General features: G+C 39.2%; 3 protein-coding genes and 3 long non-coding RNA genes across 14 annotated transcripts; 2 read left to right on the forward strand and 4 right to left on the reverse strand.

Annotated features, from left to right (window-relative positions):
• Positions 1-129,628: 129,628 nt before the first annotated feature.
• foxp1b (forkhead box P1b) lies at positions 129,629-657,736 on the reverse strand. Of its 8 annotated transcripts, XM_073072378.1 has the most exons (21): positions 657,475-657,736; positions 599,018-599,135; positions 564,914-565,033; positions 458,022-458,095; positions 444,074-444,121; positions 420,761-420,942; positions 310,720-310,809; positions 247,296-247,433; positions 240,064-240,153; positions 213,776-213,932; positions 211,594-211,789; positions 192,351-192,455; positions 186,238-186,325; positions 180,340-180,423; positions 169,552-169,753; positions 168,433-168,509; positions 167,969-168,070; positions 159,839-159,960; positions 155,953-156,022; positions 140,304-140,470; positions 129,629-133,437 (listed from the first exon to the last, which is right to left on the reverse strand). In XM_073072378.1, exons 6-21 carry the CDS (start codon positions 420,929-420,931, stop codon positions 133,293-133,295), a joined length of 2,004 nt encoding a protein of 667 aa, XP_072928479.1. In that variant the 5' UTR covers positions 420,932-420,942; positions 444,074-444,121; positions 458,022-458,095; positions 564,914-565,033; positions 599,018-599,135; positions 657,475-657,736; the 3' UTR covers positions 129,629-133,292. The 8 variants fall into 8 exon arrangements, with proteins under 8 accessions (XP_072928479.1, XP_072928477.1, XP_072928480.1 ...); XM_073072376.1 differs by lacking the exon at positions 444,074-444,121 and having other exon boundaries at positions 657,475-657,735; XM_073072379.1 differs by lacking the exons at positions 444,074-444,121; positions 458,022-458,095.
• A 127-nt stretch (positions 657,737-657,863) lies between these two features.
• Positions 657,864-659,207, forward strand: LOC140741876 (uncharacterized). The gene is made up of 2 exons (XR_012102151.1): positions 657,864-658,445; positions 658,965-659,207. It is a non-coding gene; the product is annotated as an uncharacterized lncRNA (long non-coding RNA).
• A 120,027-nt stretch (positions 659,208-779,234) lies between these two features.
• eif4e3 (eukaryotic translation initiation factor 4E family member 3) lies at positions 779,235-855,921 on the reverse strand. The gene is made up of 7 exons (XM_073072384.1): positions 855,679-855,921; positions 812,791-812,863; positions 792,863-792,957; positions 792,694-792,754; positions 786,445-786,511; positions 784,526-784,681; positions 779,235-781,981 (listed from the first exon to the last, which is right to left on the reverse strand). Exons 1-7 carry the CDS (start codon positions 855,849-855,851, stop codon positions 781,935-781,937), a joined length of 672 nt encoding a protein of 223 aa, XP_072928485.1. The 5' UTR covers positions 855,852-855,921; the 3' UTR covers positions 779,235-781,934.
• Positions 855,922-903,991: 48,070 nt separating this feature from the next.
• Positions 903,992-905,802, reverse strand: LOC140741880 (uncharacterized). The gene is made up of 2 exons (XR_012102154.1): positions 905,549-905,802; positions 903,992-904,665 (listed from the first exon to the last, which is right to left on the reverse strand). It is a non-coding gene; the product is annotated as an uncharacterized lncRNA (long non-coding RNA).
• gpr27 (G protein-coupled receptor 27) lies at positions 905,318-908,785 on the forward strand. Its single transcript, XM_073072386.1, has 2 exons — positions 905,318-905,586; positions 905,798-908,785. The coding sequence occupies exon 2, from the start codon at positions 906,033-906,035 to the stop codon at positions 907,158-907,160; it is 1,128 nt and encodes a 375-aa protein (XP_072928487.1). The 5' UTR covers positions 905,318-905,586; positions 905,798-906,032; the 3' UTR covers positions 907,161-908,785.
• A 119,968-nt stretch (positions 908,786-1,028,753) lies between these two features.
• Positions 1,028,754-1,091,095, reverse strand: LOC140741879 (uncharacterized). 2 transcript variants are annotated; one of them, XR_012102153.1, is made up of 3 exons: positions 1,090,929-1,091,086; positions 1,032,618-1,032,849; positions 1,028,754-1,028,793 (listed from the first exon to the last, which is right to left on the reverse strand). It is a non-coding gene; the product is annotated as an uncharacterized lncRNA (long non-coding RNA). The 2 variants fall into 2 exon arrangements; XR_012102152.1 differs by lacking the exon at positions 1,028,754-1,028,793 and having other exon boundaries at positions 1,032,635-1,032,849; positions 1,090,929-1,091,095.
• Between the last annotated feature and the right edge of the window lie 62,338 nt (positions 1,091,096-1,153,433).

Below are 1,153,433 nucleotides of genomic sequence, written 5' to 3' on the forward strand. Positions count from 1 at the left end.
CAGATCAGTTACGACAGTTCAAAGTCATCCAAGCAAGGATCACTGGATATTCAGGCTGATCTAAAAGCAGGACTGTCAGAAACAACATTACTGCATTAACATTTAATTGCCTTTTAAAGGAAAAGTGATCAGTATGAAATCATTTTAGAAAAGTAAGTAGAGATTTTTAAGGAGTTCAATATGGAGCTATAAAAAGATCGGAGAAAGGGGATATTGCAACTTTAACATTAAATGTTCCTTCCCTGTACTAACTTGCTCAGACATGCTGGTTTAATTTACAAGCAAAAGTTTCTACAACAGATTTTCTTCCAATCCTTAAACTGAATATTTAAACATTATGAATGAATTCATAAGACTATGACAATGTGTGACCAGATAGGAAATGAGAATGCAATTATTCAAAACAATGTGCTTTTCATGTTGTTAATGCATCTGAATAATTGTGGCTTTTCTCTTTCTGATGAAATTACATTATTTTTGCAGCTAATGGTGCTAAAGCAATAAAAAAATGAAGCATCATATTAGAACGCTAATATTTCAACAGTTTTCAAGTTATATTATCAATATGTGCGAATAATTGTCTTTTTCTTTGAGATTAAATTACATTATTGTGTATTTTTTCATGGCTAATAAATAATGATGGATGGTTCTTATTTTCATCACCACCTGCAACCATTTAGTCATCTTCTGATTGTTAAAGAAATAAGAAGAGTCTTGTCCTATTGTGAAGCCAGTGGAATCCAGTCAAAACCATTATAATATGCTTATTTTAATCCTAAACATTTGAACATTTATCATGCTCTTTCATAGAAACCATGTAGAATGACAATGGCAAGATAGTTCTCATATCTGTCCTGGATGTATTGTTTTCCATCTACCACCAGCAGTGTGCCCCAACATCAGTTTTCTATAGTTATCTTTTAGGATTTATTGCCGAATTAGGCACAAAATTGCACAATTGGAACAAAAAAATTCAAAAGCTCAAACAAACCTGAGAACCAGCTGCCATTGCACATCAAAATGGTGCAGCACCATATGGCGATTAAAAATGACGTAGGTGGAGTCACATTTAAGCATTCAGTATGTGGGCAATGATACCCAAACATGGACTTTCTTTCCTATCGAGAGCTTCTTTCCTATTGTAAATCTTAATTTTGCAATATATCACAGCATGAATATTGCTCTGAAACTGTAATCATGCATTTGAAGGTTATTTGAAACTTGTGAATCCTTCCCAGATTGATCCTTAGATTAAAGAAAGTCATTTTTTTTTACATATATGCCCTGAGGAACCACAGCCTATTCATCAGAAAGCAATAGGTGTTTTAGCCCTAAGGTTGTGTCAAAATAACATACATATTATACCTGACATGTTTTTATCCCAAGAAGAATTTATTGGACATCTGATGTGTGAATGTTTTATTGAAGAGCTTACTGCTGCAAAAATAAAATTATATATGTAAATTAATAACTACACAAATTGCAGAATTTTATGATGGATGTGAATAATGTTCCGTGTACTATATATCCTTGTTGATTTTTTAAGGATTTGCAGAGACTTGTATTTGTAAGCATCATGAAATCTGGAATTCCAACAAATAGCCTGCTAAAGAATGATGAAAATATTGATGCATTTTATACTTAATCATTATTACCAACTGAAGTAAATTGCTCTGTGATCTGTGGTTATGTTTGCAAAAAAGAATACAGCAAAAGATTTGTATTTTTTTAAGCTTCAGAAACATATATGACAACTTTTAAAATGTTTCCTTTAATGGCAAGAACTGCATTTAAAGCTACAGTGTGAAGCTTCACTAAAGTACCAATTAATCTGTTTAATGTTAGCATTTTCAAAAAGAAATGTTGGCTCATTAATATAAAGCAAAGCAACTGGAAACACAGGAGGTGGTGGCGGGGAGAAGGAGCAAAGCCTTTGCTTTCCATAGCAGGTGGTAATTGAAACAAAACAAGAACTCATTAGTGCAGTGTCTGGTTGCCTATGATACAAATACACCACAGAACAAAACCAAAACAGAAGAGCCTGAAATAAAGTGGTCATCATCTAATTAACAGAACATGTTTTAATTACAGAGTAAACCATGCAGTGCAGTGTCAATTTAACTGATGTGCTAAGTGCCAGTTTACAATATCAGAAACAGACAAATAATTGCAACCTAATTACATCCAGGTCTATTGCACACCAGTGCCTCAAGCCCATCTTAATAAACAAGTTTTTACATCAAACCATGAATAGCAAATACAGCAGGGCTGCTAATTGCTACATTGTGATATTGGGAATTTGCCAGCTTTGACTATTAAAGTAAGCTCTTATGTGAATTGGAGTTGCTCTGCTACGCTTTAATGGGAAAGAAATGAGAGGCAGGAATCGGGTGCTGTACAGCAACTCAGAATGTAAATAAGATAACTGGGTAATCTTTACTTTATTTCTCGTCCTCCTTCCAAATGATAGTTCGGTTACAGCAGTGAATAAGCCTTGTATACTTGAAGTACAAATGTACAAATAATATAAGGAGCTCTATGGGCATTTGAAGGACTTTTTTTTTAAATCCCAGCTCAGGGATAGATGAAGAAAATGGCTCTTTCCTCATGATTGTTGAACAGACTGACTGAAATGTGATCTGGCAGTCTCGCTATGGTCCCCTGAGTGCCAAACACAAAACTGCCTTCAATTCAGCTTTTTTCAGCTCTAAAAGGCATGGATCGAACAAGAGAAATATGAAAAATAGCTTGACAATGCAGTAAACCTGGAGAGCTTGCAGCCATGAGTAAGTTGCAGGAGGGTTGAGCACAAACAAGATGCAAATTGTAGAGTTGGTTTATGTCTGTTATCGATTTGTAGAGGAGTGTCACGTTAATCCAAGAGCCCTCACTGTTTATTTTTCAGTCACTCAGCTGTTTTGCCTTTTTTTTATCAGCCTGCCTCAATTAGTAAATCTCTCATCTATAAATCAAAGGATTCTGAGATTAAAGCCCCATGCTAGGATTCAAGTAATATTCTAGTTTAGATGGGTACATTGAATTCACAACAGAGACCATTCAGGCCAGCAGTCCAAGAGCATTCTACAGAGAAATGTGAATTATAAGAGGCACCATCCCTGAAGTAAGTTGTTCAACCTAGATTGACTCTGCTTTCATGTGGGTACAAGTAGAAGTTAAGAGAGTACATCATACCATCTGAGGGAAACAAGGTAGTAGCACTCTCAAATACTCCCAACACTGCAAAAATGGCAAAATAATCAAGAGGTTAATAAGCCTTTCGTTGCTGCCTGCCAGAATTTAGAATATTCGTCTGTTTCATATCATAAAATTCTCTATTTTTTAAAAGCAAAGCTAGCATTTATTCTGGTATTAAAACCAAGTTATCTTAATTACTGTGTCACTTGGTGTCACTATTCCTATGAGTTTGCTTTTTGGACAATGAGGGGTATTAGGTAAGTTGCCCTTGGTAGATACTTCTTAGATAATAATTTTAAAATCAAAGTGATGGGACAGTGATGAATGAACCAATGAAATATAAAACTTAGAAAATCTGCTACAAGAGATAAAGCAGTCATTAGAGGTGAGGGACGTGAGAATGATGGCTTAACTCCATTTACTATGGCTGCCTTATACCTAATGTGATGAAAACCCTTCATTTGACCTACATATTACCACTCTAGCACACGTTTATTGAGTGTTGAGTAAAGGTTAAATTGCACAATTATTTAATAGTCCGATTTTGATAACATTTGAGTTCAAACCAATTCTATCAATATCTGGTGTCTTGATTTAGCTGTAGCGATTCCCTATACTCTGGCCTCCATCAGTTCTTAGATCTCTTATTCAATTTGTTACAGTTCTAATGATATAAGTTTTAGTTTGATGAGTATTTTCTCCTGTGATTTTTTACAAAATTATAACAAAATATTAAAGTTGTTCAAAATATATTACCTTTCTAGCCTTAAGAAAGCAATACGACTTTCTGCTCATTTCCAGTATTTCCCTAAATTCTGCACCAAAGGGAAGGAATGATATTTCCATGAATAGACATTGGCTTTTCATTCCTTCTAAACGCAAGTGCACAGTGAGTGGTTACATGCTCTTCCAGAATCCTGCTGTCCGTCACTCCTATTAGTATGGAGATTTTTCTAGGTTCAATAGAGCCAAAAGGTCAAGCTCTGTTTCATAAAGGAAAGTGAGGTCCATCTTTTATTCAAATTGATCAGAACTTTACATGACATGGACTGATAGGCCCATAGTCAACAGTTCTCTGAATGCCATTTTAACAGTAGGCCATGAAAAAGTGGTCATGCATCAAATTCTTCAACAATATGTTTTTTAAAAAGGGACAGATGCAACTCAAGTAGTTCTTACTGGAGCTTACAAAAATTGTCTTATAATTCTGTCTTTGTACAGTGCATTTTTAGTATTCCAAGGTAAAAACTGGCATAACATTGTTCATCCAAACTAGTAACAAAACACCAAGGAACACATTTCTAATACTCTCTGGTTCCATTTCTCCTTGGTAGCCATATAATATTCTTATCATATCCATTTTAAAGCATTGTTTGTAAAAATTCAACTGGGACATCAATTTGTAAAATTTGTAAAGAGTTGACTGTCTTCTCAGCTTATTGCTCAGGGTTATTGCTGTTGCCTTTTCTCTGCCACATAAAGCAGACTGGTAGCATCATTGATTAATCACTTTTAATATATATATATATATACAGTGTAATTTGTAACATGATATATTTTCTAAATTGTACCATGAGAGAGAGTATATGTAAATTTTATGGTAAATATATATTGTTTTAAATGACTACTTCCACTTTAAGTACTATATGGAAAGTGTCTGGTGAGTATTTTTGAAAGCACCAGAGAAACATTGTTAACCGCTGCCGACATATTCAAATCTATCCCACTGCACACACTCATATTGTCACATAATTTCACCTACTCTTTTCAGAAAACTGAAACCGCTCAGATCCCACACAGTCTCCCTTACTTCCTCATACGGTTAGCTGACCAGATGAGTTTGTAAAATCATGGCGTGTCATTTTGAAAATCAGAGGGAGGGAGTCAAGGTACAGTAGGAGGATGTGTTGCTTTAAAAAAAAGTCAGAGAAAGTATCTGTTTCTTTTTCTCATTTGCTGTCTTTGTAATTCTCCCTGTAAAATTATTTTTGTTATTTTTGCATTCCATTTTATTTCAATTTTGATTGTCTCTGTCGATATTTTCTCATTGCAGGGGTTGGCTATCCATTATAGTGTAATAGAACCTTCATACTTTACATTTAGTAACTATTTTAATACTTTTATAGTCAGTGACAAAAGAACCACATAATTTTCCCAATACTGCCGAGCATTAGAATAAACAGAGGTCAGCTTATCTGGAGTGTCCATCAAACTTTTGCTTTTATTATTTCTTAATGCTGAACATTCTCAGAAGTTTCTTAAGAGTCATTTCAGATATATAGAACAAATAATTTTGAAATAGAATATTCAGTCAATATACAAAATGAATCCATTTCCAAAACACCTAAAAATAACTGTTTAATGCATTTACAGAAAATGCAGAACTCACAAGTGACATTTTTACCTCCTTAACACCTTCAATGTCTGACATAGTTTTTGTACGGTTACTGTAGCTCAAGAACATCACCTATAAATTGCTAGAGTCCTGTGCTTATGTAACTATGTTTAAGTTGGTTCTGTGATTCCAGTTGCTGCTGTCCAACTAAAGCCATTATATACATAAATTGAGTGCATAGCAAGGTACTATTTTGTTTCAAGTTGCCATAAAAACTTCAGTGTTTATTGTTAAGTGGTGTTTATTTGCATGTGCATCATTCGACCTTGTCTCTTTTTTGACATATTAAGCTCTAAGTATAATAATTCAAGATCATTTCCTCAGGTTTGCATTGATTTTTTATTATATACCAAGACATTTTATCCACTGTCCTTACAGCAGATTTCAATGTTGCATTATGTAGAATACACTAAAACTGGGCCTGCAAGACTCACTTCTAACTTCATTTAGTTTCTGCATGCATGATTTCCACAAATGGAATGGGTGATGCATCGCAGTCTTCATTAAACACCAGGCAACATCCACATTTGGAAGCTCCAATACTTCAATAGCATTTAGATACATCTTACATATTAATAACCTGCTCTTGATTTTGCTATTGATTTTTTAAATGGGATAATCATCTTTGTGTACTGATAGAACTGAAAAGAGAAAATTATTGGGAGGTACTGTATAACTGTATATAAACATGACATATTGACAATTTCTCCCACGTTTACCCCATGTATTTGATGTCTTCACTGAAGAAACCAATGATTCAAAATAATAAAATTGTTACTTGAATCATTAATTTCAAACATAGAGACAATCATCCAAACTATACTATGTGTGTATACTATATATATAGGTTACAACAGTTTGGAACACCTAGTAGTCAGTTTATTAGGGGTACTTGAACACCTGCTCATTAATGCAAATATCTATCAGCCAATCACATGGCAACAATTCAATGCATGCAGACATGGTTAAGAGGTTCAGCTGTTGTTCAGACCAAACTCAGAATGGGGAAGAAATGTTATCTAAGTGACTTCAACCATTTTGGTGCCAGAAGGGGTGGTTTGAGTATCTCAAGAACTGCTGATTTTCTTTGACGGTCTTTAGAGTTTACAGAGAATGGTGCAATAAACAAAAGCTGTAAATCTGTGGGCAAAAACACCTTGTTAATGAGAGACATCAGAGGAGAATGGCCGGATTGGTTCAAGCTGACAGGAAGGCGACTATAATGAAAAGAAGCACATGTTACAACTGTGATACGCAGAAGAATATCTCTGAACTCACAACACATTGAACTTTAAAGTGGATGGGCTACAGCAGTGGAAGACACATAGGAGGTACCTAATAAAATGAAAACTGAGTGTATATTGTTATTTTATTATTTTCTTAAATCCTCCAACTTCCCATCCCTTCCCTTAAAACAAAATTTAACTGTCACTTTTGTGTTTTAGCAATGTTATGTCCAACCCTTATGATAATTTCCAATCCTAAAACTCTTATTTATATGCACATTATTATAAATATCATTAAAATTGTTCTGATTACAGAAACGGAGTTTTATGTTCAAAAATTTACTGTCCTGTTTATGGACTTCTATTGGATTGATATTTTAATATGCAGTCATATTAATCTGAGAAAGGAGGGAGACAGAAAGCAGGAAACTAGTTAGCATAACATCTGTCATTGGGAAATGTTCGAAGCTGTTATTAAAACCATTATAGCAGGCTACTTAGAAAAAAATTAAGGTAATCAGGCAGAGTCAACATCGTTTTCTGAAAGAGAAATCTTGATTGTCCAATTGCTTGGATATCTTTGATGAGGTGTAGAAGAAAGAGACCTTAGATTTCCGTTTGAAAAAGTGCTGCATCAAAGTTATTGCAGTGAATAAAGTAAATAAGTAAATAAAGTGTAGGAGCTAATATGTTAGTAAGGACTGAAGATTAGCGACGTAACAGGACACAGAAGAGAAGTATAACTTTTTTCTTCTTCTGGTTGGTGAAATGTAATGAGTGCTGTACTGTTACAATTTCTAACAGTAAATGATATGGAAGAAGGCACCAATAGTATGTTTTCTGAATTTGATTATGAAACAAAAATAGATAGGAAAGTACGTTGTGAAGGAGACATAAGGAGATCTCAGAAGGAGGTAAATAAGTTTAATAAGTAGATAAGAATATGGCAAATAAAATTAAAGTGGTAAGATATAAAAAATATTAAGATCAAGAATATTACCTAAATGATGTAGGTAATGATTTGAGGTAATGATTACCTCAAATGATGAGAGACAGCAGAGAGTGAAGGTGAATTTGATTGAAATATGTCAGATCCTGAAGAATATTAACAACATGGACTTAGAAAGGATTTTGTGGGAGAACCTAGAGCTAGTAGATACTGTTTAAAATTAAGCATCCATCACCCATTAAAGGTAGTAATAAAGCAAAATCTCCCTGGAAATCCTCCTCAAATATGGCAGAAGAAGAGATCTAAGTCAGAGGGCTGTCTATTTATAAATCTTTGTATCAAGTATCATTGCAATATTATTGCATAGATTCCTTGTCTATTTAAGTGTATGTCTAAAGTCCTTTTAAACATTGCGATTGTATTTGACTCCACCATCTTCTCTGATAGTACATGCCAAATATCAACTGTTCTGTGTAAAAATCTTAGCCCACAAATCCCTTTTCAACTCCTACCTACCTCTCACCTTAAATCAATGACCTCTTACTGTTGTATTTTACTGCAGAAATAGACAGATATTCAACAGTCAAAGGGGTAATAGGCTATGACCAGTAGACAGGAACACAGAGTTGAGGTTACAATGAGGTCAGTTATGATTTCATTAAACGACAGAAAACATGAAAGAACATATGGTGCACTATTTCACTAACTTATTTGTTCATATGTAAATTGGTACTATAATTCAGAGTAAAAAGGCAAATGTCAGAATAAGTAGTTTTCTGAGAAGTACAGAAGACAAATGGAAAAACTCAGTCCATTTTGTACAGGGACACGTCCATGACATCACCAGCAAGCAACTCACTCCCTTAAACAAGCACCTTTGCAGCACTGGGTTATCTTTCAGCATGCAAATCAATTTCATATCCAACCAGGCATTTAAATAGTCACTTAAGGCTGTGAGATGAATGATATCCACGTATAAACATGATTTCAAAACTGTGCAATAAATGTGGAAGCTTTACAGAAGTTGCATGTTGATTCCAAATAATGTACCCTTGCATCAGTTTTGCCATGCTCCCAGATTATGATTGGGAAGTATCATTAATCTTCACAATCAGGTCGGGCTGTTTTCCGTAACACAACAGACAGAATCAGAAACCACTTTCAACATGGTGGAAAGGTATAAATATTGCAATTGAACCTATTTTTCACATGGTTCAGAGTTTAGTTGATCAGATCAAAAATATAATATATAAAATAGAAAATAAAATGTATGTCTTTTGTAATTCTTTGTATGAGATCTATAGCTACAAACTTGGAAAATGTTTAGCAGTTATTCAAAGGTGTATCCAATAAAGTCATCAGTCCTCAGAAATAAGGTGCAATAAAATAATCTACTTCATTTCAAAGATGATACAGGTATCATCAAGTACTTGCCAACTTTATACATGGTGAATGGTAGGGCACTGAGGAATGCAGTAGAACAGAGTGATCTAGGAATAATGGTGCATAGTTCCCTGAAGTTGGAATCTCATGTGGATAGGGTGGTGAAGAAAGCTTTTGGTATGCTGGCCTTTATAAATCAGAGCATTGAGAATAGGAGTTGGGATGTAATGATAAAATTGTATAAGGCATTGGTGAGGCCAAATTTGGAGTATTGTGTACAGTTCTGGTCACTGAATTATAGGAAAGATGTCAACAAAATAGAGAGTACAGACGAGATTTACTAGAATGTTACCTGGGTTTCAGCATCTAAGTTACAGAGAAAGGTTGAACAAGTTAGGTCTTCATTCTTTGGAGCATAGAAGGTTGAGTGGGGACTTGATAGAGGTATTTAAAATTATGAGGGGTATAGATAGAGTTGACGTGGATAGGCTTTTTCCATTGAGAGTAGGGGAGATTCAAACAAGAGGACACGAGTTGAGAGTTAAAGGGCAAAAGTTTAGAGGTAACATGAGGGGGAACTTCTTTACTCAGAGAATGGTAGCTGTGTGGAATGAGCTTCCAGTAGAAGTGGTAGAGGCAGGTTCGATTTTGTCATTTAAAAAAAAATTGGATAGGTACATGGACAGGAAAGGAATGGAGGGTTATGGGCTAAGTGCAGGTAGGTGGGACTAGGTGAGAGTAAGCGTTCGGCACGGACTGGAAGGGCCAAGATTGCCTGTTTCCGTGCTGTAATTGTTATATGCTTATAACTTGCTATGGTTTATGTTTCACAGATGATAATCACTAGCCCAAAATTAGGAGAGACCTATATAAGTAGACAACATATGGGGCACTAAAGTAAGGCCACAAGAAGAAGCAGTGAAAGAATAGAAATAGATCTAGAAACATACCTCCAACTGACCATCTTCTTCGACACAAAATAATTATGAATCAGAATCAAGTCTATTAATTTCACTGATATACGGCATGTCCTGAATAGTGAGGGTCCTTAAAGATGGATGCCACCTTTTTGAGACACCACCTCTTGAAGAGGTCCTTGATGGTGAAAGGGTTGTGCCCATGATGGAGCTAGTTGAGTCTACAACCCTCTGCAGCCTTTTGAGTTCCTCTGCATTGGATGTTCCATATTATACCTGTCAGAATGCACTTAACTGTACATCTAACTCCTAGTGCCATTGATTGCATCTATGTGTAGGACCCAGAATAGTTCTTCGGAGATGTTATCTCCCATGAATTTGAAGCTGCTCACCCTTTCCACCACTGACCCCTCAGTGAGGACTGATGGATGTTCCCCTTATCTCCCTTTCCTGAAATCCACAATCAATTCCTTGGTCTTGCTGATGTTGAGTGCGAGGATGTTGTTACAACACCCATCAACCAGCCATTCTTTTTGAATCCTGTGCACCTCTTCGTTGCCATCTAAGCTTTTACTGACAGTGGTGTCATCTACTAAGCTATAAATGGTGTTTAAGCTGAGCTTAACCACACAATATTGAGTACAGGGAGAATAAAGCAGTGAGTTTAACACACACCTGTGAGATGAGCCTGTGTTGACTGTCAGCAAGGAGGAGATGTTATCATTGATCATACTGACTCTGATCTCCAGATGAGGAAATTCAGAATGCTTTTGCAGAGTGCAGTACAGAGGCCCAGGTTAAGAAGCGTGGTAATTACCACTCGGGGGATGATGATGACGAACAAAGAACTATAATCGATAAACAGCAGCCTGACATATGTTTTGCTGTCATCAAAGTGCTCCAAAGTGGAGTGGAGAGCCACTGAGAATGCAGAATGCAAAATCTGAGGGAGGTGCGCCAGGGGCAGAAGGAAGCTCCAATTTCCAATGTGTCAAGCCCATTAAAGCTATATTCATGTAGAAACTAAATACTGTTCAAAGAGTAATTTACTGCACAACCTTTCAGAATGCCAGGGCCTTTAATGACTGTTCTTATTGCTACAGCTGGTTGGAGTACCTTAGAATAAGTTTGTCTTAGGGTGGCAGGTGAGTACTGGATTCCATGCACCTGTGATATCTGATGGGCTGCTGTGCATTTGGAGGTACGTGCGTAGTGCAGGGAACATCTCCGTCATAACATTTCACCGGTAGAGCTTTTCCAAAATGAGGCCCTTGAAACCATTTATATGGAATGAAGTTGTACATTCACAGCAGGATTTAATAGTCCAGACAAGTTCTATGCAATTTGCAAATTGTTTAATCTTAATAAACATGCACTAAGGCAAACTCAGCCATGAATTATAAGCCAACTGATGCCAATTTGAGCCAACCACCCTACACAAACAATCATGTCATATGCTTGGAGAATTGCCCTACAATTCCTGAAGAGTGCCAAACATGCAGAGAGTTGGCAGCTAGGCTTAGCAGTCATATTTTAGATTATGTTCTATGGCATTTCCCATGAAAGCCGTGCAATAGAAGTTCTGGTCCTTTGACATTACTGCTTGTACTCTTTTGATTTGATTTATTTACTCATTAAATTCACACAAGGGCAACATATCAACCATTAGCACCATGGTAACATAGTGGTTAGTGTAATGCTATCACAGCTCAGGGCATTATGGAGTTCAGAGTTCAATTCTGATGCCGTTCCATAAGGAGTCCCTGTACATCTTCCCTGTAAAGTGTGTAGGTTTTCCCCAGGAGCTCCAGTTCCCTCCCACAGTCCACAAAGACGTACCAGGTCATTGCACAATTGTTCCATGATTAGGTTAGGGTTAATCGAGTTTGTCAGGGCTTACTGAGGCAGGGTGGCTCTAAGGGTCGATAGGACCCACCGTGCTGTATTGCTAATTTTTTTTAAATATCAGATTTATTAGCTTGAACATGTGCAACACAGAAATAGGAAGTCTATTTCTAAATCAAACATAAGCAATTAGCAAAGCTTATTGATAAAATGGCATAGGTCCTGAAACAATTAAAGGATTTCAAAGCTAATTTTGGTCTCCCCAACAAATGCTTGTTTTCTCAGCACTTGAAATGTACTTTGCAGTAGGGTTTTATAGGTGAGAAAGTCTGAATAAAGAACGAGCTGGCTTGGTCCAAAGTAGGATCAAGCCACGACAACAATAGCAGATGCTATTGAAGCCAAATGAAAAGGGGTGTTCTGAAATCTCACATTGGAATCAGAGAGGAGGCTTGGAAAATGGTAATAAAAAGGATTGATGAGTGTAAGACTTTAGGGAATAAAAGAATCATAAAGCAAAGGCCTAAGGCAGTGATTCTGGAAAAGTTTTAAATTTATTTCCTGTGTTCCATTCACTTCCAGGAATTACAATGCTATTATTGGCATCCTTACTCATATACTAGTGACCAGTTCTCTGGGCATGCACACTTAAATGCCCTGGTTAAGATTTCTACTGCTATGCTGTAGGGTATATTACATCTAGTTGCTTTCTGTGAAAGCATTGTGTCCTGCTCGTAGAATGTTCCAGTTTCGGCTAAAGATAAGGGGCTATGATGTTCAGCTTAGGAGTGTTGTGTCAGCCAATCAAGATGGTGGAACTGGGAGAAGGTTTTAGAGAGAGATGGGCGGAAAAAGATTTGTGATGGACAGTGGTGCAACTTGTGGTCTGTTGGCAGGAGATGCAGAGAAGAGAAGATTGGCAGAGACAGCCATAGGATTTGATCCAATGGGAAAACACAATTGCAAGGAGTGCTTCGCAGGACAAAAGAGTCCAAGACGGAAAGCTCAGAGCCTTGCGTAATGATTATACCCTGCTTTTGGAAGACACAAGCTCCAACAGTCATGAGCACATTTAGACTGGTTTAAATGTAATGGGCCCTTTTCTATTTATTTTCTTTCTCTTAATAACTGTTCGATAAAGCTGAAAATATACTTCCTTTATAATTTTATGTGGTGTACAATCAGTTACTTCTTGCCAACCAATAAATGTGTATGGGCACTATTTACACAGCCTCTGTTCAATCGAGGTTCCGTTAATCCGAACATTTCAACTTTTCTTTTTGCTTGAACCCCAAATCATACCAACCCTAGATGTATGTTGTTTGTGAAAAGTAGCCTCCTCACTTAGGTTGGATCACTTAGTAGTCAGTTTATTAGGTGCACTTGAACAGAGATTTCGAATGCTGTTTAACTGATGTTCTAGAGTGATTAAGTGGTTTGTGTGTTTAAACTAGTGTCGGGGATTGTGATTAAGGTACTTCATTATGGACACTACAGGGATTACAGTTTTGTGTGATTCAAAGCAATTATCCACAAATAATGCTTGTGTTCTGAGCAGGGTGGAAATCCAAAGCCCTGATGAACAGTAGTTCTGAGCTCTGTAAAAGTACTGGGGAAAGTTACACTGGTTGAATGGTGGCTTGATCAATCCCCAATGCCATTAGGCTTTACAATTCAACCGCCAGGACTTAAGAACTTTTTAAAAGCTATTATTAATGCTTTTTGAGATAGTGATTTAGATGCATATCATATTTTTTACTGAGTTAAGTATTGTATGTAATTAGTTTTGCTACAACAAGTGTATGGGACATTGGAAAAAAAGTTGAATTTCCCCATGGGGATGAATAAAGTATCTATCTATCTATCTATCTATCTAAGGTTGTCGTATTAGCCCAGACTAACCATGACGTAACAGAAGTTGTGGTACCTGGTGCGATCGGGGCACCTGGAGAGGCAGGGCCATGGGCAAAGACCATATCTTTAGAGAAGTGGGACATGTAGCTGAGTGTGAAGACTTTAAAGACAAGTTGATCTCACTTCTGCGAAGTGAGGGGAAGGAGTTGTCTGATGTGAAAGGTCTAAAGGGTCTCACAGAGGGTGATGGAATTTCTGAGATTGTTTCAGCAATTACATCACTGGTTGATAAATGGGAAGGTGTACCACCAGAGTGCCTAAGTTATCTTAGGCTGAGAATGCTCGCTGGAGTCAAGCTTACCACCGATAGGGAGGAAGAATATGAGACTTGGGCAGAGCAGGCATTTCAGTTACTGGATGAGTAGCTTGTGCCATAAAGGAGCAATTCAATTGGCTAAGATAAATCAATTAAGGATGGAGCAAGTTGTGAAGAGTGTGCTGTCACATGACGTGATCGCTTTAAGCATTCGAATGACTCACAAGACGCGTCCCCTACCTCATTTGTTGAGCTGATCAGAGAAGTAAGAGTTGAGAAAAATATGGAGGAGTTGGGGGCCTCCATCAGCAGGGCAAAATCCTCAGTCATAGCCTCTGTTGCTGAAGTGACCCCTGATGCCACACATGTGAGGTTTTTTGCAGGATGTAGTGAAAAACCGGCAAGCTGAAAGCCGGTTGCTTAAACAGAAAAGGAAGTCGGGAAACTTCAGAGAGACCCAGTAAGGGAATGATCTAGCAACTCGGAGCAAACGCATTTCAATCAAGGTGAACAATGAAGTGGCAACTCCCTATTCCTTAAACAGTTTAACACAGCTCCTCAGGTTACTCTACTCGACAGATTCTGTTACAGCCAGTATTTGATGCATTTACCATTGATGCCACTCACTGGCCTAGAAATTTGGGGCATTAGTACTGATGATTATCCAAATGATGGTCATTTGTTGTTGGAGCTGGAGTTTCCGGAAGCAGATGTTGGAGTAGCTGAGACCCTTGATACATTAGTGTTGGTCTATCCAGATCTGGTTGAAAAAGATGAAGCTTCCATTATCGTAGGAACTCATACTCCCATTATGAGAAGGCTTGTGGGAGCGCATGGAGAGAATTGCTCGTAGACCTTGTCCATTCACGCGGTATTCAGAACTGTTTTTGAGAATGGTACAAGCTCATTTGAAGCAGGAGGATGAGCATAAACGAGGAACCGTGTGGCACACCCAGTCCAGGCCCATCATGTTATATCCTGGGGAAGTAGCTAGAGTGACAGGAAATCCCAGATTCCCCAGAATGCCTGATGCCAAGGCCCTCCTGGTGGATGCTCCGGAGGATCACAAAGAGTCACACTTACTTGCTGTGGTGTTGGTGAGACGTGATCTGCAGAAACCTTTGACTGTACACTTAAATAGGATGACAGTGATTGTGAGGAACACCTTGGAGAGAGAGGTCACCCTCAGATGTGGGATGCTGATGGCTTAACTTTTCCTGGTGACCATAATTTCTGGTGAGAAAACTAGGAGAAAGACAGTCCCCAGGAGAGTTAACAGCAAAATCATTCAACTTTGGTGACTCCCCAGTACCCGAGGGATAGAAAAGGAGATTAACAGAGAAGATGCTGAAGTTTGAAGATGTCTTTTCCACTGAGAAGTTTGATGTGTGCTGCTCCAAGAGTGACAGGGGACACTCCTTACAGAGAAAGGTCTTGACAGTTAGCACCAGCAGAGGTGGAAGGTGTTGGCAGCATCTGCTGAAACTGAAGAAAGCTGGAATTATCAGAGTCGAGGAGTCCTTATGCATCACCCATAGTGATGGTGAGAAAGAATGGGAAGGTACGAATATGTGTTGTCTATCAGACACTGACATACAGTCCACGATCTATATACTGTTCCAGAAATCAAGGATGCTCTGGCCTGCCTGAGTGGAGCAAAATGGTTTAGTGTGTTGGACCTAAGGAGTGGGTATTATCAGACACCTATGAGTGAAACTTATAAAGAGAAGTGAACACTTATATGTCCACTTGGATTCTTCCAGTTTGAAAGAATGCCCCAGGGCATATCAGGAGCCCCAGCTACTTTCCAATGTGTCATGGAGAAGACTGTTAGGGACATGAACTTGCTTGAGGTACTGGTGTAGTTGGATGATCTCATAGTGTTTGGGTCCACCCTGGAGGAGCATGAGACGAGGCTACTGTTTGTGCCAGACTGCTTGAAAGCTGAAGGTTAAAACTGTCACTGGTCAAGTGCCAGTTCTGTGAGACCCCAGACAACTACGTTGGGCACGTAGTCTCACAGGATGGAGTAGCTATGGATCTGTCCAAGTTAGAGGTGGTGACCACATGGCCCAGCCCCAGTGATGTGAGTATCCTACACTCATTGCTTGGATTCTGAGGGTACTACCAGAGATTCGTGAAAGACTACTCCAAAGTAAGCCACCTTTTGAATCAGCTTCAGTGTGGTAACCCTCCCTTAGGGAAGAAAGGGAGAAGAGAAGAGAGCAAAGTTTTATTTTAGGCCTTGAAAGCCTTTCAGGGAAAGATGGGATGCAAAATGTGAAGAGAGCTTTCAGCTGCTTAATGAGTTGCTGACTAAAGCCCTTGTGTTGGTCATTGCAAACCCCCAGTTGTTGCATGTAGTGCATACCGATGCTGGCTGGAAGGGTTTAGGTGGTGTCCTTCATCAGGATCAGAGCACAGGGTTGAGGCCTGTTGCTTTTGTCAGCTGGAGTCTGTCACCCTCTGAGTGAAACTACCCTACACACAAATTGGAGTTTCTGTCATTGAAATGGGCCATGGTGGATAAGTTAAATGACTATCTAAAAGGTGCCAAGTTCGAGGTGAGCACTGATAGCAACCCACTGATTTACATCCTGACCACGGTGGAGTTGGATGCCGCAGGTCATTGCAGGTTGATGGCGTTGTCTGCTTATGAATTCAGACTGAAATATTGGCCGGGGAGCCAGAACATTGCTGTGGATGCATTGTCCTAACATTCACATGAGGTGCTGAAAACGGACAGAGAGTAAGATGGTGTTCCTGCCCCTGGTGTTAAAGCAAAGTCTCAGTTTTCCACAGTGGGGAAATCAGAGTAAAGTCTATGGCATAAAAGAGCTGTGGATCATTTGGGAGCTTCTGGTTATGTGATTCCACTTGTATATAGTAACTTGGCTATATTTCAATTTCAATTCTTGTGTGTCAATATCTCAGAGAACCTGTCCTGGACCCATTATATAAATATAATTATGAAGTAAACACAACAGCGCCTCTACTTCCTCAGGAGTCTGCGGAGATTCAGCATGTCATCAAAAACCTTGGCAAACCTCTACAGATGTGTGGTGGGAAATGTCCTTTCTGGCTGCATTACAACAAGAGACCTGTTGTTTTATTTTTCTCTTGCTTTTGTACAGAAAATCCTACAAAAGGTAATGAATTCGGCCCAGTACATCACGGGTAAAGCCTTCCCAACCATTGAGCGCATGTACAGGAAATGTTGCTATAGAAAAGCAGCATCTATCATCAGAGATCCTGACCACCCAGGCCATCCTCTTTCCTTGCTGCTGCCATCAGGTAGAAGCTACAAGAGCCTCAAGACTCACACCACCAGGTTCAAGAACAGTTACTACCCCTCAGCCATCAGGTCTTTGAACAAAAGGGGACAACTGCACTCATTTAAGGACTTTTTTATCTTGTTATTTCATGCTCATTATTTATTGCTATTTATTTATTTGCACAGTTTCTTTACAATTTACAATTCCTGATGTTTACCGTTTATAGATCGTGTTTACAGTTGCTGTCCTATAGATTTGCTAAGTATGCCCGCAGAAAAAGAATCTCAAAGTTGTGTGTGGTGACATATAATACTCTGATAATAAATCTTACTTTGAACTTTGAACATTGATTAGAAATCTGTCTGAAAGATGCATTGAGATTATACTGGCCTTGCTCTTCATCTGAAGTCCAGGAATGAAAACTGATCTAAACTCAGGCTTGTATCATTGACTGAATGGATTTGTCACCGTATTAAATGCCCCTCCCCCCAACAACCCAATCCATGTGACAAGATGAAAATTGCCTCCCAGAATTTTACATCTCATGGCCTTAAAGTTATTGTTTATAATTAAAAGATGTTGAAAATCCCAATCCATTTTATTATTTCTGACCAACAGTTTTGAGTTGTCCATGTAATATTAAATTCTGAATTCCTTCTCAAAATTAAAGAAACCATTCTAACTTTGTGCTTTTGAAAATAACAATCAAAGCCTGAGTGACCTGACACAGTGTCATCAACATTGAGAATACTTAGCTTTTCAGGAATGCAGATGTGTCTTTATAGATATATCACCATATTAAACTGTAACTGACCTGGTAAAGTGATAGCGGAATAAAAACTCCCTTCACGTGGTAGAAGAAAGAAAAACATATTGCAATATATTGCCCCAATCCTGTTTTAACTCTACTGCTTTCTTGAGCCTGTCTGAGTCACACAGGAACATCATGAACACATGTGAATCAGTTTCCTAGAAACTGACTTTAATGGCGTAATGTATAAAGGATCCAGCCTGTTGTCTGATACACCACTGAAGATAAGGTAGCAATATTTTACAACTAATGTCATGGCTCTCGACACCATAAAGGAGATACCAATCTTAAAATGCTGGGTGTTTCTGAAACTGATTTTGATCTGCAAAGTTCACGCATAAACTTTGAATAGCCCAAGATGTGTTTACATAAAGTAATTGGACTCTTTAGCTTCAAGCAGACTAAAAAGTCTTGAAGACACATCCTGAAAAATACACTGTGCTTTAGTGGTATTATTAGCAGACTGACTACAAGCTATTAAATCTAATAATAGAGTGGCAGGGATTTTCCGTGGTCTGTGTGACTGAACACATTTACTATGAAGAAAGCAGAACACAGATTAGAGAACATATTTTCCAGATTACCAGATGAGCCTTTAGGGAATGAGAGATTAGGAAAAGGGCATTCCTGTCAAAAAGTGTGTGAAATGTTGAAGTAATAAATTATTGTTTTAATGATGTTGGTTCATCTGAGGATCAAGATTGCAATGTTCTCTCTCTACAGTCACGAAGATCTGTGGTTTAGAATCGCTGGCCTTTAAAGTAGTATTTTTATGCCAGTTGGTGATCATTATTGTCCACTTCACTTTCTGGGTGTTGAGACATCTTTGGCAGCATCAATTGTTTTGGGCAGCAATGAGCATGGTTCTGGAGTAATACTGGTGTGAATGCCAGGAAGATGAGTTTGCCTGAATACTGGTCTGGATCAAAATGAATTCAATTCACCTACACAGACCTGTCTTCAACATTGAGGACTGAAAGAGCTCAGGAATGTGAAATTTAGGCTGGAAGGATACATATATAAATAAATAATGGGATATCTTCCAGGAAGGAGTTAGGAGAGCATCCTGGCTGATGTTGCATACCAAACATATCAGGAATGGGTTATGAGATATAGAATCAAGGATCGTGATGAAACCGTATGGTGGGGATTGAAAAGGTAATACCTGCAGAAGTGCCTTTGCAATAAGACAGGATGAGATTAACAAAGAAAATAAGTTCTGAGATGGAAGTGACATCTGCAGAATTATTTGACTCTATTCTATAGAATTTTTGGGTGGCAATGGAGCTGAGCTCCACTAAAGAATTATCTATATCTGCACTTCTTGGCTCTGCACTCCCTAGCAGTCTGCCCAGATCAGTAGCTAATCCTCTGGTTAGACACACATTGCGTATATGGACTCAGTTCAGGAAATGCTATGGTTTCCAGGGGTTTTCCGTTTCTAGCCCTGTCGCACATAATCACCTTTTTTTACCTACTACGTACGATTCAGCATTCCATGTTTGGTACAGGAAGGGCATTAGACATTTTGAAGATCTCTTCATTGATAATCGCTTCGCTTCTTTTCAGCAGCTCTCCGCTAAGTTCAACCTGCCTAACGCTCACTTTTTCAGATATCTCCAAATCCGACACTTTACTGCTCCTTTAATTCCTAACTTTCCTGAAATGCCTGCGAAAAATGCTATGGACCTATTTCTCTCCATTAATCCACTAGGTAAAGGTCCAATTTCAATTATCCAAGATAAACTAGCAGCCTTACGACGGGCCCCTGTGGATAAAATTAAAATGGCCTGGGAGCAGGATTTAAATATCTCCTTATCCGAGGAGAGCTGGGACTCAGTTCTCAAATCGGTTAACTCAACCTCCCTTTGTGCTCGCCATTGCCTCTTACAGTTTAAGATTGTTCATAGAGCCCATATGTCTAAATCTAAACTATCTCGATTCTACCCTGGCATTAGTCCACTCTGTGATAAATGCAAGAGGGGCGTGGCCTCTCTCATCCACATGTACTGGTTCTGTCCTAGTTTGAAGAAATTCCGGAAAGATGTCTTCACTACATTATCGGGTATTCTGAATCAGCACCTAGAACCTAACCCCTTAATTGCTCTGTTCGGTTTTTGGGGCGAGACAGATTTATGTCTGGGTCCGTCCAAATGCCGAATACTATCCTTTGCCTCTCTCCTGGCGAGACGCTTGATTCTCCTTAGATGGAGAGATGTTGCCCCGCCCACTCATGCGCAATGGCTTAACGACATTATGGCCTGCTTGGACCTCGAAAAAATTCATTATTCAGTTCTTAATTCGGATCTAAAGTTCCATAAGGTCTGGGGACCTTTTATCGAGTACTTTCATAACCTTCCTCTTGACTAGGGTTTTTTTTTCTTCTTTTTTTCTTCTTTTCGGTCCCTTGCTTCCAGCTCCCTTTTTTCTTTCTGGTAGCAGGCAGTATTATTCTCTGTTGCTAAGTGTATTCACAGTCTGGGAGTTTGACTGTCCGGACTTATACTCTTTATACTGTGTGGTGGTTGGTCTGGAGTTGTTGTTTTTTTTTTCTTGTGTGGTGGGGCTTGGGGAGGACACTAAGCTCACTTGTCTTTAATTTAGGTGCTTTTTTGTTAAATTCTCTTCCTTTGTAGCATATTGTTGTTGTATGCTTAATCTTGCACTGTATTAATGCTCCCCATTGGGATTTGGGGTTTCTAATTTTGTAAAATGTTTTGGAAAAACTAATAAAAAAATTTTTAAAAAAAAGAATTTTGAGGACATACTTTGAAAGTCATAGTGCTAATTGGCCTTGCCTAGATTGAATATGAACTCATCTGAATGCTGGTCAACAAATGAAGCAGATGTGAGGACAGGAAGTGCCCAAAAAGAAATGCAATGTTAAGAAACAGGCCTGCTCAGTAAAGCAACAAACTGGTCAGAGAACTAGATTAGGATGAGGTGAACCAGAGACAAGGACTTCCTGAAAATGGATTCAGTGAAGTCGGTCCATTAAGAGTAGATTAAGTCAAAGGAACAATTTGGACTGTGATTTGGCCAGCAGAATAATGGCACAAAATTGGTAAATTGGGTTATTATTGTCATGTGTACCAAGATATAGTCAAAATTTGTCTTGAATGCTATTAGTACTTATCAATTCATTACATCTGTGCATTAGGGTAGTGCAGAGTAAAACAGTAACAGATTGCAGAATAAAATGCTATAGTTTACAGAGAAATTACAGTGCAAGTAAACAATAAGTTGCAAGGTCATAACGAGATAGATTGTGTGGTCAAGAGTCCATCTTATCGTACTAGGGAACAGTTCAATTGTCTTATAACAGTATGATAAAAGCTGACCTTCAGCCTGGTGGTACGTGCTTTCGGACTTCCGTATCTTCTGCCCAATAGGAGAGAGAAGAAAGACTGCTTTGAATGTGTGGCGTCTTTGATTAAGTTGGCTGTTTTACCAAGACAGTGAGAAGTGTAGAGTCAATGGAGGGGATGTTGTTTTCCATTATGAACTGAGCTGTGTCCACAACTCTCTACAGTCTGTTGTGATCCCTGGCAGAGCAGTTGCCATACCAATCCTGGCAAACCATTATGCACCCAGATAGGATGTTTCCTTTGGTGAAGGTGAGGGTCAAAGGGACGTGCCAGATTTCTTTACCCTTCTAAGGAAGTAGAAGTGCTGGTGAGCTTTCTCGTATGGTATCTCAATGTTTAGACTAGGACAGGCTATTGGTAATGATCACTCCTACGTCTCAACCCTCTCGATCTTAGCACCATTAATGTAAACAAAAGAAAACACACTGTCCCTGCCCCACCTTCCTAAAGAGAATGACCAATGCTTTTGTTTTGCTGACATTGAGGGTAAGGTTGTGGTCATGGCACCGTGTCATTAAATCTCTATCTCCTTCCTGTACTTTGACTCATCGTTATTTGAGATACAGTCCACTGCAATGGAATCACCTGCAAACTAATAAGGAGTATAAGGAAAAGGTGGGAGTGGAGGATGCTATCACGTATTTGCTGCACAAATCCCTCTCTCACCTAGATGGGGTCAGTGGTGCTGTGAGGATTACATTCCTGGACTTTTCTAGTGCCTTTAACACCATCCAGCCCAAGATCTTAAGGCACAAACTAACGGAGATGGGAGTAGACTCTCACATGGTGGATTGGATAGTGGACTACTTGACAGATAGACCTCAGTATGTGCGGTTGGGAGACTGTAGGTCTGACACGGTGGTCAGCAGCACAGGAGCGCCGCAGGGGACTGTGCTCTCTCCGGTCCTGTTCACCCTGTACACATCAGACTTCCAATATAACTCGGAGTCCTGCCATGTGCAGAAGTTCGCTGACGACACGGCCATAGTGGGGTGTGTCAGGAATGGACAGGAGGAGGAGTATAGGAAACTGATACAGGACTTTGTGATATGGTGCAACTCAAACTACCTGCGTCTCAATATCACCAAGACCAAGGAGATGGTGGTGGACTTTAGGAGATCTAGGCCTCATATGGAGCCAGTGATCATTAATGGAGAATGTGTGGAGCAGGTTAAGACCTACAAGTATCTGGGAGTACAGTTAGACGAGAAGCTAGACTGGACTGCCAACACAGATGCCTTGTGCAGGAAGGCACAGAGTCGACTGTACTTCCTTAGAAGGTTGGCGTCATTCAATGTCTGTAGTGAGATGCTGAAGATGTTCTATAGATCAGTTGTGGAGAGCGCCCTCTTCTTTGTGGTGGCGTGTTGGGGAGGCAGCATTAAGAAGAGGGACGCCTCACGTCTTAATAAGCTGGTAAGGAAGGCAGGCTCTGTCGTGGGCAAAGTACTGGAGAGTATAACATCGGTAGCTGAGCGAAGGGCGCTGAGTAGGCTACGGTCAATTATGGAAAACCCTGAACATCCTCTACATAGCACCATCCAGAGACAGAGAAGCAGTTTCAGCGACAGGTTACTATCGATGCAATGCTCCTCAGACAGGATGAAGAGGTCAATACTCCCCAATGCCATTAGGCTTTACAATTCAACCGCCAGGAGTAAGATATGTTAAAGTGCCGGGGTTGATTGTATTTAATGTATTTAAGTAAACTACTTAAGAACTTTTTAAAAGCTATTATTAATGCTTTTTGAGAGAGTGATTTAGATGCATATCATATTTTTACTGAGTTAAGTATTGTATGTAATTAGTTTTGCTACAACAAGTGTATGGGACATTGGAAAAAATGTTGAATTTCCCCATGGGGATGAATAAAGTATCTATCTATCTATCTAATAGATGGAGTTAGAGAAGAACCTAGCCATATAGTCATGAGTGGAAAGGGAATAGAATAGAAGCCTCATGGGTCAATAGCGTTAAGAATAATAATGCTGGAGATGTTACTGCCTATCTTTACTGATTCTAACCTGTTGGTCAGAAAGTCAAGGATCCAACTGCACAGAGAGGCATTGAGCCCCAGGTCCAGGAGTTGGGAGATGTGTTTGTTTGCAATTATAGTATTGAAGGTGGAGCTAACATACTGAAGGTGTTTTTACTGTCCAGAGCCAAGTAGATGGCGTTTGCCTTAGAACTATTTCAGCGATAGGTGAATTACAGTGGCCCAAGGCTCTTTGGAAGTCTGGAGTTAATGTGTGCCATTACCAGCCTCTCGAAGCACTTCATGGTGGTGGATGTCAGTGCCACAGGGCAATAATCATTCATGTACTTTACCTTAGTTACCAGTATGATAGCCACCTTCTTAAAGCAGGTGCAAACTTCAGACTGAAGCAGAGAGAGGTTAAACATTTTTGTAAGTATCCCACCAGCTGAACTGCACAGGAAGTACGGAAACAGGCCAGGGCCTGGGCCAGATGCTTTCTACAGATTCACTCTCTGGAATACTGATCTTATGCCTACAACGGAGATTGAGGCCTCAGAGATATTGGTGGCTGCTGGGATGGGTAGTGACACTCTAATACCCGTCTGCTCAAAATGTGTATAAAATGCATTAAGCTCATCAGGAAAGGATATGCTGTAGTCAGCGATGCTGTCCAACTTTGTTTTGTAGCCTGTTATAGTATGTAAGCCCTGCCATGACTGACAGTGGGTCTGGGACTAAATTTTGGACTTGTATATTCTCTGATAGCTTTACAGAGGTTGTATCTCAATTTCTTATGTCAGTGCCACTCAGTGTCAGCTGAGTTGAATGCTGCTGTCCTAGGTTTTAGCAGGCAGTGGGTTTCTCAGTTTATCCATAGTTTCTGGTTAGGAACACAGACTGTCCTCTTTAGTGCATAGTTCTCAACACACTTGCTGAAAACGTCAATGGCTGTGGTGTTGTGACTGACTAAAAGTGAGCCACATAAAAGCTGTAAATGGGAAATATAAAAGTCTATATTCACAAAGCAATCCTCCACCAGAGAGTTCAGGAAAATGTGAGAGAATTTCATTCCTGTCACTTCTTCAACACTAAGATAACAATAAACAACGATCTAAAATTTCAATGGCTATAATCACCTTCTTAACTCTAACATTTGGAATGTAGTCAGGTAAATTTACATAATTACATATGTAGCACATCCCACATAGCAGAATTGCTTTGAATATTCAATACTGGTTGTGTTCCAAAAGTCTTTGAGTACAAACTCCAGACACCCAAAATATACCCCTTCTTTTAGTGTGCTGAAGGATGACTCAATGAATACACACCTAACCGGGTGTGACAAAACAGACCTATCCAGAACAGTGAATTAAGTAGCTGGGATGCCTCTTTAACAAAGTGCCGATAGTAGGAATGGTTCCTTAAGGTTGTCATTTTTCAGGAGTGATAGTGAGGATTAGGTCTCACAATATATTAAATGCTCCGAATGGTGTGCATCTCAAATAGTCTCCAACAAGCAAGTCCAGCTCCTTGCCTTCACGTGCGATTTAGCTACAAACCCCGCCAGAACTATTTCTACGGACAGGAGAAGAGGCAAAGGCATGTTACTGGTGCCTTAAAACCCGTCACTTCAGGCAGATGTGGCTCATCAGCCATGGCTAGCACCTCATCCAGGAGAAGGAAATCTCTAATCTCAAAACTTCACTGCCTTGCTGCAGCGAGTAAACCCCGAGGAAAATTCAGAACTGGAGTCCCTAAGGCAGTCCTACGTTGAGTTCAATGCCAACTGGCAATTCCTGCGACACTACTGGTGCCAAGCCGTATTGGTCTCTGTCGTTCTTTTGGATTCATCAGCTGCATTCAGAGGGAGAGCCTGCTGCATCGGCAACCTCCATATCACACATCGCACTGCCATGGCTTGCATATTACAACGACAGCTAGGATGCAACATCCATGGTGGACCTCAACTAACAGAGAGCCTCAAATAGTAGTATGGTTGATCTATTATCTTTTCCAATGCAGTTTCAATGGGACGGTATCAGAATGAACTACACCCAGGAACTAGTTTCAGTGGCCACAAAATATCAGTTGGAAGTTAAACTGTGCACAAATTTTATGTTGTGAAGACTGGTTCTCACTTTAGATAATCCATCATTATGCTATCTATAATGTCATAACCCCAGAAAGATCCCTAACAGTGACACATTCTAAGAGTCTAGACCACCTGGCATCTCAAAGTAGTGGCATAGAAGCTCATCTGTTTCCTCGGACCGGCGCTGGACAGTTTTCTGAACTGGATCATCAGATTTCAGCTCCTGTTCATACACAGGGTAAAGGAGCACAGCTTGGTCTGATTTACCAAAGTGTGATGGTTCAGTGGGCATCTTGGACAATGGTTGAGGGTGTTTGGGCCCCTGGTGGAACAGGAGACAAGCTGGCTGTGTTTTTGCTATACACTCTTGAAGTAGACCTCGTTGAAGTCACTGGCTATGATGAAGAGGACCACTGGATATCCCTTATCAAGACTGTTGATCATGAAGTTTGGTTCACTGAGGGAAGACTTCACAGGATGGGATGTCGATTACCATCAGGAGAGCTGAAGAGAGTGTCTGTTCAATTGTTATCCAACAGATCATGAAAAGTAGGTAAATTGTTTGAACACTATGAAAGAGCTATTTCACAAGAATGTCAGAACAACATTTAGATCATTTCAAGAACCCGCCAATAAGGTCTGTAAGGATTAACATGAACATCAAAAGGTGGTAATATTGATTGAATCTTGCACAGACAGTTCTGATTGAAATGATGGGACTGCATGAGTTCTGGGAAAACCTGAGTGTCTATGAGACTCTAGTTGCTGCTGAGATGCTGAATGGACTGAACACAGGCCACACTGAGAGGGCTCCATTGAATGGAGTAGCCATTCTAAAGCTCTGAAGATCCAACCCAGAATATCATGGAGGTATGGATCTCCTATTATCTGTCCAACCCAGTGAAATCAGAGTACAGCAAGACAGAGTGGAAACACAGTGGGGTGAATTCCTTGCACATAATCTACAAAGAGAGAATCAGGTGAGTGGCTTTTATAACGTCTAAATGGTCATCACGAAAGACCAAATGCTTGCTGCCTACTGCAGTTTAGAGTAAGAGTCGGGTGTGAGTCACAAGACAGAGAATTTATAAAGCAATGAAAGTAGTTGTGAGCTGGTTCAAAATAAAATTCATAATGATAACTATTATTATTTTTTAATTATAAGCATCTGAAAAAGGTTTAGATTTCACAGGTGAAACTAGGGAAAAAAGTGATCTAAAGTATATAGTAAAATGTATTCACAGTTATTAAGACAATTATGTTGAAGCAACAAGTGCACGACAAACTGTGAGACCAATTGTGTATTATGTCTGTCTGGAGAAGTGGGCCATTGCAATTACCAGTACCTAGAATGCATACTTCAGTGATGTCAAAGACAACTTGTTAGGTAGCAGCTCAAAGAACAAGAGGATGATGGATTGCTTAGATTAATAATTGGCTGAGTGTACAATGTATAGTTAAATAAGTAGTTAACTGATTGTATAGTGTTATGTATGGACTGTAAATAGTTTGTATGGTTTGCATTGCTGTACTTAAGGTGTAACATAGTGTTGATAGAAAACCACTTCCATAATACTTTTTCTTAGCATGAGGTAGCTGTAGAGTAATCATACAAACAAAAGACATATCTGAATCCTATTGGAAAGATATAGTAAGTCTGGAGATACATCCACTATTGGAACCTTCATCCATCATTGCAGACATTAGGTCAACTACCTGCTTTGTTTCTAAGGCCCTAGAGTCACAATGCTATTTTTCCAGTATCTCTCCTTTGACATCAACATGGCTAACCTTGCCAGCACTGCTGAACTCTGGGTAGCATTGCACTCAGACTAATTGGAACATTATAAGCTTCTACCACATCAAAGTGGTGACCTACAATGTAGTGTCCATAAAGGATACGTGTGCCTTTAAGGGATGAATGTACCATATGACTTTTGATACATCAGACACTGAATTTCACTGCCTTCTATAAAAAACATTCTGTGACAGCTTTACATTGGTTATTTTCCTTCACAAACAGCAACAAGCAGACACTGCAATCCTTGTGACAGCACATCTGAAAGAAAGAAATATGTGAAGTTAGATAGAATCTTTCATGACTATTTCAGAATGTCCCAATGCATTTTACAGGTAATGAAGTGCTTATGCAGGAGAAAATCAATGAGACTCTCTGTAAACCAAGCTAACCGTGTTCATAATCTGCTCCCCAGACAGATGGAAATCAGAAGAGAGCTTCCTTCATAATTGAACTTAATACTTCTGTAGCAGCAATGTGATCATTTATAAGAGATGCTTTAGTTAGCTTCAGAACCACTGCTGAAGATGTTTGTGGACTTTTACACACTTGATGATGATAGAATACAGTATTACAAGTCTCCCTAAACATAACATAGGTGCAGTACTTGATTTCATTGTATCATTTCAACAGATTATTTGACATTGTCTACAGTAGCTCTATAAAGATTACCTACAAAGAAGGTAATTCTTTAAATTATGAAGTGCAAGTTTGGGCCAGAGCCATTGCCACCTACAAGTATACCTACTTGTAGATGCCAGCAGACTCTAGGATTTGGGCCATGGTTGGGTTTGCCAGGAACGCAACCTTCAGATTTCAGCACAGCATCACCCTTCTCTAACCATATGTCAATTGAGATTTTTTTAAATTTCATCATCAATCACTTTATGATGAATAAAAATAACATTGAAAAAATATAAGATTATTTTATGTAGGCTAGAATCCGTTCCCTAGAGTTTCCATGTTCTGTGCCTAGCTGTATATCATTGTATTATGGTAGTGTATTAACTGTGTGTATTCTTTCTGTTGAGTTTATTAACATCTGAAGTAAACTGTATCTCAACATTATGAAACCTTAACATTCGTCTGCTCTCAAAAACTAATTTCCCTTCATCCACTTAAAATGAAGTAGCTGTACACCAAAGAGTAACTCTACTGGCATAAATGATGTCTAAGGTTGAACTAAAGAGAACAAGTTTGACGGAGTAAGCTAATAAACCAAAAAAAAAGGAGAGTGAGAGGTATTTCATTTGAACATAGGAGGGAGAAAATTCAATGCTTATGGTAAGTAGGTGACAATAAGTCAGCCGTATCCTGCACCCTCCCATTGACTCTCAGCCCCTGCAGTGCAGCAGGTGGGGACAATTATCTATGGTTCACACAGTCAGTGACATCTGTCAGGTGCTGGTTCTGACCTGCTCACGGGCAGCAGTCATTTCTGGATTTGCTCAGGAAAAACAGACTTTTAAGAGAGGTAAGTGAAATGGGATGGGGCCAATGTGTAATTTGTTGATATTCTGAAGAGAAAGTAATCAGATGTTTGGTAGTTACATTTTAAGAGTCTTTTATTTTTGAGCAATATTTACTATAGTTATTTCTATTAGTTTAAATCTTTCTTGAACCTGTTTTTTAAGAGAATGACATTATCTGTTTTATTTTTAATTAAGTACCTCATAGACTTCATGAGAACAGGATAACTGTAACTGTAAACTTTATGATGGGTGTACAATGAGCCTTTGATGACTGGAATTATCACAGATTGTCAGAGTTCCTGGGGTAAAATATGTCATGGTATCCCTATCCTGAATCACTTCCTCCTTTTAATGAGGGGAGGTTCTTTCACTTGAGCAGAAGATTATAGTTTAAAACCCATATGGTACAATAATTAGGTTGTGAGATTGAATTCTTGCCAATGTCAATGTTAATACTTATTTTATTTTGTCCAAATTAGCTGGTAGATTGTTATATACTTGGAAACAGGAATTGGCAGATTATTTGTAAACTAGACGCATATTTCGATTTAGTTGCTACTCGCAGAACTTAAAGCTTTCACAGATGAAGAATTCATTGCTCCACATAACTGTTATTAAATGGATAATTTAGGATTTGTGCAATTAATTATTTTCAGTGACTTTATCCACAATAATTCTACAATAATTAAAACCTTCTGAACTCTATTTAAATAATCAGTCACTTAAAAATATATCTGGGTAATTAGTGATTTGAAGAGGTTAATACTTTGGACAAGGTGCCTCATCGTTTCCCTCGAAACAAAAGCTCACTCTTTTTAGATTATGGATTGGTCTTCTGTAATTACAACATTTTGCAATTAACTAGATGCATTATGAAAAAAAATTAAAAGCAAAGTTTAACAATAGTACCAGGGCAGTGTAAAATTATTTGAATATTATTTGGTATGCCCAACTGTTGTCATGCTATGTATAATAAGATAGTTTGGTCTACTAGAATATTCCATGAAGCTAAAATAAACCACCAAAGCACACATCCTCCTTTCAAGAAAATAATTACTTGGCAGATGGCTTTTGATTGAAAGCCCACTATTGTGTTTGCAAATGTGTAATTTTGTCTATTTACATTTTTGTCTCCCAATTTCTCTCACTTTTTTCAACCAATTTTCTCCTTCACTCTTCATTTGTAACTGCACAAGTAGGGAAGCAATACAGAACAATGAATTTAACTGTGCAATAACCAAGCCTGAATGATAGAGGTGAGGGTTACACGTAATATGATTGATTTTAATTATATAATGAACAAACACTGCCATTGTATGTGGAGTCATTGAAGCCTAGGCTTTTTGACTGGATATTCAGATCAACACCTTTTGCCAGAGTATCGGAAAATGCTTTGATCTTTGGTCTGTATGAGGGGAAAGAGCAAAGTCAGAGTTATTTGACATGCTGAGAGAGATGAATTTAAAGTTCAGATCACAGGCAGCCTAACAACCATTAATCATTTGGAAATAGGATGTTCTGCAAGAAAGAATCAACAGGCTGCAAAAGAAAGGGAATTATAAAGATCAGAGTTGTTTCTGGTCTTTAGTGTATGATGATATACAAAAGAAGTTTTTTTTCAATAAAGTACAATGCTCTCAGAAGAACCAGATTTTCCTTGCTTCACTGTGCAAAATTGTTTTACTTAACCTAAGTATTTCCTGTCTCAACTATACACTATGGTTTGGAGAGGATTAAGTAAGTTTATCAGTGAAACCAAACTTTGTCTCAGGAGTAAATAAAGCAAATAATGTATGGGTAATTTAAGTTTCTAGCACAACAGTCCAATTACTACAGCGTTGGGTTATGTTATTGTAGCAGATGTAGTGTTGGATGAGCTCACGCCTGTAGAGTAAGGTGGCCATCGCTCTTTAGGGAGCACTTAAGTGATTCCATTAAACCTGAGAATATATCTTCAGCAGCCCTGAATTCATAACAAGTACATTTGGTTTAATGCATTAATTGCCAGTCATTATCAGTGCCAGCACTCTGCTGCGTTGGCTGCAGTAGTCCTTGCTACAGATGGCGAGATTTGGCACTCAACTACCTGATGGTCTGGAAGAAGTTCAAGCAGTGAGTCCTTAACCCTGGCAGCTTGGTGAGCCACTGTCTACATTTCTGATACGATGCTTCTTTCCCTACTGTACCTTCCTTTATCTTGAACTGCATACGCTTTTTTTAAAAAACAATCTTAACTGCAGCAGCTTTTTTAAAAAATCTTGCTAATTTTTTCTCTCAAGTAGCAAAAGTAAATAAAAAAGACAACAGGTGTGGAAATGGTCTAATAAAAACAATGCTCTGATAAAGAAGTGCGATAATATAAAAAATGTGGTAATTAAAATATTGCCTTGTCCACAGGGCTCTTATAGTTCGCAATTTGCATATGTGCAAAATTCACAAATTGTGGAAAATGATGGCAGGTGATTATTTGACTATCTGAAGCTTCAAGCAGGCTTCAGCACAAATGCTGAGGAATTCTATTACACCCTGAAGCGTTTCAAACATCAGTGGAAAACGCAATATCATTCCAAATGAAAGAAATGAACCAGAAATGGTCTTTATCATATTTCATTCCTCAGAAATATTATTGCCTTTTCATTAAGCCATGAGAAGTAAGAGCAGGAATAGGCTAGTCAACCCCTCAAACCTGTTCCTCCAACTGTGGTGCATTTGCTGACCACAAAGTTCCAAACTCAGACAAAGAACTTAAGCTGTATCAGATATAAATAACCACAAGTACTCTTTCTAAAGGTAGGTTATACTGCAACTACCTAATCTTCAAAACCCGGTCACTTCCCGGCTTATTCTCCATGGAAAGCTTAGCTGCAAATACCCACTATTTGAGTGGTGGGTCCTCTCTCCCTACCAAGGAGAAGATAGTTCCAGCTAACAAACTAGTTTAAAGCACAGTTCATTTATTTTCAATGATGCATGTTTAAATTCAAAGAACACTTAAAACACATTTAAAACTCATAGGATTTCCAAATTGCAAACCACTTCTAAAACACAAAGCATTTCTAAAACAGAAAGGACCAAGAATTTCCAAAACACAGGAACAATTTTTATAAACAAAAAAAGACATATCCATGATGCAGATGTACAAATTATCTGTCACAGAAACTGAAGCTGATGAAATGGATTCCAGTTCACTGGTTCTTTCATAGCTTCCTGATGTCCCTTACTCAATTCCTGCTAAGCATGAACAGCTTTCTACTTTATACTGTTTCTCTACCACTTGGGTGACTTAGGCCATAAGACCATAATACATAGAAGCAGAATTAGGCCATTCGGTCCATCAAGCCTGCTCCGCCATTTCATCATAGCTGATCCATTTTTCCTCTCAACCCCAATCTCCTGCCTTCTCCTTCTATCCCTTCATGCCCTGACCAATCAAGAATCTATCAACATCTGCCTTAAATATACACAAAGACTTGGCCTCCATAGCTGTCTGTTTTACCAAATTCCACAGATTCACCATTTTCTGGCTAAAGGGATTCCTCTTTATCTCCGTTCTAAAAGGATGCCCCTTTATTCTGAGGCAGTGTCCTCTGATTTAGACTGGCCCACCATAGAAAGCATTCTCTCCACATCCGCTTTATCAAGGGCTTTCAACTTTCAATAGCTTTCATTCTTCATTCTTCTGAATTCCAGTGAATAAAGGCCCAGAGTTATTAAACACTCTTTATATGACAAGCCGTTCAAACCTGGAATATTTTTTGTGAACTTCCTTTGAAACTTCTCCAGTTTCAGCACAAACTTTCTAAGATAAGGGTCTTAAAATTGCTCGCAATACTCCAAGTGAGGCCTCACCAGTGCTTTATAAAGTTTCAATATCACATTCTTGCTTTTATATTCTATCATTCAGATGGTTAACATGTAACATAAAAAGAGTTGGTCCCAACCCAGACCCCTGTGGCACAGCACTAGTCACCAGCAGCCAACGGAAAAGGCTCCTTTTATTCCCACTCTTTGCCTCCTGCCAATCAGCCACTACTTTATCCATGCTAGAATCTTTCCAGTAATACCTTGGGCTCGTAGCTTCTTAAGCAGCCTCATGTGTGACACCTTGTCAAAGGCCTTCTAAAAATCCGAATACACAACATCAACCATTTCTCCTTTGTCTATCCTACTTGTTAGTTCTTCAAAGAATTCCAATAGATTTGTCAGGTAAGCTTTTCCCTTAAGGAAACCATGCTGACTACAGCCTATTTTATCATGTACCTCCAAGCACCCCAAAACCACATCCTTAACAATTGACTCAAACATCTTCCCAACCACTGACTAACTGGCCTCACAATCTCTTCAGCTACCTTTTTCAGAACCCTGGAGTACACACCATCTGGTACAGGTGACTTATCTAACTTCGGACCTTTCAGATTTCCTAGAACCTTCTCCCTAGTAATGATAACTTCACTATCTCTGACACCTGGAACTTCCAGCATACTGCTTGTATCTTCCACAGGGAAACCCAATGCAAGATATTCATTCAGTTCATCTGCCATTTCCTTGTCTGCCATTACTACCTCTCCAGCATTGTTTTCCAGCAGACCAATACCCACTCTAGCCTCTCTTTTACACTTCATATATCTGAAAAAAACTTTTGGTATTGTCTTTAATGTTAGTGGCAAGCTTTCTTCCATCTCTGCCTTCTTAATGATTTTTTTTTTACTTGCCTTCTGTTGGTATTTGAAAGCCTTCCAATCCTCTAATTTCCCATTAACTTTTGCTGTATTATATGCTCTCTCTTTTACTTTTATGTTGGCTTTGACTTTTCTTGTTCACCATGGTTGTGTCATCTTGCCTTTAGAATACTTATTCCTCCTGTGCCTTCCAAAATGCTTCCAGAAGTTCCAGCCATTGCTATTTTGCTATTGTCCCTGCCAGTGTTCTTTTCCAATCAACTCTGGTCAGTTCCTATCCCATGCCTCTGTATTTCCCTTGACTCCACTGTAATATTGACTTTAGCTTCTTCTTCTCAAAATTCAGGGTGAATTTGATCATATTATGATCACTTCCCCTCAGGGTTATTTTACCTTAAGATCTCTAATCAATTCCAGTTCATTGCACAACACCCAATCCAGAATAATTGATTTCCTAGTGGGCTCAACCACAGGCTACTCTAGAAATCCCCCTCTTGGAATCCAGCACCAACCTGATTTTCCCAATCTATCTGCATATGGAAATCCCCCATGTCTATTGTAACATTGCCATTTTGCCATACATTTTCTATCTCCCACTGTAATTTGTAGACCACATTCTTACTACTCTTTAAATAACTCTCCCAAAAGGGTGTTTTTAACCTTGTAGTTCCTTAGCTCTATCCATGATAATTAAACATCTTCCTACCCTATGTCACCTCTTTCTAATGATTTGATTTCATTGTTTACCAACAGAGCAACAACACCCCCTATTCCTTCCTGCCTGTCCTTTTGATACAATGTGTATCCTTGGATGTTAAGCTCCCAGCTATAATCTTCTTTCAGCCATGATTCAGTGATGCTTCAACATCATACATACCAATTTGTAACTGTGCTACAAGTTCATCTCCCTTATTTCATCTACTGCACACATTGAAGTGTAACAACTTCAGTCCTATATTCACCTTCTTGATTTTGTTCACCTTTTATGTTGCAATTCATCTGTTGACTGCAATTTTGCCCTATCAGCAGCCTCTCCTTGCTCAGAGTCTCACTACATATTGCCTCTGTTTGTAAACAAACTACCTCATCTTCAGCACTATCACTCCAGTTCCTAACCCCCTGCCAAATTAGTTTAAAGCACCAGATTTCATATGCATATGATATTTTCTCAGACATACTTTTAACACAAAAAGTCTAAAAGCATCTTGGAAGCATAGCATTTACATCAGTTGCTGAGATCTAACTTTCTTGAGTATGTAAAACTCCCAATATTAATAGATCAGTTATTTGAAATGCTAAATGGTATTTTTCCATCTGGTCTACAAGCTTCCTTGAACTATGAATCTAGGAGTCAGCTTGTCTATTAGAAATAAGCCAAATTAAACAACCCATTGTCTTATGCAACACCATTGAGAAGTAATGCAGTAGGTGCAGTGAACTACATCCCACTTCTCACAGACAGAGCGCCTATAAAGCTGTTCTATGGATAGTGCTTTTTTGACTTCAAGTTGATTACTGCTTGCCAGTTACATTTGAAGAAATGAAGACTGACTCCCAATTTATGGCCAGAAACTAGACAACGTATGCGATTTGGAAGCTTACTTGCATATGTTTGATCTTGCAAGTGGTATCTGTTACGTTTAAAAAGTGAGATTAGCAAAAAAATAAGAAGTGAATATCCATCACACAATCAATAAGATAATGGCAGAACTCATTTCCGAAGTTCATTTTCTGCTTACTCGCCATAATCCCTCTGTGACAAGAGACCTAAGCGAGGAAAGTTGGATCGAAGCGCTGGGGTATCTGAGGCTGGAATTGAGACATAATCTGAGTCTGAAATGAGAATAGAATATTAAGCTAGATGCTAGATGCTAGATGATAATCCAAGTAGAAATGACAATTGAGCACTGAACCTCTATTAAGGTGCTCCTTACATATTGAAATCATGGCAGCAAAGCAAGGCTGCCAATTAGTGAGATAATCCTGAATCCTTAAAGGGGCTGCAACAGATATCCATATTCTGGAGAGTTGGAACATCTGAAACCCAGAAACTGGGGCAGATGGGTGCGTATCATAACAGGACCTCCTCTCTTATGGCCAAATTCTGATGGCCCTGTTTGTTTGGAGAGATGGATAAGGGCTGGATCCAATGTGTCCTGCACAGGAACCCAGTACCGTTCCTTGGTTCTGAATCCTTCCCAGTCCATAAGGACCTGTCAAACATCCCCAACAGTTTGTGAATCCAAACTTTTTCTAACGGTGAAGATCTCCCCATCGACAAACCTGCATGGTGGCGGGTCTGATGGTGGTATGTCTAAAGGACTGGAGTTAACGGGTTTTAATTTGAAGATGTGGAAAGTAGGATTGATCTTGAAGGTCTTGGGAAGCTGCAAGTTGTAAGCTGCTGGATTTACTTTCTTGAGAACCGTAAAGGGTCCAATGAACATGGGCGCCAACTTTCTAGACTCCACCTGGAGATGCAGATCCTGAGTGGACAGCCAGACCTGTTGCCCAGAGTGCAAAGTGGGCTCTTACCTTCTTCTTTGGTTTGCCTTGATTTCAGCCTTCCAGGCCGAAGCCAACAAAATCTCCCTTGCTCTAGTCCATTTCTCCTTGCAGTGTTGTGGGCAGTTTTTGCCCACATTAAATGGTCGCACCACCCGTCAGGTCTTTCTGAGGCCAGGCATCTAAGGGTTCATTTCAAACCTTTGTTCACCTGCTCCGTCTGGCCATTAGACTGCAGGTGAAACACATAGAACCTGTTTCCCCAGTCAGCTTATAGAATTCCCTACAGAAATATGATGCGGATTGAGGACCATGATCCACCTTAATGTCCTCCAGAAATCTCTGGATCCTGAAGACCTGATGCAGGACGATCTTGGTTGTCTCCACTGCAGATGTGGGCTTATCCAAGGCAATGAATTTGCAGGCCTTTGAAAAACAATTATCAATTACCATGATGATAATCTTCCCCTTGAAAGGAGGAAGAACTGTGACAAAGTCCATGGAGATGTATGCCCATGGTCTGTTCAGAACAGGCAGGGGTGAAGGAGCCCATGAAGTTGGGTAAATGGATCCTTGTTTCAGGCACACATTTCGCATACTGCACATATTGTCAGACCTGTCTCGCCACTCCAGGCCACTAGTATCCTTTGAGGAACTCAAGGATCCTGGCAATCCCTGGGTGAGTGGTTATTCTCGATGCATACCCCCATTGAAGTATCTGAGACCGGGCAGAACTTGGGATGAAGATCCAGCCTTGAGAACCATTCTTAGGAATCTTGCCTTGTGTTTGGGCTTTGTGAACAAGAGTGTGGTTACAACCAATTGACGCTATCAATTTGGCTTGGGGCAAAATAGTGTTAGGCTGCTCCTCTCTTTTGGGTTCATCAGACTGAAGAGACAAGGTATCGAGTCTCTGTAAACACAAAGTACACTGCAGATGCTGTGGTCAAATCAAGATGTACAAACAAGTTGGATGAACTCAGCAGGTTGGGCAGGTTGAAATGAGGAGTCAATGTATCGGGCCAAGACCCTTTGTCAGTCCAAAGGTATAGACTGAGACATCACAGCACCCATTCCGACGTCTGAGGCATCCACTTCTGTGATGAAGGAAATGTCCAGGTTAGATGAAGCCAAAATGCAGGCTGTTGTGAACCATCATTTAAGCTCTGCAAAAGCAGCCTCCGCTTGGGCCCTGTGGATTCTTAGAGCTGTCAGCAGAGCCACCACTGAGCTGAAGTTCCTGGTGAACTTCCAGTAAGAGTTAGCAAATTGCAGGAATCATTTCTCATTGGATAGTTGTAGCCAATCTCTGACTGCCTGGGTCTTAGTAGGGTCCATCTTGAGAATGCCATTAAAGATGATAAAACCCAAAAATGAAACAGTGGTCACATGAGACTCGGACTTCTCCAGCTTGACATTGCCTAGTAGCCTCTTTAAAACATCCCTGACTGTGCAACATACTCCTCCAAGGACTTCAAGAAGATTAGGATATCATCCGAGTAGATGAAGGCATACTAACGAAGAGCATCCCAGAGCATGTCATTTATAAAGGCCTGAAGAACTGCTGGAGTATTTGCAAGGCCAAAGGGCTTAACCAGGTACTCAGAGTGCCCCGGAGTACTGAATGCACTTTTCCACTTGCCACCCTTTGTTATGTGGATCAGACTGTGCGCACTCCACAATTCCAGCTTCGAGAATATTCTTACCCCTTGGAGAATCCCAAAGGCAGTGTTGACAAGCAGAAGGAGGTTGGGTGAGTATCATAGCACCCTCCTTCTCTCACTGATTAGAAATCTATGTGCCTGAACTTTAAATACATGCAAAATGTCCACTATGCAGCTATCACTGACAAGGAGTTCCAAACACCTACATTTCAGCAATTTACAGCAGGACAAATTCTGTGGAATTGAACCTCCAGACAAAAATCAAAAAAGATTTCAACATATCTGTGAAGTTTCTTAGTCATTGTATATCAGGCAGTAGTACATCAAGGCAACTGGGCTTGTTGTGTTGTCTAGAAGATTTTTCGCAACTCATCCAGGAAGTTTCTTCAGTTCTGATCTATGGTGGGTAGTGTTCTGGTTTATAATCTTTAAGAGTTGTTATTAGCAATCACATGACAGTCATTAAGAGTCATAGTGGTAATGAGAGGGTCATTAGACTTATCTTTGTATGAATGGAGGTGTGAACTGTTGTGGAGACACCAGAGCAGAGATGTTGGGACTGCATTGTTAGTAGCTGATAGGCAGTGTTGTGCCCTACCGCTCTGTTCAGGAATGAGTTGTCCAGTTTGAAAAAGATGACTTCTTTAACTCTTCTTTCAAACCAGCTGTCCTCTCTGTCCAAAATGTGGACATTGTTATCATCAAAGGAGTGTTCCTTATCCTTTCGGTGCAGGTATACAGCAGAGTCTTGACCTCAGATGTTAGCTCTCCTATGTCGGGCCATCTGCTTGTGTCTCGCCAAAATACAGATTTGTGCAGTTTTACTTTTCTTTTTCAATCTTTTTATTAGTGATTTGTGCAGTTTTAATTGTTCTGTTTATGCTTGGGTGTAGGATCCTTGGGGTGGACGAGTTTCCGTCTGAGTGTGTTTGTAGGCTTGGAAGACACGGGGATTTGATGTTTGTTGAATATCCTTCTGAGTTTCTCTGAAACTCCAGCTACATATGCTTTGATTTACTACTGGTTGATATTAAAAGATCTCCAGTAGCTTTAATGCCAGGAACTACAGAATTTTAGTAGTTGTGGGGAGGAGGTGGGTTTGATAGAAACACGGGGGAAGGTGCAGCACAACATTTTCTATAATCTCCTGAAGGAATGCTGTGTGTCTGCTCCAATATTGTACAAATAAACTGTCTGTGTGTGTGTGTGTGTGTCTGTCTGTGGTGAACTACATATACCTGTCTGGACACGCCCCCCCCCCCCCCCCCTGCTGACTGCTCCTGTGGCTCTTCCCACAGACCCCCGCTGACTGCTCCTGTGGCTCCTCCCACAGACCCCTGTATAAAGGCGATTGGAGGCATTGCTCCTCCCTCAGTCTCCAGGATGTTGTGTGGTGGTCGCTTGCTGCTGATGGTGCTCTCTTCCAGATAATAAAAGCCTATCTCTCGCCTCACGTCTCCGAGAGTTATTGATGGTGCATCAATGTCCTTAACTCCTTAAATATAGAGTATAAAGATCCAAATCAGTAGCATGAGTCAACCACTTAGTTTCTCTGAACTTCTCCACAATTGACAGTGTTAAACTCTAGTAGTTTGCATTTCTGTCCACACAACTAGACTGCAAACCCTTATCAAGTGATGCCTTAAAAATACTCCAGAACCCTTGTAAAAACGAGTTTTAAAGAATCACAACACTCTGAATGAAAAAAAATGCATTTTATCTCTGTCCTAAATGTCCTTTGTTTGTAGAGAGTTATTTTTCCATGTGAGTGAATATCTTCTCTATTACTATCTGGCCAAGACTTCTCAAGATCAGATATATTTCAATTAGAAAACAGAAAAACTTTTAAAAAATCTAGAGCACATTATAGGCCACAATGTTGTGCAGACCATGTAACCTACTCTAGAAGCTGTTTAGAATTTCCCTACCGCATAGCCCTCTATTTTTCTAAGTTCCATGTACCTACCCTAGAGTTTCTTAAAAGATCCTATTGTATCTGCCTCTACTACCTTTGCTGGCAGTGCATTCCACACACCCACCACTCTCTGTGTGAAAAACTTACCTCTGACATCCCCCTTGTACCTACTTCCATGCACCTGAAAACTATACCCCCTCATGTTAGTCATTTCAGCCCTGGGAAAAAGCCTCCAGTTATCCACATGACCAATGCCTCTCATCATCTTATGTGCTTCTATCAGGCCAACTCTCATTTTCTGTCACTCCAAGGAGAATAGAACTAGTTCATTCAACCTATTCTCATCAGGCATGCTCTCCAATCCAGACAACATCCTTGTAAATCTCCTCCACACTCTCTCTATAACATGCACATCCTTCCTGTAGTGACGTTACCAGAACTGAACACGTTACTCCAAGTGGGGTCTAACTAAGGTCTTATATAGCTGTAACATTACCTCCCGACACTTGAACTCAATCCCACGGTTGATGAAGGCCAACACACCATAACCTTCTTAACAACACTGTCAACCTGTGCAGCAGCTTTGACCGTCCTATGGACATGGACCCCAAGATCCCTCTGATCCTCCACGCTGCCAAGAGTCTTACCATTAATATTATATTCTGTCTTCAAATTTGACCTACCGAATGAACCATTTCACAGTTATCTGGGTTGAACTACATCTACCACTTCCCAGCACAGTTCTGCATCCTAGCAATGTCTTGCTGTAACCTCTGACAACACTTCAGACTATCCACAATACCCCCAACTTTTGTATTATCAATTAAGTTCCTTCTCACTCTGATGGATGCAAGTCTTGTCTGACTAGTACTTCCTCCCGAGACAACCAGTCCGGGTATTAATCTAATCAAGCTTTTCTGTACTGCTTCCAACAAATTAACATCTTTCCTTCAATAAGAAGAACAATACAAGATATTCCAGGTTTGGTCCCCCAAACGTCTGTATAACTGAAGCATATGTTTCCCTGGCAAAATATGATAACAGTCTGTCAGTCTAATCTGAATCCTCAATAAAATAATAGACAATAGACAATAGACAATAGGTGCAGAAGTAGACCATTCGGCCCTTCGAGCCTGCACCGCCATTTTGAGATCATGGCTGATCAATTACTATCAATACCCGGTTCCTGCCTTGTCCCCATATCCCTTGATTCCCCTATCCAAAAGATACCTATCTAGCTCCTTCTTGAAAGCATCCAGAGAATTGGCCTCCACTACCTTCCAAGGCACTGCATTCCAGACCCCCACAACTCTCTGGGAGAAGAAGTTTTTCCTTAACTCTGTCCTAAATGACCTACCCCTTATTCTCAAACCATACCCTCTGGTACTGGACTCTCCCAGCATCTAGAACATATTTCCTGCCTCTATCTTGTCCAATCCCTTAATAATCTTATATGTTTCAATCAGATCCCCTCTCAATCTCCTTAATTCCAGCATGTACAAGCCCAGTCTCTCTAACCTCTCTGCGTAAGACAGTCCAGACATCCCAGGAATTAACCTCGTGAATCTATGCTGCACTTCCTCTACAGCCAGGATGTCCTTCCTTAACCCTGGAGACCAAAACTGTACACAATACTCCAGGTGTGGTCTCACCAGGGCTCTGTACAAATGCAAGAGGATTTCCTTGCTCTTGTACTCAATTCCCTTTGTAATAAAGGCCAACATTCCATTAGCCTTCTTCACTGCCTGCTGCACTTGCTCATTCACCTTCAGTGACTGATGAACAAGGACTCCGAGATCTCTTTGTATTACTCCCTTACCCAACTCTATACCGTTCAGATAATAATCTGCCTTCCTGTTCTTACTCCCAAAGTGGATAACCTCACACTTATTCACATTAAACGCCATCTGCCAAGTATCTGCTCACTCACCCAGCCTATCCAAGTCACCCTGAATTCTCCTAACATCCTTATCACATGTCACACTGCCACCCAGCTTAGTACCATCAGCAAATTTGCTGATGTTATTTTCTATGCCTTCATCCAAATCGTTAACGTAAGTGGTAAACAGCTGTGGTCCCAATACCGAGCCCTGTGGCACCCCACTAGTCACCACCTGCCATTCCGAGAAACACCCATTCACCGCTACCCTTTGCTTTCTATCTGCCAACCAGTTTTCTATCCATGTCAATGCCTTCCCCCCGATGCCCTGAGCTTTGATTTTACCCACCAATCTTCTATGTGGGACCTTATCAAATGCCTTCTGAAAATTGAGGTACACTACATCCACTGGATCTCCCCCGTCTAACTTCCTGGTTACATCCTCGAAAAACTCCAACAGATTAGTCAAGCATGATTTACCCTTGGTAAATCCATGCTGGCTCGGCCCAATCCTATCACTGCTATCTAAATATGCCACTATTTCATCCTTAATAATGGACTCTAGCATCTTTTCCATCACCGATGTCAGGCTGACAGGTCGATAATTCTCTGTTTTCTCCCTCCCTCCTTTCTTAAAAAGTGGGATAACATTAGCCATTCTCCAATCCTCAGGAACTGATCCTGAATCTAAGGAACATTGGAAAATGATTACCAATGCATCCGCAATTTCCAGGGCCACCTCCTTTAGTACCCTAGGGTGCAGACCATCTGGACCTGGGGATTTGTCAGCCTTCAGTCCCATCAGTCTTCTCATCACCGTTTCCTTCCGAATGTCAATCTGTTTCATTTCCTCTGTTACCCTATGTCCTTGGCCCATCCATACATCTGGGAGATTGCTTGTGTCTTCCTTAGTGAAAACAGATCTAAAGTACTCATTAAATTCTTCTGCCATTTCTCTGTTTCCCTTAACAATTTCACCCAATTCATTCTTCAAGGGCCCAACATTGTTCTTAACTATCTTCTTTCTCTTCACATACCTAAAAAAGCTTTTGCTATCTTCCTTTATATTCCTGGCTAGCTTGCGTTCATACCTCATTTTTTCTCCCCGTATTGTCTTTTTAGTTAAGTTCTGTTGTTCCTTAAAAACATAAAACATGAAATTTGAGGGCGCAGCACCAAACCTTGTGAGCCTCCACTCATTCTGTATTGACAATTAGAAAATGATCCATTGGAAGATGCTCTCTGCTTCTTGTTATCCAACCAACCTGTTATCCATGCCAATCAATATATCACCTCCTACACCTTATTTTCCACAACAGCCTTTGATATCTTCTTTGGTTAGTTCCCTTGTAATCAAGGATGATTTGTTCTATTATGACTTTATGGGCTTACAGGCAGACGATAAGGCCAATGTGGGAACTGCAGAGAAATCCACAATGGACAGAAAGGCAGGTGGGTAGTTCATGGAGAAGTACTCACCTCCTGCTGTTTACACAGGGCTGTCATGGCTTCCTGATACATAGCCTCTGTTTTCAATACTTTTTCTAATCTCTGCCTTTCTGCTTTGCAGTCATGAGCAAAATGTTCCAAAGAGTTGGAGAAAGCATTTCACTTCAAGGAAGGTTTGAGAAAATCCTTGAGTCTTTTTCTCTATCTGATTAGTAATCTCCTTCAACAGAACTCAGAATAATCTCTACTTCAGGACTCTGAGTATTCCTATAACCCCTTCCATTATAGTTTTAAACATCCCCCTTCTAACAGATGTTGAGCTAAATGCACAGTAGGCTTCTTCTTTCTGCCATTACTCTTTGGATAAGGGTGTTATGTTTGCTGTTTACCAACTGAATGGAACCTTCCTCAAATCTGAGAATTTAAAAAATTTTAAATCAGTTCATCAATTCCTTGCCGGACCATTTCTTTTAAGACCCAAAATTTTGTAAGTCTGAAGCTCCAATAGTTTGCCTCGTGTCATTTCCCTGGTGATCGTAATATTCCCGAGTTCATCCTTCCCGAGTTCATACAACTATTTCTTTGGATATTATTTAACAGTGAAAACAGATGCAAAATTCTCATCTAATTCATCTCACAGTTCTTTGTTTTTTAATATGAATTTCCCATACTTTTTTAAATATTTGCTATCAGTTCTTATACTTCTGCCTAACTTTATTTCATTTTCTAAGCTTCCTTATCCATCATTTAGCCACTCATTGCAGTTTTTTAGATTCTGTCCAGTCTTCTGACCTGCACCATATAATTATGCAAATATATTTTTTCTTTAAGTTTGATACAATCTTTTTTTTTAGTAAAATTTGGATGGCAGGCACTCTTATTGGAATTTTCTTTTCTGTTTGGAATGTATCTATTTGGAATATTCTGAAAGATCTCCTTTAATGTCTGCCACTGTATGTCAACTGACATATCGCTTAATGTAATTCTTGCAGTTTGCCCAGGCTACTACTGTTTTCATGCTCTCACTACTGCCTTTATTTAAGTTTAAACTTCTAGTCTTAGCTCTATTCTTTTCTCCCTCAAACTGCATGTAACATTCAACGATACAGTAATCGCTCCAATCTAGGGTGGCATTCATTGTGAGGTCACTAATTGCACAATAGACAATCTAGTCATTATTATAACACTGCTTGCTGAGCTTATTGAATGTGCATTGGTTTCTGACATAACAACACTGGCAAAGCATCTGAAGCACATTGTTGTCTGTCATGTGGTGGGATATCCAGCAGTCAAGAAAGATACTGTGAAGGCAAATTCTTTATTTTAATTTTAAAATCTGTATGTTGTAAATTTTGATCTTTGTATGTTATGTGGACATAACATATCCACAAAATTGTCTTCCTGAAGAATGTTGTGCCACTTAAGAGTTATAGACCTTTTTAGTACTCCACTAATAATTAATTTGAATAGAATTGTAGCAATCAAAAGAAGTCTTTAGTAATTTTAAAATGCGCATTGCCTAACCACTTCGGCTGAAGAGTAAGGGTATAAGATTTTCCCTTTTCCCAAAGGCAATTTCATTTTTCCAAGCTGCTGAATTCTCTAACTATGTAGTGAAGTTGTTTAAATACCGATGGTTTGAAACAGCTTCCAGAACTTGGTTGTCACCTTCCAGTGGGGTGAGCAAATTTGGATGTTTTGCAGATAGTATTTCTATTAGCAGCTTAATGTCCTGTTGATATTTGTATTCTACTTTATGAAACTTTATTTGGAATTTAGATTCTATCACACAGATACTTAAAGCATGCGTTGGCAATTCCTTTCTCCACTCTTGTTGTCCGTAATTGATTTAAATGCAAGGGGTGATTGATAAGTTCATGGCCTAAGGTAGAAGGAGTCAATTTTAGAAAACCTAGCACATTCATTTTTAAACATAGTCCCCTCCTGCATTTACACACTTAGTCCAGCAGTCGTGGAGCATATGGATCTTGGACCTCCAGAAAGTGTCCACAGCAGGTGATTGATAAGTTTGTGGCCTAAGGTAGAAGGAGATGAGTTATACAGCTCTTGTTAAACACACATGCAGGTCAAACTTTGAGTGATTATGCAGAAAGTTTGAAGTTAATAACATCTCCTTCTACCTTAGGCCACAAACTTATCAATCACCCCTGATGAGTTATTAACTGATGAGTTTATTTTCCCTTTAACACTGTTCATATTAAAGTCTGTGAACTATCGACCTGCTTCAGTGTCTCTCACTCCGCTGAGTCCATCTTTCTTGGTCAAGGCTTACTGTTACCGTGTTCAGATATGGCCCAAGTGCAGAGCAGACCTCTCAGTTGTTAGATGAGTGTTCTAATATCGTAAAGCGACAGAGATCAGTTGAGAGTTTGAGTGGGCGGGCTGCTGACGTTGTAAAAACTGTCAAGTTCCAATATCCCCTAGCAACCACGGCCAATTACATGCAAGCACTGAGCACTGGAAAAGGACTTTGGCATGACTGGAAGCCCAATGGGGGGTTTCGGAACATGCGTCAGGAGAAGGGGTAGAAGCTTTCTGCCTACATCTTTCGGCTAGAGACGCAGCTAAATTGCTTGCGGCGCAGAGGGGTCGTTCAGGCGGCTGAGGTAGATCAGTTAAGAATGGACCTGATAGCCAGGGGTGCCCAGTCCCATGACCTGATTGCTTGGAGTGTCTCCAACTGTCTCTAAAGACGTGTCTTCCTCCCTCATTTGTTGAACTGAGCAGAGAAATACGAGAGGAGGAGAATGCGTCGGAGGCCTCCGTCAGCAGGGTACAGTCAGTAGTGGACCCCTGCAGTTAAGTGACCACAGATAGCCTGTCCCATGTAGCGGTAGAGAAGATTGTGGCAGAGTTGAGAACTGTGATGTCTTGGCTGTTGTCAACGGGTGTGATTCTCCCCCCCCCCCCATATGATGGAGCTGATGGGGGGGGCGGGGTTGGATCCTCTAATGGGACAAGCAATGTGGAGGGCTTCCAGCAGCCAGTGTCACACGAGAAAGAGAGTGAGGCTCCGGGTACCTCAGCAGAGAGAGTCGTTGGGAAAACTTTGATGAGACCCAGTGAGGGAATATCCTGGTGTCTCTGGGGGAACCCATTCCCAACAATATACCAAGAAACCCCTGAAAGCAAAAGACCCTATTCCTGAAGGCTTAATGGAGCCATGCTCCAGTGTATCGCTACGGATAGAAGGTATTTATGCTAAAGCCATACTCGGCACCGGGTCACCGTTCGTTTTACAGCAGGTATCTGATGCATTTGCCATTGACCCCATTCAGTGCACTGGAGATCTGGAGGCTTAGTGCTGGTGACTATCCATACGATAGTCATTTGTCAGTGAAGCTGGAGTTTCCAGAGGCCGATGAGGTCCTTGATACAATAGTGCTGGTTTGTCTGGACCCCGCTGAGAAGGGTGGCGTGTCAAACCTGGTGGGGACCAACATTCCTCTGGTAAGGAGGCTCATGGGGGCCTGCAAGGAGAAGGCCGAGGAGAGCTTTCTGGGGACATTGTCTGTGCACCCGGTGTTTCAAGCTGCTTTTGAGGAAGTGTGTGGCTGCATTGGGCCAGATACCAACTTTAGGTGAGGGACTGTGTGGTTCACCCAATTGAAGCCAATAGTGTTATGGCCCAGGGAAGTAGCAAGAGTGATGGGGACCCCCAAATTTCCCGGAATGCCTGAGGAGGAGGCCCGCTTAGTGGAAGCGCCGGTAGACCAGGAGGAGGAGTCAGGATTTCCTACTGGGCTACTGGTGAGACGAGAATTGTAGAAGCCCTTGCTTGTACAGGTGAGCAGGATCGTCAGGAACACTACGAAGAGGGAGGCCACCTTCAAACGGGGGATGCCCCTGGTGCACCTGTTCCTGGTGATGGCAATGTCTGTTGTTCCTGTGAGACATGCTGGGGAGAAACTATTGGAAAAGGGGGGGAAAGTTGACCGCTGAGTCATTCAACTTTGGAGACTCCTCGGTTCCTGCGGGTTGGAAGAGGAGGTTGGTAGAGAAGATGTTGAAGCTGGAAGGTGTCTTTTCCACTGACAAATTTGATGTGGGTTGTTCCAAGAGCACGCATCACACTCTCCGGGTGGCTGAGGGCACCCTGTTCAGAGAGAGGTCGCAGCAACTGGCCCCTGCAGATGTGAAAGACATTTGGCAACATTTGTGTAAGTTGAAGGAAGCTGGGATCATCACTGAGTCCCAAAGCCCCTATGTGTCTCCAACAGTAGTCGCCAGAAAGAAGGACGGGAAGGTATTGATGTGTGTGGACTATAGGACACTGAACAGGCGCACTGTCCCTGACCAGTATACTGTCTCGAGGATCGAAGATGCGCTGGCCTGTCTGGGTGGTGCTAAGTGGTTCAGTGTACTGGATTTGAGGAGTGGATATTAGCAGATCCCCATGACTGAGGCTGACAAAGAGACGATGGCATTTATATGTCCCCAGGATTCTTCTAGTTCAGAAGGATGCCCCAGGGCATATCAAGAGCACCTGCAAACCTTCCAGTGAGTCACAGAGGAGACGGTGGGGCATATGAACTTGCTTGAGGTATTGGTGTATCTGGATGACCTCATAGTGTTTAGGTCCACCTTGTTTCAGTCACTGAGGGAGCTGCTGACCCAGACACCAGTGCTGGCTTTTGCAAACCCCACTTGTCGTATGTACTGCATACGGATGCCAGCCGAGAGGATCAGGATCAGGGTACCGGGTTGAGACCTGTTACGTTTGTCAGCCAGAATCTGTCGCTCTCTGAGAAAACCTATCCCATGCACAAATTGGAGTTTCTGGCATTGAAATGGGCTGTGTGGATAAGCTGAGTGACTACCTCTACGGGGCCAAGTTTGAGGTGAGGACAGACACAATCCCCTAACGTATATCCTGACTTCAGCAAAACTGGATCCAACAGGCCATCGGTGGTTGGTGGTGTTGTCTGCCTATGATTTCAGCCTGAAGTACCGGCCAGGAAGCAGGAATGTTGATGCTGATGCTTTGTCCCGACATGCACATGAGGGGCTGGTCAGGGACAAAGAGCGGAAGAGCATTCCTGCCCTTGGGCAGAAGGCCATGTGTCAGTTTGCCATCACTGTGAAGGCAGAAGGAAAGCAGGGGCAGGATCGAATGGTAGATCAATTGGGGGTTTCTGATGACACCATTCCACAAGTTTACTGTAACCTGACTGCTCCAAAGACAAGTCAGTTGCAGAATTGAGTTCTGGGGAAGTGGCAGCAGCTCAGCGAGATGACCCGGGCATCGGTACCATTTGGTCAGTGGTCGAGAAGGGAGACATGGCTCAGGTGGAGAAGGCAAAACACGCCACAGTACTCCCATTGCTGAGAGAATGGAGTTGCAAAACCAGATCCTATATCGTGTCACATCACCTCTAGACCAACCTCGGCATTCCCAGATGGTTCTGCCGGAGAAGTATCGGAGGATTTGCTGAAGTCACTTCATGATGACTCTGGACATTTGGGGGCTGAAACGACCTATGGATTGCTCAGAGACCAGTTTTAGTGGCCCCAAATGAAGTCAGAGGTCGAAGGATACTGCAAGTCGTGCATTCGCTGCGTACGGCGGAAGATGCTGCCTACGTGGGCAGCTCCCTTGTCCCACCTGCAGAGTGCGGGGCCCTTGGACCTGGTGCGTATGGATTTCCTATCCATAGAACTTGATGCCAGCAAAACAGCTAATGTCTTAGTCATCACAGATCACTACACCAGGCTTTCCCTACCAAGGACCAGAGAGCATCCACAGTGGCTAAAGTGTTATGGGAGAAGTATTTCATTTATTATGGCCTTCCCAGATGGATACATAGTGATCAGGGACGGTATTTCGAGAGCTGACTCATCCATGAGTTACTGGGCATGCTTGGAGTCAAGAAGTCGAGGACCACTCCCTATTATTCGCAGGGTGATCCCCAGCCCGAGAGGTTTAATCGGACCTTGCTAGAGATGCTCGAGACCTTGGAGATCAGCAAGAAGAGCCGGTGATTTCAACATATTGGACACCTGGTCCACAGTTACAACTGTACCCAAAATTAAGCTACCGGGTACTCGCCATATTACCTGATGTTTGGGCACGAGGCGAGGTTGCCCATTGACCTTTGTTTTGGGACTGATGAGGGTGACTTATCACTGAAGACCTCTCTGAAGCATGTGTCTGATATGAGAAGGGAGCTGAAAAGGGCTTATGAATTAGCTGGGGTCGCAGTTACCAAGCAGAATCAAGGGAATAAGAGGAGGTATGATCAAAAGGTGAGATTCTCCCAACTCCTGCCAGGAGACCGAGTCCTCATAAGGAATTTAAGGCTACCTGGGAAGCATAAGGTGGCTGACCGCTGGGCAGCTACGCCCTATGTGGTGGAGAGTCAGATGCCAAACCTGCCAGTTTTCCAGGTGAAACCAAAGGATGGGAATGGGCCTGTCAAGATTCTCCATTGGAACCTCCTTCTGCCTCTGGGACAAGGGGTGCAGGTTAACCCAGAGCCTGACTTGGAACCTACACCCAGTAAGAGGACTCTGCGGAGACACAGGCAACTTCAGGGCCAACAACAGGAGAGGCCCCCATCCCTGAGAGGGATACTGATTCGGAGGATGAGGACCTGGATGTGTGGTATATGCCGCCTTTCGCTAACTCCCCATTGACTGAGAAAGAGACTTCCAGCCCTTCTCCCACTGAGTCAGGTGAAATTGGGGGGCTATCTGTGGACAGCCTGGGTTGCAGTGGGACCCTGCAAGGGATGAAGCAAGGCTTAGGCAAGGGACAGAGGGATCCGAGTTGTAGGTGGGCACGAGTGATAGATCGGGGGAGGCCTTGCCAGGTGGACCAGAAGTATCCCCAGTAGTGTCAGAACCTCAAGCGTTAGGTGAGGTGGAACAGAGGTCTCAGAGAATTAGGAGACTACCAGATAGGCTGGCCCATGTAGCACTGAGGAAACAAGAGTGTGGCCCCTACTGTTTTGGGGAGCTATGTCACTGCTTTTTACACCTGGGTTGGACTTTGTGTTTTGCAGGAAGGGTTGGCAAGTTATCTCAAAGTCATAAGGACATGACGAAATTTGCTGGGGGAGAGTGTAACAACCTGGGAAAGGTTTCCCTACTAATGTAATGGTTTCTCTGCAGCGCAGTGTTTGGGTTATGACGAGATAATGGGGGCTTTGGAATGTGCGCTGGCCGATGAGAGGAGATGTTTTTTTGGGGTGCCCGTACAAAGGTTTCACGGTCTTTTGTTTAGCCGAAGATGGAGAGAGAACATTCCAGAACAGAGAAGCTGTAGACTGTAGGATGGAGTGGACTTGGATTGGGGTCGGGAGTTGACACACAGGGGGCAAATCGATAGAGAACAAACAGACAGGAAAACCATGAGTTCCAATGTTGTGCATTAGACTGTTTCGTGAGAATGGGCCCTTTTCCTTTTATGTTTTCTTTACTAACCCTATAGTCAAATTAAGAATTATAAAGCTCAATTGTTTAATCATATATTGTGTACTGTTTGTTATTTTGTGGTACTGATTTGTAATGGGACACATCGCGCAGCATCCACCCAAACAAGATTTCTTAACTTTGGCCAGGCTGGGGGCTGTCTTCCCCTAGATTAAGCCGCTAGCCGAACCAAGGGTTACAATTGCATTTGCCTTCCTCAGCACCAACTCAACTTGCAAATTAATCTTTGGGGAATTCTCCATGAGGACTCCCAAGTGTCTTTGCACTGCTGCTATTTGAATTTTCTCCCCACTTAGAAAATAATCTATGCTTTTATTCCTTCCACCAAAGTGCATGACCATATATTCCATCTACCACTTCTTTGCCCATTCTCCTAATCTGTCTAAGTCCTTCTGCAGCCTCCCTACTTCATCAACACTACCTCATCCTTACCTGGATTATCCAACCCTGAATACTCCTCATACACTCGATATTTGCACTCTGCATAATCCATGGTAGGTTCATCAGCTCTCTTAGCCACTGACATTATCGTTTCCCAGTTACTGCCTCACTTCCCCCTTAAAGAAACGATATCTAGATAGATAGATAGATAGATAGATAGATACTTTATTCATCCCCATGGGGAAATTCAACTTTTTTCCAATGTCCCATACACTTGTTGTAGCAAAACTAATTACATACAATACTTAACTCAGTAAAAAAAAATATGATATGCATCTAAATCACCATCTCAAAAAGCATTAATAATAGCTTTAAAAAGTTCTTAAGTCCTGGCGGTAGAATTGTAAAGCCTAATGGCATTGGGGAGTATTGACCTCTTCATCCTGTCTGAGGAGCATTGCATCAATAGTAACCTGTCGCTGAAACTGCTTCTCTGTCTCTGGATGGTGCTATGTAGAGGATGTTCAGAGTTATCCATAATTGACCGTAGCCTACTCAGCGCCCTTCGCTCAGCTACCGATGTTAAACTCTCCAGTACTTTGCCCACGACAGAGCCCGCCTTCCTTACCAGCTTATTAAGACGTGAGGCGTCCCTCTTCTTAATGCTTCCTCCCCAACACGCCACCACAAAGAAGAGGGCGCTCTCCACAACTGACCTATAGAACATCTTCAGCATCTCACTACAGACATTGAATGACACCAACCTTCTTAGGAAGTACATTCGACTCTGTGCCTTCCTGCACAAGGCATCTGTGTTGGCAGTCCAGTCTAGCTTCTCGTCTAACTGTACTCCCAGATACTTGTAGGTCTTAACCTGCTCCACACATTCTCCATTAATGATCACTGGCTCCATATGAGGCCTAGATCTCCTAAAGTCCACCACCATCTCCTCATTGCTGGTGTTCCCAGTAGTTGCCCATGTACCGTCCTGCACCCCCTGGCTAGAATGTCCCGCTTTCTCCTCAGGAACTTTGCTTTTAACAACACTTGTATATCTTCAGGTGCCTCTGGTAAATTTCAACCATTTCCTTGAACTTGCACCGAAATTCTGCATTCCCACAGGTGACCTTAAGTGAGGGCAACTCTGACAAAATGCTTTGCTTCACTCTGGGGGTGATGGTTGTAATCAAGTTCAAGGGCTGTCTCAGATCATCAAGGTTCTCGACCAGACATTGCCTAACCTCAATCAGTGCAGTCCCCATGAATATATCGGGGTATAACCTCTTCTTCAAATATCTCCACACTAACACTACACAAAATATAAATGATAGATAAAAATGAAACAGTACAGACTTAAAACCACAGAGTACGTACTCTGCAATTTGGCACTTATGTGCATCTGATCTCATAATACCTGTTGTATTCCTTTGCATTTAAAATTGTTGCACCAAGGTTACAGGCTTATTCTTAAAACACACAAACAGACGTGCAAACACATCTGCCACTATACAGTTCCCCAAATGAGTATAAACGCACTCCACTGGTATCCCGAGTGGTCAGTAACCACCCTTCGCAACTGGTGACCCTGTCTCACCAAATTAACACACAGATGTTTCATCTCTTACATAAACACTCGTGCACACTCACACACCTACTCTGCCCTGTTTGTGATACCTTATGATCCCATGGTCACTGACCCAAACAGATCCAAATGTGAGAGCTATTTTTAAAAATACTCCCCCACTTAGACTGGTGAGGCCACATGATAGGTTATAAAAGTGTCCCGGATGAGCCCTCAAATGTTGTAACGTGAACAAAGTCACCAGAGAAATACAAACCGAGTAGATATACAAGTGTTTTTATTCAACAAAAATGAGTAGCGAGCATCAAATTGAGACACACTTAGAGGAACAGGCCTTCTAACCCAATATTACATGACATTTTATACGATAAATATCAAAGGTAACAGCAGGACAATTTCTTAGTTAAATGTATTACAATGCTTCCTTTGAGTTACGTATAGTTTTCACACACCTCCTTTTTCGCACCCACACTCCAGACACCCAAAGTAAATATTAATCAGCATTGATTGGTTTGCAGTCAACTCCAGGAAAACTATTGTTCAGGGCTGCATTTTAAATTCAATTTAAATTCCACATTCATGTCAGAAGATCGTTTGCTGGTGAAGTTGATATTTGCTATATACCCTAACTCCAGAATATGCCCGAACACAGGTCGTGCCTCATGAGCCTGACTGATTTCTTCGGGGAAGTAACAAAACAAATTGATGAAGGTAGACCTATGGGTGGGGGACATATATGGACTTCAGTAAGGCGTTTGACAAGGTTTCCATGGCAGGCTCTTTCAGAACATCAGGAACATGGAATCCAGTGAAACTTGGCTGCGTAGATTCAGAATTGGCTTACCTACGGAAGGTAGAGGGAGGTAGTATATGGAGCATATTCTGTCTGGAGGTCAGTGACCAGTGGTGTTTGGTAGGGTTCTGATCTTTGGGCCCCTGCTATTGTAATGTTTATAATTAACTTGGATGAGGAAGTGGAAGGGTGGGTTAGTAAGTATGCAGATGACACAAAGTTTGTGGTGTCCTGGATGGTGTGGAAGGTCACCATAGATTAATTTGTGACATTGATACAATGCAGAGCTTGGCTGAGAAGTAACAAAGGTGTGAAGTGCTTCACTTAGGAAGATCAAACTTGAAGATAAGTACATAGTTAATGGCAAGATTATTAGCAGTGTGGAGGAACAGAGGGATCAAAGTTGCCTTACACATTTATTTGGTGACTAAGATGGTGTATGGTGTTCATTAGTCATAGGATTGAGTTTAAGAGCCGCAAATAACCACTGCAGTTCTACATTTCTGAGTATTGTGCTGCCTCATTATAGGAAGATGTGGAGGTGTTAGAGAGGATGCAGAGGAGATTTACCTTTACAAGGATGCTGCCTGGATGAGAGAGCATATCTTACGAGGATATATTGAGTGAGCTGGGGCTTTTTCTTTTTAGGATCAAAGGAGGATGAGACATTTCTTGATAGAAGTGGATAAGATGATAAGAGGCCCTGGGAAAAATGAGGCAGCCTAGTCTTTTTTTCTGAGGGGGGCAATGGCTAATACGAGATGGCATAATTTTAAGATGATTGGAGGGAAGTATAGGGGAGATGTTTAAGTGCTTTGAAAGTATTGCAGGGGTGGTTAGTAATAGAGGCAAATACATTAGGGACATATAAGAAACTCTTAAATAGGCACATAGATAAAAGAAAAATGGAGGGTTAAGTGGAAAGGAAGGGTTGGATTGATATTGGAGTAGATTGTAAGGTCAGCAGAATATCATGGGCCAAGGAACGTGCATTGTGATGTATTGTTCTCTCTTCATATGTTCTAAGTGGCTCTCGTGCCACAGGAACAAGTTGCGGTAGGAACATAGGAACAGAGTTAGGCAATTTGGCCTATCAGGTCTGCTGTACCATTTCATCACGGCTGATCCATTTCCCTCCCAGCCCAAATTTCCTGCTTTCTCCCCGTAACTTTTCATGCCCCGACTAATTAGTAATCTATCAAGCTCAGCCTTAAACATAGCTGATAATTTGGCTTCCACAGTTGCCTGTGGCAATGAATTCCAAAGACTCTTACAGATTTCTACAGACATATCACGAAGAGCACTTTGACTGGTTGGATCGCAGCCTGGTAGGGAGAATTGTAGTCTGAGCCAGCTCCGTCATGGGCAAATCCATCCACACCACTGAGGACACCTTCAAGAGGTGGTGATATTCACAGTAATAGATCATCAGCAGAATAAGAAATTCCTTGCTTCCAACTCAACTTCATGTTATAGAGACATAGATCAGAACAGTAGGCACAGGCCTTTCGGCACTTCTAGTCACTGCCATTTACTCCAGCTACCAGAACTTAGAACATAGAACATAATGTTGTGCCGACCATGTAACCAGAGAAACTGCCTAGAATTTCCCTACCACATAGCCCTCTATTTTCCTAAGCTCCATGTACCTATCTAAGAGACTCTTAAAAGACCTTATTGTATCTGCCTCTACCACTGTCATTGGCAGTGGATTCCATGCACCCACTATTCTCTGTGTGACAAATTGTACCCACTTCCAAGCACCTTAAAACTATGACTTGTGTTGGCCATTTCAGCCCTGGGACGTTCTTTGTTGGCACGTTCAAACAAAGAACTTTTGGTTCAATCAGAAGTGGGATTGAAACACCACTGGGCAATTTTGGACCTCAGGACTATAGCCTTTTTTGCTTCTAGAAGTTCACTCCTCATCAGATGATTGGTGATATCTTCAGATATCATACTTCCTTGACATGAAAGATAAAGGAGGTTTGACCCAAAAGCAGAGCAGCAGAGCCATAAGATTATAAAACCAAAAGATATAGGAATAGAATTAGGCTATTTGGCCCATACAGTCTGCTCCACCATTTAATCATGGCTAATCCATTTTTCCTCTCAGCCCCAGTCTTCGGCCTTCCCCCAATATCACTTCATGCCCAGATCAAGCAAGAATTTATCAACTTCTGCCTTAAATATACATAAAGACTTGACCTCCACAAATGCGTGTGGCAACAAATTCCACAGATTTACCACTCTCTGGCTAAAGAAATTACTCCTAACCTCCATTCTAAAATGATGGCCCTCTATTCTGAGGCATCATCCTCTGGTCTTACACTCTCCTACCATAGAAAACATCCTGTCCACATCCACTCTATCAAGATGTTTCACTGTTCGATATGTTTCAATGAGGTTACCCCTCAATCGTCTGTATTCCAGTGTATAAAGGACCAGAACTATGAAATGATCTTCATATGACAAGCCATTCAATCCTGGATTCATTTCATGATCCTCCTTTGAACACTCTCCAGTTTCAGCAGATCTTTTCTACGATAAGGACCCAAAACTGCTCACAACACTCCAAGTGAGGCCTCGCCAGTGCTCTATAAAGTTCCAACATTACATCCTTGCTTTTCTATTCTAATCCTCTGAAATGAATGCTAATGTTGGATTTGCCTTCCTGGCCACATCCTCAGCCTGCAAATTAACCTTTAGGGAATCCTGCACAAGGACTACCAAGTCCTTTTGTGCCTCAGTGTTTTTTTTTGTATTTTCTCTCCATTTAGAAAATTACCCTTTCATTTCGTCTACCAAAGTGCATAACCATAAACTTCCTGATACTGAATTCCACTTGCCTATTCTTTTGCCCATTCTGCTAATCTGTCTAAGTCCTTCTGTAGTCTCGCTACTTCCACAAAACCACCTGCCCCTCCACCTATCTTCATACCATGTCCAAACTTTGCAACAATGCCATCAATTCCATTATCCAAATCACTGACATATAACATATAAAGTCGGCCCAATACAGACCGCTGCAGAACAGCACTAGTCACCAGCAGCCAACTATAAAAAGGCTCCTTTATTCCCACTCTTTACCTCCTGCCAATCAGCCACTGCTTTATCCATGCTGGAATCTTTACTGTAATACCATGGGCTTGTAGCTGGTTAAGCAGCCTCATGTGTGGCACCTTGTCAAAGGCCTTCTGAAAATCCAAGTACACAACTTCAACCAATTCTCCTTCATCTATTCTGCTTGTTATTTCTTCAAAGAATTCCAACAGATTTGTCAGGCAAGATCTTCCCTTGAGGAAATCATGTTGACTATGACTTATTTTATCACGTGCTTCCAAGAACCATGAAACCATACCCTTAACAATCAACTCCAACACCTTCCCAACCGAGGTCAGACTAACTGACCTCTAATTCCCTTTCTTTTGCCTCTCTCCCTTCTTGAAGAGTGGAATGACATTTGCAATTTTCCAGTCTTCCAGAACTATTCCAGAATCCAGGGATCCTTGAATGGTCATTATTAATGCCTCCACAATCTCTTCAGCCACCTCTTTTAGAACTCTGGAGTGCACACTATCAAGTCCAGGTGACTTATTTACCTTCAGACCTTTCAGTTTCCCAAGACCCTTCCACCATACTGCTAGTGTCTTCCACAGTAAATGCTGATGCAAAACACTTATTTTGCCATTTCCTTGTCCCCCATTACTACTTCTCCAGCATTGTTTCCTAGCAGTCCAATATCCACTCTCGCCTCTTTTTTTCATTGTTTTCCAATGAATTTTAAAAATTGAAGCTACTTTAATTGACTCTTACGTTGCTAGAAAACAGAAAGCAAATATGAGTTTTTTGCTTAAAGTCATCATGTATAAGTACCGGTAGCTTTAGAGTAGGGATACCCTCTGCACAGGGTTTCTGCAAATACTGGCTGCAAAGGGCATAGTATCAGGACATTTAGCCACAATGAAGCTGTATCTTTAACTTCTGCTGTTTGCTTCATTGTTCAACAATGGCACACTATTATGTCAGGCAGGTCACCAGTGTAAATTCTGCTCTTCTGAAGCAATCATCCTGTTGTACAACATCTAATGCTCTGGGTCAGATTCTCCTGACATGCAGCTAATGGCACAATTCTTTCAGTGCTAACAGTTTCACCCCAAATCCAATGTCAAAGGCCCTTTCATCGCGACAATAAAACTGCCAAAAAGACACTAAAAGTCAGTATTTACAGCCAGTGGGTTGGAAATGAGCAGTATCAAAAATGTCTGTGTCACTGTGGACACTCCCATAATTCTAAAATGCTTACAAAAACAGGCAGATGCAAATATTTGTTGACTCTCGGGAAGTGACAGACAGCGCTCAATGTGACTTGGATACAATATAGAATCTCCATGTTAACTGAGGGAGTAATCGGAATGGGCTTGGATCATTCGTCTTCAACTGAAACAACTTTGAAACTTTTTTTTATTTGGTGCATGTTATTTAGAAGTGGGTACTAATTTATTTTATACAGCACACTAAGCCCTTCCGGGCTTTGGAGCCACACCACCCCAGCACCCCACAACCCTGATTAACCCTAACCTAACCTAGACTGTGGGAGAAAGCCAGAGCACAAGGGGAAATTCCCTCATTCTACAGGGAGGGCATATAGAGGCTCCTTACGAAACAGTGCTGAAATTGCATGAAAGGATCACGGGGATCTAGTGATCCAGGCATAGTAATAAACATGAGATTAAGTGCAATCTTGTGATCTTACTTTGTTTACTGTTTTGATAAATAGCAAACTGTTTATATGGATTAATACCTTCATTAGAACAGTGGGGAAAAAATGTCTGCAAATTCATTGAATGTTTACCCTTTGGTGAAAATAAGCTATTAATCGACCTGACTACTCCTGCCTCTCCAAACTAGTCTCCTCTCTTTGGCAAGCCACAAGTCAACTTCCTTTCCCAAACATTAAGAAGGTAATGAGCTTGGGGTAGAAAAGTAAACTGAGGCATAGTTGATAGGTGAAATTTCCATTTCATCCTAACTTCCTTTTTAGCCAAAAGCAAAGATTTTTCATTACCTAGTGATTCAGAGTAGCTGCAGCTAATGTGGCAAAACTTACAAAAGTAAGTTAAGTCGGTTGATGAGGTCAAAATGGGCAGGGAGGGTTGAGTTGGAGCAGGAAACAAGCAGAAGAATTTAGTCGTTATGTATGCAAAGCCTTGGCTTCCACTTCCTGCCATCTATTCCCTTGACAGGGGTGGTGCATAATTGTTATTGGCAGCGTTTGCAGTGCCAGAACACAAACAAAAGGACAGGTGTCTCTGCACAGGATGCAAGAAACTAAGATAATCACTCCCTTTGAAAACATGTTAATTTTTGAGCTAGCAACTTCTTTCAACAAAAATAATGCCATATATTTAGACAGCACCTTTCAAAAGGTAAAATATCCCAAAGGACTTCACAGGAGCACGTATCCTGAAATTAGCACTAATAGATAACACATTTAGTTAAGGATTAGTTTGCACAGAGTGTCTTGGAAGGAGCAAGAGATGGCGCAGGGATTTCAAGAGAAACATGTGGAACTGAAGCTTGGATTCCAGTAATGAACTAATTAAAACTGGGGATGTAGACCCAGTGACCACTTTATTAGGTACACCTGTACACCTTCTTAATGCAAATATCTACTTAGCCAATCATGCGGCAGCAACTCAATGAACAAAAGCATGCCATCGTGGTCAAGAGGTTCAGTTGTTGTTCAGACCAAACACCAGAATGGGGAAGAAATGTGATCCAAGTGGCTTTGACTGTGGAATAATCATTGGTGCCAGATGGGGTGGTTTGAGTAGCTCACAAACTGGTGATCTCCAGAGATTTTCAAGTGTCTCTAATGTTTACAGAGAATGGTGCGAAAAAGCACCCAGTGAGCATCAGTTCTGTTTACAAAATATCCTTGTTAATGAGAGAGGTCAGAGGAGAATGGCCAGACTGGATGAAGCTGACAAGAAAACAACAGTAAATCAAATAACCATGTGTTACCACAGTGGTGTGCATTCAAAGAACACCAAACCTTGAAATGAATAGGACACAGCAGCAGAGCAGCGTGAAAATAACCCAGCGGCCACTTTACTGCATACAGAGGCACCTAATAAAGTGGCCACTGAGTGTACATGAGGACACAGCTGGAGAAACACAGGTACCTTGAAGAGTGTAAGATAACCGAGCAATGAAAAGATGAAGCTAAATCATTCCAGGTTTTAATTTCTCTTTATTTCAGGGAAGTGCATATGATTGACAGAACACGGAGCATGGATGGAAAAAGGAATAAGGTATCGATCCAACTTTTGGGTATTTTCTCCACCATCAAATTCACCAGACATGGAATAAACCAATCAATAAATAAATGGGGAGGGGAAACTATTATAAGGTATCATTGAGAAGGATCTTGGGTAGAAGCAAGATGCAGGTCGCAGACTTGAACTACAAATGTGCCGAATGTTTTCCTCTGGGCATCATCGAGTGTTCATGATGCACTGCCTGAGCGTAGCCTCCATATTAACATTCTGACCTTTGGTTCATTCAAATAATATTTTCTGTTATTTCATTTTAAGAGACTTTCTGTTCAGTTTTGGGTAGCAGGAGCCATAGATTGTTGCGAGAAGCGGGAGATTTTAAAAAAAACAGAGCCTGTTGGGACTTCCTGTTGTTTTAAATTGATCAGGTAATTAGGCAATTGGCATAAAAAGCATTTAAGTTTTAGTAGAAAGGCCATTGTGGGTGCGGCCATAGTGTGAGTGGATAGGGTTAGAGTGGGAAAGTGAGGCTGTGACTTGAGAGGCTTTGGGGAGATGAAGCGGAGTGTCAGGTGAGGTTTCTGCCGATCTTCTCTTTCTTTCTTTAGTATTACACAGGTAGAGTGATGAGACGGGAACCCGGGGCAGCGGTGTGCTCCTTTTGCATGACGTGTGAAGTCAGAGAGACCTGAGGAGCTCCGTTGCATACACCTGCAAAAAGTGCTTTTGGCTGTAGCTCCTTAGAGACTGCGTTAGGGAGATGGAGCTCAATGACCTTTTGATCATTTGGGAGGGTCAAGGGTTGATAGGAGTACAGAGAGGCAGTCACATTTAAGTTGAAGGAGGCAGGTAGCTGGGTGACTGTCAGAAGAGATAAAAAGAATAGGCAGAGAGTGCAGCCATTCCCCTCAATAAAGTGTATACTACTCTGAATATTGTTCAAATTTCAAAGTACATTTATTATCAATGTGCATATATACATTATTGAGATTCGCCTCCTAACAGGCAGTCACAAAACAAAGAAACCCTAAAGAAAACAAATTTTAAAAAGTAGACCGCTGAACAGCCAATGAGAGAAAACACATTATGCCCATTAAAAAAGCCCATAAGAAATAAAATAACTCATTAAAAAAAAGACCGTCAAACACCCAATATGCAGAGAGAAAAAAACATCATGCAAGCTGTAACTGCAAGCAAATAGCGTTCTGAAGTGAGGTCTGCAAAGAGAGTTGCATAGTCTACCGTAGTTCAGCGCAGAGCCGAGTTATGGAGCAGTGAGCTGAACTGGCCCGTCCCTCGCCTCAGGCCCTGATGCCCTGACCTTTTCAGTCTGGCCCGGCACCTAAATCGACGTCCAAACACCGGATTCTATCGCTTCCATCTCCGTCCAGACCTCAAGTTCATTCGCTTCAGTACACTCTGGTGCCCGGACCTCACTGCCTCAAGTCAGCCTTCAACAAGGCCCTTAAAATGATCGAACCTCGATCTTCCTCGCTCTCTGCGATGGCCTACCGCCTCACCTTGCCTTGGTTCTGCCACTTCGAATTGCCTCCAAGTCCAAAGAGAAGTTACAAACTATTGCTTGCGATGATCATTTGCCTGAAGAAGTGTGGTTAACAAGGCATTTAGTTGCTTTGCTTGTCTCATTAGCCACTAGCCAGAAGTCACTGAGGTTCACCTGCACTATCTTGAATCGTAAGTTAGCAGTTTGGGAAGAGGGGGCCTGCCGAGGTAAGCCACAGGGAACAGGTCTCCAACACAGAGTCTGGGGCTCAGGAGGGAAGGTATAGAGGAAGAGTGCAGTGGTGATAGCGGATTCCGTATTTAGGGGAGCAGACTGAGATATTTTGGAGGTGAAAGAGACATCCGGATGGTATGATATCTTTCAGGTGCCAGAGTCAGGAACATCACAGATTGGGCCCACAGCATTCATATGAGGGAGGGAGAGCAACTACAATTTGTGATACATATTGGTATCAACGAAAGGGCTAGAAAAAAGGATAAAGTCCTGAAGAGTGAACATAGGGAGCTAGGATGAAAGCTAAGAAGCAGGACCTCAAGGCTAGTAATCTTTTGAGAGCAAGAATAGGATGATATGGCAACTGAGTTTGTCTCTGAAGAATTGGTGCAGGGATTTGGATTTGCAGATCATTGAGTTCTCTTCTGGGGAAGGTATGATTCCTTCAGAAGAGATGGGTTACAACTGAACTCAAAAGGTACCAATGTCATTTTGGGCAGGTTTGCCGGAGCTGTTGAGGAAGCTTAAAACAGATTGGTAGGGGAATAGAAGTCAAGCTGATAGGTCAGATATTGGTGCAGTTTGTGAATGTAATGTGTACAGAAAACGTGAGAAAGAAGAGAACAAAAAAATCCAGTCAGATGGGTGGGATAAAATGTGCTTAATGCAAAAAGCATTAGGAACATGGATGATGAAATTAGAGCATGGATTAGTACATGGAACTGCAACATTAAGGCTTGCCTGTCACAAAGGCAGGACTAGCTGCTGGATGTTCTGGGGTTTAGCTGTTTTCAAGGGGACAGGGAAGAGGTAAAAGAGGTGTTAGAGCAGCATTGCTAATCAGGGATAGTATCACAATGGTAGAAAAGGAGGAAGTCATGGATAGATCATCTATGAGTGTCAGTGGGGGTGAAATTCAGAAACTACAGGGAATATTCTACAGACCCCCATCCCCCAATAGCAACAGAGACACTGATCAGCAGACAGATTTTGGAAAGTTGCAAAAATAACAGAGCTGTTGTCAGGGTGAAATCAACTTCCCTAACATTGATTGGCACCTTCTTAGTGCACAAGGTTTAGAAGGGACAGAATTTGTTAGATTTATTCAGGAAGGATTCCTGACACAATATGTGGACAAGACGACTACAGGAGAGGCCAGAATAGATCTAGTATTTGGCAATGAAACAAGTCAGGTGACAGAACTCTCGGTGGGAGAGCATTTCAGATCTTTACCTTAGTCTTGTACAGAGATAGGAGCCTACAGCATGAGAGAGTGTCTAATTAGGAGTGGGCTAATTATGATGCTATTTGGCAGGAACTTGGAAATATATATTAGAAACAGATGTTCACTCAGGAAAATGCACAATGGAAATATGGAAGTTGTCTAGGGGCATTTGCATGAGTTTCAGGATAGGCAAGGAAAGGATGGCAGAGTGAAGTAACCATAGTTGACAAGAGAGGTGGGAAATTTAGTAAAGAAGATTTAGTAAGTGAGGATCAGACAGTATTCTTGAGAGTTATAAGATAACCAGCTAGGAACTTAAGAAGGGACTTAATATAGTTAGAAGATGAAATGAGAAGGCTTTAGCAAGTAGGATCAAGGAAAACCCAAGACATTCTACATGTATTTGAAGAATAGGAGGATGACTAAAATGTGGATAGGATTGATCAGAGATAAAAGAAGAAACATACCTGGAGAAAAACTAGTTAGGGGTGTTCTTTAATACATATTTTCCTTCAGTATTCACCAGTGAGAGGGTCATTGATGAATGTGAGGTCAGCAGAGAACAGGATAATATTCTGAAATATGTCAAGGTTTCGAAAGAGGATGTGCTGGAACTTTTGAAAAACATTAGGATGGATAAGTCCCCAGGTTAGGTGTGATATATCCCAACTTATTACAGAAAGTGAGGGAAGAGATTGCTGTGCCTTTGGCAATGATCTTTGTATCCTTGCTGGCCACAGAAGTAGTATCAGGAAAAAGGAGAGTGGCAAAGGTTTAAAAAAAGCAATAGGGATAATCCTGGTAATTATAGATCAGTGAGACTTACAATAGTGGTGGAAAAGCTACTGAAAAGTATTCTTAAAGAAAGAATTTAAGAGCATTTGGAGAAGCATAGTCTGATTAGGGATAGTCAGAAAGGCTTTGTGGGGGCAGGTTTTTTCTCATGAGTCTGACTGAATTCTTCAAGGAAATGACAAAAGAAAGTGATGAAGGTAAAGCCATGGATATGGTGTATATGGACTTTAGCAAGGTGTTCAACAAGGTTCTCCATGGTAAACTCATTCAGAAAGTCTGGAGGCATGGGATCCAGGGAAACTCGGCTGCGTAGATGAAGCAGATTCTGCCTCAAGGTCTGTGACCAGTGTGTTCTGCAGAGATCTGGGTGTTTTGGGACAACTGTTCTTTGTGATTTTTATAGATGACTTAGATAAGCAAGTGGAGAGGTAAGTCTGTAAATGACTCATAGTTTGGTGGTGCTGTGGATAGTGTAAAAGAGTGTCTTTGGCTACAATGGGACATTGATAAAAAAGATAAAGATTGTTTAAAGTTTAGTTTTATTTGTCACATGTACGTCGAAACATATAGTCAAGTGCATTTTTTGTGTCAATGGTCAACACGGTCCGAGGATATGCATGAGAGTTGCCGTGCTTCCAGCACCAATGTCGCATGCCTGCAATTTACTAACACTAACCCATATGTCTTTGGAATTTGGGAGGAAATCAGAAAGCCCAAAGAAAGCCCATGCGGGAAAGGGGAGAATGTACAAACTCCTTACAGACAATGGTGAAAATGAACCTGGGTCACTGGTGCTGTATTACACTAACCGATGATAGGTTTCCCAGCTGGATTGAGAGGTGCCAGGTGTAGTTCGATCGGAAAAAATTTAAAGTCATATGGATCGGAAGGTCAAACTCAAAGGCAGAGTACAAGGTTAATATCAGGATTCTTAGCAGTGTGGAGAAACAGGGATATTGGAATCAACGTCCATAGATCCCTCAAAGTTGCTGTGCATGCTGATAGGGTGGTTAAGAAGGTATATGGAGTATTGGCCTTCAGTAGTCAGGGGAATGAGTTCAAGAGCCAGGAGATAGTGTTGCAGCTCTATAAAAGTCTGGTTGATTACACCTGGAGTATTGTGTTCAGACCTGGTCACCTCATGGTAAGAAGAATGGGAAACTAGAGGGCGCAGTGGGGATTTACCAGGATGCTGCCTGAATTAGGTAGCATGTCTTATGAGTAAGCTAGGGAACAAAGGAGGATGAGAGGTGACATGATAAAGGTGTATAAGATGATAAGAGGCAAAGAGTAGACAGCCTGTATCTTTTTCCGAGGGTAGAATGACTAATATGAGAAGGTGCACTTTTAAAGTGATTGTACGAAACTAGGGGGATGTTAGAGGTAGGATCTTTACATAGAGAGTAGTAGGTGCTGTTAGTAGAGGCAAATACATTAGGCACATTTAAGAGGCAGTTAGAAAGAAAAATGGAGGGCATTGTGGGAGGGGATAGATTGATCGATTAATCTTTGTAGGACCTCCAAATGGATATTTGCTTCCTGCTCCTTCTGCTCCTTTCCATTTTCCACAGGGAATCCACTGGGATTGGTGAAAGAACTAAAGGGCTGGAGAAAGGTGAATCAGATAGGAGAGGACAAAAGACCATGGAAGAAAGAGAAGGGGGAGGATCACCTGAGGTAGCTGATGGGCAGGTAAGGACATAAAGGTGAGAGAGAGTAACAGGAATGGGGAATGGTGAAGGAGTGGAGGGGGGTAATTACTGGAAATTGGAGAAATCGATTTTCCATCTAAGCCAGCTTCATCTTGGCGCTTGCCTCCCCACCATTGAGGACATTTTCATAAGGAGATGCCTCAAGAAGGCAGCATCCATCATTAAGTTCCCCCAACAACACTGGACAGGATATCATCAGAGAGGAGGTACAGGAGCCTGGGGGCACACCCTCAGAATCAGAATCAGGTTTAATATGATTGGCATATGCCATGAAATTTGGTGTTTTGCAGCAGTAGTACATAATAATAAAAACAAACATTACAATAAATATATAAAAAGAATAATTAAGTAGTGAAAAAGAGAGGAAAGAAATAGTGAGGTACTGTTCATGGGCTCATTGTCCATTCAGAAATCTGACAGTGGAGGGGAAGAAGTAATTCCTGAATTGTTGAATGTGTGTCTTCAGACTCCTGTACCTCCTCTTTGATGGTGGCAATGAGAAGAGGATATGCCGTGGGTGATGGGGGTCCTTAATGATGGATGCTGCCTTTTTGAGGCATGGTCTTTTAAAGGTATCCTCAATGCCGGGAAAGCTAGTGCCCATGATGGAACTGGCTGAGTTCACAACTTCCTGCAAATTTTTCCAGTTTTGTGCAGAGACCCCTCCATACCAGACGGTGATGCAACCAGCTAGAACGCTCTCCACGGGACATCTGTAGAGATTTGCAACTCAACACTTCAGGAACAGCTTCTGCTTCTTCCCCTCCACCACCAGATGTCTGAACAGTCCATGAACCCATGACCACCGTCACTATTCTGCTCTCTTCGCCCCACTCTTTTGATATTTCTTATTGCATCTCACGACAATTATTTTTTATATTGCACTGTACTGGTGCAGCAACACAACAACGTTCGTGACGCCTCAGTGATAATAAATGTGTTTCTGACTCCTTAAAACTGTGCTCTCCAGTCATCCTTCACCTGAGCCCATGACAAAAGCAGCAGTGAACTTTGATCATTGTTATCACCTCCTTCAGCAACATCAAAATTCCTTGGTATTAACATATGAAAGAATCTGTCCTGGAGCCAGCATGTATGTGTCATCACAAAGAAGGCATGACTGCACTCCACTTTCTTAAAAGTTAGCGTCGATTCGGCAAGTCAACAAAAACCTTTGACAAACTTCTGTAGATGCGCAGTATCCCAAACTAATTGCATCATGGCCTGATACAGACTCACTTTCAATGATAGTCCAAAGTAAAGTTATTATCAATGCACATATGCATCACCATATACAACCCTGAGATTCATTTTCTTGTGGGCATACACAGTAAACCCAAGAAACACAACAGAATCATTGAAAGGCTGCATCCAACAGAATGGACGAACAATCAATGTGCAAAGGACAACAAACTGCGCAAATACAAAAAAGAAAATAAAAGTAAATAAATCGTCAATAAATACCGAGAACATGACATGTTGAGTTCTTGAAAGAGAGTCCATAGATTGTGGGAGTAGTTCAGTGATGGGATGAATGAAGTTCTTCCCTCTGGTTCAAGAGTCTGGTGGCTGAGGGGTAATAACAGTATGAATCCCGAGGCTCCTGTGCCTTCTTTCTGATGGCAGCAGCGAGAAGAGAGCATGTCCTGGGTGGTGGGGGTCCCTGATGATGGATTCCTGCAACAACACCTCGTGTAGATGTGCTCAATGGTGGAGAGGTTTTAGCCCTGGGCCATAGCCACTGCTTTTTGTAGGATTTTTCATTCAAGGGTATTGGTGTTTCCATACCAGGCTGTGATGCAACCAATTAATATACTCTCCACCACACCTCTATAGAAGTTTGTCAAAGCTTTAGATGTCATGCCAAATCTCTGCAAACTCCTAAATAAGTAGAGGTGTATTGCTTTCTTCGTAATTGCACTTACGTACTGGGCCCAGGGCAGGTCCTCCCTCTGAAATGATAACACTGAGGAATTCAAAGCTGCTGTCCTGCTTCACATCTGATCCTCCAATCAGGATAACAGAAATAGAAACATAGAAATAGGTGCAGGAGTAGGCCATTCGGCCCTTTGAGCCTGCACCGCCATTCAGTATGATCATGGCTGATCATCCAACTCAGAACCCTGTACCTGCTTTCTCTCCATACCCCCTGATCCCTTTAGCCACAAGGGCCATATCTAACTTCCTCTTAAATATAGCCAATGAACTGGCCTCAACTGTTTCCTGTGGCAGAGAATTCCACAGATTCACCACTCTCTGTGTGAAGAAGTTTTTCCTCATCTCGGTCCTAAAAGGCTTCCCCTTTATCCTTAAACTGTGACCCCTCGTTCTGGACTTCCCCAACATCGGAAACAATCTTCCTGCATCTAGCCTGTCCAATCCCTTTAGAATTTTATACGTTTCAATAAGATCCCCCCTCAATCTTCTAAATTCCAGTGAGTATAAGCCTAGTCGATCCATTCTGTCTTCATATGAAAGTCCTGCCATCCCAGGAATCAATCTGGTGAACCTTCTCTGTACTCCCTCTATGGCAAGAATGTCTTTCCTCAGATTAGGGGACCAAAACTACACACAATATTCTAGGTGCGGTCTCACCAAGGCCTTGTACAACTGCAGTAGAACCTCCCTGCTCCTGTACTCCTTTTGCTATGAATCCTTTTGCTATGAATGCCAACATACCATTTGCCTTTTTCACCGCCTGCTGTACCTGCATGCCCATCTTCAATGACTGGTGTACAATAACACCCAGGTCTCGTTGCATCTCCCCTTTTCCTAATCGGCCACCGTTCAGATAATAATCTGTTTTACTGTTCTTGCAGCCAAAGTGGATAACCTCATATTTATCCGCATTAAATTGCATCTGCCATGAATTTGCCCACTCACCTAACCTATCCAAGTCACCCTGCATGCTCTTAGCATCTTCCTCACGGCTAACACCGCTGCCCAGCTTCATGTCATCCGCAAACTTGGAGATGCTGTATTTAATTCCCTCGTCTAAATCATTAATATATATTGTAAACAACTGGGGTCCCAGCACTGAGCCTTGCAGTACCCCACTAGTCACTGCCTGCCATTCTGAAAAGGTCCTGTTTACTCCCACTCTTTGTTTCCTGTCTGCCAACCAATTCTCTATCCACATCAATACCATACCCCCAATACCGTGTGCTTTAAGTTTGCACACTAATCTCCTGTGTGGGACCTTGTCAAAAGCCTTTGGAAAATCTAAGTTGGTTCAAAAATAAATAAAACACGGGGTCAAGTGAAGTTATTTCCATGGTTAGCACAATATTGTAGTATATCAAGTTGTCCCTTTGAAACCAGGGCTGACATTCAGCAGGTGAGTTTTGAGTCACTACCTTTGGTAGGATTTTCTATTTAAGGCTATTGTTGTTTCCATACCAAGATGTAATGTAACCAGTCAATATAATCTCCATCACACATCTACAGAAGTTTGTCAAACTTTTAGAAGTCATGCCAAATCTTCGCAAACTTCTAAGAAAGTAGAGGCAACCCATATTTTCGATATTTTTTTTTATTTGTACAGTATGTCCTCTTTTGCACATTGGTTATTTGTCAGTCGTTGTTTATAGTTTTTCATAAGTTCTATTGTATTTTCCCCTGTAATTGCTTGCAAGAAAATGAATCTCAATGTAGTATTGGTAGCTTTGATAATAAATTCACTTTGAATTTTGAGAATTGTATGGATTACAATTGGAAATGTCTGTTGCATTTCTCAGCATTGTGTATCTCATTTCTAGTACAGGATAAAAATCCTGGAATTTGAAGCACTAAGTCTAGCTCATTCCTCTTTTCTTGGTCTGATTAGCTGTGAAACATCCTCCAAAATAGCAGAGTAATTAAAAATTTAATATTGAATTGACAACCCAAAGGTAAAGTATTAAAATTATAAGGACTTGGCCTTTAATGCTTGCACAATAGTGCTTCAATCACTATAACTATTTGCTGACAGTTAACAGGATTTAAACTAATGACAAGAAGCACATTGTCTCCATGTTGTGCCATTTATCTACTGCCCCCAGAGGTACATTTCTGAAAATGACCATGACAACAGCCATCTTCAACTGATTATCTTGTGTAGTTTGAATCCAGTCTTAATGAGTGTCTCTTGGGCCAGGCCTGCCTTTCTCAAAATTAAGAGCCCATATTATAATAATGGCTGGTATAAATTTAGTGTGCTAATTGTCAGATGTTTTGCCAAAAGTATCCATTTTCTTTTTTATCACTGAATATTTTGAATCTATGAAAGCTCTTTCAGTGTCGGAGATTCATTTTAGATGGCCCTGATTTATAATCACTGCAGTTTAAAAACAAAATCTTTACCCAAAAGCTCAACAATTTGATTATTTTTTATCTGAATGATGTGCGCATTGCTCTTCTAACCATCTGATACTCTCTGATCCTCGCTTAAATAATTACTTTGTTTATCACATCAGGAGGACTAGACCAGGTTGAGAGAGTAGGTCGGGAAGTGGCAAATAGAGTACAGGGTAGTGAAGTGTGTAGAGTTTTGCACTTTTGACATTCAGGGGATGTTTCTATTAATAGGAGTGTCTAGAATCTGAGGATAGGACCTCAGAATAAAGCAGCACCCTTTAAAACCGAGATGAGGAATTTCTTTAGAGACATGGCAGTGCATCTGTGGAATTCATTGCCACAGAGGGCCAAGTCATTGGGTATATTTAAAAGGCAGATACTGGTAGGTTCTTGATTGGTAAGGGGGTTAAGGGCTCCAGAGAAAAGGTGGGACATCAGCCATGATTGAATGGGGAGCAGAATCGATGGGTTGAATGGTGTAATACTACTCCAATGGCTTATGCTCTATTTCAGTGTTCTGGGACCGTCCAAGGAATACTGCTGTATAAAATGATACAATACACCATATTTTATAATGAGCTGAATCTTGATCTTGTTTCAGGGCTGTCCATGTTAATCCTTTACTTCATCTTCTATCCCTCCATCATCTTATCAGTAAGACAAATGAGATGGTGATGGACTTCAAGAAGACTAAGTCTGCACATCTCCCTATCATTATTGATGGTGAGGATATGGATGTGGTGAGGACCTACAAGTACGTGGGGGTGCACCTGGATGACAAACTTCAGTGGAGCACCAACAGTGAAGCTGTGTACAAGAAGTACAAGAGTCACCTCCATTTTCTAAGGATACTGAGGTCCTTTGGAATATGCAGGCCTCTCCTTCACATGTTCTACAAGTCTGTTGTCCCCAGTACAATCTTCTATGCAGTAGTGTGCTGGGGCAATGGCATCAACACGGATAATGCCAACAGGCTCAATAAACTGATTAGAAAGACTAGCTGTTATAGGAGTCAAAATGGGCACACTGGACTGCTGTGGTAAAACAAAGGACCCTACGGAAAATCCTGGCAATTCTGGATAATGTTTGTCACCCCCTGCGTGCCACCTTGACTGAACAGAGGAGCACTTTCAGTTAAGGACTAAGACAATTGCGCTGCTCTAAAGAACATTATATGAGGTCACTCTTACCCTTGGGTATCAGGATCTATAGTTGGGAAAGTAACCTTGTAAACTTTGACGTGTAAACCTTGTACATAGTATTTTTAAGGTAACCTATATTTATTCTTTCTTACTTCTGTTCGAATATTTGTATGTCTCTGCACTTTGAATGCTATCTATCTATCTTATATTTATTATTTATAATTACCTGCCAAATTCTGCCATTCAAATCATAGTGACACCTATCTAGAAATCCTGTTTGTAGTACTAAATATGCTAATATAGAATTAATTCTGGAGGCAGAACACATCATACTTTGTTGCTTGTGATCAGAAGGCAAATTTCTAGGAAATTTCTAGGAAATAGTATTCTATTATCCTTCCATCTTCACCCCCATTCTTCTGTGCCTTCCCTGCTGCCATCAAGGAAACCAGGTGTAATCCCATTTTGCTGATTAATCTCTCAAAAGCATTCATACTTTTGGAAAACTCCGCAATTTATTGTTTTAATCTCTCCAACCAGGTAAAAGAAAAATATTTCCTGATATTCATCCGGGCTCAACCAATGAGCCCTTGAAGTACCAGGAAGCTGGTCAGTGCAGTGGCTGCCCTTTTTGTTACAAGTGCCAGTTTATGTGCTCTTAATTCCACTTATGGTCCAGTTTAGATATTCCTGCATCATCATTCTACAAAGTTATCTTTTAGCAGTCAGTCAAGGTTACGCCACTTCTGCGGTTCTGATGTAGCTGAAGAGTGCCTATGTGGGATCTGCGGACTGCCACAGGAGAAGCAGGATGTGCATAATAGATTTTATTGTTTGTAATGTTGCATACTTCGTCCACTACTTGCACATGGTTACCACATGCTTCTGTCACAGTCTTGGAAATGATTAGATGCCTTCTTGATGCTGTTCCGCCGTTTAAGGAAATCAGCAGCCCCCTCCAACTAAACGGGATTTCTGTTTCCATGTCATTCAGGGCTAATGGAAGGGAATGGGTGCAAAGGTATCCAGCACCTCAGTTCAGTACAAACTAGGACCACTACTGGAGTTCATGGTGAGCCTAGCAATTGCACAGAAGATTGAGTGTGACACCATTTGATCTCCACACATTTACAGGGTCTGTATTGCAGTGCTCAGATTCATTAGATAAAGACAAGCTAAACATCGGAGGATAGCTGAACAGCAGTCGTGCAGATTGCAGTTCAGAACAACCCATTAAGTATATTTTCGTCAGAGTTAGATTTTGGACTAAATTGCAGTCCCAGGTTATGAGGATCAGGTGGGAAATTGGACTTGAGTCAAAACAATGCATAGGAAAGGCCTTGTCATGTTTATCAATCCTGCTTTTAATATTTTCTTTCTCTTGTTATCCTTTTTACAAACATCAGAAACCTTGCTGAGGTCTGAAAAATGCTACTTCCTACTGACTAAAGGAAGCTGGGTTGAATGGAAGTTGAAATGAAGTAGGCCAATTATCTTCTCTTTCCCTAATCTGCAACAATCCAGAATGATTTACTGAAAAAATAGCATAGTTACTGAAATTTATATACTTATTCAGAGGGTAACAGAGGAGTGACAAATTTGTTAGTAATAGTTAGAAATTATAGAAAGGAATGGAATTCAGTTTGTTGGAGAGGAGACATGTCTAGTGGTATCAAGAGATTGTTCATGCCAGGGTCATGATTTGGTAATACCTACTCAGAAAGGATGAATGAATCAAAGGACTTTGTAGAAGGGTCAGTAAAGTATCTGCCTTAAAAGGCTCTTTCGTCGGTTGAAATGGCAGTGCTGACTTCTAAGTTCCTTCGGCAAGTTTCCTTGCATTCACACAGAAGCAGGTATGCTGGTCTATAAACACCAGCTTCAGCTTGAACAATGCAAACACCGCATTATTAAAAATTATAGAAGCAGTATCCAGGAACATGATGCATGCAGCTGGATGCTAATGTGCATGTCTGGAATCGCCACACATTCACATGTCGGCCGGATGAGGAAATGCATAAAAATATTCAGCTTGCACTAAGTTCCCAATATTTCAATTACATTAATTTTTTTTTGTTCAAACTCAATCGGGTTGTAGTTTTGTTCAAATTCAATCAAGTCTGTTGGTATATCATCCATTTACAGTACTGTACAGATTCTTTACAAACTCAAAGCAGTAGAAGTTCTTCCTTATTAGCATTATCTCTGACAGAGAAAGAAAAAAATCCTACCATACCAGAAATAGGAGGTTTAATAAAGTACCAGAAGAGCTTCTGTCCACAAACCAAAAGTAATAATTAGAAATATTATTTGAATCCTGTGTCCCAAAGTGTGAGTTCCACTTTTGGGTTTCCTATTGTATAATTTCAATAAAAGTGGTGGAAAGAAGTATTATGTGTGCAATGAATACCAATTCGAAGATCCATAGGTCTGTTCATGCTAATGAATTTTCTGCTGTACCCTTCCTTTACGGAAGGATATTAACTTCTGGCATTTCCTTATAGCCTCAGTGTTAAAGTGAAGAATACATTGTGGTGAGCCATTGTTCTGAATTGCAAAAATGGTTCTATGCATTAAAATACTGAAAATGCTGTATTTCATGGTCGAAAATCAAGTTTGTTTTTATTGAGTCGGCTGAATTTTTGAGATGCAGGTGCTCTGCAGACATTAAAGGCTTGATTCACCAGCTCAGTAGGGAACCGCACTGGATGGCTTGGATAGTAGGTGTAGCATCATTGTAGCACAATTTTAAACATGTGCACAATTTGAGCATGGTTTACTGCTGAATTGATAAATTTGTTAGTTGAGCTCCTCTCATTATGAGGTTCACTGTACTGTATGCATAGTTGTATTCCCAAGCAAAACTGCAAGTAAATATTTAGTATAAATGCATTATCCATGTCCCAGCATACTAATGCTAATATTCCTCAATGTTAGTCTTTTTTAAAAATAGACTCTCCATTTTTACATCCCTTCTCTGTGTGTTGCTAAAATATACTTCACTAACTTCTACCTGCTATTCACAATTTGTTTCTTCCTACTCCTTGTAATACACAATAATTCTCAACTGACTACCAGTACTAGCTATTTGATGCCACAAATAAAATAATTTACTTAGCTGTCAGGTTATTCAAGACCCTTTCATTGAGTCACTGTTATTTCTCTCCATTTTCTCTTGAAGATAAACTTCCTTTCTACATCCTTTATTTTATTAAAATTCTTCATTTTTCATTTTATTTTCTTGCACTGCCTCCTACTTGTTCCTTTCTGAAAGATGCTTCTTAGATGAAAGGTTTGCTCTCTTAAAGGCCTATACTTCACCATTGCAATTTCATCGAAAATCCTAGCTGCAGCATTAAATTGAAATGCCTAATCATCACTTTCTCCCCTCCCCTAGGTTGTGGGTCGACCTTGGGTAATCTGTAGCACCTGCTTAGCCCCCCCCCACCCCCACCATTCAGAAGAAGTCAATGGCAAACCAATTCTATAGGAAAATTTGAAAGAGTCATGGCCAAGGAAAGAACATGATCACCTACATCATACAACATGGTACATAATGGACAAGCAGAATGTTAAATGCAAAACAATTTGAAATCTTCCCTTCATCAGCCTCCATATTGTGCATTCATTCCTACTGTGAAATTGTGCTTCCAACATTCCCTCTTACTTGTCCAGTTGACTTCAAGGACACTAAAATATCTCACAATGATCACATTTCCTGCAGCCTTTTATTGCTTGAGTGGCCTACCACTACTTCACCTTGAGCAAGTCATTGGCAGGTTCCACTCGCCACACTTCATTGTGCTGTGAAATTTGAACTGCAGAACATTCAGCATTCCGTGTATCTCAAGATGAGTTGCCAATGAACACAATTCGAGATCCCAGTACATGGAAACTGAAGCAAAGCTGACAAATTCGTAATACGTCTTGCATTGAAAAAGGATTGCAATGCTGATATTAGTAGCTGATAGTTAAAATAAAACCAATTAGTCAAAGCAGGAGTTGGTGACCTTTTTCGTTCCAATTTACTGTTTACCAACTGAAATCCTGCATCTTTGCCACCCCTTCCCCCACCCCCGCACTCTAAACCAACCTCAGCCTTACGAGATTAGAGAACTGCTTTTTCCCTTCTCTTGCTAAAGAATTGCTAGCCTGACAGCTATTTTTTGGTACCTAAAACAAGGCCTGTTGAGAGACAGTGGCAATGGTTTATCATAGATTGTCTCACTCAAAACGTACGGAGACCACCACAAGAATAATAGCTTTCAAAAGCCCTTTGTTTACTTTAACCCTTCTAGAACCTACCAAATGCTCATGCTACTACCCAGTCTATTCCCTCCATGTGAAGCAAAGAAAAAAAGAACTAAATTATTGTTATATTGCAGATGATAATTCAGTAATGGCTTTGGCAGAACTCTGGAAAATGTCTGCTCACCAGTCCAATGGAAAAAAAAGATATTCTGTTCTATATAGGTGAGTATGGAGAAATAGACAGGGCTTATATAAGCTTTCTATTAGAATACAGTCAGCCCTCCTTATCAGTGAGGGATTGGTTCTGGGACCCCTCACGGATACCAAAAAACGTGGATGTTCAAGTCCCTTATTCAACCTGTCATAATGTGGTGGTCTTTAGGACCCAGCGGAACCCCAGATCTTATTTAACCTGCCTCAGTGCGGTGGACATTAGGACCCAGCAGTAGAGCTCTGAATCCACAGTGTTTCTGTTTACGAAAATAATCACGATTATGATTGAAAATAAAGTGGAAATAATAAAGCGATCAGAAAGAGGTGAAAAGCGTTAGGCTAAGTCAGTCAACGATCAGAACAATTTTAAAGGATAAAGTGAGAAAGGCCCTGCCCCGATGAAAGCTACAATTATTACTAAGCAACGCAGTGGTTTAATTATTGGGTTTTGAGGTTTTGAGTTTTTGATCCTCCACATCAACCCAGCACGAATGGAGAACGCACTTGATAGCAATCTGTCACTGGATCGAACTCAGGAACTTCTCTTCCCAAGCCTGGCGCTGAAACATACATTCTTAAGTGTTTTATATGCATAGAAAGGTAAAAAAAAAAATGCTATATACTAAGACAAACGTTTGACTAACTGACACTAAATAATACCAGATGTACTTGTTCCAACTTACTTAGTAAGAGAACTTCTGATTTTAACCACGGAAACAGGCCATCTCGGCCCTTCTAGTCCATGCAGAATGCTTACTCTCACCTAGTCTCACCTACCTGCACTTAGCCCATAACCCTCCCTCCATTCCTTTCCTGTCCATATACCTATCCAATTTTTTTTTAAATGACAAAATTAAACCTGCCTCTACCACTTCTACTGGAAGCTCGTTCCACACAGCTACCACTCTCTGAGTAAAGAAGATCCCCCTCGTATTACCCCTAAACTTTTGCCTCTTAACTCTCAACTCATGTTCTCTTTTTTGAATCTCCCCTACTCTCAATGGAAAAAGCCTATCCACATCAACTCTATCGCCTTCATAATTTTAAATACCTCTATCAAGTCCCCCCTCAACCTTCTACGCTCCAAAGAATAAAGACCTTTTTGATCCTGATCCACGATAACCCACACACATCCTCCCATATACTTTAAATCATCTCTAGATTACTTATAATACTTAATACAATGTAAATGCTATGTAAAATAGTTGTTATACTGCATTGTTTAGGGAATAATGACAAGAAAAAAGTCTGTACATTCTCGAACAACAAGTGCTGGAAGAGCACTTCCGGGTTTTCGCGATTCACGGTTGGTTGAATTCGCGCATGTGGAACTCGCAGATAAGGAGGGCCGAATGTATAGTCAAGTACCACTTACGTTGCAAACTTCAGTAACCTGGACCTGTTGTCAAAGAGAGATTTAGGGTTTAATGAACGATATTAACCTCACGTATAGTATTATATTTTAAATATTTAATTGATTGTATTTCAGTGCTGCCCTTGTTTAGGCACATATTAAGATGATCAAGAAATATTGCAAATTAGAAAACTCTGACCTTGAACAGTATGGGCCTTTTAGACAATGGATGGAAATATTTATATATATGTAAAGGAAAGTTGTTGTGATATAGAAAGGCAGAATTTACTGAGTATTATGACATCTTCAAAACATTTCATAGAAGTACAAAAACAGTTGGTTGTGTTTTAAAACTTCAGTCATCAACTTCAATGTGGCAGACACCAAGGAGTGACACACAGAAAATCCAAGATAAATCAGACTGTCTGTCTCTGGTCACTGGTTATCCAATAAGGAATTGCTATTCTTCGAGCTCACCTATCACATCTTTGACATGCATTGAAGTTGAAGAGAGTAAGATGTGGTGGAACACGGAGGGGTTATTGGGGGTCAATTTACAAGCATATTGAAACTTAGAAATGAAGATGATGAGGATATTGATGGTGATGGGTGAATAATGAGGGTTGAATGTGGTGTTAAAGAAAAAGTTGAATTTGAAATATCTTTGTTGTCATTGCATAGCACAATTTGTCATGCACCAACGCAACGAAAATGAGTTTGCAACCCTCATACTCAATGCTATAAAACAACAAATAAAATAAATAAACAATAACTAAAATCAAGTAACCAGCCAGTACAAGCAATGTCCAGCAGTACAAAAGCGCAACTCAGATGCATGACAGCCATAAAACCAGTATTAAAAGCAGCAATATAATAAATTTATGGATGATGTTTGATCGATTGGTTCAGAGCAATTATAGCTCTGGGGAAAAAGCTATTTTTCAGTCTGGAAGTGTGGGTACAGAAAATCTTATACTTCTGCCAGATGGAAGAAGTTCAAACAGATGATTGCATGGGTGTGTATCGTCCTTACAGATGCTTAGGCAGCGTGAGCTGTAGGTGTCCTCCAGGGCTGGGAGCTGTGTCCCGATGATCTTCTGTGTGCTAGAGACGACCTGCTGAAGTGCTTTCCTATCAGCTGCTGTACAATTGAGATACCACACAGAGATGCAGTATGTTAAGATGCTCTCTCTGGTGCAGCGGTAAAAGGTCATCAGCATCTGTTCAGGTAGACCAGCCTTCTTCAGCGTCCTGAGGAAAAACAAGCGTTGCTGTGCTTTCTTTACTATTGTTGTGGTGTTAGTGGACCATGTAAGGTCTTCTGAGATGTGTATTCCCAGAAGCCTGAAACTGGGCACTGTCTCCACTATGTCCATTAATGTAGACTGGAGCGTACTCGTCATCTCGTGACTTTCCCAAGTTGATAATTAGCTCCTTAGTCTTTGCTGTATTAAGAGACAGGTTGTTCTCTGAGCACCAGCTCACTAAGTTCTGTACCTCCGCTCTGTATGCTGATTCGTCTCTGTTGGAGATCAACCCGATCACTGTTGTGTCGTCTGCGAATTTGACAATGGTATTGGTGTCAAATGCAGGTACACAGTTGTACGTGAAGAGGGAGTAGAGTATAGGACTCAATACACAACCTTATGGTGTGCCAGTGTTCAGAATAGTAGTGGAGGACAGTTGAGGGCCCAGTCTCACTGCCTGTGAACGCCCTGACAAGAAATTCAGGACCCAGTTGCAGAGTGATGAGCTGAGGCCTAGCTGGTGGAGTTTGGAGATGAGCTTGCTGGGGATGACAGTATTAAAAGCAAAGCTATAGTCAACAAACAACATCCTCACATACATGCCCTTTCCCTCCAGATGTGTCAGGACAGTGTGAAGAGCTAATGAGATGGCATCCTCCGCGGAACTGTTTGCTTTATAGGGCAAACTGGTGTGAGTCCAGTGTAGCACTATTAGTGACTTCAATGTGGGAGAGGACCAGTCTCTCAAAGCACTTCATTATTGTTGGTATGAGGGCAACTGGATGACAGTCATTCAAATTGTTGATGTTTGTTTTCTTTGGGACAGGAACTATGATGGCTGACTTCAAGCACTTGGGGATTGTTGCCTGAGACAGAGACAGATTGAAAACTCTTGTAAATACATCAGCCAGGTGTTCAGCACAGTCTTTAAGTACCCGTCCTGGAAGTCCATCAGGGCCTGCAGCTTTTCGTGGATTGACCCTCTGCAGCGTGCGCTGTACATCGTGTGTGCTCAGTGTTAAGAACCTGTTCATCCTCTATGGCCGGGATTCTTGCACTCCTCACATTGTTGTTAATTTCAAACCGGCCAAAGAAGGTGTTGAGTTCATTGGCCAGTGTGACATCACTGTGGGGACAGACAGGGTTACGCTTGTGGTCAGTAATAGCCCTGATGCCTTGCCACATGATCCGATCGTTAGCACTGTTAAAGTGGTCCTCTGTCCGTTGCCTGTGGATGCCTTTGGCCTTTTTTATGCCTTTTTTCAGGTATGACCTGGCAACACTATAGGCTGAAGCATCACCAGATTTAAAAGCATTATTGCATGCTTTTAAAAGATTTTGTACCTCTTTATTCATCCACGGTGCAAAAATGAGAAATTGATTTGCAAACATCAAGAGTAGAATTGCCAAGGCCAAATCTTTTATGCAGTCTTCTGAAAGCATAGGAATCCCCAGCAATTAATTGTATTGAAAGAAGTTATTGAGGATAACATTGTTCAAGTTTTCACTGAAAGAAAATACTAAAGTCGTGTTCCAACATGATTCATGGTTTGTTTACTTCCTTACAAAATGCTGCCATTTTCCACAGAGCAGCAATCATGGAAAAGAAGAATATTGTTTAATTTTAGCCAAAGACAAACATGTGAGCTTAATCAAAGGTAGTAGATAGTAGACATGGTCTTTGTCTAAGTCTTCAGACCATTCATGTTTGTAACGTGAGTCCATCTTTTTAATATCTGTTGATTTTATGATGCAGTGTCTGCTTTGACTAACAGCTCAGATCAAGAGTGAGATGAATCCAATTTACCAGCAGTGTTTATCAGTTTAGCCTTCTGACTACAGCCTACTCATCTGCATGTTGCTTAGCACACACCCTAAGGCAGTTGCTCCCCTAAGATTCCTTCATCTGCATAGTTTGCTTCTTTATTAATTGTACTCATCCATCAGATCTTATGATCCCCGTTCCCTGTATTAATTTAAAGATATACGTGTGTGTGTGTGTGTGTGTGTGTGTGTGTGTGTGTGTGTGTGTGTGTGTGTGTGTGTGTGTGTGTGTGTGTGTGTGTGTGTGTGTGTGTGTGTGTGTGTGCATTTGCGACTAATGGGTATATCTACAAAATGAGCTGATCAAGTATACTGATGCTGATGGTTAACACTGAAATTAGGCATCTAGCTCCTCCATTCAATTAATACCTAATCAACCTGACACATGGAATCTGCAGTAGCAACTCTCACAGTAATGTAATGGGCAAACTCCCATTACAAAATATAAATTAAAGGTACAAATCTAAATCATTCATTCTAATGTTCCAATAATAAATTAGAAAATCTAATTACAGTTAGTACACCGAGATGGGAATTTAAAATAAGTACGGTAAACTTTGCTCTGCTTTAATGATGCATCAAAGTATAGCACGGCATCAGTCTTTTCAACAAAGGTGCATAGTGCAAGTTTAAATTATGTGTCCTGTATTTTAATACTACAGCACTGCCCTCAAAATATCCTCTGCACTGAGTCTAGCATATTTTAATCAGCAATCCCGATTTCTTAAATAAATTAGATTTATTGCATTATATTGGAGAATGTAACTCTGCTCATCAAGTGGAATCTTGCTGATCTTTCAAGGAAATATAAATTGAAGATTGAGCTGACTACACCACCCGCCATTATTTGCTTGTGGTCCAGCATCTTTGTGACTGAGCGCCAATCGCTCCAGTCATTTCTGTGTAGTATCCAGAATTTGTTTACCTTTCCATGGGCACATAATTTGAAACAAGAGGGACAACTAAAGAGGAAAACAAAACAGAAATAAAATAAGGAGAAAGAAAAGCAAAATATGCACACTATAGAAAAACTCCCGCAAAGAACTGCTAACTATATATTGAAATGAGTACATTATAATCATTGAACATTGAAGATAAGTGTCAAAGCACATCATTGTGGTCTCCATTGACATCTAAAGTGACAACTGCTGACCTAATGTCAAATGTACTGCTCTGTAAATCTCACAATATATCACAAAAAAATTAGTGAAATTACCACAAGAATGGGAATCTCAGATTGACATTTGGAGGAAAGATGTGTAATTCAATTAATTGGATGGATATCTATTCAAAACATTAAATATTGCAATTTGAAATTTAAATTGCATTTATTTTGTCATCTAACATTATCAGAAAAACCACAAGGAATATTTCAGACATATTTTAATAGGATTTTATGCAATATAATATTTGGCAAATAAAGATATTCAAATACTTATCAATAAAATTAATAAAATGGTAAGACTGAAAGTATTAGAATTTAAGATTTTTTGTTATAAGCATCACAAGCAGGTTTCAGCAGTGAGCAGTTCTATCCACTAAAGAAAGAGATTTTTCTTACAACTTTAAAATCCCCACTCTAACCATATCATCAACATTCATTTTTTGGATGACAGGATGTCAGTGCTCATTATCATTTAACTGTCTGCGCTGGATGTAGAATTCTTAAATCCCAGGTGAAAATATATACTGTTGGAATGCTGTATTTGGAGTACAATGAACAAAGCATTCAAAACCTGGATTTAATCTAATATATTGCATCTGCATTCTCTTTTGGTTGGTACTTAAGTTCATATTTATTTCAACACAATTCACAAAGCAATATTCAATGGTGATTTATAAAATAAGGGAAACCAATAGCTGAGATTATGAGAAAGATTTAAAGATAATAGCTTCCTTCCATGTGTAGGTGTTTACACTATAATGGCTATTAAGGTGGTCTCCATTATTACAGTATATATTGTGCAGGTTTGATTGGGGGGGAAAGAATTTGCAGTGAATCCAAATAAAATTATTCATATTTCAAGTGCTGCTTTATTATTTTTAATTAAACTTATTAAAGTCAGATGAACAAGTTGAATTAAAGGTATTTCAGACCTTAGAAATATGTATTATGATAAATAGATTAATAGCTCGTGCTTTTCCATCCATCCAATTAATTGAATTTCACAGTTTTTAAGTAATGTGTTACTATTTATAAATGCTATAGAGTAAATGGTGAGAAAATTTAGCTGTTAATTTTCCTGATGTTAGCACTATATTAAATTTATATATATGTACATATATAAATATAGATAGATATATATAAAATACATGTGCATGTTGTATATTACACACACACACACACACACACACACACACACACAATATTTTTCTGTCTATAAATACAATGTATGGATATAACTCTACCATAAAGTGCCTTGGGACATGGTACAATGCTAAGTAGGGTACATAATACTTTCACTTTTTAGTTTTAATGGTTGCTGAAGAGATATTTTCCAAATGATATCTGGGACCATGCATATGTGGGCTTAGTTGCCTCGCAGATGTAGTATGTACTCTGTTTCTGTAATTAATTCTCATTAGGTCTTCGCTATAACATGTTAGTCCCATGTGACCAGGAAATGAGTAATATTCTTATAGAACATTGAGCATTGAAGAGTCAGCACAGGAACAGGACATTTAGCTGAACCAGTAAATCAAAAACACCCCAACACTAATCCCTCCTACCTACACCATATATATATCCCTCCATATTCCCTATATCTATGTGCCTACCCAAACGTCTCTTAAAAACCTCTAATGTATTTTCCCATACCACCAATTTATCAATTTAGTCTTTAGTTGTCCCTTGCATATGTATTATCATCAAAAATTAACTTAATATGTTTATGAAAAAGGTTTGGTGCTCTTGAAGATTTTTACAATTTTTTGAAGAAACATAGATACATTACTTTGGAGGTATCTAATTTAAGATCTATTACATATTGGATTTTACAAAGAATGAAACCTTAAATAGGCAGCATACATCATAAGCTTATTAATCATGGAAGTATACAAGTATAATTGTGTTTTATAAGGATATAAAACACAAGAGTAGCCCCTCAAGTATGTTCTGCTATTCAACAAGATAGTGGCTAATCTTTTACCTCAGTATTTTCTTTACCTATCACTTTATATCCCCTGATTTTTCTAATATCCAGAAATCTGATGATTTTTGTTTTGAAGTCATGGCACTCCCAGGTAGAGAATTCCAAAGATTTACCTGTTTCTTCTCCTTTAAACCCTAAACAATCTATCCCTAATTTTGAGACTGAAATCCAGAGTCTAACTGCCTAAACTCTTACATCTAACCCTTGAACCCGTCTATATATTTTATATGTCTCAATGAGGTCACATTGTATTTTCTTAAACTGTACAGAACATAGTCCTAGCCTATTCAATTTCTCCTTGTATGATAGAGCTCTCATTCTAGGAAGCACCCCATCATATATTTTTTCTGAATTCCTTTCTTAGCAAGCACATTTTTCTTCAGGTAAGGAGACACAAATGGTACACAATATTGCAAGGGTAATCTCACCAAGACTGAAAATAATTCCAGTAAGATATAATTGCTCTTGTACTCAATGACTCTTGCAAAAGAGGATCGTATTTCTGTTCCTTTCTAACTGCCTTCATCACTTCCATATTTGCTGCCAATGACTGCAAGGATACCAATATCTTTTTGTCTGACATTTCCAGGCCTCTTACCTTTTTAAAATTCTAACCTCACATTTTTCCCACATTGTATTTCACAGTGTTGTTGTCTGCTCACTCAACTTACATTTCTAGAAGCTTCCATGCATCCTCATCACTATCCATAATTCCAACGTACTTTCACGTTGTTTAAAATTTGAAAAGTTATATTAAAATAGTTGGGGCCTCAGCAACTACCCCTGTAATTCCACATTAGTAACCTATTTTAACAATCTGAGAAGGGTCCATTTAATAAAAACATATAACATCATAGCACTGGACGAACTATTTGGTCTATAACGTTGCACTGATCTTGATGTCAAATTGTACTAATTGTCCTTCTGTGCATCATCCCTATCACTCCATCTACTTCATATTGATGTTTCTATCTAAAAGCTTCTTAAGTTCCACCAGTCTTCCTGATTCCACTACTAAGCCTGGCATGTACCACTCCCTGTGGAAAAATCTTACTCCTTACATAACCTTTATAAAGTTCAAAGTAAATTTAATACTGAAGTACTGTGCACATATGTCACCATATGCAATCCTGAGATTCATTTTCTTACAGACATCCTCAATAAATCCATAATAGAATAACAACCATAATAGAATCAATGAAAGACCGCACCAACTTGAGTGTTCAACCAGCATGAAAACTGCAAATTAAAACAAACAAACAAATAAATAAATAAATAATATGTTTTGTGAACATGAGATAAAGAGCCCTTGAAAGTGAGTCCATAGGTTGTTGGAACATTTCAATGATGGGGTAAGTGAAGCTATCCCATTTGGTTCAAGAATCTGATGCTCGAGGGGTAATAACTGTTCCTGAACAGTGATGTGAGTCCTGAGGCTCCTGTACCTTCTTTCTGACAGCAGGAGTGAGAAGAGAGCACGATCTGAGTGGTGAGGGTCGCTGGTGATGGATGCTGCTTTCCTGTGGCAATGCTTTGTGCAGATGTCATCAATGGAGGGGAGAACTTTACCCAAGATGGACAGTGTTGTACCAATTACTTTCTGTAGGGTTTTCTGATTGGTGCTTCCATACCAGACTGTGATGCAGCCAGTCAATATACACTCCACCACATGTCTAGAGAAGTTTGTCGAAGTTTTAGATGTCATGCTAAAGAAGTAGAGGTGCCTTGCTTTCTTTGTGATTACACTTACGTGCTGGCCCCAGGACAGGTGCTCCATCTGAAGGAATGTCAGGTGATCAGACTTATGAAGATGTGGTCTGGGCATGGTACGGTAGTCATTCCTTATCTCATTATTATGGTGGTCTAGTGTGTTGAGACCTCTGGTGCTACAGGTAATAAGCTGAAGGAAATTGTGCCAGGTTTTCTTCAAACAAGCCTGATTTAAGTCCCTGACTATGATTTGAAATGCATCAGGATGGACTGTTTGGAGATAACATTATGCAGTATCTCAAGAGGTTGATTATAGTCGGCTGCTGGTGGTATGTAAACTGCAGTCAGGATTATGGAGAACTCCCTAGGTAGATGCTCAAGGTCAGGAGACACAAATTTAACAAAACCACCAGATTGGAACACCACCAAGAGTTTATCACAAAATACATATCTCCTGCTTTGGCCTTTTCCAAATTAGCAGTTCAGTTCACCCTGTGAATTCAGAAGCATTCAGCTCTGCATGCCATATCTGGGTCAAACGGAGAAAATACTTTTCCTTCTAACCTTAAAAGCATTTCCTCCAGTGTTTGATAAGCTGTCTGTGGAAAAGACTCTGACTCGCGGCAATATCTAAGCCTCTCATGTCTCCCCTCAGCCTTTGATGCTCTAAGGAGAAAACTCCAAGTTTGTCCAACATTAAAGCTCATACCCTTTAATTGAGGCAGCATCTTGTTAAACCTCTTCTGCATCTTCACCACAGTTTCCACATCCTTCCTATAATGGGGTGAACAGAACACAGTGTATTGAGGTAGTACATGCAGTCTGACTGAAGGTTTCTATACGTGCAGTATGAGTTCCTTCCTCTTTGACTCATCATCCCTACCAATGAGAACAAGCATGCCATTTGCCTTCTTTATCACCTTGTCCACTTGCATAGTCACTTTCAGAAATCCCTCTGAATCTCAATGCTAAATTACAGGGCCCACCATTAACCCTGTACTTTCTCCTTTCATTTGACCTCCCAAAGTGGACACCGCACAGTTGCTTGGATTAAGCTCCATCTGCCACTTCTCTGCCCAGATTTGTAACTGATCTCTATCCTGCTGCTTTCCTTCATTGTCCTTTACACAGTCCACAACCCTATCAATCTGCAAATTTACTAATCCACCCATCTGTACTTTTATCCAAATGTTGATATATATAACAAACTACAGAGGTCCCAGCACCAATCCTTGCAGAGTACCGGTGGTCACAGACCTCCAAACAATACACACAAAATGCTGGGGGAACTCAGCAGGCCAGGCAGCATCTATGGAAAAGAAGTATAGTCAATGTTTCGGGCCTTGATCCTTCGGCAGGACTGCTCCCTGGCCTTCTGAGTTCCTCCAGCACTGTGTGTGTGTTGCTTGGATTTCCAGTATCTGCAGATTTTCTCTTGTTTGTGATTGGACTGCTACTATTTGTTTCCAAGCATATTCTCCCTTCCCACCTGCTCTGACCATGTTCACCAATGTCTTGACAGTCGGTGTGGAACCTCTTTAAAAGCCTTCTGAAAGCCCAAATCCATCACAAGTAGCACAAATAATATTTCTTTTGTTCCCTATTTGTGCTTTATCTTCATGTTTTACATTCTCTACATGTGTGAAATAATAATAGCTACATGCAGAATTAAAGGTTATAATTCACTGAAGAATTATAGTATCACAAACTGCAGTCATTTATAAACATCAGTGGGACATTATACAAAATTACAGTCTTTATTGGAACAATATTTTTTAACTTTACATTGTTATTGACAGGATCGCCAGCAGTGGCAGGATCCCCAATACTGTAATTCTACCTCTTCCAAGCTGCTAAAAAATATATTTAAAAATGAAAACTACTTTCAAATGCAGGTGGCTGATCAACAGCTCATATTCTCACCCTCTTGCAACTGACCCTGTCACACATGGCACCTGATTAAGCTTCTTGTTGTATCAATCACTCCAGCTAATTTGGAGATATCATACAATTAGGTAAAGCTGACTGAACTGAAGAACAGTTTTCCAGTCCTACCATATCTAAATTTTTAAAAAACAACCCACAAATAAAATATGGTTTTATGAAATTTCCCTAGAACAACCAAATAAAAGGATATATTGTTTTAATTAGAATTGGGTTGGTCACTATCATATATAGTGTCGATCTATAGTGAAAAGCTGGGTTGCATACTGTTCAGGGCATTCACTACACAGTGTATTGAGGTAGTACAAGTTGAAACAATAACAGAATTCAGAATAAAGTGTACCAGCTGCTGGAAAAGTGTAGAGCAGGTAAACAATAAGGTTTAAAGTCATAACGAGTTAGATTCTTAGCTCAAAGGTCCATTATATCATAGAAGGGAATGATTCAACACTCTTGTAATAGTGATATTGGAGCTGTCCTTGAGACTGGTTGTAGGCTTTTGTACTTTCTGCTCAATGAGGAGGAAGAAGAGAGAGTGTCCATGGTGGGTGATATCTATGATTATTGCTGGCTGCCATACTGAGGCAGGGAAGAGTGTAGACAGTGTCTGTGGAGGGAAGGACGGTTTCCGTAATGTGCTGAGCAGGTGTCCACAGCTCTCTGCAGTTTCTAAGGGTCATGGGCAGAGGAATGGTCATACCAATCCCTGCTGTATCCAGGAAAGATTCTTCCTACGTGCATTGATCGTGAGTGTCAAAGGGGACATGCAACCTCTTGAACCTCTTGAAGAAGTGGTGGTGCCAGTGATCTTTCTTGGCCACGGCATCGACGTGGTTGGACCAGGACAGGCTCATAGTGACGTTAACACTTAAGAGCTTGTTGCTCTCAACTCTCCTGAGCTCGGCACCATCGATGTCGGCACGAGCATGTGCACCAGCCCCTTCCTGAAGTTATTGACCAGTTGTTTTGTTTTGCTGACATTGTGGGAAAGGATGTTGTAATGATATCATGTTACTAAGCTCTCTATCTCCTTCTTGTATTCTGACTTATCTTTATTTGAGATATGACCCACTACAGTGGGATTATCTGCAAACTTATAAATGGAGTTAGAGCAAATTCTGGCCACACAATCATGTGTGTATAGTGAGTAGAGCAGGAGGCTGAGGATTCACCCTTGTGGAGTACCAGAAAGTAATTGTTCAGAGATGCTGCTGCTAATCCTTACTGACTGAGGTCTGTTGATCCAGTTGCAGAGGGAGGCATTGAATGCCAGTTTTTAGAGTTTGGTGATGAGTTTGCATGGAATTATAGTACTAACTTTGATAGAATGAATTATTCGTTACTATATTCAGCAGAACTTGATTTCAACTTATTATTATTATGTTAAATGGCTGTGGATTAAGCTATATGTTATCAAAGGTAGAAAATATACCTTGAAGAGCCATAAAATTGCGTTTAGGCATCCTGAAAAAAAATTTTGAATCTAATACTCAGCTTGTGATATAAAGAATTTTTCCTATCCTTTTAAATGCACTTTAATCATATTATTACACAATATCATGGAACATAAAGGATTTATTGTCAAAAGGCAACAATGAAGCTAATGTCGGGCTTTGTTATTTATGTGCACAAGTGAATAGCAGCTGAGCATTAAATAAAGAATTCTTGAATCAGGTGACCCAGATGTGCTGCCATCCATGCAGGAAACATCTTGCCATCTACTTCACAATTCAAAGGTATTGCCTGGTCTGAAATTCCCCTACTTGCAACTTCGCTGCAGACTAAACATGCTTCAGGAGGTTAGGCTTTATCCATTCTTTATGGTGTAGTAAGTCCTTGTTACTGTAAAACATTCTCAGGGGTACTAAAGTTTACAAACTTTACCAAGGTTAATATCTCATTCCTTCAGTTTTTGATTGCTATTGGTGAATTGCTTTCAAGTCTTTTTGCTCTATGTCTAGCTCTTTTCTCCTTAATTTATTATGCTTTCTGTATCAGTTTTGAAATTGAATTCAACATTTTAGCTGACTTCCTTGATTCCGACTCTGTATGCAAACAAAAGAATACTTCGTATCCTGGGAAGTTTACTGTTGAAATTAAACTACAATTGGCCACTGGCCTTAGTGGCACCAATTCTGGATGAAAAACCTCTTTCTCCTTTTCTTTAACTGTAACACTATATTTTGCAATCTGTTATTGCTTTCCTTGTAAAGCCTCAGCGTACTTATGTTCTGAAATTACCCGTCTTGACGACTTGCAAAACTAAGGATTTCGCTCTGTCTTTGTACAAGTAACAATACAATGGTAATACCAACTCTCAACATGAAATCACCAGTCTGAAACCCTCAGCATCTCAACGATTTTGCATCTGGCCAATGGAGGGAATATTCTATCAGCATCCTAATTTTGTAAATACCATGACTATGTGGCTGCCATTTATATCACTAAATACGGAAAATTGTAGTGTAATAGTTCTGTGGAAATTGAATAAGGAAATGTCTATGTAACTGAGAGTGCCATTTCTTTGCCAGCTACAGTGAATTAAAATCCAATGTATTCTATAGCATCTTGAAATCTTATTTTCTATTTGTTCATGACATAAATTGTTCCTTAAGTCAATTACAATGCACAGGATCATGTAAGTTATTCGGAATTATTTTCTGCTCCTCTACTTCCCCGGCCGCCCCTTTATTCAAGAATCTTTCACACCAAGCACCCGAAGGAAACTCCATCCACGGTATCACTGCTACTCCATGATTTGCAAAGGGATGACCGTGCCAGCGCAGTACAGGCCGAGAAAGGCAAATAGATGCCCCGAGTCTCCGGACCCTACAGGGAGCTTGTCTATTAGGGTGAACTAAATTCCAATGCCAAAAAGCCATGAGGCTCAAACTGTAATTTTATATTGTGGAATTTTCATTAGGTGCTGGTTTGCTAAGGCCAGTGCCCAGCACAATTTAATTTTAATAGTAAACTTCCCAGAATGCGAGGGAATCTTTTTCAAATGACAAATTAACATTTGTCCATTTAATTAAAAAAATCAAAAGCTGTTAATAATGAGCAGAGATTGCTTCATATTATTAATATTTCACATTGTCAGCTCTGCACATTGGATTTCTCTGTTGAATTGTGGAAAAATTTATATAAAAGGCACAAAAACCTGCCGTTCTCGCAAACAAAGTGTTTTAAAAATGTAAAAGTACAAAATAAATATTATATACATTGAATTAAGCAGCTTGTCAAGCTTCATTAAGAGGGAATGCTTGATGATGCATAAATATGAATGCCACTCGGCTGATAAGACTGTGTCAGTTGCTTAACAATGGTACAGTATAAAGTATAATTAAAAAGCTGCAGTATAAATGTAATGAACTGTGTGTAAACTATGGAGGAGGGGGCATTGTAGCATTACATTGTTATACCATTTCATTTCATACCATAAAACTGTAAGTGAAAATTAAATGCTGGCTCAAGAGCATTCCTTGGAGGTTAGAACATTAGCTGAGACAATCTCTGGAATAAAGAATCTACTGTATCAGATACCATCTTTGTGTAACTTCAGACCATATTTTTGTCAAAGGCAGGGGCTAAATTAATCATACTCAAAGTTCATTTCAATTTACCAACAAATAACTATGGGTTTGAGTCATTTGTTTTTTTGTTGAATATTGAAAAGAATGTGAATTTCTGTATCGTAATTTTTCAGCTGCTAAGACAGAAACAACCTCTTGTGCAAGTAAACTGTGGAAAAAAATTCTTATGGGACATAAGAGCCTTGACATAAATGCCAGAGAAGGCTATTCATACAAGTCCTGAAAGGTTGGGCATTTTAGAGCCTACTATAGTATTTCTATGAACTGTGTACATTACCACTGAGCATTCCAGTGTATGTCTGTTTAACATCTTCCATGAAAGTTCAATCATAGCCCAATCTGTGTGGATAGGCATTTAAATTATACTTAACAGGGATTTACTTAGCTAATCAATAAAAATGGTCCCCTATAATTTGTGCTGCCATTTTTCATTGGGATTGTGGTACTATATAATTTTCCTAATGGTTGTGCTTTGCCCATGAGACAAATATGTATGATTTGTTTGGCAATAGTTTGCCACTGAGCAAAGATCCTATACATATCCGTAATTCAGTAATGCAGCATTTGCAATTACATTGCATTTCTTGGCACTTATTTATGAATCCAGGTTTTGTTTATGGAGTTTCTGTAATGACTTTATGTATTGATGTACCAGTGAAAATTAACTTAAAAAATGATTTCATCCAAATTAATGATAAAATTGTTTCAGTACGAAAGTAAAGGTAAAGGTTGTAAACCCTATTAATACCATGTTATTTATAGCTCATTAAAGTGAAAAAATAAATCCCGCCAATTTTTTTATTCTTAAAACTGTTGGCAGACATGCTGAGGAACATATTTATAAAATCACTTACCACAGAGTCTAGTAAAAGCTTTTAACAGCATTAATTTAACACTACCCTGAGTGTCAGAATCATGTTTTGAATGCTTCTTTATTAAGTTGTATTTTCTTGAGGCTAGATGGAAATCTACAAGAGGGAAGTAAAATTCCAGAAAATGTCCAGTCTACGTTTTTGAGCAGGAATGAAGCTTTTGTACAGTTTCAACAAGAAGAGGTGACCTATAGCAAAGGAAGATAAGGAGCAGTACAACTGATATATATTTGCATTTTCTGTTGATTTGCTTAAAAAACGTAGGCAGCAAATTGCCTTTGCATTTTAAGAAGACCTAATGAACTACCGTAGTTCAATCACAATGACTGTCCCATCCCCAGTACACACTGTAGGAGCAAAGCAACCCAGTCAAACTGTTGCATGAGCCAAGGTGCATATTTTCAAAAAGTGGAAAGGAGTGGATACTTCAAAATTAAATTTTTGACTTCTGTAAATGGTAGTTTTGTCCTTCGAACCTGATTAATTAGAAAATATGATACAGGATGCAAGAATTCTTCTAAAGACACTAGTATTAAACCCAACACTATTTTCTAATCTTGGCTGTGTTTGCTGGATGTTTGGCATAGAGCCAAGATCCATTTTGGAAGTGCTGGCCATCACTGCAAATTAGCTGTCATTAATCTATTCCTTTGTCAAGTTTTTCTTTGGGAGGTTATGGAAGGAAGTCACTGCATGTTCCTCAGAGCAATTGCAGAATCTTCTTGAGTGTGATAAATATGCTTAGTGTGCGCTGATTGACAGTGGTAGTAATGTAACTTTTTCAAAGCTGCTGCAGATTTAGGGTTTTCTCCTTGTCATTAGCTCAGATGAAATGGATTACTAAATAATTGTTGATTAAACCAAGTCCTGAAAGTTTATAAAATAAGCAAGGCTGTTAGCTTATTAAGACAATATTGTCACTGTACCCTCTGATATGTGATCATGATTAGGCTCATCAGAGTGAGCCAGTAACTCTAGAAGGAATTAAATATGTGAGGACAGCTACATTCCTTGTGAACGTGGTCACTGTGGTATTACAACAGCAGACAAAGTGGAACTGGAGAAAGAGAAGCCTTCAGAGTAGGCACTGACACGAACTCTCCCTTGAGTCTGGTTCATTCTCAGAAGAAACATCACTTTTGACACCTGTCATATTCTGAATGCTGGTATGTAATTATCCACACTCATTTCAACTTCATTACTTGCACATGTGTGAAGGTAACTGCAGCTATCATTTTCTATATTGCAGCTTGCTTCCAATCGTGAGAGAGTGCCAATTTGCTCAAGCGGGTCCAGTGGTTTATTCCGCAGGTTGGCTTAAAACTTAGCCAAGGTCTGGGGACAATGTCCTACTTTATGAGAACATTAAAGACAGAAGAATGCAAACCAGCTCATTGCAACATATTTCAATGGAATAGAGTTAAAATTCATTTTAAAATTCATTAGGTTCAATTGGCTGTAATGGTGAATTGGTTAATACATTTATGACAAAAAATTTTCAGTCTAAATATTTGTGTTTTCTTTGTCTCCATTATTTTTGTAGCTAATTATCACTAATAGAATCATAAAGTGGTAATTGACTTGCAGGTCCCAGGCAATATAAAGATCCCCATGTGCCTCGTCAGATTGGCACATACATCTGAGACTGCAAGAATGCTCTGGCTTGATTATGGCAGTAGATTCAAATATATTAAATACTCCTTTTTAGCTCACTAATACCTGCAGATTTATTTTGACACAAAACCTTGAGAGTTAGTATTTGAATAAAGCAACACCATAATGATTTATGATTAAATCATAAATTTAATTTAACATCATAAATGTCCACAAGGTAACAACCAGACCAGCATATGGGTTTTGACCCCCTAAGTTTTAGGAAAAGTAATTGCCTAGAATCTCTTGACTAGCAGCATGAAGCATGATATCTGAGAGCCTTATCACCTTGTGCCCTACCTCTAAACTTCATTTCATTGATGGCATGATGTAGATTCATTGAACTAGCCTTTTGGGATGAGGTCCAAAGTATCTCAGCATATGTCATGTACTGAATTCAGACCTGTAGCTTATTCATTTCTTACATATAGATGAGGAAAATTGCATCTATTGTAGTGAATTATTAAGATACAGAATGATAGTGGAAGTGAATTTTGTCATAACCTTGAAAGAATTTCTATAAATAGGTGTAAAGGAAACATTTACAGGGCTGTGGGGAAAGAGCAGGAGAGGGTGGCTAATGGAACAGGAGTCAGAGAGCTGGCACATGGAAACATGATTTTATAAATACTTCTGGTGGGTTGCAAGTCAGTTAACCCGTATAAAAGATCATGACTGAGAGGTTTGTTTTTCACCTTTGAGTAACTGCCCAATCACATTTGGCTTCAAAGAACCAAAGACGGAGACCTGTGTGCTTCTTTAGTGCTGATGAGCAAGGGTGAATTCCTCTCTCCACATAACTATTACATATGGTAAACAGCAGACACACATAATAATTCCAATATTCCTGCACCAGGATGGGTGCTATGTTGCTGACTAGTATAATGCACACTAGCATAGTCCATGGATGTTTCATTTAAAATAACTCCAAAAACGCAAAGAGAGCCAATTCAAAGGCTTAATTGTGTGCTTGCCTCAGAACTCAAACACTTTTCTTAATGTAAATTAGTTTTGAAGTTAACATTCATATGAGCATTGAAAATAAAAGTCAATAAATATTTAATCTAGTGAAAATAAACAGAATTGTGCTATTGTCATATTAGCAGCAATTGTAAAATAAATAACAGTTCAATTGCTGTATTAGCCATAGAGCCAACTGTGTCTTCAAAAATCCAGCAATTGAAGTTATTCAAGGATTTTAATAAACCATTGGATTGCGTAATTTAAGTGCAGTAATATTTCTCTTAGCCATTCAAACGACCTCTTGTGACTCCAAACAGATTTTCTGATGTCCTGAAAACAGACTGAAGATCTAAACTGTACATTTGAAATGAAGAACAATGGCTCTGAGTTTAGTGAAAACGGAGACTTGCACTTTGATGGCATGAAGGTGCTTGGGTTGGTTGTGTTTATGGCTTACTATAAGAGACTTCACTTGCCAAACCTTCTATGCTTGGAACACGTGCACATAATCAAGCCTATAAATTATCGTAATTAATGGTTGGTGTTTGCACTTAAAGCAACGAGTGTGAAGGTTTATGTACGCCAGCAGAAAGGTTATCTACTCAAGAAAACCGACTTCCCACACTACAGAATTTCTGATCTTATTGAAATCAAATGTATGCAGCGCTTAGAAAAATCAATCCTTTCTTATAGATTCTTCCCTGACATCTCAAACTACTTCAGGACCAATGAGGTACTTTAAAGAATAATTGCTGTTGCAGGGTAGAAAATCGAACAGCTAAGTAAGCAAATTTGACTAACGTAGTATGTTCCCACAAACTATAATGAGATAGCATTAGTTGTTCAATTTTAATCATTAGTCAGGACAATGGCAATACTCTCCTCTTCCATATTTGTCGTTTATTGTCACATCTTCAGCACAGTACTGAGCCACTACAAGCTCAAGTCACTAGAACGGGCTTTGGAAGCAGAACGTTTACAGCAGAGGCACAATTCCACCCATTAGGCCAAGAATGGTTCTGGGCTGGCTGTGATATTTTGAATATCATGAAGCTTTTCATAGGTGAACAGGTTTGGAAGTAAACTCTGCTCTTAGTAACATTTTCAGTTTATTGGTTTCAGCATGAGAAATAGCAGGAGTTAGCAATGCTGCTCTGTAGACCTGCATCATCATGGCTGATTAGATTATTATCCTGCCCTTCATCTCACCTTATCTCCATGACCTTTATGAACATAACAACAAGGTGCGGCAGAAGGCCACATGGCCCTTTAAGCTTTGCACAACTATTCATCAAAATCAGGATTGATCTTCTCTCTTAATGCCATTTTCCTGTATTGTTCACAAATCCCCCGATTGATTTCCGGATATTAGGAGAATCAATCTCTGTTTCAAATGAACTCAGTGACTGAGTCTCCATAATTCTCCCGATGAGACGATCCTAAAGATTCACCACTCTCTTTAAGGAGAGATGTCTCTTCATCACAGTGTACGTGGGCTGCCCCTTATTCTGAAACTGTGATGCCTGGTTCTGGATTCTTCAGTCATGGAAAATGTCTTCCCTGCATTTTATCCATCAGACCCTATATGAATCTTGTAAGTTTCACAAATATTTCCTCTCATTCTTCTAAACTCCGGAGAATGCAGGCCCGGTCAACACAATCTCGTCTTGTACAGCAAACCCTCCATCCCAGGAACTAGTCTTCCCTGAACTCCCTCTGTGACATGTATATTCACTTTTAGGTACTGCACACACTGCTTTAAGTGCAGTCTCAGAAAGGCATTGTAAAACTGGAGTAATACATCTCTCCTCCTTTAGGACACACCTCTTGTAATAAAAACAACATATCATTTGCTTACTAATTATTTGCCACATCCACATGTTAGCTTTCAGTAACTTGTATACAAGGAAATCCAAGGTCCTTTAAACATCAATATTGCCCAGTATCTTTCCATGTAAAACATCTCTGTATTCCCATTTTGTGCCCCAAGCTGGATAACGTCATGTTGTTCCACATTAAATCTCAGCTTTAGTTTTGAATTTAAAATATTTAAGTTTTTAATAAGTCATAGAAAAAGAGAACAGGTCCACATTTTAAAGTCCTGAACTGAATCAGGACTAAATTTGAAAGCAGAGCAGACAAAATGCTGGAGGAACGCAGCAGACCAGACAGCATCTATGGAAAAGAGTAAACAGTCGACAGTTCAGACCAAGAACCTTCGTCAGGACTAGGCGTTAGGCAGGGTCGACTGGATGACTCTATTTAAAGGCAAAAGAACAGTTGGCAAGTGTAAGTCTTTTCAATGAATCATATCCTGTTAGGATGAAGGGTAACTTACCAAGTTCATTGAACCCTGCCTGACAAGAGATATCAAGGCTCTGGTCAAGGCGAAGAAGGAAGTGAACACTGCTTTTAGGCAGCTGGGTAAAATTAATATAAACAGGATTTATGAACATTTGGAGAGGCATAATATGATTAGGAATAGTCAGCATGGCTTTGTCAAAGGCAGGTCGTGCCTTAGGAGCCTCACTGAACTTTCTGAGGATGTGATTAAACATGTTGATGAAGGTAGAGCAGTAGATGTAGTGTATATGGATTTCAGCAAAGCATTTGACAAGGTACCCCATGCAAGACTTATTGAGAAAGTGAGGAGGCATGGGATCCAAGGGGACCTTGCTTTGTGGATCCAGAATTGGCTTGCCCACGGAAGGCAAAGAGTGGTTGTAGACAGGTCATCTTCTGCATGGAGGTCAGTGACCAGTGGTGTGCCTCGGGGATCTGTTCTGGGACCCCTTCTCTTTGTGATTTTTATAAATCAGAATCAGAATCAGAATCAGACTTTAATCGCCAAGTACCTATGCACATACAAGGAATTTACTTCCGGCAGATGTTGTCTCTCTGCTCATAACAATAATAATGATAAATATAAATGAAAATATAGATTATACATACAGGTAGTGCAATCCAAGTAATAGTTAGCCGACAGTTAACCGGCAGTTAACTGTTCAGCAAAGTGACCGCAGTAGGGAAAAAACTTCTCCAATGCCTATTAGTCTTAGTCTGGAGGGATCTGAAGCGCCTACCAGACGGAAGCAGATCAAACAGTCCGTGCGCAGGATGGGAGGAGTCCTTTATGATGTTCCCCGCCCTCTTCTTCAACCTGGAAGAGTACAGGTCCACAATAGAGGACAGGGAGGCTCCAATGATGCGCTCGGCAGTCCTCACTGTGCGCTGTAGTCTGGTTCTATCCTGCTTGGTGGCGGCTCCAAACCACACAATGATGGAGGTGCACAGGACAGACTCAATGACTGCAGTGTAGAACTGCAGCAGCAATTCCTGAGGCAGACCGTATTTCCTCAAGAGCCGCAGGAAATACATCCGCTGCTGGGCCTTCTTCAGGATGGAGCTGATGTTCTGCTCCCACTTCAGATCCTGAGAGATGGTGGTTCCCAGGAACCTGAAGTTCTCCAGGGTGGACACAGGGCTGCTGAGGACTGTGAGGGGAGACATAGCGGGGGGATGTCTCCTGAAATCCACTATCATCTCCTTTGTCTTGAGCGTGTTCAGCTCCAGATTGTTCCGACTGCACCAGAGCGCCAGTTGACCTGGATGAAGAAGTGGTGGGATGGGTTAGTAAATTTGCTGATGACACAAAGGTTGGATGTGTTGTGGATAGTGTGGAGGGCTGTCAGAGGTTACAGAGGACATTGATAGGATGCAAAACTGGACTGAGAAGTGGCAGATGTAGTTCAACCTGGATAAGTGTGAGGTGGTTCAGATTGGTAGGTCAAATATGATGGCAGAATATAATATTAATAGTAAGACTCTTGGCAGTATGGAGGATCAGAGGGATCTTGGGGTTCGAGTCCATAGGACACTCGAAGCTGCTGCACAGGTTGACTCTGTGGTTCAGAAGGCATACGGTGAATTGGCCTTCATCAACCATGGGATTGAGTTTAAGAGCCATGAGGTAATGTTGCAGCTATATAGGACCCTGGACCCTGGATACTTAGAGTACTGTGCTCAATTCTGGTCACCTCACTACAGGAAGGAGGTGAAAACCATAGAAAGGGTACAGAGGAGGTTTAAAAGGATGTTGCCTGGACTGGGGAGCATGCCTGAGTGAACTCGGCCTTTTCTCCTTGGAGCAACAGAGGATGAGAGGTGACCTGATAGAGGTGTATAAGATGATGAGAGGCATTGATTGTGTGGATAGTCAGAGGCTTTTTCCCAGGGCTGAAATGAGAGGGCACAGTTTTAAGGTGCTTGGAAGTAGGTACAGAGGAGATGCCAAGGGTAAGATTTTTACGCAGAGAGTGGTGAGTGTGTGGAATGGGCTGTCAGCGACGGTGGTAGAGGTGGATACGATAGGGTCTTTTAAGAGACTCCTGGACAGGTAGATGGAGCTTAGAAAATAGAGGGCTAGGGGTCATCCTAGGTAATTTCTAAAGTAAGTACATGTTTGGCACAGCAGTGTGGGTCGAAGGGTCTGTATTGTGCTGTAGGTTTTCTATGTTCTATATTCTATAAACAAATATAAAAAGTTTAAGAGCAGACTTAAGAAGGAAATCAAGAGGGTATGGCAGTGTAAAATAGTCCCAAGAGGTTTTTCAGTTTCATTAGCAGTAAAAGGATGACGAGTGAGAAACCAGATCTTCTTAAAGACCTATTTGTGGAGCAGAAGGAGATGACCATAATCTTTAATCTCACTTTCTCTTCAGTGTTTACATTTCCTCAGAAGAATATCGTGGATGTCGAAGGACATCAGCAGTGAGGTTTTGCATCACATGCATATTATGAGGAGGGCGGTATTTGCAAGGGCTAACCCCCACCCCCAGGCCTAATGAAATACACCCCCAGAACTTATGGGAAGCCATCGCAGATCCCTTGAGGAGATATCTTCTTTATCATTAGCTATTGGTGAAGCATTGCTGTTCCATTGTTCAAGGAGTGTAGCATAAAAAGACAAGAGAACTGCAGGCTGGAGTGCCTAACAATTTATACAGAAATTACTGGAGGGAATTCTGAGTGACAAGGTCTACCATCACTTGGATAATCATGGCCTGATCATGAATAGTTGACATGGTTTTGTTCGTGGGAGGTCATGTCTGATTAATCTTTTGGCATTTTTCAAAATGGTAACTAAGGGGATAGATAAAAATAGGGCAGTGGATGTTATCTTTATGTGAGGCCTTTGACAGGGTCCTGCATGCGAGCTGATCTCGTTGCTTACGTGGCATGGGATTCAGGGGGAGCAATGAAGGTGGTTTCAGGATTGGCTCAATGATAGATAGCAGAGAGTGATGGCTGAAGGTCAATTCTCCAGCTGGAGGCTTGTGACCAAAGGGGTGCCCTGGGAAACAGTGTTGAGACCTTTGTGGATCTTATCGATAGTGAAGCCAGTTACAATAAATTATAGAACCATAGAATATTACAGCACAGAAACAGGCCTTTTGGCCCTTCTTGGCTGTGCTGAACCATTTTCTGCCTAGTCCCACTGACCTGCACCTGGGCCATATCCAGCCAAACCCCTCTCATCCATGTACCTGTCCAAGTTTTTCTTAAATGTCAGAAGTGAGCCCGCATTCACCACTTCATCTGGCAGCTCGTTCCACACTCCCACCACTCTCTGCGTGAAGAAGCCCCCCCCCCCCCCAATGTTCCCTTTAAGCTTTTTATCCATGTCCTCTGGTTTTTTTCTCCCCTAGCCTCAGTGGAAAAAGCCTGCTTGCATTCACTCTATCTATACCCATCATAATTTTATACACCTCTATCAAATCACCCCTCATTCTCCTACACTCCAGGGAATAAAGTCCTAACCTATTCAACCTTTCTCTGTAACTCAGTTTCTCAAGTCCCAGCAACATCCTTGTAAACCTTCTCTGCACTCTTTCAACCTTATTAATATCCTTCCTGTAATTCGGAGACTAAAACTACACACAATACTCCAAATTCGGCCTCACCAATGCCTTATACAACCTCACCATTACATTCCAACTCTTATACTCAATACTTTGATTTATAAAGGCCAATGTACCAAAAGCTCTCTTTATGACCCTATCCACCTGTGACGCCACTTTTAGGAATTATGTATCTGTACTCCCAGAGCCCTCTGTTCTACTGCACTCCTCAGTGTCCTACCATTTACCTTGTATGTTCTACCTTGGTTTGACCTTCCGAAGTGCAATACCTCACACTTGTCCGCATTAAACTCCATCTGCCATTTTTCAGCCGATTCCTCCAACTGGTCCAAATCCCTCTGCAAGCTTTGAAAACCTTCCTCACTGTCCACTACACCTCCAGTCTTTGTATCATCAGCAGATTTGCTGATCCAATTTGCCACATTATCATGCAGATCATTGATATAGATGACAAGTAACAATGGACCCAGCACTGATCCCTGTGGCACACCACTAGTCACAGGCCTCCATTCGGAGTAGCAATCCTCCACTACCACTCTCTGGCTTTTTCCATTGAGCCAATGTCTAATCCAATTTACTACCTCTCCATGTATACCTAGCGACTGAATTTTCCTAACTAACCTCCCATGCGGGCCCTTGTCAAAGGCCTTACTGAAGTCCATGTATACAACATCCACTGCCTTCCCTTCATCCACTTTCCTGGTAACTTCCTCAAAAAACTCAAATAGATTGGTTAAGCATGACCTACCATGCACAAAGCCATGCTGACTTTTCCTAATAAGTCCCTGTCTATCCAAATACTTGTAGGTCCTATCTCTTAGTATTCCTTCCAATAATTTACCTACTTCCGATGTCAAACTTACCGGCCTATAATTTCCCGGCTTACTTTTTGAGCCTTTTTTAAACAATGGAACTACATGAGCTATCCACCAATCCTCTGGCACCTGACCCGTGGATATCGACACTTTAAATATTTCTGCCAGGGCCCCTGCAATTTCAACACTAGTCTCCTTCAAGGTCTGAGGGAATACCCTGTCAGGTCCTGGGGATTTATCTACCATAGATTCCGGACTACAGAGCGCACCTGATTAAAAGCCGCTGGCTCTAATTTTAGAAATAAAATCAATTTTTTACTTGTAAAGGCCGCACCGGATTTTCGGCCGCAGGTGTCCCACGTTGTAATATGAGATATTTACACAGAAAGATATTACACGTGAGGATTTTTTAACTTTTAATTAAATCCATATGGTAACAAAAACAAATACATATTGCAAATGCTTTTTTTCGAACCGTGCCCGTAACGCGGCTACTTTTAAATATACGTTGCGTATACTTCTTTACTGAACAACATTCCAATATCTCCTAACGACTGGTAAAAAATATATATACTGCAGCCTACCAGGAAAAGTTATTGATCGCCTTTAACTTAAAAGCAGCGTTTTCACTCCGCCGCTCGCCCCCTCCTTTCCGTTTATCGCAAACTGGTATCCCACAAGACGCGGCGAAACCGGGTGTGACGTCATAGCATCCCGCGATGTAGTACAGAAAACAAATATAGTTAAAACTCTTCTAACTTTAACTAGAAAATGAATTACTAAACGAAAATATTATAAACTAAATAACTGCCATAAAGGCAGCACAATGCTTTTCTTCGAGTGTTTTCCATGTTGATGAGGGTGAGTACAAATGACTGATTTACAATAATTTAATTGTGAAAGTGCGCTTGATTTATCGTACAATTTCATTGGACCTCTGTGAACTACTCATCAATTTTATTGGTCTACTGTTACGAGGCAAAATGTTTACGAGGCGGCATGAAAAAAAATAATGCATTAGCCGCTCCGTATTAAAGGCCGCAAAGTTCAAAGCAGTTCAAAATGTGGGAAAAAAGTAGCGGCTTATAATCCGGAATCTACGGTACTCTGATTTGCCTCAAGACAACAAGCACCTCCTCCTCTTTAATCTGTATAAATTCCATGACCTCCCTACTTGTTTGCCTTGTTTCCATAGACTCCATTCCAATTTCCTTAGTAAATACAGATGCAAAAAACTCATTTAATATCTCTCCCATTTCTTTTGGCTCCATACATAGCCAACCACTCTGATCTTCAAGAGGACCAATTTTATCCCTTCCTATCCTTTTGCTCTTTACCTGTAGAAGCTCTTAGGATTATCCTTCACCCTGACTACCAAAGCAACCTCATGTCTTCTTTTAGCCCTCCTGATTTCTTTCTTAAGTATTTTCTTTTTTTATACTCCTCAAGCATCTTATTTCCTCCCTGTTGCCTATACATGTTATACATCTCCCTCTTCTTCTTTATCAGAGTTCCAATATCCCTCGAGAACCAAGGTTGCTTATTCTTATTCATTTTGCCTTTAACACTGACCGGAACATACAAACTCTGCACTCTCAAAATTTCTCCTTTGAAGGCCTCCCACTTACCAATCACATCCTTGCCAGAAAACAATCTGTCCCAATCTACGCTTTTTAGATCCTTTCTCATTTCTTCAAATTTGGCCTTTTCCCAGTTTAGAACTTCAACTCAAGGCCCAGATCTATCTTTATCCACGATCAAGTTAAAACTAATGACATTATGATCACTGGAACCAAAGTGTTCCCCTACATACACTTCCGTCACCTGCCCTAACTCATTTCCTAATAGGAGATCTAATATTGCATCCTCCCTAGTTGGTACATCTATATATTGATTTAGAAAACTTTCCTGAACACATTTCACAAACGCTAACCCATCTAGACCTTTAACAGTATGGGAGTCCCAATCAATGTGTGGAATTATGAAGAGATATTGATCAGATAGGGAGTGGGCTGAGAAATAGCAAAAGGTTTTCAACTTGGATATGTATGAGGTTGTGCATTTTTGCCATTCAAACCAGGGTAGGGCCTATACAGTGAATAGCAAGGTACTGACGAGTGTTATGGAGCAGAAGGGCCTGGGAGTACAGTCCACCAAAAGCACACATGTAGACAGAACAGTGAAGAAGGTGTTTAGTGTGCTGGCCTTCATAAGTGAGGCATCAAGTTTAAGAGTAGGGACATCATGTTGTAGTTTTATAAGTTGTTGTTAGCAACACACACAAAATGCTGGAGGAAATCAGCAGGCCAGGCAGCATCTACGGAGAAGTGTATAGTCGACATTCCGGCTGAGACCCTTGGCATATTATGCACATTTCGGTTACCTTGTTATTGGAAAGGTATTGTTAAGTTGGAGAGGGTGAAGAAGAGATTTATGATGATGTTGCCTGAACGAAAGAGACTCAATTGGCCATGCGGGATCATTCTTCGTTAGTGCATAGGACAAAGAGGGGTGATCTGATAGAAGTCTATCCCATGAGGGGTATTGATAAGCTGGATGGTCATTGTCATTGCCCCAGGGTTAAGGAGTCCCAAACTAGAGGACACAGATGCAAAATAAGAAGGGAGTGATTTAAAAGAGACTCAAGAGGTATCTTCTCTACACAGAGGATAGCGAGTACCAGGAATAAGCTGCCAGAGGAAGTTATTCAGGTGGGTATATGTATAGGTATACAGAGAGGAAGGGCTTGGAGAATTATGGGCAACTAGGACTAGCTAGGACGATATTGTGGTTAGTATGGACGTTGGGCTGAAGGGCCTATATCCATGCTGTATTAAGACTATACGGCTCTGTCTGCCATGTTATTGTCCACTCATTCAGCTTAGCTTGAAGCTTCTTTGCATCATCCACAATCTCAGCTAGTTTTGCATTAGCTGCGACTTGGAAAGATGTATTTTGTACCTTCAGGTTACTCATCGACATAGAGCTTGAGTAACTGGGGATCAAGCTTGCCCCGTTTTCACAGCCTGTCAAGTTGAAGATCCATTCCCACTCCTTTCTTTCTGTCAGGGAACCAATTCTCAATCCACACTAATATGTTATTCTGAACCCCTGTGCTCTAAGCTTGTTGAACATCATCATGTGTGCAACTTACCTGTATTCTAAAACTCCAAATACGTAACATTCACTCGTTCCTTTACACCATCTGATGCAACGTTGAGTTACATGTTGATCTTTTATGATCTTGTCTACTTGCTCTGTTAGGAATCTATAATCTTGTTTACACACATTGTATCACTCCTGTGGTGCGTTACACTTGTTTATACTCAACAGGGGATGGATCCCAAGTCCATCTTTAGTAGTCATGTATGGAGAAAGGGAAAATGATATTTGATGCATATATAGTACCAATGATGTAGAAGCTTTTTGGCTTTGGGGCTGCAAATACCATTTGATATTGCCGTAAATAATGTTATATTTTGAACACAGTGGCCTGATTAACATGCATGTGTATTTGAGATGAATGAAAATAATATGCATTTTAATATCAGAGATTCTTCACTTCTTTCAGCAATCAATTCGAAATAATTCTGAGATTCTTTGACCATCTTTTTTCAAGGTGATTGCCCAGTTTCACATTGATAAGAGTTTAGTGACTATAATCTTGCTCTTTGCGATTTTCACTCTTAGCTCTTTCTGTGCGTGATACTGAGGACTTATGGAAACTATTTTACTTGTGATCGGATGTCAATTAGCAGCAGGAACCAAATAGGGTAGGCTAACTATTTCGAACTTCCTCCTAATCTACCCAACCTCACACCAAAGTAAGCTGTTTTTATTCCTTTGAATTTAGTTATTAAGGTAAAGCACCCAGAATCTGCAACCTTTTTCCCAACCAATTTATTCTACAAGCTACAGGAAAATATTTGATTTAATTGAGTAATTTATAATCAATATTAGAATTAGTGTCAAAATGGTAATACAGTCTCAGCTCTGACTAAATACATGTGGTTCATACAGTTTTGCTACTGGAAGTGCTTTAACATTTATTCACAGAATGATTCACCCCACCAATAAAAGTTATACAAGGCAAAATCTATATAAGGAAGCATGGCAAATAATTAGCGGCGCTGACAAAGATACGCTAGAGCTACTACTGTTCGGTTTTGTCATCAAGATGGCATTTAAAACTTTACAATTATCTTTTGTTAAAATATAATCTTAAGTCATTCTTTGCCAAAGCCAATATCCATGAATTGCAGCTGACCCAATTTCCCAGATGATACTCGAGTTAGCCTTGAGAAATTCTTTGGCTTACAAAGATTCAACTAATGGATTTTTGCAATGGTGAACTTGTCCTCTCTTAGCAGAGGAATGCAATATACTAAAATCCACATAATGCAAATCATCGTAATGCATTTTGCCCTGCCATTCTGAGTAACAACTTTTCATTTAATAAAATGAACGTGTTTATGGAAAGCACTTTGTAAATTGCGGTTTTGGACCAAGTTTCCATCATCCACTCCAGCCAATATGGAGGAAGCCAGGAATTACTGAGTTGATATTGGAGTGCTTTTTCTTGAAATGCCATCTGGAGATTTAAGAGTGAATTTCACAGATTAAATAACACAGCTCAAGTAAGAACCAAGCCGCTCCTTTAATCGAGAAAAATGTCAGCAGATCACCAGTATAAAGCTGTATGTGATCTTAAGTTTCCAGTTGTGGAACTCCTATCCAGTGTCACAGGTGGCCTTGGATAAACTCAAATGAATTCTCACTATAAAGATCTTTCAGAAGAAATCTAAAAGAAATTCCATATAAATGGTTGTGACGGTTACTGTACTGAAAGGCTCCAATATGGTTGATTAATCACTAAAGGTAGAATGGTCCAATTTTTCCAGTGATGTTTCCCACATACTGTGGGAATGATCCAAAGTCAGCAAATTCCATGGCAGAAGTTTTTCCAGGAAGCATGTCTTTAAGAATGCATAGTTCTGGCCAGTCACAGGATATTCCATTTTCATGCCCCAGTGAGCATCCCCACATCATGCAAGGCAAATATAGTTTAAGGAAGAACTGAACAATCAATCTTTAGCATACATTTTTTTATCCTTTCTCAAACTGCTAATGTATCGCATAGACTGAGGCCACAGCCAGAAGTTATGGCCATGGCAGCTGGCAATGGAAAGCATTCTGTGTTGAAGCTGAGTAATTCAATGGGACTTGGAGCTGATTGTGAATCCTACAGTTTATTTTCTTAGTCACCAGTACAGCTAACTGGAAGCTAGCCTGTCTTGGAGCCAAGGGAGATGACAATCCCTGACTCGGTATGGGAAGAATGAAATCTTGTCCCCTTTTGAGCTTCTTCCTCATGTGCCTTGTGCATTACACGCTTGGGCGATCATGGCTCTCCACATTGAACGATCCCTTGCAGCGTCAATGATACCTCACACGTTTAGATTTGTTAGTTCTTTCACAGTGTCCATGTATTTTCTTCTTTGCCTTCCTCTTCCGCGTTTCCCAGGCATACAGCCTTGTAATGTAAGACATTCTATTTCTCCCTTTCTGATGACATGGCCCAGGAAATTAAGTTTCCTCTCATTTAATGTTCTCATTAAAGATCTTTTTGTATGGGCACGTTGGAGTACTGCCTCATTAGTTACCCTATCTCCATAAGATATTTTCAGCATTCTTCTAAGAAACCACATTTCTGTTGCTTCTAAGTTTCTTTGGAGTTCTGGTGTTATAGTCCATGTTTCAGAAGCATACAGCAAGATTGACCAGATGTAACATTTTAGTAGCCTATGCCTTGTTGTCCTAGAAATGTGTCTGTCGGTAAAAATGGGTTTCATTTCTTGGAAGTTGGTTTTGGCAATGGCAATTCTTTTTATTTCTACTTTACTTCAAGCATCTTGCGATATAAAGCTACCAAGGTAATTGAAGCTGGTCTTTTGTTCATTCTCTTGGTTACCGATGTTCAGTTGGCAGTTGGGAGTATCCTGCTGTTTTGATATTACCATACATTTGGTTTTTTACAGTTGATGGTTAAACCCAAATCTGCACTTGTTTATACTACTTTTCTAGGAGGATTTGTGGGTCTTCTGCAGCACTTGCTATTAGGGTGGTATCGTCTGCATATTGTTGATGTTAACACCTCCAATTTTTATCCCATCTAGGTCTTCGATTTCTCTGAGAATCATTTCACTACAGCTATTAAATAATTCTGGTGAGGCAAGGCAACCCTGTCTAACTCCTCTTTGACTTTTAGTCCAATTGCTTATATTATCATTAATTTTTACTGCTGCTGTTTGATTCCAATATAAATTTTGAAGCAGTTATCATTCACGGAAAGAAACAAAAGAAGGAAACCAGACAACAGCGTGAATGGAGTTGATTCTAATCAACAGAACAACACCTCGCTTGGTGGGGTAGTCATGTGCTGCAGGTGACACCAGACCATCATCCAGAGACTGTAAGCAATAAGGAAAGGCTAAGGGTGGCAACATGGAACATCCGTACACTTTACCAGAGAGGAAAGTTGGACAACACATTAAATGAAATGAAGAGGTAGGAAGTTGATATCTTAGGCCTGTCAGAACTTAGATGGACCGACAGTGGCAAATTCACTCAGAATGGTTCTCTGATAATGTATTCTGGAGATCAACAGTATATGTATGGAGTTGGAATTATTTTAAACAAACAAGTATCAAAATGTCTAATGGGATATTCAGCGATATCTGTCCGGCTGCTTTTAGTTAAATTAAGGGGTAACCCTTTTAACATTAGCATAATCCAAGCCTATGTGCCAACAAATGATGCGGATGAAGAGGATATCAACAAGTTTGATGAAGATCTCGACAGAGCTTATGAGCAATGTAAATCTCAGGTTATAAAACTAGTCATGGGAGATTTTAACTCCAAAGTTGGACAGGAAAGGGTTGATAACATCATGGGACCTTTTGGATTAAGGGAGAAAAATGAAAATGGAGATAGGTTTACTGATTAGTATGTCAGAAACAACCAAGTGATCACCAAAACTTCGTATAAAAACCATCCACGTGGCTTGGATTAGCCATGGAGATAGAGCAAGTAATCAAATCAATTTCATTACCATCAATGAACGTTTTAGAAATAATATCACAAATTCTGAAGCCTACCCAGGAGCAGACTGTGGTTCAGATCGCCATCCTTTTTGAGCACACCTAAGATTTCAGTATATAACACACAATCCAATTCCTCAGGATGGTCTGAGGGCCCTCCACTTCTTTCTGGAACATTGATTTGTACCCAGTAAGAATTGTTCCTGCTCATCTTGAAGAGTTTATCTTTTGATTTCCCTCATTTTCAACTAATGAAGCATGTCAGCACTTGCAATTGCCCTAGAAACACCTGACTTTTTGTTAACTACATGGACTAGGTCTTGTCCCAAACCTGCTCTGGAATCCTTCTCCAACTCTGTCTCTGCTACATGGATAAATTCCTCCTGCCCTTGTGTGAAAATCAGCAATTTTATCATCTTGGCTACTAACTTCCACATTGCCGTCAATTCACTCAGACCATTTCAGAAACTTCTCTCCCTTTTCTGGATTTCTCTGTCTCCATCTCAGGAGACAAATTACGTACTGGCATGTACTATAAACCCACTAACTCTCACAACTATTTCAAATACACCATCTCCACTTGCAATGATGCCATCCCTTTCTCGCAGTTTCTCCCCTTCCACCACTTCTGCTTTCAAGATGATGACTTCAGTTCCAGAGGTTTGAATATGTCCTCCTTTTTCTTTCCCTCTGCTAGGCTTGATGTAACCTTTCCTCAGAATTCCTCGCTTCTTGTTCTTCTACTCTTACAATCCCCCAAGATCGAACAGAGATAGAGATCCCAGTCCTCACCTTTTGCTCTGCCAGGCTCCACATCCAACACATCTATCTAATCATCCTTAGTCATTTCACCCAGCTTATAGGATCTCCCCATCAGTCATGTCTTCTCCTTCCTATGCCTTTTTGCTTTCTGCCGGGACAACTCCCTGGTTTGCTCATCCCTCACCACCACACAAGGACCTAAACAGCCCTCCCAAGTGAGGCAGAGATTCAAGAGCAACTCCTTCAACTTCACCTACTACATCCAGTGATGTTGACGAGGCCTCGTGTACACTGGCAACATTGAACTAGGTGACCATCTTGTGCTCCCTGTTGTATGCCATTTCAACTTCCCATTGCCATGCTCACCTGTCTGTCCTTGCCTTCTCCAATGCCAGGGTGAGACCAAGTACCATCTAGAAGAACAGCAGAGCATGTTCCCCTGTGGATTCCACAACCCAATGCAAGTCACCAGCCCAATCTGTGTACCTCTTTCTTTGATTCACCCAGGTTCTTTCCCTCCCCAGCCCCCACACCCACCCACCAGTACCCTGCTTTTATCCTTTTCCTCACCTAGTTCCATTTGTCTATCACCCACGCACCTAATCTAATGAGTGTCTAATGCCCTCTCCGAACTAGTTCCATTTGCCCACCATCCATCTCCTCTCCTGGTTGCACCTATTATTTACCAGTCACTGCCTTAGTGAAAACAGTGAAAAGAAAAATCCAACATTTACAAAACAGAATAATAGTTCAGTACATATTCTTGTCCAGTTTGAACTCCTGGCAGCCTCTAACGCTCGCTCATACTAAGGGCGATGAGCTCCTTTTTATCCAGCTCTAGCACATACCATCTTTAATTACCAACGAAGTTAACTTAAGATTACGCATGGATTAGAATATGATGCACTCCATGACGTGCTTACAAACATATTACAAAATAAACAGAAGTATCTACCTTATATACAAACAATATATAAGCATTTACATATCTGCATTACTAAGGAAATGGAATATTCTACTGTGTAAGGTGGGAAGGGCACCGTAAAGCCGACATGAGTGCATCAGCTCAGTTTAGGATCTATTACGAGAATATACTAGGGAAGACATTGAAATGTGTGCAGTCAGCACAACAATAATTGAATGACAAAGCAATGTGTGTGTGCATTTGTGTTTGTGCGTGAATGCGCATGTGTAGGGAGTGTGTTTACCAAGTGCTCTCCATCACACCTCTCCTTATGCTGACTTTCTCCCCTTAACACTCTCATGCAGGCATAGGATCTCGAGTTGAAACATCAACCATTCCTCTGCTTCCACAGATGCTGCCTAACCCACTGAGTTCTTCCAGCAGTTTGTTTTTTTATTGGCACACAGTTGCTCTCAGCTGTCAGAATTTAAAAATTAATATTCCTACATCTTGCTTTATCTTCTGAAGCTTTTTTGTTTCTGACAGTGGCTGAAAAGCTTTATTTCTGGACACAAGGTAATAATAGCTCAGTAACACACAAAAGGTCAGGCAGCAGCCACGGAAAGGGAATGAACAGCTGGCATTTTGAGCTGAGGCCCTTCATTGGGTCTCTAGCCAAGATAAATCTGCCCTGATAAATGGTTTTGGCCTGAAATGACAACTGTTTATTCATTCCTTCCATAGATGCTGCCTGACTGGCAGAGTTCTATTTTGTGTCTATACCTCAAATTTTCCAACATCTGCAAAATCTCTTATGTAATAGCAGGTGATCTACTGTGGGTGTTTGCATTACCACTCAAGGAATGATCCTGGTATGATTTACTGTTCTGATATCTGTACCATATCAGACATCACAGGAAGTTCATTTGTCAAACCGCTGCATAGTAGGGGACACTGCGGTTTAACAAATAAGGACATCCTCATTTGAGAAAAATAGTTTGTTTGTAAAACTGAAGGGCTCCAATTGTTCAGCATAAACAAACTGATCAAGAACTTAAATGGAATAGATAATAGTATTACTCAACAAATTCACTTCATTATTGAGATTTCACGGAGCTAATTAGACTACTTTCAAGTTAATTTTTTCCCAGTGCTTTTGGTGGTAATTTTGGTAGTTGTCCATCTGTCCGGTGATGACAGGAAACCTGTCAGGAAAATACTTGAGCCACTCAGGAAAATATTTTAGTAAAATAGGAAGCTTTGTTATAGCCTGGTATGTGGCCTCCAATGCACAGGATTGCAAGAGTCAGCCAGTTCCATCGTGGGTACAACCCTCCTGCCATTGAAGAGATTTTCAAGAGGCCATGTCTCATCCATCATTTAAGAATATCACTATCTAAGGCGTGGCCTCTTTGCATTACTACCAATAGGGCAGAGACAGAGAAGCCTGGAGACCCATACCCAAGGTTTTGAAAGCAGCTTCTTCTCCTCTGCCATCAAATCTCTAAATGGTCTATGAACCTGTGAACACTATCTTTTGCCCTATTTATTTATTTTGTATTTTATGGTATTTATTATTTTGCACTATATCCTGGTTCTGATTCTGATTCTAACCTCCAGACCCCCTGATGTGCCTTCTTTAGCTTGCTTATTTATAATCTAGTGACCAAAGTTTATGTTAGCAGTGCACGTGAAAGCTGGTGACACATTTTTTGGTGCACTCCCAAGATGCCTGAACCAGATAAGCTGACTGCTGGTATCCATCAGAAACTAGGCTAGTCCAGGAAGTGGGCAAAGCAGTTTTTGTTGTGACTCCGAGGACCCACAGAACAGCTGGTGACTGGCGGGTCAGACTGTTCAGCCCAATGGAGAAGTTAATGTGCAGCAAAGCCTGAACAAAGATTGAGGAGTATGGATCAGTTGTGTTTTTCTATACTCAGTCATGGGACAAATAATTGCCGTCGCTACCTGCTGTCTGTCAATCTAATTCCAGGCACACTAGGTAGGTAATTGAAACATTCTTATTGCTTCGAACAACTGACAATGGTTTATGATTGCAAATTTTGGCTGAAAGATCCTATGAAAAGATTAGTGTACCTACTTACAAAACTGGCTGTAGTCATCACTTCTAGAGCCCTGGGATGGGATTTTGCTCTGATTTCTATTTCCAGGAATGAAAACTGACGGTTTCTGAATTTCCAGTAAACATTCTCTGGCAAGAACACTATCTCCTCAACTGTCTAAACCTGGCTCCCTTGAAACAAATGCTCTGGGATGGTTCCATCTGAGGCTTCTCCAGTTTTGCCAAGAACATTACTTGTACATAAGATCAATGTTGCATAGCACTCCTTGGCAGTTGACACGTCCCAAAGAAGACATCTCCAAAGGTAAATCTACTGGCAGTAGGTCTGAGACGTGTTTCCTACATGATGAGGAATTTCCTGTGGCTTTCCCTTACTCTGTGAAAGTTTGCTCTTTTTAAATATATGAGGCACAGCTACTCCCTGAGGCACGCTGTGTGCAATACGGTGAATAGAGTCAATATTTCCCGTTAAGAGTTTGTTTAAGCTGGAATTAAGTTACAGATGACACATCAAACCAGGAGAAAAGAGCAAAACTGAAATCCTCATCTTGCCAAACTCTGTAAATATTTTGCACAGCGTGACAGCACAAAATGCCAATCACTTCGGTATATATTTCATCTGCGTGAATGCAAAATACACTTTTTTTTAAAATTAAATGAACTTCCTCTTCATCCACTGCACTGCACCCCCTCCCCAAAACGTATAGTTTATATGAATGAGCACTCAAAACGTTGGAATCATTTTCACAGAGCTGAACCTTGATTTCATTGCATTAATTGCTGTACATCCTGAGGCAGCAGGTCATGGATCAATTACTACCATTGATATTATCCTTGAAAGCAAGTCACCAGGTCTCTGAATAATTAAGAATAGTCAGTTGCTAGAACTAAGAAATTCAATCTTGTGCAAATGTTATATTAGAATATTTATTCCCCATATACTGTAAATAGTCTGAAGTAGTCAATAAGATATGGAGGAATTGTCTCTCCAATGCACTAACATACTTTGGAAATGTTCATTTACAACCAATGACCTTAATCCTGATGTTTGCAATAAATCATTAAGAGGCAACATGGATACTGCCAGTATTTACCTTTTTTTTCAGATTCCTCAGAATAGCCGTCTGTTCTTTCAAGATAATTCATTTGGAGAATGCAATAGGTTGTTGAATATTTTAAGAACTGTGTTACCAGTACCCAGTGGACATAAAATTTCTGGCCCATTCCCCTCTTTGGGAGCATCTACATTTCTTCCACACCAGTGCTTAACATTGTTGGAATCTCATTACTTGCCACGTTGTGAAAACTGTTGAAGTTGAAGTATGTAAAAGTTAAGGTTAATTAAAATGTCTAAAAACAGTTGAAGTAAAGCAAGATCAATTGATGAATTAACTTTCCTTCTCCTAAGCCTCTTCATTCCTTGTCTTTTGCTCCCCAATTAAATCAACGGCCTCTTAGATAGAAGAAACTTCCCCAGAAATCTCAGCAATACCGGACGACGCCCTTTTACCTCTGTGCCAGAGCAATCTGCCATTTTTCAAACTCCAAACCTATTAGTAAGTCCTGGATTTTTGCATTTGTATTGTGTGAGCTCCATCACAGGGCTCAATGAGCACCATCCATTCCTGTTGGAACCATAAGACACAGGAGCAGAATTAGGCCATTTGGCCCATTGAGTCTTCTCTGCCATTTTATCATGGCTGATTTATTATCCCTTTCAACCCATTCTCTTGCCTTCTCCCTGTAATGTTAGCCACCTTTACTAGTCAAGAACCTATCATCCTCCGCTTTAAATATACTCAGTGACTTGGCCTCCACGCCCATCTGTGGCAATGAATTCCACAGAATCGCCGTCCTCTAGCTGAAGAAATTCCTCCTTATTTCTGTTCTAAAAAGATGCCCTTCTGTTCTGAGGCTGTGTCCTCTAGACCTAGCCTCCCCCAGTGTGGGAAACATCCTCTGTACATCGACCAGCAAGGTCTGGCTCAATTAATGTTTTAGTTATCTGTAAATAAGCCATATGCTTTTTTTTTAGACACTAGTGTTCTTTTGCATCCCATAATAGCAAGTGAATGTACAACTTGAGAACTATTGATCTACACATCAGAAGACCTGCAGCCATGAGAAATAGTTAGAATTAACTATTAGATGACACTCACTATGTAAACTTAGAAATGAAGAACAATGTTTAGTCCTTGATGGTTAAAAGCACATGAAAAATCAAAGCCTAGCAAGCATCAACACATAAGAGTGAGAGAGTGGAAAATGACTGCAGAGCAACCACAACTTGCAGAGTACATGCTCATTCAGGATTTTAAACCATCAGATCTACCATTTGGTGACTAGTAATTTATGTGCCTGTACAGGTCATTTTGCTCCACTGTTTAAACTAAACATCTTGTGTAAGATCTAAAGTTCAAACCCTGCTTTCGCCTGAGGTATTAAAGGTGTAATTTTTGGCTTATTTCAGATTCAGTTGTTTTTCCATGAACCTAGCAAGCAGACCCTCAAGAGTGTTGGATTAAGGCACAAGTGAGCTCTATTCTGCTGTTGCCTGAATCAAAAACCAGACTGTTATAGCCCGGGAGGAGGAATAGAAGCCCAGAGAAAGTTTTAGCCTGGCAGGAGTCAATGCAACCTCATTGTGGTAAAAATAGAATTGCTGTAATAATGCTGACTAGGAACAGTTGTGAAATTACTGAAATTCACACCCACTAAATAAAGAGATAACGCCATTCAAAGAATTGTCCTTACTTACATACATGTGCAAAATGACTAATGCAGGTGGCTGGGAAAAATGAGAGATTACGTGGGAGTGCTGCTATAATAGGTCACATGACGAAACAATGAAACACAAAGTAGCTGGTGTTACAAAAACCATTGCCAAACACTATGATGACTTTTACATGTAATGGCACCTCAACATACAGTATATGGATGGTTCCACGCTCCCGCACACTTTCTGCTAACCCATGCTTTTCTTGGATGGCGACTTACTCAAAAAATTTCACAACCTGTGATGCACAGGACTGTGCATGGAATCACCATGGTAAAAGTTGGAAATGGTAGTTCCAGCCATGGAAATACCCGGAGCAGTGATAGAAGAGCCTGCTTCAATTGGAGGCCATTACCCAGTGAAATGAATCTAGTGGAAGTCAAGGAGTTTTTGAATGCGTCACCATTTGTACTGCTCAAAGTTTAGCGAGTTTTCACAAGTAAGGGAAAGAAGGAGATATTTGGACTTAACAGTTAAAGATTCACTGTAGATGAATATGGATTTTAGTAAGGCATTTGACAAAATTCTCCATGGTAGGTTCATTCAGAAAATCAGGTGGCATGCAGTCCAGGGAATCTTGGCTGCATAATTTCAGAATTGGCTTCACACACAAAATGCTGGAGGAACTCAGCGGGCCGACAGCATCTATGGAAAAGAGTACTGTGGACATTTTGGGCCAAGACCCCTCAGCTGGACTGGGAAAAAAGATGAGGCGTCAGATTAAGAAGTTAGGGAGGGGAGGAAGAACCACAAGGTGATAGGTGAAACCTGAAGGGGAGGAATGAAGTAAAGAGCTGGGAAGTTGACCGAAGGAGATATAGGACTGGAGAAGGGGGCTGGAGAAAGGACAGAAGACCATGGAAGAAAGAAAAGGGGGGAGGAGCACCAGAGGGAGGTAATGGGTAAATAAGAAGATAAGGTGAGAGGGGAATGGGAATGGGGAATGGTGAGGGAGGAGGGGTGCATTACCAGAAGTTCAAGAAATTGATGTTCATGCCTTCAAGTTGGAGGCTACCTAGATGGAATATAAGGTGTTGCTCCTCCAACCTGAGTGTGGCTTCATCATGACAGTAGAGGAGGCCATGGACTGACATGAATGGAATGGGAAGTGGAATTAAAATGGGTGGCTACTGGGAGATCCTACTTTTTCTGGCGATGAAGCATAGGTGTTTGGCGGAGTAGTCTCCCAATCTGCATCAGGTCTCACCCACTGAAGGCTCTAGTAAATGGAATGTGTGCTCTTGGAGGTTGGTGACTACAGATTTTCTGCAGGAATCTGTTCTGGGACCACTGGTCTTTGTGATTTTTATAAATGACTTGAATGGGAAAGTGGAAGGGTGGGTTAGTCTGTTTGCAGAGGACATGAAGGTTGGTGGTGTTGTGGGCAATGTAGAAGATTATCGTACAGTACATTACATAGAGACATAGGATGCATAGAAGTGGAAGCTGGAGTTCAATCTGGAAAAATCTGAAATGAGACAGGATTAAAATTGCAGGATTCTTAACATTATGGAGGAACCGAGGGATCTTGGGCTTCGTGTCTATAGATCCATCAGAATTGCAGAGCAAGTTGATAGGGTGGTTAAGAAGGCGTATGGTGTGTTGGCCTTCACTAGTCAGCTGACTGAGCTGAAGAACCATGAGGTAATGCTGCAGCTCTATAAAACTCTGGTTAGACCACACTTGGAGTGTTGTATTCAGTTCTGGTGGTCTCATTATAGAAAGCAAGTAGAAGCTTTAGAGAGGTTGCAGAGGAAATTTACCAGGATGCTGCCTTGATTAGAAGCCTTATGTGTCTTATGGAGATCAGTTGAGCAAGCTGGGACTTTTCTCTTTGGAGAGAAGGAGGATGAGAGGTGATTTGATAGACATGCATGTCATGATAAAAGGCAAAGGTAGAGCGGATAGACAGAGACTTTTTCCTAGGGCGGAAACAGCGAGTTGGCTAGAGGAACGTATTATGTATTTATTGAGAAACAGTGTGGAATAGGCCCTTCTGGCCCTTTGAACTGCGCAGTCCAGCAACCCTTGATTTAACCCTAGTCTAATTTACAACCACCATTAATCTATCAACCGGTATGTTTGTGGACTGTGGGAGGAAAACCACATGGTCACAGGAAGAACATACAGGCAGTGGCAGGAATTGGATCCAGGTCACTGGTACTGTAAAGTTTTGTGCTACCACTATGCTGGGGGAGGGGAGGGGGGGAACGTCAGAAGTGCTCTTCTTACACAGCGGCTGGTAGGGGGATGGAATGTGCTGCCGGGGTGGTGGTAGAGATGGATACATTAGGGATATTTAAGAAGAACAATGTTGTGCTGAACCAGTTAAATTAATAATCAGTTAACTATTCCCATCTGCCTACATCCATATCCTTCAATTTTCCTCATGTTAATGTGCCTATATAAACATCTTTTAAAAACCACCCCAGGCAGCACATTCCAGACACCCACCACTCTCTGTGTAACAAAAAATGCCCCTTACATCTCTTTTGAACTTACACCCTCTCACTTTAAATCCATGCCCTCTGGAGTTAGACATTTCAACCCTGGAAAAAAAGATACTGTCTGTCTACTTTACCTACGCCTCTCATAATCTTATAAACCTCTTAACACATCTCCCCTCAGCCTCTGCCGCTCTAGAGAAAACAACAGCACACGCCCTCTAATCCAGGCAGCATCCTGGTAAATCTCCAAAGCCTCGACATTCTTCCTGTAATGGAGTGACCAATGTGGTGTGCAATATTCCAGACGTGACCTAAGCAGAATTTTATAAAGCTGCAATGTTACATCATAATTTCTGAACAGTGCCTTGACTTAACAAAGGCAAGCATGCCACATATCCATCAACCTGTGTAGCCACTTTTTGGGAGCTATGAATTTGGACCCCAAGATCCTTCTGCCCATCAACGCTATAAAGGGTCTTGCCCTTATCAGTATACTGTTTCTTCACATTTGTCTTACCAAACTGCAACACTTCACATTTTTGACTGGGTTAAACTCCATCTGCCATTTCTCTGCCCATATTTGAACTGTTCTGTATCCTACTATATTAGTTGTCAGTATCCACAACCCCACCAATCTTCGTAACATTTGCCAACTTACTAAGCCACCCATCTACATTTTCACCCAGGTCATTTATATACAATAGAAACTGCAGAGGTTCCAGTACAGATCCCTGAGGAACACCACTAATGATAGACCTCCAGGTAGACTAAGTCCCTTTAACCAATACCCTCTGTCTTCTGTGGGCAAGTCAGTTCTGAATCCAAATGAAAAATTCACCATGGTTCCATGCATTTTAAGCTTCTGGATGAGCCTCCATTGAGAGATCTTATCAAACAACTTACTAAAATGCATGTAGACACCATCCACAGCTCTACCTTCATCAATCATCCTCATCACCTTGGAAAAAAGCTTAATCTAGTTACTAAGACACTACTTGCCCTGCACAAAACCACGCTAGCTCTACTTAGTCAGGGAAAGGTTTTCCAAATGCTCACAAATCTTGTCCCATAGAATTCTCTCCAGTTACGTCCCTACCACTGACAAGAGACTCACCAGTCTATAATTTGCAGGATTATCCCTGGTTCCCTTCTTGAGTAATCTTGAATAATAATTGAAAAATGGAGTGCTATGTATATAGATTGACCTTGGAGTAGGTTAAAGGGTTGGCACAGCATCATGGGCCAAAGGGCCTGTACTTTGCTATAATCTTCTATGTTCTATGTATGAATTTTTAAGTGGTGCATAAAAAGTAGAGAAACAGGAAGGAAAATTAAACATAAAATTACGAGATTTGCATTTGTATTTTCTTTTGCAAGATATCACTGTAGTAACAACTTAGGTTACTTTGTTACTATAATGGCCCCCACCTCTTTTCCTGTGACATTAGACAAGGGGATCAGTACCTATTGAGTCAATAGTAGGAAAGTAGTTGTGTAGCACATGCATCCAAAGTTATTTTTGCTTTGATTTGTAGTACTAACAGTTTATAATCTTAACACTTTGCTCTCTCTCTGCTTTTCATTCTAAATATACCGAGCAGGGGATTTTTTTTTTGGCCACTCATCACATTGTTGTTCTAAGGATGTGGTTTGCACGAGCAGCAGTAACCCCACCACGTACAGTTGTTGTTTCAAAATCCCACTATGCTACAGTTTGGCTTAGTGGCAGAGGGTGAAATTTTACTCAGGGCGCCCGATTTTTTTTGTGTGTACTGGCATTCAGTCAGTTACAGGTATCCACCAAACCTCAGTCTTGAGAGACAGAACTTCCACTAACAATCTTAACCCCTTACCCTTTCCTTCGCTTAGTCCCACTTATCGGTTAAATACAAGTCCATAGGTTTCTATCAATTTAAAATCAAATGCAAGCTTCTTTTGACAACAATGTTTTTGTAGCATGCTAATATAAGTTTTGTACAATAAAGCTAAATGCAATGGAAATGCAGATTAATAATGTTGAATTTCATATTTCCTTGTTTATGTAATACTCTAAGGGAAATGGGAAGATGAAGAAAGGAAAGTATAGGCGAATTAGCCTGACTTCAGTGTTTGGGAAGATATTAGACTCCATTATTAAGGGTGAAGTTTCAGGGTACTTGGAAGCACATGATAAAATAGGCCAAAATCACTATGGTTTCCTTAATGGGAAGTCTTGCCTGACAAATCTTTTGGAATTCTTTGAGGAAATAATAGGCAGAGTAGACAAAAGAGAATCAGTGGACACTGTTTACACAGTTTCTCAGAAAGCCTTTGCCAAGGTGTTGCACATGAGGCTGCAAGATAGGAGCCCACGGTATGACAGGAAAGATAGTAGTAAGGCGACATGTTGAGTTTCCTCCAGCATGTTGTATGTATTGCTTCGGATTTCCAGCATCTGCAGACTTTCTGGTGTTTAGGAAAGAAGATTGGCTGATTGACAGAAGGGGAATAAAGAGGGCTTTTTCTGGTTGGCTTCTGCTGATTAGTGGTGTTCCACAGGGGTCAGTGTTGGGACAGTTTCTTTTCACATCATACGTCAATGATTTGGATGATGGAATTGATGGAATTGATGGCTTTGTGGCCAGGTTTGCAGATGATATGAAGGCTGGAGGAGAGGTGGGTAGTGTTGAGGAAGCAGGGAGTCTGCAGAAGGAATTAGACAGATTGAGAAAAGAAGTGACAGATGAAATATAGTGTAGGGTCATGCACTTTGGTAGAATGAATAAAGGTGTAGATTATTCTCTAATAGAGAAGGGAACTTCAAATCCTAATGTGCAAAGGAACTTGGGAGTCCTTGTGCAGGATTCCCTAAAGGTTAACTCACAGGTTGAGTCGGTGGTGAGGAAGGCAAATGCAATGTTAGCATTCATTTCAAGAGGACTAGAATATAAGAGCAATAATGTGATGCTGAAGCTTTACAAGGCACTGGTCAGACCACACTAGGAGTACTGGGAGCAGTTTTGGGCCCTTTATCTTAGAAAAGATGTGCTGGCATTGGAGAGGGTCCAATGAGAGTTATGAGAACGATTCCAAAATGAAATGGTTAATGCAGGAGAAAGGTTTGATGCCTCTGTACCTGCTCTTGCTGGAACTTAGAAGAATGTGTGTGGATCTCACTGAAACCTATTGAATATTGAAAGGCATAGATAGAGTGGATGTGGAGGGTAAGTCTAGGTCTAGAGGGCACATCCTCAAAATAGAGGGACATCCATTTAAAACAGAAATGAGGAGGAATTTCTTTAGCCAGAGGGTGGTGAATCTGTGGAATTCATTGATATAGATGGCTGGGGAGGCCAAGTCATTGAGTATATTTAAAGCCAAGTTTGAAAGGTTCTTTATGGGCATGAAAAGATACGGAGAGGAGGCAGGAGAATGGGATTGAGGGGGATAATAAATCAGCCATGATGGAATGGCAGAGCCTAATACTGCTCCTGTCTTATGATCGTATGGAAAATTTTAGTACAACTCACAAAACAAAATAAACAGCAAACTAGCACAGAACATGGAAATATATATTTCAGACATGTAAATAGGGGAAACTGTCTGAGCAATTTATCGAATCTGTACTATTATTCAATAAAGCTGCTGAAATGGTCCCAAGGAACTACACTGCATTGCTATATAATTCCAAAAATTTAATATGATATCTATTCTAATATTGAATGAAACTCTAATTGTGGGTGCAAAAAGTTGTAGTTTCTGAAGTGTGTTCAAAAAGATGTTCATGATAAATATGTTTACTGGCCAAGAAAGAAGAAAGAATTGTTGTATACAATCCCAGGGGAATGAAGTGGAACAAGCACTACATCCACCAAACCCGCGTGCAAGGTTGGATCACTCCAATTGCCAAGCCAATTTGATGAGATCGAGAATAGCTTTGGGCTGTGCGGCCTGGACATGTCGGGGCATTCGGATCCTGGGTCCTAGAGTGTGGCACTACCTGGTGCTTGGATAAATTAAACACTGGCTGGAAAGCCTGAGGATTGGGCTGATTTCGCTGGCTCTCCTGCAATGTTCATTCCTCTCTGCAGTGATGAGACTGTGAACTGATCTAGCAGCTGTCATCTTTGCGAGTTTCACAGCGCTTTTACCCCACTAATATGAAGAAGTGACATCAAGGCTTGGGCCTACTCCGGCTACTCCAAAGAACGGACCTAAGGATTCAGTCTGATTCGGAACTCTTTTGTTTGCATGACGTGTGTGTATATTTCACAGCACAGTGGTTATGTTCTTCCTTTTTTTAGAATTGGGTTAATTAGGTTTCTTGCTTTGAGGCTCAAAAAAGTCTGAAGGAATATAATGTCTACATTCTTTGATAATAAATATATTTTGACTTTTTGAATATGGAGAATGTTGCTGTCAAGGAGCATTTTGAGAATAGTGATAATAATGTTGTAACATTGAGTGGTAATTGAAATAAGCAAGAAGCAACTTAGAATAAAACTTAAACTTAAGAAGAGCTAATCAGTAAATTGAAGAAGGATCTTAACCTATGTAAATCATGTAGAGAACCTAGCAGACAAAAACAGAAAACTAAAGAGCACCCTGTATAAATAAACGGCTTGGGTGAAGTACAGTTGCATGCTCACAAGAGAAAAAAGTAGGGCAACCTGGATGATTGAGTGGGATGAAGGATAGATGTCAGCTTAATAATGCTAATGAGAATCTGTCTAAATATGAAACATACGGAGGATGTTAAAGAGGAAATGATAGAGGCAAAGAGACAGTGAGATAATATATTTGCAACTAACATGAACTGGAATTTATATTTTTAAGGCCCATTAACAGTCATCAGAAGATCAAAGAGAGCTGAGGTGAAGATATATTAGGCAACGACATGAGTGAAGTACCAACTCTGAATTTGCATAATGTTTACTAAGAACTAGAATAAGAGCTGTGGTTTATATTTACTATTACCGTGCATTCAATTACTCATCAATGGTGTGACTTATTTTAGAAAAAAAATCTTTTAGAAGCAAAAAATGCTTCTAGGGCAAAAAAAAAATTGTTAACAGCTAATAGGACAAATTTGGGGCAGAGAAAGAAGCCCTACATTGAAATGTTTAGGGGAAATTATTCTTGTCTGACTTGAAGAAGTTTTTTAGGGTATATACTACAGTGAGTGTTTCTTCACCAACCTTTGTAGATGACAGGCAAACTATTAAAATAGCTACACAAAGCATAGAAAATGCTTGGCTTCACTGAGTACAGATGCCTTGCAGTTATCCAAGACCTACATTGAGCATTACTTTTAAAATCTCATTTGTATTTTGTCCAAATTCTTCACAATTTTGCTCATTATAATGTTTCTAGATGACTTGGTTTAAATTTAGATGGATTGACTGGAGAGTAGGTCGAAGGATTATTATTTTTTGGCAGAGAGGCTCATGAGTTGATCTGATACATACGAATGTAAGACTTTGAACAAAGGACTAAAGGAGAAAGTTTCTAGGGCAGAGTAGATAACCATATGGAACAGAATTGAGATGTTTGGCTAAAGAACTGAAGCTGACATGAGACAGAAGTTAATGGCTTTTGGACTTGGACAGTGTTGCCTGATATGAAAGTTAATTCAGCAGTAGATTTTAAGATAGAATAGGATTAACACTTAGAGGAAAACTTACAAAGAGTGCTCTTCAAAAGACGTGGTTCAGACTTGGAGAAATGGCCACTTGTTATTCTGGATTACTATGACTGTGTCACAATTTTGATTCACTTGGCATATAATAATACAAGCGACACGGAAAGTTCCTCTATGTCAAGTGCCTTTTTTCTATTTGAGATTTGCCACTGCAGTTTTATGTAATTCCAATCCACATTATGTGATGCTTCACTTGAGTGAGTTGTATGAAAATACCTGCTGCATAGTTCCTTTGATCAAAAAGTTCAGTTTCAATCATTTTATGTTGATTACAAAAGACAAATATTTTCAGATGTGTTTCAAGATGTAATACCTTTGCATTCAAATAAGACAGCAGTGCTGTTTAATCTTATGATATTATACTGCACAAATCCTATGTCAATGGCCTCTTTTTTAACCTAATTCCCCTGTTAAAACTCAGTATAACGGCAGTTTCTTATCCTACATTGTCACCCAAGAACTGACTATTTACAACTTTTAAGTGGTTCAGCTAATGAGAGGCCATTCACTCAAAGTCAGAAAAGAAACTCCATATTCTGACCCTGGGCTTGAGTTAAAGACCACTCAACCCATGGAACAATGGGAAACATTCAGCCTAGATGGGGTATCTGGCCAAGTATTAAAGACCTTTGATCAACTGGTTGGAGCATTCACTGATATCTTTAACCTCTCACTTCGGCAGCCTGAGGTACCCACCTACTAATGTCCAGTAGCATGACATCCACTGTGATGAAGCATTTTGAAAGGTTGGTGATGAAACACATGAACTCCTGATTGAGAAATGGCTTGGATCTGCTCCAATTTGCCGACCAGAGCAATAGAACCACAGTACATGCTGTTTCATTTGCACTTCACTCAGCCCTGGGACATCTGGTCTGTAAAGATGAATACATCAGAATGTTTTTCATTGACTACTATCATCCCCTCAAAACTATTCATTAAGCTTCAAGATCTTAGCCTCAATATCTCCTTGTGCAATTGGAAAATGGATTTCCTCACTTGCAGACCCCAGTCAGTTTCGATTGGTTTCAACATCTCCTCCACAATCCCCATCAGCACAGGTGCACCAGAAGGCTGTGTGCTTAGCCCCCTGTTCTACTTGCTTTCCACATATGACTGTGTGGCTAATCGCAGCTCCATTTCTTTAATTAAGTTTGCTGAAGACACCACTGCCATTGGCCGAATCAAAGGTGGTGATGAATCAGCATTGAGAAAGGAGATTGAAAATCTGGTTGAGTGGTGCGGCAACAATAAACTCTTACTCAACGTCAGCAAGACGAAGGAGCTGATTGCGGACTTCAAGCGGAGATCCATGAGCTAGTCCTCATCAAGGGACTGAAGGTGGAGTGGGTCAGTATGTATGTGCAATTACGAAGAAAGCATGGCAACGCCTCTACTTCCTTAGAAGTTTACAAAGATTTGACATGACATCTAAAACGTTAAAAAACTTATATAGATGTGTGGTGGAGAGTATATTGGCTAGTTGCATCATGGCCTGTATGGAAACACCAATGCCATTGAATGGAAGACCCTACAAATAGTAGTGGATATAGTCCAGTCCATCATGGGTAAAGTCCTCTCCACCACTGTGCACATCTACATGGAGTGTTGTTGCAGGAAAGTAGTATCCATTATCAGGAAGCCCCATCACCCAGGTGTTCCTCTAATGTCTACATCAGGAAGAAGGTACAAGAGCCTCAGGACTTACACCGCCAGGTTCAGGAACAGTTATTACTCCTCAACCATCAATCTCTTGAACCTGAGGGGTTAACAAGAAAGGATATAGCGCTTTCCCGGTGCATATGACAAATAAACTCTTCTTGGGCTTCAAGCCAGGTACAATTATTGATTATAACCAATGTAACCAATGATCTGCCATCTTCCTCAGGGATAATGCCTGGGCATGTCTGGTCTGGTGGTATTTTTACTCCTGTATTCCATCTATCCTGATTGGTTAGTCCTCATCCAATCAGGAATCTGCTCTTCTACCTTGCTTACAATCAAACTCCTGGTCTTACTTCAGGAGGAGTGAAACCTTCGTCTTAGTTAAAGTTCTTTTCCTCTAGTTTTATTTCAATGGCCTCCTTTACCAGCTGTCCTAAAAGCCATTGGCACAGCACAGTAGTTGCTGTCCATCCTATGACCATTGCGGATGCAATGTTGTGCTACTACTGATTTCTCCAAGTAATCCAAATGGATACACCTCCTCTGCTCCTTGATGTGCTAACTCCTGAGGGGTTAACTTCATAACTTCACTGCCCCATCACTGAACTGTTCCCACAATCTATGGAATCACTTTCAAGGAATCTTCATCTCATGTTCTCCATATTTATTGCTTATTTATTTATTATCATTATTTCTTTTTTTCTTTTGTATTTGCATAACTTGCTGTCTTTTACAAGTCTGCGCATGGACAACTCATTGATTCTATTATGGTTATAAGATTAATTGAGTATGCCCACAAGAACACTAATGTCAGGGTTGTGTATGGTGACATATACTACATGGACTTTGATAATAAATTTACTTTGAACTTTGAACTGAGTTTCCTGCAGCTGACAATAGAAAAGAATTGCATTCAAACAAGATTGCATACAAGATGGCAATATATTTTTTGCCAGTAGTTGACATAGGTTTAGGTTGAATTGGGGATCTGCTCTAGGCCTCCCAAACCCTTTTTCATGCATTGGCTCTCATTCCTAATTAAGAAGCAGGCTATCCCGAGCAGCTAGTCATGTTATATTCTTATTCTATATTGACATGTTGCTCCTCTGGGCCTGTTCTACAAAATGGGAAGTGAATTTGCTTTGTCTTAAAATCCCCGAGTCTCCCTTCTGAGCAATCAGCTACATGCTTGCCATAATTTCCTCTGATATTTGTTAATCAATTGCTCTTACTGTCTATCTCTTTAGGCCTAATTGTGTTTCGGTTTGGGTGAAAACAAATGTTAGCAACTTACTGAAGCTGAAATGAATCTTCTCAATATTCTATTAAAATATTCCTGTGGAGCCTGCAATGAAGTGGCAATAAGCTCAGTGCTTTGAATAAAATTAAAAGAGTTGGATAATATATCTTTTTGAAAGAATAAACTTTAAAACTCTGTCCAATTATTTTTAATTCAATGAAGGTTCAAGTTGAGGTTTATTTTAATAATTCTGTTTATTGTGTTTACATGAGCACAGCCCCTCCAAAACAAAGTCCTCGGTTGTTGACTTTGTCTCAAATTACTGTTGCGAATTTTGTAACTTAGTTGATAGAGCTTAAACTTAGAACTGACCAGAGAGAATAAAAAAGATTAGTGTGAGAATAAATCATTCTAAACTTTGACGTAAAACGCAGTCGAAAAATAACAAAGAAATTTACATCATGCTGCCAGTTTATAAGGGGAAATGCCAATCATTGTGTGTTGAACAGGCAGTAATCAACTGGTAATTTTACATTGGTAGGTCACAGAGGCACTCGTTTTAGATAGATTTTTACAAAGAAATTAAAAATATTAATTTTTGAGCCTAATCATTCCTAAAAATTGTTTTAAAATTTCTGACTGTCTCATTTTTTAGAATAATTTGAGGTTGGACTTTTGTTGATCTAATAAAAATGTGATTTCTTTGAAACGTATTAATTATATCACAAACAAATTAAATTTTGGAACTACTGATAATAAATCCAATAGTTTAAACATAATTATGAAACAGGATAGGACTTGTCCTTGTATTGAGATTATAACTTGGAAAGGCCAATTACAATAGCATCAGAGGGGATCTGACAAGTGTGGATTACGACAGGTTGTTTTCTAACAAAGGTGCTCTTTGAAAGCAGGCGGCCTTCAAAAGTGAAATTTTGAGCGTAGAGTTTGTATGTTCCTGTCAGAATAAAAGGCATAGATAATAGGTTTGGGGAACCTTAGTTTTTTGGGGATATTGAGGTACTGGTTAAGACGAAGAACGAGATGCATAGCAGGTACAGGCAGCAAGGAAAAACTGAGGTATTTGAGGGGAATAGGAAATGCAAAAGAGCACTAAAGAGGGGAATCAGAGGGCTAAAAGAAGGCATGAGGTTGCTCATGCAGACAAGTTGAATGAGTTTCCCAAAGGTTTCAACAGATATATTACGAGTAAAAGCATAGCAAGGGGCAAAATTAGTCTTCTTGAAGATCAGTATGGTCATCTATGCGTGGAGCTGAAAGAGATGGGGCAGATCTTAAATGGATTTTTTGCATCTGTATTTACTCAGGTGGTGACTACACTGTCTATTGAACTGTGGCAAAACTGTAGTGAAGTCATGGACCATATATGTCTTGCTGTCTTGAGGCAAATTAAAGTGGATAAATCCTCATGGACTGACAAGGTGTCCCCTTGGAACTTGTGGGAGAATAGTGCAGAAATTGCAAGGGTATTCAAGTGTCCTGAGCCACCGGTGAGGTGGCAAAGGATTGGAAGATTGCTAACGTTCCGTTGTTTAAGAAAGCTCCATGAATAAATCCGGAAATTATAGGCTGGTGAGCCTTGCGTCATAGTGGGTAAGTTATTGAAAAATATTCTAAGTAACTGGATATAGATAGATAGAGAGATAGATACTTTATTCATCCCCATGGGGAAATTCAACTTTTTTTTTCCAATGTCCCATACACTTGTTGTAGCAAAACTAATTACATACAATATGATATGCATCAAAATCAATATCTCAAAAAACATTTATAATAGCTTTTAAAAAGTTCTTAAGTCCTGGCAGTTGAATTGTAAAGCCTAATGGCATTGGGGAGTATTGACCTCTTCATCCTGTCTGAGGAGCATTGCATATAAGCATTTGAACAAACAAGAACTGATTAGGGATAGTCGACATGGTCTTGTTCATGGTGGGTCATGTCTAACGAATCTTATAGTGTTTTTCAAGGAGTTACCAGGAAAGTTGATAAAGGAAGAGTATGTTGACAAGGAACCTCATGGGAGATTGATCAATAAAGTTCAGTCGCTTGGCATTCAGCACTTGTAGTAAATTGGATTAGACATTGGATTCCAAGGAGAAGCTACCAGAAAGTGGTAGCAGATGGTTGCCTCTCTGACTGGAGGCATGTGACTAGTGGAATGCCACAGGTATCGGTGCTGGGTTTGTTGGCTGTATATTATCTATATTAATGTTTTAAATGATAATGTGATAAACTGGATCAGCAAATTTGAGTATGACTCTAAGATTGGGGTCATACCGGACAGTGAGGAAGGCTATCAAAACTTGCAGTATTATGTGGACCAGCTGGGCAAATGAGCTGAAAAATGGCAGATGTAATTTAATGCAGATAAGTGTGTGGTGTGGTAGGTCGGGAGAACAAGCCAGGAGCGGACTTACATGGTGAATGACTGAGCACTGAGGTGTGTGGTAGAACAAAGAAATCTGAGAATACGTATCCATGAATTTGTTAAAAGTGGTGTCACACATAGATACCATCATAACAAGAGCTTTTAGCACATTGGCCTTCATAAGTCAAGGTACTAAGTACAGGAGCTGGGATGTTATGTCGAAGTTGCATAAGACATTGGTGAGACTTAATTTGGAGTATTATGTACAGTTCTGGTTGGTCCTCTACCTACAAGCAAGGTATCAATAAGATTGAAAGAGTACAGAAAAAATTTACAAGGATGCTGTTGGATCTTTGGGACCTGAATTATAGGAAGAAATTGAATAGGCTAGGATTTTGTCCCTGGAGTAAAGGAGAATGAGAGGAGATTTGATAGAGGTATACAAAATTGTAAGGGGTATAAATAGGGTAAATACAATCAGGCTTTTTCCACTGAGGTCAAGTGAGACTAGAGCTGGAAGTTATAGGTTATGGGTGGAGGATGAAATATTTAAGGGGAACATGAGTGGAAACTTCTCCACTCAGATGACAGTGATTTTGTGGAATGAGCTGTCAGTGGAAGTGGTGCACATGGGTTCAATTTCAACACTTAAGGAAAGTTTGGATAGGTACATCTATGGAAGGGGTATGGACGGCTATGGTCCAGGTGCAGGTCGACTAGGCACGATAATGGTTCAGCATTGACTAGGCTGGCCAAAGTTCCTGTTTCTGTACTGTAGTTCTCTATGGCTCCATGAAATTGTAAGCCCAGTTAACTTTTGTTAATTAAGTTTAAGAAAAGAGTAGCTTTGCCACATTGAATTTACTGAAAGAACAACTATAAAATGTAATGCAGTCATAATGTTTTCATAACACTTTTCCACTTTGACATTTTAAGAATCTTCTTTTAACACAAAAGCAACCATTTAATAACAGCTGTTGTATGTGATCTTGAGTTCTATTGATGTACATTCCAAAAAGTTGCTATTGGTCATACAGGTTGTCGAACAAACGTACTGCATGCCTGCAATTTTAATAGAGATGCTGGCTGTTTCACATCTGCTAATTCTTTTAAAATACCAACTGAAGGAATTTCAAATGAAGGCATGAATGGTCATTCACAAATACTGCTGAATAATTTATACGTATTTTATATTGTGGTATTATAGTAAATTAAATTTTTCACCATTGGCTAAATAATCAAAAATAAATTCAAAAATTTAATCATGTTAGCGATGGTTTCTTAACTTGATAATTGAACAAAATGAGTAGTGCTATTTAAATATACATCACACAACTTTTAGTAATAGGCAAAAAAGTAAATTTTTAGTGCTGTTTGTTTCCTTCTTTACAAAATTTAATCTTTGTACCCTGTTTAAGATAGTGAATGTTAACTAAATTGTTTTGATTGATATAGTTCAGTGAAGTTACTGTATTACAGGCAGTGTAATTAGCAATCACTGAGTGCATGTAAGCAAAGTTTAGAAGTAAAAATGTCACAGGTACTTTGAAACGATTATTACTGCACAATTATAGTGCAACAGATGTTTGTAAAGACTTTTATTTCAAAACACACAATTTAATAACCTTTCATTACAACAACAAAGCATTATTAATTTCAACATTCATTTAAATCCAATTTAAATGGATTTTCAATAAGACACTGAGCAGCTGTTAAATCTTGAGTTGTTTGTTCTCTTTTGGCTTATGCATTTTGAATTATTCAGCTGTGCATGTGCCAGAGACATTTTGAGCTGGATGGAAATTCTTGAAATATGGATTTTCTACTTGGGCGTAGAATAATAAAAAGCATGTGTGCTTTAAAGAGGGGTCACTTAATGAGGAATGCAAGATGTATAGAGTTACTTCTGTATCCCATTACAACATGTGCTAATATTTGCTAAACAAATTTTTGGAACATTTGTGCATTACATGCAGAAGTATTTTTTCAAGCAACTTGCCAGTCCAGCAAAATGGTGATTCCATAGGGGCTTTTTAAAGATAGCAAGCTAATCATATATTTGATTGCATATCTCATATAGTGACCCTGATCATTCTGTGACCCAAATTAAAATGATACCCCCTGACATTTATAAGACTGAGCAATAAGATAAACTAGAAACAATTCATGTCACTTAAAGCTTTTTAACGAATCGATGCAACTATTTGTAATTGCTTGTTTCACAAGATTAAAAGTGTACAGACCTGACCTGTGTACTCAGTTTTGTGGCTAACATGACCTGTGCATCGGTCGTTAAAAAAAACCACTTTGTGATCAGCAATAATTTCCATCAAGAAATCCATATTACTAATATTTCTAGAATTTTAATGTAGTTTGAATTTATAGCTGATCAAATGCAGTAACCTAAATTGCTGTTACAAGGAGACAGTTTAACTGACATTATTAATTATGGGAGAATTTAATGTTTAAGTACCGGCACTTGTATTGGTCAGCTTTATGACTGGGTCACGAAAGAGTCAGAATAGTGCTTGATAACTAGCCATTTCATCTGTTATGAGGAAATTTTCATGATATGTGATTAAAAATGAGAGTAACACCAGAAAATGATGACTTTGGGTTTTGCAGGGATCAACATAATCCTGAAAATGACAACACTGCAAACAGTGTGAACAACCAGCATTTTTATTGCATTTGAGAATGCTAATGTCAGTAATTAGTACTGACTACACACATGAATTTTTTTATTGTCTGCATCAACAGACATGGAATGATGGATTACACTGATGTAAGGAATGAGTTCCTGTATGCCTCTACAATAATCTCTTAACTGGCAGCAACAACATTCAAAGCACCATGATAACACAATGTCCTCGGTCTGTACCATTTTCCAAACAACCCTTTACAAAACAGATTTTTATTTACTGGCTTTTGACAGTGTAAAGGCTGTGATTCTCATTCCTGACATTGAAGTTACCTGAATCATGGTACTTCGATCATGATAATGTATGCTTTTCTTAGAGAAAAAGCATGTAACAAATTATCTTTACATCTTGGCACCTTGTAAAGTTCTTTTTTTAAAAAAATTATTCAACAGGTTGACACTCCCCAGTTTTAATAATCATTACTTCACTGCAACTGGCCCTGGAATTCATCATGCTAAGTATTCACGACAGCAGGAAGAGAAATGACTTTTTAAACTGTCTTCTCCAAATCCTTCAAACTTTTAAGACAGCTGCAGAGGGCAGTGGCTGGACCTTTGTAAGCGAGAAGTATCAAAACAGCCTAACACAAACAAAACTGTACAAAATGCTTCGTTCAACGGTAACTTAAAATTCTGTCAACTGTACTACAGTTAAAGCAAAAAAAAAGGGATTTTCTCCCAACTGTCAGCAACTGTCTTCCGTTATTCTCAAAGCAAGGGTTAATAAGTAAAATACATGTGCAGAACATTTTGCAGTTTCAATACATACAGTCGTTTTCAAAGCTTTCTTTTAATATAGTCAATACAAAGCAGTTGCACAAAAGCAAATGTGATTTAAACAGATTTTTTTTTGTTTTGGGGCTTAAAAGAACAGTGTTTAAAAAGAAACAGAAAAGACAAAGGCTTGCACTGACACATTGGGATATTTATGTACAATGTAACAAACCCCCACCCTTTAGAAGCAACTGTATATCCAAACGGATATGGTGACAACGTTCAGTCATTGAAATCCTGTACATAAAGAGCCTGAGGTTCAGAGTTGATTCTGCTGAAAGGCTGTGGCACCTGCTAGATATGCAAGCTCTAAGTTTGCTAGTCTTTAGACTAAACATGCAAGACATACAACTAAGTGCAACTGAGTGAAATGTTTTATTTTTCATTCCCTAAAAGTCTGAACTGAGGTATGCGTACTAACGGTTTCTCATGCTGTTAACTTTAGTCATGTCTAGCTACACATGCTGAGAATGTACTAATCTAACCATCTTATTCCCTCAAATACAGAGCTAACCAACAGGCCACTCAGTTTGAAAGCATGGAATCTCTTCTCATGATCCCATTCAGCAACTGCCTGTACATCCTCATGAAGCTGCCTGGAATGCCATTACAAATATATATTTTAAAAGACCACAGACTGCCCATTTAACAGAAAGTTGGATTATGCTGAAAAATAACTGCTGTAATGTCTCTTGTACCAAGCTAATGAGTGCACAGGAGTGTTTCTGTATGATGAACGTGGAAACGAAACGAACAATTCTGAAAAAGTGTGCCAAGGTAAATTAAATGCGAGTTACCTCGGCATCAAGGAGATTGGTCTCCAAACAAAAATGGCACACCATCTTTCAAACACAGCCTCCATAATGAGCATTTTCCTTAAGAAAAACTTATTATATGGTCCAGTTCTATCTCGAAAGCTATTCCTTTGCTCTCTGTATTACAGTTGGAATCTTGCATCTTCAGCTTTTTTTCTGCATTACTCTCATCTGCACAGAAAAGTTCTACATTCACCTTCCCTTGATGGAATGCTCCCTTTCTTTGTGGCCTCAGTGCCATAATTTCCTGGTTTGGTCACCAATTTGTACAATTAAATTTCCCTACAGTGAGCAAATTTGGTCATTATAGGAAAAAGATCTGGGTTTTCAGAGATAATACCTTTGGTTCAAACATCCACCTGGCCTGTTACAGACATTGTTAAAAGGAGACTTTAACATCACAGGTTATTGTCTGTGCATCAGTCCATTTTTAGCCATTTCCCTCTAGATTCTGGTACCTCCTTTGATCAACAATAAGAGGATATTTGGCTTCATCAGATAAAGCATCAAACAGAGAACATAATTTACCTTTAAGATCATCTTTGGTAATCTCAGAAAAAATTTATCTGATTTAAAAAACAGCAAAAATAAATAAAGCTCTGAAAGCTTTTTTTCAACTGACAACCTATATAGTCCTAAATAAATACATGAGAGTGGGGTTTTGGGGAGGTGATAGAAAATGACCAGTCGCAGTCTTGAGACAGGAAAGATGTTGAGTGTTATAGAAAACAATTCAATGACCTATATTAACAGAATTACCTTCTGCACGTAAATTTGCTTCAGGATCACATAGGCTTGCAAGATAAGCTCTAGTGACATAGCTTTCTATTTTGAAATCTACTGCGAACTTTTCTAAGTTTGCTGAAATAACAAATCTCTATTGAGCTACTTAACACAGCACTGGACATAAAATTCTTAACTGAAAAGCTTAAACTGCAGTGTAAATTTTTATTTATACAGACAACATATTTTTATGTTCTACTTGCTTTCAACTCCTGTATCTCCTTACTAGTTGCTGAACCTGAACAACAGGAATCGATCTATGGTGCATATGCAGGAGACAAGGGATAATTACTAAATATCTTTTTTTTCTGTCATTCTGTCCCCTTGTTCACTGGCTCCACCATTCCTAGAAGTGAACCTTTCTCTGGAGTTTGGAATGTTGGCTCTGCCGCTTGATACTAAAAGTTGGGCCTGCTTATTTCTGAGAGAAAGCAGACAAAATGATCAGTATTGTTAAACTGTACATACAATGAGGTTTACTTGTGGTTTTTTAAATAATCTCAATGAAGTTAAGGGAAGTGGATGACAGAAAAACTACTGTTTGTGTAACAAATCGATGTGAGGCATTCTGTCCCATTGGTTAAAAAAAAACAACATTCAACCACTGAACAACGAGGTCCTCCACAGGCCTGTGGCCGGCAATTATAAAACTGCTTGGATGCAGCAGAAGCAAACGTAGACACAATAAAATTTCAGCAAATTATTTTTCACAAATTATTTCCCTTCTCCCCTGCTCCATGAAAACAAGTGTGGATTAAAGGCAGTGATATTAAAACAATCCACTTCCAGTACTGTGCAATTCAGTTTTAGCCTCAGTCTTCCATTTGAATATGCAAGTTCTGGGAAGAGCTCTATCTGCAGTTTGAACTATTAACAGTTTTGATCAGACCCATGAGTCCAACTTGGCAGAACTGCAGTCCAAAGTCAGCTGCAAAGTCTGTGAGGGTGACAGTACAGCTCAGTAACTTTCAACACTGATGTTGACTTCAGGAGAGGAAAATCCCAAGTACCAAACAAGTCCATCCAATGTATGTAGAATACAAATTCCTTTTTTCCAACAAAAAGTAGAAAAAAATCAGAAACATTCCCCAATGGGATTCTTAATGGCACTAAAAGTTATTTAAAACATTTCATTACTTTGTCAAAAAGGGGCTGAAAATTCCTCCAAACTGCCACATTAGGGAGAGATTTCACAGGTAAGTCTGACAAGCTTTCTTTCATTTTAATCTTCATCTCAGGAAATGATGGGAAGCATGCTCATTCCATGTCTTCATTCCCTGGGTCCTCTTCAAATTCTCTGTCATTGTCCAGCTCTGGACTATGGTTTGCTGTTGTCACTAAAGACAGGGGCCCTTCCATGTCCTCTGGGTCCATTGGCTCCTCTTTAACATGGATGGGATACCTAGAACAAAACCAGACCATTTTATTTCAGACAGCAATAAAGGAAAATATTGGTTTGGCTGCAGTATTACTGAAAAGTAAAGTAAATGAGGCAGCACAATTTTTAGATGCATTAACAATGTTTGAATCCAAGTAAGAGCTCCAGAAACTAGAAACAAACTATCAAAACATTTCTATAACAAATGATTTAAAAAACTAATAAAACAAAAGATTTGCCACATTCAGAGAACACAAATTAAATGAAAATAAGTGCAACAAAGCAGCTGTTTGTCAAGCACCTTGTGGAGGCTGATCACTGTGTGAAATGCTGTTCTAGTTAACATGCAGAACCTGTGAGCTTTTTCTCTAGAGGATGACCCTGAGTGAGGTTCTATCATTAATCAACTTCAACCAAACACAGCAACCAGACATCATGATACATGCTTTAAACTCCAAATTAATGCATATTTTTACAAACTGTCAATAATGGAAGAAAAGCACTGCCAGGAAACATAGGCTGAGGGGGAAAAGCCTGCTAAACACAACAGTGTGATAAGAAACTGCATTCCTAACGAGAATAATAATGCTGTCAGTTGTAAACAAGGCAGAACATGATCCCAGCCCTTGGACTGGGCAAGGGATGCACTAAGGAGATGAGATCTGCCAAATTCTCATTACTGAATAGCACATGAATAACCCATGGGGGGAAACGTGGGTTGATTTTATGAAACCACAGTGATAACAATTGAAAAATGTCTTGTGTAAATCACATTTACAACAATCTAGTCAGAAACACAAATAGATTTTGGGGTAGCTCTGTCAGCATGCTCATGTAAACACGCCAATAAGCAAACAGTGCCTTCCTGAGTGACCAGAATTAAAATAAGACACTGTATTCAAAATGAGTTTGTTTCTTTTGCTTAACTATTATGCACTAAAACAGGAAGTAAAGTGAAAAAAAAGAGAACGCCCTTGCTGCTTTCAAAACAATCAACTTTTTAAAGACATTTATTTCTTTATCTTTTTGAAAAACTAGCAATAAATTTGGCTTTGTTTTACAACTCCCTCCACCCAAACCTGCTGTTTGACCTCATCAGTAATAAACCTTGCTGTGCATAAATTGTCTGTAATAACAGCTGCTCCAACTTAAAATTTTCCATGTTTATCTGCTGTATTTGCATGAAAATCTATTTGTTTATTTGATTTATAAGGAGAATGACTTTCAACAAATCTCCATGTTTGGAAGTATAATGTGCTTTGCCAATGTACACAACATGCTAACTTGCTTTGAGCTAACTTTGGAGCACGCCAGGATGGAAGTGCCATCTTGACGCAGTAATTAATCTACTGGCTGTGTACTTCCCAGTATTTCAAAGATTAACAAATATTTCAGAGGTTTGTAGCCACAATGAGAACATGTCTCGATTAAGAATACGTACTTTGTTACTGATCTAGTTTGTTATAAAAAAGTATATAAATCTTTCAGCAGCACGTGAGAATGTTTCATGGTGTGCTGCTACACCAGCAAGTGGACTAACGTAACTACTCAACTTCTTATGCAACACTTCGTCGGGGTATTTTATTTTCAAATCTGGTAAAAAAGCAGTGTTGATTTTATCTAAGCCGCTGTTCATGCACCACCTACCAGATGTGACACAGTAACAAGAAAGGATTCAAAGATCATGTGCTTCTGATAAATACTATTCACAGTATACAGAACAGTGAAATCTAAAAAACTTCTGTAGTATACACCAAAGTGCTTTACTGGATCAAACATATCATTAAATTCTTAATTTTAAATTTGCATGCAGCTTCTATAATAATTTCTGCATAGGATTCATATCTTACGATGCAAAGCAGATGTACAAGATGTAACAAACCACACAAGTTAATCATAAAATCTAATCTCACATATGTAGATGTTTCCCTTTAACCTACCGTGCTAAATATTGCAATAAGATGCATTTTACCAGCATCAGCTGGGGGGGGGGGGGGGGGGAGGCGGCAGTGGGGGGATTTGCTCAATAATTCCTATAAATACTGAACACCCAGAAGGACTGCACACCCACCCATCCTGCCTTACCCTTCCTGTTCCAAAATTCTACCCTGAGCACCATTCATATATAGCATGGACAGCAATCTCCCATTACTTCATACTGTTATATATGCGCTCATTATATTGCCGTCTGGTACTATAATGCTCCTATTAATTTTGCTTTTGATATTTTAAGAGTGATCTATAAATCAAGAATCCTTTCATATGAGCCTCCATTAATGCTTGGCAAGGATGCTGTTTGCAGCATATTATTTTAATCTCATAATGCAAGGAAGTGAATGAGCAGTTTTATTCCACAGAATTTATTACAACTTTCAGGTTTACAGTGGCTGCAGGCGAAATTATTCAACACCTTTGTTTGAGTGGCTGCATTGTTATCAGAGTCAATTGCTCTGCAAAATGATGCAGGGGGTTGTACTTTAAGCAGGTTATATTGAAAAAGAAACAGCTTTGCTGTAGGCCACCTTGGATCTAATCGTGCACTTTTTGAATTTGTATGCTTGTTTCAATAGTTATCTTCCTGACTGATGATAGAATCTCACTGTCTACACACCCAGGTCCTACTGCCACCTCCATTACTCGTTACAGAGTAGACCTTGCGAACATGATAGTTGTCCATCCACAATCAAGTTTCTTGATTGCTTATTCAGCTACAATTAGAAGCAAAATTTCTTCAAAGAATACAAAGGGCAAAGCTGAATATAATCTGAGCCTTTTCAATTCACTTCGAACTCAGTATCACGTACATATAGCAATGTGAGGGAGACTAATAAAAGAAAAAAAAGTTTCCTTAGATATACTAACAGACTGTTCTGCTGTGGCTGTACTGGCACCAGATGACAATGAATGTGTCACAGGAACAATGGCAAAAGCTTATGATCTGACCTGATCTTTAAACCATGATATGTAGTGCTTGCTCTATTCACTGTTTCTAGAATGACTGGAAAAGCTATCTTTTTATCACTTAAACTTTAAAAATCTATTAGGGGTTCCTGTATGGTTCTAGCTCCAACTTAAATCTGGCATGAACATCAAATCAGATATGTGGGATCTAATCTTTTAGATTTTGAAGAATGCTTTCACAATTTTTACCTATTATTGTTTTTACAGTTGTAATAGAAAAACCACGAAGTAAAATAAAAATGGTTTAACATTCATACAGCTGTACCTCCCAGACAGCATTTACAAATAACTAATCTCAGCAATAACAAAGGTGTGTCTTTTTTTCAGAACATTTTGTAATGGGTGGTGCAGTATGTTAGAACACCAAACAGACAGTGACAGGGGTGTGGTAGGATATGGTTTTGTACTTGGAAGCTCCCCTACATTAGCTTCCTGAGCACAGCTGCATTGGCAGGAGAATTAGTGAATGGAGGTCAAGGCCTTGCTAAGAAAGTCCTGGGTACAGTCAACATCAAAGACACACAAATATATTTTCTAATGGTCACATTGACTGAGATCAGTGGAGGGTGGGGATTGCCACTGATTCTCATGACTGAATATAGAAGCAGCGTGCAAGAATTAAAAAGTGTAACAAGATAAGTGGGTACACAAAATACCAAGTTATAAGTCACAGAGAACTACAGCACAAAAACATGCCCTGTGTCCCATTTAGTTCATGCCAAACTTATTTAAGTTCTTGCAGTTTTTTACTGAAGTCATCTAAAAAGCTTCCATAAGTGCTTTTTCATTTTTTTTACTTGTTAGCAAACAAGCAGATTGACAATTTAATGTGCAGGTGTTTCCCTGATAAAGTTCCATGAAACAACTGGCAACTGTGAAGTTCTACCTTCTGCTGGGTTGGTATCTTTGAAATATGATTCATCAGCTCCAGCAGTGGTCAGTTCTGGGTCTTCACAAATCCAAAACCTATCAGAATATGCATTTGACCCAACCTGAAACCATTACATAGAGTCAAGTTGAGTAACAGGCCAAAATGCAAAATCATTGCTGAATGGAGCCCCAAGTAAAGTGTATTCAGTGTAAAGTCAGAACTTTCAGTGATGTTGCATTTATCAACAGGCAAAAAGCTACTGTGAGAAATACACTGAAGTAATAAGAGCAGGGATTCAATACTGTTCAGGAGAACTGGCAAAGCAGTATGTGTGGGTATATTCTCTGTCATCTGACTCTCTCAGCTGGTTACTGCTGTACCATAACTGGAGTATGGAGAGGGTCATCTGTTTCCATGGCGATTCAATGATGAGGAAAGCATTCAAGAGAATAGTCATTCTCTAATGGAATCCCCTATTGTCTTTCAATGAGTTCAATAATGAAGCTCATGGCATTATGCAGTATCATCCCCCCCAGAGCCTTCACTGTCATCATGTGGTCTCTGGTGGAGCTCCATTGCCTTAGGCTCCTGGTTTATAAGACCATAAGACATGGGAGCAGAATTCGGCCATTTGGCCCATCAAGTCTACTTCACCATTCAATCATGGCAGATCCTTTTTTTCCCCTCAGCCCCACTTCCCGGCCTTCTCCCTGTAACTGTTGATACCATGGCCAATCAAGAACCTATCAATCTCCACCTTAATATACTCAACAATCTAGCCTGCACAGCTGCCTGTGATGATTCACAAATTCATCACCCTCTTGCATCTCTGCATCTCTGTTTTGAAAGGGCACCCTTCTAAACTGAGGCTGTCCCCTTTTTTCCTAGACTCCCCACCAAGGGAAAGATCCTTTCTCTAAACAGAAAGGCCTACTCTGTTTAGGCCTTTCAACATTTCAAAGGTTTCAATGAGATCACCCCTCATCCTTCTAAATTCCAGCAAGTACAGGTGAGAGCCATTAAACATTCCTCATATGATAACCAAAAGGAATCCTGGAATTCCTGGATTCCATTCCTGGAATCATCCTTGTGAACCTCCTCCAAATGCTTTCCAATGCCAGCATATCTTTCCTTCCCTATGGAGCCCAAGACTCTTCACAATACTCAAGGTGAGGCCTCACCATTACCTTACAAAGCCCTTACATTGTATTGCAACATATCCCTGCTCTTGTATTCTAGACCTTTTGAAATGAATGCTAACATTGTATTTGGCTTCCTCACCACCGACTCAACCTGCAAGTTAACGTTTAGGGTGCTCTGCACAAGACTCCCATGTCCCTTTGGATTTTCTTCCTGTTTAGAAAATAGTCTACACATTTATTTCTTCTACCAAAGTGCATGACCATGCATTTTCCAACATTGTATTTCATTTACCACTTCCTTGCCCATTGACCTAATCTGTCTAAGTCCTTCTGCAGCCTTCCTGTTTACTCAACACTACCTGCCCCTCCACCAATCTTCCTATCATTTACAAACTTGGCAACAAAGCCATCTATTCCATCATCTAAATCATTGACATACAGCATAAAAAGAAGTGGTCGCAACACCAAATCTTGTGGAACACCACTAGTCACTGGCAGCCAATGAGAAAAGGATCTTTTTATTCCCACTCGCTGCCTCCGGTCAATCAGACATACAAGTAACTTTCCTTTAATACCATGGGCTTTTAATGTGGTCAGCAGTGTTATGTGTGGCACCCTGTCAAAAGGCTTCTGAAAATCCAACTATACAATATCCACTGTACTATTTGTAACCTCCTCAAAGAATTCCAACAGGTTCATTTGGCAAGATTTTCCCTTCAGGAAACCACTTTGTCCTAACTTGTCCTGTGTCACCAAGTACTCCAGAACCACACTCTTAACAATTGACTCCAACATCTTCCCAAGCACTGAGGTCAGGCTAACTGGTCTATCATTTCTTTTCTGCTGCCTCCCTCCTTTCTTGAAGAGTGGAGTGACATTTGCAATTTTCAAGACCTCTGGAACAATGCCAGAGTCCAATGATTTTTGAAAGACCTCCACAATCTCTACCGCTACCTCTTTCAGAACCCTAGGGTACAATTCATCTGGTCCAGGTGACCAATATACCTTTATGTATTTCACCATTTTGAGCACCTTCTCCTTTGTAATAGTAACTGCACTCACTTCTTTACCCTCACACCCTTCAACATCTGGTACACTGCGAGATTCTTCCACAGAGAAGACTGATGCAAAACACTCATTTGATTCATCTGCTATCTCCTTGTCCGTTGTTATTATTTCTCTGGCCGCATTTTCTAGTGGTCCTATGTCCATTCTCATCTCTCTTATTTGTTTAACATACTTGAAAAAGCTTTTTCTATTTGCCTTGATAATGCTTAGAGCAGGGGTTCCCAACCTTATTTATGTCATGGGCCCCTATCATTAACTGAGGTGTCAGTGAACCCAAGGTTGGGAACCCCTGAATAAAACTGAACCAGGCTTTCTAGTCACAATTATTATTATGTGGTGACTGCTGTACATGAATGTCAGATCATAAAATGATTAGCTTAGAAGATTATGATCTTCTCTGGATTTGCACGTGAAAATGGCTACTTGGACAATGGACTTGAAGGCAGTTGCAATATATAGAAATAGCAGTGCTTAAGTCATAATAGAAACTCAGAAATAAATGTCCAATTTTTTGTCAACTGCAGTCCCAGTCAGTTGCTTCCTCATCCGTTATCACCTCATTGCTCATACCATACTTCTCAGCAAGGATAACATCTGAATCATAAAACACAGCGAATTACAAATTTCAAGAACACTGTAAAGCAGAGATGAAAATATGAATATTTATCAGCTTGAAACTTTGCTGTACATAATAAAATATAGGGTAATAAACCAATAAAGAGAGAAAAATAGATTACACATAAACTAAGTATTTGTCCCCTGTACACAGCCACGCATACAATTCAGGCCACTCCCGAGAGAATTTTTGAATACAAGAAGAAAAAGAGATCAGAAGTGTAAATACTCACATTGTTTGCAGTGGGGAACGTCCTGGACTGCTGTCACTCTCATTACTATTTGAATGCTCCACTGCACCATTTAGCTCCTCATGGATAGCACTCACCATTGTGGCTACAGTGGCATTTCCCATGGAAGCAGTAGTGTATAGAGGTATGTTATTTTCAGCCATCGAAACCTACAAAGTGTGCAATGAAATTGATATTAAACATTAATTAATTGAATCTAACAGTTCAATACTTGCTATCCATTTTCAATGCTATCAGAACTCTTTGAGCTTATTTGCTAAATGCATTGTACACACTACCATGACAGAATAGAAGATACTTAAATAACCATCTCCATGGTGGCAGCAAGGAAATATGTCTTACTAATGCTTGCAACTTAGAACAGAACTGTGCAAAAGTCTTAGGCATACACAATGAAACATTGCAAGACAAAGTTTGTGAACCCTTTGCAATTACTTGGTTTTCCGCATTAGTTATTCATAAAATGTGATTTGATCTTCATCTAAGACACAACAATAAACAAACACAATCTGCCTAAACTAATAATACACAAACAAGTGTGCCTTTATTGAACACATTGTTTACTCATTCTCAGGGCAGTCTGGAAGAACTATGTGAACCCTTGTATTTAATATCTGCTAGGGCCTCCTTTAGCAGTAATAACCTCCACCAAAAGATTTTTGTAGCTGCTGATCAACTTGCACAATGGCAAGGAGGAATTTTAGGCTATTACTCCATACAAAGCTGTTTCATTTCATCAATATTTCCAAGATACCTTGCATGGATGTGCCATAGCATCTCAATTGGTTTAAGGTCTGGACTCTGAATTGACCATTCCAAAACACAAATTTTCTTCTTTTTAACTTTTTCTGTTGTTGATTTACTCTTGCATTTTGGATCATTGTCTTGCTGCATCATCCAACTTCTATTAAGCTTCGGGTGACGGACCGCTACCCTGACATCCTCTTGTAAAAATTCTTGATACAATTTTGAATTCATTGTTTCCTCAATGATTGCAAGCTTCCAGGCCCTAAGGCAACAAAGGAGCCCCCAACCATAATGTTCCTTCCACCATGCTTCAGAGTTGAGATGAGGTTTGGTGTTAGTGTGCAGTGTCCTTTTCTTCCAAAAGAAAACTGTGTGCATTTCTGACAAAATTTCCATTTCTGCCTCATTTGTCCACAGAACATTGTCCCAGAAATGCTGTGGAACATCCAGGTGGTTTCTTGCAAACTTGAGATGTTTATTTTGGAGAGCAGTGGTTTCCTCCGTGGTGTCCTTCCATGAATACCATTCTTGTTCAGTGTTTTTCTTATGGTAGACAATGAACAGAGACTTTTTGAGAATTTTGCTGCTACCCTTGGGTTCTTTTTCACCACCTTCACCATTGCACATTGTGCTCTTAGTGTGATCTTTGCAGGGCATCTACTCCCAGGGAGAGTAGCAACAGTACTGAAGTTCCTGCATTTGTAGACAATTTCTCTTACTGTGGAATGATCAAGACTCAAGTCTTTAAAAATGCTTTTGTAGCCTTTTCCAGCTTCATGTATCTCTACAATTCTTCCTGTGAGGTCCTCTGAGAGTTGTTCTGATTGAGGCATGGTACACATAAACAGATCTTTATTGAGAAGAGAAGGCTCTGTCAGTAACCTGACTTGGCGTGTCTTTTTTTTAAATAGGGCAGGGCATCTCTACAACCCACACCTCCAATCTCATCTCACTGATTGTCACACCTGACTCCAAATAGCTTTTGTAGAAGGCATTACCCCAGAAGTTCACATACTTTTTTGAACCTAGACTGTGACTGTTTAAATGGTGTACTCAGTATTGATGAGAGGAAGTACAATTGTTAGTGTGTTATTAGTTTAGGCAGATTGTGTTTGTCTATTGTTGTGACTTAAATGAAGTTTAGATCACACATTTGATGAGAAATTAATGCAGAAAACCAGGCAATTGCAAAGGGCTCACAAACTGTTTCTTGCAACTATCTGTATATAGGGTGGAACACTGCAGCAGGACATGTGGCAGAGAAGGAGTGCCAGGAGCTGGGGGCGTGGATCACCAAGCAAGGTCATTTGATTCCAAACAACTGGTTTATTGAGCATTACAGAATGTCTCTCTGGTGCTTCCAGCTCCCTTTCCTCTCCCCCCTTTCCCAACCATGATTCCCCTCTCCTTGTCCCCTTCCCACTCTCAACAGAGAGCCATATCAGAATCAGGTTGATCGTCACTCACATATGTCATGAGATTTTTTCTGGCAGCAGTACAGTGCGGTACATAATATTACTATAATACTATGCAAAGTTATTGGGCACACTAGCTATATATATGTACCTAAGACTTTTGCACAGTATTGTACATCAGTGCCAGTTTTCTTTATTATTTATGGGTGTTAAAGTTTTCTCCTAATCTTACTTCTGGTAAGCATCTACTGTTTATTTAGTGATTCCAAAAATTATAACACTTTGGTCACACTTAAGACTTAGAAGAGAACGAAATAGACACCAGCTGAGAGTACTGAGTTTCTTTCCAAAATAAAGTTCTTTGCCTATGTTTATGGCTACTCCTATAATTACAAGAAAATTGAAAACAAATCAAATAAATGACTCTGGCACCTTGCATCCTACCTTGCATATCATGTTTATTTCCAAAATATGTTACCAATCACTTTTTTAAACATTTCACAACTCCAAATACCCATATCTTTTGGAAGTGAGAACTCATAAATTAAAAGATTCCTTGCTGACATAACTGAAGATCTGATTAGTCATGTTTTAAATATTAAAGTCTGATTTCGTGCCTTCATAAAATGTAGATGTGGTACTTTTTGTAATATGAGACAGGCAAGTTAACAATTCAAAATTCCCTGCACGGTCAATAAAATGCCAATACAAGTAGATTTGCGGTGCCACCTCTTGTGTTAAGCTAGACTATGGAAAACTGATTATTATTCACACAGGGGTTCTATTTTGTGCCATTTGTTTTTTTGTCTGATTGTCTGAAAGAGGCAGCTTCATACAGGTATCATTATAGAATAGTTAAAAGTTTCCTGAGGACTAGTCATCTGCATTTTGCATTGCTTAGAATGTCTCTACTCCAAAAATTTTGAAGTTGGTTAGGGAGCAGTAAGTAAAAGGCATCCATTTACTTTTAGACTTAAAAAAAAGGCTAATCGTAAGGCACACAAAGAACTGGCGAGAAGGCATCTAAGCAAAAACAATAAACTGCAAATTCAAATGCTTTATCATATCAGTATCAGCTCAAAGAATTGAAAGCATTTTAATGTATTGCCACAGCACTCAGTCAATCGATAACACTGGCGTTTTCTGAGTGTTTGTAATTTATTCATTGGGCAGCAGCCAGTGCTCTGAATACTAGTTTTGTAGGTAAAGTAAAGAAGCGATAAGTGGCAAGTACACACAAAGCAAACTAGTTAGGTCAGTAACTGCCACAGCACCTGATTAACTAGGCGTGCTGGGCCTCAGTTTGACAGGACGCTGCAAGCCAAGTATGTCAACTATCAACCTGAAGGGATCATCTGAAGGTTACTACTTCATTCAAGCTTAATGCATGGGGAATGCTTCTAGACAGGAGCCAGCTACTTTTCTGTACAGGGTCTACTAGGGAAATAAGTCCTTGTATTTTGAACTATTCCAAAGCATGCACCTCAGGAGTGGCCAGCAACAGCAGCAACATATTGTACTTCCCAAATGATAATTTCAGGAGTGTAGGGTATGGCACATGCTGCAATTCACACACTTGCCAAAAACCCTCAAGTTATCCAAATAGAAAACACAAAGTACACTGCAGATGCTGTGGTCAAATCAACACATACAAACAAGCTGGATGAACTCAGCAGGTCAGGCAGCATCCGTTGAAACGAGCAGTCAACATTTCGGGCCGAGACCAATTAACAATTTAACGAAATTAAAAATTAACGAAGGGTCTCATCCAAATAGAAATATCTATTGATCCGGCAATGTAATTTGGAATGGGGCATGTTACTGTGCAATAGCTGGAGGTAAAAACAAGGCACACACATCATTCAAGGCAATCAAATAAACACTACTCTTTCTGAAAAAGGATAGAGAGATGTTCTTTCTTATGTTTTATGCATTTTGATTAATTTATTTTGAATATTTCAAACGATTGACATTTTCAAGGACTGCAGATGTTAACTTATCAAAACTGCAGGTCATTTTTTTTTTAGTGATTTCCACTTCACTTTTGCTATCTATTCTTCTCACAATTTTATGGCTGCACTTCTTGGTGAACTACTTATTCTTAATCAACTTGGATCAACTCCCAAATCAATAAGCCTTGAGCTTTTCAACCCATCCCCATGCCACTTCAGCCTTTTTTGATCCACCACCTATATTTGTGCACAGAACAGCTGTGTGATGAAAACTTGCCAAGACATGCCTGAGTCAATCAGTTAATCATTCAGGTAAATTAGGGTTCACAGCAACAACGTACTTAAGACACAGAAACATTAGATGCTTAAAATAATCAGTGGAACCCTTGCAATAGATCTGCAGGAGGCTTACAAAATTGTAACTGCATACTCTATACAGTATAATATTGCTATGGTTAGATACCTTATTGGACGAGATATTGTGTTAAGCAATTGTACACACAGCAGTCACCTGCAATAGACTTCAAATAATGTATCATGTATCAGGGACTCATTACCAAGCTGTTCCACTGGGCCCTGCTATGGGCCATAATACTTTCATTGACATTTTTTTAAAGTTTACCTTTGAACAACTTCCTTTGATGCATTATTGAGGAATGCAAGTCTACAAGATACATTAAAAGTAAATACATTTTATTCAATACTTTAAAGCAGGTGAAGTATATATACAGCTAATAGAAAGAGACATATAGTCCAAATTCCAGTCTCTTTAGAGAAATTTCCTGAGGTAATAGATTGTAGGGAGACCAAAATTACAAAGAACTGTTACCACTGATTTTCTGTCTAAAGCTAATGTTTTCCTTATTGAAGAAACTAGTGGAAAAGGAGAAAGAGCCTGCAATACAATCCTAAGACTCTGACATCTTTTTAAAGGTAAAGATAATGCTTGGCTCAGGACTGAAATGACAATTCCAGTGCTACTTTCAGGATACTTGCTTGAAATTATATAGGATGTGGAAATTCTTATGGATTTCAATACCCTGTCATTGCTGAATGGGGGAAGGGGGGAAGTGTTATTTTGTTTTAAAGTACAGTAGCTAGTTTAGTGAAGTACTGGCACCTGTGGATGATGGATATGAACATTATTACTTACTTGTAGCCGTAGGAAAAAAGAGTAACAGCAAAAAGGAACACATCCTCTGGAGCTGTACTTGAAACTTCTAAAACTCAATGCAACAAAGCTTTCTACGACCCTTGAGGTCTATAAAGCAGACCACCTACAATCACACTATTTTCTAAGAAAGGATGTATCAAGGTGAACTTCTCCATTAATCAGTTTGCTGCCTCTGAATGAAATCCTTGACTAATAGCATGTGTGCAAAAGCTAACAAATTTGTAACTTTTCCAAGGACAACCAGAGAAAAGTGGGAATAGCCCTGCATGCTGCATATATTGGAAGGTTCCCATGAGTGTGGGGTGTTATTGACTGCATCCAAACAACATCAAGGCCAATGAACCAGCAACCTTCATGATACAAAGAGGTTTTCACTCCATTAATGTTCAGCAGGTGCATGCGAGATTGGCATTAGGGAATCGTATAGATCTATTGTCAGTTTCTTTGCAGTTTATAATTATGCCTTGAAACCATGCCAGACCTATATTCTACCCAGACCCAGCACAGATGTCAAAGGCTGGCTGCTAGGCAACAACTGCTGTCCCCTTCACACCTGGCTAAAGATACCCTTCCAACAACCACACTCTACCATCACTGAGCACAGCACTGCTATGCTCAAACAATATTTCTACCGACAAGATAGACCTGAGAATTTCCTATAACATAGCCTGGACAGAAAAGCGTACTGCCTTTAAGCTTGGCCAATGAGTGTTATCTGGGGGATGTCCACTGAAAATGAAAATCATACTCATTTTATGTTACTACGTTAGAAGGTGCATCTTACTTTACATATTCCCCACCTTAACCTAGACAATATGCTGAGTTTTAATGGCTTCATTCAATGACTACTCGCATATGAATCAAGCATCCTATCATTCTTTAAGACTTTACTGCATTACTAAGAGAATACATATGTGTGTGTGTGTGTGTGTGTGTGTGTGTGTGTGTGTGTGTGTGTGTGTGTGTGTGTATATTATATATATACACACACAAATGTAAATACACATACATAAACTTATACGGTACATTTACTGTATGAATCATACTTCACAGATTACTATTTTTAAATTGGCAATTTTCAACTGTAGATCATTATACTCTTGGAAATCAAGGATTACTGAAGTGAAAAGACTTGTATTCATATCTACGACTTTTGCTAATAACTATATTGAAAATATAATATATGGGTTTATAATTTTGTCGAAGAAAGATTTATGTCCTTTTCATTTATATATCTATGACCCATTACCAACAGGACAAGAAGGATTTCGAAGGCAATTCTATTTAATGTTCATGGAATCAAGAATAGTCAAATACTGCATTTTTAACAATGAATATTCAGCAGTTTGAATTAATGCCCTGGCGTAATTAACAAAAGCAGTGTGGTTTGTAAAATATCTTGTAACAAGTTTGACATATCTGCATTTTCCAGCTCTGTATCAATAGTAATGGCATTTAAGGTACTGAGCACCTCAATTATGTTATAGGTTATTATAAAACAGAGCACACTGGCACTACTCACAGTACTGAAACAACCTCACAGAAAATCTGCATAGCTTAAAGAGAAACATAATGCACAAACATTCAGCACATATATATGGGCAAGAAAGGAGTAGCTTCTGAAATGTCATATGCAAAAGAAATCCTGCATTAACATTGTTTAAACACATGAAGCTGTGCAAATGCAAGTAGCAGGGCATGGTACAACAAATAAATATCCTTAAGGAAATAACTTTCCCGAAGAAAGAAATGTGTCCCAGGTCAGTGGCACCGTGGTGGGTCTGAGGCTCAGCAGGGAAGGGTAAAGTCAGGCAGAGCCATAATAATAGGAAACTTTATTATTAGAGGGATAACAGGAGATTCTTTGGCTGTGGAAGAGATGCCAGGATGATGTGTTGCTTCCCAGATGCCAAGGTCATAGATGTCTCAGAGCGGCTGCAGAGCATTCTCAACAGGGAGGATGGCACCAGTGACATAGGTAGAAAGAAGGAAGAGGTCCTGCAAATTGAGAATTGGGAGTTTGGAAAGAGGCTGAAAAGCAGGACCTTGAAAGTAGATTTCTGTGGATTACTTCTGGTGCCACGTGCTATTCAAGGTAGGAATAGAAAGAACAGATGAAGGTGTGGCTGAGGAACAGGTGCAATGTTTTCAAGCTCTTGAATCTTTGGAATATCTTCTAGGACAGGGGCAGCTTGCTACTTAACTGGAGGGCATGAACTATCCGAGCTGAGAGCTTCATAGTGCTATTCGGAAGAGTTTAAACTAGTTTGGCAGGGGAATAGGGACAAGAGCACCAGGTCAGAAAGTGGAAGATTCAGAGGAAGGTAAATGACATGACCAGTAAGAACAAGCACAAGCAAGGGGCAGATGGGTTAAAGTGTCTATACTTTAATACTGGGCGTATTATGAGTATTATATGTAAGGGTAGTGGTGGAGAAAAAAATTGTAAGAGGCATTCAAGAGGCTCTTAGTTAGGCACATGAATGCAGGAAATGGAAGGTCATTGTATAGACAGAAGGGATTTGTTCAGATGGGCATATGATTACTAATTTAGTTTGGCACAACATTGTGTGCCAAAGGGCCTGTTCCTGTTTGTATAGCTCCATGTTCTATGATTTCATAAGCAATAATACACATGACTGTTAGAGTCAGAGTACAAAAGTAGTGGCTGGTATCAAATGAAATTCTTGAATAATTATAAGAAACAGACTGGATATATTGAGGGTGATTCTGAAGGACATCTGTGTCAACAAATATGTGAAAGTTACCCAGACCACCTTATGAGTGTCCTTTTAATCATGTCTGTTAAGATTTGCATGGTGTATATTTATTTATTTACCCTGCATATACTCTATATATAGTGTATAGATTCTGTTAAACCAAATGTGACATATTGAATGATAATTATATTAGTGTAATATGTTTTTATAGATATATTATCTTTACTTTGCTAATGAGTGAATAAATTGACATTTTTGGCTAACTTTTCATGGACATTTTCCCACTAATTTTGGTAAATGGGACAATTAACCCATAAATTTCCTATTTGCTCTCTTAAACAAGATGAGATAAAGAGATTATTACACATAAATTATTGAAGAAGAGATGGGAAGAGAATTTTAAGAGGAGATTTCACAGTAAAATTTTAAATCTTGAAAGCTTAAAATAAGCAGTAATATGTGGCAGGTTTAAAGTAAGTAATAAAGAAAAAGAACAAATCATATATTCAGTAATGATGACCTAGAATGTATGACCTGCTGTTCTTCATTTTGGTAAAGTCACAAACTACTAAGTCTGTAATTACCATCTTAGATGATTCTTAAGATTGTGAGAATCTTATCAACTGAAGACACTACCTTAATGAAATCAACATGTCCTTTGTTGGTTCCAAATGGCTTCTGGAAACAATTTGAAATAACAATGAAAAGACAACTGGATTAAAAAAAAATGAAAATTGCAAGGCTGGGGGAAGCACAGGAGTTAGTTGTACAACACTGAAACAGGTCCTTCAGCACAACTCATTCGTGCCATCCATGTTGTCAATCTGAGCTAGTCCCATCTTCCTAGGTTCAATTCATTTTCCATCCATGCAGCTGTTCAAATATCTTTTAAACATTGTAATTGTTCCCACCTCTCCAACTCCCTCTGGCAGCTTGTTCCATATATGTCCCTCTTAGTGTGGAACTAGTTGCACCTCAAATACTTTTTAAACATTTTCCCTCTCACCTTAACTCAGTGCCATCTAGTTTTAAGACTTCCCTATTCTGAGGAAAAAGTCTGTGACCATCTATCTTCTCTACATCCCTCATGAGTTTTAGATACCTCTTATAAGGACACTTCCTATACCCAATGAACATCCTATGCTCAGGATAAACGTCCCAGCCAACAAGCCTTGGAAATCTCCTCAAGTCGCCAATTTACGATGCAATCATGTGCTAACACTGCTCCTTTAACCAGAGATGCAAATAGCAGTAGGGCACATCAAACCCAACAAGTAAAATTGCCCAAAGTACAGCAAGGAATGTATTAAATATACACAATCTCATTAGTAATGTTTTGCTGTTAACAGGCGTGGAGAGCATCATTAATTCTTCAAAGGAGACCTAGTGTAAATGTAAATATAATGTAACTATGCCCTGATTGGACTGAATAATCCACTGTAGTGCATTATAATCTGTTTTATGCTATCATGGTTTACACTATTCACCCTGTTGTCCTCATTGAGTTGTTGTAAATAACAGTGCTATCTCATATGATGTTCATCATTGGCAATTTACGCAATTTATTATTGCATATTATAAGATGTGATATTCCCTTCCATCCCTTTGCAAAAGGATAATTACTTTGTTCAAGATGTTCTGGTAAATGTTTTAGTGTTTTTCATTGTTTATATTCATTGAATTTAAAAATGTTTTATGATAGATACCACTTCTAATATTTTAAAAGTTTCTGAACAAAAAAAAACAAAAAGTGTTTTTTTTAATTGTTCCATAACTTTTGACTGGAGGTGAGGCCCTAGCCTCAGCTCTTCTCGTAGCTGTCACAGGGAACTCCAAGAGCAAGCACTTGATGACTTGCCACCTTAGTACAGGGTTGGGAAGGTCAGTGACTTAGGGATTCCCTGCTTGGCTCAGGTTATGTGTGGACAGGCAGGAACCATGGGTAGTGATTCCAGACGGCACAGAATGCTTAGCACGATTGTGCTTAAAGGTGGGAAATTGAAGAATAAATATTTACTGTTATTCATAAAGAAAAAACTGGCTACTAAGAGATTTGCTCATCCGCAGAATCTTTTATTTTATTTAGAAGTACAGCATGAACAGGCCCTTCCAGCCCAACAAGTCACATCGCCCAGCAACCAACCTACTAACACAAGCCTAATCACAGGGCAATTTACAATGTCCAATTCACCTAGCAACCAGTACATCTTTGGGCTGTGGGAGGAAGCTGGAGCACCTGGAGGAAACTCATGTAGTTATGCAAACTCCTTGAGGATGGCACCAGAATTGAACTCAGATGCTCCGAGCAGTAATTACATCGCACTAACTGATAGACTCATGGCACCCTAACAAAAATTCCAGTGCACAACAGTTTTTGAGTAAATCTGCCAGATATTTTTCTAATTTCTGCAGATTCATTGAGCTTTCTACTATATAGCCATAACCACAAGGCAGCATTGTGGAAATAATATGGTACAATAACACTGGTGAAATACAGCTTTCATTTGGCACAATTTCCTATCTTAATTTTACTAATGTGTTCTTGACATAAATACCACAGGATATTTTAATAATAGCCTGTGGGTTAACATTGTAACAAAATTAGGCCCAAGAGAAGGTTAAGTGCTGTAACCACATACCCAAAAATAAAACAAATTCATTTTATTTCCATGCATGTTACATAATATACATTAGGACATTATCTACTCCAGTGAGATCCTCTGAGTAATTCCTTGACACGATCTTTAAACTAGTAATTCAATTTTTCATTTTTCTTACAGTTTTTAGCCTTTCAAAAACCAAGCCTGGTGAAACAAATCACATATTCTAAATTCAACTCTGCCTAAGCATAGGAAATAATTTTGCCCCCAAATTCTTACCGCTTCTACTGAACGGCAACAGATATTCCTAGCAAAAGTTCATCTAACTTTCCATTGCTTATAATATGATATGCATCTAAATCACTAACTCAAAAAGCATTAATAATAGCTTTAAAAAAAAAAAGTTCTTAAGTCCTGGCAGTTGAATTGTAAAGCCTAATGGCATTGGGGAGTATTGACCTCTTCATCCTGTCTGAGGAGCATTGCATCGACAGTAACCTGTCGCTGAAACTGCTTCTCTGTCTCTGGATGGTGCTATGTAGAGGATGTTCAGGGTTTTCCATAATTGACCGTAGCCTACTCAGTGCCCTTCGCTCAGCTACCGATGTTAAACTCTCCAGTACTTTGCCCACGACAGAGCCCGCCTTCCTTATCAGCTTATTAAGACGTGAGGCGTCCTTCTTCTTAATGCTTCCTCCCCAACACGCCACCACAAAGAAGAGGGCGCTCTCAACAACTGACCTATAGAACATCATCAGCATCTCACTGCAGACATTGAATGACGCCAACCTTCTAAGGAAGTACAGTCGACTCTGTGCCTTCCTGCACAAGGCATCTGTGTTGGCAGTCCAGTCTAGCTTCTCGTCCAACTGTACTCCCAGATGCATATCATATTATTACTGAGTTAAGTATTGTATGTAATGAGTTTTTGCTACAACAAGTGTATGGGACATTGGAAAAAATGTTGAATTTCCCCATGGGGATGAATAAAGTATCTATCTATCTATCTATCTATCTATCTTATGACTCCTTGACTCTAGATTGCAACACTAACTGCTAGCACCTGTATGGAACTTCTATTAATTTGTCATTATTTCCTACTGCTATTTATGGCAATTACAGAATGCAGTGCTAACTACTAAAGCCACAATGCTAGTTATACTAGCATATAAATTTAGGGGATTATGTTACTCTTCTGTACATTCTCCATAAGATGATATTAATACAAAATTACGGAGTAATTATGACATTCTACTTTCATATTCGTTATCACCTTCCTTCTGCTTGGGTCCATTCTTCTAACGCAATCTATCCTCAACTAATGGGCTTCTAATTGGAATGGGCTTCTCCAGAATAAAGGATGGAAATTTATTTACTTTTTTTTTGTACAGGGGGTAAACCTGCAAACGAGGAGTTCAAGACATCACATGTAAAGACTTCTCATGAACTGCAAACTTTATCACTCATTGAAATGGGCCCTAAACATCAAAAATTCTCAAAGTCAAAGTTATGCATATGTGCCACGCAATATTGGATAACACTTGGAAGCAAACATTATTAATATTCTTAACTCTCAAATTTCACTGAATCACTCAATAATAATTTCATCTAATGGTCTTACAGATCTTAGAGGTAAATGCCAATTGGTCCTCTAGATAAGATTTTGTGGCCCTAATTGTTAAGATGGGGACTTTGCATTATTGCTCAAAAGCCCTCATGCTTCACTCCTGACTAAAATAATCTCCATGAGCAATTATGAGGGCACAACCTGTCTGTTGCAGAACAGAGGAAGAAGAGAAAAAGGAGAAAGGGGGAAGAGGGCAATAAGTAGAGGCCTTTTCAAATGCTCTGCCAGGCCACAGTATAATACCTTGAATTTTACTATCAGGCTACTTCACTACCTAGGGGAACATACAGTGCAGCAGTTCATGACCAAATGCCACCATGATCTCCCCTCTATTTGATTTTGAAATCTGTCACAAATGATCAGTGCACTATAGCATGTGACCATTGTTTCAGATGGATGTCTGATCATCTTTCCTTGGCAACAATGTTACTATAACCCACTCCTCCAGTAGTAACACCTTATCACAGGTTTACTTCCTGAATAACAATCAAGTGTTTAATCAAAGCAGCTGTAAAGGTGTGAGGGATGCTAAGTGTGGTGCAGCAAGGGACTTCATGAAGCATTCCACCACAGAGAAGGTTCACGTCAAGGCGGTGGAAAAGATTCTCTTAGCTGCACAGACACTTAAAAATACCCTCTCTCTCTCATTCAGCATCAACTACCAACTCCACTGTCATTGCATGAATCACCCTGGTCTTTTTCTGCAGGTCAAAACCACTGCAATATCTATGAACATTGCTCACGGTCCCTTTGAACTAGGTATCATCAACTCCTAAATCTTCCCATCTGAAAGACTGAATTACTCAGAGAGTTTCCATCTGGATACATCTACAAGACACGGTAAGTCATCTGACTCGCCGGAATTATGTCTATTTCCTGACTGCAGCTCCAAATTTCATTGCATTGGAGCTGCCTTCACAACAGTAATGTCAACATTGCCAGAATGCAAATGATGAGATAGATGGTGGAACACCTCATCATCCAGAATAACATGTCAGCTGACCTCTCAGTAATGCACAATTCCCATTGAGATTTTTCCCAATTCGATGTTTGAGATTCGGATGTCACTGACAAGGTGATAAATGCCCCCTAAAATGAGGTGATAAACTGTCGACTTAAACCACTACAGTCGTTCTGGCAAAGGCACTCCCCTTGAGTTGTCAGAGAGGGAGATTAGGTTAAGTGGTGATGACAGAATGACAGGACACTTCCAAATCAGGATGGTATACAAGTTCCTATATGACTCCTGCTCTTGTCCAACTGTTTGTGGCAGAGGTAGAGGTGATCTGGGTTAGGAATTACAGTGGATTTTCTAATGTTTAGGGTGGTGGACAGAATATCAGTCTTCTCTGCCTAGGCAGTGTAGTGCAGCCTAAACTGTTGTTAGAGCTGCACTCATCCAGCCAAGTGGACCATACTCCATGATCTCTTAACTTCTATCACATTGGCGATGGAAAAACTCAGGCGTTGCAGGTGAATCACTTGCCTCAATACACCCAGTTCATTCTGTTGTAGCTTAGGCTGTTGATGGTAATGCCAGTGGATGTCATGGACAGGTAATTACTTGCCATTTGTCAGCCATGTTTAGGTCTTTTTGCATGGATGCATGGTCTGCCTCATTTGCTGAGGACTTGCTAATGGAATTGAACTTTGAACAAAGAACAACATAAATAAAAGACTTAAATCGGAATAGTGAAGTTCATATCCCTCATCTCAAGCTGTAAAAGCCAGACCAAGAGAATCAGCAGACTCAACATCTCCTCACAGCATCAAAACCACACAGTCATTGAAAAGTCACTCTGGAGCTTCCCTTCCCTTGTTTCCCTAACCTGGTGCAAATTTTTCCCTGAGAAAGAAGTAAATTACAGATTACCATGAAAGATAAGTGCAAGAATCTTTGAATCTAGAGGGTCAAATCTTGGACTGGGCTGCTTTGCCAGGAGTTGAGGCAGTCTGCACTACCTGGCAGATAAGCACATGTAAAGGCATTATCAGTGTCTCTGGTGGAAATACATCACGCTGTAAGGAGAAAGCAAATTCTTACTCAACTGAGCCACCGACAGCTTCCTTGTTAAGTGATGGAGGCATAGCATTGCTAAATGGTGGTTAGCTAATTCATGGATATTCACTGTTAATATGTGCTGACATGGACAGAATTATGACTAGCACTTCATAGGCATACTGTATTCATGAACATTGCACCTTAACTGCAATGATTGAAATTGTCATACAGATTTGTACAATGACATTTCAGCACATTTCTACATGTAAGTGAATTTCCAGGTGACTATAGCCAGTGTCACTTTTGCCTTTGTGAATATATTTTACTGATGAAGGCATTTACTCATGGCTTAGCAAACTGGATGTTCAGATGAATGCACAAACACAAGCAGTTTGGTGGCAATGGTGCATTTACACAACTATCAGTGGATACCCCTGTGGTGCTGCATGGCAGATGGTAGCATCAAACACATTTATGCACCTGCACTCCAAGAAACATCCTGCAGGCCAGATCCATTGGGTTATGACTGGCATCCCACACCAACCTACTCATTCCATCGAAACAATTGGATAAAGTTACAAAGCCTTAACATTGCCTTTAACTAAAAAGATGATACAGTTTCATTTCAAAGCCTATGCACTTGCTGAATCTCAAAAAAAAAATGCAATAAATAGAAATTGGTGCTTGCTTGTATTAAGTCAGCCTGAGTAGAACAAGTTTTACCAGTTTTTAAGCATTGTAAACAGCTTATGTAAGGGGAAATGTAGCAAGGCTTGACCTGCCATCTCTCATGGCATGGGGTCTACCTGTATCCAAGACACAAGTAATCACAGCATACTTGGTGGAGAATAAGCCTCTACTTGGTCTGAAAGTGCTTGAATAAAACCAAACAGGTGAAAAGGAACTTATACATCTATATACAAAAAAATCCCCACTGAATGAAACTGATTTCAGAAAACAGGAAATATGATAATGAAAACAGGCTGAGCAGAATGCACACTGTCTTCATGTTTCCTCCACAGCCAGTAACAATAGGGGGTCATGTGACACACCATCCCATCATTCAGTCATTAATAGTTGTGCTGGAGTAATTACACTTACGGTTCTTTTGCCTCAGGCAAACTTTTGAAATAAGATAGTTGAAATTATGATACCACTGATAAATATTAATAAGTGAACTTTTAATTTTTGCCACAGTATTCCAAATGCGAAACAACCAGCTAATGCTCCAGTGACTTACAATGTGTTTGCCTTGGGGCTTTAATGCTTTCTGCACTTAAAAAGTTTTAAAGAAATTAAATTTTAATATCTAATTAGTGAACGAGTCATTGTGCAGTGAGCAAGAGGTCTGGGTATTGTGGACTTTGCAGACTGAAAGCATTTGTTGATCTTACCTGTAAAGCAGCATTAAGTGGTGATCCATATGCAAGGCTGGTCTGTATATTTTTTATAATAGACGGATTGCTGTATAAGAAAAAAAAGATAATATTCACAATTCACCATGAGGAAATAGATGACATAAAGCAGATCTTAGCCTGTTTGGTTCCATGCTACTAACAGCAAAAAAATCACTTTTAAATTGGTCTCAACTGAGGAACACCTGTAACTGACTCTGGCTTCTTTTTAAACTGATTTATTTGAAGACTGTTACATTTAAGCTTTTTGGGGTTCTTTAATTGCATGATTTAAAACCACTTTTAAAGTTTTTTTTATAAAAAGGGAACTACAAAGTGTATTAATTTATATTATTTGGACAATATTCTGCAAATCAAGTTATCTCTATATATCTTTGCTATAGACACAGAACAAAATCCTATTTAATCACCATATAATCTGATTGAAAGTAAGCTGTCAACGTGAAGCAGCATTATATTCAAATGCATACAAGAGAAAGTAAAAGGAGCTGAGGTATGCAATTTTATTAGGAGGTCCTACTGATAATATTCAATACATAGTACAGATCTCGCAACTATCCGAAAAGTTTGGAGATGATGGATTATAAATTATTATGTCTTAAGTTTTAAAATGCTGGATGCCTTTTTTATTACGTTTAAAGGATACAAGATGGAGCCCCCTTATTATCTCAGCCTCTTTGGCAACCAAATTAATAAGATTAAGGAGGGTATTATATTAACCAGACATAAAAGTGAAATGAGAATAGTTATATTGAAAATGAGAAAGGATATGCTAAAAATGAGAAAGAATACTGCAAGAAACAGTTATTAAACAGGTGAGCCATTGCAAGAGAAGATGACTGGCAGGAAATAAATTCAATTTAAATGATATTTTGATGTACGCAAGGAAAGGGATAATAAAGATTAGCATGACAAATTGAGGAGGGCAGTGGCAGTTCAGGCTCAGAATTTATATTTAGACTATTATCATTGCATAAAAGTAAAACTTTGCAACTTTAGCTGGAAGGTACTGTAAGGGTACATATATAAGTATATTTCCTATGATTTTGATCCATTACTGATTTTTTTTTACCACATTTCAAGGATATTACTCCATGTGACATACCATGTGTCAATATAAAATTTACTGCTTGTAAAATGAAAATGTAAATATATAATTGTTCTAGTTGTTTTCAGAATTAATTTTATGAACATGCTGATTTTCCTATAAAAGATAAAAAGTGCCCTTAATTATTTTAATGATAAACTGGATTTGCACCCTTTGAACCCAGATGTTGCTCTTTTTATAGAAACCAATAGAAATTTGACAAGAGCTATATAACTAATCATAAGCTTAAATCAGACATTTAGCTGCACAGGAAAAGGGAGATGGGTAAAGAAAAATGTAAAAAATGCTCAGCAGGTCAGTGCACACCAGTGGGAAAAGGAACAGATAACACTTTGGGTCAATTTGAAAGAGTTCTTTTGCTTAGAAAACAGTGGATGTGGAATTAGCCTTTCTATAGATGCTGTTTGACCTGCTGAGTTCAAGTATTTTCTGTGTGTTCATCTGAAATTAGGCATAATATAAATGGATGAAGAATATTTCTTATCAGCATCTTTGCTGGAGGTGATAAGGTTTTCAAGTAATTGTCATAATGGAATTTGATAGCTTAGAAGTCTCAAGAGTAAAGTGCTCCAAAATTTAGCAGAATGGGTAAGCTGCTTCATATTTCAAAGATCTAGGATGAGTAAATTACATGTGGCCTAGTAGCAAAGATCTTTGTGAACATAATCTGTTTACCTGGACCCTAAAGATTTGCTTTGCATCTGTATTAATACCTAACATCAGCTACAATAAACAAATCAGAGATTCATTTAGGACCTTGCCTGACTGGTACATCATATCATTTAACTATTACCAAAAGACCAGCATATTAGTTTGTTTAATATGATGAATAAGGATAAAAAATTATGGTAATAAGGTGGCTCCATTCAAGTCTGAAATAATTGGTTTAGCAGGCCAAATAGTGGTACTTGGAAATTAAAAATTACCTTTCTTGTTGAAATAGGTAAAGAACCAGAGTATTTTTTCCACTGTTGAAATGGAGTCATTGTGTATCAAAGATCTTAGAGTATTAAAGAAGAGGTTCCGGTTACCATCTTATTCAAATATTATCATCAATTTTTTATCATCAGCCCCATACTTATTTATAACAGTCTTACTTTTCTCTTTTTAGATTTTATATATTTTATTTTGCTCTCTGTTTGCATTACTTGATTTTTATATATTTCTTACGTCATTTATAGTTTTTTAAAAAAGATTATGCATTGCAATGTACTGCTACCACAAAACAACAAATTTTATGACATACATTGATGATATTAAACTTGATTCTGATACTACAACTATATGCTGAATTATTTGAGACCAAGACAGAATTCCTGCATAATCAAACAATGGCATCTAGTTCTGAGATAGCCAATGATTTTTTTCTCTCCCACAAACTTTCAGCTATAATGTATTTGCATTGGCCTCAGAGCCATTTTTTTAAAAAAATGTGATCACAACCAACTGCTAAATTATACTTGAATTATTTGAACTTCTTCAAAATGTGGGCTGAGGACTGAGAGTGGTAAATGGATAAATTGATTAAACTGCTTTTTCTTTGAGCTCAAGTGGAATTAGTGTTGAAAATTAGCACAATATATTAACTTTCACATTTGAAGTGGAATTTTTCATATATTAGAAACACTTTGATTCATTTTTTGTGACTGATGTTTGTAACCAATTGCAGTATTTGTAAAGTATATTGCTCATGATATTGCATTTTTGACTTGCTTCATCTGATAATTTTATGAGTAATCATTTAGAATGACTTTTCTATATGACTAAAATCAATGGCTGGGCAGCTTCTATGTCGATGTTCAGACATAAAGATTGCACAGTTCTAATTTTTTCATGTGTGATCACAATGTAAATAATAATGAGGAATATTTCCTCATCATTATTTACATTGCGATCACAATTTGGTACCAAAATTTCGTGATATCACCTGAACCTTTTCGGTAATTAATTATTTTAGAGATGATTTAAAATAAAGGTCTGTTGTAGCAACACTGTATTTTGAATAAAATGCATTTTTGTCAGTATAAGGATTCACACTTATAATTCAACAAATGTTATACACAGAGTCATTGTAACTTAAAATACTAATTCTCAGGGTAATCTGACAGATGGTAACCATGCAATGCAAAGCAGAAGCAAAAAAATAGCAAGCAAAAGCTCTTACTGTGCAAATTGTTCATCAAAGCTTTCATCAGGGTAGTATTTTCGAGGACGGCCTCGTTGAATATGGCGACCACGTTTAAATTCTTCATCATCAACAGTCCAAAAGGACCCAAACTCATCCTCTACTCTGATAAAGCACTTATGCAGTGACAAATTGGTGCGTATGGCACCCTGGGATTATAGCAGCAGTCAAGCAGATGCGATGGAAAGACAAACAAGGGCAATGGGATTTGGGAGAGAACAAAAATCACACAAAAGGGTTGGGTAAGGAAAAGGAGAAAAAAAATGAAATAAGCAAATGATTTGTGGGGTTAATATGTGTAGCCTGCAAGCAGAAGCATATGATGCAGAACACTAGGCAAGCAGATGGAAAGGACATGGGGTGGGCACCATGGCAAACACAGACTGGAAAACAAGGGGAAAGGACCCTTCGACAAAGCACTTGCTTTCAATGCCCCACATTTTCCTAGACAGCAAGAATAACCAAGCAATACCCTTCCCTCCATTACCTGCAAGCAGCCATTAGCTGTAAGTTACACTACAGGGGAGCTAGCTATGCTAGGAGGTTTAAGCAATTAAATATGGTGGACATACCCACTGATCTTTTGTGGCCTTCGCTTTTGGAATTCTATTTCGTCCACTGTCCATACTGCCCCTTTAACATTTTCTACTCGAACAAAACACTTGTGAAGACTAAGATTATGGCGCACTGCATTCTATAGTAAGTACAAAGAAGAAAACATTTAATATTGTATCTAAAAGAAAGGAAGTATATATTATAAGTGTTGCCACGGCCATAATGAAGTATCATAAAATTCAAGCTTGCTGACAGTGTTTGCATTGACAGGTTCTTCTGAAGCTACTGAATGCCATCCATTAGACAGTGGTCAGTTCGTTAAAGCAATTTGTAGAAAAGAACATAGATGTGGCACTTTTGATCAGGTTTAGTTAGATTGCTGGTGCCACTGTAATGCTGTAGCACACAACAAGCATTCCAATTGGAATTCCCATTAAATTCGTAAGAATGACAGTGCACAAGACAGTAGCATTTTCTGTGTTGTCTTCAATGACTGGCATTAGGAATCAGCATACAAGGGGAATCAGAATAAATGTTCAAACATATTCTAATTATTTACAGGTCACAATATGCATCATTGTTTTTATATGGGACCATAAAAAGGATGAATGTACTGAAAACATCTGTAAGGGGTAATAAAAGGTGCATAGATTTCAGTTAGCAGATTCAGACAGTTTGAAGCATTGTTCCAACAACGCAGCTTAAATCCAATTCTAAACAAGTCCCTTTTATTTATTATATTACCCCTTACCAAATATGATATGTTTGCAAATGTTTCACTACTGATTACCATTTAGAGCTGAATTCAAGATCCCTGCTTGTTCTCGCAGTGGAAAGCAAATCTGCTCAACCTTCATTTAAAGGACACTTTTCTACCATTTAACTAGACTAGGTTTAAGACATGCTCATAAAGATCAAAAAACAATTGGCACCTATTATTTCAAATTTGAGTTGCTGATTGTAAAGATAAAACACTGCCATATATTCACAAATCTAATGTTAATTCAACTGGTGTGTGCATCATAAGAATAAAAGATTGAAAAATATATTTGCCAAAATGGATGTACTTCGCACCTTTCATTTTGGCAATCTGATTGTCATTTAGACTTAAATCCAAATTCAAAGAGCTAAAGACAATTAGTTTTAATTTATTGGTTGAGAACAACGACAGCATTATCCATTTTGAATAGCACCAGAAATGAAGTCTCTCATGGAGTCAGAATCCTTTAGTAAGGCCAAATCCAGCCTTAACAAAATAGTATGAATATAGTAAACAGACATTGCCTCTGACTTGTCAGTACCATTTGAAGCTTCTGCCCTACAGCATCATGTTTAAAGAAAAGTCAAGGATCACAAGTTATTACTAAAGGCATATATATATTTGCTTTTCATATGCTATTTATATGCACACTGGTTATTCATAAATAGATGGAAGATACTTTCATACATACCAATTCTGTGTTTCTACAATGCTGCATGCTGCCATGCAGGACTGAGTCACAGTAGGGAAGATGAATGCTCATCACTAAAATGTGCCCCATGGAAGGACTGTCAGCAGTTGGTGGAGCATTCTGTTAAAGAGTTGAATGAATCTACTGAGCTGGTACTTGTCAAAGTCACAGCTGTAGATCTGACACATTGAAGATGGACTAAATCTGCCATGCCGTTTAAATAACGTGTATGAATTTTTGAGAATCTTTAGCTGAGAAAAGACTCATTTTTACACAAGCAAAAAATACACTTCAAAATGGGACTAAGGAAGAAGAAACAAGTAGCAAATTGATAATGCTGAATACATTAATATAGATAATACTGAGGAATAGCTCCACGCCAATTTTAATTATTAAGGTCAGGGATGCATTTATATTTATCCTTTCTGTAGTGGCAGGTTGTTGTACAATGAATTTGACAATTTGTGAGGATCAAGTGAACATCTAATAGGTTGATTACAAAAGAAGGACTTTAATGACAGTCAGCAATATCTGAAGAACAGACCCGTGGTGAAGGAGAGGGAGTGGGTGCTAGATATTGGCAAGAATAAATATACTACATTTTTTAAAAAAGAGCTTTTGCTCTCAGTGAAATTTGGGTAAATATTTTCCCAATAGGTATAATAGGTATAATTTTTTTTAAATGTCTAGCTTTTTATTCTATCATGTCCCTAAGCACAACTTTGAAATTACATTGAAGAATTCAAGTATCTTAAGCACGTGAGGTGGTGTTTCTGAGTTGATTTGCTTTGTAAAGTAGAACACAGCAAAAACTTTTCATCCCTTGAAAACAAAATAGAAATTCACTCTCCTATATTAAGAAAAATCAATTTGAGCTTTTTATCTATTTTAACAAAACCTATTTGATTCTTCCATTATTTCAAGCAATAAATCTAACTACAACTTTGATTACTGTAAAACATGTACATCTGGCTTTTCATAAAATAGGAAGAAATATTTTGATATTGTATACATGAGTTTTTAAAAATGTTGATGTTAAAATTCATTATCCACTGTACAAGACAATCATCTTCTTGGCATCTGTAAGGAAAATACACATTTCGGGCCTAACATATATAAGAATTTTCAGTAGAATAGGAACTATTTAGAGTGTATTACAGTTTTATATTCTTACATGTCTAATTTTGTATGTTATTTAAATAACTGAACTGATAACATTGTATCAGCAAATGCAAATTGGGCTGCAAATGTGTTACATAGACTATAAGTTCTTAAAAGATCTAGAGTATTATCTGAATATTTATACAGTAGATAGTCAAAAGGAATTGGATATATGTGAGGACTGTGTTTTAAATTATTATTTTGTAGTTGATTTGGTTACCAACGTTCATTGCCTGGAGTCAAACATAAGAATGACAATCTGAAGATGATAAGAATGTATTCTATAGTGCACTAATTGTTAATGGATATGAGATTTGATATTTCCAAGAACTGAATACAAGTATATTGAAATGTAATTAACCCAAGTCTTGTTTGTTCCATCAGCAAATGAGCAACTTCGTCATTATGGTAAAAACAACAATCCAGGCTGTTCACCAACCAGAACATTGGTGAAAAACACCAGATAACAACAGCCTGTAGCTACTAAAGGGGAGTCTTGTTGTTGGTACTGGCTGATATAGTACAAGTACATCTGAAAGCTGTGAAAAGCAGGTTGACATTCATAGATATTGCATTCAGGGCCTTAGAAAGAGGGAGAAAAAATGATTATAGTTTGCAAAGAACTAAAAGGTCTAGCAAAGAGATATATGCTACCAAGAAGTGTAATTGGAGAATTGAGAGTCTGCAGAAAATGGAAGCAGCTTTAAAAAAATAATTCAAAAAAATGTAAACATCAATGGCAACAAAAGCATCTATTTCCCATCACTAGTCGGTCTTGAGAGGATGAAGTTGATCTGCTTGACTATAGTCTCTGCATTGAGAAGTGTCTCGCAGTGCTGTTTGTAGAAAACTCGACATACCTTTTTTTAAAAATGAGAGAGCTATGAAGGAACATCATGTTGTGTTGGAGTTGGAGGGATATTCCATGATCCTGTTGTCCTTGTCCACCAGAAGCTAGATGAATGCAGTGTGGCAGGTTGCACAGTACATCTTTTAGATACTGCATACTACAGTCGTGATGTGCTGGTAGCAGGGGAAGTGAGTGTTTAAAGTGGTGGTAGAGATGCCAGTCAAGAAGATTGTCATGGATGCCATCAAGCTTCTTGAGTTCTGGATGGTGTCAAACTTCTTGAGTTCAGATAATGCACAGAAGAGGTGATGGGGTGGTCACATCAGAGGTTTCAGGGTGTATAAATCTTCAGTCCCGTTAGGAAGAGAACATTTCTTCTCCTACCTCACCACAGCTGTCTGCCAGCCACAAGCCAGTCTACAAAACTGCAATCTAAACTGAAATGTTGTAATTATTACTGCAATACCAAAACTGGACAAGACCACTGTAACCTCCACCAGTTCAGGTGGCACAATTTCTCCCAGAATACCATGGACAGATATGGACTCCTTCTAGGAATGATACTTGTGCCTTCTGTTTCCCTCTCCCAGCAACATGTTCTGCACTCACTCAGTCACGTTGTATCGTAAAGGGAATAGATCCTAATACATTCATGACTAGTAGTAAGTAGTTTGTGAAGAAGACTTGAATTGAGAATTGAAGTCTTTTATTATTGCTCACCATTAACTTTTGAAGTTTGAAGCTTAGAAAGCACCAAACACATAAAACTATATCATGATGATCTCTTTAAAACGCTTGCTAAGAGGGAGAAGGGTGGGAAGTGACACATTGTGTTTTCCAATGCCCAAAGTATTCAGCCACGAAATGTTAAAAGAAAAATGACAGTTGAATCACTTAGCTGCAAAATGACAGCAACCTCTTCGCTGCCTTTATCCACTTTGTTTCTCTACATCTGGTACATGTTCAGAACACGGCTTGCAGTGCAATTCAGCAGCAACTGTGTGCTTGCTGGAGGTGACATTTTGGAGCTTTAAAGGCACCCTGAGTGCTCACAAAATCACACCAATTCCTCAATAAAATTCTTTTATGAGAGCAAGGTGAGAAGCATTTTATCTACAGGTACAGTAAAACCAATGTGTGCTGTCAGGAACTTGAGCACAGACAGACCAGGTGCCAGAAAAGATATTTTCAAGATTTTCCAAGAGTTGTTGGTATAACACTTCCACAGCTACTCACAATTATGCATTCAAAGTTGTAGCATGTGAGACCAGGTGGGATCTGTGGTCTTTGATCCAGGGCAGCAAAGGATGTCTGTGCCAAGCAAGGCAAAATTTATTTGAGAAGCTCAGGCACGAGTATATGGTGCAGAGCACTACATTTAATCTGCAGAGAGCAGTAGTTGGAGCACTGACTTTGCCATACATTGTGTGCTTAATACATGACTGGGACTGACTTAGAGATTAATGGCACACTGTAAACCTTAATTGGTTTCAGGTGTTCAAAACTAATTTTGATTAGGGATAAAAGTGCTTTGTAAACTATCTTCAGCTCTTTCAAGGGATATGAAGAAGAAAAACAAGTCAAGGAACAAAATGTCTCGGAGGCCGAGGTCAGAGCATCTTTCAAGAGGGTGAACCCTCGCAAAGTGCCAGGACACTGACGGTGTGCCTAGTAGGGCACTGAAAACCTGTGCCGACCAACTGGCTGGAGCATTCAAGGATATCTTCAATCTCTTACTGTTGCAGTTGGAGGCTCCCACCAGCTTCAAAAGGGCATTAATCATGCAGGTGCCTAAGAAGAGTAGGGTAAGCCGCCACTACAATCATCACCCAGTAGCATTCACATGTACTGTGATGAAGTGCTTTTAGAGGCTGGTCATGGCTAGAATTAACTCCTGCCTGAACAAGGACCTGGACCTGCTGCAATTTACCTAACGGCGCAATGGGTCTACAGCAGACGCAGTCTTGCTGACTCTCCACTCAGCCTTGCACCACCTGGGGAACAGCAATACCTATGTCAGGCTGCTGTTTATCGATTACAGCTTAGTGTTTAACACCATCATCCTCTCAGTATTGATCAACGAAACTTCTAAACCTTTGTATCCCTTTGCAACAGGATCCTTGACTTCCTCATCAGCACACCACAGTCCATGCAGATACATCTCCTCGCGAAGAATCAACACAGGAATACCACAAGGATGCATATACCTATGCCACTACTCTACTCTCTCTACACACAAGCTCATATGCTGTCTATGAATTTGCCAATGACACGATTGCTGGCAGAAACACAGTTGGTGACGAGCAGGTGTATAGGTGTAGAATTGATCAATTGATTGAATGGTACCGCAATAACAGCCTTTCATTCAATGTCAGTAAGACCAAAGAATTGATAGTGGACTTCAGGAAGAGGAAAGTCGGGAGAACACACAGCAGTTCTCATCAAGGGGTCAGCAGTGGAAGGGTGAACAGTTTCAGGTTCCTGAGTAAACATCTCTGAAGATCTATCCTGAGTCCAGCATATTGATGCATTTATGAAGAAGGCATGCCAGCGGGATATATTCCATTCAGAGTTGCAAGAGGAACTTCAGTATTTTAAAGACTTGCAAATTTCTACTGATGTACTATGGAGAGCATTCTGACTGGTTTTATCACTGTCTGGTATGGAGGCATCAATGCACAGGATAGGAAAAATCTACAGAGGTTTGCAAACTCAGCCAGCTCCATCATGGGCACTAGCCTCCTCACCATTGAGCGCATCTTCAAAAGGTGATGATTCAAGAAAGCAGCATCCATTATGAAGGGCACTCACTGTCCAGGCCATACTCTCTTCACAGTACTACCATCATGGAGGTGGTACAGGAGCCTGAAGATGTATACTTAATGTTTTAAGAAATGCTTCTTCCCCTCCTCCAACAAATTTCTGAAGAGTCTATGAATCCATTAACACTACCTCACTCTTTTTCTCTCTTTTTATTATTTTAAATAAATCATTGTAATTTATATTTTTAATGTATTGTACTGCACTGCTGCAGCAAAACAACTTTTGTGACACTGTATGTCAGTTATATTAAACCTGATTCTAATTCAAGATGGAACAATGGAGTGATTGCAACTTAAGACTAGAATAAACCTCTGTTTAAAGTACATAGAAAAGACCAATAAAGAGGAAATAAAGTAAAAAAATACATGCTGTACAAATATGCCAGAGGCATGCAATGAAGGAGATCATCAAAAAACAGTAAACAGAGAGCAAAAGAATCAAAGATTGATGGGCAGATGGAAGACAAAATTATGAAGTATGGGGCAATATGAGACAGTCTCTTCTAAAAACTCTAGGAACATGTCACTCATGCACACTTCAAAGATACTCTGTCATAATTTCAAAAATTTGCAATATATAGAGAGTCTATGAATTGTGGGCTGATTCAAGATGTGCAAAACCACAAAGTACACATAAACCTACTGGCCTTGATGGTTCAGGCTTAACTGTAAAGGATAGTCAACCTTCCAACAACCAACACTAGTGAGTCAATATCAATCATTTGTCGTCACCAGAGGTGCACCGTAGAGCCAGTGTAATCACCAGCACCACCACGGGAAGACATGGCAGCTGTGCTTATTGTATGATTTTATATTTGGATCTTTCATTAAACAATAGACATACTGGAGGCTTTTATTCCATTTCCATTAAGCTTTGTGTGGCCAAAACAACACTCAACAACATTGATAATAAGTTCTGTAATGTGTAGCTTCAGTATGGATTAGAATTTAAATTAAAGTTGTGCAATTACACTGTGCATTGTAACAAATAGCAAGATTGCTTAATGTAGTATTTCTGATAGATTTCATAGAATAACTTTGCTCTGTCTTGAATTTGCAATGCTGGTGTGGAAATATTTAATCTATAGTGCTGACTTTATCAACCTTAGCCATTAATTAGTGTTGTGCTCAGAGAGAGAAGTAAGTGAAAGCTTCATCCACGTAAACAAAGAGTATGCTCTGTATTGATGTGACAGCTCCCTTTATTCTACATACTCCAGATGAGCAAAGCTCAAAGTAACTTTATTATCAAATTACATATATGTCACCATATACAATCCTGAGATTCATTTCCTTGTGGGCATTCACAATAGAATTGATGAAAGACCACCCCCCAATAGGACGGACAACAGCCAATGTGCAAAAACCAAACAGTGCAAATACAAAATGAGATTTAAATAAATATACAATAAAAATTGAGAAAATCAGTTGTCGGCTCAGCTCCAGCACTTGTAGCATGTAGAAATTATAAAATGAGGGGACATGAAGAACACAAGGACAGAGGCTGCAGCTTCTGTTTGCATTGCAAGGCAAACAGCCATTCTTTCATCTAATTAGTGGATTGTGTCTGAACATTTAGAGCACACTTACTTCAAATGACAGCATGATTATTTAGTGTTATGTCCTAGCAGTGCTGCGTGTTTATATAGTACAATAAAGACACAGAAAACAATTATTTTCTTGATGTTATATAGTGCAAAGGAGTTGAATTATGAGCTTTCATCCAAGTGCTCAATACCTGAGAATTCCTCACAAACGCCCCAAAGTCAGATGCAATGTCTTGTTTACTTTTAACTAGAGAATCACTGCAAATCTACAAGAAACTGATCAAGAAATGTTCCATTTTTAATTATAATTATTTACCTTCCACGTTGCTGCATTGCGTCTGAAGTAGGCAAACATTCTTGTAAACCAGTTATATATTTCATTTAGTGTTAGCTGCTTTTCTGGAGATTCAAGAATTGCCTGAGATAAAACACAATGTGTGTTATGGTAACTGCAGATGATTCTTTTAAGAAGATTTATTAACTTAAATATATACAAGATTCACTAATCTACACTTACCTTATTTCAACATAAAGAACAACATAAAGTGTATTTTAAAGAAAAAAAATGCAAATTATAATATTCAAAGACCAAATTTAAATTTTGTTAAAGCATAATGTAGCTACAGCAAGATGCACAATACTTGGAAGTCCTTTAACATTTTCAGCTTATCCTACTTCATATTGTTTACCAAGTTACAGATTAAGTTTTGAAAAGTTTATGTTCAGAACTAGGAAGCATTTGAATATGAGAGGATGCTTTAAAAAGTGAATTGTACTCACCTGCCTTATTAATGATGCATATGTAAAAGGAGGTCTAACATCTGCATTCTTATAGAATTCTTGATTTTGAGCAATATCTGTAAATAGACATCGTAATATGTTAATGTACAGAAGTATATGGTTTTAAAAGTATACTTTAATGATTATTATACAGGAGAAATTAATATTAAAAGAAATATTTCATCAGGTTCTCCCAGTGTTTTGATCAAGTAATAAAGAGGGTCAATGAGGAAATGCAGTAGATGTAGTACATATGGATTTTCTGGATCAGCTTGATAAGGCATGACATAATGAGCTTTTCACCACAATTCATGGTAATGAATACTATGGAATATTAAATCAATAATTGTATGGATTTTTAAAAGTTGACAAAGAGGTAGTTCTATAACAGTAGAAATGACAGGTTGTTTTTTTGGACTGGAGGGAGGTGAACACTGGAGTTTTTTCAGGTACCAGGACCACTGCTTTTGTTAATATATTAGTAATATAGAGTTCAGTGTACAATGCACAATGTTTAAATGAGCAAATGACACAAAACTTGAAAACTTAATAATAGGGTTTAAGGAAATATAGACTGAATGTACAATTTGTGGACAGGGTGTAGAAGAGAATTACCAAAAATGATTCCAAAGATGTAGGACTTCATATGTGTATAGGCTGGAGAAGATATCCTTGGAAGAGAGGAGGCTTGCAAGGAAGTCTGTCAGAAGTGCTTAAAATCTTGAAGGATATAGACAGGGAAGATAGAGTGAAATTGTTATCAATGAGAAATTAAGAATGAAATGCAAAGAATGAAGAAAACTGGCAAAATAATCAAAAGTGACACAATAAAAATATTTTTAACAGAATGGCTAGAGTCTCGAATGTAATGCCATTGTTAATAGTACAGGTAGGTTCAATGGTAGTATTCAAAGGGAGTTGTCTAAGCATCAGCTGGAAAGAATATGGAAGGCTTTGTGAGACAGGGTAGAACAAGTTGGATTGGTTTTCTATAGGGTTTTTATTAAGTATAAACTCAATAGGCTGCATAGCTTCCCTGTGATACTGCAAAAATGAAAATATATATAATGAATATGCAGTATTTTATATTTTGATAGCTGCAGGAACAAAAGAACTTACCTGAGGAGATTGGCACATTGTACTTGTCTGGGTACCGCCTACGGATGGGTCCCATGCTATGCATGCTGGTCGGGGTAATAACAGAGGGTCCCTGTGAAACAGGGGTAATAGGGGCCGTTGGTGTTGTAGGAGTGTGAGGTAAGCTCTGTGGAGAAGCTTCAGATGCAGTCTTTGACAACGTGACATTCGATACCAGGTTCAGCTACAAAGATAGTTTTTGGAAAAGATTTGGGTAGTGGTGGGAAAAAAAAACAGGAGAAAGGGGAAAGCTTTAACAGACTTGACAAATAACAGTGTGATTCACACCTACCACTGTGCTGCCACTAATAAGCTACAGAGGAAGCAGACAATCTCAGCTAATTAAAAGATGAAATTGTATTGAAAGGATTCTAATTAGGTGATGCTTATGGAGGTGATCTAATGATTAAACACTGCATCAAACTGACCCCATCATCAGCCTATAGTGACACAAGATGTCGGAAGAATTTTTAAAATCAAAACAGAATTTTTTTTGAGAGGGAGGCAGTGATATTAGCAATAATAGCTATGAGGTAAACTAATTAAACGGAGCTCTGAAGCCAGAGTGGCTGAAAGCAGCTGTTCTGTTCTTGCTCGCAGCTGCAACTGTTCCAAATAAGCTACAAATCTCAACAGAGGCACTCCAGTCAACTGAAAAATTTCTCACTGACCTCTGCTCTCCCCATTAATTTGGAGAAAAAAAAATCTAATGACACATATACATATTCCCACAAAATTGTTCTAATTGCTAATTTAACAACGGAGCAGAGTTTCCAAATTAAATATGACTGCAATCAGTAGGAAAGGAGCCCCAATATAGGCATCGTAGGGAAAGGTGTTTCATCTGTAACAATCACTTGCGAATTGTGTTAACAAATTAATGGAATGTCAACTCTCTCAATTGCTTTAGAAGTGTCACTTTTCAATTTTTTTTCATAACGGCATCAAATACTGCTGATGAGATTCAACCTCAGTAAGCATGGGAGGCAGAAGGGTTTAGGTGAAAAGTGTATCACCCATGTTTAACACCTCACCCTTCTGTGCATCCTTGTTCACAAGTTCTGCAATTACCAAAGTCCTGCTAATAGTCATTATCTGCAGGTCTTGCACTTGCTTACTTTAAAACAACACACAATTACAGAATTCCATCACAGATCAGGCCTATTAAACAACCTTTGCAAACATAAGGGAAGAACTTTGCAGGCAAACAGACATGGTTTAGTTTAGCAATTCTCAAACTATTTGGTTTCCTTTTCCATCTCTTGTTCGCTTAACAGTAAACAGAATCTTAATCATAAACCATGCCTGCTATTAAATATGAAGAGTAAGGAGGCATGGTGTAATTATACAAAAAACCTGATCTACAAAAACAAACAAAAATAACCTTTGTAACATGCCATTAAAAAACTGAATGCATATTTAACTAACATAGGAAGCTATGCTTTTACAATAGTTGCATTCCCCAGCAAAGAATAAACAATAAACTGTGAATAAAATATAATACTGTGTTCAATGAATGGATATTAAAATATTTTAAAACGTGTGTCATGTTAAAATGGTGCTGGAACATGTGAATGCACCAAAACACTCCCGCATCCCCAAGCAGAACTTCAGATATTTAATATGCTGTAAACAGAATATGTAAAAACATGATTCAGTCTCTCAACTCTACTTTCTGGTTAAATATCAAGACTGAGAATCATTTGTGTGCTTCTAAAAGTTGTCTATCCTCTTGTGTTTTCAAGACTGACAGAAGAAACACATATTTTCTAATTAATGTTTGGAAATTCACCCATGAATAGATGTTAATGGTACTGAAGGAGATTGTGCTCTGCCTTTGAAATTTAGTTCTAATGTTCAGTGCGACATTTGTCACTACAATGTAGAACGTTTAGTGCTATTAGACAGTGTTAGATTCCTAGCAAATTTATTTGAGCACTTTGACATCCATCTTTTTATATTTTATGATTTTCTTCCTAATCTCTACATATGAGAAATATAGTTTAAAACCCAAAACTAGTTATTATCAAAATTAACAGAATCTAAGTTGCATGACTACTGTTTAAAACAATGCATTTCAGGTATTGTCTTGATATATTTCATCAAGGCTCATACACCACATTATTGAACTTATTTCCATTAATATAGCAAACTTATTTGGCAATGAATTAGCCTTGAAGACAAAATACTGCACGTTACTCCCTCCAGCAAATATATGCCTAAATTTTACATTGATTACCATTTAGGTGATGTTGAGCAGATTTAAAAGTTTAGGATTTATGAACAGGATTACACTGTTCATAAATTCCAAACAAGCACGTTTGTTAGATTATTTTCTTATTAACCATGTGAAATGATAGATTTTTAAAAGCACCACATCTAACGGAAACACCTTACAAAGTGCAATGTTAATTTTGGTCTGTCTGTACACTGCCAGATTGAATAAAGCAGTAATTTGTAAACTGAAATCTCTTAACAATAAAAATTGGTATTCTCAGCTTGCTTTAAAGATAGCACTTAATGATGCATAATTCTACTAATAAACAGTACACTCACATTCTGACATCTGTTACCCAGCACAATGATTAATTATCAGAGCCCTCTTCTCCTCGGTAATAAGACAATATTAATATTTATCAATTGCATGGGTTATTATGTTTGTCATCGGAAAATAATTACTAGGTTACCAAGCAAGCAAGCTCACATTCACCGATTAGGAAATGCAGGTTAACTACTGGCACTCTTTTGTACAATGCCAGTAGAAAGTGGCACATCAATTTCAAATTTTACAAAACAATGAAATGTTCCACTTACATGGGAAAGTATTCTGGACTATTAGTTACAGAGACATTTCAGCCTTTCAATGTAAAATAGTTTTAAAGTCCAGGTGTATTTTCTGTGTGATATCTAGTATCTTTGCTAAAATAAGTGTGAAATTGAAAGAAAATCTCGGGAATTAATACAGGGTTAAAGAACAAATCACTTTCATATACTGCACAGGAGAGGTTTTCTAAATGTCTAACACAATGGTATAAATAAACTCTACTTCTGACAAGAGAAAACCTACTAGGTTGAATGGCTGTTGTTGGTCTACATTAACAATTCCAGCCTTTGACTACAGTCTAAACTATGCAACATTATGCTACAGTTTTATTTCCAGTGGTGTATGACTTGCCCTCCATTATTTTTGCTGAAGCTACTTTTTTTCCAATACTCATGTCAGATGCCATTGAAAAGCTGTCATTCAAAGAGCTGCTCAATTCCTAGGCACAGCTCACAGTTCTGAGTCTTGAAACTGCCTGTAACTCAAATTTGTTTGGCTTGGTTGGATGAGCTCACAACATCTCTCAGCTGAACCAGTGGAAAGAGCACCACAATATCACAAAGGTAGCTTTTCATGAACAAAGGTTGGGAATTAGAGAGAATATGACCCTCTCATATCTTTCACTCTATACCCAATTATTTTAAGCTGCTAAAGGAGAAGCACTAACAATCCATGTGAGGAAAATTACTGTCCAAAGTCAATTTTCAGGCTGGAATTGATAGAAGCTGGTTCAAGTGAAATGTAACACAAAATATATTTTCAAAATCTATAACCAAAATCACTTATGCAAAGTTCATTTTAAGGAAAAAAATTCTATCAGCCTGTTAATTCCAAAATGTGTGCAATTTAAATATAATTACACACTGAGATGCAGTAAATGTAGATGTAAAAAAAAATTAACTCAATAGTGAAATTATCTTCATTTTCTCATTAAAACTTCTGTACATGTTCTGAATTGGCATTTTAAAATATCACATGAGAGTTCCTGATCCTTTACCCTGGTATTTAGATCTCAGAGCCACGCTAAACTAGCTCTTTTTCAACAGGGCATTTTATTAAACTAGAAATGTTTCAGCAAAACACTCAAAGTGCAAAAGTGATTATGATAGGACTACCTATCCCAAGCTGAGCTGTCACAAGCTCAGTTTGCTGAGCAGCTCTTCTGGATTCTGAACATTCTCCATGAATTTTATTGGTGTTCTTCTAGACAATATCATTTATTTATTCTATTTATAACTTTTTATTTAGAGAAAGAACATTATACTATGTTCTCTCAAACATGCCTTCTTAGAAAACTAGTTGACATTGGCCAAACCACTACTCCTGCACAATAAAGGCAAAGCCCTAGTAAATTGCTAACTTAAAATGTTTCTAACTTCTGATTGGGGAAAAGCAAGTCATTGCAAAGAAATGACCGTGGTGTAAGGGCTTACAATGTTTAAAGTTAAGCAAAATCCAACATCACTAATGTTTAAGAATGACATGATTGCATTAAGAAAAAACGCATTATAGTGTAATTCTGAAAATAATACAGAAAAATAATGTTCATATTTTGATACATTTTTGATCCACACTGAACATGATCACTGCTATTTAAAATGTACAACAAAAAGTACCTGGCATATTTTAGTGAAAATTATCTGTATTTGCCTCTTGGGTGTTAATGTTTATACAAATGTGAAGTAGTCTTTTCTGGAGAAAACAACAATTTTCATGTTCTTAAAACAATTTGACATGCAAAATTCTAATCCAGATGATCTACTAATCGTTCCAGACACCAAACTTACTGATCGGCTCCACACTGCCCTTACAACATCCTTCCACCAGCCATGTCCCTGTTGACCATCTCTCGATTATCTGCCGGCCCCCAATCATCACATTTCCGATTCCAGATCATTTCCCCTAATTACCTAACATCTGTCCAACATTCTCCAGGATATTCCTTCTGACAACTCCCATCTCAATCTTTCAGATCCTCCCTCCAACTCTCTTTTTCCCCAAACTGCTGACAGTCTCCATTGCCAAGAGATTGTGGAGCAAAAGCCTATTCTGCCATATGCAACACTTGCACCTTGAGCACAGTTTCATATCTGAGTCCCTTCAGATTTTCAGCCTTTAAATTGTCATCTAAGAATTGCCATAGTTAAATTTTGTTTGCCAGCCAGAGTTTTGCATTCCTGATTTAAGCCATAAACTAAGATCAGGCATCTATAAATTTTAAATTCAATGTGCTATTTCATGAGTTATTCAGAACTATTTCCCAAAAAGAAGCAACTCTAATGATGATAGAGAAAAGCACTTCTTCAGCACCACTTACAATTTTCTTATGCCCATAAGTCATGTGACTTCCTAAATATAATGTAAGGATTGTACTATAACATGAGTAGAAATTGTTGCTTCCTGAAATTTAGGAGAATTACTTTGAAGTTATTCTTTGCTAATCATTCATCAGTGCTGAGTCTCAATTCTAGGATTTCTTTTCAATACACTGTGCAAGTATTCCCCAGAAAAACTGGAGCAATTCAAGGTGGCACACCACCATCTTCTCAAAGGCAATTGTGGATGGGTTATAAATGCCGCCCTTGCCAAGAATGTCCAGATCCCATCAAGAAGAATACATTAAAATAATTTAAAGAAGAATTCTTCAAACTCATGCTCACATCCCAGACTTTGGAATCTTGTAAATCTCCTCAGTTGTAAGGGTATCTGGTTGGAAATTGTTGGGAAAAGTGCTGAGAGTCCAACACCAAAGTCAATGCATTTTCCACATCCTTGAAAATCTCACTTGAACTGAGATGTTTTAATATACTAGTTGCTCCATGTCAACTACATAACTGAATGCAAACTTGCAATTCTCCAGCATTACTTCACAGAATCTACTAAGTGAAGCTACACTAGGCTATACCTCCCACAGGAAAAGCAAGTCTTTACTGAAGAGGTGTTACTGTGGCAAGTTAAGGCAGTAAACATTTTTGAATGAATTATGCTGTCAATTATCCTAAACTGTTTTAGGCTTTCAACTTCTCAGAGACTGGGCTGGGGGCCTTGATACAGGCCGTGGGGAAGAGGATAGATATTCTCTTTGTGTAGGGGTGCACAATACCCTTTCGACTCAAATTCAGAAAGCAGTGTTAAGTCAGTGCTGTGAGACAAGGTTGGATGACTGGATGCAGGTTTATAAGTAGTTCATATTGGGATAAGGAATGCGCCTTTGAATGCCACATCCCATCAGCTGCACTATCAGCCCCAGAAACGGCCCATTACTCATCTACCAACAATGTTGATCTATCAGGTCTCAAACCAAGCTTAATATGCTCTGCTCTCCCACACACCCAACAACTTGCAAATCTCACACATGCAAATCACACAATCTGCAAGTTACTCAACCATGAGGCTGCCCCTTTGACTAAACAAATGTGCAATACCAGTTAACACATTTCGCTATAGTGAGCCAAGATGGTACATATGAAACCATACAATACAAAACCTGAACAGCTTTATAAAGGCATTACTATGCATCTTAACCACCACTACTGGCCATGCCACAACAAGGACACGGTGCTCCTTGTAACTGAGGGGGCCTTCAATTAGTTCTTAGCCAAAGGCAAGTTAGAGACAATCATATCGCATAATCCATTGCTGTTTTCAGATCTATTACCCATTCACACCACAATCTCTTTGGATTTACAAGGAACAGCTGTATAAACATACATCCCTTACTCCCCAACCCAATGCCCCACCCCCTTCCACAGGATGATTTGGGTCCTCGAGCTCACTGAAGAACTGGAGACAAAATTTTCACCATGACTAAAAAGGAGTTGGTCAAGTAACTGGCATGCAATAAATTAATAGGACATGAACTGATAGGTGGGAAAATCGATGGGAGTAAATAAAGCTTTTTTTGGAGTGAAAAAACATGATTTATGTAAATTTATGATACTTTTTTCTGCTTTGTTTGGAAATCATATTCATTAGGTGCTGATTAATCAGAACATATGAAAATAGTTAATGGTTAAATTTGAAAATTTGCTCAAAATTGTATGAAATGAACTTTTACCACATAACTAAATTTAACAAAACTTGATGAAATATTATAGATTTCAAAATCTATTTCATTGTAACAATGCAAAGAATGAATCCATATGAAGCAGCAAATGGGTGAATATGTTAAGGGAAAATTGCTCATTGTAGGAAATAAACAAGTCAAATTTAATGAAAAGCTAAATCAAAGGTTCATAACCACATAAAATAGGTGGAAATCATTTAGAGTGGAAAAAGCTAATGTCCAACTAACAATTAATTATTGTCATGTGATAGAAGGCACTAAACGACTGTCATTTGTCAGAAAAATGTATTTAATAACTTTTTTCATTTAACTAAAAAGTTAACACAACAATATTTAATGCAACATTAAGGGACAAGCCTAAAATGGATTTGGTTCTATAATTACTTATTCTATCCATTCCCTGTCATGTTATAGGTGGACTCTATAATTTCTGCACAAGGCTCATACTACTTTGTATGCATCACAATTGTAACCTAACCATTTGAATATTTTATTTTGAAATAATTTTGTGTCTGCCCTTAATGTTTAAACATATCATTTTAATGATCCACACAGAATACAAAAGAAGGAAAATAAATTTAAACTCTTGTACACCATTCTTGACTTTTTTTCTGATGCTTTGTTCTTACTATAGGTATATTTTTCAACACTTATAAGATTAATAATGAAATAGTCCCTTGCAGGCATCATATTTACACTCTAAATCAAATTTAAGGGATTACATCTTATACTAGAATATTTATACTATTATTAAATCTATGATTGTTGGCATAGATTATACAAAAACATTTTCCTAATTATGACTGTTACCAACACACTGTATGCATTTTTACTCTGTCCTCTATTAGACAACTACAATCAGCAGATGAGCCACTACCTTGTCATTATCCAGCATCAACACATATTGACTGAAGTTGCAAGTGGCAACGAAAGGCCCAGTCATGCTCAATTAATTCTCATATATTGATGTTGAATGATACTGCTGCTGGCTGGATACCTTCAGAGACTGCATAATACGTGTTTCAAGCAAGAAATAAGGTAATCTTTCCACTGTAATTGATTCGTTCATTTACAGAATTACAGGAGTGTAGCAGAATAATGATCATGATGTAATCTGCCACCTGTTAACATTAAGTGGAATGACCTTTCATATGAACGCTATTAGAAGTTTATAGAACTCCATGGTAAATCCCCATTATATCTTACTGGCTTTTGTTTTATTTTCTGCTCTGGGCAAAAAAGTTGGTTCATTTCTTTTCAATGGCCTAGTTCATGTATCTCTTCAGCTGGTAGTTTCAGACAGAAGTGTCCCCTAATAGCATTGTTCCCATCAGTGCACTCCTAACTTCTGCACTGACAAAGCAGAGTAGAGGTACAGATTCTGTTAGAGGGCAGTGTGGAGAAATAGAATCTGTTAGAGGTCAGCATAGAAGAACAGAATCTGTTAGAGGGCAGATCTCATCTGATTCCAGTGGGAGGGATGAAGGGTTGGATACAATTCATGTCTAGCTAGTCAGCTTTACCTTATTTACCCAGTCAATGCAATAAAAGCATAAGAAGCATGTAAATGGAAGCTATCTGGCCCTTCACATTTGTTTCAATTTTTAAAAATATGATGGCTGAACTTTTCCTGAGTGACTGTTTTTCCATACTAACTCTAACATTTGTTTATTTCTTTAATATCTAGGAACACTGTTTCATTTGGCTGTATTCATGTATGGTTGAATGATAATTAAACTGCACTGGAACGATCAGCTTCCACAGCCCTCTGGAGTACTGAGTTCCAGATTCACTACCTCTTTGAAGAAACTTCTGTCTCCTGAATGGCTTCCTTTTACATTGAGACAGTAATCCCCGATTATCGATGCTCCAAACAGATGGAACATCATCTCCACACCTAATCTGTCAAACCCCTCAAGGATGCTGCACATTTCAGTAAGAATAGAATTTTAATGGGGTTGCTGAAGTTGGTGAAAAAGTTAAGTAAAGGTAGATGGTTCAGTTTTCTTTAATTTTTTCATTAAAATGTTAATTAGGTATTTAAGTACATTTATTATTTCTCGTAGTTCTCTATTTTTTAATTCTTTACGTCTACTTCTTTTAGAAGTAACTTAATTAGAAGTTTTTTTAGTGTGTCAGAAAGTTATGGTCTCAGCATCTACTACTTGAAGTTGTCGCTGTATTGAGGACTCCAGTCCAAGTGAGACACGAATTCACAAAAACAATGTGGCCATGGAAAATGTGCACACGAGGCAGAGGGTGTGGTTAAAGATGAGGCATAATCCAGCCCACTGTATTTTTGGGATCATTAGATATGTGTGCATATACACAAAGATATATATGCATGGCATAATATTTTGCTGTAAGGTTACAAATAATTTTATTTACTATATATTTTGGAATGGCTAAGCACAGCTCCTTGATTTTAGGCATCAGAAAAACTTCGCAGAAAGAATTAAAGATTGTATTGACTTTTTTTCTCATTTCTGAAATACCAGTTTTTCCCTTTCTACCAGAGGGATAATTTGAAAATATGTTTTTTCGTTTGACAAGGAGGGTCAAATGTTCTTTTCCATGAATGCTATTTGCATCACTCTATGATCAAATAATAGGAAACCCACTTTCTGTAGGCTAAGTAGTGCCTAGAAATTGGACCCATTTGTGAAATTTTTATGCAAGACTTGCACTTAAGAGCCATTTCCCTCATGTTAAATGGTGTTAGTGATCTTTTCCAGGTTGATTAGCGACAGTTGGGAAACTGGTATAGACAATTCCAAGACATATTCACCTTAATGTATCTAATGCATTTCTAATCATGCTTTCTGATGCAGTGGCCATCTCTAAATTACTATTACAGTTGTGATCCAAGACACCCATTTTTCACTCACAATAAAAGAAAGCACAAATTCTAAAGCATCCCATTGCATCCTCAATATTTTTCCTCCTTTTTAATTTTTGTGACCTTTTTCTGCTAGTATTGCCAAAAAGGTTTGCAGCACCTCTGTTTTATTCACCTCACTCAGTGAAAGATCTTGTGATAACTGTTTTCTTGACTATGTCTCAAAGTGGCTTGAAGCCACATGGAGGGGTGTAGACTTTGACCATTGAGTAGTGAGAAAAATAACCACACACATTGAAGTATTCCATGTTAACTCCTCACCACCAATTCCTCTTTATCTTTTATCCTGCCAAAAATGACTGCTATGAGAATATTCTTTGGAGAGCTGATTTGCTTCCAAATCAGTAACATATCAGCTGATAAGCTCTGCAGGCAGCTGTCATCCAGAAACATGCAGGTGAAGTTTTTGCATGGATTTCTGGATGACAATAATTTCAACAACATTTTATTAACTAGGGTTTTCACTGTATTTTTTTTTATGTGAGTTCCATGATCAGGCAGTAATTTTACAACTGCATGGTTACAAGAGAATAGACATAAACCCTCTGCCAAGCAGAAATAAAAGCAAGAGCTGGAATAACTTACCCAATGAAGGTAAATAAAGTAAATACTGATGAGGGGAATTTAATTGGAATTTGTAGTTATATTACAGCTCAAGGTACAAGATCACTGTTCTAATATTTGTTACTTTTTGTTGATAATAAACTGGCCCACAATTCAAACACCATACATCCATCAGTAGACTAAAAGTTTTCAAGATGTGCAAGCTTGTGGATTTTCCTATAGCTAGGGGCCATATCTTCATAATTAGACACATTAACTGATGACATTAAAAGCATTGTAGTACTTTACATCAGAAAAGGTTAATCTGGAAACCCCTGAAAAGCAAGAAATAACAAAGTTGGATGATGTGTACAGAATCAAAATGACAGGATAATCATTTTACACAATTGTCAGCTTGCCCCGTAACATCTAACTTACAGGCTGTGGAGTTGGCTTTGGTTCAGTTGATTTCACATGCAGGTGGGTCATCATAGCTTGCAAGCGTTCTTTGTCTTTTGCAAGCTGCAGAAATAAAACATTTTACATTCCTAAGTAAAACCACAACAATCAAAACAACTGCATACACACTTATTAATCATCCTTAGTGAAACTTTCAGTCTCTGCATCAAACCAATTTATTTAGTTTTAATCAAGTGTATTTTAATATACCAAAACTTGACTGACTGAACCGTAAGGTTTGAAGGCTTTCCGCATTATACTTTTTTTATACACAGTGTATTTGTGTGCATGGAAAAAGTTGGAAGCATATTGGATAACTGTAGCAATTCCTCTGTTAAGCATTGTTCAAAGTGCTTCTGTAATGTCATATTGAATTCAACTTTGGCAAATGAATTAAACAGGTGGTGGTATTACACACACTACCTGAACTTTTCTGGAAGTCAATAAGGATAGCTGATCTCTTCTGCTCAGTTTGCAGCACACAACTTTAGTTGAATTCGGCATGCCATAATTGTAAATGGGAGATTTGATAATCAATGAGATATACTCAGTCCAAAGCTTATTGATTAAAACTGCATAAATGTTCAGTGCAGTATCAGATTTCAATAACAGCTGCTAGTAAAAATGAATTTTTTGTTACTTTTACCTTTGCATAACTATGAAGTATTGCAGAGGGTACAAAATGTTATCCCTGCCAATAAGAAGAATGGGAGCAATATCGACCAGTATTAAAGCTATCAGATTAAATATATGTATGCAGCAAAACACCTCACGGGAATTACTTTAATCTGTTTTCTAAGAAGCAATTTTGTTTCTGTAACTAATCAGAAGAGTAACATTTTAACATTAATGGATCTGGGGTTGAGAGGGTAAACAGCTTCAAGTTCCTTGGCATCCACATCACCGAGGACCTCACGTGGTCCGTACACACCAGCTGTGTGGTGAAAAAGGCACAACAGGGCCTCTTACACCTCAGATGGTTGAGGAGGTCTGGTATGGGCCTCCAAATCCCAAGAACTTTCTTCAGGGGTACAATTGAGAGCATCCTGATTGGCTGCATCACTGCTTGGTATGGGAACTGTACCTCCCTTAATCGCAGGACTCTGCAGAGAGTGGGGCGGACAGCCCAGTGCATCTGTAGTTGTGAACTTCCCATGATTCACGGCAATTACAAGGACAGGTGTGTAAAAAGGGCCCATAGGATCATTGGGGACCCAAGTCATCCCAACCAAAATCTATTCCAGCTGCTACCATCCAGTAAGCGGTACCACAGCATAAAAGCCAGGACCAACAGGCAGGACAGCTTCTTCCACACAAACCATCAGACTGATAAACTCACGCTGACTTGAGTGTACTCTATATTATATTGACTGTTCTATTTATTATAAATTATTATAGATTACTATGATTGTATATTGCACATTTAGATGGAGATGTAACAGATTTTTACTCATGTATGTGAAGGATGTAAGAAATAAAGTCAATTCAAATTCAATTATTACTATTTGAATTAATGCACACTCTAGCACATATTTGACCTTCATTTCACTGACATAGATAAAAAAGCAACTGTTTCATCACTGCTGATGAAAAAAACTTTCAGAATTTGTTTAGCCTATTTTACCTTGCAACTTCCTGTTCATTTACTCTGAAAGCATAACTATTGGCACTGTTCAAAAACTCATGCACATGTCTTTCCAGTTATGTATGAGGGCAGTAAATTTGCTGCTCTCTAGTATTTCAGCTGTATAGCAATTAGTTTTATGCTATGTGTATTGTGGGATGTTTATAGCTGTAAATACCATGTATGTAGTATAACAGCACAGCATCTATAGTGACGAGAATGCAGTAGGAAGTTTCTGGGTAAATTACAATTATATAAAGAGCAGGGCTGTGGATATTGACAAGCAAAATGTTTAAGTAATTGAGTCTGAAGGGATATGAATAAATGTTTTAGCAGCAATACGGTGAAGGAGGAGCTTCAATCCCACAATGATGTTCTAAGCTCTCCCTCAGAGGATATCAACCACTGCTGCTTCATCTAGGGATTCCAATTATTTGGTGTGTTTTTTTAAGTCATTAATCCACAACAGGAATTTAAAATTAACTAATTAACAAAAAGAAAACACAGAAACACCATGAAGTCAATTACTTTAATGTCCTGGGCTTCTCCGTTTGTTACATGTCATGCCCTCTTATTTAAGCCAGTATTTCAATTAAAAATTACATCAATGAAGACTAAGCTATTAAAGATTTGGCAATAGAAATTTCTTCCTAGAGTAAAATTTCTGACCATATTTATTCACATAATGTAGAATAGTATTCTTCTTCCAGATAATAGTTACTTTTCACTATGTTAAATATTCTCATTTATTTATCAATTCAATGGCCATAACAGCACTGTTACAGTAATGGCTTTCCATTCCATTCTTAAGTCACTTATTTTCTCCTGTACTCCTGTGACAACCTACTAGTGACAGAAATGGTACACTTTCCAAGATGTATTGCCTTTGTTCTTGTCTCAGCTGTTCCTCATCAAAAACATCCGTGGTATTCCAGTTATGTGCTTACTAGCAGTTGATGGGCCTCATCACAAAATTCGCTCTCTCTCACTGATCCACATACTATCCAAAAGCCATTCTCTTCATACTCAAAAATGATCATTTGCAGAGCTCAAGTTTTTTTTTAACTAAAAAAGCAACCAAACCTGTGCAAACAATTGTGAATTTCAAGCACGAATTAAGCTTTGTACAAATAAAGATCCCGTACCCTATTGTGCTAGTTTAATAAACACCATGCTAAAAGTTGGCCCTGACCCCAGATGGAATTAATTAACACTGAGGGTTTCCACTAATTGATCCATTTACAGGCCTTCAAGGAGACTCTTAAAATTAAGCGGTTTCTTATGGGTTCAAGGACACTAATAGCCATTTAAAAGCTTTAGAATATATATTTTTAATTTGCCTGGTGGATGACCATTATACAACAAAATAACATGCAATGAATCTGTAGAGTCCTTTTACAATGGGATATTAAAATATTTAAATTGGATTATTCACATGTGGCGTACTAGACTGATTAAAAATGCCTATTTTTGTAGTATATTTCTGGTTGTTTTAATTGATGTACTATGTTTGAACACATATAGAGCAAGGAATATTATTAAACTAAACTATTAAATTTGATCACTCTATGCATCTGAAGTGAAAACACTCCCCCATAATACTACCCAAGAAGGTTTAATTAATTATTACAAGAGGATTCTGAATTGCTATAAATGTTACCGACAAAATTATATTCTCACAAATCAAAAAAATCACAAGGAATGTGTTTCTCCAATAATGCTCCTATGAAGTTTTTAAAATATTCATCCAGTTCACAGAAAGGATCAAGATTTTTAAACCTATAGTACATTTCTGAGTTTAAAGCTAATCTTGCAAAACAAATTCTTAATGAGCCTGAGAGCATCAAGTGACAATTGAATATCATGGGACTGGTAGTAATTGCGGACCTAGAAGGAGTGACAGGTTGTGACATTCTGCTCTGACATTTCTAGACCATTTGGCTTTCATGATCATTTCTTTCTAATGATTGCTCACAAGTTCCCACATTCATAGAATTAATTTTCAGTAATATGGTTGAATCTAAAGGTACAGTGGATCCCAGTTAATTAGGACACATCGGGACCAGTACATTTTGGCTCAATTAAGCGGCTGCTCCATTTAGCTGGTTTCATGGAAATAGTTAAAAAGGCATTTTAAAAAAAGACAAACTACTATTTAACTGAGTAACAAATTATATATTTAAATGAAATACAGAACAAATTAGAATGCTACTAATACTACTCACAGTTGCCCATCACATCTGACAACGACAGGAAACCCGTGTGGGAGAGTTTTTAAAGTAGAAAAGCCATTGTACGAGGGCAGTTACACTCCCTCGACTTCAGAAGTCTGGATCCAGTGGTATGAGTAGACATCACCTCTGGGGTCTTCCATGATTGCAATGGATGACCATGACTTTTTTGGTGCTTCGTCATGCCTTTCGTTCTCCATGCAGAACCACCTTCCTGGCTGTTGGATCTCTCTGTAGATCTCATCCACCTGATCTGCTGGAGCTGACTTTAGACAGGCATGTCCCTATCTCACTGGGGTATGAGACCCATTGGTTACCCTCTCATGGTTTAGCCCACCTGTTGAAGCGGTATACCAGGGCATGGCCACTGTCGCTTGCAAACAGCTATTTAGATGGACAAGTGAGAGCTGAGTATCCGTTAAGGGCCAAAGGTAACATTAAAGATGATTGTTGATACCTTCAAATTCTTTGTAGTTCCTAACTTGTTGAAATAGTGAAATCATTTTGTTTTTCACTCACGGCCATTTTTGGCATATCCAAATCTGAAAGCTTGAGACTGGAGTGAGGAAAACAGTTCTGAATTGTCTTACTGCTTATTTCTCAGCAACTATCAGTGACAAAAATCACTGATTTTGAATTCAAACAAATGCAACTGACACTATTTTAAAATTGTTTGCTTTAGGCACAGTGTAGTGTCTAACAGCCACATGACATGCATGTGACCGATGCCAGTTAGAAAATGTTTGGCAACAGCCTCCTGCCCCAATTGTAGCACACTGTCCCAAATAAACAAAGAGAATCTCGGCTATTTTCTTGATTTGTTTTTTTAAATGTTGTCCTAAATAAGCAGCTGCCATAATTAACCGACAGCCCAATTAATCAGAATCCACAGTGTTTATATTAAAGGATGACTTGAGTTAATTTTTCAAAATAAAAATGGAAATCATTGAGTAGGTACCAAGAAAAAAAATTTTGGTTGGGGAAAATAGCTCAAAGACAGATTGTCTAAGAATTATGTGTGAAGGCAAGAAGAGGAAAGTAGAAAGTAGAAATTTTGCAAATTGCAATCGCTGCTAGATCTGCTGTTAAATTTAAATCTGAGAATCTTAAATTTATAGAGAAAGCAAAAGCAAGGTAAAACAGCTAAGAACTTACTGGTTGGTGGATCATACTATCTTAAGGGAATAAACAGTCTATCCCTTTAATGTTCCCAAGAAGCACATCATCACCTTCAAAGACATCTATGCAATAATTGTAGTTCTTGCCTGTTATATCCACATTCTTGTGAGAGAATTTTTAAAAACTACACCGTAGTGATGGCAACTGAATTCAGAAACTCCAGGTTGCGGTCTACTGCTTTCCTCAAGCTAAACTCTTTAACCCTTATCTTACTTTCATTTTGTTCTGCTACATTTCTAGCTTGGTGATGCACAATTAGGATGCAGGACCACTTCAATCTACATAGTACAAATGTAAAGCCTATTATAGAATAGGAGAACAGTGTACATAGAACCTATACATTGACACTACAAAAGCTGAAAAAAAAATCTATATTACTGATACTCAAAAAATTCACAAAAGAAGCCAAAAAGGTTAAAACCATCTTCTGTGGGAATCCATTGAGATGGGTAACGACTTAAAGAAAGCAGCAAAATATATTGACACAGAAATTTGTGTTCAGTCAGCTCTGCTAATTCACAGTACTCAATGTATACTGTACATGCTGCAGCTTGCTTCTCTAATTTTGTTCCATAGATGACAATGGAACTACATTTTGGAAGCAGTAATCAATTTAAGTTATTTAGAAATGCAAAAAAAAAGACACAGAAATTATTTGTAAGTGGCTAAAGCCTTGCAATCCTATAAAATGGAAGTATTATGGACATATTATTGGGAAGAGAATAAATTACAGTTATGAACATAAATTAAGACATGCTGAATACCTGTTATCTCCAGACATCTGATCATGATAAACCGAAGGTTCTTTGGGTCAATGCATTTCTTTCAGGAAAAAAATGTTACCTGCAGTTCCAGCTGTTGTACAACCTGCATCTGCACTCGACATTGTGCTGTACTTCTATCATCCAGTGCATGTTCATTGTTGAGATGTCTTTGAAGAAATAAAAAAATTGAATTCTTTAGATTATGTTTTTAGAAATGGAAAACAGCAACTGCTGCTTTTGAACACTTCTTCTCTAAAACCCGTGCCTAGTTGTATTATATTTAACACATATTTCAATTGACATTCTAAATTTCAAAAGTGGTGACAATGTCCATATGATCTACAAAAAAAACAAAAACTGTCAAAATTAGACAAAATTAACATTTTAAAGGGAAGAGGTGGTAAAATTTCTTCTTCCTATGAAAGTACTGTTTTGTAATTCACAAAAATGACAAGAAATGATTTTCTCTCAGAAATGTATGACTGAATATGCATGGCACATAAAGCTTTTGGTGCCATTAAAAAGCAACCAACCTTTTTCTTCACGAAGGTCTCCTTATTTTCTGAGCTTTAACAGTTAATTATGTCATCAAGATAACAGAAATCAAATGAAGCCAGAATGAAGGCAAAGGACAACAAGAATAAGAAAGATGGAATCTGTCACAAGCTTGAATTATGAATATAATTATGCATGATTATTTTATACTGCAAAGATGTTCCCTTTTTCTGCACGTTTATAACTAATCTAAATAAGTACCTTGCAGCAGACAGCATATTTCATGATTTATATAAAATGGTCTAGATAAGGTTCGCATGTGAAGGAAATATGATTGGAGGATTTTATCAGCCTCTGCATGAATTACTGTTTGAAAATGCTTATGCAGTAGCATTTCATTAATCATTTAATCATAATCCTAGCAGGATGTTTGAACTGATTTCACAAATACCCTTTCATTTCACTACTTCATTATGCTCACTAATGGATCCAATATATTATATATATCATAAATTATATCAGATCTTCAATGACCATGTAGGTCACTGTCACTAAGCATGCCTTCATGCTCAGCTCGGCAGTTTAGCAAAATGTCGTTCGTGCTTGTTTTCTGAAATTCATTTCTGTCATTTACTACACATCACAGCAGTGGATAGACCACACCTGGCCACAGTTTTAGTACCATTCAGTTCTGTTCAGGGTTTTTCTCCCATAACCAAGAATGCTCAATAATCCTTTGTGGACTTTGTTACATTAGATGGGTCACTCTCTTCTCATAATGACAGTGTGGGTCACAGTGCATAATTAATAGGAAATGAAATATTCAAATATGCTCTAATGCAAGTCAGTGAAATGTAGTTTAAATAAAAAGGCTATAAAAGTGTGGAATTGACATAAAGTGAGACTATGAATGTTGGCATGTGTCACTTTTTAAACCTTGGATGAAGTGTATGCAAAAGCTTTCTAGTGAAATGGCAGTTGCTAATGCAAACTGCTGCAAAAAATGGACACCTTTCCTGGGACAAAGGGGCTTTCTTACATACAGTCTGTTTATCATTACCTCCAAGAGTTTCCTCATATTTCAACCAAAAAAAAAGAGTTAAACATTAACAAATACTGATAATTACTTTATCTTTCTTTGATCCAGTGGTAGAAGGAACACATTACAAGTCACATTGGTTAGCCTGTATTCCTTAATCAGCTGATAACCGCTAATGAATAATAAAATTTACAGCAATATTATTTACAAAGAAAGCAGCAACCCAAGATTATTCTTAACTCAAAGTTGGGATTAAACTGATATAAAGTGAGGCACATGAAATGTTCATTATAGCACTGACTGACTTTGTCTTTATTTGTGGAGGGCAGAACTTTTAGGATGCAGGTTGGAGGTATTAGACTGGGTGGGGTAAAATTAGTCAAATCAATATTCACGATCTAACTATTTTCATCTGTAAAATTGAAACCAATTTACATTATCTGAAACCATTTTTGTAGTGTTGTAATTTTAGGGATCCCTACCTTTGCCAATTAACATTCCAGCTTCTATCTTAACAGGAAAAGCAATTTTAGAGAATTTAAAATCTGCTGTTCTTCAGAAAACCAGTTAAAAATTTCCAGCTATGCATCTGATATATATGCAAAATTGTGGTTGTGTAGAGCTAGGTGGCAGGTTCATTGTGTAATTTAAAGCACTTTATGTATGACTCAAATGTGGTAAAGAAAGAAGGCATCCTACCAGTTTTTACATACAGTCTGTTTGACTGTCAAATTTCAGAATCTACACTCACCAATAACATGTTTCATGTCAAAATTGCAAAATATACATCACTAGTGCATTCCTGTTTGAAAGAAGGACTCTGTTGTTAAAATCCCATCAGAATCTAGTGTCTATTGTAGCTGCGATCTCCTTCCTTAAAATATTTCTTTGACAGAAATTTCCTTATTCTAGACCCATTGCCATGAGTAATATCATCATTTTATTTTTCTCCATACAATTATACTGTATAACAAGGGACAATTGCAAGGGCAAAATAATGTTTCAGATATCAACAAAATTTCACAAAATATGAACAGCGAAATTAAAAAATAAATCTATTATTGATAATTCAACAAGTGCAATAAATTATTTATTAAACTCAATTCAGCTACATGTTTTTTTTTACTGGTGTGAACATGGGTTCATACCCAAAATTAGTTTTGTAAATCAAATTTAAACCACATACATTCAGAGTTTAATTCAGGTCATTTTTCAACTGGGTCCACTGGAATTTCAACTTCTTAAGACTCTTCTGAATCTCAGGAAATCTGATTCTACGGATCTCATCAGAATGAGTGGATTCATGACTTAATGATATGTCATATTATTTTCTAATTTTCTCTAACACCATGAAAGGGTACATTCCTCCAATGAAAATGATGTTTTTATTTACACCCCTCACTGCTAATGAAATAATGGATGATAAGTAACCTGTTGAGTTTACAGTATTCTAAAGCATTTTTGCCTATGCAAAGGTTTGTAGGCTGGGAAGATCAGCATTTATCCTTCAATAAATACTTAATGATCATTATATCATTGTTGATGGTAGGAACTTGATGTGCACAAATTGATACAATAGTGACTATACTTCAGAGGCACTTTGTTGGCAGTAAAGCATTTTGAGAAATGGTGAAATGGATATGAGAAATATCTAACTTTTAACCTGGTCAAGGGAGAGCTCATATTTTTACTATTTTTATTCCTTTCTGTCTGGATTTCATCATACCTCAGTTGAAAGTATCTATGTGCTCTCTTCAATTTTCTACATTTAACTGGATACTAATCAGTAAAGTGAAATACAAAAGATTGAAATGCCCCAAATTAATGAAAGTTTATAGGAACTTTATCTCATTCTATTCAGAAAAGGAATTTTAAAATAGCATGAACAACAACATATGCAAATAAGCATGAAACTACTTTGCTCAATTTTTTTTCATAATTTTCCATTTCCCCCAAAAGAGGCAACATAAGCTTTTCCTTTTGACTTTTGAGAATTACATTTAGTTTTACAAAAGGGTGTTATCAAACAATAGTAAGATCTTCAATTGTTAAGTAGGTTAATGATTATTCCAGTTAAGGTATCACTAGAGGGCACTGTGGTATTTAGGTCACTTTGACCCTTTCAGACCACCTTATCAAAGATTTTAATACTATCAACAACCAGTTAAATATAACCAGCCGAAACACTCAAAAACAATAAATGCTAAAATTGGACCGACATACCAAACTATCAACAATTGTCAATGGACTTGAAGAAACTTAACTGTTTCTGAACAGAACTTAATATTTGAGGTGAGGGCAAATAGTTCTATGCAGATAAGATTTACATAACTATCCCTTCAAAAACTTGTGAAGAACATAAAATCACAGTGAACAAGTTCATAATTTACAACAGATTTACCTCACCATATGCATAGTTGTTTAATGTACTATTCTTAAAATTACAAATTACCAAAAGTACAGATTTTATACACAAGTTTTGAATCCACATGCAGAACATACTCAAATCCAACGGAACACATTAAATAAAAGTTTCTTTGTAATTCAAGGTTTATTTAAATGCTAAGTTTGAATAGTCTAGACAAACAACTGAACTACACCACAGTGAGCTAATAAAAACAAGTTAAAAATTCACTCATACTATGTCTTTCTTTCATTTTCCACAGTTTAATCATAGTCTATTTTATGTGAAATTTTATTAAAGGAAGTTGATGTAAAAATACAACAGTCAAGTGTTAGTAATTTGTTTTTAAGTGCTACATTCCATTCTCTAGAACTGTTTGTATAATGAAGTATTAAAAACAGATGGAATTGTATCACTGTATGAAAAATTACCTAATCTCATAGTCACTTGAGTATTGAAACTTTCAGTTCCAAACTGTGACAGTGGTCTGATTGCTTAAGTAGATTTTATTTGTGTAATCAGGTAACAAATATTAAATCAGGTATAGAATTTCTTAAGTCAAGGTAGCCTTATTAATTAACAACATTGAAAATACTTTGTTACTAACAAACCCTTTTGTATAAAGTGCTTAAAATCAGGAATGTTATGGACATTCAATACTTAAGTTACATATGACATACTCTCACAGTTATTTCATTAAATAAACTGATATAACATATGAATTAGTATTAACCTAAACACAACAAATTCTGCAGATGCTAAAAATACAAAGCAACACACATGAATTGCAAGAGTAAGTCAGGTGCCTGCCATCTATGGAAATGAATAAACAATCAACATTTCGAGCTGAGACCCTTTGTCAGGACTGGAAAGAAAGGGGGAAGATGACAGAATAAAAAGGTGGAGGGAGGGTAAGGAGGATAGCTAGAAGGTGAATGGTAAAGATAAAGGGGTGGAGAGGAAGGAATCTGTTAGGAAAGGAGAGTGAACCATAGGAGAAAGGGAAAAAGGTGATCCAGGAGGAGGTGACAGGCAGGTAAGAAGAGGTAAGGGGCCAGAGTGGGGATTAGAAGAGGGGAGGGGGATTGAAAATTTTTTAACTGGAAGAAGAAATCAATATTCATGCCATCAGATCGGAGGGTACCCAAATGGTGGTCTGGTAGCTTCTCCACCTTGAGGGTGGCCTTATCATGGCACAAGAGGGGGTTATGGACCAACATCTCTGATTCCCATTCACCTTTGTGACATGTGGGTCCTCACCCTCCTCTTGTGCCACGATGAGGCTACTCTCAGGATAGAGGGGCAACACCTTATGTTCTATCTGTGTAGTTTCCACCCTAATGGCATGAATATTGATTTCTCCTTCTCCCCTCCCTTTTTCTATTCCTCACTCCAGCCCCTTACCTCTTCTCACCTGCTCCAGGTCCCTTCCTCCTTTGCTTTCTCCTATAGTCTACTCTCTTCTCCTAACAGATTCCTTTCTCTCCAGCCCTTTACCTTTCCTACCCTCTTGGCTTCACCAATAATCTTTTGGCTATTCCTTCCCTACCCCCGCCTTTTATTCTGGCGTCTTTCTCTTTCCTTTCCAGTCCTGAAGAAGGGTCTCGGCCCAAAACATCGACTGTTTATTCACTTCTATATACGCTGCCTGACCTGCTGAGTTCTGCCCGCATTTTGTGCGTGTTGCTTAGTATTGAGCTTTTTTTGAATTGACGTATTGAAGCTCATATCTGCATTCCTATGAAGAAATGGTTTTCAAACAATGCTGATTATCATACAGGATACGAGTACCTACTGGCACTATATCGATTAACACTAACTAGAATAAAAGTTGGCCAATTATCTTTGACAGTTAATTAATAACCAGGGGTTTATGAACCAGCATCAAAACTAGCCTTGAAAGTATGCATACAGTGCAGAGAGATTTCTTTTATTCTTCTTTTTATTGCATTTTTGGCAACTGTACACTTTTTGGTACACTCATATGGTAACGAAGATAGGTATGTATCAATACAGATGCATAAAGCAATGGCATAACCTATTTTACTTTCTCTCTCTCTCCTCATCACATTTTATCCTCAACTCTGCCAAAATATTATACCATAAACCTTACTTTGACCACCAATATTACTTAGCCATTCTGCACCTTAAGAAAGCAGTCTACAACAACTGTAAACATTCAAGATGCAGTTTGGTTTGGAGAACTGCATTAATCTACTAGATAAGTATGAAAGAAAAATAAAACTGAGCTTACTTTAGAAATTGTCCAAAGTCCTCACAGACTGCCTCACATCCTGGCCATTTACACACACCGTGACCATATAATGGATGGTTGCACCCGTGCTCTTCATGGGATAGGCTGAAACAAAAATCTACAATTATACATACTATTAAAATGAAGCCTCTGCAGAAAGTTATAAGGGGTATGGCATTAAAAACTGGTCTACACAAGATCCTGACACATATGTATGATGAATTAGTTAGACATTTATATGGATTCTAAGTTGATGTGTAAGCAACATGGCTTACTGAAAAGCTTTATGAAAAGGATCCTTGCATCACAACAACTGCATGATTGAACATGTATTAAGAGACAAAAAAGGAGAGTGTGGTCTCGTCTCTTTTGAACAATTAAAATTACTGTGAAGTTGAAACAATAAATTTATTTTGGAAAGATCTGAAATGGAAATTGATTTTTTTTAATGCAAGGGGAAATTACTTGCATTCCTTGCATAGACGTAATAGAGAGGAAACAAATCTTTAATGCTGGGTAAGTGCTTAATAAAGCAAACATATACATATCAATAAAATTCAAGCTTCACTGAAGCCTCTTACACATGGTTAAAGTGCAATCTTTTTTTAGTTTGTGACAATATTTACTGTAAAGGCAATAAAACCAGGAAGCAAATTTTCACTGTTAAAAATTAAATGTATACAAAGATAACAAGACTGCATAGCATTTGGAATTACTCTAAATTCAGCAAACAATTAAATGGAATTGTCCAGAGATTCATTAATAAATATGGCATGTTGCTTTGTCAGTGTACTTTCAAGGTTCATTGCAATGACTGCAACAGAATTAACTTTGGAAACAGAGTGCAATGAACTCAATGATCAGTGCATTGCCAAGTGCAGAGATATTTCTAGTGAAATACCTGTTATATTTTAAACGTTCATGCTTTAAATGGTTACGTTATTCATTTTTTCCAGCGATAAATGACAATAAACAACAACACTAAACAACTGATGGCTTGGTAGCATGTCACTTTTAGTTCATGTATTAGTATACATTAATAACTTAACCAGTCTACTAAAATTTTAATAAGTCTATCTTTGATGGTTGTAGGTTGAGGGATATGGAAAACATGAGAGGATGTCCAGTAGAAACTCAGTGTCAACAAGACCATGGAGTTGACTTCAGGAGCAGGAAACCAGAGGTCCACGAGCCAGTCATCATCAGGAGGTCAGAAGTGGACAGGATCCGCAACTTTAAATTCCTTCGTATTGTCATTTCAGAGGATCTATCCTGGGTCCAGCATGTTAAGTGCCATTACAAAGAAAGCATGGCATTGCCTGTACTTTCTTAGATGCTGCTAAGATTTGGCATGTCATCTAAAACTTCGACAAATTCTATAGATGTGTGGTGGAGAGTATTTCGACTGGTTGCATCAAGCCTGGTCTGGAAACACTAATGTCCCTATATTGAAAAAGCCTACAAAAAGTAGTGGATACAGTCCAGTCCATCATGGGTAAAGCCTTCTTTAACACTGAGCACATTTACACAGAGCATTGTTGCAGGAAAGCAGCAACCATCTTCAACTATCCAGGCTATGCTCTCTTCTTGCTGCTGCCTTCAAGAAGGTGGTACAAGAGCCTCAGGATCAACACTACCAGGTTCAGGAACAGTCATTACCCCTCAACCATCAGGTTCTTGAACCAGAGGGGATAACTTCACTTGCCTATTACTGAACTGTTCCCATAACCTATGGGACCACGTTCAAGGATTCTTCATCTAATGTTCTCCATATTTATTGCTTGTTTGTTTGTTAATTGTGACTTCTTTTTTTCTCTCTTTTTGTATTTGCACAGTTTCTGGGGGTTTGTTTTGCACATTGTTTGTCCAGCCTGTTGGGTGTGGTCTTTCATTGAATCTATTGTGTTTCTTGTACTTAATGTGAATGCCTGCAAGAAAATGAATCTCAGAGTTGTATATGGTAACATACATGTTCTTGGACAATAAATTTACTTCGAAATTTTGAGAAACGTGTCCATCTTTCAGTGGAATGCAAACTTAAAAGAAAAACAATCATGAAATCATAATACATGAACTTATCTTAAGAAATATGATGGTGTGGAATGAAGTGAAACCATGAAAAAAAGCAGTGGCGAGCTAAAAGTTAGCACTGGTCTAAAAATGAATTTCTCCTTTTGATTTAGAATTAAGTACATATAGCTATTATCCAGTTATAACAAGCCTGAAAGGAGAATCTGACTTCACTTGGCAAGGCACAGTTGATCCAGGTCATGTGGTGAACAGTCAGACGCTATCTTCTGAACAACAGTGTATTTATCCACATCCCCTGGTATTCATTACAATGCCAACAGGAATTTCATTATTAAATATCTCACAAGTATACTTGAAGTATCTTGTAGACAAGCTTTGCTATACCATGAAATATTCTACAAAAATTAAGTAAAATAGATCGCAGGAATTTAACTTTCATATTCAAGCATTAAATTCAACTGATCTCCTTGAAAGGTATATGCAATGACACCACTACAGCCTACAGTTAATCAAGTTGGATTGTTGTTATCATTCACCTTTCTTTTTACGGAGTTTCATCATGCTGAGTATTTCTTCTAGTCAAGTACATGAAATCCTCCCAAGATGCAACCAATGATAAATATTGATCTGATGCTAATTTTGCCAGAGGCAATGAAAATTATCTGTCTATTTTTTTATTTATTTTCTGAACATAAACCTGGCTAATCCTTACACTTCTACAGTCAAGACTGAAATTGAGAACTCAATGCATACACTATTTATTACAATCTGTGACTAACCTGTTGCATTACTGCATATTTAGAGTCTCAATACCATGCTAACTTAATAACATGCTTCAATATTATGAGAACCTCTCTGTATAGCAATTCACCAGCTGTGAATTTCACATCTATGTACACAGGCTTGTATTGTTGGACTGACCTAATAGCTCTCTGAATATGATCAAATAGTATTTAAAAAGAGGCATCCAAATGCACTCCAATTAGCAGCTTTTAAGTCTGAATTACCACTTTATTATTGATTAAATTTTCCAAAGAATGTAAATATTTTAAACCTAAAAAAGATCTGATTTTGTTCTAAATGAAAGAAAGTGAGTCAGAAACACTGGAGGGCCAAAAAGACATACTGATTATTTAAAAGTGTGGGTAGGTACAGATTACAATAAAATTGCTGATAGAATATACACATATAAAATGGGACATAAAAGTGAATAAAACTTGTGCTACACCTGATCATATCACGGCGTCCTCTCCAGCTTACACTGGCTGATTTACGTACAACCCATGTATATGAACAAATATTTGGGACACTGGTGATATGGATTTGCCAAGTGCAATAGGGCTGCAAACATCTTCTACCAAACAGTTTACAGAATGAAGCCCTGTCATTAACTGGGAAGGATCTTATTGAGTTCCGTTCTGGATATAATGGCATAAGTACATGTGTAGTTTAGAATAGTTAAAACAATATTAGACTCCTTGGAGTACACAAGGTATGGTTATACCCCTGAAATATAGGAAGAATTAATTTGATCAGAACTTTCAAGAGATCAAGGAAAACTGATTGGATAGGTAAAAGACAGAATATTTCTGCTATTTAAAGAGAACAGGCCTTTCCATATTCCAAAAAGCTAAGAGACATATTTTAAGTGTGACACTAAGAAAAGCTTCCATAGGTCTTTCAGGAGAGATGGTCATTTAGAACTTGTATAAGCAAACAAAAGCTGATGCTTGATTAAGGTTAAATATGACACTGATCCAATTTTGTTAACCAACATTATTAAGCGATATTGGGGAAAGTTGTGCGAGTTACAGATGACTCACAGTCTTATTGAGCAGTAATACCAGCTTGTTGATGAGAATGGCCTAATCCCTTTCCCATTATCTTGCTGAATGTTTTCGCATTTTATAAGAAAATAACATGATGGCGACTAAAAATGAACAAAAACTGTCAAATATTTTATCTGCCTTTCAATCTTCATGTATTTTCGCATGATGCTCATCTAATTCTAAAGGTGGGAAAGACACTTTAAGAGGGAGGAACCCAGTAAGGCTTATGATACTGCTCAATTTGCATTGATTTCCTCACAGAAAGTTCGCAGCTTTGAGGTTCTGGAACAGCTAACTATCTCCTGTGCACTTTTGTGCTAAGTACTGATGACATTCCCATCACAGAGCACCCACTGGTGCAGGTGACAGCTGCTGTAGAGACATAGAAGGAAACCAAATGAAGTCTTGCTGCTTCTACACAATTTCACACAGATTCCGGATAAAACTGCTTAAAAGACACTTAAGAACTCACTTCTCTTCCTTACACGAGCAGAAACAACCCTTCTCCCTCCCCCACACACATCACTTCCTTGTGAGGAGCAAAAAATTGGCTCCAATCGCAGAATCTGTCTGATAAATCCTGAATAGCTCCAGGTTTGGAAGTTGAACAAACAGTACTGCAGTCTGACTTCCAGAATGCTGCACTAGCCGGTCTCATGAACAATGACTTGGTGTGCACATTCAAAATACTAATTATCCTTAAGTGTACAGGTGTCAATTCTCCTTTCAGTATAGCCTTTCAGGCAGCATGCTCTCCCATACGCCTCCAGCCTGTCACTCCAAACGATCTGCTCACTTGCAATGATTTTGTTATAATCAATTTTCAATACACTAATAGAGTTCAGATGCAAACTCATTTAATGCAAATGACTGTGTAGAGTTAAGTCGTACAGTTTGGGAGATACTAGTTCGTTGCATACCCTGCCATGTCACACTTTGGAAAGATCGGCAATGTCATATGTGATCCATAAGTATACTCAAAGTTGATAGTGAATAGACACTGAGTGTATGTTCCCATGTAAAACTACAGTATAATGTGCTGTGTAGTTGCCAAATTATTCTAGCAATGATTGCCAATGCTCCCCAATCCAAAGTTGATTGCTGTCTCATAATTCTCCTTCATCTGTCTGTCTTTCACTGCTTATCATGTGCCCCTTTAAAGAAGGACCACACAGTGAGGATGAAATATCTGCCCTGCAGTTTTCCTTCCTTCCTGACAAGTCTAAGTTATATAAGGGATTGACAAAGGTTGGATTAGGGATGAAGGGTGATTGATTATGCAGAAAATTGATCACAGCCAATTGCTATGAGCAGAGTGAAATAGCTTATTTAACCACAGGTGCTTCATTAGTTCTTCCCTATTGTCGACCTTGAAATAGTCAAGTGGCATAACTGCTTAAAATGAACCTCAACCGAGTTTCATTGAAGTGATCTATTACTAGTATATTGTGGACTTTATTGTCTTTAAGCTTAGGCATTCAATTCTTTTCCCTACCCAGTGAATACATTTCCAAATCTATTTCTTCTTATGTGCATTTATTGCTGTGGCCACAATACAGATTAGACACCACTGATAAACAGGCACTCTAAGCCTTCAGACTGTTTTCACCTCCAGAGCAGAGGATATCCAAAGTGTAATTAGAGCGGGAACATTAAGTAAGGGTTCTTCATAAGGCAAGACAGAGATTCTGTAACAAACCATTAAATTATAAGCTTTGTGAATTGTTTATTGAGGTGCTACATTTCAGTATAGTTAATCACGTTGGTGTTATGTATTGCAGGAGAGGGTTGCTTGTTGTGCACTGGAGACTCTAATGTTCTAGGCACTAAATGAAAATATGTTTTCGGACGTCTAGTGTGACAAGAGCTTGCTTCTTTTGCTCAGCTGGGAGATGAAGCTGTAGATGCTCAACAAGAACGTCCTGCTGCTAGCTACCTTCTTCCTCCTGCTCTTACTGCGCTGACTGTGTGACTCTTGTCCTTTGGGCTGCAGGGCTCCATGCTCCTTTGCTTCTGACACTGGCTGCTGTTTTCAGTTGGCAAGGTTGCACAGTATGCAGCACAGAGTGAAGCTTAAACATGAGAGATTCTGCAGATGCTGGGAATCTAAAGCAACACACACACACAATGCTGGAGGAATTCAGCAGGTCACGCAGCATCGATGGAAGTGAATAAACAGGCCGTTTCAGGCCAAGGCCCTTCTGTAGGATTGGAAAGGAAGGGGGAAGATGTCAGAATAAAAAGATGGGGGCAGTGGAGGGTGGAGGGGAAGTAGGATAGCAGAAGGTGATAGGTGAAGCCAGGCTGGTAGGAAAGGTAAAGGGGCTTCTGATAGGAATCTGAGGACAGTGGACCATAGGAGAAAAGGGAGAAGGAGGTGACAGGCAAGTGAGAAGAGGCAAAGGGCCAGAGAGAGGAACAGAAGGGAGGGGGAAGGAATTTTTTTTTACCGGAAGAAGAAATCAATATTTATGCCATCAGGTTGGAGGCTACACAGATGGAATACAAGGTGCTGCTCCTCCACCCAGATGATAGCCTCATCATGGCACAAAGAGGCCATGGACCGACATGTTAGAATGGCAATAGGAATGGAAGTCCTCAGACAGGATGAAGAGGTCAATACTCCCCAATGCCATTAGGCTTTACAATTCTACCGCCAGGACTTAAGAACTTTTTAAAGCTATTATTAATGCTTTTTGAGATGGTGATTTAGATGCATATCATTTTTTTTTTTACTGAGTTAAGTATTGTATGTAATTAGTTTTGCTACAACAAGTGTATGGGACATTGGAAAAAAGTTGAATTTCCCCATGGGGATGAATAAAGTATCTATCTATCTATCTATCTTAAAATATTTGGCTGCCAGGTATTTCCACTTTTGGCAAATGGAGCAAAGGTGTTCAACAAGTTTACTTCAGGTCTCACTAATGCAGAGGAGGGTACATTGGGAGCTCCAGTAGGTTTGCCGGTGAAGGGTTGCCTCAACTGGAAGGACTGTTTGGGGCCCTGCATGGAGGTGAGGGAGGAGCTGAATGGGCAGGTGTAGCACTTTGGCTGCTTGCAGGAATAAGTGCCAGAAGGGAGATTAGTGGGACGAATGGACAAGGGAATCACAGAGGAAGCAATCCCTGTGTAATGTGGGGGTGGGGGGGGGAAGGGGGGTAAAGATATGTTAGATAAGTGAACCTTGCACACTTCCTTCCCATTGTGTTGATGCAGGCATGTAATCTAGGGAGAATCATGGCATTTTACACTGTGATCTTGATACACTGGTGGCTTTTATTATATCTGTGCTTTGCTGCTGTAATTGGAAAGCTCACCAGTATGATGTGCTGTGGAAGCATGGGATCCATTTGTCAGGACAGTACCCATCACTGAAAGAGGTGTCAGCATTGAAGACTCACTCAGGATGAAGAAATCAGGTGTTTTTACTAGAAGCATAGCATTCACCATCAGGATGTCAGGACTTCTTGTGATACACAAGAGCCTCTAAAGAAAGGGCAGAGAATCCTCCCAATTATTCACAAGATTTGAGTTGTTCAGAAAAGCCCATGTGGGTATATATTCAGAGTCAATGCCTGCTAAGGGAGTATTTTCTTTGTGAACACATTCACTGGGTCTCCTCTCTGATGCAGTGGCAAAGAACAGACTGGGAAATATGACAGATTCATTGTGGCCAATTGGAATGACCTTGTGGTAAGGAAGAGTCAATATGACATGAAGCCCTATGGACAAGCAGTCCAGGTATGATAGTATGGATGAAGTTTTTCATATTTCTGATTAATGGCAACAGAGAAAAATCTAGGCCTGCAAACACACTGCCCATAGGAGAGGTCCAGATAAAATGTGGTGTCTCATGAAGATTCATCTCCTACCTTAAGGTTCCCAACCACTTAGGGAGCATAACCATGTTCCACTGTAATACCTACGGGAGTGCTGCCAGCAATGCCACAACTGTTGCAACTAACAAATGAAAAACTGAGCATCTAACTGCTTAAAAAATAAATCTGTTAGTTGTAAAGCTGTCCAGTTGTGCATCCCAAAGCCAGGCAAGTGTCCCTTTAAAAAGGAGGAAGAGCAACAATTGGACATGATATGCTTCTGGTTTAAGTGAAACTATTCCATGGTATTTCGTAGTGTTTTGAATTCCAATTTATGCCTTTTCAAGCATGATGTGAATAGTGACCATTATCAGCTGTGCATCTTATGCAGGGAAAGGTTAGACTAACACAATTGTGTGACTGATACCGTTTCAATTTTAGCCAGAAATGATGAACACAAAAATCAAAACTGGATTGCTTAGCAATGGGGGAAAAAAAAGGAAGAGTTACTTGATTAATTTCTAGGCAATATTAGCTTTAAGATGCAGCCTAATTCAAAATTTTAGATGGTTAAAGAAACGTTGAATTGATTGCAATTTAAATATTTATGTGCTTATTAAATAGGATAGCATATGAATATAATATGGTATTAATGTTGTACTCTGTAGCTCAATCAAGACACCAGTCCCAAACTCTGTTAGTCAGTGGTTGGGAAGGCACCTAGGCTAGAATTTGATCATACTTTATTATAATGCTTAGTTTGCTCATTTGCCCACATCCTTTTTGTGAAGTTATTTTATCTTTCGGGTGGCTGAGATAGATTTGAGTATCATCTCAAACTTCAAAACAAAATGATAATGATTGAAATGTTTGCCAGAGATTATTATTTCAAACTGCATTTTAGAAATGCTTTTCGGTATATTGTAAAATAATGTAACCTTGGGCTTACTCAAATAATTACTTATACCTCAAGTTACTCTTCAGAGAGTTGCTCCCAGTACTTACTGATGAACTCAGCACTGCAGTACTAGTGCATGACCGTACAGTAGAAGGACTATGTATTATTTACGTGAGAGAAAATGTATCATAAGTCAAAGATGATGAATGATACCTACGCAACCTGACATGGCATAAATACCAAAATCATAGCTCCTCCAAAAGGTGAGAATTTAACAGTAAAAAGCACAGTCAAAACTTACATGCTTAAATAGCTTTGGTCCAAAACTTAAACATCTGCAGTTTCATTTCTTTTCTTACAAGAACACTTGCTGATTTACCTGAGGTTGGAAGAGCTTCCATCTCCACATACATTTTATGATCATTAGTGTAGTTTCTTTGAGGCAGACCTGCTACTGCAAAATGTTTCATTTCTGATTTTAGATTTGCAGTAATCTAACTATGTTACAGTGATCTAATATAACGTTATATGTTAAGACATCATCAGTCATCTGCTATGGATTGGTCATCATAATTTTAAGCAAACCATCCGGCAGGTGTCCTGATGAAGGGTCTTGGCCCAAAATGTTAAATGTTTATTCTCCTCCATAGATGCTACCTGACCTGCATTTTGTGTGTTGCCCAGAAGTCATTAATATGTAAGCCAAACACTAAAGCTCCCCTATGAGATAGGTGTAACAAAACCCAGTATTTGTTAAGTACTTTACAATTTAGTAGTTTAGCACAGGCAGAAATCTTCCACACAAACATACATCAGTTCAAATGAAAAGGAAACATCTTCCCCTTGAATTTCTGACTTGCACGGAACCATATGTTAAAAGCTCTTAATGAATTCACCACGGTAACAAAGAAGGCATTACAACTTGAGGCATATCCCACTGCTAATGATTACCAATCCAACTTTCATTCAATTTTACATTTTGAAATTACTGCCATAATTTTAATTTAACATCTAACCAGTATTAATTATGATACTAAATTTCCTCAGGGATGCTTATTTTAACATAACTCCCATAAAACGTCAATGGAAATAAGGTAACTGGCCATTGGACTCTTCCTCTTGGAGTGCCTAGAGTTTATCAGCAGTGGTAGGAAAAAGAGATCAAAAGAAATACAGTAGATTCCAGTTAATTGGACTATCGGTTAATTGGGGCATCCACTTATTTCGGACAACTCTTACAGAACAAAAACTAATCAAGAAAATAGCCAGGATCCCTTTCTTTTATTTGGGACACCATGCCACTTAATTGGGAAATTAAGCATTTTAAGGTATTGGGAAATTATCTTGAACATTACAATGAAAATGAAATATTTGGAGGATGCAGTTGTTGAAAGCATTGTATGAAGGCGGTCCATTAGCTGCACTAGGTGTCTTCACTGATTTTGTTCATGTACAGTTAATCAAAAGTACACGCAGCATATACTGGATGAATTCCTCCATCGATAACTATAAGGAAACAATAGTTTTATACTACTGTAGTAGTATTAGTAGTGTTCTAATTTGTTCTGTATTTCATTTAAGAAAATAATTTGTTACACAGTTAAATGGTAATTGTAATTTTTATACCTGTTTAACTATTTCCATCAAACTTCAGCAAATTGGGGCAGCCACTTAATTGGGCTAAAATATATTGGTTCCAATATGTCCTGATTAACTGGATTCCACTGTATATTGTTCATGTTGCACTCATGACTGCTCAGTGCCTCAAATGCTATAAGCTGTAGGGATGCCTTCACTCGGAGAACACTTGCTCACTGTGTTCACAGCTGTATGATAAAAAGAGCAAAAGCTCAATAACACTATAAGTTCTGCCTTACAATCATACTGTTTGATGAACTTTGCCTATTTAACTTGGAGGAAAAGAATTCCATAGTTTGCTCACTTTAAGGTGCTCTAGTCGATACTAACCATGCTATTGTCTGCTTTAGCAAGAGTGCCTAGCAACACTTCCAATCAACTAAAAGTTACCCTGCACCTCTTGAAGGCAAGTGTCTGGTGGAATACAATTTAAAGGTGACTGTGACCTAGTACAAGACATAGCATAACATGGGGATAAACAGGGGTTAGCATTGGAGGCATTAATCAACAGAGAGAAAGCACTGTTCTCTTTCTACATGGAGATGAACATCTTCACAATGTCCTCCTTGCTCAACTCACAAACATCACCAGTCAAGTCTGAAACCTGCATTCATATTTCAAGTATACACTCAAACATGCATCACTATTCCAAATTAACAACAACTTATTACGCAGATTGCATACATTGTCTGCAAATCAATTACGATAGGTACGTCAGCCAGATAGCGGGTGCAAACCTCTAATACACTTGCTTCTCCTTTCCACGACTAGATGGCACTTAAAAAGAATGAGCAGAGAAAGGCTCTTGTGTTACCTTACCACTGAAGAGAGCACTTACCACTGAACATGACTGGTACAGCTTTGTCCCTTTAATATGACAATTTATTAAATCACATTTTTTTGTGTGGCGTCTGCATAGTACAGCTACCTCAGTACGGCAATGCCCCTGGTCTGATTCAGAGCTCTGCTAATATATGTATGGAGTTTGCACATTCTCGTGACTCCATGGGCTTCCTGTGGGTGCTTCAGTTTCCTATCACACCCAAACAATGGCAGTTGGATTAATTATCTACAGCAAATTATGCCTAGTGCTACCAAGGTAACACCAAAGAACTGATGGTGCAAGAGGAAGTTGGAAGAACACACACCAGTCCTCACTGAGCGGTCGGTGGTGGAAACGGTGAGCAGCTTTAAGTTCCTGAGCCCAATACGTTGATGCAATCATGATGGAGGCACACCAGCAGCTCTACTGCATTAGGAGTTTGTATGTCAACAGACTCTTGCAAATTTGTGCAGATATACAGTGGACAGCATCCTGACTGGTTGCATCATAGCCTGGTATGGAGGCACAATGCACCAGACTGCAAGAGACTCAGCTAGCTCCATCACAGCACATCCCTCCCCCGCAACTGAGGACATCTTCAACAGGGGGAGCCTCAGGAAGTCAGCAGTCATTATTAAAGTCTCTCACCATCTAAGACATGCCCTTTTCTTGTTACTACCATCACGTGTCAAATGGTTGTTGTGATGTGTCTAGTTCGGTAGTGTAAGTGGGTAGTGGTCATTATTCTCGCTCTCGGCTTCCAATTCCTTTGGACTTCGCCGGTGAGTCTGAGAGGGGGATCCTGACAACTGGGATTCCCAAGATCTCTGTACCTTCCGCCCAGGCATGTGTCCTGGAGAGGTCACTCCAGTGAATAATTTCCATTGTCCTTCAAGACAGACAGATGAGATCATCATCATCACCATCAGGGAGGAGGCACAGGAGTCTGAAGACCCACAGTCAGTGGTTCAGAAACAGCTTCTTCTCTCCTTCATCAGATTTCTGAGTGGTCAATGAACTCATGAACACTACTTCTTTATTCTTTTCTCTTTGCAGAATTTATTTTGTAATTTATCGTAAGTTTACATCTTTGCACTAATGCCACAAAATAAATTTCATGTAATACAGTGATTCTAAAACCGGATTCTGACTCACCTAGAATCAATTCTGCCTGAGACACTCTAAAACCATCTGTAGAGTTTATCATTGAGAATTAGCAGCTCTGCTCCAGCAACGTTGAAGCCATTTGAGGTGATATGTGTAGGAGACCAGACGCTGGCATCAAACTAGAATTGCATTCTGACTCCTATTGGAATTCATTTACCCCACCTGAGCACATTGTGAACACTAGCCCTCTATCCAACACAACTATCAGCAGGACATATACTGTAAATGCATGTCTGTGCATTTCACACCAAAGTGAAAACAAATTCAGTTTTCATTTCAACACAGGAAATAATTTCAAACTATCAAATCTCTGCTCTTCCTATTTCCCATTAATTTCCCCTCCCCCAGATTCTACCCCTCAGCTATACTTGCAGTGGGAAAACAATCTATCAACCTACACATCTTTGAGGTGTGGAAGTAAACTGGAAAATGGGGGCGGGGGCCACATGGACACAGTAGGGATGTGCAGATTCTACACAGACAGCACCAGAGTTCAGCATGGAGTCCGAGATGTGGAACTGAGAGGAAGTAGCTCTGTTAACTGCACCACTGTGTTGCCCTTATGAGAGCCACTGAATCACAAAACTTCAGAGCTGGCAGCTTGAGCTTTGCACTACCTTCTTGGTATTACAATGAAGTGTTTGCTCAGATTGTGTGGTCAAGTGCATTTTACTCTAAAAACTTTTGGCTCAGAAGACAATGAGTTACATCGAGCCAAGACACACAGATCTTGAAGACAGCTCTTCAGCAAATTTTTCATGCTGTAATATTTTTCCATATGTTTAGTAACACAAAATGACGTATCTATATCTTAATGATTTTGCTTTTTACATTTCCGAGGTGAAAGGAAAACGAGTAAATTTTCTGGAGGTATGCAACCATACAAAGTACCAATGAAGAACATCAAAAATTACTCTGTACCACTGGACAATTAAAGTTCTGCCCCTAAATCATAATTACAGATGAAAATATTTACTCTGACTCAGCTGGTAAGAGGGAGAAGCAACAACAGCAGGCATAGAAACAAAATTTGAACCTCCACAGTAGAAATAATGCTATGACAAGAATGAATCCCAGCTTAGATGTGTGTAGTGGTTTTAAGATTAAATACCTTTAAATGTTTCACTATGAAAATAAAACATGAAATGGTTAATGAGAATGAAGATAAAAGGAATGACAGAAAGATGAAGCCCCTTGAATTTTATCCTTGAACCCCTACAACTTCTTTCTACAGAGGGACATGTGGAGAAGAGGTCCACAGCTGAACCTTCGGAGAAGCATGTTTTACAGTGAAATTGAGAAATAAACATTGCAGATACACAGATGCTAGAAATATGAAATAAAAAGTGTGAAATTGTAGCAAGAGACATATTATCAACCTGTGAAAGGCACCGCACTAAATGGTTAACACTAAGTGCTATAATTCTGTGATCTATAACATCAAGATGAAATGCACCTCAAAAATGTCTAGCAGCTGTTGAATCAGTATTTCTATTTTACTCAGAAAATACAAGCAAAGCAAAGGTGCAAAATAATTTTCTGTTAAACTTTACTTCCTACTGACAATACAATTTAAAATATAATAAATGTTTTTTTTAAAATCATGATAAATACAAATTTGAAGCTATCGGACCAAATACTTATTTTTGCAGATTCAAATTATGGCAGTTTCTAAAAAACCAGTTCTCAACTAATGGAAGTGCAGTATTTGTCAATTTGAAATTATGATTTAGACAAATTTAAAAAAGACTTAGAAGGAGAAAAACATATCAATTTCCCTTCCATGCCTGTGCACTATACTGCTGCAGCATTTAACAAATTTAATTAGAAACCTTACATTGTTTGGAAAACTAACATAATGAATCTTATTTGGAAATATGTAGTTAACATAATAGGAACAAAAGACATTGGAACACTCAAAGGGAAATAAATATTAAAAATGTAAATCAAAATGAACAGACACATTCATCCTGTCTATTCAGAACAGGAGTGCAATGGTTAAACGTTTTTGTCTGCATGTTGTACACTGACCAATCCACCTGCAGGCACAAATCCAATGCCCTTTGCAGAGTGGGACAGACTGCCATATGGACTCAGACAGCTTACAATCTGTACAACTTTGGACTACAAGTGCCTAGGGGTCTGTCCTATATTAGCACCACCTGTGCTATCAAATCTCTTAGATAGACTGAACTGGCCATCATGGTCTCAAGAACATATTTCATAAATTCAACTAGGTCAAACGCACATGAAGAGCAGGCTGACTTCAGCTAAAACAAATTTACTCTGATTTTCCAACTGAAACTGCATTATTCTGACAAAACAAAATATATTCTAGATGCAGATAAAGCTATACCAGAAGTATTTAATTGAAGGTGTTGTAACAGCTTTTCTACAAAATATATAATTACTTTTAGATATATTGCATAACAAGCCATAACTGCAGTGCAATCAAAAACTGCTGAAGCATTCACAAAAGTAGTCAACCATGCTTTTTTCAGGAGAATCATTTATAAATGACAATTACACATTAAGAACACATATTATGATTTAGTAAATAGAACTGCAAGCAGGCAGCTATTAAACTCTTTATACAATATTTTGTCTTTCAAATAAAATTGGTATAAATAGGAATGCCATTAAGAATATTTCAAGTGATCTTCAGTGCTTTGGATAGATACTTGGAAGCAAAATATTTACAGACACATGCAAAGACAGTAAGGAAACAGTAAAGGGATTCCACCTTAAAAGGAAAAACATAATCAAAATGAGGTGAATCATCTACTCCCGTGCTGTCTCATTCCTCGATTATTAAAATGATTTCCAATTCAAAAATATTTCAATATTTACATCACATTACTATAAACGGACAAAACAGGAAAAAATAATGCATGCTTCATACAAATTTGTAGTATGTAAAAGTATGAAATGTAAATTTTTCATAAACCCTGCTAATATCAAGCTAAGTGGGGTGTAACATATATGCATAAATTTTGATCAGCTTGAAAACTCATGATAGACAGGCATTGTAAAAAGGCAATATTTAACCTCTGAGGAAAAAAATGCAAAAGATCCACTTTAATTTTATCTCTTCCTCTATGCTGTAGCTTCCTGGCTCCTCCTAGTAATATTACATGTGTACATTTCTCATTTTTCTATTCACTATTCTTATTTCAACAGCTGTTGTGATCATGCAGCAGCTTTGTTCAGTCAACAGTAATATACTATAAAAATCACCCACCAATGCTATTCTGGTATGCTCAAGAGAATAACTTTACAGTGTTTTACCTTCTCTAAAACTACAATAATAATAAAAACGTGTAGTGATTTTTTGATAAAAACTGTAAAATTTTAATGTAATCTGTTTTAAGCTCTACTGGTGCCTTTTCAATATCAACCAGTCATGTAATTAGCTACATTTAAAGGTAAATGAATTGAACAACAACCATCATTTACTGCACAAATGATGCAGAAACGCTATTCCCTCTCCCCTTGAGTTTTTTTTAAAAATAACATCAGTGGATTAATATCTTCACACCACAATATGGATGTTGGTCTTTACCAACAATCTTCATCAAAACTGCTTTTTCCTCCCATACACTCAAGGGTTTTACCCTGAATGATTTAATTAGAAATTTCCTTGTGTAAGACAAATTAAAGAGGAGAGTAGGAGTGTTGTGCCAAATCAGATTATTTATTTCCTTAACAGATTGCTGCTACTCCAAAGCCCAGAGCTGATGTTGGTGATGCTGGGTGGAATATGGAACAAGAACAGACATATCTGCCCATTCCATACAGAACAAAAGTTCTTTTTGCACGAACATTTCTTCTAATAGTGTGTCAGTAATACCTTTAAGACTCTTAAGAAAGTTGCCCTTACTTAAAGTGGCATAAAACAGTCTGTCCATTGACACGATTTTAGACCATGGAGGTTTCTTTCATTTATAATGGAACTAGGCACTATAACTATCTGTGGAAAGTTTCAAGTGTCATGTGAAATCTGGTCAGGCACCATAACGCCTGACAAGACTGCAACTAAAGCCTTAAATGCATCTGTGGGCACCCTTCCTCAGATATTTTTGTGTACTACTTATGGGCAAGGCTGTAATTTAATCACATTGAGCAAATGGAGAGCATACACCAATTATGTACAAAGAAAAACACATCTAGCATAGCACTTCTTTTCTGCAATGAACATTACAAGATTTAACCCCATCTTGTCAAGAGAATTAGTTCTTTTGAACCTGACATTGTGGGGTCAGAACCCCTTGAATTATATTTTTTAAGTAAAATTAATAAAAAAAAACAGATCTCATTTTTTAAAGGTAGATTACTTCAGTAAACTGGAAGGTAGGGAGTGCAACTATTATTCAATGCGGACTAAACAAAATTGGGAGATTGCAGGATAAGTAGCCTAATACCAATTTTCAGGGGAAAAAAGTTTTAACTAGAGGAGGGCACAAAATTAATTTATTCAGAGAAAAAAAGTACTAGTTTATGTGAAGAAAATTACCTAAGCAAATTTGACTTTTTCTGAATTCAAAAAGATGGGAGAATCTGTTGAATGTTACATATTTAGATTTTCAGAAGGCATTTGATAACACACCTGCAGTTTCACAAAAAATACCAGTGAAGTTGTGGACTGAACATTGGTTTAATGACCGAAAAGTAGCCTGATTTTAGCCTGATATAACAAGATGTCATAATGGATTGTTACTGGGTCCTTGGCCATTATGATCTCCATTAATGGCTTAAATGGATAGAACAAATGTAGTGTGCCCGAATTTCCTGACATTATACATCTAGGTAGGAAAATGAGCTCAATGAGCTCAGAAGGATGTAGAGTCTCAATGGAATACAGACACAGGATAAGAAAGTACATTGGTGTGTGACAGATGGAGGGTGAAGTGTACAAATGTGACATTCAATTGACAAGTAAAACAGTAACACAGGATAATTTAAATGGTGAGAAATGATTACATTTTAGTATGGAGAGAAGACTTAATGCTCAACACAAATTCAGAAGAACAATAAGCAATGTGAAAACGGCAAATCAGCCTTTATTACCAAAGGTGTGAAGTACAAATGCAAAGATATCTTGCTGTATTTGGTAAGCTGTGCTGTTTGGGTCTCCAAAGTCAAGAATAGACACAAATACTTTGGTTGCTTTGATTGATGAATACATTCAATACTGATGGATTTTGACTGGGGCTTTAATGCAAAGCGGAGCATTGAAATGTTCAATGGTATCTCATAATACTTAACTGGAGAGCAGTTCTGCAATTTTTGTACCTCCACATTTCACTGTGCTTTGAGGCCTGCTTCTGTCTGACTTAAAGTGGACCTGCCTGAACAGGGTTCTGTTGTTGGGGTTAACAAAGGAAATCCTTTAAGAATATATTTAAAGGAACCTCAGTTTGGCCCACCACCCCTACTAGCTCACATTGTATCATATCCCTGCCAGCTACCAAACTCCACCATGATTAAGTTCCCTCATGGGAAACTGGCACAAAAAGGTTAGGTCCCGTGTGATCCACAGCAAATTCGACCCAAAGTTAGCTTGGCAACAGGAGAATTAGAGTAATGGTAGTGGGCTGTGACAAGGGATCAATGATGTTTCCAATAAGTATGACAAACAGATGTGGATGTAGGCAACACCATCATCAAATAGGCAGAAGACGTGAAGATTGGTGGAGTTGTTGACAGTGTTGGCAGTGTATAATGCTATAGGGTAATATCGTTGCTCATTGATGAAATGGGCTGAGAAATAGTAGTGCAGTTTAATCCCAATAATGTGTGGTGACACATTTTGGTACTAATAATGAGGTTAGAGCATATACCATGAATGATAAGGTTCTAGGAATTTTTTTTAAGGACAGTGAGACCTTAGCATACAAGTCCAACGTTCCTTGAAGGCGGCAGTGCAGGTAGATAATGTGATTAAGGTGGCTTATGGGATACTTTTCTTCATTAGTTGGGGGCTTGAATACAAGAGCAGGGAGGTTATGCTCCAATTGATCAGACCTCGGCTGAAGGACTATATACAGTTCTGTGACAGAGGAAGGATATGATAGTACTAGAGAGGGTGGACTTCTTTCCCAAGCTCCCCTGCTACCTCAGCAGACACAGGTGCTTTTCTGTGTGCACTCCACGAACACAGAAACTACCATGTATTTGCAGGATCTTATTCTCCGGAGTAAGAAACTGAAACACCATATACCTTGGAAAGCAGATATGAAAAATCTGCTTTGGCCATTTGAAAAAAAAGCAGTGAGCTTTCTTCACTGTCCCAGACAACACTCTCTCAAGCACCATCACCAAAAAGGATTACGTGTGTTCACTTAAACATTTATGATTTCTGGGACTTTGTTGTACTCAACTTGGCTAAATTGTTTGTCTACAAGACAACAGTCAATATAACCAAGATGATCCATCATTTGTACTGCACTTTAGGATATCCTAAGGAAATTATGTAACTGAATTTTCAATACATTAAATTCAGCTATATAATACAAGCTCTTTCAACTGTAAGTATGTAAAACCTGCTGAGCAGGAGTTCAGAAAATTATACTGCAATTCATTTTAAATGAATTGTGAATCTTTATCATGACAATTACCAAGCATCAGACCTCTGCGATACCTTTTGCAAACCATGGTATATTCTGACAGAAAATGAAGTATTAGTAGAAGTTGCAATGGAGATGGGGGTAGGAGTCATGTTCTTACTGCAGAACTCTCTGCACAAAACAGAATAGCAACAAAACTATGCACTCTTTGTCCTGAACATTATGTTGTGCAGAATCCCATTAACATTGCATGGCTACTTACCCACACAATTCTTCAGAGAGCTCAATTTTTCATGGTAAAAAAAGAAATATTAGAAGGATAATCAGGCATCGTAACACACATATTAGGCTATGATAAATGGATGGCAGTACCACCAGTCAAACAAGTGAGGGTAATAAAAGGACTTGGAAGATAAAAACAAATTAGTTGGATCAGTGGTGGACATTAAATAGTGTCTATGAATGCCTACCATTCCCTTTTTGGAGTGTGACCCGTAGACTGTCCATTCATCAGCGTTGCTGGTAGTGAGGTCTTAGGTGGTGCTGCAGTAGAACAAATTGAGCTAGTGGAAAGGTCTAGACTGCCATTTTTGGTTACACTTTCTTCCATTGTGTGAGCTCCAGTCACATCTTTCCAGAGCTGCTGCAGTTCTGTTGGAGTCATGCCTGTGTCAAACAGCAATAGCCCACATTGTATAATTAGGTCCATGAACAGTAGACTTGTCCTTTCCCACATACTAATTAAAAAAAACAAAGTATATGTAAACAAGGTCTGATGTTAATTAGACAAATCTTAAATATATTCCGAGGCACTGCAATACTTCTAACATGACAGAGTGCAACCCACTGTATGTTCGGTTGGTGTTGATAATTAAAAGTAAATTCTTCAGATGTTTGCAATAATTGATCTATTCATTTTACTACAGATTGCAACATAATGACTGCTCTGCATATTCATCCTTCTTTTGAAAGCAGAGCACTTAAACTTACCATTGCTGATATTTTGCAATACATTAATGGCAAATACATTCATCTTTAAATATAAAAGCATAATTGAAAATAATGTGCTGTAAATGTAACCAATTCATTTGCACCATATTCAAAGGCCTTTTATAATTTTACTACAAAATTAGAATATTATGTCAGTAATTATTTTTTAATCACCTGTCTTTATCATTAAAATTTTATTTCATTCAAAAACCAATGTGGAAAGTTGAAAGCGGAAAGCAAAAATCCTGTGGTTCTAACTATATTTTAATTACAAATCACAATTAAATATTCAAGCACTTTAGATCAGTGAGAATACTTGGTCAGAATCTAATTTATTACTTCCATTTTAGGTGCAAGGATTGGATAATAATCTGAAAATGATCAGCCAAAATATCTTTACTTTACTAAACTACTGCTAAAAATTTTAATTATGGTAGCATTGGAGAGTGTAGGTCTAAAAGGCAATAGACTCCAGAGAGTCTAAGTGGTTAAGAAGTGTGAAATGAGACTGATAGGATTTTTACATGTTCTGGGCAGATAGTTTGCATATCAAAGAATAGTAAATTATAGTAGGACAGTAGAACAATCTTCTCAGTATTAGCTGAGCAATAACAACTAGAAAATCAAGCAGGAGGAAGGTCACAACATAGATTTTCCTATTTCTTTACACTGAGCTTTCATTTCCAAACATGATAATACTAGAAATATTAATTTCTCGCAAATGTGCTGAACAGGATTGCTTGTGAGCTAACAATTATAAGCAAAATTGACCTTAACGCCACTATTTGCATGGTTAAAACAAAGGAGAATAAGCATGCCTGCTCATAACATGCTTTTGTGTAAAAGGAAAGTAGATTGTCACACTTTATCTTTAATCAGATTAGCATGAAAAGGATCTTCCATGATGGATTTTACCCAAGATTTATTCATTTAATTTTAAACACATACCCTACTGTTCCTCATTATAAAAAAATGGACACTACTTTGAAAAATGTATGTTGTTGAAAAACGTGATTGATTACTGCTCATAGAACTCAATTTCCCAATCCCAGGTAGTACTGGTTGAAAGACAAACATAGTTGCTCAACCTTTTTCGTCCTTGTACCTCTATACCCAGGTGGCTATGTTCAAGCAAGCATAAAGTTGATTTAAGGTTCATAATGACATCAGTTTTGGACTATTATCACAGTGATAAAAAATTGCTTTGAATTTCTGCCTGCCCAAACCCTCAATTGCATTCCAAAGAACCTGTGTTCCACTGGGACAAATGTCACTACTATTAGTTTACTGCATCACTAGAACTACACCTCTGAAGCCACTCTCTGTAGGTTCTTTGGTCAATGGCTTGCAGATAGACACCCTTAGGCTTTAAACATGCTCCTTAAACACCACAGGAACAGCTAGCTATAACATACAACTATTCAAATCAATCAATGACATGGCTGCTGAATTACCTAAGGGCGTCCCTGATGTGTTGCTGTACAGATTACACTTCACGCATCGTCACATTCATAGCTTTCATATTATACGCTGGTGTGCCCTGTCACTGCTCAATTGCCCTCTCCTGAACAACTTAACTGCTGCAGATTTTGCAGTTCCCATTTGCTGAGCCCAACTCAGAAGGCAGTTTTAAAAGGGTCCATCTCCAGTCCTGACACTTACCTTGTCCTAATGTCTGCAGAGAGAGAGCTGGCTGGCCAGACTGTACTGAAAGCAAGCCATGACGCTGCATTGTCATGATGTGCTGTTGTTGAAGCTGCTGCACCTGTAGAAGTTGCTGCTGTATGGCTAAGTGGTGGGCTGCCAGCGGTTGCTGTTGCTAAAATTAAATAAAATTCAGAGATTCTGGATTAGAAAAAACATTGCATTATACTATTAATAATTGTTTATTTTCCCCTATTGACGCTAACTGTAATTAAATTCAAACTGGAAGCACAGATGACCTTCCTTATAGAGTTGATCTAACTATCACTTTATTCTTAGTGGCTCCAGTCAAAGCCAAGGATCTCAGCAGAAAGTTAAACATGTACTATTGAAAAGGTTGATTAAGTGAAATTGAAAATAACCACCTGAGAATACTCTGCATGATGACTTATTTCTGATTAATATAAATTACAAAAACTTCTTCCACCTATTTTGATACACATAGATGGGGTTCACTAAACTAGCAACTATTTAATCTCTAAGCACGATTGCATGATGCCCCTTTCAATAAATGGAAAAAAAATGGAAAAATAAAAAGTTAATTTAATGATGTTAATCAGCCATGACAAAACATGAAATAACTTACTAAATTATTCATAGAAACAGCCTCTGCATTTTAATTGCAGACATTTATAATTTACCAAACAACTCTGGACTTGAATATTGGTATCCCAATACGTCACTCAGCTTGAAAAGGCCCTTATATTGATTGAGCACATATTCTCTTTACATTTATCATTATTACTTTTTGAATTATTGTTCTCCCTCACCATTGCTTTCACTAATTGATTTAACTATGCAATTGATTAAAACAAAACACTATAAATATGTATACAATATAGTAAATCTATACTTGTTTTCCATGCTATTTAAGAACACAGGCAACAATATTAGCAAGATAGTGTATGCGAAGTGTAATTAATAAAAGACTGTTGATAAATTGTTGAATTATATTTACACATCTACTAACATTGTTCAAAGTTTATAAGCCTATAGTGTGAAATTGGACTGGGATGCTGTGTGCCATGGCAAAATTATCACAAGCAAAATCCGCTCAGAATCAATAGTAAATATACAAAGCCAATTGATTGAAGGCTAAAAGTTATAAATTACACAGCATAAATAATTCTCATCCTTTGCTAAAATCTAAATGAAAAATGCAACAAACATCCTTGTAGTTTCCATATTGTTTAATGTTTACTTTTCTATTTGCTTTTTACACTCATGTCTCTTCCAGGTTCGATCACTGGACAATCAAGTTAGTATCATAATGCTCCAATCATTGATTTACATTTTCAATCCTTCCACTGCCTTTATTTACCTTTGATATTTGTGTTCTTCATCATTTCAGGTCAATTTGCTCACATATATGACAATCAATTCTGAGTGAAATTGAATGTGCCAAAACCTAAAAATTGTTTTTTTTTTAGGTTTATCACACCATTTATCTGGTGTGTTACATCCATTAGATTGGTGGAATTGGGCAAAACAATATGTAAGCACAGAGCAATGATGGTGAGCACAAAGAATCATGTTGAAACACAATCAGTGTAGTCCAGATGGGAGCTCACCCAACTTCACAGAGCTTTGTTATGGATCAATGACTAATGCACACCAGACCTTCAAGGAACACTCCCCAAGATAGCCAAAAGGCAATAATGTACATTACAGTTGCCAGGGAGGCAGCACCATGATATTCACAGGAAGTACTTGATGCACTATCAATATCTCCAGGAGACTGGAAGTGAACAACAGGCTTTTATTAACAGCGAAAAGGGAGCACGACATGTCGAAGACTGAGGGAGGAGCAGTGCCCCAACCGCCTTTATACAGGGGTCTGTGGGAGGAGCCACAGGAGCAGTCAGCAGAGGGCCGTGTCCAGTCAGGTATACATAGCTTACCACAGTACTGAAATTAAGTATTAGGGTTCAAGTTCAGTTTTTTTGTCATTCAACTGTACACCTGTACAGTGCAAACGACCAATGTGCACAATGAATATATAGCTCACGTACATAATGCATAAAGTAATATTACCACAAATAAATTAAGAAATAATAAGGTGTGTATATGAATCAAGGTAAAAAGTAAACTGAATAATGCTACCAATGCTTCATATGTGATGAGACCATACGAGAAGATTCATATCTGGTGGCAGGGAATGCAGTAGTCATACGTCCTGGGGGAAGAAGCTGTTTCCCATCCTAATAGTTCTTGTCCTAATGCTAGCATACCTCCTGCCTGATGGTAGGGGGTCAAAGAAATTGCTGGATGGGTGGGGTGGATCATTGACAATGCTCCCTCCCATCAGATGATAGTAGGGAGGCCCCTCGTGTCTGGGGAAGGGTGAATTGAGAGGGGGTCAGGAGACCCAACAACACAGGAGAGAGTGGCCAAAATAATCTCTTTCTGAAATGAGATCTGCTCCACAGAGTGCATCTGGTAGAAATTCTATGCTCTCACAATGTGCATGCAGAGCATTGAAAAATTCTCACACACACACACACACACACACACACACACACACACACACACACACACACACACACACACACACACACACACACACACACACACACACACACACACACACACACCATCATCACATTAAATAATGACTCCAGTCTTACCTTCCACACACACATCACACCTTCTCCAACTCTATCAACCTCAATCCACACGAACGTGCCCTCTATATGGTCAAGCCTCAATGTCTCCCTGCTGTGGGAAAGAATATAAGGGAGACTATTTCGATACTTCATCCATGAGGGAGGCCACCCTTTGGGCTGAGGACTCCGAAGTTCAAACCATCCACAATGCATACAATACCTGGTCTGCGAGGTGTACTTACTGACAACGTTTAATTATAATTACAACATTGCACTGCTGTCAACATCCTCACAACCAGATGTACTAATGCATAACTGCAAGGCTACTTGGTTGACTTACAACTTCTGTTTTGTCTTTGCATGGTATTGGGATACCATGAAATAAGGGGGAAGCACTGGATAGTGAGGAGGGGGATAATCATGATAATAATACCATTATCTGTTATTTTGCCTGACACTCATTAACTCCACAGTGAGTGACATTATGAAGGATGTACAGATTAGATAAGAAGGATGCATGTGACCGGGAGATACACCAGGCACTTTCAATTTGGAACTAAATATAAAGAATCCGGTGCATCGACTCACAGAGGAAAGTCTGTGCATTTCTGGTGCCCTAGAGGAATCTGATAAGGATCATGATTGGGATGTTTTAATAACAGGCTAATTAAATCACTATGAGGTGGTTAGCAAGCTGTCACACTTGCCTTACCAAATGCAAGTGATTACAAGCAGAATGAAGGAATCCACCTTCAAATTCTCAGTGAGATTATGTGGAGCAAAGGAGCCTCCTCCCCCCCCCCCCCCCCCCACACTTTGGTAAGGATGCACTCCTCTTTGTAAAGCATTAACTTATAACACAAAGACTAACGGCTCAGCCAACGGATACTGTGAAGACATGAAACTTGTCTTCAAAAAAAAACATTTTTTTGACATGGGCTCACTCCAATGAACATATTCGCCTGGTATTTATTAAATGGCAATAACTTGTAGTTCTGGTAGAAAAGGAATAATTTGAAGTCCTTACTGAACATCATTTCTGAAACACTGGATCTGTTCCCAATGGACTTAGGCTTGCTACCTTTAAGAAGTTGGTAGCATTACAGCATTTCTCTCTCTCTTTCTCACACACACACACACACACGTACACACACACAAATGTTCTTCATGGAGAGTTAGCAAAGTGCATTTTTGAATGACAAAGATAATCATGTTCCGACAGATTGCTCTCCTATAGGAGCAGACAAACGGCACAAGAATACTCATCCTGCAACAGCAACAGGGAAGCCATTCATCCTCACATCTCATTCATTAAAAACAAATAAGATTCTGCTCAGAGACCCAAATGGATGCAGAAGAGTGAAGAAAGCTGGGACCAGGCTTGTGAGACTCTGCAAGCCCCCTATCTCTGTGTCTGAAGGCTGAAGCAATGACGGAGTGGTTTGAAATCTAGCAGAAGAAGAGGAGCATCCTTCTTTCTACTGACAGAAGTAAGTTGCCCCGTATTACAACACTGGGACTTCAAAGAGATGAAGTAGTGACAGGAAAGGCCCTACAGTGTGCAATCTTATCAGATAGGCTTATGATTTCTGACTTTTGCTTTTTATCATGCATGAATGATGTTGAGCATGACAGCATCATTGAACACATTCTTTTTTATTTACTTAGTATTACAGTGCCCTTCTGGCCTTTGAGCCATGCTGTCCCAGCAACCCCACAACCCCGATTAACCGTAACCTAATCACAGGGCAATTTACAATCACAAATTAACCTTTGTCTTTGGACGGTGGGAGGAAACCGGAGCACCCACCCATTCCACGGGGAGGATGTACAGAGATTCCTTACAGAATGGCACTGGAAATGAACTCCAAACTCCAGAATGCCCAGAGATGTAATAGTGTTGCACTAACAGCTACTGTGGCATTTTCATTGTACAAAGATAACTGATGGTTGTGGCAATTGTTGGTGTTGTTAGAGACCCTACCACACTTCATCTGGATAAGTTGTGAATGAAATGCTGTGAGTAATGTCATACTGAGGTACCCACTAAATGTGTCAGCAGCTTACTGCTCTAAGAAGTACTTACACCCTGTTTAAACACACACTGTCAACTTCCTAATGTGTCAGCAGCCTTTAGTGATTTTTGAACCAGTCAGGCTCTCCCTCAAGTGGATAAACAACAAAGGAGCTCAATGTATTTAAAATAAATTCCTGTGAAGTTTACAACCAAGACTTCAGGTTGCACACAAACTTCAATATATACTGGCGAGGAGTAAATGCCTGATATACAACTGATGACAGCATGAGGGGCCAATCATAAAACGGAAAACCCATCTTTCTTCCAGCATCTTCTATTTTTATTTCAGGTGTCCAGTATTTGCTGGTAGTTTTTATTTGATTTTCAGGTACACAAAGTCATGGGAATGTCAGCCATGCTTGAGTGAATCGTACACTGAAGAGCCTGGATCATTTGATTATGGGCAGAATTTTACCCAGAAGTAATCACTAGGATAATCTACACTACAATTGCGTTTGTACGTGATACATGTATGTCATTGTTCATTTCATAAACTTGAGTTTATTTGTTTGTGAGTTTGAGAAGGGGAAGAGGGCATGTATACAAACAAGTAACTTGCAGTTTGTGCCTGACGTCAGTAATGTCTTTATAACAAGAGCAAACACTATTGAGTGTGTAAAGCAGTGATTCAGAAATATTGGAATCATGTACATGTGGATGTTGTAACAGACAGATTATAGGAATTCTCTGGGCACATAGCTTTCATCGTCTGGATTTATCATTTATCATTCTGTATACATTTTGAAACATCCAAATTTGGACTGATTAAAACTTTTTGAACATCTAGAAAGATCAAAAACTGCTTAGTTAATAATGTTGAGACACTTACTGATTCGGTTTTAATTTATGGTGGCTCTATTTGTGTTAAAACATATTTTTACAGAAAGCTTCAGTGTTTTATAGAAAGTAATGGTGTTTAAAATTAAAAATGAAAACCAAAAACAGGTAGATTACCTAAATCATTTATTCTCATTCTCTTCTTAATGATTTAATTATCAAGTTGGGCATTGTAAAATGGAAAAAAATTGCACCTGATGTAAAATAATTTAAGGAGACTGGATTAGAGTAAAAATTGGAATGTGCTCTATTTTTATCCAGTCAGTCTGCATAAGAAAATGAAGAAGATCAGTATTTTCATAAAACTTTAATCAGGCGATTATTCTGCAGAACAGAATAGCCATACTTGCCTAAATTCACATAGACCATTCACACCCACAATCTCCTGCCACTCACAGAAAACAGAAAATGTGAACTGGAGACCGAACTTGTGGATGGGAGAGATGATTCAGAAAGGAAGGTTGGCAGCAGAGATGATCAGAGGGGAGTTTGCCAGTGAATAAGTGGTTGGGGGCACTAACTGAAAACTGCAGGGGCTGAGGGTTAGTTATGGGGATGACCAAATAGAAAACGTGGATCGAACAGCTCAAATGGTTCAGGTCTGGAGGCAGCAGGGCCTTTAGTTTGCCTTTAGTAAGCCTACATTTTCTGGTTCAGTCCGGGCTGTTGTGCAAGGCTCACACTGTTTATGGACCTCGTGTGTGGTAGATTAAGTAAGTATGAAAATGAGCATGCCTGTTACTACATTTGTAAGCTGCTTGCTTTATTATATATCTCATAAAATCTGGAGACCTAGACTGAATAAATGCAAGTACCAAACTGCATTTAGCTAATTTAAAATTGTTGCATTACATGATAAAATTACTTTGATTATTTATTTCTATTTAGCTAATGCTCGTAATGCAACGTCAGGAGGATCCAATATCAGCCCATAAGATTTATATAAAATCCTTTTTCCTCATGGCTCACATAAGTTTCATGGCTGTGGAGGATGTGGTGCTAACAGGGGAAAATGAAGTGATTAGTCACACTGCTCCAGTCATCACAAGTGTGGGCAGGCTTGATGGACCAGATGATTTTTTAACTACCTGTTAATTTTTATGTCCAGAACAACCTTTAGTTGCCATTGCAGATCTTAGATGCTGGATCTATTTTTAAATAGATGGTGTCCACTTCCAATCAACCATCTGATCAACAGTCTGTGAACACTACCTCGTTATCTGTCTTTTGTATTGTTTATTTATTTTTGAAACTCATAGTAATTTTTATGTGCTGCAGTGTACTGCGGCCACAAAAGGAACAAATTTAGTGTGATATATCACTGATAATAAACCAGCTACTGACATTATTTGTAGACAGTATTCTAAGGAGGCTTAGAAAACTGGAACTGGAGTTGCACAGAATTTTACAGAACAGACTGAAGAAAGCAATTTAGAACCATTCAGATTCTGCACTGAAGAGAGGAAAATAATTTCACACAGGACAGGTACTTCTTTTATTTGGGGGTAAAGTCAGACTATAGTGACCATCCACACAAAATTGTTAATCTCAATCAAAAGACCAAGACGAAGGCTGAAAGCAATAACTACCCAATACACTTAGGAACAATGAGAATTACTAATTTGTCAAAGCATAGGAATAAAAATGAATTGAGGAATATATATTTTACATACATCTACTAACAGATCTCTCTGCAAACAGATTGACAGCTCTGGGATCTAGAGACCTGGAATATAAGTGTCTCACTCTTATCACTTACTCATGTAAATAATCTAGGAGGCTAGTTTTCTTTTGAGAGGCTGTAAGTATATTTTATTGTGTATATAGATGTCAAATTTTGTGCAATGTAGTAACATTATAGGAGAACTTTGCATCTCTCTGCACTGATATATTCTATAGCTGCCATGTTTGCATACACATCAATGAATTGACTTAATGACTTCTTAAAATTTGGATTGCCAATCAAGGAGCCTTCACCAGAAAGCAATTATCATTTTCTTGAACTTTAATTATAGGAATGAAATTAAACATCCTTGCACCATTTTCACAATGGAAATCCTAATATTTTGTGGAGCACTGACAGTAAGAGGAGGATTCATCAGCTTATATACAAATATCAGAATAACGCTCAATTAACATATACCTTCAAATGTATTTTAACACGATTCAATGGCAAAGGTCATCTGTTTTGCTTTATGACAAGGAAATAATTAAAACACTATATCGTATACTAAACTTGAATCACAGGGGGATGCTCGACAACTGTGGCAAGGATTGAACGCCATCAACTACTACAAGGCAAAACCAAGCAATATAAATGGCAATGAGGTTTTGCTCTCAGATGTGCTCATTGCCTTTTATGCTTGCTTTGACCGACAGAATATGGATGTACCTTCATGAACTCCCACAGCCTCCGAAAACCCCGTGACCAACATGAGAGTGAATCCATGGAAAGCATCTCGTCCAGATAGAGTAGCTGGTTGAGTACTGAAGACCTGCGCTAATCAACTGACTGGAATGCTTAACAACATTTCCCATCTCTCGCTTCCGCAGTTTGAGGTACCCACCTGCTTCAAGCAGGCATCAATCATACCGTTACCCAAGAAGCATCTGGTAACCTGCCTCAATGACTACTGTGTAGTGGCACTTACATCCACTGAGCCTAGCCCCTCCTCTACACACTTTATGATTGTGTGACTCTGTTAAAGATGATGCTGGAGAAACACGGTGACTCTTTACAGGCAGCAAGCAAAACTACTAACTATTCTATAAATTACACTTTTTCTGGACTATGATCACTGCAATCCACAGCCTGTAATTTCCCTTTGGGAGTACTGCTTTTGAACTGTCTGTATGACCTGGTGTTTTTGTGGTATTGCTGGAATGGACTTGGGTCAGACCGAAGTGGCGAAACGAACCGATGTTTGCCCATTGCTACAGCTGACTTGAGGTCAGATCACATCGGCAGGGCTTGGGTCTGAGAGTGAAATACGAAACAATGTTTGGCTGATTTATGTGCCGAAAATGATCAAGGCATCAAGGACAATTTGGTGTTCAGCTCAGTACTCCATAAGGTTTACTTCCCTCAGCACTGAACTGACTCTGCAGCTGTGGCCTGCAACCATTGGGCTCCTAGACTGGCTCCTTGGCTGTGGACTCCCTTTCAGGACTCGGTGGTTCATGCTCTCTGTGCATTTTTTTAAAACTTTTTTATTGTTTGCATGACTTGTTCTTTTTTGTGTTTGGTGGTCATTGTTGTGTGGGTTTTTTTTAAAACAGCTTCTATTGTGTTTCTTTATTTTGTGGTTGCCTGCAAGCCGACGAATCTCAAGGTTGTATATAGTATACATATTTTGATAATAAATGTACTTCGAATTTTGAAGAACAGCTCCAAAGCTGCATTTAATTTTGCTGATGACACAGTTGTCATTGGCTGAACCAAAGTGGTGATGAATTGGCATTTAGAAGGAATTTTACCACAACAACAACAATTTCTCACAACATAAGCAAGGCCAAGAGCTGATTAAGGAGGAAGAAGCTGGAGATCCAAGAAGCAGTTTTCTTTCATCAGGAGAACAGAAGTGGAGAGAATCAGTAGCTTTAAATTCCTTGGCATTAACACCTGGGGTCAGCAAATAAATGTCATCACAAAGAAGGTATAACAGTGCATCTACGTTCCTAGAAGTTTGCATAGATTCTGGATGTCACCAAAAAATTAATAAACTTTTATAGATGCACAGTGGAAGAGTATCCTAACTGGTTGCATCATGGCAAAGTATGGAAACACCAACAGTCAGAAACGGAAAAGGCTACAGAAAATGCTGGATGTTACCCAGTCCATCTCATCATTCAATTCATTTACCTCCAGTGTTGCCACAAGAAAGCAGCATCCATCATCAAAGACCCCACCATCCAGGCCATGTGCTCTTCTCACTATGACCATGGGACAGGTGGTACAGAAGCCTTAGGAGTCACACCACAAGGTACAGGAAACACTTATTACCCCACAACCATCAAGCTCCTGAGCAAGGGTGGATAACTTCATTCACCACTACTCTGAACTGATTCTATGACATATATACTCACATTCAAGGAATCTTTACTATTTGAATTTTCAGTATTTTTTTTTAGATTTGAACAGTTTGTCTTCTCTAGGACATTGGTTGTTGGTCAGTCTTTGTCTTCTTATGTATAGTTTTACAAAAATTCTATTGTAATTCTTTTTTTCCTATAAATGTCTGCATGAAAATGTATCTCAAGGTACTATAATGCAACATATACATACTTCAATTATAAGTTTACTTTGAACTTTGTTCTCTATCTAAAAATAAACAAGATCAGCAGTTGCAGAAGACAACAAATTCTTGCCTCTTAAAAATAAAGTGAACTATGGATGAGAATGCAAAATAGATCATGTCTATTATATGATAACTAACATGAGTCTGCAAAGTCATGAATATAAGCAATACAATGTTGGCATCCACAAAAAGTTGCATGATTAAATAAAATACACACAGTGGCCACTTTATTAGGTATACCTGTACACCTGCTTATTCGTGTAAATACCTAATCAGCCAATTATGTGGCAGCAACTAAATGCACAAAAGCATGCAGACATGGTCAAGAAGTTCAGTTGATGATCAGACCAAACATCAGAAAGGGGTAGAAATGTGATTTGTGACTTAGACTATGGAATGATTGTTGGTGCCAGAAGGGGTGTTTAGCGTATCTCAGAAACTGTTGATCTCCTGGGATTTTCATACACTGTAGGTGGGCAACAATAACTCAAATAACTATGTGTTAAAACAGTGATAGCAACTCCGAATGCACAACACGTCAAACCTGGGTTACAGCAGCAGAGGACTGCGAATGTACATTCAGCGGCCACTTTATTAGGTACAGGTGGTACCTAATAAAATGGCCACTGAGTGTATGCATATTAAGCTGCTGATGTGTTAAAAGTTCCTTGCATAACAGCAGTAACTTATTATGCAGAGTACACTGAGGTGTTCAACAAGCTTATATAAAATGGAAGTATTATCGTTACTAAATTAATTTTATTGAATTCTGTAGTGGCAGTGTGTCTTATGTGTTTTACAGTTTGAGTTTTCCTCTTGTGTGCCGTGAACTTCTCTATACTATTTATGCATGAATACTGCTGCTAAATGTTCCTCTAGCTGAAGGATGCACTAGTGGATATCTTTATATGCAATGAGACCAGATGTTGCAGTAATGAATCAAGGACATATAGAAATGATTGTAGGCAATGAAATCTACCACTGGCAAATGTTAATGGCAACTAAACGTTGATCTCAATTCTGCACACTATAGGTAAAGGCTGCTGTGAATTAATACAAAACTTGATGGAACAAATTTTTCCTTTGCTGTCCTGCTCAAAAAAAACCTTTGCCTAGTGCTGTGTCCAGCTGCCAGTAGCTTTATGAAGTAAAAGAGATTACATTTTTAATGTGTTAAAAAAAATTCCACAATAACCTAAATATTTTTCTAATATGCAACCCAAATTATGCAATATGTGGATTGGCTACTCTTGGTCCTATTGGTAGTCTTGCATTGAAAATCATCCCTAAAAATGGGAGAATTATTGGATTGATCCGATTACAGTGGAAAAGTTCCACACCATAACTATAATCCATGTTCTACCTGGCATATAAAGATGTACAACATGGAAACAAGCCATTTGGCCAACAACATCCATGTCAAGTGGTGGGACTCCCGTCTGTATTTCTCACATCTTCCAGCACTTCTGTAGCTTTCTACAGTTTAGGTGCTTACCTGGACACTTCATAAATCCCGTCAGTGATTCTCCTTCCAGCACTCTTGCCATCTGTGTGTTCCAGGTACTCGCTATTCTCCAGGTGATAAAGGTGTTCAAAATACCTCTAAACCTCCTACCCCTTACCCTAAATCCATATCCTCTTATTTTCCTCTGATAAAGGAAAATACTTACTGCAGTCAACCCTATCTATACCCTTCAATCTTGCATATATCAATCGTGTCCTCTTTTAGCCTCTTCTGCTCCAGGAAAAGGAGACCTAGCTTCTCCAATATCACCTGATACCTGAAAATCTCCATCCTAGGCAACATCTTGGTCAAACACTACTGCACCCTCTCCTGCTCTATTACGTCTATCCTAAGAGTGTGTTGACCAGAACCACACATGGTACTCAAGCTGAGGTTTCACCAATGTTTTATAAAGTTCCGTATCCAAATGCATCAACCAATGGAAGGCAAGCATCCTGTATGACTTCTTAGCCATATGACCTATCTGCATGCCACCTTAAAGGATCTTCAAACTTGCAAGGAAAGGTCCTTCTGTTCCTCAGTGCTTCCTAAGACCTTATCAGTCGTGGGATATGTCTGAGCGTCATTAGTAATTCCAAAATACATTACTTCACGTTTATCAGGATTAAACCCCATCTGCAATTTCTTAGCCCGTTTCGTCAGGATATTGATATCACTTTGTAGCCTAAGACTATCCTTCACACTGACAACTAATCTATGTTTCTTCTGTAAGCTTACTGATCACGCGCCTAGGTGCGACTCGAGTAGCAGCAGAACTCTCAATGGATACGGTTAAATATTCCCATTTCAGCCTGTTACAGCTAAAAAGCACAACTTTTCCAATGTCAGTACAGTCAACAAAGATGTGTTAGTGCTTTTAAACGAACTATTGCTGCTTAAAGCTGACAGAAACAACACTGATTGTGGTTGGAAGTGCCCATGGAGGAAATTTGGGAGTAGATCAGGATTACAAGTGTGTTTGAGGAAACAGGGTTTTAAACTCCCTATACCAACTATCTTGCTGGCGAACCTGCAGTCTCTGGTGAATAAAATCGATGATCTCAGAGCCAGGGTGCTGAATTCGAGGGACATTAGGATCATGTGTGTCTTTTGTTTCACGGAATCCAAGTTAACCCCTTTTGTCGCGGATACAGCGATCCAGATCAACAGGTTTACTATACACAGTCAGATCTATAGAGTCTCTCAAAAGCAGAGGTGGAGGAGTATGCCTCATGATCAACTCTTCTTGGTGCACAAATATATCAGTGCTGTCCCAATTCTGCTCACCAGACCGGGAATATCTAGCAGTAAAGTGCCGTCCTTTTTACCTACCACGGAAACTCTCTAGGGTCATTTTGGTAGTTTATATTCCACCTCAGGCCAATGTCAAGCAGGCTTTAGATGATCTGAGTAATGGGATCAACATGCACAAAACAGCGCACCCTAACGCCTTCACCATCGTTTTGGGAGATTTTAACCAGGGCAGTCTGGGGGAAAAAAATCATAAGCAACTACCATCAATAGATCACTTGCAATACCTGAGGAGACAACACACTGGACCATTGTTACATCACCATCAAGAATGCTTACTGCGCTATTCCACATCTTCACTTCACAAGTCTGATCACCTGGCTATACTTCTACTTCGAGTATAGGCAGAGACTGAAGACTGTGAGGACCAAGAAAGTATGGACAAGGGAAACACAGGAGCACCTACAAGACTGCTTTGAATCAGTGGACTGGACTGTATTCAGGGATTCATCTTCAAACCTCGATGAGTATGCTGCAGTTGTTACTGACTTCACCAAGACCTGTGTGAATGAGAGTGTGCATTCCCAAACCATAAGCTGTGGATGAACCAGGAGGTACATCGTCTGCTGAAGGCGAGATCTGTGGCATTCAAGTCTGGCAACCCAGGCCTATACCAGAAAACCAGGTATGATCTGCAGAGGGCTACTTCAAGGGCGAAGAGACAATTTTGAACAAGGTTGGAGGCGACATCAGATGCACGGCAACTCTGGCAAGGTCTGCAAGACATGACTTCCTACAAAGCGAAACCCAATAACATGAATGGCAGCAATGCTTCACTACCAGATGAACTCAAAGCCTTCTATGCACGATTTGAAAGGGAGAACAACTACAGCTGTGACGATCCCTGCTGCACCTGATCAACCTGTGAGTTCCATCTCAGAGGCCGGTATCAGACTATCTTTAAAAAGAGTCAACCCTCACAAGGCGGAAGGTCCCGATGAACAAAACCTGTGCCAACCAACTAGCAGGAGTATTCAAGGACATTTTCAATCTCTCACTGCTATGGGTGGAAGTTCCCACTTGCTTCAAAAAGGTAACAATTATACCAGTGCTTAAGAATAATAATGTGGGCTGCCTTAATGACTATCACCCAGTAGCACTCACATCGACAGTGATGAAATGCTTTGAGAGGTTGGTTATGACTAGACTGAACTCCTGCCTCAGCAAGGACCTGGACCCATTGCAATTTGCCTATCGCCACAATAGGTCAATGGCAGACGCAATCTCATTGGCTCTCCACATGGCTTTAGACCACCTGGACAACACAAACACCTACGCCAGGATGCTGTTCATCAACTATAGCTCAGCATTTAATACCATCATCCCCACAATCCTGATTTTGCAGAACCTGAGCCTGTGTACCTCATCTGCAATTGGATCCTTGATTTCCTAACCGGAAGACCACAATCTGTGTGGTTTGGTGATAATATATCCTCCTCGCTGACGATCAACACTAGTGCACCTCAAGGGTGTGTGCTTAGCCTACTGCTCTACTCTCTACATACACATGATTGTGTGGCTAGGCATAGCTCAAATACCATCTATAAATTTGTTGATGATACAACCATTGTTGGTAGAATCTCAGGTGGTGATGAGAGGGTGTACAGGAGTGAGATATGCCAACTAGTGGAATGGCGCCACAGCAACAACCTGGCACTCAACGTCAGTAAGACGAAAGAGCTGATTGTGAACTTCAGGAAAAGTAAGTCAAAGCAACACATGCCAATCCTCACAGAGGGATCAGATGTGGAGAGAGTGAGCAGCATCAAGTTCCTTGGTGTCAAGATCTCTGAGCATCTAACCTGGTCCCAACATATCGATGTAGTTATAAAGAAGGCAAGACAGCGACTATACTTTATTAGGAGTTTTAAGAAATTTGGCATGTCAACAAACACACTCAAAACCTTCTATAGTTATACCACGGAGAGCATTCTGACAGGTTGCATCACTGTCTCATATGGAGGGGCTACTGCACAGGACCAAAAGAAGCTGGAGAAGGTTGTAAATCTAGTCAGCTCCATCTTGGGTACTAGCCTACAAAGTACCCAGGGCATCTTCAGGGAGCGGTGTCTCAGAAAGGCAGCATCCATTAAGGACCTCCAGTACCCAGGGCATGCCCTTTTCTCAGTGTTACCATCAGGTAGGAGGTACAGAAACCTGAAGGCACACACTCAGCAATTCAGGAACAGCTTCCTCCCCTCTGCCATCCGATTCCTAAATGGACTTTGAATCTTTGGACACTACCTCACTTTCTTTTCAATATACAGTATTTCTGTTTTTGCACGTTTTTAAAAATCTATTCAATATATGTAATTGATTTACTTGTTCATTTATTATTTTTCATTTTATTTATTATTATTATTCTCTGTTAGATTATGTATTGCATTGAACTGCTGCTGCTAACAAATTTCACGTCACATGCTAGTGATAATAAACCTGATTCTGATTCCAACATCCGTAACATTCATAAACATAACAAACAGCAAAGCCTCAGGGGCCAATCTCTGTAGAGCATCTCTTATCATAAGCATCCAATCACAGAAAATAGCCTTCTACCAACAGCCTCAGTCTCCTATTGTCAAGCAAATAATGGATCCAATTTGCCAACTTCACCTGGATTCTAACCTTTTGAGTCAATTTCCCATTTGAATCCAGATGAAGGGTATCAACTTGAAGTGCTACTTGTCATTACCCTCCACAGATGCTGCCCTACTGAGTTCCTCCAGCACCTGTATAATGCTTCAGATTCCAGCATCTGTAGTCTCAAGGCACAAGTGATTGCAAATGTAGATTCTGGAGCATACAGGTTTCAGTCAGAACACTGACAAATCCTTTTTGTCAGCTTCGCTCAACACACCAAGCTCCTCCAGCAGATTATATGCTTCTGCAGTCTCTTAAATCTTCAATGCGGGAACTTGTATAATGCCTTACTAATGTCAATGTAAACAATGTGGCACTGACCTCATCGATACACATTGTTATCTCTTCAAAAATCTTAGATTGTTCAGCAGAGATCTATCCTTGATAAAGCTCTGCTGGCTACCTCTGATCAGTTCCTCCTACGCTTTCCAAGTGATTATGATTGTGCGACCTTTTCTCAGTGAATCTGGGACTAAATGGATACCCTAAAAATAGCAATAAATATTGTGATACACAATTACCTTGTGTCCACAATTTCAAAACTTCAGCAGATTACTTGATTTTATGATTGCTTAGCACCTGTCAAAGTCACCCTGATGGGCATGGGGCTGTTGTGGGTGTAGCAGCTGGAGAAGCCCTTAAAGAATGGCACAAAATGGAAGTGAGCAGATGTAAATATTTTCTAATATGACACTGGTGATTTTGGTGGTGGTGCAAGATATTATGCTTTGCAAAGGACTACATGGCTATCCAGACATCCACTCAGAGTGCATGGTGATCAATACCAGGAGTCAGACTCAAAGACCACATATCTAGTGCACCAAGAAATTCAATAATCTTGCAAGCACTGGTAATGTTGCTGAATGCAGCTTCAAAATCCTTATTCAACCAATTCACCACTGATTTCAGATTTATACACCTATTGCTCGTCTACTATCAATCAGGATTTATAACCAACACTTTATTTTCCACTGTTCCCCTACACACCTAGTGTTGTTGCATTCCTGATACCTACATTTCCCAGCTGGATCACATCAACCCTAAACAAATACAGGTGTTTCCCCCTTTACAAAGGTAGAGTGTTCCTATGAAACCTTTTTTAAGCTGAAATGGCATAAAGCAAAGAACCATTTACTTATATGGGTAAATTTTTTGTAAAACGAAAATCCTCTTTGTAATGTGAAAACAGGTTACTAATGTAGGCCTTTTGTAAAAGTGAAGTGGTGTAAAGTGAACATTCGTAAAGCGGGGGACACCTGTATATCAACTAAGAATACACCACCCATTCTTCAGATGTTAGATATGCAGTTATCCTCATCAATACATGACCAGTACTATTCACAAACACACAGTTCAATCAGCTGAACCCCCATAACTTACAAGGAACACTACGTTGACAAATTGTGCAGCAAAATAAGATGCTGAGCTCCAGGATTACACATTAAATCATATATGAAAAAGACAAAATTGACAGTGGCCAAATATAAAGGCACCAGGAAATAAACGCAGAAAATACTGGAAACACTCAGCATGTCAGGCATTATGATTCACATTAAAGAAATTGTCGCTAACTGTTACTGAGCTGTTTCTGAGTTCAGAATTACACTGTTTCATTCAGCATAGAATCATTCAGGTCTGACTGCTATGAAGTTGTGCCTTGTGCAAATTTTAAAGGTGACACTTGATATTCAAAGGAGATGGTACTTACTACAGACAATGAAAGTCAAAAAATTCCTTCAGGACAGGTTGTATTTTGATGAGAGAAAATGTTTTAATGTGCATTAATAGTAAAAAGATAGTCAGAGGAAGAGTGGATCCTATTACAGGAGATCTTCTTTAACACTGGGTATCATGTGAGGCCTTTTCACCTGCCTTCAGTAGAGAGAGGTTATAAATACAGCAGTAAAGAAGGATAAAAATAGACAGAGGAAGAACCTCTAGAAAATACGCTTTTTGTAGCTCCAAGTCTGCATGCTACATAATCAGATTCCAATGGAAAATCTAAGATAACTGAAAATAGGAAACACTGCACAAGTTGCACAGTCCACAATTTTCATTTCAAGTCCTCCAAACGTCAGGTACAATAATAAATTAACAACTTTCACAAGACAAGCCGTTGATTCTGATATATGGAGGATTCTGGATACCTGATGTTCAATAGTGTAATATGAATACATGGACCTCTGTATTTCTAATTTGTGAATATCCATCCTGTGCTGTCTATACTTGTATATTCTGTTTCAGTTTGACTTCAAGTCTAGGATAAACTAGTATGAGCTAAGAATCTGTTTTCATTAGGCAGCTTGCTTACTTGACTTTCCCTTAAGCCAGAGAGCCAGTCCCACACCTATAAGTAGCTTCCTTTAAATCTCCCTCTATAAACTCGTGATCTTGATCATAAACCACCCTCTCCGTAGTTTTGTCTACCTGACCAACAACTCCGTCACTGACTATTCCTCAAGTTGGACTACCCCTATAATCAGTAATCTCGCCAACCCACCTGACCATTAATTCCCTCCCATAAAATACCAGTCGCTAGGCTTTACCCTGTAACTTCAATCCATTAGTCAGCCCTAACTCACTTGCAACTTTCTGGCATACCCTTTCAGTCCACTTTGAAGAAATGGTGATATATATACCTTCTTCCGACTCTCTGACACCACCACAATATCCAGAGGATTGAGAGGTCATGGCAAGCCTTCTGCAATCCACCTGGATCCAGTAGCTTTTTTTTTGCTTTAATCATACCTGCTGCTGATCAGTTTAACTCCCTCCGCTACTACATTTCTACGACCTCTCCTTCACACTAAGACTATGGAAGCATTCCCTTCATTGGTAAAGAACAATAAGTACACAGTCAGTGTTCCAGCTACATCTTCTTCCATGCACAGCTCACCTTCAACCTTGACTCACACATTGACGGTGACATTTGAATTTTCCTTTAAGTTAACTTCCATTCTCTTCTTAATATTCTCCATTTGCTCACTCTTTCTATATTCTCTCTCAGCTTATTACATACATTAAGCAACACACACAAAATGCTGGAGAAACTCAGCAGGCCAGGCAGCATCTATGGAAAAGAGTACAGTTGATGTTTCGGGCTGAGACCCTTCAGCAGGACTGGGGAAAAGGATGAGGAGCCAGAGTTAAGAAAGTGGTGGGGAGGGAAGGAAGAACCACAAGGTGATAGGTGAAACTGCGGTGGGGGGGGGGGGGGGGAGGGGTGAAGTAAAGAGCTGGGAAGTTGATTGGTGAAAGAGATACAGGGCTGGAGAAGGAGGAATCTGATAGGAGAGGACAGAAGGCCATGGAAGGAAAAAAGGGGAAGGAGCACCAAAAGTGAGGTGATGGGTAAGCAGATAAGATGAGAGAGGGAAAAAGGAATGGGGAATGGTGAAAGTGGTGGGGGGATGGTGGGGGAATTACCAGAAGTTTTAGAAATCAATGTCCATGCCATCAAGTTGGAGGCTACGCAGATGGAATATAAGGTGTTGCTCCTCTAACCTGAGTGTGGCCTCATTGCGACGATAGAGGCAGCCATGGACTGACACGTCAAAATGGGAATGGGAAGAATGGAAAGTATTAAGCTAGGTTCTCACTGGGCTTGCATCATAGGACTTTCTTTATCTCCTTTGTTTTCCAGAGAGTTCTGGTTTAGATTTTCTCACCTTTCACTTCACTGATATATTCCAGTTTTATCCACGATTATTTGGTTCCTCTGTCCTGGACAGTTTCCTATTTGTCCCATTAAAATGAACCCTCCTTTCAATCAGGAAGCTCTATTTTGTGGTTTTCCTTGCCTCTCTCCATTACTGATCTACAGCTTATGACTAGAACATCATTGTCACTAGGTGCTCTCCCACAAGGATATCGGTGACATGGCCCACTTCAACCCCAGAACTGGTTCCCACAATTTATCATTTTACACGATGTCAGAAATTAATTGATCAAGAAAATGTTCCTGCCTAAATTTCTGAATGTTCTTCCTTTCTGTGCACTTCCTGTTAAAGTGAAACCTGTCCATCTTGAAAATGTCTTGGCTATCTCCTCTCTTTCTTTCAGTTCAAATGGAAGCTCTAGACTATTTACTTCCTTCACTGATGCTGCCTGACCTGCTGTGTTCCTCCAATGCTTTGTGTGTAGTGCTAGATTCCAATCTCTTGTGTCTCCTCTTGAAAATATCTTTCCTGCTCAAAACTGCAATGCCCTAAGGACCTGAAACCACCCTTCATGTTCCATCTCGTTAGCTACACATTCATTTACAATACCCTTCTACTTCTATTCTCTTTATGGCTGAGAGAGTAATACAGAGATTGAGTCCTACTTACCTCATTCTTAACTGCTGAAAATCTGACTGGACTACCTCTTAGTGCCCTCTCCACACTGATTTTACAAAGATATACCACAACTTCTGGTTCCTTCCCTTCTGCCACTCAGAATACATTATCCTGTTGTTTTGAATTAGCTTCACAGGTTACAGGTTTAATGCAGCACACCATGCAGACTCATATTCGCAGTTTGCTTAAAATGTGTGTGCTCCAAAACAAGTGAAACCCCTGTGACCAGTATGTTCCTACACTTGGCTGTTCTCTACTTTACCCCCTTTAGATAGGTAGATAGATAGATACTTTATTCATCCCCATGGGGAAATTCAACTTTTTTCCAATGTCCCATACACTTGTTGTAGCAAAACTAATTACATACAATACTTAACTCAGTAAAAAATATGATATGCATCTAAATCACTATCTCAAAAAGCATTAATAATAGCTTTTAAAAAGTTCTTAAGTCCTGGCGGTTGAATTGTAAAGCCTAATGGCATTGGGGAGTATTGACCTCTTCATCCTGTCTGAGGAGCATTGCATCGATAGTAATCTGTCGCTGAAACTGCTTCTCTGTCTCTGGATGGTGCTATGTAGAGGATGTTCAGAGTTTTCCATAATTGACCGTAGCCTACTCAGCGCCCTTCGCTCAGCTACCGATGTTAAACTCTCCAGTACTTTGCCCACGACAGAGCCCGCCTTCCTTACCAGCTTATTAAGACGTGAGGCATCCCTCTTCTTAATGCTTCCTCCCCAACACGCCACCACAAAGAAGAGGGCGCTCTCCACAACTGCCCTATAGAACATCTTCAGCATCTCACTACAGACATTGAATGACGCCAACCTTCTAAGGAAGTACAGTCGACTCTGTGCCTTCCTGCACAAGGCATCTGTGTTTGCCCTATGTTATCAAATTGATGCCTACACTTCAGGTCATCATCATTTCTTTTTATCTGTAATAATAAAGATTGATTGGAGAATGGCACACATCTTGAAGATTCGTGCTTTTCCTGCCCTTTTGACTATGGCTGAAGGATGGTCACCTCCTGCACCATACAATCCTGGAAATTGTCATTTTCTTTCTCTCTCCCGCTCTCTTAGAAATCTGAACATTCAGCCTTGTCAGCCGGAGGCACTTCCTCCAAACAAGGTCCGCCAAGACATGAATTGTGCTTAAATTGTCACATGATTCCGGAATTGTAGGCAGGATCTGAAAAATCTTCTACTTCTTATCTGTTCTCATTTTTGATACGTTTGTTATCAATTTGTTTCCTCCATTGTATTCCTCCACAGATTGTAAACATCACCTCACTTTGAAGTTTTAAGTTTATTAGAGGTTGAATAATTGTTAAATTATTATTTATTTAACTTTGTGAATTTCTTTTAGTGCCTCTCGTCCTACTTCAATGACTTCCCTTACTCAAATTACCAGTATTTATGGTGTGTCTAAGTTGCACCTAGTGTAAGTTGCAATCAGTGTAAGCATAATGTGGGAAATTTTACTGGGGTTTACAAAATAATAAGAGACATAGATAGAATGAGTAGGAAAGAGCTATTTCTATTAGAAAGGTAATTGGCTAGAGAGAGCCAACTTGAGAAAATACAGGGACTGAAGGGGAATTGCTGAATAAGATTTTCAGCTGAAGAGTGGGGTGCGCAGGGGACCCAGTGAATGAAACAATAGTATAGGCATATACCCAAAATACATTAAAAGTTCTAAGATTAACATTTCACACACTAAAACCTAAAGGCAATGGGATCAGCAATATGGGAATAGACTGAGTAGCTCTTTCTTGTCTGCTGTGCATTCAATACGCCAAATGGCTTTGTTCTATGGTATAAGAAACGGTACAGTGATTAAAATTTTTAGGAAGTGATAAATAGTATGAAGGAACACATTCATGAATAATGGAATTTGTGACAACATAGCAAGATTATTAAACAATTTAACAGGAAACAGATTTGATAAAAACTATTAATTACATCAAGATTACTGAAAATTACACCCACGAAAAATTGTTCATCTCATATGCCAAAAATAGTTTTCTCAACAATTACATTTGTGGTGTATATGATACATGATCAGCTACTAAATATAAACTCATGCAAATTCCATTGTGATCTACTGATCGATTGGTAGAATATTTGCTGAAGCTTTTATCTTTTTGACCACATTCTACAACTAAAATTCTGGGTACTGAGTCAAAGCAAGAATAAAAAACAGACATAACTAAATTCATCAACACTCTCATCTTCCTACTCTCAACGGCAAGAAATTAAAGCTGCTGATTAAGTTATTATCATCACTGAATTGGTGACAGTTTAGGGACATAATAATGTGTAGCAAATTTCCTATAAAATCTCTAATTAAATGGTGAAAAATTGACAGTTCTCAGCTTGTTTAGTTTACAAAGGAATGCAGTTTGTGTTCTATTTGAAATAAAACATTTCTGTACTGGGGCCAACAAAGAATTAAAGATTCAAAGTACATTTATTATCAAAGAATGTATAAATTGTACAACCTTAAGGTTTGTTTGCTTACAGGTAGCCATAAAGCAAAAAAACCCCCAAAAAATAAAAAAAATAAAAGATTAACACCCGATGCGCAAGAAAAGGGGGAAAAACACAAATTATATGAACAATTGAAGCAAGCAGTAATGAGTTCGGATCTACCATTCACCCTAAATGAGTTAACTACAAACTCCTCAAATTTAAGGATTACACTTTGTACTTACACTCCCACTCAACTTTATTTGCTGTGGGAAACACATTTATGGGTTTGTTAATGGGCACAACAACTGATTGTCTTTGCAAGTACAATTTATGCCCCATTCCATGTAATTAAACAGGGAACAGTTTTGGATTTTTTTTTAAGCATCTGCAAGGGCAAATTGGTCAAAAACAAAAGACTGCTGCTGATGCTGGAACTATGTAAAAAGGAAACCCTGAAAAAACTGGGCATACTGACCAGGTCAGGTGACGTTGACTTGAAAGATTGATTATGTTTCTTTTTCTACAGATCCTGCCTGACCTGCTGAGTATTTCCAGCATTTGTGCTTTTATTTCAAAAAGCATTAACTGTTAATGCTGACACTTTGATTGTGGTCTGTTAATAAAAAATAATGTAATACAAATTAACCTTGCATGCAGAAAAACAAATTAAACTGGGGCAGGGATCAGCACCAGTGGAGATGCAATAACATTAGCAAGGAAATTCTGGGTGAGTTGTTGTGGTGGTGAAGGTGGTAGGGAATTCAAGATTTGACTTCACTATGATTGCCAAGGATCAGCTGCATAGTACAGTGTGAGGAAGGGAGAGAGCAGTCAAGTCAGCCATACAATCGGTAGCTGAAATGAGGATATACAAAGTGTTTATTTGTACGTGGCAGTTTGGGTGGAGTGGAGCTAGTTTAATTGGGTACCTTCATTATTAGTTGTAGGGCAAGGTTGGTTGGATTGAGTCATCTTAAGGCAGTCAGTAGTTGAGTTTAGGAACATAATCTAAAGTTGGGGTAAGAGGGATTATGCAAGTAGAAAATAGTTGTGTATGGGTCTCACAGTAAGGGTCCTGACTTTGGGGCTATAGTAAAGGGCAGAATATACCCCAAGCATTTACAAATAAATAATTACTTAAGGGGACCTACCTGCTATGCTGGTCTGGGCAGTCAGGCTCCCTATAAGTTACAATGAGAAAGGCTTTATAGGAGCTGCAAAGGCCTGCTCTGCTGCAAGTAATGTAAGCTAAGTGTATGTAACTGAAGATTATGAAGTGTCAACCAGATATATCTTACACAGCATTGAATGTGACTGTACATGTCAGGGCTTCTCCATGCACGAGCATCGCAATCACATGGAGAACCAAGGTAGTTCAATCTCTAGTTAAATGCTATTCCATAACTTAAATAGATAAGGAAAGATAGCAGGGATATTGACTGATACAAAGACATGGTTTCAGTTTTTTTCCTAATAAATTATGTTTTATATTAAAATAAGATTCCATATTTAATGGAAGACCCTCTACAGCTCCATGATGACAAAATCAAACCTGGGTCAAACGCTAAAAAATACAAGCACCTTTCCTGAAACAAAACCTGGATAACTTCCTGATACTGTTTCTAAACACTGGTTGAGAAAATAAGTGCTTGCTTCAGCTGGATGAATGACCATTGGTTTGGATGTAGTATTTTTGTCTCCATCTCAAAAACTGGACTCAAGCACAACTGAATACAAGAATAGTATTTTACAAAGATATCCATGTCTGAGCAATGAAGCGGTTGTCTTTTTCCCCCAAGTTCAGTACATTCTATGGTGTTGAGACTGTTGAGCTTTGGTTCTTAATGGGATGGTTGGAAACCACCAATGAAAAATTGAATTTGTTTAGAAATACTTAGCCACTTACTCCACCAGACCCAAAATAAAATGGTAAGTCTCAAATGTACCTTCCTGCTTCTAGACTTGTCTGAAGTCAGTGTCTCAATTGACTGATTTCGAGTAACCTTCACCAGCTAAAAAGTTGGACGTGGAGATGAGTATGGAGTTTAATACAAGCATTTTAATAAACCCAACTGCCAATTTCTGTTGCATTTTCCTGCTATCCCCATGAAGCATGTGTAACATAAGCTGAAATTGGATTTTGCCCCAAAACAGCTACTGTCCACTTTTCAGACAATAATACCTAATACCTCATCTAGGTTCCCCCCAGGGCAGAACACAACGGATGGTTAGAAATAACACGATGATACATCAATATCATCTGCCTGCAGAGAAATAAGGAGACAATAGCATAATTTTTTTTCCTGTTATCTACATCTATAATATTACTTTCTGTCAATTAACAACTAAGCAGCAATTTCCCCCGCTGCCTCCAACACCATCAATTGTCAATGGTGGGAAGAAGAGGGGAAAGGGAAGGGGCAGCGGAGCAAGTGCACAAGAATAAAGTTACAATGTTGGCTACTACACAGACAAAACTTTTATACAGATTTCCTGCAATAATTATCTGATTGATGCAAAGATAATACTGTGCTGTAACTACAATAAATGGAAGGAAATTATCTACCATTTTGATATTTACCATAATTCATAACAAACCATGATGATGTTATCTAGACTATGCTAATAATTATGGAATGTAAATTAAACTATTAGCTACAGCAGTTAAACATCTTTCAGCCCATGTATTGTATTTTAGATTATGTGCCATTAGCCAAACTGTTCACTTCAATATGGTATTTATCTGGATTCACTATTGTGTGTTGTTCCATTTTAACACTATATTCTTATGCATAGGGAAATTCAAATCAGTATTTTATAAATGAGAAGTCAGGATGTAAAATGTACAAGAGCCATTGTTAGAGAAAAAAATTTGAAGTACCAAGCATGCTGCCAAACTGTACTCCCCACCCAGTTATCAAACACAGGATACAACGAGGTTTGTTTACTTCTTACAATTGAATGCATACCAAAAAGGTCCCTGCACAGCTCTGTTGTCAGGTCAATAATTAGTGTCGAAATACTGAAATATCCAGATAAACTTGTACCTCACTTCCCTCCCTCAAATACTTGTCAAAGGTCTACTTTCCTTCCCGAGGTTACTCCCCATTAGTGTTATGTAAATTGTCAGTTATGCAGTTTCTTGATTATGGTTGCGGGAGTAACCCTTCACATCTACAATTACACTTTAAGCACACAGAACAGCTTTGGTGAATGGAAAATACAGCCCACGTGAATATTTCACGACAGTGTGCTCCAACAAAACATAACTGTACTCCATGCTGCTAACTCAGCAGATCAAATTATAGGTTAACACAATATGACATAATCAAGAAAAACACAATGCCTAACATTTGATAATGACAGAAGCTTTTATTGCTAGGCTTCAAATAGAGTGGTAAGGATTAAAAAAAACCTTTGATGCCTTTTAAAAGAAAGCTATATAAAGTAACAACAGGGGGTTATGGCTTGTAAACCACAGGAGAAAAGCTAAGTAATTCCTATTCCACTTTTGATGGCTGTTAGAAATTCTATTTAAAAAAATCACCAGAAGGAGAAAAATCTCATGAGGTTACTCATATCCTGCAATCATGCATAATGTGCTTCAAAAGTTGGTTTTCTACCAATTCTGTTGATCAATTTCATCTCTTTCAGACTCTTTTTCTCCCCATAATGTTTACATCTGAGGTGACTCGGTGACAAGAGCTGCATGGGCATGAGCTGTAGATCTGTCATGTTGATTTATGAGTGCATCAAACTACAACTTGTCCAAACTGAAGCCCACAGTTCATTAATTAGAGTATTGTGACTTTAAAGACTATATTCAGAATGTAAGATTTTAGTATTTGCCTTATATGCTCTGAAATATGCATCTAAAAGGAAAAACTGAAATTTGTCTATCTTATGACAATGCAATAATCATTCCTTTGTCCATCACGAAGTCTGCATCCCAAAGTCATTAATGTACACTGAACTGCAGCTGATGAGTGAGCCTCTCTAAATTAGAATACAGAAAGGAAACAAAGCTGAGAAACCAATGGAAAGCCTTCACTACAGGCATATCTCACAATCACATGTCTCTCCTCTCTCTGCCATTTCCATTTTAATTACCTTTTATTACTTATCAATATGTATATATAAATATAGGGACATACATACCTCTTTAGCTGATTTTCCAGCATGTTGTTGCTGTAGAAGTTGAAGATGTAACTGTTCCTGCTGTTTCTTATAAAATTCCTGAAGCTGTTGCTGTTTGTGAAAAACAAAAAAAAATTAGAAAAACATTCAAAACATTTTCCCCGCCATGACAGCAACTTCCAATTTGAAAAGAGATACGCAGGCACATCCTCTTATCAACACTTACCCGACCTTTTGGATTGAAGCGTGCCAATAAATCCCTCAGTGTATGAACTATTCTTAGTATTATCATTTCAAAACTAATCTTTAAAATGAACTGATGAAAACATGCCATTTTCCACACTACGTAATTAAAATATGGCAAGATGTGACCTTTGTCTGTATGAAGGAAGCCAAAAAATGTCCTTGCTGAGAATACATGGTTATTCACAGACCAGTCAATGTAATAATTCAAGGGAGTAATTATTAGCAATTTTCTAAACAGGTCACTCAAAAGTGATCCGTAAGCAAGAGCAGTCAACCTCCTCTAATATATCGAGCACAAGGGCAGAGAGCCAGAATTAGTTGCGTTATTTCAGGAGCTGTCTCAATGAAAAAAAACAAATTCAATTAAAATCTGCAGTTGACAAAAGCTCCATTTTTTGCAGTGATGTTAAGTCACTTTTCAGAATTAGGTTTATTATCACTGACATAAGTCTTGAACATTGTTGTTTACTGGCAGCATTACAAGGCATCAAATTTGTTATAAATTACAAAGTAAATAAATATTGCATAAAAGAAATAATGAAGTTCATGGGCTATTCAGAAATCTGATGGCAGAGGGGAAGACACTGTTCCTATGTTGTCGAGTGTGGGTCTTCCGACTCATACACCTCATCCCCAATGGCAGTAATGAGAACAGGGCATGCCCCTGATTGTGAGGTCCTGAAGCTGTCTTCGAAGGTGAAGAGGGCTGTGCCCGTGACTGAGCGACTGAGTCTACAAAGATCTATAGCATTTTGGGATCCAGTTAATTTGAGTTTCTATACCAGACTGGGATGTAACCAGCCAGAATGCATATAGAAGGGAGACAGAAAATGTAGTTGAGTCGTGCCACAACAACCTCTCTCTTGAGGTCAGCAAAGACAAAGAGCTGTTTATCAACGATAGGAGGAGGAAGCCACTCCTCATGAGGGGAGCAGCAGTGGTGAAGTTCAGTAGCTTTAAGTTCTTTGGCATTAACATATAAGAGGAACTGTCCCAGGACCTCTTCATTATTGTCATCACAAAGAGGAACAACAGCACCTATACTTACTTAGAAGTTAGTGCAGGTTCAGTATGTCTACAAAAACTAAACTTGCATAGATTCATAGAGATTTGTAACTGGTATGGAAAATGTGCTGACTGGCTGCAAATCCTACAAAAGGTACTGGATTTGGCCCATTATATCACGGGTAAAACCCTCCCAACCACTGAGCACATCCACATGAAACTTTGCTGTAGAAAAGTAGCATCCATCATCAAAGATCCTCACCACCCAGGCCATCCTCTTTCTTGCTGCTGCCATCAGGTAAAACGTACAAGTGCTTCAGGTTCTCAGTATTACCTTTTATTTGCACAGTTTGTCTTCTTTTGTGCATTGGTCATTTGCCAGTCTTTGTCTGCTTATGTATAGTTGGTTCATAAATTGAGAATGCTGTACATCTGCAGAAATTTACGTTTGCCTTTGGTGACAAACCAATTCTCCTCAAACTCTTAATGAAGTAGAGCAACTGGCATGCCTTCATAGTGATTGCATCATTGTGTTCCAACCAGGAAAGATACTCTAAGCCTAGGAAATTGAAGCTGTTTACACTTCCTACTGCTAACCCCTTAAAGAGCGTGTTCTCCTGACTTCCCCCTTCTTGCGTAAACAATCAACTCCTTGGGCTTGCTGAAGTTTAGTGGGAGGGGGTTGTTGTGACACCACTCAACCAGCAAGTCTATCACGCTCCTGAATGCCTCCTTGTCACCATCTGAGATCCTCTCAACAACAGTGGTGTCATCAGCAAATTTACAGATGGATTTGAGACAGGCTTAGCCATGAGTGAAGAGCGTAGAGCAGTGGGCTAATCACACATCTTAGTGGTATATCAGTGCTGACTGTCAGTGATGAGAAGTTATTTCTGATCTCCAATGACTGTAGTCTTCTGATAAGGATGTCAAAGATCCAGCTGCAGAACAAGGTATAGGGGTCTAGGATTTGAAACTTACTGATCAATTCTGAGGGGATGATGGTGTTAAATGCTGAGTCATAATTAATTAACAGCAGCCTGATGCATGTTTTACTGTTATCTAGATCTTCCAATATAGAATGGAAAGTCAGTGAAATTGCATCTGTGATGGACTGGTTATGGCGGTAAGCAAACTGCTGTGTGTCCACGAACTTGCTCAGGCAGGAATGAATTCTAGCAATAACTAATCTTTTGATCAGCGAAGCCAACATTCATTCACTCTAACACATTTTCGAGTCATGCTGCAACAAGGAAAACATTTTTTCCAAAAGGGGCTATCAGTCTGGGAGAGGGACTGAAGCTGCCCATAATATCCAAAAGGCTTTGGGACATGTAGTATTGATTATTGCAGAATTGAAGCTTGTAAAAGAAAACATTGCACAATACATGTTGACAATCAGCTTAGTTTTAAAGTCAATTGCATTCATAGGCTGAATACAGAATCTTAATCTAGTGATGCCAAACCCCTTTCTAATAGAACACAGGATCATTTGTAATATTTAGTACAATTTCATGCAATTGCTAATTTGTATACTAATTGGGCCTAACAAGGTTCTCCAGAGTAATGTTCAAAATTATGGGCCTATTTAGAATGTTTGTCTAATTATTACAGTAAATACTTAATGAACAGCTTGAATGTGGAATGATACATAAATGTATTATATAAGTAGCTTTATGGCATGACACGCTGGTAAACCAATGTACTGAATCATGAAAGGAAGAGGATTACATTGAGGCCGATTCATCTCATAGCAGTGGATTTACTAACTCAGATGTTTAAATTGAACAGAACACGTGCAGTGCCACTATGAAGCATTGCTAATAAACAAGACTGAAAGCACTTTACTATCTGTAGTCCAAATTTATGAACTGTCACTGGCACAGTCTTATCTTCACCTTGATCAAAATGCTGGAGAAATAACACAAATAGTGCCAAAAATGCACAAGAAGAGTTAAGCAAAGAATATTCACAATATCTGTATAAGTGATTTTTGGCTGTATTTATTTATCTTATTTATTATTGGTTGGGCATGATAGATACCCAGGAAGATAAAAGCTAGCTTATCCTACAGTAACCTCACAAAAAAAAGTGTTCTGGTTCAAATGTCCATAACTGGAGCTAATATCAAAGATGCTACATGTTCTCAGCAGGGCAGTCAGGATGACTGTCTGAATTTAATGTTGAGGGGATTTGGTGAGTACAATTGGAGAGATCTCTTTGACTCTATTACAACATGCTACATTTTAGAACATGATGGCATGAATTCAGTCCTCAGAAGACTGAGTATCACCATTGTGAAGCTCAGATCTATCCAAGTAAACTGCAGAGCTCAGCCTTTGATTCTGCTTCAGGTCTGATATAACTTCTGCAGTACAGGAATAAAATGAATTATGCAAGTAATATGTAGGCACTTTGTATTGTGGGTATGAGCTCAACAGGATGAAAACTTCCTTGTCTATTGCTTGGAGCATTGTTATAGCCAGTGTTTTGTTAAATACCACGCTGCATTATCAACTTTGTTCCAAATGCAAACAAAAGTTGTACCATAGTCAAATCAACCATCAATGTTTTAGCTGTTTTTAATTAAAGTATTGATAAAAACTGCCCTATTATGAAGATTGGTGTTTCATACAGGAAGATCCTGAAAATCTACTATTGCTTTTATTCTTGGAATACTTGCAAAACTGCAGGAAAAAGTAAAAGAAAAAAATCTACCAAACAGAAAACTACCAAATGCAAGACTCTGTTATAAAGGGATCGCTTGACGGTCTATGACTTAACCATAAAAAATTAGTCAGGTGTAGAAAAGCTCATCAAGTCCAGCAAAATATCTGAATCAGTACAAAGTTTAGGTTTATTCATTGTTGATGTAGGCTGAATTGTATAATGTTATCCAATAATTATGTGTGGAAATTGAATCTTTTTACTCAAATCATCACCAGGTTAGATCAGGCTAGCGTAATTTTTCAGTTAAATTGGCTGGGACTTTTCTGTGCTCAATTCACCAGAGCGTGACCGACATTTCCTCAGCTTCAGTTGCACAGCTATTGACGTCATTATGCCATTTCGTCAGTAGCCATTTCCACAATTACCATAACAAACTGGTGCATTTTATGCGCAATTTGTGATCTTCCTTGAGCAGTCAACCCTGTTGATGATCGGCAAGGAGCTGAGAATAAGTGTCTCCAGGTGATAATCCATATTCAACCCAATTGATTTGCCAAACTCAATTCCTATTGTACAATATTTATACCAAAGCATCAATATGCATTCCTCAATGACTGCAGAATTTCTTTTCTGTATCTTAACATAGGGTGCTCTGATGGCTACCAGCTGATTAGCACATACTTTAGAGAATTGCAAGGCCAACATTGAAACAGGGCTCAATCAAAGCTTTGGACTGCAATGGCGAATATTTCAGTTTTCCCCTTCTTTTGTGCTTTCTCTCATTTTCGTAGTAATATTTCCTGTAGCTGGTCTGTTCTGACCACACTCTGCATCCACTGACAAGAGCAACAAGTATTTATGCTCAATAACAGTGCCTGTGTAGACAATGTGACAGAGGTTTCGGCCCGAAACGTCATCACTACCTCCTCCCATAGATGCTGTCTGGCCTGCTGAGTTCTGCCAGCATTTTCTGTTTTTATTTAATATATTTTTGCCCTTTTTATGTCACTTGTTTAGATAACTCAAGAGGAAGTTCACACAAATGCAGCACATTTAGTGTACCAGAAGGGGAACTCAATTTCAAAACAAATGATTTAAGGTTTTCCCCCTCTTACTCCAGTAATTTTTTGACAGATCTAAGGTGCACAACAATGTGGAAACTAAATTTTATCAATGTAACTATGCCTTTGTACAGTTACTACTGGAGAGTAAAGGTATTTTATAAATATGATGGCTAGCATTTAAAATTCAGAGAATTGGGCCTTGAGGTGTTTTTGGCACTTGGGTTTGAGAGTCATACATAGATTTATGCTGCATGTAGCTCCCAAAATAATTTCCAAATTTTATTTAAATAATATTTCGAGTTTCTCTGCCTCATGCCCCTTTGTCTGTCTTGATTCCACACCAGAGTCATGGGAAAAATACTCCTATATATAAATAACCCAGGGTTTAAAAATTAGGCTAAAATTAGAGGAACAGCTCTCTGCTAGGTGGAAATCCCAACTTTCCAGGCATATACCCACAATCATGAAACTGGGCCAATATTCTGCTGCAATATTTTGCTTCAGAAACCTGCATTTGGATTAAGTTTTTGCCACAAGAAAATTTAATGAGCTTCACAAAATGAATAGAGCCAGCAAAGACAACTTGCCAAAGATGGAGATATGAGGGCAAATCAAATTGACTGACAACAGGGGACTGCCAGCTGTCAGTCATTTGTGGCTCAGTTTGTCTTGTACTCTGAGAATGCTCAGCCAAATGTGGGAGCCCAAATGACCTGAAGGCCAGGAGCTGCCAAATCTGACTCCTGTTTTGCCACAAAAGGTAAGGTAAAATATTTCCAGCTCATGTCTACAGCACACTGAGCGACTGCTACCAGCTCATAGATTCACTACTGAGTCAGTGGGGGAGCACTATGTGAGAGAGAGGAGATGAATGCATTTAACCAACTTATAACGGCAGAGAAGGAGGCCATTTGGCCCATTCCTCCCATCCTTGTAACTGCAACTTATTCACTCTCACACATGCTCATCAACACTCTTTTTGATTCTTTTTAGTATTAACTACCACTACAGGTGATTTTTAGTAGCCAATTAACTTACTAGAAGGTCTTTGAGGTGTGGGAGGAAACCAGCACTCAGAGAAAAACACACATAATCAAGGAGAGAATGTGTAAACTGTTTGCTAAAATTGAACAGGGGTGTCTACTAGAGATGTAAGGCAGCAGCACTAACTCCTGTGTTACTGAGCTAGACACAATGTGTCTGACCATCAGTTTTTACAGGGAAGGCTGGCATATAGGGGATGGTGCCATACTTTTGAACAGGCTGGTAATTATTTGAATTACTTCATTTTCAATGTTTAAATATTATATTGGCATTTCAAGGTTCTTAACTATTTTATTATTTATTATTTCAATCTAGTTGATCAGTTTTAAGATATCTCTAACTATCATACAATTAAAAGAGGTTCAAATACTTGCAATGAAGATTTGGGCAGTCCTAATCTTGGTAAGTGAGAGGAATCTAATGTATAAAACCAGAGGAGGGATATTGCTGGGATTCATATTGAGGTAATATAAAATGTTGGGATGTAGATAGGGACTGGTAGGAAAAAGTAAGGTCATAAACAACCCTAAAGGGATCAAAGACAAATAATAGAGCTGCTGCCTAGAGCTCCAGCGACCAAGAATTAATACTGACCTCCTGTGCTCTCTGTGTGCATTTTGAATATCTTCCTTGTTTCTTCCACGTCCCAGAGATGTAAGGGTTGATAGGTTAATTGGCCACTGTAAATTACCCTATGCCTATGGTAGTGGTAGATTCTAGGAGGAGTTGATGGGAATGTGGGGAAAATAAAATGGGATTAGTGTATTTTCTCCTCTACTGAGACCTATGTCATTGCTAATGCACTGATGTTTATACACATAAAGAAATCACAGACAGACTAGATCCAACAATTCTAGCCCATTGAGGAGGACATCTTCAATCATTAGGGACGCTCCATCAATATCTCAAGAATCAGGTTTAATATCATTGGCATATGTCGTGCAATTTGTTGTCTTGTGGCAGCAGTACATTGCAATACATAAGAATAAAAACTATATATTACAATATATATAATAAAACTAAATTAAAGTGAGGGAAAAATACTGAGGTAGGGTTCACTCCAGAGGTGAAACTTAACTGCACATGTAACCTTACTCATAATTTAATCAGGAAAGAATTTGAGTTGTATATTTCTGTCTAATTTTAAACTCAGCTACAAGTTCTTTTCACTTTTGACTGAGCTGTCTCTGGACATTAGATTTAACAGGTGGTCATGGTGGTTACCTGCTGCAGCATGATAGCCTGTTGCTGCTGAAGCAAGGCTTGGAGTTGCTGAGGAGTCAATACTTGTTGCTGCAAAATCTGTTGCATTTGCTGGGGAGTTATCACTTGAGGTGTCATCATAGCCACTGATACCGGTACCTAAAGACATAACACATGAAAATAAGGGACAGAACATTCCCAAAGTTCCACAATTATTTGTGATGACTGTCACATAGTAGATTTGAGTTAAATGCTGACTTTGCTAAAGTAGTTCAAAAACAATAACATAACAGAATTCAAGCTTAATTGGAATTGGTATGCTGCATTTTAACCTGTTTAGGAACAGAGATCAAATGTTAAAATATTACATATTTTGATTATTACATCAGCGTTCTGTATCCTCTATTCTTAGTTCTTGGCTTAGAAGTAGGTTAAGAATTGAATCGAAGAACATGACATCTCATAATAATCATCTTAGCAATTTAGCCTACCTCAGAGTATTTAAAATTTGAAATCAACTTTAAGAAAGCTGTATGCTAATTTGCTACTATAAATGTAAATAAAAAAGGACAAATACTGCTATCAGTAATACAGATCTGAATTGCTATAGCTTGTCCCAACAGAAGATCTGTCATTTCCTTAAAGCAGCATCCACTGTGATCTCAATTGTGTGTATGTCGATCTAAACTATGAATGCTGCTGATCTTTTTATATTGCTGACATAGTTGTAGCAGATTTTTTAACTGACATTTCAGTGACAAACAGTTACAGTGATGAACCTGATAGCATTTCACATTTGCAACTGTTAACATGGACATCCTTCCAAAACTGAAACCGAGTAACCTGTACATTGTGTCGGAAGGATGATGTTTTGTTCTGATAATGAAGTCGACATTAAAATGACAGTCTGTCTCAAACAAGGTTGCATGGTTATTTTCAAGCTTACACTTAATGACAATCCTATAAATTTTGTATGTTTGTAGAATGAAATTCAGCTATTGAAATCAATCACTACATTCTGTTGAAATGCTGGGGGTATTGGATACAAATTTCAAGCATTGCAATGCAGCACCACTTTAGAAACCAACAAACAGTAGTAACACATTTAATGTTTTATCAGCTGAAAAGTACTTTTGTAAACCCTGATTAAAACACGTGCTACCTGGTGAAATTATTTTAAATGTCATTTTATTATTTTACAGATAAATGGCTTAAACTTTGTACAAGATTTCTGAATACCATCTGGTTTACATTTATTTCACCCATGGATGCAAACTTCCATTGATCACACAAAGGTAGATACATGAAAGTGTAAACTGATCCATAGCTTTATATCATCCTTGGGGATTTTGTTTTCCTACCTAAAAATAGTTAGTGCCAGTGAAAGGATTTAGATAGGTATTGAATAACAATGCCAGAAACAGAGATCCAGGAAACAAACTTATTCAGCTTTATGCTGTGGAGACATATTTCAGTATTTCTACATTTAAGACATGCATTCTATTTTATCACATCTATATAGGCCACCACCCTCACTGATTCCTCCCGTCATTTGCATAGTGCATTCACTTTCCTCATTTCACAGTCATTTTGCACTGATGTCCTGATTTCTCAGCATCACTAATCTTGACAAACTTAAATCACTGATGAAGGTCAGACAGATGAAGGAACATTGCAAACTCTTAAACCGAGCCTCGTGACAGCAACGTATTTCCGTGAAAAAAAACTCAGACTCACCAAGTTTACTGGTTATTTTGGGGTAGGATGATGGAAGTTCACATTGAAAATGTGCATGTACTGTCCTATTGTCTTTTGTGTAGTAACTAATCTCAGAAATCAAAGAGCATGCAGCATTAGGCTATTGGCAGTAGGCTATTATAGCACACACTTTATTACACATTACTACAGAGGTCATTAGCAACAAGAGTGATTGTACAGTTCTTAACCTATTGATCACTCCAGCTAGTGCCATTTAATCCCTTGTTGAATGACTGAAAACTGCTACAAGGCACACTATAGAGAATAGTTTAACACAAATAAATACCTAAGCACTGGATGTTGAAAGCTAGCACACAGAACGCTGAACAGAAATGTCACTTACGCAAAAAGAAAAGCGATTTGTACGTATCTAGTGCCGAGCATTGTATATCAACTGCATTCAAAATGCATTGAAAAGTATTCTACTATGTATAGGAAAACAAAATAATGTGAGTAAATAAATCATATATGACAAAATTCTTTTCTGGAAGACTCTGAATTGAATCACATAAAATATTGAGAAAACATGACTGATTAAAGATATAGCTGAGAAATTAATTACAAATGTGTTTTTGGAAAAAGGCACATAATTCATGCAATGAAATAATAACTTTCTTATGTTTAAAACAAACATACCTTAAGTACATGCTCGATGTTAAATCTGATTTGCAACGTACACCTTTGACAAAACAGCTTAAAAAGCAGAGATAGTCATTAACTGGTTACCTCGAGTTAAAATATGATTTGAAAGTTAAAAGGACAACCACAGTGTGACGTACTTTCCTGTATGAAATTTTATTTGTGACCTTATGGGTTTTTCAAAAGCAATTTACACTACACAGAAAGAAATAAAATTGATGCTGTGCAAAGGAAATTTAAGATATACATCCATTAAAGACATGGCTCTTTAGTTTACTTTTTTTTTTACAAACATATTGTTGCTTCAAATAGAAATATAAAAATATATTGTCTGTAAAAATGATATTTTTGTGATTTAACTGCACTATTCATTCCAAATAAAGGTCCACCCATTTATGAACCAGTCTAGATCCAGCTCCACTAATAAATGAATTGTTCATTCCATGTGGCAGTTATTATCCATCAATCATAATACGTCACAGATTTATAAATAATATAGTGTTTATGAGGGAGAACAGCATGTATCCATGTGTGACCAAAACACGGGTGGTGTATCAGAATTTGGAAACATGCTTCCTAATGAACTGTACTGACCAAAATAATACTGTAACTACTCAAGCATCTTCAATAAAAAGAACAAATTCTGTGATTTCACTAAGTGCTCAATAAATAGCCATACAACCGTTGTGGAATGATGGAACACATAATGAGAAAAAGAACAGTAACAATTACTAATATTCTTTTAGGATATAACTTTAGCACTATTGTTTAAAAAGAAACACACAGAACTTCTGCAAAACATTCCAAGTGCCTCACAACCATTAAATTACTATTGAAAAATGAATATTTTGTGGGTCAAAACAGTGTTAAATATGTGCACTGCAAGATCCCACAAGCAACAAGTGAAAGAAACACCGAAGTAATGTATTTTGGTGATGGCGCTGGGATGGGGAAGCTGTGAGGGCATCAAGACCCACCTCACCAAATTATGGAATGAAAGTTTTTATATTCACTTGACAGGTAGTTGGAACTCCTTTAAACTCAACTGTATTTTAAAAGTTGCTTACAACAATGTAATCCCCCTCCAATACTGCAGGGAAGTGCCAGCCTGGATTATGTGCTCATCTACTTCAGGGCTCCAACTCAAGTCCTTCTGTATCAGAGGAAAGGATATTTCAATGCCTGACACTGTTTAAAGATTAAAGTACTTCACTTGACTTTTAAGTCACACATTAAAGTTTTAAGCATGCTCTATGCATTCTTTAAACATTAATAAACCATAGTTCCACATCCAGGTAATTCTCTTCTGAACCAGCCAACAGATTGGGTCATGTAATGGAGACCCATTTAGTTTTAAACCAGTATATAAATTGGTTTAAAACTATAAGGTTTATGGCCATGAAATTTATTGGCATCCACCGAAGCACATTAATCCACTTTTATGCGTTCTGTCAATAACTGTTCTGATTGTTGTCCAATTGTGTAAAAAAAATCATGGCTCCCAAAGGCCATGGAATTGGGTGCAAGTAATGACCTTCACACATTTAACCCTCAACACAAAGGAAAATGACAAGTTAATGTGGGAATGGGTTGAGATCACTATTAATGAGGTGGTGGGCCAGGGAATGTAAAGAGATCCTTAATCTATTTAAGGTAACAGATCACGGGCTTGGGAAAAGAGAGGTATAATGATTGGGTCATTGAGGCCAAAGGCTGTGTTGTATTATGCATAGGAAGGGAGCTTGTCAAAAGATTAGGGTTGTTGTGGAGGGGAACCTAAGTTTTTAGGTAGAGGGAGGGGGTCAGTATGATAGAGGAGGGAAAAAGTGGAAGTCGGTGTGAAGGGTGGGGGAATAATGAGGAGGAAATATGATATAAATAAATTTGTGGGGACCTAATCAAAAACTGCTCTAGCCTGGGAACTGGGAGTATGTCCTGATATGTCACCAAACCAGAAATATTCTAAAGGAGCATTAAAGATCAAGAAGTCCATATCTTATATGAGAAGCAAATCATCATTGCAAGTGCAATTTGTCCCTGGAAAGGCTTTGTCCTTGTCAGATTTCTGGGGTGGTGCAATTCGACCCAGAAATAATTCTAATCACAATCCATCCACTTCAGGAAAACACTGAATTTCATAAGCATTAACCACAATAAAGCTTCATCCTTTTCATTTACTCACATCCTCAGCCAATTATATAGGTTCACAAAGAAGGACTCATCTAGCAAAGACAACTTAAATGATGCTTTGTGAAGATTTGTACAGATGAATTCAGATCAGTCCCAGATAATCAAAGACTAATGAATGAATAGACATCTTCCAGAATACACAATGTTAAGTGTCCAATGTATATTTACAGGATACAGTCAATATTATCCATTTTTATGACAATGACAATCTATTAAGGATTTAAATTTATTTACTAATCATGTGCACATCAAAGCATATAATGAAATGCAACCTTTGCTTAACACACAATCTTGTAGGCAGCCTACAAGCATCGCCACACATTCTTGTGCTTGCAATGATGGAAAGGTACATCTCGTGCCTCTGGGGGTGTACAACCACTAACTGTGCTTAGTGCTCTGGGAGTGGGAGAGTGCACAGCCCTCCAAGGTTATATAAAAAAAACATGGCTTTAATGATTTGAAAGGTTTAAGCCAGTTAACTTTCTTTAAATTTCTTGACATTTGGTGAGCATTTGGAGATCATCAGCAAACTTGCACTAATTGTCCACTTCTAACTACCCATGAATTAAATCTTGCTCTACTCGCTTTATACTTTATGACTGTAAGGCTAAGCACAGCTCCAATGCCATCTATAAATTTGCTGACAACACCAATGTTGTGGGCTGAATCAAAGGTGATGACAAATCAGCATAAAGGAGGGAGATTGAAAATCTAGCTAAGTGGTGCCTCAACGACAATCTCTCACTCAATGTCAGCAGGGCCAAGGGGGCTGATCATTATCTTCAGGAGGAGGAAACTGGAGGTCAATGAGCCAGTCCTCATCAAGGAACCCGAGGTGGAGAAGGTCAGCAACTTTTAAATTCCTTGACGTAATCATTTCAGAGGATCTGTCCTGGGTCCACAATGTAAGTGCCATTTTGAAGAAAGCATGGTAGTACCTTTATTGTCTTGAAGTTCTCTGATAAACTTCTTTATATTTGTGGTGGACAGTATATTGACTGGTTGCATCAAGGTCTGGTATAGAAACACCAATGCCCTCGAATGCAGAAGCCTACAAAAAGTAGTTGATATGCTCCAGTCCCTCATGGGTAAAGCCCTCCCCACCATTGAGTAAATCAACACAGAGTGCTGTCACAGGAAAGCAGCGTCCAATATCAAAGACACCCCCCCCACCCCCCACTATCCAGGTCATGCTCTCTTCTCTCTGCTACCATCAGGAAGAAAGTACAAGAGCTGCAGGAACCACAACACCAGGTTCAGAAACACATATTACCCCTCAACCATCAGGCTCTTGAACCAGAGAGGATAACTTCACTCAACTTCACTTGCCCCCATCAATCACCTGTTCCCACCACCTAAAGACTCACTTTCAAGGACTCTTCAACTCATAATCTCGGTACTTATATAAGGAGGGACAGAAATCTCACACTTGTGCAACACATTCAGTGAGATCAACCTTCATAAAGTTAGAGCACTCTATGCCCAAGAAACTGAAAATCAGGAATCAAAAGGAAGCCCTATGTCTGAGATAATGGGATCAGATCTGAATAGTTCAACATTTTGCATTTAGACAGTCCTAAATAACTTGCTTTGATTGTTGTTTTTGTTGTCCTAAGTGTATTAATGATAATAATTCCGTATAAAAAGACGAAAAAAGAAAGTTTGACTATAAAATATATATTCTGTCTCAAACTCTCTACGTATCCAGACTTCGCTCCAACACATGAGCAACAGAACCCTGACATCACATTTAGCTTTTGAAATCTTCCACTTATTGTAAGATATGCAACTACCTCTAAATCATGTAGCCTTGTCCATAATAGCATTGAAGCACTGGTGAGCAGGCTAATTGAGCATCTTACAAAAAACTTTTTTTGGTTCTCCAAAATAGAAAAAGAAACAATTAAAAGCTTTTATAATCAGAATCAGGTTTATTATCACTGTTTTATATAATGTGAAAGTTACTGTTTTGCTGTAGTACTATAAATTACAAAATAAATGAGTGGTGCAAAACAAAATTCAGTATTCATAGGTTCATGGACCATTGGTGGTGGGAAGTGTGGGTCTTTAGCCTTCTGTGCCTCTTCCCTGATGGTAGTAATGAGAAGAGGGCATATCCTGGATGTTGAGGGTCCTTAATAATGGATGATGCCTTCTTGAGACACAAAATCTCGAGGATGCCCTCAATGGTGGGGTTGTGCCCAGAATGGAGTTGTCTGAGTCCATAGCTCCCTGTGTTTTCTTTCAGTCCTGTGCATTGAAGCATCTATACCAGGCTGTAATGCTAATAGTCAGAAGGTTTTCTATTGTATGTGAATAGAACTTTGCAAAAGTCCTTAGTGATGTAGCAAATCTCCTCAAACTCCTAATAAAGTACAGTTGCTGGCATGCCTTCTTGATGATTGAATTAATCTGTTGGGCCAAGGAGATATTGACATCCAGGAACTTAAAGCTGCTCACCCTTTTTACTGCTTACGCCTCAATGATGACTGGTGTGTATTCACTCAAATTCCCCTTTCTGAAATCCGCAATTAATTCCTTGGTCTTACTGACACTGAGTGTAAGGTTGTTGTTGCAACTCCACTCAACCAGCCAATCTATGTTACTCTATGCCCATTTGTTGCCATCTGAGATTTTACCAACAGTGGAGTATTTATAAATGGCATTTGAGCAGTGCTTAGCCACACAATCATGAGTGTGGAGAGAGTAAAGCAGCAGGATAAGAACTCATCCTTGAGGTGTGCCTGTGTTGATTGTCAGTATTTATTATTAATAGCATCCAGCACAGAAAAGGAAGTTGTACTACATTAATTATTAGTTTTAATGCCATCCATATTCACTCAGAGTAAATACTAATGCAGCAAAAGTGGCTAGTCTAATTTGCAATGAATTAGGAAATACAGTAGTTTATTACTAGTTATACTTGATGAAGTCTGTGAATACCTAATCAGATGAAATATTAATGGTTAGCATAATCCCTATGGATTCATTTTATACAAAAAATTCATCCAACAATTCAGTGCCAACCCTATCTCTTATGTCCTTGTTGTACTAAGTCAAAACTTAACATATAAAAATATGCAAAAAATGCACAAGAAAGGAAATGTTACACCAGGCCAGTCTCCAATGTTAGTGAAGCAGCAGTTATACCACACTGTGACCAGCTTTATATTTTCTGATTGCATCTTGATCACATCTAAATTATAAATCTTTCAATTGAATTTACATCTTATTTGCATATTTCTATGGTTATTAACAAGCATATTAAAACCACAATGGAACGCTAACTAAAATTAATAGTTGTACTGGAATTCACAACCTAACAGAAAAAAAATAGTGACAGGAACTGAAAGCTGAAATTTAATTTTCTTTTACCACATAAGCCATATGATTGATACACGTGGAGGCTGCATCAACTACCAAGGGCTAACTGCATGCCAGATCTGATGTGATATCTGGAAGTCAACATCATTGCCTTTATTTTTTTCTTATAATGGAACATAAATTGTTTCCCAAATTCTTTACCAAAGAATTACAAAACATAAACCTCTTTACCTTGCTACATGCCACTATCAAACAGCGTATCAGGACACTTAGTACCATGATGATCCTCCAAGGATCATCACCTTGTCAGGGTAGAGAAGCATGTGAGGCTCTGAGACCCCGAGAGTGATGCCATCTGGAACTTAGCTCCTGGTAGGGTCACCCATGGCAGTAAGGTCACGGGGGAGGTTCCCAGACAAAGGTTGATCCAACCAAGACCTCAGTGCAGGAGCTGGTGGAAAATGATGACACATCACAAAGGCAGTGAAGGTGGAGGAAGGCTGTAGCAATGAAGGGTTCCCTGTTGTCTTGGATGTCGTGCCATTGAAACTGGACCCCAATCTGCCATTCTTGAATGTGTGGTGGCTGCCCATGCATCAGCCTCCCCACATTAAGTCCCAGGCCTTCTCCATTAAGGGAATAACCTCTTGGCAGAACATCATACTTGACTCCTGTGTGATTTCATTACTACTAGTTTCTATTGACTTTTAACACCAGTATGGTGAAAGACAATTGATTTTGGAAGTAAAGAATTTGAACATACAAAATGTTACCAATTGGTCAATATCTGTAAATGCTAGACAATTCTGTATAAAAATGTAATTTCTCTGTTCAGACTTCAGAACAGTGTGGGTGACAGAGGCCATGCTGTTCTCCGTGTGCACAAGTCATTAAAGTATGATTGAGGAATGGGTGGGTCATTTTCATAGTCCAGTTAGTCAGCGACAATATTAGCATGAGAGAAATCCTTCTATGGTTCCAGCAGTAAATAAGTGCTGCCAGTTCCACTAACTTCTATTGGCTTAAATGGAATCAATGATATGGAGATGAGTATAACTAACAGAAAATGCATACGCCCAGTATCAAAAACCAAAATTAAATGTTGCCCCTTAAGATTTTACAAAGTACTTTGTAAAAAATTATTCCAACAGTGCTGTCAGACAACCTGTCCTCAATTCTATTTTGATGTTATTCTGTGTGTTAACAAGCAAATGCAGAAAACTGGATTAGGGTGACATAATCTCGTTATCCTTTTCTGAGCCATCTAGCTTGCACTGGGTAGCTGACTTCATTTCACAGCTCAGCTAAATAGTGCAGTTTTCTTGAAACAATAAAATTCATGGCCTCCGTTGATACCATTGATGGACACGGTCCTCATCATGGGAAGAGGAAACACTATTTACCGAAGCAAGCTAACTCTTAAATACTTTATTCAGTCACACATGCCACAAACACTACTTATTTTGGATATTTTAACTATATTCAAAAAATAAAATTAGTCAAACAAATATAACCTTAATACACTTCAATCTACACTTTATTAATACAGTTCATTTTTACTGCACATCTAATTGGTATTCCAAAGTAGCTCGACCAAAGAAAATGAAAACATAGCTTGTATGTATTTTCTCAACAATTCTAACAATGATTTACCAGTTATGGTCTTTCTCAGGCTGTGAGACTTCAATGTCTGTTCAATTACATGGCATGAAATCAAAAAAGAAAAACACGAGCAATTATTTCTAATGTAAAAGAAAATTATGTAGACCATCAAAAGTGTTGTTATTCTGGAATCAATATTGTTAACAAGTATATTAAGCCTGTAAGTTTCATTTTGAATCAGGCATGTTTTTAATCATTAAAATACAAACATAAAAAATGGTAGGGTTCTCCTATTATTAGTTATACTAAACCAGTTAATAATTTCTAATAAAACGGGCACCAGGAGATTATTTTCAGATTTTTACTTAAATAATCTGCATTGATTCATATATAGAAAATATTTACTAACTGGATAAACTAAAGAAACCATGATATTGAAATGAATTTATTATAAAAAGAAAAATGCAGCTTACATTCTTTGACATTTGCAGATCCTGTATAATGAAGCAAATGATATTTAGCTTGAAGGTTTGTTTTTAAAGAGAAAATATAAAATTCATTACCTAGATACATGTTCCAATTCATAGATTGCTGTGACTACACAATACTTATTTGTTTTATCAGTTACTAAAATACACGGGCTCTTCATATAATCCTAATACATTTTGTTACAAGGATGATTAGATATACGCATGTGCTGATCAATCAATTTTTTTGCAGAATACAGTCATCTATAAAAGACAAAGTATAGATCATGAAAAAAATGACACCATTAAAAGGTGAATGTGTACCAAGTGTTTTACTACAGCAATAGAAATTGCCCTCTCAACAGCTTTTCTTAAGTGATGAAGAAAATATTATTTAAATCTCTCAACAAATTACTTGAAAATATTAGAAAGGCCATGAAATCTTTAACCAATTAATGCAACCTTCAATATATTGGAAAGATTTTAATGTATTTTAGTGCTATTACTAAAATAATGGTATAACAACTGGAGGTGTTTACTTTCCAACTCAAAATTGAGCTGTGCGCACTGCACATGCCTAACAAGTTAAAAGCTAGAACCACAACAAACTGGTCTACTACCCTCACTGGGGAAGTACCAGCTGCACTAGGGATCGGGCAGGGGCCTTGAGCAAGTCACTGAAGGCCTGGAAAGCTAGACTAGCAAGCACAAGCGCTGGTTAGGACCTCAAGATTTCTGAGACAGGAATGGAAAGGGGAAATCAAGATGGGAGGGAAAGCAACAGTCAGAAACCTGATGTTTTAATGTGAAACTCTTACTGCTTTTTTTCTGCCCCTGCATTAAGGCGAGTAGAAAAGCTTACTTCTTTGTTTGGTATTCCAGTTTCCCTTCAGGGACTTTGGCTTGGCTGCTGCACATCTAAAGAAATGGTCATGGTACGCAAACAGTAAGTTACAGGCCATTTTCTCAAAGGGATCGCTAACACGTATAGTGTTCATTCCACCTGTAAAGTGGAGGCCTAATAGTAATTTTAAGCATGCATTATAGACCTTCAGAGCAACCTGATCTGATTTTGGCTACCAGTGCATAGATATATAGATGCGAATCAGTGTGTACATAATGCATGCTATATTAAATCCTTACGGTCAAATACTAATTCAGCCACAGTGCTTAAAGAAATATTTTCTAAATGGATTCAAATGCTCTGTAATTGTCATTGCACTAATAACTATCTGGAACTTAATCTCCCCAGGAATGATTTCAGATGGATTATCCAGCAATGTGATCGCTTCATATAGGCCAAAAGGCACTATATCCCAGCTAGGATCAAAGGTAGGTGACCGGACAGAATCAATTAGACTGACTAATTATAATAAATACATTCAAATTAAGTTTCATCACAAATACAGAGTTGTTTCAAATTTGGAAAAATGTATTACTTAAAAAATGTAAACCAACCCTCTGGAAAATACATTGGAAACAAGTATTCATGAAACTACTAATTTTTCTAAGAATAGTTACATACTACAGATTTATTCAGCCATAGCACAAGATACCATATTAAGAACATCATATATATCCTAAAATGTTAGCCTAAGAATTACTTAAGAATATTAACCCAAGTACTGAAGTCTAATTAATCTGTACCTACTTTCATTCTGCAGAATCACGATTATTCTACTGGAGTCAAAGTTCAGGCAGTTCGGAAATATTTTCACAGTGTAATAGTTAACGCTGGATACTGCTACTTGATGAAGGAAAGTTTACCCCAGCTGTTCAATCAGTCTCTTAAATTTTTAATTTTCATTCAATCATCATTAAATGGAGAACAGTTAATGGGCCATGTACACAGCGGCCCATATATGTGCCTTGTGTTAGACTCAACGTGCCTGCTGAAGATTTAATTGAAAATAGCCTCTATTATAATAAAGAAAATGTATTATGTATACTTCTGAAGGCAGGATAAATGATTTAATTAATAGAATATTCTGACACTATTGATTTACAAGTTACGCAACATAATCAATAGTTGGAAACATATCCAAGGTGCAATATTTGTTTTTTGTTTAATTGGTTACTTCAACACATCTTGTACATGCTTCTATATGTAGCTTAACAAATAATTATACTTTAAAGTACTCCACTGCAAAAGAAATAGTCAGCCTGCCGCATATGATGCCACTCAGTCTCAAGAAATGCAAAAAACCAAAAATGTTTTCTGAAAATAGATATACATCCAAAAGGTTCCTAGAGAATATTCTGGGTAATTGTCACAGCACGAGGGACAAGAATACTGACAATCAAGTCACTATTACCAAGACATTCAGTCTAAACTTACGAATCTAGAGATGAACTCATTGATAGATCAAAATGATTACATTCCGCACATAATAAGTTGCTCTTTTCAGGCTCTATCATTACATGATCTAAAATCCACTGGTTTCTACTTCAACAGTGTTAAACTTTTATTTATTTTACATACACAAGATGTGCACAGAGCAGCCTGAACCAGAACAAAACCCTTTGGGCAAAATTAGCTATACATCAGACTAAGCAAAAGGGTGCGAATTAGATTCTAATGAGAAAACATCAGTCGCTCCTCTGATGATTTCACCATTCACTGATTCACTCCTAATGAAGACACACTCTATCCAGAATGCTCTTGAACTGTCAGAGGTCAAAATGAATTCAAAAAGCCAAAAGCAAATCAAGACAAATCGGAAGGACTGAAAGAAACCTTTTTTTCAGAGTGGTGTGGCAATTAAAGTAATTGCACAAAGAGACAACTTCTATCAATGGCAACAGAAATTAAGCTGCCAATGTTGTAACAGGTTAGATGAAAATCAGATTTTAATGTATGCTTCCTCATGTCATCTTGTTTTGTCAGGACATCAAATAAAATTGAAAAGTACAAAATAACAAGCCCCGGAGAAAACCAGAGAGGATGACCTTTCTGATATTGTTGGTTTACCATGTTCAGAAATATTTTAATAATAATGAAGTTGACTTCAGTAGCAAGGGTATGTCATGCAAACAAATCACGCTTCATCCTTTAAATATATCTTTCTCTTAAGTACAGGCATGCGTATAACTGCTTGAGAAATTCCATGAATGCTGATGCACGGCTATTAAAATCATAAACCGGAAACAACTGATTCAAGTATTTTCATCTACAAATTCTTAATTTTAACAGCTCAGGAACTATGATGATAAAAATAACAAACAGCATTTGTTAGTAATAAAAAATTACATTTCATTATTTGAAAAATGCCATGCTGTTTTAATAGTTCCAGATGAAATGACCTAGCATTACATGTTAAGATATTTCTTATTAACCAGTATAGCAATTTTTATGAACTAAATATTAAACATGGCACTGATAATTTCAGGACTTGAGATAAGCAAAATGGGATAATTTCCAGGTAAAATTAGTTTACTAGTATCTTTACTTACATGGTTTACAAACAGAAAGTCATGAGCATGGATATAAAGCTCAGTGGAAAGATTTGGATTTTAATTCCAGCCCAAATAAACAGAATATTGCAAACACGAGGTTTCAGTGTAAAAGCACATATGCATGCATTTAATAATCTCCCAAAACAAACAATAATCTTTCTCCCAAAGGTCATTTTTGTTTTCTTTTTGAACAAACAAGCCACTAAAAGGAACCAGTTAAGCCTTTCACCTAAAAACAACATATTTAGTTAGTGGTGTCAGGACTTTCCCACAGTCAGCTCTAGTTACCCACAGGTGTTTACAACAATTTTGAAAGGGAAAACATAAGCTATATTTGATTTAACATCTTATCTCCGCACTCAGATGTTTGGAGGCCTGAAAATTATAGACAAAATGTATACCAAAACTAACAAAACAAATGGCAATGCTCCATCTTATCCCCTTCTTTCCCACCCTTCTCCATTCATTGCCTTGTACCATTTGTTTTAAATAACAGCTCCCCTCAGAGTTCAAGGCAGACTATTATGTTGTGAATGATGTTACATTGTGTGGCATTCTCTTCAAACTGCACCTAAAAATTAAAAAAGCATGTTCAACAGCACTTCTTCCTTCATGTGGGCAGATGATTTATGGTTTACCCGTTCAGCAAGGTTATGCAACGCTGCATGCCTTCAGAACTATTATTTGAGCCAGTTGAGATTTAATTAAGATCACAACCCTTAAAATCCCTGCCCCATGAAAATTCACATAAGACAATCCACAATACATCCTGGTGCAACACTACAGAACAGATTGTTTTCATTCCAATCTTTGTAACAACACAAGCTAATCCCAGTTTCCATGACAACAGACAAAAGTTGACAAATTTTGTTTTGTTTAACATTCTGTTGCTGTTGCTTACAGTCCCATCAATTAAAATATGCACGCAAAATGACAGCCAAAGAAAATATCAGCCTCAGTCCTACTGTGCAGATGCACTACTCAGTAGTGTAATATATGGTTGCCTATGTCATGGTAAAGAAATGACAGGTGCTAGCAGTCTCTTTGGTTGACAGGCCACTGCACAAATAACTGCCTTTCCTGAAAGGGCTAATGCACTACTAATGAACAATAAATCAACTTTGATTATAAACTGTCAGACAAATCAGTTCTCAGTTCAGCACTCTGAGATTCTATGCCAAGTCAGCTGCACATTGCTGGAATACATCAGCTACATTTAGTTTTGTTCACACAACACCACACTGCAATTGCAAAATGAAAGTTGAAACTGAAAATCAAAACATGTCCCTATATCCCCCTGGCCAGTGGAATTCATCCAAGGCAAAACAGCTGCGAATTGGGGCTCAGATACATCCTTGAACCACAACCCTCCAATCATCAAAACAATATATTTATTGTCTTAGTAGTGCTTTAAGCTCTTCAGACCAGTCCATTCTAGATAAGAATAGTGCATTCAGTAACCTGTACTGGCACAGTATTAGGTTTCAGATTTTTTTCTAATGATGAAATTTGAAAGAGAAAGTTACTTTAAAAGACAAAAAACTTTGGTCTAAGTACACAGTACACATCGACTAAAAACTTCAAAATATCTCCTGTAGATGGTGACAACCATGATAGGATCAACAATTTTCTTACAGTACGTACTGTGGAGACACTAGGGAACAGGTGATTCATTTGTCAACTAATCAATGGCTTTCCAAGTGACTTTTAAACCGGTGTGGTCTCCTCAAAATAAAACAGTCTAAAATATGGCACCTCCCTTTTATTCAAAGAGTAATAAGTTTTTTCAAGTTAAAAATCCAGCAACACCAAAACTGCACAGTTTTCAAAATTACCACCCTCCCATTACTTCACTTCCTGAGGCTTCATTAACTATGACAACATCTCATTTGAATCTAAACATTACAAGTTTGACATTCAAGTTACTTGCCTCTCACACCCTATTGGACTTTGCAGGAATGTGACTGTTCAGTGCCAAAAAAAAACTACTTAATGCTGCATATTCCACATGAGCGAACAGATGACGTATAAATTCAGCATTCAAATTAATTTGTTCATTTTCCCAGTTACTTCATAATGCATGATCACATAAAAATATTGAAATATTTACAAAGGTTTTGGCTAGAATCAAAAATATTCTAGGATGTTCCTATTTTATGACTCTAATATGTTATAAATTGCCATAAATATATTTTTTTTTGTAAAATCTGCTCCTGCTGGTGAAAAATACAGTAAATGACAATGGTTTCGATGATGAAAGGAGCTTTGAAAGCAAGCTGATAAATACAGAAACAACAATGATAAAATATTGCAGAAAGTAAGTTGTGCTGCTTTTCTCCCAGATAAATTAAATTGTCAGTTTTACAGAGGAAAGGTACTAAAATTGTGGAATCAATCATATTGACAAACCTGACAAACTCTATTTAGCTGCCGCAGTAAACAAAGTGGTGGGCCATGAAACACTAATAAGCCTCCTGTACAAGCCCAGGTTTCTGCAGATACAGACAGATTACACCCACAAGGGTGAACACCGACTGATGTGATATAAAGCCAATAAGCCACACCCTGCTCACCAATAGAACTACTCACTATCATCAATCCATGAGATTCAGAAGTCTCTTGCAGTGGCACTCCTCTCCTGTGATGACCGGTGAAATGAAGTCCTTGTGTAAGAGACTTCACAGTCAATTGTTTGCTGGAAGAATTCTAGCTTAGTTTTCACGTGTTAATTCCTGTTTTGCGTTTTTGCCTATTGACATCTATCAGCTCTAGCTCATGTTAAATAATCTACTGTATAAGCAGCTATGTACTGAGATCTTTTTTTATTAAGTATAATCAATGCTGCACTTCTAATGTCATATTGTTCCCACTTCCTGTTTTCTAAATGAGCATTCGCTGAAAACAATTTGTTTTTTTTTCCTATGGCAAATTCATTGTTTTTCATGCCAAACTGCACCTAAAAGGCAATATTCAAAAGTAGTCCAATGCATGTATGCTTAAGTGGAAATTTATAAGTGTACTCTGAATGCTTCAACTTGTTCATATATAGCAACAGTTTTGGAGAAACATTTTTAATGCTACCTCTGTCCTATTTATCTGCTTTGCTTAGGAGCACCTAAATTATCATATTAAGATAATTTAACACCAGTTACATAAAGAATTATAAAGTATTGTTTTTGTTTGGTAACATCATACTTACATAGCTGATTTCTCCTCCCACAGATCTCCCTGGGGAAAAATGTTGTCCTGTGTTTGAACTTACATTTCAATTTCAGTAAGTCCATAACTAATTTTAATATCAGAATCAAACATAATAATTCCATTCCCTCATCCTTTGAAGAAAGTTTGATTCAATAAATGCATTGCAAAATATGTACCTAGAATATATGCTTTTGTTCTTGATTCTTGTCTGAGCCACACTGGAAAGTATTAAAGATCATGTCCTGATGGGCAGATTGTAGTCACCTGCTGGCAATAATGTCACTATCAGAGACCTGGAGATGTCTGTTCATCCTCACCAGTATGAGTTGGTGTACAGTACTGGGAATCCACAGGCATACTGACAGAAATAAAATCATCTGCAAATGGAGAATTTTTCCATTGCTGACTCTTACACAAAATAAGTCTTTTATTTCAGAAAGCCGACAGAAGTATAGACCTATGAATATGATAACGTGCTGACAGTCCAGTAGCATAAGCATAGAAGGATACACTTTTCAGTACCACCCAGAAGTTCATTAGAACAAAATGAAATGGTTTTCCTTTTCTTCCAGATGCTTGAGTCAATGGAATTCCCTTCTTCATAGGTTCTCAGAGGCAGTCTTTAGTTAATAAGCAAGAAGTGAAAGATTGCTATGAGCAGCAGACAAGGTCTTATAAAATGGCTAACCACATTTGAGTGGCCTACTCCTGCTGCTAATTAAGAGTGAGAGAGTGTGGGAGAGAGTGTGTGTTGAGTATGTCTGTGAGAATGTATGTGTGAGAACCAGTGTGTGAGAGTGTAAGAGTGTGTGTGTTTATAAGTTGATGAACTAACTATTGGCCCAAATACTGCATCTGATCTGATCTTATCTTGAGGTGGACATCAAGAAACAATTACTTCAAGGAAATTAGCTCTCACAAATGCTTTCAAAGTCTGAAAAGTTGTGCTCTCAGGTGAAACAGATAGGATGATTCTAAACATTACAATATTAAAATCTATTAAACATTACAGACACTTAAATATTTTACAGTATTTGAAAATATAAACTCTAATGCTAGAAAATAATTTAAAAATAATTCAAACAATGCAAATTATCTGAAAATTACATCTCCCCCTCTGCAAAGAAATGAATGAAGTTGATGAATGTTTGTGGAATTCAGCACATTGGCTTCTCCAGTCTGGGAAACTGCAGAAATTCATGCCGGACTCCATGTGCAGTTTAGTGCCGGAGTAAAGCAAACTTCAGAATGGCAATCAGCTCCATAAAAACTTCAGTCATTAGTGTATTTGTGTACATCTATCCAAAACTCCAAACCATTGCAGAAGGCAGGCCAACATTTTCACATCAGATCAAAGACATTTTATTTGTGGAAAATTTGGGCCAAATTTGTGATTTTGAAAAGAAACTTAAATGTTCAAAAAATGTATCTTTGCATCCTTCACTGTGTTTTCAGATGTAAAAGAAACATACTGTATACACATAGGCAACATAAAGTTCTCTTACATTGTATTTTAAAGAACTGGCTTCTTGAAATATGTTCAATGCTACAATAGAAGACCATAAGAAAATTATGCCATTTGCTCCGATCTGCCATTCAATCATGGCTGATCCTTTTTACCCCTCCTCAGCCCCACTCACCGGCCTTCTCTCCATAACCTTTGATGCCTTAGCTTATCAATCTCCGCCTTAAATACACTCAACGACCTGGCCATCACAACTGCCCGTGGTAACAAATTCCACAAACTCACCACCCTATGGCTAAAGTAGTTTCCCTGCATCTCTGTTTTAAATGGGTGGCCTGCTATTCTAAGGCTGTGCCCTCTTGTCCTAGATTTTCCTCACCATGGGAAGCATTCTTTCCACATCTACTCTGTCTAGCCCTTTCAACATTTGAAAGGTTTCAATCAGATCCCCCCTCATCCTTCTAAATTCCAGCGAGTACAGGGCCCAGAGCCATTCCTCATATGAGAACTTTTTCATTCCTGGTATCATCCTTGTGAACCTCCTCTGAACCGTCTCCAATGCCAGCACGTCCTTTCTTAGATAAGAGCCAAAACCGTTCACAATACTTAAGGTGATGCCACACCAGTGCCTTATAAAGCCTCAGCATCACATCCCTGCTCTTGTGTTCTAGACCTCTTGAAATGAATGCTAACATTGTATTTGCCTTCCTCACCACCAACTCAACCTGCAAGTTAACCTTTAGGGTGTTCTACACAAGGACTCCCCAGTCCTTTTGCACATCAGATTTTTGGCTTTTCTCCTCATTTAGAAAATCATCTGCATATTTATTTCTTCTACCAATGTGCATGAACATGCATTTTCCAACGTTGTATTTCATTTGCCACTTTCTTGCCCATTCTCCTACTCTGCCTTAAGTCCTTCTGTATCCTACCCGTTTCCTTAACACTACGTGCCCCTCCATCAATCTTCATATCATCTGCAAACCTGGCAACAAAGCCACCCACTTTATCATCTAAATCATTTATAGAGACACATATCATAAAAAGAAATGGTCCCAACACCAACCCCTTGCAGAATAGCACTTGTCTCTGGGAGCCAACCAGAAAAGGATTCTTTTATTCCCATTTGCTGCCTCCTACCAATGCTCTAACCATGCTAGTAACTTTTCCATAATACCATGCGCTCTTAGCTTAGTAAGCTGCCTCATGTGTGGCACCTTGTCAGAGGCTTTCTGAAAATCCAAGTATACAACATCCTCTGCATCCCCTTTACCTATCCTACTGTAATCTCCTTAAAAGAATACCAACAGGTTCATCAGGGAAGATTTTCCTCAAAGGAAACCATGCTGACTTTGTCCTATCTTGTCCTGTGTCACCAAGCATTCCATCACCTCATCCTCAACACCTGACTCCAACATCTTCCCAACCAGTGAGGTCAGGCTAACAGGTCTATAATTTCCTTTTTGTTGCCTCTCTACTATTTAATATGTGACCCGGCTTTTAGATTTTTTTGCATAACTTGTTGGTTGGTATTATAATTTGATAATGTTGCAGAGATAAAAAAAAATCAACAGCTGGCTTTGTCCTACCCTGCTATATGCCAAATAGCAACATTTATAACCTGCATAAAGCAAGATTTTGTATCTTCACTCCATAAACCCTTTTACAATCCAAGTCAAACCCTGCCATAAAACCCTGTTGAATAACAGGAAAAAAAGTAACTGAGGAAATAACAGAAGGCATCAAACTAAAAACTCCTGTATTCAATCACCAAGAGTAGTGTGAAACAGGAAGAGTGAGAAAAGACTACCAAGCAAGCAGCAATGAAAGATAGATTATGAAAGTAAAGAAGCAAAAATGTAAAAAACAAATAGTAAAAGTTTCTATAATTCTATAAAATAGAAAAGGGTGGCTAAAGAGAATGTGGGCTCCTTGGAAGATGTGATGAGGTAATTAATATGTGGTAATGTGGAAATGGCCAAGGCATTGTATGACTACTTTATGTCCGTTTTCATGGTTGAGGAGACGTCTAACACGCCAAAGGGAGACGTTTTGGATGTGATGGTTTGTGAGGACCTCATTGTCACTAAAAAGATAGTGATGAGCAAACCAGTGGGCCTAAAGTAGACAAGCTCCCTTGCCCTGATGGGATGCATTCCAGGGTACTGAAAGAAGTGGCAGAAGTTATAGTAGAAGCACTTGTGATAATTTGCCAAAATTTTCTGTACTCTGGTCAGGTCCTGGTGGATTAGAAGGCAGTGAATGTCACAACTCTGTTTTAAAAAATAGATGTTGGCAAAAGGATGGTAACTATAGGCCAGTTAGCTTTATGTCTGTAGTCAGGAAAAAGCTTAAAGCAATCATTAAGAAAAAAATGGCATGGCATCTGGACAGAAGTGGTTTCATCAGGCAGGCACAGCATGAATTCAGGAAGGGCAGATCTGTTTGACAGACTTACTGGAGATCTTTGAGAATATAATAAGTGCACTGGATAGAGGGGAACATGTGGATGCTGTATACCTGGATTTCCACGTGATGCTTGATAAGGTACCACACATATCCATAAAGTAAGGATGCATGGAGTTGTGGTAATATATTGGCATAGAGAGAGAATTATTTAACCAACAGAAGGCAGAGAGTTGAGTGTCTTTCTAGTTGGCAGTCAGTGACGAGTAGAGTACTGCAGGGGTCGGTGCTAAGCCCACAACTCTTCACAATATGCATTAACGATATGAAAGAGGTGACCAAGCATATCTAAGTTGAGTGGAAAAGCAAATTGTGCAGAGGATCTGAAAAGTCTGCATAAGGATATAGATAGGTTAAATTTGTGGGCAGCATTCTGGCAGCTAGAGTACAGCATTGGTAAATGCTAGGTCATTCACTTTGGAAGGAAAAGGAGGGCAGATTATTTAAATGGAGAAAGATGGCAACATGTTGTTGTGCAGAGAGACTTGGGAGACCTTGTAGAATTGTAAAAGATCGGTTTGCAGGTGCAAAAGTTATCAAGAGGGACTAAATTTAAGAGAAGGGAGGTTATGTTGCAACTGTGCAGGGCACTAGTGAGGCCATATCTGGAGTATCGTATATGGTTCTGGTTTCCTTACTTGAGGAAAGATATACTGGCTTTGGAAGTGATGCAGAATAGGCTCACCAGGTTGATTCCAGAGATGAGAAAACTAGCCTATGCGCAGAGATTGAGTTACCAGGGCAGCACTGGAGTTCAGAAAAATGAGAGGGAATCATACAGAAACATATGAAATTATGAAAGGGATAGATAATATAAAAGTAGGAAAGATGGTTCCAAGGGCAAGTCACATGAAAACGCGGGACATAGCTTCAAGATACGGGGAATAGATAAAGGATGGAGCTGAAGAGAAACTGATTTTCCCACAGAGTAGTGATTCTGAGGAATTCTCTGCCCAGGGAAGCAGTAAAAGCTACCTCATTAAATATATTTAAGATACAATTAGATAGATTTTAGCATAGCAAGGGAATTATGGGTTATGGGAAAAATGGCAGGTAGGCTGAGTCTACAACCAGATCAGCCGTGATCTTATTGAATGGCAAAGCAGGCTCGATGGGCCAGATGGCCTACTCCTGCCCCTATTTATTATGCTTGTTACCAAGAAATTATGGCTGGGTTTAGCTGTGGGTTGTGACAATGATACATCAGTCACCATGAAAAATTCCAGAGGGCAGTGTAAACAGTGTAGTGAAATTCTGATGTCCTGTATGTGGTGTATTTAATATCTCAGTGATATAATGAAGATATTGTGTGATTAAGCATGCTTTGTTGTTTACAATTCATTATGGGTTATATGTAAAAGTACATGAATGGCATACAGCATTAAAACTCCATGTCACAAGTGAGGGCTCACTAAGGTAAAAACAAAGAGTAGACACATTTATCCATGGACCCATGATTTTCCTTTCATTAGCTATGGAGTTACAAAACACAACACAGTGGACTCCATTTGGCGAGCAGATTCAGGGTGGTTGGCTGAGATTGCCAATGAGTTGGGGGGTGTTGGGTTTGTGAAATCAGTAGGTTGGAGTGTTAAAATGGTGTTAGGATCTGGGCAGGACTATTGCAGCATAAGAGGGTGGGAAATAATGATAGTTGTAGCCGGATCCTTTGGAGATCTTAGAGCATTGATGGTGAAGTGTGGGGAGGAGGGTATTGGTCTTATATGAATACAAGTAACCTACCTTACCGTTATCCCACACCAGTTTTGTGCTGAACAGTCCAGGTTTCAGAACTTGGTCTAAGTTTCCCTGCAATACTTTAAAATGAAGCTGCACAGGGAATAACATCATCCCTTGCACCCAACATGAAAATGACCAGAGAGGAATAGTGACACAGATCTAAATTCCAAAATGATAATCCTGAAAATAAATAACAAGAAACGCTCTCTAGTACAACACAGTAGGAGGTGGACATTTTGTTTCTCATTCTTCAGGGCCACACTGTTGCCAACGAGGCCAGAAGTTGTTGTCAACTCTATTTACCTTAGAGTAGGTAGTAGTAAGATATTTTAATACACTGCAATTTTTTTGGTCAATGTTATCCCACTGAGCAGTTGGGTTGGGATTTCCAAGGACCAGCAAAGAGATTTACAAGAGCAAATGATCTTACCAACCATCATGCCTTTACAATGTGGAAGGAAACAGAATAAACCAGGTCAAACTGGTGTGGGAACTGAGAGAATGTGTAAAGTCCACATAGGCAGCACCAAAGGTCAGGATTGAACCCGCAATTGCTGGAGCTGAGGCAACAGCACTGACCTTTTTGCTCCTGTGCCATTTATGCAGCCCACACTCACGAGGCTATCACCCATAAAACTGTGCAGAGCACTGATGCGATCTTGATGCAATGAACGCTAATCTGATGCAAACAAAACTATTTAAAATCAACTTGTAATTAATTGTTGTTTCTTAATCCTGTAGAGCAGACTATGCATTCAGCAGCAAACCTCCGACCTACTCCAATCTTACACAATCATCACAACTTACAGATGGAATGCTATTTGATTTCTTCATTGCTTTGTGTACATCAGAATCAGGTGCAATATCACTGGCTTATGTTGCTAAATTAGGTAGTGGTCATGGATTCATTGTCCATTCAGGAATCTGATGGCAGAAGGGATTAAGCTGTTCTTGAAACATTGAGTGTGTATCTTCACGCTCTTGTGCCTCCGCTTTGTCGGTAGCAATAAGAGATGATGGGGGCCCTTAATGATGGATGCTGCCTTTCTGAGGCACCACCTTTTGAAGGTGTACTACATATTGGGGAGGCTAGTGCCATAATGGAGCTGGCAGAGTTTACAACTTTCTTCAGCTTTTTTGGATCCTGTGCAGTGACCCATCCATATCAGATGGTGATACAACCAGTTAGGATGCTCTCCATGGTACATCTGTAGAAATTTGAAAGCATCTCTGGTGACATACCAATTCCCCTCAAACTCCTAATGAAATATAGCCACAGTCATGCCTTATTTGTAATTCATCATCCTCAGAGATGCTGACACCTAGGAACTTGAAACTGCTTACCCATACCACCTGTGATCTCTTGATGAGGACTGGTATGTGACCCCTCAACTTCTCCTTCCTGAATTGCATGTTCAATTCTTTGGTCTTACTCTCTCCACAGAGAGAGTAGAGCAGTGGTCCAAACACGTGGCCTTGAGGTGTGCCAGCGAAGAGGACTTCATCACAGGAGAGACGAGTGCCACTGGGCAATAGTCATCGAGGCCGCTCACCCTGCTTTTCCTGGACACTGATATGATCATGTTTTGGAAGCAGGTGGGAACCTCTGACTGCAGCAGTGAGAGACTGAAGATGTCCTTCGACACTCCCATCAGTTGGCTGGCACAGGTTTTTAGAGCCCACCTTCTTGAAAGATGTTCTGACATCGGCCTCCAAGACAGAGACCACAGGATCATCAGATGCTGCAGAAGTGTAGTTTTATTCTTCTTCCAAAATGTGCATAAAAGGCATTGAGTTCATTTGGGAGTGAAGCATTACAGCTATTCATGTTGTTAGTTTTTTGTTTTGTAGAAAGTAATAGCCTGCAAACCCTGCCAGAACTGAGGTGCATCAATTCCATCCCTAACCTCAATCTGAGCTGTTATTTTTCCACCCTTGAAATAGCCTTCTGTAGGTCTTTCCTGGACTTCTTGGATAGTTGTGGATCACTGGTCTTGAATGCCACAGATCCAGCCTAGCAGACTTTGAATTTTCTGGTTCATGCACGTCTTTTGGTTTGGGTATGTCCGGTATTTTCTTGAATGCACTCACTCATCCACACACCTTGAAGTCGGTGACGACTGTGGTGTATTCATTCAGACTCAAAGATGAATCCCTGAATATTGTCCAGTCCACCGATTCAAAGCAGTCCTATAAGCCTCCCTTGATCATATCTTTTTGGTCCTCACCATTAATGCTGCAGTCTTTAGTTTTTGCCGTTCCACTGAGAATAGAAATACAGCAAGATGATTGCACTTTCTAAAATATGTGCATGGGATGGCACAGTAAGCGTTCCTGATGGTAGTATAACAGTGGTCAAGTGTGCTGGCTTCCCTGGTTCCACAGGTGATATGTTGGTAGTAGTTGGTCAGAGACTTCAAGATGGCCCAGTTGAAATCTCCCACAATGATATAAAGGTATCAGGGTGCACAGTTTTGTGTATACAAGTACTTGGTGCATTCCATAACATTATCAAGTAGCAGGAGTCTACAGGGAATGCTAGGCAAGTGGTAACAGATTTCAGTCTGAGATAATGCAGTGAAGTCAACTCTGTGCATTCTGAAATCACACATTCAGCCTCTGAGCAGGGCAGGTGTGCAATGCCTGAGGTGACTGTGACAATGAAATTCAATGTCAGCAGTTCCTTCCGGTATGTTTGCCATACCATGAAGTACATGACATAAAGAAATCATTGCTGCTGTCAAATCAAAGAAAACCAAGTAAACTTTATTCACTGCCCCAACAAGCATCATTTAAGATAAGATTGGAAACCTCTGTGGTTCACAATGTCATTGTACACATAAATTTTTGGGAGATAGAAAACAGAAGTTGGATTTGTCCCACATTGGTCTAGAAAGGATTTCACTCCATCAATGCCCAACAAGGCTTTACGGTAAGTCGCAAAATACGTGGTAAATCTCCAGTATGCAACATTCCTTCTTCAGCAATCTGCTCTCCACATGGGATTCACAAAGTCTGGTGTACAAAGATACAGTAGCATGACATAATGCAAAAACAATGTTTGCGCTATTTTATAAAGCTCCACAGTATGCCAGCGATACTTGGTCGAATTTTTCCACCGGTTGTAACACATAAAACTGAAATATGGAAGAATGACGGCGTTGACAAAAAGGATTATGCAGAATGGAAAGTCTCTTCAGGTGCTGTTTATGAAGAACTCAAGTGCAGTATGAACCACAATCCCAATTCCCCACTCAGTATCACTTAGGCAAGTGCAGTAACAACAGCATGGCAGAATCTCTTTTCCAGTCCAACTTATAAATGAAGACATGCATGCTACAGACAAGTATCAACTAACGGGCACTCAGCATTCATTTAAATCTCATCTTGAATATGATACTGCTTTTGCTCTGCTGCTCCTATGTGGAATTGCTACAGTTGTGGCAAGTCTGCTGACTTTCAGTGGAGGAGTCTTCAGACAGTATTTGAGAATATTCTCCAGTGCTCTTAAAACTAAAAGGCATTGTTGCAAGTTGCACCATCTCTGTGGAGGACCAAGTCCAGACAGGCTGGTTGACAAATAACAGCAGGATATTGTGGGTGAGAGGACAAATACCACTGTTTTACGACAAAACAGTTGGCTTGTGCTTCACAGCATGTCTACACTCCCTAGGGGCAGTACTTTGGCAACCTGGTAATCCATCAGACAATAGTTGCAAAATTGCAGGGAGACCCTGCAAGCTCTTTTGCACACTGTAATCCATAGTCCTAATGGCAGCAGTCTGAGCTTGTACAGCAACAAACAAACCTTGCCCATAAGCAGCCATCATTTCCACTGCAGCACTCAGATATTGGATGGCTACTGTTTATATTCAATGGAAGCCATTCCATTACTCTTTAATGGGTCTAGTGAAGTCTAAGACTACAAAAATTGAGTTGGTTACTACTTGCATGTCAGAGAAAAAAAAGTGCTCCAAGTTCTGTGTAAAGCTTTGTACACATTTGGTACTTTTTATCCAACATATTTTCAAAGTTGCAATACAAGAGGAGGCCATTTAACCCACTGAGTCAATGCTGGCTCTCAGACATTCCCATCCATTCATTTACGAATCTCTTCCAAATATGAAGAGAAGTGCAATCTTTCCATAATTTCTACTGATAAAGCCAAGATGCATCCAACATTAGAATGATTTTTCACAGTATATTGGTCAATCTCTAAACAAAATAATAATGATATGGGAAGAAAAGCAGATTAGTGTGAATAGTTCAGCATTACCTGACTTGAATCGGTAGGTTCTCTTCATTATTCATGCACAATCTTTAGCTTGGATGTACACTTATTTCAGCCCTGGCTCACTCTTACCTCTGAGTGAGGAAGGCTGTAAAACCACCTCCCCTCTAGAGGTTTCCAAAATTCTAGTTAGACATTCTACAGCAATACTAAGGGTGTGTTGTGTTTTCAGAGTAAGACATTAGGCCCAGTCTCTCTGATGCAAGCACATTTAAACACTTGAAGGATAGCAAAATTATCCTCCATGCTCTGGTCACATTTACCCTTTATCCTACCTTTCTAAAGCAGATTAGCTAATCATAAACACATTGCATTTTTCCAAATGAACAACTGTGCTACTTACACTGCAATCATGGCCATGTTACACAAATAATAGCTATAAGGCATGGCAGATAAAATAATCACCTGTTCCTATTTGACAGGACAGTCCTTAACTAATTCTATTCTTATCATGAGCTGAATGAAACTCGTAAAACTTTGGTCGCAGAATTCCCAGAACAACATAATGAATATGGGTAGGAATGCTGCCATAAATTCAAACGTCACCAGAACGATCCTCCCACAAGGACTTTACAGAAGTCACTTTGAAAAACATTTCATAACAAAGAAGAACAACCTCGACAAATAAAAAAGACAAAAAAAAAACATTTTACAGCTGGATAAACCACACCCAGATGAGTCAGTGTCAAAGCATTAAGACACCTGGCTGTTTCCAAATCATTTAAAATCTATCAAATTATTTTAAAAATTTAAGCCACAAATTTAGCCACAAACACCTCATTAATTTAAGACATTGTTTAAAATCTAAATTATGCATCCTTTTTAAAGAAAAATATAAAAATTACAGTAATATTTCACTCAAGACCTGTCTTGAACATCTTTTTCGAGGAACACTGATTATTTCTTTGCAAGTTCCAAGTCAGAGTATCTATGGTGTAAGCTCATGGAACACCAAATGCACTGTTTCAAATTAGCGGAAACAGGTTTGTGAAATATTTGTAGCAGCAATAGTGCTATGAAGCCGTTTCCAAGGGTGGGGCACCACAAGGTGGCAAGACAGTCAACAAATCTGCTCATCCCAATCATACAATGCCCTCTCTCTCCACACCCTCTCTCACATCGCAGATTTATTAAAATAAAGTCCACTCACTCTCGTAAGGTGATAAGTGGGTCTGCTTGGTGACAATTACACAATGTTCAATCCTGCTCATAAATCTCGGCTAATAAAGCAGTCCTTGTCTTCACATAGCAAGACCTAACAACATTGAGGCAAGGGCTGGCAAATGGGAATTAACACCTAAAGACCACTTTAGTGTTTGACTTACACTGAGACTCTACTTTCAACATCCCAACATCCTGGGGAGGCATCACTAACATGACACTCAACTGGTCCATCAACATAAATACTATAGCTGGTATCCTGCAGCAAGAGACTCACCTCCTAATGCCCCAAAGCCATTATATTGTCTACATGGCACAAATAAGAAGACGGATGGAATATTCTCCAATTGCCTGTATAAATGCAGCTTGAACATCACTCAGGAAATAAGACATTCAGTAGAAGCAGAATTAGGCCATTCATCCCATCAAGTCTACTCGATCATTAGATCATGACTGATTTACTACCCCTTTCAACTCTATTTTTCTGCCTTCGCCCTGTAATCTTTGATACCCCTACTAATCAAGAAACTGTCAACCTCCACTTTAAATACACCCAATAATTTGGCCTCCACAGTCATCTGTGGCAATGAATTCCACAGATTAACCACCTCTGGCTAAAGAAACTCCTTATCATCTCTGTTCTAAATAGATGTCCCTCTATTCTGAGGCTGTCCCCTCTGGTCCTGGACTCCCACACTATTGGAAATACCCACTCCACATCCACTCTCTCCAGGTCTTTCAATATATGATAGGTTTCAATGACATCCCCTCTCATTTTTGTAAACTTCAGTGAGCACAAGCCCAGAGCTACTCACAAAACACCACAACATGGAGGACAATGTAACCCAGTCACTGACACACCAGCAACCACCTTAAAAATCCACAAAGAACCTAACAAACTGACAACATTTAAAAACAAGATTTCCAAGAGGATTAAATACAGTGGACACATAGCACTGTTGACTTACAATTCCAGAGATTATATACAATCCTGACCTTGGGTGCTATCATTTAAAGAATGATGGTGTCTCCATTGAGGTCATGGCTCAGGCTTAGTTGTTAGGGATGGCTTTGGGGACACAGAGGAGAGCTAAGAGTCAAGTTACATTTTAGGGACAAGGATGTGGGGGAGTTAGAGGTCAAGCCAGAGTCTAGGTCTCTACCCTGGATTTGGGGGCCAGCTACATGGACATGGGACAAAGGACATCTGTGGCTGATAGACCAGCGAGAATGAGGGGTGGTGGACTTCTCAGGTTAGCAAGTCGTCAGCAGGTTCCAGAATCAGAGTTATGTGCAGGCAGGAAGCATGAGGCCCAATGATTCCCTAGGTTTTCCAGTTGGTGAGACCACATTTCAAGGTCAGGAGCTCGGGGTCCTCACCCAAGGACCCCATTCATTATCATTGGTGAGTCCGGAGGTCAACACAGAAGATCAAAGCCTGAAGTTTGATTAGAAGTTTGGAAGTCGAGACCAGATGGCCAAAGCTCAGCATCTGCAAATCCACTGGGGAAGTCAGCCTGATGTCTGCAAATCCATGATCCCACTTCCAGTCAAGATGGCACCTGCATATAACATTCCTTTGGTTGACAACTCTTGGATAGATCACGAAACCATATATTTCACTTCTTTTATGTCTTTTACATTTGTTTTTCTTCTTGGGTGTGATTCTGGAACTGTTGGAGCCTGGGATTTGTTGTTTGTAGATCGTTTGGGTGTTCCAGCACTCTCTAGTCTCCGAGAGGACTCTGGGAGACAGTGCGTGAACCTCATGACGAGAAGGCTGTGAGCCGATGTTCGACTTCATCTTGCCAATTAAATCTTCCACTCTTCACTGATTAAAACAATGAGGGAGATTGAAACATCGAGGCAAATCCAGAAGCTTGGCTATCTTTTGGATGTTTCAGCAATCTGCAGTCTCCAACAGGATTTCAGGAGACAGGGACAGTGTCCAGGAACCTTGTGGCAGGAAGGCTGCGGGATGGGGCACAAGCTGTTGTTAGACTCCATTTCACCAATTAAAACTTCCACTCTTCGCTGATTAAAGTGACGAGAGAGATTGAACCACCAAAGCGAGTGTGGGGGGTGAGCACCAGCTGTCTGTCTTTTAATCGCTGTGCTGCTGAGCCCGGGGACTGCTCCCCAGGTACTTCTGCGTTTTGGATGTGGACTTGGACCATAGACGTACTTTTCCAGTCTTATAGTTTTTTAGATTCTGTGTTTTCTGCCCAGTTCTTCTTGTTTTTTTGAGTGGGAAATGGGATTTGGAGGTTGATGTGCCTGTTCCGTTTTTGTTTGTTTTCTTTTTGGGGAGGGTAATTTTAGGGGTTGATGATTGTGCTGCCTTTCTTTCCTTTCTTACCTTCATGGCTACCCAGAGAAGAAGAATTCAAGATACATACTTTCATAATAAATAAACCTTTAAATCACTGGGGGCTGGAGGCCTGGAGTTCGAGGACTGTGTGTGTGTGGGAGAGGGGAGAGGAGGGAGAGAGGGGGAGGGAAGAGATGGAGCTGAGGGGAGAGGGGGAGAGAAGACAGGGAGGTGGGGGGAGGGGGCAGAGAGACATGACTTGTATTGCTGTTGAAACTTTTTTTTGTTGTTCTGTTGGTGATGTTATTGCTTGCGTTGTTCTGTGGACATGGCATGCATGGTACGTTGGTGTGGAATCTGTCAACATCTGATGGCTGTCCCAGCACATCCTAACATTATCAGTCGTTAATGCAAACAATGAATTTCACTGCATGTTTCAACATACATGTGATAAATAAATGAACCTGAAACTGAATTTTCTCTCTGTGACCAAGTGAGCTTTCCCTGGGTACTCTATGTTCCTCTCTCATGCCTATGGTGAGCTCTTTGGTAAGTTAATTAGCAAGTGTAAACTGTCCCTTAGCAAGTGTAAACTGTCCCTGATGTAGAGGAATTGCAGAAGCAGCGAGAGTTGCTGGGTGCATCAGAGAGTATAGATAACAGGGAAATAAATGAAGGAATAGAATTAATGGGATTGCTCCTACAGCAAACATAGATGCAATGGGATGAATGGCCCCCCCTTAGAAATTTACAATATGAAATGTATAAACAAAATCACACACCTACTGGCTTGGAAACTCATCTCTCAACATTTTGGTTTGAAATCATTCAAAACACTAGCTTATTATAGTTGGCAGTGGGTAGATGCGATGTTAGCGTAGCTATTGGCACAATGTTATTACAGCTTGTAGCATCACAATTCAGAGTTCAATTCCAATGTCATCTGTAAGAAAGTTAGTACTTCCTTCCTGTGATCACGTGAGTTTCCTCCAAGTGTTCTGGTTTCCTCCCACATTCTAAAGACGTACCAGATGGTAGATTAATTGGTCATTGCAAATTGTCTTGTGACCAAGCAAGAATTAAAATGGTGGGTTGCTTGGCAATGAGGCTTATTCGGCTGAAAGGGCCTGTTCCACACTGTATCTCTAAACAAATAAAATAAGTAAACAAATAAAGATGCATGAAGGGAAATTCTTCAAACTTCATACAATAGCACTGTAGTATTCGTGGAACTGCATTGATTAGAATAGTTAGCTTGCCTTCACAAATGACCAAGTTCATATGTAATACAATGAATGCATTTGGCTATTAGATTGCTTAATCATCACTGAGCAATAATTAATACATCACCCGATAAACTGCAAAGATGCAAACAAGAATGTGAGTTCCCAGAGGTACAAGTCGGAAAGTAATCAGGTGTAATAAAATTGTCAGCCTGACGTCCTCAGAGGTGCTACCAAAAAGGATGACACAGGGGCAAAAGTTTAAGGGTATGTCCCTTTAAGACCAAAATGGTCTTTCTTGTCAACATTGGATGAGTTCAGGAACAAATCAAGTAAATGGCTGCTGATAAGTGGTTCTGATAAATCTGTTTCCAGAGAACTTTTAATATCTTACAAATCATTGGTCAGTTTTACTTTAAAGCATGTACAATATAGTAATTCAGAGCATGTCACATCAGGAATGTGAGTGTTGATTTTTCTCTATCCTGGATCTGGGTAGCACAACCGTGCAGCAGCCAGGGTTGCTGAAACATCCCTCCCACGATCCGGATTTAATTCTAATGTCCGATGATACCCGTGTGTAATGTACACATTGTTCCTGTAACCACATGAATTCCACTGCCCCCCACCCCCCCAACAATGCTCCAGGTTTCTCCCACATCCTAAAGATTTGCTGGACAGTGGAAACGGAGTCAGGGTGAAATTGATGGATATGGGTGAGTTAATAGGTGATGGGGTAAAAGTGGGGGAATAAGATTGATAGGGTTCTTCTAATAGCCTTGACAGAGCCAGTGGGCTGAACAGCCACCTTCCATGTTGTGGGACAATATAATGTAGGAGATAATCTGATGTTTACTAGAGACAGTATACCTAAGCAGTGTTACCCCTGTTCTGAGAACTTCCAAAATAGCAATACATATAAAAGTCAGAGTGGGCCCTAGGAGCAGCAGTCAGAATGCCCCAAAGAATTTGCTGGAAGTAAACCAGATTGACCTGTCATACCAGTGTAATTCAAATTTGCCATCAATCTCTTTTCAAGTTTACCGGCGTCTATTGCTCATATAAGCAATCTGGCCATGTTATTATTCAGTTTTCACTCACATTGCTTTATGTCTACTTGTTTCACAGGATACAACAGCTGCAGCTGTTTATCCATGTCCTTCAGCCAGGTTTAGCTGCTATCTCCCCAAAGGCAGACAAAGTGGAGAGAAGTGAACAGATATCACCGAGCTGTTCTGCTTCATAGCATGTGGGTACGGAAAGCCGGTTGCAGTAACCTTGCTTGGATATACTTTGCTTTCAATGAGGAGGCCCTCCGTTGGTTGGGGTCAACCGTATATGTTGCATCCTAGTGTAATATGCAAACCAGTATGCAAGCTTTCAATCAATAAAATAATGAATTGTGACATACTACACTGACATGGAATATTTATGTATAATTGTAAGAGTTTTGTACCACTATCTGATAAACCTCAGCTTTGCATTCCGCTGTTCTTCAATCTCTATTATCAAACTTAACAACCCTGACCCAAAAATATTAGATTAGATTCAACTTTATTGTCATTGTGCCGAGTACAGATACAAAGCCAAGTGAAATGCAGTTAGTATCTAACTGGAAATGCAAAGAACAGTGCTACTTACAAAATAACTGCAAATAAAAAGTAAGTGCTACACACACAAGTCTAGTCGTTGTACTCAGATGTATTCTCATTGGTGCAGAAAGTGGCAGAAAACTTAGTGATGCAGATTTTTGTTCTTTTTATGATTGCAAGACATTCCTGGACATAAAGAACTTCAAGTACTGCAGGTCTACCCATCAGTGAGTTGCCCGTTAGCAAAGGAATTGGACTTGGTATGGAGCATGCTACTGCCTGATACAGTAAGGTGTCAGAGTCAGTGAGTGAAGACAGTGTGCAGTCTAACAGCAAGTGATAGTCTTGGATGTTTTTTTCTTGTGATCACAAGACCCTGTTAGACATTGGTAAAGTACCACAAGCCTGGTTCTCTGATTTACTCGTGAGACTGACAGTGGGGTAGCTGCATGGCCTTGGTTGTAGCAAGGACTAGGCCTCGTGCTACAGGTTTGCCTACTGCAGTCATCCAGGAGGGGAGACGCCGGGGGCAGTGAGGTGAGACGTGGCATCTATGCTGGACTGGGAGCTGGCCCTTCCCATTGGTGCTGCTCTCCAGTGTTCGTGCAGTGAAATGCAAGCTGGATTGCACGTGTGTGTGCATGTGTCCGTTTGTTGCAGATTGCTAAGGGCTTGTTCTCACCAACAACAGCCGTGCACCAACTATTTACAGGAGATATCTTTCAGGGACATGGGATATAGTGTGAGTGAGTGTGTGTGTGTATATCAATATTTTGTATAACTATGTTTCCTATCTTGTATGGGATGTGCTATATGCGTCTTGTGCTGTGTATGACAGTGGTTTGCACCTTGGCCCCAGAGAAACACTGTTTCATTTATGACTGAATGATAATTAAACTTAATATTGAACTTGTTAATACCCATACTGAGACAGTACAATATGGGTGCAATACTGCTTAGTGCTGTGATGTGAGGTTCAGCAGGGTCACAGCCTCAGGGAAGAAGCTCTTCCTGTGCCTGCTGGTGCGGGAACGGAAAATCCTGTAGCGTCTACCGGATGGGAGGAGAGTAAAAAAAGTCCATGGTTAGGATGAGATGCATCCTTGATAATGCTTTTCACCCTGCCCAGGCAACGCTTATGGTAGATGATCTCAATGGTGGGCAACTGACTGCCGATAATCTGCTGGGCAGTTTTCACCACACGCTAGAGTGCTTTGCGGTATGATATGGGACAACTGACATACCACACTGAGATGCAGTTGGTGAGTATGCTGTCAATAGTACAGCGGGAAAAGTCAGTCAGTATCCTGGGACAGAAGTGAGCTTTCTTGATGCTCCGCAGGAAATAAAGGCGCTGTTGCGCCTTTTTGATCAGGATGGAGGAATTTGAAGCTTGATACACGCTCCACTACAACTCCGTTGATGTAGATGCGTACGTGAGAATTGCTCCTAGTATGCCTGAAGTCCACAATGATCTCCTTGGTCTTCTGGGTGTTAAGGGCCAGGTTGTTGTCGGTACACCATTCGGCCAGGTGCTGGACCTCGTCCCTGTAGGCCATCTCGTCATCCCCTCTGATCAGGCCATACACCTTGGTGTCGTCTGCAAACTTGATTATGGAGTTAGAACAATGTACAGGAATGCAGTCATAGGTGAAAAGTGAGTACAGAAGGTCAAATGAGTAAAAATGATCAAAATTATATGTCACTAGCTTTCACTGCTATATGTTGGTTCAGAAACCTCATCTCAATGTTACTTTGGGGTTAGATTTTCTTGGCTGATCAGGATCTTCAGCTACTTGAACTTCATTTGCAGCCTTGTGTGCAGTTTGGAACATTGACATCAGGCATAAACAGGCAGGTTCATGAGGCCCCACCTATTAGGGTTTTCCTGCACATTAAACTACTGGATCCAACAGCAGGGCCCAGTCTCAGATCTTGTACCAGTGTGGATGTGTCAGGTACAGATTTAGGACAAAAAGCTAAGCTACCTTTTAAACTGTTCTTACATAAAATACAGTACTGTGTTGAGTCCTGCTGAAGGGTCTTGCCCCAAGATGTCGACTGTACTCTTTTCCATAGATGCTGCCTGGCCTGCTGAGTTCCTCCAGCATTTTGTGTGTGTTGCTTGGATCTCCAGCATCTGCAGATTCTCTCATTAGTGATTTGATTACATAAAATACTCTTTTTTTTAGATAAACAGCACAGACAAGGCTCTTCCACCCCGTGAGTAACCTCTGATTTAACTCTTGCTTAATCACAGCACAATTTACAATGATCATTTAACCTACTAACCAATATGTCTTCGGACTGTGGGAAGAAAACTGAGCATGTGGAGAAAAACCATACACTTCATGGGGAACACATAAAATTCCTCACAGAAGACAAAAGAATTGAACTCTGAACTCCACTGCCCCGGGCAGTAATAGTGTCGTGCTAACTGCTACTCTACCATATGTGTGTTCATGAGTTTAAACATTAATTCTCAACTTTAATTTTAATCATTTTTAAAATAACTCCAAATGTCAAAAATATTTAACATTTTTCCATAACATACAGGTTTTGCATGTGGCAAATCTCCACCCTCAGTTCTGTGAGCTGCTAAGCTGTTCCAAGGGGCAGGACTCTGCACCATGCTGCTCATGGTCTAGTCGTCAGCTAGGCATTGGCATGCAGAGCACTAACACAGTAGGCCATTCACTTCAGACCCAGTTACATGTAGGAGAGTGGAGACTGAAGTTTGTAATTCCAGGAAATATGCCTGTTGCACCTGTTTGTCCCACTTCTCTCAGCACTGCCAACTTGAGAACTTTCCCATGAAAATTAAATTTATTGAAATGTATTTTTTATTTTATTACATTCACTAATATTTGAAAATACCATGAATGCTTGAGGCAGCATAATCTGAAATTCAAAAACATGGCAATATTTGTAAGCTCTGAAGTACCTTTATATACTTTAACCCAAGAAGATCCTTGGCTCAAAGCTCAGTGCATTTCTTGGCAGTAAATAAAGGAGGGGGAATCACACACCAGCTTGATTTCTGTAACAACAATGGGCACGTGCTAATAACAGGATTAAGATCAGGTCTGTATATTTAGGGAAGTCCCTCAGTCCAGGAAATACAGATAGTATATATCCACTGGTCCTTCTCACACAATTTTCGGGAAACTTGGTGATCCCCAAGTAGCATAAAAAACAAATTCAGCTTTTTGAATGCTGTGGAGAGGAAATTTAAGGAGATTTAGAATGTTATATTGCAAGCAAATCTCCCAGTGTGTTACAGGTTGCAAGTTTGATGGTATTGCAGTATAGGAATAGAAATGTACAAACCTATATTTTATATTTATATATAGACTATAGACACACTCAGTGGCATGCAAAAGTTTGGGCACCCCTGGTCAAAATTTCTGTTACTGCAAATAGCTAAGTAAAAGATGACCTGATTTCCAAAAGGCATAAAGTTACAGATGACACATTTCTTTAATATTTTAAGCAAGATTACTTTTTTTATTTCCATTTTTAAAGCTTTCAAAATAACAAAAAAGGAATAGGGCCCCAAACAAAAGTTTGGGCACCCTGCATAGTCAGTACTTAGTAACAACCCCTTTGGCAAGTATCACAGCTTGTAAATGGTTTCTGTAGCCACCTAAGAATCTTTTAATTCTTGTTTGGGGGATTTTCGCCCATTCTTCCTAGCAAAAGGCTTCTATTTCAGTGAGATTCCTGGGCAGTCTTGCATGCACTGCTCTTTTGAGGTCTATTCACAGATTTTCGATGATGTTTAGGTCGGGGGACTCTGAGGGCCATGGCAAAACCTTCAGCTTGCGCCTCTTGATGTAGTCCATTGTGGATTTTGAGGTGTGTTTAGGATCATTATCCTATTGTACAAGTCATGCTCTTTTCATCGTTAGCATTTTTACAATCGGTGTGATGTTTGCTTCCAGAATTTGCTGGTACTTAATTGAATTCATTCTTCACACTACCAGTGAAATGTTCCCCGTGCCACGGGCTGCAACACAAGCCCAAAGCATGATCGATCCACCCCCGTGCTTAACAGTTGGAAAGGTGAACTTTTCATGAAATTCTGCACTCTTTTTTCTCCTGTGATACACACTCCAGAAATTATATTAATTAACCAATATATATTGATATCTATAGATGCCCTGATGTTCTACAAAAGGCAAATGCCCTGAGCTTTATAATCATGGGTACGGTCACCTTAATTCAAGGCTAAGGAAGAATCCCAAGGTTTTATACTGTGATTGAATGAGTGCTGTGGCTTTAGCATCATTGCAGCCTGGGTTTAAAGCACCACAAAAATGGCTTATTTGGGTTTGGGAGTACTTTACTTCTTTGTAACATTTCAGAGGTACTTTATTGCCCCGTGAAATATTCTGGCATATCATGGGCTCATCAAAGCTGCTATATAAATCAAAGTTATTTATTCTATTTCCTGTGTCACCTATGTCACAATTTAGCAGTATGGCAAGAGATGGGATTGATGGCACTATCTCCTGAGTCTTGCCAACATGAAGAGGAACTTGGGTTTTTGATTATGAGGTTGCGGAATTACATTCACTGGAGCCTTTTGAGATCCATCAGCATTGAAGGGAAGAGGATATAAATGCACTGGAATGGCGCCTGAATGTGATAGTGTTGGGGAAGTTGTCAAGGCCTGACATGTTATGTAAGAATTCTTTAGATGGCTCTGGGGAGGGAAAAAATAAGTAGGTGATAATTCACTTCACCTGATATGAGTGATCGATGGGTATAGAAACTCCAACCCGGGGCTTCTCAGAGTTTGATGCTTTCAGCTAAATATAGTAATGGAAATAGCCAAAGACAATTTCATTGTTTTAAGTTTAAATATGTTATGAAGGAATGTATTACTTCTTTCATATCCAATTATGTTAAAAACATATTTTGAGCCCATACCTGATTGTTGAGAGAAAAATAACATTAACAAATACATTAAATGACTTGATTGGACTGCCTCCTTAATTGTAAGAAATATGCAGATGATGAAATTACAATTAGTACATTATAAAGTGGCTTATTAGCCAAGCAGTTGGGATAAATTGGCATTGAACTGAAACTATTTTACACAGTAGAGAAGAAGCTGCAGGAAAATGCAGGGTATAGAAGGTACGCTGATCAGTAACAGGAAGCATAAAGAGAGATCGCAACAAACTTTGCATTTTGGGAAAATCTACAAAGCTCCTGTGATGTTGTACACGGCGATTTTGAGAATGTTATGACTTTTAAAATCATTGTTCTTTTTCAGGAATCGCAAGGCATCTGACCACAAGACCTACAAAGGATTGCGAGGACTGTTGACAGTATTATCGAGGTCTCTCTTCCATCAGAGATATTTAACAGGAGCACTGCATACACAAGGCCGTTAGCATCGCCAATGATTTCCACCTATCTATCCAACAACTTCTTTGACCCCGTACCATCAGGCCGAAGGTGCCAGAGCATTAGAACAAGAACTATTAGGATGGGAAATAGTTTCTCACAAGGCTGTGAGGTTACTTAACTCCCTGCCACCACCCAGTCATATCATGTATGAAGTGTCAGTAGTGAATACTGTTTACTTTTTGACTTGTGTTGTAAATGTCCATTATTCGTTAATTTATTTGTGGTAATATTATCTTATATGTTGTGTGTATTATATGTACTGCGTTCTGCACCTTGGGCCAGAGGAATGTTGTTTCATTTGGCACTATACATATATATGGTTGAATGACAATAACCTTGAACTTGATCTTTTACTTTCATTTTGTTGCTTCCGTCCATTTTTTACTTGCTCACTTCTGAATCTCTGCCTCTAACCATTCCATGCTCTTCTTTGATTTTGACCACCTTTTCTCCTTTGAGTAACCCAATAAATTTTTAAGATTATTTCATCTTTGTTGCTTTATCTGTAACCTGTTACCCAATCCTCATTTTATTTCTTTCTCCTGACCTCTGAAAACCCCATGCTACCAATTCTTCTGAAATGGCTATCAATCTTTCAACTGGGACAGGGAGAAGGAGGTTCTGAGTGACAAAAGCAACTCAGATTTTACAGAAGACTTTTGCAGTGAAGTCTAAAAGAATAAACAAGATTTAGTTGATGACTGATGAGGCCTCACCTTTTGTGCTGTGGACAGTTTTGGGCATATTTTCTAAGTTGTACTGGCGTTGGAGAGGGTTCAGAGGGGGCCCACAAGGATGATTCCAGGAATGAAAGGGTTATTGTATGAGGAATGTTTGAAGGCTTTGGGCCTTGTACTCACTGGAATTTAGAAGGATGGGGGGGGGGGGGGGATCTCATTGAAACCTTTCGAATTTTGAAAAAAAACAGAGTAAATGTGGAAAGGATGTTTCCCATAGTGGGGGGAGTCTGGGACAAGAGGGCACTGCTTCAGGTAGAGGGGCTATTTAAAACAGAGAGCAGAGAAATTTCTTCAGCCAGAGGGTGGTGAATTTGTGGAATTTGTTACCACAGGCAGCTGTGGAGGCCATGTCATTGGGTGTATTTAAGGCAGAGACTGATGCTCTGGATTTGCCACAGCATCAAAGGTTATGGGGAGAAGTCCAGGGACTGGGGCTGAGGAGGGGGAGAAAAAAAGATCAGCCAAGATTGAATGGCAGAGCAGACTTGGTGGACAAAATGGCCTAATTCTGCTCCTATGTCTTATGGACAGCAGTGGGAAAACTGTATGTGCAGTTGGGTGGGTTGAGAATGTAGTCAAGGTAAATTAATTCCTCCTATTTACCTGGAAAAGGAAAGCTTCCTATAGTTATCTCAGAAATATCAATTAAAATAGGTACTTCTGAGTGTTGCAGTATGACGACACACACAAGTCTAGTCGTTGTACTCAGATGTATTCTCATTGGTGCAGAAAGTGGCAGAAAACTTAGTGATGCAGATTTTTGTTCTTTTTATGATTGCAAGACATTCCTGGACATAAAGAACTTCAAGTACTGCAGGTCTACCCATCAGTGAGTTGCCCGTTAGCAAAGGAATTGGACTTGGTATGGAGCATGCTACTGCCTGATACAGTAAGGTGTCAGAGTCAGTGAGTGAAGACAGTGTGCAGTCTAACAGCAAGTGATAGTCTTGGATGTTTTTTTCTTGTGATCACAAGACCCTGTTAGACATTGGTAAAGTACCACAAGCCTGGTTCTCTGATTTACTCGTGAGACTGACAGTGGGGGAGCTGCATGGCCTTGGTTGTAGCAAGGACTAGGCCTCGTGCTACAGGTTTGCCTATTGCAGTCATCCAGGAGGGGAGACGCCGGGGGCAGTGAGGTGAGATGTGGCATCTATGCTGGACTGGGAGCTGGCCCTTCCCATTGGTGCTGCTCTCCAGTGTTCGTGCAGTGAAATGCAAGCTGGATTGCACGTGTGTGTGCATGTGTCCGTTTGTTGCAGATTGCTAAGGGCTTGTTCTCACCAACAACAGCCGTGCACCAACTATTCACAGGAGTTATCTTTCAGGGACATGGGATAGGTGGGTGGGTGAGTGAGTGAGTGAGTGAGTGAGTGAGTGAGTGAGTGAGTGAGTGAGTGAGTGAGTGAGTGAGTGAGTGAGTGAGTGAGTGAGTGAGTGAGTGAGTGAGTGAGTGTGTGTGTGTGTGTGTGTGTGTGTGTGTGTGTGTGTGTGTGTGTGTGTGTGTGTGTGTGTGTGTGTGTGTGTGTGTGTGTGTGTGTGTGTGTGTGTGTGTGTGTAAATATTTTGTATAACTATCTTTCCTATCTTATACGGGATGTGCTATATGTGTCTTACGCTGTGTATGACAGCGATTTGCACCTTGGCCCTGGAGGAACACTGTTTCATTTGGCTGTATTCATGTATGACTGAATGATAATTAAACTTAATATTGAACTTGTTAATACATGGAAATAAAAAGACAATTAAATACCTTCTTTATAGAAGTTGAGGATAAATTGATGTGAGAGAAATATCAGCAACACACACAAAATGCTGGAGGAACTCAACAGGCCAGGCAGCATCTATGGAAAAGAGTACAGTAGATGTTTCGGGCTGAGACCCTTCAGCAGGACTGGGGAAAAGGATGAGGAGCCAGAGTAAGAAAGTGGTGGGCAGGGAAAGAAGAACCACAAGGTGATAGGTGAAACTTGGGGGGGGGGGGGGGGGGAAGGGGGTGAAGTAAAGAGCTGAGAAGTTGTTTGGTGAAAGAAATACAGGGCTGGAGAAGGGGAATCTGATAGGAGAAGAAAGAAAAGGGGGAGGAGCACCAGAGGAAGGTGGCAGGCAGATAAGGAGATAAGGTAAGAGAGGGAAATGAGAACAGAGAATGGTGAAGGGCATTACTGGAAGTTTATGGAATCGATGTTCGTGCCATCAGGTTGGAGGCTACCTAGATGGAATATCAGGTGTTGCTCCTCCAAACTAAATGTGCAATGAAGATTGCAACAGTAGAGGAGGGTATGAACTGACATGACGGAATGGGAATTGGAAGTGGAATTAAAATGGGTGGCCACTGGGAGATCCTGCTTTTTCTGGTGGACAGAGCGTTGCTACTCAGCCAAGCAGTATCCCAATCTGCATCAGGTCTCACCGATATACAGGAGGCCACACCAGGAGTACCAGATACAGTCCATGATCCCAACAGACTCACGGGTAAAGTGTCACCTCACCTGGAAGGACAGTTTGGGGCCTGAATGGTAGTGAGGAAGGAAATGTAGGGGCAGGTGTAATACTTGTTCTGCTTGCAAGGATAAGTGACAGGAAGGAGATCAGTGAGAGGGACAAGTGGACAAGGGAGTCATGTAAGGAGCGATTCTTGCAGAAAGCAGAAAGTGAGGGAGGGGGATAGATGTGCTTGGGAATGCACATTGGGAATGGCAGAAATTACGGAAAAATATCAGTTGCCTCTCCTGAATAAATTGACTATGTCCTTTAACCAATACTTTGATTACACTTCCACAGAATTATATTATCTACTATCTGAGCCAGAAGGTAACTGACTATGGCACTAATCCAGGGAAGATATACACACAGACACACAACTTGCCCAAGTTCTTTTAAAAAGCAATGAATACAGAATAAACAAATTCCTGGGTCTGGCTATCCTTAAAACCCCCCAAATATTTGATGCACTCTGTGTTTCAAAAGGGCGGCCCAAGTACAAACTGAAAATTTTCAAAATAGCATGCACAAAGGTTCAACACTCTGCAAACAATCAAAGTGTAGCATTGCTCCCCCTCTTTCTGTCCATGAAAGGCAAATCCCCGCTTAAAGTGTAATTTACACAACCACCCTTTGTGAAACTACTTGAATTCCACAACCTAGGATCTCATTCTCCATTCAGGGTTAGAAATGGTAGTTGCTTCTTCGAGTAGAAATGAAAATACAAAGACACCCTTAAGTATTTAGTATCATGCCTGAACAATATATAATACATGCTATTCCAAGATCCATGCTCTAAGAATTGTACTGTTTCAGAGGACTAAGAGTTGCAAATGGCTTACAGAACCATAGAACTTGCTATGAAGATACTTTTTCTAACACTACATTTTTAATTTGATAAAGTTGATTAGCAGATTGTGACCCAAACCACACAACTTGACAGAATGATTGTTCTTCAGTTATCAAAAAGAGAGGTTATTTCCAAAGAGCTGATTACAGAAACAAAGCGGTACTGTTCTTTGCACGATCTCATTTGATATTGTAAAGCGTTAGGGCTTGTTTATGTAAATTAACCTCGATAACACAAGAGAAACACCTTAGGAGACCCTGAATTTGTAACTGCTGCATATTTTCCATAAAGAATTATAAATAAGTGGCCTTCATTGTAGAATACTCATTTATCATTAAATTAATAGATTAATGATAATGAGTGAATTGCAACAAATACATATCAGAAATGTCTATGTTAGTCTCTGTCAAGGGCAAAATTTATCATGTCAATATTTGCATACATTATCTATTACACTCATCAGCACTGCTGTGATGGGGATTTGAATGTTAAATACTGCTTGAAAATGTTCTGTTAAAACAATAGCTACTACATAGCTATAGCTATACATTCATAGATAACTATATAACTGAGAAAAATTACATGTACTTGCAACCTTACAATGAAATTCTGCTCTAGAACAATACAAGTTCGATTCAGAGCCACTGTTGTGCATGTCAAAAGCAATTTTGATGTTGGAAGAAAAGAAGCTGAGCAAGGTTCTTGAGAAGTAAATTTTAACATCTGCATTTTTTCACTACTTCCCCCTCTTCCACAACCACCAAATCTCACCACTGTAGCTGACACTTTTGAGATTCCATTGTGCTTTAACCTGATAAATTTTAGAACAATATTAATAACCCACATTTTGCCACAGGAAAATGTCTTCCATTCTGTTATGTATATAGGATAGTACCATTCCTAACCAACATTCCCTCTTTTTTTTTTACAGCTGTGCAACCAACCATTGCTCCGAGTAGGAAATATTTTCATGGCTTGAAAACTGTGTGGCACTTTAACAAAACATTATATAAAAGAAAATTCCAACTGCACAGTAACAAAGGCTATATGTCCAGGAGCATTTCAGTTACTGCATAGCCATGTACCCGTGCAGCTTAGAAGGAACAGTGCTCCTAACATGCTTGAATTCCCCTTACCTTCAACTTCCAACTTGAAAGTTGATACTGATCAGTTGTCTGCTCTGCAATCTGCTTCCTTTGGGTTCAATGTTGGCAAGCAGCTCAGAAGGAAAGCACAAGGGAAGCTTATGCCTTGCTTGAATTGCTTGTGCCTCGGCTAAAGTTGCCATTCCTCTACACATGGAATGCCACAAGACCTTGTGCATTTTATTGAAGAAAGAATAAACCATGTGTAGCAGACTGAAGTTAGACATGATAAACACAATGCAAGGAAAAAGCTGGAGTTGCCTATTTAGCCCATTGAGCCTGTTCTACTGATCAATAAGAAAACAGACACCTCCCCTGTCAAGCTCTCTAAGAATCCTGTATCATACAGGATTCAGTCAGATTCCCTTTTATTCTTCTGGGATGCATGTGTGCTGGTCAATAAGACACTTTCTCATGTCAGGAACTGACCAAGTCTACCAGTGTGTGTCCAATACCAATGAATCTGGTGAATTTTATTCACTCTACCTCTTAGGCAAGTGTATCTTTCCTTGGGTATGCAGACTGAAACTCCAAATGTGGTCAGATCAAAGCCGTGCATAAATGCAGCAATCTTTCCTTGCATTTTTCTGAGAACCACAATGTAATAAAGAGTAATATATCACTGCTATCTCCATTTGCTCACAATGTACCTTAATTTCAACTCTTTGGGTTTCCTTCTGCAGGACACCAAATTCCTCTCATTACCAACATGCTTTGCTATTCATTGCAGAAAAGTGAGAAACCTTACATTTACTTGCATTGTACTTCATGCCCCACCTTCTCCTTCATTCTCTTTTATCCTGCCTATATAACCCCTTGTAAACTTTTCCTCACTAATTACACATTTACCTCAACGTTTGCTTCAGCAGCAAACTTGCAAAAATTATTTTACCATCCTATAAACACTAGTAAAGGTGTAAACAACTGAAAGCCAATTTTTATCCTTGTAGCAATCTATTAATAAGTCAATCAGTCTAACTTATTTATTCCCAGAATACTTTTTTGTCCTTTAGCTAACCCTCCACTTATCATAATGCAATATTATTAGAAGTAGTTATTTTAGTTAAAAAAAACTTATGCACTATCACATCAACTGTCTTTTGAAAATCCATAAAATAAGATATCCAATTATCTATCTGCTCTGTGTGTTATCTTCATTAGCACAGAAGCAATCATGATTAAACGTGTGTTAGCTCTTCTCCAGACGAAACTTGCTGGAGATGAGGTACAGTGAACAAGAATACAAGTATGTGCTGGAGTGAAGACACTGACTTGCTTAGCACCAGTCTGCACTGAGTCTGGATCTGCTGTGGACCACTGGTTAAGATCACAACGCACATGCCATCATATAGTATGCATAAAATGAAAATGATTTTTTTGTAGATAAAGATATGTCGGAAGATGCTCCATAGACCTCCTTGATTAAAAGAGAGCAAGAATTTATTCTATCGAGAAAGTCCATGCATCTCTGCATTTCTCTGCCACCACCAATCTAGAACCAAGGTCACTCTCAGCTTTAATCATTAAACTGTGGTATGCAGACATTGCCAGTAGGTGGCTGAATTCCATATCATGTCAACACTTTCAACTGAAGTATCCTAAAGAATGGACTTACATTTAAAATAAAAAATGCCCTCTACCAGCTTACCCTTGGTATACAAGCCTTCTTACAGCAAAGGCAGATAAGAAAATTTGAATTACTGCAGATCTTGAGAACCACCTCTCAATGAAAGTAAATATTGCTGAAGAAATTTACCATTGCCCTCATTGAACTAGCATTGTCTTTTGCCATCTGATAGTGCCACAGCCAAAGTCAGAACTTCAAAGCTGATAGTGTTCTTGCTCTCTTGAGTGCATCGGAGTCATGGACACCCATTGCAGACATTTCAGCAGAAGTGGAGGATTACTGTCAACACTTTCTCTAGAAAATCCTCCAAATCCGATGATAGGATAAATAAACCAATATCAGTGTTGCTTCAAAACATCATCCCCAGTATGGAGATAAGATATTGGGTTTGAATGAGTGGATGATTTAAATAGTTTATCATAGAGTGTTCCACACATACAGCACATCTCAATGGAGAATGTGCATTGAAATTACATGAGAGAAAGAGCACAGATGTTTGAGAACAGAGAGGATAAGGTTTTTGGATCTACAAACGTACTTCATTAAAAAAAACTACAGGTTGTCAGTGGTGTTGCTTGTGATAAGTCAGAGGTTAACACATTAGGGGATTGCCAACAGAGTGTGACAGGGAAAGTTTCACAGGAAATAAAAGTGGTGTTTACAGGATGTTCACATTATACGCAAGACTCTAATCGATGGATGATGGACTATAAAATAACAGGGCTGAAAATGTAACTAACATTTTGTTATAATAGTATATATTCGGATTGTAGTATTTGAAAATTTATTCTACAGTGATCACTTATTCAGTGGCAAATTCCTCAAAACATTATGCCAACCATGGATGCTCATGTAGGATACCATGGTATTGTGTCAAAATCAAGAACTTATTTTATGGCAGGATCATAGATTTGAACAAAGCATTCCTGTCAGTAATTTTATCTTCTGCGATTCCTTTTAGGAATACTGCTTTCAAATGCATTCCCAATTTAGATGTGTTGACTATATCTAGATCCTTTATTATCAGTAGATAATTTTCAACAAACAATGTGCTTTTAAAACTATTCAATAACCATTCTGATTGTGAGATTTTAATAATATAGCCATTTCACATTGTTTGATTTGTATTTTAGAAAATATTAAAGTTTTACCTTCTGATATAATTATTTCTTTTCAAATGGAACCAATTATGCTCCCATTTTTTGCAAAGATTCTGTGAAAAGGTTAAGGTTTATATTACCTGTGTTTATAAACTTATTTTGTCAGGTTACTTGAAATGTTGCCACTATTGAAATAAATAATGGTCTGGTTAAGGTTTATTTTGTATCTTGATGTGTGGTTTCAGTTACGGATCAGTCACGTAATGGCACACCAAAAAAATCTTCACACTGCTCATTCAAAACATAATAATGACATTAATTTAAGCTACCATGGAAAATAGAGCACAATTAAGAACATCATGATTATGCCTTGAGCTCCATCACAGCCACATGCGATACATATCCAAGTTATACAGACAAATTTGTTATACCTGGGGGGCAGTAACCGGGACAAACTCCCACTACCTATTAAATGCTCCCAATGGCCTGTGCCTCAAATAGCCTCTGACAACCAAGTCCATTTCCTGGCCTTCACATGTGGCTTAGCTATTAAGCCTGGCAGAACCATGTCTACTGACAAGAGAAAGGACAAAGGTGAGTTACTGGCACCTTAAAACCAGTTTGAACCAGGGAAACTCTGATCTCAAACCTCTACTGCCTTGCAGCTATACCCACTCTTGGGGAAGGCTTTGAGAGAAAGCCCCGAGGGAAGAATCCACAGCTGGCAGTCTTACATTGAGTTCAATGCTGACTACCAACTCTTGCAACCAAACAGTCCTGGTCTCTGCTGTTCCTTTGGGTTTATTAGATGCACGGAGAAGGGGAGCTAACTACATGGGTAACAGCTTACTCTCCATATTGTACTGCCCAGGCTTGCATATCTAGACAGCTAGGCCGTGATATCCATGATCAACTCTGACATACTCCTCACAAACAAGGAATATCCCAAGTTTTAAGTTCTCAGCTAAAAGAGTACCTGTAAAAACTAGATGTATTCTTAATTTCTTCCCTCCCCAGTCCTAACAACAGGGAAATGAGCAAAAAAAGTGGCAGATGGAATAGCGTTGGGAAATGTATGATAAAGCAGTTTGGTAAAAGGAACAACAGTGCAGACCATTATCTAAATGGGGAGAAAATTCAATCATCAGAGGTGCAAAGGGACTTCAGAGTCCTCATGCAAGACTCCCAGAAGGCTAATTCACAGGATGTATCTGTGGTAAAGATGGCAAATGCAATATTGGCATTTACTTCAAGGGGAATAAAATATGAAAACAAGGAGATAATGCTGAAGCTTTATAATACACTGGTCAGGCTGCACTCGAAGTGTTGTCAACAGTTTAAAGCCCCATATCTCAGAAAGAATGTATTGTCATTGGAGAGCGTCCAGAGGAGGCTCACGAGAATGATTCTAGGAATGAAGGCATTAACATATGAGGAGTGTATGGCAGCTTTGGGCCTGTACTCACTGGAATTTAGAAGAATGTGTGGGGGGATCTTACTGAACCGTATTGAATGTTGAAAGGACTAGCTAAGGTGGATGTAGAGAGGGTGTTTCGTAGGATGAGAGTATCCAGAACTAGAGGGCACAACCTCAAAATTGAGGGGCAACCTTTTAGAACAGAAGTAGGGAGGATTTTTTTTTAGCCAATGAGTAGTAAATCTGTAGAATGCTCTGCCACAGACTTTGGTGGAGGCCTGGTCTGTGGTATATTCAATGTGGAAGTTTGACTCTTGACTGGTCATATAACCAAGGGATATGGTGAAAGGACAAGTGTATGGGGTTGAATGGGATCAGAGATCAGCCATGATGAAATGGCGGAGCAGACTCAATGAGCCCAATTCTGCTCCTACGTCTTATGGTTCCAGCACCTTAAGGTATCCTGAGAATCCTTGCTAAATATCATCTGTGTAAATGCTAGATGAATTTCAGTTATAATTCCCTCATCAAATGTCTTTGACAATTCTTGTTGAGTTCGCACAAAAATGGAAGTTAATGACTTCAAACTGCCAGTGAAGAACTTTTGAGGAAAATTTAGCTTTTGGGAAACTCTGAGGTCAACTACATACAGCCAGCTCCTACAAACAGAAACATAATGAAAAAATAAACTGGTAATATACCTTGAAAAAAATTGGGATAAATATTGAGCAGGGCCCTGGAAATAACCATCCTATTCTTCAACACAGGTTTAATCACCAGGAAGCATATGGAGCCTTGGTTTAACACTGATCCAGTAAATGACAGCTCGGAAAGTCCAGCACTGCATCCCTGTACTACAATGAAGTACCACCCTGGAGCTATATGCTCAGATTGATCGAGCAAGCCTAGAAACCATGGCTTGCTGAATCATAGACTAGAATGTTACCAGCTGAGCTACAACTTACAATACCCAAACAAGAAGCATGGCCTCTACTGCTGAAAAAAATTACGGAAATACAAAATTTCTTATAAAATTACTTGCACTCCACATACAAATCCATTACTACTTACAGAAACACAAACTGTTGTCATTGGTATTTTGCAAAACTTTAATAGAAAATCTTTTACTTAATAAATCTATTTCTTTGAGTTATTTCATTTTTCACCATGTTTATAATAACCAAAAAAATTATACCTCTGCAGCACAATGAAGGATGCAGATGATTTTATAACAGATAGATTGAAAAGGTAGTGTGTTATCACCTTAATACAGTATAAGTTGCACTACACCGTCAATATAAATGATTGGCAATACATGAAATTTTTTACACTAATCAGACTGTCAGGATGGAAATACGGTATCAACAGCTTCATTTTCAGAATCAAAGAAGAGGTAAAAGGAAGCAAAAAAAATGACAAAGATTTTTCTTTCGTCCAAGTGCCACAGTAGTTAAATGGGTCATCTGAAAAGGTTAAATTCAAAAAGCCAAATAAAAATCCTTTGTTTTGCACAACCTCAGTATGCCTCAAAGCAAAGGAAGTACCTCTGAAGTGTCATTAGTTTTGTAATATTGGAAATATTAATGAAACAATTACTATTGCATAATTTATTATACTGAATGACTAAGTCCTCAGAATATTCTGTAGAATATCACCTTTCAACAATACTCACTAATACACAAAGGCAAAACAAAATAACCAATCTGCCCCAAAAATCTAATGCAAACAGAGAAGGGATGATATTTTGGTTAAGAATCATTTCTCATTTGTCCTGAAATGGACACTGTGTAATACTTCTATACTAGAAGAGGCAAGGGAATTGATTTAACATTTCACTGGAAAGACTGCTTTCGAGGAATGAAATTTGGTCTCCCTCCCATTCTAAGTTGGGAACTGCCTCAAGGGTTCAGCTGTTTAGCCACTGAAACTTCAATGGAAACATTATTGAAATACATTTCTAGAATCCAAGACAAGTTACTATCAAAATGACAGGAATGAACACACACAACATCAAACTGGTTTGAAGAACACAACCCAATAGGTAGTGTTCATGTTGGAGCTAATTCTTCTGATACCATTGATTCAATGGTCATTCTTCATTCACAAGCTTAGATACTGAGAACAAATACTTCGGTGGTAAAGGGGAATCATAATCAAACAAAATTACAATCTCATCTAAAATCTATGTGGAAAAATTTCACTTCAGATGTCCCTGGATAACAATTAGGTGGAAAAAGTCTTGAGGGTATTGGAGCAGGACATCATGTACTCACAGATTAACACTCAACCAATGATCAGAGTAACAACTATGACTTGTGTGTAGCTGATTCTTCAATAATTACCACCAACCACCCCCACCCCTTGGAATGTTGAGCAGGAATAGCTGATGATGCCAATGCCACTTAATATCACAAAGAAATTATTATTTCTCTCGCGGCATTGGCTGGCCACTGAATGGCAAGAACATTACGTCCACTTTGAGTCAGCCTGAATGTCTAGAATTATCTGAGAAACTGAATAGATTTATCTTCAACACAACTGGCATGTCGCCAGCTCTTGCAGTCTTTGTGTTCAATGAACTCAGCTACTTGATGTCACTTGGTGTGAACTTAATTGACTTCTGACTACAAATTACGATGGAACGAATCTTAGGTGGATGTAAAGAAGAAAATTGTTCTTGGCCATTCTGGCTTAATGTGGTTTCGAAAGCTTTATCATTGCTGCTTGCACTCACTGAAATAGTTTGGTTTTCTTGACATCTAATAGCTTTGTGGTCACTTTTATTGATAGTAATATTATATTTCCAGACCTTAAACTAAAATTCTCAAAATGCCATGGAGTAAACTCAATTCCCATTCCCTGGATTATTAGTTTAATAACCAAATACTTACAAGATTAAAATCAAATTGGTATATAATAGTGTAGTAACTTGGTTGTATTACCAAGGATATTGTCTGTGGAAGAGCTTATCTTATTAGTATTTTCAGAGACAATTATAGATGCTTAAATTACTTTGGCAGCTTCCATGTACCAGAGCATTGCAAAAAAAAAATGCAATTTTTGGCCATCTGATATATCTCAAAAAATAGATCCCACTTTTGATAAAGTCTGGCAATTTTGTTTTTGGCAAAGTCGGGCAAAAAGTTTGATAAGGTGGCAATTTTAACAATACACCCTGGAAAAAAACATGTTCGGTTTGACTTCGGATTTACACCCCGCCACATACTGGGTAACATGGTATTCAAAAGAACTGCAAGTCAGATTTCTGAAGCAAAAGGCTTGAGAACTACTTGGGCTCTACTCCTGCTCCACTGCAATTTGAATGAGCCTTTATTCACATTCTTAATAGTTATTTCTTCAGCCTCACCCTTATTCTTTAGTGGAACACAAAGAAAATATTCCATTAAACAAGTGCTTCAGAAAAGCAAGTATTTGCTGTAAATAACAAAAAAAAGTACATAACCTTTTAATTTCTCAAATAATCTTGAAAATGATTTCACCTCAATTGCATTATTTTAATATCAAGAGAAGTGTGATTGATGAATGACCGCAAGGAATCAACCATAAATATGCTATTAAAACTGGGTTTTCAGAGAGAAAGTATTCTTTCTACCAGAAGTTGTATGGGGACTGCCCCATGTCACACTCTGAGAATCTGGGTACAACGCATAGTCCAGATATCTTGACCATTGAGCTTTTTATGTAATATTCTGTCAACGATTGTGTTAACCTCAGTTACTGCTCAATCTACCACATTCACAATACTCAACTACCAATAAATTAGTTGAATCAAAACTAATTTTTACCATCCACATACTTCACCACACTTTCACACACTTAAAACTGATACAGAATTGAAACACAATTCCAGTTTAAATGATGGTGGACACATCCTCCACCACTGAACAGATTTACAAGTACATTGCTTGGATTGGAGAGCATGTCTTATGAGAATAGGTTGAGTGAACCTTTTGTCCTTGGAAAAAGGAGGATGAGAGGTGACCTAATAGAGGTGTATAAGATGATGAGAGGCATTGACCACATGGATAGCCATGGGCTTTTTCTCAGGGCTGAAATGACTAACATGAGGGGGGGGATAGTTTTAAGGTGCTTGGAAGTACGCACAAATGGGATGTCAGAGATAAGTTTTTCCACACTCTCTGTGGGTGTGTGGAATGCACTGCCAGCGAAGTTGGTAGAGGCGGATACAATAGGGTCTTAAAGAGATTCTTAGATAGGTACATGGAGCTTAGAAAAATAGAGGGCTATGAGGTAGGGAAATTCTAGGTAGCTTCCAGAGTAGGTTACGTGGTCAGCATAACATTGTGGCCCAAAGGGCCTGTAATGTGCTGTAGATTTTAACCATATATAACCATATAACAATTACAGTATGGAAATAGGCCATCTCGGCCCTTCCAGTCCGTGCCGAACGCTTACTCTCACCTAATCCCACTGACCCGCACTCAGCCCATAACCCTCCAATTCCTTTCCTGTCCATATACCTATCCAATTTTACTTTAAATGACAATACCGAACCTGCCTCTACCACTTCTACTGGAAGCTCGTTCCACACAGCTACCACTCTCTGAGTAAAAAAATTCCCCCTCGTGTTACCCTTAAACTTTTGCCCCCTAACTCTCAACTCATGTCCTCTTGTTTGAATCTCCCTTACTCTCAATGGAAAAAGCCTATCCACGTCAACTCTATCTATCCCCCTCATAATGTTAAATACCTCTATCAAGTCCCCCCTCAACCTTCTACGCTCCAAAGAATAAAGACCTACCGTAGATGTCGGATTATAAGCCGCTACTTTTTTCCCACATTTTGAACAGCTTTGAACACTGCGGCCTTTACTACGGTGCGGCTAATGCATGATTTTTTTTCATGCCGCCAAAAACATTTTGCCTCGTAACAGTAGACCAATAAAATTGATGAGTAGTTCACAGAGGTCCGATGAAATTGTACGATAAATCAAGCGCACTTTCACAATTAAATTATTGTAAATCAGTCATTTGTACTCACCCTCATCAACATGGAAAACACTTGAAGAAAAGCATTGTGCTGCCTTTATGGCAGTTATTTAGTTTATAATATTTTTGCTTAGTAATTCATTTGTTAGTATTTTCTAGTTAAAGTTAGAAGTGTTTTAAGTACCCGGTATATTTGTTTTCTGTACTACATCCCGGGATGCTATGACGTCACATCCGGTTTCGCCGCGTCTTGTGGGAAATACCGGTTTGCGATAAACGGGAAGGTGGGGGGCGAGCGGCATTAGACCCGAGCGAACGCTGCTTTTAAGTTAAAGGCGATCAATAACTTTTCCTGGTAGGCTGCAGTATATATATTTTTTACCAGTCGTTAGGAGATATTGGAATGTTGTTCAGTAAAAAAGTATACGCAATGTAATTTGTGTGTTACCGATACGTATGTATATTTAAAAGTAGCCGCGTTACAGGCACGGTTCGAAAAAAAGCATTTGCAATATGTATTTGTTTATGTTACCATATGGATTTAATTAAAAGTTAAAAAATCCTCACGTGTAATATCTTTCTGTGTAAATATCTCATATTACAACGTGGGACACCTGCGGCCGAAAATCCGGTGCGGCCTAAAATCCGGTGCGGCTTGTACAAGTACAAAATTGATTTTCTTTCTAAAATTAGAGCCAGCGGCTTTTAATCAGGTGCGCTCTGTAGTGCGAAATCTACGGTAACTTGTTCAATCTTTCCCTGTAACTTAGGTGCTGAAACCCGGGTAACATTCTAGTAAATTTTCTCTGTACTCTCTCTATTTTGTTGACATCTTTCCTATAATTCGGTGACCAGAACAGTACACAATACTCCAAATTCGGCCTTACCAATGCCTTGTACAATTTTAACATTACATCCCAACTCCTATACTCAATGCTCTGATTTATAAAGGCCAACATACCAAAAGCTTTCTTCACCACCCTATCCACATGAGATTCCACCTTCAGGGAACTATGCACCATTATTCCTAGATCACTCTGTTCTACTGCATTCTTCAATGCCCTACCATTTACCATGTATGTCCTATTTGGATTATTCCTACCAAAATATAGGACCCCACACTTATCAGCATTAAACTCCATCTGCCATCGTTCAGCCCACTCTTCTAATTAGCCTAAATCTCTCTGCAAACTTTGAAAACCTACTTCATTACCCACAGTGCCACCTACCTTAGTATCACCTGATTTTCTATGTTCTATGCACACTTGAGGCCACAGTACACTCTTGGGAGCAGGACCGGGTGGTGAACAACTAGAGGCTCTGGAAATTATTAGAAAAAAATCCCCACATCCCACCTCCCATCTAAAAGACTGAATATATTGGTTATAAAAGAGCCGGTCTGCCTTTTCACACCTCAACTATGTCTCAAACATGCCCCAAATTCAGAGGCTACCTGTCATTCCTTCATTCTGCTGTAGTCTGCTGTTCCAGGTACATTGAAGAAGCCATCATAAAACAAGGTTATCAATGAGGGCATATGATCCCAGAAAATGAAATCATACCATATGTTTAGCTATATTACATCCAAGAGTCACAAACACATTTGTACCTTCAATGTAACTTTTACTTTCTTACTGCTCCAGGGCAGTGTTACTCTATGACGAGGGCTGAAGGACGGGATGATGGTGGAAAGATCTGATGTCAGCAGATCCAAATGTGTTGTCAATCCATTTCCATAAAGAGATTGCTGGTGAGCAGGTTCACCTCAAATTTCACCTCATCTTCGTCCCAAATAGGGAGCCTCTTGTTCTAAAACCATGCAACAATGAACCCGAGGTTAGCTTTTGTTGCCACACTTAATAATCCATGGGAATATGGTGAAGCGCAGATTTACTGAATTGCTTCAAACCATCCAAAGCACTACAACACAGAGTGTTCCAAAATTCTAACCATGCTGCATTGAATGAACTGTGTTACATTTCTAAAGTAGTGTGATATCTAACTTGAAATGGAATCTACAGAAATGGTATTTTCATTTCCCACACAGTAGGATTTGGGAACTGCTGTCTGAGGAAGTGGATTGGGTCCATCTTGCAGAAGGTTTTTACTCTTCCTCTGGTAATCTACTGGGAAGGGAAGGAAATCGATGGTTATAGCTTGTGACAATCAAGGAGTTTGCTCTGTCCTGAGAGATGATAAGGTTCACATATGTCATTGCCGTTTCAACCATTCTGACGAACAGGGTGGCAGGGAGAACTCCTTCCTGACTTCTGCCTTGAAGATGATGGCAACACTTTGTAGATTCACAAGGTGAGAGTCAATGAGGACAATAACCAGCCCCTGACCAGTTCACAACCACATTATGTGGCTGACCCAGTTACGCTCCTGATCAACACGGAGTTCAAGGACATTGATGGGAGGCATTTTACTTTTAACACTGAAGTTAAATTTGATGGACAGTCTTGGCCTGAAACATTGACCGTTTATTCCCATTCATAGATGCTGCCTGATCTGCTGAGCTCCTCCAGCACATTGTATGTGTTGCTCTAGATTTTCAGCATCTGCAATACCTTGAGTCTGTTGTTCATTTCAGGCACTTGCAGCATTACTATTTATCCACTTATGCTTGAATACTGTTCAAGTCCTGCAGGAAAATCAACTTTCAATTGAATAATACTGGAAAATAAAATGGCATTATGCAATTGAATTTCCAGACAGTTGTTGTTCTTATCATTAGGCTGGATCTCTAGATCACAAGTCTAGTCCCACAAGTCCTAAACTATTTACAAACTGTGCCATAAAATTGATGCAATGTTCTCAAATGTGCACCTGAGCTGCTGTTTGGTCTGCCAGTGCCAAAAGCTATTTGATTGTTTTGTTAGTGTTGCCATTAATTTCATTCTCACTTAGTTGTGCTAGTATCTCAGTGCAAAAAAGAAACTATAGATGCTGGAAATCTGAATTCAGAACAGAAAAGTGTTGGAAAGACTTTGCAGGTTGTAGAGTATAGCAGGGAGATTTAACACTTCAGATGGTTGAAAATTTGACAATTTGAAATGTTATGAAACAGTAACCATGTCATTCTCTTCATGAAATTTGCTGAGAATCACTAGCATGTTTTGTATTTATTTGTATCATTTTAATTCTTTCCCCAATAATCAACACTGATGAGAGTGCAGGAAGATAGGTTGCATGCAAACTATTAACAGGACAATTATTGAAAACATCACCTAGAAAGTAAACAAAGTCATGCTTTAATAATGGCTGATTGAAAATTTGTACCACTAAGGCTTAAATCATCAAAGTCACTTTCTGGGGCAGTTGACCACAAATTTTAGATATTTAAATTCAACAGCATGCATTTGAAATTGTACCCTTGTATATTAATGTATTTAGTAAAGGACTGTGATCAGTTTAACAATGTTACTGAAATTTACAGCAAGTCTGAGAACTTCAATTGGTGCATTTGCAATTTTGTATCTCATTGTTAATCAGTGAGAGAGAGTGCACCAAGGGACCCAATAGACCTATGCAAAGTGGTGAAAAGCTGTCCACAGGAGGCATGTCCTTTGAGTGACTGGAAGAGATTCTTTAGGTCCACAGCCATACATCTGCGACAGGAGTTTGACAGGAAGGTCTGTACAAGGACAAGTGTAGTGCAGACATCAGCAATGCAGGCAACTGTAAACTCTTCCTGCTGATTTAAGCTGAAAGATGAAGACAATAGCGGGGGGGGGGGGGGGGGGGGGGAATCTCCCTTCATTGAAATGAGAAAAGCTTTTGAACAGATGCTGGAATTCTGAAATAAAACAGAAAATGCTAAGTGGCACTCAGCGGGTCAGGCAGTATCTGTGGGAGAAAGTGTCTAAATTCCAAGCCCTTTAACCATCTCTTTTTTTTATCATGGAGTTTCAGTGACTTTCCTATCCAGACACAACCTGTAAACCTTGAGGTGCAACAGCATCAAATAATCTTAATATGAGAGTAATCTTGATCGCAAATTCCATGAGCAAAACTTTCCAGGTATTGTACATGTGTAAGGCTGCCAGAGATGAAGGATATCAGAAAGGACAAAAACAAAACTATTTAAATTTCCAGTCTGTTCTAAGTCAAGCCTTTTTAATGTATTGATCAGACAAATAATGAGGCCCATTGCCTGGAAATTGAAGGTCATCCTGTATCAGTCTGCAAAGAATTAGTGTCCAATCACTAATGGGAGCTTGGGGAGACAAAAAAACAAGTAACAAAAAAATAATGAGGTGGTTTTTCACTCTGCTTCATGACGTAAAATGCATTCTGGACTGTTCCCAGTAGTAGCTGCTAGCTCACTGCAGAAATGAACTATGGAATTCTAGTTCAAACCTTAAAAGATACTCTCTGTATGATGGCCACAGAATACTTGCTGAAAAGGCTCCATGGAGGTGGGGGGGGGGGGGGGGAGAAGGGGTGGGGAAAGTGAACGTCCTGAAGGGTTAGGTAAAGGAGCAAATACCTGTCAGCCTTATCACCACCTATATCACTCTATGATCATGTGCATTGATCTGATTCTCATGCTGCTCGAGGCTCCACATCAACACAAGATCAGGACTATCAATTTGACAGAGATCGCAGGACTGATTTCTGCAGTGAATTCTAGTGAAAGATAGGAGTAAATAATGGAAAACCCATATTGCTACATCACAAATGCTGAGCAATAAAAACTGAGAGCAATCAATCAATGGAATGGGGGGGGGGGGGGAAACACACATTTAATTAGCCTCTCTTTGCCAACCTGTTGCAGGGTTTCTCTTTGCTTTATTCAGAGTGAAAAGTGTAGGTCACATGTTGTACTCATAAAATCCTGATCAGACATTTCAGAAATAATCATCACACGAAAGGTCTCTGGTGCAAGTCAGCTTTAGACTAGTATGGATCACAAACAGAAGAAAAAGGCCCAACTTCTTGATGAGTACAATTTCATATTCTGCTCCCAGATCAACAGATATCAGAGGTTAGGGGAAAATGGAACAGATTTAATATTGCAAACCAACTTATTTTTGTTGAAATAAAATTATCAGCTACAAATACTCAGCAAATGTCACAGTGTTTATTAATGTATCATTCTTCATAAATCTATTACAGTTGATCCTGACTAGCAGATTTTATCAAAGTCTCCATTTTCCTTGGCGAATGTGGCAACTCTAGTCTCCTCCAATAATGAGGCAGGGGTAGAACAGCATGTGTGGTAGCCCACTCTTGCCATCTCTTACACAAAGCCTCCAGGTGCAGCTAATCTGTGCTTTGGATATGAACCAGAACTACACCGGAATCTTCAAGGAAAATGCAAATATATTCCTGAATATTTTTCCTGACTTCCTCATAATCTCTTCCAATGATAGAGCTTGTAACACAGTGCCTTTTCTAAGAGCCTGGTGTGTGTTCAGTATATGAATGGCACAATCTCCCCAATGTGGCCATATTATAAATAAGGCTTCAATATAGCTTGGCCTCGGAAAACATACCAAAATTAGTCTCCTTTCCCTTCCAGTGATTTTAGAGGATTCCATGGTAATAGTATTGATATTTTTCCAGTTCCTTGAGATATCTACTAAGATAGCCCAGGTCTCAGAAGAACACAGGGGAGCAGTCATCAACATCGTAAATCCTTAAGGGATTTCATATACGATGTAGAAACGTCTTTATTTGGGGAGAAAAACATCAACAGCAGTCAAGATTCCTCCAATTTAAATTATATTTATACACTTACATTGAATGGCATTATCACACAAAAAGATTCAGGAACTCAAATCATACAGATGTGAACTATACCCTTTCCAGAGAGAAAAAAATGAACAAAGGCTATTAACATTAAAATTCTTCAGAAAGAACAATAAATCTATGCCTTCAGTGAGATACAGAATGTTGAGATGCTGTGGTAATTTTATACATTTTCAGTGATTTACTATAACTCAAAAGACAAAATCCACCAACAATAACTACACAATTTGAGTAATAGCACCAATTTGATTGTAGTACATGTTGACCACCGATTTTCTGGAAACTGATGGTTTGGCACCTCTTTTAATTTGGATGAAATTAAGAGGCCAAGTATCGCTCACTTTTCATGAAGCATCTGTAGGATAAGGTGAATGCTGGCAATTTTGTACAGATATTTATTAGAGAATTTAATATGAAGGACATTCTTTAGTTCATTGCTCAAGGCTAGGAGAAGGTAGAACTTTCAACACTAAAGAAGCCCACCTTGATGTTTGCTAATGCACCTGAAGAAAAGCTTGATGATGATTTTACCGGATTTTGGGTACCAAAGAAGAAAGAAGCTGTTCATGATTTGCTCGTGTATACAAAAAAGTGTTACAGCAGCTGCTTTCAAAGATATAGCAAATAGACTTAATGAAAAAAATGTACACGAGCGGATGATTGTTGATGACAAAAATGCCTGTTGTGCACCATCTTACAGACTCAGATATAAATGACAGTGCTCTGAATGCTGTAAAAAATAAACACTGCAAGTGATGAAGATGGCAACGGTGACGATGAAATGGATGAAACTGAAAGATTGACTGTTTACAAGTGAATCAAGTTGTTGGGTGACTTAATCAAAGTGTTAGAGAAATGTACCTTTGTCATGGAACAAGAGCTAATGAATTTGTATGTGATGCAAGAAAAAACACACAGGGAGAGATCGAAACACATGAAACAACTTCATTTGGATGAAATGTTTATAAAGATAAATGAGACTTACAACTTCTTTGTAAGCACAGTAAATAATACATTTACGTTTAATTTTTGTTTATTTAATAATCCTTGATAAGCTTCTACAGTCTACTTTTGCCACTATTACTGCAAAACCTCTTTTAATCTGGCAGAAGTGTTAATCTAGCATGGCTAAGGAACCGAGGGTACTGGGAAATAGGTGGTCAGTCTGTATCTCATATGCAAGTTACCTTTTTAAAAAATATGTAAAACACTCTGGGAAATCCTTAATCTTTGTTGAAATGTCTTAATTGCAGAAATGTTTGCAGCACTTACAAAGAAATTCCTCACCCTTATAGTCAATTTAATACAATGACAATATGCTTCATACTCTTATTTGTGAGGAACAAACAAATACATAACCATATTCCAAATTCAGCCTTACACAAGCAAAAAAATGGAATGGGTTGATGATGACACATTGTTTAAAATAATGTCTCTTTTCAAAACAAAATCAGCTTCAACCATATATTGGCTACAAAATCCATATAGATGGCAGCAATATTATTGCCTTGCTATTTCAGGTAGATTTCCTGACTGGGCATAATGCCAACAAGGGTAGACCACCCCTCGATGTCACTTCTATAATGTGGCTCTTGCACCAACTGCTGCTATTCTAGGCTTCAGGAAATATTCTAACCATTGGATGGGCTCCAGTGCTGTGCATTAATGAGTTGCAGATTTGAGCACTTTGGTGTGCATATGCAGGGACAATGCCATGGTGTGTACAGCACAGTAGTTCAAATGCTGCTTCCACAAATTAAAGGAAAAAAGACCTTGGCTCTCAACACAAAAAGCTTTAGACTCTGAAGAAAGCTAAGTATTCATCTCCCACCATGATCCACACTCAGACAGCTTTCAGAAAGAGAGAAAACACTACACCATTTGATCTTAGTAGAAAACCCCTCTAAACCACACAATAATTCAGTTTAAGTCATTATTAGGATGTGAAGGATACTTTTTTAACATGCGGATTTCTAATCAGAAAAGGAGAATTAAGGAAATACAAATATATAGTGTCTCTGTTTTGAGTTCAGATTATTTCTTAAACCCACTGATATTATACAGGAAATATTGAATATTATTTGCAAAGATCATTTCATAATGTTTTCATTGTTCCTCATATACATTTTTCTGATACAATGAAATCAGACAAATTTCACCCACTAAAAAGATTACATGAATGGAAGGCACTTTGAACAGAGAGCAGTTGGTTGTTCTGACAATTCTCATGTACACTAATCCAAAACATTAAATTTAGCTTCACATCCTGCTTCACAATTTGGTTTGATAGCTTTTTTTTCCACACAAATGAAAAAACCTCAGAGTACATAGTTCTTGCATTACCTCATGCCTACATGTAATATGTTGACTTCACTTGTTTAAACTACACGTTAAGAAATTCATTGTGGAACCATGTGGACATAACATCTTCAACACAGCTGCACATTACATAAACCGCAATAGGTGGCAGCAGTCTTCCCATGATTCCAAACAGAGCAGAATATTAATTCCACAATTTTAATGCCCGTGCTTGTGGCAGTGTTACAAAATAAAACTATATTTTTCCACAGTATTACTGGACTATCAGCAAGGGTCCAGCGCTGTGGTTCCTAATTACCTTCTTCTTCACTCTTGATCCTGTGGCTCTCATAATTAGTTACCTGGGGCTGCAATCCAATTTGAAGTGATGACAAGAAAGTGATCCATGAAAAGTAATAAGTTAAATCCAATTTCAGTCTGCCTCTAATTAAATGCACATGGAACTAATGACTCAACCCTACCATTTCAGTGATAATGTTAATTAGCTAGGTGGGAGTCTCTTTTGCAGTATTCTATGTGTAAACCAAGTAATAGGGGGAAGGGATGCCCATAATTACACGTGACATTTTTTTTTGGAACATTGTCAGCAATTTGCACATTAATGATTAGTCAAATACACTTACTTTATCTTTCGTATCTCCTTAAAAAAATGTTGTGTGCTGCACATCAGTTTGAAGAATTGATTTGCACTCTGGGCTAGGTTTTGCATTCTAATATGAGAAGCTAATAATATTTTGTACAATATCTGCCTTATAAAACCTACAAACATAGAATTTAAAATAATTTCTGTAAGCCCAGTTTAACTGAAAACTAGGATGGCTGGGTCAGAATGATACTTCAGACACTTAAAGCAAAAAACGATCAACAGCCAGGTGGCCCTAACTGGATAAACACTCAAGAGCATTTTACAACAATTGGCTTAATTCATCCTTCAGAATCAATTCCCCTACATCTTGCAGCAATTACCATCTTTGCTAGTTTAAAGACTATTAAGTATTTGTAAGACAACAGAAAAGCGATTTCTACATGTCAGACAAGCTTTACTACACAGAATTAAATTCAGTGGGTCCAGTATGCTAACAATCTATGTGAATGCGTGTTTTACACACACATGCTAATGTAGACATAAACACACACACACACACACAAATGAACACAAGCATGCATACAGTCAAGTTTGAAATACATGAGATTGATAAAAAAAAGGTGTCTAAATAGAATTTTAATTGTCAATCAATTAATCATGGCAAAAGCAACCTAATTGCTCTTATGAAAGTCACTTTCCTATTTTTCTTGACAAGTCAGTGAAGTCAGACAACAGTCAGCAATGGAAGCCTATTATAATAGTCAGCTGAATTACTCATTTGATCAGGAATTGCTACAATATTAACCCTACTTCTACAGTGACAATGGCACTTCGATCTTCAAACTGAAAACAAGAAATCACCAGAAAATCCTTCCCTGATGCACGTTAATCACTATCAGATTGTAAAGATCATTTTAAACCACTGCATCTAAAGTTAGAATTTAAAGAAAGTGTACTGAAGAGTTAATCCAGTGAGAATTTTAAGGATATCCTAAGCATGATTACAGTTCAATACTAGATTATCTGATCTCATCAATTAAACAATTAGTTTGGGGTGGAGCTATGGGAACAATAGGATGACTATCATTGGCCACTGTGCTCTTGGGTTATTAATCAGAAAGTCAGTAAATTCCATGACTCATACATATATACTATGTCTGAAGATGTTACTGGAGGTAACATACAGGGTATTCACCCATCTATCAGTGGAGATATTAAACTCAAACCCTGTCTGCTCTCAAACATAACCTGACACCACTTTGAAGAAGAGCAGGAATTAGACCTGGAGTTCAGGCCAATATTGATATCTCAACCAAGATCACTGAACCAGTCATTAGAAAATTATCACATTGCTATTTCTGATATAGCAATGTTGTTCATGGTGTCAGCTACATTTCCTATAGGACAACAGTAATATAGTAAATATTACAAGTTACACCCAATGAAGTATCCTTTTAATGTGCTTTATTGGTTGTAAAGTGCGTCAAAGTGTCCTGTAAGGGGTACAAAAGGCATGATTCAAACACTGTTTAAGGAAATGCAGAAAGCTTGTTTCTATTATGTACAATTTTACTGTGTCATTAAAAAGGGAACAATGCACATTACTGAATTATATTAAATATATCAATGAGAACAGCATAACTCAGATCAATCATGTAATGGAGAGTGTATACATTTAAATATAAATGTTACAGATCTAAGTTAGCATCACAATGATGGAGAGGTACACTTAATTCAAATGACTTTATAAAATATTCATAATAACATTCAGTTTGATCATTAAGCTTTCATAAGAATCAACAGTTGACTAAATAATATTCCACTTGGAGGCTACTGTAGATCTCTTCAACAAAATGCCTAGCTTGGCTATTAAAAAAAAGTGATTAGTTTGTCCTCATCAACATCCTGAAAGATGTTATTTTTTTTTTCATTTGCTTTGGGAACTTCCAAACACATTAGCAAACAAAGCATGTCTCCAGACCCTGATGTCCGGCCTGGCGTAATAGCTCATTAAGTTATGATTACATTGTCATCCCACTAAATATGGTGCATGACAGTTAGGTAAAGTTCTACGTAATTTCTATCCAAAAAAAAAGAACCAAGTACACACATCATGCATAATCTGTATAAAAAATACATTTACCTGTAGGGATGGTTGCTTGTCATTTCCCTTGGGAGACTTCAACCCACTAGCTTGTTGCTGTAGCAGAAGCTGCCTTGCAACTTGAAGAGCCTACATTAAAAAAGAATAACATTCACCTTTTAACCATAAATACACCCAATGGGACAGTTTACTACTCCATAATATAAAGAATATCAGCAAATGGTGTTGCATACCATTTGTTTTCCCATCAAAATCTACTAGTTAATATCCTTAAAACATTTAAGCAGAGAAGTGAAATTTATTTCCACTGATGGTAGTGCCACATATAATTCTGCAGCATTAAATTCTGCAAGTCTCTTTAAATCTACTGTGGTTTCATTGAACATAAATGTGCATCAACAAAAAATTCTGCATTCCAATGTCTTTTTACACTAAAATTTTAGACCCTTATTGATGGATAGTTGTCATTTGATATGAAATTTTCAAAGGGAGCAATGCATTATGAAGAGCTGGCTAGCATGTGTCAGAACAGCTAAGCCAAAGAATCCCTTGTGGCTTTGAGTGGGAGAAAAATAAAATGGGACACTGCAAAATGTTCTTCAAACCTAAAGATAAAACAAAAAAAATGTGAAAGTTATCCTAGTACTGGGGAACGTAAGATGCAGATAAAATTATTGGTCAAATTATTAAATATGTATTCACAAACACATTGAACTCTGGGGAAATCAGAAGTAAATTTAAAAAAACTCTGACATAACATCAAAGCCAAATCATACCCTAGACTGTTAGCTTTAAGAGAGTTCAGATGCACAAAATCATAGAACGTCTGCTGGAAAGTAAAACGGAGTTGTTTTATGCCCAAGCTACTCCCTTTTCCTTCTGATAAATAATCAAACAGAGTCTGTCCAGATGAAACAGAACGAGTAAGCCGGGAAATTTGATGGCCATCAGGACTATGAAGATACCAACAGAAAGCAACTCATAGTTCCCACAGTGACTTAGTTCCACACCTACATCAGCATAACATCTGAGTAAATAAATTCAGTCACTCTTTCCATTTCCCTCCCCCATGTGATTACTCCTGCTAGACAACAGTTCCGAACAGTTTCAAACATCGGATCACTTTAAAGCACAAAAGACAACTTTAAAGCAGCTGAATTTTATTTTGCATACGTGTTCTTGGTATTCTTTAACAACTGCATATTCTTTGTACTATATATGATATGACTCTATTGAGATTTATCAGTTATACACTCATGCCTTGTGTCCATATACATCACAAATTGATAAAATATAAACTAATCCTTCGTAACATTTTCCTTACTCCATGACCTAATTTACCAAAAATTTAAGGTTAAATCTTAACATTTGCATCTTTCAACAACTCCCTTATTCAGCTCATCAGTATTGTTTCATTTGACAGATTTAATTCTGGATATGACACAAACAATTACAGAGAAAGTGGGGAAGTTTACCGAAAGAGCTTAGTGCCTCTAAATTTCCGTCGGCTTGCAGTTGTTCTTTGGCTGTTGCTGTAGAGCGGGGGTTGAAGAATGGTGTAAAGATGTTGAATAAACAGGAAATGCTGTGCAGCTGAAGCACACTGAAATGAAAATATACTGGAAAGCTGCCCTTTCTGGCCAGCTCAAAAGGCCTGTTTCCACAGTAGCAATACCCACATAACTAAATGAGAGAGAAATAAACAAAAAAGTACAATAGCCATCTTTACTTTGCTCTCAAATTTATCCTTGATTCTATTCATGATAATGCTCCCTTCTATCAGGTGTGTGCCTCAATATAAATATCTTCCAGAACAGAAAACTACGCAAGGGAAGACAGCTTGTAAAAAGATGAGCTGCCACACAAACGTTTACAATAAAAATGGAACAAAATTCCTTTAGAAATCTTATTTCTGTTGTGGCAACTGCCTGCTGGCTCACAGGGACTGATTTGTTATTTTGCACAGTCTCAGCCTGTCTGTCATCCTGGGTGCTAATGCTCCAGTAAAATAACTCATTGGGAGCTGTCATGGGGATGTTTACACAAGACTGTTCCTTTCTTCATACAAGGAAATTTTTTTCTGGAATTCATCTTCTTTTGATCTTACATTCAAAGCAACACCACCATGATAGACATACAAGTCTTAAAGCAAATCCAGACACCAGAGATAAACTACCAGAGGGTGACAGACAGCAGCAACTAAAGCTCACAAATGTGGGTAACAGCGTGTTGTCTGAGTATGTATTATGACAAACCCAAGACATATTAGGTGGAGCTGATTGTTCATATATTAATGTTCAGAAAGGCAGGATCATATGACCAATATGCTGCTTAGAAAAGCAAAAGGGAGCATAAGTCATAGTAACTATACCACAATATTACAAGTTTTTACTGTTTAAAACTGATCACCTACAATGTATTCTGAAAACACTAAATAGAGATTACAGTGCAATGGTGCCAAAATGTAAATATTGCAAAGACAGTTAGGAACATAAGAAACAAAATTAGGAGTGAACCATATGCCCCTCAATCCTGCTCTCCCCATTCAAGGAATTCCTTACAGATCTTTTCACCTCAGCACCACTTTTGTGTACTAATGCAATTTCACTTTATTCCACCTACATCTAAAAATCAATTTCAACCTCTGTCTTGAATATATACTCACAACCTGGATCCCAGGAATACAGAATTCCAAAAATTCTCTGCCTTCCTCCCTCCACTCGCAGCCTTCACCCACTGTTCCCCACACCATGGGTTTAAAGATCTCATCTCAGTCTTGAGTTGCTGAACTCTTCTGCTGAGGCAGTAACTCCCAATTCTAAGATACTAAGCCAGGCAAATAATTATTCTGCATCTATCCTATCCTAAGAAGCTTTGTAAGAATTTCAAAGAGATCTCCTCTCATTTTTTCTAAATTGAAGAAAGAATAAGAGCCAGTCTGTTTAATCTCTCCTTGTAGAGCAAAGACCCCAGCCTAGGAATCAATCAGCAGAAACCTCCTTGCAGTTTCAGTAATGCACCTTTCCACCCATCAGGCAGAGCAGAGAAGACCAGACCTTAACATAATATTCCAGAGCAACACACACAAAATGCGGGGAGAACTCAATAGGTCAAGCAACTTATATGGAAATAAACAAACAGTCGGCGTTTTGGGCCAAGAAATTTCGCCGAACACCAGCGATCGGTCCTCCAGCAGTGACGGGATCTCCCTGTGGCCACACACTTCAATTCCACAGACCACTCCCACTCCGACATGTCTGTCCATGGCCTCCTCTACCGTCAAGATGAGGCCACACGCAGGTCGATGGAGCAATACCTTATCTCCCGCCTAGGTAGCCTCCTTCCTGCCGGAATGAACATCACACGCAGGTCGATGGAGCAATACCTTATCTCCCGCCTAGGTAGCCTCCTTCCTGCCGGAATGAACATCCAACTCACTGACCTCCGTTGATACCCCTGCCCCCCACCCTTATCCCCATCCCTATCTATTATTTTAGTCTGGCTCTCTTTCTCTCTCTTTTTCCCCTCTCACTATAATCTCTCTCCCCAGCCCTACCTTTCTTTCTCTTTTATTTCCCATAATTCTCCACCTTCCCCCTAGCCTATTTCCCTCCAGCCTATCACTTCCCAGCTCTCTACTTTATCCCTCCCCCCACTTCTTATCCCCCCCTCGACCATCCCATGTTACTTCACTCCTGATGAAGGATTTCGGCCCGAAACGTCATTATTACCTCCTCCCATAGATGCTGTCTGGCTGAGTTCTGCCAGCATTTTGTGTTTTTTATTAAATGAACTGTTTATTCATTTTCATAAATGCAGCTGACCTGTTGAGTTTCTTCAGCATTTTGTGTGTGTTGCTCTGGATTACCAACACCTGCAGAATCTTATGTTTATAAAATTTGAGTTGTAACCTAACACTCAAATCATTTGTATCATATTGCCTTTGATTGCTTGCTGAAGCTACATGTTAACTTTCAGTGATCTGTATTCAAGAATACAGTTTAAGAATACAAAGTGTCATGTTGCTTTGTGCTCGTCACTGTATCTATTGTTATATTTATTGTTACCATATGCACTGTTTACCCTTGTCAGCTTCAGGTCAGCAAGGAATTTCATTGCACCCTGGTGTATATGTCAATAGTATACTCTGAAGAGGAATCAAAGTCCTTTTGAACATCAACATCTTTGTCTTTCATCATTTAAATAACCTTACTAGTCATGGTCTTCCAAGTCAAAGGTAACCCCATCTGTTCAGTTTTCCATCTGTTAACCAATCTGCAATCCCGATATTTTCTCCAATCATTATCATTACCACTTCCTGCTATAATTTAGTTTAATTACCTCTTGCATGGCACCATATTCAAGATTGAAGTATGTGTATCACATGCACATCAAAACATACACTGGATTGCATCATTTGCGTTAGCAACCAACACACTTAGCGATGTGCTGTGAGCAACCCGTGTGTGTCGTGTGTCGCTAGGCCTTCCAGTGCAAACATTGCATGTCCACAATGCTTTGCAGAACAACATAGAACAAGCAACAAAACAACAACAGCAAAAAAAGGGCTTCACATTACTCTAACCCCAAGACGTCTTCTTTGCTTCCAACCTCTGGTAGACTCAAGTCAAGTTTATTGTCATTTAACTATATACATGTACATAAAGTATATAACCATACAATGTACATAGAAAAGAGGCAACGTTTCTCCGAACCAGGATGTAAAGCAGAGTAGTACACATAACACATGATAGCTTATAAAGGTAAAGATAGAATCTACAGATGAATCACACAAACTAAAGTGCACTAATATTAAATATTGTAAGGTACAGAACAGATTAACCAGTGACACTTTAAATATGATGTGGCCGGGAGTTCAGAAACCTAATGGCCTGGGGGAAGAAACTATTTCTCATCTTGGCCCATTCTTGTTTTTATGCATCGTAGCCTCCTGCCTGATGGCAGAAAGTCAAAGAGGATGCTAGATTGATGGGTGGTCCCTGTGTACATAGCACTCTTGATAAATGTCCTTGATGGATGGCAGGGAGTCTCCTTGATCCTCTCAACTGTACTCACAGTCCTTTGAAGGTCCAATGCCTGACTGCTGTCATACCAGATGGAGATGCCACTTGTCAGGATGCTCTCAGTGCTGCTTCTGTAAAATGCAGTTAAGATCGGGGGGAGCCTTGCTTGCCGCAATTTTCTTAGGAAGTGGAGATGCTGCTGGACCTTCATGTTCAAGGAGGTGATATTAAGGGACCAGGTGAAGTCATCTGTGATGTGAAATCCCAGGAACTTGGTGCACTTAACTCTAAGGAGAAGCCATGTATTCACAGAGGGGAATGGTTTGTCTGCACCTTCCTGAAGTCCACAATGATTTCCTTTGTCTTCTGCATGTTTAGGGTTAGGTTGTTCTTCTCAACCAATTCACCATCCACTCCACTTCCTCTCTATTCTCCATTTCATCAATATTCTTGATAAGGTCAATTACTGTTGTGTCATCCACGAACTTGTAGAAATGGTTTGAACTGGGTCCAGTGACATATTAGCCACTTGAAGAGCAGCGAGCTGAGCACAGAGCCTTGGGGAACGCCGGTGTTCAGTGTAATAGGAACAGTGTTCAGACTCTGGCTTGCAGATATAGGGCTTCGACTTCCCCAGAAGACTTAAACATTTGTGGCCTTGAGGGCCTGTCCAAAGTGGCTCAACTTCCAGACTCCTGATTCAGCCCTCGGGCCTCCATCCCTGTCACTGGCCCCAGGACCAACCAACCAGCGAACACTAGGCTTGAAATCTGGATTCACTGACAAAAGGACCCCAGACACGAGGCCCCCACATTCCCCAACAGTCCTGCCCCTAAAATCTAATTTATCCCCCAACTCCACTCTCTATCCCCAAGACCATCCCTACAACCTAAAATAAAATCACCTAAATCTATGTTGCAACTTCAACTTATTTTCCAGCTTGGAAACTGGTCTTCTGATATACAAATACATTGAGCCAATAGTACTCCTGATCTACTCTGCCTGAAAATATTCCAACAAAATTTATCAAACAAGACTTCCCCTTCATAAATCCATGATGACTGCAAACAATCCTATTATTATCTTCTAAGGGCCTTGCTAGCAAAGACTTTAAGTTCAAAGTTAATTTATACATATACTGTATACAACCCTGTTATTTATTTTTGTGCGGGCAATCACTGTGAATACAAGAAACACAATAGAATTAATGAAAGACCTCACCCAACAGGACAGACAACAAACAATGCACAAAAAGAACCACAAACTGCAAATACAAAAATAAAAGAAATAATAATAGTAATAAAGAAATAAACAGTAAATATAAAGAGCCTGAGATGAAGACTCCTTGAAGGTGAGTCTATAGGTTGTGGCAACATTTCAGCGATAGTGCAAGATAGTTTAAGATGGCTCCACTGAAGTTTGTGTGGCAGCTTACCGGTAGTTAAAAAGGGCAAGAAATATAACTAAAAACATCATTAATAACACTTTTTAATGAGGTAAATTTTGGTAACTTATCACTGCAAACAATGAAGTAGTGAGTGGAGGTGAAGCTGACTCGAATGATGAGCCATGCTTACACGTTGCAAGGTCTGAGCTTTACATATTTGAGACAGTTTTGGAGACGGCAATGGTGTCATTGTTGGAGATGGAGTTGGAGGTAGCGATTCCAAGAGGAGTCGAGGTGGAGGAATTTTGATGCCCGACCACCTAAACGGATTTGGTGAGGTTGTGTATGGGCTTCGGGGTGGGTGGCAAGGTTCTAAGCCCAGAGTGTATCGCTGCAGTGAGGCCTGGGTCCTAATGTGAAGCCGTATCTGGTGTTCGGACAATTTAAATACTAGTCCAAATAGACTGGAGAGGCAGTGTGTTGGGACCAGATGTGAGAATATTCTTGCATTTTCCAATTCCTTTGCTGAAAGCTGAAATTTTCCCAATTCTCGAGTTTACTGCACTTTCTGCCATTATCAACCTTTCTGTTCGACATACTCTATCTGTAACTTTCAAAAGCAAGAGTGCTTTTTCTGTTGAGCTTACAAGCATTATAATGACTTTTGCTGTTAACTATGTTCTAATTATTTAAATAAAAGCTGTATATAAACAGTTCACCCATGTTGTTACATCTCAGTAGTTGTGCAACCATGTGGGAAAGTATGAGAAGACCATAAGCTTCTTCCCATAATATTTGATGCCAATGTTGACTTCTAATTTGGAAGGACGTGCCATCTAGTGGCTTGAGTGTGAATGCAAAAAGCAATACAGATCCATAATCTATATGTGTACCTAATATTAAACTTTGACCAAAGACGATGCAGATTCAAAATATCCACTTCCTTTAGTACTATTCTTGAAAATATAAAATCCTAACAGCATATACTTCATGGATTCTATCACCTTCATTACTTAATCAGCAGTAAGTCATAATTGTATGGTATCTGCCTCAAGCATCCCATTCTCATTCAATGGCCATATGTGTATTCTTCATCACTGGAATAATTGGATGGCAACCAATAGCAGGAACCTTAGTTGATTTTTCCCCAGACTAACTTGGAATCCTTCAAGTCAACATTTAATGATATTGTCAACAACATTCTATTGCTACTAATGTTAGCTAATTTAGCACATTTAAAGCATCAGGTATAGGAGACATTCTGCATTGAATGGCTTACTACCAAATCAGCAAGTGTACCATGCAGGCCCATCAAGGATAGCTCAGACAGAACATTTTTATTGGCCGAGTTGGTTATTTTATTTCATATTTAAAACTGAGTAATAACATGATGACAATAAATATATTCATGTGATTTTATATAGAAATCAGGAGAAACAGTTTAAATTCTATAGCTTGATGCCATTTTTTGTTGATGCTAGCATTTTAGTCTTTGGTTTTAAATTCTTTTATTATTTTAAATATATAACACACAAACAATGCAAGTCAAACTCCATATTTTGCTGTTGTATAGATATTGACAGAATTCCTTTACTCTTAACTAGGTTACAACCTTGAATACATATTCAATGGCTGCTCTCTATCAACCACTGTGTTACTCTATGATGATGCAAGCATCAGCAAAATTAAAAGCTATTGTAAAACAATCAATATTAAAATTTTTGCACTCTTGCTCAAAATTTAATTGAGAAGAACATTATTATTTTATAACAAAATAGCTTTGAAACAATACAATTTCCTGCATTATACGTCAGTTTTTCACTTTTTTTGGTCCTGGGATTAAATACCTTGCTAAAAATAAGTAAGATAAGGCATGAGTATATCACCAGTCAAATGTAAAATGATGAATTCCAGACTTAGAGATAATCTAAGGCAAGAGAGAGGCAAATCTAAAACAGAGCCTGACTTTCCCTCTCAGTGGACTTTCAGAGATTTAAGGGAAAGCAATCAACATACAGAAAAGTAAAAATAAAAACAAACTAAAAATAGAAGGAAGGATGTTAAGGGCTTAAAGTCAGCATGAAGACTATTATTTATAAAATGCACATAAATGAATTAAATTACTTGCTATAAAACAAAAGCCATTTGGTGTTCCAAGTTGTTCTTAGTGCTAGGTGTTCCTGGAGTTTGATTCAAAGGCAACATTTACAAATCAAAGGAAGAACAAAAGGAACAAAAATAAAGCAATAAACACATTGTTCCTAAAAGTATGCAACAAAATCAAAATGTTAGCAAAGCACATTAAAGAAAAAAATATGAGCAATATAGCAGCAAAATGGATGTCAGGAAAGACACATAATTACAAAACAAAACTGAAGAGGCAAATGAATGCACTCAGTTATCACACTCACAAGTCAAATTATAAAGATTATTAACTTTTTGATCTCAATTTGCAATTTCTGTATTTGATTCCAATCTTGGTTTTATCCTTTTTTTAAAAATATCTGTAAGCTTCCACAGTCTAGAAATCATTTCAAATCTCTCTGTTCTTACCAGTCTGGCGATGTGTATTGATTCCTCTTTAATTCTACTCAAAGTCGAGATTTGTTACAAAGTGTAACTAACTACATGAAGCTCAGGGAGATAAGTATTTTACAAACTCCTTTTGTTTGCTGTTTTTACAGAGACAAGGCCAAGAGCTTCCAGAGGTAATGCAAATAAACAATCTCACTCATGTGACCACATTGGCTCTGCGGTGGTTCTAATGTGCTGGACCACTTTTCATGCTCTTTCTCAGGGCCCACTTCTCAAGGACATCACGCCAGCACAGGCTTTGATCAATTGAGGGAGAAGGAATTGGAAGATCAAGCCTGTGATTTTGCACACTGTTCATGGTCTACCGGATCATTGTGATCCCTACTCAAACCCGTCAAGAACCTGGAATATCTCATGCCAATGGAAGAATACCACCGATATAACTTCACAAAATCTTCCAAATTCACTGGAAGTATAACTGAACCAATGACAGCATCATCTCCTGGGTCGACATTCTTAATATTGAGTCCTTACGTATTTTCATTTAGCTTTGTTGGGTTGGAGACACAACAGACTGCAGGCACTGGCACCTGGAACAACACACAAGAAAGATGCTGGAGGAACTTGGGCAGCACTGATGGATGGAAATAGATGGTGAACATTTCCGATTAAGATCCTTCTTCTGGACTGCTTTGTTGAGTTCACTGTGTTATCCACATGGCTGACTCCAGACTTCCAAAATAGGCATTTTATTCCATGCTCTGTTTGTGAGAGGAGATTACCAAGCAGATAGAAATAGATTTGAGAATGTGCCCATAGATATCTCAGACATTGATTCCTAGAAACCTCTGATGCATTACTATTTAACATGTAGAAGGAACTTGCAGGATAAAATTGAGAAACTTGGGGCCTTGCATTAGGAACGTGAGGAAGCCTATGTATCACCTCACAAACTACTCAGCCACCCACTTCATCATGCACCCCTTCCCCATCTGTGGAAAAAAAACTCTATGACACCTACATTGGTCTCATTAGCCATTATAAAATCTACAAAAGTCAGAGTTATTTTTGATCCTGATGAAATGTCTTAGAAATGAGGCTATTGGTCTCTTTGCATGGTTCCTTTCAGAAAGAAGGTCTATGTGTAATTAAAAACAAACACACAATCAAAAGTCACTATAAAAGTACATAGTCCTTCAATCACACTGTTGGCTGTTTGTATATCTATGATCATTAACCAGTTTGTGTAACATGGAATTTGGAGAATATAGGCAGTTCACTGCACCACAGCTGACCTGCATTGCATCCTAAATCCTCAATATTCTGACCTGTGGGTGAGTCTCTTCTTCTATTTCTCTTATGCAGCAATAGGACATCTGCAGTAAGAAGCTATATCCCACTTCCGATAAGAACATAAGAAACAGGAGCAAGTGAGACCACCTGGCCCACCAAACTGCACTGCCATTCAATAAGATTATGGCTGATCTGGCCACAGACTCAGCTCTACCTACCCGCCTTTACCCCATACCCTTAGTTCCCCTGCAATACAAAAAAAATCTATCTGTCCTAAATAGATGTAATGAGATAGCTTTTACTGCTTCCCTGAACAGAGATTTCCAGATTCACTACTCTCTGGGAAAAGAAGTTTTTCCTCATCTCCATCTTATTTCTACTTCCATGAATCTTGAGGCTATGTCCCCTAGTTTTAGTCACATCTACCAGGTGAAACAGCTTTCCTGTCTCTATCTATCTATCCCTTTCATAATCTTTTATGCCTTCGTAAGATCCACTTTCAGTGGATTTCAGTGAGCATAATCCCAGGAGAAACAGTCTCTCTTAATAGGCTAACACCTTATCTCTGGAATCAAATTGGTGAACCTTCTCTGCACCACCTCCAAAGCCAGTATATCTTTCCTCAAATAAGGAGGCCAGAACTGCATGCAGTACTCCAGGTGTAGCCTCACAAGTACCCTGTACAGTTGCAACATAACACAACTTCTCTTGCTCTTAAACTCAATAGCTCTACCAATGAAGATCAACATTCCATAAAACCATTAGACACAGGAATAGAATTAGGACATGTGGCTCATCAAGTCTGCTCCAACACTTGATCATGGCTGATTTATTTTCCCTCTTAATTGTATTTGCCTTCGTGATAACCTGTTGCACCTGCAAACCAACTTTCAGTGATACATACACAAATCATTCTATCTGCACAGCCACAGGCCACAATCGTTAACCATTTAAATAATAATCTGATGTTATATTTTTCCTTGCAAAGTGGATGACCTCAAATTTACCAGCATTGTACTCCATCTGTCAAACCCTTGTGCACTCACCTAACCCTATCTATACCTCTTTGCAGGTTCTCTGCACAAATTGCTTTTCCACTCAGTTCAGTGTAATTTCTGTGCAGAACTAGTTTTTATTCCTTCATGGTATATTGCAACAAGACTAAAATTTCAAGTTTATGAGAATCAACACAATCTGTGAAAAGGTTTCATTTGTCAGGATCTAGACGTGGTAAGCAAAGGAACGATATATCAGCCCTACCTGATTGACATCAGAAAGTGATAGTGAGCAACTTCTTGAACGATGCCCATCTAAAGATAATCCCACAATGCTCCTACATGAGGAATTTCGGAAGTGAGGTTCAATGCCTCTCTATGTGGCTATTTCCCTTATCTTGCTTAGTGATAGGGAGTATAGGTGTGAGAGAAATTTTTAGAACAGTGTAGGCCTGATGAGGAATCTTGGCCTGAAATATAGACTGTTCGTTTACCTTTATAAATGCTGCCTAACCTGCTGAGTTCCTCCCCAGCTTTTTGTACATGTTGCTCAAGATTTACAGCATCTGCAGAATCTCTCGAGTCTCACAGAATTTATCTGGCTGGTCCAGTTCAGTTTCTGGTCAGTGATGACTTCCAGGTTTCTGATGTTCTGATGGTGCAGATGGTCATTGCTGAACAGTTTTGGGGAAATAAATTTTACCTGCCACTTTCCTATCTATCTTCTAGTGATACATATATCCCTTGTTTTAATCCTCTTCCCCTTCTCACTCATGGAATGTACCAAACTGTGGCCGAAACATCTCCTTTTTAAAAGCCTCCCATATTTCTACCAAATAGAAATGAGCATTCTACAGCCATCAATAGACATTCACACAAACAATATTTTTATGTATGGTTAGTCATTGATTAAGCAGTTGAAGATGAATATTGAGCTTAAAAACTGAAGATGCTGAAAATATAAAAAAAATCAGAGGACACTATAAGTATTAGGGAGGGAGAAACAGAGTTTATATTGATCTCCAAAATGTTAACACTAATTCTCCTTCCATAGATGTTGCCTGACCAGAAAAGAGCTTCCAACACTTTCTGTTTTTATTTCAGATTTCCAGCACAGTGGATTCTAGTTAATTGAGCTGTCAGTATCGGGGCAGCCACTTATTTGGTACAACTCTTAAAGAACAGAAACTAATCCAAAAAAAAAGCTGGGATTCCCTTCGTTTATTTGGGACACTATGCCACTTAATTGAGACAAGAGTCTGTTGCCAAACAGTTTCTAACTACCATCAATCCTTAAAACAAACACTTTTTAAGTAGCATCAGTTGCACGAGTTTGTGTTCAAAAAGCAGTAAATTTTGTCACTGATTATTAGAAAGAAGTAATCAACGAGACAATTCAGAACTGTTTCACTCACTGCAGTTTTTACCATTCAGGCTTGGAGATGCCAGAAATGGCCAGATGTTAAAATTAAACAATTAGGATCAACAAGTTAGAAACTGTTAAGTATTTGAAGGTATTAGAATCGTCTTGAACGTTACAATGAAAATAAGGATGCAATTATACAAAGGCAATCCATAAACTGCACTAGGTGTCTGCATTGATTTTGTTCAGTTACGGTCAAACAACAAAACACAGTAGTGTACACTGGGTAAATTCCTCCATTGATAACAATTAGAACATAACAAATAGAAGCAGGAGTAGGCCATCCGGCCCACCCAGCCTGCACCGCCATTCAATATCATGGCTGATCAGTCCGTAAACTCAGCTCCATCTACCTACCTTTTCCCCATAACCCTTAATTCCCTTACTATGTAAAATCTATCTAGCTGTATCTTAAATATATTTAGCAAAGAAGCCTCAACTGCTTCCCTGGGCAAAGAATTCCAGAGTCACCACTCTCTGGGAAAAACAGTTTATCCTCATCTCCATCCTAAATCTTCCCCCTGAATCTTGAGGCAATGTCCCCTAGTTCTAGTCTCACTGACCAATGGAAACAACTTTCCTACTTCTATCTCATCTCTCCCTTTCAAAATTTTGTAAGTTTCTATTAGATCCCCTCTCATTCTTCTGAATTCCAGAGAGTATAGACCCAGGCGATTCAATCAGTTTTATAGCACTGTTGTAGTATTGGTAGTGTTCCAATAAATCCTGTATTTCACTTAAATATATAACTTGTAACTGAATTAAAAATAGTTTGTGTCTATTATATCTTTTTAACTATTTCCATATAACTTCAGTTAATCGGGGCAGCCTATTAATTGGGCCAATATATACTGGTCCTGAGGTGTCCTAATTAATTGGGATCCACTCTATCTGCAATATTTATTATTGTAATTATCTGGGGGTTAGGACTGTTAAAACTCCAACCAATTCTGGAAGCATTTGCAGCGTTTTTATATAATTATGGTTGTAGAGGTGATGCTGTTGATTGTCATAAACAGCAAGTCTCTCCAAACACAAAAAAAATTATAGATGTAAAGTCCATTATGACTAATTAGGATATTCAAAGTTATTTCAAAACACTATTGACAATAGTTGAAGTAATTCAACCATTTCAATAAAGCTATTATAATAATAATCACATATACAGTAAGACCATGTAACTCACAAAATTCAGTACCAATCTTTGCCCATAACTTGCCTCAATGATAAGTTAAAATAAAGGTCCTCTAATTGGCAATTTCACTGTACTAAACTAATAGTACTATTTGAAAGATATTGCTTCAGCGTAGTCATTGTCTAAAGCCAAGATAATCTTGGACTTAACAACTGCAGTCTTCTGAGCCAACATATGTTGTAAGAGTAACTGACTTAACTCTTTATGTACAATAGTTGATATAATCTTTTGTTCTTGAGTATTATAATTCCCTACATGGATAAAATATCTTGAAACTCAATGCATGGAAACACATAGGTAAGTTCTACTTGACCCCAAGACAGTATTGCTAAATGATAATTTAGTTGCTTCTAAACTTCTAAAAATAGTGCTTTACTCATTGTAGCTACTAAGACCATCCCTTTTCCTTTTTCAAATTCTACTTTCACTGAAAACTTTTGACAACATTTTCATTTTTTATGTGAAAGCAATTGTTTCTCATTCACAATATTTTCAACACCTATAGCATCTTTTCCAAAGAGATACTGGACACTGGTGAGGCATAATTTGGAGAATTGTGTGTAGTTTTGGTCAGCTACCTGCAGGAAAGATGTAAGTAAGGTTGAAAAAGTATACAGAAATTTTACAAGGATGTTGCTGGGTCTGGAGGATCTGAGTTATAATGAAAGATTGAATAGGTTAGGACTGTATTCTTTAGAAGACAGAAGATGGAGAGGAGACGTGATAAAGGTATACAAAATTATGAGGGGTATAGAGAAGCAGGCTTTTTCCAGGAGGTTGTGGGGGATTAGCAGAGGTCATGGGTTAAAGGTGAAAGGAGAGAAGTTTAAGCAGAACATGAGGGGAAACTTCTTTACTCAGAGGGTCGTGGGAGTGTAGAATGAGCTGCCAGCACAAGTTGTGCATGTGAGTTTGATTTCAATGTTTAAGAGAAGTCTGGATAGGTACATGGATAGTAGGGATATGGAGGGCTATGGTCCTGGCGCAGGTTCATGGGTGCAGGCAGTTTAAATGGTTTTGGCATGGACTAGATGGGTCAAAAGACCTGTTTCTGTTCTGTAACTCTCTATGACTCTATACTGTTCAAAACTTGTCACCAAAAGCCCCAACTCTATTCGTACATCTTTGATTTGTTTCTACAGCAATCCTTATTCCACAGGCAAATCATTGTCCAGTCTGCATCATCATTGTCTAAATCCAGTCTGAGGAGTATCAGTTTATAAAGTTACTTCTTAAGATACCTAAGTATCTTAAGATACTTCTTAAGTGATCATGACCTTAACTTAGCACCACTTCTTTGTGATTTTCTGTCAGTAATGGCATTTCCAGAACTGCTTTAACCTAGGCTGGATCTGGATATAATTCTGGGTCCATGGCAATAGCTCTAAAAAAAAACAATGTTTTGCTGCTATTACTTTACCTAACATACTCAATGATCTCTGAACTTTTGAAGAAATGAGTCTAAATGGTAATCATAATCTTAAGTCACTTATTCTAATTCTTATCTGAATCCTACAAGGGTTCCCAACCTGGAGTCCATGGACCCCTTGTTTAATCGTCTTGGTCCATGGCATAAAAAACATTAGGAACCCCTGTCCTAGAGACACAGCATCATCAGGAATTAACTAAAGTAATTTCACCAATTTATATACTTTCATTTGGAAAAGTTCAATAATAAATTTGTGCTTCTGTTGTCGTCCCAAATGGTGAATGGAAAGTAGTTACAAACAACAATGTTCAACTAAATTGATGTACCAAAAGTCATTTCAAATACTGTATGTGGAAGGCTAGATATTCTATTATTACAGTGGCTATAAAGGCTAACAGGTTTATTCAAGGCTATAGGATGTAACCATATTTACCACAGATGAACTGATACAAGCTTTCAGAACTGTGACTGGAATCAGAACATAAAGTCTAACTGAAATATCTAGTAACTTTGTCTGCTTTTGTCTAATGCTAACATTACTGCTTAAATACTCTCCTTTATGTTGTCAAATTCCATCACTGTACAAACGAGTATACTTCTGCATTAAATATTCTTTGGTTCCTGTCTTATAGCCATTGACATATGAACACAGATTCCAGTGGATGGTGCTCGATAGTTTTTGAATTATATATACCATACATGATATATACCCATGCTCAAATATGCCTTTTAGTCCAGCAAAAGTCACATTTCCCACTAACTTTCATTTCACCATACACAGTTTATTGGTCAAACAGGATCAATAATTATATCTGTCCTTCAACAGGGACACAAGATTTACCAATAAGCTATAATCATAGATTTACTGCGAGTGTTTCTGCTTTTGCAAGTTTAAAACCTTTGGAAGCTTCTTCGTACCTTGAAACAGTTACATTTCACTGGTTTCCTTTACATGCTGGAGATTTCAGATGACCACCTGCCTCTGATAGCACACAACTCATCATTCAAAAAAGCACTGACCACAGACAAAAAAAAGTTGTTCCTAGCTCCTCATCAGTTGATTGGCCTGGGTGATTACATTTGTTCCCAGCACAAATGCTTGCAAAATTATTGATCTTTATGTTCCTTTAATGTGCTAAACTAGAAAAAGGGAGTAATTCTCTCCTGTAAAACTCAGGTTCTCTTTCATAATTACAACATTCATGTCCTACATTTTTACCCTTAGTTTGAGCTTTTCTATCACCCCCTAAGGTTCTCTCGAGCTTACAAGCTGCTGACATACTGTTCACTTTCTGTCTTGTTGAATCACTAAGTTACGAAATGATGAATCCCCATGCCATCTGTTTTTCAAAGATCAGATCTTTCTCAAAGCTCTCTTGCTCTCAGTTTTGAATCTACAATTCTAAATCTAAGTATTTAAGTATTTCACCCAGCATTATGACTGTCAGAATTCTCGGTGAGTTTTCAGAAAGGTGATCTTTACTGATCACATGTTTCACTAGCATTTTGTCTTCTCCTATTGTATTTATATCTCTCAAAAGGGAATAGCTCTTCACAATTCTCAACTCTGATATCGACTATCAAAACATGGAAGCATTATGTACTCCCACAGCCCCAATAATCCTGTGATTTCACTCTGAGGCTGACTTGAGAGCATCCTTCAGGAAGGGTGAAATCACAGAAAGCATCTGACCCAGATGGGGTAACTAGACCTGTGCTGATCAAATGCTGGAGTGTTCACTGAAATCTTTAACCTCTCGCTTCAGCAGTCTGAGCTGCCCACCTAGATGAAGCATGCTTCAATTGTACCAGAGCCTAATAAGAATATGGTAACCTGCCTTAATAACTATCATACAGTAGCACTTACACCCATTGTGATTAAGTGTTTTAAGAGGTTGATAAGGAAACATATCAACTCCTGCCTGAGAAGTGACTTGGATCTGCTCTAATTTGTCTATCAGCACAACAGGTCAACAGCAAATGCCAGTTCACCGGTTCTTCACTCAACCCTGGGAGCAAAGATGCATACATCAGGATGATCTTTATCAACTACAGCTCGGCATTCAATACTGTCAACCCCTCAAAACTGATTAGTAAGATCAAGACCTCGGCCTCAGTACCTCCTTGTGCAATTGGATCCTCAATTTCATCACTTGCAGACCCTAGTTAGCTTGGATTGACAACATCTCCTCTACAATATCCATCAGCACAGGTGCACTACAAGTCCGCTGCTTGTCTCTCTTTATGCTTATGACTGTGTGGCTAAGCACAGCTCCAATGCAATATTTAAGTTTGCTGATAACACCACTGTCACAGGCTGAATGAAAGGTGGTGATGAATCAGCATACAGGAGGGAGACTGAAAGTCTGGCTGAGTAGTGCCTCAACAACAACCTCTTAGCCAATGTCAGCAAGACTAAAGAGATGATTATAGACCTCAGGAGGAGGAAACTGAAGGTCCATGAGCCAAGTCTCAGCAGGGTATCAGAGGTGCAGAGAGTCAACAACGTTAAATTTTTGGTGTTATCATTTCAGAGGACCTGTACCTAAATGCAATTCTGAAGAGAGCATGGCAGCACCTCTACTTGCTTAGAAGTTTGTGAAGATTGGACATGAAATATAGAAAACCTACAGCACAATACAGGCCCTTCAGCCCACAATGCTGTGCTGAACATATACTTACTTTAAAAATTACCTCAGGTTACCCATAGCCCTCTATTTTTCTAAACTCCATGTACCTATTCAAGAGTCTCTTAAAAGACCCATTGTATCTGCCTCCACCACCATTGCTGGCAGCCCATTCCACACAATCACCACTTTGTGTAAAATCCTTACCCCTGACATCTCCTCTGTACCTACTACCAAGCACCTTACAACTATCCCTCTTGTGCTAGCTATTACAGCTCTGGGAAAAAGCCTCTGACTATCCACATGATCAATGCCTCTCATTATCTTGTACACCACTATCAGCTCACTGCCATCCTCCGTCGCTCCAAGGAGAAAAGGCTAACTTCACTCAATCCAAGCAACATCCTTTTAAATCTCCTCTGCACCCTTTCTATGGTTTCCACATCCTTCCTGTAGTGAAGCAACCAGAACTGAGCACAGTACTCCAAGTGGGGTCTGACCAGGGTGCTAGATAGCTGCAACATTACCTCTCGGCTCTTAAACCCAATCCAATGGTTGATGAATGCCAATGCACCATATGCCTTCTTAACCACAGAGTCAACCTGCGCAGCAGCATCGAGTGTCCTATGGACTCGGAACCCAAGAACCCTCTGATCCTTCTCACTGCCAAGAGTCTTACGATTCTGCTATCTGCTCCTCAATGTCCCTGTTACTATTGGGTGGTCTATAAAAAACACCCAGTAGAGTTATTGACCCCTTCCCATTTCTAACTTCCACCCACAGACTTAGTAGACAATCGTTCCATGACTTGCTCTGTTTCTGCAGCCCTGACACTATCTTTGATCAGTAGTGCCATGCCCCCAGCTCTTTTGCCTCCCTCACAGTCCTTTCTGAAAAATCTAAAGCCTGGCACTCTGAGTAGCCATTCCTTCCCCTGAGCCATCCAAATCTCTGTACTGGCCACAACATCATAGCTCCAAGTACTGATCCATGCTCTAAGCTCATCCATTTTGTTTATGATAATCCTTGCATTAAAATAGACACATCTCAAACCATCAATCTGAGCGCATCCCTTCTCTATCACCTGCCTGTCCTCCCTCTCACACTGCCTAAAAGCTTTCTCAATTTGTGAGCCAACTACCCCTTCCTGTCTCTTCAGTTTGGTTCCCACCCCTCAGCAGTTCTAGTTTAAACACTCTCCAATAGCCTTGGCAAATCTCCCTGCCAGGATATTGGTTCACCCCAGATTCAAATGCAACAACAACACACACAAAATGCTGGTAGAACACAGCAGGCTTGGCAGCATCTATAAGGAGAAGCACTGTCGACGTTTCAGGCTGAGACCCTTCGTCAGGACTAACCGAAAGGAAAGATAGTAAGAGATTTGAAAGTAGTGGGGGGAGGGGGAAATGCGAAATGATAGGAGAAGACCGGTGGGGGTGGGATGAAGCTAAGAGCTGGAAAGGTGATTGGTGAAAGTGATACAGAGCTGGAGAAGGGAAAGGATCATGGGACGGAAGACCTCAGGAGAAAGAAAGGGGGGGGGGGGAGCACCAGAGGGTGATGGAGAACAGGCAAACAACTAAATATGTCAGGGATGGGGTAAGAAGGGGAGGAGGGGCTTTAACGGAAGTTAGAGAAGTCAATGTTCATGCCATCAGGTTGGAGGCTACACAGCCGGTATATAAGGTGTTGTTCCTCCAACCTGAGTTTGGATTCATTTTGACAATAGAGGAGGCCATGGATAGACATATCAGAATGGGAATGGGACGTGGAATTAAAATGTGTGGCCACTGGGAGATCCTGCTTTTTCTGGCAGACTGAGCGTAGGTGTTCCGCGAAACGGTCTCCCAGTCTGCGTCGGGTCTCACCAATATATAAAAGGCCACACCGGGAGCACCAGATGCAGTATACCACACCAGCCGACTCACAAGTGAAGTGTCACCTCACCTGGAAGGACTGTCTGGGGCCCTGAATGGTGGTGAGGGAGGAAGTGTAAGGGCAGGTGTAGCACTTGTTCCATTTACAAGGATAAGTGCCAGGAGGGAGATCGGTGGGAAGGGATGTGGGGGACGAGTGGACAAGGGAGTCCCGTAGGGAGCGATCCCTGCGAAAAGCAGAAAGGAGGGGGGAGGGAAAAATGTGTTTGGTAGTGGGATCCCGTTGGAGGTGGCGGAAGTTACGGAAAATTATATGTTGGACCTGGAGGCTGGTGGGGTGGTAGGTAAGGACAAGGGGAACACTATCCCGAGTGGGGTGGCGGGTGGATGAGGTGAGGGCAGATGTGCGGTAAATGGGAGAGATGCGTTTGAGAGCAGAGTTGATGGTGGACGAAGGGAAGCCCCTTTGTTTAAAAAAGGAAGACATCTCCTTCGTCCTGGAGAGAAAAGCCTCATCCTGAGAGCAGATGCGGCGGAGACGGAGGAATTGTGAGAAGGGGATAGCCTTTTTGCAAGAGGCAGGGTGGGAAGAGGAATAGTCCAGGTAGCTGTGAGAGTTTGTAGGCTTATAGTAGATATTAGTAGATAGGCCGTCTCCAGAGATGGAGACAGAAAGATCAAGAAAGGGGAGGGAGGTGTTGGAAATGGACCAGGTAAATTTGAGGGCAGGGTGAAAGTTGGAGGCAAAGTTAATGAAGTTGACGAGCTCAGCACGCGTGCAAGAGGCAGCGCCAATGCAGTCGTCGATGTAGCGAAGGAAAAGAGGGGGATGAATACCGGTATAGCCTTGGAACATGGACTGCTCCACAAAGCCAACAAAAAGGCAGGCATAACTGGGACCCATACGGGTGCCCATGGCTACACCATGGAACACGTCCTTTTTGTACAGGTCACGCCTGCCTGAAAAGAGGTCCCAATGATCCAGAAATCTGAATCCCTGGCCCCTGCTCCAATCCTCCAGCCAGGCATTTATCCTCCACCTCATTCCATTTCTATACTCACTGTCACATGGCACAAGCAGCAATCCTGAGATTATTACCTTTGAAGTCCTGCTTCTCAGCTTCTTTTCTAACTCTCTGTCGTCTTTTTTTCAGGACCTTCCCCCTTTTCTGACCTATGTCATTGGTACCAATATGTACCACTATCTCTGGCTGTTCACCTTCCCACTTCAGGATATCATGGGCGCGATCAGAAACATCCCAGACTCTGGCACCTGGGAGGCAAACTACCATTCGTGTTTCCTTACTGCATCCACAGAATCGGCCGTCTGTCCACCTAACTATAGAGTCCCCTATCACTGCTGCCATCCCCTTCCTTTCCCTACCCTTCTGAGCCACAGGGCCAGACTGTGCCAGAGGCGTGACCACTGTTGCTTCTCCCAGGTAGGTCATACCACCCTCCCCAACAGTACTCAAACAGGAGTACTTATTGTTAAGGGGGACAGCCACAGGTGTACTCTCTAGTATCTGACTCTTATCCTTCCCCCTCCTGACTGTTCCCCACTTATCTGTCTCCCCAGGCCCCAGTGTGACTACTTCCCTATAGCTCCTCTTTATCACCTCCTCACTTTCCCTGACCAGACAAAGGTCATCGAGCTGCATCTCCAGTTCCCTAACCCGGTCGCTAAGGAGCTGCAGCTTGACATACCTGGCGCAGATGTGGCCATCCCGGAGGCTGGGAGTCTCCCGGACATCCCACATCTGACACCAAATACAGAACACCGGCCTCACAGGCATGCTTCCTGTTTCTATTCTTCACATGTAACTTACCTCGCCTTGACCCGTTACTGCCAAAGCCCTACCACTCTGACTCCCTCTACTCCTTCATCAGCTCCTCAGACTCCCACTCTATAAAGCTGTCTTGTTTTAAAATTCTTCCCGCTGGTCTACCTCTTTGATGTCCGTGCGCCTGCGCAGTCGTGCCTCGATCTATCTAAAATTTGGACGCATTTCTATAGAAGTCAGGTGGAGAGTATATTGGCTGGCTGTACAGAAACCCCAATAATTAGGAACAAAAATCCTACCTAAAGCTGTGGCTATGGCCCAGTTCAAAGGTAAATCCTCCTCCTTACCATTAAGCACATCTACATGGAATGCTGTTGTAATGAAGCAGCATCCATCATAAGGACTCCCATCACTCAGGTCACGCTCTCTTCTTGCTGCTGCCATCAGGAAGATGGTACAGGAGCCTCAGAACTCACACCACCAGGTTCAGGAAGTTATTACCCCTCAACCATCAGGCTGTTGAGCTAGAGTGAACAACTTCCCTCCACTTTCCCTATCGCTGCACAGTTCTCACAAGATATGGACCCACCTTCAAGGACTCTTTACCTTGTGTTCTCAATATCTCTTGCTCAGTTAGTTATAATAATTATTATTTCTTTTTTTCCTTTCCTTTTTGCATTTGCACAGTTTGCTGTCTTTTGCACACTGTTGGTGTGGACTTTCATTAATTCCATTATGGCTATTGAATTTACTGAGTATGCCCGCAAGAAATTGAATCTCAGGATTGTATATGGTGTCATAGGTGTACTTTCACAATCAATTTACTTTGTACTTTGAACTTAGATTTCCTGTTTATCTTATGTCCAGTTTGTACAAAGGAATAACTTACAATCAATCACAAATAGCTGGACTCACTCTGCTCCAAATTCACCAGTGCAGCAGAACTCTGCCAAGCTAATTCCAATTCCCTGCACTTCACTGCAACATTTCCATCATGTAATTCCAGAGCTCATGGTGGTGATAAAGTACTTCCCAATACTAACGTGTACATAATTAGGATGTTTAGAAACTTTCAAAACACATGGCGAAAGCAAAGTGAGAGTAGTGTTAAAACAACCATGTCTACCAGCTCTGTAGCCATGTATTGGTTCCTCTTTAATTTTAAGCAAAGTCAAGATTGTTTACAAAAGAACATCTAAGATGATGTAACTGCATTAAACTTGGGAAGGCAAGCATATTACAGACAATAAACAAAAGAGATTCTCCAGATGATGGAAATCCCAAGTAACACACACACAAAATGCAAGAGGAACACTTTGTTAAATGTCTTGACATGTTTATTAGTTTAAAGGTGCTGACTGAACTCAATCAAAATGAGATGGATTCAAATTCTCTATTGCAGTTCAAAACATGTTTTATTTTGGGGTCTACTACTGCAACGTTCCAGTGCTCAACCCTGGAAGACTTAATAGAGACAAGGGCCCTCTCTCTGCCACTCTACACAGGAAGACCATATGTAATTGATTGGAGGACAGATGGGGAGGTGACTATAATGAGAGACCCGAATGCAAGGAGAGTGGCCTAGCAACATGGTTCAGAAGGAAGTTTATGTTTTTAGCTACGAGAATATTAATAATAATAATAATAGGCAGTTGTAGTTTCATTAGTGGGATCCACCATCATAATGCAAGAACAAACATTAATCACAAGATAGAGTGTAATATTATTCATGTGTATTGGGACCATGTTACTGCACTCGAGTCCAAGATATTCTGATTATGTCAAACTGTTGTAAAAATTATTGTCATTCTCCAAGTGGAAGATTTCCACACAGTCCTGATTTAAATAAACAGGAAATGACCTCCCCCCGCCAAGGAATTTCTTTATTTCCAATTCAGCAGATACTAGTTTCACTTTGTAATTAACCATATACAAATGTATACTTGGTGTCACGGAACTGTAGAATGGTCATGATATTGAGTCTATGCTGGTTTTCATAGAATGATGAAAGCTTGCAGTGCAGAAACAGGTTCTTATGGCCCACCGCAACCATGCCAAACATGATACCTATCTATGGTAATTCCATTTTCTCACATTTATTCCACTACTTCTTTCCTCTCCAACTAAGGGTCCAAATGTCTTTTAAATATTGTAATTGCACGGCCCCACCACCTACTCAGACAGCTTGTTCCAACTGTTCACTACAAACTATGTAAACAAAAAGTAACCCTCATATTTTTGCCACACAAGAGAATCTAGCTGGTTCATTTTCATAATCTTCACCTCATAGCAATGCAAAATTGCTTCCTTTCTGACACCTGTGAAGTTCAAAGTGAAATTTTGAGAGTACAGAGATAACATGTTCCTGTCAGAATAAAAGGCAAGGATAACAGCTTTAGGGAACCTTAGATTTCAAGGTCCTAGTTAAGAAAGAGGAGGAAAGGCATCACAGGCATAGGCAGGAGGGAGAATACAGGCAGTCCCCGAATTATAAACGTCCAACTTACGAACAACTCGTACTTACGAACCGAGGAAGGTGAATGCCATCCGTCATTTTAAGTCGGATCACTATGCCGTCCGCCATTTTAAGTCGTTGCCGTTGACACTGTGTTGAGTGTGTAACTTTGTATTTGGCTTAAATTTTTCTTAGCAAGATTCACCTTGACCCCCCCCCCTTCCAATCAGCACCGCCCCCACTTGACCCATTTAACTTGTCTCAATGCGGTGGACTTCAGGACCTGGGGAATTCAGTGCGGTGTACTTTAGGACCTGGGGGAACTCACTACTGCTGAATCCGCAGTGTTTCTATTCTGTTGACGGAAAACGATAATGATTGAAAATAAAGTGCAAATAATAAAGCGATCGGAAAGAGGTGAAACGCCATCGGTCACTGGAAAAGCATTAGGCTACAATCGGTCAATTGGAACAATTTTAAAGGATAATGTGAGAATGCCCTGATGAAAGCTACAATTATTACTAAGCAACCCAGTCGTTTAATTATTGAAACACATAGGTTTCTTAAGTGTTTTATATGCATAGGAAGTTAAAATATATACTATATAGTAAGACAAACATTTGACTAACTGATGCTAAATAATACCAGATGTACCTATTCTGACTTATGTACAAATCTGACTTAAAGATGACTCAGGAATGGAACTCGTTCATAACCCGGAGCCTGCCTGTATTAGGTACTTGAGAATATAAGAAATTCAAGAGAGCACTTTGGGAGGCTAAAAAAAGGCATGAAGTTGCTCTAGCAGACAAGATGAAGGAGAATTCCAAGAACTTCTACAGATGTATTAAGAACAAGAGGATAGCAAGAGACAAGATTAGTCCTCTGGAACATCAGAGTAGTCAGCTACAGAATGCGTGGAGCCAAAAGAGATGGGGGAGATCTTAAATGGATTTTCACATCCATAATTACTCAGGAGACAGACAGAGTCTACAGAAGTGAGGCAAAGCAGCAGCGGGGTCATGGAGCACATACAGATTACAGAGGAGGAGGTGGTTGCTGTATTGAGGCAAGTTAGGATGGAGAAAACCGTCAAGGCCTGATAAGGTGTTCTCTGTGGACCTTATGGGAGGCTACTGCAAAAAGTTATAGCTCACCTAGTGGGTGAAGTGCCAGAAGAGAGTCGTTAATGCTGTTCCATTGTTTAAGAAAGGCTCTTTAAAAAACCATAATTTTTTAGGCCAGTGAGCCTGACATTAGTAATGAGTAAATTATTGAAATGTATTCCAAAGGACTGGATATGTAAGTATTTGGATAGATAGGGATTGATTAGGCATAGTCTTCATGGCTTTGGACATGGTAGGTTGTGTTGAAATAATCTTATAGAATCTTTCAAGGAAGTTACCAGGAAAGTTGATGAAGTCAAGGAAATGGATATCGTCTACATAGACTTTACCAAGGCATCTGACAAGGTCCCACATGGGAGGATGGTCAAGAAGGTTCAGTCACTTGCACTTAAGATGAGGTAGTAAACAGGATTAGACATTGGCTTCATGGGAGAGCGGTTGTAGATGCTTGCTTCCCTGACTGGAGGCTTGTGATTAGAGGCGTGCCAAAGGGATTTGTGCTGGGTCTGTTGTTGTTTGTCATCTGTATCGATGATCTGGATGATAATATGATTAAGTAGATCAGCAAACTTGTGGATGACACCAAGACTGGAGGATTAATAGACAGAGAGGAAGATTATCAGAGCTTTCAGCGGGATCTGAACCAGCTGGAAAAATGGGCTGAGAAATGGCAGATGAAATTTAATGCAGACAAGTGTGAGATGTTATACTTTGGGAAGACAAACCAGGCTAGGACTTATACGTTGCACTGAAGAGTATGGTAGAATAGGGATCTGGGAATACAGATCCATAATTTCTTCAAAGTGGTGTCATGTGTAGATAGGGTCATAAAGAAAGCTTTTGGTACATTGGCCTTCATAAGTCAAAGTACTGAGTACAGGAGTTGTGATGTTATGTTGAAGTTGCATAAGACATTGGTGAGGCCCAACTTGGGAGTATTATGTGCAGTTTTGGTCACTGACCTACAGGAAAGATGTCAATAAGATTGAAAGATTGCAGAGAAAATTTTCAAGGATGTTGCCAGGACTTGATGACCTGAGTTATAGGGAATGGTTAAATAGGTTAGGACCTTATTCAATAGAGTGTAGAAGACAGATGAGAGATTTGATTGCGGTATGTAAAATTACGAGGGGTAGATTGGGTAATTGCAAGCAGGCTTTTTCTACCGAGGTTGGGCAAGGCTAGAACTTGAGGTCATGGGTTAAGGGTGTAAAGTGAAATGTTTAAGAGGAACACGAGGGGGAACTTCTTCACTCAAGAAAGTGGTGAGAATGTGGAATGAGCGGCCAGCAGAAGTGGGTTTGACTTCAACTGTTAAAAGAAATATGGGTAGGTACATGGATGGAAGTGGTATGGAGGGCTTTGGTCCAGGTGCAGGTCAATGGGACTAGGTAAAACAATAGTTCAGCATGGAGTAGATAGGTTGAAGGTACTGTAGTGTTCTATGACTTTTACTCTACTAGAATTGAATCTGCTATTCCAAGCAGTCTATTACACATCTAACCATTCTCTTTGTAAAAATATCTTTATATCACTTTTGTGCAATGTTTGTCATCATGCTTGACCCATTCATCAACCAGAACAGTTCTGATCTCTGCTGCATAAATGCTTCAGGAACTTAAAACACCTTTAAGACATTTTCTCCCTGTTCCAGCTTCTCCAGAATATCTAAATAATTAAATCAAAAATACTTTGGTAAATATCTTTTGCATCCACTCTAAAGCCTTCACAACTTTTCTAAAGGTGATGCCCAGAAGTGGACTCAGCTGTGACCAAATCATGATCAAAGTTCATCATGACTTGCTTACTCAAGCACTCTTTGCTGTTTTTTAACACTCTTCTCACTTTGAAAGAACTATGCACACAAAAATCAGGAATGAAAATGCTGCCCATTTCTTTCAGATTTTTTTTGTCATTACATCGTTTAATTTCTAACAAATTAAGGTCTAACACCGGTAACACTGTGGTACTTATATATCTGTCACAGTGAACACAGTGCATTGAATCTCTAAGACATTGCAAGGGAAATATTCCTCTTAGAGTATAAGACACGGGAGGAGAATTAGGCCATTCAGTCAGTCCATTGAGTCTGCTCAGCCATTCCATCATGACTGATTTATTATCCCTCTCATCCCCATTCTTCTCCCTGTAACGTTTGACACCTTTACTAATCAACTTCCGCTTAAAATATATCCAATGACTTGGCCTCCACAGCCATCCTTGGTAATGAATTTCACAGATTCACTAATCTATGGCTAAATAAATTCCTTCTCATCTCTGTTCTAAAGGGACGTGCGGGATGTGCTTGTATTCTGTGGCTGTGCCCCCGGTCCTAGATTACCCCACCATAGGAAACATCCTTTTCGTGCCCAATCTATCTAAGGCTTTGAAATATTTCATAGGTTTCAATGAGATTCCCGTTCTTTTAAACTCCAGCGAGTACAGGCCCAGAGCCATCAAATGCTCCTCATATGTTAACTCTTTCATTCCCAGGATCATTCGCATGAACCTTCTCTGGTCCCTCTTCAATGCCAGTACATCCTTTCTTAGATAAGGGGCCCCAAAACACTCAACATATTCCAACTGTGGTCTGACAAATGCCCTATAAAGCCTCAGCTTTATAAAAGTACAGTAAAAAGGAAAAAGCAGGGTAAAATTTTGACCAACACACACAAAATGCTGGTGGAATGCAGCATCTTTAGGGAGAAGCGCTGTCGACAGTTCGGGACGAGACCCTTCGTCAGGATGAGGTGGTCTTCATACAAGAGAAAAAAAATTCCTCCAAGATCGTAACTTGCTTCCATTGTAGGCTCTTATTTTGATGCATGAAGAGTTCACAGGTGTGTGTTAAACACAACACAATGAAAAACAAGTTGTTTATTATGTCCTCTAAATATTTACCAAAATATAATTTTAGAATTACCTGGATATTAAAATATTCCTGGTACTCAAAAGCTAACATGCTTTCAGAACATATAGTCTTCATGACTTTTAATACATCAGGATATGTATCACTATATTTCTAATAATTGAGTAGCGACATTCATTGTCAAAGTAGGCACTAAAAAGCAGTAACTCACCAAAAACCACTTGTTCAAACTGAAGCTGATATAATAATTCAAACTAAAAATACTTGTGGGCAGATGTTGTTTGCAATGTAGAGATGTTTGTCAATCATGTCAATGTGCTTGTTTTCACTGAAGGCCAATGGATTTGCATATCCTGCAAGTGAGGCACTGATAATACAATGCAGCTGACCAACTAAATTATCTAAACTGCCCCGATAATGATCATGAAAATGCACAGCTCTAGATCTGAACACATTCCACTCCCTGAAAAATTCAACTACATTTACGTGGTCCAAATCATGTTACTCATACTTCCCATCCTTATGGGGATAATGTTTTAACAGACCAATGATCAAAAGGTAGCAAGGGAAAAAAGGTGTTTACAGGAATGCCAAAATAAAACAGTTGTTCATTTTCCAACAAGAAACACAAAGCTGCAAGAACACAATTGATCAGACAGCATCGGTTGAAGGAAAAGGTGCTGGCGAATGTGTTGGTACAAGACCATGATCACATCTTGTACGAAGGAAGGATGGGACATTAATTGGCTGGTGACAGGTGGAACTAGTAGGGAGAAGGGATTGGCAGATGGATCCAGGTCAGCAGGAGTGCATTGGGAGTGTGGATTACTAAAACTGGAAAATTCAGTGTTCATTCTTTAAGACTGTAGAACACAAGAAGTTCTTTCTATTAGCGTTAAGCCTCTCCATAGCTGCAGAGAGTGTCAAAACATGCAGATTGGTGTAGAAGTGGGAAGGAGACTTCAAATGATGCACAACTGGAAGCCTGAGATGGTTATTGCACAGAGAACACTGGTGCTGTGCAAAATGGTTGCTCTGCCGTTTGTCCAATGGAGAGGAGGCCAACTGTCAGCACAGAAGGCAGTAGACCAGGTTGGTAGAGGTGCAGGAGAACCTCTGCCTCACTTGGAAGGGCTGTCTGTATCACTAGGTAGTGCTGAGGGAGGTGGTGAAGGGGCAGCTGCTACACCTGTGGGGTAAAGAGTCAGGTATGGGGAAGGTCAGAGAGGCAGGTTGCATGCACCAAGGTGCAATGAAGGGAGTTCTCCTCGGAGAAAGCAGAAGAGGGGGTAGAGAAGAAGATGCGACTTGTGGTGGGATCATGGTGGAGCTGGTGGAAATAGTCAATGACGATACATTGGGTGGAGTGAATGGAAGTGTGGTGGGGTGAGGATGGTGACAGTGCATGTGCAGGAAATGGATGTAATCTATATGCTCATCTATCAAAATAGGTAATCAAAAAGTGAGTGGAGAAGAGCTGACTAGCTACTTATCAGCATTTGTCAGGTGCCTGGTGCAAGAAGAAACGTAAGGGCACATGAATGGTAGAGGATGGAAAGATGACGAGATCATGTAAAAAAAAACCCTGAATTACATTTTTAATACTTTCAATAATTTTTAAAAAGCACTGAAATATTCCATTTCAAAACAACTTTTTACAAAATCTGCATCAGCTACATTAACACAATCAAACATAACATACTAAAGCACGTCTATATGTAAGTTAACAGTGCGATGCAACCCAAGTACCAACTGAGCTGTTTTTAATCACAATTCACTTTTACAACCTAATCCCTACTTTTGCAAAAACAAATGAGGCAGTTTGCTTGTGCTGTGTGATATTTCCTCTACTTACGGTACTTATTGACACAACTGCAAATATATGGCACATATCAAGTGGACTGTCCTGATTGACAGCCTAAGTAACTTCTAATTATTATAGAAAAATACCACCAATGGATATCATAGACAGCAAGATGTCTCAGAAAAAGAAATACTGGAAAAATCTGGAAGCAATGTGAGAGCACTTATTGGATACCAGATGGTGGGGTATGACATAACAGAAGAGATTCAGCAGATGCTGGAAATCCAGACCAACACACATAACACTGGAGGAACTCAGCATGTCAGGCAGCATAGATTAAAATGAATCAACAATCGATGTTTTGGGCCAAGCCCCTTCATCAGAACTACAAAGTAAGGTGGAAGATGCCAAAATAAGATGATGGTAGGTGGGAAAGGAGGACAAGCAAGATGGTGATAGGTGAAGCTAACTGGGTGGAGAGGGAGGATCAAGAAAGAAGATAGGAGGTGATAATTAAAAAAGGCAAAGGGCTGGAGAAGGAGTCTGATAGGAGAGGAGAGTGGACCATGGGAGAAAGGGGGAGAGAGACACCTGAAGGAGGTGATAGGTTGGTGAGAAGAGGGAAGACCGTAGAAGAAATGGAAAGGGGGGGGGAAAGAAAAAATGATTATGGGAAGGATATATTGATGTTCATGCCATCAGGTTGAAGGCTACTTAGTTGGAATATGAGGTGTTGTTCCTGAGAGTGGCCTCATAGTGGCAGACTAGAAAGCCATGGACCAATAGACATGTTGGAACGGGAATATGGAGGTTAGGAATTCAAATGGTTGATCATTAGGAAATTCTGCTTTATGCAAATGGCACGGAGGTGTTCGACAAAGTGGCTACCCAATTTACATCAGAGGCCACATCGAGAGCACAGGATACAAGAGACAACTCCAAAAGATTCACAGGTGAAGTGCTGCCTCACCTAGACGAACTGTTTGGGGCTCTGAATGGAGGTGAGTGGACAAGTGTAGCATTTCTATTGCTTACAGGGAGAGAGGCAAGAGGTTAGTGGGGAAGGACAAATGGATAAGGGAATCACTGAGTGAGCAATCCCTACGGAAGGCACAGAATGGGGGAGGAAAAGATGTATTTGGTGGTAGGGTCCCTTTGAAGATGTGGCCAACCATTTTAATCCCCATCTCCATTTCTGTTCTAACATATTCATCCATGGCCTATCACAATGATGCCATTCACAGGTTGGAGAATATTCTGTCTAGGTAGACTTCAAACTGACGGCATGAATGTGGATTTCTCCTTCTGGTCATTTTTTTTTAAACTTCTCCCTTCCCTTTTCTTCAGCTGCTCATACTGACCTCCTACCTGTTCTCCTCACCTGCCTTTCACCTCCTCCTGGTACTCCTCCCTCTTTCCCTTTCTCCCATGGTCCACTCTTCTCTTCTATCAGATTCCTTGTTCCCCAGTCTTTTGCCTTTTCCAATTATAACCTCCCAGATTCTTACTTTGTCACCCCCTCTGCCATCCACTTGGCGTCACCTGTCACCTTCCAGCTTGTCCTCTTTCCCCTCCCCCAGCTTCTTTCTTTTGCATCTTCCACCTTTTATTCCAGTTCTGATGAAGGGTCTTAGCCTGAAACGTCGACTGTTGATTTATTCCCATAGATGCTACCTGACTTACCAAATTCCTCCAGTATTTTGTCTGTGTGTTACTATGAAATAACAGAATATGTTAATTAATGTTGCCAATATATATCAGTACAAAGGGCAACAGTGTGGTGGTGGGTAAAGTCAGATGAAGAGCAGATAAGAAAGAAAGTTGCACAATGTTTAATTGGAGAGGGTGTAAGACATGGGTTTGGTTAAACATCTCGATCCAAGGCTAGATTACTAGGTTAGTTCAATGCAGAATGTTAGTTATCTATGAATCCAACTTCATGTTGCTTGTCTCAGCAAATTTTAAATAATTTTAAAGATCATTTCATAAACCATAAATTTAAACATTAATTTAAAATATTCACTGCAGACTATATTTAAAATATTTATGAGACTACATATAGACAAATAAATTAGAAAAAGGAATAGACAACTTGGTCCCTGGACTCTGCTCTGTCATAAATAAGATCAAAACTGATCCAACTGTAACTTCAAATCTGCATTCTTGCCAAAGTGGTAAACTTTGACCACACAGCTTTATCAAGAATCCAAACACCTGTCTTAAAATAGTCAGACTGTGTCTCAACAACCCTTTGAAAAAGAGAGTGCCTAAAAATCACAACCAACAGAGAGAAAAATATTTGTTCATCTGTCTCAAACCTGTATTTTAAACAGTGACCCTTGGTTCTAGGTTCTTAAGCAAGCAGAGGTAAAAACAGAACACTTCCTTTATATTCACCCTATTAAGATGCCTCAATAGTCTTTAATTAAATAATGTTTAATGTTTGGCCCGTTAATTGCTTTTATTTTTCTATAGGATGTTACATAATTGTTTGCTATGTAATTATCTACCATTGAAATAAAACATACTTCAGCTTTAAGACTGGATGAGCAATCTTCTCCTCAACACCTAATGCAGGGGTGTCAAACTCATTTTAGGTCACGGGCCGGATTGAGCAAAATGCAGCTTCATGCGGGCCGGATCAGTCGGACGCGTGCGAACGCAGCTTTCGTTGCCTCCGTTTTTTCAGCCTGCTCTCATGTGTCTCAGTCTCTGCTATAACTACAAAGTGTTTCACTTTACAAATTCCGTTTCTTATGAAGAAGACTGCCAAGCAAGACTGCCGAATAAACACTAAAAACCCTGAAAACCTGGTACCTGAATAAACTCAGCATTAGCCATATCATACGCCATTGGCGCTTCGATTACTGGGGCCAGCTTTAATAGTAATTAGATATTATCTCGCGGGCCAAAGATAATTCCACCGCGGGCCGGATTTGGCCCGCGGGCCTTTTTTTTGACATATATGTTCTAATGTATCCCCCAAACAGTGACAAAGGGCTAAGTGATTTTGCTCAAGTCTCTGACAAGATTCAAGTACATATATATTCAAAGAATGTATAAGTTATACAACCTTGTAATTTGCTTGCTTACAGGTAGCCACTAAGCAAGAAATCCAAAAGAACCCAATTAAAGAAATAACTAATAAAAGATCAACACTCAATGTGCAAAAGAAAGAATATATAAATCATGCAAACAATTGAAACGAGCAGTAGCATTCTGAACCAAAACAGAATCTTCAGATCCAAACCCTGGAGCAACCTGGTGTAGGCCCAAAGCCTTGCTTATCAATTCATTGTATTCACAGGCACAGTACACAGCAGCCAGCGCAGTCTTCATAGCCTCAGTGCTATGGTGGTAACCACTGTGTTCACAGGTGAAATCGGCTCTGTTCCAAGAGCCTGTTACCCTGTCTTTTCAGTCTATCTAGGGTGGCCAAACAATGGAACAGCAAAAGGCTCCAGCACCCTGGGAGAGGAGTGAAGATCACAGAGAATGAGTGAATTCGGCTCTCACCTCCAAACTGGGCCAGTACTTAAATTGTCTAAACAGAGTATTGTACCTCGCACTAGGACCCAGGTTCTGGGTCTAGACCATGCCACCCAGTGACCTGCTCCGGGCCCAGATTTTGTTGCCGAGACCAAAGCCGTTCTCAAGCTCTTCAAATCAGCTTGGCGCTCAGAGTGATCCAACCTTGCACCCGGGCCAGTTGTTCAGGCATCGGAACTTCTCTGTCCAGGCCCTGACTTCTTCTTTCAGTGCCCAGAGTGATCCAACCTCACACCAGGGCCAGTTGTAGAGGCATCGGAACTCCATCTGCAAGGATTCTGCAACAGACCATCTGGGCTCATTGTCTGAACTCCCCTCGCCATCACCACTCGGCCCTTCACTGCTCAGGGTGTTAATTTAATAGAATTTACCTCAGAAAGGGCATTTTTAGTGAAGTTTTTAGTCTGAGTTCTTAGCTGTTTGAACATCAGAAAGCTGTCGCACGTGTTCGGTAGCACCATCTTAAACTGGAACAAATCCAAACTCAGACAGCATGACCGTTAATGGCCTTACAGCTAAAGCTAATATTATCTGGTTTGCCTGCAGAAGATTAAACTATATTAAAGCAAGTCCATATCCAAAATGGCAAGGCCCTGAACACTGACAAGAACTTGCAACTGTAAACGCAGTCAGACCTGTGGGCTATGATGTCTTTTGAGAGCAGGTAAAATCATGATAGGTAGATATGCCAAGTCTCCATCTTTGCCTTCCATCAGGCCCATCTTAAAACTATTCAACACTAATTAAGCATTTGAAAAAATTAGTAATTATGCACAGCTGATCCATGAACCATTCCCCCAATGAGTTGCACAGGAAATTAAGTGATCAACAAACCTGGAACTTCTGCATTCAAGAATTCTGCCTTGCTGACATTTGCAAGGACAAGTGTAATCCTCAGCAAGATCTTAACTAATTCTCTATCTCTTGAAACAGTGTGTCCTGTTGGATGCGGTCTTTCACTGATTTTACTGCGGTTCTTGGATTGACTGTGCATGCCCGCAAGTAAATGAATCTCAAATTTGTATATGGTGACACTAATGCACTTTGATAATAAATTTTCTTAGGCAACTACCTCTCAATAATTCAACTTGATAACACACAATGCTAGATCTGGGTTGTAAGACATAAAGCGTCCTCTGAGGCAATACAGATTGATACTGATCCAAACAGATGTAGCTGCATTTAACTGTTGGCCATTTTGCTAAGAAAGTAATGATTTAACATAACCTGGAAACAAGTGTATTGTGTTAAGGAGCCTAAAAATTCCACTTCATAATTTAGCCTACAGCGCTTTCTTACAAAGCCTCTTGGGAAATCAGACTGAAGTCCTCTGTTAAATCAGGGATGGTCAAAATTAAGTTTATAGTAATTAGAGAAAGGACAGCAAAGTGGCAAGCAGAAAAAAATCTGGTTAGCTATCCAATTGATATTAGTATAACTTTTTATGTACATTTCCCTAGAACAATCATTTAAAAGGTGGATATAATAAAAATTAGTGTTAGGATGCAAAATGTATTTTAATGCAAAATTTATTTAAAAATACTTATTAAAAGAGATTTAAAAAGATGCAGTACTGTACTCCAATACAAATGTTTACTACGGAATCCTTTAATTTAATGCATAAATAATGTGAGAAAAGCTATATTCAGCACTATGTTCAATATCAGAAGTAATCTCAAATTATACCAAAGCAAGGAATTCTGTGAAATAGAGTGGAAAAGATATTTTCTCTTATTTATGGCAATAAAGACAAAAAAAGTTCATTCCCCTTGGAACCTGCTTTCTCATGCTGTCAGATTGATCATAATTTTGCATTCAAATATCACAGTAATGTTGTTTAATTCAACTGAAATAAATATTTTAAAAGAGCATACGAAGCAACTATTTGTGTCTGTAAAATGTCAAAAGTGGTTTAAATATTCAGTTGTATGAATTAAATGCCTTTTTGAATTTTCCACCCATCTTGAATACCACTGTAGACCTCAAATGTGAAAAATGACTTCAAACTAATTGATATAATTGCTTGAAGATGTGCAGGCAGGTGAAACCTGATCCCTTAGGCCATTGTGGAAACCAGGAGCAACAGAAGAATGTTTACACAGTGGTTGGAGTTTAACAGACAGGCAAGCCTAGCTTTTAGACAGCCAGCAAAAACATCACTAATAAGTGACCTCTTAATGTAGGCCTTTGTGAAACTATGGTTTTGCTCCCTGGCAGACAATGTCCAAAATGTCAAGGTTAACTGTGGGAGTTTCTATGTGCTTTTACACTTTTTCAGTAGTTAAGAGTATTTACCTGGTATTTAGATAAAAGAATTCCATCCTATTTTGCTTGAAGATTTTGGCTTAAACCCAGAATATGCAGATAGTAATCCATACAAATCTAGTAAGGATGTTTTTCATATACACCGTCACATAATAAAACTAGTACTGTCTTAATCTCAAAAAAATTGATCAACACTCTCAGCTTTCAATAATCAAATTAAGCAAAGTTTTAAAAATGTCAGGAGAGCAAATGACTAATAGAGGTTGCATGCTACAATAGAAACATACCAAAAAGATGGGCAAAAACTAAGCAGTTCCATTAAGCCAGCCCTGTACTTGTGATGCCAGGAGCTCTGCAAAAAGCAACAAAAAAAGGCAAGACCCCTAAGCCTGTCCTCTCAGGGGAAGATCAGATCTACTAAATGAGTGAATCAGAGTAAGATCTAATGTCACTAGCAATATGTCATGAAATTTGTTTTATGGTAGCAGCACATTTCAACACATAATTTAAAAAACTATTAAGGAAAAGTATGTCGTTGGGAAGAATAACAGGGTGGATAGACACTTTAGGAGATAGTGGCAATATTAGAGTTGGATGTGGAAAATATCTGACTATCTCTGCATATAAGCAGCCATTTACTATATTGACAAATCATTATATTTACTGTGGTGAATTATTCTTCACGTTTTCTTCTGTTGCATTAAGAAATAAAACTAGAAATGCAAGGAAGCAATACAACACAAAAGATAAAAATTTTACTGTCTGAGTGAATTATACCTCTATTTATTACCACCAAAATATCAAAATATTGTGCTTCCTAAATTTCAAAATTATACTGTGGGAAAGTATGTACTTGAGGAATTTTTACACAATAATTATTTCTACATGAACAAAAAAATCCAACTAAGTCACGTAAATATCTTCCCCTTCAATGGTCCTCCTGTAAGCTGTAAATGAAGCTAGTGCCTGGTACCAGATACTGACCTGCACACTTGGTAGGTCAGCAAAGCTATGTCTAGTTGACAGGTTCAGTTTACAGGAGACCCGCACTTTGTTTGGATATCCTAATCTTGCTCACCACTATCTTAAGAACACATGGCAAGAGAATTTCCAATATGTTAGTTAAATTACACTATATACAGTCAAGAGCATGACAGCTAACCCTTTAAAAGAGTGCATAGTATTTATTAGTCCTCGTGATTTATTTTAAACATGCTTTGAATTTAAATGTGGTTTGTAAAAACTGTTAAAATATGAAATGATACTTGTTTATTAAATACACAACATTTTTGTGTAATGTGACAAAGTCTAGTTGAGTCTAGTTAATAAGATTTTAATGAAAATATCATTACTGCTAATTTTCTTGGCTACAATATTCTTATATTGTACATCAAAAAATGCACAGCAAGGCTAAGAGCATCATAGTACACACAATGCTAAATTTGTAAAACATTAATGAATATATTACTTAAAATAAAATAATGCATAAAGAAATCCTGTTGTGTTAATTTATTTGGGACCCTCATTCTGCTTTATTTTTCTTAATTGATTGCATTACCTCTTTTAGTCTCATATATATTTGTTAAACTCCATCTAAGACTATAAGGAAATCATCAACTAAATATTGTTTCATTCATGAGCTGCTCTTCCAAGTCAATTATATCTTTCAACTTCAGGGGCATTGTATGATAAACTGGCTGTAAAAATCATCCGCATTAATACATTACGATGCCTCGGTTCCAAAAGGTAATTAAAGAAGTAAATGACTCATAAGAATAGACATATTAGCTGCAAAATGAAAGGCAACAGAGCTGCCACATGAAAATATGTACCATTAAGATATTGCATTTTCATGTACTCGCAATCATCAGCACTGGCTTTCTGCATCTTTAACACCCCTGCTTTAAGTTAATTGAGAATGGGAAAGCATCTTATTTCAACAATGTCAGAAATTTTACAGATGATAGCAGATTTAAAAAAGCTCTTTAATTTGAAAATAGCTTCACTGGTCATTTGTTCATGAAAATAGTGTGAAAACTGAAAACATAAAATGCCTTTTTGATATTTTTCTTTTTATATTTTTTACATTGTTCATTATCTGAGCGATTAAAGTGCTATTATCTATAGATGCCACAAAAAGAAACAGCATAAAAATATGATACCAAGTTTAATTTGAAAGAGTTAAAATGTGGCAACTCCAACAATTCTACTTTCAGCTTTTAATAGAATATGTTGACTATACTGCATAAAAGTCACTTTGATACTTACCAAAGTGTATTTAAAATATATCATGTATATGTAATGCGGTACTAAACACACTTACTCTGTTAGGAAAGCACAGACACCATCAAGGGCAAAGGACCTACACACTTAGGTAACAATAAATGACAGGCTGCGGTTCAAGCCCATTAGCTGCTATGCCAGAGTAACACCATCCACTAACAGCAACCTGTGAAAAAGTCCAAGATGTGTTTAAATCTTGGAGTGGGAATGCTGAATTAATTCTTTTGAATTGTAATCCCTCAACCACAACAAATTACCTTCATTAATGATGGAAAAAATCTGCCTCTGTAATAAGCAAAGGGAGGGGGGAAATCAGCATCATTTAGCGATTACTATTTATACTGCATATAACTAGTAAGCCGTGTTTTACGACACTGTGTAAATTATTCTTTTATATGCAATCTACACTTTAAAGTGAGTAAGTGAATAGCAGGAAAATTTAGTTGCACAACATATGTTGCAAGTTTAAAAACTCAGTAATCTAAGTGAACAATTTTCTCAAATAAAATAGTACAGATATCAACAGATATTTATCAACATCACAAAATATGGTGAAATAGGATTAACTTGCAATCTATTTGTACTTTCAATATATAATCCAAATTGCATAACATAAACTTATGTAAACTGTTCTTCTACTTTTGCCTTTAAATTTAAAATATTCAGGATAAACATATTATGTATGACATCACTGGCTTTTAGGAGTCTTTTTTAAAAGCAACTTCCTGGTTCTGAATATACTGAATGGAGATTGTGTTTTATGCTAAATTGCCTGTGTAGTAAAATATATCCAGCACATTGGAATCTTTTTATGTAGCAACCTCCATTCAGCCATTGAATGATGTCACTCACAAAGTACAAAGCCCTTAGTGCTGAATCACTATAAAGGATACAACTGTTTTATTCTTAGGTGGCAACTAGAAATATGATTTAAAAATTAACCATTTAATTTCAGATGAATCATATGTTCAAAGTAAAAACAGAAGATTTTTGGGAAATAGATTACTGCATTTACTACTGCAAAGTCAGGAACTTAGGAAAGGAAGAGAGAAGCTGCAAAATTGATTTCTGGATTCTGAAAGTTACCAGAAATTAATTTCATAATGGCTTTCGTTGACAGAAATATAAATAAATTATTATCCTATTTGCTTCTTCAGATCTACATATGAAAAGGAGCCAACTGATATGATAGTGGAAAAGACAATTTACTGTTTGGAAATAACAACTTATACTTTAGTATTTTTAGCACAGAAAATTGTCCCAAGATATTTCAATATCAAGCAAAATCTGGCATTGGGTCATAAAGGTAGATGGCAATAACTTGTTCAGTGGAAGGCTTTAAGGAATGAGGTGGATATTTCCAGAACTACAGTCAGAGAACTTGAAAACACAGCCAGCAATCATAAAATTCAGGAAGGTCAAGAGGACAGAACAGGAACTTGGCAGTTACCTCAAAGGGGTGCAGGGCTGGGGAAATGATAGAGATGGCAGGGAACGAAGGCATGGATTTGAAAATAAAAATGACAATATTAAAGTGTTGCTAAAACAGTCTAAATAAGCAAGCACAATGATGACGTAGAATGGCTACTAAATAAATCAGAATAATGCTGGATGTTCTTTAAGGGTAGAGAGATGAAAACAAGTATGATTGATTAGCTCGGACTATATAGCATAATCATAGCTAGAATTAACATTTATACAGATGAGGGAGGATGGATTTTGTAATGATAAACAATTCAGCCACTGTGGTGAAGAAGCAATAATTGTATAAAATAGTGGATGAAAGATTGAGTGCTAATCAACAGGACAAAATTTGACTTAGATGGTCTTGAGTTCTTGAGCAATGTGGAAGCTACATTCAACTTCGTGTATTCCATACTTCCCTTTAGTTAGTGGAAGGGCTTAAGTGGAGTTTGGAAAGATGGAGGTGGAGGGGGCTCAGACAAGTTAGACTTCTAGCCTACACATTTGAAGCACATTACACATATGACGGATCTTGTTACGTTTCTGAGCAAGGGTTAACCCTAGGACTTTGATGAATAGGTGCCCTGTTGTGTATTTATTATTTCAATAATATTTAAATAATCTTTAAATATACTGTTGATTAAGCATGCTTTAACTAAATAATTCATTATGTGCTGTATATTAAAATAACTGATTTGCATATGTGATGGTGCTACCAGTGATATGTGCGCACCCCGCTTAAAGTAAAAATCAACATACACGAGCTATCTCAAAGCTCCCTCGTTTTCCTTTCAATTAGTTTTTAATTTCTGGAGTTACAAAGCATAACGGTGGCAACGAAGAAGTTTCAAACAAAACCAAGACGACTATCTACCCGCTGAAGTGCAGACATGATTTGCAGAAGGGAAGACGCAGTAGAGTTTTTTTAATATAAAAAAGGCAGAAAACAGAAGTATTCACAGCTCCATAAACAGTGAGCACCAGGAGATAATAATCATTAAAGAAAGGAAGAGAAATGGCTGGCTATATTGGAAAGATTGATGCATTCGATTACATGCAACAGATAACTTGGTTTTATATCCAGAACGCATTGAGCAGTATCTTAAAGCAAATGAAATAGCCAATGAGAAGTGTGTGCCAATTTTGCTGAGTGCATTGGATTTAAAGGCTTACAGATTGCTTTGAACTTTAAGTGCTTCAACCAAACCGGCAGAAATGAATATTACTAATATCATAGAAACATTTTGAGCTGAAAACATTTCTGATTGCAGAACACTTTACATTTCATAAACAGAATCAAAAGGAAGGGGAATCCATTTCAGTGTATGTGGCTGAACTGTAAAAATTGTCTGAGCATTGTCAGTTCAATAATGGACTTAATGACACTGAGAAATCATTTAGTTTCTGGAATCTTACAAGAAAGCATTCAAAAACGGCTCATAACTGAAGCATAACTTACACTTAAAAGAGAACTTGAAATAGCTGTATCAATGGAAACAGCAGAGATGCAATTGTGTTGCAGTCAGGAATGAAAATGAGTGAGAACAAAATTGCAAAGTCTAAACAGAAACTGGCCTGGCCTAACAAATTTTATGCTGTAGCAGGAGCTCACATACACCAGATCAATACAGGTTTAATGGTGAAACTTGCAGTAAGTGCAACAAAGTGAGTCACATACAAAGAACAGGTTGGGCAGACAAAAATAAATGGACTGCACTGTGAAGGGAAAAACATAAGAAGCTGCTGTTTCAAACAGAGCACTAATCTGCATTCTGTGGGCAAAAAAAATCTGATCATGATGAGAGTGACACAGGACTGAGCAGACTTGAGATTTACCTTGTGAAAAATAACATAGGCAAACAGTATGACTTAAACCAGAAGTGAACTGCAAATTAATTAAAATAGAATTGGACATTGGCTCTGCTGTTTCAGTCATTCCACAAAATGAGTTCAAATGGCATTTCAAAGGTACTGAACTGAAGCTTGCAGTTATCCAACTGAGAACTTATACTGGAGAAAAGGTAGCTTCTGTGGAAATGACAAGTGTTAACAGTGAAATGCAACAACAAGCCACTTGGGCTTGTATGTGGTAAAAACAGGAGGGAATTGTGGGGGTGTGATTGACTGAGACAACGGCACCATTATTGGAGATCTATCCACTATTGCAAGCATTCAGCTTTTGTGACTATAAAGAACCAGAATTTGCTTTAGTGAATTAAGGTTATTACATGAACTTCAAATGGGAGATAAAAAGCTGCATGTAAAAGTAGATGCAAAGACCAAAGCCCAGCTAGAAGAATGGAAGACCAAAAGGAAAGGAGTCAATGGAGATACAAAAACAGTGGATTCATCAGATGATGTTGTGGATGAGGAAAACAAAAGGACAGACCAGATTGTAAAGGGAGCAATAGAAAGATTAATAAAATTTTCAACTGAACAAAATGTACATTCCCAAGATCATGATGCACATCCTAGAAAGAAGAGAGAAAAGTAGTTCACAAAAAAGGTGATAGAGAGAAAGAATATCATCAAGAAAGAGAAAGGTATGAAAAGAAAGTGATAAAGAAAAAAGGGATCAAAGTAGATCCAGAGAGAAAAGCTGAGAAAGGGAGAAGAAAGGTATCCATATCCAGAGCTGTCACAGCCACTTCTTGCAGTTTCAGAGTCACCTCCTACAACCACACCAAAGGAGGCCTCAGAACATGAAATTATTTTCACATCCACAAGTCTCAACTGCCAAGCAGAGTGATCCCCTTGTCAAGAAAGACTTTGTCCCACAAGAGCAAAAAATTCTCCACAGCAATGAAATCTTTAAGCCTGAATGGGACAACTTAAAATTTACTATGCTGTAGATGTCTCTATAGTAGTTGTATTATACAGTACACTATGTACATAGTTGAGATGCATTCTCTGTTGAGTTGGTGTTTACACCTAAGCAGGGAGGAGTGTTGTGTATTTACTATTTCTGTTGTATTTGAATAATTTTGTAAACATATTGTTGATTAAACATGCTTTCTTTGTTTAAATATTACATTAGGGTTATATGTAAAAAATGTGAATTGCACACCTCACTTAAAGTAAAAAACAGTTAGACTTGCATCTCTTGGCTCTTCATTTTTCTTCCAATTAGTTTTATGTTTTGAAGATACAAAACACAACAGGCCTCATAATTGTAACATTGCTGAATTGCCAGGCTACGTGCTTAGCTTCTTGCTAGAGGCAGGCATTGTGGAAAAATTTGTGTAGTGTGAATATTACTAGCAACTAAACAACCCAAGTAATATTAAGATAATGGCTTGAGTATTCCCAAATCTGAAAATAGGACAAACCATCTGGATAATGGAGGGATTGAGTGAGATGTTGGATTTTGTTAGTGCACACATCAAAACTGTGAAAGGTAATTGCTGTCTATTTAACATTTCAGTAATATTTGAGTAATATTGTAAATATATTGTTTAATTAGTCATTCTGCTTTATTCAAGTACTTTATTATGGGTTATACATAAAAGCATGTGAATGACAAATGCTAGCATGACAGACATGTGCTCCTCATTTAAAAGTAAAGACCAAATTAGACTTGCATTCCCGATTCTGTTGTTTTCCATTCAATTCTTTTTTGTTTTGGAGTTACTAAACATAACAATAATGACTGATGTGTATGTGTGCAACTGGAAGGATGTTTTTTATGCTTGTTTAAAAATGGGATTCAGTACTCAGTCCCTTGTATTTGTTTTACATATTAATGATTTAGATTTAAAAGTGGAGAACATGAGAAGGACACTTACATATAAAAAATGGTTATGTAGTGGACAGTGAGATGGAAAATTTAATATGGGTTCGTAAATTGGACAGAAACTTGGCAAATGAAATTTAATTTGTAGTTGGGAGGTAGAAGTAGTAAATGGGAGGATACTAAGAGGTTTGGAAGAACAGGGAGACCTTGGAACGCATTCATATGTCCTTAAAGGCAATGGGACAGGTCACAATGAAGTGTTTAAAAAGCATACAGGATGTTTGTTCTCATTGACTGAGGGGTGGAATATAAAAGGGGTGGAATTGTACACAACAACATGAACACTACTATACAATTTTGATCATCACATTACATCAGAGAGCATGTAAAGGTGATATACAGAAACAGTGCCTGAAATCGAAAATTTTAGCGATAAGATTGGATTAACCAATTTTCTTTGCAACAGTAAAGGACCAGGCAGACTCAATTCAGATAGAGCAGTTGGAAAGGATGCAATTCAGAAAGTACAAGAAGCAACAAAGGCACAAACTATAGGTGTCAATTATTGGAATAAAATATAAAGTTTATTATTGAGGTGGTAACAGCCGAACATTTGGAAGGTTGTAAACTGATGAAGCGGGGTGAGCATAACTTCACAAAGGGACTATCATGTCTGACAATCTGAGTATTATGAATTCCTTAAGGAGGTAAGGCTCAAAGGGCCTATTCCTCGCTGTATCACTAAATAAATAAATAGATGAAGTGTCAGCCATAGTATTGAGGGAACCAAAAGATGCAATAAATTTGGATTTGCAGAAGATACTTAACAAAGCATCAGATGAAAGAGTACTTCACAAGATACAAGTTCATGGTAATAGAGGTAATCTATTTGCATGGTAGAAGACTGGCAAGCAAACAAAGCAATGCATACAGAAAAGGGGTCATTATCGGGTTGGTGATCTACAACCAGTGGGGTACCAACAAGGATCACTGTCTGGACTGCGGATGTTGACTAATATAAATTCATGACTTAGAGAAAGGAACAGAATGTACTATGGCAACATTTTCAGATACAAAGGTTGGTGGAAAAGCAAACTGAGAGGAGGATACAAGTTATATAAATGGACACAGAGTTAATAAACACAATACAAAGTAGAAATAAGTGAAGTTGGTGACTTTGGAAAGAAAGATGAAAAAGCAGAGTATTATTTGGAACACAGAAGGGATTTGGGAGCTTTCGTATATGAAATAAAAAGATAGCAAACAGGTGCAGAAAATAATCAGGAAAAGTAATGGAATGTTGAATTTTATTACAAGCGAATTGAAGTACAAGTTTAAGGAAATATTACTGAAACTGTACAAAGCATAAATGAGACCACATCTAGAATGTTGTGAACAGTTTTAACTAACACCTTAATTTAAGGAAAGATATTATTATTGGAGACAGTTCATGAACCTGAGTATGAATGGTCTGTCAAATGAGGGAAAGTTGAGCAGGTTGCATTTGTACTCACAAGAACAAGAGATGACTACACTGAAATGTGTAAGATTGTTAGGTGGCTGTTTTCCCTCATGGAGATTCATGAATCTATCTGGAGACACTGTAACAAAATAAGACTGCACGCGTTTAAGACCGAGTTAAGGAGGAATATTCTTTCTCACAGCAATATGAGTCTTTGGAATTCCTTACCTCTGAAAGTGTGGAGGCTGAACACTTGAATATATTCAAAGCCAAGAAAGATTTTTTTTAAATCAGTAGAGTACTGGGGAGAGTGCATGCAAGTAAATGTTAGGAAAGCTTCACCATCCAGGATCTTATTTAATGATGCATCAGGTTCAAGGGGTTGTTCTAATCCTGTTCGTATTTGTTATGGTCAAATATTTTAAATAAAAAAGGTTTTGCAAAGGATCCATAAATAGATCTCCAAGTCACAGAAGAGCATACAAAACTGATTCCAAGATTTTATAAATTTTGAAATACACTTTGAAAATTTGTCTTTAGACAATCCTTTTGTTTTGTTAAATATTTTCAAATACAAATCGATCAAATAAGATAATGCCCAAGGTTTTAAATACTGTTCCTGGATTTGTTATGATAATAAAGACACATTACACCTGTACTAACACCTGTGACCACATGTGCTTCTCTTAGTAATAATGTAGTTTTACAACTGGTCTACAAAGACTGATTATTTAACCTCATGAAGATATTGAGGTCTACTTTCTGGGTTTGTGAGTCACAATGAAAGTTTATCAACGATGTCAATAAAGAAAACCAAAAGAAGCATCAATAGTATTTATTCGATAGTATTCCTTTAAAGTAGATGTCCCATCCTATTTTACTTCAAAAAACAGTGAATCATAAACTGTTTTACACAGCACAACTTTTCCATATCCAACACAAAAATTCAATTTGAAACTTGAGTTATATTCTTTGTGTGGATCCTGCAATTTCTGAATTTTGTTCTGAGCCCTACTTGCACTTGATACACAAAAGCAGTGAGGAATGCATATTTTGACATCACAAGCAAAATTTCTTGACTTGGCCATTCATAAAAGTAGGCATCAAATAAAACACAGCGGTCTACTTCTGCATTAGTTAAGGGGTGAGGCTTCTTCACCTACTCTGCTGAAGGGGAAACTGGGCTTTGAATAAATGGTCTTAAGGACCTTCTCTAATAACCTTGAAAAAATCTTCTGGGCAGCTGCTCCCTACATATACCGATTCACTGCCATCATTCTTGGTGGCCAAACTCCCCAAACATGCAATGATCAATCCACTACCATGTCTTTATACATCCAACTTTGCAACATCATATCAATCTCCAGCCACTACCTTACCAATCTATATAACCAATGTGACTTCGGTACTTTGACACTTAGAACATGTTTCAGGAAAAAAAAACACATTAAAAAATTTAAGCTATTGCACTGGAGATTTTAAGAGGCAACGAGATATAATACCCTGCATCCTTAGGATGCAGAAGGTTCTTCAGCTATCCATCAGAAATGCATACAGAGTAAATATTGGCAGGAGCCAATACTGTATTGCAACTCAGCAAGATATTCACTGAAGCATTTTTTTCCTCTTGAAGAATATGATAATGCATAATGGGAGGGAGTTGGAAAAAATGGATAGATGGCCTTTCAGTTAACACCAAGTGAGACAGAATCAATTTATCATGCCACTATAGTAGTACACTAATTAATTACTACACAGGTTATCCGGAGACCTGCACCGAGGATAGAATTGCATCTGGGGTTTAAATTCAATTGTTTAAATAAATTCTGCATTTAGGAAAAGGGTAGCTTCAGTTAAGGTAACCATGAAATTATCTTATTGTGGCAAAATCTGATCATGTTCAAACATGTCATTTTGAGAAAAAAATCTACTGCCTTTCCCCAAACTCTTAATTGTCCTCTACAACATTAAACTATTTGGGTCAAGGACAATGAACATACAGGATTACCTTGCTGCATCCTGTGCTGGATTTGAGGAATTTCAAGAGTATATGTTCCATTATCCATTTCAGATTCTTTTGAACTGGAAAGGTCCCAAAGGTTGGTAGTGTTGTGTAGAAAGGTTGTTGTAGATTACACAAGGACACTGAATGGATGCAGAGAAGGGCTGAGAAGTGGCAGATGGATTTCAATACAGAAAAGTGTGAAGGCGAAACTTGAAAGCAGAGTACAGTGTTAGTGACAGGATTATTAGAGTTTGGAGGAACAGAGGGATATTGCGGTTCATGTCCATAGAACCCTCAAAATTGCCACACAAATTAATATAGGTTGATTAAGGAGTATCATGATGGGGCCTTCATTAGTTGAGAGATTGAGTTCAAGAGGCGTGAGATAATTTTGCAGCTTTATAAAACTCTGGTCAGACCACACTTGAAGCATGTGTTCAGTTCTGGCTCCCTCAATACAATAAGGATGTGGAAGCTTCAGAGAAGGGGCAGAGATTTACCAAGATGCTGCATGGATTAGAAAGCTTGTCTTATGAGGATAGCTTGAGCAAGCTAGGACTTTTCTCTTTGGAGCAAAGGAGGACAAGTGACTTGGTTCAGGGGTGTAATTAAATAAGACACAGACAAGTAGACAGCTAGACTTTTCCCCAGGTTGAAAATGTCTGATATGAGGAAACATAATTTTAGGGTGATTTGAGTAAAGTATGGGGGGGGGGGGGAGAGGGGGGAGGAATATCAGAAGTCGCTTTTTTTGAAAAAAAAGAGTGGTGGGTGCTGTCAGGGGTGGTGATAGACATAGATACATTGAGACATATAAGAATTTCTTAGACAGGAACATGGATGAAAGAAAAATTGAGAGCTATGTATGAGGGAATGGTTAGAATGATCTAGAGTAAATTAAAAGGCTGGCACTGAATCACAGGCCAAAGAGCTTGTACTGTGCTGTGTTGTATAGCACACAAAACTATTACACTTCTTTGCTCTACTGTGATTGCCTGAATAAGATGAATCTCACGGTAGTATTTGGTGACATATAGGTATTTTAATAATACTTTGATCATTGCTCTATGTTCTACTCAAGGAAACAGGGCAATGAAGGTGAAGTCACTGTCCAGGAATGCTGAGACTAACAGCAGAACTTTACTACCTGAGAATGGACCAGATCTGGACTTTACCAAATGTATACTGTTGACATTGAGACAAGCTGTCCAGAGGTTACAAAAGCATCCATTTTAACAAATATCCATAAACTGATTTTGTCTATAACTGGTAAAACACAAAAATCACTTGGTATAGTAACCTTACCTCCATACCAGTGCAATGAATGGTAAAATGCAGATTTATTTATTACCAACCCCTGCCTAGTCGTATTGCTACAGAATCAGTGGCTGGAATAGATGGGCTTGAGGTATCAGTTTAACAAATTATCACTGCACCTGTATGAAAAGGAGCAACTGCATGTCAATTTCCAAAGCAACTGTCTTAAGTGACCTCCTGAAGTGAAACTTCTTCTAAGAGACAATGGTGTCTGATTACATTTAGACTCTGGATAATGCTAACTTGTTACAATGCAGTTATTCAATTCTTTATTGAATTTTTAAAAATGAGAACTATATACTCTAAACACTTAAAACTTCTCAAGAGCAGTTGCCATAACAGTAAACATTCAATCAGCCAATGAGAGCACTTTACGTACACTCAGTCACTCACAGTCAATCATGTATTAATTCACGTTCTATCTCCCCTGCTTGTGTAAATGAACTTACTCCCTCACCAATTTATTCTATTTTTTTCATCCATAATGTCTGGAAAATGACCTGCAACTTCCACAGAGTAGTACATCTAAGATGTCTATGCATGAGCAAGGATGTGAAACTGCAAATGATATGGCGTTGGGAAGCTGGTGATTGTCAGGTTGATGTTGGCACCTCTTTGAAATTTGCAAAGTTCATTGATAAAATGAACCTGACTGAGAGCAAAGCAATAAGGCAAAGAAAGGTGTTCGCGACATGATTTCCTGCTACTGAGACTGCTTCATGAGAGGAAACTTAAGGAAAGGCATATTGACTCCTACTTAAAGAAGCCAAAGTTAAAGGGAGACCCACAGCCTCGTCCATCCTCTAAGACGTAACTGCCACCTGCATCCCTCCACCGCCGCCGCCCGCATCCCTCCACCGCCGCCGCCCGCATCCCTCCACCGCCGCCGCCCGCTTCCCTCCACCGCCGCCGCCCGCATCCCTCCACCGCCGCCGCCCGCTTCCCTCCACCGCCGCCGCCCGCTTCCCTCCACTGCTGCCGCCCGCATCCCTCCACCGCCGCCGCCCGCTTCCCTCCACCGCCGCTGCCCGCATCCCTCCACTGCTGCTGCGATGTGTTGCTGCTCCAGGTTAGGCCTATTTGCATGTTTGTTACTCCACGAATTACTGTGTATACACGTCCATTTATATTATAATGATCCCGCATAGCGCTCCACCCCCAAGAAAGGCATCCTCAGTGTTAAGCAGTGTCTGAGTGTACATGTAAACAGGGTTTTGTTCACGACTGATTCTCATTTGAATTTAGTAACATTTATGGAATCTCCCTCATATATAAGGGATATATGTTAGGCATTTTAACCTGGGGAGGGACAGCTGGGAACTGGTATGCATCAGGATATCTTATATTGCAGTTAATATGGATAATCAAATACTTATAAGTTTACTTTAGCTCAATATATCACTATTCCTCTGTACAATTGCAGCATCAGTGTCACCTTAAACTGTTTAAATGGTTGCAAGCTGTTACAAACTACACTTAAAATTATCTTTTCGGTTGAAAAAATATTTCTGAACAACATGGACACAGCAATAAACATCTAAATTACTGTCAAAAAGCTGATTTATAATTAACTGCAAAAAACTTTAAAAGTCTTGCTATTAATTGCTGACTCAAAATGATCAACAAATCTTCATGTAAAATGAAGCATTCTTGTAATAGTTGAATAATGAAGAGTAATACACAAGTGTTTTTTTTAACATTAAAACTACACTGTGGTCCAAGTTCCAGGTGCACAAAGATTAACATAGTTAACAAACAGCTGAGGGAGTAACATGGGGTGTACTTCAGTTCTGGCCCTGTGATGAACCTAAAGTCCTTGGTTTTTAAAATGATTTTTCTGTATTACTGTGTGTTATTTATAAAGCATGAAGAATGACATTGTCATGGCAGCAAAACAAGTAACAACATAGATGTCCTCCAGCAAGAAGTCACTCAATAACTCATTAACACTCCTTTGGCCAAAACCGCACCTAAAAGCCAGAGCTCCTTTATTACGTTTACAGATTACTTGTAGTGATTTACAGAAATAGTTTTTACTCAAGGAGTATTGTGTATACAGCTGGGAGGCATACAGGAGTCTGTGGCAAGGGGAAAAAAACTCCATTTCCAAAGATTTGATGATAGCCATTTAAGTTTACAGCCACCACAGTGCAATCTAAAGTAAATACCATAGTAACAAATGCAGCTTGTAAATTTTATTGAAATAGTATAAAGATTTTGAACAATCCTGAAAGTAACTCTTTAATATATAGACCAATTGAAATATGTTCTGTAATATATCATGAGTTTTATGAGTATTTTTCTTCAAAATTCTTTCTAAAATACTTTAAAAAAAATTTTGACAAATAACGATTCTTCAGATTCTGAAAGTTGAATAATACAAAATACATTTGATCCAAGTAATAACAATTAATAGAAACATAAAATTAAATCTTGGGCAATATCTATAAGGGCTGATGTGAATGTACTGTGCAAGGATGATCAGTTCAGCTGAGAAGCACACACATCACCAAACTGCAAAAACCTCTAGAACACACTCATGTGCATTCAGAATCAAGTTTAATATCACTGACACATCTCGTGAAATTTGTTGTTTTGAGGCAGCAGTACATTGCAACACAATAATAAAAACTATAAATGACAATAAGTATATACTAAAAAGTTACATTAAATAAGCAGTACAAAAAGGGAGGAAAAAATAGTGAGGTAATGTTCATGAATTCATTGTCCATTCAGAAATCTGATGGTGGAGGAGAAGCTAGACCTTAAACATTGAATGCATCTTCAGGCTCCTGTACCTCCTGTGACAGTTACAATAAGGAGGGAATATCCTGCCAATGAGGGTTCGGAATGATGGTTGCAACCTTTTTGAGGCATCACCTTTCCCCGCCTTCTAACTGTGACTTCTCATCTATTTTCTCCAGTCATGATGAAGGGTCTCGGCCCAAAACATCGACTGTTTACTCTTTTGCATAGATATTGTCTGGCCTGCTGAGTTCCTCCAGCATTTTGTGTGTGCTGCTTGGATTTTTAGCATCTGCAGATTTTCTCTTGTTTGCCTTTTGAAGGTGTCCTGGATGCAGAGGAGACTAGTGCCTATGATGGAGCTGGCTGAGTTTACAAGTTTCTGCAACTTTTGACTGACTTGAGATGATCATTGACTTCAGGAGATCAAAGGACATGGAGAGGTAGTGGAAAGTGTGGAAAACCTAAAGTTCCTTGGAGTTATGTTGTCAAAACAGCTGACATGGACCACCAACACCTCACTGCTTATAAAAAAAGGCACAACAAAGACTCTTCTTCCTCAGAAAGCTGAAACAGGCCAAACTCCCAGAAAAGCTGTTGCTTAACTTCTACAGAAGCACAATTGAAACCATCCTGACCAACAGCTCCACAGTATGGTATGCCAGCTGCACAGCCGCTGAGCGATAAGGCCTGCATCATGTGGTGAAGGCCGCCCAGCGAATTGTCAGGATGGAGCTCCCAGGACTGGAGACCATCTATTCCAGCTGACTCAGGAGGAAAGCAATCAGCATAACCAGAGACACCACACACCCCGGCCACTCCCTGTTTGACCCACTGCTGTCCAGCAAAAGGTTCAGGAGACAAAAAGCCAGAACAAATAGACCGAGGAACAGCTTCTACCCCAGAGCTGTGTGGCCTCTCACACCACTCCCACAGAACAATGACTAAAACTGTGAGCACACACATGCACATACAAGAGCTCAAATACTTGCACTAACGGCACTTGGTGCACTACTGTGATATTTTGGTGTTGCTGTAACTTATTTTCTGCTACTTAACTATTTAATACTGTTTTTCTATTACTGTCTTGTTTTTATCTACCGCTTTGTTTGATTGCCTGAGAGGAAGCCAAACAGAGTTTCATCGTACCTATGTATAACGACAATAAAGATCATTCAATTCAATTCAATTTTCCAGTCCTGTGCAATGGTCCCACCATACCAAACAGTACTGCAACTAGTTTGGATGTTCTCCATGGTATATCAATAGAAATTTATGGTCTTTAGTGATATACCAAGCCTCCTCAAACTCTTAATGAAATATAGCTGCTGTTGTGGATTTGTTGCAATTGCATCAATATGCTGGGCCTAGGATAGACCTTCAGAGATATTGACACTCAGGAACTTAAAGCTGCTTACTCTTTCCACTACTGATCCCTCGATATGGACTACTGTGTTCCCTCGACTTCCCCTTCCTGAACTCCATAATCAATTCCTTGGTCTTACTGACATTGAATGCAATGTTGTTGTTGCGACACCACTCAAACAACTAATCTATCTTGCTCTGTACACCTTTTCATCACATCTGAAAATCTGTCAACAATAGTTGTGTCATCGGCAAGTTTACAGATGGTATTTGAACTGTGTCTAGCAACGTAGTCGTAGGTGTTGAGAGTAGAGCAGTGGGCTACCGAAAAAAGGTTTGTCATTAAAATCTAAAGAACATAAGTTTATACTCATCATTCCACCGAAGGTGGGAGTCTGGAGTCCTAGGTATGTGCAAGCACAACATAAATACACATTTCAGTCACTCATTCTTACATGTGTAAGCTTAAACTATTTGGAAAAACAAATATACTGGCATTGAATCACCACAAAACATGGGACCCCACTTACAAAAGTGAGTAAGATGAACCATAACAAGTTAGATGTGTACTGGTTTAATCATTATGAAAACAGGATACATACAACAGAAATTCAAAGTTCAAAGGAAAACTTATTCTCAGAGTACATACACATCACCACATACAATCCTGAGATTCTCTTTCTGTGGGCATACTTAGCAAATCCACAGAACAGTAACTGTAAATTGCAAAATAACCTTGGCATAAAAAGTCACTTAGTCACCAAACTGTTACAATGAACACCATATCTCAAAAACAAGCCGTATATCCAATAACGCTAAGCAAAGAAACGTAGCCACACCATATCTGGAAACTCTCACACATGATCACTTTGAAGCCCAGAAACATGCCTACAAACAGCTACAAATCAAAATTATTTTCACTGAACCAACAATAATGATAAAGTATATATGCATAAAAATAGATGGAATATCAGAATTCTTCCTACTTAATTAGCAAAACAAAAGAAAAATTCCACCATCAAGGAAAACACCATCATTTTAAGATAATAATCTGAAAAATGAATAAAATTCAATGAAAATAGGCACCAACCTACTAACCAATTACAAAGGATAAAAAAGATATTTGCAGTCATATCCAGCCATTAATTTCCAATTAAGATTAGGCTGAACTTATTCAGACATCATAATATTTTCGGAAAAAATTATGATCTAGAGTACAATGATATGCACAGGTTTTCTAAATATCCACATTCCAGATAGTTTAAAAAAAGTTATCTCATTGATAGAGTAGAATTGGCTTTCAAGATTATTGCTGTCATTGCTGACACTGGAACAGTTCAGGCTGTCAATGAATTTTCGTATTAAAAGTATTTGTTAGTTTCGGACAGCTGCACCTTTTGAGTAGTCCTTTAGTTCGCTTGACATCTCTTGACATTGTAAAATGCAGCTTTCAAATCTATTTTTTTTAAATCACCACATATAATGTTTTTAAGGACGGCTAAAGAAGTGCATATAGTCACAGCTGAAAAACCCATTCAGATTTCAATGTGTGAAATGAAAACCTCACTCTAGTGCTGTCACTCACATCTCCCATTCATTTTGAAGTTATGTTCCAATAAAAGCAACACCAACTTTTACAGCATCAAACAGCTGTAATCATTTGTTTCTCTCAGTTGCTGATTCCAAGCAGAAATACTCAGTTACTTCCAAGTGACCACCATCCTAATATTGATACACAGCATATAAGCAAAGAGTGACAAATAAAATGAAATATGACTTCTTTTCTATTGTTACAGCCCATCGACAGAAGCACTGGTTAGAAAGAAAAACTAGTGTCCATTACTGTCCAAGAGCAACAATATGAAAACAGTAAAAAAACAAATAGACAATGGATAAACAAACTCAAAAAGGTGTACAAGGTTTAAAAGCAACAGCCATCTACTTTCATTAACTGGCAGCTTCACCCAGCATCTGCTTGAAATATGAAGCAGACAATTGTATTTCTGGCTCTGCCTCAGGTGTTTGAAACACAGGACAAACAGACTACTGTGTATAAACTTTCCTCCAGCAATCATTATTTTTATTAACTTCCTTGCATTACAAACAGAGCTGCGGAGTGGTTAGTCCCTGTTGAATCATCCAAGATTTCATCTATTTATTAATTCTAGTCACCAAATGCCTCGTGGATGGGCCCAGACTTGCCTGCAATATGTAACCTCACATCTCCATAGGCAAGAGAAAGAAAAAAAACAAACGGGCTCTGTTTATTTCATCATCCATACGTGCAAATTCCAAACTGAATACCAGTGTGCTACACAAATATGTCATTCTTATCCAGCAGGGCCCCTGCCAATGAAAATATGTCACATAATGTAGGGGTGTACTCATATAATTAAAATTGAACTCTTCCACTTTATGTATTTCATTAAAATTTAAAGAATTTTTTTCATAAAAACAATAGCTGCATTATAAAGATCAACGCAGACAGCATGTCAGATGGTCTTGCTGCACTATAGGAGAACACTAAAAGGAAAGGACAGAAACTTGGATTGGTTTACACCTAACAGAGCACAAGGGGGCCCCAATTCCCTACAGTACCCAGTTCATTTTCACACCACGAACAGGTTTTTAGTAACTTTTAACTTCTTTAACTTAATTGAAATATAAAAACACACTCATGATTAAAACATTTCCTGTGTTTTATCTGGAGTGGGACGTGATGTGTACTTTTCTGGTACACTGGAACATAAACAAAAGCCCATTGTTTGTCACACCTCACTGGGAATTTTCCCCGATGATAAGGAAACAATTATCAGCTATTACTAAATAGATAGAATTGAGATCTATCTTTCAGTTTCCTTATTCTGTCTACAATTAAATGCACCTTGAAAAATAACATCTTGTGTACTTCAGATCACTCGTAATGTTGTGCGCAGCCAAGTTATGTGGAGACATTGGAAGTAATTTCCTTATCTTGTCACCCTCAAGATCACAAGTGAAAATACATCTATTTTAACTTCCTAAATCTCTGTATTTTCTTGCTTATTGACCCATAAAGAAAATAATCTATTATAAATCCATTTATTGTCTAGCTTTTGATGTATCTGTATACTGAGAATGATATTCAGGATAGGCTGCTGGGTAGTTAACAAGTTGTGACACAATGATTATATTACCAGACCTCGAGGAATGGACCAACAATCCAGAGATACTAATTTGAAATCCCATCATACCAGATTTGGAATTTAAATCCAGCTAGAAGTAATCTGAAGATCTAAGTATGTAAAAAAAAACTTGTGGATTATCATAAACATTTGGTCCACAAATCCTCTTCAGGTGAGCTACTGTCTTTACCCTTACAGAGTTTGGTTCATACAGGACTCCAGGCCTTGGAAATGACATAGCAAACTACTTCATTGTATTAAAAATGCTGCATACAGACAGACCACCCAGAAGCAACCAAGGCATTAAATTTATCATGACAAATTCTTTCCTAGCCCAGTTGGCCTTGCGAAGACATTATCAGAAACAACTGGGGACTAATGTCTAAACAGAGATCTGCCCCCACCCCAGACTAGTCAAGTACAACTATATTCAACAGAAACAGTGAGTGGATGATCCATCTCAGCTAGCTCCTATATCACTGAAACAAGTTTTCAAGCCAGTTATATCAAGAAATGGCTAACATCACTGGATACATCAAAGGCCATGGAAGAAGACAACATTTTCTACATGGTAATGGGGTGGGGTGGGCAAGTGGGACTAACTGGATTATACATATATACAACTGGTACAGATTTCACAGGCCAAATGGTCTATTCTATAATTTTGTAGTACAGGGAATATGTGCTCTTAGGCTAGCCTTGCTTCTTGCCAGTGGGTTTAGTATAGATACCACGTTGATATCTATCTCACAAAGTAGAAAAGTCGCCCTACATATCAGAATCAGGTTTAATATCATTGGCATATGTTGTGAAATATGTTTTTTGCGGCAGAAGTACATTGCAATACATAAAAAATAGTGTGTGTGTGAGAGAGAGAGAGAAAAAATACATATTTTTTTAAATTGAATAAGTAGTGCGAAAAGAGCCAAAATATAGTGAGGTAGTGTACATAGAGTCTTCACCCATTCACAAAACTGATGGCAATGGGGGAGAAGCTGGTCCTACAATGTTGAGTATGCGTCATTAGGCTCCTATACCTTCTCCTGATGGTAGCAATGAAAAGAGGTTATGTTCTGAGGAATGGGTGAATGGGGAGGCCTGAGCCCATGATAGAGCTGGTTGAGTTTGCAACTCTCTACAGACTTTTCCAATCCTATGCTTGGCCCATCCATACCAGACAGTGATGCAACCAGTCAGAATACTCTCCACAGTACATCTGTAGAAATTTCCAAGAGTCTTTCATGACATACCAAGTCTCCTCAAACCAATAATGAAATATAGCTGCTGTGTAATTGCATCAATATGCTGGGCCCAGGATAGATCTTCAGAGATGCTGACACTCAGGAAATTGAAACTACTCACAATTTCCACTGTTGATCCCTCAATGTGGACTAGTGTGTGTTCATTCAACTTTCTCTTTCTGAAGTCAACAATCATTTCCTTGGTCTTACTAACACTGAGTGCAAGGCTATTGTTTCCACACCACTCAACTAGCTAATCTATCTCACTCCTGTACATCTACTTGTCACCATCTGAAATTCTGCCAATGACAGTTGTGTAATTGGCAAATTTATAGATGGCCTTTGAGCTGTACCTAGCCACACAGTCATGGGTATAGAGTCAGTAAAGCAGTGGCTAAGCACACATCCCTGAGATTCACCAGTTTGACTGTCATTGAGATGTTACTTCCATTCTGTACAGATTGAGGTTTCCAAATGAGGAAGTCAAGGATCCATTTGCAAATGGAGGTAAAAAAGCCTTTAGAAGCAAGTGGGAACCTCCAACTGCAGCAGTGAGAAACTGAAGACATCCTTAAACACTCCCTTTTGTTTGGTGGCACAGGTCTTCAGTGTAATACCAGGCACACTACCAGGGCCTTGAGAGAGATCAATCTCTTGAAAGATGTTCTGACATCGGCCTCTGAGACAGAGGTTACAGGGTCACCAGATGCTGCAGGAATTCGCATAGGTGTAGTTTTATTCTCCATTTTAAAGTGTGCATAAAAGGTGTTGTGCTCTTCTGGGAGTGAGGCATCACAGCCATTCGTGATATTAGGTTTCGCCTTGTGGTAAGCAATGGCCTGCAAACCCTGCTATAACTGGCACACATCCGACTGTCTCTCATTTCAATCAGAATTGGGTTCTTTTCACTATTAAAATAGCATTCTGTAGGCCATGCCTGGACTTCTTGTACTGTTCTGGACCATCGGTCTTGAATGCCACAATGTATGTCCACTAAGAACTGGAATTTTGTCCACTAAAGGCAGAACAATCTAATTATTATCTAATCAATCCACTCTTAAAACATAGAATTAAGCAGTACTTGTATACAAATAACCTACTTAACTACGTCTAGTTAGGATTTCACTGGGACGCTTTAGATAGAGGCCTCAAACAACTGAATTCCAGAGATGGCTGGGAGTTACTGCATTGACACAAAGGTTGAAGTTGACAGAGCGTAATGCTAACGAGCTTTGTGAAAAATGAAGCCAATACCAACAAGGCAACAATTTATGGAGGGAAGTCAGATCTCGGCTACATCAGCAGTTGTTAATAGGACATCGGAGCAGGAGTCCCTCAGGAACCTGCCACCTTCAGCTGCTTCATCAATAAAGCTTAAAATTCACCATCTCTGAACAATGTTTGATGGCATTCACAAATCCTCAGCCAATGAAGCAGCCGTGCCCAGGTGCAATCTGACTTTGACAATCATGTGCCACAATGGCTATATCAAACCAGAAAATGATCAACCACCTCACATTTATTTATTGAGAGATACAGCACAGTAACAGGCCTTTCTGCCCAACAAGCCCACACCACCCAATTACTCCCACTTGACCAACCAACCTACTAACCCGCAGGTCTTTAAAATATGGAAGGAAACAGTAGTATCCAAAGGAAACCCACATGGTCATGGCATTGAGCAGGTGAGATGATCAACACTGACCAGAAACTTAGAAGCTGGGTATCCTGTGCCAGGTGACTCTCTATCAAACATCCCAAACCTTTCCACTATGACAAGGCATAAGCAAGGAATTTAATGGAAAATTCCCCAAAACTCTAGAATCATTCAAGAAGCTTAATACCATCCCAAACAAAGCAAACTGCTTATTTAGCATCCCAATACACACCCTACACATTCCTTCATTCTATCACCATGGCTGCAGTGTATGTCATCTACAAAATGCAATACAGTTACGTGCTGAGGGTACTCTGGCAGCAACTGCGAAATCTGCAACCTCTATCACCTACAATGACAAGGATAGCAAACACAAATCATACTTATTTAGAAATAAATTGCCTATTCACTTTTTTTTAGTATACATATCAACTCTGTACAACACTTCGTGGGAAAATCTTCACTAGAAGGATTACTGTGCTGCAAGAAGCTGGCTAAGCAACAAGGATGCTTAGGAATACGTAATAAATATTGGCTTAAAAATGACGTTTAAAATTAAATAATACTATGGTAAATAAAATTTATTTTGATTTTGTACTTTGTCAAATACTATCCAGTTATGCTATTTTGAACAAAAACGTGAAAGTAATTGAAAAACAACCATTACATAGCATTGCCTATAGTGCTGTTTTCTCCAAGAAAATGCCTGCACTTACTATTTCCTTTTCAGAAGCCTCAGACTCATAATCACTTCTTCCATTTTATCATTTTGATGAACTGCATTTCCATCAAGTTGCAATTTCATGAAGCCCTGTGTTGTCTTTAACCCTGATATTTTGGATTGTGCTGAATGGTACACAGTATTTACAGATATTGTTATCTTTATCTGTGACAAGAATCAATCACATTGCATCGTATTTCTATATTCAAGGCACATCTCTGCTGTTTTAAGCTACTAGATCACAACGTTTCCAATTGAATTTGATCAGAAAATGCAGCTCCCTGCACTGCAGTGATCGCTGATGAAGACATTTATTAAGTGAAACTGAGCAAAGTGATGAAGACAGAACACAAAAAAGCAAGCACAGCTGGACATTTATAGTTGCCTGGATATTTTTTCATATTACCAAAGGTCAGCTTTTCTGTTCCAGAATTCCCTTTATTTGTAGTTCAAGAGCTCCAAGAGTACAAACAGCAGGTGTCAAATAAAGAAAGCAAAATACAGGCTTAGAACTAGACTGAAACCTCAAAAGTAATAGCTGTGACTGTTACTCAGGGAGCTGAAAGAAATGTTTTATATAAATTGTTGTTTAAACTTCAGCCCACTTCACAATCCTGCAGTGCAAGGAATGACAAGAGATATGGATTACTGATGGTATATTGATTTACTCTGCTAATAAAATTCCTGTTAATTTACCATATCATACATTGATAAAATCCTTTTAAAAATACATCTATGTATAATTTAAAATAGTACGACAAAAAAGCACAACTTCCCTTAACATAAATTTTGACTTCCAATTATCATTCGTCCTGCACTCTCTTTCTTCTAGGTGATAATGTAAGATAAAACGGGTGACTGGTTAATATTCTCATTCCAGAACAAAGGATTAGCATCCTAACGGTATGCATTTTCCCTTTATAGCTCCTACATGTTAACCTGTAAACACCGCAGGTTGCCTGAAAATGATATAGTAGAAGGTGCAATGATTCTTTGACACAACCTTCCAGAAATTCAATGATAAAGATATTACCCAGCAAAGTGCAGGCTTGTTGACCTGTATAAGTAATAGTTCTGGCTGCAGTTGTCCAAAAGTAGATAATGGCCCAGATTGTGCAGTGGTGGCAGCAACAAAAGGCTTTCAACATCATTATACCATAAAAGAGATGGCATATTCTGGACTTCAATAATTGTGTTATTTAATATGAAACCCTGATGCTGCTGCTGGTGATTCTGGCCTCTACCACAGACTGCATTGTTTCCAGTCTTCTCCAGCTGAGGCAAACAAACAGAACTACTTGAAATGAAATGAATTTCAATTATTTAATTTTGGTGAAAATGTATCCTCAAAACGTTACACACTGAGTATGGTGCCCATGTGTATGATGTGCCACAACCACTACTTAGTAAACTCTGGCTTTCGAAAAAAAGACATAATTTAGGCTGAGGCATAGCTTCAGTACCACTTGAGAGTGACTAGCCTGAGGAGGACTGAGGCTATCAATGGCAGGGTCAAAGACAGAGAACAGATGAGAAGGATCAATGAAGTCCCTTGGTGAACTTTAATCTGCTAACATTTCCCTTCCGCCTGCCTGCAAACTAGATTGCTCAGCAGTCCTTCAGCACGGTGATGCGAGTTTAAAGGCCCAGTCTACGCCTGGGCAAAAGCCTAAACTTGCCCCTCAAGGTTTTCTGCTGCACCTGGGTTGCTGAGTAAAGACATCAGGACGGAATGGGCACCCTGACTCTGCTTGGAACTCAAGTAGGAGAATGGGGTCTGGAATAGAAGGGTTTCTTAGACAAGTGAGTGCATCTCCTGGTTCTGTGGGATAAGGAATAGAGTGTTCATGTAAGAAGGAGAGGAGGAAAGTGGTTAATATATTTTTTATATATAAAATGGTAATTCAGTCCACAAAGCTAGTGTACAAGTTGTGGAATAAAATTCTCTCCCTCCCAGATGATAACACCTGAAAAACTTGAGTGGCATTTTTCTACTGTTCCCTTATTTGCTCCAAGCTGAAGTAGTTTTATACTTTAAAATATTTTGTGCTTTTTTAAACTGATCCTTAAGTTTCCCATTATAATCAAATATGACTGCTTAAAACTTCATTGAGTTCTGTGTAAAATGTAATTGAAAAACACATTAAAATTGTTCTTTTTTACTTCCTTTCTTACTGTCTGAGAATTCTGACTGGACATCCTAAAGATAACCCAGACTGTAGTTCACTAGAATCGCATTGAATTGATGTTTGACTAAAGCAACAAGTCTACAGCAGATGCTATCTTATTGACTGTTCACGCAACCCTGGAATAGCTGGACAGCAAAGATGCATACATCATGATGCTCTTTATCAATTACAGCTCAGCATTTAACTCCATCATCGCCTCAAAACTAAACAGTTAGCTCCAAGACCTGGGCCCCACTACCCCTTGAGCAAATGGATCCTGGATTCCCTCTCTTCTAGACCCCAGTCAGGTCGGATTGGCAAAAACATCTCCTCCACAATCTCCATCAGCACAGGAGCACCAGAAGGATGTGTACTAAAGCTCCCTGCTCTACTCACTTTACACCTATGACTGTGTGGCTAAGATCCAACACCATATACAAGTTTGCTGATGACACCATTGTTGTGGGATATATCAGCATACAGGAGGGAGACTGAAAATTTGGCTGAGGGTGTAATAACAACAACCACATGCTCAATGCCATTAAGACCAAGGAACTGATTGTAACGTCAGAAGAGGGAAACCAGAGGTGGAGTGACTCCATCTCAGAAGACCTGCCCATGACCTATCATATAAATATAATTGTGAAGAAAGCACAACAGCGCCTCTACTTCCTCAGGAGTCTGTGGAGATTTGGCATGTCATCAAAAACCTTGGCAAACTTGTATAAATGTGTGATGGAAAGTGTGCTGACTGGCTGCATTATGACCTGGTATGGGAACACCAATGCCTTTGTGCAGAAAATCCTACAAAAGGTAATGGACTCAGCCCAGTACATCACAGATACAACCCTCCCAAACTTTGGGCACATTTATATGAAATGTTGCCCTAAAAAAGCAGCATTCATTTTCAAAAATCCTCACCACCCAGGCCAGGCTCTTTTCTTGTGGCCACCATCAGGTAGAAGGTACAAGTGCCTCAGGACTCACACCACCAAAAACACTTACTACCCCTCAGTCATCAGGCTCTTCCACAAAAGGGAATAATCACACTCATTTAAGGACTCTGTTATATTGTTATTTCATGCTTGTTATTTATTGCTACTTATTTATATCTGCATTTGCACAGTTTGCTGTCCATTGGATCCCGTTTACAGATACAGTTCTATAGGTTTGCAAAGTGTGCCCGCAGAAAAAGAACCCCAGGGTTGTATGTGGTGACAGGTATGTACACTGATTATAAATGTTACTTTGAACTTTGATTACTGTACAGACAATGAGAGATCTTTATCAAGAGCTTTCTTCATGACAACAGCAGGTAGATTTGCTTCCATGATGACTGCAAATTCTAGACTATTTTCTCTTTTAATAACTAATAATTCTTCCAAAGTAAAAACTTTGACTCTTTTGCAGATGTTGCTACAAAGTGTATTAAAGACTGTAAAAACTGTTTAGTTCTTTGTACTTTCATCCCAAGATCATTGCTTTAATCTAGCCAGAATGAAGTTAGTGTGATCTTCTCACTCTAAAGAGCTGAAGTTTTGTGACAGTTCATGAAACTGAACCTTTAAACCAATTCACTTCATATGATCTATAACAGAAAACTAATCATAACTTAGTACCAAATAAATAATCTTGACAGATTCCTCAACAAAAGGTGAGTTGGTAAATGGAAATGTCACAACAGGGTAAAAAACCCTTTCTGCTATTGCAGCTAAAGCAGGAAGAAAGAGAATTTTATGCTCCAGCTGGCTTTATTAGACATAACCTATTAGTACTTAGCACTGACTCAGGATGGAATTACTTCAGTGGTTCTCGTGAAGGAGATCTAATAAAGTTACCGGGGAAGGAATTTCACATTTTTGACGCAGTGACAGTAAATGAAACAATATACTTCCAAATCAAGTCATGGATGAATTGGAGAAGAACCTGTAAATGCTGCTGTTTCCATGTGCTTGCCAGCAAAAGAGGTTGTGAGTTTGTGAGTTGCTGCCTAAATAGCTGTGATGATCAACTAAAGTGCATATGTACTGAATAAATAGGGCATAATATATTGGTTGAAGAAACTGATTGGTAATGGACTGGATTGAGAGCCAGGCCAATGGGCTGATACGTTAACAACATTGTAACTATATGGTTATAATTGGTAGATGTCAGATTGGAAGAGAAGTCAGTTGGTGAATCCTGCACCACAGGATACAGAGTCTTCTAATACCTTGTTTTGATGCCTGTAATTGACTGCCAGCATTTGCAAGTGGACATAGTAGAATGCACATCCGTAATCTTAATTCACTGATTGATAAAATTCTGAGCTCTGTATACATCCACAGTAACATCCTTCAGGACTCAGTAGAGGCAATACTGAAGTATTCTTGACATTAGCCATTGATGACCACAGCCATAGTATACTGTTCAATGGGCTTGGTCAGATAGCAAGTCATAAACATCAACTCATTTTTCATCACTGATGGATCAGCATGCACCCTAGGATTGTGAGCAAAATGGTTCTGAATTGTCTTACTGTTTATTTCTTGCCAAAGATCAGTGACAAAACTCACTGCTTTTTGACCACAAACACATACAACTAACACTATTTAAAAATTGTTCACTCTAAGCATGGTGCAGTCTCTAACGGCCACACATGTGCACACAACTGATAATACTGAGAAACTGATCAGCAAAAGTCTTCTGTCCCAGTTAAGCAACATAGTGTTCCAAATAAACAAAGAGAATCCCAGCTATTTTCTCAATTAATTCTTGTTCTTCAAGAGTTGTCCCAAATAAGCGGCTGCCCAGATTAACCAATGGCCCAATTACTGGAATCCACTGTATTATAAGGCAAAACTTATGAGTTACTATCTGCTTAGGTATAAAGATTGACTAATAAGCAGTTTTAACATCTATGAGCCAAATTGCTAGAGGTCTTATTAATTTTATATACAGTTGTTTCATGATGTGAGAACATTGAGAAATATATTACTGATATATCTTCTATTCAAATTCTGCTTTTAGAAATACTTGTGATAGCACTGGTGAAAGCTTAGCAATACATTACTACTGCAGCAATAGATGCTGCTCAAAACTCCAGAACTTATTAGTGAGCAGCTGCAGCATTTAATAAATAAGTAAAGGCTATTCCTTTTTTCAAAATTATTCACTCTCTTCTGGTCTCCTAACTCTGGAGGATTGAAAGACTCCAGACTTCTCTTCAAGTAGGAATGAGGATAGTCAAAATCATACTTGATGCCAAATAACTCAGCTCTTCGAAAATGCCATTTTTTTGTGTATCTTTATGGAAATCCATACAATATTAGTTGCAGATCATTTCATCTAAAGGGAAAATAAAACACCTGTTTATCATAAGGGTCAAAGAGAAAAAAAGCTAAAGTAGCCTGAATTGTGTTGAACTCGATTTATATTCCTTTGTGTCTATGACTTACCTTATTTTTCATCTTTCATTCTCTGGCACTGTCATAGCTTGCTCACCCATTTGCCTTTGGTTAACATTTCCCCTGTGAACTTCATTGTTGCTTGCAGCCCAGTCTCTCTTATAGCAGAGACCTTAGCTTGTACTTGTCCAGATACGTCACATTCACTTCATGATCACATTCAGTCTTGCAGCTATAGTTTTTTGTCACTGTCATTCTGCATCCCTATGGAGTTTCTGTTACAAATTACCATCCGTTTGTTCTGAAATATTGTTTGGCCAAAATTTACTTCACTTTCAACACCTCTTGTGACTTCTGTTTAACATTCCTGTTTAGTTGACACTTCAACATTTATTCCATTTCACTTTTCTTCCTTTTGGTTCCAACCACTGATGCAATGACACACAGATGGCAGAGAAACATAAAAGCTGTATATTTAGCCACAAACATATCAGTGCATGCACAGCGTGGAGCAGACAGAAAGACCAGACAGAACTTCTGAACTGAAACAATAAAGTTTTTTTAAAAAACATAAGAGTAGTATTTTATTCCCAAAGAGCTACACATTTATTTCTTCATCCAGAATAACATTGCTGTTGCAATGTCCTACAGTTATTTTGCATTATCAGATCAAAATTACTGATCTAATTCTTCTGAAACTTTGGTTTTTTTTTGCATGTGGTATGTATAATCTGTGGATTAAAAATTTCATATCCTTAGATGAAAACAATAAATTAATCAAAGTATTCTATCTCCATAACTGTTTTAAGTGAAACATTCAGAATTTTGAAATCTGAATATATTACTAATAGCAGTGGATGTGGTTTCTAAATGAAACTCACCAACTGTTTTGATGGAAGTTAAAATGTTGGGTGTGTTAAATAAAATGAACAGTTTAATCAATCAGAGAACTCAAATGCAAGACAGAAATGTGAAAAATGTATTTCCTCTGTATGAGAGCTGTTGAGATTCTGTATAAGACTATCTTTTAGGACAAAAGCAGAATACTATCCTTACAGAGGGTTGTTTGTATGTGAGAAGCTGTGGGGGAGGAAGAAGTGAAAGAAAATGTGAAAGAGCAAGTGTAAGAATGTACAGAACTTAAGGAAAAATATATCAAAAAACAAGTTTTAGTTCAAGGATTGCAATAACATTGCGGAGAAGGATGGTGGCAGGCATTTGGAAACAAAAAAGTTAACGACTAATTAATCGAGAAAGATAAAAAGAAAATCATAGTGAAATTTACAAATCATACCATTTAACCACCCTTGCTTACTGCAAAGGTCTCTTATTGCTGCTAGCCTTACAATATCTGATCCAGCCTCATCTCAGAAACTAAGCGGTCTCAAAACTGTTTGTACTAAATTAGAAGATGGTCAAGGAACATGAGGTGAACTGGTTTTCCCCTTATGAAAGGATGAGCACAAGCAGGTTGCTGTGCCTGAGAATCAGCTATAATGGGGAGCTGTAACATGTCTGTCCTTTCCATTGCAATGGAGGCCAAGGGCATACTGGAAGAATAACATTTCATTCTTTGTTTGGTTAGCTAACAACCCAATGTACAAGCTCCCAGGTGTCCTCCTCCCACACAAAAACCCCATCCACCTAGCTTTCTTCTCTCTCTCTGTTTATTTCTCCCATCTGCTCCCTCTCACCTAGGTCCCTTTGCCCATTATCCATTCCTCTACTAGTTTCAGCTATCATCTACCGCCTCTATTCCACATGCTCTCTCGGTATCCACCAATTGCTCTATACTGGTAACCTTTCCTCTTCCCTCTCAAGTCCTGATGCAGGGTCAATCAAATATGTCAACTTACATATTCTGTTTCCAAAGATGCTGCTTCGCTCACTGGGAATGAGCTGTATTGATAAGCAAAGTTGGCAGCTGAATTACTCAATGAGGACCAACTTTTGCGTGTATTGTTTGCTCTCTATTATTCGCACAATCTAACATTACGAAAGTGGCTCTAACTGTGGATTCCAGGACAAATCTCTAAACTCCGCAGACCATCAGAATGTCAGATATAAGTAAGCATATAGATTGGGGATGGAAGGGGAAGAGAGGATTAACAACAGATTTTATAAAGATCCTCCAGGGTGGCATGATCATAACATGAGAATTCCAGATACATGATGAGGTGGACACCTTCATTTTACACAGGTATGAAGAAGAAATTATCTAGAATATTCTGCAAAAACAGGCTAAAGGTAAGGTCAGTAGATAAATCAGCACTAAGTATTTCAACGGCTATTTCATAACAGTCAGCTATAATGAATCTTAGCCAGAAAGAGGGATTTAATAGGGAAGATGAATCATATATCAATACAAAGGGGAACTTAAACATAGTTGTTTTCTCATTGATTGTGAAGTGGACTTGTATTTTCTTTGGATACAAATAAAAAGTTTCTACTCACTGTGATTATAAAATGCAATTTACCTCCACCTTTAAATGTGGCCTATTCTTCTCTGGTTACTGAGTTGTCCTGCAATATCACTTGTCTTAACAGTGTCAAATACTGTGTTGTAGAGCAAACATTAAGTAAAATAAAAGTAAAATCAGATGACAAGGTAAGTAAAGTTAGGGTGGTTAATGATATAAAGACAATTAAGCTAATGTCACCCATGAAGCAGTCTGTTAAAAATATGTCCACAAATAAAGGCAGCAAGCCAGGGGCTATACTTCACTAGGAGCTTGAGATTCGGTATTTTACTGAAGGTTCTAGCAAATTTCTAAAAAAAATGTACCATAGAGAGCATTCAGTTACATTACCACCTCGTCTGAAGACGGATAGCATCATAGGAGACTGCAGAGGGTTGCAGACTCAACCAGCTCCAACATGGCCTCAGTCTCCCCACCAACATGACCAGGAGGCCAAGATAACCAAGAAGCACTGTCCATCATCTGGGACATGCCATCTTCTCATTACTACCATCAGCAAGGAGATACAGGAGCATGAAGATCCACACTAGAGGTCTTGAGACAGCTTCCACTCCTCTGCCAACAGATTTGTGAATATACTATTTCACTACCAGAATATAGTATCAATGGTAATACTCTTTGGCAGTGTGGAGGACTAGAGGGACCTTGGGGTCTGAGTCCATAGGACACTCAAAGCAACTACACAGGTGGACTCTGTGGTTAAGAAGGCGTATGGCATATTGGCCTTAATCAATCGTGGAATTGAATTTAGGAGCTGAGAGGTAATGTTGCAGCTATAAGACCCTGATCAGACCCCACTTGGAGTACTGTGCTCAGTTCTGGTCAGCTCACTACAGGAAGGATGCAGAGGAGACTTACAAGGATGTTGCCCGGATTGGGGAGCATGCCTTATGAGAACAGGTTGAGTGAACTCGGCCTTTTCTCCTTGGAGCGACAGAGGATGAGAGGTGACCTGATAGAGGTGTACATGATGATGAGAGGCATTAATCGTCTGAATAGTCAGAGGCTTTTTTCCAAGGTTGAAATGGTTGCCACAAGAGGACACAGGTTTAAGGTGCTGGGGAGTAGGTACAGAGGAGATGTCAGGGGTAGGTTTTTTACTCAGAGAGTGCTGAGTGCGTGGAATGGGCTGCTGGCAATGGTGGTTGAGGCAGATACAATAGGGTATTTCAAGAGACATTTGGATTGGTACATGGAGCTTTGAAAAATAGAGGGCTATAGGTAAGCCTAGTAATTTCTACGACTGAGACATGTTCAGCACAACTTTGTGGGCTGAAAGGCCTGTATTGTGCTGTAGGTTGTCTATGTTTCTAACTAGAAGCCTTTTGCAAGGAAGAATGGGCGAAAATCCCCCAAACAAGAATTGGAAGATTCTTAACTGGCTACAGAAAGCATTTACAAGCTGTGATACTTCCCAAAAGGGGTGTTACTAAGTACTGACCATTCAGGGTGCCCAAACTTTTGTTTGGGGCCCTTCTCCTTTTTTGTTATTTTGAAAACTTTAAAAATGGAAATAAAAAAGTAATCTTGCTTAAAATATTAAAGAAATGTGTCATCTTTAACTTTATGCCTTTTGGAAATCAGGTCATCTTTTACTCGCTTAGCTATTCACAGTAACAGAAATTTTGACCGGGGTGCCCAAACTTTTGCATGCCATTGTATCATTGTGTGTGCGCATCCGTGTGTGTGTGTGTAAAATACTATTTCAGAGCAAGTTACTTTGAAGTATGATGAAATGATTATAATTTGCAAAACTAAGTGAAACAAGCAATTATAATCTTTCATGAGACATAGATATTAATTACTTTAATTGTGTATTAAGTTTCTTACTGTCAAAATAAAGATCCTGCGGGTGTGTTGTTTATTGGCTAATTAAAACGATTTCAGTTCTCAACATTCACATGTTGTTTTCCATAGGTCACGTGGAACAGTAAGGTGGAATTTCAATCTTAAAGAGAAAATTTTGTGTTTAAGGTCGGAATGGGCCTAAACAACAAGGCAAATCATATACATCTCATTTGTACTTTCTTGCTGCCTTTTAGTCATATTAGCTCCTCATCTATCATCTGAAGTTTTGGTATAAAAATAGAAGTATTTTGAATGTAATGAAAAAACAAATTCAGATGTGGGGGTGGGGGGAATCTTTTGCCACAGCCTCTGAAATATACTGTTATAGATTTCATAGGAATAGGATTCAAGATCAAAGATTCTATCAATAAAATAATTCCAATGTGTTCTAATTTTTCATTTACCAAGAAGCATCTACATTAAACACAGTACTTGCTTTATTTACTAATCAATGAATTGGACTATTGGTTAATTGGAGCAGTCACTTATTTGGGACAACTCTTTAAAAAAATAAGCAAAAGCTAATTAAGAAAATAGCCAGGATTCCCTTCATTTTTTGGGACACTGTGCCACTTAATTGGCACAGGAGACTGTTACCAAATAGTTTCTAACTGGTGTCTTTAGTCCTGATGAAGGGTCTCCACTGTTTGTTCATGTCCAGAGATGCTGCCTGATCTGCTGAGTTCCTTCAGCATTTTGTGTGTATTGCTCTAACTGGCATTGTTTATGTGCACTTGTGTGGCTGTTAAGATACTTAAGAGTTTTTTTTAAATAGCATCAGTGTGTGTGCTTGTGTTATGCTATCCAGTTGGGCTGACGGGTACCAATTCAAAAAGTAGTAATATTTGATTATTTAGTTTTTTTATTTTGACATTAAAAGATTATGACACTACTTCATGCAGGAAGGCAAAGAAGGTAGTTCATTAACAGCACTAGGTGTCTACACTGATCTTGTTCAGTTACAGTCAATAAAAGAACACAACAGATTACTCTGGTACAATTTCTCCATCATTAAATATTAGGAACCAATCCACAGTTTTATAGTACTGGCGGTGTTCTAATATGTTCTACATTTCATTTAAATACATAATTTGTTAATCAGATAAAATGTAGTTTGTGTTTTTTTTAATATACTTTTAAACTATTTTCATGAAACTTTGGCTAACTGGAGCATCTGTTTAATTGGGCTAAAATTAACTGGTCCCAATGTGACCCAATTAACCGGAATCCATTTTATATTGTTAACTCTCTAGATGTTATAACGAGGCTATAGATGTTAAATGGAACAAATCTGGAATTCAGAACCTTAGCTAAAATTCAAGTAAAAGCACTTGTTCATCATAACAATTAGAAACATGCCTATCTCTGAAATTGACATCAATGGTACTGTTGCATACTCTGTTCTTTGTCACTGAAATATATATATGTGTGCAAATACAAGGAGGGGCTCTGAGTAATCCCTTTCTTTACACTTTACTGGTATGGGGGGGGGAGGTTTAAGTAATAAAAACACTTTTCACTTATCAGTCGTTTGCTTTAAACTCCTACAAAACAGGAAAGACCAAACAACCACTCTTCGGAAAAGATAATGGGTTTAAAGGATTTACATAATAAGACCCACCTGCTGATCCAACCCACTTGGTCATGTATTGAACAATAAAGATATTTCTCAGCTTGATAAGTATTTGAAGTGTCAAAACTGGAAACAAAAGTAAAGAGGTTTAAAATATTCACATACACATAGTATATTGAAAGTTTTAGCAAGTAAATCTAATGAACAGCTTTTGGGTCCAGCCAAATTCTTAATTGCCAATCATTACATTTTGATCCAAATGCAAAAAGAGAATTTCGATTTTAATACGAAATATCCAGTTGGACAAGATGGACAACCTTGTGCCATGCATACAAACCCTCTGCTAATAAAGGAACACAAAATTCAGTACAAAGAAGTATTATGTTTTATTGAAATATCATGTGATTTCAACTAAATTCACTGACCTTAAACTGAACTACAAGAAAATGTGTGAACCAGATATTACCTAGTAATAGTGGTAGATACAAGCAGCTGCATCTTTGTACTGGAGAAGGCAGACTATTGTGTTCCTCCCCATCACAAGAGATTCTTTTCAGTTGTATTCACACTAACAGTGTTCTTGTGTTTTGCCTAGCTTAAATGAAGCTTCAGCTCCTGCATCATCTAAATAACTGTGTTAACATTTACTCAAGAGCAGCTTTCTCTTTGTCCAGTCCCTGTCTCCCAACATATGTCATCCAAATCTAATCAGGCATAAAATGGTCATAAGTATTTCTTTCTGGTAGATTTCACATCTACATTTCATGCAGGGACATGATATTTTCTGATACCTCCAGGGAGCACCTAATGCAAGAAAAAAGTTATTTACATTCATGACTCGACTCATGTTTTGATGGTAATATGAAGGGTGTGTTCTCAGTTCAAAGAAAATATTTAAAAAGATGCTTATTCAGCTTTCAAGTACTATGCATCACCATGTGCATTTAAAATTACATTGTATTGCTTTGGTAAATAAAAAGCAAAACTAGACAAAGTTTAAGTGCATCACCAGTACAACATTACTTCATTCACTCTTCATGGTTTGTTTTATAAAACATGACTCAAATTGATTTTTAAGGCACTATTTCATTTCATTAACCCTGTTGTATAGGTCTTTTCATGCACTTTGTTAAATTCTTCACATCCACTTTTTCTGATTGATATAGTTTAGCAGTTTATTTATGACATCAGACAATGGAGACTATTTAAGGACTAGAGGACAGGTGTCCAGTCCACCAAGCCTCTTCCTCCTTAACATTAAGAACTATAGCGGAATACAAATGATATCCATAACACAATTAACAATACAAATGTGTATATGAGTATAATCTACCTACTATTCCAGAAATGGTTGCAAAGTGAGCAGTGCTGGGAACTATATTTCAAGTTACTTGATGTTTATTAATAACATAAAAAGCCAAAACAGATGGAATAGTAATAATAATAGGGTATATTACATCGGGACAATGGTTAAAATACTGACTCAACACACCCTGCTGGAGAATTAGAATCAGGTAGGATGGAGCTAAGAAATGGGAGGAGGCAGAAAATGCAGGAGAGAGTTGTTTGTAGGCCAAATAGCAATTGGTGAAACAGGACGTGGTATAAATAATGAAAAGAGGAGTGCATGTAAAAACTATTACAGTCCTTAAGGAAAATTTTACTCAACAGACTGGACAAATCAAATTAGTATTAGCAATGTAAGAATGAAATCCTGCAATATATACAAAATAGATTTCTAAATCAGTATGCTGAGAAATCAATGAGGGAACAGGCAAGTTTAGACCTAGAAATGTGCAATAATTAATGGGTAATTAATATTTTATAAAGGGGCTCTGTAAATAATATAAAAATGATACAGTTCAATCTGAAACCAATGTTTTCAATCTAAATGAAGTATATCGGCACAAAAGATAGACTGGAAAACTACTGTGAAGGGTATGACAATGGACAGACACTTAAAAACATATTTGTTGTAACTTTACATTCCTATACATGGTCAAACAAGAAAGTAAAAACAGTATTACCTTGGTGGAAAAGATTTATAAAGGTGCCAGTAAAAGCAATAATCGTGAGACTGTCAGCATTTTAGAATTCAGTAAGGATGACCGAGAAAGTGATAAATAAAGGGAAAAATGAAAAACAGGTATGCAAAAACAGACTGTAAAAGTTTCTACAGGTATATAATAAGGAAAAGTAATAAGGGCAAAGACAAGATGGAAGAATTTATAATGGAAATCTTGAAATGGTAAAGGGAATTAAATTTAATTCTTTGCCCTCAATTTTTTCCCTTATTATATATACCTATAGAAACTCTTACTGTAATTATTTCTATTGTCTGTCTTTAGAGAGGGGAAACACACAAAGGCTCCAAAGAATACTGAGAACCAGAGTTCAGTGCAAATGAGAAAATAAATGAAGTTAAAAAGATCCTACTAGAGAAACTAATGAGCCCATAAACTGATAAATCCTAAGGACGTGATGATCCACATCTGAGAATTTAGAAGAAGATTGGAGATCATGGATATATCGCTTATCACCTACTATCTGGAACAGTTCCTGTTGATTAGACACCAACAACTGCGACCCCACAGTTTAGTGAAAGAAAGAGAGAACAAAGGGCAATCAATTAGCCTGACACTGACAGTGGGAAAAATGCTGGAACTTACAATAAATATTGTGTGACAACAAAACACTTGGAAAAATAATGATAAATTGTGGAGAGTCTATGTATATTTATGATAGGAAAAAATAGTTGACAAATCCATTCGAGTTCTATGAGGATAGACCCAGTAGCAAATGAAGGGGAACCACAGAATGTGATATATTGTAACTTTCAAAAGTTTTCAAAAATGTGGCCACTCTCATGAGATTGGTAAATAAGGCTAAAGCAGTGAAATTGAAAATATACTATTGTGGATTGAGAGCTGGCCTTCAGAAAGAAAAAAATGCAGGAACGGACAAATTACTTACCCTCTTCCCATTACTACCATCAAAGAGGAGTTAACGGAGCCAGAAGACCCAGACACAATATTTTAGGTACAGCTCCTTCCTTTCCCATGAATACTACCTCACTATTGCTGTTTTTGCACTATTTACTTATTTTATTGTTGCTTATAATAATTTTTATGTTTTCAACTGGACTGCTGATACAAAAAAGAAATTTCACTAACATACTCTATGTCAGTGATAAGAAATCTTATTCTGATTCTAATTCTATCCCTCTCAATCTGTTATTAGTGCAATATTCCCTGAATCCATTTTGACAATTTGGCTGAGAGGGCAAACTGTAACATTCTCAGTTTGCTAATGAAAAGAAACCAAATGGGGATGCAAGTAGTAATGAATGTGCGAAAGAGCCTTCAAGAGGATGTGAATGAAATGAATGAGTAGGTAACAACAAGGCAAGCAGAATACAGTGTGAAAAATATGAGGTTATCTATTTTGTCGATAAAACAGATATTCACAGTATGTTTTTAAAACAGTGAGAATTTCGGAAATGATGATGTTCAAAGGGAAGTACATGTTTTTATATAAAAGTCACTTAAAACAAACAAAGGTAAATCAGTAAACACAAAGTACACTGCAGATGCTGTGGTCACATCAACACGTACAAAAACTGGATGAACTCAGCAGGTCGGGCAGCATCCGTTGACTGTTCATTTCATCCAGCTTTTGTGCGTGTTGATTAAGGTAAAAAAAACTAATTAGGGAACAAAGCATTCCTTGACTTCTCTAGTGCCTTTAACACCATCCAGCCCAAGATCTTAAGGCACAAACTAACGGAGATGGGAGTAGACTCTCACATGGTGGATTGGATAGTGGACTACTTGACAGATAGACCTCAGTATGTGCGGTTGGGAGACTGTAGGTCTGACACGGTGGTCAGCAGCACAGGAGCGCCGCAGGGAACCGTACTCTCTCCGGTCCTGTTCACCCTGTACACATCAGACTTCCAATATAACTCGGAGTCCTGCCATGTGCAGAAGTTCGCTGATGACACGGCCATAGTGGGGTGTGTCAGGAATGGACAGGAGGAGAAGTATAGGAAACTGATACAGGACTTTGTGATATGGTGCAACTCAAACTACCTGCGTCTCAATATCACCAAGACCAAGGAGATGGTGGTGGACTTTAGGAGATCTAGGCCTCATATGGAGCCAGTGATCATTAATGGAGAATGTGTGGAGCAGGTTAAGACCTACAAGTATCTGGGAGTACAGTAAGACGAGAAGCTAGACTGGACTGCCAACACAGATGCCTTGTGCAGGAAGGCACAGAGTCGACTGTACTTCCTTAGAAGGTTGGCGTCATTCAATGTCTGTAGTGAGATGCTGAAGATGTTCTATAGGTCAGTTGTGGAGAGCGCCCTCTTCTTTGAGGTGGCGTGTTGGGGAGGAAGCATTAAGAAGAGGGACGCCTCACGTCTTAATAAGCTGGTAAGGAAGGCGGGCTCTGTCGTGGGCAAAGTACTGGAGAGTTTAACATCGGTAGCTGAGCGAAGGGCGCTGAGTAGGCTACGGTCAATTATGGAAAACTCTGAACATCCTCTACATAGCACCATCCAGAGACAGAGAAGCAGTTTCAGCGACAGGTTACTATCGATGCAATGCTCCTCAGACAGGATGAAGAGGTCAATACTCCCCAATGCCATTAGGCTTTACAATTCAACCGCCAGGACTTAAGAACTTTTTAAAAGCTATTATTAATGCTTTTTGAGATAGTGATTTAGATGCATATCATATTTTTTACTGAGTTAAGTATTGTATGTTATTAGTTTTGCTACAACAAGTGTATGGGACATTGGAAAAAAAGTTGAATTTCCCCATGGGGATGAATAAAGTATCTATCTATCTATCATTATGCTGACCAATGTTCCCTCTCATTTGTAATGACCAGTATACACAAAAATCTTATGCTGTGCAATTTTTTTGCGCAGTGAGAACAGCATGTGTGCACTGAACTTTTAAGTGGAAGTAAACCTGAAGCTATTCTGATAATAAACTACCACGTTCAGTTTGCTGTACATTGTCAAAAAGAAATAAGGTAACTGTCAATAAGAACTTTGATCTCATCTGGGTTTGATCATTTTCAGTCTCATTCATCTGCACTCACACAAAACACGTGTAGCAGACCTGTAGTGGGTAATGAAGGATTTTCTCGCAGAGCTTTTGCACACCGCCCATATGTGATTTGATTGTTAAGTGACACCATAAAAAGTCAAGTTTCCAAATATCACTCAACTTCATCCCACTTGCAAATTTCCCAGTAACTTTTGTACTGTGACAATACAGGCAGGTAACAACAGTTTCTGTATTGTACTTAAATATTTCTCGTAGCTGCACATTAATGACCTCATGCTTAATTTAGTTCATCTGCTATTTCTTTGTCACTTGTTACTGCCTCTCCATCATCATTTTCATTTGAGATCTATTCTTGCTTCCCTTTTGCTATCCTTTTCTTATTGCTTTTCAATTACCTGCTGTTGGTTCTTAAAAGCTTTCCAATCCTCTAGATTCCCACTTTTTTTTGGTATATTGTAGGTCCTGTCTTTTGCTATTAAGCTGCCTTGGACTGACTTCTTTGTCAGCCAATGGTTGCCTCATCCTCCCTTTAGAATGCTTTGTCTTCTTTGGAATGAAAGCTGCTGTATCATCATCCCTGCCCAAGTCTCCATCTGATCAAACTTGGTCAGCTCCTCTCCCATGCCTCTGTAGATCCAACACATCTGATTTACATTCTCCCACCCAAACTGCAGGGTGAAATTTTATTATATTATGATACCTGTCTCCTAATGATCCCTTTATGTTAAGCACCTTAAATGAATCTGCTTCATTACATAATACCCAATCCAGAATTGCCTTTCCCCTATTTGACTCAACCAAAATTTGCTGTTTTAAAAAAACGCATTCTCCAAATTCCTTCTCTTGGGATCCAGCACCAAGCTGATTTTCCCAATCTGCCTACATACTGAAATTCCCCATGACCATCAGAACATAGCCCTTTTTACATGCTTTTTCTATCTCCTGTTGTAATTTGTACCCCACATCCTGGCTACTGTTCTGGAGAGTTCAGTAACCCCTCCTGCATTCTCCTTCCTTTTTACGTTATTCTTAATTTTCCAATCTGTTGAACCCACCTCCTTACTATTTAGTTTAAAGCCCTATCCACAACTTTAGTTATGCAATTCACCAAGGCCCTCTCCCCCACATGGTTCAAGTGGAACCTGTCCCATCAGAACAGCCTCCTCCCTCCACAATATTGATGCCCGTCCCACAACATCAAACCCACTTCTGCCATATTTATCTCTGGACCAAGCATCAAGCTCTTTGATATTATTACCTCTGTGCCAAGTTGCACGTGGCTCTGGTTAACAATCCAGAAATGACCACTTTTTTGGTTCTGTGTTTTAATTTAGACCATAGCTGCTCAAACTCCCCCAGCATAACTTCTATCTTGCTTTTTCCTATGTTGTTGGTACTCACATGGAACATGACAACCGGTTTTAAGCCTTCCCACTCAATATTCCTTTGCAGTTCAGAAGAGATGTCCCAAACCCAGGCACCAGGCAGACAACACATCAATCAGGACTCTCAATCCTTATGACAGTGGATTATGTCTATTCCGCTGACTGTACTATCTTCACTTACAATGACATTTCCCCTCTCTTCCTCAACTTGAATGGCTCCTTCAAACACAGTTCAGTTGCTCACCCTTCTTACTTACTCCACTGTCATCCTCACAGGGAGCAACAGTCTCAGAGACTTCTCCAACACTACTCTTTGATCCAACCCCTACCTGCCTCACTTGCAGTCACATCCTCTTGACCCTGGCCATGGAATGAATTTGAAGTAATCTATGGGCGGGTCTGCAGCCTGAAACACCGTGTCCAGGTAGCTTACCCAACTCCCCGATGCATCACAGTATTTGAAGATCAGATTCCAGGTCATCATCTTTGAACCACAGTTCCTTAAGCAACCAGCACTTGCTACAGATGTGGTCACTAGCTCTCATATCATGCAGCTACAAACATCACCTGATTGAGAGGGGATGGCATTAATAAAAGTAACAGGAAGGGAAGAGGTATAGTCCAGGTAGCTGTGGAGTCAGTGGGTCTAAAATAGACATCCATAGTTAAGCTTTCCCCAGAGATGGAGACAGAGAGATCGAGGAAGGAGAGGGAGGTGGCTGGACCAGGTAAACTTAAGGGTAGGGTGGAAGTTGGAGGCAATGTTGATGAAGTCGACGAGCTCCACATGGGTGCAGAAAGCAGCATAATGCAGTTGTCGATGGCAGCGTAAAACAGTTGGGAGAGTGACACCAGTGTAGGCTTGGAACATAGACTGTTCCACGTAGCCAACAAAAAGGCTGGCTGCACCTTTTATTTGAAGGAAGTAGGAGCAGCCAAAGGAGAAATTATTGAGAGTGAAGACAAGTTCCACCAGAGAGAGGAGAGTGGTGGTGGAGGGCAACTAGTTGGGTCTGGTGCCAGAAAGAAATGGGAGAGCTTTGAGGCCTTCCTGGTAGGGGTTGGAGGTGTATGGGGACTGGACATACATAGTAAAAATAAGATGCTCAGGGCCAGGGAACGTGAAATCACTGAAAAAGATGAAGAGTGTATGAAGTGTCATTGACTTAGGTAGGAAAGGATTGAACCGAGTGAATAAGGCCATAAGACCACAGAATATTTGGCCCATCAAGTCCACTGCTATGCAATCATAGCTGATACTTTTTTCTTTCCCTCCTCAGCCCCACTCCCGGCCTTCTCCCCATAACCTTTGATGTCATGCCCAATCGAGAACCTGCCTTAAATACACCCAACAACCTAGCCTCCACAGCTACCTGTGGCAAGAAATTCCACAAAGTCACCACCATCTGGCTTAAAAAGAAGACCATTTATTGGAGCAGAATCAGGCCATTCAGCCCATCAAAACATTGTCTGAATCAATAAAACTGAGTCGAGCTATGCAGATACAAGTTCAGTGGGGCAGGAACAAGCAGAAACAATGGGTCTACCTGGACAGGCAAGTTTGTGGATCCTGGATAGGAATTAGAAATGGGAGGTGCAGGATGACGGAACTATGAGGTTGGTAGCAATGGATAGGAGATACCAGACTTAATAAGGCCAATGATCGTGTGGGAGACAATGGCCTGGTACTCCTTAGTGGGATCCTGTTCGAGGGGTAAGTAAGATGAGGTGTCCTACAGTTGTCGCTGGGCATCAGCAAGGTAGAGGTCAGTCCACCAGACTACTACAGAACCACTACCCCCCGCCCCCATCTGTGGGTTTGATGGTGAGGTTGGGATTAGTGTGAAGAAAATGGAGAACAAAGCATTTGGAAGAAGTGAGATTGGAACTGAAGAGAGAAAGTGGGATCTCCCCGTGGCCATCCATTTTAATTCCACTTCCCATTCCCTTGTCAGTTTATGGCCTTCTTTACTGTCACAATGAAGCCACATGCAGGTTTGAGGAGCAACCCCTTATATTCCATCTGGGTAGCCTCCAAATGGCATAAACATTGATTTCTCAAAATTCCGGTAATGCTCCTCCACCCTTCACCATTCTCTCTCCCACATTATGTCCTTACCTGCCCATCACCTCCCTCTGGTGCTCATCCCCCTTTTCCTTCTTCCATGGCCTTTTGACTACTCCTATCAGATTCCCGCTTCTCCAGCCCTGTATCTCTTTCACCAATCAACTTCCCAGCTCTTTACTTCAATCCTCCACCCTCCCAGTTTCACCCATCACATTATGTTTCTTCCTCTCCTCCCCCACCTTCTAACAGACTCCTCATCTTTTTTTTCCTCCAGTCCTGATAACGGGTCCCACCCGAAACATTGACTACACTTTCCCCACCCCCCCCCCCCCCCCATAGCTGCTACCTAGCCTGCTGAGTTCCTCCAGAATTTTGAGGGTGTTGTTTGGATTTCCAGCATCTGCAGATTTTCTTTTGCTTGTGATTTGATAACTCAATGGGGTGATTTGAGGAGCAATTTTCTCCTGATTAAGAAATCTTGCATCAGAAGCCATAGTTTCAACATAAAAAGTAGACAGTTTAGAAGCAGAATGACAAGACATGGTGAATCTTTGGAATACTCTGTTCTAGAGGCTGAAGTGACATTTCAACAGAAGATAGGCCATGATCTTGTACAGAAGGTTTGAAGGGCCACGTCGCCTTCCCCAGCTCTATTTCTTAAATTGTTATGCTCTCTTCCCACGGGGAGCTTGATAGCCTGGACAATTTCAGGTACTGATCACAGAATTATGAGATTAAACATCTTCCTATGACTAATGATTTGTTTGACAGAAAATTTAATTTGTATATTACCATTTCTAAAATCACAATACAAAACATTTTGTAAAGCAGTACATAATCTTTGTTTATTCTCAGATGCTCTTTCTATACACACACACACACACACACAATGAAATATCAATCATATTAAGATTATAATCAGTTTCAATTTAATCAATTTTAACAAATGCATTGCCATGTTTCCTGTGTGAATGCATACTGTTAAAGTCCATAAACATTCAAGATTTAAAATTTTAATATGGCCTGATTACATTTAGCTAGCTACTACAATTTTTGCTGATTTTTATAGATAAACTATTTCACGTAATTTGAAAATTAAATGTCTCACCACAAACCAGGTCTTTTATGGAAGATATGAAAGTGTCTCAAAATATACTTGAAGGTTGAGCTTTACAAGACCATCACTTGATTACTGTTAGTCAAATTAATTTCCCAGGCAAAACATTTGCATAATTTTTTTGTCTGATGAAGTGGATGTTATATAGACAACAGTGTGCGACACAACTTTTAATTTTACGAATCCCTGAAGGCTCTTGTGACTCCACAAACTACAAGCAGGGATGAGTCAAATTTGCCAAGATGCTTTAAACAGACTAGCGAATGCTTCTCACGCATTAATTAAAATCTCCCACTGGTCTGTTAAGATAAAGACTTGACAAACAACAAGTGCAGCAGCTGCATTTGTGTGCAAGCCTGCTTTAAGTTTGCTTTTAACGCAAAAAAACACTGGCATAATTGAAAAGCTGAGCCTGTAGTTGGTTTTACAGATGGCATATTTAGCAACTAGACAGAATAAACTTCCCTAGCAGTTATCATCACTACATCAATAAATAAGACAGCAGACACTTAAGTACCAGTTTCTAGTTGTTAAAGCCATGCTCTCAAAGAATGCTTCATATGCAATCCTATGGGAACAGTATCTGAAGACAAGCTAATACAAAAGCAAAAGCATTTCAATAAACAGTCATTTCTTTTTGTTAATACCTTCGTGCTCCAGCTCAAGGCTCTATCATCCATTTCCTTCCAGACCTCTGAAGTTAAAGTAGTATCACCTATAATCCAGGCTGTGCATGTACATTATAAATAAGAAATAAAAGAGCTTTTCAGTACACTACTCCTGGATTAGCAGCCTACCCTCTGGTTCTTTCTCTCTCTGGATTTTGATCATTACCAATACTTACCTATCTATACACATTTGTCAGCAATGGAATGTACCTTGTATGAAATATAGAAACAAAGATTTAAAGTAGGCAAGGTCTCAGCTTCAATTGTTACAATTGGTTTAATCTTCACCCATTTTGTCCTGATAAGAAATGAGACCAGTTAGGTGTATGAACATTTTGGTTTAAGTAGCGATTATTTTGTAGTTTATTCTGGAAGCATTACTTTAGAAAGCAAAGGAGAAAACAAATTTAATTTCTAAAGCAAAGGATTTATGACCATTGGAGTCTATAATACCCATTTCTTGGATGCTACAGCTGTTGATTCAGTTTGGAATTTAAACAGGATGACAACATTCACATTTCATCAAAGCTTGTGACATCTCTCAGACTTGGAATGATGGAGATACGTGTGCCATTTGTGCATGCCAGAAATACGCAGATCATTTCAATCCTAATGTGATACTTACTTAATGCCAGGTGCCAAATTAAACCTTGATGATCTGGCTATGCAGCTGAGAGCTATATTAAGGGTAAAATGGTGCCTGGGGGGAGTGTAGGTTCTCCTAGAGATGAGCATGACTATGTTGAGCCATAGGAGATAGGTGAGATTTTTAATGGATATTTCTCCTCTGTGTTTACTGAGAAGAAAATCATGATTCTTCAAGAGATTAAGAAAACAATTGGGAGATGTTTTTAGGAATATTTGAATGACCAGGAAGGAAGTATTTGCAGCCTTACAACACAAGAAAGTGGATAAATTCTCAAGGCACAACCACAACACGCATCCTCAAACTTTGCAGGAGGCTAGAGGATGAGCCTGCAGAGGCACCTGCACAGGTACCCGTTTCATCATTGGCCACTCAAGTTACTGAAGATTGGAAGGTGGTAAATGTTGTTCTGTCGTTTAAGGGTAGCAAGGACAAGCCAGTCAGCCTGACATCAGTAATGGAGAAGTCACTGGAGGGAAACCTGAGAGACATTTGGGTGGACAGAGTTCGATTAGAAGGAGTCAGCATGGAAAGTCATGCTTGACAAGCCTTTTAGAGCGATCAGAAATGTTGTTGTTGTTACTCGTCCTTCAGAGTTGAAGACGACCACGACTTCTGTCAGGTGGAGGGTTTGTGACTGTGGGTCCGGAGGTGACTGGTGAGGCCAATACGGGCCCTGAAAGCTCGCCCACATGTGGGACACATGAGGGTAGGTGCTGCAGTGGAAGTGGAGGTAGCTTGAGCCTTACGCGCTTGACAAGCCTTTTAGAGTGATCAGAAATGTACAGTAGATGAGGGTAGAGCAGTGGATATTTTCTCTTTGGGCTTTAGCAAGGCCTTCAACAAGGTCCCATGCAATCAAGGGAGAGTAAGTTAGGCAGATTCAGAATGGCTCAGAGGGTGATTATTGAAGGATGTTTCTCAGAATTGAGGCTGGTGACTGGTGATGTGTCATAGAGGTTGGTGTTGGGACCCTCGTATTTGTTATTTATTTAAATGTCTTGGATGCAAATGCACAAGGCTTGAATTAAATAGGTGTTGCAAGAGCAAAGAAGGTTAACATATATTACAAGCAGATCTTCATCAGTTAAGGAAGTGGGCTGAGGAGTGACAAAATAATTTTAATACAGATAAGTGTGAGGTGATGCATTTTGGTGAGTCAAACCAATGTACAGACTTACTCTGTGAATGGTAGGGCACTAGGGTATTAATAGAATAGAGCAAGGGTTCCCAAGCTGAGGTCCACAGACCCTTTGGTTAATGGTCTATGCTTAAAATAGGTGGGGAACCCCTGGAATAGAGGGACTTCGGAGTACAAGCATATTGTTAATTGAAAGTGGTGTCACAGATAAAGTGGCAAAAAAAATACTCTGGTCTTCAGTCAGGGCATTCAGTATACAATCGAGTTTAGAATTGGAGAAGTTATAGGTGAGGCCACACTTGCATTACTGTGTATACGTTCAATCACCCGATGTAGGAAAGGCATGGCTAAACTAGAAACAATGCAGAAAAGATTGACCAGGACTTTGACAGGACCAGAGGGCCTGAGTTAAAGGGAGATATTGGCCAGGCTGGGTCTTTATTCCTTCGAATGTAGGAGAATGAAGGGCGGCCTTATAGAGCTTTATGAAATAATGTAGGTTTTCCAAAGCTCTGGCAGCTACCACACTGCAGCTGAATCACAAAAAAGGACACTGGAAGTGAAGACCACTGTGGCAATGAATTATTGTTTCTAGGTTTTTTTTCAGGCTGGTACGAGGGAAAGTAGTAATCTTTTTTTTTGCTGTCCATAATATTGCATTTGACAAGCAATGGAAGTTGACTTCACAGACGTCTGCTTAGGAAATGAGCTGCAAGTGCTGAGATCACGGAAATCCTTGAGAATCACTATCTTCTCAATATACATGGAGCCAACAACTCCACCTATCTTGCCTTGAGGGCACTGCACGAGAATCTGGAGATACACAATAAATCAAAAGAATTTTACTAGTTGAGCAAATGTATAACTGGCCTAAAATCATTCCCAAAAACTCAAAATGATCCATCAGTAATGTCTTGCAAGCAGTCCACATTCATACATACATCCTGACTTCTGCACTCTATATTAGAATCATCTTGCCAGTTCAAAGGTCTGAGATGTACTGTGGTTCCTCAAACCAATCCAAAATCCACCCATCAGACAGAACTGTTCCCATAATAAAGGACAAGCTGTTATCAGAACATTATAGAGCAAATTATACTTTCATTACCTGTGTTACTCTGGCTGTACCTTGTACAGTATTATACAAAAGGTGTATCTAAGTGTTGGAAGCTCCTCAACTTGACAATGATGTACACAGAAGAGGATAGGAATCAAAGGAGCAAGAGAGAAAAAAAAGAAAGTGATATCAGTTCCTTTCTGCTCAGCAGCCAGTGAGAGACTAACAGTGACATTTTTAACAAATAAATCCTAGTTCTATTAGCATCTCCTCAGGGAATTAAATAAAGTGCACCTGTTCCTGAGTGTCAATACCTTGGAGGATCTAACCTGGTCCCAAATTATCAATGCAGCTATAAAGAAAGCAAGACAGCAGCAATATTTCATTAGGAGTTTGAGGAGATTTTGTATGTCACTGAAAACACTCAAAAATCTCTGCAGGTGCACTGTGGAGGAGCTTTCTGACAGGTTGCATCACCGTCTGATATGGGGGCGGGGGGGGGGGGTCTAGTGCACAGGATCAAAACCAGCTACAAAAAGTTGTAAAATTAGTCAGCTCCATCATGCGTACTAGCCTCCATAGTCATCTTTAAGGAGCGGTGCCTCAGAAAAGCAACGTCCATTATAAAGGGCCCCCAATACCCAGAACATGCCCTCTTCTCATTATTACCATTAGGTAGGAGGTACAGAAACCTGAAGGCACACACTCAGTGACTCAGGAACAGCTTCTTCCCCTCTGCCATACAATTTCAAAATGGACATTGAACCCATGAACCCTCACTTTTTATTTCTGTTTTTGCACTACTATTTTAACTATTTAATATACATATCATATTTACTGTAATTCAATTTTTTACTATATTTATCATGTACTACTGCCACTTAGTTAACAAATTTCACAACATATGCCAGTGATATTAAACCTGACTGATTCTATTGGAAGATATACTTAACATTCAGACTTTGCCTGATAAATAACATAGAAACATCAAGCAATAAGCATTTTAACCAAGACAAAAAACATATACCATTACACCACCTCTCCCAACCCTCATGGATATCAAAAGACACCAACTTAAAAAATCAAGTATCATCGACATCCTTCAACATGCTGAACAGAATCACGACAAGACCAGCCTTGGACTTCCAAGGTTAGTGGCTGTGCATGCTGTGGCAAGGGACTGCTTGCCGACTCACCACAGACATAATGCAAACCATATTAAGAAAGAAACAATTATCCAGCCAAACACAATAAATTATATTTTCCCGGACAGAACAACCAGCACCATGAACATTTCTTCCTTCCACTACCCATGGGCCATGTACAGTGCCTTGAACGAGTATTCAGCCCCCAGTCCTTTGTTCACATAAATGAGTAACACAACAGCATCTCTTGCAGCTATTTCAGCCCCTAATCTCTACCAGCTTTGCTCAAGCTGTGCAGGATTGGTTGGGGATCAGCAGCAAACAGCAATCTTGAGGTCTTGCCAGAAGTGTCCGATCACAAGACCTTTTCCCACAACTTTACAGTATCTTCTAAGTGACGCTTTGCAAAGTCATTATGGACAAGGATATGATTTTTTTAGCAGTACATGTGGCACAAATCTAATACTGCACATCAGCCAAGTAACACCAACCCTACTGTAAAGTATGGTGAAGGTAGCATCATACTATGGGGATGCTTCTCAGCAGCAAGGACTGGAAATTTGGTCAGGATTTAAGGGAAAATGAATGTTGTTAAATACAGAGAGATCCTGGAAAAAAGAACCTGTTAACCTCTGCCAAAAAGCTTAAACTGGAGAGGAAATTCATCTTACAGCAGGCAATGACCCAAAACACACTGCCAGAGCAGCCATGGCGTGACTTCAGATGAAGAGAACTGATGTCCCTGAGTGGCCCAGTCAAGAGTCAAGACCTTAACCTGATCGAACATCCTTGGCAAGACGTCAAGATTGCAGTTCCCCGTTACTCTCCAACTAATGTGGCACAGCTTGAGAAATTTTGCAAGAATGAATAGACAAATCTTGCTTGTGAAATTAGCTTGTCGTAATAGCTGCAAGAAGTGGTTCAACTAAGTATTGAGCAAAGGGGGATAAATGCTTCTGAAATGCCGACACTTCAGTTTTCGAATGTTTAGTTTTGTTTGCTTTACAGTTTTTCCTGTTTTTTGCGGCTCTACTGTGAGAAGAGGCATGTGATTCACAAATAAAAATTCTCAGGTTAAATTGATCAAAATCCCGCGTTGTAATCCACAAACACGAGAAACCACAATGCCGTTCTGAGCCCCAAACAGTCCTTCTAGGTGAGGCGATACTTTACCTGTGAGCTTGTTGGGATCATCTTCTGTGTGGCCTCCCGTATAATCAGTGAGATCTAACGTAGATTGGGAGACTGCTTTGGCAAGCACCATCACTCCACCCACCACAAAAAGCAGGATCGCCCGGTGGCCACCCATTTCAATTCTACTTCCTATTCCCATTCTGACATGTCAGTTCAAAGCCTCCTCTACTGCCATGATGAGGCCATGTTTATGCTGGAGGTGCAACACCTTATATTCCATCTGGATAGCCTCCATCCTGATGTTATGAACACTGATCTCTCAAACTTTCAGTAATTGCCCTCCCACCTCCTCTCCTTCACCATTCCCCATTCTCATTACCCTCTTCCACCTATATCCTTACCAGCTCATCACCTCCCTCTGGTGCTCCTCCCCCTTCCCTTTCCCCCATGGTCTTCTGTCCTCTCTTATCAGATTCCCCCTTCTCCAGCCCTGTATCTCTTTCACCAACTTCCCAGCTCATTATTCACCCCTCCCCCTCTCCTAGCTTCATCTATCACCTACCACCTTGTACTTCTTCCTCCCCTCCTCCCACCTTGTTTCTCTGACTTCTCTTCCTTTCCAGTCCCGATGAAAAGTCTCAGACCAAAACATCGACCATTTACTCTTTTGCATAGATGCTGCCTGGCCTGCTGAGTCCTGCAGAATTTTTGTGTTCCCTGGTTATAATACTCATTGATGTGAACATAGGGTTGGGGTCTAAATAATACTGTACATCAACTATGAAGCACATTGCAGCAACGTACTAAAACTTCTCTGACAGTATCTTCCAAACATAAAAAACCCTACTACTTAGAAAGCTGAGCATATAGCAAGTACATGGGAACACCACATAAAACAAATTCCCCTCCAAGACATAAATCACCCAAATTTAGGAACGTATTCCTATATATCCATTGTTACTGCATCAGAAAATCTTTCTCAGCCAAGTAATATCATCTTCACGATAAAAACTAAAGTAATTCCAGAAAAATTTGGCTTACGTATCCTTCTCACTGTAATTAACTACACATATTAAAATACTGGCCTTGCACACCTATATCTACTAAAACAAACGCACACCTAATGAAACAGAAATATTATTGGAATGTAATTTTTAAGCTTTTGTTTGCAATCAGATCAGTTTAATTAACCACAAACATTGAATGCAAAGGTCACAACCTGGTCATTCTCAACACAACTGTCGTAAACCTGGATGACAGCTTCAGAAAGCTGACTTGGTTCCATCATGCAGACGCAGTGAACACAAGAAAGCACATGTTAACGGGCATGTACATTCAGCAGCCACTTTATCTGTACATCTACTTGCTAATGCAAATATTGAATCAGCCATGGGAGAAACTCAATGCATAAAAGCATGCCAACATGGTCAAGGCATTCAGTTGTTGTTCAGACCAAAAATCGGTATGGGGAAGAAACATGATCAGTGACTTTGACTGTGGAATTATTTTTGGTGCCAGATGAGGCAATGTGAGTCTCTCAGTAACTGCTGATCTCCTGGGGTAATCACGCAATTCAGTTTCTAGAGTTTACAGAGAATGGTGCGAGAAAGAAAAAAAAAACATACAATGAGCAGCAGCTATGTTGGTAAAATGCTTTGCTAATGAGAGAGGCCAGAGGAGAATGGCCAGACTGATTCAAGCTGACAGAAAGGTGACAGTAATTCAAATAACCACGTGTTACAACAGTAGTATGCAGAAGAGCATCTCTGAATGCACAACACATCAAATCTTGGAAGTGGATGGGCAGAAAACAATGATCATACACTCAGTGGCCACTTTATTAATTGCAGACGGTACCTAATAAAGCGGCCACTGAGTATGTTATTACCATACAGCCTGATTACTTTGTGAGCTTCATGTGGGCAAGGAATTTTATTGCATCCTTTATGAGAACAAACTACTCTGAATCTGAACCACGAACAAACTTACATTAGCTATGTTTGTATAGACCATGATGAAATAAAAACACAGAGACATCATCAACCATCTTCATGCATGCTTTCCTTATGGCTCTGCCCAGAGAATAGAGGAAAGTTTCCAGCCTGGAATGGAGAAAGCATCAGACAGCACCATCAGGCCCTGTTCCAGACTACAACTCTCTCAGCACTAGCACTCTGCTAGCCAATGCTAACAGACATCAAGAGCACTGGCAGAGAGGCAGAGGTATCATTACAAAACAAATACAGAAGATGCTGGAAATGCTCTGCAGATCAGGCTACATCTAAACAGTTCACATTTCAGATCAGAGACCCTTCATCAGAAACGTTCTAACAAAAGGTCTCCAAACTGAAATATCAACTGTCTCTTTCCGCAAATGCAGCCTCACCTACTAAGTTTTTCCAGCATTTCTGCATTTGTTTTAGATTTCCAGATTTGCAATTTTTTGCTTACTTCATCTATTAGAAATGTTGTTCCCCTTATATTTGTGGTCCATGGAGCCACAGCTACTGCCAGCATATCAGCAATTCTAGCAATCTGCTAGACCGCTGAACAGAAATGATAACCCTTGGTCCCTCTAAAAACTCTATCCAGGGCCATGATCGATGCAATTTGAGCTTCCATTGCAAAGAAATACCATGGCATCACTCAGATTACTTTTATTTTATTTAGAAATACAGTGCAGAATAGGCCCTTCAAGCTGTGCTGCCAGGCAAACACCGATTTCACCCCAGCCTAATTGTGGGACAATTTACAATGACCAATTAACCTTCTAACTAGTACAAACTTGGACTTTGTGAGGAAACTGAAATACCTGAAGGCCACCTACACATACCAGCAGGACGACACAAACTCCTTACTGAGGACACTGGGATTGAACTCCAAATTCTGACCCCACCCCTTGAGCTGTAATAGTATTGCACTAACTGCTACGCTACCATGGTACCCAAAAATGTTTGAGACTTTGACATGTAATGCAATTGAAACCAAGATATCAGCCATCAGAACACTGCAATTAAATTAAAATAAAACTGCAGATACTGCAAGTCCAAATGAAAGCAGAAAAATGCTGGGAAAGCTCAAAGAGTCAGACAGCATCTGTGGAAAGAGATGGTTTTCCAGCATTTACTGTTTTTGTATCAAATAATGCAAAACAGTTGGGCTTGCAAATGCTGGAATAGAGCTAGCCCTAATATCCATGTAGGAAAGAATAGTCTCCAGGTTCCTTGTAATGACATGAGCAAGATTGAATCTGGTCTTACCCATGCTCACTCATATTTCACTTGTGCTATTTGGTAGGCTAGTCAGTACATCAAAGCATTCTGAGATGCATCAATGTCAGTATTTTCTGTTGGTTACCTCACTGAATCGCTCACTGGATTCCTTTGCAGCAGAAAAGAAACCTCTCCCACTGGCGACCTGAGTTCTGAATGACCTTTATTCTTACCCTAGCAGCTGGCTGCTCATACTCGATAACTCCCCACATGCTAAATGTCAACATCTGAACTGGAGACCACAACTGTCAGATCAAGCTACTCTGTCACTTTGATCAGAGGGAAGGAGAAAGACACATGGGTGAAATTTAGAGTGGGGAGAGGATAGAGTTACGAGGTGAAGGTGCATGCAAACACCTTCGGTAAGTGGATGAGAGTAACATCATTTTCAAAGGTCTATGACTTGCCACTGACCAGACACTTTTGTGGCTATTCAAGGGTGACCATCAAATTCTTCTCCAGAGAGCAAGCTGCTGGAGCTATACTTGACACCTACTGATATAATGCTCCCCATACTGATTATTTGTTATTTTCTCCTGCAGGAGATCAAATGAGTTAATATTTTGCAGTGGGAGAGAATGACATCCTCCTACAATTGATTAGATTCAGCGTAGATAATCTGTGAGATATGGGCTTGAGACCTGCCACTTAAATATCAAGTCTCAATCCCGATGTTAGATATGTTTCAAAGTTGAGCAACAGGTTTATATCATTTGAGGCGGTGGGTGAGTTAATTGTGTAATTGATGCAGATGGGATTTGGTGAGCATTCACTGACCTTGGCCATGCCTACGAGGTATGAGATTTGAATCCATCTCCTTCCCATGCCATCTGCTCAGAGGACTTGCTGGCCCCATGTGGGAAGAATAATTCTCTACTCCTTCCTCTCAAGATAATCAGGATGCCCTCTTTTTTCAAACCAAAAATGCTGCAAGAACTTAGTAAGTCAGGCAGCATCTAAGCAGGGGAATAAACAGTCAATATTTGAGCCAAGCACTTTTTATCAAGAATGCCCTCTCTTTTCTTTTTGCCATCTTACCCACGAATCTCAAGGCTCAAAGCAGTTCCACCATTAACATAGTTTTAAGAGATATAGGGTTGCTTTTGTACAGCAAAAAGCCAGTTTGAAATGATGGTAGCTCCTCATGAAGTTGAGTCTACGGGATATATTGTATGTACTAAGACAACAAGCAGTGGCTGGCTATTGATTCAATGTTAATGAAGTATAATAGTTTTGCATGTGTTCTGCACCAAGTCAAATAGGCATGGGTTAATTGTGCATCATGATCGCAAGGCACATTCAAATTTAGTCCATCATGTTTTTAATCTAAGATCTGAAACATCCATAGTTATTTGCTTCAAGGTATCAAAATAATATAACTAATAAAAAATTAAACCAAAATAATGAGAAATGATAAATCTTTTCTATGAACTATTCACTGTTTAATGATGCATTAGTGTTTCTACATTGGCTGGACGACAAACTCAATGATCACATAGCTTGGAGAGAATGTCTATCTGATGAATCCTATTAATGGCATTAATATGTCATAACAGAGGGGAAAGATCAAGATATGTATTTGCATAAACCATTGTGAAGTCAGCCAACCTACTCTGCGGTCAGTCAGAAAAACATCATTACATTCCCACTCATGTTTCTAAAAACCAAATGAGATAAACAAAATTCTTAATCTTCATGCACTCGTTACTTTTAGGCTGGAACAAGAGAACCTGCTCACGAGTTCCAAGAAATCTGCAATAATGGATCAGTGACATCCATCTCTGCTCTTTTTAAAAGAAAAACACTGATGAAAGTAAGAGCATGCAGTATGTAAAATGTACATGTATTTATTGAAACTTATTCAGGCTAATTCTACTCTTTTTTAAACTTTACATTCAGTACTTTTCAGGAACATGGACAAACAAAATAAAAATTACTAGCCAATGTTCTTGGAGGATGTTCAACAGCTACAGACCAAGAGAAATATCTTTTCAGCTTATTTCTTTCACTACTTCCTTTTCTTCCTCCACTCTATTTCACATACAATTGCTATTATTTGCCAAACACTTCAGTGGAATTGATAGCTTGAAATCTTAAATCACAGTTTTAAAGTCAAGGGGGTATAAACTAAATTGTACTGGAACATGTGTAGTGGGGCCATGATACATGATTAACCCATTTTTGGTCTAGCTAAAAATGCACACAAAATTTTCTTCTTGCTTATTATCAGTGTCCAAGCAGTATGAACCACCTGTTTACTGCCTTTGTGTATACCTGTAGGGTGCTGAGGTGATGGTTCATGCTTACTGAAGATATGCCTGCATATCTTAAAGAGTAGATGCTCATTCCCATCTTTTTGGGGCAGAAGTAAACGCTGAAAGTTAAAAGGCTTTCTCTGCCAATGGAGAAGCATGGCATAAGCATCACAGATAGAAGATAAGCAAGGAAAAGTATGCTGGAGCGAAGTCCGGATGCCTGGCATATGTAGTAATAAAAAATTATCCCTGGTTTCATATGATGAAGTATTAGCAGGACAGCTGAAGTCAGGAATGCACAGAATACCAGAACTGGAGCTCTTGGATTGCTGTCGGTTTTCAACAATTTTGCATTGACAGGTCCATTTGCAGGGCTACATTAAGATGTGAACAAAAGAATGGAAATTTTAACTGAGACCTTTTTCAGACTAAGTAGTGTACGTGGATGATGCCCACACTGCATTTGACAGTGGCTCAGCAATGTGGAGTTGAGTGTTGGATAAACTGAACTTTATAGATGGTGCAAGATAGGAGGCTGGTCATCGGTAAAGCTGGGTCCAGAGAAAATGTACAGCTGGGTGTGTTCCCAATTTTGTCATTAAATTTATGCTTATTAATATTTTGTAATGTCTTCCATACCTCTAGCAGATCCCTTTTAATATAATCACTTGAGTTAATTCTTTTATTGGCATACCATTATACGCAGCACCTCTTTTTCATACTTCCTATGTGGCTCTCCAAGTCTATTTGCATTTTTCCATAACAGAGGTTACCAGCAATATCAGGAACCTGATGGAAAATGTGTTTTTCTTAAAAGTCATTGAGTCATTTTCAAAAGGAATAATGCAATGAATTGCTGAATTAATGAATTTTCCAGCATTTAGCAGCTTGATCACTAATAAGAGTTATTATTGCAGGTGCGTTGTGACTTGACTGCCAGCAAAATATCACCAAGCAATTGCATTATTATTGGATATAACACATTTCTAAGCAGGATTGAGTGGCAACATATTTCTCCTAATTTCCATAACTAAAGTAATGTTGAATTCCACGAGTGTGGTAAAGCATTGTTCAAGAAGTTTCTCAATAATAAAATGTTTTAACTTAAATGCTTATGGATGTACACACCCATGTGTCCACATCCATTTAATTTTATAGGAAATCAAGAGTTGATGATGGGATGAGCCTTATTAAATGCAGTAAAAAGTTATGGATTACACATTAAGTGTTTGATTTTTTCCATCCAGGAGCAAAGTAAACAACTACAATCCAGATATTTTGGGTAAACATGCAATAATGTGAAGATGCATGTTGGATTACAATGAATTCAATGAAACCACATTTCAAAAGCAGAATAATATGCATTCAGTTCTAAAATTATGTTTTCATCATATGAAACTAAGGATAATTTTCTACTACATCTGCCAGAAGGTACTCATCAAAATATGCTATATGAAAATCAAAAAATAACAGGCGTTTAAAACCTTAAATAACATGTGAGAAACACTCAACAATCAGGCAGTATCTCTGGAAAAAGAAACAGAGTTAAACATTTCAGATTGAAGACCCTTTGTCTGATACAGGGTCCTAACATGAAATATAACTAGTTTTTGTGCTTTTCACAGATCCTGCCTGACCTGCTTCTAATTTCTTCAGTTTTTAAATTAAGGTATGCTATGTGCTGCGGCCATAGTGCCAACCATGCGTTTGCTTATTGTGGTATATTTACTGCATTAGTTTGCTGAATACTAAGGCCAAAATCCTGGGCTAATGACCAGAGTCCCGAGTTCAAATCATACTAGTTATTTAATCAACTAATTAGTTAATTAAGTAAATCCAGAATAAAAAGCTTAATATCAGTAATAATATTGAAACAAATGGGTCTTCATTTAAAAAAATCTCTTTAGTTCCTTATTGCCCTTTAGAGAAGTAATTAGCTTGTGACCTACAAGTGACACCAAACTCAGAGCTGCATTACAGACTCTTCCATTGCCCCTTGATACAACTGAATAGCTTGCTAGGCTGCATCAAAAAGAAAGCATTGGTGTTTATAATCCACAAAAGCTATTGTGTTTCATTGGCATCTTCATTAAGACAGAGTGGGATGAGCAAAAACCTGGGATTTGTAAATCCCATGAATGAATAAAATTCATTTACAGGGCAGTTCAGGAACTGTGCTACCAGTGGCAATGACAGGGACTTTGATTTTTTTTCATCCCACCATGTCTTTCCAGGTTAGCACTATAGACTCCATCAAGTCACTATGCTTGGTACACCCAAAACATACAAATTCTTCTCTGCCTTCCTGGAAAGCCAGCTCCAGAATGTGCACACATAGATTCATTAGGATTATGGGCTTCCCAATAACAGTGGGAATATCACAGCTATAGAAGGATTATCACCCACAAATGTTCATTGGAAAACCTAACGTATGCAAAAGACCTCAAGATCAACATGTAATATTAGGGAACAGTCATCTTTAAATCTTTTTGCCACAATCAATCATGCCTTCTTTTTGAGCTGCAATACCAAGCCACAAGGAAGGTTTCAGGTCACCTGGCCTTCCAGGCTACAACAGAAATTCAGTCAATTTGCTCATTTTATCAAGCTAGTAACCAGGCAAGTTCCTGGTATGGAACATTCACATTTTAAAAGGTGCAAACAAGGCTTAAGATAAGGGAATATCTTCTGATGCAAACACGAGGAAATCTGCAGCTGCTGGAAATTCAAGCAACACACACACACAAAATGCTGGTGGAAAGCAGCAGGCCAGGCAGCATCTATAGGAAGAAGCACAGTTGACGTTTCTGGCCAAGACCCTTCGTCCAAACAGCTCTAGCAAACTTGCCCACAAGAATATTGATCCCCCTTGGGTTCAAATGCAACCCTTCCCTTTTGTATGTCATACCTTCCCCAGAATATCCCAATGATCCAGAAATCTGAACCCCTGCCCCCTGCACCAAATGAGGTTCACAAAAACAACTCCAGGATTGAAAGGCTCATCATATGAGAAGCATTCGATGATTCATGGCCCGTGCTCACAGGAATTCAGAAGAATGATGGGGGCGGATCTATTAAATGTTGAAAGGCCTCAATAGAGGGGATGTGAAGTGAATGCTTCCTATGATGGGGGAATGACGGAACAGAGGAAACAGCTTCAGAGTAAAGGGGCATTCATTTAGAACAGATATCAGAAGAAATTTCTCTAGCAACAGAGTGGTGAATCTGTGGAATTCGTTGCCACAGGCAGCTGTGGAGGCCAAGTCATTGGGTATATTTAAGGAAGAGGCCAAATAGATTCTTGATTAGTCAGGGCCTGAAGGGATATGAGGAGAGGGCAGGAGACTGAGGCTGAGAGGGAAATGGTGGAGCGTGCTTGCAAAGCCAATTGCCCTAATAATGCTCCTATATCTTGTAACTACCTTGTGCAAATGTTATCTGATGAAAAGGGACACCCTGGTTACAGGTTAAGCCAAAGAATGTCAACCAGCGGCTAAATTTATTTTGATGAGTTTGTAGCAGTAATTTGCTGTGCTTTCTCTGTACATGTATCAATGGGTCTAATGGGTGCATGTTAATCAAGTATTGCAATGCTAGCATTTTTCCAGAATCATCCAAATTAGCTCACAAAATGATAGAATATTTCTGTAACAATGACAGTAACTCCCGTGTTCTCTTATTTCCAATACACCACAATTAGATCAGTGTGCTAAGAAGCCAAGTATTAAAGCTTTATCTAAGTTATGCCTTTTGAGTCTTATAAATAGCACCACTGACAAAAAGAAACACTCCCTGAAAGAAAGAGTAAGTTTTCAAGCCTCTGTGCAACTATGAGCAGTATAGCTTGTATTTCCTCACATTCCTTTTCAATTACCAAATACGGTATAAGACAGTGAAATCTTTAACAAATAACTGAATGGATACAGGCTGCAAGGAGAGAACAGAAGAGAGAGAAATTTACTGAATGGCTCTTTCAGAGGCACAATGGGCTAAATGATCTTCAAAACTGTAAGATTATGAGACTGTAAGATGTTGGGGGCAAATCCGCAATCTGGCACTCATGGAAGTAAATGTTGGGAAATCAGAGATAGATAATGTGTGATTTACTGTTCATTAATGAGGAGAAAACCATGAACCACTTGAGGAGATGCAGTGCTGCTGAGTGCTACTCCTTTCTGTGTGCTCACAGATCACTGAATCACTTCCACTGCAGCAAAGTACTATTGATCTATTAAAATGTGACATAGAGAAATGCACATTTTTTAAAAATCACTCAGATCAATTTTATAACCAGCATAGACCCTTCTTCAACGAAGAAAATCAAATTCGGGTTTGCATTGTTTAAGCTGTTATGCAATTTGATGTGTTGCAAGATGTTCATTTGTATTTGATGTTTTAAATAATGAATTAATTGGCAATTTTAATTTAAATAGCCAAGCCACTTTCACAGATGGACAGAAATCATTAAGAAGCTGATATTTCTAGAGCACAGGTAATAGCTTCATGGAGTTATTTGAAAGTTATAGGAAAACTTAAGAGCTTGGATGCAGTTAGTCAGGTGAAGGAATCTCACTATAGCCAACTTCAAACAATCTCCAGAAAATTCAAAATTAGTAAATTCAAAAGCCAATTGTAACCTGACAATAGATTTATTTTATACTTTCTAATTAGCAAGTTTGAGATGCCAGGAGGTATCAAACAGTAAAGCTCCTCAAAAGGTACATATTAATACCCAGATACTGTCACTATGACTTCTCTAAATATTCGCTTTGTTCTATCTATTCATTAACATCTCATAGTAACCTAGGAAGGCAAGGGAAGAGATTGCTGTGCCTTTGGCAATGATCTCTGCATCTTCACTGCCCACAGGAGTAGCAGCAGATCATTGGAAAATGTTATTCCTATGTGCAGGAAAGGGAGTAGAGAGATTTGTGGGAATTATAGACCAGTGAGTCTTACTTATTAGTGGACAAATTATTAGAGAAGATTCTTAGAGACAGGATTTATAAGCATTTGGAGATGTGTAGTCTTGATTAGGGATAGTCAGTGTGGCTTTGTGAGAGACAGATCATGCCTTCACAAGCATCACTAAATTCTCCGAGGATGTGACAAAACATTCTGATCAAGGTATGTGATATATATATGGATTTTAGTACGATGTTTGATAAGGTTCCACATGGAAGGCTCATCAGAAAGTCAGGAGGCACAGAATATAGGGAAATTGGTTGTGTGGATTCACATTTGGTTTGCCCACAGAATGTAGATGGTGGTTGTAGATGGAGAGTATTCTGCCTAGAGATTGTGGTGTCCAGTGATGTTCCACAGAGATCTGTTTCAGGACCCGTGCTTTTTATGATTTTTGTAAGGGATTTAGATAAGAAAGTGGAATGGTGGGTTAGTATGTCTGCAGATGACATGAAAGTGGTTGGTGTTGTAATTAGTACAGAAGGTTGCTGTAGGTTACAATGGGACATTAATAGGATGCAGAGCTGGGCCTGAGAGGCGGCAGATGTAGTTCAACCTAGAAAAGGGCAAAGTGATCCACTTTGGAAAGTCTAATTTGAAGGCAGAATATAGGGTTAATGCCATGATTCTTATCTGTGTGGAGGAATAGAAGGATCTTAGGGTCTACTGACATGTATCCAAAGTTCACACAGAAGTTATTACGGTTGTTAAGAAGATGTTGTTCAGAAGAGCGCGAAATGGCTAATATTAAGGGGGATGATTTTAAAATGATTGGAATTTATGGACAGGATGTTAGAGTTAAGTCTGTCTTCCACAGAGAGTGGGTGGGGGGGGGTGCATTAAATATGCTCCTAGGGGTAATGCTGGAGGCAGATACATTAGGGACATTTACCAGACTCTTAGGTAGGCACACTGATGATAGAAAAATGCAGGGGTATCTGGGAAGGAAGTGTTAAATTGGTCTTAGAGTAGCTTAAAAGCTAAGCACAACATTGTGGGCCAAAGGGCCAGTACTGGGCTATAATATTCTATATTTCACTGCAATACTCCAAAGGGGAATGCCATTTAAAGGCTTTTAAGCAACTTCATAAGGACATTAAAAAATTCTACTTTGCTCTCCACCACCCCGCCTTCCAACAGATATAGTACCCTACAAAGTGGTTACTTTATCCAATGGAAAAGCACCTAAATTAATTGCACTCCTCCCTCCAATTATTACCTTGGATTTTTGAATCAATTCTACTCAACAACCTGACTGCAATAACCCAAACGTGGCAACAAAAAACACACCTTGTGATTAGAACAAAGCAGAAAAGTAAATCCATACACAACACTAATTGCTGAAGATGGATCTTTCTTCAAAAATATCATATGAAAAAGACAGAATGAATGGGAGTACATCTTGGGTACCCTGCACTGCTAATGTGAAAAATAGGTAAGGAATTACTAGTATAGAATGGAACGGAAATATTTTAGTCAAAATATTTCTTGCTATGAAAGCAGTTCAATAAGCCACACAATACTGAACAAACATACAAAAGCATTCGATTAACGTGTCATTCACTGGCAGCTGTTCCACCGCACCTGGATAATGTTTATACTTCATAACTTCAAGTCCCACATACTTATGGATAATGACAATAAATAGCAAAGCTTTAAAATGGAAAATGGGCTTGTTCAACTCAGTTTACATTTATTCCTCAACAGCAACTATGGCTACCAGAATTTTCTGTTCATCTGCTTAAAACTCATTTCATAAACAGATGTAGCTTATTCTTTAAACATTAAAAGACTTCTTTTTTTAAAAAAAAGCACCATGAACTTTGTTAGACTACATAGAAGTAATTTTACAAGTCCTTTCTGTAGCATGGAGCCTTGCTCAACAGCAGAGCACACTGAAACTTTAGGAATGTATTGCCCACATTTTTCCAATAATTATAATAATAACTGACTAAACGTGCAAGGATTGTTATACATCTACTCTAACACACAATTCAAAATAGTTATAAAGGTAGCAAAAAAAAATGATGGTGGGTCCCACCTGTCTGCCTGTAACCAATTGTTCACTGCTCCACTGTGAAATCTGGATGAGTTCTCAAATTACCACAAAGTCAGACTGTGAATAGATTTGATTCCATTGCAATCCTTAATACCTCAATGTAAATCCAAGTGCCAGACCATGAACTTTGCTTTCTTTAAAGTAAATTTTTACCAAAATATTCCTTCTTCATGCACCCTTCACCATATATCCAACTTCTAAACGATGCCGTTAAAAAATCTGGTTTTACGCTTTAATTGCTCCACACATCCTCCACCTTTCATAAAATTCATCTCATGAAAAAAGCTGTGGGCCATTTTCTCAACCAGATAAAAACTATAATTTCTAATAACCCAAAGGCCCAATTTAAAATTCTTCCTCCTGTTCCTTCCAGAGCATTACTAAACCTTCTTCCTTTGTTTCAAATTGTAATCCCAAAAGAGCACAAGGTATAGGAGCGGAACTGACCATTTGGCCCATCGAGTCTAATCAACCATTTCATAATAGTTGATCCATTTTCCCTCCATCAGAAGTGAAGAGTGTGAGCAGCTTCAAGTTCCTCGGTGTCAAGATCTCTGAGGATCTAAACGGGTCCCAACATATTGATGTAGTCATAAAAAAGGCAAGACAGCAGCTATACTTTATTGGGAGTTTGAAGAGATTTGGCATGTCAACAAATATACTCAAAACCTTATATAGTTGTACCATGGAGAGCATTCTAACAGGTTGCATCACTGTCTGGTATGGAGGGGTTACTGCACAGGACTGAAAGCAGCTGCAGAAGGTTGTAAATCTAGTCAGCTCCATCTTGGGCACTAGCCTACAAACTACCCAGGACAGCCTTAGAGAGCAGTGTCTCAAAAAGGCAGTGTCCATTATTAAGGACTTCCAGCACCCAGGGCATGCCCTTTTCTCACTGTTACCATCAGGCCAGAGACACAGAATCCTGAAGGCACACACTCAATGATTCAGAAACAGCTTCTTCCCCTCTGCCATCCAATTCCTAAATGGACATTGAATCTTTGGACATTACCTCACATTTAAAAAAATATACAGTATTTCTGTTTTTGCACGTTTTTTAATCTATTCAATATACATAATTGATTTACTTGTTTATTTATTATTTTATTTTTTCTCTCTGCTAGATTATGTATTGCATTGAGTTGCTGCTAAGTTAACAAATTTCACGTCACATGCCAGTGATAATAAACCCAATTCTGATTCTGTAAACCTACTCAGAAACATTCCTTCCCTCAACAAGTTTACTCAGTTATTCCATTTTTATTAATTGAAACCATTCCCCAAATTCACTGGCAACTGTTTATGATATTAATTCTCATCTAGCTGTGTACTGTTTGCAGAAGAAAATTAACTAACACCATCTTCTCTGCAAACAACATCTGAAGCAAGAAATCAAGCTTTGTCTCATTTGTTTCTATGTCATTACAATTTGCATTATTACAGTCAGTATTCATGACTTAAAATACTACAATTCAAAAGTAATTTTACCAGATCTAAACTGTTTCTGTACATCAGAGTTTGTGAAAAGTAGTTCACTAAAGCAACGCTCATCTTTATTTCTTTTCTGGGATTTATTCACTAAATACACCAAGCCTGCCACCAGCTTTCAAAAACCCATCTAAAGACATCAGGTCAATGCTAATATAGATCCCTGAGTCATGCTCCACTGCTAACTTGTCTTCTTACCTTGCAATGTTAAGTTTTGGTACAGTTTTAGCTTTGGTCCTGCAGGCGGGGTGACAAAATACCTTTATATTGAAGACAGCTACAAAAATGTGTCTATTTTTCTAAATAACATTTATTTGCCAGGCACTACTTTGATCATTGACCAGTCCTGGTGAAGGGTTTCAGCCCAAAATATCAACTGTACTTCTCCCCCCCCCCCACCCCCCCCCCCCCGCAGATGCTGCCTAGCCTGCTGAGTTCCTCCAGCATTTTGTGTGTTGCTCGGGTTTCTAGCATCTGTAGATTTTCACTTCTTTGTGACTTTGATCATATCCTTTGCTTCATGTTGTCCTACACATAATTAATTTCTTGAAATCATTTGTATGAGACCAAATGATCAATTGCATCATCTATGTCATTAAAGATGACTCCCAAAATACGGGAAATGACCCACATTTTCCATGGTCTTTGCATAGTCTATCATTATTGGAGGGTCATAACGTAACATCAGGGAAGATTGATAGAGGACCTCTGCATACTCTAATGCCCATTATCCCATACACTTCAGTCATAAATCCATGATGACTGGGGTCTCAGCATTCCAAAGCAAGCACGTACAAGCACAACACAGACAAAATGCTAGAGGAACTCAGCAGGTCAGGCAGCCTCAATAGAAATGAATAAACAGCCAAAGTTTCCAGCCAAGACCCTTCACAATGTAACCTATACTCGGTAACCAATATTGGCTCTTGGTCCAGAAGCAACTCAGTTTTAAAATTAAAGCTTTCATGTTCAAATCTCACCTCTGACATCCTAAATTCCATCCTCTGGTTTAGATGATGCTCGTGAAGCACAGTGCTTGTAGCAAACAAAAAAAAAACTACTGTATTAATCACACTTTTCTTGGATGCAATCACTGCAATCAATAGCCTGCAACTTCCCTTTTAGAGCTGAGCTTTTGACCCACCTGACCCACTTGTGGTATGAACTGAAGTCTTGAAGGTGCAGGACAGTTGCGGGATGGGGGTGTGGGCGCAATCAAAGCAACAGTGCCTGGGCCCGAGAGCAGGAAATGAGGCAATGTTTGGCTAGTACTGAAACGGACTTGATTGAAGGCGATTTGATGTGGCAGAACCAAGACGAGGTAGTGGAGCCCGGACCTGGGCCTGAGTGTGAGGAACGACCCACTGTTTGTTTGACATAAGCACTGGGCCAGATTGGAAAGGTTGGGTACAGGCCAAATCGAGGCAGCGGGGCCTAGATCCAAGAGCGTGTCGAAGCAGCAAGGCCCAGGACTGACGGTGAGGAAAGGCCCGAGGTTCGGTTGATATAAGCACCAGGCCAGATTGAAAAGGTCAAGGTGTTTGGGCCAGAAGAGAGAGACAAACATCTCACTGCTCCACAAGGTTTACTCATCTCTGCGCTGAACTGAGGTTGTGGCCTGCAACTAACAGGCTCCTGAATCAGCTGCAGTGAAAATTGGCTTTGAAGCTCTGGACTCACTTCCATTAACTTCAATTCTGTATATTTTCTGCTTACTTTTATTGCTTGCATGATTTGTATTTTGTTCCCAGCACATTGAGTGTTTGGCAACCTTTTTTTAAAATGGGTTCTACTGGGTTGTTTTGTGGCTGCCTGTAAGAAGTTGAATCAATGTTGTATATAGAATACATACTTTGGTAATAAATGTACTTTGACCTTTGTTATCACTCCTTTTAGATTTCTAGTTTTCCAGCCCTTCAGCTTTCCAAGATCCTTCTATTTCTGCTCATTTTTGTATTGCTAACTTTTGCTTAGTCTACCACAGGCAACTGTACCTTAAGTAACAGTTCAATCTCTTTCCCTTTCTTAAACCCTCGCTCCCCACCATCTTTTAAGATTCTCATTGAAACCTATCACCTCAAACAAGTTTTTAAGACAACTTGTACATCTCCTTTCCTACATTGTACCCAGGACATCTTCAAGGAGCGGTGTCTCAGAAAGGCAGCATCCATTATTAAGGACATGCCATTAAGGACATCCCCTTTTCTCACTGTTACCATCAGGTAGGAGGTACAGAATCCTGAAGGCAAACACTCAGCGAATTCAGGAACAGATTCTTCCCCTCTGCCATCCAATTCCTAAATGGACGTTTGAACCCTCATTTTTTTAGTATACATTATTTCTGTTTTTTGTTCAATTTTTAATCATTTAATGTATGTACCGTATACTGTAATTGATTTACTTTTATTATTTTTCCTTCTTCTATATTACGCATTGCATTGAACTGCTGCTGCTAAGTTAACAAATTTCACGACACATATTGGCAATAAACCCGATTCTGATTCTAGTGTGATATCTATTTGCATTTACTTGTTTAAAAGCTAAGCTCCAGTGAAGTGCTTTTAATACATTTGCAACATTTAAACAACTTGTATGAAAGTTAATATTACTCAAGTGCAACAAGATGAGAAAAGCATACAAAACATTGTGATTGATGTACAAATCAGGAGCAAATGACTGATGGTAAAGTGAAAAAAACTGCCGTTGCCAGAAATTTGATATATATACACACATACACATAAAATCCTGAAAATTCTCAGCAGGTCAGGCAACATCTTTGGAAAAGACTGAGCCAGTCATGTAGATAGTCTGAAAGAATCACCCTAACTAAATCTGGACCGCCTGCTGATCTGCTCATTTATTACTTCACAAACAGTACATGCAGACAAGTTGAAAAATATCATTTGAGACACGAGACTGCAGAAACTGGATATAGACAAAAAAAAAACACCAAACTGCTTGAGAACTCAGTGCATCAAACAGCTTCCGAGGAGACAAAGGTATAATCAACATTTCAATTCAAGGCCCTGTTTCATTGTGTAGAGAAAAAAGAAATAAGCAAGGTATGGTAATATACACGTAACATGCAGCCTCAAGGAAAAGCCATTCAGCTATTACTGTAAATTAAAATGCAATCATATGAACATAATTCTCCTTTGTGTTTTCAAAAAAAAATGTAGAAGTATGTAAATAATAGAAACATAGAAAAACCTACAACACAATACAGGCCCTTCGGCCCACAAAGCTGTGCCAAACATGTACTTGCTTTAGAAATCACCTTGGGTTACCCATAGCACTCTATAATCAGAGAGGCATACAAGAAAATCTGTGAGAAAGATGAACTACTTTGCATGTAGTTGCTAAAGGAAAGTATCTAAGCAAGAACTACTGGAAATAAGTGTAAAAATTGTGAATATCTGTGTCAAATAATGCAGAGACTGTGTATGTGTATATGCATGACTGTGCATATTTGTAGGTATACAAAAGGCAGAGTGCAAGGACAGACTAACAAAAGAAAAATGTTACCATTCAAGAGTCAGTTGTCAGCTCATCAAACAAAGGGCATACTCATATCCGTAATGCCATTAAAGATCATTTTCATATACAGCATGCTTTAAAGTTTATAGTGCAAAAGGTAGTAGATAAGATTTCAAAGCATGATTAAGTTTGCTGTCTATAGGTTTGCTTAACCCTATCTAAAATAATGATTGTGATTCAGTAAAGTCTTTGTGCTGGATTTTGCTTTCATTGACAAAAAAGGTACCGCTCATTAATTAGACACACATACTGGTGGAAGGGTGGGGTGGGAATGTTCTTTTGAATGGTGGTGTAATTAGAAGTTATTTCAGCATGGCACCCACCACAGGAGTTATGAGATCGATCTCTATGTGTACCACAAGTAACTATGCATCTTCTAACCAAATAGGTCCAAAAAAAAATTAAGGGAATATGCATTTACTGAGACAGGAAGAATTCATAACCAGAGTTACACAAGAAGTCCAGGCATGACCTCTGGAAGGGTAATGTGAATGCAAAGAGGCAACTTGAAACTAAACTGGAATCACAGATGGATACTCGACAACTGTGGCACGCCTTGAACACTATAACTTCCTACCTGACGAGATCAAGTAGCATTCTCAGTTGAGCTCACTGCATTATGCACATTTTGATAGGGAGAACTATAATACACCCACACAAGCGCTGCCATCTCCAGATAACCTTGCAATTAATTTCAGTCTCTGAGGCCAACATCCAGGCATCTTTTCAAGAGGGTGAATCCACAAAAGGCATCTGGTCCTGATGACATACCTGGCTGCGCACTGAAGATCTGCTCGGACCAACTGGCTGATGTATTTACGGACATATTCAACCTCCTGCTTCTCCAAACTGAGGTTCCCGCCTGCTTTAAAAAGGCATCTACTGCACCAGTACCGAAGCAGAAAGTGCAGACCTGTCTCAATGACCACCTTCTGGTGCCACTTACATCAACCATGCTGAAGTGTTTTGAGAGGACAGTTATGGCACGAATCCTACTTCAGAAATTGCCTGGATCTGCCACAACAGAACAATAGCAGATTCCATTTCTCTGGCTCTTCACACTGCTCTGGACTATCTGGACAACAAGAACTCGTATGTCAAGGTTCTTTTTATTGACCACAGCTCAGCGTTCAGCACAATCATCCCATCCAAACACATTATCAAGCTTCAAGATCTGGGGGTCTACACCTCCCTCTCCAAAATATTTGACTTCCTTATCTGCAGACCTCAAGTGAGAATTGGTAACAAAATCTCCTCCTTACTGACCATCAACACAGGTGCACCTCAAGACTAAGTGCTTAGCCCCCTACTCTTCTCCCTATACACACATGCCTCTGTAGCTAAGCACAGCTCCAATGCCATCTTCAAATTTGCTGACAAAAATTATTTTGGTGGATGAATCACAGGTGGTAATGAACCAGACAGTCACCTGGTTAAGTAAGGCTGCAAAAACAACCTCTCACTCAATGTCAACAAAACTACAGGAAGGGGGAGAAGGGCAAATGTGCACCAATTTACATGAGGGTAGGGGTCCACAATGGAGAGAGTCAGCGATTTTAAATTCCTGGGTGGGTAATGTATCAGATGAGCGCAGCACATAGATGCAATCACATGGAAAATATGCCAGAGTTTTTACTTTCTTAGGAAGTTAATGAGGTTCAGCTTTTCGTCATCCAACACTCTAACAAACTTCTGCAGAAACTACCCTGACTGGTTGCATCAAGATGTGATAAAGCAAGTTAAACATGCAGGAATGTAAGAAGCAGCAGATAGTAGTGGACTTCCCAACATATCATAGGCATATCCCTCCTCATCATGGGTATTATCTACAGGAGACTGTGCCTCAAGGCGGCAACATCTATCATTAATGATCCTCACCATCCGGACTATGCCAATCTTGCACAGCTATCATCAGGCAGGAAGTTCAAAATCCTAAAGTCCCACACCATCAGGGTCAAGAATAGCTGTTTCAACCATTCAGTTCTTAAACCAACCAGCAAAACCCTAAAGGCAACTTTAGCTACACCTTTGCACTGAAGTAGCCTTTGTTTATTTTGTTCTAATTATGTTTTCACATAAAATTGTATACAACTTGTGTTTTATTTAATTTTTTTTCTTGTGAATGCTGCTCATACGATGCTGTCTGTGATGCTGCTGCAGTAAGGTTTTTTATTGTACCTGTCCGCACATGTACTTGTGTGCATTTGACAATTAACTCAATTTCAACTGATTTCAATTCAATGCAAAATCATCACCAGAAATTTTAATAAAGGGAAAGAAACAATGATTAACACATAGATTAAAGCATTTTTCTGTGTCTTGAACAATATAAAATCATTTGGAACTTCACACTTGTACAAGATAAATTTCAATGCCAGAGAAATCATTTAATAATAATATTGCTTATAATGAAAAGGACAAACCCTGACATTAACTGGTGAATTTAGTTATTATCATATAAATACCATAATTTCTTGCCATTTCAGATGATTCAATGTGGGATTGCATGGGTAGGTGCAGTTTTAACAAATCTTCTGAGCAAGCAGGGGTGCTCTGACAACAATTTGGACATTTGACATGTGATTACTGCAAATTAGTGGTTAATCTACATTTAATAACAGTGAACTTCTGTTAACAAAATCCAGGCCAGTGGTCATACAGAAACGTTCAAGATGTTTGTTCAATTTAGTGAACAGGGATTTATTGCTTTTATGATGGACATTTCTAAATCAAAACCCTAATAATTTCACATTTAGATATACTTGTGATTTTTTTTAAGAGGAGGAATTCATTTTTGGCAACAGCATAAAACTGGTAAGATCACTTGCACACTTTAAAGTCAACTAAATTGAAAGATGGGAGGGGGGACACAGCCTGCTGGTCACATATACATTTTTCCTGCTTATTTCCTTAATATTTAAGCTTACAAGTAGCGACAACAGAGGTATTCACAGGATGATCCGTCTTAATCTAACCTAAAGACAACAAGTGTTGTCAATCAGTAAAGAATAAAGAAAATGTCAAAAGTAAATTGCCACAGAAAATTCAGTGTAGTAGTATAATACAGTTTAAAAATTCCCAAAAAACATGCTACCAAGTCAAAGTTAATATACATTTTCAAGGATTCTGACACAAGAATTTTACAGAATATTCAAATATAGCTTTGTTTTGTTTCTAATCAAAGATGATAGAGATTCTCAGAATACCTTTGTTGCTTTGTTCCAAGTTAAACTGCATTATCAAAACTGCCCTCCATTGTTTTTGCTTATCAAACCTGAGGTTTACCATCTTTCAAAGCAATACAATTGATCCATTGATGTTTAAGACCAGTGACCAAACAAAGTAAAATATAAACCATGCTCTTCATCAAATGCTGGCTAACCAAGCCATTAACAAGTGCAGCTGAACAAACCTAATAAAGACACTAGCATGCTTCTTTTGTCAGAAAGAGACAATTTGAAAGTGTCTGATAACAAGAATTACAACTCCAAAAGCTTACCAACTGAAAGCGTGAGCCTTCAAAAATGAATATTCATGCAACTAGAAAATAGCGATGGCCTTTTGAGATTCTGTTTCTGTTATCAATTTGTCTCTATTAATAATACAAAGATTTAAACAAGATCCTTACAAGGACTGTGTACTAACCCAATCAGATGAAAGCAATCAGATTGCGAAGGAGAATGTGTAAATTATCGGGTTCTCATTTACACTTTGGGGTAAATTTGAATTAATTCAATATTCACAGCTGTTTTAAATCCAAGGAACTGTTTATACTTGAGCTTTAAATTCACATTTGTTTTTAATTTGCAGCCAAATCCAGCAGTGTAGTTAAATAATGGTGCTCAGCTGTTTACTCTGATCATATTTTGAAGTAAAATCTCCCACCTCTTGACCTCAAATCTGACCTGAATTGTGAACAGAAGATTGACACTGGGTTTGTATAAATGGCCAATACAATTCTCCTGCAAGAAAGCAATTCTTAGTGCATACATGGTATTGGTAATTGAATTCCACTGAACAGTGCTTTGATGAAAGTAGCAAGTCCAGTCAAATATTCCTTGTCTGTACTTCTGAATATTTTTATCATTTCTAAGTTCTTGTTCTTCTAAGTGCTGGCTTTTAAAAATTCATTCTAAAAGAATAAGATAATAAGCTAGCAAGTTTACAAAATGTCCATATGAACTCTATGTAATTGGTTTCATAAAAGTGGTTCAGCAAATTTGTATTTTTCCTCAGGTCCCAACCACTGATGTCATGCATGACTGAACTTTCAAAATAAAACTGAAAACTCTGAGCAACCACTGCTCAGCCACCAAATAAACCTATTTACCCATTTGTCCAGGAATGTGGTGTGTTTGATCTGAAATAATGCCAGCTAGCACATTGACTAGAAAGGATTTTTAAACTATTAGGGCAGTGCATTTGCTTCAGATTATTGACTCAAAAGTTGTCCTGACTCACAAAATCCTCTGGTGTTTAGCAGCATAAACTCGAAAGCAGCTCATGTGCTTGTTCTCTTCTGGCTAATAAATAAACACCAGTGAAAACTGGCATGCACAATACCTGCATTATATTGAGAAAAACAGTCACCCTTTAACCTTTTATTAATAAATCACTGTGCCAGCTCAAGTACACTTCAGATCCATCAGGCAGCCTGTAAATGCACTTTACCAACATTTAAATTCTGTCTGCTCAGCTCCATTTATCAATAAATGCTAGCAATTGCAAAATACCTGTGTTTATTTTTCCTAGAACACTGATATGAGTAAGATGCAATATGCAAGCACTGCAGAACCTATTCACAGCCATCTTCATAACCAATCTGAATTAAAAGAACAGGATCTAAACCATACCTTTTATGCAGTCAGGTAATCTAGTAGAGACATGACCACAATTTTGCCTTATGTGACTGGACTGTGCTATTTATAGAAAAGAACTTAGAGACAATATCTACCTTGTCATGGCCTTCTGTTTTTTGGAACAGAATGAAGTTCTTCACTGTGGCCCTCTTGTGGTAAGTTCCTTGTGAAATTACGCAGACTAAAGGGGGGAGGGGGCAGCAGGTGGGGGGGGGGTCTTTGTTCTTCTCAATTTTTTGAAGAATGTGATTGCTTACTTTAATACTTACAATGTAAATCAGGCTAATTCAGTTTAGAAGTATTGATCAACTTTCACTTGCAAGAATTTTAAGAGAACTTTCACAATCCCTAACCAATGACTCCTCCTTGCATTTCATCTATAGCTCAGTAGTCTGAAGTGCAAACCTTTCTCAATTACCTTCATCTCAAAAGGTCAGCTGTAAGGAAAGTTCCAGATGAATTATGGCAATTCTAAGTTTGTATTCAAAAGACATACATGAATTTGTAGGTAACAATATCGCAGCAAACTATTAAGTTCTAAAACTTTACTGGACCTTTGGCCCTTTTACCAAGTTAAAATGGTAGCATTCACCTGTCCTCCAAAAGTTTTATAGACACCATCAGTCAAAATCCTTTTGGATTACATGCTGATCTAATTATTCTGAACAAGCCAACCCTAATTACCATTTACACAATTATTACTGAAATCCAAGACAGCTACCAAAACATTTCCAATTACGAGTCAAATTTGTGCTTTTGGGTAGAGTACATGACATAAATTCATTTCTTTTCTGTGAACAGAGCAAAAGGATACAATTTGATACATAAATCCAAATAACTCAAGAACAAGGTGCCTCCACCCCAAGTTTAAATTTTGCAGTAAAGTGCTAGGGAAGTAATAAACCCCTCCCAAACTGATGCTGGATTTAGCATTTTGCGTGTTTGAACCATAGAACAGCATGCTACTTCTGACATTCAAAGTACTCCTCTCAAAATACACATCCACTGTGATCACAGCATTTACACAATTTAGATACAGAGGACTACCATTTGAACCAGGTTAGCTCAATCATGTGGAAAGGCATTACTGTTTTTCAAAATGACATTTAGTGACTCCACGATGTTTCTCCCCCTGTGCAGTACATGGACGTTCCTTCGATGCGTAGACTGCTCTTTGAGTAAGAAACTTTCCGACAGAATTGACAAATTTGAACTTTGTTTTTACCTATTATTTTCTAGAGTTGGTTTGAAGCAGATCTATTGTTTATGATTCTACCACCTTTTCTCATGTTTTAATGTAAACTCAATGCTTCTCCTAAGGAAAGAAAGGCTTGCCTCCTTGGAATTCAAGCCCTTATCTTTGGAAAAATCTCCAAGTGCCATTACTGCAGTTACATGAAGTGTGATTATTATGACTGATATCAACTAATCAATATAATTAACTAAATGAAAGATGTTTTTAAGAAAATATCTCAATACTTTGACCTTAACAAAAGAGTCAACAGTACAAAATGAACTGATGAAACACAATTTATCAATTCACCCAGTCACATTTTTACGTTCTTCTCATTTTAAAAAGCAGAAATCATTTTAAACTACAAAGCAAATGCTTCAAAACCTTTTTGAACAGTTCTGATTTTGTTTTTATGTTACACATTAATCGAAGATATACTCTGTTGTTTTTGCACAGCACATCAGAATCTGCCCCTGGCAAAGAATGAGGAAAAGTCAACAGGAATTAAGTTTCAGTGCAACTGTTTACTCAACTGTGGCCTGCAGTTATTGAAATTTTATCCATGGTTTTGTGTGACTACAGCAATAATGAATTCAGCATGACTGCAGTTCTCTAAGTAATGGCACATTTACTTCAAGCAGCGACCTGCACATGTAGACCAAGGTAAAAACTGGAATTTGCATCAAATGGAAAACCCATGGCACAATGTATACCTGCTGTTGCTGAAGATGAACCAATTCAGCAGCGGTCACTTCAATCGAGGATATATCGCCGTTTGATCTCCCCTCCCTTGTGCTACTGTCTGGATAGTGGTTACCACTGCTAGCTCCGTTCTGATTGGCTGAAATGTTGCTTGCTGCCTCAGTTCCAGATTCTTGCATCATGACTTAAAAACCTGAAAAATAATTCAAAATAATAGTTAACAAAAGTAATTTCAGATTTTATCCTTACTTTCTGAGTTGTCATAATGGTAAATGGGTAGCATCAAAAGGTCTATTTATTTTGAAGTGCCATACATATGCTTTGCATTTACTTAATTTCCAACACAAATTGCATCATGTTTTAGTATAAATATATAGCACACATTATTATTTTCTATTCACTGGATATAACTACTTTTCTAGTAATTAGTTTCACTGGTGGTGTTTAAAATAAAGTGTCTGTAAAACAAAATGCCTTTGAATATAGTGAAGGATTTAATTGGGCCTTAGTTTGTATCAGCACTATGTGACAATTAAAATTCAACAAAAGGCCAAAAGAATACTTAAACTCATTTGCCTCCAGTAACTGCTAAGAACAAAACTACAGCAGCTAATTTCATACCAGTGTAAAATTTTTCTGGTATGAATTGTGGAGACTGAGAAAACAAAATTATAGTGGTTCATAATCTGCCTTGAAACAGCATGTTGCATCAGTCTAATTAGTTTTCAAGTGTTAGTGGCCATATTCAAAATTTGCTACACAATTGTGTTATCGTTAAGATTTTTTGTCAGGGCGAGTACAGAGTCAGAAGTGAATCTTACAGATTCACCACGTAGGCAAAGCACAGAAGTCAGCTGGTGCCTGTGGAACTGCACTTCAGCAGGAAGACAACACCTTCAAGAGACAAAGGGATAAAGTGAAACTAGGTAGAAAATGAATGAGACCAGTATTGGTCCATATTATCTGTGATCTGTAAACAGAGATCGCGTCGTTATGCTGGACTAACTGCGAAACATGCTGATTAGCTGGATTAATTGCATGTTTCTTGGACAACACCATAATGAAATGTTAATTTCTTTGTGACAATTAATATGAAGCTAAGAAAAGTAAGTAAAAATATCGATGTGACTGGATTAACAAAGTACCGATATTTACAAAAGGAAAGATGCTTACTAAATGCGCTTCCTTGCTGCTCAATATCAAGTTAAATAATAGTACAACTAAGTTTTGTTAGATCAGTGCATCTATATTCAAAATAAACCATTCAGAATACTTTACGAAGGTAGTGTATAAAAACCCGTTCTAGAAAATACAAGTTTACATTTCCAGATTGTTAGGAAATAAAATCTCAAAAGTCTGACACAAGAAGTGCTGCCTCTTTAACTTGAGCAGCTGGCAGGCATTTAATTCAGTTCACACCTTGATACTGATATACTTCTGTGATCTAAGCCCAACTGTAACTCCGTACTTTGATGAATTAACCATTTTAAGGAAAGTTGCTCAGCTAACAAGAAGAGGCTTTATTCTAGGATAGTTAATGATGGTTGACCAAGTGAGGCTGAAATGAATTAACTTAACTGATCAATTATTTATATGAAGCAGAAAAAATGCCCTTAAAACACTCTGCCTAATCATCAAAGGAAGTGAAAACTGAACTAAATACAGATTTATAATATCACATGCTTACTCCTGTGGGAAGCTCAGTCACTGGAACAACAATGGCACTAATAAAAGACAACTCAAAAAGGTTCTAAATTAAAACAATTTCAAATGCTGTGTGACAGAAAATGCAAAATAGTAAAGAATATTAGCAAACCTGTAAACTAGAAACAAAATTATCCAAACAGAATGTGTCTGTAATGCAGTTTAAAAATACAACATACCATTCTGCTGATATTATGCATGCACTGTCACTCCATAATGAATTTTCACAATTATAAAAGGGAAGGAGTAAATTTTCTAATACACAGCAGCTAAAAAGTAATCAAGAGAATGAGCCTAAAGGCTATTTCAATGTATGCAAAATTACTGACCCACAATAAACCAAAGGTAGCCCACAATGAATGCAGTATAATGCTCAAATGCTAAGTACCTATTCTGATGAGGAACAGCTAAAATTAGCACTCAATTAATTTTTGAATCGACAAACAAATGAAACTCATAAATCTATCTTCTCATTAATTTTACTGTAGTGTAATACCATTCTCCAATATCGAGAAGAAATCTTAAGTGTTATCCATCATGAATATCAAAAAAGGGTAGCACTAAAACAGCATAAATTATGTATATTACCTGTTGGTAAAAATGATAAATGTTTTATCATTTCCAATGCATAATGTGAGTTTCAGCATTATTGAAGATAAAAATATGTGATTTTCTTTGAATAGTCATCCAGAGCTAAAGTGCATTAATTAAGAGGGGAAAAGGCCCTACCGCACAAACACACATGATTTGTCAAGGTCACTGTGACTGTATTCTTTTCCCTTGTCTTTGAGCAGTCCCAGCATTCTGTTGTCAATATTAACAGGTTTTGTCAGGTTTAAATTCACAACAAATATTCTAAAACAACAACAACATTCAAAGCAATAACACAGGCAGTCCTTGTGAAGGTTTTGAACTTGTTTACCAAACACCGCGAGGAACAAACTATGCATAGTCACCTGCAACCACCTCCTAAGCCTGCAGCACAACACTGCACCTCTCTAACAGAAGAGGCCTGTTAAGACAGCACTTGTTGGGCAAAGAACTTTCTATCCATCTCTGATGCACACAGAATGCCCGTGTTATTCTGTACAGCTCTGCCTTCTCTTTTGTCAGATAATGATGGAGGCGTAGAGGGAAGGAAGAGAAAGCAAACAACTGTATAGACACCATTCCATTCTAAGGAAACCTGGTGGAGAATGAAACAATTTGCTAATCTGCTACCCACTTCATTGAAGTCTCTGATAAGAAAAGCAAACCCAAGTCTGCTTGACCTGCATTCCATGGACAAGTTCCCTTCTTCTTTATCAAAACACAGCATTAAGTTTTGTCCAACCATACTGAATAAACTGTTGCTCACACCCGTAAACAGGGGTATATTTGTTTAATAACTGATTGCTGCCATAGCTACTGTAAACAAGGTGCCTGCATTTGTGCTCATGAACAAACACATCATCTTGCAAGACCAATTTAACATTAACCAGGTAAAATAATCAACAGATTTTGTAGGTGACACTCAGCCAAGACAATGTAAACAGATTGAGGTGGAGAAAGGGGCCCAGTACTTAGAGAATCAAGGTCGTGGCAATGCATTGTGGCTTGAGTAAACAGTGGAAAAAACTTAAGACAAACAACTAGTTAGTCTTCTTTCATCCACTGACATTTATACAAGTGGTGAATTTTGTATATTAAGGTAAAGCAGCTGCAGCCCCAATCATGATATCAGCCCCAGTGAGAAAGCAGCACAACTTGTTTATACAAAGCTCTGTTTACTCACAAACAGCAATTGTTTGTATCAGCAGGTTAGCCACATCCATCATTTGTTAACCACACAAAACCTGCCCTATTTTGTTCAGTTAGTTGGCTTTTCAGCTAAAATCAAATCCCTTTGTTCCAGTTCAAATGTGCTTTCTGCAGTCCTATTATGAATGGCACAATGACAAAAGATGAAGGATCACAGTAGAAATTATTCTATTTAATATAGAATTTTTTTTAGTTGTCTGACACAGGAAAATGATTTAAGTGTGTATTTAAACCGGTTTCAAACAAACACACTCACAGAGAAGCAATGTGCTCCGGGCAAAACTGAATAATTTCATCAAATGTCAACATGTGGGAAAATGGTCTTTCTGAGCACATGTAGATCAAAGTGTTACAACACTTGAGCAATTTCGAAGTGCCACAGGAGGGTGGGTTTGAGGAAAATGGATGCAATTTACTGGTGTTCCACAAGATAACATTTTCAGGCTCAGCATTACAAATAATAGTTGCAATTGGTTTGTCGATAAACATGGAGAAATTTACATTATTTCCAAGAAGCATTTATTTCATCAAAAAGTTGTTCTAGCCTGTTCCTAATTTAAGTTGCAAAACCTATTTATTTACATAACTTGAGCACAGTCCACAAATGAAACCAATTCTGCAATGAGCATGCTCAGGTCATCATTTGATTTTTGAATGGCCCTCCATCCAAAATATTCTCAATGTTGCAGTGTGGATTTTTAGATTTACATACAAATATGAACTGGAGCAACTTAAGTCTGAATCAAAATCAGGTTTATTATCACTGATGTACATCATGAAATTTGTGGTTTGTTGCAGCAGTACAGTTCAAGACATAAAAAATACTCCAAGTTTTAAAATAATAATGAAGTAGTACAAAGGAGGAATGGTGAAGAAGAGTTCATGAACCATTCAGAAATCTGATGGAGTGGAAGAAACTGTTCCTAAAATGTTGATTGTGGGTCTTCAGACTCCTGTACAATCCCCTGCAGTAATGAGTAGAAAGCATATGCTGGGTGGTGACAGTCCTTAATGATGAATGCTGCCTTCCTGAGGCACTATCTTTTAAAGATGTCTTCAATGGTGGGGTGGGCTGTGCCTGTGATGGAGCTGGCTGAGTCTACAACCCTCTGCAGCCTCTTTTGATCCTGCACATTGGAGCCTTCATACCAGGTAGTGATGCAACCAGGTCAGAATTCTCTCCACCATGCAGCTGTAGGAATTTGCTAGTCTTTGATGGCATACCAAATCTCCTCAAGCTCCTAATGTTGTTGTGCCTTCTTTGTGATTGCATCAATGTGTTGGGCCCAGGATAGAAACTCTTGAGATGTTGGTGCCCAGAAACTTGAAGTTGCTCACCCTTTCCACCGCTGACCCATCAATGAGGACTGGTGAGAGTCCTCCCAACTTCCTCTCCCTTAAATCTACAATCAATACTTATTCTTGCTGATGTTGTTTTTGCATCACCATTCAACCAGATGATCTCACTCTCATGTGCCTTCTCATTGCCATCTGAGATTCTGCCAACAACAGTGGTACGATCAGTGAGTTCATAAATGGCATTTGAGCTGTGCATTGCCACACAGTCATGAATGTAGAGTGGGCTGAACACACATACTCGATGTGTCTCCATGTCGACCGTTAGCGAGGAAGAGATGTTAATGTCAATCCACACTACCTGTGGCCTCACTATGAGGAAGTTAAGGATATAGTTGCATAGGGAGATATAGGGGCCTGGGTTTTGAAGCTTGCTGATTAGTAGTGAAGGGATAATGGCTTTGAATGCAGAGCTGTAATTGATAAGCAGCTACCTGAGGTATGTATGGCTGTTGTCAGAGTGCTCTAGAGCAGAGTTGAGAGCCAATAAGATTCCAACAGCCATGGATTTGTTGTGGTGATAGGCAAATTGCAGCAAGTCCAGGTCCTTGCTCAGGCATTGCTTTACATTTTGGATGTAATAGCTGGCCTGATCATCAGCCTCAAATCTAGTTTGTCTTTCATCCCCTCTGGCTTTAATACTCACGTAACTCAGAAACCAGTCCATCCTATATTTTAATAAATGCAGTATAGCCACCACAGCTCTTTGCTACTAGTAATTCCAAAGATTTATAATCCTTTATGAGAAATTCCTCTCTGTTGCCATTTAAATGAGCAGCCCCTTATTCTGAAGTAAGAAGATTGAACTCACTGTGTAATACAGCCTTTGATATTTCTCTACTTCTTCAGTACATATCTACATTGTGTTTATGTAAGCATCTTTGCATACAGTATGTCCTAACTTTAGGAGTAACTGATGAGGCCAAAGAGAACTTCTACAATAACCTTGACTATATCCTACATGGTCACAGCACACTGATCCACCTGGGAAACTTCAAAGCTGGGATGGAAAAGATGTGCTCAATAATGAGGGATTAGAAGAGGCCAACTCCAATGGGGTTCTCCTCCAGACAAAATGCCTGGGGTAAAAACTTACATTAACCAACACCCAGGTCAAGGTATTGGCATCCATTAGAATATGTCATCCTTCAGGCAGTAGGCTTCAAAGGATACTTACATCACCAATGCATGTTTATCATCTTGGTCCCCAAACACTGGCAGCAATAGAAGCAATGCCACAAGAAAAACCAAAGACAAAACTCACAAAAGGTACCTTTGAGACAGTAATTCACAGACAACCAAATGACAGAAGCTACAGAAAATAGACTCCTCTAGTTTCCCATAATAACACCCTTGAAGAGATTCTAATAAGAAGCAGCAGAACTGATTTGATGAGAATGACCAAGAGATCAAGGAACATAAAGCCTTTAAACAAGAACCTTGAACATTTCATTACTGCATTTTAGATAACTAGCAAGTTATTTCAACAATTAAAATAAATTCAAACTTGTTTTAATCCAACAACATGAAATTGTTGTTGTCTTATACTCAGAGTGTCACCAGCATTAAACAGAACATATTAACTTTGGTAATGACTGATAATTTTAAATCACATAATCGAAATAAACATCAGTTATCATGGCTTCCCTAACAACTTCACAAATGCAGCTCCAGGTCCAAAGACTATCCCATGTGCCTTCATATCAGTCACAAAAATAAGAGTTTTATAATGATGTTCAACATCTTGATCCACTATAAAAGTAATCAAACACTTTTCTTACCAACAAAGAACAGCCGAATGAACCCAACTCAGTGGGCTAGCAAAATCAGTACAATACTTGCCTCAGCATTAGGACCCTCGGGTTCCAATTCTACTCCCAGAGTATAGGCTGATATTTCTGGAGGAAATACCACAGTGTCAGAGTTGAAGTCTTTCAATCAAAAGTTAACTGAGATCTGATCTTTGCTCTCAGTTGGATAGGAAAGATCCTATGGCATTATAACAAATAATGATTCTTTTCATCAATGGCATAACTAAAGATTGCTAAAACAGATGCATTGGTCATTAACAACATTATTGCATGGAAATGAGCTGTTGTTATTTCATGCTTGTCTAATTTATTGTTGGGATATAGATATCATTGTCCATTACAATTTACCCTTGGGGGTCAAATGTCAATAAATGCAAGTGTCCTTGAAGGGTCAAATTGTACATGCTTTATACATGCTACAAAAGCTTTGGTTTTCCAGGACCTGAATAACTTACTGCTAGGTATCCAATTTTAACCTGCTGCTTCAGCAATGTACTTAAATGGCTGATCCAAATAAAAGTTTCTGATCTGCAGAAACCCTCTGGTCCGGATCATGAATGTCCTGGTCATAGTAATGTGGCTGCATATCATGGACAGATGGTTGGACTTTATTGCTGAATGTATTCATTTATTGACACTTGCATTCATAACTATTACTTACCACATCAGCCCCCACCAGAATATTGTCTGGGTCTTGTTGCATGCCATGGGTGCTGGTCTGTTTTCAGAGAAACAGCAAATGTCTTTCAACATTCAGAAATCACCATGGTTTTGAGATGTGTCTATTTTAACACAAGAAGCATCATGAACAAAGTGGATGAACTTAGGGTGTGGATCAGTACTTGGAGCTATGATGTTGTGGCCATTACAGAGACTTGGATGGCTCAGAGGTAGGAATGGTTACTTCACATCCCTGGCTTTAGATGTTTCAAAAAGGACAGGGTGAGAGGCAAAAAAAGATGGGGTGTGGCACTGCTGATCAAGAGATTTTGTCACAGCTGCAGAAAAGGAGCAAGACACAGAGGGATTGTCTACTGAGTCTCTGCGGGTGGAAGTCAGAAAACAAAAAGGGGTCAATAACTCTACTGGGTGTTTTTTTTTTATATAGACCACCCAATAGTAACAGGGACACTGAGGAGCAGATAGGGAGACTGATTCTGGAAAGGTGTAATAATAACAGGGTCGTTGTGGTGGGAGATTTTAATTTCCCAAATATTGATTGGCATCTCCCTAGGGCAAGGGGTTTAGATTGGATGGAGTTTGTTAGGTGTGTTCAGGAAGGTTTCCCAACACAGTATGTAGATAAGCTTACAAAAGGAGAGGCTGTACTTGATCTGGTATTGGGAAATGAACCTGTTCAGGTGTCAGGTCTCTCAGTGGGAGAACATTTTGGAGATAGTGATCACAATTCTGTCTCCTTTACCATAGCATTGAAGAGGAACAGACAAGTTAGGAAAGCATTTTATTGGAGTATCAGGTAGGAACTTGGAAGCAAAACTTGGGAACAGATGTTCTCAGAGAGATGTATGGCAAATGTTCAGGGGATATTTGTGTGGAGTTCTGCGTAGGTACATTCCAATGAGACAGGGAAAGGATGGTAGGGTACAGGAACCGTGGTGTAGAAAGGCTATTGAAAATCTAGTCAAAAGAAAAGGTTATGAAAGGTTCAAAAAACTAGGTAATGATAGAGATCTAGACGATTATAAGCAGAAAGGAGCTTAAGAATGAAATTAGGAGAGCCAGATGGACCATGAGAAGGCCTTGGCAAGCAGGATAAAAGAAAACCCCAAAGCATTCAACAAGTATGTAAAGAGCAAGAAGACGTGAAAGAATAGGACCAATCAAATGTGACAGTGGAAAATTGTGTATGGAACCGGAGGAAATAGCAGAGGTACTTAATGAATACTTTGCTTCAGTATTCACCATGGAAATGGATCTTGGCGATTGAAGGGATAATTTACCGCAGATTGAAAAGCTTGAGCATGTACAATGGCATGCAAAAGGTTGGGCACCCCGGTCAAAATTTCTGTTACTGTGAATAGTTAAGTGAGTAGAAGATGAACTGATCTCCAAAAGTCATAAAGTTAAAGATGAAACATTCTTTTCAACATTTTAAGCAAGATTACTGTATTATTGTTTTGTACAATTTTTGAGTTAAAAAAGGAAAGGAGCACCATGCAAAAATTAGGGCACCCCAAGAGATTTGAGCTCTCAGATAACTTTTACCAAGGTCTCAGACCTTAATTAGCTTGTTAGGACTATGGCTTGTTCACAGTCATCGTTGGGAAAGGCCAGGTGATGCAAATTTCAAAGCTTTATAAACACCCTGACTCCTCAAACCTTGTCCCAACAATCAGCAGCCATGGGCTCCTCTAAGCAGCTGCCTAGCACTCTTGAAAATTAAAATAAATGATGCCCACAAAGCAGGAGAAGGCTATAAGCAAATAGCAAAGTGTTTTCAGGTAGCTATTTCCTCAGTTTGTAATGTAATTAAGAAAGTGTCAATAAGTGACACTTAAATGAGTAACACTTGAAATGACTCCAGCTTACTTGTCCACTCTGTGACCCTATGGAAGACTGGAGCACCAAAATTAAGTTGCAATCCAAGTGAAATACCAAATGGAAGCAAAAGCAAGTCCACAGCCTTCTCCACCATTCAGTGAGATTGTGGCTTCACTTCAACTTCACTTCCTTTCCTCATCCTCTCAATTCAACAATGCTCAAAAACCTTTCAATCTCATCATTAAAATGCAGAGCAACTGAACAGCGAAAGAGAACATCAAAGATTCACATTCATTGAGTGGGAAAATAAACTCTTTCCCCATCTCCAAATGGCTGACCACATCTCAAGCGCTGATCTCTTGCCTGAGCATCAAGGGAAAAGAAATCAGTATATACCCTGCTCTGCTCTTTACTTTCTGCAGTAGACAGGTTATCGCAAAGTTGAACAGGATTCTGTTCCTGTAAACTACTTGTAATCTGAACAGTTTCCAAGTCAGAAATGTGACTGGAAACCAGGTTCCCAAGCAGCAAAATATGCACAGAGCCCCACAAAGAATCAGCAAATCCATCCCTTCAGTCTCCTAAAAGCTTGTTTTTATGCACAGGATGTATACAATTCTGGTATTCTTAAACTGGAGGGGACCTTCAATAATATGGCATCAGACTGTGAGAATACAAAATATCATTTCTTCAATTTCATTGCTCTTCATTGAAATTCTTCCTCTCCCTGCATCCAAGGTTCCTATATTTGTCTTTAATCGCTCTTATTTACTTCTTCCAAGTTACACACTTGAAATGTCTTTATATAGTTCTTGACAATTTACTTCGAGGTTCTAATTTCTTACTCTATGTCAAAGCTTTGCTGAATTTTTATATTATGTTAATCCTTGAGTTTTTTCCTGACAATATTGCATTACTCTTCTTTTAATCTACTAAAACTCTTCTCTCTTCAGCTATGAAAAGACTACTTCTCCAGTATAGTTTTCTTCCTTAGGGTAATGTTTATTCAATAAGTATTATGAATTATTTTTTTAAATGCTTGCCTTATCTAAAAATCACTGTTGTTAATCTAATTTTTCAACATTAGCCAATTTGCCACTCATAACTCCTCAAATGTATTTAAATAAGACACTGGACTAAAGCAGACCCTCAGTTTTGATATGAAATTGTATCATTTCATTATCATTCTTCCCAAAGGCTTCTTTAGCGTAAGATTACTAATTAACACTATCCACTAGAACTAGGATTATCTGTTCCCAAATTGTTTTTATAACAAATAGTTCTACGAAAGAGCATTGAATGTATCCTATGAACATATTCCAAACCACTTCTGCCAGCTTGGTTTGCTCACTCTTCATGAAGATGAAAGACACAGTGTTATTGCATTATCCTTGCTACATGATCCTCTAATTTCCCGACATACATTAGATATTTTATAAACCACTCCCGCAGTATTTGCTGTTAGTTTTTAAACCTACTCACACTGACTGATCCTGATTTTATGGACTAAGATCTTTTCTACCCACTGACATAGCTCAACTTTCATTATCAAGACTACATGAACTTTTGTTCAATTACCTATCCATTATTCAAAAGTCATGCATCCTGCAATATTCACTTTCTAACCTTGGTCAACTTGGAAACACAAATCAGTAATGGTTATTAAATCAAACCCATTTATCTCTATTTGTCCAATTAAACCATCTATCTTCATACAAATTATTTTACATTCAAATGCACTGCCTTTCATTCTGGCAAGTTACTCTTTTCTCTTGGTCTGGTCTTAGTTACTTTTACAGTCTGGGATACAGTAAAACTTGATTTTACCAAATTGCTCTTCATTCTAACGTTTTCATTCTTATATTCAGATGTTCTACCTGAATCTTTTACTAGTCTACCAGATTTTTTACCAGTTTACCTGAATCTTACATATACCACTACTCTTCTGATATTTTTAATAACCACAAAAATATTATTTGATTTGGTAGAGCTGATGGTCCCAGGTGGTTTTAAGTGGAGTCTGTCCCAACAGAATAACTCTCTTTATGTTCACTAATGATGCTCCACTGCATTTACTTATGCCTTACATTCCCTGCTGTCTCAATGCCAGTTTGCATAGAAGTAGTAATCAAAAGTTTGCTAACTTCCAAGATTTCTTTTAGAAATAAAATTTCAACAAAATTTCATCTTTTGTTCTCATGATGTCATTGGTTCCAACTCCATCCTCCCTTTGTTTCTCCAAACTTTTTTTTCAGCCTTGGCATAAGCAAGATAACATAGCAGGACACCCAGTTATTGCTGCTGGAGACAGAATTTATCAATCAAACAATATTACCCAATCTCTCCTCCATTCTTCTTTTTCAATCCTATAATTTGTAGCCTCCTGTACCACAGTGGTGAATGTCAATTGTCATTCATCCTTTGTTAGGCTTTCTTTTCAGCCGCACCAGCAGCGTGTATTTGAAAATTTCTCTGCTGCATCTGAGTGCCTCAGTCATTGTCAAAGGCTTTCATCTGTGACCTTAATGAAATATAAACCAACTAACCAGAGGTATACCATGCCTATAAAAAGTATTCAACCCCCACGGAAGTTTTCATGTTTTATTGTTTTACAACATTGAATCAGTGGATTTAATTTGGCTTTTTTGACACCGATCAACAAAAAAGAGACTTTGGTGTCACTTTGAAAGCTGATCTCTACAAAGTGATTTAAATGAATTACAAATATAAAACACAAAATAATTGATTGCGCAAGTATTCACCCCCCTTTAATATGACACACCAAATCATCACTGGTGCAGCCAACTGGTTTTAGAAGTCATATAATTAGTTAAATGGAGTTCTGCTTTTGAAGACCTATGTGCTGTCAAGGTTTTTCAATTGACTGTAGTAAAACGACACCTGTATCTGGAAGGTCCAACTGTTGGTGAGTCAGTATCCTAGCAAAAACTAAACCATGAAGACAAAAAAAACATTCCAAGCAACTCCACGCAAAGGTTACTGAAAAGCACAAGTCAGGAGAAGGATACAAGAAAATTTCCAAGTCACTGAACATCCCTGGAGTACAATTTAGTCAATTAGCTGTAAATCTGCCTAGAGCAGGCCATCCTCAAAAACTGATGACTGTGCAAGAAGGTGCCTAGTAAGGAAGGCCATCAGGAGACCTCTGACAACGCTGGGGGAGTTTCAAACTTCTGTGGCTGAGATGGGCTGAGATGAGAGAGATTGCGCATACAACAACTGTTGCCTCCGTGCTTCACCAGTAGCAGCTTTATGGAAGAGTGACAAAGAGAAAGCCACTGTTGAAAAAGACTCACAACATGGAATCTCAGCTAGAGTTTGCCAGAAGGCATGTGGGAGACTCTGAAGTTAGCTGGAAGAAGGTTCTATGGTTTGATGAAACCAAGATTAAGCTTTCTGGCCATCAGACTAGACACTATGTTTGGCTTAAGCCAAACACTGCACATCAAAAACACACTATCCCTACAGCAAAGCAGTGGAGATGCTTCACTGCAGGAGGCCTTCGAAGGCTTGTGAAGGTAGAGGGTAAAATGAATGCAGCAAAATACAGGGAAATCCTGGAGGAAAACCTGAGGCAGCCTGCAAGAGAACTGCGACTGGGAAGATTTGTTTTCCAGCAAGACAATGACCCCAAGTACAAATCCAAAGCTATGCAGGAATGGCTTAAAAACAACAAAGTTAATGTCCTGGAGTGGCCAAGTCAAGAGTGCAGACCTCAATCCAAATGAGAATCTGTGGCTGGACTTGAAAAGGGCTGTTCCCTCATCATCCCCATGCCATGAGCCAGAGCTCGAGCAGTTTTGTAAAGAAGAATGGGGGGGGGGGGGGGGGAGAAATTGCAGGGTCCAGATGAGCAAAGCAGATAGAGATCTATCCACAGAGACTTAAGGCTGTCATTGTGGCCAAAGGTGCATCTACTAAAGGCTGACAAAAGGCGTGAATATTTACGCAACCAATTATTTTGTGCTTTATATTTGTAATTAATTTAGATCACTTTGTAGAGATCTGTTTTCACTTTGACATGAAAGTCTTTATCTGTTGATCAGTGTCAAAAAATGCCAAATTAAATCCACTATGATTCAATGTTGTGAAACAATAAAACATAAAGACTTCCAAGGGGGAGATGAATACTTTTTATAGGCACTGTAATTGCTCACGTCAAAATTAATAGATAATCCTGTCCCTCTCTGAAGCATCAGGATATCTGCCCTTCAGGTTCTGTACTCTGACTCTTGGGGCAAGTTTCTTGAATTGCAAAAAACATACAGTAGCTGATTGGGAGCATTGTGCTCCCCACTAAATTCAACATACTGTGGATGTGGCAAACCTCCGGCATTCCCATCCTATTTTGTTTTACATACAATATAATTTGGGTGATTCAGAATTAACTTGGTTCATTGTTAGCTTTTAGTAAGTAATTAAACTAGTTTAAAGTTTTAACCTAATAAAGTAATAATGAAAGCCTTCTGATGTTAGTACCAAGTGCTTCATGCAAACACAGACCATTATGTGTTGAAGCATAAAAAGCAACATCCCTTTCCTTTTCTGCATGTTGTGATCCATGACAATGCTCTATCAATCAAGAAAAATCATATTACCCATGTTAATATCAGAACATCAGATCAATTGATATTAGTTGCCACCAATGGATCAATTTCACAGAGGATGATTCATGAATCCATCACTCTGTGGGGGTCAGGCTCAAAGGAAGGACAGGTAGTATTAATCATACAACATTCCTCTATTGGTTCACCAGTGTTTCCAGCATGGTTGCCACTGAGCATGCAACCATCAAATTTATCCCAAAGATTTCTTCCTCTCTCCAGAGTGCCAGAGTCTTTCACTGTTCCGTCACTGAGTCAAGTTAAACATCGGCCCAGAATGATTGAAAAGACAGTGTCTCGGTCAGGATGACAGCTGATTTCACTCACTCTTCGTGATAGACACCTCCATGGCGCTGAGGCTAAGAAAACTGCCCCGGCTGCTGTGGTCAGCTTTGGGCCTACTCTGGGTTTGGATCTGACAGCTCAATTTTGGTTTGGAATGCTGGTGTTTGCTTCAATTGTTCGTATGATTTGTATTTTTTTCTTTCTGTTGAGGAGCAGGTATTGGTCTTGTATTTTTATTTTTATTCTTTTTTTCTTTAATTGGATTATTCGGGTTTCTTGCTTTGTGGCTACCTGTGTGCAAGCAAGTCTCAAGGTTGTATAATTTACACATTGTTTGATAATAAAAGAATCTTGAATCACTTAATGTGCGATCAAAAACTAATTTTATGTAGATTGGACATTGTACGCTCAGAGTATAAGAGGCTTAAATGTTATATTTACTTCATATTACTTAACCAGCAAATATCTAAAATCATATATTTCCTTTTTTCCATAAAAAAACAAGAAAGACTCACAAAAGCAAATTCTGAAGGGTTATTAAATTTAGTTTGATGTAATAGGACAAAAGATACAGCAGTCACAGGAGGAACTGAGGACTGGAAGATAGAACTATGCACAGAATACCCACACTGGATTTGTCCAGAAAAATAAAAAGGACACGTTGACTCAAACTTGCAGCGGATTGTAGTGTAAATGAGAGCACACAATTAGTGCTTTATTATGAGCTGTTTTCTGATGCAGACTCACTGGGCTGAAACTGTCCAAAGTCAATTCACTTGGAGATTCCCAGCTAATAGATAAAGGAAATTTGCAATCATACAGCCTGCATTGGATATGAACTCGAAGGTGAAAAAAGTGTGCTACCGTACTGTGCCACCCATTTCTTTCAACTTAAAATATAAATTAGATTGTGAGAGAAATCATAGAGATTGCAGTGACCTTGGCTACCCTGCTAATGGGCATATTCTTATCCAGATTTGAATGCCACGCTATCTGTACTTTCTACTTAATTGGAATAACTGGACATCTCACTACCACAGGGGTGTTACACAATCACAACTGGATTCCCATTGCTGTCCTACAATTATTTTTTTCTGACATACAACATGAAACTAGGGATGCTATGTGGTTCCTGCAAGGATATTTGAGACTTTTCAAAGTAGATCAATTTCATGATAACTATCCTTCTACTTAGACCACTTATAGCTAATCTCCCCGCTTGTATTTCTACCAATAATTAAACTAATACAACATCCGTGCACCCATGATATTAAATTACATTATGAAAACCACAAGAACCCCACAACAAATAAAACTCTATAGGAAAATACAGTTTATTTTTGGTCATTCTTTTACTTAACTCTCCCTCACTTAAATGCAGGTTGTGTTTACTGGGTTCCATTCAATGAAGCTCAAATGTACAAAATACAGGTTGGTCCACATCATTTCAACGAGTGGTGAGCTGGCCATTCTCACCGCTCTCATACCTACACCTGCTATCAGAACTTTGAAGCTGGCTGCTCATCAGTGAGGCACTTGATGCATAGAGCCATGCCATGAAAAATGCTTGCCTATGAAATGATTTTGACAAGCTGGCTAATTCTGCATCTCCAAACTAACAGCAGTCATAAGACTGCAAATGTGCCTGATATAATATTCAAAAATGTTAAACATTAATTGTAATGATAAAATAAAAATGGAAGTTAATTTAAAATATTAAAAAGAATTTCAATTAAAACAAACACCAAAACAGTAACCATTACATTTTCAAATACATCAATTCAACAATCAAATTTAACTTAAATCATTAACTTGAATCGTGTAAATTAATTCAAACTCATCTACCTCCCTCAAAATTATTCCAATGATCAAGATCATATCTTCTGTATTCAATTCGGTGGCCCTTAGAAACAATTCAGATTGCCATATCTAGCCCTTACCACAAGATATTTGTGGAGTACTTTTCCTATCAGTCCTGCTTACCCTCCTTATTCATGCATTCAGACTATTTGTTACTTCAACTATAATCTACACCATCAGACAAAGATTTGCAGGTTCCACCCATTGTTCTAACACATTTCTCTTGTTGCCTACACTTTTGTTGATGATCAACCTGTGCTCTCTTGGTATTGACCTTTCAGCAAATGGAACATGCTTTACTGCACTTCCTCAAATGATCTGAACACTTCCATGAATCTCACCTCCCCAGCTGTGATCAACAATTTCTTCACAAAACCACAATCTGTTCTACCTATAATGATTTCAGTACACCTTTGTACTCTCTCCAAAAAAAAAGGTCCTTCCTGATACAGCATACTTAGGTGAGAGCCACTAGTGCATATTTAATTTTTGCATAATTTTCTGGCTTGTAAACTTCATGTCCTAAAAATCTCAAGATACTATGTGCTTCATAACTGCTTTGTTAACCTGCCCAGTCACCTCACCACTGCCCTCAAGATTCTTATGTCTTGCATTGCCTTTAGAATTATGCCAATTAGCCATTTAGTATTATGCATTCTCTCTTCATTCTTACCAAAATATAAGTTCTTCGTCACCCTCTACAATTCCATGTATTGTGTTATCAATAAATTTTGTATATGTGCCCTATAACACAAATCTAACTTATTAACACACAAGAAACAACAATCAAGTGAGGGATACTGGCAAGTTCCACGGAAAACTTAATAGCCAGAAGCCTCTCTTTTCTAACTCTTCTATTTAATTGGCCTCAATTTTGTTAGCAGGCCTGACATATAGTACCTACTAAATACCTTTTAAACATTCATACACATGTTAGCTGCAAAGCCTTCATGTATCATTTCTGTTACTTCATCAAAACAAAATCAGTGTAATTTTTTTCTGTAAATGCATCAAGCCACATATACTTTATATGCACTGAGATAATGGTTTATTTGTAACACAGAGCAAATTTACATAGTCAGCCTTCAAGCACCTACTGCTTGTCAGTATTAATATTATAAAGCTCTCATGTCCAACAGGAATAAAATATGTTCTCGCAAGTTGATATATTTCACGAATTATAAACTATAGATGATATTGCTATTTTTTTAAAGAAAAAGACATTTTTGTCGATAGGCTTTTAAACTCCCAACACTGAGTTACAAATACCAATGCCCATATCTAACAAATGACTGGTCTGATAATCATTTCTTTGAGTTTCCCCAATCTCCTGAATGTTTTGGTATTGAATTACTTCTGGAGTGTTCTTGAACTCAAATAATCTTTACTCCTTCACGTTCTGAAGTCTGGTTGGGTTGCACGTTCTCTGATTTTGCCAATCCATTTGCAAATACTTTATCACCATACCAGGAGCCTGCTCCAAAGAGCAAAAGCACACTGCAACATGGCAGAACTAAAGGTTATAGAGCAGAAATATCTCTTCAAAGTATTTGCATGAAATGAACACCCACGTAACTTCATACGAAGATGCCGATGAGGCTGACAATGTACCAAACAAAAAGCGACAAAACGGGTTGCCTTTCCATACATTTTAAGTATCTCAGAAATCATGGCCTGACTGCTCCAAAAACACAGCGTTTCAGACATGCATAAGCCAACAGCAACATTGAGGAGAGAACTCTGCAGACCAAAAGAACAAACCAAGCTAATAGATAAGACTAACATTGTCTACAAATTCAATGTGGGAACTGCAGCAAATACTATGTCAGCCAAACTGGGAGAAAACTATTCACAGGGATCTACAAACATCATCTGGCTGTGAAGTGGCATGACCAACTCTCCCTCGTCTCTACCCACAAAGATCAAGATGGGCACAAATTTGACTGGGTATCAATGAAAGTCAAGGCACAAGCAAACATGCGGCACTCTAGAGAATTCCTAGAAGCGTGGTTTTTCCTTAAACAATTCTGTAAACAGATATGTAAACCTTGATCCTCCTTATAAGCCAATGCGGGCAAAATTCCAGACCACAACATACAAAGTTTACCATGCAAAGAATAGGCGATGAGACACCTTCCCTATGTCACAACTGAGTTTCCATAATGATGACCAATCAGCTGGTTGATAAGTATACAGGCACCAAGCATTCGGAAGACACACCACAAGTGAACAGCGCACCAATGATGTCTCCTTTTATGGTGACAAAATGTTTGCAAATGGATTGCCAAAATCAGAAAACAACTCAACCCAACCATCAACCACCCAAATTACATAGTTTCCGAGTTATTTCCAACCCTGAAGTCTTTGCCGGATCCAACTCAGATGCAACTTCATGATTGAGCAGTTTAACACCTCGACTTGGTTCTGGTTCATATCTCCAACTGGGATCATTTTAGATTTTATCTCTAGGTTCAACTAAATATCTTCTGATTTCACAGGTCACTAATGTTTCCTACATCTCTTGAAGGCAATTTCAAACCACTGGGAAGATGAAGAAATAAGCTGTTTTTGCTTGAAACTGTGTTTCTCCTATAAATTGGAATTGGCACATTTTTGTCTCAATTCACTGTTCAACTTTAGAAGCAAGGCTCAAGTATGTTTACAAGATTCTCTTCAACAAGAGCTTGTGCTCTTTTACTTTTAATTAAACAACAGGCTGTTCCATCTGTCAAACTTTAGTTAGTGATGGCCATTGCATTGACAGCAACTAACAAAGCAGGCCAATCACAGATACAGCTGCAATGATCATGAATCCTCATGATCAGTGAGAGCATTGGGACCACATATTGAGGGATCTGTAAACTGCACCAATCAGTTCACAGACTGTTGATACGTCGTAAGAACTGCCAATAATGGGGCTTTATAGAAATAAAAATTACAGCACATAAAAACAATATCCCACGGGGACATCTTAAGTCAAGCAGGTTTCACTTCTTCCAGTGTAATATAATTCGAGCTGAACTGTGTGTTAATAATGTAGGCTGTAAATTGCAAGTGTTTGATCAATTCTGCAGTAAAGCACCAATACCCACTAAACACATAATGATGGGATTAAGTGTGCTAAACAACAAAAGAGAAATAACATTATGTGAACAGCAAAAGGTGTCAGAAATTCCCTGGTCCTAGTACCTGATAAGCAGGATCTCAATGAAAAATGTGTGCAAACATTTCAAAGTATTCTCAAAATTGCAAGTTAATATACTATTTACATATGGAAAACCAGCACAAATAGATTTTTTCTTTTCGACCTTCAAGGCTAACATCTTTAAACAAAAGATCTTTCACTTTGCTCGAAAAGATTCATCAGTGTCGTGCATTTATTGCCCAGGAGAAATATTTCTATCACTACAGTCACATACTACTTTTGGGTTCGTGTTCCCTTTCAAACTTTGCAGTATTGTTCACCTTAAAAAACAGTCCTTCAATATACAAGCTGAATGATTCTGGAGTTTAGTCATACATACAAAACCTCCCAATATTGAAAGGGCAGTTTTATTATTCCATTCCATTGATCTATGACCTAGCTAAACTTACCACAAATAGTTCAGTCCTAAATTAAAGTTACTGACCCACAATTGACAATACATACAAAGACCTCAGACAAACAATATTTCATCCAAGTGGAATACCATGAAAAATCAGTTTCAGTGTTACCAACTCAGCCAGAACATGTCAAAGAAGAGTTTCCCCAATTTCCTTCAGCAATCCTAAAGAGAACCAACCCAGGATTCGAAAAACTTATAAAATATCCTCAAAAACAAGACACAGCACATATACACTTCAAAATATTCAGAATTAATGGCCGACAGAAAACTCATACATATGTTGAGTCTTCAAGCTCCGGTAACAACCTGTTTGTTCCTGTCAGTGTCATTGTTACAAAGCATGCACACCAGAGCACACCCGTCCTACAGAATCACAGTATAGAGATACACTACATTAAGTTCATCAAACACCACTTTCCTTTTAATAAACCTTTGTTCTCCTTTCTTTCTGAACTGTTAGTTCATTTTCTTGCTGGTTTGCTTCTAAAATTTCCCTTGCATCAATATTAAATTAATAGCTTCCAGGTTCATCCCTGTCTCTGTCTTTGAACAATGGTGCAACATTTATAGTCCTCCAGTCTTTTAGAACTACTTCCACATTTTAGAAGAATTAAAGATCACTGCTAGTATATCTTCAGTTTCTAACATCATTAACTTTGCCTTTTTCTTTACCAATCAACATCCACAAACATACACCTCTAATATATATATTCCATGAACTAATTTGTGGCCAATTGTATACTAACTCAAATTATTAGCCTGGAAATCAAACCCAATCAGTGTGGATTGAAGATAGCATATTTTCCTTGACTAACTTGCTGAATCCACTTTGCAAATTCAATCATTTAACCATTATTTGTTATAAGTAGAGGCAATTAGTTTTATTTTATTTGCTCCATTGTTTGTTGCTTCTGATACCAACACCTGCAGTCTCTCGTGTCACTAGTTTCATCAGTGACATCTGCAATATCAAAGACTCTTGACATTCCTAAAAATGAGAGTAAATGTTTAGGGGAAGTGCTGTATAAAACTGTATATCAGAAAAAAAATTAGAAAGCTAAGACCAGGACCATTTCTATAAGAATTAATCATTGACTATTTCTCCTTAATGTAAGAATTGTAATTCCATAAACTAATGAATGGCTTTACTGTTTATATCCATACTTGTTGCTAACATTCTCTCCATCTAAAAATGGTGACTTCTCAACAGCATATCTTCGGTCATTTACAGACAGCAAGATTCAATAAAAAAAAAGGCTTAAGAAGGGAAAATTTAAATATTTCCAAACATCAAATCAAATTCAACAATAGGCAGAATGATCATTTGAATGAACTACCCAGATATTGGGAGAGAATTCAAACTTTTGTAGCAAGGAGGAAACTAAAATTAATTAAAATTAGGAACCATCAGTGCAAAAAGAACAAGAAAAACAATCATAAACCAATAAATAATACATATGATTTAGACTTGGGTACAAAGAGTTAATAAAATTCTGTTGCTCAAGAGGAAGCAGTAAAATGCCAGAAAGACTGTGGGTGTCTAGAGCAAACAGAAACAGAGAAGTGTGAATCAACTAATAAAACCATAAAAGCAAATATGGCTATTTATCTCATTGGCATTTTGAGCAATTAACTTTGCAACATAATGCAGAAACAAAAGGATCAACATGTTTTTAGTTATTCAACAATTCAACTTGGGGTCAATGTAGGGAGGGTGCAGACGAAGATGTGGAGGCAAATGCAGGAGAGAGGGAACGGATGCAATAATAAAGATTTCCATATTACTGGAACTGGAGATTAATTGAATACCAACATCATAAACCATAAACTTGGTGGCAAAATTGCTTTCTGACTTTTCTACAACAGTAAAACCAAACCCATGACACTCTTAGCTCTGAACTCTGATATTTGCTACACTGTTAAGAAAATATCTGCCTTAACTAAAGGAATTTCCTTCTCTTAACTTGCAGCTCAAGAAATAGAAAGATGTTGTAAATTTTATCAAAATAGTTTTGGCTACTCAACTAAAGCTCTAGACCAATCATTGCAACCGACCGTCCAAGGTCATGAGCAGGTAAGAGAACAGAACCTCCGTTTAAATAGTGTGTGAACTGAAACATTTCACAAACCGGTTTCTCTGGTTTCAGTAAACATTTTAATGACTGTAGTCTATTGCTCTGCTATTAAACCTATGCATGATTGTTTTGTTTTCAAACAACAGATGAACATAACTCATTGCCAAAATCCAAAAATTGTCCATCCGCCTGAGGGGATTAGATGATGTTCTATGAGCATGAGAAAAATAATTATGCACACGTATACTCTGGTTTACTGCCCTGAAGCAATTCCACACTGGAACAGTGGAACAGTAGAGTATAGCAAGAAAAAAAAGTGAGGTCGAATCGTTTATGGTGATATTTAAACCCAAACCTAGCCTCCTCATTCAATTTTTCTCATCTCAATCTTTCAGCACATCTTTCTATTCCCTTTTCTTTCATAGAGTATATTTCTAGTTTCCATTTGAAAATATCCAAGTTGTTCGTCTCAACCACTTCCTGTGAGAGCATGTTTCATATTCTAATCACTGAGTGAAGAAAATTCACAATATCTCACAATAAACTTATTAGTAACTATTTTGTATTGATGGATTCTCCCACATGTGGAAATATTCTCTCCATTATCTACTGCATCTAACTTACTCATAACATTAAAGATCTCTATTCAGTCCCCTTTAACTTTGTTCTTTTTATTCATGGTTTCACTGTCTACAGCCGTATTTACTTCCTTAAAACTAAACTCTATTTCCCCATAATTGAAATGATAAACCTTATCTATTCTTGTTTTAAACTGTTTTCTCTTATCTTCTTTCTTTGTGGATTAAATGTAAAATTAAAATATATGATGTTTCACCTGGAATATAGGATTGGATTTCTGCTAAAAGGAGGATTTAGTAATACTGAAGAAAATACTGTAAAGGTCTTAAAGGAGAATAGCTGTTGGAATAATAAGCAAGGGGCGAATAGGAAATGATGCTCCCAAGCCTTGAAGATAAAGGGAAAGCTGTTCAAAAATAATAAAACTACTGTAATAGATTATATGACTCCCAGATTATATAAGTTACAGGCTTGTTCAAATAAAGTATAAGACATAACCCAAAAAATGCTTTTTAATAAGAGGCAGTAGATATTCACAAAGATACAGGCTAATTTATAGAGAATGGTTTAGTAAGTAAAATGGGAAAATGTCAATTGTTTAGAAGGAAGGAAGGAAAATTGGAAGTTAATCCGGAAGAGAGATGTAGATACATCAGAAGCAAGAAGCAGCAAATGGATCTCCTGGACTAAATGGAAAAAAATGCATATAAAGAATCTCATGGGTAACTAGCAAATATATAAATATCTTTCGATACCCAGTCAGGTATTAATGAATAGGTACAATCAACTACTGAGTATAACCAATGTCATTATTGCAAAATGTTCCAAGTTGAAAGGAATGGCAAACCAATGGTAGCATTCTCTCTCTGGCCACCATCCTGAGCATGGTGGATCTAATCATACTTAACTGATATCAATGATCACATGCCTGACACCAGACTCTGGAAACATGCACTCCACTCTTAATGTTATCACTACAAGCACTTCCAGAACAGCAAAAATACTTCAAGGACATCTTCAAAAATTTCTTGCAACAAAATACAATGTTCTCTCCATCTTATGGGAATCCCTTGTCCAAGACAACTCAAGCTACTGGGAGAGCATCAAGGAAGACACCCCTACCTTCCACCTTGTCCCATCAAGCTCCAACTCCTCCACCTGTGGTGGTATCTGCAGATGCAAAATGGGGCATGTCAGACACCTGGAATCCAACAGTCCCAAGTGAAAGCATGTCATTTAAGATGCAGAGGGATTGCCAAAGAGAAAGAACATTGGAAAGGCAATTCATACTTTAAAAAAATTTCTTCTACAGGAATACATCTTTGAACTTCAAAATTCAAACTAACTTAGATGAGGGTTTTTTCTTCTGACTCTTTGTTTAAGACATTTTCTATTCATCATTTTCTTAGACGTCCTTGAGATCACGAATGACTCGCTTCCACTCTGGTTTTGTGGGTTCTGAGGTGACAGATGAAAACAATAAGGGAAACAGAGATCCTTCCATAATAAGTCTATAATGAGGGGTTGGGTGAGTAGGTAGTGAAATGACGCATTTCTTCTGCCATTGACACAGAGTTTTTGGCTAAGATTCTCCATATACTCCTGATTGTTCCTCCTCCTCTTTAAGCAATCATGGGTCAGGTATTCTCAAGATGCTGTATTCTTCATGGAGGCTTTGAGCATATCTTCAGTCTTTTCCTCTTCCAATGGCAGGGCTCAGAACATGCATTGGACATATTAAGGATGTGGCTCATTCAGTTAAACAGATAAAGTGCAATTAAGGCCTCATATTAGAGATAGCAGCTTTGAAAAAAAATACTAAAATTTGTTCAACAACCCTTCCAGTGAATATGAAGAATTTTTCAGAGGAAGAATTGGTGGTACACCTCCAGTGCCTTCAGCCGGCAGTTACAGTTAGTTCAGTTTCAGAAGAATATAGCAGGGCAGGGATTACAGCTGCTTAGCAGATCATGAGTTTAGCACCAGGTCTTAGGTCTTGATCTTCAAACACCCTTTCCCTTAGCTGAACAAAGACATTGAAGACATTGTTAAATATCATCGTCAACGTCTGGCTTCATCAAGAGACAGCTTCTGAGGCATGAAATGTGGTCCATGTTTTCCAGGATCTCACTCATGAATTTTTATCATTGGAGGGCAGTGTTGTGTGGCAAGGACAGGTTGAGTGCAATGTTCATCCTTTCACAATGCTTATGTGAACAAGTTAATAATAGCTTGGAGTTCAATCTCCAAACTAACTGTTGATTCTGATAAGGCAAAGGTCACAGTTGTCTAATTCATCTCTCTCTCGCTGATGTGCAGTAATTCAGTTTAAGATATTTCAAGAATATTTCCTGAATATCTTTTTTAATTTTTAAAAATGTCTCATATACGTTCAAGTAGGAGTCAGAAACTAAAGAAAATGATATAACTATTTAGCTAAAGTACTGACAATGTTCAAATACACCAGAGACATTCAAACTACACAACTTGCATCCAGCTAAAGAACTGCACATTTAATCAAAAATATCAAGCTAGGAAAGGCAGAGAGAATTAAGTAAAAAGCTTTGCAAAGAGACAATGCAACCACTATGAATAAAAATGACAAATAAAATTTTAATTCAGAAAGGACTGCGTGATCCGTAAAGATAAAGGGGTCATGTAGTTATATTACAGGGAGCAATGGCAGGTCAACGACCAGATTAACACTGGAAATCCTATCACAGCGCCATCTACAGCAAAGCCAAACAGGTACACTTTAGGGCAAATCTAAATATTTTTACATCTGAATGCTCATGGGAAATTTTTATACGACTGCTTTCAACAGAATGTGTGACCCATGGAGGAATTATTGAATCAATAAAGAATCTGGCTCATGAGCTTAATAGTAAGAACCAGAAATCTAATAGCTCATGGAATAAGAGTCCCAAGCAGACTTTAAGCAAACAGTGAGAACAGATTTGTAATCACTAAGGTGGCATCTTAACCTTAGTGATGTGAGTATACCATGTACTTTATGTTAAGCCACAGATGCAGAATGCGTTTGGTCTCTGCACTTTGGCTAAAGCCATCCCAAGAGTCAAAGAGTCAGGAAGTGCAATCTAGTTCAATTAAACAAATGTAAGGCCCTGATTATTTATATATATTTATTCAACCAAATTCTAAGCAGCCTTACACAAAACAAGAGCTAAGTCACAGTGACTAGAGAATTCAATCACCTTTTGTTGACCAGGATAACACAACAGTGCCTAATGCGTTGACTGGATGAACATGTGATATGAAGTTGAGAGCAACATCAGAGTCAGCTGCAATATACTCCCCAGTCAAACATACTCCACTGAGTGATTACATAAAGATAATGTCTATTCCTATCAGCTGCTGGAGGATACATGGCACCCAAGGTATTTTACCCTAAACAGATGTCTGACCTTTCAGCAGTGGGAAGAGATAAAATTGACAAGACAAAAAGGGAGAAGTCAATTCATTACATCAAATGCTTTATAAAATAATTTTTCAAATTTAGGATATGGAAATATGGAACGAAGGATAAAATCGATGGATCTTTTAGAATGTACAAAATTCTTTGCTGATTCCTTTCTAAGTATCAGTCTAAAAGTAAACAGACTCCCACCCAACAGACTCTAAAGTAATTCAAGCAACCTTTTCTTTATTTCTTTCTGACCTCACTTCTAAGCTGTGACTGTCTGCTTGTTTACCACTGATTGAAATAATATTGAATAACTTTTATATTAAGAATTGGCTTTAAAATATATGAGATTATAATCTGTCATGTATTTTGGCAATTGCTGGATATTTCAAACATAACTAATACAAACTGAAATACTGACAAGAGCATGATATTGGACAAAAGGCAGTGTTGTTGATGATTTTAAAGTCTAATCACCTTGAGGGAGCTAAGTATGACAGTGTTTTGAGATTACAAACTAACCACAGTCTTGGGAGATATAGGAACTATCAGTTAAAATTGGACTAATTGTATGAAATTACCAAAAAGAAAATCCTCTAAGATCCATTTGGTAATTTACTAAATGTAGTCTACAGCAGAGCCATGCAGATAGAAGTCCCAAAGTTTGATTCTAACTGTAAACAAAAATTAAATCTTCTCAGCTCGAGAGACACCACAATTAATCTCATCACTGTTAATGAAAAAAGAAGAAAATAAACCATAAATCCCAAGCATAATGGTAATCGGCTGGAATCTGAAAATATGACAGGACAAGATCACTCTAGCTGTGATGGATTTCCCATAATTGAAAACGATCAATTTCATTCCAAAGAAATAGCAACTTGAATGTGGTACCATAGAACAACACTTCCCATCACATATGCAAACATCCTCAAGGACATAAGCAGAAGAGTGAAAAGGACAATGGGGCAAAGTCAGCTTAAGATTTTACATCTCAATGGCCAGTGATTCCCTGTCAATTATATGAACAAAATAAAAATTCTGCATGGCAAAGCAACTTGGTTTGAGTACAAAAATAATAGAATGAGAATTTATTGATGCTATGCTGAAAAAAGACTAGCACAGTTTATTTCTTTGTAACAGCAGATGATTCAGTATTCTGAACATATTCATATCCCATTTTAACAACAAACTAACAATTGATGCTTCATTTATTATTATAAGATATAGATCCTGTTAACTTTGGTGTTCTCTGAAGGAAGCAATTGTGTTCTGAAATACACAAAATTCCATTAGTTTGGAATTGTTCATTTTCTATGGAATTCCTTAATAAATGGTAAAATATGCTTTCATCATGGAACAGTCTACATATCTATTGGCATGTGCACCATGAGACCTTTATATGGCAAAAATGCTTGTATTTTTTCAGCTAGTTGATTAATATGTCATAAATCTTGGAGCATAGCCTGTCAAATGAAAAACAGGATTACATCCAAAGCTGTCAAGATTAGGAAAACTTATCTTGTTCTGCTGGAACAGGATCATTGTGAGATTCATATCAAAGCTTTCTGAATTATCTCATATTTTGAAAAAAGTTTTAATTTCTTTTTAAATGAACATTGAGAGCATGTTAACACTTTCAAAACATTATCATTTTACTTTACCCATAACACGTGCATATTAATATGATAAAGAAAAATAACATTTGCTGATTTAATGTCATTGGAAAGTACTAGAAATGCTTACAACCTGCTCAGCTCAATTTCACAAATAAATATATACTGTATATACCTGAAATCCATTGTTTCTGGCTTTGAGGTGTCCACTTACTGAATTCTCGTACTAACTGATGTCTTAGAACTCCCATCGCAGACCCTCGCCTGATATCTTATTCTACTGAATACACTATTGGCCATAAGACAGAGGGCCAGAATTAGGCCATTCAGCCCAGTGGGTCCGCTTGATAATTCCATTAAGGTTGATTTATTATCCCTCTTAAACCCATTATCCTGCCTTCTCCTCATAACCTTTGATGCACTGACTAATCAATAACCTATCAACCTCTGCTTTAAATATATAAAATTACTTATATATGTCCACAGACTCACCACAATCCAGCTAAAGAAATTCCTCCTCATCTCTGTTCTAAATGGACGTCCCTCTATTCTGAGGTTGTGCCCTCTAGTCCTTGACTCCTCCACTGTACGAAACATACTCTCCACATCCACTCTATCTTTGCCTTTCAATAATTGATAGGTTTCAATGAAATGCCACCCCCCCAACCCCGACTCTTCTAAACTCCAGTAAGTATAGACCCAGAGCCACAAAATGCTCCTCATTAATTAACCCTTTCATTCCTGCAATCATTCTCATGAATCTCCCTGGACCCTCTCCAATGTCAGCACATATTTTCTTAGATAAAGAGCTCAAAACTGCTCAAAATAATCCAAGTGCAGCCTGACCATGCCTTGTAATGCTGAGGAAACATATCATTGCATATCATTCCAGTCCACTTGAAACAAATGCTAACATTGCATTTGCCTTACTTACCACTGACTTGACCTACAGGTTAATCTTTAGGGCAGGGGTTCCCACCCTGGGGTCCAGAGACCCCTTGGTTAATGTTAGGGGTCCATGGTATAAAAAAGGTTGGGAACTCCTGCTTTAAGGAATCATGCACAAGGACTCCCAAGTCCCTTTGCACCTCTGATTTTTGAATTCTCTTCCCATTTAGAAAATATGCTACATCTTTATTTCTTCTACCAAAGAGCATGATCATACATTTCCCTACACTATATTCTATCTACCACTTCTTTGCCCATTCTGCTAATCTGTCTAAGCCCCTCAAAAATACTACACCACCACTTATCTTCGTATTGTTCAGAAAGTTGGACACAAAGCCATCAATTCTGTCATCCAAACCACTGACATATAAAGTAAAAGGAAGCGGTTGCAACAAACACCAACCTCTGTGGAACACCACTAATCACTGGCAGCTAACCAGAAAAGGCTCCCTTTATTCCCACTTTTTTACGTCCTGCCAGTCTGCCAATCTCTTATCCATGCTAGTATCTTTCCTATAATGCCAAGGGCTCTTATCTTGTTAAGCAGGCCTCATGTATGATACCTTATCAAACACCTTCTGAAAATTCAATTTTACAACATCCACTTTGTCTATCCTGTTTGCTATTTTCTCAAGGATTCCAACATACTTATCAAGCAAGATTTGCCCTCAGGGAAACCATGTTGACTTTGACCTAGTTTATCATGTGCCTTCAAGTACTCCAAAACCTCATCCTTAATAATGGACTCCAACATCTTCCCACCCACTTAAGTCTAGCTAACTGGCCTATAATTTCCTTTCTTCTGCCTCTCTCACTTCTTAAAGAGTGGAGCGACATTTGATATTTAATAGTCCGCCAGTATCATTCAGCTACTTCCTTCAGAACCTTCTGGGGTGTAATCCATCTGGTCCAGGTGACCTATCTACGTTCAGATCTTTCAGATTCACAAACACCTTCTCCTTAGTAATAACAATTGCACTCACTTCCACCCCCTAACACTCTCGAATTTCTTCCACAGTGAAGACTGATGCAAAATACTTATTAAGTTTGTCTGCTGCTGCATTGCCCTCTATTACTACCTCTCCAGTATCATTTTCCAGCTGTCCAGTATCTACTCCTGCCTCACTTTTACTCTTTATATATCTGAAAAAACTGTTGGTATCTTCTTTTATACTATTGGCTAGCTTTCCTTCATATTTCATTTTTTCTCTCTACACTGCTTTTTATTAGTTGCCTTCCATTGGTTTTTGAAAGTTTCCCAATCTTTTAACTTCCCAGTAATTTTTGCTATATAATATGCCGTCTTTGACTTCCCTCATCAGTCAAAGTTGCATCATCCTCCATTTAGAATATATTTTCTTCTTCAGAATGTATCTATCCTACGCCTTCCAAATTGCTCCCAGAGACTCCAGACATTTCTGTTTTACCATCTTCCCTGCTAGTGTCCCCTTGTAATGAGGTTTGGCCAGCTCCTCTCTCATGCCTCTGTAATTCCCTTTACTATATTGTAATATTGATACATTGAGTTTAGCTTCTTCCCTCTCAAACTGCATGGTGAATTCTATCAGATTCCGATCACTGCCTCCTAAGGATTCCTTAGGTTCCCTAACCAAATCTGGTTCCTTACAGAACACGCAATCCAGAATTGCCTTTCCCCTGGTAGGCTCAACCACGATCTCCTCTAAAAAGTCATCTTGTAGGCATTCTACAAATTCCCTCTCTCGTGATCCACCACCAACCTGATTTTCCCAATCTAACTGCACACTGAACTTCTCCATGACTATCGCAACATTGCCCTTTTGAGCAACACACACAAAATGCTGGTGGAACGCAGCAGGCCAGGCAGCATCTGTAGGAAGAAGCACAGTTGACGTTACGGGCCGAGACCCTTCGTCAGGACTAACTGAAAGAAAAGATAGTAACTGAGATTTGAAAGTGGGAGGGGGAGGAGGAGATCCGAAATGATAAGAGAAGACAGGAGGGGGAGGGATGAAGCCAAGAGCTCAAAAGTTGATTGGCAAAAGGGGATACACAGCTGGAGAAGGGAAAGGATCATGGGACGGGAGGCCAAGGGAGAAAGAAAGGGGGAGGGGAGCACCAGAGGGAGATGGAGAGCAAGCAAGGAGTGATTGTGAGAGGGGCAGAGAGTGAAAAAAGAGAGAGAGAAAAAGTGGGGGGGGGGGGGGATAAATAAATAAATAAGGGATGGGGTAAGAAGGGGAGGAGGGACATTAGCGGAAGTTAGAGAAATCAATGTTCATGCCATCAGTTTGAAGGCTACCCAGACGGAATATAAGGCGTTGTTCCTCTAACCTGAGTGTGGCTTCATCTTGACAGTAGAGGAGGCCATGGATAAACATATCAGAATGGGAATGGAACATGGAATTAAAATGTGTGGCCACTGGGAGATCCTGCTTTCTCTGGCGGACAGAGCATAGCTGTTCAGCGAAATGGTCTCCCAGCCCGAAATGTCGACTGTGCTTCTTCCTATAGATGCTGCCTGGCCTGTTGCCTTCCACCAGCATTTTGTGTGTGTTGCTTGAATTTCCAGCATCTGCAGATTTCCTCGTGATTGCCCTTTGATGTGCCTTTTCTATCTCCCATTGGAATTTGTACCCCACATCCTGGTTACTCTCCGGAGGCCGCATATAATCCCCAAGGTCTTTTTACCCTCATGGTTTCTTAACTCTACCCACAAGAATTCTACAACTTCTGATCCTATGTCAAGTCTTCCTAAGGATTTGATTTCATTTTTTACCAACAGTCACTTCACCCCCTCTTCCTACCTGCCTGTCCTTTTGATTTAAGGTGTATCCTTGGATGTTAAGCTCCAACTATGATCTTCTTTCAGCCATGATTCAGTGATGCCCACAATATCATACATGCCAATCTCTTATTGCGCTACAAATCGTCTCCCTTATTCATATACTATGTGCATACAAATATAACACCTTCAGTCCTATAATCATCACCTTTTTCTATTTTGTCCCCATGTTACACTTCAGCTCATCCCACTGACTGCCATTTTGCCCTATCATCTGCCTGTCCTTCCTCACAATCTCATTGCACACTGCATTACTTATGTACCAACTGCCCTATCACTCCAGTTCCCATCACCCTGCTAAATTAGTTTAAAACCCTCCACAGCAGGTCTAGCAAAGCTGTCCACGTAGACATTGGTTCCCCCACCCCCCCCCCCCCCCCCCGAGTTCTGGTGCAACCTGTTCTTTTTGTATGGGGTAGAACTTCCCCAGAAGAAATCTCAATGATCCAGAAATCTGAAACCCTGCTCCCAGCATTCATTCCTCAGCCACGCATTCAACTGCCAAATCATCCTATTCTTGCCCTCACTGGCACGCGGTACAGGCAGCAATCCAGGGATTACTACCCTGGAGGTTCTACTTTTCAGCTTGCTACTTAGATGCCAATCCTCAAATCAACATTATTCTTAATGGGATTTCTCACTACACCTATCTTAACATATATTAAATTGATATATAATAAGCAGATACAATGAAGGCTTAGGACATAAGGCTAAATGCAGAAGGACTCTGACTGGAGCTCCCACCTTTAATGAAATCAGTTTTTAACAACTCTTTTTTTGTTAAATACAGCTGGTGTCAGGAGGATGCGTCCAACTCATAAAGCACACCAATGAGAATGTACAGTGGCAGTAATACAAGGACATAGTTCATCATGACATTTCTAGCTATTCCCAACTGATTAGGGTCATTATGTTGGAGGTCTGATTTATGTTGTCATTTCCTCTCACCGATCCTGCATCAATGAATCTTAATGAATTGGTAAATAAAGGTGAAGATTACACTCTATGACACAGAAACATTCCTCATTCTCAACATCAAGATTTATGTAGCCAATTAGTGACTAACAGAGAAAATTGGTTCACAGAAAAATCATATTTTTGTGGTACACAAATAAAAGTAGCTCTACTAAAAGACATGGATACAAAACAAGTTCATAAAATATGCTGTTTTTCTGGCACACATACTTAAGAAATGGAAAAGAACGTGAAAATGATTTTGTTTTGAGTGCTTAACCCTTTTGTGTTCCAAACTCTATAATGTTTTAAGTACAAGGCATCTCTACCTATTTTTAAAAAAACATTTCAAAATAAACACTTAATATCCAATGAGTTCCTTTATCTGTTATATATGGTATGCAGCTGTAGTTAGCTATGCACACTCTCCACATCAAACAGCCATCGCTACTACTGGAAAGTGGGCTCATCAGAGAGCAACTCAAAAGGCACTGTGTGAAAAGAAGTGGAAAATTAAAGCTGAAGCCGTCTAGGAAGGGTTTAATTTACTGGCGTGTACAGTATGCAAATGAGATTACACAGCTTAACTGCATCATTTATGTCCATAATAACGGCATCATCATTACAGGGCTCAAATTAAATTACACCATAATTAGCATATCAAAGTGATTGGTTAAAGTTTAAAACAAATACCCAATTTTGTTAATGAACAGCTGTAATTGTCATGTACACTCCAATGAAAACACCCTAAACAAATATATGCTTAAGAATCAGTTTTTAAAATTCTGATGCTGAAGAAGCTACGAGAATCAAAATTGAAACAGTAAATTACCAAAAGGCTGATGATACAAAATTTAAAGATGTAGCTTTTCATTTTATTCACTAAAGAACCCATTAAACCATAAGCTCTGGAGAACTATGTAAATTATCTGCCTTTCAAGGTAGAGCTGGGGCAAATCCACTCCATCAACTAATGATGGACCTCATTACATGCAGAGAGTATTCATAATGAGGAAGCAGCCGCCCGCCATTCCACATTCAAACATAAATCCCTATGAAATGTTAATATCTCACTTCTAATTAGAGACTACCAAGTCCAATGTGCCTTCATGGGTAATAAGTAGCAAAATAAATTTCTGTTTTAATAGTACATTGCATAAGAACCTCATATGCAGTTATTTATTTTTAAATATGAAAATATTTGCAGATTTTGGCTCCTTGCTGCTTTTGGTGATTGCAAATGCAATCAACTAATAGAAATGAAATCTTTGCCTTGTAGTAATGAATACAAATCCTGCTAACAATATCTTCAGAATCAGTGTCAGAAGCCAGTTTCCATGCAATAAAATATCAGACGAGAGTCATTAAAACTGCACTTTCACAATCACATGGAATGAACAATGAAAATAAACAGAGAAGATCAAAACAGCATAATTGTACAAGAAAATATCTTTTATGAGGAAAATCATGTGTTGAAATAATTTTACTCATACACAACTACAGCAGTAAAAATCAAACCCACTTAAGCTACAGTATAGTCAGTTAACTTTCATAAATGAAGAAATTGCATCAAGAAGTCACATCTTTCTATTTTACAGTTTGCTAAAACACTAATTATTTTAGCATTAAGGTTCATTCCAAACAGAATATCAATTTCTTGTTGTAGTCACACTGTGTAATTAAAGAAGAAACATGGCACTCTGCACTGCTGATTATCAGGGTTGCAAGCTGTTCGGTGAAAAACACCACCACCACATAACACCCTTTATCACATCCCTGTATGTAAACAATCAGCATGAAGGGCCACTACTTTACAGAACATCTGTTCAAATTTATATTGATGTTTACTATCAAAATCCAAGTCCAGCACAGTTTAGCAGAACAGATCTTGGGATCACAAACTTCTATCTCTTTCTGTTTTACAATAAACCAGAAGTCTTAGAAATGTGAACTATTTTATGTTGCACTAAAAAGTTTTTACTTCGTTTAGTTCATTTAAATTAACAATGCAGAGAAGAATAAGGAATTTCACACACACATTACTCTCCCCTCTTTAAATACACTTGTTTCTACTGACTCAAGTCCTGGCAGTCAATTTCTCCTTCTAGCCACTCTCAGTCTAGGTCAACCAGTCAGGCACCAGGAAGACAATCCTCCAAAAACCAGTTGTCCCTCCCACGGTGTCCCATTGTGGAACAACCTACCTTTGTTCAAGCGCTATAGATAACTTGCAAGTCTCAGTAACATGAGGATTTTGAAACAGATGTGAGGTCTCAGATGAGTTTCAAGCAGATGAGAAAAGATGGGCATGGAAAAAAAACTCAGCAACAGTCACTCCCAACACATCCAAGTACTTACAGCACTATTTAAACTAGATTGACTGTACCTCAGTCCGATCCGTTTAGAAAGGATGGCATTTTCTCCCCCACAACTGGTAATTAAAACAAAACGCACAGCTTCTATAGTTGTTTTTGCGACTGAGGACAATGATATACAAAATCAGTATTTAATCACTGGGATATGTCTTTGGTGGGTAGCATGAGGGGTGACAGAGGTTCAGGCCTAAATCAGCATGCTTACCTTAATGTTCCTAATAAAGGGAGCCTTCAAACACTACTCCTGACAGATCAACTGAGGTATAAGCAGAGCTCCATCTCAAGGAAGCAGGCACTCGCTGAAAGCTCTTTACAGAGCAACAGAGACACAAGTGATTCACATGGCCAGACATATTAACTACAGCAGCTAGAGGGAACTGTAATGCTTGGGCAGCACAGAACAGCAAGTTTACACTTGCAGTGCCCAGTGTCAGAGGAAGAGAATTGCCTTGGATTTATGTGGCACCTTTTTCTGGGAACCCTTTTCTGGAATTACTCACTCTGTTCCTTATTGTTCTCACTGCTGCCTCTGAATGCAAAAGGCAAGAAAAAAACTTTTCCCTATGGGGGGGGGGGGCTGCACTCAGGCCCTGCCGTCTTTACAGGGAGGTAACCATATTAGGATGTGTATGGTAAAATAAACAATAACATAGTTGCAATGAAATGGACTTTTTTCCCCCAGCTGATGGTATTTCTCATTTCTCTTTTAGGTGCTCCCACTGTATGGCTTTTTTTTTTGAAACACTGCTCTGTTTATGTAGGAAAAATTTTGTCAACTTTGGAGAAGCTTCAGACCTTTATACAAAATAAACATGAACGGAATCCAATAATGCTTTGCTGTTGTGACAGACAACACTAAAATAAAGCACAGAATATTTCTATTGTTTAATATAATAGTGTTAAAAACAAAATAATAATCTAATTCATTCACTACTTCCCTGCCCCCAAACAGACACAAACACAAACACAGAAATTCATACTAATCAAGGTTAGGGCTTGAGGATGCCAGATATATGGAAGTCACGTTAAGTTAAAGATGCACACCTCAACTGCTGTGATGGAATAAAGCTTAATGCACCACACAGACATATCAGAATCAATAAATCAAGGTAACAAGTATCAGTTCACAAGTTCAAAGACACAATGGCCAACTCCACATCCTAATGCTCAACCAGTAATACCTTGACTCTATCTTTGTAAGCAGGTTGAGGTTTGAAAGGGACATTTTTTTCATTAGATTCAAGCAGCTGTGTTATGACACATAGAGTGCAAAATGTCTCAGCCTTTTTAGCTGCCTGTGCAACAGCAAGCAGAAAATATTAAGCCAACAAAACCAGAAGTGTGAGGCAACTAGATACTGTGTTCCAAAATTAAGGCTTTAAGTATAAACAGTGAATCATGTCATGCTGTGCTTTGTTGCACCATTTAGATTCTCATAAAAGGCAATTTTTGTAAGCTAATAAACAATACAACACCATTCCAATTTCCAGTCTGTTTAGATAAGCATCTCCAACCAGCTAGATTTCTATATTTCATTAAATGTAGCACAGCTTGCATTGAGATATTATGAAACAATAAATGTATTTTTGTCTAAAATGAACAGACTTTTTCAACCATATTTTGCACTCAACTGGTGTTAATGTAACTGAAGTTCAAAAAGTACAATAGAACCAACTTCCTTTTTCAAAAATATACAATTTTATTTTTAATTTTATTACACAGCATGCTGCACTGTGCTCTTGACAACCCAGGTTTAAAATATAAAAGATATTTTACACGAATGTTTAAAAATAAATTAGAAATGCTTGCCAAGTAAAATCCATGTATCTTTAAAAAATTCAATTCCATTATTGTGAGTTAGCAACACATGCAAAGTCCACTCTTAACAAAACTAAGCCAAACCAGGTTCTCAACTACTCATCTTGGAAAACAACACCTCTTCACATTCACCTTCCCCCTAATTTCCATGGATTTTGAACCCCTATCCAAAAAAAATGTAAAGGAGCAGTAACTGAAGAATTGGGATAAAGTAAATCCTATTCTGTGGTCCTGAATATATCAGAAGAAATGCTGAAGTTATTTCTATTTCCTGCAATCATTCTGAAGCAGTGTAACATTCTGTGTGTTCTCCTACTCCTTAACACATGGGCCTTGGGGCTGTTTAGCTTGTCACTATGTTTAACTACTGCTCTGGAGCTACCGAAGTACATTACCGGTAGTTACAGCTCATGAAAAATACAGCAACAAAACTGCTAGTGGCAGAAACATTAAACTCTCTTGTTAGCCACCACCCCCATGTGGCACTTTAGCACTAGCAAGTTGTTTATTATGTTATATGCCAAGCAAAGGGATTAAAATAGTTTTTAAGAATCAAGATACTATTAATGCATGAAACAAAACAGGTAGCACAATTCATTCTACGGATTTAATAATCTTATAACATTTAAAATTTTCCTGGTGTTTGGTTTTGTTCTTATGTCTCGGACTTTTTAAAATTAATAGATCATCAATTAATTTCTAATGTTCTAATCTGGCAAGGTCGGGTGGGCAGCGGCACTAATGGGTGCCTACATCACAAGCTTCTGCAGTCACTGCTTGATGGTTACATCACCGTTGCTATGGCACTTAACTGACTATTAATTTCTGACAAAAGGTGATTATGAAACAGACAGCTGAATTCCAAGTAGATGTCTCAGCACAGCTAGAGGGTATAACATTTACAATAAAAAAAAGACTCTACAGGTTTTCCAATTATTTTGAAACATTTCTTTGTGAATAATTATGCATGTTTTGCATTTATGTATTAGTACTTTCAAAAATCCTTCCACACTATAGTTTATTAAACTAAATGTGCAGAAATTACTCATTAAACAAGCACTGTAAACTCAACACAAAGAATCTCCTATAAAAAAATAAACACTCTGTTTACCTTCTTTTGAGTAGGATTTGCTTATTTAAAGCAATCTTCCGTTATAGCCCCCTTTTGTAATCAGTCTTCTTACCCTGGAGACAAAAAAAATTATACACTCTGATTGGATGTTTGATGGTAGTTACCCTGTCTTAGCAATTCAACTTATACAAGAAAATGGCAAAGTATTAAAAAAAAACACAAATGCTTCCAGTTGTACTTAATGAAACACTCAAAGAAAGTTAATAGAAACAATGAAGTCAGAAGCTGACTGCTTTTTAGTACCAGCTAGTGCCAGGTATTCACATAATAAGCCCTGTGTGTGTGTATATATATGTATGTGAGTGTGAGTGAGTGAGAGAGAGTGTGCGTGTGAGTGTGCACACGCGCGTTTGTGTAGACCAACAGATGAAACATTTTTTTTCACATGATTCTGCTTTCTAGCTCCAGATTCATCCAGATTTCTTTACAGTGCAAATGACTTCATGTATCACAGAACTTAGTCCTTTCTTCTTGTACTGTAAGTAAAAGCCATGTATACAGATTACATGAGTAAAATCTGGTGACGCAGTAGCAAAATAAAATGGGTGGAACTAGATGCCATCTGTCCTCATTCGTGCTGCATGCTTCCATATTTAGCAAATTAACTTAAAATGCAAAATGAAAGAAGGAAATAAAATCAGGTTTGTTTGGTGTATCTGCACATAAACCCACAGTTTTTTCTCTGCGAATAATCCTCAAACATGAAACATCAATGCTTCAGCAAGCTGCCTTGAAAAGCAGTGCTTGCACTGCACACTGCCTTCCTCTTTGACTTCAAAGTTTAGTAACAGCAACAGTTCCTACTTTAAGATTTCAAGAGACATGAAAAGGCACTCAAGGTGAAAAAGAAAACAAAATCTGGCAGAAATCTTGTCTTTTGAGCATACAATTGTTGGTCTGGCTTCATATCAATCTAGTACAGGATAATGGCTACAAAAATTAGACATCCAAAATGGTCGCACATCTGAATAGCACATATGAAATACCTTGTAGCACTATGTTTTACTTGCCATCCATGGGAAACATTAAGATAGTATCCAACTGCTGTGATATGTTTATTTCCTTCCTCCCATGCTTTGTGTAAGAAACTGGTTACTGAACTCCAGTCAACTCAATAGTATACGTGTTTCTAGTTTACTTTGCATGGAATTGATATAACTTTGTAAACAAGTAGACTATTTAAAAGGTAATTTAGATGATTAGAAGCCACAACTGTTTTGAATAAAAGCATTAAAATTTGCCTTCCAGAGATATGTATACAGCTGACAGTTAAATGTGAGGATATTTCCCTAGGCGGTAAACAGTGCAGCTCTCTTTGGTAGCTTTCTCAATATCTGAGTTAAATTCTGATCTCACATCAGCTGAGACATTATTTCTGCAGTATTTATCATTCACTACTTCTGAAAAAAAGCATACTATACACTGTTATGATCATCTTTCTGACTATGGAATTTGGTGATATTGCTTGAACAAGTCATGTCGCTTTTGTACTCCTTCTAAAAGTTTGATTTATTATTAAAGGAAAATTGCCTGGTCCTTTAAGAGATCACTTTTACCCCCAAGTCTATTTGATGTACTAACACTTGCATATGGAAGCTGAGTAAAAGGTAATCTGTGAAATTATTCAGTCTGACCTCTAATATAAAACATATTCTTCCTGAATCTTACATAATAAATTCAATGCATCTACTACATTCTAGCATGTACATTAATCCGAGAAGTTCTCATATTAGTTACAATTTTGTTGGTGACAATATCAACTGGAATGTAGTGTTCCCCATGCCATTTTCATGAAAGTCACGGGACATGAGCTGTTTTGGTATTCATAAAAGGACTTTCATCTGCACTACCCTGTTCTTCCTAACTTCCAAATACTGTGCAGACTTTACAAAATTATATTCAAATATATGATGATCTGCAGTCAATCCATTGTTCAAACTTGCAGAGTCAAATAAAAAACTAAACAATGCTTGTCCCTCCTTGGAATGAATGTTGTTTGCCACCAAAAGTCTTACTGTAAGCTATAGTACAATAGGGGAGCACACTACAGTATGATAGAAATGAATTTGCTGTTCCTTTGCAAATGCTAACATCCAAGCTGATGTTGAAGACTTATTCCAATGTTAGACTCTAAAGTCTTTTCTTATGTTTAATGCAATGGTTTTGGAGAGGTCATTTCATTCTTGGATTTTAAAATTCTGTCACTGCGGCTATTTAAATTTTGTCAGTGAGATTTTAGTATGAATGTTATCAGCCGGTTAACAGGAAAACTTTTACTGAAATAGTCTGGAAAGCAAAGGCGACTTTCAAATTTAACCTTATAACTTTAGTAAACATTGTTACTCAATCTCAGCATTACAAGGATTTTTGCACTTCATTCCTCATCAGTATGATGGAAAACGAAGTGTGATTGCCTCCCGGAAAACTGGTATGTGGATCCCCCAACTAGCCAAATCACGAAGTGCTTGAAGATTTTGGCCTGTTGTGGACTAGATCTTGGGAGGGTGATATACACCACCCTATTAGAAACTTGCCTGAATCTATTGAAAAGGCAGTTCAACTTAGGGGGGCACAGACTTTAGAACAGGGGTTCCCAACCTTTTTTTTAAATGCCTTGGAAACCTACCATTAACTGAGGGGTCCACGTACCCCAGGTTGGGGACCCCTTCCTTGGAAGAATGAGTCACCGGAAAAACTGAGAACACATGTGAAACAATTATCAGGAGTCAATAACACCAGTCATTCTAAGATTACACAGCCTACCTTGGTACACACTGTGAAGAGTAATAGTACAGTTATCCAACCCCATAATAGAAAACTCTTCTCTACCCCAATCTGTCTTTATTTGGATCATCAAGCTAGGTGCAGCATGATTAATCCAAGTAGAGTTACCTGTTTCTGAGAAGCCAATGTGAATACTGAATGCATGCCCCATTTGAGATGCGTGTCCTCTAGAAGTAAACATTATTTCTTTAAACATCTCAGGTGGGGCACAGACTGAGCTGCAATTACTGTACAAGCTGACTGAAATGTCCCATGTTGCAAAAAGTCACATTGATTAATAAGGTAAGTTTTTACAGAACAGGCACAGTTCAATAGAATCTATAGGAAGATTATCATTAAATAAGACAGTGCAAAAAGATTCACAAGGATATTACTGGGACTGGAGAGCTTGAGATACAATGAGAGAGGGTGGATGAGCTGGAGCTGTTTTCCCTTAAGTATAGAGTGCCTCCTACGTACATAGGAAAGGGTTGAGACAAACAGGGGGGGAAATGGACCAGCTCAGGTTGACAGGTTGGGCAGAAGGACCTGTTTCCATACTGCGTATAATGTCTTTGCACAAGCAGCTTTTGTTGATACCTACTCTGCTGCTAAGTTGTACTCTTCTTCATATTACATCTGCATATAGTCTGCTCCGAGTCCAAGATAAACTATCAATGTATGTATGCCAAAATGCTCAAGGGAGTATTATGAAATAAAAAAGCAAACTGAACTCTTGGACTCTTTCTCTGTCTAGTGGAATACATTAAACCAGTTACTGACAGGTCAAACTCAAATGTCGTTTGTGTAAAACTGTGGACAGCTTATTGTCAAGGAGGTAAGTAAAGTAACAGGTCTGTTAAAATTCTTTCCCCTGAATTTCAAATTTCCCTGCATTTCTTACTCTGTTTTGGACATGTACACATACATACAAAATTTCAGTCAAGTTTGCACTGACACACAAATAGATTAAAAGGCTATAGTTAAGTTAGTTGGATGGAAACTGTATAACTATTCCAATGAATGCAAGGAAGATACACTTTTGCTGCCTGCACTGTTATCGCTCAATTAGAGTAACTGTAACTTACACAAAAAAGGTACAACCCATAGAGAAAGAGTATCAGATTCAATGCATTCTATAGTTGAACAAATCTCACAACTGGATTTTCATTCATTCACAGGACCTGTAAACTAACAGTAGTCTTCCCTTTTTCTGGTCAGTCTGAGGTCATGTCCATACTGCAAAAAGATTTTGGAGAAGGAAAATGTTATGGTGTTTAGCGTTTAGAATTGGAGATATTAGCAACACCAAGTGGCCTAGTGAGTTGATTTATACTTCCTGGGTATTCACTGGAATTCGGAAGAATAAGGGTATCGAATGGTGAAAGGCCTTGATAAAGTGGATGTGCAGAAGAAGTTTCCTATAGTGGTGGAGTCTAACACCAGAAGACACAGTCTCAGAATAGAGGGGCGTCCTTTTAGAACGGAGATGAGGCAGCTGTGAAGGCCAAGTTGATAGCAGCTGATAGATTCATGACTGGTCAGAGCATAAGGTGTACAGGGGAAGGCATGATATTAGGGCTGAGAGGAAAAATGGATCAGCCATGATTGAATGGTAGAGCAGACTTAATGGGCCAAATGGCCTAATTCTGCTCCCATATCCTAGTCTAATGGTATAAACAAACATTTTTAAAATCCAAAGAATATTGAAATGCATGTAAAAATGCAACATGTTTTCAGTAATCATTGAAAAACTTAAACAACACATAAACTAACCAGCTGTTTTATTTTTTTCCTGTACAATCCAACCAAATTGGAACATGTATGAAAACACATTTGTTGAAGTCCATAGCCATATAAAGGGAATATAGATTGTGAGCAGCAGACAGCAGGCAGGCAATTTAACTCCCAGGTAAAAATTTAAATAGCCACATAGTTTTGCCACCAGAGACCTTTAGAAATTACCAGCGATATATATAAAATATATCAGTTACACAGCATTCCAGAACCTTCCAGAATGATCCCCTAATGTTGCACAGCAAATAGTTCGGACACTTTGCTAAGTGTAGTGTCACATGGGACATCAGAATCAATTTCTGAAAATCTGTTAGATCTAAAATTTCAGGTGGCAAATTAAATCTCAATGCAGTAGAAACGAATAGACAAGTTAGGTGCTAAAGTATGAACGCCCATAATGGTGGCAGGGGTGTGGGGGTACAGGTTAATTTACTTAAACTGCAGGAACTTGAGAAGGAAATGTGAGGCAGCACGGGAGTGTAGCAGCTAGTGCAACGCTTTACAGTGCCAGCTGAAAGATTTGGGGTTCAATTTCCACCACTGTCGGTAAGGAGTCTGTATGTTCCCCTCATGACCACATGGAGTTGCTCCGGGTGCTTCAGCTTCCTCCCACATTCCAGACATATGTTTAGCTTTAGTGTGCTGCGGCATGTTACCTTTGCACCAGAAACATTGTGACACTTGTGAGCTGCCCCAACTCTATCCTCACTGATCTCATCGAAACATACAGAGAAGTGCATTGTTTGCTTCAATGTACACGTGACAAATAAAATTAACCTTTAATCTAATCTTTAATTGTTAACCGGTAGCATCATAAGTTCTTGCTGCCTTTCTCTAATTAGAAACTGGAACTTTATGCAGATTGCAAAACCCACATACCTACAAAATTCTCACGCCAATGAACAACTAGCAACTCTTCACAATTGAGCTAATTGTCAGCCTTTTTTAGGTTTTCAGCCAAGGTGCAAGGCACAGTGGAGGGGGAGGGGGCAGTTAGTGGTTGGTAAAGTTACAAGGGGATGGCACAGGAGCAATTACCCCAAAAAAGCTTGTATTCTATATATATCGAGGGGCAGAGAAAGCAAATAATGTAAGTGCAAGCAAGCAAAGAAGCTGATCACCTGATCTTAATAAATGCCCTTTCTTTTAACTAGCACTTTAAGAGTTAATACCCATCTGACACACAAAAAAGAAAAATATATTTGACTCCATTCAAATGTACATTCCACTTGTCAGAACATGAAAATTATATATGACATTTGAAAATCACCAGGAAAAAAAATCTTGTTAAAATTCACACAAAATTCCATAGAAATCAGACTACACACACTAACCTAATGATCAAACTGTTACTTGACTCACCTATCTGCAACAGACTGCATGATGACACATACACTAGTGAGTATTGAACTATGGAACTACTTTAATTATCCAGTCCCAATGATTACAATGTAAAAATAATGCAAAGCTTTCTTTCTTCTTGAATAGTCTAACAGTGAGTGTATCATTGATGAAGATATGTGCCTGGGGATTATTAATTAACCTTGGTATTTGCAGAGCATTCCTCTGTTTTCAAGCTACATTCAATTTACTCAGATGAGCTGATTTACAAAATTGATGAATTTTACAGCTATAAATACACTCAAGAGAAACACTAGCAGAACAATAAGGGTGGTTTCGAACACAAGGTTGAAAAACTGGTTCGTTTCTCAATTCCATTGGAGTGTAGCTGCTGGGTGTGTCTTTTTGTTGACCTTTGCTATTGGGCATTTAAACATTTACATCTGCAAGTAATTTAAAGCTAATTTAAAGCTGTCAAGTTTTTCTGTAGTACATTGTGCAATGCAATGGTTAACAATGAACCCCCTCCCCAACCCCCTTGAGTGTGAAAGATGAAAGCAATGCAAATAATTATTATCACAAAGCCATTAAGTACATCTGTTATCGGTTATATAATCTTTGTCAATTGATGGAATACAGTACCATTAATGAATCAATAGTCGGAAACTAGTTTGGCTCACTTCAGTTTATAGAGCATATTCTGAATCCTGTCTAAAATAAAATCTTCTTATACAGCTGGAAATATAAAGTGAGTAAAAATAGTTTAGTCCCTTTCCAGAAAAGAAGAACTGATGTAGACAAGACAAAATGCTCCATGCAAAAAGCTGATAGCCTACACTGCCATTATGTAAAGACTATTTTTATGGATGATGGTCTCCCAACAACAGGGCATCAGCTCTGTCAGCTCTCTTCTACAATATCATGTTTCCAGACTGTAGTCCTGCTATTCACTGCATCACAGACTAACCTCTCTAGTGTGCTATTAATATCAATGAGGAGCAGATTCCATTTCCACGTAAGAAAACCTTCACGTTACACTACAGTCATTTTGCTGAAGAAGCAAAGTCACAAGACAATATTAAGTAGTGGGTCTAACTGCCTTAGTCTGTTCTGTATTACCATTTTCAAATAGAGGGCACAAAGGGTCTATATGAAGAATGATACCACGTCAAAACTCTTCAGTGCAGATGATAAAAACAATACCATACAATGGAAAAGGCATGAATTGGTTTAGTTTATCCATGAATGTTTTAATAGATATAAATATAACACTTACTATACTGGACATATGCATTGAAGTATTCCTAGAAGCCACCTGCATGCAAGTACACACTGTACTCTCCATTCCTAAAATCATACACTTCAGAGAACGACTCAATTACATTTCAAAAACTGCAATCTGTTAGCAGTTGTAAGCTTATGATTTTTTTCAGTTTCCTCCAAACAAAACATGCACTAAAAATGTGGCTGTAACTCCACTTACCCATTAACTATGAAGCTAAAAATGCTTGGATTATCCTGTAATCTCCAGGGACTAAAAAAAGATAAGAATTTTAAAAAACTACCTCCTTCAATATTCAACATGAACTCCAATAGACTGTAGTATACTGAAGGGCTGAAGTTATGTGATCTAAACACAACAAAAGCCACTGCCTTGCTCTAGATTAAATATTCAGGAAGAGGTCCTTTTGCATAAACACAAACAGTGAGCAAATAAGCAACTGGCTCAAGTCAGCTGCTCACTGAGCCATCTACCTGCCCTGCTTTGAGGTGAAAAGCCAATGACATGTTTGTCAATATACTTAATGTAAATTCTTTCCCAGGGCAGTTAAGTGTTGTTTATATCCTTGTCTGACATTCTACTATCATTCTTTGCTCTTGTCCTAACACTTTTCATTTTTATGCGTCCTTAAATTTTATCTTTTTTTAATTCAGAGCAGCTAAGAGACATGTGAATGCTACATTCCAGCCAGTGTATCCAAGCAGTCTGGAGCAGCCTGTTTGAAAAGCCTAAACTGAAACAACAAAACAGAAGCACAGCCCCTGAAGAAAATCAGCTGCAAAGCTCTGGATACTGACTGACACGTACTGATGTTAAGGAGTCAAAGATGTCATTTTCATGTGAGCCTTACTTGCTAGAATCAGGGAAAGAGAAGGAGCTCTCAAAAATAAACAGTGTACTATTTCAAAGGCAAGGGTATACAGGCTTTCCATTGTTGAAGCCAATTATCAGTGGAAAATAATAACAACAGATGGATTTTGAGTTGCTGATTTGTTTCATATACTTCACTGCTGTGCAACAGATGATGAAATCCTAGAGCCATCTCTAATAGTGAAAAGTCAAAAATAGTGCAAGGATTCAACCACAGATGGAGTCATTTTAGCAGAATTGGTTTGTCCATATAAAAGCTTTAGAGCAAAAAAAAATCAACTTTCAATGGTGGGCAGCTGCAGCAAATGTCACACAGACATCTTACCACCATCCACCACAAAACAGCCCCCTCCCACTCAAAACCTAAATGCTACAAACCACGTGTACATGAGGTAACATTGAAGTTTTGTTGTTGGTTAAGAAGAAATTAAGAATGGAAAAAATGAGAAATTGTCTGATCAATTTGTCACACCAGCTACAGGATAACATCAGCTGTAAGTTATCATAAGTGCATTCAGACCACATCACAGCTAAAGTAAACAATCTTTTAAAAGTTTGGTAAATTTATGGAAATATAGACATTGACATGACATTAAGAAAATCTATGATTTATCACAAAAGCCCAGGATTTTTTGTCAGAGCCAGCATTTGTGGTCCACGCGTAACTGCCTTGAGGAGCTTAGTAGTGAGCCAGATCTAGAAAATCCAACAGAGGACCAATAGCAATTCCAGTTCTGGATGATGTGTGACACAAGAGGGAATCTGCAGGTGGCGGAATTTCCATGCTCCCGGCAATTCCCTTACCCCGTACTTTATATAACAAATGCAAGGAATGTTTTAACTCAAACTCTTGCTCTGACAGCTACATCCAGAAACTGTCACTTCATGCTAAGAAGTACCAGCCAAATTTGGCCTTCAGTCTATAGTAAATTTCCTCATACATTCTCCCCACCTATTTCACATATCTATGCAGACACAACAATAAAGCCTTCCATTACATTTTTGAGAAAGTTGTGGGCACTCATATTCAAAGATAAACAGTGAAAAATGTGACAAGGATCACAAATATGTGAGGCTCATGATGAAAAATGAAGGAGGGGCCAGAAGAGCAGCTCAAAGCTTACACATTTAATTAACTATTTTGTTCCCTTATCACAATAAGAACGACATGAATGTGTGCTACTATAAAGATCAACACAGACTTGCATTTGTATGGTGTATTTCACAACTTCACGATGTGCCAAATATTTTACAGCCAATGAAATATTCTTGAAAAGAAGTCACTGTTATGACTTAAGAAACATGGTAGGGGTTTGGATAAAGTAAGCTCCCACAAAAAGCAATGTGTTGATCAACAGAAAATCCATTCTTCTGATGGCGACTAAGTAATGAATATTAGCCACAGCACAAGAGAATCTGCTTCCATGCTGTATGACTGATTCAATAATCCCTACAGTCTTCTCTAAAATAATGCTGTGGAATCTTTTACATCCACTTGACGGGACTATGTACTTGATTCCAAAATGTATAGTTTTCTCCCACTTTATTTTAACTTGCAAGAGCCCAGTAGAATCAGCAGCTTTTAACTTTCCATACTGAAACCTTCAGCGCTGGACTTGAACCCATATTTTTCTGACTGAGATATAACACAACCTTAAACAGAACCACTGCTAATACTGCCAAAGATACTGCCAATAATACTACATGCACAATGTATATCTCTCCCCTACACACTCACACAGGCACACACCTCACATCAGCAAACTGTCTGAACTCTGCCTCACGTATACAAAAGAAATGCTGGTGTGTTGGTATACAAGTCTGGTTACTATCTGGCAACACTGCTTTAACAAAGGATATTCTACTGGGCTCTTCCCAGTTAAAAGAAAGTTGAGTACATGGGAGAAAATATGGGTTGCAGAATACCAACTATATTAGGTTAACAGAACTTTCATAGAAATAGCTTATCTGCCCTATTCAGACTCTGGGCTAAGCTAATAACAACAGCTACATTTTTATAAAAATTGTAAACAAGATTCTTTTGTCAGTGTAACCAAAATAAATATTTGCAAAAGGGTTCAGTTTGTTAAATGCATACCAAGAAATACAATGCTACTTTTTATATCTACAACATTAGTAAATGCAGTAAACCATTTCTTTGCCTCAATTGTTTTACAACAAATGTTCCTTTTAAATGCAAATAGAGCAAGCAAACAGACATCCTGATCAAAAGCAGCTGATTTTTTTTCCACGCAAGGTGCTGATCCCCTCAATTACACACAATGCATGAGTGCTGAAACATTTCAAACCTGTTCCCGTTGGTTAAATGAATATTTTACAGAAGTCTAATTGCAAAGCACTTCAAACATGCCTGCTACACATCGCCTCTAAAATGTTGGCTTTAAAACTTCAGCTAGTGCTGCTGAAGTGTCAGTGGTAAAGTCAACGGCAAAATCATGTCAAATGCTGAAGCAGCTCATCAATGAAAGATGATGAGATCTTGACAAGTTTCAAATTTTTTAACAGTGAAACAGTACAAAATCTGATAAGCAGCAAGCCTCAAGAATAATGGATATTTCACAGTGCATTACAAGACTATAACCTAATCAAGGGGTTCAGGTGATATTATGAACCATGACAGTGAAGATATAGAGGTCATCTGAACTCTAGGATTAGGTTACTAACTTTAAGTTGGCCTACTATCTTATATCATTACATAAGTTATATAATATAAGTAGTGTATAGAGTGCTACAGTTAAAATGTTTATGATCTTTGCGAGAGCTTCAGGCATTTCTTGCCATTTTCACAAGCATTCTAGTGTCGCACTGCAGTGGTCAATGATGTGTTCTGTCACAGGGAAGTATTGCACTCATTTGTGACATCATTACTGCAAGATGGTTTAGTCGAAGACAACTTCAACAGATTAAAGGAAAATGCCAAAATTATGTGAGCATATTATTATTGCTCTGAGAGACTGTGAAACAAAACAGGCTCCCTCAATTCTACCTTCAGAAAATAAAAGTGTTAATTAAACTAAATAAATAAACAAAGCTTGTAGGTGAGATACTTTAATTGCAGGATAGTCATACTCCAGCAAACGCAATTACAACGCTTAATGTACAGGGAAACAATTTTTATATCTCTGTAACTCCCACCCCCACCCTCTTCCATCAATTAAACTAGTGCTAATAAAGGCTTGTAAGGAGAATCTTGAATATTGTTCAGGTGTATGATGCCTGCAGAGGGCTCGTATGTCAATCAATAAATTTCACACAGTAAGAGCCGGAAGTAAAATGCTGCTGCTCAGATGGTGCCCTATTACCTAATCAGTTGATATGCAAGTAGTTTTGCCAAGAATTGAAGAGGCCTGGCAACAATGAAAAGATCTGAGTGCACAAAGCTTTGTTTCATTCAGTTTATGCAAATAATATAGCTATTAGCAGACAATTAACATTCTGAGAGATCATTATTTAAATGTATTTAAACTATACAAATTACAGATTGATTTTTTCCCCCTTTTTTGTTGCAATCATGTATAACCAGGAAACATTCCATTGAAAACAAGACTACAACCAATTATTGTATTACTACTACCAAAGAAAATTTTCCTGGAACTTAATCACCTTAATAACCTACCTTATTTTAATACTATCAGTTCATACACATCTTTATTCCACCCTTGCTTACATGTGGCAAATGTCAAAAATATCTAATTTACATACAATGCATCTGCAGACTGCCAATGGTTAATGGGTTAAAATAATAGATCTACACATTTGAGCCAGAATTATATTTCCCGTTGACATAGGTAGTCAACCTGCTAAGAAATTTTCAAGATCTTCAATTTTCTACATTGGAGATCAGATATATACAGATAATTCTTGTTATCCAGTCTACCTATTAGGCAATCACTGAGCAATAACTCATAGGACAGAACAATGTGCTGGTGGAAAGAGTACACATGCCAAATTTCAGTGAGAAACCAATCTATTTTTAAGAATGCAATGAGAACATAGAACACTCTTTATAAAGGTAAGGCAGCAACTGTGGGCAGAGAACAGAGTTAACACTGCTTAATCAGAACTTGGGAAAAAAAGCAAACAAATTACAGAGAGGAAAGAGGATGGGGTAGATAGGGCAAATAGGATATCTCTAAAAGGATGAGATCATGGGGACACAAGAGACTGCAGATGCTGGAATTGGAGCAACATGTAATCAGCCGGAGGCACTCAGCAGGTCATGCAACATCGGTGAGAGGAAAGAAAGAGTTATCACCTTGGGTTGAAAGCCAGCATCAGAACTGGGGGCTGCCCAGGTAATCCCAATGTTTACAATGTCATCTTGTTATGGGAGGAGAGGGGGGAACATATTGATGCTATGAAATGCATGACAGAGCTATTGACAACAAAAATAAAAAGAGAATGCTGGAAAGGTCCAGCAGATCAGACACATCAGGGAAAAACGGAATTAATATTACAGACAGATAATTTTTTTGCTTTTAATTCTATAAGGTTTCCAATATGTGCTCGCCTACCTGCTTAAATACCTCTGTCAAAGTAATGGTGGGGCTAACAGGCCTCATTGTTATTTACGGCATAGCAAGTTCAAGTGACAGACTAATGTGAAGGATAACCCAAATATCCAGATGTTGCACTGACACCCTTCCATAAAACTTTGTGGAAATGGCATTCACTGTCTACCTCAATTCTGAATGGTACAGTTCTGCATTGTGCAGTAGTCATGCACTATAAGTGCAGCAACAGTAGCATTATTTTTATTTCAGTTTAAGAACTCTAACAATGTAAGAAATGCACTCCATGTTAATCTTTCTGCTTTGAAAATTAACTACCACAAATATGACATTTCATTTCTCTGGGTTTCTGCTGTTATTAGAAAATTCATTGTTTTTCTTAAATGTTTTCCTTTTGTCTTCCTTCTTTCTTAATCTTTGTTCCTATGTTACATTCCCTTTCTGAAGTGCGCAATGAGTTCACCCAATGATGTTTACGGTTCCTTTTCAGTGATTTCCCCAAACCAATAATCTGTGAGACAGACTTTACCTTTCACTGTTCGGTCAGATCCCAGATGCTCTAGTTTTCCTTATTATGACGCAATAAATTCACACTTTCAACAGTTAGTCAGATAAAAAACGTAAAAACTTATAAGTGCAAATCTCACCAAAGGCAGCATTACTTAGGTACACCTTTTGTTGTTCACTATAAGAAACAACAATTAATTTTACTTAAATTGTTGATGTGAAATTTGTTGAATAACAGCACATACTAATGCAATTTGCAACCTATTCTTTATCACAGATATAGATGTAAAACATTTTAACGTCTACGGTTAATGACCATTGTCATGCAATGCATTAAGTAAGGTATTTCAGTCAATGCTAGCTGAGTAATTTTCCAATTGCTGATCATAGCCATAATCTTTTAATATTGTCCCCAGACAAATGATAATAAATTTGGAAAATTATTTTCATGACTTGTTCATTGAAAGTAAGACATTAGTGATAAATGACCTTTAAATGAAATGGTGCTTATCGCATTCTGGGTGGCAGGGTGGAGATATGTCTCCTCCAAAGGAGGTGTAAGGTGCTCCTTCCCTCCACTAGCCTGCAGGTCACCCTTGGACAGGGTGTAGCACCTGCTTATTCCCTGATCAAGGTCATGTGAATCCATGGGGGCAGGTGGTGAATGGTCATATGTGCAGCTGGTATGTATATACCACAAGACCTGGTTTTGTGACCACTGATGCTCAACAGACAATCTCTGAAAAGTACTGATGATGGCTGGGAAGAGATAATGGCAAACCACATCTGTAAATAAATTTGTCAAGAACAATTGTGGTCATGGAAAGTCCATCATCACCCATGTCATACGACGTGGCATATAATGAACAAATTTATCCTATTATCTATGTGGGTGAGAGAGGTCTCAGGTCCAGTGAGACTCAATGAATGGCAGAGCAGGTTTAGCTATCCAAACTGAGAACTTAGATGCTTAAGTTCTGACAGAGAAGAGGGAGTGGTGGGGTAAATGGGAGAGGGGGAGAGGAAGGTTCAAGAGAAAGGAGCAATCTGAAGACAGGAAAAGGTGAGTGGGAATCAAGATAAAAGGGAACTAAGGAGAAGAGAGAGAGACAAAATAGGAGGGGAAAAGACAGGGGAAAGCAGTGGGGTGAGGGGGAAGGGGTAACTAATTTTCATCTGCACCACCAATGGGACAAAATCAGGCTGGTAAACCACTAGAAAAGATGGCCCACCTGGTAGTTCAGGGGAATATTTATCGCCATTCTTTTAATGCTTGGTAAGCATTTCGGGAAGGATTTATCTGCTTCAACTGAATGATTCAGGATATTTCTTCATTAGATCCATAATGGTGAAATGCTAAGTAATCAAGAAAACTACTTAAAGTTTAACTATCTGCCTCATGTGTATTACACAGTTCAAGTACACTGAAATGATGCCATAAAGCATGACAGTGAAATTAAAATGATTAATTAAAGATTTATACAGAAATATTTGGAGATTTGTAACACAAATCACAAATCCACCTTTTAATGTTATTATCAAAATTATTAATTTCTTGCATACATTTCCCCATCAACTTGCCCTTTTCCTTTTTTCTATTCCCTTTCTTTTTCAGGGAAGCATTAACTAAAAGCAATTAAAAAAGCAACAGAAGGCAACTAAAAAACCAGTAAGGTGAGAAAAGATGAAATATGAAGTTAAGATAGACAATGACATAAAAGAGGATACCAAAAGTTTTTACAGATTTACAATGAGTGAAAGAAAGGCTAGAGTGGACATCCAACCACTGGAATATGACATTGGAGAGGTAGCAATGGGGAACAAAGAAACAGCAGGTAAACTAAGTATTTTGCACCAGTCTTTCCTGTGGAGGACACCAACAACATGCCAGAAATTTGAGAGAATCAGGGGGCAGAAGTGAGTGTAGTTGCTATTACTAAATATAAGTTGCTTGGGAAGCTGAAAGTTCAACTATCATCCACCATATAGGAATATAGCCAAACAGCAAGAAAGGTCTGAAGACAGATAAGTCACCTGCACCACACGGACGACAACTCAGGGTTCTGAAAGAAGTAGCTGAAGAAATTGAGGAGGCATTAGTAGTGATCCTTGAAGAATCACAATATTCTGGAATGGTTCCAGAGGACAGGAAAATCATCACTCCATTCTGAATGAAGCAGGGGAGGCAAAAGACAAGAAATTAAAGGCCAGCTAGCCTGACTTCAGTGGTTGGTAAGAATTTAGTGTCCATTATTTAGAAGGAGGTACTGGAAGCACCCATTAAAAAGGCCAAAACCAGCAAGGTTTCCTTAAGGGAAAATCTTGCCTGACAAACCTGTTGGAATTCTTTGAGGCAGTATAGACAAAGAAGAGTCAGGTATTTATTGTTTACTTGGATTTTCTGAACGCCTTTGACAAGGTTCCACACATGAGGCTGCTAAGCAAGATTGAAGCCCATGGTATATCAAGAAAGATACTGGCTTGGATAGAAGATTGGCTAACTGACAGAAGGTAAAGAGTGGGAATAAAGGGGGCCTTTTCTAGTTGCCAACGGCAAGTTGTGTTAAGAAAGCAGGGAGTCTGCAGAAGGACTTTAATAGGGCCACCACACTAGCATTGCAGTTAGCTCAATGTTATTACCACCCAGGGTGCCGAAGTTCAGAATTCAATTCTGCGTGGGCTGCAAGGAGTTTGTATGTTCTCCCTGTGACAGTGTGGGTTTCCTGCAGAGGGTCCGCTTTCCTCACACAGTCTAAAGATATACTGTACCAGTAAGTAAGTTAAATTGGTCATTGTAAATTGTTCTGTAACTAGCCTAGTGTTAAATAGCTGGGTGGAGTGGCTCATTGGGCCAAAAGGACCTGGTCCGTACTGTATCTCTAAATAAAAGAAACATTGCGAAAATGGGCAAAGGAGTGGCAGATGGAATACAGTGTAGAGAAGTGTATGGTCACCTACTTTGGTAGAAGGAATAAAAACATGGACTTCTGCTAGGTTAACAAATTTCACGACACATGCCGGTGTTAATAAACCTGATTCTGATTCCGATTCAGATTTTTTTTTATGCGGGAGGAGAACCCAGAAATTGGAGGTGCAAAGAGACTTGGGAGTCCTAATGCTAGATTTCTAAAAGGTGAACTTGTAGGTTGAGATGGTAGTAAGGTGGGCAAATGCAATGTCAGCATTCATTTTGTGGGGGCAAAGGCTCTAGAAGGTGTTGGTCAGATCACATTTGGAGTATTGTGAATAGTTTTGGGTCCCGTAGCTAAGACAGGATGTGCCGGCATTGGAGAGGGTTCAGAAGAAATTTACAAAGTTAATTTGGGAGATGAAAATATTAATGCATGAGGTACATTTGAAGGCTCTGGGTCCGTACATGCTGAAGTTTGGGGGGGGGGGGGGTGTGTGTGTGAGAGAGAGAGAGAGAGATCTAAGTGGAAATGGAAAGGAAGTTATCAGTAGGGGAAGAGTCCAAGACAAGAGGGCACAGCCTCAGAACAAAATAACACCCCTTTAGAATAAGCATGAGGAGGAATTTCTTCAGCCAGAGAGTGGTGAATCTGTGGAACGGTTGCTGTGGAGGCCAAGTCACTGGGTATATTTAAACCAGAGGTTGATAGAATTTTGAATAGCAAAAGTGCCAAAGATTAAAGGGAGAAGGCAGGAGAATGGAGTTGAGAGGGCGTAATAAATCAGTCGTGATTGAATCTTAGAGCAGGCTCGATAGACCAAATGGGCTAATTTTGCTCCAAAGTCTTAAATTCGTACACTTACCGATTGTATTATAGTTGAATATTGAGGTGCCAAGACCTCCTTATACTTCACAAAGTGGCCATGATACAAGGATAAATAAAGACATTTAAAATCAGATGAATATCTCAAGTCAAATTATGTAGGACATCCTTTGTAACCAAGGAAAGGAGTTCTTAAGCCTTTCCAGCCAGATCTGCTGAAGCCAATTCTTAGATCCAAACCGTCACCTTAGCTTAGATCAGTCAACTCAGCACAACCTAAGATAAAAGCTGAGTAGGAATAATGTGGTTCAATGATACAATTGTCAATGCATTTACCAATTAAGCTAAAGGGAGCTATTAGAAATCCTTGATAACGCCTATTTCAATGTAATTTTCCATTGGTCATTGCTGACAAGCAAAGTGGAAAGTCTCAATTGCTTAATCTTTCTTTACAGACTGATAAGAAAATTTTTAACAGATTAAAGCATGAATAAACCTTTTAGATGTCCTTAAACAATGTTTAATGTAAATAACAAGTTCTTTGTAATCCAAAATTCACACTATTGATACTAGGCCAAGTTTAATATCGGTATATTTTAGCACTAGCTGACTTTTGGTATTTGGTAATAGAATAGTTATGACAGAATTTATTTTTAAAATGTACTTTTAAGATTTCTGAATTGTTCAGAAAATGGAAGTAAAACTAAAATGAGCATTTCTTGCAGCCTATTCTGTCAAGTTTGTAAATAATTGTACAGACAAAGCTTCTGTATTTTTCCAACTGGGCAGAAAAGGTATTATTTTACTAAATCAAATCCAAAAGCATAATTCAAAATGGCAACAATATGGTGATCCACTGTGTTGAAACACTACTTAGCAGCGCCACCAACTGGTTCGTGCTTCACTTCAATTATCTACGTGTATCAAACTGAGCTCATTTGATCCATGACAGGGCAGTGCTAAGATCCTCCGGATGCTCTCTTTACCAAGTCGTACTCAGTTCACAAGCTCGGCACTCCTGTAAGATCGGTGAATACAACTAGCCTTAAGTTCACGGAATGAAGAAAATGCAAAGTAGTCTTGCAGTTGATGGTTTAAAAATGTATAAATGAATTTTTTAGATTTAGAGCCTGCTTTTTGATGGATCCGAAATATGTTTGGATACATGCAATATCATAGCACATGGACGTCAACTGGTGATGGCATTTGTAAGTGTGCAGTGAATACCACCAAGTGGTCTACAGAAAAGATCTTCTGTATGCTGCACAAGTTTAGCAGATGAACTTGTTTATCAACATGAATCAGAGGACAATATATTTTTAGGCTTGCTGCTGCAATATTCAGAGGCTGTTCCCTACATTGCTGGTCAATTTGGCAAGTAAGAGGATTGATCTTCCAGCCAAACATCATTTATTGATAGCAAACTACATTAACCTAGCAGCAGTGGCTGAAACAGCAACGTATCAGAAGTCCTACTAAAAGGTTCTTAAAAATACATACATTCTCAATATGTATTACAGTGCCTTTCCCAAAAAGTAACAACCATGCATCAAGATCTATTGTCTCAATTAACTATATTAACTATACATTGTTTACAAAACATAACCATATAACAACTACAGCACGGAAACAGGCCATCTTGGCCCTTCTAGTCCGTGCCGAACGCTTACTCTCACCTAGTCCCACTGACCTGCACTCAGTCCATAACCCTCCATTCCTTTCCTGTCCATATACCTATCCAATTTTTTTTAAATGACAATATCGAACCTGCCTCTGCCATTTCTACTGGAAGCTCGTTCCACACAGCTACCACAAGTAGTCAATAACCAAAGAAGTGGAAGATTAACATAAATCTGGGTAATAACATACTTAACAATTCAACTGTATATGCTTTTGATACTGTTAAATCTAATGAATAACCTGACCATCAAATACCTCACATGACAAATATCAGAACTTACACTAAAAATCACCTTAACTATATACAACAATGAATATAATCTATCACATGCACTTAGCATTTGATGTAACCTGAAAGCTTAACATGGACAATACTTTAACTATCATAGAAATTTTTATATATTGTTTCCATTATATTTCCAAGTACAAGCTTAATAATTACAAATTTAATTTAGTTTCATCTTTCACAGCTTCTTGCCTCCATGCATATCTTTTTACAACATACCTCTCACTTGACTCAGCATGGGCTCATGACCAATCTCTCAGCTGACTACTTCAGACCAGAAAGTCATCTCCTCTGACTTACTTCTCTGGTTGTCTTCAACAATTTAAACAGCAAGGTTCTTAGCCTCTCTTGCTGCACACTGGCTACAAGTTAGAACAACATCAGCTCTTTAAGTCAAATGCAGAGTACCATCTTTACAACAGCAGCCCTCTTGAGGTGGTTTCATTCCACGCAATAAGTCCTATCTAGTGGAATTTAAAATATCATGGCTTATTAAATAGTTATTCAACACTGGACTGCTTCCAGAGCAACTACAGCAGAGATTCTTGTCATTATCATCTATGTTACTCAGAGTCTTATAACCTTTGGCAATCACATGATCTTTTTAAATTAGTGTCTTTAACCTGAGGATATGTAGATCCACCATTTCTTCTGTTTCTTGGGAGAATGTAGCTACAAAAAATTCTGAAGGAGCTACATTGAGATGTCCCACAAAAATTCTTATATCTTCTTGGGAGATCTTTATCCACTGTTCATGGCACTAATAAAATAGTGGTATTTTTACCTCTCCACAAATAATAATCTTCAGTGGTATTATTTCATCTTTTCATGTACAGCATTATTGTTCCTCTTCCAGGATCATCTACTCACTCAATCCTTTTCAAAGCAAGTGGCTACAACCTCTGTTACTTCAGCAGCTCACCCTCACACAGCTCCTTGTCAATTCCTTGGCTGCAATATCTAAATGTTGCAAATGTAGCATCTATAGCTCCTGTTCCAGATTGTTGTTTAATAAAGCACATAGAAAGAAAGGGACTCCTAACCAAACATACTTCATTAACAGTGAACAACACTGAGTGACAACAGTGACTGCTACAACATGTATAAAAGTCATCAAATGTGGTTCACACAATTCTTTGAGCACGACAGCTCCCACTGTACAACTACTGTTGTACAGGTAGGTCTATCCAGTTGTTGAAATGCTGACTTTCTCCTGATTTCAAGCAGGCTGCACAACAAGTTATTCTCATTCATGGGTAAAATTATAAACTCTCCCCATGTAACACAGAATAACTATGGGAATAAGCAGGCACATGCCATAATGGTAGAAGACAAAGAGGTGAGGAGGACTCTCAGTGAAGATCATATTCACCAAACTATTGAAGTAGTTATATGAGATGTCAGTAAGAAAAACTCTGAACAGACATTCACTACTAATTGCAGCCAGAATACACCTCAACTTTAAATGGTACATACAGTCAAGATTTATCTTGTGCTTTGTGCTCCTAGCCTCTAAAAGTTTTTAACACTTGCTGGAGTGTGCAGCCACTCAATAGCATAGGTAGCAATAGCTACACATGGTTAATCTTACTAATTAAAAAGCAACATGAAATATGCAGTACCTGCATCAGATCCAACAGATGCTAAATAATCTTGCATTGCAATTCCTTCATCTATTTGATAAATTTAGCTCTTGTGGTAATTAATATAAAAACTGCACAAAGTTTGTGATGAGTTTGTTCTTAGTACTCTATTCAAGAATTTTCTTTGTGGGTCTATGATTCTATCACCAGAATAAAGGAAAGAGAGTAGAACTGTGAAAGCAGAGAGCTGGCTGATGAACATGGGTGTCCTAAATCAGAAGAAAGGGAGCAGCAGCAAGAAGCAACACACACAAAATACTGAATGAACTCAGTAGGCCAGACGGCATCTATGGAAAAGAGTAAATAGTCGACGCTTTGGGCCAAGTTCCTTCTTCAGGACTGGAAAGGAAAGAAGAGGGAAAGGGGTGAAGTAAAGAGCTGGGAAGCAAATGAGTAGAGTTATGTATTCATGTTTGGTTAGGTTAGTTTAGGACAGTTTAGTAATGTTATTATACCACTAGTATTGTTACTTTTCGTTTCAGTAGCTTTATCACTGTAAGATCGTATGTCTTTGCTGGTTTCATAATAAAGGATTGAACCCACTTTTTTTCAATGTAGAAATTTGTTATTTGGAAGCACGTCATACAGTGTCAAGCCTGTCCTCAGTCTCTGAGCAATTTCAGTTTGTTTTCAAGTAACCGCTATACCTATCACTCCCTTGTATGTGCTCAAAAAAGTTCAATGTCCTCACAATCCATTTAGGTGTAGGTGTTACATCTGAATTCCTTAGTGACCATATGTGATGGGAGATCAAGAACAGCATGTGTGCAATGTGCAACATGAGGGTCAGGGTCATTCCAAAGGTAAAAAAATTTGGAAATCGTATTTTGAAACCACATTTTCCCAACATATACCATCTATATAACTCCAGATTAAAAAAGGAAGCAAACAGATAATACCCTCCCCTCCCCTCACATTCCTACTCCGACTTCTCATTGTTCTCTCCATTTATATAGCTCCTGATGAAGGGTCTTGGCGCAAAACGTCGACTGTTTACTCTTTTCCATAGATGCTGCCTCTGCCTGCACAGTTCCTCCATCATTTTTTTTGTGTGTAGTAAGAAATAGAAACAGAGCACAAATCCATCTTCCATCAATGCGCATCAGCAACATACTATTGCTATCACAATTTTATCAACACCTTTTTGTCAATATCCCTCAAAGTAGGAACATTTTACAAATAGTTTAGTATTTTACTTTTTTCAAGGTAGTCAAGATCTTCCATAGCCCCACACAATAACATTTACTGGTTTGAAAACAATAGCTTTTGTTGTTCATGTATTCCTTTATACATTATTAGAATAAAGATTTAACTATCTTATATTGTTGTCACATTTAAAACAGAGCAAATTCCATACGAAGTATATTGTTACAACTAATCACTGAGACATTTTCCTTTGCAAGCATTTGTTCGCTCCCTGCCTCAAAATACAACTTATCCTAAATTTACAAATTTGACAGTTGACTAGTATGTGGTCAACAATAATTGCAGTTCCAGAATTCAATACAGCGAAATTTGATACAGCAAAGCAAACATGGATATTTTAGTTGGGTGTAACTTGCATTTTTTTTTCTTTCAGAGTATGGATTTAAAATAAACATCTGTTCACCATAGCTACAATAGGGCGCATTCATTTTAGATCCAAATTTAAATTAACAAGTTTTGGAAACAATCTTTTACAGTTTGGAAAATGCAGGCTGACCTTTCCAAGGTTTCCAAAACTCCTTCATTCCAGTTAAATTGAGGTTGATTAAGTTACCATTCTAAAGAAGGCAAAATTTCCTGACTGTAAGAATCTTTCATTTGGCAGCCGCAGCAGAAATTCCACAATGAAACAGTGCACAATGTCAAGGCCCCTGGCTGGCAGATTAACAGGCCATTCCTTACTTTATGTTTCAGTATCACACAAATATTTACCTCTTCTCATGAAATCATTTTAATATGTAATAAGCAGAATAATCTGAACATTAAGTTTAACTGCAATTCAACCATACATGAATACAGCCAAACAAAACAGCAGTCCTCTGGGGCCAAGATGCAGAACACAGTACCAACAGTCATACACAGCACAAGACACAAATAGCACGTACAAGATAGCAAGCAAGCACATATAAGATAAATACAGTCACATAATAAATATATATAGCCGAAGTCCCTGAATCCATGTATGTTGCAGCAGTCTACAGTCAAATACAATACAATCAGACTTCTGCCGAGTTAACACGGCGGGGGGGGGGGCAGTACCAACTCCAACATGGACCCCATACCAGACCACCTCTGGAACACCCTACACTGACACTTCCCCGGGTCACTGCAAACTGGTGACATCTCAGCTTCAGGCCTAGTCCTCACTATGTCCGAGGCCACATAGAACCCCACCACTCGCCAACCAAAGAATAGGACTTGCAGCATTCCACACTGTCAATGACCAACAGGGTCTTGTGATCACAAGAAAAGACAATCACTCACCGTTAGACAACAACATCAGATGTCCTATTTAGAAGCTTTCTGTATCTTTTCTGCCAAAACACTGGATGAATTTTACTCCTCTATAGGCAAATGCAAGAGCTAAGCGTGGGGAGGTTTACTTTTAAAATGCATTTATTTTGTGCCTCATTATTTTTCCCATAAACGTCTCAAAACATTTTCCACATTTAGTTGCTTTGTGCTATCAATGTACCTAACATTCCAGAAAGATTACCCTTAGCGATCAATTAACCTGATGTTATTTTAGCGAAGAATGTAATTAGCAAACCTCAGATATCTAATACTCTTCTTTGAATAATGCAACTGAATCTTCAACATCTATTTGAACCACCAGCATTTTGATTGAAAATATTATTTCAAAAACTGTCCGAGTACACACCCAGTATTGCTCTAAAGCATTTATGTCAAACTCAAGGTCCGCGGGCCAAATCCGGCCCGCGGTGGAATTATCTTTGGCCCGCGAGATAATATCTAATTACTATTAAAGCTGGCCCCAGTAATCGAAGCGCCTATGGCGTATGATATGGCTAATGCTGAGTTTACTCAGGTACTTGGTTTTCAGGGTTTTTAGTGTTTATTCGGCAGTCTTCTTCATAAGAAACAGAATTTGTAAAGTGAAACACTTTGTAGTTATAGCAGAGACTGAGACACATGAGAGCAGGTTGAAAAAACGGAGGCAACGAAAGCTGCGTTCGCACGCGTCCGACTGATCCGGCCCGCATGAAGCTGCATTTTGCTCAATCCGGCCCGTGACCTAAAATGAGTTTGACACCCCTGCTCTAAAGTATCAGCTATGTTCAACTCTTGTACAAGCTCAGAATCTTCAAATCTGAAGCAGAATAGTACCAATGAATCCTTGCAAGCATGTTACTGTTCATAACAGTGAATTCAATTGTTTAAAAACTTCATTCCATAGGAATGGCTCAATGGTTTTAAGGAAATACAGTGACAAATTTCACCTGCACCGTTGTTGCCGACATATGCACTCATCATCTGCCTGTGCTAGAGGCAGCCAAATAAGTATTAAGGCCCAATGCCATTGAATCAATTACCACATAAAAATCAGCAAGATTTCAAAGATGAAACTTGCCACTCTGTCCAGGGGGAAATGTGCAAGCCCAAATGACAACAGTCTTTATTGCTGCTACTGGTAGGCTAGTATCCAAATTACAATTACTTTATTGAATACATGGATGTAATGAAAATTACACACAAATATCTGTAATGTGCATATGACTGTTTCATACATATTCATGCAAACTTACTGAGTGTATATGCCACTAGATAATTATTAGTCACCAGATTTCCAGTGGAGATCAAGATCAAAGTTCAAAGTACACTTATTATCAAAGTAAGTAATACCATATACAACCTTAAGATTCTTTTTGCAGATCATACCCAAAGCATAACAAAAGGGATATCCCTTTTCCATCCTCCAATGGAAGGACCTGCTGCTGTGAGTAAGGGTTCAGACCTGGCATTACAAGTTCAGCCCCAATCAATCCACTGGGGAATGCTGGATTTTTTTTGTCCCATGTTAAAGAGTGGAACAATGCTACAAGATTGAAATGAAAATGTTTTGATCCAGTATCAGTACTTGAGTTAATTTGGTGTTGCATTCAGTTTGACTGATTTTCTTAAAGCAACTGGAATACAACACTAACACCAATCTTCAAGTTATAATAGATATAATATATATATACACCACACGTGTCCCAAGGATGAAAAATTAGTCTTGGTTTAAATACACCCAGTTGTCAACTATCCATGCAATATGTTCGTGCTGCACCCCAGAAGAATCTAATTGTATTGGATTTGTAGTTCCTGAAGCAATAATGGCATGACAGGAAACACTTACAGAAAACAGCTGTCACACCAAACAGTTAAAAATTGGAGGTAAGATTTATCTGTCATACAAACCGATCAGGAGGAAGTTGTGTCAATTCTGATGCTGGCCACTAGTTGGCATGTTTCAAGATGTTCAGGGATGCTAAAAACCCTAAACTGGCAATGAATGAGTAGTACAAAAGGTGGTATGGGGTAGTTTGTAATGCAAATCACTATTCAGGCTGAAAATTACTATGGCAACAAACTATTTTCCATTGAATAGCTAACAGTGAACAAACACATTCTTATATACACCTTTAATATAACAATTAAAGAGTACACTACTCCTAGTTAGTTGACAATTAATTCTCATTACAATTTCATACAAAGATTAAATAAATGGACTCCAGTCATTGCATTAATTAAAATACATTTGTGTTTTATAAAATTACAATCCTTTCTCCCACGGCTAGAAGCTGCACATTTACATTAGTGGCTTGAGATGTGTCACGTTGTTTCCCATGAACACAAAATAATTATTTTTACTCTTCTATTTACATCCCCTAATTTTTTGAAAATAATTTTGTGCAGAATATTGTTTCACAAGCATATAATCCAATTTAAAGAGGATGCAGACGTTGCTAATACAACCAGAAGTTGTTTATAATCATGTTAGTAACTAACTGTTTAAACGTAATTAAATCTTTTGCCAAAACTAATACAGCCATAGTGACAAAATTGCCAGAAAGCATAATTTTTCAAAGAATACAGGAAATATTTTCTTTCATCTAATTTTCTCAATATGTATTTGAAAGCATGTATATTTTAAAAAGAAATGCACTACTGCTGCCTTGCTTAGTGCACAGGATAGATTCCCAGGAACAAGAAGGATATGGGATCAGCGCGGAAAGGAGTTATTTTAGCATTACAGATAGTTTTAATGGGATTGCCGCTGTGCTGGGATGTGGCATGCACTCCTGTCCTTCCAATGATGCACTGACAATCCAGCACAATTCCTATCTTCTATATTACTGCATCAGGTATCTGGTGCAAATCAAGCAAGGAGCCACCACTCAGCTCAGTATGAAAAGGTTGCCTGTGAGGACTGTTTTGGCTGACAGGGACAAATGGCGCAGCAACTCCGTATTGAGATGCTCAGGGCTGATCTCCAAGTAACACAGTGAGTGCAGCCATTTCTGGAAACTGACAGCACCTGCTCCACATGGTGTATGACACATATGAAACAAGGGACAAAAGAATGAGACTGTGGAATCTGGGCAGTTTGTGAATCCATGGAACATGATCTAGGACACAGCCCTTTGTGGCATATGCCAATACTGAAAAGCTGTAGCATTTACCATTGCCAGACCTCCCAGGCAGCCTCTCCACGCCAAGCAGTGCAGCACTTCATTGATGTGTTAGTGTCAGAGAAGATTTAGACCAGATTCCCTGTACATTAGCCTGCAGCAACAGGGAGATCAGCGGTTTGCACCACATCTCTGCTAGAGTCATTCACAGCTCAAATCCACATCTTTCTCCTAAAAGTACAAGTGATTGTTTTGGTTAGAGGACCAAGCAGATTATAATCAATGAGTGGGCTGCCAATATAGCAGTTTGTGCACTCACAAAGCAAACCTCTGTACTTTGGTTCCAAATACTAGGCATATACAAAACTAATGGGCAAAATCTAAAGGTCAAAAGTACTGGTAGGTATATTACTGAAATTTATCTTTGATGTAAAAATTAGATAGGTTTAAGAGAAATTGCCCAAGGGAAAATATTAACAGGCAGGAAATTTCAGCTAGGCTGAATGCATTTGCAGCAGCAATGAGTGCAGCAACCTTGTACTAAAGTTAGAGAAACTGTGTTCCCATGTGTGCACTTAACAGAAGAATTCTAACTGGTTGGTATAACAACATGAAGCATTGTCAAATTATAAGCTATGTCTGGGTCAACTAGACTAAATAAAAATTTATTTTTAAAATGTCCCATAAGCCCTCTTGCCCAGCAGCTAAAAGGAAGCACATACACTGTGTTGCTATGCTAAACAGCACGAACTATTAGTACTCCATATTGCATCATGACATCAATGATTAGTCATGCCAATCCATTCAAAACATATACAGGTGCAGGTATATACAAGCTGACAGAATGTCATCATCAAGAAGTCATGTTTAGATCTCACTACCACTGGGCTGCAAAGATTTTCTTTGGCTCATTTAAACTGCTCCTCCAAAAATCCAAAAGTTGTACCTTTATCTGTGTTCTGATACCCAAGCCATAGGAGCCAGTGTGTTATCCATACAGCAAGCTCCTCACTGATAACCACTGAGCACATCTCTGAGCCGTAGGAAAGCAGCATCTATCAAAGATCCTCACCAGCCAGGCCATGCTCTTTTCTCACTGTTGCCATCAGGCAGAAGGTACAAGTGCGTCAGGACTTGTACACCACTAGGCTCAAGAACAGTTGCTACCCCTCAACCATCAGGCTCTTTAACTAAAGAGGATAACTACACTCATCCATTGAGATGTTCTCACAACAAATGATCTCACTTTAAAGATTCTTTATCTTGTTATTTCATGCTGTCATTATTTATTGCCTCTCTATTTATATTTGCATTGGCAGAGTTTCTTTGTCTCTAGGCTCTCCTTGATCTTTCATTGATCCTATTCTATAGATGTGCTGAGTATGCCTGGAGGAAAAAGGCTCTCAGGGTTGTATGTGGTGACATATAAGTACTCTGATAACAAAGTTTACTTTGAACTTTATTGGATATAGTCTACAAAAAAGTTTCAGATGCAAAGGTGTGAACCCTATGTGGATGATAAGATTACAGTTTGGTGGAAAAAACTGTATTAACTGGATTAAGTGCATTAATCCTCAAAGCCAAATTCTAGATCAAAATTTACACCAATGACTTTGTGATCACGATGTAGGTGTAAAAATCAGAAATATAATCTAAATTATTTGATAGACATCTAAAAATTTATAATAATTTTCAGATCTGCCTCATTATCAGCACACTAAATGATAAGAGAATTTGCAAAAGATTTTAATAAAAGATTTGTAAAGATGTCAACCTGAGAGTTGGCTTTTTCTCAATATAACAGATAGAAAAGTGCTATTAAGTCAGTAATTCTTCGAACTTTTCTGCCTAGGGATCATCTGCAAATATTAGCATTTCAAGTCTTCCTGAGTTGAATTTTTACCAGCTAATACAAAAGAAGTGTGGAATTTCTTTCGCTTTTATTTAGAAATAGAAGTAATGTGTAAGTCAATAAATGCACAAACCTGCTTAAAGTAGAATGCAAATCTAATGAGCTCATGTGCCCTGCGAATACCCCAATGACCTACTCAAGTCCAGAGAAACCAATTTGAAAAACTATTGTGCAAGCTAAGAAAGACAGGAACATTTAGGAGACATTAACTCTTGAATGTCTCATAGGATGTGACCTGAAGACTTCTGGAATTGAAAATTATAACTGCAGCTAAGAAAATGCAATTGGTCATGGTACATACAATAGTGCTGTGCACAAAATAAACAATAGATTAATTTTCCAAAAGGAACTGTAAATTAATTTGTCCATATCACTACTTTCATCTTGGGTAAAAGGTTTTAAAATGGTGGGAAAGTGAAATATAGAACTTATGTTTACAAATTATTCTTCATGTGAGTCTCCAAAAGTAGTTTGGAGACTAAAGATAAATACTGACTTATACACTTTTTATCAACTGGTGGGCTAAAATTGTGAAATGGGCCCCCATGAATGACACATGGTAATTAAAAGAACTCAATGAATTAGAATCAGTTATTATAACAAAGCACTGTATCAAATACTTTTTAAGTGTAAAGCTGGAGTTTTGTATTAGGATTTTTATTGGATTAAACACAATCAAAACCTAAATGTGATTCAAACCGGCTTTCCATTTCATTAAGAGTATTCCAGTTTTGAATTTTTTCCAGTAATGATATTGAACAAGCTGAAATGGCAAGTAACTGTCTGCGTGTAAAGCTGTGTTCAGTAGATTTGTTGACAAATAGCCTTAATATCAATACTACTAAATTAAAACAGTAGATAGCAGTAGTAAGTATGTGACAATGAGAGACTGTCATAAATTTCATTGTTGGAAATGTCTCAATCTGGAGGCTCACCAACTTAAGAGGAGCTGTGATGTGTGTTTGAGATATTCCAGCACATCAAAGAGAATTAAACAGTCATGTAAGTGAAAGATGCAAAAAGTAAAGGAAGTATCTGTCGCAAATGGAAACAATGTACGATGCAGAAGGAAGTCTCTCAAATACCTGGTACATAAACCACAGCATACATAAAAACCAGTGCCTTCAAAAGTATTTTACTGTCTCATTTTCTAAATTTAAAATATTTTGAAATAGGATTTTTGAGCTTATTTACAAAACATTGTGCGTCATGTCAAATCAAAAGAAAAATCACAAACATGTCAGCTATTTTACTCAAAATTAAAAACCAAAACTGTGAGGCAGAAAAAGTATTCATCCCCTTTATAATTTCTACACTAACTTTCCCCAGGTGCAATATGGACTATTACCTTACCAACTCACCCAATTTGTTTGAGTAGGATCTGCTGTTTTCAATGAATTTATTAGAATAAACACCACCCCTCCTCTCTGTAAGGTCCAATAGTGTGGTAGATTTTCAAAAACCTAAACCAAAATGAAGATAAAAGAGCATTCAAGACAAGTCAGGGAATGATAATAAAGAAGCACTAATCTGGGGAATGGTACAAGATCATCTCAAAGGCATTGAACAAACCTTGGAGCTCAGTGCTGTCCATCATGTAAGAGTGGAAAAAATATGAAACCACAGGCACACTGCCTAGGTCAGGCAACCCCTCTAAATTTAGTCGCCGGAGAGGAATGGCACTTGTAAGAGACGTCACCATGATGCCAAAAGCCAATCTGAGTCAGCTGCAGAAGTCAGTGTCTGCAAATGGAGATGAAGTTCATGGTTCCACAATCTCTAAGGCCTTGCACAAAATGGGTACTTATGTAAGAGTGGCAAGGAAGAAGCCCTAGCTAAAAAACATATCTTTGCCCATAAAGACTTTGCAAAGCGTCACTTAGAAGATACTGTAAAGATGTGGAAGACAGTCTTGTGATCAGATAAGACTAAAGTGGAACTTTTTGGCCTCAACACTAAGCAGTATGTGTGGCATAAATCTAATACTGTGCATCAGCCAAGTAACACCATTCCCACTGTAAAGTATGGTTGAGGTAGCAACATGCTGTGGGGATGCTTCTCAGCAGCAGGGATTGGAAACCAGGTTAGGAGTAATGGCAAAATGAATGCTGCTAAATACACAAAGATCAAGGATAAAAACCTGCTATCCTCTGCCAGAAAGTTTAAATTGGGGAGGAAGTTCATCTGTTAGCAGGACAATGACCCAAAACACAGTATCAGAGTAACCATGGAATGGCTTCAAATGAAGAAAATTGATGTTCTTGAATGGCCCTCTCAGAGTCCTCACTTTTAACCCGAACGAACATCTCCGGAAAGACCTCAAGACTGCTGACCACCACTGCTCCCCAATTAACCTGGCACAACTTGAGCAATTTTGCGAAGAGGAATGGACAACTCTTGCTCCATCATGTTGTGCAAAGCTAAAAGAGACTTATCTAAATAGACTACAGTAATAGCTGTAAGACATCATTCAAATAAGTACTGAGCAAAGGGGGTGAATACTTTTGAACAGCTAACATTTCAGTATCTGAATTTTTAGTTTAATGCTTTACAATTTTCCCTGTTTTTTGGTGAAAAAAAGGAGCCTGTGAGTCACAAATAAAAATTCTCAGTTACATTGATCAAAATCCCTGGTTGTAATATTCATTTATGTGAACAAAGGGTTGGAGGCTGAACACTTTTACAAGGTATTGTACGTGTGTGTGTGTGTGTGTGTGTGTGTGTGTGTGTGTGTGTGTGTGTGTGTGTGTGTGTGTGTGTGTGTGTGTGTGTGTGTGTGTGTGTGTGTGTGTGTGTGTGTGTGTGTGTGTGTGTGTGTGTGTGTGTGTTTGTTTGTTTATTTGTGGGTCATTCAGACAGCAATGTGAGTAGCCACTGTAAAGGAGTCCATTCAAGCAGGTAGAAGGCTGGTGATGGTAGTGGTGGGGAGATGTTAATGGTGGCGTGGGGAATGTGAACTAAAGAAAACAGAAACAGCAGAAACATTGACCCAGTGAGCCGGCAAGCTTGCCTTCATGCCTAGTGCAAAGGTAAAGAACATATCAGCATGAGGTTTGGAAAGAGACTGAGATCCTGGTCTCATGGCCCAATCTGGGATTTATGGAAGAGAGAAATACTGAGGGAGCATCAGAAATTAGTAATTAAGTAAGGGAAGTTTTGCGTGACATCCTTACAAATATAACCAAAGCAATGTGCTAATTATCTGATCAGGAAGCTTGACTGGATAATTGAAAGAATGGTATAGTTAGCCTGAGTTCAATCTCATGAAATTCCAGGCAAGAAAACATTGTACTGCAAGGGTGAGCTCCTTTGAACTGGGATAGGATCAGTTTCCTAGTATGAAGAATAAACAGAACCATTAAAGTCTTTGAAGTAATAAAACCATAAAAAGGATCTGCTCAAAATAACAATTCTGAAGATAAACAGGTCACTTTCAGGTTGGACTGCTTTAACTACTGGGATTCCACAATAATCAGTTTTGGGACTCGATTTACAACCTTCATTCAATACTTAAATGAAGGGATCTAATGTGCTGTGACCAGTGAGACTGTAGATGAGACAAGCTAGGCAGGTAAACAGGATGAGGTGAGGTAACAAAAAGTTGGGAAGAAGATATACTTTAGATATGCTACACACATGGACAATTGGTTTTTTTTGTGTGAAAATGAGGTAGGTACAAAGTATTATTTAAATGGAGGGGAACAGAGAGAGCTGTGTTACCTCATGCATGAAACAATGCAAGTTAGCATGTAGGCAAAGCAAATAGTTGGGAAGGTAAATGGAATGCCAGCTTTTATTACAAAGGGATGGAGTACAAAAGTATGGATTACTTGCTGTAATATATAAGGTTCTAGTAAAACACATCCGGACGTGTATGCATAGCTTGATATTCTTATTTAAGGAAAAATATACCTGTATTGATGGCAACTCAGCAAAGGTTTACTTCTGATTATGTGGACTGATTGAACAGGCTAGGCCTAAACTCATATTTAGAAAATGAAAGATGTTTTCATTCAAACTTCAAATATTATTGAAGGGGATAGTCACTGAGAGGGTGGTCTTCTCATGGGGAATCTAATACAAAAGAATATAGTTACAGTATATTAGGTCACCCATTTCTAAATTTTAAAAAAGTTTAAGTATTTTCAAGATGAATTTGAAGTTGCTGCAATAATGGTAGCTCCACTTATATTATGCGTTCTTCTATGCTCCTGCGTTGGCTTTTTTTTATAGCAATAAGAACTAATGTATTAAAGCAACAAATGGAGTTTATCAGAGAGCTTATAGTCCATTGATTATATCACAGCATAATGTGTTGCATCTAATTCACTACACAGTACATAGGGCAACAGGCCACTGCTAGAAGCAGAACATATAGAGCCTCAGCAACAGGTGATCCCTAGCCTTGCCTTCAAATCCATTCTTTTAACTGCCACTTCAGTGATTTAAAGTGCCACTTCAGTAACTTCAAGCATCTGACCCATTCAGTGATCTTAGATCAAAATCACAAAGGATTGTTATAGATGAATCACTGCTCTGACATTTCAATGACTTTGGCAGGTAGATGTAAATAAATATTGTGTACCATCTGAAGAACAGTTCTGGCCAAAGAATTTGGATTTTAAGGTGTATGTAAAGGAAAGAGACAGAGGGGGAACAAGGCAAGGAGTTTTTGAAAGGGAAATTCCAGCCAGCTGCAGATGGAGTACTGTAATTAAAATCTGGAATGCACAAGAAGCAAGAAGTGGAGAAAAACAACAATCGTGGAAAGTTGTAGGACTGGAGAAAATTACAGTGACAGGGAGAAGGACAAGACTTGAAGATATAGATCACAATGATAGATAGATAGATAGATAGATAGATAGATAGATAGATAGATAGATAGATAGATAGATAGATAGATAGATAGATAGATAGATAGATAGATAGATAGATAGATAGATAGATAGATAGATACTTTATTCATCCCCATGGGGAAATTCAACATTTTTTCCAATGTCCCATACACTTATTGTAGCAAAACTAATTACATACAATACTTAACTCAGTAAAGATATGATATGCATCTAAAATCACCCTCTCAAAAAGCATTAATAATAGCTTTTAAAAAGTTCTTAAGTAGTTTACTTAAATACATTGAGTCCTAACCCCGGCACTTTAACATATCTTACTCCTGGCGGTTGAATTGTAAAGCCGAATGGCATTGGGGAGTATTGATCTCTTCATCCTGTCTGAGGAGCATTGCATCGATAGCAACCTGTCGCTGAAACTGCTTCTCTGTCTCTGGATGGAAACCTAAATTGTTGCCATGTTGGAAGTCTAGCAGAAAGACTGTGGGCGAATTCGAATTATCATTTGAGTAGTACAATCTTAGATTAGATAATTTTATGGAGGATGAAAGATTGGCCAAAAAAGCTTTGAAATTCTTAAATCTACATATCAAACTTTGAATTTAAAATGGGCAAAGCATTTATTTAAATGGACTCCAACAAAATAACAGAACTTAAAACCATGGAATCATTCGGAAAACAAGATAAATGTTGCAATGATGGTCGTGCTTTCAAGTCATTCTAGACTTCTTTTTCCAAATAAGCCAAGCAGTTGCTGTCATCCATAAATGAGAGATTAATTCCACCTCTGTACCCATCTCTAAAGGTGCACTGTCTATAGTGCAAGTAAGCAATTATCTATATGGATGCACGTGTACAGCTCCAGGGATCACAAAAGATGAGCAGCAATACCCATAGGTGGATAGTGTCTTGGGTTCTAACTTATAAACATTGGGAGAAAGTAGAAGGAATAGCAGGGGAGTCCTCTGCTACAATCCAGCCTTAAACCACTGAGATTTTCCACACTACTGTTATTTTGGGAAGTTGCTAAGTGTTTATTTCCTTCTGACATTGTCAATTTTAGAAGTGTCTAAAAGATGGAAGGAAATTTGTGGAAGCCATTACTATTAGATTTTAACGATGTATTGTGTGTATAGGTTCTTTCATTTTGAATGAGCATACAGCAATTCTTAGATTTTAAATCTTGGGCATTCCAAACCCAAATATTAAAATTTGGTTCATCATTCATCCACCGACCCCCTTCTTACTACTCCCTCTCTCCTCATTATTATTATTTTGGTTATCTTCTATGGTGGTTGAATTAGTGGACAGCAGCTAGACTTTTGGACCACTGATCCAATATGATGAGTTTGAATTCCACCATGGTGGTTAGAAAATTTAGATTGAAGTAATTAAAATTTATCTCTAATTTTTAGAGGGCTCCACTCACTGTGTGAAAAGTTGAATGACATACTCTCATCTTGTGTGAGTGAGTGGAGATACAACAATACTGAATAAAGTCTAGGGGAAGTGGCCATTCACCACCTTAAATATATTTATTACATCAGGTCCACTGAGGTAGTGTGCACTAGTTTCTTTTTATCTATCCTATCAATGCAGTACTATCCCAACAGATATAGAGCGATTGATATTTCGTAGAGGATTGGTTGAACCTACAAATGTCCTTGCAGGATGACCTGAAATGATTTAGTGCCTGAAACACAAACAAATATAAGCAGTGTAATTAAACAAACAATGTTTCAGGCTGATGACCTTTACTCAGAACTGAAAAAAAGTTAGAAATGAAACAAACTGCACAGAAAATGTGTGTGTGTGTGTGTGTGTGAGTGCGTGCGTGTGTCTATTTTTAAAAATTTTATTGAGATACAGCGTGAAGTAGTCTGGCCCTTCGAGCCACACTGCCCAGCAATCCCCCGATTTAAACAGTGCCTAATCAGGGTCAATTTACAATGACCTACTAACCTACCAACTGGTGCACCTTCAGACTGTTGGAGGAAGCTGCAGCACCCGGAGGAAACCCACACAGTCACAGGGAGAACATACAAACTCCTTACAGGCAGCAACAGGAACTGAACTCGGGTCACCTGTACTGTAAAGCACTGTGTTAACTGCTACGCTGCCATGCGCATTGTGTGTATGTGTGTGTGTGTGTTTGTGGGTGTGGGTGACACATGGGCATATGGGGGGATTGGGTGCTGATGTTTTTAGTGACAGTGCTGCACAACAATCAAGAGGAAGATTTGTGACTAGGGGAGATACGTGATGCCACCAGCAGAGCTCATATTACAAATGCTGTCCAAATTACTTTGGAAATGAGAGCATTTATTTTTAAATATTTTGTTAGACTTTCAAAACACTTGTAGTTCAAGCATGCAATAAACACCATGATTTTCACAACGGCAAGACTTAAATGTTTCAAATATTTCTTTACACGTAGCATGAAACTGGAAAGCACTGGATATGTGTGTCAATTATCAGGAGTTCTAGTGGCAACCCACAATTTACAAAAAATTGTTTGAATCTTTGCACTTAAGGGAGAGATTTCTTACCAAAACGCTAAGATTGAGAAAATTATGCCCCAAACTGCAGAGTTCTTTAATAGAATGCATAATACACATATGGAGCTCAGACACAGTTCATGGATTAACACAGAAAGTGATTCTGCAGCCAAACAAGATGCAACTATCCAAGAAGTTAGCACAGCAACAGTTGCCAACATCAATACAGCGCCTAAGTACTGTGGGCAGAACCCATAGCAGAAAAAAAGCAAAAGGTTCTACACATGGTCAGCTGCGAAGGAAGCACAGAAAACTCTTACAGCAAAATAATTGAAGCACTATGTGCATTTCTGGTTGCCACATTACTGCATGTGCAAACACTGGAGTGGTGAACCAAAGAACAACAAAAAAAAGGTTCCTAGTGCAATTTAAAATGATCAACCTGTTTTATGTGATAAAATAGGTCATGGCATGGGAACTTCGAGCAATCCATACAGTTTTAAACACCCAAATAAATAGAGATTACTGGTGTCCCCTGCTTTATGAAAGTTCGCTTTACTCCACTTCGCTTTTATGAAAGACCTAGATTAGTACCTGTTTTCACAAACTGAAAGAAATCCGAAGAGGATTTTCGCTTCTACGAAAAAAAGACGCCCACTTTAAACTTGTGTTTACCCCGAGAAAGACTACTATGACCATGAAGCCTTGCACGGTCAGGTATCTGCGCATGTGGTACATGCTTTTTTTTAGGTTTTATGTGCTATTTGGTATGATTTGGTAGGTTATTTTTTGGGTCTGGGAACGCTCAAAAATTTTCCCCATATAATTTAATGGTAATTGCTTCTTTGACTTACGCCGTTTCAGCTTATGAAAGGTTTCATAGGAACACTCCACTTTCGGATAGCGGGGGGGGGGGGGGGGAGACCTGTATTGCTTTAAAACTAAATAGGAGGATGTATAATGTTCATAGGATAGTGAAGTAAAATAATAATACTAGAGTCTAAATTTCAGAATTTTGAAAACAGGCACAATGATCAGCAAACGCATCTCATCTATACCCTCTGCTATCCTTGAAAGATCAAGGTGGAGCATTAATGGAGGTAGCAAGAGTGGAGGATGAGTGAGCATATGGATCCTTTATTGAAGGGAGATGATGACGATTATTGGAATGATCATTACTGAGGCCAGGGTTCGTCTTAAACCTTATTGGTAATTTCATATATGATCTTTTTTTCTCATACCCAACTTCCACCATAATCACACTGTTCTGATTTGTATGCTCTAGATCAGGGGTTCTCAACCATTTTTGTCATGGACCACTACCATTAACCGAGAGGGCCCTGGAACCCAGGTCGGGAACCCCTGCTCTAGATGGCCTTAGCACATCAGTATTACTTTCTCTCCCACTCCTTCCTCTCCAGTTTCTTTCCTATTTGCCCATTTTTCCTTTGAAATCTTGAAGATATACAAAATTACCAGATGGTGGAGGAAGAGCTAGACACTGTTGATGGAGGCACTCTATCACTTGATTTCACATTTACAATTATTAGCATCCAGTGTCACCAAAGAAACACATGGGTTATGAGGAATTAGATGTAGCGAAATAAAAAATAAGGCCAATGATGATTCAAAAATCAAATGGACAGTGTTTTGGAAATCCTTGAAAAGGTTGTTTTTAGTATTAACTAGCATGGATAAGTCCTGCACCAGGCTAATACAGGGCAGTGTGCAGAGCTTGAAGCCCATCCTTGTCCAGAGTGGGAGTGATGACCAAATCAGTCTGCACACTTCTGGACTCCATCACAAAGCAGCACCTGAGGGTAATGTTCCAAAGAAAGTAACAACCAACCGATGAAAGGCAGATGAAAGGGTAATATACTGCAGCCATGCCATCTCAGCATACTGCCATCATTACTGTAAACTGTACTTAGCAAAGAGATTTGCAGGCTTCATTCAAACATATGAATTAGAAGTGTAGGAGTAAACCACTTGGTCCCTCAAACCTGCTCTCCATTTTATAAGTTGACAGCTAATCTGACTGCAACCTTAACTTTGCATTCCTGTTATCTGTAATAATTCTCCACCTCCTTAGTTGTCAAGTAACGTAACTCTGCCTTAAAAGTAACCAAACGTTTTGCTTCTACCAACCTTCCTGGAAGAGAGTTAAGTCTCACAATCCTCTAAGTGGAATAAGAACACTTTACCTGTCCAAAATAGGCTGCTCCTGATTGTCACCCTGTGGCCCTAACTTTAGGTACCCACCGCCCATGGCACTCCTTACTAAGAATGATGTAGGCAGTGGCAGACGTTCCATCAAACACAAACATGGTGACTACCTCAAAATGACAGCATTCATCCACATTATCCACCCGTGCCATTAATACTGTTGCTGATATTTATCAGCCAGCAATGTTGTTTGCTGCTTCCCCCAGGAAGCAACTTGAAATTCCGTACCCCTGCCAGCTGCATCCTCCTGCAGTGAAAGTTAGCAGTCCTCCGTGAGTTATGTTGCAGCCACACACTGGCACTTTGTGGTATTCAGATACACAGATGCTGTTGGTAGACCTGTACTAAGTATTTCACAAAGGAAATTGGTTGACTATTTTATATAAGACTGCATGACTTTTTCATTATGAAATTGTTTTGAGTATGTGATTTTACAATTGTTTTTTTGACATTGAGGGTGCTACAAAGCCAATGGCAGAGGTAAGGTAAGGTTGCTGAGAAGGAAATTAGGGAATGGTTACTGGTGTCCACTGCACTCTGAAGAGATCCTAATGTACACTCGAACTGTAAAACTTAAACCAAGATAAGACTTAAAAGTTCCAAAAGATTACATTGCTAGTGCATCTCACTTTAATCAATGTTTGATCTAGGTAAGAGTATTAATGATACTAAAGGCAATAACTATCATAAGATAATTGTGTTATTTATCATATAAAGATGCTGTATACCATAATTACAGAGCCAAAAATCAATGATTATTAGCAAGTTTTTTTTATTAAGCTAAATTAGTAGTAAAGAAATACTTCTGTAGGCAGATGCCACCAAGAATAGCAGTTAAGCAACTGAAGTGGCCAATTCAAAGAGCACACAGAAAACTTACAGATGTAAAGAATCATTACAGCAGATTGAAAAGTTATTAGCAGTAATAAACACACGAGCAAATCCATCAATAAACCTATGATAAGCCATTGACTGCATTGGCAGATCATCAGCTCTTAGAAGTTACAGTGCATAAAAATTGTTCTGAAATATATCAGAAAGGCTAAAGGGATAATATATCTGGTTTATTAATTGTCTTTGGTGGGTTGCAATCATCGCTAATTGTCTTTGGTGTGCTGCAAGCAGACTGCCATTGTTGGAGTGGACACTACCAGAGTAGCCAAGCTGTGGTGAGAAAAGATGCAGGACAGACCATAAGCTTGAAAAATTAGAGGTATAACCAGTGTAGACAATATAATAGCTCAGGCAGTGGGATGCCTGCTGTGAGACGTGGGATTTCAGGGTACCCAATAGTCTCCCTAATGACTACATCTGCAGGAAATGCACCCAACTTCAGTTCTTGACTGATACAGTCAAAGAACTGGAGCTGGAGATATTCAGGATCCTCTTGGAGGCTAAAAACCTCATAGATGACTTTTACTGAGGTAGTCAGAGTACGTGCTTCAGATAGTAGAAGGGTGACCACCAGGAGAAATAACTGGAGTATGCAGTCAGTGCAGGGTTCCCACTGTGGCCATTCCTGTCAGCAACAAGTATACCCCTTTTGGTGCTACTGGAGGGATGACCTATCAGGGCATAGCAGCAGCAGCCAGGACCATAGCATTGTGGCCAGCTCTGAGGCTCAGAAGGAAAGGTTAATGTCAGACAGAGTGATAGTGATAGGAAGACTTGATAGTTAGGGGAATGGACAGGAGATTCAATGGCCACCAAAGAGACATCAGGATGATGGGTTGCCTCCCAGGTGCTAGGGTCCAGAATGTCTCGTAGTGGCTGCAGAAAGTTCTCCAGAGAGAGGGTGAGCAGCTACAGGTTGTGGTGCACATGGCACTTTATGACATAGGTAGAAAGGGGGAAAGGTCCTGCGCAGTAAGTATAGAGAGTTAGGGAAGAGCCTGAAAAGCAGGATCTCCAAGTTAGTAATCTCTGGATTACTCCCAGGACCATATGCTAGTTAGTATAGGAATAGGATCATAGTGCAGATGAATGAGTAGCTGAGGGAGTGACGCCGGGGAGGCAGATGGAAAATTAGGCCAAAGTCAGCACCGTTTCCTTAAGGGGAAGTCTTGCCTGATAATTATGTTGGAATTCTTTGAGAAAGTAATAAGCAGGATAAACAAAGGAGAGTCAGTGGATGGTGTATATTTGGATATTTAGAAGGTCTTTGACAGGTGCTGCACATAAGGTTGTTATCACTTTCATCAAATCAAACACTTCCATCCTTATGCTATTTTAGATGGTCTTACTTTTGTAGAAGATTGTACATAACTGAATAATGTGAAAATCCAAACTTACTTTGAATCATCAATTAGAGAATCTATCTCCGTCTCTATAGTTTTTGATGTTACTAATGGACCACAATATTCAGAATGATTCCTAGTTTAATTAGTGTGAAAAAGTCATTTGAAAAGTATTACCGAGGCATAATATAATTCATCAATTTATCAAGCACGGAGCCAAGACTGAATGTACGACTGAGGTATTGCAGTGAGAAGTGTGATGTCAAACTAAAGAAACTAAATAGCAGAAATTAGTCAGTAAATCTCAAAGTCCTCTGATCTATCCAAAGTCAAATGTGGAAATTGATTTGATTGTCTTTGATTATGATAGTTTTAGGCTAGTCAATTTATAAATTAGTGAGTATGTGATCTTTTGGATGATAATATCCTTAAAGATATAAGAAACGTCCACTGATATGATATGGATATCTGATGCACACTTTACAAGGAATGGCCTACAGTATTTCTCTGAAGATATGAATAAATTCATCAGTGGCATTTCTGGTGTATTACTTTACAGATAATATGTCAACATTCCAGAAAAAACTAGAGAAATGAAAAACTGAAATAAGCAAACCTATCATGATTTTAAATAAGGCTGAACCACAGGAATCCACCTTGCACTATTAGAAAAAGCTTTTCACTGACCACAATCTGATCATGAATATTCTCTCATTGTGATCTTGATGTTCATGAGATGCATTGCACCGTCTTTCCACATCCTTGCCCCACCTTTCTTAGCCACTAAAATTTCATGCCTGCCTACACTTTATCTATTCAAACCCATTTATCAGTACAATGGCAGTTATTCTCAAATTCCATGGTCATTTCTCTCTTTGAGGCTTCTATGCTCTCAAGTAACAGTACCAGTCCCCTTCTTCCTGTCTCTTATTTGCAAGTCACTTTGTCCTTCATTAAACCATTAACATTATGAAAATCTCTTCCTTTCCATCATATTTGTCTTGACTCCCAGTCTGATAATCATATCCGACCACTCAGCATACCTATTCTATTGTTTAGTCATTACATTTACCTCTGCCTACCCCATTCACACTTAACAAATCAGTCCACCTTCCGATATCAATCTCTCCTATCCTGCAACTCACCAGAAATTGTTCCTTTTGTTGCTACCTTTATTTACCAAGGCCTTGAGCATTACATGTTTGCATTCCCATTTTATTCAACACTGCCACCTTTGTCTGAACTCCTATTGTGCCTCTTTCTGCTCTCTTTACAGTATGATACACTAATGGTTTAGGACAATGTACCTGCTTTTGTTGTTGATGAGCTTCCTCAAAATGCTTTTTCATAACCCTTCCAGTTTAAAGAAAATCTAATTTCTTTTCTAGAGTGAGGTTATCATCATCTTGTTCCTTCACTCTTCTCTTGAACAACAATCCCTTCACATTCCAGCTCTATCTTCAATCAGTCTTCAGCTTTGTTATACCTTCTCTCCAAGATCAATCAGTAATGTTTCTGAGACCCTAAGTTGCATCAACCTTTAGGCCAGAATTTCTTCCAGCAGCAGAGATGAAGCAAGAGAAGTATTCCTGTTCTATCTCCTCTATCAAATTTATAATTAGTTGGAAGGATCAAACAGGAGGGTGGAAGTCATGCTTCATCATGACTTCAAGGCAACTAAAAATCCAAATCACAACTGCTGATATCTCTGGTTATGTAAATAAGTAGCACTGGGCCACTGGTTTATCTCAAGATTTATCAGAATTCTGCAAATATGCTAGCCTACCCTCAGCAATTTTGGGCAAATTTTTATTCCTTTATGTTGTTCCAAAGCTTTAATTCTGTGGGTACCTGATAAAGTAATGAACAAGACCTCTTGTTTGCACTTACTCCTTTAAGCATTTCAGCAATAATAAATCCTAATCCAGACAAATTTTCTGTTTCTGGTTCTATGACTCCCACTACTACTAAAATTAGATTTTAAAACTGGTGCCATGTTCTGAGCTTATTTTACTGATTTATTGAGGTGCTTTTGTCTTTAGCGTCGATTCCAATCCCAATTATAACTAGGGTTGTCAAACATACAAGAGCATTGAAGCAAGATACATCCATCTGTGTAATAAAATAACACAAAAAGGCTATTTTGCATATGTATCAGTACACTGATCTATGGTTTTTGACATATGTACATTGTGCAATATGTTTATTACTATGCAAGATCGCTTTCTAGCTGGAAGATTATTTCACAAGGAAATTTGACATTTTATGTTATAGGTTTGACACAAATGCATGAGAAATAGAGTTTGTAACATGTCCATATATAAGAAACTAGGGAAAAAAATTAATGTAAGCACTATCTCCTAAGAACTAGGATTCAACAGCATGTCACTACTGCCAAAGAAAACAGCATCATTTTGGAGCACAAAAATTCTGGTAGCGACTTGTGACCCATTATTCACTTGTGCTAAACTTCAATATACTGATGAGCACTTAAGATGCAATATAATGAAAATACATAATTTTAGAATATCATGACATATTAAACCAAGGAATTTCATCTACATTTTACAAATTCTATTAAAAGCAACAGAGAAGCAGGAAAATGCAGTATGAATTTTTCCATAATTTTAATCAAAATATTATGAAACAGTTTTCTAATTTAACATTAAAGCTAATGAAGGCAGCAGTTTGAAAAATATTGTATGTTTCTTCAAAGACACAATTCAAGTGATGTATTTATATCCCAACCAGAAGATTAGAGGTTGATTTTCTAGACCTATCTGTCACCTGCATTCCACAGCACACGGAGAATGATTGAAGCCAATTGACAGATATCATTTAAAGCAGACCATCCATAGGATAAAAAGAAGTAAAATTATGTAGAACTGCCATCAGTACTCCTAATGAATACAAGCAATTCCACCCTCTAACCACTGCAACCTGCCAATTGGTATTGGGAATACATTCATCATGCTCTATCTAAAACCCACCATAAAACTGTCAGCAACAAATAAGCAGGTAACCCATAGATGGTGCAGTCTTCCAAATACAGTGTCATGTAACGCTTTCTGCAAACACAGTATCCACAGCTGGAATGATCAAATCCCTGGTTAGTTTTCCTGGTAAATCTGGCAAGAAAAGTATAATTAATTACAGTGTCCCTAATGAAGAATGAAAGTCATGGATTCCCAGTCAGTACTGCATTGATATTAAAGTGATGTTAATGTCCTGATTCTGCCAATTCAAATATGGTAGAATTTTAGTTACTAGTAAGAGGAAGTACACGGAATACATAGAAGTTCTGTATATCCTTGACACCTTGATCAACAGACCATAATAAGTAAGGAATCGCAAAAAGTTAGCTTGCAGGTACAACAGGTTATTAAGAAGGCAAATGGAATGTTGACCTTCATTGCTAGGGGGATTGAATTCAAGAGCAGGGAGGTCATGCTGTAACTATACAGGGTACTGGTGAGGCCGCACCTGGAGTACTGTGTGCAGTTCTGGTCTCCATACTTGAGGAAGGATATACTGGCATTGGAGACAGTGCAGAGGAGGTTCACCCGGTTGATTCCAGAGATGAAGAGGTTAACCTATGAGGAGAGATTAAGTTGCCTGGGACTATACTCTCCAGAATTCAGAAGAATGAGAACAGATCTTATAGAAACATACAAAATTTTGAAAGGGATAGATAAGACAGAAGTAGGAAAGTTGTTTTCATTGGTCAGTGAGACTAGAACTAGGGGACATTGCCTCAAGATTCAGGGGAGAAGACTTAGGACGGAGATGAGGAGAAACTGTTTTTCCCAGAGAGTGGTGAATCTGTGGAATTCTCTGCCCAGGGAAGCAGTTGAGGCTTCTTCACTAAATATACTTAAGATACAGTTAGATAGATTTTTACATAGTAGGGGAATTAATGGTTATGGGGGAAAGGCAGGCAGATGGAGCTGAGTTTACGGACAGATCAGCCATACTATTGAATGGAGGGGTAGGTTCGATGGGACAGATGGCCTACTCCTGCTCCTATTTCTTATGTTCTTATAAGCAGCAACACCTCAGCCACAGTTATTATAAACACTGGTGCTCCACAAGGTTGTGTCCTCATCCACCTACTCTACTCCCTGTGCGCTCACTGATGACTGCATGGCCAGATTCTGCATTAACTCTATCTACAAGTTTGCAGGTGATACTACCATAGTGGGGCTCATCTCAAATAACAATGTGTCAGAGTACAAGAAGGAGAAATATGACGTGGTGCTATGACAACAACCTTTCCCTCAATATCAGCAAAACAAAAGAGATTGTCATTGATTTTACAAAGGGGGTGGACAGTGCACATGCTCTTGTCTACATCAGTGGTGTTTGAGAGGGTTGAGGGTTTCAAGTTTCTAGGTGTGAATATCACTAATAGGTTGTCCACCATGACCAAGAAAGCAAATCAACCTCAAAAGGCTGAAGAAATTCGGTATGGCCCCATCGACTTTACCAAGTTTTAATGCTCTCTGGATGCATAACAACTTGGTATGCCAATTGCTCTGCATGTGACTGCAAGAAGCTGCAGAAAGCTGTGGACACAGCTCAACACCTCATGGAAACCAGCTTCCTTCTATAGACTCTGCCTATACTTCTTGCTGCCTCAGTAAAACAGCCAGCATAATAAAATGCCCCATCAAATCCACATTCTCTCTTTCCCCTCTTTCAGAGGGCAGAAAATACAAAAGCCTGGAAGCACACACACAGCCAGGCTCAAAGACAGCTGCTAACCTACTGCAATAAGACTATTAAATGGTTCCCTAGTACAATAAGATGGAATCTTGACTTCACAATCCACCTCATTATGATTTTTATTGTTCACCTGCTCTGCATTTTTTCTGTGGCTGTTTACTTTATTCTGCATTGTTATTATTTTACCTTCTTCTACCTCAATGCACAGTGTAATGATTTGTCTGTATGCACTGTATACAAGAAAAACTTTTCACTGTATCTTGGAACATCTGACAAAATTAAACCTATGTTAATATCAAGTTAAATAGGCAATTTAGACTAACAAGTATTTATCCTCAGATGACTCCTCCTTTACATCTAATGCAATTCATTGCAGCCTTCTGAGATATCTTCTGTCATACACAAATCAAGTTTTCTTCTGAAAGGATCCAGGTTATTTAGCTCGAGCATTTCCTATGGTAAGAGTTCCATATTCTGAACAAGATGTTTATTTTCACTTTTCTTTCTTGTCTTTATAGCTCTAAATAGTCAACTGTGCCACTTAATGCTTACTAAAAATGTACTTGTCATCATTGCACGAACATCAACACAAATGCTGCACTGAATGTCAGTCCATAATTTTCCCTGGGCTGACCGCATTTAAAAGTCAGCCATGTTGTTGGAGTCACATACAGGGTAGACTAGTTTAGAATGACAGGTTTCCTCTCTGTAGGACATTAGTGAAATGAATACTTTGTTTCACAATGTCCATTGTTATTTTTATTGAGATAAGTTTTAATTCAAGTTCCATTTAATTACTCGAAGTTACATTCTTCAGCTGTTATGACAGGTCCATACTCCTGGACCACTAATCTAGAACTCTAGTTTCAAGACCAGCAAATTACCTACTGCTTCATTAAACCTACTTCTATCTGGTCCACTTCATTTATAATGTTAAAGGCCTTCAACAAGTCTTCTCGGCGGTCTCTCTTTCTGAGAAACTTCAATCTGTTCATTCTCTCCCGATTAATGCATCTATCAGCCCCTGTACCATTTTTCTAACCTCTCTTGGCTCCTTTTCTGATGCTTCAAATCTGTTCTATGGAACGGAGACTAGAATTTAGAGCAAGGCTCCAAGTTCACCCTGAGAGAAATCCCCAGAAAATACATTTTTAATTTCCAGCCTGCACTGCTGCTTTAAATCATTTATTCACTTGTCTCTATTTGTTCTTTTAGCCCATTCAGTTTCTTATTTCCTCAGGTGTAAGCAATATTTTTTTCCTAAAAAAATCCTTTACCTCAAATTTGTCTCAGGTTCATTTTTTCATTTAGCTGCAACTTTTCTAATGCCTTGTTGTATTGGCCTCACATTTTCAGGGGAATTCTTGCAGCATTAGATACATTCAAAGTTATTCAGTTTCTGATTACTTTGAGAGCTGGCTAAACAAATGAATATGAATTAGTCATCTATCAAAACTTTATTCAGCAGTCTGGTTGGTGAGCTTTTTCTACTTTCCTCATGTGTTTATGTAGTTTCCACATGAGGACCCCTCTGTAGAAGGGGCAGACTTCATCCAGCAAGTTTGTACAGGTATGAAAAGACTAAAAAGAAAGCTGCCTAACGTGAAGCCAGCGGACTCTTCTCTGCCTGCAAAGACCAGGAATATATATGTTGCATTTGCCATGAATGGCACCTATAGTAACTATCACCAGCATGAACTACACTAGTACAGAAATGTTAGCAGGAGTAGCAATGGTGCTTCAACACAGAAACTACATGTAAAAATGATCACTTCTTTTAATTTCATTGAACATGCAACTAATACTCAAGTCCTGTAATGACAGCAAGGTTTGTAAACAAGATGGTTTCAAAATCCAAAACGTAGACAGGACTGGATAATTCTTGTGCGGGTAATGGTGGAAGAAGTGCACCAGCTTCCAAACTAGCCAACTCCCCATCCCATCAAATGCCACCTGCTCCCACTGTGACAGTGTCTGCATGTCCCATGTTGGTTCCATCGAATCATCCCTGATCACACAGAATCAGAGTGGAACCAAGTCTATCTTGATCCCAAAGGAAAAAAAGTGAAGTAAAAAAGACCAGTTGCCAAATTATATAAAATAAAGTTAAAACAACAATTCCTGTTTGCTAGTCACATTAATAAAGAAAATTTTCACAATTGAAATTAAAAGACCAATGTAAGGGACCCTTTAAAGCACATTTCTCAAATTACATTAATAACCTTAAGTATCACACTGTACCAGGTACTAACTAGTTAAATTTTAACCAATGATGAAATAATAGCTTGGTTCTGAGAACAATTAAAAAGATTCCCACATAATACTAAGAATCCCTTCATTTAAATAAGTTAGGTTTGAACAATAAAACTAATATTGTTAATAGTTCCTGCTTTAATATAATATATAAACAAAACTACTCTGAAGCTTGTTTATCACAGCTGTTAAATGATGGCATTTGTAAAAAAAAATCAAAATCCATTTCCTTAAACCAAGGAAACATGGAAAAAGTTCATCCTGCCAGTGGAAATATTCAACAGTTGAAAGCCCACTGCTGTGGTTTCTTGCAGAGGCAGCAAACCTTTGAAAGGCAAATTGCTGCCAATTCAAATACAGTTTGCTTTCACACCCAAGAACAAACTGTGTGCACACTAAAGGTTTCCTGAGGCTCACTGCAGCTGGAGGAATGTGAATAAAGGTAAATGCAATTTTAGTGCTACTGGGAACCATTTCTAAACTCCTAAATTAACTTAATATTGTTCCTGTGAAGTACTTCGGACACTTCGCTGTGGAGAAGCAACTACATAAGTAGAAGCCGTTTCTGTTGCATAAGCAGTGAATCAGTAATAAAATGCCTGATACTGACCTATCAGTACAGGTTTTTAGATTTCAGCTACTAAAAATAATGCAATGACTATGAAACCCGAGGACTTCCCCATTACTACACTGCTCCATCACAGAAATCATAAGAGAATCACTCGTTAAGAATCACTTAAAGTGAATATCATGCATGTTGATGATTGGAATTGGACTCTATAATCTAAAGTATTTAGACCATGAATTCAGCTTGCATTTGTTGCACTGGTATTATTTTAGAACAAAGAACATTAGTAGACAAGTTAGATATGTAAGATTACTTGTAGGACAACAGGGATGTTATAGGAAAACTGACATTTAAAACGATCTTGATTCTGGAAAATATATTGAATCAAAAGCACAAAGTTAGTTCACATAGTATGTATGCTGGAATTTCTAACACCAGTACTACCTTGGCGTCACACGACATTAATTCTAAACAGCTTTCAAATTGCTCACTGCAGATGCCCACCGTACTGGCAGTGTTATTCCAGATTCTTGTATTTTTAACTTAAGAGTTTTGACAATATTTTAATCTTGTTTCAAACTGCCTTCTACTGCAAAGTTGATATCATCACACAATCCTTTACTATTAAGCTTGAGATTTTATGCAACATCAATTTTTACAAAATAAATAAATGTACCATCTGCATAAAAGCATTGAGAATTATTTCTGAAAACAAAATCCTTAAAGGCCTGTACATTTTTTTGTTTGGAGATTTTGAACAGCCACCTTAAAACTATATTATTTTTATATCAATACTGACCAATTTTCAAACTTTTGAACTATAACTATACTATGCAAAGATTAAGGAAAAAAGCTCTCACTTTCTAAATGTACTTCATCAATGTCTGCTCGTGATGATTGATGCGATGTTATTGTTCTTTCGGCACCTTTTACCACATCTTATTACTAAATGAGATGACTCTAGGAAGCTCTGCAAACACTCAGTTTTCCGCTTGTAGCATGCAATTCTCCAGTGCAATCTGATTGTAAATGTCCTTGTAGCCAATGGTACTTAAGGCCACGAAGTTCAAGCTGACTGTGGAGTGGAACAGCACTGAACATCTGGCCATGAATGATCAGAAAGGCTACTAACTAACCGTGCTGGGCTCTTGATGAAAAATTCAACATTTTCCTTGTTGGCACAGTTGTTTTGTAGTATTCTCTTGAGCTTCCTGAATTATATTAAGAAAATTTCACTGCAGCAATTTATATCTGTGAGAACAGCTGGCATTGAAAGGGGATCTGCTGCAAACCAATTACTGGGGGACCTTAGATTGGATCCTAGTCCATTCACTACATTTGTCCTTGAAAATTAGTTTCACAGAATAAAAGTTTAACTAACTTATCATTGTAAGCATGATGATAACCCATGATGTCCAAAAATTCATAAATTCTATCAGTTAAATTTTTTGTAAAGAACACATACAAGTAAAACACAGTGACTTGCATCCAAAAGTTGGAGACTGTAAAAGTCTCCTCAGAACCTCATTAAAGCAAGTCTTCTTTTACATACAACTAATTCAAAACATATTCAGTGGCAGAAAATACTTTGGTAGTATCAGTTATATATGCCAAAATAATACCACAATCAGAAACCTGGCAACGGTGCAGAAAGCCAAAAATTACTTATGGCATGAAGGCACATCAGCAGCAAAGCAGCAGAGAACATGATGTCGTCATTCAGATTGCACAAATAATCAAGCTTTATTAAAAATCTGAACCATGGGAGTACAAAAGTTTTTAGAATAGATTTAATTTGTTGATCTCAGTAAACCACTGTACATCTTGTATATTTTTTGAGCATTTAACATAGAACTTCAAACCTCATCAAGGTACTTTGCAGAAAAGTGAGTTGATTTGTAGAGATTAATGTGAAGCTGTATATAGAGAAAAAGATAAAAGGAGTAACAACAAGCTGTAGTTTTAATGTGGGTCAATGCAATAAAAAAGGCACAAGAGGTTTAAGAAGAGAACCTTGCATCAAAGGGGTCACAAATATCTCAAGCAATTACTTAAAATGTTGAGTTAAAGATAATAGGGTTTGTGTAAAAGCTCAAAGTGTTTAGAAGGTTGCAGGACTGAGGAGTAACAGATATCGACAGATATAAATCAATGATTTAAACATCAAGAACCAATACAAGTCAGTGAAACTACACAAAATGAATGTGCAGAACTTAGTAGGGAATGGAATGAGGTTGGAGAGGCTGAAGTTCGTGGAGGGTGGAATATGGAGCACCAACCATGAGAACTGGAACATGTGAGCCTGGGTGTGGCAAAATCATGGACGACAACTTTAGGAATATATGAATAGTGGTTGTGGAGGTGGGAGGTATTGGGTCTCAGAGATGAAAAGAGGTCAACCCACAGTCAAATAATGGGAAGTTATAATTATTCTGAGTTACTGAAATGATAAGCAGAAAAAGGATGGGAGCCAGCAGCTGTGTACAAGGTTGAAGATGACGGCTTCAGCTTTCCTGCATTGGAATTAAGGGATCTTCAACAGAGGGGTTGAGGAACAGAACTACTTATGATGAGCATGTTGAGAGCAGAGGTAAGGAATTGTACAACGTGGCTAGTTGAAGAGGACAAATCTCATCAAAACAAAAGAGTGAACAAAGCAAGTTGAGATAGAGATAAAAGTCATTAAGGAAGAGAGATACACAGTGCAAAGCAACCAAAATAGCAGAAACTGTCTCAAATAGAAAGTAGGAATGGTACACAGAGATTAAAAAATTAAAAGAAAAACAAGAGATTATGCATATTTGGTGAAAAATGAAGCTTAAACTAAAAAAAAAACAAAGCTTTTCATGTTTGAAAAATAAAGCAATTTTGCAAAAAGTTTTAGTGTGTCCTAAGGGCAGTTACTAGCATCTTTTGCTCATTTGTGGGTGGGATGTGTGTTCCAGCATCAAACTTGGTAGTGCAAAATTCATCATCAGTGAAATTTTCAACCACAACGATCTGCTTATTACAGAAGAACCAGCTTTTACTGACACAGCAAAATACTCACAGCTTAATGCAGTATAATGAGTCTGCAGCCTCACTGCAGCTGGTTTTTATCCTGTAACTAGGCAGAGCCACCTTTGTTAGAGGTGTATGCAGGAGACAGGTTCTGAGACCTCAGTGTCTAAGAAAGAAAGGGAGCACTGATTGTGTATTGGAGAAGAGACATGGAGAAGGAGAGTTAAGGGGAGGAGAGCAGATGAGAAATTGAGTGGGGAAAGAGAGATGAGTAGAGCATCAATCAAAAAGAAAGTATATCTAGAGGAGCGAGGCATAGTAAGAGACATGATAGTGGTAAAGGGGAAGAGATGGGAGATGCAGGTAAAGGCATCTTGTGTAAATGAGAGAATGGATATGTGGTAATAAAGATGTTATCTGACTGTGATCCATATTTGCTGGTGACATTGTGTATAGGCTGGCTGATGAAATTCCAGCTGCATGGCTAAGTATTGGCGGCTTCAGGAAATTCAACTACAGCTTTTATAGTAATTCAGAAACAAATGGCATAGCAGTGAAGAGCCAGTAAACATTGCCAACATAGTGTTGTGTATTACTGACATCCTTTTACACATGTAACTCAGTTTTCATGCGGGGGGGGGGGGGGAGGGAGAAACACACATACAATGACTTTCTAACCCTGAAACTGTAAAGAAGAATATAGGGAAAGCCTTGCCATGTTTGGTTGGTATCCACTGAGCTTGGCTTTGTTGATACTGTGAGATCCCACTCTTAAGTGTGATTCAAGACAACGCGCGGCCAACAGATTGTAGTAATTCATTTTATAGAGTTGTACCTACACGGTGCTATGAGCCACTTGTATCCCTGAAGGACAGTGACAACATACAGAACGGGTGGTGAACAAAAACGAAATCAATGATAAAAAGACATGAACGGTCTGAAAATAATTATATTGTAAAATGCAAAATTGACAATGCTAGAAACATATTAGGTAAGTCAATATCTGTGAAAAGAAACAGCAGGCTGTTTTTGGAGATGAGTCCAAATTATTCCAATTATATGAAAGGTTTATTTAAAAGTCTTTTGCCAAAAGTGAAAATTGGGTCTTGCGAGTGTAAATCAACACTGCATTTTTCAGTCTCTCTTTCCTTTACAGCTTTCCATGTAGTTGACCATTGAGTTTAATGAAGAGGACTTGTGGGCAACAGCAGGGACTTCCAAACCCCTCTGTGTGGTCAGCCAGTAAAACATAGTAAAGTGCACTGTGGCAAAACTCCAAATGGCTGCAGAAATTTGGAATTTATCCTTACAGCACACAGGAAAGAAATGAATATACACTAGTACATATAGAAGGAGTATTCTAAAGTAAAATCTATGCACACTGAGTTCTACTTTACCATGTTACAAACCCAATAAATTAGTCGGCCCTCCTTATCCGCAAATTCTGCATGTGCGAATTCAACCAACTGCGAATCGCGAAAACCCGGAAGTGCTCTTCCAGCACTTCTTGTACGAGCATGTACAGACTTTTTTTTCTTGTCATTATTCCCTAAACAATGCTGTATAATAACTATTTTACATAACATTTGCATTGTATTAGGTATTATAAGTAATCTAGAGATGATTTAAAGTATACGGGAGAATGTGCGTGCGTCATCGTGGATCAGGATTGAAAAAAATCGGAAGTTCTCTTACTAAGTAAGTCGGAACAGGTACATCTGGTATTATTTAGGGTCAGTTAGTCAAACGTTTGTCTCAGTATATAGTATATAATTTACCTTTCTATGCATATAAAACACTTAAGAACGTATGTTTCAGTGCCGGGCTCCAGTTCGATCGAGTGACAGACCGCTCCCGCGCGCTCTCCACCGTGCCTGGTTGATGTAGAGGATCAAAAACCCAAAACCCAATAATTAAACCACTGCGTTGCTTAGTAATAATTGTAGCTTTCATCAGGGCAGGGCCTTTCTCACTTTATCCTTTAAAATTGTTCTGATCGTTGACCGACTTAGCCTAACACTTTTACAATGACTGATGGCGTTTCACCTCTTTCTGATTGCTTTATTATTTCCACTTTATTTTCAAACGCGATTGTGATTATTTTCGTGAACAGAAACACTGTGGATTCAGAGTTCTGACGCCGGGGTCCTAATGTCCAGTGCACTGAGACAGGTTGAATAAGGGACTTGAACATCTGCGAATTTTGGTATCCGCGAAGGGTCCCGGAATCAATCCCTCGCAGATAAGGAGGGCCGACTGTATCGCTATTCTTTAATAAGAAATCAAAGCATGAACATTTGGTAAGAAAAGTGAGTACTAAAATTCACCTTACAGGTAACTTAAAATGAGAGAACTAAAATTGACAGAATTTGTGGAAAAAGTTGAAAGTCAAGTTTATTGTCATATGCACAAGTGCAATGGAAATCCTACTTGCTTCAGCATTACAAGCACATGGCATCATATAAACAATATTCACAAAAACATGAATTAAACATTTTGTTACAGGAAATAATGCAATTAGAACACAGAAGTCCATTTTGAGTGCGATGTTTAAAGTGGTCATAGTGTTGTTGAACTCTAGTGATTAAAGGCTAGGTCTGTACGGTTCAAGAACCAAATGGTTGAAGGGATGTAGCTGTTCTTGAACCTGGTGGTGTGGGACTTCAGGCTTCTGTACCCTTTGCCCAATCATTGTAGTGAGAATTATTAGTATTATTAAAGCTATTTCTATTTTAAAATTACAATAATTTCTAGATAAGCATAAGTACTAGTCTAAGTGTGTTTTTAACATGCAACTTTTCTAAATGTTTAACAATCATGCAGTTCTATTTGATATGTTCTTTATGACAGCAGATGGTTGTGTCTTGTATTATAGATGTTCTAAAACAGTATCTTTACAGGCATGTGAACTTATTATAACAGAGTAGGTTTAGTGTGGGGTCCGTAGGAAGCGTTTACCTCACTACACAAGAAGGATATTGTTTTTATTTTGTATAGAGATCTATAGAGGCCGTGAGTTTTTAAACAGTATATTTTTCAATCACAGTTCACAATACCCCAGGCCTTCCATATACATACATATATATATATATAAATAATCACAGTTCTGAATAATTCATTATTGTTTCTGCCAGAACTCCTCCTTTCAATCAATATCCTAGAATCAGATTAGAAAATCATATCTTGGTGATGATATTCAGATATGATGATTTTCCGATAGAGGATGCAATAAACTATGTTATATAATACTGTATCACGTTATGATGTGGATAACTGGATTTTTCATACTCTTTATTGAATAAAACTTGTACACACAAAATCCAGCTGATCATTCGCACAATACAAATGAGGTCTATGATACATGCAATCTGTCTCCAATCACTGGTTTCCAGACCCTTCTGCTTGAGTGACCCCCAAGAAATATTGTAATACTCCCTTCTCAGTTTTTTTCCTGCAAAATCTTGTATTTCAACCTGATCCCCGATGTTGATTAAGAGCACTTTTGTTCAAAAGTGGGAACATCTCCATCAATGTCTGCTACTACAGTGTGTTGCTGAAGTGCAATATAAATTCAAATATAACACCAAAACTACAGACTCATTTAAAATAAAGTTAGATGCAGACATAAGGAAGTAAGGGAAGAAGGATGCACAGGTGGCTGAAGCAGAGTGAAAGAAGGCATTGATCAGTTGAAATGAATAATTTCTTTCAGTGTAGTAAATTTTTTGTAATGAATACAATGTCACCTGCACAAAGGTGACAGAGAAAAACAAATTTGAAGTTGGCAAATAAAAATCTAACAATGATGGCAAATTTTTGGCTGCCTATAGTAAGAAATTCCAATGATGAAAATGGTATTAGTGAAAAAAGTAATTACAAACTGATTAGTTCAAACAATTCATATTACCTTCTGCAGAGACATCATTTTGATTCTTACAAAATATCACCATGAAAAGCCAAGAAAACAGAAATAAGTAAACTACCTGAAGACAACCAGTTGACCATTGGCACACACAATTAAAAGAAAATCTTAAATTGTTCAGAGAGTATAATTCAGCCTTACATTTCAACTTATACCTTACCACCATAAGTAATCCAGTCTGAACCAGGCCAAAATATTGATTTAGAAGATATAACAAAATCAGTGAAGAGTATTAGTAAAAAAAAATCTGGCAGTGGTTTAAGAAATATGTATGTGTAATTAAATATGGAAAACAGGAACTTACTCTCAGTGACAGCTTTTTCCATTACACGCTTCACATCTGAGAACTAACGTTCATTTCAAATTTTCATAAATTATTCCTGATGTTACAATTTTATACTTTGCTCGTTAAACAACAGGCAGTGATAAAGGTGTTGCTGAAGATCTAATTTTGTACGTTTTAACTCTAATGGTCTCAGAATAGTTCTCTCAGAATTATGTTTCTAATTCAAAATTCTATATATTTTAAAATATTTTTGACACATGTTATTTCAATTACTACCTTAAACCATGGGCATGTCCCTAACTTTATCTCAGTAGAATGTTCCATGTTTGCTGTCTGTCAGCAATGTTTAATTTGATAGGATGTTCTACCAGCTTGCTGGCATCACTGGTTAATGCCATTAATAATCTAGAGAAGATGCTGCCAGCATCTTGTATCAGGAAAGGAAGATCCACGTTACGAAGCTTGCTGATGATATTGGGTGTGTTTCTTCAAGATCAGCATCAAGTGCCATCTGTTCTGTTGCCAATCAGAAAAAAAAACTGGGTTATGATTTGGAAAGAGAATACAACTAGGAAGGGTAAATAATTGGAATCTAAAAACAGTATAAAACAGCTTTGTACGTTGTGCTCAGAATTCAACTTTTTTTTTAAATTGTTAATTAAAAGGAATAATACAGAAGTAAGAAATGGAGGGGCAATGCATAAAATCATACACATATTTAGCAAAGAAACTCTTTAATCTTCTTTTGCCTCACTTCCAAATCAATTGTTTTGAAAGATTATAAATTATCATGGATACTTTCTGGTTTACAGTTGTTTTTATGACCAACTGCAACATGCAGAAGACTCTTGCATAAATGTAAATGAGAGGCTTAACACCTGCTTCAGCCTACACAATCATTGCAGGAGCCAGATCTGATCCACCTGGAGTTTAAAAATACTATCATGGTGTCAGGTGGAATCTAAGAAGAACTGCAGATGCTGGAAATCCAAAAGAAAACAGAAAATGCTGGAAATACTTAGCAGGTCAGATGGCATCTGTGAGAAGAGAAGCAAAGTTAACATTTCAGACTGAGGAACTGGGAAGGAGTGAAAAGAAGTTTGGTAGGTTGCAATATTTCCCTAACACTGCTGCACTCATTATTTTGCCCCTCATTTATTCCATCTGCAATGTTCTATCATCTTCCCAGAACTTAACTTTGGATCAATTTCAGAATTGCAAGCAGCCTTACTCCATTGCTTTCAAGTTGATAATCTGCAACAAGAGGTTCAGTGGTTCACCCTGTGTGTTTTTTCTAAAAAGATGGTCCCACAAATCCTGTTCAGAATTGATGTCCATTTTCTACCAAAAATGGACCTACATCTTTTGAATTATAAAAGTGTCATTATTGCAACCTTTATTGCAACTTTTCTTAATCTGTGGTTCTCAACTGTAATTAAAGCCTATTATTAGAAAACATTGGAAAATGTTCTTAAGACAGTTACTATCGATGCAATGCTCCTCAGACAGGATGAAGAGGTCAATACTCCCCAATGCCATTAGGCTTTACAATTCAACCGCCAGGACTTAAGAACTTTTTAAAAGCTATTATTAATGCTTTTTGAGATAGTGATTTAGATGCATATCATATTTTTTTACTGAGTTAAGTATTGTATGTAATTAGTTTTGCTACAACAAGTGTATGGGACATTGGAAAAAAAGTTGAATTTCCCCATGGGGATGAATAAAGTATCTATCTATCTATCTATCTAAAGCATTTCAAAATTTAATTCTTTTCTTTCATGGTCGAGAATTGATAGCAGCATGAATTTTGAAACATGGAGGAGGAAGATTAAAATATTCGCCACACATACTCCTCACCATTTAGGGCTCAACAGTGATGGAAACATCAAGACAATTCCTTTATCTTGACTAGTGAATAATGGAAAGTCAGGGTTGGAACAACATCTGCAATCTCTTGTGTCCCCAACACAAAATACATAAACTTCAGAAGTTTACTTATGAATTGGTAAGTTATTGTAAAATACTTGACAATAGAGAATAGACAGATTGTCTAAATACTGTCTAAACACCTATGTAAATCAAATTCAATTCCAAAGGTCAAGAATACAATTTAATCAGAGTGTTTTTATAAAGGACTCTCATTACGTACTAAATGAGTACCATAGAGTAAAATCAAAATCTTTCAGCTTCCCCTAATGTACAATTTCTTGCCAATGCAACCACCAACCATTTCTGGTGAAATCATTATGTTTGTAACCCACTCAGCCACTGAAGCTATGTTACTGATGAATCAGTAAAGTATCAAGATAAACAGAAATTTCAAGTTATTTCTGGGGGTGGGGGATAAAACTGCAGGGCATGCTCAATTCAGTTTTGCAACCAATATTTGCCTATTAATATATAGTAGCTAGTTTTTAGTCTTTCGTCCTGACCATTATTTTCTCCCCTTTTCCTGCCCGCCTCTCCTGAAAGTAGTGACTCACATGGGCATAAATTTCTGTGTCGACAATCCATCTCCAAGCAGCCACTTTGTATAGGTGGTATTTAACAATACTATTCAACAGCCAGGAGGCTGGAGTTGCGCTGAATATTGCCTTCTTCCTCTGCAAATAAAGTAGCAGTCTGGAACAAGCTTCCTTAGGCACTCTCTATGATAGTTTCTAATCATAGCTACTCATCAAGAACTCAATCTAGGACTTGTTTGATCCTAATAAAATAACTACCATATATTCATGATCATTTGAGAAATAAAGCTTCAGGATACACAGATCTATAAAAACTACAGCACTACTGATTCAGCCAACTACTTTGACTGCATGTTGGCACAGTTCCTCCTTGTGAATGATAGATTTTAAAATTAACTCTTGTTTTCTATACACAAGTTAAACATTCACTTTTAAAAAGAATAGATTCCATGACTTGATCGTCTTCCTTGAAGTTTCCCAGAATTGGTGCTGGTAACAAGTAGATTATCACAGTAACTGGGTGAACAGTGAAATTTTTGTCTACACCAAAGACCAAGTTGAAAACTTAAAGCAGATCTCACCTTACATTTTAGAATAAAGTTCACCCTCATCAATTTCTTTTTAAAAAACTTGCAATGTCTAGCATTTTTCTATCATTGTGGTCAAAAAGACTTTTATTTCCTTTTGAAGTGGGGCACAACAAAGACCAATATCAGCTTTTGGAATAATGAGATAATATGAGCAGCATGTAAATCTTGAAGCTGCATTGAATAACAAACTGTTACCACACTACAGAATTTGTAACAAATACAGTTACACCGTGCATGATCATATTACTGTATATTATAATCAGATTATCACAGGATTCCAAAACATCAATCTTCCCATTTAATCTTCCCATATAATTCTATACTGATTGTGTCATAATAGAAGCTGTGTAATGGCATACATTTTCTGCAATAAAGCACCCCAGTTAAACTGAGAAAACCTAAATTCAATACATAAACAGATCTAGCCTAGGTGTAAATAGAACCATGAATAACATTACCCTTTGAATAGCCCTGATCTGTGAATTAATCCTTTAATCCCTTTCTACCTATTTTACAACACTTACAGAAACCTATAATTATCATATTAATTCCTTTCAATACATCTTTCATTTTTGTTTATTACCCTTTTCATTATATTTTTAGTTTCGCTTCCACCATTCTTCCCATTCATGTGCATAAATTTTGTGAAAATTAGCCCAGCAAACAGAACAGGATGGTGGTTAACTTGATTAAAGTTTAGTATTAAAATTGTATTAACACTCCATTTAACTTCCATCTTCAAATTTGAACTAAGGCTTTCAATAGCTTTTGTTGATAAAGGGAAAATAACTGAATCATCACATAACCCCAGACAAGAATCTGCCACATTCTGAAAGGCTGCCAACACTGGTTTTATAGGTAACCGTCCCTGATTTAGTGAACACTGCATTGAACAAGGACCTTGAGGAAGTGGGTTGATTGATGGAAATTATGTCCATTGCACATCAACCTTACCAGTACAGTTCCAACTCAATAATAAAACCCGGATTCAGGAATGTATATCAACTTTTGCTGGAACAGGATAAACATGGGGACTCTGAAGCAACTGGCAGAATGGCAGGGCTGATCCCTCATATTTTAGCAACTTTCATTGGAGATGAATGAAAAAGTGAAGATGTGAATAAGTCCCACACAGAAGCCTACATGAACAAGATTTACTGCAGTTGCATAGATCATCTGAGAAACCACCCTGTCATGCGGAGGTTATACCTGTCATACCCTACGGAGTATTTGTGTTCCATACTAAGATGTTGAATGTTATACAAAATAAAGCCATGTGTTACATTACTGGAAAGTGCACAGCTACACAACTGGTTACTGCCACTGATACAGAAGGGAGGCCTCCAATGCCTGTTTCACCAGCTGTATCCCCTTTGAACTTTTCATGCCTATTCTATAGAATGAAAGGCATGCCAAGGCTAATTAAAGAAACCATGATTGAAGGATTTCCATTGTACATCTTGTTTAACACAAGGAACAACAGAGACTTCAATGGAACAAAAATCACATTCTACAATAACACTTCATGACCAATCAAACAGAATCCACTGGACAATTACCTTGAAATCAACAAGAAACATGTGATCATAGTTTAAACCAACGGAAGTTCAAATCATTCTCAAGTTGTGAAGACAGCAAAAAAATTCAAATAAGTGAACACACTAACAAAGATTACCCCCTCCAATCATTTCCAGGATACAAGGGCAAATATTCATATTACCACAGCAGATACATCAGATGGCTCAAAAACATAGTCACCAATGAATACATTGCCTGAATACTGACATTCAACAGACTGCTAAGATTGTACAACAAAAATAACATAAAATTAGATGGTTAACACTTTAATTAAAGCAGAATGCATACCCATTATAGGTGGGTGCATTGTTTGGGAATGAAAGCACAATAAATATCAATTGAAAAAAAATGAAACGACAATTACTTATATCCTGCTAAGTACTTTCATCTAATAACTGCCCGCAAAATTTTTATTGCAATTACATAATATGGATATCAATGTCTTCTAATGACTGAGCAGGTAAATGAACTGTGTGATCCAATATGAAGTCAGGAAGTCAGATTTAATTCGCAAACTGTGCTGAGGTAGCTAATTTAAGCAACTAGGATTCTACAATTGTCCTTAGTATCTCTTGTTAGTGATGGAACATCTGAACAGAAGCATGCACTCCTGATTCATGCACAGTGGCTGCTGTAAAAAAAATGTAAATACCAAAGTTAGGTAAGAACTGGTTTATATTCAATCATGATGCTCTCCCTGATAAGAAATCAATTAATAGTTGCAAAAGAATGTCTGATTCAAGTGAGATGCCAAGCTGCAAAACCCATGGAAACACACCTTGAATGATATTAACACATTTTAAAACTGTTCATATCGAAAAACAATCATACATGAAGGTAATGTCAAAAATAATCAATAGTCAGATATTTTATTCTGTGTTCTAACTGCACTAAAATCTAATGCTCACTAGATTTACAGTTCAACTAAGTTTTGTTTTATTCACACACATGAACACTCAAAGTAGCATTGGATGGTGTCTACATTAGGGAGGCAGAGATTTGATCAAAAGGTCAATCAAATGCACAAGTACACTTATTTTCAAAGTGCCTTTTTTAAAACTCCACTTCCTGTCTGCATTTTCTTCCTTCATCACTCATTCCTCAACAAGGTGACCTAACAGACAAACTACTTGTTTTCACTCTTTGGTCAATGCAGTTCTATTATTTAATTTGGGGAAGACTAGGTTCAATTTAATTCACTTCTGATTTTTGGTCCCAATGGAGATCCACACCCCCCCCCCCCCCAAAGGTCTATCTAGGTGGCTAACACTTTCTGTGTGGAAACATACTATCATTCTGTTAGTGCAATGATGTGCTGCATCACCTGATAATCATGTTATAAATTTGCATTTCTATATCCAGCTGGATAGTATATTTTAATGAAAAGCACTTGATAACCTTTATGTTGCCCAGAAAGACAAAAGAAAATCAAGTGAATTCTTGGAAAATAAAATAAGGGAAATCAACTTCAAATCACCAGTTCTTTTTAAAAAAAAGTTACTGTCACCTCATTTTCCTCTTTGCAGCTCCAGAGCAATACACTTTTTTCAGTTGGTGACACGAGAGGTTCGATTCTTATGCACCTAATCTTTCAGCCCATCGAGACCAGTGCCAATTCCTCTTTGATCTGAGTCAGAGAAGAGAATGGGGCACAGGAGCAGTTTTATGCCAGTCTCATATCTACTGTGGCCCCCACCCATTTTAATGAAGTCACTGACCAGCATGGAAAAAGTGCAAAGATTCTTTCCCTTTATTTATATATTAACTAAATTACATCACACCAATGTTTGTAATTAACTTTTTAGGTTTTTAAATTTCTCTCATCACCAGAGATACAGAATTAATTACAAGACCTTTGATAATACTAATTGTCTAAAGCCACTTGGGAAGGTCTGGCCAGGGTCTCCAGATTTACCACCTCAGACCATGTCGCAGTTTCAGGATGCAATCCGGCAGTGAGGTCTTAAGTTGTTGGGAGTCACAATAGAACAGAGGCTTACTTAAAATGCCAGATGACGAAAGCAGAACCCTGCCTAATAACACTGCTGCTGTGGAGATCTAAAGAGAGGTCACTGACCTGAAATGTGCATTCAGTTTCTTCTATCACAGAAACCAAATAACATTGAATATTATCATCATTTTAAAAAATGTTATTTTGATCCATCAGCCTGAATCTTAGAGTAGTTTTATTTTTTTCCCTGTCAGATCTAAATATATTTTTCTAATTATGACATAGCTATTTGTGACAGCTAGTTAGGTGCAAATTGGCTACAACATTTTCTAAATTACAATAGTGACTATCTTTCAAAGTAGAAGTACCTCATTGGCTGGAAAGCATTTTTGGATGATCCAAAAGGGATATAAAAGAACATCAAAGACCACCATGATAAACAAAATAAAGGAAATTAAATATAAATCATCAGTTTTTTAAAAAAAAATTCACTTCACTTTTTTCCTCACATTCCCAGAATAGTGGATCTTCTTGTTAACCTGAGAGGCAGCAAGATGTCAGATGCTGATACACCTGATCTTTCACCCCACCCCTGGATTCACCACAGAGTCCAGGGACATATATAAGTCTATGTTTTTTTACAGTTTAAATATTAAAAAACTGTATTCAGGAAAAGCATCAAACTACTTTTCAACAATAAAACTACAATGTGTTTGTAAATGTTTCAACTAATGCATGAAACCTTTAGAACCCAGTCATTTTATTCCTCTGCTGCACCATTTTGGGTTTGAAATTATTGCAACTAATATTGTAATGCTAATTTATTATTCCACAAATCAAGTATTTTGTTCTTTTTAATCAAACCTGCCCATCTGCAGCCCATTACTCATATTACCAGGCAACTTTTCAAAGGAGGTTAGCTCTATCTCTGGTCTCCTGACAGGACTGTCTTTGAATCTGGTTTCTGTCTACTGTAAGGCTACTAAAGCTCACAATGCCTTCTCCACTGATAATTGTTCTCACTTTAAGGTGCTAACCTCCTGATGATGATCTATTTTTACACACTCCTTTGTGGTCTGTAGGATACATAAATTAAACACAAACTATTTTCTCACACTACATGTGTAAATATCTTCCACACAACATTTCTATCCAAGCTAGCATGGCTAAGGTAACAAAAAACATTGTAAATTATTTTGGAACAAATGGCGAAATGTCACTGGATAGAAATGTCAGTATAATGCCTCTCTAAATACCTCTTATGGTATGAAAATATATACACTGATGTAAGTGGATCTGTGTTTTATGCTCTTCAGACTATTTTAGTTGTCCAGAGTGTTTTAATGTGTGAACTTAAGTTGAAACTCAGATATCTATTTCCATATTTTCTGATCCAAGGTCTCCAATACTGATTCAGATGGCAACGGAAATGTGGTCTCTAGCTGGCACATGAAAAGCAAAGCACTGTAACAATTTCAGAAATATAAAAATTAGATGGGGATGAAGTTGTATAACACACTAAAGCAGGGTGTGTGGATCAGGATTAAACATACCCTTCTCTCAAAATGAAAGCCGCACGTAAATTTTTACTGCTTATTATAATAATAGTGATATTCAATCAATACTAATAGTGTTTTTCATTTGGTGGATCCACTGGTGGGGAGCCAATATCTTAAGTATAGAAGATCAATTTAATTTATCTTATATCACTTAAACAGGGCATCACAAAGGAAGCACACCTTGTCTGAGGAAGCTCAGTGTAAGCAAATCCAGTCTGGGAAACTGAAGAACTGCACAACACAGAACATAGAGGCCTATTTGGAACAGGTGTAAAGTAGGAGAAAGTCCTGTATCCACAGGAGTTATGTGGAAAGGTCACTGAGCTGACCTGAAGCATTAAATGGTGTCTCTTTCCACAGATTCTATTTGATTAGCTGAGTTCTTCCAGTATTTTCACTTTTAGGAAGATGGACGGCTTTAGACAAAAAAAAGACCTTTGGAAACCAATGACAACGGCCCAGACTTTGCCTCATTCACCACATGCCTACCATTAATCTCTCTCAATTAGGAACTCACACTGAACATTCAGGTGTTCTGAAAAGCAAAAAAACATTTCATCTCATTACTATGAATGTTTAGCATGAACGATACTATGAATGTGAAATAAATCATGCATTTTTAATTTCTTGCATAGACTTTTTGTAAATAAGTTTTGAAATTAAACAACACCACTGATTACCTACAAATGCTGAACTGCCTTATTTCCATTTCCCACAGTTCTGCTCCAAGCCCCTCTCCTCGCACCTTTTTAGTTCTAGTATAGGACACAACTGATGAGTGGTGCCCAAAAAGCAAGTAGTCACAGCACCCAGCATCAGCTTCCAAATGTAGCAAGACCCAATAATCTCTCCAGATGCTGATCTCCGGCAAGCAGGTAAAATGTGATCCGCCATCTGTAAATATGTCCAGCAAAAGTCGGTAAGTGCAAGTTTAAGAGAGGCTGTGAGCTATTCACATGGCCCTAAATCACAAGTTACATGCCAATGGGAGTTGGTACAGATAACCAAGATTTTATTCTCTCTCACTCTCAAAGTTGTAGTTTTTATCAAGACTCTATTGAAGATACTGAGGACCAACTGATAGAGGCAGTGGTAATCATGACTTGTTCACATAGCCATGAAGTACTACAAGCAATTTTTATCATAGAAGTATCAGAGCTGAGCTCAACCCTACTTTTGCACATAATTAATACACATGGTTCACTGGTTTGCAATCAGAAAAAGTAACTCTTTGCTGTGCCTGAATCAAACAGTAATGTCACTCATAGCAGTCCAACAGCAGTACTGAACATGCAGAAGAAGGCTACAGAGACAACCCCCCCCCCCCCCCCCATACCAACCAGAGACTAAATAGATTTTTCTGGCAGAAAGTTGTTAGCCAAGTCTCTGTAGGAACATGAGTGGCTTGTTATATAATGGAATTACAGCTTGGGGAACAGGTCTTCAGCATCAAAATCAAACTGGCCAAAGGTGGTGGGGGATCTCAGGAGGATAGCAAGGTAGAAAATCCATTCAGTTTTTCTGACTGTGATGGTTACAAACTCTACAACATTGCAATGCCCTCTTCTTGCTACTACCATCAGGCAGGAGGTACAGAAGCCTTCAGCCCCGCACCACCAGGTTCAGGAACAGTTATTACCCTACTACCATTGTGCTCCTGAAACAGCGTGGATAACTTCATTCACTACAACTCCGAACTGATTCTGTGACCTACAGACTCACTTTCAAAGACTCTTTACAACTCATGATCTCAGTATTTTTTTTTTTGCAATGTGTGCCCTCTTTACAAACATTAGTGTTTGTCAGTTTATGTATAGTTTTTCATAAAATTCTATTGCATTTCTTTTTCCCCTGTAATTACCTGGAAGAAAATGAATTTGGAGGTAGTATATGGTAACATATGTGTACTTGGATATTAAATTTACTTTGAACTTCAAATCTTTGAACCTGGGACTGTGGTACTCGTGCTGGTCTGCCATCTGATGTTTAATTAATTTGGTTGTTTAATTCATGACTGGGTGCAATAGAGCAGTAGTGTGTTGAACTAATCTTTGCAGACAGCAAAACTCTAGTTTATTACATGCCACCTCAGCTACTTATTACAGATGCAGTTATTTCTAATTACCCAGTTGATGGGTCATTTTTAGTTTGATGCTATTCCTGACATTCTTTTCTACTCAATGAACCAAAATTAGACCTCCATTTCTCATAATGATTGAACAAGAAACCCTTAATATGGTCGACTCCAGTTCTGATGTTGGTCAAATCCCACATATACGTCATGGATGCCCTGTTCCCAGCTGTTTCAAATAAACCCCCTTCAGCATAATGGCAATATCATGCAAAAAAAAATCAAGGGAGCTCTGGGCATTAAAAATGGCATTTTTTTCCAGCTATCAATACAGCTGTGATCTGGTGGAGCTGCACGGCATAGACTGGTGAACACAAAATTGATCAGATTTATTTCTCTTGTGCGCGGGTGTGGAAGCTATGTCCTTCATGACTGGCACAGATTAGTTAATGGCAGTGCTACCAAGATATTGCTAGTGATGGACAATGAAGATTCTCTCTCACAGCACACTCTTTCCCCTTGCTACTTTCAGTAATGCTCTAAACTAAAGCTCAAAATGGAGGAATACTCATTCATTAATTTGGGGGGGAGGAGTGGCAGGTGCTTCCTTGTTAATCTCTAACGTGAGGTCTTGAAATTCATGGGATCTTGATTCAATGCTCTTCTGGCTGTATGCTGATGTGCCACTACATCTGATGGGCTGTCCTGCTAGTAAGATTCTGATGGATGTGTCTGGGGACTACTTGCAATTCCATGCAGAACTGGTGGCTCCATTGCATAAGATTCAGGTTGACACTAAGTTTTATGTTTAAGTCACAAGTTAATGCAATTTAACAAGTGACTTAGATGTCAGCAATGTCACTGTGCAATCAGAGTTAGAATTTTTGCAAACTGAAATGTGAAACAAAACAGTTAATAAGAACAGTAAGCACAGGGGAACAGCGATCAGACCTGCTCCAGTGATCCAGGTTCAATCACAATCTATACTGGGTGGAGTTTGCATGTTTTCTTTGTGACCATATAGCTTTTGTCTGAATGCTCCAGTTATCTCCCACATCCTAAAGATCTGTGAATTGTGAGGTTAACTTGCTACTGTAAATTGTCCCTGGTATGTGAGTGGTGGAATTTGTGGGTAGTTGATGGGAATATGGAGGGAATGGTGCAGGATTGACATAAATATGCACGGTGGTCAGTGTGTACTCGTCAAACTACACAGCCTGTGTCTATGTTATGTGGTTCTATGACTGTACAACTCGCAACACATTCTCCAGAAACAAGAGAAAATCTGCAGAAGCTGGAAATTTGAGCAACACACACAAAATGCTGGAGGAACTCAGCAGGCTAGGCAGCATCTATGGAATAAAGTACAGTTGATGTTTCAGGCTGAAACCCTTCAGCAGGACTGGAGAAACAAAGTTGGGGAGTAGATTTAAAAGCTGGGGGGAGGGAAAAGAGAACCACCAGGTGATAGGTGAAACCTGGAGGGGGAGGGATGAAGTAAAAAGCTGTCAAGTTGATCAGTGAGATGAGGTGAGAGAGGAAAAAGCGGATGAGAAATAGAGAAGGTGTGGGGAGGTTTAGGGGGCATTACTGGAAGCTTGAGAAATCGATATTCATGTCATCAGGTTGAACGCTACCCAAACAGAATATAAGGAGTTGTTTTTCCAACCCAAGCGTGGCCTCATCGCGACAGTGGAGGAGGCCAAGGATAGACATATCGGAATGCGAATGGGAAAAGGAATTAAAATGGGTGGCCACTGGGAGATCCTGCTTGTTCTGGTGGACAGGGTGTAGATGCTCGGTGAAGCAGTCTCCCAATCTACGTCAGGTCTCACTAATGTACAAGAGGCCACACCGGGGGCAGAGAACACAGTAAATGACCCCAACAGACTCACAGATGAAATGTCGCCTCACCTGGAAGGACTGTTTAGGGTCCTGGATGGTAGAGAGGGAGGAGGTGTAGGAGCAGGTGTAGCACTTGTTCCGCTTGTTCTCAGGATGAGGCTTTTCATTCTAGAATGAAGGAAATTTCCTTTTTTTTCAAAGAAAGGGGCCGTCCTTCCTCGACCACCAATGCTAGCCTCAACCACAACTCTTCCATTTCACACATATCTGCTCTTACCCCATCCTCCCACCACCCTACCAGGGACAGGGTTCCTCTTGTCCTCACCTACCACCCCACCAACCTCCGCGTCCAGCACATAATTCTCTGAAACTTCCACCACCTTCAATGGGATCCCACCACCAAGCACATCTTTTTCTCCCCCCAACTTCCTGCTTTCCGCAGGGATCACACCCTATGCGACTCCCTTGTCCATTTGACCCTCCCTGCTATTTTCCCTCCTGGCACTTATCCTTGCAATCAACTTGCTAGCTCTTTACTTCATTCCTCCCCCTCCAGGTTTTTCCTATCACCTGGTGGTTCTCTTCTCTGCCCTCCCCCAATTTTTCAATCTACTCCTCAGCTTTTTTTCTCCAGTCCTGCCAAATGGTATCTGCCCGACACATTGACTGTACTTTTTTCCACAGATGCTGCCTGGCCTGCTGAGTTCCTTCAGCATTTTGTGTGTGTTGCACACATTCTCCAGATTTTATTCTTGTATTTACTTTCTTCTTCCTTATAATATATTTTGTGTGGTTTTCATTTATATTATTTTGGAGCACTGCAATCCCTATGATCTTAATGCCAGCTAGGAATAGGATCGATATATTGTAAGTTTGAAGTTTTTTTAATTGAAGTACATATTTGTCACCATATACTACTATAAGATTCATTTTCTTACAGGCATTCACAGTAGAATAAGAAATACAATAGAATCAATGAAAAACTACAAACAGAAAAAAAGTGATGATGATCACTGGTGAAAAGTGATGGTGACATTCTCCTTTCCCATGAATGTTATATGTTGCTTCATTGAATGGTTTTGCAATTATGCATTGGTTCCTTTCTGTTATAGTAATATAAAACTTTCACAAATAGCACTATACTTGCTTTTTTACATTATCACTTGAATTGCTAATATTGAGACTGTATTGAAATATGAAAATACAGGTTAGAACTTCAAGCAAGGAGATCTATTTTTCTGTGATTTAAGATGGAAGTTACTTTAAAATGTCCCAATAATAAGTCACATTTTCTTAACACTTTAAGTTTTAATTCAGATATAAATTTCTGGGTCAATTCAATAATTTATAACATTAATGTATATTTTTATCTCATAAAATTCCAATTAAGAGAAATAGTACAAATATTTTCATAATTTCATCAGATAAGAAATTTAAAAATTTTGTTAGTAGAACTTTCACTCCATATTTTGGTCTTCTTTTGAGATATCGGAATGAAAGTGATACACAGCTGCAAAAATGATTACTATTCTATTACATTCCCACACTAATCACATGCAGATATTTTTGCAAAATTCATTATTTTAAGCATTTTAGTTTCTCCCAATATGAACAAAAACTGAAACATTTTCCTCTATGTACTGAAACAGGAATGAAAGTGCTTATATTGCAGAATTTAAAGATAAATTTCATACCTAATTAGTACCTCTTACATGCTAGTTAGCATAAAAGGAAGTGGTTTTCATTTCTCAAAATTTTATGAAGTTGAGAGATGGAGTCTTATTTCCAGAGCCATTAATTGGGTTTTACATTTTGGTGATGGTTTGTGAGCATGGATTTAACTTCAAAATATAACTCTCTGACACATCCGCAAAGGTTATGGTTTCTGAAAAAGAGAACACACACATCTGCTATTTCTGCATCTTGACTATTCAAGTGAAACAACTGAAGGGAGAAAGGTGAACCAATTGTAATGTTGTGTAAATAAGACAAATGAGGTCTGCGTGAAGCTCATAATCGACTGCATAAATCTTTCCTTTTTACAGGGTGTCTGCTTTGCCTCATTATAGCACCCCTCATCATGACTGTTTATGTCTAGTCCTCTTTAACAGGCTTGGGCACTCTGTGTATACCAGAGAATAAAATGTGATGTACGTATTTCCTTTCAATTACCCGATACAGTCACTTCTGAATGAAGACTGCTGTATCCCTTGATACAGTCTGTGAATATAATCGTCGTTTTTGTGACAAGTGAGGTACCTCACAATCCAACCCCTTGAGAATGCCTTTTCACAGTTTTCACCAGATCGGCTGTTCCTACTATGTTAAGGAATGGTGCAGCAGCAAGTTCCAGAGACATACACATGCACTCTGGGGAATGGATGGATTTATCTATTATCAGAAACTCTGTAAATAGGACACAATTGTACATTTATTATTTATCCCTTTATACTTCCCAACAGAGAAGACAAGAGTCCCTTGACAATGAATGCTCTCTTCAGAAAGCACTGGGTAGATGAAGGATACTACAAAACTGACAGTAAGTAAGCACCAGCTGCAGTGAATATTTTGTACAAAAGTTGGTATTATGAGTTTTACCTTGTCTTATTTCTCTGTGTAATATGATGTTTTGAAAAAAGAAAGGCTAATGGGGTAGTTAACAGTTCAAAGTGCAGTCTTTTCTACCCAGAAATGTCAAATGTTTAGATTGTATATGTGGATATAGCAGATGTATTCAATACATGGGCTTTCCTTGCCCTTGGGCAGTGACAATATGTCCATTCTACTGTATGCAATTACAGAATCAATAAAACATCCCTTTGAAAGTCATTGGACAAGCGCCGACATGCAGGCTGTAGTCATACTGGTATTTGAATGCTACTGTTATTACCAGCATCAAACATATTTTGTAACAAATATCAAAATATAGTTACACCCTGAGATCAAACCACAAAACCGTGTTTGTTCACTGAAAGAGCATAATAACTATGCAGTAAACAACCTGCTGAAGATATATTAGGGGAAATCATTTTTTCCGTAAGGCAAGTTTTACAACTGAGTTTCAAACTGATTCTTCTCGTACATAAAATTAATATCCTGAACCAGAACTTAAATAATATATCCGTCTTTAAAGACCTTAAAGTTCTCTTCCATCATCTTAAATTTTAAAATTAATGTGGCATATATGTAAATAAACCAGCTATATTCTAATCATATAGGCATACCATTTTAATTTATTGCTAAAGCAGAATTCTGAGTGACAAACTAGCCACAATTACAAACTCTACCTATTTTAAAAGAAATAAAACTTCTTACATAGGTATAACTCATATACTAATAATTATATTTTCAAAGTTCATTTTGACAAAATCTAGAGATTAATTCTGTACACTTAATTATTCACTTCACTTCGAATTTCAGTTTACATTTACCAAAAAATAATCTGATTACTGATTATAACAGGCTCAAGCAGTGTACCCTGCTGCATACATGTCCACTACAATTAACAACGTTTAAATGTGTTTTTACAAGGTATTAAAGGTGCAGTTTTCAAATCTCCAAAAACAATAACGGAAGGTAAAAACAGGTCAATCAAGTTTGCCATCATGTTAATAGGACTTAGAGTTAAGGTATCTTAGTCGTCAACAATGAATTATAATTTGCTTTAAATCGGTACTCCAAATACTTTAGAGTCCAAAAGCTTTTCTCCCCAGTGCAAGAAACTTAGTCAAAATGCCACATGAAATTTTTCACACTTTATAACTTTAGTATCTCTGATGCTCAAACTGCAGTGGAGAGAGCCAAAAACCCTTTTTCACATTACATCTCACCCGACAAACAACTTAAAGGCACAGCTTAAACATTTTTATGACAAATCATTACAATAAAATATGAGATTTTAAAAAACTTTTTATTGCATTGTGAGTTCAAAGGTTACGCATTTAAGTTTCTAAATTGCACTGATGTCTGCACTGTAAATACAAGCCAATGCTTGAAGAATGAGCCAGCGATTTTTTTTACCTGAATATAGTAATCAGGTCACAAACCTGTCATCTTTTTGTCAGTGCCAAAGCCAGTAAATGTTTCTTTGCTGTTTGACTAGTAAGGATTCAAAGCTACCCTGATCTCAATGCACACATGCGCTTTTCACATGGGATCACTGAACAGTCATCAGAGATTCATTTTATTACCAAACTATACAACTCTGAAATTCTTCTTGTCCAGATAGCCACAAAACCACGAAAAGAAAAGAACAGCAGCTCGATAATCAAATCCCCCCCCCTCTCCGTACAAAATAAACCAAACACAAACGGAACAGCACATCAACCCTCCCAAATCCTTCTCCCCTGCACACAATAAAAGAAAAAGATCAGGTGAAAAACACAAAATATAAAACACTATAAGACTGAAAAAAAGGTCCGTAGTCTAAGTCCATATCAAAAACACAGAACACCTGGGTAACATTCTTCAGGCACAGCGGTAGCCTCTGCCTTTAGCAATGATCTAACTAACTACATCATCTTTTGAACCTGTAAGAGCTACATACAACACTGACTACTAAAATCAGCTCCTTTAGCAGAGAGTGAAAGTTATTTATTGAAAGCTACTAGTATGTCTTGCTCGTTAGCAAGCCAGTATTCAGCTACGCATATACAGTACATTAACCATTAGCACACCTTAGTAAACAAAACGTTGTTCAAAATCTCAAATAGCCATTTGAAGAATAATGGAAAAGCAATGACATGGAAAAGATAAAGCCTAAAATTAATCTCTTTTGGTAACATTAAACACTTCCCTTCAAAAATTTATTTATCTCCTAGCTTGCCTTTGATAAATATTCAACACAAAACATCCCACAAAACCCAAAGGATAAGGACAGCACAGTATGGAAGCCTCTGAAATAGCTCAGAGACATGCAATTGTTCAGTTCTAAGCAAACTGAATTAATCCTTTCATCATCACTATAAGAAATACTTTATGCACCAACAACTTATGAAGAGAGTTAGTAGCCTCTACAGTAGTGGTCGCTAACCCATCGATTGCAATTGACTGGTTGATCTTTGAGACTTTCCCAGTAGATCCTGAAAAAAATGAAAAATAAATACACAAATACTGTTGAGATTGTTTCCGGGTTGCGGGACTTTAGTTCTGTTCTTTCTGCCCAGTGCGCATGTTCGTAGCTCCCCTGCCACACACTATACAGTGTACTTCAGCGGTCCCTAACCACCAGTCTGTGAGGAAACGATATGATTTGGAAATATGAAACAATATGAGACAGCTGCACCTTACCTCATTCCCTGTCACGCCCACTGTTGAACCTGAACGCACGCGAGGTCACCAGCCGCCTAAATGCAGGGATCACTGGTTGGTCTCGGGTAACTGCGCGTCCGGCAGGAAGTGCTGTTGCTACTGGCCTGGAGCGCGGACAGATGGGCGCCACCTCTAAACCTGTTGAGCCCACTGAATGTTAGTGGGGAACCCGGTGCTAAAATAATCACAGACGATCTAATTTGGGCTCAGGGTTTCGTAAGCAGCAGAGCAGCTACTGAATCTACTGCGATCTACTGAAAGTCATCCCTCGAGCCAAACTTTTGTCAGCCAACAGATCCTACAACGGGGGCTGGCACGTGCCCTGTCGTAATCATCCTCCCTCGGTCGCTTTCTCCGGACTGTGACTGCCGTGGCCCCGGCACGGGGACCTCCAGCCCTGACCTCGTCCTCCCACCCCACCCACGACCAGCCGCACCTGGCCAAGGCGTCTGGCAGCGGGCAGGCGGGAGGCTGAAGTTCGGACCCGGAGGCTGTCTCATGAGGCAATGAAGCCCTGAAAACTGCTTCGCTTCCTTGAGTACAAGCACCCTGCACTTAAAGACAAACCCATTGTGTGGTTTCAGCGGAAAAAATGTGAGCAAGCGGGACAGAAGCTAAATGCTCAGAGCCACGTAAACTAAATTGTGGAATAGACTGGACATAAGGAACCTGCTTCAAGTATCACTGTATTCCGGTCATGATTAACACCCCCACCCCCCGTTGGCTAGTCCGCAATAATTTAATCAATATTAAAACGGTCCACGGTGCAAAAAAGGGTAGTGACCCCTGGTGTACATACATTATTTCTACTTCTGGGTTGTGGGGTTTTACTTCCGGTCTTTTCTACCGGCGCATGCATGTGTCTAACTGATTTAGTAGGTCGATCTTGCCTTTCACTAAGGCTCAGGTAGGGGATCTTAGGCTTAAAGAGGTTGGTGACCACTACTCTACAGGATTGAAGAGCTATTCATATTATGAGGTGGAATATCTGAGTGACATCTGTACCTGTGTCCCCATTATTGCATGATTTCCACAAGTTGTTTCTTATCACAATTGCAATTTAACTATTGCATGCAACCAACAGAGATAAATGATCGCTTGTCCTTTAAAAAAGTGCCAATCAATCTCCTTTGGTGGATCAGTGTATTTATGTTATAAACTGCTCAGCTCTACAGATCAAGAAGATAGACATTTTATACATAGTCTGCACTGCACAAGTTGATTTTAGCCAACTCAAAAATGGAGATGATATTTCAGTCTCAATAATTCTGGGGCAACGAAAGGAAAGAAAACTAATTTTGCTTTGCATAATCCACACACCTGCAAAAACATACAGTGGTGCTACAAAGTTTGTGAACCCTGTAGAATTTTCTCTATTTTTGCATAAGTATAACCAAAAATGTGGTCAGTTCTTCACGCAAGTCCAAAAACTAGATAAAGAGAACCCAAGTAAATACAAAAACCAAAAATATTATACTTGTTTGTGTTTATATTTATTGAGAAAAATGATCCAATACTACATGTACTTCTTGGAAAAAGTATATGAACCTCTGGGGTTAATGCCTTCTACAAAAGGTATTTTGAGTCAGGTGTTCCAATCAATGAGATGAGATTAGAGGTGAGAGTTGTAAAGGTGCTATGCCCTATAAAAAAGACACACTAAGTCAGGTTACTGACAGAACCTACTCTTCTCAAGAAAGATCCATTTATGTGCACCATGCCTCAATTAAAACAATTTTCAGAGGACCTTAGAAGAATTGTAGAGATGCATAAAGTTGGAAAAGGCTACAAAAGCACCTGAGTGTTCATCAGTCCACAGTAAGAGAAATTGTCTACAAATGGAGGAAACTCTTTACATCCTGCAAAGATTACACCAAGAGCACAACGTACAATGCTGAAGGAGGTAAAAAAGAACTTAAGGGTAACAGCAAAAGACCTGCAGAAATCTCTAGAACTTGCTAAAGTCTCAGTTCATATGTCCACTATAAGAAAAACACTGAACAAGAATGGTATTCATGGAAGGACAGCACGGAGGAAACAACTGCTCTCCAAAGAAAACATTTCTGCACATCTCAAGTTTGCAAAGGACCACTTGGGATGTACTACAACGCTTCTGGGACTATGTTCTGTGGACAGATAACACAAAAGTGGAACTTTTTTGGCAGAAATGCACATTGCTATGTTTGGAGGAGAAAGGACACCACACACCAACACCAAAATCTTATCCCAACTGTGAAGCATAGTTGAAGGAACATCATAGTTTGGGTTATTTTGGTGCCTCAGGGCCTGAAGAACTTGCAATCATTGAGGGAACAATGAATTAAAAATTGTATCTAGACATTTTACAGGAGAATGTCAGGTACATCAACTGAAGTTTAACAAAGTTGGATAATGCAATAAGACAATGATCCAAAAGCCAAGAGAATGGTTTAAAAAGAAGAAAATTCATTAAGTCCTGACCTTAATCCTCTAGAAATGTTGTGGAAGGACCTGAAGCAAGCAATTCCTTGCCCACCAACATCCTAGAGTTGAAGCAGTTTTGTAAGGAGAAATTACCTAAAATTCCTCCAAGCCGATGCTCAAGACTGATCAACAGTTACTGGAAACGTTTGGTAGAAGTTATTGCTGTAAAAGGGGGTCATACCAGTTACTGAAAACAAAGATTTACATTTTTCAACAAATACATGTAATATTGGATCACCTTTCTCAATAAATAAATGAACAAGTATAATGTTTTTGGAGATACTTAATTGGGTTCTCTTTATCTAGTTTTAGGACTTGAGTGAAGAGCTGATCACATTCTAGGTTACACTTGTGCAGAAATAGCGACAATTCTATAGGGTTGATGAACTTTCTAGCACCACTCTATGCCGCGAACACTCAAAATCAGAGTAAAACAAAATGATCACCCAAGAAAGGTACCCACATTAGAGACTTTGTGGAGCATTGTACCACCAAAGGGTCAAACTCTTTGAAAATAGAGGAGAAAGAAGGCTGGGGATTTAAACCATGCCCTTCTGCAAACAAATAGCACTAGAATCTTTAGGTTTATGACATGGGATTTTATTGTATTTCTCATAGGTACCTGATAGAAAAACTTAGGCTCATCAGAAATAGTTGCAAGATTAAAATAGATTAGATATTAATAATATTAGGCTAATGTGACCAGAGAGTAAAAACAAGTCAAACTTAATAATGAATGACTATGTTCTAAATGGAAAACTAGCTCGTTTAAAAATGTGAGGGATATGTTTTTACAAAACTGCTTACCAGGTGCATTTAATCCCACAATGGAAGTCGTCTAATCACAAGGAAAATATGTTTCTGGTTTCTTCTGAAACCAAGAGTAAACCAGTTCTGATACTTTACCAGATGACACACTAGTATACCAAATGTAAAAATACTTTTCATAAAAAGGGACACTTAGTTTTCACATTGATAAAGCTCAAGCGTTACCAAGTAACAATGCAAAATATTGCAATTAAAACAAAATTATTTTTCTTCTAAGCAGTTTTGATCCTATGATTCCTTTTGGATCCACTCCAAGAACAAACCTTACAACAAGTTCAGGCCAAATAAGATGATTAATGTCTATGTTTTCTTAAAATATTAAAATATTTCTATTTCTTTGACATGCAGTCGTAAAGTTTTTTTTAATCAGTTAATGACCATTTCTGAAATTACCCAATATGAATTTTAAACTTTCTACAACTATATTAGTAACAGCCAGCCACAAAATATAAGTTGCTCACTCCCCAGTTTCAATACCCAAACCATATATTTGGCACAATTCACTCCTCAATCTGATGCTTCCTTGATCCTGCCCTTCCAACCCTATAAAGGAACTTCCTATGATGTTACACTACACATGTATTCCAAGCAGACACACATTACACAATACTTTCTCCTGTAAGGCTATGGCCTTAGCAATCAAGTTGCCTTTTTTTTTAAAAAAAGAAAATGATCAAACCGGGGGGTGGGGACAGCATATCCTGCGTGAAACCGCATCCTGCACAGCATCACCACGATTCACTGTAAATAAATAGTCTTGTAGCAGAGCTTCCGTCAACTGTCACTGCATTGACTGCAATCACCTTCAAGTCCAAACAGGAAAGTACAGAAAAGCAAGTGAGATGGGAGATACGGGGTTTAATTTGCTTTTCACTGCAGTTTTCATTGGTGGTGTGTTTCCGATTCTCTTAGCTGCCAGCTGCCTGGAATCACTCCTGGATCTGGGGCTTTCCTGTTAACCTTCATAACTTCACTATCATAACAGTAATATTATGGGTGAGCCCAGGAAAGTGTGCTCCTATCCAAATGTGGACTCGCCCCTTTATTGTTCTCAGTTGCCAAAAAAGCAAAAAAAACCTGCTGAACGCTTTACTGTAAGAAACTCTTCATGAGCAAAACTTTTATAATACTGCAAACGTTAACTCTCCACTGACACTCTAGACCTGTTCAATTCTGCAATTCAATCAAAACACAATCTGAAAATCCTCTTGTCATCCAGCTCTGCATTCATATGCTCAAGCGTTGTCTAAGGATAACTGCATACAATCTTTCCCCCGAGCGGTGCTTATATTGTTTTATTACAGCTCAATGAGTGTAGTTAAAATTGCATGCAGCTGCTGACTACTGTGGTCTATCTATGTTATGCATGGACACAAGTATTGCCCACCGGGCTTAAAAAAATCATTCAGCTACTGGCCTGACAAAAGATTATGTAGAGCTCAGGAAGAACATCTTGTATACTACAGGAGGAGCGGGTGATGTTAATGGATCAGCTCTTTTATAAAAGGATTGTGAAAGTCCTATCAAATGTCACTTGAGAATGCTAAATGTTAAACATGTGGCCATACCACATCAATGCAAAAATAAACCTTAAGACCTATGCAGTCTAAGACAGCTTTAGAGAAGGAAATCATGAGGTATATTAAGATTCAGAATAAGTCCTTGACAGACACGGCTTTCAGTTACAAATAATATGAAGTTTTAAAATGGAAAAGGAGACTCTAAATGTATTTCTCTGACAAATACAGGAGATAGGTTTACTTTTGAAATGATTATACCAAATATACATATTCCATCGAATAAAGTCATCAACACCTTTATAGATATCTAAGATAGATCTTCCTCAGCTCACTCCTCAACTAGCCCCAACTCACCGACACTCTTCCCCAAAGTGTAGTTTTGTTATAATATTTCTTGAAATAATATTAATTTGCAACCAATAAACGCAAATGAAGCAGAATACACCTAAACAAGTACAATAAAATATGTGTGTATCATGACCCTACTCCTTTTTGTGGGTATTAGGTAGGTATGATGTAGTTTATTTTGCTTTATACCAATTCTATAAACACAATGAAACCCAGTTAAATTAATCCAAGTCTTCTTGACAAAATGCAAGTTATCACTGGATTTTTGCTTGAAAAAAAAAGGATTATAAAACTAAGACTTCTAAATGGTAATTGTTTGCTCATCTAAATATTATTTAATTTAAATAGAACATATTATTAATGCTTTCAAAATCTCTGGGTTAAATACACATGCCTTAACTTGGATTTCAGCTCGGAACTGCAAGGAGGTTTTACAGTTTTAACTGCACACAATGTAACAGACACAATAATATTTTCCACGTGTGAAAGCTTTCATTATAGCAAGATTCCAATTATACAGTATATCGGTAATGTTCTCCATGCTGTGTCGCACCAGTATACTATGCTACCTATTCTATCAGCATTCACATTCTGCTGTTTAACTCAACCCAGTTAAGAACATGAGCTGCAAGTGGTCGTCAGCAATTGATCTTTCTGCTCATTCCACAATTCCCACCACAAATTACCTATGTATAATTATTTTGACACCATAATGAAAAGGAAATGAGATTTGGTCACTGAAGGTTTATCTAATAATACTATTCCTTGCTAGACTTCATAAGACTGACAATCAAAAAGCCTTGCCCGTTTCAGCACAAAAACATTTGATAATTTTTTTTAGAAGAAACATTATTTATTTCCACAGAGTTGCCATTATCAGGAGGCAATGATAGCTGAATAATGAAAATGAAATCAAGGAATTTTGGTATTTCAAAGCTTTAATTTTTCCTGCTCTCACTTATGACATTTTCTTCCCCTGGAGAGACAAGATAAAGTGCTGTCATAAATGGGTGAATCTCTTGTCAAATGACAGACTTGATTCACCATGGCAACCACAAATCAAGGTGCTAGTGTGAATTAAAGCTTTGCTTAAAAGGCTTTTTGTATTTAAAAATGAATTTCAATCAAACAGATATTGGGTTAAGGCTTACCTTCTTTGTAGTTGTTGACTAAAAAAAATGCTTTGCTGTTGGTCAGTATTTGTACATTTAGATTGTAGATAACTGTGACAACTGAACCATTAGAAATACAGGTAGACTATTTGTAATTTGGTTATACATTAGCTGTAATGAACATAGATGATCAGCACTTTTAGCATAATAAATTTCTGTTCCTCAAAAAGTATGGATTTTTTCCAGATTTACTGATATTTCATTTTAACAGGTTCATTTGCATAAAAAATTTATGTTCTTAGATTTGATCCATAGTGCATCCTTTACAAAAAAAAGAGCCAATTTAACTAAAAATTTGTTTCATTCTTCAGCCAAAATTAGTTATCACATTAGGATGTTGTAAGGTTTTATACCATATTATACACTATATTTGTCCAACTTAACAATTAATTTGCTTACTATTATTTTAAGGTTTATTCTGCTTAATTTGGAAAGGAATTGAAGTAATGTTAACTATAATACTAAAAGTAAACAGATTTTAATTTAAAACTTTAAGTTTTCACCCCATTTATAATTTCAAAGCATGCATTGAAATGGAAATGTAAAATTGTGTAAAGAAACATGCAGACATAGCAAGTGCAGCACAAAGCCAGCATTAATCTTTTCTATAAAAGTTTTAAAATCATACACATTAATTTCTACTTTATACATTATCAGTGTGGTCTGTGAGTTAACTTTTAATAGAATAACAAGAATGAAGAACTAATACCTGTCTTGGTTTATACACTGTATTCATTTGGTGATAGAACCTGTATCTTCTGACAAGTATGAACCAATTGAAGCCCAGCATTGCAATTTTATGTGCATCCTTTTACCAGGACAGTTCTATGCAGCTTATTCTATTGTTCTTTGTTTACACAGCCTTAATTGGCTTCATATAGAAATTATAACTGGCCTTTCTACCCACCCAGTCTATACTTATTCAATACTTAATGATGAGCAATACTGTTATCATATACCCTCTCTATTCCCAGACCACTTCCTTTTTTCTTTCAAACCAGCTACTCAACTGATCCATAAACAATGACAGACACAATGCTTCAGTCATTAAAGTTGATAAGGTATTCTTCATGACCCAGTGTGTGGGAAAAGTTGTTACTGTTTATGTGTGTGTATGTTATAATATTATATATATCTCAGAATGCATTCTCATGATAAGCAGAAATGCAATGCCTTAAAAATTTTTTGCACTCTAAATGAATTCTTCTCATTCTCAGTTCCATGGATAGAAGAATATATCCATTGTCCGAAGTTCATAATAACTTACAATATACTCTTTGTAGTTGATAGTCCTTGTACCTATAAAATGATTACTCTGATGCTCATGTGTCTTTCTTACCAGCCAAGGTGGTATCATTACCTTTTCCCTAAGTTGTAATATATTGCACCTCTCCCATAGTAATTAGTAAACCTCCATATGTGACAATCCTTTTTGAATCACTTGACAATTTTCCATTTCACCACGGCTAACCTTTCCATTTTCATCTAGTTTCCAGATGAACAGAACTGCTTTTGTTCCAGTCCATTCATAATGATTAAATCATTGGCAGAGATTCACCTGCAACTGCTTCTCTTCCCACAGCCACACAATTACCTCTGAAATCTCACAAATCTATTCATAGCTCACCTCTAATTCTCATCTATGTGTTATCTTCACTAATGTCACTTAGGTTTCAATTTCTACATTTACACTAAAGACTCCATGATCTAAAATTTGTCAGTGTTTATATGGCAAACAACAGATCCTGAGTATAAATTTCCTTGGGGAAGACTTAAACAGTTGCCTTTTGTCCTTGCCACAAATTCAGTTTCCTGACCAGTATTCCCAAATCAGGAAACTGAGCTAGACCTTTTGTAACTATGGTATTGTGTTTGGCACATGGCAAGTTTGTCAACCACATTCTGTTTGAGAACAAAGAATGCCGATTTCCACCTTCACAGCACTACCCATTTCCAGCCCTGCCTTGGCTCATCAAAGCCATTGTTACCTTTCGTTTATTCCAATGCTCTCTGACCAGCTTCCCATATTCTACTCAACTAAAACTTTTCTCATTGAAATTCCTATCATCTGTATGTTAAGCTGCTTGAAGTCTTATTCGCCCAATATTGCACCTGATGATCTACAGTGTGTCTCGCTTTGACATCTCAATTTAAAATTCATATCCTTGCTTCAGATATCCTCGTGGTCTCCATCCAAACCTTCTAGATCTCAGTGCTCCTAATTCCTTCATCTTGTGGATTCCTGTTTAAATCACTTCAAAAAAAAGTGACTACGTTTTCATCTTCTATGACTCCTCTTCCTAAATGTCTTAAGTTTCTGACTATTTCCTCAACTTTCAAGTTATTAATTAAAACTCATCTCTTTCACCAAGCTGTTGATGATCTGTTCCAATATCTCTTTACAAATTGCTCCATTTTTTCTTTCGGTAATACTCCTGTTAAGCCATTGGGATGTCTCACCACAACACTGTACATATCGTGCAAGTTGTTTTTAAGTAGTTGTTGTACAGCTGCAAATGTCCTCTAAGTTTGTCAAGCAAGTAAGCACCTGGGTTAAAAGTTTGGCTTTTGCCACAAGTGCTAAATAGGCAAATTCGAATCAATTATCTAGAGCCATTTAGATATTCAGTTCCACTGAAATCAATGGACCTCAGGGATGTCACTCAAATTTCATGTTCCACATTGATGTTGAAAGCTCCATTGTCTGGAATTTGTCACTGTTTATCTTACAAAGGGTAGAATTGGAGGCTTTATTGCCCAATTAAGTAATTACTGTACAGCTGTAGAAAAACTATTCTACATATCTAACATCAAAACAGATCTTTTTTAAAAAATCCTACCTACAGTTTTATTATCCATTCCCTTTATTTTCATAGATTTTCTAAGTACTGGACTGCAGTTTATAAAGATTAATTGTAATGATGTGAAAAGTGCACCAAGAACCCACTATATAAATTTTTATTAATTGCCCATTGGAGTAATCTGCAGAAGGTGGAGTCAACATCACATCACAGTTTAAGAGAGGAGACTATGTGAAAGCAAGCTATTATGCAGAATGGTGATGCAGGGAGGTGTGAGACTTCCCGGATCTTGTTAAAATGTTCAAAAAGCCACAGAATCTTTTGGCCGTCTTGATGAGCTAGATGGAGTACAAATGTTGGGAAAATGAAGTTATTAGAAACCCAACATGGAAGTGAGAAATCAAGTGTGACAGCTTGTGGCAGAGTCAGACAGGAATCCACCCACTATTCAATTCTGCTATATATGAACTGCCTAAAAGAAAATGTTGTTAGGTTTTCCAAAACATCTTTCCAAAGGACTGCAATACAGCATTATGACATGAGTAGGCTCTTTGACTCAATGGTCTGTGCAGTTCCCCAAGATCTGGAAACATCAGTACTTCAGGAATTTGGCACAATAGGAGTACCACACAGTCACCTGCAATTTCGTCACCCTTTTCCAGCAAAGCCACATTGAACAATGGTGAGTGGTGAGGCCAAGAAAAATTTACAGCAGGCAATCATTGTTTAATTGAATGGTACACTGTCTACTGAACAGGTCTTGTAAAAGCCAAGAAATTTCCCTTGGACACTTCAAAAGCAGAGAGAATACACATGAAATCAGGTATGGGGGTCTGAGTTTAGAAGGGAAGGAGGGCCAAAAGTATGGAGGAGTGCCATGGATTGTCTGGTTTGAGTTAAGGTCAGCTGGTCATGGTTAGTGGTGGGATACTGCAACTGTCTCTTGAGGGTGCAATCGGATGTTCAGCATCAAATGGAAGAGGGTGGTCAAGCTCACGATTGGGAGAGGAGCCGCAGGCTTGATATTCGGGTCAGGTTCTGAAACACAGCACAGTATGTAAATTACTTAAAGGGGACTTACTTTAGTTGGGTTCTCAGTGATAGTTAGCAATCTGCTCAGGGAGGTCTCCAGAAAGACAAGCAAAACAGGCTCCTCAGAAGTGTCAAAAGCCTGCTGTAAAAGCCATGGTTTATATACCATGCTGGTCACTCATAGTCACAGAAAATTCCAGAAGCAGAATGCAGACATGGATGGTTGAGCTTTTAACATATTATGCATCAGATGCAAAATGAGATTCCAGAATGAAATACTAGATTGTGTGATCCAAGCTGCAAGATCCCGATTTTCATTTAACATTTTAGTTCTTATAGAAACTGAATAGTATAATGCAGTAAAATATGGTACATACAATCCAATTTCAAGGTATAATTTACCAGGTTGCTGTCTCAACTTGGCATCCCACAAAATGCTCCCAACCATCTTGTTCTTCATTGTGCTCTCATTGGTGGGTCCCTGTTCTCAGAGGATGAGTGAGCCAGTAGCTTCAAATTTCTAAACATTAAATCTTAAGTTACCTGTCCTGGGCCAGTGCCTCCATTTGTTGAGAAGCTTAAGGAATTTGACATGTCACCAAGTCCTCTAACATCTACAAATACACTGTTGTAAGAGTCCTGACCGGCTGCATCACAGTCTAGTACAGCAACTCCATTGCATGAATGCAAGAGGCTGCAGAGTTGTGGCACAGCCTGATCATCATCGACACAATCCTCCCCACTACTGACAGCATCTACCAGATTCACTGCCTCAGGAAGGTGCCATCAATTATCAGGAATCCCTGCCATCATGCATTTTTCTTGCTGCTAGCATCAGGCAGGAGGTACAGAAACGTGAAGTCAGATACCACCAGGTTCAGGAACAGCTACTTTCCAACAACCAACAGATTCTGAACCCTAACTGCAAAACCCTAAACCAACCTCAGCAATGGAACAGCCACTTTTCTAGTCCATGGAATTGTCTTCAATTGTTTCTTTGTTCTTCTTACGCTAAGGTCTTACATTTGCACACTTTTCATCTTTTTTCACTGTATATTATAATTTTAAGTATAATTAATATTCTGTCCGTTTCTACGTACATGTTTGATTCTACAACAAGCTTTTCATTGTATTGTAGTTCACCATATTCATGCACGTCAATAAGCCCGACCTTACGAACATTTGCCCCAGCCCTCACACAAGCTTCTAAATGTTTCATTACACATCATGTGCATTCATACTGTACCGTATCTCTAAATAATTTTTTTAAAAATCCAATTTCAGCAGGCAACGTGAATTTGAGCATTGCCATAAACTTATCAAGAGTTTCACCATTTGAAACTATGTGACCATACTATTTGCACAAAACTTATTATCCAAGCTGACCTGTTATTCTCCTTTTAGCAGATTCTATAGCCGCAATTACCTGTCTGAAGAACTTAGGTGGGTGTCATATAGAAAGAGGAAGAAAAATTCTTAGGTTCTGTTGTTGGGCACATTGGAACACTTGGGGAACATCAACAAGCTGGAAATTGAGACAATGGTCAACCCAATTTTCTACCACTTAATTAAATGGAGGAAAATCAGAAGCATTTGACTCTTGAGTTAAATTGCTCTGGTTTTGCCATACAGTACTGGATGAAAATGTAGATGTCCTTCTTCTGGGGTAATTCACTCTGTCATTTTGTTTTCTACTACATCTTCAATATTATTACTACATCCTACCAAAACTTTCAACATTTAAACCATAATTTCACTTTAATTCTGTGACCGGCCCTAAAATGAAACATAGACTTTTTTTTATTTGTTGAAATAACATTATAAGCTCTCTTAATAAGCTCAGGAGGCCTAAAATTTGACACCTATGGAAGTCATATGTTGTAACATTTTTCAGTGATTTGGTTCCTTCCTAAAAGTAAACTCCCATAAAGTAGTTGTCAAAACAAATAAAGCATTTGAGAAAAATATTTTAAAAAGCTTCGAATTCCTATTAAAAGCATAAGGATTTCATATGAAATGTAATATTAATGCTAGTTCAGGGATATTTCTCCAAGAACTTGAGAAATTCCCTGCTGTGGTGGAGAAAATTTTTGGCAGTGTATTCAGGCAATAAAGATCCTCCAAGGTGGTCAAAAAGAGAACTTGAGCTGAAACACTGGATTTAATGCTGGAGCAAAACATTATCATGGTAAAAGAGATGAAGCACGCCCAAACGCTCATTAAGGGGCTGGCTGCAACTTAAAATATCTACTAATGCTCACTTAGGAGACAAGGCAACTTGACAACTAACACACGGCTGTAAGCCCTTTCCTAAAAGTAACCAGCTATTTGGGAGAAAACAGATTATCAAATTATTGATGTAGGTTTCTGTTCCTTAGAGAAATGCAAAATCACCTGCTAATGCAAAGTCAAAGATTACCTCTGAAATACACTGGAAGACTTTCTGGTGTATTTCATTTTCAAAATCTTACTATTGATTCTACAAAAAAACTTTATAATTGTCAAAAAGGACATCAAACCAGCATACATCATTTCTAAGTACAGAATAAAAAGAGGACATGAGACCAAACGCTACAATGCCAGAAGGCTCACATAAAGGGGGAGAGAGAAAACAGAAAACTACAGGCCAGTCAGCTGAACATCTGTCATTGGAATAGCAGCAGCTTTTATTAAAGATGTTATAGCAAGGCACTCAGAAAAAATCAAGTTAATCAGGTAAAGTCAACATGGTATTGTGTGAGAGAAATCATGTTTGACCAAATTATTGGAGATCTTTGAAGAAGTAATATGTACTGTAGATAAATGGGAACCAGGGTTTGTGCTGTTCTTTGATTTTCAGAAGGTATTTAACAGTGTGCTGCATTCAAGATTATAGCAGAAAATAAAAGCTCATGATGCAGGAGGCAATATATTGGCCTGTATAGAAGATTAGCTGATTAACCGGAAAAAAGGAATCGGCATAAATAGGTCCTTTACTGGTTGGAAAGATGTTACAATTGAAGTGCACAGGGTTCATTGCTAGCGCCTCAACCCATTATGATTTTAAAAAATGATTTGTATAAAGGCATAGTTGCTCAGTTTGTTGATGATACAAAGATAGGTTGTGAAGTGAGGATAACAAAATAAATATAATATGGGAAAATGTGGAATTGTACATTTTAGCAGTAAATTAATTATATTATCAGGACATTGAAAAATGCAAAATTGGGAGACTTAGATGTTCTACTGCATGATTCATAAAAGGACAGTATGCAGGTAGAGAAATCAATTGCCAAACCTCACACAATATTATCATCATACATTGCAAAGGTTACTGAATGTAGAAAAGCTTTTGCTTCTGTCATATCAGGCAATGGTGAGACCATATCTAGGATATTGTGTATAATATGGGTCTCCGACTGGAAGAAATGCCTTTGAAAGGAGTTCACACAAAGTTTTACTAGACCAATACATGGAAAGGATATGATGCCTTCTGATGAAAGAAATGGCAGTTATCTCAGGAAGCTCATATCCATTGAAGATTTAAAAGAATGACAGGAGTATGCCAGATCCTGAGGAGCCTTGAAAGGTTGGATATGGAGAATTTGTTTTCTCTTGTAGGGGAAACAACGACAAGGCATCAATGTTGAAAAATAAGGGGTTATGAATTGAAGAGAGAGATGAGGTGCCTTTTTCTCTAAGAAGGTGCCAAGTCTACGAAGCTCTTCCTTAAAGGGAAATGTAAATAGCATCGTTGGATATTTTTAAGGCAGGAGTAGATAGATTTTTGATAAGCCAAGAACTAAAAGCTGACTATGAATAAATGGGATTGCACAGATGAAATAATCATAGCAACAATCATCCTATTAAATGGAGAAGCATGCTCGAGGAGTAAAATGGTGTATTCCTGGTCCTAATTCATGTCTTTGTATTTATGCATGTTACATCTTTCCGTCTTTGACCTTCAGTTCCATATCTGACAATTTTTATGCTCACCACTCCAGTTTCCATCTCGCAACATACTACATATTCCAAGGCTGGGAAATTAATAGGTTAAAAAAAATGAAGGTTTTCTCTTCTGGCTGTAATCCCTGTCAGAACTGCCAATGGTGAAGGTTGGAAGCTCTAATGGTGATATGGTAGAAAACAGCAGATAAAGATCATACTCACTTTGTTAGTTTAAATTTGGCCAATGTCAAACTCAAAATAGACATATGAAAGTCATTTATTATACTTTTGAATTGCATGATACACCAACCACAACAAGCATCTAAATAATAATGGACAGCTAAAAGCCTGTATTCTATTCAATCTGTCCCACAAACCCACACAATTGTGATGTTTTGTATACTCTGGTAACACATAGTATTCTCTACAAATAAAACCTTGATTGCTACAAGTGAAAATATCTACTTGGAAAAAATAAAGTGCAGAAAGTTCTACATCTATTCAAAATCGGTGCACAAGATCCTCTGGGTGTGAAGTCCACAAGGCTTCTCCAGTTTGTTAATGTATTCAATTACCTCAACTGGCAACAAACTCTATGAAGCAAGGTTAGCAGAGCTGGGGTTTTTCTTTTTGGAGCGTAGAAGAATGAGAGGGGACATGAGAGGAATAGATAGGGTGGGTAGTCAGTACCTGTTTCCCAAGGCACCAATAGCAAACACCAGAGGGCATATGTACAAAATTAAGGGAGGGAAGTTTAGGGGAGACATCAGGGGTAAGTTTTTTTTACGCAGAGGGTTGTGAGTGCCTGGAATGACTTGCCAGGGATGGTGGTGGAGGCTAAAACATTAGAGGTATTTAAGAGCCTCTTGGACAGGCACATGGATGAAAGAAAAATGGAAGGTTATGGGGTAATAAGGGTTTAGTACTTTTTTTAAGGATTATATGGGTCAGCACAACATGTAGGGCTGAAGGGCCTGTACTGTGCTGTAGTGTTCTATGGTTTTTAAACTCCAGCTCTAAATTGAAAGAATTCAGCAAACTAACATCTACCACAAAAACCCCAGTATGTTCAGAATAATATAGAGGAACACAGTTCTCTGAGAAAGAATCTCTTCCTGGAACCTAACCTAGCTTTGGCCATGCATAGTTTAAAATTATAAGCATGACTGCCAACTATCACTTCCCCACCCTTTCTCACTATCTATAATTTATTAACCTATATAGTTCAAGAAAAAAACTCAAGTGGAACATAATTTATCCCCTTTATCATTTAACTCGATTCCACTCTATGTGTAGAGTCCCAAGTCTTTTATATTATCTTAATAACTGAGTTGGTTTACAGTCCAATGACCCTCTCCTGCAACCTTTCCCAGCTTCAATTATATCCTCAGTGTAAGTAATCAAAACTGACCATGGTATTCATGTGCCCTGACTAAAGCCTTGTGCAAGGTCAAAACAACTTGGCTCCTGATAAGTAACGGTTTGACTAACGATCCCAACAATTTATTAGCTCTAAATATGGTATCATGGCCTTGCTTATATAGTTTTAGAGCTGTATACATTGGTATATCCATATCTTTCTCCGTCTTTCATGCATTACCTTGAAAGTAGTCACGTTATCATGCTAGGTGTCTGCTATTCTTGCTGCTCTAAAAAAAAGAGTAAACATCTATTTTGAGAGAAATTAATGAACTATTAAGAAAATTGCAGTGAAGTGTGATTTTGGAGAATATGATTTCAGTAATAGTAACGAAAATAGCAATTATGATCCACCTACATTAATGGTCCTTTTTATGTTTCTCAAGAGCTGATGAGCCACTTAACCAGCATAACTGCCAGAAAATTTGTTAATCGTGCCATGGAGTGTACAACTCTGTTAGAAATTACATGGAGAAAAAAACTCTTTTTAACCAGACCTTGTAGCTCTACAATAGAAAATTGCAAGTGGATCTCAATTGCGACAAGCCTCAGAAAATGCATAAAAGAGGTATTTGAATAATTGACCAGATGTGATATATATGCTAGCAACCAAAATAATCTTACAAAAAGCAAGATTATTCTTTGACTCAGAGCAACCTAGAAATGAAGCATGAATGCCACTGTATAAGGTGCATACTGTACCTATAATTTAAATTTGCATTTATTATAAAACATTTCTTAAGTCTATTAGGATAGCACAATATAAAAAAAATAAATTTTATTGTATGCAAATACTCTGCAGGGAAGAATTAACTTTTCAACTCTACTACATTGTAGATGTTCAATTTGTAGAACATCCACCCTTTTGTTTGTACATATTCTCCTATCTGTCCATCACCAATAACACTTTACAATGTTATTCTTCTCCCTCACAATCACCATCAATAAATGTTACCTATCCACACAAATGTTATCTTTTCTTCCACTTTGCAGAAAATACCACACACACACACACACAAAGGAGAAGCAGAAAATTGGAGATGATGCCCATCTAATTAATTCAATTAATACTAACAGCATTTAAGGAATCAAACACCAATGTTGTCCCTGTGTGGCTGGTTGTCATAGATGGAGATCTGGAATCCTGAAGCCACCTGATGCTGTATCCACTGCAACCAAATGTCTGAAAGGCTTGCTGCATATAATTTGCACTGGCTCCATGTTGGTACTTAGTGACATGAAGCTCCATTGAGAGCTCCATGGACCCAGGTTTGATTCTAACCTAGAATGCTATGATGTGGAGTTTGCATGTTTCTGTCCATGATCAGGTGCTCTGACTTTCCCCCCATATTTCAATGATATGCAAGCATGTTAACTGATTGTGGTAAATTGCTCCTTAATGTGGTTAGGAGCAAGTAAAGTCAAAGGGGAGAGTGATATGCATGTATGAAAAAAGAGTAAGTTGCATCAATACAAGAAAATGATGAGGAAGAAAGTAGGATTGACCCCTCGGAGCTAACGAAAATGCTTTTCAGTGCCATTATCTAAGAATAAACAACGAGCATGATAACTCAGAATGTGTAAAGCTTTACTGCAAGTCAGTGGAACAAGGCTAATTTTCTAGGATACTCAAAATCACCATCCTTCCATATCCCAAGCAATGTTGCATATTAAAATTTATCTCATTGTTCCTTCACCGATGACAAGAGGTTCACCTCCACCAAAATCGTAAGAACACTAAATTCATGAAGAATCATACCACATATACTTCTCACAGCAAGAATAACCAAAGAGGCTACTAACATGTAATAACACATTAACTGTAACTGTTTGTACTGACCCTTTTCCAATTATCCTCTTTTAAGAGACTCTTAGATAAGTACATGGAGCTTAGAAAAAGAGGGCTATACGGTAGAGAAATTGTAGGCAGCTTCTAGCATAGGTTACATGGTCGACACAACATTGTGGGCTGAAGGGCCTATAATGTGCTGTAGATATCTATGTTTCTATGGACTTCAATGGAAAGTAAAATTAGACAATGTGTATAGTTGTGTGCATTAATTTACACGTCCACTAAATTTCAGTTTTATTACCATGGCCATGCAAACACACACACACACACACACACACACACACACACACACACTTCTTTGTATAAGGGAATATATAGAACATTTCTATTTGGTACAAGAAATAGCAAAGAATAAGATGGGCATATGTACAATCTATCTATCACATCTATCTAATAATAGATTCTTGAGGTACTTCCATGCTTAAGGTCTAAATTTGACAAGTTAAATGAGCTAATTTGCCTCTCATATGCAAAAGTAATTATCAAAGGTATTGCACAAAGTATTCAAAATGGAACATTGAACAAATAAAATGAATTAGTATTTCTACAACTCAGTTACAGCTATCTTACAATCCATTATTTTTCTTTTTTTAAACCACATTTTTGAAAGCATTATTTTTTTTGCTTTATTTGTTGACCTTGGTAAGGAGGTTTACACTGTGAAGTTTGAATGCTCATCTGTTCCAACAGGGAAAAAAAAGTCTTAACATTAAATTCAAATGCCACCAAGTGAATCTCATTTAACTTCAATGGACGGATAGCACAGAGAACAACACAGTAAATACTGCTATATAGTTTAGCTGTCTAAACGCAGCAAATGTGCAAGATGTCATACATTATGGATTAACATATTTCAGTTATCAACAGCTAATATTAATTCAACATGCAAGATATGAATTAGGCTTTTATTGATTCCATTGTTGTATTTTTATGTTTAAAAACCACGTCTATTTGTATTTATTAGTACTTCTATCTTCGGTGTTCTATGTTCCTACAGCAATACATTGCCACAACATAAGCTCAAAGAACTACTTCGCATCTTCCACCTGGGCATGTTGCATGGGTTCCTAAATTAAATTCAATAATTGCAAAGAAATTGTTACTTATACAGTTCTGGTCTGCACCCTATTACACACATTCTGTCCTCTCCATCCCTACAACTTAAAACAGGCTTATTTTCTCCCCTCACTAGTTCTCCCACAGAGTCACATCTGCCAGAAATGCTTGCGGCTGGGCGATCTGGAAGACCGTTTGAGGAATCTGGAGCAGCAGCTGGATGACCTTCGACTCATAAGGGAGAATGAGGCAGTCACAGATGAGAGCTACAGGGAGGTAGTCACACCTAGGCTGCCGGAAGCAGGTCATTGGGTGACAGTTCAAGGGGGGAAAGCGAAGGAGAGTAGACAGGTAGTGCAGAGCACCCCTGTAGCCATTCCCCTGAATAATAAGTTTACTGTCCTGGATGCTGTTGGCAAGGACGACTGACCAGGTGTGAGCCACGGTGGCAGGGCCTCTGGCACTGAGTCTGACCCTGTGGTGCAGAAGGATGGGACAGAGAAGAGGAGAGCTGTCGTCATTGGAGACTCTATAGTCAGGGGAGCAGACAGGAGATTTTGTGGACGTGAGAAGGACACCTGCATGGTTTGTTGCCTCCCGGGCGCCAGGGTCCGGGATGTCTCTGACTGGGTGCATGACATCCTGGTACGAGAGGGAAAGCAACCAGAAGTCGTGACACATGTTGGTACCAACAACATAGGCAGGAAGAGGGATGAGGTCCTGAAGTGTGAGTTTCAGGAACTAGGCAGAAGGCTGAAGAACAGGACCTCAAGGGTGGCATTCTCAGGATTGCTGCCAGTGCTCCGTGATAGTGATGGTAAGAATTGGAGGAGATGACAGTTGAAGGCATGGCTGAGGAGTTGGTGCAGAGGGCAGGGTTTTAGACTTTTGGATCATTGGGATCTCTTCTGGGGAAGGTGGGACCTGTACAGATTGGATGGGTTGCACCTGAACTCGAGAGGGAGCAATATCCTTGCAGGTAGGTTTGCTAGCATGGTTCGGGAGGGTTTAAACTAATTTGCAAGGGGGATGGGACCCGGAGCGATAGAGCAGTGAAAGAAGTGCATGGAGTAAAGCCAGATCTAACATATAAAGAGGCTTTGAGGAAAGAGAAGCAGAATAAAGGGTGCAAAGGTAGTAAGGTAGAAGGGCTAAAGTGTGTGCACTTCAATGCAAGAAGCATCAGGAACAAAGGTGATGAATTGAGAGCTTGGATACATACATGGAATTATGATGTAGTGGCCATTACGGAGACTTGGCTGACACCAGGGCAAGAATGGATTCTCAATATTCCTGGATTTCAGTGCTTTAAAAGGGATAGAGAGGGGGGGGAAAGGGGAGGAGGGGTGGCATAACTGGTCAGGGATACTATTACAGCTGCAGAAATGGTGGGTAATGTAGCAGGATCCTCTTTTGAGTCAGTATGGGTGGAAGTCAGAAACAGGAAGGGAGCAGTTACTCTACTGGGGGTATTCTATAGGCTCCCTGGTAGCAGCAGAGATACTGAGGAGGAGATTGGGAGGCAGATTTTGGAAAGGTGCAAAAATAACAGGGTTGTTATCATGGGTGACTTTAACTTCCCTAATATTGATTGGCACTTGATTAGTTCCAAGGGTTTAGATGGGGCAGAGTTTGTTAAGTGTGTCCAGGATGCATTCCTGTCACAGGATGTTGACAGGCCGACTAGGGGGAATGCCATACTAGATCTAGTATTAGGTAACGAGCCGGGTCAGGTCACAGATCTGTCAGTGGGTGAGCATCTGGGAGACAGTGACCACCGCTCCCTGACCTTCAGCATTATCATGGAAAAGGATAGAATCAGAGAGGACAGGAAAATTTTTAATTGGGGAAGGGCAAATTATAAGGCTATAAGGCTAGAACTTGCAGGTGTGAATTGAGATGTTTTTGCAGGGAAATGTACTATGGACATGTGATTGATGTTTAAGGATTTCTTGCAGGATGTTAGGGATAAATTTGTCCCGGTGAGGAAGATAAAGAATGGTAGGGTGAAGGAACCATGGGTGACAAGTGAAGTGGAAGATCTAGTCAGGTGGAAGAAGGCAGCATACGTGAGGTTTAGGAAGCAAGGAGCAGATGGGTCTATTGAGGAATATAGGGTAGCACGAAAGGAGCTTAAGAAGGGGCTGAGAAGAGCAAGAAGGGGGCATGAGAAGGCCTTGGCGAGTAGGGTAAAGGAAAACACCAAGGCATTCTTCAATTATGTGAAGATCAAAAGGATGACAGGAGTGAAGGTAGGACCGATTAGAGATAAAAGTGGGAAGATGTGCCTGGAGGCTGTGGAAGTGAGCGAGGTCTGCAATGAATACTTCTCTTCGGTATTCACCACTGAGAGGGAACTTGATGATGGTGAGGACAATATGAGTGAGGTTAATGTTCTGGAGCTTGTTGATATTAAGGGAGAGGAGGTGTTGGAGTTGTTAAAATAAATTAGGACGGATAAGTCCCCGGGGCCTGACGGAATATTCCCCAGGCTGCTCCACGAGGCGAGGGAAGAGATTGCTGAACCTCCAGCTAGGATCTTTATGTCCTCGTTGTCCACAGGAATGGTATCGGAGGATTGGAGGGAGGTAAATGTTGTCCCCTTGTTCAAAAAAGGTAGTAGGGATAGTCCGTGTAATTATAGACCAGTGAGCCTTACGTCTGAGGTGGGAAAGCTGTTGGAAAAGATTCTCAGAGATAGGATCTATGGGCATTTAGAGAATCATGGTCTGACAGGGACAGTCAGCATGGCTTTGTGAACGACAGATCGTGCCTAACAAGCCTGATAGAGTTTATTGAGGAGGTGACCAGGCATATAGATGAGGATAGTGCAGTGGATGTGATCTACATGGATTTTAGTAAGGCATTTGACAAAGTTCCACACGGTAGGCTTATTCAGGAAGTCAGAAGGCATAGAATCCAGGGAAGTTTGGCCAGGTGGATTCAGAATTGGCTTGCCTGCAGAAGGCAGAGGGTCGTGGTGGAGGGAGTACATTCAGATTGGAGGGTTGTGACTAGTGGTGTCCCACAAGGATCTGTTCTGGGACCTCTACTTTTTGTGATTTTGATTAACGACCTGGATGTGGGGGTAGAAGGGTGGGTTGGCAAGTTTGCAGACGACACAAAGGTTGGTGGTGTAGATAGTGTAGAGGATTGTCGAAGATTGCAGAGAGACATTGATAGGATGCAGAAGAGGGCTGAGAAGTGGCAGATGGAGTTCAACCCGGAGAAGTGTGAGGTGGTACACCTTGGAAGGACAAACTCCAAGGCAGAATACAAAGTAAATGGCAGGATACTTGGTAGTGTGGAGAAGCAGAGGGATCTGGGGGTACATGTCCACAGATCCCTGAAAGTTGCCTCACAGGTAGATAGGGTAGTTAAGAAAGCTTATGGGGTGTTAGCTTTCATAAGTCGAGGGATAGAGTTTAAGAGACGCAATGTAATGATGCAGCTCTATAAAATTTTAGTTAGGCCTCACTTGGAGTACTGTGTCCAATTCTGGTCACCTCACTACAGGAAGGATGTGGAAGCATTGGAAAGGGTACAGAGGAGATTTACCAGGATGCTGCCTGGTTTAGAGAGTATGGATTATGATCAGAGATTAAGGGAGCTAGGGCTTTACTCTTTGGAGAGGAGGAGGATGAGAGGAGACATGACAGAGGTGTACAAGATATTAAGAGGAATAGACAGAGTAGACAGCCAGTGCCTCTTCCCCAGGGCACCACTGCTCAGTACAAGAGGACATGGCTTTAAGGTAAGGGGAGGGAAGTTCAAGGGGGATATTACAGGAAGGTTTTTCACTCAGAGAGTGGTTGGTGCATGGAATGCACTGCCTGAGTCAGTGGTGGAGGCAGATACACTAGTGAAGTTTAAGAGACTACTAGACAGGTATATGGAGGAATTTAAGGTGGGGGGTTATATGGGAGGCAGAGTTTGAGGGTCAGCACAACATTGTGGGCCGAAGGGCCTGTAATGTGCTGTACTATTCTATGTTCTATGAATTCTCAACCTCAGTAATCTGTATTGTTACTTTCCCACCACAGCTGCTGGACTTGCTGAGTACTTCCCACATTTTCTGCTTTAGTTAAGACATTTGAAGGTGGCAAATCAAATGTCCAGAATGAACCACAGCAACCTAGAAATGGTTAGTATCATGTTTCACTCAATGTTTTTTTTTTAACAATACAGTGATCTAATTTCCAAATTGATGGCATTCATTTACTAATACTTGGAAAGGTAAAACTTTTGAGGACTCTAACAGAATTCAACAGGCCAAAACTGTACTGGTAAAATGTGATGAAATTTAATTTATAGATCAGTGAAATCAAACATTTTGGAAGCAAGAGTAAGGAGAACAAAGAAGAACAGAGTGACCATGGTTTTTTCAAAGCAGACTTAAAGTCGACAGTAGGAGATGTTCAGGCTATGAAAAATCATACAATATACTGGCCTTTACCAAATGGTACAGTACAGGAGACTCATCAAGTCCATTCTCAAACAAGAAAAGTCCAACTGGTCTTCCCCACTCCACCGCCCTCCCCCAGAGCCAATAAATTCCTATTTTGACAACTCTTTGACCACAAATGATTCTGCCCTCATTACTCCTCGGCCAGTGCCTTCCAGATCTCATGAGAAATTCCTTCTCTCAATCCTTACCCTGATGCAGTGACCTCTGGAATTAGATTCCCCAACCATGTGAAACATTTTCATACAATTTATCCTGTCAAGTACTCACAGAATCTTAGAACATAGAACAGTGGAGCAAAGTAACAGGCCCTTTGGCATTCAACATTGTACCAAATCAATTTAATTAGTCATCAATGGCCAACTAACCTCTTCTGCCTATACACTGTCCATATTCCTCATATTCACGTGCCTAGCTGGATGCTTCTTAAAAGTCCCTTATGTACCTACCTCTGCCACCACCCCAAACAGTGCATTCCAAGGTGTAAAAAACTTCTCTTCTCATCTGTCCTTTAACTTACCCCCTTCTCACCTTAAATGCATGCCCTTTGGTAGTAGGTATTTCAACCCTGGAAAAGATGCCACCTGTATACTCAATGCCCCTCATAATCTTATATACCTCTATCAGATCTGCCCTTAGCCTCTGCCGTTCCAGAGAAAACAACCCAAGTCTGTTTAACCTCTCATTATAGCACATGCCCTCTAATCCAGGCAGCATCCTGGTAAACCTCTTCAGCACCCTCTCCAAAGCCTTCACATCCTTCTTGTAATGGGGCAACCAGAAATGCATGCAATACTCCAGTTATGGCATAAAGCATAAAGCTGCAACATAACTTCCTGACTTTTGAACTTAATGCCTCAACTAATAAAGCTAAGCATTCCATATATGCTCTTAACCACCAGACCAGCCTTTATAGCCACTTTCAAGGAGCTGTGAACTTGGACCCCAAGATTCCTCTGCTCATCAACACTGTTAAAGTCTTGCCCTTCATCAATCACCCTCGTCAACTCGTCAAAAATGTCAATGTTGACACGACTTACTACACACAAAACCTTGCTGGATCTTATACATTTCATTGAGATTACATCTCTTACTTGCAAACTTCAAAAAGTAATGGCTCATTCTACTCAACATTAGACAAACTCAGATCACTGTGCCCATATACTGTGCTCAGTATTCTAGCCGATTCTAATGGTATGTTGAATTAAATTAAAATTTTCTGTTCCCATTGTACTTGGAGGATAAATGGCCTCTGGAGTGCACAGAAGGTACTTACTGGAAAGGTGACTGGATGAGGAACAAATTTTGTGGAATTAACTGGAGAAGCTGACATCAGTTTTCTTTGAAAGGGTCTGTTAAATGAAAATTAAATAGAAGTTTTCAAAATGGGAAATTTTATGAACTTATGAAATGGAATGTAGTGTCCAAAAGAATAATGGAAGTAGATTAAATGTTAATTTTTAAAATGGGACCAGATATATCATTGAAAAGTAAACATCTGCAGGTGCGTAGAAAGGAAGAGTGGAAATTTACTAAGCAACACACACAAAATGCTGGAGGAACTCAGCAGGCCAGGCAGCATCTATGGAAAAGAGTACAGTCGAGGTTTCAGGGTGAGACCTCATCATGAGTCCTGCTGAAGGGTCTCAGCCTAAAATGTTGACTACTCTTTGTGCATTGCTTGGATTTCCAGCATCTGCAGATTTTCTTTTTTTTTTGTGAGTGGAAATCACTAAATATGTTTTCTCATGGCCAACATTAAGGGATGCATGCTTTTTATTGGATGCATGATTTTACATGTGTTCTGATAATCTGAATGGACCAAACCATAAACTTTAATGAAATCTAAGTGTTTCAGGATATAGTTATGCAGCTGATGCTTGCATAAAGGAGGGTGCTGTGAACGATGATTGGATAAATATGGTTTCATTTTGCAAAAGGCTTCGTGTTCCAATGAAACTTATGCACAACAGGAATGAAAATAAATGACACAATGGAATTCTATACAAGGATCATGTGTACATTTCACTGAACTTCATATTATCTCCAGATACTGGCAAAGCTCAGAAATGATGCTTCTCCAAAACATATTAACATACAAGTACACATGGACACTTAGGTTGGAATTATGAACACACTTCTGGAATAAAAAAGGAATTCATGTTCTCTGCACATTCTGAGCTATTCCAAAAAATGAGACCTACTGGTTTCCAGCAGTATAAAATAAACACAATCTAAAGTTAATACAAGGAACTCCCATTTTACCATGGGTTATGTTCCTAGAAAACCTTTGTTTTTTCCGTAACACAAAACATTAGCATTTAATGCACCAAGAAATAGAAGCTGAAAATCAAATTAGAATTGACACAAAATCCCTATGAAAGCCAATTTTTCTTTGGCATCTGAGATTCTTTGATAGTGATTTGTGAATTCCATCAGGGCAAACTTCCACTGCAATACAACGGTTGCCAGTATCCAATGACTCATTGCAAGTTTATAGGACAGAACAAGGCCATTCAGCCAATTAAGATAATCCCTGCTCTTTGTAGAGCAAACTATTCAGTACACTTTTTCTCATAGATTTCCCCTTCTAAATTATTTACTCTCAATGCTTTTCCAATTGTCTTCCTGTTTCACTGTTTCAACCAGCCTGACAGACAATTAGTTCCAGATTAACCATCACTCTCAGTGCAAAAGTAAGTTTTTGCCTTTATTTAACCATGAGACTTTTCCCTATCACTTTCTAATCAGTGCTCCCATCTCCATGGAACAGATTTTCTCTGTCTCGGCTAAACTTACCTTGATCTTGTACACCCCCACAATCTTTCCTCTCAAGCTTCTTTACTCTAAAGCAGGCCAACCCACCTTCTTCAGTTCAACCATATAACTGAAATCTCTGTCCTTGGAACCTTTCTCATAAATCTTTTTCCGCATCCTGACTATATCATCTCAGAATCAGGTTTATTACAACCAACATGTGACATGAACTTTGTTAACTTAGCAGCAGCAGTTCAATGCAATACATAATCTAGCAGAGAAAGAAAAAATATACAATAATAATAAATAAAATAAACATAATAATAATAAGCAAGTAAATCAATTGAGTATATTGAATAGATTAAAAACATGCAAAAACAAAAATACTGTATATTAAATCAAAGTGAGGTAGTGTCCAAAGATTCAATGTCCGTTTAGAAATTGGATGGCAGAGGGGAAGAAGCTGTTCCTCAATCACTGAGTGTGTGCCTTTAGGCTTCTGTACCTCCTGCCTGAGAGTAACAGTGAGAAAAGGGCATGCCCTGGGTGCCGGAGGTCCTTAATAATTCTCATTGCCTTTCTGGGACACCATTCCCTGAAGATGTCCTGGGTACTTTGTAGGCTAGTACCCAAGATGGAGCTGACTAGATTTACAACCTTCTGCAGCTTCTTTTGGTCCTGTGCAGTAGCCCCTCCATACCAGACAGTGATGCAGCCTGTCAGAATGCTCTCCACAGTATAACTATAGGACTTTTTGAGTGTATTTGTTGACATGCCAAATCCCTTCAAACTCATAATAAAGTATAACCACTGTCTTGCCTTCTTTATAACTACATCGATATGTTGGGACCAGGTTAGATCCTCAGAGAGCTTGACACCCAGGAACTTGAAGCTGCTCACTCTCTCCACTTCTGATCCCTCTTTGAGGATTGGTATGTGTTCCTTCATCTTACCCTTCCTGAAGTCGACAATCAGCTCTTTTGTCTTTCTGACATTGAGTGCCAGGTTGTTGCTGTGGCACTATTCCACTGGTTAGCATATCTTACTCCTGTACACCCTCTCATCACCACCTGAGATTCTACCAACAATGGTTGTATCGTCGGCAAATTTATAGATGAATTTACAGATGATATATGAGCTATGCCTAGCCACATAATTATAGAGAGTATGGATAGAGAGTAGAGCAGTGGGCTAAGCACACACCCCTGAGGTGCGCCAATGTTAATTGTCAGTGAGGAGTATATTTTATCACCAATCCACACAGATTGTGGTCTTCCAGTTAGGAAGACAAGGATCCAACTGCAGAGGAAGGTACAGAGGCCCAGGTTCTGCAACTTCTCAATCAGGATTGTGGGAATGATGGTATTAAATGCTGAGCTATAGTCGATCAACAGCATCCTGACAAAGCTGTTTGTGTTATCCATGTGATCTAAAGCCATGTGGAGAGTCACTGAAATTGCATCTGCCATTGACCTATTGTGGTGATAGGCAAATTGCAATGGTTCCAGGTTCTTGCTACATCCTTACTAACTTGAAATACAACAAAAAAAAACAGAACCTTCAAGCCTTCCCATCTCAATCTTCAAAACTTGAATGATTATAAGGATAATCATTCCAAGCTCTCTTTATATGTCAATTCTGCCATCTTGGAATCAATCTGGTGAACTGTAAACTGCCCCTAATATATAGATGAGTGGTAAATCCTGGAAATAATGGGAATGTGAGGAGAAGAGGTTACAGGAAAAATTTGTGCTACTATGGAATTCACCTGTGATCCAGCATTAACTAGATAGGTCAAAATGGTCTTCTTCAATATTGTTAGTAATATTAGTGTATCACCTTCATCAACTTTGACTGTGGTTAGTTAAACTTAATTTGAAGACACTAAATCAGTTTTAGTTCTCACTTAATAACTCAAATGTAATAACACCAAATGTCATTATTTTATAACTCTGATTACTACTTTCAGTAGTTTCCAAAGGTATCATACTCATTATATTCCATTTCATTGCTATCATCCTTGTATTTCAAGAGGATTTAAAATTTATGGTAAACCCTTCAAGGTAAACACTTCTCTCAACAACCTTAGACACTTCAAAGATTTCTCAAATTTTTAAATAGCATTAGAATCTAATACAGTGGGCAACTCAGCAATAAACATGATAATCAGAATCATGTGGTAATGGTTCTTAAAGATTTTAGGGCATGAACCATTTGATGACATTTATTTGATTATAATGCTATACCCCACTTTCAAAATAAACACTTGTTGCCTCGACATTTGCTCATTCTGTTCAAAGAAGTATTTTTTAACGCATAACATCTTGGATAATTTAACTAATATAGACAGAAAACAGGACAAAACAGAAAAGAAATACTGAAAGAGTCTCCTCCAGACCTTATAATGAAACAACTGAGCCAGGATTCTGGCTTTACACCCTTGAGACTTAGTCAAATCCTCCTCTGAGGTCCTAATCTAATGTTGGCAACAGCCTTCGGAGACACAAATTTCAAATGTAAACAGATGAATAACAGGATGTAAACGGAGTATAGAAAGCCTGCAAATTTGGCATCACCCAAGAGTTAAAATCCACTCTTGTGATATATGCAGAATTAAAACAGAATTTGTTAAAAATAAAACATTTTGGTAGTCCCTAAAGTGAGTGAATAGAGGAATTCTCTTATGTGGGAAGGTAAATGGATTGTGTCTGTTTTCATTTGAGTTGAGAAATATGATCATTGCAACCTGAGTTCTGAAGAAGGGATAATTTAAATATTGGCTTGTTTAAATCAAATTATTCATCAAGTTACTTGCAATCGGTTCTTTATTTACAAAGAAATTGAGAAAGGAAAATCTGTAGATGTTGTAGTTGTTTCTTTTTTGCACACTGGTTCTGGTCCATCCTGTTTGGTGTGGTTGTTCATTGATTCTTTTATGTTTCTTGTGTTTATTGTGATTGCTCGCAGGAAAATGGATCTCAGGGTTGTATACACAAGCAACATACAGTCGGCCCTCCTTATCCGTGGGGCATTGGTCCCCAGCTACAATTATTACTAAGCAACACAGCAGTTTAATTATTGAAATACATATGTTTAAGTGTTTTATATGCACAGAAAGGTATAATATATACTATATACTAAGACAAACATTTGACTAACTGACGCTAAACCGGATGTACCTGTACTTAAGAGTACTTCCATTTATCCCCCCAATTCCCAATCCGCGGTAACCTATGCATATCCTCCCATATATTTTAAATCATCTCTAGATTACTTATAATACCTAATACAATGTAAATGCTATGTGAATAGCTGTTATACTGTATTGTTTAGGGAATAATGACAAGGAAAAAGACTGTACATGCTTAAGCAACAAGTGCTGGAGACAGAACTTACGGGTTTTCCCGATCCGCTGTTGGCTGAATCCGTGCATGTGGAACCCACAGAAAAGGAGGGCCAACTGTACATATCATTGATAATAAATTTACTATGAACATCCAAATTTGAAATTAAAACATATGGTGCTGGATGGCCTCAGCAGTCCAACATGTAAAACATTATTTTTTGCTTGTTTAGCAGTTCTGATGAAGAGTTATTGACCTGAAAATTTACTGTTTCTAACTCCAAGTATGACACCTGACCTGCTGAGCGCTATCCACTTTTACTTCACTTACAATGCCTAGCCATCCACAGGCTCCTAAGCCACATTCAGTTACATTTAACAATATGCAACAGCTGTGTGGAACGTTACTATCAATAACAGAGAATAGTTTTTACTGATATTGACCATTATTATGAAGATGACTATTGAGAAGATCTATATGAGGCATGTCAGAGCACCCACCACCCAGCTCGTGCTCTTGTTCTCCCTGTTTCCGTCAGGAAGGTGGTAGAGGAGCTTCAGGATTCACACCACCAGACTCAGGAACAGTGGCTACTCCCCAACCATCAGGCTCTTGAATCAACTTCACTCAACTTCACCTGCTTTATTACTGAGAGGTTCCCTCAACCCATGGACTCACTTTTGTTGACTCTTCACCTCATGTTCTTGATACTTATAGCTTATTTATTACTATTTCTTTCTTTCTGAGTTGCACAGTTTGCTGTCTTTTGCACACTGGTTGAACATCCAAGCTGGTGCTGTCTTGCATTGATTCTACTACGGATTTTTTGCAAGAAAATGAATCTCAGGGCTGTATATGGTGACAGATATGTATTTTGATAAGAAATTTACTTTAAACTTTAAAATACCTCAGAGTAATAAACAGCAATTTCAGAACAAACATACTTACAGACTTCCTCTCCATTCTTTGATAGCGTATGGATATGAAATTACTCAAAACATATCTATCTTATTTACATGAGAATTCCATTTAAAACTCTCAACTATTTACGTACACAGCTATTCTGTCTCCACTGAGATCACTGGATAGTGATGAATCACCATTCCTTAAAGGAAAATAAATAAATTGAATTGATCTTCGATCCATAACTGTCACTGGATGAAAACAAACAATTGTCTGCTTACTTGGCTTTTATATTACAACTCGGTAAAGGCCATTCAGTAGGCTGGGAGGCTGGCACGACTGGGATAAAATTAAACCAAATCCTTAGCAAAAAGTGATATAGGATCAAAAAAAATGTAGAATCCATTACAATGGGTGATAGTACAGGTACGTAAGGAAAGCAATGTTACAGTGGTCATGGATGACTTCAATATTCCGGTAGATTGGGAAAGTCAATGGATCCCAAGCGAAGGGATTTGTAGAATGCTTATGTAAATGGCTTTTTAGAGCATATGGTTGAGCCCACAACAGAAAATGTAATTATGGAGTTAGTGTTGTGCGATAAACCATATTTGATTATGGAGCTTAAGGTAAAGGAACCCTTGTGAGCCAGTGATCATAATACAAAAAAAAACTCACCATATATTTGAGAAGGAAATGCTAAAATCCGATGTATCGGTATTACAGTTGAGTAAAGGTGCTACAGAAGCTTGAGAAAAGTTTTTTTTGAGATATATAAAGAGTAAAAAAAAGAGACAAATGTGGATAATGGACTGCACAAAAAATGTTGGAGAAGTAGTATTGGGAACAAAGAAACTGTGACAAACTGAATAAGTATTTTATGTTAGTCTTCAACATGGAAGACACCAGCAATGTGACAAAAACTCAAGAACGTCTCTTATTAAGGAGAAGGTGTTTAGAAAGCTGAACAGTCTGAAGGGGGATGTCACCTGGACGAGAAGGACTACACCACTGGATTTTGAAAGAGGTAGCTTAAGAGACCATGGAGGCATTAGGATTGATCTTTGAAGAATGCCTAGAATCAAGAATGGATCCAAGACACTGGAAAATCAAAATGTCACTCCACTCTTTAAGAAAAGAGGCAAAACACAGGGAATTATAGGCCATTTAACTTGGCTTCAATAGTTGGGAAGATGATGGAGTCCATTATTAAGGATGAGGTACCAGGTTACTTGGAGGCACATAAACAAATAGGCCAAAGGCAGCATGGTTTCCTTATAGGGAAAATTTTACCTGAAAAATCTGTTGGAATTCTTTGAGGAAATAACAGGCAAGATAGACAAAGGAGAGTCAGTGGATTTTGTTTACTTGGATTTTCAGAAGGCCTTTGATGAAGTGTTGCACATGGTAAGAGCCCATAGTATTACAGGGAAGGTACTAACATGGGTAGAAGATTGGCTGACTGGGAGGAGAAAAAAAGTGGGAATAAAGGTGTCCTTTTCTGGTTGGCTGCTGGTTACCAGTGGTGTTCCGCAGTGATACAGACCGGTTTTTTTCACATTATATGCCAATGATTTGGATGACGGAATTAATGGCTTTGTGGCCAGGATTGTAGATGATACAAAGATAGGTGGAGGAGCAGATAGTCTGTAGTAGGACTTAGACAGATTAAGAGATTGGGCAAAAAAGTGACAGGGATGTGTATAATCATGCAGTTTGGTAAAAGAAATAAAGGTATTAACAGATTGGTTTGGAGTATGTGCCCTCAGGGTACGTGCCCTAGAAAGTATTCGGAACAGTCAAATAACTAACTAACTAACTGAGGTAGCTTATAGCTAACTAATGTGCCCTTCCTTACAGAGTTATATTTTATGATATGTGATTCTGCTTTCCAAAATACTCCAACAGGTTAAAATGCAATTTTGTCAGCCAATGATCAGTGGCAAAGAGATGCAAAATAATGAAGCAATACTAATTTTTCTAAAGTAGCTGCAAAAAGTAATCCAAGGAAAAATTGAAAACAGGTTTGTCAAACCCATGATAATTTTACCAGTGAGAAGATTCCTTCCTCTGTGTTTGAATGAAAACCATCATAAATGTAAATAATCACATAGAAAGAACCAAGATATCAGCATGGGTTAGAACTAAACAAGGTACGTAAGTCAGAGCATACTTATTGCGGATGATACAAAGATAGGTGGAACATACATAGGCAGGCCTTCCACATCACTAAGCATATCGAACAGACACCTGCAAAAGTAAGAGGTTAAATCCTACACAGGAAGATTTATGAATAGATGGCAATGGAAACATTCCACATACTATCATAGAGAAATTCCAGAAGCACTTTCAAATAAGTTAATTTAATACAGAACAAAAATAGCCTATCATTAAAAATATATAACACTGCAACCAAAAAAAAGCTCAAATTCTACAAATTAAAATTTTTACAATGGTCTAAAAACAAATTAAAATCTCATAACTGAACCAAAGAATGTAGGAATTACTGTTTCATAATGAAGGATTAAAGAAACATTGCTTACACTGTTTCTGCATTATTAAGAACATTCATAAAAGTGTAATTTTACTTTATCCTTCAGGGCAATATAGTGGAGCATCCAATAGAACACAACCAGAAATAATAATACCCAACACCTTTTACTGTACAAAATAACCAATTAAACATAAAACACATCAGCCAATCCCATGCTTTATTAGTAAATTCTGTGTCAAATAAAGCACAGCAAGTACAGGACATGCTATCAAGATGACTGGGCACTTCAAGCTTTTGTACTAAGTATGGCCATAGGTAAGAAGAGTGAATTCTACAAACCTCAATCTGTTGCCTGTGTCCTTGCCCCCATCAGTAATTGGTTCAGCAGACACAGAACCAAATAACTGACCTCATCAGTGCATGATGTGGCTGGTGAATGGTGAAAAACAACCATCCTCAAGAAATCTCCTAATGCTAGTACAGAATTTAAAGACTCCTTCTCCATGATAAAAAAATATTGTGACAATGATATATCATGTGAGAATCAGGCAATGAATTATCATTGAGGATCTGGATGTTTGTGTATTATTCTGTATTTATATTTGTATATTTATCTCATATGTCATCAAAATAAATACAAAACATTATTCTACTTTAACGATCTCATACCACATATTCATTGATGGAACAGACTTGTATCTGGCTTCTGGGTCATTCAGGACACAGTGATGTGTTCAGGGACTTGGCTAGCATCATTCATTTCTTGGGAAGTCTTAAGCTTTAAGGAAAGATACTAATGCTATTGGTAGATGAGATGGTGCTCAAAATTTTGCATCTGCCAAAATTGGTATCCATGATTCTGTGATTACAACTGTGCAGAAAAACTGATATAACATACAAATGATACTGGCGGCCTCAGAAGGTTATGGAGAAGTAACTATTAAAAATGAAACAAACTGATTACTGTACAGACCCAGGTAGGCTGCTGCAAAAAAATCAACACAGTAGTAAAAGCACAAATTCTAATTTTTAAAAGATTTTTCAAAATAGAAATTGTGTTAAAGAACAAATAAAAGGGGAAATATTTGGTAAAGATTAATGGAATAATATAATGAATCTAAAATTATATGTATGCTCTTTTTTAACTGAAACAGGGTTGAAATGGATCTAACACGAGTTAACAAGAATTGATGAGTAACAAAAGACCAATTTAATTAACTAATTGAGTAACATTGGACTCTAGCTAATATAACTAGATTAAAAGTTAGAGGTAAAAACACGTTGATTCAAGCTCTCTATGTAATACCTTGGATACTTAAGCAGAGACTAAGCACTACAGTCAGCCCTCTTTATCCGCAAGTTCTGCATGCGCGAATTCAACCAACCGCGAATCGAGAAAACCTGTAAGTGCTCTTCCAGTACTTGTTGTTCCGAGCATTACAGACTTTTTTTCTTGTCATTATTCCCTAAACAATGCAGTATAGCAACTATTTTATATAGCATTTACATTGTAATTAGGTATTATAAATAATCTAGAGATGATTTAAAGTATATGGGAGGATGTGCGTAGGTTACTGTGGATCGGGATTGAAAAAAAATCGGAAGTTCTCTTACTATGTAAGTCGGAACAGGTGCATCTGGTATTATTTAGCATCACTTAGTTCAACGTTTGTCTTAATATATAGTATATATTTTACCTTTATATGCATATAAAGCACTTAAGAACGTATGTTTCAGCACCAGGCTCGAGAAGATCCCGAGTTCGATCCAGTGACAGACCACTTCCGAGCGTGCTCTCCATCCGTGTCTGGTTGATGTGGAGGATCAAAAACCCAAAACCCAATAATTAAACCACTACATTGCTTAGTAATAATTGTAGCTTTCATTGGGGCAGGGCCTTTCTCACTTTATCCTTTAAAATTGTTCCGAACGTTGACCTAACACTTTTCCAATGACCGATGGCATTTCACCTCTTTCCGATTGCTTTATTATTTCCACTTTATTTTCAATCGTGATTGTGATTATTTTCGTGAACAGGAACACTGCTGATTCAGAGCTCTGCCGCCAGGTCCTAATGTCCACCACACTTAGACAGGTTAAATAAGGTCTGGGGTTCCGCTGGGTTCTAAGGTCCACCACATTGAGACAGGTTGAATAAGGGACTTGAGCATCTGTATTTTTTGGTATTCGCGAGGGGTCCCGCAACCAATCCCTCGCGGATAAGGAGGGCCAACTGTACTTAAAAAAATAGAATTGTCTAGTCTTCTCTAAAGTAACAATGTGGTGTTATAACTGTTCCAGTTGAAAGTGAACACAGTCACAAAGATAAAGGAATAAATAGTCTACTAATGAGTGGTATTTACACAGTTTATCACAACAGATACTTTGCAGTGAACAACAATAAGGAGTCAATTTAATTCCCCACTCTGGAAGTGACTGCCAGACAGCAGTGCACAAATTCAATAACATCAACTGTAATTTTCAGGCACATGAGGGGAAAAGCTAATTAAAGGGAAATATATAATATTTTGATGCAACAAAATTACTACTGTGACACAACTGCCATTGTCAAGAACTAAACAAACCTGAGAAATATGTGAAAAGCTGTGAGAAGTTCAAGTGTGACTACTTCCAGCGAATTCCAATTTCCATAACGATAACATAACTGTCTTCAAAACATCCCTCAGTTTTTCCTAAATCTATAGCTGAAGGAAGAGGAAAACCAATGTCAATAAGTTTTGTTCTATTTTTATTAAGCCAACCAAGAAACCAAGCTGAATCATTCAAATCCACTTAGTGTTTATTGGAAGTGAGAGAATTATTTCATGTAACTAACCCTATAGTCACTGCTATCACAGAAGAATGAATTGTAAATACCAACAAGAAGATTTCTCTGTACCACACATTATAATACATTCTACATTTATATTTTAAATAAAACAATTTATTCAATTTTCACTTCAACAGTACAGCTACAATTGAGTGGCTATTCAGGTAGGTATCTTTATTCTGTATAAATGGTAATACACATTTTCATAAATCCATTTTATTTATGTGCTAGTTCCACATATTTTAGTATGAAGATTAAATGGTGATTTCTTAAGGCAGATGGATTTCGTATATTACTAAGGACACTCTGAGTGTTTCAGGTAAGAAAATTCAGTGAAGAATCATACACTTCACATAACCTTCCAGCATGCAGTGAAATGATCAGTTTGACAGATTTCCTTAACAAGTCAAGTTCAAACAGAGGTTAAATTAGCTTTTGTAATACCGTAATCGAATTCCAAGTTTGAGATAAGGTTTTGTAGGAAGTGTCTGCAGCTTTTTAAATTTTGGTGAGAGCTTTGGATACAAATATGTTTTCTTCATACAGATCCATCTTCAAAATGCAACTAAAATGCTAACACAGTGGTTGAGTAAACACTAATAGGGTTTCATTCAGTTCTTCAGAACCAAGGTGAAATAATACTTTATGATTCTGTACATAGTGGTCCTTTGCTCCCTATTATGACTCCAAATGACTTTATTATTTTTGAGTTTTTGGGCAATCCAGACACAGTAACAATGCTTATAACCTACTGTTGGAGGTTTTAAATCCCAAAGGGCTTACCTTTCCAGCTGTAGGCAAAAAGCTCTTCTGGCACATTCCTGCCAGTTTCCAGAAAATAATCCACCTATACTCTGTTTAAACAGCCACACACAACTTTCCTTCACTGGAGGATAAAGACATCCAATCATATAACAATATTCAAAATCAGAAGTAACTAATAAATCAGACACCTCACTCTCTACAAGGTCACTTGCAAAGATTCCTTGTCTTCCCCAATATTTCACTGTGTGAGAATATTACACAAAGTGACAATGAAATGCACAGGATAAAATGTCAGTTGTTACCCTTAGTCTAAGCAGCCGAATGCAGAACACCTGTCCCAACATAGTTTACCAGCTTTAATGAGGAAAAGGATGAAAAGGGATAAAACTATAAATACTTTCAGAGTTAAAGCCAATGAGATAGTAGAAAAATTGGGTAGAGTATAAACAATACATAAAGCAAAGGATTAAATAAGTCAAACAAAAACATCTGCAGTGAAAAAGCAGTCAAGTCCTTGGTGGTCTCCAGCCTGGGTTAAAATGATTTGCATTGTTTTATTAGATATCTCCCTAAGTTTTGTAGGCCATTCCTGTCACTGATCAGTATGCTAAGATACTGAGTCTATCCATATTTTAGGCTCCCTGCCTAAATCACAGCAAGTCAGTGAATTTAAATTGTTTGTATAATCTATCTCATTTAATATCTTTCTTTTCTACTTAACAAGTTGCATCTTGTGTGCTAATCCCAGGAGAAAAATCATTGTGAATGTCAGAGCCAAAAGGCAAAATAATAAAGAAGGAGGTGTTGATCATTTTGAATCTGTCCTAAGAAGACAAGAAATGCATGGGTTTTTTAAAAAGAAGTTTTATCAAATATAGAAAGAGTAAAAGAGAGGCAGGAGTGGATTCTGATCTGCTGGAAAATGACATTGGCGAGGTAGTAATGGGAACAAAGAAATGGCAGACAAACTTAATCAGTATTTTGCGTCAGTCCTCACTATGGAAGACATTAGCAATATGCCAGAAATTCAAGAGTGACAGGGGGAAGACCATTGCAATACTAAGATAAAGAATGCTTACCATTCCATGCCCAGACTGCATTTCAGGAAATCTGATCCCTTTGTTGTCCTTCTCCTGCCTGCATACAGGCAGAGGTTAAAAAGCAAGGCTCCAGAGATTAGGCCAATGGTTGCAGGAGGTAGAGGAGCTACTGGATTAATTTAAGGCTACTGGGCCGTGTTTAAGGACTCATCTGTGGATCTGAATGTAACAGTTGTCACAGATGTTATAAGAATAGTTGTAGACGAGTGTGTCCCCACAAACTCATTTAGAGTCTTCCCCAACCAGAAGCCCTGGATGAACCATGAGATCCACAATCTGCTGAGGGCTGGAGCAGAGGCATTCGAGCATGACAAACAAGAAAGTTACAAGAGGTCCAGGCACAATCTCACATCTCACAGGGAAAGTGGCAATGCTGTGGCAGGGCTTGAATGCTTACACCTCTTACAAAGTGAAATCCAGTGACATAGGTGACAACAGGGCTTCGATTCAAGAGCAGCCCAGAGCCTTCTATGCTTGCTTTGACCATCAAAACATGGAGGAAACATCACAAACTCCCACAGCCCCCAGTGATCCTGTGATTTCAGTTTCTTGAGGCTAACATGAGAGCATCCTTCAGGAGGATCAACCCACATTAAGTATCCTACCCACATAGGATACCTGGCCAAGTACTAAGGGCCTGTGCTCATCATATAGCTGGAGCGTTCACTAAGATTTTATCATCTTGCCTCGGCAGTCTGAGGTACCCACCTACTTTAAGCCGGTTTCTATCATAGGTTTCTGCCTAAGAAGAATGCAGTAACCTGCCTCAATGACTGCAGGATTCCTTAAAAGTTAACCTGCAGATTGATTCGGTGGTAAGGAAGGCAAATGGTCCATTAGCATTCATTTCCAGAGGATTAGAATACAAGAGCAAGTACATGATGATGAGACTTTATAAGACGTTTGCCAGGCTGCATCTGGAGTATTATGAGTAGCTTTGGGCCCTTCATCTAAGAAAAGATGTGCTGGCATTGGAGAGGGTCCAGAGGAAGTTGATGAGAATGATTCCAGGAATTTAAGGGTTAACAAACGAGGAGCGTTTTGTTGGAGCTTAAAAGAATGAGGGGAGGGGGTATCTCATACTAACCTACTGAATATGTAAAGGTCTAGATAGAGTGGATGTTGAGAGGATGCTTCCTGTAGTGAGTCTAGGACCAGAGGGCACAGCCTTAGAATAGAGAGGCATCCATTTGGTGAATCTGGGAAATTCACTGCATGGATGACTGTGTAAGTCAAGTCACTAAGTATATTTAAAATGAAGGTTGATAGGTTCTTGATTAGTCAGGCCATCAAAGATTATGATGACAAGGCAGGAGAATGGGATTGAAAGGGTTAATAAATCAGTCATGGTGGAACAGATTCGATGGGTCGAGTGGCTCACTTCTGCTTTTATCTCTTATGGTCTTATGACCATGAATCTCTATGCTGGATAGACTGCAGTCCCTCTAATTCTGAGATAAATGAGCAGATTTTAGTATCAGGTGAAAATACTTTCACTGTTTAATGTGGAAATAATTAATTCAGACTAACAAAGAAAATTATTTGGCATAGTTTTTTTAAAAATTCCCTTTTCACCCTGTCTTTTTTAATCAACCAGTTATTTACAGGTAAGCATATAAAAAAGAAAAATTAAAGTACAATAAAAAAAAGAGGAAGATCTAAAACAATTGATTAAGCCTGAATTGCAATTAAATTGAATGTACTTGTTTAAATTATCATGGTATGAACAATCCAAACCAAGCCCGACAACTAGTGAACCAAACTGCACAACTCTGAAATGCATTGCCAAGTGTGTCTACTCACATCTCACAAGCACTGTTAAAAACATTCAACCAAACATGTTTTATATTTGTATGTGGTGCAGCATCATCTGGTGTATGTTAACTTCTTGCCAATAAAAAGCTTTGCTTTCTTTCATTGCCATAAGTAGCTAAGCTGTTTTACTGCACAAAACTTGTGCAACTACTGTACCAGCACATTTCTTGGCACTTACTGTATAATGCATTTCAGACTTTACTGGAATTTACCCACAATTGGAAACATTTGGTTAGTCTTCCTGTTAATGTGATCTAGTCTTTCACAAGGCTTGAAAGGATATTTAGTGGAGTTCTTCTGTGAAACTCAGGAACTGGAAGGCCCTCTGACATACAGATCATGAAAAGCTGAATCAATTACCGTACTTTCCTTTCTCAGGTGTGTGTGTGTGTGTGTGTGTGTGTGTGTGTGTGTGTGTGTGTGTGTGTGTGTGTGTGTGTGTGTGTGTGTGTGTGTGTGTGTGTGTGTGTGTGTGTGTGTGTGTGTGTGTGTGTGTGTCTCTCTCTCTCTCTCTCTCTGAGGGCAGGTACTCTTTAACCAAACTGTTTATATCTTTATTCCTTCTACCATTATTTGCAAACAGAACCTAATCTAATTCTGAAACTGGTACCACCTGTTGTGCCACTATTAAAATTTGTTAGGCTTATCTGACATCACTTTGAAGCTGATAAAATTAGCTATGCAATAGGATTACTTGCTCTACACCCACTACTACTAAGGTACAAACCCACTGAGAAAAGGAAGTTTTTTTAAGTTCTTTGAAATCCTAAACCTGCAGACCTGGAAATTCCATAACACAACACAAAAATCCAAGTAAATCACATCTTAGATACAGTCCTTGACCTACTTTTAAAGATGCTTATGAATGTCATGGTTATCAGATTTGCAAATCCCAACACTCCATTCATGCAAAGATCATATTCATTCAAATGTAATTTCTGTTTAATGCAACACCTTAAAATTACAATATTTGTTTTGAAGCCTTTCAAGTATAATATGTTTCATAATATTTCAGTCATATGGTTCACCACAGACATGAACTCAAAATTAAGAAGGGTAAACTACAAGTTCTTGGAAAAGCTTAACACCTCAGCACATTTAAAGATTTCAGGAATATTTGCAGATGGGAGTTAGAGTAGTGACACCACAGACAGAAGCAAAAAAATTCAGAAGAAATAATGAATGGTGCAAGACATGTTTTAAAACAGGTTAGAGGATAACAAAGGGGGGGGGGTGATTTAAAGAAGAGAATGAATGAAACAATTATTGAGAAATAGTATAAAAACAGAAAATACAATGGCAGTGTGCTGTGGTAGATTCGCACTGTGCAAGATAGAAACAATTGAGATAATGACAAGGATTGATTTCAAATTGATCTCCTCAGGTTCAGGGACCAGTGAAGCTTTACTGACAGCTAGCTGTTTAGGATGTTGTGTTAGAATAAACTCAAGTTACAGAGCTCTAGGATGGCTGAAATTTTGGAAAAGTGACATGAAAAAAGACAAAATAGGACAATGTTTGAAAAAGTGGTTTTAGCAACAGGTCTCAAAGCTCACATCAGAATGTAAAAATGTAATACAAATCATAAGTACAAATAGAAAATAATCATATATCCCTATTCTCCAAGTCAAACTCATTTCTTGGCCATAAATAATAAATAAAGTGAACTGCACCGTATAGATCAAGCATCCAATAAGTCTCATGTCTTCTAAGTGACTAATACGTATTTTCAAACAAAAAAAAAGATAATAAATATACATATTTTTGTCTGATTTGTGTTTTTGTTATAATGTGAGTCCAGAAAACTTTAGCTCTAGCTTTCAGTTTTAACTTCCATTAAATAAATTTGAGTCATTTTCAGTTTTTACTCAAGTCTAAGTATCAGTCATAAACATAACTAGCTTTTTATATTTAAATATGACTATGTGGTTCTATATTTCCCATATCTCCTGAATACATATTAACCCCTAATTTTGCCCAGGTTTCCAAAAATTCAAGTTACGGAAAGTCTTAGTACCAGCATAAATACTGGGCATTAGTTAAGAATAAAATATTTGGAGGAGGCATATATTTTAATATCTGCTGTCTAGATAGTGGGACTAAAAATAATTTGTAGTGTGATGTTTATTCAACTTCATACAATGAAAATTGATTTCAACAGGGTTATGTACAATATATGTCATAGAGAGCCTAACCAGTCTATGTCGATTTTTACACTGCAATCACTTAATACATCAAAGATAGGTCTTGCTAGTGCCCATGTCCCATTAGTTCTGGCTTCATCAATTTTCCAAGTTTTCTGCTTCAGATAATATGATATGGAACTTTTTACATTCCGATCTAAGCTATTGATTTGGATGAAGGGTCTCAGCCCAAAATGTCAACTATACCCTTTTTCATCGATGTTGCCTACACTACTGAGTTCCTCCCGCATTTTGTGTGTGGTGATTCTGATCTAAACTCTTGTTGCCAAAACTACATTTTGTCCCCTCTCAATGATGTGTCAGCAAAACCTCAGGTTACAGAGTTTCACATTAATTGGAGTTTTTGAAAGATGGTAAGCCTCCTCTCACCATTCCTCAAGCAAATCTACCAACTTCACTCTCTATTTCCATTTTTGTTGCAAGTTCATTTAGTCTCTTCTTAAATATACCATACCATTTATCTCCACCAATTCCTGTGTGGCAAGTTCCACATTCTCACCAATTCTTCTAAATTTCAAATTGGATTTTTTCATAACAATGGACTCTAATCCTCCCTACAAGAAAAATTTTTCTCAATATCTTCTCTGTCAAAACCTTCATTCCAAAGTACAAACTTGAAATCAATAAATTGCCAACCTAATTCCATCGGCTACCCCACCCATCAATGAACCGATTGAATTATTTTCTATGCCCATCTCTGAGGTGTAGGTAGCTTTGCCAATTGATTATAAATCCAAAAGTTACACTTCTATACACTCACTTTAACTACCACAGTTTTTCCTCCACCAACCCATTCAACAAGGACACAAGAAGATAGGAACAGGATTAGGCCACCTGGGCCTCAAGCTAGTGCCACCATTCAATATGATCATGTCTGAACTACTCTGGCCTCAACTCTTCTATTCCAATTCCCCTACCCCTCAAATTCTTCATCTTTCAGAAAGTTAGCTATCACCATATTTAAACACAGTTGGCCCTCCTTATCCACGGTTTCCGCATGCACGGATCCAACCAACTGTGGATCGGGAAAACCCGGAAGTTCTCTCTCCAGCACTCATTGTTTGAGCATGTACAGACTATTTTTTCTTGTCATTATTCCCTAAACAATACAGTATAACAACTATTTACATAGCATTTACACTGTATTAGGTATTATAAGTAATCTAGAGATGATTTAAAAGTACAGGCAGTCACCAGGTTATGAATCAGTTCTGTTCCTGAGTCCATCTTTAAGTCGGATTTGAAGTCGGAACAGGTACATCTGGTATTATTTAGCACCAGTTAGTAAAACGTTTTTCTTAGTATATAGTATATATTTTACCTTTCTATGCATATAAAACACTTAAGAAACATACGTATTTCAATAATTAAACAACTGCGTTGCTTAGTAATAATTGTAGCTTTCATCGGGGCAGGGCCTTTCACATGCTCCATTAAAATTGTTCCGATCGTTGACCGACTGTATCCTATCGCTTTTCCAATGACCAATAGCGTTTCACCTCTTTTTGATCGCTTTATTACTTCCACCTTATTTTCAATTGTGATCGTGATTACTTTCGTGAACAGAAACACTGCGGATTCAGAGCTGCGCCAGGTCCTAATGTCCACCACACTTAGACAGGTTAAATAAGGTCTGAGGTTCCGCTGGGTCCTAAAGACCACCGCACTGAGACAGGTTAAATAAGGGACTTGAGCATCCGTGTTTTTTGATATCCGCAGGGGGGTCCTGGAAGCAATCCCCCGCGGATAAGGAGGGCCGACTGTACTACTAATAATCTCTCCAAATTACAGATTTCCCTCCTTACATCAAGTGTCAATCTCTTTCTCTTGTCCAACAATTTGCCACATGGAGCACAATCTCCCCCCAACCCCACAACTCTTGTGAGAACCTCTTGTCCCATTCTTTGATTGCACCTGCTCAGCCCCACCAACAGTGTCACATTCCCCCAAGTTCATGTGTACTGTAGTAGACAGCAATTAGCTGGCTCAAGAAGTATGCGCAGTAAACAAAACTCCTCTTACAAAATTCCTCTTTACAATGCCATTCCATTGTTGATTTTGACCATCTCCCAAGCTCAGACTCAGTAAAGAAAGACTAAAAGGCACATTGTCAAGTACAAAAATCAACTTTTGAGCTTTGAGGACTGAACCACAAATGAACTTTGACGCAGTGAAAAATGGAAAACCAGTTGGCACTTCACAGTACCAAGACCACACCAGCACACTCCTTAGGGTACACTGGAATTCCAACACATTGCATTTTTTGCATGACTGAATGCAAAGGACAAAACAAACTTAGCTAATAATGGGTACAGAACAGGAAGAGGCCTTTTGGTTCCTGATGGACTTACAACTGTCCGTACTTGCTCTAATCCTGATCTAATTTTGACCTGACAATCAAAATGCAAGTGAGCAATTTAAGATTCTCATTTTGCTCTCGAGTTTTGTTGATTTAAGCTCTAGAGCACAACTAAAACACCCCAGTCGGCTTCTTTAACATTATTAAGTCAGAAATTGAGCAAAGAACTTCTTCATAAGTTGAAGGATAATTGTCACCCTATACTTTACTTGCTTAGGCGAGTAGTAGCACACACAAAAAAGCTGGGTTTACTGCCTATCTGTTCCAGTTGATAACAATATCTTGTCTCTAAAGATCTACCTTTACCTATGGAAAAAAAATTGAAACTATCACTTTAGTTTTCTTTTTAAATATAAGAGGGAAAAAAGAATCTAAGCTACCAGTGAGAATCTTGGATCAGTACTCAGAAATGAACAACCACATCCAAACTTTATTTTGTACACAGTTGCTGAAGCTTTGTGAAAAGAGTGAGGAAATTGCAGATGAGGAAATAATTTAACATCTATTTTATAAATTGTACATGCAAGATGAAGAAAAACATTTTGGAAGTCAAACTCAGAGGCACCCATGTGCAATCAAGGTGGTGCTGAGCTGCATTCTATACTCAGTATCCACTTTATTAGGTACACATTTACACTTGCCTGTTAAAGCAAATTGTTATCAGTCAATCATGTGGCAGCAACTCAATGCATAAAAGCAGACATGATCAAGAGGTTCCATTGTTGTTCAGACAAAAGAAATGTGATCTAAATGACTTTGACCATGGAATGACTGTTTGTGCCAGACAGGGGGGTTTGAGTATTTCAGAAACTACTGATCTCCTGGGATTTTAAACACAACAGACTCTAGAGTTTACAAAGAATGGTGCAAAAAAAATTTTAAAAATCCAGTGAGCAGCAGTTTTGTGAACGAAAATGCCTTGTTAATGAGAGAGGTCACAGGAGAATGGCCAGGCTGGTTCAAGCTGACAGGAAAGTATCAATAACTTAAATAACCACACATTATAGCAGTGGTATGCAGAAGATGCACATCACAAGAACCTTGAGGTGGATGAGATACAGCAGCAGAAGGCCACACCAGCTTCCACTGCTGTACCTAATAAAGTAGCCATTGACTGTATGTCAAAACTGCAGCTCAGATTTTCAGATTTTGATTTTTTTTAAGGTTTGTAGGGAAGATTTTGGGAGAGAGGAGAGTTAGGGGTCAGTTTGGGATTTACGGACAGGAATACAGGACAATTTCAGGGCAGACTGGAGTCTAGACCTCCACTCTGTGCTCCTCATTCAAAAGCCAGTGACATATACATGTGATGAAGGGCAACTGTGATCAGATGTCAGGCCGGCAAACTAGTGGAACAAGGGCTGGTGGTGCCCAAGGTCAGCGAGTCGCTAACAGTTCTGTAATAAAGCTCCATGGTACAGGAAACACAAGGTCTGATGACCCCATAGGTACACAATTTGGTGAGACTGAAAATCAAACCCGACAGTTTGGGATCACATCATCAGTGAGTCCAGAGTTAGAGGCCTGGAGTTTGGGGTCTTTATTCATTATCACTGGTGAATCCTGGGGTCGCTATCTAATATCAAAGCACAGAGGTCGATCAGAAGTCCGGAAGACGAGGCTCAATGGCCTATCCTGTGGTTAGAGATGTGTGTGTGTGTGTGAAGGCGGCAAGGGACTTGTTTTCTGTTGTTACATTTCTGTTGCTGTTGTTGTTCTGTGAACTTGGTGAGCAATCTCTGTTGCTTCCGGAATGTGTGGCAACACTTGTGGACTGTCCACAGCACAGCCTTAAGTTGTGTTGGCCGTTAAAAGGCAAATGACACATTCCACTGTATGTTTCAACGAACGTGTGTTAAATAAAATAATCTGAAACTGAATGGGAAGTTCTGAGCAGGAGCAGAAGCAGAAGTGATCTGCCTGAATTCAAATTCAAAGACAGTACCCAAGTTTACCATCTACCATCGTCGTCCTCCAACCCCTTCCCAGGCATACCAATTCCTCATTTATGTGGCTTTAGTGCAGTCTGACCTCAAATCCAGCTTTTGTCAATGAGCTATCTAATGTTTTTCAATGTGTTTCAACTTGATTGAAATAAAACCCAAAGTCAATTATCTGAGATTCTCAGGAAACAATATTTTGAAGTAAAGGTTATTTCATGTGTATCTCAACAGCCTAAAAATGCATGCTTGTAAATTTATAATATCCAACCATCTATAATAACACACACTAAAATTTAAAATACTATCTATTTTATAATATATGCTGTACTTTGCAAAAGCCTTCGGCTTAATAAATATAGCTAGGGTGCTTAAAACTTTTGTACAGTACTGTATTTGTCAACGCAGGGCAGGGAGCAAGTTTCTATATCTGGCGGGAGCAAATTATATTGGGAATGACAAGGGTGGAGTGCCGCAGGAAGAGTGTGGGACAGGTAGGTGGCAGGGAAGAAGTGCCAGAGATGGGTGGGGGGGGGGAGGGAGGAGCTTAGCTGGCAGGGGTACAGACACACCCAGCTCTGAGACACCAGGCAAGATCGTTTGATTTCAAATGATTGGTTTATTGATCTTTGAAAAATGTCTCTCTAGCGCTTGATTCACTTCTCCCTGCTGCCTTTCCACTCAGTCCATAATAGAGATCCATATCAGAATCAGGTTCATCGTCACATATATGTCACGAAATTTGTGTTTTTTTGTATGGCAGCAGTACTTTTGCACAGTACTGTATGATTTGAACGAGAATGTAGGTGGTTAAAATAGTAAGATTACAGACATAATAATTGGTGGAGTTGTAAATAGCAAAGAAGATCATCAAAGGATACAGTCCAACATTGATCAGCTGAAAAACTGGGTAGAGCAGTGACAGACAGAATTCAACCAATTGTAAGGTAATTCACCTTTGCGGTATCAAAACATTGGTAGGACATATAGTGCAAATTACAGGGACCTTAGAAGTATTAATGTACAAGGAGACCCTTGGGTATAAGTCTAAAGCTCCTGAAAGAGGTGACCCAGATAGATAATGTAATGAAAAAGGTATTGAATATGCTTGCCATAATACAAGATATGATAACAATAAAGAGAGTACAGAAGAGATTCACCAGAATGCTGCCAAAGATGGAGAGCTATAATTGTAAAGAGAGATTGGAAAGATTGTGTTTATTCTCACTGGAACATCGGAGCTTGAGGGATGATTTGATAAGAGATTTATAAAATTATGAGTGGCATAGATAGGACAGGTAGTCAGAATCTTTTTCCCAGGGCAGGGGAGTCTAAAGGACACAGGTTTAAAATGAGAGGGGAACATTTCACAGGAAATGAGAACAGTAAGTCATTCCCCACACAGAGCATGGTGACTATTTGGATCAAGTTTCCTGAGGAGATAGTGGAGGCAGATACATTTTAAATGCATTTGGACAGATAATTAAACAGGAAAGGCTAAGGCGGCTACAGGTGACATATAGGTACTTTGATAATAAACTTATTTGGAACATTTTAGTATACCATGAACTCCAGAAAAACCCATGAAACAATGGTCCACTCACTAAGTACATCTCTTTAAAAAATTGGTGAAATTGGTCACAAGTTGGGTGAGGACACTGTAGTAACTTCCTCTCAGATTTACACTCAAGTCCATGGTACACTGATTGGATGAAGATGGAATGAAGATCTTTAGCTGGCTGCAAGAAACCGCCATCTTAATAAAACATTGTGGCGACCCACTTTCTGCGCAGGCGAACTGGCTCACAAATAGCCAGCGCGCGGGGAGAGACTTTGGTAATGCACCTTTGATGTCATTTCCGCCCGGAGAGGGCGGGCGCTAGGGATTAAACGCCAGCGCCGCAAAGTTTGAATAAACTAGTCTTGAAACAACTTACCGACTGCGTGTCGTTATTTCAGTGCTGTGTGTAGCACATCGCTACATTGGTGACCCCAACAGTCCAAACGGGATTTGGACCAAAGATGACCGACTCTTCATCTGTTCACGCAGTTTCGTTGAAACTGCCGACTTTCTGGACGCTGCGACCACGGGTGTGGTTTAGCCAAGCAGGAGCCCAGTTCCAGATTCGGCAGATACCTTCTGATTCCACGCGTTACTACCACGTGGAGAGCGCCCTTGGCCAGGAGACAACCGCCCAGGTTGCGGATTTCATACAGTCGCCCCCGGAAGAAAGCAAATATGAAGCATTCAAAGCGCTGCTCATTGAGAGCTTTGGCCACTCACAGCGTGAGCGGGGTGCCCGCCTGCTTCACCTGGACGGTTTGAGAGGCAGACTGCCGTCAGCATTGATGAATGAGATGCTGGCCCTGGCCGACAGACACAAGCCCTGCCTCATGTTCGAGCAAGCGTTCCTAGAGCAACTGCCCGAGGACATACATCTGCTGCTGGCCGACGCAGATTTCAGCGACCCCCGGAAGGTGGCAGCCCGGGTAGACGTGCTGTGGAAAGCCAAGAGGGAGAGCGTGGCATCCGTCGGTCAGATTACCAGGCCACGCACCCAACAGCGCACCAGACCAGGCTCAGCAGGGGGGCGCACACAACACAGAGGCAGGAGTGAGGAGGACAGTGAACAGTGGTGTTTCTACCACCAACGATGGGGCACAAAAACCCGCCGTTGTCACCCACCCTGCAACAGCCAGGGCCAGCCACCACTAATGACTATGGCGGCTGGCCACCAGGACAGCCTCTTGTACGTCTTGGACAAACAGTTGGGACGCCGCTTCTTGGTCGACACTGGAGCGGAAATCAGCGTCTTGCCCCCCGACGGGGTACGACACCCGCAACAGGAAGCCAGGACCCACCCTGAGGGCCGCAAACGGCAGCACGATACGAACCTATGGAACCCGCACAGTGCAGCTGCAGTTCGGCGCCAGCCGGTTCACGTGGGACTTCACACTGGCCGCCGTGGCCCAACCACTCCTGGGGGCGGACTTCTTGCGAGCTCACAGCCTGCTGATCAACTTGCAAGGGAAAAGACTGGTACATGCCGAGACTTTCCAGACGTTCTCCCTGGGTGAAGCCAAGTTGCCGGCCCCACATCTGGACTCCGTCACGCTGTCGGACAACGAATTCACCAGAATCCTGGCAGACTTTCCATCGATTCTGGCACCGCAGTTCACGGGAGCCATGCCCAGACACGGGGTACAGCACCACAGCCCGACCCAGGGACCACCCCTCCACGCCCGCGCACGAACGCTCCCCCCGGAAAAGCTCCGCCTGGCGAAGGAGGAGTTCAAGAGGATGGAGGAATTGGGGATCGTACGGAGGTCCGACAGCCCATGGGCCTCCCCCCTGCACATGGTGCCCAAAGCAGCCGGGGGTTGGAGACCATGCGGCGACTACTGCAGACTGAACGAGGCTACAACTCCAGACCACTACCCCGTGCCGCACATACAGGACTTTGCAGCAAAACTGCATGGGGCAAGAATCTTTTCCAAAGTAGACCTCGTCTGGGGATACCATCAAATCCTGGTGCACCCTGAAGACATCCCCAAAACAGCACTCATCACCCCGTTTGGCCTGTTCGAGTTCCTCCGAATGCCATTCGGCCTGAAGAATGCCGCACAGACGTTCCAGTGGCTAATGGAAGCGGTGGGACGCAACCTGGACTTTGCGTTCTATTTGGACGACATCCTTATAGCCAGCAGTAGTCGTCAGGAGCATCTGTCCCACCTTCGCCAGCTCTACTCCTGCCTGAGTGATTTCGGCCTCACGATCAACCCAGCCAAATGCCAGTTTGATCTCAATACCATCGACTTCCTGGGCCACAGGATTACCAAAGACGGGTCAACAGCTCAGCCCGCCAACGTAGACGCGATCCGCCACTTTGCCCGGCCCAGCACGGTCAAAGGCCTGCAGGAGTTCTTTAGTATGGTGAATTTCTACCACCGTTTCCTCCCCTCAGCAGCCCGTATCATGCGCTCTTTGTACACCCTGATGTCGGGTAAAGGCAAGGACATTACTTGGAAAGAGGAGGCCGCAGCCGCTTTCGTTAAAGCCAAGGAAGCCTTGGCAGATGCCGCGATGCTGGTGCATCCCAGAACGGACGTTCCAACTGCCCTCACGGTGGACACATCCGACACAGCAGTCGGTAGGGTGCTGCAGCAGCTCATCGAGGGGCGCTGGCAACCCCTGGCATTCTTCAGCAAGCAGCTACGACCACCCGAACTCAAGTACAGTGCTTTCAATCGGGAGCTGTATCTGGCAATCCGGCATTTCAGGTACTTCTTGGAAGGCAGGCCGTTCACCGCATTCACGGACCACAAACCGTTGACCTTCACGTTCATGAAGGTGTCCGATCTCTGGTCGGCTCGCCAACAGCGACATCTGTCCTACATATCCGAGTACACGACGGACATCCAGCATGTCTCGGGAAAGGACAACGTCGTGGCGGACGCACTCTCCAGACCAGCTGTCCAGGCTCTGTCCCTGGGGGTGGACTATGCAGCACTGGCGGAGGCGCAGCAGGCAGACGACGAGATGCCCAGCTAAAGGACCGCAGTCTCGGGTTTGCAGCTGCAAGACTTTCTCGTAGGCCCAGGTGAGAGGACCCTCTTGAGCGACATGGCTACCAGCCAACCTTGCCCCATCGTCCCGGCAGCCTGGAGGCGGCGAGTTTTCGACTCCATACACAGTTTGGCGCACCCATCTATCAGGACAACCGTCCAGCTGGTCTCCAGCAAGTTCGCATGGCACGGACTTCGCAAGCAGGTCAGTGAACGGGCCAGAATGTGTGCGCAGTGCCAAACAGCCAAGGTGCAGCGGCACACTAAAGCCCTGCCGCAGCAGTTTCAACCCACCCACCGGAGGTTCGACACATTCATGTGGATATCGTGGGCCCCCTACCAGTGTCCCAAGGAGCGCGGTACCTCCTAACTATGGTAGACCGGTTCACGAGGTGGCCAGAGGCGGTCCCGCTCACTGACACATCTGCCGATTCCTGCGCCCGAACACTGATTGCAACCTGGGTAGCACGCTTCAGGGTATCAGCCCACATTACCTCCGACAGAGACGCCCAGTTCACCTCCAGCCTGTGGTTGGCTGTGGCCAGCCTGTTGGGAACGCAGCTACACCACACAACTGCCTACCACCCACAGTCGAACGGACTAGTGGAACGCTTCCACCGTCACTTGAAGTCGGCTCTTATGGCCCGCCTGAGAGGACCTAACTGGGTGGACGAGCTTCCCTGGGTCCTGCTTGGAATTCGCACAGCACCCAAAGAGGATCTGCACGCCTCGTCGGCCGAGTTGGTGTACAGCGCGCCCCGGCCATCCCAAGAGAGTTCATACCAGCCCCAAGGGGGCAAGAGGAAGAACCCGCAGCTGTCCTGGACAGGCTACGTGAAAGGCTCGGCAACCTGGCCCCCGTACCAACTTCACAGCACGGACGGATCCCGACCCATGTACCCAAAGACCTGCAGAACTGTAAGTTTGTGTTTGTACGAAGGGGCAGACACTGGGCACCGCTACAGTGGCCGTACGAGGGGCCGTTCAAGGTGATCAGCAACAACGGGTCCACGTACATTCTGGACATTGGGGGGGAAAGAGGAGGTTTTCACGGTGGACCGACTCAAACCAGCCCATGTGGACTTGGCGCAGCCGGTCGAGGTTTAGGCACCGCAGCGCAGAAGCAGACCTCCCAAACACAGGCTGATCCAGACTGTAAACATTGGGGGGTGTATCGCCGGTTCTGGGGGGGTGGTTATGTGGTAACCCACTTTCTGCGCAGGCGAACCGGCTCACAAATAGCCAGCGTGCGTGGAGAGACTTTGGTAATGCACCTCTGACGTCATTTCCGCCCGGAGAGGGCGGGCGCTAGGGATTAAATGCCAGCGCCGCGAAGTTTGAATAAACTAGTCTTGAAACGACTTACTGACGGTGTGTCGTTATTTCAGCGCTGTGTGTAGCACATCACTGCAACATCAAAATAAGATAGTAGCTGCCTGGTTGCTTGAGTATTTCCGACAGTTCTGTTTTTAACTCCATGAAATAAACTTGGGCTCCTTAGCTTTTCTTCTGATTATTCATGGCATCCAGAATAAACATTACCACTATTTATCAATGATATCAAGCAAAGAAATTATTCACAATGACAGGTGATGTCATTATGAGAAACCTCAACAATTAAGAGGCATTCAGGCAGATACATGCAAGCAGGGAATGGATGGGTACAAGGCATGTGCAGTTAATGACATTAGTTAGATTGGCATCATAGTTGGCACAGATATAATAGGCCAAAGGGCCTACTGTGTAGAACAGACAGCCATTTTCTAAAGTTTCATGCTAATATTAGGTGGTTTTGATTTGAATCCGATCAGAGAAAATAACTGCTCTGAAAATGGTTTGATGTCATGGTAGAGAGCAAAAGGTGAAGTTCCTCCCCGAGACTTGTTTGGTGAATCGGGTGGCAAACTTGTTTTTTTAGCATCTCTCTGTTTTACGAGGCTGAGTTGCTAGCTCAATGCTCAACTCAGCACAGATGAAAGGAATGCAAGGAGCCAGCTGGCCGGATTCGAACCTGGGACATTTGCCCCACTACACCATTGGCCAAACAGGCAATGTCATTACGAGAAACCCCTAAATAGAAGATTCACTTATGATGATACCAACAAGTCACAAGGTGCAACTGAAAATTTATAAAGTACAAATAGACATTTATTTATTATTTACTTATTGTGTATTCCTTGTACTTACATTAATTGTGGTCAATGAGGAAAATAGTTGCTGGCAAGGTTAGCATGATTTGATACCAAAATGTTTATATTAAATTTATTATATTTAAATGGTCGTACTTCTTGGAATTCATTTAAACCCGCATTATGGTACACTTGAGAGAATGCAAATGCCTTTATAGGTTGACCGTAGTAACTGCCATCCTAAATTCAATTAGATTCAACCAGGATTTAAATAGGCTCTCCCTTTTATATGGATTATTAAAAGAACATATATTAATTGTTGCTCTGGAAGATACAAAGCTAAAATTAAAATCAGATGACTTAAATATATACCACCTATTTCATAATTTGCTTTTAATAATTATTGTTAAGATTATACCATCACTCAAAAAATTACACTGCAGGTTTAATCCACAAACTTTTGTAAATAAAGGTACAGGTTTTAAATGATTTATTATTCATTTACAATTTCCATTTTCTAATTTTATCGAAGTAGAAATCATATAGGTACAAATATAATTTATGGTATAATGATAATCCTAATCTCCAAACTTTGATATCTCTGTACTGCAGACTTATTACATATTTGGACTATGATGTTCTGCCTTCACTTAAGAGCCCCTTTTGAGTGGAAAAAAGTCCAGCTTATCATTGAACACTCCTAACAAATTTCTACAGATCTACCCTTGAAAGTATCCTGACCGGTCGCATCATGATCTGGTACAGCAACTTGAATGAACAGAAACAGAGTAAGTGGAGAAGAGTAGCAGACTCTACCCACTACATCAAGAGCACATCCCTCACCACCATTGGTAGTATCTACCGGAGGCATTGATTCAAGAAGGCAGTATCAATCATTAAAGGTTTCCACCACCCAGGCCGTGCTATCACTTTGCAGTTACCACTGGGCAGAAAATACAGAAACCTGCTCTCCTATACCAGTGGGTTCAGAAAAAACAATTTCCCTTCAACCATTCAGTTCTTGAACCAACCAGCAAAATTCCAATCGCTGCATACTTTTGGATACAACAATAAACGACTTTGACTTTGATAAACTCAAATTTCATTTTACTTTAAATAAATGGTCAAATTCAAACTCTAAGGCCACACGGATCAGTGACATTATCTATATTGCTATAGTATCTTTATAACCCTGCCTCTCAGTTTTATTAGATTAATTACTCATTAACAAGATTTCCAGCGAGAATTTCTGGACCCTCAGAAATCAAACCCAAGAGTAAATTTTCAACACTTGAAAATCTGTCTGAGTGGTGCCAAAATAACCTCTCACTCAATGTCAGCAAGCCCAAAGAGCTGATTATTGACTGCAGGAGAAGGAAACCGGAGATCCATGTGCTAATGCTGATCAGGAGATCAGAGGTAAAGGTGGTCAGCAACTTTAAATTCCTGGGTGTTATCATTTCAGAGAACCTGTCCTGGGTTCCGCACATAATATCATAATGAAGAAAGCACGACAGCGCCTCTACTCGTGAGAAGTTTGCGAAGAAGCATGACATCTAAAACTTTGACAAACTTCTACAGATTTGTAGAGGAGTGTATATTGACTGGTGGCATCACAGCCTGGTATGGAAACAACAATGCCCTTGAACGGAAAATCCTACAAAAATTGGCGGATACAGATATGCACTGTCACAGGAAAGCAGCATCAATCATCAAGGACTTCTAACACCTAGCTCATGCTCTCTTCCCAGTGGTGCCATCTGAAAAGAGGGACAGGAACCTCAGGCCCCACACTTCCAGGTTCAGGAATAGTTATTACCCCTCAACCAATAGGTTTTTGAACCAGAGGAGATAACTTCACTCAACTTCACTTGTCCCATCACTTAACTGTTCCCAAAATCTATGGAGTCACTTTCAAGGTCTCTTCATCTGATATTTTTGGTATTTATTGCTTATTTGTTGATTTTGTTTTTCCTTTTGTGTTTGCACAGTTTGTTGACTTTTGCACACCAGTTGTTTGTCCGTCCTGTTGGGTGCGGTCTTCATTGATTCTATTGTGTTTTTTGGACTTGCTGTATATGCACACAAGAAAATAATTCTCAGGATTGTAGATGGTGATGATAAACTTATTTTGAACTTTACACCATTTGCTATTTCTCTGAGGTATTGTTAACTGATAAATCCAGCAAGTGAGATACAACTGACGCTTTCACATTCAAACTTATTTCAATTACTAATCATATCACAGTTCAGCTTGGGCAAGTTAAAAAGTATACCATAGTGATGTGTGGTATGGCAGTATTTCTTTCTAATGCAACTGGTCTCTGAGTTTCTCAGCAGAGTTTCTAATAGCAGGCAAATAACAACCAAGTTCTGGTTGTTTCGCTTTTACCTATTCACCAATGAGTCTGCTATATTTCTGTAAGAGTTTGCCTGCCTAATAATATATTTGCTAAACTAAAGAAAAACAAAAGGGACTAAATGTTTATACAGAAGCAGCCATGCAGATCTTCTTCCAGACAATAACAAGCATTTTACTCAGAGCACTCAAGCATAATTCTGCATTACAGATGCAAAGTTCAAAGTGTAGCATCACAGCAACTGCAACAGATATATTCAAATGATAATGCCTCACAATTGTAGTCCATCGTGCCACAAAAATTAAATCGAGCTGTGGAAGCTGTCAAATGGGTTAACAATTTTTACTAGTGAGGTTACATTTTAAAATAGTGAATTTTTGTTTCACTTAAAGGCTGGACAATACTTTTAAAAAACTGCAAAAATAATAAATGGCTATGATGTGAAGATCACTTCATTGTCATTGTTTCTTTTAAAAAGTGGAGATCATAAAGTTTTTAATATGATTCCTAGAATTTACTAAGATGAGAGAAGACCAAAATGTTGACTTTTAAATTGGTAATATATGGTGCCATCTTCAGGGAATGCCAGGTGTCACTATGTATGTGGCTATTTAACAAGCTGCTGAACAGCTGGCACCAAAAAGAAGTTAATCTATGTAGGCTGTTTACAGGTACTGTAAACAGAGAGCAAGTTTTACTCTTCAGTGATTGCTCAGTGACAGAAGAGCCACCAAGCAGAACACTGAAAGATTCAGAGATAGAAAATAGTCTATGATGTATTGCTGAATCCAAAAAGCTCAAAAAACACATTATAACATCAAAATGAACACAATTCCAACGATTCAAGACCATTTAGTAAGGGGCCTCCAAGAAAGGAAGTGTGGTGCATTCCAGTAGCCAGTGAATGCATTCCAACAGCATTATACCGTACATTTTCATGGCACTTCACACCCTCACATTGAAGATCCTCTGTGCTTCAAACTCCATTTTTTTTATTTTGCATGAGATTTTCATTTTATTATGATACTGATTGAATTGAGTTGAATTGACTTGACTTTATTTCTTACATCCTTCACATGCTTGAACAGTAAAAATCTTTATGTTACGTCTCTGTCTAAATGTGCAATGAACATTTGTTTAAGCATTGTTTCTCCATTCCAGTTGCCTGGTTGTGCTATATCTTTCATTTCAGCATATGTTCTTCTCTCACTCCAGTAACAGAGAAATTTTTTACACAAATGTTAAACAATGAGGAGAACTGACCTGTAACTTTGGGTGACATGGTAGCATAGCGGTTAAACATGTTATGGTGCCAGGATCCAATTCCCACCGCTGTCTGTTAGGAGCTTGTACATTACATGTGTGGCACGTTTCCCCGGGTGCTCTAGCTTTCCTCCCACAGTCCAAAGACGTAGATTAATTGGTCACTGTAAATTATACTATGATTGGGCTATGGTCAAATTGGGGGTTGCTGGCCAGTGCGGCTTGAAGGGCCGTAAGGGATGCTGCGCTGCAGCTCAATAAATAAAAACAAAAATAAAAATGTTCATTTTTCATACGAAAACCACTGTGAATGTCCTTTATGTAGATCAGTGCATTCAAGATTTCTGCACCTGTATATTGTGGAGAAGATAAACTGAACACGCAGGAGGTCGGTTGCTGACTTTGGAACAACTCTAGATTGTCCAGAGCTCAGGGATCAAATATATTTTTTATTTTACCCCTCAGCTTTACACCAGTCACAGCTAGTGATCTCAAGCAGTACCAATTATTTGACAAGGGTCACCGCCTGGCAGTTGTATTAAAAAAAGTTATAACTGCACTTTTTTTTCTTTATTTCACTTTGTATTTACTTTTTAAAAAGTTAATTTACAGGCTTAGAGACATTTAGAAACAGTTGACAAGACTTCTGACAAGACTCTCAGAGCACTTGGAGGCAGGGTGGGACTTTAAGATACCCCACCTGAGGCCTTGTCACTGCTCACAAACTGCTCGGTTTTACAGGTTTCCTGCAGCAGCAAGACCACCAGGAGGTTGGTTCCTGCCGAGCCAGAAGAGGTAAGTGCAGTTACAGGATTTGTATGGCAGGATATACTCAAGCAGTGACAGTCTCAAACAGGATTCACACCATCGACTTGTTTTTAAATCCTCTACTTAACTCTCCATCCATCTTCTACTATTTCCCTCTTGTGATTTCATTACTTCCCTTAAAATCAGATCTAGTGTGGGGTGCAGTACAAAAGGGAGAAAGCCAGGGTTGCCAAGTGCAGCAAAAATATGGTGCTCAGCAATTCTCAAACCAAACTTTTCTCTATCACTTGTGTTTTGTCCTATGTCCTTGCTTTTTCCACATATTCTTCATTTTGCCTTCCTACCAACTCTTGCTCTCATGAGTCTGCTCACTCACTCCAATCATTACTCACTTCTTCAAACGACCTGCTCAACTTCTGAGTCCTCAGAACACCTTCATCATTCTCTCTTCTGCCCCTTAAACAACTGCATTCCTTCAATCCCCAGCTCTTTATCAGGATTTACTTTTTTCCAATATTTACTGCTTTTCAGCTTCTTTTAAAAGATTAGTAAAAGAAGCTACCTGTAGCACCCTCTTTACTTTCATATGTGGATTTCTCTTTTTCACGTCCGTTAGAATTACAGTTGGTTCCAGTTAATTGGGACAGCCGCTTATTTGGGACAACTCTCAAATAACAAAAACTAATAGAGAAAATTGCCTGGATTCCCTTTGTTTATCTGGGACATTATGCTGCTTCAATTGGAGCAGGAGAATGTTGCTGAACAGGTTTTAATGACTGTCAGTTGTGTACACACGTGGCCATTGGACGCTACACTGTGCTTAGAGAGAAAAGTTTTTAAATAGCATCAGTTGTGTGTGCTTGTGTTGAAAAAAAAAAGTGACTTTTGTCACTGATAGTTGGTGAGAAATAAGCAGTAAGACAATTCAGAACTGTTTTGTTCACTGCTGTTTCCAGCATTCAGGCTTAGAGATGCCAGAAGCAGCCGGGGGTGAAAATGAACTGATTTCACCATTTCCACAAGTAGGATCTACAAACAGTTTGAAATACTGACAATTATCTTGAATATTACTAATAAAAATGGAGATTTGGAGGATGCAATCACTGATAGCATTATATGAAGGCAGTTCATTGTCTGACTTTGTTCATGGCGTACACTGGCTGAATTCCTGCATCGATAAAGTATTAGGAACACATATATAGTTTCATAGCACCAAAGTACTATTGGTAGTGTTCTACTTTGTTCTGTATTTCATTTAAGTACATAATTTGTCTTTTTTATACTTTTTTAACTATTTCCATGAAACTCTGGCTAATTGTGGCAGCTGCTTAATGAGCCAAAGTGTACTAGTCCCAATGTGTCCCAATTAATCAGATCCACTATACAACCTTTTTTATTTCTTCACTGACGACAAAAAAAAAGTGAGAAAACAACATTTTCTGTTTGAGAAAACAAACATTTTGGGAGAAACCAAGTCAAATTAAAATGAAAAATGACATGCTTTAATTTCCACTTTTACCATCTAGGCAGTAAATAAGTGAAGTAACCTTATAAAAGTTTTCAACTTTAAGTATCCACTCCACTAGTATCTCCACTGGTGACATACTAAAAGAAAAAAGTGGTAGTCAATTTATGCAGTCATAGAAAGGCACAGTACATCATCACTAATGGAGCATTAAAATACTGATTTGCATTCATTTTCTGTGTTGTAATACACCACCACATAACACTGTCCTTTGTGCAGTGGGGAAGAATGAGAAAGTTCTGCAGCAGTAAAACTGAAACTATTCTTCATTCTTTTCCAAAAGCCTCTCCATTCAACAAAAAAAACACATAGAAACATCACACATGTCAGAATTGTTCCCAACCAAGCCATGTTTAAAAGAATAACTATACAAGATATTGAAATTTATAAGAATATCTAAATGTGGTATCATTACCATGATTGTTCAAATTCAGCAAAATGCTAACTTGATTTCCCCAGTTTGAAGTACACAGTATGCAAAAAGAGGAAGCGGGACTAATTCTAAAGCATGACACTGAAAGAAATTGCAACAGTATAATGTTAAAAGAAAAACACAAAACAAACAGAAATCTGCTTGGAAATTTTAAGCTCCCTTACTGCAACATTATGATGTAATATGCAATTGCTAAAGCAATAACTAATGCAGAAATCTAAAATATGTTCACTGACATGAGGACATTTGAACAGATGCTTTATTGCAACATGATATAGTTTCAATGGTAAAGTCACTGAAATAACCCTTACTTCACTAATTTCTGTTAAAAAGTTATATGCTATGCACAAACTTACTGAGGTCAATGTTTTACTTCAGCTACGCTGCATGCTCAACAGCAGCTAACTATTTAAACATAAACAGATTCAGTTGCACACATTCACTTCTATAGACAAATCAGTTCATAACTTGCCTGTTTATCCACATGCAGATGGTACCAACTATCTTCACACAAAAGCAAATTAATTTAAATGAAAGAAAATTGACATTCACCAGCATCCTATAAAACAGCCTCCCACAGTTACGACTCTCACCATCTTTTCGCAGGTGTTCCATGGATATTAGTATAATATAGGAAACCAGTTACAAATAATGAATTCATTTACAGGAAATTTGATTACTGCACCGTATGAACTATTTGGGAATCCAATGAAAACTAATTTTTACAAAACTCATTATCACCAAACAAAATTACAGTTTACTTAAAGACAAACATTCTCTATATGTAGTACAAGATAATTTGGTGTCATTCAAATAGTGTATCCCTATCCATTTAACAGAGCAGCTGAGCCGTCCTTTTATAATAGTTTTATCTTCCTTAAGTTTCACAACATTGCAAACATTTGGCATGTGTTTTAGCCACATAGCCAGCATCCCTTCCATCCCCAGAGTTGATCTGCAACTGACTGCCACAAACTATAAAAGTTCCAAGTAATTCTCAACCAAGTTCTCTCACACCCTTTTGTAAATGTCTTATTATCTCCCCTGAGTAGGAATGCTAACTATTCCTGTATAGAAATTTAATCCTGTTATCACATCCAAACAATCCATGAGATGGTGCTTTTAAGTTTTGTAAGTCATGCTACCATGCCACCCTGCGGAAATGTAAACATTTGACAGATCAACACTTAATTTCACACACACAGAGTCATAGAGAACTACAGCACAGTTTAAATGCCTTTTATGAAGAATACAATTCAAAGCCTGATATCATAATTTGGCCTCAATGCCCAGAAACCCAGAAATTTGATGTCATAACACAACATTTTTGTGTCATATGTATATGCTGGAATATTGTTTAAACCCTATGCCTTGTGCACTGACAGTGCACACCCTAGCTTTTGATATGGCTCTACCACATCCATATGAAATCTCCACAACACTGAATTCAGCAAAACTGAGGCTGAATCTTCATATAGCCAGTGAGGCAGATCAGAACTGGAAAGCTAAAATAAGCTTTAGTGTTAATTAAGAAGCCCAACCGTCATTAATTAACCACCTACACCAACTCCTCAATATAAACCACCTGCCCAATAAATCACTCCTAATTATTTTCCTTAGCAACTCATCTCCATTATTCTCTTAAAAGATGCTTGCTGATGACCCCATATGACATTCACTAAATCTTCCTCCAAACAACTGAGATGGCCTTCTCCTCCAAACAATTCCACCATTTCCCCCTCACACTGGTCTTCAGCAGCACAATTCTTCTGCAATCTCACTCTCTGCAAGGACAGGAGGTTACCAAGGAGTGACAATCTAAAGTCTCATGTATTATAGAATATCACAGCTCAGGCAGCCTACACAAAATTGGTGCAAGCCTCTCATACTGCACTTTTCTAACTTATGTTTTAATGCACATTACAAGTTCATGGTCAGTAACTTTTGATAGCAAGTAATTCATCTATCTGATGCTCACATTTTTCACTGAAGGACCTTTTTTTTCATTTATTCACAGCCACAAAGGAATAAAATTGGCCTTTTGCACAGCAGCACAAAACAGTTAGTAACTAAGTGCAATTTTATTTTATGTCCTGGTCAAAATTCTTTAATAGAAAAGAAATTCAAACAACTTTTAATGCAGACTACCAATTCATTGTGGCATGATTTGCACCAATGTCAAAACCAAATTCCGATCTCCCTGTAATGTCATCAGATTACTTAAAATCAGAATGACGTGAATCATTGACATCTGTCGTTGTAATAGAAGACTATGGCTAGTTATGCTAAAAAAAAGAAATATTAACCATGCTTTTACAACTGAATCATCTCGAATATATGAAAATAGTTTCAAGAAACTTGGAAGCACAGATGTTATTTAAAACACTGCAGTGCAAATTTCACATTAGTAACACTGAACTTTTAAGCAAAATATATATTTGTAAAATTCCTTTCAAAAGGCAACAAATTATGTGTTCCTTAGCTTTTATTATTTCAATCTTATCAATGTCTGCCCTTCTAATTGTTATCAATGTGGATTTACTACTATATAAATAAATATTGTGACTTCCATTGCAATAATTATCTATTGTTTTATTTCTGCTGGAATATTTCAAAAGCAAGTTTGATGCAGAATTGGAATAACCAGTGCAGTAGAATGCCTGTTGGAAGAGTTCCATCATCTCCCGTTCCCTCCTGCTGATTAGAGGTGGTAGATGATAGAACCCTCCTCAGTGTCATGAAATTAATTACTAAGGTATTCCATTACCACCGCACAAATGTCATGTTAATTTCAATCATCAGCAATTTAGACAATAGTTTCACATTGGCAGCTGGCCAGCTAAATTGAGGAGAAAAACTGAACCAATTATTGACTTGAACTGGGAAGACGACTCAGGAGAAGAGGAAGCTAATGTTAAATGGTAAAATACATCTACAGATAAGTGCTACAACATATGACAAGAGAAATCTTGAGAATTACAGTCAAGTTTAGAAACCTTAAAAGACAGCTTTACTGAAAGTATGTTTGTTGAATAAGTGTAAAAACCCTTTGGAAAGGGTCAAACAGCTTTTAACTTTGATGGATTTAATTTTGTATTAGTGAAATTGCAACTATTTTAATCAGAGTGACTGCTAATCATAAAAAAAGCTCATGTGTTCATAAAGGCTGATAAAAATTAGCCTATGTCATCAATTAAAAAAAAACTTTAGAGAGTGATTGAATTTTTGTTTTGTTTTGTCATTTCCACCACACTGTAAACAATAAGTGAATTGCAGACAGAAACCTTTGCCTAATATAATACTAAGTCTTTTGAGTCAAATTTATCATTCAAGGTGATCTCACACTACCATGTCATTATGATGTCTAAGAGAAACCACCCTGCAATACTTACATGCTACTCAGGTCCTGTTGTGAATCTTAGGACCATTTTGCATCTTTGCCTGGTTAAACTAGTTAGAAAACAGCCATAGCCTTGCAAATTTTGGTCAGAACTGAGTGCAACAATTTAACATTCCTCCTCCCAATGCCATTTCAAGATGTTCTCAATAAGGTCAGATTTAAAATGACAAAAATGGTGTATATTTATGATGAGTAATTGTGAGTTTGAGTTTTTGAAATGTACTAAGTATTGAGTACAAGTACCTCCCGAGTTACGATCGTCCGACTTGCAAATAGCTTGTACTTACGAACTGAGGAAGGAGAACGCAGTCCACCGTTCTAAGTCGGGTCGCGACACCATCCACCATTTTAAGTTGTTGCAGTTGACACTGTGTTGAGTGTGTAACTTTGTATTTGGCTTAAAATTTTCTTAGCAAGATTCACCCTGACCCCGCTCCCCCCCCCCCCCTTTCCGGTCAGCTGGTGGCGCAGTGAGATCAGCAACAGGCTCAAGAACGGAGGTTTCCGAGTTCGATCCAGTGACAGACACTACTGAGCAGTGCCGGGTTGATGTCGAGCTTGCAACTCGACCTCATAAAAAAAATCACTGCCACCTCCAGTTTAAATTCCCACACAGAATATTGTGGAGGATCAAATACCCAAACCCAGCGCAACTCCCACTTGTCCCATTTAACCTGTCTCGCATTAGTGCTATACCCTCATGCTAATGTGAGGACCCGGGGAATTCAGTGCGGTGGTCCTTAGGACCCAGCGGACCTCGGGACCTGCCACCCACAGCATTTCTGTTTCATTGAAGGGAAGCGATCATGATTGAAAATAAAGTGGAATAAGAAAGCATTTGGAAAGAGGTGAAACGTCATCAGTCATTGGAAAAACATTAGGCTACAGTCGGTCAACGATCGGAACATTTTTAAAGGATAAAGGATAAAGTGAGAATAATGGAGCATGTGAAAGGCCCTGCCCTGATGAAAGCTACATTATTACTAAGCAACGCAGTGGTATAATTATTGGAATACATATGTTTCTTAAGTGTTTTAAATGCATAGAAAGGTAAAATATATACTAAGACAAACGTTTGACTGACGCTAAATAATATCGGATGCACTTGTTCCAACTTACATACAAATCTGACTTAACGACAAACTCAGGCACTGAACTCGTTCTTAACCCGGGAACTGCCTGTAGTTAATACTATTTACTATCCTGTGCATATAATAAATAAAACTGTTTGCAAACAAAACAGATCAATCTGTTCATCAGAAGAACAGAAATTTTAAACCTAAATGGCCTTCTCTTAAGAAATCATACACAAAGACATTGTACTTATAGATTTATTTGTTTCATGTCATATTTTCAATATCATAACATTGTTTTAATTAAAAAGGAGCTAAACATTGAACAGTACAGTAGAAGCAGAAGTCCTTCAGCCGATTATATCTGTTCTGATCATCAAAGCAATTTAAACTGCACATCTGCCTGGAGGAAATCTATATTCCTCCATTCCCTGCCTATTCGTGTGTGTTTACATGGCACTTAAAAGTATTTATCACAAGATGTGGTGCAGACCGAAAGTTTATAACTTAAGTTTTGAAATGATTCCCAGTTTAAAAATAGTTGATACTGTTGATGTCAGCATAACTAATAAGCACATCTGCAAAACTGTTTCAGTACAGAGTGAAATTTCTGTAATACTCATTCCTGTTATGAATGCCAAACAATAAAGAGAGTGTTGTGGTGACACAAACTACATGCTTTGGTGCTCTGGTGCAATGTCTAGTGGATTCTCCCCACTGGTATTTCTTTGATAATTATTTACCCATTTCAATTAATCCATGGGGATTGGGGGAAAGTCAAATATTTCCCCATAGATAGGACAACTAAACCATACAATTAGTCATTTCAGACTTATGAGCTGTCAGTTCTCACCACCACTTCGTTTTGGGAACAGAATACGTTGTAGGGCCATGATTATGGGCAGAAATATATTTTAAGCCAGCAAAATGCAGCACTGAAGGCTTCAAAGGAAAATGCCATATGTGGTGTAGTACTGAGTCATGAACAGAATCAGGTTTAATATCACAGGCATGTGTCGTGAAATTTGTCTTTGAGGCAACTGAACAATGCAATACATATTAATAGAAAAGACATGAATTACAGTAAGTACATATATTAAATAGTTAAGTTAAATAAGCAGTGCAAAAATAAAAATACAAATGTAGTGAGGTAGTGTTCATGGGTTCAATGTCCATTCAGAAATCAGATGGCAGAGGGGAAGAGGCTATTCCTGAATTGCTGAGTGTGTGCTTTCAGGCTTCTGTACCTCCTTCCTGATAGTAACAATGGGCATGACCTGGGTGATGGGGGTTCTTAATGATGGGTGCCGCCTTTTTGATAAATAGTGACAAGAGTTTATTTTTTGATCCTCAAGGTGGATTGATCCTTTCCAGACAGCAAATGGATGGAAGCGAGAGTGCACAAGGGAGGTAAAAGAGGTATGGAAAGAGCAGGGAATATGGAGGCATTAGATCCAGTCCATGAAGGTAGTTCCCAAAGCTTGTTGACAATTGTAATGTATTGAAGAACATTGTATGTGGAGAATTCAGGAATGGTAGTGCTGGAACTCTGGAACAAACTGACTTTGAAAAGAGATATTAAATGTCTTCACAGGTTTAAAGCTGGATAAATCCTAAGGGCCTGACAAAATACTTCCTGTGCTGATATCAGAGTCAAAGGGGGAGTTTTTTGGAAGTCTGATAGAATTTTCAAATCTTTTCTGGACACTGGTGAGGAGGAGAATGACTGGAGGACAGCAAATATGGTACTCTTATTCAAGAAGAGCAAGAGGAACATGCCAAGTAATTGAAGGCCAGTGAACCTAACCTGGATAATAGGCAAATTTTTGGAAGAGAATTCCGAGGGATAGGATTAAATAGCATTTTGAAAAGCAGGAATTATTTAAGGCTAATCAGCACAACATTGTAAGGGTAGTGCAGTAGATGTGGTCTACATGAATTTCACTAAAACTTTGGACTAAGTCCTAAATTGAAGACAGGTCCCAAAGATAAAAGCACTGGGGTTCAGGATAATTTGGCTAACTGGGTCCAAAATTGTCTTGGAAATAAGAGGGAGAGAGCGATGGTGGAGCATTATTTTTGCAATTGAAAGCGTGTGACTATTGGTGTACCAGTGATCTATCCTCTACCCTTAGCTGTTTGTTAAATACATTGTCAGTCTGTGAACGTACAAGCCACAATAAGCATGTTTGCAGCTGATTGAGCTACAGAATGGTTTTGATGTGTTGGTGAGATGGACAGAACAACACCAGCTGGAAATGAATCCTGAAGGATGTGAGCTAATGTATTTTAGCAGAACTAATGGCACAAGAATATGCATAATGAATGGCAGTACCCTAGAAAGTACTGAGAAACAACAGAACCTTATTATACTTGTCCAAGGATGCCTGGAACGGGTGGATATGGTAGTAAAGAATTTACTTTCAAAACAATATCTTGCTTTCATTAACTGAGAACACAGAGTATTAAGAAGAGAATGGAGGTTATCGTACAATATATTATATCCATTAAGCCAAAGCTGTATATTGTTTGTAGTTTTGGAAAAGATACGATTGCATTAGAGTGGGTTCAGAACAAATTCACCAGACTGTTGCCTAGGATAGAGCACTTCCACCATGAGCAGAGGATGTAGAGACACAGTTTGTTTTCCTAGAAGCTGAGGGCGACACGACTAAGATCTAAAAAATGATGAGGGGCTTGGTATAATTAGTGAGAATATTTTCCCCTTGGGTAGAGTACCTATGAGCAGAGGGCAGAAACATAGCAACAGATTTAGAAGACTTTTGAGAAAGGATTTTTCAGCCAAAGTATGGTTAAAATCTGAACATACTCCGTGACGGGGTAGCAGAAACAGTTATTCACTCAACATTTATGAACTATTTAGATGAGCAGTGGAAGTGTCTGGCATAGAAGGCTGGAATACAAGATTTATAGAGGTAGCATGATGATGGCCAGTACAAACATAGTGGCTGAAGGGCATGTTTCCACACTATAGGACTCCATATCAGAAGTCATTTACAACTAGGCCTCCAGGATATAAAAAATAAATAACAGAACAAATGACTAACCCTTCAGAAGATCCACCCAATTTGCATCACATTGACCTGATGACATGAGTGTTGCCCAAGCAGCTAAATTAATAACCTCAATTTGTTCTGATGTTAATTTTATTTATTTTATTTAGAGAAACAGTACAGAACAGGCCCTTCCGGACTAACAAGTCACACCGCCCAGCAACCCACCTATTTTAACACTAGCCTAACCACAGGACAATGAACCAATTAACCTCCTAAATGGTATGCCCTTAACCAGCTATGCCCATTTCATATCATACCTGTCACTACACCTATTCTTGGGGATACAAAGACTGATTATCACCAGCCAGATTGCAAACACCATCTTAGTCAAAATGAAAGAAGAACTACTTTTAGAAAAAAAATATCTTCAAGTATGATCACCAGTACTTAAAAAATAATTAATATATTAAAATTATAATATATATCAATTGTTGGTTACCAATACCACTTCAAAGACTAACTCATTACCACCACAAAACAATTAGCTATAAAGACAACATGGAACCTGAGACATTACTGACATAATCATTCACATATTCCCCAGATATTATTTTATTGGAAATGAAAAGAGTCTGACTGTCATAGAATTAACAAATCAAATATACATCCTTCAAGACAGCTCCATGAGAATAAGGAACCTAATAATCTACACAGCTCTGATCCCCAAGTTTAAAAAATACAAATACTTCTGAGTACAATTACAGTAAGATTCAAAAAATAGTAAAGAAAGGGGGAAAAGCACAATAACTATTCAGATTTAAAAATATATAGGTGACATGGGCTTGTAAATGAAATGAGCAAACCAAAATAAAACTTATTTTCCTGATTTAGCCTCATTCTTTCTTCACAAAAATCATGGTCTTTAGGGCACACTCCTACTGTTAGAATCAAAAGGTTATTTATATTATGACCGTTGCCATTTATGTCAATTCATGGAGAAATAACAGTGCAGGGTTAAGCAATATGTACTGCACCCTAAAGCAGCCGAGCTAAGAATATTATCAAGTCACTCATGAGTGACAGACCAGTTCAAGCAACAGGCAACTATGCTATCCATTAAGATGAGCCCTAGGCTGTGTTATTGTATCTCTTCTAGATCATAGCATCTTGCTCAGTTCTAAAGGAACAGTCATAACAGTAACAAATTATCACATTAAACATACAATAATTTTATTGAACTTGAAATCCTAAACAGATCATATCATTACAAAACTAGTTAAATATGCAATTAGTATTTATGTTGTTAGTTACTTTATATAGCTACATAGTTACTGAGATAATAACTAAGATTAAGTGGAATGGTCAATAATAATAAGTGCAAATGTGTGTGTGTTTGTGGCATGAGTGAGTATATTCAGAGTACACCAGAATGCAGAATTTTGACAGTATTGTTTAATTGTTAATCCCAGTTCCACTGTTTATTATTCTGCTTCTAACAGAAGTGTCATTAAACACCTCAGACTGCTGTTTTAGGTTTCAAACAGGGGTGAAATTAACTCAAATTTCTAACAGGAATGCTTCTGAACACTTTCCATTATATTTTGTCCATTTGCGCCCAATGTTTTAGTAGGTTCCTTGCAGATACACTCTCCTGGCCGATAATGGCTTACTTTCAGCACTGGTTTCTTTGCTCCCCAGACACTGCATGGGGTAGCAGATCCTTTAGCAATGCACTGCGCCTGTCCATACTAGCTTACATTCACCTCTCTCTCCTTCCTCTTTGGACAAAGCCCGAGATCTTAGAGGCCTTGTACTGAACCATTGAATGGAAGTGTTCAGGGGCAGCAAGCAGGTAAGGAGGAGAAAACATAAGGCCTTCACTGCAAGAGGATTTAAGTACAATGCCAAGGATATCTTGTTGCCATACAGGGTTTGGTGGAACACCAAATGGAGTTCTGTGTAAAGTTTTGAGCATAAGAGCACAAGAAAACCGAGCAGGGCTGCATAAGCCTGCCCCAACTTGCAACATGATCATGCTCATCTGTCCCAGGCCTCAAGTTCTCTTTTGCACCAGTTCACCACAATCCTTGATCCCACACACAAAAAAATTATCTACCTCCTTTTGAAATACTGTAGATTCAATGATTTTGCCTGCAAATATCTCAGGGAAACTGGAAATTCACTACCCTTCTTTATTTAAATGGAATGTTCTTTCCACAGAGGGAATACAACAAGCATTTACTCAATAGATATCTGGGATGGCAGGACTGTTCTACATTATTTAGCTATTTTTGAAATTTATAGGTTTCGTCTTGCCACCACAAAACAACAAATTTCACGTCATATGTCAGTGATAATAAATCCGATTCTGATTTTGAAGAAATTGTGTGAGTTAGGCCCTAGAGTAAATTGGAATGAGAGGGGATGCCATAAAATTCTAACTAGACTACATATACGTTTGTAAGAACAAAGTTCCTGATGGCAGGAGAGTCTAGAGTCTGGAATTAAAACTACAGGTATGGGATATGCTATTAGAGTTAAAATCACGCATACAATGCTAAATACCCCATTCCTCTTGTATTGCACATCCATGGATGCCTTAACTGTTTCCAACTGCTCATTCATGGCCATCCTTATGACTGAACCAAGGTTAATAGTGAATTCTGGGCTGTTAGTTAACTGTGCAGATTATCAGATAATTTAATCCTGTTGTTATTTGATATCCACACAAATGTCCATTAGAGCGCCGATCAAGAGTGAAGGTATTCATAATCATGTAATCAAGATTGAAGACGAACCTTATTCTCATCCTACAATACTAACTCAGTCAATAGATTTTATTTAAACCTAAAACATCAGTCAGTTTTCTTCCTAAATTCTCATCAAAGAGGAGAAGGTCTTTGAAAAGTCTTTGATCCATCAAGCAAAGCTAAACCTTCAACTGAGCTGAGGTGCAGCTTAACCATGGAGATTGCTGGCTTGTCCTCCTTGAGTGAAGTATAACTATTGGCAACATTTAAGTGTTAACAGTCACACATTGAAAACTGTGGATTAATGAAGTCATTTTAATAGTTTAAGGAACTTACAAAAAAAAGTTTACATCCCCCACATTTTCTCTCCCTGTACGTATTATCCAGCTTACCTTTTCTCCCCTCTACAGATGACAAATTTCCATTCCATAAAAATCAAAATCGGGGGTCCACCACTTTCGATAATGTTACCATTATAAATGATTCAAGCCGTAAATTCTCAGCAGGACACTGAAACAAAACAAAATCACAGGTTATTGATAAGACTCTTAAGTGGGAAATATCTTGAAAAACCACAACTTCCTGATAAATGCAACTAACAAAAAAAACACACAAAAAGGTCTGAGGTGGGGGAAACACCTAAAACAGACCAGAAGAAATGAACATTTACCATTTACTAGGAACAAGTGAAACATTTATTTCTGATAAAACTAAAACTTAAAATGCAAATAAATATGATGTGGATGCCAAAAATTTTTTCTTCTTTCATTTCCAAAATGTCATTCTATTCATCATTTATACATGAATTTAAACTTTACGTTTGGACATCTAATCCAGACAGATGAGTGACAATGCGAGAGAAAAGGCATTTTATTCAGATCTCTCATGTCGACCAAACTATAAATAACTGGAGCAACTGTCTGTAATCTGGAATTGCACATCATACTGCAGTATGATTATACTCCCTGATGATGCAGCTCACTGAAAATTAATCCTTTGTGTATTCTCTTGTCTGAATGCAGTAAACATGGACTATTTATCTGTCTCCTCAAGCTGACAATAAAACTGTATCCCATGCTTAATATACAAACAGGTAAAATCTGCAAGGTTCGCTCATCGAAACTTAAATACTCTGCTAAATTAGTGTGCACATTTCTAATGCTACTTCCATTATTAGCTGTAGCTCCTTGATGGACTTTAAGTGCTTCCACAGATTTTTTTTCCTTTCCACATGGAGCAGAATTTATACTAATTTGTATCCTTACCACCAGTACTTTTTTTAAATTTAGAAATATCTCAAATATATCTTATCTTGTTTATTCTATAAATATGTGTTTTGGGCATTAGCAGAGAGAAGTTTCAATATTGAGGCCACTGGTCCAAGGAAAGGATAAAGTTTCATTGTGATTTTCCACACATTACAGTGAAGTAGAAGTAACAGCTGCAATATGAGGTACATATTTTACCATTGTTTGTTAATAACACATGTTCAGCTGTTCATGGCTTTAACTTTGCTTTGTCTATTCCCCTGCAGTGCATGGGGATCCTGCTGGAATGGCCAGACTGTGAAAACAAGCCTCAGATGACCAAGTGCAACGGCAACTTTCAAAGTAGGAACCAAACCAGACACAACAAACCACAGAACAGCCAACCTAAGTTGTCATAATTTATGTATGACGAATTCAAATGTTAACACCATCTACTGAAAACTAACTTTCCACCAGTGGCATATTCCTACCAGAACATTTGGTTTTGAAAACTTCTGATAAGACACTACTGATAGCTTATCTATTTCTGCATGAATCCAGCCAATTTCTCCACAGGATTTATAATTGGCAACTGCTTCCATACAATGAGTAAAAGTACCTCACAAGATCTTTGAATTAATTTAGATCGCTAAGAGCCTAATTCAAGTTATTAAGATCCCAAAATGATTTTAGTTAACATATATTACCATTACTTTAAGAATTTCTTCACTCTAAAACAGCCATGCAATTGAAGCTAAATTTGACTTCTCAGTGTTTGTATTAATTTTCTGCTCATATCCAGAAAAGAGATGGGCGATTTCACATTACAGTTTGACATACATTCTGGTCAGTGCTGGGAAGATGGAACAATGTGTAATAAAACAAATACAGGGAATATAATTGGAATGATTAAACCAATTTAATTTAAATCTATTTGTTTATGAGCTCATTACAAACTGATGTCTCATCACAGTAGATTTCACACTAATTAAAGACTATGCTACTTACTTTGCAAATTTTACACAAATTAATTATAATTTTAACATTAAATTCTTAACATATGTTTAAACTACCCTACAATGTAACCTTGATATTGACCTAACCTATACAGAAGTTACATTCAAGCCATATACTTTAATTCCCATGGTGATTTTAATTTCAATGCTGTGTGAATCAGACTAGGAATAAAACAGAAAGGATTCAAGTTCATCCCATTCCCACCAGGCAAATTCAGTTAAAATTTAAACTCTTCTAAAAAATGGAATATCGGTTATTTGTTTTGAAAAAAAATGTCCCTTAATGAAAATCTTCTTTCACTGACAAAAAGCTCCAGTAAAAAGGTTATATTCCTGGTCAAACATTTCAAGATTCAAAAACTTTATTGTCATTCTAACCGTACATCAGCTCTGCAGGGCAGAATGAGACAGCGTTTCCCAGGAGCAGTGCAATGATAACATAACAACACTACACTAAATAATAAACATAACAATAAATAGTAACACACAACAGCCACATGTCAGTTAAAAACAAGTTGTAAGTGTCCAGTGCAAGTTAAAAGTGTCCAAAGCAGAGTCAGGTAGAGCAGCTATTTAGCAGTCTGACTGCCTGTGGGAGGAAGCAGCCTTGTGGTTTTTGTTTTGATGCTCCTGTAACGTTTGCTTGATGGCAGAAGAACAAACAGGTTATGGAGAGGGTGTGAGGGGTCTTTAATGATGTACTGTGTCTTCTGGAGGCATCGACTCTGAAAGAAGTCTTGCATAGAAGGTAGGGAGACCCCAATAACCTTCTCTGCTCCCCTAACCACCCTCTGGCAAGGCTTTTTCATTGGCAGCACTGCAGCTGGAGTACCAGGTTGTGATGCAAAAGGTCAGACATCTGCTCCAGACTCCAGCACATCTTACAAGGAAATCTTACTTCAAAGTTCAAAGTATGTATACTATATACAACCTTGATATTCATCTACATACAGGCTGCACAAAACAAAGAAACCCAATATAACCTATTTTTAAAAGACCATCAAACACCCAGCATGTGGGGGGAAAACAAATTGTGTAAACAATAAAAGTAAGCAAATAACATTCAGAACTTCAATACAAATAACAGGCGTGGTTCATGACCTTATATCACAATCTCAGCAAGCACTCAAGTTTTTTAAAATCTATCATAAATTGGTAAATTTTAAACAATGAGGGGCTGGTTATAATGCTAGCCACAAATATCGATGCTAAGGACAGGGTAAGTGGTGTATTACAGAATGAAAACTATTTACCTTGCATCCCCTACATGATAATTGATAACGTACTGTAATTTTATCCTAATTTTTGGTTGAGATTGTTCTTTGACGAAGCTGATTTTGTTAATACATAATTCGTAATTATTCAGTTACACATAAATTATCACTACCAAGGAACAGTATTTCAAGCAACAATTACCTGCACGACCTGGCTGTGAACCAGCTTGTCTACACATACATGCTAATAACAAAACATTCATGAAGCAGAAGCAGTAGTAAGATTGACAAGAAGAAAAGCAAATATGTTTATGACTTGGGTTGTTATTGAGGAAATTAAATGCCAAGCTGCGGAGCACATATTCCGAAGTTCCAAGATGCTTATAAAATCAAGTTGCCAGCTGTAAAAAGTGGCACAATGTACAGATTAGGAAGAAGCAGTAGAGTCTACCCTGGTAGAACTTGGCGCTAATACCTAACATCGTCTGGCAATCTATTCAAATACTTTTGTACTTAACTGCCCTTATGCATCTTGCTTACTGTTTCTCCAAAGTTAGCCTGGATTGATATGGTGAAAATGAAAAGTTCATAGACCATGAAGAAATCACATCTCCACAACAGAGAGAGTAGTTACCCAGTTGAAACTCAGAATGAAGGTATGAAAATCAACAATTGCCAATCAAATGTGTGATGCATTGAATTTATGGGAAGTTTTTCTACAATACTTGTGCACTACACCACTGAATATATTTTATCAGAAACAATGACTGGTTGTGTCAATGTTGGATAAAGCACATCAACACCAACAACATACAGTGCAAATCCGTTTATTTAGTAATTGAGATACAGCATGGAATAGGCCCTTCAAGCCATGTCACCCAGCAATCCCCCGACTTAATCCTAGCCTAATCATGGGACAATTACAATGACTAATTAACCTACCATCTGGTACACCTTTGGACTGTAAGAGGAAACCAGAGCACCCGAAAGAAACCCAAACTGTCACGAGGAGTACACATAAACTCCTCACTGGCAACGGCAGGAATTATCTGCTGCTTGAACAAAATCCTTCCTTGTATCTGACATCTACAAACCCCACAGGCTATTCATTCTTAACTGGAGATTTGAGGCCTAGAGTGATACAAGTTAAAACGGTCATCCTCACTCACTTTGCTGAAATTGGGGGCCAGGCATTTATCATCTAGCATGCTGAATCCTCCAAAAGTATTTTCTCTAATAGCTGTGCACTCCAACCTATTCACTGTTGCTAGTAGAATCCTGACCATCCAGATCATCATACATCTATATCCCAACCACTAGACAACTGCATGTCCTATTTCCCAGTCTCTGGTGCTTCATCTCCTGAAGTTCCATCCCCTGCACCAATGCACCTGAGCTCCCAACTCAACCAAATCTGAACCCCCAACTCCAACCCTTGTTTCCCTCTCTATGATACTCAGCACCACTTCTGTAATCCAGGACTCCCCTGATTTATTTAATAATCTTAAAAAAAAACACTCTGTATTTAATGCTGTATCAAAGAGAATTTTGCTGCAGGGGAGTTGCAAACAAAACTGGCATGGGGTTCCTCATGCCCTGCCATTTCAACATATCTTTTCCAGAGCAGAAGTACAAACGTCACCAATACAAATGAGAGCTGGTTGGAGATAGAGACACACGTGGCTGCAGATGCTGGAATCTGGAGCAGTACACAAAGAGCTGCAGGAACTCAGCTAATCCGGCAGCATCTATGAAGGGAAATGGACAGACAATTTTTTGGGTCCAGAGTTTTCATCTGGACTGAATCTAGCCAATTGAACATGATGGAAATGAAAAATTCCTAGGATCTGTATTTAGAACTCCATGACAAGGAAAAAAAAGCCATAATGATGAAACTCAGAAAAGACTTATCGAAGGCTGCACAGAAGAATAGCAGGCATTAGGGGTTAAGTTTCTTGTACTGGTAGCATTATACCTCTAAACTGTACCTTTAACAAGGAGTCCTTCAGCTGTCACACCAGAATACAATCAGCACTCTGACAGCTCCTGGGTAATGTTGACAAGGAACATCTGCACACTGCATTGATGATGACATCAAGTGTCAGATGAGGGGATCAAGTATGAAATATTCAAGTTTTTTTTTCATGATTCAAAGTGAGACAACAGTGGGGCCTGTGAGCAGGATGCAGAGCGGTTTCATGAATCTAAGGACAGGTTAAGTGACTAGGCAAGGACATGGCAGGTGAAATAAAATGTAGGAAAAAATGAGAAAAAGTGAAAAGTGGAAACATTTTTTTTTAAGTGTAGCTACTGTACACAAGACTTAGATTTCCTTACTAAGATGCAGTTACAAGTAACTAACAGGGCACTGGCCCTAAATACCAACAGTAGTGACATCTTGCCGCAATTGGAGAAGAGCCCTGGTGAGACTACATCTGAAATACAGTGTGCAGGTCTGGTCTCTCTGCAATTGAGGGTGTATAGTCTAGGTTCACCAGATTGATTTCTGGGATGGCAGATCCGTAATATGAGAATAACTTAAGCTGATGTGAAAGAATGGCAGGCCACCTCATTGAAATGTATAAAATTCTAGTGGGGCTAGACTAGCTAGACAAGTTGATATCAAGCTAACAGTTCTCCTGCCTGAAGTACCTAGAGCTAAAGGTAACCATCCCAGATGGGTCAGAACTTCAAGACTGAAACGAGATGATTTCTTCAGAGGGTAGTGAATCTGTGGAATTCTCTACCCAAGAGTGTTGTGAAGGCTCTGTGGCTGAGTACATTCATTAGATTGATTGACTTTAAATGTATAAAATAATCTAGTAAATGGGGTTCCTGCAGTAAAATAGCACCAATGAAAATTTAGCCATGACTTTATTTGAATGGTAAGATGATAAAGTGTTGTTGACTGGCCTGCTCTTTCCCTTTCTTCTGCAACCTACTAAAACCACCTGAAGTCTTTCAAACTGAGATCCCAGCTGAAGTCAGTCCCCTTGGGATTTGTTTCTAAGAAACTAGTGTTGCACTCTACCCATGAATGCTCAAGTTGTCCAAATAATGGTCGGCTGGGCCTTAGAATTATTAAAAGTTGTATGAATCAGATCAACAAATTACCGTAGATGTCGGATTATAAGCCGCTACTTTTTCCCCACATTTTGAACAGCTTTGAACACTGCGGCCTTTACTACGGTGCGGCTAATGCATGATTTTTTTTCATGCCGCCAAAAACATTTTGCCTTGTAACAGTAGACCAATAAAATTGATGAGTAGTTCACAGAGGTCCAATGAAATTGTACGATAAATCAAGCGCACTTTCACAATTAAATTATTGTAAATCAGTCATTTGTACTCACCCTCATCAACATGGAAAACACTCGAAGAAAAGCATTGTGCTGCCTTTATGGCAGTTATTTAGTTTATAATATTTTCGCTTAGTAATTCATTTGTTAGTAATTTCTAGTTAAAGTTAGAAGTGTTTTAACTATATTTGTTTTCTGTACTACATCCCGGGATGCTATGACGTCACACCCGGTTTCGCCGCGTCTTGTGGGAAATACCGGTTTGCGATAAACGGGAAGGTGGGGGCGAGCGGCATTAGATCTGATCGAAAACGCTGCTTTTAAGTTAAAGGCGATCAATAACTTTTCCTGGTAGGCTGCAATATATATATTTTTTACCAGTCGTTAGGAGATATTGGAATGTTGTTCAGTAAAAAAGTATACGCAACATAATTTGTGTGTTACCGATACGTATGTATATTTAAAAGTAGCCGCGTTACAGGCACGGTTCAAAAAAAAGCATTTGCAATATGTATTTGTTTATGTTACCATATGGATTTAATTAAAAGTTAAAAAATCCTCATGTGTAATATCTTTCTGTGTAAATATCTCATATTACAATGTGGGACACCTGCGGCCGAAAATCCGGTGCGGCCTAAAATCCGGTGCGGCTTGTATAAGTACAAAATTGATTTTCTTTCTAAAATTAGAGCCAGCGGCTTTTAATCAGGTGCGCTCTGTAGTGCGAAATCTACGGTAATTTGTTACTAACGCGCAAGAAATAAAAGTAAAAAATTTATTACCAACAGTTTCTCCAACTTAGATTGATTGATATCATTTAAATTGCACAACTGTATACTGGAACACGAAATAGCTACTGAATTTGAAAGGTGGTATTTTAAAGTGACTACATAATTTCAACATCTGTTTTGAATATTCCAATGACATTGCAAGGGGCTGCTTCTATCATATCACTGCATGATCCAATAGAAAGTTTCTGGAAATCTTCATAACTGACTTTTAGCAATGGTGCTGGTGACTTACTGTATAACTGTACAGAATAGAAAGGTCCAAGGTAGTTTCTACTGATTTCCAAGTCATCTGTATCCACCTGGAAATATTTCTGAGTTATACAACCAATCTTACCGCTTCTGATTTAGGAAGAAGTATGATCTGCCGGACACTTCTGAATTTTCAAATTTCCCCTAAAATGTGTTGATTTATCTGGCACGAGGCTCAAACATGATGTCCCTAGAGTCAAATCGCCTACAATTCATTACTTAGGCTCATTCATAAAGAATAGTAAAGACCATGAAGCTGGAACCAGATAACTCAGAGCCATAAAATGAAATGGAAATATTTTATGTATAATATTTTATATATTAAAATCTATAGAAAAATTATTTTACCTATGTTATTTATATACCATTGATTCACTCAATCTGCACAAAATGGTGAGTGGAAACTACTATAGTGCAGTATTAAGCTTGATTTGGCAGTGCAAAGCATGGCAGTGACAAAGTATTTCTAATGTTAAATCAGAGCAATGATATAAAGGCCATGCCATGCAGATATTACTGAAATAAACTACATGGACACTCACAAAATATGCAGACAATACAAAAGCACAATGTGAATTAATCAGATATCAGTACCATGCTCTCCATGCTCAATAGCAGTCCATGTTATATTTGCATTTGTTGTCTATTCTCACTCTCAGATGTGTTTGAAACCTATTCTTCAAATACCAGCTTAGCCGACAAAACATTTTGAACCCCAGGTCTGTTTATGTGCAGAACACCTTCTGGCTTGATTGATACAAACTTAAGTGCGAATTCTAGCTTACTAAAATAGCTTATTTTATTTGTTTTGCATGCTCTCGTGGCAACAAGATTAGAACAAGGGGTAGGATGGACTCGACTTTTTAACACATCAGGTTCAATTCTAGCACTCAACAGATACAGTAATCTGATTTTTCATGGTGATGGCTATTTTTCTTTGAGATTGCTCAACACACCTGTTATTGTAAAGAAACATAATTTATCAGTTCCTGCGTTTTTATTGCCCACATCCTTAAATCAATTTTGACAAAGCATGTTTCACAGTTGATCCTCAGTAGCATCTGAAAAATGTCCTATAACCTTTTCACTTGAGATGATTCAATTTTATAATTCTGGTTTCAATGTACACATTGACAATGCCTCAGTTATGTTCAGGAAGCTTACCACATATATCTGAAGCAACACACTGTTTTATGTAATAACCATGGATTTCAGCAGTACAGCAGACAGAATCAAACAATGTTAGTGGATGGAAGTAGGTAATAATAGTGTTGAAATGGGTATATGGCCAAGGGTTCACCTTGATGTCCGATATGACACCCATCCAAGGTCACTGTTGATGCACAATAGCCTAAATATTCTAATGTATCCCAAAAGCATGCTTGATCATTGTAGGGGTGGATCAACATGAGGATCAGGGACTGGGTAACGTAGATAAGTAATATAAGTAGCCTGGAGTCGAATTTAGCTGGGACGGAATAGTATAGGCAGGAAGGTTTGCAAGCAACCAAGATAAGGAGTAAAGCAATGGCACACGAATATCAGAGTGAGTTGTTGGTTGAGAGAAATGAGGACTTGTAATAGATGTTTTGTTTTAAAGCCTTTCCACCATAGTTTGCTTTGCAAGCTCTCTAGCCCTGCAAAAAACTATCTTACATGCTCAGATGCAATTCCTTCAAAATATTTCAACACTATAAATTTTTAAGAATAGAGAGATTTTCCATTCTTTTATTTGTTGTTCTGTTTCAGCTGCTTCAATAATCTGCTGCATCTGTTTTAATTTGTATTTTGGACATTGTAAAATGTTTAAAATATAAACATGAGAAAGTCTCCAGATGTGAAAATCCAAAGTAACATGCACAAAACGCTAGGGAAACTCAACAGGTCAGGCAACATCTATGGAAATGAATAAACAGTCAATGTTTGGGGCCAAGACCCTTCTTCAGTACTGAAACAAAAGGGGGAAGATGCCAGTATAAAAAGGTGGGGGGGGGTGAAAGGAAGGAGGCTAGGTAGAAGGTGCTAGGTGAAACCAAGTGGAAATTCTTTTTAAAATATGCTGTCAACTTGCATTGCTCTCTATGAAAATTATCAGCCAATTTGATGGTAATATACGCCTGGATGACCGGAATTGTCAAAAAAACTGATGCTGGACACAATGAATGTCTTAAAGAGTCCATGACGTAATGATTGCCAAAATACATTCACTCTGCCACCAGTTATTACCACCTACAGAATGCACTGTTGCAACTCACCAAAACTCCTTTAACACAAGACCTTCCAAACCTATGACCTCTACCAGCAAGACAGTCAAGGTTGGCTAAAGGATGGAAATACCACCACTTGGAAATTGTTCTCCAAGCTGCACATCATCCTGACATGAAAATATAGTGGATTCCGGATAATTTGAACACATCAGGACCAGTACATTTTGGCCCAATTAAGTGGCTTCACTTAGCCAAACTTTTGTGAAATAGTTAAAAATGTATAAAAAAAGATAAACTACAATTTAACTGAGTAACAAATTATCTATTTAAGTGAACTACAGAACAAATCAGAACACTAACAATACTACTGCAGTATTATAAAACTGTAGCTCTTAACAGTTACCTATGGAGGAATTCATCCAGTGTACACTGCCACATTCTTTTAATTGACTGTAACTAACCAAATCAACACAGACACCTACTGCAGATAATGGACTGCCTTCATATAATGCCTCCAAAGATAACATCCTCCGGATCTTCATTTTCATCGCAACATTTCAAGATGATTGTTAACACCTTCGAATTCTTTGTAGTTCCTAACTTGCTGAAGTTGTGAAATTGTTTCATTTTCACTCGCAGTCGTTTCTGGCATCTCCAAGCCTGAACGCTTGAAACCAAGGTGAGCAAAACAGTTACAAATTATCTTGCTGCTTATTTCTTGCCAACTATCAGTGACAGAAGTTATTTTGAACACAAGCACACAACTGATGAAGGGTCGAAACATCGACTGTTCACTCTTTTTCATAGATGCTGCCTGAACTGTTGAGTTCCTCCAGCATTTTGTGTGTATTGCTTTGATTTCCAGCAGCTGCAAATTTTCTCTTACTTGCTACTTAAAAACCATTCACTCAAAGCATGGGGTATTGTCTAACAACCCCAGAAATGCATGCAACTGATGCTAGTTAGAAACTGTTCAGTGACAGTCTCCTGTCCCAATTAAGTGGCATTGTGGCCTAAATAACTGAAGTGAATTCCAACTATTCACTGATGGCCCAATTAACATTGGCCAAAAATGTTGACTATTTAGTCTTTTCCATAGATGCTACCTGACCTGCTGAGTTCCTCCAGCATTTTGTGCGCACAACTTTGATTTCCAGCATCTGCAGATTTTCTCTTACTTGTAACTCACACAATGTTTAACTGAAAAGCAGACCTATTAGTTGCTGTGAAAAATAATTTTAACATTGGCTAAATATTATTAGCATCCACGTCTTGGTTAGATTGGCTCCTGGTTATGACACACAGAAAATTTAAGTTTCTTCCCTCAGAATCCAGGTCCTAAATAAAGACTGAAAAATAATCTCGAATTAAAGCTTTTTGATGCTAATGAAAACAAAAAGCTGATGCAGAAATTGGAAAGCTCAGGCATGTATTTAACTAACCCACAATTACAGACTGCCAACCTTCACACAAGACTACACTTTCATGTGTGTTCAAAATATAAATTTCACACCTCCTGTTGGGTGCTATCAAAAACAATATCTTGTGACAACTCATGTCATTAGTGATCAATTGGCTGTATCTGGCAAAAACAAAATTCTTCTTTAAAACAAGAAAATCGAGAAGGTAGAGTAAAGAGTACAAAATTAAGTTAAAAATTGAGACCTAGAATATGTGGCCGTAACAATCATGTTAACTTTGGCTTTGAAAATTCAAAAATTATTTGAATACTGTGATACTGGAAAGAAGTCTATTTATTTATTGAACCTTTCTTATTGTAACAGTGCTTTGGATCACATCATTCAATTACTATCTTGACTTATTTTCTCCAGTGAAGCCTCGTCTTAGTGTTATTCAACATTCACACAGGCACACTTTCCAGCAAGGTACTCTGAACTTGAAACCCTGATTTCTCCCTCCATTGATCACATTGCCAAGTCCCAAATGTATTCACCAAATTGTTCTGGCTGAATTCAGAACCATTAATACATTCTGAAAATTTGCTATTCAATCTATTCTTTGATGAGTTCATAAGTATAGAAGTTACCTATTATACAAGAAACAGCAGGCAGGCAAACTATTCCCACATGAATGTGCTGATGACCAAGCATAACCAAGTGTTGTCAGTAAGTTTACTTAGTGGCTTATTACCAATATATGGAATGAAGTCATACACTAAATTGTGTTGCCACAACCACATTATTTAATTCCACTGCCATTTTATTCCCATTAACAATGGCAGACCAGTAACTCACATTGAGATGTCATCAAGTTCAAAGTGGATACTCTGCGTTTCTGAAGACAAATAATGGTGGATTTTTTTTGCAAGCTGAATGATATTAAAATAGAAATTTCATACTCCCAACATTACACTGTAGTGACACGCCGGTGACTCAGGGTAATAGTCCCCTATCTTTCCCTTAATTGATGTGAGAAAGTGACTAGCTTCTTTTCAGAGCCATGCAAGAGAAATCGGACCCACATTAGACCATGATATAAGATCATAAGATATAGGAGCAGAAGTAGGCCATTTGGCCCATCGAGTCTGCTCTGCCATTCAATCATGGGCTGATCTAATTCTTCCAGTCATCCCTACTCCCCTGCCTTCTCCCCATACCCTTTGATGCGCTGGCTAATCAAGAACCTATCTATCTCTGCCTTAAATGCATCTAATGACTTGGCCTCCACAGCCGCTCATGGCAACAAATTCCACAGATTTACCACCTTTTGACTAAAGTAATTTCTCCACATCTCTGTTCTAAATGGATGTCCTTCAATCCTGAGGTCGTGCCCTCTTGTCCTAGACTCCCCTACCATGGGAAATAACTTTGCCATATCTAATCTGTTCATGCCTTTTAACATTCAGATTGTTTCTATGAGATCCCGCCCCCCCCCCCCCAACCCATTCTCCTGAACTCCAGGGAATACAGTCCAAGAGCTGTCAGACATTCCTCATACAGCAACCCCTTCATTCCTGGAATCATTTTCATGAATCTTCTCTGAACCCTCTCCATTGTCAGTATACCCTTTCTAAAATCAGGAGCCCAAAACTGCACACAATACTCCAAGTGTGGTCTCAGGAGTGCCTTACAGAGCCTCAACATCACATTCCTTGCTCTTATATTCTATACGTCTAGAACATTGCATTCCCCTTCTTGATCACCCACTCAACCTGGAGCTTAACCTTTAGAGTATCCTGCACAAGGACTCCCAAGTCCCTTTGCATCTCTGCATTTTGAATTTTCTCCCCATCTAAATAATAGTCTGCCCATTTACTTCTTCCACCAAAGTGCATGACCATACACTTTACAACATTGTATTTCATTTGCTACTGCTTCGCCCATTCCCCTAAGCTCTCTAAGTCTCTCTGCAGGCTCTCTGTTTCGTCAACACTACCAGCTCCTCCACCTATCTTTGTATCATTGGCAAACTGAGCCACACATCCATTAATCCCATAGTCCGAATCATTGACAAACATCGTAAAAAGCAGCGGTCCCAACACCGACCCCTGTGGAACTCCACTGGTAACCGGCAGCCAGCCAGAATAGGATCCCTTTATTCCCACTCTCCATTTTAAGCCGATCAGCCAATGCTCCACCCATGCTAGTAATTCCCCTGTAATTCCATGGGCTCTTACCTTGCTAAGCAACCTCATTTACGGCACCTTGTCAAAGACCTTCTGATAATCCAAGTACACCATCTCCTTTGTCTACCCTGCTTGTAATTTCCTCAAAAAATTGCAGGCAGGATTTTCCTTTCAGGAAACCTTGCTGGCTTTGGCCTATCTTGTCATGTGCCTCCAGGTATTCTCTAATCTCATCCCTAACAATAGATTCCAACAACTTCCCAACTACTGCTGTCAGGCTAACAGGTCTATAGTTTCCCTTCTGCTGCCTCCCACCCTTCTTAAATAGCAGAATAGCATCTGCTATTTTCCAGTCATCCAATACAATGCCAGAATCTATTGATTCTTGAAAGATCATTGTTAATGCCTCCAAAATCTCTCCAGCTACTTCCTTCAGAACCCAAGGGTACATTCCATCAGGTCCAAGAGATTTATTCACCCTCAGACCATTAAGCTTCCTGAGCACCTTCTCAGTCGAAATTTTCACTGCACATACTTCACTTCCCTGGCACACTTGAATGTCTGGTATACTGCAGATGTCTTCCACTGTGAAGACTGATGCAAAATATGCATTCATTTCCTCTGCCATCTCTGCGTCTCTCATTACAATATCTCCAGCATCATTTTCTATTGGTCCTATATCTACCCTCAACTCTCTTTTACATTTTATATACTTAATAGAGCTTTTAGTATCTTCTTTGATATTAGTTGCCAGCTTCCTTTCATAATTCATCTTTTCCTTCCTAATGATCTTCTTAGTTTCTTTCTGCAAGTTTTTAAAAGCTTCCCAATCCTATATCTTCCCAGTAGCTTTGGCTTCCTTGTATGCCCTCTCTTTTGCTTTTACTTTGGCTCTGACTTCACTTGTCAGCCACAGTAGTGTCCTTCTTCCATTCAAAAATTTCTTCCTATTTGGAATATATCTTTCTTGCACTTCGCTCATTTTTTGCAGAAACTCCAGCCATTTCTTCTCTGTTGTCCTTCCTGCTAGCATCCCTTTCAAGTCAACCTGGGCCAGTTTCCCTCTCTTGCCATTGTAATTTCCCTTATGCCACTGAAATACCAACACACTGGAATTTAGTTTATCCTTCTCAAATTTCAAAGTGAACTCGATCATATTGTGATCACTGTTCCCTGAGGGTTCCTTAGCCTTAAACTTTCTTATCACCTCCAGATCATTGCACAACACCCAATCCAGTGCAGCCGACCCCCTTGAGCGCTCAACAAGCTGTTCTAAAAAGCCATCCCTTAGACATTCTACAAATTCTCTCTCTTGAGGTCAAGTACTAGCTTGGTTTCCCCAATCCACTTTCACGTTAAAATCCCCAACAATTACCATGACATTGTTTCCTTAGGACATGCCTTTTCTACCTCCTGCTGTAATCTGTAATCCACATCCCGGCTGCAGTTTGGAGGCCTGTCCATTTACCCTTGCCATCTTTAACTCAACCCATAGAGACTCTATACCTTCCGATCCTATGTCATCTCTCTCTAATGATTTAATATTATTTCTTATACACAGGGCCACACCACCCCCTCTGCCTACTAACCTATCTTTCTAATACACCACATATCCTTGGACATTCAACTCCCAATGGCAGCCATCCTTTAGTCAAGTTTCAGAGATGGCAACAAATTCATACTTGCCAATCTGTAGCTGAATTTCAAGATCGTCCATTTTATTTCTTATGCTGTGTGCATTCAAATACAACACTTTCAGTCCAGTATTTGTTGCTTTCTCTTTTAACTGCACCACATCTCTATTGCCCGGTAACTCATCCCACTGGCTGTGATTATGCCTCATCTCCTGCCTGTCCTTTCTATCATCTCTGTTGCACACTATCTTTGATTTATTTCTATTTTCCCCTTCCTCAGCCCTATCACTCTGGTTCCCATCCCCCTGTCAATTTAGTTTAAACCCTCCCTAACAGCTCTATTAAACCTGCCTGCGCTAGGATATTGGACCCCTTTGGGTTCAGGTGCAACCCGTCCTTTTTGTACAGGTCATACCTCCCCCAGAAGATGCCCCAATGATCCAGGAAACCAAAGCCCTGCCCTACACTAGTTTCTCAGTCAGACATTAATAAGTCTGATCATGCTTTTCTTGCACTCGTTAACGTGGCACAGGCAGCAATCCCGAGATTACTACTCTGGAGGTCCTGCTTTTCAGGTTCCTACCTAACTCCCTGAATTCTCTCTTCAGGACCTCCTCCCTTTTTCTACCTATGTCATTGGTACCGATGATATAAGAGCAGAATTAGGCTATTCAGCCCATAAGGGCTGCTCTGCCATTCTTTTATGGCTGATTTTTAAAAACATCAACTCCATTCTCCTGCCTTCTCCTTGTAACCCTTCACCCCTTTACCAGTCAAGAACCTATCCTTCTCTGCCTTACAAACACCCAATGTCTTGACAGCCACAGCTCTCACTGGCAATGAATTCTACACATCTTCCACACACTGGCTGTAGAAATTTCTCCTCATCTCAGTTTTAAAGAAACATCCTTTCATTCTGATAACTATCTATCTAAATAAGCTATACAGTGAAGAATAGTCACAATTTCTAAGGATACAAGTAGATGGTACAATATTAACCCCACATTAGGAAAGCATTTGAGCTGTGTTTTTAAAGTACATACTTTGGTCTTAAAAACGAACTGCACAAAACTAAGCCAGACTATCTGGCTATTTTTCCTATCAGTGTTAAAGCTGTGGACTTACGAAACTAAACTTCCTTTTCTGTATGACAAAGGTCTAGCCTGTTGCTGTGTACACACACTCAAATTCTAAATCTACATTGCGCACAAGTTAAATTTAATTTCAGGTGCCCACAATAGATTGACAAAATAAATAATTTCTATTAAATGGAACTAAATGACTACACAACCACAGTCGGAATGTAACTACAAAACTGAAAAAGAAATGATATTCAGAACAGACAGAAATACAAACTTATTCATGCAAGGGGTTGTAAATATTTGGAATTCTCAACTGCAGAGGGCTGTGAATTAAAATCAAAAGTGAGACTGACAGACTTTTGAACTGCATAAGAACGAGAGCTTAGGCATCAGCCAAGAAAACAGACTTGATACCCAGGAGCTAACCTAATATTAAATGTTGAAGAAGGCTTTAGAGTCATTTGGGCAGTTTCGGTCTTTTTTTTATCAATTTGTTTTATGGAGACTAACAGAAGGTAAAACAGTACAACACAGTACTGGCCCTTTGGTCTACAACATTGTGCCAAACTTTTAGCCTACTTCATGATCAATATTACCCTTCCCTCCTACATAGCTTGTAATCCTCCATTTTTCATTCATCCATATGCACGTCTAAGACTCTCCTAAATATCCGTAATGTATCTGCCTCTACTATCACCACTGGCAGCACATTCTACACACCCACCACTGTTAGTAAAACAAACTTATCTCTGGCATCTCCCCCCCCCCCCCCATACTTTCCTCCAATCACCGTAAAAGTGTATTCCCTTATATTAGCTATTTCCACCATGGGGAAAAATCAAAGCTGTCAAATTACCTCTATCAAATTACCTCTCACCCTCTTTCACTCCAAAAAGAAAAAGCCCTAGCTTGCTCAACCCTCTCAATAGGACATCCTCTCAAGAGTTGTAGAGTCATAGGAAATTACAGCACAGAAACAGGCCCTTCAGCCCATCTAATCTGTGCTGAAACCATCTAAACTGCCTACTCCCATCGACTTGCACCAGGACAATAGGACTCTCCATATCCCTTCCATCCAAGTTCCTATCTAAACTTCTCTTAAACACTGAAATCAAACTCACATGCACCACTTGTGTTGGCAGCTTGTTCCACACTCTCACGAACCTCTGAGTGAAAAAGTTGCCCTTCATGTGCCCCTTAAACTTTTCACCTTTCACCCTTAACCCATGACCTCTAGTTGTAGTCCCACCAAACCTCGGTGGAAATACACTGCCTGCGCTTACGTGTCAATACCCCTCATAATTTTGTATACCTCCATCAAATCTCCTCCCAGTCTTCTATGTTCCAAGGAATAAAGTCCTAACCTTATGCAGTCTTTCCTTATAACTCAGGGCCTCCACACCCAGCAACATCGTCATAAATTTTCTCTGTACTCTTTCAACCTTATTTACATCTTTCCTGTAGGTAGATGACGAAAATAGCACACAATACTCCAAAGTAGGCCCCACCAATGTCTTGTACAAGTTCAACATAACATCCCATCTCCTGTACTCAATACTTTGATTTACGAAGGTCAAATGTGCCAAAAGCTTTCCTTACAACCCTATCCACCTGTGACACCTATAGACGTATATATACTTAATGTAACTCAGATATTGTCTCCATATTTACTTATGTATTGTACTGCTGCCATAAAGTTAACAAATTTCACGACATATGGCTGTGATATTAAATCTAATTCTCATAGATCCCTTAGGATTCTCCTTCACCTTGCCTGCCAGAGCAATCTCATGCCTTCTTTTAGCACTGCTGATTACTTTAAATGTTCTCCTGCATTTCTTATACTCCCCTCATTTGATCCTAACTGCCTATTCACCTCCTTTTTTAACCTTACAAAAGGCCTCAAAATCTCTTGAAATTCACGGTTTCCTACACCTGTTATCTTTACCTTTTTTTTCCTGACAGGCACATGCAAGCTTTGTACTCTCAAAATTTCACTTTTGAAGGCCTCCCACTTACCAAGTGCACTTTTGCCAGAAGACAGCCTGACCCCATCCATACTTGCCAGATCCTTTCTGATACCATACATATTAAAAAATTCTCCAATTTAAAATCTCAACCAGACCTATTTTTTGCATATTTAATTTTAAACTGATGGCATCTAATCCAGTTAAATCTCCTCGGCATCCACACTAAAGCTTCCATTTCCTATATATAACCAGGGCAACCAGAAATGAACACAATATTCTAACTCTGGCTTAAGCAGAGTTTTATAGAGGTGCAGCATTACCTCATGGCTGTTGAATTCAATCCCTAACTAATGAAAGCCAAGAAGGCCAAAGCACCAGGGGCCTTCTTAATCACCCTATCACCTGGTGCAGTAATTCTAAGGGCCCCCAAGACCTCTGTTCTTCCAAACAGCTAAGAATCCTACTATTAACCATGCATTCTGTCTTCAAATTCAACCTTCCAAAATGAATCACTCTACACTTCTCTGGGTTGAACTGCATCTGCCATTTTCTCAACCCAGTTCTGCATCCTGCCAGTGTCCCATTGTAACCAATGACAACTTTTTAAACTATCTACAACACCACCAACCTTTGTGTCATCTCCAAACTTGCTAATCCACCCTTCCACTTCCTCACCCAAGTTATTTATAATTTAAAAAATCACAAAGAGCAGAGGTCCCAGAACAGATCTCTGTGGAATACCACTGATTACATTCCTCCAAGGAGGGCTCTCTGATCTTGTGTGCAAATTGTAGCTACTCACTTTTAATGCTACTTGCATCAAACCGATCAGCAGGTCAACATTATTCAAGTTTTTGAAATTAGTAGAGTTAAAATGCAACAATCTAATTAATGCCATGTTTTACCTCAAACATGACTTAAATATAATCTGATATTCAACAACAGAAGAGCACCCTGCACTGCTTAGAGATCCAATCCTCAGTTATTTGCTGGTTTTGTGGTTATTGACTGGAAGGAGGCTGCTTGCACCCACTTGGCAGAATTTCACTGTTGGATAATACTGGAGTTTCATGAGGGAGTGCTATGGTTCAAGGAAGAGATGCCCAGACCAGTGCCTACAAACATAAGAGGCTTGTTGCCAGAAAAGATGAGTTTTGAGAGCACAGCAGTGTGCCAGATAAAGAAGCCAACCTCTAAACAGGAGGCCCTTATCACTACAGGTTTTCTAGAACTTCCCCTACATTAACTCAACATAAGCACCATGTAGAAGGAGGGCTTGCTTCTCCAAGGAGGTCCTCATAAAGATCTGCAATGCACAGCAACCTCACCTCTAACTGCACAATATGGCCAGAATTGGCTTAGTAGTTGCAATAACAACCATAGTGATAATTTTCTGTGATTTCTGTCATTTCCAGGTTAGGAACCAATTAAATACATGACTACAAGGATTGTGTTACAAAAGCACTTTGCTCAAGGAAGGCTAACTTCATCTAATTTTTTTGGGTATGATTCACCAGCCAATAGGCACAGAAATCATCCATCACAGGCAGGAGTCTTCCCTGAAGTACAGAATCAAATTCAAAAGGGTGTGACAGAGTTGTGCATGAGTGTAACAATATTCCATAAAAATAATACTTACTTTTTACTAGTGGCAATAGTTTGCAAAAGGCTGTTCAGCATATTTGTTTATGGGAGAAACAACATTTTAAGCCACATTAACTACTCTTACATATTTTTAAAACTTTTAAATCAAGACATTAAAGCAGAGGGTTTCATTTTAGTAACTGCTAGGGTGTTTTCAATATACATATATCTATCCCTTAATGCAATGCAGTTCACTGCATGAATCAAAGGACATAATTGGTTTTGTTTGTGGCGTCCCCTGTAAAAAGCAGGTGGAACTAGAGTCTGTGGTTAAAAAGGTAGATAGCAAGCCTTCAGAAGTGTTCAAAAGGGAAGCCACTGACCACTGAGAAGGAAGACTGAAACACTGGGAGTATGATCATGTTGAATAAAATATATCTCAAATTAGGTAGGAGATAAACAATGGCAGAATTGAAAATGGCATAATAAATCAGTTCTACCTCACCAAAGAGTTGTACAGAAACTAAAAGAAATATCACTGTCTCAAAGAGTGTAGCTGATCCTTAAAAATACCTGGAAGGTTAAAGCTGGTAAACAACCAAAACTAGAAAATTAGTCATGTTGACTTTATCATGAAGAAAAAACAAGGCACCTTTATTTTTTTGATCCCCATACGAATCCAAACTCTAACTACTTAGGTGTAAGGGATGTCTACATTAAAACATGACTCAGACCAATCACTTTAAGCCAACACTAAAGAAGAAAACTTAGATTCAAGATTGTTTGATGTCATTTCCTGTACACAAGTGTAAAGTAGAATGAAATAATTGTTATTCCGGACTCATTGCAGAACAAAAACCACAAAAGATAAAACAATACAAATAAAAAGCATAATAAATACAAATACATAAGATAGGTTATATACATCAATTGATTGCATGCCCATAAAGTAACACAAGGCTGTACAGACATAAGGTGACTGACAGGAAATAATAAAGTAGCAGTGGAGTTAGTAGGTGGAGGTGTCGATCAGCCTTATTGGTTGGGGGAAGTAACTGTTTTTGAGTCTGGGGGTCCTGGTGTGGAAACTACATAGCCTCCTCACTGATGGCAGTGGGATAATCAGTCCATGAGCAGGGAGGGTGGCATGATGTTACTGGCACCTTTCTGTACATCTGACTGGTGCCGGTGACACTTTGGGCAGCTTTGACTAATTGTTGTACTCCTTCCTGTCTGCTGCAGTGCAGTTTCCATACCAGTCAGTGATGCAGCTTGTCATGATGCTCTCTATTGTACATCTGCAGAATGATGTGAGTATGCATGTGTAGAGTCCAGCTCTCTTCAACCTCCTCAGAAAATAGAGGAATTGGTGAGCTTTCTTGACTGTGTAGGATGTGTTCTGGGACCATAAGAGGTTGTATGTGATGTGCACTCTGTTTGCCATTTCTGCTGCTGTGTCCCTGATGAAAAGGCGGATGTGAGTGCTGTGAGTTCTCCTGAAGTCTTGTTGACTTTAGAAAGAGGTTACTTGCCTGGCACCAGGCCTCGAGCTCTTTCACCTCCTCATCGCTGTTGGTGATGAGGCCCATCACTGCCATGTCATCAGCAAACCTGACGATGTGATTGCTCGGGTGTTTGTGCATTCATGTGCGAGCAGAGTGTACAACAATGGGTTCAGCATACAGCCCTGTGAGGCACCCGTGTTGAGGATGATGGGGAGGGAGGAGCAATTGTGCATCCCAACTGTCTGGGGTCTGTTTGTTACAAAGTCCAACACCAAGTTGCACAGTGGTGTATTTCAACCAAGGAGTAGGAGTTTATTCACCAAAGTCTACGGGACAATACTGTTGAATGCTGAGCTGAAATCCTGAAACAGGATTCTGACACAACTGTCCTTGTTTTCTAGGTGTCAGGGCCAGGTGCATGACAGATGCTATGACAACTGTCATTGAGTGGTTCTGCCGGTTCATGGTGAGTGTCCAATAGAGAAATATTCTGCCACCACCAATAGATAAAGATTAAAGATTATTTTTATTTGTCACATGTACATTGAAACACACAGTGAATTGTTTTGTGTGCATCAAATCAAATTAAATCAGTGATGAATGTGCTGGGCAACCCATTAGTGTCACCCAACTTCCAGTGCCAACACAGCATGTCCACAACTCACTAATCCTAACTGTACATCTTTGGAATGTGGGAGAAAACCGGAGCACCTGGAGGAAATCTATGCAGTCATGGGGAGGGTGGAAACTGAACACCCGATCTTACTATATAACATTGTGCTAACTGTAACACTACTACAAGATGATGAGCACACAATTGCTTCCTTAAACTTCCACTGGGAAATGTGCAATAGAATGCAGAAAGGTATCCCATCAGACATGATAGCCTGCTGTATTCTCAACAACCTGTCAATTATGTACATTTACCCTTTGCCAACTGTTTATGAGGAAGTGGTGGAGAAGGAGTAAGAAATAAAGGCAGGAGGAAGATGAGGATTTTAAGGGCAGATAGATGGCACTATGATTTAAATGAAGAGAATCCAGAATGGAATTCCTCAATAAAACAGCAGCCCTTCCTTGCTCCTCAAAAAAGCAACAGCCATCCCCACATGTATGAAGACATGAACAGCATTCAGGCCAGCATTTATTACCCACCCTGAAAAATGACTGAATATGGTAAGATATCTGTGGTTTCAGGGTATAGCTTAATTATGACCACCTCCTACTACTACTTGACTGTAGAGCTGGAAGAGTTCCTGATCCTCTTGGGGTCAAAATTTTCCCTTTCTCCTTGTAGATGAAGGCCTATAGATCTGTATCATAAAATCAGATTTCTTTTCTTTTCTATCTATGGTCTTCTATGATCATTATTAACTCCATCAAGTTGCCAAAACATCTGCAAAACACATAAGGACACCCATCACCCAGGATATGCACTTTTTGCATTGCTACCATTAATAAGGAGGTACAGGAGTCTAAAGATACACGCTCAACGTTTCAGGAACAGCTTCTTTCCCTCATCATCAGATTTCTGAATGGACAATGAACCCATGAACACTACCTCAATATTTTCCCATCTTTTTGCACTTCTTTTTTGCTTTTCTTTTTTATATATACTTATTGTAATTTATACTTTTTTTATTATAATGCATTACAATGTACTGCTGCTGCAAAACAACAAATTTCACAACGTACGCCAGTGATATTAAACCTGATTCTGATTCAAAGACTTCTACCACCAAGTTCTGTCTGAAAAGCACTTTCCCTTTGAAAGACAAGTGCTAGCCTCTCATGGAATTCAGCTTGCTCTTAAGGCAAGCAACAGGATGAATGGGGGTGACCAAGTGTGCAAGTCATGATAATTGACATTTGAAAATAACTGTGTGTATACATTGTGCTCAGAATTAAATGGGTAACAGTTAATAGAATATAATATCCCCAATGCATGTAATTAAATTTATTCCGCCCCACTCCCCCTCCCCAAAATTAACCTCCCCAGAGTTAGAATTTCAGCACACGGTACATAAATTTATTCTTCACTCTCTTGAAAGAGAAGATGGCATCCAATCAGTGCCTCACATAGGAAAAGCCCCACCATATCAAGTGTGGGTCTAACAACTCATGACTCTGACCATTATCGGATTGACCCCACAGTCTGCAAGGAGTGGAGGAACTGCTGAAGGTGACAAGAATTAGTGTTTCACACCACCTGGCAGTACCAATGGGTTAAGAGTTTCACCCTCTTTAATGGACAATGTCGGTGTCTGAGCTAGGTCTCATAAAGTGTGTTCCTGTCCTTAACCATAAGTTCATTCTTCATGTGTGAGACTGCATAAAGTCAGCAAGCCATTCATCCCTGAAGCACAAAGTATATTCAAATTCATACATACTATCATTAGGAATTGTCACCTATGTTTATGTACAGGAACCATGACAGATTTATTTCTGTTCCACTAATCTAGATAACATTGTGTTGCTCTCTCATAACCTTACAGCCTTTAACTGATATAAACTGATAGGGAACTGAAAACTGAGTATTGTGGTTTAAAGGAATGCTTGTGTCATTTTAGACACCATGCTGGAATTTCAGTAAGGAGGAAATTATTTCATAAAGTATATTTCAAATTCAGAAGCTACTTCCTTCTGGGCTGAAAGCCTCATGGTTAGATTATTTTTCAAAAAGCACAAGTCATAATGCTGATCAATCATGGTAAAATAAAAACAAACTTATTTTTGATTTGAAATATGCCTCTTTATAAATTTGCTGTGGACCAGAGCAAAGCTATCACATCAAATGTGGAACTTAAACCAAATACAGTCCAATGTTAATAGTGCTACTGTTTATCTCTGCCCCTCCCTGATGTTATGTTTTGTTTTGTAATGCACTATGTCAAATGGGGGAAGGGAGATGCAAAGTACAAAACAGCAACCCGAGACTTGTATGCAACAAAATTACTTTGTCACATTATATATTGCAAAAACTGTCCTGATCTCCAGTTACAAGTAGCATAAAAGTCTGTGTAATTCTACATTCTACTTAGAAATTAAAATTATCTTTACACTAATATTCTGCATCACTAACTTATATTAATGATATTAGCCAGTATGGTCATTCTCTTATAGTTTTGTCCACAAAAATGTTAGCCACATAATTAGAACGTAAATTCAGAGAAAGTTCACAACAACGTTCCCATCATTTGACCGTATCTTTCGTACAGGCAATGGTTCTTGTTGGATTATGACTCTACAGGCACTGCCAGCCATTGATTTACAGTAACTAAAATACAAAGATTGGAGTTGGGAGCTTACAAGTGCAGGTTTAACTGGCTTACCTGCAAATATTTCTAGGGAGGAAAGATGCAGCAAGAGGAGTTCAAAGGAAAAAGGGACATGTGTATGGCAGAGCATACAAGTGAGTATTTCAGGACAGCTTTGTGGCAATAAAGAAGCCTTATGAGATGGTAAATTTGAATGGCTGGGCATTGCTGTGTGAGCAGTATTTACACAGCGGGAGAGATAAAGGGACAGCAGATGGGAAATCTTTTCAGAAGGGTGTGCGCAAACGAGCTGAGATAAGAGATTGAAGCCACTAAAGATTAGAATGTAAGGGTAGAAGCAAGAAAAAAGCTGAATCACAGTATGGGCTTGGAAGAGGATAATGAAATTCTCAAAATAAATAAAACATATAGAGATGACTGAAGAAGCAGTAGATGCAACTGCAACAGAGAAATAGCATCCATATTATGATTAGGTGGGGCACATAATGGAAAGTATGGTAAACCACTATAAAGTAAAATCGCACTTCAGTTAAAACCAGGATAGACTGTGAATAAGATGGGCAATGTTTGAGAATACATCATATTTCACTTTTCTTACATGTTGTTCCTGGAATTTTATTGATGATCAAGGTTTGTGGTTCTGTCCAGTTCTACTGTTAACCACTGCACTCTAATTATTATTCTTTCACACAGTTTTAAAAGTAGGAATACAGAGAAAGGACATATGCGGCTGGAATCAAAGAATACTGGGGACTTAAGTGCTAAATTCACCAGTTCTGTCCTACACCTTGGTAGCATGAAGACTTTGGTAGTCCTGGGAACTGGCAGAAATAGCTACATGCTGGAGAATATTATGAAATGCCATTACTAAGAATGGGAATGTGGGTTCTTGGAACGATTTCAATCTCCGTGTCAACTCCTATGCCCTCTACTCTCCAAGTTCATTTTTCATCAGCTCCTCTTTAACCTCTCTTGCCATGCAACCGGATGGTTAGAATCTCAGAATCTTGGTGTCTATAACTTGTGTGATGAAGGAAAAACAAGAACTTAACAATCAAACAATGGGCTTACCTGGTGGCATTCAAAGTTCATAAAATAAAACACATACTTCTTGTCCACAACTAAGAGTGAAATACTGACATATCCTGGGAAATTGTAAACACAAAATACACTGCAGATGCTGGGGTCAAAGCAACACGCAGAACACACTGGAGGAAATCAGCAGGTCGGGCAGCATCCGTGGAAACGAACAGTCAAAGTTTTGGGCCGAGACCCTTTGTCAGGACTGAAGAGGGAGGGAGCAGGGACCCTATAAAGAAGGTGGGGGGAGGGTGGGAATGTGAAGACTGGTAGGTGCCAGGTGAAATTCCAATAAGAGGAAAGATCAAGGGGTGGGGTGGGGAAGTAGGGAGGGGATAGGCAGGAAAGGTGAAGAAGGACTGTAAGGGGAAAGCACTATGAGTAGTAGAAAGAGGTGCAACCATGAGGGAGGTGATAGGCAGCTGGAGGAGGAGGCAGAGTGAAACTGGGATGGGGGAAGGTAGGGGGAGGGAATTACCAGAAGTTGGTGAATTCAATGTTCATGCCAAGGGGCTGGAGATTACCCACTTCAACTCTGCTTCACATTTCCATTTGGATATGTCTATACATGGCCTCCTCTACTGCCATGATGAGGCCAAATTCAGGTTGGAGGAGCAACACCTCATATACCGTCTGGGTAATCTCCAGCCCCTTGGCATGAACATTGAATTCTCCAACTTCCAGTAATTCCCTCCCCCTACCTTCCCCCATCTCAGTTTCACTCTGCCTCCTCCTCCAGCTGCCTATCACCTCCCTCATGGTTCCGCCTCCTTCTACTACCCATAGTGCTTTCCCCTTACATTCCTTCTTTACCTTTCCTGCCTATCCCCTCCCTAATTTCCCCCCCCCCTCCACCCCTTGATCTTTCCCCTTACTGGTTTTTCACTGGGCACCTACCAGCCTTCTCCTTCCCACCCTTCCCCCCACCTTCTTTATAGGGCCCCTGCCCCTTCCCTCTTCAGTCCTGATGAAGGGTCTCAGCCCGAAATGTTGACTGTTCGTTTCCATGGATGCTGCCCGACCTGCTGAGTTCCTCCAGCGTGTTGTGTGTGCTCCTGGGAAATTGTACTTATTCCCAAATCCCAAATTTGTCTTCAGTAACTCTCCCTATACCAGGATGTAACAGCAATGTGAAATGTGGGGTTGTGTGGAGGTTTGCAAGCTTTGTGAAAAAGAAAAGGTGCATTTTAATGTATTTCTAGAGTGCATTAAAACAAAATACAATGGTAAACAAGAATTATACTTTATTTGCTTATGTTTGCTTAACTGCAGTTGAGAAAGAAATAATGGACAATTTAAAAAAGCATGTAAGTGATTCAGTTGGTTCATTAAACACCCTCCCTATGGATATTTGCAAAGTTACAAAATACTTCAGAAATGTTGACACAGATAATTTCAATGCTAGATGTTGACATAAAAAAGCATTGCGCAAAACCATCATATAGGAAGGAAGATTTGTGGACAGAAAGTGCAGCATTATATGCAAATAATAGATGTCGAAATAGTTAACGGAGCGATTATAACTCAGAAATTACCAGATAATATTGGTGGACAGATGTTTGAAATATTAGAATGACATACATTTCTCCACCATTTAGAGGAAGTGTTCATTTATTTACATTAGATGGGTTAAGGCCTGTATTAAAATAGCAGAGACAGAAATGTCATACAGATGCATCAAATATGTTTACAGTAATATTGCCAAGAGTAGCACTAGCAGACAGAGGAACACCATGAAAATATGTTAAGCCAAACCACCAACTGTAATTTATAGGCTTATATGAATGCACCGACTTGATCCCTTCACAAAATAAAATCCAATGTCTTTCAAGTTAAACCAATCATCTCAAAATACAATTTGAGGCTGTAATTACACAAAACACACCACAGGAAAACGTGTTATTTTTTACTGTCAGTTTTATCCATTTGAAAATTAACACTAGTTGATATTGAAACCTAAGGTTGTTGGTGGAAATATTTTAAAATAAACAAGTGGTTTTTAGCCAATTAATTCTCTAATAAGAATCAATTAATTTTGAAGTATAGTGAAAATATCAGTACTCTAACCATAAGTGCAAAATGACACCAAATGGAAGTAAACTACTATGCATATTAAAACCAAAATAATCACATCACGGATGATTTTTAAAGCATTCCATGAAAACTCAACATGATAACTGCTTTGTGTATCTCAGCTCCTGTAGGACTGTGACAGCACAAGTGATTTAAAATTGCTCTGTCCTTGACTGAATTGCAAAAATAAAGAAGGAACAGAAGGTCTGACTTAATCAAACCAACGGAATTCTGACTGCTTATAAAAGACTCGACATTACATCAATGGTTTACTATATGCTATTAAACAATAAACTTATATGGTTTGACGTTTCCACATTTAACATCCATCTTAAGACAGCTGAAGACTACTGTTACTTTTACCTTTTTGCTTGGGGAATTACTCCTTAGAACATTCCACAGGTACCATTATTTATCCCTTAAATAACCTGCAAGGAACAGCATGGCACCTTACATTAATCTATTTGTCAGGTTGTCCAGTTGTGACAGTCTTTGTCCGAGAACATTCCCGCAAGGTCATTGCAATGAACCACACTAGATCAAATTCAAAGTGGTATTGGTGAGTGGCAACAAGAGAGGGATCAGAAATACAATCCTCAACATGGTACACAGGTTGTTTTAAGATAACCTCACAGGAATTTTCAATAATACACGGGCATCTTTTACCGACGTAAAAGTTCACATCATTAGATTTCAAATTGACTCATATTTTGAAGTTTTATGACCTAAACTTTAACTAACATGGTTTATTAGCTCCTGCAATATGATGTTTTTGAAAATTAAGAATAAGAATTTATTTAAAAGCAGTGTTTTTACTGGTTTTGTAAAACTATGATCAATATATGAGGTAGCCTAAACTCATTCAATACAATCTTTAAATAATGCAATGAAAACTGCAAAGAAACTTTAACATTTGTTACTGTAAGAACTGTGCCTGTAGAGAAATTTACAAGGTGACTCTTTATTTACTAGTAGATGCACTTAGTTCTCCCACTAATAAGAAACATCCTTTCCACATCCATCCTGCCAAAAATCCACAGAATTTTATGATTTAATCAAGTTGTCTCTCACTCATATAAGCTCCAGCAGGTACAAGCTTAATATTTTGTTCTGAAATAAGTCACCCATTCCAAGCATTAGTCTAGAAAACTTTCTCTGAGTTTTTCTATTGCATTAACATCCTTCCTGTAGCAACACTGTGCAGGCTTGCATCTGTATTCATTTCCCTTGCAATAAATAATAATTCTGTTCATTTTCATAATTAGCTACATACTAGCCTTTTGTGAATCACCCACATCACACTGCATCTTACTGCTCTGAAAACACGCATGATTGGTTGGTTCTTATTTTACCTGTGTAAATATAGCTGTCCATTTTAACAATGTACATATAAAGTAAATAGTCATTATTTCTATATTAGTACATTGATTTATTTGTCTTATGGATTTTTGATACTGGACTAAGGCACCATAATACGGGTTAATTTCAGACCTATTTCAGAACTGATCCAACTAACTTCTTTTCCAAAGCCTGATGAACGACTGTAGGTTCCCCTCAATAGCACACTTACAGTGAAAAAAAAATGTTGCTGCATTACGTTGTGTTCATGTGAATACAGAATCCACAAACATGCAGTCTATTAAAATCTTTTTGTCAGCTGTAATGACAAAGTTCAGTAATACAATGCTAATGAATATGTTATTCCGACAAAAAAAAATTGGTGTTCTTTACAGATACCACCCAGCACACCAGTAGAATTACTCAATAAAAACAGATGTTTATGAAGTTTCACAATCAAACTTATGTCAGAAGTAACTACCAAATTATAATTTTGGAGTTCCTTTTTTAAATTTTAATAGAGGATCATCAGAAATGTTCAAATTACAAGCTAAAATGTGTTCAAATGCCTGTATTTATTAAGTTCTAGTACGAGAAATAGACCAATATATTTGTCTTCTTTAAACAAGAAAGACCTTTTTTAAATTTTACTTGTGAATAATTTTCCTGAAAGATCTTTTTCATGAAACATCAATCTTACAAAATGGTTCAAAAGCAATACCTTTATTTATACAAATTCTATGTAATTGACTAATATGTAATTGAACAGTAATACAGGATCTTCCAATTTCAAGCAAAGAACTCCTGAATCCATTTTTATTTTTGTTCCCCAATGTTGGTAACTTTACCAAAACATTTATTGCCCATCCAGAGGACATTAATAGCCGATCAACTAGAGAACTGGATTTTCAATTTTTTTTTTCAAGATCAGCGTGTCTCTGGCATTACCGCCACCTCTAACAGTGCTAGAGAGGCCATCTTTTTGAAGCATGTAAACCATCTTTTTGAACCAATGCACTCCTGGTAAATGAAGAAGAAATTCAAAAATCTGAAACACAATGGGACTTGGGAGCCCATGTGCAGGGCTTCCTAAAGATTAATTTGCAGGTTGAGTCTGTGGTGAGGAAGGCAAATGTGAAGTTAGCATTCATTTCAAGATATGAGAATATAACAGCAAGGATGTAATGTTGAGGCTTTATAAAGCACTAGTCAGGCTTCATTTGGAGTACTGTGAGCAGTTTTGGGCCCCTTAACTTAGAAAGGATGTGCTGAAACTGAACAGGGTTCAAAGGAGGTTCACAAAAATGATTCCAGGAGTGGATGGCTTGTCATATGAAGAGTGTTGGATGGCTCTAGCCCTGTATTCACTAGATTTCAGAAGAATGAGGGGTGACCTAATTGAAACCTGTCAAATGATGAAAAGCCTTGATAGAGTGGATGTGGGGAGGATGTTTCCTATAGTGGGAGAATCTAGGGCCAGAGGACACCGCTTCAGAATAGAGCAGCATCCTTTTAGAATCGAGATGAGATGGAATTTCTTTAGCCAGAGAGTGGTGAATCTGTGGAATTCATTGCCACAGTCTGTTGTGGAAGTCAAGACTTTATATATATTAAGGCAAAGTTTGATAGATTCTTGATTGGTCTAGGCATGATGGGATACGGGGAGAAGGCAGAGATTGGGACAGAGAGGAAAAACAGATCAGCCATGATGAAATGGTGGAATAGGCTCGATGGTCCAAATGGCCTAATTCTGCTCCTATATCTTATGATGTTATGATAAATGTACTCCCACAATTCTGTTTTGGAGGGAGTTCTAGAACCTAGATCCAGTTATGATGATATAATTTACAAAACAACATGGTAAAATTATCAGGGAACATTTGCTTGCATTTTTGACATTATAATAGAAGATAGGTCATTGATAAAGCAGCTGAAGACAGTTGGGTTTATGACATTTCTCCAAGGAACTCCTGCAGCCAAGTCCTGGCACTGGAATTATCAACCTCCAACAACCAAAACTATCATTTTTTGTGTGATATATGACTGAAATCACTTGAGGTTCTCCCCTTAATATCGAATGACTTCAATTTTTTCCAAGACTCCTGATGCCTCATTTAGTCAAACATTTCCTTGATGTCAAGGGTAATCACTCTCACCTCACCTCTAGAACACAATTCTTTGGGCGAAGTTTATGATGAGATCTGGAGCTGAGTGCTTCTGGCAAAACCTAAATAGCATTAGTGAGCAAGGGCTGATTGACTGCACTGCCAACAACATTGCTGATGATTGGGAGTTGCTAAATTGGACTTGCCCCAATGTTCATGAACAGGAGATACCTTGAGCAATTTTCAATGTTGTGAAGCAGCTGACAGTATAGTGATTGTAAGCGAATAGATTGGCTAAAGGCACAGCTATCAGTGTCTCACAAGTTCTTCAGAACAGCGTTTACTATATCCAGTGCATTTAGCCATCTCTTGATATCAGCTAGATGGATTCAAATTAGCTGATGACTGGCTTTTGTGATGGTGACTATCTCAAGAAGAAGACCATATGGATCAATCACTTATCACCTCTAGCTGATCATGATTGCAGTTCACACCCTGCACCATCCCCAAACCCTTATGCACCTGACCAAAATTGAGGATTGGGATGTTCTTCTCCCAATTGTTACTTAATGATCCACCAAACATTCATGTTAACAGTGCTTCAATTTGATTCATTGACTGTGGAATTGCTCAGCTTTGTCTGCTGCATGCTATTTAGAATGCATGCATTACTTACTGAACCAGCGCTAATCCCCTGCCTCAATAGTAATGGAAGAGTTAGGAATATGCCGAATCATTTGAAGAAATAAATTAAAAACAGAAACATTTCTGATGCTACTGCTGATGGCCCAGATTTTCTCATGGATTTCAAGATGTTCAAGATACTATAAATCTATCCCATTTACCATAATAGTGTCACTTAACGTGATACAAAAGTTCAAAGTTTGAAGTAAAATTTATTGCATACATGTCACCACATACAGCCCTGAGATTCATTTTCTGCAGGCATACTTAACAAATCTATGGAACAGTAACTGTAACCAGGATCTGTAAACTGTTAACATCAGGAACTATAAACTGCTCAAATGCAGATATAAATAAATAGCAATAAGTAACGATCATGAAATAATAAAAGGTTTCTTAAATGAGTGTAGTTATCCCCTTTTGTTCAAGACCCTGATGGTTGTTGAATCACCTCATGGTGAAGATGAGACTATGTATCCAAAAGGCTGCAAAGTGGTCACTTGCTATCATGGGCAGATACATCTGCTATAGATAGATTAGTGAGGAAGATGCCAGGTAGGCTTAGCACCATTTTGATTCACTTCCTTCCTGCTAGAGAAGCAATTTGGCAGATGTGTCATGCAGGACTTCAGCCAGCTTGGTCAGTGGTAATGTTATAAACCACTCTCAGCAACTAAATCTGCCACCTAGAGTAATTCCAGTGTTTATTCCCAAGAAAATGGAGGCCCAGTCTGTCTATCATTTTCATATTTATACCCCAATTTCTCTGTTATCATCCTTGCAATTTTTCTATGCATTCCATTGCCTCTACGCCCTTTTCAAAGATAGTGACCAGAAATGTACATGGATCTCTAAATGTCAGCTAATCAAAGTTTGAAATAGGTTCAGAATAACCTCATTCTTCAAGAAATAAATCCCAATGTTTTCTTTATGGTCTTATTAATCTGTGGCATACGTTTGATTGAAATATTTGTACTCTGAGATCCCACTGATGTCTTCAGACGTACATCTTCATACGTAATAAATGATACATTTATCTTTCCTTCTAAAATGTACTGTTTCACATGGATCTGTACTGAAACATAAGACATTTATTTTTCCATTCTATGCATTTATTAATGCCCTCTTGTAATTTGATGCAGCCCTCCTCATTATTAATCACTCACCCTAGTTTGATATCATATGTAAATTAAGAAATTGGGTTCTTGTTTCCAAGATTCAATCTGTTTGTGTAAAAGGACAAGCACCCAGGGAGTATGCACACCAGTTTACTAACGTTTTCACGGATATCTTCAACACTTCACTCACCCAGGCTGCTGTCCCCACATGTTTCAAATCAGCCACTGTCATCTCCATACCAAATAACTCTACATCTTCAGAACTGAATGACTACCGCCAGGTGACAATAATGCCAATCATCATGAAGTGCTTTGAATGGCTAGTAATGGCACTCATTTAAAAACATTTTCTGCAGCATCGGACACTCACTAATGTTTACTGATGGAATGACTCTACAACAGATGCTATAGCATCTGTTATGCACCTGGCCCTGACACACCTAGAAAACAAGGACACTTATGTCAGAATGCTACTTCTGGATTTCAGTTTGGTATCAACACTATTGTCCCACACTGTGGTGAACAAACTCCTAATCCTCAATCTAAATACACCACTGTGCAATTGGGTATTGGACTTCCTAACGAACAGACCTCAGGTAGTCAGGATGCACAACTACTCCGCCCTCAACACGGCTGCCCCCCAGGGCTTTGTGCTGAATCCATTGCTATACACTCCACTCATACGTGACTGCATAACCAAACACTCAAGTCAAGTTCGCCAATGACTTGACATGTTCATTATCAATAACCTTGAGAGGAGGTGGAAGAGCTGGAGGCCTGGTGCCAGGCAAATATCCTCTTCCTCAATGTCAGCAATTTAAAGGAGATGGCTAGCAACTTCAGGAGATCTCGAACCACTCACACCCCTCTTTACATCGGCAGCACAGCTGTGGAAACTGCGAGCAGTTTCAAACTTCTATGAGTGCACATCACACAAAACCTCTCATGGTTCACACAATCAGGAAAGCTCACCAACACCCTTACTTTCTGGGGAGGCTGAAGACAGTTGGAGTATGCACATCTACACTCACGTCATTCTATAGGTGCACAGTAGAGAGCATCCATAAATGCTGCATCACTACATGGCACGGAAAGTGCACTATGGCGGACAGGAAGGCTTTACAACAGGTAGTCAAAACTGCCCATTACATCACCAGTGCCAGACTACCCACCATCAAGGGCAGAAAGGTGCTCAAAAAGGACCAGTAACATCATGAAGGACCTCCACCCACCCTCTTCATGGACTGTTTGTCCCAGTCTCATCATGGAGGAGGCTACGTAGCATTAATGCTATCAAAAATAGTTACTTTCCCTGAGTAGTAAGGTTGATAAACCCCTCCACCCACTAACCCACCTCTCCACACCCTACCCCACCACGATTTTATTATTTCCTGTCAGCCACCATACATACAGACATTCCTGTGCCTAGTGTCACTTTATGGACATACAATCAATGTATGTGAGCTATCTTAAGTATTTGTATTTATTGTGCTTTTTTATTATTGCGTTCTTTATTTTATTGTGTTTTTTGTGCTGCATTGGATCCAGACTACTATTTTGTTCTCCTTTACACTTGAGTACTGTAAAGGACATGAATCTTGAAATTATGAACAGCAGTCGCTATTACCCACCAACAGAAGCTACCCTTTACTTTCATTCTCTGCTTACTATTTGTGATGCAAGTTAGTCATCTATTCTGCTGTTTTTCCCTGTCTCTGCATTCTCTGATCTAATTCATTAGTCTATTATAAGATATTCTATCAAGTATATTGAGAAATTATATAAATTACATCTACTGGACTACCATTGTCTACTTCAATTAACTCTTCAAAAAAAAACAAGGAGGTTTGTCAAGCAAAAGATTCCAATTCTGTATTCTCTCTTGAACATTTTTGTTCCACAAAACAAAGTCTCCTGAAAGTAAAAAAAAGTTCTCCTACAAATACTTTAGTAAAGCAAAAAGAAAAACTTTCATTAATTCTTCTGGGGAAACCCAGATATTTCTTTTGCAGAAAATTCAAGAAGAACAGGAACGGGATTAAGGAGAAACAAGAGATTGCTGCTGGAATCAAAACATTAAGGCAGCTGGCCATCTTCTGTCTTGGTGATAAATTATATCTTTTAATATACAACCAATTCCTGACCGTGAAGGTCCAAGACTTAATTCAATTCAACTGCAGAATTAGCAATCTTTGACATTGCAGCAAAATATTATCATCTCTCAAAGCTGCAGGAAGAAGTGGATGGACCAGAACTATGAACCTTTCAAGTGACTTATGATGATCTACTGGAGAGAGAACAGCTAGTGTGAATCAGTTAAGACTAGAGCCACTGTTTTACACTGATAAAGTCCAAGACAGCTTTGAATGCATTAATTGCTAAGATATTGAGCAGTGTTTTGAGATCACATTCTGAAAGTACATCTGTTTATAATTAGGCATGGTGGTCTACGGTGACCAAATATGTCAAATTCTATTTTTATTGCATGGGATTCCAAAAATGAGAGTTTGGGACTTTTGCCAATGTTCTGGGTTTTGACTTTCATAATCCCATCCATTTTTGCCGTGAAATCTACAAAGCCATGCCTTAGTTAAGATTTTTTTTGTGATTGTTGCTGCAACTGAATAAACTGACAATCACATTTTTCCTTCTTTTTATCCAGTCCCTCAGAATTAAGGATGACTTTATTTCGATGTTGGTAGGAGAGGAGAAAGGTTTGTATGTGATTTCTTTTAACATGGAATCAGTTATGACACTCACTATTGAGACTCTTGTTAAACACAATTGTTTGAATAAAAGCATCAGAACATTCTTGGAACTGCACCAAATGATTTACCTTTAGGAGATGTTTGTGGTAGATATTAAATGGGTGTCATTGCAATGGCTCATCTACAAATATTACCAACCAGAAAGATACCATATTTAATGAACCGTTCACCTCAGTCAGTAACTTGGACTGCCAGGTCTCTATACACCAGAGGTTAAAATTATCCTAGGTTCCCTGTTCTTGATTATTCTCACCCATGCAGTAAAATATCTCAGTTGATCAGTGTAAATATTGAACTTCCTTTGTATAATATTCAGAATTCAACAACAAATTACCGTATGCAACAGGCCACTTTCACTGAGTAGTTGAGACCTACTGGTGTTTCAACTTTAATCTTTTTGGAAAGGAAGAGAGTAGCTGGGTATTCTTTGGCTCTTTGAGATAAAGTGATAGAAGTATTCATAATTATGTTCATATAAACCATTTTAAAACCTTTAATGTAACAGTAACTTGATTACTTTTTATGACACAATAATCTTTCTAATTCCTTCCAATTCCAATTAATTTATTTAAAAGATGTCATTTAACCATAAAGAACATCCCAGCAGTTAAAAATGGCAATTCAGAGAACAACGGTATCATTAATTTTATAAAGGATAAATACAGGGTAAATAATAGTACGCTGCCCACTAAAATATTTCTCAATTGCCTTTGATAATTTGTTACCCAAAAGCAAAAAAAAATTAGCCTTCTATAAGAGTCTTGCATTCATTTCTGAATTGCCTTTTTTACTTGCTTCTCTTTTGTAAAAGAGTAATGAATGACAAGATCCATTTCTCAAATAAGATTTTCAAATCTTATTTTCTCATCACATACATACTGCATTATCAGCAGGATCCAAAAAGTTCTTCTAATGTTTTGGTTTAACATAGGTCTTTATTCCACAAGATGTGTACCCCAATAGAAAGACTTACACATATTTTAACAATATATCTTTAAAGTCAATTTGCATTTTTAAACTGAACAATTTAAGCAGACCATAAGTATGCAGGGAGGAAGACAACAAACGGTTAACATAAACTAATCAGATTATAGTGGTTTCAGGTATGTCCAATTTTATTTTAATGGAATTTGATCAATTGAAGTTTCACAACCAGATGGAAAACTTTTAACTACATCTAGTCTTCATGAACTGATAGCACAAATGTGCTTTATTACACTAAACATGAGCACAGCCTAAAAATTTAACAAAAATGTCATTTTTAAATGCAAAATCTACAACAGTGTGTGCACTAGCTTGCGTATCACGTAGGCAGCTTGGTTGCAACATCCATGGTTGACCTCAACCAACAGAGCATAGAAGCTCACACACTGGACTCACAATTCTTAACATGGTTAGAATGTCAGCTTTTCTAAAACAAAAATCATACCCAGTCTATCCAGTTTGCAAGAAGCATATGCAGAAATATAGAAAGTAGTACAGACCCAAAATGAAACAAACCACAGAAAGTTCGCATAGTGAAGTTTATTCACAGAACAAAAGGAAAAATATTCAAAAAAAATACAGGAAATTGAACAGCATACTTTTACTTCAAGTAAGCAATACTCCTTTTCTGGTGTATCCAAACATTCTTTACATATCACAAACAAGAGAAAATCTGCAGATGCTGGAAATCCGAGCAACACACACACAAAATGCTGGAGGAACTCAGCATGCCAGGCAACATCTAAGGAAAGGAGTATAGTTGACGATTCGGGCCGAGACTCTTCTTTACATATCATTGGTAGATTATACTTAGAAAAGAAATTGTTTAATTTTTGCATTTTTTTGGATGAACAATAAATTAGTGGGGCCCTTTATAACCTGTGTGATATTGCTGAACAAAGCATATCAAGCACCATCAGACACAGTTCTGAAGTGTTACTAAAATTAAACATCTTATCACTCCATTGTTTTCAATCCTACACCTACAGTAAAAGCAAGTCCTTCATAATTTCCCTGACATTCAAATCTTACTTAAAATCACAATGCATTTACAGCATGGGTATAATAGCTTATACACTAAACTGTTAAAAAGAATGAGCATAGCACATAATGAGAAACATTTAATGGATCAGTCTATTATTTATTTAATTTATTTTCTTCATTTTGAATGTGAATTTTATACACATACTTTTTATGGTTTAAAATTTCTACCTTCTTAATTTGCAAACATAAAAATTGTTCCTGTTAATAAAAACAGGCACGTCACTCACAGCCTGAAAACCTCTTAGATGTTGAATCTTCAGAGACTCTAAATGACCTCCAAAGTTTACTGGTGTGCTATTAATATAGTGCTGGACTAGAAATTTTGTTATTTGTACAATGCACTGAAACACTGTAATACAAAACAAAGATTGTTCCAAATCACAGTGTTCACTGACTGCAGGTTATCTAGTTTCATCATCTGACAAATCACAAGTGGAAAAACCAAACATGAACAGACTAAAAATATAGGACGGCTAGTAAAATACAGCGATTTTCTAATCAGGGTGTGGCAACCTTCAGAAATGTGACATCAGAACACTCAGATAAAATATAACATATTGAGAATTCTGCCCAAAATGGAATGCAAGTTTTATGTGCTTTATAAAACATTCAAAGTAAAAACTTGTATTCAATAATAACTGAGCATGATGCAATCGGTTCCTGAACAAATCTGTTAAATGTGGGAAATGACAAAGCATGCTGGACCACTTGATCTTAGACCTCATTCCCCTTCCTTAAAAATCATTTCCACATTGCAGTTTCCATCAGACTGTTGCAGCAGATGTTGGCTGTTAAAACTCCACAGATGACACAGTTCACAACTTCTCTGAGATTACTGCTGGCCACATCTGTAGCTGATGAGATAGGAGTGCAGAAGTGTGGCAGGCACACAGGCAGGCAGCCTGGACAAAATATTGTTTTTCACTCTACCCTACACATGATCACTTTATGCAAACATCTACTGTTAACCTGCCCCATATCTGCCATTTAGAAGCAGCCTGTCAAAGTAACTTCCTCAATACAACTTGAGCTGTGTGCAAGCATGGGACAGAAAATGAGAGCATCCAGGAAGCAATGTGTTTGCACTGAGAAAGCAAACTGTGGCAGTATTTCACAAACCACAACACCTCTACTAGCTCCTCATTAACTGGGCTACATTCCAAATTCATTTGCAGCCCCTAGAGAAAGCAGCTTCTTGTATTTATTAAAATGACAAAACAGAACAGATTTACATATGCAAAACACAAAAGCAACAGGCATTACCCCCAATTGACCTACAGCATGTAGTAGCTGTTGTGGCATCACAGATATTCCCTCACAGATTCTGTAAAAAAGTCAGAGGTGTATGAATACCATCTGGGTACCACTTATTTAAATCTGGCACTTTTCCTGCAGCAGGCTTCAATGGCGATGTGGAGTAATAAACTGTGTCATTCCATCAATTATTGTGCCCATAAAAAACTAATACACAATCAACTTCATATTTCCTGTTGTGTCATCCAGATAACTTTTTGGAGATTATAACATAAACAACAAAACAACATGAGAATGGATTCACCATAAGGTAATAGCAGTGATTTCATTCTAACCAGGTCACTCATTTACGAAAGATACAGATGTCTTACAGACCACCATGACTTCACATCCTCCATGAAACCAATACCTAGTTTGAAGTGGGTTTAACATTTTCACTGGGCTTAACATTCTCGAGAACATCAAGTCAGAGGCCACTGTTGATATCTGTAATATCCTTTGTATTGGGCACACAAACATTCACGCAACCGAACCACAATGTGTCACATCCTTATCAAGATATGAATTCTCAAATTCATAATAAATAACTGAATCTAGAGAGGTTATTTTTAGGTACAGAAAGAACGTTTTTGCTTCCTTTTCCAATTCAAAACAAAATCATATTACAGTGTAAACAAAAGTCAGCCAAATATATTACTTCAGTTAATATATTTTCATATTTATTTGGACTGCACAACTTGAAAGAGGAGCACTGCATTTCTCGTTGTTGTAGGGTCAGTCTCGGTGCCTCATCTGCTGCATACTGACACAGAGCTCTGTGTTCTTACAACATGCAGTAGGTAGTGCCTGAATGATTGCTGTCTTTTGGTGACATGCTGGAGAAAGGGCACCAAAACACCTTCAAAGCTTGTTCTTCTGACTTATATCCTATTTATACTGTCAATCGGACAGAGCTAACCTCATATCCACAATAGTATATTTTTGATACTGAGCATAAATTCTTCAAATTCTTAGTTTCAAAGTCACCTCGTTCAGGAGTAGGTTTCATGCCAATAACAATTCAGAGGCAATACAGTGTGAACTCTAAATGAATTTCAAGCTTACAGTTATATCTGATGAACCTCCATCTTCAATGAATCGTCACACTGCAGGGACAGACTAACAGAGCCATTATCTGTGCCCATATGGTCACAATACTCCTAGATTAATGAAGGTTGAAGAGATTCTAACATTGGAGGGATCTAATACATATAAATGCCATTGACATTGGAAGCATCTTTCTGATACAATAGAACAGTTATAATCAGTGTATATATCATGAGACAAATGAATACAGCAAAGTAAATGTGCCTTTAGAAACAGCCTGCATCGGAATTTTGAGGTAAAATTTATTTTACAATGCTTTGATATGAGAAGTACATCTAATATGAAACTGGACAGCTAAGTATTGTAGTGTTTAAAAAAACTGCTCATGGAAGCTTATATTTGTCTGTTGGAAAGCTGAATAGCACTGCCCAATTTAACAGTTAAACAAAATACTAAGCATATGAAAATAGAGCACCAAAATGCAGCAAGTGATTTAATAAGCCAATAAACCTCCAGCCATATGGAATGACACTGAAACCAAGAGAATGCTAAAGATGGTGTGACTAAAAGCAGAGTTTGTGACCTAGAAATATAATGGTCTAACAATTATTTTTCCTTATGCAACTATAAAGTCAATTTCCTTCATGAGTCATTCCTTTTGAAGTATTGCAGCTTACCTTAAACTAAGTTGTCCCTGGAGTGATTTCCAAAACCAACATCACCTAAACAAGGCCCAAGCTCATACCCAGGAATTTCTAACATTCCCCCACCTATCCAACTTGACCTGATCATCCAACCTCAAAAACCCTCCAATCAGGTCTTTTCACATTTATGGCCTCTCAAAGGCCAGGCCTGATTTTGCATCCCACAGGCAATCTTCATTTCCAATTATAGTCACTTATTTCTTTGACATTCCTGTTCTCCAGCATGATTCTGGACCTCCTGCCCAGTTCTTAGCCAATCATTGGTGTGATCTTGGGTGCCCCCCCCCCCCCCCAAACCCTTGCCCTTGATTTTTTATTTCCCTTTTTCCTACCATCCCACCCTGCCAAATGAGACTAAGGGCCAAGGCTAATCCTATCCCAATAAGTCCTGCCTCAGCCCTGGCCAGTGCACTGGCCTAAGTCGGGTCTACAACTGAAAGTTTATCCTGAACCCATTTGCCTAATTTGGCCTAATTCCTGCGCAGCAATTTTTCTGTTACTGAAAATACAGGTGACACTCATTCAATTCGGGATAAAACCAACCGAAGTATGACACAGAGGTCCATAAATGAAAATGCCATATCTACATCAACCACACATTTTAGGGTGCACTTGAATACCCAAGTCTATTAATCTAATATTAAATGATAATTGGGAACAAATTTTGAGATAGAAAATCTTTAACTGATACCTCACTTAAAATGTAATGTTGCATCAGCAAGAGTCAGGGTGGATCATGAAGTTGCAGCCAGTAGTTGCCCAACAAACCAAGTGGGTTCAGAAATAAATCGTAGTGTAAAGGGCAAAACAAACAGACCTTATCACCAAAATTACAATAAATACTCAATTAAGGCAAGGTCTTTTTTTCCAGAAAAAATAGGTAGATGATGACCTATTACACAGAAATAATGAATATAAAATCATTAGCTGTCTCCTACACCAGTTAAGTCACCAGACTTTACTGACAAGAAGATTACTCAATATTTACCACTCTGGATGGGAATAACCATTTGAGTTGCTTCTATTGTATTCATTCCTTCCGAGCTGTAAATAGTTGAATATAACACAAAAATTTGTAGAAAAAAATCTAATATAATTCCATTTAATTCAGAATAATAAATATATCTGATTGGCAGATTGTACTTAGTCATATAGACAAATTGCAAGGGATTTATTTACAAATAGTTTCAGCGGCCCAGGGCTTTGGAGAGGACAAAAGGGGATAAAAACATTTTGGGACTATATTCCAGATCATTTCTATTCCTGCTGGAATATAACCATAATGATATGAACAGGAAGAATAAAGGTACTCATTGATTTGCATCATGGTGAAAAAATATTAGCTGTATTTGACAACTGTACATCAAAGTGTAACTATAATGTGTCATTGCATTAACAAACAACAGTCTGAGGATTTTTCTGGGAACAGCCCTCAAGTGTGCTACATTTCTGGAGCCAATGTGGTGGATGACATCGAGATTGGGGGCACAGTGGACAGCGAGGAAGACTGTCAAAGCTTGCAGCAGGATCTGGACCAGCTGGAATAATGGGCTGAAAATTGGCAGATGGTATTTAATGCAGTCATGTATGAGGTTTGCACTTCGTGAGGACAAACCAGGATAGGATTTCAGCGATTGGTAGGGCACTGAGGAGTGTGGTAGAACAGGGGGATCTGGGAATACAGATCCATAATTCCTTGAAAACCATATCACAAGTAGATTGTAATGAGATCCTTTGGTACATTGGCCTTTGTAAATCAAAGTATTGAGTACAGCAGTTGGGAAGTTATGTTGAAGTTATAGTAGATGTTGGTGAGGGCAAATATGGAATTTGTGTCCAGTTCTGGTTACCTACCTGCTGGAAAGATATCAATAAGATTGAAAGAGTGCAGGGAAAATTTACAAGGATGTTGCCAAGACTTGAGGACCTGAGTTATATGTATTTACTAGAGCATAGGAGAATGAGAGGAGATGGGAGATGGGTATAGATAGGGTAAATGCAAGCTGGCTTTTTCCACTGAGGTTGGGTGAGACGAGAACTAGAGGTCATGGGTAAAAAGTGAAAGGTGAAATGTTTAAGGGAAACATGAGAGGAAACTTCTTCACTCAGAGGGTGGTAAGAGTGTGGAATGAGCTGCCAGCAGAAGTGGGGGAAGTGGGTCTGATTTCAACATTGAAGAGAATTTGGATAAGTACATGGAGTGGCAGGGGTATAGCCCAGGTGGAGCACAATGGGACCAGGCAGATTAATAGTTCAGCAAGGACGAGATGAGCTGAAGGAGAAATTTATATACTGTAGAACTCTATGACTCTATAGCATACCCACAACCCACTAACCCTAACCGATGGGGGAGGAAGCTAGAGCACTCGAAGGAAACTCATGCAGTCACGGTGAGAACATACAAAATCCTTACAGACAGCAGCGGGAAGTGAACTGTGATTGGTGATCACCACTGCTGCAAAGCTTTGCACTAACCACTACACTACTGTGCCGCCCTCTACAGAGTTACCAGATAGTTAAGAGTCCATGAAATACATGCCAGCAAGATTCACTGCATTCAGCAGAGAAAAGAAAATAGAAAAATAAAGGACTTTTTTTTCAATTATGAATTTCCGTAATTCACTTAGATTCTTGAAACAGTGAATGCATCTGTACTGGTACGACATTACATTTACTCCAAGGCAAAAGACCTATGTCTTCAGACAATTGGATTCTGAATGCTGATGTTTTAACTTCCAGTAGTCTTGAAGATCAAGACAGCTAGTAAGTCACCTGGATTTAACATAAATTTGTGCTTATTATAACTGTTTCAGCAATACTGAGAAGCATGTAGAACTATTTCATTCAAAATCAGATGCACAAAATATTCTAGCATCTCATTTTGAAATGTTCAGTGGAATTGATATTACTGAGCAGTATTGGTATTACTGGAGAAGAGGGAGAAGTATGATGAAACTGTTCTTAAATGAAGGACCTGATGATATAATGTGTCAATCTATGAAATAATGAAACTCATGCTCTCCACTTTGTATGTATGCTTAAACAAAGTTTCTAAATAAGGCATGTTTCAAAGTGAGACATAATTCAACTATGAGACAGGAAATATTTAATTTTAACTTGCCTTTATTACTCAAAACACAGCAGAACCAGACAGTAGATATTATATAACTTTTAGCTCCTCATTCAAAAACAAAATTTCCAGAGATCTGAGAGGATATCACTTATTCCAGTCATTCATATTTCTCAGCAAGATACTGGGAAGTAAACAAAATTGACCAAAAGAATGGATGTACAAAGACAGAGCAAAAAAGATCACTGTTTTTCACCGTTTATTCATATTATATAGAACACTTGCGCACAGAAACAGGCCCTTCAGCTCATCTAATCCATGCCAAACTATCTAAACTGCCTAATCACACCAACCTGCACCAGGACCATCGCCCTCAATACTCTTTATCATCCATGTATCTATCCAAACTTTTCTTAAACATTTAAATCAAACTCACATGCACCACTTGTGCTGGCAGCTTGTTCCACACTCTCGCAAACCTGAGTAAAGGTGCCTCTCATGTTCCCTTTAAGCTTTTCACCTTTCACCCTTAACCCATGACCTCAGGTTGTAGTCCCACCCAACCTCAATGGAAAAAGCCTGTTTGCATTTACCCTATCTATGCCCCTCATAATTTTGTATACCTTTACAAAATCTCCTCTTAATCTTTTACATTCTAAGAAGTCATACCTGTTCAATCTTTCCTTATAACTCACCGCCGGCAGCATTCTTATAAATTTCCTCTGTACTCTTTCAACCTTATTTACATCCTTCCTGTAGGTAGGTGACAAAAACTGCACACAATACTCCAAATTAGGCCTCACCAACATCTTATACATCTTCAACATAACATCTGTACTAAATACATAGATTTCTGAAGGCCAATGTGCCAAAAGCTTTCTTTACGACTGTGATGGCAGTTTCAACGAATTATGACCCTGTATTCCCAGATCCATTTGTTCTAACACACTCCTCATTGCTCTACCGTTCACTGTGCAAGACTTACTGACCTGGTTGGTCCTACAAGCTTGCACTTGTCTGCACTAAATTCCATCTGCCATTTTTCAGCCCATTTTTCCAGCTGATGCAGATCCCTCTGCAAGCTATGACAACCTTCTTCACTGTCCACTATACACCCAGTCTTGGTGTCAACCGCAAATTTGCTGATCCAGTTATCATCCAGATCATTGATATAGATGACAAACAGCAATGGGACCTAGTACTGATCATTGCGGCACACCATCAGTCACAGGCCTACCATTCAGGCTTCTCCTGCAAAGCCAATGTCTAATCCAATTTACTACCTCATCATTTACGTGTAATTTCACGTTAAGAGAGCCTTAAATTGTTGTATTTCATACCCACACCCAGGATATAAACAAATGTGTTATTAAATTCAATAATACAGGTGTCTCCCACAGTTCGACAGTTTGGGTAAAATATCTGCTTACAGAATTCACAATTCACTAGCAAAAAATCTGGGATCTGGAATAAAAACTTGTTCTCACAGAATTTATCAGAGAAAATGTAAATAAAGTACAAAATTTATTTTTAGGTCATATTTCTTAATTCATGCACACATAATGCAGATTTACAGCAGAGAAAATTCCAAAGCGGATCATTTTCAAAGAACACAATAGAGAAAGACAGCTTCCATTTTGTTGTTTAGTAAGTGGAAAAGTACATTTCTGCACCATAATTGGGTTTGTTTCTGATAATGCATTTGAAAGTTCTCTTAAGTACATCACCAGGTCTTCAATAATGTGGGATATATTTCAATAATCCTTTTCAAATACAATCATATCAAGCCAAGATTTGTACTTAATCAAAATCCAAATCTTAGAAAATTACTAATACTAATTATGCTGGAACACTGACTTAGACTACCATTCAAGAAATCTATTCAAGGGTTTCCGCAGGCCATGGTGTAACAAATGATCTCAGTGACAAAGATCTGCATACTCCAGCATCTCCTACTAATAAATGACTAAAAAAACAGTGATAGCTGCTGGGGCTCATACAGACAGAGAAACTGATACTTGTCTATCACCCCAGTAGAGAACTTAAATCTGCTGTTGTTTCTGTTTGGCTCAGGGTACACCAATCAATAAGCATGTCTTCTCAGCAAAGGCTGTGAATGTTCAGTACTAGAACATCTTTGGAATGTGACTGTTTTTGTATTAGTGACATAAGACTATCTGCATGCTCAAGGAATAAACAACCAGCCTTGCCCTGAGAAGCTCAACCATCCACCACTTGAAAGTCTCTATTGAAGATTTTTTAAAAGATTTTTTTTATTCACACTACTTGTTTCATTCTCAAATTTATTCTACTGTTTCTCCCTTTAATATTTTATTCCATTTCACTTCCATGTTGGAGAGACGAGATCACTCATATTAAACAACAAAATAATTAATTTTATTTTTTTCTATATGTTTCTTTACTACATACACAAAAAGCAGATTGGTTTTCTTGAAACATGCCTACATGACTGTGTACAGTGACAATCACATAGTAGACACAGTGGATTTGATTGGATAGTTCTCTTGTTAATCAAGACTGGTGAACATGCAGCTGCAAGTGACTGAGATTGATTTTAAGCATGTAATTTTACATGTAACTAGTGTCTGTTCAGTGGATTTTTCTACAGAAGTGAAACTCCTATTAGGTTCCTTTAGTTTTTATTTATACTTTTCTTTAAATGGTTTCTCTTTTCTAAGTAAAATGACTTTGCTATGCTGTAGGCTACTGTCAGTTATACATCCCACCCCAACTCCAATTAGAATCAGAGTCACACAGCACAGAAAAAGACCCTTTGGCCCAACTGGTCCATGCTCACCAAAATACCAGTCTAAGCCTGTCCCAGTTGTCCAAGGTTGGCATGCATTTCTCTATACTATTTGCATCCTGTCCAAGTATCTTTTAAATGTTATTGGTGTACCTGTCTCAATCACCTGCTCTGGCAGCTCATTCCATATACAGACCACCCTTTGGGTGAAAAAGTTGCCCACAGTTCCTATTAAATCCCTCCCACCTTAGGCATATGCCTCTGGATATTGATTCCCAACCCTGAATAAAAAGGATGCATTCAGCCAATCTCAGTTACACTGCTGATCTGCTAACCACAGTCCTTAATGGACAAGGCACACTGCAATGTAATGTCTAACGTGTTTCAACACACTTCCTAGAAAATTGTGGAAAGCTATTCTTCTCAGAAGACTCTGAATTGGTCCCTGCTAATGATGATGACAAGTCACCTTCCAAAAATCAGCATCTGTGATAAAATAATTGAAATTTAACATGAGGTTTGTGTTGGCAATGTGGAGATTTTACCCTGTAGTACATATAAAATAACTGATTATTTAGTTCGTATCACAAATGACTTACAAACTCAGGTATATAATACCTTTATGAATATGCTACTTTGTACACTTCCTTCAACCTTAGTTATTTTCAATGAAGATGAAAATTCATACAAGACCTTAAATTGTCAGGTACAACCAAACTCCCAAGAATGTGAGGAGAAAGAATATGTCCTTTATGTCTGCAAAGGGAAGCGATGCTGTAAATCTTTCAATTATTGTCTGATATAAAGTACACTGGAATAAGCAAAATTAGATCATTTTATGTTTAATAATAACTGCAAGTGATTGCTGAAAATAATGAACAGGAAAATGTATGGAAGTACTGAGCAAAGGAAAGATGCAAGTACAGTGGATTCCGGTAAAGTAGAACACCAATTAGCCAAAGTTTTATGGAAATAGTTAATAAGGTATTAAAAAAAGGTATAATAAGGTACCATTTAACTGAGTAACAAATTATGTATTATGAGAACTGAATGTCTGGTAGGGACCAAGGGTAACATTCAAGATGATTGTCGATTCCTTCAAATTTTTTGTACTTCCTAACTTGTTGAAGTAGTGAAATCATTTCATTTTCACTCCTGGCCATTCCAGCATTTCCAAGTCTGAATACTTGCAATTTCAGTGAGCAAAACTGCTCTGAATTGTCTTACTGCTTATTTCTTGCCAACTATCAGCAACAAAAGTCACTACTTCTTGAAAAGAAATACACACAACTGATGCTATTTAAAAACTGTTCACTCTAAGCATGATGAGGTATCTAATGACCACAAAAACACATCCAACTGGCACTAGTTAGAAACTGTTCGGCAACAGTCTCCTATCCCAAATTAGCAGCATAGTGTCTTAAACAAACAAAGGGAACCCCAGCTGTTATTGTTCTTCAAGAGTTGTCCCAAATAAACTGATGGCCCAATTAACTGGAATCCACTGTATTTCCAAACTTCCACCAGTAGTAGCCTATGCTGTACACAGTTCAGGGGGAGTAAGTCAGAGCTTCTAAGGTTCCATAAATTAGATGTTGTGAAAATGCAAACCATAACTACAGCTATACATTAATAGATGCATTTAGTGGCTGCTTTATTAGGTACACCTGTCCACATGGTCATTAATGCAAATATCTAATTAGCCAATCATGTGTCAGCAACTCAGCTTATAAAGATGCAGACAGTGAAGTGGTTCAGCTATTGTTCAGACCAAACATCAGAATGGGGGAAGAAATGTGATCTAAGTGACTTTGACCGTGGAATGATTGTTGGTGGTAGACAGGGTCACTTAAGTATCTCAGAAACTGCTGATCTCCTGGTATTTTCACACACAATCTCTAGAGTTTTCAAAGAACGGTGTGATAAAACAAAAAGTATCCAGTCAGCAGTAGTTCTGTGGACAAAAATGACTTGCTAGTGAGAGAAGTCAGAGGAGAATAGCCAGACTGGCTTGAGCTAATAGGAAGGCAACAGCAAGTCAAACCACCACGTATTACAACAGTGGTGTGCAGAAGAGCATCTCTGAATGCACAACACATTGAACCTTTCAGTGGATGGGCTACAGCATCAGAAGACAACGAGCACAGACTCAGTGGCCACGTTATTAGGTACAAGAGGTACCCAATAAAGTGGTGACTGTATGTTTAATCTTAATAGTTCTGTTGATCCTGTGTACACATCAATTCACAATACAATCTTCTGTGAAATGTTATGACATGGAAGGAGGCCATTTGCCAATTGTGTCTATGGCAGTTTGCAGATTGTTTCCAGGTCCCATTTCCCAATTGTTTCTCTGTAACTTCTTCCCTTCTACAAACTCATCAACCACCCCATCCCCCATTTTCCTGCCGCCCAATTTCACAAGTAGCACTTACAATACCTAATTAACTTGCCAACCAACACATCTTTGTGACATGGCAGGAAAGCAGGGGAGCTAGAGAAAACCATGTCATTACAGGGAGAATGTACAAATTCCAGTCACAAGGTCAGGACAGAAACTGGAGCTGTGTGGCGGTAGCACTTACTCTATGCCACTGTGCCACCCATTCTACCGTATTTGCGAAATTTTACGTAACCACAGAGAAGATCCACAGAAATGCAACCAATAATCTTTTGATCAATAGTGGCATATGTTGTAAGTATTTAGGAAGCGTTTTCGGTAAATGGAGCATTTTCCCACGACAGATTTCCTTTCCCAATTTATGCAAAATTCTGTCTGCAAGGTCAATTTATGGACTTCTCTATTCCTTCCATTTAGCATCTTATATACACAAACTGTTACATAATGAACTTTTCAAATAGTTTCCCACAAGTCATGTACATTAAAACCTGTTTAACCTCCAAATCAATGTATGTGTATGGTAAAGATCAGCAATTGTTCCATTAACACTTAACTGCATAATAATTCACAATTAAAGTATGCACAAAGTAATCATCATGACCCCACCACCACTCCCAGCATTACCAGTTGATACATTCAATATCATTTACTCCATTTGATATCTTTCATTTTCAATATCCTTTTATTAGTACTTTGCTCTCTCAACTTCCTACCTTTCAGTAAATCTCAGTTATTCTATTACAAATTGGTATTACGAGACTCAGTCAAGGTTATTTAATAGGATATTCCAAAGCTAAGTGAACTGTAACCAATAAACACAAATTAAATTGCCATTTCTACATTTAACAGGACACCACTTGAATGAAAAAAATGGGCAATTTACTATGTGCACTCTAAAGTTTTGCATGTATAAGATTCATAATGCTACACCTCTGTGAAGTCTACAATTATGTTGCTCACTGCCAGCAATTGACAATTCCTTTCAACAGATACAGCAGTACCATTTTAAAGGCTTTTTTGCCACCTTTTCAAGTACAACTTCAAATAATTGCACTCAATACTTCGTTGACATACTATTACATCTTGTGAATCTGCCTATTTTTAGCAAAACCAGATTGCTGGACTACCAGTACACATTTTGATTTAGAAAAGACGTTCCCTGGAAGGGAAAAAAAAACCTAGCATCTAAAGCAGCACACCCAAATGCTGGAAGAACTCAGCGGGCCACATAGCACCCATGGAGGGAAATGAACAGTCGACACCTCAGGCCAAGACCCTTCATCAAGACCAGAAGTAGGAAATGTGAAGTAGTCAGGCTATACAATACAGTAGTTGAAACTGAGTGATGGCATCTCATTTGATAAACATCTTACTTTGTAGGTGTAATTAGGTTTGTTATTGCAGAACTCAATACACTATGTGACTATCAGGGATGACATAATCTAAATTTGCACCTTGGTTTCATTAGTTATTTATCACAGTCCAAAATGAAGGTTGCCCTTTACTGAAGTTTAAACCAATTGTGCACATTAATTGTGGACAGATATCTATCCGACATTCTGCTTGTTGAATTAATACACTACAACCAGCAGGGAACCATAAGAGACAATGGGGCAAAAGCTAATATATTACTAACATGTAAGCAGCATTTTTATTAAGATGGGCTATCCCACAAATTGACTTTTCCAAAGGAAACATCATAATAAAAGCAACTTGCCACTAATCTGATTTCAAATACAATCTGTGTTTAAGTCATTTATGTGGGCCCTCAGTGAATTAACTCAATAAGTAACCAAGTTCTATAGACCAGTACAGACTCAAACCCTCAGTCTGCACTTTTTAAATTTAGCTCATCTGGAAAATCAATGTAATGAAACAATTGGCCTCAGTGCCTCTAGATTAATGAGGGGAGAAATCTGTTACCAATACCACAGCAGACTAATTCCACTGCACACATTCATGTGGAAGGGGAGGTGAAAAGTAGGTTGGGTGTTGTTCTGTGTATCTCCTCCCCAAAGGAAGGCACTGCCAATATGCAATCAGAGCCTCCACAATGTCAATGACAGCACAAACACAACCAGTCATTAGTAGTACCTTCAAACCCAGACCGTACCAAGCGAAGAAAGAGAAGTAAACTTGCCAATAAACAGATTCAGTTGTTTTTAAGAATAGAAATTATGAAAAAGGATCTAGTGCTTTCCCAGCATGTATGACAAGTAAACTCTTTTCGGGCTTCCAGCCGGGTAGACATATCATTTATAACTGACGTTTCAATGACAAATTCTGCCATCCCTGAAGAAGATGGCAGTGTTTCCAATTGAAATATTGGTTATAATTGATACCTGTACCCAGCTGGAAGCCCAAGATGAGTTTAATGGAAATTATATTTACTAGGAACATCACACTTTATTTTGCTGTATAATTAGTAGGAATGAAGGAAAGCAATACACATGGGGATCAAAATTCTAGGAAATCCCAAGTGCTTCTAAACCCAAGTTAAGCTATATAGGCATGGATCATTAGTACTTGTGAGTTTGCCTCAGAGCAAAACTGGGGGCTTGTTCCAATGTTCTCAAGACTCACAAGTAGCTTAAATTAATAATTTCCAAAAAGACTATCAGAATATCTCCGAAAGAACCCCAAACCACTCCAGTACCAATATTTATTCCTCTCAGAAAATTTAAAAACCCACTTGAAATAGTTTCATATCAAACTATTATGTCTATCAGAATCTCAATCTGAAAATATTAAAACTTCATCACAACAAATGTTTAAGAGTGAAGTAATTTTTGACAACCAGAATTATTAGAATTAATTACAACACAATTGTCACAATGTTCCTTTTCAGGGAAGGGAATTTGCCATGACAACTGTACGAAAAGTTTGCTTCAAAACCTAATCTAAAAAGAATTCAGTGGTGTTAAATTAGCTTTAAAAGTTAACCTCATTGTTAATTAACCACAGCCATTTGTACCATATTACAAAATTTAAATTTTGTTCACACCAGAATAATCTTCCAAATTAAAAAAAATTCAAATTATAAAATTTGAGCAATCCTTTAGAAGAATATATCAATATAACAAGGCTTCTACAGATACATGAAAGAAGTGTAGTATGTGTTATTTGCTTCAAAACAGCAAACTAAAGAGTCAACAATATTGCAATGCCTTAACTACCTATACATTATCTTTCAGTTTCAAAAGTAAAAATACATACTGTTCTTTTTCATAATGCAAGAATTTGATTTTTAATTAATTTTCTCCTAATTTATAATAATTTAGTTAAAAATACTAATTATTATAAATTAGGAGAATTCTTATAAATTCTAATTTATAATAATCTAGAACTCCAATTAAGGAAGCAGTGTGCACTTTTAAATTTAGTTAGATCAGTTACACATATCATGTTTAGACAATAAAAAATAGATTATTTTCTTTTAAGTATCACAAAAATGCAGTTTCCAGCAATTCCCTACAAATGTATTCTTTCAACTGACAAGGCTAGAAATTGGCACAGACTTGTCTGACCAAACCTACCAGTGGTTGAAAAGCAACAATATAACTGTGATCAACTTGCTGGTACAGTAATGACATCAGTAATATAATCATGACTGCTCACTATGAGTTTCACCAACACAACATCAGATTTTTAAGAGACTATTTTTAACTCCAAAGATAACTACCTGTAAAAGGCATGGGTGTTTTCAGTAAAAATCAAACTGTTCTGTTGTGAATTCGGCAGTGCTGTCTATAATTCTGACTGCCAAGATTTTAGTCGATGAAGGGAAAGTAGGCAATGTTGGCAGATAGTCTGATTGAAGGAATTCTCACCGGTATGTTTCAACTTTATTATGAAGGCATTCCTACATTCCAAAATGTAATGCAAACTGTTTAAACTGTAGACTTTCTATTGGTGCTACAGCACTGTAATAGTATTAGCACAGTTTAATTAATAACCAGATAAATTTGTTTTCTCTTCATTTATATCCTCGTATGAATATTAATTTGACTCTTTCATAGAGTACGACTTAGCAGACATCAGTTTCACATTTTTGAAGCATAGCTAAGACAAATAAGCCATCAATTTCAGATAGTTATTTTTCTTCAAATTAAGTACTGTAAGAGAGTAACAAATCAACTTTTATTTTTGCAAATCTTGGTTACAATAAATTCAGAGGAATAAAGAGTTAAAAATTTGGACCTACTTCAATGAACCATCCTCAACATGGTGAGATTTTGTCAAAGTTCCAGAGCTCCTTAAGAGTGGATCTCCATACAGCTGTCAGTGTGCTTTTATCAACAGTCTGTACAAAATTATAGACCCTCTTAGGGATATGAATGCAATTGAAATTCATTCTATTTTAAAATTTCAACCTTTGCTGCAAATATACCTACTGTTTATATTATATACATAAGAACAATTGTCAATTATGGATCATGACAAACCACAATAATGTCATTACTGTTTTCAAATTACATAATTTTAAGTGTTATATTATTATAAACTGATTGTTGTCAGGCCTTAGATGATAAATATTATGTTTACAAACACTCATGTTTAAACTTACTAAGTATTAAACTGGATTTGAATCACAATTTAAACTATTTAATTTTAATAATAATTTAATTGAATATTTTACCCATTAAAAGTAACTTTTAAATCACTGTTGAAACAAGTTCATGCAATATCAGCAATATGATAATCAAAAATGAAATTTAATCATCTTTGGTCTACCTTCACAATAAAAACTTCTGCTTTCAGATCAAAGAACTTTGAGTATATATGAATAAATGTCAATTTACTACAGCTGCAGGAAATCACAGCACAAAATAAAACATTAGAATGAAAAGTACTAAAAAGAATTCATCAGTAGATATTCACTGCAATACCCATTTGATCCATTGGGGAAACACAAATAAAGTAATGAGAGTCACTTACAGGGCTATGATGACCTCAGAAATAAAGGTACACCTTAATATATGACAACTGCTATTGATATCAGAAAGCAACCATTTCACAGAATCAATGTAATCAAATGGCACTTTAACCACAATTGCTCTTATAAAGTTAGTTAAGCCTGTTAGTTTTCAAAGAATGTGCTGTTGTCATTCAGAAGTCACGCATCATTAACTCTTTCTCTCATTTTGGCTTGCCTTCAAAAACTGAGAAATGATTTCTTTTCACAACTGCGTCTAAACACCATCCATATGGCACACGAGAAGGGACTTTTAGTTGGCAAAATATATAGCAAGTAATTTACTTTTTCAATAATAACAAGAAAAACTTTTGAAAACACTACGTAAGACACTTAGGGATCAAAATCAAAATTATACACATACATTCACCATTTGAAAATAGCTTAATACCTATTCATAATGTAATTGCTAGTTGACAAAGGCCAATCATGCTATCCCATTATATAAAGACCCTCTAGAGAATTTGGTTTGCTTTTGGGAAGTTTATTGAACTGCAATGCAAAACCATATATCTACATCGTACTTTATGTGTAATTAAGTCTGTCAGCGCACTGCTAATGTACTTTACTCAAAAATCATTAATTCTCCAATACCTAATGCCAACTTTATTCATTAAGAGCCAATTACTTTTTTCTGGTATGGATTGCTTTTCCAGCAATTTTGTGAATTTATGTACAGGTATGAATCTACTGCAATACTGATTATTTGCCATAAATGGCAAATAAGCTTTAATATGCACCCAGTAATGCAATCTATAGTCAAGATGTTCATGTTAAATATTAATATATTGATATTCTTACAATGATTATTAAACAATGTCAAATGAGGAAGTTCTGATATGTAATAATGAAATGTTGCTCCTAAATTTCAAACTGTTCCTGCTATCATTTATAAAAGTAACCACATCTAAAAATGCAATAACTTGTAATAGTTGTCAATACTTTATAATTAAACTATACAATTATAATGCCATATAATGTGTTTGTTAAAAACAAATGGTTTAGCTTTAAAGCAAGTTGTCAGGAGATACAAGAAGAATGAATAAATCTCAAGCAATGTACAATCAGCAGGATTTAATATTTTTATCTCCTCCCCTTGATTAAAGAACATCTGTCCCAATAGCTTTATTTATTTGAGAAATACTCAAACTATTTGCACAGACCTACAAGGGTCCTAGTTCTTAGTTGAACTACACATATGCTATTTCCAAATGTCAGTTTACGCTCCGACTCAAACCTACAGCCACAACAGTTCAAAGCAAATGACTCAACTATGGCAAGGAGGAAGACTCTGTTACTGATTGACATGTTCAATATGCTCTCTCAAATCCTGCCTAACAACACTGCCTTCCTTATTTTACTATCATTCAACTTAATAAAAAGGAAATAACTTTCGAAAGACAACCGTTGAACATTTTTGGACATTTGTACATACAGCTAGAGTGCATCTAAATGTTGGATTGTTTAAAAGGAACTTTAAAAAAATGTTAGCTTTTAAATTATCATACCAGTTTACCAATTTGAACTGCTTTCATAAGAGAAGAAACCATGCAAAATCTGCTAGATAGTACAATATGGTACGTAGACATTAAGATAACTGGACAAATGCTCCAGAGAGGAAACAAATTTATTATTTTATGATGTTTATACTTTGTGTGGAAACATTTTTCAGTGAACTATATACTTAAATAAATTATGGTTAATATATTTCCATGGATTTAAGTTAAATGCATAAATATAGATTTGTTGAGGTTTGCTGCCTATTCACAGTGAAGGATTGTTTCATATAAATATTTAAGAAATCTACATATGCAAATATCAAAATTGATGTTTAGATTTTTATATTTATTTATTCCACTGAGTGTATTTTAACCAATTTTTAAACTTAGCTGGTGTCCAGTATCTCCAACTATAAAATGAACTGTGGTTGAATGTTCTCATTTTCAAAGTCCTACTCTAGCTAATTTACCAATTCTCAAAATGTCCCAATGTGTTGCAGTTCAAGTTCTTAATGCAACCATACTCTGGCAAAACATAGCAAATTCCACTTCTACATTACTGTTCCACAAGAATCTGGACTCAATGTCTCTTAACATTACTCCGAAAAAAAATCCACAGCGCATGTAACGAATGTCGAGCTGCAGCACCAAAACAGTAGTCTATATATATGTATATACAGCAATATAATAGTCGATTATACATTCAGTAATATGTACGCCTTCTATAAGTTCATACAAATGGAGGCACATGGCAAATAAAAAAAAATTCTAAATAATGTGTATCTTTTGGAACTTGTTAAGAATGTAGTCCAAGGCAGGTGATCCTCGTGATTCAAATGTTATATTCTTCACGATGGGATCTTAATGCAAACACTTAGAAGCGCTTTTGGACAGTGGAGGTTTTGGAGTCCCATGTGATTGTTTTTTTTTAAGGTAAGGGAGTGGGTCAGATTTTCTCCTTTACCATTTAGTTTTACTATTGTGCAATTCCATGTGTACAGAAGCGAAAAGGCAAGCTCACCGCCTGGGCACACGGTTGAAAGGTTTCGGAGAAGCAGACCCTTGACAACGGCCCAGCAGAGGCTTTGTTTGATCTGCAAATGCTTCGTTGCTCTGGGTTGTCAGGGTTCGCTTCTTGCTGGCCTGTTTACTTTACTACGATTTTCTCAGACATTTGATAATCCAAGATGAAGGAGGACTGAATTCCACATTGTTATCTTTTCTCTAAACATTAAACAGACCCTTACTTTGAATGCCTCCCCAGCCCCCTCAAGAGATGCCCCAAGTAAATAACAAACGGATTGTGGGGAGGGTTGAGAATGGCCGCCCCTGGGGATGCAACAGTCTGATTAATATTATTACAGTTATCTGGATAATTATTCTATACTTCATCAAGCGCGCTACCTTGTCCCTACCGTTGTTCTTCCCTTTAAACTCCGCGGGCAAACACAAACAACTCATTGTCCGCCCGGACAGCCGCCAAAACCTCGCAAGTCCGCGAAGTCGAGCGAACAACTTTCCGTCAGGAACTCGCGCGCGCCGCCCTCCCATCGAGAAGGGAACAAGAACGGGATATTTTGTTTTTAAAATCTACTTTAACATACTGCAGAAATACATAATAACGACGCGTGTTTCAATGAGGCATTGTTTTATTCTGTTGTTTGTTGCTCCAATGACAGTGGACGTCCTGGAGCTGGAAAGCCGCATCTGACGTGCAGCCCCGTCTGACAGGCGAATGTGAAGGAGGGAGGGAGACACAAGGAGGTATACAAGATCTGACTAACCACCGGCGTGACCACAGCGGAGAGCCCTTGCACCACTGCTCGGCTACCTGCGTAGTATTCCGTCGACAAAAAAAAAAGTTAACAAGCACTGAGTTAACTACAAAGTAAGAGCTGCCGGGGACAGGCAACGCGATACGATGCCGGGCCCGGAACGAGCACTGAAGGGATACCGCGACCCCCACCAGCAATCACCCACCCACCCCGCACCCTTCATCCAGCCAGCACTTGCTGGTTGGGGGGAGGATGGGGGGAGGATGGGGGGGGGGGTCCGAACTCATCTCAAGCCCTGCCCTGCTCTGGCCGGTGTCCCTGTATCACACACCTCACCTCAAACAGAGTGGGGCGTTCATTAGGGAAAAGCTATCTATCTTCCGATGATGGTGAATGAGCGAGCGGGGGCGGAGAGGGCGCTGGCCGGCACTTTCGTTTTGAAACACTGGTATTGTTTCTGGAAGTGGGGGCTTGCGCTCACCCTCGCTGTCGGGGTGATTCCAGCCTTTCACCCAGTAACATTCCCAGCCAGCTAAAGCGTTAGGCCGTCCGATACACTGCAACGCATTACAACTCTCCAGCAGATAGCACTACTTTCTTAAAACAGCAGTAAGTTTAAACCGCCAGCGCTCTGGCTGCAGGCTTCTTACTTTAAGTACTGGAGCTCCCAGCGGCCAAAACTTGGAGAAAGTGAAGATGAAGTCTATTCGGGTCGCACTGAAGAGCTGAAGACACTAGCCATTACATTAACATGATGCCCCCTTCCCCCAAACACAATAAATAACTGACACACACAAAAAAACTCAATGCAAAGCAGCATGGAATGCTCAAACTATGACTAAATAGAATTGTGCAAATGTTGGGATCATCAATTGCCCATATTTTTAATGACATTCAGTATAATTCGATGCTATCGGTCTCATGTGATGCACATCCAAACTCAGACGGGTCTTTTTGAAAGTATTGGATGAGAAAAATTGACAAATTTCAGGAGTTCCCCCTCCCCTCCCCATGCGGTTCCTACTGTGTGCCTATTCCCCCTACAGGAATGGTGTGATCCTGGAAAAAAAGATTCCTCGGTCCACAGCCTGTCAGGTCTCCGGCGAACTGCCGATTCTGCTCCTGCTCCTTAGCAAACTCGCAAAAAGAAACCTCGCGCAACGCAACTCCTTGAAACTGGCCACACTCGCTTATAACCCCTTGTTAAACAAACCAGAGAGTCCCACATCTCAACTGAGACACAAACCGCCGTCCCCCCGGCCAGCGCATTTTTCTTTTGCATGGCCAATGCAAATTAATTATGCCTGAGTCGAAACTCACTTTCACAAACAACAACATTTTTTTTGCAAACACCCTAAACTGCACGTGGGGCTTGAAGGAAATCAAAGTCAAGCCAAGCAGAAAGAGTTAATCTAAAAGCGAATGGGGAAAGGGAAGAAAAGAGAATTAAACTCAAACTTACCAGTTGGTACAGCTTTAGGTTGTTGGATAACCAGAAGATAATTTGACCCTGCAACACACATGCGATTGTGTACGAGAAAGCATGCAACAAGCACACAATAAATAACAATATATTACTCCGCTCTGGCACTATGTTGTAGAGCTGCCGCTTTCCAAACACAGAAAAATCTCCCTGGTACAACTAAGAAGCCGGATTGAACTCACACTTCATGGAATTCTTTCCTATCCTGCTGCGCGCGTTACCCCACTCTTCATTATTGAGTATTCTAGAGAACTTAATGAGTCTTGTGTGGGGGGGGGGGGGAGAGAGAATACAAATCGCGGAGTTGGATGTTGTTATTTTTTGCTGCGAGCTGCCCCCTGACGTCATATCCACCTGCTGTGTAAACAACATGTATCAGGGCTTTAAGGGGGGAAAGCTGGTCTAGGATTAGACCTTTCAGCGCATTTAGGGTGCACCGGTGCAATTTTGGCTTTAATGCCAAAATTATAAACAACCACAAAACCCGACGGTGTCATTCGGGCTGTGAAGAAGCTCGACCCAGTGAAAGTGATTGTGTAAAAAAGTGAAAGTGTATATGTGTGTGTGTGTGTGTGTGTGTGTGTGTGTGTTTCTTAACAGACAGCTGGGCCAAGGAAGCGACTCCGAGAGGCGGCAGCGCTCCGCTCGCTTCGGCTCCGCTCGGCACGGCTCGCCCGGTGCACTCTGGCCAATGAAGGCGGCTGGGTTCGGGAGGTGAAAGTTCAGCAGGAGGACAACCCTGTCAGGAAGTGGAAAGTGTCAATCTTTTGAGTGCCAAACCTACTCTTACCTACTTCACTGACTCTATATATAAAAAAAAGGACGATCTGAAAGTGTCGAGCCACTAATGTGCCTTATTTTTCTCTCTCTCTCGTTCAGTAGCTGCGGCTCTGTTCAAGGGTTATTTATTATTTTACAGGAAAGAAATAACAAAAGTTCAGTTGGAAGGGGTAAGATGTACAGGGTAAAGTTTATAACTTGTAATACATGTCTGTTTTAATGGCTTGTTGTGCACATCTAGTGTATCATTTCAGTTCTTTGATGAATGGGAAAGATGCTCTTTGATATGATTGTCTGGGTATAATCAGCTCTGAACTCCACCATCGTGGTGTATGACACCAGCCTTCAAACCTTTAATCGCCTTTAAGACCTATCTTCTGATACATTCTTACTCTGCGTATTAAGGGAATTGATATATAACTCTCTGAAACAATCGAGCACACGAAACTGCGACAATTTTTTTCCTTGATAGTCTTATAATAAAAAACATTAATTACGAACCCGATGGGGCGATTTTTCTTTTCTTGAAAAATGCTTGCGAATCGGTTCAGTAGTCCAATTAACACTTCTAGAACGTAACATTAATCTGCAATTTAACTGAAATCTTTCTGAAACCTTGCGTGTCCTTGATCAAGGACTGAAATGCAGAGATATAAATTTATTTATAAATGACGCTTAATTTATTAAAGGGGGCATCGGTGGCCGTGCTGAAGATTGGCGGATTTCTTTCAAGTCTCCATTCTACTGAGAGATGGATTTGCGCAAACGGAGAGCTTGGAACGCCATCCCCTGGTTATAAAAGCATCAGGAAAAGTCGAGGAGAATATAATGTATAAAGGCAGTATTATTCGTGTGAGATCCGTTAAAGTTAGAATGTTATAGATATTATGCTAAAGGCATCCCGGTAATAAATGAACCAAATCAAAAACTGACTTCAATTCATATTACAATAATTGTCATTTTTTGGTTTAATTGCAAATACGTAATGAACTATGTAACTAAAATTAAGTTTACATACTCAGAGATGATAATTCTCAACCGGTTTTACGATAACTTGTGCTCTTATGAAAGTACTAAAATTGAATTCTACGTAACGGTTGAAACTTTGGGTGGCGGAACTTCCTACAGTTCTTTTCAGCCTGTCTAAATAGTGGTCTATTTCGCATTAAATAAATTGAAATGGGTCTTTGTCAAAAGGTGGAAGCCAAAAGTATCTGGGATATTTTTCTGTCTCCGAACGAAAAACTGTAGTGGAAGGTGACAGAGTTCGTTTCGGTTGCAGTTTTCTGAGTCCTACCCGGGCACACTCACAATTGCACTGGTTCGCTTTACGGCTTACCTGAAGGAGCGCGCTGGCAGTTCTATGCGAATTGTGAAGACCCGCGGCTCTTTCGGAGAACAGCATGGACATTAAGCGATATTCAGCTCAGATTATTGGGTTTAGCAGGCTTCTGCTTTGTGAATTCAAAACTGAAGTTAAGAGGTAGCGTGCTCATAAAAAGGGGTATCAGTAATCTCCAATGTAACCCAAATGTTGAACCTGATTGCAAACTTAAGCGAATCATGGTTTCTCAATTCTTCGTATGCTCTTCTTCACATTATTTAAGAGTCAATTTCTTATATAATAATCTCACTTACAATTCATTTCATCGTTATTTTCTCAGTAATGCACAGTTAGCACCGAGCTATGTCCTAAAATATTCAACGTGAAATAAAAATAGAAACAACACAGGTTTTGTTTTTTTTAACTAAGTTTAACACCTTGTGGATAAATTCACGGTTATTATTACCACTCACTCATTCAAAACTAACTACCCGCTTGTCTAAGACTCTTTAACAAAAACGCTGAAAACTTGAAATGAAATCGGATAAATGAGCGTTCGCAGATTCTATTCCAATCGTTTGAGACTCCGTGGCACTTACAGTTGGAAAGTAATTGAATTTTATTTCAGCCGGGGATATCATAAAGATTTTATGAAAAGATTCAACAGAAGTGTGCATCTCGCTGAGCGAACACTTTTAGAATAGTGTTGTACTCTGTATTTTCCTGATTCTTGTATTTGTTTTAAACATGTATCTTTTTTTAAAAAAAAACAATATTGTTAAGAGTACAATAATTATCCGGATTCATCAGAGGGAGCACATTAACCTTTGCGAAGAGGCGTCAGCAGTGTCGCGGAAACCGGCGTAAGGTTTTTTGGGGGAATTCATTAGCTTTGGTGTTTAATTCAGTAGCTTTTCAGATGGAGTCAGTCAGCTGCATCGGTATCACGGTCTCATGGATGTTGGGTGGATGAGTTATGTGTAATGCTTATATGCCTGGATTCAGTAGTATGTTCACTTATCTGTATCGGTTATCATTATTACAGCCATTCACCTGTTTGGGTCTGCATTGTAATTCTGTATTGGGATGCGCTTCCACAAGTGTCGGTAAGCAATACGGACTGTCAGATACCGACCCACCCGACGTACAGATTGTGAGCATTTGCTTGCCACATTCGAGTCTTGCTCCATCCAGCAAAGGCAGTTCAGGGGTGGCAATATTTGAAATATTCACTCTTCAGTGATAACCCGTGATTTTGCTCTTAGCATGCTACCAACATCTGAAGAAAGCATGTTGAAGCTGTGACTGTAGAGGGAATTTAAGGGAAAGGGTATGATGGATGGAGGATGAAGTTTCCTTCTTGCATTTTCTTATGGCTCATTTTCTCACTTATTCTTCTGGATCGTCAAGCAACCTATTCAGTAATCAGTTTTTAAAAAAGTTTCCTATCAATTGAATTATAGTCTTCATTTGCCCCCTTCACACTATAGACTTTGAAAGTTCTGTTACATCATTTATTCTGTCCAGGTCTTGGATTATTCAGCTCGTTTGTACTCGTGTTTTTCATCAATGAATGACAGAATATGCTTTTCCATCAACAAATACCAGTCACCCCTTTGACTCCTTTTTCCCGAAATTTGTGTCTATTTAGAGATAGTGGCATGGTGCAAAATGAAGACACCATCCACACCTCACTGTTCACTTTGTATCGACTGGCTTACGTTTCTATCCAGATAATAGCACACTATGTGACCACTGATGTTCAAAGTAAACTTATCATTAAAGTACATATAGTATATGTCACCAGATGCAACCCTGAGATTTGTTTTATTGCGGGCATACTCAGAAAATGAACAGAATAGAATCATGAAATACTGCACCCAAAAGAATGGACAAACAACCTGTGTGCAAAAGACACCAAAATGTGCAAATACTAAAGAAAAAAGAAATAATAATAATAAATGACTCATTGAAGATTCATTTTGCAGATGAAGATTTTTACAGGTTAGTTGTGGATTATAAGTTTTTTTGTTGATTATTAGAGCTCTGTCCCTTATAATGGCAGGTTTTCATTGCAACACTTGTGATTATGTTACACTTTTTAATGTTACTTTTCAACATTCACCATATACTGTGTCCAAGATCACATTGTATAGAATTTGCTAAAGTCATTCTCGATAAACACATTAAGATGGTATTTCTCAGGGGTTGTGAATTATCACATTGCCCTTGTTTAAATTTCTCTCCTTGCATTTTTAAATCTTCTTCCATTTCACATCTTTTATTCCCCCACCCACAAATTTCAAGAGATATAAACTTATCCAAGTAAACAGCATACCTTTTTTTTATCCAACATAAAACAGCTAACATAAAATAAACATGTAAATGTTAAATAAAGCCATGTACTGACTGCATAAGATATTTATACCAATGAAATCTAGGGCCAATAGTTACAAAGAAGCTAAATATATGTTTTTTCTGTCTGGCAAAACCCCAATGTGTCATGAGTTTCACTTGCAATAAAGTTTGCGAAATGATTGAAAATAAAATTTTCTCCCTTGCAACTGGACACACAATAAATACTGAATTCAGATGTAAACATATAAAATGTTGCAAAATGTAACTTAAACTGAACCTTATTTATCCATTTTCAGTTAATGCATTTGCTATTTTTCCCTTGCTGTTACATTTTTCATTTTCTGGATTCTACTACATGTTTTGCTTTTGTTTAATTATAGAATTTTTGTATTTGTTATTAATTACCTTCCATTTTCCTCTGTTTTGTTTGTGTTATCCTAATTAGCTTCTCAGTTCCCATCTTCAGTTTGATTTCCTATTTGTTCCTTAATCTGTTGCTTTATCATCAATCACCCAGTTTCACAGCTTGAAGCCCTCTCTGCAATTTTGCATCTGTGAATGTGTTCCTATTGATCACACAGCCAACCCCCCCCCCCAAAAAAATACAGTACATGCAAATCTATCTCATCATTCTACCTACAAAGAGAATAATGGCACTTGAGGATACTGCTATTGTATTTTTTCCAATTGCCAGTACAGCTCAGCAGGACAAATCAAGACCTCAGTTGGGGCCTGTAGTTAGTTGTAATAGAAGCAATAAGCCATCCCCATAGTCCTGTTGGCTAACTACACAGGCAGTTTTATATATATATCTTTAGCTAAGCTGAACTGCATCATGTCTCAGCTTACATCTGAGGGATAAAGAAAAAAGATTGATTTCTCAGATAAAAGACTCCAAAGATAGTGTTTTTTTTGCAGATAAGATGCACTCCTTAACAGGATACCGCTTGACATATTTTCTTAGTCTAGGATATTTCTGACAAATAAAACTCATGGATAATTGAATGTCCCAGTGCTCATTAAAATAACTTTTACAGCCATCCTTAGAAGCTTGTTGCAATAAAAGGTTAAAGCAAAATTTATCCCTGAAGGTAACTTAACAATTCTGACTTTTATTCAAAGAGCATGTTAGAGGCTGAAGCAAAATGGAACTATCAAGATTTTCGTGATCTCATCACTATCGTAGAGACAGAAGTAAAATCAAGCCTGCCCTTTACTGATTAGTATTTGACAGACAATTTACTGAATGAATAGCCAGATATTGATTAATGTCCATTAGGATATGAAAATAAGTCTCAAATTTGTACAATGTAGTTTCTTCTATTTGAACAGCAGTTGAGTAACTGAATAGAATTTCTGAATGGAAGGTTAAATTTCTCCTTATCATACATAAGAAAGAGCTGGCATTTCTACAACATTATGTAAACAAACAGTAACTGCCAACAGGTGAATAAAATCTATGTTTTATTCCTTCACTGTAGAGAATGTGATTCTAGTATTTAGTGTTATGTGGGAGCAGTCAGACATGTCTGACTCAAATGTTTTCATTGATTTTAACTCAACATAAGAGAAATAAATAACCTGAAGGGTTTACAGCTGAGTCTTCCTAGATATTTCAAATTCACTTTGTTTAAGCAGAGTTTCTTATGATATTGTCACCAGTGATTGCAGATGATTATACCATTAATTTCCCTGATAAAACCAGTAACTTATCTTCAGGCGGTACAGCAATATGATAATTGTCCTTATGATTGGGTAGTTGGCACTGATTGTACTGTCTCATTAACTTCCCTTATTGACACCCCTAAGGCATTAAGGTTTAATTCTTTGATATTAGAGCAGCAATGGAAGTATTTCTTTGGCATCAAAGTTCAAAATATGTGCAATGTAACAAAGGTTTGGCAGCATTGATGGTGTTAAACATTGGTGTTGAATTTAATCAGAGTAGTTGGAACAATGTTCTGAATCTAGCAAAGCAGCTTCAAACAAAACAAATCAATTCACGTTCTTGTTGATTTCATCTTAAAATAATGTCAAAAATAATGATTTTTTTCAATTTCATTATTAAATGAATAAAACATATTTCCTGTACAACAGATTCAGTTTCTCGGCACATCTTATTTTGTTGATTGTGATGAAGGCATCAGATTTAAAAGGACAGGCCACTGCATTAAGGCTACTAAATATCCCTCAATTAAAATAAACACCATTTTATTTTTAAACTTTTAATTCTAGTGAAGAATATCCAACAAAACTTTGAATACCCTTTCTACAGGCAACATGGAATACATTTCAGGATGACTTTCTATACATTGAATGCTATATTACAGACTGCTGAGCAAGGTCCTCTTTGTTATTGTATTCTCTATTAACTATTACATGAAAATTATTAAAATATTATTATGATAAGATTTCATGCATTTTCAGTACTGGTTATAATACACATTTATATAATTTTTAAAATAAAACATGTGAAGTAAGCCAATGCTAAGTTTTTTCCAGTTTGACTCATATTATCATTAAAATATCCTACATATGCATTGTCTATCACATGAAGCTTAAAAATTCTCTACAAAACAGAAAATATCAGAAACACAAATGAACCACCCTGTGTCCCCTGAGTGTTTTAGGGATTAGTATATTCCAACATGTACTGGCTATGCATTTTATTTGGATATCTTTAATATTAACCTTCACTTTCAAATAGATTGTGTTAATATTGCCAAGTAAATTGGCAAAGCAGATGGAAAATGTCATTTTGCATCATAACAGAATGACAAAATAAAGCTTATTTCTACTTGATCGCAACCTCTGAATATGCAATTCTTCTGTGCTGGCAGCTTCATATTATGAAACCTAAATCCAATCTCAATTGAAATAAGACCTCAAGGAAACAATACAAACAGTTCATAATTAGGTTGCACTCCAGGTTTCAATTGTAACTCAGTTAGTAGCCCTCTCACTTATGAGTCAGAAAGTTTAGATTCATGTGACACATCAGAGACTTGAGCGCAGAAACCTAGGCTGTCGATCTCTCTAGACTGAAGGAGTTCTTCACAGCTCTATGAAAATAGCAGACCAAGTGGATGAAGTGTGAATAAAGCTATGATGTATCTGCTTTCCTAGGCCAAAGCATTGAGTATAAAAGGAAGAGCTTCATGTTGAAGTTATATAAAACATTGGTTGGAATGTTGTTTCTAGTTCTAGTCACCACACAAGAAGGTAGCAATAGAGAAATGTAGAAAAGATTCACCAGGTTGTTGCCTGGAATGGAGTGCTATGGATCTCAGCAGAGACTGGACAAGCTGTGTTTAGTTTCACTGGAATGCGGGAGGCTGACAGGTGACCTTTATTATTGTTTATAAGATTATGAGGGAGATAGATAGGGTAGATAGTCAAAGTTTTTTAACCCACCCCCCAGGGCAGAGGAGCTTTGAACTAGATAGCATGAGTTTAAAATAAGAGGGGATAAATTTAAAGGAGTCTGAAAGATATGTTTTTTCACACAAAGGATGCAGAATATATAGAAAGAGCAGCCAGAGGAGGCCATGGAGTCAAATGCTACTACAACTATTTAAACGTATTTAGAAACTTGGAAAGGAAAGGAGTAGAGGGATACAAGTCTAATACAGGGAAAGGGGATTATTGTAGATTGGCATCCTAGCAGGCATGCACGAAGAGGTCTGTCAGAGGGTTTCTGTGCTGTAAGTTTTTGTGATTCTATAGTTCTGTGTCAGAAATTAAGGGAAAAAGCACAAGAGTTCTTCCCATAGTCCTGGTTTATATTAGCAAACAAACTGACTATTTTTTTCACCACCATGGTACTTTCTAAGGAGCTTGCTGAGCTAAAATTGATTGTCATGTTTCTTAGATGGCAACAACAATTTACATTTAACAGAAAAAAATTGTCCCAAGTTTATTATGAGAGGCTTATTCAAGGTATTATTTAGTCCATTATTTGATATTAAGTACGCTTGTGACCAAATATCCAGTCAGTGAGAAGGGATATTCTAATTGGATGAAGTATGAGGATTGAAACTTTGCCTGAGAACAACTATAACTTTTAGAAAAGCGATTATTATTAGCTGAACTCCTGGTAAGATGTCAACGTGTTTGGATGCGGCAGCCTCAACTTACTTTGTAAATGTCTCTTTAATGATCACAAAACATTCTGGACTCCAAGAACTTTGGGTACCATAAGACATCCCCATGAGTGAGCTGCTTGTCGATCAGAGTACCTGGACTGGATGTTAGTGTAGCGGGCTGGTGTGTCGGAAAAGGAGGTGGCCAGCAGTTTGGAGGAACCAGCCGGTGTGTCATAGGAACTGGATTGGGTTCAGAGGAGCGGACCTAGGTGTAGACCGAGTTGCTGCCTGCTACTCAAAGGCATCGAGGTTGGTGCACAAAGGCAGCATGCAGTGTAACCATGGGTGATGGTCTCAGTCATTTGTCATGCGATCACAAGACTCTATTGGACATTGACAATGTAAGGTGTCGCAGGCCTGTTTCCCTTGCTTGGCAGTGAGACTGGAGACATTGAGGCTGCGTAGCCTCAGCTGTAGCAAGGACTAGGCCTAAAGCAGCAGGCTTGCCTGCTGCCGCAGTCCAGGTGAGGGGATGCCGGAGACGGGGCAGTGTGGTGTTGTGCTTGGTTGTGGGCTGGCCCCTCCCATGTTCAATCACTGCATTGCATGCGTCTGCACACTATCAGGAGACAGTACCAGCAATCGGTGGGTCACGTCACTTAGGATCCTGGACTATATATGTTTTGTTTTTGTGTGAGTATGTTTTTTTTTTGCCCACTACTTTGAATGTGCTGTGTACGTTTTGTACCTTGGCCCTAGAGGAACGCTGTTTTGTTTGGCTGTATCTATGTATGGTTGAATGATAATTAAACTTGATTTGATTTGATTCAATTTGAAAGATAATATATCATTACAACACTTTTATAACCAAGAACTCAATTTCATTGTTTGAGAGATGTGTGCAGTTTACTCTGCAGACCCTATAATGTAAGAATTAATTATCCATTATACACTCAGTGGCCACTTTATTAGCTACATCTGTAATTCTGCTTGTTAATGCAAACATCTAATCAGCCAATCTGAATGCACAAAAGCATGCAGATACAGTCAAATGGTTCAGCTGTTGTTCAGACCAAACTTCAGAATGGGAAAGAAATGTGATCTATGTGACTTTGACTGTGGAATGATTGTTGGTGCCAGACAGGGAGGTTTGAGTATCTCAGAAACTGCTGATCTCCTGGGATTTTCATGTACAGCAGCCTCTAGAGTTTATTGAGAATGGTGTAAGAAACAAAAAACATCCAGTGAGCAGCAATTCTGTGGGCGAACACACCATGTTAATGAGCAAGGTCAGAGGAGAATGGCCAGACTGGCTCAAGCTGACAAAAAGGCGACAGTAACTCAAATAACCACACACTACAACAGTGGTGTGCAGAAGAGCATCTCTGAACGCACAACTCATTGAAAGGTGAAGTGAGTTTGCTACAGCAGCAGAAGACCAGGAACAAACATTCAGAGGCCACTTTATTAGGTACAGGATGTACCTAATAAAGTGGCCACCGAGTGTGTTTAGATGGATTAATGCATTCATAAATATAAGATTGTAAGTAAATTAGTAATAGTTCTTAGGCATCAAAATATATTGATCACAATTGCAATCTATTTATATCTGTCTTGCTTATCAAAAACTATCACCATTTTTAAAGTGCTTGATTTGTTTGGTAAGACACAATATGAGAAAAAGGATTCAGATGAATTCTATGGAGATTACTGACACAATATAAAAACAACGGGTGGATTGCAGTTGGCCTGCTAACCTTTAAACAGTAAATATCCTTCCCTTCCATGAAAAGCCAGGAAAAACAATAAAACACAGCATTGTTTGAGTTGTTGCACCCCTCCCATAATCAGGACACTTTGGAGTGCATTACTTACAAACGATAAAACTTCTGGAAGTGAGATATGTTGATTATTCTAATAAATGACTTTTTCACTGTCCAACAGATCCATGAAGTATAAACCTTTCTGGGTTGCTGAAACTGACCAATTTCATTTCTGAATCGGCCACTAGATTACATTTCTAGCAGATATTATAATATGGAACTTTAAAAATGGTACTTCTAAAATTAAATTTCCATTGCAAGGTCTGTATGTCAAAACTAACTGAATGGAGACCTAGCTAGATAAATATTTAAAAATATGTCAGGTATGTTACTTTTAAAGCAAGACAGTACATTTTTTGGTTTTAATACGCTTGCAATCTCAAATAAACATGCAGTATTTCAACTCATTTTTAAATGTTACACCTACATTTAGTAGTTATTTATTCAATCTTAGAGTTCACTGCCATGCAATTGTTGAAGCAATAAAATAGAATTAAATCTGCTAGCTATTATGATAGTTGCAAGAGGGGCATGAATTGCCGAGGGATCTATACTTTAACATATAGATGCTTATTAAATGGTAGGTGATGTTTCACAACATTGTTTACAAGTACCTCGGTGTCAGCAGTATTTGCAATATTCATTTGACAATCTGATCTATCTTTGTTTTGTCATTGTTCCCACATTTAAGGTGATTTAAGAAGGGTAACTGCAGTCAATGAGAGGCTAATTACTCCCCAATCTCAGTATGAAGCTGCAGAATGCAGACGGTACTTTCATTTGCACCTGCTCAGAAGCCAAGCTCCAATCTCCTGCCAATCACTCATTGATATTGGAGAGGTTGGGCTCGACACTCATCATCTTCAAAACAAGCGTGTCTTACCAATATGACTCGCCAACAATGAAAGTTCATGTCAGGATCTCGGAAAACATGGGGCACTTATCACATCTCAGGCGACATCCTTTCAGTGAAAGTAGACGTTGAAAGTGTTCTTCACCATCGCCTTTAGTAAGCCAACACAACCCTTGGTTGCCAAAGGAAAAGTGTATTTGAAGGTTAAAATCTTAGACCTGTACAACTCACAATAACAGGACAGTAGTGATTCCTATCCTCCTGTATGCTTCTGAGAGCAGAGTAGTGCTGAAAACATTATAAGACACCATCAACACTGTCTCCACAAATCCTTCCAAATTCCCTGGGAGGGCAAGTGATCAGATATCAGCATCCAATTCCAGGTCGGTGCTTGGACGTTGAGACCTTAGTTACACTCAGTCAGCTATTTTGGGCGGGTTCTACATCATTTGCTTGCTTGACATACAACTCATAAACAGATACTCCATTCTGAACTTTGTCCTGAAGGTGAACAGAGAAAGAATTCAAAAATATCTCACAGCCTTCTTGAAAATACGCTGCTGATTCCTTGTGTTTTCTGGCTTTTGACTGCTCAAAGTGAAGAAGCATTCAGAATGGTGTGGAGAGCCTTAAATTTAAGAATCAGGCACGCCAACAGCCAAAAATAGAGTGAAGTACTTCACAAACTACTGATCCATCTATGCCGACAGGCATCTCTTACTCAATTAGTGGAAGAGTTACATTGCCCATATTGGCCTCATCAACTATCTCAGAGTACACAGAAACGAAAGGTTATCCTCAGCCTTGAGGGATTTCTCACTTGGAATAGTGACAAAGTTACATGAAGGTCATTCAATAACTGGCAATGAACATTTTTACTTCTCGTTTTTGTGTAACTTTAAGTAATATATTCAGTCATGATTTTTTGATGCTTTACGTGATTTTGAAATGTATATCTCTTAGCAATTTTACATGCCGATGTTGGAGGAATCTTTGAAAGGTGTGCAATTTTAGGGAATCAAAACAATGAATATTGGGGACAGCAGATCAGCTGTAGGGGGCTCTGTATTTGGCGAATTACACGCTATCTCTCTTACCCTTGTTGGTGGGGGAGAGTTTGTTGCCAACTCTCAAGTTGGGGAACTTGGAAAAAGTGATGTGGCAGACTTTAACACTGTAAATCAGTGAGTTGTTTTGCTTATGCGGCCCCCTCTCACTGAGTGACACCTCTTTGCCCCATTATTGGGGGGGGGAGAGAGAGAGAGAGAGAGAGAGAGAGACTCTGTGGTACGTCAAATTGTTGGGTGACCATTATTTTTTGTTGTACTGCAAATCTTGGTTTTTCTTGAGCCTTTGCTATTGCTTGCTTGGTGGGTGGAGAGTGCTGATGCTTTTTGCTGAATTAAGTGGGGGGGAAGGGTTAATGCTTTGCTGTTGCTTATCTGTCGGAGAGGGAATGGGGGGCTTTGGGGTTCTAATGTATTTTACTGTCACTCATTCTTTGGGGCACTCTTCTGTTTTCATGGATGTCTGGAAAGAACAAGAATTTCAGATTGTATATTGTATACATTCTCTGATATTAAATGGAACAATTGAAACTATTGAACAATGATTGGAGTTTGGTTAGTCTCTAAGGTATTTTTATTCCCAGCCTGAATTTTGATAACAGCACCAATGCGGGAACCAGGGAATGAGCAAATCAGCCTGCACTCTTGTACACAACTGAGAAATATAAATTCATCCACGATTGGATGAGGTAGTCACAACACGTTGTACTGCATTCCTGTCGAACTCTGCTTCTGAATTCAGAACCACTGTGCAACTTAACATAAATCAGAATCAGAGCTCAATGTAAGAACACTGCTAAATAATCAAACTTACTGTAAGTGGCCAATAACAAATTTCTATTCTCTAGTGCTAGAGATTCTTTTTGTTTCTCCAAAGAATGCAGAAGATTCCCATATTCTCTAGTATGGGGGGACATTGGTAGAGAACTTAATACAGGTAATTTGTCAGGTTGGATAATGATAAATGCTCTGGATGACCAAAGGGCAATATACATATAGCCTGAGAAACTTGAATCCTTCATGCAGGTTATTCGAGTGTTTCAAACAAAAATTAGGTTTGAACTGTCAAGTGCACACATGCAAAATTAATACGCACCACTCACCATTCTAGTTACAGTGGTAGGTGTTTAAAGGTCATGAACATGCAAAAATATGCAGATACAATGCTGGCAAACTGAATACAATTCATACCATACGTTCCAATTGCATAGAGAACTTAGCTTTTAGCAGCAAGTAGAACACACCCGCACTGGGAATTGACCAGATCATCAGGTTTGCTGGGGAAATCTAGGAGGGTTGATTGTGAAGAAAAACTGGCTTGCGTGTGCAGAACTTCACACAGATGATGAAGTTATGAAGTTGTACAGCAGAATGAAGACTCATATCCTGTCTTTTCGGAAAACTTCACTGCCCCCAAAAATGGAGGGTTTGGTAACCATTTCACTTGGTCCTTGTCATGTCAGGGAGATTGAGAAGAAGGTCCACACAGCAGGGCCAACCAGCTGGAAGCAACAGGTGAAGGAAGAAGCAAGTGTGTGTTCGTGGGGAGGGGGGACTTCCACAGGAGGTTTATCCATGAAGGAGTTTCTAAGAACAGTTTTCCTCCTTGGAATTCAGTGAGGATCAATGCATTGAGTAATTTTGTTTCTCCAAAGAATGCAGAAGACATTTGCTTTGTACAGTTTATATAGGGGAGTTATACTCCACTTCATGAGAGCAGGATTCATCTGCTCCCTTCATGGACAGCAGCAACACATGGATACAAGGGTTGCTTGTAGGAAGCCACATGTGAATCCTGGACTGCTCTGCGACCTCTAGAGTTCTTAATTCCTGAAAAATGCAGCTCCTCTGTAATTACATTTCATAGATTATTTTAGTCCCTGTCCACATGGGTAGAAGCCATGAGGATTTCATTATGTAACAGTATGTTATACTTTTCATCTTTGAACCACCATCTCAGATTCAAGAATGACAGTTGGGGAATGAGGGGTGTTACTTCACTGCAGATTCTGACTCTAAACACAAGATGAGAACTTTCCCACAAAGAAAACCATTAATTTATTGATAAGTGGTCCAGTTTAGGTAATACTTACCAATTTATAATGCAGTATAAAATAAGGTTTCAGATTTATGGTTATCTGTAGTACCATGGAGTCATACAGCACAGAAACAAGCCCTTCAGCCCATCTAGTCCATGCCAAATTATGATTGTACCTAGTCCCATCAACCTGCTCCTGGACAATAGCCCTCCATAACCCTGTCATCCATGTACTTATCCAAACGTCTTTTAAATGCTGAAATCAAACCTGAAATCCACTACTGTACTTCTATTGGCAGCTCGTTCCATTCTCTCACCATTCTCTGAGTGAAGAAATTCCCCCCATGTCCCCTCTAAATATTTCACCTTTTGCCCTTAATCTATGACCTTTAGTTCTATTCTCATTCAACCCCAATGGAGAAAGTCTGCTTGCATTTAACCTACCTATACCCCTTATAATTTTGTATACCTCTATCAAATCTCTCCTCATTCACCTATGCTTCAAGGAATAAAGTTCTAAACTATTTTAACTTTTCCTATAACTCAGGTCCTCAGGGCACAGGTCCTTGTATCCTCAACAACCTGGCAAAAATGAAGCCCTCATCTGAATTCATTGACACACAGAATTAATCTCTGAGCTTTACCTCCTTTGAAGAGGAAACAATTCAGTCCTGTTCCTTGCCATACCAGAATCAGAATCAGGTTTAGTATCACTGGCAAGTGATGCGAAATATATTGTATCTTACCATGCACAAATACCATCTCAATGAATACCTCTGTAACATACACTGTGCCTGTATCAGAAGTGGTGGTCTCAACTGCAAAATGGAGTGTTAATTTATCTTTCTCTTCAACCTCTTCTTGTTGTTCAACCACTGCTTGACCTGGGTGAATTCATATATTGCTGAACCACGTCCCTTACTCAGATTTTCCTGATTCTTCCTTCCTCCATTGTTGCTTGCATATAACAGTTGGGAAACAAGAGATGTCCCTTCATCTTTCCTACAAAGAAAACTATTGATTTATTGTTAAGTGGTCCAGTTTAGGTAATACTTACCTATTTATAGTGCAGTATAAAATAAGGTATTTGAGCCACTCCTTTTCAGCCAAATAGTCACAAAACCTCTCCCAATCTACATGATGCAGGAATATCAATAGTGTAGGAGAAACATACAGAATTCATTAATATTATGATGTACATAAATCATAAATATTATATGCATATTTAAAATCAGAATCAGGCATATTATCACTGGCATATGTTGGGAAATTTGTTGCTTTTCTGCAGCAGTACAGTGTAGAACATAAACATTACTTTAAGTTTATAATAAGAAATATAAAAATTTAAGGGGTTGTACAAAAAAAGAGCAAATTGTGAGGTAGTGATTAGGGAATCATAGTCCTTTCCAAAATCTGATAACTTAGGGGAAGAAGCTGTTCCTAAAACATTGAGTGTGGGACTTCAGGCTCCTCTACCTGCTCCCTGATGGCAGCAATAATAAAGTGCCATACCCTGGATTGTGAAGTTTCCTTAATGATAGATGCTGCCTTCCTGAGGCATTGCCTGTCGAAGATATCCTCAGTGGTGGATATCTCAATTATATATATTGCATAACTCCAGATTTACCTTGTACATGCAAGCTATTGCCCACTGCACCCTCTTATTGGATTACTGTTGGCTTTGATGTGGAGCTGTACAGTTCGTGTGGGCAGTGGTCGGAGAAAGCATTGGTGACGTAGTGAACTGGAAGGGATGGCAGTAGCAGCAAAGCCAGAGAAACAGAAATAGGAATAGCATTCATTTAGCTGACAGAGAAATGTGAATTTTGGAACAGGTTTCTCCCTCGTGAGCTGGTGGTGTACACGAGCAATCATAGAGTCTTTGCAAGGGAAGTCTTGGTTCAGTGGCAAGGAGATCAAAAGACCTGGCCCTTTTGCAGATTTTGTACACATGTAGATTGACACACACACATACATGCACACAAATACATTTTGGCCATACACATAGACAGAGACTCACAATCTTGCCTGAACACTTGACTTTCACACCCTTCACATTGATCTCCTCCATCTTCAGTCTCTCCTCCCTCAGTCAAAATCTTTTTCCCATTCTCTGTATTTGTATGCATGGTGTGTAAGTGCTTCACATACTTTCCCGACTTCCTTGGTATCCTTCACTATCAACTCCCTCTCACTTCACTCACCTACTAGTCTCTTAGTCCAACAGCCTAAGAGGGGAGGAGGTGAATTCATTAAGATGAATAGTTAATTCAGAAACAAAGGTTCTGAACTTAAAGAAGGATAACTTTGAAGGTATGAGACATGAATTAGCTAAGATAGACTGGCAAATGATACTTAAAGGGTTGACGGTGGATATGTAATGGCAAGCATTTAAAGATCGCATGGATGAACTACAACAATTGTTCATCCCAGTTTGGCAAAAGAATAAACCAGGGAAGGTAGTGCACCCATGGCTGACAAGGGAAATTAGGGATAGTATCAAGTCCAAAGAAGAAACATATAAATTAGCAAAAAAAAAAGCGGCACACCTGAGGACTGGGAGAAATTCAGAGACCAGCAGAGGAGGACAAAGGGCTTAATTAGGAAAGGGAAAAAAGATTATGAGAGAAAGCTGGCAGGGAACATAAAAACTGACTGGAAAAGCTTTTATAGATACGTGAAAAGAAAAAGATTGGTCAAGACAAATGTAGGTCCTTTACAGTCAGAAACAGGTGAATTGATCATAGGGAACAAAGACATGGCAGACCAATTGAATAACTACTTTGGTTCTGTCTTCACTAAAGAGGACATAAATAATCTTGCGGAAATAGTAAGGGACCAAGGGTCTAGTGAGATGGAGGAACTGAGGGAAATACATGTTAGTAGGGAAGTGGTGTTAGGTAAATTGAAGGGATTAAAGGCAGATAAATCCCCAGGGCCAGATGGTCTGCATCCCAGAGTGCTTAAGGATGTAGCCCAAGAAATAGTGGATGCATTAGTGATAATTTTTCAAAACTCCTTAGATTCTGGATTAGTTCCTGAGGATTGGAGGGTGGCTAATGTAACCCCACTTTTTAAAAAAGGAGGGAGAGCGAAACCGGGGAATTATAGACCGGTTAGTCTGACATCGGTGGTGGGGAAAATGCTAGAGTCGGTTATCAAAGATGTGATAACAGCACATTTGGAAAGAGGTGAAATCATCGGACAAAGTCAGCATGGGTTTGTGAAAGGAAAATCATGTCTGATGAATCTTATAGAATTTTTTGAAGATGTAACTAGTAGAGTGGATTAGAGCCAGTGGATGTGGTATATTTAGATTTTCAAAATGCTTTTGACAAGGTCCCACACAGGAGATTAGTGTGCAAACTTAAAGCACACAGTATTGGGGGTATGGTATTGATGTGGATAGAGAATTGGTTGGCAGACAGGAAGCAAAGAGTGGGAGTAAACGGGACCTTTTCAGAATGGCAGGCAGTGACTAGTGGAGTACCGCAAGGCTCAGTGCTGGGACCCCAGTTATTTACAATATATATTAATGATTTAGACGAGGGAATTAAATCCAAGCCCATCCCCATTACTACAGTATCATTTTCCAGCAATTGAACATCCATGCTCACCTCTCTTTTACTGTTTATATATCTGAAAAACTTTTGGAATCCTCTGATATTTTTGGCTTGGTTAAATGCAGCATCTCCAAGTTTGCGGATGACACGAAGCTGGGCGGCGGTGTTAGCTGTGAGGAGGATGCTAAAAGGATGCAGGGTGACTTGGATAGGTTAGGTGAGTGGGCAAATTCATGGCAGATGCAATTTAATGTGGATAAATGTGAGGTTATCCGCTTTGGTTGCAAGAACAGGAAAACAGATTATTATCTGAACGGTGGCCGATTAGGAAAAGGGGAGATGCAACGAGACCTGGGTGTCATTGTACACCAGTCATTGAAGGTGGGCATACAGGTACAGCAGGCGGTGAAAAAGGCAAATGGTATGTTGGCATTCATAGCAAAAGGATTTGAGTACAGGAGCAGAGAGGTTCTACTGCAGTTGTACAAGGCCTTGCTGAGACCGCACCTAGAATATTGTGTGCAGTTTTGGTCCCCTAATCTGAGGAAAGACATTCTTGCCATGGAGGGAGTACAGAGAAGGTTCACCAGATTGATTCCTGGGATGGCAGGACTTTCATATGAAGAAAGATTGGATCGACTAGGCTTATACTCACTGGAATTTAGAAGACTGAGGGGGGATCTTATTGAAACGTATAAAATTCTAAAGGGATTGGACAGGCTAGATGCAGGAAGATTGTTTCCAATGTTGGGGAAGTCCAGCACGAGGGGTCACAGTTTAAGGATAAAGGGGAAGCCTTTTAGGACCGAGATGAGGAAAACTTCTTCACACAGAGAGTGGTGAATCTGTGGAATTCTCTGCCACAGGAAACAGTTGAGGCCAGTTCATTGGCTATATTTAAGAGGAAGTTAGATATGGCCCTTGTGGCTAAAGGGATCAGGGGTATGAAGAGAAAGCAGGTACAGGGTTCTGAGTTGGATGATCAGCCATGATCATACTGAATGGTGGTGCAGGCTCAAAGGGCCAAATGGCCTACTCCTGCACCTATTTTCTATGTTTCTATGAATGCTTTCACCTGATCTCTTCATGGCTGCTCTACAATTATCAATCCACCTGCCACCCCATCCCCCCCACATGTTGTCCCAGTAGCCACATCATCCAAAGCCTAGAGCCTCCCCCAGAACCCCTGGATCTCTCCACAAGATCTCAGCAGCATCTGAAACCATCCCTTACATTGGAATATGACAGTATGAGTGGTTGAATTAGTTTCAATAGGTGCATTCAATGTCAGAGAAATGTATGCAATGTACATCCTGAAATTCCTTTTCATCGCAGACATCCACACGAACAGAGGAGTGCCCCAAATAATGAATGACAGTTAAAATGTTAGATTCTCAAAGCACCCCCTAACTCCCCCTCCCACACATAAACGGCAGCAAGGTAATAACTCCCCCCCCCAAGCAAAAAAGCATCAGCCCTCCACCAAGCACTCAAGGGTGCAGCAAACATCAATAAAACTTGGGGCTTGCAGTACCCCAGAAACTACTCGTTCACCTGACAATTTGATGTACCACAGGCTCTCCCTCTCCCTAATAAGGGAAAAAGAGGTGTCTCTGTTTCATAGCGAGAGGGGAGACATAACAAACAACTCACTGATTTAAGACGTTGAATGTCTGTTGCATTGCTTTTCCCGAGCTCTGCGCCCAGAGAGTCGGCACCGAAATGGCGGGGCCCTCCAGACAACCCCTGGCAAATACCCCGCTGCTTCCAATGTTCCGTGTTCTCTTGCGACGCTTCATTCAGGAGCACTGCCTTAGAATCAGCACATCCCCAGAGCCACAAAATTCCGTCTTCCAGGCCATGTCTTTGGGTTATCAAAAAAGTGCCCAATCGCGAGGCCCCAAGAGCGGGTCCCGTTTCCGCAAAGAAGTCAGAGTGTAACTCCAGGTCAGGGTCTTCAAAGGAACCCCCACACCCTGAAAAGGGGAAAAAAGAGATATCAGAGATAGAAATAAAGCTGTTTCTGAATATGCAAGCAAAAGAGTCACCGTTTAGCACCATCTTAACTTCACCCCACACAACATTTCTTGACCAACAGGTATGTTTTCCTTCTACAGGAGCACCTCATTCAGCAACTACCATCACTCTGTTTGTATGACACCCTTGAAATGAGGCGGCCTCAGTCACCCTCACTCTTCTCAAAATGGAGGGACCTCCATCTGCCACACTCCTCAAATCAGGGTATATCTATATCTTTCAGTGCATGAAACAAGTGCTACATATTGAATCAATAGCCTTTATAAAACATTACAAAACTGGGCAAAAGAGATGTGGAAAGTAGCGCCCTGGGATTTAACACACAAATTCATGTACTGACGTGGGAATTGTGCAGCTCTTTCTCAGATCCATCACAAATCTTACAGCATTTTCACACTGAACACTGAGAAGTTAAGCAGCTTTCAGCATTACAGCTCCAGCGTAGCACCAGGAAAGGCTGCCGTGGAGAAGAGGAGGGATTGTCTGGTTCAGAAGTCCAGCTTCCCCTGTTCTCCCTCCTCAGCTAAAGTGGCCTTTGGCCTCTGTAGGGTAAGTGGCTTCAAGTCACTGAGGGCTGCAGACTAACATGGGGGCAAGGATCCCAGCAGGCAGCTCGCAAGTGACCCCTGAAGAGAACTGAGCTCCATCGTGAAATGAGGCAAGAGATGCAGAGCAGGCCCCCTAAATGGAGCCACATTCCCTGTATGATATTCCCCTGTTCACCTGCGAAGTAGTAGCTAAGGAAAATATTTCTCCAGGATCTTCCATTCCTGCTAGCAGTGAAGGAAAAAGTGAGCTATGAAGTTATTCCCATGCACATACCAGGCAGACCAAGGTGAACCAGGCCTGTGCGTGCTCAGACCAATCTTCCAATGGCTGCTGGATGACTCAGAAATCATGGGTTGTATGACCGAATAAGCACAAGGCGGGTTTTATATACTGAAAATCTTGTGTTTATCGCTCCAGTTTCTAGATACAAGTCTCTAGAACAAATATCCCCTGTCAACAAAATAAGACAATCCCTGAAATAGTCCTAAACCCATTCCTGACTCTAGTAATACACAATAAATGCTGGAGGAACTCAGCAGGCCGGGCAGCATCAATACGTTGTGCTCCTACACGTATGTATTCTTTAATAAGTTCTGAAAGTTCTTAACCAAAACTGGGTAACTGGGCAACATTGAATAGAGGCAAAGTGGGTGAAATCCTGGAGGGAAGATGATTTCCTTCACAGTCACGCAGGTTCATTTGATGTATGTAACAATCTTGGGGAAAAAGTCCTAATCACAAGGTCAGTTAGGTAAATAATCTTCTGAACATTATCAATCAATTTGAATTCAGTATCTATTTGATTCTAGAAAGGTCTTGTAAATAATTTTTACACAATGCAACTGAGTTTCTTGTACTCATGTAGTAGCTCAATTTCCTGTCACTAAAATTAATACTACCCATGACAGAACTGTATAGTGCATACAGGCATTTTTATGCTTCATCAGGCCTGGTCTTTCCTTTCACTTCCACTATCACATTAATAGCGTCTTTCACATCTTCTCTATTGTGTGGTGTTTGGTATCATCTCTCCACTGTACACGACTTTCACATCCTTCTTACTTAAGTTGCCATTAGTTATTTATTTGGGCCAAGAGAAAGGTGACCCCTTTCACACTCTCGCCTACTGTGCTGCATTCTTTTGTGTTGTGTTGCCACAAGCAATCAGGCAAGATAACATTGATATAGGCTAGATGTGTGTAAATCACCCCAGACTGCTGTTCAAGGGCTTGTCAGACAGTGGAAGTACCTAGATTTCCCCATGAATTTGCAACCACTGTCTCAGTCTCTTGCGCTGTCGGTGATTACCAAGGGCAACTGTTAACAATGTGAAGTAATACTAACTATCTAGTTAAATCGATATTGCCCCAGAAGTCAATTCAAGAAAGTTGCTTCTAAATGCATTTGGGCATTTTCCACTTTGCAAAATATTCTTTAATAAATTTGCACTTCAGTAATTCTCTGCATTTGTGAAGTTGAGCCCTTGTTTTGGATTCAGTGAAGATATAAAAATTAGAGGCATATTTGGGGGAAACAGAGAACAATTGAATCAATTGTGATTCAATCGTTAATATCTGAATGTTGTTTAATTTAAACCTGACAAAAATATATCAAAGAGCTTCAGTCTGCTAGAGAAACAGAATAAGATAGGTTAATATCGGAACTAGAATGATTTAACAAATTTAGTTGGGAAATAAATGTTGGTCAGGACAAAACTCCTGCTCTCCTCGATAAGTATGGCAATCAGATCTTTCACATTCATGTGTCAGGTGATGGGGCTTTGATTCAACATCTTATCTGAAGGTAATGCAATATTCCAGGAAACAGTACTCCTGATTGGGACTGAACAAAATCATATTCAACTGAAGCGTACCATCCAATCTTGTTTAGACATTTCATTAGTCAGAGAAATGCCGAAGGTTTCAGTGATATATGTTCAGACAAACACTGACCACAGCAATGCTCACTTATTTAAATTGTTCACATCATTTATAATAAATTTCTCCTATTATTACAAACCTCCTGACTTTGAACATGTAACGCATTTGCTAGAAGTTACAGTTCACCGTTTCTGATGCATTAAAATGTATATAGTGCCAACACCAACTTAAATCTCCTGAAAAGCACGTATAATTGCACAAAATATGGTAAAATTGCGTTATAGCATTGTGCTCATCAATTAATTTGCTAAAACAGGACGTGTACAGTCCAGTTTGAACTTTTTTTCAAGAGTTGTACCATTTTTTTGTTAACTGCTGGGCAGCAGAAATTCGCTCACTGTTAGCTGTAGAATGGTGATGAGAAAGCTGCCTCAGTGGAGAGAGAAAACATGGGAGAAGGAAATGCAAGGCCCACTGGTGCTCCTGGGCACCATCATTCTCCAGCCAATGCACTGGTCCAGTAGCTTCCTCTCCCTTGATTAGCACTGTCTTTATGTTTTAATAACTTTGTATTTTTCCAGGTATTTAGTCTGTATCAATTGTTTCCACAAATGATGTTAAACTGACAGCTCTATATTTAGCATGTTTGTGTTATTTTAAGTAATGGAGTGACATTTCAAAAAGCCAGCTCAAAGACAATAACATAAAGAGGTGATCTGCTGTCCAAAATTGAAAAGGTTTGACATACACCTAAGGTAAGTTATTTGTTTCCTTTGAACATTTTGTACAAAAGACAATTTGTTAATGCATGAGAAACTTTTCTTGGGAGATAGGCCAGTTGTGCACGTGATTAGTTTTATCTGCACTTTATTAATATTTAGTTGATCCTTTTGGTGAAGTATGAATCATAATTTTTCTCAGTGTTCTATAAGTGAAGGACCTGGACCATAATATCTAAGCCTTGCATGCAGTAAACCCTAAGTCTTAGTTTTCAAATGTATAATATCAGATAATTTACTGGAGCTCTGTTCACTTTACCTTTTCTCCTATACTTTGGAAAATTAGGATACATACATCTGCAATAATATCAACCAAATATTAAGACAAATACAGATAGTGCAAATCACTTGCTCTCATGGTTCATTTGACCTGTCTCCCAAAAAAATTCATGCATTGGCAACCCGTTATTTTGTGCTTTCTTTTTAATATTCAAAGGAATGGAAGAGATTTTGGTGGCTGTCACATCTTTCCATTTTTGGACAGGAGATCACCTCCTTACTTCAGTAGTGTCACATTGCTGATGAGAATATGCCTATTAGTTTTGACAAGTCAATCATCTCATTAAGCATAAAAAAGGTAGAAAATTCAATGCTTCCTTCTTTAAGCAGCAAATTAGTTTTCATGTAGAACCAGAAATGCTTCAAACTGAAATCACCAGATGCAAATTCCTTTGGGCACTTTGAACGTTGTTGCCTTTTGTATTTCAAGTAAATAAATATAACAAGGCATTGTACTGATTATAAAAATAAACACTATTCTCATCAACCTAGCTCATAGAATTCCTGAAAATATTAATTCCATTCGGAGCTCAACTTCAGTAATGTCAGAAATGTCTGAGTACAAGATTTGTGTGATTATTCCTCACGACTATGCTTGCATGGTGAGCAGGGCTGGATTTCTTCTGCACCCAAACATCGCCACACTTGCACAGAATGGCTGCATAGATGGTTATCAGAAGCAAAAATCATGGCTGAGTAAACTAATGTTCCTACAAATACTCAACAATAGCTAGAGCAGCTCTCTTCCTTCCCCTCCCAAACAAAACAAATATTTGTCTTCCTATTAAAACATGCTGGCTCCTTGCTGAGGCACAGTCTCAAGGCAACTGCCCACCAATTAACCCAAACATTATTTTTCTCCGATGGCAGATGATAACTACTCACTAATGAGTGACATTACAGTCATGCTAATGCCATGAAATAGTTAAACCCCCGCTATTTTTTTCTTCCCCACCTTGTAGTTGGAAACTAGGTGAAGCACCACTGTTCACAGAGAGCAGCTTGCTTTGCCTTCTGGTTTGTACTGCTCAGGTACACAACAGCAGTGTAATGTTATTCCTCTTTCGACGTTACCAAATGTGCTACTCAGGAAGTGACTAATTTGCCACACATAAAGTCAATATAACACCACTTCAGGCCTCAATATCCTGAAAACTGTTCCTCAGAATACACTTTGTGAAAATGAAAACAGCACTTAATGAAAATAACTACAAAGCTTTTCTAAGAACAAAGTGGAATACCTCCAAAGTCAAAGGAAAGATGTGAGAACACGTGACTAAGTTATTCATTGAAAATTCAGTTCTTATGGGGACTTTAATGGGAGGCAGAAAAGGGGAAAGAAGGAGAAATTAAGGGTAGACTTCCACAGAGTAGGGTCAAACAACCAAATTAAACTGCCCAAAGGTTACATCTGACTTTCTGTGTGCATAGATTCATAATGTTTTAGAAAATCAAAGCCTTGTTGAATTATTGTGCATTGATTTCAATCTGTTAAAAATCGTTTTCAGCTGTTTATACCCAACTGTGTGTAACCTTATAAATCAAATCCTTTTTCTGTAAATTCAAGAAGAATATCTATTCTATGTCTCATAGTCTATATGTTTATTGTTAAAACTAGTTGTTCAAAAGTCTCCCAATACCATAAATTTTATTGGGATATACAGTACTGTGCAAAAGTCTTAGACACTTATGTATAGGTAAGGAGTTTAGGACTTTTGCACAGTACTGTAGTAATTTGATGTATCACACTGTACTTCTGCCACAAAAAAAAACACATTAAGTGACATATCTGATTCTGATATGGGCCTCTATTGTGCACAAAGAAAGGAAAAGGGGCAGGGAGAGGGGAGTCATGTTTGGGAAAAAGAGAAGACAGAGGGGAGGGAGCAGGAAGCACCAGAGAAAGGCAGACTGTAATGATCAATAAACCAATTGTTTGGAATCAAATGACCTTGCCTGGTGTTTGCACCCATGCCACCTCCCGCCCCTGACATTCCTTCTCTGCTACCTGTCCCACACCCCTCCAGCGGCACTCCACCCTCGCCAGATTTAGAAACTTGCTCCACTCCACGTTGACAAACACAATACTATGCAAATATATATATATACTGTACTGTATTTTGTTGCTTGTTTTCATTGAAATGGCTTCAGTGAATAGGGTTATAAAATTCAAAGAAATCTGACAATCATTCAACTTATGATTCCCAATTATTTTCTGACAGGAAGAAGAGCACAGTAAAGTTGTTCTGTTTTAGAAGTGTTCAGTGTCTTTTATCATTGTGGAGTTGAAATTACACTGTGTGAGCTTCATAATGAATATATTAGCACATTCATATGATTTAACAAAGGTGCAGCCTCATTTATTCTAGATTGATTAGTGCCTCAGTTGAAATAGCAGAGAGAAATTCCATATAAGCTTATTAATATGTTCATTTCTAAATGGAATTTCAACCTCATATAGTTTGAAGAATAAGGGAATTATTACTTCTCAGGACCTAAAACGTTTGCCTTTGGTAGATTAAACTGGTCTAACAGCTTCCTTTGTACCTGGCTAAGGACATAGTTTAACCAACTGAGTGCTGTACAATTGCTGACAGCAGGGTAGCTTATTCTAAGGCACTGATAACATTGGTTAATGTTTCTCCCTCTGTGAATGTTCAGTTACTGATGACACCTTCTTCCTAACGACATTTGCTAGTTAATTAGCTTGGTAGCCTCTCAGCTGCCATTTAACTCTTAGCGACTTGAAGCTTTTTGGGTGGACACTAAACACTTCTTGTAATCATTTAAAAAAAACTTTCCAAAAATATTGAGGACCCTGTGTGGTCATTGCACCGTGAAGCCCTTAAAAATTCCCATGTGCTTAAAAAAGTGCATTGCATCAGAGATTGCCACCAACACTAAAGATAAATTTTAAATCTTACTTTCTCTTATGTTTAGTAAAACGGTTGCAAATTTCCCTGCATATATGGTGTTCATAAAATAGTACTGATTACAAAAATATGAGACAGCTGCAGCACACACTGAAGCAAAGACATTTTCAGTACAAGGGTGAGCGGCATTTGACTGATTGTGTCCTTGCTAAAGCAATCAAAAGCTTATTGCTCTGATCCATTCTCTCACCATAGCTTTGTTTCTCTCCCTGCTTCAAATATTTATTCTATTTTCCCTTAAAAGATCCGATGGTCTTTGCCTGTGGCAAAACATTCCATGCTTCAACAACCTGCTGTGAAAAGAATTTTCTTCTAACCTCTCTCACTGTCTAAGTGATATTTTTAACTTTCCTCTGCTTGGGTAATCTTTGACCCCCTCATCACCAATTACCCAACCTGAGGAAATAGTCTTATGCTGTTCACTCTACCAGAACATGTCATCATTTAAAAAACTCCTATTAAATCTTATTGTAGTCTTCTCTACTTCAGTGGAAATAGGTCCAATATATCAAAGTCTCTCGTCACAACTGTAGTGGCTTTAATGTATTTTCTACAATGGGACATTCAGTGCTGCCCCTTGTATTCTAATTTTAACTTTACAATGTTCACTCGTTTCTTCTCTTGCTTTGTATCCCATTACATTTTTTTAAAAAACCTATAACCTTTTGTCATTCATATGTTATAGGAACCCACAGAAATTTATTACTGATCATTGTCTTTTAAGTTGTTGGTAGAGGGATATTCTCAAGAATAGCTGCAATTCATATAGTTTTAGCATCAAATAAGTAAAACTGACCATAATGACTCAGTTTTAAATGTAGCGTTGCTCATTCGAGTGTGCACAGTAATAATGCGCTCTGGAGTAGCACACACAAAATAGTGGAGGAAATCAGCAGGCCAGGCAATATCTATGGAGAGGAATAAAGAGCCAACATTTCAGGCTGAGATCCTTCGTTAGGACTCAGCAAGAGCCTGGATTGCAAAAATTTGGATGAGGGACAGATCTGCCATGAGTTTTTGATGAAGGTAAATGCACTTTCAAAAGAACAAGAATTTGAACCAAGAAAGATCAGGAAAAAATCAGTTCTTGGAGTATGAAACAATAGTTAATGAAAGGTTTAACATTTACACCATTGAAGCCATTAGTTAAAGTGATGATAAAGCTGCTATTTCAGTTGCATGGCTGTTGATAACTCAGAGCAAAATGCTCCCTTGTTGATGGAGTTCGGTATTTACTTGATCTTATTATCCCATAGATCCTTTTTAGCAGCTAAGAGTTGACACATACCCATTATAATAGAATTAAAATCCATTTATTTTTATTAAAGGTTTATTTGCAGTTAGATTTCAGTTCTGAAGCCAGTATAATTTCTGTGCATAGAAAATTGTATCTGAGAATGTAATTATTACAAAGCCAAGGCGTGTGCAAACAATATGTTCAGCATGAAATTATTCCAAAAATGTGGCCAGGCTGGTTGCTAAAGAAACCTGATTAAAGGCACTGGACTGACATCTAGTGTCTCTCTACAGAATTGCAATGTCAGCAAGACACTGGCTGGAATAAATAAGCAGTGGGTGGGGGAATTTTAGCTGACAACAAGTTTCCAGCAGCAGAACTCTAGGTTTCTTTAAATTTCCCACATGTTGTAGAATGAGACAGTGGTGCTGAGCCTCTTTAATTTGAGACAAACTGTCAACTTACACAAAATCAGGTTGCATTTAGCATTCTGCCACTGTGCACGCAAATTTGGGGACAGGCCTCTGGGCAGAAAGTGGAGAGGATACGTCTGAAGCTTGGGAAACCAAAATGCTCTCTGTGTAACCCAAAAAGACACTCTTGACTGGAAGCAACATGATATTTAGGAGCTTCATGCAGTAGCAAGAAACTTGATTGCTACTGCATTTGCCAGCAACACCCTCCCAGGTATTAGGCTGGATATTCTGCACACAGATATCACTGAACAGGCTTTGCATGCTGAAGCAGAGTTTAACCTGAGAGTTGAGGCCTACTTTGGTGTGACAGTGAAATTACTAGGCATTTGTCTTCCTTCAGTTTTTGTTAATCCCACACCGTTCTCTTCCACTGTTAACTTCTTCTGGACCTAATGACCAGCCACTAAATCACCAGGTCCTAATCTTCTTCGCAACCTTCTCACACTGCACTTCCCCTCCACTTTCATTACCTTCCCAATCCCCATACAATATTATCTCCCCTAATTCACGTTCATCTTTTCCCATTCCTGGTGAAATCCCTGACTGCTCAGTCATCGCCATGACTAATTCTGAGTCCCAATTACCTCCATTGTGGAACCCTCTCCCCACCTCCCATCCATCCATGATCCTTGAACCCTTGTGATCCTTCCTTTCCTCCTGTGCTTCCCTCCTATTGCTTTAGAAACTCCTGGCCCAGCTGTCTCCCATCCTTACTTCATCCTGTTTCACTGCTCTGTGCAATCGGGAAGAGAATGCAGATGAAAGACCTTTAAGCCAATTTCCTTGGATAGGGATTATTCTACGGATAATACCTTGTCTACTTCCTGCATGCAGGCATCTTTTATAATGCACCATGATGGAATATAATTGCACAAACTGCTGCTGGACATTGGTTAATGGAGAGAATACATAGTAGGCCATTTTTAGTTTGCAGCTTTATGATTTGTTGGGAGCTGCAGGAAGAATAAATAGAAAAACAGAGTTATTTTAACGGGGGAAAGAGTGCAAGGTGCTGATATTCAGAGAGCTCTGTGTACCCATGTATACAATTTGCAACGTTAACCTCCAAGCACAGCAAACAATTAGGAAGGCAAATGCTACATTGGTCTTTATTGGAAGAAGATTTCAGCACGAGTAAAGAAATCCTGGAGACACAGGAGACCGTAGGTGCTGGGACCTGGAGCATCAAATCATCTGCTGGAGGTACTCAGCAGGTCAAGCGACATCTGTGAGAGGAAAGGAAAGGAATTATGGCGGGACTCTGCATCAGGACATTCTGTAGGCCTGAGGAAACTCAGGAGGGGGCATCAGGAAACTTTGGGGGTCTGTGGTGGGGGAGAGATGTCACAGTGTCATGACTAATAAGAGCTTTAGCTCAGTACTGCATGTGTAGAGTTTGCATATTCTCCCTGTGACGGCATTGTTTTCATCCAGGTGCTCCATTTTCCTCCCACCTCCCAATTTTACGATTTATGTAAATGGACGCTTGGTGGCTGGTGATGACTTGGTGGGCTGAAGGGTTCAACTGAGGCTGTATCTGGGATACTGTGTACAAATCTGGCCCTTCTATCTTGAATGGGGTCTTCTCGATCTGAAAATATTGGCAGGAGTGTACAGGTTGCACAGGATGTGGTTAAAATCGTGGAATTACCCCAATTATGGCTTCAAACCTCTATCTGCATACTCAGTTGAAGTCACCCGTGTTATCAGTTAAGTTCGAAATATCAGTTGAAAATATAGAAAGTTAAAAGACGATGCCTTATAAAAGACTGTTCTAACCTCAACCAAAATATTGCATCTAATTTCAGCCCAACTTTTGTAATACGTAAAGGCCTTGGAGAGGTTTCAGGAAAGGTTTACGAAAATGACCCATGGCCCATAGTAAGGTGAAAGGCTGGAGAAGCTGAACCTTTCTCCTGAGATCAGAAATGCTTGAAAGTAATATAAGAGAGGCATTTGAGATAATGACATATCTGTACAAGAGTAGACTGAATGGAAGATCTTTTGCTGATGGAACACTTGAGAACCAGAATTCACGGATTTAAGGTGACCGACAGAGATTCAGACCCATGGTATGGTTAACATTTGGAATTCACTGCTTGACAAGATGACAAGACTGATTCAGACCTGACTTTTAAAAGGTAACAAGAACAAAAAAAAATCTGTTGAGCAGAATGGAAAGGATGAGAATGGGACTCAGAATCAGAATCAGGTTTATTATCACTGGCATGTGATATGAAATTTGTTAGCAGCAGTTCAATGCAATACATAATATAGAATAAAAAATTATAATAAATAAATTACAGTATACGTATATTGAATAAAAAATCATGCAAAAACGGAAATAATATATACTAATAAAGTAAAGTAGTGTTCAAGGGTTCAATGTCCATTTAGGAATCAGATGGCAGAGGGGAAGAAGCTGTTCCTGAATTGCTGAGTGTGTGCTTTCAGGCTTCTGTACCTCCTACCTGATGGTAACACTGAGAAAAGGGCATGCCCTGGGTGCTGGAGGTCCTTAATAATGGACACTGCCTTTCTGAGTTATCGCTCCTTGAAAATGTCCTGGGTACTTTGTAGGCTAGTACCCAAGATGGAGCTGACTAAATTTACAACCCTCTGCAGCTTCTTTCGGTCCTGTGCAATGGCACTCTTCCCCCCACGCAACCCCATACCAGACAGTGATGCAGCCTGTCAGAATACTCTCCACGGTACAACTATAGAAGTTTTATCTATAGAAGTAGCATTGCCCTTGTAGGGTTCCAAATGGGTTAAAAAGCCCCTTTTCCTGTTGTCACCATTACTTCATTCAGGGAAGACATCATAATCTAGAAGCACAAATTGACAGATATGTCACCCTATTCATTTAACTACCTTCTTGCTCAGTGTCTGCTGCAGATAGGTTTAATATAAATTACAGACTCTATTTTGCTAAGCATTAATTTCTGATTTATTTCTGACCTGCCTATCATCAGTCTGACCCTAATGAAAGCTACGGTCAGTCTCAGAACACCGCATAAAATGGGGAAGAAATTCTTTTTTTTTGGTTGTCAGCACTGAATGCGTATGTGAAAATCAGCTGCCAGTTTTTCTTGCCTTCCACATTTGGTTTCATTATGTTAACGGAGCCACGTGTGCAGATACGAGCATTTCTGGTAGCCTAAGCCCAGTCAGACATTTAGTGCTTGTGACCAAACTCACTCCCCCACCCCACCCTCTGTAATGTTTTCTCAACCCTCTCTGAACTGAAATTGTATAATTTTCCTTCATTGCTCAGCATATCTGCCTGGTTAGTCAGCAGAGCCACATAAATACCCAGGAGAGCTTTAGCTTTAGATTGAGAGAGCTAATCCTTTTTGGAGTGTGGCATATGAATTCTGTGTTAGAAAATGAAAATCTGCCCTCTTCCAAATCATCTGGTGATTTCACGTAAAAGGTATCTTTCTGGATACTAAGGCCAGCTGACAGGTTATCAATGTTAACTGGATATTGGAAACAACTGCTACACGGAGTGGGAAGGCAGTCCTAGTGTTAGAGTTTATTTTAGTCTAGTTAGATGATGTCAACTGCTGGGCATTGATATTGCCCAGGTGACCAACCTTTCATATAGTATTTATAGATCAGGATGCCGGTAATGTAAAGAGGTGAGCAGGGAGTGGGAAATGAGGGAGCAGGTGCACTTTACACGGTTGGGGTGGGCTGCTTTCCCTCACCGCAGTTATCACGGCCTGAACTTTGCAAGCAAACCTCAGGGAAGTGACTGGCGCTCAGTTACGTGGGCTTGTAAGGTGAAACAACCTCTGCGCTCCCAGGTCCGCGCCTGTGAATGTGGAATCAGCAAGGTGAAGTACTGGCAGTTCACAGGAGGGCACAGGCTGTCCTTCTCATGAAGTGGCTGCTAAATGGAAAATTCTGCTACACTCCACCCATCTGCAATCTTTTCCCCTTGCTCCGAATGAAAGGGGAAAGCCGGGAAAATCCTGGGGAAGCGCCCGTCACTTTGATAAGATATTTTGCTAAGTTTTCTACAAAAACACCACTTTTCTTACTAATAATTTTTTAAGAAACTCGCTTCTGGATTGTTAATTCAAACTTTTTAGTATTTAATAGAGCCTTAAAATGTTTGAGTGTTTTTAAGAATGCCAAAGGTGACAATGATATTCTGGATACAGATCATGCTTCATTCAAAACATGCGGAACCAATAACACAATTAACATACAGACGGAATGACAGTTTGTGTAAAGAAAGGCGTGTATGTCTTGCATATATGTTTTATGAATAAAATTTATTTTGAAAATGAAAATAAAGGAAAACCACTGTGCTCAGGCTGCAGAATTCACCCGCTGTGAGAGGCTGCCAGACAGAAGCTGCCCTGGAGTCATTCCACCAGAATATAGCCCGGATCTTTGTAAAGTAGAAATTCCCACCCAAATGGGGGCAAGAACTCATCCTGGCAGCAGTCCCGTTTAGGGACAGTTAGGCTGCATGAAGATCTGCTTGTTTCTAGTTTGTTGCCAACGTGCTTCAAGGCAAACCATTTTATAAACTGTGATATTAGGCATAGATTTTACAGATACAGGCCTCGGACAGGGCAGCACAGTGGCGTGATGGTTAGCACAACGCTCTACCGTGCAAGTGACCTGGGTTCAATTCCCAATGCTGCCTGTAAAGAGTTTGTACGTTCTTCCCGTGACCAGGTGGGTTTCCTCTGGGTGCTCCAGTTTACTCCCACAGTGCAAAGATGTACTGGTTGGTAGGTTAATTGGTCGTTGTAAATTGTCCTGTGGTTAGGCCAGCAATAAAATAGTGGTATTGCTGGGTTACATGACTCTAAGGGCCAAAAAGGCCTATTCTGTGCTGTATCTTGATAAATAAACAAATAAATAACTAGACTTCTACCGCTACCTAATTCAGTGGGCAGTGTGATTATTTCCTGCACACAATGTATGTGCAGTCACCTATTGTCCTACTAGACTCCTGTAAAGCAGACTGTGTTTTCAGACTTCTAGGCCCATGTAAGGGCATAATTGAAATCATTTGCAATAATCCTTCATGAAGTAGCAGGATGACACATCCTGTATCAATGACCAGCTGAGAATTAGTACAGACAGCACATTAATAACAGTGACTGGGGCAAGGTAGTCGAGTACTATTAATGCTTATACAGGAGTTAGTGCTTCCTTGATAAACAGGAAGTGGAGAAACTTGCTGAGAACTGAGAGGAAGCAATACAAATATTTATATAAGCTCCCAAACTACCAAAGGCTTCAAAGACAAATTCATAGGACTATTTCAGAAATGTATACATTATAAAATAGTCAGCAGTTTGAGCAGAGTTAATACTTCAGAAGCCAATGCAGTGTGCTTGAGAGCAAGCAACAGACAATAACTTCTCTTTATAGTTTCAGTCCTCAGAAAATATGCTCCAGGAAATGGGTAACTAAGAGAAGAAAGGATAGTCAGCAAGTCGCTTGTGTATTCCTTTATACAGCAGGACAGCTACCGACAGAAGCCAGGTGCTCATCCTTTCACCGGCCTTGATAGAGGCATTGAATATTTGAAAAGTTCAGAGAAAACCAGTTATTGGAAATTGAAGAGAGATTGACAATATAATTAAAATCCTTGTTGGTTTTGAATCACAGTGCTCCAACTTTTCCTTTGTGAACTTCATTAGTTTATATATGATGTAATAACAAAGACAACAACTTTTGTCGCTGCTATTATTGATTTAATGAATCAGATTCAAAGAACCTGGTCTATGTTGTCTGCTGTGTTGGCAGTGATTACCTAGAATGAGCCAAAAGTGGAAAACTGAACAGACAAGGGGATTTCAGTTATTGTTCTTTCTTCATAATGCAGCCTCATATTATTACGTATTGCCCTTCATTTAGACCACATTGCAGATCTGATCTACCGTATATTGTTTTAACTTGAGGAACGGCATCTCTCAGCTGCATTTACATAGCAATTGAAACCTCAGTTTCAGCTGGGAGCAAAGTAAGGCACACAGCAATACCACTGAGATCAGAATCCAAGATCTACCCGCATATCCTTATGTACCAAGCTCTTGATCTCAGTTGGAACAAAGGGGGAATAATGATCAAAGTTAAGGGGTTTCCTCACAGGAGTAGTAAATAACATCAGAAATAGAATGGCCTCAGGCTCTTTTCATAGATCTTTTAACAGCCAGTTATAGGGCAGCATCAACAGACCATAGGGAGTAGGGAGCCTGTCTGGCCTCTTGGTTAAGCAATTATGTGCTTGAATGCAGGGAGAGAGAGAGAGAGTGTGTAAGAGAGAGAGAGAGAGAGAGAGAGAGAGAGAGAGAGAGAGAGAGAGAGAGAGAGGGAGAGAGAGAGAGAGAGAGAGAGAGAGAGAGAGAGAGAGGGAGAGAGAGAGAGAGAGAGAGAGAGAGAGAGAGAGAGGGGGGGGAGTGTGTGTGTGTGTGTGAGAGAGAGAGGGAGTGTGTGTGTGTGAGAGAGAGAGAGAAAGGAGTGGAATGTTATAATTTTGATAAATATGACGAATTTAAAAAGGATCATCATCATCATTCTTGTTGCTGAGATATGGGCTGGAGTTTAAAATCTGTGAAAAATACCTTATAGCAATTGAAGCTGTCAGATTTATATTTAGTAATCTAAACCATCTCTACTAAAGGGGCCAGATAGTTTAAATGTTTCATTTCTTTGAATGGCTGAAATAACGTCTGGCTGCATCTGAAGCGAAGCTTCATTGTCTGAGATCACATTGCAAAGTATTTCCATGTCACAGTGGTAGGTATCCTCCTGTGTGTGCAAAGTTAAAAGAAAAGCTTTTTATTTAAGTAGGACAAACCAGTAAAAGTCAAGCAATAGCAACTTTACAAAGCACAGGGGATCAAAAGTTTGATGCAAGCTCGCGCTCTTGTACATAAAATAACAATATCAAGGCACGTTTACTCAGTATGAAATCACTTAATTGGAAATATCATAAGGAATGCACATATATTGAAATTATTTCACTGTTTTGGTAACTGGTGAGCCTGGGAGTGTGGCACCATGGTTCAGGATAATCAGCACAGCATTAAACATCTCAGATGTGCATGGTATGCAAACACTGCCATCAGTGATGGAAAAGCAATGATGGTGTTTCAAGTATCCTGAGAATTGAAATTTGACACGAGTGGATCCTTAGTGTAGACAACATGGAAGCCTGAGAGTGTGGCCTAAGCGTCTGTCAAAGGAAGATTTTGAGTGGGAACTAGAAAATCTCTGCATTATATTGGACCTCAATGATGATCTGGGACCTGGCTTTCTTGCAGAAGTTCACACTCGGCTCCTCCATCCAGTGGGAGTACTGGAATTCAGTAATTCACCAAAATGAAATTCAGCAAAACTAAGTTATAAGCAGCATTCTCATGGTTTATGCTTAGAATCATGTCCTAAAACTTGACTTTCATTGATCAGAAAGCCATATAAAAAACTCCAGAATAGCTTCATAAAGAGTTATGAAGGTGAGGGAGGTTACAGAGGTGGGATCACAGTAAGATATATGTGATTAGACACCTATGATTGTCCATCGGAATCAAATCCTATGCCACAAGTGGCCTCATATGGCAGAGAGTTCTGTGTTGAACAATGTAGCAGAGATGGCACAATGCAATGTATAAAAAGGCCACAGTCAATAACAGAACAATCAGTGATAAGGTTTTAAGCTTCCTGAAAATTGAAAATTGAGACAGGTAGTTACTGAGTGCAAGCTATCGACGTCAGAGTAGAAACATTTTAATCGACACCTCACAATATATGCTCTGTGTTCTTTTGTAACTGTTCAATGGAAGTCCTGAACACTCTGAGAATGTTTCAATGAATCTGTGTTTTGATATTTTATATTCTATCTTTTTCAATTGTTTATTGCCATTTGAGCAATTTGTTCTTTATTTTTGCATGTTGTATGTTTGATGTTTTTTTGAATGGGTTCTATGTTGAATTGCTTGTGGCTGTGTGTGGGAAGACGAATCTCAGAGTTGTATACTGCATGAATACTTTGATAATATATATAATTTGAACTTTGAAAGTCATAGTTTGCACCTCAAAACCTCAATTTTTGTTAGTTAACGGAGAACTATTCAGTGTACAACTCATGACATCATTAGAAAAACAGATGATGCTACACTATGTCAGACACACTCAGGTGAGTATTGCACGGACGTTCCTGGGCCAATTTCCCTGTGGATACAATTTTACCCAGAAATGATTGCTAGCACTATGTAATCCAGTTTAAATCACTTTTATGCACAATTTATGCACGTCAAATAGATGTTAATGATTCTAATTTCTAAGCATGCATGTTTAAAAATAAGTCTTCTCTTTCACCTCCCTTCATTCTTTTAATGATGTTTAAATCTTTACTCTCCATTACTGACTCACTGATTAGTGTAATTAGCTTCTTTTTTTTAATCATATTACAGCTCATCATAATCTTGAATGACTCCACATAGCTTGTGGTCTATTAATAAAAGCCTTTCCTCAAAACCTCTGTTTCACTCACTTTGCACCATTTTTCCCCAATGTATTCTCTTTTCATTACATCTTCGCTAAAGAAAGGGACCCAAATGGACATAGTTTTCTCCCCACAGTCTAGTCAAGACACTTCAAATTTTGTCATCACCTCTTTCCTTTGTACTCTGTCTCATTAAAAAAAAATTCCAATCCCTTATGCTTGTACTTCACAATTTTATTATGTGTTTCCATTTTAAACTACTTGCATGGCAGAGTTCCAAAATCTCTCTACTTGTCTACCATTTTACTTTTTCATTCTTCACTCTATTTTCCACCTGGACTTAACTTCATATCAATCCCTCTAATTTGCTAATTTTACATCTCCTTCTGTCTTTACTTAAACCCATTTTCATGGTTAACCCTACTCATTACATTTGTGTTATGTGGTTAGACAGATACCAGTCCTCTGCTAGTTACGGCAGGGTTCCATTCCTAAGAAGTTAGTACTTGAACAGTTCGTAAATTGGAAATGCAAACGTGAAGCAAGTTCCTGCACAGCTGAAGATACCTGTAGATCCACAGCAGCCAGCAATCCATCCTTCCTGTCTCCCCAGTGCTCATTTGTATACATGGATGTGCCTAGGTCAGGCATTCGTAATCTGGGGAAGACCTAGATTGTCTTTCTTATCCATATGCTTTGATTATTCTGTTTATTACAATATTCTGTAATTGCTATTTCCAATCCTTCAATCCCAAACATCTCTTTGCTACTACTCACTGTTTACTGTTGTTTAAGTAATCTCATATAAATGCTGCCTTTAAAATCATGTGCTTTAATTTGATCAATATCTCTTTAGCATTGTTTTAATAAATGCCTTTAAAATACAGTGACATCAAATCCACTGGACTTCTTTCATTAATACACGATTATTTCTTCAAATAACTAGTCTTTTCTATATATACATATATATCTGTTCTAACTGTCCTTAATTAGCCTATGTACTAATTTTATTTTGTTTTTGGTCTTTAAGATGTTTTCACATAGCTTGTCAAGTTAATCTAGTTTTGAACAGAGGGAGAAATGACTACAATATGCAAAGATGTGTGAAATATTGTAGTATTACCATTAATTGTATTTTTTTTCCTGACTGCCCAGACCAATCTGGGTACCAGGCCAAGGTCTAGCATCATTTACAACTGGACGTCCTGCAAATTTGTCCACAGTTACTTTCTTGTATATAGCTATTCTACTTTGTTTCTGGAGTACATTTTCACTCTCACTACCATATTGCTTTAACACCAAGGTGAAGCACCAATTAACCAGCATTTTTCAGCCATTGGGCACAAGAAGGTTCCCTTTTCCGTTTCTGGTGAGCCGTATATCTTGGGTTTTATAAAAGTCATTGCTATCACTCTTTTTATTCTCTGCTCTTTGTTTTCATATCTCCACTTAGATCTTGTGGTATTTATTGCTTTTCTGCTCCATCTGACATTTATACGTGAATTTCACTCCAAGTGTCTTATTTTTCTGATTTTAATATGAATTGTTTTACATATCCAAGAAAAGTAGTGTTCTCTCCTCACTTTGAATTTAGCTTATACCCTAAGCATCTCATTTTAAGGCTTCTCATTATTTTCCAGCATCTAACCTGGCAATTCTCCTTTCTAATTTATCTTATATAGATCTCTTTTAATCTTGTTGAAATTGGTTTTATAGGTCAATATTATTTATGATTTACTCTCATTCTTTTTCAATTTTTTCTTAAACCTAATTGTATTCTGGTCAATGCCTCCTAGACGGTCCTCAATAATTACATTACCTACTTGTTCTATTTAATTTCATAAACTAGATCCAGAATTACTTCTTCCTTTGTTGGATTAAAAGCATACTGAAATGGAACTAGTCCCACAGATTCTTCAGAAGCAGTTTCTTTACCGTTTATATTACTTTTACCTGTCTATCTTTAGTTAATTAAAATATTATTATGGTCCTGTTCTTGCATTTTTGTTTCATTTACTTACAATTTCAATCTTTTATCTTCTATCTCAATATATTCTCATAAATTTGTGTCTTACTGGGTGAAATTTGGACATTGTCTTTCTGCCAAGTCTATATTTCAGCACCTAAGTAATTTTTGAAAATACAACCCCGCCACGTCACTTTTTCCCCACTCTATTTCAAGGGGAACTGTTGTAATAAGGACACTTCAGAACCATAAGATTTGATTTATTTAGGGACGAGTAGAAGAAATTTGCTTGTATTTTAGATCAGTGTTCTTAAATGTATGGAAATACATTATAATTTAAATATGACACAAGAAGAGAAAAGAAAGATTTGTGTTTAGCCCAAATATCTAAATACTCACAAGCAGACAGAACAGTGAAATGTTACTTAGACAAGCACATGAAGATGTAAGGAATAGAGGGATATGGATAATGTACACAGGCAGATTCGTTTAGTACAATTTGATATCAAAGACATTGTAGGCTGAAGGGCCTCTTCCTGTACTGCATTGTTCCACATTCTATCTGATTATGTTTCTTTCTTTTTCAGTATTTTTATTAATTACATGCATAGATGAATGCAAAATACATTATGATATTATGGAAACAGAAACAAGGTTGAAATGCCCCATGTTTATGTACAGTAAGAACCATAATATTGAAAAGGAATATTTTATTCTAATCTAAAGCAAAATCAAAATACCATAACAAAAAAAAAGAAAAAAAACCCAGCTGTTTGGTTGAAAGAAAAGAAAAAAAATCTTGGACATATAGTCATAAATTCAAACATATAGTAGCCATCATCATTGCTGAACAAGTCGAAGATTGTGGAAGTAGTTCCAAAAAGGTCCCCATAATGTGAAAAAAATCTTGTCTCGGTACAGAAAAAGAACACCTAATTTTCTCTAGATTTAAGCATGACATAACATCAATCAACCAATGGGCATGAGAAGGCAGAGCAGCATCTTTCCATTTAAGAACAAAACTCTTCTGCCTATGTTTATAATTCAACTGTAATGAAGACAATGATTCGTTCAATTTAAAAATGGATAACCAGATGGTGAAGAATAGAGCTGGTACTCAAATGGATGGACTGAAATCAGATAATCAATTAATGCATGCGGTCCATTGTTGTTACTTGGAAGGAAGAGAATTAAGATTGGTACAGAGTCAGATTAATTATTTAGATTTATTTATTTACTACATGCACATCGAAACATACAGTGAAATATATCCTTTGTATCAACAACCAACACAAACTAAGGACGGGGTAGAAGGACAGCCCACAAGTGTCACCACACATTCCACTGCCAACATAGCATAGTAACACACATACCAACTACTGGAGGATCTCAGCAGGTCAGGCTGCATTTATGGAGAGGAATAAGCAGTCGATATTTCGGGCTGAAATGCTTCATTAGGACTCGAGATGTTTTGCAGAACCAACTCAACCAACAACAACAACAAAACAATATCCAGGAATGAATAAAGGAGAAACATGACAGGTAGAATGAGCAAGGTTGGGGTAAAGGAATGGGGCATTGCCTCATTTCACTCCTCTCTTATCTTTTTAAATCCACTGTAAGGGCTTCTTTTACCAAGCAATCTATGTCTGATTTGTTAGCAGTTGATACAGATGTATAAGTAATGAACATGATTTTATTGGTACCTAAATACGTCAATGTTTTGTAGATGTAACAGAAAGGAATGCTTCTAATTTGTGCAAATAGCCTTCAGTTGATTATTTTGCTTCAACTAAAGAAGTTTGTCTGCATTCTCTAATTCATTCATTGAACTCTTTGTAACGACATTTTTTAAAAAGATTTTTTGCTTATTGAAGAACCAGAATTGCAGTTTTACAGAAGGAAAATCTGGGAACTAAGCCAGAAAAGAAACTGCTCTTTTCGCTCAGTGCTGGGTGACAAACCACTGCCAGACACAACTAATAAATTGAGAACATAAACGTTGAAAAAAATTATTCTCCCTAGTTGATTAGTTGGAGGGTTTAAGTTAATTTGACTCAGATTAGAGCATTCGCAGATTCAGATTTTAGATGGAATATTGTTTGTGCGGTTAAAATTTTGGAAGTATAAGTGGGAGAAATCTGAATTCTCAACACATCAAAGATTGGCAGCTTTATGGATCTCATCTGCTGCATGCAGAACTTCATTACTGTAAAACCACTTTGCTAGACATAATTCCAGACATATTTGATAATATATGATTCACATGTTCTCAGTGTGAATTGAACATCTCTGGTGAGTTCCCTTTGGGTATGACTGTAGTGACTTAAACTGTTCTGGTATGTTCAAAGAAATATTATTATGTGAGTCCATTTTAGTGAATGGTCAAATATGATACTACAAACTCAGGCACTTGCATGTAAACTGGAATGGTGATTGGTTTTCAAGGGAAAAACTTGAAATATCACCTCAAAGAATAGTTTTATTTTGGTTTACTTTACAAACCAAATATTAAAATTGAGAGCAAGAAAACTGAAGCAAATTGAAGACATACTGCAGAAGATACTCGTATGCATTAGACATTAGGAATGAATTCTTCTGTATAGCCAAATCAAAATAGAGGTAGCAAAATTAGCAAGGTTCTATTATACACCCAAACAAATATTGTGCCTTGAGCATCATATTAAAGTAATTTCCTAGTGTCATCCTTCTGGCCATCCCACAGCACTGGATCTCGTTGGACTAGGTCTTGGTAATTGTGAACGCCACATGCCTAGAACAGCCTAAGGTGGATGGGGAAGGCTAAACTTGTTGGCCCCCTGCGCTTTAAGGTTCTGTGGCAAGGGTGGAAGAGTAAAAATTCCATTGTGGTAACACCCCAACAGTAGGTACAGTTAGGGATGGAGCTCTGCTTTCTGTCAAAACTGCCATAGAAAGTGATGACTTTTAAATATTCTTGACTTCCAACACAAGTTTTAAAACTTGGAATAAATGATTAAAAATAAAACTATTGAAGTTGAATAAAACACATTAGAGTATATGAGTTAAGTGTGTAAATGATTTGAACTCTGTGTTTTGTTGATGTAGCTTTCACTGTAGCATTATTGATTGTGAGAAGTGCATGTGAGGTGTCTAACATTGAGTGTGTCTGAATTCAAGGTGAATTTAAATACAAAACTCAAATCCTGATTGGTACTGGTTGTTGGAATGTACACAATGGGAATATGTCAGTTTGAACACTGTGTGAGGCCAGTACTGGAGCTGGCATGCTATGGTAACTGACATTGTATTTATTGATATTGACCAGTATTGTAAGAGCATTGAACACCTTGCAGCATCACCACTGTGCTTGACTCCAACTCTGAACTCCAGCTCTGCCTCCCTTCTAAGCATGTACCTGAAGGACTCCTGTGTCACATCTTGCACTGGCAATTTTGGAATCCAAGTGCGGAGGAAAAACAGACTGTAATGTAGAGACGGCGACCAGAGTTTATTCATAACAATTCCAACAGAACATCAATGGTTCAGCTGAGTGACACCGCGAGATGCAACATTCTCAAAACTAGGACCTAGCCATTAGCGCAAACTGGGCGTCCACTTAAATAATACTGGTTACACAGAATCAAAATAAACTTAACAATTTTAAGTAGACAACACCAGGAGATAACATTACAAAGAGCAATCTGCTTGAGAAAAACACAAGGAACTCTAAATGATTAATAACTCTCATTAAACAACAATTAACCAATTCAGGTGCTCTGAAAGCCTCAGAGACCCATACAGGCTCAAAGAGCTCCTTACACTCTCTATGGCCGGCATCTGATGCCCCAGGGAGACCTAAAAACTCAAGATCCAGGGACGACTCAAGAGAGATCTGGGAAACTTGAGAGAGATTTGGGAAACCTTGAAAGAGACTTGGGAACCTTGAGACAGGGAGAACATTAAAAAAAAACCTCAGGAACATTGAAAAAAAACTTGGAAACATTGAATGAGGGCCATGGGAAACTCAGAAGGCCTTGATGATCTTGAAATAACTTTTGCAACTTTCAGAATTGGGGATGTTTAGATCTGGAGAAAGCCTTGAGTTCTGGACAAAGTCTTCAACATAGACAAGAGAAGCTTGGAACATGAACTCAAGGAACTCAGAATGTAGAATGGAGACACTCAGAACGTAGACTTGAGAAGCTCATCCTGTCTGGCTGGTGTAGTTCTTGTTGCAGTCTCCACAGGTGACCATGTACACCACATAGCTTTTGTTGGTTTTCTTTACCGGTATCTTGGTTCTTGAGACAAGCTTCCTTAAGGTTGCTGTTGGTTTGTGAGTGCGTGTGAAGCCACGATGTTCGACTAGTTGCTGATCTCAGTACATAAAGACTGAGAGGGACATCACTTTAAATGGGACACCCCAGAGGTTCTGGCACAGGCAAACATGAAACAGGCATGAGAATTTTTAGAAGTGTGGTTCTCTTCTGATAACTCCGTAAACAAACATATTGAAAAAGACACCATCTACAAATCCCTGAGAACCGAAGAAACTCAAGTCAGTAGAGTTCAAAGGTCAACTAGAGACACTCAGAACGTAAACTTGGAATGTGGACCTGAGAAACTCAGAATGTAGATTAGAGACATTCAGAATGTGGAGTTGATAAACTTCGAATGTAGACTGGAGACACTCGGAATGTAAATTTGAGAAACTCAGAATGTGGAGTTGAGAATAGATGGCATTTTCACCTAAAGCCGACTGATGTCAAAACGCTGCAGTCCAACCTCCACTGGGTCCATTACTTGGCGGGGTCCTTCAGTCACGATGTGTGCTGGCAATGTCAAAACCCAAGTGCAGTGTAAAGACAGATTCTAACATAGAGGTGGCAATCAGGGAGTTTATTCGTGAGAATTCCAACAGAACATCAGTGGCTCATCCAAGCAACACTGCGAGATGTAACATTCTCTAAACTAGGACCCCGTGATTAGCGCTAATCAGATTTCCACTTAAATAATACAAGTAACACAGAATTCACAAGCCTATCAAAATAAACTCAACAAGTTTAAACAAAAAGCACCAGGAGACCACATTACAGAGAGCAAGTCACTTGAGAAAAAACACAAAGAAATCTAAACAACCAATGACTCTCATTAAACAACGATTAACAAATTCAGGTGCTCTAAAAGTCTTGGACCCCCCCCCCCCCCCCCCCGCGATGCTCTCTGGCACCCCGCACAGGCCAAAGAGCTCATTACACTCCTGGTTCTCTCTGGAGACAGGACATTGCTCCTAAAGTCTCATTACAGTCCCTGAAAAGCATGGTGTCTTCGCTTTTCTATTTTGCACTTCTCGTCAGCATTTCGCAGGTCAGCTTTAAATGTAGAATCACCATCTGTGGCATCTGCAACCCACTTTCCATTTCAGAGCTGCAAGCTAGCTTGAAAAACAGTGTTGGCTAACTTTCACTGATGTTCAGTAGCCACGCTCTGCATCATCCAGCCAATGGTCTGGTTTCGGCTGGACCTGGAACCACTATAATTAGCAGATAGCACAAAGTTGGCTTTGAGCCTGTATGTCATTGAAACCGAGTAGTTAAACATGTGTCACAATACCTGCACATATTTTGAGGGACAATCAAATTCTGTTCCCTTTACCTTTATATTGGCATTCACCTTTTTTTTTCAGGAACATAACCAAGATTTTTGTTCTGTTTTCATGCTGAAGAATCTGTTCAGAACTATAATGCACCAGTATGAAAGGTTCCAGTCTGCTTGCTGTGATATTACACTAGACTGCTGTGAAATGCTTTACAAACACTGACATCAGTTCCTTGGCAATGTGACCTCATGATGTTGGCTCAAAGCCATTGATTGCAATATGTGCTGGTGCGCTATGAACAAATTGCATCTCCAGGCTAGTAAGGATCCTCTGCACACAAGGAGCTGTAACATTGTTTGGAGGAGATTACATTTATTGAGCAACAACAAGTTTCCATTTCATTTCATTTCAATCTGTTCACCCAATACAATAGGGAAAGGCTAACAACTTCGGAAATTCTCAGATGCAATAAGGTTACATATGTAATCCACATTTGTAGCTAGGATATTTGAGGCATTTTTTTTCTTTCCCTGACAGTCACACATAATCTGCCTTTTGTGTGCTTGAGCAAGCAACATTTAGTCATTCCCATGAACTGTCCCTTGCTGTCAACATGAAGAACAACCAGCTTATGTTGCTGCTGTGTCACCGACAGTTGGAGTGAGCATGCTTTATGAAAAACTTTAAAGGTCACTGTCTTCAAGCAAAAGTATTTTAGGAAATATTTAAGATGGGCGGGGATGGAAATTGAGATAAGCATTACATAATTTTCAAAGTAACCTATCAGTTTGCAAAGAGCATGAAATTTAGCCATGTGCTGATGAACAGATTAAAAATTTTATCAGACACCCTCCTAACGTCAGTGCTATGTACTACTAACTATGAATCACCTCATTCTCCCTTAGTTTTCCTGTTAAAAGTGTCATCAATCGTAAAAGCAAACCATGTTTAAATGTTAAAATATCTATTACGTTCAGCATCTTTTAAAATATCTTTGAACAGTATAGATGAAGTGGTAAGTTATCAGACGTGCATGAGAAGAAATTGGATTCAGTTAGCATCTGACCTTTGGGAGAACGGCTGTCCTTTCAGTTAAAATCAGTGATCAGTGGAGTGAATGGTACCTTTCTGGTGAGGAAGAATACACAGGAAAATCTAGTGGAAGTAGTTTGAACAGGCAGATGTCAATCAGCATGCTACTTCACTCCAGCATCACTGCTGTCATTTTGAAGTCCAGTGCTGAATCTTTTGCCCCTCTTAGTTTTGAATATTTGCGTGTGTGCTCAGATACAGAGAAGGATTCCCCTGCAAACTTTAAAGCAGTGGTTGCCAGCATTTTTGGGTTACCACCCACTTGGTCCCCAGACCACATCTCCAGTGCCCCCTTCTCCCTTTTTGGCTATTACTTAAAAACTATAAAGAATTTTGATTTACGACGCGCAGTGAAAGAAAACAGGAACTGCAAATTCAAAGCAGTGACAAATAGTTGCATTAATTATTCCAGTGTATTCAAAACTACAAATAAAATTATTTATTTAATTAGAGTAAAATCAATTTTCTTCAACAATCTTAGGGCGTATATTAGTAGTCCAACTGTTGACTACTTCATTACTTTCTCACCTTTCATTGAGTTGGATAGGCTTTGTGCAGTGATACCAGCTTCTCAACGTCAGGCTGAATGTCCCTCAGAAGGAGTCTCAGATCCCCACATTCAATAATCTGTAGTCTGTTTCATTGCTTTGCAAGAAGTTAGGTAAATACACTGAAAATGCACTCCACTAGAAAGATTAAGAAAGATGAAGAACGTCTTAATCTTTTACCACAGTCCAGGATAGCATTCAGAGATTTCTTTCTACAACCAAAGTCTTGATATGACTTCTGAACCTTGGGTTCAGCTCAAAGTCATTTTGTAGTGAGATCAGTTCTTCCTCCATCCTTCCTGTTAATCCCTTATTACAAGTGTTCAGGAATGGATTTATTACTCAGTCTAGAATTCAGATTGAGAGAAGATCCTGAAATCTCACTGGCATGTCTTTATGCAGCTCACCCAGGCACAGGATATCTGAAGGTCATCATTTGGTATTCTTTTTCTTCTCCTCTAATTTAGTGAGGCTTGATAATTGGAAAAAGTCACCAATGTTGCACTTAAGTAGGGTTAACTTGGACAGGAAATTTGGAGACGACTGATTTGACTTTAATAAGATTCACATAATTTCCTTGCAATTGAAGATTGATTTAATTAAATTTTGCAAATAATTCTAAGAAAAAAAACACTGTTATGCCTAATATTCTTGAGTCGATTAACTGAATGAAGTATTAGAGTCTTCAAATAATTTTATCACAGTTTCAAAAAGTGCATAAAATGTCTCAAGTAGTTTCTTTTTGAGAGCCATCTGACTTCTGAGTGCAGCAGCAAGCGTTCAAACTGTTCATCATCCTCAATACAAAACTCTCAAAATAGTTGAGGATTGAAAGCATGGAACTTGAATTATTTAAAGCTGTGATAATAGTATTTAATAATTTGTGCAGCCAATCACTTAGGTTTTTTTTGCAACAAATGGTTTTCTGTGAAATACACAGTGTATGATAAATATATTAGGCGCAATATTTTTCAAGGAAGTAATAACACCACGGTGATGTCCTGTCATTGATGGTGCCCCATCTGTTGCGCAAGCAAGAATGTTGGTGAGTGGAATGTCCTTCCCTTTAAGAAATTGCCCCTCCGCCCTTGCATCTGTTTCTAGTCTACTTGCAAATAACAACTCTTGAACCGTGCTTTCAGCTTTAATGAAATGAACATAACCAAGGAGCAAACCTTGGCAAAGTTGACTCATCCAACTGCAGAGAAAATTCTATTGTTCTAAGTATGTTACACATTGTGTCTTCCACATTCTCAGATATTTCATCTAATCTTTGAACTGAGTTATCTCTGAGAGGAATTGCTTTAATTATTTGGTCTTGGTGACTTATACAAAATTGTACCCAAAGTCTCCCTTACTGCTGGCAGAATCAGTTCTTCTCCAATTCCAGATTTAGCAATGAGCAATGAAATGTTATATGAAGCACTCAAAACATCACTGTTTTGTTGTGAACTGCTGGCAAACATGTTTCAAAAGGTTTTCTGTTTCTCAAGTTTTCATGAAGAGACTGAAAAAAAGCCAAGTTCTTGTTTGCTTTATCAGAGTGCATTCTCTTCAAATGTTCAGGGAGCCTTCAAATGTGGTTTCAAAAATGAGCATTCAAGTAGGCATATTTTGAACTTTTCCCCATTGTACACCATATCCTAATTCACAGGAACTGTGTCACTGTGTGATTAGAGAATGGGAATTGTACTAGCTAGCGGTGTACTACAGTAGTGAATGGCAATAATGCACAGGCCAGACCTAGAAATGACACAGTCTTTTCAGTCCAGACTTCTCATGATATGTCAAATACTGAAGTATCCACATTACTTTTCAGTAACTATAATGTGCTTCGAACAAAATCTAAGAGAACAGTGGGTTAGCAAGAGATGAGGTGATTACATGATCATTGTTATCAATTATAAGGCACTGAGGATCAAATGCTTATAATAAGTAATTCATTTCTTAAATTAAGCCTATAATCCCTTATCTGCCCCTCTTGCTACTGAGCGCCCTCCACCGCTGCCCCATTTGTCTTTATTGCCACCCTTAGAAACTCCCAGTGCCCCCGGGGGTGTTATCACCTATTTTGGGAACCACTGGTTTAAAGGGGTCAGCGACTGTTGATTGAGTTCCCCCAGCTGTTTCTACAATTCTAATAGATGTCAATTGTTCCAAATTATTTCACGTTGTTTCAAGTCACAACTCACTGCGGTGAAAATTGTGGCAGGTGTTGACTTTGAATTTTCTGCACAAATGTATCTCTTCTGAACATGGGTATATTTGGAGGCATTTCCCTTGCAAAATTCCCTGATTGGTAAAATGAACAATGGACAGAGGGAGTAGTTGGACGTGGGAGGAGAAGAGGATGAAAGGATCTGAGATAGAGGTCAAGTCCATACTGGTGGGTTTGGGAGCAGCTCTACTAACTGAACACCACTGAGGAACAATGTTTGAGGCATGTGGACTTCATTAAGGATGTCCTCAGGGAAATATGCCACTAGCTGCAGCCACACTCGTAATCTCAGGCTAAGATGACTACACTTTCAGTAGCATGTAATCTGACCACGGTAATAATCTATTAAGCATCTGGCTCCTTCCAAGCTGGTGTTGGAGATATTTGCAACATCTCATTGTTTAAATGTGAGAATAATTTCTTCAGCATCGTGTAATAAAATGATCTGCTGATATGCTTCCATACCCCCCCCCCCCCACCTCCTTTTTCTCCCTTTTCCAGCAGTGTATTCCACTTTTGCTGCCCATGACCATTTTACTTGTCAAAGTGGTGCCGGGGATATCTACAACACCAACCAGGGTGGCAAGAAATGACTGCTGAAACATGGCTGATAGTCATAGAGTACTGGTAATATTAGTGTGATCACTCCAGTCAAGTATGATGTTCTCCTAAGGAGCTGTCTGTGGAGGCCGATCTGGGATCCACGTACTCTGGAGCAGTGAGGGTAAGAATAAGCAGTGGCTGTGGTTCGTGACTGGGTCTTTTGCTTGTTTAGTCTCTCCTTTCATGGCTGCTGTGGTACAGTGGAGGTCTTTCTCAGGTAGCACTTAGTCTGTAGTTATGTTAACTACTGATTAACTAATGACAGACAAACTATGTGCTGTAGTACACAGAGTACAGGTTTCCCCCGCAATCCGAAGGTAGACCGTCCCTATGAAAGCATTTGTAAACCAAAATGTTGTAAAGCGAAGAAGCAATTACCATTAATTTATATGGGAAAAATTTTTGAGTGTTCCCAGACCCAAAAAATAACCTACCAAATCAAACCAAATAACACATAAAACCTAAAATAACATGAACATATAGTAAAAGCAGGAATGATATGATAAATATACACCCTATATAAAGTAGAAACATTGTAGGTATGGTGTAGTTTCACTTATCAAAATTGGAAAGACAGCGAACCAAAATCGATTTGGAGAAAAAATTGGCACGTACACGCATGCGCAAACAACTGCCCGCACAAGACTTCACGGTCATTGTAGTCTTTCTCGGGGTAAACACACGTATAAAACGGGTGTCTTATCTTCATAAAAGTGAAAATCCTCTTTGGTTAGCAAAAACAGGTACGAATGTAGGTCTTTCGTAATGGTGAGTTGTCGTAAAGTGAACGTTCGAAAAACGGGGGACACCTGTACTACGACAGCAACTTTAGCCCATCCAGTCCATTCTGACATGATCTGCTTTGTCCCATCTACTTGCACCTGGACAATACCGCTCCAAACCCCTCTCATCCACACGCCTATCTAAACTTCTATTATATGTCACAACTGAACCTACACCCACTACTTCCACTGGCAGCTCGTTCCACACTGCAAACACCCTCTGAGTTGTTCCTCAGATTCCCTTTGAATAACCCTTGTGCACGGAGAGGACATGAGTGAAGTGAAAGCTATGCTTCCCAAAGACTGATCAAACAGATCAATGTCTTACTGGTGCCAGAGCCACATTGAGGAGCTCTAGAGGGACGACTGGCTACCAAGACAAAATCCTTTGTTGCGTATAGTCCCATCCTGAGGGCAGAATGCTTAACACCAGCCTCACAAAGAGCAGCTGAGAGGGTAAGATAAGTGTCTGACCTGATCCTTGATGCTGCGTTGAGGGCTTTCTGACAGGTTTGGTGATGCACCAAACATTCCATTGTTCATTGCTTATCAGCCTGGCCAGCTAGGCCTGACTTTTGAAATTTTCCTCCGCAGCAGAATTCCTTGCTATCTTGCCCTCCAATGATTTGGTATCTACCTGTGTCCCGACTACAGTTCTTGCCAAGTCCTAAGAGCTAGACCTACTTTAAGTTGTTGGCTGGGACTTTAAAATTGAGCAAATCTATTTTCATCGATATGCCTTTAGCGGCTTCAGCCATTGCCTGGTTAATTTGCAACTTCCGGTTTTCCAGAATGAAAATGGGGCAAGTCTAAATCTCTGGTGCAGGCATGGTAGAAAATAAGAGACGTATGTAGTTGGAGATGTTCAGGAAATGATTCCTGATTTGGCATTTGAACTTGCAGTCAAAATAATGAAGAGATTAAAATTATTGAGTTTAATCCTTTCACCATTTTGGCTGCTCATTCAACTGTTACTTTGAAGGGTTATAGTCAGGATGAGAGTACAAAATAGTGGTGGAAGAATTTGATAAGGAGAGTGAATAATTGCTTATCAAGCAGTTGCTTAACTTGAATCCAATGTATATGAGTGATCACTGGGTGACTGGGCACATAGAGTAGACCAAAGATGGCCAGCTACCAGTAGAATAGATAATATGAGAGCTAAAAATGCATAACAATTTACTTCAGCAACATAGGAAGAATCAGGCATTGTTATGGAGATGGTAATGGACAGTCTTGGTGATGGGTTTTCTGTTTTGCACAGCTCCTGTTTGGATGAAATGTGTCATTAAGCTGTGGACAGTATATGTCTTTAGTTTCTTAGTTCTAAGAAGAAGAGAAGGGAAATTAGCTTTTTATGTCACTTCCAACATGAAATCAAATTAAATCAAAATCAAATCAAGTTTAATTGTCATTCAAACCATGCATAGATACAGCCAAGAGAGGTAGTGTTCCTCTGTGGCCAAGGTGCAAAAACATACACGCATATTCAAAATAGCGAGAAAGGAAAAAAAGGAACATATTCACATAAGAAAACATATTTTTAGTCCAAGACCCTGAGCAACAACTCCAGAAAATTGATGGTTCCCGGCAGTCCAGTCTGTAATTCTACTAATCCAATATTGGAGGCAGCACCGATGGGAGTGGCAAGCCCCACCTGAGCCCAGAAACCATGCTACACCACAAGCCTGTGGCTTGAGGCCTAATCCTTGCTACAACCATGGCCAATCTCGCCACCAAGCAAGGGAAACAGGTCTGTGGCAATCAGTGTCCAACGGGGCCTTGTAAAAGCACATTATATAGGAGGCAGACCAATAAAGCAAAAGATTCATTCAGTACATTGTGTCTGCGTCACCATTTTGCAAGGTTCTTCCTTAAAAAAAAGCATTCACTATTTTGTCAGACTCAGAATCAGGTTTAATATCATTGGCATTTGTGAAATTTGTTAACTTTGTGGCAGCAGTACAATACAATGCCTGACAAATATAGAAAAAAAACTGAATTACAGTAAGTATATATATGTATATTAAATATTTAAATAAAATAAATAGCGTAAAATCCAAAATTTAAGAAGTTGTGAGGCAGTGTTCATGGTTTGATAAGGTTCCACATTCAAGGCTCATTCTGAAAGTAAGGAAGCATAGGATCCAAGGAGACCTTGTTTGTGGATCCAGAAAAAGCTTGCCTATAGAAGGCAGAGGGTGGTTTTAGATGGTTCATATTCTGCATGGAGGTTGATGATCAGTGGTGTTCCGCAGGGATCTGTTCTGGGACCCCTCTTCATGATTTTTATAAATGACTTGGATGAAGAAGTAGAAGGGTGGGTTAGTACATTTGCGGATGACACAAAGGTTGGGGGTGTTCTGGGTAGTCTAGAGGGCTGTCAGAGGTTGCAGCTTGACATCAATAGGATGTGTAACTGGGCTGAGAAGTGGCAGATGGAGCTCAACCCAGATAAGTGTGAAGTGGTTCATTTTGGTAGGTCAAATTTGAAGACAGTGTCGTTAAGAAGGTGTATGATGTGTTGGCATTCATCAACCATGGAACTGAGTTCAAGAGCCATGAGGTAATGTTACAGCTATATAAGACCTTGGTCAGACCCCACTTGGAGTACTGTGTTCAGTTTTGTTCACGTCACTACAGGAAGGATGTGGATACTTTAGAAAGAGTGCAGAGGAGATTTCCAAGGACGTTGCCTGGATTGGGGAGCATGCCTTATGAGAATAGGTTGAATGAACTTGGCCTTTTCTCCTTGGAGGATGAGAGGTGACTTAATAGAGGTGTATAAAATGATGAGAGGCATTGATCATGCAAATAACCAGAAGCTTGCTCCCTGAACTGAAATAGGTAACATGAGTGGGCATAATTTTAAGGTGCTTGGAAGTAGGTTCAGGGGTAAGTTTTTCACACAGGGAGTGGTGGGTGCGTAGAATGCACTGCTGGCAACAGTGGTGGAGGCGGATACGATAGGGTCTTTTAAGAGACTCTTAGATTTGTACATGGAGCTTAGGAAAATAGAGGGCTATGTAGTAGGGTAATTCTAGGCAATTTCTACAGTAGCTTACATGGTTGGCACAACATTGTGGGCCGAAGGGCCTTTAATGTGTTATAGATTTCTATGTTCTATGTTTCAATGCCCATTCAGAAATCAGATGGCAGAGGGGAAGAAGCTGTTCCTGAATCACTGATTGTGTGCCTTCAGGCTTCTAAACCTCCTTCCCAATGGTAACAATGAGAAGAGGGCATGTCCTGGGTGGTGGGCATCACTAATGATTGATGTTGCCCTTTTGAGGCTCTGCTCCTTGAAGCTGTCTTGGATACTATGAGGGCTAGTACCCATGATGGAGCTGACTAAACTCTCTGCAGCTTATGTTTTTTGAAAAGCTGGGCATTTTGTTGCCCATTCCTGACTATTCTTGAAGTGACTTTCGCATAAGTCATAGGCCAGGAAGGATGGACTATCTCCTTTCATGAAGGACATAAGTGAACAGGCTACTTTGTCATGACACTGCAATACTTTTTAATTATTATCATTAACAAAGACTGGCTAGTATTTTTAAAATTCCATATCATTAAACAAATCTAAATTCCATAATTGACCTTGAGTCTCAATTACTAGGCCCGCAATTTAACCACTACACCAGTTTCAAACACAAATTAAGGTATTGAATCAAGCCTAGAGTCTCTGAAACTCCAACAAATCTGCATTCCATATTTTTGAAAAAGGAAGCTGTGAAAATATTGACAGAGGGAAGTAAATGGAAAATCAATTTAAGTAGATTTAGGTTTATAAAGTATCACAAAAAATGAGTTGTGGTTATGTACTAATTCAGTCATTGTGCTCACTAATGAAAATGACAGAATCTATATCTCACAGATGTGCCCAGATTATCTCTAATAGATAATAAATTTGGGGTAATGTATCCATAGTTTCCCAATAAATACATTAGGCAGACAATGTTCTCCACAACTAGCACACATACTGTATGTAAAATATGTGTTACTCTAGTAGGATAAATATGCCATAAATACTGTGAGATGTTTACAGCACAGAAACGGGATAGCACTGAAAATCACTGTGAACTGAACATGCCATTCCCCTTTTCATGATTGATTCCTTTTGTACTGAACTATTCTACGATTCAACGTGAAGTAGAAAATTATCTTGTCAATGTTATTTTGGTATAAGGACTTATAATGCAGTTCATATTATACTTTATAATTCCAAACTAAATACCAGTAACTGCAGTATTTTCAGTGATTTAGAGATTCACAACATTCAGTGTTAATTTTTAGCATAGCTCTGGGCAATGCCATGAAGAAACAAATCTTTATTAGCAATAAACATTATTTCCCTCCTTTTGACTTAGGTCTCAAATAATTTCGGCTAATTTTAACAAGCAATTTTTAATGAACCAATATTTTGTAATTCCTTTCTCACCCTCATACACTCCTTCTTGTTGTTAAGCATTCTTCTATCCTCCAGCATTATGTACTTACACTGATTATATTAATTTCCATCAGCAAGACAGTTGCCTCCCTATGCATCAACAATCTGTCCAATAAACACACTGATTTCGGGTTTGGGTGATGCCATAGTCATTTTAATGACTTCTTACTTGTTTCAAGTGAAGTTGAATGTTTCTCTCAATATCTTTTCACTTAATTATAGGAATTGTCAGGGGTTCTATTTGGTTTTCGTATCTAGACCATTAAGCTAGTCCATTTGTTGGATTATATTGTTGAAATGTCTTATTCTCTTCAAAACTATATTTTATCAAATTAGTAAATTTAATGTAGCACACACAAAGTCCTCTGAGTAAGATGTTTCATGGCTTGCGAACTCGATGAATAAGACACAGAGATACAATTGGTTTTAAGATTACAGACATCATTGCTTACAGAGTTACATGCTATTCTAATTGGAGATCTTTTGAGCATTGCCGTTGTGTTAGAGCATTGGAACTGACTAGCCAACACCACCCATGAGATATACACTATGAAATGATGCTTCACAAGGGCTGCAAATGCTCAAGGATAAGACTTGCAATAACGTTTTCATGACAAAAGTGTTCATTATATACATTTTAGGACATTTGGAAATGACGTTCCATATCAACACTGGTTGAACTTGTTCAGCACCAGTGATGATCAGGAAGTGAACTCAGGAAATCCATGCTCTGTGTTAGCCATTGCCTTATCAGCAGAAGCTGCACACTTGTGTGCAATCAAATAACAATACTTAAGCAGTTCAGAATTCTTGCTTCCACACATTGCCTAAAAACATGGCATGGAGCCTTGGAGGCTACAAATCAATATTCTCATTCAATTTCATGCATCACAGAGTACATAACTAACAGATTATTTATTTTCTGTTGCACATAGTTCTTCTGGGACATTTTGAGTTAAATGTGCTCTACAAATGTAAGTTGTTGTTTGATTTGTACATTATACACCAATGAGACAAGTGTTCAGAGAAAATTTTCCCAATCTCCTGAGGCCACATTGTTAAACTAGCAATCAGAAAGAAATACATGTTGCCTGAAATATGTGAACTAGATTGACAAAAGATAAACACGTGGTTGAAAATTTCTGCTATCGACCTTCAAATAGTCCCTGGGGCTTGAAGGGATATAGCCCAAGTTATTGAGAGAGGCAAGTGATGAGATTGCCTTGACAATGATCTTAGTGTTCTCTCTAGCCACAGGCAAGTTCCCAGAGGACTGGTGAGAAGCTAATGTTGTTTCTTTGTTCCAGAAGGGAAATAAGAATAATCCTGGAAATTATAGACTGGCATGTCTCTCATCAGTGGTATGGAAGCTATTGGAGAGGATTCAAGAGCATTTAGAAACCATGGCCTAATTAGGGACAGTCAGCATGGGTTTGTGCAAGGCCAATAACATCTTTCTAATTTGACTGAGTTTTTTTTTGAGGATATGATGAAGGCGATTGAGGAAGGTACAGCAGTGGATGTTGTCTACATGGATTTTAATAAATTATTGAACAAGGTCCATCATAGTAGTCTCATCATGAAGCATGGGACCACAGTGACTTGTCTGTTGATTCAAAAATGTCTTGCCCATAGAAGAGAGAGGACAGTGGTAAAAGGGTCTTATTCTGGTTCTGGTCCATGGTTAGTGGTTTACTGTACGAACCTGCACTGGGATCTCTGCTATTTGTGATATACAAAAACTTGGATGAAAGCATGGATGGGTTGGTTAGTAGTTTGCAGATGACACAAGGATTGGTGGCATTGTGGATAATGCAGAAGACTATTTGATGGATCTTCTACATTATCCACAACGCCAATGGATGCAGTGGCATATAGCTCAATTGATGATTGGATGGAGAATCCTCCTACTTTACTCCCTAGATGTTCATGACTGCATGACCAGATTCTGCACGAACCCCACTTACAGGTTTGCAGATTGCACCACCCTGCTGGGCTGTATTCCAAATGACGATGTTTCGAATTGTGTAAGTATTGTGTGCAGTTTTGGTCCCCTAATCTGAGGAAAGACATTCTTGCCATATAGGGAGTACAAAGAAGGCTCACCAGATTGATTCCTGGGATGGCAGGACTTTCATATGAAGAAAGACTGGCTCGACTAGGCTTATACTCACTGGAATTTAGAAGATTGAGGGGGTATCTTATTGAAACATATAAAATTCTAAAGGGATTGGACAGGCTAGATGCAGGAAGATTGTTTCTGATGTTGGGGAAGTCCAGAACGAGGGGTCACAGTTTAAGGATAAAGGGGAAGCCTTTTAGGACCGAGATGAGGAAAAACGTCTTCACACAGAGAGTGGTGAATCTGTGGAATTCTTTGCCACAGGAAACAGTTGAGGCCGGTTCATTGGCTATATTTAAGAGGAAGTTAGATATGGCCCTTGTGGCTAAAGGGATCGAGGGTATGGAGAGAAAGCAGGTACAGGGTTCTGAGTTGGATGGTCAGCCATGATCATACTGAGTGGCAGTGTCGGCTCGAAGGGCCAAATGGCCTACTCCTGCACCTATTTTCTATGTTTCTATGAATTACAGGAGGGAGACAGAGAGCCTAGTGACATGATGTCATGACAACAGCCTCTCCTTCGATGTCAGCAAAACAAAAGAGCTGGTCATTGACTTCAGAAAGTGGGGCAGTGCACGTGCTCCTGTTTTCATCAATAGTGCTGAGATCGGCAGAATTGAGAGCTTCAGTTTCTTAAAAGTGAACAACAACAATATCCTGTCCTGGTCCAACTACGTTTAAGTGACAGTCAGGAAAGCTCATCAGTGCCTCTACTTCCTTCAAAGGCTGAAGTAATTTGGCACATCTCCTTTGATCCTCACCAACTTCTATTGATCCACGTTAGAAAGCATCCTATGTGGAATCATCGCCACTTAGTGTGACAACAGCTAGGCAAGTGCAGAGAGTTGTGGACACAGCTCAGCACATCACGGAAACCAGCCTCCCCTTCTAGTGTAGACAGTGTAGACTCTGTCTACACTTCTCACTGCTTTGATAAAGCAGCCAGCATAGTTAAAGACGACAGTCAACACAGACCCTCTTTCCTCTCCTCCCTCTCACTGGGCAGAAGATATGAAGGCCTGAAAGCTCTCATGCTTGCCCTTATTAGTTGAGGCCCTGAGTTCAAGAGTCAGGAAGCTGAATTGCAGCTTTATAAAACTCTGGTTGGGCTACGTCTAGAATGTTGCATTCAGTTCTGTTCACTCTATTATAGGGAGGACATAGAGGTTTTGGAAAGGGTGCTGAAGAGATTTACCGGAGGCTACATAGGTTAGAGGGTATGTGCTATAAGGAGACATTGAACAAACTAGACAGAAGTTGAGGGGAAACCTGAATTTATAAAATTTTGAGAGATATAATTAGGGTAGACAGCTGATATCTGTTTATTCCCAGGGAATGAAACATCCAATACTAGAGGGTATGCATTTAAGACTGGGGGTGGGAGATTTCGAAGATGTGTAGGGCAGACATTATACACAAAGAATGGTGGGTGCCTGGAATGCGTGACGAGCTGTGGTGGAGGAGGTAGATACTGTAGAGGTGTTCAAGTGGTTTTTAGTTAGGCATGTGAACATGCGGAGAACAGGTCGATATACATTATAGTGGTGGTCCTTCGGATTCGAAGAAGACACGCTGTTGTGCAGGTCATCTGTGAACACGGAGGTGGCTCTGCAGTCCCAGTCTGGAAGCGCAGAGTCTAGCACAATGGGGGCACTGGAAGTCTGTTGTTGCAACAATTGTGGCTGCTGTTCTGTGACGCCGCTCACGGTTTTCCATCAGTTTTTGGCAGCGCCTGTCTTCAAAACTGGTGTAGGCTTCATAGCATAGGGCTCGCCAGCAGGTTCTGTCAGCAGCCTCAGCTTCTAGTTCCCTTGGCTGGATGTCACAGTAGCATAGAGTTTCCTTCACAGCGTCTTTGTAGCGCTTGCGTGGACGACCTTGAGGTCTCTTTCCGGTCTCCAGTTCACCATAGAGCAGCTGGCGAGGCACACGGTGGTCGTCCATTCTGATGACGTGTCCCACCCACCGCATCTGGGCTCTGATGATCAGGGACTCAATGCTGGTGGACTCTGCACGATCCAAGACCTCCAGGTTGGAGACGCGGTCTTGCCAACGAATGCCAAGGATTGAGCAGAGGGCCGCATGTGAAATTTCTCCAGTTGTTTGATGTGTCATCGGTACAGAGTCCAGGTCTCACAGCCATACAGGAGAGAAGGGATGAAGCGAAATACAATGCCTTGTATGTCCCTCAACCCTTGGTCTTGCTCATTGTCCTGCTGAAAGACAAACTTCCTCCCCTGTTCAAGCTTTCATGCAGAGGCTAGCAGGTTTTTATCCAGGATCTCTCTGTATTGAGAAGCATTCATCTTCTCATCAATCCTGACCAGATTTCCAGTCCCTGCTGCTGAAAAGCACCCAAATAGCATGATGCTATCTCCACTAAATTCCACTTTATTCTCACCTCACCACAAAACCTTCTTCCACATCTTTCAAGAATCTTCTAAGTAATGGTTTGCAAAGTCTTAATGGTCAAGGATATGCGTTTTTTAAAAACTTGCCAATCTGCCGTAAATACCCTCTTTGTGCAAGGCCTTAGACATTGCACAGCCACGAACTTCCAGTTGCAGCCACTGACTTCTGCAGCTCCTTCAGAGTGACTGTTGGCGTCACAGTTGCCTCTCTCACAAGTGCCATTCTTCTCTGGTGACTAAGTTTGGAGGGGTGGCCTGAACTAGGCAATGTGGCTGTGGTTTCGTACGTTTTTCACAATGGACTGCACTGAGCTCTGAGGTACATTCAGTGCCTTTGAAACGGTCTTGTATCTTTCCCTAGATTTGCTCTTCTCTATTAGCATTTCTCTGACGTGTCTTGAATGTTCTTATGTCTTCATTTTGATTCGGCCTGTTGATAATCTGCCACACTGTTGGACCTTACAGAGGGAGGGGATATTCATTCTTATGAATTCACTGACAACAGGCGATCCTCCAATTTTCTACATCAAGAAATTGGGTGAATTGATAAAGTAATATACAATTTAGCACCTGAGGAAAGTTAGCAAATTACAAAGGGGATAAATCCCTGTTCAGCCTCCAAATTTTGGTTTTCTGTTTTTAGTTATTTTGTTGACATGCTTTGGAATTTTTTTTTTGATTTGTCATAGTGCACAATACTTTGTAGATCAGCTTAAAATCCTACTTCAATGTATTTTAAATTTAGAAAATGAGACAGTAAAATATGAAATAGTTGGGGGCGGAATACAGTTTCAAGGCACAGTAGACCACGTTAAGGTAGAGGGGTATAGTGTGATTAGGCACCGTTATCTTAATTAGCTTGCCACAGCATTGTAAGCCGAAGCGCCTCTTCCTCTACAGTGCTGTTCTATGTTCTATGTGAATAAAGTCCCTTTCTTTGAAAACATGACTGCAGGTAAATAACAAGGTAAGATTTCTGGATTATCAGCTCTTATCATATCAAGGGCATATTATGATACAAGGATGTTAAACACGGACATACTTCTCTGGTGCAAAAATGCCGATGTAAAGTGCAGCATTGGGATTCGCTTGCTAGCCAAAGCTGATGAGTGAAGCTAAAGGCATCAGGGAAGGAGATAATCCTTCATAAGGACAACTGATCCAAAATATTTTGTTCTGGGTATTTTTTGTGTTACATCTCATGGATCTGACTTCTGATTTTTTTTGTTACTTAATTCTGTTACATCGTCTAATGAACATTAGAGTCTCCCAGTAGTGGGGAATGCAAAGATGATGTCCCACATTACATTGCAATGAAGTCGAACTAACAGGCATTTTGCTGATCTAATTTGTTGTGAATTACATTGTGAATGCACTTTTAAAAATGAGATAAAACCACAGTGTTTACACTGGTCCTCCGAATTAACGATGACACTTCGCCTGGCTGGCAGATCAGCCGTCTGGAATTGCATCAGAATTCCGAAGTAGATGGGGAGAGTTAAAAAAAGCGCAGAGTGAACGAAAGCTCAGCATAGGCATGAAAATTGCCATTTTAGGCAGTTAGCTTGAAATGATTTATGCAGTGGCTGCATCTTCAAATGCAAAACATTCTGAGGCAAAATATTTAACTGTCTGAACATCCATAGTTGAATACTTTATACATCCAAATGGACGTACAGTATTTGCCATTTTTATAAATTCTATTTTTAAAACAGTGTTTATATAGTTTGACAGCATGGGGCTTACTTTTAGAGCAAGGCACACTATCAACTCTCAAAACAGGAAAGCACAGCACTGCATGTTTATCTAGACTCTGAACAGGCATTGGAATAGCACTGAAATGCTAGGAGAACAATCCACCCTACAGCTCCTTCTAAACTTTAAGTCTCAAGGCAGTCTTCTGAACTGAATGTTCAAGAGCAATTTCCCATTTACAAATACTAAAAGATTAAAAGCATTTGGTGAAATTGCACTGCAGCTTGCATTGGGGTTAAATAAGACCAAATGATTAATTCAGTGATCCATGCTCCCAGTATGGTGCCCTGATATGATGGAACAGAGGAAGTATACAGGAATACATTATGTTCTTCTCACAATTCCTGACCTGTGTTCCTTCAAGCTCAAAAAGGGGGAAGCTGATTTTTTTTTAATCCTGAAGAACAAGACAAACCTGATAGGTAGATGGATCTCATCCACAATTAAGCACTGACCAGCAGTGGTCTAATTGAGTGGTGCAGCAGACTCAAAGACTGAATGGCCTGAATCCATTCCCATATTCACACAGTGCCACTTTTGCAAGCTGGAAAGATTTCACAGAGATTCTGTGCTTCAGGTGTAAATTCCCCATTGGAAAGGTACACCCTCTGCTGATTCCTTGGCTGCTGAGATTGAGCCATCACCATAATCGATGCAGACTTAAGCTTTGAAAAAGTAACATGCATAACAAATCCTAGACACGGAGCACTAAAATACCATTGGAAAACAAACAACATTGAACTTCTTTCCCACTGGAAATTTTATTTGGAAATTGTCTCTTTTTACCATCAAATTTGTTGAAACAACATGCATAAAAAATAATTCCATTGAGGATAATACCAATTGAAAATGAATTGGAAGGCAGTAAGCCAATTTGAACAATATAAATCTCAAGATTGAAATTCACTAGTTTATGCTTAATGAAGGAAGTACAGGATTGCCTTACTGACCAATTCATTACAGGCACTTAGCATTGTTTATAGTAAAAAACAGAGAGAGATTTCAAAACATCTTTCTCAAGCTAAAGTGAAATTTAATTTTCAAGAAGCTGTCATCAAATAATGGTTCAAAAGCCTGGGGGAGTTTGGAAGCGTGAGAAGACGTAGCTCACTCACGTTCGCCAATTGAGTACGTGAAGCATCGATTCATGGTAGTTTGATGTTTGAACAGCAGCCAATCAACGATGGAGATTGAGTGGCAAGAGCAAATAAAAATAAGGCAGGGGCAGGCGGAGTGGCTATGTTTAGAATGGATGGTGTTAGAGTGGTTATTTGAGACTTTAGCTCTTTGAAGCTTCAGCGAGAAGAGGTTTGACTGAAAGAAGGTAAAAAAGTGTACGTAGATTTTTTTCCTATTTATTTATTGGTTCTTTCTTTGTACAGTTTTAACAGTAGGGGTGCAAGGCAGGTTAGTTGCCTGCTCCTCTTGTGGGATATAGGAAGGCAAGGAGACCTCCAGTGTCCCTGATGAATTCACCTGCAAGAAGTGCATCCAGCTGCAGCTTCTAACACTCCACATTAAGAAGCTGGAGCTGGAACTGGATGAACTCTGGATCACTTGGGAGGCTGAGGGATGATAGGTAGGACATATAGAGAGGTAGTTACACCCAAGGTGCAGGACACGGGAGACTGAGTGACAGTGAGGAAGGGGAAAGGGGTTAAACAGCCAGTGCAAAGTAACCCTGTGGCCGATCCTCTCAACAACAGGTATACCACTTTGGATACTGTTGGGGAGGGGTGGGGGCGGAATAGCCTAGCAAAGGAAAGTCACAGAGATCAGGTCTCTGGCACTGAACAACACACACATAATGCTGGAGGAACTCAGCAGGCCAGGCAGCGTCTATGGAAAAGAGTACTGTACTCTTTTCCATTGATGCTGCCTGGCCTGCTGAATTCCTCCAACATTTTATGTGTGTTGCTTGGATTTCCAGCATTTGCAGACTTTCTCTTGTTTGCTCTGCAACTCAGAAGGGAAGGTTGGGGTGGGGGTGGTGTGGTAGAAGAGGCACACTGTGGTGATAGGGATTCATTAGTTAGGGGTACAGAAAGGATGTTCTGTGGGGAGAAGAGCTTCCTGGATTGTATGCTGCCTCCCAGATTTCAGGGTCATCCTGGGAGATCTTGGATCGAGTCCTCAGCATTCTTAAGTGGGAGGGTGAGCAGCCAGTGGTTGTGGTCCATGCAGGTACGAATGACATAGGTAGGAAGAGTGGTGAGGTTCTGCAAGGTGAGTTCAGGGAGTTAGATGCTAAGTTAAAAGAGCTCTAGGGTTGCTAGTGAGACCAGAGCTGGGAAGATCTTATAGTTGAACACGTGGCTATGGAATTGGTGTGGGAGGGAGGGCCTCGGACAAACTCAGGAAACAGAAGGTCGAGCATGGTGTGAGTAACGTCCTGAGCTGTGTATATTTCAATACAAGAGGTATTGTCAGAAAGGCAGATGAACTCAGAGCATGGATCAACACCTGGATTAATGATATTGTAGCCATTAGTGAGACGTTGTTGCAGGAGGGGCAGCACTGACAGCTCAGTATTGCGGGTTCTGTTTTAGACATGACAGAGTGGGAGGGATTAAGGGGGTGCTAGTTAGGGCAAATGTCACGGCAGTGCTCAGTCAGGACAGACTGGAGAACTCGTCTAGTGCGGATTTATCAGTGGAACTGAAAAATAAGAAAGGTATGACCTCGTTAATGGGGCTGTATTATAGATCACCCAACAGTCCACGGGATTTAAAGGAGCAAATTTGTAGAGAGATCCAAGGTAGATGCAAGGAAGTTCTTATAGTAGGTGATTTTAACTTCCCACGTTTGTGTATGTAGGGGAACACTTTGTATCTAGTGATCTCAATGCCATTAGCTTCAAAGTCAATATGGAAGCAGATAGGTCTGATCATTGGGATGAGATTCGAAGCTGGAGAAAGACCAACATTGATGGCATCAGAAGGGATCAGGCAAGTGTGGATTGGGACAGGTTGTTTTCTGGGAAAGGTGTACTTGGTAAATGGGAGAGCTTCAAAAGTGAAATTTTGAGAATACAAAGCCTGTATGCGCCTCTCAGAAAAAAAAAGGTAAAGATGACAGGTTTAGGGAACTTTAATTTTCAAGTGATATTGAGGGCCTGTTTGAGAAAAAAAAAGCTGCATAGCAGGTATAAACAAGTAGGAACAAATGAGGTGCCTATGGAGTATAAGAAATGCAAGAGAACACTTAATAAATAAATCAGGAGGGCTCAAAGAAGACATGAGATTGCCCTGGCAGGCAAAGTGAAGGGGAATCCTAAGGTATTCCACAGATATGTTAAGATCAAAAGGATTGCAAAGGATGCAAATGGTCCTCTGGAAGATCAGAATGATAATCTATACATGGAGTCAAAGGAGGTGGGGAGACTTGATATGGATTTTTTGCATCTGTATTTACTCAGGAGAAGGACACAGAGTCTATAGAAGTGAGACAAAGCAGTAACAAGCTCATAGACCCTGTACAGATGACAGAGGAGGAGGTGTTTGCTGTCTTGAGGCAAGCAGAGATATTTAAATCATTCTTTGTGACAGCTAAGGTACCAGAGGATTGGAGGATAGCCAATGTCATTCTGCTGTTTAAGACAGGCTGTAAAATTAAACTAGGGAATTATAGGCCAGTGAGCCTGATATCAGCAGTGGGAAAGTTATTGGAAGGTATTTTAATGGACTGCATATATGAGCATTTGGATACTCGTGGACTGATTAGAGATAGTCATCCTGGCTTTGTGCATGGTAGGTCACGTTTAACCAATCTTACAGAGTTTTTTGAGAAAGCTACCAGGAGAGTTGATGAAGGCAAAACAGTGGATGTTGTTTATATGGACTTTAGCAAAGCATCTGACAAGTTTCCACATGGGAGTTTGGTTAAGAAGGTTCAGTTGCTTGGCATTCAAGATGAGGTAGTAAATTAGATTAAACATTTGGTTTGTGGGAGAAGCTAGAGAATGGTAGTAGATGGTTGCCTCTCTGACTAGAGCCCTGTGGCTAGTGGAGTGCTGCAGGGATCGGAGCTGGGTCCGTTGTTGTTTGTCATCTATATCAATGATTTGGATGATAATGTGGTTAATTGGTTCAGCAAATATGCAGATGACACCAAAATTGTCTTTGAATTTGTATTTATTTTATTACATTAATCCTTCATATACACGAGGAGTAAAAATCTTTACGTTATGTCTCCTTCTAAATGTGCAATGTGCAATTTATAATAAATAGTACAGCAGGATAATCAATATTACATAGCAATACAGTTGTATCAGCATGAATCAATCTGTATGATGGCCTGCTGGAAGAAGCTGTCCCAGAGTCTGTAGGTCCTGGCTTTTATTCTGCGGTGCCATGTCCCAGATGGTAGCAGTTGTAACAGTTTGTGGTTGGGGGTGACTCGGGCCCCCAGTGATCCTTCGGGCCCTTTTTACACACCTGTCTTTGTAAAAGTTCTGAATAGTTGGAAGGTTGCACCTACAGATATGCTGGGCTGTCCACTGTTGGGGGTGTAGTGGACAGCGAGGAAGACTAACAGAACCTGAGAGCTGGCTCTGGACCAGCTGGGAAAATGGCCTGATAAATAGCAGATGCAATTTAATGCAGACAAGTGTGAGCTGTTGCACTTCTCTAGAACAAACCAGGGTAGATCTTACATAGTGAACAATGGGGCACTGAGGAGGAGTGCGGTAGAACAAAGTGATTTGGGAATACAGGTGCATAATTCATTGAAAGTGGCAGCACAGGTTGATAGGGTTGTAAAGAAAAACGTTGGCAAACTGGCCTTCATAAATCAAAGTATTGAGTACAGGGGATGGGATGTTATGTTGAAGTCGTTAAAGATGTTAGTGAGGCCTAATTTGGAGTAATGTGTGCAGTTTTGATCACTTACCAATATGAAAGATATAAATAAGGTTGAAAGATGATCCAAGTAACTTTGACTGATGAATGATTGTTGGTGCCAGATGGGGTGGTTTGAGTATCTCACAAACTACTGATCTCCTGGGATTTTCACGCTCAACAGTCTCTAGATTTACAGAGAATGGTGCGAAAATTTTTTAAAAATCTAGTATGCAACGGTTCTGTGGGCAAAAACGCCCTGTTAGTGAGAGAGGTCAGAGGGGAATGGCCAGACTAGTTCAAGCTAACAGGAAGACGACAGCAACTCAAATGACCACGTGTTATAACAGTGGCATGCTGAAGAGCATCTCTGGATGCACAACACATCGAATCTTGAAGTGGATGGGTTACAGCAGCAGGAGACCACGAACAGGAAGTATCTAATAAAACGTCCATTGAGAGTGCTTACGAAGGAAGAAAGAATGAAAAGGAAATGTTTTACAATCCTGGTCATTACATTCAATGGTGAATTTTTTAAAAAAACAGACAAGAACATAGCACCATGCTGCGCTTGCTGCCCCATTCATGGTTCGAGGGTCCTTCCCCATAGAGCCTTGGCATTGGCTGCACAGCACTCCAGGGCATCCCTCAGCACGTACCTCTGCAGCCTGGACTGCGCCAGTGGGAAGCATTCCCTTAGGGAATCTTGCTGTGCCGGAAGACCAGCGAGTTTCGGGCAGACCAAAGGGCATGTTGCACCAAGCTGATGACCTTTAGTCTGTTTCGGTGTGTGATCCTGTGGTCAGCCCATTGATCAGAGTCCTCTGTTATGTGGATGCTGGGACACCGACCCTTCCATCTGTGTCCATACCCTCTTAGCAAATCCACAGTTAGCAAAGAGGTGGGTGACTATTTCTTCCTCATCATAGCCATCCCAAGGGTAGCATACATTGGGGTGATTCTCAAAGTTGTGGACTTTAGGCCTAATACCTTCAATATCTGGCCCGGATTTGCCCTCTACCTCCGGACTTATTGACTTCATTCTCAGACCTAAAAGCTCAGGTAGGTACATGCGGACAACACATTGGCATCATGGTCAGCACTTTTTGTTTCATGTCTCTTTGCCAACTCGTTTAAGGTTTTGTTGTTATTTTCACTGGGATTTATAAATAAACATTGTATGATGTATATTGTTTCTCCAATTTCTGTCAGTCAGGCAGTGATGCGCAGCATGTTGATGACATCATCATGAATGGGATTTTTTTTAAATGGCACCTTAGCTCTTCAGGTCCTGTTGCCCAATGGGCATGGAAATGGATCCTGTAAAATTTGATCATAAGGACATTTGTATACAACTTGTGTGTAATAATCAGGTGCCCCCAGCTTCATTTCTTAGGCTTTCATGATTCGATTACCATGTATGATAAAGAGGCAAATTGTTTTCATCTGTGTTTTACTGCATAATAAAAATATTATTGCATGTTGTAGCTTAATGTAGAATAAAAATTTGCTAAACTAAAAATATTACAGCATAAATGGTGTGCTCAAGGGCTCAAGATGAGTCTCCTGACATTGCTCTTCCTCTTGTGAAATTATATTAATTGAAGATTAAACCTGTTACATAACTCCCCTTACTCATGCATTCATGTATAAAGTACAGTAATTAGCTTCTCACTAATTAGCTAATTGGGCCAATGATGGTAAACTACTCTGTGCCATATTCCCAACAGGGAAGCTGTCCAGTGAAATTTCCATTGAATTCCTTCTGACAAACTTGAGCTTTTAACAACATGATGTGTGCACAAATTATTAAAGTCCTGTTCATTGAGCTGAGAGTTTAACATTTTAGCTCTGTAAATGAAAGTTTAAACCAAAGCTGATCATAATTTGTTTTGGCATGAAAAACATTTTACACCAAGTGCTAATTTCATGGAGAAATGCTGATAATACAACAAAATAGCATCATTAAAGACCTGTAAAAGTTGTTAATTAGCTTGTATACTAATTTGCGTTCTGAGGGATCGGTTGGTTTCACAGGAGGAGCTGCAGCTTAGCAGTATTTCTTCCTGACAGTAGATGGAGTTGTTTGAATACATTATAAACAGGATTGCAGTAAAGGAGAATTTTACACATTCCTATCATAAAGTTAATTCAAAATCAGGCCTTGAACATTGTCTTTCAAGCAGCTTTAAGATACATTTTACAGAAGAATTACATTTGCCACAGCTTTGTGCTCTGACAGGTTCCAGATCTTGTTCCCAGTCTGTGCTCTATTAACTGATTGTAGCTGAAAGAGCACTGAGGCGGGTGCAATTAATTCCAGCATCAAAAAAGCTCCACACTCCTGTACCTGTGCATAAATTTCAGCTGAGCACTTGGTGAGAATATAGCAGCAACGTCCACTCTACAGTTTCCCCAAATGCATTCATCTGCATTATATCCTGTATGCGTCAGACGTAGCCAGGATTTATTAGCAAGGCAGCTTTATCATTGAAATATCACCACCCCTTGTGTGTGATGTGCCAAGCACCCATCTACCACATTCCAATTTTCATTCCTTTCCCATCCTCTGAGCTCTGTCCTCCCTTGATCCTCTAGCCACTCACCACCACTAGGGTAACTTATTGTGCCAATTAACACAGCTCTGGCATGTGAGAAGAAACCAGAGTAGGTGAGGGAAACCCATGAGGTCCCAGGGAGAGTGCGCAGGCTCCGCATTGACAGCGCAGTAGGTCACTGGAACTATGAGGTAGCAATGCCTATTATTGCACTGCTCTAGTGGAAGCAAATTAAGTTGAGGCAATTAAGAGGGAACTAAGTGAACCTTGGAAAGGAAAATATTTTCAGGGCTTCAGGGAGGTGAGAGCAAGAGTCCTGTCCTTGGCTAGTCCGGGGGTCAATACCAAATATTGAAGCCTGGAGCTCGATTGGAAGTCATACTTGACTGTAATGCAAAATAGTCCACTAGCAGTTCAATTGGTATGTAGAATGATCATGTTAATTAACTTCTATTGCCTGGATCCAGCCTGAGCCATTATGTTCAGAGAACCAGTGGATAGATAAGTAGAGGAGGGATAAATGGTAGAACTTGATTATGCTGTGCAAATGTCCTTCTAAGAAATACTATTAAGTTAACATACATGAATAATGACTTTTGCTCGGAGGTTCGATGGACTCGAAGTCCACTGCAGTCAGGTCGCTTTCATTGTGTGCTGCGTCTGTGAGGCTGAGTTGGGCGGCACCATGGAAGTCCATAGCGGGGGTATTCCCTTCTGCCGCCGGCGTGGGATGGCAAGTCTGTCGGGACCCTGGGGACTTGTGGAAACTTTGTGGTGGTTACTTTTGAACTTATAGTCCTTTAACATCTTTGGACTGTTTTTACTGTGCCCATGGTCTGTTTTTTTAAACAATTATGCTATTGTTTGCACTGTTGTAATTATGTGGTTTTGTGCAGGTCTTGTAGCTTTAGTTTTTGGTCTTGTTTTTGTCTGGTGGATTGGGAGCTCCTTTCCGGGGAATGTGCTAAGACGGTAGCACGGTATTAATACGCAGCAGCCTCTGGATTGGGGATTGCCAAACGTTATGTGGATTTTCTGGTGTAGTCTGTTTTGTCATATGCTTTTGTGATATCATTCTGGAGGAACGTTGTCTCATTTTTTAACTGCATTGCATTTGTGGTTTCTAAATGACAATAAACTGAATCTGAATTATTTATCTCTCTATAGCCAGATAGCCAGAGGGTTTTCCCCAGGGTCGAAATGGCTAGCATGAGAGGGCAGAGTTTTAAGGTGCTTGGAAGTAGGTATAGAGGAGATGTCAGGGGTAAGTTTTAACGCAGGGAGTGGTGAGTGCATGGAATGGGCTGCCGGCGACAGTGGTGGAGGCGGACCTGATAGGGTCTTTTAAGAGACTTTTGGATAGGTACATGGAGCTTAGAAAAATAGAGGGCTATGGGTAACCCTAGGGAAGGACATGTTCGGCACAGCTTTGTGGGCTGAAGGGCCTGTATTGTGTTGTAGGTTTTCTATGTTTCTAACTCATTGATTTTTATCCTCACTAACTCACCCTATCACATATATTCCATTTCTCCTATCAATTCCTCACTCCCCTCTCTACAACTTAAAACAGACTTGAGTTCTCCCTTCCCTGTTCTGATGAAGTGCATTCAACCCAAAATATTAACTCCGTTTTTCTATCCACGGATGCTGCCTGTCCTGCTGACCGTTTCTGGTTTTTATTTTTGTTTTACTTCCGGGATTCCAGTACTCACAGAACTAAAATTGCCGCCAGAAAAAGAACAGAGCTAATGCACATCCACATAAGATTCAAATTTTAGATCGGCTTGTGCTTCAGTTCAAAGGTGGAAAGTGGAACTTTGCTGTTCAGGTGCAAACAGAAAAAGTTCTCAAATTCAAAATATTTTCCTGAGTTTTGAAGTTGCAGATCTTTTGAACAGTTCCTGTTTTACTCCTTTTTGTTGTGCTTTGGTTAATTGTCCTTTGTATTTGCACAAAGTACTCCAGAGGCAGCAGGAAGTGGAGTGCTATTATTTGCTGTCAACATAAAGTAGTTTGGTTTCACACTGATTCTAAGCTGACACATCTGGGATCAGGGCTTAACACAGAGCTGGAGTTATTAGAACAGTTAGTGCCTAACAGCCATACTGTAAACCAAATGATCTTATTTCATTTGAACAGAAAGGCCACTCTCTGACTATTTGCATCTCTACATTTCGAGAAACCACGCTATTAATACACATCCATTTGTGCATAACAGAAGTCATTCCCAAACAGGATGCTTACAAACCCAGCCACACAGGAGCCAAGCAATATAAACAGTGCTCTGTCTGCCAGGCAGCTTAACTGTTGCTACTGCATGAAAGTAAACACAGATCAGAGTCTGAAATCGAGAATATGTACTCAATCTATTCATGGCAGGCTATAATGTTGAATAATACTGTCTGAAATACATGTCCTGATTATTTACTCTCAATGCTGATGATGTAGACTGTAAGCTGAGCAAATGAGGTGGTTGCTATGATTAAAACTGGACATGTTGGGAGGCAAGAACCTGCACTCTAAATCGAAGCTGAGTACACTGGCTTCCAGAAGCCGCACTGCAGATGCAGAGTGGGCACTATGACACAGTTTTGACATCAAAATCCATTTACAAATTGGTCAAACCGTAAATGCATTCCGGTATTTAGCTAAATGGACAAAATAATGGTTTTCTGTTTATGTACTGTTCAATTTTACTTTGCACAGATTAGTCTCAAGATATCCTGACTGGATGTATCACTGTGTGGTGCAGGAATTGCACCAACCTTGATTGCTGGGCACGGCAGAGAGCGGTACGGACATCTGTGGATGTGAACTTCCCTCCACTGAGGACGTTTACAGCAGCAGGTGCATAAAGAAGACCTGGAAGCTCATCAGGGTCACCAGTCACCCCAACCATAAACTTTTCAGCTGCTTTCATCTGGCAAACGTTACTGCAGCATTAAAGCCAGGACCGACAGCTTCTTTCTGCAAGACTTACAAATTCACATTTCAAGACTTACAATGTACATTGCGACTGAGTCATAACACAAAGATATTTACTGCTTCACATTCTGGGATGGATGAAAGATTTAAATAAATTCTATTAAATTCAATTTAAATATGTTCAAATGTACTCTCAGTTAGGAAACAAAACATTGTCTGGTGTGCACCGGGTAAGTCACAAGGCTGTGGCAGCTAAAGTATCGAAGCAAGTGGCCTCACCAAGTAAAGTTTGCTAACATGATTCATTTCATGTCAATGTGTTCAAGTATCAAGACAGTGATAGATGCTTTTCATTAAAAAAGATTGTCTCACTAAAATAGAGCATGTAATTATGAAATCATTTGATTGTATAGTTGCCACGTCATTTTCTCAGTTATTGGTGATCAGCTGTGACATTGTTTAATCCTGTCTCAGGAGTTTTTCTCCGCTGCGTGGCCTGCCTCTTCAATACTTATTTCTAAAGTAGTGACTCCAAATGGAGGCTGACAATTACGAGCAAGTTTGAATGGTTAAAAGAAGCACCTGGCACCCACCCTCCCCAACTCCATCCATCTTTCTTTGCATTTTGTACTTTTTCACTGCCAAATCACTCTCCCTGGTGTGGACTGACTAATCCTCTCCACACTCCAATCATTGCCATTTGAACAATAGTCATCTGGGAGAGCATTAATAATGTTTAATATTATCACACATCCTGTTGTGCTCTGTCAGTAGCACTATATATGAATGAATCCACCAGCCTCTTCTTCAACACTTTCCCCTCCCTCTCCCACATCATCACCCCCTCCATCTCAATTCTCTATACTGGTCATCTTCCCTCAGTCCTCTCAATCCTGATGCAAGGCCTCAACCCAAAACATTGGCCATCCATTTGACTCCATAGACATTGCTTGACCCGTTGAGTTTTTCCAGCAGTTTCTTTAGCTCCAGATTTCAGCACCTGCAGTCTCGTGTGTTTCCAATCTGCTCTTTGTGGCCTATTTTTTCAGGGCCTCCTGAATGCACGGAATGGAATACAACAGTAATAGATGAGGGAGTGTTAGTGAAAAAAAGAAAGCATTGCAGTATGCGAATTACATCCAATTGTGAGCTGAGTGAAATGTGGTGTTTCAGCTCTTTCTTATGGTGTACCTTAAAATGGCTGACTTTCCTCACCTGGATTTCCTCTCACTGAAGGTGTGGGTTTCATTGTCTTGAGATGAATGAGCCCCTTTATTAGCTATCTGATCAATAACCTGCGTCACATCCAGTACGATTATTGACAATGGTGACCAGCTGTAGCTGGTGTTGTTCAGTAGATCAAAGTGTTCACTTTCTCAGGCACCGTTTACAGCTGCAGAGTAAAGATCTTCTGGGGAAAGCACTTGCTCTGCTAGGGTTATTGTGTCCATGTGGCAGCAATTCAATGCATAAAAGCACGCATACGTGGACGAGAAGTTCATTAGTTGCTCAGACCAAATGTCAGAATGGGGAAGAGATTTGATCTAGGTGACGTTCACCACGGGATGATTGTTGGTGCCAGATGGGGTGGTTTGAGTGTCTTGGAAACTGCTGATCTTCTGGAATTTTCACACACAACAGAGTTTAGAGTTTGTAGAGAATGGTGCGAAAAACAAACAAAAGAACTGTCCCAAGAGCAGCAGTGCTGAGAGTGAAGATGCCTTGTTAGTGAGAGAGGTCAGAGGAAAAGGGAAAACCTAGAATCAACAGCTTGACTGGTTCAAGCTGACAGGAAGGTGACAGTAACTCAAATAACCACACGTTACCACAGTGGTGTGCGGAAGAACATCTCTGAACACACAGCACGTCGAACCTTGAAGAGGATGGGCTTCAGCAGCAGAAGACCACGAATGTACACTCAATGGCCACTTTATTAGGTACATCCCGTACCTAATACAGTGGCTCTAAGTGTGTGTTCGCTGTGACGTCAGAAGGGTTGTTACACACTTATTCAGCCTGAGGTCTGCAGATTACTGCACCAAAGTAGTTTTTCATTGGCATGTCACAAGTCAGAAATGTGATGGGATATTCTCTACCTATTTGGATCCGTTCCAAACCACACTCTATCCGCCATTCCAAACGTGCTCTCTCCACCACTGGCACATTGCGGTTGCTGTGTGAGTCACCTAATAAAGGCACAGCAGTTACTTGCCTAGGCTAATTCCAACAACATCGAGCAGGCTCACAACCTCTATCACAACTAAGAAGAGCAGGAACGTAGGTCTCTAACAGCTTCAGGTTCCCAAAGTTGCTTTGCATTCTGACATGAAAATGCATCTTTATTCTTCATCATTGATGGATCTAACTCCTGATAATCCAAGCCCAGCAGCATTATTGGATTACCTTCATTAGAAGCACAGCAGCAGCTTAAGAAATGACTCACTCACTACCATCTTCTCAAGGAGAGTTTGGATTAAGCAATGAATGCTGGCCTTCTCCGTGATACCCACTGAATGCATGTCAATAAAAAACGCTGTGTGAACTCAATTTCAATTTTACTTTCAGTGAAAATTTCATTAAAATGCTATGAATTGTGAAGTATACAACATTTTAATTAACAAATTTTTAATTTATTGTTTTTACCATATCCTCAATTTAATACTTAACCGGTGGAACATTTCTTAAGGTTCAATTTAGTTTGATGGATTAGTAAGTCCCAGGGAAAGATGAACATTCTAAAAGAACAAATTGTTCTAAATTCAATATCAACAGCCCTTGAAGTACCCACCAGTGGCATACCTTCACGGAATTACTTCAAATGGAACTGGTGGCTGTCGTTAACAAGGCTGATGCAGTGGAGGGAAGCAATTTCAATGAATGGCCACCAGGTGGGGTATGTGTACATACTTTGCCAATTTATTTCAAATTGGCTGTGTTCTCAGTACTCCACTTTCAAACCGTGCATATCCCAAATAAAACAGTTTCTAGGATACAATAGTTGTCTAAATGAAATCATTCTTCGTTCTGCTATACTTGCATTGAGTTTTGCTATTTCAATACCATTTGCTTCATCTGCATCCCATTCTCCTGTATTATAGGTCATTTCTCTGCTAGACATAAGCTCCTGATCAGTCCTATACTCACTGCTGACAATGAAACAACAAGAGGGCGAGAAGAACTGCTGTCCCCAACAAAACAGCTTTCATGGATCTTAAGCTTTATTCTTTGTAAACTGAGTTGGGGTGACCAAAATGCACCAAGTCAGATCTTCCTTTCCACACATCACTTGGCATAGTTAACCTACACAAATCTCCTGACCAGTGAATTGCAAAGAAATTTGCCAATTTTTTAAAAGGTTATGATGATTCTATTAGAACAAAATGGAACAGCATACTCTTGGAATAAGATTACTTCGCGGGCAGTTGTAGGCACACGGTAATGTTGTTCTATCAAATGTGATCCTTTACCCGTCACTACAAAGTGATGAAGAATCATGTCTTAGTCTATAGCTGTAGCAGAAAATGAATTAAAGTCTTGGCTTTCAGTCAGGCCACTTGACCGAGTCCAGTATCATCTATCAATCGGTCAGAGTGTTGTATAATGGTGAAGAAATACTTGACAAGAGAGAGGAAAGAACCACAATCATGCTGTTACAGTGACAGAGAAACACTGAAACCCATAAAATATGAACTATATGATAAACAGCCTATTTCTTTATAGTCATCTTCTATTAAATAAATAGAAATATACAGGTATATATGTATATATTGTATAGACTCCAGATCATTTCAAAACTGCATAATTCGAGTGTTGTAGCTGCTGCTTAATTCCTGTTCTCCTATAGTGATGCTGGTGGTGTGCCAGGATCCAACCCAACACATACAAGTGTTTCCTTCACCAAGCAGTCATTCTACAAACTTCAACCCTGTCATTAAGTTATTTCCTCATATTGCACACCCTGTGGCTTCTGAATGTAATCTTCTCTTGAGTCGGTTTTAATCTGGTAAATTATAAATTTAACATTTTGTCCCCATGCATGGAGCAAATTCTCCCTAATTTACTTTGCCAACACCCCGAATTATATTAAACTTCTGAATCAGATCATTTTCAGGAAATGAAATCCCAATTTATTTAATAATTAATTTCCTTTACTTCATCCTGGTAATTTCTCCCAAGACTTTACAGTATGGCATTTAGATGTTTGATGACAATTAATGTTCCTTGATTGTTTTAGGTCACTGGCAAGTTAACCCTTGATGCCTAGAACCTGGAGTTCAAAATGGTTCTCTGTGTCCAGATTCTGCACAACATAAACAGTTCAACAATAGCAACTTTTACCTCTATAGCCGCTTCAGTATATAAAAAACTCCATAAAGAGCTTTGCCACTACTGCCCCCACTGTTCAGAAGAGGTTCAAATATTAGAACATAGAACTTAGAAAACCTACAGCACAATACAGGCCCTTCGGCCCACAAAGCTGTGCCGAACATGTACTTACTTTAGAAATTACCTAGGGTTACCCATAGCCCTCTATTTTTCTAAACTCCACGTACCTTTCCAGGAGTCTCTTAAAAGACCCTATCGTTTCTGCCTCCACCACGGCCACTGGCAGCCGATTCTACGCACTCATCACTCTCTGCGTAAACAACTTACCCCTGACATCTCCTCTGTACCTACTTCCAAGCACCTTAAAACTGTGTCCTCTCGTGCTATGCCATTTCAGCCCTGGAAAAAAGCCTCTGACTATCCACACGATCAATGCCTCTCATCATCTTGTACACCTCTATCAGGTCACCTCTCATCATCGCTCCAAGGAGAAAAGGCCAAGTTCACTCAACCTATTCTCATAAGGCATGCTCCCCAATCCAGGCAACATCCTTGTAAATCTCCCCTGCACCCTTTCTATGGCTTCCACGTCCTTCCTGTAGTGAGGCGACCAGAACTGAGCACAGTACTCCAAGTGGGGTCTGACCAGGGTCCTATACAGCTGCAACATTACTTCTCGGCACTTAAACTCAATGCTGCAGTTGATGAAGGCCAATGCACCATCTGCCTTCTTCACTATAGAGTCAACCTGCACAGCAGCTTTGAGTGTCCTATGGACTCAGACCCCAAGAACCCTCTGATCCTCCACACTGCCAAGAGTCTTACCATTAATGCTATATTCTGCCATCATATTTGACCTACCAAAGTGAACAACCTCACACTTATCTGGGTTGAACTCCATCTGCCACTTCTCAGCCCAGTTTTGCATCCTATCAATGTCCCGCTGTAACCTCTGACAGCCCTCCACACAATCCACAATATCCCATATCTTTGTGTTATCAGCAAATTTACTAATCCATCCCTCCACTTCCTCATCCAGGTCATTTATAAAAATCACGAAAAGTAGGCGTCCCAGAACATATCCCTGAGGCACACCACTGGTCTCTGACCTCCATGCAGAATATAACCCATCTACAACCACTCTTTGCCTTCTGTGGGCAAGCCAGTTCTAGATCCACAAAGCAATTTTCCCTTGGATCCCATGCCTCCTTACTTTCTCAATAAGCCATGCATGGGGTACCTTATCAAAAGTCTTATCAAATTGCACCTTGTATTCCTGAATAATAATAGACAACAGTACATGCGCTTGCAACACTGTGTGTCAGACAGAGTGGTCAGCAGCACTGGGGCTCCACAGGGGACTGTCCTGTCTCCCTTTCTCTTCACCATCTACACCTCAGACTTCAACTACTGCACAGTGTCTTGCTATCTTCAGAAGTTTTCTGATGACTCTGCCATAGTTGGATGCATCAGTAAGGGAGACGAGGCTGAATATAGGGCTATGGTGAGAAACTTTGTCACATGGTGCGAGCAGAATCATCTGCAGTTTAATGTGAAAAAGACTAAGGAGCTGGTGGTGGACCTGAGGAGGGCTAAGGCACAGGTGACCCCTGTTTCCATCCAAGGGGTCAGTGTGGACATGGTGGAGGATTACAAATACCTGGGGACAGGAATTGACAATAAACTGGACTGGTCAAAGAACACTGAGGCTATCTACAAGAAGGGTCAGAGCCGTCTCTATTTCCTGAAGAGATTGAGGTCCTTTAACATCTGCCGGACGATGCTGAGGATGTTCTACGAGTCTGTGGTGGCCAGTGCTATCATGTTTGCTGTTGTGTGCTGGGTCAGCAGGCTGAGGGTAGCAGACACCAACAGAATCAACAAACTCATTCGTAAGGCCAGTGATGTTGTGGGGGTGGAACTGGACTCTCTTACGGTTGTGTCTGAAAAGAGGATGCTGTCCAAATTGCATGCCATCTTGGACAATGACTCCCATCCACTCCATAATGTACTGGTTAGGCACAGGAGTACATTCAGCCAGAGACTCATTCCACCGAGATGCAACACTGAGCATCATAGGAAGTCATTCCTGCCTGTGGCCATCAAACTTTACAACTCCTCCCTCAGAGTGTCAGACACCCTGAGCCAATAGTCTGGTCCTGGACTTATTTCCACTTGGCATGATTAACTTATTATTATTTAATTATTTATGGTTTTATATTGCTATATTTCTTCACTATTCTTGGTTGGCGCGGCTGTAACGAAACCAACTTTCCCTCGGGATCAATAAAGTGTGTCTGTCTGTCTGTCTGTAATAGAACATAGAACAGTACAGGCCTTTCAGCCCACAATGTTGTGCCGACTTTTTAACCTACTCCGCGATCAACCTAACCCATCTGTCCCACATAGCCCTCTTCTTTTCTTTCATCCGTGTTCCTATCTGAGAGACTGCTAAACGTCCCTAATGCCTCTGCCTCTGTCACCACCTGCAGCACAGCGTTCCATTCGCTTACCACTCTGTGTAAAAATCCTGCCGCTGTCATCCTCCCTATATTTTCCTTCAATCAGCTATAAAGTATGTCCTCTCATATTCGCCCTGGCCACTCTGGGAGAAAGGTGTTGACTGTCCACCCTGTGATTCTTATTATCATATGCACCTCTATCGAAGCTGTACTTCCTATAAGCACTATTCCCTATAAATATCACAAAACATCTCTGCAATTCTCCAGCAGACACAACAGAACTGAGGAAGGAACAGAGGGACAACCTGTCAATTCATGATATTGAGGCAACCTCAACCAGTATCACAGACTAACCTTGCTGAGATCAATGCCAGAGATCTTGTCTGTTGTAATAAATTGAAATACTATTTTATAGTGTTCAATGATTATTGTAGAATTATCAGTTATATCAGGTGTTTATTAATCCACAAGAGGCTGTGAGAATAGATGCTAAACCTCAGTCTCATCCGCCTTCTCAGGTATTTAAAAACCAGATTACATTCCCTGAATTCCCTGGCTCATATTTATCCCACAGCCAATAACAATGGAACAGGTCTATTGGCCATTTATCTCAGTACAATGTGTGGAACCGTGCTTGGCTCAACTGGCTGCATTTTACGATGATGGGAACTACACATCCAAAGCAATGGAGTGATGTTCTGACTCAGTCTTTCTCAGGGTGGTGGACCACTCCATCACCTTTGCTGGTCAGTAAGAAAACAGAACATAAAAATAAATTATAACTTTTTAAGGAAAGGCAGACATAACACAGACTTCTTAGATTTGAGTGGAATTTCAGTACGTTTACATTCTCATCCACTGTGGTTCTGCGCAGATTCTTCTGTTAATAGAAGGAAACACTGGAGATGCAAGGTAGGAGCATGTGTGGGTGTGGTGCAGGAGTCAGGGGTTAGGAGTGCAGTGGGAATGTGGGAATGTGGGTCGGAGAAATGGCTGAAAAGGTGGGAGGCTGTGTGGCTGGAGCCAGGACTTGGGAAATGGCAGGAAACATGCATCCGGAATTTGGGATGGTTTTAGTCATGATCCAGGCTTCAGGTTTGCTGACAAGTGAGTGGCTGGAGCCCTGGCTGGGAATGTGGATAATGGTGTGGCCAGAGACAGGAGTTGAGGATGTGAGGTAGTGGTGGAGTAAGGATCGGGAGCTGGAGATGGATGTGTAGGCCCAAGCATGTGGAGAAGAGGAGGGAGGCCATGGGCAAGGACCATGCTCTGTATTTACTATTTCAGTGATATTTGAGTAATATCAAAGTATATTGTTTGATGAAGCATTCTCTGTTGTTTACATAATGCATCGTGGGCTGTTTGTAAGAGTATGTAGATGGTACATGGTAATATGCAAGTCTTAGGCGCATGTAAAAATATTCTGTGAAGTAAAGATGCTTTCAAAAATAATGAAATTAAAATTTTCTAAATATTAAAAAAAACCCAAAAGAGCAGTAAACAGTAAAAAATTATATCAAATCAATATTTGTTGTGACCACCTTTTGCCTTGAAAACTACATTAGTTCTCTTAGGTACACTGTCATGCAGTTCTATAAGAATTTCGGCTGGTAGGCTGGTTGCTCCAAACATCTTGGACAACTTGCCACAGTTCTTCTGCAGACTTTGGCTGTCAAGCTTCATCTCTCCAGATAATCCCAGACAGCCTCGATGATGTTGAGATTTGGGTTCTGTGGAGACTGTACCATCTGAAATCATATACAAAATCTAGGGTGCCTAAGACTTTTGCACAGTACTGTACATCATTATGCCAACATGTCATATGTGCATGCCTCACTTAGAGTAAAAACCAAACTAAGATATGTTATTCCTAGCTCCATGTTTTGCTTTTAATTAATTTAATGTTTTGGAGTTACGGAACATAACAATGACAATGAGAAAGCTTTAAACGAACCCCAGATGACTATATACCTGTTAACCACAGCAAGAAGTCTGAGTTTTTAAAACGTGCCACAAGAAATGGTTGTTAAAAAATGCAGCATGTTTTTTTTTTCTTAGCAGTAGGTTTTCTTTGTAAAAGGAAAGATGATCAAGTTAAAAAAGGCAGAAAATGGAAGAATTCATGAGTTCAGAAACAGTGAGTACCAGGTGATAATAACACTAAAAGAAAGAGCAGAAATGGCAGGCTACATCGGACAGATTGATGCATTTCATTACACGACAGATAACTGAATATTGAATATGGAGCAAATCGGGCAGTATTTTAAAGCAAACGGAATAGCTGATGAGAGTCAAGTGCTAATTTTGATGAGTGCATTGGATTTAAAGGCATATGATTTGCTTATAAGTTTGACTGCAACCAAATCAGCTGAAAGGAGCTTTGCTTATATCGTGAAAGTAATGCATGAACATTTACAACCAAAACCATTGTTGATTGCCGAACCCTCTAGGTTTCATAAGCAGATCAAAAGGAATGGGAGTCCATTTCAGTGTAAGTGCCTGAATTAAAGAGATTGAGTGTTATCAGTTTGGTAATGGGCTTAATGATGCACTGAGAGATTATACAGCTTGTCAAATCTTACGAGAAAAAATTCAAAAATGGCTACTAACTGAAGTACCGCATACTGTACATTTAAAAGAGCAGTTGAAAGTGTTGTTTCAATAGATACAGCAGACAAAACCACAACTGAGCTACAGTCTGGAATGGAGATGAGTAGGAACAAAATTGCCATGTCTAAATAGAAACCGGCCTGGCTGAACAAGTTCTGTTACTATTGTGACAGGGGCTCACATAAACCAAACCAATACAGGTTTAAAGGTGAAGCCTGCAGAAAATGCAGCCAAGTAGGACACATACACAGAACATGTTGGGCAGATAAAATAAATTGACTGTACAGAGAAGAAGAAAAGCGAAGAAGTCAAGCTGCAGTTTCCAAAAGAGCACTAATCTGCATGCTGTTCATGAAAAATCTGTTAACGATATGAGTGACACAGGACTGAGTAGCCTTAAGATTTACAATGTGAAAACTAACAAGAGACAAGCAATATGGTTTATACCAGAAGTGAACGGCAAATTAATTAAAATTGAATTAATCACTGGCTCAGCTGCTTCAGTCATTCCACAAAATGAATTTGAACAGCATTTCAAAGATATTGAACTGAAACCTGCAGGTATCCAACAAAGAACATACTGGAGGAAAGATAACTCCAGTGGGAATGACGTTTATACCAGTAAGATACAACAATCAACAAGATAGATTGGGCTTGTATGTGGTAAAAACGGGGGGTGGGGCAGTATTGTGGGGACGTGGTTGGCTGAGACAACTGAAACTTGACTGGAGATCCATCCGCCAGTTGTCTGCCAATCCCCTGCAAGGGCGTCAACTGAAAGCAAAGTAAGAAAGGTACTAGATGATGCCACAGCAGCATTCATGGATGGCACTGAAAACCTCAAACATATTAAGGGTAAAATCATGTTAAATGAAAATGCTATGCCTAAGTTTTGCAAAGCTTGTCTGATTCTTTATCCCATCTATGATAAAGTAGCCAGCGATCGAGATGACATGGTAGCTAAAAGAATTCTTTACAAGGTTGAGTGGAGCCTCTGGGCAATGCTAGTGATCCCAGTAGCCAAGAAGAATGGGTCTGTCAGGATCTGTAACAAGAGAAAATCTGCAGATGCTGGAAATCTTATCAACACACAGGCAGCATCTAGGAAAAGAGTACAGATGACGTTTCGGTCCAAAATGTTGACTGTACTCTTCTAGCGCTGCCTGGCCTGCTGAATTCCTTCAGTATTTTGTGTCTGTCAGGATTTGTGGTGATTTTAAGGTTATCATCGACCCATTACTGAATGTTAATCAATCACTTCTGCTCAGGATAGAGGATACCTTTGCAAACCTTTCTGGAGGAAAATACTTCAGCAAAGTGGATATAGTTGAGCCCTACCTACAGATAGAGATGGAAGAAGAGTCCAAAGTGTTTCTCAACATGAACACTCACAAAGGATTTTATTGCTGTAAAAGGCTTACAGTATTTTAGAGGTAGCATCTACATCTTCACTCTGGCAGAAAGGTGCTGCAAGGCTGTCCAAGTGTTACCTGGATGACATCATCAGACATGTGGAGAGTGTTTAAAGATCAATTGCACAGAGTACAAGGAAGGTATATTCTTATTAGAAGGAAGGACAGGGATGGAAAAATAAGAGAATCTTTGATGTCCAGAGAGGTGATGAATTTAGTCAAGACAAAAAAGGAAAAGTATGTAAAGCTGCAGAAGTTAGAATCAAATGGAGCACATGAGGAGTATAAAGAAGCCAGAAAAGAATTCACGAAGGGAATTAGGAAAGTCAGGAGGGGCTATTGCTGAGTAACATTAAGGAGAATCCTGAAGCATTCTATACATGATTCAAGAGCAAGAGGATAACTCAGGAGTAGGTAGGACCACTCAAGGATAAAGAGGGGAACATTGGCTTGGATGTGGAGAAAGTGTGTCAGGTCCTTAAAGAGTATTTTACTTCAAGATACATCAAGGAAAAGGATGTAGAGGATCAGGAGATCATTGCTCAGTGCATAAATATGTTAGAGTGTTTACGGTAGAGGTCAAGGAGGAGGATGTGGTGGGTCTCCTAATGATTATTAAGGTGGATAAATCCCCAGGGCCTGATGGGATGTACCCCAGGTTATTGAGGGAGCCAAGAGACAAGATTGCTGGGGCTTGACCAATATCTTTGTGTCCTCTCCAGCAGATACATGGTCTTGGAGGACTGGTGAGTGGCTGATGTTGCACCCTTATTTATGAAGGGAACAAGGGAAAATCCTGAAAGCTATAAGCCGGTGAGTCTCACATCAGTTGTAGGGAGATTACTGGAGAAAATTCTTGGGGTTAAGATATATGAGTACTTGGAAACCCATGATCTAATTAGGGAGAACCAGCATGGCTTTGTGCGAGGCAGGTCGTGCTTTACCAACTTGATTGAGTTTTTTGACAAGGTGATAAGAGAGATTGATGAGGGTAGGGCAGTGGATGTTGTCCACATTTATTTTAGTAAGGTGTTTGACAAAGTCCCTCATGGGGGCTGATTCAGAAGAGTAAGATGCATGGAGTCTGCGGTGCCTTGCTAACGCATAGAAGGTAGAGGGCAATGGTCAAAGGGAGTTATTCAAGCTGGAGGTGTGTAATTAGTGGTGTTCTACAGGGATCTGTGCTGGGACCCTTGCTGTTTGCAACATATATAAATGACCTGGATGAAAATGCAGATGGGTGGGTTTGTAAGTTTAAGGACAAGAACTTTGGCAGTTTTGCTGAGCAGAGAGTTCTTGAAATTCAAATTCATAGCTCCTTGAAAGTAGCTACCCAGGTCAATAGCATGCTTAAGAAGGCCTTTGGAATGTTTGCTCTTACTTGTCAAGGCACTGAGTTCAAAAGTCAAGAAGTTTTGTTGCAACTTTATAGAACTCTGGTTAGGCCACATATGGAGTATTGCATATAGTTCTGGTTGCCCCACTATAGGAAGGGTGATGTGGCTTTGAAGAGGATGCAGAAGAGGTTGATCAGGATTTTAATAGAACATAGAACATAGAATAGTACAGCACATTACAGGCCCTTCGGACCACAATGTTGTGCCGACCCTCAAACCTTGCCTCCCATATAAACCCCCACCTTAAATTCCTCCATATACCTGTCTAGTAGTCTCTTAAATTTCACTAGTGTATCTGCCTCCACCACTGACTCAGACAGTGCATTTCACGCACCAACCACTCTCTGAGTGAAAAACCTTCCTCTAATATCCCCCTTGAACTTCCCTCCCCTTACCTTAAAGCCATGTCCTCTTGTACTGAGCAGTGGTGCCCTGGGGAAGAGGCGCTGGCTGTCCACTCTGTCTATTCCTCTTAATATCTTGTACACCTCTATCATGTCTCCTCTCATCCTGCATCTCTCCAAAGAGTAAAGCCCTAGCTCCCTTAATCTCTGATCATAATGCATACTCTGTAAACCAGGCAGAATCCTGGTAAATCTCCTCTGTACCCTTTCCAAAGCTTTCACATCCTTCCTATAGTGAGGCGACCAGAACTGGACACAGTTTTTGTCCTGTTTAGACAGCATATGCTATCATGAGAGGATGGAGAAACTTGGGTTGTTTTCTTTAGAGCACTGGAGGCTGAGAAGAGATCTGAGAGAGGTTTATAAGGGTATAGAGTGGACAGGGAGTAACTTTCTTCCCAGGGCGGAGTTGTCTAAAACCAGAGGGCGTACGTTGTCACAATCATGGACTCAGCCGCACAGCAGATTTGGCAATTGCACTCATGAATATGCTAATTATTATTTAATTATGGTGTTATTTAACTCCCTTCTTTTCATTGTAGCGCTTGGCGAGACTTGAACAAATCACAGCGTTAAAATGCCTGCTTGCATTTGGTCTTGCTGAGAAAGGGGACTGTCGAGTTGACGGACATGAAGACTAGTGGGATCTGTTTTATATTTAGATATTCCTTTCAGCCGCGCTGTTGGCATTCAGTTTTCCATTTGAGAGCTTCAGTTGTTTGGCCTACCATTTATTGTTTTCTTTTCCCTTAAAATCCTGTTTGCATTAAAGTCTGTGAACTATTGACCAGCTTCAGTGTCTCTCTCTCTCTCCCCACACTTGGACCATATCCTAACAAACTGAGAACAAGATTCGACCACACGAAGATGGACTCAGCAGAGAGAGAGAGTAGCTGAGATTCATTGGTCAGGTAGGGGACAAGGTACAGGCAGATGAATCTGTTCCGGGTGAAGTTGTTGAAGCAATGAGGCAGATAATCTCATGCCAACAAGCCCAGTCTCATCTAGAGGAACAGGTACCATCCCTCACTGCAACAGAACAACAGCTCACTGCAGACAATCAGACTCAGGTGTCTGCGATTTCCACTCTCACGCCCACCATCCACGAACTCACTGCGGACGGCCAGCATCAGCTGACAGCCATTAGAATTCTTGCCAGCACAATTCAGCACTCCCTGGCTGAGTCAGTCCCACTTCAAGCATCTCGCAGTTCAGCCTTTCCTGCTGCCCTGACAACCTCTGCCACTACTGCTCCCCCTCCTGCGCATGGTCCAGAGCTGAATATTCCAGCACTGGGCAGATACTCTGGTGATCCCGATGGATGCAGAAATTATATTACCCAACGCAAGCAGACATTGCAAGACCAGCATAGGTGTTCTGATGATGATGTGTGAAAACTGACGGCCTGTACATGGTTAATCTCCTAGATAAATGTCCATTCGGCTTGTTCAACATCTTGCAGGAGCAAGGATATCCCATAGCCCAGTCATTCCGACATTTCCTTGCAGAGTCAACGAAGCTGCCCACTGACCCCTGGACCTGCGCCAAGGTTGAGGGCAGTGAGGGCCTATACAGTCAAATTACGCATGCTCGGAGCAGAGGTGGGATGGAATGGGAGATCTGTCATCACTGCCTTCCAGTGTGGACTGAATGCAGGGGTCTGGCATGAGATCGCTGTCCATGATGAGCAGGATACTCTGGATGAACTGATTAATCTGGCTATTGGAGTTGACAACCAGATAACTGAGTGGCACAAGGAAAGAGTGTTGCAAGCTTCCTACGCACTGTCTGATCACCGTCTTTCCTCGCCCTCTCCTTCTCCCTCACCATCCAGCACCTGGTCCATGGAGGAGCCTATGCAAGTAGGATGCACGCACCTGTCTCGGGAGGAACGAGAGCGGCGCAGGAGAACAGGTTCCTGCCTCTGTTGTGGTGATCCAGAACACTTCCAGGCGGCATGTCCCAAGCGTCTGGTAAAAGAGGATACTCATCACCAGGGAGGGGCGTCCTGATAGGTTGGTTCTCTCTGCAGTCAGCTTCCTGTAATTGTGTTATGCTCATAGTGTTATGTTCATGATACCATGAACTTAAAGAATTTATCGACTCCAGTGCATCCAGGAATCTCATGGACATCTCTCTAGCTTAAAGGTGCGGAGTTCCAACTCGGGAATGAAGAGAAAGATCCATGTCAAGGCCCTGGATGATTGACCACTGGACACTGGCCAGATCCACTTTTCCACTGAACCCCTCAAACCTGTGCTCAAAGGCAACCATAGTGAAGAACTCTCCTTCTACCTGGTTGATTCACCTGAAATGCCACCAATGTTTGGTCTCCCTGGTTTCCTTTTTGTGATCAAGTAAGATGGCAAGCTCCATCCCTGCATCGGTTATCGGCCCCGAACAACATCACTGTAAAGAACCGCTACCCTCTTCCCCTGCTGGTGTCTGCATTCAAACATCACCAGGGAGCAACTATATTTTCCAAAATGGATCTGCGTAAGGCTTACAGTCTGGTTCATATGAGAGCAGGGGATGAGTGGAAGATGATCTTCAATACCTCTAATGGCCACTGTGAGTACCTTGCGATGCCAATGTCCCTCCTGTTTTCTAGGCCTGAGTTAACACCGTGCTTAGGAACATGTTGAACCAGTTTGGTTTTGTGTATTTAGACAACATCCTTATCTATTTTTGCTCTCATCAGGAACACATCTAGCATGTCTGCAGGGTTCTCAAATGGCTCCTCAAAAATAAACTCGACGCCAAGCTTGAAAAATGTGATTTCAATAAAGACCAGGTGAAGGTTTTTGAATCATATACTTACCCCATCCAGTGTTCAAGTGGACCCTAATAAAGTTTAGGCAGTTACTGAGTGATCCAAACCATCTACACTCAGAACAGGTACAGTACTTGATGGGATTTGTGAACTTTTATTCCCACTTCATCCGGAATTTCAGCTCAATTGTGGTTCCCATTAATGCACTACCCTGAAAGACCTCTGCAGGATTCCATTGGACAGATGATGCTGACCATGCATTTTTGGAGTTAAAGCAACGTTTCATCACTGCACCAGTGCTGCAACATCCAGACCCATCACAGCCATTCATAGTCAAGGCGGATACATCCAATGTTGGCATTGGAGCTGTCTTCTCTCAGTGCTCTTCTGCGGATAGCTGCCTTTCCTTACCATCGCTTAACTCCGGCCAAGAGTAATTCTGGCTGTCAAGGATGCCCTGGAGGAACGGCGTCACTGGCTAGAGGGGGTTGAGCATCCTTTCTTGGTTTGAACAGATCACAAGAGCCTCTCCTACATTCAGAAAGAAAAGAGATTCATGCCCCATCAAGCCCGATGGGCTCTCTTCTTCACCCGGTTTAATTTCGTCTTCACCTATTGTCCCGGCAGCAAGAGTACCATGGCTGACACTCTCCTGACAGTTTGATCGATCTGAGGACAATGCTGATCCAGAGCCCGTCGTTCGTCACTTGCACATCGCTGCTCCGGTAACCTGGGGAATAGAGGAGAAGATGAGGACTGCCCAACAGTCGGATCCAGGCCCAGGTGGGGTTCTGTTCAACTGGCTATCCTTTCTACGTTGCACTCCAAAGTGTTGTAATGGGGTCACTCCCCCTGTCTGGCTGGCTGCCTGGCAGTTTATTGAGAGACAATTTTGGTGGCCATCTGTGTCCCAGGATGTCCATGACTTTGCATCTGCCTGTCCCACCTGCGCTCCGTACTCATGCCATGTCCTGCGGGTCTGCTATGTTTGCTGCCTGTGCCCCACCACACTGGCCCTACCCTTTGGTGGATCTCCTCACCGCTTTGCCCCCATCTAATGGAAACACAACCATTTTGGTCATTGTGGATTGATCCTCCAAGGCTGCCCACTTCATTGCCCTCCCTAAGCTCCCATTGGTTCATGAGACTGCCACACTCAGGGTTCAACATGGGCTCAGGCTCCACAGTTTCATTCAAGACATGGTGTCTGATCGTGGACCACAGTTCTTTTCCTACTTTTGGAAGGCATTCTACTCTCTTGTGGGGGCCACAACCAGCTTCTTGTCCGGTTTCCACCGCAATCCATTGGCTAGAATGAGAGAACGCCTCTTTCAAACCCATGTGCTGGAACTCCAAATTGGTTTGGGTAGAAATCACCCATAATAACCTCCAGATGTCCTACAGGGGCAAGTCCTCATTTGAATGCCAGGAAGGATTCCAGCCACTTCTCTTCACTGACCAGGAAATTGATGTAGGAGTTCCTGCTGCTGAACAGCTGATCCAGCACACCGGCTTCTCTGCTGCGTGCACAGAAACAATATGCCCCACAGGCTGATCGGCTCCGCTGACAGGCAAGTTCTTTGAAGCCAGGGGAGGAGGTCTGGATGGCATCAAGGGATCTTTCCCTGAAAGTCGAGAGCTGCAAATTGGGTCCATGTTAGGTGGGTCCACTTGTGGTGGAAAAGGCTGTCAACAAGGTCCCGTATATATTGTGTCTACTAGCATCAATGAAGATCCACCCAGTGTTCCATGTTATCACCATAAGACAATAAGTCATAGGACCAAAATTCAGTCTGCTCCGCCATTCCATCATGACTAATCCCAGATCCCACTCAACCCCACACACCTGCCTTCTTGCTATATCCTTTGATGCCCTGACCAATCAGGAAACTATCAACTTGTCTTAAATATACCCATTCACATGATCTCCACCACAGCCTGTGGCAGAGCATTCCACAGATTCACTATGCTCTGGCTAAAAAAAAATCCTCCTTATCTCTGTTCTAAAAGGTCACCCCTCAAATTTGAGCCAGTGCCCTCTAGTTCTAGATACCCCACCACGCTTCCACCCTATCTAGTCTTTTCAATATTCAGTAGGCTTAAATGAGATATCCCCCCCACCCCCCAATATTTTTTCTGTATTCCAGTGCGTATAGGCCCAAAGCTGTCAGATGCTCCTCACATGTTAATCCCTTCAATCCCTGGAATCATTCTTGTGAACCTCCTCTGGAATCTCCCTAATGCCAACACATCCTTCCTGAGGTATGGGAATCAAAACTTGAACAATACTCCAAGTGAGGTCTGACTACTGTCTTATAAAAACTCAGCATTATCGCCTTGCCTTTATATTCTATTTCCCTTGAAATAAGTGCCAACATTGCTTTTGTCTTCTTTACCACAGACTGAGCCTGTAAATTAACCTTCTGAGAGTCCTGCATGAGGACTCCTAAGTCCCTCTACACCTCTGATGTTTGAACCTTCTCCCCATTTAGATAATACTGCACTATTATTCCTTTTACCAAAATGCACTATCATACATTTCCCAACACTATTGTTATATGGTCAGCAACAATGAATATAGAATTGAGTCAGGTTTTATAAACAAACATAAACATTTATTAAACTCTGCTCAACAAAAGTGAAAAGTAAACCAACGACTAACTTAAACAGAAGTTAATTGCTATACAGCAATTTAACAAACAACCAAACTCTGCAATAGTTCTTAAAGTGGTAAATTTGAACACAGTCTTAAAGTGGTAAATTCGAAAGTCCAGGTGATTTATACAGTCAGTAAGGAGAGACCTCCCTGAAAACTGATTTCTTCGAAGTAGCGATGATCTGCCGATCCTACAGCCGAGCGATGCCTTGCCCAAAGGATTCATGACAAAGGAAATAAAACAACTTAAAGGAACTGACCTTTTTGCTGGAGGGTGAACACTGCGCAGACCTTCCTGATCTTGCACAGGTTATCTCAGATGCAAGCCACTATTCCTGAATGAAGCTTCAATAAGGTCGATCCTTTACAGAACGGCTGAACGACACCAACTTTACTCAATCCTTTGGGTTCCCGTACTTTGGTAAGGTCTTCACTCTCCAATACTAGACTGTAGAGGTAAAACCAACGGTGCAACAAACAAGAACTGGCAGCGATTGGCAAAACTGTTGGCACAATAGTTTGCACCTTATAATAGAAAGTAAAAACTCCACTTTAAAATGAAACTGCGTTATGAGATGAATATGCAGTAAAACTAATGAACTAACCAACGAACTAACCTGTGTCACAACAGGGTTTTCCCCTTATATAACTGTTGGATCATGCCATCACGTGACCTCACACTGGCGGGAAAATTACATCATGTGACCTCACACTGGCCAGAAAATTACATCACCCCACCATCACAAGACAATTACATCATGCTCACAAGATACTCAATTACATCATGGTCATAAGACAGTCACAACCCTCCACCTATTTCCATATCATCCACAAGCTTTGCCACAAAGCCATCAATTTCATTTTGTAAATCACTGACAAACAAAGTGAAAAGTAGCAGTCCCAATATTGACACCTGAGGAACACCACTAGTTACTGCCAGCCAACCAGAAAAGGCCACCTTTATTCCCACTCACTGCTTCCTACTTGTCAGCTATTCCTCTATCCATGCCAGTATATTTTCTGTAACTCCAGAGGAGTTTATCTTGTTAAGCAGCCTCACGTGTGGCACCTTATCAAAAACCTTCTGAAAATTCAAGTAAATGTCATCCACCGCTTCTGCTTTGTCCAGCTTGCTTATTACTCCCTCAAAAAACTCTAACAGACAACTCCAACTCTGTCAGGCAAGATTTCCCTCCACAGAAACCCTGCTGACTTTGTCTCCAAATACCGTGAAACCTCATCCTTAATAATAGACTCCAACACTTTCCCAATCACCCAGGTTACGCCAACTGGCCTACAATTTCCTTTCTTTTGCTTTTCTCCCTTCTTAAAGAGTGGAGTAACATTTGCAATCTTCTAGTCCTCTAGGACCATGCCAGAATCAAGGGATTCTTGAAATATCATGAACAATGCATCCATTACCTCTTTAGCATCTTCTCTCAGGACTCTGGGATGTAATCCATCTGGTCCAGGTGTCTTATCCACCTTAAGACCTTAAGTTTGCCTAGCACATTTTCCTTTGTAATAGCATTGGTACTCACTCCTGCTCCCTGACACTCACGGACCTCTGGCGCACTGCTAGTATCCTCCACAGTGAGGACAAATGCAAACTACCCATTAAGTTCACTTGCCATTTCTTTGTTCCCTGATACTACCTCACCAGCATCATTTTCCAGTGGTCCAATATCAACTCTCGCCTCCTTTTTACTCTTTACATAACTGAAAAAACCTTTAGTATCTTGCTTTATATTATTGGCTAATTTGCCCCCGTATTTGCTCTTTTCCCTTCTTATAGCTTTTTTAGTTGCCTTTTGTTGGAGGCATTCAATAAATTCCCTCTCTTGCAATCTGATACCAACCTGATTTTCCCAATCCCCTTGCTTATTTAAGTCCCCCATTACAATTGTGACAATACCCTTATTACATACCTTTTCCAGCTCACTTTGCAATCTTAACCCTACATCTTGACTGCTATTTGGAAGCCTTGATATGATTCCCTTAATGTTTTTTACCCTTTCATTTTGTTTACAGCACCTACAAAGATAAAACATTCTCTGACCCTTCTTTCTAAAGAATGTCACTTCTTTCTTAAGATGCAATTCCACCTCCAACTAACAGAGCTACACCACCGCCTATGCCTTCCTGCCTTTCCTTTCGATACAAAGAATATCCTTTGATATTAAGGATATGTTTCCCAGCTCAAGCTGGTTACTAGCTCTCCTCCTCCTCATCTCCACTTGGTAGGTGGTTCCCTGGTCTGTACTGTGCGGGGCCTCCTGGCTTCTCGCCGGGTACGTGGCAAGGTCCAGTACCTTGTGGAATGGGAAGGGTATAGCCCTGAGGAAAAATCTTGGATCTTGGTGAAAGACATCTTGGACAAGACGGTCATCCAGGACTTCCAGCGGGCACAGGTCTGTGGCATCTCAGGAGCTGTGCTGAGGGAGGGGGCTACGCAGCAAATTCAGCAGCTGCGCTCATGAATATGTATGTGTCAGCTAATTATTATTTCATGATGGTGGTATTTAACTCCCTTCTTTTCACTGTAGCGCGTGTCGAGAATTGAGCAAATCACAGAAATGTTACGAGAGTTTCCCCTCGTATTGATCATCAACCAGTTGGACCAGATCAGGCTGAGGTGGCAACTGGTGCTGAAGAACCACTGGGAAAGTGTCCTCCAGACATGCAACCTCAGGTAAGCATCTGTTTGTTAAATATTTAGTTTAACACGGGGATTTAGGTGTCTGATCAATCTTTTACTGTTTGTAAATAAATAATTAATATGCTTAATCAGCATCTTCTTTTTCCATCTTTTTATTATCATTATTAATAACAACAAAATAAAATTGGTACATAGATAATGGGATTACAAACATACATATTTCAACTAACTATAAAAGATTACAAGAACAATGATTACAGTATAAATAAGTATTCCCACATCGTAAATGATACAATATACAAACAGACAAGGCAAACCTAGGTGTATCATAATATAAAATAAAAAGAAATAAGAAAAAGGAAAAAAGAAAAAAAATCATTATGCAAAAAAAACTAATCTAAAAAATCTAATAACTAATAGAAGAAAAAAAACAAAAAAGAGAAAAAAAGAGAAAAAAAGAAAAAATAAAAAAGAGAAAAAAAGGGCTGTTTATAATATCTCACAAAAATACAAAATCATCAGTGTCGTCAACTCCGATCCTCTTGACATATATGAAATCAAAACTGAAAAATCAAATAGGCCTGGAACAGGGTCCTATTACATCATATGAAAATATTGAATAAATGGTCTCCATATCTTTTCAAATTTAGTAGAAGTGTCAAATACACCACTTCTAATTTTTTCTAAATTTAAACATAACATAGTTTGAGAAAGCCAATGAAATACAGTGGGAGGATTAATTTCCTTCCAATTCAACAAAATAGATCTTCTAGCCATTAGTGTAAGAAATGCAATCATTCGACAGGCGGAAGAAGATAAATGAAGTGAGTCCATCATCGGTAAACCAAAAATTGCGGTAATAGGATGGGGTTGTAAATCAATGTTCAATACAGCAGAGATAATATCAAAAATATCTTTCCAATATTTTTTCAAAAGCAGACACGGCCAGAACATAGAGTTAAAGATCCTATTTCAGATTGACATCTATCACAAATAGGATTTATATAGGAATAAAAATGAGCCAATTTATCCTTGGACATATGAGCCCTGTGTACAACCTTAAACTGTATTAATGAATGTTTAGCACATATAGATGATGTATTAACTAATTGAAGAATTTTATCCCAATTCTCAATAGGAATAATAAGGTTGAGCTCTCTTTCCCAGTCATTTTTTGTCTTATAAAGGGGCTCTGAACGTATCTTCATAATTATATTATAAAGTTTTGATATAAGCCCTTTCTGAAAGGGGTTTAGTTCAAACAAATTCTCCAAAATGCCTGAAGACACAAAGTTTGGGAAAGTAGGAAGTACAGTATTTAAAAAATTACTAATCTGTAAATGTCTAAAAAAATGAAATCTAGGCAAATTATATTTATTAGATAACTGCTCAAAAGACATAAAACAATTATCCAAAAATAAATCAGAAAATCGTAGTAATCCTTTAGTCTTCCAAGCCAAATAAGCTTGGTCTATAATTGAAGGTTGAAAAAAACAATTGGATACAATAGGAATATTTAAAACAAATCGAGTCAACCCAAAAAATTTCCGAAATTGAAACCATATACGTAAAGTATGTTTAACTATCGGGTTGTCAATTCGTTTCGCCAATTTAGAAAGAGCAAAAGGGAGAGAAGTCCCCAAAATAGAACCCAGTGCAAAACCTGGTACCGATTTAATTTCCAGGCTCACCCAATGAGGGCTAAAAGATCCATCCCAATCTTTCAACCAACATATCAAATATCTGATATTAACTGCCCAATAATAAAATCTAAAATTAGGCAATTTCTAATCCACCTTCCTTCCTTGCCTTCTGTAAGTATATTTTACCTAACCTAGGATTTTTATTCTGCCAAATATATGAGGAAATTTTTGAATCAACATTAGCAAAAAAAGATTTCGGAATAAAAATTGGTACCGCTTGAAAAATATATAAGAACTTAGGTAAAATAACCATCTTAATTGTGTTAATTCGACCTATCAGAGATAAAGATAATGGTGACCACTTAGTAAACAAGCATTTAAATCTGATCAATTAAGGGTACAAAATTAACCTTAAATAAGTCTTTGTGGTTTTTTGTGATTTTAATCCCTAAGTAAATAAAAGAGTCATTAACTAATTTAAAAGGTAAGTTTCCATAAATTGGGACCTGTCTATTTAAAGGAAACAATTCACTCTTATTAAGATTTAACTTATACCCAGAAAAATCACTAAATTGAGCCAACAATGATAAAACTACAGGAATGGATTTCTCAGGATTGGAAATAAATAATAATAAATCATCTGCATACAAAGATAACTTATGAATATCTGTCCCACAATTAATACCAAAAATATCCTGTGATTCTCTGATAGCAATTGCCAAGGGTTCTAAAGCAATATCAAATAATAGTGGACTAAGAGGACAGCCTTGTCTAGTGCCCCGAAATAAACGAAAAAAGGGAGATCTTTGATTATTAGTAAACACCGAGGCTACTGGGGTATGATAAATCAGTTTAATCCAGGAAATGAATGTCGGACTAAAATTAAACTTCTCCAATCAGCGTCTTCAATCTCACTCACCAAACCCATACACCTGCTTCCACGTAATAACTGTTGATGTATTGAGAAGCCTCTTCTTAAGGACTGGTCTCCCAGAACACTTAGTCAATGACATGGACCACAGCTTGTTGCAGAACAGTTTCAGTTATTCCTGAAGATGAATGGAAGATAAATGATACAAAAAAATTGAATTTAATGGAAATCATGGGATATGGGATCAGGAGGAAAGAGAGACATATGTCATGATCATATTGAGAGGTGGAACAGTTTTGAACAGTCTACTCCCACTTTATTCTTAATCCCCTTGTGATTGAGAGTTCCAGCTCCTGGAGTTTACATCTTTTAATTATGTTGTGGAGACTGGGAGCACAAATGTATTTCTCGCTTACCTTTAAATTGCAAAGTTACCATTTTTCCAGAGTACTTACTCACACATCAGCTTTCCACATAAAAACTGTGATAACCAGAAAAATAATATTTAGATATACCTAACTGATGAACGTGAAGGGGTACTGATTGTTTTGCAGATTTATAATATTTTTACATAATTGTGTAATAGCCTTCATCAAAGTATTTGTATTATTTAAGATACCAAGTAAAATAATGTGGAACTCCCTCTGTGAGGTAATTAAAAATATGCTGTCAGGCCACGATAACATTAAAACTCAAATTCCAACTCTTATATTAGATTAAATTTATTTATCAGATGAACATTGAAACATACAGTGAAATATGTTGCTTGTGTTAACTACCTAATTCTGGCACCAGCATAACAACCCACAATGCTCAGCAGAACAACATAAGCAATAACAACATCAACAACAGCAAAAGAAGCCCCATTCCCACCCTACTCATGCACACAGACAGGCCTCCAACCCCACTGTCCGAACCTACGACCTCCAGTCCTTGGCCCAGACTCGCGGATTCACAGACTAGCAGATATCGGCCTTCTGACCTCTGGACAAACTGACCCAGGAGCTTCAACCTCTGGACTCACTAATCTGTGGACTTTGATTTTGGCTTTGACCACTGAACCTCTGGACTAGCAGAGATCTCTGATTCCAGGACTCGTGGACCTGAGGGATCAGTAGCCCTAGCTCCATCTGCCTGCATGGATTTCCAGTCCTGGGAATCAGTAACCTACTTTCATCCCAATGCAAAGACTTGGGCAACTGGGATGTTATAGACAGGTGTGCACTGTTCTGTTGTCTGATGTTTTAATTCTGCTCCCCACCTCCCCTCACCATGTACCTTCTCCAGTCCCTGTCCCTCAGTATTGGTGGTGGTGGGATAGTGAATAGGAGAGGATGCAGTAATTCAAGGGATTGCATTCCATGCTTCAAGATAGATAAGAGACATTCTTAAAAATCTTTGGTTAAGCTCATACATCCAGCTTAAAATTTTCCTAGTACCTTTTTAAAGGCAAGTTTTTTTGGACAAATTTAATGGTTTTATTTAAGTACCTGGGACCCGGGTTCAATTCCTGCCTGCAAGAAGCTTGTTCATTCTCCTCGTGACCGTGTGGGTTTCCTCCAGGTGCTCCGCTTTCTTCCCACAGTCCAAAGACGTACCATTTGGTAGGCTACACACTCAAGATGCTGGTGGAACACAGCAGGCCAGGCAGCATCTATAAGGAGAAACACTGTCGACATTTTGGGCCGAGACCCTTCGTCAGGACAAAGGGTCTCGGCCCGAAACGTTGATAGTGCTTCTTCTTATAGATGCTGCCTGGCCTGCTGCTTTCCACCAGCATTTTGTGTGTGTTGTTTGAATTTCCAGCATCTGCAGATTTCCTTGTGTTTGCCATTTGGTAGGCTAATTGGATATTGTAAAGTATCCTGTGATTAGGTTAAGGTTAGGTTGGGGGGTTGCTGGCAGGCATGGCACAAAGGGGTGAAAGTGCTTGTTCTGCGCTATATCTCAATAAGTACATGAAAGAAATAAGACCATAAGACATAGGAGCAGAATTAAGCCATTCAGCCCATTGAGTCTGCTCCGCCATTTCATCATCACTGATCTCGGATCCCACTCAACACCATACACCTGCCTTATCGCCGTAACTTTCGATGCCTTGAACAAACAGGAAACTATCAACTTCCACCTTAAATGTATCCATGGATTTGGCCTCCACCACAGTCTGTGGCAGAACATTCCACAGATTTAGTCATCACTGACTAAAAAAAATTCCTCCTTACCTCTTCTAAAGGGCCACCCCTCAATTATGAGGTTGTGCCCAATCACTGAGGTTCGGTGGCTTGGCCAATGATTTCCTGTCATTTGCCCTCCTCTCTTCTGAAAGAGTGAAGTGGCATTTGCACGGGACATAAGAAAGATGGCTAGACAGATTGGATATTATTGATTGGACATTAATGACTTCCCTGCAATACACAGTATATATAAATTGTCAGATGATTCATAAGACATTTGTTAGTGAGAACAATAAGCACAGTATGCTAATTTAGATTCCCTTTGTGGGAAAGAAGTTCAATCCAATTAAAAGCACAAACTAGGGAAGATAATACTCGGGGGGTGGGGAGGGATGTAATGGAAAGTTACCAGATACTGAGTGTATCTGCATTGCATTAGAAAAGCAATGATGAAGTAGGCACTTACCTCAACTCTAACAAGATTTAATAGAGTAAAATTAATTTTCTCTGGCTTCCTTTGTTTTGGTCAATTACCATTGCCTCCATTTTTCCCTACTGGTGTTATGGGAGGTTTAGGTGTAATGCAGGAGTGGTTTGAAAGGATAACAGGATCAGAACACCCAGGCCTTTGCAGCACAAGTGAGCAGAAGAGGCTCTGATGACCCTTCCGTGGCAGTGGCCCTCTGTGCGGCTGCTAGTCACAAAGACTTACATCTTTAAAAAAATCATTAATTGCTGCAGGATTAATTGCATTCTTAGTTTGTATCAATGTTAACATTTTCTGCTCTGGGAAGAAGCTGCAAACAGAATGTAAGAAGTCAAGCTGCATCTGCAAAAGGCCTGCTATTTCCAACATCTCCAATATTATCATTTGGAACCTATTGGTTTACACATAAAGGGGAGATACCACAATTTACTTGTAAGAAGCAGATATTTTAAAAATAAGAACAGAAAGTGGGAAGGAGTTGCATTAGAAAGAAGAGCTTGCATTGCTACATGAGCAGCATTTGCGATACATCCTGGCTGCCTGTCCCAGGCCTGATTGGCTCAGATTTTCTATGCCAGGAATGGGTTAGAAACATAGAAAACCTACAGCACAATACAGGCCCTTCAGCCCACAAAGCTGTGCAGAAGATATCCTTACCTGAGAAATTATCTAGGATTACCCATTACCCTCTATTTATCTTAGCTCCATGTACCTATCCAGGAGTCTCTTAAAAGACTTTATCCTATCTGCCTCCACCACCGTTGTCAGTAGCCCATTCCATGCACTCATTACCCCCCGACATCTCCTTCTTGTTATGAAACCAGTAACTGGTTTCACTTACCAGCAAAGATAGATATGTCAGTTGAAGTCCAATGGTACTATTTTCAAAAGTTTTATTAATAAAGGGGCACAAAAATTAAGGTTAATACAAACATTCAGATAACATGCGTCAATACTCAATCTAAAACGCAGGTACATTAATAATCACTCAGAAATAAGCTCTTTCGTTGTCTAGGGTATAATACTGAGTCCAATTGGAAATATAAAGAGTCACTCTGAAGTCTGCAGGCTTTTCCCTTTTGGTTTCACGTGTTGGAGAGAGAGAGAGATAAACGGAAAAACTTGCCCAAAACATCCGTGGAATCAGGGGAGCGATCTTCCCCGTTGTTAGTTAAAAGCGATCTTCCGTTGGTACTAGCCACAAATTCCGCATTCGGAATTTAACGCACGTGGCTTCCTTCAAAATGGCTTCCCGTTCCCACGGGAAGCGGTATCGTGCTTCTTGGTGTCTCCTTGGTGCGTCTGAGGGTCGTCCTCTTTCAGACCCTTCTTTATACTGCCTCACGGGATCTCAGGTGTCAATCAGGTTGCTCTCTCAACCAGCCCACTTTGCCCGAGGGCTTTACAATGTCCCTGCGAGTTGGCACGTCTGCAGTTCCCAGGTGTCTCCTGAGAACAATGCCACAGTCTCCAGCTTTTGTCCCAGTGGAATGCGGTATCCAGCACGTCGCTGTCTTTCCATTTCCTGTGTCCATTCGGCCTGTCTCTCTCTCTCTCTCTTGCTCTCTCTCGGGTCATTGACCCCCCTTTCACTAAGGCTCTTGCAATTCTCACAAAGGAGGGGGCTGGTATCATAACACTCTTAAAAGACTTTATCCTATCTGCCTCCACCACCGTTGTCAGTAGCCCATTCCATGCACTCATTACCCCCCGACATCTCCTCTGTACCTACTTCCAAGCACCTTAAAACTACGCTCTCCTCTGCTAGCTATTTCAGCCCTGGGAAAAGAGTCTCTGACTATCCACACGATCAATATCTCTGATCATCTTGTACATTTCTATTAAGTCACCTCTCATCCTCTGTCACTCCATGGAGAAAAGGCTGAGTTCACTCAACCTAGTCGCATAAGGCATTCTCCCCAATCCAGACAACATCCTTTTAGATCTCCTCTGCACCCTTTCTATGGTTTCCACATTCTTCCTGTAGTGAGGCAACCGGAATTGAGCACAGTACTCCAAGTGGGGTCTGACCAGGGTCCTGTATAGCTGCATCATTACCTCCTGGCTCTTAAACTCAATCCCACGAAAGATGAAGGCCAATGCACTATATGCATTCTCAACCACAGAGTCAACCTGCACAGCAGCTTTGAGTGTCCTATGGACTCAGACCCCAAGATCCCTCTGATCCTCCACATTGCCAAGAGTCTTTCCATTAATACTATATTCTGCCATCATATTCTGACCTACCAAAATGAACCACCTCACACTTATCTGGGTTGAACTCTATCTGTCACTTTTCAGCCCAGTTTTGCATCCTATCAATGTCCCACTGTAACCTCTGACAGCCCTCCACACTATCCACAACACCCCCAACCCTTGTGTCATCAGCAAATTTACTAATCCATCACCCCACTTCCTCATCCAGGTCATTTATAAAAATCACAAAGAGTTGGGGTCCCAGAACAGATCCTGAGGCACACCACTAGTCACCGACCTCCATGCAGAATATGACCCGTCTACAACCACTCTTTGCTTTCTGTGGGCAAGCCAGTTCTGGATCCACAGAGCAATGTCCCCTTGGATCCCATGCCTCCTTACTTTCTCAATAAGCCTTGCATGGGTTACCTTATCAAATGCCTTGCTGAAATCCATATACTATACACTACATCTGCTGCTCTACCTTCATCAATGTGTTTAGTCACATACTCAAAAAATTTATTCAGGCTCGTAAGGCACAACCTGATTTTGACAAAGACATGCTGACTATTCCTAATCATATTATGCATCTCCAAATGTTCATTAATCCTGCCTCTCATCGTAAGACTCACTGGTCTATAATTTACTGGGCTATTTCTACTTCCTTTCTTGAATAAGGGAACAACATACGCAACCCTCCAATCCTCTGGAACCTCTCCTGTCCCCATTGATGATGCAAAGATCATCACCAGAGGCTCAGCAATCTCCTCCCTCACCTTTCATAGTAACTTGGGGTGTATCTCGTCCAGTCCTGGTGACTTATCTAACTTGATGCTTTCCAAAAGCTCCAGCACATCCTCTTTCTTAAAATCTATATGCTCAAACTTTTCAGTCCACTGTAAGTCATCCCTACAATTGCCAAGATCCTTTCCATAATGAACATTGAAGCAAAGTTAAGTCCCTCTGCCATCTCCTCTGGTTCCATACACACTTTTCTGTCACACTTGATTGGTCCTATTCTCTCCTTCTTATCCTCTTGCTGTTCACATACTTGTAGAATGCCTTGGGATTTTCCTTAATCCTGTCTGCCAAGTCCTTCTCATGACCCCTACTGGCTCTCCTAATTTCATTCTTAAGCTCCTTCCTGATAGCCTTAAAACCTTCTAGATCGCTATCATTACCTAATTTTTTAAACCTTTTGTAAACTCTTCTTTTCTTCCTGACTAGATTTTCAACAGCTTTTGTACACCACGGATCCTGTACCTTACCATCCTTTCCCCATATCTTCGGAACGTACCTGTGCAGAACTCCACGCAAATATCCACTGAACATTTGCCACATTTCTTTGGTACATTTCCCTGAGAAAGCTTATGGGGTGTTAGCTTTCATAAGTCGAGGGATAGAGTTTAAGAGACGCGATGTAATGATGCAGTTCTATAAAACTCTAGTTAGGCCACACTTGGAGTACTGTGTCCAGTTCTGGTCACCTCACTATAGGAAGGATGTGGAAGCATTGGAAAGGGTACAGAGGAGATTTACCAGGATGCTGCCTGGTTTAGAGAGTATGGATTATAATTAGAGATTAAGGGAGCTAAGGCTTTACTCTTTGGAGAGAAGGAGGATGAGAGGAGACATGATAGAGGTATACAAGATATTAAGAGGAACAGATAGAGTGGACAGCCAGCGCCTCTTCCCCAGGGCACCACTGCTTAATACAAGAGGACATTGCTTTAAGGTAAGGGGAGGGAAGTTCAAGGGGGATATTAGAGGAAGGTTTTTCACTCAGAGAGTGGTTGGTGGGTGGAATGCACTGCCTGAGTCAGTGGTGGAGGCAGATACACTAATGAAGTTTAAGAGACTACTAGACAGGTATATGGAGGAATTTAAGGTGGGGGTTTATATGGGAGGCAGGGTCGGCACAACATTGTGGGCCGAAGGGCCTGTAATGTGCTGTACTATTCTATGTTCTATGATCTATGTTCTATCTGTTTCCAATTTATGCTTCCAAGTTCCTGCCTGATAGCCTCATATTTGACCTTACTCCAATTAAACCCTTTCCTACCTTGTTTGTTCCTATCCCTCTCCAATCCTATGGTAAATGAGATAGAATTGTGATCACTATCTCCAAAATGCTCTCCCACTAAGAGATCTGATACCAGACCAGATTCATTTCCCAATACCAGATCAAGTACAGCGTCTCCTCTTGTAGGCCTATCTGTGTGTGTAGTTAGTCTCGATAGACCATGGATTTGCGCCTTGGAAAGTTTCCAGGGTGCAAGCCTTGGCAAGGTTGTATGGAAGACCAGCAGTTGCCCATGCTGCAAGTCTCCCCTCTCCATGCCACCGATGTTGTCCAAGGGAAGGGCATTAGTAGGCCTATCTACATACTGTGTCAAAAAACCTTCCTGAGCACACCTAACAAACTCCACCCCTTCTAAACCCCTCACGCTGGTGATCGTTGAAGACCTTGAATCAGATTGGGCTTTTTTTGGCCATGGTTGGACTGGATTTGAAATTTAAACCCAAGTAGATTTTGCTGATTTCCCTCCCACACCCCAAAGGTGTGCATGTTGATAGAGTAGATAGAGCATTCGGCCACACTAAATTGCTGTTAGTGTGTAACTGAGTGGTGAAATTGGTGATGGGGGGTAGGGTTGCGGTGTTGGAGTTGATGAGAATGTGTGGAGAATAGGAAGCAGGATCAATATGTGAACAGTGTGAATGATTAGTTGATGGGCAGCATGAGCTAGGTGGGCCAAAGGGCCTCTTTCCATGTTGTATTTCTCTCTGACTCTATGTCACCAAGTCATTCCATACAAGGTTACCGAGTTCTCCCAAATTGCTGCAATTTCTGCAAGTATTTGCCCATCTTCTAGTTTACCTCGGTGACCCGTCTCTGCTTGCACTGGTAGATGATAATGTCCTATAACATTTTTGGAATTACAGTTTATGAAACGCAGTCAATGCTAGCCCTCCTATCAGAAACACAAAAAAATATTGTAGTCTTAGTGGGCTGCAACCATTGTGAGAAGGTTGGAGAGGCAGCGTGGGGTTTATGAGGAGCTTGAAGCCTTTTGGAACTTTTTGCTAGGCTGCAATCATTGCAGAAAGTCATCCTTTAGCCAGGCAGCAAAAGGTTTAAAAAGAGTTCAGGGCCTTTAGAAGCTTTTCAGTGGGGTGCAATCAACATGAGAAGTCGTTTATTGGAGAGGCAGAATGAGGTGTAAAAAGAGATCGGGTTCATTCAGAACTGTTCACTGGACTGCGATCATAATGATCTCTTAGGGTCTTGGCAGCAGCAAACAGAAAGAAGTGAGGTGTAAGTAGAGTGACCATTGTTGGAGTGGAGTAATGTTAGAGTGGCCAGGCTTTGGCACAACACTATCACAATGAAATAAATAGATGACACATGTATATTCACAAGCACAATTGCTGTATCTACTGCGCTGCTGAATCCGTGGTTGTGACAGATATATCAGTTTTACAGTGGAGTAAGGGGAAGCACAGTGGCATAAGAGAGGAGCTAGTCAAAGTTGATTAGAAGGGGGCAATCATCAGGGATGATAGTGGAATAGCAATGGCTGGAGTTTCTGTGGGCAACTCAGAGGGTGCAGGATAGATACATCCCAAAGGTGAAGTAATCTAAAGGGAGGGTGAGGCAAGGGAAGCCAAAGACAGCTCAAAAGCAAACGAGAATGCATATAATCTAGCAAAACACAGTTGGAAGTTAAAGGATTGGGAAGCTTTTAAAAACAAATACAAAACAACTAAAAAGCAAAAAGGAAAGGAAAGATGAAATATGAAGGCAAGCCAGACAGTAGTATAAAAGAGAATTCCAACATTTTTCTCAGATGTATAAAGAGTAAGAGAGGCAAAAGTGGATATTGGAAGCTGGAAAATGAAGCTGGACAAGTAGTAATGGGAGACAAAGTAATGGCAGATGAACTTAATGCGTACTTTGCATCATCTTCACTGGAGAAAACAATAGCAGTGTGCAAGAAATTTGAGAGTGTCAGGTGGCAGGCAGAAGTGAATGCATTGGCTATTATTAAGGAGAAGGTGCTTGGGAAGGTGACAGGTCTTAAGGTGGGTAAGTCACATGGACAAGATGGACTACACCCCAGGGTTCTGAAAGAGATAGTGAAATAGATTGTGGAGGCATTAGTAATGACCTTTCAAGAATCATTAGATTCTGGAATGGTTCAGGACTGGAAATTTGCAAATGTCACTTTACTCTTTAAGAAAGGAGGAGGCAGAAGAAAAGAAACTATAGGCCAGTTTACCTTAGTTCAGTGGTTGGGAAGATGCTGAAGTCCATTATCAAGGATGAGGTTTTGGGGTACCTGGAGATGCATCATAAAGTAGACAAAGGTCAGCATGGTTTCCTAAAGGGGAAATCTTGCCTGACAAATCTGTTGGAATTTCTTTGAGGACACAACAGGCGGGATAGACAAAGGTGAGTCAGTGGATGTTGTTTACTTGGAGTTTTTGTCAATGATTTGGATGATGGAATTGATGGCTTTGTAGCCAAGTTTGCAGTGATACAAAGATAATTGGAAGGACTGGTAGTGGTGAGGAAGCAGGGAGCCTACAGAAGGACGTAGATTGAAAGGATGGGCAAAGAAGTGGTAAATGGAATATAGTATAGGGAAGTGTAATGGGCATGCATTTTGGAGCAGGAATAAAGGTGTATCTATTTTCTAAACGGGGAGAAAATTCAGAAGTCAGAGGTGCAAAGGGAGTTGGGAATCCTTCTGCAGGATTCAACAAAAGTTAACTTACAGGTTGAGTCAGTGGTAAGGAAGGCAAATGCAATGTTAGCATTCATTTCAAGAAGAGTAGAATAAAAGAGCAAGGATGTGATGCTGAGAAATTATAAGGCATTGGTCAGACTGTACTTGGTGTATTATGAGCAGTTTTGGGCCCCTGATCGAAGAAAAGATCTGCTGGGGTTGGAGAGTGTCCAGAGGAAGTTCATGAGAATATTTCCAGAAATTATGTGTGATAAACTCAAGAGATTTTACAGATGCTGGAAATCCAAAGCAGCATGCACAAAATGCTGAAGGAACTCAACAGGCCAGGCAGCTTCCATGGAAGTGATCGAACAGTCAATGTTTTGCACCTAGGTGGCTCTTCTTCAGGACTGGAAAGGAAAGGGGAAGACACCAGACTAAAGGGTGGAGGGAGGGGGGAAAGATAGCTAGAAGGTGATAGGTGAAGCCAAGTGGGTGGGAAAGATTAAAGGCTGTAGATGAAGAAATCTGATAGGAGGACTATAAGAGAAAGGGAAGGAGGAGGTGCACCGGGGGAGATGACAGGCCGATGAGAAGAGGTAAGAGGCCAGGTTGGGGAACAAAAAAAGAGGGAAGAGGGAGGGGTTATTTTATTGGAAGGAGAAATTCATGATATCACGTTGGAGACTACCCAGGTGTAATATAAGCAGTTGCTACACCCTGGGGATAGCCTCATTGTGGCACAAGAGGAGGCCATAGACATGGAATTCATTGCCACAGGCAGGTGCAGAGGCCAAGTCTTTATGTATAATTAAGGCAGAAGTTGATAGATTCTTGATTGGTCAGGACATGAAGGGATAGAGGGTGCGGTGGGGGGTATGGAGGCAGAAAATTGAGGCTGAGGAAAGATGGATCAGCCATGATGAAATGGCGGAGCAGACACAATGGGCCAAATGACCTAATACTTAGAGTCCTAAGGTGTTATAGACCTGTCAGAACAGGAATGGAAACCTGAACTAAAATGTTGAATCACCGGGAATTTCCACTTTTGGCTGATGGAGTGGAGGACGGAGGTGCCTGGCGGAGCGATCCCCTAGTTTAAGACGGGTCTCACTAGTGTAGAGGAGGCCGGATTGGGAGTACCGGAAACAATAGACGGCCCCAGCAGACTCACAGGTGAAGTGCTGCCTCATCTTGAAATGCTGTTTGGGGTCCTGAATGGAGTTGAGGCAGGAGGTGAATGGGCAGGTCTAGCACTTTAGATGTTTTCAGGGATAAGTATCAGGAGGGAGATAAGCGGGGAGAAACGAATGGACAAGGGAATCACAAAGGATATGATCCCTGCGGAGAGCAGGGTGTGTGTGTGTGGGGGGGGGGCAGTGGAGGTAAAGATGTGCTTAGTGGTAGAAACCCTTTGGATATTTCGGAGGTTGCAGAGAATGAAGAAGATGCTGTTGAGGATAGCATCAATGGTGAAGGAGGGGGAACTCTGTTCTTTGAAGAAGGAATACATCTCTGATGTCCTGTAAAGGAAAGCCTGGTGGGAAGGGGTATGGTCAAGATTGATGTGGGAATTGGTAGGTTTATAAAATATGACCGTCGACTGTTTATCTCCAGAGATGAGAGAGATCGAGAAAAGGGAGGGAGGGGTCAGAAATGGTAAATTAGATGCCAGGGCGGAAGTTAAAAGCAAAGTTTATAAAATTCATGGGTGCATGTAACAGCATCAATTCAGTGGTCAACGTAGCGGAGGGAAGAGGTAGCGAGCATTACCGGGAAGGGCTTTCCCGGGCGAGGGCGGCTGTGGGCTTTGGTCCTGTTCTCGAAGGAGTTTAGAAGGATGTCCATTTAGATGAGGAGAAATTTCTTTCGCTAGAGGGTGATGAACTTGTGGAATTCTTTGCCAAGGACGGCTGTGGAGGCTAAGTCACTGAGTATATTGAAAGCTGAAGTTGATAGGTTCTTGATTAATCAGAACATCAAAGGTTATGGGGAGAGGGCAAGAGCATAGGATTGAGATGCTAATAAATCCGCCATGATACAATGGCGAAGCCGACTCGACAGGCCGAATGGCCTAATTCTTCTCCTACATCTTATGGCCTCGTCAACACATTGCCAGTCGGTATCTTGTGTAGGCATTCATTGTCCGTTTCGTTCTTGCATTCTAGCATTTAATTCTTTCGACCGTCTTCCTGCTCCTGAATTCGGAAACGTTTTTTAGAATAAATGTCAGTGAAATATAAAATATAATTTATTTTGTTTCTGCAGCAAAATATTTCGTTCCCCAAAGGTGGGAATTACATCAGAGTAAAATGATTTGGGCACGAGGTTGGAGCTTTGGCTAGTGAGGAATCATCTATTGTCCCGCAATAGGTAACATTTCTTTCCCCAGACCCCCGGAACCAAACTGAAACGTTACAAAGGAATATTGAGAAATCCCGCAAATGGTTTGCGTTTGTCTGTTCTGTGTAAACTCTCGATACCTATGTGTCATAGAAAAATTCAAAACTCCAGGGAACTTGCTCTGCAAAGTATCTCTAAAGTTTAAAAACTTAGAACGTTGGCTCTTTTACTGCCCGCAGTCTATTGCACAGTTCTGGAAACGGAAAATTATAGAAAACAGACTAATTCAACTGTCAGTAAGTGGTTTGGATAATGATGCTTTCATCTGGTTGTTATTCCTGGTACATTGATTGTCCCCAAACAGTAACGCCACGGCTGATAACAAGCATCGCCAAGGACATTCGCCTAGTTAGCAGCAGCCCCGTTTCCTGCCGCTACCGTTTTATCACAGAGCTTTCATCATTAGACACCGGGTACAGTTTTATTTGATGTGAGTTAATGTTTTGTTTTCCCTCGTTTGCTGAAGATTACACAAATCATTGGCTTCACCTGGAAACAATAAAGTGAATGATTGACTGAGACTGGAGACCATCTCTGAAGGACCAGCGCCCCAACCCGGCCTTGTTCTGCGTGGAGACGTCTGCGGCAGACCCCGACCTCTCAGATGTAGTCTGGACACAATAATATTTACTGAAGACCCGCACATAATGGTTGTCATAAAGATATGTTTCCCATTAAACTACATTAAGTTTACAGAGTCTTGTCCTAAGTGTTTGTTAACAATAGTTTTGTTAGGCTAGATTATTGCAATTTAGGAATCGAGTTTCGACGTACTTAATGGGAGAGCTTCAAAGAAATTATTTTCCAAATGCCATTTTGCCATTTGTTGCTTTAAGTTAAAAAGGACGTTAATTTTGTATAGAAATGTTGATCGAGGTAATACTGCTTAATCGAGATAAGACAATTTATTATGCAGTCTTAAGGCTACTTAATATTAAGCTGGAGGTTTGCAGGTAAAATCGTCATGTTTGAAACGCTTTGTGTCGAGGTCACTAGACCTCATTGTTGACTGATTTTTATAATCTAAGCAGTGTGTTGTGGTAAAGTGATTCAAATTACAGTTTACAGCTAAGTAAGTGTTCTTACTTTCTGCCCGACAAAACTTATCCGAGCAAGACCTCATTAAAAAAAAAATCATTAAAAAGGTTATAAATGTTGCGATGGTTTGTAGTGGAACTGTCAACGTCTTGGCATTTTTTGATTGTGATACGTCAGCAACCCGTTAATTCGGTGTCATTTCAATTGTTGATTTGAAGAGGTAGGAGCAGGTAAAAATGAGACAGTCGCGAAGTTCAGGTCTTGCTTATTGATGCTTAAAAACAGGAATTGTAGAAAAGACTAAACTGCTGAAAGGAAACAGCAATAGAACAAAACGTCTTACACCTCGATTTGAAATGTACAGGTATAATGAAACCATCGAAAAACATAATCTGTAACTCGTCGCCCGCTGAGCGTAGGTGATACCATGTGCTTTCAGACTCCAACCATCTTACACTTGGGCACTCCACCACGATTTTACCAATTAAAAAAAAAACGCCGCTTATGAGAGAACGATCTAAAATAAAATCCGTGCTCGTTAAATTACTCTTGCGGAACCCAAGCAATCGGGAATATCTTTCATAAATTGTATATTTTTATTGTTTTCAGAGACCTTGTCGGCGAGTTAGTAACATTAGTTAGCGTTCTCCCGTGGTCGTGTGCTACAGGTTGTGAAAAAACAATTTTATATGTATCTGTAGGTGGTGATGTGATGATGTATTTATTATACTGTAGTTACGTGTAATTTCGGTGTATATGCCGGTTGTGTGTTCTCGATTTAACTTCATCTGTTTGTGATTACAAATGTCATAAAAGGAAATATAAGGTGTAAAATAGTTAAACGCCTACGAAACTTTCGGCCGATGTTCCGTCAGAATCCCAGAGTGCTAAATTCCATAAAGCAGCGGCGCGCTTTAATAATCAGGTCAACCAGGCATAATACTGTGTGAAATGAAGAATCGATACACGAGACTGAGCACAATAAAATGATTTTGTTTCATTGTAAATAACTTTTTAAAACAGAGATTGACACTACAATGGAAAGCCATTAATTTACCAGTAGAAGATCAATACGCGATTAGACAACACAGAGAACAATCTATACTCCCCAAATAAAAACAATCAACAGGTTGTAGAGCGAAGGAGAAACTGCGAAAACAAACAGCACCTGCTGAACAATTCCAGTCACACTCGGGGAAGCGGAAGTCCGCAAGTGTCCCGATCTTTGGGAATTACATCGAGAACAATTTCCTCCAAGATACAGGTATTTATACAGAGTACTAAAACGAAAGCTACATCGACTCTCTCTAGGACATTGCAGCAGATCTTCTTAAATATTCTATATCAATGTGTGGCTGAGTTTTCTCTGCTTTGTCCGCCTCTTGTAGCAAGTAAACTCAGTATCAGTTTAGACATAACGCGCGGTGATAAAGCCCTTCGGCATAACTCGTCCATGCCGACCAAAATGCCCATCCCAGCTCGTCCCATTTGCCCGTTTTTCTGGCCGATATTCTTCTCAACCTTTCCTATCCATTTATCAGTCCAAATGGTCTTTTAAAGTCGTTATTGTTCCTGCCTCAACCACTTCCTCCGTTGCGCGTTCTACGTTGTCCCTCAGTTTCCTTTTAACTCTTCTCCCTCTCGCCTTAAACTTATGCCCTCTAGTTTTTGATTCCCTTTCACTCCATACGTCGAATACTTAGTTGATGTTGAGTTTACTTTCTACAAGCGGCGGAGAACACCCGCTCTACAAAACGGCATTTATTGTGTTACAATAATTTCTCAACTTTACACCAATTTATGAGCGTCTCGGTAAGACACCAACGTGAGAAACTGCTTAATTGTAGTTAATTACAATTAACTTAATTGAAAGCCAGAAGGAAGCCTGATGCTTTTCTGGGGTCAGTTGTTGGCTGGTTTGAAGAAGTTTGGAGCGGAAGCGGTTTCCCCCAATCCTTGCCACTGTGGCCCCGCGCTAGGGGCAGCGGGCAGCCCCAGACCAGCGTCGCCGGCAGCCCCTGGGTTCCTGTAGCTGTGGTACCACCGCCAGAAGGGGTTGGTGATGTATTGTCTGTAGAGCACCTCGTCAAGTCGGTACGCCCTGCGCTCCTGCTCGGTGTATGGCGAGTACAGCGAGTTCAGGGCGAGAGGTTCCACCGGGAAGGGACAGCTCGGGTAAGTCCCTGCTAATTTAGTTTCCAGCTCCTTACTCCGCCCCCTTCTCCGGCACCTTCGGCGCTGTCGGAAGTCTCCTTTGGAGAAATCCTCTAGGTTGGAGGGGTGGATGCTCCAGTAGTTACCTTTACCATCCTCACACCTTCCCGCTTTAATAAAACATTCATTGAGAGAGAGATTGTGGCGTACACTATTCCTCCAGCCCTGACCACGGCCTTTGTAATAAGGAAACGTCTCTTCAATGTATTTATAAATAGAGCCAAGGTTCAGTCTCTTGCTGGGTGACGTTAGAATGGCCTTGGCGATCAGAGCAATGTAGGACATGGCTGGTTTCTGTTCTTGGCCTGGCTTCTCCTTAAGGACGTCCCCTGTGGCTTGCCCGATAAGCTCACCCTGAAGGGGATTCTCTGAAGGCTCCAGGTAACTTCTCTCCCCTGACTCATCCTTCCAGCACGGGATTCCTTTCCCTTTCGGCGTTTCGGCGCCAGCAACGAATTGCATCGAGGAACAGGCGGGAACAAGCTCTCCTCCCTCAGTGCGCACCTCTTGCTCCATTGTCTCCTCGTCTGCAAATGGTCTGAAGAACGTGGCCTTGGTGTTGACATTCATCGATGACATCGCGCCTTCTCACTTATGCTCCGAGCCTGTGGCTGCCTCCAGCTTTGTCAGATGCAAGGAGAGGAGGGACAGCGCCGCTCTTCCGAGCTGAAGGGTGGAGATGGTGAGGTGACACAGGGGTGAAGAGCATGAAAAAGTGGGACTGGCCAGGGACCGCCCATACACCTCTTCACAGGCAGACCAAGGAGAAGCCCGATCACCTACCATCCTCCCTAATCTCCCTAATTCCATGCCTCCCTAATCTGACCTTTCACTCATCTCTTAACTCAGCCGCTTTCGCCACCAAGTCACGATCGGATCTTTAAACCACGCAAGATTTAAACGATTCTCCGTTAGCCGTGGGGACCAAGGTTCGAGGTTAACGTCTCTACTACCAACTGCAGATTAACCCTGTTCTGCTCTTGTGTTTCTGCCAGACGGAGATACGCCAACCTATTGCATAAACGATTAATTGAGCCAATTAAAATCAGTATCCCCGTGCCCTGGAGCATTATGTTAGTTACCAACGATACCCACGCACCATAGACAAGTTTTCTGTGGCAGAGGGACCAAACTTTCGACGAGCTCTCTCATGTGTTTCAAAGTTCAAAGTAAATTTATTATCAAAGTACACATATGTCACCATATGGAAACCTGAGATTCTTTTTGTATTTGCCACCATACTAAACCATTCCCAAGTTGTTTAAAATGTGGCTCTGACCGTGGGTATCCCAGAGGCTGTTTAAACGCGAGCCAAAACCATCGGCCGTCCAAACCCGGCATAGCCAGCAAGAGCGCCTGATTATTTGGGCGCACTTGCTAACTTCGCTTTACTTTTCCACAGGACATGGGAGTCACTGTCTCGACCAATGTTTGTTGCCCATCCCTAACTGCTCGCCAACTGAATGCTTGCTCCTTCAGAGGGCATTTAAGCTGCAACCACTCTGTTTTAAAATAGCTGAAGGAAACTACTCACTTATTAGATCCATGACGGCTCATTGTGAAGCCATCCAGTCGGCCCGCTTCACTCGCTGTTTCCTCCACAGCGCAGCAAGTAGTTCCCCTTTAGGATTTAAAGGCCAGAATGACCGCATTTCCATTTCTCTGGGAATTATTCTTGTGGTAGTGAGATCATCACCACTATATGCATCAAAACCTCCGTGTCGGGGAGGGCGAATTTCGATGCTATAGGAGGAACTAGGGAGCATGAACTGAAAATGGATGTCGTCAGCGAAAACACACAACGGAGAAGTGGAGCTTATTTAGGGATACTTGTATAAGGTTCTGGATAGGTTTGTTCCATTGATGGTAGGATGAGGGAACTATGATTGACGAGTTATGTGGAAAATCCATTTCAGAGGAAGAAACATACAGGAATTGAAAAACAAAAACCAGACGGCTCTCTCGATCGTTATAAGGTAGCCAGAGAGGGGCTGACAATGGACTTAGGAGAGCTAGAGGGGGACATGAGAAAGCCTTGGCGAGTAGGATTAAGGAAAACTCCAGAGGTTCTACACATACGTGATGAACAGGGAATAATTAGCGCCAGAGGATCAATCATGGACGAGAAAAGGAACCACGCGCGTGGAGTCGGAATATTTAGGAAAGGTCCTTAACAAACACTTTGCCTCAGTATTCACCAGTGAGGGGGACCTTCACGATCGTGAGGTCCGTGTAGAACAAGCTGATCTGCTGGAACATGTCTTTGTTAAGAAAGAGGAGGTGCTGGAACATTTGAAAGATATTAGAATAAATAAATCCCCGGGGTCGGACGGAATATATCCCAGGTTACCAGGGGATGCAAGGGAAGAGATTGTTGCGCCTCTGGCAATGATCTTTGCTTTCTCAATGGCCACAGAAGTAGTTGCAGAGAGTGCAGGAGGCAAATGTTATTCCTTTGTTCGAGATAGTATGGAAAATCCTGGGTATTATAAATCAGTGAGGCTTACGTCACTGTTGGGCAAGCTATTGGAGATTTTTAGAGACAGGATTACAAACATCAGTCTGATGAGGAATTGTTAACATGACGTTGTGAAGGGCAGGTCGTGACTCACGAATCTGACTAATTTTGAGGGAATGAGAAAAAAATCTATGAATGCAGAACAATGGATGTGGTGTATATGGATGTTTAGTAATTTAGTAATTTGACAAAGTCCCGCACAGCAGACTCATCGGAAAATCGGGAGGCATGGGATCCAGGAATATTTAGCTGTGTAGAAGGCATAGGGTGGTAGTAGATGGAGCATATTGTGTCTGGAGGTCAGTGACCTGTGATTTTTCGCAGGGATCTGTCCTGGGACAACTTCTGGTTGTGATTTTTATAAATGACTTGGATGAGGAAGTGAAAGCGTGGTTAATAAGTTTGAAGATGAGAGCAAAGGGGTAATAAAAAGAACAGTTGGATTTCTGATACACCTGAAAGAAATAGTAATGTTATTTCTGCAAAGATCATGAAAGTACTGGAGGTACTTAAATTCGATCCTAGATTATGAAAATGTCGGAGTTCCGACTGAATGATCCAAGGTGTCCTGAAAGAGTTAATGCAGTTTCAAAGTATAAATTTCACACGCGAAGAGTGTGTGTATTGCGAATCCTATTGCCTCAATCTGTTTTCCTGCAGAGCATCTAAAATTCTAAACACTAGGCAAATTGAATTACAACTCTCGAAATCCAGAAAGAGTTACATTCTGATCGAACTTTAATCTCGACTGATAACAAGATAGGGTTGCAATCCGGATATGAGAAAAAGGCTAACTTTTTTGTGTGTTTTACTTGAATTGGGGTAATAGAGCACCGTACCATCGAAACAGGCCATTCGGCACATGTAATCCGTGGCGAACTGGTATAGTCCCATTTGGACCATAAACCTCCTGTACATGTACTTATCAAAACTTCTCTTAAATGCTGAAATTGAACCTGCACCCATCGCTTCTGCTGACAGCTTTTTCTACTTTCTCGCTTCCTCTAAGTTACCCCTCAGGTTCCCCTTAAATATTTTACCTTTAAGCTATGACCAAACTCAATGGAAAAAGCCTGCTTGCATTTACCCTATCTATACCTCACATCATTTTATATACCTCCATCAAATCTCCAATCATACTCCTACGCTCCAATGAATAAATTCCTAACCCATTCAACATTTCCCACAACTCAAGTTCTTAAGTCCATAAAACATAGGAGCAGAATTAAGCCATTCAGCCCATCGTGTCTGCTCTGCCATTCCGTCATTCACTCAACCCTGTCCACCTGCCTTCTCGCCACATCCTTTGATGCCCTGAACAAAGTGAACTAGCAACTTCCGCTTTAAAAATACCCATGGACTTGGTCTCCACTGCAGTCTGTGGCAGACCATTCCACAGACTTACAACTCACTGGCTAAAAAAAATTCTTCCTTACCTCTGTTCTAAAGGGTCGCCCTTCAGATCTAAGGCTGTGCCCTCTAGTTCCGAATACCCCCACCATAGGAAACATCCTCTCCACATCCACTTTATCTAGTCCTTTCAACGATGGGTACATTTCTATGAGATCCCTACATTCTTCTAAGTTCCAGTGAGTATAGGCCCCACAGTGCAAAACCCTCTTCATATGTTAACCTCTTCATTCCCAGAATCATTCTCGTGAATCTCCTCTGGACTCTCTCTAATGACAACACATCCTTAATAAGACAGGGGGTCTAAAACTATTGATAATATTCTGTGTGGCCTGACTAGTGTCTTATTAAACATCAACATTATCAACTTGTTTTTATATTCTATTCCCCTTGAAATAAATGGCAACATTGCATTTGCCTTCTTTATCACAACTCAACCTGTAGATTAACTTTCTGTGAGTCTTGCACAAGGACTCCAAAGACCCTCTGCACCTCTGATATTTGAATTTTCTCTCCATTTATTAATAATCCCACAATTGCTCCTTTTACAGAAATGCATTATCATACATTCCCCAACACTGTATTCCATCTGCCACTTTTTTTGCCCATTCTTCCAATTCGTCTAAATCCTGCTGCAATTGCATTACTTCCTCAGCACTATCTATCCTTCTACCTATCTTTGTATCATCTGCAAACTTTGCTACAAAGTCATCAATTCCGTTATCCAAATCATTAATAATGTGAAAAGTAGTGGTCCCAATACTGACCCCTGATGAACACACTAGTCTCTGGCAGTGAACCAGACAAGGCCTCCTTTAATTCCATTCACTGTCTCCTGCCAGTCAGCCTTTCCTCTATCCATGCCAGTATTTTCCCTGTAACGCCATAGGACTTTATCTTTTTAAGCCACCCCATGTGTGGCACCTTATCAAAAGCCTTCTGAAAATCCAAGTAAATGACACCACTACCTCTCCTTTGTCCACCCTGTTTGTTACTTCCTTGAAGAACTCAAGGAAGATTTGTCAGGCAAGATTTCCCTTTACAGAAATCCTGCTGTCATTGACTTATTTTATCATTAGTCTCCAAGTACCCCAAAACATTATCCTTAATAAGACTCTAACATTTTCCCAACCGCTGAGGTTAGGCTAACTGGTCTATAATTTCCTTTCTTTTGCCTTCCTCACCTCTTAAACAGTGGAGTTACATTTACAATTTTCCATTCCTCCAGGGCCATGCCAGAATCAAATGATTCTTGAAAGATCAAGACCAATGCATCTTCTATCTCTTCAGCAACCTCTCTCAGGACTCTGGGATGTAGTCCATCTGGACCAGGTGACTCATTCACCTCAAGACCTTTGAGCATGCCTAGCACTTTTTCCTTTGTAATAGAAATGACACTCATGGACCTCTGGCACATTGCTAATGTCTTCCACAGTGAAAAGTACTCATTAAGTTCATCTGCCATTTCTTTGTCTCCCATTACTACCTCACCAGCATCATTTTCCAGTGGTCCAATTTATCAACTTTTACCTCCCCTTCATTCTTTATATAACTGAAAAACCTTTAGTATCTTGCTTTATATTATTGGCTAATTTGCTGTAATGTTTAATGTTTTCCCTTATAGTGTTTTTAGTTGCCTTTTGTTGGATTTTAAAAGCTTCCCAATATACCAACTTCCCACTTACTTTTGCTACCTTATATGCCCTTTCCTTGGCTTTTATGCAGTCCTTAAGTCCATCGTCAGCCACGGCAGCCCACCCCTGCTATTTGAGAACAACTTGTTCTGTGGGACATATCTATCCTGCGCCTTGTAAACTATCCCCAGAAACTTCAACCACCTCTGCTCTGCAGTCATCCTCGCCAGTATCCTCTTCCAATCCAGCTGGGAGGCTCCTCTCTGATGTCTCTGTAATTCCCTTTATTCCATTGCGATACTGATACATGTGTCTTATGCTTCTCCCTCTCAATTGCAACTTTCCAGTAACACCCTTGTAAAATTTCTTCCAATATTTTTAGTATTTTGTTGCTAAGTTTCCAAAATGCAGTGGACAATCAAAATTATGGGCGCAATCTTTCTTTCTACCTCAAATAAGCCATAAATTACGGCTTTTGACATATACGTTGGAAAATTACTGTGATCTCTCTGCAAAGATTTTACAGAACCCCCTTGTACGTTCGTATTCTTGTGACAGAATGTCACAGATGAAATTTTGCGCAATGAAGGGACATTAAGATAAATAATTTCGAGGAGGTTCTCACATTAACGGAAGACCTCGTGCAAAAGTATGAAATTCAAAACAAAATATAGTATGTACCTCCCTCTTAAAAGTTTAGGTTAACTTAAAATAGAATTGACCAGCCATTTTCAGGATGATGCCTGTGGCATAATGAAAAGTTCTGCTGCTTGTTTTCATCTTTGGCACATTTTGCCGAAAGAAAACCTGCAGCTTCCATGCAATTTGTACGCTTCGCTTTGCATTTACTTTTTTTATGCAGCAACTAGAACACATGGCAACACAAGATTTTTAAAAAAGTCTGCTACTTTGTAAAATGCTAGAATATTTTTTTCCTAAGTCAGGGCTATTTTATTGACATGACTTTTCCAGTGAGAACATGCATCAATTATTCTAATTGAATAAAACAGCAATAGGTACATTAGTACCCATAAACTCATTGAAAATCTCTCACTGCAGTCATCTGAAAGAGACCTGTTTTGTCTAACACTAAACACATATTAATAAATCAAAGAAATTGTGTGGGTCTTACAGTCCAGAATTTTTATAATTTTCACGTCACTGGTCAAAATTAATCCTTACAGCATATTTTACTTGATGTTATAAATTTATGCAGAGGGTTGCTTCTCAAGTCTTCTACTTGTAAAGTCGTTTGCGTTTGTGACTGGTGATGTTTTAGGATTTGTGTAACGGAAATCGTTACAGATTTACCACAGGTTTTCTGAGACCAGAACTGGCAGAAAGTATATGGAAGAAGCCATAGATGCGGTATTCTTGCATTTTTAGAGATTTTTGATAAAATCTAAATAATAGATAAGTGCACAAAATTGAAGCACATGGGATTGAAGATGATATTTTAACACAGAATGGAAACTGATTGAGAAGTAGGGAAAGAATGGCCTTTTTGAAGTGGTAGGAGGTAACAAATGAGATACTACAAAGATCGATGTGTGGGCCTCAGCTATTCATAATACAGTGCCTATAAAAAGTAATCACCCTTTCAGAAATTCTCATGTTTTATTGTTTTGCAACATTGAATCACAGAGGAGTTAATTTAGCTTTTATTTGACATGATCAACAGAAAAAAACTTTCCTGCCAAAGTAATATGTCTCTATCAGGACACTGCAATTTTCTTCTCTACAAAACTGGTCAAGCTCTGTCAGATTGCACGGGGATTGTGAGGGAACAGGCCTTTTCAATTCCAGCCACAAATTCTCAATTGGATTGAGGTCTGGACTCTAACTTGGATACTCCAAAACATTAACCTTCTTGTTTTTAAACCATTCCTGTGTAGCTTTGACTTTATGCTTGGGGTCACTATCATGCTGGAAAACAAATCTTCTCTCAAGTCACAGTTCTCTTGCAGACTGCATCAGGTTTTCCTCCAGGATTTCCCTGTATTTTGCTGCATCCATTTTACTCTCTACTTTGACAAGCCTTCCAGGGTCTGCTGCAGTGAAACAACCGTCCAACGTGATGCAGCTACCACCATACTTCAGGGAAGGGTTTTGTGTGTTTGTGATGATATGTGTTTTTTGGCTTATGCCAAACAGCATTTAGTATGATGGCCAAAAAGCTCAATTTTGGTTTCAACATGCCATAGAACCTTCTTCCAGATGACTTCAGAATTATGCCTATGTCTTCTGACGAACTCTTGCCAAAATTTCATTGGAGTTTTGTTTCCCAACAGCAGCCTTCTCTGTCACTTTTCTATAAAGCTGTGACAGATGAAACACCCACACAGTTGTATTGCATAGTCTCCCATCTCAGCCATGGAAACTTGTAACTCCTCCAGAGTTCTCTTAGGTGTCTTGGTGGCCTCCCTCACTAGACCCCTTCTTGGAAGGTCACACAGTTTTTAAGGATGGCCAGATGTAGGCAGATTTACAGCTATGCTATATTCTTTCCATTTCTTGATGATTTACTTAATTGCACTCGAAGGGATACTCAGTGACTTTGAAATTTTCTTGTATTCATCTCCTGACTTGTGTTTTTCAATAACCTTTCCAGGGAGTTGCTTGAAGTGTTTGTTTGTTTTCATTGTGTAGTTTTTTTTTGCCAGGATACTGACTCACCAGCAGCTGAACCTTCCAGATACAGATCTAGTGTGTAGTTTTACCACAATCAATTGAAACACCTTGACTACACACAGGTCTCCAAAAACATATCTCCATTCATCTAATTATGTAACTTCTAAAACCAGTTGGCTGCACCAGTGATGATTTGGTGTGTCATTTTAAAGGGGGGGGGGGGGTGGTGGTGAATACTTAAGCAATCAATTATTTTGTGTATTATATTTTTAATTAATTTAGATCACTTTGTAGAGATGTTTTCACTTTTGACACAAAGAAGTCTTTTTCTGTTGATCAGTGTCAAAAAAGCCAAACTAAGTAACTGTTAATAAATGTTGTAAAACAATAAAACATGAAAACTTCTAAAGGGGGGGGGGGTGAATACTTCTTATGCACTGTATAAACCAGTGATTTGGATGAGGAAACTGAGTATTTATAAATTTGCCGAGGGCATTAAATTATGTGGGATTGTAAGAATGCAGTGTCTTCAAGACGATTCAGAGAAATCCAAAGGGCAAATACAAGCAGAAATTGCAGTACCACAGGGAAATGTTATCTATAGAAAAAAAATCACCGGAAGTCAAGGTGTTATTTAAATGATAGATCAAGAAAAGCTAATATTTAAAGGGATCTGGATATCCTTGTACATTATCTCCTGAAAGCAAGCAGACAGCTGCAGCACGCAGTTAACAAGATAAATAGTACACTTACCTTAATTGCGAGAAGATGGAAGTACAAGAGCAGGGGTGGCTTGCTACATTCCTTAAGGACCTTGGTGTACTGAGGGCAGTTTGGTCTCTCTCTCTCTCTCTCTCTCTCTATATATATATATATATACATATATATATATATATACACATATATATATATATATATATATATATATATATATACATATATATATATTTATTTATTTATATATGAAAGCCTGCCATAGAGGGAACGCAATGAAGATTCACCAGATTAATTGCTACGAACGGAAGACTGTCACGTAAGAGAAGGAACAATATTGGATTGATCAGGCCAAAGTTTACTTGAGTTCAGAAGTGTAAAAGGGGATCTCACAGGCAGGTTTGACAAACTTTTCTCCTGGTTGGGACAGATGGTGATATTCAGTATCAATCACAGTCTCAATGTCGAACTTGGAACTGAGAAATCTCTTCATACAAGAGGGAGTTGAAATTGAGATGTATGTCTAGCTATGGAAGCTATCTACAGTATTTAAAGAGATAGATATTTGGACACAGAAAGTACCAAGCAGTATAGAGAGAGGATAGGAATATGGAATTGAGATGGAAGATAGGCTATGATTATGCAATGTTGGTAAAATGAGCCTCAAGTAGCCTTCTGTCTTTCTACATTTCAATGTCCACATGCGTTTAAAAGGGCATTTAACAAGTCTGTGTTAGTAAGATTTTCTTGAAAATATAACAGAAATTTTAGATTACAATATAGAATTTAGTCATATTCAATGGTTGGCATACTTGTCAAACAATGTGTTTCTAACCAAATGGTACACAGGTGAGAAGCAGAGTGCCTTGAAGCACTATTCTGCCACCATAACTATTTTCACATTTTACTGTCATTCTCTAAATTAAAAAATATATTGAAGTAGGATTTTTGAGCTAGTCTATAAAACATTGTGCACCATGTCAAATCAAAAGAAAAATTTCAAAATGTGTCAACAATTTACTAAAAATTAAAAACCAAAATTGTGAGGCTGAAAAAGTATTCATCCACTTGTAATTACTACGCTCACTTTCCTCAGGTGCAATATACAGTATTAATTTACCAACTCATCCAATTTGTTGATGTAGAAAATTGGAGCATCACATGTTTTCAATGAATTCATAAGAATAAATCCCCTCTCTCTGTAAGATCCAACAGTGTGGTAGATTTTCAATAGACAAAGCCAAAATGAAGACAAAAGAACACTCAAGAAAAATCAGGGAAACTACATTTGAGAAGCAGAAATCAGGGGAAGGGTACAAGACCATCTCAAAGGCACTGAACATACCTCAAGAGCTCAGTGCAGTCCATCGTGAAAAAAGTGAAAAAATATGAAAACACAGCCTAGGTCAGGCCACTCCTATAAACTTAGTCGATGGAGAAGAATGGCACTTGTAAGAGAGGCTACTGTGATGCCAACAGTCACTATGAACGAGCTGCAGAAGTTAGTGGCTGCAACTGGAAATGAAGTTCATGGCTCCACAATGTCTAAGGCCTTGCAAAAAAGGGTATTTGTAGAATAGTGGCATATTCTTGCCCATAAAGACTTTGCAAAGCATCACTTAGAAGATACTATAAAGATGTGGGGAAAAAGATCTTGTGGTTGGATGAGAGTAAAGTGGAACTGTTTGGCCTCAATATTGAACACCATCCTTATTGTAAAGTATGCTGGAGGTAGCATTATGCTATGGGAAGGCTGTTCAACAGCAGGGACTCAAAATCTGGTCAGGTTTGATGGGAAGATGAATGCTGCTAAATACAGAGAGATCCTGGATAAAAACCTGCTAGCATCTTCCAGGAAGCTTAAACTGGGGAAGAACTTCATCTTTCAGGCAGTAGAATAACCCAAAGCACGTTGCTTGAGCAACCATGAAGTTGCTTTGAATGGGGAAACTATGTCTCTGAGTGGTCTAGTCAGAGTACTGACCTTAACCCAATCAAACATCTCCAGCAAGTCCTCAGGATTGCTGTCCACCTCTGCTCCACAGCTAACCCGGCACAGCTGGAGCAATTTTGCAAGAAGAAATGGGAAAATCTTGCTCCATCACATTCTCCAAAGCTAATAGAGACATATTGAAAAAGATTTCAATAGAGCGAGAAGTGGTTCAAATAAGTACTGAGCAAAGGGGGATGAATACTTTTTAATTGCTGATATTTCAGTTTTTGATGCTTTAGACTTTTCCCTGTTTTTTGGAGCATGTTATTCACAAGTAAAAATTCTTAGTTAAATTGATCAAAATCCCTGGTTGTAATATTCATTTATGTGAACAAAGGGTTGTGGAATAGTTTTACAAGGCACTGTACCCAATGCAGTCTACATTAATTCCAGGTCCAACCGAAAAACTTCATGAACTATCATCAATAGTGTACTAAATCAACTGGTCCAAGAACTTCCTATTCTTCAAAACAATTAATTTCTCTACATTTGTTCATCACTAAAAACAATAACATTTATTCTCAAGTTATCCAGCAAAGGTGATGATGGTGACCTACTTCTCTGAATCATGAAGCGTTTTGTTAAACTTGTTGTGAATAGAACAATGCCATAATTGCACTGTATTTTTGTTTTTCAATTTCACTCCTTATTCACTATGTCATGCCATTAAGTCTGCAATAAAAGCAAGCAGCTACATCCTGACTCTCATGTCAGTTTCGAATGGAGTTTGGCTGACAGTCCAGTTGATGTACAACACCTCAGCAAGAGCAGTACAACTCGGTATGGCCCAAGACTGTAAGAAGGGAGTTGTGGACACAGCTTAGCACATCACAGAAACCAGCCTCCCCTCCACTACCTCCTCACTGCCTCTGTGGAGCAACCACCATAATTTAGGTCATGGGTTAAAGGTGAAATGTTTAAGGGGAACATGAGGAGAAATGTCTTCACTTGACGGGTTGTGAGAGTGTGGAATGAGCTCCCAGGGCAAGTGGTGCATGAAAACTCGATCTCAATGTTTAAGAGCTTTGGATGGGTACATGGATGGGAGGGGTGTGGAGGGCTATGAACCCAGTACAGGTCGATGGGACTAGGCAGTTTCAATAATCTGGCATGGCCTGGATGGGCTGAAAGGCCTGTTTATCTGTGTACTTTTTAATGATTCTCTGCTACTTCTGTGAAGTGGGGATTGTTCTCGCCCCCTCCCTACCCATTCCAGTATTTACATACCAGCAAGCTCTGAATTGGTGACTCTGCCTCCCTCAGGACATTTCTGCCAATTTCACCTCATATTTTTAGCCACTCCTTGAGATGCTAATGATGCAATATTAACTGCAAGGCATTACTTTTTGATGATACCAATTTTATATCAACTCACATAACAGTGGAACAGTCACCATTAGCCCACAAAAGTATGAAGAGAAAATCATGCCTGATCATATCCACCTTTCCAACTCTGCAGCTCATATTGAAGGCTCATAATTTGCTTACTTATTCTTTTGTCAAGGCCCATTTTTCATTTCCTTCTATATTATTTCCTCAGGGTTTACCTAAGCACTGACTTGAAATTCTTATCTTAATTAAATTAGATTACACATGGAAATTAAAACCTTCCTTCTTGAGAAATGATGAGCTTCAGATAACAAAAAGCTGGAATACTCCCCTAGATATCTGTGAATATTGGAAAATAGAACTTTTAAGAGCAACATCAATATTTTTTGGAAGAAATACAGAGATATTGAGCTATGACTGATAGAGACACTAACTTATTGTGGAGTGGTCAACTTCAGTGTTTTTAAATTGGTAATTACGGTAATAGTTTGCCCTTACCAACAAAGTTAATGATTCAAGGTATTATAAGCTTTGCTATGCAATTACCGTGAACATTTTCATTTCCAGTAAATATAATGTTGCAGAGCTGAAATGTATGTGTTTTCAGTTGATTAAAGATCAAGATAAAATTATTTATATAAAAATCATTTGAAATTATAATAATGCACATTTCATTTTATTCAATAGTTGCCAAATGAACAAGCAAAATTCATGAATGGCATAGGTACAGCAGTACTAATAAGATTACAAAATATAAATATCAGATCTGTAACATCTTTCATAACCTTGAGCATACAAAGTCACACTTTTTACATTAATTTAAATCCAAAAAAAAACTGCAAATCTAATATTAAAGCAGAAAATTCTGGAAACACTCAGTGGGTCAGGCAGCATCTGTGAAAAAGGAACCATGTTTCATTTCAAAGACTGTGTTCAGCAATTTCTGCTTTTAAGCCAGCTTTTTTATCTTTCAGATACTCAAGGCATAGCTCCTGATCCCTATATTACCGTAATTAAAATATCAATTTATTTTTTTTATTCTAAACAGACTAAAGTTATTAACAAACCAATTCTAGAAAAGTATAAAACAATTTTTTCTAGACACCCAGACACCCATGGAGGCTAGATAAAACAATATCTCCAGTAGAAGATTCTGAATTTAGAGACACAAAGAAATTAAGTTGGGACATAAAAATCATGCAGTTCTCAGAGCTTTGAACTTGGGTGTTTCAGACTAACTTATGGCTATGACTAATGAGTGAAAGAAAACAGCCTTTATTTTCAAATCAGAAGAGAATACAATTTGAAACTGACCATTTGCTGGTCAAATTTCTATTGAATGAGTATTTCAATAGCTGGAGATACACAACATTCGTATATATCTGGCCATCACAAAGCCTCCATTACTGTGTGTAAAAAGGGTAAAAAAATATGGTTTGTGATCTGTTCATTCATGAAAAAAACCTGCTTGTTTTCTTGTGTTATTAAGTGTACACTATTCACAGTTGTGAATTACCAGTTTACCCAGAATGCTATAAAAATAGATTGTGCTTTTATTCATTTTACGTATGCAGATCTGGGTAGCAGAGATTAAAAAAAGCACAAACTTGTATTTTAAAGAAAAGAATCAGTGCGCAAGAAACTACAGTACAAAAGCTGCAGTAACTCTGAAGAACCTTATTTTTTTCCACAAATAAAATAACAAATGCAAGAATAATTCATGATTTGATGTTATGTAATATGAATTATGCAGCACTATAGCTTTTCTGTCTACAGTATTAAATTTTAAACTCTGATGTACAGTTCATTTTTATAGCAAATTTGCTGTTTATAACTTCCAGTGATGCATTTTGCAGCGTTTATTGAAACCACTACGAAGGGAAATACATGACAACTTGATATTTGATGATTTAATTGAGATACAATAATTTATAATATGGTTAAAGGCATGGCAAATTTCCATGCAGTGTAATCTTTATGGATAATATAATTTCTGATTATCAGAAATGCAAGTTCAACAATCTAATGCTAATCAGTGGATTCTTACAAGCAGAATAAATGACTTGACATTCTGTCACGGTTTGGGTAATAACGACGCCTGTGTGAAACCCTTATGATCTGTTGAACACTTTTCATACAGATCTATAATGATTATCATTATCGCATTTAGTGTCAAGGCAAAACAACTTTTCTGTATTATTGAATTTATACACTGCAGTTTCTTGCAGTGAAAATTCAAAATTATAATTTATACTTTTGTTCAATTCTACTGTAATCTTGTTTGTTTTAAGGTGGCATTTCCAGATTTGCAGCTTTTACTCTCAACTTTGCTCTTTACCTCCCTACAACCCTCCGTCGCACAACCCCCCCGCCTCAAACTTGGCCCCAACCCATGTTTCTCAAAACAGTAATAAAATTCTTTGGTTCTGTAGCAACAAAATGTACAATCCCACCAAATAACTCCACTGTATCTACGACAATAAATACTGCAACAGAATGAAACATTCTGCAAAACCGAATTCTTTGCCACATGATCTCTGTGGACAGAAAATGTGCTGTAGCAATTAAATTGCAAATATTTCATAACCAACTAAGACTAAGACTTTAGTAAATGAAATATTAAGTATCAGTGCTACCAATTTACTGTAGATTCAAAATTCACTTAGGGCCAGCATTTCCATACATTGCAAATGAAATGTGTCCTAAATTATAGTTAGTGAGTAAAGTTGCACAATGTGAAATAATGAAATAGAAACATAATTATACACTATTTGTAGTACTTTCTGATGGAAACATTTGTCTATCAGTGCAAGACATCCACATAACCAAAGTTAGTGACTTACATAATTATGCAGTGCAATCACTTTTGAAAGAGAAGTGAACTGTGATCTACTAGTAACATGCCAATCAACCAGATTTGACTTCAACTTGTGTGAATAAACATTTTGATTTTGATAATTTTCTTCCAGATTAAGCAGCAGGTCTAATATGCACATTAGAAATCATTTGTAACTACAGTACAATTGGTTAAACTAGGAAAAGAAACCACATTCATAAAATAGGAATGCAGTCAAAAGCAGAATAACTTAACTATTGTTAAAGCAATGAAAATCAAATCAATAGTCGAGAAGCATCTCTGCTTCTTTTTATATATAGAAACCTAATACAGAATTTAATCTAAGTTACACATCAGCCGAAACAAACAGAAATGTCAATATTCCTCTGCCTTTTCAGAATTAGTCACCTGATTTCACTATTTTATCAAAGTTCGACTGTAATTCACCACTATGATGCTGAGAGTCCAAATCTTCTTTACAAATAAAATCTGAACTCTAAATATGAAGTGTTTGCTGTGAAATGCTATGGTTTGGCACGACCTCGTTCAAAAGCATGATGCTCCTCATGAGCTGTAAAAAAGCACATGGGTAACAGCAGTATTTTAGTTAATAAGCTTTAAAAATATACCACCATTTCTTTATTAAAAGGAGTCCAATCCCCAAATATAAATAGCCAGTTAATGTCAATCCACAGGAAATGATCACTGTTAAACTTGTGCACCAAGGATCAGGCTATATTCATCTACTGTGTTACATTGCAATCAAGGTAACACATTTGTCTGGAGATGCTAACAATGGGATCTTAAATAACAGGAAAAAGTAATTGAGGAACAAAAGTAAAGGATGTTCCAATGCAGAGCAGATCAGAACTGTAACAGAATGAGAATTAACTTCATATATGGAGGATGAATTTCTAAATTGCAGCTAGAGGTAGATTATCACTCAATTTGCTATTCCACTTAGTGATATACTGCTTAAAGCCATCTTTCAAAACAGAAAGTTATCTAGACTGATGAGACCATTTTGTGCAATCAGGCTTTGATATTTTTGATAAATGACAAGATAAGCTCCCAGAAAAGAACTGGTATATCCTCAGCACTTGCAGCCTGTTGATCTTCTTCTATTGGACCAAATTATGTGTTTTGTTTTGTAATTGTTTTTCATTTAAAGATATGAAAAGCAGTTCAATATTTGTAGAAAATCCAGGGACAGAGGGAAAGAACTTTAAATATTCACAATGACAATGGAATTGTCAAAGTAATGGAATTAAAGGTTGACAGGTCTTCTACATTTAGTAGTTTGCATTTTATGGTCTTAAAATTAGTCACTATAGAGGTGGTGAATGACTTTCCAAAGATCACTTGATTCTGGAAAGGTCCCAAGAGACTGAAAAACTGCAAATGTAATACTCCTGTTCATGATAAGAGGGTGACAACAGCTGGAAACTACAGGTGAATTAGCCTAAACTATATTTATAGGAAATTGCTGGCAGCTGTTAATTTAGAAATAAAAATATTGATAAATATATGATAGTAGAGATGATGTGGAAATAAATTACATTCATGAAACTTAGTGACTTTTTATACTATGTAATAGAGGTGGTGCTTTGAATTTAAGCAGCTTGCTGGGATATAGACAATAGACAGTAGGTGCAGGAGTAGGCCATTCAGCCCTTCTAGCCAGCACCGCTGGCTATATAGAGAACAAAACTTCATTTTACCCTGGACATGATCTCAGTAAACCTATTTTTCTGGGATTTGTTTTATAAATTTGTACAATATTTACAACTACTCTATTCTCCCTTAAAAGGAGCTGTATAGGACCTTAAATTTGCTTGGTTGAAAAGAATCACTTCCAGTAAATTAATTCATTCCAAGTCCTTGAACTAATCTAAAAATCTATTAACACATATAGTGCACATATGATAGAAAAATGTTAGAAGTATAGCTATGAAAGAAATCCAATATGTACTGTGAATTTAGCTTTAAGTAATCACTAGTTTGCGATCAAGTGACAGGATGCTTAAGATGAGTGCAAGAGAGGGGGAGGGGTGAATCCTTATCATTAAGATTTTAATTTGGTACATCCCAACTAATTTCTTTTCAAAACAGAAACAAAAAAATGAGTTGAGAATCTGCAGACAAGTTCGACAATTTCAAAAGGAACTTTTGTTATTATCACTATATGGTAATTTCTGATAATAAACAATCATCAACTTCTTTATTTTCTAATATGTTAGAGGTTTTTTTTTTGATGATCAAAATTAAAACCACCGCACAGGGCAAAGTGTTGCATACAAATGAGTGGAAGAAAATTACCTCATCACTCACGTCAGCAGTTTGCAATCAACAGGGTTAATATGGAGTTTCAGCAATGTATATTTATGAGTAAATTAACTTATTCGAAGAGGATGTACAATCATTACAAGATCTCAACACAATTTTATCAATATTTTCATTTTATCTATTAGTCAACAGAAATAATATGGTCTGAGTGTTATATAGGACCTTAAAATTGTTATTTAAGAATAGGGTTTTAAATGAAACTTAATCTGCAAAGGTGCCTGAATGCTTCAATATTTCTTATGAATTATCTGAAGAATTCATTTTTCCCCAAAACTTGATTTTAGGCAACAAACAGGAAACTGAAGGAACTCAGTGGGAAACCTCTGCAGAGGGGAATGGATAGTTGATGATTTAGGTTGAGACCGTTCATAAGTCAATACATATTGGAATTACATATAGACCAGACCAGGTGGAAGTGATAGGGAAATCTGTAAACTAGCCAGGTTATTTTTCTAAGAATCCTGGATATCTTTTTAATGGATTACTGATCATCTCAATTGCTAGTGCACTGAGAGCAGCAGTGCCAATTTCACTTAATATTTTGCTTAAGAGCTACTACCAGATGTTAACTGGGTACCATGGTTCTCAAATATAAATAAACAAAATCAGGATTTACAGCCAAATTGAATCGATATGCAGAAGCAATTGGAAAGGGGGAAAATGGTGGTGGATGGGAAACTCAAATTAACATTTATGTCACAATGTAAGCTTCAAATTGTTAAGAATGAAGTAAAAGTTTCATGAAAAATATTTAGGCATTAATACTTACGCTTATAAAACACTGCCTTAAAAGTTACTTTTGGGAGAAGCTGATAAATCTTTTGTATAACAGTTACTTCATTTGCTCCAGCAGCATTTACATTCCAAACTTGAATAATGTCTTCACGATCTCGAACACTGACACTGACACCAACCACCTCATCATCTGTGGAAAGTAACATCTGCAGTAAGTTATAGATCCATCTTTATATTTTAACTTTAAAATATAAGCAAAGCATAATAAGAAATAATTTGCATGGAGATATTCAAAATATGATACAAAACATTTCTCACAGGTGTACCCCCTACCCAAATTTGTAATGTAATCCCCACTAATATTAAGTAACCAATAAATATGTAAGGGTGAAGATCAATTTTTCAAAGTATCCTCACCATCTTAGTTGACAATTTAACAGTTAAATTGTTTGTAAGATCTATTTTTAAAATGAACCTCAGCACCATTATACATTGTAGCAGAGTGAACAGCATTCTGTTAGAAGCTTGATACAAACTTCAAATTAGGCACTTTAAAATCACCTGATATTTAAACATTTAAAAACTATCAGATCTCTATAATGTTCTTCACCAGTCATGAGTGGGGACACAGGAAAGAAGTTAGGATATAATAGGAAGCACAAGAAGAGATGCAGAGACAAGTACGAAGATACAGAATGAGGAATAAAATGTTGCCAAGAATGAAGGCGTATCTAAACAGAAAAGCTGGAGGCTAGTAGTGGGATACCCAAGTATGGAACAGATGGCAATGGGGTCGACAGCATGTCAGGTATCATTATAAAAGCCAAGTTATGACTAACCTGTTTGCTTTTGTATTTCTGCTGGGCATTATACAGACAGCACACTTGATGGTTAAAAGGGAGGTACATTTTCATTGTACTGTGCAAATGAACCTGTTTCTGCTTGAAAACTGTTCCAAATGGGGAGCTTATTTTTTACCTCTAGTATCTGATTTAATGTTTCTGCTGTACAAGAAATGCCATCATACATGGCACATCTATAATGCAAAAGGGAAGGGGGAGAAATGTTTTTTTCCCAGATAAGCACACCAATCAGAAAATAGACAAAATTATCACCAATCATAGCAACATAGAACAACACAGTGCAGGCCCTTTGGCCCATGTTTATTTTGCTGACCCTTTAACCTATACCAAGTTCGATCTAACTTTCACCCACCCCCCCCACCCCACACACAACACTCAATTTTTCTTTCATCATTGTGCTTATCCAAGAATCTCCTATTTAATGTATCTGCCCCTACCACCACCCCGGCAGCATGTTCCATACACCTGCTATTCTCAGTGTAAAAAAAAATCTACCTCTGATATCCCCTTAGATTTTCCTCCAATTACCTTAAAATTATGCCCCCACATATTAACCATGTCTGTTCTTGGAAGAAGTCATTGCCACTCATCTTATCAAACTATTTATATCTATAAAGCTAACAAGAGCTAATCTAATCATTCAGATCCAAAACTGTGTCAAGTGATAGACTTTCAGATGATGATCTTCCTTTTCTTACATATGTCCATATACAATATGTTTTACAGCAGAGTCACCAGAAACTGGAATTGTGCCAGTTTCCACTCTCTAAGTTTTTTCTTGGGTGGATGGGACATTGAGGGAAAGGGTACAACTTTACATGCAGCTACACACTACACAGCATTTCTCCTTCTCATATGTGAAATAATCTAGCAGAATTTGGAGAAGCTATTCCGTCTTCCTTCTTTCCTTTAAAATATATTTCCTTTTAAGGAACTCAAAGCCATCAATTTAAGACAAGGGAAGTGGAAATCTTGTTATCTCACCAGCATACAGCAGTCCAATTTCTCGCTTCTAATCTTGAACTACTTAACCAAAAAATGTCATTAAAAGTACTGAAGGCAATAATGTCACCCATAAGCCTGATCTTACCTTCTGTGCAGCAATCTACAAATTGTTCACCAATTGTAGCCAGTAATAACTCTTTCCAAACAGCAGACTATCACAAGAAACAGATAAAGAACTCCTCTTAGTAACGTCTTTATAAATTCCTAATACTTAAGATATTTGCAAATATGCATCCCAAATATGAATTTAACCATCTAAGCAAGGTCACAATGCAAGTTCAAAAATTTAAGGATGGCAATAATTCTGAAAAGAATTGAACTGATGAAGGATTCTTAATCTTAAACAAATAAAATGATTGCATGACCAACAAAACAGCAGATTTGATAGAATTAAGTTTTATATCTCTAATCTATGTTTCCAAAGCTTGGTTTTAAAACACTTTACAATGAGTGTTGACATTTTAAAACATAGTCATGCTGTAAAGAAACAGAATAACCAATGCCTTATATACAAGCTATACAAGCCTTTACAAATTATAATAATGACTGTGATGTTTCCAGAGTTATTACAGTAGGGATGCATATTACATTAGATGAGCAAAACCCCGTTTTTTTTTGAGAGGGAGCGGGATGAAATTTTAGATTAGGTTAGATGACATTAGCATCATACACACCAGAGTGCAAAGATATTCTTTGCTTGCATGAAGTTCACAAAGCAAACAGTATATATGGTAATAGTAAACACAAATATGAATACAGAAACAGTAAATTACATCTGTCTCAGATCTGTATGGAGTATCATATTTTATACTTGAATCAATCTTTTGACAAATGATGGGACTATAAATTGAGCCATATGACACACACAAAGAATACTGAATTGGAATTGGGTTGTTCTCTGTTTATATATGACATATAATTCAAGTTTAAATCTTATTCAACCATATATGAATACTCATGAATACCGCCAAACAAGACAGCGTTATTCTGGAGCAAAGATACAAAATACAGTACCAACAATCATACACAAAACACACATAGCACATACAAGACAGCAGCAAAATACAGTACCACAAAAAATATATATAAAGCCCAAGTCCCTGAGTCCATAAATGTTGCAGCAGCCTGTAGTCGAACACAATATATCCTGTCTTCTGCTGAGCAAACACTACCGGACAGCACTGACTCTAACACGTATACTGCACCACACTGTCTCTGGCACATACTCCAGTGGAGTGCACAGACTCTGATGTCTCTCTCTTGGGCGGATGCAAGCAGATGGCACCACGGCTTGAGTCCTAGTCCTCGCTACAACCATGGCTATGCAGCTCCCCCACCGTCTGCCAATAAATCAGTGTATTTGACTTGCAGCTTTCCATATTAACAATGTCCAACAGGGTTTTGTGATCACAAGAAAAGCAACTATGACAATCACTCGCTTTTAAGACTGCACACCTCCTTCATGCTCCAGCTCCAACGTCTCTCTGATGGAGGCAGAAGCACAATCTGCACCAAATCTAGCTCCTTCAGTTTCTCGGCCAACAAGCAACTCATTAATGGGGTAGACCTAGAGTACCTTAACTTCTTAATGTCCAGTAGGATTTTGCAAATGAGAAAAATGTTAAAAAAAAAGACAATTAACACCTTTCGCTGGCCTTGTGGAAGCCACTGCATCCGAGTGTACCAGCATCTTACCAAAAGGTTAGCAATACATAGCTCAAATTTCAGGCTATCCCATTCAACATGTAAAAGATAAACATTCCACATAAGAGCCACTATTCCTTCAAGTCACCAGCTGGAACATGGCTTCCTTTTTCTGCACTGTATCACTTGTACTTTTTCAATGGAGACAAAAATGACAGTATGTAGAAGATATCCTAGTCATTCTTTTCACATCCTTAATTACTGAGCTTTTAAACTTAAGAAAAAAGCAGAAACATTTGGTTAGCTGTAAAGCTCTCTCAAAATTAAGACATAAAAGTTCTGATTTGAAACTCTCCTTCTGCCTACCCCACAAAGCAACACCACCCCCCACTACTATCGCCAAAAGGAATGCAAAGTGAAAGAAAACTTTGGATTTAAGTAATTTCAATCCTTCCCATTCTTTCCTGTTCCACTTCTTAAAAAAAAAATCAAGGGGAGGATTCTAGAGAGCAAATAATTAAAAAGACAATGGAGAAGGTAATGGATGTAGGTAAAAGTGGAGGAATAAAAAGACAGAGTGTGTCAGGAGGGGAAAGAATGTACGGAGATAAGCGTAAAGTTGTACAAAAGGAAAAGGTAGGAAATAAGTGTCAAACATATTTGAAAGTCCTTTATTTGAATGCACATAGTATTAGGAATAAAATTGATGAGTTGACGGTACAAATAATTACGTATGGTTATGATATTGTGGCAATTACGGAAACATGGCTGCAGGGTGACCAGGACTGGGAATTAAACATACAAGGGTATTCGACAATTAGGAGAGACAGGCAAGAAGGAAAAGGAGGTGGGGTGGCTATGTTAATAAAGCAAGAAATCACTGCAATAAAGCAAAATGATATTGGCTCAAAGGATCAGGATAATGAAACAATTTGGGTAGAAATAAGAAATAGTAAAGGGAAAAAAGCAGTGGTGGGAGTAGTCTATAGGCCTCCAAACAGCTGTAACTCAGTTGGTCGGAGCAAAAATCAGGAAATAGTTGGGGCTTGTAATAAGGGAACAGCTATAATTATGGGGGATTTTAACTTTCATATTGACTGGACTAATCAAGTCGGACACGGCAGCCTTGAAGAAGTGTTTATTGAGTGTATTCGGGATGGGTTCCTTGAACAATACGTTACTGAGCCGACAAGGGGGCAAGCAGTCTTCGATCTGGTCCTGTGTAATGAGACAGGACTAATAAAAAATGTCCTAGTAAAGGATCCCCTTGGAATGAGTGACCATAACATGGTCGAATTCCATATTCAATTAGAGGATGAGAGGGTTGGATCTCAAACAAGCGTACTGAGCTTAAATAAAGGAGACTATGATGGTATGAGAGCGGAATTGCTTAAGATGGATTGGGAAAATAGATTAAAGGGTAGATCGGTACTTGATCAGTGCTGTATATTTAAGGAGTTATTTTACAACTATCAAGAAAAATATATTCCACTGAAGAAAAAAGGGTGTAAAAGAAAAAAGTTATCCGTGGCTAAGTAAAGAAATAAAGCAAAGTATACGACTAAAAAGAAAGTTATATAAGGTAGCTAAATCTAGTGGGCAGATTGAAGATCGAGAAGCTTTTAAAGATCAGCAGCAAATAACAAAAAGATTGATTAAGAAGGGGAAGATAGATTATGAAAGTAAATTGGCGAAAAACATAAAAGCAGATAGTAAGAGTTTTTATAGTTACATAAAAAGAAAAAGGGTGGCTAAAGTAAATGTTGGTCCCCTAGAAGATGAAACCGGGAAATTAATGGTAGGGGACATGGAGATGGCGGAAATGCTGAACAAATATTTTGTATCAGTTTTTACAGTAGAGGACACTCAAAATATCCCAACACTGGATAAACAGGGGGCTCTAAGGGGAGAGAAGCTAACTACGATTCAAATCACCAAGGAAATGGTACGATAAATTAATGGAACTGAAGGTGGATAAATCATGGCTTGCATCCTAGGGTCTTAAGGGAAGTGGCGGTCGGGATTGTGGATGCATTAGTGATAATTTTTCAAAACTCGCTGGACTCGGCAATGGTCCCGGCAGATTGGAAAAATGCTAATGTAACTCCTTTATTTAAAAAGGGCAATAGACAGAAGGCTGGGAATTATAGGCCAGTTGGCCTAACATCTGTGGTTGGCAAAATGTTGGAATCGATAATTAAGGAAACAGTAACAGGGCATTTGGATAAACATAGCTTAATAGGACAAAGTCAGCATGGCTTTACAAAAGGGAAGTCATGTTTGACAAATTTGTTGGAGTTCTTTGAGGACATAACATATAGGGTAGATAAAGGGGAACCAGTGGATGTGGTGTATTTGGACTTCCAAAAGGCATTTGACAAGGTGCCACACCAAAGATTATTACTTAAAGTAAAAAATCATGGGATTGGGGATAATATTCTGGCATGGGTGGAGGATTGGCTTTCTAACAGAAGACAGAGAGTTGGGATAAATGGTTTATTCTCAGACTGGCAGTTGGTGACTAGTGGTGTTCCGCAGGGGTCGGTGTTGGGACCCCAACTCTTTACAATCTATATTAATGATTTGGAGAAAGGGACTAAGTGCAATGTATCGAAGTTTGCTGATGACACAAAGATGGGAAGGAGTGTAATGAGTGCGGAGGACATTGAAACCCTGCAGGGGGACATAGATAGGCTGAGTGATTGGGCAGACATTTGGCAGATGAAATATAATACTGACAAGTGTGAGGTCTTGCACTTTGGCAGGAAAAATAATAGAGCAAGTTATTATCTAAATGGAGAGAAACTGGAAAGTGCTTCTGTGCAAAGGGATCTGGGGGTCCTGGTGCAGGAAACACAAAAAGTTAGTATGCAAGTGCAACAGGTGGTCAAGAAGGCCAATGGAATGCTGGCTTTTATTGCTAGGGGGATGGAGTATAAGAACAGGGAGGTCTTACTGCAGTTGTACCGGGTATTGGTGAGACCACACCTGGAGTACTGCGTGCAGTTCTGGTGTCCATATTTAAGAAAGGACATACTGGCTCTCGAGGCAGTGCAGAGAAGGTTCACTAGGTTAATTCCGGGGATGGGTGGGTTGATGTATGATGAGAGGTTGAGTAGATTGGGACTCTACTCATTGGAGTTCCGAAGAATGAGAGGCGATCTTATTGAAACATATAAGATTGTGAAGGGGCTTGATTGGGTGGATGCGGGGAGAATGTTCCCAATGATGGGTGAAACTAGGACTAGGGGGCATAATCTTAAAATAAGGGGATGCCGTTCCAGGACTGAGATGCGGAGAAATTTCTTCACTCAGAGGGTAGTGGGGCTGTGGAATTTGCTGCCCCAGAGAGCTGTGGAAGCTACTACACTCAATAAATTCAAAACGGAGATAGACATTTTCCTGGATAAAAATGGCATTAGGGGATACAGTGAGCGAGCAGGTAATTGGACATGAGCCTAGGTTTAGATCAGCCATGTGATCTCCTAGACCAGTTTTCGATAGCCTGGATGGGTCGGAGAGGAATTTTCCAGATTTTTCCCCGGGTTTTTTTCCCCCGGGTGATCACATGGGTTTGGGCGGGATGAATAATAAAATAAAATGGGCGGCATGGTGCCCTGTTGGTTGGCACTGTTGCCTTGTGGGATTCGGTGAAAACTAGAGTTAAGATTGGATCAGCCATGATCTTGTTGAATGGTGGAGCAGGCTTGAGGGGCCGATTGGCCTACTCCTGCTCCTATCTCTTATGTTGTAACCTAAAGGTTAATAATGCCTACTAAATGCAAGTTGGAAGATTCTCTCTTTCTCTCTCTAAATAACTGCAAATAGGCACTTCAAAAATTGTATGTCATGTTGACATCAGAAAAAAAAAGTACTTTAACATTGAGACCAGGTCCACAACCTGGGGTCTACAGATACTTTAATTAATGGTAGGGACCCAAGGCATAAAAAAGGTTGGGAATCCCTGACTTAGAAAAAGGTACAGTATCCAGAAATACTGTATCTACTTAAGTACTGCCAACTTTTAATATGATAAAGGCCTACGAAAAACCAATTTTCTCCCTTAAGATCAGAATGTTCCAAAACCTATTATAGACTATACACTTATTTAACTGCACTTAAGGCTATCGTATAAACAGCAAAATGAAACACCAGATTATGTTGCTTGTGGGGATATTGACTTTAATATGAATGGGAAGGAAGGAAAAGATGGTCGGCTTAGTAAGGAAGTGAAATTAGATCATTTAAATCTCTACCTTTATAATGGTGAGCTTCTATTCAACTCTATGCTGCAATTATACAAGTGGTAGCTGTGCAATGCTCGAGTTTGTATCTCCCATTTCCTCAGTTAGCACTGCAGAAGAATTTCTATACCAACTTTACAATTCTACTTTCCAATACAATTGCATGCCACATTCCAAATTATTCTGTTTTTTTTAAAAAGGTCCTGATATTTGGACTTTGCATTCACTTCAAAGCTTTAGGATCAGTGGTTATATTTTAAACCATTGGGCTGAATACATATCCTGTGCTCAGAGTAAACTTCTATTAGAATCATCCGCCCAAGGTAAACTGTTATTTCAATATTGCTGGGCTAACTATTGAGGCAACCCTCCAGAAAATACATGGTGACACAGAACAGCTTTCTGAAATATCTCAGAAGATGTTATTGCTTTCCTGATACACTTACAGTATGCTCTTTTGAAATTTTCATTTTCCACAATCCTCCTTTGGCATTACTCTCGTCTTCCCTTTGAAAAGCACAAAAAAGTAAATTCAAATGTAAGGCATTGTAATGTTATATATAGTCAGTGTTCCATTTTCCTTTAGATGGTCAATTAGTACAACCAATTTCCTACCACAGTGGCCGCCTTTCTCCTCTCATTAAGTGGTAACTACAGCGCAAGGGCAAACTAGTCACTGTAGGAATATTATTGTAGACACTCCAGAAACTCTGAGGAGAGAAAGGGAAGTACAATTAGTTCAAAATAAAACAAATAAAGTTCAGACAAGAGAAATATAATGTTCATATTATAAACATTCCATACTTCTAAATTACTTATTCAAATGTATGATTAATTTTGATTTACGTTTTATAAAATTGCACATGAATAACACGCCATAAAATATGGTAGATGACAAATAGGCAAAAGAGAACTAATAGATAACAAAACTTTCTATCTCCATTGTAGTGTTCAGAGTTTGAGTTATGCAGACATGACTATTGTCACATTATTATCAATGATCTGGAAGATAATGTGGTAAATTGGAATACAACATTTGCAGATTACACCAAGATTGGGGGTGTAGTAGAGAGTGAGGAAGGCTGCAGTGGGATCCAGACCAGCTGGGAAAATGGGCTGAAAAATAGCAGGTAGAATTTAATGCAGACAAATGTGAAGTGTTGCACTTTGGGAGGATAAACCAGGGTAAGACTTACAGGATGCGCAGTAGGGCACAGAGCAGTGCAGTAGAACAGTGGGATCGGGGATACAGAACCTTGATTCCTTGAAAATGATGTCACAGGTAAATAATGTCATAAAGAGAGCTTTCAGAACATTAGCCTGTATAAATAAATTATTGAGTACAGGAGGTGGGATGTTAGCTTGTATAAGACATTGTTGAGGCCTAATCTGGAATATTGCGTGCCATTTTGGTCACCTACCTACATTGTAGAAAAAGATATCAATGAGATTTAAAGTGTGCAAAGAAAATTTACAACCATGTTGCCAGAACTTGAGAACCTGAATAAAATGGAGAGTTTGACTAGGTTAGGAATTTATTCCCTAGAGAGTAGGAAAATGAGGGAAGGTTTGATAGAGGCATACAAAATTATGAGGGGTATAGATAGAGCAAATGCAAGCAGATTTTTTCCCGAGGTTCGATGAGACTAGAACTAGAGGTCACGGATTAAGGGAGAAAGGTGAAATGACTGCCATCAGTAGTGGTAAATGAGGGCCCTATTTCAATATTTAAGAGAAATTTGGATAGGTACATGGTTGGAAGGATATAGAGGACTATGGTCCAGGTGAAAATTAATGGGACTAGGCATATTAATAATTCAGCACAGACTAGATGGGCTGTAAGGCCTATTTCAGTGTTGTAGTGTTCTATAACTCTATGGATGTGAGTACCAGCTCACTGAATCCATTCAAACAATCAACAATCCATTTACCTTGATCCTGCATAAATCTCCTTTTTTAATCTACCCACATTCTTATCTGCTCATTCTACTATTCAAGTTTATAACGGGCAATTAACTTAACAATCTGCACGCCTTTGGGAGGTGGAAGGAAACCCATGCAAAATCTGCACAGATAGCACCCAAGGTCAGTATTGAACCTAGGTGTTTGGCATTGTGAAGTTGTGGCTTTACTGGGAGCCACAATGATCCAAATATCAAAAAGCTACCTGAAAATAATTTTTAAAGTTAAAAGGATAATCATCGATTCCTAGACAGGAAGTCTACTTAGACTGAAACTATTCTCTGAGTGTTGGTCACAAAACAGTTACTGCAATCAGGAAAAGTGATTATAGTTAGTTAATGGTTTGGTATAACAGTTTGTTGGGCAGAGTGCCACTGACAGTCAGAGGCCAACATTTTACATCACTGATAGCACAAAAATCAAAGCTCAAAGGCAATACATTTTTTGCTGCATTAGTAACCCAAGAATCTATTAATTATCTTGTCTGTTTATCAGTGCAGGGTTTAGAGCAATATACTGCACAGTCCTTGTCATTTAACTTCTCCACAGGTTGTCAGTCCATGTTGCTCATAGCAATAAAGCAAAGGTAGCATGCTATAGACAGTAAGTGTGTTTATAGTTGTTTTTCAGGTTACATATCAAACTTCATTTTTTGTAATTATTCATTGAACCCCAGGATAAACAGATGCTTTTATGCATCTAACACTTTAATCATAGCTACTTCACAATAAAAAGTAACTCTTCACTGACAGAAATTATTCCTGGTCATCAACACACATTTTATTGTTTCCAGGAAAACTGCTCAAGCCTCTAAATCAGAGGAGTTGCTAGTGTCCTACAACTCTCATGAAATAGATCTGAATATTTCCCGGGTGTTCTTAAATAAGATTAGAATTACGGATTACAAGTATTAAATGATACAGATTCAGATTTATTTATCACGTGTACATTGAAACATACAGTGAAATATACAATTTGTGTCAATAACCAACACACCCAAGGATGTGCTGGGAACAGCCAGCAAGCATCTCCACACATTCCTGCACAAACATAGCATGTGCACAATGCTCGGCAGAATACCACAGAACACAACAAAACAGAATAGACCAAGCAATAAAACAACAACAGTGGGAAAATAAAAGCCCTGTTGCTCCTTCCCTCCCTCTCACACATATACAGTCCTCCAACCCCAGGACACACATGGATTTGCAGGCCCAGACTCCTGCCATTGGGCCTTGATTCGGACCTGTGATTGACCATTGGGTCTTGACCCAGAACATGCCAATAATGACAGATGAGGATCTGATTTCTAGTCCTCGATCGCTGGACACGATGATTGGACCAGAAACATCTCACTGATCTGCAGGCCTGATATCTGACTGCATCCTCACCATTGGCCTTCAAATGCAGAGTGGAAGCTTAGAGTCCAGCATGTCCTCTAACTTCCCATCTAAACCCTAATCTGACCCTTAGCTCCCCTCTCTGTCCCTACACAACTAAAACAAGCCTAAGACAATAACTAAGTCGAAGCCATGATGGGTAGGACTGTGAACTGAAACCTCACACGTAGCATTTGTTGGTTTAAAAGAATATCCTCAGCATCCAGAGGAAAAACAAATGAAGCATGTAATTTAAATAAACTATGCTCTTCAGCTTTGATACACTTCATTTAAATACAATTGCCTTCTAAGTCCATCTGTCTCATGCAATACTTGCACATCCTATACAGTAATGGAAAAGGAAGTGCCAACATATGTGGAAAACATCTGATTTAACACCACTTTATTATTCACTGAAGCATGAAAATCTGAAATTCCATGAGAATACAACTTGCACAGAGTGGGTTTTAAATAGCAAGAAGGGACATTAAGAGATGAGAATCTGAACAGATGGTTAAACACAGGATACTGTATGCTAAAAGCAGGGTCTCCAGGCAAATGTTTTCTAGTACAGGAGCCATTGTTTCAAGTCATGGTTTTGGTTGATTTTCCATTTTTAAAGCACTTGTTAAGTAATGGTTCTTGCAGTTTAAAAAGCAAGAAGACTAATTTGTTGGTGTGGAAAGTGAAGCCCTAAACATACTGGCTCAAGAGATTATTCAAGGCAAAGAGGCCTACTGGTATTTTTTCAGCACAGACCATGTTAAAGTTACACAGCCACAGCAAAACACACATCAGATTCAGGTCAGGTATAGCGTATATTTTAATCAAACATTTAGGTTCAGGTTAGGCTGTGCTGTGCAAGACAGCCGTAGTACCACAAATCCAGGTATCAGCCATCTGCTTCTTTTTGCCTGCGCTTGCACTTTTCTCGATCAACAGCAATGTTTGTGTAGCATGGGAAGTCTTCTTCCCGGGTTTCCTTATCATGCCTCTGAGTCACGCATAGAATAAATTTCAAGTATTCTTGCTTAGCTTTATTTTGGCTGTGGCTGTTTTAGATTTGCTCTAGTTTTGACTTTGAGTTTGATCAGACCTATACTTACTGCCTCTCTGCTAGTGGAAATGATTATGGAAATACAAGGAAAAATAATGAAGAGGTTTCAATAAGGTTAATCATTCTTCCCATTCTTTGACAGTCAGTACGGACAGCAAACAGTAAGGCAGTAGAGACTTCTATAGAAACATAGTCTGGTCTAAACTATTCAGCTCCTTAACTGAAGTTTCATTTTAATACAAATTCAACATTCCCTTTCTATGAGAGATCTGGAATGACCACCTCATCCTGTTCCACTTCCTCCTATGTTTGAAACTGTAACTCATACCATGATAGAAATACACTTATATGAAACGTGTATTTTTAGTGTGACTATTGGGAGCAATAATCAAATGTCTTCTGATGCAGATATACATTCAAAAAACATCTATGAACACACCACTTGATGTGGTGGGAAGCTCAGTCAATATTTTCACATTCTTGGTTTGTGGTACAATCAAACTTCTCAATGTAGCATCAGGCAGAATCTGGAAAAACCCACAAGGTTTGTGAATCCATTATATTTTGTGAATCCTTTATTAAATGCTTATGTTTAGGTTGAACTGTTTTATAGAAACCTAGATATGCAGCAGATGGCTTGAAACTACACACGGCATCATATTCTATCCAAGTGGCTGATGCCAATTAGCTTGATCAATTAACAGTGCAGGTTCACGAAGACTCCCAAATATTTTGTTATAATTGCAGTTTCCTCCATTAGGCAGACAATAAGCAGATGTCCATTTTTTGATGCTTGTCAGTTATCAACACTCATCAAATTTTATCAAAAATCAAATAACAGAACACTAGCAGATACCACATTACTCAGATGCCAGGTCAGTCATCACTTTGACATTTTTAAGCAGCCTATTGGTTGTTAGGAAGCACAGCACTTGATTTTGTTTTTTTATCTTCACAAATATAGCATTATTCAACCATTAAAATTAATTAAACGTTAGGAATACAATGAAATTTTTAGGTGATGTGTAGAATTTAAATAGCTTATAATGAACATTTTTGACTGTTTATTCACCTATTGAATATTCAAATACACCCTCACACAATTATGTACTAAGCAAAACAGATCATTCTGGATGAAGAAAATAAGTTAACAAGGCAAAGTAGTCTCATAGTTGTAAGCTCTGAATTTCAGGTTACGTTTCAAGTTATCGGCTCAGGCATATAAAGAAAATTAACATATTTAATGAAATTAGGTACAAATTGGCTGGTTGTGTACAACAGAAAGTAACAGTTTACCCAGCACTATTTGGATGACCAAGGCCTCATTGTGATAAACTGAATATGTGTATACAATTGCAGTTTCTGTTACTTTTGATTGACTTTAAGACTAAAAGACATAGGATAATTAGGTCATTCCGCCCATCGTGTCTATTCCACAATTCAATCATGGCTGATTTATTTTTCTTCTCAATCCCATTCTCCTATTTTATCTCTATAACCTTTGACACCTTTACTAATGAAGAATTTATAAGCCCCTGCTTAAAATATATCCAATAACTTGGCCTCCATAGCCTGTGCCAATGAATTCCACAGACTCACAACCATCTGTCTAAACAGATTCCTCCTAATCTCTGGTCTAAGGAAATACCTTCTTTTCTGAGTCTGTGCCCTTATGGCCCTAGACTCTCCACATTCTCTCTTTCGAGGCCTTTCACTATTCAATACGTTTCAATGAGATGCCCCTTTCTTCTTCTAAGCTTGAGTGAGTACAGGCCCAAAGCCATCAAATGCTCCTCACATGTCAACTCTTTCAATGCTGGAGTCTTTTCTCATAAACCTCCTCTGGACCCTCTCCAATACTAGCACATCCTTTTCTAGATACAGGGCCCAAAACTGCTCACTATATTCAAAATATTGTCTGACCAATGCTTTATAAAGCCTTAGCATTACATCCTTACGGAGCAAGAACTCGGCATCCTTCCAAATATCCAAAATAAGGAACAAGTTTTGAACATGCAAGCAAAGCCTGACACCTGGATGAATGTCACTGTAGCCCTCACTCACCACTTCAAGAAGGATTTACCGGTACATTATCTGAAAAGTCTACAAATTAGCTGCAGATCTCAAATATTTCACAATGACTCTCAATTCCACATTTCTTGGCACCTCCAACCACTCAATCCTCGCTTCCTGACCAGTCACTTCACACAGATGGCAGCAGTTTTGTGACCAATGATCACTTAATTTAATAAAAGCCATATAAGCATTTTTTTAAAGTAAAGAGCTAAACATTTGCAGGCAGTCCAGAAGCTCAAATATTTGCCCCAGGATGTTATTGGTCTATTTTCAGAGAGAAAAAAAATGAAAGCTTGTAGCAAGTGGCTTATTTTCTCAAATTCTCAGGGTTCCAGCAGCGGCTCAGTGGTAGGACTCTTACTGCTGGGTTAAAAGATTAGCATGTTGAACTCATACTCCAGAGACCTGGGCACCAAATCAGTGCAGTGTAGAATGATAGCTCTACTTACGGTGGTGTCATTTTCAGATGATAAAATTAAATGAAAGGTCTGTTAACTCCCTCTGGTGTTAGTCCAAGATCCTATCTATTCTCCTGTTGTTCATTTTGCATGACAGCTTTGATAATTGAAAAATACGGTAGGTCTCAGTGCTTCAGAAGGAGAATACTGGTGATTGTTAAAACCTTCTGTTATGAATCACACTACCCATACTAATAAAGTCTGAATAAAGAACTCTCAAAGTTTAGTACATTTTTTTATAAACAAACTTTCCAATAGAAAATTTGACAACTCCATGTAGGTTTCATGTTCTTTTTCATTCATAAGGCATTTATTGTTCTAAGTTCTTGAATATTTATGGAGTGTGCAGAAGTACTCGAGTCTGTATACATTCTCTCATGATCATACACTACTCAGAGCATTTATCTCTGTCCTTCCCCATTAAGGATTGGACCTCCATATGTATACCTTTCCCATCTCCTCTTTCTGCATTGTTTGGTTTGCTATGGTGAACCCACTGCACATTAACAATTCAGTAAAACATCTATTGGCTAATCAAGCAAATTAAAACCTATCCATATTACCTAACTCCAATGAATTCTTGTTCTCACTGACCCAAGGCTATTAGAATCAACAAAACAACACGGAACCCTCCCATCTCTTTTATTTTCTCTATTAATCCTCAGTCTTCAGTTTTACCTTGCTTTATGGTCTTCGTGAAGAGCCAAGCATGTGTAGCTGGACCAATATTTAATAAGAATAGTGGTTTCTGGTTAATTGAGGCACTTGCTTATTTGGGACAACTCAATAAAGAACAAAAACAAATCAAGAAAATAACTGGGATTTCTTCTGTTTATTTGGGACACTATGCCACTTAATTGGGATAGGACACAGTTAATCATGTGCACCTATGTGGCCATTAAACACTACACTATGCTTAGAGTGAACAGTCGTGTACACTTATGTTATCCACTTGGCCCAATGTAAGCCGATTCAAAAAGCAGTGATTTTTGAAAATATTGTTTTTTTAAATTTTGACTTAAAATTTTTTTGAGACTAGCTGAATCAAATTAAAAGCCATCTGCTTAACACCACTCATCAGCTGCAGAGATAACTGGAGTGCCAAAACCTACAAGTGCACATTTGATACATCAGTAAGATAAACTGCAAGAAGAATGTCAATTATACACTAGACACCAGGGAAGATCCCAAAAACTAAAGCATAAAGATAAGGATCCAGATATTGAACTGGCCCTCAATCAATGATTTTCTATTGTAACTGGATGAGGTGTGCATGCCAGCGAACCAATGTTAAAAAACAAGTCAAAGGAGCTAGCTAAAAAATCTTTAGTCACCAAGATTTTGAAGCAACAGATAGTTGGTTGTCTCGGTGGAAATATAGGCACATTAAATTCAAGAAAGCGCATGGCAAGAAAGGAAGTGCTGAAACATAGAATTCTACAGAACTCCCTGACTTGCTTCAAAGATTTTGTGCAGATGATATCTACAGTGCCGATGAAGCAGTCCTTTTCTTTTAATCATGCCTCACCAGATATTCCCTTTGCTACAAACACACAACACAATCTGGTACAAAGAAAGCAATGGATCGCATAAATGCTGTTTTGTTTAAATATGTCAGGAACTGATAATATAAAATTGTTAGGTATTGGCCAAAGTGTTACACCTTGATGGTTTAAGGGGCAAAGAAAGGATAGTTTATCAATTGAGTACTATACCAGCATACACTTGATGAATTCCTCCATTGGAAACTATTACGAACTAATACAGTTTTAGAATACTGTAGTAATAGTGGCAGTGTTTGTATTTGTTCTGTATTTCATTTAAATACATAATTTGTTACTCAGTTAAACAGTAGTTTGTCTTTTTTATACCTTTATAACTATTTCTATGAAACTTTGGATAATTGGGACAGGCATTTAATTGGGCCAAAGTGTAGCATTCCTGATGTGTCCCGATTAACTGAAATCCACCATATCTGATAATTTGCTACTTTTTAATATGAAATCTGCTTTTAGGTATATTAGATCCTGTAAGTTCTCTTTCATTGGAATGCACTGGGGAGAAATTACATTTTAATAGGGTAGGAATATAAATACCAGATACAGGAGGCAGCATTTAGCCATTTAAGCTGTTCTGCCATTCAATAAGACATCCCCCCCCCCATAAATTATATCCTCAATATATTTAATAATTCAGCTTCTACAGCTCTGTGGCATAGAGAACTCCAAACATCTATGACCTGCTTGGAAAAAGATTTTTCCTCTGATGGAACAAACAAAATGCTGGAAGAACTCAGCAGGTCAGGCAGCATCTATGGTGGGGACTGAGCAGTTGATGTTTCAGGCTGAGACCCTTCATTAAGACAGGAAAGTAAGGGGGAAGAAGCTAGAATAAGGTGTGGGGGAAGGGAAGGTGTACAAGCAGGCAAGTGGGAAGATAGGATGGTGGGGGTAGAGGAGAGAAAGCAAGAAGCTGGCAGGTGAAAGGTACAAAAGGTAGCAGGAATCTGATAGGAGCAGAGGGTGGACCCTGGGAGAACAGGAAGGAGGAAAGGCATCAGAGGGAGGTGAGGAGAAGGGGTAAGAAGGGAGCCACAGTAGAGAAATGGGAAAAAGAGGGAAGGGGAAGGGGGAGAAATTACCAGAAGATAGAGAAATCCGCATTCATGTCATCAAACTGGAGGCTACCCAGGTGGAATGTGAGGTGTTCCTCCTCTAACCTGACAGTGGCTTCATCGTGGCAGTAGAGAAGGCCATGGATCAATATGTCAAAATATCAATGGGAAGTGGAATTAAAACGAGTGCCTGTCTTTCTTTGTCGCTTGACAAAGGGCTCTCACCCATGTAGAGCGCCGAATACAGTACCTCGTCAGTGGCCTCGACAGACTTGTAGGAATTGCCGCATCACCTATCAGGATTGCTTGGGGTCCCAAAAGGTGGTGAGGTGGTATGAGACAGGCATGGGTCAGCAGGAGACGCTCATGGAGTGAGCACTGTTTCAGATTCGCTCCATAACCTTTACTTTTTTTAACCTATGATCACCCTTATTTAACTTACTTTTACCTACACCAAAAGATTCTTGCTACTTTTTTGGACTTATCTTTAAGAGTTTATTGTGAATTTTGAAGAAATGAATACAGAAATGGCTCTGAGATCTAAAGGGCAAGACCCTGGGAAAGATTCTAACGGGAACGGGAAGAAGAAAAAGACCGATCCTAAGCACACTGAATTGACTTATGAAATGTTATTGGAGGTTTTAAATGAAAAATTTGAAGAACAACGACAAATTTTCAAACAAGATATAAAGGCTTTTCAGGATTATATGGATAAGACTGATTCAGTAGTTAACCAGCAGCAAGCTCTAATCGCAACTTTGCAAGAGGACGCTCGGAAGCGAGACTTGATAATCGAAAAACTGGAGCAGAAATTATCTTCGACGATTAAACAGGTGGAAACACTTAAAGCCAAGAGTGTCGACTTTGAAAATCGGTCCAGAAGACAGAACTTACGCATACTTGGTCTCCCGGAAGGTATTGAACAAGGGGACTCCTCGAAGTATTTTGCTCAACTTTTAAAGGATGCGTTCCCTTCTGTATTCCCAGACAGTCCTCCGTTACTTGATCACGCTCACAGAATTATGCGTCGATCACCAAGTGCTTCAGCTAAACCACCGGTTGTAATTGTCCAATTTCATTATGTGCATGTTAGAGCAACTTATTCGTGTGGCTCGGTGTGTAGGGATGGTCATATTCCAAGAATTCAGTTTTCGATTAGTGGAGGACTTTAGTCCAGAAGTAATGAAGGCAAGGCTTCTTTTTAAACCTCTGATGTCCGAATGTTATGAGAAAAATCTAAAACCTGCGCTCTTATACCCTGCGAAGCTCAGAATCTCGCCTCCCAATGTATCACGACGTGTTTTCTTTTCTACATCTGAAGCGAGAAGCTTTCTGAATGAGAACTTCCCTACTGCTGCGGATTCTCATCTCTAATAAATGAGTGATTTTGATCGTTGCAAGATGGTTTTTGTTTCCAAAACCAGATTTTGTTTCTGGCTATTGGTGTAGGTTTACTCTATATTTTATACTCTAGTTAAAGTTTTTTTTGACGTACTAATCTTTTTATTTTACTTACTTCAATCACTGTACTTTATCTTTGGTCATTATTATTAATCCTTCGAAGGCGAATTTTTTTTTACTAAGATGGCGGTTTCTTCTCTAAAATATTTTTGGCTTTTTTTTGATTTCGCCATTTTTTTTCTCTCGTCTTCTTTCTATAATGCATTTCTTATCACAGTTTAAAATTTTTTTTAGTTTGTTTGGGTTTTAACCCGATTTATAAGTTACTAGTGATTATATTCTTTTTGTTTTTTTTACTAGCAATTATATTAAGAAGTTTGGTTTTAGTATAGTGATTATTATTTCTTTAGCGTTTGGGTAGATCTTTTTTATCCTTTATATACGGAGTTGCCTTCTGCTGATATGGGGGTAGATTTAGTTTCATTTCTCTTTCTTCCCAGCCTTTTCCTGGCTGGAGAGGAGTTTTCTCATCTTGGGTGGGGGGGGTGGGGGGTCTTTTTCTAAATCTTATGTTCTTTACATCAGTTTTTTTTAGTTTTTTCATTTAGGCTGATTTTAAACCACTAAAATGTCCGCGATGTCGTCACTTCTGGGTCTGCCCCTTATTTTTGTTCCTCTTCCGGGTGCATGAGTTCATAATTTGGTTAACCCTTTATATACCAAAGGGTTGATTTTAGAAATATGGCTCAGACCATTAATTTTGTCTCTTGGGATACTAATGGCATAAACCATCCGATTAAATGGAAAAAGATTTTCAAAGTATTCCAAAGACTGAATGCACATATTATTTTTGTACAAGAAACTCATGTGAGGAAAGAGGACAATCATCGCTTTTTTAGGTTTTAGCGGGGTCAACAGTACCATTCGAATTCGAATGCTAAAGTAAAGGGAGTTTCAATTTTTATTGACTCCTCTATTGCATTTGTCCAACACGATATTTTTTCGGATCCGAATGGTAGATTTTTGTTAATTACTGGGTTACTTTTTAACAAAAAGATTGCTATGGTTAATGTTTATGCTCCAAATGTGGATTATCCCGATTTTTTTAAGTCCTTATTTACTTCTCTACCTAATCTAAATGAATATAAGTTAATAATGGGTGGTGACTTTAATTGTTGTTTAAATCCTTTGTTGGACAGATCTATATCTACTCAGACTTTACCTAATAAGTCGGCCACTTATATTAACTCTTTTTTGACTGATAATGGAATTTTTGATATTTGGAGATTTCGGCATTCCAAGGACAAAGAGTTTTAATTTTTCTCACATGTTTATTATTCTTACTCGAGAATTGATTATTTTTTTATTGACTCTTGTTTTATTCCATCGGTAATTGGTTGTAATTATGATATTATAGCCATCTCTGACCATGCTCCATTAAAACTTTCTATTAAATTTACGGATTCAGCTTCTAGTGCTAGACAATGGCGATTTGATTCTACCTTACCGCAAGATCCGGATTTTATTAAATTTATGAAGGAACAGATCGATTTCTTCTTTTCAACTAATTCCATGGATGATATTTCTTGCAGAACACTTTGGGACACTTTTAAAGCATATATATGTGGACAGATTATCCCCTACTCCGTTGGTCTGAGAAAACGCATTAAGAAGGAAACTCTTTTATTGGTTGATAAAATTAAAGAGATTGACAAGAAATATTCGATCACTCCTAGTAAGGAGCTTAACAAACAAAGGGTTGAACTTCAAATGGAACATAGTTTATTACTTACATCTTCGATTGAAAATCAATTAATGAAAACCACATCTGATTTTTATATACATAGTGATAAATCGGGTAAACTGTTAGCTAGTCAATTGAAGAATGCTTTAGTTAAACGCCAAATTACTAAGATTCGTCAGCAGAATGGGGATCTGACAGTTAACCATGATGAGATAAACAAATCTTTTCAAGGTTTTTTATACCTCCCTGTATCATTCTGAATTCCCTCATGATTATAATACCATGTGCGATTTTCTTGGGAAATTGAATTTTCCAAAATTATCAGCAGATGATCTTTCAATATTAGGAACTCCTATTACAGATGCAGAAATTAAAGGGGTTATTTCCTCTATGAATTCTGGGAAAGCACCAGGTCCAGATGGGTATACAGTAGAATTTTTAAAATGTTTTTCCGCTACTCTTTCTCCTTGGTTATGCAGGGTTTTTGAAGAAGCAATTAGATTGGGTAATCTGCCACAATCTTTTTATAGAGCTTCCATTTCTTTAATATTGAAGAAAGATAAAGACCCTACTGTCTGTGCATCCTATAGACCAATATCCTTATTGAATGTAGATTCCAAGATCTTTTCCAAGTTACTGGCATCCAGGCTGGAGAAGGTATTACCTCAAATTATCTCACAAGATCAAACTGGTTTTATTAAAAATCGCTATTCTTTTTTCAATGTTAGGAGATTATTGAATATTGTTTATACTCCTTCACATACCACTTCAGAATGTGTCATTTCATTAGATGCGGAGAAAGCATTTGATAGAGTTGAATGGCCATACTTATTTACTGTGCTTGAGAAGTTTAATTTTAGTCCGACATTCATTTCCTGGATTAAACTGATATATCATACTCCAGTAGCCTCGGTGCTTACTAACAATCAAAGATCTCCCTTTTTTCGTTTATTTCGGGGTACTAGACAAGGTTATTATTACAAGACTCTTAGTCCATTATTATTTGATATTGCTTTAGAACCCTTGGCAATTGCTATCAGAGAATCACAGAACATTTTTGGCATTAATTGTGGGACGGATATACATAAGTTATCATTATATGCAGATATTTATTATTTATAATTATTATTATACTTATTTATTATTCTGATCCTGAGAAATCCATTCCCGCAGTTATATCATTGTTGGCTCAATTTAGTAATTTTTCCGGGTATAAATTAAATCTTAATAAGAGTGAATTGTTTCCTTTAAATAGACAGGTTCCAATTTATGGAAATTTACCTTTTAAATTAGTTAATAACTCTTTTATTTACTTAGGGATTAAAATCACAAAAAACTATAAGGACTTATTTAAGGTTAATTTTTTACCCCTAATTGATCAGATTAAATGTTTGTTTACTAAATGGTCACCAGTATCTTTATCTCTGGTAGGTCGGATTAATGCTATTAAGATGGTTATTTTACCCAAGTTTTTATATATATTTCAAGCGGTACCAATTTTTATTCTGAAATCTTTTTTTGCTAATGTTGATTCAAAAATTTCCTCATATATATGGCAGAATAAAAATCCTAGATTAGGTAAAAAATATTTACAGAAGGCAAGGAAGGAAGGTGGATTGGCATTGCTTAATTTTAGATTTTATTATTGGGCAGTCAATATCCGATATTTAATATGTTGGTTAAAGGATTGGGATTTATCTTCTAGCCCTCATTGGGTGAACCTGGAAATTAAATCTGTACAAGGATTTTCATTGGGTTCTATTTTAGGGTCTTCTCTTCCCTTTGCTCTTTCTAAATTGCAGAAACGAATTGACAATCCGATAGTTAAACATACTTTACTTATATGGTTTCAATTTCGGAAATTTTTTGGGTTGACTCAGTTTGTTTTAAATATTCCTATTGTATCCAATTGCTTTTTTTATCCTTCTATTATAGACCAAGCTTATTCGGCTTGGAAGACAAAAGGATTACGATTTTCCGATTTATTTTTGGATAATTGTTTTATGTCTTTTGAACAATTATCTAATAAATATAATTTGCCTAGATTTCATTTTTTTAAAGATATTTACAGATTAGGAATTTCTTAAATACTGTACTTCCTACCTTTCCAAATCTTGTGTCTTCAGGTATTTTGGAGAATTTGTTTGAACTAAATCCTTCTCAGAAAGGGCTAGTATCAAAACTCTACAATATAATTATGAAGATACGTTCAGAGCCCTTCTATAAGATTAAAAATGATTGGGAAAGAGAACTTAACCTTACTATCCCTATTGAGAATTGGGATAAAATTCTTCAATTAGTTAATTCATCATCTATATGCGCTAAACATTCATTAATACAGTTTAAGGTTGTGCATAGGGCTCATATGTCCAAGGATAAATTGGCTCATTTTTATTCTTATATAAATCCTATTTGTGACAGATGTCATTCTGAGATAGCGTCTTTAACTCATATGTTCTGGTCTTTCTTTCTTTTTCCATCTTGTTATTATCATTATTAATAACAACAAAATAAAATTGATACATAGATAATGAGATTACACGCATATATATTTCAACTAACTATAAAAGATTACAAGAGCAATGATTACAGTATAAATGAGTATTCCCACAACATAAATGATACAATATACAAATAGACAAGGCAAACCTAAGTGTATCATAATATAAAATAAAAAAAGAAAAAGAAAAAAAACTATGCAAAAAACTAATCTAAAAATCTAATAACTAATAGAAGAGAAAAAAAACAAAAAAGAGAAAAAGAAAAAAAAAGAAAAAAAGGGGCTGTTTATAATATCTCACAAAAATACAAAATCATCAGTGTCGTCAACTCCGATCCTCTTGACATATATGAAATCAAAACTGAAAAATCAAATAGGCCTGGAACAGGGTCCTATTACATCATATGAAAATATTGAATAAATGGTCTCCATATCTTTTCAAATTTAGTAGAAGTGTCAAATACACCACTTCTAATTTTTTCTAAATTTAAACATAACATAGTTTGAGAAAGCCAATGAAATACAGTGGGAGGATTAATTTCCTTCCAATTCAACAAAATAGATCTTCTAGCCATTAGTGTAAGAAATGCAATCATTCGACAGGCGGAAGAAGATAAATGAAGTGAGTCCATCATTGGTAAACCAAAAATTGCAGTAATAGGATGGGGTTGTAAATCAATGTTCAATACCGCAGAGATAATATCAAAAATATCTTTCCAATATTTTTTTCAAAAGCAGACACGGCCAGAACATAGAGTTAAAGATCCTATTTCAGATTGACATCTATCACAAATAGGATTTATATAGGAATAAAAATGAGCCAATTTATCCTTGGACATATGAGCCCTGTGTACAACCTTAAACTGTATTAATGAATGTTTAGCACATATAGATGATGTATTAACTAATTGAAGAATTTTATCCCAATTCTCAATAGGAATAATAATGTTGAGCTCTCTTTCCAAATCATTTTTTGTCTTATAAAGGGGCTCTGAACGTATCTTCATAATTATATTATAAAGTTTTGATACAAGCCCTTTCTGAAAGGGGTTTAATTCAAACAAATTCTCCAAAATGCCTGAAGACACAAAGTTTGGAAAAGTAGGAAGTACAGTATTTAAAAAATTCCTAATCTGTAAATATCTGAAAAAATGAAATCTAGGCAAATTATATTTATTAGATAACTGCTCAAAAGACATAAAACAATTATCCAAAAATAAGTCAGAAAATCGTAGCAGTCCTTTAGTCTTCCAAGCCAAAAAAGCTTGGTCTATAATTGAAGGGTGGAAAAAACAATTGGATACAATAGGAATATTTAAAACAAACTGAGTCAACCCAAAAAATTTCCGAAATTGAAACCATATACGTAAAGTATGTTTAACTATCGGGTTGTCAATTTGTTTCAGCAATTTAGAAAGAGCAAAAGGGAGAGAAGTCCCCAAAATAGAACCCAGTGCAAAACCTGGTACCGATTTAATTTCCAGGCTCACCCAATGAGGGCTAAAAGATCCATCCCAATCTTTCAACCAACATATCAAATATCTGATATTAACTGCCCAATAATAAAATCTAAAATTAGGCAATGCTAATCCACCTTCCTTCTTTGCCTTCTGTAAGTATATTTTACCTAACCTAGGACGGGTTAGGATGGGCATACAGCAGAATTTTAAAAATGTTTTTCTGCTACTCTCTCTCCTTGGTTATATAAGGTTTTTGAAGAAGCAATTAGATTGGGCAATTTGCCACAATCTTTTTATAGAGCTTCTATTTCTTTAATATTGAAGAAAGATAAAGACCCTACTGATTGTGCATCCTATAGACCAACATCCTTTCTGAATGTAGATTCCAAGATTTTTTCCAAGTTACTTGCATCCAGATTGGAGAAGGTATTACCCCAAATTATTTCGGAGGATCAAACCGGTTTTATTAAAAATCGTTATTCTTTTTTTAATGTTAGGTTATTGAATATTGTGTATACTCCTTCACATAATATCTCAGAATGTGTTATTTCATTAGATGCAGAGAAAGCATTTGATAGAGTTGAATGGCCATACTTATTTGATGTGTTGGAGAAGTTTAATTTTAGTCCGACATTCATTTCCTGGATTAAACTGATTTATCATACCCCAGTAGCCTCGGTGTTTACTAATAATCAAAGATCTCCCTTTTTTCGTTTATTTCGGGGCACTAGACAAGGCTGTCCTCTTAGTCCACTATTATTTGATATTGCTTTAGAACCCTTGGCAATTGCTATCAGAGTATCACAGGATATTCTTGGTATTAATCGTGGGACAGATATTCATAAGTTATCTTTGTATGCAGATGATTTATTATTATTTATTTCCAATCCTGAGAAATCTATTCCTGTAGTTTTATCATTGTTGGCTCAATTTAGTGATTTTTCTGGGTATAAGTTAAATCTTAATAAGAGTGAATTGTTTCCTTTAAATAGACAGGTCCCAATTTATGGAAACTTACCTTTTAAATTAGTTAATGATTCTTTTATTTACTTAGGGATTAAAATCACAAAAAACCACAAAGACTTATTTAAGGTTAATTTTGTACCCTTAATTGATCAGATTAAATGCTTGTTTACTAAGTGGTCACCATTATCTTTATCTCTGATAGGTCGAATTAACACTATTAAGATGGTTATTTTACCTAAGTTCTTATATATTTTTCAAGCGGTACCAATTTTTATTCCGAAATCTTTTTTTTACTAATGTTGATTCAAAAATTTCCTCATATATTTGGCAGAATATGTTCTGGTCTTGTCCGCTTTTGAAAAAATATTGGAAAGACATTTTTGATATTATTTCCACGGTATTGAACATTGATTTACAACCTCATCCTATTACTGCAATTTTTGGTTTACCAATGATGGACTCAGGCCATTTATCCTCTTCTGCTTGTCGAATGATTGCATTTCTTACATTAATGGCTAGAAGATCTACTTTGTTGAATTGGAAAGAAATTAATCCTCCTACCGTATTTCATTGGTTTTCTCAAACTATGTTATGTCTAAATTTAGAAAAAATTAGAAGTGTTGTATTTGATACTTCTATTAAATTTGAAAAGATATGGAGACCATTTATTCAATATTTTCATATGATGTAATGTGACCCTGTTCCAAACCTATTTGTTTTTCCAGTTTTGATTTTACATATGTTGAGAGGATCGGAGTTGACGACACTGATGATTTTGTATTTTTGTTAGATATTACAAACAGCCCTTTTTTTTCATTTTTTCTTTTTCCCTTTTTTCTTTTTTCATTTTTTTCCTTATTAGTTATTAGATTGTTAGATTAGTTTTTCTTGCATAAATTTTTTTTTCTTTTTGTCTTTTCTAAAAAAATATATATTATGATATACCTAGGTTTGCCTTGTTTATATGTTACTTGTATCGTCCATGATTTGGGAAGACTCATTTATATTGTAACTATTGCTTATGTATTCTTTCATGTTCAGTTGAAATGTGTATGTTTGTAATCCCATTATCTATGTATCAATCTTATTATGTTGATAATAATAATAATAATAAAAAGATTGAAAAAGAAAGAAAGAAAGAGACAGGCGCAGCACCTGTCCCACATAGGGGTAAGTGCCTGAAGGGAGATTAAGTGGAGAGGAATGAGTGAAAAAGGGAGTTGCATAGAAAGCCATCCCTGTGGAAAACAGAGTACAGGGGAGGGAAAGATGTGTTTAGTGGTAGGATCCCATTAAAAGATAGCAGAATTTACGGAGAATGATGTGCTGGATGTGGAGGAGTGGTAGGCAAGGATAAGGAGAACTCTATCCCTGTTATAGTGGCAGGGAGATGGGATGAAGGCAGATGTCCACAAAATAGCGGAGATGCGAATAAGCACACCATCGACGGTAGAGGAAAGAAAACCCTGTAACATGCAGAAATAGGAATAAGGTGATTTTTCCACTGAATAAGGTGACCCCTTACTCTGAAACCATGTTCCTCAGTCCTGACTTCCCCCATAAAGGTAAATAGCCTTTTAATATCAACGCTGTCAAATCCTCTCAGAAACTTAGATGGTTTACTTCTGTTGTGCGTTTAAAGTTCAATGGATATTGGCTGAAGCTATTCAATTTTAACTCATTAAGACATCACCTTCATCCCTACAACCTTGTGAATTTTCTCTGATGTGGGTCCAATGCAAAATTATCCCTCCTTACAGATGTGGAGATCAAATCCATTTGCTGTTCTTCAAGTGTGATCTTACTAGTGTCTTTTATAGTGGCAACTTCTTGTCATTAATTCCTATAGCTGCATGAAAACTGTATTTCATGTAGAAGGACATCCAGATTTGTTGCATTTGTCTTCATTTAGAACAATATTACTTTGCTGTTTTCCTACCAAGGTGAACAAGCTCACATTTCTCTACATTATCCTTGAACTGTCATACAGTATTTTATCGAATCGCATCTACAATCCATTGCAGTACCACTGTGTCTTTTTCACAACTTACTCTATACGCTTAGTCCCTTTACCTAACTCACAAAAAACAGACTGTACATGTTTGAGGCCTCAGCAGTATCCCTTTTGGAAATCCATTTGCAGCTAGTCAACTTAAAAATGACCCATTTGCCTTGATTCTCTGTTAGTTAATTATCTACATGCTAACATAGTATTCCCAAAAAGCATGAGCTTAGAAGAAGGTAACAGAAAACCAAAATGAATGAAGCATAGCAGTTAATGTTGTCACAATGATGAAGGTAAACCAAAAGATAGAGAACCTCATTAAAAGACAGCTGAGACAGAGAGCACTGCCAGTTCCTCACTAGGTGGATATGAATAGGTCGAAACTTCAGATAAAAATTAATGTCAATGAACCATCAAAGCAACTTTCCACAGACAAATAGATATATTTGGAAAATGTTTGCAATTGTAATGTTGCAACAATTCTGGAACAGCATAGTGATGCACACATTTTCATAACTAAAGCTGCTATGTTGTCCGAGCTATTATTTCTTTTGTTGGAACCAACGCTCTCAGCCATCTCTTGATATTATGTGGAGTAAATCAAACTGGCTAAAAATTGTGGGATCTAAGAGAGATCGTATTTTCAGCACTTCTCACTGAACAAATATCACTACCTTCTATGCTATTGTGCCACCTTGTTCTATGTATATTCTAAAGGGGGTGCACATTTATTCCAAGGACCACAGTCAGAAATTTTGATGAAATTTGGTTGTTCTCAAAATGGGTTCTTACTGTTTGGCACTGGGCCAAATGGTTCTACTAAACCAAACCAAATGTTTCTTATTTGAAAGTTAACTTTGAATTCATGCAAAATATTAGCAGTTAATAAACCTTTTCTACATTCCCTTATTTTCTACTCACCTGTACAGTTTGTACAGTATAAATTTTCTTCAGGTTGGATTCACATTCCGCTGCAGTAGTTCCAGGTACTGACCTGAAAACAAAAGTAAAATTAATTTCAGAGTAAAAACAGCACACTTGTATCGAAGCCAACAGGAGACTGACAAGACAGAAAGACTTTGAAAATTTTAATTCAAACCTATTCTACAAAATAATCAGCTAAACTGCCAATAATCCACAACCAGGATGTGCTTTATTTTAAATTCACACCCAGTTTAAAGAAACTCTAAACCCCTTCCCTAAAGTTAATGCAATCTTCAGAGACTGATCTTAAGATTCCAAGCAAATGACACTAGCTTTATCATCCTAACACTGAAGCATCATTGATGAAGACAAAAATGAAGAATGCACTGTAGAATTAAGGCACCTTACAGCGTAATAAACGATTTAATCTAATCAGACTTTGAAGAAATTTATCCATAATTTCAGAACTGGCTTCAATGGCCCTAGAATACAACCCCTTCCATCTTCAAGCTGATCAAACTGAACTAACCTCGCATCCTACTCTCACTGACATAAAGCACTGGGCTACTTTACAAAACTTTTCCCCTAGATTCTGGAAATTTGATTGTAGGATCTCACCCTCTATTTTTTTCTTCTGCTTGCAACACAGCTTCCTGCTCTCCCTTTTCACCCCTCTGAATTTTTTGCAAGATCTATTTAGTTTAGCCTCCACACATTGTCTGTAGTTCATGTAGATGGTTAACACCTGACCATTAAATCCCCTACAACATCTACATTTTCCCCAAAATGTAGCTATTGCACCACAGTGCACTTCACTGGGACCTCTCTCCTTCAAGGTGTTGTCATTGCAGCCCTGTCTCTAGTACATCCCCTCCTCTACCCTCATGAACTCTTATTGGTTCCCTACTTCCTTCCTTTTATTCCATGGTCTAATGTCCTCTCTGACCAGATTTCTTCTTCTTCAGCCCTTTGCCTTTTTCACCTATTACGTGCTAGCTTTTCACATGATTCCCTTTCATCCCCCTCTTCTGCCTTTTTATTCTGGCTTCTGTCATCTTCCTATCCAGTCCTGATGGGGAGCCTTGACCCAAAACATCAACTGCTCATTTCCTTTAATTGATGCTGCCTGACCTGCTGAATTCCTCCATCATTTCGGGTATGTTGTTCACGATTTCTAGCATTTGCAAAATCTCTCGTGTCTCAATTTACCAGTTTAAATGATCAGTTTAACAAAGGCAGACCCTTGATGATTTATGCCCTCCTGTTCCTTTTTGGATTGCTACATTAATTACCCTGAATTCTCTCAGGGTGCAGAGCTATATTTTCTTCATATATTTCCTGTAATAACATACACTTCAAGAACTTCATAGTTTCTCTCCTACCACACAAGACTTGAGATGTTCCTTAAGTTTGGATTTCATGAATAAGTGTTTGAATAGAAACTAAAAATGCTGGAAATACTTTGAGGGTCAGAACATTTGCCCACATATGCAGTTTCTGTTTTGTTTTAGAGTTCTTGCATCAGTGATGAATCTGCCACTTCTTCAGTGTTGCTGGACACACATGCACAAAAACCTTTCATTACACTGACAGGCATGAACCTGAGTCACATGAATTCTCAGTGCAAGATATCTGTGCCATGCAGGATTCCATCAGACAAGGAGGGGTCAATGAGAATGAGTTTAGCTCCCCTACAATGCAAAAATCTATCCAACCTTGTCTTAAATATATTTACTGAAGTAGCCTCCACTGCCTCATTGGGCAGAGAATTCCACAGATTATTTACTAAAAATAATAGCTCACTAGAGATGGAAACTGCTCATGCTGAGTGTATGAATGTTAATGTAAAAAACTTCATGGATTCATTTAGTGTGAACCAGTAACAGAACAAATGCAGAAAAGATACCTTTACCACTTCATTGAATAGGGCACCATCAAGGAAATGTTGCATAATCTGCACAAAATCATGTTGCCAATTATACAAGAAATCACTTATTCCATCAAACCAGTGCAGATCTCAGGATGTTACCATTACCTCATTTACTTCCTTAACCTAATCGCTCTCATACCCATCTCCAATTCTTCTACCATTTACTTGCACTAGGGATAACACTGTAGTCAATTATTCAGCAATTCTTTGACAGACAGACAGACATACTTTATTGATCCCGAGGGAAATTGGGTTTCGTTACAGCCGCACCAAGAATTGTGAAGAAATATAGCAATATAAAACCATAAATAATTAAATAATAGCAACTAATCAAGCCAAGTGGAAATAAGTCCAGGAAATAAGACACATGGAAGGAAGCCAGAACACCTAGAAGAATTTATGGTCAAAACCCCACATGATTTCAATTAACTTTTAAACATTTAATGGATGTCTGTAACTGCAGAAATTGGACTTTCGAAAACCTTTTGGAAAGGTACTGCATAGAAAACTATGATTGATGGTAACTGCTGTATTGGATTAAGAATTGTCTGAATATCTGTAGGCCTTAAATTATCAATGGATTTGGTTCTGCTTGGTGATGTGTCTTACAAGGATCAATACTGGGATCTTTTGTGCTGACATCTTCATTAATTATCTTCATGCAAGTGCTAAGAGGAATGATCGGCAAATTTGCACCTGGTGAGATCTTTTTGTGAATGACAGCATTGTAAAGAATGCTAAATCATGCCTTGCAAACATAACTAAATTAGGCACTGAAAACCATTCTTCAAGCATCAGAGATACAATGACAGTTATAAGGTGCATTCTTCCCAGATGCATGCAATAGTTTAGACTGTACAACCTGTAAATACAGTGGATTCCCGTTAATTGGTCATCGATTAATTAAGGCATCTGCTTTATTTGAGACAATTCTTAAAGCACAAAAATTAATCAGAAAAAAAATTGAGATTCCCTTTGTTTATATAGGGCACTATGTCACCTAATTGGGACAACAGACTGTTGCCGAACAGTTTCTAACTAGTGTCAGTAGTGTGCACTTGCATGGCCGTTAGACACTTACAGCAAAGTTTTTTAAATAGCGCCAGTTGCTTGTTTGTGTTCAAAAAGCAGTGACTTCTGTCACAGATAGTTGGTGATTCAGAATTATTTTACTCACTGCAGTTCCAAGCATTGAGGCTTAAGAGATGCCAGAAACAGCCTGGAGTGAAAATGAAATGATTTCACTACTTCAAAAATAAGGAACTACACAGAATTTTAAGGCACCAACAATTATCTTGCATGTTACAATGAAAATGACAATTTGGAAGATGCATTGTATGAAAGCAGCCCATTATCTGTGATAGGTGTTTGTACTGATTTTGTTCTTTTGATTAACTGTAACTGAACATGGCAACATACACTGGATGAATTTCTTTGTCGCTAGCTACTAGGAACTAATACAGTTTTATAGTACTGTAATAGTATTGGTCAGTTTCTAACTTGTTCTGTATTTCAGTTTGTCTTTTTTATCTTTTTAATTATTTCCATGTAACTTCAGCTAATTGGGGCAGTCATTTAACTGGGCCAAAATGTACTTGTCCCAATTAACCACAATCCGTATACTTAGTTTCCAAAATGCTTATCTTTTATATTATATTCAGTGTTTAAAAGTTACACCTGATAGCCCTCTGCATTCATAACTTTACATTAAATAAATTACTAGAACCAAAATTTAATAAAGAGTTCAAAGTAGAAGGATATCTGGAGACACAAGAGACTGCAGATACTGGAAACTGGAGCGAGAAACAAAATACCTGGTGCAATCCAGTGGGCCTGGTGGATTCAATGGAGGGAACTGGACAGTTGAGGTTGCATTGAGATTTACATTTCTTTAAATCAACCCATAAGTAATATGAGAGGTGCATGTCATACATGTACACCTAGTTTGTGTTTTAAAAGTCCTGCAGTAGGTAGTGTAACATCTAAAGCAGCTCTGTACAAGGGTACAGCATGGAACAAAAGATTTCTTGAAATTTAGTTTAAAACATTTTCCACAAGAACATGATGCTCTAGTTTTCTGATTCTGAGTTGTCAAACTTTTTGCCTTTATAACAGTTCAAAGTACAAACCAGGGTAATTCAGCTCCAGAGCTTTTTACAGCCTTAGTTCAAAGGTGGACAAGAGAGCCAAATTCTAGATTAAGGTTTAAAATTCTTGACATCAAGAACCTCCAGTAAAAACCGAAGACAACGGGAATGCAAAGAGAAATTCTCCATGATATTACATCATACCTAGCACATTGAAAGAGTTTTGGATGTTGGAGGTTATTTCTAGTTCAGCCATCTTCAGCTGCTTCATCAACACAACTCTCCTCCCATCCCTGCTCACCTACTGGGTGGTCTTGCTCCCCCATCCTGTCAATGTCCTGGGGTCACAGCTGAACAGGAAACAACTGCAGTTACTTATGCCCAATGAGTAGATCAGAGGCATGGTATGCAGAATAGCACAATTCATCTTTGACTTCCAAAACATTTTCCAGTAAGTACAAAGCCTAATATACTTTTCTTGCCTGGATAGCCAAAGACCATAAGACAATGGACCAGAATTATGCCACTCAACGCAGCAAATATGTTCTGCCATTCCATCATGGCTGATCCCAGATCCCAATCCTCACTCAACCCCATACACCTGCATTCTTGCCATATCCTTTGTTGTTCAGACTGATCAGGAAACTATCAACTTCTGCCTTAAATATACGCACAGACTTATATGGAGGCCACAGTCTGCAGCAGAGCATTCCACAGTTTCACTATTCTCTCGCTAAAAAAGAAATCCTCCTTAGCTCTGTTCTTAAAGGTTGCCCCTCAATTTTGAGGCTGTGTTTTCTGGTTCTGAATACTCCCACCATAGGAAACATCCTCTCCCCATCCACCTTATCTAGTCCTTTCAACACTGGGTAGGTTTCTGTGAGATCACTGCATTCTTCTAAATTCCAGTGAGTATAGGCTCAAAGGTACCAAACCCTCCTCATAAGTTAACTCCTTCATTCGACAAATCATCCTCATGGACCTCCTCTGGACTCTCTCCAATGACAACACATCCTTCCTGAGATATGGGGCCCCAAAATGGTTGACAATACTCAAAGTGCGACCTGACTAGAGCCTTATTAAGTCTCAGCATTATCTCCTTGCTTTTATATTCTATTCCCCTTGAAATAAATGCCAACATTGCATTTGCCTTCTTTACCATAGACTGAACCTGTAAATTAACTTTCTGGGAGTCTTGCACGGGAACTCCTAAGTCCCTCTGCACCACTGATGTCTGAATATTGTCCTCATTTAGATAGTCATCTGCATTATTGTTCCTTTTACCAAAATGCATACATTTCCCAACACTGTATTCCAACTATCACATTTTTTGCCCATTCTTCCAATTTATCTAAGTCCTGCTGCAATTGCATTGAATTCTCAGCATTACCTACCCCTCCACCTATCTTTGCATCATCTGCAAACTTCACCGTAAACCCAATAATTCCATTATCTAAATCACTCACAATGTGAAAAGCAGTGGTCCCAATACCATTAGTCACCAACAACCAACCAGAAAAGGCCCCTTTTATTTCCATTTGCTGCTTCCTGCCTGTCAGCCATTCCACTATCTATGCCAGTATCTTTCCTGCAACACCAGAAGATTTTATTTAGTTAAGCAGCCTCATGTGTGGCACCTTATCAAATGCCTTCTGAAAATCCAAGTAAATGACATCCACAGCCTCTCCTTTATCCACCCTACATGTTACTTCCTCAAAGAACTCTTAACAGATTTGTCAGACAAGATTTCCCTTTACAAAAACCATGCTGACTTTGACTTGTTTTATCATTAGTCTCTAAGTACCTCAAAACCTCATCCTTAATAATAGACCAACACTTTCCCAACCATTGAGGTTAGGCTTAAAATTTCCTTTCTTTTTCCTTCCTCCCTTCTTAAAGAGTGGAGTTAAATTTGCAATTTTCCATTCTTCCGGGACCATGCCAGAATCAAGTGATTCTTGAAGGATCATGACCATTGCATCTGCTATTTCTTCAGCAACCTCTCTCAGGACTCTGGGATGTAGTCCATCTGGTTCAGGTGACTTTCCCACCTTAAGACCTAGCACTTCTTCCTTTGTAATAGCAATTGCACTCACTCTTGCTCCCTGACACTCACAGACACACTGCCAGTGTCTTCCACAGTGAAAACAGAAGCAAAGTAAAGTTTATCTGCCATTTCTTTGACCCCCATTACTAACTCACCAGCATCATTTTTCAGTGTTCCAGTATCAACTCTCACCTCCCTTTTACTCCTCATAAATCTTTTGACATCCTGCTCTGTATTATTGGCAAGTGTATCCTCATATTTTTATAGCTTTTTTGGTTGCCCTTTGTTGGATTTTAAAAGCTTCCCAATCATCTAATTCCCCACTCACTTTTGCTACCTTATATGACCTTTCCTTGGGTTTTATGCAGTCCTTAACTCCCTACGGCTGCCTTCCCCTCCATTTGAGAACTTCCTCTGTGGGACATTTCTATCCTGCGCTTTGTGAACCATTCCCAGAAACTTCAGCCATCTTGGCTCTGCTGTCATCCTCGCCAGTATCCTCCTCCAATCCACTTGGGCAAACTCCTCTCTCATGCCTCTGTAATTCCCTTTATTCCATTGTGATTCTGATACATGTGACTTGTGCTTCTCCCTCTCAAACTACAATATGAATTTAATCATATTATGATCACTGCCTCCTTTACGTTAAGTTCCTTAATAAGAACTGGGTTATTACACAACGCCCAATCCAAGATAACCTTTCCCCGAGTCGGCTCAAGCACAAGCTTCTCTAAAAAGCCATCTTGTAAGCATTCAACAAATTCCCTCTCTTGCAATCCGACACCAACGTGATTTTCCCAATCCCTTTGCATATTTAAATCCCCCACTACAATTGTGTCATTTCTCTCATTACATGCCTTCTCCAGCTCCCTTTGCAATCACAACCCCACATCTTGGCTACTACTTGGAGGCCTATATATGATTCCCATAATGGAATTTTTACCCTTGCAGTTTCTTAACTCAACCCAGATATGTTCAATGTTCTTTGACCCTACATCACCTCTTTCTAAGTATGTATTTAGATCTCCTACTAACAGAACCACACCACCGCCGCCTATGCCTTCCTGCCAGACCTTTCGATACAAAGTAAATCCTTGATGTTAAACTCCCAACTAGGGCATGTACTCTTTCAGCCATGACTCAGTGATACCCACAACATCATACTGACCAGTCTCTAATTGTGCCATGAGTTTGTTCACATTATTCTGAATGCTACACACATTTAAACATAGCACCTTCATTCCTGCATTCTTTGCCTTTTGAATTTTGCCTCTGTGGTACAACTTAACTCTTTGTTCTGTCTGCATTTGTACCCAATCATTGGCTTGTCCTTCCTTACATTCATGTTACACCCATCATCTACTTGTAAATCTGCTGGCTCATCCTCAGCTCCATCATACTGGTTTCCAATAATCCAGACAACATCTAAAATTAAACAACCTGCTTGGCTATCACCCAACACTGCTGTAAACAGCCACTTATCTCGTTCCCAAGATTCAGCAGCTACAATGCAACACACAGAAAAAGCTGGAGGAACTCAGCAGCTACAATGTGCATGCTTACAAAATGTACTCTAACAACTGCCAAAGCAACTATTTTATTTGGCAACTTTTACAATAAGTACAAGGGAAGGTGATTCATGAGCAGGCCATTAACTTTAAACTAATCTACAAATCATCCTATCTTAAATTATTTGACATTCTCTTATTGTCTTTGGGTCTAAATTCAGGAATACACTTTACAACAGTTTGAGACCATCTCCATCTCGATGCAGATTCATTCATTTCAAAATGGAATAAAGGGGCAAATAGTCTAAAATTTATTAATTTATATTTTGTAAAATATTGCAATGACCTATAAGCTCACTCAATTTTAAAAAGCTCAAGTATTGAATATTTGAGCTTTTACTAAAATGCAGAAGAAAATCAACAATTTTAAAGTAGAGAACTGCATTGGCACTAGATGGCACCAAACCTCTACTGCTGGAGCATGAATAAAATCGAGATAACCATATGCAGGTTTCATGCAACAACTTTGATTTAAGATTCAAAGCAGATTGCAGTTTTTAATACCATGCCTGTAGAGAAGAATTGCATTCTGTGCACTTTGTTGTGCACAGTACTATGTGTAGTACTTGACTAAAATCCTTATCACAAAGTGCAACATATTTAAGTTAGAATGATTTGCTCTGGCACACAAGAAAAAACACATTTTAGAAAATGCTGGATTGTTAATTTAGTACAGGCAAAGGAATCAAATTATCTGAATAAAAAAATTACAAAAATTCAATATCATTAATAAAACCAAAATGCCCAACAAACAAATGTTCCAGATATAATTCACCAAACAAAACAAGCACAACGAACTAATATTTAAGATCCTGTCTATCCCAGAAATCCCCCAGAGCACTTACAACTCCATGTATATGCCAGGAACGCCCATCTTGGTACATGGTAAACCTCAATCAATCAAACCTAAAGGCATTGCTGTATACCAGAACACTGATGTGCATCTGCTCCAAAACACTACGTAAATATTTCCCAACAGAAACTTGTCTGTTTTTGTTAGAACTTCAGTCCTTGAACAAATCTGTCCCTATTATTTAATTTTAATGTCCTCCAACTACAAGTATATGGGTAGCCAAAGCTTTGAATCTTTGGATTCTGTTACAATCAAACTTCAAAGAGCTCAATATTGGGTTTGTTAAATAGAAATCAGCTTTACATTATGATATATAAAGTTGAATTTGAAATAGTATCCTTAAAGCTTTGAGACATACTCAATAAAATTTATTTTATTTTAGCTTCTGAAAGCACAACCTAAAACAAGAGATGAAAAAAATATATTCACACCTTTCAAGATAGCTGAAGTTCTTCACAACCAACAAAGCATAGCAAAAGCTGTTGCAAAGAAGGGAATATTGTTGTCAATTTGCAATATTCGGTTTACTATAAATAGACTACCATGTCATTTATTTCACAACTGTAGTCAAGTTGCACACAGTTGTGTTCTCAAATTAAATATAATCTAGCATTTTGTTTCTAACCAAGAAACAAAGAATTCATCTCAAGTATGGCATTTTTGACAAGCCAGTACTGGGGGAGATGGACAGTCAATTTAGATACATATAAAAATTCCAGAATGGGGCTTGAAATACTGATTTAGGACAGGACGTTATCACATAATTTAAGGATGTGGTTTCTTAGATCATTTGCTAAATTCAACAATTTAAAATATTTATTATATATCATTTTGTAATAATTTCAAATTGTTCAAATAGCAAAAGAATAAACTCAAATGCATCAGACATGATATGAAAATATACATAGAGACTAAATGTTTAAGCCTTCATACCATGACAGGCAGCTGTTAAACTGGGAATGATGCAGGGAAATCCAAATTATTTTAAAAGTGTATTAAGATCATAGAACAGAAATGATAAAAGCAAACTTTAAAATAATTGTGAGCAAACTTGTTCAGCAAAGAATTACACTGATCAAGATAATTCACAGTAAAATCAAAGGAAGAATTTATGCAAATTATAAGATTACGAGGGGAAAATTAGAATGAATGAATTCTAATTTATAATTAATCTTACTTCTGACTGCTCAAAGTTTTTTTTGAGTACTTGCAGCCAGAAATATTTAACTACAATCAAAGGTTAGATGTAATTCTAAATGGCGCATATTTAAAAATATCTAAATACTACATGCAAACAAAAAGTGGAAATCGAACTTAGCATGAGACCTAGCCAACAATTCTTTGCCCATTTTTAATTGTCTTTCAGTTGCATTGCTGAACAGCTGTAATCAAGGCAGAACAGGTTTAATAATATATCAAAGACAGGATGGTGTCTTATGTGGAGGAGAACTCAGGTTGGTGGTATTGCAATGCACCTGCTACCTCTTTCTACACAGCAGAGATTGCAGTTTCAACATGTGTTGTCACTGAAAGGCTAGCAAGTTGCATCAGGTAATCTCATAGATCCAGCAGAGTAAGCCACAAAATACTAGTCAGGGAGTAGTATTGAATACTTGCAGTGATTTAATGGGTGCCAATCAAACAGTTTGCTTTATCCTCAGTTGTGCTCTTGAGTTCAGTTGAAGCAGCACACATCCAGATATAAAGGAAGTGTTCTACATACTTATGTGTGCCTTGTATAGAGCAGAAAGGCATAGTAGAGTTACTAAGCCATTAACGATTCAATTCCACCTCACAAGCTGATAGTAATTATTTTATTCTTATGCATTCAATGAAAATGTATTACAATGCAAAATCATTTACAGGAAATGTTCAAGTATATGGGAAAACGTGAAACCACTTCCAGACAGTATTGTACTGAAATGGAGAGGCGTAGAGAGGAATTTTCAGATATTTGGCTCTCTGGAAATGAAGCTCCATGAGGACAATGAAAATATGTATCCCCTTTTGGTTTGTTTTATTATTATTGTTATATGTATCAAAATACAGTGAAAAGCTTTTGTCTTGCATACAAAAACATGGAGGTCAAGCTTAGAAAAGTGCAGGCATCTGAGTACATTGCAGGATATCAGAAAAACAGTTGCAAGAAAAAGTTTGCAAGTTTGCAATTGTCCTTTGCAATTACCTATTTTTCTGCAAAATGTGGTCTGATCTTCATCTAAGTCACAATAACAAACAAACACGATCAGTCTAATCTAATAACACATCAGCAATTGTACTACTACTCAATACTGAGTACACCATTTAAACAATCACAGTCTAGGTTCAAAAGAGTATGTGAACCTCTGGGGTAATGCCTTTGACAAAAGCTATTTGGAATCAGGTATTCCAATCAATGAGATGAGATTGGAGCTGTGGGTTGTAGAGGTGCCCTGCCCTATAAAAAAAAGACACACAGGTTACTGACAGAGCCTACTCTTCTCAAGAAAGATCTGTTTATGTGCACCATGCCTCAATTAAAACAACTTTCAGAGGACTTTAAAAGAAGAATTGTAGAGATACATGAAGCTGGAAAAAGCTACAAAAGCATTTCTAAAGACCTGAGTGATCATCAGTCCACAGTATGGGGAATTGTTTACAGATGAAGGAAATTCAGTACAGTTGCTACTCTTCTTAGGAGTGGGCATTCTGTAAAGATCACACCAAGAGCACAATGTGAAGGTATAAAAGTACCAAAGAATAACAGCAAAACACCTGCAGAAACCTCTGGAACTTACTTAAGTCTCTGTTCATGTGTCCACTATAAGAAAAACAACTGAACAAGAATGGACATCACAGAGGAATCCACTGCTCTCTAAAAAAAAATTGCTGCACATCAAGTTTGCAAAAGACCACCTGGATTTTCTACAATGCTTCTGGGGCAATGTTCTCCAAACAGATGAGACAGAAGTGAAACTTTTTGACAGAAATACACACTGCTATGTTTGGAGGAAAAAGGACACCACATCAACACCACAACCTCATCCCAACTGTGAAACATAGTGGAAAGAGCATCATGGCTTGGGGCTGATTTGCTGCCCCAGGGCCTGGACACCTTGCAATTGCTGAGGAACAATGAATTTAAATTTCTATCAAGACATTCTACAGGAGAATGTCAGTGTACTGCTCTGTCACCTGAAGCTTAATAGAAGTTGGATGATGCAACAAGACCATGATCTGAAACACAAAAGTAAATCAACAACAGAGTGGTTTAAAAAGAATAAAATTTGTATTTTGAAATGGCCAAGTCAGATTCCAAACCTTAATCCAATTGAAATGCTGTGGCATGACCTGAAGAAAGCGGTCCATATCTTGGAAATATTGATGAACTGAAGCAGTTTTGTATGGGAGAATGGTCTAAAATTCTTCCTTGCCTTTGTGCACGTCTAATCAGCAGCTACAGGAAATGTTTGGTGGAAATTATTGCTGTTAACATGAGACTTTATGTTAGACATAAGAAGGAATGTTAGATATAAGAAGCAGGAAGTAGCAGGGGCTTATGAGAAATATAGGGTAGCCAGGAAGGAGCTAAAGAAAGGACAGGAGAGCTCGAAGGGGGCATGAGAAGACCGTGGCATGTAGGATTAAGGAGAACCCCAAGGTGTTCTATGCATATGTGAAGAATAGGAGGATGATGAGAACGAAGGTGGGACTGCTAAATGGTAAAGAGGGCAACATGTGCTTGGAAGCGGAGGAGATTGGGGAGGTCCTAAATGAAGACTTTGCTTCAGTATTCACAAGTAAAAAGGACCTTGATCAGGATGAAGTCGAAGTAGAGCGGGCTTGTGTGCTGGACAATGTGGAGATTAAGGAAGAAGTAGTGCTGGATCTTCTTAAAAACATTAAGATTAATAAATCCCCAGGGCCAGATATGATATACCCCAGGTTGTTGTGGGAATTGAGAGATCACAGGAGCATTAGCTATGATCTTTGAATCCTCTTTTGCTGCAGGGGAAGTTCCGGAGGACTGGAGAATAGCAAATGTAGTTCCCTTGTTTAAAAAAGGTAATAGGGAGAAACCTGGGAACTATAGACCGGTGAGTCTTATGTCGGTGGTATGCAAACTACTGGAAAGGATTCTTTAGGATAGGATCTACGAACATTTGGAGAAGTACAGTCTACTCATTGATAGTCAACATGGCTTTGTGAAGGGAAGATGGTGCCTCACAAGCCTGATTGAGTTGTTTGAAGAGGTAACAAAAGAAATTGATGAGGGTAGGGCAGTGGATGTGGTCTACACAGAATTTAACAAAGCATTTGACAAGGTCCCTCATGAGAGACTCATCCAGAAAGTCATGAGACATGGGATAAGTGGAACCTTGGCTGTTTGGATAAAAAATTGGCTTAAAGGAAGAAAGCAGAGGGTAGTTGTGGAAGGAAAGTATTCTGCCTGGAGGTCAGCGACTAGTGGAGAGTCGCAGGGATCTGTCCTGCGACCCCTGCTATTTGTGATTTTTACAAATGACCTGGATGTAGAGGCAGAAGGATGGGTGAGTAAGTTTGTGGATGACACGAAGATTGGAGGAGTTGTGGATGGAGATGTAGGTGGTCGAAGGTTACAAGAGGATATAGATAGGCTGCAGAGTTGGGCAGGAAAATGGCAGATGGAGTTCAATCCAGACAAGTGTGAGGTGATGCATTTTGGAAGGACAAACCAGAAGACTGAGTACAGGATTAATGGTCAGTTACTTAAGAGGGTCCTTGGTCCTTGAACAAAGGGTCCTTGGGGTTCAAATCCATACATCTCTCAAGGTCGCTGCACAGCTTGATAGGGTAGTTAAGAAGGCCTATGGGATGCTAGGCTTCATTAACAGAGGGACCGAGTTCAAGACTAGAGAGGTCATGTTGCAACGCTACAAATCTCTGGTGAGACCGCACTTAAGAGTATTGTGTTCAATTCTGGTCAGCTCATTATAGGAAGGATGTGGAAGCTAAGGAGAGGGTGCAGAGGAGATTTACCAGGATGTTGCCTGGTTTGGAGAACAAGTCATACTTTTCTCTTTGGAGCACAGAAGAATGAGAGGGGATTTGATGGAGGTCTGCAAGATAATGAGAGGCACAGATAGGGTGGATAATCAGTACCAGTTTCCCAGGGCACCAATGCCAAACACCAGAGAGTGTATGTACAAAATTAAGAGAGGGAAGTTTAGGGGAGATATCAGGGGCAAGTTGTTGTTGTGTTTTTTTTTTTACACAGAGGGTTGTGAGTGCCTGGAATGACTTGCCAGGGATGGTGGTGGAGGCCAAAACATTAGGGGCATTTAAGAGCCTCTTGGACAGGCACATGGATGAAAGTAAAATGGAGGGTTATAGGGTAGTGTGGGTTTAGTACTTTTTTTAAAGGATTATATGGGTCGGCACAACATCGAGGGCTGAAGGGCCTGTACTGTGCTGTAGTGTTCTATGGTTTTATGGTTAAAGAAGGTTCTACCAGTTATTAAGTACAAGAGTTCACATACATTTTCCAGCCTGGACTGTGAATACTTAAACAATGTGTTCAATAAAGACATGAAAAGTACAATTGTTTGTGCGTTGTTAGTTTAGGCAGATTGCGTTTGTCTATCATTGTAACTGAGATGAAGATCAGACCACATTTCATAAGTAATTCATGCAGAAAAACTGGTAATTGCAAAGAGTTCACAAACTTTTTCTTGCAGCTGTACTTGTCTCATGCCTGCAAGATTATCATGATAACTAGGCAGAATATCAGATCAAAGATTTCTATTCTAATCTCTATTAATAATGTGTACTTGCCTAATGATGCAAATGGGGATTTGGTGGGGGCGGGGTGGGGGGCGTTGTTTGGATTAAGAATGAAAAACAATCATTATGATTTTGGATCAGATTCAACTCACGTTCGCAAGATGCCCGAGTACTTTAGTTATGATGCTGTGATCGGGCCATAAGCAGCATTTACTTGATGTCACATTTATTACCCCAGTGAGTACTGCAAATCAGAAGCTGTTAAACTAAATGTCATCATTAAATTTTGCAAGAGTTCACAAATCATGCATTTCCAGTTAGTAACAAAGGGACACACTGACCTTAAAGAAAGTTGCATAAATTTCCATGAAACTTATACAACATCTGGGGCATGGAGCAGCATTTTGTAATATGATTTGCAATCGAAAGAAATCTATCATGTCCAGTGATACTGTCTGAGTTATTAACTACACTGATTATTTCAGACAGACAACTGTGAAGTAAAAGCACTAAATCCACTTAAACTTTTAAGTATTTTACAGAGCACAAGAATTGGGATACATAGAAAATATGAAATCTTAAAGGGAAAAAAACTAATTTTTGAAAACCCTGTCCACTTAAGGTAATGATATGTAAAAACATCAGGTATGAGAACAAAATTAATGTTCTATTTGACATAATTTATCATATGGAATGCCAAATGTATAATTTAAATTCTCAGACTGCTAATAAGCCTGAAAATAGATCTTATCAGGCACTGTGCCAATTAGGATTTGATAATATTAGATACTGGCTAAGGAAATTGCACTTGCCAGAAGGAGAAGGGGTTGCAACATCCCATCTACTTTGGCCAAAGCAGAAGATATACTCCTCAATTATGTAGGACCTCATTTTCTTTTAAAATGAAAGAAACTGCATTTTAAATTGAGCAACAGAAATGCCACTACTCTTTGAGGATTTGGAAAATGGCATAGCAGAATATTATATTACTTCTCCAAAATTTAGGAAAGCACTCCAAAGTTTTCTTGATTATTTGGTTAAGAGCATAAACAAATTGGAAATTATAAGAACACAACAGTAGATTTGTTGGCAACTTCATGCCGGCTACGACAATCAAGGTACAGTTGACTTTTTATAACCTTATGCCATTTTCCAGAATGTCCTTTGATTCTCTTATAAAAAGAACTCAGTTTTGAAGATTCTCAGCGAGAACCTCAAATACAACCTAGGTAAAGAATTCCAAAGATTTGTTACCACTAAGTAAAGACATTTTTTCTTAATGGTCATCCCCTAATTTTGAAACCATGACCATGTTTCTATACACAACCTCCAAAGGAGACATATTTGATACTATTCTATCAAGCTCTGTAAGTATTTTGTGCATTTCGATAAGATTGGCTCTTAATTCATATAGACTCAAGTGTACAGACTTAGTCTACTCATATGACAAACCTGCCAATCCAGGAAACAACTTGGTGAATCTTGATTATCTAATCACAAGTATATTAGTTCCTTTGTCCAAGGAAATAGAGTTGCAGCACAACATTCCAAGTACAGCTTGTATAACAGGAAGACGACATCAGTACTTTTGTATTAAAATCTTCCGGCAAGATCTCAACATCTAATTTGCTTAACTACAGTTGTACGTGAATGCAAACTTTAACTTAAAACACAAGGGACTGCAGATGGTGGAATCTGGAGCAACAGAGAATGCAGGCTTTTAACAAATGTTCCACCCTCCCCCTACAGATGCTGCTCAACTCCAGCAGACTGATTAACTTTCAGTGATTTTGTGCATGGACACCCATATCACTTTGAATACCAATCTGTCACAATACACTACACTTTTGTAGTTCACTAAGTGGATTTCATCACATTTTTCTATCTACCATCTGCATTTTGCTTGCCTATTTTCTTAAACTGTCTCTCCCTGAAGTCTCTCTGCAACCTCACAGTAATCTGTTTGTATCAATAACAAACTTGGATTTATTTCATTTGATCCCCTCATCCAATTCTTTGGATAGTCTGAACAGCTACAGCTGCAAAACCATCCTTAGAGTTCTCCATGAATCACAGCCTCATAAACCAAAATGATCCCATTCTCTGCTTTTCATCTGTTAACCAATTCTCAAAACATACAGTCATACTATGTTATCCCCAATATTTGCCCTGGTCTTTTATTTGCTGAAAATTGAGGCATTGATTGTGTGGATAGTCATAGGCTTTTTCCCAGGGCTGAAATGGCTAACATGAGAGGACACAGTTTTAAGGTGCTTGGTACAGAGCAGATGTCAGGGGTAAGTTTTTTTTTTACGCAGAGTGGTGAGTGTGTGGAATGGACTGCTGGCAAGGGTGGTAGAGGTGGATGGGATATTTTAAGAGGCTCCTGGATAGGTACAAGGAGCTTAGAAAAATAGAGGGCTATGGATAACCCGAGGTAATTTCTAAAGTAAGTACAGGTTTGGCACAGTATTATGGGCCAAAGGGCCTGTAGTGTGCTATAGGTTTTCTATGTTTTCTAATTCTGAAATGTTTCTAATTTTTACCCTTACTGTCTTTTTAGTGACGTTATAATTTTTTTCCTTTGACCTAATACTATTTTTAACATTACTTTGTTAGCCACAGTTAGACCCCTTTTAAGAGATAAAATTAAAAAATAATCTATATATCCTTTAAATGCTAGCCATCATATGCTTACAACCGTATATTTTCCTGTAATTTCCCAGTCTACCATATTGAGATTCAAGACGCCACTTTCTGAAAGGATTAATTCACAATCAATTGTTCCCTTAGGGCCCCTTAGCTACCAGTCATCAATTAACCCTTTCTCATAACACATAAGGAGAGCTAAAACAGCCAGGTCCTCATTGGTTGCTCAACACACTCATATGGAAAACAAGTCCCTTATATATTCCCTAAATTCATCCTTCACATTATTGCTAGTTTTGTTCCAAAAGCCTACATGTCAATCATTCCTATCTCCACTATACAGGTTGAGTACCCCTTATCCGAAATGCTTAGGGCTGGAAGTGTTTTGGATTTTAGATTTTTTTGGGATATAATGAGATAGCTTGGGATTGACATCATTTCTGACTCTGAATTTATGTGCTGCCAATAAGCAGTTTTTGTCTTACACTTGTTCATCACATGTATGTACTTAACAGTAAAAATTGTTACATACCATTAATATAATGTGTGTGCAGGGTAACAAAAGCAGCATGGCACCATTGGAAGAATCAGCTGCTAAATAACAACAAAGAACAGCAGGATTTCAGTCTCCACTTATTATGCCATATTTTGATTAAAAGGTTACAGTACAGGGTATTTGTATTTTACTTTTTCTTAAGTTTTATGTAAGGTATAAAAACAATCAGCGTCATAGACTTGTTCTGTTGCTAGATTTTCATGATCAGCAGATGCTTTAAAAATTAAATCCTGTGTCTTTTCTTAATTTTTTGTAAACCTACCCCCCCAGCTGAATATTCACAAGTACCCTCAATCTTGCATTCACCTTTGCTTGTTCCATGTTCAGCATAACGTTAAGCAGTTAAGTGGCATATGTTCACTTTAACAATGATGACACACTATCAATATCTTCATTTTTCACTTTATGCAGTGTTCTTCTATTTTTCATTAACTTCTACTCTTTATATAGTAGGTAAAGTCACTTCTCAGAACTGTCTGGTGCGCAGAGACCTGTGCATCACCTGTGAACCTTCCCAGCGTCTTGTGGAATTTTCAATTGGTGATGTCATGTCAGCACTCATAAATTTTGGGATTTTGGAAATTTTTGGATCTTGGAATTTTGGATAAGTGTTTCACAGTCCTTTTCCTGTGTTACATACATGCATAATTTCCAAATGTACTATGCTCTACAACTGCCAATGTTTTCTGCCCCTGGTTTTTGTTTGGTTCACCCCAGATTGTCTCTTTTTTTCTCCTCAGCCAAGATCCTACCTATTAATTTTCTTCCATTCTGTAATAGGAAGGCTTACCTGCATCCTTTTCACTTTTTATAACGCCAGAACACAATAAATTAATAGGAGTACATCATCAGGCCCTTCAAACCATCTCTTCCACTGAATCTGTTCATGGCTGATCTATAACTTCTCTTCTGTGCTAGTTCTTCATAACATTCAATTCCTTGACCTTTCAAATATTTATCCATATCTACCTTAAATAATGTATTCTAAATCAGGCCACCACCACTCTTGGGGGCCAGGAATTCCAGGGATTCACTACCCTCAGAAATTTCTATGACCCTCAGTTTTAAATTCCCACCTCCTTGCTTTGTTGTCATGTGCTTTCTTCATGGCTTTACCACTAGTGAAAACATAATTTTCAAGAAACACAGACCCAAACCAACCTCTCTGTTCTAGCTGCTCTTGGCTGTACAACCATCTCACCACTGGAATTAGCCAAATTCTTTCTAAAATAAAGGTAATAGGGCCAAAATTATACACATTTTCCAGGAGTGGCACCACCAGCATCCCAAGCAACTGTAACAAAACCCCCATAATCTTATGCTCCAATCCCTTCTTAATAAAGGTCAATATGCATGTTATTTCCCTTCTTATCTATTTGTTGGATCTGTCTACTAACCTTTTTGTGATTTGCATGCAAGAATACCCATTTCTCTCTGAACTTCACTCATTCTCAGTGATTTCCTTTTGATTTCTCTGACTAGAATGCAAAACCTCAAACTAAACTTTGCCATGTTTTGCCCAACCATATCTATATATAATTGAGGAATTACTATGTTGTCCTCAAAGCACGCTTAATTTTTCCAAAACTTATATTTAAATCTCAATCATGGTCAATTTGCAATCAAGTCCATGTCATGTCACATCCACACAATTGGAATGGATTAATATCCATGTACCTTTTTACCAGTTTTCCACTTCAGTTGGAGGTACCTCTTGAAGTTTATGCATGGCCCTTTTCTGAAGGACCTTGAGTATCATTATCCATCTCCCCCCTCTCCCCCACACCAGCACTTTGTCCTTTCAGTTTTGTATTTCTTACTAATTATTTTGATCTTTACAAGGAGCAATTTGCAAATCTGACAAAACCTGAAAAAGTTATCATTTATTCTGATGCCATATTTTCACCCAAAATGTTGACAATTCCTTTCCTTCTTTAGATTGGGCTTGACCCCATGTGTTTTTCCAGCGAATTGATCGTTTGTCCTTTTGCTTTAACTTTCCAAATTTTCCTTCCCCATAACTCTGCTGTAAGTGTGTGGAATCAAGAAAAAGGAAGTGATTCATTTGTGATCAGTGTATTAGAACAAAATAATTTGGTGCCACCCAGGGAATATTTTATTCATCATTAATCATTAACATTGACTTCTGCTTAAATGATCATATATTTATCTTTTCTAGCGTAAAAGAAGATAACAAACCTCATTGTGTTAAAAAAGTCAAAGATTCCAGCATTATCCTAAAACGTATCATGTCAATATTTTTTGGAACAAACTCAAGAGTTCATGTTTGCTCATTTCACCATGTCAAACTAAAGTCAAAAATTAGCCTCAAATATGCTTTGAAAGATATGGAAACTGTTTCTTACACTCTAGCTAGATATTTTAGTATGAGATCCCAAACTGAACACTGGGTAACACATTTCGGGTCAGTGACTCTTTATTAGAACTGATAAAAAGATACTTGTTTTTAGCAGGATAGAAAGTGGGGAGATATGTATAGAAAAATAGGAAAGCCTGATAGGATATGACAAGATGAGTTAATTGCTAGGGTCACAGACCTGAAATGTTAACTGTTACTCTTTCTACAAGTGCTGCCTGACTGCTTAGTTTTTCTAGCATTTTATGTTCAAATATTTTAAAAAGAGGTTAATTTCAATGTTATAAACTTTCAAAATGTTTTAAGAAAGCTGAAAGCATGTACATTTCAATCTTTATTTTACATAACATAAAAACTGGTTAAAATATCCTAGTTCTCGCCCCTCCATACAATACAATGCATTTTTACTTTAGAACATGTCTGTTCAATATTCCTTTGAAAACTACAAATTAATTCACACTTCTGAACACGTTCTGGATCACAACTAATTATTGCTATTTTTTTCCTTCATACAGCTTCTGATTCTTTATGTTAATCACTGTAAATTAGTTTCCTTTGATCCTTGACCCTTCCACTATTGGGAAGTTTTTATTTATTGTCACATTCAATCAAGATTTTGTATGCAACTATCAAATCTCCTCTCAACTGTATTCCTGGAATCAAACCAGGAAATTCTCCCCATAATCTCCTAGGACCTTTATATCCTTCCTAAAGTGGAATGATCAGAATCTGAAAACAATGTTATAGTTGTGGCCTAACTAGTGTTTAATCACATAATTTCCTTGTTTTCTTTCTTTTATATCTATTTATGAAGGGCTGAAACTCATGCTTTATTAACTTCTTCCTCAATTTGTCTGCCAGCTCAAATATTGAAATACAATGTTACCACTACACTGATGGTGTCTTATAATTGTAATCTTTGTGACATGTTTACTCACTGTCTCAGCAACACAAGTCATTCCATAGAGGTTATATGTGCTCTCAACTGGTATCTCAATCTCAGTGAGATGTTGTGTTTCTCATTCCCATGTTCTCTCCCACACAGAGATAGCTGCACATTGACCAGCAATTCAATCCTCAAATTCAGATATATCTCAATGCTGAGAGGTGTCATTCTTTGAATCTTACAGGGAAATTTCTGTTTCCTGGTTCTTCCCACCCTCTCTTTCAGGCCAATTTTTCTCCATCCCCTTTAGAATTTAACATGTTAGCATGTTTTGTCTTCCCATATTCTTCCCAACAAGGCGCATCATCATATTTCCTCAGTATAGTACACCTTGTAATTCTGCTGCAACCCTCCACATTGTTTATCATTCTTCCATGCTTGGTATTATCTATAAAGAAGTTTTGCCAAGCAAATGTACATCTATGTTATTAAATACATAATCATAAATAGAAATAGTCCCAACACTGACTTTTGAATGAATAAGAGTGTGTCTTCCTTCACTATTCTACTTTTTGCCATTCATAGTTCTTATCCAGTTTCATTATTATTTGTCATTCTATGGGATTTATTAAATGGCTTCTGAAAATACATATGTACCATCTAGAACATTAACTTCCTCAATCCTATCAAATATTCCAATTTGCCAAATGCAATTTGCCTTCATTTCCTTGGTGGCGTCTCTTTAATTTAGGTTCCTCCAGTTAAAACCAACCAATCCCCTATACACTCAATTGTATCTGCTTGGGTTGCACTTGGGTTAAAAGTAGATCATGAAGGGTCTTGGCTCAAAATGTTAAACTCTTTATTCCTTACTACAAAATGCTGCCTGACCTGCTGAGTTCCTCCAGTATTTTGTGTGTTGCTCTGCATTTAGAGCATCTACAGAATCTTGAGTTTATCATGGTTGCTCATTTAACCTTGCATTTCTCTTTGACCACGATTTAACATTTTCTATTCTCCAGTCATTAAGCTAAACATGTTAGCTAAAAATGGTGGCTTCTACTTCATATTTGTTTAGCTTGAGAATCCTTCAATATGGACTATTTGATGCTGAATAGGAAGGACCTCCAAGAAGTAAAAGTCAATAACCAGCATCAGAAAGGGGAGAGACCATAAAAGGTTAGTAGATCTTTGGAGATTCTTGTTTCAAAGTCATACATGTATGCTATCACATTGCTGCAGAGCACAAAGTTCAGGCAGGCTCATGAATTGTTTTGCTTAGACAGTTCCCGAATGTGGACATTATGCATACGATTTACCAGTAGATCCCAAATAGGTATACATTTTCTAATACTTTTTGTTCTCTTTATATAAAAAAAAAACATTGATTTGATTACAGACTTGACTTGATGGTGAAAGGTGTTCTCTGGATTTAAGTGTCTGGCTACCTTCTTGAATCAATGCCATCAGTGTGGTTAGGCAAGGAGCACTAAGATGTTCCATCTGATGAAAGGTTATGAAAGAAATTATTGCCTCTTTGGCAGCTGCACCTGCAAAAACAAGCTGAGGGGTTGAGACAACAGCTTTTAAGAAGTTGTTTCTGATTGGGCAAGTGTGTGGCAACTCAAGACAATGAAAGGAAGACAGTATAAAGTAGAGTAATACACACAAATGCTGGAGGAACTCAGCAGGCCAGGTAGCATCTATGGAAAAGAGTAAACAGGTGATGTTTCAAGAAGAGATCCTCCGTCAGTCCTGCTGAAGGATCTTGGCCCAAGATGACGACTGTTTACTCTTTTCCATAGATGCTGCCTGGCCTGCTGAGTTTTTCCAGTATTGTGTATATTACTTTGATTTCCAGCATCTGCAGATTTTCTCTTGTTTGCGTAGGGCAGAAAACCTATTGAAACAGTGGGCCAGTATAAGAGTAAGGAGCTAAGAGACTTTGCTGAGGAGGCACAGTTGAGTAGAGCTGATTTTCCTGCTGATCTATGATATTTGGGATCTGTTGACAAAATGGCAGTAGGGGCATGGAAATACTGAAAGTCAAAGTCATTTGTTCTTCCCAATGACCACATGTGAGTGAAGTACATCCAGCTGCAGCTCCTGACAAACTAGGTCAAGGAAATGGGGGTGTAGTTGGATGTACTCAGAATAATCCATGAGGTTGAGGAGATCATAAGATGAGTTTTAGTGAGGTGGTCACACTTCAGATGCAGGCTATAGAGGGATGTGGGACGTGAAGTAAGGAGTGTCAGCATATAATGCAAGATTTCCCTCAGTAACAAGTATACCCACTCCTTTGACTACCGTTGGGGGGGTGGTGGGCTGGGTGGTGTAATTACATTTTGGAGGTTGGCACTAGTAACCTGATTAATGGCACTATTTCTGACTCTGAAGAGAAGAAGAGAAGGGCGCAGTCAGGCAGAGCAACAGTGATAGGGGACACAATAGTAAAGGATGCAGATAGGCATTTCTGTGGCTGCAGCTGAAACTCCTGGATGGTGTGCTGCCTCGCAGGTGCCAGATTCATGGACGTCTTGCAGCAGGTACAAGATATTCTGAGAGGGGAAGGTGAGGAGCCAGAGATCATAGTTCATGTTGGCAGCAATGACAAAGACAGGAATAGGGATGAGGTCCTGCAAGAGGATTTTAAGTAAGGTAGTAAGTTACAATCTGTGGTCAGTATCTGTGCATGTGCTAGTGAAATGAGAAATAAATCCAGTGCAGTTCAAGAGATGATTAAGGAGCCGGTGAAGGAGAGAGGGTTTCAGATTTATGGAACATTGAGCTCTCTTCCAGGGCATATGGGACCTGCACAAACAAGACAATCTGCACCTGAACTGGAGGGGAACCAGTATCATTGCTGGGAGGTTTGCCATTGCTCCTCGGTAGAGTTCAAACTAGGGTGGCAGGGGGATGGGAACCATAGCAGCAGGGCAACAAGCAGAGGGTCGTTGGCAAGAAAAATGGTATAAAGACTGAAAGGAAGGACAAGGGGTAGACTAAGCATGGTAGGACTGAATTGTATTTATTTTAATGCCAGGATTATTATAGTTAAGGAGGATAAACATAGAGCTTGGATCAGTACATGGAATTGAGACCTAGTTGTATGAGGGCCAGGACCAGCAGCTCAACCTCAACTTTCCTGAGTGTCACTGTTTTAAATATGATACAGAAGTGTGTGTGTGGGGGGGGGGGGGGTGTGGGAAAGGGGAAGAGGGTAATGCATTAAGGGAGAATATGTGCTCGGATCCTGAAACTTGGTGTGGGATATTCCTCACAGCCTTTCACCCAGGTACAAGTAGAATTTCACATAAGCAAGTATGATTGTACAGATCCATCCGGTGACTGTCTATAGTCTTGAAACAACTGCCCTGGATGGTGAACGAACAGTACTAGAGGAAAGAGTGATCACAGCATGGAAGGCAGTGAAGGGGACTAAGTGGGATAAATATATGCAAAAGACTAGAGAATCCTTCACTGCACAGTTAACCTGATTATACAATACAGGTACTGGCACAGTGCACTAAACCACAGAGGAGGCCAACCATATGCTGCCTCTTTTTACAAGGGGTATTATTAATGATCAGATGTGAAACAATAACAGGGAGCCTGTGGAGTTGTTTGCACGAGTCCACTGCGTGGTATTGAACAGCAGGGTACACTTTAGCACACAGCATATGAGGGAACTGCAACACATCAATCTGTAACATAAGAAATAGGAGCAGGAGTAGGCCATTCAGCCTGCCCTGCCATTCAATAAGATCATGGCTGATCTGTCTGTAAACTCAGCTCCATCTGCCTGCCTTTTCCCCATAACCCTTAATTCCCTTACTATGTAAAAACCAATTGAACTGTTCCTTAAATATATTTAGTGAGGAAGCCTCAACTGCTTCCCTGGGCAGAGAGTTCCACAGATTCACCACTCTCTGGGAAAAACAGTTTCTCATCTCCGTCCTAAATCTTCTCCCCTGAATCTTGAGGCAATGTCCCCTAGTTCTAGTCTCACCTACCAAAGGAAAACACTTTCCTACTTCTATCTTATCTATCCCTTTCAAAATTTTGTATGTTTCTATAAGACTCCCCTCTCATTCTTCTGAACTGCAGAGAGTAAAGTCCCAGGCGATACAATCTCTCTTCATAGGTTAACCCCTTCATACTTGGAATCAACCTGGTCAACCTGCTCTGCACTGCCTCCAAAGCCAGTATATCCTTCAAGTATGGAGACCAGAACTGCACACAGTACTCCAGATGTGGCCTCACCAGTACCCTGTATAGTTGCAGCATGACCTCCCTGCTCTTGAATTCAATCTCTCTAGCAATGAAGGCCAACATTCTGTTTGCTTTCTTAATAACCTGTTGTACCTGCAAGCCAACTTTTTGCGATTCATGCAAAAGCACTCCCAAGTCCTTCTGCACAACAGCATGCTGCAATCTTTCACTATTTAAATAATAATCTGCTCTTCTATTATTCCTTCCAAAGTGGATGACCTCACATTTACCAACATTGTATTCCATCTGCCAGACCTTGGCCCACTCATTTGACCTATCTACATCCCTCTACAGACTCTCCATATCCTCTGTACAATTGGCTTTTCCACTCAGTTTAGTGTCATCAGCAAATTTTGCTACACTACACTCAGACCCCTCTTCCAAATCATCAATATAAATGGTAAACAGCTGCGGGCCCAGCACCGACCCCTGGGGCACCCCACTCACCACTAACTGCCAACTGGAGAAACACCCATTTATACCAACTCTCTGCCTTCTATTGGTTAACCAATCCATTATCCATGCCAATACACTTCCTCCAACTCCATGCATCCATATTTTATTTATAATTCTCTTGTGCAGCACCTTATTGAATGCCTTCTGGAAATCCAAGTATACGACATCCATCTGTTCCCCTCCATCCACTGCACTCATTATGTCCTCAAAGAACTCCAGTAAGTTTGTCAAACAGGACCTGCCCTTTCTGAATCCATGCTGCATCTGTCTAATGGAACCACTCCTTTCTAAATGCTTTGCTATTTCTTCCTTAATGACAGCTTCAAGCATTTTCCTGATTACAGACGTTAAGCTAACTGGCCTATAGTTGCCTGTCTTTTGCCTACATCCTTTTTTAAAAAGTGGCATGACATTTGTTGTCTTTCAATCTGCCGAGACCTGCCCAGAGTCTAGTGAGTTTTGATAAATGATTACCAACATGTCTACTATAACCTCCACCAATTCCTTCAGCACCCTGGGATGCATCACATCAGGACCAGGGAACTTATCACCTGCAGGCCCTCTAGTTTGCTCATCACTATCTCTTTAGTGACAGTGATTTTATCAAGGTCCTCACCTCCCATTTCGTCCATAACATCCTACAAATACAAATACTTTATTGTCACCAAACGATACTAGAGCGTACAATCATCACAGTGATATCTGGTCTGCTACTCCTTCTGAAGTCAACAACCAATTCCTCAAAATCCTTCTTTGGCATATTAGATGTGTCCTCCACCGTGAAGACCAAGACAAAATAGTTGTTAAGTATATGGGGGTTTACAGTATTTGCTGCCAAGTGTGTGTAGCCACTGTAGCCTAGGAGGCATCTGTTCAGTGGTTATACCTCCACAAATGCTAAGGTGAAGATCAAGGCTCTGGTACAGGGGGAGGTGAGGAGAGGAGAGAATGATATAGTTAGTAACCCTGAATGACTCACAAAGAAATGTTTCTGGCCTTGATGAAGGTGAGAGTGGCAAACACACAGGTCAATGATAACTCCACGGGAACCATTACATTCTATGATTGCTGGCCACACCAAAAGTGATGTTGCAACGACTCATCCTTCTTTGGTTTTAAATGTTGAAGTGCCGGGGAGCACTGTTAAAAGTTTTCACATTTGCTACAGATAGTTTATCATACCATGGTCCATTTTTGATCATTTAATTTACACCAGTTCTAGCTGCAAAAGTAATTTACTGGATGCTATAACTAGACCACATACTGGAAATTTCTATTGCAATCTTGCATTTACAAATTAATTGACTACAGAGATCACAATTTCTTATAAACAATTGCAATATTCAGCATGAAATCATACCTGTAGAGTGGAAACTCATTAAAATAATCCACATGATTTACTTCTCCTAGCACTGTTCTAACACATCTGCAGTTATACATTTGAACTATAATCTTCCATTTGCTTTCACAAAGAATCAACTTGCTGGAATTTCATTCTTATCTTAGATTATTAACTGATACATTAAGAATTACCATGCGCTGCACCTTCCAGCACATACCAGTATGATCTATTTGGGGGAGGGACTGCCAAACCCAATTATAACCTTGGCTATCCTGTCCAAGTTTCACCAGATAACATGGATTGTGGCTGCTGTTATCTTCTAAGTAGCCAGTGAACAGCTAATTGAATGTTACTGCTCAATAACTTAGTCACTGCTGCTGGTACAAGTACACAAATACCATTGGAGCATCTACAGAAGACAGAATGGGAATCAAAAGAAAGCTTTACTAACAGAAATCTGATCCCTTTTACTATAGATGGAAAATTTAACTAAGGGTTTTAGATATATTGTCTGGGTTTAAAATGATTCGCAATCTAATGACCAAGAAATTAGAGCTGGTAAAATGCAAAGCTCCTTCGGTATCTACAATGCTTGTAACTGAACTGGGGTCTCTATTTTAATTGGGAAAGCTGGAGATCTTGGGATCTTGACATCAGAGGTGCATTACCAAAGTCTCCCCCCGCGCGCTGGCTATTTGTGAGCTGGTTCGCCTGCGCAGAAAGTGGGTCGCCACATAACCCCCCCCCCCCCCCCCCCAGAACCGGCGATACACCCCCCCAATGTCCACAGCCTCTGTTTGGGAGGTCTGCCTCTGCACCATGGTGCCTGAACCTCGACCGGCTGCGCCAAGTCCACATGGGCTGGTTTGAGTCCAGAATGAAAACCTCCTCTTTCCGTCCAATGTCCAGAACGTATGTGGACCCGTTGTTGTTGATCACCTTGAACGGCCCCTCGTACGGCTGCTGTAGCGGTGCCCGGTGTCCGCCCCTTTGTACAAACACAAACTTACAGTTCTGCAGGTCTTTGGGTACATGGGTCGGGGTCCGTCCGTGCTGTGGAGTCGGTACGGGGGCCAGGTTGCCAAGCCTTTCGTGTAGCCTGTCCAGGACTGCTGCGGGTTCTTCCTCTTGCCCCCTTGGGGCTGGTATGAACTCTCTCGGGACGGCCAGGGGTGCGCTGTACACCAACTCGGCCAACGAGGCGTGCAGATCCTCTATGGGCGCTGTGCTAATTCCAAGCAGGACCCAGGGAAGCTCGTCCACCCAGTTAGGTCCTCTCAGGCGGGCCATGAGAGCCAACTTCAAGTGACGGTGGAAGCGTTCCACTAGTCCATTAGACTGTGGGTGGTAGGCAGTATTGTGGTGTAGCTGCGTTCCCAACAGGCTGGCCACAGCTGACCACAGGCTGGAGGTGAACTGGGCGTCTCTGTCGGAGGTAATGTGGGCCGATACCCTGAAGCGTGCTACCCAGGTTGCAATCAGTGCTCGGGCACAGGAATCGGCAGATGTGTCGGTGAGCGGGACCGCCTCTGGCCACCTCGTGAACCGGTCTACCATAGTTAGGAGGTACCGCGCTCCTCGGGACACCGGTAGGGGGCCCACGATATCCACATGAATGTGGTCGAACCTCTGGTGGGTGGGTTCGAACTGCTGCAGCGTGTTTTAGTGTGCCGCTGCACCTTGGCTGTTTGGCACTGCGCGCATGTTCTGGCCCATTTACTGACCTGCTTGTGAAGTCCGTGCCATGCAAACTTGCTGGAGACCAGCTGGAACGTTGTCCTGATAAATGGGTGCGCCAAACCGTGTATGGAGTCAAAAACTCGCCACCTCCAGGCTGCCAGGACGATGGGGCGAGGTTGGCCGGTAGCCACGTTGCACAGGAGGGTCCTCTCACCTGGGCCTACGAGGAAGTCCTGCAGCTGCAAACCCGAGACTGCGGTCCTGTAGCTGGGCATCTCGTTGTCTGCCTGCTGTGCCTCCGCCAGTGCTGCATAGGGACAGGGCCTGGACAGCTGGTCTGGAGAGTGCGTCCGCCATGACGTTATCCTTTCCTGAGACACGCTGGATGTCCGTCGTGTACTCGGAGATGTAGGACAGATGTCGCTGCTGGCAAGCCAACCAGGGATCGGACACCTTTGTGAACGCGAAGGTCAACGGTTTGTGGTCCGTGAACACGGTGAACGACCTGCCTTCTAAGAAGTACCTGAAATGTCGGATTGCCAGATACAGCTCCCGATTGAAAGCACTGTACTTGAGTTTGGGTGGTCGTAAGTGCTTGTTGAAGAACGCCAGGGGTTGCCAGCGCCCCTCGATGAGTTGCTCCAGCACCCCACCGACTGCTGTGTCGGATGCGTCCACCGTGAGTGCAGTCAGAACGTCCGTTCTGGGGTGCACCAGCATCGCGGCATCTGCCAAGGCTTCCTTGGCTTTAACGAAAGTGGCCGTGGCCTCCTCATCCCAAGTAATGTCCTTGCCTTTACCTGACATCAGGGTGTACAAAGGGCGCATGATACAGGCTGCTGAGGGGAGGAAACGGTGGTAGAAGTTCACCATACCAACGAACTCCTGTAGGCCTTTGACCGTGTTGGGCCGGGCAAAGAGGCGGATCGCGTCTACCTTGGCGGGTAGAGGCGTTGCCCCGTCTTTGGTAATCCTGTGGTCCAGGAAGTCAATGGTATCGAGACCGAACTGGCATTTGGCTGGGTTGATCGTGAGGCCGAAATCACTCAGGCGGGAGTAGAGCTGGGACAGATGCTCCTGGCGACTACTGCTGGCTATAAGGATTTCGTGCAAATAGATGAACGCAAAGTCCAGGTCGCGACCCACTGCATCCATTAGCCGCTGGAATGTCTGTGCAGCATTTTTCAGGCCGAACGGCATTCGGAGGAACTCGAACAGGCCGAACGGGGTGATAAGTGCTGTTTTGGGGATGTCTTCAGGGTGCACTGGGATTTGATGGTATCCTCGGACGAGGTCTACTTTGGAAAATATTCTTGCCCCGTGCAGGTTTGCTGCAAAGTTCTGTATGTGCGGCATGGGGTAGAGGTCTGGAGTGGTAACCTCGTTCAGTCTGTGGTAGTCGCCGCATGGTCTCCAACCCCCAGCTGCTTTGGGCACCATGTGCAGGGGGGAGGCCCATGGGCTGTCGGACCTCCGTACGATCCACAATTCCTCCATCCTCTTGAACTCCTCCTTCACCAGGCGGAGCTTTTCCGGGGGGAGCCTTCGTGCACGGGCGTGGAGGGGTGGTCCCTGGGTCGGGATGTGGTGCTGAACCCCGTGTCTGGGCATGGGTGCCGTGAACTGTGGTGCCAGAATCGATGGAAGGTCCGCCAGGATTCTGGTGAATTTGTTGTCCGACAGCGTGATGGAGTCCAGGTGTGGGGCCGGCAACTTGGCTTCACCCAGGAAGAACGTCTGGAAAGTCTCCGTATGTACCAGTCTTTTCCTTTGCAAGTCGACCAGCAGGCTGTGAGTTCGCAAGAAATCCGCCCCCAGGAGTGGTTGGGCTACGGTGGCCAGTGTGAAGTCACACGTGAACCGGCTGGCGCCGAACTGCAGCTGCACTGTGCGGGTGCCGTAGGTCCGTATCATGCTGCTGTTTGCGGCCCTCAGGGTGGGTCCTGGCTTCCTGTTGCAGGTGTCGTACCCCGTCGGGGGCAAGACGCTGATTTCCGCTCCTGTGTCAACCAAGAAGCGACGTCCCGACTGTTTGTCCCAGACGTACAAGAGGCTGTCCTGGTGGCCAGCCGCCATAGTCATTAGCGGCAGCTGGCCCTGGCCCTGGCCCTGGCCCTTGCAGGGCGGGCGACAACAGTGGGCTTTTGTGCCCCACCGCTGGTGGTAGAAACACCATTGTTCACTGGCCTCCTCACTCCTGCCTCTGTGCTGTGTGCGCCCCCCTGCCGGGCCTGGTCTGGTCCGCTGTTGGGCGCGTGGCCTGGTAATCTGACCGACGGGCGCCACGCTCTCCCTCTTGGCTTTCCACAGCACGTCTGCCCGGGCCGCCACCTTCCGGGGGTCGCTGAAATCTGCATCGGCCAGCAGCAGATGTATGTCTTCGGGCAGTTGCTCTAGGAACGCTTGCTCGAACATGAGGCAGGGCTTGTGTCCGTCAACCAGGGCCAGCATCTCATTCATCAATGCTGACGGCAGTCTGCCTCCCAAACCGCCCAGGTGAAGCAGGGGGGCATCCCGCTCACGCCGTTAGAGGCCAAAGGTCCCAATGAGCAGCGCTTTGAATGCTTCATATTTGCCTTCTTCCAGGGGTGACTGTATGAAATCCGCAACCTGGGCAGCTGTCTCCTGGTCAAGGGCGCTCACCATGTGATAGTAACGCGTGAAATCAGAGGATATCTGCCGAATCTGGAACTGGGCTTCTGCTTGGCTAAACCACACGCGTGGTCACAGCGTCCAGAAAGTCGGCAGTTTTAGCGAAACTGCGTGAACAGATGAAGAGTCGGTCATCTTTGGTCCAAATCCCGTTTGGACTGTCGGGGTCACCAATGTAGCGATGTACTACATACAGAGCTAGAGATGACACGCTCTAAGTCGTTTCGAGACTAGTTTATTCAAACTTCGCGGCGCTGGCATTTAATCCCTAGCGCCCACCCTCTCCAGGTGGAAATGATGTCAGAGGTGCATTACCAAAGTCTCCCCCCATGCGCTGGCTATTTGTGAGCTGGTTCGCCTGTGCAGAAAGTGGGTCACCACACTCCATTATTTCATGCAGCTATCTTCTATTAATTGCCATATGAAGCTCAATTAAATAAAACCAAGGGACAAACATCTAAAGGCTAGCACACAGACCAAATGATCAAAATGTAAAGCTGATACAGAAAAAGGGCTTTTCACAGTTCCTATGTCTCCACTGCATCTGTCACCTTTTCTCAGTTCTGCTATCCCTGCTGCATCTGTTTTCAGAATGAGGCTTTCCATTCCAGAACATTTCAGATGTGCTCTTTCTTCAAAGAATGGTGGTTACCTTCCTCGACCACTGATGCTGCCCTCAACCACATCTCTATTTCCCACACATCTGTTGCAATAACAGGGATAGAGTTGCCTTGTTCTTACCTCCCACTCATGAGCTACAGAAAAGAGACAGAGCCTAGTGACATGGTGTCATGTCAACTACCTTTCCCTCAATGCCAAAACAAAAGATCTGGTCATTGACTTTAGGAAGAGGGGTGAGTAGTGAGGATGGTGCACAGGTTCCTACTTAGGGGCACCATGATAGTGTAGAGGTTAGTGTGATGCCGTTACAACTCGCTGCATCTGAGTTCGAACTTCAATTCTGATGCCATCTGTATGGAGTTTGCACATTCTCTCCATAAACAAACAGGTTTCCTCTAGGTGCTTATGTTGAGAGGGTTGAGAGGTTCAAGTTCCTAGAAGTTAACATCAACAATACCCTTCCCTGGTTCAATCACACAGACATCACATTCACCAAAGTTCACCTACTTCCTCAGCAGGCTAAAGCAGTTTGGCATGTCCCTGTTGACCCTTACAAATTTTTACTGACGTACCCCAGAAAGCATCCTATTTGAATGTACCATGGCTTGGAATGGCAACTGCACATACAACACAGCACATCTCAGAAATCAGCCTCCCTTCGTGGACTCTTTACGTTTCTCGATGGTTGGTATAGCAGCCTGCATTATCAAAGATCACCCATCCCGGACAATTTCTTTTCTCAAGGCAGAAGGTATAAAAGCCTAAACCACCAGGCTCAAGGTCAGTTTCCATCCTGCTGTTATAAGGCTATTGAATGATTCCCCAGTATCATTAAATAGTCTATTGACCTCAATCTACCTCATTATTACCCTGCACCTTCCTTATTTTCTATCTATATTTCCCTACGTAATTGTACATCTTATTCATCATTTGTTAATTTTACCTCATGCTACCTCAATGCACGGTTGCAATTAATTGATCTATCTGAATAGTCAAGATTTTCACTGTACTGTTACGAATGAGGAGCAACTCTGATGGGCAGAAGGGTACAAAGTCCCCCCCCCCCCCTTTTTGAGAATCGCAAAATCGCTACTATTTCGGGTCTGATACCAAGGAAATGAGAGAGAGACAACGCAGAGATACACAAAAGTGGAATGTCTCCTCCTAACAAAAGCGGAACGGAACCACTGATTACTGCTATTGTCTCTTGGAGAAGGATTGTGTATTGAGTACTGTTCTATTCATTGAAACCCCTCAGGGGGCAACCAGAGTGGTCTGGTTGATGGGTTGCATCATTCCAACCTGATTGACACCTGAGACCCCGTGAGTGGGGATAAAAGTAGGGTCTGGGGAAACACCCCTCAGACGCACCAGGAGAAACGCTACGAGACCGGTGGGGGGCTTGTGTGTGTGTCCACCCTTGCCTGGGTGACGAGTCCTCCACGGAAAAATGGTCTAGCTAAAGGACGGAGGGGTCATATGTGAATGGCCACAACAACAACACATCGACAGATCAATTTCGTAAAGGAAAGTCGGCAAGTTAATAGCTGTTACTCTCTCTCTCTCTCCCTCCAACAATGGCAACACAGCGATCAACAACTACCGCAGCCTGCATGAACTGAACTGAACTTTATATTTCCATCGGACAATTCATTATCCCCTAGACAACGATAGAGCTTATTTCTTATTATCATTATTATACCCGCACTTTTAGGTTTAGTATTGATGACGTATATTATCTGTATATTTGCATTGATATTATTTTTGTGCATTTTTACTAATGAATACTGTTAAAAATAGTATCACCAGACTCCAACGGATACTCCTATCTTTGCTGGTAAGATACCCAGTTACGGGGTTCGTAACAACTTGGGGCCTCATCTCGAGATTTGATACCAAATTGGAGGGCCAGTGAATCGGGCTTAAGTCCAGACTTGGATCTGGTTGCGCGGGTAACCAGACGGGAAACCAGCAAAGATGGACGTAGACGAATTTACACAAAACCCAACTTTGAAGGCGCTAGAGGAGGCCACAAAGATGGACTTGGTAAATATTGCGAAAGGACTAAATCTCGCAGAGGTGAGGTCGTCAATGAAAAAGTGGGAGATGCGGAGGGCCATAACTCAGTATTATATTGAGAAGAATGTGTTTTCGGCTGAGGTATTGGAACAGATCCCTGAAAAGGTACCAGCTATTGGGACGGCTCAGTTAGAGTTGGAAAAATTGAGGCTGGACGTGGAACAGAGGAAAAGGGAGTATGAGCTCCAGCTAAAGGAGTTAGAGGTGAAGAGGGAGCATGAAATTAGGTTAAAACAGCTGGAAGCAGCTGAAAAGGAGAAGGAAAGAGCTGAAAACCAGAGGGAGCATGAACGTAGGTTACAACAGCTGGAAGCAGACGAAAAGGAGAAGGAGAAACAGAGGCAGCATGAGCTGGACATGGAGAAGTTAAAGCAAGAGAGAAGGGTCCAAGGGGCAGATGGAGAGGAGAGGTTTAATGTTAGTAGGGAGTTTAGGTTAGTACCTCCGTTCGAGGAGACGGATGTTGATAGTTATTTCTTGCATTTTGAAAAGGTGGCAGTGAATCAGAAGTGGCCCAGATATCAGTGGGTGGCGTTGTTACAAAGTGTGTTAAAAGGGAAGGCACAACGGGCATATGCGGCGTTGTCTGTGGAGGAGTATGAGAATTACGAGGAAGTAAAACAGGCCATTCTTCGGGCCTACGAATTGGTACCTGAGGCATATAGACAAAAGTTCAGAGATTTAAAGTGTGGAATCAGACGTATGCAGAGTTTGCCTATGAGAAGGGTGTGCTCTTGGATAGCTAGTGTGCGGCAGAAAGGGTGGAAGAGGATTTTCGGCGTTTCAGAGAGTTAATTCTGATTGAGGAATTTAAAGGTTGTGTTTCAGATGATATCCGGATGTATTTGAACGAGAAGCCGAATAAGTCCATATCAGAATTTGCCAGGTTCGCAGATGAATATGCCCTAACCCACAAGACAAAGTTTTCCTCAACTAAGAGTTACCAGAAAGACCGTAGGAACGGTAGAGAAAGCCCGCCGGCTGAGGTAGAAATTCAGCCGGGAGCTAGTGGTAAAAGTAAGGAGGAAGAAATGCAAGCTGGCAGGAGGGTTCCTGGCTTGACCTGTTTTAATTGTGGAAAGGTTGGTCATATTGCATCTAAGTGCTTTGCTCCAAGGAAGGAGACAGGAAAAGGGAACGCAGCAGTCCCTACAGGGTGTATTGTGTGGATCAGCAAATTGATGAGAAAGCCCCAGGTAGATAAAATACGAGAGGGGTGTGAGAAATTTATTTCAGAAGGGACCGTGTCTGTGAAAGAGGGAGAAACACCAGTTCCAGTGAGGATCTGGAGAGATACTGGAGCTGAGCAGTCATTGATTCTCAGTAAGGTACTAGATTTTGGTCCTGAGACTGGAGAGGTAGTTTTGAGAGGCATAGGAAAAGGGACAGAAGCTGTGCCTTTGCATAGGATCATTATAAATTGTGATCTGGTATCTGGACCAGTTGAAATAGGGGTACGGTCAGAATTACCGAGAGACGGCGTGGACGTCCTTCTTGGTAATGATTTAGCAGGGGGTGAGGTGTGTTCAGCCATGAAGCTGACGAGCAAGCCTGTGAAGGCTGAGGACCCGCCCCTAGGTTCCAAGATCTATCCCGCATGCGCGATCACTCGCAGCATGTCGAGAAAGGCAGCTGAGAAAGAGACCAGTTTAAATCAGTCCAGTATCGATTTGGCTGAGATGTTTTTAGCGACCCTGTACCAAGAGGGGTTAGAGGGTGGTAAAACGGAGAATAGGGAGGTGAAAGAGAGTAAAGGAGAGGAGGTAGACCTACCCTTAGCCAGGAGGAAATTTATAGAGGCATGGAGTACAAATGAGAAACAGATAAGGCTGTTAGAAGGTCCAGGGTTGGACATGGATGATCTGTGGCTTGACAGAACTGTTTGAAGAAGTTGAAGAATTTAAATGTGTTCCCGATAATGATATAAGGGCAGTCCTAGATGAAAAGGATGCCATTACCTTGAAGGTGTCTGCTGGGTTAGCAGATGAGGTTGTTTTAACCCGCAGGGTTGAGTTTACTCCGGAAGGGAGTTGCCCAGAGAGTAACTGGGAGGATCAGGGGAACTTAGAATTTGAAAAGGGGACGGGTATTGAAAGCCTGGAAGAGGCAGATGTCCCATCTGAGTGTGTTCAAGATGTGGATGCACATGGTACTGAACCTAGTAATGAAACTCAGGAAAAGTCTGGGGTATCTGATTTAGTTGAAAAGGAATGCAGTCCTTTTGGGTCAGATGGACTTGGTTCAGTGAAGAAAGGGTTAACCTTGGTACTAGTGGGAAGTGAGAATTCCCAGTTGTTTGTGTTAGAAGGTGTGTTAAAAGTTAGTGAGGAGATGGAAGCTGGTCATGTGAATATTATTATTGAAGGGGAAGGGAACAGTGTAGTTCCTAAATTGAATAAAAAAAATTAAAGTCTGGATTTGTTTCAGAAGCAGTAACCAGGCTGAAGGAACAATGGCTTGTTAACAAGGTGCCTGTGAATCAATTACAGTTCGATGTGGAATGTAAAGGTACCCCACTCGCTAATGTTATTCAAGGGTGTGCTGTGAAGAGGCAGAATTTGAAATGTTGTTTGGACAAAGAGGGATCACTTGCAGATGTGAAACTGAAAATTAATAGAATGAAGGGTCCTGAAGATAAAATTAATGACTTGCTTAAAAATAAAGAATTGTGTGGAAGTTCGGAAGATGGGCTAAGTTTGGAAAACATTGTTGATAAAAATAACTCCTATGAAAGGAGTATGCGAAAGCCTATTCCACACTGGTGAGCAAGCTAACCATGTGAGAGTTAAGTGGAAAAGAGGCGAAGGTTGACAAAATGCCACTTTAAATAATAGGATCTGGTTTTGAGGGATTTCGACAAAGCATGTAAATAATAAAGACAACACCATGGAAGATTGACTGTTAAGTTTAAAAGTAAAATAAAGATTAGTATTTGCATAAACTTTTGTAATGTACTAGAGAATAATCACACATGTATTGGTTCACATTTTGTATTATATACTTAAGATCACAACCCTTTAGTTTTGTTTTTGCTGAAGAAAAGGAATAAAAAAAATAAGTGGTTATTAAATTGGAGTCTGATGCTACAGGAATTTATTAAGGTACAAGATATTAAGATATTAAAGGAAGTGACAATGTAATCGCTAACTGTTTAGATACTAAATTGAATGTATAACTGTATTACTCTGTAGTGAAAACTCTTTTGTATTGTGTTAGATTCTGAAATTCGGTAAGACTCTGTATTAGTTAATTTTCCCCTTTTGGTGAAAATTCTTAGAAGGATGGGGGTGTTACGAATGAGGAGCAACTCTGATGGGCAGAAGGGTGCAAAGTCGCCCCCCCCCCTTTTTGAGAATCGCAAAATCGCTACTATTTCGGGTCTGATACCCAGGAAATGAGAGAGAGACAACGCAGAGATACACAAAAGTGGAATGTCTCCTCCTAACAAAAGCGGAACGGAACCACTGATTACTGCTATTGTCTCTTGGAGAAGGATTGTGTATTGAGTACTGTTCTATTCATTGAAACCCCTCGGGGGCAACCAGAGTGGTCTGGTTGATGGGTTGCATCATCCCAACCTGATTGACACCTGAGACCCCTTGAGTGGGGATAAAAGTACGGTCTGGGGAAACACCCCTCAGACGCACCAGGAGAGACGCTACGAGACCAGTGGGGGCTTGTGTGTGTGTCCACCCTTGCCTGGGCGACGAGTCCGCCACGGAAGAACGGTCTAGCTAAAGGACGGAGGGGTCATACGTGAATGGCCACAACAACAACGCATCGACGGATCAAGATCGTAAAAGGAAAGTCGGCAAGTCAATAGCTGTTACTCTCTCTCTCTCTCTCTCCAACAATGGCAACACAGCGATCAACAACTACCGCAGCCTGCATGAACTGAACTGAACTTTATATTTCCATCGGCCAATTCATTATCCCCTAGACAACGATAGAGCTTATTTCTTCTTATTATTATTATACCCGCACTTTTAGGTTTAGTATTGATGACGTATATTATCTGTATATTTGCATTGATATTATTTTTGTGTATTTTTACTAATAAATACTGTTAAAAATAGTATCACCAGACTCCAACGGATACTCCTATCTTTGCTGGTAAGATACCCAGTTACGGGGTTCGTAACAGTACTTTGTTACATTTGACAATAATAAAACAATTTACCATGGACAATGTTTCAGTAACATTTTTGGGTAATCTATCATGCACAGCACACAGGTCCTCTCTAGTTTACAAACACCTGAGTAATATTTTCAGTGCAAACAAGTGCTTAGGAGATCAGTAGAATGGATGTGGATAGATTTGCTGGCCATTGCAGGTCTGCAAGCATCTTCTGCTGAGTGAGAACAGAGCATTTCTGTCTGCTTTCATTACTCCTCCACCCCCTCACTCCAGGAACCACATCCCACCGAACTGGGCCACAACAATCAGGGGAGAGTTAAACTGGCTGGCCGGCAACTCTGCCAACACCTGCCTGCTCTCCTGTCACAGGAACTTGTGACCCTTCTTCACATGCTGCTTTTGTTCATTTACAATTTACAAATGGTTTGGGTTATGAAACTTCTTGTGAATGTAATTCTGTTGTAAACTGGCAACTGCTTGTACTACAATACATCACAGGGAATATCATTACTTCTTCAAGAATTTTTCTTTCATGTTCTTGCTAAAAGGTTCCTTCAGGTGTCATGGCCAGGGAAGGTAGTGGAGATAAACTCCCACTATCTATTAAATGCTCCCAATGGCATACACCTCAAATAGACTCTGACAACCAAGTCTAGCTCCTGGCCTTCATGACCGGCTTAGCTACTAAGCTTAGCAGAAACATTTCTACTGACAGGAGCAGGGGCAAAGTTGGGCTACTGTTGCCTTAAAACCAGTTGCCTCAGGCAGATGGAACTCGTCAGTCATGGTTAGCAGATTATCCAAGAGAAGGTAAACTGTCTTCTTAAACCTCCACTGCCTTGTAGCTATAGCAACTCATGGGGAAGGCTTCAGGAGTAAACCCTGAGGAAAAATCTGGAGCTGCAGTCCCTAAGGAAATCCAACATTGAGATTAACACTGACTGGAAACTCCTGCAATGCTGCTGGTGCCAAACTGTATCAGTCTCTGCCGTTTCTTTGGATTCATCTGATGCACGGAGAGGAGGAGCTTCTGCATGGGCAACAACTTGCAATATCCATGGTCGAGCCCTACCAAGGTCTTACTAATAAGTGGTATCTGACCAGATAACAGCACTGATGCATCAGTGGAGGACAACGACAAAGACTTGTTCATGCGGCAGTGAAGTTACGTTCTCACTTCACTTTGACAAAGTTCTTTTGAGCGTACAATAGCACTCAACGTGAATAGAATTGACATAAAAATAGCTGGGAAGACTGCAGTATTTTGGGTATATCATCTGCCCATTTCACCAACCTGTCTACATCCCTTGAAATCTATTACCTTACTTCTACCAGTTTTTCAAGCTGTAAAAAATGGCCTGAAGCCTAAATCATTAATGTAGTGGAACCACCCTAGCAAATGTTCAGGAGCTAATAAACTATGCAATTTCTTCTAACGTGCAAATCTGTTTGCTAAAATCTGTCTTTGTCTTAATGCCAATTTCATATCTGTGCTACTACAACTTTTCTGTTCAATGGGTTTCAATTTTGCTGCGAAACGTATAATGTGGCACATCAAAACTGCCGGCCTCAAGTTTGTCAAAACACAAGAACTCTCCAAGTTATCCACAAATCTGAACAAGGAGACAGCTGGGGCCCTGCTTTAATGCACTTTCAAAAGCGCAGCATATCTGCAATGGTGCTCTGAATTGTTCATCTGGATCATGTGCTCACCTTTAGCAGTTTCAATGCAGGACTTAATTAAGACATCAAAATACAATGATGGACCACCCTAAGAGATGGGAGGGGTAGTTCAACTTTGGGATTCCTAGATCAGTGCAATCAAAACATACACACCAAACAAATAGTATGCCATATAGCATTAAGCCTGCTGTTGTTTCACTTCTGAAACTATCTACTCTCAGCTTAGATGAGACATTGTCTCTCAACATCCTCCTTGATGAGTCTTTGAACAAGATCTTCCTTTAAAAAATGGCAAAGATCTACTCAATCTTTCCTCATTTGACTATTCTTTCATCACAGGAATTACCCTGATGAACCCTCCTATGAAATATCCCTCAGTAAACATGCCCAAAATTGTATTAAACATACAAAAACTCCATCCAAAACTTAAATTATATACACTACGTTAGAATCCCCTAGAATCCCCAAGTAGTGAAAACAAAATTCATTTTATCCCCGGTTCAACTACCAAGTTGTTTGTTGTTTTTACGTGTTAGCTTTGTTTCACATATTACCAAATATCTATTTGAACTGTACTATTATAGAAGTTATAATGTTATTTGAAACACCTACATCAATTTCTACAAAACCAAAAAAAGTCTGAACTTCCTTACAGATGGATGGTAGAAGATTCAGTAGATGTGGTAGTGCCAGGGATTGGCTTCTGGATGAGCTCAAAGCCTTCTTTACTCACCTTCTGTCAAACCATGGAGGAACCTTCACAAACTCCCACAGCCCCTAATGACCCTGTGATTTCAGTCTCTGAGGTTGACGTAAGAGAGGGTGAACCCACAGAAAATACTTAGTCAAGTACTAAAGACTGGCTGATCAACTGGCTGGACTGTCCACTGATATCCTTAAGCTCTCAGTTCAGCAGTCTGAGGTACCAAACTGCTTTAAGCAGCCCTCAATCATACTGGTGCCTAAGAAGGACATGGCAACCTGCCTCAATGACTATCATCCAATAGCACTTATATCCACTGTGATGAAGAGTTTTGAGAGGTTGATGATCAAATACATCAACTTCTGCCTGAGAAACCTCTGCAATTTGCCTACTGGTACACAAGGTTCACTACAGATGTGATTTCATTGGCTCTTCAATTAACCCTGGAACATCTGGACAGCAAAGATGCATACCTCAGGATGCTCTTTATCAGCTGAATCTCACATTCAATACTATCATTTCTTTAAAACTAATTAATCAGTTTCAAGACCTTGGCCTAAGTACCTCCTTGTACAATTGGATCTTCGATTTCTTCACTTGCAGACCCCAGTCAGTCTGGATTGGCAACGTCTCCTCCACAATCTCCATCAGCAAAGGTGTACCATGTGTGTTTAGCCCCTTGCTCTTCTCCCTTTACACTCTGACTGTGTGACACAGCTGTAAGCACAGCTCCAATGCCATAATAAAGTTTGCTGATGACACCACTGCCATTAGCCGAATCAAGAGTGGTGATGAATCTGCATATAGGAAGGAGACTGAAAATCTGGCTGAGTGGTGCCACAGCAACCACCTCTTATTCAATGTCAGCAAGAACAAGATTATTGACGTCAGGAGGAGGAAACTAGAGGTCCATAAACCAGTCCTTATCAGAGGACCAGAGGTGGAGAAGGTCAGCAACTTTAAATACCTCGGTGTTATCATTTCAGAGGACTTGTCCTGGGCCCATTACATAAGTGCAATCATGAAGAAAGCACATGGTGCCTCTACTCTGTAGCAGTTTGTGAAGATTCAGTACAACATCTAATACTTTGATAAACTTCTAATAGATGTGTGGTGGATAGTATATTAACTGATTGCATCACAGCCTGGTATGGAAATACCAATGTCTTTGAATGGAAAATTCTACAAAAAAATTTCTTGAAGTTGTTTTAGCCGGGGGTGGTAGAGGGGACAAGCTCCTGCTACCTATTAAATGCTCCCAATGGCGTGTGCATCAAATAGCCCAACAACCAAGTCCAGCTCCTGGCCTTCACATGTGGCTTAGGCTACTAAGCCCAGTGGAATCATTTCTACTGATAGGAGGGGCAAATGTGGGTTACTGGTGTCTGAAAACCAGTCGCTTCGGGCAGATGCAGCTTGTCAGCTGTGATTGGCAGCACAACTAGAAGGAAAACTCTATACCTACTCGTGAGGAAAGCTTCCGGAGTAAACCCCGAGGGAAAAATTTGGAGTTGGAGTCCCTAAGGCAGTCGTACATTGAGTTCAACGTTGACTGGCAACTCCTGTGGTGCTACTGTAACCAAACTATTGGTCTTTGCCATTCCTTTGGAGAGGGGGAGCTTGCTGCATGAGCAACAGCTTGCTCTCTATATCGTATTGCCCAGGCTTGTGCATCTAAGGACGCAATAGCCATGGTCCACTCTGACCGACGGATGCTTCAGACAGACAAAGAGTAGTGGATATGGCCCAGTCCATTACAGGTAAAGCCCTCCTCTCCACTGAGTTGTCAAAGGAAAACAGCATCCATCATCAGGGATCCCCATCACTCTCTTCTCACCACTGCTATTCGGACAAAGGTACAGGAGCCTCAGGCCTCCCACTACCAGATTCAGAACAGTTACTATCCCTTGAACCAGTGGGGAAAACGTCATTCAACTGTCCGATCACTGAACTGTTCCCACAACCTATGGACTCACTTTCAAGAATGCGATTATTTAATGCTTATTATTATTTTTCTTCCTTTTGTATTTGCAGTTTGTTATCTTTTGCACATTGGACGTCTGTCTGCCCTGTTGGGTGTGGTCTTTCACTGATTCTATGATGATTCTGGAGTTACCTAGTATGCTCGCATTAAAACAAATCTCAAGAATGTATATGGTGACGTGTATATAGTTTGATAATAAATTTACTTTGAAATTGTCAAGAATGCAATATACATTGCCGTTCATTGAAGTATGTTCAGCAGAGCCACTTTCACTTGAGACGATTTGAAGTAATAGAACCAAGTGTGGAAACCACAACACTACTTGTTTCGGCAGATTACTTAATACATGTATCATACTTCATCTGCCCAGCCTAGTCTACAAATTAATTCCCAGCCCAGTCCTATGATTTCTTCGTTCCATTTCGTCCCAGCCTGTAATACCCCCCAGGCCCCAACCTGAGACATGTCATTTGAGGACCCCTCCTACCATCCAGCGCCCTCACCAGATTTGGCAGAGGGCTGATGCTAGTCCCGAACTCTGTTTACAGCCCAGGCCATCCCCCGCGCACCCACCCACCTATCCAGCCAAAAGGTCCAGGGCGAGTTGAGGGGGACGCCTGACTTGTCATGACTGTTGAGCTCCTCGATGTGCCCCTGATCGAGGTGAACGGTCTCTTGCTCTGCGGCCTCCGGGGCGGCCGTATCATCCTTCAGCTGCTGCCGTAAATCCCGACTGGCGGGGATCGCCATTTTCAGCCACAAAGCGACGCTTCCGACACCGGGAGCCGGGAGCTAGCGGGGGGTGGGAGGGCGCATGCGTGCCAGCTCCTGCCTCGGTCATTGACGTCACCCACAATTGCGTCACACACCGGCTGGGCTGTCATTGGTTGCAGCAGCGGCTGGGGAAGACCAGCGCTGCTCGCCGAGGCAGTACCGTAGTGGATGCGGGGGAGGAAGAATAACAGATGACGCTTGCTGCCCTCACACATCCGCTCACGTCTGGGGCAAATGTTGGTTTAAGCCAATGGACCCAATCCGACTGCCAACTGTAGGCAAACAAAGCTGTCCTGTTATAACACCCCTCTCTCTCGGCCGAATTTAGTGAGATAGTCCCCTTCGCCTCATACAATGGAGCTCGTTTAGAAAACCATCGGCACCACTTCAGTTACGGGAGGGGTCTGCATCTATACATTTGAAGGCTGAGCTCCAAGCTATTTGTTCACAAAAATGGATGAGAGAACGGGCCTCACACTAAACGCACAAGAAACATAATTATTTTAAAACACTTGATAGGAAGAACACTTGATGTGTAAAGTTCTATTACTCTATGACAATGATACCTGTCCTGCATATTTTGAAAGCAGGTATTTCTAAGTACTACTAAGTAGGAAGTACTTGGTATTCCTAGTACCAAGGCACTACTTGTACTGAACAAGATCCAATGGGCACACCATATCATCAGTATACGTGACCCTAGATTTCCAACACAGCAGTCTACTCTGAATTTCACATTGGCTATAGATATTCGGAAAGAAAATAAATGCTTCATGTACACTTAGTGGCCACCTTGTTAAGCAAAGGTTAAGCAAAGTAATGTCACTGACGGTAAATGATAAAATACTGGTAGTTGTGAGTGTGGAAATGTGTGTTAGCAGGTGGAGGCACTGGTCAGCCTTGGGGAAAGTAGCCAATTTTGATTCTGGTGGTCCTGGTGTGGATGCTACATAACCTTATCCCTGGATGGGAGTGAGACCAACAGTTCATGAGCTGAGTGGGTGGGATTCTTTTCCAGCACCTTCCTGAAAATATGATCTTGACAGCGCCAGTACATCCTTAGGAATCTGTGGAGATTCGACATGTCCTCAAAAATCTTGACTAACTGCTATAGATGTGTAGTCGAAACTGCATCACAGCCTGGTATGCCGATGCCTTTGAAAGGAAAATCCTACAAAAGGAAGTGGATTCAGCCAAGTACATCATGGGTAAAGCCCTCCCAACCACTGAGCATATCTACATGAAACACAGTCATAGAAAAGCAGCTTCCATCATCAAAGATCCTCACAATCCAGGCCATGCTCTTTTTTTGCTGCTGTCATCAGGTAGAAGGTACAGGAGCCTCAGGACTCCCACCATGTTCAGGAACAGTTACCACCCCTCAACCATCAGGCTCTTGAACAAAAGAGGACAACTACACTCATCTATTGCGATGTTCTCACCACAAATGATCTCACTTTAAGGATTCTTTATCTAGTTATTACTTTGTACATACTTTTGTTATTTATTGCTATTTACTTATATTTACATTTGCAGAGTTTGTTGTCTTCTATGCTCTTGCTCTTTTGTTGAAGCTATTTACAGTTACTGTTATAGATTGGCTAAGTATGCTCACATGATAAAGAATCTGAACTGTATGTGGTGACATAAATGTGTAACGCTCCGTAAGGTTTCACTGCTAATGTAATGGCTTCTTTGTAATGTTCACTGCTGAATTAACAGTTTCTCTGTAGCAGCAATGTTTGGGTTATAGCTGGAGATAACAGGACTGTGGGATGCATGTTAGCCAATCAGGATTTTGTTGCCCTGTCTTGTGAATCTGGAAGCAGTTGATTTCGTGAGAGTGAGAGTGAGAGTGTGTGAGAGAGAGAGAACGAACATGAATGGAGAGATTTGGTACATGACCGGATGAGGTGGACTCGGAGTGAGGGTCCGAAGGGCAGCAATAATTGGAGGAGGTCGATGGGGTCCGATCGGCCTATGAGGGAGTTCTAACTTTGTGCACAGACTGTTAATAAGATTGAGCCCTTTTTTTCTTTTATTTTGTTTCTCTACTAACCATATAGTCAAAGTAAGAGTTATAAAGCTTAATCATTTAATTGCATATTGTGTACTCTATGTCACCCCCCTATATTAAGCCGCTAGGTGAAGCGAGAGTTACAATTGTGGGGGCTTGTCCGGGATTGATTCCGTTGGATGCTCTATGATTACCCTGAGCAATGAACCCGTGGGGAAGATATTTGTACTCCGGATGAATTGTTAATTCCACTGTTGTGCTGTTAAAGTTGCGATTGTGAGTGGAGGTTTGATAAAATGGCGGGCACAGCTCATGTTTTAATGCAGACCAGCGCTGAGGTAGCTGGGGGCGGAGATTTCAAAGACAGAGTTCTATCATTTCTGAGGAGTGAAGGGAAAGAGTGGTCAGATTTGGAATGTCTAATTAGTCCACGTCTCTGGTGAAGAGTGAGAATTCTGAGGTAATATCCGCCCTTACTTCTCTGGCAAAAAAATGGAAAAATCAGATTCAAACTCCCAGCTATGGCAGGCTCCACATATTCTCTGGAATAACGCCCACCCTAAAGGGGAGGAGGATTATGAGACGTGGGTGGAGTGGACCTCTCAGTTGTTAGATGAGTGACAGGGCTCGGATGATTAAAACGACAGAGATTGGTTGAAAGTTTGAATGGGCGAGATGCTGTCGTTGTGAGAGTCATCAGGTTAAATTTTCCCGTAGCAACAGAAGTCAATTATCTGCAAGCAGTGAACAATGCCTTTGGTCTGACTGGAAGCCCAATGGAGCTCCTGGTGGGGTTTCAAAACGTGTCAGGGGAATGGGGAGAATCTTTCTGCTTTTATGTTTCAGCTAGAGAGGCAGCTAAATTGCTTGCGGCGCAGAGGGGTCATTCAGGCGGCTGAGGTGGATCAGTTAAGAATGGACCTGGTGTGTATAGATTTCCTGTCCATAGAACCCAACACCAGCAGCACGGCGAATGTCTTAGTCATCACGGACCACTACACCAGATATGCTCAGGCTTTTCCTACCAAGGACCAGAGGACGGCTATGGTGGCAAAAGTGTTATGGGAAAAGTATGTTGTTTATTATGGCCTTGAAGGTGGATACATAGTGACCAGGAACAGGACTTCGAGAGCAGATTCATCTATGAGTTACTGGGCATGCTTGGAGTTGAGAAGTCGAGGACAATGCCCTACCACCCATAGGGTGATCCCCAGCGTGAGAGGTTTAATGGGACCTAGTTAGACATACTCGGGACCTTGGAGATCAGCAAGAAGAGCAGATGGAGTCAACATATTGGGCATCTGGTTCACTGTTACAACTGTACACGAAATGAAGCAGCTGGGTACTCACCATACTACCTGATGTTTGGGCGCGAGGTGAGGTTACCCATTGACCTTTGTTTTGGGACTGATGAGGGTGACTTACCACTGAAGCCTTATCTGAACTATGTGTCTTATATGAGAAGAGAGCTAAAAAGGGCTTATGAATTGGCTGGGGTCGTGGCCACCAAGCAGAATTGAGGAAATAAGAGGAGGTATGATCAAAAAGTGAGGTTCTCCCAACTCCTGCTGGGATACCAAGTCCTCATAAGGAATTTAGGACTAGCTGGAAAGCACAAATTGGCTGACCACTGGGTGGCCACACCCTATGAGGTGGAGAGTCAGAGGTCAAACATGTCAGTTTTCTGGGTGAAACCAGAGGATGGGAATGGGCCTGTCAAGATTCTCCATCGGAACCACCTGCTGCCCCTGGGACAAGAGGTGCAGGTTAACCCAGAGCCTGACTTGGAACCTACACCTAGTAAGAGGACTCTGTGAAAATGTGGGGCGACTGCAGGGCCCACAGCAGGAGAAGTTAGGCCAGCTCCCACCCCGAAGAGGGATACTGATTCAGAGGATGAGGACCTGGATGTGTGGTATACAATGGCATGCAAAAGTTTGACCACCCCTGGTCAAATTTTCTGTTACTGTGGATAGCTAAGCCGGTAAAAGACGAACTGATTTCCAAAAGGCATAAAGTTAAAGATGACACATTTCTTTCCTATTTTAAGCAAGAAAACTTTTTTATTTCCTTCTTTTACAGTTTCAAAATAATGAAAAAGGAAAAGGGCCCAAAGCAAAAGTTTGGGCACTCTGCAAGGCAGTACTTAGTAACACCCCTTTTGGCAAGTATCACAGCTTGTAAATGCTTTCTGTAGCCAGCTAAGAGTCCTTCAATTCTTGTTTGGGGGAGTTTCGCCCATTCTCCCTTGCAAAAGGCTTCAAGTTCTGTGTGATTCTTGGGCCATCTTGCATCCACTGCTCTTTTGAGGTATATCCACAGATTCTCGATGATGTTTAGGTCGGGGGACTGTGAGGGCCATGGCAAAGCCTCCAGCTTGCACCTCTTGTGGTAATCCATTGTGGATTTTGAGGTGTGTTTAGGATCATTATCCTGTTGTAGAAGCCATCCTCTTTTCATCTTCGGCTTTTTAACAGATGGTGTGATGTTTGCTTCCAGAATTTGCTGGTATTTAATTGAATTCATTCTTCCCTCTACCAGTGAAATGTTTACTGTTCCACTGGCTGCAACACAAGCCCAAAGCATGATCGATCCACCCCCGTGCTTACCAGTTGGAGAGGTGTTCTTTTAATGAAATTCTGCACCCTTTTGTCTCCAAACATACCTTTACTCATTGCTGCCAAAAAAGTTCTATTCAAAAAGTTCAAAGTAACATCTAAAAAAGCCTGATGCATTTTGGAAACAAGTTCTGTGGACTGATGAAGTTAAAACAGAACTTTTGCTTCGGGCCCTTTTCCTTTTTTGTTATTTTGAAACTGTAAGAGATGGAAATAAAAAAGTTTTCTTGCTTAAAATATTTAAGAAATGTGTCAAATTTAACTTTACGCCTTTTGGAAATCAGTTCATCTTTTACTCGCTTAGCTATTTACATAACAGAAATTTTGACCGGGGTGCCCAAACTTTTGCATGCCTGCCACTGTATGCTGCCTTTTGCTAACTTCTCAGTGATTGAGGAAGAGACTCCTGACCCTTCTCCTGCTGAGTCAGGTGAAGTGGTGCTGGTGGGGTGGGGGGCTATCTGTGGGCTGCCTGGGTTACAACGGGACCATGAAGGAGAGGAAGCGGGGCCTGGACGTGGGACAGAGGTCTCTGAGTCGCAGGGGGGGCATGAGTGACAGGTCGGGGGAGGACTCGCCAGGTAGACCTGAAGTATCCCTAGTAGTGTCTGAGCCTGAAGAGTTATGTGAGGAGGTACAGAGGTCTCAGAGAATTAGGAGACCACCAGATAGGTTGGCCTATGTAGCCCCAGGGGAACAGGGCATGATCTCTACTGTTTTGGGGAGCTATGTACCCGGATTGTGCCTTTTGTACCCGGATTGGGCTTTCTGTTTTGCAGGAAGGGTTGGTGAATTATCTCAATGTCATGAGGACTTGCCTAAATTTGGTGGGGGGAGAGTGTAACATGCTGTAAGGTTTCACTGCTAATGTAATGTTCACTGCTGAGGTAACGGTTTCTCTGTAGCAGCAATGTTTGGGTTATGGCTGGAGATAACAGGACTGTGGGATGCATGTTGGCCAATCAGGATTTTGTTGCCCTGTCTTGTGAATCTGGAAGCAGTTGATTTTGCAAGCTTTTGCCAGAGAGAGAGATGAAGAGAGAAGATGCGAATGGAGAGATTTGGTAGACCGCCGGACGGGGTGGCCTCGGAGCGAGGGTCCAAAGGGCAGCGGCAATTGGAGGAGGTCGATGGAGACCGATTGGCCTATGAGTGAGCTGCAACTTTGCACACAGACTGTTAATAAGATTGGGCCCTTTTTTTCTTTTATTTCATTTCTCTACTAACTATATAGTCAAAGTAAGAGTTATAAAGTTCAATTGTTTAATCGCATATTGTGTACTGTTTGTTATTTCAGGGTACTGATTTGTAACAGGAGACACATCGCACAGCATCCTCTCTAATGAGATTTCTTAAGTTTGGCCAGGTCGGGGCTTATCACCCCCTATATTAAACTGCTAGGCGAAGCGAGAGTTACATACGTACTCTGATTTGCTTTGAACTTTGATTGCAGGCAGGTTGCTGTCCGTGATGTCATGAATACCCCTTGCAGAGCCTACCTGTCTGCTGCAGTGCAGTTTCTGTACCGTGTAGTGATGCAGCTTGTCAGGATGCTCTCAACTGTGTATCTGTAGAAAGACATGAGTATACATGTACATACCCCAGCTCTTTTCAGTCTCCTCAGAAAGTAGAGGCATTGGTGAGCTTTTCTAGTTGTGTATAATGCGTTCTGGGACCATGAGAGGTTGCACAAGATATGCACTCCTAAGAGTTTGAAACTACTTGCAATTTCCACTACTGTGCCACTGATGTAAAGAGGGATGTGAGTGATGCGAGTTCTTCTGAAGTTGATAACCATTTCCTTTGTCCTGCTGACATTGAGCAAGAGGTTATTTGCCTGACACCAGGCCTCAAACATTTCCACCTCTTCTCTGTAGGCCATCTCTTTGTTGTCGATGAGCCCCACCACTGTCGTGTCAATGGCAAACTTGATGATGTGTTTGCTCGAGTGTTTGGCTGTGCTGTCATGTGTAAGCAGAGTGCACAGCAATGGGGACGCTCCTGTTGAGGATGATGGGGATGGAGAATCGGATGTGCATCTTGACTGAGAGGTCTGTTGGTTAGGAAGTCGAACACCCAGTTGCATAGTGATGCATTTAGACCGAGGAGTAGGAGTTTGTGCAGCAAGTTCTGAGGGATAATAATGTTGAACTGAATTACAGAAGCAGCATTTTGACGAAAATGAGCAACACACGCAAAATGCTGGAAGAACTTGGCTGGCCTGGCAACCTCTATGGAACCAGAAACAGTCAATGTTTTGGGCCGAAACCCTTCGGCAGCCCTTTTAACAAAAGTGGTCTTTTTTTTTGGTGCACCAGGGCCTGGAGCATGATAGATGCTATGGTATTTTTCGTGGAGTGGTTCTGTCAGTAAGCATATTGGTGAGTATCCAACGTGGCAGGAATGGGGTTTTTGTTCACAGCACATCATGATGGTTGCCATTAGTGTCACCAGGCGGTAGTCATTTAGTTGTGAAGATACAGAGCTATTTGGTACAGGGATGATTGAAGCCCATTTGAAGCACGTGGGTACAGAAGACTGGATGAGTGATGCGTTGAAGACATCTGTGAAGACATCAATGAGTGGGTGCACACACCCTCTAAGTGCTCGGCCTCAGATATTGTCAGGCCCCACCACCTTATTGGGGTTGACTCTCTGCAGAGTCCTTCTCACATCTGCTGCCGTTATAGACAATGGCTGTTCATCAGGGAGAGGGATAGCTTTTGTGGCTGGTGTTGGTGACACTGCTACAGTCGATGTTGTTTCTCCTTGTGTAATCAGAAATATCCTTGATGTCCAGCTACACACGCCGGGGATTGTTGTTGGACATGTGTTCCTGAACTTTTTGATCATGGGGGTGTAAACCCTCTTGATGCCCAAGCTGAGGTTTCACCTGGCTGCACCGAGAGCTGTTCTGTCACTAGACTTCAAGGCTGCATCCTGGGCTTCTGCGTTCAGCTAGGGATTCTGGTTGGGCCACGAGATGACTGTTATTGAGGTACCAACATCATCTATACATGTACTGATGTAGCTGACGACAGAAGAAGCACATTTTTCGAAGTCTGCACCTTCTTCTTTTGTGACAGCCTCCTTGAACATCTGCCGGTTAATCCATTCAAAGCAGTCTTGAAGCATAGAGATTGCTCAGTAGGCCATACAGTGATTGTCTTTGTGACTGGTTTCTCCACTTACAGCAGTGCTTGGTATGCTGAGATTAATGTTATGGAGCTGCGGTCAGAGAGACCAAGATGAGGGTTTCTAAGTACTGCCTCTGTTTGTATATACGTCATCCAGTCTGTTTACTCCCCTAGTGACCAAGCGTTAATGTTATTTGGGTAAAATGTCCAGCAGATTAATATGATTAACAATTAGCAGCTTGAATACACTGCCTTTAGCAGCCAGGTGCCCAAGATATGAAGGGACATCATGGTCCCCAGGCACCGGTTGCGATCATGCCCTTGAAGAATCTCCAAACATCCCTTGAAACAAACTTTCTATTATTAATATTCCCGGGTTTCTTTGTTCTATTGCACACCACAGAACCCTACTATTCACTGTGTAAGTCTTACCTTGGCAGCTCCTTCCAAAGTGCAATAGCTCACACTTGTCCATCTGCCATTTTTTCAGCATTTTTCAGCTGGTCAAGATCATGCTGGAAGTTTTGATAGTCATCCTTATTTAAAAGTTAAGAAGATTAGCTTTGCCATATGTACATTGAAACATTCGGTGAGATGCATTGTCTGCATCAACAACGAGTACTGTCTGAAGGTGTGCTGGCGGTAGTCTACAACTGTTGCCACAATTCCAACACAACATAGCATGCCCACGATTTACTAACCCTAACCCATGGAATGTGGGAGGAAATCAGAGCACCCAGAGGAAACCCACACAGTCAATATAAATACTCCTGTCAGACAGCGACGGGAATTGAACCCCAATCCTCAGATCGCTGGTGCTGTAAAGCATTCCACTAAATGCTATGCTACAACGCTACCCAACAATTATCTCCACTACAAGTGAGTAACAAGTCCATACAAGGCAGGAGCCCTGATATGCAATTTACTAGAAACTACCACATGATTTCCAGTAAATCCTGTTACAGGCCTACGGGCATAACCAAGGCCTAAAACTAAACTTGAGTCAGCCATTTGCAATAGGGAAATCACTAATCCTATCTCATCTTACTGTAGTAGACATGGTATCTTTTTCCCAGGGTTAAAATGACTAATATAAGAGGGCATACATTTAAGGTAAGAGTTGGCAAGTCCAAAGGAGATGCACGGGGCAAGTTTTCATTGTAAAATAGTGGTGGGTACCTGGAAGGCATGCCTGGGGTGCTGGTGGAGGTGATGAGAGGGGCATTCAAGAGGTTCTTCGACAGGCACATGAATGTGCAGGAAATGGAAGGGTATAGATACTGTGTAGACAGAAGGGATTTGATTAGTGGGCAAATGATTATTAATGTACAGTAATTAGCATGACACAACATTGTAGGCTGAAAAGTCTGTTCCTGTGTTGTACTGTTGTTCTGTGCTATCCCAAAGGTATGCATTGGGTGGTTAAGCAGCCACTGTAAGTTGTTCCAATTATGTAGATGAATAGTAAAATTTGGAAAGTTGATGAGAAGAATGGGGGAAAGGTTTCAAATAATGAGATTAATGTAGGATTAGTGCAAATTGGTTCGGCAGTTATAGTCCAATTGTTGAGTCAAAGGGCCTACCTCTATGCTGTATTTATGTCTATAATTCAGTTCTGTTCAGCATGGACATAATAGGCCAATGGTCCTCTCTAGTGATAAGAATCAATGATTTTCAGGAATAGGTGGAATTCAGAGTTTTGGTGATAAGCTCCTCAGGTAAGATGTTGATGTGTCTGCATGCATCAGCCTCTTGCGGGCCAACCAAAGGCGGGTTTTTTTCTTTGTTAAATATGTTTTTTATGATTGTAAGGCAATTCTACTCCAAGAACTTTGGGTACTGCAGGGCTACTCCATCAGTGAGCTACTCGTTGATCTGAGTAGCTGGACCGGAGCCAGCTGAGGTTTTGAAGGGGCTGACTGGGATGTTGTAAAAGGGGCCAGCTGGGGTGTTGGGGAAGGTGCTAGCCAGGATGTCGGGAAAGGAGATGGCTGGGACGTCAGGAATGGAGCCGGTCAGGATATCAGAGGAGCCTGCTGGTATGCCGAAGCAGTCAGTTTGGGTTTGGAGGAGCTGACCTGGCTGCAGACTGTGTAGGCATTAGAGTTGGTGTGCGAAGGTGGCGTGCAATATAACGGAGGGAGATCTTACAACTGCAAGACCCTGTTGGACAGTGATAATGTAGGTTGCCACAGGCTTGTTACTCTTGTCTGGTGGAGCGACAGATGACATGGAAGCTGTATAGCTTCAGTTGTAGTGAGGACTAGGCCCCAAGCTGTGGGCTTGCCTACTGCTGCAGACCAGGCGAGGAAACATTGGAGGTGGTGCATTGTGGTGTCTGCGCTCGACAAGGGGGCTGTCCTCCTGTGTTTGAGCAGTAGAATGCATGATTGCATGCATCTGGGCACTGCCAGGAGACTGTACCATCAATTGCAGGACATGTTGCTGAGGATCTTGGACTAATATTTATGTATAGATATACTGATGCCACAGATAATGTGGCCACTAACTGTCTATGAAGTGGCAATGTCCCATGTTGAGGCAATGGAACGGAAGATCAACAAGTATGTGAAGAAGTGACTTGGAGTACCGAGCAGCCTCACTAATATTGCAATCCACAGTAGCCAGACAAAGCTTAACATCCCAGTGCAATCCCTTTTTGAAGAGGTCAAGGTAGCCAAGGTAGGATAATTCTTGATGCTTCGAGACTCAAAAGACCCTGTCATCAAGAGCATCCAGCTGGATGCGAGATCAGGCAGGAAGTGGTCAGTCCGGGCAGCAGTTAATGAGGCTGAGTCTAGATTGAAGCACAAGAAGATGGTTGGGGCTACCCAGCTAGGCCGCCAGGGACTTGGATGGACAACCCACAAGTGGTGGTCATCTTCTACAGGTAAGGAGCATTGTGAGCTTGTAACGCAAGAGGTAGAAGAGGAGAAGAGGTTAGCTAAAGCAGCTGGCCTGACCAAACAAGGGACTTGGACCTGGAGGGAAAGTGTTGAACAACGACATCTATCTTGGAATATCCTGTGGCAGATGGAACTGCTCTGCATTTCTTTTCTATATAAAACAGTGTATGATCTGCTCCCAACACCTGCTAACCTCAGCACCTGGTATGAAGATAAGACAGACAAGTGTGCTGCTTGTGGCGAGAAGGGAACACTTCAGCATATTTTGAGTGCATGCAGAGTCAACCCTTCCAGCGGCATGTACACTTGGAGACATAACAACATTCTCAAGGTTGTAACAGAAGTGGTTGAGCAGAGAATACTGCAGCACAACTTATCTCATGCCCCATGCTGCACAGAACATCGCATATCATTTGTGAAAGAAGGCTCCAAGTCAAGGGTGTACAGCGCAAGCCCACGATCAAGCATACTTTCTTCAGCCAATGATTGGTGTGTCAAGGCTGATCTGGACGGGAAAGGCAGTTTCCCTGAGTAAATAGTTTTCACCACATTGCCTCCAGATATAATCATCTGGTCTGACACCAGTAGAGAAGTGGTTATTGGTGAACTCACAGTCCCCTGGGAAGACAACATCGATGAAGCCCATGAGCGCAAGTTAATCAAGTATGCAGAATTAAGGTCAGAGTGCAGAGACAGAGGGTGGAAGGTCTCATGCTATCCATTTGAAGTAGATTGCCGTGGCTTTGTTGTGTTCACTTTCCAGAAGTGGCTGCGTGACCTTGGCTTCACTAGAAGAGAGATCAAGTCAACCAGCAGGGCTGTAGCTGAAACAGCAGAGACAGGATCATCATGGGTGTGGACTAAGTACATCCAGAGGGGCAGATAGTCAGAGAGTGTATCCATCTTTTGTAAACTCTTCAGTAGCTGCGTAGATACCTGAAGAGTAGACTATCTGTTGGATGGAAGTGACCAACAACTCTGATAGAGGCAGATGCCAAGTTGTTAAGCTCATCAGTGGGAGGTGGTGCTTTAGCACTGCTGGCCCACCACCTCGAGGGAGTCTTGATCATAAGTGGGCTGAAACTCCTGAAGACAGGTGGCAGATCAACTGATGATCCCACTGATGATAGCACAGGACAGTTAACATCTTAGTCCATGTGTATGTTCAATTCTTCTTTCTATGTATGCGTTTTTTTTTGCATGAATATGCTTCTTTGTTCACTATTTTGAATGTGCTTTGTTTGTTTTGCACTTTGGCCCAAGAGGAAAGCTGTTTCATTCACTGTATCTATTATAGCCGAATGATGATTGAACTTGATTTTTTTGATATACAGATGAAATATCCATGCGAAGAGAATACAATATAATAGGAGCAGAAGTAGATCTCTCTAGACTGCCCCCACCACTCAATATGATCTATTCTGGCCTGAGCTCCTCTTCTATGCTAGTTCCTCATATCCCTGAATGCTCCATTCTTTCAATAACTTATCTTCCTCATCTTTAAACACTTCCAACGAATTATCTTCCAAAACCCTCTGTGGGAGGTAATTCGAGAGATTCACGGCAGTACTGATGTCTTAAAATGACACAGCTAGCTTTGATTTCTGATTTCTTGTGGCTACCTTTGCCAGGTATTCAAGATTTAAAATTCAAGTACATTCATTATCAAAGAATGTATAAATGATACAAACTTGAAATTTGCTTGCTCTCAGGTAGCCACAAAGCAAGAAACTTGAAAGAACCCATTTAAGGAAAAAAATTACCAACACTCAATCTGCAAGAGAAAGAAAAAAAAAACACAAATCTTGCAAACAATATCCAAACCCCAAGGTAGCCTGGAGTGGACCCAAAGTCTCGCTTATCGGTACATCATATTTGCGGGCATGAAGCACATTAGCCAGGGCAGTCTCCATAGCCTCAGTATAATGGAGAGAAGAGTGACAATCATGGAGAAAGAGTGAAATTGGCTCTAGCCCTGGATTACAACACCTTGACTTTTCAGGCTACATCCATACTAGACTGGATAATTTTGAAAACGCTGGTTTCACGTAAAAATGATAGGTGTCCACACTATGCGTTTGGCAAATCTCCTCCTCCTGCACATGCGCAGGACACATTACCCAAAACAAGCAACATGTTTGGTGTTGAATCTCGCCGTAAAAGTGCACGTTTGTGTAGTTACAGACTAGAAAAACTTAAAACAATGGACAACTGTTGGCTTTCGCGCAGGAGAACTTAAAAGTACAAAAACAAATACTGGAGCATATGGAGGCAACCGACAGGGAGTTCACGGACAGATTGACCCGGCTGACGACGAACATTGAAAAACTGACTAACTCTGTTGCATTAATAAAGCACCTTATTAAATGTATAAAACATGTCTGCATCAGTATTATCTTGCATTTCCATACAATGTTACATTAGGCTGTTACACATCTATTGTCAGAGAAGTACTTGCATAAATAGGTAAATCACCTTCATACGAGCAAGGACAGAAAACAGGGCAAAGTGAATATACTTATTTATTCCTGATGAAGGGTCTCGGCCTGAAATGTTGACAGTGCTTCTCCTTATAGATGCTTCCTGGCCTGTTGTGTTCCACCAGCATTTTGTATGTGTTGTTGTTTGAATTTCCAGCATCTGCAGATTTCCTCGTGTTTGATACTTATTTATTCAGTAAGTTATGGGTCAAAGTATTTGGTGAGTACATTCCTAACTCTTCTGTGTCAGTTTCGTTGCAGTCTGTTCTGAAATTGTTAGGTTGCATTCAAGAAAACAATGAAATAGCACACTGCCGTCTGACAGCGTTTTCAGAAGTCTCTGGTTACCCCATCCACACTGATCCAGCCAATCCGGTGTTTTCAAAAATACACACTTTGGAGAGCGTTTCTGAAAAGCTCCGGTTTCGGGGGACGAAAATGCCGTTTTAATGTGGACGAAGGGTAAAAACGAAGAGAAAAAGCTTCGGTTACGGATTTATCTAGTGTAGTATGGAGGTAGCCTTAGTCTATCTGGGCCACCATTTAAATTTGTCAAACAACAGAGCGGCAAAAGGCTCTGGTACCCTGGGGAGAGGAGTGAACATCGTGGAGAGCAAGCAAAATCACCCCTGAACTGGGCGGCGCTTGAATTGTCCAAGCAGCGATTGTACCTCACATTAGGACCCATCTGCAGTGAAAGGCTCTGGTCCAAGACCATGTCACCCTGCGATTAGCTCTAGGCCCAGCCCAAAGCCACTCTCAAACTCCTCAAATCATCTCGGAGCCCAGAGTGATCCAACCTCGTACCCGGGCCAGTTACATGGACATCGGAACTCCATCTGTAACAATTCTGCAACATGCCATCTCGGCTCATTCCCTGAATTCACCTTCCCATCTCTTGGCCCTTCATGGTTTGTGTACATATCTCATCAATATTTATTCTTGGAATCCGAGGAATAGTAGCAAAGGCACCATTTATGTCCTATCTCTTATTACACTACAAAGATTATAGTGTGTCTTTTTTGAATAAAGGAATATAATGCAGTCCTCCAGTCAGAAAGACAACAATTTACTACCACTCTCTGGCTTCTCCCAATAAGCCAAAGTTCAATCAAACTGGCTACTTCATCCTGAATAGCAAGTGACTTAACCTTCTAATTAAATTGTTATCTATTTTTAGAAAGCTGTAAGAAGTTGAAGGTTAAATATTCTGCTATACAAGAGAAAATCCCCACCATTATACCAGTGCATGGTAAACATTATTTCTGATTTGCACATCAGGGCAGAATATCTTAGGACCATCAGTCATGCTTTATTGTCATCTTACTAGCTCTGTTCCCAGAGCACCAACAGCTTTTTTAAAAATTCCAATGGAAAATTGATGCAGAGTGTGTAGATATGCAGAAATAACAGCTTTTCATTTAGTAATTTTAAGAACTCCTGATTCTTAAGATTACTGATTTTGGCTTCTATCAAAAGGACATGGTACATTTCACTTAGACAGTGCACTGAAGTCACCCTGATCATTTATTTTATAAAATATTAGTCTCTTATAAACCATGGGTCCATTCACTGACACTGTAGGCCTCCGTTAGTCTCGATAGACCATGGATTTGTACCTTGGAAAGTTTCCAGGGCACAAGCCTGGAAAAGGTTTTTTTTAATGGAAGACCAGCAGTTGCCCGGGCTGCAAGTCTCCCCTCTCCATGCCACCAATGTTGTCCAAGGGAAGGGCATTAGGACCCATACAGCCACTCTAGAGCCCTGCTGCAACAAAAGACTAGACAGAATAATTATTTGCCATGAACTAGAATGGCCAAAGGGTCTGTTTTTTCACTATAGTGTTCTATGACTAATTTGAGAGATTGGATGGAATGGTGGATTAAAGTATCAGATAGATACTCAGAGTAGGAGCAGGTTTAAAGTTCAAAGTAAATTTATTATCAAAGTACACTTCTGTCATCATATACAGCAGTGAGATTTATTTTCTTGCATGGATACTCAATAAATCCAATAACCATAATAGACTGCTCCAACAGGGTGGACAATCAGTGTACAAAAGACAACAATCTGCAAATCCATAAAGAGAGAAGAAATAATAAATACTGTAAATAAGCAATAAATATCGAGAATATGAGATGAAGATTCTTTGAAAGTGCGTTTGTAAGTTGTGGGAACAGTTCAGTGGTGGGGCAAATGAAGCTGAGTGAAGTTATCCCTTTTGGTTCAAGAGCCTGATTGTTGATGGGTAATAACTGTTCCTGAACCTGGTGGTGTGAATCCTGAAGTCCCTGCACCTTCTTCCTGATGGCAGCAGCGAGAAGAGGGTATGACCTGGGTGATGGTGTTCCCTGGTGTTTCCACAACAACACTCTGTGTAGATGCACTCAGTGGTGGGGAGGGCTTTACCAATGATGGACTGGGCCATATCCACAACATTTTGTAGGATTTTCCATTCAAATATATTGATGTTTTCATACCAGGTTGCGATGCAGCCAGAAAGTATACTTTACATCACACAACTATAGAAGTTTGTCATAGTTTTAGATGTCATGCCAAATCTCTGTAAACTTCAAAGGATGCAGAAGCATTGTTGGGTTTTCTTTGTAATTGGACTTCTGTGCTAGGCCCAGGACAGCTCCTCTGAAATGATAACACCAAGGAATTTAAAGTTGCTGTCCTTCTGCACGCTTCATTCCCCAATGAGGACTAGCTCAGGAGCCTCCAGTTTCCTTCTCCTCTAGTCAATATTTAGCTCCTTAATCTTGCTGACATTGAATGAGAGGTTGTTGTTGTGGCACCACTCAGCCAGATCTGATTCATCACCATCATCTTTGATTTGACCTACAACAATGGTGTCATCAACAAGCTTAAATATGACATTAGCTCTGTAATTAGCCACACAGTCATAAGTGTAAAGCGAGTAGAGCAAGGGGTTAAACACACAGCCTTGTAGTGCACCTGTGTTGATGGAGATTGTAGAGGAGACGTTGCCAACATGAACTCACTGGGGTCTGCAAGTGAGCAAATCAAGGATGCAATTAGAACAAGATGGTATTGATGGTATTTAATGTTGAGCTGCAGTCAATAAGGAGCATCCTGATGTACTCATCTTTGCTGACAAGATGTTCCAGGATTAAGCGAAGAGCCACAGAAATGGCAACTGCAGTAGACCTATTGTGCCTGTAGGCAAATTGGAGCTAATCCAAGTTGCTTCTCAGGCAGATGATATGTTTCATCAACAACTTCTCAAAACACTTCATCACAGTGTATGTAAGTGCTATTGGGTGATAGTCATTGAAGCAGGTTATCACGTTCTTAGGCACCTGTCTGCTTGAAGCAGGTGGGTACCTCAGACTGTGTAAGTGAGAGATTAAAGATGTCGGTGAACACTCCGGTTAGTGATCAGCACAGGTGGGCGAGGTACACCACCTAAGCTGGATGCTTTCCATGGGTTCACCCTCCCAGAGGATGCTTTCACATCGGCCTCAGAGACTCAAATCCTGGGATCATCAGGGGCTGTGGGAGCTCATAAAGGTTCCTGTTGTGTCATATCAATGAAAATAAAAGCACACTTGGGGGTGGGGGAGAGAGGGGCGACAGAGGGAGAAGAGGTGGGGAAGAGAGAGGGAGAAATGCGTAGACAACAGTCCATACATAGTGCAAAGGGGAGTCATTGCTCTAAAAGAATTAGATCCATACATTACACTTTCTCCCCCTTTAGATTAATGCAACATAAAACTGTATCTGTACAAAATTTTCAATTTCCCTTTCATAATCCCATATTCCAAATAACATGCTCTCAGAATAACAGTTCATAACTAACTTCACTGTTCTAAAGATTCAGTCTCTTGGGTGGTGCTCTGTTTCTTTCGGGATAGTGCCCCTGGACCTGTGGGTTTGGTAGGTGTCTAGTCTAAAACAATGTTCTTGGTTGCCAGTGTCATATTGCTGTGTAAGACCTGATCATCACTGAGAGGTAATTCCAGTGGCTGTAATGTGTCTATCTTGTTGGATGTAATCTACTCAGGTGTGTTCTTTGGTTGAGCATCCAGTATCTAGTCCACATTACATCTCCATGTCTATCTCCAACATCCACTGTGTACATTCCCCCGTGTTCCAGTTCTTGTAGCTATCCTACCAGGAGTTCACTTGCCTTCTCAGTAATCATGCACTAGGATTTCCTGTCCAACCTCGAAACTTCTTGCTGCTTCACTTGGCAACTTGTTGAACTGTTTGTTCTGAACTTCCCTCCGTAGATCTGGTTTCAGGAGATTGATGCGAGATCTCAGATTCCTGCTCAAGAACAACATTGCAGGTGTTTGATTTGTCATTGTATGAATAGAGTTCTGAATCACACAAAGGAAATTGTCCGCCTTGTGCTGAAGAGAAATGTCTTCTTTGTCCATTGCTTTAAAGGATTTCTTGAATGTTTGGATAAACCTTTCAGCTAATCCATTCATTGCTGGAGCTGATGTGACACCAAAGACGACACAATTATGCTGGAACAGTCATTTTGAGTGTTGATTGTGAGGAACTTCCTGCTTGACTCCTCCACCTCCATTTTCAGATAGTCTTGAGACAAGCCAATCTTTGCACATGCTAAGGATGCAAAAATGTCTTCTATTCATGGTAGGGTATACTACGTAGAATACTGCACTGGGATGATACTCACTTATGTGAATGGCTCTGACCTTCCCTTTCTTGATCACTGGGAAAATGGGCATGGCCCAGTTTGCTCCATTCAGCCTTGGAGAGAGTTCCAGATGCCTCCAAGCTCTGAAGTTCAGCATCCACTTTAGGACATAATGCACAAGGCACTGAAAGCGCTTTATGAAATCTTGGTATTGTTGCTTCATTCATTTCAATTCTGGCCTTCATGCCTTTGAGTTTACCAACCCACTTCTCAAACACCTTCTTATTAGCATTAAGCAGCTGTGCCAGTTTCTGGTTAGTGCTGCCATTTGGGCTGCAGTTGCCTGTTGATGCCACACTGGGAGCTTGGACTGAGTGTAAGTCTAGTTGTATTTTTCTGAACCATTCACACCTGAAAAGTGCTGTCCCTCACTTTCCATTAGATAAAGCTCTAACTGCTGTGTTTCACTCCATATTATGTTACATTCACTTTCAGTTTGCCTTTGGGAGACACTTTTTTGCCTGTGTAGGTCTTTAGCATCACTGAGGTCTTCTCTAATTGTAGCTTCGAAAATAGTCTGTTGTAGTCAACTTCTGAAATTATAGACAAAGCTAACCCTGTGTTTAGTTCCATTTTCAGTTTTACATCAGACACATCTATTGTCATCCATATAATTTTGTGATCCGCTTCAGTAATACTATGCAGTTCTAGGCATAACAGCTCACCTATGTGAGACTCTGTGTTGTCTGATTCTGCTACACGTTCAGTCACTTTATGCACTTGTGTGAAACTTTTCACTCAGTGTGGTTTTTCTCTTTGGTTGTGCTTTTTATCTGACTTGCACACTCTCTCTATGTGATCTTGTCTGTGACACTTCCTACAATTTTTTTCTTTGAACCAACAGTCATTTGCATCATGGGAGGATTTGCCACATCGATAACTTTCTTGGCATTTTGCACTATTCAGGGGTATTTTGTGCTTTTCACATCCTAACCTTTTTTTTCTGCAGTTCTGCTGCATTCTTTGCAGTGGTCTCTAACAATATTGCAATGGTTAATGCCCATTCTAAGATTAGGTCTCTGTCTGCCAGTAGCCTCTTTAGAGTGCTTTGACTATGCATGCCACATACTAGCCTGTCCATTAATGCATCAGACACTCCATCTCTAAAGTCTCAGTACTGAGAAAGTTTGCACAGTTCTGCAATATATTCAGAAATGCTTTCAAATTTTGACTGGTTCCTTTTGTAAAATCTAAATTTCTCAGCTATTACCAGTAGTTTAGAGCTCAAGTGATTTTGTAAAATTGTAATAATTTCATCAAATATCTTGCTTTCTGGTTTTTCAGGGGTTACTAAGTTGCGTAAAAGACTGTATGTTCTTGCACCCATTAAGCCAAGAAGCGTGGGAGCTTCCTTTGGATCAACACATCGATCGCCTTACAATACAGCTCAACCCCCTTGACATATGACTTTCAGGCTTCATCAGCACTATCAAATTTGTCAACTTTCCTGGCTGAAGCCATCGCCATGTTATTTTCATTTTGACTTTGCTAGTTTCGTGATCTTTCGCTTTGCAGTATACTCATGCTGTGATTGCCTCTTTAACTCTTTCCTCATGCTGTTTCATCCCATAAATATCAGTGGAGTTTGTGATTTTGTCTGACATTCAGGTTCGTACTCATAGCCAATTTGTTGTGCCTGTGCAACTACATATCAATTAAAATAAAAGCACGCACACGGGAGATGGCTTTAACTGGTAATTTCACATTGCAATGAGAGAGAACAATGTGCATGTGCAGACAACAGATCAATGTGCCTGGATAGACAACAGTCCATAGTAGTGCTAAGGGGAATCATTGCTCTTAAAGAAGTAGATCAATACATCACAGTTCCTCCATGTTTTGATGATCAAACTGAGCATAAAAGACATTGAACTCATTTGGGAGTGAAGCCCTATTGTCACCCACTGTATTTTGCTTGATTTCACTTTGTAAGAGGTGATAGCATTCAAGACTTGGCACAGTTCTCGAGCATCCTTCGTTGATTCAAGTTTAGTCCAGAATTGCCACTTTGCCCATGAGACAGCTTTCCTGAGATCATACGTGGACCTCTCGTAAGTTTCTTGGTCGGCAGACTTTAATGCCTCTGATCTGGCCCCTGGCAGAATATGGATCACATGGTTCATCCAGGGTTTCTGGTTGGGGAAGACTCCGAATGAGTTTGTGGGGACACACTTATCTGGGACTGTTTTCATAAAGTCTGTGACAACCATGGTGTATTCATTCAGATCCACAGATGAGTCCTTGAACCAGGCCCTATCCACTGACTTGAAGCAATTCTGTAGCTGCTCCTCTCCCTCCCGCGTCCATCTCTTTGTTGTCCTAATGTTTGGAGCCTTGTCCTTTCGCCTCTGTCTGTATGCAGGTAGAAGGACAGCCAAGTGATCGTGTATTACCTTCTCCTGATGAACTATCTGCCCCAACAGTATCCAAAGCAGTATATCTGCTTTGGAAGGAGATGTCCTCAGGGAACTCCTGCATTACCTTCTATTACTGCTCTGCCTATTCATCACCCATTCCCTTGCTTTCCTTAGGTCCTTAAACTGCCTTGTGACCAACTTGCTAAACATGTAATCCACAATATTCTCAGCACTGTGGATGCTACAGATGACTCTGTGCACAGAGCTAGGGCTGTCATGCGGTCTGCGAGAAGGCGCAGCTGGACACACTTTCTATCTTCTGGGACTCTGATGACATCCCTGAGTTCCCCCAATGTGCAGGAGGAGCATGACATGGGTCTGAGCTCACCTGCCATGACTAAAGATATTTGAGGAAAAGAATAATTTACCTTAAGCTTAGCATTGCTCATTCTCCTCCTTGAAAGCTGATATTCACCCAAATTCACACTGAGACACCCAGCAGCACTTTAACAAGACAGCAGCCCCTCTCAAAATCGCCCAACCTTATTATTATTGACTTCTTTTAATTAGTTTATTTGCCTATCAAGTATTATATAATAATTTGTAAACAGCTTTAGATTCCTGTTTAGTGAAACTCACCAACAAGTCCCCTCACACCTCCTGCCCCAATTCTTGGTTCCAATTAAGTGACTTGATTTGTCAATTTGCTTCTTTGCAATTGACTTCCAGTTCATAGAAATACGCAGGACAGGGACAAACCTCTCACCCCAACATGTCTACTCAGAACCTGATGCCAATCTACCTAATCCTAGTTGCCTGCAATGGCCCACATCCCTCATGCTGTGATGGTATATCAGAAATGGGCAGGAGTCAGAGTACAAGAGGGGTGGTCGACAAGTTTGTGGAACGGAAAGAATCACATATTCCTAAACGTGGCCAAAACCAAGGAGATGGTGATTGATTTAAGGAGGAAGAGGACTGTGATGAGTCCTGTATACATCCTAGGAGAAATTGTTGTGGTGGTGGAGGAATTGTTGTTCACCTCAACAACAGACTTGACTGGAAAATCAACACCAAGGCTGTTTACAAGAAGGGGGTGAGCAGATTCCATTTTCTAAGGAAGATGAGATCCTTCAATGTGTGCGGTAGGACGTTGGAGATCTTTTACCAGTCTGTTGTAGCAAGTGCAGTCTTCTTTGCAGCTTTATGATGGAGGAACAGCATTGGTGCTGATGTTGCAAAGAGACTAAATAAACTCATCAAAAAGGCCGAATCCATTCCTGACTACAACTTGGACTGCTTTTGAGTTTGTGGGAGAGAGGAAGCTTCTAAACAAACTGTTATCCATTATGGACAATCTGGCACATCTTCTCCATGACCTACTGAATAAGCAGCAGAGTGCCCTTTTGAACAGACTCATTCAGCTCCACTGTCACAAGGGTCATTACAGAAAATCCTTCCTACCGAATACAGTAAACATATACAACAGTCCACCTCTGTGTGACAGGAGAACATGCATCTTAGTACAATAATCTCTTCTATAATTTTGTAATTATGCACATTATTGCAAATGATTGCACATTGGTAAGTTATTGTGTATATTATTATTCTGTACTTTATTATTAGCTAACTATGCACACTGCTAAGTACATTTTTGAATGTTGCTGCTGTAACATAAGAATTTCCCACTCAGCATCAATAAAGAATTTATTATTATTATTAGTGGTTGGCAGGCCAACATAAGGTGCACTACCACCACCTAATGAGTTGAAGTGTGGAGCAAGGAGTCAGGAAGTATACCCACTAAATCCCCCCAACAAACAAAACTTAAATAATATCAAAAAGTCTAATGCTTTTCAGAAATTTATATGCACACTTATATATATTACGATGGCAGTGATATCCTAATGAACTTTCCATGTTAAACAGTGTCTGTCCCAGCGATCTCAATTTAGCAATTAGATATTTCCGTTGTACCTCGTAGGAACTGCACTCAAACAATAAATGCTGCCCTCCCTATAGATTCCAGTATAATGGATATTAATTCTGAACAAGGAACTATTCAACTTAGCATGTTCAATACATAAACATGTAAGTATAACTTCTCTCCTTTTATGCCCAGTTGAGTTCCCATCATCCTATGAATTTTATATAAATGCCATCCTTTCTTTTCCTTTTCCCAATTTTGTTGCCACAGTGATTGAATAGACTTTTTAATTATGTCTTTCATCTTAGCCTTTTGCAAAGGCGCCACTCCATTACTTTCCTCGATTTAAGTGATTGCTTGGCAAGAATGTTTGCCACCTCATTTCCTTCAACCACAGCATGGGAAAAAACCTCTATGAAATGCGTACACATGCCTAGACCTACAGCTTCAGCAATGTTGCCCAGTCTCGACATCTGGACTACAATTTGAAGTAGCAATTTTAATGGATGTGGAAACCGAGAATAGAAATACATAATCAGAGTATACTTCTTTGACCCATTCCAAGGCTAAAATGATAGCAACTATCTCAGATGTGAAAACTGATGCTTTGTCTGATAGTCTTTTCTTAATAGACACTTGAAACTTTGGAACATAAACAGAAGCACCTGTATGACCGGTCACTGGATCTGTGTACATTTGTAAGATTCTATGATTTCTGCCTTGCATATGTAGCTGAGCTTCATGCACCCCTGACAAACAATCATTCCTCATCTTGATCTATTCGTGAAGGCACAAATCAACCACATGCAAAGGTTATAATCATGGAAGAGTAAGGGGTACCCTGGGTCTATAATCTACATTAAACAACCCAAGATGTTGTGTCCATTCATTTTCCATCCACCTAAAACTGAAGATCTTATAAATACAGTGCTCCCAGGACTCTACTATTGTTGCCAATATTGGATGTCCAACATTATGCCCTCTTATGTTAACCCATTGCTAACTACAACCTGCTTAAATGTGAAGGTACTTCACTTAATCTATCAGTAATGATGAAATTGGGGATGACTTAATAGCACCACAACATAATCTCAGTGCTTGAGCTGGAACTGTATCAAGGGCAGGGATTCCCAACCTTTTTCAATGCCATGGACTAATACCATTAAGCAAGGGGACTGTGTACCCTAGACTGGGAACCTCTGATGTAGGGGCTTTAAGATCGCTGGCGAGGCTGACTCATAAGCAACACGTCCTTAATCAAAGACCTTCTATCTGCACCCAAATCACACCCACCTATGCACCTGAGCACAGCAAGGGCATTTTTTTGCACTTCTCTAGAATTTTATTCGCATGCACTTTCATATTCACCATATGCCCATCTACATACCTATAAACTTTACCACTGATGTTTCTTTAAGAGATTTAATATATAACTTGAGCTCTATTGTGGGTGTAATGTTCCTTTTAGAAAAACAAGTAACTCTAGACATTGCAATAGAAAATTTAAACCCACACCAACATTCCCATTCCTCTATTTCATTAATAGCTGCCTGCATTTCCCTAACGATGCAATTTACAGTGTATTCTTGTCTCTCTTCTATACTGCACCTTCATTGGCATATAATGATTTGTAATTGTCTGAGCCAACATTTAAGAAAATCATAGTATTAAAAAAGACTGGGTTACTCTCACACACCCGTGGAGTCCCATTCTCTGTCTCATTCTCCTGAGATAACATTGTTCCTACCCTAACTTGTATATTTCCATCACATAAAATTTTTTTTGAAAGCAATTGAACATTCTACCACTTATTCCCATCTTTCTCAGTTTAAGTAGCAACTTTCGTGTCCATAACATACCATAAGCTTTCTCTACATCAAAGAAAATTACCACCATGATTCTTTATTAACTTCGGACTTATGAATATCAAATTCTAAGGTTAACACTGAGTCCATGGTCATTCTTTCTTTACGAAATCCAGATTGGTATACAGCTAATTTCCCACTACATTTCACAAAATAAGAAAGCCTTGCTATAACCATTCATTACATTACCTTACATACATGTGAAGGTAGTGAAATAGGTCTATAACTGGAAGGATCTGATTGATCTGTAGCAGGCTTCAATACAGGGATAACAACCACTAATTTCCAGGAAGCAGGAAGTTACCCTTCAACGCATATTGTGTTAAAGAATTTCAACACCAGTATTAGCTTCAAATCTGATAACCAAGTAAACATATTATAACAACTATAATCTTTCCCAGGTGTTGTCTGTCCAGCACCAAAAATAGCCCTTTTAAATCCAGGCAATGTAAATTCAACATCAAAGCAGGAACTGGAACATTCTTTTTCTCTCAGCAATCTGAGGATTGCTTGCCAAAACTGTTTCACTACAAAACCTCTTCTCTACTTATGTTGTGTATTTAATACTTCTGTAGTATTTGACTAATATTGTAAATATATTATTTGATTAAGCATTCTTGTTCATTTAAATAATTTATTACAGGTTATACATAAAAATAAGTGAATTGTATACATCATGATGCTACCACAGTATGTGTGTGTCTCAGTTAATGTAAACACAAGATTAGACTTGCATTCCTGACTCTCTTGTTTTCCTTTGGATTAGTTTAATGTTTTCGAGTTACAAAATGTAACTGTGATGATGAGGTATTTTTAAAGCAAACCCGAGACGCTACTGACCTGTTCAAGTTTAGTGAGATGTTTGAGTTTATAAAAACACAGTGATCAATAGTCTATTAAAAAAAAACAGCACAGCATGTGCAGAAGCAGTCAAGGCAAAAAAAGGCAGAAAATGGAAGAATTCACGGGTTCATAAACGATGAGTAATGGGTAATAATAATCATTAAAAAAGAACAGAAATCACTGACTATAACAGAAAGAATGACACATTTGATTCTCAGTGGGTAATTGGCTCATGTATACTGAGCTAATTGAACAGTATTTTGAAGCAAGTGAAATGAGTGCCAATTTTGCTGAGTACATTGGGGTTCAAGGCATGCAATTGCTTCAAGGTCTAACTGCTCCAATCAAATGAGCTTTGCTAATAAAATGAAAATAATGCAGGAACATTTATAACCAAATCCATTGTTGATAGCAGAATGCTTTAGATTTTATAACTGGAATCAAAAGGAAGAGGAGTCCATTTCACCGTGCAAGGCTGAATTGAAGAGATTGTTTGAGCATACTAATTTCAATGATGGATTTAATAATGCACTGAGAGATTGTTTACTTTGTGGAATCTAACAAGAAAGCATTCAAAAACTGGCTCCTAACTGAAGCACAACTTACATTTAACAGAGCAGTTGAAATAGCTGTACCAATGGAAACGGTAAGCAGAGATGCAATTGAGCTGCAGTCAGGAATGTAAAGGAGCATGAACAAAATTGCAGTGTCTAGACAGAGGCCTACCTGGCTGAACAAATTGTGTTACCTTTGTGGAAGGGGTTCACATTCACCAGATAAATACAGAATAAAAGGAGCAGCTTGCAGAAAATGCAACAAAGTAGGAAACATTAAAAGAGTTTTTCAGCCAAAGATAAATGGACTGCATAGGGAAGAGAAAAGGCCAAAAAGTCAAGTTGAAGTTTCAAAAAGAGCACTAATCTATATGCTGCTGATGAAACATCTGATAATAATGAGAATGACACAGGACTGAGTAACCTTGAGATGTACAATGTGAAAATTAATAATAGGCACACAATATGGCTTACACCAGAAGTTAACAACAAATTAATAAGACATATTACATCTGCACCATATCACCCAGTGACAAATGGATTGGCAGAAAGGTTTGTCCAGAGTCTAAAGAACACACTACACTGACACTGAATTAGAACCTCCCAAATTTCCTCCTTGCGTATTGCAATGCTGCACACTTCACAATCAACATCTCATCAGCTAAGCTGTTATTGGGTCGTCTCTTGTGCTCACAGTTGGATCTCTGGAAAACCAATTTCAGAAGGAATGCACAAGACAAGTAGCTGAGGCAAATTGAAGGGTCGGCAAACAAGGAGATTCATGTTTCATTCTTGGACAAGCAGTCCTGGCAAGGGACTACAGAGGTGATCAAAAGTGGGTACATAGAAAGTTTAAGGACAGACCAGGACCACTCTCCTACACAGCAGAGATTGCATCTGATATCATTTGGAGATGACACATCGACCAGTTGAGGAGAACAGAGTGAATTGTTAGAGAAAAAAGGTAGCTACCACTGTCAGAATCACTTCCTGTAGCTTTAGTGTCAACTCCTACAATCACCATGGAGATGGCCCCAGAACCTGAGATTGTTTTACAGCCGTAAGTCCCACCAGCCAAACAGAGTGATCCCCCTTGTCAAGAAAAATGTTATCCCACCAGGGTAAGAAAGCCTCCTCAACAGGGGCTCCCAACCTGGGGTTCAGCTAATGGTAGGGATCGCTGGCATAAAAAAAGGGTTGCTCTGCAGTGGACAATTTATAATTTACTATGCTGTGGATGTCTGTGGATAGTAGCCGTGTTATATAGTTGGAATACATTCTATACTGAGTTGGAGTTTATAGCTAAGCAGGGAGGAGAGATGTGTATTTAATAGTTCAGTAGCATTTGAATAATATTGTAAATATATTATTTGAGTAAGCATTCTTGTTCATTTAAATATTTCATTACAGTTTATATGTTAAAATAAGTGAATTGTATACATCATGAGGCTACCATGTGTTATGTGCGTGCCTCGTTTAAACACCAAGTTAGTCTTGCATTCCCAGCTCTCTTGTTTTTCTTTGCATTAATTTAATATTTTGCAGTTACCAAACATAAAACTACTTGGTCAAACTATGTACAGCGAAATATGCTTTTGCTAATAATTCTGCATTTTCCAGAGTCAGTAACTCAACCTTCTCCCCACCAAACAAAACTGGTAATGTATCAAGTTGTCTAACTCCTCCCATTTTCTGTATCAAACCCCAAACTTCCCCTACCTGCATCTCCTTCCCAATGCTATATCAGTACATCCTACAATACATTTTCATTGGCCTTCTTAGTAGTTTTCTAACTATAGCTTGAGCTCTTCTACAGGAAAGATGAATAAGAGTAACAGTGCCTAACTTTCCTAAAACCTTTATTCTGCTTTATTCTGTAAAACCTTTATTTTACATTTATCCATCTACCAGCGAACATCTCTCTTTATATCATCACCTCATTGATTCCTTAGCTATTGAGTCAGGTACAGCACGTGAAGTACTATTACTCAACTCAATATCCTCCAAAACCAAATGATCAGGAAATCTGCTTTCACATATTCATCAAATACATCCCAATTTGTCTTTTTAAAATTCCATCTGGGGATATGAGAACATTTCCTTTGATACACATTTATTCCCATTGTACAGATAATGGGGAAATTATTACTCCCCACATTTGTATTATTATACACTTCAAAGTTACACACCCTTGCTATATCCTCAGATATTAGCATAAGATCCATAGCAGAAACAGCATTGTCAAATAGATTTATCCTTGTACTTCCAAAAAGCCTTTCTCCACCATCCCATTCACATTTGTATCACTACATCCGCACGAGCATTAAAATCCCCACACCAAATTGCCTTATTTTTTCCCCATTTCCACCCACTCTTTCCAATATACCAGGTATTATCCGTTCACAAATGTTATAAAAATATCTGCTCTTTATTATTCCTTCCCCAAATTTCAACCATAATTGACTCAAGCAACCCCAATATCGAAAACTGTGTGCTTTCCCATTTTTGACAGAGGTAACCAGTCCTCCTCCATTGCCCATTTTCTAATTGGGTCTTACATGAACATAACCCTTTATCTTAAAATTTAGGTTAGATTTCAGCCAAGTTTCCTGCAGATATATAACGTCAGGTTTATTTGGTAAATCTTCAATAACTTTCTTAAACCCTAGACCATTAGCTAACAGGCTTCTAGCATTCCATTGTAAGATTAGAAAAACCATTAACAACCCTCCTTTGAGGTCTGAACATTATTTACTCCACCTTGTAAAGCACTATTAATTTTAGATTAACTTAAGTTGTTTTTCTGCAGCTTTTAATATGATATTAATTTTTCTGTCCTACTTTTAGTTTGTGTTGTACAATTTATCATCATTGGAGAGAGCCCAGAGGAGGTTCAAGACGGTGATTCCAGGAATGAAAGGGTTAACATATGAGGAGCGTTTGGCAGCTTTGAGCGTGTATTCCCTGGAATTTAGAACAATGCAGGGGGATCTCATTGAACCCTACTGAATGTTGAAAGGACTAGATAGGGTGAATATGGAGAGGATGTTTCCTATGGTGGGGGTATCCAGAATTAGAGGGCACAGTGTCAGAATGGAGGGGTGACCCTTTAGAATAGAGATGAGGAGGAATTTTTTTTAGCCAGAGTGTATTAAATCTACGGAATGTTCTGCCACAGACTGCAGTGGAGATCGAGTCCATGGGTATATTTAATGCAGAAGTTGATTGTTTCCTGATCAGTCAGGCCATCAAAAGATATGGCAAGAAGGCAGGAGTACGTGTTTGAGTGGGATCCAGGATCAGCCATGATGGAATGGCAGAGCAGACTTGATGGGCTGAATGGCCTAATTCTGCTGCTCCATCTTATGGTTTAAAAGTGACAAACTTTATCAACAGCCAGAGAATCCTTTTTTATACAGTCATTCACCTTACTTTATATCATCTGTATTCTGGATATTAATAGTTATCATTGACCCTGTCTTCTGTACTGGTTGCAGAGCCTCTGCATATGTGCCCATTTCCACCCAAACACTGCACTTCCCACAACTCTCTTGTATACAAGATACCCTGCACAAGCAGAGCTAGGTTCTCCTCCACATTTGCTACAACTTAGCCTAACACCTTCTATACAATTGCCATAATCATGTTCTCCACCACACCACTTTTAAACCCTTTTACACAGCTGCTACATGACAAACTTCTGGTATTGAAAACACCTCAGAGGGGGCAGCACATATTCTCAAAAAACCATACAAATCATAAAACCTAAATTAATCATATCTGGCAACTTTTCTTTTCCCCCATCAAATTTAAATCAACACCAATAAGCTAACTCCACCATGAAACCCTTTGGAACTCTTAGCATCCACAAATTTTCCCAATTAAATTATTCTTAACTTGGCACATGGATACATTTCAAGGCACCCTAGAGATTCATCCCCAAAGCCACTGCCATTCTTTTTTGGTGATATTTTCCTTTCTCCCGCAGCTTTGTTATGGTCCGGTCCAGAGCCCACGTTCCGGGTCTTGATCCAGTCCGCGGACTCCGGATCTTGTAGCCGTCCCTCCTTTCACCCTTAAGCCCAAATAGGATCATCTTGGCTTAAGGAGGTGCACCTGAGACCTATCGGGTGTATATAAGGGGCTCTGGGAGTGAGTCTAGTTGGGGGTTGTCATGTGCCTGGCTATCCTGTTTTGACCCTGGCTTGGAGTACTCAATGTTAATCATCTAGTTTTATAAGTCTATTCTTGTAGTCACCCTGGACTGAGCTCCCTTCTGATCCCTTGCCTCTGTTGGGTAAGCAGGCTGGACTGCTGTTGCCTGGTGGGGTCTCTGACCCTTTCCTACCCTTCTTCTGATGGGTTGTGCCCTGAATCCTGCCCAGGTGCCCTGCAACCTGCCCAGGCCCCTGTGTTCCTGCCTGGGAGGCTGGGCCCTGCCCAGAAGTAAATTGGTCTGCCCAGGGGGCTATCCTCCCAGCATTCCTTGTCCTGTAGACCCATCCTTTAGCCTAGCCAGGGTCCTGCCTTTGCCATGAACTCTCTGAACCCCAGGATCACTGTTGCCTGCCATGGTCTCCCCATTTTGTTCCATCCTTTAGTTGTTCCTGTCCTGCCCCTAGTACTTCAGTGCCTGTGTTCTGTATTTGGGTCCAGTCTCCACATCCCCTTGTGACAAGCTTTCAACCCCAAAACTTTCTCAAATTGCTTACTGTCTTTACAAAATATCAAGCATGCCTCATCACTTAAAGGTTTTGCACCCACAATATCACCTAATGCTTTTTTCAAATCCTTAGTCTAATTAGACCAATAACAGAAACAGGTTCACATTCAAAACTCAACAAAACCTTAAACTCTTCCTCCTTTCTTTTATTTAAATCCTGTTTGCTGCCTTCATCACTGGATAATAAGCTGCTGCTATCCTTAATCAGCCACTTATTCTTCCATTTCCCAGAATCCTGCCATTTACTTTTCTCTGTACAAATCCTATCACCCAATACAACCTCCTTTCTGACTATTCATGCTATCTCTACCACCACCCTTCCCTTCTTCCTGCCTGAGAGAAAACTCCCAACAGCAGTCTTCTTGTGCTGTTTTATGATGGTTAGCAAACCAGCTTTAAGGTGCTTTACTGCCACCTACCAGACTGGAGTGTGGATCCTTTGATAAACAGAAGGAATGAAAAGAATTGCATTCCCTAAATTCTATATAATAAATCAGAGTCTTTCAGATACTTCATGATATAGGCCTGTATTTCTCTTGAACTCTCACTTAAAATGTCTTCTATACCCATAGCAGTCTTTTGTTTATCTTAAGTGCTCCTATCATCACTCTTCCTCTTTCATATTCTTACATTTTATCTATACATGTTTAACTGTTTCTGGTTGATTACAGTATTCACACAACCCAGTTGGATGTTTCCCTATTTTGTATAATGTGTATTTAAGACTTGTGTGACCAATTCTTAAATGACTGATGATCATTTCTATCTTTCTATGCCCACCTGATATTCTTTGGTATCTGACTTGTCTTTGTATTTTGTACAGTTGTCTCCCTGTTTCACTCTCATCCCAGTGCTTCTGCCATGTCTCTTCAATACGTGTTTTTATAATGCTTTTGACTTCTGCTTTGCTTAGAGGGATCTGGACCTCTATTATAGACAATTTGAGTGATTGCTTAGCTATAATATCCACTTTTTCATTACCTTCCACAGCACAATGAGCAGGAACCTGAAGAAAGCTTACTTCTACTCCATTCCAACAGCAGTCTCAATCCTACAGCTACTCTTGAATTAAGCAGCTAATAATCATTGCTTCTGGTCCAATGGCCATTCTGATTAACCTGAGGTTCTTTTTATTGGCTACTGTTGATTAGCATATTAACTAATTAATAATCAAGTATTAACTAACAATTTGCAAAACTCTGTAGGGTCCTGTTTAGTGAAACTCATCAACAAGTCCCCTCACGCCTCTCACTCCAAGTCCTGGTTTGTCAATTTACTTTTTTCACAATTGACTTTCAATTCATAGAAATACACAGGACAGGAACAGGCCTCTCACCCTGACATGTCTGCTCTGACCATGTCAATCTACCTAATCCTATCTGCCCGGAAAGGTCCATAGCCCTCTATTCTTTGCTCCTTCAAGTGTCTGCCTAAGTAGCCTCTTAACTATTGCTATCAAATTTGTTCCTACCACCTCCACAGGCAATACATTCCAGGCTCCTACCACTCTCTTACAAAATCTTGCCTTACACATCTTTCTACTTACCTCCCACCTCACCTTAAACCATATTTAAGGAAACGGGTAACTAGCAAAATGAGAAGCTGGCAGTGAGAGTCGGAAGATGTTCATTCAACTATTTTCAATTAATTAATCAGATTTATAGTAGAAGGTTTCTAGTCAAGAAGCTTCTAATCTCGTTGGCTATTAAGAGGCACAAACTACAAAATTATTTAAATATTCTCAATTTATAAGGAAGCATAATCAGTTTGGAAATTATAAGGTTCTAATTAGGCAGTGAAACTATTAATAAAGATACGTTTGCTGTCTATCCAAAGTGAAATAGTTCCTGGACAGGAGGGGAGACACTGCGGGTGGAGATTGCCTGCAAGGGCGGGAGTCTACTGTACTTGGGCTCGAGGTTGTAATGTTGCCTAGGGCCACCAATATGAAATGAATTTTGTGAGGAGAGTTTAACTTTGGGGGCTGTGACTGGAGTGGGGATGGCAGGAAGTGAGTGGGGAGATGGAGTATGGTGGCAGAAGTGGTAAGGAGGATGATATTTGGCTGGTAGTTAAAGGCCGTAGGAGAAAGCAGGAACATTGTGTAGGGAGAAAACTTAGTGATTGTGAGGAAGGTTGTGACACTGATAATTCAAGATATTGATGAAGTTTGACTGCTTCTAGTAGTTCTCTTAATCCAATTTAGTTAACTTCTGATCTTACAAAAGTGCTGGGGGATATAGTTGGTGCTTGTCTGCTTTGAGATGGGAAGTTGCTGGTACACAAAGGGATAGAGCTTTGACTTTGAAATCTGTAGATGTATGAATGTACCTACCTCACTGTTTATGGAAAGACAGTGGATGATTGTAGTGATATGGGGAGTTCCTTTAGATGTTTCATTGGACCAGATAAAAGAGAATTTGAAAGGGGGAAAAGTGATGGAAGCAAAAAGGTTGAAGATTCAGCATGGAGTGCGTAAAGATAATCTTTTGGTTAAGATTAAACTTGAGTGTAGTTCATTGCCAAATAGTGTCTTTTGGTTTTGAGTTATGGGGTTCAGGTGTTGGTGCCGCCTCCTCTTAGATGTTTTACTTGTCAGAAATGTGGACGTGTAACTGCTGTGTGCCGTGGGAAGAAATGCCGCATTAGGTGTAGTGCTGAACATGACTACAGAGTCTGTAGTAATGGTGTTAAGCTGAAATGTTGTAATAGTTGTGGTGAACAGAATGTTGCATATAGAGGGTCTGCAGCTTGTAAAAAAGTGAAACTGAAATCTGGTATTTCGTATGCTGAATCCCTAAAGAAGTTCAAGGAAGTTGATAAGGGTATGCCTTGTCATACCACTGTCCTACAAGAAATTGTTTGACCAGCTCACTCATTTACGACTAATGAAACTTCGATAGTAGGTAAGATTTGTCGCCTTTATGGCTGATGTGGTCAACTGTACCTTTCAAGCTGACAGTCAAACAGAGAAAACAAAAATTATTTTGAAGGCTGCAGTTAAGTATCTTGGTATTGCGGGAATGTCATTAGAGATGGTAAGGTAGTGTTACGGGGTGGAAACTCTCAGTTGATTAATGGAGCTTACTACTTTACAGTGGAATTCCAGGAATTTGATTGCTAATGGTCAGAAATATAAAGTTTGTGGAGGATATGCCTTCTCTTCCAGATGTTATCAGTATTCAAGAGACTTGGTTAAAACCTCAGTTTCATTTTGCTTTACAGCGATGTGATGTATTATGGAGAGATTGTGATTTGGGCACTAGGGATGGTGTTGCTACTTTTATCAACCAATGCAGAGGGTATAGGGTGGGGCAGGTAGGCAAATCTTATGAGATTGTGTGTGGTAGAAATATGGGATAAATGTGGGAAAATAGTGGTAATTAATTTTTATAATATCCCTGTGATAAATTAACCTTTGTAGTGTTGGAGACTGTTGGGGGTCATAGGACTCAGACTAGACTGGTGTGGAGGTTTTGATGCACACAGAACCCTGTGGGGTAGCAGTAGAACGGATGCTAATAGTTAAGTGGTGGAGGATTTTTTGGATAGTTATTGTTTGGTGTGTCTTAATGGTGGTAGAGGAACTAGATTTGACATTTGGAAAAAATCAGTGTCTGCTACTGATCTCACATTGGTATCTGATTCTATTGCAGATATCTCAGACTGGGATATTTACAAGAAGACCTTGCTAGGGAGTGATCATTTCTTGATCAAGTCCACGGTAGGCATGGAACTGTATAGGACTGTGAGCTCTTCTGTTCCTAGATGGAACTCTAGGCATACAGAATGGGATAAATTTGAGAAATTATGTGAAATTATATAGTCTTTTAAAAATAATAATTCTGAACTTTTTAGTAATGTCTTATATCAAATAGCTGTGTATTCAATTCCTAAAGTAGCTGGTTATGGCAGGGGAAAGGCTGTGCCTTGGTGAACAGATGTCTGTGTTCAGGCAGTGAAAGATAGAAACAAGGCCTTTAATAAACTTAAAAAGTTTTATTCCATGGAATATTTGTTTCTGTATAAACAAGCATAAGCGATGGTTAGGAAAACTGTTAAGTGTGCAAAAAGATAGCTCTAGAGGAAATACTGTAGCAGTATTGGTAGGGAGATTCCAGCAGCCAAAATGTGGGGTATGATTCTTAAGATGGGAGGTGTGAGACAGAGCAGAGTCCTTCCAGTCTTGTGTTCTGGGGAGAAAATGAGCTGTATCGGAAGTGAAAACTAATGTTGTTAGTTAATTTTTTTTCAAATAGTAAACCAACACTCTTTGTAAATACTGGGAGAAGAGTAATGACTAGTACAGACTTCTTGCCATTGATACATTCCCCTTTCTCAGGCAAAACATTTTACTTGTACTATGGAAATCTGTTCCATCCTTCTATTCTATCCAGTACAGAGAACAATTACATCCAGATCCAGTTTCCTCCAGACTCGAAACTACTGCAATCCTCTCCTATGGCCTCCATTCCACTACTGTAATCTTTAGATAACTATTAACAATGCATATCCCATGGCCATATGCATTCACTTATTGACCCTATTGAAGATTTCCATTAAGACCTGTTGTCCCTCACACCCATGACACCTCCATTTGCTCTCCATACTGCATAGTTTCACTCTATCTACTATGCTGTCCCTAACTTCCTCCAGTTCTAAAACTTAGCTAACTTACCATTCTTCTGACTCATACCATCTCCTCTTGCTATCGTTGGTGGTTGACCCTTCAGCCCTGGATTCACCTTTTTGTATTTCCATGCTCCTTGACAGATTTCTTTAAAACCTACCCATTTGAAAGTACAAGTCATTACCTGGTTATGAATTCATGAATTATAGACACTCCTACATAAGAACAAACTCCCATAATAATTCATTTAAAATCTGATATACTGTATGTTAATTCCTACAAACAGTAGAACTAGTTTCTCTCTCTGTGTCCACCTTTAGTAATTGTTTATTCTAATCAGTCTTGTGTGTTTTTGATGCCATTCATTACAATACTGTGGAGGCACAGTTAGCACATTGAGTGATTTTTGTGAATTTTCTGACTTGTGGATGTCTGTAAAAATGGAACATTTTGTTACCCAGGGAAGGCCTGTGTTGAATATTCCTTGCAATACCTCCTTTGACTTTACATTCATTTAATTTTAGTTATACACGTGAATCTTCATTTCAAGGTAAATACAATAATGGTAGTAATAATCCTAACCTTGGGATATGAAAGCATTTGTCATGCATATTGTAAGCTAAGTGTTGAATTTAGATTCCCATTCACTTTCCTTATCAAGTATCCATGTGGGATAAATTTTGAACTGAATGTAAAATGCATTCTATTTCTCTCACTTTTAGTTCATGTAGAAAGAAATTTACTTTTTGACTAAATTTTCTCAAGGATAAATCTTCTCTTCAATGAGAAAAGTTTGGGCCACATGCTCACAATGTACAGCCAATAATAGAAGCATTCTTTCTTCAGGTTATTCATAATCTGACGGTAAGCAATTATCCTTGATTCCAAATACAGCATCAACAAAAATAGCTGCAAAGTTATATTCATTCTGTAGTTACTGGAATGAATTCAGTTCAGACCATACATGGTTACATAGTTCAATTTCTTCCCGTAAACTTTATTTGCTTTATGCAGGAGAGGGTTCTGTATGTGCTTGGATATACATAAATGCAAAGTTGTCTCCCAAAAAATTAGAAATGCCAATGCCTAGAAAGTAAGGATAGGAATATGCTTATACTCCAAATATTTCAATTAAGGTCATTTTATGCTCCTATGTCTCATGAGGTCTTATATACTTCGTAGACAAGTTCTGACCCCAAATTGGATCGAAATTTCATGTATTTTCACTTTAAAGATTGCTGCCTTTGGGAAATCTTAATGAAATGTTACCAGATTCAGACAGAACACAGAATGCAGTTTTAAGTTGAGAGACTAATTTCATTACAAATCTGAATTATTTAGTTTAATGCTAAATTCTTTTACTCATTCATAACAAGTTGTCATTACCAGAGCCCGCAATTATTATCCATCTAGAGTTGTTCCTGAACTAAGTTTCTTGTTGAACTATTTCAGATGGCTGTTAAGATCCATTCATTTTCATCCTGAATACACCCCAAGTGGAAGTTGTATGTATGTAGACTGAGAATGCAATAATATTGCACACATTCTTTTAATCACACAAATGCAAAACTGCAAATACAAGACAAATACTGTGTATGTCAAATTCTGATAAATCATAAACATCCATATAAAGTAGTTTATTTGCTGATTATGTGAGCAGAGATGTGAAGAAATGATTTCTTTCCCTTTTAAATTAATATATACTTTCAATAAAATTGGAATGTTCAATTTTAAAGCATTTCAAAAAAGGTACATCAACATTTTTTACTGCAAAATATTTTTCATGTGACAGAAATAGAAATGGGAATTTGACCCATTGAGGCTGTTTAAAGAGATCATGGCTGATTTGTTGCTTCTCTGGCACTTCCTTATACTTCTCTCATAATATCAAAACCTGATCAATTTCTTATCTGCATGTAATTCAGTGACTGGATATTTACTTATTATCTCAGTATGAAAAAATCTACCCTTTCTTCTAAAACTCTGATTCATGTTTTAAACTGTCTATTTGGAGCAACTTCCTCTCAGCCCTTAACAATTCTTTCCCAGTAGTGCTTTCTAAAATGCTGGAAAATAACCAGTAATTCAAACTAGCTGCAAGGACACTTTGGGTGGTGTGGTGGAGATACGTCCCCACCAAAGGAAGTCTAAAGTGATTCTTCCCCCTGCTGGCCTGCAGGTCACCCTTGGGCAAGGTATCGCGTTGCCTTAACCGCGCTCCCCCCCCCCACCCCCCAGTCAGGGTCATGTAAAGCCATGGGAGTGGGTGGTGGATGGTCACATGAGCAAGTGGTGCCAATCATAAGTCATGGTAATGTGACTACTGATGTCAAGCTGACAATCTCTGAAGAATATTGATGATGGCTGTGGCCACCCATCCTCCAGAGACTCTGCCCAGAAGAAGGCAGTGGAAAACCACTTCTGTAGAAAAACTTACCAAGAACAATCATGGTCATTGACCATTATTGCCGATGTGATATGACATGGCACTTAATGATGGTGATGACAAGGATATTTAATTAAAGTAAAGCTTACAGTGGCAAGGCAGCATTCTTTTTTACTGTTGGTTTCTCTGTTGAAATAGACAAACTCTTTGACAAGTTCCATATTGGACAATGTTGCATCAACATAGGAAGCAGTTGGTTATATGTTAAAATTTCTAGGAATATAACCATTATTACCAATAAGAAATTTTCAAAGGGAAGAAGGACACTATCGTGGCTGACAAGTGAAGTCAGAGCCAAAGTAAAAGCAAAAGAGAGGGCATACTGTTATGAATGTGCAGCAACTCTGAGGGGCCGAAGGGTACAAAATCGCCCCCTCCTTTTTGAGAATCGCAAGATCGCTATTAATTCGGGTCTGGGACCCAGGAAATGAGAGAGAGAGAGACACGCAGAATCCACAAGGTTTGGAATGTGTCCTGGCCTCAGCGAAACAAAACCACTGATAACGGCTATTGTCTCTTGGAGACGGGATTGTGTATTGAGAACTGTACTATTCATTGAAGTCCCTCAGGGGACGACCAGAGTGGGCTGGTTGAGGGATTGCATCATCCCAACCTGATTGACATCTGAGACCCCGTGAGTAAGGATAAAAGAGGGTCTGGGGAACAACCCCTTTAGACACACCAGGAGAAACGCTAGAAATCCCGTGACAGCGTTTAATAGCGACAGCCGGTGGGGGGCCCATGTGCGTCCTCCCTTGCCTGGGTTGGCGGGCTCACCACGGAAGAACGGCTTAGCTAAAGGAGAGGCCACAAGTGAACGGCCACACCAACGGGACTCCTGACGGATCGAAATCATAGAAAGGAAAGCCGGCAAGTTTCTCAAAATCTCTCTCTCTCTCCAACCATTGCAACCCAGCGGTCCCCAAAGGCTGCAGCCTGCATGAACTGAGTGAACTTTATATTTCCATCGGACAATACATCATCCCCTAGACAACGATAGAGCTTATTTCTTATTGATTATTATTATACCCGCACTTTTAGATTTAGTATTGACGACGTATATTATCTGTATATTTGCATTGATATTATTTTTGTGTATTTTTACTAATAAATACTGTTAAAAATAGTATCATCAGACTTCAACGGACCTCTCTATCTTTGCTGGTAAGTGACCCAGTTACGGGGTTCGTAACAATACAAGGAAGCCAGAGCTAGTGGGAAGATAGAGGATTGGGAAGCTTTTAAAAACTTGCAGAAGGAAACTAAGAAGGTCATTAGGAAGGAAAAGATGAATTATGAAAGGAAGCTGGCGACTAATATCAAAGAGGATAATAAAAGCTTTTTTAAGTATATAAAGGATAAAAGAGAGTCAAGGTTAGATCTAGGACCAATAGAAAATGACGCTGGAGGTATTGTAATGCGAGATGCAGAGATGAAGAGAAACTGAATGCGTATTTTGCATCTGTCTTCACAGTGGAAGATGTGCAAGAGTGTCAGGGAAGTCAAGTATGTGCAGTGAAAATTACAAAAGAAAAGGTGCTCAGGAAGCTTAATGGTCTGAGGGTGAACAAATCTCCTGGACCTGATGGAATGCACCCTCAGGTTCTGAAGGAAGTAGCTGGAGAGATTGTGGAGACATTAGCAATGATCTTTCAAGAATTGATAGTACTGGATGACTGGAAAATTGCAAATGTTATGCCACTATTTAAGAAGGGTGGGAGGCAGCAGAAAGGAAACTATAGACTTGTTAGCCCGACATCAGTGGTTGGGAAGTTGTTGGAATCGATTGTTAGGGATGGGATTACAGAGTACCTGGAGGCACAAAGCCAGCATGGTTTCCTGAAAGGAAAACCCTGCCTGACAAACCTACTGCAATTCTTTGAGGAAATTACAAGCAGGGTAGACAAAGGAGATGCAGTAGACATGGTGTACTTGGATTTTCAGAAGGCTTTTGACAAGGTGCTGCACGTGAGGCTGCTTAGCAAGATAGAGCCCATGGAATTATAGGGAAGTTACTAGCATGGGTGGAGCATTGGCTGGTCGGCAGAAAAGAGAGAGTGGGAATAAAGGGATCCTATTTTGGCTGGCTGCCAGTTACCAGTGGAGTTCCACAGGGGTCGGTGTTGGGACTGCTGCTTTTTACGATGTATGTCAATGATTTGGATTACAGTATTAACGGATTTGTGACTAAATTTGCCGGTGATACAAAAATAGGTGGAGGAGTGGGTAATGTTGAGGAAACAGAGAGCCTGCAGAGAGACTTAGATAGTTTAGGGGAATGGGTAAAGAAGTGGCAAATGAAATGCAATATTGGAAAGTGTATGGTCATGCACTTTGGTGGAAGAAATGAACGGGCAGACTATTATTTAGATGGGGAGTTCTTGTGCAGGATACCCTAAAGGTTAACCTCCAGGTTGAGTTGGTTGTGAAGAAGGCGAATGCAATGTTGGCATTTATTTCTAGAGGTATAGAATATAAGAGCAGGGATGTGATGTTGAGGCTCTATAAGGTACTTGTGAGACCACACTTGGAGTATTGTGTGCAGTTTTGGGCTCCTTGTTTTAGAAAGGATATACTGACATTGGAGAGGGTTCAGAGAAGATTCAGAAGAATGATTCCAGGAATGAAAGGGTTATCGTATGAGGAACGTCTGGGAGCTCTTGGGCTGTATTCCCTGGAGTTTAGGAAAATGAGGGGGGATCTCATAGAAACATTCTGAATGTTAAAAGGCCTGAACAAATTATATATGGCCAAGTTATTTCCCATTTAGGGGATGCTAGGACAGGAGGGCATGACTTCAGGATTGAAGGACGTCCATTTAGAACTGAGAGGCGGAGAAATTACTTTTGTCAGAGGGTGGTAAATCTGTGGAATTTGTTGCCATGAGCGGCTGTGGAGGTCAAGTCATTGGGTGTATTTAAGGCAGAGATAGATAGGTTCTTGATTGACCAGCTCATCAAAGGGTATTGGGTGAAGGCAGGGGAGTGGGGATGACTGGAAGAATTGGATCAGCCTGTGATTGAATGGTAGAGCAGACTCGATGCCAGCATTTTGTTTTTATTCATGTTTTTATATTTCAACAATAAACTATTCATAATAAAAATATGTATACAAAGGAAGAAAGAGTGAAAAAACTTTTACTGTTATTATTATAAACACAAGAGATTCTGCAGATGCTGGAAATCCAGAGCAACACACACAAAATGCTGGAGGAACTCAGCAGGCCAGGCTGCATCAATGGAAATGAATGAAAAGTCGACATTCTGGGCCGAGACCCTTCACTGCTAATGGAAAAGAAGGGGGAAGAAGCTAGAATAAGGAGGTGGGTTGAAAGGAATGAGTACACGCATGAAGATGACAGGTGAAGGCAGGTGGTTGGGGGAGGGAGGTGAAGTAAGTAGCTGGATGGTGATAGGTGGAAATGGTTAAGTGCTGGAGAAGGAATCTGATCAGAGAGGAGAATGGAGAGAGGAAGGAGGAGGGGCACTGGGGGGGGGGGGGCTGATTGGCAGCCGAAGATAAGAGATAAGGGGGCCAGAGAGAGAAATTGAAGAATAGGGAAGGGGGAAATCAATGTTCATGCCATTACTTTGGAGGCTACCAAAATGGTAGCAAAAATTTTTTACTTTCATAGTTATAAACGCAAGAGGTGTTGCTCTTCCAGCCTAAGGGTGGTCTCATCAGGGCAGTACAATCATGGTTGTTATATTCAGCAGTGTAAACCTTTTTTTAAAAGAAAAAATAAACTAACAAATATAGATTAATGCCAGACATGTGCCTGCCACCTCTGCCCCCAGATGAATTACCATTTTCATTATTTGAGGGAGTTCACTCCCAACCCATCTCTGCCCCTCCACACGCAGTAGCAAAAGGTGCATGTACTCTGGTCTGTCCCCATAGAGACTTGGCATTGGCTGCACTAAGCTGCAGTGCTTCCCTCAGTACCTATTCCTGCAACATTCCCTTACAGATATTTCACTGTGCTGAAAAACCAAAAGGTTTTGGGCAGATCAAAGGGGGTCTTTAACCAATGATGACCTTTCAGCTAAATTTGATGTCTGCCTTGGTGTGAGTTCCTGGGAACAGCCCATAAATCAGGGAATCCTTTATTTCACAGCTGACATGAGCATGGGCCCTGGCATCCACCTCCACAGCTGCTTTGGAAATACACCCTCTGCAAAGATGTGGATGACCATATCTTCCCCTCAGCAGTTATCTCGAAGACAGCATACACTGGAGGAGATATGCTATCTGTACAGGAAGTATCTGACAGGGAGGGCCTCTCTCACTGCCAGTCAAGTGAGATCTGCTGATGAGGCATTCTGCCAGATGGTTTGGATCATCTGCTCAGGAACCTTCTCACTGTCTCCATGGTGAGTCTGCCCTGCAGTATTTGCAGGAAGTTCCATGTTAACCACTGTCTGAAGGACTTGTGGTCAAAGGTGTTTATTTGGAAGAACTCTACCACAAAGGACATATAGTCCAGCAGACAGGGGTGTTGCACAGACCTATCTACTGTAAACCAGGGACAGGTAAAACATTAGCACATAGTGACACTTAGTGCTCACATACAGTACCGAGGTTCTACACAGCCTGATACAGCCACACATGAAGATCAGGATGAGGCAACATTCAATACACTTCTGCCCCCATTTTCAGGGAACTTGTTCATCATGGCCTATCAGACTCACTTCATTACACAGCATTCTTACACTTCTGTTCTTACCAAATGCATTTAAATTAAATCTTTGCACACTTAATTTCCTGCCTAGTAATATACTTAACACATTTGGATACATCACAAATGGTTTCCTCAGTTTAGTCTTCAATTTTGCCAAAGCCCGCTATGTCACAGTTTATGAAATACCTTTTGAGAATCTCAGTTCATGACATCCCAGGTACAGCACCATACTGAATATTTTCCAAAATTTCAAATGCATATAATGTAGTAGTTCTCATAAGCTATCTTGCTCATGATGATCTCAAAAACCTTAGTCAAGTATCACTTTCCTTTTATAATTTCATTCTTACTCTATGAAATCCAGTTATAATTTTCTTTAGATACCATTAGTACAATAACATGTGTCAACATTTTCCAAAACTGACAACCATCTAATTGTTTTTAGTTTTCTCTTTCTCTCATTTTTTGTTGGATTGTCCACTTCCAGTTCTTAGGATTCATACTAAAATGCAGGGAGTTTTGGAAAATCAAAAGTAATGCATTTGCTATTTCTACAGGCAACCTGCAAGAAGACATAGTCCATTAGGTCCAGGGGATCTGTTAGTGTTCATCCTATTGATTTCTTCAGCACTATGTCTTTGCTAGCACCAGTTTCTTTTAGTTTCTCATTCTCATTAGAATTTTGGTCCATTATTTCCAGAATTTACTTTATTTCCTTTTCTATGAAGCTAAGGTTAGAGTATTTAAAATAAAAACTGGCATTTCCTTAATTTTCTGTTGTAATTTCCCCTATCACTCCCTCTAGCAAAATCATATTTATTCACAGTGGTCTCTTCATTTAACATAGCTGTAGAATCTTGCACAATATCTATTCACAGTTTATTCTTGTATTCTCACTTTATAAAATTTAGTCATCATTTTCTGTAATCTAAAATCCTCTTTGTCTGAATTGTTCTTTATAACAGCATAATAAATATCTTTATTTATTTATTTTTTTATTAGTTTTTTTAATACATTTTCTACATAGCTACAGATAAAAAAAACCCCAGATCGAAATGAAGAACATTGATACAGTGCAAAAATAAACATACAATAATAATATGATACAAAGAAAGATAATTGAGAAAGCACCCAAATTGAGGACATGTAAAATATAAATATCTTTTAATGTCTGATCTTATCTGTTATGTCCCCGGTTAGCAGATTACTTGTTATACCACTTTCTAGGATTTTCATTCCTTGAAAAAGTGTGCATCTATTGAGTTGTGAATAGTTTCTTTATCTATAAGCTCCTCAACAGTCCAATCCTTAACAAAGTATTTTTAAGTAAAGCCTGTGTGTATTATTCTACTCAGATTATAAACATGTATGTGCAGAACAAATCCTATTACATGGCCTCTATGTGCCTTCAACATGAGTAAGAATCCATATTCTTAATAAATGTGCACTGTGGGTCCTTAGCAGCTAATGAAAAGGATGAGTAAATTATACTCTAGAGAATATTTAACATCAGTGCGTAATGAAACACTGCATCTGGATAAAGTTAATTCCTCCCTGTCTTTGCAAAACTCTACATGCTGACAATTAATGCAATACTACTGATAAGGGACAAGAATAAATTGATATTCATTTTTTTGCAATAAAGGGTGACAGTACATTCCCAAAGAAACATTACTATACAGAATTGTCCTTAAATAATAATACAGTACCTCTTTTAATTATCACAGAAATTGAAATTGCCATGATATACAACGCATATTCTATTCCATTTAAATGTACGGAAATCATGGACAGAAAAGTTCAGCTTTTTGCTTTAGATTCCAAAGTGAACCAATAAATGAATCTTCAGTAAATTTCTGGCATTATGTTTATTTTACATAAATGAAAACCAACTGCACTACAAACAAGCCCTTCATTGATATCTTCTGAGTTAAAATAATGGATTATAAGTTGGGCTATTAGTAAGATTAATTTGGTGATATCAAACTCATTTTGAAAATATAGCAGAACCAAATTAAACTCTATAGTTTAAAAGGAATATGCTTTTCTCGGGAGCAAATTCTCCCATTTAATTTCTTTTGCTCTTTTGTGTTGTGATTGAATTTTGCACTCAAATTCCATAATGCAAAAGCTTTATGTCAATATACATGAGATTAGTCCATTGAGATTGGAGATGGAAACAATAAAAAGACACAGAATTTTCTAGCTGTCATAAAAAAAGAAGAAAAATGGGTATATAATTTGAAGCTGGAAATCAAATGACAGAAAACAAAGTTGGAAGTCAAATGCAGAAAACTTTGGGAGATCAAAGACAAAGAAACTCTTGGAATTGCTGTCAGAATTCTTATGCTAACAATATTTTTTTCTTTGTAAAAGTAACTAATGCAGCTACTTTTGCATTGATGCTAAAGGGTTTTTGATATCAAAGGCAATTTAATTCCAACATTAGGCCTTTATTGAAATTTCAGTGCACTGAAGTCAAGTACCCCATTCAGATGAATATCTTGTATCAAGTGTGATGCCCATTTTGAATTTTATCTACATTTTGACCTAGGAAAATGCATATCATGGATGCAAACTCAATACTTTAAAGATTAATTAATATTGACCATGATTTAATTTCTTAGTGCAATCAGCAGACTTAGTTGTTTTGTGAAAACTCGGTGAAGGTTGCATGTTAAATCTTCCAACATAACCTACATTCTAAAAGAAGCTTGAAATCAGAATCAGGTTTATTATCACCAGCATATGATGTGAAATTTGTTAACTTAGCAGCAGTTCAATGCAATACATAATCTAGCAGAGAGAGAGAGAGAGAGAGACAGAGAGACAGAGAGAGAGAGAGAGAAATAAAACATAATAATAATAAATAAACAAGTAAATCAAATCAATTATGTATATTGAATAGATTTTTAAAAATGTGCAAAAACAGAAATACTGTATATTAAAAAAATGAGGTAGTGTCCAAAGCTTCAATGTCCATTTAGGAATTGGATGGCAGAGGGGAAGAAGCTGTTCCTGAATTGCTGAGAGTGTGCCTTCAGGCTTCTGTACCTCCAACCTGATGGTAACAGTGAGAAAAGGGTATGCCCACTGGCGGTCCTTAATAATGGACACTGCCTTTCTGGGACACTGCTCCCTAAAGATGTCCTGGGTACTTTGTAGGCTAGTGCCCAAGATGGAGCTGACTAGATTTACAACCTTCTTCAGCTTCTTTCAGTCCTGTGCAGTAGCCCCTCCATACCAGACAGTGATGCAGCCTGTCAAAATGCTCTCCACGGTATAACTATAGATATTTTTGAGTGTATTTGTTGACATGCCAAATCTCTTCAAACTTTGAATAAAGTATAGCTGCTGTCTTGCCTTCTTTATAACTACATCGATACGTTGGAACCAGGTTGACATCCAGGAACTTGAAGCTGCTCACTCTCTCCACTTCTGATCCCCCATGAGGATTGGTATGTTTTCCTTTGTCTTATCCTTCCTGAAATCCACAATCAGCTCTTTCGTCTTATTGACGTTGAGGGCCAGGTTGTTGCTGCGGCACCATTCCACTAGTTGGCATATCTCACTCCTGTACGCCCTCTTGTCATCACCTGAGATTCTACCAACAATGGTTGTATCATCAGCAAATTTGTAGATGGAATTTGAGCTATGCCTAGCTGCACAGTCATGTGTATGCATAGAGTAGATCAGTGGGCTAAGCACACACCCCTGAGGTGCGCCAGTGTTGATCATCAGTGAGGAGGATATGTTACCACCAATCTGTACAGACTATGGTCTTTTGGTTGGGAAGTCGAGGATTCAATCGCAGAGGGAGGTTCAGAGGCCCAGGTTCTGAAACTTCTCAATCAGGATTGAGGGAACGATGGTATTAAATGCTGAGCTATAGTCTACGAACAACATCCTGATGTCCGTGTTTGCGTTGTTCAGGTGGTCTAAAGCCGAGTGGAGAACCATTGAGATTGCATCTGCCATTGACCTATTGTGGCGATAGGCAAATTGCAATGGGTCCAGGTCCTTATTAACATAAGGATACAGTGCATATGCCCCTGTCTATGTCAATGGTGTTGAGGTGGAGAGGACTAGGAGCTCCATGTGAACATCACTAACAACTTGTTCTGGTCCAACCATGTAGATGTCATGGCCAAGAAAGCTTACCATGCCTCTACTTTCTCAGGATACTAAAAAAAGGCATGCTCCTGTTGAACTTACCAATTTTTATCAATGCACTATAGAAAGCATCCCATCTAGGTGCATAACTGCTTGTTATGGCAGATACTCTGCATGTGACTGCAAGAAACTGCAGAGAGAAGTGGACACAGCTCAGCACATCACAGAAACCTGCCTCTACTTCATGGACTCTGCCTGTACCTCTCACTGCCTCAGTAAAACAGCCAGCAGAATCAAAACCCCACCCACCCCAGACATTCTCTCTTCTCTCCTCTTGTATCAGATAGAAGATACAGAAGCCTGAAAGCACGTATCATCAGGATCAAGGACAGCTTCTACCCCGAGGTTATATGGCTAATAAGTTGTCTCTAGTATGTTAAAATAGACTCTTGAGCTCACAATCTACCTTATTCTGAGCAGCACCTTATTTTTTTGTTTACCTCCACTGCAGTTTCTCCTACATTTTGCTATTGTTTTACTAGCTCTACCTCAATGCACGGTGTAATGATTTGATCTGTGTGAACAGCACGCAAGACAAACTTTGCACTGCATCTTGGTACATGTGACAGTAATAAAACAATTCCAGTTCCAATTCCATGTATCGGCACAATCAAGCAATGCAGAGAAACAGGATTTACAGGAACTGACTGCAATAACACTCTTGGTCTTCCTTTTCAATTGGCTTCAGTTGACTTTAAACTGAGTCTACATTAAATCTATAACAAACAGCCCAATCTGAAGCCATGCAGCTGTGTTCAGTAATTTACTGAATTTGGCCTAATTTTAACTGAATTTAAGTACATGTAACAGCAGCAGAGGGATTGGAGATCAGGATCAAGCTCCAATTTACTGGTGATCATTCCAGGTAAAGATGTGTAACCTTGGAGCCTACAATGTAGTGCAAATCCCAGATGGGGACAATTAGCAGGAAACACACCTTTCTAATGGAAAGGTACAGCAGGGCCAAATTCCTGGGTGGGATACAGCTTCAATTTAATATACTTTGGACTGGCATTCCACATAAACAAATTATGAACACAACTCATCGATCGATCCCCGTGGGACGCGTCCACCAACCTCAAAGAGCTGCCAACAGCACACCACATCGATGGAAATCTGGGAAGATGCACAAATTACCGAGGAAGTGTGGGAGAAGAGCTGAGCTGCTGGTCAGATTGAAGCGGAGGGGCTTTAGGATCCCTCTGCCCACCATTTTCTTTTATACTTCAGGGAGCGCGAAGCGCAGAAACAAATATCACTTGTGATGATTGTATGCTCTAGTATCAATTGTTTGGTGACAATAAAGTATCTGTATTTAAAATGTGCAATACCTGCAGCTTTTTTAGATTGGAATGAATTTATTTTAAAATGTGGAGGCACAACACAGGAAACTCAGTCCTCTGTCTCACTGCTTCATTATTGTGCATTTCCTCTGGTGCTGTGTGGGTTTTGCACATTCTCCCTGTGACTGTGTGGGTTCCTCCTGGATGATCTGGTTTTCTTCCTCATGCCAAAGATCTGATGGAAGGCCAATTAGCTATAGTAAATGGCCCCCAGTGAAGGTAAATGACAAATTAATCAATAACAGTGGAGGGGGGGAGGAGCTTATAATCCGCAGGGATACATGGAAAGAAGAAAAGTTATCAGTGCAGCTGCTTTGTGGCAAGCTGGCGTTGATTTCATAGGCCAAATGTTTCCCACTCCATCCTGTTAAGTAAATGTACATATAAGTTGATTTTAACAGAATTGTATAGTTGTTGAGACAGAAAAGGAGACTGATTAGTCCTGGAGTCTATGGCCTACTTACATAACAAAATTCCCCTGCTCTTTCTTTGTTATTCTAACAATCATTCTGCCTTTAGTCCCCTTTCGGTGGTTAATTAGACATTTACTTACACTAGAGGTCTCTTACAACAGCCGGTTAATCCACCCTCCAATTCTCCTTTGGAAACACTGATTTCCGCCATTTACATTCAGTGAAACTTGGTTCAAAAAAATCGTCACACCTCCCTTGGTAGCTTTTGCTCTGGATTTAAATATATGTGAAGACCTTGACCATCACGTTCACTTTCAAAAATATTTTATTACTATAGTACAGTCTTGCTTGCGTGCATTTGTACCTCAAAACAGTTCTTCCCTTCCCCTCATCCGGTACAAATGCGATTAAGGCGATATAATTAATTCTTAGAACCTTAATTTACTATTGTTTCATACTTTATGATGGAAGCATTCATTTGTATAGTCTTTCAGCCAATGATCTTCCGATGAACGTTCATTGACTTGAAACGTTAATTCTGGTTCTCACTCCACAGATGCCGCCTGATGCTGTTTCAGCACCCACCCCCGCCCCCCATCCTTTCACTTTACACGTAATCGCAATCATTGTACAAGTATGCGTAGTTGTACTAGCGCCTGATGGGTAAATATTTCAAAATCGTCAACTATGGGATTTGCTTCCAAGTTTTGTTTCCCGGTTAGAATCTTTGGGGGTTTCCGTGGTTGGTTCCCTGTGCAGCCCGAGATCAGAGCTATAACGAACGTGTCCACAGGGGGTGCATGTGTATCAACTACATGAAGGGAGATCTCAAGCAGAGGAGAGTCATAGCTGCTTGCAAGTTGGCGTTGAATAGGCAGGTTTTGTCCAATTGTTTGTGTCAGAGCCACCAGGTTAGCTGTACTTATCTTCAATCCTCCTCTCCATTTGTTTCTACTACGGTTTTGGTGTCTGCTGTAAAACCTAAAAAAAAACCACGAGTTTGTCGCAACAACATAAAATGGATCCTTTGTTGCATAATTCTTTTTGTACTCCGAGAGAGGACAGTGCCAAAAGACTGAACACGAAAAGATGGGCATTGATCATTTTTTGTTCCGGCATGCTCAATGCGATCCTGCCCTCCCCCACCCTTCCCGTTGGATACAAGCAGACTAGTAACGGCATTGTAACTGCTATTAAGCTATCTTTGTGAAAGTGCAGTGAACATTTGTTGCTTTGTATATACGTGTTCATTATTATCAGGGTTTGCTTAAGAAAATATGCAGCAGGAAAAGATTTGTAAGGGAACACTCCCTTCATTTGTGCAATTCACGCATGAGCGATTGTGATTTATTGTGAGTACAGATCAAATCCGTTGGGTTTCTAATGATCTCATCAACAACAAAAAAAGGTTCTCTATTGGAACTGATATTAATGATCACTGCTATCATCTCGGAATAGATTTACACGTACAGTACAGGAAATAAAGGGGATAATAGTCGTTTCCTTGTGCTTATAAATACGGGCTAGTGCCACTCACACCGGGGTTCGGTAACAGAAAGACAGCAGCACGGAAGACTGAGCCTGTTTTGCCGGGGGGAGTAGGGGAGGGAGGGGAAGGTGGGGGATGATATTCTTGTACAGTGCAGCAGGGAACTTGCGCAGTTGGAGAGGAAGGACTGGATTTTTCTCCATGCAAGAGAAAGCTCGGAGCCTGTGCTGGCCAGATGGCGGGGCGAGGGATTTAACCAGCTCAAAACAAAAGGATTGAGATTTTATAAGTATATATTTTAAAAGGCTGGGAAAAAAAACTGTCACCTTCTGCGCAGGCTCACTTTAACCCCAAAGACATTCTGTTAGCACTCACCGGAAGTTCAGCTCCCTGCCACGGCTGGAGAAGAAGAGGTATTATTATTTATTAGTATTTTTTTTACCTAGCCTGGGGATTGTATGTGCTTGTGTTGCGGGTGTTATGTCGCTCGTTTAACAACGTCCTTTGAAGCGGCGGCAATTGCTGTACTGGGGGTGGGGGGGGGGGGCGGGAGTACAAGAGACCCGAGGTTGCTTTCCCTATTGAGTCAGACAGTTAAACGAATGTCTCCTGTTCCTATTTCAGAAATGATTGGTCTTCAGGGTGGATAGAAACAAAAAAACCCCCACAAAAACCATTCGTTTAAGGAAGACTGTCTTCCCCCACACCCTTTCCCGTTTCCATCCTCTCCCCTCCCCACCGCAACGGTGGTTACACAATGAGGATTAAAAGGAACTTTGTGGTTCGTGGGGTCTGCCCTTTCCGATGGAAATGGAGACACTGAGCTGTTGACGGCGAGGATCGAGGCTGCCCCATTCTCATGCTCGCCTCGATGGCGAACGCCAGTGAGCTAGAAGAGACGAATAGCTCTCTTCAGAATTACGCCATCACCGCCTCGGCCGTCAAGCTGGCTTCCCTGGGTTTGATCATCTGCATCAGCCTGACCGGCAACCTGCTGCTCTCCTTCCTGCTCTTCAAAGAGCCAAGCTTGCACCGGGCTCCCTACTACTTTCTCCTGGACCTCTGCCTGGCCGACATCGTGCGCTCGCTGCTCTGCTTCCCGTTCGTCATGATCTCCATCAGCAGCGGCTCGGCTTGGACCTACAGCCTGCTCAGCTGCAAGATCATCGCCTTCGCCGCCGTCCTCTTCTGTTTCCACGCCGCCTTCATGATGTTCTGCATCAGCATCACCCGTTACATGGCCATCGCCCACCACCGCTTCTACTCCAAACGAATGACGGTGTGGACTTGTGTGGCGGTCATCTGCATGGTGTGGACCCTGTCGGTCGCCATGGCCTTCCCGCCAGTTTTCGACGTGGGCACCTACAAGTTCATCCGTGAGGAGGAGCAGTGCATCTTCGAGCACCGCTACGTGAAGGCCAACGACACCCTGGGCTTCATGCTGATGCTGGCGGTTATCATCGCCGCCACACACATGGTCTACGTCAAGCTCATCTTTTTCGTATACGACCACCGCAAGATGAAACCCGCTCAGTTGATCCCGGCCATCAGCCAAAATTGGACGTTTCACGGGCCGGGCGCCACAGGCCAGGCGGCCGCCAACTGGATCGCTGGCTTCGGCAGAGGACCCACACCCCCGACCCTGGTGGGCATCCGGCAGACCACGCACAACCAGAACAAGAGACTGCTGGTCTTAGATGAGTTCAAAATGGAAAAGCGAATAGGCAGGATGTTCTACATCATAACCGTACTCTTCCTGCTGCTGTGGTCGCCATATATTGTCGCATGTTATCTGCGGGTCTTTGTCAAAGCCAGTACCATCCCCCAGGTCTACCTGACCGCTGCAGTGTGGATGACATTTGCCCAGGCGGGGGTCAATCCGATTTTGTGCTTTATCTTCAACAAAGAGCTGAGGATTTGCTTCAGAACCCACTTCCCTTGTTTTCAAAGCACACAGACGCCCAGGGAAGCTTACTGCGTTATTTAAAATACATTTCAATAGTAGGAAGACACCGTCTTTTAAAAAAGAAAATCCGCAAGGGAACTCATAATAATGTATGTGCAGGCGTTTGGCGGATTAATCTTTGTCACAGAACAGTCAACTGCACTGGTTTCTGTTTACATTTAAGAAGTGCGAGACACTGAGTCAAGTATTTTGAGGACAAGCCAATTTCCTGGAATACGAATTCATGGAGGCCACTTTATATTAGGATCTCTCACGTTGACTCCACGTTGGACCCAGTTTGATACAAATTTTACTGATTGCTTAAAAACGTGTTGATCAGGGAATTCAAACACAATTAAGCAATCCGAATCTCAGAATGTTTTACAATAAATGAAATATATTTGTTCCTAGTTGTGCTGCGCTTTATACAGGGCAGTGAATTATTAATAACATCCAGAAGAGGAAAAAAAGCAAACTGGAGTGTAAAAATTGTATAAATCATAATTTCAGTGACACTTTTCACCCTTCCCACTGCAATTTAAGAACTTTGTATGATTGTACTTTCCTTTTGATATTTTCTTAGCTTGTTTCTCTGCATTGTAATATACTGAAAAATGTTTTGACCTTTAAACATTACTTTTTGCAATTTCATATCTTAATGTGCATTTGTCTTTGAAAAACAAATGTCAATTTTACATTTCTCTAGCTGAATGTAAATAAGTCTTGTAGTGTTAGCTGTAGTTATTGTCTTACAAAATTATCAGTTAGTAAGTTATACTGTACTCTTCATTTGATTGAATCAAGAAAGTAGCTCTTTTTCTCTTGTACATTTCCACTGTTTTTACTTGAAAATAAATTTATTAAGCAGAAGGGTAGTTTTCTCTTCACAATGAAAAATCAAATTAATGGATCTCATTTAATGTACTTTGGGTGTTTTGGTGAGAGTAGCAATCGATTGCAGGAAAGGATATTTAAGTGGACTAGGTGAATGAGGTGCAAAGTCTCCTTATTGATATGTAAAGATTGACAGTTATGAATAATCATGCAAGTTGTTGAAAGAAGGGCAAATCCAAGAACCTATTGAACAATTCATGAAATTAAAACAAAAATCACTTTTAAAGTTGCATATGTTTTATTAATATTGGTTTAAATAAATGGTGGAATGGGTTCAGGGCTGAATTTGAATTTGAATTTGAATTTCTTTCAAATAGCATAGAAACTGGCCAAGTTGCTGAAATGTAACTAAATCTCTATCAACTGCCAAACTATTATGCAACAAATGATATCCAAAAATTACCTACAGATACCAAGTAAATGCTGCCAAAATATAGCTAATTTGTAAACCTGGTTGCTGGCATTGGATTGAAAATGCTTAACTGGACAAATTATTGAATCAGCATTCTACTAATGTTCCCAACACAAGGGACAACAACCTTTGATATAAATGTGTTTTACTTAATTGAGGTGTACAACCTGCAAACCCACAGTGTAGCAATCCTAAATGATACAACTCTGTCCCCTAAGTTAGTGCAATTAATTCACTTTCATTTTGTTAATGTGAAAATGAAAAGTAATTTTTCAAAATGAAAACAAATTCTTTATTTGGCATGTTGGAACCCTGTCACAATGTTGAAAAAAATAAAGGTTATGAAATAAATTTTTAAGTATATTGGAGACCTTTTATTATCCATCCAATTTACTACTTAAATTAAAAATTTTAAAGTGGGTTATGCCATTGTGATGGTTTAGTGAATCAAATACATCTAAAAACAGCCAATAAAGAATGTAACTGCGTAAACAAATCACAAAAATCAGACTGACTTTGAAACTTAGAAAATCTTTAGTTGTGTTTGATAATTAGGTTAAGTTTCATTGTGACAATCTGAAGTGCTTCAATCTATATGATGCAACTTGGTTTTATTGCTATATAAAATTTGTTGCAATAAAACCAATCCAAAGGAAGAATTAATAGTTTAATGTTTATTTTTATTTATTTCAATATACAAATTCTGTAGTACGATATGGATTAGCCAACCTAACTTTTATTTCACATGCTGAATGCTCTATAGATTCAAACTGAAATAAAATAAAATAATTATTTTATTAATGATGTAGAATTTAAGGAAATCTGTTGAATTCATGAGTGAATTATAGATGCCTTCCTCCCATAAGGGATCAGTTATATTTCACATTTATCAATTGAAGGATGGTATGGTTAAATAGTCATTGAATAAATACTTTCAATGAGGACAATTACAAACATGTGAGGAGATTTATTAATGTTTTCCATGATTATGTCAAATAGTTTTCACATTCCTCAAGATTGTTTGACAATGAAACAGAGAATGCACTAAAACATTTAAAAAGACATGAATTAGTGGTCTGAAGATGGAGTAATCTCAGGTGATTATAAATTTCAGAGTATTTGTGGTTGAAATATTAATAAAAACAAAGATATGTCATTCTAATGATTAAGGGACAGATCCTCCAGAGTTGGTATAAGATTCAGCTTAAAATGAAATATTTTTCTGCAAAGTGCATTGGCTGACATATGAAGAAGATCTCAGTAATCTGCAGAGTAAATGTACAGTAATTTTCAAACTAAATTTTAGTTTTCAGTGTACTTGGGGGACAGTGAAAGAGCATTATTCATTCTCTAAAATGACCAGAATCTGAATCCAGATCCATCCAGCAGTCTTTCTTTTCTGACTGCAGTATTTCTGTCTGAGATGACTGGGTTTTTCATTGTGGGGGTGGGGCATTCATAAATGTAAAACTGACAGCATTGTTCAGTACTGGCTGGTTCTAGCAGGAAGACCACAAGACATTTTGGCACAGAAAATGAAAAAAAATGTGATGGTGGTAAATTTATAATCTGTGCAATGTATCTTTCAAAGAAAGAGGGCCAGGTAAATTTAAAACCCTTTCATCATAACTTCTCATCGAAGAGTCATTTGGGAGCTTGGTCAAAAAAGATTAATTACATTTGACTTGCTTATACCATTTTCACAATAAGCAGATGAAATTGTATTACCAACTAATAATGTGAGTTAACTTTCCTTCAAATTATGAAAGAAATCATACAACATAACCATAAACTAACCTTTTGATCTTTGCATATGATGTTTCAAATTGGTAATATTTTAAATACATTGGGAGGGTGTAATGTATTAAAGTAAAATTAACTGAATTTTGCAAAGACAGGACAGTATTCTAAAATAATGTAGCATCATCTGGATTTTACTTAACTACTGTTAGATATCAAGCAAATAAAATTGTCCTCTACCGAGTTTAAAGGTTAGGTTACAAGCTTTAAATAACTTTTGGGGAAGAAGTTAATAGTTTTAGCAATTATTCTTGAACATTGGCTTAACACAGTTGATTGCTTTACTTTCTTCTTGGATGCTCATATGAGCTGCCTGGGACATTGAAGTAAAGCATCTCCATCTGTGGATGATATATCTGTCCCCTCTGGGTCTTCTGTCTTTCTTAGGAGATCCATCTTACATGGCAGTAGCTACTTTTAGAGTAGAGCTGATGAAATTCCTCTTCTCTTTTTGAATGAATCTGAGTCAATATAACTATTTCTTCAGTGGCACCAAAGCAGTCAGCTCTCTGATCTAGATGAAAGGCAGAGAGAAAGAAAATAGATGAAACAATCTTGCAAAATTTTGTTTCTATCTATTGCGCTCACAAATATAATCTTTAATGCCTTTTGTTTTTGTAAAAGTAAGCTTAGATTACCTTCCATTCCATTCCAGTGAAGCTGAGTGAAACCAATTAGTTTAAAGATGAACGTCCAAGTGCATCACCTTAAAACAGATGCTTGTTTAGTTAAGTATAAAAAAAATGCTTATTTTCTGCATCTTCCCCCTTCCTTTCCAGTCATGATGAAGAGCCTCGGCCTGAAATGTCAACTTTATTTATTTCCGTAGATGCTGCCTGACCTGCTGAGTTCCTCCAGCAACTTGTTTATGTTGTTCCAGATTTCCAGCATCTGCAGAATCTCTTGTGTTTACTTATTTAGAATTTATGTTTCTCCCAATCAAAGTACAGTAATTGTGTTCACTGACTTGTAACATCCTGTTAATTCTCAACCCTTCATAACAAGGAAAGTGAATCCTATTGATATCCTTCAGTCATTCTGACATTAGCTATCTTTAATGCATTGACCTATGTTAGGACCCCAAACTCCCATTATGAAATATGTTTTTCCTACGATACAATTTTGATGTGTTGCTGTTCCTTCTGTTTTCGTAGAGTTGAAATGGGTTGTTAAAAATCTCACTTTATGTATCTTCTTTAGTATATCATGAAATTAGTACAAAATGTTTTAAATGACCATGTTTGGGTTGATTGACTTAATGTTAAATCTGATGAATTAGCAATTTTGTTCAACTTGCAAAAGAATGGCCAAAAAGGAATCATGATGATAGAGAATTGAGAAGGTTATTTCTGATATTGGTCCAAATAAATGCATTATACCATCAATATTCCATTCTAATGTATATGTCCAAACAGAGCTTCTCCAGTTCTTTCCATAAAATTACAGGAGTACAGGAGATTGAAGATCCATGCTCAAAGGTTCAGAAACACAGCTTGTTCCCTTCTGTCATCAGTTTTCAGAATGGTCCATGAACACTGCCTCATTATTCCATTTTCTTTTTGCACTATTTACTTACTTTTGTAATTCATGGATTTTTAAACTCTTTACACTGTACTACTGCAAAACAACAAATTTCAAGTCATGTGTCAGTCTTAGAGAATCTAATTCTACTTTGCAGTCCTAAATTTTGTTGGAAATTCATCTTTACAGATGAATTTCAATTAAGTTATCAATAGAGAAATATCAAAACAAATGGAAATATTGCAATTATCATTTTGCAGTAAGAAATTACGTTGTCCTAAGTGATCAATTTTTGTAAGGAGTAGTTGAATAATTTTATAGCATGGCTGCACCAATATGTTAAAAGCAAACACTTAATTACATAAAGCCAACTTTTGTTAAAACCTTTTGTTATTCATCCTATAAAACAGTCAAAAAGTCTTGGTGTTCTACCCAGAATATTGGTTATGTGTACTTTGAATGAGGTGCAAGTGTTCATTTAGCATTATTTTGAAGAACAAATATAATTGAATGACATAGTGCCTTTCATGACCTCAGAACTTCCCAAAGCAGTGAAATAATTTTAAAATATTATTTCTGGTATAAAATACTGAATAGAGCAGCCAATGTGTACAAAGCAATTTCCTGCAAATGCTATGGAATAATGACACAGCTAATCCTTTTTGATAGAAAAATGGCAGGATTTTCCCCAATGCCTTGGATACTACTAAAATACCAATCAAGCAAATGATATCGAATATATGGAATTGATTGCAGCATTTCTTAAATAGAAGTCACTCTTTTTTGGTTGATGACTGACAACACTTTCTGAAGTTCAAGATTATCAGAGGTGCCTTATAAAGGATACATTTTTATCTGTGTTTCTTTCTGTAATCATAAATGTAGATTATAATGTAGATTATTAACATTGTAGATTCTATGCATAGATCCTATAAAGTAATTTATGAAAGTACATATATGTCACCATATACTATCTCGAGATTCATTTTCTTGTAGGCAATTACAGTTAGAATGGAGAAATACAACATATTCAATGAAAAACTATGTATTAACAAAGACTGACAATCAAATAAATAAGTAAATAAATAATATGGAGAATATGAATTGTAGAGTCCTTGAAAGTGAGTCCATAGGTTGTGAATCAGTTCAGAATTCAAATGTGAAGTTGTTCACACTGGATGAGGAGCCTGATAGTTGAATGGTAAGAAGTGTTCCTGATCCTGGTGGTGTGTGACCTAAGACTCCTGTACCTCCTTCCTGATGGCAGCAGCAAGAAGAGAGCATGCCCTGGATGGTGGGATTGCTTGATGATAGGTGCCACTTTCTTGTGGCAATGCTCCTTGTAGATGTGCTCAATGATGGGGAGGTGTTTACCTGTGGTGGACTGGGCTATGCCCACTGCTTTTTGTGGATTCTTCCAGTCTTGGGCATTGATGCTTCCATACAAGACCATAGTGTAACTATTCAGGATATCCTTCACTGTACATCTGTTAAAAACTTTGCCGAAGTTTTAGATGGCATACCAAGTCTGCGCAACCTTCTAAGAAAGTAGAGGTGCTATTGTGCCTTCTTTGTGATGGTAGTTACATGCTGGTCCCAGGACACATCCTCTGATAGGATAACACCAAGGAACTTAAGGTTCCCTCTGCTCACCATTGTGTTTATTATGTAAATTTATTATTATTCTCTCAGTCTATGTGAGTTTTCCTCCAGTTTTGTACTTATTTTTATTGTATCTTAGATTCCAAAATTATAAGTGAAGTTTATATCTGGCACAACTCCAGGCAAGCTCTTTGGGTTTTATATGGTCTATTCCAGGTTCTCATGATGCAAATCAATTAACTGATAATAACTTAGTATACGGCAGATGAAAGCTAATTTGTATTTTGAACATTCTAGCATAGTTCTTACATCTTGCAAATACATTAAAAAATTAAGAGAGTTAACTAGATTTGTTTAACTGCCATTGGGGAGGGGATTGGATACAATATATGTCCCCTTTTGCTTTAGTTGTATCCAGTTCCAGATTGAGTAAAGTGCAGGTAGATGAATAAGCATTAATTCCTGCACCACATCTTCAAATGCTGGAAGGAGACCAGTCTAATCTTCCTTCATGCAATGCTAAGTGTTTGTCTGTGGACCTGGATCTACTGGGAGTAGATTGTATTTGCTACAACTGATTAATCTTGTGTCATGTAACAGCCTTTGCTGATTTGTGATGATCATTGCTGAGCTTAAATGAAATTAGATCTTCAGAGATCAAGTCTCATCACATTCACTGTAATTTATTACAGACAGATAAATTGTCTAATATAATCATAATTGGGTTGTTTTGCTTAGGATGCTGTTTTTGAAAACAGAATCATTTTAATTGCTCTTTATTGATTGGATCCTCTGAGCTGAATTTAAGAGATGTTATAAGTTTTTAATTTTAATTTTTTTAATTGGTAACATTATGAAGTCAGTAATATATTTGGAAAAAAATGCTGTCTCTGTAAAGTTTTATATTAATCAGTCAGTAAAAGCTAGTATTGCATTGTTTTAAAAATATAAAATATTAATTTACCAGTAGGACTTTTAAGAGAATGATTATAAAATTACACAAAAATCCTTCAATATTTTGTCATTTTTGGACAGCTGAACTTTATAGGAGCTGCACATAAAAACTGTGTTTACAAATATAGATTTTTCTTGTATTTTTATTTTCTCTTTGTAGAGACTTGTGCCACTTCACTCTTAACATGTTTTTCTACTGAATCTAAAACTGTGAGATTCCCTGGTTTCTCAATCTTCTTCTCCTAGAGTAATTCAATGAAATAGGTGTTAACAAAGTGTTACCTTTTAAATGAATTCTAATTTAAAATTTCATAATAGCTGCAGATCTAGTGCTGGTGAATCCTACATCAGCAGGTTCTCATGCAAATGCCGAATGGAGTATCATTGTGCAAAAGAACATTCATTAATAAGATGTGCTTAACCTGCAGCAGCATTTCAATTTTTTTATCACACACTTGCCTGTCTCTTGCAAAATACTACTGAATGGGGAATAATAAGTTCCAAAATGAGTATTAATATAAACAGGAGGGGGGCAGGCTGGAGATTGATAGATGGTAATCAAGAACCATTAAAGGAGGCCGTACCATTGGCAACTGAAGGACGACTGTGACTGCAGCATCCAGCAATAATCAGCATCAGAATCGGGTTGAATATCACTGGCAGATGTTGGAAAATTTGTTAACCTTATGGCAGCAGAACAATGAAATACAAGATAAATAAATATAGATAAAAAACTGAATTACAGTATATATATATGTCTATTAAATAGTAAGTTAAAATAAGCAGTGTAAAAACAGACATAAGAAAGTGTTGCGGTAGTGTTCATGGGTTCGTTGTGCATTTAGAAATTGGATGGCTGAGGAGAAGAAGCTGTTTCTGAGTCACTAAGTGTGTGCATTCAGGCTTCCGGATGGTAACAATGAGAATAAGGCATGTCCTGGGTGCTGGGGGTCCTTGATGATGGACACCACCTTCCTAAGGCACGACTACTTGAAGCTGTCTTGGATACTATGGGGGCTGGTAGCCATAATGGAGCGAACTAGTCTTACAAGTTTCTGCAACTTCAATCCTGTGCAGTAGCCCCCCCCACCACCCCCCCAGACACTATGCCTTTCCACTTACCTACTAGATCCAGCTTATCCACCACACCCCACAGCCCAGATCCCATAATCCAATATCTGATGTGAATGCCTCCCACCGATCAAAAGCAAAGAAAGAGAAGCTGCTGGAGGAACTCTGGGGGTTGAGAAAAGTATTGCCAATATTTTGGGTTGAGACCCCAATTCCAGATGTCCACAGGAGACACTGACAATTCCTTCTCCCCCTCAGATTCTGCCTGACCACTGAGTTCCTCCAACAGTCTTATTTTGTTCTAGATTACAGCATCTTTGTGTCTTCCACTCATCTGAAACTTATAATCTCCCGCTGGTAACTCCTCTCTGACTTCCCAGTCCTCACCATGATGGTTCCAATTACACTTTTGATCTCCTGATGACCTTGTATGTCTTGTTTCCCCAACCAGCACCTTATCTCCCAATGCTTCTAATGTCTCAGTATCCCCAACTGCATTCAGACAGGCACCAAATGATAAATTCTTCTGTGCTCCTCTTAGTTTATTGTTTCTTGTCATATACATCAGGATTCAATGAAACTCTTGCTCACATGAAAACCACAGAGTAAATAGTATGCATGGCTATAATAAATACAATTGACTCTCTGGCTGGTGTACGATGCTATGTTTCCATGGACAGGCATCCTCTTAATATGGCTGGCTATAGTCAGGAAATGGAGAAAAAGAATTGTTATTAAGACTCTCTTTAAATCCAACAGGAGCTGAAATGAACCTGTTCATTTGAATTTCCCTACAGCAAAACAACACATCTCACCTCCTGTTCTGCCTCTTCTCTTTCTGTACATTCAAAGTTAATATCAGCCCATACAGAACCAGAGCTATGCTAAATATCCAAGTCTGAGAAGTTAACATTATGGATACTGTGAGGCTGTTTCTCCTATTGGAGGAATTTAGAACTAAAGAACATAATCCCAGGGTGAAGAATCATCAATAATAAGAAGATATTACGTCTGCCAGAGAGCTGTGTATCTTTGGAATTCTTAACCTAGAGATTTGTGACTGCTGAGCACATTCAAAGTGGAATTTGGATTACATTAATTTAGAGGGTTAAGGTGATCGAGCAGAAAAATGTAGTCAAGGTCAATGATCTGATCAGTGATAATCATTGATTTGTGAAGTGGGATTGAGGGGATATTTGGCCTGCAACTTTTCATGGTAGAATCATGCTGTTTGGTTCTGAGGGGAATGATCGTCATGGACATGAGTGAGGAAAGAGTAAAATCTTATTAAGGTTGGAGGTCAGATGCCCCTGCTGCCCAAGGGCAGATGACTCATGTGCTAAAGAGGGAGTTAAGATGCACCATATTCCTGTCCCTTAACTTTCTACTGGGGAAGTCTGGGAGCAGTGACCCTATTCATATTAATGGGTTCCCTGACCCCATGCAGTAGTGCAAGTGCTGGCTAAGCTCTTGACTCAGTTTATTTCAATGATTTTTATTATTTGTGAATACGTTAATGTGATGTTAAATACATAGAATACTGTGGAGAAGTCTTAGATATATATATCTACTGAAGAAGGGTCTCAGTTCAAAACGTCAATTGTTTATTCATTTTCACAGATGCTGCCTGATTTGCTAGTTCTCCAGCATTTTGTGTGTGTGATACATATCTAGGGTATATAAGACTTTTATGCTACTGTATCTACTAAATGTTTAGCAACATTTACAAAAACTTAGGACTCAGAGATATTGCTGTTTCAAGGGCAAAAAAGAGAGGATGGAGGTGCAAACAACAACACACACAAAATGCTGGTGGAACACAGCAGGCCAGGCAGCATCTATAGGAGAAGCACTGTCGATGTTTCGGGCCGAGACCCTTCATCAGGACTAATTGAAAGGAAAGATAGTAAGAGATTTGAAAGTAGTGGGGGGAGGGGGAAATGCAAAATGATAGGAGAAGACCGGCGGGGATGGGATGAAGCTAAGAGCTGGAAAGGTGATTGGTGAAAGTGATACCGAGCTGGAGAAGGGAAAGGATCATGGGACGGGAGGCCTAGGGAGAAAGAAAGGGGGAGGGGGGAGCATCAGAGGGAGATGGAGAACAGGCAGAGTGATGGGCAGAAAGAGAGAGAAAAAAAGAAGTTAGATAAGTCAATGTTCATGCCATCAGATTGGAGGCTACCCTGCCGGTATATAAGGTGTTGTTCTTCCAACCTGAGTTTGGATTCATTTTGACAGTAGAGGAGGCCATGGATAGACATATCAGAATGGGAATGGGATGTGGGATTAAAATGTGTGGCCACTGGGAGATCCTGCTTTTTCTGGCGGACCGAACGTAGATGTTCAGCGAAACGGTCTCCCAGTCTGCGTCGGGTCTCACCAATATATAAAAGGCCACACTGGGAGCACTGGATGCAGTATACCACACCAGCCGACTCACAGGTGAAGTGTCGCCTCACCTGGAAGGACTGTCTGGGGCCCTGAATGGTGGTGAGGGAGGAAGTGTAAGGGCAGGTGTAGCACTTGTTCCATTTACAAGGATAAGTGCCAGGAGGGAGATTGGTGGGAAGGGATGAGGGGGGGACGAGTGGACAAGGGAGTCGCGTAGGGAGCAATCCCTGTGGAAAGCCGGAAGAGTGGGGGAGGGAAAGCTGTGCTTGGTAGCGGGATCCCGTTGGAGGTGGCGGAAGTTATGGAGAATTATACGTTGGACCTGGAGGCTGGTGGGGTGGTAAGTGTGAGGACAAGGGGAACCCTATCCCGAGTGGGGTGGCGGGCGGATGGGGTGAGGGCAGATGTGCGGGAAATGGGAGAGATGCGATTGAGAGCAGAGTTGATGGTGGAAGAAGGGAACTTTGTTCCTTTGTTTGAAAAAGGAAGACATCTCCTTCGTCCTGGAATGAAAAGCCTCATCCTGAGAGCAGATGCGGTGGAGACGGAGGAATTATGAGAAGGGGATAGCATTTTTGGAAGAGACAGGGTGGGAAGAGGAATAGTCCAGGTAGCTGTGAGAGTCTGTAGGCCTAAAGTAGATACCAGTAGATAAGCCGTCTCCAGAGATGGAGACAGAAAGATCAAGAAAGGGGAGGGAGGTGTCGGAAATGGACCAGGTAAATCTGAGGGCAGTGTGAAAGTTGGAGGCAAAGTTAATGAAGTCAATGAGCTCAGCATGCGTGCAGGAGGCAGCACCAATGCAGTCGTCGATGTAGCGAAGGAAAAGAGGGGGATGGATGATTTTCCACAATGTGCTTCAAATCAAATCAAAATTAATCCAGACAGAAATGTGCTGTGCAAAAGTCTTAGGCACCCCAGCTATATATATGTGTGCCTAAGATTTTGGCACAGTACTGTACATCTATTTCACCAATTTTTGAAATATCTTTTATCATTTAAAAAGTTGCCACTTAACCTAAAAGTTGTTGGGGCCTTAGGACATATCACTGAAGCCTAGTGAGTGCTTGGAACATGCTGTGCCTCATCAGATAGTTGTTGAGTGCAGAGGGGTCAGCTTATCTGGTTCTAAAATCTGCATGTGCACGTGAAAGGGACCTCAGGTAGCAGTCATTTTCATGATGATGTGATCATTTATGGGCTTCTAATATTGAATTGCCACATGATGATCAACAGGTTGTGTGGTAGTATCTATACAATATATTGCTGACCCTTATTCATCTTAATCCAGCATGATTCATAAACTACAGGAAAGAATGGGAAATAGAGTGGAAAAAGGGGAAAAGAAAGAGGAAGCCAAGGCTTTGACACATCCTGAACTTCATGCTGTGGATTAAAAAAAACCACATAATTTTTCAGCATCATTGCAGAATCGCATAGAAAAAAGAAACGACCCGGAAACGTCGTTATTACCTCCTCCCATCGATGCTGTCTGGCCTGCTGAGTTCTGCCAGCATTTTGTGTTTTTTTAATTTATTTCCAGCATCTGCAGATTCACTCGTGTAACCCTTTCTACAAATGGTCTGCTAAAGAATGTGTAGTATTTTGGGAAAGTCTTCCTTTGAAAATTCTACTTGAGGACTGCCACAATGGCTGCAAACGAAAGCTTGACCTGCAGCAGATGTTATATATTTTCAAAATAATTTTTCAATTTGCAATTCTTATAAACTTGTTTATTAGGATGAATGCCTAATTCATTTTTAAGAGAAAAATGCCAATAGGACAATCTTCAATCAGATATTGAACAAATTGAATTCAGAGCATAGATTTCTCCACTCTGCCACATTGGTGCTCAATTTTGCTCATTTTTCCAGTGGCCTTCATGATCGTAAGATGTCTCAAAATTGTTTTGTAGCCAATGAAAATACATTTGAAATGTGTTCGTTAATGTAATGGAAGATAAAGAAAATGCCAGTTGTGCAGAGCAAGGCCCTGCAAGCAGAAACATAGAAATCACCAGATAATCTGCTTGTTCCTGAATGAGAGATAAATATTGGCAAGACACCAAGGGGAAATCCGCTACTCTTCTTGGTGTAAACTAATGCCACTACCTTGTGAAAGGATCCCTTGCTGGCCACTGCTTCCATTATAGTTAAGCTATTATAATGATAATAACCATTTCCAGAGAACATTCCCTCCTTTATATCCAGCATAATAACTTAGTTTCTTTACAGTCCTTTTTTCACTATTTCAACTCCCATCACTTCATATTGTGATAATTTTTGGACAGCTCCTTTGGTTACAGTCATCTTTAACCTATTCTATGCAAATGGATTTTGTGAATGTCAGTGGAATTTTCATCCTGGTTAAATTATAGTTGACCCAGCATAAATATGGTGAACTAAGCATTCTTGATTTTTAAAATGTCACTTCTCTTCCTCCAAGTGGTTGTCTGTCAAAGATGATCTTTATGCTCCTGCCATCAGTGCTGAATCAGAATCAGGTTTATTATTACTGTCATGTGGTGAAATTTATTGCTTTACAGCAGCAGTACAGTGTACAATAAAACAATTCTATAAGTTATGGAAAACAGTACAAACAGGAATAGTGAGGTGGTATCCGTGGACCATTCAGAAATATGATGGCAGAGGGAAGAAGATATACCTGAAACATTGTGTGAGGGTCTTCATGCTCCCGTGCTTTCTCCCTGATGGCAGTAATGAGAAGAGGGAATGTCCCAGCTGATGACCGCTGCTTTCTTGAGGCATTGACTCTTTTAAAGACATCCTCGATGGTGCGGAGAGTCAAGCCTTTGATGGAGCTGGCTGAGCCAACAACTCTCTGCAGCTTCTTGCAGTCCTATGCACTGAAGATTCTCTACCAGATGTGAGACAGCCAGTCAAAATGTTGTCCACTGTACATCTGTAGAAATCTGCAAGAGTCTTTGATGACATACCAAATCTCCTCAACCTCCTAATGAAGTATAGCTGCTGCTGCACCTTCTTCATAATTGCATAAACGTGTTGCACCCCGGATAGATTTTCTGAAATGTTTATGCCCAGGAACTTAAAGCTGATCACCCTTTCAACCACTAGCCCCTCAATGAGGACTAGTGTACGTTCTTCCAACATCCCCTTCCTGAAGTCCACAGTCATTTCTTTGGTCTTGCTAACATTGAGTGCGTGGTCAATCTGTTTCACTCCTGTATGGCTTCTCATTGCCAATCTAAGATTCTACCAAAAACACATGTGTCATTTGCTAATTTATAGATGGTGTTGAAGCTGTGCTTAGCCACACAGTCATGAGTTTAGAGAACGCAGAACAGTGTGCAAAGCATGCATCCATGAAGTTCGCCTGTGTTACCTGTTATCAACTGAGTTTTGCAGTAAATATTATGAAGACTGCAATAATTATCTTTAGTTTGCTTGCATAGTTGCACAGTGATGAATCCCTAAACTTAGTTCTTGAGTGTGAATGTAAAATCTCACTTCCATTGTTATAATGAATGTTGAAGATAAAGGATTAGCTTTGGTTTAATATGTTCCCTCATCAATGATCATGGTATTACTTTACAGCAATGAGTGAACCATGTTCTCATTTGGATACATCTGGGTTCGATTGAACTCTTTAAAATTCATTACATGCTTAGATAGCATTCACTGTCTGTTACTTCAGAATGTGCAGGTGAGCTGTCTTCTTGAATCATTTCGGTTTGATTATGTTGTTAGGCTAGGAAATACTAGTCTCACTGATTGCACAGACAGTCAACGCTGTCTGGAACTTGGAAGGAATCTTGTAAGTTGTTCTGTGATTTTAATCAGTTAATCAGAGGTTGCTGTCTTTGTCCTTCTGGTAGCAGAAGATTGAAATTAGGTCACACTGTTAGTGAAACATTTCTGAAAGTTTATAAACAACAGTGCCTCTACTTTCTTAGACTTTGCGTAGATTGGGCACATCACCAAAAACTTTAACATACTATTCGAGATACACTGTGGAGAGTATGTATGGAAACACCAATACCCTGGAACAGAAAATGGTACGTACAGCCCAGTCCGGCACAGGCAAAGCCATCTCCACCATGAGTACATTTACATGCAGCATCTATCATCAAAGACCCTCACTATCCAGGGTGGTCTCATTGCTACTACCATCGAGCAGGACGTACAGAAACCTTAAGTTCCACAACACCAGCTGAAGGAACAGTTATTACCATACAACCACCAGGCTTCTGAACTGGTGTGGATAACTTCATTCACTACTACTCTGAACCGCTTCCAAAACCTTTCAAGTTGTCTCCTTTACTGCTCATGTTCTCAGTGTTACTTTTATTTGTGCAGTTTGGCTTCCTTTACACATTGCCTGTTTGTTAGTCCTTGTCTATTTATGTATAGTCTTTTTGTACAATTCTATTATATTTCTTACTTCCTGTAAATACTTGTAAGAAAAGTAATCTCAAGGTAGTATATGGTAACATAGAGTCATAGAGAAGTACAACACAGAAACATGCCCTTTGGCCCATCTAGTCCATGCCAAAATCATTTTAACTGCCTACATATGTGTGTGTATATATGTATGTATATAATACATTTATATAATTTGGTAATAAATTTATTTTGAACTTCGAATTGCTGCAGTGCAATATGTAGATGATACACACTGAAACTATATCACTGAATCCATTGAGTATTTGCTATCATGGGAAAGTTCCTAGACTCTTTTATTGGAGAAGATATTTCACTGTTTGACACTTGTATGACATGAGTATTTCTTGCTAATTATCAGCCCGATAGCATCGAAGGCTGTATATAGTTATGGACTTATTTTGTTATCTGAAGACTTACAAATGGAGATTTTGTAGTGAATTCATTGGTAAACAGCCTCACCCCCAACACTTCTAGCTTCAAGGTCACCACAAGCTTACAGTTGTCTGCCATTTTAATTTGCCATCCCACTCCCACTCTGACCCCTGTCTATGTAGTCTCCTATATTGTTATGAGTCTCAATATAAGCCTGAGGAAAAATACTTTATTTTCTGGGTGCATTGCAGCCTATGGTTCTCAGTGTTGAGTTCTAAACTTAAGAAAGTTTGCTCTTTGTTTCCGTTGCTATCAGGATTGCACATTTGTTTCTACTATTCCTTTCCCTTTGTGCTCATTTGTATTTTCTGCCCTGCAGTGCAAGTCCCAGTAAGCTAGACCATGCAACATAATTCAGAATTCACATTAGCAACACCATACTCAGACGAAGGAATTTTACTGACTATTGAATGGCTTCATCAGAATCAGAATCAAAATTAGTTTTATTGTTACTGACATACTGTATACCTAGATTATAATAAGAAATTATTAATAAAAAAATTAAGTAAGTAGAGCAAAAAAGAGCAGAAATATTGAGGTAGTGTTCATGGGTTCGTTGTCCATTCAGAAATCTAATGGTGGAGGGAAAGCAGCTGTCTCTCAAACATTGAGTCTGTGTCTTCAGGCTCCTGTACCTCTTCTCCGATGGTAGCAATGAGAAGAGTGCATGTCCTGGGTGGTGTGAGTCATAAATAATAAATGCTGCCTTTTTGAGGCATTGTCTTTTGAAGATGTCCTTGATGGTGGGGAGGCTAGTACCCATGATGGAGCTGGCTGAGTTTACAATTCCCTGCAGCTTCTTCTAATCCAGACAGTGATGCAACCAGTTAGAATGTTCTCCATGGTACATCTGTAGAAATTTGCTAGTGTCTGTTGAAATACCAAATCTTCTCAAATTCCTAATAGAGAGCTGCTGGAGAGCCCTCTTTATAATTATACTGGGCCCAGGATAGATTTTCAGAGATGTTGACACTCAGGGACATGAAACTGTTTAGCTTTTCCACTGCTGACCTATTGATAAGGACTGTGGTGTGCTCCCTCAACTTCCCCTTCCTGAAGCCCACAATCAATACTGACATTGTGACAACACTCAACCAGCCAATTTATCTTGTATGCTCCATGTTAACATCTAGATTCTGCCAACAACAGTTATGTCATCAACGAATTTATAGATGGCATTTGTGCTGTGCCTAGCACACAGTTATAGGTGTAGAGAGAGTGGAGCAACAGGCTAAGCATGTGTTCTTGAGGTGTGCCACAATTTTCAGGATGGGAAGAAGATATCTGCAGTGGACAACAGTTACCCAAATTGATGCTAAAAATTGAAAAAATGGCAGAAGGTGAAGGCTAATAAAAGTACAGTTTATGGAAGGTTGGATTTTTATATTGCAATCTTTGCATTTTTGCAAATTCTTTGCAAGATTCTGTATTAAATCTACTTTTCTTCACTGCAATAGCTTTTATTCATTTTTATTTTCTTGGATTTGCATTATTTCCAGATTTTTTTCAGATAAAGTATTTACAAACCACAATGTTGTGATACTTAGCATGAACCCAAAATGTGCCACTTTATGAGACTCTCAAAGCCACACATTAGGTAATATAACTCGTCCATATTTTCTCACATTAACACACTGTAATGAGCCGAAACACTTTCAAACATACTGGGAGGGCAAATTTGTAGCAGTGCAAGTGCTAGACAACAGCATAAACTGTTGTGTTTGTGTGTGGGTGTCACAGGATTGAGGTATATTTTTGTAACACTTACGTCTTCTATTATTATATTTGCATATGCACTTTTGATGTATCTGTACCTGTTTTTTTGATATGATAATTTAAAAATATTGTAGTCCAAAAATGAAGTGTAAGTAAATGCAAGTTGAAATCCATGAAAACAATGGGTGAAATGTTATATTTTCAAGAAGCACTGCACTTTTTATTTACACGCCTCTTTTGTTTAAGTGTTATTAAATATCTCTAAAAGCTTCAGAAAACAGGCATGACATCTGGACTAGAAGGAATCATTAAGAATGATACCTGACATCTGCTTGGATTAGATAACTGGATCATGTTGGTTGGAAATCTTCCCACCAAATAGGGCAACTGTATAATGCAGATCACAAAGTAATTCTGAAAGGGTGCATAGGAATGAAATGACACAGGAATTCTGAGGCAGGGTTAAAGTTTTTGCATTCAATATGTTCCAGAGCGGTTATCCAGTGAATATGTAAATGTGAGTTGACACCAAGATGGAACATATTTAGAGTTGTGATGGAAGTAAGCAACCTTGATAAACTATATGTGGTTTTAGTGCTCAACATTAAGAAATATGAACTTTGGAGGCCTTTGGTGATGGGGTGAAAGCATGAGGGAAGAGGCCAGTACAGGAAACCTGAAGGCTGTAACATGTTGGATGCAAAGGCATATGTCACAATGAAGGAAGCCCTGTAGAGTGTTCCCACGTTGTAAGAAGCTATTAACTAGTGATCAAATATTGGGCTCAGCCACCCTCTTGTGGATTTAAACAATCTTTAATGTTTCTTTGCACTTCAGATTTTGTGAGCTGTTGATTTATATTCTTCATCTTTAGTATTATTTGCCAAAGCTAATATTGTGAGTATTATTGTAAACAAAAATTGTGAGGGCTTTCCTAATCTACAGAAATTTTTGGACATTTGATTTTAATTGTCTGCATCCCATAGATTTACTGAACAGGATCATAAAATCGTTATAGCATAAAAAGAGGCCAAGCAGCTCATTGAGTCTATGCTGTTTTCTAGTGGAGCAACACATCATAATCCTCCATTCTTTTCCCACAGTCCTGCTCTTTTCCCTCAAGGCCCATCTAATTCCTTTTATATCTTTAGTACAAAATTGTAATTCTGCCCCTTGTCTTGAATTATTTTCAAATGGATATTTTTATCTTATCACTAACTAACCTATCGAAACCAGTCAAAATTTGAACATCTCAATCAAATCCTCTTTTAACCTTCTTTACTCCAAGAATAAAGGCATCTTTACAAGTCTGACCTTGTAGCCGAAATCCTCATTACAGTTCATTAAAATTCACTTAGAATTTCTTGCACATCTCTACATTGCACTGAGCATACACCCACAGATCAGAACTTGAATCTGTATGATTATGAAAATTAAAAGACAAAGTTAAAGGTTAGGTTTATTTGTCACATGTACTTTGAAACATCAAAACATACAATGAAATGCATCATTTGCATCAATGAACAGCACAGTCCGGGGATAATACTGGATCTTATTTCTAGGGTCACTTTCTACACCCTTCAACACTCCATATTTATTAGGGTTGGTTCCTTACCTTCATTATGCTGGTAGGGATCAGGATGTTTTGGCTCCTTAAGCAACAGAACACAATGGATTACAATTGTTGGTGACCTCCCTTGTGGATGTTGAGTTGCCATTTCTATTCTTTATCTTCCCAAATTAGCACCACACAAGGGCCTGTAATATGCTGTAGACTTCTACGTTCTACATCCCAAGTGTTGTCATAGGCAGTTGGTGTTACTTAAATTCATAGACACTGCTGTTGAGAGAATGCAGATTACTGAGATTGAGGTTAAGGATATTCAGACCTCACGTTAACTCACTCTGTAGCTGCCACAGACCCAGTCTAGCGAATATGTCACCTAGTACTTAGCCAGCTTGGTCAATGGTACCATCAATAAGCCGCACTTTGAAGATGGATTTTGTCCTTCCAGGATACATTTTGTGCTTTTATTCCTTTCATATTCTCTGTTCAGCATGGAGTAGCATTGACTTATCAGCTGAAGGAGGACCACAGTTGGCAATTAGTCTGTGGTTTGCCAGATCATATTTGATTTCATCTGAATATATAGGGCATCAAGTCAATGGTAAAAATTTGCAGGGCCATTCTTTCCTGACTGAGTACCAGGTTTCCTGGTGGTCTATCTGAATTTTAATATATCTATAACTGAACATAGCAGTTTTGATGCAGCTCTGTGGTATACCCCTTTTGGAGAGCAGTTAATGATCAAGCATATTGCACTAGGTTTTGAGCTGTAAATGGTCAGGTCTCTGGTTTTGAAGGATCAAATGATTGTAGACGCAATTTCATGGTCACTGGTCCAGTTTAGTATATTAGCTGAATTTAACCTTTCCAGATAATTTAGTGGACTAATGTCTCCATATCATTGCTCCAGGCTTCTAAATTACTTTGAAAATTATGGGTAATAATGAAATAAAATTGGGTGTCATGAAGTGTATTGGATAAGGTTAGAGCACAGTTTCTGAAGTGCAATCTCTACTTTAATGTAATGCATTAAATATGGTGAGAGATATTGCAATAATATATAATATAGACCCGAAGTTTAATTTGTTTGAGGTACTGTATATGAACAAGATGATAATTAAATCCGTGCAATTGAAAGTTAATCATTGAATAGAAAATGTGTTGTTTGCATTCCCAGAGCTGCAACTCTAAGGAACTTGGACTGATAGACATTCTCCATGGACAGTGGTAACCATGTGGTCACTTGTCCTATTTTCTATTGTTCATTGTGGACCATAGCATTTTCTGCATGATGTTGAAAAAGTGCACATTGTGACAGATGCATTGCAGCTCAGTAGCAAAGTCATGCACTGATATCAGTCTTGACAGATGATGTTGTGCCAATTCTAGCAATCATGTAGACCTGGATTTAAGTAAACAAAACATGCTTTATTGAAAAGTGTTATAAATGCTATAGATGAACAGAAAACTGGATCAAATCCCACAACAACAATCAGGAGAAGCAATTTATTCTACATTAAAATCATTGCTTTGATATGACCTATTACAGAGTCCCACAATGCCTGAATACATTTAGAACTATAGAGAGAAACAGGTATCTTTTCATTTAGAGATAGAAGAATCACATCTTAGTCTTTAGTTTTATGTAGGTCTTAGAATTCAATTAATCTAACAAGTACAGCTTGAAATTAATTTTTTTCATACTAAGCCACTTTGTTCTTTAATATTGTTTAAAAACATCAACCATCTCACTATTGAATAGAGTAATTAAAAGAACTGTATTATTGTCTTCCCTAATGAAATGCATGGTAATCAGATATACGGCAGGCATTATTCAAAACCTCCAATTGAATTTCTCACATCTGCCAGAATTTTGACATGTTGTCAGGAAATGTAGAGGAAGCTTGACCCAAATGCAGAGCAGTGGAGATGATTAAGCGGTGAGCGATAACTTTAATAATAAATTGCGGATTACCAAGCCACAGGGGGCCACAAAGCAAGAGAGAAGATATTCAACATGACAAGGCAACAAGGTAACTGAAAGCAATAGGCTGAGGCTGGGTGATTCAATGGGTGAATAAGGACTGTAGATGAGAGCTGGGTTCAAATAGGCTGCAGGTGAAAAGTTGGAAATGAGTGGCAGGTGACTGCTGGGTGGAGAGTGGGAGGTGCCTGCCTGTGCAGGCCTGACATGGTCATTCCCACCCTCCTACAGATGGCACCCGTCGGTTCAGATCTATCCAGATGAGTTGGGTGGAACTACTCAAAGAGTGACGGATCCAAGATAAATCTGGACAGCACCCTAGACCTCACCTCCAGGCCGTATCCTTCCCAGTTGACCAGGTACTGCACAACCCTTTCACAATGACGTGAATCCATCAAACAGTGAACCTTGTATACTGGACCACCTTCCACCATCCTAGGTACTGGAGGTACAGGCTCAGTTGGGTTGAGACAACATGCCTGAGGTAGGACACATGGAAGGTAGGTATGATCCTGAGGGATGGAAGAAGCTGGAAATGGTAAGTGACTGGATGATGTAATGGGTAATCTTGAAGGGACCAATGAACCGTTGCAAGATCTTGTAGGAGTTACTGTGCAAGGGCAAGTCTTGGGTGGACAGCCAGACACTGGCAGAATAGTCTAGCTGGGGGCTGCCAGTGGTTGGCCCAGTGACAGTAGGCATGGTTGACAGCTAGGATCACTCTCCATGCCTCTTCCAGTTATTCCAGCAGCAGTGAACCAGAGCTCTGGCAGATGGGGCATCCACTGTTGACTCCTCCATGGGGAACAGGGGTTGGTAACCATGAAGCAGTTCAAAGGGTGACATACCCATGGCATAGGAGATGTGGGACAGCTTGACCCAGAGCAGATATATTTCCCATGTGGAAGGGTTATAGGTGGTGAAGCATCTCAGAAGCCTCCCCACTCTTTCTGACTGGCTGTAGTTTGGCAGATGATAGCCAGAGGACAAGCACACTGAGATGTGGAGGAGGGAGTAGGCGGCTTGCCAGAAGTAGAAATTTGTGTCCTGAGGAAAACTGTGGAGGCGAATGACATGTTGGAGAATCAGGTCCACTATCACAGTGGCTGATGCAAGTTTGGGGTGGGTAATAAAGTGGGCCATCTTGGAGAACCGGTCTGCCACCGTCATGATCTCTGTGGCCTCATCGGAAGGAGGCAAGCCCATGATAAATTGCATAGCAATGTGGGACCACGAGCGATGAGAGATCCACAGGGTTGCAGGAGTTAGAGGACAGGGCACATCGAAGGCAAGTCAGCAATGAACTGACATACATCTGCAGTCATGGTGGTACACCAGAACTAGGGCACAGAAAATCTGGAGTCCACTGTGTGCCTGGATGGCTAGAGAGGGGTGAGGAATGGGCCCATTGGAATGCCTCAGAGTGCATTGTGAAGTTGAATTGCTTGAAGAAGAGGGTCCAGTCAGCCTGACATGGGTTGAATTGGCAGGTTTCTTGTATGGATGAGGTTCTAGTGGGCAGTCCAGATCAGAAAGGGTTTGTGTTTCCCATTAGCCAATGTCTCCATTCTGCCAAAGCCCATCTAATGGTGAATAGCTCCCTGTCTCCCACTCCATAATGGTGCTGTGTAGAGTTAAATAGACATGAGAAGATGGCACAAGGTTGTGTCTCTGTCTGGTCCTTGCTGAGAAAGGATAACCCAGATCAGATGTTTCCATCTGTACCACAAAAGTTCCAGAGGGGTTCAGATGGCTGAGAATGGGAGCAGTGGTGAAGAATCCCTTGAGCACCTCGAAACTGTGGTCCGTGGCAGCAGACCAAGTTATCCATGAAGTCGGTGATTTGGTGAGGGAGATGAGAGTGGCGACTTGGCTGTAGTCTCTGATGAAACGGTGATAGAAGTTGGAGAAGACCAAGAGGTGCAGCAGCTTTGAGGGAGCACGGCCAGGGCCATTCAACAACAGTGTGTATTTTCTCTTTGTCCATGATTATGCCTTTTGGTGAAAGGACATAACCCAGGAAGGAAATGACTGGGGTGTGGAACTGACATTTCTCTAACTTACTTCTCTAACTGGTTTGAGAAGACGCTGAAGGACAGAATGGACATTACAGACGGTGTCTTGGGGTCCATGGAAAAGATGAGGATGTTGCCGAGGTAGACGAACACATACCTGTATAAACTGTTTTGGAGGATCTCATTAATGAAGGTTTAGAAAATGGTGGGACTATTGGAAAGTCTCAAAGGCATCACCAAGTATTTCTGGTGGCCAGTGAGTGTTATATACACCGTCTTGCACTCCTCCCGCTGGTTGATGTGGGTCAGGTTGTATGCACTCCACAGATCTACTTTGGTAAAGATCTGGGCCCTGCCCACTGTTTTGAATGTGCTATCCATCAAGGAGAGGGGGTAGCAGTTCTTATTGGTGATTTTGCTGAGTTCATGGTAGTCAATGCAGGGATGAATATCCCCATCTTTCTTTTTGAAAAAGAATCCTGCACTGGCTGGGGACTGGAATGGTCGAATGAAACCATGCTGTAGTGCTTTGGTAATGTAATAGCTTGTGTCTCGGGGAGGAGAGGGTTGGTGCCGGTGAGGTAGAAGGGTGCTGCTTTCCCTTTTGCTGAAGGTGATTACTAAGTCATGATATTCCTGTGGGAGTTTGGTGAGGTTCGGGGTTTCCTCCATCTCCACGGATTTACGGGGTGATGTCAGCTGAGGTTGCAGGCAGGTGGTCCAGTAGGCAGATCCCCAACTCAGCAGTGAACCTGATGACCAGGTGAAGTGAGGGTTATGAGTGGAGAGCCAGCAGTAACCCAAGATGTAAGGAGTGTTGGGTGAGTCAATCAGGAGGAATTGGATGGACTTGCGGTGCTCTCCGATGCTCAAGTTCACAGGCTGTGTGCATGATATGATCAACTCCGACCCCAAAGGGCATGTGTCAATGGGCGTGATACAAAAGGGGCAAGAGGCAAGCTTGTTAGGGAGTCCAAGCTGCAGAGCCCGGTGCATTAATTTGCCTGCTGTGCGAGATTCCACTAGAGCCTCCTGTACAAGTAGAGCGGCCGGGGTGTGATGGACAGAGAGAGTGATTTGAGCTATGGTGCTGGAATGAGGGGTGGGAGGAGCTTGCCAGATAGAAGCTCCCTTGTCTCTACCTGGTGGTGCCATTTTTCTGGACTCAGTGGTATTGATATGTGGGTGATCAGCTGCAATACAGTAAGCACACAAGTTGTTTCTTCACCAACTCTCATGCTCTTGGGTGGTGGGGGTGGGGCAGTTAAGGGAGTTTTCCCTAACTGGCATGGGTTCTGAAAACATTAATGATGAGGGCCCTGCAGCCCCAAATGATTCTGGGAACAGACCTGGGGATAGCCCACAAGACATAAGTGCAGAACAAGGCTAATCCATCTTGGCTGATTTATTATCCCTCTCAACCCTATTCTCCTGTGTTCTCCCAGTAAACTTTGACACCCTAATTAATCAAGAACCTATCAACTTCTGCCTTAAATACACACAATGTCTTGGCCTGCACAACCATCTGCGGCAAAGCATTCCATAGATTCACCACCCTCTGGCTAAAGAAGCTTTTCCTCATCTCAGTTCTAAATGGATGTCCCTCAATTCTGAGGCTGTGCCCTCTGGACCTAGACTCCCCTACTATTGGAAACATCCTCTCCACATCCACTCTATCTAGGCCTTTCAATAATTGAGAAGTTTCAATAAGATGTTCCCTCATTCTTCAAAACACCAGGGATTCTAGGACCAGAACCATCAAACACTCCTCATATGTTAACACTTACATTCCTGGGATCATTCTCGTGGACCTCCTCTGCAACCTCTCCAAAGCAAGCACAATCTTTCTAAGATAAGGGGCACAAAACTGCTCACAATGCTCCGTGAGGTCTGACCAATGCCTCATAAAGCCTCAGCATCACATGCTTGCTTTTGTATTCAAGTCCTCTCAAAATGAATGCTAACATTGCATTTGCCTTCCTTGCCACTGACTCAGTCTGCAAGTTAACCTTTAGGGAATCCTGCACGAGGATTCCCAAGTCCCTTTGCACCTCTGATTTTTGAATTTTCTCTCCATTTAGAAAACAGTCCATGCTTTTATTCCTTCTACCAAAGTGCATGACATTGCACTTCTGCCACTCCTTTGCCTATTCCCCTAGTCTAAATCCTTCTGTGGACACCTTGCTTCCTCAACACTGCCTGCACGTCCACTTACTTAATATCATCCACAAACCTGGCCAGAAAGCCATCAATTCCTTCATCTAAATCATTGACATAATGTTTAAGAAGTAGTCTAACACCCAGCCTGTGGCACACCACTAGTCATTGGCAGTCAACCAGAAAATGCTCCCTTTATTCCCACTTTTTGCCTCCTGCCAGTCAGCTAGTGCTCTATCCATGCTAGTACCTTTCATGTAATACCATGGGCTCTTGTTAAGCAGCCTCATGTGTGGCACTTTGTCAAATGCCTTCTGTAAATCTAAACCAGATTCTCCTTTGTCTACCCTGCCTGTTATTTCTGAAAGAATTCCAAATGATTTGCCAGGCAAGGTTCCTCCTTTAGAAAACTATGCTGACTTTAGCCATTTTTATCATGTGCCTCCAAGTACCATGATACCCCATTTTTAATAATAGTCTCACATCTTTCTAACTACTGAAGTCAGGCTAACTGGCTTGCAATTTTCTTTCTATTGCCTTCCTCCCTTCTTAAAGAGTGGAGCGACATTTGCAATTTTCCAGTCCTTAGGAACCATTCCAGAATCTAGTGATTCTTGAAAGAGCATTACCAATGCCTCTTTCAGAACCCTGGGGTGTAGTCCATCTGGTCCTGGTGACGTATCCACTGGCTGATGATCTGGAGAGTTGTCCCATAAGACACTTGTCAATATGGAGGACCAGAGTGATAAGATTTGAGGTTGACAGGCACCTTCCAGGTAAACAGCTCATCTTCAAGTGATTCCAGAGCCCTTGATGGTAATGAGCTAGCATCCCTTCCATATTCCGTCACAAGGGTCCTGAATTCTACATTGCAGCCCATCACCAAGCGTGAACCTTGACACAGGCTAACTACCTGATCTGCTGACTCCCATCCACTTCCCAGATAGTCAAAAACCCGGTGCATCTGAGTGGTGAAAGCCTCATCTGCTGCCAATCTTATTGTCCCAGCTGGCAGCAGCTCAGCTCAGAGCTTACCCAGTCAAAAAGAGAGCTGAAGAAAGCAGTCTTGGCTTGGTCTGTGGAATAGTGACGCAGCTGGAGCTCAAAATGTAAAACGCACTGGGGCAGGAAGTTGTAACGTCGGATTGGCAATCTGTCAAAGCATTTGAACACTGGAACTCGATACTCAGGGGGAGGAACTTGTTTTGCATAGGGTTCCTGTATCAAACACGAAATCTGGAAAAGAACTACACATAGATCATTCATGCTTTCCTACTGCTTCTGGATCATGTATTCATGTCAACAGATACCTTCCTTCATTTGAGCATTCTCTGCTGGGTCAATCGTTGGTTCACCCATTCTGTCAGGAGGTGTAGACGAAGCTCATTCCAAACGCAGAGCAGCAGTGACAATTTAGCAGTGATTGATAATTTATTAACGCACTGTAAAATAACAAGCCATGAGGGGCTTTAAAACAAGAGAGAACAGATACTTAACACAACGAGGTAACTGAAGGCGAGGAGGAACTGATTGAGGCTGACAGCTTGATGGATGAACAAAGGCTGTGGATGTGAGCTGGGTTTAAATAGGCCACTGGTGATGAGTTGGAAATGAGTGGCAGGTGACTCCTGTTAGCTGGCTGGAGACTAGGAGGTGCCTGCCTTTGCAGGCCTGACACATGCAGAGTGACCTCATCAGCCAGTCCATAAAGGACACATGTACAGTGGAATAAGTACTCATTTAGTTATGGGAGAGTGATATTTACTTGCAGATGGCTGATTTCTGAGGGCAGGTTTATTGAGAGGCTGTTGAACTTGCTGCCTACTGAGAATCCCTGAGACCTATTCCATGCACAATGTACAGAGGATTCTAACAAAGATGGTTATGCCAGGCTGAAGCTACACGATTTGCAGAGCAGCACACACAAAATGATGGAGGAACTGAGCAGGTCAGGCAGCCTCTAGACAGTTTTGGGCTGAGACCCTTCATCAAGACTGGAAAGGAAGTGGAAGATGCCAGAATATGAACGTGGGGGAGGGAGGAATAGAGGACAAGCTAGAAAGTGATAGGTGAAGTCAGGTGGGTGGGGATGAAGTAAGAAGCAGAAAGGTGACAGGTGAAAAAGGTAAAGAGCTGAAGAAGATGGAACTGATAGGAGAGAGAGTAGACAATGATAGAAAGGGAAGGAGGAAAGGCATCAATGGTGGTGATAGGCAGATGAGAAGAAGAGGTAAGAGTCTAGACTAGTGAATTGAAAATGAGGGAAGGGGAGGAGAAAAAAATTACAGAAAGTTTGAGTAAAATTGGGTGGTATTGTAGCATGGCGGTTAGTGCGACATTATTACAGCCTGGGGCGTTCCAGAGTTCGGAGTTCAATTCCGTTGCCATCTGTAAGGAGTCTGTACGTCCCCCCCCCCCCCGTGGAATGCAAGGGGTTTCCCTGGGTACTCTGGATTCCTCCTATAGTCCAAAGGTGTACTGGGGAGGTTAATTGGTCATTGTAAATTGCCCTGTGATTAGGTTGGAGTGAATTGGGTTTGCTGGGGACTGCTGGAGTGGCTTGGCTGGAAAGACTGAAAGGGCCTACTCTACACGCAGTGTTTCAGTAAATAAATAAAATGAAAATGAAATTAATGTCCCTGCAAGAGATTGGAGGCTATCTAGATGGAATATGAGGTGTTGCTCTTCCAGCGTGTGACGGCCACATTGTAGTAGCAGAGGAGGCCATGGACTAACACGTCAGAATGGGAATGGGGATAGGAATTAAAACCACCAGGAAATTCTGCATTTCTTGGATGGAGTGGATGTGCTCGACAAAGTGGTTCCCCAGACTATGTCAGGTCTCACCAATGTAGAGGAAGCCACATTGAGAGCACTGCATACAGTAGATGACCTCAGCAGGTTCATAGGTGAAGTGTTCCCTGAACTGTAAGGACTGTTTGGGGCCCTGAATGGAGGAGAGAGAAGAGGTGAATGGGCAAGTGTAGCATTTCTGCCAATTGCAGGGATAATTATGAGGAGGGAGATTAGTAGGGAGGGACGAATGGAGAAAAGAATCGTGGAGGGAGTAACCCCTGCGGAAAGTTGGGGGGGGGGGGCAAAGATGTGTTTGGTGTTAGGGTCCAATTGAAGATGGCGAAAGTTGCAGAGAATTTTATGTTAGATGTGGAGGCTCATGGGGTACTAGGTGAGGACAAGAGGTACTCCATACCTGTTAAGGCAGCGGGAAGATGGGATGAGCATGGATGTCTGGGAAACTGATGAGATGTGGGTGAGGGCAACATCAATGGTGGAGGAAGGGAAACCCTGATCTTTGAAGAAGGAGGACATCTCGGATGTCATAGAAAGCCTCATCCTGGGAACAGATGAGGTGTAAATGCAGTAACTGGGAAAAGGGAATGGCACTTTTACTGGAAACATCGTGGGAAGAGGTATAATCAAAGCAGCCATGGGAGTCTGTAGGCTTATAAAACATATTGGATAAAAGATTTAAAAGAGATTGAGAAAGGGGCGAGATGTTTCAGAAATGGGCCAATTGAATTTAAGGGCAGGGTGGAATTTGGAGGCAAAATTGATGAAATTGTTGAACTCAGCATGGATGTGTGAAGTAGTGCTAATGCAGTTGTCAGTATAGTGCAGCAAGAGTTGGGGAGCATTGGAACATGGACTGTTCCACATAGCCAACAAAAAGGCAGGCATAGCTGGAGCCCATGCATTTGCTACACCTTGAGTTTAGAAGAAGTAGGAGGAGCCAAAAGAGAAATTGTTGAGGGCGAGAACCAGTTCTACCAGGCAGAGGACGTTGGTGGTGGAGGGATATTGGTCATGTCTGTTGTCAAGAAAGACACAGAGAGCTTTAAGGCCTTCTTGATAAGAATAGAAGTGTAAAAGAACTAGATGTCCATAGTGAAAATGAGACAATCAGGGCAGGGAATTGAAGGTTGTTGAGGAGATAGAGAGCATGTGAAGTGCCACAAATCTAGGTGGGAAGGAACTGAACCAATCGTAATAAAAATGAGCTGAGGTCTGTGGACATGAGTTCAGTGAGCCAGGAGCAGGAAGAGTCAATGGGCCTACTCGGACAGTCAGGATTGTGGAACTTGGGTGGAAGGTAGAAACACGCAGTATGGTGTAAGGGAGCTATGAAGTTGGAGGCAGTGGATAGGAGATCTCCACTGTTTACATTGTGTGCAAGATGTGCAATATATATATGTGCAGCCTGCTAAGAGGTATTGCAGGGTGCCTGGAACTTGGGAAGACTGCAGTATGGTAAGGATTTTTACATGGTCTTTCTTTCCTCAAACTTTCATTGAGAATATTTTTCCACTTAATGTCTCTCTCACACATACATGCACACATGTATAGAAATGTGTGTATATCTATGTATACATAATATGTACATGTGTGTGTATGTATGTATTTCTCTTCTCTCTCCCTCTCCCTCTCTCCCTTTGTCTTTTGCAGTGGTCTTGCTCTTTCTCCCTCACTCCTGAACACACACTGGTTCTGCCCTCACCCTTGGTGAGATCAAATGTTCACATTTCATCCTGAGTCATTGTGACTCCATCGATGTCCTCTCTCTCATACACTGATTCAGTTGGGCACTTGTTCCTCACTCTATTGCTTGCTGCACATTCGCAGTTACACTATCACTCCACGACTTTTGCATCCGGTAATTCAAGATGCAACAACATAATGTACCTCGGGCATCTTTCGCAAATTGTTCTCCAGTGTGACTGAAGACAACCAGGAGTAACAGATGCTGTTTCAGACTTGAGGGGCTCCATCTCTGTGTAGAGGTTGATGTTTTTGCAGGAGAGAGCACTGGGCTTGACAAATAGTGAATCAGGTGAACCCTAACAATCAGGAGAAACAGAACTTGTTCAAAATTGGCAAGGTGCAATTTCATTGGACTTGGCACAGCCTGTTTTTGGTACAAGTGGTTTTACCCGCAGCTACTACATCTACAACCAGGAGGATTATTTCCAATCGCTATCAACATTTAGAACTGGAGTGCAGTGAGTTTAAGTGATAGGATGATCAGGAAACTATGTCATGTACTGGAATAATCCTTCAGCAAGGAGGTTAAACAAGAAAGGCATCTTGACTTTGACTGAGGGAACACACAGACAGGCTGGAGAGGCCTATCCTGGGGTTGTATGTCTATTGGTGGGTGGGAAGGAGGGAGGAACGGAGCTTGTTTTGTTGTTGTCGTTTTATTACTTGTGTTCTGTGATGTTCTGCTGAGCATTGTGGGTGTGAAATTTTGGCACCAGAATGTATGGCCATATTTGTGGGCTAGCCCAAGCACAGCCTTTGGTTCTGTTGGTTGTTGCATTTCGCTGTATGTTTCAATGTACATGTGATAAATGTTTTATGTTTGCACTTTGCACAGGCAAGTTATCCATGAAGAGGAAGGAAATGCCGTAGCAAAAGTGCACATTAAGTCTTGATTGGAAGGAAGGGTCGGTGGTCCATGTGAACAATCTATCTATTGGATGCATTTTTAATGTATTGTCTCTTTAAATAGTATTTTAAGCCAGCATTAGTAACTTTGTTCATCTGTGAGTGAACAACAACTTTCAAACTAATGTCACTGAAAATCTTTCAGTTGATGAATTTTGAGTGCTGTATTACTGTTGACATCATTTTGGTATGCTTGGTGGTAGAGAAAAAGAGCACCGGCAAACACAGAGACTTTGCCCAAAATTGAGCTGATGTTTTGCAGTGATTGGTGCCAAGACACACAGCAACATGTGCAAAATTGCTTCACTCCACATTAGTTCCGTCTCATCCAAGGCACACTGTTAACTTGGCAGAGAACAAATCAATTGCAAGTCCATGGTGATTTCCAAGTCCTTTAATATGTTGGTGTTGCCCAGGCATCAGGTATAATTGATGAAAGCAGAGCGGATGGCGTCCACAGAGAACAGCTTGTGAGGAGTGGTAAATAGCTGTTCCCTTAAGTACTGCAACAGAAGTATCAGTGGTGAATGGAAAATTGGCAGATGTAACAGTAAGATTATGGCCAGGCTAAAGTACCTAAAATACCACAGTCTAGTGGGTAGCAAGAGCTGAGTGAAATCTAGTTTTTAACGAAAAGGAGAAGATATATAAATAATAAGATCATACATATAAGATAACAACATCTTATAACAATATCCATTTGTTCTTGTATTGAATTATGCCTAAGATGACAGAATGAGGTATTCATACCATATAGACATAGAACAATTCGGCATGCAGTAAGGCCCTTTAGCCCAACCCATCCATGCCAACAAAGATGCCCACATAAGCTAGTTCCCTTTCCCCATGTTTGGCTCATATCCCTCTTGAGACTTTACTATCCATGTAATATGCACAAAGGCAAATTTGTTTAGCATTGTCGAGGATAGAGTCCGAAGTATTGTAAGTACTAATTGTGAAGAAGATTGTATCAGAATTAGCAGCCAGCAAGCATGCTTAGCAAATAATATTGCTCTGTAAAGAGGAACCATCTAGAACTTTGGTGTGGGTATCACTATCATGGAGTTTAAATTTTGTTTAAAATATCCAGTGGAACTCTGAAGAACTTTGTAAGTCTGCTCTGTTCTATGTTCTACATATATAAATTGATAATATTTTGCTAGACACTTTAATAGTTAATGCCTTGGAAAATTAATTGCATTGGTTGTCATGGAAACTAAAAGCTTATCTAACTCAGGAAGTAGTTCCTCAATATATCCTGTTTAGCAAGAGTGCACATCTTACCATTGAAAATCATCAAATAATGAGCAAAGCAGATCAATGCGATCATGATATTATTATGTAAAAATATAAAACTTTATTTAATTGTAATCACACCAAGACTAAATGAAGTTCTGTTACAGAAGTAATGATAGCAGAATTAAGGAGTGTAGTTGGAAACTAGAGTGCAGCTCAGTGGCGTACCATACAACATAGAAACAAGGAGTGCCTTTTTCTTAGTGATTCCTGATTTCACCACATCTCACTTTTGTTTATAGTTTTGGGATATTGGAATATGCAGTGGAAGCTCTGGCTTTTATGCTCAAAGGAACAAGAGTAAAAGTGCTGTACAGCACAGAAAAACACTTCCACAGATTTATGGACTTGTACCCCAAATTCTCTCTGTTCATCAACACTCCCTAGGGTCCTATCATTTCCTGTGTATGTTCTACCTTTGCCCTCCCAAAATGCATCCATTGCATGTATTAAGATTAAATTCCATTGGCCATTGCTTTGCCCAACTTTCCATTTGATCTATATCCAGCTGTTGCTGAGACAATCCTCCCCATTATTCACATCACCAACTTTCACGTCATCTACAAACTTACTAAACATACCTCCTACATTCACATCCAAGCTGTTAATGTATATCGCAAACAAGAAGGGGCCAGCATTGATCTCAATCACTAGCCAAAAATTTCCACTCAGAAAACAACTCTCCAACATCATCCACTGCCTCCTATTGCTAAGTGAACTTTGGATCCATTTTTCCAGCTTGCCCTGGATCGAACATGCCATGCATGATCTTGACCAAAACCTTACTAAAGTCCATGTAAACAACATCTACCACACTGCACTGCACTTATTAATATGCTCAATTATCTTGTTAAAAATTATTCAGCAAGACAGAAGTTCCCATGAACATATCTTTGCTGTCTCTGATCAATCCCTGTCTTCCAAATGTAGATGAATCCTCCCTTAGCTCAATTTTCCAACAGTTTCCCTCCCACTGATGTAAGACTCTCTAGCCTGTAGTTACCTTATCTGGCTTATTGGCTTTGCCAGGACAAAGCGACAAAATGTGACATCCTCCAGTCATTTGGCACCTCCTCTTAATTAATCAAGATGCAAAAATCACCATCAGGGCCCCAGCAATCTCCTGTCCTGCTTCTGTTTCAGCCAAGGATACCATTCATTAGGCCTTAGGGATTTGGCCACCTTTATATACTTCGAGATATCCAATACCTCCTCCTTATTGCCAACATGCTCCAGAATAATACCATCTGCCCAAACTCTTCAGATATCATGTCTTTCTTCTTAGTGTATACAGATGAAAGCATTCATACGAGACCTTACCTGCAAATGCACATACAGATTTCTTCACTGTTTATGAGGGAGGGCCTATACTTAGTTTTTGCTCATGATACTGAATCTTTTGATTCAAGATGGCGGTGCGATGCAGCGCTCAGCGGCCACTCCAGGAATGAATATCTGTTATCTGTAAGTAGGGGCCGTGTACAATCCTGATTTGATGGAGACGGATGTGTGAAGCACGGAGGAACATCTGGTGAAACTTTTGAAATGCCTATTTCGTTGCTGCTGCTACTGTGCGATCGGAAAAATCTCCGGAAGGAAGGCCCTGAATCCTCAGCTTTGCCTGTTGCTTGGCGGCCGGTGCCGGGGTCGAAGCGCTCGGCAGAGATGGTGCTCGGTGTCAGACGGCTGGTTGGAGGCTCGAAGTTTTCAGACAGATTCGGAGTTGGCTGTGGTCGGAGCTCCCAAATTGCTGTATTGGCAAGCTGCGGCGCTGGAGGTTCATGGCAGGAAGAGTTTTTCTTCCTTCTACCGTCTGCGTGAGATGATGGGCTGTCGGGACTTTGAGACTTTCTTTTAAACTGTGCCATGGAGTGCTCTTTATCAGATTACGGTATTGCTTTGCACTGTTGAAACTATGTGTTATAATTATGTGGTCTTTGTCAGTTAGTCTTTTATCAATTATGGTATTGTCTGCACTGTTGAAAATATATGTTAACTATAACTATATGTAACTATATGGTTTTGTGCATGTCTTGTAGCTTTAGGTTTGTCTGATGGGTTTGAAGTTCCTTTCCGGGGAATGTGCTAAGACGGTAGCGCGATATCGATACGCAGCAGCCTCTCCGGACTCTGGATTGGGGATTACCAAACGTTATGTGGTTTTTCTTGTGTGGTCTGTTTTGTGCTTTTTCGTGATATCATTCCGGAGAACGTAGTCTCATTTTTTAACTGCATTGTACTTGTGGTTTATAAATGACAATAAACTGAATCTGGATCTGAATCTGAATTGGAATATGATACACGCTTTCAATTACTTCTTTCCAAATATGATAGAGATGTTATTTAATTGTCTGAGGGATATTAAACAATTGAACTGAAAACCACATCATAGACAGGAAATGCTTGGATGCTAATTGAACTTTTTGGAGCACTTGGGTACCATCCATGGGTCTTGCACAACCACAGAATCTGCTTTCATATGTTTTTGACATTTATAACTCTTATTATATAACTCTCCTACTTCATTTCTGCACATTACATCATCCTCTTTGAGTATGTCATGTGACCAGCCCTGATTATATTTTAGTGGTTGCTTCATGTGCTGTCAGTACTATGAAATGTTTTGACTGTTGTATTACCATGGAAGTTGCTATGCGGTTGCATGTTGAGGAAGAGAAAACATCTGCATCTCACTGTTAGTTGCTGAGTCCTCTTAACAAGCTAAAATGTAAACATTGATCCAGGTCCTACTAAGTTCAGCGACAGTGGTGTTAGAAAGTTTGTGAACCTGGTAGAATTTTCTTTATTTCTGCATAAGTGTGACCTAAAATATGATCAGATCTTCATGTAAGTCCTAAAACTAGATAAAGAGAACCCAATTAAATAAATAACACAAAAGCATTACAAAGAAGAAAAAACCTGCAGATGCTGGAAATCCAAGCAACACACATAAAATGCTGGAGGAACTTAAAAGGCCAGACAGCATCTATGATAAAAAGCACAGTCGACGTTTTGGGCCGATACCCTTCAGCAAGACTGCATGTTGTGGAAGAGAAAACATCCACATCTCATTGTACATCTGCAGTTTGCGTACCGTCTCAACCGCTCAACAGACGACGCCATTGCCACCACTCTCCACCTAGCCCTAACCCAACTGGACAAAAATGACGCATACGTTCGGATGCTGTTCATAGACTTTAGTTCAGCATTCAACACAATCATCCCTCAGAAACTGATTGGAAAGCTCAGCCTACTGGGCCTGAACACCTCCCTCTGCAACTGGATCCTAGACTTCCTGACTGGGAGACCTCAGTCAGTCCGGATCGGGAGCAGCATCTCCAACACCATCACATTGAGCACAGGGGCTCCCCAGGGCTGTGTGCTCAGTACACTGCTGTTCACTCTGCTGACCCACGACTGTGCTGCCACACACAGCTTGAACCATATCATCAAGTTCGCCGATGACACGACCATGGTGCAGAGGTGCAGCGGCTAACAGACTGGTGCAGAGCCAACAACCTGTCTCTTAATGTGAACAAAACAAAAGAGATGGTTTTTGACTTCAGGAGGGCACAGAGCGACCACTCCCTGCAGAACATCGACGGCTCCTCGGTAGAGATCGTAAAGAGCACCAAATTTCTTGGTGCTCACCTGATGGAGAATCTCACCTGGTCCCTCAACACCAGCTCCATAGCAAAGAAAGTCCAGCAGCGTCTCTACTTCCTGCGAAGGCTGAGGAAAGTCCATCTCCCACCCCCCATCCTCATCACGTTCTACAGAGGTTATATTGAGAGCATCCTGAGCAGCTGCATCACTGCCTGGTTCGGAAATTGCACCATCTCGGATCGCAAGACCCTGTAGCGGATAGTGAGGTCAGCTGAGAAGATCATCAGGGTCTCTCTTCCCGTCAACATGGACATTTACACTACACGCTACATCCACAAAGGAAACAGCATTATGAAGGACCCCATGCACCCCTCATACAATCTCTTCTCCCTCCTACCATCTGGGAAAAGGCTCCAAAGCATTCGGGCTCTCACGGCTAGACTATGTAACAGTTTCTTCCCCCAAGCTATCAGACTCCTCAATACCCGAAGCCTGGACTGACTCCTTGTCCTATTGTCCTGTTTATTATTTATTGTAATGCCTGCACTGTTTTTGTGCACTTTATGTAGTCCTGTGTAGGTCTGTAGACTAGTGTAGCTTTCTCTGTGGGTTTTTTTACGTAGTTCAGTCTAGTTTTTGTACTGTGTCATTTAACACCATGATCCTGAAAAACGCTGTCTCATTTTTACTGTGTACTGTACCAGCAGTTATGGTCGAAATGACAATAAAAGTGACTTGACTTGACTTGAAAAACATTATGCTTGATCATTTATTTATTGAGGAAAATGATTCAATAATACATGTATTTGTTGGAAAAATTATGTGAATTATGGGTAATGCAAAAGGCCTGTGTGTTCATCATTCCACGATATGAGAAATTGTCTACAAATGAAGGAAAATCAGTACAGTTGCTACTCTCCCTATGAGTGGGCACCCTGTGAAGATCACACCAAGAGCACAACATGTAATGCTGAAGGAGGTGAAAAAACACCCAAGGGTAACAGCAAAAGAGCTGCAGAAATCTCTAGAACTTGCTAAAGTCTCTGTTTATGTGTCCACTGTAAGAAAGACACTGAACAAGAATAGTATTCATGGAAGGACACCATGGAGGAAACCACTGCTCTCCAGAAAAACACATTGCTTCACTTCTCAAGTTTGCAAAAGACCACTTGGATGTTCTACAATGCTCCTGGGACAATATTCTGTGGACAGATGAGACAAAAGTTGAACTTTTTTTGGCAGAAATGCACACTGCTATGTTTGGAGGAAAAAGGGCACTGCACACCAACACCAAAACCTCATCCACCTGTGAAGCATAATGGAAGGAGCGTCATGGTTTGGGGCTGCTTTGCTGTCTCGTGGCCTGAGCAGTTTGCAATCGTTGCAGGAACAATGAATTCACAATTGTATCAAGGTATTTTACAGGCGAATGTCAGGGTAGCAATCTGACACCTGAAGCTTAATAGAAGTTGGATAACACAACAAGATAATGATCTGAAAGACGAGTAAATCAACAACAGAATGGTTTAAAAAGAAGAAAATTCATGATTTGGAATGGCCGAGTCGAAGTCCTGACCTTAATCCAGTAGAAATGTTGTGGAAGGACCTGAGCAAGCAGTTCATGAAAGGAAGCCCACCAACATCCTAGAGTTGAAGCAGTTTTGTAAGGAGGAATGGCCAAAAATTCCTCCAAGTTGATGTACAGGGTGATCAAAGATTCTGGAAATGTTTGGTTGAAGTTATTGCTGAACAAGCGGTCACACCAGTTACAAAGGTACACATACTTCTTACAACAAATTGGTTCACTTTTCTCAAATTGTAAATAAATGAACAAGTATAATGTTTTTTAGTGTTATTTAATTTATTTCTCTTTATCTAGTTTTAGGACGTGAAGATCTGATCACATTTTAGGTCATATTTATGCAGAAATAGAGAAAATTCTACAGGGTTCACAAACTTTATAGCACCACTGTATTCCAAAGCAATTTTGGCCTGTCATAAATAGCTACTTGACCAATAGCATGGAGAATGTTTCGTATTATAATAATGGAAAAAATTGCCTTCAATTTATAATACAGTATTACTGTGATGTAAACACCACAAAAGTGTGTGAATTAGGGATGTGAATGGACCTATCAGATATCGTACCATTGATACTTAAGATGGAATTCGAGCACTGAGTCTCAATTTTATACATGAACCTGACAGAATTTAACAATTAAAGGCTGGTTCGGATTGGTATTTCTCTGAACATTAAATAAATTTGGTCCCATTAAATATTTTCTTAATAAAATAAAGAATGAGGTACATAGAATGACCATTTGAGAGCATGCACATTCCACAGTTTCATTCTAAAGGAAATGAGAAAGCTACATGTGCACAGAATGTCATCTTCAGAATATAATTAAGAAAGGACAAGGGGAAAGAACAATGACTTTTCATAAGCTTTAAATAATTCCACTTTATATTTTTAATTAACTAGAATTAGAGGCAGAGCCAATAGGCAATAGTGCTTGACTGAGTCCCTCTGCTTCAAGACCTTTTATTTGTGCCCCTAGCCTGATCAGCTCTTTACTTAAAAAACATACTTGTGGCACAGCCCTTCTGTTCACTACTGAGAAAAAAATACGATGGATTCATGCTAATTAGTATGAATTTGTTACAAACTTTGTTTCTAAAAGTAGTAAGTTTGATGCACAGTTCTTCAATATCATAATTAATTTAGAATTAGAAGATGAAAGTTTTCAAAAATCTCATTATTGTATAGTGAGTGTACAAATATGATATTGTGCATTTCTTACTGACCCCTGTTCTTTTTCTCATAAACAGATGATGTTTTCACCACTGGATGAGGTAACTGTCCACTTCAGGACTATCAATGCATCACATTGATTAAAAACATGCAGGGATTCAATAATTCCTGCAAAGCAATTGCATGGGTCTTCAACAATTAAGCAAATGTTCATTACCAAAATCATTCCACTTGTACTGGTCTTGAGTTTGACAAAACTAATTGCAATCATGGCCTGAAGGTATGACTGGTGATGATTGCTTTGCTTACATGTAACTGTTCTCTTGGTAAAAAATACTGAAATCAAATTAAATATTCATTTCAATGTGATTCAATGTGCAATTAAAATTACTTGGAATAGTTAAAATGAATTTTAGATTCTGGTTGTATGTTACAGTGCAGACCTCAAAAGGTTTGACAGGCGACTTTGTGGAATTTGTTGTCCTTCATATCATTGTTTGTCAATGTAAATGATGATAGAAATTCCCAAGGACTAAATGAATGCTTATCACCAGTAATCAGCTGAGATAGGTGTCCATGTTTGAGCTAGTAATGTAAGTGGTAGGTACTGTAAATCCAGAATCCTGCTTGACTGAGTGCTCAGTTTGAACTTGACCATGACCACACAACATCAAAAAGGAGAATAAGCTCAGCTCATTTACAGAAAGTTTTCAGAAGTTTAATCAATCACAATTTTGTAAGTATCATGTGCAACAAAAGTTACTGGGCTGGAACTTGGCCTGGAAAACTGACAGTGCTGTGTTGAACTGTTCACATTTTTAAAAACCATAACTGTTACTGAATTGGGGTTTCCACTTAAAGCTGAAAGTTATACAATTATAACTGCAGGTCTTTTTTTAGGTTTGATGACTGTTCTCCAACATTGGTCACATCATGTATTCTAATAACTGATGTGATATTTGGGAAATTCTGCCATTCAGATAGCAGGTTTATTGACTTCAATGGAGAGGAGCAGCTACTAATGAGAAATGTAACTTACAGCTTTTCTTTTACTTGAGTTTAATTGAGTATAATATTTTTAAGTGTTTTGAGTTTAAAACCTGAAAATTAATTCACCTTTGGAGATGTGGATTGGTAGGGAAAAAAAACCCTTTTCTTTAGTTTTTCAATTGCAGAGCTTGTTCTGGCCCCTATAGATAACAAAATTATAACACTGCATTACTTTTGAATGTCTTCAGAAAACAGAGTCAACACTGGGGAAAGTAGGTAACAAGTGAATGTGGGTGGCTTGCTTTTAGCAACAAGATATGACCCATTCTTTCTTACACATTGGCTTTTCCCACTCATTTCAGATTAAATATCCTTATCTGACTTTATCAGACAATCATCATCTGATATTTAAAAGTGCTTTTATGAAGATTAGTAAGGGTTATTGCTTATTTTTCTTCATGCTTAAAAATATATGCTCATATGCAATCAAGTCAAAACATACTTACCAAAAACAACTCAAATTAATCAGATTTGATCCAAATCAATCAGATTTGATCAGTATTTGATGCTGGTTTTGAAATCTCAGGATAATTTGTTTGTCCCTTATACTTTGATTAGTGTTGTACCTTTTATTTTATCATAAAATATACCAAAATATCCATAATTTTTTGCAATAATTTGAGCTTATTGACATTCTTCAAATGAAAAATATTAATTCCTTTCTTTAAAATTTTCAAAGTAAATCTTGCTGTGTAATATGAAATATTCATGATAACATTATTTAAACTTTTACTTTTAAGCAAATGTAAATCAGAATCGCGCTTACATTTTTGCCTGTCCAGTATTTTTGTGATGTAAATATAAAATGATATTCTGATCTTTGAAAACCTCATATTAAAGGTAAATATATCCAAATACTGTATATTACTACAGAGTTATAAAGTTGTTGTTCTCTTTGATAAATTGAAACATTTGCCACAAGGCATTATCATGACTAACCATTTGCCTCCAGTCAGTGTAGTAATTTAGTACTCAGAGCAGGAAGCCTAGCTCCTTCCCAGGATGAGAAAGGGACAGCACAGTTAACAAGAGAGTTGAAATGATTTTTAACTTCAAAGTTCGAAGTAAATTTATTGCCAAAGTGCGTAGTGTATACACTGATTCTATAATGTTCTCATGCCATTCATGAAGCACAAGTCAGGAGGATAATGGAATGATCTCCGGTTTCCTTTCAAAACACCATCCAGGATATAGCATTAATTTGCACCATAATCACCGCTCTAAACATTCATTCTCTTATCCATGGGTGCACTACAGCTGCAGTGTGTGGCATCTACAAGTATTTCAGTTATTAGCTGGACTACTGTAATAGAATAACTATCCTCCACCACTTTGCTTCAAAGCCAACAGTTTCTACCACCGGAAAGGTAAGTGGTAGCAGGCACAAAGAAACACATCTACCTGCAGGTTGCTCTTCATAATTTTGAGTTACATCAATGTTCCTTCATTTTTGATGTGATCTGAACTGTTTCCCATTAAATAGTATTGTGATGGTACATTCAGAAGAAGTGCAATAGTGCAGGAAGATAGCTTTTTTTTTGCGGCGTGGTGGGATTTGGGGGTTGATCATCGTGCTACCTTTCTTTTCTTTCTTGGTTTCATGGCAACCCAGAGAAATTTCAGTTGTATACTTTGATAATAAATGAACCTAGGAAATCTTTACAGAACATAGAGTGATAAGTAATAAATGCTGCTCCTGTCAGCAATATTCATATTCCACAAACTAGTCTCAAGAAAGTTAAGTATTCTTTCTATAAAGTTACAAGCAAATTGTATATAGTAATTTCCTATTCTATCCAAAGTTCAAAGTTCAATGTAAATTTATTATCAAAGTATACATACATCACCATATACCATATACCTATCCTGGCCTAAAACTACCTAGGTGTGCACACACTAAGTATTTTGAAAAATGCAGACAAAAAGTTGACAATGTCTGAAGGTAAAGATATAATAAACTATCAATTAATTACCAGGAAATCTAACTGTCATATAGGGAAAGGTAGCATGAGCAAATAAATGAGAATATGAGTTGTAAAGAGTCTTTGAAAGTGAGTCTGTGGGTTGTCGAATAGTTCAGTTGTGGTGAGGGAAGTTATCCACACTGGTTCAGAACCTGATGGTTATAGGACAGTAACTGTTCTTCAACCTGATGGTGTGGGTCCAAAGACTTCTTTACTTCCTGCTCAGTGGTAGTAGCGAGAAGAGGGAATGGCCTGGATGATGGGGATTCTTGTTGATGGATGCTGCTTTTGTGTGGCAGTGCTGAATGTAAATGCGCTCAGTGGTGGGGAGGGCTTTGCCTGTGGTGGATTGGGTTGTCCCTGTAGATTTTTCCATTTCTGGCCATTGGTGTTTCCATATTAGCTGTGATGCAACCAGTTAGGATACTCTTCATTGTATATCTATAGAAGTATTTATTGGTGAGCATGTTATATTTAAAGCAGTTGAATATTTTGCTTGATGAGGCATTCACCATTCTGCATATGATTTCCCTTTGCTGCAGGGTCAAAGATAAATAGGTCTAGAATTTAAGTAACTGGATGAAGAGAATGTTTTCCACCAGATGGTGGAAGGAGTTTGGAACTTTTTGCCTAAGAGGCAGAAAGTTTTACCATATTTAAAAAGTGCTTACATCTACCTGCAGGGCTAATGCTTGGAGATCTGGTAGCTCTTTTTCAACTGGCATGGACAAACTGTCTGAATGAATGCCTGTACAATAATTTGCTATGATTCTATTGTAAAGAGTAGGCTAATTGCCCGGTAAATAGCTTCATTGGATTTTGTCCTTCCTTTTGTGCACAGAACATGCTCGGGAAATTGTCAGTACTGTTGGGTAAATGCCTGTCTTGCAACTGTATTGTAAGAGCTTGGCAAGAAGATTAGCTGGAACCTAAGAGTAGAGTTTTCAGCACTGTTGCTGAAATGTTGTTCAGTCCAAAGGCTTTAGCTCAGTCTAGTATACTCATGTAGAGTGAATTGAATTAGTGTATGACTGGCTTCTGTAATGGTGGGGCCGACAGGAGGAAGCTGAGATAGGCCATATACTTGGCAGCTCTCCTTGAAAATGATTACAATTGCCATCTCCTTATCTTTAGCACACAGTTGCAGGGCCCTGTTATCATGGAGAATGTGGATTGTCTTGATTCCTCTTCCTCCTGTTCATGGTTTAATTGCCCATGACTCGATGTGATTGGACTGGAGAGCTTTGATTTGATTGGTTGTGGGATTACTTGACCTTGTCTATTGCATTCATGTTTTTGTTATCAAGTATGCACATATTTGTTGCATTGTTTGATCAGCACCTCATTTTGGGATGCTTCTGCCATGTCCTTCTTCATGCCTCACTCAACTAGGGATTTGATAATAGTGGAGAAAAGATAGACAAACTAGGCCTTGAGTTTAAATAGCAGTGGAAACAATCCTGCTTCTGCTGCTGTTTATAGCCCATAATATCTCCCAGATGCCCACTTTTAATGGCCGAATCTGTTCCAACAAGAAATTGTTCAGGTATAGAATGCTTGTTATTTGATGGAAGTAATGCAGAGGGGAACACGTGTATTTAAATAATTTATAATACCAAGGTGCATTCTACAAATAATTTGCAGAAAATAGACAAAATGTTTTTGCAGTTATATCACTTATTAGCACATAGCAAATTATGTTTGAAAGGTGATTCTGAATTGTTCCTCCTGATATTGAGCATGTTTTGAATTTTTTCCTCTCCATAAATCAAAGGGTTAAATTGCTCTCAGAATCCTTCCCAGTAACATTCTGTCCCTTCCTTCCTTTCTTGGGGAAATAGAATTTCAAGGTAGAATTTCGTCTTTGAAAACTGCAACCAAAACATGCTTGAACTTTGACTAGATAGATTATAGTTTCCAATAAAAATCAGTTGCATAGTCTTAATTACATGAAACAGCACAGCTGAACTCTAGAATAGAATGTATATAAGTGTAGCTTTGTCCAGAATTACTCAAACAAATAAACAGGGTTTATCACAAAAATAAGCATTTTTAATAAGCAATTGTCAGTAATCTGATATAAAATTGCTGAAAATATCCTCAAAAGCATCAATGAATCATTTACTGCTTTGAGTTCCGTGTGGGCTTGATCTGCTCAATTGTCCAGATATTACTGGATATACAATAGATACTATAAGCCACAACATTGCATTGTCACCTTCTCAAAAATTATTTCTCATCCCTTTGATTTTGTGGCTGTGGTGAACTACATATACCTGTCTGGACACGCCCCCTGCTGACTGCTCCTGTGGCTCCTCCCACAGACCCCTGTATAAAGGCGATTGGAGGCACTGCTCCTCCCTCAGTCTCCAGGATGTTGTGTGATGGTCTCTTGCTGCTGACAGTGCTTTCTTCCAGCTAATGAAAGCCTATATCTCGCCTCACATCTCCGAGAGTTATTGATGGTGCATCAGTGGCAAACATCAAGTTACGCATTCTTTTTGTTTTATTTTCATTACCTCATTACCACAATCACAATTGCAATTTCAATGGTAGTTGCTAATCATGAAGATTAGATCTTTCCCAGGTTTGGTTCCATAATGTTGCATTATCAACCCTCCACTATGAATCCAAAACAAGTTATGCTTTTGAATTATTTGATAAACAAAGGGAAAATTTCTTATCATTGAAACAGAAATATCGACATTTATAACAGCAAACTGTTTACAGATGTTTAAATTGTACCAAGCAAATGTGTAACATTATAATATACTGTGATCTAAATACAATGAGCTTGAATAAGAAGCAAAAGGAAGCTGATGGGTGACCTAATGACACAGAGATATGTAAGACATTAGTCAAAATCTTTTTTCCACGCTCAGGGTATCAAAGCAAAATGGCCATAGGTTTAATAGGCCATAGGAGAGAAGGAAATTTTACAGGGATCTAATTGGCAAGCTTGTTTTAAATTCATCGAGTGATTGATGTCCGGAATACACTGGTATAGGTGGTAGTGGAATCCAATACAATGACTATGTTATGAGGTACTTAGAAAGAATCTTAAAATGGCGAAGTATAGGATATGGTTCTAATGTGGTCAAAAGGGATTAGTGTATGTAGGCAAAACATTGGCATGAATGTGATCTGCCAAAGAGCCTGTTTGTGTGCCATTTGCCTGAATGACACTAATATCATACTTGTGAATGTAATAGAAATAGACAATTTAGACCAATGTAAGTATAATAGTGTATGCAAATCTGATTAATAAGGATGCTTTCTCATAAAACACTTATCAAATTTGGGCTGGTTATAAACATTTGTATTGCCTTTCTGCAGTTCTCCTACAGACTAGATTTGACAGACAAGGGCAGGTGTTGTGCTTTCGTTTCCCAGAGAATGGTACCTAGGAAACAAAATAAGGAATGAGTAAGTACAGAGAGTTAAATCACAGTCATTATATGCAATTAATAATTATTCAGAGTCATTAATAATCTATTTAGAAAGATAGTCTTATGGAGTCATATATTGAGTCTTTTCAGCTAAATTTAAGCTATGCAATGCTTTCCTTAAACTAAGAATGAGCTGATTAGATAAATCTTAAATTGTTGGGATTTTCATTCTATTTTGAGAAATTTGTGTTTATCAAGGTGTGGATTTTTTTGGATATAGAAAATAAAGCCTCTTGCACGTACAGGATAGTGAATAAAATCATGTGTTAAAACAATACCTTACTTCTTGCTTCCAAATCAGCATCCAAACACTGCAAGATCAGCTAAAGCCTGCTGGGCATATGGTAAGGTAAATCTGACTTCTGTGAAAGCTTTCCTCTAAGATTTCACAGGCACTTGGCAATGAGCAGAAAGAATGAATATTCAACTAAAACAAATCCTGTTTTGTGTGTTTTATGGGCACATTCTTCAAAATTGTCCTGGATTAGATTCAGAGATGCATTGCTGATTCTTGCAAAGTAATTTCAAATTGAAATTTCTTTCGCCCTTTGTTTCAGCACAGTTATTTCTGTTCACTTCTGACACTCATTCACCATATCTGTAGGTTTGCTGATGGAGTAATTAATGTTCCTGATTAGGAACATCAGTTGAAACCTTAGGGTCAGTACTCAGAACATCAATGCTGCTTTATGTTTCAAGAGGAGAGGGAAAGATCTTAGAGAACTGAGGACAAGTGGTAGAATCAAGCTTGAGTCTCATGAGCAAGAGACTGCAACTTGATCAGAAAACATATTTCAAGACTTTCCTGATTGCAGGAGAGTGCAAGACCAATTTGCAATATTTATATATGATAAGAGTGCTGATAGATGACTCTTCACATTCTAGTGGACAAGCTTTTGCACCATTCTAATGAACTTCAACTTCTGACTTGAAAGGCATAATCCATATTAACTTAATTTCACATTTAATCTTCTATATGACTGTATTTATATTCTTATAATCAAGATTTGAGATAACTGGTATAAACTGAAAAAGTTGTTTTAGTATTGCTGATTATCAAATCACTAAATTGTCCACAAATCTACTTATTTCATGCAGTCATAGTTAATCAGGTAAAAATAACATCTTTACCATCAGTAACTATAGAAGTCACTGATGATGCTTAAAGGTGTGAACTGGAGGCTCATATCTTCCTGTGGATGTGATATAGTCAGGAAGTGAGAAAAAATTCTCAAAATTTAGTCTGGAAGTGAGAAAAAAATTACTCAAAGTTCTTACTGAAAGAACTTATGTAACATTTCAGCAATACTAGTGCATGGATGCAAACTCCTGCTCTAAATTGCACTGGATATGATATTGGTGATGGTGTAATACAGGTGCAGATAATGCCAACTATAAGTATGTAGAACAGATAAAGCATGATGACAAACAGCATGTAGTTAACATCATGGAATTCAATGTTCCAGCAAGCGACATCCCACAACTTGCCTTGCAATCAGCAGTGGAATTCTCTACATCCTTCACCCTTCCCCCACAAAGATTTGCACAGAATTGGCTCTCACTGCACGTTCAAAAGATGGATTTCAAATGGTTTGCAAAGTCCTCTGCCAGGCTGTTGTTTGATATCATAATGCTACTTGAAAATGCAAACAGTCATTCTGGCTAGATCCACACTCTGAGCATTTAATTGTATATACTGATCAGACTTGCTCTGTAGGTTTTCTCACCAAGATTCTAACATCTTCTTTAGTAAGACCTATGTAATCTGTTGAGCTAACACTTGTACAATCCTACCCCATAATCGGGCTGCTAGCCATTCAATCCAACATCTCATCATGTGCAGACTCTATTTCTGATCTCTCTACCAAGCTCAGTGTTACTATCTCAGCTTCTGGCTGTGAATTGTAATTTAAGGAATAGTGCATCCTTATGACTGCAGTCTCCTTTCTTTTCCTACATTGCAGGTTAGGCTCTAATTCTTGAGGATCAGAAAGAACAAAACACAAATGGAAGTTTCCGATGAAGGGTGGAGCGTAAAGTAAGATGCGCTTATTTCCATGAACTGCACTTTTTGACCAGAACAGACTATGTTAAGAGTAGGAAGTCAGATCCAAGACGAATGTATATGTCATCTTTGACAGTTTTAAATTTTTTTGCTGTCTGCACACGATTGTGATTCACTCCTAACGATGTTAGAGGCATCTCCTTCATGGGTTAAGCTTATGGAGGCAAGCCTGTTCCCTACATGGATTCCCTGCTGTCTCAAGTTTTGTGCCACCTGTTCATGCAAGTAAGAGGCTGTTTCCGAATGATAGATATACTATTTAAATGCAGATTGTTGCTCCTGATTATAAAAAAAATCCTTCATGAGTACTGTGGCAATGATTATTAAAATAACTAGTTGTGTGTTCAGGCCAAAAGGTGCATTGTGTGAAGGTGTATTGTGAATGTTAGAGAGGAGTCCTGAGTAGTGGTAGATGGGTAGTGAGGGCATGAATAGTTGAGTGGTACCAGAAGCTGATGAAACACTCAGTGAGATATAGCTCATTAGGTCACAGTACATAGACTGACGTAAACCAGTGTAGCTTGTATGGCATGTGTGCCCTTTTTCAAATATTGTCTTATTCTTCGCAGTTTTCCATGTCCATTTCATTTCCTGTATATGGCTTGGATCTATGCCAGCCAAAGAACTGCTTCAACAGATTTAGTCTAACTTTAAGCACCATAGGCCAGCTTTAACCACTGTTCATAAGTATAATATATGAACCTACTCCTGCATTCAGCTAGTTAGTACTGAGTGCATGCTGAAATATTATAATAAATGAATCACATAAAGTTGAGGTGTTGCTGAATTATGGTTAATGCACCCAGGATATTTGGATTGCCATCCCTACAATATATATAGAGAGGGAGTGGTGGGGTACTATCCTATTGGGTCATTTTTGTCAGGTAATAAATTACTAGGAGGTGGTGTTAATTTGATTTGATGAATTAGTATTTATTTTGCTACTTCTGTTGAATGAATTAAATGATTTAAAGCTTGAACCCATAGCTACAAGAAGTTGATGTTTTATCAGTTGAAGAATCTCAATGGAAAATTGATTCTGCCCCAAAGGTAATGTGTTTCATTACTGAGCAAGAGCTTTCGTCTACATTTCCAAAAGAAAAACTCTTTGAAGTTACACAGTGAAGGTACAACCACCAGCTGAAACTATTTCATAACAGCTCATTTTGGTTGAGCTGCTTAATATTCTTCAGCTTGCTTTATTATCTGTATAATTCATACAAATTCATCTTTATGGATACTCCTGGAGATATGCAATTTAGGGCACCCAGTCTGAAAAAAAGGAAGACAGTAAACCAAGTTCTTTATTGCCTTGGAGTCAAAAGTGGTTCATGAAATTAATAAGAACAGTATGATAGAATTTGGCATTCCACATGAGAGAGCCTGAGTTGGGCTCATCGAGATAACTTTCATAAAGTTCTGTTCTGTTTCGAACATCATCCTCAGTGGGTGCAAGGTCAAGATAATCACCATTTGAGCTGTTGTATTTTTGATTGACTGCTGGGAGTTTGGGTGGGAAATTTTATTTTAACAGAAATTTTTACATCAAAGTGCACCATGTTTCATCTTTTCAATCCTCCATAATTCTGTATAATGAATATTACATAATTAATTGAATATTTTTACAAGGGTTGGGAAGATGAAGATTTTACATTTGATTTGGACTAACAGCTGACAAAGCTTAGCTTCCAAAAAAAAATGACAGATATCTGTGAGATAATTTTTTTTAACCAGCATACCCTTGAATAGATAGAAGTCCAGAAACAGACTAACCAAGTCTTCCAGCTTTTGACAAAATATGGTCACCAGCAGCTGACCACTCTAAGTTAATTTAAATTTTAGTCCTACCAAATTTACCCCAATGTTCTTTTGATGTGCCATCTCTGAACCTAGACAAACTGCTAACTCCTACAGAAACGCTTCACTGCCATGAAAAGTAAAGTGTTCTCAAAAGATTGCTGTCATGATCAGCAGCTGCACAGAAATCAGATGAGTAACATTTTAGGAAAAATGATCAAGGGAGCTGTCAATTGGATTATAATTGTCAGCATTCTGTTACTCAATTCTACCTTACATTGTGCTGAAGCATGCCTTTGCAGGAAATCCTTATGAAAGTCAGCTTGCTCATGTCAGCCAATCAAATCTAGTCATGCAAAGCCAGGGAGTGATATGTGCTATTTAACATAGAACACTTTCACCATTCTCCAACTGATTTTATGGGATGGAACTTTCATAGAGACACATTTCCTGTGTAAGATAAACAAATAAAACAGCATTCAAGTAACTAAAACAGAGTAAAGTAAAACCTTAATTAAACTTGTGTGGTAAATAATATGTAAATTGGTAAACCATCCACCAACTTGAATTGTCGATTTAATAGATTTTCACAAACATTTGTTTGGAACGATGAAAATAATCCTACATTTATTCTGGAGCTGTTACAATTATTTGAGGTTGCCTCCCACACAATGACTGCATGATTCACTTAAGATGGTGTGAATTACAAGCAGCTTTGAGCAGTTTTCCACGCATAAATCTCTCCAAACTCTGTACTCAAATTAATGATTACACTTGTTGGCCAGAAAGAACAACAATCAGTGAACAGGAATGGGGGCAGCCATTTTGTGGACTGTCATTGCAATCGCCATTTTGTGAACTGTTTGATGAACTGATTCTAGCACTGGGATAACTCAATCAGAACAATTGAACATGGACACAAGGAGTTTCTGCTAATGATCTGCTAAACCTGAGAACTTTGTGTAAAATGGTAGGTTTGCAGAAGCAACTTCATCATCTGGGCTAAGATTCTGGGAGACGCGGTATGTCTGGTTTGAACCAATCAGAGCTGAACAGAGCCAAAGAAGTCACCTAAGGCATGAAGTTGAAGGTAAAGGTCATAAAACAATACATTCTTGTTGTCCTGGGCTACATCCAATGGGAACCTGACACAGCTCAGTCAGATGACCTTTGAGCAATAAGATTGAAACATCATAGAATGACTTGATAAGGAAAGCCATTAAAATGGAGGACCCTGGAGCTCAGACAGCAACAACTCTCTGGAGACCAACCATTGCCGATGTGGAGGACCCCACGTCGAACATGTGGAGGTAATATCGGGACCATGAGGAATACTTGGCCGGTGTAGACTTTTTTGGGTATTAACTTTTCTAATCTTTGTATGTTCATGAAGAGTCAGAGAAACCTGGGAGGTGTGCACAGTTATTCAGTTGTGTAAGTTCACGTGCTTGTGACCTGAGCCAATAAAGGTATTTGTCAGTAAACACAGATTCTCTCTGAGCCTAACTGATCATTATTACTAAGGGGTGATCCTTGTAATATAGTCCATGATGACTATCAATTTTATATTTTTCTCTTTAATTATTTTCTCCCCTTCTTGCCTTTCTTCTACTCCTTTGAGTGCCCACTCCTGTTTTAATTGGGACTAAATACACAATAATAAATATTTATTTGGCTACTAGCTCTAAAACTATAATATAGTCATAGCTACATGTACCTAGAATGTGACTCACTGAAAACATCAACCCAGATTTGGCAATGAACTGTCAGCGAAATTAACATTGAATCCTGGAATTTTGACCATCTTATGTTTTTCTGTTGATTTTCTACAATTCTATAGGTGATTCAGGTCTACCCCAAAGACTGTTGTTTTCAAGTTCCTTCCCAAAAAAATCAAGGTAGCTTCCTAAAACTAAATCTAAGCTTTTTATATACTAGTCCAGCTGTAAAATTTTCCTGTAAATATTTTTTCCTTATGAAGATCTAAATAAGTTTGTATTAGTATACAAAATAATATTTACTGCCCAGTAAGATAACTGGCCTAAAATAATTTTTACTGCTGTATATTTTAATTCTTGAACATGAGTCACTGAAAGTATTGAAAAAGTTAAAGCCCCTTAAGTTCATTATTTTCAGTTTACATCAAATTCTACATTCTTTATGTGTGTAGGCCTCGGTTAGTCTCGATAGGCCATGGATTTGCCCCTTGGAAAGTTTCCAGGGCGTAAGCCTGGGCAAGGTTTTTTTTTAATGGAAGACCGGCAGTTGCCCAGGCTGCAAGTCTCCCCTCTCCACACCACAGATGTTGTCCAAGGGAAGGGCATTAGGACCCATATAGTTTGGCACCGGTGTCGTCGCAGAGCAATGTGTGGTTAAGTGCCTTACTCAAGGACACACAAGCAGCCTCAGCTAAGGCTCGAACTAGCGACCTTCAGATCACTAGACAAACGCCTTAACCACCTGGCCATGCGCCAACGCCTTAATACACCTTATAGTCTTTATAAATACTATATGGATTGATAAATTCTGTTAATTTACAATGTGGTTTTTGCTTCCTAGTTTTCCGTCAAGGACAGTTCTTATTTTGTTGGCTGCTTAGCCAGCTTCATGACATGATTGTGGACACCAAGGATCCTTTCGAATTGAATTCTGCAGGGTCAGGACATTCTTTCAAAAGACACTGCTAGGTACTCGTGAAGAGGTTTCTATACGATCAGTAATGAACATTCATTTGCCACTGGAAGTGAATTTTGAACTTGTATCAGCTGTTGAGGACAATCATAAGATACTTCTGAATGAAACAACTTAGAGAGTAAACCTGGCTAATTACTGACACTTCAGATCTTTTATTGCCTATGAAGTAAGGGTTTTAGATATACTAAGCCAGGAATTGTCAGATTTAGAAACGTGTGGGGCATTCATGCTTTGGTGCATTTGGAGCTTTTCTTCTATGAACCTTGAGTGCACGATTTCACATTCTGAAATCTGCTGAGCCTTTATTTCCTCACTGGCATACATTAAACAATTGTCAATAGCACTTTTTATTGTGAGGAAGTGTTAACGTAAGGGCTCCAGCGTGTGAAGGGGAGATGATAGCTAATTTACAACACTGCTGAAAGTCATCGAGAGGCACTGCAGGTGTCTTGGTCTGAACAAATGGCTGCAAAACATCTGTGCTGAGAACAGACATGCTTCCAGATTCACTGATTCTATCCTGACAACCCTTGTGAGAGACATTTGCAGGGATGTTGCTTCCAGTGTGCAGTCAGGCCTCCTCGTGCTAAGAAGACAAGGTATTAGTGTTATTGTCTGTACATAAAAAAAACTTCAGTTCCCAGTGTGCAAAACAGGTGGTTCACCTGGAACTGGAAGTGACACTGGTGAACAACACATGCATGCTATTGGTGGGCTGGAGGGTCCCGAGTAAAATGTGGTCAAGCTGAAACCATTCTGTAAATCTGTTATATGTTTGAGAGATACAAGTGAACAGAAACAAGGTGTTAGCTTTTATGAATACACACTGAGTAAGTCCTGTGAGTTTGGAGGTTTGACAGACACCAAATAGTTTATGGAATCCCAGATAATGGGCTTGAAGAACGCTGTGGTGAACTACATATACCTGTGACGCACCATCAAGAACTCTCTGAGACGTGAGGCGAGACACAGACTTTTATTGACTGGAAGAAAGAACAAGCAGCAATTGACCACCATGCTACATCCTGGAGACTGAGGGAGGAGCAGTGCCTCCAATCGCCTTTATACCGGGGTCTGTGGGAGGAGCCAAGGTCAGTGGGAGGAGCCACAGGAGTAGTCAGTAGTCAGCGGGGTGGGGGGGGGGGGGACGACGTGTCCAGACAGGTATATGTAGTTCACCACAACCTGTCTGGACACGCCCCTCTGTTGACTGCTCCTGTGGCTCCTCCCACAGACCCCTGTATAAAGGTGATTGGAGGCACTGCTCCTCCCTCAGTCTCCAGGATGTTGTGTGGTGGTCTCTTGCTGCTGACGGTGCTTTCTTCCAGCCAATACAAGCCTACCTTGACTCACATCTCCGAGAGTTATTGATGGTGCATCAAACGCCTGCTCCGTGAAAAAGATTTAACGTTGGAAAAGGCTGTGGATATGTGTAGAGCAGCAGAGAGCACACACACACACACACAAGCTAAAGAGCTGTACAGGCCAGAAACAACAGTGCATGCTGTCCAGGCAGAGAGGCAAAGCATTTGATTCCCGAAGCAAATGCATAGCAACGAGGTTGGCGCAAACAGTAAATGCAGAAAATGTGGAGGTACGCACATTCCAACAATATGTCCTGCAATAATTGTGGGAAGAGTAATCATTTTGCAAAGTGCTGCAAAGATGGGGCTACCAAGAGAAAGGTTGCTGAGGAAATGGAGATTCTCTACAGACTGCCGGTGTTGGTAAATCAGAATATATTGTTCCAGTCACTGTGACTGAGACAGTAATTCCATTCAAGCTTGACCTGAGAGTCCAGGCGAATCTGTTCTGTGTGGATGACCATAAGACTCCCAAACTAAAAAGCAAGATATACCCAGTAAAGTTAAAAGTGACAGGCTGTACTGGAGAGAACATTCCAGTAAAAGGGGGCTATATAGTGACCTTCAAGCACAGGGGATACCACCTAAAGGCACAGCTACTGACTGTAGATAAAAGAGTACACCCAATATTGGGTCTGAGTGCATGTGAAGAAACATGTTCTTGGCGGGCTAGAGGGTCTCTAGTGAAATGTGTCTGAGCTGAAGCCATTCTGTAAATCCTTAAATAAAATAGTTCCAGTGCTTTTACTCACACAAGTTTGTCTTTGTTAAAGAACAAACGTAACAACAACCAATGAAATGTTAACAAACAGACATTGATAGTAGAGTAACACACCATTGATCTGGACCAAGCTGATTTTATTTTAAATAGTCAAGAATAACACAAATGTTAGTGGATTTCTGGAAATGTAGAAGTAAAAAGCATCCAGAATGTTTGCTTATTGCTAGTATAAGCATATGATGTTAGCTTTCAGAAAGGTTGAAATGTCATTTCATAGGTTTTTAAAATCAGTTTATAAATTGTGTATCAACTACTTTTCAAATAGAGGCAATATGCAAATAATGTAAAGATGAAGATGGCCGAGTTTGTCATCAAAATGTCTGTAATAATTGATACCTGTACCCGGCTGGAAGCCCGAGGAGGGTTTATTCGTGATGTAATGAAAGTTTTCAACGTACTCAAGCATTAGTTCTTTAAATTGTTGAAGTCTTATTTGGTTTCATAAGCATAAATATACTAACTCTGTGACTCAGTGGATGGCACTGATCCCCTTGATTTCCCAATGGCGTGCACGTCCATAGAGTGGAAAGCCACAAACTGACAGCGCAACACGAGTTTCCTGTGCATTGTCGATCTATCTCACAAGTCTGTGAATACATAAAACAGTAGTACAGAGATTAAAGTATTTTCTGTTTTCAAGCATGAACATCTGTGAGATTATACAATGATGAATTAATAGAACCACAAGTAAGTGCTTTAATGTACTGAGATAAAGTGACTGCAGAAACTGGAATCTGGAGTAATAAAGAAAAATCTGCTGGAGGAACTCAGTGATGGAGAAGCATCTATGGTAGGGTCGGGTAAGGGGGTGAGAATTTGTTGATGTTTCAGGTTGAGAAACTGCTTCAGAACAGTTCAATGACTCCTTTCTCTCAACAGAGACTGCTTGACTTGTCCATTCTTCCAGCAGAAACCAGTGTTCCTCCAGTGCTAAAGAGTTCGTGTGCAAACCGGTTTTTCTTGATTACACTAATGATACATCAAATATTTAAATGTTGGAACTCTGAATGCTTTTTTCAGGAGGCTTACACAAACCATCACAGTAGGAACTTTATCCCCTATTTGTAAGCAATTCTTTCATCAAATGGTGGGGTAGCTGCAGGGCCTATGTTGTGGCATGGATCAGGCCCTTGCGCCCTGGGTCGCCTATTACAGCTGCCAGAGGAGGAGATGCCGGAGCTAGCTGTGTGCTGCTGGACTCTGTGCTGGGTTGGTGTTGCCCTCCAATGTTCACTCCATGGGAGACAAGCCAGGATGCATTCATCTATAGCTGCACTAGTACAAGTTGAGGATTGCTGCAGGCATGTTCTTGCTCCAGGACCATCGTGCACCATCATTCTACAGACCATGACACTAAGGGACTTGGGCTATACTTGTTAAAATAAGTTTTTTGAACGGTATTTTTTCTGCTGTCAGAATTCTATGTGCTACATGTTTAGTGTGGGACTGTTGGTACTATGTTTTGCACCTTGGCCCTGGAAGAATGCTGTTTCACTTGGCAGTTTTTGTATGTATGGTTGAATGACAAGTTAACTTGAACTTAAAACACATAACATAGGACAGCAAGGATATTTAACATACTCATGAATGTTAACTCATACTTTCCCATTCCAAACTAAGACATTACAACATTTATGCACCACTCAAAGGAGGTACATGCATCAAACTATACTGACATTAAATCCAAAGGTTTAGATAAAGTCAGGCTCACCCCATTTTTCAAAACTATCACCCATACGATCAGCATCCTACAAACCACTACGAGAATCCACGACACTCACTCCTTTTCCTTAAACAGTAACTGCAATGAGACTTCAGACTATTTAAACATAACATTTGTACTGTTAAGTTACATGAACTGTGTCTCTCTACAGCTTCTATTTTTCCCTCTGCAGTGTCCCATTCATCTCCCTTGCCATCATTTCCATTCAATTTTCTTTCCTTAACACCAAGTAAGAAGATACTGGAAAATTTTCCAGTGCCTTAGCTACTTCTCAGCAATCTCACTTTTGTACCACATGTTAATCATTGATTCATTTTGAATCCTTGAATACTTTTGAAATTTGTGTCTATTGCTCCCACTGTGTTTTTCCATGTTCCTCCATAGCACCAAAGTGACATCAATTAGAATCTTAAATGATTTCTTTCATGACTGTTGTATTACCCCAGTTCATTTTCCTTGACCTCATTATAGTTTTCACTATCCTCATTTTGTTCTCCATCAATATCAACAATAACTGATGATAGGAATGACCTTGCTTAGCTCTGGTTGTACTTAGGCAGGATACTTTGAGCAATGACCACTCATTTCACTTTAATCATCTCACTCCTAACATCTCCTCAGTTCTCCATTCTTTTCCTTTAAGCACTCTCCATTCTTGGCTCCCGTGATTCGCCTTATTATTAACATATACAGTATGCATTCAGCTACCTAATTCTAAGCTCTGTCATTCTAAGCCAATTGTCTACCCCCACTCACAATCCCCAGCCCTTTAAAATAAAACTGACATTTAGACAGTACATTTAAATCCTTTTCAGGACATGCCAAAGTACCTCACAGTTAAAATTGTTACTTTGAGTTGCAGTCCCTGTTATCATGTGGGAAAACACCTTTAAATAAATAACCTTTAATGCATTTGTATCATGTCATTATGGCATTATATATATGTAATTCATTAGGATTTTATGTTACATCAAAGCTATAAATAAATCTACATTGATATATTGGATGTTATCGGATGGTTTTCATTTTAAAAGAGTGTTGCTATAAACTGATTCAACAATACATTAACTTTCGCCAGTCATCAGAATAGCTAGTTGCTGTGGTTAATCAAGCACATCAACTCTTACACTTCAATGTACAAGCAGTTGTTGAGTTGCCGAAATAAATTCCCACTGTAAGTAAAAACATGTCAATTTCTACTTGCTATGATTTTTATCCCATTATAGTTAGTACTGTTTACGCTTGCTACTAGATATTCAGTTTTGGTTAGTTAAGTTGTTGCAACAATATTTAGTTTATTTCCATTTAACTATCAGTATTGGATAACAAATGTGCATTGAAAGAGAATACACAGTGGTCTCCACAGAGTTGTAACTTTGTATATGCCTCATGTGCAATTTAGTCTCATCAGCTGTGATTTTTTTCTCCTGACTTTCCTTTTCTTGTTATTACTCTGCATACAGCTTCAATGACTGTGAAAGGGCTATCAAACTATGCTGCTTAGAAGTCAAGTATTTTTATGTATTGCAATGCATTACCCAGTTTAACTTATAACTAGAAATGTTTTAGACAAGCAGTAAAAAAAAGCAGAGTGTAAGATTTTCAATGCTTCTACAAATGTCTGCTTTGTAAACAAAGTGCCATTGGTCGTCAATCCTTGAAGTAATGAGGTTTAGTTCAAGGTTATGAGCTTCAATTCTGAAGGATCCACCAAACATTGAAACAGATAATATATGTCTAATATGTTTAATGCTGGTTCATAATAAAACTAAAAATCTTGTTGAATCCTAGCAGTATCCTACTTGGGGAAAGGCCATGTTAGATTTGGTGTTGTGTAATAACCTAGATCTGATTAACAAGCTTAAAATAAAGGAACCCTTAGGAGGCAGTGATCATAATCTGATAAAATTCATACTGCAATTGCAGAGGGAGAAGCATAACTCACATGTAACAGTATCGCATTGGAATAAAGGGAATTACAGAGGCTCGAGAGAAGAGCTTGTCTAGCTGGATTGGAGGAGGATACTGGTGAGGATGAATGCAGAAGTTGAAGTTGAATGGCTGAAGTTTCTGGGAATAGTTCACAAGGCACAGGATAGATAGGTCCCACAGAAGAAGTTGTTCTCAAATGACAAGGGTAGGCAACTGTGGTTGATAAAGGTAGTTAAGGACTGCATAAAAGCCAATAAAAACGCATACAAGGTAGCAAAAGTGAGTGGGAAGTTGGATGATTGGGAAGCTTTTAAAATCCAACAAAAGGCAACTAAAAAAGCTATAAGAAGGGAAATGATGCAATAGGAAGGTAAACTAGCCAATAATATAAAGCAGGATACTAAAGGTTTATCAGTTATATAAAAAGGGAGGTGAGAGTTGATATTGAACCACTGGAAAATGATGCTTGAAAGATAGCAACGGGAGACACGGAAATGGCAGATGAACTTAATGGGTACTGTGGAAGACACTAGCAGTGTGCCAGAGGTCCATGAGTGTTAGAGAGCAGGAGTGAGTGCCATTGCTATTACAAAGTAAAAAGTGCTAGGCAAACTCAAAGGTCTTAAGGTGGGTAAGTCACCTGGACCAGATGGACTGCATCCCAGAGTCCTGAGAGGTTGCTGAAGAGATAACGGATGCATTGGTCATCAACTTTCAAGAATATCTTGATTCTGGCATGGTCCCAGAGGAATGGAAGATTGCAAATGTCACTCCACTTTTTAAGAAGGGAGGAGGGCGAAAGAAAGGAAATTGTAGGCCAGTTGGCCCAAAATCAGTGGTTGGGAAAATGTTAGAGTCTATTATGAAGGATGAAATTTCGAGGTACTTGGAGACTAATGATGAAATAAGAAAACGTCATCAGGGTGTTTGTAAAGGGAAATCTTGCCTGACAAATCTGGTAGAGTTCTTTGAGGAAAGTAACAAGCAGGACAGATAGAGGATGTCATTTACTTGGATTTTCAGAAGGCATTTGATAAGGTGCCACACATGAGGCTGCTTAAGAAGATAAAATCCTATGGTGTTACAGGAAATATACTGGCATGGATAGAGGAATGGCTGACAGGCAGGAGAGAGCAAGTGGGAATAAAGGGGGCCTTCTCTGGTTGGCTGCCAATGACTAGTGGTGTACCTCAGGGGTTAGTATTGGGACCACTAGCTTTCATATAGTTTGTCAGTGATTTGGATAATGGAATTGATGGCTTTGTGGTAAAGTTTGCAGATGATATGAAGATGGGTGGAGGGTTAGGTAGTACTGAGGAAGCAATGCAATTTCAGCAGGACTTTGACAAACTGGAAGAATGGGCAAAACAGTGGCAGATGGAATACAGTGTTGGGAAATGTATGATAATGCATTTTGGTTGAAGGAACAGTAGTGCAGACTATTATCTAAATGGGGAGAAGGTTCAAACATCAGAGGTGCAAAGGAACTTAGGAGACCTCGCGCAAGACTCCCAGAAGGTTAATTCACATGTTGAGTCTGTGGTAAAGGAGGCAAATGCAATGTTGGCATTTATTTCAAGTAGGATAGAATATAAAAGCAAAGGGATAATGCTGAGCCTTTATACAACTCTAGTCAGACTGCACTTGGAGTATTGTCAAAAGTTTTGGGCCCCATATCTCAGAAAGGATATGTTGTCATTGGAGAGAGTCCAGAGGAGGTTCACAAGGATGATTCCAGGAATGAAGGTGTTAACAGTTGAGGAGCATTTGTCAGTTTTGGGCCTGTACTCACTAGAATTTAGAAGAATGCATGGGGATATAATTGAAGCGTACTGAATGTAAGGGTGGATGTGGAGAGGATGTTTCCTCTGGTGGGGCTATCCAGACTAGAGGGCACAGCCTCAAAATTGAGTGGTGACCTTTTAGAACAGAGGTAAAAAGGGATTTTTTTAGCCAGAGAGGCCAAGTCCATGGGTATATCTAAGGTGGAAGTTGATCATTTCCTGATTGGTCAGAGCATCAAAGGATATGGTGAGAAAGCAAGAGTATGGGGTTGAGTGGGATCTGGGATCAGCCATGATGGAATAGTGGAGCACACTCGATGGGCTGAATGGCCTAATTATGCTCCTGTGTCAATTGGTCTCATAATAAGTGCTAAGTTAGCAACCAGAATGTCAATTCAAAGTTTTATACATGGCTGTTCTCTATTTCTTCCTTCAAATCCATGCAATTTTTTGAATCAAAGGTTCAAATGCTGTGATGATATTATATACTTTGCTGAACTCTGAAGGCTAATGAAAAATGATCGCCTGGTTGTTCTTCACTAAAAATATTGGCCCATGTTTTGCAGTATGATTTTTCTTTTCTATCTGAACTCCAGAATTTCATCTCATCTTTCAGTAACCTCTTAGCTGCTGAAAGCAATGATAATATTTTCCTGTGCAGTTTAGCTTCTCCATAGTATTAGATCACTCTTCTTTAAATTGAGAAATTTTCTTGTATCACTGCTATTTCATACTGTTCTTGCTGTAGTAATTTTCATCACTTAAATTTGAATTTATTGGAAGCTGATAGGTGCAGCTCAAAATATATTTGAATTTCAGAAAAGATTTTTTAGTTTTCCTTAGAAACCAGATTTTTATAGTTCTCAAATATTTCATTGTTTCTTGACCCGGTCTTGCCATAATCACTGCAAAAATCTTTGAGTTTGTAGTGTATCAACCAAGACTTTAAAACTTTATCTACAGCAATCAGTTAGCAGACATTTCCACTCTTCTATTCCTCAAACAGCAATCCCCTTTCCTGAATTGTCTTCCAGTGCAACCAGAGGATGTAAATATGTGGTTTTTCATCTCTTCACTTTCCATCAGCCAGACAAATATTGGGTAACCTCTTCACAGCATATCTCTGTTAAATTCATTAACATGATTTCAAGTTTCCAGGGGTCTATCTCTTTAAGTCAGAATCAGATTTATTATAACTGTCTTATTATGTGAAATCTGTTGTTTTGCAGCAATACAATGCAAATAGATTTAAAAAAATGAAACTAATAGGAGGGTAGTGTTCATGGGCCATACGGAATTCAGACGATGGATGGGAAGAAGCTGTTTCTGAATTGTTCCAGGCTCCTGTATCACATGAGGATGTCCTCGATTGTAAGGAGGTCTATGCCACTGATAATGCTGGCCAAGTCTACAGCCCACTGCAGCCTCTGGCAATCCTGTGCATTGGAGGCTCCATGTTTGCATTTCATATTCCCATTTGACTTCTTTTGGTTCCAGTGAAACTCAATGCAAGTGTGACATATAGAACCGATCTTCTGATCAGGCACATTACAGCCTGCCAGTCTCAACAATGAGTGGAATAATTTTGGATAATTAGCATTCTTTCATCTTTCTTCTAGATTTCTAGCAGTTGTTCCAAAATACCAATCATCATTCTGTACTTTCACCTCTTCTATACTTTGCCAACTTGCACAATGGCTCTTTTGAGAATGACATTCAATTCCTCTTGTTTTTTATCTTGCCACAGACCTTGCCTTATGTCTTTTACCTCCTGCTTGAATGTCCAATTTTCTTTAACTGATCCGAGACAATAAGTCGTTGACCTGAAACATTGACTCTGTTTCTCTCCCCACAGATGCCTCCTGATTTGCTGGTCATTTTCAGCATTTCATTTTCAAACTTCCAACATGTACAAAAAGTTATATTTGTATACTGGAGTAAACTTCTGATTAATTTCTGAAGAACATCCAGTTTTTCTCCACCCTGTGTTCTCCTTGTGGGAAATTTTCTCACCCTCATCTACAGCTGTTGATTTCTTAATCCCTGATTGCGATATTGTTACTTAAATCACAACTGAGTCATCAATTTATAAGGAATTGTATGATTCTTGAGAGGAAGAACCATAGCTACAAGAAAAGTGTTTTTATTTTCTAATCATCTGCTAGCGCCACATTGATTTAAACTGAAAGTTTTCTAATTGCTCTTATTTGAAAAGATCAGAAAATCATAGTTTACAGGCTACGGATAACATAGATAAGATTAGTTTTTTTACAATCAGTAACTGCGCTTGAGAAACAGCTTTCTGATCTGCTGCATTTCTGGTGAAGATATTCCTAGTCACTGTTGGGTAAAGAATTTTGGGATTTTGACCCAGTGATGATAAAGTTAAAGTCTGTCCTGAGCCTTTTAGGCTCATCAGGCCAGTGCTTATGCCGGTTTCCATGGCGTGAAGCAACTGAGAGTATGTGACTTCCCCCCGGATAGGACGCCAGTCCTATCGCGAGGTTAACCCCCAGCGTTTTGCCAGTACCCATTTTCAGCTAGATGGACTGGAGCAGTGTGTGGTTAAGTGCCTTGCTCAAGGACACAACACGCTGCTTCGGCTGGGGCTCGAACTCACGACCTTCAGATTGCTAGTCCAATGCCTCAGCCACTTGGCCACGTGCCACACAGTGATGATAAAGGAGGAGTGATAAATTTCCAAATTAGCATGACAAATGATTTGGAAAGGAACATTGAGGTAGCAGTGTTCCTACTTGTCTGCTGATTTTACCCTTCTTCATGGTAGAATTTGTGAGGTCCTGTGTAGAAGCCTTAGCATGTATCCTCAACACAATTTATTACTAGGTCATCCCATACCCATGGTGCACTAATGGTGGAGGGATTTAATATTGGGGGTGTGGGGGGGGGGAATAGAATGGCAATAAGCTAAGCTACTTCTGATGATGTGTTGCCTCTTCCGTGTTGTTGGAGCAGCTCTCATCCAGACAGGAGGAAAGTTCACATTCCTGAATTGTGACCTGCAAATGTTGAAAGGCTTTGGTGAGTTGGGAAGTGAATTAATTACCTTAAGCGACCTAGCCTCTGGCGCCCACCCTCATAGCCACAGTATTTATTTGGATATTTCAGTTACAGCTGTCTTCAGTGGTGACCCCCTAGTATGTGGGGAACTCCTGGACTGTATTGCCACTAAGTATCATGTGTAGGTTGATAGGCACTTGCTGGAGAGGTTCACTGCCTAACACTGACATGGCCTGAAAGTTACTTTGCACTTATGACTCCATGTCTTAATTTTGCCTGGCATTTACTGGATGCAGACATTAACTATTTTATCAATGGAGGAGCTGTGAACATGATTGAACTAGGTACGAGCATCAATGAATACCATCACTGGAAGAAAAAGTCATTGATGAGAAAACTGACGTGGCTGGGCTTAGGTTACTGCTCTGTAGTACTCCTCGGCCATGTCTTGAAGCTTGGAGGGAGGGTGGGGGATGCTCAACTTCTGAAGAAGAATATTGCCATTTTCCAGTCAAATTTAGGAATAAGAAAGGGATCATCAGTTTGGTGGGGTTATATAAAAACCTTCCCAATACACAGAATCACAAACACGAAAAAATATGCAGATGTTGGTGCTCCAAAGCAACACACACTGACTGTTGGAGTAACTCAGCATGTCAGGCAGCAGCTATGGCAAGGAGTAAACAATCAACATTTTGGACAAAGGAGGTGGTGGTAGAGTTGGATATATTTCCAACAGTAATAAGGCTTTTGGATAGTTACTTGATAGGAGAGCCACAGAGGGATATGGGCCGATACAGGTACATAGATTAGCAGAGCTACTTAATGAATACTTTGCTTCAGTATTCACTACGGAAAAGATCTTGGCAATTGTAGGGATGACTTGCAGTGGACTGAAAAGTTTGAGCATGTAGAAATTAAGGAAAAGGATGTGCTAGAGCTTTTGGAAAGCACCAAGTTGGATAAGTCACTGGGACCAGATGGGATGTACCCCAGGCTACTGTGGGAAGCGAGGAAGGAGATTGCTGAGCCTCTGGTGATGATCTTTGCATCATCAATGAAGATGGGAGAGGTTTTGTAGAACTGGAGAGTTGTGAATGTTGTTCCCTTATTCAAGAAAGGGAGTAGGGATAGCCCAGGAAATTATAGACTAGTGAGTCTTACTTCAGTGGTTGTTAAGTTGATGGAGAAGATCCTGAGAGGCAGGATTTATGAACATTTGGAGAGGCATAATATGATTAGGAATAGTCAGCGTGGCTTGTGAAAGGCAGGTCGTGCCTTACGAGCCTGATTGATTTTTGAGGATATGACTAAACACATTGATGAAGGTAGAGCCGTAGATGTAGTGTATGTAGATTTTAGCAAGGCATTTGATAAGGTACCCCATGCAAGGCTTATTGAGAAAGTAAGGAGGCATGGGATCCAAGGAGACATTGCTTCGTGGATCCAGAATTGGCTTGCCCACAGAAGGCAAAGAGTGGTTGGAGGAATGGAGGCTGGATACCAGTGCTGTGCCTCAGGGATCTGTTCTGTGAGCCCTATTCTTTGTGAGTTTTATAAATGACCTTGGTGAGGAAGTTGGGGGATGGGTTATTAAATTTTCTGATGACACAAAGGTTGGGGGTGTTGTGGATAGTGTGGAGGGCAGTCAGAAGTTACAATGGGACATTGATAGGATGCAAAACTGGGCTGAAAAATGGAAGATGGAGTTCAATCCAGGTAAGTGTGAGGTGGTTCATTTTGGTAGGTCAAGTATGATGACAGAATATAGTATTAATGGTAAGACTCTTGGCAGTGTGGAGGATCAGAGGGATCTTGGAGTCCGAGTCCATAGGACACTCAAAACTGCTGTGCAGGTTGACTCTGTGGTTAAGAATGCATATAGTGCATTGGCCTTCATCAATCGTGGGATTGAGTTTAAGAACCGGGAGGTAATGATGCAACTATATAGGACCCTGGTCAGACCCTACTTGGAGTACTGTGCTCAGTTCTGGTCGCACAGTACAGGAAGGACATGGAAACCATAGAAAGGGTGCACAGGAGATTTACAAGGATGTTGCCTGGATTGGGGAGCATTCCTTATGAGAATAGGTTGAGTGAACTCGGCCTTTTCTCCTTGGAGCGATGGAGGATGAGAGGTGACCTGACAGAGATGTACAAGATAATGAGAGGCATTGATTGTGTGGATAGTCAGAGGCTTTTTCCCAGGGCTGAAATGGCTAGCACGAGAGGGCATAGTTTTAAGGTGCTTGGAAGTAGGTACAGAGATGTCAGAGGTAAGTTTTGTTATGCAGAGAGTGGTGAGTGTGTGGAATGGGCTGCCAGCGGCGGTGGTGGAGGCGGCAATGATAGGGTCTATTAAGAGACTCCTGGATGGATACATGGAACTTAGAAAAATTGAGAGCTATGGGGAAGCCTAGGTAGTTCTAAGGAAAGGACATGTTTTGGCACAGCTTTGTGGGTCGAATTACCTGTATTGTGCTGTAGGTTTTCTATGTTTCATAGAGAGGCAACATGTTCAGCATGGATGAAGTGGGGCAAAAGGGCCATTCTCAATGCTATAGGATTCTATGAGTTTATGATATTTCTGTGTAGCCCCTTAGTATTTTTCCCATTGATTCTTCCAATCGGTTTTGCCAGGGATCTTTGATTTCACATTGCTGTTCTGATGATAAGGACAACTAAGTTCATAGCATGGAATTAAGCTCATTGGCCATGTTTTTGTCAATATTATGTTTAAGTTTGGAACCAAATGTTGCTTGTGAAACCCAAACTTGAACGTTGGTAACCAAATTATTAGAGAGCAAAAGCCACTTACACTATTGGCATCACCTTCCATCACTTTTGACAGCAGAGTACTGGGTGGAATAAGCTGTATTAGACATCTCTGCTTATTGTGAGTAGGAAACATAAGCAATGTTGTGTTCTAACTAGACTGGATGTTCATTATGAACCGTAAACCTTCAGCACCACAACTGTGGTGTTCTCTGGTCCTGAACCTTCGGAGTATCCAAAGGCTTTAACTACTAGCATGTGGAATAAAGTTGATTGGCTGACTACTGGCTTAGGCAATGTTGGCACCTTCAGAGGGAAGTATGAGATGGATCACTGGCTTCACAATTCTGGTTGAAGATGGTTGTAAATGCTTTTCATTTTAGCACTCACATGTAGGATTCCATCAGTATTAAAGTTGAGCATTTGCTTGGAACTTTACCTTCTCCTTCTGTTAAATGCTTAACTTCTCATCACAATTCATAACAAGATGTGAAAGGAATGCAGATCTTTGTTTTTCTTATCCCTATTTATTGTATCCCAATTCTGTTATTGTTGCATAATGTTGCAGTTTCACTAGCTTTGACTCTTTTGATGCACCTGGAGTTGTCCTTGACATAATAGGTTTGCTTTCTTCACTTGGCAATAATTGGAGAATTAGAGATATGTTGGACCATTAAGTTACAGGCTGTGGTGCAATACAATTCCATTGATGCCGAGTATCCATAGTGTTTCAAACATGGCTCCAAGCCCTTCAGAATCTATTTCATTTAGTATAATGGCAATGTCATTCAAAATGATAGGTGGGTATTCTCAAAGAGAGGAGGGAACATTGTCTTTCCAAAGGCAGTATGGGAATTTGAGACACAGCGCAGTAGAATGCTTCCCTATAGTCGTGATAGATTCATCCAACAGCATGAAGCCTGAGATTATTTTCATCAAATCCTCTGGAAGTCCAGTTTAAGAACATTAATGGTAAATAGGCCTATGGAAATTTTCATCTCCCATTAGCAGTTTCTTAACAGAGCAAAATGAATCTAGGGTTGAATGGGATGTATATTTTCAAGTAATATGATATATATTTTCCCAGTCTAATTCTGATAGATACATGATATAGAATGTGTTTCCATGATTATGTATTCTTCTTTTCATGTGGCTTTCTCAGCAATTGTAACTTCTTAATTCTTTAAACTAACTGTTCATCACATATTGATAACTCAATGTAGATTTTTAACCCAGTATCATAACTTGGAGTTTCAACTGTAACAAACAAACACTTTTGAAGAAAGATTTAAACCTTCCTAAATAATTCCAATAGATTGTAAAATAATATCCTCAGCTCTGATTGTGTGAAAATCAATTAAATTATTAAATTACCATGAAAATATCATAGTACAATATAATAATTTTACTACAAAAATGAAATCATTTATGGAGATTTATTTCCTAACTTCATCACTCTTGAATTATGCAAAATTGAATTTATCTAAAATATGAAAGATATAAAGATAATTTAGAGTATTACAACACAGAAACAGGTCCTTCTGCTCAACTGTTCCATGCTAACTACACTGTCTTCCAGTTGCTTGTGTTTTTGCCCATAACAATCCCTCCTTGCACGTATCCAAATGCTTCTTGAATGTTGCAATTGTACCTGTTTTGAAAACTTTCTCTGGAAGCTCATTCCGTGTAAAGAAGTTACCTCTCAGATCCATTTTACATTTCTCCCCTTTGATCCTTGATCTGTGTCCTCTAGCTTTGGACTCCCTAACCCTAGAGATAGGAATTATTTATACCCTTCATGATTTCATTGAGGTCACCCCTTATTCTCCTATGCTCCAGTGATTAAAGATCTGACATGGATAATCTCTCCTTATAACTCAGGCACTTAGTCCAGACAGCATCCTCACAAATCTCTTTTGCACCCTCGCCAACTTGACAATGTTTTCCTAAAGCAGGCTGACCAAAACTGAGTGCAATACTTCAAGTGTGGCCTCACCAATGACTTGTATAACTGCAACATATGCCCCTACTCCTAAACACTATGCCTTGACTGATGAAGGGCAGTATACTAAATGGCTTCTTCAACACCCTGTCTACCTGCGTGACCACTTTCAACAAGCTGTGCACTTGAACTCTCAGAACGCTCTGTCCAGAACAATTATCAATGCTCTGTCATTCACTGTTAATTCCTACCCTGGGTTGACTGTCCAGTTGTTGAATCAAGGAATAGAGTAATACTTCAGAAATATTTCTCCTTTTGACCGCCAAAGTTGTCATCTGTGCTTTTTCTTACCCCAAGCTTGACTATTTCTGGATACATCTCTTACTTCCATAAACCGAAGAACATTCTAAACACTGCTGACCACATCTCAGCTCATTCACTTTTTTCCATCCTGTGAGGACTAACTCACGCAGCTCACAGTAAAGCAAATAACTAATTTAAAAAATCCTAATCCCTTTCTAAGTTCTTCTATGGAACTATCTATCCTTTTCCTACAATGTAACTTCTGGAATACTTCAAATTTGGTATTTTGAAGATACATGAATAAGTTGTTTCATATTTGGTAGCCAAGCCTCTAACTATCTAGTTCTAGACTTCCCACTGTAAACCTTCCCAAAGCTCCTTCCTGCTTTAAAGTGCTCCTTGAAGACTATGTGGTACTGTGGCTTAGTATTTTATGAAGTAACACTCTGGAAAACTGTCATGGGACATCTTATTAGATAAAAATATGAATTTGAGCTTTGTTTTAGTTATTTTTGAGCTTTGTTTTTGTATCAACTTTAAGAACACTAAATATTTTCCTTTTCCATGTTGTGAGAAATGTATTAGCCATGATGTCTTCATTATAATGAACAGCAATGTGTGTACTTAATGACTAACAGAAGAGCTAAATAATTAAGAATTTACAGATTGCATCTTAGAAGTTATCATTTATAGATTACATGTTTCTGAAGAGGCAGGAAAGAATTATCAGCAAAGCAGAACATGCCAAAATGATTTAAAAATAAATGAAACAGATCAAAAGATTTATTGTCATGGGGTACCGGAGGTGCTAAACCAATTATGCATACTGCTACTGTATTTGCTAACAAAACCACAACGCAGAAGGAATTACTTGTTGACAAGCATTTTGCAAGTTGAGGATATAGAACAATACAGCTCACATCTTTTTCAATCTCACACTGATTTTTCTGAAAACAATGAAGGAATATACTGGACTGAATTTTATGACAATTATAAACCACACTGTTCACATACCTATTAAAAGTCTGTGTTTACCTTTTTTGTAGATCATCTAGCAAGATCTGTGCAGAAGTTGTCCTATTACTTAATTGAGAGTCCTTTCTGTATACAAATCAAGTGTTAGGCCAGATAACACCCAACCAACAAAAAATGCTTAAAAATGACTTGATAACTAGTTATGCCTCCTTCCATGACTTTTTAAGCTGTCAAAGAGCTTTGTAAGTTTCTGGATGTCTCTGAAAATTAGAGACATTTGACTCTGATTTTACACTAAATAAATTGGATGCTAGATTTAAGGACTGGACAGCTAAAGGAATAACAGTTCTTTGCAACATAATGAAAGAAGGAACACTGTTCAGTTTTGAAATGCTTAAAGAGAAGCACTTATTAGAAAAACAAGATTTTTATCGGTATTTACAGATGCGACAATATGTTAGTAAGACACTTAAAAATGTAACCAAGGCAAATACATGCTTGATAGAGCTCTTTAGAAAAGCATATAATTCAGATAATGGTAGTAGAATCATTTCAAGCATGTATAAGGGGTTGTCAAATCTTAAAACAGATTCGACTTCATACATTAAAGCAAAATGGGAGAAGGAAGGAGGGATAATTATATCTGAGGAAGAATGGACAACAATATGGAGATATCAATGGAAGTGTACCAATTCACAGAAATGGAGGGAGTTTGGATGGAAAAACTTGATAAGATATTTTATTACACCCTCTCAGAAATCCCATTATGATGGTAACCTCTCTGTTTGCTGGAGAAATTGTGGAAATCAAAATGCAAATCATTATCATATTTTTTGGGACTGCCCTGTTATCAAAAACTATTGGAGGGGGATACACAATCCCCTAAAAGGCATCTTTAAATGTGAAATACCCTTGGAGAGTAAGACCATATATTTTGGATATATACCTCAAGAATGGTTGAAAATAGATAAATATTTAATGAATATACTGTTGGTGGCTGGTAAAAAGACTCTTACTAGGAAATGGTTATCACAGGAGAGCCCAACTTTAAATACATGGATGGAAATTACAATGGACATTTACAAAATGGAGAAAATAACAGCAGCTGTTAATCATAAGCTGGAACAATTTGATTCATACTGGGAAAAATGGTTTAACTACATAATGCCTCATAGGCCTGATTTTATTCTCACAAATCAATGAATCTGTTGTTAAAAAAAAGATCACTCCCTACTTGTACACAGTTCTTTCCTTTTGCTTGTTTTTTCTTTCCACTCTTTTCTATAAGTGTATACCCCAGATAAATACTTTGTGGAGATTTTGTGATATATATGATTATATGATATATATGTACAATGTCTGAAATACATCTTATGGAAATGTTTGTTTGATGAACTTTAATAAAAAAATAAATTACAAAAAAACAAAAGTTAATCAAAATAACAAAAATAATTAAAACAATATTTGAAATTAAAACTTTGAAACAGCAAGATAAATGTAAGTAAACTCAAATGTTTCAAGAAGTGTACATTACCGGCATCCCAACTTGGTTCCCCATTGCCAATCCATTGAAATCAGATCTGTCATGATGAAAAGTCTAAAGGAGATTTACATGGCAAGTTATTTTTTTATATACTGAGTGACTGGTGCCTTGAATGTTCTGTCAGGGAAAGTTATGGACAGAGATATGGTAGAGCTTATTAAGAGACATACTGGGGTATCTGTCCAGTTCAGTGGACAGATACCCCAGTACAACAGCAGGCAAACCGCTGGACATCCACATGAACTCTCATACACAAAATTGCTAGCATTTCTCCAGAAACTCCAGGGCCACCCACCTACATGGTCAAAATTAGCAGGCTCAAACACAAAGGAATAATTATAAATCTTGATAAATAGGTTAGGTTTGATTGCTTCAACAGGTTTTTACGAGAGGCTTTTTCTGCTTGAAAAATTCACTAGTGTTCAAAGAGAAAATAACAGATTTTGTTGACAATGTAAACTCATGATGTAGTATTTAATTTTCAGCAAGTCTTTTAATATCACATCACAATTAGTGCATGAGGTGTGAAGATATTGAGGTGGAAACAAGCTACTGAAAACTCACAAAAATCAGGTAACATAGAACAGTACAGCTCACATCTTCAGCCCGTGATACCTGTACAGACTGGGATGCCAGTTTGAGCTGCACATGACCTGTATCCCTCTGTTCCCTGTTTGCTCATGTGCCTGTTTAAATGTCTCTTAATAAGCTCTACCACATTTCTTTCCACAACTTTTCCTGGCAGAACATTCAAGGCACCAACCACTCAGTATAAAAAATAACTTGTCATGTAAATCTCCTTTAAACTTTTCTCTCTGACTGTAAAGCTATGCCCACTAGTATTTGACATTTCCATACTGTCTACCCTATGCCTTTCATTATTTGAAATACCTCAGTCAGGTCAGGCCCTTGGCTAAGTACACAATCTAAGTTTGCCCAACTTCTGATAGTTAATACTCTCCAATCGTGCAACATTCTGGTGTACTTATTCTGTACCCTCTTCAAAGCCTTCACATCCTTCTTGTAATGGGGCAAACAGAACAGCACAAAAAACCCCGACCAAGGTTTTACAAAGCTGCAACATAACTTCCTACCTTTTATACACAAAAACAAAGGGAGCAAGTATGCCTCATGTCTTCTTTACCATCTAATCTATTTGCGTCACCACTTTAGAGAGCTTTGGACTTGGACGCCAAGATCCATCTGTACCTCAAGGCTCTTAAGGGACTATACACTTCCCTTTTACAATACAGGTGAATTCCTAAAGTGCATCATCTCACACTTGCTTGGATCAAACTCCATCTACCATTTCTCAGCCCACATTTCCAATTAGTCTGGATGCTGCTCAATTCTTTGATAACATTGCTCAATACACACAACTCTGCCTATTTTTGTGAAATATGCAAACTTGTTCATCAGCACACCTGCACTTGCATCCGAACAATTATATATCACAAACAAGAGAGGTTGCAGCTCCAACCTTGTGGAACATCTCTAGTCACAGACCTTGAATTAGAATAACATCCCTCCACCACAGTCCTCAATGGCCAAGCCAGTTTTGAATCTGATCTACCAAGTCTCCATGGATACCATGTGCCCTAATCTGTTGGATCAGCCCAACAGAAGGAACCTTGTTGAAAGTTTTGCATGGACAATATTCACTGCCCTATCCTCAATCACTTTCATCATCTCCACCACAATAAGCCATGCTGACCATCCCTAACAAGTCATACTTTTCCAGATACCAGCAGATCCTAACCCTAAAAATCTAACAATTTCTCTATGACTGATGCAAAGCTGGTTTGTCCCTTTCCCTTCCTAAACTGAAGAACAACATTGGCTATGCAAACCAAGGACTGTGAAAAGAGCTGCAGTTGACAAGGACAATACCACAGTCAGTTATCGCAAGGATCAGAGATGGAAACCCAGCTATTCAGGATACTTGGAAACTGGAACAGAACAGATCCCGGTATTCAGACAACTGGAAACAGAATGAGATAGGCTAGAAGTGGAAGAATGGCAGGTAACATTTAATGCATACCACTTGAAATTATTGAAACAAGACAAGGGAAATAAAAAAAGTGGGAATACAGAATAAATTATCTTCCAACAGTAGAATGTTTTATAAAGGCAATAATGGTAAGTGTAATGGTAAATTGTTTACAGAAACTAGCAACGAAGACTACGAACATCCAGCGGGCTAGAACATCTTAAGAGGTGGTATTAGGTCTGTATAACTTAAAGCACTTTTAACATAATAAGGTATCTTAATGTGCTTAATAGGAGTTTAATCAAACAACAGAAACAATGACACAAAGTTGACGGAAACAACACGACGATAGATGATCAAAAGCATGGTTAACAATTAGGAGTAATCGTCCGGTTCACAATTCCGGCCATCAAGGTAACGGAGGAGAATAGAAAAATCAAACTAGTATTTTAGATTCTGTAATCCCCCCCCCCACCAAAAAAAGCACAGTTAACATGCTGCTGTCTCTGACAAAATATATATTGTGATTCGCTGAAGGAAACTCGAGGAAAACATCTGAGAGGAATTCTTGGTGGTCAGGTCTCAAGCATGATCAGGAACTTCGTTCAAGTAAGACTTCGACAGCTGGATAAGTCATGTCCCCGATTCAACCCACAGTCACATTCTTATACAACAGCACGCAGGAAATCGAAACGAATAATTTGTTGCGGGCGTTTCAAAAATTACTAAGATTAATAAAGTTTTTAAAGAACGAAACACACCAGCAAACTCACCGCAACATCTGGCATCGATTCTATTCCATTCATTGCCTGGTAAGAGACAGGTGACACCTCCTCCTCCTTTACCCAAGCTAGCACAGCGGGTCCCAGTTGTAATTATCCTCCCTCCCCTCCACAAAGAATACTGCATTTGTAAAAGATAGAGTCATACACTTGCGAATGCATGTAAGAGGCTGCGAAGGACCCTCTCGGCGCCGAACTCGTTGAGGAGCGGGACTGCTCACCAGCCCTCACCGATGGGAACTTAACTTCCGGGTCTCCAGGTTCACAAGCAAATCCTCGGAAATAGAAAAGTTGCCGCCAGTTGCGCTCGGTAATATCTGCCGGTTTTTCTATCAACTCCTTGCATAATCTGGACCACAATATACCGTTAGCTATTCGCACCAAGCCGACAGCGTGCTGTCATTTAACTTACTTAGCGAAGGTCCGGCAGAAATGCAGAGAAATAATAAAACGGCTAACCTGAGTGCATGAGACCGACGCAAGCTCAGGGGCCAGGGTGCAAATGTACAAGAAGGAAGATTGATTAAGTTCAATCATTTTATGCAGAGGGTGTTGATTGTATTGAACAGACTGCCCAGAAAAGCCAGTCTGTGATAGGATGGGGAAATGGGGTGAATCAATAGAAATGTGAAGTCCGGCGAATTGGCTTTTGGTGCCATCATGTGAACTGGCCCTTTTCTGGATATACTGTACTTCCCAACGTTTCAATCAGTGGATACGCAAATCTTGTTGCGCGGCTGACAACTACAACTATTCCAACATCGTTGTTGTCTTTCCAGCATGGTGCACTTTGGATTCTAACTTGCGAGAAATGGTGTTCGCCACTATCCGGCGAGCCGCACACTAAACACAAGAGGTTCTGCAGATGCTGGAAATACGCACAAGCTATGCTGGAGGAACTCAGCAAGACTACGAAGGGAAATGAACAGTCGACTTTTCGAGCCAAAACCTTTCATCAGGACTGGAAAGGAGGCGGGCAGAAGCCAATATCACCAGCCAGCCTGTACCCCTTCCCCAACCAACACCCCCCACACACCCATAATTGCCGGTTTATTCCCCCAGCCGGCAAGCTTTTACATTTGTAAGAGACTGGAGCTCGCGTTTACAGGGACAACACACCGACTGCACCTAAGGTCAGAGTCGAACCAGGCGTTGAAGTGAGGCAGCAGTGCTCACCAATACGGCACTCTATGCACCTCAAAATCACAGAGGCAGCACCTAGTCACATAGATGAATCAGAGGCCGACTCTGTATTGTCCTTTTGGGGAATGGGGGCGGGTACAGACTGTGGCGATATGTGAGACTAGGCGAGGGGTAGGTGGATGGGAGGGGAGAGCGGATGAAGCAAGAAGCTGCGAGGCGATAGGTGGAAGAAGGAAAGGGCTGAAGAATAAGGAATCTGATAGGAGAAGACTGTTGTCCGTGGAGAGGAACCAGAGGAAGGTGTTGGGCAGGTAAGAAGAAAACAGGTGAGAGGGAAATCAGAATGGGGAATGGACAAGGAGCGAAGTGGGAGGGAAGGAAATTATCGGAAGTTAGAGAAATCTACGTTTGGGGCGACCCAGACGGTACATGAGGTCACAAACACGAGAAAGTCTGCAAATGCTGGAAATCCAAGGCAACATAGTCAAAAGGCTGGAGGAACTCAGCAGGTCAGGCAGCGTCAACAGAAAAGAGTGAACAGTCGAAGTTTCGGGCTGAGACCCTTCTTATGAGGAGTTGCTCCTCCAGTCTGAGAGCGGCCTTATCGTTGCAGTGGAGGAGACCGTGGGCCGACATGTCCGAATGGGAATGGGAAGTCGAAATGGGACTGTTTCATCAGGCAGCTTCGCTCCGTCAGGTACAAAAGGAGTGATTTCCCGATGGCCATCCATTTCAGTTCGACTTCCCATTCCCATAATGAGACCGAGCCAAGACCATTGTAAATGACTGCCCGGTTTACCTTGCTAGCGTTGGGGAGTCCGTTCTGTCGGGCTGGAGATTGGAAGGAGACCAGTTCTAGTAGTTGGGAGCAGCTCTCATGGTAATGTTTCAAATTATTCGCGATGTTTAAAGCAACATTCCTGGTCCGAGACCTTGCGCTTTTTCACTTTCTTTCTCTCGCCTGCCAGCGTTTACCGTTTGCAGTACCCAATATTATCTCAACACTAAGATTTTATCCTTCTGAATTTTCTGTTGGGGAGATTGGATCTTATTGCTTCCTTCACAAGTATTCTGGCCGTTGACCCTGACGGTTTCAGATCAATAGAACCCCTTCCCTATCTTTCTCGGCTCCTCCACTAACATGAAAAGTTTCCCGGCTCAGGCCTCCTCTGTATTTTCCTCTTCTAAGTATTATGCATCAAGTGGTATCGTGATGTCAAAGGGTTGTTGGCTGAATAAACCCTTCTTGACCACAGAATCTAGATTAAGCCATCAATGAGATACCGCCTTCCGCAAAGAAGTGAGATCGAGGGTACGTCTGCTCTCCAAGGAACGATTTTGAAGATCTTCACTATCGACCAACAAAGAACAAATTAAAACCATAACTGATGAAGGGCGCAGGATATGAAAAGATAATTGTTTCTCTTTACACAGATACTGGTTGACCTGCGTTTCCAATATTGTCCGTTTTTATTTCAAATTTCCAACATCTGCAGTTTTTCAATAAAATGACTTTTGCCATTATTACATTGCCGTTTGTAGGAACAAATCGGCTTCTGTGAATCCTACAGTACAACAGTGAATACCTTTCATTGTAAAGTACTTCAAGAACTCTGAGGATTACGTAATGCAAGTCTTTCTTTTAGATACAATATTAATGCCACCTGTAATTATTATTTCATGCAAAGCGCTTACCATACCAAATATTTTCATTGTTTATATAAAATATATAAGAAAGTGGACAGGTATTTTAGAAAAAATAGTAAAAGAGAAGACAGATGCTTATTGGGGGAAGGAGCGAACAATCGTGTGATTTAAGATGCAATACAACATCTGTCTAAACAGTGTGAAATAATTGCCCTGGAATGTTCCGTATGTACTCTTGGTGGGAAACGTAACATTTTTAGGGCCGTTTTAGTGGGTAAAGCAGGTGAGTGAGACGGCTGACATTCCACGTGGCTTCAAAACTGAAATAATAACGGCACTTTTATATGCACACAATTTTATATGCATGCTTTATTTTCCAGTTTACTGAGGATGCCTTGCGCATAACCAGTGATTTATTATCGCAGTAGGAACAAGATGGTGCAGAAATCCAACCCAAAGTGCCAAGCTATCAAGGCACCAGCAATCACACTACTCCACTGGTTTGCTGTTAACTCTACTAGAAATTACAGCAGCTATCGAAACTGCAGCAACGATAACTTTATTAGAAATTCCAGTATCCATCTTAACCGCGGCGATATTGCACTTGGCCACCGTTTGTTTCAATGTTGAAACCTCTATTACGGGCGATGTTTGCCCTCATCTTCCAAACTAGAAGAAAACAAAATCTAGTTTTCAAATGGCGAATGTTAGTAGAATCCAACCTGACCGATTATCAGCAACGTGTGTGTTTTTAGGACAACCGTCTGTGTAACAGAATGCAACATAGTCAATAGGCGAGAAACTTTGTAATTGCACTGGTACAGTCGAAGCAGAGCGCAGAATATCACATTTGAGGTTCAATTTGCTTCTCTTAATAGTTCAAACTTTTGATATAATCAGACCAATGATGAAAAAAAGCTATCAACAGAAATAACTTACCCCAGTAATCACGGCAGAAAACCCGTCGCTAATGGCAACGAGGATGATGAGGGCGAAGAAACTCTTCTTCACCATGGCCTTTTTGATTAATTTAGGGGGATCTTCTCACCCCGGTAAGTTCCGCAAGGTTGATTGGTTCTGCTTTGGTGAACCTGTGCAGCTGTAAGATAACGGCGCCTGAACAGAGAGAGGGGCGATTGTCATTCATTTATATGACTCACCAGAGGCTGTGTCCACATTGTCGATGGTCAACACCCAGTGAAATACAGCACCGTAAACTCAGCACAAGGGGCGACCGATCATTTCCTAAGCACACGTATAATCATACCCACCCCTAAACAACTTAAGAATGTCCAGAACTTCACATATGCCGGATACCTTGAAACCCAATCGAAGTCTTCCTTCGAAGATCAACTTGGAAAGACCATTTTCACAAAGGAAGGCCAAGAGAGAATCACAGGCACATAAGGGATTCTGCAGATGCTGGAAATCTTGAGCAACACACGCAAAATGCTGGAGGAACACTGCAGGCCAAGCAATAGCTATGGAGGGAAATAAACAGCCGACGTTTCCGGCCGAGACCCTTCATCACGACTGGAAAGAAAGGGGGCAGAAGCCAGAATGTCAGGAGAGAGAATGCAATATTTTATTGCTTGGACTTGGGTGGTTGTTGTTAGGACAGGACGTGCTGTAACTTTTTTTTTGTGTCCAGCTAAAAATTGCCAAAAGCAGTGACAATTTGATTAACTATTTGAAACAAATAGTTGATTTGGAGTTTGACAAAATGCTAACCTCACATATCTGCATTCAGTTAAGATGGTAAATTAGGCACTTAATGGTCAGTTCAGACCCATTTTTTATTTTTGTGTGTGTGGATCGTTCAACATTACACATAAAGGTTCTCAAGTGCTTTTGGATATTAAGATATATTTTATAATCTTTTATCTTTTATTTGGCAAGAACACCCTGTATATTATCGATTTCAACTAGTGCCATATATAAGTAGTTTAAGCTGCTTTTGAACTGTAGCCTGAAACCAACAAGTACATTTCACTTTCCAATTTCTCTAGCAAAGATGAAGTATTCTTCTGCTTACTAGACGACAACTTAATTTAAATACAAAATGGGACACAGGTTTAGAAAAAAAAGAGAAATTTTAATGTGATCCTGAAGCACTTTTAAAGTTGAATCAAGGTGATAGCCAATTTTCACCCTGTAAACTTTCAGAAACTAATCAATAACCACATCAACCATTTTAAGTTCAGGTCTAGGATAAATATTGTCCATCACATTTGAAAGATCTCCTCATCATCCTCTCCAAGTAGAGGCGATCTACTCCATCTGGGAAGAGTAAGTGGTTATGTCTTAACATGTTATCCAAAAATGCAGAGGCACTGTAAAATGCAAGACTCCTTCAATACTGCCCAGAACCTAAGTTGCTGGGTTTGGATCTCTACAATAGGAGTTAAATTTACCTGATTTGATGGTGAGGGTTCTACTAAAAATCTTTGATACAACTTAATTTCTTACATTGTGTAATGCTTAGTATAAAAGTGAAAATAATGCAGTGTATTATCCCACTTCAGAAACAGGAATAATGGAAGCACTCAGCAGACCAGGCAGCATCAATGGGGAGAGAATCAGAGTCTACATTTCTCTTCAGTGTCTGCAATTTTGATCCAATTAAAATCTGAATCGCTATTGTCAACGCCACAGGATGTATGTTGTTTTGACATAAGTCCAACTCACTTTATGTATTAAAATAACCAAACTTCTATTATACTGAATAAAATAATTTTGAAAAGTGAGAAAAATTCCAATTATTTCTGAAGCAAAAATCAGTTTTATGGAAGGTGCCTTCTAATTTTCTTTAGGAGTTACATTGCAAAACTGTACACAATTCCAAATTGATTTCTAATTGAGCTAGACAATTTATTTGAAACTAACTGGCATTTAATAAGCTATAATATTACTAACTTGAAAGAAGACATTAAATGATACAGAGCTCTCCTGATCTAGTAACTATCATGTTGGGATTTCCTGATGTAATGACAGTACTCAGTTTGTGCTGGTAATGACAACATTCCAAATTTTGTGTTGGTGAGTCATCACTTTTTAAAACCATGCTATAATCTCACAATACAGCCATAGATAAATAAATAAGAAAGACATCCATTTAATGGTGATTTCTTCAGATGCACACAGTTACAAATTGTTCAGTGGTTTAAGCATAATGGCATCATGTAGGTAAACAATCAAATTCACATTTTTTCAGATTATGTCACTGTAAAGACCAGAGATATTGTAAGTATTTGTTGTTTTTACACAATGAAGCAGACAGCAACTTCTGGAATCTGTGTTTTATCTGTAGTTAAACACACAAATCTAGAAATTGTTGACTGTTCGCTGCTCAGTTATTCCCAGTTATTATTTTATGCAGTATTGCTGAACTTAAACTTTTTACAATTTTGTCTCCAAAAACATAGAAAAAAAAAGTTTTGCTGCAGGAAAGTTGTGCAGTTTTTAGCATCATGCAAAGCTCTCTATCTCTGAGGGGGAAAAAAAAGCATCTTATATGTGGAATTTTGTTTCTTTAGAATAATTATACCAAATTTAATGTCTTTTACAATACATTATTAAACATATTATAATTCATCTCCTATCCTCATGTCAAATATCACCCATGGAAAGAGAACAGATTTAACTTTTCAGGTTGAAATATTTTCAGAATTCTTTGCCTTGAAGCATGAACAGGGTGTTTTCTTTCCACAAATATTTCCTGATCTTTTAAGTGTTTCCAACTCTTTATTTGTTTTTCTTCCAAATTTACAGCATTTTCAGTTTTTTTTAGTTCCATCTATCTTATTATCACGTGAATGGATCATTTTAAAATTCTGAATTCCATAAAACACTGTAAGAGTTTATTAAATTTAGAGCTTTATATTTCCTGTCCTGCATTCTTTGATTTGATAGGATGGATGTTCAAGGCTACTTAATCTAAAACTTAATCTAAATTCCTTGTATGATTCTTTAATTCATGGAATGTATTTAACCTTAGACTTATTTCTAATTTTTATCAACTGTAGCTAATTTTAAATGGATGAGTTATCACAACCAAAATGCAAATATTATGTTTTCAAACAATAATGCATGTATATTAAATTAAAGAGAACAGAGAATGATTTAGATTTTGTTATTTATGAAGTACACAAATGTACTCAATTGCAAACAAAATATGGTAATATATTCAATGACAGTGAATAATGAATATGTTGAAAAAAAATTTTAAACTAGTGTAAATAACTGAAAAATATTACTAAAAGCAAACAGCAAAACATTGTTGAGGCATTACAGCACAGATTTTGTAGTCAGCAGTGAATGGATGACTCCTACCAAAAGTCTTGAAGAACGTTGCTTGCGAAGATTTAGTGGGAACATTAATTTCCTTAACCAGGTCTAGCTTGGAATTTGGTGAACATTTGGGAGTACAATAACAATGCAGGCAGTAAGGATAATGATACTGAAAAATATAACAGCTGAGTCTGCTATGTTATACAGCACTACCTTGTAAATGGGTCACATTAACATAAGAGCTGCAATAATGGGACAGTACTATGATGTTGTGGCCATTGCAGAGTCCTGCCTGTCGCAATGACAAGAATGGTTGCTGGGTGTTCTGGGGTTAGATGTTTCAAAAGGGACAAGGGGGAAGGTAAAAGTAGTGGGGAGTGTGGAGTAGCTAAGGGTTAGTATCACAGTTGCATATAGGGAGGACTTCATGGAAGGATCATCTACTAAGTTAGTGTGGGTGGAAGTCAGAAATAAGAAGTGGATGTGGTGAGGACCTACAAATACCTGGAGGTGCACCTGGGTGACAGACTTGAGTGGAGCACAAACACAGAGGCTGTGTACAAGAAGGGCCAGAGTTGCCTTTGCTTCCTGAAGAGAATGAGGTGCTTTGGAGTGTGCTGGCCTCTTACCATGTTCTACCAGTCTGTATTTGCCATTACAATCTTCTATGTGGTGGTGTGCTGAGGCAATGGCATCAACACGGTGATGCCAACAGGCTCAATAAACTGATTAGAACGGCTGGGTCTATTATAGGTGTCAAACTGGACACACTGGAAGCTGTGGTAGAACAAAGGGTCCTACGGAAAATCCTGGCAATTCTGGACAATGTTTCTCACCTTCTGTATACCACCTTGGCTGAACAGAAGAACACTTTTAGTGATAGACTTTTAGTAATAGCTGCTCCAAAGAGCGCTACATGAGGTCATTCTTACCCTTGGCCATTAGGCTCTATAATGAGTCAACCTATAGCTTAGGAAGTGATGACCCCCTCCTGTTAGACTGTTTGAGGTAACTCATTTTTTACACTTTCTTCCTTCCCTTCTAATGCCCTGACATTTGACACTGTAATTTCCTTTGAAATCAATGAAGTATTTATCTATCCATCACTGTATTGGGCGTATTCTATAGATTGCCATTTGCGCAAGTGCAACGAGGAGCAGATTGGGATGCATATATTGGAAAGGTGCAAAAATAACAGGGTTGTTGTCATGGGGGACTTCAACTTCCCTAATGTTGATTGGCACCTCTTTAGTGCAAAAGATTTAGATGGTGCAGAATTTTTTACGTGTGTCCAGGAAGGATGTGTGGACAGGCTGACTAGAGGAGAAGGCATATTGGATATAGACGTGGTAATGAATCTGGTCAGGTATCAGTGCTCTTGGTGGGTGGGCATTTTGGAGACAGTGACCACAACTCCCTGATTTTTAGCAAAGGCTTAGACAGGAATAGGAGCAGACAGTGTGGAAAGCTATTTAATTGGGGGAAGGTAAATTATGATGCTATTAAGCAGGAACTTGGAACTGTAAATTGGGAACATATCTGCTCAGGGAAAAGCACAACAGAAATGTAGAGGTTGCCTAGTGAGCACTTGCTGGGGGTTCTGGATCGGTTTGTTCCATTGAAGCAGGGAAAGGAACCATGGTTGACAAGAGATGTGGAATATCTAGTTACAAGGAAGAAAGAAGCTTACTTAACTTTTGGAAGCAAGGATTAGAAAGGCTCTGGAGAGTTATAAGGTAGCCAGGTAGGAGTTCAAAAGTGGTTCAGGAGACCTAGAAGGGACATCAGAAGGCCTTGGCAAATATGAATAAGGAAAATCCCAGGCATTCGTCATGTAGATGAGGAACAGAGGAATTGATCAGGGATTTAGGTAGAAACATGTGCTTGAAGTCAGAATGGGTTGGTGAGGCCCCTAATGAATATTTTTACCTCAGAATTCACTTGTGAGAAGGGCCTTGCTGAATGTGAGGACAGCGTAAAACCGGCTGATAATCAGGAACAGGCTGACATTGAGAAAGAGATGGTGCCGGAAATTTTGAAAAACATCAGGATAGGTAAATCCCCATGGCCTGATGGGATATACTCCAGGTTCTTCGGGAAGTGAGAGGAGAGATTGCTCTGTCGCTGCATTGTCACTAGTCCCAGGAGTAGTACCAGTAGATTGGAGGTTAGCAAGTGTTTTTCCTTTTTTCAAGAAAGATATTAGGGATAATACTGGGAAACAATAAGTCATACTGTACATCAGTGGTGGGAAAAGTATTGGAGAAGATTTATGAGCATTTGGAAAAGTATAGTCTGATTAAGTATAGGCAGTATGTTTTTAAGAGGGGTAGGTCAAGACTCGTGAGCCTGAGTGAATTCTCCAAGGTAGTGCCAAAACAATTTGATGAAGGTAGAACAGTGGGTGTAGTATATATGGATTTTTGACCATGACCATATGACATAGGAGCAGAATTAGGCCATATGACCCATCGAATGATCCAATGTTCCTGTCAGCCCCAATCTCTTGCTTTCTCCCCATATCCCTTCATGCCCTGACTAATCAAGAATCTATCAATGTCTGCCTTAAATATATATAAAGACTTGGCCACTACAGTTGAATTGACTTTATTTTTTATATCCTTCACATACATGAGGAGTAAAAATCTTTATGCTACGTCTCCGTCAATGTGCAATGTGCAATGTATAATAATTGTAATAAATAGTATGTACAACAGGACAGTCAATATAACAATTATATCAGCAGGAAGTAATCAGTCTGATGGCCTGGTGGAAGAAGCTGTCCCAGAGCCTGTTAGTCCAGCCTTTAATGCTGCAGTCTTGTTCCCCAGATGGTAACAGCTGGAACAGTTTGTGATTGGGTTGACTTGGGTCCCCAGTGATCCACTGGGACCTTTTTATACACCTGTCTCTGTAAATATCCTGAATATCCTACAGATGCGCTGGGCTGTCCACACCACTCTCTGCAGAGTCCTGTGATTGAGGGAATTACAGTTTCCATACCAGGCAGTGATGCAGCCAGTACGGATGGTCTCAACTGTGCCCCTGTAGAAAGTCCTTAGGATTTTGGGACTCATGCCAAACTTCTTCAACCATCTGAGGTGAAAGAGGCACTGTTGTGCTCTTTTCACCACCCAGCTGGTATGTACAGACCAAATGAGATCTTCGGTGATGTGTATTTGAGGAACTTAAAGCTGTTCACCCTCTAACCCCATTGACATCAATAGGGATTAGCCTGTCTCTATTCCTTCTGTAGTCCACAACCAGCTTCTTTGTTTTTGCGACATTCAGGGAGAGGTTGTTCTGTTGACACCACTGTGACAGGGTGATGACTTCCTCTCTGTAGGCTGCCTCATTATCATTTGAGATTAGGTCAATCCGTATCATCAGCAAATTTAATTAGCAGATTCGAGCTGTGGGTGGCGATACAGTCATGGGTATACAGCCAGTAAAGGAGGGGGCTTAGGACACTGCCCTGATGGGCTCCTGTGTGGAGGGTCAGAGGGGCAGAGGTGAGGGAGGCCACTCCTACCAGCTGCCTGTGGCAAAGAATTCCACAGAGTCATCATCCTCTGGCTAAAGAAATTCCTCCTCATTTCCATTCTAAAAGGTTGCCCCTCTATTCTGAGGCTGTGTCCTCTGGCCTTAGACTCTCAACCATTGGAAACATCATGTCCTCAACCACTCTACAAGGCATTTCACCATTTGGTAGGTTTCAATGAGATCACCCCTCATTCTTTTGAATTCTAGTGAATAAAGGCCCAGAGCCATCAAATGCTCTTCATTTGACATTCAAGCTATTTTGGTAAGGTGTTTGACAAGTTTCCCCATAGCAGGCTTAATCAAAAAGTCAGGAGGCCTGGGATCCAGGGAGACCTGGCTGAATGGATTCAGAATTGGCTTGCCCACTGAAAGCAGAGGGTGGCAGAAGGTTGCGTGTATTATGCCTGTGCGTTGGTGACTAGTGGTGTTGCACTGAGCTCTGTTCTGGGACCCTTGCTCTTTATAAATTACTTGGATCAGGAAGTGGAAGGGTGGATAGTAAGTTTGCAGATGACACCAAAATCGTTGGTGGTGTTGATAATGTAGGAGGCTGTTGTAGGTTACAATGAGACAGTGATAGGATGTAGAGCTGGGAAATGACAGATGGAGTTCAATCTGTAAAAGTGTGAACTGATACACTTTGGAAGGATAAACATCAAGACAGAATACAGGGTTAAGGAGAGTGTGGAGAAACTGAGGATTCTTGGAGTCCATGTCCTTCATTCCCTCAAAGTTGCCATATGTTAGTAGTGTTGTAAAGGAGGAATACAGTGTGTTGGTTTCATCAGTTCAGTGATTCAGTTCCAGATCTGTAAGGTAATGCTGCAGCTCTACAAAGCTCTGTTTAGACCACATTTGGATGCTGAAGAGATTTACTAGGATGCTGCCTGGAGCATGTTTTATGAGGACAGGTTGAGCAAGCTAGGGATTTTTACTTTGGAATGAAGGAGATTGAGAGAAAACTTTATAGAGGTTTGTAAGATGAGAAGAAGCATAGATAGAGTGATGAGCCAGTGACTTTTTCCTAGGACAGAAATAGTTAATACAAGGGGGCATAATTTTAAGGCAATTGGAGGAATGTTTAGTGGGATTGGGGATAGCCAAGGTAGGTTTTTTTAATGCGCTGCCAGGGGCAGTGGTAGAGGCAGAGAGTTCTGGGACATTTTGGAGACTCTTAGACAGTCACATGGATGAAAGAATAATAGAGGACTATATGGGAGGAAAGGGTTAGATTGATCTCAGAGCAGTTTAAATGTTCAGCACCTTATCATGGTCCAAAGCTCCTGTACTGTGCTGTATGGTTCTATGTTCTATTCAGAACTGACTCACCACTTGCTGTGCCAAAGACTTTCTTCCATCTATGTGGCAGAAGTCAGAAGTAAACGAAGTCCATTGCAAATGTTGTTTTTAGCTCCAACAACACTTGAAAAGCTGCCAGCATTTGTGATAGTCTGTTTATTTTTTGAGAGCCCAGATGCTGCCCTAAGCATTCATTCCCTTCAGCACACTGTACAATATCTGCAGTTACTCACCAAGGGTTCTTCAATAGGACATCACAAACCAATAATCTTTACAAAACAGAAAAAAACACAAGATCAATAGATGCAGGAGAACATCAGTGCCTACAGATTCTCTTTGCAGTAGCTCAATATTCTAACTTAGAAATATATCAATATTTATATATTACATTTGGATCTTAATAGACCCAAAATACCACAAAATCTAGAATGAATTCCTGCTCTGGGAATACCTTTATATAGATAGCAACGGATTAATGAGAGCAGAGCCTTTGCTGCATGGAGTGAGTGGAGAGCTGCAAATTCAGAGGGGATGAAGTTGGAATAGATGAGAGGAGTGGAGCAGTCAAGGCAGTTGATATTGCCTTCAGCAATTGGAAATAAAAGGCCAAAAGAGGAGGAAAGAACAGAAGACGGTGTCCATAAGGAAGATAAATGTTGGAGATGTGATCATTAATGTAGATCTCGTCTTAAGGGCAGTTAAATACACCCTGTGGCCACTTTATTAAGTACCCCTGTATGTGATAAAGTGGCCACCGAGTGCACGTTCATGGTTTTCTGCTGCTACAGCCCATCCACTTCAGGGTTCAATGTATTGTGCGTTTAGAGATACTCTTCCACAGCCCGTAGCTGTAACGCATAATTTTTTGAGTTGTTGTTGACTTCCTGTTAACTTCTCAGACCATTCTGCACTGCCCTCTCTCATTGACAGCATTTTTGCTCACAGAACTGCCACTCACTACATGTTTTTTCTCCCCATGATTTTCTGTAAACTCTAGAGACTGTCGTGAGTGAAAATCCCAGGAGACAGGAAGCTTCTGAGATATTCAAATGATCATTCATTTCACAGTCAAAGTCAGTTAGACCACATTTCTCCCCTAATCTGTCCACTGATTGGAATTAAATGCCAGCAATGACTGGCATAAGGAAACAAATAATAACAACCAAAATTGTTAATATAAATTTGTTCAGGACTTTAAATTACTTTCCCAAGTTCCTTTTTTATATTCATCATATATATTAGGAACATGAGTTTCCACTTCCTGCAGTACTTTTAGAACTGGTAGAACGAGTCTGGAGTCTCACCCTTTTGCTTTAGTTTGTTTTGCCCTCATCACCCCAACAACAAATTACTTTTTAATGCAATTGCTTTATTCCTCATCATGGTGTCGACTTCCAGCATAAGGAGATATGAGAGTAGGGAATGGAACAGTTTGTGTAGATTGATTTATAAATCTATGAATTTTATGAGTTATTGACACAAAGTTGCATTCTTGTTTTGTTCTTGAACAGCATTAAATCAGACATTAAGTTGTTCTGCTAAACTTTTTTACGACAACTTTTACTTAAATAATAATTTTATTTTGTGCCTAGTACTGGTGGGTAGTATTTTGAAATCCTTCTGATACACTCACCGGCAGGTACAGTGGGTTCCAGTTAATTGGGACACATCAGACCACTACATTTTGACTCAATTAAGCGGCTGCCCCAATTAGCCGATGTTTCATGGAAGTAGTTACAAAGCTATAAAAAAGCCAACTAAGTAGCAAATTATGTATTTAAATGAAATACAGACCAAATTAGACCATTACCACTACAGTACTATAAAACTGTGTATTAGTTCCTAATAGTTATCGACAGAGGAACTCATGCAGTGTATGCAATGAACTTAATCAGTGTCAGCACCTAGAGCAGATAATGTTCTGCCTTAATATAATGCTATTAGCTATTGCACCCTCCAAATATTCAATTTTGTGTAAAGGATTGTCAATACCTTTAACTTCTTCATGCTGACTAACTTGTTGCAGTGAAATTGTTTCATTTTCACTCCTACCATTTCTGGCATCTCTAAGCCTGAATGCTTGAAACTGCTATGAGTAAAATAGTTCAGAATTGTCTTACAGCTTATTTATCACCAACGATCAGTGACAAAGTCATTGGTTTTTGAACGCTATTTAAAAACTATTCACTTAAAGCATGGTGTAGCATCTAACAGCCAAAGTACACACGGCTGATCCTAGGTAAAACCTGTTTGGCAGTAGTCTCCTGCCCCAATTAAGTGACATAGTGTACCAAATAAATGAAGGGAATCACAAACAATTTTCTTGATGAGTTTTTGTTTGTTAAGAGCTGTCCCAAATAAGGAGCTGCCTTGATTAACTGATGGACCAATTAACCAGAATTCACTGGTTAAAACCGTATCGCATGAAACTCATTTCAAAATTATATTGCGTAAAGCAAACGAGTTCAATGAAAGAGAGTAAAAGCTGCAATGTAGCTGAATACTCTAGATATACCACAGCATCCATGACTTCATGAACTGAGAGCATTTGGTCTAAATTGAATTATCACAAAATTAAATGGATTAGAAAGAGGAAAATTACATACTACCTGTCACTGCACAAAATTATAGAATAATTTCATACAATGGAACCTCGATATGATGTGGAAGATGTTTGAAACATGGATTTAGACTGAGAAAAGGAAGGCTTACCCCAAGTGAGCTATGTCTGCCAGGGAGTACTTAGTGAAGGCCAGAAAGTTGTAGATTTTCTAGCTAAGAACAGGTTTATATAAAATATCGAAATGGGAAGGTGAGATGGGTTCATTACTGACTTCCTGGAGCTAACATTTCCATAAAGAAAAATTGTAATAGACAAAATGGAGATAGATTTTGATAAAATCAAATAACAGAATCAAATAACTGAATTCAGAGAATAGTGGTGAAGAGGAACAGTCACATGGTTAGTTTTACATTGAGCCTCCTCTTAACCTGCTGTTCAAAGGGTATAATCTATTAAACATACACCTTCCTAAAATGATGTTATATTCAGGTGCCAATAAATAAGGTACAATTTAAAAAAACACAGAATAAGATGTTAATGTCCCTCATGCTAATGGGTCGTGAGCACATGCTTGAGACAGCTTTGATGTTGCCAGAGGCACAGGGTTGACACACAGGAGTTTTCAAGTGGGCACTCTTCTCCGTCAATGCTTCATCGATTAGCCCACTACATCTCCAGAAGGCTCAATGATAACTTCTGATGTCCCAGAGTCACCCTCTATTGAGTCTTCCCACTCTCCTGATGCTATCTTGGAGTTCAGGAGAGGTCTTTTCGCTTGATCCAAAGCCAGTGACTGCTTCTTTCCGTTGCCTCTGATGGTTTGCAATAGAGTCCGACCATGGATCCCTAGTTCCTTCAGCCATTTGATGATGGATGCGACTATAAATCCCCTATAACCCATTTCCACAGGTTTTCCAGCCCCATCGCTGAGCTTCAGCTGCTAGATCTGCATAGCGTAACCTCTTGCACTCATATGCTTCAGCCATTGAATCCTCCCATGGGTCTGTGAGTTCCACAATGTAGTCCATCTGTAATGAATTGGACCAGAGAACCAGATCTGGCCTAAGGTTGGTGGTAGCAATTTCTGGTGGAAAGGTGAGTTGCTTACTGATGTCCACCAGCATTTTCCAGTCACGGGCCTATGTTCATCTGTCCTGTTTCTGGCTTAGGAGGGAGATTAGTTGGTCTATTCCCTCCCTCCCGGATGAATGCTGCTGGTGTCAGAGAATTCTTTGTTCTAGGGGGCAAGGAGTTGCTTGCTATCCTCTTGGTCTCGATTGCCGCTGCCAGACTCCTCAAGATCTGGATGTGACACTACGTCTATCTGCCTTGTGTGAAGCTGGTTTTGTAGCTTGAGATTTCTGGGAAGGCACAGGGCACAAGATAGATCCAAATGTGTTCAGTTAATGCTGAAATTAACTTGACATCCTTTCATTTGTTGATTTTAGAACCAGAGGTTGGATCAAGGTTTGAGTTAGCACGCTCTTCAACTGTGAAAATCAATATTTCCTTTGCTTCATAAGGACCTATTTGCAGAGTACAGCTCTCATTATGCCAAAAGCAGTTTAAAGCCAATAAAGTCCTTTAGCAGTGTAATTGATGTAAAATAAAGAATGGCTCTGGAATTTTTTTCTTCTAGCATGCTCCCACAGATGGCAATGTGATTATAACCAAATAATTTGTTCATAGTGAAGTTGATTGAAGGATAAGTGTTGTGCAAGAATCTGTGGATAGCTCTTCAAATAATTCCAAGAGATCTTTTCCCAAAAAAACTGGAGATGCAGAAAATCTGAAATTATACAGAAAATGCCCGATTTTATGGTATTCAATGCCACTAGAGTTAAAGTTACAATTCCTATTGTGAGATTGTGGTGCAGGCTTATTCCACGAGCTTGACGTTAATTGCTGTTGCTCCAAAATATAATTATTCAAACAGCTTCTTTCCCCCATTTTCCTATGTCTGCTACTCTGTTGTTCCCAATCTCCCAATGTTCCCAATCAAAAGTGTCATACCTTTGCATGACACTGTATGTACTGCAAAAGTAGGTCTTTATGTCAGAACAGGTGGGATGGCAACAACGCTTCCTTGGTTTCTATCTACCCCAAGGAATGGACAACCAGATGGACATCATGTCAATTTCTTTTGGGTCATAGTTACTAGCTTATTAAATATTACTTTGGGTTAAATAATATCCTCCTTCCTATGTTGTTATGTTTAGGTGCCAATAACTAAGGTACAATTAATTGTTAAGCTAGGTTTTTATATCAGATATGTTTCGTTCCAAGTGCATAGTTGCTGAAATTAACTTAGCATCCATTCATTTGTTGATTTTAGAAGCTTCTTTCTTTACTTAACTCTCCACTAATATTTCATCATTATGCAATAAACCAGTCATTTTATTTTCTTTTTAAACTCTTAAAAAATTAACCAGAATAATACATCAAGCACTAATCTTACAAGACTAGAGTCAGGCTGGCTATCTGGTATCATTTTCATAATTGCTTTTGAATAATTTATTTTTATCTTTTCCTCTATTGTGAGTAGGGTTTTGTCTGCTGAGTCCTACTTTGTAAGTTTAAATCACCTGACAGCTATAGAGGATTATAAAATATGGTTCATAAGAGGGAGCCTTGTAAGTAGTATATCAAGGATTATGGTGATGTTCATGTCATTTAAAATGTGTTACATTGACCAGAATTTGCAGGAGAATGTGGGCAATTTCCTTCACACCTGTGGAATTTCTGGATTTTTGCAAAATATCTGATTTCTAAAATTCTTCACAATTTTTCCAGCAAATCAGGTAGTGAAAAAATGTGGGAATTACTCCCCACTCACTATAAGGAATCTGTTCAAACAACCTGTTTGAGGATGAGCCTGAAAAGGCACAGCTTTGCAATAAATTTGAATGGGAAAAATGGTTGAGAAAGACTGTGGTAGATAATAGAGAGTTTAGTTATTTTAGTTGTTTGAGTTTATTTAAATATGTTTTATAATTGTTTTAAAAATTATATTTAAAAAGTTGGACATTTTTAATGGGCGTAAGCAGCCTTTGAATGGTATATATCAGGAACCTTTAGAAATAACTATGTTTTTGATAGCTTCGATGGCTAGGTTTAGTTGATTTTCAGCTAGATTGTATTGCAATATGAATCCACTATTGGCATGACAAAGACTCAATGTCTTAAGAACACCTTCATCCCCTCCACCATTAGATATCTCAATAGACAATGAACCCATGTACACGACTTCACTTTCTTTCCTCTCTCTTTGCATGACTTATTTAATTATACACATGTATATAATTAAATTTATAATAGTATAATTAAAAATATATATACCCTATTGCAATTTATAGTTTTTAAAGTTAATGTATTGCAATGTACTGCTGCTACAAAACAGCAAATTTCATGACATATGCCAGTGATGTTAAACCTGATTCTGATTCTGTTACTGATACTGATTCTGACAACCTTAACATCCTGTTAACACACGGAGTTTGCTTCCCTCCATGGGTTTCTACTGGGAAACAGCGTGAGCTTACTTGTAGGCTGGCAATGAGTGTGAGCGGCTGACATCTGACTGCAATGTATGCTCTATAGAATTAACGAGCTAATTAACTTGACTTTCGGGGAAAAAACAACACCTCACAAGTGTTTAAATTTACACAATCTGAACATTAATCATATGTAAATATACATCTTGATGACACCTGTATAATTAGTAAACATTTCTCAATTAAAGTCAGCATGGAGTCATTGTCCTCGTTATACAGCCGGGAAACAGATCCTTTGGCCCATCATGCACATACAGAACAACATATGGATTCTTATCCGTTCAACACACACAAAATGCTGGAGGAACTCAGCTGGCCAGGCGGCATCTATGGAAAAAAAGTACAGTTGACGTTTCGGGCTGACACCCTTCGGCAGGACTGAAGGAAAAAAGCTGAGGAGTAGATTTAAAAGGTGGGGGGGAGGGGAGAGAGAAACACAAGGTGATAGATGAAACCTGGAGGGGGAGGGATGAAGTAAAGAGCTGGGAAGTTAATAGGTGTAAGAGACAGAAAGCCATGGAAGAAAAAAAAGGGGGAGAGGAGCACCATAGGGAGGTGGTAGGCAGGAAAGGAGATAACATGAGAGAGGGAAAAGTGGATGGGTAATGGTGAAGGAGGGGGGTGGGGGACATTACTGGAAGTTTGAGAAATCGATATTCATGCCAACAGGTTGGAGGCTACCCAAACGGAATATAAGGTCTTGTTCCTCCAACCTCAGTGTGGCCTCATCATGACAGTGGATGGACATATCGGAATGGGAACAGGAAGTGGAATTAAAATGGGTGGCCACTGGGAGATGCCGCTTATTCTGGCAGATGGAGCGTAGATGCTCCGTGAAGGGGTCTCCCAATCTATGTTGGGTCTCACCGATGTACAGCCTCCTCCAGCATTTTGTGTGTGTTGCTCAGATTTCCAGCATCTGCAGATTTTCTCTTGTTTCTTATCCATTGAAATAGCATTCAATATCCTGATTGGATTAATATAAATTAAGAACATAATAAAACTGGCAATGTTATTCTGATAGCATCAGAATGATGCTGCTTAAACTACTGAGTTCCTCTAGCAAATTTTTTGTGTTGATTCATATTCCAGTAGCTGCAGTCTCTTGCCTGTCTTAATATTGTTTTGATGAAAATTCTTTGTCCTGAAACATTAACTTTTTCTTCCACAGATGCTACCCAACCTGCTGACTATTTCCAACATTTCCTGTATTTATTTCAGATTTCCAGCATCTGCTGTTTTTTTTTCTTTTCAATTCAGATAATATTGTTGTTTCTTTGTACCTTCAAGTCATGAAAGGTAGTGAAAGGGCTTAGAAGTGCATTAACTGCCTTAGAGGCTATATCATATCAGACAGCTTCATCAAATTGATTGTTCTTGCTTGCACAAGTAGTCATGATTTATGGACTCCTACAATCTATTTGATGAAGAAACATCACCTGCGCTGAAATATTCTATTAGTTGTCCACCCTGGAGGCAGACATCTGGTGGGATTTGTACACTGTACTTTTTGATTCAGAAGTGGGTATTCCATCATTTAGCTAAAGGCTTAAACAGTAAAAGACAGGCAAAAGATAATTTGCTCGATTCAACCTATCCCTTCCATGAACATTGTATAATCTACCTTGCCAGAGATTCCATTTGAGCAGTTTAGTGTCCATTTTGGAATGTTCTAAAGGACAGCAACCAACTCTGTGAGATAAGGTATTAATCTAACCCTGCAATCCACATGATTGTAGTTGTGGCAATTGTTTTCAACAGGAAACCACAAGAAATTTCTATCTATCACAGATTATATAAATAACTTTACAGACCCATTACTAAACTATGTTTTGCTTCCTAAGAGTGTGAGCCCCCCACTTGATACCTCAGTTCTCAATCTAGTTCCCAATCTTTATGAATGAAGCTCAACACATCTCCAGTCGTAACATTAATAAGCTGTATTTCTATACATTATTTTATTATACAGAGATACAGTACAGAACAGGCCCATCTGGCCCAGCGACCCACCTATTTTGCACCAGCCTAATCACAGGACATTTACAACGACAAATTAATTTACTAACCAGTGCGTCTTTGGATTGTGGGAGGAAACTGGAGCACCCAGAGGAAACCCACGAGATTCACTGGGAGAATGTACAAACGCCTTACAGATAGTGTCTGAATTGAACTCTGAACTCCAAAACGCCCCAAGCAATAATAGCGTTGCGCTACAATGGCGCCCTGTGATCCTCTTTCATATCTGACAGTAGAAGCTGCTAACGTAGGTAGTTGCATTAATGTTGGAGGAATGGCGTAAATATGTCAGTCAATGATTGAAGGTTGCATTTGGTGCATGGTGATATGATGCTATAGGTTTCTCTGTCATTTTATTACAGCAATCCCCTGTGTCACTGGAAATTTCCACATTTTATTATTTATCATCAACACCTCATGCATTATATCTAGTTTACTTAAAGAAAATGCTCATCCTGTCTCCTTTTGTCCAGAATCAATAAATACCAATAAAGATGATAAGGTTTTTATCACATTGCTGTCTGTGGTAGCTTGCTTTGCAAAAATTAGTTGTGGTTTTTCCTACGTCACTTCATAAGTTCTTGGTTGGCAGGATAGTGCCAAAGGTGATATGTGAAAGGTGATGTGTAAGTATTAATCCTTTTTTTGCAATGAACTTATTGGTTCTTCATTTTACTACCTCTTGTTCTTAACTGAGTTTATAGATTTTTTCTTTTCTGTATATTGTAGTTCTCTGCTTGACCTATTTTCCATTGGCCTATTCATCTTTTAAAATTATTCAGCTGTAAAACTTCCCACAACTGATAATGTAAATTCAAAATAAAACACTTTACTCTCTGGCCTGTTGAATCCCTCCAGTATTTTATTTGCCTTTTCATGTTTCCAGCATCTGTAGTAAGTTTTTGTTTCAGAGCTCTTACCCCTAAATGGCTGGAGCATTACAAAACTTAGGGGGTTAAAAGTGTCAAATTTTCGCAAGATATTCTTTCTATGTTTTTCTCCTTTATAAGCAGATTCAGTGATTTCCCCGAGACAGAGTTTAGCTGTACTGTCCTATGTACGTATGTCTTTTCACAGGAAGAACTGAAGGAATTTGACAGCAATATTGACTACGTAATAAGTGATAAGGAGGACACATGTACAGAGGGATGGTCTGACAGAACATGGAGTTAAATGTGCAGAAAGAATAAGTAAATTTAGGAAGGACAACAAAATTCTAGGGGCGTATAGCCCGATGGGAGTTCGGGGAGCTGGGTTAAGCACAATAGGCAGCGATTCAAACAGAGAGAGGAGAAATGGGCTAAAAATTCTATATCTGAATGCACGAAGTGTCAGAAATAAGGCGGATGAGCTTGAAGCTCAGGTGCGAATGGGTAACTATGATGTTGTTGGGATAATGGAGACATGGCTGCAGGGAGATCAGACCTGGGAAATGAATGTACAAGGGTATACGTGCTATTGTAGGGACAGAAATGTGGGCAGAGGGGGTGAGGTGGCCCTGTTGGTGAGGAATGAGATTCAGTCCTTTGCAAGGGGGGACATAGGATCAGGAGAAGTAGAGTCTGTGTGGATAGAACTGAGGAACAGTAAGGGCAAAAGGACCCTAATGGGTGCTGTCTACAGGCCACCAAACAGTAGCATGGATATTGGGTGCAAGTTGAATAGGGAGTTAACATTGGCATGTGGCAAAGGTAATGTCGCAGTAGTTATGGGGGATTTCAACGTGCAGGTGAACTGGGAGAATCAGGTTGGTGCTGGACCACAAGATAGGGAGTTTGTAGAGTGCCTACAGGATGCATTCTTGGAACAGCTTGTACGAGAGCCGACCAGGGACAAGGCTATTCTGGATTTAGTGTTATGTAATGAACAGGATTTGATAAGCGATCTTGAAGTAAAGGAGCCATTAGGAGGTAGTAATCATAATATGATGTTTTTATCTGCAATTTGAGAAGGATAAGGGCAGCTCGGAGGTGTCAGTGTTGCAGTTGAACAAAGGAGACTATGGAGCCATGAGGGAGGAGCTGGCCAAAGTTAACTGGACAGATATCCTAGCAGAAAAGACAGTGGAACAGCAATGGCAGGTATTCTTGGGAATAATGCACAAGGTGCAAAATCAGTTCATCCCCCAGAGAAGGAAGGATTCAAAGGGGGGAAGGGGCCATAGTGGTTGATAAAGGAAGTCAGAGATTGCATAGCATTAAAAAAAAGGAAGTATGACAGAGCTAAGGTCAGTGGGAGGACAGATGATTGGGAAATTTTTAAGGAACAACAGAACTTAACTAAAAAGGCAATACGGGGAGAAAAAATGAGGTACGAACGCAAGCTAGCCAGGAATATAAAGGAGGATAGCAAAAGCTTTTTAGGTATGTGAAGAGAAAGAAGATAGCTAAGAACAATGTTGGGCCCTTGAAGAATGAATTGGGTGAAATTGTTATGGGAAACAGAGTAATGGCAGAAGAATTTATTAAGTACTTTATATCTGTCTTCACTAAGGAAGACACAAGCAATTTCCCAGATGTATGGATGGGCCAAGGACATAGGGTAACAGAGGAAATGAAACAGATTGACATTAGGAAGGAAGCGGTGATGAGTAGACTGATGGGACTGAAGGCTGACAAATCCCCAGGTCCAGATGGTCTGCATCCTAGGGTACTAAAGGAGGTGGCCCTGGAAATTGCAGATGCATTGGTAATCATTTTCCAATGTTCCTTAGATTCAGGATCAGTTCCTGAGGATTGGAGAATGGCTAATGTTATCCCTCTTTTTAAGAAAGGAGGGAGGGAGAAAACAGAGAACTATCAACCCGTCAGCCTAACATCAGTAGTGGGGAAGATGCTGGAGTCCATTATTAAAGATGAAATCTTGGCATATCTAGATAGCAGTGATAGGATTGGGCCGAGCCAGCATGGATTTACCAAGGGTAAATCATGCTTGACTAATCTATTGGAGTTTTTCGAGGATGTAACCAGGAAGTTAGACAAGGGAGATCCAGTGGATGTAGTGTACCTCGGTTTTCAGAAGGCATTTGATAAGGTCCCACATAGGAAATTGGTGGGTAAAATCAAAGCTCATGGCATTTGGGGTAAGATATTGACATGGATAGAAAACTGGTTGGCAGATAGAAAGCAAAGGGTAGCGGTGAATGGGTGTTTCTCGGAATGGCAGGTGGTGACTAGTGGGGTGCCACAGGGCTTGGTATTGGGACGACAGCTGTTTACGATTTACGTCAACGATTTAGATGAAGGCATTGAGAATAACATCAGCAAGTTTGCTGATGATACTAAGCTGGGTGGCAGTGTGACATGTGATGAGGATGTTAGGAGAATTCACGGTGACTTGGATAGGCTGGGTGAGTGGGCAGATACTTGGCAGATGACGTTTAATGTGAATAAGTGTGAGGTTATCCACTTTGGGAGTAAGAACAGGAAGGCAGATTATTATCTGAATGGTGTAAAGTTAGGTAAGGGAGAAATACAAAGAGATCTAGGAGTCCTTGTTCATCAGTCACTGAAGGTGAATGAGCAAGTGCAGCAGGCAGTGAAGAAGGCTAATGGAATGTTGGCCTTTATTACAAAGGGAATTGAGTACAAGGAAATCCTCTTGCATTTGTACAGGGCCCTGGTGAGACCACACCTGGAGTATTGTGTACAGTTTTGGTCTCCAGGGTTAAGGAAGGACATCCTGGCTGTAGAGAAAGTGCAGCGTAGATTCACAAGGTTAATTCCTGGGATGTCTGGACTGTCTTACGCAGAGAGGTTAGAGAGACTGGGCTTGTACACGCTGGAATTAAGGAGATTGAGAGGGGATCTGATTGCAACATATAAGATTATTAAGGGATTGGACAAGATAGAGGCAGGAAATATGTTCCAGATGCTGGGAGAGTCCAGTACCAGAGGGCATGGTTTGAGAATAAGGGGTAGGTCATTTAGGACAGAGTTGAGGAAAAATTTATTCTCCCAGAGAGTTGTGGGGGTCTGGAATGCACTGCCTCGGAAGGCAGTGGAGGCCAATTCTCTGGATGCTTTCAAGAAGGAGCTAGATAGGTATCTTATGAATAGGGGAATCAAGGGATATGGGGACAAGGCAGGAACCGGGTATTGATAGTAGATGATCAGCCATGATCTCAAAATGGCGGTGCAGGCTCGAAGGGCCAAATGGTCTACTTCTGCACCTATTGTCTATTGTCTATTGTAATTCGGGGCAGTAAACATGCACAACTGCCTTGATGTGCTTTTCCAATTTTTCTGTAAATGATTGTACGGAGAAATGCACTGACTTTAACTGGCTACTTCATTACTGCTCAGAGAACACAAGGTAATAGGTCAAAAGTGTGTCAATGGACATTTATCTTTTGAAATGCATAGAAAATAACTATACATTGTTTCTGCAAGTAGGCTACACACTTGATAAACAAATTGAGGTTTCTGTGGTCTAAGGGATGTTTGTGGGTGAACAAGGAGCCTAGTGTTGTGAACATGACTCTCACCTCTGGCAGATACAAAGTTAGTGCAGCAGTAGTGCCAGGTACCTGATACTGGAATCGGGGATTCAGAAAATGCTTTTGACTTCAGTAAAATGCTGTAGACAAGCCACAAAGACCAAATGAACCCAAATGCTGCCTGTTGGTTGTTGGGTGGTGGGAAACGATAACATTTTCGATGGCTGTCAACTTGCAATGTGGACAGGAGCAGTGGGAAAGCATACTGTGTAAGCAGTCAGGCCTTTCATGTCTTTTCAGGAAATACTCCATTGTTGCCCTTCACTGTTTTAAATAAGACAACCCCCCATCTTCCTTGCACAATTATGAAATACACCTCCACCTTATAGAACATAAAACATAGAACAGTACAACACAATACAGACCCCTCGGTCAATGATGTGCCAATCTTATAACCTACTCTAAGGTCATTTTAACCCTTCCCTCCAACATAGCCCTGTATTGTTCTGACATCTATGTGGCTATCTATGAGTATTTTAATTGTCCCTAATGCATCAGCCTTGATCACTATCCCTGGAGGAAAATTCCACACACCCACCACTCTCTGTATAATACACATACCTTTGACATACCTCCTATGTTTTCCTTTAATCACTTTAAAATGATTTCTTCTAATAGCAATTTCTGCCCTGGGAAAAAGTCTCTGCCTATCCACTTGATCTATGCCTCTTAACATCTTGTACACCCTTATCAAATCACCTCCCATCCTCTTTCGCTCCACATACAAAAGCCCTAGCTCACCCAACCTATCTTCAAAACACAGCTGTAACAGAAGAACTTGCCTATCATTTCTTGTTTCTTGTCTGTTTTATTTTACCAACTAAACTAAGATAATTTGGATTTGGGAAATACCTTTTGGAAAAGCTGGAAGTGACAATTACAGTAATTTCAAAGGCAAGTTTTACAACCCCAAGCCTATCTGACAGTGAGTTTTGGGTTCATGCAACTTTCCACAGAGCTGAACACGTAATCTATACCAACTCTTTGGCATCTTACCGACAATATGGGATTATTTGATGGCCTGTTAAAATGAAGGCACAGCTGTAGGTCTTTAGAGCTTCTACTTCACAAACACAACGGACAGATTGGAGGATAATTACAACACTGTCAACAATCAGTAGTGGCTCGTTAAATTATTGTCAAAGTTATGGCTCATGATCCACCTGGTTATTGGTGCTATTAAAAGCTATAGATATCAGACAACAAAATGGTGTTCAGCTCTGAACTTGTTGAATGATAGAGCATCCATCTATGTTTTAATGGTCTACTTGTGCTCCTGTGTTCTGTCTTATATATCCTAACACTATCTCTCTTTTTAAGTGGATGTATATGATCCAGTAGTACTGTTCAAAGAAGAGCCACAGATTTCTCCTATTACCTCACAAATATTTGATCCTTTGTCAGAAGACACAAAACCAGATTATCTGATCATGCACAGAATCAGACACTTACAGAATGGAAGCAAGATCTTCAGCCCACTGATTCCATGCCAACCATCAACCACCTATTTAGAGTAATCCTACATTAAGCCCATTTTTTTGTTCTTCCTGCATTCTCATAAACTCAATCCCCCCCCCCCCCCCCGCCCCCGCCTCTCCGGTTCCAAAACTCATGTACATACTAGGGCCAATTTACAGAGGTTAAGTAAGCTGCTAACTCACACAGTCACAGGAAGAACATACAAACTCCGTGCAGACGGCACCCAGTATCAGGACTGACCAAGGATCGTTGGTGCTATGAGGCAGCAGTTCTATTAACTGTGCCATTCTGCTTTACTGTGTGCATCTGAAGATATAGTGTGGGATCTCTCTCAGTTTGTAGCAATGAATATGTGTTATCAACTCTAAAGCATTTTGGGAAATTCTTGTGGTTAAAATGGATGTTCTTTTACTCATGCTGTAGGTTGCTATGCTTTTCTCAGCACCACACTCTGTCCCATTCTACCTTTTGGCAAATTCCCTGCCCTGGCCTCTGTTAAGTTCAGCACTTCGCTGTGAATAGATAATAAAGCAATCTTTGCATTCACCCTTTCAGTACACTGCTGGTTTCTCTGGCTCTGCTCAATACCTACTGTTAAACCTTTAAACCTGTTCTTAAAAATATTTTTATGATTATTAATCATTAATTGCCAAGAGTCCATTGCACAAATTGAATACTGAGTTTAGCTGGAAAAGCAGCTCTATATATTAATCTTGCTTGAGGCTTGCATTTGTGGTGTATATTAATTAAAGTTCATATTGTAGTTCTATAATCACATTCCAATTGAAATAATGAATTCACATCTATATTTCCTTTGATTCTTATCAGTATCATCTGGTTCATCTTCCAATTCCATGATTGCATTTACCAATTTTAATGTTCAGGCTATCAGGCATGATCTGCTATGTTAACAAAATATAATCCCTGGTCATTTAGCAGGGAAGAGAAAACAAGAGAAGCCCTGTAATATTATTGCCTTTCCTCCTTTAATTCATGGTGTATCAAACTTCATTTTGATAACCTGAATGTTCTTGTCTCCTTTTTTTCTCATTGATCATGCCATCAGTAAGAAATTGCTGTTTGTTTAATTCAGATCTCAGTTTAGTTTCGATTTCCAATTCCTGTTTTATTTTGCTTGGTCATTTAAAACGTATTTCTAATTTCCTAGCTTAAACAACCCAGTTTCATTGCTTTTGCACTAAGGATCTTGTGTTTTTTGGTAACCTGTACCAAATGGAATGGTGATAAAAGAAAATTCAGTCCTCCAAGAATGGATACTTTTCCCTTGGTACTAAGGCTAATCAATATTCATTTTCACAGTTTATTCCTTTATTCCCTTGACTGTGTGTTCAATTAGCGTTTTAAATTGCTACTTACATTGTCTAAACATAAAACTGCTTTGTGTGTTGTTACCATCAGATCTTATTCTAAGCATTCTTGTCTTTTTGCAGATCATTATCTTAATTATTATTTGGCTTCAACATGCTTTCCATTTTAGTGTAATATACAAATTTGACAGTATTTCATATTATCAGGTTATTTGAAAAGATTTAAAACCATCTCAGAACATATTTTATTTACGTAAAATAAAAAAAAATGTATTGTAGCTAATTTATATCATAGATATTCTAAAGTAATATTTATGCTGACTTTGGGTTTCTAGAATAAAGCAAATTTATCCAGAGGAATACCTCCTTCAGGAACCTGAATCCTATAATTTACTGCTCTATCTACACCCAGGACTGTGTGGCTAGGCATAGCTCAAATGCCATTTATAAATTGGCTGATAATACAACCATTGTTGACAGAATTTCTGATAGTGATGAGGGGGTGTACAGGAGTGAGATACACCAGCTAGTTGAGTGGTGTTGCAGCAAAAACCTTAGACCAAAGAGCTGATTTCTGAGAATGGACACTACCTCACTACTTTTTTATTTCTGTTTTTGCACTTATTTAATTTAACTATTTGATTGATATATATATATTTACTGTAATTTACAGTTTATTCCCTATATTATCATGTAGTGCATTGTACTACTGCCGCAAAGTTGATGAATTTCGGGACATATGCTGGTGATACTAAACCTGATTCTGACTCTGATTCCAGAGCTGGCTAAATTTGCACAGACCTTTCTGAACTACTTTGACCATCATGGGTGATTCACATTCACTACACCATCAACAAATTCTTCTCATGCAAATAGAAGGCAACAAAAATGTTCCCAGCAACAAGAAATGGGTGAAATAATTATAACCCAGTATTCCCATTGTCTGAAAATATACTTGCTTAGGAAAATAACTGTGAATGAGAAGTTCCTTCACTCGAACATTTTCACTCAGCTGTGTAGGTCTTGATTTGTCTTCAGAGCAAATGATGACAACTCAATCTCTTGGACCAGAAATGGAAAGACTGTTGTAATAACTCATGTGAAGTCAAACTAGTGGCTCTTGATGCTTTTAAAGCAGCCCAGTCTTAACAGTTGATTTGTTCTGTCCTACTTAGTGTACTATTGAAATGGATTTATAACTCATTTGGAAGATAAGATGTCATGTTGTTATCATAGATATTCATCTTCCAATTCTACCATCAAAATTAAAAGTGTTATAGGGTAACATAGCGTAATGTCCTAATGCAGGGTCTCAACCTGAAAAGTCAACTTGTACATTTTGCCTCCACAGATGCTGCTTGACCCACTGAGTTCTTCCAGCGTTCTGTTTTATTTTTGTCTGTTCAAAGTTCCAGCATCTACAATCTCTTTTGTCTTCGTGTTTCAATGTTTTCAATAACAAACTGTAGGATGTTCTTTAAGGAGATGTTGCTCCCCACAGTGTAACTACAATGTTAACTGCTGGACCCCTGAACAATATTAGCATCAGATACCTCAATGCTGATGTAATATCATGACCTGAGTATGGCAACATTATGACCATTTTGCACCACAATGGACTTCTTTTGATCTAATTGTGTTCTAATTTAACAATTGTGAATAAGTTATGTTTAATTTGTTTCCCTTATGAATGTTGTATATCTGATGCTAAGAGCCTGTGATGCTGCTGTAAGTAAGTTTTTCATTGCATATTGTACATTATTCAATAAACTTGTCTTTGACTTTGAGCCCTGATCTGTAATGAGATCTTGTGATATAGGTACATAGATCAAGGAAGTGGTAACACACATGGATAGGGTGGAGAAGAAGGCACAGGGCATGCTTGTCTTCATTGTTCAAAACATTGAGTATAAAAGTCAGGAAGTCATGTTGCAGCTACATAAAATGTTAGTTTCATCCACATTTAGAATATTTTGTGCATTTGTGGTTGCCACAGTACAGGAAGAATGTGGAGGGTTTGGAAAGGGTGCAGAAGAACTTCATGAAGAAGTTGCCTTGATTGGAGTGTATCAGTGATGAGGAAAGGTTGGACAAGCTTTGTTTCTTTTTCTGGAGTGTCAGAGGCTGAAAGGGAATCTGACAGAAGTATATAAAATTGTATGGTGCATAGGTAGTTGGTGGTGTCCATGATGTCTGATGATGAAAGGAAACCTGTGTGGGAGAGTTTTTAAAAGTGGAAAAACAATTGCACTGGAACAGTTCCACCCTCTTGATCTTGGATGCCTGGGTCCAATGGTACAAAAAAGTATCATAAACTGAGGTCTTACTTGGTTGTAGTGAATGACCATGACGTCTTCTGTGCTTTGTCATGCCCTTCGGTCTCCACACGGAATGTTGCAGAATTGTCTTCCTAGCCATTGCATCTCACTGTAGATCTCATCCACTCATTCCATTGGAGCTGACTTCGTGCATCCCTGTCTCACTGGGGTATGAGACTGCCGGCTACTGTTGAAGTAATGTATCGGGGTGTGGCCGCTGTTGCACAGAAACAGCTACTTGGAGCCACAGTGAGAGCTGAGGGTCCAGTGGGAACGAAAGGTTAGTGGCTCCAGAATGGACACGAGGAGCCCTAACACCAGAGATGTTACCACTCCCTGGACAAACCATACACCCCACAATTTGGTAGATTGTCAGTTTTTCCAAAGGGTGGAAATGTCCAATATTAGAAGACATACAGTCGGTTTAAAGTGAGAGGGGAAAGTTAAAAGAGATTTGTGAGGCAAGCTTTTCTTTACAGTGTTTCCACTCGATCAATTTCTGGAATACATGTATAACCCTTCAAAACTCTTTTGATTGTCTCTTGTGGGTATGAATTGATTTACACTTTTAATTTTATCACCGACTTCTGCTCTCATTTCAGTACCCGAATTCCAAATGCCAGATTTATTGTTGGTATTAAACACAAACTCAGTTATGTTTTAATTGTTTATCTCCTTGACCAAAGTCACAATTTAATTGTCTCTTTATTTCTTCCCTCAAGGTTTGACTTAATTAAATCGAACCATGATTGAGTCTTGTTTGCATTATTAACTAAGCAGGATTACAACTTTATGAAATATAGTGACATTCTGTAATTTAACTTCCCTAGCTGATATGTTATTGTAAAACAAAGCAACCCTATAGTGCCGGTATTCTCTAATAAATCTTAATGACTCCTCCACTCATAATTTGACATTGGATGCATTGTGAAATAAGTGTGCACTTAGCAGAATTTTGTTTTTTATCAAAGCACTCACATAGAAATAAATGAAATTGCAGCCCATTATCTAAGGCTAACTCTCTTAATGAGCTCAGATTTCCTGCACTGCATTGGTTTACTGTCGGAAGTGAGCTGGCCCACTCCTTGCTCCTGTGACTCTGGACGTTGTCTCATTGAATGAACCTGAGCAGGAGGAAGAGGTTGAGGTGGGAAGGCATTTTAAAGATAATTTTGGAAAAGAACAAAGTGATCTGGATGTAAAATTCTAAACTGGATTTGGGTCAATTTTACCAGGCTAAATTATATTTTAGAAAATATTATCTGGAACTTAATTGAAAATATGAGTTGAGTGAGAGACACTCAGTGTGAAGGTTGTGAGAGTTCACAAAATATTCCCACAAATAACAAAACTGACTCGATGGGCCAAATGGCCTACTTCTACTCTTATATCTTATGGTCTTATGGTCCTATGGACTGACATATTTCCCTTTCATAAAACCTTATTGATCATGCCTAATCATATAACCTTGCAGTTCTTGATCTTAACTCAAATGGAGCAGCAGCACAGTAATGTACTGAAGCAGAGAATAGTTGGGCATCTGGTTTTACCTATGATTTCCTCACACAAGAGCATATTGCCCTTATGGTGTAAACTATTATGAAAAATGTGAGGCAAGCTGATAGTTTTCACAGATTTTTTAACAAGCTGCATTATTTACAACTGGAGAGGATGCTTCCCATTCATGGAGTGCCTGAGGTGTAAATAATGAAACTAGAGAGGATAAATAGCTTGATTTTTTTCCACTGAGGGCATTCTGCTTGAAGCACTCTTTTCTTCTCTTTTCAAAATGAATTCCTAGAGCAGAATTAAAATTGATTTTGAATCGCATCATCTGAATCTCTATGTTTGATTTATTTTACTTCTAATTTATTCATTTATGAGATAAAGGTATCACTAGCGAGGCAGTACCTGTAGCCTATCCCTAGTTTCCCCTGAACTAATTGGCTTGTCATTATACATCAGAGGGTAGTAATGAGTTCTTGGGAGGTCTGTAGTCATAATTAGGCTACACAAATAAAGGTGGAAATTTTCCTTCCTTGACAGATTTGACTATCTTATAACAATCTGAATTTTTGTAATCATTATTACCAATATATTCTTTAATGCCCAATACATATTGAGACTTGATCTTAAATTCCCAATTGGATTTCCACCTCATGTATCCCAATTAATTACCCAGGGCTCTGGAGACAGGACCAGAGTACATGTGATAATATTTTTTGTGGTTGGTTGACACAAACACTTTTCAGTCTTGAATCCTCTGATACAGCGTTTCCTCTGCTTGTAAAATTTCACTCTCCACTCTGTACAGTGGAAAACAAAAAAAATTACTGTGTTATACAAACCGTTTGTAATAAGAAATATACAAGTAAGTATGTGGTGCAAAAAAGGAATCAAGATAGTGGGGTATTGTTCATGGGTTCATGGAACATTCAAAAATCTAATGGCATAAGAAAAGAAGATGTTCTTAAAACTGAATGTGCATCTTCAGATTCGGTGTCTGACCATATTCAGCATGCATACCTTTGGCAGGTCTTTGCTTATGTACTGCGAATCCTTTGTGATAGTTACCGCCAACTCAGTTTGTTGTTCAACCTTGGTAATAGCATATTATATTTTTGAAATATATTGTGGAGCACTATCATATATTTATATCTGTGAGTCAAAGTCTTCATCAGAAAATTGGTAGGCAATGTGCCAAATTGGGTATGCTGTATCAGAAATTAGAATTTTGTGAATAAATACTTAAGTATTAAAATGAATGGATGCCACCTGTTGCAATCGATCTTTGAAGTTGGGAAAGGAAGTAATGGATACAGGCATGTGTTAAGTGGCAAGTGCCTCTCAAAATCACTTCAGTTATTTGTGTGGAGCTTGCTACTAGCATGGAGTTTGGGCTGACATTTTTTTGCTGTTCACTTGTTCAGTATGTATTGTGGAGAGTATTCCCTCTGTCCAGCCGCTGATCAGAGGTGTCATTTCAGAATCATATTACTTGGGTTAAGATATTCAATGGTAAGAACTCAAGCTGTTACATAACCATCAGTTGGGACTCACTGAGCAGGTGGAGCAGCTCAGCAATCTTTTATGTCTCCTTCACACCTCTTCTGTGTTTCCTCACTTCGCTTTCTCTTCTCTAGAAATTGAGAAATGCTTGTTTCTTTCCAGCTCGCAGTGAAAGCAATGGCATCAGGTGATGTGCAATACTCCGATTTGTAATACTCGCTGCTTTGTGAGATGAGGATTAGCGTTCAAGTATATTAATGAATTTTTACAAATCACTATTTCCTTTGAAATTCCCCAGAGACCAAAAACATCTTTTATGTTGTCACACAAGTAATATAAAAGATAAGTGATGCTAACTCTAAAATTCAAAAGAAAGTATGACCATGATATGTTACAAATACTGTGCATGACTATTGTGCCTCTTCAAAAGAACTACTTTTAACCATCTCAAGTGAAGAAAAGCCAACTCGTTGTGTTCAAAAGCTCCCTAGGTCTTCAGTAATTTATGCCATCCTTTGGATGCATTTCTTTGTTGTAAATTCCCTAGCCCTGCAACTCTGTCTGCATCCCTGGAAGAAGATCAGGCTGCTCAATGTGATACTTTATCTGCGATGAGCAATGGGCTTCATATCCACAGCAGGCTGGTTATACCTGTTTCAACCACCCAGCATTACTCATGTCATTGCTGCTGCAATTTGGTGATTTGACATCACACCCGAGATTTGGTTATTCCAACACAAACAAAGAAGCTGCGATACCCATCAACTGGCTATGTTCTGACTGACTATTAACAGAATTGTAGGAGTCTTTTCATTGGAAGGACTGTAACAGTTCAAGAAGGCATCTCACCACAATGTTTGAAGAGTAGCTTGGGATAGTTAACAAGTACAGTGGAGTCTGGTTAAGTGGGACACATCAGGAGCAGTAAATATTGGCCCAATTGAGCAGCTGCCTCAATCAGCCAATGTTTCATGGAAAATAGTTAAAAAGGTGTATGAAAGCCAAACTACCAGCTTAACTGAGTAAAAAATTATGTATTTAAATGAAATACAGAACAAATTAGAACACTACCAATACCACTACAGTACTATAAAACTGTGTATTAGTTCTAATAGTTATTAATGTAGGAATTCATCCAGTGTACACTGCCATGTTCTTTTGATTGACTGTCAATGAACAAAATTAGCTCAGACCCCTAGTGCAGATAATGGACTGCCTTCATACAATGTTTTTGACGACTGCATCCTCCAAATCTTCATTTTCATTATAATATTCAAGATGATTGTCAATACCTTCAAATTCCTCATAGCCCCTGACATGTTGAAGTAGTCAGATCATTACATTTTCGCCCCAAGACATTTCTGACACCTCCAAGCCTGAATGCTTGAAACCACAGTGAGCAACACAGTTCTGAATTGTCTTACAGCTTTTTTTCTCACCAACTATCAGTGACAAAAACCACTGCTTTTTCAACATAAACACACACAACTTATGCTCGTTAACAAACTGTTTGCTCAAAGTGTGGCGTAGTGTCCAGTAGCCACACTAGTGCATACAGCTGGTGCTGATTAGAAACTTTTCGGCAACAGTCTCCTGTCCCAATTTAGTGGCATAGTGTCTCAAATAAACCCGGCTATTCCCAAATAAGTACACTGCCCCGATTAACTGGTAGTCCAATTAAATGGAATCCATCGTATTGTCCTTGCCACTGGTATTCATATCCCCCAAAAATGAATATATTAAATTAGAAAAGGAGGCCATTGAGGACATCTTCAAAAGAAGATGCCTCAAAATGGCAGCATCTATGATTAAGAACCCCATCACCCAGGACATACTCTCTTCTTATTACTGCATCGGGGAGGGGGTACGGGAGCCAGGAGGCACTCATTCAATGTTTTAGGAACAGCTTCTTCCCCTGTACCTTCAGATTTCTGAATGGACAATAAACCAACCCATGAACACTGCCTCACTATATTTGTTCTCTTTTTGCACCACTTATTTAATTTAATTCTTTAATATATGTCTTACTGTAATTTATAATTTTTTAATGTATTGCACTGTGCTGCAAATCTCATGACCTGTGCCAGTGATATCAAACTTGATTCTGATTCCGTATCTGATTTTGGTTCATCAAATATATCTTAGATCAGCACCAAATAAACAGAAAATATTGGTGAACCAAATTTACACTGAGAAGCCCTATTTAAGGTTTTTGGCTCAGGTCTGATTCTTGTTTAATTACCTGTGATCGAATATCATGTATCCTTTGAATGAACACATCAAAATACCTACATCTTAAGAGAGTACGTATGTGCAATTTCCCTTTTCTATCACAGTGGAAGAGATTTGCTGAGGTTGTGGTGATGATGAACTGGAACAATCAAGGATGATGGTACATTTGTACTTCCTTTCAATCCCACACTCCCTCCTAGTTTGAGCATGTACTCTGATTTAATTTTGTCATTAGCAATTGGATATTTTCCCAACTTACTGTAATATATAATCACACATAAGAATGTTTAATAAAAATAATTGAAAATAAACAAATATAAAATACTTTTTAGAAGGAGTGCTCAATTAATAAAGGTTAATTTAATAAAATGAAATCTTTCTGATATAAAAGCAGTGAATGAAAGATTTATTAAGCTTTGAATTAGTTAAAGTATTAGTTCTAATTACTGTGATGTATTCAGAGCTATTATTTATCTTTAAAGTTCCAAATTCTCAGTCAAATGTGCTTCATGATGAGTCAGATAATTGTAGAAATACTTGGTGTACTTCACCAAGTTAAATTTCTAATACTGGTCAAAACATTAGGTAAAGAAGTTTCATCATAACAGCAGTTTTAATTTTGCAGGAAAACAGTAAAGTTGTACAGTAAAGTATTTAAAAAGATTTAGCTAGGATTAACCTGATTTCTATTTGTTTGGGAAAAAAAATTCATGAGACCCAATCTCTACAATGTCCCTGTATGAAATCCATAATCCTTGAATCCTTTAATTTCCAAAAATCTTATTAACTTTTGCCGTGAACATCTTCAGCGACTCAACCACTAAGCTGCCTTGGGTCAAGAATTATAACAATTTATTACCTTTTGGGTGAAGAAGTTTCTCCTCATCTCAGTACTAAATTGCTGAACTCCCACTTGGAGATTTTGATCTTTTGTTCTAAGAACAAAGCATCAACTCTGAAGCTTTCCTGTTAGTCTCCATAATAATTTGTATGTTTCAATGAGATCATCTTTCATTCTTCTAAATCATAGGAAGAATGGCTTCATCTGCTTACATTCTCCTTATATGATCATAATTCCCATAAGGAAAATGTAAGCAGATTGAGCCTCAGTAGAAGATAGATTCCTGGATAGACAGACAGACCAGATCTACTTGCAGTTTTCCAGGTACACACTTAACAGAGCCCTATATATGTTTAGTAAAACATTTTTCCTCTTGTATTCAAATGCTCAAGATACCATTGGTATTCATAATTGCTTGTGGTACTTGCAAGTTGATTTTCAGGGATCTGTATAGCATGAATACAAGAAACTTTTGATCTGCTTTTCAATATTTTTAACCTTTGAGGATGATCAAACACTATATTCCATTTGCCATGGCCTCACCTTACTGGCCTATACCCCCCTGAAGTTTTTCCAAATCCTCTTTACAGCACATACTGATATCCTGCTTCATATCATCAACAAAACTGAAGATATTACACTTAGACTCCTCTTTCAAATCATTGCTATGGATTGTGAACTGCTAGTTCTGTAGCAATGATTCTTACAAGACTGTACTTGTAATGGCCTCCTAACCTGAAAGAACTCCATTTTTCCCCAGTCCACCTCTTTCCATTAACCAATCCTCAAACAATGCCAATATGTTATTCCAATCCCTTACGCTTTGATTCTGCGATTTATGTTTTGCATGTTGATAATGACTTTCTGGAAATCCACATCTCCTTTACCAATACTGCTAGCAGCAACCTACAAATATTTTAAGAGATTTGTCAGGCACGCGTCCTCTCATGTTGAATCTACTCCAACCTAATGTGACTTTCTAGTAGGTGTCCAGTCACATACTCCCTGATAACAGCTTCTAGCATTTTCATTACTACTGTTCTCCAATTTTCCATATTTTCTCTCCTGCACTTTGTAAATAGTTGGATTTACTGAAGTCTATGGGAAATGTTCCACTATCATTGAAAATTTGAAGCTGACAGCTATCCACTAAGCTATCTACATTTCCATAGGTATCTCTTTCAAATCATTGGGATGCAGATCATTTGGTTTTGATGATTTATCCACTTTCAGTCCATTAATTTCTGCACTACCATTTTTAATCTACTCATTCATGCTAGATTTGCTGTTTGCCACTTTCTGGGAGGATTTATGTTTCTTTTTTCATGATTATATTTAGCAAATGTTGTAACTTGTGGCAAGGCTGGGTTAAGATATTCAAGCAAGGATGGTTTATAGAAGGTGTGCAGTCAATCCAGTTGAGTAAGGTTTTTGAAGAGCATGGTTACACATTTAGACTGGAGCCATTTGGCATACTCAGATAAGGTAAGCATGCAAATGAAGGATTCTAGGCTGACATATACTGTTGGACAGTTATTTTATATTAGCCTTTAACACATAGATTCTATTGGCTAAAAAACAACTGCATTATCAATGTGATTGGTGTTTGACTACGCAAATAAGGAATTTGAGCATCCACAAGGTTACCAATTGGTCAATAACTGCATCCAACTGGTTAACACCGATATCCAACTAGTCAATTTCTATATAAAAATGGGATTTATCTTTGTTCAAACTTTAGAACAGTTTGGTGACAGGGGCCAGTGTGTTTTCCATGTGCAACAAGTAAATAACGTGCATTAGAGAAACTAGAGCAAGTTTTCAGAGTCCAATTAATTGGCGGTGACAACATCTCAAAAGGCTTTCTAATATTTCATCCAAAAGCTTCTTCTTCACGACTGAACCTGGTGAGTGAAGGTCAGCAAATTGCTTGTGAGTGGATAACCATTCACCTCAATGATGTTGTCATTTGCTTTCTTTGTAAAGTAAGGTTTGACTTGAGAACAGATAACATAAAATTGGAACTCACCCTTAATATACAGTATAGATAACAACAGGTAGTACACTTATTAATAAAAATGTTTTTACATGAAGTACTACTTGAACTACCTAAGGAAGTGTCAAAAAAGCATGGCCCAAGATATAAAGTATTCAATTTGGACTCTGAGGTCTGTGCTTCAGAGTAATTAACATTTCAATCAATATTCCAGCAAAGATTAATCATTTGTGCATTGCAAGGAAGTTAGATCATATAATTTCTCCTGTGGCTAATCAAAGAGATTGCTAGATACCAATGCCAATGATAATTATGCAGCATGGCTGTGTTTAACTCCAGTGTTTGTACTGTTGTAATGTGTAATGAGTTGCCAATACATTGCCATAAAAGGATGCAAGCTTGACAACCGACAATTGCTGAGTTCCTGATTATGAGTGTGTTGTGGGAAGAGATGGTGACAGGGAGGCATCTGCCTGTTGGGTGGAAGAGGAGGGGAATCGCTGTCAGGTTATAATCATCTTCATTGTGCTTTGTCAGCTGTTGGGTGAGTTCTCTTGCCTTTGAGTCAAAAGGTTGTTGGTTCAAATTCCACTCTTGTGGCATAAACCCAAAAATCAAGGGTGATACTGATTAAGGGTGTCATTGCATGAGATGCCATACCAAAGCAAACCGACTGCCTTTGATGGATGTATGATGCTCCCTTGATTGGAGATTTTCTAAAGACCTGGCCAATATTAATCAATTTCTCAACATTCATAACACAAATGATCTAATCATCATCAGTTTATAACTTGTGAAGGTTTGTCATTTACAAGTTGTCCTTTGCCTTTTCGTATTGCAACACATCAAGTGAATTTCATTGGCTGTGAAATACTTTGTTACATAGTGAAAGGGAAAGGAACGTTTTCTTATAATACAAGTGCATCCTTCTTTTGAGGTGGGAGAACCTCAAAGAAGTGTAAGAAAGTATTATAGAACATGCTTGTCCTCATAACTAAATAATGCATTTACATTACATTTCCTAACATTGTTACGTGCTCAAATCCATGTTTTAAACACATAATTATGTGTGATTCTTTTCACCTATCATAAATATCACCTGCCATGGCAAGTATCACACTTTTAAATATAAATCATCCTCAATGCATTTTAAACATTTGATTAACAATATTTGGTATCTGCTGTTTCATGCTGCAATTTACATGCTAATTGTTCACACTACATTACCATGATAAAACAATATTGTATTATACTAAGATAGATAACATAGACAATGTAATCTCATGAAGTAATAGATGGCATCACAAAAGGCTTAATACAGGTTTCCACAGTTCATTTGCAGGAGCAGTGACTGAAGAATAGTTACGGTACAATAAACCAGTCAATTTTCTGTTTAAGTACTTGAGGAAAAGAACAGTATTAACCTGTTGCAGGAGCATTCCTAACAGCTAACAAACTCTGAGCACACTTAATCACAATATACGATCCTCAATTTGAGTTACTCTCCACTGAACTGTGCTCAGGCAATTAAAAACTGCTGCTGAAAATCTGTAATAGATTTGTTTCCAGCACTTCCTGCTTTTTAATTCCATGTGGTCAAACTGTTGCTGCAAGACACTGATTGCCCAGTGATTCAATATTCTGAGTGGCATGGGTGCAAAATCCAGAGCTCAGATGGAGAGCTTTGTCCATACTTATCCATACTTTGGTATGACAATATGGCTGCAATAGTTAGATAAAATGTACTTGCACAAGAGTCTTAGAGGCATAGTGCTATACAGCACAAAAATGGGTCCTTCTGCCTGCCACAATCTTTTTAATTTATTTAAATTCATTCCATTTGCCCACATTCTGTCAATATTCAAATATCTGTCCAAATGTCTCTTGAACTTAGTTATTGTATCTGACTCCATCACCTCCACTAGTAATAAATTCCAGATATCAAACACTCTTCCTTTTACCGTCAGCCTATGCCTTTGTGTTTTGGAAAGTTCTGTCAAGAGAAAATGATTTTGCTATCAGCCTTATGTATGCCTCTTTTCATTTCTGTATATATAGTATCCCTATCTGGTCATTCCTCTGTCTCCTTTGCTTCAGGGAAAACGAATCAAACTTTCCCCATAACTGAAGTCTTCCTATCCAGGCGATATCCTGATGAATCTGCTCTGCATTCTCTTCAGCACCACAACTTCCTGGTTGGTGTGGTGACCAGAACTGCACATAATACTCCAAGTGTAGTTTAATCAGTATATTGTAAACCTGCAATATAACATCCCAACAATTCCCCCACCTATGAAAGCAGGCATGTTGTATACATTCTTCAGCCCTTATCTACCTGTGTTGCAACTTTCAGGGAAGTATGGACTTGAAACTTAAGGTCCCTCTGTTCATCAATATTACATGGCACCCTGTGATTTTTTTGTATATGTTCCAACCCTATAAGACTACCCAAAATGCATCATCTCACACCTGTTGGAATTAGGTTCCATCTTCCAATGCTTCGCCCAATTTTTCATTCTATTGCAACCTGAGATAACCTTCCTCGCTATCTTCAACACCACCAATATTCATGTCTCCACAAACTTACTGATCATGACTCTTACATTCATACCTAAATTGTAAATACTTATCACAACCACAAAGTACCAGCACTCGTCCCTACGGCAGACCACTGGTAATATAAAGCTGCCCTGCTTTATCAAACACGAGGAAATCTGCAGATGCTGGAAATTCAGGCAACACACACAAAATGCTGATGGAACGCAGCAGGCCAGGCAGCATCTATAGGAAGAAGCATAGTCGACTTTTCGGGCGGAGACGCTTTGTCAGGATGAAGGGTGTGTTGCCTATTTTCTCAAATATTGAGTGTTGGCTGTCAGTGTCTTCTTGTGATCTTGGATAAGCTACACAGGGAATGAATAATATAATTTTGGTCCAAAGTATCGTGTTTTTTTTGCTATAGTGCTCTCAATTCATTTAGGCAGCTGTCAATAATGTTATACCATAGGAAATTCCCTCAACTCAGTGAATTAATGAGCCCACACCCACTGCTGCTTTCTACTTGTGGAGAATGGGGTGAATGTACCTTTCCTTGAGCAGAATCCCTCCACAACCTCCTTTACATTGCAAATTATGCTTTCAAAATACACTTTGAATATGTCAATAACACAACATTCTTGTATGACTGTTTCTTTGACTGTCAGTGCAAAGCAATTTTGATCCCACAGTGCATCTGCAGGCCTTGATACTCAATACAGCTGATTGGTACAGAGTCTTTTTTAGAAAACTGGTGTCTACTCAAGTGTTGCTTCTCTCAAAGGTTAATGGCCACAAACCTTCCTGTATTAATCATGCACAGCAGGCTGAAGTCTCTATCTCTTCTTCATCTAATCCAAGTCTTCATTTCTTCTCCCCCTTTCAATAGAGGTACCATCATGTACCATCATGAAAGATGTACTCTTTCAGGAAGTGGACTCCTGAAGCTGAACAGGCCCTGAGAGACTGCTTCGGTACTACTAACTGGGATGTACTGCAAGGGGGGCTCTGTGGGGGCGTTGAGGAGGTCACTGAATGCACAACGGACTATATTAACTTTTGTGTGGATGCCGTTGTCCCTGTTAGAACTGTTCGCTGCTATCCCAATAATAAGCCCTGGATCACTAGTCACATCAAAGGCCTCCTAAACCAGAAGAAGAAGGCCTTTAAAGATGGTGATCGGTTGGAGCTTAAAAGAGTTCAGAAGGAACTCAGAGTACAGATAAGGGGGGCAAAGGAGCAGTATAGGAGAAAGTTAGAACAAAAGCTGCAGGAAAAAAGCATGAAGGAGGTGTGGGATGGGATGAAGATCATCACCGGATGTGGTGCAAAGCGGGGGGCAAACATAAGTGGAGATGTGGAGAAAGCGAACCAGCTGAACAACTTCTTCAATAGGTTCGACAGCACAATCTCACCCTCACTGCAGAACTCCACACCAGGCTTACTTCCCTCACAGGAAAATATCCACTCACAGGAGACCTGGCCCACGCCCAGGTTTACGGCTGCACAGGTGGAAGGTCAACTGAGGAAGATCTGTACCAGCAAGGCGGCTGGACCGGATGGAGTTTCCCCACGATTACTGAGGGCCTGTGCGACTGAACTGGGAGAACCACTACAGCTCATCTTCAACATGAGTCTAGATCAGAGAAGAGTACCCAGACAGTGGAAAACATCTTGTATTGTCCCGGTACCGAAGAAACCACAACCAAAGGAGTTGAATGACTTCAGACCTGTTGCCTTGACGTCGCACGTGATGAAGACCATGGAGCGGCTGATAATACAGAATCTGAGGCCACAAACCAGGCACGCCCGGGATCCGCTTCAGTTTGCGTATAAGGAGAAGGTGGGAGTGGAGGATGCTATCACGTATTTGCTGCACAAATCACTCTCTCACCTAGATGGGGTCAGTTGTGCTGTGAGGATTACATTCCTTGACTTCTCTAGTGCCTTTAACACCATCCAGCCCAAGATCTTAAAGCACAAACTAACGGAGATGGGAGTAGACTCTCACATGGTGGATTGGATAGTGGACTACTTGACAGATAGACCTCAGTATGTGCGGTTGGGAGACTGTAGGTCTGACACAGTGGTCAGCAGCACAGGAGCGCCACAGGGAACCGTACTCTCTCCGGTCCTGTTCACCCTGTACACATCTGACTTCCAATATAACTCGGAGTCCTGCCATGTGCAGAAGTTCGCTGATGACACGGCCATAGTGGGGTGTGTCAGGAATGGACAGGAGGAGGAGTATAGGAAACTGATACAGGACTTTGTGATATGGTGCAACTCAAACTACCTGCGTCTCAATGTCACCAAGACCAAGGAGATGGTGGTGGACTTTAGGAGATCTAGGCCTCATATGGAGCCAGTGATCATTAATGGAGAATGTGTGGAGCAGGTTAAGACCTACAAGTATCTGGGAGTACAGTTGGACGAGAAGCTAGACTGGACTGCCAACACAGATGCCTTGTGCAGGAAGGCACAGAGTCGACTGTACTTCCTTAGAAGGTTGGCGTCATTCAATGTCTGCAGTGAGATGCTGAAGATGTTCTATAGGTCAGTTGTTGAGAGCGCCCTCTTCTTTGTGGTGGCGTGTTGGGGAGGAAGCATTAAGAAGAAGGACGCCTCACGTCTTAATAAGCTGATAAGGAAGGCGGGCTCTGTCGTGGGCAAAGTACTGGAGAGTTTAACATCGGTAGCTGAGCGAAGGGCGCTGAGTAGGCTACGGTCAATTATGGAAAACCCTGAACATCCTCTACATAGCACCATCCAGAGACAGAGAAGCAGTTTCAGCGACAGGTTACTATCGATGCAATGCTCCTCAGACAGGATGAAGAGGTCAATACTCCCCAATGCCATTAGGCTTTACAATTCAACTGCCAGGACTTAAGAACTTTTTTTTAAAGCTATTATTAATGCTTTTTGAGTTAGTGATTTAGATGCATATCATATTATTACTGAGTTAAGTATTGTATGTAATGAGTTTTTGCTACAACAAGTGTATGGGACATTGGAAAAATGTTGAATTTCCCCATGGGGATGAATAAAGTATCTATCTATCTATCTATCTATCTATGTAAGCTTTCTTATTTACTGACGCTTTGGAATAAGGCTCACGAATTTGTCAACTCGAAATATAGCATAACTTCTCCAAAATAAATTTAGCTTTTGCACAACAATCCTCTAGCCCTCATGTATATCATGTAAGAGTTGGTGGTGGTGATGAGAAGATGTGTTCTTCTTGCAGTTATGATCTGTTCCTGCACATTGCTCTCTCATTGTTTTGACTAGTCAATGGAACCCAGACTGGTATTAATCAGATCAGCTTTGTGCAAGGATTGATATCAGGGACTGACCTCACTGCATACTTCCAGCATGAATTTACAACAAATATACTTTTACATTATTCACCTTAATGGGCAGTGCAGTTTGATATTATAGAGATACAAGAGACTGCAGAGGTGGAACCTAGAACAACAGACAAAATGCTGGTGGAACTCAGCAGGTGAGGCAGTATTTGTGGAGGGAAATTTTGGATTGAGACCCTTAATCTGGGGTCAGTGTAAGGGATAGAAAGGAGCTGTACAGGAATGGGAAAGTGTCAGGTTGGAGGCTGTGGAGATGGAATCACTTGAAGTGATGAGATCTGTGATGTTAGGGATGACAATGGCTTGTTCATTGGTGGGGTAGGTATGAGGAAGTGCCCAGCAGCTGCTGCCTGACCACTGGAAGCCCTATGATTTATGAACTAAATTATAAACTAACCAGTCCCTGTAATGCTGAATAAATGTAATGTTCTGCAGACTGTCTTTGGATATTGATGCATCACTAAAAAATAGTAGTTTATTCATTCAGTCCAGAAATTCGTTCTGATACACAAACCAGAAATATTCATTTAAGCAGTGATATTATTCATTGGATAATTCATTTGGAATCCAAAATATCAAAGATTTAGTTTAAATAATCATATCATTTTATTTTACAGAGAAGGTTTTTATTGTGGTAAAGTAAGTTAAAGTAAATTATGGAACTTTACTGTCTTAGTTTGAAAGGATCTTTCATTTAATCATTTTTCATTCTGTCTGTCCATTACATCTAACAGATAAAATGTGATCTCTGTTCCTCATGCTGTAGATTACATGTCACTTAATTAAAAACCTTCTCTATCAGTCAAAGGATTAAACTAATAAGATTACCCTTTTAAATCAGGTAAAAAGGGCACTCATACAACATTTTCTGCAGGGAGTTATGTAAAATGGAACATGGCATTTACAGAATACATAGATTAAATTTTAATACACGATGTTCTCAGATTAAACAAGGAAGCATAATCTGTGTTCTTTCTAAAGTCATGTGGAATTGCAGTAACAACTGGCTGGCCTAGATTTGCAAAGGAAGCACAACCTGAGATTCTTTATCAGAATCAGCATGTTGATTTGACAGTCTCTGACAGTAAAAAGTTTAACAATACTGACTTAACATGAATCCTATTATTACCTATTAAACATGTATAATTTGAAATATTTTACTAGATTATGGAATGATATAACCATTATGCAAGTTGCAGAAACAATGGAATTAGCAAGTACCTGAAGTTCTATTATTTCTGCAACCAATGGGTAGAGGTGGGACAACAGAACTTCAAGCCATCTCCCCTATAAGTGTTACAGGCAACCATACAGGCATACTCAATGTTGATGTGTTGTCATAGTTGCTGCATTTTTTGTGATTTTGTCATCACCATTGGTGCTACTCCATCTGATTGAAAGTATCCTGCTGTAGTGTATGTGCTCTGTTTTGCTTTCAGTTTGTGAGGACGAGTCTTTGCAGATTACCTTAATCTTACCTCTTTGGTAATTACCTCTGAGGTAATTTGGTTTTCTCTCTTCCATATCAGAGGACATGGAGCAAAAGAATACATGGGGGAACAGCAGTGGACAGAGAGGAGGAGGATGGAGACAATGGTTATGAAGGAGACCACAGCGCGTCATTAGTTCGGATACCCCATAGCAGTACCTCACAGACCGGCAGTGTGATTAGCAGATTAGAGACATGTTACAGAGATGCAACAGGCACTAGCAGGTTTCAGCCAGACACTGGAAGTAAGGAATATAACGTGATGGCTCAGTGGGAGCCTGGTACATACACTCTATTGTGAATGATTCATAATTAGAGCACCGTCCTAATATGCCTATAAGGGTTATGACTAGAACACCATCCTGACAAGACCAAAAGTGTCGTACACTGAGATAGGGAGCTTACTGTCAAAACTGCCCTATAAAGCAGGAACAAAGCTAGAGATTCAAACAACAACACACAAAATTCTGGTGGAACACAGCAGACCAGGCAGCATCTATGGGGAGAAGCGCTGTCGACGTTTCGGGCCGAGACCCTTCATCAGGACTAACCAAAAGGAAAGATAGTAAGAGATTTGAAAGTAGTGGGGGGAGGGGGAAATGCGAAATGATAGGAGAAGACCGGAGGGGGTGGGATGAAGCTAAGAGCTGGAAAGGTGGTTGGCGAAAGTGATACAGAGCTGGAGAAGGGAAAGGATCATGGGACGGGAGGCCTCAGGAGAAAGAAAGGTGGGGGGGGGGAGCACCAGAGGGAGATGGAGAACAGGCAAACAACTAAATCTGTCAGGGATGGGGTAAGAAGGGGAGGAGGGGCATTCACCTACACTCGGTCCGCCAGAAAAAGCAGGATCTCCCAGTGGCCACACATTTTAATTCCACGTCCCATTCCCATTCTGATATGTCTATCCATGGCCTCCTCTATTGTCAAAATGAATCCAAACTCAGGTTGGAGGAACACCTTATATACCGGCTGGGTAGCCTCCAACCTGATGGCATGAACATTGACTTCTCTAACTTCTGTTAATGCCCCTCCTCCCCTTCTTACCCCATCCCTGACATATTTAGATGTTTGCCTGTTCTCCATCTCCCTCTGGTGCCCCCCCCCCTTTCTTTCTCCTGAGGCCTCCCGTCCCATGATCCTTTCCCTTCTCCAGCTCTGTATCACTTTCGCCAACCACCTTTCCAGCTCTCAGCTTCATCCCACCCCCTCCGGTCTTCTCCTATCATTTCACATTTCCCCCTCCCCCAACTACTTTCAAATCTCTTACTATCTTTCCTTTTGGTTAGTCCTGACGAAGGGTCTCGGCCCGAAATGTCGACAGCACTTCTCCCTATAGATGCTGCCTGGCCTGCTGTGTTCCACCAGCATTTTGTGTGTGTCGTTGTTTGAATTTCCAGCATCTGCAGATTTCCTTGTGTTTGCACAAAGCTGGAGGTGTTCATTATCATACTTTCACAGAAGATTTTGTTGTGTCAAGAAGCTCTTATCTCCACTTTGCTATGGCTCATTGACAATCCCATCACACAGGGTCTACTAGTACATAGAAAGGTACGGCAGAGCCACCCTGAAGCTCCATTTTTTATTCTACATAGTCTTACATTGATCCATCTGCATGTGTAACAGATGGAAGCTTCTTGAAACTCAAAACAAACAATAATGTGCCACCAGGAAACAGCTTGGTACCCTCACTGAGCAGAGAGATTCCCGCTTGTGAGCAGCTTACCGTTCTCCATGGATCCATCAGCACCTCCTGGCTTTCTGACAGAAAAGAGATGATGTACATCAATAGCTGGCTGTTCCTCACAGAGGGATGCTGCACACAAGTGCATTGCTCTCATGTACAAGAAGTACTGTGGCATGCTGAAACTTGTTGCTTTACTGAAAGAGCAGCAGTATGCACTTTGTAAATCACAGGGAGGTTCATTTAAAATGGAACTTTCTCTTTGCAGAAGCATTTGAATCTTTGAATTTTAACAATGATCAGTATCATGACCATATTGAATGGCGGAGAAGGCTTGAGGTACTGCTCATATTTTCTTTTATTCTCTCACTCAAACTGCTCTTCACCCTTAGCCAAGCCCTGTGTGGACTGTGTAAAGTGCAAACCAGGGCGAGGAGCGAACACAGCAAAGACCTGTGATTGAAATCTGTCAGATGACTACAGGTGAGCCGTCCAAGTGCCAGCACCACTCAGCCCCTTTAGAAGCTGCCTGCTGTGTAGGCTCAGGATATTGATGCTCTCCCTACAAGGGCACCTTCTACACTGGCCCCTCAGGCAACATGTTCAATAGACAATAGGTGCAGGTGTAGGCTATTCGGCCCTTCGAGCCAGCACCACCATTCAATGTGATCATGGCTGATCATCCACAATCAGTACCCCGTTTCTGCCTTCTCCCCATATCCCTTGACTCCGCTATCTTTAAGAGCTCTAACTCTTTCTTCAAAGCATCCAGAGAATTGGCCTCTACTGTCTTCTGAGACAGAGCATTCCATAGATCCCCAAATCTCTGGGTGAAAAAGTTTTTCCTCAACTCCATTCTAAATGACCTACCCCTTATTCTTAAACTGTGGCCTCTGGTTCTGGACTCCCCCAACATCGGGAACATGTTTCCTGCTTCTAGCATGTCCAATCCATTAATAATCTTATATGTTTCAATCAGATCCCCTCTCATCCTTCTAAATTCCAGTGTATACAAGCCCAGTCACTCCAATCTTTCAAAATATGACAGTCCCGCCATCCCGGGAATCAACCTTGTGAACCTATGCTGCACTCCCTCAATAGCAAGAATGTCCTTCCTCAAATTTGGAGACCAAAACTGAACACAATACTCCAGGTGTGGTCTCACCAGGGCCCTGTACAACTGCAGAAGGACCTCTTTGCTCGTATACTCAACTCCCCTTGTTATGAAGGCCAATGCTTTCTTCACTGCCTGCTGTACTTGCATGCTTATTTTCAGTGACTGATGAACATGGACACCTAGATCTCGTTGTACTTCCCCTTTTCCTAACTTGACACCATTCAGATAGTAATCTGCCTTCCTGTTCTTGCCACCAAAGTGGATAACCTCACATTTATCCACATTAAACTGCATCTGCCATGCATCTGCCCACTCACCCAACCTGTCCAAGTCACCCTGCATTCTTCTAACATCCTCCTCATATTTCACACTGCCACTCAGCTTTGTGTCATCTGCAAATTTGCTAATGTTACTTTTAATCCCTTCATCTAAATCATTAATGTATATTGTAAATAGCTGCAGTCCCAGCTCTGAGCCTTGCGGTACCCCACTAGTCACTGCCTGCCATTCTGAAAAGGACTCGTTAATCCTTACTCTTTGTTTCCTGTCTGCCAACCAATTTTCTATCCATGTTAGTACCCTAACCTAATACCATGTGCTCTAATTTTGCCCACTAATCTCCTATGTGGGACCTTATCAAAGGCTTTCTGAAAGTCCAGGTACACTATATCCACTGGCTCTCCCTTGTCCATTTTCATAGTTACATCCTCAAAAAATTCCAGAAGTTTAGTCAAGTATGATTTCCCCTTCGTAAATCCATGCTGACTCGGACTGATCCTGTTACTGCTATCCAAATGTGACATTATTTAATCCTTTATAATTGACTCCAGCATCTTCCCCACCACTGATGCAGGTTTACTGGTCTATAATTCCCTGTTTTCTGTCTTCCTCCTTTCTTAAAAAGTGGGATAACATTAGCTACCCTCCAATCCTCAGGAGCTGATCCTGAATCTATAGAACATTGGAAAATGATTACCAATGTGTCCACGATTTCTAGAGCCACCTCCTTAAGTACCCTGGGATGCAGACCATCAGGCCCTGGGGATTTATCAGCCTACCCAACACCATTTTCTGCCTAATGTGAATTTCCTTCAGTTCCTCCATTACCCTAGGTCCTCTGGCCACTATTACATCTGGGAGATTGTCTGTGTCTTCCCTAGTGAAGACAGATCCAAATTACCTGTTCAACTCATCTGCCATTTCCTTGTTCCCCATAATAAATGTTTCTCTGTGTCCCACAAACAGCCACCTCAGGGTCCTCCTTCTGTTGGCCCGGAGCAACAGTCTGAAATGAACACATCCAAACTAACAATGTTTCATGCATTGTCATATTCTCTGAGTGCAAGTTATAGTGCTGCCAACAAGGGATACAGTGACATAATACATTAACAACCTATGAAAAAGGTTGTTGGACAGGAAAGTCACTGAGTATTAAAGCATCATTTGACTTACAAAATATTCTCAAAACAATAGCACTATTGAAAATAATTTATTTACTGCGAAGGACTTGTTTAAAATGCAATGATAAGTTACACTGATATGGCAGCTGCTGGGATTGTTGCCTCACTGACAAAGTGCATAGAGTACTCACCCAGAATCATGCAAAGTGCTTGTGTTTTGAACAGTTTGGCAACATCCAATCCCTTTTCCGATCAACATTGCAAGGCCACGGATGTTGCGGGAAGACTGTCAGCCAAAAGAATAATAATATATCAGGTGACTTGCAGTCTGCTTCCTATAAGGAGATGGATATTGCATTGTATTTAGCAGGAACCTTATTAATCACATTAGCTAAATTATGCTGCATCCTGGCAGGTTAAGTTGTAATATGGTAGGTGGTGATACATTGCCTGCGAGAAGTATGGACTTAGAGTTAGTAACTTCTCATCCAATGAAGGAAATTACATTAACATGGATGACTTGCTAGCAGTTGGACTCCAAATGCTAGAACAACATTACTTTGCCAAGATTGAAAGATTTGTGTTCATCAAGTAAAGGTTGTCATAATCTTCTCCAGCTAGCAGACCTCATCATCTTTAAGGCATCTGACCACTTTTGTACTGACATTGACCCATTCAACTTGATGCTACTTATACCTTTAATGTAAAACCATGATAGCCACCACTTTGTTATCATCATAATCATCTGAATACAGACATTTTACTTTGAGGTTCACTCCTGGTCCTGTTCTTCCCAATCACCTGCTCCTGCATACTATTTCTCTTTGTGTTCAACCCCATTAATTCCATCATTTCCTTAAACTCTCTGATCCTTGCCCTCCAGCAGCTCTCAATATCTCTTCTTTCAAAAAACTTCTCAAAAGCCTTCCATTAAGCACTTTCTTATCCATTTTTGTCTGACATCTGGTATAGAGGATTCCCTAAAGTGAGACATTTGAAAATGATTCATTTACTGGAGGAATTTGGTTAAAAAAAAAGTAACTGCTGTTCTTTCTCATAACCTAAAAGGTAATCAACATTCCTAAGCACAAAAGAACTTAGCAAAAATAATGCTCTTTTTAAGTATGCCTATTACACAAAATGTCTGTAATGGGAATAGTCAGAATCAGGCTTAATATCACCAACATAAGCTACTTATTTTGCTCCCTAAACTGCAAAGAATGAAAGCTTAATTGGGAAGCAACCAGAAGGAAAATTTGCGCACCCTGGATATCTAAAATATAAACAAAAAGTGCAGGGAATATCCAAAATAGTGAATTAATTCAAATGTGATCCAATCAGAAATAAGATCAGAAAGTACAATAAACACACAGCAAGCTCGGGGCTGTTTTAATGAAAGGCCATTGATTTGAAACATTACTTGTTTTTTTCTCTCTCCAATGATGCTGCTGGGCTGTTGGGGGAAACCAGCATCTTGGGTCTGTGGCCTCTTGTACTGTTATGACATTGTTCATGACAAGCTTGTTGAACTAGTTCTCATTTTCCATCTGGGACTTCAAGACTCAATGTTGAATTCTTTATATATCTCACTCTTCCTTTCAGTCTGTATTGGGACTGACCATTTCTACCTGTCATTTTTTTGCTCATTTTTATTTTTGTATAGACAAACCAGCTGGCCATATTACACAGCTTTACTCTTAGCAGCCTACTGCAGACAAAGAAACCTAATCTTATTTTAATTACTACTCATCAGCCAGATCTCACCCTATCGGAGATATTCAGTTTGTTCTACCCTTCCATCCATTACCATTCTCTGCTACCTAAATCTGACCTCTTTTCTTTCTTCCCCATTTCTAATGAAGGTTTATGGACCTGAAATGTTAATTGTTGCTCTTTCCAGAGTTGCTGTTTGACCTGCCCAGTATTTACAGCTTTTCATATTTTGTTTTAGATTTCCAACAGTAATGTTTCTTTTATTTTTATTTGTTGCCTCAATTTTGTTCTTCTATCAAACCATCTCAATGGATGTCTACGAGCCTACTCTGGCTGCTCCGGGCTTTGGGTTTATGGACTAAGTTTTATTCTGAATGTTGTTGCTTGCTTTATTGTTTGCATGATTTGATTTTTTTATTTCTCTCTGTGCATTGGTCTTTTTTTAAATTGAGTTCTTTCAGATTTCTTGTTTTGTGGATACCTTTAACCAGATGAATCTCAAGGTTGTATAATTTATGCATACTTTGACAATATACGTACTTTGAAATTTTTGAACTTTTGAAGTCCAGATATCAAACCATTCTAAATGAATGTCATCTAGTATTCTGTGGATAATTACTAATTCATTTATATATTTAATAAGGTAAATATATCTGAACATTTAGCAATTCTACTGTATAGAAAATGTTAGAGGCATATTACCGGTATGTGGATCTGTAGCAAGTGTACTGTATGTTGAGTGATGGGAGTGACCTTTACATTTCATATTGGCATCCAATACCCATGCAGATTTATGTTGTAAGTTCTCCCTGATGACATATTGGTATGAGCATTAGAAAAGTGAAAATCTTCAGCAAAAATAGACTTTGGCATTGTTCATCCTGTAATGCTGATCTGATGCTTGTTTTGTCATACTGGAGCTCAAATTCCAATAAGCGTCCTCTTTGAATCTCACAGCATTTATTATGCATTCAACAGTGTGGAGAGATTTGCAGACTGCCCAGCACAATCCTTTGGATTTGAATTGATACAAACAACACATTTCACTGCATGTTTTGATGTACATGTGACAAATTAAGCTGATCTTTATCATCTGGTCCCACCACTTGCCAAAGCATTTTTGCAGAAAGACCATTTGTCTCTTGCGAATATGAGAAATCTCTTCCCTCCTCCTCCTCCTCCTCCTCCTCCACCACAGACACCTCCAAATTCCAGTGACATGCCATCTACTATGTTGCTTCAACCATGTTCAGCCATATCTCTCCAATCCATCAATACCCCTCCCCTTTATGCAGTGACTTTTAAAGAACTGATGTTCTGCTTTATGTGAAATTACCCCCTTGCTGATGTGTGCAGCCAGACAGCAGTGCAGTTTGTACTTGCTGTATACAGCAATCACGTTAATTAGCAAGCAGTTCAAAGTTGGCACAGTGACAATTACAGAGCAAATAATTCTGCATCATTATCCCTCACCCTTTTTCTGATGCTATTGAATGTATTCCCTTCTACTTTTGTTATTGTGCTTATCAATAAAAGAATATAAGATACCAGGAACTGGAATATTTCAACATTTTAAGCACATTACACCCCATATCAGTTATAGCCCAACAAACTGTGGAGTGAAATTCTCCTTTGGAAATAGTTTTATGCAATGGATTCCCAATTCTTCAGAACAACGTAGGGATTTCTCAGGGAGAACGGCACCTTGCATTTTGTGACCATCGAATGGCTGAAGTTATTGACCCAAGTCTTTTCCTAATTATTAGATGCAGACCAATTTTGTTTCGACATACAAAAATACTGCTACAGTAGTATAGCTTCGTCTATTATTGTACTGTACATAGAGATGCCTTTTACTCGAAGTTTACTAGAGGAAGAGTTAAAATATCAGGTGACTGGGTTTGCACTGCATTCAGACTGAGGTTCAAATTGATCAGGTTAAAAGCCATACTGCCCTGCAGAAAAACAAACTAAAAATGATGTTGCAGTGCATCTGTTCACACTGTGTGGGCGTTCTGTGCATACTTTATATAAGAGCACAAGGCTCTTGCAAGAGCCAATCACATTCATTTCCCTATTAGCTCTTGTAAGCTTGGGTAATTTCACAAACATTTTGCAGTTGATGAAATCAATTAGAGGCAACTGATATCAAACTTCCAACTCTTAAAGGAGAGGTGTTTACTAAACCCAACAACAGATTCTACAGAAGTGTAATAAAAATCCTTAGTATTGTTAGCTGCTTAGTTGGGCACAAGTAGGAGGTCACTTAAAATGTATATTGATTTAATCAGATCTGTTATTGATTATGGATATATTTCTTATGGGTCAGCCTCACCAGCGTTCTCGAAGTCCCTAGATAATGTTGAAGCACAAGCCTCGAGGTTATGTTGTGGTGCTAGTATATCATCCCCAGTTTTGGCATTACTGGTAAATATGGGTGAAGTACCTTTACAACTAAGCAGGTTACAGTTAGCAATGATTTATTGAGTTAACTTAAGAGGATAAAGTTGATCATCCTGTATTGGCGACATTAGTAGACTGTTGGGAGCACTTCATTCATAAGGTCTTCAGTTTTGGCCAGATAGGAAATGAATGAGAACAAAATCTTGGGTTGTTTAATGTGGAATAGGGTCCCAGTGTATCCCTTTCTGTTGCTCCTCCATGGTTTTACCCTTTGCCTGTGTTCAAGAAAAGATCACAATGAAGATTAATTGTATACCAGTGGCACAGTTAGTTCAGCAATATATACAAGGCAGATATCATAGTTTCTTACTTATCTAAACAGATGGTTCAAAAAATCCAGTGACAGGTTGTTCAGGTGTTTCTGTTTATGCTCCAAAGTTTCAGGTGAATATTAAGAAAAGATCATCAAACGAAGTATTAGTATTCATATCTGAGATGGTTGCTATCTTTTTAGCCTTAGAATGGGCTGAAACAGTACATCGAAAGGACAGACTGACTGGCAGAGGGGGTGGGGTGGCTCTGTTGGTGAGGAATGATATTCAGTCCCTTGCGAGGGGGGACATAGAATCAGGGGATGTAGAGTCAGTATGGATAGAACTGAGAAATTCTAAGGGTAGAAAGACCTTAATGGAAGTTATCTACAGGCCCCCAAACAGCAGTCTGGATGTAGGGTGTAAGTTGAATGAAGAGTTAAAATTGGCATGTTGCAAAGGTAATGATACAGTTGTCATGGGGGATTTCAACATGCAGGTGGACTGGGAGAATCAGAATGGTACTGGACCCCAAGAAAGGGAGTTTGTGGAGTGCCTCCGAGATGGATTCTTAGAACAGCTTATACTGGAGCCTACCAGGGAGAAGGCAATTCTAGATTTAGTGTTGTGCAATGAACCGGATTTGATCAGGGACCTCGAGGTAAAGGAACCATTAGGAGGTAGTGACCATAATATGATATGTTTTAACCTTCAATTTGAGAAGGAGAAGGGAAAATCGGATGTGTCAGTATTACAGTTGAACAAAGGGAACTATGGAGCTATGAGGGAGGAGCTGGCCAAAGTTCAATGGAACAATACCCTAGCAGGGAAGACAGTGGAACAACAATGGCAGGTATTTCTGGGAATAATGCAGAAGGTGCAGGATCAGTTCATTCCAAAGAGGAAGAAAGATCCTAAGGGGAGTAAGGGGCGGCCATGGCTGACGAGGGAAGTAAAGGGCAGTATAAAAATAAAAGAGAAGAAGTATAACATAGCAAAGATGAGCGGGAAACCAGAGGACTGAGAAGCTTTTAAAGTGCAACAGAAGATAACAAAAAAGGTAATACGCCAAGAAAAAATGAGGTACGAAGGTAAACTAGCCAAGAATATAAAGGAGGATAGTAAAAGCTTCTTTAGGTGTGTGAATAGCAAAAAAATAGTTAAGACCAAAATTGGGCCATTGAAGACAGAAACGGGTGAATTTATTATGGGGAACAAGGAAATGGCAGATGAGTTGAACAGGTACTTTGGATCTGTCTTCACTAGGGAAGACACAGACAATCTCCCAGATGTAATAGTGGCCAGAGGACCTAGGGTAATGGAGGAACTGAAGGAAATTCACATTAGGCAGAAAATGGTGTTGGGTAGGCTGATAAATCCCCAGGGCCTGATGGTCTGCATCCCAGGGTACTTAAGGAGGTGGCTCTAGAAATTGTGGACACATTGGTAATCATTTTCCAATGTTCTATAGATTCAGGATCAGCTCCTGAGGATTGGAGGGTAGCTAATGTTATCCCACTTTTTAAGAAAGGAGGGAGAGAGAAAACAGGGAATTATAGACCAGTTAGCCTGACATCAGTGGTGGGGAAGATGCTGGAGTCAATTATAAAGGATGAAATAGCAGCACACTTGGATAGCAGTAACAGGATCAGTCCGAGTCAGCATGGATTTACGAAGGGGAAATCATGCTTGACTAATCTTCTGGAATTTTTTGAGGATGTAACTATGAAAATGGACAAGGGAGAGCCAGTGGATATAGTGTACCTGGACTTTCAGAAAGCTTTTGATAAGGTCCCACATAGGAGATTAGTGGGCAAAATTAGGGCACATGGTATTGGGGGCAGAGTACTGACATGGATAGAAAATTGGCTGGCCGACAGGAAACAAAAAGTAGCGATTAACGGGTTCCTTTCGGAATGGCAGGCAGTGACCAATGGGGTACCGCAAGGTTCGGTGCTGGGACCACAGCTGTTTGCAATATACATTAATGATTTAGATGAAGGGATTAAAAGTAACATTAGCAAGTTTGCTGATGACACAAAGCTGGGTGGCAGTGTGAAATGTCAGGAGGATGTTATGAGAATGCAGGGTGACTTGGACAGGTTGGGTGAGTGGGCAAATGTATGGCAGATGCAGTTTAATGTGGATAAATGTAAGGTTATCCACTTTGGTGGCAAGAACAGGAAGGCAGATTACTATCTAAATGGAGTCAAGTTAGGGATCTAGGTGTTCTTGTACATCAGTCAATGAAAGCAAGCATGCAGGTACAGCAGGCAGTGAAGAAAGCTAATGGCATGCTGGCCTTTATAACAAGAGGAATTGAGTATAGGAGTAAAGAGGTCCTTCTGCTGCTGTACAGGCCCCTGATGAGACTACACCTGGAGTATTGTGTGCAGTTTTGGTCTCCAAATTTGAGGAAGGACATTCTTGCTATTGAGAAAGTGCAGCGTAGGTTTACAAGGTGAATTCTCGGAATGGCGGGACTGTCATATGTTGAAAGATTGGAGCGACTGGGCTTGTATACACTGGAATTTAGAAGGATGAGAGGGGATCTGATTGAAACATAAGATTATTAAGGGATTGGACACGCTGGAGGCAGGAAGCATGTTCCCGCTGATGGGTGAGTCCAGAACTAGAGGCCACAGTTTAAGAATAAGGGGTAGGCCATTTAGAACAGAGATGCAGAAAAACTTTTTCACCCAGAGAGTGGTGGATATATGGAATGCTCTGCCCCAGAAGGCAGTGGAGGCGAAGTCTCTGGATGCATTCAAGAGAGAGTTACATAGAGCTCTTATAGATAGCAGGGTCAAGGGATATGGGGAGAGGGCAGGAACGGGGTACTGATTGTGTATGATCAGCCATGATCACAGTGAATGGCGGTGCTGGCTAGAAGGGCCAAATGGCCTACTCCTGCACCTACTATCTATTGTCTATTGTCTATTATTTACTTATGCGTTCTGATTTATTTCTAGCTTTGAAATCTATTAAAACAGGTTGTAATCAGACGTTGTTCTAGATATTGGACACCACCTGTTGAGGCTCCAGTGTCGGGGTTTATTTATCCATTTCTTATGGGTCTCTGCCCATGTTGAGGTTGAAGGAAATGAGGGTAGCAGATATTCTGACCTAGTAATCACTTAAAATTAAGGCTGTAAATGTAGTGGTGCCTTTATATAAAGGTGAGGTGAAAGTCATTAAAAACATCTATTCAATCACTGTGGCAACAAAGTTGGGATAAGGAAAAGAATGAGCGGCATTTTTGTAAAATTAAGACAATGCTGGGAGCTCAGTTGGGAGCTGGGTACAAAAGGAGGGAAAAGTTATACTTTCATGTTTATGTAGTGGACATACTAGGCTGAATAATTCCTTGTTCAGAACTAATATGCACAATACGGGCATTTGCAGGGGGTCCACTTATGGCCACTGCAAAATGGTGTAGCACTTATTGTTTGAATACAGATCCTATGACGGGTAAAGGAAACACCTAATTGCTAAATTGAGATCTTTGTGGCAGACAGTTATGATAGATAGTTGTTAGGATATCACTTCAATGGTAATGTATATAAGTTGATTTTTGACTTTCTGAAAAGCGCTAGACTTGTTGATATAACTTGAGATTTCTTTTGGGGAGGGGTATTAAAATAGATATACTTCCTGTCTCTTTGCTCCACACTCCTCCTCAGTAGGTGTTGGTAATGCACCATTTGTTGGTCTGTCAACTGCCCTTAAGCTTTAATAGAAGAACCCAACTAGAGCTGATAGTTTGGAAACCATTGCTGTGAGGAATAGAGGTACTGGCACAGGGAAAGAGACTGGAGTAAACAGTCCATTCCATAGTTTTTCAGCAGGTGGATGTGGCAGGAAGATCATTGACAACTCTGTGCTACTCAGGGACACCTACATGCAGGACAAGCAGATAGATGCCTGCTTCATCAACTTGGACCAGGCTATCACACACGTATGTGATGGACATGCTCTCCAAAATGGGCTTTGAGGAGGGGATCAAAAATTGCTCTACACAGACACCTGTAGTGCAGTCCAAATCAGTGAGTGGGGAACATATACCTTCCCTGTTAAGCCTGGAGTCAGGTGGGGCTGCCCCCTCTCCCACATCTTGTTCGTGTGCTGTATAGAATCTTTTGTCGAAGCCATCAGGAAAGACAAGAGCATAAGATGGGTGATGTTGCCAGGAAGTGAAGGGACCCAGGTGAACACCTTCCTCAACATGGATGAAGTTACTTTCTTCTTCACTGATCGGAGGTCTGTATGCTGATTGATCAGCATCTGCGATCAGTTTGAGATGGCATCAAGGGTCAAAGTAAACTGAATGAAGATTAAGACCATGCTCTATGGCAGCTGGCCTGCCTGATCCAGCATCCCCTTCACCATCAGATCTGATAACCCAAGGGTACTGGGGATCTGGTTCGGAGGGACCAAGGTGTACAACAGAAGTTGGCTGGAGTGGATTGGGAAGGTAATACAGAAATTGAGACTATGAGGAAGATGTTCCCTCTCAGTAACTGGTCATCAGGTTTGCGGTGTTCTCGGGATGCTGTACCGGGCACAGGTGTACTCGTCCCCCACCCTTCCAGCTAGGAAATTACCCGGGCCATCTTCCCGTTTATCTCAGGATCCAAGATGGAGTGAGTCAGATGGGACATGATACACAAGTCCTTGGACTACGGGGGCAAAAAGTAGCCCCTCACCCTGATGACCACCTTCTGTGTGGCTGCATTAGGCTGAGTGTGGAACCTAAGCATGTGGGTACCCAGTACCACTATGTGCTGAGGTTCTATCTGCCCCCAGTGTTGTAAAGGATGTATCTGGCTCCATTGCCGGACAACATGCCAGTCAACTGGATGTTGCTGTACTACCTGTCTGTCATGGACAAGTTATTCCAAATTTTCACCATTTGACCACAAGTCCATCAGGCAGTGGTCAACATGAAACATCCTGCCTACATTACTGGAGAAGATGGACTGTCCAGACCATCTGACAGAATGCCTCACGGCTAGATCTCACCAACGTGCACCAAGATTTTACTTGTTTGGCATTGAGAGGGCCCTTCCAGTCAGATTCTTCCTGTGTGCCTGGAACAGTAACTGCCCCCCTGATGCTGCTCCTGAGAGGTCTATAGTGGGGACAAGATCGTGATTCACCTCTGAGTTTGCAAAGAGAGGGTAGAGAAAGATATAGGGGCTTGTGTCATGGGTCATCCTGAGCAGCTGCGTGACAGGAACTCTGATCTACGGGCTGTTCCCCGGGACGTAAAGTGAGACGGACTTCAAATGCTGCTGAAAGATCATCAGCTTGATGAAAGACACCCTTTGGCCAACAAAACTTGTTGGCCTGCTATTCCATTTCAATGTCTGTGCAAGAATGCTGCCGACTGGCACATCCCAGGCTGCAGCAGTACATGCTGAGATTTGCACTGAAGCTCAGTACAGCCACCACAAGGCCTTGATGTGGAGGGATCACAGTACAGTGTTCTTCAGCTACTGGACAGGGGAGGCCAGGTTGGGTGAGGAAGCCCCTCAGCTATTGTAATAGTATACCAGACCAGATAGCCACATCAGTGGCATGCATTTTCTGTGAATGCAAGAATGAAAAGACATTGCACAGTTTATTATCGTAAATATTTTCTATTATGAATAAAGTTTATTTTGGTTAAAAAATAGCAGGGTGATCCTCTGTAAATTTGTCACAGGAATAACCCTTCCACTGACTCAGCCCTTGCTGAAATACTAGAACACAGAACATAGAACAGAGAGCAGGAGCAGGCCTTTTGGCCACAGTGTTGTGCCAAACCTATAACATTAGTAATGAAGTGGCTACCTAACTCATTGCTCTGCCTACACAATGTCCATTTCCTCCCATTTCCCTCACATTCATGTGCCTATCTAAACATTTCTTAAAAGACCCTAATGTATCTGCCTATGCCACCACCCTGGACAGTGCATTCCAGGCACCCAACTCTTTTACTAATAAAAGTTTGCATGTCATATGCCTTCTTAACCACCCTCTCAAACTGTGTGGCCACTTTCAGGGAACTATGAAGTTGGACCCCATGATCCATCTGCTCATCAACAAGTAAGGGTCTTGCCCTTCTCCATCTGTCATTTCAAAGGTACATTTAATGTCAGAGAAGTGTATACAATATACATCCTGAAATGCTTTTTCTTCGCAACCATCTATGAAAACAGAGGGGTGCCCCAAAGAATGAGTAACAATTAAATGTTAGAACCCCAAAGTCTCCCCCACCCTCCTGCACATAAGTGGCAGCAAGCAATGAATACCCCTCTCCCCACAGGCAAAAAAAAAACATCGGCACCCACTACCGAGCACTCAAGCATGAGCAAAGCAACAGCAAAGACACAGACTTGCAGTAACCCAAAGACTGCTTGTTATTTGACATACCACAGGCTTTCTCTCTCCCTAATAAGGGAGAAAGAGGTGTCTCGGTTTCACAGCGAGAGGGAAGACATAACAAACAACTCATTGGTTTATGATGTTAAAAGTTTGCTGCGTCGCTTTTTCCGAGCTCTGTGCCCAAAGATCTCGGGTCTCTGGGCACACAGTATTGGATATTCCATCTCTCATGACTCTCCTGCCTGGACTCCGACCTCTGATCCGCCCCATCTCCAGAGCCATGAAATCTCGAACCTTCGAAAGCGGGCAATGCTCTTAGGTCACGCCCTTGGCATGCCGAATAACGGCCAGTCGTGAAACCTCAAGAGCAGGTCCCATTCCCGCAAAGAACAGTAGTCGGTGTGTAACTCCAGGTCAGGGTCTACAAAAGAACCTTGAAAGGGAAAAATAGAGATTTTTAGGTGCCAATGTCTCCTCCTAAGCTCCTCCTCCACTCTTATCTGCCACTGATCTATATCCTATTGTATTCTTTGCCAACTTTCTACAATATCCACAATACCACCAACCTTTGTATTGTCTGCAAACTTACTAATCCACCCAGTTACACGTCATTTTATACAGTACATCGCAAACAGCAGAAGTCCCAGTACAGATCCCTGTGGAACTCCGCTGGAATAAGTCCCATTGACCACGATCCTCTGTGTTCTATGGGCAAGCCAGTTCTGAATCAATCAACCAATTCACCATGGATCCCATGCAGCTTAATCATCTGGAGAAGCCTCCCGTGAGGGAGCTTGTCAAACGCCTTACTAAAGTCCATGTAGAAAACATCCCTAGCTCTACTTTCATCCCTTACCCTCATCACTGCGTCAAAAACTCTATCAAGTTAATAAGATAAGACTTGCGCTGCACAAAGCCATGCTGGATCTCTCTAATTAGACCATGAAGAGATGGTCGGAGAGATCAATGATGAGGGCGGCACTCTATACCAGTGATGCCCTGATGAGCTTACTGTCAGTGGAATGACCACTAAAATAAAGACGTCTGCAACTCAGTAAGCACTTTAAATACACTCAGGACAATAGACACTAAAATGTTTCCTTTGCTCTGTTGAAAGAGGTACCTTGCAACTGCGGGCTGCAGCAATAATTATGTGTTGGCTCAAGGTGCTGCCTAAACCAGTTGTTGGAGGATAGGATGTTAATGATCATTGGCAGAGCCAGGTCAGCAAAGGATCAGACATCACTGAGGATGACAGTGCTCATGCCTATTGTAGTTCACCTCAATCTCAGATCTCTTCCTGGTAATGAAGAGGTGGTTCAAAAAGCTCCCTCCAACTTGCCGTACCATTACTATACTCACATACTTTAATTATTAGATGCACGGGATCTAACACCTGCCCATGATCCATCCATCCATCCATTTCAGGGATAGGATTTCCATGCAGTGAGTCATCTGGTATGAGTGGACTGTCTGGACTGAGGTAAAGGGTCGCTTGTTAGCAAAGTCCTTGCATGCAAATTTATCAATTTCATCTGGCCTGCAGGACTGAAATAAAGATAGTTATGGAACAGATTTTATCCAAGTGTGTTAATGTGCATCCAGCAACATGTCATCGCTTTCAATGCCTTGTAGAGTGGAGCTGGAAAGGAGAGAGTCAAAGTTCACCAAAAACTCAATTGGAGAGTCAGCACTGGTAAGATGGCGGTGTGCTTGGTGGTAGCAATCTCTTTGGGTCCAACCAACGGTGTAATCACTCATCCCTTACACCTTTCTTATCATTGCAAGACTGTGCTGGAAATTAAGAGTGTCAAGTACTGCAGGTCTGCACCACTAGCGAGTTTCTGGAAAGCAGGGGGGCACAGCAAGGGCTTGTTGCATACAGTATCATTGCCTGCTACAGCCACCTGGAGATGAAGGCATTGGAAGCGGGGCATGGAGGTGGTATGCAGTTCAACATACAGTGCAAATTATTGTACTGGATGTTTCTCTACAGATCGCAAGAACATTGGTAATGTAGAAAATTTCAAGTCCAATTCATTGGTTCATTGATGGTACTGGTGGCAGGGCAGGGTAGCTGCATGACCTCGGTTGTTATGCAGACCAGACCCTCATGCTGTGGTGTTTCCTGTTGCAGCTGTCCAAGGGGGGAAGTGCCAAAGGCGGTGCAGGAAAGAGCAGAGGCATGGCAGGCTGGAGTCTGTGCTGGGTTGAGGGCTGGCCCCTTCCATTGGTGCTGCCCTCTAGTGTTTGCTCATGGGAAGATAAGCTGGATTGCGTTTGTTAGTGCGTGATGAGGAACTGCCGTCTGCTTGCTTTTGCGTAGACATGGCTACAGGACAACATCTCTTGCACTATCAATCTTCAGGCCATGTCACTCAGGGACTTGGGCTATATTTTTTGTGAATGCACATTTTTCTGCTATCGTAACTATATGTTCTATGAACTCTGTGCTGTGTGTGACATTCGGTACTGTGTTTTGTACCTTGGCCCTGGAAAACCACTGTTTCTTTTAGCTATATACATACTGTAGGTATGGTTGAAAGACAATTGTCCATTTCCAGTGCTAATTACAAATCTGTAATTAATTTTCATGCTATCAATTGATTATTGCACCAGGACTGATGCTGTGTGTACCATCTCTAAATGCTTCATGCATGTCAGATGTACGCATAGAAGCTGACAATTGAAGTTTATGTTTGGTGCTGTAGTTATCATCAGCTCCTATCTACAGTACCATGGATCGATTACATAGCACTTAAAACATGTACCTCACAATATAATTCCAGGAGCATTAAAATGTATATGGAATTTACAAGATTGATTTAGATAAATAAGGCTTTCTTATTTCATTTCTGTACTCAATCATCCTCATCCCCAATCTGATACCTATTTTTAAATTTGCTCTTCAATGCCTTCAAGCTGTGTTCTCATGTTTCACTGCTCTTAATTTCGTTCATATCATCCCTGGCTATCTTTCTTTTTCTGTTTAATATGTCACAAGTCTGCAGTCAACATGGAGAATTCTCCTTTAGTTTAAAGTGCTCGTGCCAGTCTTATTCCTTCTCATAGCTTTAGTTCAAATGGATAATCCTCTTGGAGTATAATAACTGCATTTCAAAATGCTACTGGAACATTATTTTGCAGATGCAATTAAGAGAATAGCACATATTTTGGAAGATTAATACAATTAATGACTGTAGAGTGAAATAGATCAGTATACTCTATTCTAATAGGGTGGAGCTTGCATTACTTTTGGCTCTCTCAACATATTTACTTTGTAATATTTGCCATGTAGTGTTGGAGAGAGTCTCAGGGTTTCTACATGGGGAGGGGGGGAATGCATGGTATGGAATTTTAAGCCCAGAACAAACAATGTAATAAGAAATGGCTAAATACCATTGTAGCTTAGATCAGTAACAGCCCACCCACATTAAGGCAGCACTTTCCTTCATTGTTAACTGACCAGCTCCCCTTTAAAAATATGTGAAAAATACTTCAGAACCAGATACATATATTTATAGTGGAGACTTCTATACACTAATAAGTCAATAGAAGTTAAATCTTGGACACCTTTTCTTACTTACCCAGAACCAGGACCCCACTCTGAAGCCACAGGCCATAGTTCCCAAGCCATCATCAAACTCATCATCTCCAGTGATCTCCCATACACAGCCTCCAACTCCACACTTCTAACCTGAACTGACCATTTCTACCTTCTGCCCAAGATGTCCAACCTAACTGATCTGGTAGGCTAATTATTTCTGTCCGCTCCTACTACACTGAATTGCTGTCCACATATCTTGACTCTGTATTTGTCCCACTTGATTCAGACCTGTCCCATCTACATCCACGAAACTTCACATGCCGTCCATCACTTCAACACCTTTCAGTTCTCTGACCCTGAGCATGTTATTTTCACCATGCATACCCAGTCCCTTCCCCCATCATTGATGATAGACCAGTACAGCACAGGAACACAATGTTGTGCTGAACGAGCTAAAAAGCAAATCAAAAACACCTAAACACTACTCCCTCTTACTTACACCTTGTCCCTATCCCTCCATTTCCCTCACGTCTCTTAAGAAAACCATGCTGACTTTGGCCTATTTTATGATGTGCCTCCAAGTATACTAAAACCACATCCTTAATAATTGACTCTAACATCTTCCCAACCACTGAGGTCAGATTAACAGGCCTGTAATTTCCTTTCTTCTGCCTCTCTCCCTTTTTGAAGAGTGCAGTGACATTTGCAATTTTCCAGTCCTCTGGAAACATACCAGAGTCCATTGATTCTTGAAAGATCATTTCCAATGCCTTCACAATGACTTCAGCCACCTCCTTCTGAGCTCTGGGGTATAAAACATCTGGTCCTGGTGACTTATGACTTATTTACCTTCAGACTTTTCAGTTTCTCAGGCACCTTCTCCCTACTAATGGCAATGCATATTATGATCACTGCCGTCTAAGATTTTTTTTATCTTAAGCTCTCTAATTAATTTCAGTTCATTGGATAACACCCGATCAAGAATAGCTGATCCCCTATGTACTCAACCATGAGCTGCTCTAAAAAAACATCTTGTATGCATTTTATAAATTCCCCCTCTTGGGATCCAGCACCAAACTGATTTTCCCAATCTACCTGGAGCTTGAGCTCCCCCATGACTATTGTAACTTTGCCCTTTTGACATCCCTTTTCTACCTCCCATTGTAATTGTGAGATCCTGGCTATTGTTCGAGGACCTGTATATAATTCCAATAGGATCATTTTAGAACTGTCCATACTATCCTTTGGCCATAACAGTCACACACTTACTGATTGCAATATCTCAACAGTAAACCCAACCACCTTCCTCAGGTACAAGTTAGTCAAATGACAAGTCTCGCCCCCACCCCCAGAGACACCTCTCAAGTAGGCAGGGCATGGGTGGGGCTTAATGCTCAGTCCTGATTAGCTGGATCTGAATTGCCTATCCCTGTTTGGTTAGGTTGAATTGGCCTTGTTCTGATTGGTTGACTTTTTAGGCCGAGCCCTCTTCCTTGGCAAGGAAGAGAATGCCTACAAGAGGATGATTAGGGAATTACTAGAGATGGAGCATGTGTAGAGGTAGCTCCAGTCTGAGACCACACATTCCTAAAAAGGGTATATAAGGAGGTATTTCTAGGGAGATTTTTCATTTGACTAACTTATGCCTGAGGAAGACAATAGGGTTTACCTTTGAAACATTGCAATCAATCACTATCTGTAAGTATGTAACTGTTGAGGGCAAAGATTAGTATGGATAGATCTGAAAACTAGTCACAAAGTTTCTGTCGTCAGTTATACATACAGTAAGGATCTTTTCACCCTTGCAGCTTCTTAACTCTGCCCACAAGGATTCACAGTGACTAGTGGGGTACCGCAAGGCTCAGTGCTGGGACCCCAGTTGTTTACAATATATATTAATGATTTAGACGAGGGAATTAAATGCAGCATCTCCAAGTTTGCAGATGACACGAAGCTGGGCAGTGGTGTTAGCTGTGAGGAGGATGCTAAGAGGATGCAGGGTGACTTGGATAGGTTAGGTGAGTGGGCAAATTCATGGCAGATGCAACTTAATGTGGATAAATGTGAGGTTATCCACTTTGGTTGCAAGAACAGGAAAACAGATTATTATCTGAACGGTGGCCAATTAGGAAAAGGGGAGGTGCAACGAGACCTGGGTGTCATTGTACACCAGTCATTGAAGGTGGGCATGCAGGTACAGCAGATGGTGAAAAAGGCAAATGGTATGTTGGCATTCATAGCAAAAGGATTTGAGTACAGGAGCAGGGAGGTTCTACTGCTGTTGTACAAGGCCTTGGTGAGACCGCACCTGGAGTATTGTGTGCAGTTTTGGTCCCCTAATCTGAGGAAAGACATTCTTGCCATAGAGGGAGTACAGAGAAGGCTCACCAGATTGATTCCTGGGATGGCAGGACTTTCATATGAAGAAAGACTGGATTGACTAGGATGTCTGTAGTGAGATGCTGAAGATGTTCTATAGTTCAGTTGTGGAGAGCGCCCTCTTCTTTGTGGTGGCGTGTTGGGGAGGAAGCATTAAGAAGAGGGACGCCTCACGTCTTAATAAGCTGGTAAGGAAGGCGGGCTCTGTCGTGGGCAAAGTACTGGAGAGTTTAACATCGGTAGCTGAGCGAAGGGCGCTGAGTAGGCTACGGTCAATTATGGAAAACTCTGAACATCCTCTACATAGCACCATCCAGAGACAGAGAAGCAGTTTCAGCGACAGGTTACTGTCGATGCAATGCTCCTCAGACAGGATGAAGAGGTCAATTCTCCCCAATGCCATTAGGCTTTACAATTCAACCGCCAGGACTTAAGAACTTTTTAAAAGCTATTATTAATGCTTTTTGAGATAGTGATTTAGATGCATATCATATTTTTTTACTGAGTTAAGTATTGTATGTAATTAGTTTTGCTACAACAAGTGTATGGGACATTGGAAAAGAAGTTGAATTTCCCCATGGGGATGAATAAAGTATCTATCTATCTATCTATCTATACTCACCGGAATTTAGAAGATTGAGGGGGGATCTTATTGAAACGTATAAAATTCTAAAGGGATTGGACAGGCTAGATGCAGGAGGATTGTTTCCGATGCTGGGGAAGTCCAGAACGAGGGGTCACAGTTTAAGGATAAAGGGGAAGCCTTTTAGGACCGAGATGAGGAAAAACCTCTTCACACAGAGAGTGGTGAATCTGTGGAATTCTCTGCCACAGGAAACAGTTGAGGCCGGTTCATTGGCTATATTTAAGAGGAAGTTAGATATGGCCCTTGTGGCTAAAGGGATCAGGGGGTATGGAGAGAAAGCAGGTACAGGGTTCTGAGTTGGATGGTCAGCCATGATCATACTGAATGGCGGTGCAGGCTCAAAGGGCCGAATGGCCTACTCCTGCACCTATTTTCTATGTTTCTATGTTTCCACACCTTTCGATCCTATGTCACCTCTTTCTGTGGAATTGATTTCAATTTTTACTAACGAAGCCACCACACCCCCTCTACCTACCTGCCTGTCCTTTTGAAATAATGCATTCTTGAACGTACAACTCCCAGCTATAATTTTCTTTTAGCCTCAACTCAGTGATGCCCAAACATCATATCTGCCAGTCTTTAACTATGATACAAGTTTATCTACCGCATTCCATATACTGTGTGCATTCAATTATAGTATCTTCAGCCCTGTATTCATCACCTTTTACAATTTTGTCCCATCGCATTCACTGCAATTTTGCCCTGTCATCAGCCTGTCCTTGCTAACAGTCTCACTACACACTGCGTCTGTTTGTAAACCAACTGCCCCAATATCAGACCTATCACTTTGGTGCCCATCGCCCTGCCAAATTAGTTTACATCCTCCCAAATGGCTCTAGCAAATCTGCCTGCAGGATATTGGTCTGCCTTTGGTTCAGGCATAACCCATCCCTTTAGTAAAGGTCCTACCTGCACCAGAAGAGATTCTAAAGATCCAGAAATCTCAATCACTGCCCCTTGCACAAGTTCCTTAGCCACACATCTATCTGCCAGAAGCTCCTATTCTTACCCTCACTGGCATGTGACGCAAGCAGGAATCCAGAGGGTCCTGCCCTGGCGGTCCTCTTTTCAACTCTGAGATACCACACTGAGATTCATTTTCATGTGGGCACGCTCAATAAATCCATAATAGAATCAATGAAAGACCGCATCAACTTGAGCGTTTAGCCAGTGTCAAAAGACAAGTAAATAAAGAATAAGAATAATAAAAAAATTAAGCAATAAATATCAAGAATAAGATAGGAGGAGTCCTTGAAAGTGAATCCAGAGGTCATGGGAACATTTCAATGATGTGGCAAGTGAAACTGAGAGATTTCCACTTGAAGCCCTTTGGCTCAAGATCCTGATCGCTGAGGGGTAAAAACTGTTCCTGAACCCAGTGGTGTGAGTCCTGAGTTCCTGTACCTTCTTCCTGATGGCAGCAGTGAGAAGAGAGTATGACCTGGGTGATGGGGGTTACTGAATTTAGATGCTGCTTTCCTGTGACGACACTTCATGTATATGTGCTCAGTGGTGGGGAGGGCTCTACCTGTGTTGGACTGGGTCATATCGACTACTTTTTGTAGGATTTCTCACTCAAAGGCATTGGTGGTTCCATCGCAGGCTGAGATGCGGCCAGTCAATATATTCTCCACTACACATCTATAGAAGCTTGTCAAAGTTTTAGAGGCCACGCCGAAATTCCTAAGGAAGTAGGGGCACTGCTGCGCCTCTTCATAATTGCACTTAAGTGCTGGGCACAGGACAGATCCTACAAAATAATAGCACTGAAGAATTTAAGGTTGCGGACCCTCTCCATCTCTGATCCTCTTCTGAGGGCTGACTCAAGGGACTCTGGTTTCCTCTTCCTGAACTCAATAATCAGATCCTTGGTCTTGTTGATATTGACCAAGAGGTTATTTTTATGGCACCACTCAGCAAGACTTTCACTCTCCTTCCCATATATTGATTCATCACTACCTCTGATTTGGTCTGTGACAGCGGTGTCGTCAGCAAACTTTAATATGGCACTGGATCTGTGCTTAAGTGCAAAGCGAGTAGAGCAAAGGAGCTAAACACACAGCCTTGTGGTGCACCTGTGTTGATGGAAATGTGGAGGAGATGTTGTTGCCAAACTGAACTGAATCGGATCTGCAAATGAGGAAATCGAGGATCGGCTTGCACAAGGAGGTATTGAGGCCATGGTCTTGAAGCTTATTGATTAGTTTTGAAGGTATTGAATGCTGAGCAGTAATTGATAAAGAGCATTCTAATGTTTGTACCTTTTCCTCATTCTCCCAAATGATGCATAGGTCATCCAGTTCCAGCTCTGTTTCTCTAACACAGGAGCTGCAGCCAGATGCACTCCTCACAGATGTAGCCATCGGGGACACTGGAGGTGTCTCACATTTCCCATATCATGCAATAGGAGCACACCCTGCCCTGAGAGCTATTCTTTCTGCTTTACCCATGTAATATTAGAGAAGGGAAGAGTAACTTGACATAGACCTCAATCTAGTCCCCACTTCTTCTCACTGAAGCTTCAGTTCCCCACTCTAATCCCGTGCCATTCACCCAATGGCAATGCACACAAAATGGCGGCAGAACTCGGCAGGTCAAGCATATCCCCTCCCCTTTCTTGATCTTTCTGTCTCCATCTCTGGAGACGGCCTATCTACTGATATCTACTATAAGCCTACAGACTCTCACAGCTACCTGGACTATTCCTCTTCCCACCCTGTCTCTTGCAAAAAGGCTATCCCCTTCTCACAATTCCTCCGTCTCCTCCGCATCTGCTCTCAGGATGAGGCTTTTCTCTCCAGGACGAAGGAGATGTCTTCCTTTTTTAAACAAAGGGGCTTCCCTTTGTCCACCATCAACTCTGCTCTCAAACGCATCTCTCCCATTTCCCGCACATCTGCCCTCACCCCATCCACCCGCCACCCCACTCGGGATAGGGTTCCCCTTGTCCTTACCTACCACCCACCAGCCTCCAGCCTCCAGCTGTATAATTCTTCGTAACTTCCGCCACCTCCAACGGGATCCCACTACCAAACACATTTTTCCCTCCCCCCCTTTCTGCTTTTCGCAGGGATCGCTCCCTATGCGACTCCCTTGTCCACTCATCCCCCCCATCCCTTCCCACCGATCTCCCTCCTGGCACTTATCCTTGTAAACGGAACAAGTGCTACACCTGCCCTTACACTTCCTCCCTCACCACCATTCAGGGCCCCAGACAGTCCTTCCAGGTGAGACGACACTTCACCTGTGAGTCGGCTGGTGTGGTATACTGCATCCAGTGCTCCTGGTGTGGCCTTTTATATATTGGTGAGACCCGACGCAGACTGGGAGACCGTTTCGCTGAACACCTACACTCGGTCCGCCAGAAAAAGCAGGATCTCCCAGTGGCCACACATTTTAATTCCACATCCCATTTCCATTCTGATATGTCTATCCATGGCCTCCTCTATTGTCAAAATGAATCCAAACTCAGGTTGGAGGAACAATACCTTATATACCGGCTGGGTAGCCTCCAACCTGATGGCATGAACATTGACTTCTCTAACTTCCGTTAATGCCCCTCCTCCCCTTCTTACTCCATCCCTGACATATTTAGTTGTTTGCCTGTTCTCCATCTCCCTCTGGTGCTCCCCCCCCCCCACCTTTCTTTCTCCTGAGGCCTCCCGTCCCATGATCCTTTCCCTTCTCCAGCTCTGTATCACTTTCGCCAATCGCCTTTCCAGCTCTTAGCTTCATCCCACCCCCACCGGTCTTCTCCTATCATTTCGCATTTCCCCCTCCCCCCACTAATATCAAATCTCTTACTATCTTTCCTTTCGGTTAGTTCTGACGAAGGGTCTCGGCCCGACACGTCGACAGTGCTTCTCCCTATAGATGCTGCCTGGCCTGCATTTTGTGTGTGTTGTTAGGAGGAATAGAAGGTTTATTTTCTGGTTATAACATTGGTATTTTTTGAATAGTTACAGGGCGCTAATGAGACAACACTTTTAGATGTTATTAGGCGTGTTGGTCAATAAGGAACCAGAGAGAAAGAAACCACAATTATGTGCAGTCCCTCCACTGCAGTGGAAATGATCCTGAGGCTGGAATTTGATCATTAGACAATGTAGGTAGGTTTGTTTTAATGCTTGAGGCAAAGAAAGTTGCTGTCAATCTGTCAGCTTTATGTGAGCATTGTACAATTCTCATACTAGTAGGAAAGTATAAGCCTTCTGTTTTTTTTTGCCCTATAATTTCCAATCTCCAGCTTTTTACAGTGCTGAAAATGAGCTTGGTCATTAATCCCTAACTCTCACACTGGCTGGGGAAAAGCACTTCAGAACACCAACTGAGTGTGGCCACACAAAAAATGCTCGCTGAGCTTTAGGAAACAAACTTAAGTTTGTGCTGAATTTAACACTTAATGTATACATGAAATGTGAGCTTATGTAATCACTTATCACTGAATACCAGCTATAATAGTCACAATCTTTCCCACAGTGACCAAAATGGAAACTTTTGTGCATTGGATAATATGCCTCACAGAATTGTTATTGTATCAATTGACAAAATAGATTGTAGTTCACAAATGTGATTTTGTCCTGTTAACTTAAGGTTATTCCAATTCCAAGAGTGTTTCTGAGTTATTTATAAGAGATGACTTCTTTAAATGGACCAATAATTTTAGGATGACAGGACAGAAACGATAATACATACTTGAGAACAGTTTAATGAAAATGCCACTGAGCAAAATATATGGATTACAGAATATATCAGTTAGATCTGTTGTTTTAGGCAAATATCAGTAATGGAATTTTAAATAAGGGGTATTCAGTTCTCATCATATTGAACAATCATGTGACACTTTTAAAGGATCAAATGATTGTTTTTCTTTTCCTCAAAATGTTACTGATTTTTTTGCTGTTCTATGAAGAAAATAAGACAATTTGTTCAATGTTGCAGCAAAACATTACAGACTAGAAATCTATCTGTCCAACCCCAAATGAAACTCATGTTGAAAATTGCAATCATGCAATTCTGCTCAGATTTCTAGGTGGTTTACGCCCATTCCTGTGTAAGATTTTTGACCTTATTAATGTTCTTTTGCCACTGTAAAATTTACTCTAACGATTCAGTTGAACTTCCCCAAGAATTTTACTAGTTTTAATGAGGTTATCTTTCAGGTGACCACAAGGCCTATTTCCAGATATACCACCTGCAGTATCTTTACAAAAATAACAAAATCAATCTTAGTCAAGAACATTTTTAGCAAATAAGAACTCAATGATGGAGTTGAAATTTTGTTGGATAACTTGCAATATGCAACAATTCTAATGTAACAGATTTATTCTTAAAGTTTTGGAGGAACTCAGCAGGTCAGTCAGCATCTATGGAAAGCCATTACTCTTTTGTTCCACTTCCAACATATGCATAACTTCTTATGTTTATGTTAGTTACATGCTTATGTACCTTTTCCCCTTTTTATCTAATTAATTGTTCTAATTTTAATGATTTATCCAAATGTATTCAATGTCTTCCCTTTATTATAGATCCTCACTAATATCTATACTTTTCTGGAGTAAAATAAATAGAACTCTTGAGTTATCAGAAAAGCTTAGAGTCTGAAACTAGTTATCAGTCTAGGGTTCTCTTTTGAACATTTTTTGCAGGGTCTTTGAATTGTGCACTCGGTGCTCTGAATTTAGCACAACCAAATACTTGTATTGTTGTTTGAAAATAAATCATTATAGAAATACACAATACTCTGCCTCTGTTTCCTGCTCAAGGAATTTCAGAGTTTCACGTTCTAAACACCAAGGGCTTCTTCCTGTTTTTAACTTCACACTGTATATGCACACTTAGCCATTGGCATTTGTATAACAAACTATATTTCTACTTTAAATACCATCTGCCAAAGCGGGGTAAGTTCACCCATTGCAGCTAGGTATGATTACAGATACTTCACATCTAAAGCTCTAATACTAGGAGGGAAACTTCCCTGAGGGCTATGTTGTTAACTGGTACCCTGAGCATATCTTGCTGGTACATAGGCATTTTCAGCTCAAAAGGATAATATTGGCATGTTTGAGAAACATCGTGGAATTTACAAGTCAGTGAAGTGCAGGAATTGGAAATTTGACCCAAAAAACATGGACTAAAATAGCCCTGAAGGAGTGTTAGAGTTGAGGGGTTGGGGGACTGCAGCATTGACGGGTTAGAGCAGGATATAACTGTGGCTCTTTTGATCTATTTCTGGTGGAGCCATAAAACGGTAAAAAAATATGCCGCAAAGGGGACTTAGTTTGTTTACAACTTCCATTTTGTGAATCTACCAATTAACTAAAATCTATGCCCCCTGGTTACCAATCCTGATTCTGAGGGAAATATGTCCTTTCTGCCTAGTGTCTCATCCTCTCATAATTTAGTACTGTAATTAAATCTCCTCTCAGTTCTAGCGTTGTATTGAAAACAACTCCAGGCTTGATAGCTCCTCATTTTAATTTTAATTCTCCAGCCCTGCCATTATTCTCATAAAATTTACATTATCTCCGGTGTCTTCATAATGTTCTTGTAGTAGGGCCAGAACCTTACAAAGCACCAGCAGTTTTATCCTATCCCTGTATTCTAAGCCTATGTCAATAATGGTAAATATTCCTTATGCTTACTTAACCATTAACCTACCTGTTCAGCCACTTATCTACCTATTCTATTATCTTTAGGGATTTTTGGATACGCAGTCCATGATCCTTTTGTTTCTCTAAGCTTCCTCATATTTATTGTGCACTCTCTTTCCTATTTTGGCCTCAGTAAATGACTTACCAAACACTTCTCCATGGAATTCCATTTGCCTCTGTTATATTTACCATCATATCTGTGGTTCTCTTCCTGTAGCTTAGAACTATCATATCATGGTCCCAACTGAACAGTAGGGCACATCCAAGTTTCCACACTCCAGTTCCCCAGAGTTTGGTCAGCTGCCTCTGTCCCTTTAAGACTCAGACCACCAATTATTGCCTGTCACATTCTTTCATGCAAAGTCTGTACTTAAAGGCCTCATGCTGAGCACTCAGTGCTCAATTGTAGGAATTCCATTTCTAGCGTTATTCTTTGTGATTTTGCCTTTGAATTTTGTTTGTATTATCTTGTTTATTTTGAGTCTGAATTAAATCTAGACCATACTCTACCCTTGAGTTCACCACCATCCATAACTCTCTTGTTATACATAAACCTTGCTGCCAATCTAAATTGTGGTGCCCAGTTTTTATGACTAAATCATTGATACACATAAGAAAAGCAAGAACTTTGTGGAACACTAGTCACTGAAATTCTTGTTGATCCTTCCCTTTCCTTTCAGTTACTTAGTCAATTTTTACTCAGACTTGCTGCTTTCCTTTGGATCCTATGAGTTTTTACTTTATTGGTCAATCTGCCTTATGAGACTGTCAGATGCAATGCTAAAATCACAATATGTTAAACGAATGCTGCCTCAAATGAATCCCCAATGAGACAAACAGAAACTCCTCGGTAATGCCAGTGCCAGATCTGGAGAAGTCATGATCCTTTAGAAAGTGTCTTTAGTAGGAAAAGAGTTGGGAGAGCTAATCACAACCAAATGTTGCTACTGCTAAAATTCCTTCTACATTATCTTTTAAGCAACGTATGCTTTATTAGAGAGACCAATGCAAGGTTTCACAATAACATTCTTAGTCCAACCATATGGACCTGTTTGATGGTTATTGTCTGGGAATGTCAAGGATGTCTGCATTATCCACAACAGAGTGGAATCCAATAACCTCTGCACCAATCGCTGTCTAATAAGTTCTGTCAGCCTAGTTCCAGAACAATGATAGCTATTGAAAACCTATCATAAAAATTGACAAGCCAAAACATGCCTGATTTCTTCAGTGTTTTTATCTCAGAACTACCAGACTACATCATTACATATTTATTACATTTCCAAATCTCACATGTGCCTCGAACTCATAAAGACACTCAGCTCCTCTAATGCGGCTGACATCTTTTACCAGCATATACAGGGAAGATTTCCACTCTCTTGCAGAAGAACAAAGGAGTTAACTGGAAATTGTTGCACGGAACAGGAAAGAGAATGGGCCCCTTTTAGTCATACTGGCTGGCTTGCTGAACACGCTTGGTCCCTTCCTCTAAGTTATAGCTGAAGTCATGGGATTAATTTATATTGCACCTCACTAGTTACTATTTGAGATTTCAAAAATGACCAATCTCATCCAGATTTACTGTTTTTTGTTAGTTGGCAAACTGTGTTTCCATGATAATAGGTTATCCCTGCTTGTATCATTGTATAACAGAGATTAGAATCAGATTCCACATGTAGAGTTCAGGGAAAGGTCCAGGGATAGTTAGCGACCCCATTGTCTCCTAATGTTGGCCAGAAAAGAATGATCACGTACTGTTATTTGTATTGCCTCCATTGAAGCAGAGCGACAAGATAGCCTATATGTTACAAATCAAGCTACTTGTATCACCATCCTTCTGGAGTATGATGACTCACCTTTTTTTTCCAGCCTTTTTTCAAATATATCATACAGCGCGTTTTTGTGCAGTGGCTTGTTATTCATATGTATAACATAGTTAAACTAGCTTACTAGTCTCCATGCTTACATGGTTCAAAGCCTCAAAAGTTTTTTTTTGTGGATGATTTTATCAGGGCAATTAATATCCATTGTACTGTATAATTTATGATGAAGAGTGAAATTATGGTACACAGAGACACTCATTTTTTCCACCGAACAATTTACCTTCCCTCTTCCTCAAAATAACCATCATCTCTCGTTGCAGTTCTTCCATGGGCTCCAGATGAAAATAAGAACTCAGAATTCAGAGAATGGTTAGTATTTGTTGCTTTGTGATTAAAATATACTTTATGGAGCAGGGGAGGGAGGAAGCCACTTCAGCCTAAACTACAAAGCCTCATTATTTCCACAGGAAGATGAATATGGTTTTCATTTTTCACGCCTTCGAGCAGGTCACAATATACTTAGCTAATTTTATAAATAAGTATATTCTACACTGCAGTAAAAACAAAATTGACTAATGACTTTCTTTTAATGTCGACTTTGGATGGATTCTGGTTGGTTTCCGACCACAAAACATGCAACTTGTCTGCTTCAATATCAAGGAGCAAAGTGCACTGCCCTCATTTTGACACTACCTTTAAATATTCTTGACATATCAGCAGCAAAGGATATTTCAGTACCAGTTAAATATGAAATTGGTGACATCAAATGTTTCACTAGTCACCTCCCTGGTTGCTTGTCCACTTCCCGGTGGAGATTAAATGACATGTCAACTTTCTTGTTTAATGTCTGATTAATTCTGTAGTTTGTGATAGAACAGCTGAACAATCGCCTGGCTCGTGCTTATCCACCTCCACCATTATGCAAATAATACCTTTTACCAAGTGATTCAGAATGTGCACTGTGAAGAAACCTCATCATCTACACAGCAGCCTTATGTTTGGAGAGTTTATGGCATCAGAAATTAAGAACAGATGAAGGCCTGCAAAGTAAAATATTCCACCTAACATGAAACCTTATGATAATCAACAAAGTATCTTGAGGAAGTTAAAAATAATAAGCAAAAATTAGAATTTATTCATTAGCTCATGTATTCAGTTGCAATGTAACCTATTACTCATATTTTGTAGATGTGGAATAATATTTCAGTTGTGACTTGATTAATAGAATATAGGTTGCATAGTTAAATTATTAGATTAATAATTTATAGGCCAGGCCCATTGAGCTGGAGGCAGAAATTCAAATCCCACAACGGTAGCTGGGTATTTTAAATTCAATTGATTGAATAAATTTTGAACAAAAAGTCTAATATCAAGTAATGATGATTGTAGAACTACTGGATTACTATAAATACCTATCAGGCTCACTCAGGTCCTCATATCCGGCTTATTGTGACTCTGGTCTTATAAGTGTAGTTGGTGCTCTGAAATAGTCCAAAATGTCATTCATAGATATTCAATAGATGGATCTCAAGGATAATTTAGAATGGTTTTACCTTGATATAGTATTTTACTGAGAGCAGATAGGCTCTAGAAAGACTTATTTTCCATATGCCCTTTTTTTAAAAGGTAAGATGTCACCAATTTTGATAAATTTCACTGAGTAAACAGATTATTCTGATAAATGTCATCAACTGATCTTTGGAACCAAGCCAAAGTAGGAAATTGCTCACATCCATCAGATGGTTGACTAAATGCAACTGGATATGTTACATGCATCTGCCACATTGAATATGTTACTTATCACACAAATCTAGGAACGATGGCCTAGGCAACCATTGTGTCAATTTCCATTTTAATCAATCACAAAGAAGGCATGGCAGCACCTCTGTTTTCTTAGAAGTTTGTGTAGATACAGCAAATAAACAAGGACTTTGACAAATTTCTATAGACGCAACGATGGAGAGTATCCCAACTGGATGCAACATGGCCTGATATGGAAACACCAATGCCCAGGAAATGGAAAGGATGTACAAAGTGGTGTTGACAGCTCAGTCAATCACAGGCAAAGCTCTTCCCACCACCGAATATGTTTATATGGAGTGCTACCACGAAAAGTAGAATCCATTATCAAGAACCTCTACCATCCAGGGCATGTCCTCCTCTCACTACTATCATCAGGCATGAAGTACAAGAACCTTAGGTGGCAGACCCCCAGGTTCAAGAATGATTATTATCCGAGAACCTTTAGGCTCCAGAGCTTGTGTGTATAATGTCAATCACTACTACACTGAACTGGTTCTATGACCTACAAAATATGCAGAAGGGTGCTGGAAGAGGGACAGTAACATCAAGGAGGATCCCACACACTCTGTTCATGGACTATTTGTCCCACTACCATCAGTGAGGAGGCTATGTAGTATCTACACCAGGACCAACAGACTCAAAAACAGTTACTCTCCCCAAGCTGTAAGACGATCAACACTTTCACCCAGTAACTCCACCACTACTTTATTATTTCCCAACACTCACCTTATGTACAGTCAAGCATCACTTTATGGACTTGCAATTAATCTACTTTACATATATAAGCTATCTTATGTATTTATATTTACTGTGTCTTATTATTACTATCATTGCGGTGTTCTTTATCTTCTGTAATTTTTTTTGTGCTGCATCAGATCTGGAGTAACTATTGTTTCGTTGTCTTTACTCCTGTGTATATGGAAATGACATTAAACAATTTTGAATCTACAATATTAAAGACTCATTACATTTCATGTTCTCAGTATTATTTTCATGGCACAGTTTGTCTTCTTTTACACACTAGTCATTTGAAAGTCTTTGTTTTTGTATAGTTTTGTTGTAAATTTCTAATGTGTTTCCTTTTTTCCCTGCAAATGCCTGCAAAACATGATTCTGTAGTATATGGTAAAATATCTGTACTTCGATAATAAACAAATTTTTTTATTTACTTATTTACTTTGAAAATTATCTTTCATTGTCACACTCTTGACAATTAGTCAATGCTTGTTCACAATATTAATGTGCTGGCACTTTCCGATGGCCTCCAGGTATTTTTATGAATTGATGTAGAAAATGGAACATTGTCGATGGTGATTTCCATCCTTTGAACTCTGAAAGCTTTGATTTGAATTACTTGGTCTCTTTACACCATTACTTGCCAGGAAGAAATTTCAGGAGAAATTGTATCTAGCCTGTATTTCATGGAGTAGTAAGATAGAAGATCCACTCATGTGGAATTCTCTCAGCTATTCCCATCAGGAGAGGAATTTCTATAGGGCTATTGTATATCCAGACAACTTCCAACAATATGTTCTCTCCAATAACTCTAGCTCTCAAACTGAAAGCAAATTTATGATGACTACCATGATGCAGAAAAGGTCCAGGACGCTGATCTACAGATAACAGATTCTGCATCAGTGAGTTTTCTGAAACAATCATTTTGGCTGTAAATTCAATGGGGAACCTTAAAATGCTTTGCAATAATTACAGGTTTAGGGATTGAAAGGGCTATCAACACATTACAGTTCACTGCAGTATTATTTTGTCAGTTTCTCCAGTGAGTGAATGCTTCAGTGCCTTTAGTTCTACATTACAATAATTGTACCTCAAGACAAGGTATTCATTTTGATCATTTTTATCATTGCAATTACTTTTCGACATGATGCATATGGAAAACTGCTCTTTCTCCTCTGATGACCAAGGTGACTGGAACTGTCAGTTAATTTTAATTCCTCTTAATATTGTATGTGGTTAAGAACATCTCCTTACAATAAACACTTGATATAAATTTTATTGCCATTAAGATGTAGGGAATACACACTGAAGTGCTCCCCAGTGCTTTGGCTGGCAGTAGTTTAATCTGATGGTAAATATCACTACCACTATGCAGTCCTTGTGAAAGATTCTGGGCTGGTCATTCTGTTACTTTTGGTAAAAATATTTACCAAAAGACAGCCAAATTCACATCATTCAACACTGAGATCCAAATGATTCTTCATTACAATTTATGCTTAGGCAAGTCTTTGTTCGTGATTTGAATTTGAAACACTGAAAAGTCACATTATCATTGTTATATTTTGGGTTCAAATAAAACAACAGTGATATAGTTCAAGAAGAAAGCCAAAGACCAGTGCAACATGTCAATCATACAAAAAAAAAACATTTTACAGAGAATTACAGCAAATGTGAAACACATCAGATGTTTGATAACATTAGTTAGTAAAGATCCAAACAATCTGCCACACTAACTTCACATCTAATTAAGAGCTTTAAAATAAAAGCTTTATCCAATGTCAACAAATCTTTATTTTTTTAATATTCCTAAATACATAAATTTTTGAAGAGTCTCCTTAAGGGCCACCGAATAAACCACTCAAAACTTGAACAGAATGGGATTAGTTTCCAGGCATTGTTCCCTGATCGTTGTATGCATCTTTGACCTATCATGATTTGACTATATGTGGGAACTAAGTGTGCAGGGTAAAAACTGATAAAGGACCTAGTCCTTTCCTGGCATATATGACAAATAAATTCTTCCAGTTCTTACACCTCAAGGAGGACAAGAGGTGTATCCATTTGGTCACCCACAGAAATCGGCATTAACAGAACATTGCATTCTCAATGGCCATTGGATTGACTTCGATAGCTCAAAATTACTGTGCCATCACCATTGGCTTTTGGAACCATCTGCTGAAGGAAACCATTGAAATAAAACCAAGATGAAGGTCTCAACCTAAGAACTGGAATTCAATTGTAAACAAGGTGGGACAGTGGAAACCTGATTGGATGAGGACTAACCAATCAGGAGGGACAGATGATGGGGGTATAAATAGCACCCCAGTTGACATGACCAACCATCATCCTTGATGAAAGTGGCAGAGTTTCTCATTGGAACATCAGTTAAAATCAACACTTGTACCGGCTAGAAGCACGAGAAGAGTTTATTCATATAAGCTGATAATTAAGATGAAGCATTTCAGTCATTGGTTTATTATTGTCGTATTTACCGAGGTACAGCGAAAATGCTTATGTTTGCATAACATCCAGATAGATCATTCTATTCATATGTACATTGAGGTAATACAAAAGGTTAACAAAAAGCAGAACGCAGAAAATAGTGTCAGAGTTACAGAGGAAGTGTAGTACAGGTAGACAAAAAAGGTGCATGAACCATGATAAAGGAGACTGAGAGATCAAGAATTCACTTGTATAAGAGATCTGTTCAAGAGCCTTATAACAATGGGGTAGAAGCTGTCCTTGATCCTGGTGGGGGATGCGATTTCAAGCTTTTATAAGTTCCGTCCTATGGGAGGAGTGAGAAGAGAGAATGACCAGGTTGGGATTATGTTGGCTGTTTTCCTGAGGCAGTGGGCAGTAGATGGAGTCAATGGAAGGGTAGGATCATTTTTAATGATCTCCAATGGGATGACATTTTGCAGAGAATTTACCACCAACTGGTAATTTCAACTGCCATGTAATATTTAATCAAGATGGTACATAATGACCAATTTCAATAATTTATTATGATTTTAGAGAAAATAAAGATGAACTTCATGTGCAAGGTGTTCAAAATGCAAGCTTCAGTATCTTAAATATTAAATATTAAATAGAAGTTGAATTGCAATTTTAAATTTTAAATCACGATCATAAATTCTAACTGACAGTATTTTTTAAAGTAATCATTCTTGGCTTGATGCACTAGTGTGAAGAATTTGGAAATCTCCAATTGAAAGGTACAATTTTAAACTTGCAAACTGTTTGTAAAGAAAAGATTCATGTGTTTAGTCAATGAAAAAACTTCTGAGAAGAGTGCAAAGAATTCTCTTAAGCACTGAAATTAAAAACAAAGGCATAGGATTTGGATCACCCAGGCAACAAGCCAATTAATCTTTTGATCATTACATCCTATCAAAATATTTTTATCCTTTCTTTATCCTTTTATATTTCGAGCAGATGGGGCTCGTCAGCCTTGGTTGGCAGCTCATCTAGGAGAAGGAAAACTCTGATCTCAAACCTCTGCTGCCTTGCGGCTATACCCACTCATGGGGAAGGATTTGGTAGTAAACCCAGAGAAATAATCCAAAGCTGGAGTCCCTAAGGCTATGTTGAGTTCAACGCTGACTGGTAGCTCCTGCGATGCCGCTGGTGCCAAACTGTATGTCATTGCTTTGGATTCATCAGCTGCATGGAGAGGGGGAGCTTGCTGCGTGGGCAACAGCTTGCTCTCCATATTGCATTGCCCTAGCTTGTGATCATGTAGACAGCTAGTACACAATTGTACAGGATCAACCACAATCAAAGGACGTACTCAATCTTCAATCTTTTTATATTTGCTGATAGTTACTTTTCATCACTCTTTGACTTCTCATCTTTTCTTCCAGTCCTGATGAAGGGTCTTGGCCTGAAACGTCGACTGTTTATTCATTTCCTTAGATGCTGCCTAGCCTACTGAGTTCCTCTAGCATTTTGTGTGTTTTTTGTTGGATTTCCTACATCTGCAGATTTTCTCGTGTTTGTATTTCATCCCTCTATCATCCTTTCCATCATTTGTGACAGCCACACATTGAATACTGATTTCTTATAGTTTCTTCTCAATAGATTATATTTAAAAATGATAATCTTGCTATTTATTAAAATTCAAAAAAGTGTGAAGTAAGCTGAGAAAGGCAGGGGACCTGGAATTCCTGTCAAGTTCTATGGCTAGACTTTTATCTGCTTCCACTTGACCATCCAAGCTGCCAAATAGATGGTTAGAGAGGCTGCTGACCAGAAATAACTGTGGCATGGTGCTCTGCATTTGGGAAAGAGAGTATCAGAATTGAGGGCTGCTGAAACATTGGGGAAGGCAGCAAAAAAAAGAGAGAAAATCAGAGATCAGAGAAGATCACTGCTGAAGGAAATATGGTAAAAGGAACAAAGGCATAGACTATGTTCCAAACGGGCAGGAAATTCAAAACTCAGAGGTGCAAATGGATTTAGGAGTTCTTATCCAGAATGCCCTTGCAGGTTAACTTGCAGGTTGAGTCAGTGGTAAGGAAAGCAAATGCTATGTTAATGTTCATTTTGAGAGGACTACAACATAAGAGCAAGGATGTGATGCTGAGGCTTTATAAAACATTGGTCAGGCGCACGTGGAGTATTGTGAGCAGTTTTGGGCCCCTTATCTGAGAAAAGAAGTGCTGGAATTGGAAATAGTCCAGAGGAGGTTCATGAGAATCATTCCAGGAATGAAAGGGTTACTTATGAGGTGTATTTGATGGTTCCAGGCTGGTACTTGATGGAGTTTAGAAGGATGATGGGTGACCTCATTGAAACCTATTGATAACTGAAAGGCATAGATAGAGTGGATGTGGAGAGGATGTTTCCTGGGGTGGAGGGAGTCTAGGACTAGATGGCATAATCTCAGAAGAGGGGGAATCATTTTAGAACAGATATGAGGAGGAATTTCTTTAGCCGGAGGGTGGTGAATCTGTGGAATTCATTGCCACAGGCAGCTATGGAGGCCAAGTCATTCAGTATATTTAAAGTGGATATTGATAGGTCCCTGATTTGTCAGAGCTTGGAAGGCTATGGGGAGAAGGCAGGAGAGTAGGATTGAGAGGGATAATAAATCAGCCATGATGCAATGGCAGAGCAGACTTGTTTCTGTTCCTACGTCTTATAATCTTATGGCCAGTGGCTGATAAAAGAGCAAATAAATTCAGTGAAATTAGATTGTCTGGCTGGAAAAATTGCCGAAGTTGCTGAGTCCTGCGACATCTCAGCTGGCTCCTACTGGAAAGTAAAGACTGTGTGAGGTTAATCACTGGAGCTACCATTCTTTTTAGAGTCGAGGGAAGTCTGTTTACACAGTGAATCTTCTCATGGATGAAAAGTGGTCATTCAGATAGGAGCTAAGCATATACAACCAACATGAATGAGGCGAAGTGGGAGCAAAGTGGAAGAAGTGAAAATCAGATCACACATTTGATTTGCCTAGGATTTGCCCAGTATGTACAGCTGAAGTTATGTAATTGTGCTGAATTAATGTTACATTACATAGAATTTGTTTTCTCAGAAGATATGATTGTCTTGTACTTCCCTCTCTGAGATATCAACATGCTCAAATTAATTTAGTAGTGAAGAAGGAGGTATTAATAAAATGAATCAAGAAAGGATTGGGTGAAAATAGATGTGACAGTGAAAATGGTAAAATAGATACTTCAGCATTTTTATGTATTTTCTAAATGATCAAATATGTTATCAGCATTGCACTTTCATGTGTTTTGTATCTTAACGAGTGATGCTTTTAACATCTGGGCAATTACAGTTGTTTCCCTTATGTAATTTTTTTCTTGATTACTGTTATTGTTTCCAAAAGTATGCTCTCATCATCGGCAATGCAGAAACATAATTTCAAGTTGGGGGTGTGATTTGACCACAGAACATAGGAACAGAATTATGCCATTCGGCATATTGAGTCGGCTTCACCATTCCATTTTGACTGGTTTATTATCCCTCTCAGTACCATTCTCCTGTCTTCTCCAATAACCTATCAATCTCTGCTTTAAGTATACCCTCTCCACATCCATTCTACCTTGGCCTTTCAATATTCCGTAGATTACAATGAGATCCCACGTCATTCCTCTAAACTCCCATTAGGACTGGCGCAGGGCCTTCAACCATTCCTCATACATTTTCCCTTTCATTCCCGGGATCATTCTTGTGAACCTCCTCTGGACCCTTTCCAATGTCAGCACACATTTTCTTAGATAAGGTGTCCAAAACTGCTCACAATACTCCACTTTTGGTCTGACCAATGTCTTATAAAGCATTGCGTCATTGACTTTATATTCTAGCCCTCTGAAAATGAATGTTAACATTGCATTTGTCTTCTTTACCACCAACTCAACCTCCATTTGGATGATGCCTAGCTTCAGGAATGGGAAACCCCAGGTGAATTCAGCACATCTCATCTGCAGGCAACTAGCCATCTGCCTTGTCACTGAGTTCCACTTCAGTAATTCTCATACAATTAGGTTTACTATGCAATCATCCCATTATGTTGCTGACCTTTCTTACAGTTTTAATAACATATTGGATTGAGTAATCCAGAGATTTTGGATTAAGTAAAATTGGGGCATTTAGATTTAAATAGTTAGAATAAATGAAATAGGATCAATCATTTGATTGGAAATAACAAGTTCTAAATAACCATTCAGTTATCTTGCTTTCCTTTTAGAGAAGGACATTCCCCATTTAGAGGGACCTACTATCTATCTGCTTGTAGCCAAATTATTGGCTGAAATGGCTTTTCTTTCTATCTCTGCAATATAACTATAGCAACATCATTCTTCATCTTTTCAGTGATTGATTGCTTACTTAAGTTAATTCTTGGACTAAAAAAAATCCTTCAGTTAAATACTGGGCAATCCAGAGCTTTTGCATTAAATCACTGACACAAAATCTATTTCTCTGCCACTGATTCTATCTCTCTCTTTCTTCAAGTCAGCTTTCTACTTTCTTCCTTTTATGAATTACAGGTCATCCAGGTCACTGCTTCCCATGTCCTTTACCTACGTCATAGATCATGCTGATCAATATTTGATGCAGTCAAGCTAAAGTACAGCATTAAAATTCTTAGTATGTTCAAATCCCTTCAAGTGCATCTCCCGCACAGTATCTATGTGCTACTCCTGCTTTCAAAGATACCCGTGACCCTCCATTTCGGTCTACTCATCGTTACTGAAGATAACTATTCCATATTTTCTTCTCTGTATCTGTATCTGCTTTACTATTTGATTATCAGTCATGTGATGTGCCTGCTTCCAGCAATGTAACAGTTCATAGACACTGAGAATGCACTAAGAGTTTATCTACACCACATAGAAAGTTAGCATGCTGTTTTTCTAAGTCTATCTCCGCCTCAATGAATTCTTAAGATATTACTTATGTCTAAAGATTTTTTGAAGAAGCAGAACAAGTTTTAGGTAAGTGGGACATCAATGACCTCTAACCTGTAAGGGACAAAGCAGAGGTCATTAGCAGTGTGCAAAAATCCCTGCTGTACATCAGCATTACAGTTATCAAACTCTTATCAAAACATACTGAGTTTCTACAGGGCTTGATGGAGTGGGTGATGGAATGTCCTCCTTGCCTAAGAAGTGTCCGCTAAAATATGGGATACAGAGAAATTTCTTCCTTAGGGGATGGTGACATTTTGGCATGCCCCAAAGGCTGTAGAGGGTTAGTCACTTCAAGGTCAAAGTTCAAAGTAAATTGTATTTTCAAAGTTGTATATGTCACATATACAGCCCTGAGATTCATTTTTTTGTGGTCTTACTCAGCAAATCTATAGAATATTAAATATAATAGGAGCCATAGCAGATCAACGGAGAGTGTAGAAGGCAAGGGACTGTGCAAATGCAAATATAAATAAGTAGCAATAAATAACAAGAACATGAGATAATAAGATAAAGAAAGTGGGATTTTAGTGATGGGGCAAGTGAGTGTAGTTATCCCCTTTTATTCAAGAGCCTGATGGTTGTGGGGTAGTAACTGTTCTTGAACCCGGTGCTGCAAGTTCCAAAGCTCTTGTACCTCCTACCTGACAGCGGCAGCAAGAAGAGACTATAACCTGGGTGGCAGAGATCTCTGATGATGGATGCTGCTTTCCTATGACTGTTTTTCATGTACATGTGCTCAATGGTTGGGACGGCTTTACCTATGATATACTGGGCCAAATCGATTACTTTTTATAGGATTTTCCATTAAAAGGCATTGGTGTTTCCATGCCAGACTGTGATGCAATCAGTCAATATACTCTCCACTCCTGTTATAGGGTTCACCTGTTTATTCATTCAAAACAGAGATCAATACAATATGAATTTAGTCAGCGTTCCTTTCAAGATGAATAGAATATTAGAGGAAGGATGTGATGCTCAGGATTTATAAGGCATTAGTCAGATTGCACTTGGAGTACTGTGAGCAGTTTTTGGCCCTTATCCCAGGAAAAAGATGTGCTGGCTTTGGAGAGGCTCCAGAGGCAGTTCATGAGTATGATTCTGGGAATGAAAGTGTTAAGGTATGCAGAGCGTTTGATGTCTCTAGGCCTGTACTCTCTGGAGTTTAGTAGAATAAGGGGAGATCTCATTGAAACTACTGAATATTGAAAGACCTAAATAGAGTGGATGTGGCAAGGATGTTTCCTATAGTGTGTGAGTTTAGGAGCAGAGAGCACATCCTCAAAATAGAGGGATGTCCATTTAGAACAAAGATGAGGAGGAATTTCTCTAGGCAGAGGGTAGTGAATCTGTGGAATTCATTGCCATGGGTGTCTGTGAAGGCCGAGATATTGAGTATACTGAAGGCGAGGGTTGATAGATTCGTGATAGTCAGGGCATCAAACGTTATGGAGAGAAGGCAGGAAAATGGGATTGAGAGGAGTAATAAGTCAGCTATGATGGAATGACAGAGCAGACTCGATGGCCCAAATGGCTTAATTCTGTTCCTATGTCTTATGGTATTATGAATTTGGATAGCAGGGTAGCGCAGCCATAGATGTAACACTATTACAGCACCATTGGCCCAGGTTCAATTCCACCACTGTCTGTCTGTAAGGGATTTGTACATTCTCCCTATGACCAAATTGGTTTTCTCTGTGTGCTTCAATTTCCTTCCTCATTCCAAAAACGTACGGGTTAATTGCTTACGTGGGTATGATTGGCCGGCATGGCCTTGTTGGACTGGAAGGACCTGTTACTGCGTCGTATCTCTTAAAGAAAATCAAAAGATATTGGCACTGTGCTGGAAAATAGTGCTGAGGCATTGACGGATGGCGGAGCAATTCAGAAAGCCAGGTTGACCTATTCCTGCTCCAAATATCCTTCTGTTCCAAGGATAGTTTTACTACTACGCACAGTTCTTTCCACATTTTGCATCTGTGCTCCGATTATTGGGCTGCTTGCTGTTAATGTGGCGAATGAGCAAAGCGGCACATGCTATAAATGCAAGGAAATATAAGCAGCTGAAACTTGCTGCATTCATTAAAATATCATGTAAGAGCTGAAGTTTGCAGTGGTGCATCAGTTTAAGTTTAAGTGCAATGGTAGTCCATGTGAAGGAGGACAGGTAAGAAAAACCCATCATATTCACTTGGTGCACACTCACAAGCAGTGAGCACAGTTGTGCACAAACTATCAGTATCAGAATCAGATTAAATATCACCAGCATATGTCATGAGATTTGTTAACTTTATGGCAGCAGGACAATGCAGTACATGATAAATATAGAAAAAACCTGAATTACAATACATACATACGTGTGTGTGTGTGTGTGTGTGTGTGTGTGTGTGTGTGTGTGTGTGTGTGTGTGTGTGTGTGTGTGTGTGTGTGTGTGTGTGTGTGTGTGTGTGTGTGTGTGTGTGTGTAAATTAAATTATTAAGTTAAAAATATGTGGTGCAAAAACAGAAATAAAAAGGTAGTGAGATAGTGTTCATGGGTTCAATGTCCATTTAGAAATTGGATGGCAGAGGGGTAGAAACTGTTCCTGAATCACTGCGTGTGTGCCTTCAGGCTTCTGTACCTCTTTCCTGATGGTAACAATGAGAAGAGGGCATGTCCTGGGTGGTGGGGATCCTTAATGATGGATGCTGTCTTCCTGAGGCACCGCTCCTTGAAGATGTTTTAGATACTATGGAGGCTAGTACCCATGATAAAGCTGACTAATGTTACAACTTGGAACATGGAACAATTCGGAAGTACTTGGAACAAGGTTTGGAATATAAAAAAAATCCATCAGTTTTTAGTATGGAATCTCTTTGCCATAACCAATGATGTAAGGTCCAAAATTTGGACAATAGCATCAAGGATGGAAAGGTGGGTAATCCTTTTTCACAGTTTGACAATTAAATTGAGTACAGGCATTTCCATGCTGCGTCTCAGCTACACACCACTCAGCCACGTTTCATGGTATTTTAAATAGCCCTGAGAGGTTCTTTAATGATTTTTGCACATGTAACTATGTTTCTGTTAGCTGCCAGAAAAATGGCACCAACTTGTTTTTCACCATAGGGCAAGAGCTACAGAAGCCGGAAGCCTGAAGTTCACACTAATACGTTCAAGAACAGTTACTTCCCTTCATCTGCTTGGTTCTTGTACCAACTTGTGCAAACCTCAGTATAGTAGCACAGTGACTACTTTGCACTAGAATGAATTTTGTTTATATTTTTGTTCTAATTGTGTTCTTCCTTACACAAAATATTTATAATTTATGTTCATTTTTCTTCTGAATGTTGTGCCTCCAATCCTATGTGCCTATGATGCTGCTGCAAGTAAGGTTTTTCATTGCACCTCTGCATACAGGAACTCATGCATATGACAATTAATGCAACCTGAGTAAATTTGATTTAACTATTTTAATTGATCCCTCAGCTTTTCCATTTGAAGTATTTGATTTTACCACCTCCTCAAATTGTGATCTTCATGACTTAGAAATGCAAAGAAGTGAAAAATTGATCTGAAATGGTCTTTTTCTTGTTGCTTCATTGACCTCTCCCCATCTATGTGACCCTCACCAATCACCACTGGAAATCTCCCACCATCACCTCCAGCACGAAATGTCTGCACTACACCCACTCAATCACCATGCATGAAAATCCAAGTTATCTTCTGACACAGCAAAATCAATGCAATGGATACTGATGGACTGGATGCTTATTTTGGTATTCACAGGTTCCAAAGGAGAAAAATCCAAAATGGGTTTCAGGAGCTTCGTTAGTTTCACCTAAATTTAGCAGTGAAAACTAGAGAAGCATTTTGGCTCATCCATGTTTTGGGCAGGGAAAAATTATGCGGATTATGGACTGGGCTCATTCTCCTCTACTATTGCCCAGAACAGATCACAAGGTGGCAAGGTGGTGATAAACGGAGATGCAGTCTCAGGGAAGATTGGGCATTATTTCTATCACTTAAAAGATATTTCATAAATGTCAACCAAGATAGATAATATTGTGAAATAAGGATTGAGAAGGATAATCCATCTGTAACATGGGAAAGTTAAAAGTCAAATTGAAAGAAGGGGCATACATTGTGGTGCAGATTACAGGCAAGCCAAAAGAATGGTAACATTTTTAGAAAACAACAAAAGGTAACAAAAAGAATAGTTTAAAAGGGAGAAAAAAGGCAATTTAAAGTAAGCTCACAAGACATTATAAAGCAGTTAGGAGAATGTTTACAAATACTAAAATAAGAGACCAGGAAATTAATATGGCAAAATAAGGAAATGACAAAAAGTTCAAACAAATATTCTGTTGGGACCTCTTACTCAATGTCAGCAAGACCAAGGAGCCGACTATTGGCTTCAGGAGAAGAAAACCAGAGGTTCATGAGCTAGTTCTCATCAGCGGATCAGGCGTGGAGACGGTCAGTAACTTTAAATTCCTCGGTGTTACCATTTCAGAGGACCTGTCCTGGGCCCAGTACAATTACGAAGAAAGCACAGCAGCCCCCCACCTCTACTTCCTTAGGAGTTTGTGGAGATTCAGCATGACATCTAAAACTCTGACAAATATCTATAGATGTACAGTGGAGTGTATACTGACTGGCTGCATCACAACCTGGTAATAAAACATTGATACCCTTGAATGGAAAGTCCTACTAAAAGCAATGGATATGGTCCAGTCCATCAGGGGTAAAACCCTCCCAACCACTAAGCACATCTGTTATGGCTATTGTTCTATAGATTTATTGAGTATTCCCACAAGGAAATGTAGTTCAGGGTTGTATATGGTGACATATATGGTTTTGATAATAAATTGTATTTGATTTGATTTGATATGTTGCAGTTGTATGAGATGTTGATGAGGCCACACCAGGAGTATTGTGTATGGCTTAGGTAACCATGCTTAACCTTCATTAAACTGAAAGAAGTGCAAAATGATTTTCAGCCTAAGTTATAGGGAGAGGTTAGCAGGCTAGGACTTTATTCCTTGAATGTCGGAGACTGAGGGATGGCCTTTTCGAGGTGTATAAAGTAATAAAGGACATAGATAAGGTAAATGTACGCAGTCTTTTCCAGAGAAAGGAAACCAAAAAGCAGAGGGTATAGATTCAAGATCATTTAAAATGGATCTGATGGGCAACTTCTTCACACAGGGGGTGATGCTTCTATGGAACAAGCTGCTAGAGAAAGTAGTTGAGGCCAATAGAATGACAGCATTTAAAAGGTACATACAGTAGATACGCTCATGGATTGGCAAGGTTCAAGCAATATGGCCAGAAGTGGGCAACTAGGATTAGTTAAGGTTAGCATGGATGAGTTGGACTAAAGGTTCTGTTTCTCTGACGTATTAGACTTTGATTCTATGTCTTTGCAATAAAAATACTAAAGTACATGAGCAAGAGGGAGGGTGGAACTTGGAACATTTACCTCCATAAGAGAAACAATGCTGGAGAAACTAATGGGTCTTTTGACTGGCAAGTACATTGGATCTGATGACCTGGATTCAAGAATTTCAAACAAAATTATTGGATGGATCTGGTCATGATTTCATAAGTTCTCTGAATTGTTTCCTCCTAGCAGATAATAGAATGCAAAATTCTGTTATCAAGGAAATATAAATCAGGGAACTGTGGGCCAGAGAACATAACATTGCAACTGGAAAAATGCAAAAAAACTACATAATTTGTTCTATTATCCTATTAATAATTTTGAAAGCAAGAAGCTGTTTAAGGAAAATTGGATTGAGTTCTTTGAATATGTAGTGACTAGTATCCAGCAGGGGTGCAGGTGTAGTGTATTTGGTAAGATGTCCATAAGTGAGAGACAGAAGCATGATTAGGCAATTCAGCCCATCAAGTCTGCTCTACCATTTCATTATGGCTGATCCATTTTCCCTCTCAACCCCAATCTTTTGCGTTCTCCCCATAACATTTCATGCCCTGACTAATCAAGAAGCTATCAACCTCCGTCTTAAGTACACCCATTGACCTGGCCTCCACAGCTGCCTGTGCCTATGAATACCACAGATTCACCACTCTCTGGCTAAATAAATTCCTCTTCATATCCGTTCTAAATGGACAGCCTGCTATTCTGGGACTGTGCCCTCTGGACCTGAACTCCCCCACCATAAGAAACATTCTCTCTACATCCACTCTATCTAGGCTTTCCAACATCCGATGTTTCAATTAGATCCCCCCTCATTCTTCTGAATTCCAGTAAATACAGGCCTGGAGCCATCAAACATTCCTCATATGATAACCCTTTCCTTCCCTGAATCATTCCTGTGAACCTCCTCTGAACCCTCCCCAATGTCAGCATATCCTTTCTTAGATAAGGGGCCCAAAATTGCTCACAATGCTGCAAGTGAGGACTCACTAGTGCCTTATAAATCCTTAGCATTACATCCTGCCCTTTATATTCTAGACCTCTCGAAATGACTGCTAACATTGAATCTACCTTCCTTACCATTGACTCATCTGCAAACTAATCTTTAGAGAGTCCTGCCCAAGGACTCTCAAGTCCTTTTGCACCTCAGATTTTGAATATTCTGTCCGTTTGTTCCTTCTACCAAAGTGCATGACCATACACTTCCCGACACTGTATTTCATCCGCTACTTTTTTGCTCATTTTCCTAATCTGCAGACTCTCTGCTTCTTCACCACTACCTGCCCCTCCCCGTTCTTTGTATCATTCACAAATTTAGCCGCAAAGCCACTAATTCTTCATCCAAATTGTTGACGTTTAACGTAAAAAGAAGTGGTCTCAACACCGACCTCGGCAGAATGCTAGTAGTCACTGGAAGCCAACTAGAAAAGGCTTCCTTTATTCCCATGCTTTTCCTTCTGCCAATCAGCCAATCCTCTATCCATGCTAGTATCTTTCCTGTAATACCATAGGCTCATAACCTTTTAAGCAGCCTCATGTGCAGCAACTTGTCAAAAGCCTCCTGAATATGCAAGTACACAACATCCACCAATATCTTGCTTGTTATTTCTGCAAAGAATTCCAACAGATTTGTCAAACAAGATTTTCCCTTAAGGAAACCATGCTGACTATGACCTATTTTATCGTGTACCTTCAAGTACCCTGAGACGTTATGCTTGACAATCAACTCCAACATCTTCTCCACCACTGAGGTCAGACTAACTGGCCATAATTTACTTTCTTTTGCCTCCCTCCCTTCTTGAAGAATGGAGTGACATTTGCAATTTTCCATTCCTCTGGAAACATGCCAGAATTTAGCCATTCCTGAACAATCATTACCAAAATGTACACGATCTCTCCAGTCACTTCTTTCCAAACCCTGGGGTGTAGTACAAATAGTTGAGGTAACTTATCCAAATTCAGACCTTTCAGTCTCCCAAGCACCTTCTCACTAATAATAGCAATTGTGGTCCCTTCTTGTCCCTGACATTCTCAAACATCCAGCATCCTGATAATACCTTCCACAGTGAAGATGGATGCAAAATACTTACTTAGTTCATATTCCATATCCTTGCCCCCATTACTGCCTCTCCAGCATTATTTTCCAATGGTCCAATATCTACTGCCGCCTCTCTTTTACTCTTCATATATCCGAAAAAAAAACATTTGGTATCCTCTAATATTTTTGGATAGTTTACTTTGGTACTTCATCTTTTCCCTCCTTATGGCTTTTTTAGTTGCCTTCTGTTGGTTTTTAAAAGCTTCCTAATCCTCTAACTTCTCATCAAGTTTTGCTCTATTATATGCCCTTTCTTTTATTTTTATGCTGCCTTTGATTTCCGTTGTTAGCCACAGTTATGTCATTCTGCCTTTAAGATACTTCCTCTTGTTTGGGATGTACCTATTCTGCACCTTCCAAATGTCTCTCAGAAACTCTAACCATTGATATTCTGCCATCATCACTGCTAGTGTTCCCTTGTAATCAATGTTGGTGAGCTCTTCTCCCATGCCTTTTTAATTCCCTTTCATTCATAATAATATTAATGCATCCGATTTTAGCTTCTCCTTCTCAAGTTGCATGGTGAAGTCTATCATATTATGATCACTGTCTCCTAAGGGTCCCTTTACCTTAAGTTCCCAAATCAAATCTGGCTTATCACATAGCATCCAATCCAGAATAGCTTTTCTCCTGGTGGGCGCAATCACAAGCTGCTCTAAAAAGTAATTTCATAGGCATTCTACAAATTCTCTCTCTTAGAATCCAGAACCAAACTGATTTTCCCAATCTATCAGCATATTGAAACCCCCCATGACTATCATAACGCTGCCCTTTTGACATATATTTTCTATCTCCCATTGTAGCATGTAGCACACTTCGTGGCTATTGTATGGAGGCCTATGTTGAACTATACAGGCCCGTCAGGGTCTTTTTAACCGTAAGGTTTCTTAATTCTACCTAAAAGGATTCTACATCTTCCATTCCTACGTCACTTCTTTCTAAGGATTTAAATTCATTTTTACTAATAGAGCCACCCAACCCCTTCTACTTACCTGACTGTCCTTTCGATACAATGTGTACCCTTGGATGTTAAGCTCCCAACTATGATCTTCTTTCAGCCATGATTCAGTAATGCCCATAACATCATACTTACCAATCTCTAACTACACTACAAAGTCATCTACTTTATTCCATATACTGCATCAAATACAAAACTTTCAGTTCAGGATTCATCACACTTTTTGATTTTACCCCCATATTACACTTGAACTCATCCCACTGACTACAATATTGCCCTAACATATCTCTGTCCTTACTTACAGTCTCATTGCTCACTCCATCTAATTGTATACCCACTGTCCCTTCCTCAACCTTATCATTCCATTTTAAACCCTCCTCGACCACTTTAGTAAACCTGCCCACAAGGATATTAATCCCCCTTGCGTTCAGGTGCGACCGTCTCTTTTGAACATGTTACACCTTTCCCTGAAGAGATTCCAATGATCTAGAAATCTGAACCTGTGTCCCCTGAACCAGATTCTCAGCCATGCATTCATTTGCCCAATCATAGAACATAGAATAGTACAGCACATTACAGGCCCTTCAGCCCACAATGTTGTGCCGACCCTCAAACCCTGCCTCCCATATAACCCCCCACCTTAAATTCCTCCATATACCTGTCTAGTAGTCTCTTAAATTTCACTAGTGTATCTACCTCCACCACTGACCCAGGCAGTGCATTCCATGCACCAACCACTCTCTGAGTAAAAAACCTTCCTCTAATATTCCCCTTGAACTTCCCTCTTCCCTCCCCTTACCTTAAAGCCATGTCCTCTTGTACTGAGCAGTGGTACCCTGGGGAAGAGGCGCTGGCTATCCACTCTATCTATTCCTCTTAATATCTTGTACACCTCTATGATGTCTCCTCTCATCCTCCTTCTCTCCAAAGAGTAAAGCCCGAGCTCCCTTAATCTCTGATCATAATCATTCTATTCTTACCCTCACTTGTGCGTGGCACATGCAGCAATCCAGAGATTACTACCCTGGGGGTACTGTTTTTCAGCTTTCTACCTAATTCCCTGAATTCTGTCTCTAGGATCTCCTCCCTTTTCCTACCTATGTCATTGGTGCCAATATGTACCAAGACTTCTGCCTGCTTCCCCTCCCCCTTTAGAATGCCGTGGACCCAATCCATGACGACCATGACCCTGGCACTTGGGAAGCAACATACCATCCAGGTGACTCTTTCATGTTCTCAGAATCTCCTATCTACTCCTCTAACTAACAAATCCCCTATCGCTACTGCAGTCCCATTCTCCTCTTTTCCAGAGACCCGGTCACTGTGGCTCCCCCTGATAGGTTGTCCCCCTCAGAAGTATCCAAGGCGGTATGCTTATAATTGAGGGGAGCAGCCACAGGGGTACTCTACACTGGCTGCCCATTTCCTTCTCCTCTCCTGACTGTTACCCAGGTACCTGCCTTCTGTAATTTAGGAGTGCCTACCTCCCTGTAGCTCCTATCTATCACCTCTTCAGTTTCCTATATGAGCACAAGGTCATTGAGCTGCAGCTCCAGTTCTTTAATGTGTTCTCTGAGGAGCTGCAGCTGGGTGCACCTGGTGCAGATGTGGTTATCCAGGAGGCTGGAGGCCTCCCAGAAATCCCACAACTCACACAAAAAACACAACACAGCCCCTGAAGCCACTGTCACTACACAAACTATTGCAGTAACAGGCGAAGAATGAAGAAGTAGAAACTTACTTGAAACTTACCTTGCCCGGTCCTGTTGAGCAAAGCCCCCCCCCCCCCCCCACTCTGACACTGGTCCATTCACACATTGGCCGCTCCTACAATAGTCACTCTGTTTGGCCCTATCTTATTTTTATTTGCCCTTGTTAATGAATCGTGATTCAGTTGGGGCACCAGAAAAAGATGAAAGCCTGCAAATGCTCCTTTTGCCCCAACCTATATGTCACCTTCTCTCTTGATTCGATCGGGCCACTGGAAGAACACACAAAAACTCAAAGGTAAGAGCTTGTGACATTGAGGGTAATATAGCAGCTGATGATAGAAGATTAGCTAGCTAACAGAAAACTGAGAATATGGATAAATGTGTCTCTTTCATTTTGGCAAACTCTACTTCGTTGAGTGCCTCATGGACCATTGCTGAGACCTTGACTATTTGTAATCTCAGTTAATAACTTGGATCAAATTATTGAGTGCATTTTTAGTAAAAATTGCTGATTATGGAAAGCCAGATGAGAAACAACGTGTGAACTTCCCAAAGAATCTAAAAAGTGACAGAGATAGGTTAAATAAGAGGGTAAAAATATGGCAGATGGAGTATCATGTGGGGAATTGTGAAGTTATCTACTTTAGTAGGAAGAATAGAAAAGAAGTATAAAGATAAAGATTAGCTTTATTTATCACAGGTACATCAAGACATACAGTGAAAAGCATCATTTGCATCAATGACCAACACAGTCGAATGAAGTGCTGGGGACAGCCTGCAAGTGTTACCATGCTTCCAGCACCAACACAGCATGCCCATGACATACTAACCCTTATTAACTTTTACATCTTTGGAATGTGGGCAAAAACCAAAATACCCGGAGAAAACCCAAGTGGTCATGGCAAGAATGTACAAGCTCCTTACAGAGAGCAGCAGAGATTGAACTCCTGTTGCTGGTACTTTAAAGATTTATGCTCGCTGCTGCTTTAGTGTGCTGTTTAAGTAGAGAGCAATTACTGCTAAGCAAAGGGATGTGAGGAAGGTATATCAAATATCGGCATTTGTTTTAAAAAGAAATAGAATAAGCAAGTAGGGAAGTCTTGCTTACATACTATGTCCATTGTCAGTAGCATGGGCCTTTCCTTTTTCAGTTGAATGGAAAAGATTTTCATTTCACGTTAGACTTCATTATTAACTGAGCCTGAGAAACCAACACAATTCCTATGAGACTACAGGTTCAATGTTATTATTGCAGAATGATTATTTCTATTTACCAAACTTGCAATATTTAAACTTTGTACATCATTCCTCAGTGTTGGATTACAATGCTCAAAGCTACAGGGATGTGACATTTCTGTAGGATTTGCGCCATTCATTCTTTAGAGTCTTATTACCAAACAGGTTTAGTGTCATATTGTAAAACCAAGTCCTGCTGGTGGAAGAAGATGAGCCCTTCTATGTCTCTGTCAATATTTTTTGGATCATGGATATAATGCCAACATTTCAATGCAAAATGCTTCCGAATCATCTTTAAATTATCAAAGATTTAACTTGAAAGCAAAATTTGCAAAACATACATTTGTAATTTCCAAATAAATGTGTTCAGGGCAAAAGAACTTGAAACATTAATGCTTGACCTTGTGCTGATTTTCTTGGTGACATTTCACAAGACAACGTTCATGTTACATTACTGCAGGGACTCCAGGAGAGCTAAATCCAGATTACTGAACATGGCTATAAGAGTGAAAGACAGAATAAATAGTAATGCATGCTGCTGGCAGCAGATTAAGCAAACCTAAAACAGCATGAAATATGGTCCACGAACAGCATGTTACATCTTGCTTCAGTCACAGTTTATCAAATCAGCTGTTGTCTCTTAATTGGATTAATTCTCCTCACAAACTCCCAGCTAGTTATCACTGATTTATATTGAATGTGGAAGGTGATTTGCTTAACCTGTTTCTCAATGCATTAAAAGAATACCAAATTACAGAATAAAATCAGGGGAAAGGGCAAAGAGAACTTGAAATGATTATCCTCACGAGCAAAGAAGTGCAAGGAAAACTAATATAATTGAAAGTCTGGTTCCCTGGATTTGTTGGCCTTCATAAAATATGTGGTTTCAGAGGGAGAGGGTGTGTTGGATGTGATCCTCCAAAATTCTCCAAGTTTTGGAATATTTAGATGGGATTGAAAATCCACAAATATGGTGTCTGTGTGTAAAGAAGGATGGTGAAAAAAACCCAGGAAACTGAGGGTCAAATAGTTTAAGAATATGCATTGGGAAAATGCAATAATTCTTCTTTAAGGAGGCCATAGCAGGATGCTGAGAAAATCATAGTACAGATTATACAGAGTTTAAGAAAAGGAATATCATGTTTGATAATTTTCCCCAAGCGGTTTGAGGTATGTATTGATCAAGGAGGATAGAGGTGAACCAGTAGAAGTAGTATATTTGGATTTCAAAAGACTTCATGACTTCATGGAGTTCATGATATCGAGGATAATATATCGGCATGGATGAAAGATTGACTGACTAACAGAAAACAGAACTGGGGTAAGTAAGTAATCTAGATTGTAAACTAGAACTACGAGGGATCAGTTGAAGCCTCAGCCATTTACAATCTATTTTTATCATTTAGATTTTAAGTATCCAAATATTCAAATGAAGATGATAAAGCAGTTATGTGAAGATTCAGAGTCTGCAAAAGGATATAGTCATGAAGCATATGAAGGTAGAAAATTGCTTAAATGAAGAGAGATTATACAATGCCACAATGATCTGGTAGTTTCATATGTGAAACACAGAAGGCTGGTATACAAGCAGAGCAAGTAATTAGAAAGATAAATGGAATGATGGCCTTAACTCAAAGGGTTGGAGTATAAAAGTAGTAAACTCTTGTTGCAATCATACTGTTGTACTGATGATACCGAACCTGCAGAATTTCTGGTTATACAGGTTTGAAAGTTGTCAGATTGCTCTATTCCATGGGCTGATTCGAACATACTCAGGGCAGAGATAGTTTGAATGTTGAACTAAAGGGAAGTCAGATGTTATGGTGAGCAGGCAGGAAATTAGATATGATGCCATGTTCAGAGTTGCTATGATTTTATTGAGTGGTAAAGCATATTTGAGGAGGTAAATGCCTTACTTCTACTTTTACGTTATTATATTCTTTTGACTTGCGGTTCAAACACATAGTGTTTCCTAGGCTAATTCTGTTATTGGCACTGGCTTTTGAAATACTTGGAAGTTTAAAGTAAATTTTAAATCTGTACCTATAATGATAAAATTAATGGAGCAGGTCAGAAATGTAAAAGAGAAAATAAGTGCCAAGGAAAGACTGCTTTCACTTTTAAGAATTTCTGCCTTTCAATGAAGGTATAAGAAACATTTAAAAAGTTACTTTGAGACTTAGAATGCTTTCAGTGCATTGACCACCTACTATCAGATATGAATTACAATGGGAGATAGAAAAGGCATGTAATAAGGGCAGTGTTATGATCCTCTTGGGGGATTTCAATATGCAGGTTGTTTGGGAAAGTCAGGTTGGTGCTGAATCCCAAGAGAGGGAATTGGTAGAATATATGAAATGGCTTTTTAGAGCTGCTTGTGTTTGAAAGGCATTTCTGGATTGGGTGTTGTGTAATGAAACAAATTTGTTTAGGGATTTTAAGGTAAAGGAACCCTTAGGAGGCAATGATCATAGTTTAGTAGAATTCACCCTGGAGTTTGAGAAGGAGAAGATAAAGTCAGATTGATCAATATTACATAGAAGCAAAGAGAATTGCAGAGGCTGGCCAAAGTTGATTGGAAGGGGACACTATCGGGAATGATGGCAAAACAGCAATGGCTGGAGTTTCTGTGTGCAATTTGGAAGGATAGATACATTACAAAGCATTCTGAAGGGACGATGAAGCAACTGTGGCTGACAAGGGAAGTCAAAGACAGCATAAAAGCAAAAGAGAGGGTATATAATATAGTAAGAGAACCAATAGTATAAAAGAGGATACCAAAAGTTTTTTGTGGATATATAAATAGTAAAAGAGAGATGAGAATGGATATTGGACTGCTGGAAAATGAGTCTGGAGACATAGTAATAAGGGAAAAAGAAATGGGGGATGAACTTAATAAGTATTTTGCATCAGTTTCCACTGTGGAAGACACTACCAATATGCCATAACCTTGAGAATATCAAGGGGAGAAGTGAGTGTAGTTGCTATTACTCAGGAGAAGGTGCTTGGGAAACTGAAAAGTCTGAAGGTAGATTCATAGAAATATAGAAACATAAGAGTCAGCTGAGATTCTGAAAGAAGTAGCTGAAGAGATTGTAGAAGCATTAGTAATGATTTGTTGGGAATCACTAGATTCTGAAATACTTCCAGAGGTTTGAAAATACTCTTGAAGAAGGGACGGAGGCAGAAGCAAGAAAACTATAGGCCAATTAGCCTGATTTCAGTGGTTGGGAAGATATTGAGTTCATTATTAAGGATGAGGTTTTGAAGTACTTGGAGGCACATGATAAAGTAGGCCAAAGTTAGCATGGGTTCCTTTAAGGGAAATCTTGCCTGGCAAATCTGTTAGAATTCTCTGAATAAATAACAGGCAAGATAGACAAGGGAGAGTTAGTGGATGTTGTTTACTTGGATTTTCAGAAGGCCTTTGACAAGGTGCCATGCATGAGGCTGCTTAACAAGATAAGAGTCCATGGTATTACAGGAAAGATACTAGCAAGAGGAAAAGAGTGGGAATAAAGGGAGCCTATTCGGGTTGGCTGCCATTGGTGTTCCATGTGGGTTGGTTTTGGGATCACTGCATTTCATGCTGCACAGGATTGTATTTGTCATTGTGGAGTCAAGAGAGTGAGTTTGTAAATCTGGCTAGAGCAAAGCATGTTGGGAATGGTGACGGTGGAGCCCTGCAGGAGTGGTGTGGGATAGCTGGCAGAGAAGGGATGCCAGGGGAAGGGGGTGGCACATCTAGCCCTGAGATACCAGATAAGGTCAGTTCATTCCAAACATTTGGTTTATTGATCATTACAGAATGGCTCTCTGGTGCTCCCTGCTCCTTCCCCTCTCCCTCCCCTTTTTCCAACCTTGATTCCCCTCTCCCTGACCCCTTCCCACTCTCAGTCCATAATAGAGACCCCTATCAGTCATGTTTATCATCATTCACATATGTCAGGAAATTTGTTTACTTTTTTTTGCGGCAGCAACACAGTGCAGTACATACAATTACTTCAGTATTGTGAAAAGGACTGTGTGTGTGTGTGTGTGTGTGTGTGTGTGTGTGTGTGTGTGTGTGTGTGTGTGTGTGTGTGTGTGTGTGTGTGTGTGTGTGTGTGTGTGTGTGTGTGTGTGCCTAAGACTTTTGTACAGAACTTTCTGTCAGTAATTTGCATGGTGGAATTGATGGTTTTATGGCCGAGGGGCAGGTAGTCTTGAGGAAGCAAGGAGTCTGTAGAAGGAGAGAATAGACAAAGAAGTGACAGGTGGAATGTACTGTCAGAAGTGTATGGTAATATACTATGGTAGAGAGAATAAAGGTATAGACCATGTTCTAAATGGGGAAAAGAATTCAAAAATCAGAGGTGTAGGAAGACTTGGGAGTCCTTATGTAGGATTTCCTAAAGTTTAACGTGGGTTGAGTCAGTTTTAGGGGAGATAAATGCAATGTTAGCATTCATTTTGAGAGCAAACTATAAGAGCAAGGATGTGATGCTGAGCTTTATAAGGCATTGGTCAGACCACATGGTGCATTGTGAGCAGTCTGGCTCTTTATCAAAGAAAGGATGTACTGGCATTAGAGAGGCTCCAGAGGAGGGTTATCAGAATCATTCCAGGAACAAAAGGGTTAATGAATGAGGAGCATCTTTTACTCCTGTACTCACTCGAGTTTCGAAGAATGAGGGAGGAATCTCATTGAAACCTATCGAATATTGAAAGGCTTAGATAGAGTGGACGTGGAGAAGATGCTTTCTCTCGTTGGTGAGTCCAGGACCAGACTCAGAATAGAGGAACATTTATTTAGAACAGAAATGAGGAGGAATTTCTTTAGCCAGAGGGTAGTGAATTTGTGGAATTGATTGCCACCGGTGGCCGTGGATGCCATGTTGTCGGGTATATTTAAAGCGGAATTTAATATGTTCATGATTAGTCAGGGTGTCATTCGTTATGGGGAGAAGGTAGGAGAATGCAGTTGAAAGGGATAATAGATCTGCCTTGATGGAATGGTGGAGAAGTTCTGCTTCTATGTCTATGGTCTTACTATCCCAGTTCTGGCCATGGAGCAGTGAGTGACATGTTTGCAACTGCAAATTTCATGATGCTCTATGTTAATTAAAATTCTTTTGAGCAGAGATATCTCAGTACTGGCAGGCCATTGGAAGCTCCAGGCAGCTTAGAGGCACAGTCTGTTCAACTAACTGTGCCAGGCCAACTTGCATGCTGTGATGCAAAGATGTAATGTCAAAGTGCAACAGACTGCACAGCATCAAAGACACTGTCAGTGGCCTGAACCTTTAAAGCAGTTCATCTATCATGCTGTCTCAACATGTGGGGCAAGAAGGGGCAATGAGAGGCACGGGAATTCCTCTCCACCTATACTCCTTCCTTAATATTGAATCGTTTTCATGATTATATATACATAAATATGTAATTTGCAGATAACAATTCACAAAATAATAGTTTGGAGCAGATAATAATCTTTAAGAACTACAGATGCTAGAAAACTGAAATAAAAGAAGGAATCGCTGAATACCCTGAGGAAGTCAGGAAGCATTCCCAGAAGAAGAAACTTAGCTAAAATTTTAGGTCACAGGCATTTCATCAGAACAGTTTAGAACTGCGCATTTCACTACTTTGTCTCTGTGGGTTGTCCTTGTCATGTATGTGGCAAATTGCCAGACAGGATTTATTTTGTAATTGTATTAAAACATGAAATAAAATTGTTGTTGGAATCAGAATGGAAGTCCTTAGACTCAACTGTTCAGTCACCTCATTGTTGCTGTAAAAGTGGGAGTAGAATGTGGGAGGGTAGGCTCTTCTACATCCTATGATTCTGAAAGAGGTAGCGGTAGAGATTGTGGAGGCATTAGTAATGACTTTTCAAAAATTATTGGCCTCTGGCATGGTGCCAGAGGACGCGAAAATTGCAAATGTCACTCCATTCTTTAAAAAAGGTGGAAGGCAGCAGAAAGAAATTATAGACCAGTTAGCTTGACCTCAGTGGTTGGGAAGATTTTGGAGTCAATTGTTAAGAATGACACAGGGCAAGATAGGACAAACTCAGCATGGTTTCCTTAAGGGAAAGCTTATGTGGTGAAACCGTTGGAATTCTTTGAGGAGATTTCAAGTAGGGTAGATAAAGGGGATGCAGTGGATGTTGTATATTTGGACTTTCAGAAGGCCTTTGACAAGGTGCCACACATGAGGCTGCTTACCATATTAAGGGCCTATGGTTTTACAGGAAAGTTACTGGCATGATTAGAACATTGGTTGATTGGTAAGAGGCAGCAAGTGGGAATAAAAGGATCCTTTTCTGGTTGGCTGTCAGTGAAGGTGGGTTGGTGTTGTGACCACTTCTTTTTATGCTGTATATCAATGATTTAGATGATGGAACAGATAGCTTTGTTGCCAAGTTTACAGATGATACGAAGATTGGTGGAAGGGCAGGTAGTGTTGAGGAAACAGGTAGGCTGCTGAAGGACTTAGATCAGGAGAATGGGCAAGAAAGTGGCAAATGAAATATAATGTTGGAAAATGCTCTTTAGTGGAAGAAATAAGTGTGCAAACTATTTTCTAAACAGGGAGAAAATCCAAAAATCTGAGCTGCAAAGTGACTTGGGAATCATTGTGCAGAACACCCTAAAGCTTAACTTGCAGGTAGAGTTGGTGGTGAAGAAAGCAAATACAATGTCAGCATTCATTTCAAGAGGTCTAGAATACAAGAGCAGGGATGTGATGCTGAGGCTTTATAAGGCACTGATGAGGCCTTACTTTGAATATTGTGAGTATTTTTCTTAGATGAAGAGCCCAAATGTGCTGGCATTGGACAATCACCCAAAATGCTGTCATTTTGTCACATTCTGTCACACCCCAAGGTCAAAATGGAGAGTATCTGGGGATAATTAAATGACTGTGTATTTACCATCACCAGTGACTGATGTTTTGTGCTGCAAGGTGTTGCAGAAGTGGTGGAAAGTCTAGAATAGAAGATGTGCTGCTGTTTAATCTTTGTGTTCATTTGAGTAATGGTCTTTACATACCAATCAAAGAAGCAACTGGAAGGAGGTATGGGCATTAGTGTGATCCCAGGTTTGCTCTCTAACTTCTCATCAACAACCTTGACCAGAGTTTCATAAAATGGCAGGAATGAAAACTGAAGGCTTGAATTGGAATTAGGCTGAGGCATTGGATAAAAATTATACAGAGATACAGAGATTGAGACTAATGTATTAAGCACAGAAAATCCGAGAAGCCATTTTATGTATAGTCATTTTAAGTGTATCTACGAATAATTCTATAATTTAGATTTAGAAATTTTTATATTGTCTCTAATAATAAAGCTTCCAAAATTATTGTCTTTTGGAATCTACACATCTAATTATACTGAAGATAAGCCTTCATTGTCTTGACTTAACTGCTAATAATTTTAAAACTGATGAATGAAATCCAGGTGAAAGTAATGTCAAACATAGAAATTCTTAGGTTATTGAGCTTGAAGATTTTCACTTTGTGTCTTTTGCTGAATAGACTGATTTCATATATTTTGTCTAGGTTTATCAGATATGATATAAGCGTTCTTTTTGTTTAAACCCAGATTAGCATGATTTCCATGCCTGAAGTAAGCCCAGAAGAATGTTGTTTGTGGCAAGAAGACCAGAACTGTCCCTTTCTGTGAATGTTCTGTCGGATGACATGCAACACAGGATTCCGTTCAATTTATAGTCCATTAACTTTTTGTAAAAATTCTAATGTAGTTTGTGTGTTAGTAGTTGGACCACAGAATGAATATCATCCCCCACATTCAAGACATTTTGAAGGAAATAAAAAATCTGAATTGAAATAAAGGAGAGTGCTCAGGTATAATTTCCCACAGTTTGTCAAGAAAATAAAATTCATGTACTTACCATGGATCCTATAAGCACTGTGTCCCTATAATGTAGTGCCCCAATAAGGCAACAAGGAAAATATATATAGAATCAATATCAGCATGCATTGGTAGAGATAAATGCCAGCTTCTGAGTTGAAATCAAATGTAATATCACCTTGAAATCTACGTACAAAAACATCTATTCGCATAACGCTTGCGGGTGCCATTGAGATAAAGAGCAAAGAGCAAAGAGTCAAAGTACTATTCCAATGAACAGTCTGTTGCTCAATTATCAATTCACACAAGATAGGAGGTAGTCTTGTCATAGCTATGCTTTCCAGCTGCTGGCTTCCTGTAACTTCCTTACAAGGAAATGATACACACAGCTATACAGTGAAATTGGACTGAAGCCAATACAATAAACTCTAATTTTGGGTCATCAAGAGGAAATGACTCTTCATCTTGTGTATTTTGACACACTTCTGGACCAAGAAGGACTTGGTGTATCATTAAAAGCTTTAAAACATGCTCCATTAAATGTCTTTATTGCTTATCCATCAACCATACAAATATGTGGGAAATCAGTCAGTGTAATAATTTTGGCCGCTGGAGCTTAAATTTTATGCAGATTCCACAATAGCACGTTCATTTATCAGCTGTGTCAGGGCTCCCTCAGGATGAACATATCTGTTATAAGCATACTCAATGATCTAATGAGCATTGCATTGGGCTCTTGAGTATGTTAGCAGCAGTTCAATTGTAGCCATCTAAGGGCAATCATGTCCAAGACGAAAATGTGTAGTTTTAGAATATGTTGAACGAAGATGTTAAGAAAAGTTGAATAGTCATGCTCCTTTTACTGTGGCTCGATGGATACAGCATCAGGAACATGAACAATAAGTAATAGAGAATCATTTCTGAATTAAAGATCTTATACAGTCCTTAAGAGTTTGCTGCAGGCTGTATCAAAGGCTAAGCAAAAGGACTTCACCAACATATTGGGAATAATAACAGATGAATAGGGAGCATTTTAGGTGGTGATTCCTTGGTAACACTTGGCAAAGACATCTAGAAGAAAGATATACATTGCAGATGCAGATTCCATCATAGCTATTGAGACCCATGGACATATCTGCTACCAGCATACTAAGTATTGTATTGGACTCTTAAGTATGTTAGAACTGGTTCAGTTGGAGCCATTTAGGGGCAATCAGGTCTGAGATGTGAATATGCTGAACAAAAGCTTCTTGACTCAGAAAAGCAAGGGGAGGGAGTTGCTAAATAACCAGCAATGGTCTACAGTAGCACTGTGATAACCTCCCCTGAAACAACACTAATGATGGTCCTAGAATTCCATTGTGTTCCCTTTTCGATCATAACAACTCATTACATTGACAACAACTGCATTAATCATTTCCTTGGTTCTTTTGTCAGATCCTATAAAACCAAACGGCCCCAAAGGAGGTTTGTGACTTTAACCTTTTTTGTTATTTTAATTGTACTGAGTGACTTAGAGCTTTCAATAGAAGCAAGTCTGGACTTCCATGAATACATTGTCAGATGCAGATTTTTTTTTACAGTGTTTTGGTTTAATTTTTTTAACAACTAAAAAGAAAGTTATATAAGGCATCTGAAGTAAATAATTATCTTCAATATTTAAATTATTTCCTTTAATTTTAATGGATTTGAAATGTGTCTAAATCTCAAAAATAAAAACTAGTGAAAATCTCACAGCTTTTACAGTAGGTGAAGCTGAGGTTGGGCTTTGCTACCTGTTCACAGAGTTGTCTGGGAACAGGATCTCCGTGACACACTGCTGCAGGCCCTCCTGATTTGGTATTTTGCAGTGCTACTTGAATCTGATGCATATGGATGTGGAACGACTGTGATAAACCAATGGGCCATGGGCCTAAAAGAAATGGTGGGGATTTATTGGGAGGATAATTATAATCTCAGGAGACAGCTGATTTGGGTTAGGTAGTGCTGATTCTTAGCTTAATGGGCTGAAGAACGTAGAGTCTCTTACATAACCTAGTAATCCCTGAAAAGCCAGCAAGCAAGACGTTTGATGAAATTATTACAATTTTACAAAATCACATGTGCCCTAAACCACTGGTAATGGCTGAAAGATTTAGATTTTGCAAAACATAGAAACAGAAATCTATAGCACGTTACATGCCCTTCAGCCCACAATGTTGTAACCTACTCTAGAAGCTGCCTAGAATTTCTCTACCACATATTCCCTTATTTTTCTCAGCTCCATGTACCTATCTTAAAGTCTCTTAAAAGACCCTATTGTATCTGCCTCTACCACCTTTGCTGGCAGTGCATTCCACACATCCACCACTCTCTGTGTGAAAAACTTACCTCTGACATCTCACTTTTACCTACTTCCAAGCACCTTAAAACTATGACCCCTTGTGTTAGACACTTCAGCACTGGGAAAAATCCTCTCATCTTATACACATCTATCAGGTCACATCTAATCCTCCGTCACTCCAAGGAGAAAAGGCCAAGTTCACTCAACCTATTCTCATAAGGCATGCTCCCCAATTCAAATAACATCCTTGTAAATCTCCTCTGCACTCTTTCTATAGTATCCACATCCTTCCTGTAATGAGGTGACTAGTAAGGCATTTCAGTAAGACATTTGATAAGGTTTTGAACACAGTACTCCAAGTGGAGTCTAACTAAGGTCTTATATAACTGTAACATTACCTCACAGCTCTAGAACTCAGACCCATGGTTGATGAAGGCCAACACACCATGTGCCTTCTTAGCAACACTGTCATCCTGCTCAGCAGCTTTGAGTGTCCTATGGACATGGATCTCAAGATCTCATTGATCCTCCACACTGCCAAGAGTCTTACCATTAATATTATATTCTATCTTCAAATTTGACCTACCAAAATGAACCACTTCACACTTATTTAAGTTGAACTCCATCAGCCACTTCTCAGCCCAGTTCTGCAACCTATTGATGTCACACTGTAACCTCTGACAGCCCTCCAGACAGTCCACAACACATCCAGCTTTTGTGTCATCAGCAAACTTACCAACCAACCTTCTACTTCTTCATCCAGGTCATTTATAAAAATCACAGAGGAGGAGTCCCAGAACAGATCCCTGTGGTCCACCACTGGTCACCGTCCTCCATGCAGAATATGAACCATCGACAAGCACACTTTTCCATCTGATGCAAGCCAATTCTGGATCCATAAAGCTAGGTTTCCTTGGATCCCATGCCTCATTAGTTTCTGAATGAGCCTCACATGGGGAACCTTATCAAATGCCTTACTGAAATCCATATACACTACATCCACTGCTCTACCTTCATGAATGTGTTTTGTTACATCCTCAAAGAATTCAATCAGGCTCATAAGACATGACCTACCCTTGACAAAGCCATGCTGACTATCTCTAATCAGATTATGTCTCTCCAAATGCTCATTAATCCTGCCTCTCAGGATCTTCACCAACAACTTGCCCTCTACTGAAGTAAGACTCACTGGTTTATAATTTCTTGGGTTATCTCTACTCCCTTTCTTGAACAAGGCGACAGCATTTTCTACCTTCTAATCCTCTGATACTTCTCAAAGATCATTGCCAGAGGCTCAGGAATCTCCTCCTTCACATCCCACAGTAGCCTGGGGTATATCTCATCTGGTCTAATATCTTTGAAAAGCTCCAGCACATCCTCTTTCTTAACGTCTATACACTCAAGTGTTTCAGTACACTCTCCTAATCGTATTCTTGAGCTCCTTCCTGTCATCTTTGTAATTTTTAGTGCTCTAATAGTACCTAGTTTCTTGAACCTTTCATAAGCTTTTTTTTTTGTCTTAACTAGATTTTCTACATCCATGGTTCCTTTACCCTACCATCCTTTCCCTGTCTCAATAGAACATACCAATGCAGAACGCCATGCAAATGTTCCCTGAATATTTTGCCACATTTCTGCCGTGCATTTCCACCGTGCATTTCCCTGAGAACATCTGCTCCCAATTTATGTTCCCAAGTTCCTGCCTAATAGCATCATATTTCCCCCTACCCCATTTAAATGTTTTCCCAAACTGTCTGCTTCTATCCCTCTCCAGCGCTATGGTAAAGGAGATAGAGTTGTGATCACTACCTCCAAAATGCTCTCCCACCGAGAGGCCTGACACCTGACCAGGTTCATTTCACAATTCCAGATCAAGTACAGCCTCTTCTCTAGCTGGCTTATCTACATATTGCATCAGGAAATCTTCCAGAACACACCTAACCTTCTTGAAAAGGAACCAGTCAAAAGATGAAAGCCATTCTGAATACATTGCAGAACTGGGCAAACTTTCCCAGTACTGTGGGTTTAGAATGGAACTTTTTGATGCATTACAGGACAGGCTTGTATGTGGCATGCATAGTCAAAGCACTTTAAAGAGGCTATTATGTGAAAGAGACCTAAACTTAGAATGGGTATTGACTATTGCAATATTGTTAGAAACAGCAGCAAAGGATGCAGCGGAACTACAGAAAACGAGGTTAGAATGTGAAGTACACAAAATGTCCCTGAGTGATGCAAAAAGCCAAAAATGTTATTGATAAGGCAAATCCTCCTATGATGCAAATGACTGTTCGTCGTCATCGTTAGGTCGCATCTGGAATTTCCAGTTGGTGGACTATTTCCCTCACGCCGCTCTGACATATTGGGAAATCATGTTTGTGGCAGGTTACAGCAGGGGTTTGCCTTTGCCTTCTGCCGGGTGAGTTTAAGGAGATCACCACCTCTTGTAGTGGATGACCAGAATGTCTACGTGTCTTGTCATGCTCTTAGTGCTCCACCAACGCCTGCTGGCCTGCCTTCTTGACCATTGGACCATTAGACTATTAGTCAGTCTCCTCTGCTCAATCTGCCAGGGCCAGACTTCACATGCTGAGATAGGCAGATCCCCTACCTCACCCAGGGTCGAAGACCTGTCAGCTACCCTCACCTGGTTTGGCCCATCCGTCGAGATGGTTTACCGGGGTGTGGCCGCTGCGCATGTTACAGCTACTTGGAGCTACAGGTGAGAGCTGAGTGCCAGGTGGGGACCAAAGGTGCATGAGCTGCCCTGGAAAGGGGCACGGCAGGCCCCCCACCAGAGGTGCTACCCACCCCTAGACACCTCATACACCCCAAATGACTGCTGGTTCAAAGAAAAAGTCTGCAGAAAAGGTCACAGATGAGGCCACATAGAGAAAAGGAACAAGGCAGATTAAAAGCACAACCAAATGAGAAGGAACAAGGCAGACTAAAAGCATAACTGAATAAGAAGGAACAAGGCAGACTAAAAGCAGAACCGAATGAGAAAGAACAAGGCAGACTAAAAGCACAACCGAATGAGACGTGTCAAACACAGATGTAAGCAAATGCATACCATTGTTGTTGTTCAGTCGTTAAGTCGACTCCAAATCTTTGAGACCTCATGGACTCCTGCACACCAAGCCTTCTTGTTGTAACCTGCCTCTCTAAGATCCCCCAAGGTCATACGCATTGTCTGAGTAATATCAATTATTGCCTCTGTCATCCTCTCCTTCTTTTACCTTCTGCTTCACCTAACATGAGCGTCTTCTCCCAGGAATCTTGTCTTCTCATGATGTGGCCAAAATCAAGCCTCCTAGTGAGCAGTCTGGCTGTATTTCTTCAAGTATTGACTTGCTGGATCTTCTTTCTGTCCAACGAACGCTTAACACTTTCCTCCAGCATCCAAGTTCAAAGGCGTCGATTCTTTTGTATTCAGCCTTACTGATAGTCCAGATCTCACAGCCATACATCACAACTGGAGATACCATAGACTTGACTATACGGATCTTTGTAGACAAAGTTATGTCTCTGCTCTTCAGTATTTTATCTAAATTTGCCAATGCTGTCCTCAGCAGAAGTAAGCACCATTTAATTTTGTGGCTGCAGTTACCATCTATAGAAATCTTTGAACTGAGGAAGACAAAATCCATCACTGCCTCCACTTCCTTTCCACTTACTACCATGGAGTTAGTAGGGCTTTCTTCTTTCATGTTGATTAGAAGCTTCCTCAGATCCTCCTCACTTTCAGCCATTAGAGTGGTATCATCTGCATATCTGAGGCTGTTAACATTTCATCCGGCTATTTTGATTCTAACATTTGAGTACTCTATACCAGCATTCCTCATGATGAGTTCAGCATATAGATTCAATAAGTAGGGCAACAGATTTTGTGAAAGCATGTTTATTTGGAATATGGATTTATGAAAGGGAAATTGAATGTTTTGTACATATACAGTTTTATGTTGCATTAATCTAAAGGGGGAAAGTGTCATGTATGGATCTAATTCCTTTAGAGCAATGAGCACTATGTACTGATCTGTTGTCTGTGATGCGCTGTTGTCTATGCATGCACATTGTTCTTTCTCTCTCTTGCTGCCACGTGAATACACGAGTTAAAGCCTTCTCGCGCGTGTGTGCTTTTATTTAATCGATATGTAGTTGTGCACAGACACAACATATATCAAATATACTGTGCCCATCTGAGGGAAGCAACTCAATATCAGCCACAAGATAATTATAAGGGCCTCAAACTTAATATGGAAATGTAGAAAATTGCATTGTTCAACAGGCCATGCATCTGGGATGCAGTTAAATCAAATGATGATACACACTTGTGTAACCTTTCAAACTAGGTGTGTAATTGGGTGAAGTATAATATGTGGTATATATCATCAGTGTAGCCACATGATATGTGCTTTCTGCTTTGCCACATGAGAAAGAGTTAATCATGTGCAATTTGGCTGAAATCTTGTTGAAATCTTGAAGAAAATCTTTTTAATGACCTCAGGGAGGAAATGCACAGTTGCTTGTCATATTGCAATTAATCATTGTTAAATTAAAGAAAAAAGTTATTCCTCCCATATCCGGCTGAACTTAATTATCAGAAAAATGTTCTGCTTCTCGTATGTTCCTCCAGAAATGTGGAAAACAGCATCAAAATGTTAATTGTAAAATTGGGCATGAATGAGATTTGATGATGCAGCAACACAACATCCAAATCCAATAGCACTTCCACATCAACATTCATAGTCTAGGACTCTGAAGCTTTGCTCGGACCTTATCGGTGTTAGAAAAATGACAGAATATACTGCATTACAGTTGAGTCTATGAGGTCAGACAGGGTGGAGGTGCATATCTATATTGACTTGGTTATGCCTACAATGTTGCATGAATCAGAGTGGCACCAAGCTAGTCCTGAAAGCTTCAGCTCTAAAAATAGCTCCTGAGGCTTCAGCTGAAAAGGAACTTGGGGAAAAACAGATTATACCTCAGGGTGAAGACCTTTTGTCAGAAATGAAATGTTAACCCTGTTTCTCTTGCCATGGATGTTACTTACCCCGCTGAGTATTCTCTCTTTTTGTTTCAGACTTCTGATGCACCATCAATAACTCTCTGAGACGTGAGGCGAGATATTGGCTTTTATTGACTGGAAGAAAGAACAAGCAGCAATTGACCACCATGCTACATCCTGGAGACTGAGGGCAGGTCTCAGGCCCCAATCGCCTTTATACTGGGGTCTGTGGGAGGAGCCACAGTCAGTGGGAGGAGCCATAGGGGCAGTCAGCTGGGGGAGTGGGGGCATGTCCAGACAGGTATATGTAGTTCACCACAACTTCACAACTACAGTCTTCTTTAAATTTTAATTTCCTGTGAGGTGATTGAGTTTGTATGGGTTACTTATCCATTGCAACAACAGTTCTTTGGCCTTTCCGGGAGCTGTGCTACGATATATGGTTAGAAATCATTAAAGGTTAGTTGAACGGATGAAAGATTAGGTTACAGGCTCCAATGAAGCTCAAAAAGTCATTCTAGTGCACCCTACTAGCAATTAATTGGCAATGTCTTCCTACAGGAAGAAACCTGTTTTGCCCCATTGGAATTCAGACAAGAGATTATTGATTTCTTTGTAAGATACAGTAAATTCTGGCATCTCGGTCTTCATGGATTGATTGAATATATGTGACTTTATGAATTTTCTAGATGTCACTGTGGGTGATGTTAGAACTGAAGGAGTGCTGTGGAAGGGCTTCAGGAAGATATATGACAATACACATGCATTGCAATTTGGTGTGCAATGTGTCATTCTGGTAATGGTTTGAGGTAATTTCCACATGTGATATAAACCTGCAATTCCAGTACAGATCATTTTTTTGAAAATCATACTCTGTTGGTTTGGTTATACTCATTATTCCTGCCCTCCATCTCCAACCTCATAACCAATTCCACGCCAGCAAGTTGCCTCCAATTCCATGTCCTCTGATATTTGTTAATGATTTCTTATTGTACTGCCCTCGCTGAGGTGTTGCAACATGAAGTAGATAGTCAGCCAAACTCCAGTGAAATGAGAGTCAGGAAATAGCTTCCTAGCTCCTTTGGTTTATTGCAAACTCAATGGCATGACATAGCGAATAAGGAGTGAAAAAGAAATGCTTCTGCTGGGGAGACAGCAGGATGACTTCAGATAGAAACTTCTTTTGCTCCTAAATAAAACTCCGGCCTACTGCCAGCCAATGTGCTTTTATATTGATTACTTCCTGGCTGCACAGGAAGTGACCTAATACAGATCTGAAACTGCACATTAAAATAAAAAAAATGAATGTGCTTAACATAAACGCTTAAGCTGACATTTTTTAGATTCCTTTTTACTGCATCAAAGATCAAAATGGCTCAATAAATTCCAGCACAGCTTCAAGATCTGCAAGAGCTTGAAGCATTACCTGCTGGATTTTGCTCAGGAACCAATTTCAGGAAGTTCTTGCAGAGATTTAACTGCACTGAATACACATAGAAGTATGTGAGTATTCTGATATGCTCAGTAATGGGCTTGCAAAGTGAAATGTACCTCCCTTAGGTTAGTTTCAAAAGTTTCAAGGTAAATTTATTATTAAAGTACATATATGTAATGATATACCTTAAGATTAATGTTCTTATAGGTATTTATGAAAACTATACATAAACAAAAACTGACAAACAACCAATGTGCAAAGTAAACAAACTGTGGAAATAAAAAAAAAGATTCTGAGACCATGAGTTTTAAATTGTCCTTGAAAGTGAGTCTGAAATAGAAAAAGTTCAGAGATGTGGTGAGTGAAATTATCCACACAGTTCAGGATCCTGATGTTTGTAGGGCAATGAGCAAGAAAAATTAACCCAGAGGAATGTAGGTAATGTGGCAACCCACTTCCTAGCGCACTCGAACTGGCTCACAAATAGCCAGTGTGCAGGCACAAAGGCCAGGTCCGCAACAAAGGGAAAAAGCCTGCGGGGGTTTGTGAGTACGTGTCCCTTACAGCATCCGCGCCCGGGGAGGGCGGGATGAGGGAGGCTTTAAAGCAAGGCTGTGAAGTTCGAATAAAATCATCTTCAATTGCAGTTTACCGACTCCATGTCGTTATTTTAGTGCTGCGTGTAGCACACCGCTACAGTAACTTACTTACTTGCGAAAATATTAAGGTGCTGTTTTCTGAAAGCTTACTTGGTGTTAAAGCCAGGGGTAGAATCTGAAGGCTGATCTATCAAGTTCCTAGAATGTGGCTTGACATATCCTCTCTTCCTACTCTCCTTCCACATTTTCTTCGAGTGTTAATTTCTGTATCCGGTTACTTGCCCATGTGCTGACTCTGTCAGGTTGCAAGATCTGGATTAGGGGTTCTCAAACCAATGGTACTAATGGATAATTATACTAATTGAATTGAACCGATCAATATTGCCTGGGGATTTAAACTGGGAATGCTGCAAATGCAGTCTGAACTTAACAGGGTCATAGGATATGCCAAGCCTCAGAATTGCATTTCAATGGTACCTACTCATTGTTTACCTAGCAAGGATCTGATATTTTGTCCTTACAAACTGTCATATCTATGTGTGGAATAATTTTTATTTTTTGAGTTGTTTTTTATTGGGATAGGTACTTTCAGCTCTTCATGCTACATCACCCAGCAACCCCCCACCCCCCCAATTCAATCTGAGCCTAATCACAGGACAATTTACAGTGACCAATTCACCTACCACTGGTACGTCTTTGGACTGTGGGAGGAAACGGGAGTTATTTACATGTTATAACACATCTGCCCTGGTAAAACAGTAAATATCCGACATATTGTGAGCATGATACAGGGAATCCATCTGAAACATTCCAAAGTAAGTATATGTGTCACATTGAAATCATACTGCAGACGCTATAATGCATCTTGAATTCTTTGCTAAACATGTAAATCAGTGTTTCAAACTGTATGCACTTAAGCTGGAAACAAAACCTAACAAGTAGGTTCCAATTTGCAAAATTGTTTTCATTAAGGAGGAGTACATCAGAATAGCATTGCATGTAGCATGGAGTATACATTTTGTCACTGAGATGAATGTGTTTGATCTGCAGACTATGGATATACATTGTTGATACTCCAGCCTATTCACACTACTTGAAGCATGGAATATGTCTTCCTCAATAATTCCCATGTACTGCGGAAGTGTATTATATCAGAGAGCTATCTTATGCTGAATACCTGAAGAACATCTAAGCCGATTTATAGTACAGTTCTTCCAGCAAAATGTTTACAAGCTCATGATCAAAGGGAAGACTCCCTGCTCTCTTTGTCAGAACTGGATCCTACATTTGATAGACAGACTTTTAAAAACTTTTATTTCACTGGTATCATACCCTTGACCTAATCATTGTTTTCTCATAGATAGTTACGTCAGGAAATGTTGAGGAGGTTTGCCCCAAAAGTGGAGCAGTGGAAATGATTTAGCAGAATATGATATTTTATTAATGAACTGCAAAATAACAAGTCACAAAGTGCCACAAAACAAGAGAGAACAGATACATAACACAACAAGGAAGCAAGGTAACTGAAGGCTAGGAGAAACTGGGTGAGGCTGGCTGGTTCACACGAGTGAACAAGGACTGTGGATGAGAGTTGGGTTTAAATAGGTTGTAGGTGATGAGTTGGAAGCAAGTGGCAGATGCCTCATATAGCTGGGCAGAGACTGGGAGGTGCCTGCCTATACAGCTCTGGTAACTTGTGCAGATGATGTATTTCAATTGGATTTCATGAATTTTGAAGATACTGCAAGGTCAGCTTATCTTCCTGTTGTCTGTTAGTTATCTCAAGTGGGCCTGGGGAACGTGGGTAAGCATCACAAAACAGGCTTCATAAGGGGTGGAGCTTAATGCCCTTCTGCACTGGAGGCCGTACTTGGAGTAAACTCAAGGAGAAAGAAAAAAAGTAATTCGTCACTCAGTTGCTAATCTGTGATTGTTTCTGATTGTGTAAGTTGTGATGTTCCAGATGTCTCAATTTCAATGATAACTTTAAATAGACAGTCCAAATTCACAAATGAACAGCATGGCTATGCTTCAGAACTCCACTTATATGTCTGCTGATGATTTGTAAACCTAAACATTCAATGTTTGGAGACTATTTAACACAAATATTCCTGTTGCATATCTGATACTGTTATTACTGGCAATTGGGAGAGACTGCTCGGCTTAATTAGCATTTGCTGCTCCTTTCTTTTGCCTATTTCATGGTAATTATATGCTTTTGGTGACTGAAGGCAAAGGAAGTCATGGCTTTTAGTTGCACTCAAGTGACATGGATCAATTTGACAGACCAGCTGATTATTTGACTTGTAATTTTTGGATTCTGGCATTTGTTTTTCTTTTGGAGGTCAGTAGCAGTATCTTTCTCTTTCTTTAGCTTAACTTAACTTACAAATGATCTATGAGGATCAAACCTATATCTATAATTTTTCCCCTATAAGAACGGTACATCATTACCTGGCATCTCTTAAAGTTATTTCATATAAAACACTATTATTTCCAACAATACAGAAACTATTATATGTTGCTGGCCAATTTGACAGATTGATATTGTCCAGGGTGGGTAAGGGGTTAAGTTAGCTCTTGAAAAATGAAGGAAAAAGTTGACTCTCCCAATGCATTGTGTGGAAAAACTACATGAAACTTTTGTATCTTTTATGTCCTCTCTTTTGTATATTAAAATGATTTCCCATTGCCTTGGTCTAATCTAAGGCAATGTGTTTGAGATAAACTGGCATTTATAATGTAGTTGCCATCATAATAAATTGCACTGCACAAAGTGATGATATGTGGAGCACTATGATTATGGTGGAAAAGCACTTAATGTGGCCTCTGAGTGTTTCAGGATTTTATTGCCTTCTATATCTCTCCAGAGTTTGGAGGAGAACAAACGTAAATCTCACTACTTTAATACAATTAAATGCTTTCCATTATATATATATATATATATATATAATAATTTTTAAATACTCTTCTTATATATTACATTCTTTTTGTATATTAAAAGAATATAGATATATTCTTTTAAAATTATTGCTTATATTTTTATCACGTACAACCCGAAATAACACTTCCACATCGAATTATTTGGGAATGGATAATAATTGATTTTGAACCTATTTTTCTATTGGTGAAGTGATATGTATTTCTTTTAATCATGCATGCACACAGCCACCATTGACAACCACTTAGCCAAAGCCACCCAAATTGTGCAAGATCATTCCTATGCTTTAATGAAGTCTGTCAGCACACTATCTTTCTCTCCTATGTTGTCTGATTAAATGATAAGTGAAGCTATGCAAAATTAAGTTCACTATGAGTTCAACATTCTACTGTGATTTTAGCTATAATCACTCCACTTGTTTCACTTGAAAAGTGCCAGAGGAGATGTGCACCAGAATTTGGGTTAGCTTCTAATGGCGTTAAGTTCAGAGTCTACATCACTTTCAAGTTCAAACTAATAAACAGCTTTGTACAAAATGCAAATTTGCCTCCTAGATTGCAAGAGGTGATGAACTGATTTAAATAAAACTGTTTACAATTATTTCCAGCTTTATTTTGGCAGGGCAATTTGTAATGAATTAACAGGGCATTGCAGATGGCTTAAAATACTGCCACACTGAAGCATTGTTCCTTTATAAAAATATATATCATCCAACTCCATTTTGATTAATCTTCATGCATTCTTATGTGGGCTAGGTTTACAGGCTACTCATACATAACACTATATAGAGATTTCAGATTTTCAACATCTGCGGTGTTTGCTCTCCTATAAGGATACATGTTCCTGTGCAATTAATTGCTTTTAAGTAGTTTAAATTGCCATCATTCTAAGATCCATTCAAAGACGAGGAGACAACTTGGGGACATATTTGCCTGATGCAGATTTTATTACAAATTCTCAATTTCTGAAGATTTAAATATCATTTTGGAGAACTATTTTAGAATGCTGCATTTGACTGTTGTCATAGAAACAGATGTATTCTCTGTGACAGTGCAATATGTTCCAAGCATCTCTCAGTCTATTCAGAGTGTCTTTGTTAACAGACAACTGTTCTTGGATTTATTGTAAGAGCTGTAATGACATAAGGTGGTGCAGACATTTTCTATAGCAAACTGCGTACTTGTTGGTGTATCATTAACTTCATTGATTCCCAGTTATCAGGCAATTTTACTTAGATATGTTCCAACTGCAGTTGTAGTCAACTGTACAGTTCCAGTGTTCCACTATCACAGCCTGGAATGGAAACACCAATGTCCAGGAACAGAAAAGCCAACGGGCAGTGGTAGCCCAGTCCATTACAGGCAAAACACTCACAACCATTGAGCGCATTTACATAGAGAATGGAAAGAAGGCAGCATCCATCGTTAAGGAACCCCACTAACCAAGTCATGCTCCTTTCAGAAGGTATGACCATCAGGAAGGAGTTACAGGAACCTTAGACCCACACCACCAGGTTCAGGAAGAGTTATTACCCTTCAACCAAATCGGCGTGAATAACTTCACTCACCATAATTCCGAACTGATTCCCTAATCTACAGACTCACTCTCAAGGACTCTACATCTCATGTTTTTGTTGTTATTTATTTTTATATTTGCACAACTTACTTTCTTTTACACATTGGTTGTTTGTCAGTCTTTATTTTTGTATACTTTCTATTAAGTTTTACTATATTTCTTGATTTTCCTGTAAATGCCTGCAAGGAAATGCATCTCAAGGTAGTATATGGTACATACATATACTTCAATAATAAATTTCCTTTGACTTGATAGTTTTTAAAACGAATGATGAAAGCAATAAAAACCGTGGCTTATACAGGATGTTATCATCTGTTTTTTTAATGAAATTTAGAGGTCCTGATGTTTCTCGCCCATGCTCACTTCCAATGGTGCAAGGGGAAAATGAGAGTGCTAATTTTAATAGCACATGGATGACATCCACTGGAACCACTTTGAAAGACGAGTGCTAAGTAGGAAATTAACTAGGGACTTTGGGAGAATGACAGTGAATGGGGATGGATTGGAAGATGAAAAACTGGGAAAGTTAAGAATTTCAAAGAGCTCGATGGCTAGTTATGAGAAGAAGATTAATGCAATGATACATAAACATGAGGAAGGGCCTGGTTACGAATGAAGAAAGGAAAGGTAAACAAAAACAATGACTTACATTCAAATAAAATTGATAACAAAGTAAAAGTGGGCAGGAAATTTAATCGTGAAAACCCTACAATCTCATGAGGGTTTAACTAGTAATAAATGACAGCCAAGTTTCGACAGGAGGTACTAGGACAAAATCTTTATTTGCCTTCAATAAAGATTTTTTTTTACATTTATAGACACACAGCCAATGCCATAACAGTTCACACATTGCAAATGTTCAGTGTCATTATAAACTGGGGATTTTGGATGCAATTTGTTGAACACTCCCAAAATAACGGAGCACACTTTGCAGGGATTAGCAAAGTGATATCAATTAACAAGTCTGTGCTATGACATCAAAGTCTTGCACAGAGTATTTGCCAGCTTCGGCTTTCAGAGCTTGGAATTCTGGAAGGATAATTGAATGTTTTTTATATAATTCACATCTGAGCTGCGCGCTGCAATTGTACCCACTTTATAATCTCGCACCTTATTGTAACATGCGGGCATGGGACTCGATCAGGGCAAACCATCACATGGCAGCATGGGGAATTGATGCAAATGTTGGCATAAAACTGCCACATCATATTTCTGTTAAAAATCCACTTCACTTTATCCCCAAAATCCTTCACTAACAATTTAACAAAGATTATTAACTAAGAATTGAAAAGACAAACTTAACAACGTAATTATGGAAATGCAATATTTGGTTTTTCAAACTTGTTGTTTTACTCATTTTGATTTTAGACATATTATTAACAGATAAAAAGGACAATCAAAATATCATCAAAAAGCTACAAGAAACCTTGTGATCAGATTATGTACTCAAAAAGTGACATAATTGTAAAATCACATTTATTCTGTGTCACTGTAATGTGACACCTACATTGAAAACAACTGCTACAATGCTACCTACAGGAGGAAGTCGTGCTGCAGGTTAATTAAAGTGAGGTATCATTGGGCCACTTGCCAGGTGCTGAATTCCTATACAATACATAATATCTTCAACAATCCTCTTTCTTCGTAACATCTACATATATAGAATGGACCTGTGACCTAGAATTTTAATTAAAATGCTACACTATGAACAATAAATATTTACAGAACAAATTATAATGTAATCATATACTTTATATTCCATTATGAAGATATAAAATCACCCAGTTACCATTGTTATGATTCACAAAAGAATTTAAGTATAAGATTTAATATGCCTTTTATATTCACTTACCTTTTATAAAATGCAGATTCATTGATCAAAATAAATCCTCAATGGAGTTTCATAAATCATATTCAAGATAATTATATAGAAATGACTGTTCTGTTTGTAGAATTAAAAGAATTATGTGTTACAACTGCATATGTGTGAATTCTTGAAGATCTGCCAGTTTTATTCTAGTATGATGGGGTGTGCTGGTAGTCATTCTGTTCTGCTTGTATGTTTCAGGCTAATGTGTTTTACATTCTATTGAATGAATATGCAACTGCTGATAAGAATAATTAAAAAGCACATACTATCAAGACATATGTTCTTCTCAATCAAGTTATTTACATGTTTATATATTTGTTGAGTGACGCAGTGGAGGAGGTGTGAGGTGCTCCTTCCCTCCGCTAGCCTGCAGGGCACCCTTGGGCAAGGTATAGCATCTGCCTAGCCCTCTGATTAGGGTCACATGAATCCATGGGAGCTGGTGGTGGATGGACATATGGGCAGCCGGTGCATATCACAAGTCCTGGTTATGTGACCACTGATGCTAAGCAGACAATCTCCGAAGAGTATTGATGATACTGGGGCCACCCATCTTGTAAAGGCACTTGCCCAGAGGAGGCAATGGCAAACTAATTCTGTAGAAAAAATTGCCAAGAACAATCATGGTCATGAAAAGACCATGATTGCCCATGATATTTGACATGGAATAAATATATTTGCAGTGTTCCTATATCAACTTCATTGCTATAATTGACATAAGTAGATAGTGGAACCATTAAACCATTGATAGTATGTAGATACAGTGCCTTGAAAAAGTATTCAGCCCCAAACCTTTGTTCACATACTGCATATGAGAATTACAACCAGGGATTTTGATTAATTTAACTAAGAATTTTGATTTGTGAATCATATGCTCAGTTTTTTTTTCGAAGTACACAAAAACAGAGAAAATTGTAAACTTGAAAAACTAAAAATACAAAAAATAAAATATCAGCAGTTCAAGGTATTCATCCCTCTTTGCTTAGTTGAACTGTCTCTCACAGCTATTACAACCAGTAACCTATTTGGATAAATCTCTATTAGCTTTGCAAAATGTGATGAAGCAAGACTTTTCAAGATTGCTCAGGCTGTGCCAGGTTAGTTGGGGAGCGCAGTGGACAGCAATCTTGCCAGGTTTAGAGTGGTCAGTCTTTGGCAAGAACATGCTTGCAGGAGGTAAGTATGTAGTGAGTTTCCTCTTCTTCTTTCTTCTTTTTCATTCTTTGTCAGTTGGTGCATAGTTAGAGCATTGAGAGTGGCTGCAGGGGTTGTGTTGTGTTTTCAGTGTGACGTGTGGGAATTCTGTGGGATCTCCAGCCTCCCGGATAACCACATCTGCACCAGGTGCGCCGAGCTGCAGCTCCTCAGGGAACATGTTAAGGAACTGGAGCTGCAGCACGATGACTTTCGACTCACACGGAAAACTGAGGATGTGATTGATAGGAGCAACAGGGAGGTAGTCATCCTTAAATTGCAGGAGGAAAGTAAATGGTCAGAAGAGGGAACCAGTACAGAGTACCCTGGTGGCTGCTCCTCTCAATAATAAGTATTCATTTTTGGATACTGCTAAGGGGGATGGCTTAATGGGGCAGGAGGGGAGGTGTGGGTCACAGCAATACCAGGATAAGTGGAAAAGCAGATAGCATTGAAGAAGCAGAGAAGCTACAGATAGACAGATTAGGAGAATAGGCAAAATTGGTTGAGGGAATTAAGTGTCCGGAAGTGTATGGTTATATACTTTATTCCATCAGCACCTCAGTAGAAGGAATATAAGCGGATACCATTTTCTAAACAGGAACATCATTCGAAAATCAGAGGTGCAAAGGGACTTGGGAGTCTTTATACAGGATTCCCTGAAGCTTAAATTGCAAGTTTAATTGGTGGTGAAGAATACAACCGCAATGTTTGCATTAATTTCGACAGGACCGGAGTATAAAAGCAAGGATATAATGGTGAGTCTTTATAAGGCACTGGTAAGGCCTCACTTGGAGTATTATGAGCAGTTTTGCGCCCTTTATTTAAGACATATGTGCTGACATTGAAGAGAGTTCAAAGGAGATTCATGAGAATGTTATGGGGAGTGAAAGGCTTATTGCATGAGAAACGATTGATGGCTCTGGACCTGTACGCACGTCTGATTTTAGATGAATGATGGGGTCCTCATTGAAGCCTATTGAATACTGAAAGGCCAGAGGACATGCCTCAGGATCAAGGGATGTTCACTTAGAATGGAGATGGGAGGAACTTCTTCAGCCAGAGGGTGGTGAATCCGTGGAACTCATTGTCACAGGCAGTTGTGAATGCCAGGGTATTGGGTGTATTTACGGGGAGAAGGCAGGGGAATGGGCTTGTGGGGGATCGGCTATGATGAAGCAGCAGAACTGACTCAAATGGTCCAATTCTGCTCCTATGTCATATCAGAATCAGCTTTATTACCACCAGCATGTGTCACGTACAATGCAGTACATGATAATGTAGAGGGATAAAAATAAATAAATCAATTACAATAAGTATATATGTATATTAAATAGTTAGATTAAAGATAGTGCAAAACAGAAATAATATTTTAAAAAGTGAGGTAGTGTTTATGGGTTCAATGTCCATTAATTGGACATTTATTGTCGCCGGTGATTTTAACCACGCGAACCTTAAGTCAGTGCTCGCCAAGTTCCATCAGTATGTGGACTTTGCAATGGGGGGGAGAACGCGTTGGACCTAGTTTATACAAATCCCCAACACGGGGGGACGTCACATGATGACGTAGGATCGAGATGTGGAAATCCAGCTCTCCCGTAAAAAACCAGTAAAATAATGTTTAAGTGAAGAAAAGTTAGTAAATATTTTTTAGTAGGGGGGTATTCTGTTATTTTTTTCTTTATAATCTATTTTTCTTCAATCTATCTTTCTTTGCCTGGACAATTGGGGGGGAGACACATAGCAACATGGAGAATTTAAAAAAGATTTCCCAAGGTACTACGAAAGTTGAAAAGTTAGGTATTACTATACACTGGAGTATCCCTGTTAAAAAATAATGACTAATTTACTGATTTTTTAAGTTTTAATGTTAATGGGCTTAATGGACCAGTGAAAAGAAAAAGAATTTTAACATACGTTAAGAAAATGAAAATAGATATAGCTTTTTTACAAGAAACACACTTACCAGAGATAGAACATCAGAAATTAAAGAGAGATTGGGTCAGAAATGTTATTGCAGCTTCATTTAATTCAAAGGCCAGGGGAGTTGCAATTTTGGTTAATAAAACTTTACAATTAAAATACAAAATGTATTAATTGATTCTGTGGGCAGATATGTAATTATACATTGTCAAATTTTTTCAGAACTATGAACTCTTATGAATATTTATGCACCAAATGAAAATGATGTAAAATTTATACAAGAGGCCTTTTTGAATTTGGCTGATGCACATGACAAAATATTAATATGTGGAGATTTTAATTTTTGTCTAGACCCAGTTTTAGATAGATCAACAAAGGTTGTTACAAAATCAAAAGTAGAAAAATTAACTTTATCATTGATGAAAGATTTAAATTTGATTGATATATGGAGAAGAATTAATCCAAAAGAAAGAGATTACTCATTTTATTCAAATAGACATAAAACTTATTCAAGGATAGATTTTTTCCTATTATCAATGAATATTCAAGACAGAGTGAAAAATATGGAATATAAAGCAAGAATATTGTCAGATCATTCCCCCTTGACAATAACAATGATAATGATGGATAAAGAGGAATCGATTTACAGATGGAGATTTAATTCAATATTATTAAAACGTCAAGATTTTTGTGATTTCATGAAAAAGCAGATTCAGTTTTTCTTAGATACAAATTTACATTCAGTTGATGATAAATTTATAGTATGGGAAGCAATTAAGGCATATTTGAGAGGCCAGATAATAAGTTATACTTCTAAAATTAAGAAGGAAAATATGGTAGAAACAGATCAATTGGAGAAAGAGATTACAAAATTAGAAAAAGAATCTCAAAGATATATGACAGAAGAAAAAAGAAGACAACTTGTTAACAAGAAGTTACAATATAATACACTTCAGACATTCTGAACAGAAAAAGCAATTATGAGAACTAAACAGGGATATTACGAACTAGGTGAAAGATCACACAAGATTCTTGCTTGGCAGTTAAAAACAGACCAGATTTCCAAAATGATAAATACAATTAGAACAAGTGTAAATAAAATTACTTATAAACCTTTAGAAATTAATGAAACTTATAAGAATTTTTATTCTGAATTGTATCAATCAGAATCATAAAATGATAATGTTGAGATAGAAAGGTTTTTATCACAAATAACTCTCCCAAAATTGAATTCGGAAGAACGGAAGGGATTAGATGTACCTTTTACATTAAAAGAGGTCGAAGAAGCTCTAGGATCACTTCAGAGTAATAAATCCCCAGGAGAGGATGGTTTTCCGCCCGAATTTTATAAAAAGTTTAAAAATTTACTAATTCCTCCTTTTACGGAGTTAATATAGCAAGCGGAAAGAACGCATAAACTTCCAGAATCTTTTTCGACAGCTATTTTAATAGTATTGCCAAAAAAAGATAGAGATCTTTTAAAGCCAACATCATATAGACCTATTTCTTTGCTGAATACCGACTATAAAATAGTAGCAAAAATTTTATCTAATAGATTATCTAAATACTTACCAAAATTAATACATATGGACCAAACAGGATTTATCAAAAATAGACAATCGGCAGATAATGTAACTCGGTTACTTAGCATAATTCATTTGGTACAAAAGAGGGAGGAAATGAGTGTGGCAGTTGCCTTAGATGCAGAAAAAGCATTTGATAGATTGGAATGGGATTTTTTATTTAAGATATTGGAAAAATATGGATTAGGAGTATCTTTTATAAAATGGATTAAAACCTTAAATACTAATCCCAAAGCTAAAGTAGTGACAAATGGTCAAATTTGAACATCATTTCAGTTAACAAGGTCAACAAGACAAGGTTGTCCATTATCACCTGCTTTATTTGTGTTGGCGATAGAACCATTAGCTGAATTAATTAGAACGGACACAGATATTATGGGTTTCAGAGTTAACCAGGAGGAATATAAGATTAATTTATTTGCTGACAATGTTTTGCTTTATTTAACAAACCCATTATATTTGCTGCGTAAATTATCTTCTAGATTGGAAGAATATGGGAAAATATCAGGCTACAAAATAAATTGAGATAAAAGTGATATTCTACCCCTTACTAAAGGAGATTATAGTCAATGTCTACTAATAACTCAATTTAGATGGCCGATAAATGGTATAAAATATTTAGGTATAAGAGTTGATAATGATGTAAAGAATTTATATAAATTAAATTATTTACCATTATTGAAAAAAATTCAAGAAGATCTTGATAAATGGATTACATTACCAATAACATTAGTAGGCAGAGTAAATGCTGTAAAAATGAATATATTCCCTAGATTACAATATTTATTCCAAACACTACCAATACAATTACCGCAGAAGTTTTTTCAAGAATTAAATAAATGTGTGAGGAAGTTCCTTTGGAAAGGCAAGATGTCAAGAATATCATTGGAAAAATTGACATGGAAATTTGACCTAGGAGGGTTACAACTTCCAAACTTTAAGAATTATTATAAAGCAAATCAACTTAGATTTATTGCATCTTTTTTTGATGAAGATAAATCGGCATGGATTAGAATAGAATTAGATAAAATAGGAGAAAATATACTAGAAGATTTTATATATAAATGGGAATCTAAATGGATACAGGAAAAGAAAGAATCGCCTATATTAAAACGTTTGATTGATTTATGGGATAAGATAAATGTTGATGATGAGATAAAGAAATCTTTATTAGCAAAGAGACCTTTAATTCAAAATAAACTTATTCCTTTTACAATGGATAACCAACTTTTATACAATTGGTTTCAAAAAGGGATTAGATATATAGGAGATTGTTTTGAAGGAGGTATATTAATGTCATTTGATCAATTAAAGAATAAATACAAAATATCAAACAACACTTTTTTGTTATTTCCAATTAAGGGCTTATTTAAGAGATAAATTGGGTCAAACAATGTTATTGCCGAAACCTAATGAAATAGAAACTTTAGTTCAAAAAGGAAAAATTTAAAAAATTATTTCTTGTATGTATAGTTTGATTCAAAAACAGGCAATTAAACAAGGAATTTATAAGTCAAGACAAAAATGGGAAAGTGAGTTGAATATTAAAATTGAAGAAACAAGTTGGTCAAGACTATGTCTTGACAGTATGACAAATACAACAAATGTCCGGTTAAGATTAGTGCAATATAATTTTTTACATCAATTATATATTACACCACAAAAAATAAATAAATTAAACCCAAATTTATCTGATCAATGTTTCCGATGTAATCAAGAAATTGGTACTTTTTGACACTCTACTTGGTCTTGTTTTAAAATTCAACCTTTTTGGACAAATTTAAGAGTTTTATTGGAACAAATTATTGGAACACAACTTCCACATAATCCAACATTATTTTTACTAGGCGATATTGAAGGGATAAAACCAAAATCCAAACTGAATAAATATCAGAAAGAATTCATAAAAATTGCATTGGCAGTAGCCAAAAAGGCTATTGCAGTTACTTGGAAATCAGATTCATACTTATGTATAGATCGTTGGAAGAATGAAATTTTCAGCTGCATTCCACTTGAAAAAATTACTTATAATTTAAGAGATAAATATGAAATATTTCTGAAAATTTGGCGCCCTTATTTACAAAAGATAGGATTAAATATATAGGTGCTCTGAAGATAAAATTATTGGTTATTTGGGGAAAGAAATAAATATATATACTAAAGCTATTATGAACTCCGTGGAGCATGTGGGGATCTTCCGATATCCAGGCACTCTTTCTTTCTTTCTTTCTTTTTTCATCTCTCTTTTTTTTCTCTTCCTACAGGGATATGTTAGGGGGGAGGGGTTAAGGGAGGGGGGAAGGATTGATTTTTTTTTCCCTTCTGCAACTATTTGAAAACGCAATTAAAAAAAACATCCCCAACGCGTACCAGGCGGAGCCCCACCCCCACCTCGGTTACTTAGACCACATCTCGGTTATGCTAATTCCAGCATACAGACCGCTTGTCAGTCGCTCAGGACCAGTTCAGAAGCAGGTGAAAACCTGGCCAGCAGGAGCCACCTCTGCTTTTCCAGACTGCTTTGAGCACACTGACTGGCACATGTTTAGGGAGGCTGCGACTGATGGCAACACTACCAACTTAGAGGAGTACACGGCATCAATGACTAGCTACATCAGCAAGTGCATCGACGACATCATTGTGTCCAGGACCATCACTACACGCACTAACCAGAAGCCATGAATGACCGCGGAGGTACGTGTGCTGCTGAGGACCCGTGACTCTGCCTTCAGAGCAGGCGACAAGGCAGCCCTAACAGCAGCAAGGGCCAAAATGTCGCGGGCCATCAGAGGGGCTAAGCTTGCACACGCCCAATGAATCCACAGCCACTTCCAGGACAGTGGTGACACACGGCGCATGTGGAAGGGCATCCAGGACATCACCAATTACAGGACAACATCACCTGACTGTGCGGGTGATACCTCCCTCCCAGATTCGCTGAATAACTTCTATGCCCGTTTTGAGGCGGAAAATGACGTGGCAGCGAGGAAGTCCACCCCTCCTACAAATGACCAGTTGCTGTGTCTCAACATGGCCGATGTGAGAAGAACCCTGTGCAGGGTCAACCCACGGAAGGCTGTTGACCAGACAACATTCCTGGTAGAGTGCTCAGAGGATGGGCAGACTAGCTAGCAGATGCTCTCACTGACATCTTCAACATCTCCCTGAGCAGCGCCACCGTACCAACGTGCTTCAAGGCTGCCACCATCGTCCCCGTTCTGAAGAAGTCTTTCAGTGTCCTGCCTAAATGACTATCGTCCCGTTGCACTCACATCCATCATCATGAAGTGTTTCGTCATGAGGTATATCAAGACCCTGCTGCCCCCCTCACTAGACCCCCTGTAGTTTGCATACTGTCCCAACCACTCAACAGATAATGCCATTGCCATCACTGGACAAAAAAGACACATACGTTCAGATGCTGTTCATAGACTTCAGTTCAGCATTCAACACAATCATCCCTCAGAAACTAATTGGAAAGCTGAGCACACTGGGCCTGAACATCTCCCTCTGCAACTGGATCCTAGACTTCCTGACTGGGAGACCTCAGTCAGTCCAGATCAGGAGCCTTTCTGAGCCACAGCTCCTTGAAGATGTCTTGGATACTACAGAGGCTAGTATCCAAGATGGAGCTAACTAATTTTACAACTTTCTATAGTGTTTTTAGTCCTGTGCAGTAGCACTGTTCCCCCCACCCCCATACCAGGCAGTGATGCAGCCTGTCAGAATGCTCTCCATGACACATCTATTGAAGCCTTTGTGTGTTTTATATAACAAAAAAAATCTCTTTGAATTCCTAATGAAATATAGCCAATATCTTGCCTTCTTTATAGCTGCATTGATATGTTAGGACCAAGTTAGATGTTTAGAGATCTTGACACCCAGGAGCCTGAAATTGCTATCTCTCTCCACATCTGATCTCACTATGAGGATTGGTTCATGTTCCCTCATCTTGCTGCACAAATCACTCTCTCACCTAGAGGGGGTCAGTTGTGCTGTGAGGATTACATTCCTTGACTTCTCTAGTACCTTTAACACCATCCAGCCCAAGATCTTAAGGCACAAACTAACGGAGATGGGAGTAGACTCTCACATGGTGGATTGGATAGTGGACTACTTGACAGATAGACCTCAGTATGTGCGGTTGGGAGACTGTAGGTCTGACACTGTGGTCAGCAGCACAGGGGTGCCGCAGGGAACCATACTCTCTCCGGTCCTGTTCACCCTGTACACATCAGACTTCCAATATAACTCGGAGTCCTGCCATGTGCAGAAGTTCGCTGATGACACGGCCATAGTGGGGTGTGTCAGGAATGGACAGGAGGAGGAGTATAGGAAACTGATACAGGACTTTGTGATATGGTGCAACTCAAACTACCTGCGTCTCAATATCACCAAGACCAAGGAGATGGTGGTGGACTTTAGGAGATCTAGGCCTCATATGGAGCCAGTGATCATTAATGGAGAATGTGTGGAGCAGGTTAAGACCTACAAGTATCTGGGAGTACAGTTAGACGAGAAGCTAGACTGGACTGCCAACACAGATGCCTTGTGCAGGAAGGTACAGAGTCGACTGTACTTCCTAAGAAGGTTGGCGTCATTCAATGTCTGTAGTGAGATGCTGAAGATGTTCTATAGGTCAGTTGTGGAGAGCGCCCTCTTCTTTGTGGTGGCGTGTTGGGGAGGAAGCATTAAGAAGAGGGACGCCTCACGTCTTAATAAGCTGGTAAGGAAGGCGGGCTCTGTCATGGGCAAAGTACTGGAGAGTTTAACATCGGTAGCTGAGCGAAGGGCGCTGAGTAGGCTACGGTCAATTATGGATAACTCTGAACATCCTCTACATAGCACCATCCAGAGACAGAGAAGCAGTTTCAGCGACAGGTTACTATCGATGCAATGCTCCTCAGACAGGATGAAGAGGTCAATACTCCCCAATGCCATTAGGCTTTACAATTCTACCGCCAGGACTTAAGAACTTTTTAAAAGCTATTATTAATGCTTTTTGAGATAGTGATTTAGATGCATATCATATTTTTTACTGAGTTAAGTATTGTATGTAATTAGTTTTGCTACAACAAGTGTATGGGACATTGGAAAAAAGTTGAATTTCCCCATGCGGATGAATAAAGTATCTATCTATCTATCTATCTATCTTACCCTTCCTGAAGTCCAAGATCAGCCCTTTTGACTTACTGACATTGAGTGCAAGGTTGTTGCTGCGACACCACTCATCTAGCTGGTATATCTTGCTCCTGTATGCCCTCTCACCTCTCTCCGAGATTCTCTCAACAATGGTTGTGTCACCCGAAAATTTATAGATGGCATTTGAGCTATACTGAGCAACACATCTGTGAGTGCAGTGGGAGTATATCCGTGGGCTAAGCACACACCCCTGAGGTCTTATGTTCGATCGCATTAAGATCTGGCTGGGTCACTCAAAGATATCAATTTTCTTCATTTGTAGTCATTCCATGATTGCTCTGGCAGTGTGCTTCAGGTCGTTGTCCTGCTGAAAGACAAGCTTCCTCCTCAGTTTAAGCTTCCTGGGAGAGGTTAGCAGGTTTTTACCCAGGAATTCTCCATATTTAGCAGCCTTCATCTTCCCATCAATCCTGACCAGGTTTCTAGTTCCTGCTGCGGAAAATCATCCTCGTTGCAAGATGCTTCTTCTACCATACTTTACAGTAGGCATGGCTTTACCTGGCTGATGTGCTATATTAGATTTACACCACATCTACGGTTAAAAAGAACATACTTGCAAAATCTCACTTAGAATATACTGTAAAGAAGTGGAAGAATGTCTTGCTGTCAGATGAGATTAAAGTGGAATTGTTTGGCCTCAGCACTAAGCAGCACCTCGCCATTTGGCAATCGAGTCTGCTCCACCGTTCAATCTTAGGTGATTTATTATTCCTCTGGACCCCGTTATCCTGCCTTCACACTATAATCTTTGACACCCTTGCGAATCACAAACCTGTCAAGCTCTGCTTTAAATATACTGAATGACTTGGATTCCACAGCCATCTGTGGCAATGAATTCCACAGATTCACCACCATCTGGCTAAAGAAATTCGCCTCATCTCTGTTCTAAAAGGTTATCTTTGTATGCTGAGGTTGTGCCTTCTGGTCTTAGACTCCCCCTCTGTGTGATACATCTTCTCCATATCTATATACATGATGTCAGGGAAGTACCAATAACTTAAGGGCTAGCACTAATGAAATTCAACCTGTGCCAGACATTATTTCCTGCATTGAAGGGAAGTTATTTAGAAAACTGGCACTGCAAAGGGTGATTAATGGATATTCCTTTTCAAGTAATATTTTATCCTTCGATATGTAATGTTTGTTTTCTGTGACTATTTATATTAGAAATATAGTACAATAGATGCCATGATAGTAACAGAGGAAGGGAAGGTGCAGCGCCATGAATAAATGGGCAGTAAGAGTCACATTACTTGTGTTAATGATAATCTAGAGTCATAGACTCCTCCAGTGATACAGCACAGAAAGAGAACCATACCAATGCTGCCCACTGTATACATCCACACTAATCTCTGTTACACATATCATGCCTTTTTGTGGTCTGATGAGTTGTTTATGGAGAGTTAGCAAGAAAGTAACTACCCAGGTTATCTGCCCACCTTCTCTTCCTTCTCTTTCTCCTTCTCAGCTGCTTGTTTTGCATCCGGTGTCAATGGCAATGCTTTCAGAGCGACGCAGTCGCGCCATCTACAACAGGCGCTGACCTCCGCTCTGCCTTGTACTGCAGGGTTCTCCTCAGACAAGTCCGGCAACGGAACAACTGTGCCAGCATGGATGTGCCTGCTCTATCACATTGCATCTGTTCATGCAGGTTTTGTTACGTGCTGGTGGGACCGTGAACCATAATGTCAACGGATAACCCCAAAAGAACTTGCTTTTGAGTGGTGCTTCAACACACATAGTATGGAGAGCTAGAATGAAAGCAGCTTATCTTCATCCACAACACTGGGGTTTGACCCACAGAATTTGCTTACACCAGCAATGATACTGAAGGTGTGACATTACTCATATTCTTACATCTCTGGGTTGCCTCGCAGTATCCAGTAACCAGTATGGATCACCTCACTGATAATCTGCATCACGGAAAGCCCTGAAATCCTAAACCCTTTCCTTCTACTTTCTGCTACCTGGTGAGAGACAATGAAATTTACTCAATTCAGTTTGTATCAGTGTGTCCCCTTGCTTCCTTACACAACACTGGATGGCGTGCTGTGACATGTGACAAATATTTCCTGCTTTTGCACGAAGGACACAGCTACATGAATGTGAACAAGGTTCAAAAAGTTTTTGCTACCCTGTTTACACTTACCATGGATGGAGTAGCTGCCATTAACAAAAAAATTCACCGTCTCTCCATTTAGACCCTCTTGACCCATTTTCTCTTTTTCATCACCAAATCACACATCCCCTTGTGTTTCTCCATTTTTTTTTACTGCTTATTTTCTAACCTTTCTCAGTTTTGATGCAAGTTTTTATTCCAGGGGACTGAGAGTCATTTCAGCTGCTGAAAGTGTGTTCAGCTCTGCAGTTAAGAGAAGGCACAGAGCTGGTGTCAAACAGGTCTTTCTCAGTGGCTGACTATTACTCTGCCAACTCCTCATGCTTCTACCAGGTAAAAACTATACCCACAGTTCTGATCTGATCAGCATGGCAGCATTCTGCAATGTACTGCAGCTATGTACATGTGCATTGAATACCAATCTGGAAGCCAAATGAGTTCAGCTGGAGCCAAAAATGTGCTATCCAACTAAATTTTGCACACATTGACTTATAGGTAATTATGAATGAATGATTTGGGGTTTTTTTTGGCTTCTGTCACATATGCAGTTGCCAATTCTGGACAGACAACATTCCAATGGAGCAATAGTTAAGCAATCTAAAAATATCTGGTCTGCATATTCAACTAACTTGATCCAAATCGACAAAAAAGAACTGTAATTCCTGCTTAATCAGTCTCTCTTCTTAAAATAAGGCAACTCTGCTATCAGCTGTCATTCACGAAAACCACACTCCCATCACAGCTTAGCCTAAGCTTTGTGAAATCCTTTCAACATAAATCTATTAAGCTTCACTAATCATTTCTGAGTGGAAAGTCAGAGAGTGATGGAATGCCAGTAAATGACATTCTACAATTTATCCTGCATCATTTCATATCTTACTGACTGAACAAATTGAGTAGTAGGCCATCATTTCCCCATACAGTGGAGTTTTGAAAGCAGGGATTTTTGTATCAATGCTAACAGCAGACACACAAGGGATCAAACTTATCTTGACATTGACAGCCAACTCATTACCTCAAATGTATTGATTATCTTTCCCTGGGCATTTCTCTATAAAATGGATCTTTTCATTCAGTGGTTTCAGAGAGGGATGGTGTATTTATATGAGATTACATCAGATCAACAACTTGCAGTTTAAAAATGCAACCTGAGTCTTCATTTTAGATCCATAAATCTTAAAACTTAATGTTATAAAATTTAATATAATGTAATCCTGTTCTTTCACAAAAATGGGATTCAAGTTGTAGTGCCCATGTTTTCAAAATGCATAAAAAATAAACTAAATGTTAGAACTCAGAAATTAAAACAGTTTTTGCTTAAAGTATTCAGCAGGTTTTGTAACATCTCTGGTGAGAGAAATGGAACTAATATTGCAGGTTGATTATTTTAGTAAACATGTTTGCAATGGATACCAAAATCAAACTATTGGCAATAGATTAAGGGTGAATATTGATCTACAATTTGTGTCTGAAATCTTATTGATTCACAAGTTCAATTTCAAATCATTCCAAGATGCCCAGGCCAATTTGAGCTACTGTCAGAACATTAAACCTCAGATGTTGTATGTGAACAACTTTATTTCCACAAAATTAGTAGTTTCAGCAGGAATGGTGGTATTGAGTTGAATATACTTTGTAAACATCCTAATTAAATTTAATAGGTTCATTATTTACAATAATTAAGGAAAATGATTCTAGAAAGCTGCCATGGAATCTCAGTGCAATGTTTCTACTACTATAAATTTCATTTAAAATTTATTGATTTTTTGAGTTTGGCATGACTGGCAAAGCCAACATTTATTTCCCAGGAGAAAGTGGTCGTGAGCCTTCTTCTTGTCCTTGTGATGAAGGTACTCGATATGTTGTAATCTTGTGGGTTCCAGGACTTAGAGTTGTGATGATGGAGGAACAGTAATAAGTTTCCAAATTAACATGTTGTAGAATTTGAAAGGAAACATAATGGCAGCATCATCCCTATGTACTTGAACATTGTTTCTGGTAGAGTCTGCATATTGGGGAGGTACATTTGGGTGAGCATCTTCATCTGGTAGATGGCAAGCCCTGCTGCCGCTGTGTGTTAATGGTAGAGGGAATGAATCCTCAGTGTAAAGCATGCAATGCAAATCAACAAAGCTGTATTATCATGCCTAGCGACTAGCTTCTTGAGGTTTACTGGAGTTACACTCATTCAGGTAAATGTTCTATCACTCTCTTGCCTTATAGATAATGGGAACTCATCACCTTATAGATAATGGAAAACCATCAGAATAATTCACTACAGGATTCCCAATGACAAGCCTTCTCTCATAGCTATAGTATTTATATGTCTTGTCCAGCTGTATTTATGGTTAACAGAGATCACCCAGAAGTTGTTAGCATGGGATACTATAATGTAATACTATTGAATACCAAGTATAGGTTGCCTCTTCCTTGTTGGAAGTGGTTATTGCTTGGTTCTGTTGTTGAATGAATGTTATTTCCCACTGTAGCTATATGTCATATAAGTCTTGCTGTAGGTAGACATGGACAGGTTCATTTGTGGATAATTTACAAATAGAAATGAACATTGCACAATCAGCAGCAAGAAGGAACGCCATTGATGAAGTAGTTGAAGATGGTTGATCCTTGGACACCACCCTGGGAAAACCTGTAGTAATGTCCTGGGGCAGAGGTGCTTGAACACTTAACAACCATAGTCATAGTCATCTTCCAGTGGGTGAGGATTCCAAACATTGGAGTATTATCTTCCTAATGCCCATTAACTTTTGATTTACCAGAGCCCCTTTTTGCTACATTTCGTCAAGTCCTCTCTTGATATCAAGGGTACTTTCTCTTGCCTCACTTCTGGAAGTCCATTGTTGGACCAAGCCAATAACAGGGTCTGGAGCTGAGTAGTTTCAGACAAATCCAGACAGTTGGGCAGATTATTGGTGAGTACCTGCTGCTGCATAGCACTGTTGGTGATAGGTCCCAATATTTTTCTGATGGTTCAAGTGGTCCTGTTTATTATCAGAGAACGTATACAGTATACAACCTGAAATACTCGTCTTTGCAGACATCCACGAAAAACAGAACTCCTAAAGAATGAATGACAGAAAAACATTAGAACCCCAAAGCCTCCTCTCCCTCTCCCCATGCAAAGTGCAGCAAGCATCAATGCATCAACCTCCACCCCCACCTATTTCAGCAAAAAGCATCAGCAAACAACAGCAAAGCACCTAAAGAGAGACTATTGTTTACCTGATAATTCAACATCCAACAGGCAAGGGACAGAGAGCTATCACCCTATCACTGTTAATTGAATACACACTAATCTGGTCAGTTAGATTTTTCCTACTTTTTGTAAACAGGGTACATTTAGGCAAAGTTTTATATTTGGGTAAAGGCCAGTATTGTTACTGTACTGGAACAGTTAGGATGGAGGCACAGCTAGTTCTGGAGTGCGGGATTATTGCCTGTCCGCATTGCTGTCCCTGTATTCAGTATTTCAGCCATTTCTCCATGTCATATGGTATGAACCACAATGTTGGTTTTCACAACATAACACCAACTCAGTCCATCGTTTTGTGCTTATCCAAATTCTGACTCAGCACCAACTGCTTTCCTTTTGATCACTGTCAGTGAAGGAATCTGTGAGTGGCCTGTGGCTGTGTGGCTCACTGTGGCAGGTGGGTAGACTTCTTTGCTTGTGTGGTGTCTCACTTTGTCAGTGATGCCGTAGGATGCTATTGTGGTTCTGCATTTGTGGATTGGACTATTGCGTTTATGGACTGTGGACATTTTCAGACATAGTTTCTATATTCTGTGTTTTTTATAACCTGCTCCTTTTCCGTTTTGTTATGCGAGGGGATGGTGTTTGTAGGTTGAAGTTCTGTTGTGTTCTGTAAGTTTTTTTGTGTGGGGGAAGGGCTGTTTCTTGAGGGTCGATGTTCCCATTCTGTCTTGTGTGGGGGGAGGGGAGATGGTGATCAGGATGCCATCCCTTTGTGTACAGGGAGAGGGATGCAGTGAGGTTGATGCTTCCTTCTGAATGACTTTAATGTTCTTTCCTTCTTTTGTGGCAATCTGGAGAAGACAAATTTCAGAACTGTATATGGATACATGCATTGATAATAAATGAACCCTTGAACCTTTGAGGTAACTAAGAAATGCAGTATTCGGTAGCATCTAGCTGGTTTCAGGAAATACTTACAAGTAGCATGATTATTACAATTATCCATCTTTACTGAAGATAAAATAAAAATACTATACTCACCCCAGACGCTCAGACACATGTCAGTAACTCGCTCCACTGCTGTCATTTCAAGTCTTTGCATTTCCTCTTAAGATGACAAGAATTATTTTCACTGATAGTGAAGAGCCATGTTCAGAATCCTTGTAGAATCATGGAGTTGTACAGCTGGAGAAATCGGCCTTCTGGCCCAGCATTTCTCTGCAACCATCATGCTTATCTATACTTTAACCTGCCAATTCCTTGATGCTTTCTACTTTCGAAAGCAGTCATTTATTGATACTAAGAAATAGAACACATTTAATTTTATTTTACTCCACTGCCAATAATAAGCCGCTTACAGTATGGATTAGTGAGAGGGTGAACCTCCTTTCCACTGCACACAAGGCTTTTCTTAATCCAGGAGGAAACTTTGGGATCTACCCAATGTATGATATAACTACAAGTCAGGTAGCATCTCTGGAGAGAGACATACAATTAATGTTTTAAATTAAACACCCTTCATCAGGATAGATGCATGCTTTCATAAGCAAACTTAGCAAGTTACTCCAAATCAATGTCAGTTGATGGATTGCTTTGTCCTTACACCTTTACCTCCAAAAGGAGGATTTATCTCAGCTGTACATCCTGCCATCAGACTGGTGATGAGAATATTGGACGTCCTGCTGTCCACTGCTCTTTATCTGGTTAATGATTTCACTCAGTTGTGAGTCCTCGTAGCTCTCTTCCCGAAAGGGTGAATGGAAACAAAATATTTTACAGGCGGGCAGAGACAGTTTGCATCTGACATATTTTTCTTAGGTACTTCTACATAATCAAGTCTATGTTCATTTATGTTCACATCATGGCTGCTGCTGTAGAACTAATACTGTCATTACACTCTCCACTTCTACAGTGATGTAGTGCTTTGAGAAGTTGGTCATGACTAGGATTGGCTCCAACCTAAGCAAGGATCTGGACCCACTGCAATTTGCCTGTCACCTCAATAGGTCCAGAGTAGATGTGATTTCATTGGCTCTTCACACAGCCTTGGCCACATGGACATTATTAATATGTATATCAGGTAGCTGTTCATAGACTACAACTCAGCACTTAATATAATTATTCCTACAGTTCTGATCAGAAGGCTCTAAAATCTGAACCTTTGTATCTCCCTCTGTAACTGAACTCTCTGCTTCCTCACTGCAAAACCACAGTCTGAGAGGATCAGAAATAACATCTCCACCTCGCTGATAATCAAGACTTGCGCACCTCAACGTTGTGTGTTTATCACACTGCTCTACTCTCTCTACACCCATGACTGTGTGGCTAGGCACAGTTCAAATGCCATCTATAAATTTGCTGGCAACACATCTATTGTTGGCAGAATTTCAGATGGCAATGAGAAAGCATACAGGAGCAAGATAAATCAACTGGTTGAGTGGTGTCGCAGTAATAACCTTGCACTCAATGTCAGTGAGACCGAAGAATTGATTGTGGATTTCAGAAAGGTTAAGACGAAGGCACACACACCACTCCTCACTGAGGGGTCAGTAGTGAAAAGCGTGAACAATTTCAAGTTCATGGATTTCAACATCTCTGAGGATCTATCCTGGGCCCAGCATATCGATGCAGTTACAAACAGGGAACAACAGCAGTTACATTTCTTTGGAGTTTGAGGAGATTTGGTATGTGACCAAAGACACTTGAACATTTCTGCAGATTTACAGTGGAGAGCAGTCTAACTGGCTATAGCACCGTCTGGTGTAGCATGGGGGGGGGGGGGGAGAGAAGCTACCCCACAGGATGAAAGTAAGCAGCAGAAGGTTGTAAAACTCCATCTTGGGTACTAGCCTCCCCAGCATCAATGACACCTTCAAGGAGCAATGCTTCAAAAAAGTCGGTATTCTTATTAAGGACCCCCATCAGCCAGGACATGCTCTTTTCTCATTTCCACCTCAGGAAGGATGTACAGGAGCCTGAAGGCCCTCACTCAACAATTCACTACCACATTGCTAATTTTTTTCTCTTTTTAAACTATTTCTATATTTTAAATTTTAAAATATACACGTTCTTACTGTAATTTATATAATTTATTACAACTTACTGCAATTTATTGCAATGTACGGCTGCTTCATAACAACAAATTTCACAACTATGCTGGTGATATTAAACCCGACTCTGAACAACTTCTTACTTCTCCTAGACTTTTCTCCTATAGTAAAGCTTCCCTTCATTTCACCCTGCTCAGGTAATCTTCATCTTCGGCCTCTTCAGCTCATCAACTGTTCTCTTGTCATGGCAGCATCTTCTGCTTTTCCAGAATCCTCTCAGTGGTTCATTATGGCACACATGAGTATCTCTGTGTGAGCAGGAATCCAAACTGCTTCATCCTACCTTAAAATTAGAAGGCTGGATACTGATCTCTAAGAACAAAGACTTCAGCACCAAGTCTACACTATTGAGACCCTATCTTTTACATTGGTCATCAAATCAAAGTTTTCTTTTCCATCTCAGGCAACCTTAAAAGATGTCATAACATAATGTCAAAATGATCAGAGTGAGCTGTTTCTGCTCTCCTGGCCAATATTAACTAATACCATAATAACACAGTATTTTCTGTACTGTATATGTGCTCCTTACTTTGAATACGAACAATGCAGAATGTACATATGATAAGACATGGAGAGCAGCTAGAATATATGCTGATTTATTCAGCCATACAATTACACTGCACTTTTGTACATGCCTCAAATAAATATATCGTGTATTTTCATACACTTCAACAATTGTATTTTTATTTGTGTCTTTGCTGTTTGCAGATGAGCTGTACATTACAACATTATGTTTAAATATGGTAACCTGTTTTAGGCATCTTGAGATCGTGAATCACACTAAATAAACACTACTTAATGCTTTCATTTCTCATCACGCCTCACATTGTAAGAATATAATTGTGAGATTTGGATCACCATGAAATGTGCAGAAGTACTAGCATAAAAGTAACTATAGACAATGGAATTGAGCAACTGGGTGTTCCATATGTATGAAGTTTTATATCTGGGTATCATTTCCATCACATTTGCTATTGGAATTCCTAAAGATAACGTACATCAACACTGTTTGGAAATGAGATTTCATTCATAAGGGAAATAAAGTTCAGTAAACATTTTAAAAATACGTGCAAGGACAACTGTACATCTGTCACGTGGTCACTGCTAAATGCATGAGGATTCACTCATTTAGGTTCAGAATACCTTCTCAAGAGAAGCTTGCATAAGTACATTCATGAGAGAGATTTAGAAGGCTATGGTCCGGTGCAGGTAGATGGATCAATATGGACTGGATGGGCCTTAGGATCTGTTTCTGTGCTGTAGTATTTTATAACTACAAGGCTAAATGTTTTCACTCAGAAAATTATGGGTCTTTCGAACTTTCTTCCTCAAAGCATAGGCTTTGATATTTTCAAGGGAGAGAAATAAGCTAGGGGCTGAAAGCTTGCCATGGGTAGATGAAAATGTGGAGTTTAGATCACAATTGGATGAATTATGATCTTATTAAATAGAACAGGCATAAAGGGCAGAGTAGTCAAGCAGCCTGCTTCTCTTCCTAATTCTTATCTTCATTTATGTATGTGAAAGTAGCTAGTAGAAAATGCACTTCTGTAATTAGATGTGTATTAAATAGTAAAAGTATTCCTGTAAGGCTTCATTGATATTCTCAGCAATGAGAAAAAGTTGCAATATCTTCCTTATTTTAATGTTAACTAAATGTATTTTGCGAGTGTTACTCAGGTATTTCACGAGTGCTACTAATGAATATTTTTGGCATTGTACTGGAAATATTAGGAGAAAACATCAAAAGCTTGGGTTAAGAAGGTGGGTGAGGGTGCAGAGGATCACAAAAATAATGTCTCGGCAGATGAATGTATGGCCATTTATGTAATCGGGGACATGGCAGAAATGGAAGAAATATGATGTTGCAAAGGCTTGAAGGATGGGGAGAATGCAGAGTTTGGTAGGAATGAGGGCCAGAAGGGATTTCTAAACACAGGAGAGGATTTTCAAACTGTTGCACTGGATCGGCACAGGGATAAGGATGAATAAGACTTGGTATGGATTGAGATATGGGCAGTCAAAATTCGGATGAGCACCAACAATGGGCTCAGCTTCTGCATTTGCTGTCAAGGCTGCCTGAGTAGGTGCTTGCTTCCTGGAATCTTCTCAGAGACAGCAAAGCACTGGATTGTTCAAATGATCTCCAAACTGTAAATCACAGGATCTACCAGTCCCAGAAACACATTTATGGTGAAAAACAGATGTAAAAGAACTAAAAAATACATTTCCGTGAGCTACCTCGAAGGTGTCAACTGAGGGAGCATTGTACGCTAGTGCCATCTTGACTGGATTTCCTAATGGCCAACCTATGACTTCTTTCACTTAGACTGAAAGGAATGGAGTGTTTAAAAAGCTGAATTAATTCTGGCATGAGGTGGTTGGCAATGAATGTTTGGAATGAAGCCAACTCCTTGGTGTTATCAGAAACCAGATACGGTCCTTGGCCAGGACGCTTGGCAGTGCGATAGCACACAGCTTGGATGGTTCATAATAACAAAGCCAGTGGTGAAGGTCGATAATTAAGCTACCTCAGCGCTGGAGGCTCTGAATTCTGAAGTATGAAGCAAAGAAACCATCAGGCCTCCAAGATACTTGTTGATCAGCTGGCAACCTATTTTAATGGGAACTGGGTGGGGGACCTGATGCAGAAGCGAGCACAGTTCCTGTTCGTTTCCAGATAAGAGTCCAAATCAAAGCCCGAAGGACACTGTCACCACTGTCCCAGTGATCACTATCCTGGAAGGCTGATTGATTGATGCTTTGCTGCAGTATTGACAATGTCACAAGGGCAGGACAAAGGCAAGAGCAACTCGTCTCTTGATCCCCACCAAGATGGGAAGACGGTAGAATATTCAAAAAAATCACCTGGTCTGCTAATGATGAGAAGGATCTCAGTGCATTTGAGGATAAAGCTGATTGTTGATGCTGTACTCATTACCCTGAGTTCAATGCCCATCTTCTGTACCCTTTGTAGTGGAACATGCATAATGTTCAGTATCAGTCCAATCATGCCAGAACTTCACCTCAGTATCACTGTACAACCCCTTAACCATTTATTTTGCGACGGATAGGCAGTAATTCATGAGAACCTACAACTTCCCCAGGAATTCTGATCGAAGGCTTTCAGAACAAACTCTTGTCTACTCAAATTATCTGTCTGGAGAGAGACATTTTCATTAGGCAAACAGAAACTCCGAATGGAAGCTCAGTTTTGAGATCTTGAAGCATTGTGAATGGGTTTTATCTGTTGTATATGCATTATATAATTAAAATCTCTGTCACATACAAGATGTTCTCATGGGGTTGTGTGACATTAATTCTGTTTAGTTGATCCAAACTTCTATGACAAGCTTCACTCTGTTTTTAATTAACCCACATTTTATATTAGAACAAGGTACCTTATAAGGCTGGCATCTCCAAAAAGCACTCAAGCTGTCAGTCTGTAGAGCAGGCAGCATGAAACGGTGCATTCAAGGCAGAATAGATTTGCATACAGTTGAAATGAAACTCATGACATCTCATCATTAGTGATCTGTCCGCTAGACATATACGAGCTAGAAATTCTCCATCAAACACACATAAGCAATACTTGGAAGGAAATACTTTAAATCACAAATTCCTGAAGTAATAAGATGGTGTTAAACATTTTAAAGTGAGGAACTTGGAACTTGGAATTTAGTACTTTTCTTGTTTTAAATACCTGGCACGATGAACCAAAATGGAGTAAAATGTTCACTCAACCAGAAAACATGTCACTTCTAAATTTTCAGGAAGATATTAAATTCACATTTCCATAGTTGGAAGTTAGAACTGGGGCTTGATGTTAACAAATACTTTCAATGGCCACTTTATTAGGTACACCTTTACACCTGCTCGTTAATCCAAATATCTAATCTGTCAATCATGTGGCAACAACTTAATGCACAAAAGCAGGCAAACATGGTTAAGAGGTTCAGTTGTTGCTCAGACCAAACATCAGAATGGGGAGCAAATGTGATCTAAATGACTTTGACAGTGGAATGATTGTTGATGCCAAACGGGATGGTTTGAGTATCTCAGAAACTGCTGATCTCCTGGGATTTTCACACACAGTGGTCTCTAGAGTTTGCAGAGAATGGAGCACAATAAAAAGCATCTAGTTAGTGACGCTTCTGTGGGTGAAAATTCCTCATCAGGAGTTTCCGGGAGATAGCCACCCCTCTAAAAGTCAGGAGGCAGGTAGCTGGATGACTGTCAGGAGAGGGAAGGGGAGTAGACAGGAAGAGCAGAGCACCCCTGTGGACGTTCCCATCAACAATAAGTATACCATTTTTGATACTGTTGGTGGGGACGACCTACCAGGGACAAGTTGTAGTGGTTGCGTCTCTGGCACCAAGACTGGACCCTTAGCTCAGAAAGGAAGGAAGGAAAACAGGAGGGCAATAGTGATAGGGGAGTCGATAGTTAGGGAGACAGATAAGAGGTTCTCGGATGGTCTGTTGCCTCCCTGGTGCCAGGGTCCGCGATATCTCGGATCGAGTTCTCGGTATTCTCCGACAGAGGGTAAGCAGCCAGATGTCGTTGTCCATGTAGGAACCAATGACGTGGATAGGAAGAAGGAGGAGGTCCTACAAAGAGAATTTAGGGAATTAGATGCAAAGTTGAAGGATAGGACCTCCAGGGCTGCAATCTCAGGATTGCGACCCGTGCCACATGCTAGTGAGGCTAGAAATAGGAAGATAATGCAGCTAAATACGTTGCTAAGGAGATGGTGCAGGAGGGAGGGCTTCATGTTTCTGGACAATTGGGCTTTGTTCCAGGGAAGGTGGGACCTGTTCCAATAGGATGGTTTGCACCTGAGCTGGAAGGGGACTAACACTAACATCCTTGCGGGTAGGTTAGCTAGTGCTGCTCCGGGGGGGGGTTTAAACTAGATTTGCGGGGGGGGGGGGGGAATCAGAGTGTTAGAGCAGATGGTGAGGTGGAGAAAGATAAAGGTCATGCGAGGACAGCTTGTGTGGACAGAAATCAAAGGTTTGTATGTGATAGAAATGTTCTCAGGTGCCAAACTGAAGAGACTGAGGAAGAGGCATCTAGCTCTCAGATAGAGAAAGATTGGAGACAGCGTGTGAGGGAGGATAGACAGGTGATAGAGAAGGGATGCGCTCAGACCGAAGGTTTGAGATGTACTGTATCTATTTTAATGCAAGTGGTGTTGTGAACAAAGTGGATGAGCTTAGAGCATGGATCAGTACTTGGAGATATGATGTGGTGGCCATTACAGAGACTTGAATGAGTCAGGGACAGGAAAGCTTACTTCAAGTGCCAGGTTTTAGATGTTTCAGAAAGGACAGGGAGGGAGGCAAAACAGGTGGAGGCGTGGCACTGTTGATCAGAGATAGTGTCACGGCTGCAGGAAAGGTGGACGTCATGGAGGGATTGTCTACGGAGTCTCTGTGGGTGGAGATTAGGAACAGGAAGGGGTTAATTTCCCAAATATAGATTGGCATCTCCCTAGAGCATATATGTCAAACTCAAGGCCTGCGGGCCAAATCCGGCCCGCGGTGGAATTATCTTTGGCCCGCGAGATAATATCTAATTACTATTAAAGCTGGCCCCAGTAATCGAAGCGCCTATGGCGTATGATATGGCTAATGCTGAGTTTATTCAGGTACCAGGTTTTCAGGGTTTTTAGTGTTTATTCAGCAGTCTTGCTCGGCAGTCTTCTTCATAAGAAACGGAATTTGTAAAGTGAAACACTTTGTAGTTATAGCAGAGACTGAGACACATGAGAGCAGGCTGAAAAAACGGAGGCAACGAAAGCTGCGTTCGCACGCGTCCGACTGATCCGGCCCACATGAAGCTGCATTTTGCTCAATCCGGCCCGTGACCTAAAATGAGTTTGACACCCCTGCCCTAGAGCAAGGGGTTTAGATGGAGTGGAGTTTGTTAGGTGTGTTCAGAAAGGTTCCTTGGCACAATATGTAGATAAGCCTACAAGAGGAGAGGCTGTACTTGATTTGGTATTGGGAAATGAACCTGATCAGGTGTCAGATCTCTCAGTGGGAGAGCATTTTGGAGATAGTAATCATAATTTTATCACATTTATCATAGCATTGGAGAGAGAAAGGAACAGATAAGTTAGAGAAGCACTTAATTGGAATAAGGGGTATTATGAGACTATCAGGCAGGAAATTGGAAGCTTAAATTGGAAACAGATGTTCTCAAGAAAAAGTATGGAAGAAATGTGGCAAATGTTCAGGGAATATTTGTGTGAAGTTCTGCATAAGTATTTTCCAATGAGACAGGGAAGTTATGGTAGGGTTCAGGAAGCATGGTGTACAAAGGCTGTATAACTCTGGTCAAGAAGAAAAGAAAAGCTTACAAAAGTTTCAGATAGCTAGGTAATGTTAGAGATGTAGAAGATTATAAGGCTAAAAGGAAGGAGCTTAAGAAGGAAATTAGGAGAGCCAGAAGAGGCCATGAGAAGGCCTTGGCGGGCAGGATGAAGGAAAACCCCAAGGCATTCTACAAGTATGTGAACAGCAGGAGCATAAGATGTGAAAGTATAGGACCTATCAAATGTGACAGTGGGAAAGTGTGTATGGAACCAGAGGTACTGAATGAATACTTTACTTCAGTATTCACTAAGGAAAAGGCTCTTGGTGATAATAGTGACGACTTGCAGCAGATTGAAAAGCTTGAACATGTAGATATTAAGAAAGAGGATGTGCTGGAGCTTTTGGAAAGCATCAGGTTGGGTAAGTCACCGGGCCTGGGTGAGATGTACCCCAGGCTACTGTGGGAGGCGAGGGAGGAGATTGCTGAGCCTCTGGCAATGATCTTTGCATCATCAATAGGGACGGGAGAGGTTCCAGAGGATTGGAGGGTTGCGAATGTTGTTCCTTTATTCAAGAAAGGGAGTAGAGACCAGGAAATTATAGACAGTGAGTCTTTCCTCAGTGGTTGGTAAGTTGATGGAGAAGATCCTGAGAGGCAGGATTTATGAACATTTGCAGAGGTATGATTAGGAATAGTCAGCATGGCTTTGTCAAGGGCAGGTCGAGCCGTATGAGCCTGATTGAATTTTTTGAGGATGTGACTAAACATATTGATGAAGGAAGAGCAGTAAATGTACTGTATATGGATTTCAGCAAGGCATTTGATAAGGTACCCCACGCAAGGCTTATTGAGAAAGTAAGGAGACAAGGGATCCAAGGTGACATTGCTTTGTGGATCAAGAACTGGCTTGCCCACAGAAGGCAAAGAGTGGTTGTAGACGGGTCATATTCTGCATGGAGGTCAGTCACCAGTGGAGTTCCTCAGGGATCTGTTCTGGGATCATTACTCTGTGTGATTTTTATAAATGACCTGGATGAGGAAGTGGAGTGATGGGTTAGCAAGTTTGCTGATGACAGTAAGGTTGGAGGTGTTGTGGATAGTGTGGAGGGCTGTCAGAGGTTACAGCGGGACATTGATAGGATGCATAACTGGGCTGAGAAGTGACAGATGGAGTTCAACCCAGATAAGTGTGAAGTGGTTCATTTTGGTAGGTCTAATATGATGGCAGAATATTGTATTAATGGTAAGACTCTTGGCAGTGTGGAGGATCAGAGGGATCTTGGGGTCTGAGTCTATAGGACACTCAAAGCAGCTGCGCAGGTTGACTCTGTGGTTAAGAAGGCGTACGGTGTATTGGCTTTCATCAACCGTGGAACTGAATTTAGGAGCCAAGAGGTAATGTTGCAGCTATATAGGACCCTGGTCAGACCTCACTTGGAGTACTATGCTCATTTCTGGTCGCCTCACTACAAGAAGGATGTGGAAGCCATAGAAAGAGTGTAGAGCAGATTTACAAGGATGTTGCCTGGATTGGGGAGCATGTCTTATGAGGATAGGTTGAGTGAACTCGTCCTTTTTCCTTGGAGCGAAGGAGGATGAGAGGTGACCTGAGAGGTGTATAAGATGTTGAGAGGCATTGATCGTGTGGATAGTCAGAGGCTTTTTCCCCAGGGCTGAAATGGTTGCCACAAGAGGACACAGGTTTAAGGTGCTGGGGAGTAGGTACAGAGGAGATATCAGGGGTAAGTTTTTTACTCAGAGAGTGGTGAGTGCGTGGAATGGGCTGCTGGCAACGGTGGTGGAGGTGGATATGATAGGGTCTTTTAAGAGACTTTTGGATAGGTACATGGAGCTTAGAAAAATAGAGGGCTATAGGTAAGCCTAGTAATTTCTAGGGTAGGGACATGTTTGGCACAATTTTGTGGGCCGAAGGGCCTGTATTGTGCTGTAGGTTTTCTAAGTTTCTATTAATAAGAGGAGTCGGAGGAGAATGGCCTGTCTGGTTCAAGCTGACAGGAGGCAACAGTAACTCGTTAAATCAATGGTGTGCAGAAGAGCATCTTTGAATGCAGAAACACATTGAACTTCAAAGTGGATGGGCTACAGCAGCAGATGACCACACTAAGTTCCCCTCCTGTACCTAGTAACGTTTCCACTGAGTGTTTGTTAGACAGCACAACAGACTAAGGATTAGAGCAAGTCAAACCTGATATTTCAGACTAACATTGTTACTGGCGCCCATTCTTTGAGTTACCATTGAAAGAAAACTTTAAATAGAGAACAAAGCAAACGAAAGTGTCATTTCTGCTGAATCATATTGTACAATAACTAAATAAATCTAAATGTTACTGTGCATTGCCAATCTTAAAACCTGAAGAAACTAATTCCAAATATTATGTTGAAAACAATTAACATAGCATTGCAGACTCCTATAATGCTGTAGTATAAAACCAGCAAAACTTTCATTTGAAGTAATAGCATTTTAACAAAGTATGCCTGATGGTATTGGAGTGCAAATGTTTAACATATTCATGTGAAATTATTGTATGAAACTTTTATTAAAGTGCAAGTGAATCATGTATAGATGTATTCAAGGTAATATTTGGACAATGTAATCTAAAACCAATGCATTATTAACTAATGCTGAAATTTTATACACATTTGTGATGTTTGTAGATATGTCATAGATAACATTACAGTCACCAGGATTGCACTAACTGCCAGTAACATTTGTAAAGTGACTTTGAATAAACTGCCACATCTTGTATGAGCTCCTGAATCTCGATGCATTTCCCAGAACAGAGGTTCCTAATATTATACAGGAACCAGAGTTAATAGTGGGAATGGGAACGAGATCCTATGGAGACAGGCTGCTTGAAGCATGATGGCTCTAGTGGAAACTGGGTATCCAATTTGGTTGTATGACTTAGAAACTTCACAAAAGTCCACCATTGCACAAGATGGACCACAGTGTAGGAGATTAGAAGGTAGGGCATGTGAAATAAGCTCAAGTGGACTGGGAGCCTAGATGCAGGCAGGATATACCAAAGAACCAGGTAACTGATAACAGTTGTAGTGAATGAATGTACCCCAAGTGGTTGACAGTACAGTTAACTTGCAATCACAAAGGGGTATTCTATACATGCTTGGAGGACCAGGACAAGTTAATTTTAAATAGATATTTGCCAGGGACAACAAACAATAGAACAGGAGTGACAATTTCAAGATTTTGAAATGAGCTTCGATGCTGCTGCTGGTTATTTCATTATGTGAAAAGCCATACACCATCAAAAATTCAGAAAGTTTCCTTAAGTGAGCTGCGGCATAATATTATGTATTTATTCAAGACAAGTGCTGATGCACGAGGGCAGATCAATGGTCAAGAAGATAAGCTACCACTCAGTATGGCTGATTACTTGCACCATACTAAATCGTTGAGCAGAAATTGATTGAAGACGTTCAAACTTAAATGGAAACATGCACTTAGACTTGACATCCAATCTGAACAAACTCCTGATAGAATTGGTAAGCTTGCTAAAAGACTGTTATTGTGGCTCTGAGGGGCATTCATAAGATACAAGTCATTTAGCAGCGTACAAAATCAATATATTGCAATACTGGACCTGTTCCCTAAGGTTGAGGATACAGATAGAAGCAGGGCTGATAAACTGAAACATCAGCGTGTTGGTGAAAGTACCACAGTGGGATCAGGTGGCCTAGTGTATGATTTGCAAAAGGCAAGAATGCTGGTACAGTGAGTAATGAGAAAAGCTAACAGAAATTCTGTTAGCTTTCCTCATTTATTGTGAGAAGAAATTAATTCAAATGCAGGGAGATCATGCATCCACTACAAAGTGCATTGGTAATACCAGATCAGGAATACTCTTTACTGTTTACCCTTATTTGAGAAAATCTGTAATTTGTTTGGAAGCAGTTAAAAGAAGACTAAACTTGGAATGTGCAGGTTATCCAAAGAGGAAAGGTTGCTCAGCTAAATTTATATGCATTAGAGTTTAGAAGTGATAAGTGACTTGACTGAAACACATAACATCCAGAGGAGTCGTGATAACGTAGACGTGGAAAGGATGCTGGTTTTCCTTAATGACTGAATTTGAAACAGAGGTCACTGTCTAAAACTAAGTGGAGGTGTCCAGAGATCAGATAAACCTCTTCTCTTAGAGGGTAGTGAGTCTTTTCAATTCCCTTCCACGAGGATGATCGATCAAAGAGGAGTTTTGACTATTTTTAAGTCAGAGCTACATAGAATTTTGATAAGCAAGTGATTACTGTGAAGACAGGAATGTGGATTTGAGCAGAAATTTAACTGGACCAACCACACAAAACCTGTGAGTACAAGAGAACACTCCCGTGATTCACCATTTCCACTGTTTTCAGCAGCTGTCAATAGTAAGGCAAAATGCTCTCCACTTGCCTGGTTATGTAACTGAAGCTCAATATCATTCAGGTCAAAGCACCTTATTTGGTTAGTACCACATCAACCACCCTAAGGATTCATTCTCTCCACTGGCTGCAGCATATATCATCAACAATATACACTGCAGTTTTTTTTACCTAGACACTTTTTTTTTCCACTGACAATAACTTCCAAAAATGGCAGATTTGGGTTTGGCATCAAATTATCTTTGTGCACTAGGATTGCAGCCTGCGTGGTCTATAAACTTCTGAAGAGCACTTGCTGCAAATGCATTAATAAAGTATCCAACTGGCTTCTTTGAATTCCATCTACTTAAATCTAGCTGTTACAATCTTCCCCAAGTGGATTTTGTCCACATCTAATTCATACAATGTCATTTCAATAACAAGAGAAACAACCAATGAGTTTTTAAAATATGCTACAGGCATGCCTTAAAATCATTCTCAATCACACTGATAATTGCAGCTTCAATGGTTCTAGAAAACATCACCATAGCAACAAAAAACTTGGTGCATAATTCAATGTTAGATGCGATAAACAATGGCAGTAATTTCTCAGGGAAACACCTCGTCTTCTATGCCTTAACCAGAGCTCAATTTTATTAATATGCTTTTTGATTCTTTCATTACTTCTGCTTACAATGTACATATGATACATTTGATAGTTCACCTTAATATTATGTATGATAAAAACACAGACTGGTTATCTGAAATTCTTCTTTGTATAGCTAGGCATAAAGTTATATTTGAAATTTTTAAAAAATGTTGTTTTACATTGCCAGTAAGTTATATAAACTGATAAGCAACTTAAACTTCCAAAAGTAGCACTACTGGAAGGCTTAGTAATAAGCCGTTTAGAATTGCCCCAGTGAAAGCAGGACCATTGTGTCATGATTGGCAGTGCTGAACACCTGCCTTCACTATGAGGGTGCAAACACACAATTGGTGATATAATAAAAAGATATTTAATTTGTCAGGATGGCAAGGTCCACTTTTACCTGAGCCAGGTAAAATTTACCTGGCAGATTATATATCTAGGGACATGCATGGGGTGTTAAATTAATGTAGATGTCAGCAGGCTTTGGAGCAGGTGGTAGTCATGGTTTCATTTGAGGGAAAGGCAATAGATTTAAAGGAAAATGCTGCAGTAACTCAGTAGGTCAGACAGTATCTATGGGTGGGGGCGGGGAGAATAAGCAGGCCATATTTTGGATCGAGACCCTTCATCAGGACAGGAAAGGAAGGGGGAAATGTCAGAATGAGAAGGAGGGGTGAGGTGAAGCAGTACAAGCTGGCAGGTGGTTGGTGAAAATAGGTGAGGGGGAGGATGGATAAAGTAAGAAGCTGGGAGGTGATAGGTGGCCAATATAAAGAGATGAAGAAGGAATCTGATATGAGAGGAGAGTGGACCATAAGGAAATGGAAGGAGGAGGGGCACCACAGGGAAGTGATGGGCAGGTGAGGGGAAGAGAAGGGGCAAGAGGGGAGCTGGAATAGGGAGTGGAAAAGGAGAGAAGAGGGAGGTGTGTGAAATTACGAGGTTAGAGAAATTGTTGTTCATGCCGTCAGGTTCATAGCTACCCAGACAGAATATGATGTGTTTCTCCTCCAACCGGGAGGGGCCTCATTGTGGCAGAAGAGGAGGCCATTGACTGACATGTTGGAATGGGAACGGAAAGTAGAATTAAACTGGGTGTCACCAGGAAATCCCACTTGTTGTAGCAGATGGAGTCAACAACCTTAAAGGAAAATGACGAGGCCACAGGGGAAGGTAATTTGTCTAATGACAAATATGATCAGACAAGGTGGGACAGGGAATTCAACAGTAGTTACGCATCACCAAACATTTCTACTTTGCCATTAGATTTATAAACAGTCCATGAACTCAAGAATACTATCTCACTATTTATCTTTTGAATTATATATATATATTTATATTGTAACTTGTAGTAAGTCTTTATGTATTGCATTGTATTGCTGCCACAAAAAAGACAGATTTCACAACATATGGCAGTGAGAATAAACCTGATTCTGATTCAGAAAGATAAAAAGCTAAAGTGAAGCCACTCAGGTCAAAGAAGGAAATCTGATGGTACAAAGAGAGAAAGTATAAGCAGTTGCAAAGATGTGGTTGTTCGGTGATTAAAGTTGGAATTGATTTATTCATTGGTATTCGATATTTGGAGAAGATAGACAAGATGGAACAAGATGGCACCTGGTCCAGATAAAAAAGGATGAAATAATGAGCAAACTTGGACTAAAGAAATGGAAGTATGGGTGCAAATAAGTGAAAGCAAAGCACAGGATGAAATGGTTGGAATTCATCAGGGGATTACAAGCAAAAATACAACAACCGAAGAAACAATTAAGCAATAAATAAGAAAACAATTGTAGCCGAAATAACTGTTAATCATGGGGAGATTTAAACCAACAATAAAATTGCTGGAAATACTCAGCAGGTCAGTCAGCATTCATGGTGAGAAATAGAGTTAATATTTGAAGTTAATGAATTTTCATCAGGTCAAGGAAAAGTTAGTAAATAAGACATTTTTAAATTGCAGTGGAGTTAGAGAAGGGTTAGAGCATGATGAGAACAGGGAACATAGGGAATGTCTGTAACAGTTTGTAGAAATGGAATGAGGCAGATGGTCATGCTGCAACTTGAGATATTCTGAAGGAAGAGTTAATGAAGCTCTTAATGAAGCTCATCTGCTTCATGGAGGTCCAATATATGTAGGGGCAGATAGAGAGAGCAGAGAGGGGAAAAACACCATTAAACAAAAAAAAACTGTGAAATAGAGAACAATAGGAATCGTTGGAAATCTGAAATGAAAGAGGTGGCTGAAGAGATCGTGAAGGCATTATTAATGATCTTTCAAGAATCATTAGATTCTGGAATTGTTCTGGAAGAATGGAAAATACCAAATATTGCTTTACTCTTCAAGAAGGGAGAGAGGCAGAAGAAGGGAAATAAACCAGTTAGTCTGACCTTAGTGGTCAGGAAGATGTTGGAGTCGACTATTAAAGGCAAAGGCCCAGGGTACTTGGACGCACATGATAAATTAGGCCATAGTCAACATGGAATCCTCAAGGGAAAATCTTGCCTGTCAAATCTGTTGGAATTATTTAAAGAAATAACAAGCAGGATAGACAAAGGAGAGTTAATTGATGTTGTGAACTTGGATTTTCAGTAAGGCCTTTGACAAGGTGCCACACATGAGGCTGCTTAACAAACTATGAGCCCATGCTATAACAAGAAAGACTTTAGCACGGATAAAGCAGTGGCTGATAGTCAACAGGCCAAGACTGGGAATAAAGGGAGCCTTTACAGACTGGCTACCAATGACTAGTAGTGTTCCACAGTAATCTGTGTTGGGACTGATTATTTTTACGTTATATGTCAATGATTTGAATGATAGAATTGATGGCTTTGTTGAAATGTTTGCAGACAATATGAAGGTAGGTGGAGGGGCAGGTAGTTTTGAGAAAGTAGAGAGGCTACAGAAGGACTTAGACAGATTAGGAGAATGGGCAAAGAAATGGCAGATGGAATATCGTGTCAGTGATGAGGGGTGACCTCACTGAGTCTTATTGAATGGTGAAGGGCCTTGACAGAGTGGATGTGGAGAGGATGTTTCCCGTGGTGGAAGAGTCCAGGACCTCGGAATAGAAGGGTGTCCTTTAGAACAGTGATGAGGAGGAATTTCTTTAGTCAGAGAGTGGTATATCTGTGTGTTGGCACGTGGCCTAGTGGATAAGGCATCGGTCTAGTGATCTGAAGGTCACTGGTTCAAGCTCCAGCTGAGGCAGCGTGTTGTGTCCTTGAGCAAGGCACTTAACACATTTCTCTGTGATGACACTGGTGCCAAGCTGCTTGGGTCCTAGTGCCCCTCCCTTGGACAACATCGGTGGCATGGAGAGGGGAAGTGGGCAACTGCTGGTCTCCCATACAACCCTGCCCAGGCCTGCGCCCTGGAAACCTTTCAAGGTACAAATCCATGGTCTCATGAGACTAATGGATGCCTATAAAGGAATTATTGTTTGTCAATTATTATTTTTGTATTATTTATAAAGGAATTTATGAATTGTTTGTCATATACATTAATGATCTGGATGATGGGGTGGTAAATTGGATTAGTAAGTATGCAGCTGATACTAAGGTAGGTGGCGTTGCGTAAATGAAGTAGGTTTTCAAAGCTTGCAGGGAGATCTAGGCCAGTTAGAAGAGTGGGCTGAACGATGGCAGATGGAGTTTAATGCTGATAAGTGTGAAGTGCTACATTTTGGTAGGAATAATCCAAATAGGACACACATGGTAAATGGTAGGGCATTGAAGAATGCAATAGAACAGAGTGATCTAGGAATAATAGTGCATAGTTCCCTGAAGGTGAAATCTTATGTGGATAGGGTGGTGAAGAAAGCTTTTGGTATGTTGGCATTTTTAAATCAGAGCATTGGATATAGGAGTTGGGATGTAATGTTAAAATTGTACAAGGTATTGGTAAGGCCAAATTTGGAGTATTGTGTACAGTTCTGGTCACAGAATTATAGGAAATAATTAAACAGAATAAACAGAATCAGTTTACCTGTGTCCAGTTCTCAGTGTGATACTTAAGGAAAGTTGTGAAGATTTGAATTAAGGTGTATATGAAATTTATTTAAATGATTCTAGTGATCATGAGCTTCGGTTATGTGGAAAACCTAGAACATGGGGGTCTTCACCTTGGAACAGAGAAGGTTGGGAAGGATTCTGATGGAGGTATTTATAAACATGAATGAGATAGAAGATGAGACATAAGGTTGTATATGGTATACATATTTCAATAATAAATTTACTTCGAACTTTGAACACATAAGAAATTACTCCCCATGATGGATGAGTCAAGAATTGGAGAATATTGAATCAAGGTGATTGGCCAATGAACCAAAATAAAGAAAAATTGTTTATGCAGTGCCAACTGTAAGGAACAGGATGGATAGTGTTGTGTATTTAATATTCAAGTAATATTGTAAGTATATTTTTTGAATAAGTACTTTGTTTTTTACATAATCTATATATGTAAAAGGTTATATGTAAAAGTACGTAATACATCATTACACCACCACATTATACTTGTGCACCTTGCTTAAAGTAAAAACGAAATTAAGACTTGTCATCCTGGGCTCCTGTCTTTTTCTTGCAATTACTTTTTATGTTTTGGAGTTATTGAACTGAATTGATTTGACTTTATTACTTATATCCTTCATATACATGAGGAATAAAAATCTTTAACATTACATCTCCGTCTAAATGTGCAATGTGCAATTTATAGTAATTTATAATAAATAGTATGTACAACAGGATAGTCAGTATAACATGGAAATACAGATGTGTCAGCATGAGTTAAGCGGTCTGATGGCCTGGTGGAAGAAACTGTCCCGGAGCCTGTTGGTCCTGGCTTTTATGCTGTCGTGCCGTTGCCCGGATGGTAGCAGCTGGAACAGTTTGTGGTTGGGGTGACGCAGGTCCCCAATGATGCTTCAGGCCCTTTTTACACACCTGTCTTTGTAAATGTCCTGAATAGTATGAAGTTCACATCTACAGATGTGCTGGGCTGTCTGCACCACTCTCTGCTTCTTCGGGAAGGAAAAGAACTCGAGTTAAATGAAGGCACAAAACAGATGAATTCAGGGTTCATATACAGTGAGTACCAGGTGATAATGATCATAAATAAAAATAGCAGAAATGGCTAGCCACATTGGAAAGCATTCAAAGACAGCTCCTAACTGAAGTACAACTTGCATTTAAAAGAGCAGTTGAAATAGCTGTATCAATGAAAAGAGCAGACAGTGACACAAAAGAGTTGTGGTCAGGAATGAAGTGAGTGTGAACAAAATGCATCGTCTGGACAGAAACCAGCCTTGCTGAACTAATTGTGTTATCATTGTGGCAGGGGCTCACATATCCCAGACCAATGCAGATTGAAAGGTAAAACTTCAGAAAATGCCACAATATAGGAAACATGCAAAGAGCATGTCGGGCAAACAAAAATAAATGGACTGCACAGGATAGAGAAAAAGATAAAAATAATTCAAATTCCAGGTTCAAAAATCTGCATTCTGGTGATGAAAAATTTGATAATGATGGGAATGATACAGGACAGAGTAGCCATGAGACTTATAATGTGAAAACTAACAATAGACAAGCAATATGGCTTACACCAGAAGTAATCAGCAAATTTATTAAAATGGAATTGGGCGCTGGCTCAGCTGTTTCAATCATTCCTCAGTATGAGTTTGAACGGCATTTCAAAGATACTGAACTGAAGCCTGCAGATATCCAACTAAGAACTAATACTGGGGACAAGTTTGCACCAATGGGAATGACATTCTTAACAGTGAGATAAAGCCACACTGAGCTTATATGTGGTAAAAACAGAAGGGCCAGCATTGTGGGAGATGTGATTGACAACTTGAAGAATCCACAATTTGCATGCCACATTCCCTGCAACAGCGTCAACTGAAAGAGAATTAAGAAAGGCGCTGAATGATGTCATAGCAATGTTCAACGATGGCTTTGGAAAACTCAAACATATCAAAGATAAAATAGTGCTAAATGAAAATTCCAACTCCGTGATAAAGTAGCCAGTGAGCTAGATTGTGTGGAGGCTGAAAGATTCTTTTCATGGTTGAGTTGAGTCCATGGGCAGCAACCAGTTGTCCCATTAGTTAAGAAGAATGGGTCTGCCAGGATCTGTGATGATCTTAGGGTCACCATTAACCCAGTACTGAAAGTAGATCAATACCCTCTGCTCAGGATAGAGGACATTTTTGCAAAACTTTCTGGAGGAGAACAAAGGGCTTTATCACTATATTAGACAATAATACAAGTAAAATCCATTAAAATCCTAAAGTTTGTCTATGACACAACTGTAGTTGGTCTCATCTCTAATAATGATGTGACCTGCTATCAAAGATAGGTAGGCCTCCCCTCTTGGAAATTAATGGTCAGGCTGTGTCTGTGGTCAAGTTATTAAAATTCCTGGAGACTACTATTACCAATACATTGAAATGGAATGATCACTAGGAAAGCCCAGCAGAGACTGTTCTTCCTTCACCAGCTTAGGAAACTTAACATCTCAGGGTGTATCCTGATGAATTTCATTTAGCCACCATTGAGAGTGTTGTAACCTCCTCTATCATTGCTTGGTTCCCCGCCACCTTCAAGTCCAGGTTGCAGCAAGTGGTCCACGTGGCGGAGAAGATCATTGGCTGCCAGCTACTAACATTAAAAGCACTGGTCATTGCTAGAGCAAAGAAATGAGCTGAAAAAAAATCATGCTGACTCCACCCACCCTAGCAGTCATCTATTTCACCAAACTGCCATCAGGGAAATGCTACATGGCCATCACCACCAGGACCACAGCTTCTTTCCTGTGGCTTCTCAACAAAACTCACTCAGGTGTAATACCCTAACTGTACCTGCACAACATCCATTACATGGTCTTTCCTGCTCTCCTTCTGCTGACAATCTTTGAGTCTGTTTATACAATATGTTCACATTTATTAAATTTTGATTATTGACCTTTGTGTATTTGATCGTTCTGCAAGTTCTTGATTGCTCATGGCTGTTTGCACTATTGTCTTGCAAATTATAGGTTGCTGTTATGGTATTTGTTATGTTTTATAACTTCAAAACATAAAGCTAATTCAAAGGAAGACATGGGAGTCCGAGATTGCGGGTCTAACTTCAAGTTTACTTTAAGTGAGGTGTACAGTTATCACCTTGTAGTATGATAGATATGCAATTCACGTATTTATACATATAGCCCGTAATTAATTATTTAAATGTACAAAAATGCTTTTTTCTATATATATATATATATTTACTTAAGTATTACTTAATATACAACAGTATTGTCCTGTGTTTAATGCTTGGCACCGAACCACAATCATCTCTGGTATGTTTCACATACTGGCAATAAAGAGATTCTGATTCTGATGTGATTGCAAGTCTTTCTTTTTGGTTGTCATAGGTTCCCCACTCTGTTGTAACATAACAAAACTTTCTAAAAAATGTTACAGCCCTTAGTCTTGATAAAACTTCTTCCATACCTGGCACTTACATTAACTCTACTGTATGATATTACATCTTTGGTGCTTTTATATTTCTAGTTAATAGCAATTTTTACTATTATGTCAACATCTTGCAGCAAAGTGCCTGATTTATAGATGTAGTAACAGCAGCATATTTTAATACCCTGATATTACAACATTTCTGTCACTTTTCGAGCTTTCTTGAAGAAGATAGATTTCCAATGTCAATTTTCGGATCTAAGATGTTATTTTCTGTAGCAATTCTGAAATAATAGGTGTCATTGTTAGCCAATGAGTGCCACGTAATTCCTCAAAGCTATCTGGTTCTTAAGGATAAAGAGTTTTTATTAGCACATCTGTGAAATGGAACTAATATAATTTTTCATATATATTAGACTGACCAATTTAACGACAAACCTCTAATTATAATAAATTCCTCTAAGATGACCTGGTGTGATGCACAGCAGGCTTTCTGCTGTTTACCAAAAGTGACAAGGATCAAGCTGACAGGCTAGCACTTGTGGGCTTAAACCTCATGGTGAGATTTATTTACAGGTTAATTAACATAATGGAAGCCAAATCTGCGGTCCATGCAGTAACAACAATGGTAAACTGTGTTGCACAATAACAGATGCTGCTGCTATGTGGCCAGTGTCTACCATGGTAGGCATGTCACGTGCATTCAAGTTTCACTATGCGCTGATTGATCTTATACAAAGGCTCATTTCCTTTGTGAATAAAAATATGCAGCATTGGACTGCATTCTTAGGCTTTTAAGTAGCACGCTCGTGTACAACAATAGAACAAGAGAATAGTTCTGCATACTTTTTTCTTCGAATTAGGTTGTACATAGATGGTGAAATAGACACTCTAAGTAAAAAATGTTTAGTTAGTAATTCCAAATTTGAGAACAAGTAATATGTTATCAATTGGGATTGAATTTGTAGGCATCTAAGATCTCAGCAATTTACCCAATTTCAACAGTTTTAAAAATATACCTATTAATCATTTTCCAAGGCATCAAAATATATATATTTTTAAGTCGTTAAAAAAATGCTCAACCGCATTCTATATTACTTCTCAAACTTTCTGCTTCATGGGTAATTTTGCAATTGTGTAAATGATGTTTATTTGGAAAACATCCGTAATTTAATTTACGTAAGATATATTGCACAGAAAGAAACCCTTTATCCTAACTAGTCCAAATCATTGATGCCACCATTCAAACCTCCTTCCAACTTTCCACATCTAAATCTGTGATTAAGAGTCTATATTCATATTATGCTTCATATTTTTTGTCCAGCCTCCTGACAAATACATCTATCGTATTCTAGTCAACTATTTTTTGTGGTCGTCAGATCCACCCTTTTCCCCACTCTGAGTAAAGAATACTTTCTGATATCTCTCCTGGATTTCAGGGTGATCATCTTTTATTAATGATGCGAAAGCCCACAAGGGGAATCATTCTCTGTTTATCCAATTTTAAGAAGCTTTTTACATTAACTCTCAGCATTTTCTGCCCATCCTTTCCACATATATATATATATATATATATATATATATATATATATATATATATTGTTACGTACCCGTGACACGTGACAGTGGTACCCTTGTCACGTGACTGGGGTTGAAGTTATACTGGACATGAGGTAATGGTGGAGTGATGTCATTTTCCCGCCAGTAGAGGTCATGTGACAGGTTTTTTCTACAGGGTATAAAAGGAAGACCCACCCTGTCGGGTGGGGCAGTTCGTGGCTGGATTTGCCAAGATGACTTCATATCACTGTGTGATTTAATGTGATGACGCAGTTTAGTTAAAAATGAAGTTTTATATAATGCCTAAAGTTTAAAAGGTCAGAGCCAACGGTTTCTTTGCTAATGGAGAGTGAAGAAAAGTTTGGAAGATGGACACCGAGGAAAATTGATTTTCGATGGATTGACTTCGACCTTGTGTGATCCTCATTCGGAAGGATTTCGTTTACTATTCTCACGACAGTCTCCGCGGGAAAAAGCGGGAGATTGAGAATATTGTGGAAGGAAGGTCAGTCACTTTAAGTTGTTATATTTAATAAAATTCGACGTGGGAGTTCGACGCTGGGAATCGAAGGACATCGACGTGGAAGAGAGTTTACATCGCTTTAAAAAGTCTCTCCTTTTAAAAGTACCGTGAGCTTTTGAACTGTCGGCATATCATTCTTTGAACTGTTTTCATTCGGCAATTCGCTTTGGAGAACTGTTTTTTTCAATACTACTTTAAAGACTGTTTGAGACTGCAAAGCTATTAAGAACTGTCTGACCAGCTGCCAGCAGCTGAGCTCGGACCATTGTTTGGGTTTGTTTACATTTGAAGGGGGTTTGTTATCAGTGTTTAATAAACGTGTTATTCGTTATAAAACCCCTTGCCTAACTCATCTATATTATTGTTGCCCGAATACGTAACAATATATATATATATATATAAAATAACATCATTGATTTCATGATTGTAAATCTTCTCTGCACCCCCTCTTTTGTCTCCATATCCTTTTCATGATAACCATAACTGTATGTAATATTCCAGCTGTCACAATCAAATTTCAACAAGGGTTTTGTGTAACTTGCCTATTTCTATTTCTATACATCGCCAAATAAATCAGTATAAAATAAGTTTATTATGCCTTCTTGAAATTTATTTCATTCTTTCTCAGTATTGACTATCACTGTCGATTAAATATCCTCAAACATAGAAACCATGCTCTTCATTGGAAAGTGCAAGTCAGTCAGGTAAATAAGGAAAAAGAATCTCAGGGTTGAATATGGTGATGTTTATGTATTTGGATAATAAATTTAATTTGAACTTTGAAAATTTGCTGTAAATTATTCCAATGATTACTTTCATTGTGCCATGAATTTTAGGCTGCTTTTCATAACTGGCATAAGTTCAGGAAATTCACTCTGTGTACTTTCAAATGGTCATGAGGCTGTTTTATTGGATGGTGAATTGCTTTGGTGATGGCTTCCAGGAATTAGCAGAGGGTCTGAGAGAAGCTGGTTGCCAGGCAATGAATCTGATCTCTTGCATTGTCTCCGAAGTGAATGTGAAATATGGATGTGCTGATGACAGGGGCAACATGGATCCTAGAGAAAACGTCAAGGGCAGAGAAGTGCTTGAATCTTTTTACTTCATTTAAATATATATATTAAATTATTTGTCAGTATTTCCATGTAAGTGTATCTTTTAAATATCTTACATTTTTATTCTTCTAGTTTTAACATCTATTTGAATAGTTCTTAAGGCCCCACTGATGCATTGGAAAATAGTTCACAACATGTTGATAGTGGTTTAGTTGCCAACAAAGGCCATTTGACTATTCTTGTAGTCTTCACTCCACTGAGAAGTTGTGCTTTCTTTTGAGCTACCTATTATCCATGGAGAATTAGCAGATTTGCCCTTCTGCATCTGGACAAGGTAAGTCTAGGTGAGTGGGTGGGCAGACATCATGATGACCGTTATGTGTGGTAAACTCAGTGCAACACGATTTAGCCTAATTCACAACATTCCAATAGTGTTGTAACACAAATAGTCAAGAAATTTCAGGCCATTGTATGCAAATAATCCATTTAATTCAATGAATAGCTGCTGGAGCTATGACTTAAGCTTTCACATTGTCACCATCATCCTTTCAAAATGAAAGTTTGATGGACCTCAAATCCACAATGGGACTCATATACGTCAATAGTCTTACTATTACCTCCAACCTATACCTTCCTACTTATGTAATTGCAGAGTGAAATTAATCTACTCCATGTATCCAAACAGTGTGCAGTAACAATTCACACCAACTGACCTACCCTATGACCAACATGATTTGTACTCAATTAGTTCTGGATAAAGGCTAATAGAACAAAGCAAGAAAGCTCATCTACCGCTAATGTTTCTCACTGGAACATGTCATCCAGGACTGACCATGCTACCCGTAATGAGTGTAAATCACTGCACCATCGAATGTAGGTGTCTATCAAAGAAATGCAGTTGGCTGTTGGCTGAAACCAAATTATACAAATTGGTTTCAGCCTAAGCAGTATAACTACAAGCTTTGATTCGTGATTGAAACATAGAATCTAGGCTACATTGCGGTATTGAGTGGTCTCACTGTTGGAGGTGTCATCAAGCAAGGCCCATCTTCCTTCTTCCTGTGGGTGATAAAAGGTCCCATGCAAATGGACTGGAATTGCAGTCAATCCCACTGCTGTATAAACTTATATGTCAGCTTTGACTGGTATAAAAATGTACCTGATACCTTCACTCAAGAATCACAGATTGCTGCAAAACTCAATGGTGTAAAGGCAAAGAAATCTTTAAATCTAGTTGTTATCACAAACTGGCTCAGTAGTTGAAGACGACCAGGGGAATTCTTCCTGTCACGATGACCAATATATATCTGGTAGTCAGTATCACCAAAACAGCACAACTGAATATTGTAGCCACTGCTTATGCAAGTTTGCCTGTGTGAAAATTGGCTGTGATGTCCATAAGTACTTAAAGTGCTTTGGATTACATTTACACAGCTAGTCCATGCATTTCTTTTACCAACAAACAATATTCATTGGAAAAGTGAGAGGACTTCAAGCAATGCCAATTTGTTATTGGTCACTGGTTATTCCAAAGAAGCAGTACTTTACGCAACATAAACACTCTCCCCTCCTATCAGATTCTTTCCTCTCCAGCCTTTGACCTTTCCCACCCACCTGTCTTCAACTATCACCTTCTAGCTATCCTCCTTCCTCTCCCCCCACCATTTTATTCTGGCATCTTCCCCTTTCTTTTCCAGAGCTGAAGAAGCGTCTTGTCCTGAAACATCGACTGTTTATTGATTTCCATAGATGCAGCCTGAGCTGCTGAGTTCCTCTACCATTTTGTATGTGTTGTTTTGGATTTCCAGCATATGCAAAATTTCTCATGTTTATGATTCACAATTTCAATTGTGTTTCATTAAAGTTAAACCCCAAAATTAAAATTTAGGCATGTAACTAACATCATATGAATCTATTAAAAAGATGAATGAAATACAAACTAGTGAATTGTTTTTTGTGGACATTAACTTCTTTTTATGCATGGAATATTCTCTCAATATTGTTTCATGTTAGAAAATTGGAATAATATTTGAAATCTAGAACAGTTTGCTTTAAGATAACTTTGTGCACATTTTAAGCATATGCACTTGGGCAATGAACATTGTGAGGGTTCAATTAATTGAATTTCTATTGTGTAAGTCACAAAATAGATCACAGGCAAAAAAAGATCCTTGGAACCTTTCTGCAGCTTTTCCCATTGATTGTCAATTCCGATGTAAACACTATCAGGCACAAGGCAACAAAAGCATTTATCCAGCGTCAAACCCTGCCGTTTTGAAACTTCTGTTCTTTGATTTGCGAACAAACTTTGAAATGCCTCAGACCACTCTTGGAGCAGTTTCATCAAAGTATTTCTTTTCTGAAGGTACATATTTTCTTTTAACTTTTATGGATAGATAAGAGGAGTCTTTAATTTTAAGTAATTTCTAATTTCTTCCAAGGATGCATAGGCAGGAGGCATAATGGATGGGAATTCCACCATTTATCAATGGCATTCAGTTTAAATTACTTAACATCACAAAAGTAACATAAAAATTGACCAAGAAAGGAAATCTTATCTGACTTCATTTGATATCAATAGTTAACTTGTAGATGTTTTGTCAAACATCTTAAGATCCCACATGAAAACCGATGTCCCCTCAATGGACTCTGACTATGTTTCTGACTGCCTTGGGAAAGCCGGCAGCATTATCAAAGACTCTTCTTACTCAGGCTATTTTTTCTTCTCCTCCCTCCCGTCGGACAGGACATGAAATATAGAACAGTACAACAGAGGAACAGGCCCTTCTGCCCACCACATGTGCCTAACCAATTAAATTAGCAATCAAATGGCCAACTAAACTAATCCCTTCTGCCTACACAATGTCCATATTCTTCCATTTCCCTCACATTTATGTATTTATCTAAATATCTCTTAAAAATCTCTGAAGTATTTGCCTCTACCACCACACCAGACAGTGCATTCCAGCCATCTACTATACTTTGAGTAAAAAATTGCCTCTCACATCTCCTTTGAATTTACGCCCCCCCCCACCTTAAATGCATGCCTTCTGGTATGAGAAGATTCAAAAGCTTCAAAGTCAGGCACAAGGACAGCTTTTATCCCATTGAACTTGGACATTAAAGATGAACTCTTGACCTCATGATCTCCATTGTCATTGTCTTATTGTCTACCTGCTCTGTACTTTCTCTGTAACTGAACTCTTTTTCACTATATCATGGTGCATGTGACAATAATAAACCAATAAAAATTATGTCTTCCATCTCAAAAGAGAAATGGGGAATAACTTAACATGGTTAAGAACAATCCCAATTAAAAGAAATTGAAACAAATACAATAAATGTAATGTTGTTTCTGATTCTAATTGTTATAAATATAAAAGCTCATTTAATCAGCATTCAAAGCACTCGCACTATTAATGATTGGTAATAGAAATCCTTTGGTACTTCAAAATATTTCTGAAATATGGGTTGCATTTTTTTTGTATCAGTATGTTAAGGCTATACAAGTATGTTTAAAATTGAAGGAAGTAATTAAAATCTAGTATTTTGGAGCATTAGGTAGGGGAATTTTGCAGTCTTAACAGAGTAGCAGATCAGTATTAGCTCATAGCCATGAATAAATTATGCAAACAAAAGAACACTGAATAAATTTCTCTCACATGAATGACAACTACTTTCCCCTTTATGTTAGCATATTCTACAATTCTGAACAGCTTATGTCTTTGAATGAATACAATTACCCTAGCTGGTGGACATGAGCACCCAAAACAGAAGTGAAATTTGTTTAATGAACATCATGACAAATCAGAAGTTTCTTACTAATCCATGTATTATCTGCAGAAAATACTTTAAATACTCAAATCTCGTACCATTGCAACTGAGTTGACCTCTCATATACCCCTTCATCAATTGCTGATGGAGATATGATTCAGATAGACTGGAATAAAACAGAAGTTGGGAATGGGGGAGCAATAGTCCTCTTGATTGTGTCAAAAATCTGCATATTAGGTATGAGGCTCACTTGGTGTTTATCTGACCTACACCTCAATCAATCACCTTGTCCTTTGCACAAATTGCCATTCGTTCTAGTTCGTAAAAGAAAATTGATCATATTCACAGAGGTACAATGTATAAATCTCTAGTTAAAGGTGGGGAGGGGAACAAGTGTAACCAATGTTGATCTCATCCTGATGTTGATCTTTGTGTGGAGCTGCATCATCAGCATTCCACGCACAAGGTTCACCACAGGTTGAGGTAATATTTGCTTTATGTGTTGGAAATAATGAGCATTGCATTAGATAGATTGGGATTTTATTGATCCCAAAGGAAATTACAGTGTCACAGTAGCATTACAAGTGCACAGATATACAAATATTAAAAGAGAAGTAAGAAAGAATAAAAGATGAGTTACCTTAACCAGTCCAACAGGAGGGGGTCATCACTTCCCTGGCTCTAGGTTGACTCATTATAGAGCCTAATGGCCGAGGGTAAGAATGACCTCATATGGCGCTCTTTGGTGCAGCGCCATTGTCTTAGTCTATTACTAAAAGTGCTTCCCTGTTCAGCCAAGGTGGCATGCAGAGGGTGAGAACCATGGTCCAGAATTGTTAGGATTTTCCATAGGGACCTTTGTCCTACCACAGCCTTCAGTGTGTCCAGTTTGACTCCTATAACAGAGCCAGCCTTTCTAATCTGTTTATTGAGCCTGTTGGCATCAGCCGTGTTGATGCCATTGCCCCAGCACACCGCTACATAGAAGATTAGAAATCCGTGTTTAATTGTCTTTTGACAATATAACTTATTTACCACAGAAAGATGTTCCTCGAAGAACAGGTCTGAATATGTTAATCAGGCAGTGATCTGCATGAGAGATCCTCGATATCCTAGGAATCGGAATCAGAATCAGAATTAATAGCACCTACATATGTCATGAAACTTGTTAACTTTATGTCAGCAGTACAATGAAATATATGATACATATAGAGAAAAAGAGTTACATTAAGCATATACGTCTATTAAATAGTTAAGTTAAAATAAGTAGTGCAAAATAACAGAAATAAAAATAAGTAGTGAGGTGGTGTTCATGGGTCCAATGCCATTTAGAAATCGGATGGCAGAAGGGAAGAAGCTATTCCTGAATTGCTGAGTGGGTGCCTTCAGGCTTCTATACCTCCTTCCCATTGGTAAGAGTGTGAAGCGGGCATGTCCTGGGTGGTGGGGATCCTTAATGATGGACGTCGCTTTCCTAAGACATCACTCCTTGAAGATGGCTTGGATACAATGGAGGCTGGGACCCATGAAAGAGTGGACTAATTTAAAAAGTTTCTGCAACTTATTTTGATCTTGTGCAGTAGCTCCCCCCGCCCCCTCACCATACCAGACAGTGATGTAGCTGGTCAGAATGCTCTCCACAGTATATTTGTAGAGGTTTTTGAATGTTTTAGTTGACAAACCAAATCTCCTCAAACTCCTAACTGAAAGAGAAGATGGTTGACAAAGTTGGCTGTCAAAGATAATAAGCAGATTACCTCATCCCAGAACTTACAAACATCAAGACGTAGTTTAGCGGATGGTGAGAATGGTCCTCTCTGCAACATCTTAATTTACCATTCAGCACTGGAGAGGAAGACACTAAGTCACTGTGCCTACCAACTTCCACTTAGTCTGAGGTTTGATAAAGGGGGCAGCAACACAAGTGAACTCACAACTATATCTGACTTGTCCCAATATAAAGTTAAAGAGAAAATATATGTAGGTAGGACAAATTCTGATGTTTGTCCTGCATTCCCCCACCCCATGGAAAATGAAAATGAATAATAAAGATCTCCTCTCTCTTTCTCTCTCCTGACTGCAAGATCCAGTGTTTATGAAGCCCTTGATTTGTACCCCAATCCAGTCTATGGTTAGAAAAAGTGATCTGTCCTGTACATTGTGAACTGGGACATTTTTGCTGTAAAACTTCCTGAAAAGCATTATGAATGAAACATATTTTGGGGGAAAGAAGTGTAAAAAGGGATTATTGACCTGATAGCATTTTTCAAACACATTCTAGGTTCATTCCACAAGAGTGGGTTTATTTCTAAATAAATATCACTGCATAGCTTCTGGCAATTTTTTTTTACACTAATGAAAGCAAAGGACAATATGGAGAGATTGCACTGAAGGGTTCCCATTTTCTATGTTTTAACAGCATTCTATTATGTGGAGCAGACATTGTCTTGTGGCAGGCTGCCAAGGTCGGTGAAGCAGAAAGCCTATCACAAAGTCTTTATTCCATTTTCTCAAGCAATGTCTTCATTGCTGGAGGCCCTGAACTGCACACATCTTAACATAAAAAAAATTATAATCCGTATGACAAAGAAAAGTAGAATTGGGATAAATCCTAATAGGGCTTAAACTGTATACCAACATAGTCAAAATAATGTCCTTTTAAAGAGATCATTATAACTGCAATGAACTGCATGCCTAAGAATGAGTACAATGTTTTCTGCATTATTGAGAATGGTATAAATTTTTAATTAATATCTGACATGACATCTTCATTTGAGTGAGTAGCCAGAAAAGATGTCAGTACATATCTTTGTCAATAAACTGGAGAGATATATTTACTTATTTATATATTGTCTCATTTTTATAACAGTAGTACTGAAATAATACCTCTAATTTATTTCACCTTCAGTGTTATATGTGATCTTGGCATGAAATTGTGTATTTCACAGTTGGAGCAAATAGAATACTGTTGTTGAAGTAATGTTGTACGCAAATAATTCATTTCAGCCTGGGGAAAGTAGATTAATTTTGCTATTTAATTTACCTAATCAATACCTGTCTGCCACAGTTTGAGATTAATGAGTTTACTATTCTATCTACAAAATCCCCACTACTCTTTGTTTCCGGACATTACTGTATTTCTACTTAGCCTGATTACCTTCAGGTTGCCTTTGATGAAACGGGTAGGTGGCAAATTGTTCAATACTCAGGAACTCAAAGCCAAAGTCATTACTGCATTTATAACTAAAGTACACTGAAATATGCTTCTCACCTTAGTTATTGTATGTTATAATTTACCCAATTTATCAAAAAAAGAGGGCAGGGACATATTGCAGGGTCCCAATGTTTCAGGAATGTTAGTGAGGGATAGAAAAGAGATGGTGGAATTGCATTACTAATCAGAGCTGGAATCAGAGGGGACATACCAGAGGCTTCATCCACTGAAGCAATACGAGTAGAATTCAGGAATCACTCTGATGGCTGCCTTCCAAGACCTGCGGGAAATAGGGGAACAAATATGCTGGCAGATTATGGAAAGGTTATGGAAAAAGATAAAAGTAAAAGAATTATCACAGTAGGCGCCTTTAAATTCTCCAGTATTGACTGGGACATAGAGTATTTAATGCATGAGGCTTTCCACAGGGCAGAATTTGTTGGGTACATCCAAGAGGATCTCTTGGAATATTTGTCCAACTAAATACTTGCACAACTTTGTGGGCCGAAGGGCCTGTATTGTGCTGTAAGTTGTAGGTCTTTCTAAGGTAGAGAAAAAATGAGACCTTATAATGGGAAAATGAGTATGGCCAGGTGATTGGGATTTCAGTGGGAGAGTATTTTGGGAACAGTAAACACTACTCCTAAAAGAAAATGTGCTATACCAGGGTAAGAAAAATTATTGTACAACATTGTTAGGCAGCGACTAGGAGATTTCTTAGGAAAGGATGTACTCAAAGTTTGAAAAAAGCATAAGCTTGATATTAATAGTCAGCATGAATTAGTGTGGGACAAATCCTTTCTTACAAACCTGAGTTTTTTAAGGAGGTGACAAAGATAATTGATGAGGTAGGGTACGAGCTGTTGTCCATATAGATATTAGTAAATGCTTTGACAAGATCCTTCATGATACATAGATCCAGAAAACTGAGATGCATGGGATCTACAATGACTTTTATTTTTATTTATTTTATTTAGAGACGTTAACAGGCACTTCTGGCCTAATGAGCCGACACTGCCCAATTATGCCAACTAACTTACTGATCCATATGTCTTTGGAATGTGAGAGGAAATCAGAGCACCCAGAAGAAACCTGTGCAGTCATAAACAGAACATACAGACACCGATGGAATTGAAGGTGGGTCACCGAGCTGTAATAATGTTCTGGTAAACACTACACTACTGTGCTGCCTTGGTAGATTGGATTTAAAATAGACTTGGCCAGGGATGATAGTTTATTGCTGGAGAAATTTTTCTTTCAGGTGGGTAGATCATTTATAGATATGAGTGGAAAGATGGCAGATGGACTTAAATACAACCAACAGTGAGGTGTTGCACCTTGGGAGGTCAAATGTAAGGAGAAAGTAAAAAAAGTAAATGGCAGGTCATTTAGAAGCATTAATGTATAGAGCCATCAACAGGTCTCTGAATGTGGCAAATGGGTAGATCAAGTGATAAAGAAGGTAATAGCATGCTTGCCTTCACTGGTCGAGGCATAGAGTGTAAGAGTCAGGAAGTCATGTTGCAGATGTATACAACTTTCGTTAGGTTGTGCTTGAAATATTGTATGCAGTTTTTGGTTGCCCCATTACAGGAAGAATGTGGAGATGGTGCAGAAGGAATTCACCTGGATATTGCTTGAATTATAGAGGATTAGCTATAAGGAGAGGTTGGACAAACTTAGATTGTTTTCAATGGAGTGCTGGAGGCTGAGAGGAGACCTGATAGAAGTTTATAAAATTATGAGAGGCATTAACAGGGTAAATATTTTTTTCCCATGATAGAAATACCGAACACTATAAGATATAGTTTTAAGGAAAGGTAGATAGGGACAGGGCAATGAATGGTGTTTGTTTGTACTTAAACAAGGCCTTTGACAAAGTACTGAATGACAGACTGGCCCAAAACTAGGTGGATTCAGAAACAAAGGGTGGTAGTTGAAGGTTGTTTTGCAGAATGGAAACCAGTGACAGGTATCGGTGTTGTGATCCTTGGTCCAAATGTAGGACATTGGTAGGAGCTAGGTGGACAATGTGGTTGGCATAGACTCATTGGGCCAAAGGCCTGTATTTGCTGTATTGCTATTGATGATATTTACTAAGAGAATTACAAAAATGGTGAAACTGAATTGACACATTGTTTTATTCCAATGTGGATTTTCCTGAATTCAGGAGAAATGAATATTGAATGTACTTCATCCAGCAAAATTACGTGCAATTACCACAAATCTAGGGATTGGTAAAGATTAAGCTAAGGAGTCAGGAGCTTGAAAGACCACAGTGATTGACGATACAACAAAGTAGATCAATCTACTGAGTCACCAATTCTACTTTCTTCAAACAAATAATCTTAGCAGTCTTGGTCTGAAACCTTACCGCAGAAGAGTTTTGGTAACAAAAGGACGTTAGGATAGTTTACATGCTATCACAAGATTGTTATTATTTTAAGTGGTTTGGCTGAGTTCTAATTTCCTCATTAGAACTTTTTCCCTATCCTATCCATCTGTGTCACATTTTCAGGGAGCTATGAATTTGTATCTCAAGGTTCCTTTCTACAACGAAACTCGTGAGGTCCCTATTACTTACTGTTTATATTTGTATATTCACTCAACTCATCTGCTGTGGGGAAACATGCTTCTGGACTGATTATCAGGACTAAACTTGCTTACCTTTCAAAAATAGAGCTTACCTGTTGTGAGCAGCAAGGGAATAGAACTGGGTAAGCAAGATATGGGGTAATGTCAGCTAGCAAGTCTAATGCAGGGATGTGATATGGCTATTCATCATTTTAATCTGGATTGACATAATGTTTTAAAATTCTTTTCCATCAGGGTAGACCCTTCCAGGGTCTGTGTGCTCAAGTCTTTTGTTTTGTTTTTGGCTTATTATGCACACTTTTCTATTGCAATTTATTAGCAGGGCCTATAGTTACTATAAAACATATTTGCTTGGGCAATAGACCAAATGGCTGCCTTGACTGGAGCATTAGCATTCTGGTTGACTATAGCAGGCTTTCCAACTCTACTCATTTTAGTCTCAAGGGACTCCTTACCCCATCTTCCAGAAGATCCACATAGGTGTTGCTCAAAAGGTTTTTTCCAAAATCCCACATCCTGACTTTGATCCCTAGACCATCATGGAGGCCTTTTGGAGCTTCTGTGGCAATAAGTCCTAACTCTATTTTGCCAAGATTGTACACCTGGATGTGTGATGTCTCCATAGTTGATAAAAAAAATAGTCTAATGCAATAGAATATGGATTGACACACTCATTCATATATAAAGCAAGACAATAAAGATATTATGTATGTACATTGCCATTATTTTAGTTTAAACCTTGGTACATTCAATAGATATACAAATGAATGTACTTTGCTTCAGTCATATTAGATACACATGCAAATTATATTTTTCCCCTTCAAGGATACCAAGTTAATACATTGCTCAGAATCTACATGAAACACTGTTGTGGGAAAGCAGTATCCATCATCAAGGATCCTCACCACCCAGACCATGCTCTTTTCCCGCTGCTACCATCAGGTAGAAGGTACAGGAACCTCAGGTCTCACACCACCAGCTTCAAGAACAGATACTACCCTTCAATCAAAAGGCTCTTGAACAAAAGAGGATAATTACACTCATCTACTGAGATGTTTCCACAATCAATGATCTCACTTTAAGGCCTCTTTATCTTGTTAATTCATGCTCTTGTCATATTGCATATCAACAGTTTGTTGTATTTATGTTCTTGCTCTTTCATTGATCCTGTTTACAGTTACTGTTCTATAGATTTGCTGAGTATGCCCACAGGAAAAAGAATCTCAGGTGACATGGTGACATATATGTACTCTGATAATACATTTTACTTTGAACTTTGAACTTTAAACTTCAGAATTGCATTTTTAAATTCTGTAAAGACTAAAATAGAACACAGACATTAAAGTTGGAAACCGGCAGCACTGCAGAGAAATTAATCTACCATAAACTCATCCAGAGAATATCATGAGTAACATTTTTTGTGTTGAATTTCAGTCATTGATCCAACATGGATATTGATTTAGAATGCTCAACTTTAACTAATCATCTCAGGAAATGAATGATTCAGAAATGGGTAAGTAAAACACATTTGAACAGCACAGCAAGAGAAGCATGTGTTTGATGAATGACCTTTGTATTTGAAGCAGCAAGCTTGTCGGTGCAAATATATTGCTTTATTATTTCCTAATGTTCAAAGGTTGGAAGAGTCTGAATAAAAATACTCTAGCAATTTTTTCCTACATCGTCATGATAGCATTCTAACTAGATGTCACTGCAGTGTACAGATGTACAGATCAGAAATAATGAATAGAATGATTTATATTGACTTGGGTATATTTAGACCAGTTAATTTTCCAGTTAAATAGTTCAATCCATCATATTTAAATATCTAGGTGAGGGGAGTACAGAGGACCAGACAGGTATAGCATCTAAAGTTCAATTGATTAATCAAGGTAAAACTAAATTCTTTGTCATGATTAACATCTTGACAACGCTATACACAGAATTGTTAACTGCTCAACAGAATTGAGCTACTGATCAAAAACTGGTACCATCATCACTTCTAGTGAAACAATTGATGTTGGGAATAGTCAATAGATCCTGGAAACTGACGTGGAGATTGCAAAGCATGATTAGCCTTCACTCGTTCAGGGTAATACAGGCAGCAAGCCATCTTTGTGCTGCCTTTGCACTATAATGTGTAGCCTCCATCCAAAAGAAAGACACAGGTCATTGGGAAAATGCTTCAGTGGGATCCAACACAATGAGCTGTTAAAGCGATCCTTCATCACTTAAAGCTCACCTGAGCATCTTAAAATGGAGATCTATTATGGGTGGGCCATACGACAAATACACAGCATTGTATAACTAAAGCCTGTCGGGAAGGCTGAAAGTACCGACACAGCACAGAAAGGAGGAGATTTCATGGTTTTCAAACTTAGCATTCGAGCCTCGGTAGTGGAAGTAGAAGGTATCATTCATTGAACAGGTTGAGTCCATGGTCTGTCTTACACAAGTATACATGGAAAATTGACAGGTGTTGCAGTCTGGGAGGAGCCAGATGTTTAAAATTTAATTACTGCAGTCACACTGGCAGCTACTGGCTATGCTGCATTGCACTAGAAGCTACTTTGTTGACACTACTGTATATATGCTGTATTTGTTCTGTACTGAGGCTGTGCTTTGGCTGAAGCAGCCAGCAATTTTCAACATGGACACTTAAGGCTAAGCAGTGCTCCAATGCCATCTTCAAATTCTCCGATGGCACTATATTGTTTTTGGACAAACACAGGTGGCGATGAGTCAGCAGACTGGAGCAAGTTAGATCAGCTGGTTGAGTGGTGCTGGAAAAAAACAGCTTCTCACTCAACATCAGCAAAATGAAAGGGCCGACTGTTGACAAGGAAGAGGAAGGGGGGGGGGTGAAAATGTGCGAGTCTGCATTGTGGGATTGGCATGGAGAGAGTTAGCACCTTTAAATTCCTGAGCGTTAACATATCGGACGACCTGGACTGAGCCTACTGTTTAGCTGTAATCATGTTCCAGAAGCTTTAATTTCTTAGGACGTAAAGGAGATTCAGTTTAGAACTGAGCACTCTAACAAACTTCTACAGATGTACTGTTGAAAGTATGCTAGTTGGTTGCATCATGGTCCAGTTCAGCAATTTAAATATGTAGGAATGTAAGAAACCACACAGAGTAATGGGCTTTGCCCAATACATAACTACTTTGCTCCCCACCATTGGTGTTATCTGCAGGAGGCAGTGTCACAAGAAGGCAACATCTATCATCAAAGGTCACATATTCTGGGTCATGCCATCTTTTCACAGCTGCCATTAGGAATGAGGTACACAAGCCTGACTTCCTACACCACCCGATTTAAGAATATCTATTTCCCCTCAACCATTTGGTTCTTGAATCAACACGCAAAACCCTAATCAGTACAGTTTAGCATGAATTCAGAAATTAATTATCGAGGCAGCTGAGCATCAAAATGGTATCACTAACGTTAAATCAGTGTTATATAGCAGCTGGTTTCTCAAAGCGGCTTTATCTGGACAGTTGCTAATTAATATGGTATCTAATATAAGACCATAACATATATGAGCAGTATTAGGCCATTTGGCCTATCAAGTCTGCTCCGCCATTTCATCATGGCAGATCTAATTTTACTCTCAGCCTCATACTCTTGCCTTCTCCCCATATCCCTTCATGCCCTGACCATTCAAAAATCTGTCACATTCTGCCTTAAATATACATAAAGAACTTGGTCTCCATGGATGCATGTGGCAATGAATTCCACAGATTCACCACTCTCTGGAAAAAGAAATCCCTCCTCATCTCCATTCTAAGGCTATGGCCTCTATCTCTTTTCTGAGGCTATGTCCTCCAGTCTGAGGCTCTCCCACCATAGGAAACATCCTCTCCGCATCTTCTCCATCAAGGCCTTTCAACATTCGATAGGTTTCAATAAGGTCACCCCTCATTCATCTGAATTCTAGTGAATACAGGCCAGAACTATCAAACGTTCTTCATACAACAAGTCATTCAATCCTGGAATCATTTTTGTGAACCTCCTTTGAACCCTCTCCAGTTTCAACACATCCTTTCTAAGATAAGGGACCCAAAACTGCTCACAATACTCCAAGTGAGGCCTCACCTGTGCTTTATAAAGTTTCAACATTACATCCTTGCTTTTATATTCTAGTCCTCTAGAAATGAATGCTACTATTGCATTTGCCTTCCTCACCACAGACTCAATCTGCAAATTAACCTTCAGGGAATCCTGAACAAAGACATCAAGTCTTTTTG

Source organism: Hemitrygon akajei, chromosome 19 (genome assembly GCF_048418815.1).
Source record: "Hemitrygon akajei chromosome 19, sHemAka1.3, whole genome shotgun sequence".
NCBI classification, from domain to species: Eukaryota; Metazoa; Chordata; class Chondrichthyes; order Myliobatiformes; family Dasyatidae; genus Hemitrygon; species Hemitrygon akajei.

Excerpts from the sequence above, each read along its gene's own strand:
- foxp1b (XM_073072380.1), bottom strand. The coding sequence starts at position 420,931 with ATGATGCAAGAATCTGGAACTGAGGCAGCAAGCAACATTTCAGCCAAT. Across the intron at positions 247,434-310,719 it reads ACAAGCAACCATCCCTACAG|GTACCGGTATCAGTGGCTAT; the intron begins GTAAATGTATTT and ends TTATGTCTTTAG. Across the intron at positions 159,961-167,968 it reads GCAATGCAGCAACGTGGAAG|AATGCAGTGCGCCATAATCT; the intron begins GTAAATAATTAT and ends TACTTACTATAG.
- eif4e3 (XM_073072384.1), bottom strand. The coding sequence starts at position 855,851 with ATGGCGATCCCCGCCAGTCGGGATTTACGGCAGCAGCTGAAGGATGAT. Across the intron at positions 792,755-792,862 it reads GGAGAAAGGCGGCCACTGTG|GGAAGACGAGAGTAATGCCA; the intron begins GTAGGAAATTGG and ends TGCTTTTCAAAG. Across the intron at positions 786,512-792,693 it reads AAATTTCAAAAGAGCATACT|TCTGCTGTTTGGAAAGAGTT; the intron begins GTAAGTGTATCA and ends TTCTTGTGATAG.
- gpr27 (XM_073072386.1), top strand. The coding sequence starts at position 906,033 with ATGCTCGCCTCGATGGCGAACGCCAGTGAGCTAGAAGAGACGAATAGC.